The sequence below is a fragment of the Lissotriton vulgaris genome, chromosome 5, assembly GCF_964263255.1.
Source record: "Lissotriton vulgaris chromosome 5, aLisVul1.2, whole genome shotgun sequence".
Taxonomy (NCBI): domain Eukaryota; kingdom Metazoa; phylum Chordata; class Amphibia; order Caudata; family Salamandridae; genus Lissotriton; species Lissotriton vulgaris.
In genome coordinates, this window is record NC_141693.1 from 618,945,547 (window position 1) to 619,954,772 (window position 1,009,226).

Sequence of the window (1,009,226 nt, forward strand, 5' to 3'; positions counted from 1 at the left end):
GCAGGAAATACACCCCTTTACTGCGAGCAAACTCCCCGAAGCGGCTGGTATCACACATATACTCTAAAACACAAGAACTGTGCCAACATCACTATGTCAAAGCTAGGCTTGAGTGGCAGACTGACTTAGAGGTCATCATAGATGATAGCATGTGGACATATTGCTGCAAGGCCATCAAGCGTTTTTCTCTCAACGGTCGGAACTGCCTCATACAGTTCAAATTCCTTAACAGAACCTATTATACACCTGTGCGACGGCACAGATTTGGGCTTCCTGATACTGCCTTCTGTGAGCGATGCGAGAGGAGTGAGGCCGACCTTATACACCTGGCATGGCTGTGCCCCGTTATTGCGACCTATTGGTTATAGGTCTTTGCCGAAATAAGTGCAGTCACACGGGAAGTACTCAGCCCCGACCCGCTATTAGCCCTCGCCCTACTCGGCTATTCCAAAAAATTGCAGAAACCCATCAGACGCCTAGTTGACATAGCTCTACTAGTTGCTAAGTGCGTCCTTGCGAAGCACTGGTCCTATGCCCCCCCCCCTCACTAGCGCAATGGTCTAGAGACATGATGTACTGTAACACCCAAACAGAGGCGTATAGCGAACTATTACCGCCTCGGAACCGCCCAAAGAACTTCTGGAGCTTACACACTACCTACATTGAGGACGGGACTAGGAAGTCGCCTCCCCTACCTGCCATAGAAGGGTCATGATACCCGTGACAGCCCCTCCTGGTATTGGAACACCTAAGACAGGCCTTGGAATTAAACATGGTGAACTGCTGCCTCCAAATTGTAGTGCCTCTTCTTTTCCTGTTGGTAAAGGTCATTTCATACTGTTATATCTCCTGCTTTTAGTCCATGGTCTGCTAATATTTGATTATTTTTAAGTGTGTATTATAATGCTGTATAATTTTACATTTCATAAGTTTTAGTATGTTGTATGTATTTATGATTATTTTGTGTTGTGTTAATAAAAAGGGGGAAAAAAGTACTTACTGGGCTGCAGCTTTGATGGCAGGTCCAGCAGGAGGGGAAGCAGAAGGCACAGGAGGGAGCTGTGCACTTCGGGCAGGAAAAAAAAGAAGATCCCGCTGCCTCATCTCATTGGTTGACCTTGTCATGGGTCAGTCAATGTGAGTAGGGCCCTCCTTTACTCTTCAAAGAGTGGGATCGGGTCATTGAGAGTTGCTGTCCCGACTCCACTTTGTGATGAGGCGTCGCTGAATGACAGTCAGAGCTGGGCACTTGAGGGCTTAAAACTGAATCACCCAGGTTTATCTCTCGCAATGAGGGCGAGGACCTCACTGGACGTTGCCAGTACTGAGGAGGTCATGCTCATTTCGCTCATGAACAGTGCTTGGCTGCCTGACCCAAAAATGATGAGTGTCTGTCAAGATGCCTTTCCCCAGACTGACAGACACTCTGCATGCTTTGAAAAAGGGTGGGGGGCATGACCCTTTTGTCCATAATGACACGTTGCACCTGCTCCCCACCCAGATGTTTGAGCAGAAAACAAATACTTTTTAATAATTAATCTTTTATATTTGCTGGTTGGTAAAAACTAAGCACTATGCCGGTGATTATATCTGTTTCTTGTGAATCAATGTGTTTCATTCTGGATTAGACTATGCATACACTATGTAAATTAGCTTTTTCCAGGTAGGTGTCATGGAAGTTGTTCAGCAGATAATTTCACAACACTCAGGCTTTGTTAAGGCCTGCTCAGGCTGCTTGTTCTGTAACTGGTCAGTTATTCTCTGATCTTGAAAACAGTTCTAAAGGCCATCATTTCTCATTTTTTCATTTTCTGTTTTCTTCTTTACAGGAGCATACTTTCCCAAGGACTAACCACTTCCCATTCATTGCCAAGGTGTTTGAGCTGTTCCCTATACCTACTCACACTGTAAAGAGATCTACTCCAGGCCTTTGCTGGGGCAAATCTCTGGCTATTTCCAGGCTCGGAATGGCTAACAGTGGAGTTTGTGGATGCCCACCAACTCACACGCGGGGATTCTAAAGCATAATTGTATGTAGCTGTAATGTCAAAATGCATTGTAGTAAAAATCTCCACCCTGGCTTGAGTGCTGACTATCTTCTTTCTTTCTTTCTTTATTTCGACAATATTGTCATAAAAGAGATCACATTACAGTCAGCAATAAAATTAGTACAATCCATTTCATTTCAACATTAGGAAACAAAAATACATCATGTCCATTGGGCAATTTAATCACAATAAGGTATAAAAACGATAAAATCAATTAAAAACATGATCAACAGATAGCCCCTCCCTTCTCTGGTAGGTGTTTAAGCTCCCTAGATCTATACATGTCTATACTATATCCCGTTGAGACAAGCATTCAAATATTTCCTTCTAATGTTCCACATGGCTGCTAAAAATTTAGTTACACCAAAAACAATTAGAGGAGAAAGATCAGTTTTCAGTATTCGATATGTTTGGGAGCACCGCCTAATCCCCAGGTTTTTACAGATTGGAACAATCCACTTCTTCCTGGGGCCCTGGTAGGTTGGGCAAAAGAACAGAAAGTGCAATTCATTTTCTGACTCAGCAGGACAGCCTGGGCAATGTTTAGGGGTAGGTGGGCACGACTTGGACGTGAGGGCTCTAATTGCCAAAGAGCCGTATCTCGATTGGAGATACATCATCCTAAGTCCAGCTGGACTAATATCATCAAAGACACTCTCAAATTTGTAATGATCTTTCGTTGTGAAAAACGTCCTCGACAAACTTCCCATTTGGGCATTCGACGAATGGGCAGATAGATTATATTCGTAATGTAAGTTAACCAGCTGTTTGCGCGATATGCTTCTACAGGCTTGCTCCGGATTAATCCACATAAGTGGGAAGCCTAACCTATCAAATTCCTGTCTAATATATTTTAGCCAGGGGATTTTCCAAGCATTCGGCAGTGTAAGTACCTCGGATAGTTCTTGCCTATAGTTGTTGAGCTCTGGGGTTATCCAGAGTCGCCTCCAGAAAGTTAAAGGTTTGAGGCCCAGTTCCTCTTTGAGTGGTCTGAGGCCCAGGTCCAACCTGAGGGGCAGCAAAGGTGTACTAGGTGGCAGTGATACCAACTGCCTAAGAAACTTATTTTCCATGACAGTAATTGCAGGAAGACAGTTGTTACCCCACAATTCGCCTCCATAAATTACTGCCCCACGTGCCTGCAATTTATACATTTCCAAAGGTGATCCGATAGGTTTTACCGAGGATTTGCTTAGAAGTTTAAGGATGCACCCGCCTTTTGAGAGAGCTTTAGTTGTGATTTAATTTGGTGTTGAGCCCAGGTCATACTTTCGTTAAGGGTAAGACCCAGGTATTCAAACGTCTGCACTCTTTCAAGCCGGACTCCTCCTATCGTGGGGTTTGGGCGAGTTGTTTTCGGAGGATTAAAAATCATGAATTTCGTTTTTGATGTATTTATTTCCAGCCCCCTATCATGGCAAAAGGTTACAAAACTGTCCAAGACTCGCTGTATACCCATAGGGGTCTTGGAAAGTAGTAGGGTATCATCTGCAAACATAATTGCGGAGATCCCGTATCCAGCGAGTCTTGGAGCATCTCTATTGGGGACCTCATTCAGGAGGGGGATTACCCCATTGACGTAGAGGTAAAACAGGGTTGGCGCCAACACGCACCCCTGCCTCACCCCCCTGTCAACGGGGAAGCTAGATGACAAATTACCTTCTTTCCCACACCTAACCTGTGCGAAATTCTGAGTGTGGAGTCGGATTATAATGTTCAAAAGAGGGGCAGGAATGCCCAAGTCTGTAAGGACGCTCCACAGTTTCCGGCGCGGAACCAGATCGAAGGCCGCGCGGAGATCTACGAAAACGGTGTATAGTGACCCCGCCCTCGACCTTAACCGTTTTCCAAAAAAGCATAGTTAATCGGAAAATCTGGTCCGTGGTGGATACGTTCTTTCTAAAGCCTGCCTGATACGGGCTTAATATTTCAAACTCCTCCATCCAGCCTAGGAGGCGGTCTAGAATCAGCCTGACGAAAAGTTTCTGTAATACATCTATTAGGCTGATTGGCCTGTAGTTGGCTGGGAGCAGAGGTGATCCCTTCTTGAAGATAGGGACCAACTCTGCTCCCAGCCAAGTACTTGGAACCGCCATGCCCCCAGAATTGCATTAAAAATCATCAGTAGGTAAGGAGCCCAGATCCCTGGTTCGTGTTTAAAAAGATCGCCGGGGACCTTGTCCAGTCCTGGGGCTTTGCCAGCAGGGAGATTAGAAATAGCAGCCAGGACCTCAGCTTCAGTGAACTCAATCTCAGGCGAGCCAGGGGCAGGGCTGGGCAGTGTGTCAGTTGGGGGCAGATCCGTAAGGGGTTTGTCCTCCTGATACAAGGTGTGAAAGTGTTCTTCCTACACCTCCGCTGCGATATTCGGCACTACTGCCAGCTCAGGTTCAGCCGATCCAGTGCTCACAATCTGCCAGAACTTCCGAGCATCTTTAACGGCTAAAGCAGACGTTAACTTCACCCAATTCTCACTCTCCCACTCACTCTTAGCATGATGAATTAATTGCCGATATGCTAGCCTCCTGCGCTTTATGAATGCCCTGTCATTATTCTGTTTCAGTGCTTCAAGGAGTTTGCTTTTCTCCAGTCTACAGGCCTTATTGTACCAGCTGGATTTAGTTCTAGCTCTTCTCCCGCTGGGACCTGGGGAGTTTAAAATGTCTGACAAACTATTGACTAATATCCTATTTAGTTCTGCCAGCCTTGCATGTAATTCATGCGGGGGATTTAATTCCTTTAGGGCGCCAGAGGCCTCTAATACTGGGATAACCCTGGCGTATAGCTCCGCTATTTGATCTGGGTTATTGACCAGCTTCTGTTGTTTGTAAGAACAGCCCTATTACCTGCTCTGGACTCCATGGCTACACTGCCCTTGGAGATGCCGGGCAAAGAAAAGTCTAGGATCAAAGCGTTGTGGTCACTCTCTCCCCTGGGTACCACCCTAAAGTCCTGTATCCTATGCCAGGCGCTGCACTCAACAAAAATATAGTCAAGGCGTGCCTCCCTCCCAGGTTTGTTAAAAGTGTACATAGGAGGGTTATCCGACTTTACACGACCGTTACATGCCCGAATTGAGTGGTTCAGTGTCAGGGTCGTAATTTGTACGGCCAATGGTGCCCAAGATCTTAAAGACGGGCCCTCAACTTGTGGGATTATCCAAACATCGTCCTCCTCCTGGTTTACCCCATCTAGGAGACCCTCAAGGGGTTCAAAGTGGGAGTTAAAGGCTCCCCCTACCACAAGCGTGACTCCCTCGGGAATCTCACTTAGGAAGGCGGAAAGCTCGTCAATGGCTCCAGACTCGGATGTGACACTCACAGGTCTAGAGTAGACATTGACCAAGGCGAGTCTGGAGCCATTCTGCCACTCTAAGACCACACACTGCACATCCTGTGATGCCATGTCCATAACCCTAGCACTACAGCCCAGATGGACTCCTATCCAAATCATTAGTCCCCCGACGGTCTACCCCCCCCCCACACGCCCACCTTGCAGCGACCGAGAATGAAGCAAAACCTGATCGGAATTGCTCTTCCCGTGCCCAAGTTTCCTAGAAGAGACATGTATCATTCGAGTCTATAAAGGAGCCCCACTCGGGGCAAGCCAGTTTGTTGCTGAGACCTGCCACATTCCAGGAAATAATTTTTAGTACAGTTGAGCCCGAAAGGGTACATTGGGGTTGTGGAGTATGTTCTTCAACCATGTCACCCATCGGGCCGTGGTGCAAGGGTTCTTGGTACAGGGGCCAATTATCAAGGCTATCCACCTCTGTCCCCATCTGAGCCGTTCTCCCATGACCTGTTTCCTGGTTACTACAGAGATTTACTGCGACCGCCCCCCTATCTCTACCCCTGGGGCCTTCTTCACGCTGTAGTCAGTCTACCTGGTCAAGGCAACTATACCTGTTGGTGTGTGAATAATCAATGGGCATAATTGCTTCAAAGTGGTTGTTCCTATACCCTCTGCTTGAGACCTTAGACCCACCCTAGTCCACCCTTCTTCAAACCCTGGGTGCAATCGACTATTTGAAGGTGGGTAGAAAAACGACAGTGGGAATGGCTGGATTACTGTATCTCCCAGGATGCCCAACCAATTGCAAATATGAGAGACAATATCTGGATTCCGAAAGTTTACCAGGATACAGTCACCCTTAATTTTCTTCGTAGTGTGTCCCACCCACGATACCCTCCGGACCATCAATATTTCACTTTTAATATTGGGGGGAAGGGGCCTATGGATGTTCAGCCAACTTGCCACTTTGTTTTTAAGGAATCAAAAGTTTCAAGTGCAGGATTGCTTAACTCGGGGACACCGGTTAGAACCACTACATGAGGAGCAGCCTCTGGAGGTAGATTAACTACATTTTTCTGGTTTGCTCTGCTGGGGTCATGGGCAGGACGATCACCAGTCACCGTGGTCTTCCTTGGCAACCTAGTCGGATTCCTGGATGGCGCAGACTCTGAACTCTGCACTAGAGAAGGGGGGATTGGTTGCGCAGAGGCAATCACCGGGATGCGAAGGTTGGGTAGTGGTTGATCAGTTGCTGAAGGCAGGAGTTTAGGAGGTTAGGCAATTGCCGAACTTGGGGGGTTAGCTGTAGAAGCAGCCCCCTCATTAGCCACAGACACTCTCTGGATACTCCCCATACTATTCAGTTGATCCACAATGCCCCCGTGACCGCTTCTATTGCCTGTAGCCTACAATCGATACGGTCAAGCCTAGCCACAATAGGATCCAATAGAGTTTTCAGAGTGTTACCAAAGGTATGGGTAAGCTGTTCCCCCTCATAAGTAGACCCCTCCCCAAATCTGAAAGCGGCAGGCTGCACCACCGTCAGAGTTTGGGGGGGTTGGGAGTTGCTATCATTATCATTAACTGCTGGAAGGGGTACCCAGTCCACTGTAGGGCCCGTGATCACAGGAGGAGCAGGGCCATGGTCTAATTTGGCCTTTTCCCCCCCCTTAGTGTGCCCCCCTCGTTTCCTTTTTGGGACAGCCCCCTCTCTCATTCCTTGTGACTTGGGTGTACTAGACACACTCACCCCTCCTGATATCAAACCAGCATCAGTAAGTGGGGCTGGTGTGACCTCAGGTATAGCCTGAAGAGAGTCTCTATGCGATGATGGGCTAGACCTTAACTCATGCAAAACAGTTGTTATCATCTAGTCAATACTGTCTAAGAGGGCTCTATGGGAAACCTCTGCCTTTTCGGGGGTTTTGGCATTGGCCAGTAGGCCCAAGGAGGAACGTCTAACACTTTCGATTCCTTGCGAGAGTCGTCTCTCTAAGATGGTTAGTTCATTGTTCACCAGTGAGTTAGCTCTGGTGATAAAATTGTCCAAAGTACCTGCCACCATGGAAGTTGATGTCAAGGCCTTACTTCTCGTTTCCCTCGATGTCATTGTCCTAGGTCTTGACTGTAACCCCCACAAGAACTATAACGGAGCGTGGTAAGGACTGGCCTGCCTCCTGGTCGGGTAGCCACGGGCACAGAGAGGGGGCCCGGTCCGGTCTTGATCGGTCTTGAACGGGCTTAAACGGGCCAGCCCTTGGCCCGGGCTTCGCCCGGGTCACGGTACGCTGAGCCAGTAATAAAGAGGAATAGCGGTGGAGGTGGGAAGAGGACGGAGCGCTGCTGCGTGGGCTGCCGGTCCTCGCAGTCCCGCCAGTGCTCCACACAATGCCCCAAAGATTCACCAAATGTCTGCCTCCGAGCGGCACCCGCGAAGCGAGGGCCGCAATGCGCTGTTTTCTACTGCCAGGTGAGGTGGGGGCGGGAAGAGGATGGAGCGCTGCCGCGCGTGCTGCCGGTCCACGCAGTCCCGCCGGTGCTCCACACAATGCCCCAAACAAAGATTCACCAAATGTCTGCCTCCGAGCAGCACCCGTAAATGTTCTTTGTTTCCTAAAGTCCTACAACTCTAGGTGCGTGAATGACTCCTAAGTCTTTAAACCAGAGTACCAGCATACTTGTTGTGTTCTCCTTTCACTGTCCGTGTATTAAGCCAGTCCAGTCACAGCATTCCACAACGTCTCAGCTATTCAGCTGCTCCCCCAGGCAAATGGGCAGCCCTCGCGTTTACTGGCAGCGTTTCTTTCACTGTCTTTAGCAGAGATCTTTTTAACTGTTAATCCTGCCCCAGCGTTTTCACAGCGTTTTCAAACTGCTTAGCTATCCCCCAGCATGCAGGCATTCCTATGCTTACCGGCACCAGCAGCGTTTTTCAGTCCTTCTCGCCCAACATGAATTCATGCAGATTATCTACTAATACATACCTTTTTTGATTATTCCTAAATCCATTGTACTACAATCTGCACCTATTGCCCATGCGCAAGAAGCTAGCCGTAGTCTGGAAATTTTCCTTGATGTATGGATACTGTAAGGTTACTGTACTGGAAAAACATACAATTCTCCTTTTTGGTATAGTGCATTATAATAAGACCGGGAATGTTCAAGTCTGTCTGGGAAACCTGAAGGCACCTTGGTTGAGGGATGTTCACCTACGTTCCAGACCGCTGGTAAGGGTGCTTGGTTCACCACACAGTGACCTGCATAATGCATATTGGGCTATTAATCATGCTAAAACATTTTGATCAGAAATATTAAGATGAAGGGACCATGCTCTTGCTTTTAATTTACTGCAAGTGCAGCACCTATGAGGTTATATTGCTTACCGTCACACAATTTCAGTCTATAAATGCCCATTAACACTCTGATATTGCCTTCCTGGACCAAAAGCAGAACAATAGCGCATTTGTGTAGCAGAGTTAATTTCTCAGTTTATAGAATTATGGTGAGGGGAGATTTTCACACAAACAAAACCCTTCCCACTCAAAAATGATGTTCTAGCCTTTCTTTCTTAATAAGATCTCTACTTTATTATCTTCTCTCAGCTTGACTCCCACACTGGACGTGTAAATAGGACTTCCTAAGGCAGTTTTATCTGCATGGTTCTTTCATTTATCTGACTGGCAATATCACTCTTTTTAAAATAAACAAGATTAACTAGGCTCTCCGTTAGATCCTTGTCCTGTCAAAATTATTTAATCTATTGCTATCACAGTTACACCCGCTATTACAGCTCCCTGCAATAAGTCTGGCTCCATTGGGGGTTCCAGCCAGACACCCCTATAATCAGCCCAACGCTTCCAAATTTTACAATGCTTCCGCGGGCACCCCCTGGCCACAAATATCGGTTGCTCCAGCCCCATATAAAAATCTAGTCCTCTCTTCCAGACGGCCACCGACGGGGCTCAGGGATCCTTCCACCCTTTAGCCATGACTCTCTTGGCCGTCGTAAGGCCCAGGAACATCAGGTGTCTTTTGTATAGGTTACCCCCCACCCCATCCATTACATGTAATAGGGCAAGCTGTGATGTACGAGGGAGCTCCCACCCCAATACCTCAGATAGGCAGGCCAAGACCCCACTCAGAAACGACCCAGAGCTCCGCAGCTCCAGACCGTATGCAGGAACGTCCCCTCCTCCCCGTGGCAGCGGGGACAGTCTGGTGAGGCAATCAATCCCGCCTGCCAGAGGCGAACCCTGGTGAAGTAGACCCTATGCAAGTATTTGAATTGAATAAGGCAAAGACGCATAGCTATGGTGGCACCCTGGGGGGAGGCCAGCGCCTCTCTCCAGTCTTCCTCCTCCAGCCCGCACACGTCCTCCTCCCCATGCTCCCTGAGCCTCTGTAGTGTAGGTGCACTGTGAGCGACCAGCGTCTGGTAAATGCGGTATATTTTCTTGGTTTCCAGATCCCCCATGAACACTTTCGCCTCCAGCGGGCTGAATTCCGGGAGGGTCTCCAACCCTTGTAGGCGAGGGGACAAGGCGTGGCGAAACTGGAGGTATCTAAAAAACTGGGAACTGGGCATCTCAAAATCCTCCCTAAGATCCTGGAAGGACTTAATCATCGCACCCCGCATCACGTCCCGTTGAGTCGAGATACCAATGTTGTCCCATCTCTTAAAGCCATGCAGCGCTGCTGGGGCAGGAAACCGCCCATTATGCCTCAGGGGGGTCTCTGCCGTTAGGGTATTCCACCACCCCATCCGACGCAGAGCCTGCCGCCAGATGTGGAACACCACCCGAGTGGCCGCCGGCAGCGCACCCCGTAGTGATGCTGAATAAAGGATAGTGTGTAGTGTATGAGAGCCCATCAAATAACGTTCCATGGCATATGCCGAGTCGCTCCTATCCCAATACCACCACTCATTTAATAGTAATAGCTTGGAGGCTTGATAGTAGGAGAGAATATCCAAGGTCGCCGGACCCCCACAATAAGTGGAAAGGAAGCATGTGCGCAGCGCCACGCGCACCGCCCCTCCCCCCACAGGAACTGCCCCAATACAGAGTTTACCTGACGGAACCAGCCCGGAGATATCGGATACGGTGATGTTGCAGTTGATAGAGCAGGCGAGGGAGCACCACCATTTTAAAAATTGCCGACCTGCCATAGATGGTAAGCGGCATATGCGACCAGGATTTGAGGTCGGCCTGCACCCGGTCCCAAACCGGCACCAGATTCCGCTCCCAGGACACGGCCGGAACAACTGACAGGAAGACCCCCAATTATTTAAGGCCCCCTATCGCCACCTGGAGCGGAGCGGACCAATCGCCCACCGCGTGCTTCCGGCCCCCCTGTACCCACAATGTTGACTTGTGGGGGTTCATATAGAGCCCCGACGTCTCCCCAAAGATCTGCAGGATTGCAGAAGGCGCGGCCCTGACCTATGAAGTTCCGTTAGAAAGAAGAGGACGCCATCTGCATATAGTGCAATTCTGTCTGACGGGCCCTGCATACAATCAAACCCACTCAGCTGTGCATCTATGCGCACCCACGCGGCCAGGGGCTCCAAAGCCAGGGCAAACAAGTAAGGCGACAGGGGGCACCCCTGCCCGGTCCCACGCTGAATTTGAAATTTCGACGATATCGCTCCCACAACTCGAACCAAAGCTGTTAAGTCAGTATAGAGAAGGCGCTGATAGGACAGGAAGCGAGGTCCCCGATTAAGCCGCGGCAGTAGCGAGAACAGATACACCCAATTTCATGAATCGAATGCTCTGTCCATGTCAGCAAGGAGAAACGCAGCTTGCCGTCCAGTGCCCCTGATAGCCTTCATTGCCACATGCGCCCGTCTAATATTGTGTCTGGTCGCCCTCCGAGGCATGAAACCGGCCTGGTCCAGGTGGACAAGCCCCGAAATGTAGGGGAGAAGCCAATTGGCCAACACCTTGGCCAAGACCTTGGCCTCCACGTTGAGGAGCGAAATCGGACGGTAGGAGGCGTGCTGCTCCGGGGGCCGACCCGGTTTGTGGAATACCACCACCTCAGCATGTCTCCAATCTGGGGGGAGCCTGCCTCGGTCCCTGGCATCCTCCAGCGCTGCCCGGCAGTGGGGGGCTAACTGCGTGTTGCATTTCTTAAAAAACTCACTGGGTAATCCATTTGGACCGGGAGCTTTCCCGGAGTTCAGTTCGCCCAGGGCCGTGCCAAGCTCCTCATCTGTCAGGGGGAGTTCCAACTTATCTCACACCTCGTCTGACACTGCTCTAGGGGCAAGTCAGCTATGAACTTGTCAACCGTATGTTCAGGCAGGCACTCCCGCGGAGCGTATAAATCTTTGGCCCTGGCCTGCTTCAGGATGACGTTGTGATCATGATAGTTCAGTAGTTTCGCAATCACTGGCCGTGGCCGGGCCCCCACAGGGGGCTTCTGGATCAGGGCCCACCGGGCCCGCTCTATCACAAAGCAGAGGGACAGGGTATCGGGGGGAGCCAGCTTTCCAGCCATTGAGTCAGAAACTTCTCCTTATCACCCTTCTCGCAGACCTCCGGAAAGACAACAAAGCGCAGGTTATTGCATCGCACCCATCCTTCTGCATCTTCAGCCCGCAGTGCCAGACCCTTTTGGACGCTTTCCAGCTTGGCTACTTTACGTTTCAGGGATGCGGCATCATCTTCCACGCCGGAGATCCTAGTCTCTGCCTCCGTGATGCGAGACACAGCGTTCCGCAAGTTCTGCCGCAGGAGCGTGACATCTGCACCCACGGCCCCTATTTCAGCATGCAACATGTCCCGGGACTGCGTGATCGCCGCCATCACTGCTGCATTGTCCGGCCCGGGTTCCTGCTGTCTCCCAGTTGCTCCCGCCCCTCCACTAGGCTCAGTAAATTTGTCAATGGGCCCATGGGTCGCCGTACCACCACCACTTTTGCCCCTTGTCACGGCCACCAGCCTCCAGGTACCCACCAGACCGGCCAAGTCCCAGGCACCTCCTCCACCAAGGCTCACATCACAAAGAGGGCCCCCCAAAACCAACTCCGGCCGTTATCTGTCCGCAGGCTCCCCCAGCCAGGATCCGCAATCCCTCCGCTGCCGGGCCGCACTCCCCACACTTCCACTCGATACAGCCTGCTCACCTGGCCCTCTGCAAGTGTTTCTTCCACACCACGGGGGCCTCCGGTCACCATGTCTCCCCCCTGCCACTCTCCGCGCCAGTGGGGCGCAAGCTTGGCGCTGCGGGTCCAAGGCAAATCCTGTGCCGCCCAGTAGGTCTCACCACAATCTCCTGCGGGCCATTTGTCACAGCTGCAGGTTCTGCGGATGTCCCAAAAGACCCAGCCGGGCCACTATGTCACTACCGAGGTCCACGGCCGTCTGCGCCACCAATCCAGGCCACCCTACAGCGCTCGGCAGGGGGGGCCTCCTTCTCCCCGGGCCCTTTACCACAAAGCAGGCCACCTCTGGCCTGCCACCCCAGCCGCCAGATAAGGCCACTTGTCCCAGCCCACACTCTGCGCTCACTGCAGGGGCCCCGAGGCATCAGCAAGATCCGGGCACCCACCACCAAGTCTCCAGGTGGGGGAGTCGTGGAAGCACAACAGCTGCCCGTCGGCACAGGGTGCGCCTCCACTGCGGCCCCCGGCCTCCCAGCGCCCAACAGGCCTCACTCCCGGATCAGCAGGCCGGCGGGTTGGTGTCTCACACAATAGGGCCTCCACGCAGACACACCATCCTCTGGGGCGGAGGGGCTGTCACGGGGCCACAGCACCACTCCGGGACATGCACTGCTCCCGGTTTATGGGTCCGCCACCCTGGGTTCGTCACGCCACCAATCACCGGCTCCGCTGTCACATCCGAGCCAGGGCGCCCCTCGTGTCGTCGGTTCCAGTACCAGGAAGCCCCGGGGGCCTATATGCCCCCGACCGCCGCTCACAGGGCCCTCTAGCACCCGGACCCACCAGGCAGAACCGCGGCCACGATTCCACCCATCCGGTGCAGCCGCTCAATTCGAGGCCCCGGCTCCGCACACCGTGCCAGGGCACTACAGCACCGGAATCTCTGAACTCCGATCCCAGGCCCCAAAAGGGGGGACCCAGGGAGAGCCAGGCGCGAGCCGGTCTCTCCCTGGGTTCGTTCGCGCGAGCATGAGCTGGACAGGGCAGGTGTGGGTGATTGGAGGGGAGGTGTTAAAGGGGGCTAGAGGCAGGCGGGAGAGGAAGTGCGTAGTGGGAGGCAGTGAAGGGAGGTTCGTTTGCCCCACCCACCCTTCCCCTTTTTTCTCGCTAGGTTTTTTACACTTTGCAGTGCTTTAGGCGCTGCTCCGGCCTTCGGGCCTCGCCACTTTAGGACAGGTGTCTTGGTTCTTTTGGTAGGCGGTTTTTCTAGTGGGGGTGGGCAGCCTGGAGCGGGTTGGTCCATCCTGAAAGGGCAGTTTATTGGAAAAATCAGGGGGTATTCTTCAAGAGTTATTTGTTCTGGTTTTAGTTAGGTTTAACTTGGTGGGGGGGTTACTCCTAGGTAGGGATGTTTAGTCATGCTGTGAAGATTGGAATTTATTGAATAAATTAATGTGTTCAACAGATATTGATTTACACACCTGTCTTAAATAAAGTGGCCTTTCTTGCTCTTGAAAGAAGTGGTGGACAGTGATTTCTTGCGCGATCACCGCAGGGACCGTGCCGCCCAGCGCACCAAGTACATGCAAGACCGAGGGTTTTCAAAACTTTGCGGGAGTCAGGATGTATGCAGGATCATCGGCGGGCCGGACGGAGCTCCTCGAGAGCACGTCCGCCATGCTGGCTCACCAAGCCCCCCCCGCCCCCCCCGTGGAATTGGTCTTTTGTTGTCATTTCTAAATTACCCGAAGCTCAACCTATTTTGGTGAAATTTACAGACTGTGTTCCAGAAATCTGAAGTAGTTGGTAGAAAGTCAAAGGAGGTGGACAGGGGTGGGATTCACAGAAGCATTTTGAGTACAGGAAGTAGTGCTCCAGTTGTACTACTTTCCTTAGGTACAAATACTACTCACGAATCTCCGGCTGGAGATCTCCACCTCTACCTGTCCTACCTCTTATAAGCGGAGATCGCCGCCACCAGCACGGAGATCTCCACATGCAGCGGTATACTTTTTTGTAGTAACGTTTTGTTTATTTTAAACCTTAATTTTTCAATTTTATATAACACAACACAGCTGTGGTGAAAGCATGAGTCACAGTTCACGATGAGAAAAGCATGGGAAACACTCACCTTCACATTCAACATTCACTGGCAGTTTCAGTAGTGCGCAGGGAACCAGATTGTCATTCCTTAACTGATAGTTGCCCCAGTTGCTAGGGGTGGGGGTGGGGTTTCGATCCTCAGCATTGTCTGTACTTTCACTTTCCTCGGTTGTCAAGGTAGTATCACGGTCCAGGAACCTGTCGCACAGGCCACGCCAGACAAGGGGGGACCCAGGGAGAGCTAGGCGCGAGCCGGTCTCTCCCTGGGCGTGTTCGCGCGAGAGTCAGGGCAACAGGTGGGGAATGATTAGGGGAGTAGATAAAAGGGAGTCAGGCTGGCGGTTGGGAACTGCGTGGCGGGAAGCAAGGGAAGGGAGGTTTTTGTTTTGCGGCGCGCGTGTGTTTACCTTTCTTTGGCTCTATGGAGGAAGCAGCGGAGGTGCGGAGGGCCGTGCAGACTCTCTGCGCGGCCGGGCGAGAGGACCTGCTGCGGCCTGGCGTGCCGGCGGAGGCGTGGGTCGGACTGGCCCGCCCCCCTCGCAAGGCTGCGGAGGGTGTGTCCAGGGCGGTGTCGGCGTGTATGTCCCCAGGCCCGGCGGAGGAGGAAGACGGCGAGGCGGCCATGCCGGCGGACGGGTCTATGCCGGTTCCGCCCCCGCAGCTGAGGAGCCCCCGCCCGGTGTCCCGGTCGCCCTCCAGCAGGTATGTGCTTTACCGATATTTAGTGCTGGTATACGTGGCGCGCCCGGGGGGAGGCGGGGGCGCTCTGTGGGCCGGCAGGCTCAGCGCTCCGGCGGTCTTGCCCCAGGGAAGTCTGGGAAGCCACAGGCGGGTCCCAAAGCGAAGCGGGGGCGGAGCCTGGATTTAACTGGGCATGCACGGCATCCTTTACCTGCTGCAGTGCAGGTGGACACACCAGCTTCAGTGTCTGCCTTGTCGGAGGGGGTTTCCCCGTACCTATGGATCAATGGGCAGTGTTACCTGCTCTCCCCTGCCACGCCGGTGCCTGGCCCTGCCCCCACTCACACTTTTGGCTCCCCACTACTGGGATGTGCAGATGTTGGGCCACCCACTGCCGCGCCGCCTGCCTATCCCCCCACTGGGGCTCTTACCCAGGCTAATGTTTTGGACCCAGCAGGTGCTGTACCCCGCATGCTGCCCCCCCCGGCCACCAAGTCTGCGGCCCCCGGTGCGACTGGCCCCCTCACTGCACCTTCCACGCCCCTGGCTCCTGGTGGGTTGGGTCTGGATCACAGGCGGGCGCCCCCGGTTTCTGGGCAAGCTCTGTTCCCGGTCCCACGGGGTCGGCCAGGTGTCCTTCAGGGCGGACTTGCGACTGGGTCGGGTGGTGTCACTGGTCTGGCGTCGGTGGTTCGGCCCTCGGGGGGTGCTTGCGATTCCGCTCTAAGGGAGGATGGTTTTGCGAATTCTTCATTGTCTGGCTTGAGCGGCCGCAGTTTTCAAGCTGCGCCTCCGGCTGGGCGGCTGTCGGCTGGTTCTACGGGCCCGGGAACTGTCCCAACGGCTGTTTCCAGTGGTGGGCTTACAGGGGAGTTATCTGGAGCTAATATCTCTTCTGCAGTTTTGCGTGAACACAGCTTTCAGAACATCGACTGGCAGTTTTATGATGGGGGTATTGGTGATGGGGCTCTGCCAAGTGGCAGTACGCAAGTTGCATTTTCTGACGAAGCTTTCTATGGGAATTTTCATGATGATGATTTGGAAGAAGGGGAATTGAGAGATAAAGATGTTGGGCTTTTGGCAGCACGGGCCCAGAGGGGCGGGTTGGGGCAACCCCCTGTTTCTCGTGTTTTGCAGGAGTCTCGTGCGGACCATGCAGCAGTGCGAGGGGCAGTGAGGTCTGGACCTTCTCAAGGGGATCGTGTGGCTGTTCAATCACAGTCGGAGCAGTTGCCAAGAGGTAAGGATGGGTGGTGGTCCGTGTGGCAACCCAGGGAGAGTCTCCCTGTTAAGAGTACAAGATCAATTGGTACGGGTGATGGGGTTGTTGGTGAGCGAGTCGCTCTGGCACCGAGGCTTGAGCGGCCGGTGATTTTGAATGTTTCTAGTGTGCAATTTTCAGGGGAAGTTTCTACAGCAGGGACTGGGGGGGCTGCTACCACACCTGTTACGGAGGATAGTATCCTACCTAAAAAACTGCCTTATTCTGGGGTGGGGATGCCTTTGGGGTCTCATTTGTCCGAAAAAACAAAGAAACACATATGGTCTGGTGAATTTGTGGATGTGTTTCGGCTCCTACATAGAGATGTACAAGCTAAAGAAGGGTCGAAGGAGGAGGAATTAGAATTGGCTCGGAGGCCTCGTGTCCCGAAGTCAATAGAGAATTGGACTTCGGCCTTTCTTATATATGCCAGCGTTTATTGCCAACGTCATCCGGGTAAGGCGATAGACATGTTTAAATATGCCGATGTCATCCGCAAAGCTCACAGCTATTTTGGAGGCTTTGCCTGGTTGTCGTATGATGAAGAGTTCCGGGCACGTATGAGTGTTTTTCCTGAGCGTTCATGGGGTGAGGTTGATTCCGAATTGTGGCTACAGTGGATGGCATCGGCTCACCCGCCCGCTACGACCCACACGGCTAGTGGGCAACCAGTGTATTATCGGCCCTTTCCAGCTCGCCCCGCTCTTTCTGGGGCGGGGGTGTGGGGCAGAGGTCAATCATCCTCCTCTGGCACGTGCTGGCATTTTAACAGGGGTTCCTGTAACCGACCAGCTTGCAGATATAAGCATGAGTGTTCACAGTGTGGGGGACGGCATGCGCTCACCCAGTGTTTTCCAGGACAGCGCTTTGGTGATCAAGGACGGGGTTCAGGGGGCAGGGGACAGCCTCAGCACGCTGTTTACAAGGGCTCCTACTCCTATTAAGCAGGTTGTTCTGGATCTCTGGTTGGTGGATTATCCTGATTTTGAGGCTGCTAAGATTTTGTCTTGGGGTTTCAGAATTGGGTTTCGGATTGGGTATCAGGGACCCAGGGTGGGTAGGTGGTCTGACAATCTGAAGTCTGCGAAAGAGAGTCCTCATGTCGTGCGGAAGAAGCTAGATGCCGAGCTTGCAGCGGGTCGGATTGCTGGTCCTTTCCAGAATTGCCCTCTCCCTGACTTGATCGTCTCGCCTCTGGGCGTTGTACCTAAAAAGGCGGTGGGGGAGTTTCGCCTTATCCATCACCTGTTATGGCCCGAGGGTGCATCCATTAACGATTTTATTGATCTTAGCTGACTCAACTTTCAATTATGCTTCAGTGGACGATGCCTTGCGGCTCGTTCGAACGGCTGGTGTTGGGGCTTTGCTGGCGAAGAGTGACATTCAGTCGGCTTTCCGGCTCTTGCCCATCCATCCTTGGGATTTCAGTCTTTTGGGCATGCATTTTGATGGTAGTTTCTACGTTGATAAGGTGTTGCCCATGGGCTGTTCAGTGTCATGCTCCCTCTTTGAGACATTCAGTACATTTCTGCAGTGGCGCTTCACTTTTGTCAGTGGCCACGTCTTGGTCTGCCATTACCTTGATGATTTTCTTTTCATTGGTGAGGGTCACTCTGGGCAGTGTCAGTCGGCTTTGGCAATCTTTCAGGCTCTGGCTGAGGAATTGGGCGTTCCTTTGGCGCCAGATAAGACCAAAGGTCCCTGTACATCCCTGACTTTCCTAGGGATTGAAATTGATACCATGTCTATGATGGCGAGATTGCCTGCGGCTAAAGTGCGGGAAATGTCTGCATTTATCTGCCTGGTGTTGGGGGAGCGGAAAGTAGTTTTGCGGACCGTCCAGAAGCTTTTGGGGTACCTCAATTTTGCTTGCCGGGTTGTTCGGGCGGGCAGGACGTTCTGTAGACGTCTGGGTCTTTCAATGTCCGGCGCCAGCCTTCCCCATCATCGGGTGCGCATTACCACCGCTGTACGTGCCGATTTGACTGTCTGGCTCCGTTTCCTGCAGGATTTCAACGGCGTGTCCTTGTTTTTTGCGGATGAGGACATGGTGTGGCAAGTGCAGTTGTTCACGGATGCGGCGGGAGCTCACGGATTCGGTGTATTTTGGGAAGGTCGTTGGTGCGCGGCCGGCTGGCCGGTGCACTGGAAGGAGCAGGGTCGCAGCATAGCGTTTCTGGAGCTCTTCCCGCTGCTGGTTGCTTTGTATCTCTGGGGGGAGGAGTTTCAGAATCGCTCCGTCCTGTTCCATGTGGACAATATGGCAGTAGTCCACCTTGTCAATCACCAAAAGGCTCGTGACTTGCGTGTTTTGCGGCTCCTGCGCGCATTCATGCTGCGGTGTCTACAATTAAATATTGTCTTTAAAGCTCGGCATGTTCCTGGAACTTCTAATTGCATCGCTGACTCTTTGTCTTTCTTTCAGTGGTCCGAATTCCGCAAATTGGCTCCTGGGGCGGACCTGGAACCAACGGCGATCCCACAGTACGTATGGGACCTGGGGGATTGAGGGTACACCATTTGGTCGAAAATTCAGTGGCTGACTCCACAAGGCGGGGTTATGTGAAGGCCTGGCATGAGTTTCTGCAGTTTGGTAAGGATTTGGCGGGGCCGATCAGGGCCGGGTTATCCGATGAACAATTCCTCTTACAGTTTGTTTTACATTTAGCGGACAAGGGCCTCTCGCCCACAACCATTTCTGGCAAGTTGGCTGGGGTTTCTTTTTATGGGCAGCTTTGGTGGGGGAGGGATCCTGTTGGGGGGGTGTTGGTTCGTAAAGTGTTGAAGGGTTTGACTAGGCTTCGGGCTGGTGGTCAGCAGCTCCGGCAGCCGGTGACTTTTGATTTGCTCCAGTTGCTTTTACCGGAATTAGAGGTGTGTTGCCATGATGCTTTTGAGTGTGCCAAATTTCGTTTGTGTTTTGTCTGGTTATTCTTTGGGGCATTTCGGGCTTCAGAGTTGTTGGGGTTGCGGGGTAGGGTGGGTATGACCAGCAGTGAGGTGGTGTTGGAACATGACAGAGTGCGGCTGTGGCTGCGGACGTCCAAAACCGATCAGATGGGGAGGGGTAAGTGGGTGTTCCTGGGCAGGAGTGGTGTCTCTGCATGTTGCCCGGTTGGAGAATGGGAAGTTTTTGTGTCATCCCACAATTTTTCCCAGGGGCCCATTTTTTGTCATGCGGATGGTAGCCCTATAGTTGCACCTCAATTGTTGGCTGTATTACGCAAGGTTTTGTTGCGCCTGGGGAGGGATCCTGCTCAATTTGGTACCCATTCATTCAGGATTGGGGCGGCGACGGAGGCCGCTAGGTTGGGGTGGGATTGGTCACAAATTCGTCGCATTGGACGTTGGCGCTCCAAGTGTTGTGAAAAATATGTGAGAAAATAGTAAATTTTTGCTTGTCTAACATTTCTTTTTCTCCTAGGTCCTTGGCCCTCTGTCGCCGGATCCAAAAGGAGGGTGTGGATCCTGGGGCACTCTTTTGTTAAACGGGCAGCTTTATCCGCTGCCAGTCAGCTTTGTGGGAGATCACTTGGTTTAAACAGCCTGACGCATGAAGTCTCCTGGCATGTATGCGCTGGGGTGGTCTTTTTCCCGCCTTGGCTGCTTTGGTTTCACAGTGTTTGGGGGGCCCTCCGGATCTCCTGGTGCTGCATTTGGGCGAAGATGACTTAGTTTCACTCTCCGGTTTGACTTTGTTGAAATTAATGAAACAAGACCTGGAAATCATCAAGACCACATGGGTGAGCACCATGCTGATATGGACTGAGTTTGTGCCTCGTTTGCAATGGCGTGGGGCGAGGAGCCATTCCGCCCTGGAAAAGGCTCGACGGAAAGTTAATAGAACAATGCGACTTTTTTGTCACCATTTAGGTATCTACAGTTTGGATCATTACCATTTAAAAGTCTCTGAACAGCATTTATTCTGTGAGGACGGTGTACATCTGTCTTCATTGGGCATTTCTTTTTACCTTCTGGAGCTCAGGGATTTGATTAGCAAAGTTCTTCAGGTGCAGTTGTGGTGTGCTCCTTCCTTTCCATTTTTAGGTGGGGCAGGAAAACGCTAAAGGTTTTCCTGGGTGGCGGGTTTTTGCTAGTGGGGTGGGCAGCCTGGAGCGGGTTGGCCATCCTGAAGGGTAGCTCGTTGGGTAGTACTAGGGGTAGTAGGCAAGAGTTAGTTCGGGCTTTTGGGATTTAGGTTTTGTAGGCTCACTGTAGAGTTGAATTATGGTAAATAAATAAATAATGAATGTGTTCACGAAATTTATGATGCACCTGTCTTAAAATAAAGTGGCCTTTCTTGCTCCTAAAGAGGTGTGGACAGTGATTTCTTGCGCGAGGGGGGACCCAGGGAGAGCTAGGCGCGAGCCGGTCTCTCCCTGGGCGTGTTCGCGCGAGAGTCAGGGCAACAGGTGGGGAATGATTAGGGGAGTAGATAAAAGGGAGTCAGGCTGGCGGTTGGGAACTGCGTGGCGGGAAGCAAGGGAAGGGAGGTTTTTGTTTTGCCCCACCCACCCTCCCTCTTTTTTATTTTATTTTGGGTTTTTATTTTGCGGTGCTACAGGTGCTGCTTTGTTTTTTAGGTTTGCCACTGTTAGGACAGGTGTCTTTGTTCTTTTAGGAGGCGGGTTTTTGCTAGTGGGGTGGGCAGCCTGGAGCGGGTTGGCCATCCTGAAGGGTAGCTCGTTGGGTAGTACTAGGGGTAGTAGGCAAGAGTTAGTTCGGGCTTTTGGGATTTAGGTTTTGTAGGCTCACTGTAGAGTTGAATTATGGTAAATAAATAAATAATGAATGTGTTCACGAAATTTATGATGCACCTGTCTTAAAATAAAGTGGCCTTTCTTGCTCCTAAAGAGGTGTGGACAGTGATTTCTTGCGCGAGGAGCTCCTCGCCCACCTTATCGTCAGGTCTGTTGAGCTTCATATGGACTTTTTTTTTACTCTGTTTTACTAGGTTTTGATGAAATAAAAGTAAACCACAAGGGAACATACATAACTTCCCACACGACACAGCGGTTACAGTACAAAGTTCTGAATCACAATATTATCAGTATCACAAAGCAGTATCTTAAAAACAGAGAAGCAATGTTCCCAACCGTGTCAAGTTCATTCAGGATTGTGTTTCGGACCAGTTCAAGTTTTCGTCAGGCCATTGTGCGCCCCCCTCGGGTGCCTGCGCGCGGTCATCGGTCGACGCGTTAGCCTCGACTTCCCCTGAGTCTGACTGCATTTGGAGATATTGTTTCAGGGTGTTCCAAATGTCACGTGGGCGGGACAATGGCAGCAGTAATTCTGCATGTGTGTTCAATTAATCTTGACAGAATATGTGGTAATTTTACCATTCTTTAAATGTGGGCGCCCTCCCTCTCCCCATCTGCGCCCACTCTACGTTTGGCCAACAATAGCGCTATAGAGATGTATTTCCTAAATGGGACAGCAAGATATTTGGGGCCCGATGTAGGTACCAAATACCGGTCGGAAACGTCCGATTTCGGCCGTTTCCGACCGGTATTTGGCCTACTGAGATGTAGGGGACCTTTTTTTGTCCGATTCGGTATTTTACCGATTCGGTAAAATTACCGAATCAGTAATTTTACCGATTTTTTAAATTTGGGATGTAGGTGGGACTACTTTCAGTCCCACAGGCCCTTCAGATTCGGTATTTTAACACCCAATCCAATTGGGTGTTAAAATACCGAATCCAGGTGTGCATGCACATGTGTGCATGCACACCTATGCCATGTGACAGACAGACATGCCCTTAGGGCATGTCTGTGTGCCACATGGCTCACATGCCTCTTTTTGGGGTGCTGGAGGGTGTCAAAGTGACACCCCCTGCACCCTTGCACAAATCGGTAAATACCGAATCTTACAGATTCGGTATTTACCGAATCTGAAATACCTACATCTCCCCCCCCTCTAATTTACCACTTCATGAATACCGATTCGGTATGATTCGGTATTTATGAAGTGGTAAATGTAGATTTACCTACATCGGGCCCTAGGTGTATCCTAATATTGTGATGAGTGGATCATCGGGTATGTGTAATCCAGTCATGTGGTTGAGCGTCCCTAGTACTTCCTTCCAGTAACGCTGGACGGGAGCGCAGTCCCAAGCGAGGTGTCTAAAATCCATGCCCCCTCTCCCACATCTGTTGCAGCGGTTATTGTCTCTTAAGCGGAATTTGCAAAAACAACAGGTGATGGACCGAATGTGGATCAATGTCACACACTCAAGGTGATGGACCGAATGTGGATCAATGTCACACACTCTTAAGTGGAAGCACAGACGTTTTGCAGGCGTGCAGTGTAGGCGGTGCAGGTATTCATAATGAATAATGCGCAGTTTGCTGCTACCGGATATTTTCCCAGTCTGTTGGCGCTGTCGGGGAGTCATGTCGAAAGTCAGCTTGGGTGGTTCTGTAGAGCATGGATACTACATGCGTGGGGGTAGCTTTTTGGAGCAGAGTATGTAAGGGGGACATAGTGGGGGGTTCATGTGGAAAGTCTGGGATGAGGTCCTTGACATCCTGCCGGAGTCTGGCATACAGGAAGAGTTCTAAGGGAGTGGGTGGGTGCTCTCCAAAGAACTCTTCACGTGTGCAAAATTTCCCATCTTTATATAGATCCCCCCAGGTCAAGGAGGAGAACTTCCAGAGCATTTGTCGACATCCTCCCTCCCGTGTTTCTGGGAGATCTAATCTGCCTTGAATAGGCAACAAGAGGGAATACATTAGATCAATTTTTAGGCGGCGGGCTAGATCCCTCCAGGCGCTGTTCGTGCTGTCCACTGTAGTCAAGGCGTTGCATCTGTGGGTAGGGGTGAGCTCAGATGAGCTGAGTAGGGGGTTGGGGTCATGTGCCCATTCTGCACTGCCAGGTGGGGCATGTAGGGTGGTGGGTCCATCCAGTAGGCAGCATAGTGGGCTTGTGCACAGCTAAAGTACAATTCCATATCTGGAATTTCAAACCCGCCGGCACTGAATGGGCGAGTGAGGTTGTCCCATTTTAATCTAGGCAGCTTACCCCCCCCAGGTGAGGCAGATAAGCTGAGTCTTCAGGGCTTTAAAAAAGTATCTTCTGGGAGAGTATGGGATGTTGATAAATAGGTACAGCAGTTTAGGGAGTATTACCATTTTTATCAGCGACGCCCTCCCTACAATCGAGAGTGGCATGGTGATCCACCTAGTGATTTTGTCAGTCAAGAGGTCCAGCACCCGTCCTTAGTTAGCCTTCATTAATTCATCCCTCTCTCTCGGCACCACGATCCCCAGTTATGTGACTGTATCATCACACCAGGCAAGGGGATAGTCTGATGTAAACTTTGTTGTTGTGGCAGTGAGGGGGAACATTTGGGATTTGCTCCAATTTATGGACACCCCTGATAGTCTCCCAAAGAATATGAGTACGTGTAATATTGGGCTGAGGCTGTCTTCCGGGTCGCGGAGATAGAGGGTGAGATCGTCGGCATAGAGTGATATTAGAATTCGTCGTTCAGGGTGTATAAGGGCATGCTCCTGATGGTACTGCTGTATTTTCGCTGCGAGGGGCTCGGATGCGAGGGCAAAGAGGAGGGGCGACAAGGGGCACCCTTGCTTTGTGCCTCTTGCTATGTTGAAAGCAGGAGAGAGGGTGCCATTAATCAGAATGCTAGCTTGTAAATTAGTATCCAGGTCAAAAAAGGTATGGGCAAATCTCATCCTCAAAGGCCAGATAGTTCCACTCCCGGGAGTCGAACACTTTTGTAGCATTTAATAGGATGGCCATCGTATTCATAGCTGGGTCTTTGTCCTATATACAGCAAATAGAGTTCTGAAGTTGTGCGACGTCCCTCTGCCAGGAACGAAGCCTGACTGGTCTGGCAATACCAGGGCAGTCATAAGGGGGATAATGCGGTTCGCTATTATTTTGGCTAAGATTTTAGCGTCAATGTTTATAAGGGATAGTGGCCTGTACGAGTCGCACCAGTCGGCTGGCTTGCCGGGTTTTAGGAGAGAGATGATGAGCGCTTCGCTCATTGTCTGAGAGAGGGTCCCGGTTTACGTGGCCTCTTGGTGGAGCTGCACATTTTGTAAAATTCAGCAGTGAGTCTGTCTGGGCCGTGGGCTCGGCCAGATTGTAGCTGCTTCATCGCAGCCCTAATCTCGTCATCTTCGAAGTCTGCAAGGAGAAATTCTCTTTGGGCATTGCCAAGCCATCCTATTGCGGTGTCTGCGAAGAAGGGGGTAAAGTGTACAGAGTGCGCTCGGTGGGATTTGTATAATGTCCTGTAAAAGCTGAAAAATGTGGCTAATATGCCAGAAGTGTCTCTGTGTAGGATGCCCTCTTCGTCAGTTATTTAGAGTATGGTGTTCGAGAATCTGGGTGGGCGAATTATCGCAGTGAGTGCCTTGCCTTGCATCTTCCCCTCCCCGTATTGTCGGGCCCGGTGGTACTTTCCTCTGAATTTACATTCTCTGTCCGCTGTCTCTTGGTATTCAAAGACCTTTTCCTTCATCCTCGCTTGTAAGTCTGGGGCAGGTGGTCTTTGTGTTTGATAGTTCAAATGTTTTAGGTCTTTTTCTAAGTTGTGGAGTGAGTTGCGAATGTCTTTTATTATCCCCCCTCCTTTGGCGATACATATTCCGCGGATGGTGACTTTAAAAGCCTCCCATACAGTGGAGTAGTGTGTCATGGAGTGTATGTTGCGTGGGAAGAAGTCCTTTATTTCTTGTTCTAGCTCGGATTTAAAAATGGGATCCAAGAGTGCAGGTGTGGGCAAGCGCCAGGGCTTATCTGGGGTGTCGTCACAGGGGGGGGGGTGAGGGTTAATAGCACAGGTGAGTGGTGTGAGTAGGTGCGCTGCAAATGTGTTGCTTGGGTGAGCCACTGTGTCAAACCTCTGGATAGGATCTATCCGTCAATACGGGACCATGAGGAGTGTAATGCGGAATAACAAGTGCCCTCTCTGCCACTGGGGTGAAGACTGCGCCAGGCGTCAATCAACCTGTGATCCATGACAATGTCCTTAAGGTGTTGCTGCGCGTTTGAATAGTGATGTGGTTGCGGGTTTGACCGGTCCATGGGTGGGTCTAGTGTGACATTCAAATCCCTTCCCCAAATCACATGTGCGGACCTAATGTCTAGGATTTTCCCCCATAGAACTTGAAAGAATTCGGGATCATCAACATTAGGGCCATAGCAGCATACAAATGTTATGGATTGGGAAGCCATATGTCCCTATAAGATGCAGTACAATACTAGCTGGTCTGTGTATGAACTGATAGCTGTGTATGGGAGACTATGTTTGATTAGTATGGTGGTGCCTCTGGCATACGTGGAGTATGAGGAGAAGCAGCAATAAGTCACCCAACGGGTTGCAAACGTAGTTGGGGCTGAGGGGTCCAAGTGCGTCTCTTGTAGCATAGCACATTGTATATTGTGTCTGTCGAGATACACTAGAATATGTCTGCGCTTTCAGGGTTTCCTAGACCGCGCACGTTCCATGTTAGGATGTTATAGCTGGGGGGATTATTGTGATTCATTTCGGGTGTGTGTGATGGCCTGAGCAGTGTATGTTGCAATCAAGTTGTGTGAACGAACTGCGTATGTGTAGTGGTTTGTCATTGTGTTGTCGTCTAGTGGCATGAAGATAACTACCCCTCCCTCCCCCACCCACATCAGCAGCCCAATCCTGCTGTGGCGTGTGGCCCACCCTCCCCACCTGTTCAGTCCCACAACAGGGCTCCCAACAGGGGAGTGTATAAAAATACCAGTAACAGCTGAAAACCAGATCAGCTTAGGGATCTCCTGTGAGGTAGAGGCTAAAGGGCGACACAGAGTCTCCTCGGGGGCACGAGGGTGCTCAGGGACAGTAATAGTGTCTCACAATGCCGGGTATGCCTATGTTTTGTTTCGGAACAGTTGACAAGCGAGCTCCTCCCATAGTGACCACAGCGGGGGCAGTGTGTTCTTTGTGATGTGGCTTCCGCTTGCAAGGTATGTGTTCCGTGGTACAGGCGGGATCTGGGTGTAATTAGTAGAGTCGTTTTGATGATTTGGTCATTCCACATCCGATAGAGCGGCAGCAGCAGTATTTGGACTAGGGGAGGACGTTTGACCAGAGGGTCTCTTAGAGATGGATTTCAGAAAGTCATTGACATGCTGGTGGTTAGTAAAAAAAGGGTGTTTGTCCTGGAATGTGACTTTCAGACGAGCCGGGAATGGCATAGCTTATGCAATGTTCGCTTGTTGGAGCTTTTTCTTGACAGGGAGAAACTTCCTGCGGGCCTCCCGAACCACCTTGGTAAATTCTGGGAATATGGCTATTTCCGAGCCTTCAAACTACAGTTTTTGTTTCTCTCCGGCTAGCCGTAGGGCGATATCTTGGTCACAGTAGTTTAATACCCTGGCGATTATTCGTCTCTGAGGGGTGCCGGTCGGGTGGCCAGGGATCGGTGCGCCCTTTCCACTATTAGCGATGTAGAGAATGCTTCCCTTCCAGCATTATGAGTAGGCGTTCGATGTACTCCTCCATTTTCCCTGTGTTCATAGATTGTGGTACACCAATAATTCTGAGCTTATTTTTCCATGATCTAGGTTCTAAGTCCTCATTTTTTGCAGCTAGTACTTTTAGGACTTTCTCCATATTTAGCATCTTCTCTGTGTGTTCAGTAGAAGTATCTTCTAGCTCCGATATGCGCTGCTCCGTTTCTTTGAGACGCTCATCATGCTGGTCAAGTTTGTGTGTGACATTATCTAGTTGTGTACACATGGAATCCATTTTGGCTTCTATTGAGGTGAGACTGAATTGCATGGTGAGGAGTAGCTCCTTTAGATCTTCACTTGATGTGGACGCTCCTGTGGTAGGGGTGTCTGCGGTGTCCTTGTCCGTTTCGACCTGTGTACTGGAGGATTTGCGGGCCTCAAATAGAATTTTGGTCTGCTTGCCGTCCGTCTTCCCCATGGTGTGCTCTGCTTGTCTGACCCCAACCCCCCCCCCGGCGCGATGTGGGAGGAAGAAGTTATCGGCGCGTGGATTACTGTGCTGTTGGGCAGAGGTATGAGTGAAACTCCAGGGTCTGCTCAGCACATGCCTCTGTCCCCCTATTTGGAGAGTATGTGGGCTTGGATGGCAAGTGGCAGACTGTGGCAGACTCTGTTGTGTGTGCAGGTCTAACCGTTAGTGCCTGTTGTAGCTCACAAGGCGGGGGGGTCTCTTTTGTAAAGTTGTGATGTTCCCACTGGCCAGGGTCCTTCCGTGCATCGTCGCTTTAGAGGGAGCAGGTTGCAGTTGGGGATGTATCAATCGCAGTTGCGGGAGTGGCTGGTTCAGGTGTCGGGTATGGCTGCAGTTGAATCAGGTATGGTGGTTATTGAACATTTTTGCAGGCTTTGTTTGCTTTTATTTTCGCACTGAATCGCTGCGTCTGGTCGGTGCCACGCCGTCACCTTCAAGGGTGATTCACATGTGTCTGCTGCAGTGAGTGCTGTGGCCCCAGCAGGCGTGGTGCGGGAATCCTCACAAGGGGTGCAGGGGCCTGAAATAGTGTTTGTGGTGCCAGCCGAGTCGTTGGGAGCGATCGGTACGCCGCAGGTTATAGTGCAGTTCAAGCCCCCCTTACAGCCTAAAATTGCAGAGTGCGGTCAAGTTGTGCAGGGCAGGGGCACTGGTTCAAAGTCACTGCGTTGGCCTCAGTGAGAGGTGGGAGGGGGAGGCAGGGAGTGTCTCGGTTCCTTACTATTGCGGTGGAGTTTTGGATGGCCCCCACTCACCGGGAAGTTGCACTGCACCCACAGCGGTTTCAATGGCGGCGGTGCGTGATAATGCTGGTCGCTGGCCTCGGCCCTTAGTGGTGACAGCCACGGGGCTCCGGCGTGGGCGGCTGCCGGGTCAGGCATCAGTGTTATGAAGGTGCCTTGGGCGCACTGGGTTATCTCGCTGCGGCTCCTTCGTACCCCTCAACTGGACCCAAGGGCTGGGGCGCCGCTGGTCTTTTGGTCTCCCCACCTCCAGTGATCAATGGTGTTCCAGTGGCTCACCGTGCTATAAGGATATTCCCGGTACTTCCCCCGAGCCACCGGCCTTTATCTGAAGCACGCTGCCGCCATCTTGGGGGATCGGCAGCGCTGGACTAGGGGGTGATTTTCTCGGCGATCAGGACAGATTCGCTAGTGTCTTCTACCCCATAAGCTGGCGGCTGCACTCCGGTCACCCTGCTGCCCTTTTTGGGGTCACTGGAATGGCATGTGAGGAGGATAGTGGTGAATATGGGCCATGAGCTGCAAGAGCCTCACGCAAGTGTGGCCATCTTGCTTGCGCGCCCTCTAGAACCCCCCCTTAAGCTTCATATGGACTTCCTCGGCCAGGGACCACTCTGCTACGTCCCTGTGCCAGAGTTCTATCTCAGGTATCCTCTGTCCATCCAAGTGAAGGAAACCCTGCGCCTTGCCAGCTCCAGCGCCGACTGCAAACAATTGTACACCATGTTTCGTCCCTTGGGCCTTTTAATGTTTCCCAGCAAGCAACATTGGGGCCTCCGCTCTATTCTCAGGTTTGTAGTAACGGTTTGAGGGACAACGGGAGTGGATTGAAAATGGGGAATATTTACAATTAAATGGGTGGGGTGAAAGGAAATTTATGGAGGGGTTTAAGGCAGGACATGCAAATACTAAAATATACCCACAAAAGTGGAAGTCAATTGCCATTCAGGAGAGGAGTTAGCCTAACCGCAAGGGCGGTTAACACCACATCTGGGGAACCGGGTTCGAGTCTCTGCAAGGACGCGCCACATCCTGTAATTGTGGGAAAATCACTAACAAAAAAAATGAATGTGTCCTCGTGTAATGCAACTGGTGCTCGTGAAAAACGCTCCAATACCCGATACCTTCGGGTAAAGTTTGCACTATATAAAACTCTGTAAAAAATATAATTAAAAGTTATATCTAAATCAATTACAACGGTATTACTAACACAAAATGCTCACATTTTCGCCTGCCAACCCTGGAGTAAGTTAAGCACCACACCCAGTCAATCAATGGTACTGCAAAACACTGTCCTAGAAATCAGTGGAGGCAAGGAATAACACTACCAACAAAGAGGGAAGAATAGTTAAATATAGAGATACTTTGAGTGTGTACTTGTTCTTATATTATATTTTTTATTTATTTAGCTACAATTTTAAAAATCAAATTTGTATAAAACACATATTCCAATAGTACTTCAAACACATGCCACACACCTGCTACTGCACGTGGGAGGGAGTGAACAGTCGGAACTCCACCACACTAATCAACAGATTAAACTCATTACAAAAGCAATCAATCACACACAGACTACATACAAACGAAAGAAACAGTTACCTTCTGCGCAGCCGGATGTCAGACTCTACCCGCACATGAGAAAATAAAGGCTGTACTCCACTCTCTGACCACTAGAGCTTTCTAGAGGACCAGTGGAGACACCATAGCTAACTTACAATGCTTGTGACAGGTACTGAGATACATCACCAGAAAACTGCACCAGTTTATCCCTCTGCCACAGTTGGAAGTACTGCCCTCAGCCACATTTGTGGCATAATTCATCATCTGCCATGCTTCTACACACCCTGTCCCATCATGTTCCGGGGAGGAGCTTGATTAACATTTTCAGTTATGTATCAGAGATAGGAATCTTATCAAGAATGCTTAAAACTGGGGGGCGTGGCTAGCAGCCGATCATGGCGGCAGCATAAGGGACGAGCTCCGCAGCTGAAGCGGCCTCTTCGTCAATCCGATATATAATCTGATACACTTTCTAAGCCCTGTAGGAGGGTACCGGAGCCCTGGACCGGGTGGAGTAAGCAGCGACAAGCGGCGATACGATCCGACGTCTGCAGACCAAGATACGTCGAGGCTACGGTTTGGCCTACTCCGACCTCCTAAGCCGGGGCCTCCCCTGGTCGAGTGGCCCAGCAGGAAGTGCAGGCGGACCTGGGTATCTGGACCGGAAGTGCCCGCGGGGCGCGGGGGAAGGCAGAACGAGTGCCTCCCGGACAGTCAAAAGCAGCGACACAGCAGACCACGGGAGTGTGGTGGATGATAGCACTGTCGCCGGCGCTCCGACCATCCCAGCGGTCGACACAGGCGGCTTTGAGTGTAATGGAACCGGTGACGAAGGGGACGTCCGCCATTTTCTAGATCGGGGAAGGTGCTGCGCACTTGGCAATTACCGGCGCTCTTCGCCCTACGACACACCCTACTGAGGCTCGAACACTATATAATTGGTTTGGGTGGTGTGCCCACACCGCTCCGTACATCCTGGAGCGTAGGGGCACGAGAAGCACGACATCCAGTGGTATGGCGGGGAAAGGTCCCAAGGCGGCGCCACACAGACCCGCATCGAACGGTATACCTCCGACAAGCCAACCGCCTCCCCGGCGGGGAAAGATCTGGGAGGCAAGACGGCTGACACCCCAGGGGGTAAGAAGGCGACGCTGGACGATGTCATGCATGCTCTGGCTCAACTACAAACGACCGTGGGTACGATTTCCAGGGACGTCACCTTGCTCAGAGCGGACCTCCACAAAATGTCGGAGAAAGTTAAGAACATGGAGGTGGTCACGAAATCTCTAGTGGAGGACGTCTCCGAACTCCAACGGGAGATGGGGAAGATGGCGCAAGACAATAAAATGCTCCGGGAGAAACTGGATGAACAGGAAGGACGTTCGAGGCGGAACAACATCCGTATTATTGGGGTACCGGAGTCGGAAGGAATTAAAGCCATGGACCTCTTTGTGGAGAACCTGATCACGGCTGAACTTAAGCCGAAAGGGCTGTCGAACTTTTTTTCCGTTGAAAGGGCCCATCGGGTACCAGGAGGCCAGCCAAAGCCGGGGGCAGCTCCGCGGCCCATAGTAGCCCGTTTGTTTAATTTCCGTGACCGGGACGCCATTTTGCAGGCGGCCAGAACTTCTCCTCTTCTTAAGATCCAGAATGCTACCATCGCCATTTTCCCCGACTACACAGCGGAGGTCGCCCGTCGGCGACGAACGTTCTTTGATGTGAAGAAGGAACTGAGGTCAAGGGAACTACCGTACTCCATGCTCTTTCCTGCAAGACTGAGGGTGGTAGCAGAAAACAGAACGTGGTTCTTCGACAACCCGGAAAACGTGCAGGAATGGCTGGAAGGCTGGAGGCCGGGTCAGAATACGAGACGGACGAATCGACCCAAGAAGGATCGAAATGGAGGTCACCGCCAGGACTCCCAGGCTTCGGGAGGTGGACCGGAAAATAGCGACTCATTGGAGGCAGAAGGCGGCCATGAAGAGTTCGAGGAACAATGAGCGTCAGACTCTATTTTTGTTGTAGACATTTAAGGCCGCGTAAGCGCTTCCCGCCATTGTACACTGGGTGAAGGGCCTCCGAGGGTGTGAATGAGAGACTGCCGGCAGCGGAGAGTCCCTCACCCCAACGCGCAAGTACTCTGTTTTGGGGATGGGGTATGCACTCTGCTCAGTTGGGGGGGCGGGCAGTTTTGAGTCCGTGCAGCAGGGGGGCAGGGAGGGGGGGAGAGGGATTTGGGAAAGTTTGCACTACGGGACCCTTTGGTCCTGCGAGTTTTTGTTCTATGCACACATATGTTTACTGGTATGTTTCATTCTACTGAGAGCATCTGGTCTATTTGGGACGATGAGGGATTGGAATGTCGAAGTGAGTCTCATCTACCCTACACCTGTCTCCACACGCCACCTCGCACACGGCGAGGGGGCCTCATGATGGCTCACCATCTTTCTCATGGCTGGAACAGATAACCACACCACGCCGAACCCATTACTCGTCATGGAATGTTAGAGGTCTGGGGGAAAAGATTAAGAGGGGATTGGTGCTACAGGGAATTAGAAGACAAGGGCCTGCTCTTATTCTCTTACAAGAAACACACTTGACGGGGGCGGCCACAAAGGCCCTAGATAGGAGAGGTTATCAAATGATAGTGCATGCGGAATTCACTTCAGGGTCCCGCGGTACGGGTATTTTGCAGAAGAAATCCTCCCAAATTATTGTGAAGTCAACAGCAGTCGATGCCCATGGCCGCTTTGCGGCAGTCCATGGTCAGTGGGAGGGGAAATTGTTAAATATAGTTTCCGTATATATACCACCAGCGCTGCACTCTGTAGCCCTGCCGGACCTTGACAGATTCTTGTTGGACCTCCCTGATGGGGACCTACTCATAGGTGGGGACTTCAACATGACGCACACAGACACCCTCGACCGGTTTCCCTCCCGAGCACACACAGACGGTCCCAGCAGGCTCCAGACCTTTCTAGACGCACAGGGGTTGGTGGACATATGGCGCAAACTACACCCTGGCCAGCAACAATATTCATACTATTCAGCCACCCACAATAGTCTTTCCAGGATCGACTACTTTCTCGTACTGGGCAACGGGCATCTTACTGTGGCCGAGACAAGTATACAGCCTAGGGGCATATCGGACCACTCTCCGCTCACTCTAACAATCACTACCACAGACACTAAACGACAGAGGTTGTTCCCGATCTTCCCTGGATATCTTAAAGTCCCACAGATAAGTAAAGACCTGAAGAAAGCTACCCGGCTTTACTTTGAGGAGAATCGGTCCTCGGTAAATTCCCCCTCCACGTTATGGGAAGCGTATAAGACCGTGTTTAGGGGACAAGCCATTGCCGTTGTCGCGAACCACAAAAAAGCACACAGGAGGGAGGCATTAGACTTAGAATTGGGCCTCGAGAGGGCCAACACCACCCATATGGCAAATCCTTCGAACGATACACTCCACGACCAACAGGTTCACCAACGTCGCCTCACCGACCACTTAAGGAGGGTCACTGTGGCGGATATTGCTGCGACACAACACAGGGTCTACGACATCGGGGACAAAGCTAGCAAACTCTTGGCGTGGCTAGACAAGAGCAGGTTGTTGTGAGAGTGAATGTGAAAAAGAGAGTGTAGTTAAAAATGTCAGAGGTTGTCCCAAAAAAATCTTTTATTCGCTGGTCAACTTGACATATTAAAATTTAAAGCTATGTGCAGGGAAACTATCCACAAGAAATACAGGTGTTTCCCTGTTAGGGGAAGGTCAACATGTTTCTGCCCTTTTAAGTGTGTGAGTTTACAGGGCTTTCGTCAGGACCAGTAAGTGGGTGTTACCTCAACAGGTATAGGCGCGCTAAGGCCTACCCTGCTGTAGGTTGTGAAAGTTAAAAACAGTGGCACTATGTGGATGATCCACGAGATCCAGCGGGGACAGCTAGGTGCCGAGAGGGTGCTGAGCGTTGCGGGCGGTGTGCCATTGTCGCTCCCACCCCCCCTCTGAATCTATGGGGCGTGGTTCATACTGAATACAAACTTCTGGGCTCCTCGCAACAGAGGCAAATCCCCAAGCCTTTTGGTTTGTATTCTTACGCACTTATTTTTACACATAGTGCCACTGTATTTAACTTTCACAACCTACAGCAGGGTAGGCCTTAGCGCGCCTATACCTGTTGAGGTAACACCCACTTACTGGTCCTGACGAAAGCCCTGTAAACTCACACACTTAAAAGGGCAGAAACATGTTGACCTTCCCCTAACAGGGAAACACCTGTATTTCTTGTGGATAGTTTCCCTGCACATAGCTTTAAATTTTAATATGTCAAGTTGACCAGCGAATAAAAGATTTTTTTGGGACAACCTCTGACATTTTTAACTACACTCTCTTTTTCACATTCACTCTCACAACAACCTGCTCCGCAGTCTCCTGGTGTCGTAGCACACTCGGGAGGTACTCGATCTCCCGAGTGGACCCGATGATGAAGCATGTCACCACTAGGGTGAGTGAGGGTTTCTTGAAGAAATAATGAGTTTTTTTCTTGAAAATTAGTCCAGCCTTCTGACCAACTACAGCTGGCCTTATATTAATACGTGCTATCACACCCACGCTTCACTGACGGACACTCTTCCTTTGTTTTTGTATCTATTGATTGGGGACTAAGAGTGCCCTTGAACCCTGTCTCTCCCTTTGTTGATCGTGGCTAGACAAGAAACAGGGGGGAGGGAGAAATATCCTACAGCTCACTGACTCGTGTGGCGTCGTCCACACCCGCCCTGGTGAGATAGTGGAGGTCCTAGCTGATTATTTTAGTGAGGTATACACCCCTACGACAATGGTGGCGGAGGATGAGGCTCGAGCTGCCCTCAAACATGTGCCCCTGCCGAAATTGACGGACGAGGCGTCGAAGGACATCGACGCGCCCTTGACGATGGATGAGATTCAACTAGCCATTGGTTCCCTTCATTCGGGTAAGGCCCTGGGCCCCAATGGAATACCCATCGAGTGGTTTAAAACCATGTCGGAATCCTTGGGTGCACCCCTTATTCAGATGTACGAGGAATGTAGGTTGCAGGGGATGTTGCCTCCGGACCAACGGATGGCGACTATTGTCGCCATCCCGAAACCGGGTAAACCCCCCAGTGAATGCTCATCATATAGACCCATCTCCCTTCTGAACCCTGAGGCCAAAATCATAGCTAAAGTGTTAGCGAATAGGCTTTTGCCGTGCTTAACTCAATTGATTCACCCAGATCAATCCGGCTTCATGCCGCATCGAAGTACAGCCCTAAACCTTCGCAGGGTGCATGGAGTTGTGGCGAGACTCTCGCTGCTGTGAGAGCCAGCTGCGATCCTCTCGTTAGACGCCAAGATGGCGTTCGACATGGTGGAGTGGAACTATCTCTTCGCAGTGCTCGCGCGTATGGGCTTTGGTCCGGTGTTTATCTCCTGGATACGTATGCTCTACAAAGACCCCGTAGCCAGAGTGGTAGCTAATGGCCATATTTCTAGAACCATACATCTAGGACGTGGCACGCGACAGGGATGTCCGCTTTCGCCCCTCCTTTTTGCTCTGGTTTTGGAACCGTTGGCGGTTACTATTCGTACTACACAGCTCCTGAAGGGGATCCAATGGACTCCGCAATGGGAGGATAGAGTATCCCTATACGCGGACGACATGTTGATATACCTCACTGATCTGGAGGACAGCCTTCCTAACCTCCTGGCTCTCTGTAATGCACATGGGCGAGTCTCGGGCTACACCATCAACTGGGCGAAGTCGACAATTTTCGAGCTCCAAGGGCCACTTCCGCCACTCCTGGACTCCTGTCCGCTAGAGATAGCGCCAACTTCTTTTAAATATTTGGGGATCCATATTACCCGAGACGAGGCAGAGTTCGCCCGGCTTAATTTACAGCCTCCCTTGCTCCGACTCCGTAATGATGTGCAACTTTGGAAGGAACTCCCTTTGACACTACTGGGAAGGGCAGCGCTCTTTAAAATGATGGCCCTGCCGCGCTTCTTGTATATTCTTGAAAACTCTCCACGTTTGATACCGGATAGCTTCCTCCAAAAGATAACGGCACAGATCACGGGCCTGCTCTGGGGGAACCGGCCAGCCCGGATCTCGCACATAAAGTTGAATAGGAGCTGGTACGATGGGGGCATCGCATTGCCTAACGTACGACTGTACTACTGGGCGGCCCAGCTTAAGATCCTCAATCAGTGGATACACGCCCCGCAAGAGGATCCAGCGTTCAAAGCAGATAGGGCACAACTGGGTACGAACAGTCTGTTGGCCCCACTGTACCACCGCGGTATTGCGGCGAAACTCATTGGGCCCACGAACCACACTGTTCGTCTATGGTATAAGGCGCAAGCAAAACTGAAATGGGATGGGACCATTACAAAACTTACACCTCTATGGGACACGAAAACATTGGGACATTTACAACGCACTAAGGGCTTCACCCAGTGGGACAACATCGGGATCTCCACGGTGGGGGACCTGTGGACGAGGGAAGGGGTGATTCCTTTTGCAACTCTACAGGAGCAGTATGAACTGGGGGATAATGAGCTATACAGATATATACAGGTTAGTCACGCCCTACAAGCGGCAATTCCACCAGACACATCCCCACCAAAATCCTCACCGCTAGAGGACCGCCTGCTTACGGACTTCCTACAGGAAGGGGGGACCTCGATGACTTATCGCAAATTGATTAATAACATGCCTGACCCACTGGAGAAGGTGAAAGACAGATGGACGACGGATGTCGGAGATTTAGATGAAACCGACTGGAACGCAGCCATGGCGTCCCCTCGTGAGGCAGGCATATCCTCCAAATTCCGCTTGGTACAGTTGAAGATTCTGCATAGGATTTACTACACTCGCACGACACTTCATAGACTGCACAGGGCGGATCATCCATATTGTCTCAGGGGTTGCGGGGCAGAGGGCACGTTTATTCATACAGTATGGGAATGCCCGTTGATTGTTGGCTATTGGCAAAGGGTTATACGTACCATAGCCCAGGCACTAAACACCTCACTCACCTTGGACCCACGAATGTGCTTACTAAATGTCTGGGGGCCTACTGACCTTACCTTCCATGCAAGGGCGTGGACCACAATAGGGCTGGTCACGGCCAAACGAGACATAGCACAGAAATGGGGATCGGCTGATCTCCCCACACTGGCTCAATGGATCCGAAACATGGACATGCTCATGCTGACTGAAAGAGCAGTATACAAATTGCGGGATAATCCGCGTAAATGGAACGGGATCTGGCAGCCTTGGAATTCCTATAGGGGGGACATATGTGAGCCACTGGACGAGGAAGATCTTGAGGATTCTGAGAGTGAAGAGGAACACTGATTGGGACTGGGGTTGGTTGATGAGCAACGCATAGGGGAATGGGATGGTTTTGTGCTGGGGGTTTGCTAGAAGGGGATGGGGTGGGGTTTGGGATATGGGAATGTCTGATTGGTCCCTTTTGGCGACTGTGATGCTAGCTGCTATCGATACTACCTCAACGACATGCCGATTTACGTGTGCAGTTTTTCTAGTTTATGTTCACTGTTATTTTCAAACAAAAAACACAAAACGCAAATTGTAATTTTTACGGTATACTTATGCTTTCTGTTCATCGGATCACCTTGACTAATGACATCGCTACAAGATCAGTGGGAGCTATCACAATACATATTGTTTCACATTCACCTTGTGTTATGGATAGGCCCTACGAATGTAAGCTTTTATGTGACTGACGATGATGATACTATTTGTATTTTGCAACAAAAAAAAAAATAAAAAAAAAAAGAATGCTTAAAACTGTTTCCGGAATACTAATCATTTGATTTGTATTTACGTTTTCCCTAGACAGGATTAAAAAAGATATATGGGTGGTCTTAGGGAATAATCACCCTCCCATCACTAGATCCATTGCCAACATGTTTCAGGTATGCTATATTCCACCACTAAGGGTCGATGGCCTTCACCAGACCAAGATGAGGCATATTAGAGGTAAGGTTCAAAGGGGTCAATGTTGTAATGTAGTGGCTACTCCCCTGATGGGAGGTGTGCAAGAAAAATGATTTGTACTGTGATGCAGACGGTTTGAGATGAGAGGAAGATTGTCATCTTTTGTAAGAAGCTTACAAGACACTATGGGGCAGATTTATGACGGACTTGTGCCACGTTTACGCAGCCGTTGCGTGACGCAACGGCACGGAAACGTGGCGCATCCCTGCGACCTATTAACAACGTGACGCATCTAGGCAGATGCGTCACGTTGTAAAGCCCTGCGCCACATGAAACCTGCGTCAGGTTTCATGTGGGCGTTCTGTCGCAGGGTGGGCGTTCCCTCGTAGGAGAGCCCCGTAAAACTGACGCAGTCAGTTTTACGAGGCTGCTGCGTCAAATCCTTACGCCTGCTTGAAGCAGGCGTAAGGAGTGACGCACCACGTTATGTATGGGTGGCCTTCGTACATTGCAGGAGTTGCGTTGCACTTGCGACCCTACTCCAGCAATGCGCCGCCCGTACACCACAAGATGCGTCACGCATCTGCCCTTCCTTGCACCATGGTGCGCCGCATTGTAAATGCGGCGCATCTGTGGTGCGGCAAGGAGGGAATTGCGTGACGCATCAGTTCTGGCGCATCCCTGCTGATTTGCAGAGATGCGCCAGAACTCATAAATCTGCCCCTTGGAGCCTTTTTATGTATAGTGATCGACTTGACAACAGCGCCCACAACAGCAAGGAACTTTTCAACATCGTCAAGGAATTTTCCAACCCCTCGACCAACTCCAACGACATCACCCCCTCTCAAACCCTCTGCGATTCCCTAGCCTCTTTTTTCCACAACAAGATTGCTGTCATCCACAACAGCTTTGACAACCAACCCGGAAGCCAACCCACCCTACCATCAGCTGACCATCTTCCCCCCGTTAACACCCTCAACGCCTGGAACCCAATCTCCACTGAGGACACCATCCGCCTGATGAATTCCATCCACTCTGGATCCCCCACAGACCCATGCCCCCACCACATCTTCAACAAAGCAGACTCCGTCATAGCTCCGCACCTCCGAGACGTCATCAACTGCTCCTTCAACTCCGCTACCTTCCCAGAAGATTGGAAACACGCTGAACTCACCGCCCTTCTGAAAAAACCAACAGCAGACCCCACCGAACTCAAAAACTACCGCCCCATCTCGCTTCTCCCATTCCCGGCCAAAGTCATCGAGAAAGCTGTCAACAACCAGCTCGCCGCCTTCCTCGAAGCCAACAAATCACTCGACCCCTCACAATCTGGCTTCCGAGCCAAACACAGCACTGAGACCGCCCTCATCGCAGCAACAGACGACATTCGAACTCTACTGGACAATGGAGACACAGTCGCCCTCATCCTCCTCGACCTCTCTGCAGCCTTCGACACAGTCTGCCACAGCACCCTTTTACAACGCCTCAGAAACATCGGAATCCAAGGAAAAGCACTGGAATGGATCACCTCGTTCCTCACCGGAAGAACCCAGAGAGTCCGCCTCCCACCATTCAAGTCCGAGGCCTCTGAAATCATCTGCGGCGTACCACAAGGATCCTCACTCAGCCCCACCCTCTTCAACGTATACATGAGCCCCCTCGCGGCCATCGCCCGCCAACACAACCTCAACATCATCTCCTACGCGGATGACACTCAACTGATCCTATCTCTCACCAAGGACCCCAGCATCGCTAAAACTAACCTACACGAAGGAATGAAAGAAGTCGCCGAATGGATGAAACAAAGCCGCCTGAAATTGAACTCAGACAAAATAGAAGTCCTCATCTTAGGTAAATCCCCCTCTGCATGGGACGACTCCTGGTGGCCGGAAGCCCTCGGAAATGCACCCATCCCGACAGACCACGCACGGAACCTTGGCGTCATCCTGGATTCTTCACTCTCAATGAACAGACAAGTCAGCGCCGTATCCTCTTCCTGCTTTAACATTCTTCGCATGCTCAGAAAAACATTTCGCTGGATCCCCTCCGAAACAAGGAAAACTGTCACCCACGCTCTAGTCACGAGCCGACTGGACTACGGAAACACCCTCTACGCAGGTACCACCGCTAAACTCCAGAAGAAACTACAACGAATCCAAAACGCCTCAGCCAGGCTCATATTAGACATCCCACGCAACGAACACATCTCTGATCACCTTAAAGACCTCCACTGGCTACCCGTCAATAAGAGGATCACTTTCCGACTGCTTACCCACGCACACAAATCACTCTACGACATCGGACCAGATTGCCTCAACTCTCGACTTTCCTTCTACTCCCCCTCCCGCCAACTTCGCTCTTCCAGCCAAGCCTTCGCCACTGTACCTCGCATCAACAAGACCACCATGGGAGGCAGATCCTTCTCATACCTGGCTGCCAAAACATGGAACTCACTCCCCGCTTACCTTCGCCTCACCCAGAATGACCTTGCGTTCAGAAAGCAGCTTAAAACGTGGATATTTGACAAATAATCCACCTCCCCTTCCTAAGCGCCTTGAAACCCTCTGGGTATGTAGTGCGCTATATAAATGGTATGACTTGACTTGACTTGACTTCGTTGAGCCACTATGGTATTACAAAACGGGCCGCAGACACTTGTGCAGCCCCTTGTGTGATACTGATTGAGCTGGCTCCAATGTAGCACCATTGCTATTGTGAGAAGGCATGCCCTCATTTGTATGGGGGCGTGACTACGTGCAAATGAGGGGATTACTTTCTCTCTCTCTCTGCCTTTGGCGGACTACGAATGCAGGTGCAGAGGAAACATTGCCCTTAGGAGGCACATTGACACTGTGCCCACCAAAAAGTGGCACACTGTAAGTGCGCCCCTTGAGTGCAGCCCGCCCTCTGCCTCTGGAGAGGGGAACGGGATTCCCAAGGGCGCCCAAGAAATCCCACTGCAGGTGGGTGCAATCACTCCCTCCACCCGCCTGTAGGGGGATTTTGGTCCCGTCCTCTGCTCAGTACTTGGGGGCAGCATGAGTCTGCGGCTGCCCTGGGAGCAGCGCATTTGTCATGACAGGGCGCACTAACCTGGTCTGTTCACGGCACACTTTTTGAAAGTTGCGCCATGGCTCAAACAGGGACGGTGCACCCCATGTACAATACAGGCCTTGAATGATACAACTACATTTCTATTTCAGAATTAAACGTGTGGAGTGAGAACAGTTGCTTTCACGCTGAACACCGCAGGCGGGTGCATCTCTCTCAAGACACAACAAGGGTGGCCTTGGCGAGTTGTACTGAATTCATCACCTGTTCAGTGCGGGGCCGAGTCAAAAAGAATGCCATGAAAAATAGATTTGTCAACGACAACAGCAGACTCTCTTGGGCCAGTGGGGATACCCCAGTAGGGGGAATGGCATCTGAGAGCTTGTCAGCTTTGAGGAGCTGCAGGACGCTGATTAGGGCTCAGAAGCCCGCGGCCGAGGCACCTCTTAGCAATTACAATCAAACACCACCTCAGAGGCTTCAAACGTTTCATTAGCGCCCGCCAACCCCGACCCTCTACCAAGGGGGTGCTTTATAAACACGCCAGATAATAAATACGCTGTGCCGATCAAGAGGTTTTGACTCTCTTATTTCATGGCGTCTCTCGAGTTTGACATTTTTGACAAAAACAACATAATTACAACCAGCGTCTGTAAAAAAAAAAAAACACACACCAAGCCGCACGACAGCTCGCTGCGCTCCCCATACACCCTTAAAAGTCATGTCGTAGAAAATATTCTTTCCAGAAACTTCGCCGATAGAGAGATCCAAACAAAACACTGCCAAAGAGCAACCCAGCGCCCGTTATATCATAACACGTCTTAATGGGCCAATATACATATAAAATGTCACATACAATCGAATGAAAACTGCGCGCCAGCGGCACGTGGAAATGATATGGTGCTATATATACAATTCCATTAATACTTGCACAGGAGGGGCGTGGCCTACGCCAAACACGGAAGCCCCAGGAGCTGCCACTCAGAGGTCTGTGATGTCTCCCTCTCTCAGGACGACCATTCACCTCACTCATGGCCTAGAATTAAGAAGGGGCGAAGGGGATAAGATACTGGCAGGCCCGGCTCCAGGATTCGGCATCTGGGAGAGCCATAAGGAAACATGGGTGGGCCATGGTCATGGAGATGAATGGAATCGCCTAGAATCTCTCAGGTGTCTGAGAGCTGGCTCTGAACATACAGTATAGTCTTGTAGGTGGATAAGCAGCAAACCCTGCCTACTGTCTGGGTTGTTCCTGCTAGTTGTGCTCTGTATTTCATAGGGTTGTACCTTGGATATCTTCTTCTTTCTCCATCTCACCCTCCTTTCTCTCTTTGCCTCACACTCTGGCTCACCACTTATTCTGCTCTCCTGCACCCCCACCCTCTGCTTCGACCTCTTCTCTCTCGACCTCACCCGCCTATTTCTCTGTCTCACCCTCTTTCTCACCACTCTATCCTCATTGGCTTGACCTCCTCTCTCTCCACTTCACCCTTCTCTTTCCACCTCACCTTCCTCTCTAACTCCACTTCACCGCCCTCTTACTGTGCATCAACCTCTTCTCACTCCACTTCACCCTTCTCTTTCCACCTCACCTTCCTCTCTTATTCCACTTCACCGCCCTCTTACTGTGCATCAACCCCTTCTCACTCCACTTCTCCATTCTCTTTCCCTCTCACCCTTCTCGCTCAGCCTCCCCCTCCTCTCACACTCTGCCCTCCACCCTCTATCTTGGTAAACCACCTTTCTTCTTCTCTACACTTCACTGCCTTTCCCAATCTTACTCACTATCTTCCCTCGCTTGCTCCCTATCTGCCCTCTCTCTACCTCTCCATTCTTTCTCTCCCTCTAACTCTCCTACCCATCACCCTCTGCTTTCTCCGCTTCACCTTCCCCCATCTGCACCTCATTCTCCTCACTCTCCACCTCACCATCTTCTGTCAGCATAAGCTTCATTGCTCCTGCATATGGGGTAACAATGTTGTGTACGTAAAGGAAGCTTGATCTTCTACTACTACTACTACAAGTGTGTGAATGTACTTGTGTCGTTGTGCAGGTGTGAGTAATCGGACCTTACACTCCTGCTGCCCTCGGCATGTTTTGCACTGGTACCCAGTGCTTTAAATGAGCCGGTATTGTCCAGCACTTTTATATTTTGAGAGGGAGACTACCAGCACTTCTCAAGAGAAATGCAATACTTTTAATTGGAGAGTTCCGGCACTTCTCAGAAACAAGTAGGTACCCTGGTACAGAGTACCTGCACTTTTATTTTTCTATTTCAAGCACTGCTGGTACCTCTCATCATTTGAACAGTGACAGCACCAAGAGCTGGATTATATTGAGTAAGCTCATGAATATTCATAAGATCTACAACGACCCGAGGGTCATGTCTATTTGCAAGAGAGAGGAAGGAGCTGTGCAACTTTTAAAAATTGTGGATAGTGCCCACTGCTGTCCAAAAAGTGTGATAACCATTGGAAGAGCAATCAAAGGTGGCAACCTAAGGAGAACCAATCAAACATCAAATGTGGGCCGGTTTCTACCCGTAGCTGCCCACGGGTACAGCTGCTGACGCTGACAACTGAACTTCTCATTGGGTGGTTATTTTCTCAAATAATATTTTGTTGTCAATTTCTTGAGCAGAATGTATTTTAAGGGGAACAAATATGAAAGGTGTAGCTAATGTGAGTGCCTAAAATCTGAAAAATCTATCCATAATTGTGACAGACATGTTGCTGCCTATTTCAAGTTCTTTTGCTTTTCCCTACTAGGCTCTACTAGCCTCATCACTCTTTTTTCCTCAGTCAACCTCTCTGTCTTTCCTTTTTGTTCTACCATCCCCCTACAGTCTTGAGAGAGCGCAAACTGACCAAAATGTAGAAATACATCACACTTACACGTGGTAAGCACAAGTCATGAAGAGAAATGCCATGAGTGCTGATAGTATCCATAGTTATATTCTGAAATGTGTAGTTAATATAGAAATTTAAGTAGAAGTGGAACTAATACAGAAATGTGTGAAGTAATATGATTTTATTAGACGTGATTATTCCTGAATCCATGTTGTGTAGCTGCTAAAATGTAAGATGGCATACGGAAACGTTGAACGTGGTAGGCCTCAGGGCCAGAGCTAGGAGGGAGGGGGAAGGTGATTAAATTTCACAATATGGATTGCACTAATGTTTAGTAATAATGAGTAGGCCTTGATTTATAGATGTGTTTACCGAATCAGTAGAATAAGAGTATTAACATGCTAATAATTAAAGAAGAAGTTGAATACTATAAAAATGTTGTAGAGCTGGAAAGCTTTAACGTTGATTTACCCATATTAGTCTGGGCCGGGGAATGTTGCAACGCGGTTAGAAAACCATGAGATTTGGGATTTGGCTGCAAAATGTCTGTCTGGAAGAGGAAAGGGGGTATTCAATTATTAATAAAATGAATAGGAGTTTGTTCTAGAAACGGACCAGACATGGAGGAGGGTTCCGGAATGTTTAAGGGGTATCAGTGGGCCGGAGAAGAGTCTGAGAAGCAAGGTCGACTCTAACCACAAGGCCTCATCATGGAAAAAGCCAGAAGCTACACCACGTGAGGGGCGTCTCACGAGGGGCGTCCTAAATGTTGTTGGATTTTTGTATTAGGGACAGCACCCCTGGGTGGAGTTAGAGCAGAAGCCTGAGGACCCTTTAGAGAGCGGATGGGTAGGCAGAGAGGGGTCATGATTGGAGAACTATAGGTTTTCACCAAGAGTTTGAGAGTGGGTGGCTTCCCTTGGGAGTCATTCACTGCTGACACCTTTTGATAGGTTGAGACCTGGTTAAGTAGGGATACCATCTAGAGCAGGGTAGGGTCAGCCTAACCTGTATTTTCTTTCCGGCTGTAAATGACTGATAGATTTCAATATGTGTCTATGCTAATAGCACTATTGTTTTTAGAACTGGTATTGGTAGTTTCCGTTGTTCGTCTGAGGGCTTTCAGAGAGCACATGTATGTAGTTGGGCCCGTGTATCTGGTGAATCTCATTTTGAGATACTTGTACCTGCAACTTATCCTGACTTTATAATAAACCTTTGAAAGCTAGAAGTTGTTTGTGATCCTTTGAAGCAGAGTCCTTTATTGGATGAACTAACCTGGTAAGAGATGCACTTTCTTCCCTCAATGACAGGCAATAAAGGTTCAGTCGACCAGACCGGGGTTTTAGATCGATAGTGATAAGGTATTGATCAAAATCTCGCCCTTCCAGTTGGTAGCTATAGAGGATGGTTGCCTTCTTGAGGAAGGTGATCTAGGCCAGGTTAGATTACCCCAAGGCCCCTAGAGATCGATGATCGGAAGAACCGCCCGCCGAAGAAGGACCGGATGACGTGAGACAGAAAAGCAGCAGTATCGGTCGAGAGTGAGTATAAAGGGTCATGCGTGTTAAGATTGCGGTGTTTTGTATTGCATTTATGTTGTAATGTCTGGCGGAGTTGAATGCCTGTAGAGTGACTGTGGAACAGGTTGTGAGCGCGCGCAACCGGTGGAAATCTTAAGCTCAAGGAGAGCTTAAGTGGTTCGGGTGTATCGGACACTCAGAGTAATTGTTAACCAGTGTAAAGGGGGTCATGAGGTACCAGTGATCACCCGAAGGACCAGATAGGGGGAATGTAAGAGTGAGTGCGTGAGTAACGGACGCTGGCCGGAAGTTACTGGGTGTGTAGAGAACCTATCAGAGAGACGATAGACATCTCGTCAGTTGTGTTGACAATTACAAATAGACTGTGGACGTACAGTCGAGGGAAGTGACCGCTTGGTCGGAAGTAGTCATTTTTTCGGTGTATGAATGGGACGCATGCATGATCGCGAGGAGAGCTGAGAAAGGAGGGGTGCTGCTGCGAAGCGGAGACTAGTGACGTCAGAAAGTGCCGCGCTGGGATTGGCCGGCCGGTGAAAGACCGCGCTGCGATAGGTCAGCTAGCAAAGCCGCGCTAGGATTGGTGGATTGTCATCAGGAAGTAAACAAAGTATTCAAGCTGGAAATCTTGCGCATAATTATGAAGTGTTTTAAATGGTTAAGAGCGCTGTTTAAAAGAGAACGCAGAGGATCGTATGAAGGGGAAGAAGCCCCGCCGGAGGGTACGCCAGCTCGTTACATGGGGACAAATGTTGGGCTGCACACGATTCTGTGGATCTCAGAGTGGAGTAAGATGACAGATGGAAATGAGGAACTCACGTTCCCGAAGTACGGGACGTTCAGATTAGAGGTGCTACACAGATTAAAAGCAATTATGACCTCTACGAGACCCTTGCCTAGACCAACTCAGTTTGAAGCCCTTAATGCATGGATTAGGGCAGCGCATGAGAAAAACATGAACAGACGGCAAGAAAGAGTGAAACGTTCGGTAAGGGCAGTACAGGATGCCAAGTGGGATGAGGATGCTAAAAGATGGAGGGTGCATAACATGGAAGTAAATAAATTATATCCAGTGTTAGAGATGCCCGGGAACAAAAGCCCCCTAGAAGAGGATGACGAGAGCGAGACAGAGGACAGCCTGATAAACAGATTATTGACAGACAGGCCACCTCCGTATAACAGAGGAGGGGGAGATGTCGAGAACGGAGAGAAGGGGGGGGGCAATGCAGGAGAGCATGGGCCGCTTCCCAGTCTCAATTGGGATCCCGCTGCAAAGAAAGAACTGTCCCAGCCTAGCCAAGTGCAACAGGTGGTCGGGAGGTTTGTGGTGCAGAAGGCGCCAGAAACGGAGTGTGCCACTTCCTACGCATTACCCGATGCACTACAGGTACCTGTTACCATAGGTCCTATAGTATCAATATATGACCCAGATAGGGCTAGAGGGGAAGAACGGGTACGGAGGGGCAGAGAAAGAGCAGAGATGGCAAGAAGGAATGATACGATCAACTCCCCAAGTCAGTTGCCGATACCAAGGGATTGGAGCACCCCAGTGCACACAACAGGAGATCTGGGGGACATTAGATGGCCAGAGGATATGAGGGGACCAGGACGGAAATCCTTTCAAGAATTAAACGAGTACATGAAGAAATGGGATGAGGCAGTTGAGGCTCACAAGAGCATCATAGCGGCGGAAGCTGAAAGGGAAAGTCAGGACAGCAGAGCCCGGACTCACTGCGGGGCTGACGAGAGCAGTCCGGAGTGGGACGGGAGGGAGAAGGACAGTGGGAGAGGCACCCATTGGGCCCGGAGGGGAGGTAGATCAGACCTGGAAAACGGGGGCCCAGAGAACGGGGGGGTGTCTCGCCCAATACAGAATGAAGAAGACAGGAGGGCTCGGGAGTACAGGGACAGCTTTAAGTGTATCCACTGTGTGCCCGGCAAGAGAGAACAGAGTGGGAGTTGCGAGAGGCCGCACCATAGTCCCTGTGATGACGGACATGAGCGCAGCCCAGGGAATATGGGAAACCAGGAAGGATCGTATCAGATACTGAGTGATACGAGGCCAAGAGGGAATGGGGACCGAAGGGAGAATAGCAGAGAGGCCTACTGGGAAGAGAGAGGAGAGAATGGACAAAGTAAGACAGGGGGTAACAGGCCCGTGTTCCATCACCTTCCACGATCGGATGGCCGAGCATGGGATCTGGAGAGATGGGAACAAGAGAGAGCACTCCCCAACTCTCCCGAACCCAAACGTAGGGCCCGGAGTTGGGATGGGAGAGAAACCTGTGAACCTCCCTCGAAGGAGTTATTGCGAGCAGAAATAAAAGCCAAAAGACTTGATGTCTCCAGCTTAAAATCAGATCTGGATGATATGGTAGACGGTACCCTGCCCTTAGAAAGAATGGACATGTATGAGCAGGATGAAATTCTGTTCATGGCAAAGGACGTAACTCGAAAGGTGAGAGCAATCCATGAGAAATTAGTCGAACTAGCAGGCAAATATATGGTAGACCTGTCAAGAACCAAAGCATTACAGGGCAACCACAGGCTACATTACACAGACCGAGATCTAGATGAGAGGAGAACCATCGGATTGAAAACACACATAAGGGAACTGATCACTGGGATAAGGACATGGAGGGCCCTAGATAAGTGGGAAGAGAGGTGGTCCAAGAGAGGGACCGTCAGGAGAACCACACTTGGGATGACACCAGGAGGACAGCAGGGAGTAGAGACATACCCTTTGAGGGAAGTCGCAAATGGGACCTATGTCCACGTCCCTTGGAGTAGGGGGGATTTAGCTGCTTTTACCACCTCTTTCCCCAAATTGCGGGAAAACCCAGTGGAGTGGTATAAGCAAGTTGAGAGATTTGTAAAAATCTCAAAGGTCCTATGGATAGATTTAAACACACTGTTTGATATAGTAGTGCCAGGGGATTTGTGGACCGCATGCAAGGTTAGCGCTGAGTGGCCCACCATAGAGCCAGAGAGAGATGCTAAGACTAATGGGCCGTCCGAGAGTGTGATGGCAAAGATCGAGAGAGTATTGACTTGGCTGAAAGATAAAGTGCCAATGCAGGACATAGATTGGGTAAAAATTGACCGAACAAGACAGGAACCCAAAGAGACAGTTCACGAATATTATGAGAGACTGCTGAAGGCGTTTAAACAGTATAGCGGTCTGGATGTCATGGATCCGAAGGACATAGGGCAATTTGTGTCCAAATTCGTTTTGGGGCTGAGACCGGATATTAGTTTAATGATACAGCAACACTTGATCTGTTGGCAAAATAAACCCCTAGACGAAATACTGAGGTATGCCAGGTACTGCTGTGATGAGATAGACTCCAAGGCTAAGAAATTAAAGGAGAAACTGATGGTGGTACAGATGCAGGCAGCAGGGAAGGGGGGACAGCAGCAACAGCAACCAGGAACAGGTACTGGAGGAAAGAAACAGTACAGTCAGAACAAGGGCAATGAGGAGAACTCCACCTTTAGACCCAGGATAGATATAGCTGCCTTAAAGAAAACAACTAGGTGCCACCAGTGTAACGAGGTGGGGCATTGGAAACGCGAGTGTCCCTATAATGTTGAGATAGGAGACCAAGAGGCAGAAGAGGAAGAGACCCAGAGTGCGCCTACAAGAGGGATAACGCAATACCAGGGAAAGGTGCTCAAAGGGGGGCCACCTCCCCGAGCTCAGTTCCCGCAGCCACCCAGAGTAGCGACTATGGGGAAGACATATAGACAGATGCCCCTGTTTGTAGGAGGAGAGGAATGCTATTATGTGGACCCACTAACTGGACAGAGAGTGGAAAGGGACGACTGCACCCTCGGGGCAGCTTTGGAGGTAGATCAGAGGGGACCCTATGTTGAGGCCGAAGTGGCAGGGTTCCCCACAACATTTCTAGTGGACACAGGAGCCACTCGATCCACGATCAGATCAGCCGCAGTTCCAGGCCTGCCCATGTCGGGAGAGACCATACAAGTGGTGGGGGTCGCTAACAGGAGAATGACCAGTCCTCTGACTGAGCCCGTGCAGGTGAAAATAGGGAAGTACAGTGATGAGCACCAGTTTGTGGTTTGCGATTCTAGTCCTGTATGTCTGCTAGGAAGAGACCTTTTATGCAAATTGAATTGCACCATATACTGCACACCGCAAGGAGTGGAGGTACTGACAAATGATGATGATGCTGACTTTAAAGTCGCCAATTCCAGAATATGTGTGGAACTGTATCCCACTCTGACAGTAGACGAGCTCCCCTGGGATCTGAGAGAGACAGTTGCTCCAGAAGTATGGGATTTCACTGGGGAAGAGATTGGGTTGGTGAAAGGGGTGGACCCAGTGAAAATTGTAGTGAAACCTCATGCTGAGTTTCCAAGAACACCTCAGTATAAATTGACTCCAGAAACGATTGCAGGCATAAAACCCGTGATTGAGTCCATGATTAAGCAGGGAATACTGAAAGAAATCATGGGTAGTCCATGTAACTCCCCGATTATGGGTTTGCAGAAACCAAATGGGAAATTCCGGATAGTGCAGGACCTCAGAAAGATTAATAACATAGTCGTTTCATGTTGTCCAGTGGTACCGAATCCATCAGTGATACTGTTTCAGATACCGTTCCAAGCAGAATGGTTCACTGTAATTGATCTTTGTCAGGCTTTCTTCTCGATCCCTCTGGACGAGGAAAGCCATTTCCTTTTCGCATTTAAGCTGGAAGGTCGCGTCCTAACATGGTGTCGTATTCCTCAGGGGTATACAGAGAGCCCATCGATCTTCAACCAGCTCCTGAAGAGAAATCTTGAAAGTCTAGTGCTGCCCCAGAGGTCAGTTCTGGTCCAGTACATAGACGACCTTCTTGTGGCGTCAGAAACAGAAGAAGCTTGCAGGGAAGACTCTATTGCATTGTTAAATCACCTAGCTGAAAATGGGCATAAGGTGTCCCCGGGAAAATTGCAGTACTGCCTGACAGAGGTACAGTACTTGGGACACAGAATTGAGAAAGGTAAACGAAAAGTGTCACCAGACAGGATAGAGGCCATCATGAAGATGAATGCGCCTAAAACGCAGAGAGAAGTCAGGATGTTTCTAGGAATGGTGGGATATTGCCGACAGTGGATTGCAAACTTTTCACTGAAAGCAAAGCCCTTGCAAAAACTGACGCACAAGGAGGTGAGTGATCCGGTACCATGGGACAAAGACTGTTTGATGGCGTTCCTGCAGCTGAGAGAGGACTTGTGTCGTGCTCCGGCTCTGGGAATGCCAGATTACGATAAACCATTCTTGCTCTACTGTTGTGAGAGAGAGGGATGCGCGCTGTCTGTGTTAGTCCAAATCCATGGGAATGCCCGTAGACCAGTCGCTTATTTCTCGGCTACTTTAGACCCAGTAGCCGCAGCGTTGCCCGGATGTCTCAAATCCGTTGCCGCAACAGGTGTCAGCATTGAGAGATGTGAGAACATTGTTATGGGGCACCCGTTAGAGGTATACGTGCCCCATTCCGTTGAACTGTTAATGACCAGGACCAAAACACAGCATCTGACCAACAGTAGGCTCACGCGCTATGAGCAAGTTATACTTGCTGCAGAGAACGTGACCCTCAGGAGATGCTCTGTTTTGAACCCTGCCACCTTGATGCCACTCCCAAATGACATAGATGATGATGAATGTACAGACCATGACTGCCTCGATGTGACTGAACTATGCACCAAACCAAGACCCGACATCGTAGATGAGCCACTGACCGACCCAGATGAAATTTTCTTTGTCGATGGCTCATGTGTAAGAGACGAAGTTGGGCAGTTGAGAGCAGCTTACGCTGTTTGTACAATTACTGGAGTAGTGGAAGCTGGATGCCTGGAAGGAGTACACTCCGCTCAGGTAGCCGAGATTATTGCCCTGACACGTGCCTGCCTGGCAAGCAATCAAATCCGAGTCACCATATACACTGACAGTCAATATGGTTACGGGGTAGTTCATGATTACGGGCAGTTGTGGTCTCAAAGAGGTTTCATGACCTCTTCAGGCTCTCCCATTCGCAATGGAGAGTTTGTGCGCCTGTTGTTAGAGGCGTTGCAATGTCCAGCAGGTATCGCAGTTGTGAAGTGCACCGCACATACCAGAAATATGGACTTCGTGTCACAAGGCAATAGATATGCCGACGAAGTCGCGCGGTATTGCGCGGAAACAGGGTACTCTTTCACAGAGGTGGAAGTGGGTGGAATAAATGTAAGGACTGAATTAGCTATGATATTGGAAACTGTTGATACTTGGGACGAACTGAAAGAGATGCAGGAGAATGCTCCTGACTGTGAAAGAGAAACATGGCAAAAGGCAGGATGTGTGATGGGTGAGGCCCATTTCTGGGTCTCAGCAGATGGCAGAGCAGTGTTGCCCAATGAGATGGTAAGCCCAATGGCCAGACACATACATGGTCCCGTCCACTTAGGAAGAGATGCTATGCTGAGAGTGTTTAGACAGACCTGGTACAACCCTAAGTTCAGAGTAGCAGCCGAAGCAGTGTGCCAGCGTTGTGTGACGTGCCAGCAGTTGAATGTAGGGAAAAAGACACCAGTTGCACTGAGCCACATTGGGAGGTCAGGAGGTCCATTCAATCGAATGCAGATAGATTTTATCGAAATGCCAAGGTGCAGCCGCCTCCGTTATATCCTGGTGGTTGTTGCGTTTTCTCCAGATGGGTTGAGGCATATCCTACACGTAGGTGCGACACCCTCACAGTAGCAAAGTTACTGCTTAGGGAGCTTATCCCGCGCTTCGGGGTGCCGGCCTCTTTGGAATCAGATAGGGGAACGCATTTCAACAGCTCGCTTGTGAAAATGATTTGTGCAGCTTTGAACATAGATCAGAAACTACATTGCAGTTATCGACCAGAAGCTTCAGGAATTGTGGAGCAAATAAATGGCACCATCAAGGCCAGAATTGCAAAGGTGTGTTCATCAACATCCTTGAGTTGGCCTGATGCGTTGCCATTGGTCCTTATGAGCCTCCGTAGTACCCCGGATAGGAGAACGGGTTTATCTCCTCATGAAGTGTTGATGGGAAGAGCAATGAGGTTACCTTCTGTCCCAACTGCTGCACTGATTAGCATCACAGATGATATGATCCTGGACTATTGTAAGGGGCTGTCTGACGCCATTCATTCTGTGTCCCTTCAGGTGCAGGCTGCCGAGGTACCAACGTGCCAGGACCCGTGTCATGACTTGCTTCCTGGGGACTGGGTCCTGGTGAAAAAACACGTGAGAAGCAGCTGCTTGGACGTTCGTTGGCGTGGGCCCTTCCTGATCATCCTGACCACAAACACGGCAGTGAAGGTGGGAGGCCTGCCCAACTGGATCCACGCGTCGCACACGCGGAGGGTTCCAGCACCTCTGGAAGAAACAGCTCCTCTCTCGGATAGACGTCCAGCAGTGGACCGAGAAGCCATAGAGGGGGCTAGCCAAGCTGTAGAGGTGCCAGCGGAAGCGAGGAACGAGTCTGACCAAGCTGAGGACGGTCAGTACAGCAGCGAGACAGACGACGCTACTGAAGGAGAAGGTAGCTGGGAGTACGAGTCAGACGCTGACAGGTCTGACAGAGAGCGTGAAAAAACAAGAAGAAGACGGAGTAGAAGGGTACGTGGAGAAGCTGATTGGCCGCAAAGAAGGAGCTCTAGCCTGAGGTCAACTCCGGAGAGAACCCTTCCTCCGATATCAGAAGACTCAGACCCAGAAGAAGGTGCTCAGGGCGCTGAGGCACCGGAGTTGAGGAGGTCAAGAAGAGTGCGTGTGCCTAACAGAAGATACTCCACCCCTGAGTGGGCATATCTGGCGACAGATGGCTTCGAAACCAGTGACAGGGAGGATCCGAGCGGTGGTAGTGTCCAGTTCTGAGCCCATCGTAACAGTGGAGATACGACTGTTAGTACCCGGAGTCGAACAAGAAGGGTCACTGACATTCATGCTCCCCCGTCCTCCCCGCCTCAGCAAGTTAAAGCACATGTTTCTCACAGAATTGCAATTCCCCGATTTTGGTACAAAGATATCAGCCCCAGAAGAGCATAACCTTCGTATGGAAATATTGAATTTTGCTATCGAAGCTGCAGGCGAGCGCCTGATAGTGGATGCTTAAAAAGACTTTGTAAATAAGCGTGAAGAAAAGAAGATTACCTAGCGCCCAGGAAGCAGAGAATCTTAGGGACTTTCCCTGAGTTGGTGGAGAAGGGCTAGGGTTGTCTATATTGAACTATTAAAGGACTTTTTGCGAAGAAGGTTGTCAGCTTCCAGTTGTGTGGTTCTAAGGACAAAGGAGTAAAAGAGACTGTAAAGGAACGAGAAGAAAAGAACTTTGTGCGGAGTTACGAGAGAGCCACACTATCTGACGAAATGGAGGCCGGCACACAGAACCGCAGGGCTAAATGTATAATAGGCACACTAATAGTAGGAGTGATAATATTAATAGCTTTAGTAGTAACGGTCTCTTATGTAAAGGGACATGAGGAAGAGGCAAAAGTAACTGATGTGAAATCTGTAGAGGCGCTTACCCCCACCGTTGCTGGGGAGAAAAGGGAAAACACACAAGAAAAAGCGTTATTAGCTGCAGAAGCCCGCAGGTTACACGTGGATGAGTCCCAAGGCGACTTTAGGTCAAATGCTTATGCTAAATTATTATACGAATACGTGGATGCCATGGAGGTTAAGGACTGTTACGTCTGCATGCAGTTGCCGGCGTCTGTAGATGAAGGCATTCGATATCATCACCTCCCGTTGACATATGGCATTACATGTAGCTTGTTGCTTAGTATATTTTATGGGAGAGATAGTTTTGAATACTATTTCTCCAATTACAATGCAGTGTTACCAGAAGTCCCAAATTATAAACAAATGAATAAATGGGACTACTGGAAGAGTGAAGACAGGTTGGCAAAGTTTTTCATTCCTTGGATTACCTTAGATACTTCACATGCCCGTAGAAATAACCTGACATGCAAGGTGTCAGAAGTTGAAAAAAAGTTTATAGGGCAGGTGGATGATCGGAATAGGAGACAAAAGATTTTGAAAAAATCAGGACAATGGAAAACAGATTGGACCGAGGAAGAAAAGGCACACAAGAGAAAGGGTAGTAGTGGTCCAATAGCTTTAGATAGAACGCAGAGAGGAAAGTTATGTCTTCATAGAGCCAAAACGTATTATGAAAATATATACGTGGGAGAAGTTAGCTGTGAACATGCTTTCAATTTAGAGTACTACACCAAGGACTTCCTGAAGGGAATGCAAGTGATTCCAAATGTATATTTTGTATGTGGAAGAAATGCCTACGTGAGACTACCTGACAACTGGTATGGCTCATGTTACTTGGCAATTATCTTCCCTAAAATATATCATGCCCAAGACTTAGAGATCATCGAGGGCAAGACATCATCGAGGGGAAGGAGAGATGTAGGAGGTGTAGAAATGGTTGGAGATGTCTTTGGAGCTGTGTTCCCTCTTCTGGGATTAATCCTTAATGATGTTAAAATTAGACGACTGGCAACAGTCGTAGACAGGTTGTCTGCCAGCACTGCTCAGTCCTTAATGCTGGTAGAAGGAGAGATGCAATCGATAAGGGCTATGGTTCTCCAGAACCGTCTTGCATTAGATGTCCTATTAGCAAAAGAGGGCGGAGTCTGTAAGGCTTTGAAGGTCCAGGAATGTTGCACTTACATTCCAGACAATTCGAAGCCCCTTGAAAAAGTTATTAGGAACATAACTGATATTCACAAAGAGATCGAAGACCTGAGCAGAGAAAATGTCTGGGAAAAGGTGGGCCAAGGAATAAGTGAAGCTGGAGGTTGGCTCACCACCTTAGGCAAAAGCTTTGTGTGGAAAATACTAAAACCTATCATCATAATATTGATCTGTGGGATCGTGTTATGGGGTTTGGTGAGGGTATTCAAATGGTACAGAGCAAGAAGGTCAGCGAGGGCTCAGAGAAAACAGCTGCAGAGATTGGCTGCCATACAAGATAGTCAGTACCGGAGTCTGAGGGCTCTGGAAACACAGAAACGAGTTATGCTAGCAATCACTGCAGTTTAAATGTTAATGATGACCCCGAGAGGTCATCAAAGGGGGGAACTGAGAGAGCGCAAACTGACCAAAATGTAGAAATACATCACACTTACACGTGGTAAGCACAAGTCATGAAGAGAAATGCCATGAGTGCTGATAGTATCCATAGTTATATTCTGAAATGTGTAGTTAATATAGAAATTTAAGTAGAAGTGGAACTAATACAGAAATGTGTGAAGTAATATGATTTTATTAGACGTGATTATTCCTGAATCCATGTTGTGTAGCTGCTAAAATGTAAGATGGCATACGGAAACGTTGAACGTGGTAGGCCTCAGGGCCAGAGCTAGGAGGGAGGGGGAAGGTGATTAAATTTCACAATATGGATTGCACTAATGTTTAGTAATAATGAGTAGGCCTTGATTTATAGATGTGTTTACCGAATCAGTAGAATAAGAGTATTAACATGCTAATAATTAAAGAAGAAGTTGAATACTATAAAAATGTTGTAGAGCTGGAAAGCTTTAACGTTGATTTACCCATATTAGTCTGGGCCGGGGAATGTTGCAACGCGGTTAGAAAACCATGAGATTTGGGATTTGGCTGCAAAATGTCTGTCTGGAAGAGGAAAGGGGGTATTCAATTATTAATAAAATGAATAGGAGTTTGTTCTAGAAACGGACCAGACATGGAGGAGGGTTCCGGAATGTTTAAGGGGTATCAGTGGGCCGGAGAAGAGTCTGAGAAGCAAGGTCGACTCTAACCACAAGGCCTCATCATGGAAAAAGCCAGAAGCTACACCACGTGAGGGGCGTCTCACGAGGGGCGTCCTAAATGTTGTTGGATTTTTGTATTAGGGACAGCACCCCTGGGTGGAGTTAGAGCAGAAGCCTGAGGACCCTTTAGAGAGCGGATGGGTAGGCAGAGAGGGGTCATGATTGGAGAACTATAGGTTTTCACCAAGAGTTTGAGAGTGGGTGGCTTCCCTTGGGAGTCATTCACTGCTGACACCTTTTGATAGGTTGAGACCTGGTTAAGTAGGGATACCATCTAGAGCAGGGTAGGGTCAGCCTAACCTGTATTTTCTTTCTGGCTGTAAATGACTGATAGATTTCAATATGTGTCTATGCTAATAGCACTATTGTTTTTAGAACTGGTATTGGTAGTTTCCGTTGTTCGTCTGAGGGCTTTCAGAGAGCACATGTATGTAGTTGGGCCCGTGTATCTGGTGAATCTCATTTTGAGATGCTTGTACCTGCAACTTATCCTGACTTTATAATAAACCTTTGAAAGCTAGAAGTTGTTTGTGATCCTTTGAAGCAGAGTCCTTTATTGGATGAACTAACCTGGTAAGAGATGCACTTTCTTCCCTCAATGACAGGCAATAAAGGTTCAGTCGACCAGACCGGGGTTTTAGATCGATAGTGATAAGGTATTGATCAAAATCTCGCCCTTCCAGTCTCTTCATCTTCCTTCTTTGGTCCCTCACCAACCTCAGGTCATTTGCTAATCACTCTTCTCTTTGATCACATTCCTTCCTCATCATGCAACAGGTTGATCCTTTGTCTTGACCCTTCCCTACCCCTTGTCTCTCAAAGCCTTCTCTCAGTATTTTCTAACACACATTTGGAGAAGCAACGTTCAAATCTCAATTTCTGGCTGAAAATGCCATACAATTTAAAAGTAGAGAAGACAGGAGGGATGGACGTTCACGCAGATTTTGGAGATCATAAATGCTTTAGTTCATTTCAAATTTGAATTCCATGTGCAGAACGCTTCGGTGGCCTAGATTTCACCAGATGTTATATTTAAAGCAGAAGGGATTATCCTGTGGGATTTTACAACAGAGGTCCAACTTTCTAATGTGAAAAAAGCCCTGAAGAAGCCCGTGTTGTGCGAAACGTGTTGGCTGTGGATGCATTGAAATGAAATAAAGCATTTATGATCGCCAAAATCTGTGTGAACGTCCATCACTCCTGTCTTCTCTACTTTTAAATTGTATCGCATTTTCAGCCAGAAATTGTGATTTGAACGTTGCCTCTCCAAATGTGTGTTAGAAAGTTTGTATCATAGAAAACCAAGATAGGTGGCTGGTTTTAGGAGGTGGGCAATAGTTTATACAGCAGCTTGAAATAAGTAATTTGTAATACTGGTAGATAGTGCGGTGTCTATCTCTGCCACCCAATCTCTTGCCTTCTCTCAGTACATGTCTACACATCACTCTAGTCACATCTCCACTGTGCTCATCATTCTCCTGCCCCACCCTGCTCCATCTTATTTCCTCAGACTCCTCTTTCGCCCTTCTTCATCCACCTCTCACAGGATCTTTATTGCCTTCTTCACTTTATGACACTCATGAACTCATGACCCTCTTACTCCTCTCTAACCAATCCTCTCAGTTGAGATTTTTCTTTATTAAGGGAAATTTATAAAGCGCCTGGTTATGCACAGATGGCGTGTCCCCGCGCTGTGGCGAGTGGAATCAGCAGAGCCGCCCGCAAGGTCAGCCCGGCTTACTGCGTGTAGAGGTGGGTTTTTAACTTCTTCCTGAAGCCAAATTCAGATGGCTCCAGGCGAAGGTCCAGTGGCAAGGCATTCCAGCTTTTCGCGGCCAGGTATCTAAAAGACCTACCTCCCATGCGTGCTTTTTTATCCTGGGGACCTTTAGTAGCCCCACACAGGAGGATCGCAGAGCGCGCGCTGGCGCGTACCGGGTGATCAAACCCTGAAGCGGAGCTGGTGCCTTACCACCCAAGATGCGGTGGCATGTGCAAAGGGCCTTAAACTCGACCTTGCTCCTTACGGGAAGCCAATGAAGGGCCTGAAGGGCTGCCTTGGACGCTGATCTCTTGGGGAATTTCAGAATCAGGCGAGCCGCTGCATTCTGCAGCACCTGGAGGCGGTTGATAGCCTTACCGGTGGCTCCCAGATAAAGCAGATTGCCATAGTCCAGGCGCGATGTGACGAGGGCATGCACCAGCGTCCTACGGGCCGATGTGGGGAGAAGATCTAATACCTTCCACAGGCTTTTTAGGACGCTGAAGCAAACCCCCACCACACAACCTATCTGAGGTCCAAAAGACAGATCCGCGTCAAACCACACTCCCAGGATTCTGGCTTCTTGACAGGGTGTAGGGACATCCCCTAGACATGATGGCCACCATGCCGATGACCAAACATATGGGCTCCCCCCCACCACGAGCACCTCAGTCTTGCTGCCATTTAGCTTAAGACAGTTGGTGGACATCCAGGTAGCCAGTTCCTGCATGCAGGCCCTGAATCTGTCCACCGCAAGACCGGGCGCGTGCGAAAGGGAGATGACCAACTGCGTGTCATCGGCATAGGACACTATGTGCAGACCATGGCTTTCAGCGATGGGCGCCACCGGGGAGACATAGAGATTAAATAGGGTTGGGCGCAGGGACGAGCCCTGAGGCACGCCCTGGCCCAAGCCAATCTCCCTAGAGTAACAGTCTCCCTGGCGAACCTGAAAGCCTCTCCCTGTCAGGAAGGACTGGATCCATTCAAGTGCAGCTCCTGATATCCCACCGTCATTCAGACACTGTAGCAAGTGTCTGGCCCTCATCCACCCCCTGACGTAAGGTCTCCACTGCCATTAGAAGCGCTGATTCAGTCGAGTGGCGGAGACGGAAACCAAACTGGGTCTCGTGCAGGAGGGCAGCCTCTCCCAGGAAATCCATCAGTTGTGTGTTTACCGGTTTCTCCGCCACTTAAGCCATGTAGGGTAAGAGGGAGATTGGCCGGAGGTTCTCCAATTTTTTCGAAACTGATGTTAGGCTTCTTTTGAAGAGGTAGCACCACCGCCTGTTTCCAGTCTCTGGGCACAGTCTTGGTCCTGAAGGAGACGTCCAAAAGATGTCTAATGTACGGTTCCAACATTGGCAAGCTGTCGGCTAGCCGTTTAGGCGTGGTGGGGTCCCGAGGGGAGCCTGATTTAACTGACCCACAGATCTTCAAGAGAATCTCCGGGGATGGGGTGACGAAGTTGGTCAGGATGTGTCGATCCCCCCATTCCCTCGGGGTTTCTACAAACTCCGACCTTGCGGTAGGATGGCTAGGGAAGGCCGAGTATATTTTTGCTACTTTTTCGGCAAAGAAGTCTGCAATCCTATTACAGGATTCCACTGAACAATCATCTGGTGCAGTGGAAGGCATCCCACCCGAAAGAGTCTTGTATAGCAAAAACAGTTCCTTCGTGGAATTCCCAGCTTCCATAATCCTAGTGGCATAGTGTGCCGCTTTGGACTTCCTAATTAGCCCATGATAGGCGCGCCTCTCAGTTAGATAGATCTCCTTGGCATCCGTGGCAAAAGCCCCTCGCCACTGCCTTTCAGCCTGCTTCAGTGCTGCTTTAGCGACTCAAAGCTCGTCACTATACCACGGGGCTGTTCTTTGAGTGCGGCCACCCAATTTTGCAAGGGAGAGTGGGGCTGTGCAGTCAAGTGCCTCGGTGATGCGTTTACAGAGGTTGATATTAGCTGTATCCGCGTCATCCCCCTCAGGGCTCCCCCTTCTCATAAGTGCCGCACTAAACATAGCCTGGGAGAAGGTAGCCCATCTCCGCCTAGGGTGGTACAGTGGCGCTGGCTCCGGTAATCTAACCCCCGGGATGCGTATGGAAAAAGGTACCAGGTGATGGTCCGACCAGGGAATAGGAATGGAGGTCAGGGCGTCTACTTCCCCCCAGTTGACGAATATGGGGTCTAGCAGGTGGCCCAGCTGGTGAGTGGGGCCACTTACTATCTGATTCAACTGAAGGGCCCCCAACGCCATGGCTGCTTTGTCCGTGGAGTCATCCAGGTGCATGTTGAGGTCCCCCAGTACCAGCAACTTATCCCTGCGCAGCGCACCCTCAATAATGCCTTCTACCAGGCTCTCCCCAAACCTGGCCATAGGGCCAGGGGGTCTGTAGATCAGAAGACCCTTCATCGTGTAGCCGTCATTTACCTTAATGGTAAAGCTACCCGCCTCGCTGTCCAGGAGGGGGGAGTGCTCTAAGTGGCACCGTAGGCGTTGCTTGGCTACAATAGCAATGCCCCCTCCTCTTCCGGTGGGTCTATCCTGCCTAAGCTTAGTGTAGCCTTCTGGTAATGCCTCCAGAACATCAGAGGCTGAGCACTCATCTAACCAGGTCTCTGTGAGAAACACAAGATCCCACTGCTTCTCAGTGAGTAGATCGTATAGATCCAGCTTGTGTTTCCGCAGGGAGCGTACATTTAGCAGACCGCAGGCCAGGTTGTGGTGCCTGCTACCCACATCCCTGTCCAAGTTGTAGGAAAAGTGGCAATGCTCACAGCCCGTATTCTCCTCCACTCTCATACTATGTAAACAGGGGCTGGAGGTGGCACTGCGGAGAGACATCAGCTCCCTTCTACTCCATTGTAAGTGCCCCCCCGTAGGGCATAAGGTCCGGCCCTGGCCCGTGTACGATCGCGGACGGGCGCAGACGGGCTTGACTTAAGCGCGACTTCGGCGCGCCTACCTCGCGCCCGCTGCGCTGCTGGGAAGGCATCCGCCTTTTATCTCCCCCCAGCGTCAGCAACACTAGAGCGCTGCCTGCTCTGACCTTCCCCGCCCTCTACTCGAACGGTGCTAATCACCGGCGTCAGAACGAGGCGGGAAGGAGGAAACGAGCCAAGCCCTTCTGCGTAATGTTACTGCCCCTGCGCCTGCCTACATGTAAGATTTCAGCAGTGCACAGTGCCCTCAACAAAAAGTTACGTGTCACCATAATGACAGCAACCCGAGGAAGCCAAGCGCTCACCTCCTAATGCCCCTGCGCTATTAAAATCAGTTTAAAAATGCTCGTAGTCAGCTTTTTAAAACATCAGCAACACATGCGCTGAAATTCGCACCGTCAAAGCAGCCGGGACACTGCCACTGTCCACTCACCGCCACCAGGGCCCGTAGTCCAGTGCCTTATATCTCCCCCCAGCGTCAGCAACACTAGAACGCTGCCCGTCCTCCCCTGCGCGCCGGAAGTGGCTTGCTCGGACCTTCCTCACCCTCTGCTCGAACGGTGCTAATCACCGGCGTCAGAACGAGGCGGGAAGGAGGAAACGAGCCAAGCCCTTCTGCATGATGTTACTGCCCCTGCGCCTGCCTACAGGTAAGATTTCAGCAGTGCACAGTGCCCTCAACAAAAAGTTACGTGTCACCGTAATGACAGCAACCCGAGGAAGCCAAGCGCTCACCTCCTAATGCCCCTGCGCTATTAAAATCAGTTTAAAAATGCTCGTAGTCAGCTTTTTAAAACATCAGCAACACACGCGCTGAAATTCGCGCCGTCAAAGCAGCAGGGACACTGCCACTGTCCACTCACCGCCCGTCCAGTTCTTTCCCATCTGCGTGTTGTGTTATGTCATGTGCATTTGTAGAGTGCACTATCAGCCGTAATAGCATCATGGTGCTGAGAAGCTGGGTATACTTAGTCTAACGTATGGTTGGGGAGGTAATAAAAAAAACAACAGGTCTTCAGTTTCTTGCATAACCCAAGAAGAGTGGAGGAGAATCTGATGTGTATTGGGAGGTTGTTCCATGCTTTAAGAGATATGTACGAGGAGGTAGTGAATTTCCCCGAGGGCTGGTGTGATGTGGGTTCTACGTGGGAGGTTGAGTGTGAGTCTGGTACTGAGTTCTGGATGGTTTGTTCTCTTCTGGCGAGTTGCTTGGTGATTCTGGTGTAGAGGGTGTTCCCGTAGTTGAACTTGCTGGTGACAATGGTGTGGCAGACGGTTTTTCTAGTGTTGCTTTTCAGCAATTTGAAGACTTTTCTCAGCATCTTCAGGGTGTGGAAGTAAGTTGCTGTGCGAGCATTGACTTGTACGGTTAAGTCCATTTTGCTCTCAATGATGATCCAGAGGTTACTGATTTGGGAGCTGGGAGTGGATGTCAGTCTATTTTCAGCTGGCCACCAGGTGAAGTCCCATGGTGACGTGTTCTTGCCGAAAATCACTACTTCGGTCTTGTCACTGTTGAGCTTCAGACAGTTAACTTTCTTCCAGTTGACAACTTCAGTCATGGCATTGAACTTGGTCCTTGTATTTGGCAGTCTTGTCCAAGTAGGAGAGTATGAGTTGCATGTTGCAGGCATAGGAGACAATGTTAATTTTCTATGTGCATATGACACTGGCCATAGGGATCATGTAAGCGTTGAAGAGGGTAGAGCTGAGCTTAAAAACTTGAGGCACTCCACGGATGAGTTTGCAGGCTTCCAAGGAGAAATGTGTCATGCTGACAGTTTGTGTTCTATCCGTTAAGAAGGAGCAAATCCAGTGGAGAGTGGGCCCTTGGGTGCTAATCTCATACAGAGGCTTGATGAAGAGGGAATTGTAGCCTGCGTTCAATGCTACTGATAGGTCTGCTGTATTGCCTTTGTCCAGGATCATGCGAATGTTGTCTTTGGCGGCGATGGGTGCTATTTTTGTACTTCTGCTTACTCCTTTAATCTTATTTCATCCGCCTCTTTCCTTACAATGCTTTTGTCTAATTCTTCCCTTTCTTTTTCCTTCCCCTTATATTTTCTTTCCTCGCCTTTCCTTTAATCACGCCCCATCTCTCATTTCTGTACCCCTTCACCTTTTCCTCTGGTCCAGATTCTAGAATATTTGATCATGTTTGCTACTCTTTAGCACCACAGTTGTGAAAACCATTGCTCTGTATTTTTCAGGACTTCTAATGAAAGGACACAATCACATCCACAGTCGCTATTTACTCAATAGCTAATACCATTTAGAGGCCTATGTGAGTTATGCACCCTACCTTTCAAAAATGCCATACAGCCAGACTGTAGGTACTTATTTGAAGCTCAAATAAGTGCGTTTATTCAGATCAGGGAAACATGGCAGCTCAGAGGTGTTATATCGATGACAGGACATAAAAAGTTATTTACAGAGCTTTGCAGTCCCACTCTTGTGTCGGAAATGAAAGGCTGAGTAGCACGTTTTGAACTTGTTGAGACACAGATTCAGTAGTGACTGCTTCCGGACGGTGGTGGTGAGGCGGGGGAAGGTGGGAAGTTTAAACAAATAAAAAGGACTTACCTTAAACAGATCGAAGGTTGCCTCTCCTCTGTCCTCTTCATCTGCCAGTGCCAGTCCCAGTCCTGGCCGGCAGCAGCAGCAGGAAGCTCTCCTGACCCAATCACAATTCTACAGTGCAGCGCTATGATTGGTCTGAGTGCCGTGGTTCATTAGGTACAGGGAGGCTTTGCATATTCCTCACTACACTGTATAATGCAGCCTGGTGGGGAACATGCCCAAGAGAGCCGGCCAAGCAGTCATGTGCAATTAGGGAGTGAAAACCACTCCTCCCCCTGCTCTGCCCAGCCCCAAGAGCCACTAACTTCCATGGGAAAAATACAATGATAATAACGATACATTATTATCATTGTATTTTTCCTTTGGAGCAGTGGAGCGACAATCCTCTGCCTTAGTGGAGGAGTCGCCACTGCACAGAATGTAGGCCCATCTCAGTAGCAAGTGCATTAGTCCACTAGTGTCTTAATAGTTTAGGGCCTGTTACAGCAGGCCCTGTAATCCATTTCTAGCTACACATATAACCAAAAGATAGATTTGTTTGGGAGAGTTACTTTTGGGGATAGAATAAACACACAGTCATCAGCGGCCCAAGGTGGGGTGTCTGTTCCTTAGTGTAAAATGTAAAACGACAAATATGAACATTGCCGGCGCCATCTTGCTTAGCGAAGGCCTATGCGAGCGCGTAAGCGGCAACCATTTTAGATACCGTGGCCATTTTGTATACTGCTGGTCACCTGTGTGTCACCCTGACCCCGCTATCATCCCCTGCGCTCTGACTAAGCCTGAGCACACATACTGGGGTCGTAAAACCATGTCAGCATGACAATGCCCTGGAGTCACTGCCCGCACCAAACCCACTTGTCCTTTCATCCTCAGCGCACGGGCAGGCCCCTTTGATAACCTCCTCCACTGCACCTGGCTACTCAATCCGGTCCCAGGCACTAACCGACCCCTGCGGACATAGTTTATTATCCGCAAACACAGAACTTGCTTCGCCAACAAAGGGGCCGGAATTTAATCAGTGACACGACCCCTTAGAACTGACCGATCCCACATGTTTTAGATCCTGTCGGAATGTCAAGCTGAGAGATAGCGATCATCTGTTACATCTGGGTGGGGGACGATTGGTGCTAGGTTTGTGTGGGAACTAGCTTGAGGCGGGGATTCCAAGGATGTTTGACTATGCAATAAACTGATGCCAGGAATGTTTGACCATGTAATAAATTGATGAAAAAGCATATAAAAGGCCATGCCACAGAGATGCAGTTAGAGCACCTCCTGACGATAGCCCCGGTGTCCGATGTGATGTACTCTCCTCTAGAGCAATAAACCTGTTCTTCGCCTTCCAGTCCCAGCGCATGCCTCGTTATTTTGATCACTAATCTTAAGGTGAATTAGAGGTGGTTTGCACCAAGCGGCTTTGAAAGTCTTGGGAGTCTCGCTGCTTTTCATCAATTGGCGCACCAGCGTTGGGGCCCATCAGCGACACGTGGGTCCGGTAGAGAGGTCCTAACGACGGAGTAAAACATCTAAATGATCGGAAAGTGCACCTGCCCGAAAGAGACCCTCGTCTGGCGGCCGATCAACTGAACTTCCCCGGTTACGAACGGACCTCTCGAGCGACCTGCGGTCCTTACTAGGACCTTTACAGGAACGCCGCATTGTTGGAGTGAGAGGACATATGGGCGCTGGAAGGGGACGACGAAGAAACTGTCCATAACGGTCCAGGTAAGTTTGTGATGTACGACAAAACTGATTGTCTGATTGTATTGAACTTGTTTGGTTGAATACTAGTGTTCCGCTCTTTGAAGTTACTGGTAGTAATTGAGACATTCCCTGCTTGCAAACAACATAGAATAGGAATATTCCCTCTTTGCAGGCAGCGAAGAACAGGTAGTGCGGACCTTTGTCCACAACCTATTGATATTTTTTGTTGACCGCTTGAACGTCATGCCTGTCTTCTCAAAATTGTTTGATTGTTTTGGACCGGACCATTTGTTAGAGGTCAGTCATCCAGCACCGCCGGAAGGCACCGCTAACAAGGGCATGTATGTTAAATATGGAGTAGCCATTGTTGCTTATAGCAAACTATGGCACAAATACACTAGGAAGGACCGTGTAAACCAGTGGCCACTGACAGGATCTTTTGATCTCGCTAAAATAGAAATCTTAGAAATAGCGCTCCACAAAAAGAAAGTTACGCCAGCCATGCTTGACAACTTTGGCCTCTGGCGAAAATAAGCAACGCAATGAAAGAAAAGAGATGAAGCCAGGCAGGATAAAGAAACATGAAAGTCTGCTTACCAGACCTGTAAAAAGCTAGAAGATGAAATAAAAGAAAGAGAAAACTATAAAAATGAACAGGGATCGAAAATATCAGGCCAGTACCCTGTTAGAACGCCTTCAACTCTTTACCCCGAGTTGCCAGCTAAACAGAGAGTAGATGATGATTTGTTATTAGGTCCCCAATCATCTACATGCCACCTCCTTATGCCCCCACTCATCCTGAAGTACAGGATTCCCAAAATGTAGTCGAAGGCAGCACCATTGCCTTTACTCTCATAGCCTCAGCACCAACAGAGTCTCTTGTGTCAAGTGCCTCATCAAAAGTCGCGCCAGTAGAAGCTGAATCAAAAGAGAAAGGGTTGTCGAGGATCCCACAATTAAGTAAAGACGAACGAGCAAGTATCAATAAAATAGTTAAAACACTTGTAGATAGGAAAGAGACCGAAGAGTATATAACCAACATGTGCAACTCCTATGTCGAAAACCACAGGCGACACTTCATTGTTCGCCTCTGTTATCAAACACTCACTGCTTACGAGGAAAAGTACAAAGACGTAGGGCCTGAGCGACTAATGGCTCTTTATAGAAAGGTAGATACGGGAGATGAAAATGACTGTGATGTAGCGGAACTCTTCTCGTACACACTAGAGGTATTCCGTCATCTCATCGAACAAGAATGGGTAGTTAAGGATAAGACATCTACAATGACAGGGCCCCCGATAGAAAAACCGGATACCATGATGCCAATAAAGGAAGCCGCTCCGTATTGGGTCCCCCCTAGGGGACAAGGGACTAATGACGACATAAACCATCAGGACGCTAAAGGGAGGGTGGTCTACAATTGGGTGTATCAGCCATGGGACAGACAGGACATCCTGATGTTCCGTAAATCTCTTCCAGATTTACGAAAGAATCCCACTGCCTTTTACACAGAACTAGGTACCGCTCTGGGGTCCACAATAATGACACTTGCCGATATCGACTTGTTCTTCGGGTTATGTTTGCCAGCCGATGTGTGGAAGCAGATTAGGAGGATAGACCACACAGAATTGCTCGTTCACACCTGGGAACAACTCAGCACATTAGACAAACAGCGGAATCCCGGCCAAAAACCAGTTAAAGCTATATTGGACCTCCCTGATAAAATAGTGCAGAAGGTAAAAACACTAATACCGGAGAAAAAGATAGACTGGTCCATAGTAACAGCGTGCGTCCAGAAACCACAAAAGGATGTCTCCGAGTATTTCTCGAGATTTGAAACAGTGTTCTCCGATTACAGTGGACAGGACATGTCCACTGCGACCGGACACCACTTATTCATGCAAAATTACGTCAAAGGACTGCTGCCGGAGGTATCACAGAAACTACAAACTAGCGAAAGTAGTTGGGCAGCCTCTAAGCCAGCAGCTATTCTCCAAATGGCACAGTATTATGAACATCAGAAAAACGAGAATGAAAGAGCCACAGAAAAGAAAAAGAAGGACTTGAAGGAAAGAGTAATGATAGCCCAACTCCAAGGGGTGAATACAGGACGGGAACAATATAAGGGAGAATACCAACAGAATATCCATAGAGTCCAGCCTCCTAGAAATGACTCATTGATACCATATGTACGACGCCAGGACTTAGGACAGGATCAATGCACATTTTGCAAGGAATACGGATACTGGAAATCCCAATGCCTAGCCTTATCAGAAGCTGGTAAGGGCAGAGGGATAAGGGCAATAGCAAATGAACAAAGAAGAAGAGGACGTGGGAGAGGGTACACAAGTGAAGCTAGCGACAGAAGGCCAGGAAGAGTGAACGCATTTGACCGCCCTAGACAGAACCAGTGTCAACAAACAGATTACGACAACATGTATGACTTTGCATAGGACTGCCAGGGGCAGGGTAGGGATCCAGTCGAGCTCTATGTTGACCAGCAAGGCCCTTATGTTACCGCAAAGGTCCTGGGCACAGAGTCGCCATTTTTGGTGGACACAGGAGCAACACGTAGTGCGCTATCCAAATGAAAGATTCCAAGGGCACCCTTGTCTGGCTCACATATAACCTCAATAGGATTTGACGATACGCCCTCCACCAACCCTTTGTCCAGACCGATCCCCTTCAAACTTGAAAACAATGTTATCGACACAACGTTCCTTCTCTCTTCCAACACCCCGGACGCCATTATGGGTCTTGATCTACTGAAGCATTTCCGTGCGACTATCAGATGTTCGCCAGATGGAGTACGAGTCATCTTATATGACAATCACCAACACCCGAGAGATAATCCATCCCAACACATGTATCTAATTTCTGAGACAAACACATCCCTACTAGACACTTTACCCTCGCATCTGTGGGCTAGGGCTGATTCAGACATAGGACGAATGATGATTGACCCAGTACACTTGACAATACGACAAGACGCAACCTCACCGAAGGTGCCCCAGTACAAGATATCGCCAGAGGGCGAGAAAGCATTGACCGAAATCATACAGTCACTGGTAGAGGCAGGAGTGGTAGCTTCTCTCCGCTGCCACGTGGACTCTGGGGCACCAAGGATGTCCAGGAGTGGATCACGAGCTGTCCCACGCAGGCTCTCGCTGTCGGCGGTGTCGGCTTCCGGATTTGAGCAAACAAACCTTGGCAAGCGCAACCCATGCAGGATTCGAAGATGGCTTAACACTCGGACCAGGAGGGTCAGAGCGAGTGCTCCTTTTCAGGTGAGCTAGTGCAAGTCTGGAGCAACCAGATTCACGAGTTAGGTTTCAAGGTTCGTCGGCACAGGGGCCACAAGCCAACGGGCAAGTGACCGGGCCAACGCGTTGAGCCAAAAGATGCAGAAGGGCCCCACGCAGCACTCGGTGAGTGTAGAGGGGTGAGCTTCGGTGCAAGAGAGGCTCAGGGCTGGGGCTTCTCAAACCCCAATGCACAGCTTCGAGGGTCACTCGTGGGCTGCACAGTCAGTGTCTTGTGGTCTTTCCAAGATGGTGGGTCCCAAGCTTCAGACTAGAAAAAATGGTTAGGGGTTCTGCCCACCTCACCCTCCCGTACCTGAGCAGGAGACATCCAAGGATGAAAAAGTAGAAAAAAATGGTACTGAAGGGATCAATCCACTTTTAATTTTCGAACAAGAAACAATTAATTATCTTGTGATTAACGAATTATACACAGGATGAGTATATATTAATTCATATACACATATATGAGCGGACAGCCAGAGAGGCACAACAAATAACAGCCTATATATAACATATCACATGTACATTATATGCAAATATACAAAACATTTACAATATCAAAAAACACTTCTCTGTACCCTCAAGACAAAAAATATATAAAAATATATATACACACCAATTTACATATGTACCTCCTCTTAAATTAGAGTAGAGAATACAACAAAATGGTAGTCCCAAAAACAAAGCACCAGTGGGTTAACACATCAACCCGGCCTCCATTTGTGTTGGTGCACCTATGAAAAAATCAAATCTTTCTTGAATTTTAACAGGGGACTCCGTTCAAAGCAAGATGTGTCGACGCAGTCGCGGTCGCGTTTCAGCCAGATGATATAGGCTTCATCAGGACATGGGTTCTCTAATCTTCACGGCTCTGGCACAACCTAGGGCAAGTATCCTCGGCCAACCTACACAACCACCCAAGAGGGTGGGGTAGGTGCCACCGTCTCGGTTCAAGTCCCAAGGAATCTTATATCTTCACTGTGTCCGCCCAGATCAATATAAAATATATATCAGAAGTGGCTCAAGTCTCACGATCTTCCTTAAATATCCAACAGGTTCGGCGACACGTTAAAACGGTGTTTGCTGCAGCGTCTCTCCAGTAAATTCACCCACAGCTTCGAAGGTCACTCGTGGGCTGCACGGTCAGCGTCTCGTGGTCTTTCCAAGATGGCGGGCCCAACGCTTCAGGTCGCCTCCACGGGTCTCAGCTCTGCAGGGACTGTGGATCGGGCTGTTAGAAGGCAGGCACAGTGGGTCTTGTCGAACTCTGTCGCTCGAGTTCCGGCGGGAACTGCAACAAAGCAAACGTCGAGGTGCTGGATGGTGCCTATTTGCAGAGGGTGGTCACTCCTTGACCACAAGGGAGATTCTTCAGTGTTCTACGTCGAGTAGGATGTCGAAGGGTCCAGAGTTTCATTTCATAAGTTTCAGTCAGGATAATCTGAGTGCGTTGGCACTGCTCCCATTATTATACCAATCTAGGGGGCTGGATTACCTGCTAGGTCCCTCCTATGGGTGGGACCCAGAAAGGGGGTGGTTACACCCCTTTCCCTTTGTCCAGGGTCGCACTGGGACTGGGGCTAGTGTGCCCCCGAACCGGTTTGACCAGATTATGCAAGGGGAAGCCTTGTGCTCCCCAGGCACTGTCTGGTTTCTTTCAAACCTCCCTGCTACAATCCACTATCTCCTGTCTGGGGTGGTGTGACACCTCCCCGTGACAGGAAACCCTTTGTCCAGGCCTCCTCGGCTGAGTTTCGGTCAGCCGCAGGAGGTCAGACTCGTGTCTGTGGCAGAAGCGTCCATTTTGTGATGCTGAGGCTCTTTTAAAAATCAACCGCGTTTCAGTAAAGTAACATGTCTTCTCCCTCTAGAGGGGTGGAATGGTATCTCCGTCAACAGGACTGTCGAGGGGATAGTATTCCAAATCGTATGACACCTTACACGACATGTTTTGATAAAGCCAAACCAAAGTTAACATATAACCGCGATAGATTATAATGCACTTAATAGTATATGGTATGGCATTATCCCGGAACAGCTTAGGGAGTTGTTCCCGACAGCTGCAGACAGGCTCAGCTCATGCTCGAGCACCATCTCACGTTAAACGACGCACTCTGCCTCCGGGATTGATAAGGCCTGCCATAGGAGTGACTTATAGGTTTATATGTGTCCAGATATAGGTTTAGATATAGGTATACTATATCTAAGCAAGGGGTGATTACACCTACTTGCCCCAGCTGAGTGATCAGCCAGTTGTGTCAATTTAAGAACCAGCCAGGGGTGACAAAACCTATGCTGCAGCCCCTGGTAGGCCTTGGTGGCACCTATGCCCTGAGCACCTATAGTGCATGGTACAGGGGCTGACAATGGGTCCAGTTCCAATTGGGTTATGTACCTATAGTACATGTATGTGAATTTAGAGAGAGAACAGCAGGCTGTGGGTCTGATTAGCAGGCCCACAGCCACATTAAGTCGAAAACCAGTGAAGCAAAAAGCAAAAATTGGGGTGACCATAGGATAGCAGACCCTACTCTCCTACATAACCCCCCCCCCCAAACGCAGGGACATTAAACTTAACCTTGACCAGATAAGTCTTCATGTTCTAAGTGGAAGTACCTGGAGAGACCATCTGCATTACCATGGTCAGTCCCTGGGCGGTGCTCCACTGTAAAGTCCATCCCCTGTAGGGAAATGGACCACCTGAGTAGTTTGGGGTTTTCACCCTTCATCTGATTTGGCCACAAGAGGGGCTTATGGTCTGTCTGAATTAGGAACTGAGTTCCAAACAAGTATGGCCTCAACTTCGTCAGGGCCCAAACCACAGCAAAGGCCTCACTCTCAATAGCTGACCAACGTTTCTCGCTGGGGGTCAGCCTTCTGCTAATAAAAGCGATGGGCTGGTCTTGACCATCTATATTAAGTTGTGAAAGCACAGCTCCCACCCCCAACTCAGAAGCATCTGGCTGTACAATTAACTGTTTGGAGTAGTCAGGACTCTTCAGGATAGGTGCAGAGCACATGGCCTTCTTCAGGTCATCAAATGACTTTTGACAGCTAACTGTCCACTCAACCTTTTTTGGCATCTTCTTGGATGTCAAGTCAGTTAATGGTGTCACAATGGACCCATAGTTCTTCACAAACTTTCTGTAATACCCGGTCAGGCCCAAGAAGGCTCTGACTTGTGTCTGGGTAGTTGGAGGAGCCCCGTCCTGTATGGTCTGTATCTTGCTCTCCAGTGGTTGAACCTGACCCCCACCTACTAGGTGGCCCAGGTACACAACCTTGCTCTGCCCTATCTGGCACTTGGTAGCCTTGATAGTCAAGCCTGCCTTTTGCAGGGCCTCCAGAACCTTCTTCAGGTGGATCAGGTGATCCTCCCAGGTGGAGCTAAAGACAGCAATATCATCTAGATATGCTGCACAAAAGTCATCCAACCCAGCAAGGACTTGATTCACCAACCTTTGGAAGGTGGCCGGTGCATTCTTCAAACCAAAGGGCATTACCACAAACTGATAATGTCCACTAGGGGTAGAGAATACTGTTTTGGCTTTAGACTCTTCAGCTAACCTGATCTGCCAATAGCCAGCTGTCAAATCAAATGTGCTCAGAAACTTGGCCGAAGCCAATTTATCAATGAGCTCATCTGCTCTTGGAATGGGATGTGCATCTGTCCTAGTGACAGCATTGAGACCTCTGTAGTCCACACAAAACCTAATTTCTCTCTTTCCATCTTTGGTATGGGGTTTTGGCACAAGGACTACTGGGCTGGCCGATGGGCTCTCTGATGGCTCAATCACTCCAAATTCAAGCATCTTTTGCACCTCAGCCTTTATACAATCCCTGACGTGGTCAGGTTGCCTGTAGATTTTATTCTTTACAGGCAGACTGTCACCAGTGTCCACCTCATGGGTGCACCAGTTAGTTTGACTGGGTGTGAGAGAAAACATAAGTCTGCGGGCCTGCAACACCTGTCTGCAGTCCACCTGTTGCTGCTCAGTGAGGCTGCCTGCCAAGGCTACTCCATCAACTGAACCATCATCAGGGTTCTGGGACAACAAGTCTGGGAGACGGTCACTCTCTTCCTCCTGTTCCCCATCTGTGGCCATGAGCAGGCTCATGTCCTCCCTGTCAACAAATGCTTTCAATCTGTTCAAATGGAGCACCCTGTGGGGGCTCCTAGGGGTTTCAAGGTCAACCAAATAGGTGACCTCTCCCTTCTTTTCAATGATGGTGTAGGGTCCAGACCATTTGTCCTGGAGAGCTGCTGGGGCCACTGGCTCCAACGCCCACACCTTCTGCCCTGGCTGGAACTCAACCAGAACAGCCTTTTGGTCATGCCAAGCTTTCTGTAATTCTTGACTGGCCTCCAGGTTTTTGGATGCTCTTTCCATGTACTCAGCCATCCTGGAGCGGAGACCAAGTACATAGTCCACAACATCTAGCTTAGGCTTTTTGAGAGGTAACTCCCATCCTTCCTTCACCAGACACAATGGACCCCTCACAGGGTGGCCAAACAAAAGTTCAAAAGGGCTGTAGCCAACCCCCTTCTGTGGGACCTCTCTGTAAGCAAAGAGCAAGCAGGGTAAAAGGATGTCCCATCGTCACATAAGCTTTTCAGGTAAACCTTTTATCATTCCCTTTAGGGTCTTGTTGAACCTTTCAACAAGCCCATTGCACTGAGGATGATAGGGTGTGGTAAACTTATAGTTTACTCCACACTCTTTCCACATTGCTCTCAAGTATCCAGACATGAAGTTGGTACCTCTGTCTGAAAGAACCTCCTTTGGAAAGCCCACTCTTGAGAAAACTGCAAGAAGGGCCCTTGCCACAACAGGAGCTGTTGTGGTCCTCAGGGGAATTGCCTCTGGATACCTGGTGGCATGATCCACTACCACCAGTATAAATCTGTGCCCAGATGCTGTTTGAGGATCCATGGGACCCACAATATCTATTCCAACTCTTTCAAAGGGTACCCCTACCACAGGTAGTGGTATCAGGGGGGCCTTTGTTGTGCCACCTGACTTACCACTGGCTTGGCAAGTGACACAGGAGCGACAAAACTCCTTGACATTTTCTGACATATGAGGCCAGTGAAAGTGAGGGACAAGCCTGTCCCAAGTCTTGTTCTGGCCTAAGTGTCCTGCAAGGGGAATATCATGGGCCAAGGTAAGAAGGAAGCCCCTATATTGCAAAGGTATGACCAACCTCCTGGTAGCACCAGGCTTGGGGTCTCTAGCCTCTGAATAAAGGAGCCCATCATCCCAATACACTCTATGGGTACTTTGAGCATTCCCAGCAGCCTCGACAGCAGCTTGCTGTCTGAGGGGTTCAAGAGAAGGACAATCTAATTGGGCCTGCCCCAGGTCTGCCCTTGAGGGTCCCCCTGTCCCCAGAAACTCAACCTGATCTGGTCAAGTTCTTCAGAGACATTCTCCTCTTAGACTGCAGAATCAGCCTCCTGTGAAGTCTGATCCTCAACCTGGGGCAAGTGGGAAGGCACAGCCTTAACCCTCTTGCTCTTCCTCTTGGGTTGTGGTTGATCTATAGTTTCAAGATCCACCACAGGTTCAGGTAGGCACTTCTTTGCCTGAGTCCTGGTTACAGCAAGGACATGTGCTGAAATCCCTAGCATTTCTGCATGAGTCCTGTACTCCACTTCTGACCAAACTGAGTTTTCCAGATCATTGCCTAACAGACAGTCTACTGGGAGGTCTGCACTCATAACAACTTTCTTTAGGCCATTTACCCCTCCCCAGGAGAAGTTCACAACAGCCACACTATGTGTAGTAGTGGCATTGCTTGCATTGGTCACTAGGTAATTCAAACCTAGTACAATTTGTCCAGGTTCCACAAAGCTAGGGGTCACCATAGTGACACTGGCACATGTGTCCATGTAGGCCTGAGCCAGTTTCTCATTAATTAAAGGCGTCTGTCTATACTTGCCCAAGTTACTGGGACTCACAGTAGTGGGCATGGCCATGTCCACATCATAGAGCAGAACTGCCTGAGTAGGGATTCTGACTAGGCCAGATTCCATCTCAGTACCCAGGGTCAACCCTACTAAACCCTTTGGCTGTGTACTACCACTGTTGACTGTACTAGGGGGTGCAGGTGCTTTAGGAGCTGCAGTGGTAGGGACTGGATTTTTCTTGGTGCATTCACTTCCCCAATGGGAAAAGGACTTACAGGTATTGCACCAAGGTTTCTTTGGGCCATCATTCTTCTTCTTCTTGTTACCATTCTGGGGACCACCATCCTTATTAGAATTTTGTGGGCCTGAAGAAGACTTCTGGTCTTTGTCTTTATCTTTCTTGTCCCCACCTTTCTGGTCTGTTTTCTTCTGGTCACCACCATGGTTCTGGGGTTTCTACTTAATCCTTGTTCTGACCCATTTGTCCGCCTTCTTTCCCAATTCTTGGGGAGAAGTCAGATCAGAGTCAATAAGGTATTGATGCAACAGCTGGTTCTGACAGTTATTAAGGATCTGCTCTCTCATGATAAGATTGTACAATCCTGTATAGTCTGAGACTTTACTTCCCTGCAGCCAACCCTCCAGAGCCTTAGTGGCACAATCAACAAATCAGTCCAGTCCTGAGTCTGAGCTTTTTGGGTATCTCTGAACAACAACCTGTATTGCTCAGTGGTTAGGCCAAACCCTTCAATAAGAGCACTCTTCAGGACAGAGTCGTTTTTGGCATCCTCAGGTCTAACTGTGAGGAGCCTATCCCTTCCTTTCTCAGAAAAGGAGTACCATAAAATTGCAGCCCACTGATCTTGAGGAACCTGCTGTACCATGCAGGCTTTCTCCAGAGCAGTCATCCATTTGTGGGTGTCATCCCCTTCCTTGTAGGGGGGCACAATTTTTGTCAGGTTTCTATTATCATAGGCCCTGTCTTTCTCTCTAGGAATATTGCTGCCACCAGTGGAATCTAATCCACACAACATTTGTTCTCTTGCCAAAGCAAGTTTAGCTTGAGCCAGAGCTATCTCTTCCCTCTCTATCTGGAGTTGGACAGCCCTCATCCTGGCCCTATGCTCTTTTCTCTGGGGGGAAGTCATTCCCCTTTGAGATTCCCTTGAGGCACTAGAAATGTGAGATTCCCTGGAAGGTGATCTCACTCTCCTATTACCCGAGGGAAGGATGTTATGGGATCTGGGGGTGCTGGCCCTCTCCATTCCTTCGTGCTTCGTGCTGGTATTGCTTACTCGTGGTGCCTGGCCGCCATATTGGGGGTCCTGTTCTTCCAGCGCGCCACCTGACCCAGCGCTCTAGTGCTCCGTTTGGAGACCAGGTGAGGCTGTACTTAAAGCTCACATCCTTTCGCGCAGCGGTGACGCGCAGCGGTGGCGCCTGACTCGCGCCGGAGTCAAGCCAGAGTCCTGCCCGTCTGCGCCCGTCAGAGTCCCGGAGGCGAACGGGGCGGCGGGTTGGGCTCTGCTACCGAGCATGTGTACACCTGGGTCACCCATGCTGCGATATACTCCTGAGGAGCTTCGCTCTCTCCATAATCTAGCTAGTGGCTGCTGCACTGTCTTTCCCGGGCGCCACAGAGGTAAGTCATGCTGCCCTGGCTGTGGCTGGCGCCCCAACCGCGCTTTTTCATCGTCTCCCAACAAAAATATCGCCAGTGTTGGGTATCTCTGCATGCTGTTAAATACTAGATCTGCGTGCAGACGCACAAAAGACATTTTTGAGCTCCTTGATACGGAGAAGCCACTTTGTCTTATGCTTACTGAGACGTGGTTGGGAGAATTTTCAAATCCGGATGTTACCATGGCTATTCTGCCTGATTATAATATCTTCAGGAAGGACAGAGCTAAGGGAAGGGGTGGTGGAGTGGCACTGGTGGTGAAGAAAGGCACGTCATGTGCTATCCTGCCAGTGGATGACATCCGCGGCTCCGAGACCCTTGCTTTTTCTATCACTCTGGCTCCTCACCAATCAGTTAAAGGATTATTAGTATACAGACCGCCTGGCCCACCTGGAACCTTTTTTGAAGACCTTGATTCGGTGTTGCTGGGACTGGCTCTGAAAGCAGAACATTGTATAGTAGCCGGGGATTTCAACTTCCGTATGAACGATCCGTCGGACCCGGCCGCTATCAAACTATTAGAAGCTACGGCCCCGCTGGGCCTGATCCCTTACCTTCAGGGGCCTACGCACGACAAGGGACATACTCTTGACCAGGTCTTCTCGACATCTCCTCTCGAGGTGAAAGAGATTATCCCGGTGCTATGGTCAGACCATCGGCTTGCCAAATTCTCGATTAGAGGCACTGCTAAATCGTCTACTTCTGTGCCCCAGCAGCAGGGACGAGTCCCTAGGGCATACCATCGAGTGACCCCTGCGATGCTGGCCCAGGCTGCCCTGGATCACCCTTGCCCCCTCTCAGGCGACCTGGAGAAGGATTTGGAGTCTTTGCAAGCATGGCTTTTAGACAGGCTTAACGATCTTGCCCCGGTGTTGGCCCCCCGCTTGACTTCGAAACGGGTCTCGGCTCCCTGGTTCACCGCAGCACTGTCGGCTACGCGGCAGCAGTGTAAGGTAGCCGAAAGAGCCTGGCGTGCACAATATGATTCTGTGGCTAGGCTGACCTATAAGACGGCGGTTAAGGCCTACCACCGGGACATTCGCCTTGAAAAAAAGCCTACCTTGCAGGGAGGATAGAAGCTGCCTCCAACTCCTGTAAGGAGATTTTCACCATAGTGAGAGAATTCATGGCTCCGCGGTCCAATACATCTGAAGAGATGCCGTCTGAATCCTGGGCTTCTGATCTTGCTAACTTCTTTACTAGCAAGATCAAACTTATACGGGACTCTTTTCCACCGGTGGCGCCTGCGGGACTGATCAACCCCGAGGTTGACATGCACCCTCTGGCCTCGCCAGGTTCGACGTTGGCTGTGTTCCCACCTATCTCAGCCCCTGCTTCCTTAGCGCTTATGGGCAATCTGAAATCTGGGTCGCCTCTGGACCCGTGCCCGGCCAAATTTTTGGCGAAAATCGCGGAAGTGATAAATCCACTGGCGAATCCTTTCCTGAATCTCTCGTTGAGCCAGGGAGTGGTGAGCAGGCCTGGAAGCAGGCAATGGTCATCCCTTTGCTTAAGAAGCCTGGTCTTGACCCAAAGGCCCCAGTCAACTACAGGCCTATCTCTCTGTTGCCGGCTCTCACGAACATTTTGGAGAAGCATGTTCAGACGGTGCTCTCCAATTTTTTGGAGACACACGAGATTCTGCATGCCACTCAATCCGGCTTTCGCCCAAATCTCAGCACAGAGACCGCGCTCCTAGAGGTTTCTGAAACCATTAAAGGGGTTCTGGACACTGGGGGCAAAGCCATGCTGGTGATGTTGGACTTGTCGGCGGCTTTCGACACCGTCCCCCATGACGGCCTTCTCGCAAGACTCTATGAGATTGGCATGCGGGGGACGGTGCTCAGCTGGTTTTCTTCCTTCCTAGCTGGCCGCCGGCAAACGGTCTGGGCCTCCCCAGATTCCGCCGCGATGCCGCCTCTGGGAGTCGGGGTTCCACAGGGCTCTATACTGAGCCCGACCCTTTTTAACATCTTCATGACCCCTTTGGCAGCGCTGGCGGAGTCGTTCGGGGCCCAGATCGTGTCCTACGCAGACGACACCCAGCTCCTCTTCTCTTGTAAGAGAGGAGGAGACTTTGATGGGGAGAGTATCCGGGATTGCCTTGGGGCTGTTTTTAAATGGTTCCAACTGAACAGCCTCAAGTGCAATTCCGATAAGTCCGAGGTACTCTTCTTTGGGTGCGCTACGGAGCCAGACTGGCAGGCTTGGTGGCCCATTAATATGTTCCCTCCGTCTTGTTCATCCCAAATGGCTAAGAAGTTGGGGGTCAAGATGGACAAGGGGCTGTCGTTGAAATCCCAGATCCTTGGTGTGACGGGCACTTCCTTCGGCCTCCTTAAGATGCTGCGGAGGTTTCTACCCCTTTTGTCTGAGGAGCATAGGAAGCTGACTGTGCAGGCTCTGATTGGCTCTAGGTTAGATTATTCGAACGTTCTTTACCTTGGCCTGCCAGAGTATCTGCTACAGCGGCTCCAAGTCGTGCAGAACGCTGCCGCGAGGGCCATCTTTGGTCTGAACAGACGAGCCATTGCTGCGGGCTTGCTGCAGACGTTACACTGGCTTCCCATCCGCAAACGGATTGCTTTTAAGGCATTAACTTTGGCCTATAAAGCCCTCCATGCGGTGGGAGCGAAGTACCTCCAAAAGAGACTTGCCTTTTACCATCCGGCTCGTTCTCTGAGGTCAGAATCTCTGTTCCTGGCGGCTGTCCCGTGAGTGAAGAGAGCCCGCCTGGGAGGCCGCTCCTTTGGACTGCTGGCGCCACAGTTGTGGAACTCACTGCCGCTCACACTCCGGGGAGCCACCAGCCTACTTGCATTTAGGAAAGGCCTCAAAACCTGGCTGTTTACCCAGTAGGCCGTACCGTTGTTCTCTTTTTCTGTTTCCCTCCTTCTTTTTTACTGTGTTATGTTATTGTGTGGTAGTTCTCCTTACTCAAAGCGCCGGGACACTCTTTTTGAGTAGCCGTGCGCTATACAAAAATAAATATAACATAACATAACATAACATGTAGGTCCAAGTTGGTCTGGTTAAGCCTGCCAACTAGTACCTGGTTACCCCTCTGATCCTGATCTGACTCATCTTCTTCTGATTCAGGTTCTTCCTCCTCTTCTTCCTCTTCTTCCACCTCTGGGTTGTCCTCATTCTCAGGGAGGTGTATTCCATTTCCAGTCTCTTGGGGAACTGCACTAGCTTTCTCCAAATCATCCTTTTCTAGGATAGCTATCAGGGAAGGAATGGTGGGGTTGTGACCCCTTTTTAGCCCTCTTGCAATGCATAAGGCACTCAAGTCTTTATGGCTAAGTTTGTCATAGCTGGAGGGTGCCTTGGTAAGGTCAACCACCGCAGGTAGAGAGCTGGAAGCTTCACCTGTGCCAGACTTGACTGCTAGTGAGGTGCAAGTGGTGCACTTACCTACACTAAGTGTTTCCTACTGTACCTTGCTAGTGAGATGTAGGCAGGGTGTGCTAAGCACTTTGATCTACAACTACTAAGTTCAGTAGAACTTAAATATGCTAAGCTTTTGTTTATATGTACCTACGGTACTTGATGTGATCTTTCAATTTGATAAAAAGATTGCAATGGTAAAACAACAGCAAGCTCTAATCCGCACCTCTGCGCACCAATGTGAGAAGTTGGCCTGATATATGATGTCTCGAATTCTGGGGGCACCTTGTATCAGTCCAAACAACCCTTATGGTGTCTGGTTGTAAGTCAACCTTATAGACAAGCTATCCTAATGGTAGTATGGACTAAGCAGCCTTAAAGGCTTAACTTAAGAGGTCGTGTTAAGCGAGCTGTTTTACCAATCACAATCCTGTAATATCAAATGAAAGGACACCACACAAGTTATATATTAAAAATATATGGGGCATATTATCAAGCCTGTGCGCTAAAATTATCGCCGCTTTATCGGCCGAAAACGGCCGATAAAGCGGCGATAATGGGCTTGATAATATGCTCTATGGAATTCCAATCGAAGCACATGTTAGATGTGAAGACATCTAACATGGGCTTCGATTGGAATTCCACAGAGCATATTATCAAGCCCATTATCGCCGCTTTATCGGCCGTTTTCGGCCGATAAAGCGGCGATAATTTTAGCGCGCAGGCTTGATAATATGCCCCTATGTATTTATTACTAGAATAATCCTCTGTACTCTTTGAGTGCAGAGGCACAAGCTTTTAAACAAAAGCACAGTAAAACATATGAAAGTTGCACAATTATGGATGAGGCCCAGGGGCCATGCAAACCATATATTAAAACAGTGGTATAAGAGATACCAATCGAACAGTGGTTAGGCCTAGGGCCTAGGGAATCGCTGGGAGCAATCGGGACTAGCAATGCTGAAGTCGGGAAAAGCCCGCGGGATTCGGGTGCAGCGCTTAAAGCACACACATGCACCAATGCAAAGTCAATGGTGCGTAAAAGTTATAAAGTTACTGTAAAAGGAGACTTCCGCTCAACCTAGAAGGACGAAACTTTAGACACATACACTAGAGGTGTGCACCAGTGTAGTAACACCGGCGTTATTGAGTTACCTCACCCACAGGAAGCGGGTGCACAGGTGCGAAGTAGTGTCTGGTTTTGTCACACAGGTTGCTGGTGCTTGGAGCTGAAGATGCTGCAGGCATCGGGACGAGAAGTGTCCGGTGTGATCCAAGGGTGGATCGAAGATAAAGATGATCTGAAAGCAGAGGGGACAGAGTCTGGGTCACTCAGCAGTGACCAGGGTGGAACCAGAAAGGAACCAGGCAATGTTGGGTGCTTTCAGGTCACTGTCGAGTAGCTTCTCTCTGCTGCCACGTGGACTCTGGGGCACCGAGGATGTCCAGGAGTGGATCACGAGCTGTCCCACGCAGGCTCTCGCTGTTGGCGGTGTCGGCTTCCGGATTGGAGCAAACAACCCTTGGCAAGCGCAACCCACGCAGGATTCGAAGATGGCTTATGGTCTTGTACATCTGGCTCCTTATTCTGAGTGTGGCACAAGTCTAACTCTGGATCAGTGCTCTGAATAGAAGAAATGTTAAAGACCCACAGGTGAGAGCCCTGGACCCAACCAGCGCTGGCTGAGACATGGATGTAGTACACCATGGGCTACCTGTACCAGACCAGCTGTTCAGGCCAAACCAGCTCTTCTAGGCTCGCTAAGTTGAGGCCAGTGGCCGGAAGCCACACACCAGGCTTGGTACACAAAACAGCATCAACTCCAGCTTGGTGAAATGTATCCAGCCACTGGGGCAGGTAGGTCAATAAAGTGAAAACACTTATTTGTGTTCATTGAATGTTTAAACGGATTGCTGAAAACCAGCATTGCGTTTCAAGAAAACATTATTTCTCATTTTCTATTGCATTCCCTGTGTGCATAATTAAACAATTTAAATATTACAAAAGATACTATTTGTTTTCACAAGGCATGGATTGCATATTCATGTTTCCTCTGATTTTTTGGGATCGAGCATGTTTTTTTTATTAGTTTGAAAGTTGCCTAGCTGTTGTTGCAAATGCTTGATCTTAATGGAACTACTTAATATTAAGGGACCTATTGCGATGTCGGTCAGAGTTTCCTCCGACTGGCACTGTGGCAGACACAGAATTGACTGACCTCTGGTCGTCAGTCCTGACCACCTAATTATGATGCGCCTGCACATGGTGCAGTCGCATTCTCCCATTTCTCTATGGGAGCTTGTGTCACAGCCATAAACCAGCCATAACACAAGATCCCATAGTGAAAGGGGAGATTGTATTTATCCTGGCACCCTGTGGCAGGCACCTCAAGTTTCCTGCCACAAGAGGCAGAGATTAACAGGGGGCACCAAAGGTGCCTCTTTGGCCACCAACCTGAGGCCACAAGGGAAAGGGGGCCCTGCTAGGGGGTCCCAAACACAGCAGGGCTTCCATGCCGGAAAGGCAGGCATGGAAATCCTGCCGGAAACCGTGCATAATAATCCGGATGGCGTAAACTGCCGTTCATATGGATTACTGGCCAGTTCGGACTGGCAGACAGGCTCAGAAGCTAGCAAAACACCAGGAAAAAAGTGGGGGTAACTATGCAGTCAGATTCCACCTTCCAACGAGGCTTAGGCTCATTTGACAGGTTTGTAGAAGCACTGCAAATGCTGTAGCACAGAAACAGCAGGAAGCAACATTCTTGGTAATGCAGAGCTCTCAAATGAGGTATGTGGTTGTACCCATCACCCATAGCTAGAAGCAATCCCTGGTGATCCCGAGCAGAAAAAGGGGACATCAAAATGTCCAACCTGAATAGGGAATGGTGTCTGGTTACAATGAAGGCCCCAAGTCCATTGACTATCAGTGTAAGGTTTCCACTGTCTGCAGGTGTTGGTACCACCTTCAAAAATAGACAGTCCACCCAACTCTAACTAGAGCTTATGGACTGCCAGTTTGCAGACAGGGTCCTGTGTTTCCCACTTCCTTTTTGTTGGATAAACATGTGAACTGCAGTCCATCCTTAAGCATAAGAGCTGGATGGGGGGTTGCGGTGGGTGGTGCAGCACCCCCAACATAACGTGTTGAAATTCAGAGGGTGAATGAGCAATAGAGATGACTTTAGAGTTTGTTTTTAACTTGTCACATTTCCTTGTTCAAAGACAGGGGTCAAATGTAAGGCTATATCTTTTCTTAAACTGCTGCTTATTTGTTTAACATGTAGATTAGTGCTTACTTTTCTTTCTCTGACTGCATAATTAGAGGATTTTGTAAAATGGACTATCTGGCATTCTTGCTGTGTGAGAGGATAGGCTGTAGGATGACAGTTTTTTCTGTAACACACAACATTTAAATACCTGTAAATGAACGTTAATATATTTTAAAATGTATTAGTTAGGAAAGCAAAAATGAAGCACATTTTTTGTAATTCTGAAGTTGATGGAAACAAAGAGTTTAATAGGATCAAAACAAATTAAAGAGGGCGATTTACAAATAATAAATATTTGCTGAATCCCATCCACACATCTCCATTTGTGCCCTACATAGTTTATCAGTAAAACCAATGGAAAATGTGATGTCTGTAAATGATAGTGCGTTACTACAAACTGCTTTAGTAATATATTTGTGACAGTGTGCTTCAAAATGCACCAACTATATACTACATCTTCAGAAAGTGAGGAGGAGACGGTTATGTGTAGCAGCAGGCCGTTCCATTCTTCAGGAATGACACAGAAGAAGGCTTGACTGCTGGGTTTGGTTGCTGTATGCTTGAGTGAGATGTGTGCAAGTAGGTGCCCGGATGAGCGGTGGTGTTTAGAAGGTTTATGAAAGCAGGTGCGATTTTTGAGGTGTGCTGGGCTAGTGTTATTTAGTGCATTGAAAGTGTGGGTGATGAATTTGTATTATACGTGTGTTTGTGTGTGGGAACCCAGTGGAGATCCTTCAGGAGAGGTGTGAAGCGGATGGGAGGTTTATAAGTATAAATGTCACTCAAAGGGTCACAAGTAAGACACTAAAAGGATGCACACAATCACAATGCAGACATGGAAATGCCACAAATATGCAAACTTAGCACCTATGTAGATAGCAACATCGACATTCTGTACCGCTCTCTTAAGGTAAGCCTGGCGCCCCAGCACTTGGTTTCTGTTTCTTTTTTTAAGAAATCCAGCAGTCTGTATTAATGATAGATAATGTTTTATTGATTGATTATTTAAAATCTTTACCAAAAGAGAATGCACAATATAACATTTCATTTATAGAATACAGTAAAAGGGCGATAATTTTAAAAAATAAGCGATAATTTCATAATGTTAAAAATTCAGAAATACAAACAGTATAATAATTAATGTTTTAAAAATTCCAGTTTTCTCCATGCACTTGTATTGGAATTTTGAGAGAGCACAGTTAATATGTATATCTTCCAAGCAAAGACACTGGATCAGTCTGTATTAATGAAAAACGAAAATAATGAATAATATAGAGCTTTACTGGCATGCAGGAGAACCACCTCACTTGCCTTAGAACAAGAACAAGCGATCTCTGTATCCTCTTTTTTCCATCTGCGCCCTCTTATTCTCGCTTTTCTTCCTTCTTTTTCTGCTTTTTTCCTCCTCTGACTATATCAGCTGATAGTGATACATTTGTGGATGGATTACATATAAGCTAACCTGATTGGTCTTCATGAATGCATATTTTTTATCTCTGGCAGAATACTTTTATTTATTATATATGGATGCATTTCATATTAATTATTTTTAGGTCTCGCGACCTATCGATGTGCGCAAGCGCATCGAGCGGAGCGAGAATTCAAGTGGCGAAAACATAGTGAAACCAAAGGGCTTTCAGCCCCGCGGTTTTCATGCAGTTCTCGTGTACATGCACGTGCATCGCATGCAAGCCCAGCCTCTCGCATTCCCAGGCTCTCCCGCCCCCATCCGGCATCAGGCTTCTCCTCCCCTAGCAGCACTCCTCCCACACCAGCAACTCCCCCCTCCCACACCAGCACCTCCCCTCTCTCGCATTCACGCCCCCCCACCAGGCTCTCCCGCCCCCATCAGGCTTCCCTCCCAATCCACCTGCCTCCCCTCGCGCATTCACGCCCCCCCACCAGGCTCTCCCGCCCCCATCCGGCTTCCCTCGTAATCTGCCTGCCTCCCCTCGCTCGCATTCCCGCCCCAGGCTCTCCCGCCATGGAAAATAAAACCTGTAAACTTTACTTTTTTCTTCGGTGAACGGCACCGATTACCACTCATTTTCACTACTCCACCGCCTAGCCGCATGCGACTCTCGCTGTAAACAGGGTAGTAATTTACATGTCTAACAAATGATCGACAACGCCGCCATTCATTTCAAGGTCCACAGGCACAAGCAGCAGCTGATGCTGAAGGGACCGTCACCGAATTTCTATTTGTTTCTAAAAAAATAAAGTTTTACTCTTCGCTTTTTTCCCCACACCCGATACATTATTCTATTGTGTTTTCTTGTAAGTACGTGCGCAGAACATCGGTGCTAGTCCCGCCCCCCCCCCCACCAGGCTCTCCCGCCCCCATCCGGCTTCCCTCCGGCCATTTGGCAGCATTGCGAGGCCAGCTGACATCTCCCTAATCCGCCTGCCGCCTGCCACACTTCTCCTCCCCTTGCTTGCATTCCCGCCCCCCCCCCCACCAGGCTCTGGACTTTCGCATCTTGCCGCGTCATCTTCGGTCATAGGGTTGCATCGGTAAATGGTTGGAGGTAGATGTATCTGTTGTATATGGGTCACAGTTTTCTATTTTATGTAAGGTAGCTGGTTATTAATGCTTTTGTTACAGCGAGCCATATTTTAGCTGTAGGCCACTAGTTACACGTAGGTGAGTGAGGTATGTACCCATTGTTACATATACATGTAAACTACAAAAGACAATTGTTATTCATGAGTTGCAATTGTAAATAAATGTTTGGGCCGGTACTGAATAATTCTCATGGCTCACTCTACCCTTCGTGACTCCGTACCTTTCTACCACCTTCCACTAACCCCATTTGTGGCTTCCACATGAACATGGCTTCGTCAGCAGTGCGTATTCCTATTCCTCCAAACTATGTACACAAAACTTTTTTTAAAAACATCGCCACTGCCGCTTTAGAAGCGGCTATTGAGTGTTTTGTCAAATGCATCACAATTGAGTCGGTCAGAAACGGTATTCCGTGAACATCGTATAACCAGAAAAGGGAAGGCGAGGATGTATACAAAAATATCGATTAAGTGAAAAGTTAGAACTCACAAAGCCCCTATCGACTCTCGCTGTAAACAGGGTAGTAACTTACATGTCTAACAAATGATCAACAACGCCGCCATTCATTTCAAGGTCCACAGGCACAGGCAGCAGCTGATGCTGAAAGGACCGTCACCGAATTTCTATTTGTTTCTAAAAAAATTAAGTTTTACTCTTCGCTTTTTCCCCCACACCCAATATATTATTCTATTGTGTTTTCTTGTAAGTACGTGCGCAGAACACCGGTGCTAGTGCAGTTTGATTTGACAATTAACTCCTCCTACAAGTAGGAGCTCTAACATATACACACAGAGGGTGTGCCCGAGAGGCGAGTTGTACTTTTTATCTCACAGAATAAGACCATCTCCGGGAAGTGAGACACTTGCATTGACTCGTGACGCAGATAAGTATAATGGTCAAAACAAAACAGCAGTGCGTTTGAAAGAAAAAGTGGGCTAGAGTAACCGAACCATTTCCTGTCTGTAAGAGCCATATCGGTATTTTACAGCGTGGCGGACAAAATATTCAGAGATTCGTGAACCGCAAATCTAACAGCATACAGGCCTTCCTGGCTTCCATGAACTGACAAACTTCCAGCCCCAAACCAAGCCTCCCGCCACTGGCAGTATCCTCCTCGTGCAGCCCTGGGCAGTGAAGGGTTAATGCTTATCTCCGGGACGCTGGCACAGCTCATCCACAGCAGTGACTCATCTGCCCACACCGGCAAACCCCTCCAGGCCCACACTCCCCCACCCTAGGGCCATTCCGATTTCCAGAGTAGGTAGGCAGGGACACGGCCACATACGATTTCAGGACACCTGCACCTGCCCGCACACCTACCAACCAGATAGAGGCCGGTATCTATGCATCAACCACACCAACCACCTCCTCACGCAGGCTGCACCCCCACCCAGAACTCCACATGAAAGCCACACACACTTCAAAGGCTCCACACCCCGCCCCCCGTCTGCACTTCGCACTTTCCGACTTCCCCTCCCACCTCCCACGGCTCTTCCCATTCACGCGCTCGTTACCATTTGCTCCCGAGCCGCATTTCTCCTCCCCCCCCTAATCTTAGCAATGCCAAGAGTTTGTTTTCCCCAAGGTCTCTGACTCCATTTCAGCTTGTTCTCGTGCTCGCCAAGAATGTTTCACCGTGATCAGTTTGTGCCTTTGATTTCTCCAAAGAGAGATCCGAGTCCAAGGGCTCCCTGGTAGTATTCTGAAGCAGGCAGTGATGTCTTTCGTATAATCCTGCAGCTGAATGACCCCTTAGTCGGCGGTGCCTGAAGATCTGCCAGTGTGGGGAAGTCAACTGTCCTTTGCTGTGCTGAAGAAGCTGACTCAGGGCCGCCTCTCTTTTCAGGGTCTTTCTAGAGCTTTATTCTTCGCAGACGTGTATTTGTTGTTGTCTCATCATCTGTGCAGCACCCACCACAAGTGAATTAAATTATTAGCATCTTACATAGTTGTTTTTGACACTAAGACTCAATCAGCCAGTGTTTTCGAAACATCAGCAGACCTGGCGCTCATTCATCGTAGCACTGCATTTCAAATAAAACCTATGCTGGGAATATATGTTTATATGCCAGAATTAGGAGGGAACTTCAATCTGGCTTGTGTAAATATAATACCACCGAACTTCCAACTTGTCACTCACCCACGCAACGCCACTCACCCACGCAACGCCACTCACCCACGCAACGCCACTCACACACGCAACGCCACTCACACACGCTACGCCACTCACACATGCAACGCCACTCACTCAAAGCAACGCAACTCACTCACACAACGCCACTCACACACGCAACGCCACTCATCCACGCAACACAACTCACACATGCAACGCCACTCACACATGCAACGCCACTCACACACGCAACACAAATCACACACGGAACAACACTTACACAGGCAACGCCACTCACGCAACGCCAATCACACAGGCAACGCCACTCACACACGCAACGTCAATCACACACGCAACGCCAATCACACACGCAACGCCACTCACACACGCTACACCACTCACGTTGCCAATAGGTCTCGCAGTAGGAAAGTTGGAGCCATTACCATTGCAAGTAACAATGCCTTTTATTTTTTTTTCATTTTAAAAACATAAAGGGCTTTGTCATTTACAAAACCAATAGCTCCAACTTTCCTACTCCGAGACCTATTGGCAACGCCAGTGCTTGTTGGATTTCATCTTCTGATGGTCGGTTTATTGGCTCTCAAATGTATCACTTTATTTATATTCTGTATCTTCATTTGTTTATTTATAACAATAAAATCTTTTGAAATTAAAAAAAAAAAGAACACGGACAAGCGTTACTGCCACCCTGGCTACACGAGTGAAAGTAAATACGGTGCGCAAAGATTAGGCAAGTCGTTGTCAAGTTACTCAAGTACCCTGGCAGACGGCGACGCTGTCAAACACGTCCAAACGTGGATCCACACACAGTACCCTCTATACTAGGAGCACAGCTTCCAGCGCTTCAGCACCGCAGACAGCAGCCGCGTCACGTGCTCAGTCTCAGAGCAGGCCAGCTCCGCCTCTTTCTTTAGATGCTCACGCTGCCCTCTGTGACGTCAGCGCGCTAGCTGTCCTCGAACGCTTTGACCTGGAGCGGGATTTGGGTTGTGTAAAGTGTTTAAATTGCATTTATATTATCCCTTACTACCCCTGACGAGGCACTGAAAGTGGTCGGTCGCCGCATCACGTGATCAGGTACGAGGCGGGGGACCGTTCAGAGAGGGGGAGGGGGAGGGGGCGGGGGCGGTTGGGTGTTCTCGCAACTCCTCTTCAGCTGCAAAGCATAAAAGATGGGCTAAAGGGAGGAGGGGAAGGCCGGTGACAGGCTACATGGCTAGGAAGTGGAGGCAGTCCAGACACTGAGGAGGCGGAGACAGGGTAGTGCTAAGGCAAAGTTAGAACAGGGGGAGCAGTCTACAGAAAGACGAGGATTTGAACATTTCCAGACGCACCTTGAACTGATTTGAAGATTGTTTAGGCAAGAGGCACAAGGGTAATAAAGACGTCTGAAAATAAAAATTTGGAAGAAGGGACCCGATGCAGTCAGTGCATTATTCCCATTCCAGGGTTTTAAGTGGACCGGGTCCTGCCGGTGATCCGCATGTGCACTTCTAAAAAGCAGGAGCTGAGACGGGCCCCTATCATGTTCCCCATTTTCCCCCCACCCTCGGGGTGTAAAAAATTAAATCTTAACTCTGGAGCATTATCACCCTTCTCTGCCTTTGGTGTAATTTCAAAGAGACTCGTTATAGTTCTTTCACAGTCTTTTCATGTCAGAAAGGAAGCATCAATATTATATACAATGAAGTCGTAGTTGTTGTTATTTGTCTAATGCAACGAACAACCATTGACAAAGCCAGTAGTCCTAGCTTGTTGTGGGTGTAATAATGTTACTTGTATTATATATCTGAATACGATGACATTGACAAAGCCAATAGTCCTGGCTTGTTGTAGGTGTAATAATAGTACTTGTATTATATATCTGGATGCAATGACAGAAGCAGCAAAATAGTAGTCCGGCGGCACTCTATGCAAGGCATGCATTTTTAGCTTGCTTGTTTTTAAGCCACACTCTTAATTAGATCGGCCACGCCCCTTTGAGAGCACCCCCCGCTTTTCTATCCCACTTCAGCGGTGTGGAATTTAATAAAATAGCTACTTTTCCATGGAGCAGGTTGCTTGGTAAATCTACTTGTCCTGTAAGAAAATCCACTTGTCCCTTTGGTGCCATGTAGTGCGGCAACACATTATGGCAGAAATCTATTATATAAGAGCTCTGATATGCCAGGGCTCATACCATAGTAGTGTTTTATTACTTGCAATCCCCTTATGTTTAATGCTGATCATTATGCAAGAAGGGGAATCCCTTCTTGCTGGTGGAAGTTCTATTTTCAATACCTCCTGGTAACAACAAATTTAAACTATTGAATCCGCAAATAACACTCTTTAAGCAAGTTCAATGTCCATCTTCAAGACATTTAATTTATTGAATGCATTATCCAGCATGCATTTTCTTCACAGTTAGTTATCCAAAGACCCATTACATCTTAATAAACCCAATGCATTTCGGGTCATACATTAACCTTTCGTCAGGAGTCACTCAGTGTGTTTCTAAGAAAAAACGGAAACAGGAAACAATTCATCTTCTAATTTAAAAGTAGGCTTCAAATGTTTAAAAACATTGCGTGTGCTCATTAGAAAGAAAATGCCAAAGAAAGACGTGTTCAAATAAACTATGACAAAAAAATGCATCAATGGCCAAGATGTCATTTCCTATGTTCATAATACAGCCATAAGGAAACAGTGCCGATTAATGACGTTATCAGACCTGTGCCGAAACAAAATACAGATGAAAAATTCCCAAAAAGACTGCAGTGACCAGACGTAGCGTGTGTTTAAACGAGTGAATCAACATCACAAACAGAAACAGTGGATTTTTTGGTGATGGTTACGGAATCAAGTGCAACTCCGCTACCTCGATGTAAACAGTGCAGTGTGAAAGGAGTGCGCAATTACTTTCGTGGCACTTTATCTACTTAGTGGGTAATAGTCCAATGCGTGATGTTCTTTTTCAAAAGAGTTAAGTAGTTAACGCGCTCATGACTTAAACGGATAAAAGAACTTGACTGGGTCCCGTCGGCTTCCCGAATGAAAGTCCGGCAGCGAGTGAATGACTTGATTATGTGTACGTATTTAAACGTAACCATGGCGAAGCTAGTGAAGGGTGAATCAGACCTAACAAAACTAAATGTCTAATGAAAATTGGGGGCCAGAATGATGTCATCATAACTATACGCAGTTACAGAAAGCAATTATATTCAATTCTATCATTCATCCCTTGAGGCTGTAGGGCATGCAGTTTCTTAGTCCAATAAAATTAAGATCTTGCCACTGCTTTACTGGAATCAACATTGTCGCTGGGTTTCAGTGCCTCTAGTATGGTGAAACTTAATTGTGCTATTTGAACCATTTGACAAATGCAAAAACAACAGTTGATGGACAGAAGGCAGAACAATGTCATACATTCACCCCAGTACAGAGATCTGGGCCTAAATCCATCGTTTTTTTGCACTCCACACCACTCCAGTTCAGACATGGCCATATGCAAATCTGCCTTGACCCTGTGCCTCATGGGAACAGTCCAGCCCAAACTGCCAAACCATGTCTTTCCTGGACAGGAATCAAGCATCCTAGGACCAGTTTCTAGCTATCAGCCGTCATCAGCCAGGATAGCTTGACTCCAGTGGTGTGGAGAGCATGGGACTCATGTCTGAGCATATCCATCCCACTCGGGTGACAAATGCAAAAACAACAGTTGATGGACAGAATGCAGAACAATGTCATACATTCACCCCAGTACAGAGATCTGGGCCTAAATCCATTGTTTGTTTGCACTCCACACCACCCCAGTTCAGACATGACCATATGCAAATCAGCCTTGACCCTGTGCCTCATGGGAACAGTCCAGCCCGAACCTCCAAGCCATGTCTTTCCTGGACCGGAATCAAGCATCCTAGGACCGGTTTCTGGCTATCAGCCTATTTTTGAATTAGAAGATGAATGGTCTCCTTTTTTCGTTTTTTTGTAGAAACACACAGAGTGACCCCTGACGAAGGGCCAATGGATGACCCGAAATGCATTGGGTTTATTAAGATGTAATGGTTCTTTGGATAACTTACTATGAAGAAAATGCATGCTGGATAATGCATTCAATAAATTAAACATCTTGAAGATGGACATTGAACTTGCTTAAAGAGTGTTATTTGCAGATTCAACAGTTTAAATTTGTTGATATCAGAAGTTATTGAAAATAGTGCTCCCACCAGCAAGAAGGGATTCCCCTTCTTTCATACTGATCGGCATTAAGCACATTAGCGCCAATGAACTAGGCGCTAGTGGTTGAAGCACTCTAGATTTTAACATTTTGAACTTTTCAGTTGTTATAAACAAGTACACGTTGGCAACAGTCTTTTTTAATCCCCTATGTTGCCACGTTTCCGCAGCTCTACATACTGGAGCTGACGGTAGTGCTTAGCAATAGTTACAGGGTTAAAATGCCCTTTTGAGTCTATGCAAACCTACTAACTTGCATGTTTTAAGGGTTTTCAACAACTCTTCTTTAATCTTTTAGAAATGTTGGAAATTTACTCCTGACAATGGCAGACTTAAATCATCTTCCAAAGTTAGGAAAAAATGGTTGGAGGGAAAGTGAACTTGCAAACACTCAGATTTTCGCCTGAACAAATCTACACATACATATTTGCTCGTGTTAAAATGCAGTTAACAAATATTTTCGAGAAGTACTATTTTCTTGTCCTACTCCTGTAAATAACTTGGGAATTCACGAAAGCCGTATAGCTGCACTTAATACAAGGACATATACAATGGGTGCATTTTTGAGACTTTCTTTAATAATTGGGCCCCCAATTTGATCTGGAGTTGACTATGACCTTTTGCCTTTATTAAAATTCTCTCTCTCTCTCTCTCTCTCTGTATCGACTGGCCTCACTGTGAGTGACCGCATTCTGCTCTTTCACAAGGCGCATATCTGCACACAAAGTAGTTTTGTTCAGTGCCGTTAACTACTGTGGCAGTGTGTGCTTTGTGAGACCAACTACAATTTTTGCTTTTGCCAAAGTTTGATATAATTGTGAGGGCCCAGCAGCTCCCACACAAATAAGGTCTTACAAAAAACATGCCAAAACAAGTCACAAACATTAACAAAACTAAAAAGCTGACCACCAATTTCAGTTCTACTGATTTTGCCAATGCTTGTTTATTTTTTCCATAATCTTATTGCAACTGGTTACACAGATTTTCCATTATGAATATTTTTGGGAAACATTAGCATGCATGAACACGTTACTAAATGATGCTGCAATGAAATTGTACCAGAACTTTTATGGTTGTTTAGCGAAATATTTTTTTCCTGCTTTCATTTTTGTATGAACATTCTATTTTGAAAGCAAATAATTATCAATCTTGCTTTCAAGCTTCTGCAAATATTTGCATCAAATCAGAGAGCATTCTGGGAACATTATTATACATAGCCTCATATTGCTAAACTTTGAAAACGTGTGTACACATTTTTGTACTGGAACCATTGTCAGTAGTGCCGTCAAAGCTTTCAACATTTACTTAGAGCGTTCACCCTAATAATAAAGGCCCTTCAATTAATGAACCATCAATATACGTTTGAACAGCATTAACATGGGGACAAAAATATTACCTTAACAGCAGCCAGTGCCCTTCTGTGATCTATAATGTGGTACTGCAAACTGGCAGCCAAAGGGTTTGTGCTGTAGGTGGTTGGGCCTACTTGTCCCAAGGACAAAATACACATGGAAACGTTTTGCTCTTGACTGCAAATAATATGTCCTGGGCGTCGGGCTGTAGGAATTCCACATCTCTGCCACTTAAAGCATTGTCCCTATCCATTGCAAGTTTTTAGTTATGTACATGCTCAGTTTCATTTAGGTCCAATACTGATGGTGTTTTTTCCTCCCTATGTTCAGTTTTGATGGATTATGGAGGCATTGACTCAGTGGAGTCCCCTTTCCCACAGGCTGACTCTATTTGAGAGCCATATAGTCCAGAGAAAAGGAGGGTGGATCAACTACTGATCATTTTTAAATGATCAGAAGTGATATAAAATCATACTGCAAATAATTACTTGTCAGCATTCAGTGCCCACTTCGAGGAAGCATTTTTAACGTTTTAAATTGGCAAGTAGCTTAATGATAGTATTGTGATGTTATTTTCAGTGAATATAATGTCAATGTATGCCATGATATATATACACATAACAGTGTCAATTCCGGTACATATGATGTTGATGTATGTCATGACAATTGTATGCATAATAATGAGAACATCAGAAAATGTAAATGTATTATCAATCACCGCCATCTTATATGTACACGTAATAACTAACACGTATCATTGCTGTCGAATACACCCGAGATGACATCCCCCATCAGAGATACATGGACAGACAGGCCCTGCGACCTTACCCAAACCCTAGCCTACTGTCATAGATGGGGTCATACTTGGCCCGAAGACACATGCGGAAATAGGGAAATCCCAGATCGATCCCCCTGATAGCCAGCTACACCACAAAAGGTCAGGGGAAATTGGCCCCAATAAAACACGTTTGGTCAAAGGGATGCATGTTCCCAAAATACCACAGCGTCAGATGCCACATGTAGTAAGGAACACTCAGTCAGTCAGAACACAGCATGCACTCTACAAGCAGTGATCGCACGATCCCCATGCCGGACATCCGGACACATACATACTGGCCCACAGTGGGTCGCCACAAAGCCGAGAGCCACCTGTGCCCCCTTATCTGATGGTTGAATTTATGGTTCATGACTATGTCCAGAGTTACATGCTCTACAAGTATGCATAATAAGCTTATTGTACTGCAAGAATTGTATATCATGCCAGCCAAAACCTCTGTACATCGAGACAATCATCAGACACGACTCTGTTGCTGCTTTCCCGGCTGCTGCATATAATTAAAACCACTTGTTCCTGGTTTACCAAACGCCTCTTGTCTTTTTTCAAGATAAATTAATATCTGAGCAACAAGTTGGCGAGCCAGCCAGGAGAGATTGGTTTATCAAGCCCGACTGCTGCCGAAAGACAAGAACCCCTGATTGAACGTGTTCAAATTTGCGCACCAAGACCGGTAATCAGACTCGATAATTGATTAAAAGTTCTGCTGAATCTGCAAGCGGAGGTCTGTCCTGTTGTAGCTCTATTGGATAATGAAGCCAAATACTATGCAGGATTACTACTTCAAGAATTAACGTCCTGGGCCGCAGAAATCGCAGCAATACCACATAAGCAAACAGGCTTCTGCAAGAATATGGGGACCACTACTAACATCTCAGTCCTCTCACTAATGATAGACGCCGCTCTTGCAACAAAACAGCCCCTGTACCTGTGCTTTATCAACTATAGCTCAGGGTTCGACCATATATATAGAAGCCTATTGTGGCAAAAACTAACAAGGCTGAATATCCCATCGCTGCTCTTAAAACAACTAATTATTTTGCACAGCAACACCTGGCTGCAAGTTAAACTGGGCACAGGAGACCATCTAACAAAGAAGATTCCAACAACCTCCGGATTGAAACAAGGTTGCGTGCTTGCCCCAATACATTTTCATCTTTTTATGGCAGAGTTATCAGCCATTCTCAATGAAAGCAACTCACATGCTCATAAGCTAGGGGGCCTCCAGCTATCCAATCTAGTCTATGCAGATGACCTGGTGCTCATTAGTCAGACACCCATAGACCCACAGCGCTTGCTTGACATTACATCTCGATATTCAGAGGTCAACAAACCAAGAAAAAACTAAAGTTATTTTGTGGGTGTAAACACCCGCAAAATAAAATCAAACCACCACTGGTTCCTGGCAACATGTAAGCTGGAAGCCGTACAAGATTATAAATACCTGGGAGTTATTGTCAATAACAAAGGGAACTACACAGCACAACGTGAGGCCATTAAAAAAGGGGAATAATGACAGCAGTGGCACTAAGAAACCTAAAAACAAGATCTCTGTCCCATGTTTTCTCCCCCTAACCAGGGTGATTCAGGCAAAACTCATACCATCTATCACCTTCGGAAGTGAAGCCATGAGAGGGAGAGATGCTGAAACACTGGATGGCACTATAGCAAAAGCATTGCAAATTATCTATGGGTTTCCAGGATACATATCCCCCGCACAAATGAGGCTAGAATTCCTGATACAAAGACAAGAGCTGGCACATAAAGGGGCATTTATTAAAAGCTGGTATAAAATCAGTAGAGGGCTGCCAGAATCGCTAAGCGTCTACCTATGGAAAGAACTGCAAGCCAAAGAGGCATGCCCAGCCAAACACTATTTGGACAGCTCACTTGATCAACTGGGGCTACTGCACCTTTGGGAGATATCAGGGACCTATGCAAGTTAAAAAAAATAGTAAACAACATTGTTAAAAAAGAATCCCTCATACAAGACAATGCCATTCTGTCAGAACACTCACATGGCTGGCTCACCATACAGTCCGACAGCAAAGCCTCACCCTAAGCATACCTCCACACTAGCTTCTCTAAAACCAACAAAGAGAAATTCCGCCTAGGCATATTGCCATCTGCATACCACATGCCGCCGTGGCTACGCCCTCTGAAGCCAGCAACCTGTCGACTCTGCAGGAAAGGAGAGGAGGACATAGTGCACCTTATCACCATATGCAGGGAATTAATACGGGTGCGCCGGACCGTCCTTAGTCCTCTCTTCAATAAGAAACATATATGAAACTGTAGGCAAGCGGTGCTAGCAAGCTTGTCTGACGTCCAACTAAGTTGCCGCTTGGTAAAATTCCTAATCGCCGCAGAATCTATTATTAAAAACAAACTGATTGTCGGGGAGGCGGCATTGTAGCTGGGCTGAACCCGGTACGCTGATCCATTTCGCTCAAGACTACAACTGTACTGCCACTCTACTGAGAACTCTAGCACAGTCAAGTACTAGCACATCTTGCACTTTAAATGGATCAACCGATTCTGAATGGTCGAGGGGGCAGCCAACCCATGTTCTAACAGCCCTCCAAAATAGCAACCGGACCTGGAGCTTCATGCTGTGGAACTCTAGCACTGAAATATCAAAAATTAGTTGTTTTGGACCTCATTGCTTCATATAAGCGATTTCTATTTTGTGCAATCAGTTTCTTTCATCTTTTTAATGGTTTTAAATGAGCACATTTGTTTTATTTTAGTGCATAGGTTTTAATCAACTATGCACTGAAATTAAGAAGATAGCTTAATGTACCCTTAGAGCTCACATCGGCGCAACAGTGGGTTAACCTTTGCTGCCTTCCACTCAGCCATAAAGTCATTTTTGCAATCTGCACTTTTCCTTGCACATTTTGGCACCTGCTTTTTGCTGCTTTATCTACTCTGCTGCTAAGTATCGGACTAAGGAGAATAATTTTTCCTGCTCTGCTGCTAAGCTTTTGTCTATAAAAACATCATCCGCCGGCACTTTTGCTTTTTAAGGTCTTAACTAACTTCCTTGGGAGAACAGGGGCTTATTTTAATGCGTTTTTTAATGGTGGCTCACATTTTGTTTTAAACTGTTGTCGTGAAAATATGGCATGAGATGTATGTTTGTAAAGGTTTTAATTAACTGTACAATAAACAATACTTACTTACTTACCCTTATCTGATGGTTGAATTCATGGTTCATGACTATGTCCAGAGTTACATGCTCTACAAGAATGTGTAATCGGGTTATTGTGCTTCAAGAATTGTATATAATGCCAGCCAAAACCTCTGTACATCGAGACAATCATCAGACACGACTCTGTTGCTGCTCTCCTGGCTGCTGCGTTTAACTAAACGGTACAAAAGGGGGTGGTGATGGACGGAGCATCTAAACCAATCAAACACTCACACCCAGTCAAGAGATCTGGGTTTAATCCATCACCGTTCTTTAGCCCACTCTGCCACCCCAGTTCAGACATGGCCATATGCAAATCAGTCTGACCATGTTCCTCATTGGAACAGTCCAGCCCGAACTGCCAAGCCATGCCTTCCTTGGACCGGATTCAAGCTTCCTAGGACCGGTTTCTGGCATTCCAGCCGTCTTCAGCCAGGCTTGCTTGAATCCAGTGGCAAAGTGAGCAAGGGACTCACGTCTGAGCATACCCAGCCAACTTTAGCCCATTCTGCCACCCCAGTTCAGACATGGCCATATCCAAATCAGTCTGACCCTGTGCCTCATGGGAACAGTCCAGCCCGAACTGCCAAGCCATGCCTTCCCTGGACCGGATTCAAGGTTCCTGGGACTGGTTTCTGGCAATACAGCCGTCTTCAGCCAGGCTTGCTTGAATCCAGTGGCAAAGTGAGCAAGGGACTCACGTCTGAGCATACCCTGCCAACTTATGGCGAACAAAGCGGTACAAAAGGGGATGGTGATGGACGGAGCATCTGAACTAATCAAACACTCACACCCAGTCAACAGATCTGGATTTAATCCATCACAGTTCTTTATCCCACTCTGCCACCCCAGTTCAGATCTGTTGACTGGGTGTGAGTGTTTGATTAGTTCAGATGCTCCGTCCATCACCATCCCCTTTTGTACCGCTTTGTTCGCCATACGTTGGCAGCGTATGCTCAGACGCGAGTCCCTTGCTCACTTTGCCACTGGATTCAAAAAGCCTGGCTGAAGACGGCTGTAATGTCAGAAACCGGTCCTAGGAAGCTTGAATCCGGTCCAGGGAAGGCATGGCTTGGCAGTTCGGGCTGGACTGTTCCCATGAGGCACAGGGTCAGACTGATTTGCATATGGCCATGTCTGAACTGGGGTGGCAGAGTGGGCTAAAGAACAGTGATGGATTAAACCCAGATCTGTTGACTGGGTGTGAGTAATTTGATTGGTTCAGATGCTCCGTCCATCACCACCCCCTTTTGTACCGTGTTTAATTAACAGCGCCTGTTCCGGGTTTGGCAAACGCCTCTTGTCTTTTAATTTTTTTCAAGATAAATTCATATCTGAGCAACAAGTTGGTGAGCCATCCAGGAGAGATTGGTGTATCAAGCCAGACTGCTGCCAAAAGACAAGGAACCCTGATTGAACGTGTTCACATTTGCGCAACAAGATCGGTAATCAGACGCCGTAATGGATTAAAAGCTCTGCTGAATCTGCGGGTGGAGGTCTGTCCGGAGGCTGCTGTCACAGGGTAAGAGACTATATCTGATACTTAATCCCAGCATGTGACATGTGGCAAACTAGTAAAAGTATGTAGATAACTTTTTCCCTAGTCAGCAAGCTAGGAAAGGTGAAGGTAGTTTATAGTTTAGTTCGCTTGGACAGCTGAACGTTGCACAGATGGTACGCATAGGCCCTGGGTTTGATATAGAGTCACTTATTTCATTTCTTTGCTTGGACCGCTGAGAATTACACAGATAGTATGTATAGGCCCTGGCGATATAAATGGTGTATTTCGGATGTTAGGGAACATTTGGACCTTGGTGAATAAGGTATAGCTTGTATCTGGCCAGGGAGGTCTGATAATTGTCGGATTGTTTCTTCTTCACCACACTAATCATTGCTATTTATGTCCCCGAGCCGATACTGACAGACTATCGGGTTAACGTAGCTCTGTGTACCTCGCAGAGTATTCTCTCTTCGTCGGGCAGTAGGCACCAGGAGCTGCTATGATTTTTGGACAAAATATGTTTTTCTGCCCATTGTTTTTCTTCTGTTTTCATTAAGGTTTTCAATTTTTTCATTGTTGCTGTTGTGGTGGTGTTAAATTTTGCAATTGTATTTTATGTTGAAATGTTATGTACTCTTAGAAAGTTTGTGGGTATATGAAATAGCAACCCTTTTTCCCACAAGTCAGTACTCCATATTTGCTAAACTGCTGCTGTAAAGCAACTCATATTGGTCTGAACTAACCATTGCAATTGCACTTTCTAACAGGTTATTTCATTGTGTTGGCTTTGTTTAATGTTAAGTGTTTTATGTGATGCATCATTTTCCTTAATAAAGCTCATAACCAGTAGTTATTGCCAGTACCACGATCAGAGTAGAGTTTGGAATTATTTAAAACTCGAGAAAATGAGAAGTTTACTAACTCCTTGAAAAGTTTCCTAACTCATTCTGGTGTCACAGCTAGACCACATACATACTAGATTCCCCACACAGCCTAGAAAGCTAGAGAAACACTGCTGTGAGTGGCATGCACATACCAAGGCATACGCATTCCCCGGTCCTGACGAGGGAACATATGATACCAACATAATATAACACATCCAGAGCATGCACACAGTCCAGATATGTAGGTCCAAAGAGGGCTAAACAAGAGGCCCTACTAGAACTATGAGCCACCTTCAAGGCGGTCCCATCCTGCAAAGTTGTCCTCGAACCTGCAATCAAGGTGTCCACCCCTCTCCCTCCATACACTGGTGGGGAGGTGCTCTCTTTGATGTCTGCCTTCCCAGCCACCCATGTGCTGGGTTACTCCAATCAACCGGCTGAAGGGGACAATGCCCCCCCCCCACGGGCAGTAGGCCACCAGACAGGATAGGAAGACTACCAACCAGCCCAAGCAAGGAAGGCCCCCTCCCAGTTCGGTGCCAGGCTCCCCCGAAGTTCGACACTCCCCCTACCCATTGGCTGCAACACATCAAGCCCCAGCCAAACAAGGAGCACATGCTCTTAACCGCCCCACTGAATGCTCTAGAGTCAGAGGGAGGTTCTTAGCAGTTCCGGAAGATGATAGCCCCAGTGGGGTGGGGGGATAGGGGCCGAGCCCTCCGAGATCCGACAATGAGGGGGGAGCCGTAGGATATGTTCCCCCAGGGTATGCGCAGTCTGCAGTGGAAGCATTCGTAAGTGAGCTTGAGGTCAAAACTATACCAAGGAGAACCGTACACAGCACTGAGCAAAGGAGGCAGCCCAGGTGGGAGTTAGAGGAAATGCGCACTTTGAGAATAGAGGGAGAAAGAGCTCTCGCTTGGGAAGCCCAAAGGGAAGAAAGAATAACCCACCTTCCCTTAGAGGAAGCCAGAGCTAGCCCTGGGCCTAACATGAGGATGAGCCCGGGGAAGAGTCAGAAGAGAGCCACTAACAGAAATCCAAACTCCACCTGGTCGTTGGCATACGAGAGGGGACAACAAAGACATAAGAAATCAAGATAGCCTAACTGAAACACAATTAAGACGTAGGAGAAGCAAATGGCACTTGCACATATGAGGAGAGGGACAACAAGGATGTCCAGCACACCCATTTAACTCGCCGGTCAGACAAATTGACCCCTAGAGAGATAGTGTCCAGAAAAGAAGGCAAGGTCTTCGCGTGCTCATTTTGCCATCTGCTATCCCGCAGGGAAGGCCAGTATGATAAACCCTGTCAGGAGGAGGGATCCTTCGACCCAGAAGACATGGCCGTCGCAAAAGTCTGCATCCTCCACAGAAGCTGATATCAACTTTAGTACTTCTCCTACATGCTGGAATGTCTGAGAAGATAGGAATGATACGTTGGGGAGAAACCAATGGAGCCGCTCCCTGCCAATAATGTATGCTACTACAGAAGGGTGCGTCAGGGACCATCTATGTGCCAGGGGCACAGATGGACAAAGAAGGGCCCGGGAACAAACTGCACCCATTGATGGATGGGGTAGGAAAGTGGATCTCATGCTTTGAGAACAACAGTGCAGTAATTAACTTAGCTATAGGTGACATCAAAAGTCTTTTCAGCAGCCTCATTGGAGAGCAGACCACACAGTATTTTCCCAAGCCCACATCCCGTCATTCTTTCTAAACAACACCAAACATGATGGGGCCACATTCAACTTATTTAGACACCAGATATTGACGGTCCTGAGCAAGATGTTCCTTGACTGCCCAGATGTAGGAGGATTGATGGCAGACAGCATGAAGCCTGGCGAAACTGTGTCTGATTTCCAAAACAGGTTGAGGGAACGATGGGGATAAGAGACAGGATAGCCCTGGACTGACACAGGTCCGCAACTTGCATTCTTCTGCAACATACTCAAAAAGGGACTGCCCACTGAGATATAGAGCGGACTAGATGGCGTAGTAGGGCTCATCACTAAACCTTGGTGAGAAATACAGGCACACATATTCCATTATTACCAAAAAAGACAGGAGAAGGACACATCAAAGCAGGAGCAAGCCCAAAGAAACATTGCCAAGCTGGTCCAAAAATAAAAAAAGGCCTTCCTCGAGGGCGACGTGCTGGCTGCAAATGTACAAATAGCGCCAATCTCAAAGGGAGCTCCACCTCTGAACTCAGGGGGTATCCACCCTGTACTAGCAGCAGAGGTCAGGGAAGCTGGCTTCTACCAAGCCTCATAGAGTGCTACTATTGTCACAGAATGGGCCACATGGCCGACCGATGCCGAAAATGTATCGCATGCCGAAAGGAATAATTCCAGGACAGCTCCCACACAATATCCATCCCCAAAACCAAGCCCAGAGCAATGCAAATGCATCATACAATTGGCCTCAGGGAAATTAGGCAACAGCCACCCCACCACAGCAGAGGGTGGGTGGTTGGCCGAGCACATGGTTACTGCCGCAGCGGACAGGGAGCCCAGCCCAGCAAGGACCGAAGCCACAGCCACGTCCGGGAGATGTGACTGTCTTGGGAGGCAATGCCCTTGAACATCCGCAGAATGCAAACACGGAATAAGTCCAAAACCACCCCCCAACATGACGTATCTCCATCATACCCTTTCCAGATACATTTACTTACCTGTATTCCCGAACAACTTTAGGGCCGCAGTACACTATATCGATAGGGAATCCGCTCTAGAGTTCGCCATCCGGGTGCCTGCAATGGCCTGGGCGTCTCTCTGCTGTTGATCCCCTGGGGCGGGGTTGGTTGGACCTGCCCTGGGGGGAGACAGCCCAACGATGGGGCTGGGCAGCCCCTGACAGGTGCATTGAAACTGGTATCCAGGTCCACTTGGTCAAATCCAGCCTTGAACGAACTATGTAGGTCTCAACAGCACCACAGTTTCCACCAAATGGAGACCCCCTTACAGTTCCAAAACGAGGCAGGCGCTCCAGTGTCGTGAGCCTGTTTTCCCATACACCTAGAACAAGGATGTCGTCAAAACTCTGAAGCAAGCAACCACATGACACCCAGTCCTTAGAGAAAATCCATCAAAGCCATTAGTATTACCTGGATCGGGCCGACCATGGTGAGTCTTAACCGCACCCCGACTCTCATTAAAGCACAACAAATAAGCACAGTCCCTCCTCTGCTGAGCCACAGAAGGGCCATGAACAACTCCCTGACTACCTCCAGTATACTGCTTTAGAGGAAGCATCGCCCAAAAGCATAGGTAAATGTCCAACAAAACCAGCATAAAGAAGCTCAAAAGTAGCCCAGAATACCTGATCCTTCCAGAAAAAAGATGTAAGCTAATCACCCAACTCCATTAGGGAGAACCTAATTAACCTCATTACGCTCCACGTGCAGAGACTAGAGGGACAGGCACATGACACAGAAACATCACTATTACCCCCAAAGCCCCTAAAAATCATTACACATTCACTTCACTTCACATTGCATGACACATGCAGGTCAAAAGGATACCCCGCACAGATAAAAGGACACACACTCATACATTTAAAGGAAGCTGCCCGCAAAGTAAAGTATTCTCCCCTGCCAAAGCGAGGGGGAACCAAAGTACCCACTATATAACCTTAAGGCAACCTAACCTTAGCATTACCTCACACCTAGTGAAGCTATAGAATGTAGCCCTATAAAGGAGGCACAATAACTTCCCAAAAACTGTATAACTATATGTGTTTTTCCAAGCTAACCTACAACCCACAGCTCTTATCCAACAGGTCTGCAATCGAGCTGCATGTGCACCTTCATTACAGCGGCAAACAAAACCCTTCAGCTGAAGCTCCAAAAGGACTTCAACACGGCCCAAATGCTCAAGAACACAGATGGCAAGCTGCATTTATGGACACTTTTTTACAAACAGGCCAAGCACAGACACCCCTCGGCGCCCAGATGACAGACATCTCCCCTGAAGACCATCCCAAGACCTACAAATGTTCCCAAAGTTATGCTTTTATGTATTTTTGTACACTCTCTGTCTAGCATGGGTGCTCTTGTGCCCCTCCAAAGCCAGATACCTGCTTAGTTTCATAGAGCCTACCTCAACATTCTTTTAGCTCTTGAGTAGGGACCTCTTCCACCTCACACTTACTCTGAACCGAACGCTAGCATTCCACATGCGATACGCAGCATACTCCTACACAACACATGGTATCAGCACATGACCACAGTGGGCATCCAAACCACGAACAGGTCGTGTTACATATGTTCGATAATACCCCACACCGTAGGCGCAGACATGCTTTACTTACCACAAGAAATAGCCCCTGAAAAATCTAAATGTCTCATCCACCTGTGCCTATGTAGAATTAGCTCCACGATACAAACCAATAGAGTAGTAGAACCCCATAGAGGAGTAGTAAACATCACCCCACAGCACTTTTTACCGAACCTAGTGACATTCAAACCGAGTAGACAGGATGCACAGAAGGGGTACTATAAGTGAGGACACTGTTTGTCCCAGAGACTTTGTAGAGAAGAAGTTCTCATAGGTAGTAAAACGACTGCACAAAAACATCCTCTTCCGCCTCCGTCTGTTGTCCTAGGGTAGCCCGCCGCATATTTGAGACAGCCTTTTTTTTTTTTTGGGAAAACCTTTATTAATACTTCAACCAGTTACAAGTATGGGCCTACAACAACCAGGGCTGGCCGCTAATCAATGTCATCGCAACAAAGCAATTAGAACCAGACTCGGCCTCCCGGGAGGCGAATACAGCATAACTTCAATTAAAACTGGCAGCAGAACATACTATACGAATACCAGAATACGAAAGGCTCCATTTTATAATATAAAGATAGAAGGATCAGGTGCCATACAATATCACAAAGGCGCATAAAGGGCGGGCAAAACAGTAGGAGGTCCACATTTAGTTCGATCTCATTCAAGACAGTGGCGCTAAGGCATACAATTCAGGATAAACAAGCATACAATTACTGTTCGCACCAGTTAAGCGCCCGCCCGATGGTACTGAAGTACCGTGAAAGTATAGGCACAGATAAACAGTTGACAAAAGAATAGACCCACTACGCTGACCCGAAAAAGAAAGAAACAAAAGAAAAAGCGAAGAAAGATAAGAAGAAAAAAGGCCATTGAAACAAATGGTAAAAACAAAATTCCCCTCCCCCAACCCTGCACCCCTGCAGATGACTACGGCCTACCCCCCTAGCAGCGTGCCTGTCGCCCCATAAATGAACCCGAAATATAGAAAGAACAAAGGGAAAAAAAGGAAAGAAAGAAGGGACTAAAACCCTGCCCGAAAAGGAGAAATGGAGGAGGGCTATGTCATACGCATTCCCGGTTTCTCCCCCCCGCCTTAACGAAGAATCCCCCACAATGCTGACACGATCAAGCAGACCATAATAAAACAGTACACCAGAGGAAACTACAAATCCCGCCCCGGACTCCGTTAACCAAATAAAGCAATCCCGTTACCGATAAAACAATAGTGTGACATCTCAAACAACAGTCTCAGCCTTGGCCCCGTCGATCAAATTTGCTGATCCCCTCCGATAAATAGAGCCCCAACGTAAAGTTGTCAAAGTTCACACAGAAGTTGCCGAAACATGGTCTATCAGACGAATAAAGGATGGCAATTCCCAAAGTAGACGCTCGGGTCCAACGATGCCCCTCCCCGACTCTAAGACCAGGCACTATCCCGTCCGCCATCTTGATGGACCAGCTGGGAAGGGGGTGCGACACAGTCCAACACAGTTCACAGTTACGAGCAAAAGTCTCCAAATCGGGAACAGCAGTGAAATGTTCCGCCAATTGCAGTTCCAAAGATTCCGACCTTTTAGGTGTATCGCTAATCTCCACATGTTCGAACCGTTCCACTTCTGTAGGGGCAGGTATAGCTCCAAGCACCGGGTCCAATTGCACCGCTGTGGTAGCTATAGGGAAATGAACTGGCCACCGGGTCTCGGGCAGCAAGTCAGAGTCCGGTCCCGATCCTATAATTCCGTCCGCTGCCGACATCAGATTCCAGGCCTGGGTCTCCACCTCGGGCGTCACTCGTCTCCTCACCTCCGGTACAGTGCCAGGCCGCAGATCGGCAGCAAAGCAATCATAAAGATGTCGGAAGTTCCATGGACCGGACCCTGCCGCTCTCTCCGGTCCGCTGTTGTTCAACTAGGACCCAGCTAGACCAACACTTGAGACCCCGGCTTCCAGACTGGGTTAGGCCTCAAATCAAGCCTCAACATTACTCCACTCCACCATGTCGGAAAAATCTCGGGATTGCTCCATCAGTCTGCAGAGTAGTTCATGCACCCGGATATGGGGCGAGAAATCAGGATAGACAACAGGATCTTCGAGCGAAAGACGGAGGTCGGCGGAGCCGGGAAGCTATGCGGCCATCTTGCTTGCTGTCGTAGCTCCTCCTTTTGAGGCAGCCTTTCTTAATGACAAATAGACCCCCTGATCTGGAATTCCCATGCAGGGCCATTCACCTTAATGCCGCTAAGGAAATGAGTCTCATGGGTGTGGGACAAACACCAGCACAGATACCCCATGCCAAGAAATCTAGGATACCGAGATGAATAGGTACACATGGTTGGAAGGGAAAGGGCAAACTCGAATTGAACGGAAACTTACACTGTATTCTTTGTGTTTCAGAGGCAAAGGTACAATACCGCTTGATACCAATTGAAACTGTGACGTAATACTGCACATACCGTACCCGCAATGGGGCACTTCCATGTTGATGGATTACCATGGTGATGCAGAGAATTTGCCTATGCACTGCTTGTCCCCGGATGACTGGACCTCTGCACCCTTGTGACCATGCCCACCCCACCCTGGCCATCTCTGGAGAAGATCTGCCTGAGTTGTTCCAACATCCGCTGCAGAAGAAAATAGCTCTGTTGCGTCATGCTCGAAGAAGAAGAACTGCAAACTATTTGGGCTGGGCTCAGAACAAGAGCATTCCAGAAGAATTCAGACTGTTTTCTGACACTCAGGTGAACGCAAGAAGGTTCCATACCCTTTTTCACCGTACAAACGCAAACACCTACTGGATACAGGTAACCAGATGGAAACTACTGAAGATGATTAATGACACTGAGCTCAGCCTAAATGTTATCAGGAAAGAACCAAGAGCCATCCGCCTCAAGGTGATGCAACATCAGTATGTGTTCTACTTCATGACTATGATGGAGGGTGGGGTGTGTGCCAAGATTGGTGCTTTCTATTGCACATTTATTTCTGGATATAATCTAAAAAATGGAACTCTTGCTTTTGCCATCCAAGCATAGCATCTTCTACAAGCTGACATGAAGGAGGAGGGAGGTGCCCTTGAGCAGGACTGTTTTCATTGTATTGTTTTCTCTCTCCCCCTGTGGGTGACAAAACCATACACTCTATTGCCTTTGGTTCTCATTTTTGTACTACTATTGTGTGGTTTCCTACCAGTGGGGATTTACTGCTGTAAAAACGCAGTCCTTGAATCAGGTAGTATGCAAATAGCTAGAGAAAGGATAGCAGACACAACAGAAACACTCCCAGCTTCGAATGATGTGACTGTCATGACATATTAGAAAAATTATGTTGTTGAAAATTCAACTAGAAGGGGGAATGTGAATATCTGTGAATACGATGTCAATGTACCCCATGCTATATCTACACATAACAATGTCAATACCGGTACATATGATGTCAATGTATGCCATGACAAATGTACACATTATAATATTGGTAAATTTGATATCAAGGACTGTCATGTTATATGAACACGTAATAACAAACTCGTATCATTGCTGTCAAATCCACCCAAGATGACCTCCCCATCAACCCTGAGTCAGAGATAGGTGGTCAGACAGGCCCTGCAACCCAAACCTACTGATTGATAGGTCACAGGTGAGGTTACACTTGGCCTGAAGACAAACTTGCAACTAGGGAATACCCAGATCGATCCCAAAGATAGGCAGCTACACCACAAAAAGTCTGAGTAGATTGGCCCCAATACAACACGTTTGGTCAAAGGGATTCGAGTTCCCAAAATACCATAAAGTCAGATGCCACATGTAGCTAGAAACACTCAGCCAATCGGAACACAGCATGTACACTACACGCAGTGATCACACGCTCCCCATCAGGACATACACACTGGCCCAAATTGAGTCTCCATGAAGTCGAGAGCCACCTTTGGCCCCTTATTTGATGGTTGAATTTATGGTTTATGACTAGGCCTGGATTTACTTTCTCTACAAGAATGTGTAATTGGTTTATTGTAATTCAAGACTTGTATATAATGCTAGCCAAAAACCCTTTACATCGAGACACTCTTCAGACATGAATATGTTGTTGCTCTCCCGGCTGCTGTGTTTAATTAAACCAATGTGTTCCTGTTTTTCCATATGCCCATTGTCGTTTCATTTTTTCAAGGTAAATTCATATCTGACCAATATTGACATCACAGAAAATCACATTATTTCTGTCCGTCCCTCATCCTAATCGTTACTTGTGAGCTCGGTCCCACCTCCAGAGACAGGAAATACCAGAACATTCTGAAAATGTGAACCAAGCACCCATCTTTGCGCCACAATAGCGCTAGCATTCCCAGCATTCTCCTGTTTGCTTCCTGACTTGTTCGAGACAAGAATGCTGGATTAGAAGTCACTGCTGTGTCCACCCCTTCATTGATCCGCGAATGCTCCTACTCTGCTGGGCTTTGGAGGAAGCAATGGTCTACTGGGTTAGCAGTGTCAACTTTGCCATTTTGGAATTCATACATGGAGGACACCACTATTGAACACATTTTACCAGACTAGCATGTGGCTTTCAGCGGCTAAAAGACGCAGCTGCGGGACTGCTTCATCCTGCATTTGAGTGCGGAGGAAGTATCTACATTGAGCGCATGCATTGTAGTTGGAAGTGGTTTAGCATATGAACAGACTTTCATTTTCAAAGCAGGGAGCCTCCGCGGTCTATTAAAGTGATGCTTTATAATTGAGAAAGGTGGATAGCATGGGTTGGCCCTGCATTTCTGCCTGGACTAAGTGACTGCTATTAATGCCTATTAATGCAGTTCTTGGCTGTTTCTGTATCGTATTACTCTTTTAACCTTCATAATGGGCAAGCTTACAACCAAAAGAAAGCATACCTCTTTTTCTTCGGATTCCTTCAGGTCTCCCTCTTGTATGAGACCTAGGCATGGCATAAGAATTGACAAGGACGAAAGGGCAATGGTCCCTTTAGATTAGAAGATTTATATTGCTCTAGCTAAGAAAGTTACAGAAGATTACATGATGTATTCTGATGTGTTTGTATCCACTTATATTGATGATGCAGTTCCTCTTGGATAACAAAAAGGATTATGTATCACTATTGATATTTGTCAAGAGATCCTATACCATGTTAGAGTGAATATGGGATTTTCAGTGCCTGAGGCTTCTGGATCAACTAATGAAAATCTCCTTCATCACTTTCAAAGAAACCCCTATACTAGGACTTTCTATTCACCCTCGTATGTTAGATGTCATTATCAGATAGTGGAAAAACACTGACGTGATACATAAGCTGTGATTTATGTTGTAACTTAATCCTTTAGGACACACGGATACCAAGGTGTCTGATTCTATTCCTGTTAATTCTGTAGCGGCCAGTCTTGTGGGAAGAACTTCAGTGACTGAAGAGAATATGCTGACAGATTCAACGAACAAAAATTTTGATTAAGATCTAAAATATATTCAGTCTATGATCTTGGTGTAAGACCAGGAACTCTAATGCTTATACTTCACAATGATACATTTCAGAAATCAAAACGTGGTTCAAAGTGGTAAGAGATGGTACTGAATGCTCTAAGTTATTCAAAGGGATGGAATGCCATATAGAACTTTGGCATGATATATTTTTTAATGTGGTGAGAGTGTCCGCTTTGTCCAGTGGTGCCTCATTAATAGCCCAGTGGAACTTGTTATTATAGGTTTGGAATACAGATGTAGCAGAGAGATCTATGGCTTTATGCATGCCATTTGATGGTATTCCTCTTTTTGGTTCTGAACCTGAGAAAGAGCTGCATCGACTAATCAAAGAAAGGAAACTTCCTGTTCCTTCAAACATTAGCTGTGTAAAACAGCTGGCACCTCCAAATACAATTTGTCTTTTAGACAGTCATTCAGAAGGTAGCAACCAATTGAGCAGTTAAGTAAATATCAAGGAAAGCGCTTTGATGGCTGATTTTCAAATAAGTAGAAACAGGATCCTTCTGAGGAAAAATCTGGTTCCTACTTGTGCTAATTACTAGGCAGACGAGGCCCAGATAGTCTGGTTGGAGGTCATCTTCTGTATTTTCTGGAAGAATGGAAAAGTAAACTTCAGATGCCTGGATATTGAAGATAGTTCAATGGGGCTACAAGATAGCTTTTCTATCTCTTCTACCTGCCAGATGTGGGGACCATACTTACTCTCAGTGCATAATGTAAACTTGTGGTAGCACATGGGGCCCACCAGCATTACTTTTTGGGGACCAACACTTATTTTTCCATATCAGCCTTTTACCCAGCACAAGAGAGTCGAAAACACAAAAGAGGAAAAGGGAGAAAGATGGAAAACCGTGACAAAGTGAAGAAAACAAAGGAGACAAAAAAGAATATGCAGGAGCGCAATAGAGGGACAGGGAGTGTCTAGGGATGGATTAAAGATGCACGAGGTGGAATCAAGTTTATGCAGCGTTGGTATTCCAAACTCTCTCCTTCTGCAGCACAGGCAGCAGCTTTTGAGCAAATGTTTTGGACCCGTCACTTATTATTTTACAAAGTAGGCATTACCTATTCCTTGGCCGAAGTTCTCATCTTGAGAGAAGTAATGAAGCAAGGGATAGCTGACCTGGTGAAGAAGCATTAGCAGAAAAACAATGGCTCCTGTGCAGGGATGTGGAATTCCTATAGCCCGACGCCCATGACATATTGTTTGGGGTCAAGGGCAGCAAGTTTTAATGTGTATTTTGTCCTTGGGACAAGAAGGCCCAGCCCCCTGCAGCACAAACCCTTTGGCTGCCAGTTTGCAGTACCACATTTAAGGTCAGGGAAGGGCACCGCCTGCAGTTAACTTATTTGTGTGCATATGTTAATGCTGTTCAAAAATTGTATTCATGGTTCATCAACTTAAAGCCTTTATTAGGGTGAACGCTCTAAGTCAGGGGTACTCAAAGTACGGCCCGCGTGCCGTGGGCGGCCCGGCAAGCCTTCCGTGGCGGCCCGGGGACCTTGAGACATTGCACCTGTGTTCTTTTTCGAAACTTCAGCTAACACCGCTGGTTGCAGCAGTGGGAATCAGAGAGCCTGCTCTGTGGGGCCGGGCGATTCCAGCCACAGTCAGAGTGGAGCAGCAGGGGCGCTAAGAGGTGAACAAAGCCTCATTAACAAACAGATGGCCTTTGAAAGACCTGTGAAGTACTGGTATGCGGCTGTGTGTGTGCTGCTGTGTCAGCCCAGGCTGGCACACACAGGGAGAGGGGGGAGAGGACAGCAGGGACTGAGAGCCTGGTGAGGTGGGAGGGCAGAGCAGGGAGTGAGAGCCTGGGTGAGGTGGGAGGGCAGAGCAGCGAGTGAGAGCCTGGGTGAGGTGGGAGGGCAGAGCAGGGAGTGAGAGCCCGGGTGAGGTGGGAGGGCAGAGCAGGAAGTGAGAGCCCGGGTGAGGTAGGAGGGCAGCAGGGAGTGAGAGCCCGGGTGAGGTGGGAGGGCAGCAGGGAGTGAGAGCCCGGGTGAGGGGGGAGGGCAGCAGAGAGTGAGAGCCCGGGTGAGGGAGGTGGGAGGGCAGCAGGGAGTGAGAGCCGGGTGAGGTGACAGAGGGAAGCAGGGAGTGAGAGCCGGGTGAGGTGACAGAGAGCAGCAGGGAATGAGAGCCGGGTGAGGTGACAGAGGGCAGCAGGGAGTGAGAGCCTGGGTGAGGTGAGACAGATAGAGATAGAGACACATAAAGACATATAGAGACAAGAAACAGATAGAGACAGGGGCAGACAGAGCTAGATAGGGTCAGAGACAGGGACAGATAGAGGCAGAGACAGATAGAGATAGAGACAGACAGAGATAGAGACAGACAGCGATAGAGACAGACAGCGATAGAGACAGACAGAGAGAGAGACAGAGAGAGAGCGAGAGATAGAGACAGAGACAGAGATAGAGGCAGGGACAGATTGAGACAGATAGAGGCAGAGACAGATAAAGGCAGAGACAGATAGAGACAGGGGCAGACAGAGCTAGATAAGGTCGGAGACAGGGATAGACAGAGACAGATAGAGGCAGAGACAGATAGAGGTAGAGACAGACAACGATAGAGACAGACAAAGAGAGAGAGAGACAGAAAGAGAGACAGAAAGAGAGACAGAGATAGAGGCATGGATAGATTTAGACAGGGACAGACAGAGACAGAGGCAGAGACAGAGCTAGATAGGGTCAGAGACAGGGATAGACAGAGACAGATAGATGCAGAGACAGATAGAGGTAGAGACAGACAACGATAGAGACAGACAAAGAGAGAGAGAGACAGAAAGAGAGACAGAGATAGAGGCATGGACAGATTTAGACAGGGACAGACAGAGGCAGAGACAGACAGAGATGGAGACAAAGAGAGATTGAGGTAGAGACAGGCAGAGCCAGGGACAAACAGAGACAGATAGAGGCAGAGACATACCGAGATAGGCAGAGACAGAGAGGGAGACAAAAGGAGGGAGACAGAGACAGGGACAGACAGAGACAGATAGAGGCAGGGACAGCAACAGACAGATAGCAGCAGATTGACAGGGAGACGGAGAGGGAGACGCAGACAGAGGGAGGGAAAAGGAGGAAAAGGGAGACAGAGGGTGACAGAGGGAGGGGGAGGGAAAGAGGGAGACAGAGGGAGACAGAGGGAGGGAGACAGACAGAGGGAGACAGACAGAAGGAGGGAGACAGACAGTGGGAGGGAGACAGACAGCGGGAGGGAGACAGACAGTGGGAGGGAGACAGACAGCGGGAGGGAGACAGACAGAGGGTGGGAGACAGACAGAGGGAGGGAAACAGACAGACAGAGGGAGGGAGACCGACAGAGGGAGGTAGGCAGACAGACAGAGGGAGGGAGACAGACAGACAGACCGAGGGAGGGTGACAGACAGAGGGAGGGATGGAGACAGACAGAGGGAGGGATGGAGACAGAGGGAGGGAGACAGACAGAGGGAGAGAGGGAGACAGACAGAGGGAAGGAGACAGAGGGAGGGAGACAGACAGAGGGAAGGAGACAGACAGAGGGAGGGAGACAGATAGAGGGAAGGAGACAGACAGAGGGAGGGAGATAGACAGAAAGAGGGAGACAGACAGAGGAAGACAGAGGGAGGGAGAGAGAGAGAGGGAGGGAGGCGGGGAGGGAGGGAGAGAGAGAGAGGGAGGGATCGAGGGAGACTGACAGAGGGAGGGAGACAGACAGAGGGAGGGAGACAGACAGACAGACAGAGGGAGACAGACAGACAGAGGGAGGGATGGAGACAGACAGAGGGAGGAAGACCGAGGGAGGGAGACGGACAGTGGGACACAGATAGAGGGAGACAGATGGAGGGAGACGGGAGAGGGGGAAGGAGGGAGCGAGAGAGAGAGATAGAGGGAGGGGGACAGAGAGAGGGAGGGAGACAGAGGGAGGGAGACAGAGAGAGGGAGACAGACGGAGGGAGACCGACAGAGGGAGACAGGGAGACAGACAGAGGGAGGGAGGGAGGCAGACAGAGGGAGGGAGACAGACAGACCGAGGGAGGGTGACAGACAGAGGGAGAGAGAGGGAGGGATGGAGACAGACAGAGGGAGGGATGGAGACAGAGGGAGGGAGACAGACAGAGGGAGACAGACAGAGGGAGAGAGGGAGACAGACAGAGGGAAGGAGACAGACAGAGGGAGGGAGACAGAGGGAGAGAGGGAGACAGACAGAGGGAGGGATGGAGACAGAGGGAGGGAGACAGACAGAGGGAGACAGACAGAGGGAGAGAGGGAGACAGACAGGGAAGGAGACAGACAAAGGGAGGGAGACAGTCAGACAGACAGAGGGAGGGAGACAGTCAGACAGAGGGAGGGAGACAGACAGACCGAGGGAGGGTGACAGACAGAGGGAGAGAGAGGGAGGGATGGAGACAGACAGAGGGAGGGATGGAGACAGAGGGAGGGAGACAGACAGAGGGAGACAGACAGAGGGAGAGAGGGAGACAGACAGAGGGAAGGAGACAGACAGAGGGAGGGAGACAGAGGGAGGGAGAGGGGGAGAGAGAGGGAGGGAGAGGGGGAGAGAGAGGGAGGGAGAGGGGGAGGGAGATAGACAGAGGGAGGGAGACAGACAGAGGGAGGGAGACAGTCAGACAGACAGAGGGAGGGAGACAGTCAGACAGACAGAGGGAGGGAGACAGTCAGACTGAGGGAGGGAGACAGACAGATCGAGGGAGGGTGACAGACAGAGGGAGGGAGAGGGAGGGATGGAGACACAGAGGGAGGGATGGTAACAGAGGGAGGGAGACAGACAGATGGAGAGAGGGAGACAGACAGAGGGAAGGAGACAGACAGAGGGAGGGAGATAGAGGGAGGGAGAGGGCAAGAGAGAGGGAGGGAGAGGGGGAGAGAGAGGGAGGGAGAGGGGGAGGGAGATAGACAGAGGGAGGTTGACAGACAGAGGGAGAGAGACAGACATACAGAGGGAGGGATGGAGACAGACAGAGGGAGACAGACAGACAGAGGGAGGAAGACAGACAGAGGGAGGGAGACAGATAGAGGGAGGGAGACAGACAGAGGGAGGGAGACAGAGGGAGACAGACAGTGGGACACAGATAGAGGGAGACAGATGGAGGGAGACGGAGAGAGGGAGGGAGACAGAGAGAAAGAGAAAGAGAGGTGAGACGGAGAGAGACAGAGGGAGACAGAGTGAATGAGACAGAGGGAGACAGAGAGAGCGGGAAAGAGGGAGCGTGAGAGAGAGATAGAGGGAGGGGGACAGAGAGAGGGAGGAACAAAGAGAGAGGGAGGGAGAGATAGGGAGAGGGAGAGAGAAAGTAGAGGGAGAGAGAGGGAGAGAGAGAGAGAAAGAGAGATGTGTGTGTATGCCGGTCTGTTGGTTCAGTGTATGAAGGCGTCCGCTGCAGGGGCCTGAGTTCAACTTCATGGTCACAGTTTTTTTTTCTCTAGCCCCTCCCCCACTAACCACCGCCTCCACCGGTGCAGCCCTCGGCCACAAACCACACTATAAATTCGGCCCGAGAGAAAGTTTGTGAGTACCAAGTTAATGTAAATTCTGACTGCACTACTGACAGTGGTTCCAGTATAAAAATGTATACACACGGTTTCAAAGTTTAGCAATATGAGGCTATGCATAATGCTCCCAGAATGCTCTATGGTTAGATGCAAATATTTGCAGAAGCTTGAAAGCAAGATTAATGATTCTTAGCTTTCAATATAAAATGTTCCTAAATGAAAATAGGGAAAAAACATTTAGCTAACCTACTGTAAAATTTCAGGTACCATTTCTTTGCAGCATCATTTAGTAAATTGTGTTGATGCATGCTAGCATTTCCCAAAGATATTCATATTGGAGAATCAGAGTAACCAGTATCAATAAGATTATGGAAAACATAAAAATAAACAAGCATTGGCAAAGCCAGTAGGTCTTAAATTGCTGGTCAATGTTTTAGTTTTAGCAATAGGTGACTTGCTTTGGCATTGTTTTTATAAAACCTTATTGATGCGAGAGCTGCCGGGCCCTCATCATTATAACAAACATTGCCAAAAGCAAAAATTGTTTTTGGACTCAAAAAGCACACACTGCCAAATTACTTATTGGCACTGAACAAAACTATGTTGATTGTCGATATGCTCCTTGTGAAGGAGCAGAATGATGTCACTCACAGTGAAGCCAGCCAATACAGAGCGAGAGAATTTTAATAAACCCAAAAGGTCATGGTTACGGCCAGAAAAAAGTTAGGGGCCCAATTATTAAAGAAAGTCTCAAAAGTTCACCCTTGCTATGTGTATTTGCATTAAGTTTAGCTATATGGTTTTCGTGAATTCACAAATATTTACAGAAGTAGGACAAGAAATTGTACTCCTAGAAAATATTTGTGAACTGAATTTTAGCATGAGCAATATGTGCATGTGTAGATTTGCTCATGCGAAAACCTGAGTGTTTGCAAGTTAATTTTCCCTCCAACCACTTTTTTCCTAACTCTGGAAGAAGGTTTGCGTCTGCCATTATCAGGAGTACATTTCCAACATTTCTCAGTATGGGAAAAGATTAGAGAAGAGTTGTTGAAAACCCTTAAACATGCAGGTTAGTAGGTTTGCACAGACTCAAAAGGGCTTTCCAACCCTGAAACTATTGCTTACCACTACCTTCAGTCCCAGTATGTAGATCTGCTGAAACATGGCAACATAAAGGGATTGCTAGTATTCAAACACTACCATGGTATAAGCCCTGGCTTAATCAGAGAGGTTATTTAAGAGCTCTCATATATTGAGATTGCTGCCATAATGTGTCGCCGCTCTACATGGAACCAAAGGGACAAGTGGATTTTGTTACAGGACAAGTAGATTTATGAAGAAACCTGCCCCATGGACAAGTAGATATTTTAATAAATTCCACACCCCTGCCTGTGGACTAATTAAAGCGTATTCTTAATGAAGCCTGCACAATGGCAATGTACAGGGTTAGATTGCTGTCAAAAAGAGAGCAAGCCGAACACACCATGGATTAGATTAGTATGAACAATTATTTATGCAGTGAGTTGAAAGTAACAACAATACATACATGCTATTTAAAAAAAACTATTTTCACACTTAGTTACAAAATAATAGCTAAACATTGGTGAGAGGTGTGTCAGTGAGAAATTGGAACCTAAACTAATGGTGACATATTTTGTGACATATGTACAAGGTCTCCTTTAAAACATAAAGATGACCATTAGAAGGTATACAATATGTATATCCGCACTTTATACAATGATAAGTTCTGGATAATGGTTCGCTTTTGTTAACAGTCAACAGCGTTTTCACCCTGTGTGCAATATAGGGTCTCTTCAGGACCTAGGGCTGTAGGGACACCTGAGGGATGGTCTGCAATGCCTAGTGTAGACAGAGTGTCACTGTGAGTATAGTGAAGAAAATTACTCACAGGGGACCCAGCCAGGCGCCCGTGTGAGGGAAGTGGGAGGCAGGCAGAAATATGAATGGCACAGCCGGAAAAAACCACAGCAATTCAGAAGGCCCATGGGGTGCGGTAATGACGAGCGCCGTATGGGTGTATCTGAGCGCTGGAGGTGTGGGAGTGAGGCCGAACACAGTGTGTGTCTGTAGCGTGAATGGCAGTGGCTCCGTCTTAATATTTGTTTAATTAGCATCCATCCAATGGCGATGATCTAGCAGAACCCTGGATCATAATGTGCCTGCTCCTGGGATACTTCAGATCAGAAGAGCATGTGTCTCTCTGCTCTGTGCAATTCCTGATGTAGAAACAAGCTGTAATTCCTTTTTAGGTCTCGCCTAGCATTGCAGCGCAAGTGTTGCTCGCTCTGCGAGGCATATTGTATTAGGGTATTTTTTAGAATTGGAGTGGAAGCCCCGCCCTTCTTTTTCATTGGCTGGCGTCATAGTGCATGCTTAATGGTGGCTTCTGATTGAAAATGAAGCTACTTATTTAGCCCCTCCTTGTTGCTGCTCTGTCTCCTTTTGGGACCGCCCATCAGGACTGGATTGTTTACTTGCGGTGTTATACTGTCTCCTTTAATTGGTGGGTAACCACTTTTTGTTTGTCATTCGCGCAACTGCTTTGGACACTGGGTGTGCACGCACTAATGAAAGTAACATAAACGGTGGCTACCACACTACTTAGATTATCACTGCGTCACTGTCAAGAAGATACAATTAAAGAGAGCGGATGCTGGCACCGTCCAGCTGCACACTACACAGCTGCTACCTGCCGTGTACCCGTATCTCAAGACCAGGGAAGTCTGTTTAGATAGGAAGTTAGGAGGGCGGGGGAGGAGGCAGCCACCTGACAACAACCAAGCTCTATTGTCTCCCAGAGATATCTCAGATAAGCTTGCCGCCTCAGCAGACCGATCCATATGGTGTTTGTAAAGTCACTCGCTTTTAGGTAAGCGTAAAATAGTGTTTATCTCACTAGCTTCTTCGCTCTAGTTTTTTATTGATGCCACTTACGTAGCAGGAGGAGGGGCCTTGCTATTGACTGTGGCGGCCACAAGACATTGGCTCTACGCCCGTCTCCCACAGTTAACACTCTCAAAACACATTCCATCCATGTTCCCACGGGTTCCCGTGTGTACGTGCTTCTTGGAAACGAGTGCTGGTGCACTTAAGTACAACCCCCACGTTCACTGCAGAACCCGCAGGAGGATGCCGTGGCGTGTCAAGGATGGACTGGCCTTAATGCAAGCAAGGGATTGGCTCACACCATCCCCAAATTATTACGTTAAAAAAACAACTGCCACTAACTTGGCTGAAGTGGGCCCCTTGCACCCGTGGGCCCTAGTGCCATTGTACCTGCTGCATTATTGGCAGCTCAGGCCCTGCTCTGGGTTGGTCCTCCGTGCCATAGATCTGATCTGGTTTAAGGAGTTTTTAGAAACGCACCAAGGGTAGATGCAACATTTTGAAAGAGGGACATTTTGAAAAAAAAGCATTTGCAATGCAATAGATGTCGTATTTATGAGAGTTTAAGCTATTGGCATTGTAAATGACAATGCCTTTTATTTATGTTTTAAAAACGCGCTGAACATTTTTACCGGATTCCTGCCTTCCTTTTGTGATCTAATTTTCCTCCTCACCTTTGTGCTGCCAAGTGACCCTGGGGCGAAGCCCTCGTAGTGCCCAAGTCTTTGCCATCCTCCTTCCCGCGGACCGTGTACTGCCGAGGCACTACAACCACCAGGAGGCAGTGCGCGCGCGCGGGATTTGCCGCGAGAGGAGGTCCAGCACCGCCTACTAAAGCCCCGGTGAGCCCCCGCTGAGCGGGACTCGCTGATCATTTTTACCGGATTCCTGCTTCCTTTTGTGATCTAATTTGAGTCCTCACCTTTGTGCTGCCAAGTGACCCCGGGGCGAAGCCCTCGCAGTGCCCAAGTCTTTGCCATCCTCCTTCCCGCGGACCGTGTACTGCCGGGGCACTACAACCCCCAAGAGGCAGTGTGGCCGCGTGGGATTTTTGTTGCTAGAGGAGGTCCAGCACCTCCTACTAAAGTCCTGGTGAGCCTCCGCGGCGCGGGACCCGCCCGGGCAAAGCCCGGGCCAAGGGCGGGTCTGTCCTTGCCCGTCAATGCCAGAAAGAGCCAGGGCAGGGCTACCCCCTAAAATCTGCTACAACGACATTCAAGGAGTAACTAAACCAAGTGCAGGCTCGTCAGAGAAGAAAGCTGATTAAAGGTACTGTCTGCTTGTTGAAGATTCCCCTTGTAAATACCCCTGTCGTCCATCATTGACTATTAGAGGACAAATTGTGCCAATTGTTACTACTCGACGCCCTCTAGCATTGACAAGTGAGGAGTTTCGCAGTCATGGTCAAACGCAAGTCAATGGAAGGGGGTGGGGGGGCAGAGTCTGTTCACCCATCCAAACAGAGGAAGGGGAAGAAAGCTAAAAAGATGCCTAGACAGGCTGCTTCTAATTGCATCCTTGACCGTATTGAATCCCTTGTCGAAGAATGCGAGGAGATTCTGGTTGTTGTACAAAGTGCACAAACGGGGGGGGGGGGGCTTCCACCCGGCAGAACAAGGGAGGCTCGGGGACAAACTCTGAGGTTAATTCATCTCCTGCTATCCCTGCTATGTTCCGTACAAAACACAAAGAGCCAGAGGGAAGTAACTCTGATGGAAAGGGGTCAGTTTCCCCAATGGGTAGGATCATTGATCATAAGGGTATTGTTAAGCCTACTGACAATTCCACCATAGCAAATAGTAACCATTCACCTGTGTCTGATTCATTAATACCTTGCTCTAATAGATTTTCCGTTCTAGAGAATGTACATAAAGAGGGCTCTGTTCTGCAAACCGCACAAAATACTAGACCAGGCTTTGCCCTTGTGCAAAACTCTCTATTAAGTCAAGCTGTGGACCCTAATAGCATTAAGGATAAAATTGCCCCACAAGATATAAGCGATCTTACAAATTTAGTTTCACTGTTAAGAGATGAAATCGAGTCGATGAAACTTTTGATTATAAAATTAACTGCTATGCTTGGACCTGCACTGGATGGGGGGGCGCGCACTTTGCCTAACATTTGCACAATTAATGGTAATTCTTTCCCTTTGAAACCCCGCATAGAAAACAAGAAGGTCAGGGGACGGTGGGCGCAAAATAATTTCTTTACCGGCCAAAGTAGCCAGGGTAAGTAGACCCTGGCACCCCAGAAAATCCAAGGTAAATCAGCTTTAGCAAACCCAATTAATAGGCCAACATGTTTGAGTTTGAAATCAGATCAAGAACTCCTGCTTGTTGGTGCCAGGGGGAGTGGTTCAGACAGGGTGCCAGTTAGTATGGCAACAAAAATTAATCCACACACAAGAAGGGGGATTATGCACACGAGTAGCGCACACAGCCCAAATAAAATTTACATGACTAAAGTCCCTAAGTTAGTTCCAGGGCGAAGTAGCAATAGCGAGAGTGACGATTCCTTAACCAATAAAGCAATCCACTGGTTGCAACATGTCAGGGATGTCGTTCAGTAATTAGGGAGGACATCTCTAAGGCAAGAAGGTTAAGTTTCCCTTCGGAGGAATGTGACTCCATCGAGTTAACACTACGTACAGACCTATTGGCCGAAAACTTGTCCGCCCTTGAATTTAGAACTAGCCCGCCAGCACATTCACGTATCCAATTTTATGTTGCGGGTTGGGCAGAAGCAGAGGGGCGGGCATTGTCTAGAGAAGAGGCGAGGGGCTTTAAGAAGCATCCCATTACAGACCAGTGAGGGAATCAGTGCGGGCCTGGGAACTCCCGATTCTGATGAATAGTGAGGATGACACAAATGCGTGACTGGATAAAACGCCTAGATTCACATTGAGATTGGGCAAAACAACTGAAGCAAAATATACAAAGGTTCTTTCCCTCTTCCTCAGTGCTCTGAGCGCCCAAATCCCCACATGGTTGATATCATTAATTAGAGAAGCTTTCCCCAGCTCGACGAAGCACTGAGTACACTTCTTGATCCCCTATACATCACTGTGGGGAGACACCCACTTGCGGAGGCAAGTTTTACACAAACATTAGTGTTTATTTATATTCTGTTAGTTTGTTGTAAATTTCTGTTCATTAATCCTACGTTATATAGGTAAGACTAGAGCGGGCAACTACCGGGCAGGCTACACCCAAGCGATAGTAAGATGAGACTAGCTCCGCGAGACCTCTTTTGCACTATGGGGTCAATCTGATGATGCGTTTGAAGGGCTAAGGGAGCAACTGAGCACCTGCATGGCGCCAGGATATCATTAAAGCATATGCAGTGCCAAAACCTAATGTACCAATTGCATTATAGAAATACTGTATATGTACCAATTGCACCAATGTACCAATTGCATTATAGAAATACTGTATATGTGTATATACTGTATATGCATTATAGAAATACTGTATATGTGTGATTGAATAACAGAAATGCCAAAAAACAAAGTTGTGGAAATAAAACAATCACCCAATTTTGTTAACACCCACTCTGATAACCAGCTGCCACCCCTGGAACTACATGGAACCCCACGCATTGCACGATGGAATCAGCGATGCAGCACCATCGCCAACACCCTTCCTCTCATGAGGAATTACTGCCTTAACTAGGTTAACAAAGTTTTATTGATTTACTCTGATAGGTCCAGAATCATCAGAAAATGAGACCACTTGTTTGGTACTTTTTTGGTCACGTTAATAGTATATGATCTATGACCGTAGGTAGATGGATAACATCCATAATTTCATTGGTTTATTAAGGACAAGATGTTCCTCTTCCTGAAGGTATTCAACTACATTCTACCAGAGGGATACATGCCTTTTGGGCAGAATTTTAAAGGGTCTTTGAAAAGAAATATGTGGAGCTGGTACTTGGGAATAAAAATATGCTTTCATTAGGTATTGTTATTGCAAGAAATACTGAAGGATGCTGAACAATATGATTGATGAGTTTTCAAGTCTGTAAACTTATACAACAGCATTTCTGTGTTATGGTTTATGATTTTATTTATTTTTACTATTACCTTGCAGCCACCATTTATGCATTAAAATGTCATGGGTTTACATTTAGTAATTGTGGATTATGTGTCTTATTAAAGTCCTCTATGCTTGGGTTTTCCTGAAAAATAAACACTTGGATGACAAACCCCGATTACTTTACCGGTAATGTTCAATACTCTTCATCCTACTCGTCCTCAGTGTATTCATCACGACCTGTCCTCTCTCTCTGTCTAGGCTTTTGACAATGCATAGTAGTAACAGGAGAGCACTCTTTTGACGCCCAGGCTAGGGTAGATGTGGGTCACCTTTTCAACATTTTGTGGTTTGATGTATGGTTTAAATTCTCTAGAGGTGGGATTGACCTTATGAGTAATTTGTGTTACAGAGAAGTAATCAAGCCATTACATTTTATCAGACCTGGATGAGATGAAAGGACCATGTGATTTTGAATCTAGTTGGCATCATTGGGAATAAACATCATGATTTAACTGAGTGTCTTTTGTGTACTGCTTGTCCGTTTTGCGTGTTAGTGTTTTATTCAAATTTTATCAAGTTTAGTTTGTTTTCACCTCACTAATGCATCTCTTCATTGGGAAGTATACATTTTCCTTGTGATGCCAGTAAGTTCAGCAAAGAGCATGTGTTTTAATTTATAGGCCTGTCTTAGAACTGTGTAGTGTTTCAAAGAAAGCTAGGTTTCACCTCATAATAGATTAAATCCTCAGTTTCCCCAAAAGCAGTAAAATAGATCAGAGAAATACTTAGGCTACAATTTTGATGAAAAAGTGGTAGCTTACCTTCTAAATCAGTCGAGTTTCCCAGCCAAGTTCCAGGGCAAACAATAGCGGGGATCGGGTAGAGCCATGTTGCATACTGCTTTTCACCACCCAGTCCTTGGAAACTACCCTACTGATTCCCAGTCTGGCCCTAGGGGTGCTATATAAAAGTTGAACCCAGCTGCAGCACAAGTTTCTCCCAACTGTTTTCTGCCAAACGCAGGACATGTCATTCGCCTTGAATTAATGGCTGTGCTATAACCTAGTATGCACCAGTGCCCCTACCACCGCATGTAGCTGCATGGATCTTGCATAACACATTTGTATCAGCGTTTGGGCACCATACAGATCACTCCTCCCCTTAGGGTGCATGGTAACATGTTCCTCCTTTTAGATTCCTGATAGACCTCTAGCAACGGTTCTGCCAGTTGTGCTGTGAAGACCTGATAAAACTCCACTGGAAAGAAATCTCCCCCAGATGTCTTGCCTCCAGCCATCTTCTCCATTGCTTCTTTATGCTCTTCGGGGGAAGATATCCCCTTCAATCTTCTCGTGGAGTGTGGAGTGTGGTGCTATAGGAAGCTCTACCCGTGCCAGGATGTGATGATAGACTCAAGGTCAGTGTGTTGATATGAGGGGGCTGTGTGAGTGGGCACCAGGCTCGGGAGGAGGGATGTCGACGTGCTGAACTGGGCCCACCTGGGGGGTCTCGATACCCCAACACATCTGTGAGTTACTTGGGAGGGTGGAGATGGAGGGAGATGTTTGGAGTTTATGTGTGTTAGGACCTGCAAGGTGACCTACAGCGTGGATTGTCCGTAGTTTGGGTGTTGGGGGGGGGGGGGTGGGGGTGGGGGGGGGAGAAAATAATCCAAAAGCAGATATCAGATACTTGGCCGAATGAAGATCTTGCTATCCCCTGTGCGGTTGCCAGGGGTGAGTGTTACCGGTCCGTGCGCCGCCTAGCCTCCGGGATGTGGCCTTTCAGGCTGTGTAATAATTGTTGATGGGAAGTATATGGCTAGGAGGACGGGCAGTCACATCGGTATGTACAGCTGTATGTTTTTCTACTTTCTGTCTGCAATAAAAATTATTTAAAAAAGATAGACTCAAGGTCAGTCTGTCACTCCTTTCTATACAGTCCCATCAGATGATCCCGGAGTGCATTATTAATCGCTGCTTGCGATGTTGAAATTGTCCCGTCTTGTCTACTCAGTGCCATAATAGGGGGGTTTCTCAGTTTCTCGTTTGAGTAGTCAAGCTAGGAGCTCGCTAGGCTTGTCGCCCTCCCTATGCAATCTCTCGCTATACTCCCTCCGTGTGAGTCTGTACAATCTATCCCAAGTTTCTCCTATCGTCCATCTGATAGTCACCATTTCCATCCGTGCATCAAGAGAATCTGCTTCCCGTCTTTGTATATCTGCTAGGCTGCCTTCCAGTTCCCCCAGATCCCCCCTGCAGCTGATTTCTGGGACCATAGATTTTACTAATACTTTCTCCTCGAATTACACCGTTTAGCGTCTCTCACTTCGTGCCACTACTGGCTGTTGATCCCTAATTATCGCCCAAATAGGCAGAGAGTGCGCAGTCCAGCATTTCCCTACAGGCTGTGTCTAAGATGGCCTTGAATGATGGCCTTCAACTAGGGGGGGCATTGTGCAGTCCTTACCATTTGAGTATCATGGGCAAATGGTCTGATAAATATACCCTCATATGGCTATTAGCCAAGCGCTGAGTGGCAATTTGATGGGCGAGGGACCCCGTTTCGACACTGGAGGAGTGGCACTTGGATATGGTATACTCACTGCAACAGGCAGTCAGATGTATATAGCAAGCTTCTGTCACCCCGGAGCTGCCCTGAAGACGACTGGGCCCCATACCACATATACTTAGCTCATGAAGACACAGGGGACTCGGAGGCTGGGCGGGAGTAGATGCTGATGACCACTAGATATTGATGAAGAAAGGAGCTAAATGAGTAGCACTTATTTGTGTGACATGGTTATGTTATGATGATGGGAGTGACAGGGTCTTAGCTGATAAACGGGGACCCACGAATTATGAGAATCTATGATAAGGTAGATTCTACCACTCTGTGTTGTGAGATGTCATCATGATATACCTGTCCAAGCACCAAGAGTATTTATAGTTTGAAATGATTAATGTTTTGAACAGTGTTTTGTACTGCACTATAACATACAGGTATGTCTTTATAGTGTTGCGTCCATGATGTATCCAGCCAGACTGTATGCTTCTTATAATTTGTCAAGAAATAAAAATTAAAATAATACCCCCAGATATTTGGCTGACTGTACCCCAGCATTCCAACGCCGTCGTTTCCAGGGCGCGATCCAGCCTGCTGTATGTGCTGTGCTTAAGGGAGTTGCAGGAGTATTCCCTTGAGTCTGGGTACATTTCTCTCCAGATGTCTATACAGCCCACATTTTCCATTGCCTATAGCAATGACTCAGTCATACTCAACTTTGTGGTTCGCCTTTGGGCAATCTATCAATGTCTCCATCCAGTATGCTGTTGAAGTCCCTGATCCACAGTATTTTATCAGTCATACAGGCAGTAAGGCCTGCATCCTTCGTCATTATTGAGGCATACACATTCAGGATGCAAGCTTCTGTACCATCTATCATCCCTTGTAATTGGACATAGCTGCCACAAGGGTCTGCTTCTGAGTATTGCAGTTTAAAGGGGACACCCAATGCCACCCAGATGGACACCCCCCGGACAACGAAGAATACGTTGATTAATAGCTGCTCTCTCCATTTCTTTTTGTTTTTGTTTGGATTCCTCCTCATCCACCATATGTGTTTCCTGCAAGTAAGGTATGGTCTTCACATACCCACCCAGCCCCCTAACATTCCACGTCATGATCTTATATTGTTGTATCCCTGTATGTGGGTGGTAACTCTCGGGGCAAGTCCCACAGTCCTCTACCCCAGTCGGGTGTCCCCGCTCCTCTTGTCTTGTAAACTACATCTGGCTACAATAAGCAAACTAAAATACCCTCCACTTCTTCCACTGTCTTATTCAGTAACAAAAAAAATGCATTCATAACATTTTCCCTTACCCCAACCCACCCCGGGTAGACACGTAACTTTAACAAAAGAACTGTGTGCTACCCCATCAAGTATGGTTAGAATCTGCGTCCCAACCTAACCTTCCCGGTCCCGAAATGCCACGATGCGGAGTCCAACGAATACTCAAACACTGACTAACTGCTTCAATGCGTAGAACGGAGGCAGTCTCAAGCACAGGGTAAAGTACCACTCAGGGCCTCCCTCTAGCTGTCCTATCAAGCCCTAATCCTTATGCCTGTTAAGTCCTGCTGCTGAATATATAATCTGGTTCCGCCGCATTTAAACCCATTATTTCTCAGTTCTCCACACCAGCCATGCTCTTTGTCCCCACTCACCTCCAACCAGGACCACACATCCTCTGGTCTTTCGAAAATGCTGGTTTTCTCATTGCCTATCTCCCGAAGTCGTGTGGGATATACATGAACAGGTATGGTAGTTTCACAGTTTTGAGTTTTGGTTTAACATCCATAAAGGAATTTCTCTGTGCCTGCACTTTGCGCTTATATTCCGGGATGATAGCAATTTTATGATTTTTATAGCACAGCTTCTCAACTAACGGGTGGTACGTAGAATACAATCTCTTTCTTTATAGCTATAAATTCTGGATATCATAACCATAGGGGGGCCCTGGCAGCGGCCTAGCTGCAGTTTTCTGTGGGTCCTTTCAAGAGCAAACATGTTTCATAACCTTTTCGGTTTCAAAGTGTGTGTGATTCCGTCCTCTTAAAAATATTCAGCCGAGTTACCCTCTGCTCTCTCTGGGAAGCCTAGCATCTCCAAATTATTCATAAGTGATCAACCCAAAGCATCTTTGTCTCTACTTTCTAGTACTTTGGTTGCTACCATCAGTCATGTTTCTTGGTCCTTGAGCATCAAAACCTCTGTACCCATTTCAATAAGTGATTGGTCCGTACACTGTGTGCAACCATATGAAGGTCCGATAGCCGGAGGCCAACCTCTGTAGTGATTGCATCTATTTTTCCCTTTCAAGGTGGTGCGCGATCCATAAATGGCTTCCAATATGTCTGCCCTGGAAGGCGCCTCTTCTGGCTCAATTTGCTGAGACCCTGTTTCTCTGGTACTTCATGAGGAAGAGCTCTGCTGAGTCGCATGTTGCATAATGGTGGTGCCCTGGGTGTCATGGGGTTCTTATCTTTACCCATGTTCTGTGTGCTACCCCACCTCTGGGGACGTACATTCTAACAGTCTATGTGCTACAAGATGGAGGTTGGGGTGGTTAGTCCATCCCTTCAGATGTTGCAGCGTCCCTGAATGTGCCAACCTCTATACACGCATAGAAGCCCCCTCATCTATGCTAGTCTAACATTTCAAGGGTGAGTTCCCTCCAGGAATGCTGCTACTTAGCTTTTGATGTGTCCATTCTATTTCACATGTACCAGGGCTTTCCATTTAAAAGTGTCTCCAGACCACCTCCACTAGGCTTGGCCGAGGGACAGGAGAAGCACCCCATTGCTCCTCTCACCGCGGTGTCCGGCCTGCACGTTTCAACTGTTGAATTGCTGCTTATCTGTTTCTAGCCCCTCCATCTCGTAGCCATTTTGTTTCCCCTCTGTTGCATGCTTGAATCCCACCTCTCCTCAACCATGCAGGTTTCATGCTCGGTGGGCCCCATTCACTCCTTCGGCCTCAGATCACGTCACCTCAGTCTTTTTCATCTCCCAGGAAGTGGTGGGGCAGGCCAGGCCGAACTTCTTGCCGCCGCGGGGCTCGGCACAGGTCCCAACCAGCACCCGTCACTCCAACACACAGTGCGGTGGGGTGGGACAACTCTGTCTCTCTCCTCTGGCCACCGCTGTCACTGCCAGAGCTTCCAAGCAGCCCTGAGATGCTGCTACCCCGAGTCCGTCTGCCTCCACAGTTCCATTACACCTCTGTCTGCAGTACAGCGCTCCCCGCCCCAAGTTCAGCTTAAGGCCCGGACCTGCCTTCAGGTAGGCCACAGCACCACCCGGCATCCTCTGCAACACTGCTGCATGTTTCAGCTGAGCGATCTTTATACAGCAGGAATGCTGGTCATTAGTTAACGGAAATTTCAGGTTTCAATCAGGCAGGATTATTAAAGTATTATTGCTTTGGTGAGCGGATCACAGTTTTGCACGTCTGATTGGCTATCTTCGAAGGTCACACCTCCCTTACTTCTCTTATTTACTGTAGAAGGCTAGTAGCCCCATTGGCGAGAACAGGGCTACATGTTAACAACTCAGCTGTGCTAACCTAGGACTTGATGCCCAAGTCAAATCTAATGTAAGTTTTGAGTGTAAGGCAATTTTAGAAAGTTACCACTCTGTTTCCCAAGATTTCCAGTGTCTGTTTGCAGTAGCTGCCCTCAAGACAGCCTTCTTCCCTCCTGGGTAGAGGTGTGATCGACTCCCAGGAAAGGACACAATAGAGGTCTGCAGTTGAAAGAGGTGTTACCTCTTCCTGGCAGGAAGCCACACTGGGTGTGGGTCCAAAAAGTGAGCTTAAATAGGGAATCCAAAAACCACAGTTGATGGACAGAATGCAGAACAATGTCATACATTCACCCCAGTTCAGAGATCTGGGCCTAAATCCATTGTTTTTGCACTCCACACCACCCCAGTTCAAACATGACCATATGCAAATCAGCCTTGACCCTGTGCCTCATGGGATCAGTCCAGCCCGAACTGCCAAGCCATGTCTTTCCTGGACCGGAATCAAGCATCCTAGGACCGGTTTCTGGCTATCAGCCGTCTTCAGCCAGGATAGCTTGACTCCAGTGGTGTGGAGAGCATGGGACTCATGTCTGATCATACCCATCTGGTGTGGAGAGCATGGGACTCACGTCTGAGCCGATCCTAGGATGCTTGATTCCGGTCCAGGAAAGACATGGCTAGGCAGTTCGGGCTGGACTGTTCCCATGAGGCACAGGGTCAAGACTGATTTGCATATGGCCATGTCTGTACTGGGGTGGTGTGGAGTGCAAAAAAAACGATGGATTTAGGCTCAGATCTATGTACTGGGGTGAATGCATGACATTGTTCTGCATTCTGTCCATCAATTGTTGTTTTTGCTTAAATAGGGAATCCACCATGGTATGGCAAGTGATGGACACACACGAGAGAGGATGATCTTTTGTTCTAATTGACAGGTTGGCATTGGGGACAGAGAGGGTAAAACGGTTGCCAAACTGGTTTTTCCATGGACATGTATCCCTCAGGTAACCACACTTCTAGGTGGGCCAAACCCTACATGCAGAGAGAAGGGTTCTAACATCTTAGGAGTTGGCAGAATATTACACTCTGCCATAGCTAGATGCCACACATTGCAGGAAGTCATCATCGGGCAAGAGGGGACCTGGTAGCCACTGGCTAGAAGTCAGTGCATCCCCTGTGGGCACGTTGAGTGATAAAACTGGCCTCTGATCTTGTCTGTGCTAGAGGGAGGTCTGAAGAAAGACTGCCCTGCTGTTTCCTGGACCTGGCAAACAGAAGCTGCATCAACGACTGGACTGCACCTGCTGCTCCTGGGCTAGCAAAAAGTGGACTGTACCTGTGGTTCGCTGCTCAAAGAAAAGTCGTCCTCCGAGCCACAGACAGAAAAGGTGAACTCCAAGAGTCAGTTGTCTGACTTACTGTTACACCTTCAGGGCCACAATGCTGAAGGAGCCACCTTGGTGAATTGGTAGCCACAAGCGCTTAGTTGCCGCTGACCGCTAAAGAAGAAGGGAAGAGGGGATGTGTTCAGACTCCTTCACTTTCCTGGGGGATTTCAACTACCATTTAGAATTATTGAAGGACTCTGACACAGTAGCCCTCACAGACCTGATGAGAAGTTCTGACCTGATCCAACAGGTGACGAGCCCCACGCACTTGGCAGGACACACTCTAGACGGTATCTTCTGAAATCATCCCAACTTACGGTTTACGGGCACACTGCCTTTGACTTGGACGGATCATATGGGAGTTCAGTTTGAAATTCTCCTAGATACCCATCCCATGGCAGAGAAAGGCCCTAAGATCCAGATTCAAAGCAGATCCTGGAATACTATTAAAAGCACAGACTTACAGGCAGTACTTATGACCTCTGTTGGTCAGTTACCTTCTGATCCAGAAGAAGCAGCCATTCATTATACAGCTTGGGTAGAGTCAACCTGTTATACACTAGCTCCAGCTAGAATGATACGCCTGAGAAGAATTAATCCCACATCCCATTGTTACTTGGAAGACTTAAGGAGACAAAAACTTTCCTGTAAGCTCCTTGAGCGAATCTGGAGGAAAAATTATTTGGTAGAGGAGAAACAGAAATATAGACAAAGTCTATCTATCTACAAACAACTTCTATTTGAAGCAAAGAAAAGCTTCTACACAAAACAAATCAATTCTGCAAACAACTCTACAAAATAACTTTTCAAAACTGTCTCAAGTCTGTCCTCCCACACCACGACAAAAGTTGAAGCAAGTCAGAAACTTTGTGACAATATGGCCAAGTTCTTTCTGAACAAAGTAGAAGCTATCTTTTTAAACTTCAGTCACCCTAATTCAGAGGAAGGCAGGATGCGGTCAGAGGGAAGGCAGCCAATTACTGATTTCCCAATGGTTTTTAATAAATTCAAGCATCTGTCCACGACAGACACTGAAAAGCTTCTTCTCTCTGCTCGATCACGCTCCCCTCATGACACCTGCCCAGTCCCAATAATTAAACGGGCACATGAGACTGCGGCTTTAGTTCTCACTCCATTGTTTATTACAATGTTTGAAGTCAGACTCTTCCCTAGCCCCTGGAAATCGGCTTCGATACTGCCACTATTGAAAAAGGCTAATCTGGATCCAAAGGAGCCAAACAACTTCCGACCCATATCTCGCCTTCCGTTACAGGCAAAATTGGTTGAGAAAACTATGAATTTACAGCTCAGTACGTTTCTAATTGGGACAAACGCTCAGGACCCAACTCAGTTTGGGTTCAGAGAAGGGCATAATACTGAATCTGCATTGATAAAATCTTCGGAGGAAATTGAGGCTGTGGACAGGGGAGGCAAAGCTGCGCTGATTATGTTGGACCGGTCCTCAGCCTTCGACACGGTCTATCATGATGTTCTGATGGACTGTCTGGCTGCGTGTGGTTTCCAGGGCAAAGCTTAAGACCTTCTTAGATGTTTTCTGTCAGATAGATCTCAGATGGTGGCACTGGGTAATTTTAACTCTAAACCCTTCTCACTACCGTGCGGATTTCCCCAAGGGTCCTCCCTTAGCCCTACTCTTTTTAATGTTTATGTTATTTCACTAGCTACCCTGATCAGATCATTTGGCTTCAGCTTGACTTCATATGCTGACGATACGCAAATTGTGGTGGCTTTACGGCCTGGTCTGACATTGGGAATCGAAGACAGGTTCCATGATTGCATGGCAGCAATTGGAAAATGGATGTCACAGAATTGCCTAAAATTGAATTCTGAGAAGACCGAGGTCCTTCTGTTCCGAAATTACCCTAACTTATGGACCCCAAGATGGTGGCCTAAAGACATGGGGTCACCTCCTGCTCCGGTCAGGAAGGTGAAGAACATCGGAGTCATTATCGATAAAAAACTCAACTTTGGGGACCAAATCAATGCTGTGCCTCCTCCATCCATTTTTTTATTAAAATTATAAAGAAAATTCTGCCCTTTTTGCCTATATCTTGTCAGAACAGTAGTCACTGTCCTCATTCTGTCCAGACTTGACTACTGCAATAGCCTGTATCTAAATATTCAGGAACGCTTTGCAAATAAATTGCAGATGCTAGAGAATGCAGCCGCGAGGCTGATTACAGGCAAGCCCAAATACACATCTATTTCTAAGGAATTAAAGAAACTATACTGGCTGCCAGTCGAGAATCGAATGCTTTTTAAAACTCTGAGTATTGTGTTTAAGGCACTTCATGGGATAGGACCGAATTTCCTAAAACAGAAAATGCAATGGTACACACCGGGTAGAACCCTGCCGTCCGGAGGAGCTAAGCTGGTGACTGTGCCACTCATTAAAAAATCCACATGGGGAGGGAGAAGCTTCGTTTTATGTGCAGCCAAAGCTTGTAATGAGCTTCCCCCCTTTTTAGGTCTCGCGGCGATTACCGCGCGAAAGCTCGGTCTCGCCAGAGACCTATAGTCACCGGCTCAGCTTCCTAGGAGACAGGAGATGGGCACGCGCAGGCTCAGCAATCGGATCGGCGCGGGCCGCGCGCAGACAGCATGCCAGAAACACACTTGCGCGCACACCCATCTCCTGTCTCCACTGCAAGCCTGCTGCTTACTTTCAGTTTCCCTCCCCCCTCAGCCGCCTGCTCCACTGCCCATCACCGCGCACAGGAGTGCTCCGATCACACAGCACAGAACCCCCCACCACCCCAATACCCCACGGCCCACACACCGAGGACCCTCCTTCCCACTGCAGGCAGTCAGTCTATAGAGCTCAGTAGAATGCTAGACTGTAGATGGCTCCACTCAAAGTAGCATTCGACAGCCAGATCCTGTATCCTCCCTCACGCTCATCCCGTGCACTTTATCACCCTGTCCGTACATATTTCAGTACCCCTCTCTGTCCGACCCTTCTTCCGTATTCCAGTCCGGTACCCCGAAGTAGTCCCCACTGTCTGCTCTCCCCTCCAGCACCCATCGCTCTTCAACCACGTTTCAGTACTTCACAATGTGACCCCTCTTCTCAGTCTATGCGAGCCTCCATGAGCAGCTCACACTGTCCGATGCCACACCAGGGCCGCTCACTGACATTACTTTAGCACTTCACACTGTCCGCTCCCCCTAGCCACACGCTCCCCCGGCCACAGCAGACTCCCTTGCGCCGCTCGCTTCTTACCTTCCCGTGAGAGCCGGACCCCCGGCGCAGTACTCAGTGTCGAGTTCCTGAGCTCCATATTCGGCTTGCGGGAGCACGGGCTGGAATCCGCCTCCACCGGACAGGAAGAACAGCGGGGCATCTGTACGGTCCAGCCCGGGGTGCCCTCGGGCTTATCCAAGTCCATGCTCTGCACTTTACGCAGCTGCTTGCCCCTCCAGTCAGCTCTGGGCGGCTCCCTGCCACCACCGCCAGGATCCCAGAGGCCAGCATGACCTCCACGCTCTGCACCACTCGCATTCCCGGACCCTGACCCGCTGGACGCTTGCAACCCGGAGGACGCACTCCTGTTCCCGGCCGCAGCCGTCATTTTTTCGGCCAAGGTTTACTTTCACTCTACTGGACACCGGCACGGAGCCGCGGGAGGGAGCGTGGTCAAGTGAGGCGGCCCCGCCGTGATGTCACCACACAAGCTGTGGAACCACGCCGAAGGAGTCTGGTACAACCTGGAGCTCTGCTCTATCAGACTGCTTTCAAGGACAGCATACTCTTGCACACACTCTCACTGCTCACCAATTCAAAGTTTGCTAAAAATTTAATGCAACGCATTGTCATGCACAATACCAATAACTCAAACTTTAATGCTGCGAGACCTATTGCATTGTAAATGCTTGTTTGAGAAATGCCACAGACCTACTCAACTTTCGGAGAGGCATTAAAACCTGGCTTTTCACTCACTAACCCGGATAACTTGACCTGATCTCAGAGAATTAGTGGTTCCGCGCCAAGACACCTCGGGTAATTGCTGCGCTTTATAAATAATGATAACATAACATAAACTCAGCCTGGGAGAATGAGCCCTGATACTCATAAGTTGCACCTGAGTCTGCTGGACCAGAGAGAGTCCTCAAAGTGCAATTTGGTGGCCCAAGACGGACATTAGATGCAGTTAAAGGGAACTGTAGCCGAAGACCAGTGGCAACTGTTTTTTGGGTGAACTTCACCTCGACTTGAAGGACATACACATCTGTGGCCAAAGTCGCCCCACGACATTCGTGGATGGAAGACTGGCTCCAGGAAGACCCTGGTCAACTGGATCAGCATGCCCAGCATCTACAGCATCATTTATCCCTAGCATTATGATAACTCCATTGATGTATATGGCTGTTTGCCCATAGAGTCTTTGACTTGACTGGAGACTGCTTTTATTGCAAGGTAACTGTCCTGCTAAGCCTTACTGCCCCCTGTGACTTTCTCCCTGCCTTAGTTGGTTGCCTATGTGGGTCGGAGTACCGGAACACAACTATAAAAAGATTTCAAAGTAAACGCTATTAGCTGTAGTTGGCAATGTTTGTTTGTATTTTGAGTGGAAAACATTGATTTATGGTTTGCTCATTAATTTATATCTCCAGAAACGTTTGGTGGATTTTTTTTATTTTTGGTGTCTAAAAATTCATAAAAATAAAATCTATTTTTATAAATTGGTGTTTTAGTTCCTTTGTGTCGTGTTCCTTTGTTATTCAATTGTTTTGGTACTTCTATATGCTTTTCACTTGTTTCTTTGTTAAAGCGTGACTGCTTGACGCCACAGCTACCCTATATTTGCGCTAAGGTTTTACAAACGAGTCTGAGTGGACCCAAGACGGGCTAGTGAGTTTATTGCACGGTGAGGTCGCACAACCACACCATATAATAAACCATGTTTCCTCACAGAGGGCCTTTGGGTCATTCCTTTTCAGCCATTGGTGGGTATGAGTGTCATTTACACTCTGCTTCCATCCATGACCCTGTACTGCATGGGGTGATGGTTTAATCCACATCAGTCATTGGCCCTCTTGCCTTATGATTGACTGCATTTTCTTATCACGTGCACATCCACCATACATGAGTGTGTTTCATTATCAGGGCTGGTTGGCCAGCCTTTTAGTTTCGATTTTCTCCATTTATAGGCGCCCTTTCTTATCCTTGCCTTCCCAAATTTTTATATTAATATCGTTAAGAGGATACTACATCACCCCAGGTGCCCACTTGCTTGCCTCTCATTTCAACTGCAGTGCGCCGCATCTGGCATGGCTACTGTCATCTAAACCAGGTGACCATTCTGGAATGCAGTTGTTCCTGGTGCATCCTGTTTCAGATTGGCAACATGATGGTTCTAAATGTGGTGGCCATGCTGGAACTTTACAACTACGACAACATATTTACAATGCCATTGCTATACAGACACCCACTACTTTGTTTAGTTTCCTTATGTTAATCATATTCTTGCTGTGTTTCTTGGATATGTTGCTCATTTTGTGTTTTATTGTGTTTGTGTCAGAGGGTGAATGCAAAAATGAGTCGGTGAACAGTTGACTGAACGCATGAGTGGAAAGATGAATCACACAGTGCAGGTACGATGAATTAATGCACCAGTGACACAACAGGCACTTTCATTCATATGACCTGTTGGCACTTTCAATGCCTGTCATTTGCAATACGTTCTCCTGGTTATGTAGATGCTGATAGATTAAGTGGCCGCTCTGGTTTCTAGGCAGTGTTTTATGACGGTAGATGATTGACCTGGTGCTAATAAACATTATGAAACCATTTTAGGTTCCTCCTACATAGCCTACACATTTCTAGCTTCCTAGTATCTCTACTGCTGGTGGCCTCGCGTGTCTGAAGGGGAATCTTTCCACATAGGTGTGTCTGTCAAAGTTGCTTTAAAGATTTCTTATTAGCGCCTTTTCTGCTTGGCGTGATGAGATCCTGCATTACCTTGGACTTTGCTGAATAATAAGTGATATGACGTGAATTTTACATGAAAGTGGAACCTGTCTTATCTGTATCTAACTAGCATTTAGTCAGTTTTTCGTAGGTTAACCTGACAGGATAAACCTGTTCCCGTCCAAGGGCACGTAATCGGAAAACTGGATTTTCTCAGTTTTACCGAGAGCCTTTGCTTACTGTATGCAAAGATTGATGTAGTTAAGAAGTCTCCGTTTTTATTTAGTTGTCTGTCTGGTGCATCTCTCACAGTTTTACCCCTTCGTTTTCTTCAGGCTCGAACTCTTGCCTTATGCCCACACGCCGATCACCATGAGCCATCTGAAGCTGCTGGCTGCCAGGCTGAAACCCTGCGCCCTCCCGCTGCTCTCCAGGTACTCCGCAGCCTCACAGATATGTCCTCGTGGCAACCGCGTCTTTTCATCCGAGCGCGCCGAAACTTTCTTGAGTGGCACCAGCTCGAATTACGTCGAGGAAATGTACTATGCGTGGCTTGAGAATCCCAACAGCGTTCATAAGGTAAGCCCAGCCTTGAACCTTATGTGAAAGTGTCAACATTGCAAAATCCATGGATTGTTGAAGACGAAAAATCGAATATTTAGTAACAAATTCTGTGTATTTTGATGAAAATTTGGCACCTTTTTTACTACAATTCAATTTTTCGTGCAACTTTTGCACTTTTTTTAATTGAACCTTAAATATGGAGCAAAAACATTTCGCTCTTATGCACGCTGGCTATTTTGTGTGTTTTGTTGCTGACCACAGTAGGAGTGGCAAATCAAAATGCTGTGAATCGAGTACACTTGAACAATTTGCCTTGCTGTTGTTTTAACTCTATATACGTAGATTCAGTTTACTTGCATGCATTGTTATTGAAAAGCTTCTACACAAATGTATGTTAACAAATATTGCCCTGAAGTTTTAGGTAGCTTTTAGCGTTCCGTGAATTAAAAAAAACTAAAGCTGACAGATTGAGTGAAATCCAGCTTTCTTAAATTGTAATGGCTAAAGCAGCAGAAAGAATTGAGAAATGTAAGAAACTATTACCTTGTAGTACTTGGGGAGAAATAAAAGTGCAAACCACCAATTAAATATATGTAAATCATTCAAATATATCTCAGTCTCCGGCAAGTAGAGCAGCTAATACTGTTCTATGGGCACAATATCTTCAATATTTCATGATATTCGTTATTAAACTGCAGTAAATGCCACAACAATGCCCTTTCACTGCCAAAACGCTGTCGTTGTTACTGAGTCACAGACTGCTTCCACCAGTTACTTGAGATAAGGCAGAATGCCTTACAAAAGTGAAGCTGCCTTGAAATGTCTTTCAACGAAGTGTGGAGTCCTTTGTTGAACGGGTGGTGTATTTATTTCATAGTTTTGTTTCTTGGACGTTCATGGCGGTTCCTCCTCTTTGAACCTTGTGAAATCATGGCATTCCTAATAGATTGTTGGAGTAGGATGTTGATTATTGTGTTGGGCAGGGTCATACAGCCTACACTCAGTGAGGAAAACCTGTGGCCAGTGGCTGTGTGAATGGCTGGACTTGTTGAAGGAATAGAATTAATTTGTGGAACCCCTTAGAGTTCACCATGGGTGAAAAATGACAAAATAATGGGATGCCTCTTCTTGAAGAAAGTAAGAAGTTCAGCAACAGAAAAAATAACAAGACCCTTGCTTCACTTCCTTGTTAAAATACCTTTAGGTTTTTTTTTTGTCCAGAATCCCAAATCATTGATTATTTTAAGAGCTATATTGGCTTTGTGTAGCCGCTCCAGTCCTGTGAGAGGCTGTATGTTACTTGGCTTGTAGGTATCGCCTTTCCATTCAAAGTAAAGCCATCTGCTGCAATTTTTGTATTCCATCAGGGCTTCTCCTTGGCATTTATCTTATCAATGGTAGGAGAAAAGGGACTCCTGGACATTGTGTCCTTGGGTCTAATTTAGCTTCACAGAAAGAACCGCAAATCTCACGAAATTTCATGTGAATGTGTGAAGCATAGACTCATTTTTGGAGAAGATATTTTGATTTGAATTTCCCACTGATTTGAATGGCAGCTTGGGTACAAAACAAAGTTTTCCAAAAATGCAGCTAAGTTGTTGTATTTGCACAGCTGTCATACGTGGAGTCACCCTGGTGACGACTGACCGTTTATTCTTGCTTTATTTAGGTATTTTTTATAGGAATTTATTGTTGTAATTTTTACCATAGGCAGATGCAAGCTACTCATCATTTTTACAAATGGCTGTAATTCTATGAGTTGTTATGTGTTTATATGGAATTGTTGAATAGGACTTACACAGTATGTTCTTATTGATGATATTAAACCAGGGTGCAAGTCTTGGTTCCAAATGCTGTTAGATAAAAAGCTATCACTGGTTGAATGCGTCTCAGATGATACGCGGCAACAAGGCAACTATATAAAGCCTGTGACCCCACCCCGAGACTGTCACCAAACCATGCTGCAGGTTATGTTTCAGGGGCATAGGAAGAATGGTAAGTTACATTAACTGCTGCAGTAGTAGGGGTGCTTTTTGGTTAGCACATTGTATCCAGTGACTTGGGCCAGGATGGTGTTTGATTTACTGCAGAACTATAATAAACTGCAACGTTTACCTGCAGGATATTGTTAGAGTTTTTAAGACAGGTCAGGTGACCAGGAGTTGGCAAAGTGTACTGCTGGTTCAGGCTGATTACATGATGGTTGCGGTGAAATTTTCTGAGAGGAGATTGCAGCAGTCTAGTGTCCTCTTAGGGCATAGGAGTGTGCCTTGGAGTCCCCTCCAATGCAACTCGCACCAAGACAGCGAAGACTGCAAGTTACAAAAGGAAACAAGCATTGGCATAGCCAATAGTTCTCGCCTTTGGGACCTTATAAGTGTTTAGCCATGCAACACTTGATGTTGTTGCACCAAGGATATTGTGCTGGATAGCTAAAAACTTATAAGCTCCCAAAGGCGAGCCCTATTGCCTATGCCAATGCTTGTTACAAATGGCATTGGTGTTGGCCAGATGTAAAATCGCCATCATTTGGATGGGTCAAAGGACACTCAAGATAAAGCACTTGCAGAGGGACGTCCAGGAGTGGTCACTAGCAGAGCAGACCATATGAAACTTAGTAGAAGGGACCAAAGCATGGATGAGGACATCAAAGTCTGGCAAAAAATATATATATGCGAGAAACTGTGCACTCAACTGCGTAGCCATTTTATGAGGTAACATTCTAAAGAGTAATAAAAACATCATGATGTGGTCCTTTACCGGAGTCAATCTCCCCCCCCCCACACATCCAATGCCCCATGTCACGTTACAAGGTGTTCAGGCTGTTCCACGCAATCTGCGTAATCACGGCAGGTACGTACAGAACTTACAATACATGCACCTTTGCTTCTAAAGGACACAGTGTCACTTTACTTTTATGATAATTTAGTAGGAACAATCTCCGAGTGTAACATGGAGACACAAAGCCTCACTCCCAGAGATCCCAGAATATTAGAGGTGTAGTTAGGTAGTTCGGCAAATTCTGCTTTTGCTGCTTTCATGATACAAGTTCAACTTCGAATAGGTTTGCTCAGATCTATCACTATGTTCCCTGACATGTAATGCACAAGGAGCAATCAGACTGTGTTATACTTGAATTATGTGGCAAATCAATACTCCAATATGTCCTGTGTAAAATGATTCTGTAATACGCCCTGCCAGGAAATCCTATTAGGTCAGTGGACACAAGCAGTAAGCTGTGCCAGTATTTGATAATAGTAAAAGACACGTTTTACAGATGCAAATAATAGCTTTACAGATGACTTTGCCCAATAACTTTGACCAGCTAAGCTTATGCCACACAGTTGTGTTACAGTGGCAGAAAAGTCAAAAGGAGGAGAATCTATCTCACCTTAGAAGCACATGATTAAAAGTTTATCTGGAAAGCAGCCAGCTACCCACTCAGTGAAAGTACCATATGCTCCAGTGACAGAAGCAAATACAACTGTCTTTTCCTGCGGGCATTCCTGTAAACACAGGGCAAGAGGCCATTTACACACACATTCCTAAGTCTGGAAACCATTAGGGATGGGTGAGCCTTACCTCAATAGCACAGCAGGAGGAGCACGGGGGCACAGGCTAGCCAGCTCCACGCCAGCAGCAGGCGACCCCTCTGTTGTGCATCTCTCCTCCTCCTCCCGGAGCTTCTAGGGGCCGGGCAGAGACGGGGGGCTTTGGTGGCTGCTAGAGATGCAGTAAGCAGCAGCACTCCGACCAGTGCCAAGGAACCGAACTTTCAACACGTGGGGCCAGATGCCAGGCTGCCCCCCTTCCTCCCGGTTTCTCTCTTTCGAACTCTACTTTGCGGCAGTGATTGACAGGTGTGACCTTCTTTCTGTTGATTTCCTGTGCAAGGAGTTTTGCTGCGGCTGGGCAATGCCTTCTCCTTGCCACACTGCCCTGTGACCACGACGTGCGACCTGCCTCAGCAACAGTTTGTGCTGCTGGAGAAAGTCTTGTGAAAACATTTGTTTGGAAGGGGTGAGGCTACTGTGGTGGCCGGTCGCCTACGCTGGGAATAGGCGGGTGGCACAGGCAGAGAGGGGAGGGGATGAGAGTCGTACACTGCCTTTTACCTCCCAAAGCCCGTTAAACTCTTCATGCATAGTTTACTACATCGCGTTAAATGTACACTGGTGTAGTGAATTATGCGCCAACTCTTGCATGGCCAGAGGGTAAATATTTCAAGCGGTCTATTGGTACAACCACGATGCACATAAACAAATACAATAGTATTGCAATTGCGGTGGGCAGTAGTAAACTGCTGTTTACAATTCAACTGCGACGGTGTAGTGTTACTTATTTTTGCTCTCGGCGGAAGCAGAGTTTGGAACATGTTGGAAATTTCTTTCTCCACAGCTGAAGCTCACGGCTAGAAGTAGATGTTTAGGAGAAAAGGGAGGGGGCAAGGGGGGTTCAGTATGCTGAGATTTTTAAGAACATAATGTAGTTTGGTGTATTTGCCTTTGATGCTTGGAAATTTACGATAAATGGCTCCCTTTGAAGCTTGTTTAATATTTTATACGTTTGTGCAAACTATGATGGAATTTAAATTCAACTTTACAGGGGGTTTGGTAAAAACTGAATAGAATCTAAGTTAGGTGGGTTTCAAAGGAGACAAGACAAGCACAAGCGCACGCGCCTCGTGCGGCAGCAGGGGGGTTGGAGGGGGCCAGCACGATTCACTTGCGGGAGCCAGCAGCTGGCGCCGTGATAATTGATAACATATGTCGCCAGCCGCTCGCTCCCGCAAGTGAATTGCCACACGTGCACTTGTTGCCATTGAAGGCAATGGAACGCATGCGCGTTTTTGGTTGAAAAGCCGTACCGATAGCTAAAGGTATTTTTGCCTATGTAGTGCATGGACGCTGAGAAGGTGAGACCTAAAAACCAGCAGGTGAACGAGGGAGAGAGACAAAAAAGTGTGGTATAACAAGGTGTAACAGTGCAAAAGTAATAGAGAAAAGACTGTGGGGGAGACAAAAGTGTAAAGTTAGAAGGGAAAAAGAGGAAGATATGAGAAGATTATTTAGCCAACTGAGAGTTTGAAATATAAGGGCAAAAACAGATCCTTAAGTCCTGCTTCCTAGAAATAGAAAAAGCAATGAAAAATCATTTTTTCTTTCAATTTGGCAAACAAACAGTAATATTTATCTACATTAACATATTGCCCATCTGTGCACTAATCGGTCCTCCATTGGTTAAAGTGAGTGCTCTTTTTTAGGGCATCAAGCTTAATAATCACAGCATCTCCATTTATAACAAAACTGTGTGGCGTATCTACTTTTCGACCTAACCGTCATGCCCCCATATGCAGCCATATCCCTTCTTTGCTGTTGAAAAACCTACTGATTTCACATGCTTACGTATATGTTTCAAATCTTTACATGGTTGATACCTTCATAAATTAGTCATTTTCTTGTTGTGTACCTTCAAGCGTACTTAGCTGTTCATCCTCTTATTTTCTTGAGAAGAAAACTCAACAGGGAGGAGGAGGGGGCAGGGCCTTTGCCCATCAGCTCGCAATACTGTGGAATTATTTTTCCTGCACCCTGCAAGAAAGGGTAAAACCAGAAGAGGGTCATAGCTGAGGCATTGAAAGACAGAGCCAGAGCAGCAAAGAATGGAGACTGGAGAGGGGAACCAGAAGGTGGGCAGGGTGCCTGGTGGTTTGAGAACACGTCTGGCGAGGGAAGGGTTGTGACCTTATTTTATTTCATGCCCACAAGTAGTACAGATGTTACTATTTTCATGAACTTTTTCACCACCCTCCCCTTCATGTTAGTTGGGTACGAGAGAGGACAAGATGCAGTTAAATTCGAAGGGTAAAGCGGGTAAAGATGATGGGGGACAACTTGGGCTTAGTCATGTTATGGGGAACATGTTTGTGTTACCAGTTAACATCCTTTAATTTATATTGCGGTGGTGGGGGGTAAAAGTTCAGAAGAGATTCCCTGTGCTCCATGTTCAGGAGGAGCTGAATGGGGGGTTCATACTGGTGTAGTAGAAAGCATGCATAATAGTGTGGGTTCACCTAGGGTAAATAAATGAATGATTCCAGAGAGTAGAGGTAACTGGGACTTTAAAGACTGATGGGTAATAATAGCGAATTGGGTATGAAACTTATTATGGTACCCGGGAGTTAACGATTGGAAACGGGATGGGTGGGAGCAACAGAGGGGGTGTGGTGGGTGAGTTTTACTGCTTAATTGGTAATAATCGGGTCTTCTTCCAGAGGGTGCACATTTCATTGTGAGAGGAGTGGTTTGTTGACATGGCAAGGATGTAAGTTTTTTTATATTTAGTAATAATATTTTATTCAAGATTAAACCACAAGATGAGATTAGAAAATAGAGAAGGTGAGAGCACAGTTATGAGAGACAATGCAAAATCTGATGGGTCCATTTATAGACATTTTCTAATTAATATACCCCTGGGACATCACTTTGTTTTAATATTGCAATAATAACATCCCAACAGCCACACACATCCAAGCAATAACTACAAAATATCAGTGCGACAGTAACATGCCATGACAGCAAAGCTACAGAATACTCCCCCCTGATACAGACTACAACACACAAAATGACCATAAGACAAAACAAAACAATAACAGTGTAAAACAGTGCAGCAATAACACAACATACCAACATCACACCAAAAACATAGTAATAAAACCTGAAAACAGACTGCACAGCGCACCATATCATATTTCAACGGTTCAGGAAAACTAGCAGTTAAAATACATACAAAAACATAGTGAAATAGAGGTTGTAATTCTACATTGAATCCAATTTACACATTCATCTTTAAAATATCATTATTCCTGCACATGCTTTAGATAGATAAACAACAATCCGATAATAGCGCAGCACATGACAACACAGCAACAACAAAATACAATACATTACTAAACACACAGCAGTAAAACACATTTAAACAAAAACAACCCAGTAACATAAATCATACAACTCAAGAAAATAGCAACACAACAAATATGAACAACACTTGAACACATGTGCCACCCATCTACATTCACAGCTTATCAACCATCCATTGAGTCCACTAACCTTTTCCAAACTATCACACTATAGATTGCTCTGCATTTTGACATGGAAAAAATCAAGTTTGGGGTTTTGTACATGCAATGTAGACTGCACTTCCAGATAGTCATGCATGAGGTCATGAGCATAGCGTTGTTGAAGTTAGAATAGCATAGCTCACTATACCTGAAAATATCTCCCCTAAGCTTGGTGATCAGCGGTGAGGATAGGACTTGTGTTTGTGTAATACCTTATAGTAATTCCGTGTTCACTACAGCTCTATCCATAGATCAATTCAAATCTATTCCTTCTGATTGGCAAATGTTTTGTCTGAGTTAAGCTAATTGACATTTTCTAATTTTCAATTCTCCCAGTTAGGCCTTTTATGATTTTTCTGCTGAATTATGTCTCTCTCTGGAGAAGCCTTTCCTGCACCAGCAGGAATTGAGTTTATGCTGGCCAGGTTAGAATGCTACACGTTGCATCAGCTGAAAGATTTCTGGAAGGACCTCCAAGTTTCTACAAGGGTATACACCAGGAAGGTGCAGCTACAGAACGCTTTGATTGCCTGAGCAGAGACCCATGAGGCAGGGGATGACACCCTAGAGGAGGAAGAGCAGATCACTTAGGAAGAGGCAGACTTCAATCTAGAACCTGAAGTGGCTTTGGAACTGCCTGTGGATGGAGTCAATGACTTGCCAGAAGCAGTAGTGCTTACCAGAGCAGGGAGCAGTGTCTCCTCAAAGAACCTGTCGACAGAGGAGCTGACAGACAGGAGGGAGGAAAGAATTATAAAATTGGAGCATGCCAAGTTGGAGCAGGCTCGTGAAAAAAGGAGGCTGACCATGGAAGAGAGGAAACTTTCCCATGAGCGCAGGCTAAGAGAGCAGGACATGAGAGTCTTACAGGTGGGGTCCAGCAACAGCAGTAATGTTGGTAACATACTTACAGGATCTTCAAGTGAGTCCAGATTCCATATTCCCAAAGATGTGGTGCCCAGTTACAATGTGGAGGATGATGTGGATAAATGGCTGCCAGCCTATGAAGTGGCTTTAGAAGTGCACAGGGTCCCAGAGGAGTACTGGTGGGGGGGGGGGGAGGGGGTCGTTTTTGTCGGTACATGCACACGGTGGAGAGGAATACACACCTTACATTAGAGGTGGGGGACCAGGCCAAGTACATTGCCATGAAGCCCATTTTTGTCAGGAAGTTTGGTTTGACACAGCCCCCCCTCTCTGAAAAACCACAGAGGACAGAGACCCTTGCATGCCCTGGGTCGTTGCTCTTAATACTGACAGCTGTCAGTGGCCTCTGTTGGTTGCTGTACCTGTGGACAGAGTTTTCCTTGGGTTGTGGACATAATTCAGACCCAAGGGCTGGAAAGGTCCACATCACTTTTTTGGGCATGGTGGTACTTTCTGCCTACTGGGATGCATCTGTGAGGAAGGTAAGGTTAGGTTCTCTACAGATGGAGTCCCCAGGTAAGGAGAAGGAGCTAAGTGGCCCCAGAAAGCATAGGCGGGGATCCAACCGGGTTCAGAGAGGCATAGAACTGACAAGTACCCCGGCTATTGTCCAGAGCCTATCACTATAAGCAGGGAAGTCCATCAAGATATTGATTAGGCTAGCCCGGCTTCAGTCTTGGTGGGTCATGTAGCAAATGACCCTTTTTGCAGGGTTACCCCAAACTTTTTGCCTTCCGCCTCCTCTTTTTCTGACCTCGTTTTTGTTGGCTTTCAGACTCTGAGCACTTTACCACTTCTGACCAGTGCTAAAGTGCATGTGCTTCTTTCCTAAACATGTATAATTTGTGTATACCCGATTGACATATTTCATTTTCTTCTAAGTCCCTTATAAGGCGGAATACCATATACCCAGTGCCTGTAAATTAAATGCTACTAGTGTGCCTGCAGCACTGGTTGTGCCACCTACACAGGTTGCCTTTTAACCCTTTCGCTGCTGATGACGAGCTCAGCTCGTCATCACCCACGGGTGTCGTGTGCTGATGACGAGCTGAGCTCGTCATAAGTGAAGCAAAAGAGCAATTTCCAGCATACGGGAAAAATCATGGCAGCAGCCATGTGGTTAAACCTTTCTCATGCCACCTACACAGGTTGCCTTTTAAACATGTCTCATGCCACTTTGACTTGGCATTTAAAACCACTTTCCAAGCCTTAAACTCCCTTTTTATTACACATAAGTCACCCCTAAAGTGACCGTGAGAGTAGGATGCTATGTAATTAAAAGGCAGGACATGTACTTATAAGTTTTACATGTTCTAGAAGTGACAAAGAGCTACATTCGTTTTTCACTGCTGTGAGGCTTACTCCTTCCATAGGCTAGCATTGGGGATTACTTAAACACATTTTAAGCTGAATTCCTGATTGGAAAGGAGTAGCTTCTTCATGTTTAATGTTGTCGGAATGGTGGTGATAAACCTTCTTCAATGGTAAAGTTGGATTTGACATCACCATTTTAGAAATACTACTTTTAGAAAATGGACATTTTTCTGCTCTAACTTTGCTCTGTGTGCCTGCAGCCTTTCTCCAATACACGTCTGGGATAGGTGACAGCTACTTTGGGCATTCACTCTAGATAGCCAAAAACCACAGGGCTGGGTGTGACAGGGGATTCGTCTGCATACTGACAGTCTTCCTGGACAGGAAGGGAGGAGAGGTGGCTCACACTTACATCTGAAAAGGCTGTTCCTGTCTAAAACAAAGGGCTGATTTACCCCCCCACTGGTTGTCTGGAGCCAGGGCTGGATTGAGAGGGATCCTTTAGCACTTCAGAGAACTCCTTCGAAGTCACCACCTACATCAAAGGCACTTTTGGGTATAAGTACCAGGACTCTGGCCCTGTCAAATCAGTACACTACTGGACCTGGGAAGAACTCTGCTGGAGTAAAGGCTGCAGTGCTGAAGGATTGCTGGAGTAAAGACTGCTGTGCTGAAGGATTGGCACCCTGCTGTGCCTGACTGTTCTGATTAAATGCTTCTCTGCTTTGCTGAGCTGCCCTGCTGCCTGCAAATATATTTCCTGCTGAGGCCAAGTACTGAACTCAGAGTGACTCCAAGGGCTTGCTGGCTTGCCTCCAGTTTTCTGAAGTCTCAGGGACACAAAAGACTTCCTACAAGACTTCCTAAAAGACTACAAGACCTGCTAAAAGACTTCCTACAAGACTTCTTAAAAGACTTCCTACAATTCTGCTGGAGCTGCTGGACTCTGCCTTCCGTGAGTCCAACCTTTTACCTGGGGTGCCCCCTCTAATCTCTGGGCCTCACAGTGTGTTCTTCAACTGCTTTCATCATTTACAGCTCCTGGGCCCTTTAAATCAAGCTTCCGAGCTCTTCGTGACAGCGAACAGGCCTGTGTGCTCTGGAACCGCGTCACTCACACGAAGGATAAGCGCGAGCGGGCGCAACTTCGTCTCTTTCCACAGCAGCATCTCTGCCTTTCGAGGGACCCCACCTGTCTATCTGCAACGCCCGGCGGCTCTTCGTGGACCGCGGACCATCATCAGTGATGCTCACTGTGCTCCCGGCATGCCTCTCCCCTGCAAACTGGACTCTTGGTTCAACTGGAGAAGATTCTCTATTTCTTGTAATAATACTTTTCTATCCTGCTGTATCACTCAATTGTCTATGTATGAAACTGTAGTACTTGTACAATTTTATTTGATTATTGATCATTATTTATATAATTTTGATTTTTTGAAAGAAATAAATGAGATGCAAAAAAAATACTTCAGCGGGACCTGTTTGGAATTGTATCCAACCTGCGTTTCGTCACGGTCACCTTGACTTTTCAAATTTACCCCTGCCAAGTAACCTTTAGCACTGTTGACTTCTAAACACTGTTTTGCATTTATTCATTAAAAATTCATATCTCAACTTCTACTGATTAGATTTTTGTCGTTTTGGTCTTGTTTTACTTTTCTGTTTTTTTTTTAATTGAAGTTACTATAATTTAAGTGTTACTCAAATACTTATCACATTACCTTTTAAGTTAACCCTGACTGCACTGTGCCCAGCCACCAAATGGTGAATATAGGTTAATTTAGGGTGTGTATCTGACTTTCCCTGACTAGGGTAGTGGTCTCTACTTGGACAGAGTGCATACCCCCGCTACCTAGAGACCCCATTTCGAACAGGTTATTTGTTCTGCTTACTTAAGATTCATTTGGCTATATTGAAAAAATATATATTTTATAAGAATCTTGGTGTATTAGTTATTATGTGTTGTTTGTGTATTTTACCAATTAAATTGTTTTATGTGTAATATGTACTTGAATACACAACTAGCTGAAAGGCAGGAGAGAACTGGACAGGGCCAGGGGCTAAGAACAGAGTGAATTATCTTCTCATGAAGAGGGTGAATTTCTGGAAAGCCATTGATAAACCAAGAACAAAGGGAAAGAGGTAAAAGATGCTACTCTTGAGAAGTGCAATGTCCCTAGAAGCTCCAAGTCCAACAGAGCAGTAGGTACAGGAATAGGTATTATACACCTAAGCCTTTATAAATATGTCCTAAGGAGACCATCCAGGAGAAAGAGGGAGCAGCCCTTAGGAATTGGGCGTTGTGCAACCACTGATGTTGTATACTTTGAGGAGTTCACCCGGGAGTGGCAGAGTTAAATAGTGTATGCATACATGGGCATTTTCCAACCAGCAATGCTACATGGCTTGAGGAGTCCAGCCAGAAGCAACAGAAAGAAACCCATTAGTAGGGGCATTTTACAACCACTCACAGTGTATGCTTTAAGGAACCCCCCCAAGACCATCAAGGATCAATCCATAGGAATGGGTAGGATACAATCAGCCATGGCATTTGCTCTGAGGAGTCCATCTAGGAGTGACAGAGTTGTCTAATACTTATAGGAATGGGCATCAAACTATTTTAGACCTTAGTCTAGGTTTTGAGGAGGCGACCCAGGAGCATCAGAGAGACACTCTTAAGAGGGCGTGGCTGTAACTCTCACTGAGTGTAATATCTGACTGGTTCTCCCAGGGTGAACGGGGCAACTTCTAATGAATATCTGGTGCACTAGAGTTTAGATTAAAGTAAAACTAGTTGGGACGTACATTGCTTGATTTGGATGAGGTGAAGGAGAAGAGAGTTAGTACAGAAGAAGTGCTGTAAAATAGAGTGGACTATAGGCCCACACAGGATCAGGTTAGTGAAACTTACAGGAGTGCTTGATAATAGGGGTAACATGATGGTACTAAGGTGGCAGTTAGTGAGTGATCCTGTAGAAAAATCTAATTTGAAACACTTGACGATGACAAAGAGGGAAATGAGGAGAAGGATAGAGGAGGTCAATGGAAGAGGCCCATTGAGGTTGTAACCACTCATACTGGACAAATGCTAGAGAAAGAATCCCTTAACCTCTTAACGCTTTACCTGGACTCCATGGAAGAAGGCATTAAGTAGTTAGCTTGGCAGAGGAAGGAGTGTGTCAGACCAATAAGGTCAGGTGAGAGTACCACCTGCACCAAAGGCCAGTGACATGACTCCCTCAGGAGATGTGATTTCGCCGCCGTTCCACGCATCCGAAGAGCCACCACGGGAGGAAGATCCTTCTCCTACCTGGCAGCCAAGACGTGGAACTCCCTCCCCATCCACCTCCGTCTGACCCAAGACCACCTCTCCTTCAGGAAGCAACTCAAGACCTGGCTGTTCGAGCAGTAGCAGACCACCCCCCCCCCCCCCCCCAGCGCCTTGAGACCCTCCGGGTGAGTAGTGCGCTATACAAATTTCTTGATTGATTGATTGAGTGAGGGAAAAGGCCGGGTGCTAAAGTGAAGTGGGCAGTAACCTGCATGGGACACAAAAGTGGGCAGGATGAGTAAAACAAAGTATGTCCAAGAGTGCCAAATAGCAGTACTGTGCCCAGACTCAGTCACTGCATCCCCATTATTTAACTTGCCATCAATGTAGTTTTTTTTCTTCTTTTGTTTCTACCACATATCAATGATATAACATCCCCAAACCCGGCCTGACCATCAGGATATCAGTGGGGGTATAAGGCCTCCCCTCAACTGTAAAAGCTAGACTTGATTAGGTCATATCAAAAGCCATGACGCATCTCTCTTAGCTGATTCTCTCCAAAATGGGGCCTCCAAATTTCTGGATTAAATTTGCCTTCCTGCTCAGACTGTAGAGTCACCATGCTTGCATAGAAATTCCTAGTTGATGCCCATTTTGCCAGAACAGGTGCCAACTTGGGGTTAAACATTTCAATGCGGCGGCCTAACATTGCCTACATCTTTGTGTCCTGTCTCGTCTAGTCTGCAGAGCAGCTGTTTTGCTGGACACAATTTCTTACTAGCACTGGAGGTCCCACATGTACCTCTGTACTATGGCCTCCTGGTCCTCCGCGCCTGCTGAAAGAGGACCAGGGTGTGGATTGTGTACACCAGCTTGTCTCGAGCTCTTTTACCACAGGAACCCCAACAAGAAAGAATTGGTAAAGATGCCCAATATTGAAAACTTACCTTATTGCCACCTGCAGAGGGACAGCGACCAACCACCTGTCCACACAAGACATGGAAAAAGGTGACTAGATGGAAAAGGAGGAGTTTTCAGTAGGCAAATAGGAAGAGAAGTAGGATTGGAAAAAATATCAGAGTAAAGCAGTGATTGTGAAATCATTGAAGGTCTTTTTCTTGATTTGTGTTGTGAAAAGACCTCTCCAAAACTTTGGTTATGTTGTGCAACAACATCCTTGTACGATTCTGAACAATCCTGCTGTTTTTCAGTAATGAGCTTGTCAATCCTTCGAGTCCACTGTAAATACTCAATTTTACAGTACGTGTTTGTCAGAGACAGCCTATACCCCCTTTTGAGAGAGAGCAACTACTGCCATTTTAGTCCAATCTATGTGTTGGTGGTAGCATTCTTATCAACGGAAGTGCATATCTTAACTTCTGCCCAGTAGCCACAGACTATGCTTTTCTATACTGCAGATATGTCTCTTGATTATGGCTTGAACAGGATCCAGGTTGTGTGCAAGATTAGATTTGGCACTGTCTGCTGTTTGAATGTCCAAGTGTATTTCACTTAAACGTTTCAACTAGTACAGAACTTGGTGGTCTGATTCATTTACAAAAGTAGTAAGATTCAACATGTTTCATATGCCTATCATGAACATGAACCTCATTGACTTCATGTTGCTCAATGTATACAATTCAAGGAGCTTTGCTCACAAGGCTTTTTACTTGTCAGGGACTTTAGAAGCATCTGTGCTAGGCCCTTCCATCATGATACAGAGAACCTTTTTAGTATATTTCTATATTTGTAGTTCATATTTGGCATTGGGTGTTCAGGGTGTGGCGGTTACTGTGCATAACCTTCAGGTTGCTAGTCTAGAGCAGAAGAGTGTGGTCATTTCGTTACAATACTGTGTGGTTATCTTTAACTTTTATTTTGTGGTTATGTCTCAAAACAACGAGGACTGGGGGTCAAGTGGCATGCAAGCAATTTTAAGACGAGCCATCGAATTGGCTGTGGCCAGCACCCCGATGTGTTTTCATTTTGATTTCCTAACTCACAAATTAGTTGCAAAGAGGCCTGCCACACACTGGAATAACACTTAGGATGGACCTAATCAGACAATTTACTTTTTTCAAGCGTTTGACTCCGGACGATTAATTCTTCTGTCACTTTTAATACGTCATCAAACAGTCCCAGAAACGTTTTACATTTCAAGGTGTCAGATACTGCACAGACTCTGTCTTCTTAATTTTTGTAAACTATTTCTTTAATTAAAAAAAAACATTTAAGTCATCTTCTTGTGCCCCCTTGTAGTTTTTTTTCTGTTTAACTATGGTCTTGATGTTGCTGCTTGAAATAAAGTTTCCCCAAACTTTTTTTTTAACATTAAGGGCATGAGCTTTCCTTTTGTGTTGTCCTTAGAGATTCTAAGTACATGGAAAACCTATACATCTAGAATTCACTTAATGAGGAGACTCATGGAATATATATCCAGTGAGTCTTCTTAACAGATATTTTCCCAGTGTGAAGGGGCAGAAGAGAAATATCTTTGGGAAATGCCTTGGAACAAAGCAAGCAATGTTTTGCGATATTTTTTCACCAGTTGCCTTAAGAAGATCATACACCTACAGTAAATCCCTTAAGGAGCAAGGAGCACGGTTTTGCTTTATTTCTTTATTGCCCCAGAGTTGATATCAACATTAACCGTTGATATCTGTCACCAAATCAGCTTTATCTCCTAGGTTGATGGGTCACCAAAGGAGGTTTGTCCCAGAGATGTCGTTAAGTAAGAGTTGATTTAAACAAGCATTTGCATTGCAATAGGTCTTGGATTCACAAGAGTTCGAGCTGTTGGTATTGTAAATGACAACGCCTTTTATTTATGTGTTTAAAACAGATAAATAAAATGCATTGTCATTTACAATTCCAATAGCTTAAACTCTCGCAAATGAGAAACTAATTGCATTGTAAATGTAAATGTAAATGTACATGTATTTATATAGCGCAAATCACTGACCGAGGTCGGTATCCAAGCGCTTGCTTAGGGAACCCGTCCTGGTATTCCCCTGTGAGATAACCCCGGCCAGGTATCCACAAGGTGAAAGCCAGGCATCCCGCCACGAGGGGCCGTTGTGGAGATTAAGCAAGCTATTGCCCAGAGTCGCAGAGTGTGAACGCGTGAGTCGAGAAAGCACCGGAGCGAGAATTATCGAGTCCGTGGAATTTTTTAGCCCAAGACCCGCCGAGGCGGGGAATTGAACCCTGGTCCAGGGCCGATCTCAGCTTCCGGGTCTGCCGCCTCTAACCCCTGAGCCACACTTCTCCGCATTGCAAATGAGTGCTATATTTTTTTTAAAAAAAGCATTAGGAAACAGTGTGTCATGCCTGCAACAGCAGGCAGGACAAAACTATTTGAGAAAATAGTGATCGCAGGCTGTAATTAAAGCCTATGGAGCAATAAGACATACAACGGGGGTTTCGCCATGGGAGGGTACAAAATGCCAACTGTAGGACAGTGTAACTAAATGTGGAGAATAGAAAAAGAAAGTGTATTTGTGGGCATAACCATTATACGGACTTGAACCCTCACTCACCCAAGGGTGACATACTTCATCATAGGGTTCCTCCAACCCAATGGGACTGCAAGGTACCCAGTGTGGGCTACAACTTCCCCTCAGGGAAGGAGCTGGAGTATTCTCAAAGAAACACGTAATTGTATTAACCTCAAGGGGTAGCGGTGAAGGGCAGAGTACAATATCAAAGAAAATCGTGTGTGAATTAAAAACTATCTCAGTAGAAATAACTAATCTTTAATTTCCACATTCTACTGGATAGATTAAAAACAGCAAAATGAGACGGGGTTAAGGACATCTACCCTGTTAGGTCAACATGTTTCTGCCCTAGATGACAACTAAATGTTTGGGGCATTCGTCTGGACCAATTCTCTAGTCACTCTTCTCAGTTAAGTGTTTAAACAAAAAGAATAATTTGGAACATTTTCAGACAAACCATATGCAATAGTCATATTTTGCTTTGGAAGGTCAAAAGATCCTGGAACAAAATCAAACAGGAAAAAAGAATCAGTGTAACTTATACGTGCACCATCACCACCACCACTTTTACACACGGTGCTCCACACCACTCTTATAACAAGCATTGGCATAGCCAATAGGTCTCGCCTTTGGGGCCTTATAAGTTTTTAACCATGCAGCAGTTAAGGTTGTTGCACCAATGATATTGTGCTGCATAACTAAATACTTATAAGGTCCCAAAAGCAAGACCTATTGGCTATGCCAATGCTTGTTTTGGACTCTTACGTTTATGTCCTTTACACTGAGTCTTTTACAGGGAATATCTTTGTTAATTATGACTCTCTTTCCTAATTAGAGGTTATTAGCGGTCCTTAACTAATCTTTTTAAGTCACTCTTATAGAAATGTTTATACAGAGAGAGGGTAGGAGAGGACGTGGGCACACAGTGAATTATGGTTAGGGCACTGGAATTATGCAGCTATGCTGCCACAGTGTTTTCTACATGATTATGGCTTACCTGAAGTTGCCACATAATTCCTCATCTGCTGCATAATCTGCAGATTTGAACAAAAATGTTTCTATCTCAAACAGATCAAAAGTTACATAAATAGCAGCAATGCTTCTTGCAGTGAAATTGAAAGCTCTTGGCAAATATTGACTACTCACTTTTAAATTGCTTATTCTTGTGTTTGGGTGTTAATCTGGCATCAATGAGGCAAAACCTTTTCCCAGACATTGTTAACATGTAAACAAATGACAAAATAATAACGTAATACTATCAAAATGTGCCGATTAGGCCACATCATTTGAATCTTGTTGCCACATAATTTAGTCAACCCTGCCCCATAATTCGTGTGCCACTGATTATGCGATTCAAAAGCCTCATTCTCTTAGTGATGGTAATGTCCTTGTATATTGTACCTACCAGAATTATTCTTTTTTAAAATAAGGGTGGCGGCAACTCAATGTGCTACAGTTCGTAACAACAAAAGTATAAGCAGTTGGTGCTTTCAGTGTGTACCACACATATAGTTTTCTGTGTTTATGCGACGAGGCCGGAGTTGAAAAGGCTGGCTTGATCTGGTCGAGTTCTTGGGCTGGGAGGAATGGGTGGTCCACATTGGGGGGGAGAGGTAAAGGGTCTGCCCAGCTCTGCGGAAGGTTCCAAAGCCGTTCTTAGAGATGTAAAGACATCGAGGACCTGTAGCGGTAGAGACCGAGGTGAGTAAACGGCACAGGTTATCTGCATTTTCCCCGAGATTAGAAACACTCCCATTTCATCATCCTGTTAAAGTTTAAATTTGAAGTTCGGTGGGACTGAAGCCCACGACTTCCGGCAAGGACCACTGCAGCAATCGCATTAACCCAGCACGCTGTCTTCTCACTAGTTCTAGATATAAGACGTCGCCTTTATAGCTCCTTCATTTTACAAAACATAATATGAAGTTAGCAGAGTAGCACATTTCGGATAAAAAATGGAATTGCATCCTTTTTACTCTCACAGCTCTACGGGCCTGCTTTTTGTTAGAGATATAGCTCAGAGGGTTGGCCACCTGCTGCAAAGATCTGCGTAAAACCTGCAAATCTTACAAGTGTGTCACAGTTCCAAAGTCCCTCAAATGAGTACCCTCGGGCTACCGAGCCTACTATTAACAGCGCCTAGAAGCAGCTCATTCTGAAGTATGATGATCTGTGTAAATGGACTGTCCCAAGATCACACATTTAGTGCATTGCAGCTGGACAATGTGAGGTATTGACAGCATTTTTCATGGAAGTAATGGGCTGCATTGTCGCAAGGTGCTCGACAGGGGGCGCCCAAGCGCTGAAAGGAATAACAAACTGGTTAGAGTCCGTGAGACCACCTGACAGAGGGAAACTTCTCTTGCCTGCCCCGCCACCCCCCATGCCTCTGCCCTGCCCAGCCTTCAGTCCACCTCTATGTTTACAAAGAACCAGAGGGGACGATTTATCTCACCAAGCAGGCAATAAAACAGCGCAGCTATCAGGCGAGATCAAATGATCGTCAGAAGCCCCAAAAACGGGTCTGACAATGGAAGTCAGATTCTTTCTGGTGAGACAGAGAAATAAAGAAGGGAGGGGCCAGTGCCCCCAAGTGGAAACAGTTAGTTAAACAAGCATTGGCCGCGCGGAATGCATAGCTGGGGGCTGCAGCGGGAGAGAGAGGCGGAGGGAGTTGTGTACACGCGCGTTGCACGCGAAAGCACTTAATGAGCCACGACGGCTCGTAACTGTAAAACAAGGCTTAATGGAATAAGAAAGGCAGATGCCGGCTGCGCGCGTTCACGCGCACATGCACACAAGCTTTAGGCCAGGAAATGCTTGTGGGTAGCACTTCGAAAACCCCCTTACTAAAGTCGAGCAAGCAGCGCATGCGCTGCTCTAGGCTTGACCTAAAAAGGAAAATAATCTTACCTAGTGATGCTGTTTATGTGCCTCCGGAGTCTCATCGCACACAGACCCTCTATTAAGATATAACAAGTTTGTGTGAAATGGCAATATCTAAAAAAACATCTACAGACCTCAAAAACGGGGAGCCCGATTCACAGAAATAACTTAAGACAAAATCCTAAACTTACTACCATTTTGGTATTCAAAGAAGGCACTTCCTCATTTTGGTATTCACAGAAGGAACTTACTCATTTCGGTATTCACAGAAGTTAGGAGTCCTAACTTTAGGACTCCTAAATGCCTTCTGTGAATACCAAAAGTCTTAAAGTTAGGATTTTTCTCAGTTTAGGAGTAGTAAAGTTAGGACTTCTACGCTTCTTTGAAAACACTCCCACTCCTTCCCTGATGGACAGTCTTAGCCCAAATTGGGTACCTTGCGGTCCCATTGTGTTGGAGGAACCCTATGATGAGGCATGTCACCCTCGGGTGAGTGAGGGTTCACGTGCATATAATGGTTATGCCCACGAATACACTTTCTTTTTCTTTTCTCCACATTTAGTTACATTGTCCTACACATAGTGTGAGTTGTACTTAGTTGGAAGAGTGTAGGTTAGCCTAATACCTGTTTGTGGTATTACAAACTTCTTTTTTGACCCCCTGTGTGTGAGACAGGCAACAAAATGAGACAAGGCGGTACTAAGGAGGGACTACTAAGCCTTTTTACCAATGAACAGCCACATCAATACAGCATGCCTCGCAGAGCAGCGCGTGCCCAAGCTCAACCTAAAAACGTCTCAACTCTGTTGTCTGCTTTGGTTCTTCTGGACACAGCAAAAGTATTCAGCATTCACATGTGTTATATTCACCTGAAAACACACAAACTATTGAGCAGTTCTGTTGCAAAAAACTGTGCTTCCATACCGATGTCTACCATGGAATGCACCTCTGAATGCGCCAGTTGTCTTGAAGAGCAGTTCTTAAGTTTGCCTGGGTCTCCACATGGTGTAAGAGGTAACCTTGGTTGAAAATCATCTGCCTTAGAGGCACTCAAACATCCTGGCACGTTACATGTTAAATAAATGTTCCACATAATGAACAGGACCCTTTGCTTACTTTGGTCAATGGCTTGGTGTTAGAATTGGGGGTCTCTGGTTGGCACAGGTAGGTACTTGTGACAAGCAGGGACCCTCTCCTCTAGTCAGGGCAAGGGAATTACTCTCTCAAAATAACCCCTGCTCAGCCTCTAGGCGGCGTGGCGCGAGCAGTCAAGGCTTATTTCAGAGGCGATGTAAGTTAAGCAGTTGTGACCACATACAGTAACCCAGTGGCAACACTACAAATGGACACCACACAGGTTTTATATAAAACATAAGTATACTTTATATAGAGTTATCACAAGACCAATAAACGACAAAAAGAATCCACAGTACTATTACGTTTCAAGAGTTCAGGTTAAAAAGTCTTAATTCAAGGTTCTGTGCGAGTCAGTAGCCTTGACCGGTTACAGCGTTGCTGAAAATGGTGATAATTCACTTATGACCTTTCCAGCAGTTAACGACTCTGATGTTTCCTCCCTTATCAGCCATATAAAATTGGGGTCCCCTGATGATTTCCTGCCTGCTAAAATGGTTGCCTCCCTGAGTACTCTGCTTGGACCTGAGATCCAATCAGTCATAAATCTTTCCCTCAGGGAGGGGCAGGTGCCTACGGAGTGGAAGAAAGCGGTGGTGAACCCCATTCGAAAGAACACAGCACTTCCATGGACAGACCTTTCCAACCTCCGACCCATCTCCCTCCTGCCATACCTTAGCAAGATGACGAGAAACATGTGAACACATATGTGTCTAAATACATCGAGGCAGCGGAGGGTCTTGACCATTCTCAATGTGGGTTTAGGCCTAATCACAGCACCGAATCTGCCCTCCTCTCCTTGACCGATAACATCAGGATGGCACTGGATGGAGGGGGCTTTATGATTCTGGTGCTGTTAGATTTATCCGCTGTCTTTGACACGGTGTCACATGAGATTCTTCTCGGTCGTCTGAGGGAGGTGGGCATAGGAGGCACGGCTCTGTCCTGGTTGGAGAGTTTTCCCACTGGCCGATCACAAGGAGTCAGATTTGGCTCCCACCATTCCATCTCAAGGGAGCTCACCAAGGGAGTGCCACAAGGCTCATGTCTAAGCCCTACACTTTTTAATGTGTATGTGGCCCCCTTGGTTGACATTGTGAGAACATATGGGTTCACCCCGGTGTCGTATGCTGACGACACCCAGCTTTTGTTCCCTTTTCAGTCCCTCACACCAGCAATAAAAAAATCTTATGCGGATGGTATGAGGGCAGTATCAGATTGGATGGCCTCAAATTGCCTCCAATGCAACGTAGGCAAAACAGAGGTTATGCTGTTTGGAGAGGCCCCCCTTCTATGGTCTCCAGAATGGTGGCCTCTGGAGTTAGGGGCAACACCAAGCCCTAAACAGAGCGTAAAGAATCTTGGTGTGCGACTACATCAGGCACTACTGCTTAAAGAACATGTTAGTCAGGTTACCGGATCCTGCTTTCGTGTTATCGGACTTCTAAGGCGTGTGTTTCCATTCCTGCCCGACAGCCACAGAAAGACACTTGTCCAGACTCTTGTAGTCAGCAGGCTGGACTATTGTAATGGCCTTCTCATCTCGGCCAATGAAGAACAACTTAATAGACTACAAGTGGCCCAGAACACCGCGGCTAGACTGGTTCTTAATGCTCTACCTAGGACCCCCTCACGTCCCCTTCTGAATAAACTTCATTGGCTGCCTGTCCGGCAACTTATTAAGTTCAAAATCTGTTGCACAATACATAAGAGTCTCTTTGGATCTGGCCCTAAATATCTGACTGAAACGCTCAACCTCTATTGTCCTGGACGTTCCCTCCGTTCTAGCAATCAATCACTACTTCAGGTCCCCAGGATCAAGAGGATCAGGCAGGGAGGCCGAGCTTTCTCCTACAAAGGCCCCATTCTCTGGAACTCACTCCCTCTTACTCTGAAACAAAATACTAATTTCCAGTCCTTTAGGAAGTCTCTTAAAACATTTTTATTTTTGACTTCCTAATTACTTTACAGACTCTAAAACCTGATTGGGCATTTCCAGCAATAGCGCAAGCGCGGAGATACCCCTTCGGGGGTCGAATCCTGCGCTATATAAGAATATAAATAAAAGAACACCGAGTCTAACAAATCCAGCGGACCGCTGCGATCCGGGCCCACTCAAATGTGGACGGACTCATTCACAGTACCTTTTCCGTGAGGTTGCCGGCACGGATGTGCGAGCCGGTTCCAGGGTTCGTTGCGGTGTAGAAAAAGAAAGGTTGCAGGTCACGATGTCTTTCCAGTTGCGGTGCAGGCTACGGCTCGTTGACGGCGTTGAGACGGAGTCGTTGAGCTCAGAGCTTGCGTTGTTCGAGGCAGACGTTGCTCTTTGCGGTGCTTCCAGCTTTACGGTGCAGTGACAGAGCCGAAGTTCGGAAGCTGGCGTCGGTCAGTCCGGATAGCGTTGCGAGTCGGGCGGTGCGTTGCGAAGCGTGCGAGGCGGTGCCCAACTCTGGTGCGATCACAGGACTCGAAGTCAGCAGCAGTGACTGCGTCGGTCAGACCAGTTCGATTCGGTGTAGTGAGGTGTTGCACGTCGCGGTGTCCTTCCAGTCGCGGTGCAGGCTATGGCTCGTTGACGGTGTCAGGACGGAGCCGGTGAGCGTAGAGCTTGCGCTGTTCAAGGCAAACGTTGCTTGGTGCGGTGCCTACAGGACAACGAGCCGGTCGTGAGAGTCGGTCACAGCTCCCTGCCTCTGTAGCCACTTGTTTCCAGCAGCAATTCACAAAGGCTGGCGAAGTCCACTGGTCCGGGGACTTTGGTCAGGGGGCAAGCTCTCTTCCAAGCCCTTGGAGATCTTTGCACAAGTTGAAAGAAAAGTCCACAAAGTTCTTTTCCTCTCTTTGGCAGTCATGCAACCACTGCAGGCCAATCCCCCAAGCAGTACTTCAGCTTGGGAATAGTCTCTCCTCAGTTTCTTCAGTTTCCTTCTCCTCAGCAGAGGTTTTGTCTTGTAAGTCCAGAAATGATCTAATTTCATGGGATCAGGGTCCCAATACTTATACCCCTAAATCCTTTGTTCTCTGAGGGGAGAGGGGCCTGTGCCCAGCTCAAGCCAGTTCTGAAGTACTCTGTTTACCAGACTTCTCCTTTCCTTTCACAGCGCAGGGCAGGCACATCAGACGCCCTGCAGGAGGTGGAGCCAGCATTGTGGAAGGCAAGTACAGTCCTGGAGCACTTTGTTGACAGTCTCCCTTGTCTTCTTTCAGTGTGCAGGGTAGAGACATCAGACACACCACAGGGGTGGAGCCAGCATTGTAGAGGGAATGCCCAGCCCTATTCAGGTCCCAGGTGCAACTCCTCCCTCCCATCTAGATGTAGATCTCCCTATTTACCACCGGGCTGCCCCAGCCTGTCTCCTGGAATCCCCCAGCCCTGTCACACACAAACCCAGACAAGGAATACACAACCTCGCAGAGGCAGGCTCAATTGGTTAGGAAAGCAAATACCTACTTTCTAAAAGTGGTATTTGCAAACACAGAATATTAAAATAAACTTTACTAAAAGATGTATTTTATTATTCTGAGTCCAGGAATACTAAACTCGAATTTCTACCATGTTCTCTGAGTCTGCTAGGATTATAAAGTGTAAAAATTCCAACAGCCCTTTCTAGCCTATGGAGAACAGGTAGCCTTGAAATAGTGAAAAACGAAAATGGCTGTAATTCACTATTAGGACTTGCCACACACATCAGGACTTGTCCTACCTTATACTTACAATGCACCCTGCACTTGGGCCTACCATAGGGGTGACTAATATGAAAAAAGGGAAGGTTTAGGGAATGGCAAGTGGGTACACTTGCCCAATGACAGTACCAGACTGCACGCAGGCTCTACAATGGCAGACCTTAGACACATTTTACCAGGCCGCTTCTGTGGGTGGCACAACCAGTGCTGCAAGCCCACTAGCAGCATTTGGATTTACACGCCCTGGGCACACTCAGTGCATTGGACTAAGGTCTGACAAGTAAACCAAACATCCAATCATGGAACCACTAATAAATACATCAATTTACAGTAGGGAGCACTTGCACTGGACAGCAGTGGCACAGTGCCCAAAGCATCTAACACCAGCAAAAACACATGAGGCAACAGTAAAAATGGAAGGGAGACCCACACCAATCGTGTCAGGTCTAACACTTGGCTGATGATCATTTAACAGCAAAACACACAAGATGATGGACGGAATGTTGCACATTGGCAAAACATTCACCCCCAGTCACAGATCTGGCTTTAATCCATCGTTATTTTGCTGACCACGCCACCCCAGTTCAGACATGGCCATATGCAAATCAGTCTTAACCCTGTGCCTCATAGGAACAGTCCAGCCCGAACTGCCAAGCCATGTCTTTCCTGGACAGGAATCAAGCATCCTAGGACCGGTTTCTGACTATCAGCCGTCATTAGCCAGGATAGCTTGACTCCAGTGGTGTCAGCAGCCAGGATAGCTTGACTCCAGTGGCGTAGTGAGCACGGGACCCACGTCTGGGCATACCCTTCCCACATAGGGCGAACAGCAGAACACACAAGATGATGGACGGAATGTTGCACAATGGCAAAACATTCACCCCCAGTCACAGATCTGGGTTTAATCCATCGTTATTTTGCTCACCACGCCACCCCAGTTCAGACATGGCCATTTGCAAATCAGTCTAGACCCTGTGCCTCATGGGAACAGTCCATAACAAAAAACAACAAGGGCACCCAACGAGTCTGCATAGGACCTCGGGGAACATATTCTTTAAGCAACAGTGGTCCCATGCATTAATAGGTATAGGAAAAACAATAAATATAGACACACTGGAACTATATTGAGTATTGTGATTTGTCCAGCCGGACAGGGATCACTAATTTTTACTTATAAAAAGGTTTCAACAAGGAATTGCCTTACATTCAAGAGAGTGAGACACAAGCCTGTGCCCACACGTTTACAAATTGGCAAAGTGAAAGAATAGAAAAGGCAGAAGGGAGAGAGTTTTTTAGGCAAAGGGAGAGAGATTTCTGAGAGTTGAAAAAATGGCAGAAATTCAATTACACCATTATAAGTATAGCACAATCGTTATACATTTCAATATGGTGTCTAAACAAGTCGACGGCGTTTCGATCCCTTAACAACAATACATGGGATCATCATCAGGACAATCATTAAAGCCTAAAGAGTTTTACACAGTAGCCTAAGGGGAAAAGGAAAAATGTAAATTATCAGCAAGGGGGAATAACACAGCAAACAGTTCATAGAGTGACATTGAGTGAGTGTGATTTAAAATTCCATAAGGGAAATGATGAACTAACAGCATGCTTTAAAACTAACAGTGAAAGTGCAGGTACGGCGAGTGTCTATAAGTATATACACATCAACCATCACATGCATCACTGGTGTGCAACCGATGTTCCGAAACCGCGCTTGAATACGTAGTGTTGGTGGAGGAGCGGACAGTGAACTAAAAGTGGGCATTAAGAATTGGTTTTACCACCATTAGCAATTGCCGAGGTGAGAGAGACTGGCAGATTATAGGGATAGAGCGCACAAGTGAAAGGACAATTATCGTGTATCAAGGGCACCTGTAACACGGACCAAAACATTGTCAGAGGGCTCAATAAGTATAGTTTCAAGTTCATAGACCAGGCATGTAGAAACAGTAGCTTATCTGTCCAAGGTATACAATGTACCCGCAGGGCTGGAGAGAAGAGGGGGGATAATTAGGGGGAAAAAAGGGGGGGAGAATCCTGCGTGTCTTACCCGTTAGGTCAAGTACACTGTGTGTACTGGGTATGTGCAGGTTCCACGACGGTTTGTTCGTGGTGTCACACTCTTATCTTGATGGATCAGGGTTTGGAGCGCCAAGTTATGGCGTACGTGATCCTGGGGTAGAAGGGATACGGTTAAGCCAGTAGGCAACAACAGCTGTGACTATAACCGGCGCGATCAGAAATTATGCCGGGCGTGAGGCTGTAAAGCATTGTAAAAACTCACCAGTTAAAACCGGTTTGTAATGTCTCTACTCGTAGAAAACCCACAGTGACGGCGCCGAATTAGAGCGCGTAAACAATTACCTACGGGTGAAGGGAACAAGAGCCAAAGCGGTCAAGGGGGGCCAACCACGAAGGGCTAGATAAGGTAGCTGGGCGGGAGGCAGTGAGACTCACCAGTACGGAGGTGTTCGCGAGGTCAATGCCCGTTATCAGAGAACCATGGAAGACGGCGCCAACAATAAGGCGCGTATACACGAGCCAGGCGGGGCAAGCGGTACAGGAGCCAAGGGGTCAGGGGGGTAATCATGGGTGGAATTACACGAGCGTGCCCCCGGGTTAACAAGGACTTACCAGAATGGATGACTTCGTGTGTGGACCCTGGTGTCAGTCCAAGGTATACAGAAGCAGGAAGTTAATGTCTGTGAAAGGAGGTGATTGGTCGTGGACCCAGTCTAACAGGCATAAAAATAAATAAGGGACTAATGGCGGCCATTTTAGGTGAGTTTAAATGAAAGTGAGCATGCAAAATGCAGTGTTTACAGAGTGACATAGACACAGATCAGCTTTAAAACAGTAACTGTTCAAAATAATGAGTGACCACTTTATAGAAGACTTGTCCAGTCCTCCTGTAAGTTCAGTCATGTATTCAGACTATCAGTTCTTAAAATCCACTTAAGTTCCTCTTTGTTGAGTAATCTGGATAGATCACCTCCTCTAGGTGGTACAGTGACCTGGCTGATCACAGTCCACTTCATGTGATTTTCCGAATGTCCTTTTTCTAGGAAATGTTCAACCAGAGGTGCGTTGGCAGTTTTGCATCTGATTCGGCTCCGATGTTGGGATATCCTGAGTTTTATTTTTTGTTTCGTTTGTCCCACATAAATCATATTGCATGGGCACAGAATTGCATAAATAAGGTTACAACTATTACAGTTGGTGAATGTATTCAAAACATTTTTAACATCCTTGAACACAAATTCTTTGCTCTCGATGCAAAAATCGCACACCACACATGAGCCACATTTGGAGTGGCCTTTTAAAGGTGGAAGGGACCAGAAATCATTTAGGGTTGTGTTGGGCATTTTGGATGGAAGGGCCGCCCTAACCAATTGGTCTTTCAGATTTTTGTTGTGTTTGAAGGCAAATAGAGGTGTTTCCAGGGAGAGGTTTCCAGAATTAATGATGTGCCAGTTCTTTTTTATACTTTTCTTTATCTTGCTGGATACAGAAGAGAAAGTTGTGACACAAACCAATTTGTTGGATTCTTTTTTAGGTTTAGGTTCAAGTAGTGTTTCTCGGGGGCAATACCAGGCCCTTTTCATAGCATTCTTGACAAGTTGTTTGGGATAACCTCTGATTCTGAGTTTATTGGCCAGAGTGTTGGCCTCCAGAAAGTAGTCAGTTTTCTGGGAACAGTTTCTTCTTAGTCTTAAGAACTGTGAATAGGGAAGGCTGTCCCTGAGGGCACGAGGGTGGCAACTATCATAACTTAATAGTGTATTCCTCTCAGTGGGTTTCCGAAACAAAGAGGTAAGCAAAAGGCCATCTTTGTGTTGGGAACAGTCCAGCCCGAACTGCCAAGACATGTCTTCCCTGGACTGGAATCAAGCATCCTAAGACCGGTTTCTGGCTATCAGCCATCATCAGCCCGGATAGCTTGACTTTAGTGGCGTAGTGAGCATCATTTAACAGACATCATATCCAATTTTTGACAATATTTTCTGCTGGTTCTGATGCCGCTGTGCTGTTCTCTTCTGCAGACCGACAGAAAAATGAATTTTGCAGGTTCCTTAGGCTTTTCATGAACTATGCATTTTATTATACATTTCACTGGGACCGAACAGAAGCTTCTCTGTAGTCATAGTATTTACTCAATGTTTAACTAGAGGCCAGGTTGCAAGGTTGCCCTTTTATCCAGATTTCTTCAAGTTACTGTTTAACATTATATGCAGGCATTTAAAGCAGAGAAACAGCTGACGTCGTAGGGAATGTCATAGGGCCTGTTTAGCTTGATGTATATCTTAAATGCTGTTAGTTGCAAACGAATGTGCAGGTACAAAGGTTATATTTTCTGAGACAATGTGCAAGTGCATTGTTCACGCAGCAAAGCACCCTTGTTATAAAGTCCCACGTTTTGACTTTGAAATATCCTGAAGTATTATCGTCTGTGTAAGTCAAACAAGGTTACCACTCTGTGACTGCATGGCAGTATTTGCAGCAGACCCCGCCTGTAGTAGCTATGCTTTTACCAAACGAAAGTCTGGTAATGTTTGCTAGAATTTACAGTTGTAGGTGCAGCTTCAGCTGGTGGCTTTGAAAGCTGACAGTCTGGTTTTCTTAACATTGCCAAACGTGTGCACTGATTGGCTGCGTTTGCAGAACAGTTGTCTGTTGCTTGGCTGCGGGTTGTTGTTATGTGTGACACGTCGTTGGGCATTATCAAACTGTGCCGTAGGCCTATGTGCAAGTTTTCTCAGTTCTGTGTAATTTTTGTTACAAATAGATAGGTTTCACCTATTGGGGTATTATGTATCGCACACAAAGTGTTAGCTATTATACAATATGGGTAATGAAAATATAAATTCAACGAATCATAAGGAGAGTGATTCAGTCTACAAGTATACAAAGATTTTGTTTCGCTTAAATTAATTAATTGTAAGCTATTTCCAAAACAAAAGAGATTCGAAAGTATAGAACATTACTACCTTTTTAGGGGTTTCACAAAAATCTCAGAGCTTTGCATAAACATTTACAAAAGAAAACTGGATTCACATGTCTATTTCTAACCTTAAACAGGTGGATTTCCGTTGGTGACCTTTTGTAACACCAGAAGGAAAGGGGTGTGAAACAGCATTGGGATTTTTATGACTATCGAACAAGTTAGGTATGAGGCCGTGCCCACCAGCATCTTCCCAGTGACTGCCCGCAGCCTTTCTCCATCATCACCCCTGGTACCACCCTTTCCCTAACTGTCTGAATGTGAAAGAGGCACTACACAAGCAGGTTCTCCCAGTTAGGATATGCTCAGCAGCGAAAGCAGAAGATGCTGGACCTCCTCGGTTTCAGGTGTCAGTCATGGAACACATATAAAGAAGCATTTGATACTGGTACAGGCCTGGTAATAACTGGGAAACTGCTGATATGTAGACTAGAACACACTCAGCAATAGCGTCGGATCTGAGGGGGCACTGTACATTGGAGACAATGGAGTCCTTTATTACGTTAAAGAAGTACCTTCATAATTGTCATTTCTTGTTCTTTTTAGAGGTTTTTGGATGTCTCTCTTCATTAGGATTGTCTACTTTTCTAACCAGCTATCTTCTGAAACAAATGTTAACTAAGACTAACTTATTCATTAACACCTTGTGAATATTACTAGTCAGTCCCCACCATGGGAGCTTCAGTCTCTCCCGTTTCAGCATAGTCAGATAGGTGTCTGATACAGTTGTCGAGCTACATACATGCCCCATCTCTTAAACAAGCATTTACAATGCAATGGTCTCTGCAATATTATAGGTAGAGCTATTGGCATTGCTTATTATTATTATTATTTTTTTATCCCTAAGTAAATGTTATTGTCATTTCTATTGTCAATAGCTTAAGTGTTTGCATATGTGTTACATATTGCATTAGACATATTGCATTAGCAGAGAGAGAGAGTGAGGTAGCGAGATAGAGAGGTATTGAAATAGAAAGTGAGTGATGTAGTGAGAGAGTGAGGTAGATAGAGAGTGAGGTAGTGATGGAGAGTGATGTTGTGAGGTAGTGAGATAGAGAAAGATTGATGTATTGAAATAGAGAGTGAAGTAGTGAGTGTTAGTGATGTTGTGAGGTATTAAGATAGAAACAGAGTGATGTAGTGAGATAGTGAGGTAGTGAAAGAGAGAGTGTAAGTGACTTAGTGTATTTGAGAGTGAGGTAGTGAGATAGAGGGAATTAGTAATTTAGAAAGAGAGAGTGAAGTTGTGAGGTAGTGAGAGAGCGATGTAGTTATTTTTTGAGAGTGTGTGGTGATATAGTGAGGTAGTGAGAGTGAGATAGAAATAGATAGAGTGATGTAGTGATAGAGAGGTAGTGAGATAGAGAGAGAGTGAATTTTGAGTAGTGTGTTAGAGTGTGAGACAGTTACTGTTGTAGTGATATTGTGTTGCTGTGAAAAAGAGAGAGTTGAGTAGTGAGTTAGAGAGTTAGTGAGAGAGTGAAGTATAGTGAGTGATAGTGAGGTAGTGAGAGATAGTGAGGTAGTGAGAGATAGAGATGTAGTGAGAGTGTTAGTGAGAGAGTTAGGGAGAGAGAGAGTGACGTAGTGAGAGGTGTGGGGGAAGAGAGTGGTGTGGGGGAAGAGAGTGGTGTGGGGGAAGAGAGTGGTGTGGGGGAAGAGAGTGGTGTGGGGAAAGAGAGTGGTGTGGGGGAAGAGAGTGGTGTGGGGGAAGAGAGTAGTTTGGGGAAGAGAGTAGTTTGGGGGAAGAGAGTGGTTGGGGGAAGAGAGTGGTGTGGGGGAAGAGAGTGGTGTGGGGGAAGAGAGTGGTGTGGGGGAAGAGAGTGGTGTGGGGGAAGAGAGTAGTTTGGGGGAAGAGAGTGGTGTGGGGAAGAGAGTGGTGTGGGGGCAGAGAGTGGTGTGGGGGAAGAGAGTGGTGTGTGGAAGAGAGTGGTCTGGGGAAGAGAGAAAGCAACACAGAAAGCAAACACAAAAAGAGAGAATATAAGCAAAAATTACAAAATGGCTTACCTGCCGGTCCTTGCATCACGGAGAAAGCGGGAAAGGCACTACTGCAAACGGAGCGCACAGGACACAGACACACCGGGAAAAGGGGTCAATACACTACGGGATGGTGACGCTGACAAATAGGACAGGACAAACAGCACACAGGACACAGGGAAACACAGAAAGCAAACACAAAAAGAGAGAATCTAAGCCAAAAAATACAAAATGGCTTACCTGCTGGTCCTTGCACCACGGAAAAAGCCGGACAGCCACAACTGCAAACAGAGCTCACAGGACACGGTCACACCGGGAAAAGGGGTCCATACACGACGGGATGGTGACGCTAACAAATCGGACGGGACAAACAGCTCACAGGTCACAGGGAAACATAGAAAGCAAACACAAAAAGATAGAATATAAGCAAAAAGTTCAAAATGGCTTACCTGCCGATCCTTGCATCACGGAGAAAGCAGGAAAGCCACTACTGCAAACGGAGCGCACAGGACACGGACACACCGGGAAGACAAATAGGACGAGACAAACAGCTCACAGGACACATAGGACGGGACAAACAGCTCACAGGACACAGGGAAACATAGAAAGCAAACACAAAAAGAGAGAATGTAAGCAAAAATTACAAAATGGCGTACCTGCCGGTCCTTGCATCACGGAGAAAGCGGGACAGCCACTACTGCAAACGGAGCGCCCAGGACACGGACACACCGGGAAAAGGGGTCCATACACGACGGGATGGTGACGCTGACAAATCGGACGGGACAAACAGCACACAGGACACATCGGACGGGACAAACAGCTCACAGGACACAGGGAAACATAGAAAGCAAACACAAAAAGAGAGAATGTAAGCAAAAATTACAAAATGGCTTACCTGCCGGTCCTTGCATCACGGAGAAAGCGGGACAGCCACTACTGCAAACGGAGCGCACAGGACACGGACACACCGGGAAAAGGGGTCCATACACGACGGGATGGTGACGCTGACAAATCGGACGGGACAAACAGCACACAGGACACATCGGACGGGACAAACAGCTCACAGGACACAGAGAAACATAGAAAGCAAACACAAAAAGAGAAAATGTAAGCAAAAAATACAAAATGCCTTCCCTGCCGGTCCTTGCATCACGGAGAAAACGGGACGGCCACTACTGCAAACGGAGCTCACAGGAAACGGGCACACCGGGAAAAGGGGTCCATACACAACGGGATGGTGACGCTGACAAATCGGACGGGACAAACAGCACACAGGACACATCGGACGGGACAAACAGCTCACAGGACAACATAGAAAGCAAACACAAAAAGAGGAAATGTAAGCAAAAAATACAAAGGGCCCGATGTAGGTAAATCCGATTTACCGACTCTTAAATACCGAATCATACCGATTCGGTATTTAAGAGTCGGTAAATCGGAAGTAGGCAGATGTAGGTAATTCTTATATTAGAATTACCGATTCGGTAGGATTCGGTATTTACCGATTCGGTAAATACCGAATCGGTATTACCCATTGATTCCTATGGCCTTGAAGTATGCAAATTGCCACTCTATTTTCTTGTATTGGCTCTGAGGATAGCTCCGACCTTGCTTGACCTTTTAGGCCCTCCTCCAATGGTTAACCTGCTAATCACCCCTCCCCCTCCGAAGTTCGAATGTAATTCCGCCCTTGCCCCAAGTTGTGAATTCAGTGAGCAAGATTGGCTCCTGTTTTTGTTTTGAGATCCGCTGTCTGTCAGGCTGTGCTCCTGTGCAGTCTGTCAGACTTTCATTTCATTTCAATTTTAAGCCCAGAATGTTCTACTTTGGCTAACAGTGTGAGACTCACAACCAATGAACAAGACCCCTCCAAAGTGCGAGACCAGCCCTCGGTGGGGCGGTACTACTCCCATTGTGTGAGATTTTGTGTATCTGTGCAAGAGGTAGGCATGCGTGTGGCCCCTGCGTGCAAACAAGGCGGGGTGGCCTCGCTGTCGCTTTTCGCACGCCTCCCTCCAGGGACAGCAAGGGTTAAGTCTTGAGAGGCCTCGGACTACAGGAATGTCTCGCGGCAGGGGTCTAGTTACAGAATCTGAGATACCAGGGCCCCCAGTGCTGGGGAGGGGGGGGGGGTGGAGATGTGAGACTATGGTCTGTGCGCGGTGTCTTTGAGATGAGGAGGGGGAAATATAGGTAACATTTAGGAATAGAACAACTGTCAGTAAGAGATGTTCTCATAGACTGCAAGTACCACAAAGCACTGGGGCAGGAAAGAACGTACTGCCTTTGGCTAATCGGCTAGAGCGGCCGACTTTGAAGCTTAGGAACCAGGAGGCAGATTCACAAGCCACTTTTGCGTCACTTTTAACATGCAAAAAGTGACGCAAAAGTGGCGCAAGGGCCTTGTAAATCTGCCTCCAGGTTCGAGCCTGGGAGGCTCAAACATCCTGTGATTCTGGGCAGATCACTTAATCTGCCGGTGCCTAAAAACGGATGTATCCGTCTGTGAGGCAACTGGTGCCGATGTAAAGCGTTCTGATACCTTCCGGTGGAGACGCGCTATATTAAACTGCAAAAAATATATATAATGTCCCGCTGCTTCAGGGCTTCGGTCAGCTCTTAGTGCCACTGCCTGGTGGAGGTGACTGAGGGAGCGCTTTGGCATCCCCTGCCCTGAGGAGGCAAGTCTGGACCTGCAGTGCCTCTGCACATATGGGCAGTGCCAGGGCCGGGGCTGTGCTGCGCTCCGCGAGGCTCTTGTGTTAGGGAGGTTACCATGGCGCTCCCGGGCTCGAGTCACAGGGCATGTGAGCCAGGGAGAGGAGGACGGGAGAGGGGGAGGGGAGGACGCGCGAAGAGAGGCGGTGGAAGGGGGCAGAAGAGAAGTAGGGGAGAGAGGCGGAGGGGGCGACCGAGGGAGCACCTCAGCGGGGTAAGAGTGAGACAAGAGGGGAAAAGATCGGAGTGAGAGAGAGAGAAACACTGAGGGAACGAAAGTGGGCTGCAGAGAGACCCAGGAGAGTTGAAGAAATACAGAAGAGGTAAGAGAGAGGTCGGCGGGCAGATAAGTTGCGAAGTGAGATAGCAGCAGAAGGGAAGGAGGGCAGAGGCAAACAGAAGCGAGTTAGAGGACTGAGAAGAGAACGGATGGACGGGGGCAGCAGAGGAGGGTGAAACGTGGAATAATACAGGGTGTCTAAGAGGTGTAGGAGTCTAGGGAGGAGGGGACTGGGGGTGCACACGGAGGAAATGGGGGATAGCAGGAGAGGAAAAGAAATACAACTGAAATAAATACGTGTGTCAAGGGGAGAGGCAGAAGAGGTTATGTGGTCGCTTTCATGCGGACCTCTGGTGCGGCACGGCACCGTCTCTGAGGTGAGTGAGTGCCGGACAAGCTCACAGGGGACGGACGCAACGTTCCAAATTTTTCGGATTGGGGGCGTGTTCGGTGTTCTCAGAATGGGCGTGGCCTTAAAGTGGAAAGAAGAACACCGAACACACTTCCAAATCCGAAAAGGATGGAGCCTATTCGGAGGGACAGCTCTCTCTTCCAATGGCTAGCCTCCGTTTAGGAAGCCAGCCAATGGGAGAGAGGCAAAAACAGAGGCGGGACAAATAGTCCACACTAAGAAACATTAAATCTCGGTACTTCCGGTCCAGCCTTCGGCAGACCGGATTTTACCTCGACCTAAAAAATAGTTTTATCCTTCCCTTTGCCTGCATACCTATTGATCTATGTCTTGCTAAGAGGGCTGAGAAGCTAGTCTCCTGTTTTGTATCTCAGCCCAGTGAAGTCCTCAGTCCTTAGGAACTGGTACCGTGTTTGGAAGTTTTTCAGCTCTGCTGAAAAGTGCAGTCATTTTCCTTTTTCAATACAAGAAGTATAGGTGCTCGGCATCTGTATGTGCCAATACTTGTAAAGCAGTGGATATGAGAATGTGCAGCCTGGAAGGGCCTTTTGAGCAATCTGCCTCTGCATACATGCATAGAACGCTGAGCTCTTTCACCATTGGCTTTCTAAGTGTGCAGATACCTATGCTTGTCTAGAAAATTATAACCAATTCAAAATTGTGTTTAGTCCGGTGATTGCTAGTTCAGGTTGGAGCATATTTGAACGCAAACAGAGGCAATATAGTAGACTTAAAGTATTATTGTTACTTGATGAAACTATTGTCCTCATAGAAGGAGTCATCTTTATACATGTATTTAGCTCAAAATGCTTCTGAATATTGACAGAAAATAATGGTTAGTCATATGGATCTGCAAACCCCTTGAATAGAGGCCATGGTGTGCCAGGGGTCTTCAGTCCACAGGTTTAGAACTGCTGCGTACATTGATCCTGGCTGTATGCTTTCTAGCAGTGGTTACATTTGAGTTTTGGCTTTGACCTATTTTTATCTATTCTTTAAACTATACATGGACACAACCTCTAGCTTTTTTTGTGCTCATTTTCCTCCCATCTTTACACTCGCTATTTAGGTCTTTTATCGCCCCAGAGATTATGTACACTTTGGAAAGTTGGGCTTTGTATGTTTGTTGATGAAGCCTAATAAAAAGATTTAAACCTAAACTATGCATGGAGTAAACTTTAACTCCGGTCAAGGAGTATTTCCCTCTCACCTCATGCTGTTGGCTGTTTGGTGTATCATTCATTGCCCCCATGCATGCTTCCAGTACAGAAGTCCTCTAAATCATCACACATTAGATTTACAGTCATTTTTTGTCTCTGCAGCAGGATTTTTTACAGTATTTATTTTTTGAGTTTATTTTCGGTACAAATAACAATCAATACATAAGCAAAACAACTGTGTCAAGTAACCCCCTGAGCATCGTCCCTGTAGTAGGCTTTTTATTAATTTGTTGGTCACGACTCAAAAAGCAAGCCAGATCTGTTGGCTTTGATCATGAAAAAGGACCAGTGCTACCTTTGATCCCAAGTGTAATATTTCTGCATACTATCCTTCCATATCACCAATGGCCAGCCGGGACACTTTGGTTTGGGTGAGGGAGGGGAAAATAACTGAGATAGTTTAGAGGACTAGCTAAGTAGCAGACGTTATTGACCTGACATCTCTGTGCTCCCTGAAATGTTGTCTGCTAGAAACATCCTAACCTCTTAACAGCGAGGCTGCTGTTGACAAGAAGTTCTAGTTTCCACTTTACACTAAAAAGAGAGGCAGTAATCAAACATTTGTTTATAAATAGTCAAATCAAAGTGCGACTAATAGATCTTTTTCGTGTGCGTTCCACTTTCTATGTAAACTTCATCCAGAGAGTTCCACCCAGAGAGGTGCCTTTCTCCAAGACTTGCATTCCATCCGTGTATGGCACGAACAGTCTCAGGTCCAGAAACGTTTTTGGACATGATACCGTTTGTGCTGTACATGGCTGGAATGCATGGCTCTAAGCCTTGGAGAAAGGCGACACCCAACTTCATGATGTTTCTGGATGAAGTTCACATAGAAAGTGGACCCCTGTTTTCTTTATAGTACATTGTGAAATGTTGACAGACACTAGTGGATGGATAAAGCTGCCCTGAGGAAGCCTCTGTCAAGGTGAAACGCATTGGCTACGCTTTTGTTTTTTGGATGAAGAACCTGATTAAAAAAGATCAAACGCACAAGAAAGCGATCTTAATAGTCGTACTTTGGATTGGCTATATACACGTTTACTAATTGCCTCTCTTTTTAGTGTACAATGTTTCTAATATATGGCCAGGATGAGGATTCGACTTGGGCAATCCCCGCATGTAATGCCTATCCGATAAGGGGGTGGACACCATTAGTATTGCAACTGACCTCACTTAGCCTCAGCCACTCGCTGAGGGCATGTAATGGCCGGTTGCCTGCTGACAATCCAGGGAATTTCACTTTTGAAAGGAACGGACAGGCATCCACAATCAATTATATTTTGGTAAATGTGGAAATCTGGCAGAGAATCTTGAATTTTTCGGTCCTACCCTGTGGTGAAAGTGATCATAACCCGTTGGTTGTAACCCTAGATAGCTATCAGTTGGAAGAAGGGCAGGGTTCGGCCAACCCACCACCCCCCAATCTAACAGTAGTTAAATGAGGTAGAAGAATTCGCTGGGGAACAATTGCACAATCTCCAGAATAGATAGCCTCCATGTATAATCAAATTATTCCTTTTTTAGAAAAGGCATGCTCTGTTTCTGAAAGTAGTGGTGTCCTAGAATCCCAAGAGGTATTTAGGAAAAAATCATCTGGATATGGTTGCAACTCTGGCGGAGTTTTTTTATAGTGGCAAAATTAATAAAGGCTCTCAATGTAGAGGAAAAAACCCCTGGTACTGAGGAAATATAAATTTTTGGTCAAGTTATGTTCCCTAGCGTGTACCCCACCGACTCCATGTACGAGGTTAAAGTGCATGTAACTTCCCTCCTGTGCCAGCTATGAAGACGCAAATACATTTGCGTCCAACGTTAACATGTCCTCTTTCATATCCGCCCTGAATGGGTTGAATAGCCCGTTCCTAAGTATGCCTTGCCAACGTCTTTTTGTGGTGTACTTTACACGTTTTTCAGCTCTGGCAAAGTAGGCCCTGAATTTCTGCCATCGAGCCTTTTTCTGCCTTCTGACTCTGAAAGCCTCAGCCCAGGCTGCCCCCGTACCCGTGAACTCTGCCTTACTCTCAGCGCGGCCCTCTGTGCTCAGCTCAGCCTGCTGCCTGCCAAGACTGAATTCAACCTTCGAGTTATCTGTTTCCCTTTCCGAAGACGCATTCCTGCCTACTAGTTTAAGTAAACATTCCCTCAGCTGTAGAGCAAAAGGGCCTGGCCGTCCTGTCTCCGTGCAAGTAATTCATAGCCTCTGTTACCATGCTACCATGGAAGGCCCATGCCCCCACGCTTCTCATGCAGACACTCAGGCGCTTATGCACGCACTCACAGTCAGTATAGAGTAGCTTCTGCCTCAGAGACCTTTCCGTCCAGATAGTCCAGTTCCTAAACATCAGATATCAGATATGATAGAAGTACAAGTTGATCTGACATGCCAGACTTCTGTCTCTTTCCGCTAGTTGAAATGTCAAGTCCCCTGCACCCTTCAGTTTCACGTCCATCACACGTCATGCAGCTGCGCGCGCATCCAAGCCTCCAATTTCTGCTGACATTGCAACATTTCAGTTTAGTGCCACCCACATGTGACACCTACTTGTGACGTTTCTAGAACACACCTCCAGTTACGCCTAGTCCACGCCTTCTGATTACGCACTAGTAACACGTGGATGTTGTTATCTTGTCTTCTCTCAGCTGTTACGCCTACTATATTGCTTTCTATGATGTAAAATAAGTATATAAGCTATGTATTGTCAATAAATTATGGCTCTATCCCTTCCTGAACCCTGTGTGGTTGCAGGAACATGATATCCTGTTCCGGAACAATTCCTTTTTGAGGAATAAAACCCCTAAGAACTCTAACACCACGGACTCTGTTTCCTTCTTTCTGATTGAGTTATTTTTGATTAAGTACTTACCTGCATAGAAATTAAGATGGTAAATTAAATATTTACAACATTTTGGCGCCCGAATAGGGACCCCTCCCCCACCTTACGCGCCGGTTGGTGCGTTGCACGCTCTGTCCCCTGCCATCAGCTAGACGGAAACTACGCGTACCGGCAGGATTTCCTGTATCTCCCTCTGGCCCACGGAGGTGACGAAGATTGCGATCAGTACCCAGACGAGGCGGTAAGGAGTGCGGAGGATCCCGACCAGAGCCTAGCCGAAAGAAGCAAGGTCCGAGGTGTCAAGAGGCCCACCAGTTTTCCGAAGTATCCACGTGTCGAGTCGAGCCGAGTCCAGTCCAGTCCAGTCGAGTTTTCCGAGGCCTTCTGTTTTCCGTGCTTCCCGGTGAGTACCATTGCTGGGACGTATCTAGACGGGTTTGGGTACACAAGTCCGGTCTGCACTGTTTTAGACAGTGTATCTGTACTGTTTAGCAGTATATCCGATGATTCAGGTTCTTGCACTGTTCTCAGCAGTGTATCTGTGCTGTTTAGCAGTACATCTGGTATAGGGGGTAGATATATGTGTTCTCAAATGTTTTCATGTAATTAATGTCGTTGTATGAGTGACTGTTTTAATGTGCATTATTGTGTTCTTGTGTAACTAGTTGTGTCTAGAGTCAAGCAGCAAGGATTGAGCATTCAGTACTAAGTAAGCAAAATGCCGTTTTTCAACAAGTTAAAGCAAATAGGAACTAGGAAAGGGATGCTAGAGGAAGAAATTCCTATCCCCCCTAGGGACACTCCAGGAAACTTCATGTATCATAAGCATGGCATAGATGCCATATTGTATCTAGAATTATGGGCCGAATACACTAAACATCTAGACGAGAGACACAGATGGCCAGTTACTGGAACATGGGATGCCGAGTGCATCATGAAGGTAGAAGAAGCATTATGGAAAAAGAAAGCCAGACAATCTCAGAAAGACGCCATAGAATTTTGGCGTAAGGAATCACATAAGCGTACTGAAAAAGCACTACGTAGAGAGGACAGACTTAAAGAATCAGAAAAAGCCCAAGAAAACGAATTAGTTAATGAAGGGATCCGAGTAAGAACAGAACAAGTAGATCGCATCCGAAATAGCCAAGTAAACGGCATGTATCTTTTGGCCGAGGGTTCACCCGACGCCATTTCAGAAATACCGAAAAATCTGCCGCCACCATTGGTTCCAACTAAAGTGACTCACAGGGCCACTAAAGATATATTCCTGAATTCCTATCTAGAGGATGTAGCTCCCGCTTACACCAATCTGCCTGTCCGCGCCCTGCCTAACGACAGGGACGGGGGCGGTAACACGCCCCCAGATCATATTCCGCCAGTACCACAACAGATTTCTCCTGTTCCACCACCTCCACCACTTCCCACACCTAAAGTTAATATACCGAAACCACTTCTACCTGACCCTACTATAAGACAAACTCAAGTTCAGATACAGACTCCACAGAGAGATAATGCCCATGCTTCCGCCTCAGGAGGTGCGACGGGGGGTCATCAGACTCCGCCATTAACACACAGATTAAACCTCAGGGATATGCAGAGTCCTCTCACGTTCAAATCACCCCGTCTCGACATACTCAAAGGACAACTTACAGTTTGCAGATATGATCCAGTACCTGGAAAAGACGATAGAATGATGATGGCATCACTACGGTTACGATCTGCTACTGATTTCCTGCTGTTGTTTTCAGGAATGAAAGAGCACCTAGATAGAATATATCAGTTTGTACAGACTGGGAAAGACCCTGACAGCATTAAGGATGCCATGGAGCATCAGAAAGTTGACGTTCAAGGACAGATACTACGTTTTTTCATAAATTGCTTAATAAGAGAACGAGACAGGCCTGAGACAGATCAGGGTGAATTAGATGCACTCAACAGGTGGGGTCAGAATATATCTGAAGGAAAACATGATAAACAGAATTGCATAGCCAGTATGTACAAGAAAATAAGGAAAACCGTAATAGAAATACACGAAAAAGAGAAAGAAAAAGCTTCCTCCGAGGGGGAAGAAGAATCTGAAGAACCAGAAAAGACTACAGGCACTATAGCATACGTAGGTAAGGGAACTTACCTTAGGAAGGGTATTCGTCCGGAAAGCAAGAGAGTTTTTCTCTCTGCCTTAACGAACCCGAATTCTCCTGAACATCAGTTCCAGGAGACTGATAAAAGGCTTCGAGAACGAATGGGGTACCATGTACTCAATTCTATGGATGAACAAGAACTAGCCCGGTCAGCTATATTATGGACTGACAATTCTGATATATACAATGATGATACCGTAGCACAGACATTCTTGAACCTTTCCCCAGACGAGCAGAAATTAGCAGGGGTATACATGATTCAGCACCTCCTCACGTTATTCAGAAATCAACATTCTGATCCAGGTCCCTTACACGATACATTAGAAGCATTACTCATGGATAGATGGAGAGGCTTAAGTACCAAGTTAATTCAAATAATTCTAGAACAACGACACAGATATAACGCATTCATAGGTTCACAATATGTTGCCGCCCCGCCCCCAGAAAGAAAAATGTATCATATGGAACGTGTGCATGGCATTGAAAGTCAGAACCCCTTACGAGAAGTGCATCCAGTGATGGGTGAGGATCATAACTTGAAACGCGTGTATGTACACACTCCTCTGACAAAGTTAGAACTGTTAGAAATGAAGAAACTAGTCCCGTGCCATGATAAAGACCCTGCAGGTTTTCACAGAGAGCTTAAAGACATGTTACTGATGGGGGATTATACGTACGAAGATATCACGAAAATGTTAAAGGTACTGCTGCCCACGGGCATCTACGAGAAACTCAAGGAAAAAGAATGGGAGGTGGGAGAGAAAAAGATTGTATGGACAGAAATAGAAGACGAAGAGAACAAACGTGTCCCCGGGGTAGGCCTTGGGGAGAAAACCAAAGCATTACCAGGTTTGATAGTACAGGTTCTGCCAAGATTATTGACAACTAGAAAAGAAGACTGGGATGCAATCTCAGCATGTAAACAGAAACCCGACGAAGATACTAGTGACTTCTATTCAAGATTCGAGAAATGTTTTATTATTAATAGTGGTCTTAAACCAAGTAGCGAGTCGTACCCGCATCTTTTTGTATCAAAGTTAGTCGAGAATTCCCTGTTAGCAGTTAAAAACCGTGTATACAAGGTCGAGAGTACATGGCAAGCCAATACGCCATCACAGATGTTACAAATGTTACAATACCATCAGAACAGAATTAGAGAAGAGCAGGATCAGGAACAGAAACGTATGAAAGACACGAAAATGAAAATGTTAGTAGCCCAGTCGGTCCCAACAGACGGCCACAGAAAGGGTACGACCCAGACAGGTCACGCCGCAGCTCCCGTTAAAGGGACATGCAATTATTGCAAGCAGCCAGGACACTACGTACATGAGTGCCCAGTTCTGAAACATAACATAGCGACAGGTAAAACTAAAGAAAGACCGCATCCACCTAGACAAGACCATAACCAGCATCAGTCTTCACAGAATCCACAGCCCATACAGAATACACAGCCTACGCATGCTTCAGCACATACAGCACAGACAGTAGCGGTATCACAGCCACAGCCCATTGCCGCAACTCAGCAAGTTTCACAACAGATGTACCAGTATGCCCAGTCCGCTTACCCCGATTATTCACGATATACATGAGACAGCCTAGAGAGGGAAGGTGGCTTGCCTCTTATTGAGATACCTGTAGATCAAGAAGGTCCTTATGTACATAGTCAAGTATTGGGAAAAGACAGAAAGTTTTTAATTGATACAGGGGCAAGTCGCACAACAATCAGTCATGATGAAGTCCCAGGGGCACCCCTCTCAGGCTCACAGAATGTTTCCCTTGGTTTTTCAGGACAGCCTATTGTAAATGAGGTATCGAAACCAGTTCCCCTGGCTGTGGGTCCATTATCACGTGTTACAGACCTGTTACTCACGAAGTCTTGTCCAGAAAATCTGTTAGGAATAAAGACACTGAAGGCTCTAGGAGCCGTGATTTGCTGTTCCCCGGAGGGAGTCAGACTCTTTCTGCGGGATTTCAAGGGTCATTATATGTTACGTGAGTTTGATGTCAGATTGAAAAATGTACCAGATCACTTGTGGGCGAAAGGCCCAACTGATGTAGGTTGTATGCACATTACACCATACCGTGTTACACTCAAAGCAGGTGTAGTTTTACCCAGAATCAGACAATACAAGTTACCACCCGATGCTGTAGTGGCTTCACTGAAAATCATTGAAGAGCTCATAGCCCAAGGAGTGGTCGTAGAGACCGACTCCAATATCTGCAATTCACCTATCATTCCGATTCTTAAACGTACTGATCCCAATGCACCGCCAGTATATCGGCTGGTGATTGATTTAAGAGAACTGAATAAATGCATTATTCCACAGTACCCTGTGGTTCCCGATATCTCATCCCTATTGACTGCTATTGATTCAGAAGCAACGTTCTTTACTGTAATTGAGCTCAAGAACGCCTTCTTCAGTGTACCTATTGATCCAGAGAGCCAATATCTCTTCGGATTCAGTTTAAATGGACGAAGTTTCAAATTTTCCCGCGCACCTCAAGGATTCACAGAAAGCCCCAGCATCTATAGCCAAGCACTGAAAAGACAACTTGATTGTATCACAATGCCAGTTAACACCGCTTTACTGCAATACGTCGATGATCTGCTGATCACCGCACGAAGTGAGCCCGAATGTGAACAAGCATCACTGACAGTTTTACATTTCCTGGCCGACAAGGGACACAAGGTGTCTCCTTCGAAACTACAATTCTGTGTTAAGCAAGTGGTGTACCTTGGGCACTTGCTGTCCAAAGTGGGGAGACAGCTCACTCCCGATCGCATTCAGTTAATTGTAAATATGCCGCAACCCCAGACACAAAAGGAAGTGCGGGCCTTTATAGGCCTCACCTCGTACTGCAGACAATGGATTCCCCAGTACGCATTTCTAGCTAAACCACTCATTCAGTTAACAACGCAGGAGGCAGCAACTTCGACTGTCCTCCCTTGGACTCAGGAACATACACAGGCTTTTGAAGAATTAAAGAAAGCTTTATGCCAAGCACCAGTTCTAGCGACACCATGTTACAGCAAACCTTTTACACTTTTTGTTACAGAACGTGAGGGTACAGCATTGTCTGTCCTCACTCAAGATCAAGCAGGTTCACATAAGCCTTGCGCTTATTTTTCTAGTACATTGGATTCAGTAGCTCAGGCACTCCCTGCGTGCTTGAAGTCAGTAGCAGCAACAGCACTAGCAATCAGACAAAGCGATTCAATTGTTTTAGGACATCCATTGACAGTTCAAGTTCCACATTCTGTAGAGGTTCTTTTAAACAGAACCCAGACTCAACACTTAACTATAGCACGACTGACAGGTTATGAATTAACATTATTCCAGCCACACATAGAAATAAGACGCTGTAGCATTCTGAACCCCGCAACATTGTTACCCACAATTATGACAGATCCAACCCCGCATGATTGCATAGAGATCATCAATACAGTAACAAAACCTCGACGAGACTTAACAGATGTTCCACTGACAAATCCAGACCTGACACTTTATGTGGACGGTTCATGTATGAGAACAAGTACAGGAGAATTAGTGGCCGCCTATGCAGTGACTACTGAAACTGAAGTCAAAGAAACACATCGTATTGACACACTGTCTGCTCAAGCGGCGGAGCTCATCGCTCTGACCCGAGCTTGTATTCTAGCTAAGAACAGAAATGTTAATATATACACTGACTCCCGTTATGCGTTCGGAGTTGTACACGACTTCGGCATGTTATGGCAAGAACGAGGTTTCTTGACCTCTCATGGTGCCAAGATCCAGCACGGTCCCCTCATTCAAGCACTGTTAGAAGCAATACATTTGCCCTCGGGCATATCAGTCATGAAGTGTAAAGCACATACTAAAGTTACAGATTCTGTTTCCCAGGGTAACGACCTGGCAGACCAGACAGCAAAACATACAGCATTGACTCACACCCAGACTACAGGTGTGACAAAGACAATAGTACCAACACAGTGTATGTCAGTCAGGGATCCCACCCTAGACGTAATCGATATTCAGACACATGCTACTCCAGATGAAATAAAGAAATGGACTGAACTAGGAGGGATCCAGACAGATCAAGGATGGGTCACAAAGGGAAAATCTACATGGTTTCTCCCCGACTCAATGGTTCAAAGCATGATAAATACAGCACATAGTCCTGCACATCTAGGAGAGAAAGCTATGATAGACAGTTTGCAGAATCTCTGGTACAACAAACACTTACGAGCAGCAGCAAAACAGAAAGTGCGTACTTGCATGATCTGTTGTCAGTTCAATCCAGGTAAAAGCGTTCCTGTAGAGCAAGGTGGATTTCATCCTCCCGATCACCCGTTTGAAGTCCTCCAGATGGATTATATCCAGATGGATCGTTGTCGAGGATTCAAATATGTCCTCGTAGTTGTTTGTGCACTTTCCCGTTGGACAGAAGCTTACCCAGTCTCAGATTACACTGCCCCGACCACTGCCAAGCAGCTGGTTCGAGAATTCTTCCCACGGTACGGCTTGCCTCGTGTCGTGTACTCAGATAACGGACAGCCATTCTCATCCGAGTTAATGAAACAAGTTTCCCTTCTGCTAGGATATCAGTGGAGATTCCATTGTGTCCGACACCCCGAAGCCGCAGGCCTTGTAGAAAGGCATAACCAGACATTAAAGACCCGTCTTGCCAAAATATGCCAGGAGAAAGGGGTCGACTGGATAGTCGCCCTGCCAGTTGCACTGTTCTATATGAGAATGGTTGCCCATTCGAGATCAGGGCTATCTCCGTACGAAGTGGTCTTTGGCAGACCACCGAATATGTGGGGGACGCCCATTCCTAAGAAAATTACCGATGTTGATTGTAACATGTTGACAGATTACCTTGCCTCCTTGATGTCTGCACTCCAATAATGTCGTTCACAGGTTGCTGCAGCCTTTCCTGACAACACTGATGTAAAGCCGCATGATGTCCGTCCTGGCGACCTAGTGCTAGTGAGGAACTTCAACAGGAAAAGCCCGTTGGAGCCCCGCTGGAAAGCACCGAAGATCGTCCTTCTTACTACAAGGACCGCTGTGAAGTTGGAGGGCAGAAAGGGGTGGGTCCATACGAGTCATATTAAACTATGCAACGAACTGAAACCAGACCCAGACTCGTCCACCCCCACCAAAGACTGTATTAAAACTAGTGACTTTAAAATACCCGAACGAGAGAAAACTCCCCAAGAGGAGTACCGACTAAAGCTCCGATCTAGCAAGTCAGACAGTTTAATTGTTTAAGTCCTCCCCTAGGTGAATCGGTTAAATAGTTTCTGACATGTACCCCCTAGATCGAGATAGAGAGAGAGAGAGACAATTCAAGAAACGTACATACTGCAAATCACTGCGTAGTCACTGTATAGTGACATTGTTAATAATGTTTTTTCTAAGTATTCTAATTATTGTCGCAAGTATACTACTTCCTATTTATTGGCCTATTTTCAAGCATGAACAATCTGCTTACAATGTTTCTGCTGAACATTCTTTTAGTGAGTTACCTCCACATGAACTTTCTTACAGACTTGCGCTGCGCAACAACACATTCATTAGTATGCTACATCATTCCCATCAGACTAACAACGCTACCAACTGCTGGATATGTGGCCGACTCCCTCCCTACCAGAATTACAAGGGAGCTCTGCCCCTTTTTCCGTACCCGTTCACTCACAATGGCTCCTGTGGTGCATGGTTTAAAATAATTAATTCCTTAGATCCTGATATTGCTGTTTTCGATGGGAGCTGGGTTTGGGGAAACCTGAACTTAGTTCTGCTCAACGTCTGCTACCCTGACAAGGAGGGACTCCCCATTAGAATAGGAACTGATCTAGAAAATGAAGTATATGGATTAAGTAATTACACAATCAACCTTATGATTCTTACTGTTGAATCCGAAGCTGCACCAGTTCTGCCCGCTATGTCAGTATTACCAGTCACTGGTGAATTATGTGTTAGCAAGAAAGGTTCCATACACTTAGGTCATAGTAAATGTGCTACTGTGGTCGAATTCAGTGATCATGGTAGATCGTCCTTTAAAGCTACTCGACATTCATATTTTGTTTGTGGTCACACCGCATACATACGTTTACCTCCAGATTGGGATGGTACCTGTTATATTGCATTCCTTCTGCCACCTGTTTTTCTAGCCCCGCCTGACTATCACAGAAACACAAATCTAGTAAAGAGTAGACTCAGAAGAAATCTCCCGATTGTCGACTATACTGAAACGGCAGGGGAACAATACACAGATTTCAATAAAGGATTCTTTTTCTTCATAGGTCCCGTCCAAAACAGTAAATTAATACGTAGATTAATTAGAACACTCGAAGCAGTAGTACATGAAACTGCCTCCGCTCTAGGTAACTTAACAGAGGAGCAGTCTGCTATACGGATTGTTGTCCTTCAGAATCGTCTCGTTATTGACGTCATCTTGGCAGATAGAGGTGGAGCCTGTAAGGTCATCGGGTCAAGTTGCTGTGTTTTCATTCCAGAAAACGCGCCATCTGTATATAAAGCTATTACACGTCTTCATAAGATTGCAAGTTTGATACATCAGAATCCAGGCACCTGGACTTGGTCCGGTTGGTTCTGGACAACGTTATCCGCTTGGGGATGGAAGATCCTATCCTTCCTAGGTGTTGGCCTAGTCATAGTATTCAGTTGTTGCCTGTGCCTACAGTGTGGGCCAGCGATATGTGGACTGTGCGCCACATCATGCATTGAACATTCCAGTTTCCTCTCACAACGTCAAAGAAAGAAAGATGAGCAAATGATGTTACAAGAACAGACTGATCGATTCATGAGGATCGATATATCATGAAGGGTCCGTAGGGAACAAGGAGGGAATGAGGAAATATAAATTTTTGGTCAAGTTATGTTCCCTAGCGTGTACCCCACCGACTCCATGTACGAGGTTAAAGTGCATGTAACTTCCCTCCTGTGCCAGCTATGAAGACGCAAATACATTTGCGTCCAACGTTAACATGTCCTCTTTCATATCCGCCCTGAATGGGTTGAATAGCCCGTTCCTAAGTATGCCTTGCCAACGTCTTTTTGTGGTGTACTTTACACGTTTTTCAGCTCTGGCAAAGTAGGCCCTGAATTTCTGCCATCGAGCCTTTTTCTGCCTTCTGACTCTGAAAGCCTCAGCCCAGGCTGCCCCCGTACCCGTGAACTCTGCCTTACTCTCAGCGCGGCCCTCTGTGCTCAGCTCAGCCTGCTGCCTGCCAAGACTGAATTCAACCTTCGAGTTATGTGTTTCCCTTTCCGAAGACGCATTCCTGCCTACTAGTTTAAGTAAACATTCCCTCAGCTGTAGAGCAAAAGGGCCTGGCCGTCCTGTCTCCGTGCAAGTAATTCATAGCCTCTGTTACCATGCTACCATGGAAGGCCCATGCCCCCACGCTTCTCATGCAGACACTCAGGCGCTTATGCACGCACTCACAGTCAGTATAGAGTAGCTTCTGCCTCAGAGACCTTTCCGTCCAGATAGTCCAGTTCCTAAACATCAGATATCAGATATGATAGAAGTACAAGTTGATCTGACATGCCAGACTTCTGTCTCTTTCCGCTAGTTGAAATGTCAAGTCCCCTGCACCCTTCAGTTTCACGTCCATCACACGTCATGCAGCTGCGCGCGCATCCAAGCCTCCAATTTCTGCTGACATTGCAACATTTCAGTTTAGTGCCACCCACATGTGACACCTACTTGTGACGTTTCTAGAACACACCTCCAGTTACGCCTAGTCCACGCCTTCTGATTACGCACTAGTAACACGTGGATGTTGTTATCTTGTCTTCTCTCAGCTGTTACGCCTACTATATTGCTTTTTATGATGTAAAATAAGTATATAAGCTATGTATTGTCAATAAATTATGGCTCTATCCCTTCCTGAACCCTGTGTGGTTGCAGGAACATGATATCCTGTTCCGGAACAATTCCTTTTTGAGGAATAAAACCCCTAAGAACTCTAACACCACGGACTCTGTTTCCTTCTTTCTGATTGAGTTATTTTTGATTAAGTACTTACCTGCATAGAAATTAAGATGGTAAATTAAATATTTACAACAGTACAACAGGGCATGCAGGAATGCAAAGAGCGCCCTGCTGTCCAGACTTAGAGAGGGGGATAGCATAAGCATTAGGGAAGCGAGGGCGTTTAAAATAATCCTTTTAGCAGCTAAATCAGAATGGGAGATTGATAGATGGCAGGCTATTAAGAAAGCTTTAGATGATAAAGATACAAGAGGCTTTTGGAATCTGGTTAAGACTGGAAAAACCGAGGGCAAATCTGCCATTGAGCCAAACCTCGGGGAGGAAGTTTGGCGATCCCATTTTAAAGATTTATATTCTAGGCCATTAAATTGGATTTACTGAGCCAAGGACATTTGTTAGTGATCAAATCTCTGACTCCTTTGGTGACATACCCCTGTGTTCATTGGCTGAGGTATTAGCGGCTTTGGCCAAATTATTACCAAATAAAGCACCTGGTCTGGACAGGATCCCTGGGGGTCTGTTTAGAAATGAACATGTAGTGTGGGCTCCATACCTGCAGACCCTTTTTAATGCCATTCTCCACGGTATGGCACCCCTCCAACATGGGCAGGCGCCAAGATTATTCCTATTTATAAAAAAGTCTCCTATAACCAGGAAATTATCGGCCTATAAGCCTTATTGATGTAACGCAAAAGATTTTTGCCCGTGTCCTACTGGGAAGATTGCAGGTATGGATGGATGACCCTAATATATTAACCTTACAAGCAGGCTTTAGGTCTAAAACCTCGACCATATATCAGTTATTCAGACTACAACTGATCTATTGGAAAACCATAACATTGGAGGGAGGTAGTCTCGATCTTACATTCGTGGATCTTAAATCCCCGTTTGACATGATAAACTGTGATCATTTGTGGCGGCCTATTGCTTGATATGGGAGCTCCCGTCTATCTATGTCAACAATTGAAACACCTCCATGAAGGTACTTTTGCAAGGATAAGATATGGTAAAAACGGGGAATTAACAGCCCCTTTCCCCGTTGAGAAGGGAGTGAGACAGGGCTGTGTGCTTGCCCCAACCCTTTTCTCACTCTTCCTAAATGGGCTAATTGAAGATCTGCTTGCTATTAAGGATATTGACTCTCCCAGGCTTGCTAATCGCAAAATACCAGCCTTAATGTGTGCTGATGACACGCTGCTCCTATCTAAAACACCTATGGGGATGCAGCGGGTCCTAGAGGAATGTAGCTTGTTTTGTAAGAAAAGGAACGTGGAGATAAACATACAGAAAACTAAGTATATGGTCTTCCATGCTGATTCTACCAACTGCCCACACCCCCAAATGGACCATAGGCCCCTAGAGAGTGTGCCCATATTTGACTATTTAGGCCTCACTCTAAATGACAAGATGGAGTGGGGGCCTCAAATTAATAAAGCAAACCTAAAGTTAATCCAGGCTACTGGGGGGAATCCTAAAAGTACATAGGAGTTGTGCTGTAAAGATCATAGGTCCCCCAGCAGAAATTTATAAGGTCCAAGCGAGGGGAGCCTCGATGTATGGTGCCGAACTCTGGGGTCACTGTCCATCTAACACACTTTAACAGTGACAGAGAACAATTTTATAAGACAACTTTTGGGCCTTCCAAAAAGCACTCCTTTAATACCCTTAAGGATGGATCTGGGTATTGTTCCTATTGCTAGCCTGATTGCTTCCTGTCCACTTCTTTACTGGTGACGTTTATGGAGCACACCAGAGCTAGGAAATTACAGGGAGGAATTAAAAGCTGTTATGTCTATTTTGGGGGCAGGGAACATACCATGGTTGTCGTTTATTAGGAACACGTGCCAAGCTATAGGGAGGGATGGCTTGTGGTGAGCATCTGAGGAGACCTGTTTAGCCATTTCTAAAAAATCCCTAGCAATTACTCTGAAAGAACACAAATTGGTACGCATCCTGCAGACAGTTGACTCATCCAGCCTGACTTCTAGGTTTCTGGATGTAAAACAGCACTATAATTTGGAGTTGGTGTTGGACTGCATTCAACCCTTTGCAGCAAAGAAACTGTTTCAGCAATTTAGGCACAGAACACTCCCGCTGCATGCATTCACTAATAAATGGGCGGGTGCTACTAAACAACTCTGTCCTGGGTGCACATTAACAGAAGAAACAGAAATTCATGTGATATTTTTCCGTTCGGCCTATAGAAGGGCAAGGTCTAAATGGGTCCTCCAACTCTGTAGAAACCTGGGCATAAGAAATTATAGAGAAGTTTTTAGGATATTAAAATATGATTCTCACCCAGTTTTTGTCATTGCAATCTCTAAATTTCTATTTGCAATGTGGTGCAAACGCAGATGCCTACTAAAAGATTGGGTTGAGAACTTAGGCAATCCTGCTCCTTATTATATCAACACAGTTCGGACAGTGGACCGCTCAAAGAAAGGAAAAAGCACCAATCCTAATATCACCAATTCAAATCTTTTGCAAAGTCCAGCGTGCACTTTCCAAATGCTCCCTGTCCCAAGAGCATTACCCAAGCCTTGGGTAAAAAGTCAATGTTTGTCCTGTATGGAAAAGCACCGCTTTAAAAGTTGGTCTCCTCCAATTAACAGAGACTATTCAACTTTTTCAATTGTCCTCATATATCAAGACGCTGAATCGTGATGTACAGTTGCAATATTCATTTAATGATCCATTAAAGACAAAACATCAGCCTGCTCCTTATTGATTATCTTTGTGACCTAAACCTGTATAAATATAGGTTGCAAATTATTTTTAACTTTTTTTTGTTTATATTATATTTTTAATGTATCTGTTTTAACTGGTTATCCTGTTTTAAACGTTGATAATGATGCCCTGGTTATTATAGCTATTTGCTTATGCTTGCTGTCCCACCTGTGATAATTGATTTCAGGGGCTGGGATCCTCCATATATTGATACTTTCATATTGTCTATGGGCCCTAATGACAATTTGTATTTTTTATACTTTAAATGAATGTGTTATTTTATGATATTTATTTGACAATGTTATATTACGGTTGTATGACATTACAACGCATGCTTTTACTACGCATGCCTTTACATCGCAAGTTTTACAACGCATGCTGTTACAACGCATAGTGTTGAGGGGTGCTGGATAGTGAATAGTTTAATTTACTATTCCAACTCCAGTCCCTGTGGATAGTAGGGAAGGTGTTGGATAGTAAATTAAATCTATTCCCTATCCTAGAGCGCCCCCAGCGCAATGCGTTGTAACAGCATGCGTTGTAAAACTTGTGATGTAAAGGCATGCGTCGTAAAAGTTGCATTGAAAAGGATGTTCCCCTTATATTACTTGTGCTTTTATGGCTGCAATAGCCGAAATAAAGCTTTCTGACTGACTGATATATGGCTAATGAGCAGCTGGCTGTTAGAGGTGGGCATTAGGGGTGTATTGTTACAGTGACTTCTCCAAGTGACGCAGCATTGGGTCCCCCTTTAGAAGTTTCCACTTTATAACTGCGCTTTCTCAAGCTTATCTTCGTGTGCTCCTTGCGGAAACTGGTACAAATACTCTCCTACTCACAAGCTGGCTGGTTTTGAGATGCTGGGGAGGATATCCCGATAGGGATTGTGCTAGATCTACGGGCTGCCAATGGCTTCAGAGAGATGTGTTTTTAACCCCTCCCACGCTGGTGACGGAACCGCTCCGTCACGCCCCTCGGGTGCGCTGTGCTGGTGAAGGAACGGTTCCGTTACGGCCCGCTCGCCACGCCTGCGCGGTGCGTTCTATTGAGCGGGAGGGGCCATGACGGAACCGCTCCGTCACAAGCACAGCTCATCCGAGGGGCATGACGGAGCGGTTCCGGCCCCAGCGTCGGAGCGCCGCGCGCCCCCCACCCCTTAGCGCTGCGGCGGAATTGCCGCCGCAGCGAAAGGGTTAAATTAACAACTATTATCAAATGTGTCTTTGCATTTCGTTTCTATTAGGCAAAAAGAGCCCGTCCGCTGCTTGGTGCACAGCAGCAGTGTATGTCACAGTTGATTGTCATCTGTTAATGACGCCGCTGCTGCTTTCAGCTCTGGACCAATCATCAGCATTACAGCAGAATAATAGTGCATAAACTATGAGGCAGACCCTACAAAGCATGCTGTATTGTATCAGTATGAGTCGTTTGACAGTTAAGCTTTGGCGTTTCTTGGTTCTGCAGGTGACAATGAGAAAAGCTCAAGGGGGTTCTGTTTCCCTTTCATTTATGTTTTTTTTAATTGCGAAGCTTTAAAGTTGACAGTCGGGCTTGCCAAATTCTGTGGAACCAGTACATGTAGCGGTGTGTCCAGTATCACACAATTTAACCAAGTGTAGAAGCCAGGACTAATTAATGACTAATTTCCGGACTTAGCTGCTAGGCGACACCTCTATCATTTCACACCGCCCTGAATTAGTTTTAGTGGTTTGGACTTAGATGTAGCCCTACGGCCCTCAGTGAGGGAACAAGCTGTTGAAGGTCATGGTAGCATGGAGTGCTGGAAGGCTCACGAAATATCTAAGATCTGTCCCTTTCGCGCGCTAGTCGGGTCTTGACGAAGGCAGAAACATGTCTGAATCTTTACAAATGACGGTTGCCAGCATCAGCACCCAACACCTGAGGCTCCTCCGGGAATGGAGGAGACTGAAATGGCGCCATTATTTACGACCGTAGAGGCCTGTCAGGTGCATAGATCACTGGTCCGCATCCTGACAACCTTCAGTTATTACTGTCACATGATTGATTGCAAACCTGCCCCTTTGGATGTTAGACGTATGGGGTGACATGTGCAGCTCGCCTGCCAGGGACTATTGACCCGGTGACCCGTCGAGATTGTTTTGAAATATGTTGTGTACAAGCATGACAATCGTAAAGGCTGTTCTTGTGAGAAAAAAAAATGGATCTGGAATCTAATAGTCTCGGAAGTCCTTTAATCAATGTTTCACGTGCATGTCACTCTTCTGAAAAGATATCAAGGTGGCGTTGACTGCTGCCTGTCACGCTGCTAAATGATAGAGAGGGGGGGCTGGGGAGTGCAGACCTTACTAACCTCACTCCTCTCCACACAGGTAGTCTTAGTTCTTATTCACAGTTAGCAGCCAGCACGGGAACAATGTTGACTTTGAGGTTTATGAAAAGAGGATTCTTGCATGTGAACCAAAACTTCCTGACAAAGAGGTGAAGGTGATGGTAGCTGTTTGACTGGTGGAAGGTTGCCATGAGGGGTTCTCAGAGGCCTTACAATGGTTGTGGCCTCAGTCTGCCTTCAGAGAACAGGTGGGGGTCAAGGGCAACTGTTAAAGGGCACCTACTTGAGACAGTTCTCTGGCTATAGAGTGAGTTTTGCTAGGTGGTCTCTATGTGGCAGTAGGTTGCAGTAGATGTGTTTACTTGTTCGTTGAGATATGGTAATTTGGCACACTGTAGATATCGAGCGTTAGTTGGTTTCAGGCTATGGAGAGCCTGCGCGGATGTGGTTATTGGTTTTAGCCAGCTGTCCAACAATGGTAAGTGGGTTGCGGCAGCTCTCTCGTTGTGAAGAATTTTATAGCCTCGCCACTCCTCAGAACTGACAGATTGCTTCGATTTGAGATGCATTTTCTATGCCGATCATCGCAATACTCTCCAAACCAGAACTTAAGGTAGTTTGTTCAGTGGGATTAACTGGGTCCCTGTAGCCAGCTCGTGCTCCACCATTGTCAGCCTGAACTTGTGACTTTATCCCGATCTGGCAAACTAGATATCCACAGTTGGCACTTTGTGCTCTTTGGCACTGTTTTGGCTAAAATCTTTAAAATTGTATATCCCTGGTTGTACTAATTGGATTTTTGTTGGGTTGGTCTTGTTCTATACATTAAAAAGTACTCTATTTTTCTGATCGGGTGTGGGATCCTTTATATTTGGTATTTTCACTTAATTACTGTTTGCCGTGTTGTACAAATACCTTACGCATTGCCTCTAAGCTGAGCATGACTTCTGTGCAAAGCTACCAGGGTATTAAGCAGAGGTTAATTTAGGATTGGCTTGTGCCTTACCCTGACAAGGATTATGGTTGCTGATTGACAATAGCTCACAAAAGGCACACAAATGATCGATGGAATGCGGAACAAGTCAAACATTCACCCGCAGTCAAGAAATCTGGTTCAAATCCATATTTCTTTTGCTTACCATACCACCCCATTTTAGACCAAGCTATATGCAAATCAGTCTTGACCCTGCTCCTCATGTGGACAGGCCAGCCCAAACTGCCAAGCCAGGTCCTCCCAAGCATCCTCAGACTGGTTTCGGGGTATCACCCCTCATCAGCCAGGCTAGCTTGAATCCAGTGGCACAGGGAGCCTGAGATCCACGTCTGGGATACACAGCGCACTTAGGGTGAGAAAGCAAAAGACATGCAAGTGATGGACGGAATGTGGAACAAATCAAACATTTCCCTCCAGTCAAGAGATCTGGGTTAAATGTATCGTTCTTTTGCTCACTATGCCACCCCTTGAATCCAGTGGCACAATGTGTCCAGTACCCTTGTCTGGGCATACCCGGCACACTTAGGGCGAGAAAGCAAAAGACACACAAATGATGGACGGAATGCTGAACAAATCAAACAACCCATGTCAAGAGATCTGGGTTAAATCCATTGTTCTTTTGCTCACCATGCTACCCCAGTTTAGAGTCAGCCATATGCAAATCAATCTTGACCCTGCTCATGGGAACAGTCCAACCTAAACTGCCAGGCCAGGTCCTTCCTGGACCAGAAACAAGCATCCTGGGCTCGGTTTTAGGGTATCACCCCTCATCAACCAGGCTAGCTTGATTCCAGTGGCGCAGTGATCCCAGGACCCACGTATGGGCATACCCACCGCACTCTATCAATCAATCAGGGACTTTTTAAGCTCGATACTCGCCTGTGTGGGTCTCAAGGCACTGCCACCCGCCCTGGCCCGGTGGATGCGGGGGACCGTGGCTAGGTTGGCAGAGCAGCGTTTTTTTCTTGGGGGCATGGAAGGAGATTCTTTTGTTGAAGTATTGGGGTCTGGTGTTATGGAGGGCTATGTAGGCGTGTGTGAGCAGTTTGAAGGTTATTCTTTTTTCAACAGGGAGCAAGTGGATGTGGCAGAGGTGTTAGGTGATGTGATAATTTCTTGGATGTCGAGGACGAGTTTGGCTGCGACGTTTTGGAAGGTCTGGGGTTTGCGCAGCAGAGTTTTGTTGATTCTGGCGTAGAGCGTGTTTTCGTGGTCTAGTCTGCTGGTGATGAGTACGTGGGTGAGGTTATTCCTAGAGTCTGGGGGATCCATTTGAAGGTCTTGCAAAGTATGCAGAGAGTGTTGAAACATGTGGAGGATACGGCCTTGATCTGGCGGTTCATGGTGAGTGAAGAGTCGAGTATGATGCCGAGGCACTTAGGGCAAAAAAAGCAAAAGACACACAAATGATGGACGGAAGGCGGAACAAATCAAACATTTATCCCCCAGTCAAGAGATCTGGATTGGTTAATTCCATTGTTCTTTTGTTCACCATGCTAACCCAGTTTTGACCCAGCTAAATTCAAATCAGTCTTGACCCTGCTCCTCAAGGGAACAGTCCAGCCAGAACTGCCAAGTCAGGTCCTTCCTTGGCCAAAAACAAGCATCCTGGAACCGGTTTTGGGGTAGCACCCCTCATCAGCCAGGCTAGCTTGAATCCAGTGGCACAGTGAGCCCTGGACCCGCGTCTGGGCATATCCGGCGCACTTAGAGCTGGAAAGCAAAAGACGCACCAATGATGGACGGAATACAGAACAAATCAAACATTCACCCCCAGTTAAATCCATCTTTCTTTTGCTCACCATTCCACCCCAGATTGGACCCAGCCATATGCAAATCAGCATTGACCCTACTCCTCACTGGAACAGTCCAGCCCGAGCGGCCAAGCCAGGTCATCCCTGCACCAGAAACGAGCATTCTAGGATCTATTTAGGAGTATCGCCACTCATCAGCCAGGCTAGCTTGAATTTAGTTTCATAGTGAGCCCAGGATCCACATCTGGGCGTATCCTGTGCGCTTAGGGCGAAAAAGAAAAAAACACAAAAATGATGAACAGAATGCGGAACATATCAAACATTCACCCCCAGTCAAGAGATCTGTATTAAATCCATTGTTCTTTTGCTCACAATGCCACCCCAGTTAATATCCAGCCATACGCAAATCAGTCTTGACCCTGCTCCTCATGGGAACAGTTCAGCACGAACTTCCAAGCCAGCTAGAATGTTCAGCCTTCCGTCCATCACCTGTTTTTTTTCTATCTGTCGTCCTAAGTGGAAGGGGTATGCCCAGACATGAGTCCCTTGCTTGCTATGTCACCAAATTTTGGCCTGGCTGATATGGAATGATGGTCCGAGATCGGTCCCAGGATGCTTTTTTCTGGTCCAGGGGGACCTGGCTTGGCAGTTCGGACTGGTCTGTTACCATGGGGAGCAGGGTCAGGACTGATTTGCATATGGCTGGGTCTAAACTAGAATGGCGTGGCATGCAAACAACAATAAATATAACCAAGTTCTGTGACTGGGGGTGAATATTTGATTTGTTCAGCATTCTGTCCATCATCTGTTCTTTTTGAATTTGACCAGGGTTCACAGCCCAGTCAACCAACAACCCAATTTCTTTCATACAACCTCACTGGTGGCTCTTGGGCACCTGGGAAATCGGGTAATACCATGGTCTGAAATTAAACACATGTGCATTCATTCTAGGTGGCCCAATAGGCAGCTCAGAGAGTCAGCTCTTTATATACATCACAGTGACATGTAACTGTGAGCCTGAACGATCCTGGCACTTTGGGCATCCGTTGTCAATGGCTAAACAGGACTACGGTGCAGGAATGCTGCTGCAATAGAAACTACAATATTCACCATCTTGTTAACTCTGTGCACAAGATCTCTCTGGTATCCACTGTATTTGTTGGATGCCAGGAGTGTCATTATGAGAAGGTCCCTAACATAAGGCCAGATGCTTACTGAGCACGGTTAGCTTGTTGTACTGCTAAATCTATATTCACTTCATGGATTACCATTTCTGTCAAGATTCGCTGGATTACAAGACTTTCAAAATATTTTATTACCCTGCTTTCAATTAATGTCTTGGAATTCAGCAAACCTTTCTTGGCAGATTGTAATAGGAGTGCACTTCAGGCTCCTCTTTTGTTTTTACCAACTAAAGCCGAATGGGACAAACGCCTGTTTAAAGACATTCCCAGCCAGCTGTACTAGTCTGTCTGCAGGCTACGAATTACTGTTATTCATTTAACCCATTGTCCATTTCTATCCTTTTTGCTGCAGATCCTACCCCGAGTCCTTACGTCCTCTCATTACATGCTTCTCTTTCAACAGACATTCCTTCATTATGTTCTAGACCTCTGTTTATGACCATAAGCTCCCATGAAAGTTTTTTAGGATTGTATTGATTTTTATTTTGAAAAGAAGTATACATCATTTGCCTACATCCAATGGCTGGCTAAGAGACAAAAAAGGGGGGAAGTATGGGTTGATAACAGAGGCTATCTCAAAAGAAGTAGATGAACAAAACATGCCATGCTCGTACATAGTAGTGCAGTGTCAATTCTTGTTTCAACCCCCGCCATGCAAAGATTTAGGTGTCCGCCTGTGTGTCGGATGTGAGACGCAGCACCCGCAAGTATATTGGACAAGAGTGTTCACGAAAGGTAGTGGATGGATAGATATTTTAAACAGGGTCCCCACATTTTCTCGAACTTGGGTGGGGTATGAGTTATGACTGCTGTTAATTTTTCCATACTTAGCAAGTACCAGAGTTTGTGTGTCCATTCTGTATTCGTGGGTATGGTGTTTGTCCCCCAGCTTGAATGCAAGACTTGCTTCGCTGCACACAGGGTCAGGGTGAAGCCTCTCCCCCTTGAGGAAGGTAATGGATATGTTAAGGCGTTATGCAATCCCAATAGGATATAACTGGGAAAGCAGGGTAGTTTGGTGTCAAACATTTCGTCAGTGTCTGCGAGTACTTCCGTCCAGTAGCGATGCAGCTTGGGGCACAGCCACTCAACTAAATAGGCCGGAATGTAGTACCAGTAGTGTACGATTTTGAGCAGTGTTTCCCTCTCTGAGGCGCTACTAGCCGATGTGCGAGCACAGTGTAGAATGTCAATCCATTCTTTGTCTGTGAATCGGCGTTCGCATTCTGTCTCACACCTCAGTCTGGCTGGCTAGATCAAGGAATTGGCAGAGGTGTTCAGAAAGGTGTAGATGTTTGACAGTAGGCAACCAGCATCCCATCTAGACAAGAGCCGGCGTTCGAAAGGGGTAAGTGGCCTGCTTGCTTGGGTCGTATTGACGGGAGAGTCACCCATTGGCGAACTGCTTCATAACACCAATGTTTATAGTCCAGGAGCCCGAAATCCTGCTGGGTCTTTGAAAAATCTAGTAGGCCCTGTTCATCAAAGAGATCACCTATGTGTTAACAGTTGGCTTCCTGCCACCGTGAATATGTCGTTCCATGCAGTGCTGGTGGGAAGTCCGCATTCCACAGGATTGGGGTAAGGGTTGACACTGGAGTGAAGAGGTGTTTGGAAGTACGGAGTTTGTCCCAGACCCCGACTGTGGCCCTGACCACCGGGGAAATGACCATATATGATTTCCGACCACTCCCTGATCCAGAAAGCACCAGTACTTCGCCGTGAGTGGACGTTGCCATTCCACTAAAAATCGCAGTTGAGTGGTACAGCCAAATGATGTATACCCCTGCCACCGGAGATATGTACGCTCTTGGCCGTTCTGGCTAGCTTACTGCCTCAGTTGAAGGCCTCTAGAGATGGTTCAAGTATCTTCATCATGGAGGGGGGCGATTGTAATGGCATCACCTGCATAGGATATAAGATCTTGGTCAGAAGGGACATTTTCATGCATGCTATGCGTCCTATCCAGGAGATGGAGCCCCCATGCCAGGACTGAATAAGAGATCACACGACAGTCAGCAGTACTGCAACACAGATTTTTCAATAGTGGGTAGTAGTTGAACACCCAGGTAGGGAATTCCCTGTGTGGCCCATGTAAAAGAAAACGTTTTTGCTAGGTGTGATTGTTCGTCCCATGGGATAGTGAAATTAAGTGCTTGCGATTTGGCGGTGTTTATCTTGATTCTTCCCCAAATGATATGAGTTCCTCCAACAGAGGGAGTAATGACTGTCGAAGCGTGGTAATAGCTAACAGTACATCATCCGCGTATAACACGATCTTGTGTGATTGACCACCTATCCAGATCCCTTCAATGAGAGGATGCCCTTGAATGTGTTTCGCCAGCGGCTCCATATATAATGCAAACTGGAGTGGGGAAAGGGGGCACCCATGCCGGGTTCCCCTAGAAACAGGGAATGAATGGGATAGTGAGTTGTTAATGCGTACAAGTGACACTGATTCTGCATAGGTGGTCCAGAGCCACTGCCAAAAGCTAGGGCCCAAGCCTATAGCCTCCACCACCAACCGCAGAAATGGCCAGTGCACCCGGTCAAACGCTTTTTCATCTCTATTGATAGGAACAGTGTGGGTATCCAGGAACGGCTAGTTTTATCACTTAAGTGGAAGAGGCGCTTGGTATTGTCCCCACACGTATGTCCAGGAATAAAGCCCGAATGGTCGGTGTCTACCAATCGGGCATATACTGCACCAGTCTATTGGCAAGAATCCCACTGAATATCTTTGCATCCACATCAAGCAATGATATTGGACAGTAGGAGGCACATTGCTTAGGATCTTTTCCCGGTTTTGGCAGGACCGTTATGATTGCAGTCTTCATGGACTCTGCAAGGGTTCCCGAGGAGCTAAAATAATTATACCGACGGGCCAATATAGGGGACAACTTTTCTGCGAAGATTTTGTAAAAGGTGGCTATGTACCATTCCTGACCAGGGGACTTGTCCAACTTAAGCCTCCTTATTGCCTCAAGGATCTCTTGCTCGATTATATCGGTCTCTAAAGGCGCTGCTGTGGGCTCCGGTAATTTCGTTAGGGGGGTTCGTTCCATGTACGAGGAGCAGTCTGTGGGGTGAATGTATGGGGTGAATGTATGACATTGTTCTGCATTCTGTCCATCAACTGTGGTTTTTGCTTGTGTGGAGGAGGGCGTATTCTGCTGCGTCCATGTTGAGAGTCTTGAGCTGTTTTCTAGCAGTGGTCAGTTGTCGTTGTGCCTTATGCGAGCCTGTCCGTCTATGTGATTCCTCCACGTCCCTCACTCGCATCTCAAGCTCTGCAACCTTAGCCCTGCGTTCCCCATTAAACCATGCTGCTATGGCTATATAGGTTCCCCTCAGTACTGCTTTAAAGGTGTCCCACAATATCGCTATTGATGTGTGTAGTGTATTGTTAATTTCGAGATAGTATGTGAGGAGTCCCTTCACTTCTTTGATTATGGGCTCATAAGACAACAATTTAGGATTAATTGCCACATCCTGCATCCCGGACTGCAAACGGGAAGGTGCAGCGTGAGTTGAATGACAGAGTGATCCGAGATGGTAGCTACCTCGATATCTGCCTGTGTCACCGCTAGGAGTAGGGAAGCCGAAACAAGAAAGTAGTTGATTCTAGCATAAGTCTGGTGTGCAGTTGAAAAGCAGGATAGAGACTTTGTGTAAGGGTGTAGTGACTTTCAAGCATCAACTAATCCCGCGTCTGCAAGCCACCGGAGTCCCTGCGGGGTGAGAGCCCCATTTGGGCCAGCCCTCTGGGGTGTCTGATCTAGGGAGGCGTCTGGCACCAAATTAATATAAAAACTTGTATATCTGCTGCAGTGAGAATGGTACCAACCTCCTGGCGGATAAAGGGTTGCTGGTGGTCATTGGGTGCATAAAGGCATGCAACAGTGAAAGTGCAGTGATGAAGAAAGAGCCGCATGGATAGCATGCGGCCCGTGATTTCAGAATGTGTCTGAAGGACCTGTCCCTGAAAATGTGTGGACACAAAGATTGCTACCCCTGCTTTCTTTCCTGGCCCTGCAGACCAGCACTAGTGGTCAAACCACTTCGACCATATACGGCACCAATCATTTTTTAGCATGTCAGTCTCTTGTAAGAAGCATACTTCGCATTGGGTAGCCTTCAGTTGGGCTAATAGCGCTATTCTCTTTGCTGGCGAGGTCAGGCCTCTCATGCTGAGGCTAACTATCCACACCATGGAGATGTTGAGCTGTCACATGTTGCATACTTATGAAGCATGATGTAGGAAGGTGGAATCTGACTATATGGTTACCCCAACTTTTTCCTGGTGTTTTGCTGGTTTTCTACTTAGTTGGCCTGGGACCCTGCTTTTCAGGGCCCCAGACTATCTGCTTTCTCTATAAAATGGACTCCATGTACTTTAGGTACATACCAGATTGGTTACTGGGTCACCCTTGTGAGCCCCTGTATAGTGTACCCCAGGTACCCAGGGCATAGGTGCACGTACTGTGCCACCCCTGGTTTGCCTTCCAAACTGACACCACAGGTCTGTTCACACAACCTGGGTAAGGTGGTGTAATCACCCCTCACTTAGATATAGTATACCTATAACTACCTTTACATATATACACATATACACCTAAAAGTCACTCCTATGGTAGGCCTCGACAGTCCTGGAGGCAGACTGCTTGGTTTTATATGAGAGGATGCCCTAGCATGAGCTGAGCCCCTCTACAGCTTTTGGAACCATCTCCTTATAGCTGTTCTATGATATAGCCATACCTTATACTCTTAAGCGCATTATAATCCTCGCAGTTAATGCTAATGTCGTGTAAGGTGTCAAACACTTTGGAATACTTCCCCCCCGCCAATACTGGCGGCGGGGGTAGAATTCCACCCTCCTAAAGGGAAAAGACATGTAAGTTACTGCTTTACTCAGTTAAAGTTAAACAGAGCCTCAGCATCACAAAATGGATGCTGCTGCCACAGACACGAGTCTGACCTCCTGTTGCTGGGGGAAACTCCAGCAAGAGTGACCTGGACAATAGGTTTCCTATCCAGGAAGGTGCCAGCACCTCCCCAGACAGGGGTTTTGTGTATTGGGGCAGGGAGGGCTACATTCAGTGAATGCATCTAGACACTGCCTGGGGCACACAAGGTGCTCCATGCATAGCCTGGTTCAAACCAGTTGCTGGGGCACTCCAGCCACGCTCTGGCGCGAAACTTGACAAAGGGAAAGGGGTGTAACCACCCCCTTTCCAGGTCCACCCATAGGAGGGACCTAGGCAGGTAATCCAGCCCCTTAACTCAGTATTAGTATAGGAACTGTGTCCCCAGGACTTTTGATTATCCTGGAAAGAAACTTTGATACAGAACTCTTGGACCTTCGACATTCTATTCTGACCAGAAGACGGAGGACATCTCCCTTGTGGTCAAGGAGTGACCACCCTATGCAAACAGGAACCACCAGTAACTTGCTGGTCTGCTTTGTCGACACTCCCATCGGAACCCAAAGACTCAGCGACACAGGAACTGGACTCTCAGACTTCTCTAACTCCGACCCACATCCACAGCAAAGCTGAGACCCCTGGCGGACACGAGAGATGTGGGACCGGACACCCTGGACATCCTCCATTTTGCTAACTGCATCGACTCCTGAGGTAACTCGGAGTTGTGCATTGGGGTACAAGAAGCCCCAGACCCGAGCACCATTTGGATCGAAGCTCAGCCCTCCACACTCCACGAGTGCCGCGCGGGGCCTGCTCTTGCATTTCAGCTCGACGCGTCTTCCTGGTTCCTTGCCCGTTGGCTAGTGAGCCCCCTGAAGACTTTTCTTTTGACCTAAACTGCTTTCCTGGTTGCTCCCGGCTTGCTCCAGCTTCCCTTGAAAGGAGAAGCGCCACAGACCTTGCTGGTCTGCAACAGAGCCAATCTCGTCATCCTGCGTGGGTTGCGTTTGCCAAGGCTTGTTAGGTCCACTTCGGATACCGAAACCGCAGTCAACTAGATCCTTCGTGGGACAGCTCGAATCCAGCACCTGGTCATCGTCGATGCCTCTTAGACCTCGTGGCTGAAGAGACAAACTCACCTTCTTCACCTTCAAGCACGCAACATCGCCTGGTTCCTTCCTGGTCACTGGGTAGTGACCCAGTCCCCTCTGCTTTCAGGTTCTTCACATCACCGATCCACCCTTGGATCCACCCGGACACTTTTCCTCTGGTCGCCTGCTGCACTTCTTTGCAGATCTCCATAAAAAACGACGACAAAACCCGACACGAAAAGACACCTATGCTTTAAGAAAAGCGTTAAAACCTGGCTTTTCAACAAATAAATAATGGTGGCCTCTGGTTGCTTTGCTTTCTGTGTTGCTGGTTTTCGGAGTCCAGGCGCCGGGAAACCCTTTGTGGGTATCTGTGCGCATTACAAATGCAAAAAAATAAAATAAATAAATAAAATAAATATGCACGCGGCTTCCCTCGGTGAGGTAACACAAGTACTCCGGAGCTCCCGTGGGTCTTGACTCTTGAAGTGTCCTAGTTTAAAAGGGTTCCATCCTAGTCCATCCGGAAGTGTCCTTAAACAGTAACTTTGTAACTTCTTTGTTTCCCATTATAAGTCAATGGTAACTTGTGACTGTGTTTAGACACTGCACGTGTCTCCTGTGGGACTCCTACTTCCTAACCTTTGGTTGTTTAGTGTAGTCCCAGCGATTCTACAGGCCCTAGGCCTGCTGTCTAACTCTCACGTGGTTCTTATACCATTTCCTTAGTATATGGTTTGTGAGGCCCCTAGGGCATACGTGTATTTGTGCAACTTATTGTATGCTAATTGAGTAACTTGTGATGTACTGTAACCTCTGACCTCATAAAGAGTGCAGAGGGGTTGTGTTAGAAATAAATACATATATATTTGATATATACCTTGTGTGGTGTCCTTTCATTTGGTATTCAAGGGATTATAATTGTTAAAACAGCTTGCTTCACATGCTCTCTGAAGTCTTAGCCTATGACTGCTGGTCCATGCTACCACTAGGATAGCTTGTCTAAAAGGTTGACTTTACAACCACCATCAATAAGGGTCGATTAGACTGGTGCAAGGTGCCCACTAGAACTAGTGGACATCATATGCCAGGCTAACTTCTCACACATGAAAGCGTGTGTCATATGAACAAAACATTGACTCTTGAAAAGCAAAATCACCAATGAGTGAGCAACTTTTAATTACGTTGTAAGGGTCCATGTCGTCGGTCATCCGTGCCAGTTCCTTGGGATGTGGAAGGGTGCAGGAGTCCCCCGCCACTTCCTTTGAACAAAGATCAAGAGGCAAAGCGGACCCGGGGCCACCCCCATGGTGCCAGTGCAGCAAGGGTGGGCGGGGTGCCAGTATGGCCGCGGAGGAGGTGCTCAGTGTCTGGCAGTGTAGAGCCCACACTATCAGGCGCCTATCGCAGCATCAGTCACTCATCCACCCATTCTGGGGAATGGTCCCGTCCCGTGAGATGCTGTTGCAGGGCCGATGTCTCCATGATACTCTTCACTTCTTGTGGAATCGGGTTTTGGAGCGCCTCCGGCAGTCGGGTCACTGGGAATTCTGAGACCGAGCTAGGTCGCCTTGCTCTAGATCCAGACCCAGGGTTGCTGCCGCCTCTGGGGGTGTGCGGGCTGTATGTTTCTCCGTTCCAGACAAAGATGAGGCAGAAATGTTGTCCTTACCTGTAACACACCCCCTTGTCTCTCAAGAATTCAGTGATTGGTTTCATAGTGTGACGTCGCTGCAAAATAATGGGGGAGAGATCCTGAAACAGCCGGACCATGATCCCTTCTAAGGAGATGCGTGACTGGTCCCGCACTGTGTTCATGATGTGATCCTTCTTGTGGTAGTTATGAAGGCAGGTGCTGTGGGGTGTCAGGTGTCTATGAAGGACGTCCCGCTCTGTGTGTGCGGTCCAAGGGGGAGATCCTTCTTCTCCAGTTCTGGGACAATGTGACAGAATAGCCGTAGAACGTAGTCCTCCAGGCATCCTGTAACAGAACGCCCTAAATTCTAATGTTGGATCTGCCCGACCTGTTCTCTAGATCTTTCAGATAGTAGTTGAGGTCAGCATTGCAGTCCTTGAATTCTAGAATTTTGCTACAGCACGCCTCCAGTTCCTCCTCTCTGGTGTTAACAGACTTTTCCACGGAGTCCACACGCTGCTCCAGCTCACCCATGTTGTGGCTTAGTTCCTTAACATCCTTGGTCATCTCCATTTTCAGGGTCGCTATGTCTGCACTCAGAGTGCTGAAGAGGGCCTCCATAAATCTGCGTGTGACCGGACCGTCTTCACCCGCATCTTGACCCCCCGCTGGCCAGGTGAATGAGCAGTTTGGCAAGACCGAATCTGGGGACGACCCTGCCCTTCCTTGGAGGAGCTTTTGGCGAGGAGATCTTTTATAGTGGGATCTTTTTTGGTCCTGGTGGATGTCATCTTATCCACCTCCAACAATGCCTGCCGGGTGCGTTTTAGTTCGTAAGCTCTGTGCCCCTCTGCCAGCAGGCTGTCTAATCTCCTCATCGGGGCTCCGCAGGAGCTGTGCAATGAAGAGACTGTTGCGGCCTCAGGAGATCTCCCGGGCAAACCCAGTCGATAGAGGACCCCCCTCTAGCCACTTTACTCTAAGCACCCAGCGCAGAGCCTTCGGCAATCAGGAGAAAGCATGAGGGGGAGGGGGCCGTAGGCTCAGCAAGTTCCTTAAAAGCACACAGGACTGGCCTCTTCTTATGAGTACTGCCAAGAGCCCCGCAGTCGCATCCAGCCTGGGAGTGGCGGTGGGCCGCATCCGTATTTCCACCGTATTCGAGGCACTAATTATAAAGGGCAACCCCACATGTTTTCTCACTGCTGTTGATCCTTGTGGCATTTGGGGCCTCCCGCTCCACTCTGTTTTCCCTGTTGGTAAGGCCTCTGGCTTCCACTACTTGGGGCGGGCGGCACCGGCCTGTTGCGTTCGTCTTCACCACCAGCTGATTTTCTGCTCCCACATCCCACCTCTCTGCCGTCAGTGGGCTTCTGACCATCAGCCGGTCCTCCTGCTTCGCTGACTCAGTCTGCCGGAGGGGTGGGGAGAACAGGTGGACTCCCTCTCAAGCCTGCTGTGAGCAGCTCTGCTAAGAGGGGGAGGGTAGATCTGTCTGCAGGCTGCCTCGCTGTTTCTAGGCTCATCGTCCTCGCCACCCTCAAAACGTTGGCAGCTCGTTGGCCTCCGCCACACACCCACGTGGCTCTCCGGTGTGTAGGCACGTTGCTGATGTGCCCTGGGCACCTCAATCACTGCTCTGCACCTCTCCGGTTCGCGGGGCTGCATTCCTGGTGCCAGGACTCCCTGTCTGGCGGGTCATGTGCACCTGTTGCTGCGCCTCTTCTCAGCTATAAGGGCTTCCGGACGATACTCCCGACTGTCCCCTCACCGGCGTCCCAGAGCAGGCCAGACCCCCGAGATCTGCAAGTTAAGAAATCGGTGCAGCGGAGCTCCGTAGGACTGCTCCAACACAGGCACCATCTTGGACACGCCCCCTTCTGAATGTTTTTTAACAGGCATTGGTGCTCCTTGATTACCTCAAGATCCTTCTTATGACATGCACTGGTAGAACATGTGAATCATAGTGGAATCCATTGGAATGCCTTAGAGGAATTGTCTAGCAGTGCTCTTTTTTGTCATGAACAACCTCAGAATTTCCTGTTAGATAAACAGGACTGGCATTCCAAAGGATTATTTGCACATGCCAAAGAAAAAGGTGTACTTTGTGGGTACAGTAAAGTCATGGACATTGATTCACCAAAATGTTAGGGATATTGAAAGTGACATCATGCACCCTTTAACCTCAGATGACATTTTAATGTTGACTTCCTATACAACACTTTTCCTCTAGACAGCCTGGTATTTGCTGCAACATTCAGCATCATCTAATTGCTTTTATGTCTCAGGACTTAAGATTAGACCTTGGGACCCCTAAACCTCTGTTAACTTCAGTTAGAATTCTGGCTTAATTGAAACTTTTCAAAATGTAGTAAGTAATATTTCTCCTTCTTACGGCATCAATGGCTGTTAAATTGCCATCCCCACAATTCTGGATCCAAGCTATGGAAAAGGTCACCAAATTAGCAGATTGGGCAATTAACAGCTGTTATTGTCTGGGTTAATGCCTAGCAAAACGCTAGTAAACCAGACTGTTATCATCATCCCTCCAGTCAGAAAAATTAGCAAAATCATCCTGTCTGCTTCCTGTCCCTGCTCCAGACTACTAATGAACTTTGAATGTAGGGCGTCATCCGCAGTTAATGGCAGTATTGCAAGCATCCTAATTAATGGAGCCAATTTCACATTATTTAGAAGGTGCAATGCTAAGAATGATCAGATTGAGCCATCAGATTCCAGGGTTGTTCTCAGTGTGCTGAAGATGAATTATTTTTTGGGGTTGTTGTTTGCAGGCGTTATCCAAAGTTCTCTATATTATCCTGTAGCATATATATAGCACTTCACATGTCCACTATTATCATGTCCACTATTATGTCTCGAAGCACTCACCTAGAGGGTTGGTCAAGAGGCTGCTCTGTTTGCTGCGTATGGTGGAGAGAGAGTGTCTTTTTACTGGGGCCTATGCCTGAAGCGTTTGGTGTCATGCATAAGGATTGGTGGGGTGCCGCAGTCCAATTGCTGTTTATTGATGTTTCTGTAAACTACGCATGCAACCACACTCACAATACACCCTATCCCTCTCTATAGGATGTCCCTTCGTCACACCAGTCATTACTTAATCTCTCCACATCCCCTCACCCTTCCCATACATCCATCTACCCTGCCCATCTCTATCAACTCCACCTCTCCCCCAACACTACAACTGTTCACTCAATCTATAATCATTCCCAATTCTAGACACCCCCTCTGTTTCACTATAGTGAACCTCTGTTCCCACTGCCCATCTCGCACATTAGTATTTTCTACCTCCCACAGATCACCTCTGCCGTCCTTGCATGCCAGCCCCATGCCCAGCACTCTACTCTATTCCTACTCCAAAACTAGCACCCCCTCCCACACCCTCTTTCTCTTCCATCACACTCGGCGGCAAAAAGCAAAAACAAAACCCTACATCAGTCAATTTCCCGATTCAAAACCCACAAAATCAGCCACAATCTCCTCCTTCAACCACAGCTTTCATAGCTACAAGACCTAAAACATAAATGGACGAATTTTAAGATCTCAACGCCCCTGCCAGAAAATAAAGAATCCATTTTGGAAAATACTACACAGACCTCAAAGGCACAGCTGAATTTATACATCATATATCAAAAAGGCAAAGATCTATATTACCAAATACCCAATCAAGGAACTCAAAGAAATTTTAAAAACACTGAAAAGCTCTCAAACAGCTATTCCTCACACACAAGACTTCTGCAACAAACTTACAACTCACTACACCACCTCACAGACTCATATTTAGCAAACGAGAAATAGCTGTCTCTTGGAAGTGTCACCTAATACAAGCACTCCTGAAAGAATGCATGCCTCTTTATTGTCCTTCTCATAAACAGTGACAGAATTTCGGGATCGTTTGTCTACCCTTCTAATCCATAACTCTCTAGTGGGTACTTCCTCTACACCATCTATTCACTCTCCCAAACATTCAAATGAACTAACACTTCTTCTGCCACTTTGACATTCTAACTTCCTCTGATTCCACCAGTAGCGGCTCAAGGAGGGAGTGCTGCGGGCGGGTCAGGGGAGGAAAGAGCAGGGTGGGGAGCAGTGCTTAATTTGTAAAAAAAAGAAGTGCAGATGCTGAAAATGTTGCCGAGGAGGCCACAGCTCACTTCTTCCTCCGGTTAGCCGCACTTTCAACACTCTCACTGCCTCAGTTTCTATCTTCTAACCTTTTTTTAAAAAAAATCTTTTTATTTGAAATTACCAAACTGTTGAAACATGGTCACATCTTATGAGCATCACAGGCGTACAATAGATCACACAAGGAGCATAATGTTACAGCAGTTGTCATGGCATTAAGATTGTGACATATCAAAGCCGTTAGGTATCTACCTCAAGCACCGAACGCCGGGGCTGGGGGGGTTCACAAAGGCCACCTCTATAGGCATTCCACTTATCCCATATTTCCCTCCATTTCTTGGGGCATCCCCGGGCCACATAGACGGTCCTCTCCTGCAACATGCACCAATCCATGTCACGTTTCCATTCCGCAATTCGTGGAGGCGTAGCCGCCCCCCATAGTCTGGCAATGTTGCGTTTAGCTATCGTCTGACCAAGCGTTGCCCAGAGCCTGCCCCGAGCCAGCAAGTCAGTGGGCTTCCATATATTCAATACACAACGTTTTGCTTCCAGACGCAGTTCAACCCCCCAGACGTTCTGCATACAGCGCATCACCTTCACCCAGTAGGTCTGCAGTAGTGGGCATTCCCATAGCATGTGAAAGAAGGAGCCAGCCATCCCGCATCCCCTCCTACATCCATCCTCCCCGCTCCTGCCCATCTTCTTTAGCCTGGTGTTTGATATGTACACCCTATGCAGGATTTTTAGTTGGATGAGTCGTAGTCTAGATGAGATAGCCACCTCCTTAGGGGAGGCCAGCGCACTCCGCCACTCCTCCTCATCAATTACCAGACCATCAGCCTCCCACCGATTTTTAAGGCCCAATAGTAAATCAGGAAGGTTGTTCATCAGTTTCTTGTATGTAAGAGAGACTGCGTGTTCTTGTATCTGACCATCTGACAGTCTGTCTTCAATCGGGGATGACTGTGGGGGTAACATGCCATGAGGGATGTTTTTTTCCAATGAGTGGCGGACTTGGAGGTATCGGAAATATTCAGTATCCGCTAACTCGTAAGTAGCCTGCAAGGATGAGAAGGATTTGACCCCGCCAGAGTCCCAGAGATCCCCAATACGGGAGATCCCAATTAAGTCCCAGTTCCTGAATCCCTTGGTGCGGCCCAGGCGACCAAGCTGTTCGGAAGCCCAGAGCGGGGTGGCCATGGTAAGCTTATTGTGCCAGCCCATGCTACGTTGGACAATGTGCCATAGCTGCACTGAGTGGGGAGTTGGCCCTGTAAGTGCGTGTCTGCCCGGCCGTGAATACAGTGCTGCCTCGTAGTTCCCTCCCGGCAGGAGCCATCTATCCATACCATACCCCGGATCATTCCCATCACAATAGGTACCTTGATTAATGGCCGAGAGGTGTGCAGCCCAGTAGTACCTACGGATGTCAGGAAGGACGATCCCTCCATCGTACCACCCCAAAGTCAGTTTCTGTAGTGCTATTCGAGGTGTACCAGACCACAAGAGGTTTCTCTGCGCCGCCTCGACAGCCGTAAAGTACGATGAGGGAACAAGATCAGGGTAGTTCTGTAGGGCGTAAAGGAACCAAGGCAGCGTCATCATTTTGAAGAGCGCCGCCGTTCCCAACAGCAAAACCGGGAGTTTCTGCCAGGCCGCGGAGTCGCGTTTAAGCCTTTGAAGAGGCGGGAGCAGGTTCTTGTCAAACATGGCAGTCTTGTCCTGTGACATGAACATGCCCAAATAAGTGAAGCCCTCGGTGACCACCTTCATGGGACAATCGCGTGGAAGCATGGGGGTGGTGCCATGTAGGACGTACAGGAGAGACTTGCTCCAGTTGATGCTATATCCTGAGTTCCTACCAAAGCTAGTAAAGGTGTCCAGGGCAACGATCAATGATTTCCGGGGCCGTGAGAGATAGAGGAGGATGTCGTCAGCGTACAGGGAGATCCTGTCCTCCCAGCCGTCAGCCCATCGGAGTTCCTTTAGTGAGACATCTTGCCTAATCCAGGTGGCCAGCGGCTCGAGTGAAAGGGCAAATAGAAGGGGCGATAGAGGGCACCCCTGACGGGTCCCTCTCTCCATGGCGAAGGGCTCCGAGACCTTATTGTTTACGACCACCTGGGCAAGTGGGTCTGAGTAGAGGAACCTCACTCATGAGATAAAGCCAGGGCCAAATCCCAGTTTACGAAGGACTGCCATCATGTATGGCCATTCGAGGGTATCAAAGGCCATTGTGGCATCAAGTGACACCACTACTGCATCTTCATCAATCGTGTGGCATCTTCCCAGCACCCCGTTCAGTCGACGGAGATTAAGTGCTGTGTTACGGTGAGGCATGAATCCGGATTGGTCCGGGTGGACCAGCGTGGTAAGAACCGGCTGACGTCTATTAGCCAGGACCTTCGCTAATATCTTAGGTTCCGCGTTTAACAGGGAGATAGGCCTGTATGAGGCACACAGCTCGTGAGGCTTCCCCTCTTTAGGGATCGCCACTATCGTTGCTAGTCTTTGGTTGCTTGGGAGTTTCCCCCTGGACCTACTCTCGTCAAACATACGTTTCAGATAGGGGCTAACAGCGTCAGGCTTGAGCTTGTAGAGCTCGATTGGAAGGCCGTTAGGCCCAAGTGCCTTGCCGGAACGGAGATCTCCGATAGCACGCTCCACCTCTTCTGTTGTGAGCGGGGCCGCCAAGAGATCGCGTTCCTCGTCAGAGAGGGCTGGCATCCTGAGGTCTGCCAAAAGTGCGACCGAATCTTCTTCTGGGCGGTCTGACCCCCCGCTATAGACTGCCTGGAAGTGACGGGCAAATTCAGTAACTATTTCGTGCGGTTCTGTAAGTATAGTCCCGTCAGCTGCATGTATCTCAGCCACCACCTTACTGGCCTGCTGTTTTTTGACGAGCCACGCTAGGAGCCTACCCGCTTTGTCCCCCTGGTCATAGATTCTACCCTCCCTGGAGGCTACCATTCTTTTTGCCGCATCTGTGACTACCGCCCGGTTTTTAAGGACAGCGGACTGCGGTTTTTAAGGACAGCCGATGGCGGGTCCCCGGAGTTCCGTCAGTCCGTGCCGCGTTTTCCAACGCACTCAGGTCGGTCTCAATCGCGACCAGCTGCGCCTCCTTTTCTTTTCGGTGACCGGTGATCGCTGAAGGGGCCTCTCCTCTGAGGACCGTCTTAAACGCCTCCCATAATGTAATTGCCGATTCTACTGTGACATCGTTACTATTGAAATAGTTTATACAAAAAAACAAGAGGGGGAGGTGGAGCAAATGGGGAATGGATTCTTGCTCCACAGAGATACTTTAATAAACAAAGAGAATCCAACCCGCAGGTAGGGTGAAGTGTTCAACATGTGTTGGAGCACTTAGTGTTTTGTAAAATACCCCTCACACACCAACAGGCCCCTTGGTGTCATGCTTCATCATCGGCTGGTACTTCGGCGGAGCAGCATGTGGGGGAAAGGCGGAGATTACTATGTCCCGATCCTATTGCAAAAATAGCAACACCCCAGACGTTCCTATTGCTCATGAAGCAAGCAAGCAAGCTTCATAAGTCATTGAGCTTGTAGCAGACCGCTGTAGGCACATTTTAGCCTTATATTTCACTTTTTTATAATACATCTTGATATTATCTAGAAATCCGTGAGTAAGGTGGGGAAGTTGTGCCCCCGTCCTGAAGAAGGAGCTTTGCCTCCGAAACATGTCGACGCACACCAGAGGTCCTGTTCATTAATACAACAGATCTGACCTCACACTGCACCTTTTTTAATAGTACCAGCCAGAGTTAAGAATACATTTTTTTTCCAATATACTCACGTGCCAGGTACTTTTTAAACCTTCACCACGTCCCACCACTCACTTGTAAATACACCTTACACACTTGCACCACATATAGTCATTAACTATAAGTGCTCCCACGTAGTCATAGGCCGCAGCACGCCGCATCCCGTTAGAGGGGTGCGAAGACCCCGATGATGAAGCATGACACCAAGGGGCCTGTTGGTGTGTGAGGGGTATTTTACAAAACACTAAGTGCTCCAACACATGTTGAACACTTCACCCTACCTGCGGGTTGGATTCTCTTTGTTTATTAAAATATTGAAATAGTCTGTCACGGATAGGGTCAATGCCTTGCGTGTGTCCTCATTACGGAGATGCCAGGCGTTAATAGGTGCCACTCACCCTTCCTGCCTGTTTCCAACCGTCAAGTGGGCCAGTACCGGCAAGTGGTCAGAGATGCCTCTCGCCAGGTGCGTCGCTGCACGCACCACCGTGTCTCTGTGTAGGGGGGCGAGGAGATAGTCAAGGTGGGAGAAGGAGTGGTGTGGCCACGAAAAGAAAGTGTATTGTGTATCTGTGGGATGTGCTAGGTGCCATATGTCTGTGAGACCGAATGTCCCCAGGAAATCTTCCAACCATCGTTGCCCCCGGGGTGTGTCCCTGGGTGGGTGTCTATCCATTGTGCCGGAGGACACTGCGTTAAAGTCCCCCCCTACAAACAACTGCCCCTCCGGGAGGGATAGGAGGAGTGTACCGAGGTCTGTGTAAGCCTGTGACTGTAGACCCGGTGGGATATACGCGGACACCAGTGTCAGCCTGCGCCCTTCCCATGTACCCGCGACTATGGCGAAACGCCCCTGAGGGTCAGTGTCAGTGTGGTCAGGAAGGAAGGAGAAGGTGCGCCGAAAGAGGATACCCACCCCCCTGGACCCCGTAGTAAAGCCGGAGTGTGTTGCCAGTGTGTAACCATATCTGTTCAGGGCGCGGTAGGTGTTGCCCAGCAAGTGCGTCTCCTGTAGCATCACTACATCAGGCAGGTGGCGCCTAACGAACTGCAGTACCATTGTGCGCTTGAGTTTGTCCCCCAACCAATTAACATTCCAACTCAGGATCTTGAGGCTTTTGTCCCATTTCTTAGCCATATCCACGTTTCACAGACTGTGTAGCCCCCGGGACCTCTGCACGCCCGACCTTTCTCAGTTACCTTCAGGAGTGACCAAACAAACCATACCCCTCCTTCCCCAACATCCACCCGTACCCCATCCCTCCTCCCCCAGTCCCCCCCTCCCCTGACCCCCAATCAGCTCCCCCATGTCCTCCCCCCAACACCAACCCCCCCTCCCTGCTCCCTGCTCTGTAGGTTTCAAACTACCCACTGCCCCAATTAGCAGAGCGCCTTTCGCCCAACCCCAACCCAGGAGTGAGGAACCGCCCCTCCCGAGGAACTCTGATAGGGAAACGTGTGCCGGCCCCAACTCCTGCCGCCATACCATTGTTGCCCCTGAACCAAGTAACCCCTTCAGTTCGAAGCACCACAAAACAAACTTAGTGTCCCGGATAATACAAGCAACCAGAAACATCCTTCCCACAGTCAGTAGAGTGCGGCCGCCACACAATCATAGTATACGTTACAGTTCAGCCGTATTGTGTCCCACATTGGAGGTCCTCAGCGGCCAGCCGCATCCTGACTTGGGTCCCTGCGGGGACTGGCAGATCTGGAGCGCCACGACCGCTGACTCTGTGTGTCGCAATCTGGTTTGTCCGTAGTTGACCCGGGTGATGGGCCTCGGTGCTCCAGCCATGAGCCACGTTCCTGCCGTCCCTCGGCAGCCGGCGCCGCCGTGTCAAGCCATTCCTGGACCGCAGCTGGCGTGGTGAAGAACAGAGATTTGTCATCCACAATGATTTTTAGCTTGGCTGGGAAAAACATCTTGTACTTTATGCCCCGTTCAATGAGCGCCGCTTTCACTACAAGGGGAAGTCGGGAAAGGAGCGGATGGTGGCTCCCTCGAATTGTAGATCGCCCTGTTGCCGCGCCACCTGGAGGATTGCGTCTCGATCCCTGAAGTTCAGGATTTTTGCTATTATAGTTCGGGGCGGGGCCCCCGGCTTTGGTTTGGGGACTGGTGCTCGGTGAGCCCGTTCGATTGTAAAGATTTTAGATAATCTTTTTGGCTTCAGGTGTTGGAGGATCAGGTTCTCAAGGAATAGTTCCACACTCTGCCCCTCTGTTCCTTCCGGGACACCTACCATGCGGATGTTACTCCTTCTAGCCCTCCCTTCCTGATCCTTGAGGCGCAGGGCCATTTGTCGGTGTTGGTGTACCAGCTCATTTATCCGCCCTTCCAGCCGTTTTTCAGACACCTGCAACGCCTTAATGTCCGTTTCGTTGGACTTTGATCAGTCCGTGGTCCTACCCAGATCTGTCCGAATGAGGTTCATCTCGATGGAGATTTTATCCATTTTTGTTTCGAGGTTGGTCACCAGCTTTTGGATCGCCGCCATGATGGAGGCCAGGGATGGTTTCCGTTAGGCCCGCCTGGTCTCCGGCCGCCGCTCCCGACTGTCCTTGTCCCAGCGGCACCGCATATTTGTCCAGCTTATTCGTCTGGGTGGATGTTCCCCCTTTAGGTCTCATGTTGAACTGGTGATAGCTCCTCCGCCCAACCTCCTGGGCCGGCTGAGTGCGGGACTGCAGTAGGGATATATGGCGTGTCTGCCCCCAACTCCGTGCGGCAGACGCCCCCCTATGGGGGAGTGGCCCACCTATCCGCAAGGCTGTGGCCGTGCGTCCACCTCTTTCTAGCTCCACATGCCCTTCCCAATGGTAGAGTCCTTGCGCAGTCCCCAACCGGGCAGTCTCATCCGTACGTAGGACCAGCGCGTCTCCACTCCGGGGAATGACCTCCTCTGGGATGCCAGAATGTCCCCCTGCTCCACGATATGTATGGCGGGCGCCCTGGCCCCCACAATGAATCCAGGCCTCCGCACCACTCACAGCCTCAGAGTTGTGCTGCAGGGCTTTGTCTCGCCCATCACCACTTTCCAGAGGCCATGTCCCCCGGGGCACTCCCTACAGGCCTGGCTCAAAGCGTCCCCCAGTGCCAGCTTGGCCTCAGCACCTTTCGTTGGGTCTTGTTCCCGTGACCTCGAGTCCAGGGCCCCCCTCACATCAGGGGTGTTTCCAGTTGTGTCCTGTTCCACCCCCGTCTGCCTCACACCCACGCCGTCCCCCGGGCCCAGATCCGACCGGGCCCGCAAAAACGGCAACCTACGGGTCCGATTCGGCGCCTCCGGGGGGGGGGGGGGCTGACGTGTTCTTCACGGGCTTCACGCCCCTCCGGGTCTCAGCATGCAGATGGGAGGCGCGCTGCCCCAATGTTTGCGCCTAAGGATGTTGCCGATGCCGCTGCCCCCTCCGACCGGGGTTGCGAAGATAGGCCTCAAAGCCGGGGCCCCGAGTAGATGGCCTCCCGGCCCGCCGGATCCGGCTTAATAGCTCTCGGCCCGCCGCAGTGATTTACACTGCCGCAGCTCGGCCGAACTGCGCGCTAGAGCTCCGGTTTTTTCTCCGGTTGTGGACGCTTCCCAAAGGGGCCCAGGGCGCTGATGGAGAAGCGCCCTGTCAAGGATATTGTGCGGATATTTGCGGGGACAATCGCTGTCCCTGCGGAGCTCGGGGTCAAGGCACCCATCCTCATTGGCACCCGGCCACGCCCGTCTATCTTCTAACCTTGATCTGTTGTTTGTCCCCTACGTCTTTGCTCTGTCTATCCTCTCACCTCTCTAATTGTTTTCTATCATCTCTGTCACACCTGGTGTGTTACCTTATTCCCTGCATTTCTGATTTGCCCTCTATTCATTCTATCCCTGCCCTTTTTCCTCTTCACTTGTATCCATGCTCTGCTCTCTCTCCCCTCGATGTTGGCTCTTTGCGATCACTCTTCTAGCAGTAATTAGCTGTGTTTCCGTTTTATCATTTGTCTGCTTTTATTCCTCTGTCCTGTCCTCTAGATCCTTTCTTTCTATCTTCTCTCTTCTTAATGCTCTGTTCTTCACATCATGGCTGCTTTCTCTTTGTATCTGATTCGCTCTCCTTTTCTTCTACTTAGCTCCGTCTTATCTCTCTCCTCTCCTGTTGTTTCTTTCTCCTCTTTACTCCTGCTCTCTCTCATCTATAACACTGCTGCTGCCTGTGACCCCTGTTGTCAGCCTGTACATGTCCCTCCTATTTTGAACTCTGTGTTTTCCTGTTGTCTTTCCTAACCTTTACAAGGAAATCTCTGTAGTTGAGTCCAATCCCACCTCCCATAATGATTCAGTGGATACCTGCAATAAAATTGCCAAGTATTTCTCTGATAAAATTACCAACATTTATGCAAATTTTTCCAGCAACATAAAATCTGGCACTGACTTTACAGAGAGCGAAGATCATATAGGCACTCAAGCCCGCCTATGTGCCTTCTCTATACCTCCTGCTGAAACTCTGATAAAAACCTGTAAAAGTATCAAATCTGGTTCGCCACGCGATCCCGCACCTCCTAAAATTTTAACTGCTAGCCTCCCGGTCCTGGAGCCGCACTTTAGACACATGTTGCAAATATCATTCTCCACAGCTACTCTCCCCGCGGACTGGAAAAAAGCCATAGTGTTCCCCATCAAGAAAAAACCTAACCTGAGCCAGGATATATTGGAGAATCTACGTCCAATTTCGCTACTCCCTTACCTCGCTAAATTAGCTGAGAAAGTGGCTAATGCCCAACTTATGATCCATCTTGAAACCCAAAAAACCTTTCACTCCTCACAATCGGGCTTCAGATCGAGCTTCTCCACAGAGACAGCACTCCTAAGAGCAACTGAAACTCTGCGGGAGGGAGCCGACAAGGGCAAAACCATGGCCTTGATCATGCTGGACCTCAGTGCCGCGTTTGACACTGTAGCTCACTCCATACTGCTACAGTGTCTAAACAGAGCGGGAGTCACAAAAGAGGCTCTAGGTTGGCTGAAAGCTTTTCTTACCAACAGAAGCTTTCAGGTCCAAAGAGGGACCTATCTCTCTGACAGCATGACCTTAGAACAGGGGGTACCTCAGGGCTCTGCCCTGAGCCCCACCCTGTTCAACTTATATATGACACCTTTGGCAGAGGTGGTCCAATCGTTCGGCGTAGAGCTTGTCTCCTACGCCGACGATACCCAACTCCTGATCTTCCTGTCTCAAGCCCCCTCCTCTGAGGCCGATAATTTTAAATCCTGCATGTGCAAGCTGGCTGTATGGATGAATGAGCACTGCCTCAAATTAAACGGAACAAAAACAGAGGTGCTCATAATAGGGGGGAACAACCCCAAATGGACCAAAGATTGGTGGCCCACATGTCTGGGACCAGTACCTACCCCTAGTCAGGAGGCCAAGAATTTGGGTGTCTGGATAGACAACAAACTCTCCTATGACAGTCATGTAAAAAAAAACAGTTGGAAAGTGCTTTGGAGTTATGAAGACGCTTAGCCGCACCATGGATCTTCTTCCACTGAGTTCCAGGCGTACCATGACGCAGGCTCTTATCACTTCCCGTATAGACTATGGGAATGTGCTGGTGCTGGGCACTTCCGAAAAAAATATTAGAAAACTACAAGTCCTGCAAAATTCAGCGGCACGTCTCGTGCTAAGACTCCCGCGCAGAGCTCCCTCGAAACCTTCTTTGGATACTCTGCATTGGCTGCCCATCAGCAAGAGGATAGTATTCAAGGCACTTCTCTGGTGCCACAGGATCATTCATCAAAGAGCCCCCTCCTACTTGTCTGACTTAGCCTCACTCTACGAACCCCACAGATCCCTACGTTCTAAGGGAACAGGTCTGCTTAAAACAACGCGCCCTAAAAAGGCCAGACTTGGAGGCAGGTCCTTTCGTACTCTCGCAGCCAAAAAGTGGAACACCCTCCCCATGAATATCAGACAGGAAAAAAACGAAACATCCTTTAGGAAACAGCTAAAAACTTATCTTTTCACTATCTAATCACTGCCCGCTGCCCCTCCACCCAAGCAACACTCTCTCCTTAGCGCGGGGACACGCCGGGAGGCGTCACCAGGCGCTTTATAAACTCCTATAATAATAATAATAAATAAAGAAGAGGAAGATGACATGTGTTTTACTTTCTTACCTACACAGAGTGCAAAAACAAAATGTACACCAAATGAAAATGCTTTTTTTGCATATATTAATCAGTGCAGTATAACTGGGTTATTTGCAGAACAGGTAGCTGCTCGAGCACAGCAGGTGGTGTCACTACTAGTGCTGCCTGTAATTAATAGGTCCAGGGATGGTGACGGCATTGGCATCCACTGCTCAGCTTGCTGTGACCCTGCCTGCTACAGCACAGGCATTGTCCCCAGCCGTAATGTTGCCAATGCTGGTAAGTATGGCTGTGGTGCCTACTGGACTCACACACGTTCAGCAATTACCATGTGGGGTGCAGCGCACAGATTCTATAGGTGACGCCATGGCGCACAAACGTTGTGTTGGGCTACAGCAGCATCGAGCACGTTGAGGATAGCAGCAATGCAGGGCTGCAGGATATGCTACTCTGGCTACACAGCAAGTGGAAAGTCCACACTTACTTTCATTTATTCTTCCTCAAGAGCCCTCACTCCCAAGTTTCAAATGCGCTCTCGCAGCTTCCTTGCCTCATCTCCGTCTTGAGCCAGCCTCCAGCTACAATTATCCAATGGGAGGCTTAGGCTCAGGAAGTGGCAGGGTGCAGCAGACTCGGGGAATAGAATGCAAGACATAATTTGTCGATGACTTGTTGGATTTGTGATTAGCGAGATAACATCCTCACTTACGTGGTGATACACAATCATGCCTGCCTGGACAGGCGTATGCTGGCCTGTCTATGAACATTTACCAGCCAGTCAACATGCAATGTATGTTATTCTATTTATTTTGAATTTGAACAATTAAAATTGAGACCACCACCTGCAGGGTCAGAATTTGTAGCCCTGGCCCTGTGAAAGAAGTGCAGGTGCTGAGCACCTGAAAGCACCTGCTCAAATTAAGCACTGGTGGGGGGGGGGTAGTAAACTACGGAATACGACTGAACAGAGGTAAGTAAACAAATAAATACATTTTTAAAAATCATGGCGCGCGCTGCATTGCCAAATGCGATGCAGCGCACGCAACAAAATTTGTTTTATTTATATATTTGTTTATTTACCTCCGTTCGGCCCTATTCCGTAGTTTACTATCCCCCACCCTGCTCCTCCCCCGCCTCGCCTCACCGCCCCTCAGCACTCCCTCCACAAGCCGTTACTGGTTTCCACCACAAACGAACGGTGTTAATGCACAAAAGGTATTCTACTTAGAACACAAGGCTGAACACGATAACTAGAAATCACTAAATTAGCCACTAAGCTTGGGTTCTTGAGCAGAATACTACTCGCCATAAAGTACTTTAGCATCTTGTTAGTGATATAAATGCAGTTACACTACAGTACAACTTTTAGCAATGCTTAGACATGAAGTGAAGCAAAAGGGTGTGACACAGGGCACATCCCAACTTCTTGTTGCCAGACGAAAAGTAGGCATGGGTGTGAAGTTCCGCTCTACTCACGGAGTTTGCTGAGTTTTTTCCACTCCGCATAGCGCACATAGTACTGTAAAACATGCAGAACAGAGTTTTTTCCTCGCTTGCCAATGTTAAGTTGGCGAGTGGGAACGGGGAAAATCTTACTCCTGACCACCTCCCGGTGAGATTTCTTAATGCGGGCAGTCGCGGATGGTTGCTACCACTTGCGTTGAAAAACCTTGTTCACATTGAGGAAGCTGCCGCTCGAGGAGAACATCTAATCGAGCGGATAGAAAAGCAGCACCTTCTTGCGCTGCGTGTGGTGCTAAAAATCTGTTTGAATGGCGCCCCGTAACGCACACTGCCGCTTGCGGAACTCCGCATAGCGCGGCAGAGTTTTTTGGTCACTTTGCTAAGTTAATTGGTTTCAGCTTTTAGGTGAAGCTAATCTTTACAGTTTTTTGGAGTGCTTGGTTTTTGTGGAGGGTTCTTTTTATAACTGGGAAAAAGTTCTATAGCATCACTGCCTGTGCGGCTCACTAACCTCAAATGAAGAAAACGTGCAATATGGGGGTGTCTGTCAACATTCACTTACTTGGATGAATCAATAGACTATGGAGCTTTATATCCTTTTGTTTTAAGACAGTTTATCGCAGGGCATTTACACAAGGGTTAATTAATTATTTAAGGCATTCATTGGGGTACTTAGCATGGGAAAACTTAGTTCTTTTTGTTTCAACAAGCAACCTTGATGTACTGAAGCAGGAAACCATTTTCTTTCCCTGAGCGGGATTATGATTTCTTGCAGGCTAAACGTTTCGACCAGGAAAGAACCGTTCACTTTTACCCAGTAACATGGGTTCAGTACTCTGGGAAGTGAAAAAATGGCTTTCAATAATAGGACGTACACAAAATTGCAGGTGGGAGGAAACAAAAAGGAGAAAAGCAGGTACATAATTGCCTGTCGCCTTATTTCCACCACACGTAGCTCAAAGACTACTGTTGCCTGATCTAAAGAAGGCCTTTGAGCTAAATTCACCTCTTTAAACGTATTACTATAAGTTACTAGCTTGAAGTATAGATTTAGTTTCCACGAAGGTGCCACCGTTTTGAGAAGAAACCTGCGTGCAGTTTGGTGCTGGCCCTCGGGGGCACTGCAGGCGCCGTGAGACGCCAAGTGCCTGCTGCCTGCTGCCTGTATCACTTCACACTCTACAGGAGTCCTCATACTTGAACGGCTTTGAAGGCCTTGATTGATGTCTGCCTACAACAATTACCAGGACGGAAAACGAATTTTGTGCGGCCAAGTGATGCTTTTTTCTCCCGACGATATGTCCAGACCACTCCACGCAGCGGTCAATACATTCAAGAGGCTCAATGTCTAAAAGAAATCGTCTTTTTTTGTGTTCTTGCTAAATGAATCTTTCACGGCCGGGCGCGAGCGGCTGGAGCGTCAGCACTTTCCCAGCGTGCCTCTAGAAGCGGGAGACCAAATGAGAATGGAAACACCGCACGGAGTCGCTTCTCGTCACGTGGAATTATTGGTAGGAGCTTTCTGCAAATGCTGAGTTCATACCAACTGACACAGGGACACCCACGTGCCTCACAATATTCTGTAATACATATTACCCAAGTTTTAAGTGGGCTGGGTCCTGTGGGTGCTCAGCACCGGGTCCTGCCAGTGCTAAAGGGCAGGTGCTGAGACGGCTTCCAATCGGGCTTTCCATAGCTGCCCTCACCCTCAGGACCAAAACAACAATCTTACCTCTGCAGCAGGGCCACCCCTCATTGCCTTTGATACAACTTCAAAAAGACTCGTTATAGTTCTTTCAGAGTCTCCTCATTTCAGAACTGAAGCTTTTCAATATTATATACAACAACGCCATAGTTGTTGCTTATTTATCTTATGCAACAAACAAACACTAGCAAAGCCAATAGGCCTGGCTTGTTGTAAGGTGTAAATGTTACCTGTATTCTATATCTGGATGCAATGACAGAAGCAGCAAAATACCAGTCGAGAAGGAGGACACTATGCTAAGCACAGATTTTTAGTTTACGTGTTTTAAGCCGCGCCCCAATTACATCGGCCACGCCCCTTTGAGAGACCACCCAGTTTTCTCATGCCACTTAAAGCCCTGCACAGTGCTTAATTTGTAAAAGAATAAGGGCCGGGGCTCAAATGTATTCTCAGAAGCCAGCCGCCGGCGCTGCTGAATACCGGACTGCCAGATTCCAAAGCTGCCTAGTCTTATTGCCACTTCATTTTTTCATTTTTTTTAACACAAAATTGTTTTGGGGTTTTTCATCATTACATTGCAAGATACAGTAGCATAGACAATTGTTATATCCATACATCGGGAATGGAGTACACGTGCGACAAAGAGAGACACGGCGACACTAGTGTTTACTCAATATCCTGCCAGAAAATAATGCAGCATGTGCTGTCCCTTGCTGAATGCCAGTGGGCTTATAAAAGTATGAGCACTTTTGCGTGGTATATGGTAAGAAATAAATGCAAAACCTAAAACAGGTGGTTATGGGTAAAAGAGAAGGACAGGGGAGGGACCTTGGGCTGTGTAGAACCTGCCTGGATGAAAGTGTTACCATTGGGTTGACGATGCATTCTTACTCTGAAGGGGTAGCAGACATTTGATACTGAATCTGTTATTCAAGACCCGGAAGGCCCTAAAGAGGGACACGCCCAAACCACGTGTTAGAAGGTTGCGGATTCTGCTTACACATGGGGACATGTGGCGCTGGCCTGCGGGAAGCATTTATTAATAATGGCGGGAGAGATGTAGGCCCTGTTTAGGATATATAACTGTATCAGTTTCAATTTAGCATTTCAGGATACTGCATATGGGAAGGCAAGGTCCTACGTTCATATATTTTCATGAAGTGCCCTGAATTCTTTCGCCATTGACTTGTGACATTTTGCGTGGAAAGAGGTGCGAGACAGGGATGCTTACTGGCTCCCTTTCTTTTTTCATTGTATAGTAATAGTGTCGGGAAAGACCTAGCGACACATGTTAAAGACCTTCCACAAATAGGCGTATGCCCTGTCCCGGCCCTCCTCTTCGCCGACGATGCGATCCTCATGGCCCGTACCCCTTTGGCCCTGCAGCAGCTGCTTACCAGATTCGTTGACTATATGAGTGCACTGGGCCTCCAGGTGAACCAGTCAAAAACATATGTAATGAAGTGCGGGAACAAATTAACAAAATGTAGGGAAATAACAATATCTACTACGAAGATTGAGCTCACCGACACTTTCTTATACCTGGGGGTTTTATTGGATAAGGCTAACTCTTGGAAACAGTTAGCAGACAATAGGCAGAAAATGTTTGTCAAGGCTTGCTGGGCCCTTAGATCTTTTGCGATGCGGTTAGGATCTAACCCACCCGAGATGATGCAGAAGATCTACAAAGCAAAAGTGTCTCAGCATAGCCTTGTATGGAGCGGGTATATGGGGCACAAGAAGTGTGAAGGTGTTCAGGTGGTAGAAAATGATTTCTTAAAGTATCTGCTGGCAGCCCCAAAAAGCACTTCAGTATATGGAATCCATGCTGAACTTAGTGTCCCTTATGTTACAGATATGATCATGTCGCCTGGTGGCTGAGGGCATTGAGGCGGACTACATAGCCCAGGAAGAAGCGGGCTAGGACGCAGCCCCGCAGCCCCTCCCTTTCCCGCACGGGACCGTATTTTAGCTTCTCGCGCCTCCCAGTCTGCGGGAGTCGCGTCGCCTGGTGGCATTGAAGCGGACTACATAGCCCAGAAAGAAGCGGGCTAGGACGCAGCCCCGCAGCCCCCCCTTTCCTGCAACGGGGCATTTAATCATTTTCTATCTCCTGCCTCGCGGGAAGCGCGCGGGTGTGCGCCGGGCTAAGCCCGGGCAAAGGGCGGGCCGTCTGTGGCCGTCGCAGCCTTCTTTAAATCTAAGCTTTCCTGATTCCTTCCTTTTTTGATAGTAATTAGTCAAGTCAAGTCAAGTCAAGTCAAAGAATTTATATAGCGCACTACATACCCAGAGGGTCTCAAGGCGCTTAGGGAGGGGAGGAGGATTACTTGTCAAATATCCACGTTTTAAGTTGCTTTCTGAATGCTAGGTGGTTCTGGGTAAGGCGAAGGTAAGTGGGGAGTGAGTTCCATGTTTTAGCTGCTAGGTATGAGAAAGATTTGCCTCCCATGGTGGTCTTGTTGATGCGAGGTACAGTGGCGAGGGCTTGGCTGGAAGAACGTAGTTGGCGGGAGGGGGTGTAGAAGGAAAGTCGTGAGTTGAGGCAATCTGGTCCGATGTCGTAGAGTGATTTGTGTGCGTGGGTTAGCAGTCGGAAAGTGATCCTCTTATTGACGGGTAGCCAGTGGAGGTCTTTCAGGTGACCAGAGATGTGTTCGTTACGCGGGATGTCTAATATGATCCTGGCTGAGGCGTTTTGGATTCGTTGGAGTTTCTTCTGGAGTTTAGCGGTGGTACCTGCGTAGAGGGTGTTTCCGTAGTCCAGTCGGCTCGTGACCAGAGCATGGGTGACTGTTTTTCTGGTTTTGGTGGGGATCCAGCGAAATGTTTTTTTGAGCATGCGAAGAATGTTGAAGCAGGATGAGGATACGGCGCTGACTTGTCTGTTCATTGAAAGTGAAGAATCCAGGATAACGCCTAGGTTCCGTGCGTGGTCTGTCGGGATGGGTGCTTTTCCAAGGGCTTCCGGCCACCAAGAGTCGTCCCATGCAGAGGGGGATGTACCTAAGATGAGGACTTCTGTTTTATCTGAGTTCAGTTTCAGACGGCTGTGTTTCATCCATTCGGCAACTTCTTTCATTCCTTCGTGTAGGTTGGTTTTGGCGGTGCTGGGGTCATTGGTGAGAGAAAGGATCAGTTGAGTGTCATCCGCGTAGGAGATGATGTTGAGATTGTGTTGGCGAGCGATGGCCGCAAGGGGGCTCATGTATACGTTGAAGAGGGTGGGACTGAGTGAGGATCCTTGTGGTACGCCACAGATGACTTCAGTGGACTCGGACTTGAATGGTGGAAGGCGGACTCTCTGGGTTCTTCCGGTGAGGAATGAGGTGATCCATTCAAGTTCTTTTCCTTGTATTCCGATATTTCTGAGGCGTTGTAAAAGGGTGCTGTGGCAGACTGTGTCGAAGGCTGCAGAGAGATCGAGGAGGATGAGGGCGACTGTGTCTCCATTGTCCAGTAGAGATCGAATGTCGTCTGTTGCTGCGATGAGGGCGGTCTCAGTGCTGTGTTTTGCTCGGAAGCCATATTGTGAGGAGTCGAGGGATTTGTTGGCTTCGAGGAAAGCGGCGAGCTGGTTGTTGACAGCTTTCTCGATGACTTTGGCCGGGAAAGGAAGGAGCGATATGGGGCGGTAATTTTTGAGTTCGGTGGGGTCCGCTGTGGGTTTTTTCAGAAGGGCGGTGAGTTCAGCGTGTTTCCAGCTTTCCGGGAAGGTGGCGGAGTTGAAGGAGCAGTTGATGACGTCTCGGAGTTGCGGTGCTATGACGGAGTCTGCTTTGTTGAAGATGTGGTGAGGACATGGGTCTGTGGGGGATCCTGAGTGGATGGAGTTCATCAGGCGGATGGTGTCCTCAGTGGAGATTGGGTTCCAGTCGTTAAGGGTGTTCAAGGGGGGAGAATGTTCAGCATATGGTTGGGTGGGTTGGTCTCCGGGTTGGTTGTCGAAGCTGTTGTGGATGTCTGCAATTTTGTTGTGGAAGAATAATGCCAGGGAGTCGCAGAGGGCTTGGGAGGGGGTGATGTCGTTGGAGTTGGCCGAGGGGTTGGTAAATTCCTTGACGATGTTGAAAAGTTCCTTGCTGTTGTGGGCGTTGTTGTCTAGTCGATCCTTGAATGCTGTTTTCTTGGCCTTTCGGATTAGTTGGTGGTGTGTGCGGGTGGCGTTTTTGAAGGCGTCCTTGGTGCTAGTGGTTGGGTCTTTTTTCCAGGCCTTTTCAAGGGAGCGGCAGAGTTTCTTGGACTTCTTAAGATCATCGTTAAACCATGAGGCCTTCTTGCTGCCAGGTTTGCGTTGACGTTTTTTCAGTGGTGCTAGGATGTCGGCGGTGTTGGATAACCATAGGGTGAAGTTGGCGGCGGCTTGGTCTGGGTTAGAAGAGTGGGCTGGGGTGTTTAGAAGGAGCGATGAGGAGATCTGGTCGATGGTGATTTTGTTCCAGTTTCTTTGCAGAGTTGGTTGGAGGTGGCTGGTGGGTTTCGGCTTGTTGTAGGTGAAGTGAACGCAGCTATGGTCAGTCCAGAGGAGATCCGTAGTGTGGCTGAAGGAGACATGATTGCTGGAGGTGAAGATGGGGTCGAGTGTGTGACCTGCGATGTGGGTGGGGGAAGTGACCAGTTGTTTAAGTCCGAGGTTGGCGAGGTTGTCCAAGAGGGTGGTGGTGTTGCGGTCGTTGTTCTTTTCAAGGTGAAAGTTGAGGTCTCCCAGAAGGATGTAGTCTTTGGAGGGGAGCGCGTGTGGAGTGATGAAGTCCGTGATGTCTTCACTGAATTTTGCGCGGGGTCCTGGTGGTCTGTAGAGGAGGGTGCCTCTGAGTGTGGTCTTGGGGTCGATGTGGATCTGGAAGTGAAGGTGTTCAGAGTTGGCGAGATTGACGTCAGAGCTGGTTGAGATGTGGATAGATTTCTTATGGACAATAGCGATTCCTCCTCCTGTGTGGCCGGTACGGTCCTTGCGTGTGATCTTATAATCTTCAGGGATGGCAATGGTGATGTCTGGGGCGGAGGAAGCGTTCATCCATGTTTCTGTTAGGAAGGCGACGACGTCTGGAGAGATGGTGTCTAGTAGATTCCATAGGTCAATGGCGTGTCTGTGGACCGATCGGGTGTTGAGAAGGATGCATTGTAGGTTGTTGGGGTCGGGAATCTGTGGTGTGGTCGTAGCGGAGATGTTGTCGGTGCCGATGAATTTGCAGGAGTAGCAAGAGAAAGGTCCATGGGTGTGTCCAGGAGCGGCTTGGACGCAGTTGGGGGCGCGACCGGGGTTAAGGGCTAGGAGGGTGGCGGCATCGTAGGTAATGCGGGAGGGCTGGGCATTACGAGGACCAGGGGGTCGGGCGCTGGGCGCGGTCCAGGCGCGGATGGGCGTAGACGGGCTTACCTTTGGCGCACCTTCGGCGTGTCCGTAGCGCGTGGGGACATTGGCCATAAATGGATGTTGGAGGGGGCGGAGCGTGGGAGGGGCAGCAGCTGGGCGGCGGTGGCGGGAGGAGGGGCGGACCAGGGGAAAACAAACAACAAAATGGAGGGTCAAAGGCTAATGGAGCCAGGGGCAGCAAATTCACTACAGCGCCGAGTGTGCAGGACAATTGCAAGTAAACACACAAGCCTCAATGTACCAAAATCAATTCAGCCAGCCTCAGCAAGGTCGCGCTACCAATTAATTAATTAAATAGAATAATGCGGCGCTGCGCGAGCAAAGCGCTTCTAGGCTGCGAGGGTCAGTCAGATACACAAAAACAGCTGAAAATGCTTGTTCACAAAACGATACCGCCAGGAGACAGAGCGAGGCAGCTGCAGTTCAGCTGGAGCGTGGGGGAGCAACCGATCTGGAAGAAGGTCCAGGCGATCACCTTGAGATGAATTACATTCATCTCAAGGTGATCGTTTATTGAGATGAATTACATTCATCTCAATAAACTCAGCACTCGTTTTAGTTCCTTCACATTGCTGAATGACTTCTTCTGACACTGGTGGCGGTAAACTTTGAACATGATGGGGGCATATATCCAGGTTGAACACACTGAGCATATTCTTACACAACAAGACCAACCCATTTGCCTATACGAAACTAGGTGTATAATTACATTAGAAAACAGTGGTTCTCATGGATATAATTTATTTAGCTCTATCTGCCTTTCGTAGCTATCACTCGTCTCTTGTATTCTCTCTCTTGCGCTCTCAAACACACACATATTTACTCTTAGCCTCAGTGGCACTCTCGTTCTCCCTTTTGCACACACATTTTTCACTGTCAGCTTCAACGACTCTCTCTGCTGCTCTCCTACTTTTGCTCTTTCTCTTTCATTCACTCTTTCTGCAGCCTATCTGTCTCCATCGCTGTCTGTGTTTCTCTCTCATATTATGTCCCTCTCTCTCTCTCACTCTGTTTTTCTCTCTCAAACACACACACACACACACACACGCTCAGAAAGATGCTTGTAAGCACACATGTAACTGCAGACCGGACAACGAAAAACATCTGAGTGTGGCCAGACTATGTAAACTTTGTACAAGTGCAGTGAATTTTGCCTGAGCTTTTTTTGCACCGACCTTCTAAGTGTAAATATGATATTTTCACCAATGGATGGTTGCACAAAGCAGGTTTCTGCAGCAATCGGTGCAAATGTGTTTGCATTGATAATTCTGTGCAGATTTTGGTGCAAGCATTGCGGTGCACGAGTGCCATGGTACTATGTCGGTTGTTCAAGGGTATATGGGTTCAAATCTTCGTTTCGGTCTGCTCTTTAGTTTTCACAACAAAGCAAAGACAACCCTGAAAATGTCCATGAATCAAACATCTTAATGTAAATTGTCCGGCAAGTTCCCGCTGCAGATCTGGATAGGGAACCCCCCCTTGCTTGGACGCTAGCCAATAGGTCTCGCCTTTGGGACCTTTTTAGTGTTTAACCATGCAACCGTTAATGTTGCTGCACCAAGGATATTGTGCTGCATAACTAAATACTTATAAGGTCCCAAAGGCGAGACATATTGGCTATGCCAATGCTTGTTTGTCATATAGCCCCTTCCAGCCAGCATCATGTGATAATGTAACAGTTAAATAAGTCCAATTGAACCTGTGACAGTCAAGTGAAGAATTCTTAACACTCCAAAGTTAGATGCAGATTCCACTTTCTTTAATCCGTTATCTAAAATGGCCCACAAATCCTTAGATATCTCCTATGCTCCCAAATGCCATGTCCCACAATACTCTCTCTATACCACTGTACTTCGCTCCTAGTTGTACAGAAACCAGCAGTAACTGCTTCCACAGCATTCCAACTATACGTTATGCCAATAATCTTGTACAGCTTCTCAGCCTATTAGTGGTAGGTCCACTCTTGATGCTGGATGCTACCTTTTTTTCTTGGTTTAAGGAGAAGCAGTTAGGAGAAGCATTTCCCTAAGGCCAACTTGTTATTTCCCGTGGTGGACAGGAACACACGGAAAGGAACCAGAGGAAAGAACAGCTATTCTCTAGGAAAGATATATCACATGGCTGCGCCTTGGAAATATCCAGGTTGAAGAGTAGTGATCTTGAATCACTGATGAGTTACGGCTGACTGGAGATGAATGTTGGCCTGAAAACTAAAAAAGGGATAAATGCTAGAACTAGACTGAGACTGAAGCGGGGTTGAAGGCAGGATCAAAAATTCTGAAAGATGAAAAGCGTCAGCAACCTTCCTTCCTAATTGATCATTGCATAAATAGACACATTGTTGTTGCAACAGAATGGCCTATTTTAGTGTTCATTAAATTAGCTTCCCATCTCCATTGCGCAGAGCGTGTCCATAATGTTAAAACATGCTGCTCCCCAGCCCCCAGTGAAACCTATAGTACTGACACCGCTACGGAGAACTCCACTCACCGCTCAGGACCGCAACCTGCATAGAGAGCTTCTGGATATTGCTAGATAATCCATCAGCCAATCATATTCTCATATTTCCTTGGACAGAAGTCTTAAGGATTACGGAAACTTGTTTGCCACACTTTTTAAAATCAGTGCTCCTGACAAAATCTTTTTGCATCCTTATTTTTTAATTTCTCACCCACATTGAAGTGCACCCTGAGCACCTTACTGGCAAGTTTAGTTGTATTTGTTCATTTAACCTACTTGAGAACAAGTGAGAAAAACAGGGAACTCTTGGCTTCTGTGCGCTTTGTGTTTAACATCAGTAGTATGACTGTCATAACATAACATAACATAACATAACATAACATAACATGTGTATTTGTAAAGCGCATGTTCACCCAGAGGTCTCTTGATGCTAAATAACAGATGTTCATTGTTACCCAACTCAATGGTACTCATTTTATCGACCTCAGATGGATGAAAGGCTGAGTGGACCCGCTAGGATTTGAACCTGTGGCCATGAGGTCGAACACAGGGCCCTGCAATGGACGCATTAGTCCACTGAGCCACCAGACCCGGCTGTCAGAGAAAGCAGGATGATATATAGTTAGATAACGATTTGATAAAAAGTACTGTGATAGATGACTCCAAGCCTACTAGAGGTCTAAAACATGTTTATAATGCAAACTCAGCAAAAACATGAATATTATAGCACAGAGAAACAGAGCTTCGCATCACCACACAGTTGAGCACATAGTGCTAACCCATCTCCAGATGTCCCCAACTTTTATACTTGTTCCTCTAAAATGTAGTTGGAGCTGCTTACATGTGACAAAAGCTGAAAATTTACATTATGGCACTGAGGGATGCATGGGTTTCTCATGAGAAGAATGAAAAAGGACTCTGGGAAAAGATACATCAGACTTCTTGCTTTACTGTGTCAGGCATGAAAACGAGGTCTGTGCTGGTCAGAGGGAAGATAACTCAAGCTCATTAATATATGGATTTGTAGAAATGACTGCAGGTTAATCAACATGGCGATTGCAAATCTCGTAGTAATTCCATATAAAACAACAGAAAGACTTTGTCCCCCCCTTTGCACCTCTAATTGCAAACTTAAAGCAGATCCATAGACATTAATCTATTTCAAAGTCATTGTCATTGCATTTTTCAAAAGTAGATTAATTAATATTTCAATTGCCTCCATATTCTTCTGCAGTCATAGTAAAAGAAATTGAGTGGTCAGTGCCTTTATTGGTTGTGAGACAATGAATGGCACACATGCATACACGTATAAAAACAAATTATCACAAAATGAATTAGCATTGGAAGTATTATCCAAAGGTTTACATTCATCAGCCTCAAAAGGTACCTATCAGGCATGACCAAACACTGCTTCCATCACGACTAAACTAATCATGGGCTTCATTCAATTTCTTTACACTATCCCTATTGCAATCTTTTTGCTCATGAATTCTAAGTGAGGTGTTCGATATGCAGTTACAACATTCTGAGCCTACAATGGCACAGACCCCACCCTTACCATCCAGGACAGCATTCAGAGCTATTCTGTTTTGTTAAATGACAGTTCATCAGGCAGTCCTTTGATCATAGCGATACCTAAGGGGATGATGGACGGAGCGCTTGAGCAAATCAAACACTCACCCCAATCAACTGATCTGGGTTTAATCCATCATCATTCTTTAGCTCACTCCACCACTTCAGCTCAGACATGGCAATATGCAAATCAGTCTGACCCTGTGCCTCATGGGAACAGTCCAGCCGGAACTGCCAAGCCATGTCTTCCCTGGACAGGAAACAAGCATCCTGGGACCGGGTTTGGGTCCATAACCCTCATCAGCCAGGCTATCTTGAATCCAGTGGCAAAGTGAGGAAGGCACCCACGTCTGGGCATACCCTGCCAACTTAGGGCGAACTAAGCGATACCAAAGGGGATGATAGACGTTGCGCTTGAGCAAATCAAACACTCACCCCCAGTCAACTGATCTGGGTTTAATCCATCATCATTCTTTAGCTCACTCCGCCACCCCAGTTCAGACATGGCCATATGCAAGTCAGTCTGACCCTGTGCCTCATGGGAAAAGTCCAGCCCGAACTGCCAAGCCATGTCTTCCCTGGACCAGAAACAAGCATCCTGGGACCGGTTTCGGGTTCATAACCCTCATCAGCCAAGCTATCTTGAATCCAGTGGCAAAGTGAGCAAGGGACCCACGTCTGGGCATACCCTGCCAACTTAGGGCGAACAAAACGATACCAAAGGGGATGATGGACGGAGCGCTTGAGCAAATCAAACATTCACCCCCAGTCAACTGATCTGGGTTTAATCCATCATCATTCTTTAGCTCACTCCACCACCCCAGTGCAGACATTGCCATATGCAAATTAGTCTGACCCTGTGCCTCATGGGAACAGTCCAGCCCGAACTGCCAAGCCTTGTCTTCCCTGGACCAGAAACAAGCATCCTGGGACCGGTTTCGGGTTCATAACCCTCATCAGCCAGGCTATCTTGAATCCAGTGGCAAAGTGAGCAAGGGACCTACGTCTGGGCATACCCTGCCAACTTAGCGCGAACAAAGCGATACCAAAGGGGATAATGGACTTTGTCACCCCGAGTGGGACGGGTATGCTCAGACGTGAGTCCCGTGCTCTCCATGCCACTGGAATCAAGCTATCCTGGCTGATAAGAGTTGAAAGCCTGAAACCGGTCCTAGGATGCTTGTTTCCAGTCCAGGGAGGACCTGACTTGGCAGTTCGGGCTGGACTGTTCCCATAAGGCACAGGGTCAAGACTGATTTGCATATGACTGGCTTCAAACTGGAATGGCATGGTGAGCAAAAAAACAATGGATTTAGGCCATGATCTCTGTACTGGGGTTAATGTATGATATTGTTCTGCATTCTGTCCATCAACTGTTGTTTTTGCATTCCTTTGATCGGAGACATGTCCCAGTGAGCTAGTGGAAGCATTAGTTGCTTCCACCTAGATTCTAGTTTCAAGTCGGGTCTCATGGATAGCCTGTCATGCTTCATATATAAGGAAGAGAATAGAAATCTTATGGGGCAATATTTGTCAATGAGGAAACTTGGCAGGAGTGTGATGGATGGTAGGTGTAAAATACGAGTAACAAATCCCAGAACAGTCCAATGGCAGCCAAGGGTCGGCTTGTTTACCATAGACAAAACATATTTCATATTCTTTGTTGGGCCGACTAAGGAAATCCAGGACTCGTGAAACAATTCAAAAGTTATATAGTGTACATAGTCTGGGATCAAATCAATGACAATGTAAAATGCATTGTGGTCCACAAAGATGCTGCCATTGTGAGTCTCACAAATGATTCTGTGATCATTTTAAGCCTGGTCGATCGCCGCAGCAATTGTACTTGGATCAGGAAAATGGGGGACATCATGATGCACCAGTATGTTTGTGTGGAATGGGTTGTTCTCTTAGTGATGCCCATTAAACTAAAAGCTGAGATAAGATTTTCTTTACTGAGGTATGTAGGAATCATTAGCAAGACTTCTCGAGCATTGGTGGATAGTGATTGCAGATCCAGCAAGAAGAAAGATTCAAGCCTTTTCAGTACCCTTCCATTAGATGAAGATAGGTGTTGTCTTGGTATTCAGAGTGGCAGTCACTTTGATGAAGTGCAGACCTGCTGAAAAGATGGAAGGCCAGAACCTTAGTGGGATTCTGTAACAGGTGGGCAGCTGGTCAATGCAGACTTCGTAGGCAGTGGCGAAAAGGAGAAGCAGCATCTTGTCAGGACTGAGGCTGTGAGGATGCGGATGGTGAAACCCATTACTTTGAAACCTGCACAGAAATGAAATGCAATTGTTATTATATAGCGCAACTAACGCCCAAGGTCATCTAGGCGCTACCTGCTGTAGAAGAAAACAGAAACAAATCAGATAAACACTATGCCAGACGAAGGACCAGTCCCAAACGGGATCAATGATTAAAAAGCCATGTTTTCAGGTCTTTTCTGAAAGCTTTAAGGATTGTACTGGCCCTAAGGGAAACATGCATGGAGTTCCATCTCTTTGCTGTACTATAGATAAAACTTCTGCCGACCCAGTTACCTTTTTTGATTTTTGGAGCCATAACATTACATGCTGATGAGGAATGTAAGGTTCTGGATAGATGGTACCAAATACATTTTTGTTTCAGGTATTCAGGACCGATGTCTTTAAGAGCTTTGAAGGCGATACAAAGGGATTTGAAAATGATCTGCTTGCATTTTTGGCAACCAGTGGAGCTGGGTTAGGGCGAGCGATCCAGAATGATATTTAGGGATTCTTAATACCAAACGTGAAGACTACTCAAGAGGTGAAGGTGTGGCAGCTGGACACTGGCTGGCGGCAGCAGCCACAGAAGAAGTGACGGGAACGGTGCTATTGGCATTGAAAAGAAGGCACCCCGGCGGGGCGCCTTCATCACTTAACATCATTGTTGGTGATGAGAAGCATCTGGGAGGGTCCTTTCCAATGTAGCTGCAGGCCCAACGTTCGTAGGCGCACTTGTACAAAGATCCAACACCTGGGCTTCAGATCGTGGCAGGCTTCAGTAGGGCAGTCAGAATGGACAGTTCAGACCTTGGAGTAGAAACTTCATCTTTATCCTTTACCACGCATAGTACAGAGCACACTACATTAACTGCACGTTTTTGGATGTCCTCCCACCTGGCATGCTCCATTCTCTTACACACAAATATGTTCTTTGATTGTTTTCTGACACTGTAAGTACGATGCACTGTCAATCGTAAACGATCAAAGGTGGATATGCGTTATTATTTTCTGACGTCATAAGTACAATTTTCCCTCAATCGAAAAAATGGGAAAAATTGACTTAACCAGGAGTATTCATTTTCCTGACTACTGAGAAAGGGTAGCATAGTAAGTGATAGGTGCATCTATAGAGCGATGGTCATTGAATGCCACAGTCATAAACACTGGAAGTATATATACTTTACTGGGGTCCAGAGTAAAAAGCCAACACCGTGTATTAGAAGGAACCTGCAATATTATTTGGAGACTTTTAGCCAAATTTTTCATTTGGTTAAGGACCTATGCAGTCATACTCCTTTCTTAACTCCATTTAGAAATCCATCATTTTAGTTTCTCATGTAGTTTTTTCAGCTTTCAGGTATTAGATATTTTTTTAACGCCTTGTATATATGCAGTTAGTGGTACATGCTTCACGTTTTGTTTTATACTTGTCACCTCACAGTACTGCTTATGTATTAACCTGTAATTAAACAACAGGGGGTGGTGATGGACAGAGTTTCTGAATTAAGCAGAATACTCTCACCCAGTCAAGAGATCAGGGCTTGATTCAACACCGTTTTTTTAGCTCACTGCACCATCCCAGCTCAGAACCTGGCTATATGCAAATTAGTCTGTCCCTGGCCCAGTGCATCATGGGTATTAACCTGTGACAGTCATTACAGTTATTGAACTAGAAATATAATACTGAACATTAGGCATTAGTCTCACAACCCTGAATATGCTTTACATCAGTATTTTCATATACATTTAATATGAGTAGTAGTCTTTTCACTTCCAGTCTGACAGGTGTACAAGCACCGCAGCCTTCTTTGCTCATGTTTACCTTTCTGCATTATGCTTTCAGTACATGCTTCTAATACATGCTCCTACACTTTGCGCAACATTTCTGTTCCCGTCATTACTCTGCAACTTAGTTGCTTTAATTTCATAACAGATAATACTTATTATCCATTATTGATCTTTTGGGGACCTATCATTATCTGTGCTTACTACTAAATGTGATATCTGTCCATCCTGCTAAATGTTCTTATGCCACTTTCAGGTATTAGTTAGATGGACAATGTTTTAGCAAATCTTATTATTAAGCTGCCTGGGTTTTCTGTATCATAATCTTCATTTTTCATTAGACCAACGTTGCTCGTCTTGTCTGCTTTTCTGAGGATTATATTGTACTGTTTTAAATAAGTAAGATCGCTTCTTTGGTAGAATTTCTGATATAATGTAACTTTAGTTTGTTGATCAACACGCATTTGAAGCACTTCATGAAAAGCATCAGTGGATTTATCATTTTATTGTAAGGGAGCACAAGACCTCATGCATAAGGTGTTTTATCCTCGCAAAACCTCAGATTCGGTCAATCTGAGGGTTCTGCACCTCTAAAATACTTCTTGAAATGTACAAAGCCTGATTAATAATTTGCAAAAGGTTTTCTGAATTGTTAAACGGGTTTAGGAAACAATAAGGAATCAGTATTTGGAAGGGACATGTTTGGGACGTACCTTCCAAATAGCGATTCCATACCTATTCATGTTTTGCAACTGAAATCTGGCCCCAAAACATTATTATTTACCATCAACTCAAAAAAGCTGCTCAAACACATTTGCAAACATGAAGAGGTCCCTTTGTGAATGTTGTCAAAAGCGTTTTTAGTAGGAGCCAGTGGTTCATGTGACCATTGCCTAATCCTAAAAAAGTTAGTGTAACTCTTCATGTTTTTTAATGCATCCTTGTTTCCCTTAAACGGCTGCATTAAAAAATTGTTTCATTTAAAAGTACTCGCAGGCATGGTGGTGTCCTGAACCCAGCAGGCCGCTATCCCTGTGATTGTGACAAATCGTCATGTTTAAAAAGATTTTGTTAAAAGACGTACGTGTAGTAGTTGCTCATGGCAAAATATTTCATTTTCTCTCATCCTTTGCCCCTGCAGTCTTGGGATGTGTTTTTTCGTAAATCGGATCCCGATGCAGCCAATGGAGAAGGGCCGAGGCTGCCCCATCTGGCCAGACCGGAGTCCAGAGCGGTCCTGAGTCAGAGTCTGGGAATGAACCCAATCAATGCAGGGAAGCTGGTGGAAGACCACTTGGCAGTGCAGTCCTTGATCCGGGCATACCAGGTGAGCAGATCTTTTTTGATGTTCAGAAGACTGTGCTGCCAAATTTAGAGAAGGTTTAGTGAATCACATAACCCAGGATGTGTTAGTTGACAGGGAAAGTGAACATGGAACCTCAAAGTATTGTCTGTGTGTTTCTGCTTATAAATGTGATCAGTGAGGGGCTGGCCCACTAGCTTGTTGTCCATGTTGCACTCCCACATGCCAAAGACTCTCCTCTCCCCGTCAACAACACTATTGCTGAGGATGTTGTAGATAGAACATGGTATACTTTTTCACCCTCACTATATGAGGTGAAAGCTTGAAATTGATGGTCAGGGGCCTAGTTCAGACTGGCATTTTGTGTCTGTTTGGTACCTAGTTCAGAGTGGCTTTTTTGTGGTTGTGGGGGGGAAGAGGAGGATTTGTCAGCAAGAACTTCAAGTCTGTGAAGGAAATAAAAACATTTGCATGAATTTGTACACTGGCATATTGAGTGAATACAATATTAATTGGTAACTCTATTTTAGCTGTCACAGACTGTGAAGCCACCAGGGCCAGTATACTTTTTCTGTGAGTTGTAAAAGCGTGTCTTTTTTTCAGTTCACCATTGTGGTCTCAGGAGGGTGTAATCGATGTCGGAAATGGACAGATATCACTTTGTAAGAATACATTCCTTATGTAGTTCTCATTTTTTCTTTAGCAACGTAGTTTCATTCTGTTGCTACACATTGTAGTATGATTCAACTCATGTATTGCTTATTAAAGCATCTTCTGTATCAAATACTCGTTCTTGTTTTGCTGTAATAATGCTCCAAAGTTACTAGCGTAAACTATGAAACAGGAGAGTGGCATGCTGCATCAAGTTGGAATTGTCTTAATGTTTACTGCCCCCATTCAAGACTATTCCATAGCACAAGCATGGCACTCTGATACCTTTTTATGCAATCAGTGGCTCACAGGAAGGAGTGCTCCAGCCAAGGTTGGAAGTAGAGTAGTTCTTCCTGCAAAAGCAACAGAAGCAATTCTTCAATTCCAGTCCCTTTATAACTGCATTGACTAACAGGCAGTTTCTGGGTAGTCTCTTTGGTCTCTGTTGCTAAAACCTGCACCCACATCATTCAATCAACTGGCCCTTACCCTCATCAGTATAGACCATCGTCTATCCCAATTTCCATTCCAGCCACCCATATGTGCCTGTTTTAAAAAACAACATTTTTTAAATGCCATTTGTTAAGTAATACATTACATTATAATGCCAGTCACTTAAGAGTTCAATAATATATAATCACATATACCAGAGGGCGAGAAGATTAACACGCCCAATAAGAGGCTTATTTCAACTCTTCACTTTTACATTAACTCAAGCAAAGCATCAGCTTTTTGTGCCATAGTGAATAAATCTAATGCAGTTCCTCGATATAGACACAAACTCCTCATATATGTTCTTATGCTTTTCTGAGCAGCACCTCGATGTAGCACCAGGACTTCCAATGCTACGCAATAAACCATCCCTCTGCGCTGTGCTACCAGTAATAGTGGTGATACTTTGCGCTGGTGTCATACTATGTCTCTTTTGGTGATCATCGGGCTAATCTGTAACACTGACAAATTATAGCAACTAGAGATGTGGCATTTGGCACATGCAGTATTGCAAATTTTGTGTCAGTAGGAAGTTTCCAACCGCATACCTCCTCAAGCGTTTGGTAACCACTTCCCAGGAGGGTTTTATTTTGGAAAGTTTCCAAACTCTGAGCATAAAGTCTCCTGTTCACTGTTTGCATCTAAGACTCAGCGAGACAGGGATTTGGCTATATTTCCACAACTTCACATGAGCAAGATTTCTTCGGTGTAGATATTTCAGCTGAATGAATCCAAAGTGTGCAGGAGTGACTGATTCACGTGGCACCCTTCCCGCTTCTTGATGCTCATCATCAGTCAGCATTCTCATATCATACTTACACCTTCAACTTGTCAAAAGAGTCGGTGTGTTACACAACAGTGAGCTGTTGAGGTGGAATTTTTTGTCCAGTGTATTGCCCGCATTAACTTCTTCACCTCCAACGGGTTGCACTCTAGCTGTTCTGTCTGATTTTCTATATATGGAGAAAGGGCATGGTGATGCTGGAGGCATCAGAGGTATTGGCTCTTCTAGAGATTATAGTCCTCATTATGAATGAATGAGTACTTTTATTGTCCAGTTAATTAAAACCTGCAATATGACACAATTAATTTACCATGTAACACTTCGTACATAAATATCATTTTAAAAGAACCATCTTAAAATACATTTAAAAACCTTCAAAATGCATTCAAAGATTCAGGGTAGGAACTGGTTTTGCAGACACCATCTACAGTTATTGCATGTCATAGATCCTGTTGCACTTATTAGACCCATTATGCCTGAGATTTCCTATTTACACTATTGTTGGTTAAACCACAATTCAATTCAGTGTGTGCAAAGTAGCCAATAAAGTGCAATGTGCTTTGCTGATTTCCTCTATTATACTGATAACACAAAATAATGTTGGGTTAGACCAACCTAATAGTCCTCATAAATATCTTCAAAGGAGTAAACAGAATTATTTTATTTCTCTAGGCAAACACAATTCCAGATATTACTGCAAGAGAACTGCATGCGTGAAGCGTGGACAGTAAAAATGAGGAGGAGAATGAAACCATGGACAGGCAGTTGAACCAAAACAATAACCAACCACCACATGGGACACCATTAAACTGAGAAACTTGGTCGCAGGCGCTGTGACCCCAGTATTCCAGACTCCTATAGTGCTTAATTTGTTTTAAACAAAATAAGTGTTTGGGGCCAAACGTTTTGTTCAGAAGCTCACAGATGGTGCTATTCAAGACCAGGTTGTTAAATACCAAAGCTGCATCATCTTGCTTCCAACTCAAGCGCCTTTTTTTTTTTAAACACATTTTATTGAGTTTTAATTTCCGTTCATAATCTTGTAAAATGGTCATGTAAGTACATCACACGTCATAAATATGATCGGTACTATGGTCACAACAATGTAATACATGCCAGTGGTTCATAATGGGTAAATATAAAGAACATAAAGAAAGACCTCTTTACAATCTCCCCCCACCCTCAATAATTGTGGTCACATTTCAAAAGCAAAATCCGTATCTGTACTTTTGCAGTCTAAGTAAATTGCTTTGCATACAACTGCGTAACACATCTATATAATCCACTGGACAGTCAGGTGTGGGCAGATGACAATTATCTATACACACATTGCAAACATCAAACTAACACATTATATTCCTCCAATTTGAGCGCCTCCAGCATTGCCTCCCATTCTAGGTCTATCGGTGTTTTACGTAGTACTCTCGCCTCTTCTCTTCACAGCGCTGCGCCTTCTGCACTACCCCATTTTATCATCTCCGTGTGCCATTTGCGTATCTCAGGGGGCCTGCTAGATTTCCATCGCATCGTAATATTCCTACAAGCCAGGAGTAACGCCAGGTCAATGAAGCGAAATTGTACCTTGTGCTTAGATCTGCGTTTGTGTAAGCCCAGTAGGCATTCCTCCACTGTACCGTGTAATGTAAGGTGTGTTACTGTTTCAGTAAGTTCTCTAATCCTGACCCAATATTCTACTAGTGAGGGGCATGTCCACAGCATATGCAATAATCCCGCTCCCGGGACGTGGCAACGTGGGCACAGGTGTTGCGTCTGGGGGAACATTTTATCTAGCCGACCTGGGGCCAGATAGGCTCGATGCAGTATCATGGTTTGTATAAACTTGAATCTCGAGTTTCGGGAAACCTTTTTGGGGTGCTCTATAATCTTTGCCCATTCAGTATCCGAAAGTTCCCTGCCTATCTCCTCCCCCACATAACACGCAATGAGTCTAGGTTCATCCTGGTGTGGGCGCTGATCCCATGATATATCCAGCGGATCAAGTGCGGTCCTCTCCCCATGTAATGTACCATTTTCACCAGTTCATTTTGGTCGGGTTCCTGGCCCTGCGGTGGCCAATATTTTTTAATTTACTGTAGGAGAGCAGCGTGTGTTAAAAATAAGTGTTGTGGTGCACCCGTCTCGTGGACGAACGTGTCATGATCCATCAGGAGTTCGTGACTAAAGAGGTCTGCCACCATCGTTATGCCAGAGTCTGTCCATGTTATCAGTTTACGCTGTGTGAGGATACCAGCGGCAAGCGGAATGCCCAGCAGAGGAATATTGCTTGCATATGTGGAGGGTGTTTTTGTGTATCGGAGTGCCGCCTTCCAGCACGTCAGTGCAGTGGTTAGTAGTGTAGGTAAGTCTTTCCGCAATTTGTAGCTGGGCAGTAAGAGAGCGTGTAGGGTACCATTTTCAGAATCAGTGGTGGTGTATCCTATTTCATGGAGATTGCGGCCTGCTGTCCAGTAGGACAACCATTGTAGTTGGCAGGCGTAATAATATGCACAGAAGTCAGGGACTCCAAACCCTCCCATACCTGTTCCTACTTGTAATCTCTTCAAGCTAATACGCCGCCTTCCTGTGCCCCATATTAAGTCTAATAGCAGTGTGTTCAGTGTTTGAAATGTGGAAAGTGGAAAGTGGTACTATTAGGGGCAAATTTGTAAAGAAATAAAGCAGGCGTGGTAGGACTACCATTTTCGCTATTGCTGCCCTCCCCATAACGGATAAGGGAAGTGAGGTCCAGAAAGTAATACTGGATCGCAGGGATCGTATAGTCTTGCCAAGATTGCCCTCTAACATATCAGCATTTGTTCTATACACCTGGATGCCCAAGTATTTAAATGTAGAGGGGCAACTTGTAATGGGGCGTCCCCAAATCCCACTTCTGCGGTGACATCATGATTCGTAAAGAAAAAGGCCTGGTATTTGGCTATATTCACAGCAAGGCCGGACATGATCTCAAAGGACTGAAACAGGTCATAAAGTGGAGCTAGAGGTTGTCAGAGGTCCCGGAGATAGATAATTATATCATCGGCATACGCCGAAAAAAGATGCGTAGTATGTCTGAGTGGTATTCCCATCTCTGGGAAGTTCTGCCGCAGTGCAATCGCCAGGGGTTCTAGCGCTAATATGAAAATCAGAGGTGATAACGGGCAGCCCTGTCTCGTTCCTTGGTGTATCCTATATTCGCCCGAGATGTGTCTACCGGTCCTCGCTCTCGCTGTCGGCCCCATGTATAGCAGTGTTAGCCACGCCATATAGCTTTCAGGTATCCCAAAGCGCGGGAGCGCCCTAAAAATGTATTCCCAGTGAATTGAATCAAACGCCTGCTTAAGGTCCAAAGAGAGGCAACCCGCATGTGGGAATTCCAGCGGTGCCTCCGACATTAAGTGATGTAACTTCCGAATGTTCAAGGAGGTGCTACGCGCTGGTACGAACCCTGTCTGATCCACATGCATCAGGTGGTGTAAGAAGGGCTGCAGCCTATTGGCCAGCACCTTACTCAGTATTTTATACTCAGTGGGTAAAAGCGATAGCGGGCGATAATTGGTCATGTCTGTGTGATCCCTGCCTGGCTTAGGCAGTGATATTACCAGTGCTTGCGCGGTAGTAGGAGGCAATACACCTTCCTCCCAGATCGACTTGTATAAGTCCGTTAATTTGGGTACTAATGTCTCTGCGTACGTGGTGTAAAATTCGATGGGTAGACCGTCCATGCCAGGGGTCTTATTTCGAGGGAGGCCCTTCATAGCAACCATTATCTCCTGTGGGGTTACGGGCCCTGATAGGTCTTTTTGTGCCGTGGGTGTCAGTGTGGGGAAGGTCAAGGCAGTTAGGAAATCATCTGTTCGGTCAGCGGGTGTCGCCTAAGGTACGGCATATAAAGAGGCGTTGTATGATTTGAAGGCCTCATTAATTTCTCCCTGTGTGTATAAGCTTACGCCATCAGCCTGAGTGATTTCAGTTATGACTATTGTGGGAGGGGTATCACGGAGAAGTCTGGCTAGCATGGTGCCTGCCTTGTCAGCATCTAGATGTGCACGTCTGGTGTATTCCTGTTAATCTATGTGTCTAAGAGATTCCAACAGTTCAGCATGTACAATCCGCTTTTCCTGGAGTGCCCCCGAGTGTGTGTCATCAGTTGCTGCTAGTTGTTCTAGTCTGCCCATCTCTGACTCGGTTTCTACCAGTGACCTATGTAATTCTTGTCGTGCACCCACCGTTGCGCTGATCGCCTCTCCCCGCAATACCGCCTTGAACGCATCCCATTCTATCAATCTGCTGGTCGCAGTGCCGCTGTTTTTGGTGAAGTACTGCTCTATCATATGTAATATATCCGTGCGGAATACTGTATCTTCCAGCAATTGTGGCCACAGGCGCCATGTGGGGACCGATGTAGGTACCCTGCCCCATTTGATAGTAACCTCCAGTGGGTTATGGTCGGAGAATGTTTTGGGTAGATAGGTAGTGTGAAGCACCTGCCGTGTAATATCAGCAGAGCAAATAATACTGTCTATCCTAGTGTGTAATGAGTGCACTGCTGAGTAAAATGAGTATTCCCGGTGTTCTCGATGCCGCATCCTCCACACATCGTAGAGTCTCCAGCCCGTCATCCAGCGTACCAGCGCCTCGGATTGCTTAAGTATCCCTGCACCGCGTAGTGGCGGGTGTGATCTATCTAAGGTGACATCCACCACCGTATTACAGTCCCCTCCCAAGATCCAGGGGCACGTGTCCCATCCTGTAAGTGCACCGCTGAGGACATCCCAGTATTTGTCCGGTCAAAATTAGGGGCGTAGATGGATCCCAACACCACCATTTGTCCATCCAATGTCCCCCGCATAAAAACATATCTAACCTCTTTATCAATTATTTGTTCATGCGACACAAAGGGCACTCCAAGGCGTACCCATATCGTAGCACCTCTAGCGTAGCCCGAATAAGAGGTGTAGAACACCTGCCCCCTCCATTTCTTTCTAAGTTTCACTATTTCACCAGCCACCATGTGTGATTCCTGTAAAAAGGCCAGCTGCACCTTACGGCGAGTCAGAAGCGCATGTATCCTATGACGCTTGTGTGTGGTGCCCATACCCCGTACATTCCATGTGACTATAGTATATCTGTCCAGTGTATGCATTGCATCAATTCGTACATTCTATGTGGTGCAAATGTGATGTATATGAAAGCGACTAAAGTATTATCTGCGTCATGATAAGTGACCATCCCTCCCCCTAACTTCCCCAATACACGGTCAGGGACCGGAACCATACCAGACCACAACATAACATTGCAACAGGAAAAGCAAGAATTGCAAACTATGGGCCTTCGCCATGTGGGGGGCGGGTCCTGCACCTCGCATGCGCATGTGCTTTACCTTGTAAGAACTTTATGGAGCTACAACAGCATCCGAGCCCTATCTGTACTTTCTTGCAATAGGCATGCTAATAGCAATTACAAATTTCAACATTGTATTTCAATTATGCCATAGAAATGTGGAGTAGAGTGTACTTGCGTGTATATGTCAACCAAATAAGTCTGTGATCAGCTGGGGTGTAGCCGAGGGGAACAGGACCACGCTGTCCTCAGAGTCCGAACAATGTGATGATTCCTCTTCTGTGGAGGATGTAGTCCCTTTACCAATTCGCGGACCATTTGTAAATGTGGCCGTCGCGATGATCGCCTGTTGCTTAGGTTGTTGTAGCCGTTGCGAGGGGGCTCGCTTATTCTGGAAGGCCCTTCGGGAGTGACCACCTCTTCGACTCATTGATGCAGTCTGTTGAGATCCTTTAGCTAGGCCTTGGCGGTTAGTGTCTTCTGCTGCAGCAGTCAGCTCCATCACCTCGATCCAATCCTCAACGTCCCCAGGGCTCTCGAAGAAGTAGGCTTTTTGTTCATGTAGGATCTTCAGGCGTGCCGGAAAGAAGAGAGCATACTGGACATTCAGGTCCCGTAACCTTCGCTTCACACCCAAGAATGAAGAAAGCTGGCGTTGAACCGTTTGCGTGTAGTCCGGGTATAAGGAGACTCTTGTATTTTCGAAGGTGATCTGCGCCTTCTCTCTGTCCTTCTGCAATAATTCATCTCTGTCTCTGTAATTGAGCAGTTTCACAATAAGGGGACGTGGCGGGGCACCTGGTTTCGGTCTGCCAGTTGGTATACGATGCGCCCTTTCTATGCAATATTGCGAAGAGAGGCCTTCCGTCGTCACATGATCTCTGAACTATTGTTTCATGTATTCTGCTGCGTCAGTCCCTTCACTTTTCTCCGGCAGGCCGATCACTCTGACGTTATTGCGCCTCGCACTTCCTTCCGCGTCCTCCACTCGGTCTATCAGGGCGGCCATTTGGAGTTGTAGGGTTTTCACATCCGTATCCGTTTTCTTTTGCTGCTGTAGTATCTCCGCCAAGGACATGGCGTGCTCTTCCACTTTGTCCCCTTCCTTCGTGTAGTCTGCTCTCAATAGGGTTAAGCCTGTGGTTAGAGTACCTATCTGCACCTCTATGGCCTTCCTGGAGTCTCGCACCTCTTGCAGTATAAGGTCCAGCTTGTCCACCTGTGCGGCAGCACCGTAGGGGGGACACAATCTGATATTGGCGTAGTATACACTTCATCCATCGCATCTTGCGTGGGGTCCACCACCATCTGTCGCTGTTGTTTCAATCTGTTCCGACCCATAGTGTCGAGGTGTTGTTGGTTGACTTTCCTTGTATCCCAGCAACCCCACTGGGCTAGGAAGGGAGCAAGGCACACTTCGGTCGTTTGGCCGTGCCTGTTGTGTTGTAGCCGCTGAATACCGGTGGTATTGTCACCAGAGTTGCTCCCTGGGCCACTGCCTCTTGTGTGTTAGAGGAGGGGGGCCGTATTCCTCTTGGACTGCGACCCTGCGGGATACGATATTCTAGTGTGCACTGACCTGCGATGCAATATGCAGAGGGGGTTGTCTAGGGTGTCCACAGGCATCCACTCCGGGAGGGAGAAAGAAGGCTTCCGGTGAATTTTCCCGATGTACCTGCGTGTGTGTGTTCCTGGACTATGGCAGTGAGAGTGTCCCCCGATGTTTCAAAGTTTGTTGCAGGTGTGCACATAACAGACAGCAGAGTTCCCTGGGCGAGGGGTACACTCACATATACTTTTCCCTCGGTGTTTGGAGTCGGTGGCCTGGGAGATTAGCTGCTTTCCTCCATCGTGTCGTAGCTCCGCCCCCTTCTCAGCAGGACGTGCAGCCCCGGCGCGCGTAGTTGTAGTGCCCGTACAGCGCTCCCACAGAGTCCCAGCCAATCGAGCGCCCCTCAGCTCATTGTCTTCGGCTCAGAGCGGTGACCCGCAGTCCTGCACAGCGTCGCAACAGAAGGTGGGTGATTGTCCGGAGCATAACTTGTATCCCGCTGCGGTGTCTCCCGATACGGAAGTCTGCGCGGTGCCCCCGCGCCGCCTATCAGTATTTTCCGTCTTCAATGGCAGCCGTTAATTTCTCGGGTGCCGGACTTGTATTTTCGAGTGAAGAAGACAGGAGTATAACCCATAGACCAAAATGGGACTGGGTATGTAGTTTATAACAAAAAACAATGTCCCACCAGGTATCAATAACAGAGACAATTCAGATTTTTGCATGCAGTACGTATTGCAAGAAAGGAAAACCAAGGAGCCTCAATACATTTTGTGAGAAGGTTATTAATCACCAGTTGCATTAAACACGGGAAGCACAGTTAAAGGCAGCACTGTACATGAAAAGCATCATGAAGCAACCCAAATAACACTTGGTGAAAATGTGATGACGCAGTGATAGTGACGACGCAAGTGAAAGTGAAAGACAGCGTGGTCGGCGCGAAGTGATTAAAAACAATCAAATAAAGGCTTTCACATTAAATATATACAAATAGACAAGTTCAATTTGAGATGGTGATAAGCCTATTGGTAGTGCGCCGTGAAATCGCGCTGTTGTTGTCGACGGCGTTTCGATCCTCTATGATTCGGGATCCTCTTCAGGACAGGGTTGGCGTTGAATTAGGGTGCTGGAAGTTAGGAGCACTAACCGGATCCAGGGGTCAGTCCTTCACAAGGTAGTGAGTCCGGAGCGTCTTATATATTCAACGAGTGTAGTTTCAGGTAACTGTAGGGCGCCTGAATCGCTGGAAGCTGTAAGTTACAGGTTGCGGGTCAAGGGATCACGCTGGGGGTTTAATAGTACTCCGTTTAAGTCGGATGCCTGGGTTAGTCGGGCAGCGGCTGCCGATTCAATCTTGGCGATAGCGTCCCGCGCAGAGTAGCGGGTTCCAGCGATCCCGAATCATAGAGGATCGAAACGCCGTCGACAACAACAGCGCGATTTCACGGCGCACTACCAATAGGCTTATCACCATCTCAAATTGAACTTGTCTATTTGTATATATTTAATGTGAAAGCCTTTATTTGATTGTTTTTATCACTTCGCGCCGACCACGCTGTCTTTCACTTTCACTTGCGTCGTCACTATCACTGCGTCATCACATTTTCACCAAGTGTTATTTGGGTTGCTTCATGATGCTTTTTATGTACAGTGCTGCCTTTAACTGTGCTTCCCGTGTTTAATGCAACTGGTGATTAATAACCTTCTCACAAAATGTATTGAGGCTCCTTGGTTTTCCTTTCTTGCAATACGTACTGTATGCAAAAATCTAAATTGTCTCTGTTATTGATACCTGGTGGGACATTGTTTTTTGTTATGGACTTGTATTTTCAGCGCCAGCTGATCCCAGCACCATCGGTCGCCGGTTATATAATTGAGGCGCGCTTAGAAAGCAGCAGTGTGTTTAATTCAGGATTTTGTAGTTCTCGGGTCCGGAGCTCCTTTAGGACACGTCCGCCATGTTCAGCGGTTGGCCACGCCCCCCCTCCAACTGCAAAAACCACAGTTGATGGACAGAATGCAGAACAATGTCATACATTCCCCCCAGTACAGAGATCTGGGCCTAAATCCATCGGTTTTTTGCACTCCACACCACCCCAGTTCAGACATGGCCATATGCAAATCAGTCTGACCCTGTGCCTCATGGAACAGTCCAGCCCGAACTGCCAAGCCATGCCTTCCCTGGACCAGAAACACGCTTCTGAGGACCGGTTTCTGGCATTCCAGCCGTCTTCAGCCCGGCTTGTTTGAATCCAGTGGTGTGGAGAGCATGGGACTCACGTCTGAGCATACCCATCCCACTCGGGGTGACAAATGCAAAAACCACAGTTGATGGACAGAATGCAGAACAATGTCATACATTCCCCCCAGTACAGAGATCTGGGCCTAAATCCATCGTTGTTTTGCACTCCACACCACCCCAGTTCAGACATGGCCATATGCAAATCAGTCTGACCCTGTGCCTCATGGGAACAGTCCAGCCCGAACTGCCAAGCCTTGCCTTCCCTGGACCGGAAACAAGCTTTCGAGGACCGGTTTCTGGCATTCCAGCCGTCTTCAGCCCGGCTTGCTTGAATCCAGTGGTGTGGAGAGCATGGGACTCACGTCTGAGCATACCCATCCCACTCGGGGTGACAAATGCAATAACCACAGTTGATGGACAGAATGCAGAACAATGTCATACATTCCCCCCAGTACAGAGATATGGGCCTAAATCCATTGTTTTTTTTTGCACTGCACACCACCCCAGTTCTGACATGGCATATGCAAATCAGTCTGACCCTGTGCCTCATGGGAACAGTCCAGCCCGAACTGCCAAGCCATGCCTTCCCTGGACTGGAAACAAGCTTCCGAGGACCGGTTTCTGGCATTCCAGCCGTCTTCAGCCCGGCTTGCTTGAATCCAGTGGTGTGGAGAGCATGGGACTCACGTCTGAGCATACCCATCCCACTCGGGGTGACAATCCAACTGAAGTGCCTTAATCCACACCCAGACACACTTGTCTCTTTATCGGACTCTTGTCAATCTATTCCGTCTTTCTCTTCCTCCCATTTAGTTTTTTCTCTGTTATGCTCTGGATCAATGTCAGTTGAGGCAACATAAGTGCTTGCGACCCTCACCTGCAACAACCTGCTCAAATTAGGTACTGCTCTTTGACATATACATTCATTTTAGAGCCCCGAGTGATATACCTCACTCATTGTAATGCCTTCCCTCTCTTTGTTCATTTTCCAGACACCAGACTAATTTGCAAAGTTTATAATTGAGAGCATGGAGACATTAACTTTATTTCTTACACACTGTAATCAGTAGCTTGCCCTTCCTTTATTCATTTTCCACATCAATTTTAGACTCCTGTCCTTACAGTACTATACTTCTCATTTCAAAATGTGCATGTTTGATTTTAGCAACATATTTGAATGGTCTTTGCATTGATTTTTACACAAAAGGTGTTTGGCTGATCGTGTCATTTTAGTAAAGAAAAATGAATTAACTGAGGGATTTCATTCATCCTCCAAATGAGAGGTGTGGTGAAGTAAATCAACTCTCATTGCTGCACATGGCTCTATCACTTCTCGAAACACAACATTGAGTGCAGCTCATCAATCACTATTCATGCCCCAAGTGGATCACAGCAGTGTGCTTTATGCAGGCTACCTAAGAAGCTCATAGATTGACTGCTACCTTAGACCACTCTGTAAAGGATCCGGACCATATCAAACCAATTTTTATGAATGAATGAATGAATGAATGAATGAATGAATGAATGAATGAAAAAAAAAAGATATTTAATAAAGCGTACTGCGGCCAAGCGGCTTCCTGGCGCTGGGGACCTGGTCAGGGCTCACAGAGGGAATCTGGGGGACCTAAGAAGGAAAAGCCTGGGTAAAAAGAAAGGTTTTAAGGGCCTTTCGGAAGTGGGTGTAGATGGGGATGGAGCGAATGTGAAGTGGAAGACTGTTCCAGAACTGGGGGGCCAAAACAGAGAGGCGAGTGCCACCAGTTCTGGATTTGCGGAAGCGGGGGATGTGCAGAAGAGAGAGAGAAGAAGAGCGAAGGATACGACTGGGGGCGTGGGAGGAGATTAGGGAGGAGATGTAGACAGGGGCAGAGCGGGAATGAGCTCGAAAGGCAAAGCAGGCTAACTTGAAGAGAGATCTGAAGCGGATAGGGAGCCAGTGCAGAGATTTAAGAACAGGAGTAATGTGAAAGGATTTGGGAAGGGAGAGAATGAGGCGAGCAGCTTGATTTTGAATGGCCTGTAGACGTCGGGACTCGTAGGCTGGGATGCCCACGTACAGGCCATTCCCATAGTCAAGTCGAGAGATGACTAAGGCCAGGACTATGGTTTTGAGTGCATCAGTGGTGAAAAAACGCAAGATTTTCCAGATGAGACGGAGGGATAAGAAGCAGGAAGACACAACAGAACTAATCTGACTGTGCATTGTTAAGTCAGAACTAACTTTGATGCCGAGGGTGCGAACAGAGGAGGAAGGTGTGGGAGGGGGACCAAAAGAAAGGGGCCAATGTGCTGGGGACCAAGGGTTAGATGGACCACCCATGAGGACAAGTTCCGTCTTATCGGGGTTGAGCTTAAGGTGGTTAGCGCTCATCCACTCGGAAATGAAAATTAAGGTGGAACTGAACTTGGGGAGAGAATCAGGAGAGGAAGAAAGATCAAAGACGAGCTGGAGGTCATCTGCGTAGTTATACACCGAGACCCCCAGCTCAAGAAGAGAAGTGACAAGGGGACGGATGTAAAGATTAAAGAGAAGAGGAGAGAGAGAGACGAACCCTGGGGAACACCACAGGTGACCGGATGGGGGGGCAGAGAAGCCGGAGAGATGAACCGCCTGGTACCTATCCCGAAGAAAGGACGCTAGCCAGGAGAAGGCCGCGCCCCGAATGCCCGCTGCGCTGACACGGTCGAGAAGAATGGAATGGTCGACCGTGTCAAACGCAGCGGACAGATCGAGAAGGACCAGGGCTTGGGGGAGGTTGGAATCTGCCTTCCCCTTGAGTTCATCCAGAACCGCGAGAACCACTGCCTCCGTTGAATGGCCTGGGCGAAAGCCCGCTTGGTGGGAGGCTAGAAGGCCGTTGTCCTCGATATACGAGGAGAGGCAAGAAGTGACATGGGTCTCGAGGATCTTAGCTAAATAGGGAAGCAGGGAGATGGGACGGAAATGAGCAGGGAGCGAAGGATCCAGACCGGGTTTTTTGAGAATAGGGAGAACAACGCCGGATTTAAATGATAAGGGAACGGAACCAGAGACCAAAGCGGAATTAAAGTAATCTCTTCTTCCTCTTAAGAGTCATGAAACTATGGAGCCTGGTGCTGTCAACGTGGTTTCTTGAATAAAAACCTTCTTTATTAGAGAAATTCACCTTTTTCAAAAGCAACTTATACAGTGTTCCACAGTGATGAAGATCTTGTTTAAATTTGCTACTCAGAAAGGGTTCTCTGGTCTTAAACAATTATCATACTTTTCCCTGTGTAGCTTATTGCTAAATCCCATGTAAGTCTATTGAAGGACCCTCTTAGCTTCGTGTTCCTCAAGTTTTACGTAAAAGTCACAAAGCACCTGACTGCTACAATCAAACGTTTGGTGGCTATAAACCATGGAATCGGCAAATAAAGTCATTTGAGAATTCTTTGCTGTTTGGCAAGGGAGTGCCAGATTTCCAACAGGAGCTTCTCTAAATATTACCTACAAAGCAAAGTGTATTTTGAGTGCCTGCTTCAGAGCTTATACTTACAGGCACATTTAGAGTTGTTTAGATACAGGACATCTGGCAACAAAGGAGCGGATGTCCTACTCATCGTGCTATGAGTGCATGGATGCCGGTGGCACTGTAAATACAGCCGACGGGGCAAGTACCATCTCACAAAAACCTCTTCTAGTCATCACAAGGCATATTGGTGTAGTAGTAATGTCCCATGTGGAACTTGTGCAAACTCAACAGGGTCTAATCTTGGCCTATATTAAGCTCAGTGCAACTACTGCTGGTGTATATATTAAAGCAGAGTACTCAGGTGAACACAATACTCACATAAAAAGTTAGGAGACATCTCCTGGAAGCAAACAAAGGTGACACTGAAGTCAGTGCAGTGCCCCGGGCTTATCACCATAGGTATAATTCTCTCAGTGTAAGAAAGCTGCGCGTGACGAATTTACTGAAGCCACTATGATCATAAAAGGATGGTGATGTGGTCTTTCCCTATTATATGTGGTTAGTTATGTCATATCCCTCTACATATGCATCAAGAAATTAATCTTTCTTGTCTTATGCGACTTAAAAATGCGTCTAGGACAACCGAATGAATTCATTGGTTTAGGTAGCTTAGTGCATTGTTAAAAATAATTGTGGCCGTTCAGATCTATTAGGTACGACTGACCAACATATTTAATTTCCTCCTGTTATGGTGTCAATTTCATAAGGGCCAGAGGACCCCACATATCTACGAGAATTAACCAGGAGAAAAAAAAGAGGAGAAAGAATCAGAACCCACTTTATGTATTACTGTTCAAATGTAAAAAGGCAATACCAAAAGGTAATGTATTTACCTCAAGCCTGCGCGGTCAAACTCTAAGAAGGTCCCTACTTCCACCCATGTATGCTGCAGCACATCTCAGCCTAACCATATGGCTTTCCCATCAGTCTAAGGAAAGTTACTGTGTCATATGTGCCTTTACTCCGACAGCCTTCTTCCCTCTCAATGAACCCAACAACTCCCTCTCTGATCCATGGGTGACTATTAAATAGACTGAAAGAAATGGAACTGCTCAGGAAGCAGGGAGCCTACTTGGTTGGGTTTGGGTTGCAGGTTTTCGAGCATTTTTTCCAAAGTGCTCTCGTCTTCTCCCAGTGAGGGAGAGATAGCCGCTCACTCTAGATGATGGGGCCTGTAGGAATGGGAGTGTGGTACTCCCCAAGGTCATCTCCTCGGATCGCATTGATTGATATATTCACCCAGCATCATTCTTGCCCCTTTCGTTTCGCTCCTCTTCCTGGCCGTTAAGGCTTTGCTACTTTTTCACAACCTTATGGGATTTTTTTTGCCTCAAAGTCTAGTTGTTCATTTAAATTCTCCAGAAAGTTTCGCTGAACTAGTCCATCCTAAGGGTGCAGACACGCCTTGTGCTCAAAGAGTTAAAAAAAGTTGTCCTGTCAGCTGGCTGAAAACAGAAGCAATGTGCGTTTCTCCCTTAAACCGAAAAACAGGAGGGTCAAAAAGTTTGCCAAGTGCCCTTTTAAATGTGGCCACTTGTTTGCGAATATCTCATTTTTTGCTGCTGTACATTTTTATCCAAACCGCTGCCAGAGCAGGACAGCAGAGGTCCACAGAGGGATGGGGAATACACCAAGGTTCCGAAGGGTCAGGGATATTGAAACGGGGTCAAGAATGTTAGAGCTGCTAGGTGGAAGCGGTGGAAAAAAGCAAACACAAGGAGATGATGAACAGAGCGCTGACATTTTCAGGCACTCACCCCCAGTCACAGATCTGGGTTGAATCCATCATCGTTCTTTAGTTCACTTTGCCACCCCAGTTCAGACATAGCTATATGCAAATCAGTCTGACCCTGTGCCTCATGGGAACAGTCCAGCCCGAACTTCCAAGCTAGGTCTTCCCTGGACCGGAAACTAGCATCTTGGAAATAGTTTCAGGTTAACACCCATCAGCCAGGCTAGCTTGAATCCAGTGGCAAAGTGCACAAGGGACCCACGTCGTAGCGGGTTGAAGCGGTGGTCAACGAGACGACGGGGAGGTGCGAGGGGAGTGATGGGGACAGTGATACAAATGCAACTGGTGAGAGTGACCGGGAGAGAGAATCGGGTCTACATATGTTGCCTGATATGATATGACATTGGGACTGGGTTTATTGAACCATTAGGTACCCCCTTTGTTTTGACTGCGGGAGCAAGCTTAGAGGGGGATTGTGACCTCCGCGTGCGCCACTGTACCAGGAGCTGTGTCCTATGAGTGGAGGGGGAGGTGCGTGGCCTCATTTCCCTAACCTCTGCCCTCGATGAGGAGTGTCGGAATTCTTGTCTGGTTGGGGCTGTAGTGTCGCACTAGGTGGGCGCGACCACTAGGGCCCACACGTAGTATGACTGTGATTTCATATGTTACCCCCAAGGCACAGGTTCAATGGTTTAGCCCGACGAAGTTACGGAGGGCACGTTCAAAAGCTAATAAAGGGCCCAGGACCCTGGGCGTGGCAGGCATTGTACTGACCACCAAAGTACACACGTGTGGTCTCCTTTTGTGTCTGCCTGTAGGCCCAATCACGACACGATATTGGCGACGAGGTGGTCTCGCCATCCCACCGTGTGCCGCGTTCTGCCCCTCTGCACCGGGCGAGCCTGCCCCTGTGGCCCCTGCAGTGTGACCCGCTCTGCGAGCTCGGCACGGCCCTCCGGCGAAGCACTCCCGGCCACCCTGCACCCGGCTCCCTGCCTCGTCAAGCGGAGGCCCAGCCGCGCCGATCCGGCGCCCTGCCGCCCAGCCTCGCCGCTGTATCCAGCCTTCAAGCGGGTGAAGCCGCAGTCACAATACCTGCCAGCGAGCGGCCCCGCCGCCTACACTCAGTGGAGTCGGCCTCGCGGCCTCAGGTGCGTGCCCTCTGCCTCGGTGCCCCAGCCGTGCTCCGGCACACGCCTGCTTCCGGCCCGACGCCGCGCCAGCCCGCCTAGCCTGCTGCGCACCTCCGGCGCAGTCTCTCACGCATCCCGCGTGCACCGCTGTGGCCCCCTGCTTTCTCCCACGCATCTCGCGTGTGGTTTACCTGCCGTTTCACACGCATCTTGTGTGCAACGCTGCCGAGCCTCTCCACTGCCACCTGAAATCGCCTGAAGGCGCCCCCAGCGTGCTCCTGGACTCCTGGCCCTCTAGTGACAGGGCACCTCTTGGCTGTCGAGCCCCCACCTTCCCCAACGGCCATGGCCGCCGTGCCGCCACTTGAGCCCTTCACGGTCACAGGCACGCCTCCTTCCCAAGCTGCCCGGTGGAAGAAATGGGTGGGAACGCCTGAAAAACTACTTTGTGGCGGCGGACATCGCAGTCGAGCGGCGGTGAGCGATGCTTTTGCACCTGGGAGGGGAAGCTATACACGACATCTCGAAGGACGTGGTAGAAGGAGGCCCGCCCCGGAACTACACCACGCTGCGCGACGCTATAACGAATACTTCGAACCATTTGCCAGTGCGGATTACGAAAGGTTCCTACTCCGCCAAGCCCGCCAGCTCCCAGAAGAGTCAGTGAATGTATTCTATGCGAGGCTTAAGAAGCTAGCCAGCACATATACCCTCCCGGACGCTGATGACGAGATTCGCGCCCAATTCATACAGGGCTGTGCATCCTCAAAACTGCACGAGAGACAACATGCCCATGCGCCACATCCTGGCGTTAGGGCGATCTAAGGAGCTATCGAAAGCCATAGCTGCGCATATGAAACCGAAGCCCACTGTCGCAGTCAAAGTTGAACCAGTGTGCGCCATTAAAACTAGTACCACCGACACGCGCACCAAACCACCCCGACGAGGGCGGCCAGGCCCAGCTCATTCACCCCACGACCGCGCCTGCTTATGGTGCGGAGGAGCAACACCCCACAACGGAGCATGCCCTGCACAAGGAAAGATCTGCAGTGCCTGTGGAAAGGCCAACCATTTCGCGAGCGTATGCCTATCAACACAGAGGAAAAAGCCCAATGGTCCGCCCCGAAGAGTGAGACAGATAGAGCCACTGCCTAGCGCCGCCACCAACAGCGACATGGACGATGACGATGCGGACGCAGAATCCGTCCACGTGGTACGAATGCTCAACACCTTAGCCGCTACACCATCCGCAGAGCCGATGTGCACAGTAAACGTGCAAGATCAAGCTGTAGCAGCCCTAATTGACACCGGAGCAACAATCAACCTTATGGCAGCCAGCTTATACCGGACTTTAGACACTCCACCAGTGCTCCATCCCACGAGAGTACAGGTGTACGCCTATGGCACCAGTCGACCGCTACGCCTGTGCGGAGTCTTCCGGACAGCAGTATCACATGACTCCCATCAACTACACACCAAAATCTACGTGTCACAAGAGGGATCCGGGTTTCTGCTCGGCTGCAGAACCGCCCAAGATCTAGGGCTGATCCACTTCGCCCTTACAGTCCAAGCCCACAGCCTCGACCATCTCGTGCTGCAACACACTTCACTGTTTGAGGGGATTGGCTGTTTGAGAGGACCCGCCGTTCGCCTTCACATAGATCACTCAGTTGCTCCAGTAGCCCTCAGACACCGACGCATAGCGTTCCCCCTGCGACCCAAAGTAGAAGCTGAACTGCGAGTGCTTGAGAGGGCCGGAATGTGTCACCCATTGTGGTAGCCAAGAAACCGAAGCAACCGGATGCCGTGCGGATCTGCGTGGACATGCACATCCCCAACCTCGCGATCAAGAGAGAACGCCACCTGACGCCGACCATAGACGACATCATTGGCGAGCTGTCAGGGTCAAAGTGGTTTTCGAAGATGGACCTGAGGTCAGGCTACCACCAAATCCCTCTGCACCAGGACTCCCGCCCGATAACGACTTTCTCCACCCACGCAGGGATCTCAAGCGCAGCAGAAGTATTTCAGAACATTATTTAGAACGTCCTGCAAGGACTGGACGGCGTGCTAAACGTGAGTGACAATATCTTGGTCCACGCAGTGACGCTGGACGAACACATCCAGCGCCTCCAAGCTGTTTTCGCCAGGCTACAGGAACGGGGCCTGACCCTTCACAGGGAAAAGTGCGAATTCCTACGAAAAGACATCAGCTTTTTCGGCTACAAATTCTCTGACCAAGGCGTAGGACCAGACCCCGACAAAGTCAAAGACATCCAAGAAGCTCCCGCCCGACGTCAGTGACTGCCGTCCGCAGTTTTCTTGGGATGGTTACCTACTGCGGGCGCTTCATTAAAGACTTATCAGACCTCACCGGCCCTCTCCGTGACCTCCAGAAAACCAAGGTGGCACTCTCGGCCGACACGACTCTGGCCTATTTTAACCCGCGCCACGAATCACAGCTCGTGGTGGATGCCAGCCCGACCGGCCTAGGAGCCGTTCTGACCCAACAACAACCGTGCGGGGAATGGGCCCCCGTCGCGTACGCAAGTAGGACCCTCACTGCGACGGAACAGTGATATTCACAGATTGAAAGAGAGGCCATCGCCATCCAATGTGTTGCCGACACTTCCATATCTACTTATACGGACACCCGTTTGTGGTGATCACAGACCACAAACCACTTCTCCCACTCTTCCAGGGATCATCTTCACGACCCCCCCCCCTCGCATAGAGAAGTGGTTGCTCCAGCTCCAGGAATACCAGTTCACGGTGGAGTATCGGCCAGGCTCCAGGAACCCCGCCGACTATCTATCGAGGCATGCCCGCCCGGTCACTGAGGCCGAAGCCGCAGACGCTACAGAAGAATATGTGAGAATGATTGTGGAGCGTTCGAGACCCCTGCCAATCTTCCTAGGAGATGTAACGCAAGCCACCAAGGACGACGACTGCATACAGATCGCCATGCAAGCTATCCAGTCAGGGAACTGGAAACCACTCCAGAGCCCAGCATCATTCCGTACCCTAGAGGCCCAGGCGACACTAAGAGCACTCTACCAAGTCCGAAGCGAGTTGTCCATCCCACCGGAAGGATGTCTCCTGAGAGGTCCTCGCCTGGTACTGCCTGACAGTCTCACACAGCAAGCGGTCCTTTTAGCCCATGGCGCGCACCAGAGCATTGTGAAATCAAAAAATCGCATCCGGAACAAGCTCTGGTTCCAAGGGCTCGACAAGAAAGTCGAGGAGGTCATCCAACGATGTCCTGTGTGCCTAGCGACCAGCCTGCCCAACCCCCCAGTGCCTGTAATCACAGAGGAAGGACCGTCAGCCCCATGGGTGCGGGCCAGCGCAGACTTTGGTAGCCTTCCCGGCGGAAAGTACATGTTTGTGGTGGTCGACGATTTCTCAAGATACCCCAAAATTGAGATCCTACCCTCCACTGCGGCCTCTGAAGTGATCCCTAAGCTAGAAAAAATCATCGCAACCCACGGCCTAATGGATGAGCTACGCACCGACAATGGGCCCCCCTTCAACGGCTGTGAACTAGCCGAGTACCTGCAATCACACCGCATCAAGCACCGGAAGATAACCCCAAGATGGCCTCAAGCCAATGGAGAAGTCGAGAGACTGATGAGAACTCTTAATAAGACAATCCAGATCGCAATGACAGATGGCCAGAACCTGGAACTAGCCCTCTTCCAATTTTTAAGGGAATACCGGCTGACACCCCACTGCACCACAGGGATTCCTCCAAGCCGCCTGTGTTTCAATCGGGCAGTTGTAGACACTCTCCCCCACCATCCCATGTGGGCATCAGCTCCGACTCCCAGCAACCGGTCCATGGAACAGCGAACAAAATCCAACAGAGAAGCATTGCAAAGAAGAAGGGCAGCAGACAGCCCCATCCAAGTAGGTGACCGCGTGCTGGTGAAAGATCGTCATCCCGGAGGGAAATTCCACCTCCCTTTCGAGTTAGACCCATGGACTGTCACCAACGTCAATGGAACCATGATCACGGCAATGAAAGGGAGAGAGAAAGTCACCAGAAATGTGTCATTCTTTAAAAGAACCCTGAATGGAGATGATGATGGATTCCCTGACTCTGCAGAGCAATACACAAGACCGACCCAAGGCCCACGAGAAATGGAGGAAGAAGACACCCCCAGCGAAGAAGAGGTCCCAGAAGCAGACTCAGCTGCGCCATCCCGGAGCGAACAAGAGTCGCAGATGGCCCAAAGCCACCCTGGAACTGCGGAAGCCAAAGACTCTGATGAACTGGCTCCAACCCCGTCAGGCGAGCGCAGCCAGAGCAGGTACAACCTGCGCCCCTGTCCGAAGCCATCCCAGAAGTACTATGATTTTGTGGCCCGCTGCAGACGTTGAGAGAGGTTGAGATGCACTTCAGCCGACGAAAGGAAAAAAAGTAAGACTGTTCCTTTTTGCATTTTGCAATTCTCAGAGACTATGATCAGAAGTGTTTGATATATATTATGTCATGTTTATTCTGTTTTCACTTCAGGGTAAAGGAGGAATGTAGTGTCGCACTAGGTGGGCGCGACCACTAGGGCCCACACGTAGTATGACCGTGATTTCATGTGTTACCCCCAAGGCGCAGGTTCAATGGTTTAGCCCGACGTAGTTACGGAGGGCACGTTCAAAAGCTAATAAAGGCCCAGGACCCTGGGCGTGGCAGGCATTGTACTGACCACCAAAGTACACACGTGTGGTCTCCTTTTGTGTCTGCCTGTAGGCCCAATCCCGACACGACAGGGGCCTGCTGCCCCCACCCACCCCTGAATGCTCTTGTATCTGTCAAACGTGAAAGAAACGCGGCCATGTTGTAGTCTGTATTTTTGTTCCGAGGGGGTCAGACAGCGGATTAGTAAGGATTTTGACTTGAGTTCACCTCTCTCACCTGCAACAAACCAGGCAATAATTGGATCTATGTTAAAATATAATAACAGTAATAATGGACTGCGGTTCTTAAGATTGATTGAACGCCTCATCGCACACAACACCTGAAGTCTGACCTTTGGCATTTTAATGAAATAGCAAATTACACCAAAGGCAACAATTTATTCCTCTGGAGCTCTGTGCCGCCTAGTCACGTCCCCTGGGAACTGGCACAGCTGTTAGCGAGGGGCTTTCCAGGAGGAGGTCTTTCCAGGCATCCCTTCAGATCGCTTGCATGCTTTTTTGAAAATGTTGAATAATGAATGCATTTTCAGCTAAAAGATAAACCATGAAGGGACCTGTTTGTCGCTAGTGGTAATGCCCTTTGAGGGCTTCTGATATAGGCTTTGTCGTGGTAAATTCAGACCTCTGCATTGATGGAAAGGACAGGCAAGGATGCAGTGCTGTAGGGGCTGAGGTTTATGTGGACAACAGTAATATATGTATTTTTGTTTATTTGGTGGCATAGGCACACAGCAACACACTATGTATGTAATATCCATTGGGTGTGCACAGGGCACGAGCAGTGACCGCAGTGCGTGAAGCATGGTGCACTGTGTTGCACTTGAAGCTTGTTGCGATTTATTGAAATGAATCACAGGAAAATAACACTGGATATATAGAGGCATACTCGTTTATTAGCTTGTGCAGCACTCCTTTGTGCCAACTCGTTTAGGTTAACAGATTTGGTTGACGTGTGTTTTGGATAAGGAGGTACTAGAAATGTTTTCCGTACGTTCTTAAATTAAATGGTTAAATATGTGCAGACGTCAATTTTAGACAGGATATTATCTCCTCTCGTTTTTTCGAAACTGTGAAGTCCTTACTTGTTGACAGTAAAGTGCAGAGGACCTTTTGTAAGGAGGAACTGCCCCTGGGTGATCTAGAATATGACATTGGATGTGCTTGTTGAAAATTGGGGTGGGGTTCACCCTACCTTTGGTAGCCAGAGTAGCTCCACCTTGCTGTCATAGTTGAATCTAGCCAGCTAATAATCTAATTTCTTTTAAACAAGTACACCATGCAATGTATTTCAATATACTACACTCTTTGAGCAACAACAGTTACATATGCCCCTAATGCCCCTATAATTGTTAAATGGAGTCTTGTATAGAGTATCTATAAGGTAGACTTTTGCTGAAACTGGGTAAAGCAGGTCAACCAGGAAATGTCATGAACAATCAAGCTTTGAGAAACGGACAAGGATTTTAAGTTTTATGCAAGGGGTGAAGTTGAGTTTCTGTTCTTAAGTGGAAAGGAAGGGAATTTTGTAGTTGAGCTTAAGTCACAGAAAAGACGCAGCCCGATTCTAACACGTAGAAATCAGGGAACCACTAGCAGTCTGGCCATTAAGGATCCAAAGAGTCCGGTACGAGTGGAAAGCCTCAGTGTATCTGCTGCTGCCATGTAAGTGGTATACCCAAACAGGAAAATCCTCCCCAGGAGTCAAGAATTTGTGAATGTGATACATAAAATCTCTTTGCTTAGTATATAAGACATACATCCAAGTATGACCTAATCTGACAGCATGGGATCCTAGACCCTCTCAAGACTTGCGGGGGAGCTAAGAGAATGCAGGTTCTCCACCTTCCCTTAGTCAGCTCTTGGGGAGGATACATTAATCGCTGGAAACAGCAGGCACAAAGCAGGCCACACTTAGTCTTGGAAAACCAGAGAACAACACAGTAGGAAACCAGCTACCCGAGTAACCTTATGGCAGGCTATAAGCAAGAAAAAAGATTGTAGCGATCAACATGGAAACAGCGAGCCCTGTGTAGGGTCCGTCCCCCTTGGCACTACTGAATGTGCATCAACTGGGGTTTGTTGGTTATTAAATGTGAAACAAAAATAAACTTCAGTTTATTCTTCATCCATTAAACAGAGTTTAATTATTTGATTTCTTGTAGAGATCAAATTACATTCTTTTCTTAATGTCAGCAGTAATGTGTATTAATAACACTATCAAAGCACATTCCTCTTTCCTTCTTATTCATCCCTCCTGATGCATTTCGGGCATCCAGCCCTTCTTCAGGGGACAGTTCTAGAGGAATATAATGGTTCAATGAAAATGGGGGAAACCAAAACATCTAAATAATCCATGATAGTCTGGCATGTGTTGGTGATGTGAAAAATAATTACAAGCTGATGTGGTGTTGTGATTACAGTTCTTAGATGTTTAGCGTGACAGCATGCTCCATGTGGGTCCAGGAATAGTGACCTTTTACCCTGCCCAAACCATCCTTTTTAATACATGTAAGTCACCTCTAGGGTAAGCCCTGGAATACTGAGCGGGCAGGGTGCAGTGTATTGACAAAGTTGGACATGTGCTATTTAATTAACATGTCCTGGTAGTGAAAAACTCTTAAATTCGTTTGTCACTACTGCAAGGCCTACCTCTCCCATGGGATAATAGTGGAATTAACATATTAAATTTAATAAGCTGTAACTTCCAAATAGGAACAGGTAACCTGGTTCATGTCTGGTGTCTGAATTGTAATGAAAAATACTCTTATAGTAAAGTCAGATTTGAAATTACAATTTGGAAAATGGCACTTTTAGAAACTTGGAATTTTCCTGCCTTAGCTGTTTAGTGCCTGCAGTCTGTCTCTGGGTTATATGATAGGGTGTATCTGACAGTTTGGCTTAGTGTATCTCCCCCTACACCTGACCCCAGCACTCTCAGAGTGACTCTAAGGGCTAGTCTGCTGGCCTCCTATGCAGACCCACTGGGTGACAATAGGCTCCCAACTATCCAAACCAGCTCCCAGACCCAGCTGAAGTAGTCCTTCACACCCCCAGGTGGTGCCTCTGACGTCCTGGACCCTTGGTGTGACCTCAGTGAAGCTGAATTGAAGTTTTTGGGCCCTTCACGACCACAAATGGGCTCTTTGTGCCATAACCGTGTTGCTAGAACTGTCTGCCAACGCAAAGTTCCTCCAAGCAAACTCCTTGTGCTACAGCATTGACTGTTAGCGAATACAACAGGATCTTCGTACTACAGCGACAACTGTCGGTGACACTTCCCTGCTACCCGTGGGCCCCTCCTCTGCAAATGGGACTCTTTTCACTGGACTGAGAAGATAACTTTTCAGCGGGACTAACCTGCTCCTTGCATTCGACCCATGCTCCATTGCGGTTGATCTGAACTTGTGGCTTTATCCCAGTCTCCCATGACCAGATAGTTGCGAGTGGCACTTGGGGTTTGTGGTGCTAGTTTCACTTAAACATCTTTAAAATTGCAAATATCCAGTTCCATTGATTGGAATGTCGTCATTTTGGTCTTCATTTATAATTTAAATTGTACCCCATTTGTCTAAATTGGTGTGGGGTTTTTCTCGGGATATGCTTTCACTGTATTACTGTTTGAAGTGCTGCATAAATACTTTACACACAGACTCTAAGTTAAGCCTGACTGCTCTGTGCAAAGCTCAGGGGTGTGGGATTTAATAAAAAGATCTACTTTTCTATGGGGCAGTTTGCTTCATAAATCTACTTGTCCTGTAACAAAATCCACGTGTCCCTTTGGTGCCCTGTAGTGCAGTGACAAATTATGGCAGCAATTTCATTATATAAGAGCTCTGATATGGATAGCCTCTCTGATTATGTCAGGGCTCATACCATAGTAGTGTTTAAATACTTCCAATCCCCTTATGTTGCCACCCTTCTGTAGATCTACATACTGGGGCTGAAGGCAGTGGTGCGCAATAGTTCAAAAGTTGGAAGGCCCTTTTGAGTCTGTGCAAACCTACTAATTTGCATGTTTTAAGGGTATTCAACAAATCTTCTCTAATCTTTTTCCATACTGACAAATGTTGGAAATTTACTCTTGACAATGGCAGACGTAAAACTTCTTCCAGAGTTGGGAAAAAAAGTGCTTGGAGGGAAAGAGAACTTGCAAACACTCAGATTTTCGCATGAGAAAATCTACACATGCATATTTGCTCATGCTAAAATGCAGTTCACAAATATTTTCTTGTAGTACTATTTCTTGCTCTACTTCTGTAAATTCTTGGGAATTCCTGAAAGCCGTATAGCTGCACTTAATGCAAGGACATATACCATGGTTTCACTTTTGACACTTTCTTTAATAATTGGGCCCTAATATGGTCTGGCATTGACAGTGACCATTTGTGTTTATTAAAATTCTGCCTCTCTCTCTGTATTGGCTGGCTTCACTGCGAGTGACAGCATTCTGCTCTTTCTCAAGGAACATATCGGCACACAAAGTAGTTTTGTTCAGTGCCATTAACTACTGTGGCTGTGTGTGCTTTTTGAGACAAAAAATAATTTTGATTTTGCCAATTTTTGTTATAATGGTGAGGGCCCAGCAGCTCCCACATCAGTAAGGTTTTACAAAAACCATGCCAAAACAATTCACACACTGGCAAAACTAAAACGCTGACCACCAATTTCAGACCTACTGGCTTTGTTAATGGTTGTTTATTTGTGTTTCCCATAAACTTATTGAAACTGGTTACACTGATTTTCCATTGTACATCTTTTTGGGAAATACCAGTATGCATTATCACATGTTACTAAATAATGCTGCAAAGAAATGGTACCTGAAATTTTACAATAATTTAGCAAAATGTTTTTTTTCCTGCTTTAATTTTTTAATGAACATTTTATTTTGAAAACATTTTATTTTGAAAGCAAATAATTATCAATCTTGCTTTCAAGGTTCTGAAAATATTTGCAGCAAATCAGAGAGCATTTATGGGAGCATTATACGTGGCCTCATATTGCTAAACTTTGACAAACGTGTGTACACATTTTTATACTGGAACCACTGTCAGTAGTACAGTCAGAGCCTACAACATTTACTTAAAGCGCTCACCCTAATAAGAAAGGCTTTCGGTGAATAAACCATAAATACAAGTTTGAACAGCATTAATACATGGAAAAACATATTACCATAACTGCAGTCAGTGCCCTTCCCTGATTCATAATGTGGTACTGCAAACTGGCAGCCAAAGGGTTTGTGCTGCAGGGGTTTGGGTGTAGTTGTCCCAAGGACAAAATTCGCATGAAAAAGTGTTGCCCTTGACCCCAAACATTATGTCCTGGGCGTCGGGTTATAGGAATTTCACATCCTTGAAAGCTACCAAAGCACAGGTTAATTTGGGGTCGCTGCTTGAGTAGGATTTCACCCCCTTCAACCAGGAACTCAATTTCTCACATTGGTGATCAGCGGTAAGGATTGCGATTTGTGTTTGTGCAGTACCATAAAATGATTTTGTGTTACACTGAAAATCCCAAATAAATAATCTAAGACCAATTTGGGTTTTATATTCTCCTTGATTTGCCTTTTTGCTTTTTCCAAATTCACCCTAACTCTACCTGACTATTTGTGTCTGCGGCTTTATCTGAAAAATTGGGATTTAAGCTCCTCAACATGGAGATTTTTGTAAGGAGCGGGGATTTCCCGCACCAGGAAGGCAAAGTTCCAAAAGGCTCTGAGGGCAAAGGAGCTGAAGAGAATGAAATATCCCCTGGAGTGGAGATGCCTGCCAGAGCGGAGAATAGTGTGTCTTCTCAAGGCCTGTGGCCAGAGGGCCTGGTGGACAGGAAGGCTGAAAGGTAATTTTGGCTGCAGATGGCCCAGTTAAAAATGGAGCAGAAGAATCTGGCCATGGAGGCAGAGAAAAAGAAGGCTGAGAGGGCCTTAGCAAGGGAAAAAGTGACCATGGATGAAAGAATTATTTTGGAGCGATTGGCCCATGAGAGGAGTCTTAAGGGGCTGGATATCAAGGCCATACAGGCCGGCTCCAGCAGTGATGGTGGCAGTGTAGGGCCACCATTCCTAATAGTCTGGTGCCTGACTTTGTGTGGGGGACGATTTTGATAAGCTTATGAGGTAGCTATACAGATGCTTAGGATCACTGAGGAGGTTTGGGACTAGCCTCCGGAAGCATATCCCTAGTGAGGGGAGCGATACTCTGCTGGCCCTAGAGAAAGGGGACAGGATGAGGTATCCCCCCTATAAAGAAAACCATTGACAAAAAGTATGGCCTCACACCCTGAAAAGTACAGGCAGAAGTATTGGTACAGCTCGAAGCTGGTCCAGCAGTCCTGGGTGAATTTCGTGGATTGAGTGAAGGGCAGTGATGTGAATGGTTACAAAGGGCTGTATGATCTATTTTAAAGAGAGCACATGTGCAGTACATTTTTTCCAGAGTTGTCCCAACACTTGATTGATAGTAAGCTCAGTGACCCCAGGGAGCTTGCTAAGGAGGCAGACCGCTGGCTCTGCACCTGGGTCCACAGGAATATATCTGGGGGATCACCACAAGAGTAGGCAGGGTCCCCACCAGAAGAAGGCAGAAACATAAAAACAAGGAGTTCTCTAAATGTCCCTAATTAGTTCTAAGGGTCAGGACTCCCAAATTCAGTCCTCAGGGAAGGCACCCCAAGTGCTATAAGTGCCAGCAGGTTGGGCACTATAAGGGAGAAGCCAAGTGTCCTAAGCAGGCACAGTCCCCCAATGGGAGGCAGACACCGGGGCTGACTAGTGTAGCCCTTGGGGAGGAGATTGCCCTAGATAGTATGGGGTGGCAGTGTAGCTGTTACCCTAGTGCCCCTGAGTGACAAAAAAGGGTGCCAGAGTCTCACATGCCTAGTAATACTAGGAAATGCAGGCAGTTGGCCACCATCAATGGGCAGAGGGTAGAGGCTCTGAGAGACCCTGGAGCCAGTATGACAACTGTCATATGTCATCTGGTGAGGTTAGAGCAGGTTGTCCCTAATGCATTTCCACCCGGTGATTGGAGCTGACAACCATGAGAGTCATTATCCAGTGGCTCTGGAGCTCTTTGCATGGGGGGTGAGTCTCAGGTTCCTTGATGGTAGCTGGAGTCCATCCACACCTATGGACAGTCTGCTTGACAATGACCTAGAGTACACCATCTGGAAAGAAGTGGAGCACAGGTCACACCTGGTGATGTTAGGGTTGGCAGACCACACGGTCCATGGTCACCCAAAGGGTAGTCAGGAGAACCTGGAGCCTGGAAGAATGGCCCATTTGCCTGCCAAAAATAAGAAGGACAAGGGGCGAGGGAAACCCACACCTGAAACTCCCACAGTCTGGGTTGAGGCTGAGGGCGACACTGTGGAACTTACAGGGGAGGACAATCCTGCCCTCGTGAACCTACCTGAACCGACCAAATGGCTGAAGGAAGGGGATCCCACCAAGGTGAAGTTCTGCAAGTCGCAGATTGAGTACCCTACCTTGGAGGGCCTACGGCGGCAGGCCCAGTTCCAGCAGCTGGTGACACCTGTGGGGATCACCTGATTTATTGGGAGAATGGTCTCTTGTATAGCAAGCTTAAGGTTCCTGAGCCTGGTGCATCCTATGTTTTGGTCCCCCAGTGCTACAGGGTCTTCCTACTGGAGCTGGCTCATGATGTTCGCCTTGCAGGTCATCTAGGGCAGGACAAGACCTTTGCAGTGGCAAGACAGGAGGGAAGCACAAGGCAACCCTCCAGCCATTTCCTGTTGTTGGCACTCCTTTAAAACCGGTGAACATCAAGATTGTTGGGCCTCTGGACCCCAAGACATCTCTGGGCAACATGTTCATCCTGGTCTTGGTGGACCATGCCAGCCAGTACCTGGAGGCTATATCTTTGAGAACAGTGACTGCACCCGTAGTGGCCAGGGCACTGATGGGAATATTCACCTATGTGGGGTTCCCCAACGAGGTAATAACTGACTGTGATACCAACTTCATGCCTGCATTCATGAAGTCCATGTTGAAGGAGTGTAGGGTAACCTATAAGTTTTCGCCATCCTACCATCCCCAAACTAATGGGTTTGTTGAGATGTTCAACAAGCCCCTGAAGGGTATGGTCATTGACCTGTTCGAGCCCTTGAGGCGTAAGTGTGATGTACTCTTGCCATGCCTGTTTGCCTACAGGGAGGTACCACAGAAGGAGGTGGGATTCAGCCCTTTTGAGCTTCTGTACGGGCACCCTGTGCGAGAGCCTCTCAATTTGGTGAAGGATGGTTGGGAGCAAATCCCAAGAAAGACGCCAGGATGTGGTCAGGCACATGCTGGCTCTCCGTAGCGATTCTGAAAGAAGAACGCACCGCTCCCGTCAAGGGCAGATGATTACAAACACTGTACAACCTGTGTTCACCCTGGGGCAGATTGGCACTGAGCAGTCAGGCATCCCTCAGAAGCAATGTGTAAAGCAAGAGCAATAACACCATAAATATTCTGAAAAACTTCACACTTGATGTCGAGAAATGACGTTTTTATTCAACACACACATATTAAACAATACAACATGAATTTCATGTGGTTCTGGGCATAAATCACACTTGGCAATATTACTAGCAGTACGCGGCCAAATTCGTGTTGATCAGCTCTCCATAATATGCACATATGGGAAGAATTATATTCCAAACCCTACACAGCAACGATATCAGTAATATGTATATACACAGAATCATAACACACTTTAGCAGAACCGGGGGACAAGGTCATGCGGGTAAATCCACTGTTGAGAGGTAAAGTGCTTTTGGCAAGAGAACAACATGTAAACCAACACGCCAACAAGTGTCATGATGCACAGGCAGTCCACAGGCAGTCACTCCCGCACACTCACCTTCACTTTGCACTGCTATACAATGCATCTGATAGAGACAACTATCCGCAGATTCCTTACCTTTGAACTTCCAGGCGTCCGGCTGAATCCGGAAGATTTTTCTTAGCAGTGCCCCTGCGCGCCAGTAGGTGGCGTCAGTCAACTTCGCATGAAATCGTTGGCGTCGTGTTGTCAATAAAACCGCCACTCCAGTGCGCTGATTTCAGTTCTTTTCTTTTCACGCCAGCCAGCGCAGATCTGTCAAAGAGAGCTTAACTCCTGTCATTTTTTTTGACAGACTTATTTTGACTTTTGTCGACTTCTTTTGGTGTACAAGATTGTCTAGCAAGAAGACCTCGGGGTTCAAGCCATGTGGCATCTGTCAACGTGCAATGTCAGTCACAGACCCCACTTAGTGTGTCTTTGGTGCCTGGAGCACGACCACGACACGAAGTCGTGCTCCGATTGCCGGGCCATGCTTCGGTGGATCAAAGACCTCTTCATGGAAGTCAGTTTAGAGGCACCACAAAAAGCAAAAGAAGTCGAAGCGTACTTCAACTTTGCCCTGTCCTTCATGCGACAAGATTGAGAAACCTCAGCATTCGAGGATCCGCGCCGTGGAAAGGGTGCCTGGGTCGGCTCTGTGTTTCCCTCCCTTTCCAGGGCCAGGAGCAACCCTCACCCAACTTAAAGTTTTATGATGCCATGTGCACCATATTTAGACAGCCTGACCCTGCTGGTGCGTCCTCAGACCCCGCAGGCTCAGATGACGGAGTAGTTCCCGTGGGTTCCTTGCCTTAAGCTCCGACACCACGGCCTCCTACTGGACCCGGGAGGGTCTGGGCCGCTGCCGGTCGCACCCCCACAGTGACCTTCCCCGGCGCCGCATCTGCCGTTGAGGTTCTCTGCATTGTTAGTGCCCACCGGGGGTGCCTCCCAAATTCTCACTCCGGACAACATGGAGCCAGTCGGGCGTCAACCAATGCTGAGGCCAGCACCGACAGAGCCGTACGGCTCCATGCCGTTCAACCTGCCCCATTCTGAAGGGTTAGGAATCGATGAGGAGGAATTGGAGGGAGAGCAGGATCCCTTCAAAATCCTGCAACCTCAAGACATGGACTAGTATGAGGAACTGGGTGATGCTAGTGGCCTGGACACCTCCCCCCAACCCAGGCCATGGAGGAGGGGGCATCATTTGCTAGGGTGGTGTGCAGGGCTGTGGAGGTCTTGGACCCGCAGCTACCTCTGGTGGCAGTCAAGACTAACGTCTTAACAGAGGTCCTGCAGCCAGGTGTCTCCTGTTCAGAACCCTTGCTGCCTTTCAATGAAGCCTTGACAGACGTTCTTCTGGGCATCTAGTCCAAGCCCAGCACAGGGGCTCCCGTGAATAGAATGATTTCATGCCGCCATCGCCTTGCACCAGGCGACCCAGTTTTCCTCACAGCACCTCACAAATCTTTGTGGTTCAAGCTTCCACTTCCTGTGGCGCGTTCCCTTCCTCATCTCCGGACAGGGAATGCAGGAGACTGGAAAACTTTGGGAAGAAAATGTTCTCTTCCGCCAGTCTAGCATTGGAATCAATGAACACCGCATGTCTTTTAGGTTTTATACCCATTTGATATTGGACACGGTTGCGCAAGTGCTGCCCAAAGTCTCAGAGGAGGACCAATTTCTACTCTCCCAAGCCAATTCAGATGGGAGAGATGCAATGAAGTTCACCATACGATGTGGCTTGGACACGACAGACTCGCTGGACAGAGCGATTTTCACGACTGTTGCCGTACGTCGCCACGCCTGACCGAGGACGTCTGGTTTTTCGGGGGATGTTCAAGGTAATCTTATGGACATGCCCTTTTTATGGCTCCCATCTCTTCTGAGACAAAGCAGATGCCGCATTTGAGCGTTTCAAGGGCTCACGGACTACAGACAAGTCCTTGGGCCTCGCAACAACATGCCGGCCTGTGTCTTCTTTTCGCTCCTATCGTGGTTACGGAAGGGGCTACAACCACGCCAACCCTATTCTGTCCAGAGGGCCCACAGGTTCGGTAACCTATGCGGGCCGTGGACAAGGTTCACCCCGACCCGAGGGTTGGGAGGCCAGAGGTCAAGCCAAGCCACGATCTCCTCCTTCACTGCAAAACCCTCCTAGTCCGATCCCCCAGGATCCTTCACGACCAATTGGTGGCAGAATACGCCATCATCTCCACCACTGGCAAGACATCACCTCGGACAGGTGGGTGTTGCAAATAGTCCGAAGGGGCTACTCCCTCCCCTTCGAGACTACCCCTCCATCCATGCCTCCAGGAAGCACCCTTGCCGACCGACTGACCCGGTTCCCCTGGCTCCGACGGATCTCTTTATCAGACCGCGGACTTACGCGCCCGATTCTGGGTTTGCGCTATCAATCTTTTACCATTGCCGTTCCTGATCAAGGCATAACGGCATTTAGAGGCTAAATTTCTGTTAAAGCTTTCATTGAAATGTCCTGATGATGGTCCCCGTGATTTACTAGGGGGTCCGAAACGCCGTTGACTTACTGAGCACCTAATACTATAAACGTGATTACTATGTGTTGTAATGGTGCTTTGTTAAAAATTCTGTACAACTGTATTCATGACAGATAACGTGCTTTGCCTTAAGAAGCCCTCCTTCGCTCTCTATATCCACATTTGTACCCGCTCTGCTAGTGCTGGGCACAGGCTTGTGTTCCACACTGGCTGAACTGTGGAAGGTACTCTTTGTGTTGTATTGAACTTTATATTGAGTAAACTTTGGAGACCACTGTCCGGCTGGACATGTCACTCGCAATATAGATTGATTCTGTCTATATTTTATTCCTTACATATGATTTCTGTATGCATGGGACCTGTGTTGCATGTATAAAATCTGTTCCCCGAGGTCCCTGCTGACTGATTTGGGGCCCCTTGTTGTTGTTAACACAACTCTTTTATAGGGTCACGGGAGCAAGGAAGGGGCGTGCTGTCCAATATACGACCATCTCAAGCTGGGTTATCCTCTGTATTAAAATATATTACATCTTAGCAAAGAAACAGCCTCCTGAAGGCCTTAGGGCCCATCCCACCAGGACGAAACCAGCCACCACTGCCCACCAATTGCTGATATCTGCCTAGTGGCTACGTGGGCATCTCTGCACACGTTCGCCAGACACTATTGCCTGGATTCTCAGGTTCGCAGGGAGGGCCTGCTTGGCAGCTCTGTCTTGCAGGATTTCCTAGTTTAAAGCTTTTCCGCTGTCCCACCTCTGGGGAAGGTATTGCTTTGGTATCTGTTTAAAGGTAAGGAATCTGCGGCTAGATGTCTCTATCAGATGGACAAGTTACTTACCATCAGTAATGCCTTATCTGGTAGAGACATGATCTAGCCGCAGAATCCTTACCGACCCACTCATCCTCCCCCCACTGCAGAATTGTTTTTAGTATCAGGGCTGATCCCCCTCAGGGCACTAGCTTCTTTTTTAACACACAATGGTCACTCACTTTATGACTCTGCGCTTCTAGCGTGGAAAGTCGTCCAAAACCTTGTCGCTTGCACTGTCTGCCAACGTGAAGATTAGTCAACTCGACTGTTCGTGCTACATCATCGACAGCTTGTTGGTGCGCCACCCGATACTCCAGCCCAACCGTTCGCAACGACAATAGGATCTTCACACTACAACAACAACTTTTCGTGACATCATGCCTCCTATTCACGCTATATCGACGACCATCCGCGGTGCTTCCCTGCTTCTTGTGTCCGGGGCTTTTTGCACTGGATTGAGAAGGTTAATATTTCAGCAGGACTAACCTGGTCCTTGTATTCAATCCACGCTACATTGCAGTTGGCCTGACCTTTTGGCTTTCTCCTGGTCTTGCACGACCAGATAGCCACGAGTGGCACTTTAGGCTTTTTGGCGCTATTTTCACTTAAATCTTTAAAATTGCATATCTCCAGGTCTACGGATTAAATCTTGCTTATTTTTGTCTTGAGTTATTTGTCTAAATTGGTGTGGGACTTTTCATGTGTTGTTTTTTCATTTTATTACTGTGTGAGGTGCTGCACAAATGCTTTATACATAACCTCTAATTTAAGCTTTACTGCTTTGTACCAAGCTACCAGAGGGTTGAGCATAGGTTAATTTGGGGTTTGCTTGTGCCTCATCCTGACAAGGATTGTGGTTGCTGCTTGAGAATAGTTTCACTTCCGTCATCCAGGAACTCAATTTCTCACAGCTGGCTTGACTGATGCGGGATAATTGTGCCCACAAGCCAATAGCCAGTGCTGTAAGCTGATTATTTGCCAAGGTGCAGTACCACATCAGTTGCCTCTTGAGTTCTGGTGGCATAGACCCAAAGAGGCAACACTTCTAGACCCAACAGTTCCTTCATACATCAGATTTAAAGACTTATTTTCTGCCTGCCAGAAATCTATCTATGGTAAAATGTGCCATGACCTTGAGAAGTTACATTTCTATTTTTTCCTTGTTAAACCCTTCGGATGTTGCTTTTTCGTTTTTTTCTGGCAAATAGTCCTCGTGCTGTATTATGAGAATATATTATTTGGCTCGAGCAAGGACCAAGCAGTAATCTGCACCAACTTTTGGGTAAAAGGAATCTTGGACTGTAGCTTCTCCTGTTGGACATTTGACTTTCCTCTGTATTGGGTGTTATTTCGGTCTGCATTTGCTTTCCAGACAAAAACATGCCACTGCACCTCCGACTGGCTTACCACAGTCAGAGCTCCTAATCAAGTATTTCTCAGATTTGTTGTTTTTCCCAAGGTAAGAAAAGTCATGCTGTACTTGGAATCAATTAGGTTGTGAACTTGGTGCCACTCACAACATTTGAGGCAGGAAAGATGTTGTGAATTAATGGAGAATTTAAGGTGATGTGTATTGGCAATGGTGGTGTGAAGTACGTGTGGGGTTATATTCGAGGCTGTTAGACTTGTCATCATTAGGGTGGTCTTCCCTCCAACCTTTTGCCTGCTTTCCACTTCTTTTTGCTGTATCTTTTTGTTTGCCTTAGGACTCTGAGCATTTTACCACAGCTGACCAGTGCTAAAGTGCACGGTCGGTAATCTAAATGCTACTAGTGGGCCTGCAGCACTGGTTGTGTCACCCACACAAGTAGCCTTTTAAACCTGTCTCAGGCCTACCATTGCAAGGCCTTTGTGTGCAGTTTACTGCCACTTCGACCCGGCATTTAAAACACTTCTCAAGCCTTAAACCCCCTTTTTATACACATAGGTCACACCTACGGTAGGCTCCAGGTAGCCCTGTGGGCAGGGTGCTGTGTAACTGAAATGTAGGACATGTACTTTCAAGTTTTACATGTCCAGGTAGTGACACACAGCTAAATTCACCTACTCCTCTCATAGGCTAGCACTGGGATTTCCTTAAAACACCTTTAAGCTGTAATTCCTAATTAGAAAGGAGTAGCTAAATCATGTTTCATAACTTAATAAATGGTAATGATACATCCTCTTTAGTGGTAAAGTTGGATTTGAAATTACTATTTTAGAAATGGCACTTTTAGAAAGTGGGTGTGTCTATGCTCTTAACTTTGCTTTGTGATCCTGTAGCCTGTCTGCAATACATGTGTTGACTGGGTGACAGTTACACTTTGCACATTTCCTCTAGACAGCCACAGATACAGAAGGGTGAGGCTCATCTGCATTCTGACCCCTCATCTGCATTCCGATGGGTCTTCCTGGGCAAAGAGGAATGGGAGGGGCTGATACCTACACTTCAATGGACACAGTCCTACCCAGACACAAAGCACTGATTTACCCACCACAGATATCGGTCAGTGACTGTCCGGGACTATGTGGGGAACACAGTCAGGGACTTGGGTAAGGACTGGGAACTGGGTAGAAAAACATACACAGAAAGAGGAGTACAGCGCTGCCCAGGATCATACAAGAATTCAGAGGAGAAAAGAGATCCAAAGGGAAAGCCTGCACGAAGGAACAAGATGGCTAATACTCAGAAAGGAAGGGCACTCACGAGGCAATTTAGCATTCAGACTAACTACACCCAGGATAGACGTGCAAGACATATATATAATACAACATTAACAATAAAGGGGGTTGTGGGGTAAAGCTCTCAGGAGCTCCACACGGTAAGACTGAAGCTCAGTAAGTTTCTCACCCACAATTGCTGTTACAGATACTGACTGCAAATACCCACATATAGGATATGCATGCAAACGCAGGGTCTGTGGAGCTTATACCTATGGTGATGTTATAAATGTAAGTCAAAGACAATACTCAAAGTGAACAAGAAACACCACCTAGGTAGTCAGCTGTGCCCACTGATCCTGGTGATCAAACAGGAACACGCAAGGCAGTAACAGCAAGGGGGTAGAACTAAACACATGTACAATAGACAAGGAGCGAGCAAGAAGGAGTTCTTAACAGGAAAGGAAAGAAATCACAGGGCCCACTTGGCAGAAAGCAGGTAACAAACGTACAAGGCAACAGAAGCAAGACAGCAGAATAGAAAGACAGTAAATTAGGAACTGGAACCAAGGAATTGGGAAGAAAGGCAGGGACTGGAAAGGGATATACAGACAGGGAGGCTACAAGGGTATACTACAATAGGGCAGGTTAAGGAATCAAGAAAACAAAGTAGCATAAAAGGCAGTGCTGGGGCAGGAAGGAGAATTGAGCTAAAGCTCAGGAGTCTAGGTAGCACTGCAGGCAGTGCTAGTACAGGAATAGGGAATTACTAAGGCTTTAGGAGTCAAGGTAGCACTGCTGAAGCCCAGGAACAGGAACAAAGAATAACTATAGCTCGGAAACTCCGAAAACAAGAGCACTGCCGGCAGTGCTAATTCAGGTACAAGGAATAACTATAGCTCAGGAACTCAGGAGATAAGGTAGCACTGCAAGCAGTGTTAATTCAGGATAAGGGAAAACTGCTGCAGTTCAGGACTAAGGAATACTAAGGCTCAGGGGGTCACGGTAGCACTACGGGCAGTGCTAATTCAGGAACAAGGAAAACAGCAGCAGGTCAGGAACAAGGCATACCTAAAGCTCAGGAAACACTGGAAACAAGAATAGCAAAAGCTCAGGGAGCATGGAAACAAGGATCAGTCTTACCGGTAAATAGCTACAATGACCAACATTGGCCTGAAGGGAGCTGGGGCTTAAAAGAGCTCACAGTAATCATATGCATCAGGTGTGAGCAGGCTAGCATCAGCCAACCACAGGTGAGCTGAATTCCTCCACCCATCCTTGGCCTGCAGGGGTGGAGACAAAGCAGTGAGCAGGGAGTTCTGGGTAATGGAGTTTCAAACATGAGTAGGCTGGCTTCAAGTATAAGCTGGCTGGCTTTCACAAAACCTAGCATGGATTGGGAATGGATGTCAGTTCCTAATAAGTGTCCAAATGGCTGGAAGTCAGGATATGCATGTAGACGAGGGTCTGGAAGCTTATTAGCAGACTGGAAAGTCCCACTATGTGGCCCCCTGGTGGTGGGTACGAGAGCACAGGGAGCGAATCATGACAATATCCTGGCAGATAGGACTGGGTTGAAAGGGATCTTTGTGCACTTCAGAGAGCTCCTTTTAAGTCACCCCTTACATCAAAGGTACTGTTGGGTATAAGTACTGGGGCTCTGAACCTATCATATCAAGAAACTTCTGGATCTTGAACAGAACCTCCGTCAGAAGGACTAATGTGCTGCCTAAAGGACTCAAAGGGATTGCTTTTTTGGAAGGACTGCTTTTCAGCTTGTTGCCCTGCTGCCTGCTGCCTGCTGCTCCCTGACTATGCTGAAGGACAGCTGAACTCTGCCTTCCCTCCAAGTGATCTCTAAGGGCTTGCTTGTGTTTCTCCTGTCTTCTGAAGTCTCAGGGACACAAAAAACTACCTGCAATTCTGCTGGTGCAGCTGGACTCTGCCTTCTGTGAGTCCTACCCTTGCCTGAGGTGCCCTCTTAAAGTTTTGAGCCTCAGTAGTGGGTTCTTGGAGCATGTTCCACATTAACGGTGATGCAGCGGTAACTGTTCACTGATCAGAACCGACGGTTTGCCTTCAACGCCGAAACAGCGGCCGCTCGACAACAGCGATTCTACAGCTGGAGCAGCTCTACACCGATGGACAGGTCGGGTCAACATCGATGCAGCGCCTGTATCGCAAAGAGGTTCAACACCAAAGCTTCCTTCAACGTTCTGGCTCAATGCCGACGCTCACCTCCATCCACTAATCAATGACAACGCGCGCCTCCTTGACTGCTCGCTTTTGAAGTCAGGACCTCCCCCCCCCCCCAAGATGGTTTAAATATATATTTATTAGTAGGGTGAAACAACCTTTGATCCAGCGGCTCCCTGCAGCAACTGCCCTCCTGTGCATTCCAGAACCATGTAACATAGAGAAAGCAGGTTGCCAGAGAACCCCAGACATTCTGCATAAAAGCACAAATGCAAACTATACAGTAAAAAGATATAACACATCTCCCTCTTAAGCAAAAACCCCAAAGAGAAAGAAAATATGCGAATGCAAAACAGACATAAGAACATTGGCCTCTATGTGCACACATATTCATTCAACTTTTTGGGTTTCGATTTGGTACGCCTACCTTGTCCTCTCACAGTAGGGGCAAATACTTCTGCATTGGAAGTCACACCTGCTCAGCCTAGGGACCTCAACCACTCCAACTGTTCAATTGCACTGCACACGGATAGCTTTCTGTTATTCCACCATACACCATCAGACAATTTCACACTGTTTGCTTTTACATCCACCACCCCTTTGGGACAAGAGCATCTCGACAAACCTTTCCTTACTCTGTAACCCTGGAACACTCTCACAAACATGCCTATCTCAAACCGTTTCCCAGGCTTAATAATTTTCCTGTTGTGTCTCTGACTATATGCCTTTTGCTACTCATTTACCCTGCCCTGCAGGAGCTTCAGATCCACCCTCCGCCTCTCTGCTCTGTCTATGCAGGTACAGCTACAGTGCACAGCACCCTTCCTTTGAGCAAACTGAAAGGTGTATCCTTGGTCACTGAATGAGGAGTGGTTCTGTAATTCTACAACATCTTTGACTTACCGTTTCCAGCATATGTTACCCACACACGCCAGTTGGATGCATTCCACCAACACCCTATTAAACCGTCTGACTAAACTGTTTCCCCATGGATGGTAAACAGGAGTTTTGGTATGCTTGATTCCCCAATTGATCAAAAACCTATCTAACTCTTCAGACACAGATTGGGGACCATTGTCCATCACAGTTTGGGCAGGATAGCCCTCCCTCCGGAAGAGGTCTTCACAAAAAGAAATCACCACACTCAACTTAACTTCTCTTAATAATGCCACTTCAGGCCATTTGAAAAGTAAACAACCATGACAATGGCATATTTTTTCACCCATGTTAAGGTTTTCAAAAGGCCCACAAATGTCAATGGCAATTTTGTCCCATGGATGCTTAGGCAAAGGTGAAGGACTTATGGTTGTCTCCTGAGTAGTATGAGATATGTCGCTACATGCACAAGCAATACAATTCCGCACATACCCATCAATCTGGCTGTCCTTTTCTGTCCACCAGAAATCTTCTCTGACTCTTCTTCAACAACCATTCCTCAGCGCGGCGAGCACCACCAACCGACTACCTCGTCTCACAACACCCTCAATAACCGCCAATTTGGATCAAATAAGTTAGAAGGATTCCAAGTCCTTGTGCAATATCAACCCTTGCTTTTGACACAATGCCTCCATAGCACTTCAGACACCGTTCACTTCTGCCACCATCCATTCATCTTCTTCTTCGTACTGCCCCCTCTACAACTGTAACCTGGATAAACAATTGGTGTTGACGTTTTTTGCACCTGGAACATATTTCACTTCAAACGTTTTCCTGAAGGCAAAAAGCCATTTAGTAATCCTAGGAGTGGCCCTACCTGCACTTGTCATAGAGAATAAATCCACCAGTGGTTTGTGATCAGTGCGAAACTGAAACTTGGTATCCCACACATACATCTGAAAATGTTGCATCCCCACAAACATGTCAGGCCACCTTCTCTACTGTGGAGTAGGTGTGCTCAGCTCCTCTTAAAATACGAGAGGCAAAAGCTACCACCCTTTCCTTGTCCTCATGCACCTGCATGAGAACAGCACCTAGGCCATGATTACTTGCATCAGTAGTAATAATTGTCTCATCACGCAGATCAAATGACTTCAAAGTGACCACACTCGTTATGCTTTTCTTCACCTCATCAAAGACCTGTAGACACTTGTTTGTCAACTCAAATTGCACCCCCTTCTTCATAAGATTCCTTAATTCTTGTACCATATCAGTAAAATGGTGCACAAACTTGGAGTAGTACTCCGCGAGATCAAGGAACGACCTCAGTTGATCCTTGTCTCCTGGGGAAGGCGCATTCTCAATGGCCTCCACTAAGCTACGCTTGTGCTTGATTCCCTCGCTGGTTAGAGTGTGACCTACATGCTCTACTTCTTTCAACCCAAACTTACATTTCTCAAGACCGATCGTGAGACCAGCATCCAATAGTCTTTCTAAAACCCTTTCCAAAATCTCGTCATGTTGACCCATGTCACATCCCACATTAAAATATCATCCTGAAACACCAAGACATTTTCCAGGTCCACCAATAAACTCTGCATGACCCTCTGGAAAACGACAGAAGCCAAAGCTAGCCCAAACGGCATAGGGACGAACTGGAAAGCTCCCTCAGGAGTGATGAATGAGGTCAGATGTTTTGCATCTTCATGCAATAACACCTGATGGTATGCACTGGAAAGATCTAACATGGTAAAACATGTACCCCTCTTCACACTTACTAACATCTCATTGATGCAAGGATGATGATCGATCCAGATGTTGCCATGCAGATCCCTCAGATCAATGCACATACGAATGTTCCCATTGGGTTTCCTTGCTATGACAATTGGATTTAACCACTCGGACGCATCGATTGGCTTTATTACCCTTCTCTGCACAACCTGTGTAAATCCTGTTTTAGTTTGTCTCTCAACATCAATGGAATATTTCTCACTTTGATCACTTTAGGCACTGCATTATCTTTCAATATGATGCAATGTCTGAATTTCTTCTAGCACCCTAAACTGTTCTTGAAAAGTTCAGGAAACTTGGGTACCCCTACGTTAGTGTCAGAAAACAACATCAGTAAAACCTGCTCTGGATGATTAGGATAAAAAATTATATCCAACGCCCGCTGTTCCTTCCAACCGAGTAGGGATCTTCCTTTTCCATGACGTAAAGTTTGCCCACAGTTTTTCTGTCCTAGAAGCAAATTTCAGTTGTGACATAACCCAAAACAAGCAATTATCTCCACAATACCCTTCAGGTATCACATCAGTAGCACACAACTCATCAGTAGCACACAACTCATCCAAACCCAAACCCTCCCAAGTGATACTGTCAAAAATGGTGAAAGAGGAACACGAATCAGCCCAGACCTGTACCTCCTTCCCATTAACCTTAATCACACACTTCAGAGGGCGATAACTATCAATCTTGCCTCCATCACAACTAAGGACTTTGGCAGCTTCAATCATCAATGCCTCCACTTCCTCCTCTTCACTTTTACACGAAATGTCTTCCTTTTCTGACAACTGCGCCTCTTTTATCAAATTCACAGACTTTTTTATAGCTAGGTGACTCATTGGCTTTGCACACCCTTGCAAAATGCCTCATTTTCTTGAACTTGTAGCACCTGCTATTGGCCACAGGACAATGGTTTGCCTCAGCTGTGTGCCTCAAACTACCACACCAGAAGCAAACCTTTAATTTGACATTCACCCCTTCTTGTTACCTTTCGCTAATTCTTGCCTCATCACCCTGCTAACCCCCTTCTTTATGCTGTTCTCATTGTGAACTACTTCTTCCTGGTTGTCCTTTCTAGAACTGGTACCTCCCAACTCCTTCACATACCTAGTGGTATTTTCCATTCTTCTCGCTACCTCTGTGGATTTATCCAATGTGGGATCCTCATGCCCAGTAACTTTTCTTGCACTTTAATGTTAAACATTCAATTAATCATCTGATCCCTAATTATTTCATCCCTCAGGTCCTTGAATTGCAGGTAAATGCTATCCTCCACAGATTTGCTACATACTGTTCAATAGACTCCCCCTGTAACTGAGCAAATGAAAAAAACCCGTGCCTCTCCACTACCACACTTACTTTATTACCAACATTCTCTTCTAGAGCCTTCAAAGCTACCTCTTACAAATCCACACCACCATCCCCCTCAGAATTTTCATCTGCATCCCTTCCTCTATGGTTGGTAAGGTTTTCAAAACATTTCTTCCCTCTAAGTCCAAACAATGTTTGAAGATGGCCAACTTCCTCTTTGCCACGTACACATCATGCCCAAAGGCCTCTAGATACGTCTCAAAAGTTTCCCTCCAATCCACCCAACCCATGCATGGCTGCCAGGACTCTGCAGTAACAAAGGTGGTGCAGGAATAGACTCCGTCATCATGACGCCTTAACGAAGATAGCAGTATAACCCTACAAAAAACAATGTAGTTCAGTACTTGCCTCTCACAGTTTGAAAGATGTGCGTGTCTCCGAGCAATTCAAAGCAACGTGGGATACGCAGTGCCTTTGGCTGGCACATGGTGTGCGTGTCACACCGGTTTAATACCCTTAATCTTCTGATGACATGCTGTGACTAGACTTCAATCACAAACAGTGTGCGTGTCACCGACGCTAGTCTTCCTTGGTGGCACGTTGCGCAAGGTATTACCGGCTTCCCAAAATAGGTGTGCGCATCACTGCTCTCAATGATGCGCAATAATGAGGCTGAGCAGCTGCTAGATAGATGACTGTTCGCATGCCGTCAAATGCATCACTAGTGCAAAGTCGGCGGTAGATATATCGGCTTTCCCCTCCTAAAATGGCAGCATGTAATAGGACTTTACGCTCGCCTCACCCAAGATGGCGGCGCGCACTAACACCTGCGTAGAGATACGCGGGACAGTGTCACTCCAATACGGACATCATCCAAGTCTCACACCATACGAATGTCATCCAAGCCGAGGCACGCTCTCTTGCCACACTTAGTGAAGCGCTCGCAGCGCGAGTGCCCGGAGGGAGGGAAGACCTTGCACGTGATCCACTGATAGTTGCCCAAAAAACAGAAAGGAGCCTGCTAAATTCCATGAACGGTACCACGCTTACAGCAACCACACGTACTTCACTCTAGCTTAGAGGTCTCCAAACCGGTCCTGGAGGGCCGGATCCATGCCAGATTTTTAAAATAACTACATGTATCTCAATGGGGATATCCCAATAATCTGGCATGGATCCGGCCCTCCAGGACCGGTTTGGAGACCCCTAGCTGCTTGCTAGGTTAATAACAAGAATGTTCCTTATTCTCTGATCAAGGGTCGGACGAAAGTTCTTGTTCCCAGATGAACGGGAAGACGCCAAAACAACAGCATAATATTGTTAAGAGTCTTGGGTCCTTGTCTAGGTTTCCATTCCATCCTCGTCACCAGTTTTTGAAGCCAGGACCCCCTCAAATGGTTTAAATATAGATTTATTAGTAGGGTGAAACCACCCTTGAGCTAGCGCCAGCGGCTCCCTCCAGCAACTGCCCTCCTGTGCCTTCCAGAACCGTTCAACATAGAGAAAGCAGGTTGTCAGGGAAGACCAGGCATTCGGCATAAAAGCACAAATGCAAACTTTACACTACAAAGATATAACACTAGCCTTGAGTCTTCGACACTTTGCTCCACTAGCGGGACCTGTCTGAGTCCTGTAGCCGGCCGGTCGTCGATCGCTGTAGGCCTGAACATGGATTTACCCTGGTCTAGCATGACCTTAAATAATCTTTTAGAGCTATTGACTTCTAAGTACTGTTTTTGCATGTATTCTTTAGAAATTAATATCTCGACTTCTACTGATTGGATTCTTGTTTTGCCCCTATTTTGCTCAGATAAACATTCTCTGTTTCTAAACCTATGTAGAGTTTTTGTGGTGGATTCATTGTGTTACTGTGTGTGTGTTGCACAAATACTTTACACATTGCAGTGGCGTAAAGTGGAGTAGCATAGAGTAAATTAGCATAGAATGGAGTGATGCAGTGTAGAATGGAGTGGCATAGAGTGGAGTTGTGCAGACTAGAGTGCAATAGCATGGAGTGGTGCAGAATAGAGTGCAATAGCGTAGAGTGCAGTGGCATAGAGAGGAGTGGTGCAGATTAGAAGTCAGTGGCGTAGAGTAGAGTGCCGTAGAGTTGAGTGGCATAGAGTAGAGCGGTGCAGAGTGCAATAACATAGAGTGGCGTGATATTGAGTCAAGTAGATTGGAGTGGTGCAGAGTAGAGGAGGAGGGGGAGAGGAGTTGGCCTAATGGCTAGGGTGGTTGACCTCGAGTCTGGGGAACTGGGTTTGAGTCTCGGCAATGACGCTGAACATCCTGTGATTCTGGACAAATCACTTATTCTCCCCGTGCCTAACAAAAATGCATGTGTCTTCATGTAATGCAACTGGTGCTATGTAAAGCGATCTGATACCCAATTCTGGTTAAGTGCGCGCTATATAAAACTCTGTAAAATAAAAAATAAAAATAAGCACTGTTTTTGCATGTATTCTTTAGAAATTAATATCTTGACTTCTATTGATCAGATTATTGTTGTTTTGCTCTTATTTTGTTCAGATAAATATTCTCTATGTTTCTAAACCTATGTAGAGTCTTTGTGGTGGATTCATTGTGTTACTGTGTGTGTGTTGCACAAATACTTTACACATTGCCTCTTCAGATGAGCCTGGCCCTGTGTGCCAGTGCTACCAGAGGTTATGCACAGGTTATCTTTTCGTGTGTATCTAGCTTACCCTGACTAGAGTGGAGGTTCCTGCCTGGCCTGGGTGCATACCTCTGTCAACCAGGAATCCCATTTCTAACAGAGACTATAAAGAGTTTGCTGCTTTACAAGAGGTTGTGAAATGGGAGATCCTTTAACTGCCTTCTGTGTACAGATGTCTCTTAAAAGATGATTCTGATCCACCTATATTATCTATGTCCGATACCTTTTTCCCTACTGCTTCTGGTTAGAAAGTTTGCACCTTCATGTACCATCTTTTCTGTCAAGTTTTTTGTTTCGTTCATCAATTGTAGGGGCCTGGTAGCTATACTTGTACCGAAAGGGAGAGGGGATCTAGATGTAGGGTTAGTGAGTCAGTCAGTGCCTGTTCTCTTATTTACAGGGCAGGGGTCACCACATTGCGAACCTGGACCCTCTCGGTATCACCAAAATCTTTTGTCATGATTCAGTGAGTGAAGAGGCAGTGGAGCGCTTAAAAATAGGTGAGCTCCCTTCTCCCCTGACTGTTTAACTTTTTCACATTCTGCAAAATGTTCATTTCCTTTTCTCCCTCCCTCTCTTAATGCAATCCCTCCATCCAGATACGAGGACATCATGTGGCCCTGCTGGATCCTCTGGGAATCCTCGATGCCGACTTGGATTCGTTTGTGCCCTCTGATTTAATAACTACTCTTGATAAGTTGGGTGAGAGTTGTGCATGTCACATGCTTTCATGAAATTAGCTTTGTAGGTCCAAGCTGAGCCCTCACCCCTTGCCCCTACAGTGCGCCATAAACAGTGCCTCATTTTCCAGTAATTTGATGTTTAATTGTGAAATGTGACTTTTTATATAAGGTGATTCTTTTCCTGTCCCCTCAGAACTTAATACGGGTAGCCATTGTATTTTGATGGTTAATTATGATGTCTGCCTCTCTAAAGCCTTGAATGATACTAAAGGATATTAAAATGGACGACTATGGCTTATGGCGTACTGTAGCCTACATTAGTATGCTGGCAATGTAGCATTTTTGCTGGGACACTGCTTTTCTCACGCTTCTCGCTTCACTCTTCCCGATTCTCTTCATCCCACCCTTCTTCTTGGTGTAATTAATTGTGCCTCAGAACTGGGTTTCTCAAACGTTTTTAGAAGCCATTAGTCTGCTTTGGAAATTTCCCTTGAGAAATGGTGATCTTCCTGAAAAAGCTCAAACCCAGGTTTACTTGTAGTTCCTCACAATGAATTGTCTCCCAGGCCTGAATTTCAAATCTCAGCCTTATAAAATAGCCCGGTCTCCAAAGAGCCTTTGTGTGTCCCTCGCTTTGATTTGGTATCCCTACCCTAGTCCCATCATTCCTGTTTGAGAAACCCTGGTCTGGAACCACAGGAGCTCCTTCATTGTGATTGTCTCATCAGTGATTGTAACACTCCTGCTTGCTGCATGTAGAGTCAAATTGTGCCACTGATGAAAACGTGGATTGCCTTGCAGTGATTCTATGTGATGATGTTTTTTAATTTTTAGTCCCGAATTCGATCTGGTTCAGATCAAATTGAATTGCTAATGCTTTGAATGTGTCTTTTTCCATCGAAAAGTGTTTTCTTCCAATTTTATTTGGATTGAAACTGCATTTGCTTTAAATTATTTGTAAACAAATATGAGGGCCAGGCGTGATATTTTTTCCACAATTCCCCCTCTTTGTTTATCATCATCTTTCACTTTAGTCACCCTTCTTTTTTCCTCACTTTTGACTATTTGCCTCCTTTTTACTTTCCTGTGATAATTTCTCTTAGGTCTCTTTACCAGTGGCGTGCTCTCTCATGCCCACTATTATAACCTTTATCTTCCACTATACTCAAAGTCCTTGCTGTTTCCCAATCCAACCCACTTTGTGCTTCATTTCTTTATCAACCTTCTTTATTAAAACATATGTCTGTTTGTTTTATTACAATTTCTAACCATTTAGCTCTAACTATATGTAATTTGAACCAGAAGATCCAAACTAGTCACTTGGTACCCTTGTATTAAAACATGTCCCTGTACCTCTTGAAGCAATGTGGTCTTACCTACCACAGAATGTAATCACAGGGACTTCACGGTACAAGCGTTCATTCCGGCTCGCTTCATCAGATCTGTTGGCTCCCACCATTTTATACAAAATAAAAATAGCACTTCATTATCTACCTTATTCTCAAGTTAATGATGTTATACTTTCCAAGCCTGGTTCACAAAACAAATGGATATTAATCGGTGCAAACTTTAGTCTGCACTTCTCATAGATTTCTATTTATATTGGAATTTACAACAGTAATGTCTTAGAAAATACATTCATGCAACGATCCAGTCTTCCATATTCCTCCTTACCTTGTGCTTTGAGGAGTTTTGCCAGCAGACAAACCACCATGTTCAGAGTTTAACAGAACAGTGTGGTTGCACTCTACTCACCCCATTTTTCTAATTTTGCCTACAGACAGTTGTTGAAAACCTGTTGTGAACGATATAAACATACCTGGGCTTTGGGTCAGCCCCTTCCTAATGATTGGATGGCTTTGTTGGCTATAACACTTTCTTGCTCCTTATTTGATGGTTTTCTTCCTATTCTTTTGTATGTCTTCAACAAGGAATACTTCACTTCATTGTATATTGATTTGAAGTCATGTATCCTTTAACTGCTTACATCGGACCTTGCAATGTATTGCATATGAGGGAGTAATTTCTCTCTACTCCTCCTCTCCCTATTCCCCTTTCACTTTTTTTCGTAAACATGCATTGGCCAAGCCAAAAGGTCTTGCCTATGCAAGAGCTATTGACTTTGCCAGTGTGTTTTAGCCATGTTGTACGCCAGCATGGCTAAAAGTTAGTGGCGTAGACGAGAGTGGAGTAGAGAGGAGTGACATAGAGTGTCGTGGAATGGCATAGAGTGAAGTGTCTTAGAATGGTGTACCATGGAGTAAAGAGTTATGGATTGCTGTGGAGTGGAGTGTTGTTGAGTAAGAATGGCTTTGAGTGGTGTAGATAGGAATAGACTGGAGCAGTGTGTCATAGAGTAGAGTGGCGTAGAATGGAGTAAACACTCAGGGAGAGGTGCAGAGGGAGTTGTGTAGAATGGTGTAGAGTGGAGTGACAGAGTGGAGTAGAGTGTCGTAGATAAGAGGGGTGTGTAGCGGAGGGGCATAGAGTGGAGGGACGTTGAGTGGAATAGAGTGTTGTAGAGTGGAGTGGGATAGAGTGAGATAGTGACTTAGAGAATAGTGGAGTATAGTGTAGTGGCGTGGAGTGTAGTGGCGTAGAGTGGTGTGGCGAAGAGTGGAGTAGTATAGAGTGAAGTGGCGCAGAGTAGAGTAGAGTGAAGGGTCATAGAGTGGAGTTGTGTAGAGTTTCTTAGAGTGGAGTTTCGTGTAGTGGGATAGATTTGAGTGTTGCACAGTAGAACTGAGTGGCATAGAGTGGACTGACGTAGCGTAGACTAGAGTGGAATAAAGTTTTGTAGTGTGAAGTAAAGTGTTGTAAAGTGGATGAAAGTGTTGTAAAGTAGAGTGGAATGGCATAGATTGTCGTGGAGTGGCATAGAGTGTCAAAGAGTGTTGTAGAGTGGAGTGGAGTAGAGTGGAATGACGTAACTTAGACTGGAGGAATGTGTCATAGAGTGCAGTGACGTGGAATATTGTGCAGTGTCGTAGAGAGGGGGTGCATAAAGTGTTGTGGTGTAGGTTGTTGTGGTGCCGAGTAGAGTGTTGTAGAGTTTAGTGTTGTAGAGTGTAGGGCATGAAGTGGAGTAAAATGTCATGTAGTGGAGGGGCGTAGAGTGGAATAAAGTGTCCTACAGTGGAGGAGTGTAGAGTGGAGGGACATATATTGGTGTGAAGTGGCACAGAGTGGAGGGTCTTAGAGCGGTAGGGCGTAGAGTGGAGGGGATTATAGTGGAGCATCGAAGAGCAGCATTGAGTGGAATAAAGTGTTGTAGAGTGGTGTTAAATGTTCTAGAGTGGAGTTATAGAGTGGAGTAGAGCCTCATAGAGGAGTGTCATAGAGTGGAGTGACAAATAATGGAGGGGCGTAGAGTGGAATGTTGTAGAGTGGCATAGCATAGAGAGTGGAGTAAAGTGTCGGAGAGTGGTGTAGAGAGGAGTAAAGTGTCAAAGTGGAGTGGCGCTGTGTCGTAGAATGGAGTAAAGTGGCATGGGGTGGCACTGAGTGTCGTAGAGTCGCACAAAGTGTTGTAGGGTGGTGTAGAGTGGAGTGGAGTAGAGTGGGGTGTTGTAAGGTGGCATAAAGTGTTGTAGAATGGCGCAGAGTGTCATAGAGTGGAGTATCATACAGTGGCAGAGAGTGGAGTGGCGTAAAGTGTTGTTGAGTAGCATAGAGTGGAGAAAAGGGGCAACAAGTCCAGTAGAGTGCAGAGTCGTAGAGTGGAGTGTCTCAGAATAAAGTGGAGTGTAGTAGTTTGAAGTGGCATAGAGTGCCACGGAGTGACATACAATCAAGTGTCATAGAATGGAGTGTTGTAGAGTAGCGTAGAGTGGACTGTAGTGGAGTGGCGAAGAGTGGTGTAGAGTGTAGTAGAGTGGAGCGGCATAGTGTTGTAGAGTGGATTGTAGTAGAGTGGAGTGGCATAGATTGTCATAGAATGGCACGGAGTGTTGCAGAGTTGTGTAAAGTAGAATGGCATAGAGTGTTGGGGATTGGCATAGATTGTTGTAGGATGGCATAGAGTGGAGTGGCATAGAGTTTAATAGAGTGGAGTATGGTAGAGTGGAGTGGAGTGGTGTGGTGAGGAGCAGAGTGGAGTGGCATAGAGTGCCGTAGAGTGGTGTGTCATAGAGTGGAGTGTCGTAGAGTGGTGTGTCATAGAGTGTCATAGAGTAAAATGGAGTGGCGTTGCGTGGCAACGAGTGTCCTAGATTGGAGTGGCATAGAGTGTTGTAGAGTACAGTGTACTGGCGTAAAGTGGCATGGGGTGTCAGTCTCATAGAGTGGAGTAGAATAGAGTCTAGTTGCGTAGAGTGGAGTGTTGTAGAGTAGTGTGTAATAGGGTGCCGTAGAGTGTAGTGTCGTAGAGTAAGTGGAGTATTGTAGATTGTAATGGAGTGGAGTTGGGTGGATTAGAGTGTCATAGTGCTATGGAGTGGCGTGGAATGTTGTAGAGTGAAGTGGCATACAGTGGAATTGAGTACCGTTGGGTGAAGTGGAGTAGAGTATGCCATAGATTGGTGCAGTATAGAGCAGCGAAAAATGGCATAGAGCGGAGGGAATTAGAGTGGCGTACAGTGGAGTAGAGCGGTGTAGAATGAAAAAGAGTTGAGTGGAGTGGCATAGAGTGAAGTAAAGTGACGTGGAGTCTAGTAGAGTGAAGTACCGTAACCAAAACTGGGTCTGGGCTCACGGGCAATAAGGACAAGCCTCAATATAACTGAAAAACCAAAAACGAGCACCAATATTGCCACTTATTTTTTAAGGGGGTTATTAATGACCACTCGGTCTACTGAGTTAAACAGTAAACCTCTGGACGCTTTTTTTAGTCCAGAATAAATCAATTTTAATCTTCAAAATTCAGCACAAACATATTTCAAAAAGATTTCATAAAATTCGAAAGCATTGCCTATATCACTCAAATATCTCTCATACAAAGACACAGTCATTCACTACACCATACAACCTATACAAAAACAAAAAACATAGAGAAAGCTATACATCAGTTGGTACAAACTATTTACAATTCAAAGTTCAAATCACACAGCAAAGGAACACTTTTTAGAATTTAGAATAATTTCTTTTTTAATTAGAAGCCTAATGCTGTAGAAAGGAGGTCTACGCGTTTCGATGACCCTTGATTTAAGGGAAATCTCGTCAGGACCACGTAGCTGCGAATGAAAAAAAAGAGGTATGAGCCGCTCTGCTAGAAGACCCACCCTATGTCACTTCTAATATTGAAAGGGGATCATAATCCTACCTCAGAGGTGCTCGTTATTCTTTAAGGTCGAGATCTAAAAACAAAAAGACAAGTGCAAACTCTACTTAGTTCCAGCTGTTATCAGACCAAGTTTACCACAAACCAAAGCGTAAATCAAATATACTCACAGGCTTCGCATTCAAACCAGCCTATTTTTCAGGGGAGAGTGAGATCTGTTTAATGAAGAAAATAAAATAAAGTGTCAGGGAAGGGGTGGGCCTTATTTTTATGGAAATAGTGCGTAGTGTACTGGGGACAACATGAGCAGTATAATTCTTACTTTTAACACGGCGGGGTCTACAACCCGAAGTTTAGATTGTATGCAGGCGGGCGAGAGTCGCGCCTGTCAAAGAGAAGGGAGTCGGAGTAAGTCGACCGTACGATAAAGCTTAAGCGTCAAGCGCTGCTTGTTAGCATTCAACACTGTATTTACCTGGTTTGCTCGATCAGTGCAGCACAAAAGGGAACACCGCCATCCGTCTCTGTCTCTTGCTTCACGAGACTGCAGATAGCCACGCTTCCCTGGCGTTTACACGTTTGAGCGTCCTTCTACTTCCTGGTTACAGGGGATTGTGGGATTCGTAGTTGTGTAACATAAAATGTACTGTTGCCCAATTGAGTACATACTTCTGGTGTACCTGACATACATCTCCATTTAATAGGTGATACTTTCGAATTTTATGAAATCTTTTTGAAATATGTTTGTGCTGAATTTTGAAGATTAAAATTGATTTATTCTGGACTAAAAAAAGCGTCCTGAGGTTTACTGTTTAACTCAGTAGACCGAGTGGCAATATTGGTGCTCGTTTTTGGTTTTTCATTTAGTAGAGTGAAGTGGCATAAAGTGTTGTGGAGTGGAATGTCATGGAGCGTCCTGGAGTATCGTAGAGTGGAGTGTCATAGAGTAAAGTGTCATAGAGTGGAGTAAAGTGAATGGAGTGTAGCAGAGTGGCTAAGAGTGGTCTGCAATAGAGTGTCATAAAGTGGGGTGTTGTGTAGTGTCGTAGAGTGGCGTAAAGTGGAGTGTAGTACAGTGGAGTGGCATAGAGTGTTGTAAAAGGGAGTGTCATAAAGTGGTGTGGAGTGTCGCGAGTGGAGTGGCAGAGAGCGGAATGGAGTAGAATGGCCTAGAGTGTCGTAGAGTTGCTTAAGGTGGTGAGGTGTAGAGTTTTGTGGAATAGAGTGTAGTAAAGTTTCAGAGTGTTGTAGAGTGGAATAGAGTGTCGTAGAGTTGTGGAAATATACCTTTTTAGGGGTACACTGGTGCAGGGTCACCCTTTTGTCCACTGGTTCAAAAACCAACATAGTAGAGGTCAGCACTGGAGTAGGAATAAATAACAAGTTTATTAATCACTCATGAGTGGGACCACGTCCACACAGCACTCTCAAGTGCTGGAGGAGGCAGTACACTGAAGTCACAGAACACAGGTATTTTATACAGGTTTTCTGCTCAGTAAGCATGTGAACAGAAATAGGGAAGAACAGTTTTAGAAATAGTTATCAGCAAACAAGGGCAAATAAAAACGACATGGTCAGCGAAGTGGGAGGGAGGAGCAGGAGTGCTTATGGCAGCAGAAATGATTGACAGACAACAGATGTACTGGCAGGTACAAACTCTCAGCACCTATATTGCTTTTAGCTGAGTCAGTAAGTCAACTAAAATAGATAGCACAGGCAGGAAAAGACGAGCAGCAGAGGACGGGAGAATTACGAAGGAAAGGAAATAGACACCACAGCCAAAATGGCTGCTGCTTATGCCAAATAAAATATTACACGTTTTCCACAGAGTGGAATAGAGTGTCATAGAGTGGGGTAGAATGTCATAGAGTTAAGTGGCATAGTGTGTCTTAGAATGGAGTGTCGTAGAGTAGGGTGTAGTAGAGTGAAGTGGCGTAAAGTGGAGTGTCTTATAGTGGCATAAAGGGTCTTGAAGTTGTTTAGAGTTGAGCGTAGAGTAGAGAGGAGTAGAATGGCCTACATTGAAGTGGTGTAGAGTGTCATAGAGTGGTGTGGCATAGAGTGTTGTAGAATAGAGTGACAGAGAGTGAGTAGAGTGTCGTAGAGTAGAGTACTGATAAAACTGTACAGCACACAAATGATAATGTTTGGAAATACCTTCACATAACGTATTGATTTGTTTTGATCGTATTAAAATGTGCTTCATTTGTGCTTTGCTAATTTTGATATATTCTGAAATATTTGGACAGTTCATTTGCAGACATTTACATTTTTTGTTGTGTGCTACAAAAAAGCTTTTTCTTTCACACTCCCAGATAAATCCTCTCAATTTGAAGTCCAAGAAATAAAAGTAACACCAAGCTCCCTCTGAGGATAGAGCCTGGCATTTGACCTCTTCCCTTGAATGAACAACAAATGTGACAAGATAAGAGCAAGAAAGTGAACACTTGTGTATGAATAGAGTAAACAGGCTATGCTCCCCAGGAGGGCCAAAGATGTGCTTGACAGCTTAAAACAAATGAAGCCAGCAAATAGAATGCAAGCAAATGTCAGTTACAAACCACAACGGTAAGCACTTGGCAGAATGCTTTCTTAGGTTAGCTTTCAGAATGCCCTAAGAAGTCTTTAGCCATAGTCATCAACCTAATAATTATCCCCAGTTTCCCCTTGCCCCCCCCACCCTTTCGCTGTCTGAGCACCGCCCGCCACTGTCCTTTCATTTTTTTAACCCATTAGCTGCTGGGTCCCATCCTTGCCGTGCCACTGGAGTCAAGTTATCCTGGCTGATGAGGGGTAATATCCGAAACTGGTCCTTGGATGTTTGTTTCTGGGATGGCGTCAGCACGCCACACACAGATGGACATGGGGGGGGGGGGGGGATTCTGCATCTCCCCAGCCTTTTTTAAAAACTTTTTATTAAACAAGTGTCAGCATCCTTATACATTGCATAGGCACAAGTTATCATACAAGTTTCTCGTCGACGTTCACAACTTGCGACTTATGGACATGCGGGAATAATCATTACACAATTTAATTCTTCCTGGATGACCCCAGCCAACCACTACCCCCTCACCTCCTAACTACCAGATATCCCCCATTCCCCCTAAAATCTTCCCATTACTGCCAGACTTTCTCCTATTTTCTTGGGCAGCCCGGCTCTCATAGATTGTCTTTTCTGTTGCACAGCACCAGTCCATACCTCTCTTTCATTGTGACACTTTTGGCGGTCGAATTGCCTCCATGCCCCTGCAACATTTCTTTTTGCCACCATTGCAGCCACCTGTAGCCAAATTCTATGATATTTGGGCCAATTCTGTTCCCCGGAGACGCATAGCACGTGCCACCTGGCGTCCATGGGGGACTTCTTGCTCAATCACTTCTGACATAATCTGAGTCACCTTCCTCCAATATTTCTGTATTATTGGGCATTCCCACAGGATATGAAAGAATGTACCCCTCTGAGTGCACCCCCTCTGACATTCCTCTGTTAGTATACATCCCAGCTTGAACATGAGTGTGCTGGTATAATATGACCTATGCAGAATTCTCAGTTGGACCAGTCTGAATCATGCCCGACCGCCACCTCCCTAGGGCTCTGCACCGCCTCCACCTCCGCCCAATCATCATCTTCTAACAGGCCACATCGGATTCCCAGGCCTCTTGCAGGTTTATGAGTAGGTCTGGGGAATTATTTGTTATATTTTTGTATGTGCATGACAGAGCCTTCTCCGGAATGGGGTCTAATAGTAACCTGTCCTCTAGTGGACTTTATTCGGCGATCTGATCCCCATCTTTGAGGTGCCTGTCCAGCGCATGCTTCAGTTGCAGATATCTTTAGTGCTCTGTGGGCGCCAAATGATATTCTTGCAGTAGATCTGCAAACGTAATCACAGCCTGCCTTTTCCACACGTCTCCTAGGCGTACAATAGCTATTAATTTCCACTTTGACAAGCCCTGCAGTCTACCTACATCCCGGATATTTTTGCTGCTCCACAAGGGAGTCTGCTCTGTTAGCCGGTTGATCCAACCCACAAACCTATTAGTCTTTGACCACACAGTCAATACTATCTGAGTTTTTGGAGGCAGGTTTCCTGTTCTCACTTGGCCATATAGTGCCCCCAAGTAGCTGTTTGTTCCCATAGCCCAATGATCCACCCTATACTCCGGTTAATTCCTATCTGCAAATGCCCAATCATTAATGACAATTAGGTGCGAGGCCCAGTAGTACTTTTGAAGATCTGGGATGGCCAAACCTCCCTCATATACCCCCTTCTGTAGTTTGGCCAGAGCAATCTGTGCACCCCCGCCATCCCACAGCAACGTTCTCAGCTCTCTATCCACATCTTTAAAGAATTTGTCTGGTATGGGGGAAGGGGTTATTTTGTGTGATGTATAGTAATCGCGGCAGGGACATCATTTTGGAGAGGACTGCTCTACCCATATGGGGATATCGGTAGCGTCCTCCAGTGGATTACATCTCTCCTCAAACGTTCCAACTGCGGCTTCAGGTTCCCTGCCAAAAACTCTGAGTCTGTTTTCCCTATCTGTATGCCCAGAAATTTAAAACTATCTTTAATCTGTAGCTTGGAGTCTGCTCCCAATAATGGGGGTGGCCCACTCAACAAATAGGGCAGACTTATTCCAGTTGATCTGGTATCCAGATTATCCTTCATTAAGCTTAAAAATCTGAAGCAGCCAGTTGATTGTGAACCGTGGTCTTGTTGCATATAAGAGAACTTCGTCTGCATATAATGATATCCTCTCTTCCCACTGATCTCCCCCGCATATGCTGATATTACCCGGTTCCCCCTGACTCGCCAGCATTTTTAAAAAAAAGAATCCTCCGGTGCTTGCACTGAAGGATTCTTATAAACCCTCTTGGGTGTCGGCCAGTGGCAGACTGATGCACTGGGGATGGTGTGTGTGTCTCGACTATTCCCAACGCATGCACGCATTCAAGGGGTTAATCTTCATTTTTCAGTTATTGATTATCTTTAACAGGACTAGAACATATGAACATAACAAACTATTCACGGTCATAGTATATCACAATAGGTATAACACTCAAATCATTAGCACAGGGCAAAGGTAAAAACAAAGAAGATGAATTTGCATGTATAGTTCAGAGACATCTATTGTCAACAAGCGGCTCACATCAAGGCTAATGTACTTCTATATATCACTGATTCAGTGCGTCTGACCTACAGCCGATGGTTCTTTCTTATTTACTGCTGTAACCAAGTGGTTAATCATAGCACTCCCTCCCCACCACCCTGCTGATTACGTCCTCTGCCATCTTTGGTTCTCTTTTGCCAATTTTCAGACATATTTTCCTCTGCCATTGTCCACACTTCAGCATAACGTTTTCCCTTACTCTCTATAAAAGTGCCCCTCACTGCAGCCAGTTTAAGGCCTTACAACATTTTGGCAGCACCCACCCTATCTTTGCAAATTCATGACGTTGCTCAAGATGTCTCTCATCCGAGAACAGACCTTAGCCCTCTCTGCACCCTTGATTGAGATTTGCATATTTCTTTCCCAGTGCTTTTTCAGTCTAAAGGTTGCCTTTTTTATCTGGCTTTAGTGCCTTTTGGAGTAGGAAACCTGTGTACAGCCCTGTACTATATTTGCAAGCTTTTAAGAGGGTTTAGGGGCTTGTGGGAACCTGTCCAAATCTTTCTGCAATCCGTCTAACTTAGCATACTGGAGAAATTGAGTTGGTTATACTGCAAAGGCTTCCTGGACCTCGGCTAACGTGAAAACGCATCCCTGGAGTATAGGTCCCCATAGCAGATCCAGCCTCCCTCTATCCACTGCATCCCTATCTAGTCCTGTGATATTGGCTTAAAGGGCTGAAATATCAGGTACTTACCATCCTGGAATAAGGTCGGATTAGCAAAACTGTCTTCACTGCTGTGCACCAATCTCTTCCCACCAATCCTATTAATTATGGATACCATAGTGGTATCCTCTTACCCCACCTCCTACTCATAAGCAGTACCAGGAGGGACTCAACATTGACAGAACCCAGTATTAGCCTCTTTTCTCAGTTGTACTCTGGTGAGTACCATATTGTCACATGTTGGAGCGGTCTTGCCAAATAAAAAAATTAGAAACAGGGGTGTGGCATTTAATAAAATATCTACTTGTCCAGGTTGCTTCATAAATCTACTAGTCCTTTAACAAAATCCACTTGTCCCTTTTGTGCCATGTAATTCGCTGACAAATTATGGCAGCAATCTCATTATATATAGCCCTTCTGATTATGCCAGGGTTTATACCATAGTAGGGTTTTGAGTTGTATACCATAGTAGGGTTTGAATACTAGCAATTTCCTTACGTTGCCACGTTTCCGCAGATCTACAAGCTGGGGCTGAAGTTAGTGGTAAGCAATAGTTCCAGGGTTGGATTGCCCTTTTGAATCTGTGCAAACCTACTAGCATCCATGTTTTAAGGGATTTTACCAACTCTTCTCTTATCTTTTCCTATACTGAGAAAGATTGGAAATTTACTCCTGACAATGGTAGACATAAAACTTCTTCCAGGCTTGGGGAAAAAAGTGGTTGGCGAGAAAGTGAACTTGCAAACACTCAGATTTTCGCATGAGCAAATCTACACATGCATATTTACTCATGCTAAAATGATGTTCATAAATATTTTCTAAGAGTACGATTTCGTGGTCTACTTTTGTAAATTCTTGTGAATTCCCGAAAGCCGTATATATCTGCACTTAATGCAAGGACATATACCATGGTGTACTTTTGAGACTCTTTTTTAATTTGGCCCCTAATTAGGTCTGGGGTTAACCATGACCTTTTGTGTTTATTAAAATGATTTCTCTCTGTCTGTCTGTTGGCTGGCTTTACTGTGAGTGACAGCGTCCTGCTCAATCACAAGGAGCATATCAGCACAAAAAGTAGTTTTGTAAAGTGCCAGGAACTACTACTGTGGCAATATGTGCTTTTTGAGATCAAAAACAATTTTTGCTTTTGCCAATATTTGTTATAATGGCGAGGGCCTGACAGCTCTCACACCAATAAGGTTTTACAAAAACCATGCAGAAACAAGCCACGCATTGACAAAACAAAAAGGCTGACCACCTTTGCCAAAGACAGAATGGGGCCTATTCACTAAACTGCATTTTGGACTACATCTTCTAAAGTGGAAAATATCTTTTTAAAACAAATATTTTCCTCAGCACTTGGCACTAATTTGTTCGTAAGTGTTTCTACCGCATTCAAAGGGATCTCAACCATAGATTAAATTTTCCTGTCAGTCCCCTTAGCCAGTCACCTGGTCAGACTGGAGATCCCTGACCACCCTGAAAGCGACCACAACCCCCTGACTGTAATACTTAACCTAAATGCCACAACAACCGCCAGTGTCTCATAAGTGGGTCTATCTTCGCAGGCAGAAGCACACAAACTAGTCAAGAGAATCAAATGGCCAGCGTCAGATACCTCCAAGGCGAGTAAGTGGCTGGAAGACGTAGTCTTATACTCCAACAACAGTTCCCTGGGAGACTTACTACAGATGGGATGACCTAATAAAGAAGTCAAGGGTCCACCTGGTGGGATCTGGTGCCTCCCATCAACACCCTCGTGAAGGACCTGACCCAAAAGCTGCATAAATAAATGGGCCATTATCACCGCACGAAGAGTATTAAGGAGGGCAATATACGCTCACAAACTAAATCTATGCAAAACATACCAAAAATCAACCTGGGGAGCAAAGAAAAACTCAGAGCAAAATGAATGGCTAAAAATACACCAAATGTTGCAAGAGAAAAGCCTGTCCCACTTCTGGAACTACATCAACAGACTCAGATCTCCCAACTGCTCCAGGAGGAACGCGGTAGTAGAAGTTCCTGCGTGCGACATGTCAAAGCACTTTACAACAGTCTGCCTCTAGGCCCTATTGACACTCTGTGCTGGGGGAATACAGATCATACACCTGGGGAAACTCAAGCTTTGGCCATGGAGCCCAGGGCTGTAAATACATAAAAGCCATGAAAAACAATGGAGCTCCAGGCCCCAATGGCCTCCTGCCATGTATATTCATATGCACCCAGGAGGACTGGGCTAAGGTGTTAACCCCTCCCTTCAACCAAGCCTACGTTGCTGCACAGATCCCAGACTCATGGAGGGGCTCTTCCTGATGCCCAATCTTAAAAAAAGGAGACGTGACGATTCCATCAAATTACCGATGTACAGACCTCCTGGACCTCGAGGCCAAAGCCTATGCCCGGTCTCTTCTTGTGTGATAACTCTTTATTGGAAATTAAAGGTATACAATTTCATAGAAGTATAAAACCACATTATAAACCAACATGGGTCTAGCAAAATACATGCATAACATAATATAAAAGTGGAAAAAGGAAAGGAAATTATATATAAGAAAAGAGAGGAAGGGGAAAATAGGAACAGAGTAAATGACAGGAAGCTAATGATGGAAATAAGAGAATTAATTAGACAGAATAAATTATGAAATGAAAATATGTATTTAGAACCGCTAAAATAATACATGTATGAATATGTGTTACATTGTGTCTTAGAATGATACAAGGTAATACATGGATGAGAACAGGCCCCAGATATGTATCCTAGAAAATCACAACTAATGACCGCCTGAAGTAGGGGTGTGTCCTCTCTCCCCTCCTTTTCAACCTATACACAGCTGACCCAGGGAAATTCTTGAAGTGTAGCTGCATGCTACCACCATAACTCGGCCACCCAAAACGACACATTTTACAATACACTGATGATATCGTCATAATGGATCACAATAAATTTGGAATCCAACAAGCCCTGAGCAAGCATCAGGAATACAACAAAGCCAACTCTCCTATTATCAACCAGAACAAAACCAAAGACATCATTTTTCACCACTGCAGAAAAAAGAAACCTCTAATATGGCTTATGGGAGCCGCCACTATTAAAACAACCATGAAATACAACTACCTGGGGGTATGGTTCAATGAGACCTCCAGACCAAAGGCCCACCTTGCTGCCCTGAAAAATAAAGCCAGAGCCATCATACATAGCCTGACCTGTTTAATAAGAACTTAAGCAGTGCCTCTGCATTACCCATACTAAAGGTCATAGAAGCCTCTCTTCTCCCGGCACTACACTACGGGCAAAAGGCCTTCCCAGAGGCCTGCACCTCAAGCTTAGATCACACTCAATGTACTACTTATAAGCGAGCATTTCAACTCCCCAGACGCATACGAAGGACCATACTGTGGTTGAAATTGGGCCTTCCAAGACAATCCCTCACCTGTGAAGCTGACACAGTGAAATTTTATATAAGGTTCCTAAAATCCCCGGCAAACACGGGTAAAACACAACTAAAAGAGATATTTGAGAGCCCGCGGAATCCCAAAAAGCTATCACCTCTTTACAAATCGAAGGCATTGCGATAAACTTGGACGTTATCCCTTACACAGCCTGGAAAAGGGCCATCAACAGGCAGCTGAAATTGAGTTCACATCTGCTGGACACTTGCTCCTCGAGTCCTCAACTATCTTATCCCTCCCTGAACAATTCCTACTTACCGGCAAAGTCACAACCATACCTCTCAGAAGGTATAAACAGAAAGGTACACAGAGACATCCTATTCATGCGCTTGCTAGGCCTAGCAGTGGCTGACTTCAACCAACAAGCCACATTGGGAAAGGAGGGGACCTGCAGATTGTGTAATTATAAGAAAAGTCATGGCTCGACCTTCTGTGCTGCTGTCCCACACTCGATGCCCCCAGGAGATCCCTCCTTAAATCAATTTATCTAAAGAAGTCAATCCACTCATGCCTGGAGCCATCGTCCCTGTGCTTCTCCCACGCTGACACAAGAACGCTGAGGTGCAGCAAATATGTCAAGACGCTTGAAGACCTAGTTCGACCCTGCCCTACATCTCCCTACCCCATTACCTTTGCTCAAAAACTGATAACGGACTACTTCACGGCGTGATACAGAAGTAGGAAACGGGGCGGCAGGAGTCATTCTGGCAAAGCATAACACACTAAAAGGAAAGTGGTTCCTCTCGCTCTAAAATGCCCACATCCATCTCGCACACGCCTAGTCGTGCACATTCCCCCCCCCCCCCCCCCCCCCCCCCCCGTAGCACTTGGGGTATCAACACCCGCACTTGCCACTTTATTTGTTTTACTTACTGTCTAAAGAAGACTTTTAGACATTCAAACACAGATAGTATATATGGCTTCCTCATTCTCTGTATAACCTTATCATTGCTATGGCTACTATTGGTGCTTCTTTTATCCTTTTAAAAACTTCTTTATTGCAACATGATTATGGTTTTAACTAACTAAACAATAAAGCTTTACTTACACACTACTAACCAATAGAAGTGGGTCAATTGTGAGGTTGGGACTAAACACAAGTTTCCTTAAAGCATTCGACCGCAGTATACCGCTTAAGGCAGGTGAAGCGCATTGTGCTTTTCCAGGTGATACTGTATGTAGAAGCCTCTGCCTCCTATCATCAAAGCAGTGAACGTCACATGACCACTGACCGGGCATTGTGGATATAACATGGGCAATTAAGGTCGATTGCCAATCTAGCAGCAGTATCAACCTCAATTAGGATGAACCTGCAGGTGCAGGGCTCTCCCGGGTCCAAAGCTCTGTGATCTTTGCCAGTACTTTGACAGAGCATGAAATGGCCCCGAATAATTAAATTAACGTGAGCCAGACAAGCTAGAAGACAAATGCCAATTGTTCCAGTCTAGTGGAGGAAGCCATCAATGCATGTGTCATGGATCCTGGTCCCTCTCTCGTGTATCTTGTGGCGAGGGCCCACTTTTTGTGCATGACCTGCGCTTATTCGGTAATATTTCATTATTTATTTAAATATATATTTGCTTAGTTAATAAAAACCATTGCATAACGATACAATAAAGTTTATCCTAGAACAGTTCGATAATAATGACGGCGTAAAACTGAAAATATTTTTCTGCTGTTGCTTCTATTGCATTGATTGAGTTACAACCCATGCATATATAAGGGGTGAAAAGTCTCCCAGTTGTTTACAACACCTACCACTCCAACTCCAAGGCAGTTGGCCAAAAACAATGTTCATGGCAAGGTTGGCGGCTCCATTTGCAGAGCTGATCAATTTCAAATGCAGCTCCTTGCAGAAAGACCAGCCCAGTGCAATACATTGATATGTATCTGCTTTTAAAGAAATCTATGGGAAATAAACATAGTATTCATGCATACAAGCTTTCTTTCTTTGGGTGTACTCCAGGTAGACCAGAACACTTTAATATATCAGAAAAAAAACACTTTGGGATCTCAAGGGCATGCACAGTTTTGCGTGTTCCCTGATCGGGCTCTAGCGGCATTTGCTAGCTCCCGTACGGCTCGTAGTCCCCTTTAGTTTCTTGACGGAACCTGATACCTTGGACAGCTAGTATTTACGTTTTCTTTCTCAATACCCTTGCAGCCAATAATCTTCTGCTGCATTCAGGCTTCCTTGCTTTCATTTATTGACACCCAGTTATGCTGTTGATAACTCAATTCAAGCAAAACTGGTCCTGCAGAGATCACTCATTGGAATTTGACTTTTACCTGCTTCACATATAGTGCTTGGGGGACAACAACTCCATTCACACGTGCCTTGTGCCTGATTGTTCTCAAGCTAAGCAGCAAAAGTTGACAGAAGGCTGGGAAATCTTCAGAAATGTCATTGCTGCCGAAGAGTGGGTCTGCCTCCATGTTGCCAGTATGGCCTAACAACAATGATCCCCTGAGAACCCCCTAGTCCAACAGCACCACACTGCCTTTCAACATAGTATCTTTGTTGGTGCTTGGAAATAGAGAGAAGCATATCGTTTGTATTTCCTCCTGAACCCATAAAGATAACCTTGTCTGAGTCTGAAAGAAAGTTGTATGGTGGAAAGAGGGGAGTTGGAGCATAAATGGGGGCGAAGGAGCGTTTCCCCTCCATTGTTGTAGCCTTGAGATATTGATTGGAGCATAAATGAGGGCGAAGGGGCATTTCCCCTCCACTGTTGCAGCCGGGGCCTTGAAATATTGATTGGAGCATAAATGAGGGCGAACGGGCATTTCCGTTCCATTGTTGCAGCCTTGAGATATTGATTGGAGCATAAATGAGGGCGAAGGGGCATTTCCCCTCCACTGTTGCAGCCGGGGCCTTGAAATATTGATTGGAGCATAAATGAGGGCGAACGGGCATTTCCCCTCCACTGTTGCAGCCACAGCCTTGAGATATTGATTGGAGCATAACTGGGGACGAAGGAGGGATTCCCCTCCACTGTTGCAGCCGCAGCCTTGAGATATTGATTGGAGCATAAATGGGGGCGAAGGGGCATTTCCCCTCCACTGTTGCAGCCTTGAGATATTGATTGGAGCATAAATGAGGGCGAAGGGGCATTTCCCCTCCACTGTTTCAGCCGGGGCCTTGAAATATTGATTGGAGCATAAATGAGGGCGAACGGGCATTTCCCCTCCACTGTTGCAGCCACAGCCTTGAGATATTGATTGGAGCATAACTGGGGACGAAGGAGGGATTCCCCTCCACTGTTGCAGCCGCAGCCTTGAGATATTGATTGGAGCATAAATGGGGGCGAAGGGGCATTTCCCCTCCACTGTTGCAGCCTTGAGATATTGATTGGAGCATAAATGAGGGCGAAGGGGCATTTCCCCTCCACTGTTGCAGCCGGGGCCTTGAAATATTGATTGGAGCATAAATGAGGGCGAAGGGGCATTTCCCCTCCACTGTTGCAGCCTTGAGATATTGATTGGAGCATAAATTAAGGTGAAGGGGCATTTCCCCTCCATTGTTGCAGCCGCAGCCTTGAGATATTGATTGGAACATAAATGAGGGCAAAGGGGCATTTCCCCTCCACCGTTGAAGCCTTGATATATTGATTGGAGCATAAATGAGGGCGAAGGGGCATTTCCCCTCCACTGTTGCCGTTGCAGCCTTGAGATGTTGATTGGAGCATAAATGGGGGCGAAGGAGGGTTTCCCCTCCACTGTTGCAGCCTTGAGATATTGATTGGAGCATAAATGAGGGCGAAGGGGCATTTCCCCTCCACTGTTGCAGCCTTGAGATATTGATTGAAGCATAAATTAAGGTGAAGGGGCATTTCCCCTCCACTTTTGCAGCCGGGGCCTTGAGATATTGATTGCAGCATAAATGAGGGCGAAGGGGCATTTCCCCTCCACTGTTGCAGCCGCAGCCTTGAGATATTGATTGGAACATAAATGAGGGCGAAGGGGCATTTCCCCTCCACCGTTGAAGCCTTGATATATTGATTGGAGCATAAATGAGGGTGAAGGGGCATTTCCCCTCCACTGTTGCAGCCTTGAGATATTGATTGGAGCATAAATGAGGGCGAAGGGGCATTTCCCCTCCACTGTTGCAGCCGCAGCCTTGAGATATTGATTGGAACATAAATGAGGGCGAAGGGGCATTTCCCCTCCACCGTTGAAGCCTTGATATATTGATTGGAGCATAAATAAGGGTGAAGGGGCATTTCCCCTCCACTGTTGCAGCCTTGAGATATTGATTGGAGCATAAATGAGGGCGAAGGGGCATTTCCCTTCCACTGTTGCAGCCGGGGCCTTGAGATATTGATTGGAGCATAAATGAGGGCGAAGGGGCATTTCCCCTCCACTGTTGCAGCCGGGGCCTTGAGATATTGATTGGAGCATAAATGGGGGCGAAGGAGGGTTTCCCCTCCACTGTTGCAGCCGCAGCCTTGAGATATTGATTGGAGCATAAATGGGGGCGAAGGGGCATTTCCCCTCCACTGTTACTGTTGCAGCCTTGAGATATTGATTGGAGCATAAATGGGGGAGAAGGGGCCTTTCCCCTCCACTGATGCAGCCGCAGCCCTGAGATATTGATTGGAGCGTAAATGGGGGCGAAGGGGCATTTCCCCTCCACTGTTGCAGTTGCAGCCTTGAGATGTTGATTGGAGCATAAATGGGGGCGAAGGGGCATTTCCCCTCCACTGTTGCAGTTGCAGCCTTGAGATGTTGATTGGAGCATAAATGGGGGAGAAGGGGCATTTCCCCTCCACTGATGCAGCCGCAGCCCTGAGATATTGATTGGAGCGTAAATGGGGGCGAAGGGGCATTTCCCCTCCACTGTTGCAGTTGCAGCCTTGAGATATTGATTGGAGCATAAATGAGGGCGAAGGGGCATTTCCCCTCCACTGTTGCAACCTTGAGATATTGATTGGAGCATAAATGAGGGCGAAGGGGAATTTCCCCACCACTGTTGCAGTTGCAGCCTTGAGATATTGATTGGAGCATAAATGAGGGCGAAGGGGCATTTCCCCTCCACTGTTGCAGCCACAGCCTGGAGATATTGATTGGAGCATAAATGAGGGCGAAGGGGCATTTCCCCTCCACTGTTGCAGCCGCAGCCTTGAGATATTGATTGGAGCATAAATGAGGGCGAAGGGGCATTTCCCCTCCACTGTTGCAGCTGCAGCCTTGAGATATTAGGATATCCATATGTACTCTTAATGGATGATTGAGGACGGTCTTCTCTCGATAATGCTCTGGGGGGCACGGAAGCATATTTTATTGCAGTACTTGATCTACAAGCGTAGTTAGGGCCACATTAAAGAAAACTTTGGAACAGCACAACAATCTGGGCCAACACACGTTACCCTGTTTTATTGCTTCAAAGTGGAATGCGGAAAAAGTATTTTGCCCGAATTCATTTTACTGAAAGGTTTTTGCACCGGGGCACACAAATGAAAGTGGATCTTTGAGCTATTTCTAAGTATTGTAAAATTACCACAGGTTTAACAATTGAGCGCAAACTCCGGTTTCCGACTAAACACTGCTATATGGCCCCTTGTAGTCTGGTTCCAATTGGAGTCAGTGCCTTGAAACTGATGCAGTGGTTCGCTAGTGCAACGCGTGCAGAATGGGGGTGATGCAGGGACTTGTTCCACAAGGTTTAGGACCTCGTTCCCATGCTGTTAAAAGCCACAATGACGTTGTTCAAATGTTTTATTCAGCTAGAGGCCGGGTGTTGTCGATTTGCAAAGCTCCCCCATTACCTCACTGCTTTATGACCCAGGAATCAATATAACCTCCAGAAAACTGCATCACCAAAGCGAGGCCTTCCTCGTCACCCATCAATATCCCGGTTTAAAATTCATTTTTAACCTAACGAATTCCATCGTGTCTTATGCAGTTAATCATTTACCTCATTCCTATAACCGACTTTGCATGCAATTCAGCAACGAATTAATCACTCTGCTGCTTTGTGTTAAAAGGACAGCGATTTATTGAGCATTTAGGGCTGTCACATGGATGCTGCCCGGTTAGAATGTGACCTTTGCTGGGCCTCTCTGCCTCCTGTCCCGTTAAAAGCTGAAACATTAGTCTAGGGTCTGCTGCATTTAAGCCAGCTTTGACAATCGGTGTCTCGATTCTCTTGGTGGTGTATAACATGGAGGTATGCACCCTGAGTTTTGAAATCTGAATTTCGAGAACAACATTTGAAATCCAAAATAGGGGGATCCTTTGAAGACGCTTTATTAATGAGGTACACTGCTCAGTGGCGGCGAATGCATTTCGGCGTGATTTGTGCCTTCTTCAGCGCCCTGCACTGAATGAGGCCAGTCAGCATAGTTCAATAGTCCTGCCTCTCTCTTCAAATGTGCTGAGGCCAATACGGTCCTCCTCCTAGCAATTTCGGCTCACCTGTTGGTGGTTTCGAGTCTAGAGCAAACTCCAACTCCCAGAATGCAACATGACAATGCATCTGGGTCGGCGGTGTGGGGGGTGATATCAAAGTGGTACAAGATGTATTGTCTTTTGCAGGTAATGATGAAATGACCCCAAAGCTGGCACCAAAGTTCAAAAACGCCTCCTCGGGTCCCCTCGTACCACTGCAGCCCTTCTGTACAGTTAGCAAATAAGCGGGGGCAGCTATGTGGCCACATAACGCCCTACTAGAGGCTAAATACCTGCATGTATGGCAATGAAGCAGCAGCCGTACATGGAATCGAGGACGGGCCCACTTGCGGGGTCCATACAGGACTTGATTGTGTGCCTCGGCACCACACTTCCCATAATACACAGTCTCATTTGAGCCTCCCATTGGTGGGTATGTCATATGGAAAATGGAGAAGTGGGTTAGCGGTTGCGCACGCCGCTTCCGTTAAAGCCCCTGAAGAGAAACATATGGAGCTTCGAAACGCGTGGGGCAGATCCATTACGGAGCGGCATCTACAAGCGGATCCCCGTCCTCACCTACACATAAATCAAGCTGCTGCTCGTGTGCTACTCAAAGGTGGACAACCTTGGAGCGACTATATATATATATATATATATATAACTTTGCACTTGTGATAAAAATAAAACTTGTTCCTGAATGAGACCCCACGGTGTCAGCGCCTGTTTATGACCGTGTATACACAGGAGTGGAGAGTATATATATATGTATATATATATATATATATATATATATATATATATATATATATATATATACACACAGAAGTGGAGAGTATATATATATATATATATATATATCCACGGTTTCCTCTTGTGATTCGAGCAAAAGGACGACAAGCCACACCATCCAGGTACCGGAAAGTTTGTTTATTCGGGCATAAACAGACGCGTTTCGAGCTCACGGGCTCTTGGTCACATATATATATATATATATATATATATATTGGCAGTTGCCAGTAGCTAATCATAGTTAGAACCTAGTTTCCGTAGGAAAAGCGTCACTTTGACACCCTGTTGCACCCCTCAATTGTGCATGGGTGCACATGTTGCTCCGGGGACAGGCAAGCGGGAGCAGATACCCATTGCGCCCCCGGGGCACTTGTATAATACGGCCCCAGAAGTCTTGCAAGACTTGGTTACAAGTCTCCTAGGAAATGTCATTGAAACAAAGGAGGAATTAAAGAAGAAAGAAGACAGTTGTCTGATCACCATGTCAGTTAGCTATTGATTTACGTTTGAGTCCAGGTAGGTAGCAAAGTTTTACGGGTAGGCAGTATTAGATACAGGAGAAGGGGGAACTGAGGGGAAGATGTTTTGAGGGAGAGAGAGGAGTCAGGTGGGAAGCAGTAGTGGCCTAAAGGACATTTAACGTTTTATATGGATAGAGGTTCTGAAATCTTAAGTTTGTCAATATTACATTTAGTACCAAGTCTACATGAAGACTGTAATATGTTAACATAAATTTAGCTTTGTGTCAGGTGGAGCAAAATCCGTTTGATGTACGTTCATCATTACAGTGAGACATGTACAGTTATACAGTAACATAGCATTTCTCTTTATTATTAGTGTTTTATATTTCTAACCACCACAGATGAGCTAAATAGCGAGAACTGGTAACTGTCGACATCACTCAGTGATATTAAGTAGGGTTTGTTTCTATTTTTGCTGGCAGTGACCGGTTGTCATACCTGATTGGCTTGCCTGCCTCTGTGTGAAGTTCTTCCAATGGAAGGATTCCATCAGAGAGAGGGTATAAGTTAACAGTATTAGTTTGAGTAGACCTCGTCCTCTCAGAAGAGCCATACACTCATATCTGGAGGTCCCTGCCAACATGGTTGGTTTTGTCAGCAGCTGAAAGCACTATTGCGCAGATGGACATACAACACTCCTTCTATGAACATGGCTGAGTAAACATTTCCATTCAGAGCCATCACCGCCAGGAGCCTCGGATGTGAATATGTACGGCTGCGGTGGACCTCTCGTAGCACAGCGCCAGCTCATAGTCTGCCATCAGCACAACATTTGGGTTTGTTTAGACACAGCACTGTGCCGCCCGCAGGAAGTTGTGGTTGTACATTTATGTCCACTATGGCATCGCCGGTATAAGCTCAGGTGTAGATTAATATAGGCTAAACTTGTTACTGAAGCAAACAACAAATTATATTGTCTAGCTTTGCAACTGTGCTTTGATCATGTTTGTGTAGCTTACACGTTAATCTTGTCAAAAGCCTCCTCTTCCACTGGCCTGTAAAAGTTCATTTCTTTGATAATTCCCCACTTTTTAAGTGGAGTGGACCGTTTCTATTGATGGCATGTTGCTGCAAAAAAATAATGGTGTTGACTAGCCCTACTACACTGTATTCTAAAAAGGTTTATGCCTTTTTTAACAGTATTCTGCTTGAATGAATTAATTATAATGCTGCATAAGTGTTTAGGTCTGTATTTAAGTTAGCAGAAGTAAGTTTTCAGTCTTGGTCCTAGGTAAATGCTTGTATGTGCAGGGTTGTGCAGAAGTCAATGTCTGACTTTGCTGTATTCTGTGTTGGAAAGACATCTATCATGCAGGTTTTGAGACGACCAACTATCGCCATCCGTTTCACGAGTCAGACAAACTGACTGGGAAATGATTTGGAAGCGCTTGTTGGCATCTGGTCGGAGGATCAGCTCTAAGATTAGCAATTATACCAGAGGATCTGCTGCTGCTCTGCTGGCTTGCTTGATTGATGGAATTCTTTTAGTTGCTCATTTTGTAGCATTATTCATAGCCCACTGTAGATGCAGCAAGTTTGCATGGACAACAGTAGCCCTGAAATCATGCTCCACCACTATTCACCCCTCATTTGAAGGATCAGAAGGCACTTTATAAATGTACGTACATATTTCATCACACTGAATCAATCTCGTATTCCCCTTGAGTGTTTGGTCTATCCTCCATGCAAGGTGAAATGGCTCAATTGAATCAAACTTGGATCCTGTATCCTGCAGCTTTGCATAAATCTCTGTAGGTGCCTGTGCCCGCTGAGCGGTTTCTGCATGCAAAGCCAAATTAGTTGTAATTCACTAACATTCATAACCCTTGATTGTATTCATCTTGTTTCAGACTCAAGCATGCCCCATTGTGCTGTAGTGTATTTGTGTTGTATTTGATGTAGTTTACTATGCTCATTTTGTGCCTTTCGATGTTTTTCTTGGCCTGTGACAACATAGGGTTTTACGGCTTGCACGAGTCGGACCTGGACAAAGTTTTCCGGCTACCCACTACCACTTATATCGGAGGCAGCGAGAGCACTCTCTCTTTAAGGGAGATCATTCGGAGGCTGGAGGTCAGTATTGCATTAACAATTGTGTTTTTTAGCAGAAGCCCTTCCTGGATACCGAGGACTGGACTTCAGCTGCATCACCCTACCCCTGGAACATTAAGAGAAGTTGCACCTCAAATAATTTTTGGTCTCGCTTGTTCTAAATATATCAGGCCTAAGCCCGTAAGACTCAGTTTAAAACAATAAACTAGACTGCTGAACTAGCACTAGGCTTCATGAACATTTGGAGTGCGAAATTAGGTGTGGTAGCAAAAAGGCTATTGCAGTTTTCAGCAAAGTAACGAATATTTTGTCGAGTTTTTGGCCAAGCCAAATTCGAGACCGGCTTGATATTTGTTATATTTACATTTCCAACCCAAAAAAGCATAACTGAGAAGCACTTTCCTGAATTTTTGCTTTCATGTTTATTTAATGTCTCTCTTAACTTCATCTGCACAGTGTAGGAAATGAAAACATTGAAGTGAGAAACAGGAAAATTATTGAAAACATGTTAATTTCATTTTCTGTAAGATGCATTTTATCTGAATGAGCGTTAGAGGAATGCAGGGTTTGACTTTCCGGCTTTAAATAGGTAAATAAATGGCATGCCAAATAGCTGAAGTTTGATCTTGATGGTCAATTTTATGTCTGTTTCCCATGTTTTACACCTTCTTTGAGTGTTTTACTATATGGCCTGTGGGATTTGTGTACCTCCAGGTTGTTGTGTTTCTGGACTTATATAACGGTCTGGTCTCTTTCCTCAGGTGAAGTCACCATATGCGAAAATGCTGACCCCAGCAGAATGGCATTGCATTGTGTGGTGTCGCATTGCTTGTAGACCCTTAGAAAATGCCATTAACTAGCAGAATAACAGTACATCCTGTGACTTCCCTTTGTGTGGAGTGATTTTTTAAAAATCCCCTGCCCAGAAAAAGAATATCACATCCTGTGACATCCCTATCCCTGCAGTGTTAGTCCTTAGAGAAATCCAGTTTTTCCTGTAGGAGGATTTCACAGCTTTTTTGGCAGTAGTCTCTTTTTACACTTGCTTTTAACTTTTTATGGTTAGGCTCTTCCTCCACCATAAGCCACTTGTACCACCTCTCTCCACATTCACTGACAACACACTAACTCCGCCACTCCCTCAAGGTCACTTACAACACCAAGATGTTTCCACTTCCCTCAATCACTCACACTTTCTCTGGCATTCCGGTTAAACCACTCTCGGGTACCCCTCAGAAGCCCTCTCACAAAATCAAATACTCTGTCACTGTTCCATAAAACTCATTCTAGGCCAGCAAGTCCAATCATTAGTCAAACTCTGCCACTCACAACACCATTCGACCTCTGGCACTGGCGTCTCTAGTCACCCTCAGCGGCACACACCATAGTTCACAAACGGGCATTGGCAACGGTACACCAACATCACTGAGAACACCACCCACTCTACACTTGTCAACCAACCACTCCTGCACCACTCACAATCAGCAAATAATATCACCATACAGATATCCAACCCCAGTCTCCCTCAGCAGCTCACAATACCATACACCAAACACCAGAGCCTTCTCCCATGCACACAAACTATCATTCCAGCCACTTAAGCACCACTGAAACTGACTAATGGAACAGGGGACCTTGTTGACAAGAATTTTACGAAATCCCAAAATTAAGCGCATTTAACTCCATTCACATGAAAACAAACTATCTGCCTACACAGACAATATCCTTTATAAACAATATAGAACATTTGATAACTGCCCTTAAAGATAAAGTCAATCTCTCTTCCTCTATCTAAGGCTACAGATTTAATCAGGATAAAACTGAAATACTCCCCTAAACTAAGCTATGGCTGCAATACCTCTTTGCCAGTTGTAATTTTAAATTGCGTCTGTTTAAGATAACCTGTTTGGACATCCGATTCTCAAACAATCTTGATCACTGCTTGAATTTGAATCATGATACAGTGGTGGAAAAAATAGGACTATGGAACTGGTCCCCCCTCAACTTATAATGGTAGGGCCGCCTTGACACCCTCATATTGATGCTCTGTCCAAATATTTTATACACTCTTATAATGGTGCCACTGCATTATTTGCCTACCTTTTTAAAAGAAATTGACACACTTTGCAAATCTTTTCTGTGTAAGGAAAGAAACTAGAAAATTAGGAAGCTCAACTCCAACTACCAAAGAACATGTGTGGACTTAACTTCTCACAATTCAAATCATACTAGGACGCCAGAAGACTGTTGCAAACCCAATCCTGGTCACTTTTCCCTAGTGACAGGTGTACAACGCCCTGGGTGAAACTTGAAAATTCTCTTGTCCACCATATCCCACTTTTGTTATTCCACTTAAGCACCACACAAGAGCCTGCTCCTCGGCTCCCATTCAAAGTGGCCACCCAGAACACTATCAATGACAACAGAACAAGAACTATAAAACAGAATGGTTGAGTCACTTCTTACGAATGAGGCATTACACCTAAAGTACTATAAGATGAAGAAGTAGAAAAAGACATATTCATGGCATTTCAAACATTGCAAAGTGAAATATAGCCTAGACACAACAGAAGAAAAGAATGATCTGAAAATTGTTTAGTGTATCAAATAAATTCTTCAACCGGTGAAGTTTTAAAGTCATAGGTCAGTTGAAATAAAAGTATTTGTCAGAAATAAATCAGTTATTCTGTTCAAAGTCAATAATTTATCGGAAAACCCAAAGCACATATGCGATCACAATATCCCACCTGATTTATGGGCCGATTCATTAACATTCAGCTAACCATGACCATACAAAAATCAGTTTGAATAAATGCCAGCAGATGTGCAAAATCTGCTTCACTATTTCAAGCAATTTTATTTGTCCTACACAGATCATTACACACCCCAGTCATTGCAGTCACTCGACTACACTCAGCCCGACCATTCACTACTCAGCTCATTCTATTGCTTTCATTGCACACTTACCCAGCTCCTAAATTGTTAAGAAGTATACCACGGTAACTCACTGCCACTAATGACATCACACAGCCTCTCTCTCCGGCTCACTCATTTACTCCTATGATTCCCTTGCAGCCAACCCTAGCAACACTTATGTTAAATACTTATGAAACCGTTCACCATGCCATTTACAGCACTATTCATAGCAACCACTCACTTTCAGACAATGACTGATCTGTATTGTATTTTCAAAAGCTCAGCGTTTGATTATCATTAAAAATGTGTTGACAATACTGAGGACATTGTTTGTAAGTTAGTCTTTTCTTATTGAAAATACTTTAACATTGAGTGAACTTTTTTCTAATGTTGACGCTCACAACGGTATCATCCCTCTGGTTTGCTGATTTTTTTTCTTGGCCCTCCCAGTCCTGGTCACTGCACTTTGTCCTCCTCGCTTGTTTCTCAGCACTTTTCCTATTCTTGTCTTTCTTAAATGTGACCTTCTGTCCTGCTTCTAGTTCAGTTCTTGTTTGCACAACCTAACCAGATTCCTTACCATAAATGCCTCCCTCACTTTCAGCTTACCAAGCTGGTCTGCCTCTCCACAGCTAACCAGTATTATTTGCTGCTGAGGCTGCTATGGTTGCCTCTTCTCAGGATTTTCCACATTTCTCAGAATCAGAGAAAATTTTACCTTCAGCTGTTCTCTGCATGTTAGTGAATAGGAGTATTTTCTGTGTTCCGGCGAGTGACGTTCTGCCACTGCTGTCGCCAAACCCACCTTGCCATTTGTCTTATTCATTGAAAGATCTGAAATTTACTCTTTGGCTGCTCTTTATAATTATATGATTTTCTGCTCTGAAAATGATATTCTACTTCCCAGTTTAATTTGAGATTACACTTGTGTTGGAAAGTGGTTTATAAGTAGTGATAAGTAGGAACCTATCACTAGTAATAAGACCACAAACACAATAAACAGCCCAGTCAGTGTCTCAATAAATTGTCTCCTTGCTCAACCCTTGATAGCTGGCAGCAAGCAGGCAGGCTGAACTTAGGAGACATGTGTAAAGCATTTAAAAATACCAAAACAATTAATAAGTAAGACATAACACACAATTAAAACCAAACACCAATGTATAAAAATTGGAAATATTTTTATGATTAAAATTACACCAAAATGACAAAAATCGAATGTAGGGATATGAATTTTTAAAGAATAGACAATTTCTAGTGCCTAAAAACCAATAGCGCCAACTTGGGACATCTGGTCGAGCTTAACCGGGACAAAGTCAGAGTTTGAGTCCGACCGTGATAGAGCACTGTTCAGATACACTAAGCGGGAAGCCTCGGTCAATACTTGACCTTCGCACTTAGAAGCTTTTCTGGAGGATTTTCTCTTGTTGTTGAACTAGGCTCTTCAAGCTAGATCCGCGTCAGTGTCATCGGCTTGATTCTGCGAAAGTCCCTGGTCAACTCCTGGAAGTCTTGTCGATGGCTGGAGCTCCAGAGTTTTCAGTGGGCGAATGAGAAATCCAGGCTGGGCCAAGGTTTGACGTCGGAGTCTTGACTGTCGTTGATGAGTCAGTCTTCTAGCTTTTTCCAAAAGTTGCTTGAAACGTCTGGAGCTTCTTCCTGAAGTTCCTCTTGTGGGTTCAAAGTGTACAAAACACAAATCCAATGGTCTGAAAACTCTGAGATGGTCCTTGGGATATTGGGACTACAATTCCCACACTGCACCCGTCCAAATCATCAAAGGTTCACTGGTGCACTCCAGGATGGGGACTTCTTAGTGAAAATGATTCAGGTAAGCTCTATTAACCTGTAGCTTTCCGGTAGTCCACTCCTTAATCTTTGTGAAGCCAGATAAAGTTCCTAGGCTGTAGTACCAGATTGTGCAGCAGGTGCTGTCCTTTAGAGTTCCGTACTTTGGGTGCAGATCAGAGACCTTCTTGTTGTTGTTTCAGGCAGTAGATTTGAGTTGCTTGGCAACTCTTCCATATTTATTCAGTGCTCCTGGGCATCAAGCAGGGGGGCACTCCTGACCAGTGGGATGCAGGGTGCCACCCTCAGGTATAACCAATTCCTCCAAAGTATGGCATATTCTCATCCCAGAAAGCACTATTCTTTCAAAATGGAGAAACCTTCTCCTGGAGGGTTGAATCTGGCTAAGCCAATCCACTGGTGTGGCTAAGATTCATTAACACTCCCCTTCCAGTCCCTTTCACTAATCTAATAACAGGGGCCCCTGTGTGGCTGGGGGTGCAGGATGCAGGGTGAGCCTGTGCTATCCTAAAGTGTAATTCTACCTTTGAAGACCAGTCTGGCTACTCTAACCCCATCCTGCCGTTTGCTTCTGTAGTTCTCCACCCACAGGGGATCCTTTGTCTCTCTAGCAGGTCACTTCACACCTCATTAAGACAGCTTGGCTCAGCCTGGCAGAGGCTGGTCAATCTGGAGAGGGCAGCTGGAAGGCTGGATGTTGGCCTACAGAAAATAAAGTACTATAACTTCTTGTTTTCTTGGATCTTGGATTTATTGTAACTATATTTTTGAGTCTTTGACTGACAGTTCTAGCTCTTGTCTTTCAATATTTATACTTAAATAAAATATTCCCATGTTAGCCTATGGTGCTAGTTTGCTACAATGAGGAAAAACTAAATTGGCAGTGTTTCCATCACCAGGGCCTACAAAACATATTTTTATAATACCCCTGCTTATAGTTACAATGAACCCTATGTTGGGTCACCTAGGGGAGACCTTAGGGGTGACTTATTTGTAAAAAGAAGGTAGTTTGAGACTTTGGAAGTACCTTTAATTCCAAATTCGAATTTTCATATACATTTAATGTAAAGTCAGCCTGAAAAGCAGTCCTGCCTTTAAAATGACAGCAGGCAGCACAGTAGTGCACTCTTAAGTGCATTAAGTCTGCTAGGCCTCTAAACGTACATGCCCTATCATATACTTGGGATTTACAGCAAGGCTGTTAGTGTAAATTGTAATTACACCAAATTACCTGATACTTTTAATCAGAGCCCAGGCCCTGGGTTTGGTTAGCAGAGCCCAGGGTGCAGTCAGAATCAGAAAACCAGCACCTAGTAGTCAAAGTGGGGGCAAAAAAGTGCGGGGCCACAGCAAAGAGGTCCTGATTTCTCACACCTTGCTACTATAGTTACTTATTATTCAGCGCACTGAAAAGTTTTAACCTGTGATTTGAGTTGCTCATGAATTTCACATTTATAATTGTAGCAGATTACCCCATTTACATTACCATTTTGTCCAATCTGAAATACAGTTTTCACTCTTGCTATTCATACTGCAAACTATTGAACGCATATTTCAATCAAATTCTGCCCACACCACACACCCACAGCGTCTTGAGTCACACAATTTTATATTCTGACAATATCACTGACCCACCACTGGCTTGACCATGCACATGCAGAACTCACATCTCTATTCATCTACAGCCACCTTACTACTAAGTCTACAGACTTTCCTTCAAAGATCCACAGCTCATAGCTTCAACCCTCAATCTCAACCACTCACAGTTCCCATGATCACTCTCAGCAACACGCACAAAATAATTTAACTCCAATGACTTCACCTTTTACCCACCTATCACCCAAGATCCTCTCATCCAGGCCAAACATGACCATTCATTTACAGTTTAGATTAAATGTGTAATTATTGAATTGACATTAGACACACCATCTCAGTGATTTCCTCAATCTTAGATGGGGTTGATCTTGGTGGTGGCAACAAGGAATTTATATTGGGTTGCGTGCAATTAGTATTAAAAAATAACATCTTTTTGTTCAGAGAAGATCTCTATAAGCAAGTAAAGGGAAACAGCATGGGGGCCATTTGTGCCCCCAGTCTGGCATGCCTTTACGTGGCCCACTTCGAACAGAGGCATATATACAATAAACTAGCCCCGTTCTATGAGAATATCACCCACTGGCACCGTTTCATTGACGATATCATTTTCGTTTGGAACGGTGCCAGGGAGGACCTAATATCCTTTTTGGAATGGTTAAATTTAGGAGACAAAAACCTTAGGTTTACCGCACATTACAGTGACAAAAGTGTAGATTTTTTAGATATCAAAATACAGGAGGAAGAGGGTAAGCTAAAAGTAGAATTATTCACAAAACCAACCGACAAAAACAGTCTGCTCCAATACCGTAGCAATCACCCTCGCTCCCAACGAGACAACACCCCCTTTGGGGAATTCTTACGGCTAAGAAGAAACTGCACAAACTTAGATGACTTCTACCACCATGCAGGGATAATGGACAAAAAACTACAGGAACGTGGTTATCCAAAAAAATTAATAAAACAATCTATGAAGAGGGCGAGATTTTATAACAGAGACGCTCTAACCGTCCAAAAAGAGACAATACACAAGGGAGAATTGTGTTTGTCAGTCAGTTTTCAGGACTCAGTAATCAGATAAAAATATTGTTAACCGCAATTGGAAGATCTTAAACAGCGAAGCAACGACACCACTGCCAAAGCCCCTCTTTTCCTACAGGCGTAATAAAACCCTGAGAAATAAATTAGTGCATACCTACAAGAACCCGGTAACCATGCACCAAACCACCTTAACTGGAAATGGGAAAGCAGTAGGGAACTACAAATGTGGGTCATGCTCGATCTGTTCTAACTGTATAGAGAGCAAGACATTACATTTTAATGGTAAAACAGTGGTGTGCAAAAACTTGAACAATTGCAGAAGCAAAAGTGTGGTCTACCTCCTCGTCTGCCCATGTGGCCTTGGCTACGTGGGGGAGACTGGGAGGGAGATCCGCACTAGATTACTGGAACATAGATCAGCATTAAAAAATCAGAAAGAGAATGCACCACTAACAGACCATTACAAGACCAATAACCACAACTGGAATGAGTTCTCGTGGTTTATCCTAGAAAAAGTGTGCATGAGTAGACGTGGCGGAAATCTACAGGCTAGCCGCAAGACACGGGAACAATGGTTCATGTGCCACTTAGATACAATCAACCGAGGCCTTAATACAAGGGAAGACTGGATGACCATAATAGCTAGCCAATAAATAAATGGAATGCTGCAATATAATTCTTACTCGTATGCACACGATAAATGCACTCAAAATAAGTTTGAGAACAACCAGTACATAACAGGTGCCCACTCAGAGATGCATATAGACAATAACAGACAGATAAAACAATGTTCAAAAACATTGATGTACTTTAGCATATTGAATATTAGACATTAGAACATATTTTCAGCAACCGCTGGCATGTAAAAACTAGGCAGAATATATACGAAAAACGGTGACAAGCCAGTCTATATTATCGGGACAACATAAAAATTGTCCAAATACCTATATAATGAAGCATGGTCATACTAATGTATCGTAAACATAGTAGTTTTGGACCCGGGACCTAATTGACAGGCACAACGGGGGTAATAACCAAACCGAGGCTTGAAACTCAGAAACAACTGAGGCTTGAGACTCGGGAACACCCACGTGGTCATGGCAGAGGCCGAAAGCGATGCTTGGAACTCACTTCCGTTGTGAGTGAGATCGAGGCATGAAAATAAGAAAACACGCCCAGGACGGGTTCACACACAAGGTGAGTGAACTCCGGTGTGGACAATTACAACTAACCAATCGTAACGGTACGTTGACGGCCTAAATAGCGGGAGAACCCAGAAATGAATCCTTTCGGACCTGGTACGTGATGAAGGAACTGTGAGCTAGCACTGGCAGCAAGCAGGAGTGGAGAGTCAGGCGGAACCATTTGTTTAGGTAAGGAGCGTGCCCTAATGAGGACCCGGGGATGGGCTTATAGTTTTAACAAAAATCGTCTAGTGACACTGTCTCTGTTTCTATATAAACAGACCTTAACAGCCCCAGGAACCCCAAGGCCTACCACCCCGCATTGGGATCTTCAATTGGAAAACACGGTAAGACGTGTTAACATTTTTTTTTTTTAAAACCACCTATAGTTAAGACTACAGATAACACAATGAATAAATATCTAAATCCTATGGCATATATCTTTCAGGCTATCAGGACACAGATAGGAGAGACTCGAGTAAAGCACGTCCAGAAGTTTTAAGGCCAGTGTAAAATATCGAATACAGGTAACACCAGACATAAGACTTTTTAAATAGTGGTAAGGTAGACCACACAATATTTATATTAAGAACAAACAAGTAATATGTCACAATTTAGTCTTTATCTCTCTTCCTTAGGCTATAGTATATCAAGACTAGCAAAAAGACAAAGAGAAGAATAAGGAGAAGGGCGTTCTTGAAGAGACTTAAGTGTCTCTGAAAGGTAATTAATAACTATTAAGGGTAAAATGATAGAGTGTGCCCCTAATTAAATACACGCCAAATAACCAAGATGCTTACTTATCCTTTAGAGGCAAATATGGTGCAGAAATCAACTGAAAACTGACTAAGTAAACAGATCCACACAGAGATGAGAACTACCATATGCAATAAGGTATAGTCTTAGTACCTAGGGCTGTAACTATCACCCAAATGAACTATAATAATGCAGGAGCTAGTAGACTGTAAACCATGTACACAGCCCTGGAGTAACCAACAACCTGACGGGTAAAAACATGACATCATCCTGTCCATAGAGACAGGATGGGATCCAGGGGGGGTAAGGGTATGACTCCCACTGATAATGCATAAATATGCCAGGCCTGAATAAATAGCTTAGGGTTTGATACAATGTGAAGTAGTTTTTAAATAATAACAACACTTACAGTAATATGTTTACCTGCAGGAAAGGATAACCGCAACGGCAACCAACCAGTGCCAAGGATATTGGAGAGACTAATGAATTTGTCTTGATAAAGATGGTAGTATATTCGTAAAAATCCATCGAAACGCGTCGACGCAACCCCTTGCACAATCAAAAGACGAAAAATCTATCCTGTAGACTATACAAGAAATAAAAAGTCCAGGTTTTGATTTTGTATAAATTCAGGTTCTCTGATGTGCACACGCAAATGACTAATAACATATGTCTGTGTTTGTCTCTCCCTTGTTTGTTTAAATTGTTTTAAAATTGAATTGATTTCTCTGTAATTGTAAATTGTATCTTGAATTTATCTTGCTTTTGAATCAAATGTGATGATGATGCTTAGAAATGTGTAATATGTGTTTTTTTTAAATGTGGACACATGGTGTGTCGTTGGTTTTAATTTTGTACATGTACTAAAAATTTATACTGTTTTTTATAAGAAAATAAAAAACATATTTTTTACTAAAAGCTACCTTTTCAAGTGGATGCACTTAAATGTGTAGAACTCAGTAGTCTAGGCCGGGGAACTAAAATATCCCCATTTTGTCTAATGCCAAGGGAAAACCCCTCTTTTCTACTGTTAAAGTACCCTATTCCCCTGGTTCACAAAGGGGTCTCTCTCTAACTTAGAAACATTAATGAATTGACACCTACACATAATTACTGATCTTTTAAGAATCTCATCCATAATTTAAAACACACACACATACCCCACTGCAATGATCTTTCAATAAAATTGGGCAAGACGATTTACTTAACATCAACTAGCCCAATACTGCTTTGTCGTTTACTGAAGTTGCCCTCGTTATACAATTATAGCTGACCTAGGTATCATCATTTAAATACTGATCTGATTCAACCCCCCAGATCGAGTAATCAATTAGAGTGCTAATTAAATACCACTAGACCCCACTTACTTGTGTAGTTTAACTAATGGGCTAATATTTTATCCGTTTCCAGATTACAGGGACAACATTGTCCCATACTCCTGAGAACATAAATCATTACGAGTGCATCATCTGAACAGACATTACTGATGCCACTGCCCACATCTATGACCTTAGCTTCCAGTATATCCTACTAATAAATAATGTTGCCATGGCATGGATGCTGCCATCAGTGCTATTTCATTCGAAACCTCCATCAGCGCCTCCCCACCAGAGAACAGCAAGAGGTCACATAAGAAATTATGCAAACCGCTTTTCCAAAACTTTCTTGTGGCAATATTTGCTCACTAGCCCATGCCACTTCTGCTGTTGAACTGTTCAACTCATATGAAACTTGGTTCTTGCAAACTACAGACTTTGTCATTGCTGTTTAAGGCACCTACGTGCAAGAACATCTTAGGATGGTTCACCAACCCCCTTACTTTGGTGAAGCAGGAATTCTTGACAACAGAGTTAGTCTTGAGGAAATAATGCATTCTCAAAACACTGATCCTAGGATATCATAAAGCAGTCTTCATGGCTCTACTTCATAAACTGAAGCCATGACATCATCTCCTACCCAGACGACACCCAGCTGATCCTCTCCCTCACCAAAGACCCAAACACCGCCAAAACCAATCTACACGAAGGAATGAAAGAAGTAGCCGAATGGATGAAGAACAGCCGTTTAAAACTAAACTCGGACAAAACGGAAGTCCTCATCTTAGGATCATCCCCCTCTGCCTGGGACGACTCATGGTGGCCACCGGCCCTGGGTACAGCATCCATACGTACAGGTCACGTACGTAACCTGGGCTTCATCCTAGACTCCTCCCTCTCGATGACCAGACAAGTCAAAGCCGTCTCATCTTCATGCTTTAACATCCTACGCATGCTCAAAAAAATCTTCAGTTGGATCCCCACCGAAACAAGAAAGACAGTCACCCACGCACTGGTCACTAGCCGACTGGATTACGGAAATACCCTTTACGCCGGAACCACAGCCAAACTACAGAAAAAACTCCAACGCATCCAAAACGCCTCAGCCAGACTCATACTGGACATCCCCCGTCAAGCTCACATTTCCGGTCACCTGAAAGACCTCCACTGGCTCCCCATCAACAAGAGAATAACGTTCCGTCTCCTCACCCACGCACACAAGGCCCTCTACGACCTAGGACCCGAATGCCTCAACACACAAATGTCCTTCTACACACCCACCCTCCAACTACGATCATCCAATCAAGCCCTCGCCGCAATTCCGCGCATCCATAGATCCACCATGGGAGGAAGATCCTTCTCCTACTTAGCGGCCAAAACCTGGAATTCTCTCCCCACTCACCTCCGCCTTACACAAAACCACCTCTCCTTCAGAAAGCAGCTAAAAACCTGGCTATTCGATAAGTAATGCACCCACCCTCCCTCAAGCGCCTTGAGACCCTCTGGGTGAGTAGTGCGCTATACAAATCTCTGAACTTGAACTTGAACTTGAAATGGAGAAGAGCAGCCTGACATAAGCAGGCTGATGAAACTTCCTTTTGAATTTTGAGCTTGGAAACCAGGACAAGTTAAATGACCTCATTGATGATATTACTGATGACATTTCAACTTATATTGTTGATGACATCACTGATGACATAATTCAATGGATATTACAGCTTTCTGTAAGCTTTTCACACTGGAGGATATTCAGCAACTTTTTGTGTCGTGTAATAGCGGCTGCAACATTTCTCTTCATGTTGCTGCCAGTTAGTAAGATTGCTTGGTCGTATGGAACCGAGGGGACCGACAGAGAAAAAAAGGTCTCTCTCTCCCTTTTTTACATTTACAGTGCAACAGGATTGCCAAGGTCTCTCTCTCTTTTTTAAATGTGCAGTGCCACAGGATTGCCAAGGTACTCCTACGGGACCAACTGTCCAAATATCACTATACTTTGTACCTTAAAGTCTTTAAAACGGTTGAACAAATTTACAACAAATCACAAAAAGCACACTTTCTGAGAAAAAATCGAGCTTTTCTTGACACCTTTTGGTATATGTGCGCTTTATAAAAAATGTATACGTGCGCTTTATAAAAAATGCTTTATTCATTCATTCATTTAATTAAAAAAAATAGTTGTAATTCTGTTCTGCCATTTTTTTCTGTATTGCTTCCCACGAAAGACATTTGGGACTCCCATTTTGCTCGGCTCCCTCTTCATGGATCACCCAAAAACTTTCCAGGAAGGAGCTGAGGCGGACAAACTTTTTAAAGTTTTGTGAAAATTCATCAAATTGTGTCAAATGTATTAGGAAAACAAGAAATGCTAGTCCTGTAGAAGCTTGTGACCTAACTATAACTACAAAGGGTATATATATGAACAAACAGAAAGGTTCCCTTTTTGCCAACACGTTGTTATTGAGATAGGGGAATCCAAAGTTAAACAATAATTAAAAATTGCAATAAAGTGGGATAGAAACAAATGAACAACGAGTTGCGAAATTTCTTGATACTCTCAATGACAAGCCAATAAACACATATAATATTAAATATGTACTTCTAAATATTTTATTCCTCAACAGCATCTAAATAGTTTATTTTCTTCAACAGCAGTAAAAAATCAGTTATGAAAATTCATTACTTGTAAATACAAAATACATATGAACATAAAAATAAATATAAATCCTGCTAAATTGCTTATGCAGGGGATGCAAATATCTTACAAAACGTAATTCTTACACATTTTCATATATCTTGAAGTAAAAAGACACTGCAACCATCAATATCAAACTACTCTAAAAATGTATAAAAAAAGTTAACATTTTTAAAACCAGCTTCGAAGCAAAACGAAACTGTAAACAAAACTACTTTTTAACTGCTGTTGGAGAATAAAATATTTAGATGACATCACTGATTTTTAAAAAAAAAATCTTTTTATTATTTTCTTTGCACAAACAACATACATAAGGACCAGCCCCACCACATCTGATCATAACCTTGTGGAATAGCATGTGACATATGCATAGACAATCAGGGCAGGATAATAGAATGAATGGGCACAGTCAGTAAAAGACAACTCAACAGCCAATAGTACTAAGGCATCCTGCTTCAAGCCCGGTATACATGTGCTGCAAAGTCATTATAACTAGACCAAACAGTTCCGCCATCCCTCAGCCCTCCCACCTCCCACCCACTCTCACCGGCGTGTCAATTAAACCAGGACAACCTAACACAATAATAAAGTGGAACAAGTTGAAATATATGTGGCACCATACATATAACAGTACCTAGAAGCATGACTATAGGAAGAGGGGGGTGGAAACACACTCACACGTGTCCGCATTCTTACAGTAGTACAGTCACTCTATGAGGTTTCATCTCCATTATGTTCACTTGGCTCCGAGCCAGAGTCTGCATCCATGATTTTCAATTCAGTGACTAGGGCCTCCCACACCCGGGCCGCCTCCAGTGCCTTGTCATTGTGGGATCTTTGGGCCTGCTGCTGGCAAATTAAGCTCTCACTCCCCGCCCAAGTAAGTAGCGCAGCCTTCCATCTGGCAAGAGTGGGCCCTCCCGCAGCCTTCCAGTGGGTCGTAATCTCCCTTTTGGCAAGCACCAGCCCCAAATCCAGGAATTTACTTGTTATCTTATTCTTGCTAGTGTGTGGAAACCAGTGCAATAGACAGGTTCCCTTGTCTGGGGTGATCTGCCGCTCCGTTATGCCACAGAGTGATGTTGTTATGTCCTCCCAGTATGTACCTAGTTGCGGACAATCCCATAACATATGCAGAAGGCCTGCGTCCAATAGCCTGCAACGGGGACATTGGGCTGTGTCTACGTGGAAGTATTGGTTTATCTTCGCCGGAGTAAGATATGCCCTATGCAGTATAAAATAATGAATTAACTGGAATCTGGCCTTTCTAGTGCTCTTCCATGCCCTCTTAATTATTTGCGACCAGGCCAAATCTGGTATGTCTTCACCAATATCCGTCACCCATTGGTCACGTAACTTCTGCAGCGGTGGTAAGCCCTCCCCATGCATACGTTTATATAAGCAGGTGACAGCCTTATAAGTGCCATCACCACATACTGGCACGCTGCACTCACCGGTGGTTCCGATAATCCCCTACCCCAATACCGCTGGATGGCAGCCATTAAGGCCGCATGGATTAGATAGTGTCCCCGCGGGAGCCCAAAGCTCTCCCGCAGTGCAGTAAAGGATAATAAAGCGCCATCTCCGGATAGGTCTCCCACAACCTGCAGTCCAAGGGACTCCCAGTCTGCAAGGACTGACCAATCCCCACCATGCGGAAGGACTGTACACCTACCCAAAGGTATTTCTGGGGCGTAAGGGCGCTGCATCCCAACTCTGTTGTGGTATCTTTTCCAACAAAGCCGTAGAGTGCGTTCCTCAATGGATAACGAATCAACATATAATTTTTGCTGGAATACTACGAACGCCAGCACATGCCGAGGTATATCCGGTTCAAATGCTCGTTCGGGTTCCCTAAACTCCTGCGCCACCGCCTGGGTAAGGCCCTGAAATTGTGCAGCCAGGTAGTATAGCTCGAAGTCAGGAATTGCAAGTCCCCCTTCCGCCCTGGGACGCATCAATGTGTCCAGCGCCACCCTGCGTCTCCCGTTCCCCCATATGAAGCCACCAACTACCGAGCGGAGCTGCCGAAAAAAGGCGCCAGGTATCCACACTGGCAATGCACGGAAGTAATAGAGCACCCGGGAAGTGCCACCATTTTCAACAGGGCCACCCGACCTGCCACTGACAGAGGCAAAGTGCCCCAAAACTGTATACTACTCTTAAGATTCCTCATTGCTCTGCCGATGTTACCATCGAACAAATCCTTTTGGATATGGTAAATGTGCGTCCCCAAGTACGGAAGGCAATGAGGTTCCCACTTGATGTCCCGTATGGGCGCATGCCCGAGCAAATGGGAAAACCCAGGTCTTCGCCCAGTTTACTTTCAAACCTGAGATTTCTCCGAACCTGCAAATAAGCGGCCTTGCACCCTCCAATGCCTCCCCGGTATCTTTTAAGAACATCAAGAGGTCGTCCGCATATAAAGAGATAAAATGCATCTGACCACGGAGTCGCAGGCCCTGATATGCCCTCCCCTATTTAGCACTGGCTTCCAGTGGTTCTATGGCTAGAGCAAATAATAACGGAGAAAGCGGGCACCCCTGCTGAGTACCGCGCCCCACTGGATACGAGGAGGAGACAACCGCTCCCACCTTTACCCTGCCGCACGCCAATGAGTACAATATTTTCGTCCAACGGACATATTCCTCCCCAAGCCCAAAGGCTCTCCTAACAAAAAACAAATAGGGCCATTCAAAGCTATCAAACGCTTTGGCAATGTCCACTGAGAGGACTGCTGCTCGACCATCCTCAGCGTGGTCCCCGCACAGTACATGTTTCAATCGGTGTATGCTATCGGCGGTGTTGCGAGTGGGAATGAAGCCAGCCTGATCAGGATGAACCAAATGTACCATATGCGGGAGGAGTCGAGTGGCCAGAATACGATTCAGAATTTTATAGTCGGTGGTAAGCATGGATAATGGGCGATACGCAGAAGGGTCAGTAGGGGCCTTCCCCGTTTTAAGTAGAGGGATGATGATAGCTTCTCTAGTGGAGGACGGCAGCACACCCAATCGCTTGGCTTCTCAGAAGACCGACAGTAGCCTAGGGGAAAGAATATCTACATAGGCCAAATAAAACTCAATGGGAAGGCCATCAATTCCCGGTGTTTTGTTATGCGCCAGTTGTTTGATAGCGCATCTGATTTCAGAGAGCGTGATATCCAGGCCGAGGTAGTCCGCCTGCTCCGCATCCACGGAGGGCAGTTCCAAGCCTTCCATAAAAGCACACATGTCATCTTCACCAGCCTGCAACTGACTACCATATAAGTCGGCGTAATAGTTACGGAACCGAGTATTAATCTGAAGCTGAGTGTACTCCAACTGTCCCATCGTGGAGGCCACCGCCAAAATAGGAGCGCATCTAGGGAGGGGGTTGGCCAGCCACGCCAACAGCGTGCCCACCTTGTCTCTTTCAGCGTGCGCACGGGCCAAATAAGCCCTATGATCAAAGCACCTTAGGCGCTCTACGACTACCGCCACAGCCTCTTTAGCACTCAGAACCAGTTCCCGCGCCCCAGAGTTGACAGAGTGGGCCCGCTCGGCTTCCCTAAGGTTTCTCTCTGCAGAGTCTATTTCCTGTAACAGCAGCTTCCGCACTCCCACCCATTTAGTTATACAGAATCCGCGGATCACCACTTTGAAGGCATCCCATTCTAGGGCGGTCGTTGTGGCTGTACCTTCATTCTCGCTAAAGTATCGTTCTATCCCCGTCTCCAGCTCAGCGCGGACGACCGGGTCCTCCAGCAACTCCAGCCGCAATCGCCAGGACGGAACGGCTGGGCGCTCCAGGGTCCGGCAGAAACTTATCAACAACGGATTATGATCCGAGATGGTGCGTGATAAGTATTCACTACTAGCTACCAAAGCCGCAAGACCAGCACTACACAGAATTGCATCCAGCCTCATATGTAAGTCGTGCAAGGCCGAGAAGTAAGAGTAATCGCGTTCTTCGGGGTGTTGCACGCGCCACACGTCTACAAGTCCCCAGCCATTCTGCCACTGGGTTCTAAGCTTTGATAAGTTATGAATGGGGGCATCAGGTAAAGGGGGTGGGATCTATCTGTTATGGAATTAAAGTCCCCCTCTTATTGAACCGGGTTTGTGAAATAGCCGGCCAGAGTGTCAGACATACGAGCAAAGAAAGTCGCCTGTTCCACATTAGGGGCGTATATACTGCAGAGGGTCACATCCCGCCCGTTAAGGCGTCCCATACCAGCCACATAGCGGCCCTCAGGGTCAATCAGCTGAGTCGTCATCTGGAAAGGGACCCAAGTCAATACTCCTCTCGCAAAAGCTGAATATGTAGTATAATAAAGCTGCCCCCTCCATCTGCGCTGTAATGCTACCCCTTCAGCTCTTGTTAGGTGTGTCTCCTGTAGGAAAACTATCTGCGCGCCCCTGCGTACTAGATACAAATGGACTTTGTACCGCCGTTGCATAGAGTGTAACCCCCGCACATTCCAAGTCATACATTTTACACCAGGTAATGAACCCATATTCCAACTGTAAAAACCACAAGAAATCTCTGCTCCGTCCTAGACACGCCGGTGAGTACCAGTCCCCGATCAAAGTTCCCCATCTCCCCAACAAAACCATCCTGCCCTCAACATTGCCCTCCCTCCCCAGAACAGGCACTAACATAGTGAATCACATCCAAACTACCTTGACTAACGCCCAAGAGGCGTAAAAGACGTACTAACTGGGAACCATCAGACGTGGGGTGGGATAGGACCTAGCAATCCAACAACCATTAGCCAATGCGTCTAGCACCAACCCCCCAGTAAGGACCGAGCGCTCATTAATGAAGTGGCTAGCACCCCCCAACCAACAAGATAGAGTCAATCCAGCAGATAGGCGACCCCAGCAGCCCCCCAGGCATCCCGGCCACCCCAGACCCAATCAGCCCACATTAGCTCCACAGAGTTCGGATCTGTACCACCCAAAACAAGAGTCAAAGAGTCGATCTTGCCTGTCATGGAGCATCCACCATGTCGTCCGCCGTACCCGGAGTCATCTTGGGCAGAATCTGCCTGCCAGACTTGGAGATCTCAGCCTCAGTATCCTCAGCTTCTTGTTCTGAGCCCGTGGATGCCACCTGCAATGACGCCTCAGACACAGCAATCTGGGCGACAGGCTGCAGCGCCGTCAAGCATTCAGCCTCCGTCTGGGACAGCGAGGGGCCCCCAGGTATGTATCGCCTTCGCCTGTCGCGGCGGGGTCGACGAGGTCTCTGCTCCATCCCTGGTCGCCGCGGGGGCAGGCCAGCCGCCCCCCCTGCCGGTCCGGTATTCCTCCAACCACGCCCAGGCCTCGTCAGGACTGTTGCTGAAGTGCGTCTTGCCATCCAGCGCTATCCGTAAGCGTGCCGGGAACATCAAAGAATATTGTAAGCCTCTCGAAGCGCACGTTTGACCGCCAGAAAGGATGCCCTGGCTCGTTGTACTTCCAGCGTATAATCTGGGAACAGCGTGACTTTGCTATTATCCACAGTGTAGGGGCCCGAGGTCCTGGCATTACGTAGAAGCAGGTCTCTGTCTCTATAGTGTAATAGCCGCGCCACCACTGGTCGAGACGGGCGTCCCGGATCCGGCGGGCGGGCAGGCACTCTATTGGCCCTTTCCAGTGTGTAGAACTTCGACAGGCCTTCTGGTGCAACAACCTCCCGAAACCAGCATTCTAAGTAGGCCACCATATCCGATCCCTCAATTCGTTCCGGTAGGCCCACCACGCGGACATTATTCCTCCTGTTGCGGCCCTCCGCATCATCAACCTCTCCAGGGTCTGCATCCATTTGGACTTCCAACTTACGCTGTGCTGGCCCCATTTCTCCTAATGTAGTTTCGGTCTGTCGCACCCTGTCAGACAATTTAGCATGGTCAGCCCTCAATAGGCCCAATCCAGTCGCTACTTGCGCAATATCCTGTTGAAGGGCCGTTCTAGTGTCCGCTATGGCCTGTAGGATTTGCTCACCTTGATGCTGCGGGAGTAGCCCAGGAGCGCTATCTGCCGGGTCTTGCGGTCCCCGCTCCGCTTCGGATTCCACGCTGTCCTGGGCCGGACCCCCTTGTTTCCCCCGGGGTTTCCCCATGTTCAACTCTCCACAGGCCCTGATCAGGTCCGCGCCAAATCAGGTGGTGATATTATTCCTCGCCGTTAGGGGCGGACACCGAGCAAATATGGCCGCAACTCCCTAGCTCCACCAGGCAGGAAGAGCAAAGTTCGAACAGGGTCCACCAGTCAGATCAACAAAGGCAAGGTTCACCGAGCCCAAATACTCCAGGGGTGGTCAGCACAAAGAAGGGGGCCGCGAAGAGGACCGCCAGAGTCAGCAGGCACACAGGGGGGCACTCACAGCTACGGAGGCCTGTAGGTACTTAGTTGCGCCCCACCTGCTCAAACATCGACAAAGTGCGTATGGAGCATCAGCCGAGACATCCGCACATCGTAAGGTATGGGGCGCTCCCTCTGGGATTCTTATGGCCAGAGCAAGTGTGCCTGCCAAGCTGCACCTTCCAGCGCCAGCGTCGCTGCCGCAGCCCACTCAGACCCACTCCAAAATGGGCGCCAGGAAAAAACGGCCATTGGGCCTCACCTGCAATCACACCAGCGATCCTTCAGCCTTCCCTCACAGGAAGCCCCAAAATTTCGAGCAGGGCGGGGGAGGGGGGAGGGAGGGAGACGGCCCGGCCAGCAACGCCGCACCCCCACGCCCCTCTCCGCGGCCTGCCCAAAACAAAGAGTCTATTTCCCCGGCAGGTACTCCACAGAGGTCGGCTGAGGCCCCACGTTGTCTCCTCACAATCGGCTCCCAGGGGCCAGCAGCCAGAACTATCCCCACACGCTCCGTGCCACCACTCATGCCCTCAGGTTCAAAGGAGCAGTCTGCCCACCAGCCTCTGCAGCTCCGCGGCCCCTCACACCTCACCACCAGGCGGTGGGGGGGATCAGGAGCACAGCCACTCGGCCAAGAGCACCGCCTCCCCACCGCTGTCCGCCGCAGTCCGCCTGTACCCCGCCCTCAACAGCAGTCATAGAGCCGGATCCCCGTCTCTGCCCCAGCGAGGGCCGCTCCGCAGTCAGCCGATCAGGGCTCGCCGCCGCAGTCCGCAACCAGATCCTGCCTCGGCGATGCACCACAGTTTCTCCTCTCAGCTCCGCTCACGGGGAGGTCCCCACGCAGTCCACAACGCCGCAAGGTCAATCGCAACTTCCTCAGACCGCCAGGCAGGCCGTCAAATGTCCGCAAGGGTCTGCCGAGCAGGCAGCAACACAGGCGCCACCATTTTGGGTAGTCGTGGTGTCCGGGTCCGGACACATTAACGGGACCCCAGATCGCCGCCGGGGCACCACTTGCCTCAAGATGCAGGTGCTCTGCTACCGCTATGCTGCCACACGGCCAGGAGAAACCTGGGGGCCCACAGCAGCCCCAAAAGCAGGATAATGTGCCGGGTTGGCGGGGAGCTACAGGCTCACGCTCCCTCTGCCATCGGCTCCTAAGCCAGGCCCCCTTCAGATGACATCACTGATGACATCTCAAATGACATTATTGATGATATCACTGATGACATCATACATTAATAGTGATTGTCCTATAGGGTTTGTGGACTTTGAGTCATTAAACATGTTATAACTGTGGACAATACTCTACTCACCTTAATAGGATTACCCTCGTAAAGACTTTACTTGACCTGCAATTTTTAGGCAGGAGGTTGACAGGTATACATTTGCCACTGTATAAACACCTTCTGTCAAGCCACATAGACAATACTTCGTAGCTTATTAAAATAACCTAAATTTCTTCCTGAGATTGGCATAACAACCTTTAACTTTAGTGCCATGCCAGTACGGGATAAACCCCCTCTAACTGGGCCATCCCAGCATTCTACAATATTAAATAATCTGCAATGCCTCAAAATATTTAATGAAGTTTTGAAAGTAAACATGCAGGTCTTATAGAATTTGTCTGTACCACAGTAATATAATTAAAATCATCATCAACTTTATTTCGATCATTAAGATCCCATCTAATTAACATGGGATTGAGCCTAGATATTCTCTGGTGGCTAATATATTATCAACAACAGCTTTGGACTTTCTCACACATTTTTAGTATCGGTTTTGGCTTCTACTATCCAACATACCTCTGCAACCACATAATTTGCGCTCTGCCTTTACCTTGTTTAACATGGAGTTCTTCCACCCCAAACTTTAGTGATTTTTAAATGGTGCAGCATATGACTTTTAAAATGCACAGTAATTACAATTGTCTACAGGATCTATGCTGTTCCATGTTCTTGACCCACACGTGTACACTCAGTAACTCTACGCTGACTATGACAATGGTGTTATCACTGATAGCATCAATAATATAATTTGATGTGGGAGTCAACAGATCTCAACCATGCAGAACAGGATTGGGCAACCCTAAGTATCACACTGGCCAAAAGGAATAGTGCACAACACTGGGGAGCACAAACGATCCCCTCTCACCAGCAGTGGTGTCGTGAACTAGACAGAGCCATGGTTGCGGAAAAGGCAGTCTTTATTAATAGGGGATGCCCCCGCAAATGGATGCGAGTATGGGGGAAGTGGAACACATTTTGGGGAAACACATGTGTCCCTCCACCCGAAGACTCTGATTCAGATTTGAGTGACTGATAAACTGAGAGAACGCTCTACTTAGGAAGTCCTCCATGTAAAGCAGTGGAAGATCTTACGACAGTGAAGTTGGAGCGATTGTACTTATACTTTTTCTTTTATTTAGAGATATTATTTTGTATATTATGTAAACAAATAACTGTTACTGTAAGTGATGGTGACCAGCAGTACTCAATGCACATAACAACAATAAAAAATGTCCACAAAAAAATAATATAATTTGAGATGTTGCTAATGACGTCATCAATGATGTCATTTTACATGTCATGAGGGATGCAATCTGAAAGGTCATAAGTAATGCTTGACAGGGGTGCCAGTTAAAGTTATCTGTAGTTATCTCACCCCAGAAATTTACTGAAAAAACAAAGGTTTAATTGACATTGAAGTAAGGTGGTGGTGATATCTTTAATTTTACGTCAAAGATAATCCTATAGATTCAGTGAAAAAAACAAAGTTTAAAGGGATGTTATCGTCACACTTTCTTCAAAGAAACGTTGCGCTCATTCACCTAAGTGTCCTCAATCCTCGCCGGGCGGTTCTTTGAAGAACATGTGACTAAGAACTTTGACCCTCCCTCGTCAATAGAAAAGGAGTGAAAGGTTAAATATACCTATACTCACCGATGATTTAGCTGGTCAGGCTGTAAACATAGAGGTTATGCCTGGTATGAATGGGAGTATGACGTGCCATTAAGGGTAATTCCTCACTACTTGATCTATTAAGGATTTGGCAATACATAGGGATCCTTAAAATACTGTTCCTGATGAGAGCCTCATTATCTTCTAGGAAGGGTGAAACATGTAGACCGCGAGGAAGGATACTTGGGTAATTAGACCCCACACACACATTTGGTTTTAACACTGCTAGGTAATATTCTGCTAATAAAGTTTGTTGTAGGTTTGTCTTGGGCAGCCTTTTAACCATTTTGTGATAGGATCCCACAAAATGGATTGGCATTGAGTAAAATGGCGTAGAGTAGAGGGGACTGGCATAGAGTGCACTAGCATAGACTGCAGTGGCGTAGAGGAAAGGGGTGCAGAGTAGAATGTAGTGGAGTATAGTGATGCAGAGTAGAGTGCAGTGATGTAGGGTGGTGCAGAGTATAGTAGAGTGGAATATATTACACTGAGGTAGAGTGCAGCGGAGTAGAGTTGTGCAGAGTAGAGTGGCATATAGTACACTGGCATAGAGTGCAGAGAAGTACAGTGCAGTGACGTAGAGTGGTGTGGCATAAAGTGCTGTAGCATGGAGTGGAATGGAATAGAGTAAAGTGGTGCAGATTAGAGTATTGTAGAGCACAGCGGGAGAAAGTGCAGTGGTGTAAAGTGCTGTTGTATGAAGTAGCCATTAAGAAAATGGGGTGACCCATAAGGTGTGGACCTGGGTATTTAGTAATATCGAAAAAACAGTGGTCCTAGACCTATTAATTATAAGGAATGACTTAAATCAATTATAGTACCCACAGTATTTTGTAAGCAGAGCAACCACAATCAGTCTGCTCTATTGTACTGAAGTAACTTAGTACCACAAGATAAACCTCCACCACGGTTAAAGAAATTACTTTTGATTTATTAACTTATTCATCATCTTTTTTTGTTTTTTTGTATTTTAACAATTCATTTTATACACAATATTTCATTTCAAAATTGATAAAAAACACAGAGGTTGCCCAAGAGAGGAACTGTGCAAGAAAAAGAGTGATCAAAAGTGTGAAACGAGTGAACAGAAAGGAAAATCAAACTGGTGGATAGAAATAATTATTCACGTTATTTGAAAAACAATATCGGACCTATGATTAGCCGCATTGAAACCCTGGCCAACCTTTTTAGGTTTTTTGAATCAGGACACTGTTATAAGTAGACATATATGTCTTAAGGATATTTTGCACTATATAAAGTTCTATAATAGTTGGTCCAAGGGTAATTTGAAGATACCGTCTAGACGTATCTTCAAATTACCCTTGGACCAACTATTAAAGAACTTTATATAGTGAAAAATATCCTTAAGACATATATGTCTACTTATAACAGTGTCCTGATTCAAAAAAACTAAAAAGGTTGGCCAGGGTTTCAATACGGCTAATCATAGGTCCGATATTGTTTTTCAAATAACGTGAATAATTATTTCTATCCACCAGTTTGATTTTCCTTTCTGTTTACTCGTTTCACACTTTTGATCACTCTTTTTCTTGCACAGTTCCTCTCTTGGGCAACCTCTGTGTTTTTTATCAATTTTGAAATGAAATATTGTGTATAAAATGAATTGTTAAAATACAAAAAAACAAAAAAAGATGATGAATAAGTTAATAAATCAAAAGTAATTTCTTTAACCGTGGTGGAGGTTTATCTTGTGGTACTAAGTTACTTCAGTACAATAGAGCAGACTGATTGTGGTTGCTCTGCTTACAAAATACTGTGGGTACTATAATTGATTTAAGTCATTCCTTATAATTAATAGGTCTAGGACCACTGTTTTTTCGATATTGTTGTATGACGTAGTGCAGATTAGAGTGGCAAGGAGTGGTAGAGAGTTGAGTGCAGATGAGTAGAGTGCAGTGGCGTATAGTGGTGCAAAGTAGAGTGTTGTAGAGTAAAGTAGCATAAAATGTAGTGGTTTAAAGTGCAGTGGCATTAAGTGGTGCAGAGTAGAGTGGCATAGAGTGCAGTGTCCTAGAGTGGTATGGAGAAGAGTTCAGTGGCGTAGAGTTCAATGACGTAGAGTGCATTGGCATAGAATAGAGTGGTGCAGAGTAGAGTACTGTAGAGCGCAGTGGCATAAAATGCAGTGGTTCAAAGTGCAGGGACATGGAATGGTTCAGAGTAGAGTGCAGTGGCCTAAAGTACAGTGCAGTGGTGTAGAGTGTTGTAAAATGCAGTGACATAGAGTTCAATGGTGTAGAGTGGTGCAGAGTAGAGTAAAGTGCTGCAGAGTGCAGTAGTGTGAAGTGGCACAGAGTACAGTGGTGTAGAATGCAGTGGTGCAGAGAAGAGCACAGTGGAGTTGAGTGCAGTGGCGTGTAGAGTTTTCTAGAGTAGAGTGTTGTAGAGTGCAGTGGCATAGAGTACTGAGTAGGGGTTGGGAGGGAAAAGAAGCAACATGGAAGTGGGTCAGAGTGAATAAAAGCTACATGGACTAAAAACACAAGTACTCATATGGAGTACTTGAACACAAAGAAATAAGTAGCTCCTGTGGAACATCAAACATAAAAAGGGGACATGACCCCTGTAGGCTGTGACAAACCATGAACTACGCTGAAACTAACAAATGGTACACTATGGGTGGGCTGGAAGGCCACTGTATGTAAACAGCATGTCTCGGAGAAACAGCACACGTGCTGTCTAGGTGTAACCTAAAGACCAAGGTTTGGGCTTATCCATTTGATATTTTACATAAGTTCATTTTACCAATGGAAAAAGTCCCTCAGGCTAGATGCCAGGATATTAGGCGGAGGTTAGCGAGGTTATTTGTGTACAGGAAGTATTGCAAGCTCATTCAATTGGTTCCCAATTGATGGTGTTGAGGCATAAAACAGAAATGGAATTCAAGATAAACTGATGCTTGGTGTAAATGAATTTAGGCCACTTGAAAGCCCAGTGGAAATGCAGGACTTGCGGTGTGGTTGGTAAGTGAGTAAACTGAATTGGCCCAGTAGTTTCTGTCTGCCAGTCTGTTAATGTCTGTATGTTGCAAATCATATATTTTTTGATTTGCGGCCTTTTGTAGCTTTTGCCCCTTAGAGACTATATATGGAAAACTGATGTACACTGTTATGGGATTGCTTTCCAGAATTCCTATTGTCAGCACATTGGATTAGAATTCATGTTTATCAATGATGTTCAGCAGTGCCAATGGATCAGAGAGAAGTTTGAGACTCCAGGCATCATGAAGTTTACAAATGATGAGAAGAGGACATTACTCGCAAGGCTTGTCCGTTCCACTAGGTATTACTAACTTTTAGTTTTTTTCTGCAGTGTTTGCAAGTACATTCAGTTTTGCTTCCCTGAGATGGTGGCTACTATCTGTGCTTACAGACTGAGATTCTATTCTTACTTGTTTAATGTAGCTGGATCACTGGATCTCACAATACAGTGGTTGTGCAACTTCCCAGCCCAGGCAACTTTTTTGCTTTAGTGCTTCTGTTTTTTATCAGCTGAATGTTGGTTTTACTGGCTGGAGAGTTGAGGATATAAAAATATGACCTAAGCTTTGTTGCCCCGTCGTCATTGCTTGCCCGTCCCCTTCCCGCTTTCTGCTTTGTTGCTTCACCCAGTATTCCCTTCCCCGCCCCACAACCTCTGTTGTTGCTTTTCCTCTTCCACCTGTCGTTGTGTGCCTGGTTCCCCATCTCATACGCATTATTAACCCATCATCATTTCTTGCCTGGTTTCCCTACCCTCCTTCTGTGTTGTTTTGGCACAACCCATTCTCCCATCGCTCTCCCCTGCCCCCCCAGTCGTTGCTTCCCACATCCCACCTGACCTCTCCCCCATTGTTGCTTGGCATGTCTCCGCTCCTTCCTTCTATCATTGCTTGTCCGGTATCCCCTCCCTCCTCCGTTCCTGCTTTCCCTGTCCTCTGACCCCCTCCTACTGTTGTTGTTTGCCCCTTCCCTTCTTGCCAGAAAAAAGGGCTATGACGTGGCCAATGCTGGCCGTGGCTTAGCACTTTTAGAACACCCATTTTAAGCAGTAGATGTTTATACAAATAATCAAACGTGCCATGTATTTTTGTGTCTTATACATATGAGAAGGGTTGGTCCTTTCACATTCACAACATTTTTCCTCAGAGAATGTTAAATAAATATATTGTTGTATTATCCAGTCATCATGATGATTATAAGATTACATTTTTCAGAAAAGCAGTGTTTGTACTTTACACACCACCCCGTAAAGATGTAGAAGTTTCAGATGCTTCCTATTTGACATGGGTCTGTCCCCTTTCATTATTTCACCAGATTTGAAGATTTTCTTGCTCGCAAGTGGTCCTCAGAGAAGCGCTTTGGCCTAGAAGGCTGTGAAGTGATGATCCCGGCCTTGAAGACAATCATTGACAAGTCAAGCGAGAAGGGGTTGGAATATGTCATCCTGGGAATGCCACACAGGTAATGCAGGCTAGATCAGCACAGAACATTCTCTCTGGCCAGCACATCTTATGAAATAACTCTGTCCAACTTTGATAGAATGCTCAACTACCTTAGATTCTCTAAGGTAGTGTTCTTACCATGTGGTTCATGACCCCCTGGGGTCCTCGAATCCCCACTCAGGGGTTCTGTAACTGCTTAGAAATATAAATTAGATTAACAGATTAATAAAGTATATATGAATAAAGAAGAAAATGTACAATTTAAAATTTCAAAACGTTCTACAATTGTGAAGGAATTTGAAAATGTAGGTTAAAAATTAAGGGTCGGATTTAGATCTTGTTGGTAATGGTTCCTCCGTCCCTTTTCTGTTGGATTCCTGGCCTGCCGACTTGGCAGTCCACCTGCTTTATTTAGATGCTTGCGTGTCTATGGACGAAATATCGTCGGAGTTCCGTCATCTCTGTCAGATTTTGTCACCTGCGACGACAGCGCTATAGGGCATAGCGGCTGTCGGAGGAAGTACTTCCACTTTGTCCGCCGAGCCAATCACAATGTGCCTTCCCGCCGACGCAACTGTGGCGGAGAAACCTCTATACCTGAGTTGGTGGATTGGAATGGCTATAAGGCAGGAACACACCTTTTCTCACTTTTATACTTCCTTCACTGCCATTGACCCGATCTTCCAAGTCCTGCCTTGACCATCAAGCAAATCAACCCTGTCCTCTTTTACCTGCTACCTTTTGACTTGTCTGTTAACATTTGCACTGAACTCGTGCATTTTTAAATCTCTCTTACAAGCAATAGCATAGCAATATGGAATGCATATGTGTATAATGTTGACGTTTAAGAACTTTTAAGAAACACAACTATATAATCATATTGTATTTCTAAATTCGGTGCAAGCTGCCTTAAAAAAAATTAACACACAAAAAGGACATTAATTCAAAAATCTAAAAGTGATCAGGTGTGTTTAAATAAATTGTGTAAATTGCCAAATTAAAAACATATGCATTACACATCTTTGGGATAAGTGAAATGTACCATCATGTAGAAATTGCACTAGACAAGGTGTAACCTCTACTTTTTAAATACCTGTAAAATCAATGTCATTCCGAAACTTTAATTAGGTAATATATTTATCCATGTAACATTTCCCATTGTCTAGTTCAATTCCTGTATTGCATCAGAATTGACTTGACAAATTGTTTCAGGCATTGTACATATGTGTTTATTCTTATCACTAATCAAGTAGAAATAAATACACCTGTATTAACACCATAAAAAAGATTAAACATCTATTTGTTGATGCAGGTATCCATTGTCATGATGAATGCTTGCAAATAAAATCAAATGACCATCACATACTATTTTAACCAGTGTATGCACTTAACAAAGCTGCCATTACAAATATCTGTTGTATTTGTAATGGTAAATAAAAATATGTACTTTACATTTTAGTCAGAAACATTGCTGGCAATCAAAGAATTGTGATGGAAAATGAATGTCAGGACAAACTAGGTGAAACCCAAATAGTGTTTTTTTTTATACCAATACGATACTTCTCAAAACAAATTTACACCAATAGTCTCTGGTGAAATGCACTGTTTTGCCGTATCACTAAACTTGTTGCCTATTGAACTGCCAAGCAGAACCTGTTATGTTATGTTATAGTGTTTTATAAAGCGCAACAGCTGCCCCAGCAAAGGGGCATCCCGACGCTGAATGGAAAAACTGACAGACGGCAGAGTTAACACCAACTAGTTTGTGGGGAAAAGAAAAGTCTTGTTGGCCATCCTAAATTGCAAGTAGTTATTGAGTCCATGAATATGCGCAGGAAGTGTGTTCCATAAAGTGGCAGCTCTATAACGGAAGGAGCGGCCACCGGCCCAAACTCTTCGTATCCGTGGAACCACTACCAAATGCTGGCCCTGTGACCGCAGGGGCCTTGATGGAACATATGGTGAAAGAAGGTTGGCCAGGATAGGAGGGGTAGCAGATTTCAAAACCTTAAAAGAGGTACATAAGGCCTTAAATTCAATACGCCTGGCCTGGCCACGGGTAGCCAATGAAGACGATGGATGGCACTAGACACAGAGCAAAACTTGCTCAGGCCTAGGAGTGTTCTGGTTGCTGCATTTTGTGTCCTTTGCAGCCTCAGAACCTCTGCTTTGTTGGACCCTAAATAGAGGGAACAGGCATAGTCAAGCCTGGACAGAATCATCGCTTGGATGATGACCTCATGTGTAGAGGCATAAAAAAAAAACAGCAGTGGTCTGAGCCCCCGTAAAAGTCCAAAGCAGGTCCCTGCTATTTTTTTGGTTTGGACTCGGTGGTTTAAAGATGTGTCCAACCAGACCCCTAAGTTCTTTACCACTTGTTTGGGGGACTGGGAGATGCCCAGAATAGCTGGCCACCAAAGGTCACTCCACAGACCATGGTCCATGCCTACCAACAATACCTCCGACTTGTTGGAATTCAGTTGGAGGCAGTTAGCAGTATTCCACTCGGCCACTGCCGCACGTTCACCCTGAAACTTAAGGGCGCCCTGCTCTGTGTTATTAGAGAGTGCTACAGCTAACTGAGTGTCGTCAGCATATGAGGCCATGGTCAAGACCTTACTCATGGCTACAGCAGCCAAAGGTTGAACATAAATGTTAAATAGTATGGGGTTAAGGGAGGAATCCTGTGGCACCCCTTGTCTGATGCAATATTCACTAGACACAAACCGGGGGGCAGATACCGAGAATGACATCTCATGAAGAAATGAGGCAAGCCACTCCAATGCCAGACGTGTAATTCCTACCTCCGCAAGGCGTCTCAGCAGAATATCATGCAACACCGTATCAAACGCGGCGCTCAAATCCAACAGGATCAGTGCCATCGTTTGCCCCTCATCCATGGCTGACCAAAGATGTTCTGTTACAGCCAGGAGAGCTAACTCCATGCTGTTACCTGGCCTAAAACCATTTTGAGAGTGATCCACTATATTATTAAGGGCAAGAAAATCCGACAGGAGGGAGTTCACATATGCCTCTGTGGTCTTTGCTGCCCAGGGAAGCAGAGAGATAGGGCGATAACTTTCTGATTTTGTTGGGTTAAGCGCAGGTTTTTTAAGTAACGGAATTACTTTAGCCTGTTTCCAGGCCCTGGGCACCGTAGCTGTACTAAGGAACCTATTGATCACCAGATTTAGAGAGGGTAAAATAGTCGGCAGTACCTTCTTAAATTGTTCAGGTTTGAGAGGGTCGGCAGGATAGCCGGACTTGATCGTACTACACAGTACTAGCAGCTGATCTGCCGAGATCGGAGGAAAGATATGAAGAGTGTTTAGCCGTTGACAACAATGTGTCCCCGGTAAGTTACTGTGTGTGGTCGGGAAAGAGCTATAGATATCGTCCACTTTTTTAACAAAAAAGTTGGCCAACTCCTCGCACTGCTTATTGTAATTGATGGTAGACCCGGCGCAGGTTTTCTGGGACTGCAAACTGGCAAGTACAGAGAGCATGCTCTTAGAGGGCTTATCACTTTCACGGATTTGGTTGGAGAGAAAAGCTGCCCGTGCCTGGTATATGGCTTTATTATAATTTTTAATTGTTGCCTGATAGATGTCCTTGGCTGCTGGGCTGAAGTCTCTTCTCCATATCCGCTCAAGTTTCTTACACCACTTGCGCATATCAGCGAGTTCAGTCTTAGATGCACTGACCATTTCATGGGGATTAAACTGTCTAATGGATGCCTAATCCATTCTGAGGAGAATAGCCTATGTGCCTCATTGGTGTCCTCTGGCAAATCTGGCCGGGTGGCCAGGAGAATAGACTCAAATTGATCCCAATCCAATTTGTGCCAGGGCCTTTACAGCAAAGTCAACTGACCCTCGGATTGGGCAGGGATGACTCCATGAAGAAGCATAGATACCAAAAATTGGTCGGTCCAACCCATCCTTATGAGTGCACGCATTGTGATTTGAGGTATGTTAGTGAAGACAGGATCCAATAAATGTCCCGCACTATGCGTAGGGCCTGCGACCAACTGCAGCAGTTGACACGCAGCAAAGTCGGCTACAAAACTCACTACGTCAGTGTCCTCATATATTATCCAAGTGGAGATTCAAGTCCCCCAACAACGTAAAATTAGCGGTATTGACTGCCAGTGTGTTAACCGTATCTACAATGGCCTCCCTAAAACCTGGGGAAGGCCCTGGAGGTCGGTACACAGGGAGCCCAGACATAGTATGATTCGGGCTTAAGGTGACCTTAATATGTGCACTCTCACAGCTGGTAACCGACTGTTGAATGAAAGAGCATGGATAACAAGATTTAAAAATTATTGCTATGCCCCCCACCCTCTCAATGCTCTATTCAGTGAAAGGATGCTGTAGCCCACAGGAAGAGCAAGGTCGGGTTCAGCTGTTGTGGCATCAGAGAGCCATGTCTCAGTCAGAAAAAGAACATCTGGGGAAGCCTCCTCTAACAGGTCAAAAATATTGGCATGATGTTTAACTAACGAGCAACAGTTAAGACTGAATATGCTCATATACATCCTAGGCTTGGACGGGCGATGACACAGGGGCAAAGTATGTGTGGCTTGAAAGCCACATAGTAGACAACAGAAAGGACCTTCAACAACAAACCCACAAGCCTGCTTACACCCACTTGCAAAAGTCCTGAGCTCTAACAGGTCCTCCAGAGTGTAGTTAAGAATATCACTCCTGGAAGAGACAGCATGTCTGGCATCGTACTGGCGCGGACTGGCGCAGACGGGCTTGCCTTTGGCGTGACGCCGGTGTGTCCGCTGTGCGGCAGCGCCATAGCTCTCTTTTTATCCAGCAGTGTAGCAGAGAGAGAAAGAAAGACTAGTCTGCCCCTTCCAAGATGGCCGACCCTAATCGTGCCACCGGAAGTGAGGAGCAGCACGGGCTGCGGTGGACCGGGGAGGAGAGCGACACCAAGGAACAATTAAAATGCGGTAAGAGTATTTATTTAGGAGAGTAAAACAGCACAACACTGCATGAGCCCAATTCCCCCTGATCCAGTGAAGCTTAAAAGGTAAAACAGGTGCAGAACGTAGCCCCACTCACACTCTACTGACACTTAGCAAATGACAGCTCCTCTGAAAGGGGCATCTAGTGGGCTGGCGGCTGAAGGCAAACCCGTCTGCGCCTGTCCGTGCCCGAATGGCGCCAGGGGCCAGCACCCCTGTTTTTTTTACTGAGCAGTCAGTGGTTTATACTTCTGTGGAATTGTGAGACCTGAGAGCGGTTACAGCCTCGGCTTGCCTCCATTCTATAACGGTTGATGAAGGTGTAGGGAGGTGTGGGCACTGTGATTTCCGTTTTCCTGCAGGCAGGGACGACAGACTAAGTGGGAAAGGTACGTGTAACACCTCGGACCCTCTGCTCTGCCTCTCCCTTAATTGCAGGTCCCTTAGCAAACACAGCCTTGAAATATATGACCTACTTATGGACCAGAAACCAGCGGGTTGTTCTTGGTGGAAACCTGGCTAAATGAACAATCTGCACCGGATGTCTTGTTGCTCTACCTGAGGAGTGTGCCATTCTCAGGGTCGATAGACTTGGGCAGAGGGGTGGGGGGGTCTCGCCGTGATTTTCAGGAAGGAATTCCAGTTAAAGTTGGCTAGAATTACGCTGCCTAGCTGCGATGCAGCCTTTTTCTGTCTGGTTACGAACAGCGTTAGTTCTATTGTAGGCCTGCTTCTGTATAGATCTCCTGGCCCGGCAAGAGCCTTTCTCAATAACCTAGCTTAGACATTGCCCCCTTATGTCATTCGCTACCCTAATTTTATCTTGTTGGGGGATCTGAATCTTCTTTTGGAGGATTTAGATAATAGAGATTCTCTGAACATGCTTCAAGGGCTTCAGGCTATGGGGTTAACTCATTTAGTCAACTTCCCGACTCATAACAAAGGTCATACCCTGGACAATATTTAAACTACCAGTATTGTGGTAGAAGCACTGCCTCCGGTGCCCATAGTATGGTCTGCCACTTTGTTCTCCCTTTTACCATCACGTACTCTTCAAAGACCTCCTTCCATCTAGGAAAGCGCTTGGCGCTCCCATTGGTTTGGAAATGGGACGCGTTAAGCGCCGAGGCTTTTGGGGATAAGTTGGTGTCTAGTATCCCAGTTCTGGGGACTGAAGTAGATATAGCTGAGGGGCTAGTCTCGCTCTGGATCAAGGAGGCACTTGATGCTATTGCTCCCTAGAAAACAGGTAAAAGCACCCGTAGAACTCCTTCCGCTAAATGGTTCTCAGTGGAACTGGCCCTCTTAAAAATGGACTGTAAGGGCCTTGAATGTCGCTGGAGGGAGAACTACCTTAATGAGAATAGGGTGCTTTACCTGGCAGCCCTTAAGATGTACCATCAAAGCATTAGGAGAGCACGTAGTGAGTTCTACTGTGAATACATTGAAGCTGCCAAAAGCTCCACTAAGAACATTTTCAGTGTGGTAAGAGAACTGTCCTCTTTAGATCGCGCAACTGCTACAGTGCCTGCCTCCACTGATTACTGCAATCAGGTTGCAGACTTTTTTATGAGCAAGCTTGATAACATCTATGCTGCCTTCCCGGAAAGTAGCAGGAATCATACACCTGCTCCTGCAATAGTGGGGTTAGGTAGGAAAAATTGATTTACTCTCTGCCTACCTGGAGTAAGTGAGGTTCTTAACCTTATGGAGGCAGTTAAATCTGGGTCGCCTCGTGACCCGATTCCCCCAAAATATGTGAGGCTAGGGAAAGAAGTAATTGCTCCAGTCCTTACTTCACTTCTGAAAACTTCTTTTAGCTCTGGTGAGGTCCCTAGTAACTGGAAGCATGCCATGGTGGTGCCATTGTTAAAAAAAAAAGTCCCTCGACCCTGCTCTCCCAGAAAACCTTAGACCTATATCTATTCTACCCTACGTGGCTAAGATCGCGGCGAAACATCTGAACTGCCAATTGTCCCTATTTTTGGAAGAGGGACTAGTACTGATTGAAACTCAATCTGGGTTTAGACCCAAACATAGTACCGAGTCGGCTCTTCTGTATTCCTCAGAGGCTCTAAAAAGAGAGGCCTACGAGGGTAGAACTACTGCACTCATCCTCCTTGACCTCAGCGCCCCGTTTGATACGTTCTCATACGGCATTCTCTTAGAACGACTGCGGGAGGCCGGGGTCGGCGGAGTGATTTGGAGGTGGATGAAAAACTAACTTGAGAACAGATCTTTTCAGGTCCTCCAGCATCCTATTGAATCCAGAGTCTGTCTTTTGTCGCAAGGGGTGCTGCAGGGTTCGGCTCTCAGCCCTACCCTATTTAATATTTATATGCGCCCCATGGCAAATATTGTGCTGAGACATAGGGCAAAATTGGTATCATATGCTGATGATACACAGTTGATTGTTACCCTAGAGCAAGAGGAGGCAGGAATGGCTGCCAGGTTTAAGCCCTGTTTAGGGGAGCTTGCCAACTGGATGAAGCTCAGCTGCTTGCAGCTGAATGCGGGAAAGACGGAGGTGATGGTGGTGGGTAAGCAACCCTCCCTCTGGTCACGCTTGTGGTGGCCGGAGGAGATAGGCCCACCCCGTCCCCTAAGGCTAAGAACCTAGGAGTGTGGTTCAATGACTCCCTTTCATTCTCTGAACAGATATTAGCTGTGGCTGGCGCCTGTTTTGGTATTCTGAGAATGTTGTGAAAAATGTTGGACCTTCTCCCAGTAGAGGCTAGACGGACGATTATACAGGTCCTTGTTACGTCGCCTCTAGACTATTGCAACATCTTGTACCTGGGGGTGACCCAAAAAAACGTGCACATCTTGCAGAAGGTTCAGAATGCGGCAGCCCGCCTAATACTGGACATCCCTAGGCGAGCCCCGATTGGAGAGGCACTGAGGAAATTACACCGGCTGCCCATACAGGCCAGAGTTGCTTTTAAGGCCTTGTGTTTCACCTATATTATTATTATTATTATTATTATTATTAAGCTGTTTTATAGCGCGCACAATTACTCCAGAGTATCTGGTCCTAGCTTTCTAAACCCCCTTCTTCAGGCCTACAGACCTGAACGCTGCCTTAGGTCCCTAGGCACGGCTTAGCTGATCGTGCCTAGGGTGCGGAAGGTACGGGCAGGTGGGAGTTCCTTTGGATTCCTTGCGGCCAAAGCTTGGAATAACCTCCCTGTTGACCTAAGGAAGTGTCCTTCATAGACTGTGTTTCGAAAAAAACTTAAGACATGGCTCTTCCGCCTGCCTTTGAATGGCCAGAAATAGGCCAGAGGTAGCCGTCCCATTAGGGTGCCCCGGCTGCAGGGTGGGGGAGGTGGTCTAGGGTGCAGCTGCTATGTTCTAACCAGTGTTTAGCACAGGGACACTCCGTTGGAGTAACCATGCGCTCTATAAGCTGTATAAATAAATATAAAACCCACTTACCAATGTGAAGTTTGGAACATCCACTATATCATAATTACATTTTATGCTATGTCACATGTAATAGGGCTAGCCTTACATCAGTCACAATAGTGAAGGATCATCACACCTGACTCAATAAAGACTAGTGTGGTACAACTGTCCCTTATAACATAAAACAACCTGATGTATATTTGTTGTTTAGGCAGGCATGTGTCAGCTGAAATCAAACATTTGGTATTGAACAGAAATCAGATGTTATCCTTTTCCTTAAATTCATATACAAAACACATCATCATGCACCTTGTGCACAATTTACACCTTCAAGAACTCTTTTTCTGCATTGGACATTTGTCAAACTTAATGATGGCAAAATTAGTTGCTGTAACAAAAATTTGTTATTTAACATGTTCAACTCACGCAAGAACTTACTCATGCTGCTGTTGGACTTTCAACTGCCCATCAAAATCAGGATAGGCCACCACAAGTATGCAGGCAATTGGAGGCTCAGGGTGCGGCGCACGCCGCTCCCACGTTGGGAGGCCTTGCCAAGCTGGACTTTCTGCTGACTTCTTGGTCCAGCGTCGTAGGGCCTCCCACCTCTTCCGACCGTGAATGCTGTGCCGCATGTAGACCCCCAGGGTCTGCACTTTCTTGGCAATCCCCTTCCATATGTCCTTTTTCAGATGGCCGTTTAACTGTATGGATACAATCCATGAAAGAAAAAAATAATTGTTTTGTGACTTATTTGTCTGACTTGAGGTAACACATTTTTACTACATCAATCACAGGCTGTACTCAAGAGTTACTACACAATATATTTTAGTTTTTCATTTAGCCAAAATAATACAATAAATAAGACTTTTGTAACCTGTTTACTACCCTTATCCCTTGTCATTTCCTAAATTCAGAAATCCAGGCCAGTGACTCCAACTTTTTCTGCAATGAGAGCTACTTCTCATCAGTGAATATCTTTGTGAAATACTGAAGGCTAAACTAAAACAGGATGAAAACCTATAAGTAAAAAAAAGAGTCAGTCATGGTGAATGAAAACATAATTGTTGAGCCAAAATTGTTTGTAGTCCAAAATACAACTGGCCTCAGAAAGGTAAATGTGTCCAGAAAATAGTCCAAAGAGTAAATGATAGTCACACACTGGAGTGAATTAGGTTCGGTCTCTGTTGGTGGTGGTCTCGTCTTCTGCTCCTGGTCGACTGTTTGAATATGGCTAAAGCAGATGTAGTTGGCCCAGATGTAGTTGACCACAGAAAGGTGAAGCTGGCGCCGGAAAAGTCCTGCACATATGGGTTTAAGTGTCCTGCAGCACCCCAGTCAGGGAGCCCACATTGGAGTTGAGATTCTCCATCTGTACATTGTGCTCCCTCTGCAACTGCTTCATTTCCAGGAACTCTGTAAGGACCTGACCCTTCACTTTTTTGACTGATGGAGGGATCCCAAGACTTGGTTGATGGTGGCCTGGATGACAGTGATCTCAGTGGACTCATCATGCTGGCCCACAGAATCCCTCCCATGACCCCTACCTCTAGTATAATGTGCTCTTGACCTAGTGTGCCCCATCCCACTGGTTCTTGCTGAACTGGAGGTGGTGGTGGTGTTGTCTCAACAGCAACCAGAACTGGGGGGCAAAAGATTGGTGTGATGTTTCTTTGGACATAATAAACTGAGGTATTCATAAGTGGAGATGTTGTAACAGCTGGGTTGGGAGACGCAGGTGTAGGCCAAGTGAGACCCACTAGAGCCGTCTGCCCAGGCAGACTTGATGGACCAGGCCTCACCTCTTTATCCGGGCTTTCTGGAGTGCAGTCCTCCCTGGAGGCTTGATCCTTGAATGGAGGTATCCTGAGTGACAGAAGTTTGGCTTCCTGCTCTGGCTGTTGGACCTATTATGAATGTAAAATAAAAATATTTGCTAAAAGTGTGGATTACACAAAACAATGTAGCAACTTCAAAGGGAAAAGGAATTAAATGTTAAGATTAGACTGTTCAGTGGAATTGTAATTTATTACATAGACAGTTTATATTTCATACAAAACTACTTCAAATAAACAGGTAAGAAGATGTCCAGAAATAAAAAATAAAAAGAAATATTAAGTATACATGAAATGTAGCAAGCATGCAACACAATACAGTAGAGGAGAAATGTGAAAGTAACCATTCCAAGGCCATTTGATTTGTGCAACTAACAACATCAATTCAATTACATGCCAAGAAAAGGACAACATTCAAAACAATTTCCAAAAGAGAGCATTAATAGAGACTGATCATTGAATGGCACTTTACCATATGTGAAAATATGATAGAAATAGGAGAATGAGCAAAATTAAATGGCAATATTATTTTCACAAAACTGAAACAAGGCGTCATAGTAGTTGTAGGTATTTCAATGAAACATTAACAACACTAGCAAAATTGTAACCTGAACATATCTTGTGAAAATCTGCATTAAAAAGAGAACAGACATTTACTATGTGAAACACATATCTGTTATTTGGAGTACAAACACTTACAAGCATTATTACATCACATGAAAAGGCTATTGAAACCTGTTGCATTAAATACAACTCAATGCGTTCATCCAAATAAGGCAAACAAGATGTTACTGATATATTTAGGTTTCTATGTAAAATAAAAAAAATGTGCTGAATACATTAGCAACAGCTAACTTTAAAGCAAACAGGACATTTAGGTTTAGTGACACATTGAAAAGTATAGATTACCAGACTCCACTCCACCAGGGATTCCTGTCAAGCCTTCAGGATGTAGGATCTGTAAGGCCTTCTTTCTCAGGGAATGACTTGTAAGGGGGTTCTGGGAGCACCACCACCAGTTCTCTGGGCTTGCAGGTGATGCTTTGAGGCCAGAGAACTCACTCTCCCCCGCAGTTCGTTCCACCTCTTCCTAATTTTCTCCATTGCGTGCAGGTTGTTTGCTACAGAATTCACTCTGGCAACTATTCTGGCCCACATTTGCCTTTTCTAAGATAGGGGTGTATTTTGGACTTGGGCTCCAAACAGTTGTGGCTCTACTCTTATGATTACATACACCACGACTGAGAATTCTCCCTCCGTAAAATAGGGATTTTCCCCCTGCCATTATGAGATGATAAACTTAAATGATTGTTATAACCCAAAAGATAATAAGTAACAAAATGAACAAGTAACAGGGAAAGAAAAAAAATCCTGACTTGACCGAGAATTCGCCATGGGACAATGTTGAGCAGATTTGGAATGGCAAAGGATCATGGTCTGAAACAGATTGTGTTTTATAAGTTTGTGTATAGGTGCAAATAATTAGCCAAAACATATCAGGTGTGAGATGCTGGCATCCAGTCTACAGCAGTAGTAGAAGAATGTGAGAGGGACCCCTTAACGTTATCAAGGGAATTAAGGTACAAATACCGAAGACAAGAGAGATTCCCTTGACCCAACACACAATTATTAATTGAGAAACAATACTTCACAGTGCACTAAATTATTACATACTACATAATATATTACAATGATACTTTATTGTTTATTTTTTTTTTAAAAAGGAAGAGGAAAGTATCGTATTATACAGAAGAGCCAGAAAGATTTATTGTCTTGAAAAAGATGATGTGATAAACGGAAAGCCATCGAAACGCGTCAACGCTATTCAGAATACAATCTAAAGGATCGACACCAATGTGTGAAATACAGATTGAATCATTGTATTAACCAGGGTGTCCTTGAAACCTAATTTGATGTACATGGGTATTTGACAACCAGTGTGTCATACATTTTGTTTATGTCTCAATTATGCAGGTCATAATTGTTTTGTGTTAGTAAGGATTTTTTATGAATTATATGTTTTTAATGTATTGAGTAGTGATTGGTTCTATTGTGCCATTCGTGTACTCTAATGAAGGTTTTTATCTGGTACATAACCAATTTTGTGTAAGGAAAAATTTCCCTTCCTTTAAAAAAAAAATAAAAATAAATAAAGTATCATTGTAATATATTATGTAGTATGTAATAATTTAGTGCACTGTCAAGTATTGTTTCTCAATTAATATTTGTGTCTTGGGTATAGGGAATCTCTCTTGTATCCAGTCTACAGCCACATGAATAGTCGCGTGTTGACCGCGTTCCACAACGGAATCACTCCGTCAGCAACCTACCGCTAGAACACCACCAGCACAACTGTGAAATCTAAATAGGCTTGGTGCAACCACACTACCCTGATGGCTATTCACGTAGCAGAGGAGTTTGCCGATTGGCAGCTGTAAGCTGCGTATGCGGCAGTAAACACACTGTCGACGCGGATGGAGATTAAGATTGCATACATCTAAATAGGGCGGGTGGGATTCCGTCAGCTTGACGGAGTACTTGGAACTACTGCCACGATGGACCGCCAAGATTTAAATCAGGCCCTCAGTTAGTATTCTCAGATTGACTCGCCAAGTGGTGCAGGTGCATCAAACAGAATATAGCATGGACAATGAGTGGCCTCAATTCAATTTAGGAGTGCTCCAACCTTCCTATTTAAATTATCATTTTGTTTTTTAAATATTTGTGAATTAAATTAAGTATTCAATCATTTGTGTATTTGTTAGATGATTGCTTGTTTCCACTGGGTGGAGTGGTGTGGCTCAGGCGGCAGACCCGGAAGCAGAGAACGGCCCGGGATCAGGGTTCAATTCCCGACGCGGCAGGGTCGTGGACCAGCGTCAGAGGACTCGATAATTCTCGCCTCGGTGCCTACTCTAACCAGGGATCACACTCGGCAACTCTGGGCATTAGCTTGCCTCATCTCTACAACGGCCCCCCACATTCGCCGGGGATGCCTGGTTTCACCTTGGAGATACCCAGTAGGGACCATCTCACAGGGATAGCCAGGACGGGTTCCCCAGTGGTCTACAGCGCCACGACGCCTCAGGGCAGCAGTGCGCTTTACAAGACACATACATTACATACATTACATTACATTTCTGCATTTTTTTGTCGGTTGTTTTGTGTCAAATCAACAAAAATGCTTGGTACTGAGTCCCTGGCTTTCAGTAATGGCTAATTGGGGATCCCAAGTTTCCAATAATGATTCATTTGGGGTTCCTGTGTGCCAGTTTTGATTAAGTGGGGGCCCTCAAAAGTCAAAAAGGCTAAGAACCACTGCTCTAAGGGTTTAATGTCCAGTCCTGTGCCACGCATGAGAATTATCTGTGGTACAGTTTTCCAGTACGGCTTGAGTACAAGAGCAAAAGATTGGTGCAGATGCTCAGTATTGATGACAAACATATGTAGTGTTATTCATGCAAGTTTCTTCTTGCTCAGTGCAAAAGTGATGAAGGGGTGGCCCGTTTAGTTGACCAAGCTGTTACACTTTTCAGATATTTAAAAATATCAGTTCAGCTTTCAGTATAAACATCCACAGCTAGGGCACTAGGTAACTCACCCCAGAGATCCTGAAGGTGCCCTTAAGCCCAAATTTTGTATTGCAGCGGTTCCTGAGGTGAATCGTACCAATGTTTCCAATCAGGCTCCTGTTTCCCAAAGTTTAGGCTCCATTGAATTATTATTTCCAATTATAAAATTATAGCCTTAATTGAATCTCTAGTTTTAAACTAACTAAATGTAAATAAATATAATTGCTAACCTTAAAGTAACCCTTATGCCAAATGACATCAAAATAAATAATTATCATTAACCGAATTCTAACATTAACAGTAACTGTTAATTGACATGTGTTTAAATGGAATATTTTCCTTACTGTAGCCATAATACTAACCCTAATCTTAATTTAAATTAAATAATGTATGTGTCTTTGACCTAATTCTAACCTCTAATTTAACTTCAAGTAAGTTAAATAATTAAGAACCTATCACTACCACTAATACTGACTTTGTGTTAATGAAAATATTATTTAATGTAACTAAATAATTACCCTACCCCCATTACTAACCATAATACTTTAATTCAGTTTCATTTACATTAATTAAATTAAGTTGTTATGCCTACCTTAACTATAGGATTAACCCTAATCTATTCCCTTATTTATATAGTTTCGCTAATTTAGTAGTCTTACTCCACCCCTTGCGGTAACACTAACCCAATTATTCTGTTTCAACTGTTTAACAATATTGTTAAATGAACAGTTACCCCATAAATATATTACAGTACCGGGAAATTTACATAAGCATTTGCTGTACTGATCCTGAACAAGGTAGAGCCTTTCTAATGGCAATCTCAGGGTTTTACGTTTATATAGTGCTGTTGATGAAGTAAGCCATCTAGTTAGTAGTTGTGCTCTTAAAGAAGCCATACCACAGTTGTATTGTTATGTATTTTTCTAAAGTGTTAGTTTACTACTGAGGTGGCGTTTTTACAGAAGCGGTAGATGGGTCATGACAACTTATTGACTGGAAGATTCGCTAGATTGTTCAGGTCTTCTGCGATGCAAGAAGAGTATGGCTTTTGTTTACAAAGTGAAGAAGTGCATTTAATGTATTTTAGAAGGGCAATCTGCCACTTTAGACAAAGCGGAAGTGTACCTCACCACCTGTCTCCTCTTGTTTGAGGTGTATTTTGTTAGGAAGGATGGTGGACCAGTTTCAGTTATATTTTCTTTCCCTCATCTTTTTGAAAATATCATTTAGGATTGAAACAAGGATTGACTTTATGCTCATTGCTGGGTGAAGTTGTCTCTAGAATATATCCAGCAGGTTGTCTGATATATTGAATACACTGGAAGAGTACTAGTGGCTTGCAGTAGTTGGAAGGATCATCTGGAGTGATTTTAATTTAAAGTGCTGGAGATTACTGGGGCCGCTTTAATAGTGGCAGTAGTAGCGGCAATGGAAGTAGTACCACAAGTACTACTAGCATTAATGGCATTTGTAGAGAGTTTATCTGCCATATCGAGTGGACATAGTACACAGTGAATTCGCCTGTAGAATTCCTACAGTGAAGAAAAGGCTTAGAATGATTTTTTTTCAAAACTGGACAAGCCCAGACAGTAGGAGCAGATTGAAGGGACGATAACTCCACGTGGTTGTGTGGCTGCGGAATTGGGAGTGGATCATGAGACTAGGATCTCAGCATATGGGGACATATGCTAGCAGCTTATTGAACAACAACGCTCAGTTTTTTCCCATAGATGGACTTGTCCAGAATGTAGAGCCTACTGACATGAACTACATGGGCTGTTGGTCCAGTGGCAGCGGTCCCACCTCTGGGAGTGAGGCAGGGAACAGCTGAAAAACATTTCTTCAGACTTAACAGATGTTTTAGCCTTAGAAATGTAAGTGCTGCTATCATTTTAAAAACTGTTTGTGTTGCTGACTTGTGACTTTGCATTTTACAGTGCTAACTTTTGCTATTTGTTTTGTAGGGGGCGGTTGAATGTGCTAGCAAATGTGATTCGAAAGGATTTGGAGCAGATTTTTTGCCAGTTTGACCCAAAACTTGAGGCTTCTGATGAGGTAAACGTTTTCTGCCTTATTTGTTCCTTCCTGTGAACACATTTCTTTTTTTGTTTTTTGAAAAACCTTTATTTTAACATTCAATAAAAATACAAGCATGGGCCTACAACCGCGGGGGCCGGCCGCTAGACAAATTAAGACCGCCGATATCACAGTACGACACAGCTCATCAGCCGACAACCCAGAGGTCCGGCAGCGATTCAGGATAAAACTTGTATTAGAATGCACAACTGGGTTCTGGATGAGACAGAGGTTCCATTTTGTATTATATAAGAGAGGATCAGGTGCCATACAATCAAACAGAAGAATGCGGGGTACAGGGTAAGAGACAGGATATGCATGTAATAACCGCTATAATGGAGCATTGGCGCCAAAGCATATAAATCGGTGCAAACGACAACACAATAGACATTCAATGTTGCGCCAGTTCTCTGGGCCTGCCCACCCGGGAATCAGGATATCATAGAAGCACAAGCACTAAATACAAGCACACAATAAGAATCCAAATGATTCGTAGCTATACTGATCCTTTAAAGAAAGAAAGAGAAGGAAAAGAAAGGCCATAGAAAGAAAAAAGGCAAAATAAAAAACCCTTTCCAGCCCCCCACCCTGCACCCCTGCAAATGGTTACAGCCTGACCCCACTAGCAGCGTGCCTGTCGCCCCTAATAACTAAAACCCTAAAGGTAGGAAAAATAATGGAGGAGGGCTTAACCAATTGGGCTCCCAGCCCCTTTAGTCCCCCCGCCAGAAACAGCCACCCCCTATCACTAAAAGACAAACTTATGACAGCACTATAGAAGAAATTAGAGGGTACCGTGATACACCGCCCAGCCTCTTAGATCAAACAGTTGCAGGTCGAACACTTGTGAAAGCCACTCCAACCCTTCCCGACCTAGTTGATCTTAACCTTGGCCCTTCCGAACAAGCACACGAACCCCCCCCAGCGAGACCCAAAGGCACACAAAGAAGTAATAAAGGAGAAGAGAGTCATCAAGAATCAATCCATGGCGACTCGCAGGCAGTGAGTCCACAAAAACTTCAGACGCAGAAGAACTCTCCCTCCTAGATGAACAGTCCCAATGTATCCTGCACAGGAGTCGTAGAGTCACCAAGAAAGGAGAAGATGACCACAAAATGAATGGAAAGTCACAAACAAAAGTCTCCGGGAGGGGAACGCCTTTTGATATCTCCAGAGTCGATAGTGGTGGAAGGTTCGGCATACAATGACATCCTCGGGAACACCGTCCCCCAGGGCACCATCCGATGGTTCCAATACTTGTTTCCTCATGGGGTTCTCGCACGGAGTCAAAATGGCCGCGGTTTGAATGGCTGCAGATTCCTGTTCCAACAGTAAGGCTGGGTCTGGTTCCACCAGGAGCATCTCAGATAGGCGCGTGTCCAATTTGCTCAATAAGACATCAACATGTGAGCGAAACGCCCACATTTCTGCCAGTATTGACCTCAGCGATGGCTCATGCACGTTCGATCCATAGTCACATGCCCGACACCAATCGCAATCACCTCCCCGGGTAAATCTGGCATCCTCGGGGGGACAAACAGGATCACGATTGTGCAGATGCGGAGGGTGACCGGTCTTTATTCGCAGCCACGGTCTACCCGGTTAAGGCCGCAGGCCAGAGACCCCGAACCACCGAACCCCGGCGGGCCCAATACTGGGTCCGCTTGACGGGGACCCCCACACGCAGCCAGCAGCAAGCAGAATCACTCCTCCATCGATGCTGAGCAATAGAAACGATCGCCGCCAAATTCGGGCTTAAACAAAGCCTCCACTCCTATTGACCGGACCCAACCTGGGTCTCCCGGCCGATATTGTTGCACTGCAGCCAGGCTGTGAAAGTACTTGAGGCCCTGGATTCACCGCTGGAGTAGGCTGCAAACTTCAACTTGATGGAACTTTGTCAAACAAGCCGATAAAAGTTTCCGGATTTCACCATCAGAGTGCAGAACAGTTCATGCACACACTGACTAGGCGTAAAATCAGGATAATGTACAGGATATTGTGGCGGGTTATGGAGGTCGGCGGAGCCGGGAGCCTAAGCAGCCATCTTGTTTGCTGACGTAGCTCCTCCTCCGTGAACACATTTCTTGTTGATGAGCATTTGTGCAGATATCTGTCCACCCAATCAGGCCTAGTAATTTGTAATAACGTCATGGAACTCAACATGGTTACAGTGACATTGAAAGATTCAGAGGTTATCAATGCTCTTTTTATTATATCACCTCAAAATATTAAGGGGCAGATTTACAAGCCCCTTGCGCCGCTTTTACGCCGCCATTGCGTCACTTTTGTGACGCAGCGGAGGCGCAAAAGATGCGCCATGGTGCGGGGTATTTACTACGTGACGCATCTCCCAGATGCGTCACGTTGTAAAGCCCTGCGCTAGAAGAGGCGTACCATCGAAGGGGGAGGCGTTTCTGCGCAGGAACGCCTCCCAAAAGTGGCTGAGTGAAATCTACAAGATTTCACTCAGCCACTTTGAGGCCCATGCTGCGTCAAAACCCTGCGCCTGCTTGAAGCAGGAGTAAGGATTGACGCAGCATTGTGCACATAGGGCCCCGCTGATCATTGCTGGAGCTGCGACGCAACTCAAACAATGCGACGCTTTTACGGCACAGATGTGTGACGCATTTGTGCTGTTTTTGCCACATGGTGGTCCGCATTGTAAATGCGGCGCATCAAGGGTGGCAGAGCTGCGGCGCACAATTACTGGTGCATCCCTGCCGATATGCAGGGATGCGCCAGTAATTGTAAATATGCCCCTCAGTCTCTTGCCAAAATCTAGCTCACATTTCCCTCAAAGTCACTTGTCTCCAAAGATTTACTTAGCCCTTCCTCCAAATGTTTAATCTTGTAAATAAGCATTCTACATTGCCATTCCACTTAAAAATTAAAGCACCCCATCGCAATCATTCAATAAAATACTTTACTCAACACTTTTATATAGAAAAGCCCACTCTTCCTATGCTTTACCTTCAAATTCACACTAAGACTTCCATTTTGTTTGACAGAATCGCTGCTTTCCAACCAGTAGCCTGCCATTTCCTTCCACACATTTCAATTTTTAAACATTGCAACACATAGTAGTAAGGCTTTGGCCTGTAGTAGCTGGTGGTGGGTAGAAGCATTGAAAGGCCTCAAAACAGAACTACAGTAAAAACCAGGAAAAAAGGAACTTTTGAAAAGTTGCCATTGCTTTCTTTTTAGTTTTATGCAGAGCATAAGGCTACCCTTCAGAAGTGACAGTGCATGAGTTGTAATTCAACAGATTTCAAAACCTTTTGAAAACTGAAGGTGAAATGTCCCTACAAAGTATATTAAATAAGTTAGAAATGTATTAAACAAAATGTATCCACGTGTATAAGGGAATCAACCTCAATTAGTATAAAAATCCATGACGATCAGTGGTTAATTTGTAAAAAAATAAGTGCCGGGGTTTTCATCAGGAGGCAGCTTGCACCAGCCCATTTATCCTGTTAGCGTCGCCTAAAACAGAACCAACTACTAACCTTAAATGGGGAAAGGATGTGGCTTAATGGCCGAATCTGCCAACTTAGGAGCTGCGGAACCAGGTTTGAGTCTCTGCGTCGGCTCAACATCCTGTGATTCTGGGCAAATCACCTAATGTCCTGTGCCTAGCAAAAATGAGTGTTTCCTTAACTGGTACTCACGAAAAACGCTCCAATTGGATTGAGTTCACGCTATAAGCACTGATGTTGATGATTAAGTACTGGTCCTGAGCACTGGAAAACTCGGCTTAAATTAAGCACTGAAGGGGATGCTGGGTATAAAACTGAATACATGAAAGGTGGCTGTCTCTATAAGGAGATTCAGTGGCTTCAGCTATTGGATGTTGTCACCTGTATAGCACTTAAATGGTCTGCCATCGCCACGTCTACCTTGCCGCTTCCTGAGCAGAAAAATTCACCCCAGAAAGCTCATTATGAAGCCTGCTCCCAAGACATTATAGATGAAGTTTTCTACTGCTGAAAGTGCCTATTTTCACTTTTGTCTTTAGAAATCGCTGGTAGGAAGCTGAGTGGGGTCAGGAGGTTCAGGTACTCGGTCATGTTAAACTGCAGGCGGATGCTGCAGGACGCCATACTGCAGGCAGTTGCAGGTTGCAGTGTCAGCCAGCAGATACCTACATTAGAACAGTATTTGTTTTTCATGCTTAACATTACATCTCACACAGCTTAAGGTCGCATGAGAGGCTCACCATTCTGACACACAGCTATGAATGACACCACTGTCTTACTTCATCTCTAAGCTGTACTTTAGTCAGGAGGTTGGTGCAGTACCAATACTTTCCTTCCTAAAGAATCCAAAGACTTTTCCATTGGTCAGGGGGATACGTTCCTGAGCACACATGGACTCTGATCACCAACAGAGTCATAGGACAAAAATAATCTTCTTTCCAGTCGATACATCAGAGAAAGATAGGGCGTGTAGCAGCAAAGATACAGAAATCAGGAACATTTCTTTACCTGGCTTTACATGTATAAAGTCCACTCAAAATACCTTTAGCTACTGATGCTAATGAAGGACTTGGACACAGAAATGATTTTAAAAAAGGATACAAACAAGTAATCCTACAAATGAAGTTGTTACCACATATCCAGCAGTTTAATTATCTTGGGTCAGATCCATCCAGGATTCTCACTCTTTTTTTTTTTTTTTTTTACTATTGGTTACATAATGGGTAATGATGTTTGTGAACACAGGTTCATTAAAAAATGCTGTTACCAGTTTTGCAAATTTTCGAAAATAAATTCCAATATTATATGATAATATCATTGAGTAAACTACCAGAATGACTCGAAAAAGGGATTGAAATTATTCAGTTTGGTATCACATTTCTTTGCTCTGTACAGACTGCAAAGGTAAGGACCCCAAGTGGCGCTGCTGGTTTGTATTTTGTAGTTATGTAATGCGGATGCATTGTATGCCGATGTGGTTTCAGATGCTTTGACAGGCAAAGGACAAAAGATTGAGGCCAAAAAGAAAATGAAGTGTAGTGAGTGTTAGTCAAAAGGTAATTTAATGAATGAGAGCGCCCTTGTAGTCTCAACTTGACACAAGGTTTAAATAGTTGGTTTGCAAATTTAACTGTAACGTGCTAGGTGAGAATGGCCATAGTTACACAGAGAAAGGTGCTGCATCCCAAAAGTAGCATTACGATTAGTGTCAGGTAAATTTACCTATGGAAGTTATCATTTCAAAATCAGTTTTCTCTCTTCACCACTTTACCAGATTAAGTGTATTTAACTCCAGTACTCAAACCGGCTGCAGATTTTTCAACTGAATTTGCCATGATGAGTGGATGCCAACCTGATGTCCTGTATAGGGTGGTGAGTGAGTAGCTTGAGTTAGGGACAAGTTGGAGTCATGCATCTACTTTGGGCAGGGTTTGTGTTCTACTGGGTGTGATGTATCTTGTACCATCATTAATTCAGCAGCCTGGCTATTGATGGGAAAGCAAAACCAAAGGGGATGACGGACGGAGTGTTGAACATTGCAAGCACTCACCCCCAGTCAACTGCTCTGGGTTTAATCCATCATCAGATAAGTTGACTGGGGGTGACTGCAATGTTCAACACTCCGTCCATCATCCCCTTTGGTTTTGCTTTGTGGGCCCTAAATTGACATGGTATGCCAAGACTTTGGTCCCTTGCTCACTTTGCCACTGGATTTAAGATAGCCTGGCTTATAATGGCTGATTAGCCAGAAACCGGACCCAGGATGCTTGTTTCCGGTTCAGGGAAGACATGGCTTGGGAGTTTGGGCTAGACTATTCCCATGAGGCACAGGGTCAGACTGATTTGCATATGGCCATGTCTGAACTGGGGTGGCGGAGTGAGCTAAAGAATGATGATGGATTAAACCCAGATCAGTTGACTGGGGGTGAATGCTTGCAATGTTTAACATTCCATCCATCATCCCCTTTGGTTTTGCTTTATTGATGGGAAAGGCCATCTTGAATCATGTTGCTAACCTACCCCCCTTGAAATGAAATACACTACAATAATTATAGGAAGAGCCTGTTGCTGATGCTACTGTTACTGCTGTAGCTCTAAAATTATATTGCAGGGGGCGTGGCCAAGATGGCGACGTGATCGGACGCGCCTTGCCGGAGCTCCCGCCGACAGCCTGAATTAGCACCTGCTTTGGGCCCCCGAACGCAATTATCGGCGCCCGGTCTGTGAGGGCGCACCCCCGTATACGCGGGGAACGGCAAGAGATCGTTGGTCGGGGAACTGGAGCGGATTGGCCTGGCCGCCGGCTGGCAAGGGAAGTGAAGGCCGAGGTGTGTGGCGGGCTCCGTGGAGCGGAGGAAGCGGCCTATCCGGGCGACTGCCGGGGAGGCGGTCCGGAGTCCCCAACGTGAATGGGGGACCGTGCAGAGGCACCTGCTGGTGGGACCCGCGCCCAGGCGCCGGATTGCGGCCGCAGAAGTTTCGGCGCCCCATCTGCCCGCCATCTTAGGTGTGGTGGAGGTGCGAAAGAAGAAGCGGCGGAGATCACGTTGGAGAAGAGGCGCGGCCGCCGGCTGGTGTCCCTCCGGTGGAGAGGTAGTTTGCGGCAGGGTCCCGGTGGACAGTGAGCCCACAACAGTGGTGCGGACACTCCTGTGGCAAGAGCGAGGTGAGCCGCCATTTTGTTCCGGAGCGGACGGGCGCCCTTCGGCCCCGGAGGGCTGACAGAGACTTAAGGTGCCCCGGATTGCTCGCGGCTCCGGCCTGGGGAGAGTGGCCCGCGGGCGGCTGGAGCTAGAGGGGAGAGACAGGAAGCAAACAAGGGGGCTCTCTCGCGGGGACAGCTGGAGGGCCTGTGGCGCCTGGATTCGCCCGAGAGGGGCCGCCCCGCAGCAGAGTCCCGCGGGCCAGCCCCGGCGGCTGGGGCAAAGGATAGAGGCTGACCCCCCGGGGCCTCGAGGGACCGAATTCAGCTGCCCGTGGCTGGGGCCTTAAGGGAGGTCAGAGGCGCGGCTGCCTGGAGGCTGCGGGACCGCGAGTGGCGGCTTGGAGGGCCGGGGGGCTGAACAACTGTGGAGGCGCCTGGGGTTGTCCTGAGAAGAATATCGCACGGGCCCACGTCCGCGGGCCTGCCGTCCTGAGAGCGGACGAGGGTGGATCACTCGCCGCAGCGGTGGAGCGGAGAGAGCAGGAGAGGGGCTACATCACCCGGGAGACCTGAAAGTCTGGCCAAGACCCTGGGGTTGATCCGGTGTTGGTGATAAGGACCTCGTGGCAGGGATATAGCGGAGACGGAGTGTAGCGCAGGTGTCTGGCTCTGCCCGGGGGTGCCGGGGTTAGGGCCCTGAAGCAGACCACAGGACAGTGAACGGACCAGAGGGGGTGGTCATTCACCAGAGCATTGAAAGAGCGGAAGGAACGCGACACGCTGTGGAAAGTGGCAGTCGTGACTTAAGGAGGCGGTGAGGCCCTTCTCCTGAACTGGGGTGAAGACAGCGGCGAGGGTTGAGGGATCGTCGTGGCGAGTCCCGGAGGGGCCAAAGGCGTGAGGGAAGGCTACCCCACAGTACGCACACGGGGGAGATCCTAGCAGGCCCGCGATGTCTGCGGCCAGAAACCGGAAGGAGAGGACTGTCAAGGACCTCTTCGCGTCGACCCAGGTGAAACCCCCAGCCAAGGATATGGCATCCGGATCCCCAAAGCCCGTGGTGGAGCTTTCGGAAGGCAAAGTCCTGATAACAAAGGCCTTCCTGGAGTCTCTCTTCTCCGCCTTACGCGAGGACATCCAATCCCCGAAGAAGGAGTTCACAGACGAGATTAAGGAAGTCCGTAGAGGCATGGATGGTATTGGGGAAAGAGTTGCGGACCTTGAAACTAAAAGCTACTCCAGGGACTTAGAGATAGAAGGATTGCGCCAAGAGGTGGGTCGCCTTCATGACCAACATGTGGACTTGCAGGCTCATATGGAAGATCTTGAGAACCGCTCCCGGCGCCATAATGTCCGCATCCGGGGAGTGACCTTGGCGGAGGACACCAAAGACCTACTGGGTTTCACTAATGGGCTCTTCAATCACATTTTAGGGCGCCCACCAGAGGAAGAGATAAGGATTGACCGGGTTCATAGAGTGGGTCCGCCGTGTCCAACTAAGGGCCCCCCGCCTGATATCCTGGCATGTGTACAGGACTTCCGCACCAAGGAGGAGATTCTGCAAAAAGCCGGACATCTGCACCCTCTCCTACAAGGGACAAACTCCGGTCTTATATCAGGACCTGTCTGCCATTACATTGCAGAAGCGACGACTCTTCAAGCCGGTCACGGCCTTTCTGCAACAGCACAAAATTCCTTACAGTTGGGGACACCCCTTCCGACTGATGTTCAAAAAGGACAACAAGCTGTTTCAGCTGAGATCCCTGACAGAAGCTTGCAGGCTGTTGGGTATCGACCTTCCGGAGGAAATAGACGGGGAAACGGATCCCACACCGAGCAGAGACGATGGACGGCCCAAATGGCAGCAACAACGCAGGAGACGCCGAGCCAACAAACCTCCAGCAGCGGCAATCGAAGAGGGGCAGCGGGCTGCCTTGGCAGCGGTATCCTCCACGCCGGAGGCGGTCCAGCCCGAATGAGAGCCGAATCATGCCCCGTACTGAATTGGCGGGTTTGGTAGAAATGGCCCTGCTGTCGGCGGGAGACCGGGACTCGTGAGTGAGGTGCAGTCGATCTTCCCTGAGGTGACACTTTACCATTCATCTTTGGATGATGGACATTGACTATGAGTTTTTCAAAGGGGGGACAGTTGTATTTGTTTTGCTTCATGGTTGGGTGGGTTGGGGGGGGGGGGTTTCCGGATCTGAGTATGGCTGGGGTTGTATGTGAGTTACAAGGTGAGGATGGCTAGGGAGAAGCTGGGACAAAGAAGTCACGGGTGGTAAGACCGATTGCGGGACGGGCGGTGGCAAGTGAATGGGCCAGCGGTCTGTGCGTTGGAGCGAGTGAGAGGGATACTTCCTGATGCCTGTGAATGAGCTGTGCATCCTCACGCTGAATGTGCGCGGGCTTAACAACCCCGTGAAGCGCCGGGCTGTGCTGTCTCTGCTGGAGAACTCCAAAGCAGACATTTGTCTTCTTCAGGAGACGCACTTGCTGGCCAAGGATTGTAACAGGCTTAAGTCCCGCCACTTCCCGCCACAATTCTTTTCATCCGCGCTCACGAAGACAGCAGGGGTGGCAATCCTGGTGTCTCAGCGATTTAGAGGAAGGGTGTTACACAGGGGGACCGAGCTTAAGGGGTGCCTGCTGTCCTGCAGATTTTCAATAGGAACAGACACCTTCACAGTGATTTCAGTATATGCACCAAATGAGGGGCAGGAGACGTTTTTCCACCAGGCACTTAATGAGGCAGCCTCTGCACCCGACAGACACATCCTGGTAGGAGGGGACCTAAACCTAGTATTTGGCAACCTCCTTGCTAGATCAGCGCAGCGGTCCACGCAGGCGGGCACCCTTTCAGAGGGGGGAAGGAAAAGATTGGAAGAACTGGGGATGACGGGCTTGTGGCGCTGCTTTCACCCGGGAGTCCGGGATTACACATACTACTCCAACGCTCACTTGACTTATGCGCGCCTTGACTACGTCCTAGCATCTGCCTCGCTTCGAGCGCTAGCGTCCAGCGTAGACATAGGGGCGGCGGCACTCTCTGACCACGCACCACTTTCCGTAGTATTCACCTTTCCACCTACTGGGCGCAGCGCGCGCTGTTGGCGACTGCGCGATACTCTATTACATAGAAAGGAGGTAGTGACCAAAATAACAGGAGCTATAAATGACTACTTAACACACAACCGCCTGTCGGACACCTCCCTTGCGGCTCACTGGGCGGCACTTAAATCGGTACTGAGAGGTGAGTTTATAGCAATTGCGGCGGCGGAAAATGCGGAACGGGCACGAAAAAGGGAGGAGCTCTCTTCCTGCACGAAGGAGTTAGAACAGATACATCAACGGACTGAGGCGCCGAGAGTCTGGAGACCGCTGCGCCTGGTGCGTCAACAGTTGGCGGCATTAGATCAAGACCAGGCGGAATATGCAGCGCTGCGAGTGCGTCACGCGTATTACACAGGGGGTGATAGGTGTGGACGACAGTTGGGGGCGCGCTCTCCGTGAGCTACAACAGCGACACACGGTACAGGAGATCCACATGCAGGTAGGGGAGACAGTGACTGAAGACGGAGCCATAGCCAAGGCCTTTAGCGATTTTTACACCACGTTATATGCAGGGGCCCACCTTGACCCAGCAGATGGCACGGCATTTTTGGACTCAGTGTCCCTTCCGTCTTTGTCGCCAGATCAGTCGGAGCTATTAGAGTGACCGATTCGTCCCAAAGAAGTTATATCGGCGATCTCGCGCCTCAAGCTTGCCAAGGCACCTGTTCCAGACGGCTTCACTTCCATTTTTCATAAGACTTTCTGCTCCCAGGTGGCCCCGTTGTTGACCGCCCTGTTTAAATCTTTTTCCGATACCGGTGCTATCCCGCGGGATCTGATGGGTGCCACTATATCGGTTATCCCCAAGCCAGGGAAGGACCGAACGCAGTGTGGAGCCTATAGGCCTATATCACTCCTTAATGCAGATCTCAAACTCTATACTAGCATACTGGCGGCGCGGCTGGGTCCGTTCATGCAGGGATTGGTGGATCCGGATCAAGCCGGCTTTATCCCCGAGCGACAGACAGTCGATAACACGAAGAGGGCACTCCATTTGGTTGAGCGGGCCACTGGCAATAGACGCATAGAAAGCGTTCGACGGAGTCCATTGGCCGTACCTGGAACAGGTCCTCACCAGGGCGGGGCTGGGGGTTAAATTTCGCACGTGGGTCCTAAATTGCTACACCTTCCCCATAGCATCGGTGAGCGTTAATGGCTGCTCATCGCCCACATTCCCCATTGAACGCGGAACTCAGCAGGGGTGTCCGCTTTCCCCCCTGCTTTTTGCGCTGTACATGGAGCCTCTGGCACAGGCGATGCGAACGAACCCCAATGTACGAGGGATTAAATTTGGGGCATACATTCACACGATCCGCTTATATGCCGACGATGTCCTCCTCACCTTCGCCTCCCCTGCGGCTTTGTTGCTGGCCGGTGTGGCAGTCCTGGAGGCATTTGCTAAAGCCTCTGGCTTTAAAGTAAATATGGCAAAATCATTGGCCCTTGATCTCTCCCTGGAGGCACAGACACGTGCCTCGCTGGAGGCGCAGTTCCCCTTCCGCTGGGCAGATGGGGATACAGCTGGCAGCCACGCTGCAGGATACGGTGCGTATTAATTACACCAACCTCAGTCGCACTATTCGCACAGAGATGGAACGATGGCGGCATCTCCCGCTTTTCTGGCTGGGCCGGGTGTCAGCGGTAAAGATGACGATCCTACCACAGATCTTGTACATCTTTCGGGCTATTCTGCTCCGGCCCACTGAGGGCTGGATCCGCCGCACGCAGTCGGAGTTGGCGCAATTTGTATGGAATGGGAAACGGCCCAGGATTAAGCTGAGGTTGGCGATGCTCCCCTCGGAGAAGGGTGGCCTGGGCGTGCCGAACCTAAAACTCTACTATCAGGCGACCCAACTCTGGACCCTGGTGGAATGGAGTAAATGGGAGTTGGAACAACACTGGCTTTTTCAGGATCAAGCGGTGGCGGGGCGTCCGTTGCAGGAGGTGCCCTTCCTTCGTCGACACCACCGACCTCCCAACTTGTATGCCTCGTTCATCACGAGAGTCCCGCTTGTGATTTGGGATCAAACTTGTACCCTGCATGACTTGACATAATTTCCTTCACCCCTCACGTCCTTGTTAGAGAACCCTGATTTGGGCCCGGGTAGAGATGTCCGAGCATTCGCACGATGGCGCCCCGCGGGCTGTAGATGCCTCTTCCATGTGTATTCAGGGGACGGAGTGACGCCTTTCGAGGACCTCCGGAGAGACTATGGTTTGCCGGAAACGGAGCACCTTCAGTATCTTCAGGTGCGGCACTGGGCGCTCCACCCCCTAACCCGGGAAGAAGCGAATCGCAAGCTTAGTAAATATGAATATTGTCTTCTTTCGCGTTCCATTGACAAAAGACTCATTTCGGACATCTATCAACTACTCTTGGACACGTTTATAACGCAGGGCGGGTGAGGTGGGAAAGAGAACTGGAGCGGAGCTTGAGTAACAAGGAATGGGACAGTATTTACTACCGCGCTAGTATCACATGGGGTTAACTGATACCTTTACCAAATTAGTGACCTATTGGTACTATACGCCTGAACGTCTGCACAAGATGGATCGCACCAGAGACGCTTCCTGCTGGTGGGGCTGTGGGGAGAGGGGTACATTGACAAACTTACTGTGGGACTGCAGGCACATCCAGGACTACTGGAAAATGGTCCTAGACGAGGTGGACACGCACTTCGAGACGGAGATCCCACGATTTCCGGCCTATGTTCTGTTGGGACTTCCCAATGCCCTTACTTGTCCATTGAGAGCACGCAGGGGCCGACTAATTGCGATAGCGTTGGGTTCTGCTGTTCAGGTTCTGCTGGCCTTGTGGCGCACCACGCATGTCCCCACCCTCCAGGGATGGTTGGGTCGGCTCTGGTCGGTCCTGGGTATGGAGAGGGGGCTAAATATGCAGAGCTGTGGCGGCCCTTTCTATCCCTCTTGGCCACTGAATTTCGAGAGGTAACTTGCCCAAGGTATTTGCGCTTACTCCGCTTGTCTCGCACGGATGACTGACCTGTATAGATGTGAATGGTTGTATGTGTGGCACGGGACGCTGGATCCGGAACGGGGGAGGGGGTGGGTAGGTCAGGGGGAAGCTGTGGGAGGGGCGGGAGAAGGGTGGGGTTGTTCTTCGTTGTGGCTCTATGGACAAGGGGTTGGCTCCGACTGTCAGGACTACAGCTCCCGAGGACTATTGGTCGATGTGGGGGTACCCTACAGTGCTGTTTCGTTCATTTTGCCATGATAATCGGCAGCTTGCCACACTTTTTGTGCAACAAAACTTCTCTGCTTTGTGAAAGAGCCTTCCTTTATGAAATAAAAAGATTTAATACTAAAATTATATTGCAGTCGAAATATTGAACGTCACAAATATAGCATCCATAATAATAACCGTACCGCTTTATCACAAGCATAAGTAAGTGGATGTGAATCTAAGAATGGTAAATAAATACTTAGGGCCAATATTGTGGATGAAATATTTGTCTATATTTCAACCGCAGAGTAGTGATATGCAACATCTTCCCCTTAAATTCTCATCTACCTTGGGGAGGGTTCAGAGGGTGACCCTTGCCATTCTCACCCTGAAAGCAGATCTACACCTCATAGCTGGACTGGGAACCAAAAGCTGCCTGGCAATTTCTTCAGAAAAGCCCCTATACTGTTTATATTTGTAAATTGTATTTATGCAGTGCGTATTACCCCTGACATGGCATTGAAGTGCTTTGCAGCAAGTGGCACGCTACTCTGGAACCCACAACAATAGTTTAATAGTTAATAGATTAGTATTCCATTTTTTTCCCTGCGTGCATTAGTTTTGTTAGGTTTGTGCTCTTGATTCCTTGTGTGTTTAGTAGAGTTTAGAGTAGGGATGGAATGATGGGAAAAGAGGGAGATGTAAGTTGTTTTTGTAAGTAGTAGTTGTGTGTGCCTGTTACTTGGGTGACATGGCTAAAAAAGAACGGGAACGTTTGAGAGGATGTTTGGAAGTTCATAGTAGTCACGAAGGTTTGGAATGAGTCAGAGAGAGGAGGGATAAGACAGAGGTTGAAAACGCGTATTTGTTTTAAATATCAAGACTGAAAATAATTATACATACTTATATACAAATGATACATGGTTATGATTTAGTAGCTGGAGTAAAACGTTCTATATAAGTATCCATTTTTAAGCAGCAATATTTACATGGTCTGATGTGCACATATATCATGTGGTGAAGGATGCATATTTTTTTTCCCCCCAAATACCTGTAACTAATTATACATACATATATACTCATGACATTTCACAAAGTCTTTGTAGCAGGAATGAAGTCCCTCTATATATGCACCTCTATGTATATAGAAGCAGCAATTATGAAATGGTTTGGCATACACATGTACCCTGTGGTGTAATATACATTTTCCCCTTATATAAATGTATTTGCATAGTTCAGTGTACAAATGCAAATGTGTAATGACAACTTTATCTCTGGTCTGAGTATACTGTTGGAGTACCCTGTTGTCTTGTGAGTATAGTCGTCATATGTGGAAGAGCAATCTCTTGACTAGACTTCTGAACTGAGACAGTTGTCAGTGAATTTTGTGTTCGTGTGTAGCGAATTCCATAGTTTTGCTGTTTGAACAGAGAAAAATGTTCCACCTATGTTTTTTTCGTGTATGTATGAATTTTGAGGCGGGGAACCATTCTCAACCGTAGGTTACTCTGTTGTAAGTATTTGCTGAATTTCTTTGTGATGAAGACTGGTCCTTTGACATATATTGCTGTGTGTGTGATATATAGCAGCTTGAAAGTGGATCTTCTGGCACTGGTAACCATTGTAGGGCTCTCAAGGCAGGGGAGATGTGTGCTTGTGGCTTTATATGTTGGCTGAGTTTACTAACAGTGTGCTAAATTCTCCATAATCTTCTCATGGTTGACAAAGGTGAGCCGTGATACAAACCATTAGCGTAATCCAATTTTGATAGGACTAGAGAGATGGTAGCTTGAACAATGTTTTTGTTGTGAGAAACTCGGCTACCTTATCCACTTGTTCATTCAGTGAGATATTTTTGGTGGTGGTCCTAGATCGTCAGGCCAGGGGAATGAAAGGTAGGGTAAAAGGTTTTCCAGTCACCAGAGATGAGTATTTTAATTTTGGAGAAATTCAGTTTGAGTTGGCCCCCATGTCATCCATTGGCAACGGCTCGCAGGCCATGGAAGATTTTGATGTTCCAGTGCCCTTTAGTCTTTCCAATTTCAGCAGTATCTGCGTATCATCTGCATAGTTATAGCAGGTAACATCAACACGTTCGATCAGATCTGGTAATGATTTCATATACATGTTAAAAAACATGGGTGAGATTATTGAGACTTAAGGGACTCCTGCCTTAAAGCTGTATGGTTTAGAAGATGGAGGCATATGTATTATATTTGTTTTATTGTGTAGGTACAATGTGATCGAAGTGAGAGGCAAGCCCTCTAGTCAGGCTTTGTCAAGTCTTTAGATTAGTGTGTCATGATCCACTGTGTCAAGGAGTGTTGAAAGGTGCAAGATAAGAAGGGTAACAACCCTGTTCTAGTCTACTGTGTTTTTAAGGTCATCCCAGATAGAGCAAACACAAGGAGATGATGGACGGAGCGCTGAACCTTATCAGATACTCACCCCCAGTCACAGATCTGGGTTGAATCCATCATCATTCTTTAGCTGCAAATCAGTCTTGACCCTGTGCCTCATGGGAACAGCCCATCCCGAACTGCCAGACCAGGTCTTCCCTGATCTGTAAACAAGCATCCTTGGATCGGTTTCTGTCTCCCCCAGTATACCCTGCTTCCTGGGTGCGGGGGCAACGCCTGCCCAGGTGCAAGAGTTTCCTGCTGCCATAGCCCGACTCTTTGGGCTGTCTGGCCTCACCGGTGCGCCTCCTGGCCCCGCGGGCCCGACTGGGGGTCCTGTTTTGCCATCTCCGGTGGCTCCGTCCCCGGTGTCGCCAGCGGCTCCGGCACGGAACGCCCCCCCCAGGCCCCCCAAGGATCCGGGATCGGATCCAGATCGACGCAGGTTGACCTAGTGACAGCTCCACTGGCGCCGATCTCCCCGGCACCACTTCCGACATCGCACGCTCCTCAGGACGACGTCATCCCCAGGTTCAGCCCCGACCCGGACACGGTGCTGGATCGACGTCACCCGACGCCGATACCGACGCCCAATGTCCCTCCTCCTTATTTTGAGCGTGTTCCACAGACTTCGGAGGAAGGGGAGGACTGGGAGGAGTCAGAGGACCCTTTAGCACAGGACTATGCTTATGATCAGGACTGGGCAGAGGATTTGGGGAGTGGTCTTGACACCTCACCTGACCTTGGCATGCTGTCTCCTCCTACCGTGGCTACGGAGGAGGGAGCCAGTTACTCTGTGTTGTTACGTAGGGCGGCCGAGGCTCTCCACCTCAAACTCCCTACTGTGTCCGTCAGGACTAACCTCCTGACAGAAGTGCTCCAACCAGTGGCTACCTTTTCGGAGCCCTTGCTGCCCTTTAACAAAGCACTTTCTGACTTTCTATTGGGCATCTGGTCCAGGCCCATCACAGGGGCTCCTGTGGATAGTAATGTGACCCAACGCCATCGCCTGGCTCCGGGCGCCCCCTCTTCCTCACCCAACACGCCACCCCGGAGCGATTGGTTGTCCAAGCCTCTACGTCCCAAAGCGTGTTCCCTACCGTTCCACCGGATAGGGAATCAAAGAAGCTGGATCAGTTTGGTAAAAAACTGTTTTCATCTGCCAGCTTAGGGCTGCAGTCGGTGAACACTGCATGCATCTTGGGCCGTCATACCCACTCTTTGTGGGACATGGTTTCAGGCCCATCAGTCGCCAGTGGGTGGACGAATACACCATCATCTCCACTACTGGCGCAACATCACTTCGGACAAGTGGGTGCTGTAAATTGTCCGAAGGGGCTACTCCCTCCCCTTTGAGGCAACCCCTCCAGCCATGCCACCTCAGTACCACCGCATGTCAGGGAATCACTCGGCGCTTCTCCAGCAGGAAGTTGCGGCCCTCTTGGCCAAGGGGGCCATCGAGCGCGTTCCAACGCCAGAAGTAGGTTGTGGTTGTTATTCCCACTACTTTCTCGTTCCAAAGAAGGACAAGGGCCAGCGTCCTATCTTAGACCTTCGGAACGTCAATGGCTTTCTCCGGAAGGAGAAGTTCAAGATGCTCACACTTGCGCAGGTCTTGCCTGCCCTAGACCCGCAAGACTGGATGGTGATGTTGTACTTGCAGGACGCCTATTTTCATATCACCTGCTGCCTTCCCACAGACGCTACCTGCGATTCACGGTAGGCCACAAGCATTTTCAGTTCACCATGCTCCCCTTTGGCCTTACCAGCGCCCCTTGGGTGTTCACAAAAGTGATGGCGGGGGTCGCAGCTCATCTGTGCAGATCAGGGGTTTCAGTCTTCCCCTATCTCGATGACAGGCTGTGGAAGGCAGGCTCGCCCCAGGCCGTTGTCTCCCACCTCCAGACTACGGCCGACCTCCTGCATTCGCTGGGATTCTCCATCAATGTGCCGAAGTCACACCTGATTCCCTCACAGAAGCTCCTTTTCATCGGAGCAGTTCTGGACTCGGTGCAGGTTCGGGTTTATCCTCCCGAGCAGCGAGTCCGGGACATTCAGGCTATGATTCCGATCTTTCAGCCTCTGTCCCGGGTTTCAGTCAGGATGTCGCTTCGACTACTGGGTCTGATGGCCTGCTGCATCCTGCTGGTGGATCATGCCAGATGGCATATGCGGGCTCTGCAGTGGGACCTGAAGTTCCAGTGGGCACAGCACCAAGCCAACCTGTCCGATCACGTCCAGATCTCGGAGGGCACTGCAAGACAATTGCAGTGGTGGCTCACGAATCGTGATTGGGTCAATGGCAGATCCTTCTCCCTTCACCAACCGGAATACACAGTGGTGATGGACGTGTCCCGTCTGGGATGGGGCGGACACATGGTGGAGGTGGAGATCAGAGGCCCCTGATCTCCGGTGGGGTCCAAGCTCCACATCGACCTTCTGGAGCTTCGGGCGATCGAGCTTGCACTGAAGGCATTCCTTCGTTCTGTCATGTGGAGGGTAATGCAGGTGGTCACCGACAACACCACCGCTATGTGGCACTGCAACAAACAGGGCGGTGGGGTCGTGGACCCTTTGCCAAGAGGCTCTGCGCTTCTGGGCTTGGATGGACATCAGGGCATGTCCCTGGTGGTTCAACACCTGGCAGGTTCCTTGAACGCCAGCGTGGACAAACTCAGCTGCCTGTGCATGATGGATCACGAATGGCATCTGAACTCGGACGTGGCGCAAACCCTCTTTCAGCATTGGGAAGAGCCTCGGTTAGATCTGTTCGCCAACAAAGGGAACACCCAATGTCATCACTTCTGCACGTTGTAATTTCCAAGGCGGCACTCGCTCGGCGATGCTTTTCATAGCGAGTGGAGTTGCGGTCTGTTGTACGCCTTTCCACCTATACCACTTCTGCCCAGAGAGCTAAAGAAGATCAGGCACTACCTGGCCCAAGTCATCCTTGTGGCTCCGGACTGGACTCGAAGAGTATGGTATCCCGAGCTACTCAGTATGAGCATCGATCCCCCGATTTGTCTGCCTCTTCGGGAGGATCTTCTGTCGCAGCAGAAGGGGACGGTTCTCCACCCGATCCTGTCCTGTCTCCACCTCCTTGCGTGAAAATTGAGCGGTGGCAGTTGACGTCTTTCGACCTGCCTCCTGAAGTCTGTAATGTTATCTTGGCAGCCTGGCGTCCCTCCACTAAGACCGTATACGCCTGCAGGTGGAATACGTTTGAGGTTTGGTGCACAGCAATCGCTGTGGATCCCCTTTCCGCCCCTCGTTCAGAGGTTATTCTTTTTCTTCTCTCGTTGGCCCAGCAGAGCTCTGCTCTGGGCACTAGCAAAGGCTATCTCTCGGCCATTTCCGCCTTTCTAAGGTTTCCAGAACAGCCTTCCCTTTTCAAGTCCCCCATTGTAAATAGGTTCTTCAAGGGCATCACGCATATGTTTCCCCTTGTCCCTTTTGTGATGCCTTAGTGGGACTTGAACCTTGTTCTTACCTTTCTGATGTGTGCTCCCTTTGAGCCACTTCACAATTGTCCTCTTCGTCTCCTCACTCTAAAGACTGCTTTCCTGTTTGCCATCACCTCTGCCAGAAGGGTGAGTGAGCTCCAGGCTCTCTCATCTAAGCCTCCTTTTCTCTCTGTCCATCTGGAGAAAGTTGTTCTAAGGACTCGTCCTTCTTTTCTGCCAAAGGATGTCACTGCTTTTCACATCGGGCAGACCATCACATTGCCCACCTTTCCGTCTCCGCATCCCTCGAAAGAGGTAGAGAGGCTCCACCGTCTGGACCCAAAAGTGCACTCTCGTTCTATCTGGACTGCACACAACAGTTCCGGATGGATGACCAGCTCTTTGTTGGCTACGTGGGTGCCAAGAAAGGTCGGGCTGTGCACAAGCAGACCATATCTCGGTGGGTCGTTCTGTGCATAAAGGCTTGTTACTCCTTGGCTAAAAAGGAGCCTCCGGTGGGGTTGTGCGCCCATTCTACCAGGCTGACGGCAGCCACTGTTGCCTTGGGACGCGGCGTTCCCTTGCATGACATCTGTCAGGCAGCTATGTGGGCCTCGCTGCACACGTTTACCAAGCACTACTGCCTGGACAGCCAAGCCCGGAGAGACTGCTTTTTTGGCTGTTCTGTTCTCCTGGACTTTCTGGTGTGATCCTGGTTTGCAGACCCACTAACGGGGTTCGTATTGCTGGGTATCTATTCTAAGGTAAGGAATCTATCACAGCAAGTCAGAGGGAAATCCCTGGAGTGCGCTTGTTAACTTCATATACCGATATAGATACACTTCTACAATTAAATGGGGGAAACCTATAGTCCACTGTGCTGTAGGGAATACATAATCAAGGAATCTATCACTACATGTTTCTTTCAGCTGCACAAGCTACTTACCTTCAGTAAATATATATCTGTAAGAAACATTAGAAGTGATAGATCCCTTACCGCCCCACCCATCCTCCCGTTCTGCAAACTGATTTCTAGGGTTAAGGTCATCCCTTTCAGGGCCCTAGTTTCATGGCACCAGTGGTCAGTTTCTTGCATGGCTCTGCGTTCTTGGCGCGGAAAGTCGTGTACAGAACTGACGTCAGCACGCATAGGCACGTCTAAGTAGCTCCGACGACGTCATCCCGATGCCAACGACACATGCGGAGCCGCACGACGCCGCCTACCGACCCGCAGGGGTACTGCTGACAAAAAAACTTTCCGTATCCAGTCTGACGCCTGGGGGTAATCCTAAGGTAAGGAATCTATCACTACTAATGTTTCTTACAGATATATCGTTACCGAAGGTAAGTAACTTGTGCATTGATCACAAACCAAGGGTTTACATACCCCACTATAGTAAGCAAGTGATTCCAAAGGTCTGCTTCGGCATCGCTTATTTTCTATTTTGGCTCTGCATGGGGTTGTCCGTGTCGTAAGTGCTGTCACATGCCTATTTAAGCACCACCCAGGTGTGAAAAATCAGTTCCTTTCTTTCCATGCCAACATTGCAGATCCTGAGTGCTACCTCACTAAACTTTTGACCCCTTTTTTTGACAGTTTGTCGACCCTCTTTTGATCATTTGCTCCTAGTGTACTTCGAGACATGTTCCCTCCAAAACCAACAGCTTTGAAAATTTGTGGGGACTGCCACAGACATATGTCATTGCCGGATTCTCACTTGGTTTGTCTCTGGTTCCTGGGATTGGGCCATGGCCCCAAAGCCTGTGCCAAGTGCAGGGCCATGCACCTTAAGACGATCAGTGAGTGGTCAATGAAGCTTCTTACGGTGTGGCATAAGAATGCCCGGCGCCATTCTTGAGGGAGATCTCGGGCCATTCTTGTGGGTGGTCATCTTCCCGCTCTAAAACACACGCTTCAAAGTCGGGTAAGTTAAAGAAGCACAATAACAATTCATTGAAGCGTTCTTCAGCTTCCACCTTCCAAACATATCCTTCGAGGCCCTGGTCCTGCACTCCACCTGTTGAGCTGGCTTCCGTCTCCACTGTGAATTTTTCAGAGTTTACAGGAACAGCTCCTGCTCAGTTGAATGAGCTCTATGACGCTCTGCATACAATCTTTGGGCCACCGGCTCCCTCTGGGGTGACTTTGGGCCACACTGAGCTGAGAGGTGCAAGACTGGTTACTGCCGGCAAGTACCCCCTCAGTGCCAGCCGGTACCTCTGGATTCACCCCAGGATCCGGATTAACCCTGCCATAGGTACCTTCTTCCACCCTGGCTCCTTTCTATTCGGCACCGTTCCAGACTCCACCGAGCTGCTTGACAACAAGACCATTATCATCTCGAGAATGATACCTGTGCGGTCTAGGCCCTACCCAACCCCTGGATTTACCGTCCCTAGATATTCCTTACCTTCCTGAAGGTAGAGTTGATGAGGAAGGATTTGCTCCCTAGAGGGGGACCCTGAGCCTGAAGAAAACTGGTATGTAGAACTTTGAGCCGGAAGAAAAGTGGTGTACAGACATGGGTGAAGCCAGTGGCTTGGCCACTTCTTTGGACTCTGGCATGCTTTCCTCTCTTGTCCCTGTTTCGGACGAGGGTGCAATCTTTGCCACCATGACGCGCAAGGCAGCTGAGGTCCTTACCTTGTTGCTTTACCCAGGAGCAGGCTCAGGTGAACTGTTGCTCCCCTTCAATAAAGATCTGACCAACATTCCCCTGGGGGCCTGGGCCAAACCTTTCACAGGGGCTACTGTGCACTGCATGATTGCCTGACGTCACTGTCCTGCCCCAAGAGACCCAACCTCCCTCTCCTAGGACCCGTCCCATGAGATCATGGTTGTGCAGGCATCAACAGCCAAGGAGAACCCAAATGTGTTTCCTTCCACTCCACTGGACAGGGAATCTAAAAGGCTGGACACCTTTGGAAAGTGCATTTTTCTTTCACCAGCCTAGCCTTGCAGTTGGTGCAAACTGCATGCCTCTTGGACCAATATTCCTGTGCCTTGTGGAACTCTGTTGTGCAGCGGTTTCCTGTGCAACAGAGGAAAACCTATCTATCTTCAGCCAAATGTTAATGGACTTTAGGAATGCAGCAACATTCACTCTCAAATGTGGGCTGGATGCCATGGCCTCCCTGGGTAGAGCCATGGCCTCTACGGTGGCTCCGCGTCTCTACACCTGGTTGCAGTCCACTAGGTTCTCGGGGATGTCCAGTCGTTCTTGATTGACATGCCCCTTGATGGTTCTCGCATATTTGATGACATGGCTGATACGGCGCTCAAGTGCTTTTAGGAGAGCTGTGAGAGCTGGGTCACCACCCGCTCTCTCAGGCTTTCTCTAACTGCCCAGTCCCAGCAAAAGTCCTTTTACCCAGACAGTGGCCGTTGTAGGGACACATATGGGCACCTGCAATGCTAACGATCCCCACACGTTCCCTCAGATTACCCGGTCGCATCGTGGCCGAGGATCCCAAAGAAGATGCAAGTGCCGCACCCAGTGTGCTGGTCAGTCCTCCACCCCTCCGGCTGCAACAGCCTCTAAGCCTCCTTAGTGCAGCCCTCCTGTTGGCGGCAGAATCAAGCACTACCTTCCCCAATGATCTATAATTATCTCCGACAAGTGGGTGCTTCAAATTGTGCAGAAGGGGTACGCCCTTACATTAATGGAAACACCCACACCTTTGCCACCATCCCAAGAACAGCTGATAGAGGATCATCTATCCTTGCTCTATCAGGAAGTGTAGGCTCTTCGGGCCAAAGGAGCCATCAAGAGGGTACCTGCTCCAGAAGTAGGGCATATTTGTTATTCCCTCTACTTTCTGGTGCCAGAAAAAGACGGAGGACTTCATCCTAGGCTAGTTTGCGCCTTTTCAACGCCTTTCTATGGAAAGAGAAATCCAAGATGCTCACCTTGGCTTAGGACTTGTCTGCCCTGGACGCTAGAGACTGGATGATAGTGTTGCTTTTGAAGGAGACTTATTTGCACATCCCCGTCCTGCAAGCCCACAGTTGTTACCTGTGGTTCACAGTTGGACATGGCCATTTCCAGTTTGCTGTGCTTACCTTCAGCCTCACTAGTGCCTCCCAAGTGGTTACTGGATTGATGGTAGTGGTTGCAGCTCATCTTCGGAGGTCTCAGTTCCAGCCTTTCCCCTATCTCAACAACTCGCTGCTGAAGGCGGGCTCATCCCACCTCTAGGCTGTGGTGAACCATTTGCACTTGCTGGGGTTCACTGTCATTATGCCACAGTCACACCTATCACCCTTACATTGGAGCCATTCTAAATACAGTCCAGTTCCGTCCCTATCCTCCGGAGCAGAGAGTCCAGGTTATTTGGGCTATGATCCTGATGTTTCAGCCTCAATCTTGTATTTTGGTGAGTGTGCCTCTTAGGCAACTGGGTTTGATGGCCTCATGCAACCTGCAGGCGAAGCACGCCAGTTACCATATGCAGTGGGATCTGAAGTCCCAGTGGGTGCAGCACCAGGAGAATCTCTCCAGCCTGGTCCAGATTTTGAAGAAGGCTGCTAAAGATCTGCTATGTGGCTGACAGACTGTAATTAGGCCCATGGTAGCCCCCTTTCCCTTCTCCATTCAGAGTTGGCAGTGGTGCCTGATGAGTAATTTCTGCATTGGGGCAGCCGCCTGGGAAAGGCGGAGATCAGAAGACTCTCGTCTTCAGCGTAATCTCAGCTCCACATCAGTCTTCTGTAGCTGAGGGCTATCTGCATTGCAAGCCTTCCTCCTAGCCGGGAAGGAAGGTTGGTTCACGTGTTCACAGACATCACCACCATGTTGTAATGCAACACACAGGGCAGGTGGGGTTGTGGGCCCTGTGCCAGGAGGTTTTGTGCTTTCAGATTTGGCCAGAGCACGAGGACATCTTCCTGGTCGTGGAATACCAGCAGGCTCATTGAACAAGGAGGACAAATTGGGCTGTTGATGCCTTGCAGATCACGAATGATGACTACATTCAGAGAGTTGCTCTTCCAAGAAAAGGGAGAACCTTGGCTCGATCTCATGCTTACGCTGAGTATGCACAGTTTCAGCACTTGTGCATGTTGGAGTTTCTAAAATCCGCTCTCACTCTGAGACGCATTCCACCTTTAGTGTAGTTCAGGACTCATGTACACCTTTCTGCCGATACACTCCTGCCCCGGGTTCTCAAGAAGATCAGGACTGGATTGTCCCCAAGTCATCCTAGTGGCTCTGGATTCGGCACAGAAAGTTGGTATCCCAAACTCCAGAGCATGAGAATCGGTGCTTCAATCAGGCTGCCTCTTTAGGGGGATCTCCTGTCACAGCAACAGGGAGTGATCCTGCACCCGACCCTGCACCCTTTTCATCTTCATGCATAGAGATGGAGCTACAGCAGTTGAGGGTTTTCAATCTTCCTCCAGTGGTCTGTGATGTGTAAATGTATGTATGTAATGTAATGTCATCTTGGCAGCCTTGCTCCCTTTGACTAAAGGCCCGCCTTTGGGATAAATATGTGGCCTGGTGCACCTCATGTCATGTGGAACTCCTTTCTGCACAGCTGCTTGAGGTGTTGCTATTTGTTCTATCTTTGCCTTGGCAAGGCCATGCCCTGGGCACTGTTAAGGGTTACCTATCAGTTATTTCAGCTTTCCTGTGTGTGCCGGATATACCCTCCCTGTTTAAGTCACCAGTTGTGACTCGGTTTCTGCAAGGTTTGCAAGACTTGTTCTCGCCAACCCCTTTCGTGATGCCCCAATGGGATCTCAATATGGTTCTCACAATTCACTTGTGTTCCCTCCTTGAGCTCCTTGACAGCTGTTATGTTATGTTGATTTGTATGCACAGCTAATCATCCCTGAGGGTATCCAGGTCTGGAGCAGGCCTGTAGGCATGGGTCTGAGGTGTTAGGTGTCCAGCCCCACAGAATCTAGTTGAAGAGCCAGGCCTTCAGCTTCTTGCAGCTGTTCTCTACAGCTCTTGACTATCAAAATGGTCCTTCTAGTGACCATTACATCGGCTAGGAGGATCAGAGAGCTTCAAGTTCTGTTGGTTTACCCTCTTTACACCATCTGACAAAGTGGTTCTTCTGATGTTTGCCTATTTTCTGCTAACAGTGGTCACCCCCTTTTAATGTTGGTCATCACTCTGGCTCCATCTTTAATTCTACCTCATCCTTCCAAGGGGGAGAAGAGACCCCACTGCCTGGACCCGAGGAGAACTGTCTCTTTTTACATTGATCTCTCCAAAGACCTTAAGGGCGATGATCACCTCTTCATTGGGTTCATTGAAGAGAGGAAGGGCAAAGCTGTACAAAGCAGACCATCTCCTGATGGATTGTATTAAGATCTGCTACACATTAGCTAAGAAGCAAACTCCTGAAGGCTTGTGGGCCCATTCCACAAGGGTTAAGGCCACTGCCCCTGCATTGGGATGCGATTTACTTGTCATAGACATCTGTCAAGGCGCTAAGTGGTTATCACTCCACGCGTTCACAAAGCACTACTGCTTGAACCGTCAGAACCGTCAAGATGAGCACTTTTCCCATTCGGTCCTCATAGCTTTTCTGGTTTGAGCCGGTTCACAGACCCACCTCTGGGGAGGACATGCTTGGGTATATATTCTAAGGTGAGTAATGTGCATGTAGAAGTTTCTATCAGAAGAACAAGTTACTTACCTTCTGTAGATCTTTTTCTGGCTCAGACTATCTAACCACAGAGTCCTCACTGACCCTCCCATCCTCCCATTTGTGTGAACTGGTCTCTTCAACTTAAAGATTCCATTAGACAATGTGAACTGGTCAGACATTTTTTTTTGCTTTGATCCATATTGTTTGCACGGAAATAGTCACAAAAGAAACTAATGTTAGTGTGCCAGGCTTTTGCTTATATGGGCACTGCAACGCCACTTCTGACTTAGAGGATGCCGATCCGATTGATGCCACCTATTGACGTGCAGGGGTACTGCTCCAGCTTTTCTGTATTCAGACTGACGCCAGGGGAATAGTCTAAGGTGTGGAATGTGCAGTTTGATAGTGTCTCTACCAGAAAAAATGCTACAGAAGGGGCGTGTTTTCTTTTGTAATGCATAAATGTTATCAGAGAAATTAAGAGATCAAAAGCTTTCTGCAGTCATCCATATAGTGTTTGTACAGAATTGGTTATGACCAGATCTGAGTTGGAGGTAAGCATGTGTTCTAGTACCTCCAAATTCATTTTGTTTCAAGGTTGATATGTAGTTACGGGTGAAATGATTTTAGTTGGGGTGAGTTGTAGTGTCTTGTATTGGAAGGCAACAAGGTTGTTATCTGACCACCTGACTTCAGTAAACCTTTGGAACGTGACTAGGTCTGAATTGGCAAAGATGATATCTAATGTGTGTCCAGTGATGTGTGTGGTATTAGCTACAAGCTGTTGTAGGTTGCACATGTCTAGGCCAGTGAGGATGGTTCTGGAGTGTGGCATATTAGGTCTGCCAAACCATACGTTGAGGTCACCAAGGAAGCACAGGTCTGAGTATATTGTAAGATGGTTAGACATTGTGTCTGTGAATGTTGCATTGCTAGGTGGTGGTAGTCTTTAGAGGAAAAGGTGACATGAAAACATTGGGGTAGGGTTGCATCTGACGATGGGTGGTTGCTTAGCTTTTGCATTAAAACATCACCCTTCTCAAACATGACTACCACCAATCCTTATAAAACATGCATAGCCTGGATGTATTTAACCCAGTACACTGATTAGCACCTAAAAGAATTAAACACAAAGCATTAAGCTTTGAACTAAAATGGAAGAGAGAATGAGAGAAACCTTTAGTGGCTGAATTTCACAAAAACCAAGCATCAGTCCAGACTTTCACTTGACCACATTCTGTGATACTAGGCAATTTTTTCCCCAAAGTGCCTACTTTTCCTTCATCATCACATGAGAGCACCTTCAAATATATCATTTCGGGGTGTTCCGATGCACAAAAGCAAAATACTATAACTTTACTTCATGTATAATAACAAATTGGGCCACATACGGAGGACAAAAGACAGCTTTCCTGTAAGTTCACTAATAGAGTTGTCATCAGGCAGTGGGGTGGGAGACATGAATGTTTCGAAGTGCTTGATTAGAATCTGTCACTTTTAGCAATCGCCACTCAATGCAATAGTGTAATTTTATATACTATACTGAAATGTGTTGCAAAGATCACGTTATTAAGAAATATACTGTTTGACTTTTGTAGAGTTTTTAACATAAATTAAAATCTATCAGCATTTGTAGTGCTCAGCACTGCCCCCCCCTGGGGGTATCTAGGAGCTGACATGTGAGGCCTCCATCATGCCAGCTCCCCCTGCGACAGGTCTTCTGAAAAATGCGGGAGGAGGTAAGAAACTTGCAGTAAAGGGCAAATCAGAGGGCAGAAAAATGAGCGAGCAGAAAACGCAAAATAGAGTGCAGAAAGGCCAAATAGAGGGAAGAAAAACGAGCAGAAAGGCAAAACAGAGGGCAGAAAAAGAAGCAAAAAGGGCAAAATAGAGGCAAGAAAAATAAGCAGAAAAGGCAAAATAAAGGGCAGAAAAACAAGCAGTAGAGGCAAAACAGTGCAAGAAATGAGTAGAGGAGGCACAGCAGAGGGCAGAAAACAAGCAACAAAGGAAAACAAGCACTGGCGTTGCCAATAGGTCTCGCAGTAGGAAAGTTGGAGCTATTGGTTTTGTAAATGACAAAGCCCTTTATGTTTTTAACATGAAAACAAAAATAAAAGGCAGTTATTTGCAATTGTAATAGCTCCAACTTTCCTACTGCGAGACCTTTTGGCAACGCCAGTGCTTGTTTTCTTTTGCTATTGTTTAATGTGGCTGGGGGCTAGGTACAAAGAACATCGTCCCCAGACGGGCACTGCTGAGTATTGAATGAATTTCTTATTCTTGCACCATGCCCTCAGTTACTCTGTGCCAGGCAATTTGTTGCCATTCATGGGCAGCATTGGAGACCCGCTGTGGGCTGAACGTTGGCAATACACACCGTGCAACAAGGAGGCTGGTATTTCGTAGCTCTGACATAAACTCAAAAGTACATGGGATCCGGTTCCTTACCCAACAGTTCTGTTGTGAGTTGAAAATTAATTGGATATATTTATTATTAAAACTATCAAGTACGTATGTTATATTGAAATGCTTTGTAAACCATTCCCATGACTCAATGAATGAACTGTACTATGTCCCCTAGCTATAATATTCACACACAATTCAGCCATACAAAAGAGACATTCTAATATATTTTTCCACTACCACACACTTGTCCTGTAAATGTTGACTTGTAATTTGTATGTCCAGAAACACCCCGCCTCTTTGTTACTCCACCTCCAAACATTGTATGAGAACACTTGGGTAGATTTGCTCGGAGACGGGGGAGACACTCCTTGACCTGACAAATGTATTGATAATGAATGGGTTGGAGAGTTGGGACGCCTGCGCAAAACCCTGTTTGCACAGAGGTTGAAATTCCGCTTTGTGTGGAATTTATTGGACCTGGTAAATACAGGGTGTGATCAGGGTCGCCCCCTTTGGTAAATTTCAGCAGGTCAAACCTGCCAAAAGTTAAGAGTGTACATTGCTTACGTGACATACACACGTGCAGTAAGGACCAAAATCTGCATGTTATTTCCCAGAACACAGAATTGGTGCATTTTTATCTCACTGACGCATTCGGAACCCTGGGGAGTCGAACTCGAGTCGAAGATATTGAAGGGCTTTAGTTGAGCAGCATTTAGCTTACACAAGGACAGGACACGTTCATTTTTAAGGACCTGGAGAGTAAGTGATTTGCCCTGAATCACAGGATGTTTAGCCGTTGCCAACAGTGGAACCTGGTTTCCCAGCTTCCAAGTCGACAACTCTGGCTGATATGCTAGACCCTCTCCAATAAAATGAAGTTTGTGTAAGGGGGTTTGAGGGTGGGGTGCTCTGTATTTTCCAATACCAATTGCTGTAGCAGGTTATTCTCTCTTGTTTTTCTCAATCTCATATTAGCATTGTTTGGTATCTGGTTAAATTGATATGATTTGCAGACCTTTCCCCCCCCCCATCCATCCAGGCAGCGGAATTTGTTGAAAGAGTAATTAAATCCGGGAATGTAATGTGTTACTTCTCCACATGTTGTCAATACTGGCCCATTGCCCCTCTCCAACCCCCCCCCCCCCCCCCCCCCCAGAAGCCATGCAAATTAGTTTGTCACGTGTTCCCTCAAATTGAGGCCTCTGGGAAAGGTTGGCCGCATTACAGGTTTTCAGAACATTCGGTTTATTTGTGCCCTGTCTTCCACGTGATTTCCTTTACACGGGAAGATGTGTTTTGGGTTAATTAACAGTTATTTGCCGTCGGCCATTAGCATCTCAACACGGTGACTGACCTCCAGGTAGTTAAAAGAGAAAAGGAACGCCACCATAACAAAACATAAATTATTCTGAGTTTAATGGGAAAACAAATGGAGTGATCGTGGAAGGGCGTACTTGTATGCGTGCTGGGTTGCCCCCCATTTGTAGTGCTTCCAGTGCATTCATGCATTTTGGTTTGTCATCTATTTAAATATAAATATGCCCTGCTGTTGCGATCGCAGCTCCCGTTTTTTGCGCTATTTACGTTGCTCCGATTTGAATACTTTGGCAAAAATTCGGAGGCTGACTGTTTAAGCAAAGGCTGTGAAATGTACATGACAGGAGATAGCATTAAGGTAAAGGTAGCAAGTAAGGGGGAGAAGTGTGGGAGGGAAGCCGGATGGGGGCGGGAGAGCCTGGGAATGCGAGCGCGGGGAGGAGTGCAGAGGGTGCAGAGGCTGGGCTTGCATGCGACACGTCGGGCAGGGGAGGGGGCCGAGCGGCGATGAGGGTGTGAAGCAGCAGGGCCTGGGGGAAGCTGGCTGGGGAGGGGGAGGAGAAATGAACAGATGTCCGTGAGGTGTGGGAGGAGTGCCTGATGCGCGTGCGTGTTTGTTCACGTGATTCACGTGAATTTCAAGAAAACCGCGGCTGAAAGCCCTTGGTTTGACGAGGATTTTGTAGACATGAGTTCTCGCTCCGCTTAATGCACTTGCGCGCATTGATAGGTCGCGAGACCTAAAAAGAGCAGATGAGGTCAAAACAGAGGGCAGAAAACAATCAAAATAGGCAAAATGGAGGGCAGAAAAATTAGAAGAAAAGGCAAATTAGAGGGCAGAAAGAAAATGTGCGGAGAAGGCAAACTAGAGCAAGAAACGAGCAAGGGAGGCGCAACAGAGGGCAGCTGTTAGCCACAAAATGTAGCGGGCTGTGGGCAAGCTGAAAGGGCGAAATGTCATAGGGGTAGCTGGCACTAGGACCTGCTAAATGGGGTCGTGCTGTGGCCTCCATTAAGCAGCTCCTGTTGGAAAGCAGGGCGCTGCGTGTGGGAGAAGGGAAACCGAAGGAAGAAACAAGCAGAAAAAGGCAAAACAGAGGCAGAAAGACGAGCAGAAAAGACAAAACAGAGGGCAGAAAAAAGAGCAGAAAAGGCCAAACAGAGCAGAAAAGAGAAAACAGAGAGAAGAAAAACAAGCAAAAAAATCCAAAGTGGAGGGCAAAAATATTAGTAGAAAAGGCAAAACAGAGGGCACCAAAACGAGCAGAAAAGGCAAAACAGAGCAAGAAAAGAGCAGCGGATGAACAAACAGAGGGCAGAAATCAATCAGATAAGGCAAAACAGAGGGCAGAAAAATGAGCTGAAACAGGTAAAACAGAGGGCAGAAAAACTAGCAGTAATGGGAAAACAGGGCAGAAAAGCGAGCAGAAAAGGCAAAACAGAGGGCAGAAAAACAAGCAGAAAGGCAAAACAGAGCAAGAAATGAGCAGAGGAGGCATAAACAGAGGGTAGCAGCTAGACAGGCAGCAGAGGGTAGCGGACTGCGGGCAAGCTGGCTAGGAGAACTGTTGCATGGGGAGCTGGCACGAGGACCGATATATGGGACTATCTGAGCCAAGAGTAGCCCTTCTCACCCCCTCACACCCTGAAGGTCTGCGCTGCTTGAGGCTACCCTGCAGGAGACAGGAACTACCCAAGTGCAGAAAGCATGCTTTTAAAACCATTTGTTTTGCTTTTTTATTTTTAACCACATCGATGCTGATGACGAGCTCAGCTCGTCATCAGCTACGGCGCTCGTATGCTGATGACGAGCTGAGCTCGTCATGTAACGCGGTAAATTGAAAAAGCTGCACACAGCGGGAAAAGCTGCCGCAGCGATGCGGTTAAAACACTGATCCTGCTTCCACCACAAGGAAACTGGCCCCACACTAGACCCTGCCACTACCTGGATACCCTCACGAGTGACAAGAAGCGCTCTACAAATCTTCTGATTGATTGATTGATTAACCATGCCAGCCCACTGGGAAAACGCCTGCTTCCCCGTAGCACCTGTCTGTGCCTCCTACTCCTGCATTTGACATAAGTTGCTTTCTGGATGTTTTCAACTTTCTGGAAACAGCTTGTGAATACCCAGAAACCTGCAAGTTTTTAAGTGTTAAACGTATGCAGATGAGCACACTTGAAAATCCGCCCACTTAAGCATATTTGCTTATATGAATTCAGCCATGGTAGACTAGTTCCGAGAGCCTTGTTGTGCCGTTCATGATTCTGTGGATTAGCATTGTGGTTTTGCTCTCTTACACAAATATTATTTGCGCAAATCGCTTTGCAAATCGGGCCCTTTGTGACTTATTTGAATGTGTGTTATTGTGGCTTTCAATATATATTATAAGAGTACATGTTGCTTAAAGTAGGTACGCGTCTTGAAAGAATTACAAAATAACACATTCAGTGTTGTTTTGACATATTTTTCATTTCAAACTTTAACTTGTACAATATCTTCTTTGTTTTAAAAAGAAAGGCGAACCAATTTAATTAACTCCTAGAGGTATAGAATACCAAAAACGCATTTTCTTGTTTTTGGGTAGCACAGAGGCTGTGCTAGATAGTGGTCAAATACATCGTTGGAGTTGTTTCTAAAGTCTTGTATACACCACGAAACCCCCATTAGTCAAACTACCATGCCCATTTTATTTTTCCATTGAGATTGAAAACACCCGACACGCTGCTTTTGACCTCTAATATGAAGGTGTCAGAAGTTGGAAAAATATGTATTTTTAAAAAAACCCGTCATAGCAAACATCCACATTTTAATATTTAATTTAGAACACCACCCTCCTTATAATAGATGTAATAAGAACATACCTTTGCTGAAATAAATGGTTTTTTTTGGGCAGATTTTTTTTTTTCAAACTTTATTTTTCCAATGTTTGCAAAATACAACAGTCAAATGCTGAAATAAATGATTAGCATGCAAGCCCCCTGCTATTCTTTGTCAAAGAGGGGACTCGGCTCTTGAGAGGTCTCTGTGCATTGAGCATTGGGTCCAATGCCACTGATGAACACCTTTTGCTACAATAAACAACCTCTAACCTCAGTGCAATGTTATTAATGTATTGTGTCCTTCGATATGGTCTAAGTTGGACAATTTGTTTTGTATTAAAAACCGGAGCCTGGGAAAAGCATTAATGTAATTAACAATTCATATTCCCCTTTCAACTAATTTGGTTAGTAAATTTAATGTACTCCTGTTAAACAAAATCTTATCACCTCTTTGTTTATTTCATTAGTAATGCGAATTTAAGTATTTAATAAAGTTTTTAGCAGGTGAGTAAATCGTGCAAAAACATTGAGACCATTTCGCTCATGTCTTGCCATGGAAGCAGGGAATAGGTTGGCAGAAGAGCTGATATGAAAGAGGTATAGACATTTAATGCATGAGGGAGGGAGAATGAAGGGCTCAGTGGTTGATTATGCTGGTATATCTTCGTTCCTGGGGGTTAAGTGTTCTTATATGCCTCCAAAACAGCTTTTCCCTTTTCCGAAGTAGATATGTTGGCCTTAATAATAATAGTGAAAACATTCGAATGGCAGGTTGTGTTTGGTTCTTAAATATAGCATGTGTGCATTCACAAGTCAAGGGGTAGAACTTTTTGAAACCTTTGTCTGTCCTTGGATCTTGGAGACCCCTGAATATGCCCTAACAAACCATTTCCTTTGCACTTCAGCACATTCTGTTTTTTTTATAAATAAATGTTATTGTGTCAATAGTCACATACAGGGCAGGGCCCCCTTAACACAGAAGGCAACCGCCTTATCACATATCACAAGTTACTGGTATTGGCATTTAGTTTACATTTTATCAAGAAAAGAATTATATAAATTAAAAACTAAATGAACATGTTGAACCCCAACCCTTTGCACTGTTCTACTGCTGCGTCTTTTCTGCCACAACATTTCCCTCCACACCGATTGAGTCTCATGTAAACCATATAATCTCACTCCACCAGGTAACCCCCGGTGACACTGAAAGCGCTAAGGCACCCGTTGAGGGCACTGGCTCCAAATTCAGGCCCCGGTATTCCACCCACGTTTCCAAATCTTGGGGTGTTCTGCGGCATCCCCTGGCCTTAAATATTGGTATCTCTAGCCCCATACAGAAGTCCAGTCCCCTCTTCCAGGCCATCACAGAAGGACTTCAGCACATTCTTACTCCTGTTTTTCTTTTGTTTTTGGCATTCCTTATTTTCTGCAGCTTCTGTTAGCACATGTTTTCTACTATTGACCAACTCTTTGATCATTCTGAAATGAAGGAAAGTCTAAGCACTGCTAAATCGATGCAAATCTGTTACCTTTAGGAGGCGCACAACCCTCATCTCGATTGATAGCCTGTGAGAACTTCAAGATAATATATGTATCGTTTTATTAAGCTTTTTTGCTGTGGCCAGGCTAAAGCTAAAGCTCAAGAAAGCATGAGAAACCATGGATGGAACCGACAAACCAATACCAGCGATATAACATCACCCTCTTCAAAGATGGAAAGAAACGGAGTGCATACTCATTCACCCTCAGTAACAAGTTCAAAGTCCTGCAAGAACTAGAGGGCGACAGAGACCCAGTAGAAAGTCAGTAGGAGAAGATCAATGAAACAGTGACAGCAACCTGCCAGGGGATGCTGAGTCCCAAGAAACACCAGCACAAAGAATGAGTCTCCGCCGAGACTCTCGGTAAAATCCAAGAGAGAAAGGAAAAGAAAGATATAGTCAATACCAGCTGCACAATAGCAGAAAAAGCAAAAGCTCAAGGCGAATACACCAAAACCAACAAGGAATCAAAGAGAAGCTTAAGAGAAGACAAGTGAAGATTCATCAGTGATACTGCCACAGAAGGCCAGGAAGCAGCAAGCCATGGTAACTTGCAAGAACAGAACTCAATAACATATCAAGGAAACCCTCTGGCAGATACAGCTAGCCAGAAAGACCTGATAATGACAAAGCCGGGAAGACAATAAAGGGTAAAAAAAGCCAACAGCAAGATGGACAGAGCACTTTGAAGAACTACTGAACCAACCTGTGCCGCAATCTCCACTAGACATACAGACAGCTGATAAGGACTTGCCAATCGACTGCAGCACACCTACCAAGGAAGAAATATGGCAAGCCATCAAATATATGAGAAATAGGAAGGCAGCGGGTTTTGACAACATGCATGGGGATAAGAGGATGCATGTTGTGCCTGTGAGTTTTCATTGGGTTGTTGTGTTTTGTGTTTGTTAAAGTATGCTTTAAAGTGTTGTTAAAGTGGTTTTCTTGTATTCTACTTTTGGGTGGTCTTTGACTATTTGTTTGCATTGTGCCATGGCTCATCAGATTTGTGAGATGTTGGGTCGTAATGGGATGGGAATGGATAGGACATTGAAATGAAGACAGAGAAGGTCTTGGGATAGAAGGAGTAAACTGGCATTGATCCATAAACAGGAGGAAAGGATGATCAAGGACGGGAACAGATACTGAAAGGATGGATGGTGTGGAAGATTGTATGAGAGAGAGAGAACTGAAGCGTATTAAATCATAGAGAGGAAAGAAATGAAGGAAGGAAATCAAAATAAAGGGGACTTCAAGAGGTTTCCAGAAGAATGGAAGAGATATTTAATAAGGAGTGGGAAATAGAGTAAGGGGTTGGGAGAAAGAGAGAGGGGTGAAAGATAGAAAGGAGAAAGAGAAGGTAGAGAAAGAGGGAACATGAGGAAAGGAAATACCAAGCGAGATCCTCCCTTGGCTGGGAGACAGTGAGGTAGAGAGAGTTGCAAGAGACAGTAAGGAAGAAGGAGACAAAGGGGAAGGAGGAAGATAGGGAAGGGGGACCAATATCAGCTGAGAAAAAGAGCAGGTGTGACGGAAAAAGGTTGTACGGAAATATATATAATTGTGGTAGTAAACATTTAACGGTCCAAGGTGTATTAACATTCATCATTTCCCCCAAATTATACAACAAAGTTCACAAGTAGTTTTGCCCCTGCACAACACTACCAAGCGGGGTCCTGCAAAATTATAGTTGGCCTCCCTGCTCTTCTATTGAAGATTGGTTTGCCGTTTGTATATATAAAAAACTAACTAAAACTCAATACACAAATAAGACCCACGAGACTCCTAATTAAGTGCCATTTCATACTTTCAGGATTAGTTAGAATGTATCCATTTCATCTTTCATGCATAGCCATCCTGACCCGGTTGAAATACTCTTTATGTGCCATAGTTTACTTTTAAATCATGTGGACCCATGATTTCCTTATCTTGTGTGCCCGATAATTTGCAGTTCCTGGAAAGATTACGAGTTTCGTTATAGAATGTCAGTCATGAGTAAGTGATATAGAGGCTAATAGTAGAAGTGGGCCTCTCTCTTTGGTCAGAACCATATCGGGAGATTCTGTGATTATGAACTTCCTACTTATCCTTAGATGCCCTCCAGAGGAGGGGGACAGCTCTCAAATGCGAGTGTCGCAAAACGAATGTGAAAAGATTGCTGAATGCCTGTGCTCACTTGGTAAACTTGGAAGAAGTCTTTGTTTTTTACCTTATGACATTGTAGGTCCCTTACGCTGCATTTGACACTATAATCTGGTAGTGGGCATATAAGGGGCACTAGAAAGGCCAGGCTGTTTGATTCTACTACCATCTAAATAAGTTCTACATTTGACATTTTAATTCAGAATTTTAGGGCATCATAAATTAAATACAAGCTACACATTGTATTTACAAATTCAACATTTCTATACTAGTTTTGCCAGAACATTTTAATTAAAGCTCTTCTATGTATTCTTAGCATTGATCTAGAAATACAGACTTTGTCTTTGCCTTTTTCATGCTTCCTTAACTGGCACTTGGGCTGTGTGATGAAATCGTTTACCATACCTCAGCATGTACATTTTGTTCATATGTCTTCGTTGAACAGGTTGAAGTGCTTTATGATGCACATGTGAAAACAGAATTCTATGCATCTTAGGAATTTAATTCCTGCTACATTTAAGAGATAGACCTTTAATAGGCAATACAGTTCTGCGGAGGTTTTTTCAGTTATGGGGCATGAAAACGGTGCAGCTTTGAAAGTGGTATTGATTGATAATATTTATAGGGTGCCAGCACTTGCTGTGTCTTGTTCTGATTGATTGCATTGCTATTGTGATTAAGAATGGTTCCTCTTTATCCTCAAAATGACATAACTGTTCAATGAGCCTTTGTGCTCCTCTTTATTCAAATATATTACTAGTATCGAAAATTAGAACGGAAACTAAATGCATTCAGTGGATCCTGTTGTACAAGGCTGTGTTCACAATAAGCAGTTGCTACTTCTTGTCTGCTTTGGATGACCCTTCACACTTGGTGTTTAGGGTTCTGGGGATGTCAAGTACCACCTTGGAATGTACCATGAAAGAATTAACCGAGCCACAAACAAGAACCTCACATTGTCGCTGGTGGCCAACCCATCTCACCTGGAAGCAGTGGACCCTGTGGTGCAAGGAAAGACCAAAGCTGAGCAGTTCTATCGTGGCGACACAGAAGGTAAAAAGGTAAGATGCTCTTCAGCTGGCGGGAAGATCATTCTCGTCTGTCGTGCTATGTTTTCTTTACAGCAGCTTCTCTGCACCAATAGTGCTGCTCTAGTCTATGCACAGAGGGGCAATGCCTTTGCCATTGCAGCACTAGTTTTTCCAGCCCAGTTCCTGATTTTTGTCTGCCTCTTGACAGGAGTCTGCAAACAGCACTTTTGGTGCTTTCTCTTCTTGGGCTGGTCTTGCGGGGAAGGATTTCCAGTCCTAGCTGCAGCATAGACAGTTCCCATTAGGTTGTGAAGTAGAAAGAGCAAGGAATAAGAGTTGCAGAATGACCACAAAGGCATTTTAAGTTCCCCTGCAACAGAGTCATTAACACAGAGTTATATATTATTGAGCTTAAGGCATGAGCATAAAGTTATGAGTAGTTTTCTCAGCTAATGTTTTTTCAGAGCTGACACATTAGAATGGTGTTTTTTTGGAAACTTTTAACTTGTTGCATCAACATAGTCACCAGAATAACCAATCTTAAGGAGTTCAGTGTTGCGATCTAGCCCCATGAATGATCAATAATGATAAATAATTGGTTTCACAGTACCCTTGTCTGCTTGATCAATGATTTAATACTTGCCATTTGTTGTCCTCGCTTCTGATGGCTTTTCCGTTTAATGATTGACATTTCGGTTCATCAGTGGTAGCTATGAGCCTCCTTGTGAATGTCTACTGTTTCCAGGATGGCAGAAGCCTTTAGCATGTTAATTCAGAAATTCACCAGTAATGCATGTGCCCTAACGTTTAAACATCTGTAATCATTACAAAACAGTATATAGGTGTTACCGGGACTCTGTTGTCAAGTAGATAGTGGTTTCTGGGTTTTTTCGATTATTCATTGCGCTACTATGCAAATGTTAATTGATATGCATTCTGTTAAACACTTAACAGTTAGTGGTGACAGTATCAAAAGGTTTTGCAGTAAGTTTGTAAAAGGTTGTAGATGTTCTCTTGTAAGGTTCAACTGTGATAGGACTGGTTACTTTAAAGGAACAACTCTAGATCGCACTATTGGGATATGGATTCTAATGAATCTAGAAGATTCATTTGATAATAAATTCCTGTTACTCCCTGAAAGTGCCTTAACCAAAATCTTTTGTTTACCCTAGCACATCTAACACACGAGTTCTTCCTACCTGCATCACTGAGCTGTTTCCCTGAAGTGATTGTTCAAATCTATTTTTACCCTCATATTTTTTAGGTCATGTCCATCCTTCTGCATGGAGATGCTGCCTTTGCTGGCCAAGGTGTTGTCTATGAGACCTTTCATCTCAGCGATCTCCCGTCCTACACCACAAATGGTACCATCCATGTTGTAGTCAATAATCAGGTATACCACTTCATATAAGTCACATTTTCAATAGGTTATGTTGAAACGTTTCCCCCTGTTTCTTTGGTAGCTGTTTGGGTAGATTCTGCTTTATTTATCCTCTTTATGTTTTCCACGAATGTCATTCAATACAGTGAAAAACAAGAATTTGAAAGAGTGAAACATATATTAAATCCATAAATATATCAAAAGTAGAGTAACTATTTCACAATATTTATACGAACATCAAAAAAGACTGGAATTCCAAATGCTAAACTGCTAGTTATTTTGGTTGAGGATCATCGAGCTATTACAAGGACTTTGCGTAGAAAGTAAAGGTGAAAGGCGACGCTATTCCACATTCAAAAGGCATAACTTCTTTTAAATTTCTTCAAAACTGGTGTGGAACCTTTATCTAGCAAGAGATGAAAACCATATCTTAACTACTGTGAAGTAGCTGTTACAGCTTCAAAGTGAAGAATTGCTTCTTTTACCATTCTATTGCCTTGTTACAAGGCCTGCAGGCTGTTTCAGACACAGAGTTAGGAGCTCTAAGTACCTCGTTGGAGCACATCATCAACCCTTTAATAAATGTTTTGTTGAACAACTCCCTTTGACAGGTGATGGTTCATAAGTCCTAGAAACATGCTTACATACTACTACTCCTGAAATAGCCAACGGCAGACCCTGAGGTCTTCTCCAATTATAGGCTTATTTCTTTGCTCCTGGTTCTTACTAAAATAATGGGAAAAATCTGTAAATCGACAGCTCATCTGGTTTTAGAAGAGAATCTTCTCCATGAGTCACAGTCAGGTTTAAGGCCATGTTACAGTATACTGAATCAGTGCTATTGGAAGTCTCTGGGTTTGTCAAGCTGAGTCTCGATTAAGGCCATGCTGCCATGGTGGACGTACTCGATTTGTCTGCCACTTTTGATATGATCTTACACCATTTATTAATTTTGTGGTTATCTAACAGTGGCATTGGAGGTCTGGTACTACAATGGATTCACTTGTATCTTTCTGATCATGCCCAATCTGTTTTTCTCTGTCATCTCTGGTGCTGTTGGCCAGGAATTTGGGGACCTGATTCGATAATGAACTCTCTTTTTCCCCACTGGTAAAGGCTGTCTCAGGTACCTCCTTCTCGCTTTTGAAAAGCTTTAAAAAGTTGTACGCCTGATTCCAGAATACGCCAGGAAGCCTATAAAACCCAGTTGGATTAGGTCCTTCCTTGGTTATTCATATATTCTTTACCTTCGCCTTCTGGAATACCTTCTCCAGCGCTTAGAGCTATTTCAGAATGCTGCAGCTCGGCTGCTTCTCAATAGCCAAAACGCCACCCTATCTCTGTGCCCTTAAGGCAGCTACATCTGCTACCGGTTCGTAAGCATATTTCTTGTAAATATCTTTTGCTTACATTCCATGCTTTTAATAATAAAGGTCCTGTTTATCTCTGAAGGAGAATTTAACACTATGCCCCTTCCAGATCCCCAAGATCTTCCACTAAACTGTTACTCAGGGTTCCCCCGGTTAGGCGCGCATGTTCGGGAGGCCAATATTTTAATCATCTGGTCTCTAAAATATGGAACGCACTGCCATTATCTATAGGGCTTCTCCAGATGAATTCTCTTTCAAGAGCAGGCTTAAAACTTGGCTCTTCAAGCCCTTTTGATCCCCATCATCTTTATTTTCCGCAAAGAGCACCAGGGCGTCTTTGACAGCTGTGCACTTTCAAAGTGGTATATTCAATATGTATTCATATTAATATACATCACCTAGGAAAGAGTCTCCAGACCTCTTTTGAGCATTGGTGAGAAACCTTGTGATTCACACCAAAAGGGTGTGTTTTTATGTTGGTCCAGCTTGACCAGATTCATGCCAGATTTTCAGGATTTGTGCATAAGATAAATCTACCTAAAACAGATCTTAATGTAGCTCACTTAAAAAGGGATGGGTCTGGCACTTGTGGACCTACATTCGAAACACCTGGTTCTACTCCTGCAGGAATAACAATAACAAAGCCATGTTTTAAAGAGATTTATCTGGGTACATTTATTATCCGTGGCCTTTTGATCGCAGAGACGTTTAAAGTGATTACTTGTTCAAATTCCGGTATCATGGCCATTGGATTTACTAGCCTCATAAATTCATTTTTCGATTCTGATAGTCTCATTAGAACCTCTTTGCTTTGTGTTTATTGATGCACACCATTTGTAATGCTGGACTCTAGTACTGCCTTTCAGGGCAGAAGGGTTTGTCTATCCAAAGAAGCATCTACAGGGTTTAACGTATGCTAAGCCCTGGATCCTCGGTCACCCACCCAGGTGAGATTAATGTTGTTTTTGCATTTGTCACCACGAGTGGGATGGGTATGCTCAGACGTGAGTCCCATACTCTCCACACGACTGGAGTCAAGCAAGCCGGGCTGAAGACGGCTGATAGCCAGAAACCGGTCCTAGGATGCTTGTCTCCGGTCCAGGAAAGACATGGCTTTGCAGTTCGGGCTGGACTGTTCCCATGAGGCACAGGGTCAAGGCTGATTTGCATATGGCCGTGTCTGAACTGGGGTGGTGTGGAGTGCAAAAAATGATGGATGAAGGCCCAGATCCCTGTACTGGGGTGAATGTATGACATTGTTCTGCATTCTGTCCATCACCTGTTGTTTTTTAGATTAATATTCAACAGTAAGGCTTCATTTACCCAGTTCAGCTGGCTTTGGGCAAGGCAGCTACCATTCAGTGTCTAGTATTAGAGGTGTCCCTAGAGCTTGTATTTGCCTTTCAGAGTCACTCTAATGTTTGGGTGGAGGTCCCGGGGGTTGGAAATTGAACCAATCCACAATGTCACAGTTTCTTCCTAAACACATTGGGTAACAGTAAACTAATTCTGTTATTCAGTTTTTTTTCGAGTGGTGTCTTCCTGAGCAAGAGGAGTTTCCTGGTCTAGAATTCAACCACAGTACAATTTCTGTAAGGCATTTGTCCCTATCTGCAGTTTTCCACGAAAATCAGTTACTTTCATATAGTTGCTGGAAATCTTCACTTCTATCTACACAGCATTTCTGCTTGAAATGCAAGTCATTTCTTGGAATTTTCAACATGATAAAAAAAACAAATGTAATTTAGTCAACATCATCCTGTAGTGACAGTATGGTGTACGGTTCATCAAAAAACTTGTATGTAAAAAAACTCCTCCTGTGACCTTCTGATTGCACTGCAGGAACTTGTTTTTTATTTATGATTGAGTTGATGTTGTGAAACACTGCTTGATGGCATGTTCTTAACCCTGTTAAGGCCTTTGCATGTATTAAATAGGGGTTGTTGGTGAAATCTGAAATTACTCACATTCTTTTTCATGTCAGGGAGCCCGCAGTAGTCTGTCCATAATGATCACTTCATGTTTCCTGCCATTGCTCCTCTTTATGACTTCAAGTTCTTGAAGACATTATCTTGTTAAGTATGGCAAGGGAAACATTGGTGATAAACAGCGATAAGGAACTACACCTCATATCACAGCTCTATAAGGCCTGCTCAGATGTGATGCCATTAGACGATACAAGGGTCCGCTCGGCCTTGGAATCTGACCTGGGCACCTCCATCACAGACGAGCAATGGTCAGCATGCTGCAGGGTCACTGGAACGGTATCGTTAAATAGCAAACATAGATTGCTGCACTTCAAGTTTCTCCGTAGGCTCTATGTTACACCCTCTAAATCACATAGAATAGACCCCTCCAGACCGCAAGCATGCCTGCGTTGCCAAGCACCCCAAGCGGACTTTGCGCACTTGGCCTGGAGCTGCCCACGTGTTCACGATTTCTGGGTGGAAGTTCATACACTCCTTTGTACAATGATTCAAATTCTGTTGGAACCATTACCAGAGATAGCGTTATTGGGGTACGTGGTGCAAATCCCTTTAAAAGTTCGTAGATTCACAGCCATTTCTTTACCCTTGGCCAAAAGGGAAGTGGTGATTTCTTGGGGTGGTAGGAGAGCACCGACGCAGAAAGGCTGGATGCGAAGTATGGCAACTTGTTCAACACACAGCGATATGTATGCCAGTATTATTCCGGTATCTTCCAGACCCAGGGATGTTTGGGGGCCTCTCCGCACTTTCCTGGCATCGCAGCAGCACCCCTCCCCTATGCAACACAGCCAGGGCAAAGAACCTACGGGGATAGGCTGAGAGGCTTATCATATCCATAATTATGACCCTATATACCCCTGGGTGGCTCAAAGTGACAAATTGCACCTATAGGTACAGATTAATGTTCTTCTGGAGACTTAATGGGGTTGCTCATGACTGAAAACTGTTTTTTTTAAAAATTGTATCTGTTGTATTGTGTCCCGGCCGTACTGTCATATTGTGCAATGAAGAAAGTACTGAACTGCCATTGTCGAGATGTCTCTGCAATATGATAACATTGAAACCTGTGCTTTGCTTTGTATCTTTACAAAATGCAAAATAAAGTTTAAAAATAAGTATGGCAAGGGAAATAAATGTATGTTTTTAAATAAGTAGCCCCCCTTTAAATGTATAAATCAGCAAGCGAACTCAGACATAGGCTGCTCATTATTCCTTCTGTTTTGAGTAAAACTGCAGCTACAACAAGACCATTATTTGTTGATTTTATGACTATCTACCTATTGTTTTTGGAACTGAAACAATCATGTTGGAATGTCTTCAAGGCGTTAAAAGCATAACATAACAATGAATATAACATTAATCACACTGTGTGACATGGAATCATGGGCCGGTCAATCTGTGATTGAATATCAGTGACTTAGCTTAGAAGAGTAGCTTTGGGATGACATTTTCAACAGACAAACTAATAGTCCAGTGCCAATTTTGTCGGCTTTTTAGATTGGATTCACCACTGATCCCCGAATGGCACGCTCCTCCCCTTACCCAACAGATGTCGCACGTGTAGTCAATGCTCCAATTTTCCATGTGAATGCCGATGATCCTGAAGCAGTGATGTATGTCTGCCACGTTGCCGCAGAATGGAGGCACACCTTCCACAAAGATGTAGTGATAGACTTGGTGAGTATGCATTTCCTTGAGTTGTTTGCGAAGCAAGTAAATGTCTTCCAACATGGATATGTACCCTGCCACATTTCATTTAATAAAATTACAATGATAGTGAAACTTTCATGTAGTATTGAATGGAGTAAGGTCTGTAGCAAAGATCATTGATTATATTATATGCTGTATCTAGATAAAGAGTGGTGCCTTGTTAGGATAAGTGTTAAACGGTGTGACTGTTTCTTCCAGGTAATACCCGTTTACATCATATCTATTCCTATTCCTAAAATTGATCGTGAGCAGATTAGGACTCCCTAGATATGGCACGGCAATTTGGATCATTGTGTTGTTGTAGCCTGGGTATTAGTATGTCTTCAGTGAAGTCCACTTTGTTTCTCTTGGTCTTTGAACTATTCAAACAATCATTATGGATTTCCTTTTGACTTTCATGATGATTTTACTTTAAATATTTATCTAGTGTACCTATATGTAGTCTAGTTATGCAGGTTGTCTAACTGCTGCTTCATTGTCTTCATCGTTTTTTATAAAAAGTTGCAACTTGTTTGTGTATCCTGTTGTACCATATTGTATGTTCTCTATGAAGTTTCTTGGTGTTTCAGTTTTTGTTCTATTTGAAGTTTTATCCCATGTAAAGATTTTTGAACATTTATTATGCGTAGATCAATGTTTTTTAAACTTGTTTCTTAAAGGCATCCTAGTTCTTATCATGATTTTTCATTTCTTCATCACACTACTGTGTCCCACTCTTCCTTCTGGTTGGGATAATTGAGCATTTCCTTTGCAGGTCTGCTACCGTCGTAGCGGTCACAATGAAATGGATGAACCCATGTTCACCCAGCCACTGATGTACAAGCAGATCCACAAGCAGGTCCCTGTGCTAAAAAAGTATGCGGACAAACTAATCGCGGACGGAACTGTTTCCCTGCAAGAATTTGAGGTATAGAGTGCCCCAAAGATAAACTCTGTGTCTTTTGTGTGTTCGGTCTTTATTGACTGTTGTTCGACTTTTCTTTTGTAAAAAGTAAAAAGTTGTGGGTTCATTGTTCTTTAATTATTTTCATGTGATGTGTCAAAAGTGAAATTAAGCATCCTTTGGTAGTATGTTGTTGCCCTGAGCTCTGTATGACCAAAGAGATATGGGTCATGCCCACGTTTCATTGTAAGGTATCAGTGTGCCAACAGTAAGATAAGGTGACTATTTCATAAGTAGATAAAAAGTTGTGCTGATCATTTAACAAATAGTTAAAGGATAAAAGTATGATACCGCATGATTGCAAACTATAAATGCTACTGTTTTCTTCTTTCATTTCATATGTTTCTTGAACCTAATAACATATAGGTGTATAAAATCTGTAAGCAAAAAAGTAGAAAACATGAGTTGTTTTTTATTCCTATGTAAACAACTTTATCATTATACAAGTCATAATAACTGTGATGCTTGCAACATTTTCATGATGTTTCAACACTGTGGGTTTAGAGGAGTCAAGCCAGTCATTTTAAGATTCATTCATGTTCCAGGTGGTTTTTAGCGCCAGCACCACACTGGAGAACATTTCCCCCACTTCACCACACCATGAGATTGCACTCTGTAGGACAGCATGTACCAGCAAGGAAAGTTTTAAGGAAAGACAATAAGGCGGAGGACATTGGTATTTACGTATTTACGTGCCACAACCTTGTAAAGTAAGAGGAAAGGCTCCGGGGTACCACACTGTACAATAAAATAAAATAAAATAAAGAAGTGGGCAGCAACACAGAGATGGGCAGCGTCAGTCGATTACATTTTCAATTCCGTCACTGTCTCTCTTCTTAGGAAAAACAGAATTGTAGGAAATGAAGGGACAAGATAAAACAAAAAGAATGTGGGACTTGACTTGCAACTGAAAATTAAAACCATTTGGTGGGTTTTCTTTGTGGGAAGGACACTTGCTTTTTTGGTGGTGGATTTCCCATGGGAAAAGCCTAGGCTTGTTCCGGAGAAATAGTGTATATATTCATGACAACAGTAAATGCTTACCCTTGCAATTTACATCTTTATCATTAGCGTTATTGATTATGACATACTTGTACGTTTTTGTAATCCGCAACGGAATTCTTACTAATGAATGCTGCTACATGAGTTGTTGGTCCTAGTGCTATGGGAGATAATTACTGCATGTGTACTCGCTTTTGAGATATATTCCATGACCCGTATCTTTTGTTCTAGCTGCATTGTCAGTAGGATTGTATTTTTATGTTTGCGGAACAAGAACCTAAACATTGAACATCTCACTCGTATTGTTTAGTCCAGTGCTTCTTGGCTGTGAAAGAAACAGCGTTCCAGCCAAATGTAACTTTACCCACACAAAATACTCTTTATTTCTGTTGGTAAAATAGACAGATCTTTATATGAAACCACAGTACATTGCTTTTTTGTGTTACAAACAGCCAGTTATTGATCAGGTGTTCAAAATTAGGTTGTTATGCGCCCTTTACTGGACATTTCTAGTGGGGTTGTTCCTGATATAGGACTCTGAACCTCTAGTCTCTTTTAAAGCCTAATGCAGACCTTTCAGAATCTTTACTGCCTTGTAGTGGAACTGGAAACTGTGCCTTAGCAGTCAGTAAAGGTGTTGTTAGAACTGGGGGTCTCTAGTTGGCAGAGGTAGGTACCACTGTCCAAATAGGGACCCTTGCTTCTAGTCAGGGCAAGGAGGAAACCCTCTGAGATAACCCCTGCTCACCCTCTAGGTAGCTTGGCACGAGCAGTCAAGGCTAATCAGAAGGCAATGTGTAAAGTATTTGTACCAACACATTGAAAACACCACAAACTGACTCCACAACAGTTTAGAAAAATAAAGGTATTTAAGCAAAACTACACAAGACCAAAACGACAAAAATCCAACATACACAGTTCAAGAATATGGTTGCAAAAGAGTTCTTATGGTTGCGATAAAAATAATCCACAGTTGCGTGAAAAGTTCACAGTTGCGTCACGTTTAGCCATCAGTACCTTCAGATGCGACAAAGTTCCAAAAGTAGAAACTGATGCGGTGGAAAACAAGCGATGCGTTGCTCCTGAGACCTTGGGGAGGCAGCAGCGGGCGTGTTGCGACGAATCCGGTCTGTATTGGGAGGAAGGCCACTTGTATGGATTTCTGTGCGTAGGTTCCGTAGGAAGTTTGTTCTCGCAAAGGTACGATGCGACGATCTCGTAGGGGCTGCGACGATCTCCGGGTCGACGATGCACGATCCAGCGGCGATCCCTCTCTGGCAGCTCCTCGTGCGATGGCTCTGCGACGATGTTCGCAGCAACGTGATGCGATCCGCAAGCAAGCAGTGCGGCGATCTCACCCAGCGACGACAGGCTCTGCGACGACACTAGCAGCGATGTTAGTCTTCCCACACTGGTCTGGTGCGTCCCGCAAACGAAGGATGCAACGGCTCTGGAAGCGGCAACAGGCGCTGCGACGATCTTGGCCTTCGTAGCGGCGGGATTTTCCTCGCACTGTCTGGGATGCGCTCCTCAGCGAGCGATGCAATAACTTTTCTGTAGCAAAGTCTTTAAAGCTTAGTTTCCAGCTTCCCAGCACAGGTACAACTTCCAGATGCACCACACATGGGCCACGCACTCCAGGAAGGACAGAACTCTCTCAGTAGAGCTCAGGGGAAGCTGGGGGGTGAAGTCCTTTTGTTCCTGGGACTTCAAAACAGGGAGCCAGCTCTTCTCAGGCCCTTGGAGATTTCTTCAAGCAAGGGGACACAGCACGAAGCAAAGTCTTTCCCCTCTCCTTGGCAGTAAAGCAACAGCAGGGCAATCTTCCTTCTTCAGTTTCAGCTTTCTCCTTGGCAGAGGTTCTGTCTTGATTCCAGGATGATCTAATTTTCTGTAGTCAGGAGTCCTGTACTTATACCCCTAAAAGTCTTTGTTCTCTTTGTGCATGTGGGCCCTGAGCCCGGTCTGAACCAGTTCTGGGTGTTCCTTGAGCACTTTGTTTTCCTGGCTTCTCCTTTTCTTTCAGAGTGAGGGGCAGGATTGTCAGCCGCCCTGCAGGAGGTGGAGCCAGCATTGTGGAAGGCAAGCATAGCCCTATTCAGGCCCAGGTGCTATCTCCTCCCACCACTCAAGTTGCAATGCAGTCATTCAGCCTAGGGCTGACTCAGCCAGCCTCCTGGGGAATCCCCAGCCCCTGTCACTCTCAAACCAGACAGTCAATACACAAACAGGCCAAGGCACACGGAAAGGGCAGACAAGAGAACAGCAACTTTCTAAAAGTGCTGTTCTTAAACACAGGATTTAAAAACAACCTTTCCTAAAAGATGTGTTATTAAATTCTGAGTTCAGGGATACCATACTTGTATGTCCTATCTTGTTCCTATGGAAAGATATGCTGGTAGCCACTGTAGCCAGCACCCCCTGTGTTAGCCAATGGAGCAAGATAGCCTTACAATAGTGAAAAACAAAAATGGTTGTAATTCACTACCAAAGCATGTCACCTGCACCAGTACATGCTCTACTTTTCACATACACTGCACCCTGCCCAGGGGGGTACCCTGGGGCTTCCATAGGGGTGACTAATGTGCACAAAAAGGGAAGGGTTAGGCCTGGTCAGTGGGGACACTGACCAGGAGGACATGGCAGTTCACAGACTGCACACAGGCACTGTGTTGGCAGGCCTGAGACACCATTTTGGGGCTACTCATGTGGGTGGCACAATCAGTGCTGCAAGCCCACTAGTAGCATTTGTCATCACCAGCCCTGGCACACCCTCAATCACTCACTCAATTGCAGACCCCTGCACAGATAGACAAACACGTTCTCACACAAACATATTGACACATGCACTCACACATTCTATTAGCTATCCAACTTTTTTAATGACAACATTTCCAAAATTAATTTAAGGTTACAGTGCAACCCTCGCTGGAATAATTCACTTTTTTTAGATCTATCATCTAAGGGCCCAAAGTAGGAGTCCAATCCATCTTTTGAACATCCATGCTTTCATTAATTCTGTTAAGTCTGGATCACCATTTGACACCTGCCCACCCTCAGTTCTCTCTCTGGCAGCTAAAATCACTTATCCTACTCTAAAAGATCTTTGCAACCTCTCCTCTATGGAAAATGTTCCTGTCTGTTAGAAACATGATATTGTCTCGACTCTGCTAAAAAAAACATGGGCTGATTCTGCTAAACCCCAAAAATGACTGCCCTATTTCTTTACTCTGTCAATTTTCAACTCTTTTACTACCATAACAGGAACACCATACTGGACCCTTTATGGGGCTGAATCCGCTTTACTATGAATATCGAATAACCTCAGGCTGATCCTATACCAAGGAGGGTCTGCCGCCTTAGTCCTTCTTGATTTGTTGGCAGCATTCGATACTGTGTCACATACTGTACTAATTACCACCCTTCACCAGATATGTATCTGTCATTTCATCTTAAGATTGATTTGCTTTTTTCTTACAGATCGAGTCCAAATTATTTCTCTTCCTCCCATATCAATTAGAATTTCTTCATATTCGGGGCTGCGGCCCTTAATGCTCCTCTTTTAATCTCACTCTTTTCAAAGATTAAATCCCTCCCCTTTGCTCTCATCTGTTTTTTCCAATTTTACGTTATGTCCTACTCAGGCGATATTCAGATCGTTATCTCCACATCAGAAAATTGAACGCAGCTTCAGGAAAGCTTTTTGGAATTGTATGACTGGTGTTGCTGCATGGATCAAGTATAAATCCCTGAAGCTCAACAGAGAGAAAACCGAAGTCTCTATTTTTAATAAAAAGCCCTCTTATCCTTGGTCATCCACTTGGTGGGCCCACGAGCTTGGACCTACAGCCACTGTGTTTAACCATAATCATGTTTTCATCTTAGATAACAAGTTTTTTTTTCTGCTCAAATGAATCGGGACCAGCAACTGTTTTTCCATCCAGACTATGCTTAGTAAAATCTTCCCATATCTTCCTATCTCAGAGCGCAAAACCATTGTTTCTAGACAACTTTGACTGGTTCAGAGCGCTTCAGTCTGTTTAGTTCTTAAGCTCTAGCCCTGTGCGCCTTTAAAGCACACCTACAAGATTCGCTCTATCTTAGCACCCAGAAGCTTATTATCTTTATAACCCTATGTATCTACCAACATGCCCTTCCAATTCTGATCGCATCAGCCTCTGCAAGACATTTTCTCTTTCTTGACAACCAAGTTCTGGAACACCCTCCCATTCAGCATCAGAATGCTTCCTGATCACCTTAAGTTCAGGAAGAATACAATAGCATGGATGTTTTAGATTTTAGAATAACTGAACTCTTCAGCTGTGCTCCCCTTTCTGTAGCGCCAGGAAGCCCTATGGGTTATTGTCACCTTCTTCAAATTCTGTAATAACAATAATAATAATCAGTCCGCATTGGAACAACCGGTGTCCAATACAACCCTCAAAAAAGGTAAGCATAGCTGAAGTTCTGTTTCCTCATCCAGGATTTCCAGGATACAGTCATTATCCACCATTCAACAGCAACCTCTTGTCTTAAACTACAGATGAAGTCCTAAACCACTGTATCAAGAGTGACTTCAAAGACATCGACTAGGTTTTTCGAAACATGCATATCATTATTTAGGGTAGCACGATTGTTAGTGTACTGTCATTCCTAACATGTTAACACATTTAAGCTCATGGTTATCCGAAAAGAAATTGACAAGACCGAAAAGAAAGGCTACTTTTAAAACCTTTAGGCAGGACCTTCAGAGTGGTGTTGTGCCTTTTGTATTCAGTAAAGGAGCACTTCAATTCTGTTAGGAGGCGGAACCACTAGATTTTGTCAACATACTATCTTGCTCACCTTTGACACCTTGGTAGAGAGTATTAAACAATGGATTCCTCTTCTGTCCCCAATTGTATAATTTTTTGCTCCAGGGTTTGAATAGTGAAGCTTAGACAGCTAAGTAACACATGGACATTAAACATTGTAGGGTAGTAGACACATATTTACATTATAAATAAAATATTGAACATGGGATTTGGCTACGTCAAGGGATGATGTGGACCTATAATCAGTAGCTCTTCTACTCCCAGTATCTCCTTGAAAATGTCAGCTTAGTCCCAGCCTGACAGAGCTATGCACTCACACCAAGCCCGGCGCACACACATCATTGTCCTACAAAATAAGTGCCCTCTCTGCTCAGAAACATTTTTTAACTGCTTGTCATGGTCATCAAAGCAATCTTCCCACACCAGCAAGTCAGAAGGACCTTTAGGGAGAGCAGGCTCCAACAAACTCAGTGTGGAACCAGCTAAACATACAGCAACATACAGTTGCATCCCCTGCAATGCTAGAGTCCTCTTCTTTGTGGAGACCACGACTGAATGAGAAAAGAGCTGAACAGCTTGAGAGGGTGTTAGGGAATGGAACCAGCTTCTCGGTATGTGCCTCAGATTTGGACATATAATCTGGTTGTTCACCGTTCTGTGGGTTGAAGAGTCCCTTTCTTCTAGCCCTGAGCAGAAGCTTGGGTGGAGCCACCAGAAACAGAACAAGGAACTATGATAGAAACATTTGCAACTTGCCATACCCATCAGTTCTGTTGGGAGATGCAACATGAAGGTCTGGACAGTCACCAGTGAAATATTAAAAGTGAGATGCGGCAGGTGTGATCAGACATGACCTAATTACTTATGACATAATGTGTAGCTCCAGCGCCCTGGCTGTCATACTACTGATGGCCACCAGACAGCAACTTATCGGTTGGAGTGTGGTGTCAGTAGGGAATTCCGATTTGAGCCTCATCTTAGAATGAAGGACTGATAAGTGTGATATTTGAGTTGCACCATGGGGAATGTCATAACTGTGGTACCAGATACTAACGCCAGTACATCAGTTGGCACTTTATATTCTCTGATATCGTAACATCCGGTGTGGGCGGAGTGACAGCTGTAGCGGACACTACAATGTGATAACTTTGTGATTGGGCCCATGCAGTTTGATTTCATTCATTTGAAGGGGGAGGTTATTGTTGTCTTTAAGACTGTTTCATTTCTTGTTGTGGTCTGTAGACACAATGGAAAGAGTGCTTTTGGACTAATGTGAAATATGGGCGATTAAATGAGTGGAGTTTCTCGCTTGTAAAGATTTAAAATCATCTGTATCACTTAATGTGAGAAAAAGAGACATTAAAATCAAATATTTATAGATACTTACAATGTTTTCTTTGTAGTGAGGGGAAACAAAGGTTTTGAACATCATGGGAGGTTGCTCTAAATTGGTATAGGACATTGTCTTGACAGGCTTTTTGGCTCTATTTCGGAGTGATAAAGACTTTATGCTTGCTCACACCTATAGGCTGTATTCTTCCCTTTTAAGCCCTTTCTTCCAGACCTAGAAGAGGATAGCTGCTTTATATGATGATAGATCCCTTACTCTAATCCATCTATTGCCTATTGGCTTTGCCTTTCATTATTTTGCCTATAGTACAGGTTGGATCCTGTGGTCCTGACTTTATATAACACATTGGTATGGTTTATGTAGGTACTCTGACAGAGCTAAGGGTTATTTCATCCTTCTCAGGCCTACAAGGCCCAGAACTAGAGAGACTCCATTTTGATAGAGCTGAGATGCTTCAAGGGGAAAGGTAATGTTTATAGTTAAGGCTGTTGTGTGCTAGGGGAAAACCAGCCAGGACTGGTTCTTATCGGAAGAATGTGTTTGTCTCTTGGGCCCAGACGTAACAAGCAGATGATCACTGCGGCTGCGCAAGGGGCCCTGGAGCTGGCACAGGAATTCGGTGGGAGGCAGCCCTCTGTTGGAAATTTCCATGAGGGAAGAGCATTCTATAATAGTGAAGTGCAGAGGCGGAGTCAGTTAGTTGAGTTGAAGTGGAGGAGCGGAAAGTGTTGAGTTGAATTGGAGGAGCGGAGAGTGTTGGTAGAGTTGGAGGAGTGGAATTGCAGGAGGAGAAGAGACAGAAGATGCTTGGAACAGAGAGAAGACAAACAGACAGTCAGTGAGCTGGAACTGAAGGAAGCAGTCAGAAGCAGTTACTTATCAGGAGGAGTTGTGAATAGCTGGAGTCTGAAGTAATGCCTTTTAGAAGAGACTGAAGTTATATCGTGGATTAACCTGTGGGAGCAGCTGGAGTTAATTGGACATTGGCACAGAGACATTTAAACAGAGTGATAAAGCTAGTGGAACAAACGGTTATCAGAGCGGCAGGAACCATTAGATTGAAGTTGGAAGGTGGAGAGAGTCCGTGGGGGAGAGAAATCCAGTGCAAAGTGATCAGCGCAGATGTGTGTCCAAGAGTGCAGGAGAGAATCTAAGACGAGCTAAGGCACAGATGAGAGAGGAGCCCAGATGACAGCTAGAGCAAGACTTCATACTCCCAAGGTGACCTCGTTCCTTACTTTATAAATATTAACCTTGTGCTCATACTGTATGTCTAATCCTTTTCTTTCAGCGGTGTGTTAAAGTTCCTGTTAGTTGTAGAGACCCCGCAGATTTGTGTATTGTTGTTGTAATAAAGATACCCCAGTTCTTAGTGTGCATGTGTTGTTCTTATGATAGAGAGCGTTTTTACTCCTGCATACAGTGTGTCCACTATTCCAAAAGCACAGGTAACCTTTTCTTCTAGTCAGATGTTACAGCCAGAACAGATGCTGCCCCTGATCCGGTAAGTCTGAATAATTAGGGAGAGAGAGGAGCCCTTGAGCTAGGGAATTATTGACACTAAGTGATTCGGCCATCCCATAATATTGTTGTAGTAGCAAACCTTTAGTGGATAGTGAGAGAGACTTCCCAACATAGAGAGAGCTAAAGGTATTCATAGGAAAGTGGTCGTCGTTGGTAAGCAGCGTTAATGAGAACACCAGGTGGGAGACTGGTGCCTAGGTCCGCCGGATTGTGGACCGGAAAGTAAGTAAGCGAGCACTGGGGGGGAGACCAGTGTATAGTTCCGCCGGATTGTGGACACAATAGAAAGAGAGTGAGCACTGAGGCTGCAGCTCAGTGTGTAAGGCCCGCCGGATTGTGTGTCGAGTGAGCACTGGTGGTGATCAGTGTGTAATGGTAGATAATCAGAACTGCCCCAGGGTAGATTAGTCTGGACCCATGTGGTCGCAAGACTATGAGGTATGAGTGTAGTGTAGGGCATGGACGTCCTTAGTAATCAGTGAGTATTCCTAGTAATCCCTATAGATTTAGTGGTGTTTCTAATGATATGAGCTTGTATATTGCGAGTTCCCCATCCTCAGGTAGGTACCCAGGTGCCTGGATAGATGGTCCTGAGGAGGGAGGTGGTTACGTTCCGGCTGGGTTGGAGGGGCTCTCAGGAGCTGATCCCATCTAGTCTGAGAACCTGGTCGTTACAGACATGTGAAGCAGTAACGATGTTGGGGGTTAATGAAGAATCAGTACTGTGGATTTAAGCTGAGGGAGAGGGTGTTAGAATATCTATGCTGAGGTGAGAAAGGTAGGAGCAATCAGATATGGAAGTAGAAGATTTTTGTTTGGGAGTTCATCATTAACGAGTTGAGTACCATTAACAGTGTTAAACAGGGGGGAGGAGCCTAGCCTGCAACCATGATGGCCGCTTAGGCTCTCGGCTCCGCCGACCTTCTTGCTTTGCACGACCCTCCTGTTCATCATCCTGATTTCGAGTCGTGTTTACATGCGGGAGAACTGATGCTGCTTTCGTTGGCGTGTCCCCGGGATCTTTGCCGGATGTAACAGCGGCGGAACATCCTCGCCTAATCTACGGCCCTCCTACCCATGAGACCGGGGCTTCGAGTGTTGGTGACGGCCAGCCCCTGATGCAATAACAACGGCCACTCGAGACGGGGAGGAGCCGGCCGGCCGGAGGGAGTCTGCCGAACTGTCCCTCCCTTGCTGTGGCCATCCAGACCACCCAGCGGAGTTGTTTGCCGGTGGAACATTGTGGCCCTGGGAGAATACAATGTATCTGTTTCTCCGCTTATGAACCGCCCGGGCACTTTCCTTATCTTCCTCGAGACATTGTGGGCGACATCTGGAGCATCACGGACTCTGCGACTGGCACTGGGGGCTCTTGACCGCGATTGCGGGACCAGGCGACCACTGGGGCCGCGTCCACGCCACCGACCACAGCATAATGCAGACCGCTATCCCAGTGTTCCCGACCCGACTTTACTCCGGCGAGTGGCAGTTTGATGACCGGTTGGTGTACGGGGAGCCTCGAGTGAGGACCGCCGGAGACTATACTTTTTGGGCAACGCCAGGGATTCTTGAAGTATTGGTTGCCCTAGGTACTTTGCGCACTGCCCTGGATTGTAGTGCCCGAGACCTGGGGAGCCGGCTGGATGCCATTGCTCCCATTGTGCGCCTCGCTACACGTGGTGACTCCCGACTGCGGGCCGCTGCGCCACACCCTGTACCCGAACACAAAGAACTGGTTACCCCGGTGGATGTGGGAATGTCAGGGGACCATGATCTAGAGCAAGCCATGGAGCTGATCGTTGCTGGTGGAAGTGGGTCAGGGGATGGTGGACATGCACCGTGGCTTGAGGATCGGCTCTGGACAATGCGCCCGGCCATTCAACTGTGGACTGAGGGGACGACTCTCCCCCTTCTCCTGAAACTGTTGCTGCCGGACTAGTCCGTGGGCTCTGGGGGATTATTGCTACACGTCGAACTCCCGCACATCATCGTGGTTCATTCACCATTGTCCATGGCTGGCTTCGGTGGGCAGCCTAACGTACCATCAGGGCCACCTCGATCACCCACTCCATCTAAAATGGCGGCTGGCCGTATGGATTCCTTTGTTACAACTGACCGTAAGGGACAAGGCTGAGAATGTTTTCTTGAGCACTGGTGCATGGACGGCTGGTGACTACGTGGGACGGGCGGTATATTGACTGATTCGGATCTTTATTCTGTACTGTTTTGTGGGTCTGGGCTCGAAGAGTGGGCGGCCGGGAGCCCGTATATTCATCCTTTTCTCCTCCTCCGCTTTCTTTCTTCTTTTCTTACTACATTTCGGGTCTCCTATTTAGGGCGACGGACACACTGCTGGGGGGGGGGTAGGCCGTAGCCTTCTGCAGGGGTGCGGGGTGGGGGGATGGGGGAGGGGTACTTTCTCTTTTCTCTTGTTACTTTTCTGTTCCTCTTTCTATGGCCCTTTTTTCCTTTTTCTCTTATTGCATCACTGTCTCCTGAGGTTTCTGCAGAATTATCAGTTCGTTCAGTGGGGTTGCGGTTTGTTATGTACCATGTTTGCACTGATACCTATCCTGCTTAGCGTAATTCGCCTCCACCACTCCCACTGTAATTGTGTTGCTCAATGACTTTTTGCTATGTGCTTTCAACTGCGAGACCTGATACGATTGTGTAGCATTGATTTTGTGACCTATACATGATAAAATGAACCTCTTTAATCCTGATTGCCTACGCTGATGCATGTTATATCCTGAACTTTAGGTGGAATCCCTGACCTTGGTCTGCTGCATTTGTTTTACCTAACCTTGCCATGTGATAATCATGTCGTGTTTAGTGGCCGGCCAAGACGGCTGTAGGCCTCTGATTGTACCTGCTTTTCAGATCAATAAAGGTTCCCAAAAATTTAAAAAAAAAAAAAACAGTGTTAAACAGACTGATGTGTTTGAAGGCGAGGCATGAAGGAGAAGAAAGAAAAATCTGTTTGAGTTTCATAGGCGTATAGATTGAAAAAGAGGCTGGAAGGGAATGCAGAAGGAGGAATCTCACGAATGTGACCTGTGGTAACTGGTTGGAGTTGGAGTTATTATGTAAGGAGCACCAGGAGAGTGACAAGAAGTGGTTAAATGTTTAAGAGGAGAACCAACTGTCTGCCTTTTATATGACTGCTAGGTTGACTTGAGTTGGGAGAATGGTGGAATGGTCAACTGTGTTGAACGCAGCAGAGAGAAGTATAATATGAGTAGAACAGAGATGGTTGTGGTTAGCAGGCAGGTAAAAGTATTAGTGACAGTGTATAGTGGAAATTGTGTAAACCAGAATGGAGTGCATTTAGTAAGTTAGGGGAGGAGTGGGAGTGCTTGGTTTGATTGACTTTCAAGGCTTTTGGAAAATTGTGAGGCTTGAATTGTAGGTAGTCATTAGAGAAAGATAAAGAGGATCAGCGCTCTGATTTTTTTAATAGGGTGAAAGTACTGCATACTTGAGGCATTTCCGAAGAGGAGTGAACAGCTCTATTGAGAAGACATACAACAGAGGATGCAATGAGCTGTATGGGTAGTGGATGGGGTGCTGTGTAGGAAGATAGGCCTTTAGGAGGCTGCAGAGTGTTTTCCAGACAGTTCAGATTTTAGATTAAAAATTGGAATACAAGTTCTTGGCTTTGAGTTTGCTCTGGGTCTTGCAGGTGGGAGCAGAGAAATGAATTGATGGTGAGGGTTGGCTTCCGGGGTTGTGATTAGCGGAAGGTGACTACATGAAGGTAATACGTTGCTTTCATTGAGTTAGGAACTGACTTTGCTTGCGTATAGAAGGCCAGTGCGATTAAGGGCTGTGGGAGGGAGGTAAAGAGGGAGGGGGAAGATGGGTAGAGGGTGAGAGGGAGGGAGGGTGGGTGAGAGAGAGAGAGACACACTTTGATGTTTTCATATAAAAGGTTTACCTTATATGATATTTCTAACCCCAGCTTATTGCCTTACAGGAAGAAATTGCAAAATACGATAAAATATGTGAAGAAGCGTACACAAACTCTAAAGATAAGAAGATTCTGAATATTAAGCACTGGCTGGATTCACCTTGGCCAGGTAAAACATGCTTTGTTGTTCACTGGCTTGAAGTATTCGTATAAGCTATCTAGTTATCATGTTGTCTTGTTACCTTTGCTCTCTCAGCCCAGATGGGATAGCTTCCTTACTATTTAGATAAAAATTTGATTTCCATTTTGAGAAAGCCGAGGACAATTACATTACCTTCTTGACTGATTCAATGACCAGCTTAGGATTAAATCAGCTGGTCAAATTTCTCACTCACCTGGCAGGATATACATTGGATGACATTTTTTCCAACTATCCAGGCCTTCAGGTACTGGACTCTCTAACACTTTTGTGGTCTGATCAGAAGCTGTAATGTTTACGATTAATCAACCTCGGTCTTCTCCCAGGAGTGTCAGGAACCCCCACGGTACCAAGGGCAGGGCCTGGCAGAAAGTCAGTCCATCTGCCCTACATTCTGCCCTGTCACATCCCTTGTTTGAAATTAAGGTCAGTACTGTGACAGATCTTGACTCAACCATACATAACTACTCTGCCTGGCTAGGAAGGACAATTGACATCTTCGCACCAGAAAAAGTTTTTATTAATCGCAGGAACACTCCTTCGAAACCTTGGTTCTCTTAGAGCTTGAGAGCCCAGAAACAATTGTACAGAAGGAAGGAGCAAATCTGGAGATTTAACTATGATCCTCATTAAAGAGAGATTTATAAGCAATCAATCGCAGAGTATAAAAAGCAGATACTAGAGGAAAAAACCGAAATATTTTAATACTGTGAAAAGTTTGGCAAAAATGCCTATCCCTAACAGTTGCGGCTAAGAGTTTTGTAATATCTTAGCCAATTTTTTTCAGTCAAAAGTAAAAGAAGTGTATGACTCATTTTTAACTAATAATCAAACATCTGCCACTGTCCTGACAGTCAAGAGAGGGCATCCCACAACTGCTGTTTTTTTAATAAATTCTATATGCTTAGTATAGAGCAGGTCTCTAATCTAATCAGAAGCACTAAATCCGTACCTCCATTAGACCCTTGTCCTCCAAAAATGCTCATCTTGTTGCAGAAATGCTAAGCGTTCAACTGACTACAATTTTTAACAAAACAATTAACACTGGTTACTTCCCTCTCAAATGGAAGAAGGCTTCCATTCTACCTTTAATTTAAAAAAAAATTGTTTTGATCCACAAGAGCTTAGTAGTTATAGACCTATCTCTATGTTACCTTTTCCAGCTAAACTACTGGAGAAAGCTTTATACACAGAACTTAGTTATTCATTGACCCTCAAGGCTTGCGTGACTCCACTCTATGGATTCCGAAATGCATATAGTACGGAGACAGCGTTGGTAGCCGCTTCGGAGGAGACAAGGTCCATCCTAAATGGAGGCGGAAAGGCTGCATTGATACTATTAGATCTCTTGGCTGCCTTTGACACAGTCAATAATACCATTCTGATTGACCGGCTAGCTGAGTCAGGAATAAGCAGCCTTGCCCTTATCTTGATAGAATTCTTAGTGCAACACGTTGCATTAGAAGATTTAATTTCTGATCAGTTTTGCTTGCCATGTGAGATGCCTCAGGGCTCCTCATTGAGCCCTACTCTTTTCATTCTTTGTCACTCCACTGGCCTAGCCTTATCAAATCTTTTGGGTTCTCTTTGATGTCATATGTCAATGATAACCAAATAGTGTTTCAGCAATCCTGAAGATTATGCCTCAAGAGTCAACGCCTGTATGTCTTAAATAGGCAGCTGGATAAAGTTAAATTGTCCAAAGCTTAACTCAGGGAAAACGGTGGTCCTTCTCCTGGGCAAAGATACTTCAATTTGGTCACCAAGCAAGGAGCCGCAGTAAATGGGGGCCTTTCCCTCACCAGTCCAAAAAGTGAAGAACCTGGGTATTGTCTTCGACAATAAACTTAACTAGAAAGATCAGGTTAATGCTCTTGCCTCATCAGTATTCTTCATTTTAGGAATAATTAGGAAATTTGCCCCTTCATACCCTCAGACCTACAGAAAACAGTGGTTACCCCTCTTGCCAAACTGAACTATGGGAACTTAATGGGCATTCAGAAAAGATTCCTTCATAAATTACAGAATGCATCGGCTAGACTTTTGTAGGGAATCTCAAAATATCAGTCTGTGTCGCAGGACCTGATTAAGCTACACTGGCTTCCAGTGGCAAAGAGGATAGAATTTAAGGCTCTCTGGATAGTTTTCAAGGCACTGCATAACATCGGCCCTGGCTATCTACAGGACGTATTTATTTGGCGTATGTTCCATCCAGAATACGTAGATCCTCGGAAGCAAAGTGTTTAGTGCTCCCAAGGACCAAACAAGCTTCATTGTGGGGGGTGTGGGAGGGCAGACGTTTCCTGTTGAGCATGACAAAGCTGTAGAACTCTTTCCCCATGGATCCACGGACCTAAAGAACTGCTCAGACCTCCTGTCCTTCAGGAATTCTTTTTAAGACCTGGCTTTTTAATCATTAGAGAAGCATCGTTTTATTGTTTCATCCTGGGCATTCAAGCGCTATATAAAATTTAAATTGAATCAAATCAAAATCACTTCTGTGCCAATATCAATATTTCATATATGCATTGTTTGTACTGATTAATTTCTTTCAATTCATGTTAACTTTTACACTTTAACCTAGCCCTGATGATTCAAATCTCTCTGCAGTAATTACACACTTCTCCAGTTGCCTGTGTATTACCTTTGAGCCTATATTTTTCCCAATAGATTTCTGAAAACCTGAAAAATAAGAGGTGTACTGGTGAAATTTTGTTATTAGTACAGAAAGAAGAAACATACGTTTTTGTAAAGCACCACTAGTGATTTGTCTTTGTTCACCTTAACCCCTTCGATGCTCATGACGAGCTCAGCTCGTCATGAGGTACACCTCTCGTACCCTCATGACGAGCTGAGCTCGTCATGATTGCATTGTTTTCTGAGTTCTTCAGCACAGTAGGGGAATTGCTGCAGCAATGATGGTATTAATATTAATGCCTATCATCAAATGCAGACATTAGCACCAAATATAATTCTCAATTAAATTGGGCGCTCATTCTAATCCTTTTATGCATTGCAACCCGTTTTTTTAAATGAGAAAAGTAGTGATGCAGTCCACACAAACATGGTTCTTATTATGGTTACTTCCATAGATATTTCTCATCAGATTTCAAAGAATGTGACAGTGAAAATTTAAATTAATATAAACAATAAGACATGGAGTACATTATCACTGATTTTGGAAAAATTCAAACATCCTTACTCCCATTTTTCTATTGACAAAACTATAATGAAAGCTTGCCGAAATAGCATTGACATATTCTCCTGTATATACATTATATGGCCCTTATCACCCTAAAAGTAGCAATACTGATGGATATTTTTAACCACAGAGTCCTCATTTGTGGAATTCCCAGATATGCTAGACTAGATCTGGAACTTTTTCAGCAATTGCATGGTAACTGGCACGGTGTCCAGAAGTGATTGCCCGGGGATGTATATAGTACTACCCCTGCACAGTGATGTCATGTCCTTTTATTCTGTTCCCTGTGTCGCAGACCCAGTTCTTTGCGCTCAGAGGTTTTGGTGGTGTCTTGCCCATCCCAAATTTTTCTTTTTTAAAACAGTGTGCTAGGAAAATGTTTCCCCTGAAGCCTACAGGCTTCAAACCGTGCAGAGACTACATGAGGCTGATGTGGATTAGAGATCTGCATGAGATCAGCCTGTGCTGATTAGGGTCCAAGCATGGCACTGAGGTTTGTGAGAAATGCTCCTTGATGGATCTGAAGACCAACATGGTGCGCAAGGTGACACTTTATGTTGCCACATTATAGAGAACAGTGGTCCCTATTCTGAAAAGAAAATACACAAGAGGGGATAATCATACACTAAATAGTAAGTATGTCTTTTGTCCAGCCTGACAAGAATTTATTTTCACATAGGTTTTCAATAGTAGCGTTTATGGAACAATTAATAACAAGTGGGCACAGCCGTGACCCACAAAACACAAGACAAAACAACGAAACAGATTAGCCAAAAGGCAAACAAAATGGGTCTGTACACTTGTACTCAGTTAGACAGGCATAGATCAATTTCTTAACACCATTGCATACTATAATATAGCTCAGTCTTATTGCATATGGTGTATTGGTGTCCACGACGTTTCAATGCCAACATTACATACTGTATTTACTAGAGGGGTTTTGTCCTACAGGACCAGGCGGGACAAATTCATAATAGTAAATCACGGATGCCTGGTCTCGAGTTTAGTGCTGTTTTTTATTTATCAGCAAGTATGAGCTCTTTATTGAGTTGGGAGACTCATTGTTACTTAACTCATTTGAAATGTTTTTCTTACTTATACATTTCAGTAAGAGGTTGTAACACATCCTTCAAATCAATTTATGCATATAAATCAAAATTCATAAATCAGTTGCACGTGAAGAAATCATAACATGAATGGTTGCATAAACATTACACACATAGCATGAATCAACTTTATATAAAGGTACGCCAGAATTTTTAAAGTTCAGTCCCTTCACTTAATTCCTTTTGTAAATTTTAGGACTGAGACACACTATAGGCTTGTTGCTTATAAAAGTTCAAAAAAGTCCTGCGTTGCGGGACATCCTTTCTATTTAGTGCCTTGTAGTGGGTTCGAGAAATAGATCACGTTTTGGAAATGCCGACGCGTTTCCAAACCCGATATGGTTACTCTGGTTTTTCCTCAGGGCAAACCTGGGTACCTGGTGAATTAAAAAATCAAATTTTAGTCTCTGCTCTGCTCTTTCTCGTATTCTAGATATATTTACATGGTAGTGGGGCATGAAGTACCTGTTTGTTTCGAATACGCGAAGTCGTCTATGTGGTTATTCCTGACCTTGACTCTGTATCAAGAGAAAGGAGACCATCAGTTGTCGCCTTATCTCTCTCTGTTATAAACACATGGGCATATCTGTTTTTAATTACCACTTACTTAATGTTAAGGTGTGTGAGCACAAATCGTTGTTCTGAAATCGATCGCGCTGTCTTCTTGAAGCGGGCACTGGCAGGGATGGATTTCCGCGTTAGGCTGGTGGGCGCGTCTCCCTTGCTAGGGTTGCGTCCTCGTTCGGGTTTGGTCAAGGTCAGGAATAACCACATAGACGACTTCGCGTATTCGAAACAAACAGGTACTTCATGCCCCACTACCATGTAAATATATGTAGAATAAGAGAAAGAGCAGAGCAGAGACTAAAATTTGGTTTTTTAATTCACCAGGTACCCAGGTTTGCCCTGAGGAAAAACCCGAGTAACCATATCGGGTTTGGAAACGCGTCGGCATTTCCAAAACGTGATCTATTTCTCGAACCCACTACAAGGCACTAAATAGAAAGGATGTCCTGCAACGCAGGACTTTTTTGAACTTTTATAAGCAACAAGCCTATAGTGTGTCTCAGTCCTAAAATTTACAAAAGGAATTAAGAGAAGGGACAGAAATTTAAAAATTCTGGCGTACCTTTATATAAAGTTGATTCATGCTATGTGTGTAATGTTTATGCAACCATTCATGTTATGATTTCTTCACGTGCAACTGATTTATGAATTTTGATTTATATGTATAAATTGATTTGAAGGATGTGTTACAACCTCTTACTGAAATGTATATGTAAGAAAAACATTTGAAATGAGTTAAGTAACAATGAGTCTCCCAACTCAATAAAGAGCTCATACTTGCTGATAAATAAAAAACAGCACTAAACTCGAGACCAGGCATCCGTGATTTACTAACATTACATACAAGGCATCATCTTCAGGACAATGGAATGAAGCATTGTAGTCTTGACAATATAATATATTGTGCCTTTTTTTCAATACTAAGGCAGGGGGTTTAAATTGCATCTCACGTGTTTCTTTGAGGCGCGTGGGCCTTCACAATTTGATTACGGGTGGTCGGTTTGCCAGCAATTAAGGTATCAGTTCCGTATTTCAGAACGACCAAGCACGATCGCGTTAGCTGGGGGCCAGACGATGAATAATGCACAACCGCATTATTGCGGTAGTTGTGAGCTGGATGGCTCAATCTACTTCCGTGTTGCTTCCCAAGCGATTGTGAAGGCCCACGCACCTCAAAGAAACATGTGAGACGCAATTTAACCTCTTAGGTGCTGCAGCTATTCCAACGGCCGACGGCACCACTACCTCAGGAGTGCTGCCGTCGGCCGTTGGACATTCGAACCTCACCTGCGCAATGGATTGTTCAGCACTGGAGCTGGACGTTCCATAGCTGCTAAGAGGCTAAACCCCCTGCCTTAGTATTGACAAAAAGGCACAATATATTATATTGTCAAGACTCCAATGCTTCATTCCATTGTCCTGAAGATGATGCCTTGTATGTAATGTTGGCATCGAAACGTCGTCGACACCAATACACCATATGCAATAAGACTGAGCTATATTATAGTATGCAATGGTGTTAAGAAATTGATCTATGTCTGTCTAACTGAGTACAAGTATACAGACCCATTTTGTTTGCCTTTTGGCCAATCTGTTTTGTTGTTTTGTCTTGTGTTTTGTGGGTAACGGCTGTGCCCACTTGTTATTAATTGTTCCATAAACGCTACTATTGAAAACCTATGAAAATAAATTCTTGTCCGGCTGGACAAAAGACATACTTACTATTTAGTGTATGATTATCCCCTCTTGTGTATTTTCTTTTCAGAATAGAGACCATTGTTCTCTATAATATGATACTGCCCAAGGTCCCTATGGTATTACCTTTGGGTTCCCTTGTCCTTGTATAATAGTACTTTATGTTGCCAAGCATAATAAACGAGATAGGTCATGCTGTGATTCCTGGGTCCGCTCGTACTGCAAGTCCTGGGTCCACTCATGTTCCAAGCCCCATCCCTGCTCCAAATATTTGTCCTTGGCTGAGTTAAAGACAAAGTTGAAAGAAAAATCTTCCAAACCAGGTTCTTGTACTTCCTGTCATTCCCACTTCGAGAACACAATTGACACTCAAAGGATCTGACTTCTCCTCAATCAGCCAACATGTAACCTGTCCTGTAGCAGACTTTGCCACACCAGAGCTTCTCAGGCTGTCATCAACCACGCAGCAGGGAGAGGCTCTCAAAGTGGCCAGGCTGCAAATCTTTCAGACAAAACTAGATCCATCTTGAGCGCCATTATGCCCATGGAGCCGCCGGGGTGCCCAGTCTGACTTCTACCAGCTGTGCTTACCCTGGCTCCTGATGATCCTGTTGGCCACCTCAGGTCACAAACCATGTTAAGGTCCATGCCTTCTCCCCTGGATTGAAGGCGAAGTTGGTACTGATCACTCTTAATTTGGGCTCCAGGGGTGCAAGTTCCGGATACAATCCAATGTCTGATCCAGTGCGAACTTTGGCACATGCCCAGCTCGTGTTGAGCTGCAAAATGATTAAAGTGCAGCCTCTTGCCTGGGGGTCCTCCCAGGCAGTGCCACTTCCTCAACTTCAGTGTTAACAAAGGCCACAGACTTAATTTTGATTGAACTCAGACTTTGTTTAAGGCCTTCAAAATCAAATGTTCCTCATCATGAAGATAATGATGAGGAGGCAGATTATTTACTCCCACCTCATTGCAAGAATGCAGGCCTTTATTTAGACTTGTAGAGTGCTAGTGGCCTGGTGAATTCATCTGAGAAAGAGTTGAACTTCCCAGTGGGGCCTCCTTAAAAGTAGAATATAGTTCACAGAGCTGCCAAAGGGTTTGGACCTTCACTTAACTAGGCTTCAAATAAAGACCTTAACACGGTCAATCTATTGAAATAACTAGAGGCAATTTAACCCCTACATGTAAATCAAAGAATGAACCGTTATGGAATGGGTGATGCGCAAGTCAATTACATTTTTTCCACTTAAATCTTCGATAAGCATGACTGTCCGAATTCTGTCTTCTGTAAGGAGGTAACTTTTGTAAAACTTAACAACTGCTTTTATGTTCTTAAGGCACTATGCTTTACTTTTCAAAATATTGAGGCTAGAAACCTCAGTACCTGAGAGATACATGATTTGATAATAACCCACTTAGAGCAATTTAAGCCTTTTACATTTTTACAAAGAAAGCCACTAAGATGACATAGTGCTTTAAATTAGATTGGAATAACTCAATTTTTATTAATGTGGGAGAATATATTGTTAGGAATTTGAGCATATTTGTGCATTTTAGGTTTGTTTATCCTTGGATTTGCAGTCCGTAGAATTCCTTGAAGAGATTTATATTCCTTATTATATTGATGATACTTAAATATTGTTTATTCTTGTGTCTGTAATGTATTTGACACATTAATTTGTTATTTTCTAACTATGAAATAACAATAGGTTCTGCTTAAGATGAACAAAATTTAAATGAAACGAGGCAGAAATGCCAGTAATTCACAGTTATGATTGATAAGGCCATACACAGTACTTTGGAATATGGCCAGTGAGATTTTGCCTGACCTTCCCCAGGACTTCAGGAATGTGTTCATGTAAATGGTTCATAGGGTCAGGACATGCCTAAGTACGTATTGAGATAAGGTCTAGGTACGACAGACTGTACAGGTCAATCCATGAGCAACAGTGTGATGATCCTCAATCATGCATGGATGTGTACCAATGGGATTTCTTGGGCTTTGGGGATGTGGTGACATCCCTTATGGATTTGCCATTTGACAGCTCCAGTCATTTTTAAGACAAAGCTGATTCTGTGCTGGAGTGCTTCAAAGATAGCTTTGCCACAGCCCACTTCTTGGTCTTGCCACTGTCACCCTGCCAATTGCTCCAACAATACCAAAAGTTCAGAGGATAACCACTGAGTCTTCCCTGTCTCCAAAGGCATACCTTGCAGCCATTACAGGTATTCTTGGCTTCAGAGCGTATAGTGGCAGCTGAGGCTGTGGCCACCAGCAAGGAGTGCAGTTATCGTCCTCTTTGTCACCTGCCATGACTGCTGCCAAGGTGCTTTCATTTCCCCTCCAATGGTAATGGGCCAACATAGGGGGGCAATATATGGTTTTATCACCTAGCGAGCGTACAATTACCTCAGATCAGTGGGTGCTGAAGGTTGTTTAACATGTTTTTGCCCTCCCTTTTATGTCCACTCCTCCTCTTGTTCGTCTTGGTTTTGCTGAGATTTTAGCAGAATTTGTCTCCATCCTTCCCCAGGAAGTACAGTCACTATTGGTCAGGGGGTGCCCTAAAAATATGAATGGCTTAGACAGGTATTAGGCCTTTGGTTCTTGACACCTTCTTTTTGAAGGGCAGGTTCAATATGTTGACTATTTCCCTGGTCTTCTTTGCCCTGGATCTGGGAGAGTAGATGTCTTGGATTTGTAAGACATGTACTGTCATGTGCCAGCCCTTCGCGGTGAAGTCGTAACCGTGCCAGTTTACCATCCTGCCCTTGGATGTACGTCATGACAACTCGGGCTTTACACCGCGCTGCCATTATGACGCATCCATTACAACGCAAATCGTTACAACGACTTGCGCTGTAGGCGCTGGATTTTGTAATAGTATGATTTACTATTCCAACTCCAGCCTACGCAACAGTAGGGAAGGTGTTGGAATAGTAAACCATACTATTCCTTTGTATCTAGCGCCATCCAGCGCAAGTCGTTGTAACGCCTTGCGTTGTGATGGCTGTGTCGTAATAGCAGCACGGTGTAAAGCCCTCATTGTCATGGCTGTCTCCCCTGCCCTCGGGCCCGCTCGGTCCTGCAGAATGTCCTTGTGTAAGTCCAGTCCTTAAACCCTCCACCTTTTGGTAGTTTCTACTGCATTTGTATCTATTCAAGAGGTGAGGAATCTACAGTTAGAAGAATTCATCAGAAGAACAAATGACTTAACATTGGAAATGCTTTTTCAGGTGAATGCTTTATCAATTCGCAGATTCCTCACCACTCTGAGCAGTTTGCTTTTAGGGTGTTGAAAAGGTCCCAAGTTAGACTTTGAACACTGCCATGCTTACGTCCTGTCATGGTTTAACCTAGTTGGAGAGTGTGGAAGAGTTTCAAGGAAAACTGATGTCAGCACACAGGGTTGGTATGTGTGTATAGCTCGCTTCTAGCACTTTCGTAGATAGTGAATGGCCACCATGAAGTCATTGGCTTGCCTATCGGAGCACTGCAGCAATTGCTGGAAAAGTTCCCAATCTTGTCTCGTGCATGGAAGAATTCGAATGTGAGAAATTTTCAGCTAGATAGACTATCCACCAGAAAGAACATTACCAAAGGTAAGTAACTTGTTCATCTACACCTGTGGAAGTAGTCTAACGTATGGGTGCATACTTGCTACTTTTTGTTATTAACAAACAATTCCATTAGTATAGCTGTAACGTGGTGCCAGGCTCGGTATCGGGCATACTACTTGCAAAATCTCTTAGACACATCTAGCCACAGATTCCTTACCATTGTATTTCCCAGCCGTCAGACTGGACCCGGAAGATTTTTCTTCGAGTAATACCCCTGCGCGCTAGTAGGTAGCATTGGTCAGCTCTACGTGGAGTCTTCAGCATTGTCTGTGCAGGAAGTGATGTCTGCATCACCTATACAAGTGCCACCTCGGTATGTCAAGCACTGATCCGTGAAGAGAACTACCCCCTGCCACTTTTTGACAGGATTATTCGACTTTCTGTCGACCCCTTTTGTGGTGTGTAGGAAGTCATGTCCTCTAGGAAGACTTCAGAGTTCAAACCGAGCAGCGCCTGTCACTGCGCCATGTCTGTTACGGATCTGCAATTGGTTTACCTGTAATGTCTGGAGCGTGACCATGGCTCGAAGTCGTGCTCCGACTGCCGAGCCATGATGCAGAAGGATTTGAGGCAGTGACCCCTAAAGCTGCTCGCAGCCCGGCAGGCGATGTCACGCCTGACTCCTGGGAGGTTACAGTCATGGTCGTGAGAAAGGTCCTGGTACCGCTCCGGGAGTCCCTAGTCCTCTTCCTCCCACTTGAAATCGTTAAGGCGTCCAGGTAGGAGGCACAAGAAGCACAAGAAGTTAAAGTGTGCTTTGACTTCTCCCTGTCCGTCAGCCGAAGTGACAGTGGAACATCGACGTTCAAGGCCGCGTTCTTTGGAACCTGCACCTGGGCTGACTCTGCACCTCTCCTCTTTTCCGGGAGCTGCAGCGACCCCAGTCAAATGAAACAATGTTATGAGGCCATGTGCCTCATTTTTGAGCAGCCCGACCCCTCCAGTGCGCCTTCGGGCTCCGTGGGGATCAGAAGGGCGCCCATTAGGTTCCGCGCCGGCTGCTCCGGCTCCAGCTCTGATGCCCCCTCCATGGACCCAAGGATGACTCTGGACCTGCTCCAGTCGTGCCATTGCGACCTTCCCCGGCACCAAGTTTGACGCCAATGCTCACTGCGCCACGAGCTCCATTCTGATTCCAGATGACCTAGAGCCAGACCAGTGTCTTCCGATGCCAATTCTGGCACCAACAGGACTTACTGGTTTGAGATTCCTTCCTGAGCCTTATTCTGAGAGGCCAAAAGTGGGAGAAGATTGGGAGTGGTCGCTGGGCCCTTGAGAAGACTATCCTTATATAGAAATGGATGGGATGAGGACTTGGGGGAGAACAGCTGACTGGATCCTTCTCCAGATACTGGAATGCGTTCTTCCCCTACCATGGCTACGGAGGAGGGAGCGTCATAAGCTATGGTGGTGCGAAGCGCAGCTGAGGTCCTTGGCCTTCAGCTTTCTTCAGTGATGGTCAAGACTGACATCTTGACGGAAGTGCTACAGACGGGAACTTCCTGCTCGAACCCCTTGCTCTCATTTAATGAGGCCCTCTGGGAACTTGGTCCATGCCCAGTACAAGGGCTTCTGTGAAAAGGACAATAGCCCACCACCAACACCCTGCTCTGGTCAACCCAAGCTCTCTCACTACCCACCCTACCCTGGAGCACTTCTTCTTCCCATGGTGCTTTCCCTCTGCTACCCCGAACAGGGAATCCAAGGGGCTGGACAGTTGGGCATTAAAAAATATATATTTTTATTTTTATGTTTTTATTTGAAAAGAAGGACAAACTTTACAGTTCAGTGCATACAATCCCATCGTATCATATACAGTTTTTTTTCACATGAATAATAAATTCAATCAAAGTTATACTTTACGTATCTTGTGCTCCATTTCTAACTCTTCTCAGTTCCAACTCTACCATTGCTGACACACAAATTGCTCCTTTGTATTGATTCCATTTGGACCACTTCCTGACCCATTTCTTCGGGCACCCCCTTACTATAAATACTTCTTTCTCTGCTATCATGCATTTATCCATTTCCCTATTCTATAGTGCTACTTCAGGTGGCTTCACTCCTCCCCATCCCCTAGCGACGTTACAAATTGTTGTTTCGTTTCTGTCAAGTCCGTCGCCTCCCAGATGTTGAGTAAGCCCAATCGTGGAGTCAAGGTAATTTCTTTTCCCAAAGCAGATTGCATATGTGTTGCAATTCTACCCCATCAGCTGTTTATCGCTGGGCAATCCCACACCATGTGGTAATAGATTGCTGGTTGCCCGCAGCTCTTGAAGCAATTATAGTCAGTCCTAGTCCCTATCCTTGCTAGTATGATTCCAGTCATATATGAGCGGTGGAAAACACGAAGTTGGACAAGGCAGTATCTAAGTGTGATGGCAGCCTCTCTGGGAGACATCAAAGCCAGCCTCCAGTTCTCATCCTCGATGGATTCCAGATCGCCCTCCCATTTTTCCTTGAGCTGTTCGAAAGAGTCTGGCATATTATTGCTAAGCTTCTTATATTTGAGGGAGACTGCTTTGGTGTGTAGTTGTCCATCTAACAGACGATCCTCTAAAGGAGAGGATTCCGGTATGTCTACACAGCTGGGAAATGCCTTCATCAACGCATGCCTTATTTGCAAATATCGAAAGCTTTCAGTGGGCGCCAGTTGATAAGCCTTTTGTAACTCCTCAAACCGAAGGATCTTACCCTTCTAAATCATATCTCCTACTGTCGAAATACCAATCCTGTCCTATTTGTCAAATCCCAGATGATGGCAGAGCATACCCAGCCTTTGTGAATGCCACAGCGGCGTCATTTTGGTTAGCCTGCCTGCCAAACCCAACCGAGAGTTAGACAATTTCCATATTTGCAGTGTGTGTTTTGTGGGACCTATGAACTGCTTTAGTTGTGAACTAGTTTAGAGCGCCCCAAGGTAGCCAGCTCTATCCATCTGATACCTATCGAGGGCACACGCCGGGTCATCTGGTGGGGCCTACCTCCATCTATTCACCGGCACCACTTGCGAGGCCCAGTAATACAGACGTATGTCAGGCAATGCGATACCTCCATCGTACCATCCCTTCATTAATTTTTGAAGCAGTGTATGCACCTCTCCTTCTACCGCGGTAAAATAAGCATCCGGAACTCTTTGCGGGCAGTTTTGTAAAACATATAAGAACCTTGGAAGAGCAAGCATTTTAAAGAGGGCAGCACGGCCAATCAGCGACAGTGGGAGGGATCTCCAATGCTGGACATCCGCTTTCAGTCGTGCTAACACCGGCGCTAGGTTGCGACCATAGAAGAGGGCCGGATCAGGCGTAACAAAGATCCCTAGGTATCTAAAGCCGTCCACTGCCACCCTCAGGGTATAATCTTTGGGCGTGGGGTTTGTCCATGCAAGACATACAATACTGACTTGCTCCATTTAAGAGCATAACCGGAATATTTTCCGAAGTTGGTAAAGATGTCAAGGACCAAAATAATAGAAAGGTAATGATTTGTCAGGTATAGCACTATATCATCTGAATAGAGTGATATTCTATCTTCATAGTCATGTGACCACCTTAGGCCCCTGTTCATGACATCTCTCCGTACCCACGCCGCCAAGGGTTCCAATATCAGAGCAAACAACAGTGGCGACAGAGGGCAGCCCTGTCTGGTGCCTCTACGTAGGGAAAACCGTCTAGATGTGTAGTTATTCACTCTGATTTGTCCAGATATGTCAGTATATAATAAGCTCACCCATCGCCTGAATTTAGAGCCCAATCCTATTCTCTCCTGGACCTCAAACATATAGGACTATTCATTTGAGTCTAACACCATGGATGCGTCAAGGGAGCGTATGACTGCGTCTTCTTCTAAATAATGCTGTCGAGCCAGCACATTATTAAGTCGGTGAATATTGAGAGCCGTATTTCGTCCAGGCATGAAGCCCGATGGGTCCGGGTGCACTAGAAGATATAACCGCTCCCAGCCGTGTAGCGAGCACCTTCGCCAGAATCTTCGCTTCCACATTAATTAATGAGATCAGTCTATAAGAACGGCAATCTTCCACCGGCTTACCAACCTTGTGTAAAACTACGATGCTCGCCATTCTCTGATCGGGGGTAGAATGCCCTTTTCCCAACTTTCTTGATACATGCCCCTCAAATGTGGGACCATCTGGGAGGCCATCGCCGTAAGAAATTCTACTGGAGTACCATTCGGCCCCATCGCCTTACCTGATTTTATTTGGCCTATGGCTTTTCGGATTTCCTCATCTGTGAGGTCTGCCTCCAACAACTCCCTGTCCTCATCTGACAGAGCAGGTACATCGCATTCCGCCAAAAGTTGACGTGACTCTTCCGCAGTATATATGGCAGAGGGCGAATACACCACTTCAAAATAGTCAGCAAATGATTCCGCTATTTCATCTGTGCATGAGACAACCCCTCTCGTAGGGGTTTGTAATCTGGGGACCCACCTGGAGCATTGCTCCTTCTTTTCCAGCCACGCCAAAGTTTTCCCTGCTCTATCGCCCAGTTCGTATAGCCTGTGGTGGGTAGCATTCTGTTTGGCTAACATGTGTTCGCGGGCTTTCAATTTATATTCCTCCCTCTTGAGCGTTAGGTCATGTAAGCCTCATCCGTTGGCCGGACTGCATAGTCTGCCTCAAGCCGTTGAAGTGCTTCCTCTAGCTGCGTCAATATTTCCCGCCGTTTTGCAACGTATTGCGTTTTCAGCGAGAGGCATATCCCTTCAAGACCACCTTGTACGCCTCCCAGATCGTTTGTGCCGATTCAACGGATCCCACATTTTCTTCCAGAAAATATCCAGTTTGTACACTCAGCTCCTCTCTGATGTCTGGGATTTTAAGCAGCCATGGATTAATGACTATGGTGTGGCTTTGTTGTCGAGCACCATGTGTGAAGTCTATTCCTACTGGGGAATGGTCTGAGAGTACTCGAGGATACGTCTTGGGCCATCTGAAATTACTCACCGAGGCTGCGTAGGTTAAAAAATGGTCTATCCTGGAAAGACTGCCATGCACACTGGAGAGGTATGTAAAGTCTATAGGGACACCCTGCAACTCCCGCCCTACATATGAAAACCCTAACGCCATCGTGAAGTCTGCCATAAGCTCGTTTTACCTCTACTCTTATCGTCTGGGTTGTCTGTCTGTCAAGTCGTTCATTGTCATGTTATAGTCTCCCCCAATTATTAGGATCCCATCTGGGAGATCAGTTAGCACCCGGCCTAACTCTGCCAGTGCACCCTTACCCAATGCCGGTGGCAAATAAACTAAGACTATATTTACGGCTTTCCCTTCCCACTGAACCTCAACCACTGCAAAACGCCCCGCTGTGTCAGTCCGTGAGTTAAAAACTGTCAAAGGGACATTCCTCTTAACTAGGATACACGTACCTCTGGAGCCAGTAGTGTAATCAGCATGTACAAGGAGTTTATAACCTCATCTGTTCAGAGCTTTACTTTTATTACCAACTAAGTGAGTCTCCTGCAAGAGCACTAGGTCTGGAGATTGTCGCTTTAGATATTGTTGGACTATACCCCTTTTAATTTTGTCTCCCAGCCCATTAACATTCCAAGTAAGGACAGAGAGCACTAATTTGCGATCAGCCATTATCGAACAATAAGGTGAACACCTTTGTGTAGGTCGGAAACAAGGGCAATCCTTCTCTAAGCAGTCTACAAATAGTGGGATTAGCACTAGTCATCAGTACGTCATTCAAAAGGGGACAACAAAAAATAAGCCAATATACCTTATTACATGCACTACAGAGTCTATCCTTCAAATTTGTGGAAAAAAGAACATTCACAATAAACAATAATTCGGCAATCAGAACAATCACCCCTCCAACCCCTTGTCTCCCCCCCAATCTCCCTTACCTCCCCCCACCCTGCTCCCCCTGCCTGTGGATTTAAAACTACCCACCCCCAAACATGGCAGAGTGTCTCTCTCCCCCCCGAACATGCTAGAAACGCTGAGGGAACTGGCCCCCCCATCCACGGACATCTTTTACTTTCATTAATAACCACAGCCGTTAATGCAGTATGCAAGATTAAGCAATGTCATGGCATATCCTTATAGTCAACCGATAAATCACATCATATACCCCAAGCATATCAAAAACACAGTAGATCCATAAATCAGTAGAATTGCAAGCCCACCTCCCCCATACACCCACCACTTGCGCATTTATGCAATATCAGGTCCCACAGCAGTACACCAAGCTGCATTATTCCTGTTCATCCAATCTACTCGATTCCATCGTAGCCTCCGTTTCCGCCGCTTCCAGTCAAGTATCATTCTTCATCCCTGTTCTGTCAAGGCGATTTCGGTTCTGGCCTCTCACGGTATTCCAGCCCTCCATCCAGTCCCAGACTGCAACTGGTGAGTCAAAGAACCATGATTTACCATCCGATTCTACTCTCAGTTTCGCTGGGAAGAACATTGCGTATTTGACTTCCCCGTCTCTCAGTTCCTTTTTCACCGCTTGGAAACTTCTCCTTTGTGCCTGAACCTTGGCCCTGAAGTCAGGAAAGAAAGTCACTTCATTCATAGTTGTCTATTTTCAGCGGGGGCCGGACCTAGATGTTTGCAATATTATGTCCCTGTCTCAATAGTTAAACACTCTGGCGATCAGCGGTCTTGGGGGCGCGCCAGGCCTAGGCCGTTCGACCGGAACCCTGTGGGCCCTTTCAATAGAAAAATAACTGGACAGCTTTTTAGGTTTCAGGTGTTTCGTGATTAGGTCCTCTACATATAGACCCGCGGCCGGCCCCTCTGTTCGTTCCGGAACACCTAGGATTCGTATGTTGTTGCGGCGGGCTCTTCCTTCATAATCATCCAGTTGTTGCGACATTCTGACCTGCTTTTTTTCCATTTCCAACATCTGACGTTGTAGTTCCGAGGTGTCTTCCTGCAATGCATTCATCACCACTTTCAGCTCTTTCACCTTCTCATCCATTTTTCTGAAGTCTCCTCTGAGTAGCGAAACTTCTACTGTGACTGAATTTACCGAGGTGCGCAATCCACCTATTGTCGTCACCTCAGCATCCAAAGTAACTGATATGGGCCCAAAAGCCTCGAGTATGGCTGTCCCCCCGCGCTGCGCTGCCACCAAAATCTTTCCGCAGTGCAGGGCCCAATAGTTCCTCAGCCGGGCCCCCCCCTCCGCACCGCTCACTCACCGGCGGTCCGCCACCTGTAGAGGCTATATATCGACGCTCGAGGCTGCTCAAACCCGCCTCATCTCCCGCGGCCGCCACTCCGTCCTCAGTTTCAGCTAGGCCCCAAAGCCGGGGCCTCGATTACTGCACTGCCCTGGAGCCGCAACCCCCTCTCACCCGGTGGCTCAGGGAAGGGGCCTCCTTGGCGCTCTGGGCTGCATCCGTCAGCTCTCCCGCTCTGTACTCTGGTCCCGCAGCTTGAGGTCGTCAGTGCCGCATGTAGGGAGCACCGCAAGCGCCAATCCCTCAGAGTCGGCCCGCGCTGCGGGCCGATGCCGCCATCTTCACTCCTCCGGCTCTCAGGACTTCGGCGGCCTTTTTTTTTGCAGTTGGGAAGGTGCGGGCCCCTCAAAACATACTCCGCTACTGTGGGGGGTGTATCCGACAACCCCGTTCGATTGTGGACTGTTTGCATGGGTTGTATCGGCTGCAGCGTGTCAAGGGCGCCGTGGATGGGCGAGAGCTCATTCAGGCAGCAGCCATCTCCCTTGGCTGCTAGCCACGCCCCCTCGGGCATTAACATTTTTGATTCTCCCAGCCTTGCATTGCGGTCCATGAACACTGCATGCTTATTGGGCCATTATTCCCACTTTCTGTGGGGAAGCAGTTGTGCAAGTGCTTCCACAGGTCCTTGAAGAGGCCAGGGCCGTCCTTTCCCAAGCAATATTAGATGGGAGAGATGCAGCAAAGTTCTCGATTAGGTGTGGTTTAGACACGACTGACTCGTTGAACAAAGCGATTTCCTCGACTGTGGCAGTTAGATGGCACTCTTGGCTGAAAACATCTGGCTTTTGAGGAGATCCAGCACTCACTTTGATGGCACCCGTCTCTTTAGAAACAAGGCAGGCATGGTGCAGGAGTACTTTAGGGACTCACAGGATACGGCCAAATCATTGGGCCTCTCAGTGGCCACACATCCACAATCTGCCTTTCTGCCCTTTTGTGGCTATGAAAGCGTCTTTCAGCTGCGCCAGCCATATCCTAGCCACCGAGCCACGCAATGTACACAATCCCTGTGCGGCGTAGGGCAACCCCACAAGTTTCAGCCTCTAAACCCTTCTAGAGTCGCCTTTCCGGACCATGGGTGTAGAGTTGGTGGCTGTTTCATCGATCATCTCCACCACTGGCAAGCCATTATATTGGACAGGGGAGTCCTCCAGATAGTCCAATGGGGCTACTCCCTCCCCTTTGAGAACACACCTCCCTCCATGCTTCCATCCTACAACCGGCTGCCGGAGGATCATTTACTCTTCCTTCAGGAGGAAGTCGGAGCCCTCTTTTGGCCAAGGGAGTCATAGAGAGGGCTCCGACCCGTGGTTGATATTCCTTCTACTTTCTCGTTCAGAAAAAGGACAAAGGCCTGCATCCTATCCTAGACCTACGAGCCCTCAACTAGTTCCTCAAAAAGATAAAATTCAAGATGATCACATTAGCTCAGGTCCTGTCAGCCCTGGACCTGGGAGACTGAATGGTAGCGTGGGACTTGCAGGATGCTTATTATTACATCTCCGTTCTGCCTGCCGGTTGGCGCTACCTGCAGTTTAAGGTAAGCCACAAGCACTTTCAGTTCATCGTGCTCGTCTTTGGCTTTACCAGCGCCTCTCGGATGTTCACCAAGGTGATGGTGATGGTGATGGTCGCACCTCATCTGAGCTGATGAGGGGTGCCAATCTTCCCCTATCTTGACGACTGGCTGCTGAAGGTGGGCTCGCCCCAGACTGTCGTCTCCCACCTCCAGACTACAGCGAACCTCCCGCATTCACTGAAGTTCACTATCAGCGTGCCAAACTCTCACCTGACTCCCTCTCAGATCCTCTCTTTCATCTGAGTCGTTCTGGACACATTGCAGTTTTGGGACTATTATCCTCAGCGGCGAGCCAGGATATTCAGGCTATGATACCGAAATACTGATGATTCAGCCTCTATCCTGGATTTCGTTGAGAATTATTCTGAGACTGCTGGGCCTCCTGCATTCTGCTAGTGACACTTGCAGGGTGGAACCTGAAGTTCCAGTGAGTGCAGCATCGGGGGAATCTCTCTGAGATGATCCAGATCTCCAAGGGACCTGCACGAGACCTGCAGTGGTGACTAGCAAATCACAGTTGGGTCAGAGGCAGACCCATCTCCGTTCCCCAACTAGATCTTACAGTAATGACAGATGTGTCACTTCTGGAGTAGGGCAGCCATCTCGGAGATTTAGAGATCAGAGGACTCTGGTCTCCGGCAGAATTCAGACTCCACTTAAACATGCTGGAGCTCTGAGCTTGAAACCCTTACTACCATCCAAGGGAAGACTATTTCAAGTGTTCACAGGCAACACCACCGCCATGTGGTACTGCAACAAACAGGGTAGACTGGGGTCATGGACCCTATGTCGAGAGGCTCTGCAGCTCTGAATATGGCTGGAACAGCAGGGCATTTCCTTGTTCATTCATAACCTGGCAGAATCCCTTAATTCCAGGGCAGACAAACTCAGCCGCCAACGCCTTGCAGATCACGAGTAGCATCTCCACCTGAAGGTGGTGCAAGGTCTCTTTCAGCAGTGGGAAGAACCTTGAGTAGATCTATTTGCCTCCGCTGAGCACGCGCATGTCAGCAGTTTTGTGCGCTGGAGTTTTAAAGGCTGCTTGCGCTCGGATTTGCTTTTCATCTCGAGTGAAGCTCATGCCTAATGTATGTCTTTGCGCCCATACCACTCCTGGCCAGAGGTCTCAAGAAGATCAAGAACGACTGGCCCCAAGTCATCCTTGTGGCTCCTGATTGGGCTCGGAGAGTCTGATATTCTGAGCTTCTGTAAATGAGCATCGATCCTCCAATCAGGCTTGCCCTTTGAGTGGAACTTCTGTTGTGGCAGCAGGAAAGGGTCCTCCACCTGAACCTGTTAACTCTGCGCCTTCTTGCGAGGAGATTGAGCAGCAGCAGTTGATACCATTTGACCTTCCTCCCGAAGTTTGTAATGTTATTTTGGCAGCCAGGGGTCCCTCCACCAAGATAATATACACCGGCTGATGGAACATATTTGTAATATATTGTACAGAGAAGTCTATTGACCCACTTTCTGCTTCCCTTTCTGATGCTTTTTGCTTGTTATTTTGACTCTTGCCCTACAGTGCTGTACTTTGGGCACCCTAAAAGGGTATTTATCTGCTTTGCCTGCTTTCTTGAGGCTGCCAGGCCCACCCTGTTTATTTAAGTCACCCATTGTACATAGATTCCTGAAAGGCCTTGTACATATGTTTCCACTTCACCTGTGTGCTCCTTTCCAACCTGTGCATAATTGTCCCCTCCAGCTGCTCACGATCAAAACAGACTTTTTGGTGGGAATTACTTCTGCCAGAAGGGTCAGTGAGCTGCAGGCTTAATGATCCAAGTCTCCCTTCTTGATAATATTCCCAGACAAGTTGCTGCTTCCCACCAGGGCCTCTTTTCTTCCGAAAGTAGTAACTCATTCCATGTGGGACAATCTGTCACCTTGCCCATGTTCTACACTCCTCCACATCCCTCTAAAGAAAAGGAGCAAATTAACTATTTGAACCCAAAAAAACCATTTTCATTCTACCTTGACCGCACAAAAGTGTTCCAGGTGGATGGTCAACTCTTGGGGTACGTTGGTGCAAAGAAGTGTCGGGCGGTGCAGAAGAGTACCATCTCACAGTGGGTAATCCTCTGCACCACGATTTGCTACGCTCTGGCAAAGAATTAACCTTCTGAAGGCTTAAGGGTTCATTCCACCAGAGCTAAGGCTGCCACCACAGAATTGCAATCTGGAGTCCCAGTCCTGGACATCTATCAGGCGAGAATGAGGGCATCCCTGCACATGTTTATCAAGTATTACTGCCTAGACAGTCAAGTCTGCAGGGATGGCCATTTTGGCCGCTCAGTCCTGCAGGATTTTCTAGTGTAAACTTCCCTGCAGTCTCTTCTGGTATTGCTTGGGTATCTATTCAAAGGTAAGGAATCTGCAGCTAGATGTCTCTTTCAAATGAACAAGTTGCTTACCTTTGGTATCGCCTTATCTCTTAGAGGCATGATCTAGCCGCAGTTTCCTTAGCGAACCACCCATCCTCCCTGCACTGCGGACAGGTTTCTAGGGTCAGTGCTTATCTCTTTCAGAGCCCTAGTTTTCAAACACACCAATGTCAGTTCACTTCATGGCTTCATGCTCCATGAGTGGAAAGTTGTGAAAAAGTAACTGATGTAAGCGCACCAAGTTGGTACTTATATAGGTGACGTGGACGTCAATTCCAGGCCAGACGACGCCATGCAAAGCCAATCGACGCCACCTACCAGCGCGCAGGGGTATTGCTTGAAGAAAAGTCTTGCAGATCCAGTCTGATGCCTGGGAAATTCAAAGGTAAGGAATCTGCAGCTAGATCATGTCTCGACCAGATAAGGCCTTACTGACTTGTTCGTCATGTCAAAATTTCTAAGGACTTTTATTTCCCCTTTGTGAATTTCCACATTGTTTAGATTTGAACTTTTGCTTTGTGGAAATAGAGACTCCTATGCAAGCGCATTGGGCGTAATTATTTTCTTTGAAGGGATAACCTTTTACCTTTGCAGAAAGCCAATATCCTACACTCCCCCACCAACCCCCAGGAGTACAACTGATTAGTTCCCCTTGTCGTCTTTGAAGGGGAGTTAGTCCAGCCTTTTGCTGTGCTAAATTACTGAGCATTTACTAGAGCGAAAGAGGTAATAGACAGAATTGGAAATGCCCACAAATGTACATGTTTTTGGGTGTTCCCAAGCATCCAAGATAAACCACACATTGAAATGCCCAGTTCCCACCCCTTAAGTGCTATTTACTACAGTGGATTTCTCCACACCTGTGATAAAAATCTACATGCATTTAGGGCCACCAAGAATTCCTCTTTTTCATTCCTGACAGGCTAAACAAAAGGTATGTTTGACTGTAAACTACTGATGTCGCTGAATATCTCTTTGTGGATAGTCCCCATAGGGTATGTAACTGTTACAACGCGATTTTTACCACGCATACTGTTACCACGCATACCATTGCAACGCAGGATCCTTTACAACTCATACCTTTACAACGCATGACATTACATCGCAGATACTATTACAACGCATGCCATTACAACGTAAGTATAGGTAAGTATATCATTTTATTTTACCTTTTTTTAAATTACCAAAATATTAAAAATAAATTAAATTAATTAAAGTAATTTTATATATAGTTTGGGTTTTGGGGTACAGGGGTATTTTTAGGGTTCAGGGCTGGGTTTGGGTTTTGGGGTACAGGGGTATTTTCAGGGTTCAGGGCTGGGTTTGGGTTTTGGGGTACAGGGGTATTTTTAGGGTTCAGGGCTGGGTTTGGGTTTTGGGGTACAGGGGTATTTTTAGGGTTCAGGGCTGGGTTTGGGTTATGGGGTACAGGGGTATTTTAGGGTTCAGGGCTGGGTTTGGGTTATGGGGTACAGGGATAATTTTAGGGTTCAGGGCTGGGTTTGGGTTTTGGGGTACAGGGGTATTTTTGGGGTACAGGGGTATTTTTAGGGTTCAGGGCTGGGTTTGGAGTACAGGGGTATTTTTAGGGTTCAGGGCTGGGTTTGGGTTTTGGGGTACAGGGGTATTTTTAGGGTTCAGGGCTGGGTTTGGGTTATGGGGTACAGGGGTATTTTTAGGGTTCAGGGCTGGGTTTGGGTTATGGGGTACAGGGGTAATTTTAGGGTTCAGGGCTGGGTTTGGGTTATGGGGTACAGGGGTATTTTTAGGGTTCAGGGCTGGGTTTGGGTTATGGGGTACAGGGGTAATTTTAGGGTTCAGGGCTGGGTTTGGGGTACAGGGGTATTTTTAGGGTTCAGGGCTGGGTTTGGGTTTTGGGGTACAGGGGTATTTTTAGGGTTCAGGGCTGGGTCTGGGTTTGGGTTTTGGGGTACAGGGGTATTTTTAGGGTTCAGGGCTGGGTTTGGGTTATGGGGTACAGGGGTATTTTTAGGGTGCAGGGCTGGGTTTGGGTTATGGGGTACAGGGGTATTTTTAGGGTTCAGGGCTGGGTTTGGGTTTTGGGGTACAGGGGTATTTTAAGGGTTCAGTTTTATAAAAATACTTAAATTAAATTAAATACATTTATTTTAGTAATTTTAATATTTATTTAAAAAAGTATATATATATATATAATTTTAAAATTACAATGACATTAATGAAAAATTTATTTAATAAATAAAAATAATGAAATATTTATTAATTACATTTAAAAAAAATAATATAATAATATTTTAAAATAATATACTTACCTATACTTACGTTGTAATGGCATGCGTTGTAATAGTATCTGCGATGTAATGTTAAGGCGTTGTAAAGGTATGCGTTGTAAAGGGTCCTGCGTTGTAAATATTGCGTTGTAATGGTATGCGTGGTAAAAGTATGCGTTTTAACGTCATACATCCTCCCCATAGTTGTGACAGGCATGGATGCATGTGTGAGGGACATTCTCTTTGGCTTTCTCTCCCACAAATACACCGTTAACTAGTAGAGCCAAACATTTGCAGCAGTAATGAAGATATACCCAGATGGATAATTATATTGATCATCGGAAATTACTATCACTGAATTATCTCTTTTGTAACACTGTTTTATTACAGGTTTTTTTACATTGGAAGGAGAGCCTAAGTGCATGACCTGTCCTTCAACTGGCATCCCCTTGGAAATGTTGGATCATATTGGCAACGTTGCTAGCTCTTGTCCTGTGTCGGATTTCAAGATTCATGGAGGTGAGCTGAGTATTTTGATTCTTCTCCTAAGATCCCCATAATATGTTTGTTTGTTTTAGTTTCCTTGGCCACTCCTTTGTCCCTCCATGGTCAGATTCCTTATATGTCCTCAGCCTACCTTTCTTCTGCATGACAAGTGTTGTCTCTGTTAAGAGGGGAAATCGGAGTTCAATGCTACAGCAACTTGGAAGTCTGAGCACATGTGGTCCTGGTCTCTGCTTTAGCTCAGTGCGTTACTGCATCCTTACTTGCCTTTTCTTTCTACCCATTATGATTCAGTAGAAAATGTCAGCTCATATTATTTAAGTTTTGACCCCATGTTTTGCTACACTTTCCAGAAGAATAGGGGCCCATCTGTTATTCTAGACCTCCAGCTCCATCTACAAAACTTTGCCCAAGGAAGGCTTGTGATAATAACCGTGGTACTGATCTAAGCACCTCTTCAACAGCCTGGATGCTTTCGTATCATTAACCTCAAGGATGCCTGGGCTCACATCTTCATCTGGAAGCCTCTCAAATCCGTGAATGTTTTTTTTTTTGCCTATGTTAGCTCCTTTTACCTAAGTAATGGTTGGGGTCACAGCTCAAGTTCCTAGTCTTTTTCATTGTAATCCCCTTTTCCTGTTCTGTTCCTTGTTGGTACAGTTAGTGAATGAAGAGAGAAGGAAGTTGGTTGGAGCTTCAACCGATCCCACTGTTTAGGGGGAAAACAGTGGCTGTAAAAAACCCTAGTTCCTCCCTCCCATTTCTTCCATTAGATTGTCAGGTTCTGTGATAGGGTTTGCTGGGGGGATGGTAAGGTTTATATGATTTTGCAGTGTTTTTCTACTCTCCTGGGGTTGTTCATCAAAGAAGCGGAGGGTTAGGTGCTTTGAAGTGTCCAAGTCAATAGTTTGGGGAAGCTCGCTTCATGTTCACAGAGAGACCTCGAACTCCGTCCATAACTATACATGACATTTATCCCATTGCTCTGGAGTTGCGGGGAATGAACACCATTCTTACCTGTTAACTCTCCCTATGTGACCAAATTTTACAATTTGGCAGCCGTGTATGTGCACTGCTTTTTAAAAAAGCAAAGGAAATGTATTAATAAAAGAAGGTCTCTGACAGATAGCTTCAGCTGTCTGTAGGCAAGACCTAAAAAGGGTATAAAACGGAAAGAAAAAAGTATTGGCAAAATAAAGCATTGGCCCACCAACTATGGCACTGAGGTGCACTTCCCTTTAGATGGATGTGCATGTACGATAAGAAGAAAAAGGCTACCACTCAGTGCAAGAGTGTGAATGGCTGAAGTAGTTGTTTGCTGTTGGGGGCAGAAGCAGAAGGTGAATGACAGTTGACCTGACTAATGGAGGAAAAGGGCTGACCCAAAGCCGCTCTACGTATTAATTTAAGTATTTTTTTAAGTACATGAGGGTAACAAGACAGCTGTCTTTAAGCCGCACCTTAAAGTTTTGAATGAATGAATGGGCGAATAACATTGAATTGGCCATTTAGGCTCTTCCGAACCATCTTAGACAAAGTTGTTTGTGCCCTTTTGTGGCGAAGGATGTTGATGTGGGGGCCTAACTCATAAGCTTGTCAATGTAATCAGCAAGCAGTTTGAAAAGACTTGGGCATCAATGAGATGCTAGCCAGAAGATAGATTTGGGTGTACAGGAGGGGTGTGACAGCTGTGTCCTTACCCACTGCTCTTTCATTTATACTTGCCTGACATGATTCAGGGGCGGCTCCTCCACTAGGGCGGAGGAGCGTCACCTCACTGCTTTCTTGCAGTGCGAGAAACAGAAACATAAAATGGTAAAACTACAATTTTATGTTTCTGCTTCTTGTATTGCAAGAAAGCAGAAGTGTTTGGTTGTGGGCAGGTGGGTGGGGCTTTTCTACGAGCAGGGATGGGTATGGGAGGAGTGGTGTGCCCACTCCTGAGTGTGCATGACTGGTTTAGTCAGTCCTCTGGGGCCGCCCAAACCAGTCAGGCGCACTCTGCCCTTTCTCCATGAAGACTGCAATGCAGCGTACATTGAGAAAATACACTCCCCATAGGCGCCTGGCTGGCGGGGTCCCCACCAATCACAACGCTGCCATTCCAGCATTGTAATTGGCTTAGTGGAGGGAGGCTGCCTGGTTCCTGTTCCTGCCGGAGGCAAGAGAGGAGAGAAGGAGCCGGAGCTGTAAAAACGTGGGACCCGTCCGGCGGACAGGTAAGTTTTAAAACAAATAATTATTACATTTACCTCCACCACCCTCCCCGCGCGAACCCCCGCCCACGATTAATGCCGGCCACGAGTGACCTTCTTGCAGAACTATGGAAAGCAAGACAACCGTTGGCATTCTTTGAGCTCTGAATCCGTTTCAGTTGTGCTGCTACTAATGGCCTAGTAATCAAGAAAACATGCAAAATGTACTTTGGTGCCTTGAATTATAGGTGGGCTTTCCTGTTTTCAGTTTCTATTTTTGGTAAATTCTGGTGGGGTTTTTTCAGTGATTTCAATACCTTAATAAACAGTTGTTATCAGTGGTTACACTTTTGCACGCCACTAAAAACAACAGAAAAGGTGTTTTTCCGGTGTTTATGGAACGTTTTGCTTTTAATATTGCTTGCTTTCTGCACTGATAGAACATGGTATATAGACAGTGTACGTATAGTGTATATGAGGTCCAAATAGATTTTTGCAAATTAAAGTTATTGTAGTACACCATACAATACTTCTTCAGTGAGTCTTTGGTCATGTGTGCTCGCTCTTTCCTTCCATGTAAACTTCTGTGAAAAGGCCCTCTCAACATTGGCACTTGGGACGGGCAACGCCAAAACAGCCAGTACACAATTTGTTAACTCTGGCCACTGACATAGCTTTCCATGCTAATACTGGTGCACTTGAACAATGCGATTCTCATGGCAGGTTCTGCAACATTTGCATTGAGCTGGGCACTTATGCCCTCAGAGTTATTGAAGGGGTCACAAATAAAGCAGCACTTTTGAAATTATGGAGGAAGTTCCCCTTTACTGAAGGGATCTAGAACTTGTAAAGAGTGCCACAGTGAGATTTCATTGACTTCAAATGCAATTGGTGGTGACGGGACATTTCTATGCATCATTGCAAGCCATTTCTCACACATTGTAAAATAAACGTTCCTGAATTGCTCTTCAACATTGCTTTGCTTACCAAGTGGCAATCACTCTAACATGGAACATGTTGCAGTGCCAAAGTCACTAAAGGTGTTGCCCAGCCTACTCTCAAGGAGATGTTTCACATCTACACCAATTATGCTGAACACTTGGCAGACAAGGGTTTTTTCAGACTCTAGGGGGCATATTAGCAAGAACCTCGTTAAAATTATCACCGTTTTAGCGGCAGGAAAGTGCAGCTAAAACGGCGATAATGGGCTTGCTAATATGCGTTTTAGAATTCCAATAGAAGCCCAGGCTAGATGTCCTGCACATCTAACCTGGGCTTCTATTGGAATTCTATAACGCATATTAGCAAGCCCATTATCGCTGTTTTAGCAGCAGTTTCCTGCCGCTAAAACGGCGATAATTTTAACGAGGTTCTTGCTAATATGCCCCTAGTTTTTTTTATAATTTCCACTACAGCAGTTATGTTTTCCTGTGAAAATCTAATAATGCAGTAGAGTGTACTTTTTTTATATCACTATCAATATGCGACCAAAGATCCTCACATTTCTTGCTTTGGCATCATCACTCAGCAAAAATTCTGTAAACGGTTGCCACATGGATAATATAGAATTCATAGCCCCTTGTACTGAGAACAATCAGCTAAAGGACACAGTTGGGATGACTCTTTCTTTGATGTCACACAAAGCAAGAAATTATAAATATTTGCGTTTTAGTTCCTGTGCATAAGAAAACGGTGTACCAGAGAATGGACTAAAAAATAAACAGCATCCCTCATTAACTCTGAAGAACGTAAGGATGCTTTCAACATACCATCTAACAAGTGGCAAGGATCTCCTACAGGGAATCAGTTCAGCTTGGGTATCAATTTTGACAGGTCATCACACAACTTTTTCATATACTTAGTTGAATCACTGCAAATACATACAATATCACTCCAATCTTTGTTGGAAAGAACCTTTTTTGCAGAGCATTCCAATTGGCACTGCGTTCCATGTTTTCCAAAAGTCTGATGTCATGTTTTCACCACTATTCCAGATGCTTGCTGATAGCTCTCTTTATACATATACTTGTCACTATACCTTGCATTCAATATTTAAAGCCTGAGGTGTTGGCAATTCACTGTGGGCTGATGTATTATGGGTTTTTACCCATTCTCTGTAGGTCAATGTGATGACCCATATTAAGAAAGATTCTTATGAAATCAGCCATTTTACCTATCAGTGAAAGAATCAAAAGCAGCCAAAATATCAAATATGATTTTGATATTTCCTGATGCTCAATAGTTTATAAAATGATTAAACGAGACATAAAACATGCTTCTAAACCCTGCATCTTTAAACCAAAGACCACAAAAACTGAAAAAAGCGATAGGAAGAAGAAACAATATTTTAGTGGCATCCCTAAACATCAAAATTCAAGCAGAATAATGTTAGCCCAGTCTTTCTTACTGCTAGCTTGTATAACAAAGTTACATTGTATTGGCCCCCTCAGGAAGAAAAAAAATGATTCTTTCACTCTCTTTTTCCTTTCTTTGAATGGCATTTAGTTTGTGGTTGTGCAGGTGTTTTTTCAGTGTTTATATGTTTTCACTGGTGAGGACTATTTCTCTTTCAGTGGGGTTTTATCAGTTATTATAGGGTTAAACCTAAAACCCACAGCCTAATTATAGGGTAGGTGGTATGTTGAAGTAACAACACTACACATACAAGAAGTGCTTTGGGATGTCATTTAATCATCGAAGGTTGTGGAAAGTAGAGAGAGAAGGAATGATGGAGAGATTGGCTTTTCCTAAGGTGTGTGGTTCCCATCAGATAGCATTTAATGGGAAGCTCCTCCCAATACGTATGCATAGCGGCTCTGCTCAGTTACTGCACATGATGCATGCAACTTGTGTATTGGAGTCCGGAGAAAAGGTTTTGGGAGAATGTGCACATTGAGCTTGGATTAGCATGTATTGGAGAAAAGCACAGGTCCTTTTCTCAAACTGGCATTTTAGTTTGCACAGAGCAGCACCTAACAATTGCAAGCCTTCCTTGACCTAGCCCCTTCCTTGACCTAGCCCCCTCACTGGCCAACTCCTTTCTTTCTATCTGGAATGCCTCACTCCATCATGGCTTCTACCCAACTACGTGGAAGGAAGCTCTGCTGGTTCCCATTTTGAAAAAGCCGGACGCCGATCCTACTAAATTCTCCAATTACCGCCCCATCTCTCTCCTCCCCAAACCCGCAAAAATTCTGGAAAAGGCCTTGCAGCTGCAATTAACAGAGTATCTAGAAAACAACTCCCTACTGCACGACTCCCAATCCGGATTCAGAGCAGGCTTTAGCACTGAGACTGCTCTCCTGGAAGTGGCTGAGACCATCCGTGAAGGCGTGGATAGGGGCGAGGAGGCCATGTTAGTCCTCCTCGACCTATCCGCCGCTTTTGATACGGTCTCCCACAAAATGCTACTTAACCGTATAAAGCAGATCGGAATCGGGGGCTCCGCTCTCGCATGGATTGAATCCTTCCTCACTGGCAGAACTCAGAAGGTGATGCTTGGGCCTTTCAGATCAGAGGGCAAACCCCTGCTTTGTGGTGTCCCGCATGGCTCTGCCCTGAGCCCCCTGTTTTTCAATGTCTATCTTGCACCCCTGGCCACAGTGGTGGAGGCTTGTGGAGTCAGGGTGGTCTCTTATGCTGATGACACTCAGTTGATATTTTCCTTTAGAGACCACTCAGACTCCACCTTTGCCAACTTCCGCCAATGTCTGAACAACATCTGCGACTGGATGACCAACCATCACCTAAGACTGAATGCTGACAAGACAGAGGTCCTGTTTTTTTATCAGAAAACTCCTATTTCCCCCAGCCTTTGGTGGCCCACAGCACTCGACCCGGCCCCCACCCCTGTCCAATCGGCCCGCAACTTGGGTTTTCAATTCGATGACTCTCTGTCTTGCAAAGCCCAAGTCAACAAGGTCACCTCTGCCTGCTTCGCGAAGCTGCGCATGATCAAGAAGATCCTTCCTTACCTTCCATTAGACGCCCGCCGAACTATCACTCAGGCCCTCATAACTTCCCATCTAGACTACGCTAACAGCTTATATGCCGGCGCTCCTCAATATCTGATCGATCGGCTCCAGATCGTTCAGAATGCGGCGGCCAGACTGATCGGTAATATCCCCTACCGCCAGTCGGTCGCCGCCTACCGCATAGAGCTCCACTGGCTTCCCATTGCAAGCCGTATTCAATTTAAGATCCTCACCCTTGCCTATCGAGCTATCAATGGCCTTGGACCTAACTATCTGAAAAAGCGAGTGTCTATCTCTCAATCCGCCAGATCACTGAGATCTAACAACTTACGCATCCTGATTGCACCTTGCTTTCGACGCTCCAGAATGGGCGGCAGAGGATTCAGCGTAATCACTGCCAAACTTTGGAACTCCCTCCCTCTCGATCTCAGGTTTTGCCCATCTGAACCCATCTTCCGTGCTAAATTAAAAACCTGGCTGTTCTCCAGACTATGATCCCTGTCTTACAATAAACTTGTTTCCTCCCCTCCTTCCCGGAGGCTCTGTTTCTAGCGCCGGGACACCCCTCAGGGGGTAGCTGCGCGCTGTATAAGCTACTTAAATAAAATAAAATAAATAAAGATGATGAAATTCAGACATTTTGCCTTTGCAACTTTTTTAATGATGTGGCGTGAAATTTTGCAACATAGGTAATTATTTTTTTTGCCCCACGATGCTTTTGAGGCCAGCTATGAAAGGGTATTGGCTGATTACTTGTGGACGTATGATTTTTAATGGAAGATAACTTTAATTTAATTCCCACCACTCTAACAATGGGGGTACAGCTAGCTTTATGGACTGAGATATTGAGCCCACCTCTCACACATAAAAGCTCTAGATTTGGCTACACAAGAACTCCATGGCCAATGTGGAAATTGATAGCTTATCTTAGTGAAAATGTTAATGTAGCAACGTGGAATTGCTCTTATGAATCTTAAACATCTTGTCATTGAATGCTTTGCAATTTCAGATATCAGAGGCAATAATACCGTAGCACTTTTGGGCAACACTAGTTCTAGTAGGGGTAAAGTGTCGACAAAATGGTGTGTTGCAACGAATCCACTAGTGTTAAGCTAACTGCGACATTTTTAGATTTTTTTAAATTTAGAACAGGAGTGCTATGCAAATTTGAATTGTAATAACATTAATAACATTTTGTTTTATCTCTCTCTATATGTATATAACACATTGTTTATGGGGTTTATTACCAAACAAAATACAATAATTTAGAAAAATACATCTTTAATGGGAGTGTAATAGGTATCACATCAGAATCCACCAGTCCACTGGAGCTCCCTGTTCTGTTTCTAAATTGTGAAAGTTAAAGTCATTTAAGCAAGTAGCTAGCCATTTCCCCACGTCCAGTCTGATACAGTATAAACACTGAGCTGAAGGCCACATCTCAGCTCTGCATTGTTAAGATGATAGACAGTGCCATTGTCCAGGCTTTCCTCCTATTTAGGCACAGTAAATAAACAGCAAGCATCATCTGGACTGATAGACCAACCCTTACACCCGCCACGATCTGAGCATGGCATCACTTTATCACACTCGCAATGTGAGCATTTCTCATTCAAAAGACATCCATTTTACACTGCTTACTAACTCTAGGAGTTCACAGTTCCTCAGGCCCATTTGCATATAACCATTTTCTGCACATATGTATCAATATTTCATTCTGGTATCTTTTTTCCAAGAGATTCCAATATTATACACACGCCCATGTTTTTTTAAAAGTGGATCAACCCAGCTTTATTTAGTCCATTTTGAAAAAAAGCCCATCATTTTCATTGCAGACTACTCCTCAGGCTGGTTTGCTCTAGAAAGGACAACTAAAAGGTTTTGCTTATTTTTGCTTAGTTGATAAACAGGGACATTAAAAGAGGGCTTGAAGGCGGGAACTGATTTCTTCTAGAGAAACTTTTATACAATGCTGAACATTATGGCTCAGCCCTATAGTCCAGTTTGTGACTGTTTCCTCTCAAATCTTGATTTGTAAACAGCTTCCATAAACGCAGCTTGGTTAAACTTTTCCCAGAACCTAGCAGTCCAAAACCCCCAAAATTGTCACTGTGAAGCTACTCTCTCTCTCTCTCTCTCTCTCTCTCTCTCTCTCTCTCTCTCTCTCTCTCTCTCTCTCTCTCTCTCTCTCTCTCACTCTCACTCTCACTCTCACTCTCACTCTCACACTCTCTCTCTCTCTCGTCCAACCCTCTCTCTCTCATCCAACCCTCTCTCTCTCATCCAACCCTCTCTCTCTTGTATAACCAAAATTGCAACATTGCAATATGCAAACCTTAGTTAAAATAAGTGCAGGTCACAGGCTCGAAGCCAGGCATGGCTATCTCAATCCTTTCTGCCTACTGAGGTCTATAAATCAAGTACTGTTGAACTAGAGAACAGTAACATCTACTAATACCAGCTTTGAGGCTGTGCACAAAATAGATAAGCACTATAGGGTTGTCCTACTTTTTAAGACATTCGGGTGTGGGTTAGACTGCTTTTCTACCTCTCGTTTCAAGTGTCCGCACAGGTCTCCTCAAATGTTGGTGGGATGAACCACAGGTCTTTGGTAAGATCACCTTTGAACTTTAGTGTGTGATGTGTTTTACTTCTGGCTTCAGCACAAATGTTTTCATGGATTTTGTTGTTGCCTGTCATAAATGTGACAGATTTTCTGGTACGAGGCAAACTTAATTTACCAAATAAAGATTTTTATACAAACATCTATATCTGTAATTAAATGAATGTTCATTTTCAATTCAAAACAATTCAATGCAAATAAACAACAATAAATAATTTTTAAAACAATCAAAATAAAATACTTTAATAAACATAGTAAAAAAAAACAATTACTTTCTTATCCATTTATACTAAACATCATGTACTGCCAGGCCTACGTGCTGCGGGTGACTACTGTCAAAAAATATTCTGCATATTGGTAGGTTTGCATTCTCCTGCACTTTGGAAATACTGGATAAAAGGCTATAAAGTGTGCCGTTGGCCCCTTCATATATGGCCTCTGGCCTACAACCTACACTGTATGGCCTGTGATTTGTTAGAATAGCTAGATTCCTCTTGACCTCTGGGGCCCACTGTTATAAAGTGTGGGTCCCTGCAGAGCAGAGGAAATGGGCTGGTGCCTCACAAACCTTCCCTTAGATTGTACCACAAAGTAGACCTGTATAGAGACTTAGAATCAGAAATATTCTCATTATTATTATTTAGATATGGGCTTCCCGGGAGTCAGACCACACCTCCCACGACATCCTTGGGGAATTTTCTGCAAGCCTTTATTGCATACTAACATAGTACCGAATATGGGTAGCAAACTATTAGCAGTGATCCACATTATATTGTAGAGTTGGGCGAGCCACGGAAAGCTTGAACAATACTCGAGCCAGATGCCTAGCTCTAGCTCAGTTCGAGGTCCTCTTAGAACTTCAGGCCCAAAAAAAGAGTTGAGCCTTCACCGGAATTGATGTGGCCTAATGGGTAAAGCAGCCGACCAGGTTGCATGAGGAATGGATTATGCTTGTCATCTACGCTCTAATAACATTATGCAAGAATTAAGGACACAGTTTTAACACTGATGTTAGAAAGAGATACCCATCTAGTGGCTGAACTATTAAGTATGAAACTGGAAACTCTGAGATCAATCCCGGCTTTCCTGCTTTGTCAAATTGTGTGACCGTAGGCAAACACTTTATTTCACTGAGCCTCCTGTTAGATCACTCTTACACATGACAGTACCTTCAAATACGTTTGTTCGGCATGTATGCTGAAGGAAAGTGCCCCTTTTCGCATGGTTACTCCCTATCGTTTTGCCTAGAACTGATGCCAATTTGACTGAAGTGTGTGCAGGGATCCTGCTAACCAGGCCCCAGCACTTGTGTTTTTCCCAAAACTGTACCTTTGTATCCACAGTTTACACAACATCTGGCCCACCTGTAAGTCCCTTGTAAAAGGTACCACTGGTACCAAGGGCCCTGTGACTACAGAGAGCCTCTGGGGGTTGCAGCATGTATTATGCAATCCTCGGAGACTTCTCACCTGACACATACACCCTGCTAGAGGGTATGTGCCAGAGTGAGTACCCAAACCCAAAAGTCGACATGGCACCCATCCCTGCGTGCCATGCCTCACAACCAGGGGAAACAAAAGGGGATGATGGACTGAGCGTTTGAGCAAATCAAACACTTACCCCCAGTCAACTGATCTGGGTTAAATCCATCACCATTCTTTAGCTCACACAGCCACCCCAGTTCAGACATGGCCATATGCAAATCAGTCTGACCCTGTGCCTCATGGGAACAGTCCAGCCCGAACTGCCAAGCCGTGTCTTCCCTGGACCGGAAACAAGCATCACGGGACCGGTTTCGGATTCATAATCCTCATCAGCCAGGCTATCTTGAATCCAGTGGCCAAGTGAGCAAGGGACTCACGTCTGAGCATACCCTGCCAACTTAGGGTGAACAAAGCGAAACAAAAGGGGATGATGGACGGAGCGTTTGAGCAAATCAAACACTCACCCCCAGTTAACTGATCTGGGTTAAATCCATCACCATTCTTTAGCTCACTCAGCCACCCCAGTTCAGACATGGCCATATGCAAATCAGTCTGACCCTGTGCCTCATGGGAACAGTCCAGCCCGAACTGCCAAGCCATGTCTTCCCTGGACCGGAAACAAGCATCCTGGGACCGGTTTCGGATTCATAATCCTCATCAGCCAGGCTATCTTGAATCCAGTGGCCAAGTGAGCAAGGGACTCACGTCTGAGCATACCCTGCCAACTTAGGGTGAACAAAGCGAAACAAAAGGGGATGATGGACGGAGCGTTTGAGCAAATCAAACACTCACCCCCAGTCATATGTAGCACAGGTAAGTCACCCTTCTAGCAGGGTGCTCTTTACCACAGGTGAGGGTACAGTTGCTTGAGCAATATGCCCCTACAGTGTGATGTAAATAAATAATTTACTCTTAATTTCTATGCAGGTAAGTACTTAATCAATAATAACTCAATCGGAAATGAAAGAAAACAGAGTCCGTGGTGTTAGAGTTCTTAGGGGTTTTATTCCTTAGAAAGGAATGGTCAAGACCAAGTTATCATGTTCCGAACACCACACAGGGTGTCAGAAGGGATAGAGCGCGCTACATTTTATTGACAGTACATAGCTTATATACTTAATTCATACCATAAGTAATAGTGCAGGAGGCGTAACAGCTGAGAGAAGACAAGATAACAGTATACACGTGGTACATGTGCGTAATCAAGAGGCGTGAACTAGAGGTGTGTTCTCGAAACGTCACAAGTAAGTGTCACGGAAGGGTGGCACTAACAGAAAATGTTGCAATGTCAGCAGAAATCGGAAGCTTGGATGCGCGCGCAGCTGCATGACGTGTGCATGACATGGAGTCGGAGGGTGCTGGGGACTTGACATTTGAACTGACGGAAAGAGACAGAAGTCTGGCATGTCAGATCAACTTGTGCTTCTATCATATCTGATATCTGATGTTTAGGAACTAAGCTATCTGGGCGGAAAGGTCTCTAGGGCAGAAGCTATTCTATACTGACTGTGAGTGCGTGTATAAGCGCCTGAATGTCTGTATGAGAAGCGTGGGGGCACGGGGCCTTCCAGGGGAGCATGGCAACAGGAGCTATGAATTACTTGAATTAGTTGCATAGAGACAGGTCGGCCCTTTGGCCCTGCAGCTGAGGAAGGATGTTTACTGGAGCTAGCAGGCAGGAATGTATTTTCGGGGAGGGAAACAGATAACTCGAAGGTTATAGTCAATCTTGGCAGGCAGCAGGCTGAGCCGAGCGCGAGGGGCCGCGCTGAAAGTAAGTCAGAGTTCACGAGTACGGGGGCAGCCTGGGCAGAGATTCTCGGAGTCAGAAGCCAGAAAAGAGGTTCGGTGGCAGAGATTCAGGGCCTACTTCAGCCAGAGCTGAAAAACGTAGGAGTACACTACAAAAAGACGTTGGCATAGCATACTTAGGAACGGACCATTCAACCCATTCATGGTGGGTCTGAAAGAGGACATGTTAACGTTGGACGCAAATGTATTTGCGTCTTCATAGCTGGCACAGGAGGGAAGTTACATGCACTTTAACTCGTACATGGAGGCGGTGGGGTACTCGCTAGGGAACACAACTTGACCATAAAATGTATATTTCCTCATTCCCTCCTTGTTCCCTACGGACCCTTCATGATATATCGATCCTCATGAATCGATCAGTTTGTTCTTGTAACATTATATGTTCATCTTTCTTTCTTTGACGATTTGAGAGACAACTGGAATGTTTAATGCAGGAAGTGGCACACAGTCCACATATCGCCGGTCCACATTGTAGACACAGGCAGCAGCTGAATACTATGACTAGGCCAATACCTAGGAAGGATAGGATCTTCCATCCCCAAGCTGTTAACGTTGTCCAGAACCAACCGGACCAAGTCCAGGTGCCTGGATTCTGATGTATCTGATTTGCAATTTTATGCAGACGGGTAATAGCTTGATAGACAGATGGTGCATTTTGTGGGATGAAAACGCAGCAACTTGACCCGATGACCTTACAGGCTCCACCTCTATCTGCCAAGATGACGTCAATAACAAGACGATTTTGAAGGACAACAACCCGCATAGCAGATTGCTCCTCTGTTAAGTTACCTAAGGCGGAGGCAGTTTCATGTACTACTGCTTCAAGTGTTCTAGTTAATCTACGTATTAATTTACTGTTTTGGACAGGTCCTAGAAAGAAAAAGAATCCTTTATTGAAATCAGTGTACTGTTCCCATGCCGTTTCTGTGTAGTCGACAAGTGGAATATCTCTTCTGGATCTATTCTTGACTAGATTTGTATTTCTATGGTAATCTGGGGGAGCTAGAAAAACAGGTGGCAGAAGTAATGCAATATAACAGGTACCATCCCAATCTGGAGGCAAACGTATGTATGCGGTATGACCGCAAACGTATGTATGCGGTATGACCACAAACAAAATAAGAGTGACTGATAGCTTTGAAGGACGATTTACCCTGATCACTGAATTCGACCACAGTAGTGCATTTACTATGACCTACGTGTACTGAACCTTTCTTTCGGACACATAATTCACCTGTGACTGGTAATACTAACATATGGGGCAGAACTGGAGCGGCTTCGGATTCAACAGTAAGGATCATGAGACTAATTGTGTAGTTACCTAATCCATATACTTCATTTTCTAGATCAGTTCCTATTCGAGTGGGGAGTCCCTCCTTGTCAGGGTAACAGACATCTAGCAGAACTAAGTTCAGGTTTCCCCAAACCCAGCCTCCATCGAAAACAGCAATATCAGGATCTAAGGAATTAAGTATTTTAAACCATGCACCACAGGAGCCATTGTGAGTGAACGGGTACGGAAAGAGAGGAAGGGCTCCCTTGTAATTCTGGTAGGGAGGGAGTCGGCCACATATCCAGCAGTCTGTAGCATTATTTGTCTGATGGGAGTGATGTAACATACTAATGAATGTGTTGTTGCGCAGCGCAAGTCTGTAAGAGAGTTTGTGTGCAGGTAATTCACTAAAAGTGTGTTCAGCAGAGACATTGTAAGCAGATTGTTCACGCCTGAAAATAGGCCAATAGATGGGTAGCAGAATGCTGGCAACAATAATTAGAACACTTAAGAAAAACATTATTAACAACGTCACTATACAGTGACTACGCAGTGATTTGCAGTATGTATTTCTTTTGACTTGTCTCTCGCTCTCTCTATCTCGATCTAGGGGATACATGTCAGAAACTATTTAACCGATTCACCTAGGGGAGGACTTAAACAATTAAACTGTCTGACTTGCTAGATCGGAGTTTCATACGATATTGTTCTTGGGGAGTCTTTTCTCGTTCGGTAACGGTAAAGTCACTTGGTTTTATACAGTCTTTGGTGGGGGTGGACGAGTCAGAGTCCTGTTTTAGTTCGTTTTTTAGTTCATTGCAAAGCTTGATGTGACTCGTGTGGACCCACCCCTTTCTCCCCTCTATCTTCACGGCGGTCCTCGTGGTGAGAAGAACGGTCTTCGGGGACTTCCAGCGGGGCTCCAGCGGACTTTTCCGGTCGAAATTCCGGACGAGTACCAGATCCCCAGGACGGACCTCGTGCGGCTTTACATCAGTGTTGTCAGGGAAGGCTGCGGCAACCTGTGAACGACATGATTGGAGTGCAGACATCAAGGAGGCAAGGTAATCTGTCAACATATTGCAATCAACATCAGTGATTTTCTTCGGAATGGGCGTCCCCCACATATTCGGTGGTCTGCCAAAGACCACTTCGTACGGGGATAGCCCTGATCTCGAGTGGGCGACCATCCTCATGTAGAATAGTGCCACTGGCAGGGCGACTATCCAGTCGACCCCTTTGTCCTGACAGATCTTTGCAAGACGTAATTTTAGTGTCTGATTATGTCTTTCTACAAGGCCTGCTGCTTCGGGATGTCGGACACAATGGAACTTCCACTGGTATCCTAACAGTAAAGAGACTTCTTTCATTAATGCAGATGAGAATGGCTGACCGTTATCTGAGTACACGACACGAGGCAAGCCGTATCGTGGGAAGAACTCACGAACCAGCTGCTTGGCAGTGGTCGGAGCAGTGTAATCTGATACTGGGTATGCTTCGGTCCAGCGGGACAGAGCACAGACAACTACGAGAACATATTTAAAACCTCGACAACGGTCCATCTGGATATAATCCATCTGGAGGACTTCAAAAGGGTGATCGGGAGGATGAAATCCACCTTGCTCTACAGGGACGCTTTTACCTGGATTGAACTGACAACAGATCATGCAAGTACGCACTTTCTCTTTTGCTGCTGCTCGTAAGTGTTTGTTGTACCAGAGATTCTGTAGACTGTCTAACATCGCTTTCTCTCCTAGATGTGCCGGGCTATGTGCTGTATTTATCATGACTTGAACCATTGAGTCGGGGAGAAACCATATAGATTTTTCCTTCGTTATCCAACCCTGATCTGTCTGAATCCCTCCTAGTTCAGTCCATTTCTTTATTTCATCTGGAGTAGCATGTGTCTGGATATCAATTACGTCTAGGGCGGGATCTCTAACTGTCATACACTTTGTAGGTACTATTGTCTTTGTCACATCAGTAATCTGGGTGTGAGTCAATGCTGTATGTTTTGCTGTCTGGTCTGCCAGGTCGTTACCCTGGGACACAGAATCTGTAACTTTAGTATGTGCTTTACACTTCATGACTGATATGCCCGAAGGCAAATGTATTGCTTCTAACAGTGCTTGAATGAGGGGACCGTATTGAATCTTGGCCCCATGAGAGGTCAGGAAACCTCGTTCTTGCCAGAGGACTCCGAAGTCGTGTACAACTCCGAATGCATAACGTGAATCGGTGTATATGTTAACGTTTCTGTTCTTGGCTAGAATACAAGCTCGGGTCAGAGCGATGAGCTCTGCTGCTTGAGCAGACAGTGTGTCAATACGATGTGTTTCTTTAACTTCAGTTTCAGTGGTCACGGCATACGCGGCCACTAATTCTCCTGTACTTGTTCTCATGCATGAACCGTCCACATAAAGTGTCAGGTCTGGATTTGTCAATGGAACATCTGTTAAATCTCGTCTAGGCTTTGTTACTGCATTAATGATTTCTATACAATCATGTGGGGCTGGATCTGTCATAACTGTTGGTAACAGTGTTGCGGGGTTCAGGATGCTGCAGCGTCTGATTTCTATGTGTGGCTGGAATAGCGTTAATTCATAACCTGTCAGTCGTGCTATAGTCAAGTGTTGAGTCTGGGTTCTGTTTAACAAAACCTCTACAGAATGTGGTACTTGAACGGTTAACTGATGGCCTAAAACAATTGAGTCACTTTGTCTGATTGCTAATGCTGTTGCTGCTACAGACTTTAAGCACGCAGGGAGTGCCTGGGCTACTGAATCCAATGTACTTGAAAAATAAGCGCAAGGCTTATGTGAACCTGCTTGATCTTGGGTGAGGACAGACAACGCTGTACCATCACGTTCTGTAACGAAAAGTGTAAACGGTTTGCTGTAACATGGTGTCGCTAAAACTGGTGCTTGACATAAGGCTTTCTTTAATTCTTCAAAAGCTTGTGTGTGTTCCTGAGTCCAAGGGAGGGCAGTCGAAGTTGCTGCCTCCTGTGTCGTTAACTGAATGAGTGGTTTGGCTAGAAATGCATACTGGGGAATCCATTGTCTGCAGTACGAGGTGAGGCCTATGAAGGCCCGCACTTCCTTTTGTGTCTGGGGTTGCGGCATATTTACAATTAACTGAATGCGATCGGGAGTGAGCTGTCTCCCCACTTTGGACAGCAAGTGACCCAAGTACACAACTTGCTGAACACAGAATTGTAGCTTCGAAGGAGACACCTTGTGTCCCTTGTCGGCCAGGAAATGTAAAACTGTCAATGATGCTTTTTCACATTCGGGCTCACTTCGTGCGGTGATCAGCAGATCATCGACGTATTGCAGTAAAGCGGTGTTAACTGGCATCTGAATACAATCTAGTTGTCTTTTCAGTGCTTGACTATAGATGCTGGGGCTTTCTGTGAATCCTTGAGGTGCGCGCGAAAATTTGAAGCTGCGTCCATTTAAACTGAATCCGAAGAGATATTGGCTCTCTGGATCAATAGGCACGCTGAAGAAGGCGTTCTTGAGATCAATTACAGTAAAGAACGTTGCTTCTGAATCAATGGCAGTCAATAGGGATGAGATATCGGGGACCACAGGATACTGTGGAATAATGCATTTATTTAATTCTCGAAGATCAATCACCAGCCGATATACTGGCGGTGCATTGGGATCAGTACGTTTAAGAATCGGAATGATGGGTGAATTACAGATATTGGAGTCGGTCTCGACGACCACTCCTTGGGCAATGAGCTCGTCAATGATTTTCAGTAAAGCCACTACAGCATCGGGTGGTAACTTGTATTGTCTGATTCGGGGTAATACAACACCTGTTTTGAGTGTAACACGGTATGGTGTGATATGCATGCAACCTACATCCGTTGGGCCTTTTGCCCACAAGTAATCTGGTACAGTTTTCAATCTGACATCGAATTCTCGCAAAACATAATGACCCTTGAAATCCCGCAGAAAGAGTCTAACCCCCTCCGGGGAACAGCATATTATAGCTCCTAGAGCTTTCAACGTTTTAATTCCTAACAGATTTTCTGGGCATGATTTTGTAAGTAACAAGTCTGTAACACGTGATAATGGACCCACAGCCAGGGGAACTGGTTCTGATACCTCGTTTACAATAGGCTGTCCTGAAAAACCCAGGGAAACATTCTGTGAGCCTGAGAGGGGTGCCCCTGGAACTTCATCATGGCTGATTGTAGTGCGACTTGCCCCTGTGTCAATTAAAAACTTTCTGTCTTTTCCCAATACTTGACTGTGTACATAAGGACCTTCTTGATCTACAGGAATCTCAATAAGAGGCAAGCCACCTTCCCTCTCTAGGCTGTTTCATGTATATCGTGAATATTCGGGGTAAGCGGACTGGGCATACTGGTACATCTGCTGTGAAACTTGCTGAGTTGCGGCAATGGGCTGTGGCTGTGGTACTGCTACGGTCTGTGCTGGAGTCGAAGAAGCATGCATAGGCTGTGTACTCTGTGTATTCTGTGAAGACTGATGCTGGTTATGGTCTTGTCTAGGCGGATGCGGTCTTTCCTTAGTTTTACCTGTCGCTATGTTATGTTTCAGGACTGGGCATTCGTGTACGTAGTGACCCGGTTGCTTGCAATAATTGCATGTCCCTTTAACGGGAGCTGCAGTGTGACTGGTCTGGGTCGTACCCTTTCTGTGACCGTCGGATGGGACCGTCTGAGCTACTAACATTTTCATCTTTGTGTCTTTCATGCGTTTTTGTTCCTGATCTTGTTCTTCTCTAATTCTGTTCTGATGATATTGTAACATTTGTAACATCTGTGATGGCGTATTTGCTTGCCATGTACTCTCGACCTTGTACACAGGGTTTTTAACTAACGGTAGGGAATTCTCGACTAACTTTGATACAAAAAGATGCGGGTACGACTCGCTACTTGGCTTGAGGCCACTATTAATAATAAAACATTTCTCGAATCTTGAATAGAAGTCACTAGTATCTTCATCATGTTTCTGTTTACAGGACGAGATGGCGTCCCAATCTTCCTTTCTAGTTGTCAATAATCTGGGCAGAACCTGTACTATCAAACCTGGTAATGCTTTAGTTTTGTCCCCAAGGCCTAACCCTGGGATCCGTTTCTTTTCTTCGTCCTCTATTTCTGCCCATGCAATCTTTGTGTCTCCCACCTCCCATTCCTTTTCTTTTAATTTCTCGAAGATACCCGTGGGTAATAGTACCTTTAACATTTTCATGATATCATCATACGTGTAATCCCCCATTAGTAACATGTCTTTAAGCTCTCTATGAAAACCTGCAGGGTCTTTATCATGGCATGGTACTAGTTTCTTCATTTCTAACAGTTCTAATTTAGTCAGAGGCGTGTGTACATACACGCGTTTCAAGGTTTTATCCTCACCCATAACAGGGTGCACTTCTCGTAAGGGGTTCTGACTTTCAATACTACCCCCGCATTGCATGTGGTACGTTTTCCTTTCTGGAGGTGGGGCGGGAACATATTCAGAGCTTACAAAGGTATCATATCTATGTCGCTGTTCTAGAATTACTTGAATTAATTTGGTACTTAAGCCTCTCCATCTATCCATCAGTAGTGCTTCTAGTGTTTCATGTAAGGGACCGGGATCAGAATAATGTTTTCTGTATTTTATGAGAAGGTGCTGAATCATGTATACACCTGCTAATTTCTGTTCATCGGGGGAGAGGTTCAGGAATGTCTGCGCTACTGTGTCATCATTATATATGTCTGCATTTTCGGCCCATGATACAGCTGATCGGGCTAGTTCTTGTTCATCCATAGAATTGAGTACATGGTACCCAACTCGATCTCGAAGCCTTTTATCAGTTTCCTGGAACTGATGCTCAGCAGAATTCGGATTGGTCAAGGCAGAGAAGAAAACTCTCTTGCTCTCTGGACGGATACCCTTCCTAAGGTAAGTTCCCTTACCTACATATGCTATGGTGCCTACATTTCTTTCGGATTCTTCCTGTTCTTCTTCCTCCTCGGAGGAAGCCTTTTCTTTCTCTTTCTGGTGTACTGCTATCACTGCTTTCCTAATCTTCTTGTACATAGAGGCTATGCAAGTCCCCTTGTCGTGTTTTCCTTCAGCTATATTTTGACCCCACTTGTTCAATGCATCTAATTCACTCTGATCTGTTCCAGGCCTGTCTCGTTCTCTTATCAGACAATTTATGAAAAATCGTAGTATCTGTGCTTGCATGTCAACTTTCTGTTTCTCCATGGCATCTTTAATACTGTCAGGGTCTTTCCCTGTCTGAACAAACTCATATATTCTATCTAGACGCTCCTTCATTCCTACATAGCATAACAAGTTATCAGTAGCAGATCTTAACCGTAATGATGCCAATATCATTAAATCGTCTTTTCCGGGTACTGGATCATATCTGCAAACTGACATGTTTTCTTTTAATGCGTCAAGGCGGGATGAATTAGAGGAGTGGGGAGACCTGTACGTGAGAGGACTCTGCATACCTCTGAGATTGAATCTGTGAGTTGGTGGCGGGGTCTGAGGACCCGCGGTCGCACCTCCTGAAGCGGAAGCTTGTGCATTACCTCCCTGTGGAGTCTGTATCTGAACTTGAATTTGTCGTTTAGGTGGATCAGGCAAACGTGGTTTCGGTAGGTCAGTTTTGAGTACGGGAAGCGGCGGGGCTGGCGGGACAGGAGAAGTCTGTTGTGGTACTGGCGAAGCATGATCTGGGGGCGGGGTGCCACCCCCGTCCCTGTCAGTAGGCAGGGCACGAACAGGCAGGTTGGTGTAAGCTGGAGCTACATCTTCTAGGTAGGAATTTAGGAATATGTCTTTAGTAGTCTTGTGCATTACTCTAGTTGGAACTAATGGCGACGGCAAATTTTTCGGTATTTCTGAAATGGCGTCAGGTGTACCCTCGGCCATAAGATACATGCCGTTTACTTGGCTATTTCGGATACGATCTATTTGTTCTGATTTTACTCGGATTCCTTCAATAACTAGTTCGTTTTCTCGAGCTTTTTCTGATTCTTTAAGTCTGTCTTCTCTACGAAGTGCTCTTTCAGCACGTTTATGTGATTCCTTACGCCAAAATTCTATGGCATCTTTCTGAGACTGTCTGGCTTTCTTTTTCCGTAATGCCTCTTCTACCTTCATGATGCACTCGGCATCCCATGTTCCATTAACTGGCCATCTGTGTCTCTCGTCTAGGTGCTTTGTATAATCGGTCCATAATTCTAGATACAATATGGCGTCTATGCCATGTTTATTATACATAAAGTTGCCTGGAGTGTCCCTAGGAGGGATAGGAATTTCTTCCTCTAGCATCCCTTTCCTAGTTCCTATCTGCTTTAACTTGTTGAAAAACGGCATTCTGCTTACTTATTACTGAATGGTCAATCCTTACTACTTACTACTGAAGACGGCTATTTGTACAGAAAACACGATAATACACATAAAACGGTCTCATTCATGCCACAACATTAATCACATAACAAGACATTGGTAACATATATAACTACCCCCTACATCGGATGTACTGCTAAACAGCACAGATACACTGCCTAAAAACAGTGCAGACCGGACTTGCGTACCCAAACCCGTCTAGATACGACCCAGCAATGGTACTCACCGGGAAGCACGGAAACAGAAGGCCTCGGAAAACTCGACTGGACTCGACTCGATACTTCGGAAAACTTCGGAAAACTTCGGAAAACTTCGGAAAACTGGTGGGCCTCTTGACACCTCGGACCTTGCTTCTTTCGGCTAGGCTCTGGTCGGGATCCTCCGCACTCCTCACCGCCTCGTCTGGGTACTGATCGCAGTCTTCGTCACCTCCGTGGGTCAGAGGGAGATGCAGGAAATCCTGCCGGTACGCGTATGTTCCGGCTAACTGACGGCAGGGGACACAGGTTGCAACGCACCAACCGGCGCGTGAGGTGGGGGAGGGGTCCCTATTCGGGCGCCAAAATGATGTAAATAAATAATTTACTCTTAATTTCTATGCAGGTAAGTACTTAATCAATAATAACTCAATCGGAAATGAAAGAAAACAGAGTCCGTGGTGTTAGAGTTCTTAGGGGTTTTATTCCTTAGAAAGGAATGGTCAAGACCAAGTTATCATGTTCCGAACACCACACAGGGTGTCAGAAGGGATAGAGCGCGCTACATTTTATTGACAGTACATAGCTTATATACTTAATTCATACCATAAGTAATAGTGCAGGAGGCGTAACAGCTGAGAGAAGACAAGATAACAGTATACACGTGGTACATGTGCGTAATCAAGAGGCGTGAACTAGAGGTGTGTTCTCGAAACGTCACAAGTAAGTGTCACGGAAGGGTGGCACTAACAGAAAATGTTGCAATGTCAGCAGAAATCGGAAGCTTGGATGCGCGCGCAGCTGCATGACGTGTGCATGACATGGAGTCGGAGGGTGCTGGGGACTTGACATTTGAACTGATGGAAAGAGACAGAAGTCTGGCATGTCAGATCAACTTGTGCTTCTATCATATCTGATATCTGATGTTTAGGAACTAAGCTATCTGGGCGGAAAGGTCTCTAGGGCAGAAGCTATTCTATACTGACTGTGAGTGCATGTATAAGCGCCTGAATGTCTGTATGAGAAGCGTGGGGGCACGGGGCCTTCCAGGGGAGCATGGCAACAGGAGCTATGAATTACTTGAATTAGTTGCATAGAGACAGGTCGGCCCTTTGGCCCTGCAGCTGAGGAAGGATGTTTACTGGAGCTAGCAGGCAGGAATGTATTTTCGGGGAGGGAAACAGATAACTCGAAGGTTATAGTCAATCTTGGCAGGCAGCAGGCTGAGCCGAGCGCGAGGGGCCGCGCTGAAAGTAAGTCAGAGTTCACGAGTACGGGGGCAGCCTGGGCAGAGATTCTCGGAGTCAGAAGCCAGAAAAGAGGTTCGGTGGCAGAGATTCAGGGCCTACTTCAGCCAGAGCTGAAAAACGTAGGAGTACACTACAAAAAGACGTTGGCATAGCATACTTAGGAACGGACCATTCAACCCATTCATGGTGGGTCTGAAAGAGGACATGTTAACGTTGGACGCAAATGTATTTGCGTCTTCATAGCTGGCACAGGAGGGAAGTTACATGCACTTTAACTCGTACATGGAGGCGGTGGGGTACTCGCTAGGGAACACAACTTGACCATAAAATTTATATTTCCTCAAGTGTCTGTGCCATTCACAGACATTGTAAGTGCCGTGAAGCCATTTTGAGTGCCTGGGCTCGGAGTTTGTCATCACAAACTCCACATAACCAGGATGGCTTTACTGAATCCTGAAAAGTTTGATATTAAACTTCTCAGCACATTAAACCATGCCAGTGTTGGATTTAATGTAAAATGCACTCAGAGGGCATATTAGAGATGCCCTTTGAAACATGACCAGCCCTGATGTGGTTCATGAAGGGCTACCCACCATCTGTCACCACCAGACATGTTTCTGGACCCCTGGGTAGAGAGCCTTCCACTCTCTGGGTCTGGAAATGAAGCACATCCTGGGCAGAGGCGACATGCCCCTCCCCCACCTCAGGATGGGCAGGGTCCTCAAAGAGGGAGCTTCAAAGGCCTGCTATCAGAAACTGGCTCTCACCGGTTCTGACCCCCATTTCGGAGCGAGAACCGGAGGGAAAACCAAGCCAGGAAGGGAGGTGTGCCCACCTTTGCCAACCCCACTCCTCAGGTGGGGGAGGTGAGGTGAAACACACATCTCAGTCCCTTCCATCATGAAGATGAGTGTTAGAAAGCGACCTCAGGGGAGGGCAGGAAGTGTACCTGACCACCCTGGGACCCACCTCCCTAGTTACAAAGACGAGCAATGGCGGTAGACTTCTCAGGGGGAGAGTCTCGAATCTAGGATCGTACACACTACACAAGCACCACACTACAAAGAGACACCACACCGTAGCTTCTTAAGAACGTTTCTTTATCTCGTGATTCAAAGGATCTTTATGATCGGCAAAGGCAGGTAGTTACAAATAGAGCAAGGGCTCAAAGAGTCTCGGTCAGGGTAGGGGTAGCGGGACAGTCTTACGAGATCAGTGTCAATATCAGTGCGTATCCGGCGCACAGCTTTCAATCCTCAAGCCGGGGAATATGATGCGATCTTTGGGGTCCAGCCGGACCAGGAGAGTCAGGGGAGCCGCGAGTCACTCAGCAGGGCTCAAGCAAGATGTCGGAGGTCTTACGATCTTCAGGGGAGCCGCGAGTCACTCAGCAGGGCTCAGGTGTTCCAAAGTTGCGAGGGAGCCGCGAGTCACTCAGCAAGACTCAAGCAAGATGTTGGAGGTCTACGATCTTCAGGGGAGCCTCGAGTCACTCAGCAGGGCTCAAGTGTTCCAAAGTTGCAAGGGAGCCGCGAGTCACTCAGCAGGGCTCAGGTGGTTCCAGCAGAAGTCCTTCTCTGCCAAGCGAGCCGCGACCACATCAGCAGGGCTCTCGTCGTTCCAGAATCGAATCTGCCCGATAGTCCCGGAGCATCCCCAGTTATAGGACTGCTCCTCTTTGATCTCCGGAGTTCTGGTATGCAGGGATCTTAGCACCTGGGGGCCGCTTGTTGGGGTTTCCTGCCACGTGGCCCTTTGATCCATTCATGTCAGGTTCGGGAGGAGTCCCTGACACACAGCAGGCGTGGAGCCAGCCCTCAGGGTGGCCGGAGGGGCAATCGAAACCCACCTCTCGAGGGGAGGTTGGAGGTGTGAGAGAAACTGCTCCTCCCTCTCTCACTCAAGGGGAGCGCGCTGTCCTCCAGCCAGGGTGGTGCCTCTCGGCCTAGGCCGCGCTGGATCGGGCGGCCATCTTAGGTGCCGGGAAGTGGGCACACAGGGCCTACGGGCCAGGAAGATGGAGGCAGGGACGGGGAAGTCCGGGGACGTGTGGGTGTAACATGGAGGGAAGGGTCGTCTAGGCCGGGAGACTTAGGGGTCTGTCGTGGTGTAAAGCTCGGAAGGGTGTTGCTACGGGTCAGGGAGGACCACGCAACGAGGCCGGGTCTAACATGCGTCCCCCCAGCTGAAAGTCGGGGAGAACTACCCATCCTCTTGGGGGTTCTCTTCGCTGAGGCGGAAGAACCTGGAGAGGCCGTCAGCGTTGGCGTGGTTGGTACCAGGGCGATGCTCTACAGTGAAATCCATTCCCTGGAGGGAGATCGACCATCGTAGCAGTTTGGGGTTCTCGCCCCTCATCTGCATCAACCACCGCAATGGTTGATGATCCGTCTGGACTCGGAAATGGGTTCTGAACAAGTAGGGACGTAACTTCTTTAGGGCCCAGACTACTACGAACGCTTCTCGTTCGATGGTGCTCCATCTCTGCTCTCTGGGAAGTAGCCTCCGGCTAATGAAGGCTACAGGCTGGTCTAGACCTTTCTCATTCAGTTGGGATAGTACGGCCCCAATGCCGTGTTCCGAAGCATCAGTCTGTACCACAAACTCTTTTGAGTAGGCAGGGGCTCGTAGCACGGGGGCAGTACACATGGCTTTCTTGAGGGCGTCGAACTCCTCTTGGCAGGCTGGGGTCCACTGCACCTTTTTGGGCTGCTTTTTGGACGTTAGTTCTGTGAGGGGACCTACGAGGCTGCCGTAACTCCTGATGAACCTCCGGTAGCAGCTGGTGGGACCCAGGAAGGCTCGGACCTCTGTTTGGGTGGTTGGTGGTTCCCAGGCTAAGATGGCGTCGATCTTAGGCTGTAAAGGGGCGACTTGCCCGCTTCCTACCTGGTGTCCCAGGTAGACCACCGATCCTTGCCCAATCTGGCATTTGCTAGCTTTCACGGTGAGGCCTGCCTGGCGCAGGGCCATCAGCACCCTCCGGAGGTGCTCACTCCATTCCGAACTGAAAACCGCGATATCGTCCAGATATGCGGCACTGAACTCTTCCAGCCCGGCCAGGTCTCTGTTTACCAGTCTCTGAAAAGTGGCGGGGGCATTTTTCATCCCGAAGGGCATCACGCGAAAGCAATAGTGCCCATCCGGGGTGGAGAAGTCGAACCACTCCTTGGCTCCCTCTGTGAGCGCAATTTGCCAGTATCCGCAGGTCAAGTCAAAGGTGCTGAGAAAATGAGCAGACCAGAGACGGTCAATGAGCTCATCTGCGCGGGGAATAGGCTGAGCGTCGGCTCGGTGACTGCATTGAGCCCCCGGTAGTCCACGCAGAACCTCAGTTTAGGGGCGAAACCAGGGGCAGTGGCTTTCGGGACCAGCACCACTGGGCTGGCCCAGGGGCTGTCTGAGGGTTCGACCACCCCCAAGGCCAACATCTTCGAGACCTCGGCCTGGATGCAGGACCGGACTCGATCGGGTACTCGGTAGGCTCTGTGTCGCACCGGCTGGCTCTCTCCGGTGTCCACGTCGTGGACACACCAGTCGGTGACCTTGGGGATGAGGGAAAACAGGTCAGAGAACTGCCCCAAGAGCTGGCGGCAGTCTTCGCGTTGCTGGAGAGTGAGGGAGGAAGAGAGGTTCACTCCTTCCGGTATAGAGACAAAATATCGACTCCAAAATATCGACTGGACATAATATCGAGTTTTAAATATAGACTGGACAAAATATCGACTGGACATAATATCGACTACAAAAATATCGTTTTTCAGGTAAGTGAAGTAATATCGACTGTATAAAATATAGATAGCAAAAATATCGATTTTTTAATAATATATAATATTTTATAGTGTATTTTTATGTAATAATATGTGTGAATAGTGTGTATTAATGTTATAAAATATTTTATTAAATGAATTTTGTTTTTATAATAATTGCGTAATGTAATTCTGTAGCGGGTTGTGGGTTTATAGGGGAATAGGGTGGGAAGTAATTTAATAATAATTAATTAATTAATATATGTTTGTTAATATTTTTAATTAATAGTTAATTGATAATTAATTAATATTAATTTGTTAATTAATTAATATAATTTTGAACATATTTTGTATTAGTAAATAATTGTTAATTAATTAATTGTAATTAGTTAATTACATTAATTAGAGTACATTTTTAATATATATAATTTTGTGTTATTTTTAAGTAATTAATTTGGAAAAAATAATATTAATTATTAAAATAATTACAGCTAATGTTCTAATATATTTACTTTATTGTTATTGTTAATTAATAATTAATTGGTAATTAAATAATATTGATAAATTTTGGGTAAAGGAGCATTTTTAGGGTTCAGGGTCAGTTTTCAGTTTTTGGGTAAAGGGGCATTTTTAGGGTTCAGGGTCAGTTTTCAGTTTTAGGGTAAAGGGGTATTTTTAGGGTTCAGGGTCAGTTTTCAGTTCATGGGTAAAGGGGTATTTTTAGGGTTCAGGGTCAGTTTTCAGTTCATGGGTAAAGGGGTATTTTTAGGGTTCAGGGTCAGTTTTCAGTTCATGGGTAAAGGGGTATTTTTAGGGTTCAGGGTCAGTTTTCAGTTCATGGGTAAAGGGGTTTTTTTAGGGTTCAGGGTCAGTTTTCAGTTTTTGGGTAAAGGAGCATTTTTAGGGTTCAGGGTCAGTTTTCAGTTTTTGGGTAAAGGGGTATTTTTAGGGTTCAGGGTCAGTTTTGGGTTTTTGGGTAAAGGGGTATTTTTAGGGTTCAGGGTCAGTTTTGGGTTTTTGGGTAAAGGGGTATTTTTAGGGTTCAGGGTCAACAAATAAGATTGTAAAAAATTATTTTTATTATTTTCATTTATTATTTAATTATTATAATTTAATTTAAGTCGTTTTAAGTATATTTTAGTAATTAAAATTTAATATTAATTTAATTTAACACTGTTTTTAATAAAGTCGATATTTTTTACATCTATATTATTGTTAACGATATTTTGTACTCGATATTTTTGTACTTACCTGTTTGTAGATACAAACTCGATATTTTGACTGTCGATATTTTGTCCACGATATTTTGGCAAGTCGATATTTTGTCCCTCGATATTATTTCAGTGATCCACTCCTTCCACAAAGACATCTTTCTCTTTGGTGCACAGGAGGTCAGGGAGAGGCTCTGTTTCCTCTTCCGCCCCGTCATCTGTGGCCAACAGTAGACTCAGCTCCGTCCGCACGAAGTGAGGCTTGAGGCGGATCACGTGCAGGACCTGCTGGGGTTCCGGGGGGACTGGACGTCCACCAAGTACGTGACTTGGCTTTTCCGCTCGACCACCTTGAAGGGCCCCGTCCACTTACCTTGGAGGGCGCAGGGTTTTACTGGGGCCATGACCCATACCTGCTGGCCCGGCTGGAACTCGACCAGAGTGGCATTTTGGTCGTACCAGCGCTTCATTTCTTCCTGGCTCGCCTCCAGGTTAGCCTCGGCCAGCTCTCGGAACTTCCTAGACTGGTTTCGGAGGGTCAGAATGCACGAGAACACCGCCTGAGGAGGGTTTCGGGGTGCCGTCTCCCAACCTTCTCGGACCAGGCTGAGGGGCCTCCGGACAGGGTGTCCGTACAGTAATTCAAACTGGCTGAACCCCAAGGATTTCTGGGGGACTTCCCGGTAGGCGAACAAGAGGCAGGGGAGCAGGACATCCCACTTACGCCGGAGGGGCTCCTCTAGGCCCATGATCATCCCCTTTAGAGTCCGGTTAAACCGCTCTACTAGGCCATTTCCTTGGGGGTGGTACAGAGTGGTGAACCGATAGGACACTCCACATTGCTGCCAAAGGGACGTCATGCACCGGGAGATAAAGTTCGTCCTGCGGTCGCTCACGACCTCTCGGGGAAATCCTACACGGGAAAAGATTCCCATCAGCACCCGGCCCACCACGGGGGCCGTGACGGTGCGTAGGGGGATGGCTTCAGGGTATCGAGTGGCATGGTCCACTAGGACGAGGATGAAGCGGTGACCTTGAGAGGTCTTGGGGTCCAGCGGCCCCACAATGTCGATTCCAACCCGTTCAAAGGGGGTACTGACGACGGGTAATGGTTGGAGGGGAGCCTTGCGCTTTCCTCCGCTTTTTCCACTAGCCTGGCATGTAGGACAGGACTTGCAGTGGGCCTCTACCTTCGCTTTCATTTTGGGCCAATAGAAGTGCATGACCAGGCGGCAATACGTCTTGTCTTGGCCCAAGAGGCCTGCTTGGGGTACATCGTGGGCCAAGCCAAGGAGGAAGTCTCGGAAGCGTAGCGGGACCACCAGCACCCGGGCTGACCCTAGCTCCGCGGACTTCTGTTCGCTGTAAAGGAGGTCATTCTCCCAGTACAGCCAATGTGTTCCGGATTGGTCGCTCGCGGCCTGGGCTTCGGCATGTTGCCGGGGTCCGACCAGGGAAGGACAGGTAGCTTGCTCCCGGCAGAACTCCTCTCGTGAGGGTCCCCCCTCGTGGCGCCATTTCGGCAATTCGGGCAGATCACCCAGCTCGGTGATCTCTGCGGGGTCGGGGTGTATGGGTTCGTTGTCAGCGACATCTTCTCCTCGTGGGGAGAGGTTGGAGGTCTCGGCTGGATCGGCCCTGTCGCCATCCACAGGGGGGAGGCTGGCAGTTTCGTCCTCGACTTCCCCGTCGGGGGGCAGTCGGGCTGCCATAGATCGGGTGGTGGCGCACACCCACTCGGGAAGACCCATCATCCCGAGGTGGGTTCGACGCTCGACCTGCTTCCATGGAGAACTTTCCAGGTCATTCCCCAGGAGGCAGTCAACAGGCTGGGAGGTCCGCACTGCTACTTTTAATTTACCTGCTACTCCTTCCCACTCAAATGGTATCAGGGCTACCTTACACAAGCTCTCAGTGTTATCTGCTGAAATTACAGGGCACAGGACATTGGGGAGGATCTGGTCTTCTCGCACTAAATGGCGAAGGACACCTGTGATGCTGGCTCCGGTGTCACGGAGGGCCTCCACTCGGTAGCCATTCACTGTTACTAACTGGTGGTACTTCTTGATGTTGGTAGGCAGGGCTTTCCCGGGGACCATCTCTCTATCTCCCAGGGATACTAGGGCCATGGCAGCAGGTTCCCATTCCTCAGTGTCCTCAAACTCCTACCCTAGAGCTACATTCGCTATCTGCCTAGCCGGGGGAGTTGTGGTAGGGATACGTGGGGCCATGGGACACTGGGGATCACTGGCGTAGTGCCCGGGCTTTTGACATCTAAAACATGTGATGGTCACTCGGTGCTGTCTACCCGGGGGACCGGCAGTAGCTGGTGGAGGTGTGGGGAAATTCGGCGGTGGGTTTCTTGGGGGGCTACGCTGGGGACCGGACTGGGCGTCCCTGGGTCCTCCTTGGTTCCCCCCCCCTCTCTGGCCGGGTGGTCCTTGACTGGTGCAGGGGTAGTCTCCTACAGGGCCCCGGGAGACCCGGGTGTTCACCCAGCGATCCGCCTCGACGGCCAGCTTCCTCGGATCTGCGAGCTTGCTGTCGAGCAGAGGCTGGCGTAGTTCCACAAACAATTCGCGGACAAATGTTCCCACAGCATGAGGTCAGTTAGTTCTTCCACGGTGGTCACTTTGCTGCCCTTGACCCATCCTTCGAATGCTCTGCTAAAAAAGTTTACGTATTCTACCCAGGTGGTACCAGGAATCTTTTTGCAGCCCCGGAATCGCTGGCGGTACATTTCTGGGGCGAGGCCGTATCTCGTCAGGAGGGCCTCCGTCATATGGCTGTAGGAAGTCTGCACGGAGGACGGTAGATCAAGCAGGGTGTCTCTCCCCTCGCTCAGGAATCGACCCTACAATCCGGCCCCCCAATCTTTTTTTGGGACTCGGTGGGAGGTCATGGCAACTTCGTAGGCCTTGAACCATTGCTGGATGTCGTCATTTTTGTAATATTCTTTGACCACATCTTTGGGGATGTGGACCTTCGGATCTGCCGGGGGTCCGGTCTCTCGGTTCCCCGGGGGCCGGTTCTCTTCGCTCCTCGCGTTGAGCTCGAGCTCCTTCAAGGTTCGCTCGTGCTCCAGCTGAAGTCGCCTCCCTTCATGCTCCCGCTGGAGTTTCTTCTCTTCTAATTCCCCTTGTACTTTCATTTGCTCGACCGCAAGTTTTTTTTCTGCCAATTTTATTTCGCCTTCGATCTTTAGTTTTGCCATCTTGAGCTCATGGTGGCGACTTCTTTCTCGAGCCGCAAGCGTTTCCGGGGATAGGCCCCCGTCTGGTACGATGCTTCGTACCTGGCTGCTGCTGCTTTCTGTCTCGGGGAGTCCCGGTCTGTCCGGCTGCGTTGCCGCTCCTTCTGTGCAGGGATGATTAAAAAGTCCAAAGATCAGGGCTTTATCCATTACCGTTTTTTAGCTCACTGCACCATCCCAGCTCAGAACTTGGCTATATGCAAATTAGTCTGACCCTGGCCCAGTGCATCATGGGAACAGGACAGACCAAACTACCAAGCCAATTCTTATACTGGAAAGGAAACAAGCTACCGGGGACCGGTTTCTGGCATTTCAGCCGTCTTCGGCCCGGCTTGCTTGAATCCTGATGGTGCAATGAGCTAGGGACTCACATCTGAGTATACCCTTCCACGCTTATGGTGGACAAAAATGATTCAAAAAAGGGGGTGGTGATGAACAGAGTGTCTGAATTAAGCAGACCACTCTTACCCAGTCCAGAGATCAGGGCTTTATCCATCACCGTTTTTTAGCTCACTGCACCATCCCAGCTCAGAACTTGGCTATATGCAAATTAGTCTGACCCTGGCCCAGTGCATCATGGGAACAGGACAGACCAAACTGCCAAGCCAATTCTTATACTGGGAAGGAAACAAGCTACCGGGGACCGGTTTCTGGCATTTCAGCCGTCTTCGGCCCGGCTTGCTTAAATCCTGATGGTGCAATGAGCTAGGGACTCACATCTGAGTATACCCTTCCACGCTTATGGTGGACAAAAATGATTCAAAAAAGGGGGTGGTGATGAACAGAGTGTCTGAATTAAGCAGACCACTCTTACCCAGTCCAAAGATCAGGGCTTTATCCATCACCGTTTTTTAGCTCACTGCACCATCCCAGCTCAGAACTTGGCTATATGCAAATTAGTCTGACCCTGGCCCAGTGCATCATGGGAACAGGACAGACCAAACTACCAAGCCAATTCTTATACTGGGAAGGAAACAAGCTACCGGGGACCGGTTTCTGGCATTTCAGCCGTCTTTGGCCCGGCTTGCTTGAATCCTGATGGTGCAATGAGCTAGGGACTCACATCTGAGTATACCCTTCCACGCTTATGGTGGACAAAAATGATTCAAAAAAGGGGGTGGTGATGAACAGAGTGTCTGAATTAAGCAGACCACTCTTACCCAGTCCAAAGATCAGGGCTTTATCCATCACCGTTTTTTAGCTCACTGCACCATCCCAGCTCAGAACTTGGCTATATGCAAATTAGTCTGACCCTGGCCCAGTGCATCATGGGAACAGGACAGACCAAACTACCAAGCCAATTCTTATACTGGGAAGGAAACAAGCTACCGGGGACCGGTTTCTGGCATTTCAGCCGTCTTCGGCCCGGCTTGCTTGAATCCTGATGGTGCAATGAGCTAGGGACTCACATCTGAGTATACCCTTCCACGCTTATGGTGGACAAAAATGATTCGAAAAAGGGGGTGGTGATGAACAGAGTGTCTGAATTAAGCAGACCACTCTTACCCAGTCCAAAGATCAAGGCTTTATCCATCACCGTTTTTTAGCTCACTGCTCCATCCCAGCTCAGAACTTGGCTATATGCAAATTAGTCTGACCCTGGCCCAGTGCATCATGGGAACAGGACAGACCAAACTACCAAGCCAATTGTTATACTGGGAAGGAAACAAGCTACCGGGGACCGGTTTCTGGCATTTCAGCCGTCTTCGGCCCGACTTGCTTGAATCCTGATGGTGCAATGAGCTAGGGACTCACATCTGAGTATACCCTTCCACGCTTATGGTGGACAAAAATGATTCAAAAAAGGGGGTGGTGATGAACAGAGTGTCTGAATTAAGCAGACCACTCTTACCCAGTCCAAAGATCAGGGCTTTATCCATCACCGTTTTTTAGCTCACTGCACCATCCCAGCTCAGAACTTGGCTATATGCAAATTAGTCTGACCCTGGCCCAGTGCATCATGGGAACAGGACAGACCAAACTACCAAGCCAATTCTTATACTGGGAAGGAAACAAGCTACCGGGGACCGGTTTCTGGCATTTCAGCCGTCTTCGGCCCGGCTTGCTTGAATCCTGATGGTGCAATGAGCTAGGGACTCACATCTGAGTATACCCTTCCACGCTTATGGTGGACAAAAATGATTCAAAAAAGGAGGTGGTGATGAACAGAGTGTCTGAATTAAGCAGACCACTCTTACCCAGTCCAAAGATCAGGGCTTTATCCATTACCGTTTTTTAGCTCACTGCACCATCCCAGCTCAGAACTTGGCTATATGCAAATTAGTCTGACCCTGGCCCAGTGCATCATGGGAACAGGACAGACCAAACTACCAAGCCAATTCTTATACTGGAAAGGAAACAAGCTACCGGGGACCGGTTTCTGGCATTTCAGCCGTCTTCGGCCCGGCTTGCTTGAATCCTGATGGTGCAATGAGCTAGGGACTCACATCTGAGTATACCCTTCCACGCTTATGGTGGACAAAAATGATTCAAAAAAGGGGGTGGTGATGAACAGAGTGTCTGAATTAAGCAGACCACTCTTACCCAGTCCAAAGATCAGGGCTTTATCCATCACCGTTTTTTAGCTCACTGCACCATCCCAGCTCAGAACTTGGCTATATGCAAATGAGTCTGACCCTGGCCCAGTGCATCATGGGAACAGGACAGACCAAACTACCAAGCCAATTCTTATACTGGGAAGGAAACAAGCTACCGGGGACCCGTTTCTGGCATTTCAGCCGTCTTCGGCCCGGCTTGCTTGAATCCTGATGGTGCAATGAGCTAGGGACTCACATCTGAGTATACCCTTCCACGCTTATGGTGGACAAAAATGATTCAAAAAAGGGGGTGGTGATGAACAGAGTGTCTGAATTAAGCAGACCACTCTTACCCAGTCCAAAGATCAGGGCTTTATCCATCACCGTTTTTTAGCTCACTGCACCATCCCAGCTCAGAACTTGGCTATATGCAAATTAGTCTGACCCTGGCCCAGTGCATCATGGGAACAGGACAGACCAAACTACCAAGCCAATTGTTATACTGGGAAGGAAACAAGCTACCGGGACCGGTTTCTGGCATTTCAGCCGTCTTCGGCCCGGCTTGCTTGAATCCTGATGGTGCAATGAGCTAGGGACTCACATCTGAGTATACCCTTCCACGCTTATGGTGGACAAAAATGATTCAAAAAAGGGGGTGGTGATGAACAGAGTGTCTGAATTAAGCAGACCACTCTTACCCAGTCCAAAGATCAGGGCTTTATCCATCACCGTTTTTTAGCTCACTGCACCATCCCAGCTCAGAACTTGGCTATATGCAAATTAGTCTGACCCTGGCCCAGTGCATCATGGGAACAGGACAGACCAAACTACCAAGCCAATTCTTATACTGGGAAGGAAACAAGCTACCGGGGACCGGTTTCTGGCATTTCAGCCGTCTTCGGCCCGGCTTGCTTGAATCCTGATGGTGCAATGAGCTAGGGACTCACATCTGAGTATACCCTTCCACGCTTATGGTGGACAAAAATGATTCAAAAAAGGGGGTGGTGATGAACAGAGTGTCTGAATTAAGCAGACCACTCTTACCCAGTCCAAAGATCAGGGCTTTATCCATTACCGTTTTTTAGCTCACTGCACCATCCCAGCTCAGAACTTGGCTATATGCAAATTAGTCTGACCCTGGCCCAGTGCATCATGGGAACAGGACAGACCAAACTACCAAGCCAATTCTTATACTGGAAAGGAAACAAGCTACCGGGGACCGGTTTCTGGCATTTCAGCCGTCTTCGGCCCGGCTTGCTTGAATCCTGATGGTGCAATGAGCTAGGGACTCACATCTGAGTATACCCTTCCACGCTTATGGTGGACAAAAATGATTCAAAAAAGGGGGTGGTGATGAACAGAGTGTCTGAATTAAGCAGACCACTCTTACCCAGTCCAAAGATCAGGGCTTTATCCATCACCGTTTTTTAGCTCACTGCACCATCCCAGCTCAGAACTTGGCTATATGCAAATGAGTCTGACCCTGGCCCAGTGCATCATGGGAACAGGACAGACCAAACTACCAAGCCAATTCTTATACTGGGAAGGAAACAAGCTACCGGGGACCCTATTCTGGCATTTCAGCCGTCTTCGGCCCGGCTTGCTTGAATCCTGATGGTGCAATGAGCTAGGGACTCACATCTGAGTATACCCTTCCACGCTTATGGTGGACAAAAATGATTCAAAAAAGGGGGTGGTGATGAACAGAGTGTCTGAATTAAGCAGACCACTCTTACCCAGTCCAAAGATCAGGGCTTTATCCATCACCGTTTTTTAGCTCACTGCACCATCCCAGCTCAGAACTTGGCTATATGCAAATTAGTCTGACCCTGGCCCAGTGCATCATGGGAACAGGACAGACCAAACTACCAAGCCAATTCTTATACTGGGAAGGAAACAAGCTACCGGGGACCGGTTTCTGGCATTTCAGCCGTCTTCGGCCCGGCTTGCTTGAATCCTGATGGTGCAATGAGCTAGGGACTCACATCTGAGTATACCCTTCCATGCTTATGGTGGACAAAAATGATTCAAAAAAGGGGGTGGTGATGAACAGAGTGTCTGAATTAAGCAGACCACTCTTACCCAGTCCAAAGATCAGGGCTTTATCCATCACCGTTTTTTAGCTCACTGCACCATCCCAGCTCAGAACTTGGCTATATGCAAATTAGTCTGACCCTGGCCCAGTGCATCATGGGAACAGGACAGACCAAACTACCAAGCCAATTCTTATACTGGGAAGGAAACAAGCTACCGGGGACCGGTTTCTGGCATTTCAGCCGTCTTCGGCCCGGCTTGCTTGAATCCTGATGGTGCAATGAGCTAGGGACTCACATCTGAGTATACCCTTCCACGCTTATGGTGGACAAAAATGATTCAAAAAAGGGGGTGGTGATGAACAGAGTGTCTGAATTAAGCAGACCACTCTTACCCAGTCCAAAGATCAGGGCTTTATCCATCACCGTTTTTTAGCTCACTGCACCATCCCAGCTCAGAACTTGGCTATATGCAAATTAGTCTGACCCTGGCCCAGTGCATCATGGGAACAGGACAGACCAAACTACCAAGCCAATTCTTATACTGGGAAGGAAACAAGCTACCGGGGACCGGTTTCTGGCATTTCAGCCGTCTTCGGCCCGGCTTGCTTGAATCCTGATGGTGCAATGAGCTAGGGACTCACATCTGAGTATACCCTTCCACGCTTATGGTGGACAAAAATGATTCAAAAAAAGGGGGTGATGATGAACAGAGTGTCTGAATTAAGCAGACCACTCTTACCCAGTCCAAAGATCAGGGCTTTATCCATCACCGTTTTTTAGCTCACTGCACCATCCCAGCTCAGAACTTGGCTATATGCAAATTAGTCTGACCCTGGCCCAGTGCATCATGGGAACAGGACAGACCAAACTACCAAGCCAATTCTTATACTGGGAAGGAAACAAGCTACCGGGGACCCATTTCTGGCATTTCAGCCGTCTTCGGCCCGGCTTGCTTGAATCCTGATGGTGCAATGAGCTAGGGACTCACATCTGAGTATACCCTTCCACGCTTATGGTGGACAAAAATGATTCAAAAAAGGGGGTGGTGATGAACAGAGTGTCTGAATTAAGCAGACCACTCTTACCCAGTCCAAAGATCAGGGCTTTATCCATCACCGTTTTTTAGCTCACTGCACCATCCCAGCTCAGAACTTGGCTATATGCAAATTAGTCTGACCCTGGCCCAGTGCATCATGGGAACAGGACAGACCAAACTACCAAGCCAATTCTTATACTGGGAAGGAAACAAGCTACCGGGGACCGGTTTCTGGCATTTCAGCCGTCTTCGGCCCGGCTTGCTTGAATCCTGATGGTGCAATGAGCTAGGGACTCACATCTGAGTATACCCTTCCACGCTTATGGTGGACAAAAATGATTCAAAAAAGGGGGTGGTGATGAACAGAGTGTCTGAATTAAGCAGACCACTCTTACCCAGTCCAAAGATCTCGGCTTTATCCATCACCGTTTTTTAGCTCACTGCACCATCCCAGCTCAGAACTTGGCTATATGCAAATTAGTCTGACCCTGGCCCAGTGCATCATGGGAACAGGACAGACCAAACTACCAAGCCAATTCTTATACTGGGAAGGAAACAAGCTACCGGGGACCGGTTTCTGGCATTTCAGCCGTCTTCCGCCCGGCTTGCTTGAATCCTGATGGTGCAATGAGCTAGGGACTCACATCTGAGTATACCCTTCCACGCTTATGGTGGACAAAAATGATTCAAAAAAGGGGGTGATGATGAACAGAGTGTCTGAATTAAGCAGACCACTCTTACCCAGTCCAAAGATCAGGGCTTTATCCATCACCGTTTTTTAGCTCACTGCACCATCCCAGCTCAGAACTTGGCTATATGCAAATTAGTCTGACCCTGGCCCAGTGCATCATGGGAACAGGACAGACCAAACTACCAAGCCAATTCTTATACTGGAAAGGAAACAAGCTACCGGGGACCGGTTTCTGGCATTTCAGCCGTCTTCGGCCCGGCTTGCTTGAATCCTGATGGTGAAATGAGCTAGGGACTCACATCTGGGTATACCCTTCCACGCTTATGGTGGACAAAAATGATTCAAAAAAGGGGGAGGTGATGAACAGAGTGTCTGAATTAAGCAGACCACTCTTACCCAGTCCAAAGATCAGGGCTTTATCCATCACCGTTTTTTAGCTCACTGCACCATCCCAGCTCAGAACTTGGCTATATGCAAATTAGTCTGACCCTGGCCCAGTGCATTATGGGAACAGGACAGACCAAACTACCAAGCCAATTCTTATACTGGGAAGGAAACAAGCTACCGGGGACCGGTTTCTGGCATTTCAGCCGTCTTCGGCCCGGCTTGCTTGAATCCTGATGGTGCAATGAGCTAGGGACTCACATCTGAGTATACCCTTCCACGCTTATGGTGGACAAAAATGATTCAAAAAAGGGGGTGGTGATGAACAGAGTGTCTGAATTAAGCAGACCACTCTTACCCAGTCCAAAGATCAGGGCTTTATCCATCACCGTTTTTTAGCTCACTGCACCATCCCAGCTCAGAACTTGGCTATATGCAAATTAGTCTGACCCTGGCCCAGTGCATCATGGGAACAGGACAGACCAAACTACCAAGCCAATTCTTATACTGGGAAGGAAACAAGCTACCGGGGATCGGTTTCTGGCATTTCAGCCGTCTTCGGCCTGGCTTGCTTGAATCCTGATGGTGCAATGAGCTAGGGACTCACACCTGAGTATACCCTTCCACGCTTATGGTGGACAAAAATGATTAAAAAAAGGGGGTGGTGATGAACAGAGTGTCTGAATTAAGCAGACCACTCTTACCCAGTCCAAAGATCAGGGCTTTATCCATCACCGTTTTTTAGCTCACTGCACCATCCCAGCTCAGAACTTGGCTATATGCAAATTAGTCTGACCCTGGCCCAGTGCATCATGGGAACAGGACAGACCAAACTACCAAGCCAATTCTTATACTGGGAAGGAAACAAGCTACCGGGGACCGGTTTCTGGCATTTTAGCCGTCTTCGGCCCGGCTTGCTTGAATCCGGTCCCCGGTAGCTTGTCTCCTTTCTGGTGAAGAATTGGCTTGGTAGTTTAGTCTGCCCTGTTCCCATGATACACTGGGCCAGGGACAGACTGATTTGCATATAGCCAGGTTCTGAGCTGGCATGGTGCAGTGAGATAAATAACGGTGATGGATCAAGCCCTGATCTTTGGACTGGGTAAGAGTGGTCTGCTTAATTCAGACACTCTGTTCATCACCACCCCCTTTTCTGAATCGTTTTTGGCCACTATAGGTGTGGCAGGGTATACTCAGACATGAGTCCCTTTCTCACTGCACCATCAGGATTCAAGCAAGCCGGGCCGAAGACGGCTGAAATGCCAGAAACCGGTCCCCGGTAGCTTGTCTCCTTTCTGGTGAAGAATTGGCTTGGTAGTTTAGTCTGCCCTGTTCCCATGATGCACTGGGCCAGGGACAGACTGATTTGCATATAGCCAGGTTCTGAGCTGGCATGGTGCAGTGAGATAAATAACGGTGATGGATCAAGCCCTGATCTTTGGACTGGGTAAGAGTGGTCTGCTTAATTCAGACACTCTGTTCATCACCACCCCCTTTTCTGAATCGTTTTTGGCCACTATAGGTGTGGCAGGGTATACTCAGACATGAGTCCCTTTCTCACTGCACCATCAGGATTCAAGCAAGCCGGGCCGAAGACGGCTGAAATGCCAGAAACCGGTCCCCGGTAGCTTGTCTCCTTTCTGGTGAAGAATTGGCTTGGTAGTTTAGTCTGCCCTGTTCCCATGATGCACTGGGCCAGGGACAGACTGATTTGCATATAGCCAGGTTCTGAGCTGGCATGGTGCAGTGAGATAAATAACGGTGATGGATCAAGCCCTGATCTTTGGACTGGGTAAGAGTGGTCTGCTTAATTCAGACACTCTGTTCATCACCACCCCCTTTTCTGAATCGTTTTTGGCCACTATAGGTGTGGCAGGGTATACTCAGACATGAGTCCCTTTCTCACTGCACCATCAGGATTCAAGCAAGCCGGGCCGAAGACGGCTGAAATGCCAGAAACCGGTCCCCGGTAGCTTGTCTCCTTTCTGGTGAAGAATTGGCTTGGTAGTTTAGTCTGCCCTGTTCCCATGATGCACTGGGCCAGGGACAGACTGATTTGCATATAGCCAGGTTCTGAGCTGGCATGGTGCAGTGAGATAAATAACGGTGATGGATCAAGCCCTGATCTTTGGACTGGGTAAGAGTGGTCTGCTTAATTCAGACACTCTGTTCATCACCACCCCCTTTTCTGAATCGTTTATGGCCACTATAGGTGTGGCAGGGTATACTCAGACATGAGTCCCTTTCTCACTGCACCATCAGGATTCAAGCAAGCCGGGCCGAAGACGGCTGAAATGCCAGAAACCGGTCCCCGGTAGCTTGTCTCCTTTCTGGTGAAGAATTGGCTTGGTAGTTTAGTCTGCCCTGTTCCCATGATGCACTGGGCCAGGGACAGACTGATTTGCATATAGCCAGGTTCTGAGCTGGCATGGTGCAGTGAGATAAATAACGGTGATGGAACAAGCCCTGATCTTTGGACTGGGTAAGAGTGGTCTGCTTAATTCAGACACTCTGTTCATCACCACCCCCTTTTCTGAATCGTTTTAGGCCACTATAGGTGTGGCAGGGTATACTCAGACATGAGTCCCTTTCTCACTGCACCATCAGGATTCAAGCAAGCCGGGCCGAAGACAGCTGAAATGCCAGAAACCGGTCCCCGGTAGCTTGTCTCCTTTCTGGTGAAGAATTGGCTTGGTAGTTTAGTCTGCCCTGTTCCCATGATGCACTGGGCCAGGGACAGACTGATTTGCATATAGCCAGGTTCTGAGCTGGCATGGTGCAGTGAGATAAATAACGGTGATGGATCAAGCCCTGATCTTTGGACTGGGTAAGAGTGGTCTGCTTAATTCAGACACTCTGTTCATCACCACCCCCTTTTCTGAATCGTTTTTGGCCACTATAGGTGTGGCAGGGTATACTCAGACATGAGTCCCTTTCTCACTGCACCATCAGGATTCAAGCAAGCCGGGCCAAAGACGGCTGAAATGCCAGAAACCGGTCCCCGGTAGCTTGTCTCCTTTCTGGTGAAGAATTGGCTTGGTAGTTTAGTCTGCCCTGTTCCCATGATGCACTGGGCCAGGGACAGACTGATTTGCATATAGCCAGGTTCTGAGCTGGCATGGTGCAGTGAGATAAATAACGGTGATGGATCAAGCCCTGATCTTTGGACTGGGTAAGAGTGGTCTGCTTAATTCAGACACTCTGTTCATCACCACCCCCTTTTCTGAATCGTTTTAGGCCATATAGGTGTGGCAGGGTATACTCAGACATGAGTCCCTTTCTCACTGCACCATCAGGATTCAAGCAAGCCGGGCCGAAGACAGCTGAAATGCCAGAAACCGGTCCCCGGTAGCTTGTCTCCTTTCTGGTGAAGAATTGGCTTGGTAGTTTAGTCTGCCCTGTTCCCATGATGCACTGGGCCAGGGACAGACTGATTTGCATATAGCCAGGTTCTGAGCTGGCATGGTGCAGTGAGATAAATAACGGTGATGGATCAAGCCCTGATCTTTGGACTGGGTAAGAGTGGTCTGCTTAATTCAGACACTCTGTTCATCACCACCCCCTTTTCTGAATCCTTCTGTGCAGGGGACTCCGGACTCCACCCAAGCTTTCAATGCTTTCTGCATGTCTTCCTTTGTGTTGAGGCCTGTGGTAGCGATTCTCAGTTCTTTGCAGAATTCCTTTAGTTCTTTGTGCGTGTACTCCTCCAGTTGTTATACACGGAATGCAGTACTCGCGTCGACTTCAATGGTACTCATGGTGGTTTCTTCTGTCGTCTTTGCTCGGTAGTGCGTTAGTCGTGTACTGTACGAACTCTAGATTGCGGCTCGTATCCCGTCGCTTGCCACCAATGTTAGAAGGCGACCTCAGGGGAGGGCAGGAAGTGTACCTGACCACCCTGGGACCCACCTCCCTAGTTACAAAGACAAGCACTGGCGGGAGACTTCTCAGGGGGAGAGTCTCGAATCTCGGATCGTACACACTACACAAGCATCACAATACAAAGAGACACCACACCGTAGCTTCTTAAGAACGTATCTTTATCTCGTGATTCAAAGGATCTTTATGATCGGCAAAGGCAGGTAGTTACAAATAGAGCAAGGGCTCAAAGAGTCTCGATCAGGGTAGGGGTAGCGGGACAGTCTTACGAGATCAGTGTCAATATCGGTGCGTATCCGGCGCACAGCTCTCAATCTTAGAGCTTGGGAATACGATGCGATCTTTGGGGTCCAGCCGGACCAGGAGAGTCAGGGGAGCCGCGAGTCACTCAGCAGGGCTCAAGCAAGATGTCGGAGGTCTTACGATCCTCAGGGGACCCGCGATTCACTCAGCAGGGCTCAGGTGTTCCAAAGTTGCGAGGGAGCCGCGTGTCACTCAGCAGGGCTCAAGCACGATGTCGGAGGTCTACGATCTTCAGGGGAGCCGCGAGTCACTCAGCAGGGCTCAGGTGGTTCCAGCAGAAGTCCTTCTCTGCCAAGCGAGCCGCGACCACGTCAGCAGGGCTCTCGTCGTTCCAGAATCGAATCTGCCAGATAGTCCTGGAGCATCCCCAGTTATAGGACTGCTCCTCTTTGATCTCCGGAGTTCTGGTATGCAGGGGTCTTAGCACCTGGGGGCCGCTTGTTGGGGTTTCCTGCCACGCAGCCCTTTGATCCATTCATGTCAGGTTCGGGAGGAGTCTCAGACACACAGCAGGCGTAGAGCCAGCCCTCAGGATGGCCGGAGGGGCGATCGCAACCCACCTCTCGAGGGGAGGTCGGAGGTGTGAGAGAAACTGCTCCTCCCTCTCTCACTCAAGGGGAGCGCGCTGTCCTCCAGCCAGGGTGGCGCCTCTCGGCCACCCTGGCTGGAGGACAGCGCCCTGGATCGGGCGGCCATCTTAGGTGCCGGGAAGTGGGCACACAGGGCCTACGTGCCGGGAAGATGGAGGCACGGACGGGGAAGTCCGGGGACGTGTGGGTGTAACATGGAGGGAGGGGTCGGCTAGGCCGGGGGACTTAGGGGTCTGTCGTGGTGTAAAGCTCGGAAGGGTGTTGCTACGGGCCAGGGAGGACCACGCCACGAGGCCGGGTCTAACAATGAGCGGACTCAGCCAATTAGGAAGAGGAACATGCCACCCTCCCATTGGAGGATGGCATACTAGGGGGTGTAGACACCCCAAGGAAGGGACCCATTGGTTCCAACCTGCGCATCCCTGTAGCGCCCCTAAATCTACTATTTAGGGGCACCCCTGAACCTTACCTCTTCCGATTACGACGACCTACAAAGAAGGACTGTGCAGCAGTGGGAGGAGAAGAAGACAACTGACTTAGCCCGAGCCCTACTGTCTCCTCCAGCGACACTGCTCTGAAGAAACCAGTGTTTCCTGCGCCCTGCACCTCTCCAGAACCTGGTCCACCTTCAATAAAGACTCTTTTCTCCCGAGGGACACGGATTGGCCCACACTGAAACTCCACTACAAGAATTCTGGATCCGGACTGATCCGCGACCTCTTCACACTCTGCACCTGAAGCCCACGGGCCGAATCCAAGTGAACAAACTCACCTGTGAAGTCTCCCTGGCGATCCTGACCTCGTCTGCACTGGTGGCTGACTGCTCAAAGATCTCATCTCGACGCCTTCAGCCTCAACCTGAAGGGTCCCCAGACCGCGGCTCGAGCTGGTGAGAGAAACCTGACGCCAAAAGACAGCCCTGCACCCACTGCCCCACGGCTCGTTGTGCCCAACCGATGATGCACTGGAATCCCTCACTATCCAACTAACCTCTTCAGTCGTGTGACACCTTCTGCCAGCTTCCTGAAATGAACCTGCAGTATTTTTCATCAACCAACATCCTCTTTGAGTTCCATTGGTAATCCAACACCACTTTGCCCACTTCACCCTGCTGTCCGAGTGCCGCTGGTGGTGCGTTGTCTGTGCTACTGTGTGGCCCCTTTTGTGCTGAACCTTGATTCCCTCTGTCTTTTCCAGGAACCACCAGATACTTACCTGCAACCAGTGCACTTTAGAGTACCCCCTGTCTCTATTGCACTACATTGGGCCTCCATCTCTCCTTTGACCCCTGCCGACCCTGTGCTCCTGAGGATGCACTGACTGTACCTACCTGACCCTTGGCCTGTGTCAGTGCTACAAACTTGAAACAAACCCACAAAACTGAGTACTTACCTGTAAGTCTCTAACTTTGTTTTCCTCCATAGAATTGCATTTTTATTTATTTCATTGCACTGTCTACTTGCTAACATTGCATTGAATTCTAAAACTGTATTTTGTTACAATTGCAAAAGAAACTCATTACTGTATAAAGCATAATCAACATTCTTAAACAGAACTGCATTTTCCATTGCAAAGCATTCTTGATACTTTGAAAGCATTGCTCTTACCTGCTTTAAATGACCTTTGGGTTCTTAAAATAAATACAACGTATAGCTTTTATACAACAATTGGACTGTATTCAGTCTTTGAATGTGACATCATTTCTTGCCTGAGTGTGTGCAATAAATGCTTAGCACAGCCCTCTGATAAGCCTAACTGCTCAACCACACTACCACAAGCAGAGCTGTTAGTATTATCTACTTTGGCCTCAGCTATACCTCTAGGGATCCACTGTACTCTGTGCACGCTATACCTTACTTTGGTATAGTATCTACAAAGCCAGCTTCCTACATATGCTGTACAGGAAATTGGATTATTATGTGGTGTGGGGTTATATCTCACTTTGTAATGCTATCATGATACCCAAAATCCAATTTATTAGCACGGTACAGTGAAACTGACAATAAAAAATCAGTTTTAAGTGCTTCACAGATTGTGTGCTACAATGACTTGAGTTAAGATGCCTTTAAAGTGTGATGTTACCTTATTAAACAAACGTAAACTCTTGAATGTTGGATTTGGTTAATACCTTATTTTAAAAACAAATACACATAATACAAACATTGGCAAAGCCAATAGGCCTGACTTTGGTTACCAGTTTTTTGGCTTTTTCAAAGTCTGTTTTGTTGTGGATTTTGAAGAATTTTATTATTGGGAAGCTGACAGGCCCCCATCAATCTAAAAAGAAACATAGGCTTGAAGCAAAAATATTTTTGGTTTCAGAAAGCCCACATTTCCATAGTCACCTCAGGCAGTAAAGGGAACAATTTTGCGTGAAAGGGAAAAATATGTCACTCAACAGTGAAGTTAGTCAGTTGCTGAATTGGGTTGATCCATTATACAATGATGTTTGCTTTAGTGGGTGGAAGAAAAATGTGAATAACATAATAACAGATCAACAGATGAAGATACTAGCCTGAAAGCCACATATAATTAAGTATATTGTAATATAATTGTAGTAAAATCAAAAGGTCTTGCTATTGCCGTATGTAAATTTCTGCAAACTGCATATTACACGCTGGTGGTCGTCAAGCTGTGGTTATTGGTCCGACTGTGTTCCCACGGAAAAGGCCTTTTTTGATTTGCATATACATTTTTACCCAATGGAAGGATTTGCACAAACTCGGCCATACTACTAATTCAGTCGGCTGATTTTCAGACTGCCAAGTTTTGTGAAGATCCAAGCAAGATAAAGAAAGGTAAAAGGGGGTAGATAAAGGAGTGGTTTCCCATTTTAGCTTTCATAGGAAGTTTTACTCACACTTACAACCTTAATGGCTGATTGGATTTACACTAAACTTTGCATGAAAGTCGAACTTTTCTCAAAAAGTATGTTTTTGTTTGATGTGGATCTGCTCAGTATTTTCTGAGATATTAACATTTACAAAAGGTGCAAAGTGGGAATGAATGGGTTAAACTTTGCGTATATCTTCGCCATTTTAACTTGTGAGTCATAACTCTCGAATCCTGTTAGTCACATTTTGAATTTTTATAACAAAGGGGTTGGTTGAATTAGTGCTGGTAATTGTTTTTCCCATCATCTTGAAATTTGTGAAGCTACGGTATGCAAGTGTCTTGCCCTGCAAAAACACTTCCCACAGTGATGGGGTGCAGCGAACCCCAAGGGTGACTTACCACAAGGCAATGGCTAGGGTTACCCAGACACAAAGAAAATATAAGACAGTTCAGAAAATAAGTGCTGAAAACGTCATGCAACTTGTTAGTTAGTGCCAGCTTACAAGAAGCTATTTTTGATGCAGGATTCAACCACTATTTTTGCCCGACTGGCATGTTGTAGGACGTGTAAAAAAAAAAACACTAGCAGGGTCAAACACTGTATGTAATGTGTGTCTGTCTGGCTGTGCATGCATCGTGCATGTCCCAGTCAAAGTGTGCATACCCTCCTGCATTTATTCTGGGGTGAAATGATCTAAGAAGAAGTCGAAAGGGGTGGGGGCTGTATATTTTCTCCTACACACTATATTAGATTTTTTTGTTTCATTCTTAAGGTTGTTTTTTTTTGCCACAAAAAGTGAGGGAGGCGTTTTTGAAATGCAGGAATATACTATTCTGTCAGGTAACTGTATATGATGCTATACCCCGTCCAGAGCTACACTTTATGCTTTTACTGTTCCAGATTAAAGTGAAAGGGGCGATTTTCACATCATCAAAGAAAGGATTGTGTTAAGTTCTTCAAGCTTTCAGAATAGTGGAATATTTTCGCGTTGTGATTTAAGATTGCCCTCAAACATAAAACATGGAGTTGTTCCATTGAGGTTCACTTATTATTATCGATAAAGGTTTCACTTTTAAATATTTATGTATTATAAAATGTATACTAGACAATTGCAACACAGCCCTTGTTTCATAAGCTGGCATTGATTGAAAACAGTAACTACTTTTTACTTGTTTTTACCTCAACAGCTGTGGTGTAAGTGTAGGACCTGGATCATTCTGGAACTGACGTATTTGTAATTTTCTCTCCTTTTGTCGCCAACTCAACACAGGCCTCACACGGATTTTGAAAGGCCGGTCTGAGATGACGAAAAATCAAGTCGTGGACTGGGCCTTGGCGGAGTACATGGCATTTGGCTCCCTGTTGAAGGAAGGGATACACGTGCGACTGAGTGGTCAAGATGTTGAAAGAGGCACCTTTAGGTGAGTCGTGTGCCAGAAAAGCCAGAGCAGTTTAGTGCAGCATGGATATTTTTCACACTTGGTTTGCTGACACACATTCATCCAAGACGGCGTCAAGTGTTTTGTATGTATCCGCGTACAATGGACTGTACTGTCCCCGTAGAACCGAGGTGCTGGATACACACCGCACCCCTACTTCAGCGTCGTCACAAATAAAACGCATGCATCAAACATGCCATACTACACCAAACCCAAGCTTTCACACCACACGCTTTAGCCATCTAACTGGTTGAGTTGAATATTACCCACTGAGGTGTATGTTGATTTGAAAATCATGAGGTTTGAATCCCTTCCAGGACAACGTAGCCTTCCATTCTACTGAGATCACTGAATTAAGTACTATTACATTTAGTAGTAGTAACGGCTGTTATGTAAACTGCTTCAAACGTCACACCATTACCTTCAAACACTAATACAATGTTCACAATGAAAACATACACTCACTTCAAACTGCACTTCCTACACTCTCTACATCACACCCACTGCACCACAACACATACACACAACCAACACACAGTCACCAACTCATGTACACACACACACGCATACACACTTTACCATCCTTGTGGGGGACTATGTGTGGATACTTGCCTTGGGGGGACTAACTTTTCCCAATGTTTTAAAATTACACCATACCAGATTTATTTATTTTTAAACAGGATCGTGCTTCAAATTTGCAGATATGTTGTTATTTAATCGCATGCACAAAACCCTCTTTTTAGGGACTTGGGCATGTTTACCATCCTTGCGGGGACTTACTCAATAATTGTAATTTGTGATTGAATACATTCATAAACAAACGGCTAAATGCGATTTTTCAGTGCCACACCTGCATTACAAGTTAGTTTAGTCACATATGAATAGCTCATTGTGGTCTAGGAGCACCCAGAAAATAGATTTTGATTATGATGCACTTCTCAACAGAAAACTAGAACATAGCAAGTCCATGGAAATTGATTCACAGATATCTAGTTTATTGCTGAGTGCTCACAAACTTTAAGAGATAATGAAACAACACATAGTTAAATTAATTTAGAGGCCGAAGATCCTGCAATGTAGTCAGATGAGAAAGCCAAATTGAAATTACCTAGCTCCTTTTCATCAACTTCACCACTAGGCATCATTGTCTTCATATGGCTGTTCAACAATAGTCCCTAAAGATATGGCAAGTGATTATAGTAATGCTCTAGAGCTGAGAGAATGTGTGGTGCTAATCATTGTGAAGCCCTCGCATAGATAGTGCATATATAGTCCACGTCCCGTAGCAGACCAAGGGTTTCTGCCTCCGAGTGATACACGGTGGACTGTCATTTTTGTTTTTGTTCATTCTGTTTGCTTCCACTGTTCCTCACCTCTCTCTCTTTCTTGGGTGCTAGTCTACTGCATATATTTGTAGAGACGTAAACGGAGGAACATGGCCTCCCGCAGAGATGCTAGCAATTGTTGATGTCGACAGACTTGGCCACTAGCAACCACTGTGACCGACAAGCTGAATGTCCACTTGCTTGTTTCCTACTCTGAGGACCCTTCCACCTGACAAGCCCTTTGTCCATCTCCTCCTGTTCCTCACTGCCCTCCCTTTACCCCCCCCCCCCCCCCCCCTCCAGGTATTCTTGTACACCATCTTTAATCAGACTCTAAATCATGATGCCTCTGCGCTGAACTGCACAATACTGGACCCAGTGGCATATGGCTGGTCTTTTGGCCTTACAAGGGCTATTTTCCCTGTGCTGGTTGACACCACCAGGTTTTGCCTCAGGAATATTCAACCCCATGTATGTATTATGGGTAGCTGTCTATTGCATTGTTTATGAGAATTGCCAATAAATACAAGTTGCAACAAAAAAAGAACATTCTGCCACAGCATGACTGTCTGCAGTTCCGATTGACACACAACACAGCCCTAAGGGAGTAACCAGGGTCACATCTGGCTGTCAGCCTCCAATGAAATATGCCTCACAAAGGGTCATGGGCCTGACCCCTCCTTTCTTTTCTGATTCCTTGGTGCTACCAGGAATCCTTACCAGACCCGCCATCTTACCTGACAATGATCCCAGGGCCTATTGACCGGTAACACTTCCGGAACCAAAGATGTGCCCTGCTCCCCTTCCTCCAGTGTATTTGTTCCCACCCCAGCCCTCAGGATTTTCAGCAATCCACATCTACTGTCCGGGAGGTGTTGCGCTCCTCACCGCAACATAGCTTGTCCAGGCCCTGAGCTTCCAAAATGGAACCTACACGCCTCCATGTTATGTATAATGCACAGGCACACATACATCCCAGCACACGTGTAAGCTTCACACGCTGTATGGTGCTACGTACAGTCATCATGTAGGTAAGGGTGAGTTAAGTGCACAGCTGTGGAACTTTACATGATAGGCACCACTCCAGTGACACAGGCCTGTTCACAGATTACTACTAAGCGAGTATGATGCAATCACCATGGTCATGTCACTTAACTCCTGGCAAGGACTGTAACTGTCTAGTACTATGAGGGGACTGCTTGGTGCACCCTCCCAATCTAATATTGCTACATTACCATGAGACAGGCCTGTTCCATGTTTCTGCATAACCAAAAGTAAGTGCCAGGGGTCCAGATAACCACGCAGGGGTGCTCATCATCCACCATGCAGGGACGTTTCTATCCTAACTCAGCGTCAACATGTAGTGCTACTTTTACATCTGTGGATGTCACCGTTTTCGGTATTAAAAATCTGGTCATTCTATCCATATCTCTTATGACATTCTATAGTGTTTGCTCTCCTAGCCACATCTGTGACTCTGCTGCTAATGCAGTCTTTTTTTCCCCTCTTAGCTGAGAGGGAACTTGCGGCCACAGAGGATGTATGTCAAAGTCCAACCCCAACTACTCTTTTCTGTTTAGCAACTGTTAATACAGCTCAGTTGATGAATGTGCCTGCTGCAGAGATGTGTTTAAGTGAGCTCAGCTCGCAGAATGTATCACCTGCATAGGATCACCGTAGTCTTACATCTTTCTGTGGACAATGAAATCATTGAGTGTGATAATAACTTTGAATAACTGAATATTTATGCGCCTACAGGTGTACTATATAATTGGTCAATATGTGAAGAATTTGGGCATGATTCGCAAAAAAGTATGGAAAGTAGAAGTGGAAATGTAAGCATTCACCTGAATGCACTCTCGATACTTATGCGTGGAAGGATACACCAGGCGCAAACTTCCAGGTGTAGCCATGAAAAGGTCAGGTGACGTTTACAATGGTATCCTCATCTCTTAGTGTGGGGTTCTCAATAGCAAAGAAGTCAGATCACTGTGTAAAATGCACCCTTTTTTTTCTCCCCTGTGAAAAATATTTGTCCTAATAGAGGATTTCCTTATTCTACATCCCCAGCAAAACTGGGGAAGACCTTGTCTCCTTCATAACTCGGAGAGTAAGTTACTCCATCCCTTTGCTGGAGTAAAAGTAAAACCAAAAGCATACAAGTTTGTGAGGGTTCCCCGGCCTTTAAGGCAAACCCTTGGAATGCTTACCTCTAACCTTTCGGTGGGATTTACAGATGTGGAGATCTCACTCGTGCCGAATATCTCTGCCCTCGAAAATGGGTTTACATCTTTCAGGGGTCCCATTGTGCTTTCCTGGCAGGCATAAAATAATTCAGCTTTAAATATATATTTAGGACTATGTTTACTTTTTGTGAATCGCCTCCTTTGTCTTCTCCTACAAGAGCCAAAGTAACAAGTGTCATTTCAGTCAGTTATTCAAAGACATAACAAGTGACAAAAATCTCGCCCTTCTAGCTCATTACTAGAGTTTTGTAAACTGTCTCCAATAATGCAGAACCACTTTGCAATATAAGTTATTTCATTCAAGACATTCATGCTGTGTATGAGATTTTGTGCGAGTTTCTCTGGTGTTTTTAAACTGTAAAGCAGCAGTGCTGGAGCACATACTGGTCATCAATAATTTCACTTTGACCCCTTGGCCGTGAACTTTTCAGTCATTTGAAATCTGCTCTCATTTTAGAGAAACTGGCTTGTTGATTTACGTCCCACACAGAGCTAAATGTTTCCCATGGGGTTTCTTGGCTCACGTTTGTCAGGGACTCTGGTGTTCAGGGGAAATGCATGAAGTGCACTTGTCAGCACTTATGAAAAGCCAGACCTATGTGCTTTTTCACTTTTGTTTACGGAGTTTTATATAGCGCGAACTTGACCCGAATCGAGTATCAGAGCGCTTTACATAGCACCAGTTGCACTACATGAGGACACATTCATTTTTTTTGTTAGGCACGAGGAGAGTAAGTGATTTGCCCAGAATCACAGGATGTTGAGCGTCATAGCCAAGACTCAAACCCAGTTCCCCAGATTCGAAGTCGACTGCCCTAGTTGCTAGGCCACCTCCTCTCCCCACTCTTCTCTTCACTGCTTACTTTTCCTGGATATGCTCCCCTGAGTCCCCTCATACATAAACTGCTCATAAACCAGGGTGATCCCCCTCTTTCAGCCACCAGAAGGTCAGTTTTCCTGGAATAGTAAAGGGAGTTTCAAGCAGCAGACTGACATGTCGTTTTTAAAACGTTTACATGGTTTTGCATAGTGCAGACCAACCCTCGAGGGCTCTGGAGCGCTGTACAAAAAAACCAAAAAAACATTTACATTAATAACAAAGGAGGTACAACCCAAGAAACCCATTACAGACCGGCATCTATACATGTTACATGCAGACGCGGGGAAAATGTTCTAATAAATAAAGGATCAATTCCGTGTTCAAAACAGGGAGAAGATATCCTCGGCAGATTGGTGATTTTAAGTAATAAAGATATATATATATATGACCGACCGTAGGCTCAGGTTTACCGTGAGTGTGAATGGTGCTTCGCAGTGCAAATGGCAGCGCTGTTCAACTTTTAAGCGCTAACGTTTTTTACCACATAAAGTAAACTCCTGCACACCCTCAAGCTGCATGTACATCTCTGCTAATTCACGCAGAAGCGGACTGTCTGAGCAGACCTTTGTAAAATCTCTTACTCATTGATGCAAACCCAAATGAGGTACAATGACCTACCCTGGCTTGACCAGAAAACCTAACCCCATGTGAAACCATCCACAAACAAGGCAATGGGGTTTTCATGTGCAATACTTACATGCTATATGTTACATGTGTACTTTACGCGAAAAAACATATCTAACCAGCCGTGGCCCGTGCAGGTAAGAATGGCGGGGCGTTGGGGCCGGGTGCAGGTAAGAATGGCGGGGCGTTGGGGCCGGGTCATGGGGGACTTCGACAGACGACGAGGAGGCAAAATTAATTATTTATTTAATTTTCCCTTGTGGCCGTCTGTCGAACCCCCTCCCCCCTAACCCCACCGCTCTTACCTGCACGGACCATGGCTATATCTAACATAGTTTGCCCTGCTGCATTTGAATTTGCATAGGAAATTGAACCGGAGGGCGTCACTTTGGTACAGATCCAATTTCCCTGGTTGGTTTTTGTGCCACGGTGAAATCCTGTGTCATGCCAAGCGCAAGCCCCATTGATTACACATATGCAGACGACTCGTTGGAAATAGGGCGCTGCAGTGGCTCACTACCTAATATTTCAGACCATTTGCATCTACTAATTGCACAGCCTGGCAATTTCACAAATGATCTTTTTTAAAAGTGGCACTAGGTATTCAACCAGCTTAACAAAGAGACAATAACCAGTGGTGATCAATATTATATTTCTATTAAACATCTGCAATACATGATGTGGTACAACATGTATAGATCGGAGTGTAGGCAATACTGTGCTCAGTGCATAATGGATTACTTGGCATTTTTAAATTAATCTATCAGATTCTGCAAAACTCAAAAAAGGCTCAACATTTGACAGTTTAATAAGGAAAAAAGTTAAATTGAGCCCTAAAGCACAACACGGGTTGGTACACCACATCTGCAGTTAATAATCAAACTGCTGTGGTGGAGAATTTTGGGATTTCATACTGCAATTATATCAAGTATTGTTAATATAAGAAATTGGATCACATTGATTAAATGTATCTCCATAAAACATCTTAAAATAGGTATTCTTGTTTTATGAAAAGTCTAAATCTAATAGCTTGATTTTGTTTATATTTTAGCTTAAAAGAGCAAAAAATACTTGAAATTGAAAAGACCATGATAACGCTTATTCTGATGCCATTAATTTGGTATGTTTTTAGTTCCGGCCATATTTGTCATTGGCTTGTGTAATTGTCCTTTGTAAATGCTGGCTTTTGATTTGTTATGAGGCTTCTTAGTCCCTCCTCAGTACCCCCGTGTCTTCATTTGTAACCTCCCATGAGGACTTTAGTCTGTAAGCACTATTTTCTTTAATGAGTTTCTCTTACTGCAGGAGGGTCTCTCGTGCGTAGTTGTGACCACCGGCTTGTATTTTAACTTGTAGCAAATGGAAAGCTCCTCAGGGGACATGGGAGACAGAAGGGGCCAACTCAGCGATGCCTTCAAGCATTTGGAATGCAATAGGTCCCACATTTGCGAGAGTTTAACCCCTTCCATGCTGATGACGAACCCCAGCCGTCATGCACTACGGTGCTCGTGTGCTGATGACGGCTGGGGTTCGTCACGGCCCGCCCCTGTTCGTGTTGTTTACAGCACACCAGGGGAATCGCGGCCGCATGGAAAGGGTTAAGCTATTGACATTGTAAATTACAATGCCTTTTATTTATGTTTGCAAAAACAACACATAAATAAAAGGCATTGTCATTTACAATGCCAATAGCTCAATCTTGTGTAAATAAGAGACCTATTGCATTGCAAATGCTCTGAAGTGTGTTGATATTCCATGGTGTGTTTAAGGCTGCAGTACCACCGCCTGTCTATGGGGGCAGAGCTGAGCAAAAGAATTCACACGCTAGATAAAACATAGGTCCAACAGGGTCAATTTTTCAAAGGTTGGCTTAGATGTTCAGTAAGTCATTTTTTAATTATTTTGAAGAGATTGCCTTGTGGGACCTCTGGTTCAAGTCCCCATAGTGCAATTAAGTCCCCACAGCGTGAGTGTGTTATCATACCCAAGTTCCCACAAGGATAGTAACACAAACCCACACTCACGCATTCCAAACCACATATGTTGCAACACATGCTTCATACTCCTACACATATCGATCCCTGCCTCCATCCGGAAGGAAGATCACTCGAACTGTAATGGCAAGCTGATACCAAACTGTTAAAGCATTGTTCATCACTGTGCTGTGTAAACAGGGGACCACTCTTGGTTAAGCGTAAGTTACAGCACAATACTTTTATAATGTGCCATCGCCATCTATTTCACTCTCTAGTCTGCGTTCTTTTTTTACCCACAAATGTGGTGCCCAGTAATTCCACTGGTATTAGGACTTACTAGAACAGCTGTGAGCCCTCTCATTTAATTTTGATCGATAATGCTGTAGACCTACCCCATGACCTCTAGGCCCTTTGTCTTTGTCCAGTCATTACTCCTGAGCTGACCCCACTTCGAAACAAGAAGAAAGCCCAGAAGCATGCTGAAAAACAAGTACCTCCGACCCTGCTGGGTACTATAACAAGCCTAGCATTCACAACATTGCCCCTATTTGCTCCTGTCTCAGACTAAAATGAGGACTTGGGAGTGTTGCTGAGGCACCTACCTAGCTTGTTCCTCCCATCTTTGCTGCCCACTAGTGCTCCTATACAGTGCAAGGTTACGCTCCAAGGGATTCAAGCTTGGAGCGATTACAGGATCACTGTCTGCAGGAGCTCATGAGGCCTTGCCCAGGGCTGGCTGCTGGGTGTCTTCCTTGGATGTTGTGGTCAGTCGTTTTTCTGATTTCTACAGTGCGCTCCTGTCTTCTGCCATAGGTACTGGGTGTTTGGCTGTGATGCCTCAGTGTCGGATAGAGTTTTCTTCTTGCTGGCCTAGAGTTCCATGTCTGACCAATGAATCACTAGGAGGTCATTGTGCATGAGCTTCCAGCCTGGAGGATGGGATGAACGATTTTCAAGTGCAGCCTTTCATTTTGGCTCCTGGCGGTTTGTGTAGTTGAAGGTTACTACATAAGGTTACAAAACTATCCAGTGAAGACTAACTGTTTTTAGGTGTTCCATTGTGTTGTTTCCTGTTAAAATATAGGGTTGCCATGGGAGCACACTCACACAAGAGCAAGCCTTTGGAGGATTCCTCTTCTTTAAGCACTCTGTTCGATATCTCCCTCCGCATGTGTGGCATGAGGTATGTGGGGTGTGAGGATGAGGATTTGGAGTTGTTGTTCTGCTGCATGTTTGCTGAGGTGGTTACGACTTTTCAAACCTCTTTTAACCCTGCCTTCTTCACACAGGGCTGTTTCGTCTGAGCGGGCCTCTACTTCTGAGTCCTCTGCCTCTGACAATGTGGGTAGAGGAGTTTGCCTCCACTTTGTCGAGTTTTCGATGCAGAGAGGTTTCATGAGGTCCTAGCTAGGTCATTGAGTACTGAGGGTTTCCTATTGCTGAGGCTCCTGGCTCTTCCTCTGATCCAGTCCTTCCTCATATCTGGAGCTCACCTGAGCTGGGATTGCCTCTTTACCAGCATGTACAACATGTCATTCTGAGAGAGTGGAAGGACACCAATAGCGTCAACCAGATTCTCGACCTGTGCATTCACTTGTAGCTAGCCTGATGTGGCATACTTCTGAAGGTGAGAATGCATTCTTTAGGATTCTGCAGTAAAGAGGGTTAGTCCTCTTTACAAATGGTCTACTAATGTTCTCTTATGGCGCTCCATGGTGGGCTAAGTGACATTTAAGCTTCACAATTGTTGATCTTTGACCTTACGGAGCTCTTTAATACTGTGGAGGAAAGGGCTGAGTTGAAATTCCCAGTGCTCCTGAAAATGCTGGTGATAGCCACAGTGACTGGTTTGCAGACAGATTCAGCGGTTTGCAGCAGCTTTGGAACTGTCCTTCAGGTGGTGAAGGAGGGGTAACCTCTCTAGACCACCATTCTTCCAAAAGATACTGTGTCCACTCAAGAGGCTGTCCATGGATCATGCTGTCTTGTCATTTGTGCATAATCAGGAAGTAGTGCCAATCCCCTTGGAAGAGTGAGGTCTTATGTGTACTCTATTGTGTTTCAGGTACCCACAGTGACACACATTTTTGTGGTTGTTGATTGAGCTTATTGAGTCAACCGCTGGGTACAGAACACCACCTTCATGATGAAGACACTGTAACCATCAACCACATGAATGTCTGTCTTGATGTCCAGGTGGCAAGATGCCAATGTCAATAGAGGTTCTTCCATTTCTCCATCCAGGAGATGTACTATCATTTCCAGGCCTTGCCCTTTAGAATGTATTCTGCCCTTCAAACGTTACTCAAAGTGGTGCAACTCATTGTGGCCCTTCTTCATCTGCAGTGTTGACTGGTGTTCCCTTTTTTGTATAGCTGGTTGCTTCATCAATCAATCAATCAAAGACATTTATAGAGCGCACTACATACCCGTAGGGTCTCAAGGCGCTGGGGGTGGGGGGGGTGCCGCTACTGCTCGAACAGCCAGGTCTTCAGCTTCTTCCTGAAGGAGAGGTGGTCTTGGGTCAGGCGCAGGTCGGTCGGGAGGGAGTTCCAGGTCTTGGCGGCCAGGTAGGAGAAGGACCTTCCTCCTGTAGTCGCTCTTCGGATGCGGGGGGCGGCGGCGAGGGCGTGGTTGGCTGATCGGAGGTGGCGTTTGGGAGCGTAGAAGTTGATTCGGCTGTTGAGGTAGCTCGGGCCTTGGTCGTGTAGGGCTTTGTGTGCGTGGGTGAGGAGGCGGAAGGTGATTCTTTTGTTGACGGGGAGCCAGTGTAGGTCTCTCAGATGTCCGGAGATGTGGCTGGTTCGTGGGATGTCGAGGATGAGTCTGGCTGAGGCGTTCTGGATCCGCTGGAGTCTCTTCTGGAGCTTGGCGGTGGTACCGGCGTAGAGGGCGTTGCCGTAGTCCAGTCGACTGGTGACGAGGGCCTGGGTGAAGGTCTTCCTGGTCTCGGTGGGGATCCACCAGAAGATCTTCCGTAGCATGCGTAGGATGTTGAAGCACGCCGAGGAGACGTTGTTGACTTGCCTGGTCATGGAGAGGGAGGAGTCCAGGATGAAGCCCAGGTTGCGTGCATGGTCTGTCGGTTTGGGTGCGGTGCCCAGGGCGGGAGGCCACCAGGAGTCGTCCCAGGCGGAGGGTGAAGAGCCCAGGATGAGGACCTCCGTCTTGTCTGAGTTCAGTTTCAGGTGGCTGGTCGTCATCCACTCGGCTACCTCTTTCATCCCTTCGTGCAGGTTGGCTCTGGCGGCGGCGGGGTCGTTGGTCAGGGAGAGGATCAGCTGGGTGTCGTCGGCGTAGGAGATTATGCTGAGGTTGTGTTGGCGTGCGATGGCCGCGAGGGGGCTCATGTAGACGTTGAAGAGAGTAGGGCTCAGCGAGGATCCTTGAGGGACGCCGCAGATGACTTCGGTGGCCTCTGACTTGTACGGTGGTAGGCGGACTCTCTGTGTTCTTCCGTCGAGGAAGGAGATGATCCATTCCAGCGCCTTGTCCTGGATTCCGATGTTGCTGAGGCGCTGTACTAGGGTGCGGTGGCAGACAGTGTTGAATGCCGCGGAGAGGTCTAGGAGGATGAGGGCCGCTGTTTCTCCGTTGTCCATCAGGGCTCGGATGTCATCGGTGGCGGCGATGAGGGCGGTCTCGGTGCTGTGGTTGGCTCGGAAGCCAGACCGTGAGGGGTCGAGGGATCCATTCGTCTCGAGGAAGGCGGCCATCTGCTTGTTGACGGTCTTTTCGATGACTTTGGCTGGAAACGGGAGGAGCGAGATGGGGCGGTAATTCTTGAGTTCGGTGGGGTCCGCTGTGGGTTTCTTGAGTAGAGCGCTGAGTTCGGCGTGCTTCCAGCTCTCAGGGAAGGTGGCGGTGTCGAAGGATGTGTTGATGATGTCTCGTAGGTGGGGTGCGATGACAGCGTCGGCCTTGTTGAAGACGTGGTGAGGGCAGGGGTCGGTCGGCGATCCGGAGTGGATGGAGTTCATCGTGCGGATGGTGTCTTCGGTGCTGATCGGGGTCCAGGCGTGGAGGGTGGTGGTGGGGGGTGGTTGTTCGGTCGTGGTGTGCGTTGGTTGGTTGTTGAAGCTGTTGTGTATGTCCGCGATCTTGTTGTGGAAGTATGAGGCGAGGGAGTTGCAGAGGTCTTGCGATGGGGTGATGTCGTTGTTTCCTGCGCTGGGGTTGGATAGCTCTTTCACGATGTTGAAGAGTTCCTTGCAGTTGTGTGCGTTGTTGTCCAGCCGGTCCTTGAATGCAGTTTTCTTGGCGGCGTGGATCAGCTGGTGGTGCTTCCGGGTGGCCAGCTTGAAGGTGGTCCTGTTGTCCTGTGTAGGTTCCCTTCTCCAGACTTTCTCGAGGGCTCGGCAGTTCTTCTTGGAGCTCTTGAGTTCGTCGGTGAACCATGGGGCTTTCTTGCTGCCGGGTCTGCTGGGCGGGGTCCTCAGCGGGGCGAGCTCGTCCGCGCAGTTGCTGATCCACTTCGTGAGGTTGTCGGCGGCCTGGTTGGGGTTCGCTGAGCTGGCAGGAGGGTGCTGGCTCAAGGAGGTGGCGAGCTGGTCTGCTGTGATCTTGTTCCAGCTTCTGCGGGCAGCCTGTTGTTGGTGGTGGTGGGTCGTCGTTCTTTTGAAGGTGAAGTGGACGCAGCTGTGGTCCGTCCATTGAAGCTCTGTAGCGTGGCTGAAGTCGATGTCTGTGCTGGATGAGAAGACTGCGTCGAGTGTGTGTCCGGCGAGGTGGGTGGGGGTGGACACCAGCTGCTTGAGTCCAAGATTGGCGAGGTTGTCGAGCAGGGTGCTGGTGTTGCGGTCGTTGTTGTTCTCCAGGTGGAAGTTGAGGTCCCCCAAGAGGATGTAGTCAGCGGAGGGGAGGGCATGCGGGCTGACGAAGTCGGCGATGTCCTCGCTGAATTGTGTGCATGGTCCCGGGGGTCGGTAGATCAGGGTGCCTCTGAGGGTGGTGTTCGGGTCGGTGTGGATCTGGAAATGCAGGTGTTCGGCGGTGGTCAGGGTGCTGTCGGTGCTGGTTGTGAGACGGATGGTGTTCCTGTGGACGATGGCGATGCCTCCTCCCATCTGGTTGGCGGTGTGATCCCTCCGGGTGATCTTGTAGCCCTCTGGGATGGCGATGGCGATGTCGGGAGCTGAAGAGGCGTTCATCCAGGTCTCCGTGAGGAAGGCAACGTCAGGGGCTGTGGCGTCTAGGAGGTTCCAGAGTTCGATGGAGTGTCTGTGGACGGAGCGGGTGTTGAGCAGGATGCACTTGAGGTGGGTGCTGCTGGTTTTCGACTTGGCGGGTGCTGGTGCGAGGCAGGTCCGGATGCAGGTGAACTTGCAGGCGTGGCAGCTGAAGGGACCGTGGGTGCGTCGTGGTGTGGCTTGGTGGCATCCTGGGAGTCGGCCGGTGTTGAGTGCGAAGAGGGTGGCGGCGGTGTACGTCAGGCGGGTCGGTCGGGGTCTTCGTGGGCCAGGGGTCCTGGCACTGGGCGCGGTCCAGGCGCGGACGGGCGTAGACGGGCTTACCTTTGGCGCGCCTTCGGCGCACAATCGGCGCGCCCGCTGCGCGTGACCGCTGCGCATTCGCACGGTCGCCATATAAGGCGAAGTGCGCTGGTGGGCGGAGCAGCTGGGAGGCGGGAGCGGGGAGGGAACAGAAGGAAAAAAGGGGCGGGGTCTGCGGTGGAGGCGGGGAGCGGGGAGGGCGTCAACAAACGGGAAAAAAGACAGTCAATACGGCGGAACAACAACAATGATCACAAAAACACAAAAAAACAGGTCAACAGGCAATACGGCGGACAAACAATTATAAGCACAGAAGAGCACTAGAACGAGTCTGCACAGTGCCCCGGGGGCACAGAGAGAGGAGCGCTGAACACGGACCACGCCGCTCGAAGGAGGGGGCGTGGTCACGAGCCGGCAGTCGGGCAGCGAGGCACAAGGAAGGGGGCACACGCAGCAGCTGGTGGCCGTGCGGCGCGGGGGTGTCCCAAAACTAGGACACACTCACCTGCGTCGCACGGTCGCCATATAAGGCCAAGTGCGCGGGTGGGCGGAGCAGCTGGGAGGCGGGAGCGGGGAGGGAACAGAAGGAAAAAAGGGGCGGGGTCTGCGGTGGAGGCGGGAAGCGGGGAGCGGGGAGGGCGTCAACAGGCGGGAAAAAAGAGTCAATACGGCGGAACAACAACAATGATCACAAAAACACAAAAAAACAGGTCAACAGGCAATACGGCGGACAAACAATTATAAGCACAGAAGAGCACTAGAACGAGTCTGCACAGTGCCCTGGGGGCACAGGGAGAGGAGCGCTGAACACGGACCACGCCGCTCGAAGGAGGGGGCGTGGTCACGAGCCGGCAGTCGGGCAGCGAGGCACAAGGAAGGGGGCACACACAGCAGCTGGTGGCCGTGCGGCGCGGGGGTGTCCCAAAACTAGGACTGCCCACAGAGGCCACCTTGAGGGGCTTGGATGTTTTCCAATCTTGACTCGCTTATCATGGGGTTCTTCTCCACTTGCTGAAGTGTCTGCTTGTCCCTTACCAGGGCAAGATCTTCATATAAGCTCACCTCCAGAATAATCTGAGTATGGTCTTTGATCCTGTAACTCAGTGGAGTAGTTAGATTGACTCTTTCATCCTTGTTGGCTCACCCTCATGCTCTAGTCCGAATGTGGGTGTAAGGTTATATGACCTTGTGTGTCTTTTCTGTCACTTGGGCTTACTGTCCCTTGGGCTCGCCTGTACCTTGTGGTGAATTTCCACCAGTGTTGGGTTCCTGTGTCCAGGGACTCTTGAGGGAGAGGTCCTGATGTTTTCCTTCTTTTCCATCAATTGCGATGGTGGCTGTATAACACCTCCTTGGCCTGTTTTTTTTTTCTTGCTTTACCCAGGGTGGTCAGTGATAGTTACAACAGATGCCATCTCTTTGGGCTGGAGGGCCACTTTAGGAAACCTCAACCAGAGACTCTGGACTCTGGTGGAGGGCCACTATGTGTTATATTGGTGGGCACTGTCTATGAGCTGTCTGTCATTTTCTGTTCCAACAGAGGGGTCACGATGTGCTGGTGTAGCCGAGTAATCCTGTGTTAATAGTTTATATAATCAGTGGGTGGGGTGGTACTTGGTCCAGGTCCCTCGGCTTGATGGCATTGCAGTTGGGGACCTGAGGCATCCAGTAATAGAGATTTTGGCAAATCCAGATGGACAGGCAGAGCACGCTGTTTTTACTCCCCAAGAAACGTATGTCTGCCTTTTTCATGGCCATATATGCCAGTTCTGGAGGCTATTTGTGTCCTGCTTGTTTCCCTGGAGAATTCTAATCTCCCCCGATTTTGTTTCCGCTTTCCAGTCCCTGGTCATTATGGGCTGGAAGCTTAAGTCCTTCTTTGGCAGCATCGCCTAATGTGTGCCTATTAGTTCCCCGATCCTTGCAAGCTAGGGCAGATTCATGAGTGTTAGATTTGGGGGTCTCTAGTTGGAAGAGGTAGGTACCTTTGACCAAATAGGGACCCTTGCGGCTAGTCAGGGTAAGGGAATACACTACTAAAATAAACCCTGCTCACCCCCTTATTAGCTTAGCACGAGCAGACAGGCTTATCTCAGAGGCAGTGTGTAAAGCATTTGTGAACACATACAGTAACCCAGTGACAACACTACATATGGACACTACTCAAGTTGTAGTATAAAAATAAGTATTTTTATATAGACTTATCACAAGACCACAAACAACAAAAATCCACAATACTGTACTTGGTAAATGGTAGAAATAGCTGAGTTCTCTTTAGATGGTAAATGCGACACTTTGAGTTCAGTGTACCTTAGGCTGCATAACGCTATACAACAAAAGTGTTGTAGGGAAGGTGATGTGTTGGTTCCTTACACGCAAGAACGGTGATGCGTTGGGTCCCTACTGATGCATAGGGGAAGCGTTGGTTCTTCTCGGTGTGGGGAGGTGATGCGCCGGTTTCTTACTGCGCTTACGTGGCGATGCGACCAGCAGCGCCATGATGCAATGAAGATCCGGTGCAATGAAACAAAAATGGCGTCTTTTCATTGATGCGACACGTTGCGTGCATGCCCGACAGCCGTGCGTCGACTCAACGATTCTTCTGAGCCATGACAGGCTCTGCGACACGGTTCTCAGGTGATGCGACAGCGTCTGATGCGACGGCGACACTCTTCTCCGGTGATGTGAGACACTTTGGCGATGCAATGCGACAGCTGCAGTGGTGACATCCTTCTTCTGTGATGCGACGACAGCGGCTGCGGCGGCGTCACGCTTCCCGATGATGCGACCGCATCTGGTGCGACGGCGGCACTCTTCTCCGACGATGCGAGGCGCTTCTGCGAGGCGAAGTGACAGCGGCAGCGGCGACACCCTTCTTCAGTGATGCGACAACAGCGTCCGCTGAGGCAACACGTTTCTTCATGAGTCGCGCTTCCAGCTCCTTGTGACACGCCATCCCTCAGAAAGCCCAACACAACTGCAGGCACTTCCAAAGAACTCTTGCGGAGCTGGGGGGTGAAGTCTGTTGTCCCTGAGACTTCAGCAGGAGGCATTTTTATAGTGTCATAAACATCCAGAAGAGCTGTATCTGTGGAATGATTGGGGCAAAATCCAGATGGCCCGGGATGCAGTGAATTCGAATTTTCCAGTAAGGAAATTAGTTGGCCATTAACACATTTTTCTAGCATTTTGGTAATGCTGGAAGCAGGGAAATGGGGTAAAGGATGGACAGTGTAGTGGGATCTGCAAGTGCTTTTTTGGCAGGGGTTTCACGAATGCCTGTTTCCAGTCTGGGGGGACCTCAGCCATTGATAATGAACTGTTAAGAATGTCGCCAACATCTGTCAGACGCGGAAGGAAAAATCTTTTTCAACCGGGTCGGATACAGATACCAATCTAGCATGGTCTTCATATGTGCCTCTCGCAGATCGACAGAATGATTAAATTTGTGCAGATCTCGCCAAAGATGAGACCACTCTTCGTCGGAGATATCCCGCCCCAGGTGCTCCTCCCACAAACCCATGTATCTAGGGCGGGGTGAGATAGCCGTGGTTAACAGTAAATCATAGAGGAAGGAAATCACCCCCTTCATAGATGATGTGCGTGTGATGTAAGATTCGAAATCCGTGGGGGGCCTCGTCGCGGCGTCCCGCACCTCAGGAGACAACGCCCAATGCAGCAGCTGGGCATGCCGGTAGCGCTCAGTAGGTGGCACTCCATAGTCACGCATGCAATTTTGGAAGGTGAGCAGCTCATATCCATGGAACAAATGTGTAAGTGCGTGGCAGCCCCCCGCCTTCCACCCATCAAAGGGCCCTTCAACAAGAGCCGGCGGAAATGCTGGATTAAAGTGAATAGGTGTGAAGGGGGAAGGAAAGGAGGTCCATCTGTCGTCACTAGAGACCGAATCCCAGACCTTCAGAGTGGTGCTCGTAGGGGTGCTAATGTATGCGTTGCGAGGCCGATCCCCCTTCGCCTTCCAAACCAGGTCCCATATAGAACGACCCGCCACACTTCTATCCATATGCAGCCAGTGCTTCTCCGACTCCATTTGGGTCCATTCAGCCAGCACCCGGAGTTGTGCTGCTTTGTAGTAAAGAAGCATGTCTGGAAGGCCAGCCCCGCCTTTCCTCAACGGACGGCGTAGCGTAAGAAAGGAGAGTCTAGAGCGGCCCCCTTGCCAGATGTAACGCAGAACCATAGTCTTTAGACGTCGAAAAAAAAAACCGTCCAAGGTAATGGGGAGGGCTTGGAACAGATAAAGAAGCTTGGGGAGCAGCGTCATCTTGACAGCATGCACGCGTCCCAGCCAAGAGATAAACATAGTCTTCCAGCGATTCAGCTCAGCCTGTATCTGAGTCAGCAGAGGAGGGAAGTTAGCTGCATACAAGGTGGCGATGGAGGAGCTAGACCAGGACAGGGGCTAAGCGGTCGAATGCACTCTACCTCAGAGGGTGGAAGTGTGAGATTGAGAATGTATGATTTGCCGGGATTTACCCGAAAACCCGCCACTGCTTCGAACTGGGATAGCACGTCCTGCACCCGCGGGAGGGAAGTCCCGGGGTCAGCTAGCGACAAAAGGACATCATCAGCAAACAAAGATATTTTGTGCTGTTCCCCCGAAAAGGGGAGGCCCACAATATCTGGGTCCTCTCGAACCCTAATGGCAAGAGGCTCAATGCTGAGCGCAAAAAGTAAGGGAGATAGGGGGCAGCCCTGCCTTGTTCCTCGGGAATGAGCAAAAAAGGGTGAGACATGACCATTCACCACAACTCTCGAGCGCGGGCCATGATAATTGGCTCGAAGCATATCTATAAATTTGGGAGAAAAGCCAAAAGCATGTAGAGTACCAAAGAGAAAGTCCCAGTCCACCCGATCGAACGCCTTTTCAGCGTCAAGGCCTAGCAGAACAGCTGGAATCTTAAAGTGCTCAGCTTTCTCGATCAGATGGATCAACCGTCTAGTGTTATCATGGGTCTGGCGACCCTTTATAAAGCCCGATTGATCCGGATGGATGAGGGCAGGCATAAGGTCCTTGAGTCGGGTGGCTAGGATAGACGAATACAGTTTGGCATCAACATTCAATAGGGCTATGGGCCGGTACGATTTACATTTGGAGGGTTCTTTCCCCACCTTGGGAATGATCGAAATCATAGCCTCCGCCATAGTACCCGAAGTATGGCCCGCCTCCCTCATGTTGTTGAAAAGAGTCACCAAGTGGTCACCCAACTCTGATGCGAACGTCTGATAGAAGGAAGCCGTATAGCCGTCCGGGCCCGGGGCCTTTTGCGGTTTGAGGGATCGGATGGCTGACAGCACTTCCTCCCTAGTAAAGGGGGCCTCCAAGAGCTCGTTCCATTCCTTGGAGACCTGCGGAAGCGACAGGGCCTCCAAGTATGCTCGCTGAGCGGCCGGCACCAGGCGGTCCGCCGAGTATAGTGCGGCATAGAAGTCGCCGAAGAGCTCGGCCTTAACCGCATCCCTGTGTTCCACAACTCCGGAGGGGGTCCGAATGCCACCCACATATTCCCTCTCACGTTTATCACGGAGCTGCTGTGCTAGGTGCTTCCCCACTTTGTTGCCCTGAGCATAGGAGAGGCGTCGTAGGCGCAGGAGGGTATATTCAGCTTGATTATTATAGTGCGCCCTAAGCTTCCCTCGCACCGCAGCAAGCGGGCGAAGGGTCTTTCTAGAAGAATTCTGCTTATGCGCAGTCTCCAACGTCGTCAGTTCCGCCTCCAGCGCCTCCCTTTCCTCGCGACGAAGCCTGTTCAGGGCGGAGTTCAATGCGATGCACGTGCCCCGTGTCGTCGCCTTGAAGGCGTCCCATTGGGTGAAGACCGAGGTGTCACCAATCTTATTAAGCTCAAAGAATTCACCAATGGCCGCCCTAAGCTTCTTGCAGGATTCCTCATCCCGCGTAAGGGATGCCGGGAAATACCATTTGCGGTGAGGGGACGACTCTGGGGCCCAGATCAAGCACGTCGCCAAAAGGCTATGATCAGAAACCGAAAGTGGAAAGATTTTGCTATCGCGCAGGTCGCCCTGTAGAGATTGATGCACAAAAATATGGTCAAGACGGGAATATGTGTGGTGAACATGTGAATAGAACGTGTAATCTCTAGTGCGGGGGTGGAGGGAGCGCCAGCTATCAATAAGGCCCAGACTCAACAAAGTATCGCGCAGCTCCGGGGAAAAGAGACCCGTCTCCGTCCTCTGTTGATGTGAACAGTCAAGCCCTTTATCCCAAACCAAGTTGAAATCCCCCATCACAATCAGTGCTCCCTCCCCGAAGTCCCCAATCACTCTCAGAAGTGCCTCAAGGAACCCATGTTGGCGCGTATTCGGAGCATAAACAACCACCCACGTGCAGAGCTTACCCATGAGCATACCCTTCACCATCAACCACCGCCCCTCCTTGTCCCCCCGCTTTTGTTCATCTTTGATCGTCTGCGTACGCTTGCATACTTCTGTTTGTTATGTTATGATGATATGTATAGGTCACTAATCACCCCAGAGGGTATCCAGGTGCTTGGGAAGGTGTGTAGGTGTTTACATTTGTGTGTGTGCCTATCCATTCCTGCCTGTTTCTGAGCACATGTTGCAGCGCTTGTGTATGCCCTCTGAGTAACAGAGTGATGCCTTCTACACCTAAACGCTTGTCTGCATTAGTGTGAGTGTAAAAGTGTATGTATTTGCACTTATTTGTGTATGTGTGCATTTGTACAAACACGTTTTTATTTTAGTTCTACAGATTAGGCTATATTTGACTGAGGAGCCCGAGAACCGAGGAGCTGTACATTTGGGGGGTTCGGGGCGGGGAGAGAGACAGAGAGAGAGGAGGGAAGAGAGAGAGCAATTTTGAAAGGGCACCATTATCCTTACAGAACTGCACCGAATGTTGCTACGTCATCCCTGCCACAAAACACCACCATGACTGTTAATTACCGTTTACTCCGCAATTCACCTGTTGAGTGTTTATCACTCGCGGGCCCGCCAGTACATCAGCGGCGCCCCTCCAGCCCGTCATCGGCAGTGTGTTTCCTACACCTCCCGCATCCATCCTCCCAGCTCTCCCAGGCGCCATTAATCAGAATCTGAACGGGGCACCGAGGCACATTATCAAAACAGAGATGACTGGAGCAATTACTGTAATCCATTAACTCCCTGAGTAATGGGCCCGGGCAACTGAGTGTGTCGCTCCAATATGTTCGGCTTCTCCGGCGTGGAGGCGGGGCAGACTCCGCAGAGCCCTCCTGCGCCCAGCCAGTAACGTGGCTGCAAGGACTGAACGGATGAAAAGAGGAGCCGGCTGGTGTCTGCCCCCGGTCACCCATCACGCATTTCAGAAACCACGAGAATTGTCAGCCTACTGTACTGTGATGTTACGTGACGTAGAACGGAGTAAGGTGACAGCTTGTGCAACGCAGAGTATTGAAGGAGGAGTGGTGAGAGGGTGTAAAAGTGGGGAAGAAAAGAGCCGCAGGAGAGCGCGGGCATTCGGAATCCTGTCAGAGAGAGCTTCTCAGGAGATCCCGGGCTGAAAGGCTAGAGTGGCCACATCACATTTTTGGAGGAAGTACAAAAAGGAGTGACCTAGGCTTGAATCTTGACCTCAATCACGCGAAGCGTGCTCTCTGCCTCTAAGCTGCCTCTCAGGATAATTGTCTGAAAACGTTATATTATTTTAATTTCAAATTTGTTTTATTAAGTTCAAGAGCAAGAACGTTATATTATTTTGTTTAATTTTTCAGCCAAAACTTTTTGAACAAGGTGGTTATACACGACAATACTTGCAGTGTTAAAAAAAGAGAGAAACAGTAAGATAAAGATTGGAATGTCTGAGCTCCAGGCTTATATCAACGATTAGAAGCCCAGAGCTACTCAATTCTTCAGTGGCGCTCTCAACATTCCAGTATAGACCTTATATCCCGCTGCCGAAAGCTGTACCAGTTGTGAAAGCCCTGAAGCCGAATTATAGGCCTGAACCACAGGCAGTGCCTATAACAATGTGGAGACCTTTAACAACGGGCATAGCCCGAGGCAGAAGGGCTATTAGGCTATTAAAACATTCTACCTACTTAGGGTTGAATGTTATAAATTAAAAAGTGATAAACAGAAAGATAAACAATGGAATGTTTGAGCTCTGGGCTAATACCAGCCATTATAGGTCAGGGGCTACTCTATTGTCTTCAGTGGAGCTCACAACATTCCAATGTTCTAATAACTCATAAGGTTGGTTAGTTAACAAAAAGCAGGCTGAGAATTCAAAGAAAGTTAACAACTCCTTTTTTGTGGGCAAAGCAGTGAATACAGACCTACAAATACATTGACAGACACAGAAATAGATATATATATTTCCTCTATTTGCACGTGCAGCTTGACTAATATATTTTTTGCTTTTGTAACACAAGTGACAAAAACTGACTACATTCCAATTCTTTTTTATTTTACTATTCATTTGTTTGTTTGTAATTGTTTTCGTTAATCTTATTCAATGAATGTATTAATTCCTGCATAGATGCTCATACCCTCTTTTAGTGCTATGTGAGGTGGCAATTAAGCTTTGCCTTGAGTGTTTTGCACCCATGAAATGGGAGGCTGGCCTTGATGGAAAGAGGAAGAGAGTTATGTAAACTTCCCCTATGCTTTTCTTAGATAGCTTGACAGTATTTATTTGTTTACCTCCCCGCCTTAATCCACCACAAGGTTTACAGGAATTACAGACAGGTATTGAGTTGTCAAGACACATTTTATATACTTGCCACATTTCGAACAGTTAATCTCCCAAGTAGATTGGTTGAATTATGGCGGGCATTTGTTTCAAGAAGAAAGGCATCAATAGGTTTACTTTGAAATGAAAAACGAAGATAATGTTTAATCTTTTGATTGCTTTGAAAGGGAAGATGAAAAAAAGCTTTGTTATATTCCACTGTCCTCATGGAAGACAGGCGCTGCCAAAGTTTCCTCAGTAGCACAAGCGAGACCTTTTATTTTGTCAACATGCTTTCTCTGTCCTCAAGACCTAAAGGTTTCCATAAACAGACCATGAAGAAAATCGTACTGTAATACATTTTCGTGGAAGAATACTCGTAGAGATAAAGTTTAGGTCACGGTAGTGGTGGACTGACTTCATTTAATCTAGTTAATGAGGGTTCGGCTGGCTGCTCTGAAGGTTTGGTGGAGGCTTCATGTTATAACTTATCTTCTTATAAGCATCTCTGAAAATAAAAAAAAACATGTTTCCAAAGCTGCAGTGTTCAATATCACTCTCTGTGCTGGATCTACTCCCTTGCAGTCACCTTGCAAACGAACAGTGGCGGCTCCTCCGCTAAGGCGGACGGAGCGTTGCCTCACTCCTTTTAGCAGTGCAAAGAAAGACAAATAAAATGATAATATATTATCATTTTATTTGTTCTAATCCTGCTGCTTGGCAGCTTTGAGGGCATGGCTGCTCTGATGATGGTGCAGCAGGGGGAGGGGCGGTGGCACTCGGTAAGGTGCGCATTGACAGTTTGGCCGGCCCTCATGGTGCCGGCCAAACAGCCATGCGCACATTGCATGTTCTCCATCCAGGCTGCATTATTCACTGGCTGAGTGCTCAGACCAATCTCAAGGCTGCATTGCAGCGCTGTGATTAGCTATGGAGAGCTTGGGAGCCCGGGTCCTTCCTGCTTGCACAGAAGCCTGGAAGAAGACAGAGGAGCGGTGGCAGCGGCCAGCCAGCTGGCAGGTAAGTTAATATATATATGTTTTTGTACACCCCCCTCCCCGCCCCCCTGCTGCATTTCAGAAGCAGCCGTCACTGCAATCAAACACTGGAACCTGACAGGCACGTTGGCAAATCTAAGAATGTTAAAATTCTGCTACTACACATTTATTTAGGGACACTGTACAACATTTCTGCATCCGCCTAGTCTTGTTCCTCCCAGGATTTGCTTTTTGCAGAACTCCTGCTGCTCCCAAATATGAAGCTGACCCATGCCTCCTAATATTGCTGGACCTCTCAGCTGCCTTCGACACACACACAACCATCCTACCCACATAAGCACCCTGGAGTTTCAAATGGGTTTTATCAAAAATGACTTTTTCTCCTCCTAGCTTTCCAACCGACGCTAGACACGAACCCTGTTACCTGCGGAGCTCCCCAGGTTCCATACTGTTCCTGTCTTCTTTAGCCTCTACATGGAGCTACTTGGCGCTCTACTCACTGACAACAGCATCAAGATTCACCAATTTACTGATGTTACCCAACTCTACTTGAAAGTCATCTCCGCTACAGAAATCCAAAGCTTGAGAAGCTGTCTGCACATCATCCAGACCCGAATGTCAAGCTCAACCCAGATAAGTCAGAATTCCTATTATTCGCTGTGAACAACAAACAGGAAACAGTACAAACCTGGCTTAGTGACATGAACCTTGACAGCATCTAACCCCAGCTTTTACAGACTGCCAGGTCACTTGAATTCACCCTGGACACCAACCTCACCCTCCAGCAGCACATTGCCAAAATAACAAAGCCTGGTACCAGCTCTATCTTCTAAAGAACGTGAAACCAGTTCTCCCAGAAAGCAGCTTTAGCGCTGCTGTTCAGGACCTCATATTGTCACATCTGGATGATGACAACACCGTGCTTGACAGCCACACACACTGGTACCCCTTAAGCGCATAATACACAAAGGCATGTCTCACCCAGGGCCTGAAGAAATATGATCATATCACCGCCAACCTGATGGAACTTCATTGGCTCTACTTGCTGTCCTGCACCATCCTCAAAATCAGTTGTGTCATTTAAAAAAGCCACCAGGGGCTGCACCTCCTCCCACCATGCAAACAATTTCTACAAACAAGTTAATTATTTCTGGTGGTTCTTGGCACGCTTACAGCTAGGACTCTATGAGACTGCAGACTATGAAGTGTAAAAGACAAAAAGTAAGGCAACAGGCTTCTTGTGCATTCAAGATATGCAACAACATCCCTATATTCATTAGGACCTCCCCACTGCTGCTCCCATTGAGGAAAGAGTTGAAGAAGCCCCTTTCCAAACCCATTTCAGAGGATCACTGGCAAGCAGTAGTTACTGAAACAAAAGACACTTAGTGACCCCAATAAGTTGAATGTCCAGTCCAATACTTACTTTGTGTAGTGCGTCACTCCTCAAAGTAAGTATTGGACCGGACATTCAACTTATTGGGTTCACTAAGGGTCTTTTGTTTCAGTAAATGTAAATGTACAGGAATTTATATAGCGCAAATCACCGAGCGGTTTCTAAGCGCTTGCTTAGGGAACCCGTCCTGGTATTCCCCTGTGAGATAACCCCGGCAGGGTATCCGCAAGGTGAAAGCCCGGCATCCTGCCGCGAGGGGCCTTTGTGGATATTAAGCAAGCTATTGCCCAGAGTCGCAGAGTGTGATCCCGTGAATCGAGTAGGCACCGGAGCGAGAATTGTCGAGTACATGGACATTTTAGGACTCAAGACCCCGCCGAGCCGGGAATTGAACCTTGGTCCCGGGCTGACCTCTGCTTCCAGGTCTGCCTCCTCTAACCAGTGAGCCACACTTCTCCAGTGTAACTACTGCTTGCCCGTGATCCTCTATTTGTTATACATGCAAACACAACACACTGAATAAACCACACTGGCCTTTCAAGGCTAGTGCCCTAGTGTGGAGTGCAGCCCCCTGCGGATGATCCTTCGCCCTTCTTTTTCCTCTACTGTGAACATTGCATCCTTGACGGATTTCTGGAGGTGACTCCAAATGTGGCTCACACTAGTGGTCCGCATTAGTGTCTGGCTTTGACCTTGAAAATTCAGCTCCCCAGATTTTAAAGCGTCAAGCTTGTACAAGTTCCAAAAGGACCTGTTGCCCTGCTTCAGTCTCACCGAACAGCGGCCTTCAGAAGTGACCAGGAACATGCCCTTTTCAATTCCTTTTTTTTTTCTGCATTATTACCTACTATGTCATTATTCACATTTGCTTCTGATGTACAATTATTGTATCCCGTTTGATCCTATTGCCCATGATAAGTCTTTTCAATATTTAATTTCCTTGTAAAGTATATCATGTTTATTTTTTCTTTGTTTTCCCCTTCCCATTCCTTTATTTCCCTAGTTTTTCTTCCTTTATTTTGTATTGATGCCTTATTTTATGATTAATAAAATTCTTTTTGAAACTTAAAAAAGAAGTGACCAGGAACCTGTGTCCTCTCACCAGCACTCCCAACAACAATCAGCTTGCACTGCGTCCTCCTGCTGTCGGTGAGGTTGGTGCACTGAGGCGGTTGCAGATGGTGACACCTTCCAGATGCAACAGCTACTCCTTGTCACCATTAAGGTGGTGCAGTAGCAGCAATGCTGCACGGTGACTTCTGGTCTTTTTCCCCTGAGTCCCTCTAATGGTCGTGGGGACTCCTCTGACACAGGTGAAGACCAAATGGTCTTAATTGCCCCCTCCTGGCATCAGGGGGTTACAGGCATCGCCAACATTCCCCACAGGGTAGGTTCTTCTAGTTGATGTGCCCAACAGTCTCAGTGGGCTCTTGCTGGCTTATAGAAGTCACAGACATGGGTGACGACCCCAATGGTCAAAGTTGCAATGGACGATGGCCCCAACAGTCTCAGTGGCAATGGATGATGCCCCAAGAGTCACAGTGGCAATGACCAATAGTCCCAACAGTGTTAGTGGTCACCTCCAGGTATACTTGTGTGTCAGACATAGGCGACTCCCCCAATGAGACCAGTGACAGCAGGCTACAGCTTCCAACTTCACAGCCTCCCCAACTGGGATTACTGACTTCTGCCAGAGAGCAGATGGCTCTCTCACAGCACCGGCCTGATTGGGACCGGGCACCTCACACTGTGCTTACCATGATCCACTTGCCAGGATCCCTTCTCATCCTTACTCCATCCAGGCTTTCTCCCCCTCCTCGCAGTGCATGCTAGTCTTGGACGGAAGGCATAAGGCGGGTGCTCCGGGTATAGGGCAAATGTTTTAGCTTCATGGATGATGGCCCACCACCCAGCAGGGAGACAGGCATCCCTTGGACCCCAATCCTGGATGCAGTAACTCGAAGTCTGGACAATCACCTCTCTTGTGATGAACAGTAGCAGTGAACAAAGTGTGGGATTTTGGCTCCCACCTTTATAGTCCAAACCCACAGGCCTCCATGTTATGTACCATACACAAGCATACACTTGCATTCTAGCCCACACACACAAGAATCATGTGCTGTCTGGTGTTACAATTCATGGAGCCCAAGGGTGATTTAAGCACACAGCCATGGAACTTTACATCAGTAGGTAAGTAGGCCCACTCCAGTGACAAAGGTAACAAGCATTTGCAATGCAATAGGTCTCGCATTATTAAAGTTTGAGCTATTGGTGTTGCATTATTTAGCAATGCCAATAGCTCAAACTTTAATATTGCGAGGCCTATTGCATTGCAAATGCTTGTTTGTTCTGTAGCAGGCCTGATGTTTACCACACACAAAGAGATTAGTAAAAAGCCAAATGTGCAGTGTTCACAAAATTAAGGCATGTGCTCACTTTATCAAACTAAAAGCTAGGCGTAACGCGGGGCAAAAATTCAGTGTGCATTTAAGGCATGTGCTGTCTTTATCGAAGTAAAAGCGCAGAATGACTGACGTAGGTGCAAAAATAGGATGTATATAAAAGTAAGGCGTGTGTGAAGTAGTGTGGCTCACTGGTTAGGTGAAGTAGTGTGGCTCACTGGTTAGAGGCGGCAGACCTGAGAGCAGAGGACGGCCCGGGACCAGGGTTCGATTCCCGGCGCGGCAGGTTTCTGGACCAGGGTCAGCGGACTCGATAATTCTCTCGCCTCGGTGCCCACTCTGATCAGCGATCACACTCGGCAACTCTGGGCATTAGCTTGCCTCATCTTCACTAACGGCCCCACCAGACCGCCGGGGATGCCTGGTCTCACCCTGGAGATACCCATTAAGGGACCATCTCTCAGGGAAGCCAGGAAGGGTTTCGCAGCGGTCGAAGCGCCTTGGGACCCTACGGGTAAGTAGTGCGCTATATAAATGCATTTACATTTACATTTACATTTACATTTACATTTACATTTTGCCACCTTTAGCAAACTGAAAGCACGGCTTGGCGTGGGGGAAATATGCAGAGTTTTATCAAACTGCTGTCAGGATGGCAGGGGGCACAATTGATAGAAACAACTCATTCCTACGCAATCAGGCCCATGTTATCAAGAAAAATATATATTTTTCTGTAGACTCATATGAACGTTTTGTAAACAAAATATTTGTAAAATGTATATCTAATATTTTTGTAAATGAAACAAAAGGAAATCAGACACAAACAATTATCCTAATGATGCTAGTGAATACATTGCATTTTATTTTTCTAGCTTGTTATGTGTTCAAACACCCATTTGGTAGCAAGAAGCATGTATGCCCCAACTGCCTGTTATTTGTAAATATTAAATTAATTGCTAGTTGTTTGCTAACTATTATGTTTGCACTGAGATAGAGAATATGCAATGCAATAGGTGTTCTCACACTGCTTTAGAAAGAACTTTTGCGTGCAAAACAGAAAATTAGTGAATAAAAGGCGCTATAATGCAGATAAAAAGCACAGAATTAAAAACCCATTTGCGTGCATAAACGTGCAGTCCCGTGTGTAAAGTTAATCCAAAGCAATGTATCTGCCTAAATTAAATAAAAGCAATAAATGTACCGTAAAGGTGTATTATAAGTTTAAAGATACATAGGTGCAGCTCCAAAACGTTGTTTTTAGGCTGCCTTGTGTAGCAGTGTGAATAAATCCTAGTGGATTAGCATTTGTCCAGGGGTGTGGGGGGGGAGGGGAAGGAGGCAAAAGGTCTGCTGTTGTGTGAAAACTTAGCGTGTGTCCTACAGTTACGAAGGGAAACCAGGAGGGGCTAACGAATTGAAAAGCAGCCTTGTTATAAAGATCTAATCTAGCCATCTACAGCAACTGGCTGACAACCCCAGACATCAGAAAGTTTCTCAACACGATTTTTTCCTTCCCAGTTTGAATCTATTCATGTGATGCGTCCCTGCTGGCACTTTGTGTGATCTTTGGCACGCATAGTGCTTAGAAGAGTATACCTTAGTAAATGGACATATGCCCTTGCTTTAAGTTGTCATGCGGTATTCCATTTTTCGAATAAAGACATTTTTAAAGTCAAAGAATAAACCAGAGCACTCTACATGTACACCAGTTGCATTACAGATGGACACATTCATTTTGTTATGCATGCGGAGATTAAGTAACTTGCCCAGAAACACAAGATGTTAAGCATCCCTGCCTAGAATCGAACCCGGTTCCTCATGAAAAAAAGACAAATGTCTGCTGCGCTTCATATGATTTTATTGTTTAGGCAATGTGAAATGTCTTAGCAATATCACCCGGAGAAACACTTCTCAGCTGAGGCTTTGCCACAGGCTGTCCATGTAGGCCCCTGCAGAGGGCTTAATTGAAGCCGGTGTCTGCTGGAACGCACATTCACTTTACAAAATACTTACGTGCAGGCTGACAAACGCAGAGATCAGAAAGGTTTTGAACATGTTCTTTTCCTTCCCAGTTTGAATTTGTTCATGTGATCAGTCCCTCCTGGCACTTTGTGTGATCTTTGGAATGCATAGTGCTTAGAAGAGAATACCTTAGTAAATGGAAATATCCCCTTGCTTTACGTTGTCCCACAGTATGTCATTTATCGAATAAACACATTTTCAAAGTAAAGAAATGAACCAGAGCACTTTACATGTGCACCAGTTGCATTACAGATGGACACATTCATTTTGTTAGGCACGTGGAGATTAAGTAACTTGGCCAGAAACACAAGATGTTAAGCATCCCTGCCTTGATTCGAACCCGGTTCCCCAAGAAAAAAATACAAATGTCTGTTGCGCTTCATACAATTTTATTGTTTAGGCAATGTGAATTTTCCTAGCAATATTACTCTGAGAAAAACTTCTCAGCTGAGGCTTTGCCACAGGCGGTCCATGTAGGCCCCTGCAGGGGGCTTAATTGAAGCCGGTGTCTGCTGGAACGCGCATTTACTTTACAAAATGCTTACGTGCAGGCTGACAAACGCAGAGATCAGAAAGGTTTTAACATGTTCTTTTCCTTCCCAGTTTGAATTTGTTCATGTGATGCGTCCCTCCTGGCACTTTGTGTGATCTTTGGCACGCATAGTGCTTAAAAGAGAATACCTTAGTAAATGGACATATCCCCTTGCTTTACTTTGTCACGCAGTATGTCATTTATCGAATGAACACATTTTGAAAGTGCAGGAATAAACCAGAGCACTTTACATGTGCACCAGTTGCATTTCAGATGGACACATTCATTTTGTTAGGCACAGGGAGATTAAGTAACTTGCCCAGAAACACAAGATGTTCCCTATGAAACAAGCAGTGTGCCTGCACAGTTGCAGGAAGCACTTCCGCCGCCCTGCCCCACCCGAAACTACCTGCACCCTGTGAGCTCAGCCAGCTTATCGCCTAGGCCATCACATGGCTGAGCCAGGAGCTGCAGCATAACGTCATCATCGTTTACAGTGTTTTGAAAAAATTGCTTTTCTGTGAAATGGATCCCAAAATAAAGAAGCTTGTGAGTGGTGCGCGCACGCCACAGCGAGACGTGGTTTCAATTATCGTGTCCGTGTCTGGGCATGATAATTGAAACCACATGGCCTATTGGTGTCTATTATTGCACCAAGCGCGTAATAGACACCAATAGACCGTGGGCGGAGCAACGCACTCACCTTTGGCCTACTGTGTGCTGTTTTACTGAAAAACACGCTCGCAAAGGCCAATAGCGGGACACAACACAAAAAGCACATGCACGAGCGTGTGCTTTTCCTAGGTCACTCTCCTAAACCCCGTTTTTGCCTACAAAATGTCTTGTGCTACGCACTGCACCGCAAGGTGGGAGACCTAAAAAGGCCTGATCACACTACTTATTACTACAGAACACAAAATGGTTAAGCTGCCACGATCGTACTTGTGTCATTTAACTCCTGGTAGGGAAGATACCCTCTACCATCACAATGGTAGCGCTTGCTTCTCCCCTCCTTGTCTAACCAGACCCCACATTACTTTGGGACAGGCCTAGGTTAGGGCGCACACGCATGATCTGTGTTTTTCCATTAACAAAATTTGTTACCAGGGATTCAGATATCCATGGAGCTGGGTAAATAGGCAGGGGTACACGTGCATCATCATGCAGGAGACTTTCCCATTCCAAAAGCACCACTTTAACCCCTTCGACGCTGATGACGAGCTGGGCTCGTCATGGCGTAGCCTCCTCGCACGCTGATGACGAGCCCAGCTCGTCACGTAAAGTGCGTTTCCGCAAAACCCAGCGTGCGAGCGGAATTCCGCTAGCGCGCATGGTGTTAAGGAGAACTACATCACAATGCATTAGCAGTCCACAAAAAAGCTACCTTTCCTATCACTCATTGAATTGATGCTTCTCTGTAGCCTTTACAGTGCTCCACTGCCTTTTGGCTAGGTTTGAGCTATAGAAATATTTCATAAGTATGTAATATATCACTATTTAATATACAAAGCTTCTTATCCTAACCTGGTGGATCTAGCAACCTTCTACCGCAGTAGGGTCTGTCCACAGCAGGAGAGCTGTGAGGGCACGGACATGTTTAACATAACACACTACCTAAAATCAGAAATGCCTTGTACTGAAGTTGGAGTTGGTAAAAATCAGATAGTATGAAGGGCACTTCTATACCCTAAAAGCTGTCCATCACAAAAATACATTGGTTTATCAGGTGTGGTTGAGGAGTCCGCGGCCTGTGCAGGTAAGAGCGTGGGGCCCGTGTGTGTGTGTGTGTGGGGGGGGGGGGGGGGGGGGGGTTGATGGACAATTGAAAATTAAATAAATAATTAAATTCTCCTTGTCATCGTCCATCGAAATCGCACCCACCCTCCCTCCACCAGACCCCACCAGCACACCGCTCTTCCCTGCATGGGCCGCAGTTGTTGGTGAGACCTTTGAAAGAGACCGCTTGCATTTTGAGTCCTGATTAAAACATCACAAAAAAGGGGTGCTGCAGGGAAAGATATATTGTTTTCTGTATACAGTGCCTCCATGAAATAAAGAATTAAATGTGTGGTTATGAGATAAATGTGTGAGGGTTCGTAGGTATTTTGAGATGCAGAATTACTTCCTCTTGCAATGCAAGCACTCCACAGAACTTGGAATAATACATTCACACGCCAATAACATGAGGTGAGTGAGTGATGCTCCTCACGGTGAAGTCAAAAGCCCACTCTATCTGTACTTTAAAAGAATTGGTAATAGTGGGTATGGCAAACGGCAGGCTTTCAAGCTAGACCTACAATCCAGGCTTTTGTGGACATTCCTTCCTGTTGCATGCTACAGGCAAAATATGTTTGCGTTGTACGTGTATCACAATTGACTTAAGTAGTGATTACCCAGTTCTGTCTTTTAATCGTCTCTTTCGTCATTGTTTATGTCTTTAATGAGACTCCTTTACGACTGTGGTGCCTTTTTAAGCCAATTAGCTTTTGGCCTAATCGTATTTCCTCTCGTTTACTACTTTTATGGATCTCTTCCTCCAGCAACCCATGATAATGTTTACTCTCTGTAATGGGCTCTGTACAGTACTTATTGTTCTTTCTTGCACTCATCTACTCACCTTCTAAATTACTTTTTCTATTGTTTGTTTTGTGTAAATCGTTAGCAGATCAGCAAGACATTAATAAAGCTCCTGCCTTTGTTGCTATTGTAAAAGTTCAGAGCTATACTGGCAAAATTACTTCATGGTATGTTCTGTTCACAGATATACTTGGTCCTCGTTCCACAAAGCGGTAGTTATTTTCCTCTTACAAATATATATTTATGCACATACCTGCATTTTTTCTTTCGAAAAATCTCTGATGAGGTGCACTTTGTGTTAAATAAAAAAAACGAGTGCTTTGATTACATAGCTGTAGATTACATTTGTACCAAAATGGTCACTGGCTCCCAAGCCAAACATTGTAGGCACTTAATCAATATTTTCTGAGCCACCAATTTCAGGTGACTGGAAATTGGATTACGTTGCATGGATAAACACATTTTATATATCACGTCTTTTCACAAAATGCTTGTATTCATTTCCCTTATTTTTTTTCCCGTATCTTTAGTTTCATTTCAAAGTCTGTGACTCAATGATTTCCTCCCCAGCTCTCAGTACCTCCCTTGACCTTCACCTCTTTTTTGGTTCTTGATTTTCAGTGGGCCATGGTCCCACTGACCCACCTTCAGCCTTTTATCTCATCCGCTCCCATTGTCACCATTCTCAACCGTCTGCTCTCATTCTCTTGCATCACCCACTCTCTTTCCATGCTCACCTCATGACTGTCACTAACCTATCTACTTTTTTCTTCTCCCCTTCCACTTTTTACTCACTCACCAATCGTGTTCTTTCAAGACCCTTTGCTCTTTGCCCCCATACACTCACTCGCCTAGTGAGACACGAGTTTTTTTTCCTTTGAACTCAGCGTGACATAGATTGTAACCTGCTTGGTACATCTTCTCCCGTTGAAAACGTAAAATGCTTCCTACCACAAATACTCTTCAGATAAACAGTGTACACAGTAGTAGTCTTACACTTGTCTGGAGAGAACACACTGCTTGAACTCACCCTTTTCAGTTTTCATTGAAACCTAAAGTATCTTACATCCTGGGATTTATGTATTAAAGTGCCTGAAGAAATTCGACCATATCACCCTGACATTGAAGGCGCCTCACTGAATCTTTCTCCAGGCCTACATCATCTTGAAGACATCACTACAAGGTTTTCAGAAAAAAAAACTAGTATAACTAGCTAGAACCGCTGTGGTAATACAGGAAAGAAAATACCACATGGCAATTCAGAAAAAGACCGAATCCAGAATTGTTCTCTGAACATTATCATCTCACATGGTAGTTACCTTCCTTGCGGAGATTCGGCCTCGGTGAGGGCTTCATCAGATGGACCGCGGTTCTATATGCCTCTGCATCAGCCAGGGTTCGGGCGGGACCACTGATTTCCTCACAATATCCGGTAGAACGAGGCACGAGGCAGGGGTGTTCGTTGTCCCCACTTCTCTTTGCGCTGGCGGTGGAGCCACTCGCGCTGCACCTTCGATCGGGAGCCCACTATATGGGCCTGTGGACGCCTTCGGGCCCGCACTACGTTTCGCTGTATGCAGACGACCTGTTGCTCTTCCTAGAGGACCCGCTCGACGCTTTACATGGAGCGGCGACGGCGCTCACGGAGTTTGGGGAGGTTTCGGGCCTCCGGGTGAATTGGTCCAAGACCTGTCTTTTCCCGGTTCGTAAGGGCGCCCCCGCCCCTCCTTTAAGTAGGGAGATTAGATGGGAACCCGACTGCTTTAAGTACCTGGGGGTATTCGTCTATCAAGACCCATCCGACCTCCTGGATGGGAACATTGCCCGCAGCACTCGAGCCCTTCGAGGCTGCATGGACTTTTGGGCCACGCTGCCGCTCTCGGTGGCGGGACGGATCGCTCTGCTTAAAATGGTGGCGCTTCCCCGACTATTGTATTACTTCCGGACACTACCGATCTGGGTCCCACCGGCCACGTTTCGATTATTACGATCTATGATTGTCGGATTCCTCTGGGGCTCGGGCCGCCGTCGGGTGGCCCTCAGGACCCTGATGAGGCCGAAAGATGAGGGGGGGCTCGCGGTGCCGGACTTTGAAAAGTATTACCTGGCAGCGCAGCTCCAGACCTTCACCCAGGAGATCGCCCGGGAATTCCGGGGCCCGGAAGACAGAAGGGGGACGGGCATGGCCAGGCACGTTCTCTCCTTCATAGCGTTGCGACAACGTTTGACCCTGCGGGATTTATCGCTGGAGGAGCGGACTATCCGCCTGTGATATATATGTATAGGCCATCTGAGAACACCGTATGCGCCCGAAATACCTTTGGGGATGCTGACGGCCCTCCCCCATGGAGGCGATTGGTCACGATTGGCGGCCTGGGAGGACACCGGCTTACAGCTAGTTGGGGATCTGTATGAGGACGGGGCGCTCTTGCCCTTCCAGGATCTTATTGATCGCTTCGAGATCCCCCGTGGTGACTTTTTGTTGCACTCGGCCATTGTCCGAGCGATCCAGGCACACTGGAAGAGCGGGCTGGAGGAACCCGCCTTATCTCCGGTGTGCCAATACGTGATGATGTCTGCGGGCACGGTGAAGGCGGTAACTTGCCTTTACGGTAGATTGATCAACGAAGGGTTGGCTCCTCTCACTACTTTGAGAAACCACTGGGAGGAGGACATTGGCAGGGAGATCCCGGAGATGACCTGGTCCCAATTGGTGCGGCGAGCCTGGAAGGGCACACGCCACGCCCGATTTCAGCTGGTCCACTATTACGTTCTCCATAGAGCATATCTGACCCCAGTAAAAATTAAGCGATATTTTGCCACGAATTCAGCGGATTGCCCTAGGTGCCCAGCTCAGGAGGCGGACCTCCTTCACATGTTATGGGCCTGCACGGGATTATCATCCTACTGGGTGGAAGTGGAGAAAACCCTGGAGGAGGTGACGGGGAGATCCTTATCATTTGATGCGGCGGTGGGACTCCTACACTGGTTCCCTCATACCCCCAAGAATAAAATTTCCAGCAAATTTATCGACCTAGGGCTCCTCCTTGCTAAGCGAGAGGTGACCAGGAACTGGAAGGCACGAGTTGGTCCGACAGGGAGCAGATGGCACAGCGAGCTCTTGAAGTGGGCGGCGGGGGAGAGCACACTGAGATACCAACTGGCTTGGAGGCAGCGTAATGAGAAGGCGCAGGAGGCAGCGTTGGAGTGGGAAATGTTAGTGCAGGCCCTCAGGGATTATTGCGCCCCCAGTGACTCTGAAGGTGAAGAAGCGACTCGCCCCGAGTCCCGATAAACATTTGCACTATTAGGTCTGTTGCTTTCCCCGTGGGTCCCATAGCAGATCCTGTTGCGGTTGCTCCCAGGCGCTGATGGCGGGGTTGGGTGGGGTTTACCTTGGTTAGTAGTATTTTGAGGGTGGGGGTTTTTCTTTTGGGTTTATAGGCTTGTTTGGAAAAGCAGATGACGGACAGTGGATTATCCGGACCAGCTCTAACATCCTGCTGAGCCCCCATTGAATTTCGCCGCCCGACCCCAGGGTTGTGGGCCGGATGGCTGTGTACGAAACTTACGGTGCGGGGACAGAGGGTTGTATTTCGCTGATACTGCTTGTGATACAATGCTGGTCGATTTTGTAACGATTTACTAATTCCTGCAATAAAAATATATTTAAAAAAAAAAATGGTAGTTACCTTCCTTCTTTGGCCTTACTGTAAGTGTTTCAGGACTGTTCTTTTGGGGGAGGGGCCACCCTGCTGTCTAGTGATCTGTTTCTTCTCAACTATGTTTGCACTATATGTGCACTCATAAATACATGCATGTTACTAAAAATAAGCCATTATAAGAAAGTGTATGAGTTTATTTTTTCAGTACATTTTATGATACTTCACAGCCCTCTATCTGTGTGTGTGTGTGTGTGTGTGTACATACATCAGCACAAACACTTTCTGCATATGTTTATGTTCGCCAGCTAAGCAAATAACTTTTCTCTGTGTTCAACCGTCGTTTTAGAAAAAGCACTCAGTGACTTCGGAACAGTCAACCATAAACTGCAGATTTTATGTGAGCTAAATTGAGGAATAGTTTTGCACAGCTATCTTGAGTTTAGGAGAACAGTATGACCATTTTGGTTGCATAAATTGCCTATCCTGATTCACCGAGTCGAAGATGGATGGAATTTATTTATGAAAAATACATTTGCTTTTGCAGAAATTTCACCTGTGTGGTGAAATTTCGATGATTTAGCATTTGGGTGTCCCTAACTGCTAAGGTCGGGGCATTTTCTCAGATTGTTGGCCACTGTGAACACATGCATAAGAGATGTGGCTACATGAGTATTGGGATGAATACTTCCTCCGAGCTCTGAATCGCGATGGCTTTATTTGCCAGAATTTCACAGCTTGAACCAGTGCCCAGCGCTCAGTAGTAATCCTGGTACTAGTGGGCGCAAGACCTTTCAAGAAGCACTCATCTCCAGTGAACCCACAGCCTGGTTGCCTCTGTACACTCGAATTTGCACTTACAAGATGGCATTAGTATGGAAGGAATGCTGAGTGTGGGCATAGAATATAGTCTGAAACATACCCTTTTGAGGTACCTTTGAATTAGATGTTCTGTGACTTGGACACTATTTTACTGTTTCTCTAAATCTTGTAATCTAGTGGCTGATGGAAACTGACTGCATTATTGTTAGGCATTTTGTGTATTGGGTTGTTGATGTTTTAAGACTTCAACAATTTACATAACGAGAAATTAAAAAAACGAAAGATGGCATTTGTGGTACTGCTCATCTAGATGAAGAGTGCTTGATGGATGTGGAAGTTCGCGGGTCATGGTCCCTCAAGGGAGACAACAGTGAGACACCCAGAAAAGGGTATAATCATGCCAGAAGCCGGTGGGCTTATGTTTGTCGATCAGATCAGATCTCCTTGTGATTAGAGGTGAAAGTGAAAGGGAGCGTGTCATCAAAGTTCTGCATTTCCGCAGGACTCGGTGCTCCCTTTTGACATATCTTCCAATGGTGGTAGCTGGTGCTGTGACAGCTGGGCTACATTGGCCCTAAATTCATGTCTGAGTGTACTGAGCCATATTGCAGCTGTGCAGATTGGAGGGTGACCAGTATGGGAATGAATCAAAAGACCGGTTCTCCTAGGAGCACAACAGCACCTGAAAAGAAGACCAAAACGCTGCCCTTTTGGAGGAATAATTCTGTTCTAGACTGCACTCTAGTGCTGAATCTCCTTAACATGTGGTCTACAATAAAGACAGCTAGGCTGGTCTGTTCAGAGGTGAGAACACTGACCTTCCTGGAAAGGCTACACATGGAAGGCCGACAAAGTGGGGATCAAAATCGTGGCTGTAGAGGACAAGTTATCTGCATTGTTGGCGAGATTACATAGGGTAGAAATAGCAGTAAATATATTGGGAAAGAAAACAAGCGCCGTGGAGGTCTACCATTCCAACTATGAGAAACCAGCAAGGCTTTCGCTAACTTTCAGCACTTCAGTGCCCATTTGTAGGATAAGTTCGAGAATTGAAGAATGGCAGCTTATGTTTAGCTGATTAGCCTTGGTCTAAAAAAGAGCAAGAGTCAAATAACTCATTCGAGGATTTCTTTCCAAAGGAAATAGTCCTTGACCGGCAACTCGGCATCTTTGTCCTGAGGAATGGCGGAGGAGCTTCTTTCAAGGGATGTGATCAAGCAAGAGGAGGCACTCACACAGTGCTTCAAATCCTCTAATATGAACTATGCTAGAGTTGGTCTTGGAATAAGCTACCGGGTGGATGAAAATTTTATTTTAGGGCTGGTCGTTGCACTTGTTCCCAGACATGAGTCTTAAAACTATTGCTAAAAAGGGAAGACGAACCTTGACTGGGAAAAACTTTGTTGACTGGGGTGCTAAGGCCAGAATGCTTCTACTCTCCACATTGTGAGTGTTGTAGGCGAGTAAATGTTCCTATGAATGCGACACATGTTATCTCAGCCTTCTACTTTTTTGAGGATAGTCCAGGACATGTGACCTTTGCTGTGTACTTTTGGTGTTGTTATGGTCTCCAGCTGCCTATCTTCTGCATTTACAGACATTTATTGCATGTGGTGGATGATGGGTTGTCACATATGTCTCTCTGGCCCAGACTCGTAGCCCAGGACTCAATAGAGAGGATTTTATTAACAAAGTGCACCATTTCGAGGTTATTCTATGGCAGTCCACTGACCTATTTGTCTCTGCAATATTAATTGGTCACGGCCCTATTTGATATAAGCTATTTATGTTGAAATTATTGTTATACTTGGGCCCAGGTTTCAATGGTGTTGTTTTGTTCTGTGTTTCAATGCGCTGTTTTTGAAAAAAGTAAATTGTAACATTGTAAGGGGTTCTCAAGGAAGAGAAAAAATATGAGCTAACTAAATCCACATTTGAGCGACATTTAGGCTTGTGGAATGTTCCCCAGGTAAGATTTCACATGCATGAATTTAGCACATGCAAGTATTCCTGGAAATCAACGAATTCTAGGAGTTCTCTGGAGATTTGTTGTGAATCCCTTTGGAATTTTGTTTCACATGCAGTTATAATCCTACAGGATCACATTCACAACTTCTGTTCCACTTCATGTGTGTTTACAGCAATCTCTTTACTCTTAACAGTTTTCTGCCCACCTTCAAATTATTTTATCTTGTAGATGTGACCCTCATACATATGTTAACAGTGATCTCTTGAGAAGTGTGTTTCCAGCAATCTTTTTTGTATTTGAATACAGTCATCGTCACCATGTGCTTCATGACCAAGATGTTGACAAAAGGACGTGTGTACCAATGAACCATCTTTGGCCAAACCAGGCTCCCTACACTGTGTGTAACAGCTCTCTCTCAGAGTATGGAGTTTTGGGTAGGTACCTCCAAATCAATTGACTTTCGTGTTTTTACTTTTGTTTTGTTGTGTCTGAATTTGGCAAAGATTTTTTGTTGTACAAACTAATTTTCACCAGATCTTGGTTGGTTAGCCTTCGATGTTCTGTTTATTAAGCACTATCAAAAAATGATTTCCTATTGTGAAATAACTTTTTCAAATCAATTGTTTGTTCGCTCTTATCATAACTTTTGTTTAAAGTATTTTTATTTCCCAGAGAGAAAAAGCATACAAACGTATTACACATCATTAGCAGATACATACAGTATGTACAATCAATTCATTACATTTATGACGAAAGCAGTAATGGCAGATTCAATATATAAATGTCAGTTCATTGGAGAGGTAAAAAAAGACAGCAGCTGACATCCCAGTTTACTTGGCCAAATAGTTCTACAGGCTGGAGAATTTTAACAGTGAGCTACAAGGGAGGCCCCAATCCAAATAGATCCTTCCCTCCATCAAGAATCCGGGGCAAACCAATCCTTATACCCCAGACCACCAGTGAGCCAATTGGTCATAGGTAACCAGATCTAATGGCCCCATTTCTTAGAGCTCCTACCCTTACAATTGTATAAGGCTCTTTATTGATTATATATACCCATTAATTAGCCCAGCCAACTTGGGGGGCTCTGGGTCTTTCCATCTTGTTGCTATTAACAACCGAGCTACAGCAACCAAGATAAAGAGAAAGTTAGTCTGGATCAAATCCAACTCATCCCTGGTATTATATCCAAGAAGCATCGTAAGTGGACTGAAACACACCTCTCTCCCAAACAGGATTCGCTAGAAAGCTTCCATTCCTTTCTTCAGGGGTTGTAATTTTTCACAGCCATGAAACATATGAATCACTTCAGCAGGGGCCTCCCCACACCTAGGGCACTTATCTTCCCCTTTTCCCCACCCTTTTCCCCACCAGAATAGCTTTGCCAGTGTAAAGTATAAATTAAAAACTGTCTTATAATGCTGGACCTTCAGGTAAGCCGAAAGAAATATCTTCTTTCCTAATGCTATTGACATAAATTGATCCATATCTCCCTCCCCTAGCTTCCTGGCCCAGTTTGCTTCAACCTTCTCCAACTCGTCCAGTGTTGTATCCAATAGGATTTTTTTAATGTGTCTTATGCTGCAATCCAAGCAAGTGGTTGCCTCTAAAAGGGGGATTTTATCTGAGGAAAATAAGTCTACCCTAAGTTGGTTGAAAAATTGTTTGCCTGTAGATAAAGCAGGAACTGGCGGCTATTCCAAAATCCTGCTGTAGATCTAAAAAAGAACACAATTGCCTTGCCAAATACATATCCCCTATCCTAGTAAGTCCAGATTGTTCCCATCGCCTACCCATTACTTCATTTAAAAAAAAGAGGGGAAGAGAGGAGATCGCCAGAAAGGTGTATACTTATATCTTTGTATCTTCATTAATTTACGTACCGTGCTCCAAACTTTTCAAGCAGCAATTAAACACTTACACCAAATTTATTTTGAAATAGCTAGGCTCAAGCTGTCGGACAAAAACTCCCTGTGATGCTCTACCTATAGCAAGTTCATTAATGGTGGGTGGCGGGTAGGGTTGAGCCACATTTCTAAACCTCATATTTCCTACTGAAAACAGAAATCCATCTGTTGTAGGAGGGCCAACCAAAAATAAAACACACGATTAGGGACAGCCCAACTTCCCTGTTTCTGCGGAAGAGTTAAACATATAAAAGATCACAGTGTCTTTTTTAGTAGTAGTAGTAATAGTAGTAGTATAAGCTTTATTCGATAAAAATCTATCATAAAAGCATGTACATCTAAAATTCATAATTTGAAAACATATGGCACAACATAGATCGCCGTGTCTTCTTATACTGCCATGTAAAGTTTATAAAGATAGAATCCAGTTTCTTAAATATGGGACCTTCGGTCTTGAGGGAAACAGAATGGAACAGGTAAAGTACCTTAGGAAGTACTAACATTTTGAGGATGCTGCGTCTACCTATCATTGATAATTGCAGCCTTTCCGTAAAGCCTTAAATCGGTGCTGGTCTTACTTAGCAGAGGATTAAAGTTAATATGCCATATAGTATCCACCTTACAGTTTATCCTAATCCCATGATACATGGCCGCATCTGTCCTTCAGGTATTTGAGAAAATGATATTCTCCGTACAGACAATCTGTGTTTTCTCCTTCTTCAATAAATACCTGGACTTCCTCCCATATTCCCCTGCCAATATTTCAACCTCGACCATCACACTCTTAAGGTCAGATGTCACTATAGCAATGTCGTCCGTGCGTATTCCAGTACCTTTGCGTCGTAGCCATTCATTTGAACTGGCTTTATTGCCTGACTTTGCAAGAATTGTTCAGTGGGTCAATGTATAGGGAAAATAGAATTGGAGAGCAAGGACACCTCTATCTTTTACCTCCAGCGACCTCTATTCTTCCAGATTCTATACCCATTAGTTGAAGCTTGGCATACGGGTTAAAGTACAATGCCCTAATAGCAGTAATAAATGTGGGCTGAATATCTTTTGCTCCAGAATTACACATAAATACTGCCATTACACTTGGTCAAATACTTTTTCTGCATCAAAGAAGATCATAGCCATCCTGCCATCTGTTGCTTCTACAATATCAAATAGGGATATGGCACGCCTAATATGATCAGTAGTTCCCCTACCTGGTATAAATCCATGTTACCATGGTGTGACTAGATGAGCTATGATCCTTCCCAGACGGACCATCGGACTTTAGAATAGAGTTTGGCATCCAAGTTTATGAGGGAGATTGGTCGATATTAGGCTGGGTTATCCAAAGGTTTACCTTTCTTTGGGAAAATAACTTTGACAGTACCTTGCCAAGATTGAAGAGGGAGCCTTTAAACAGATCCAAGAGGAGCGGAGCTAGTTCAAACTGTAGCACTTTATACAATTCAAAAGGAATCTTGAAGGCCCCCTTCCTGAAGCCATCAGATGAAGTGCATCTATGACTCCCTCGAGTGTGATATCTGCCTTTATCGACCAGCTTATTACTGAATCATTACCTTCCGGTCCCCCTTTCCCTTACTTCTCCCCCCAAAGATAGAACGATGGACATCCTCTTGATATAATTCTCTATAAAATTCTTCAAATATACCAAGGATATTGTTAGGATCAATTACAGATAGCCCATCTTTCCTTTTGATTTTAGTAATGTTATTCCCGGCTACCTTCTGTTTTGTGGGTAGCGCTAAAAGTTATGTTATGTTACTATTTGTTTTGTAGAGCGCTCAGCTGCTCCAAAGAGCGTCCCGGCGCTAAAGATCATCACACCAAATACCAGCAACTAACATAAAGCCATAACAGCACCAAAATTAACCATAACAGCATTACAGGGCAAAAAGATAAGTTTTAAGTCTTCCACTGACTCTGTATTCATAATTTTCATTCTTATAGGTCTGAAATCCTTATGCGATCCTCTTGCTGTAATAACTATTTATCTTTGCTTTTACATCACAACTTCTCACTGTATTTGTGTTTCTTCCTGCCCCAAACTTATAATTGCTGTATGATTTTGTTCCAGCGTTGTTAGCCTTTTAATCAGCCCCATGGTCTCAGCATTTGTTGCTTCCTCCTCCGTGCCACAAAACAAATTATCTCCCCTCAGACTTGCTTTAAAGGCATCCCAGACCACTTCCCATGAAGCACTATATCTGTAAACATCAAAATACCCTACCACCGAACGCCTCACATACTCAATAAAAGAATTGGAGAGCAATTTCCTGTCAAAAGTCCATTTGGCCAGACCCTTAAATCTCCCCTGAACTACCATATCCAACACAAAGGGGTTATGATCTGACAGGAGCTTAGGTAATTTCTTGATTTCGACTTTACCCAAAATACCTGAAAATAATCTAATCCAACATATTTTTTGTGTGGGCACAAAAAGTACATACATCCTTGATCAAAAGGTTTCTTAGCGTCCCATACATCAACCAAACCATGACTAGCCTAAGTGAAGCCAAAGCCCTAAAAACTTAAGGGTTTCTTCCCTTATATTTAGTCATTTGAAACCCGCCCACCTCCTGGTGTATATTTAAATCCCAACAAATTATCAGCAGGTCTGGCAAGGGTGCCAGTTCCACCTCCGGATCCTCCAGTACCTTAGGATCATCCAGGCTCGAGCTGTAAATAGTGCAAACCGTCAGCCCTATTGCAAGTTCTACCTCCGCCCACCTACCCCACTTGTCCACCAATGATCGTTTTGCTGGCACAATAATGTTTTTGGCATGAATAGCAACAACCCTGATAGTAGAGCTCTGAGTTGAGAATGCCTATAAAATATACCCTGTAATTGTAGAAATTTCCCTCTTGCCCCATGGAACATGTGTCTCTTGTTGACATACTATATTGGGAGCCAACGATCATTCAAACCACCCACATTTACTGACCATATGGATATTTTACCCATTTTATATCCTGAGATGTGTCATTCTGCTTATTCTCCAAATCTTTGTGCTCCAACTTTACGAGAAACCTTCCTTGCTTCTTCTCTGGGTTTTTTCGAAAATAATGTGCTCTCCCCTCGAACATCCTCCCCCTGCCCCCACACCTCCCCTAACCACTCTACCCCAGACCACCCCCGCCACCCCCTTGCCCCATCCCCTTATCCGCCGGGACCCACCCCACCCCTTCCCTCATCAACCCATCTCTGAAAAGCAATCAGACCCCGCATCGGTCTGTGGCAGATGAGACCAGCCTCTCTGACCTGTGATCATACCAATACAATCAACCCTTTATTCCGACTATTTTGATACCCCTCATTGCACTGAGTGAAACCATAACCCTTTCATTACATTACATCCTCCACCAACCTCCCATTACCAACCACCCTATTAGCTATTCAAGCATAAACCTGAAAGAAAAGAAAGAAAAAAACATCATGATACATCAAACTCCATTAGAAACTATTTTGCTTTGATTTCAGAAGTAAAGAACTGTGTCCGGTCCCCCCATATCACTTTCAAACTAGCTGGATTTGTTGAATAAGACTGAGCCCCCTTGTCTTGAAATAGTTTAATCAGTTGTCGCAATCGCCACAGTATCTCAGCAGTTGTGTGACAAAAGTGAGGTCTGATGAAAAATGAAAAGTCTCCAATGGTCTGCTTGGCTTCGGGTCTGACTGTCTCAAAAATAGATTGCCAAGGGAAATTTCCCAAATAATACCTAAATGGCTTGTGGCTTCATGTCTGCTCTGGCTGATTGTTTTAGAACAAAGGGCACCCGGTGGGCTATCTGCACCTCCTGGAACCAATTACAACCTTCTAAATCTGGAAAAGCCTAACATAGCAGGTCCACCATGTATGTGCCAACGTCCGATCCCTCCTTGCCTTCCGGAACAGCAAGCATCCGAAGGTTATTGTGCCGTTGGCAATTTTCTTACTCCTTGAGGTTCCATTTAATATCAATCAGCTGAGATTTATGAAACTCTGTCTGCCCCTGAGTAGCAGCCACATTGATCTCAAGAGCAGCAGCTCTAGTCTCAAGATCAGTCAAGCTTTACATTACTTGGCCACCTTTCTGACTGTGCCTTGTAATTTACATATCGCTGCTTGAGATCTGCGACCCTCTTGCCAAGTTTCCTCTCGGTGTGACATTGAGCATTGAAGAATTGTATCCAGAGTAGGAAGTTTTGTGTTGTGAACATCTTGGGAAGCTGCGATTGAGGAGTCAACCAACTATTCAGTTGGTGAATAGTCCCATTTAAGATCTTTTCCTCTAGTGGTTTGCTGACCTGACTTCCTAGCCACTTTACGCACTGTTATAGCATGACCACCGCCGCTTATATCAGGTGTACTTTCATTATCACTTGATTCCGTGAATTAACCTGACCTTCCTATCGACTATTCTGTCCCGTCAGACAGCGAGAAAAAATAGTCATTAGCCTGTGGTTCATGCTCATTCGCCTCTTGTTCCAATACTCTGGAGCGTGCTAATAATTGCTGGATTTTCCTAGACCTCTGAGGTCATTTCCCTTCAGCAGTAGCTGCATTTTGGAGGAAGCTGTCTCTCTCCTCTTCCACCACAGCTTCTCCTGTTTCTGCTTTATCAAGCAGACCCCCATCCAGGCTTTTTTAACAAGCTCTGCCTATTATGAAATGTCCTTTACACTGCCACCTACATTACCCTTGGGCAAGGGCAAACAGATAGAGTTATTTACCTCGTCTTCATTGGGCAGTGTTCATCTAATGTGTTCCTACAGCTGTGTCCTTTCCTACAAGCACCGGTTCATCTGCCACTGAAGTTAGAATCTCCTTGGCCAAATGGGGCACTTTGTTGTTGTGTGGGTTATCATACAGGCTCCTCCCGTGAGCTGAAGACATCTATTACCCTGGCGGAGCCTCTTAGAAGCTCCAGTACTGTCGAGCCGGCTGGGCGTTGCTGAGGCGTAGTACCCCCTTTCCCCTTCCTCTCCCCAGCGGTCTCCATCCTGGAAGCCGGCAGGAGACAACGCCCACCCTGCCGCAATGTCATGTTTCCTACTGGCTCTGTTTCTGAGCCTGCCGAGGTATGCGCTGACCGGTCTGGTAGCGGAGCTGGAGCGACTCTGCCCTTCTGGTTCCCGCTGGTGGGCTCAGGACCCATCCTGCGATACACCCACCCCAGTCGACATGATCCGCTCCCACCGTCAGTTGTCATCACAGGCAAGTAAAAGCTCTTCTTGTCTCTTACAGCGTCTTGTGCAGGGCGTTGAATACTGAGTAATCAAAAGTCTGTAGAACTACCACAGCTTCTAGCAGCATTTCACCAGGGTAGTTAGTTCATATCCCTTTTAGTTTGTCATTTGGTTGGAGAGCTGCAGATCGCCCGCCTCACGCGAAGCCATCTTGCTTTCCTCCATCCCCCTATCATAAATTTATGATGAATATGTCTAAATCAGATTCTCCACCTTTTGAATATTCCTGGTCACCAGACTTGACCCAGAGATTTTTCCAGCAGTACTCCCCGTGTGGTAGTGGGTGGCGCCATATGGATCCACGGTGCCTGCGCACCACCTCGGAAGTTCTACTGCATAGCTGCATACAAGTTCCACCCCTGCACACTGTTGTCAATTCCTTTTTTTTCTGTGCTCTCCCATGCAGATCTGGAGCTCTGCTCCCAATTTGTCGCTTTTCCGAGGACTCCAAATTCTTTTCAGTCACTGTGCCAGGGACATTGTCTCCCCTAAAGGAATACAGTTCAAGCAATGCCATGACTGCAGGAAGCAGATCTTGGCTCAGGACTCACGCAAGTGTACCTCTGACGCCTGAGCTCCAGTCATGACTCGAAGTCAATGGTGTGTCCTTATGTACCTAAATACATACAGCAAAATGGTCTTAATGGCAGAATTCAAAAGGAGTATACGATATTGATTAACATATCTTGATCAATACACATTAAAAACAAAAGAGGAAAACAGAAACTGCAAAACAGGGAATGAAACAATAAAATAGAACGGAGTTGTGTTAGCTGAAAAAAGAGGAAATTTGGGTTGCGATTTTGTTTTCCAGTAAAGTTGAGGTGCCAGATTTTTTATTTTTTCAGCTAAACACGAGTCCCTTAGATAATCTTTTCTATTATATTGATTTAATTCCTGGTTTGCTTCTTTGTTTTCCAGTAATACAGATTTCCCCTGTTTTTAGGTTGCCTAACCCTATTCTTCTCTCATTAGTTCTGATGAAGACGTGCATGTAAGGTCAAAATTTACCTCACACATTAGTTGGGTGGAAACGTCGACTTACTTTTACAAGCCTGGATTGAATATTCAGATCCTTTTGGACGGTGTGTATTGATTCATCGGCCACCCATCTCTAGCGTGGCTGTATCTTGAATATTAGAAAGTGTTTTTGAATAGACTTTTCACAGTGGCCTGTTGGTTTTCTGCATTTTGGATATTCATTACTCTTTCTTCTTTTGTGTCACTTTACACATGGGCACCTCTGTGAACACTATTCATGAACTATATGGAGCAACCGTGATAATATTCAATAAATGTATGCATTACTGATTTACAAAATATAAATGACACTTATTTCACCGTTTTTCTATTTGTGGTTGGTCTATTTTCACTCACTCGCAAAGATCAATTGATGTTGATCAGGATATGTTAACACCTTAGCTGCGTGTAAACATTTCTCCCCAGTGCTGCGCTGTCCATTAGAACTAGTGCTGAATGGACGTTCAATGGTCGTGCGCAGCACTGGGGAGGTAGCGCTGCTGACGACCATTGGCCGTCAGCAGCACTTAAGGGGTTAATCAATACCGGTTATTACTTTTGAGTTCTGCCATTGGAACCATTTTGTTGTATGTATTGTACTAATCACAGTTTCTGTGGCCATTTGGGTTACCCCATTAGTCTGTAATGGCTTATACACCCAAAGGCAGTCAGGGAGCACTGGGTGAAGCTTAACGTCGCGGATCATAAGAGGTCCTTTTGTAACAGAGTTCCTGCTCCCACTCCAAGTCACTGACCTTATGACCTCGACTATGCATGAGTCTCTCTTTAGATAAGTCAAATTCAAATAGATAAGCCAGATTCGAAAACATGCCATTCATGCAAGTAGGCCAAATGGGACTAGACCCCATCCTGCCACTCAAAATCAGACGTGAAGTCGCAAGTGCGACATTCAAAAGGTTCCTTGTCACCAGTGCCTTACAAATCTGACCCAGGTTCTCACTTGGTCCTGGTGCATCCTAAATACACTGGGCGTCATTGGCCCCACATCAAATTGCAGCTTTCATGGAGGCTATGCTACAGATATTTTAGACACTGTCCGCTCCGTCTGGTGCACCTTTGGGCCCTTAGGAGCTGCAGCATCCCTCAGTAGGACTTCCGCCAGTTGATCCTAAATCAACTCCGACTGCCCTTTCGGGCCCCATACATAGAGCTGTACCAAAGCCGATCCAGACTTCCACACCTGCCCCAGGGTATAAGCCTGTTCCTTCCGTGCCAGTGCCGACCGCTGATACTGGAGCCAATTACAATGATTGAAGATGGCCGGCCAAACAGTCATGTGCACTTAAGTGCATGAACCACTCCTCCTTTCTGTGACATCAGCTCCACCCCGCCCTAACCCAGCCTCGAAGCTCTGAGAAATAAAAAGATAATAACAATGTTATTATCATTTTATTTTTCCTTTTTCCTGCTCTGAGAGCGGTGGGGCGATGCTTCTCCCCTTAGCGGAGGAGCCGCTCCTGGAAACTCACACATGGAAGCCTTGTGTGGCAGGCATCTACAAAGAACTTTAATTTGAATGTTTTTTCTTTGATTCTCACTGATAGGGAGTCGAAATGTATCAGTGTTTTTGACCAGACAATGTTTTCTTCAGCTAGCTTAGCTTTTACGCTCTTTGAATGTAGGAGAACCATTCTTTATGGTCATGGCCAGTGAAATCTTGTTGGCCTCAGGAGTCCACTGGTCCAAATGATCCAGGATCTACAGGATGGGATGAAATAAGTAATGTGTGGGTATGCCTAGCCACTAACTATGGGTTATCCATGTGTTGCTATTTATGCGAGGCAAGAGGCCACAGTAAGATGATCTTAAAACGTATGTTTGCATCATCCCCACTTCCGTATTGGAGTACTGCTTTGAAATTGTTGAAAAGCATGCAGATGTTAGAATAGTTCACGCAACAAAAGATATTTCTTTTACCTCTTATCAATGGATTTGCAGTTTCAGACTATTCTCGATTCACATGAAGCTCTTCCATTTCAAAATAAAATGTGTATTACCATATATTTTATTTGATCAGTATATTTAGCTTCAGATGCTATGCACTGTCGGGGAAAATAGATACTGAAGATGGCTGATGCACTGTGAGGTATTATGGGTGTCACATAAGTCACGCTGTCAGCTGTTGATGTCCAAAAACATTAAGGTCAACAAAATGATTTTCGGAGTCCAGCCATAGATTATGGAATAAATGCACATCATGGTAGTATAGAATAGTCTAAAGCTCCAAAATTATTGTTACAGGCAAATAAAATGTTTCCTTCCTTTATTTGAGATTTACTTGACAATGGGTGGATATGAGAGAAGGCCTTCCTCCAACTGACGAATGAGGTCTCTCTCTCTGTCTCTATGTTGTGATCTGTCTCAATATCAATTGTTAGAATAGCACCATACCCATTGCGCGCCTTCTACACCTATACATTCGTAGGCATAAAACACAGACAGTTTAAAAAAACAAAGAAAAGGAAAGTCCACAGACAAGGTGGAAACAGGGTAAGGTTAAATTTAGGAGACCTGGAGATGTAGAACAGAGCTGCATTTGTTGTCTCTTGATACATGCAGAACATGTAGAAGGGTTTGGCCTTACAACCTCATCCGATTCTGTGTAGATTATCTAAAAATAAATAGAACAGTATTGTTAATTTGACTAATAAATTAGGCACAAGCAGAAAACACTGTTTGGCATTTGGTTAATTTCCATAGATCAAAGTGCCTGTGTCCTTAAGCCGTAGAGTGGCAAGCAAGGCACTAGCACTTGCATCGCTTTATCAGTATGCTGGAATGTAGTCTTGGCACGTTAGTATGGATACATATATTGGGGGTTTCCAGTGTAAAGAGAGAAGGCAATGGTTTGTAGGAGCAAGCATGTAGGGTTTTCTTCCCATGAACCCACTGTGGAAACCTCTGAAGGCAAGTAGAGTGACTTAGTTTTGGAAATCACTGCCTCTGCAACTGTGGATGCTGTAGTTGGCAGATCAATCCCCTCATACCTGTCCCCCAAAAACAGAGAGAAATCATTCTGTGCTCCTAAACCATATTAGAACATTGGAATGTTGAATGCTCCATTGAAGACAATGGAGTTCGCGGGCTTGGTAGAAGCCTGGAGCATCAACATTCCAATGTTTGTTCACAGCTGTTGCCTCACGGAGCCCAAGGGGATTTCAACCCCGTCCGGTTCTGTGAGGCCTTTGTTTTACAAATTTGAACATTCTGCCCTCTAGGGGAAGAATGTTCTAATAGCTTAAAGCCCTCCGTAGCGGGCTCTACTGGCCATTAAAGGGCTGTTCCCCAGTTAGATGCCCTCGCCTTCAGCTCTGGCCTTTAACGCTGAAGCAGGCCTTTAATGGCAGGAAGAGCCCGCTGCGGTGGGCTCTAAGACTATATTACACTATGAACAAGAGCTAGATCTCTGGTGGAAGGTTCTTGTTTTTGTTTGCATGAGCTGCTCAGTGCGGTATGGATGGGAGCAAGAGCTCGGGTCATGAAGAAGCGGGGAAGACTCCATCCAACAGTACCACACAGCAGCACACCAACACCCATCCATTCATCCAGTTATTGACCATGCGCTTAGTCATTATCTCATCCATGCTCTTCAGTTATTGAATCAAACTCCTTGCCTGTTCGCCAACACAATCGGATACACAAACATGCCAATCACTAAAAAAAACACTTCAATGTCAATAATTGCTTGCTCTACTGACTGTGCCAATGTTTTTCTGAATGTTCCTCACAGGCACATATTCAAACGCCGTGTTTATTGTGTGTTTGGCTTTCGGCGTGTCACTCTCTAAGATAGGAGTCATAAGCAGTCTTTACCCTTGATTGTAATTGTAGTGAATGATCTAATACCGATCCAGCGCCTTGCCTGTAAATGTTTATTGATTATACAATATTTCGATGTGAAACCTCTGCATTTATGTGTGTTTTTGCTGTAATGGTGTGGCCAGTTGTCACCCAATGGTACATCCTCTGTTGTAGGGGATGCAAGACCTCGTCCTTGGACCCTTCTTTCTGCAAGGACGACATATAGTAGTGAAACTCTTTGCTTGGAGTTCTTGAAAGTATTTGTACTTGAAACAGTATGCCTTGGAAAATGTTCTCCGCTGGCAACCGTTTGTTGCATTATTCTGACTCAAGTTCACGAATCAATGTGTGACCAAGCTCATTTTAAAGATTTAAACTGCAATAAGCAGGTTAGTTAAACAGATTAACATAAAAAAGTAGCAATACCCTGTGAGTGATTCCCTCCTGCGACGGTGGGTTATCCCGACAAATCCAACATGGCGGCCACCATGTTCCGGACTGGAAGTGGGGTGAACTTTCCAGCGGACCAAGCAGGAACCTGCGGACCACCAACCAAGTAGCAGGTGGGCGCAGCCAAGGACGACAAGAAGACACCGGGGATCGGACTTCAGGAAGAAGTGTTGGAGACAGAGATGGAAGAAGGAGAGAAGACCGGAGAATCATTCCCGACCAAGGAGGACCATCAGAGAGAACTCTCCAGGAGCAACGCCCTTGAGTACAGCACTCCAACAGGAGACTGGGACTCCCACCCCCATGGCCCAGGAGGGTCATGGGTCCAGGCAAGAGCCCCGAGCACCGTTCTTTTCCTTTAGAGGTTGGTGGGTGGGGGTTACGGGCCACACCACCCCTGAAGCACTGAAATCCCTCCTTGCACCTAGGCACGGCACATAGAGAACAAGGGTGACAGGAGCACTCTTCCCTAAAACGACACCAGACCAAGTGACCTGACTGTGTCCTTTTGTTTTGTGTTCCTTTCTTTTTTTCGGTACCCTCCTGAGGAGAAAAGCAAGACTGGGACGGAGCCCTATCAAGGTGATAGCTTCCTGTGGAAGTGGACTTCCATTGTTTTACCCCATTTAAGACTTTCGTTCCTCTTCATCCCCAAGTCCAAGAACGGAAATACTTGCCCAAGAACTGTTGGGATAAACAGTAAAAGAGCATTAATAAAAGACCTAACACTACCCATATTGACTCCAGTGTTCCTAATAAAGGGAGGGCGGGGCGACCGGAGATGCCACCAGGTCACAACCCTGCTTAAGAAAGAATAGTTATTTCATGAGACTTAAAACAAAACTATAATTAAATTCTTCCCATTTTTTGTTTACTAACGCCACACAAGCTGTTCTTCTATCAATTAAATCTCCTAAAATTCAGGAACACAATATAAGAAAAAAACAAGGCCAATCATCACCACTAATAAACGTTTAGTTAGGTTCCAACCTTCAGAATTTAAAACGATGCCTAAATCAAACCAAAGATTAGAAAGCATTTTCCGTTCTTAAAATCGAATAAAGTACATAAAAGCGTCGCCTTTTTACCGTGCATAGTAATGCAAATCTGGCCTATGGGAAAGGACTAAGGGCCTGATTACGAGTTTGACGTGACGGATATCCCATCCGCTGTATTACGAGTTCCATTATGTTACATTGAATAGATTGGAACTCGCAATTATGGCGGGCCGTATTTCCGTCACGTTTGTGATGGAGGTAACCCGTCCACCAATCAGGCCCTAAGTTTTCCAATTGTACGAAGCTACTCAATACATAGTACAAATTCCAAACCTGCTTCCCTATGTCCTATCATGGTCCAGGGTGCTATATTCAGAGACATCCTGGAGCAGGAAATTGATGGATGAGGAGGCAAGACCTCCACCGTCAATGGAAGGTGGAGAGAGGATGCTTACAGCTGGGGATGAAGTGAACAACTACCAAGCAGTATCCCCCAACATCCCTCCTCCCACCATGCAATTCCGCTGAGTGGCCTCTTGCGGCATCAGAAAAAGGTAAGTGCTTTTACACAGGGCCCCTGACACTGCCCCTCATTTATTTTTTAAACTATGGTTAGCTGTGTTCGTTGAGTAGCTGGCCATAGTTTAAAATAAATGGTGCCGAGTTCCGAGTAATCACGTTGCCCAACTTCTCACCCTCCTATGTAGAGTTCAGAGCGGCATTTCTAAAAGACCTAAGACACTTCCATTTTTCGCCGTTCTCAAAAATGTTAACATCAAGAGCAGAGCTGCCTTCTCATCAGCAAACACTGTCACAATGGCTGTCTCAATAAACTGAGAAAAAAGACTGTAATAGCATAGTAATATCCATTAACCAGTTAATAAGCAACTTGAAAATCCATATTCTCAAAAGCACATAAAGGGGACCATCCCCAGGGACTGCTAATAAAGTGTCGTTTTGGTATACAAATGCCATTTTAACTGATCATAAAAAGTGACGCTGAATGAAAAGAAGAACCCTGGACAGTTGTGTAAATCACAGGTCCCCTTGGTGAGGCTGCACCCCTTTCTTCTCACGAAACAGGGAGCAGTTATTCCCCTCGAGGTAACCCTAGAAGAAATGGCAAGAAGAATGTCCGAAATGAGAGCAGATCACTTTGCAAAAGAGTAAAAGCATAACACAAAAGCAGGGAAAACCTGGTAATGCAGGATGAACAGGTGACAAATAACCTAAGGTGTGAACTGATTCTTTCTGATAAGTCCTGCAGAGAGGAGAGGACTGAGGTCAGGTCCGGATTAAGACCTTTAGAGGCCCTAAGCACTTAAAACATGTTGGTGCCCCCCCCCCCAATAGATATCTAATTCAAAATATAAACAATAATAAAGCGTAAAATAAAATTGTATTTTTCGAGATGAAACAAAAATTACAATGAGATGGAAAATAATGTTAATTTGTTTATACTTCCACTTTATAGGTTCAGCAGCACTATTTGCAGTTGTGCACCATATAGTCCATGGTAAATCCGACAAGGGAACATTTCTGTAGTGCCCCCCATCTCTTGATGCCCTAAGCACGTGCTTATTTTGCTTAATGGTTAATTCAGTCCTGACTGAGATAGAAGATTTTGGTAGGATATAGGAGTGACAAACAGAGCAGGAACCAGGCACAGTTGCAACCCATGGGGTTTTTGTGAACTTCCCTATGGGCACTAACTAACAGTGCCATAGGCTCGGAAGTGCTTTACTGTCATACGGGATTGGGAAAAGTAAGTTTGGAAAGAATGGATTGACTACATGCTGTGATACTATAAAGACCACAAACAAGCTGGTTCTCCATGAAACATAAGGAAGAAATGGTAATATGGGATAAATATTGCCGTTGTGGTTCCAATGAAATGATAATATAGCCAGGGCTCATTAATGGAAGCCAAGTGGGCAGGAGCATCTGGGCCTGCACAAGACAGCAGTGTAGTTGGAGTTCTGATATAATGTAAAAAATTACGCAAAAGCAAAACCCTTATACCTACTCCTAAAAAACATCTCTCTTCAAGATATATACCTGAAGTGGGCATTTGGTATCAAAACACTCCATTAAAAAAAACTACCTAAGAACCATAATAAAAAATGTACATTGTAGTTTTCCACAGATATAACCTATTCAATTAAATAATATCCCAGCAGTTCAACTTTAATACAACCTTGTTCACCTCTGCCCAAACAGGATTACCTGGGATCTTTTTTAGCGCATCTTATGAGACATTGAGTTCGTTTTCTAGCATTTGCGGGCAAGTAGTGATTCAGTGCGACACAGAATATGCCAATACAGTGTCCGAGAACTCACCTGGACCTTATGCAAGGATTGTACCAGTTCATTGTGCGAAAAAGCCAGTGACGTTTCTTAAGCAGCTTGTTGTATGTCTCTGAGAGAGACAAAACATATTCAAAGAATGCCATTCTGCCGGCGTTGCGCCAAAACCTCAGAGTAAGGTAAAAAGTCAGAATCCGTATGTTCTTAAAGTGTCCTTAAAGCACTGCACAACCTGGTGAAGCTTGTGTGGACATGGCTGCCATTGTAGATTTTCTCCTCTTTTCTGCATTTAATTATTTTGCTATTAAAAATGTAATCAAGGGCAATACGTTTGCTCTTCTTGAAACTTAAACACTAATATGAATTAGGCATGGGCGGTGAACTCTGCTCCTTTCGCAGAGTTTGCAAAGTTTTCTGCACTCTGCGGAGCTTGGAGAGTGCAGAAAAGTCCGCTGCATGTAGCGTAGCTGAGTTTTTCCCCACCTGCCAACGGTAAGTTGGCAAGCGCGAGCTGCCGCTCGGCTAGAATTTCTACCCGAGCGGCATGAAGATCAGCACAAACTGCAGTTTGCGCCGCAGTCCACCGCTTGCGTTTCTCTGCATAGTTTTTATGTCACTTCGCACAGTTCCGCTTAGCAAAACTCCTCAAACTCCACCCAGGCCTAGGAATACAACTGTGGTATTTAAGTGATTGGTTTTTGGGGTGCAAGAATCCCTGTTACACAGTCTGTCGTAAAATGTTCCACTAATGGCGGACGCAAATCACCAGGTTGAGGCACTGGCTTTTTCCTACTCTTTCAGGAGTAACCTTTTTTCCAGCTGGCTGTATTTAATTCCAGGCCACTTTTTGGAGGTGTTCCTATAATTGCTATGCAGAATTGATGAAACATTCATCTCTGAATAATTTTCATGTCTTGTCGGGACACAGACAATCACAAGCATTAGAAATGCAATAGGTCTCGCAGCATTAGAGTTAGTGCTTTTAGAATTGTTAATGGGTTTTTTTTGTAAATCTTTAGCATGAGGTTGAGGGTGAGTGTGAGGGTGAGTGAGGGTGAGGGTGGGTGTGAGGGTGAGTGAGATGGGTGAGTGTGAGTGAGGGTGAGTGAGGGTGGGTGAGTGTGAGTGGGGGTGAGTGTGGGTGAGTGTGGGTGAGGGATTGAGGGTGAGGGAGGGTGAGGGGTTGAGGGTGAGTGAGGGTGAGGGGTTGAGGGTGAGTGAGGGTGAGGGGTTGAGGGTGAGTGAGGGTGAGGGGTTGAGGGTGAGTGAGGGTGAGGGGTTGAGGGTGAGTGAGGGTGAGGGGTTGAGGGTGAGTGAGGGTGAGGGGTTGAGGGTGAGTGAGGGTGAGTGGGGGTGGGGTGAGTGAGGGTGAGGGTGAGTGAGGGTGAGTGTGGGTGAGTGTGGGTGAGTGTGGGTGAGTGTGAGGGGTTGAGGGTGAGGGGTTTAGGGTGAGGGTGAGTGAAGGTGGGTGAGGGGTTGAGGGTGATTGAGGGTGAGGGGTTGAGGGTGAGTGAGGGTGAGGGGTTGAGGGTGAGTGAAGGTGAGGGGTTGAGGGTGAGTGAGGGTGAGGGGTTGAGGGTGAGTGAGGGTGAGGGGTTGAGGGTGAGTGAGGGTGAGGGGTTGAGGGTGAGTGAGGGTGAGGGGTTGAGGGTGAGTGAGGGTGAGGGGTTGAGGGTGAGGGAGGGTGAGGGGTTGAGGGTGAGGGAGGGTGAGGGGTTGAGGGTGAGGGGTTGAGGGTGAGTGGGGGTGAGTGAGGGTGAGGGGTTGAGGGTGAGTGAGGGTGAAGGTGAGTGAGGGTGAGGGTGAGTGAGGGTGAGTGAGAGTGAGGGTGAGTGAGAGTGAGAGTGAGGGTGAGTGAGAGTGAGGGTGAGTGAGAGTGAGGGTGAGTGAGAGTGAGGGTGAGTGAGGGTGAGTGAGGGTGAGTGAGGGTGAGTGAGAGTGAGGGTGAGTGAGAGTGAGGGTGAGTGAGAGTGAGTGAGAGAGTGAGAGTAATGCTTAAAAAAACAGGCTTATACCCCGGAACAAATGGGGTGCTTAGTGCGAACACTCCAGCCCTGGCCAGGTCGCTGTGACAGAGGCCCCCTGTCTACCGGTTGCACAATTGTGTATCCCTCCAGGCGCCCGAAAGAAAGAGGCAGGGTCCTGGAACACTAACTAAATCAAGTTCACAATCTCATGGTCTAGGCCCCTCTCTTAGTAGCAGGGGCGGCTTGTAAGGAGAGCCTCGCTCTGTGTGTGTGTGTGGGGAGGGGGCACGGGGGGCAGGAGCTACGTCACCCAACCAGTTAGCTTCGGCTGGGTGCTGTTAACTACACCACATCCAACAACATTCAGCTGAGAGACTCCATTATTGTGTTTCATCTCGGCTCAGTGGCTCTCGGGGTGCTGGGGGAGGGGCGCGAAGACGGGACGGAGCATCCAAATGATTAAACCAACTTGACACGGTGACAGCAAGATGCGAACACAGCCATTAGTGACAGGAGAGAGACCACTATGGTGTAGTCCTTTTTCTATTTCCGTGAAATGTCCTAGTTTTTGGCTTTAAGCAGATGAGGTGAACGAAAGGGTGTCTGGGGGTGTGATGGGGAGAGTGAGTAATCCAGAGCGAGGGAAAGAAATAGCTGAAGGAAAGAGGTGCGTGGGAACAGAATGGAGGTGTGAGTGAACACAGGTGCGCGAGGACTCTGGGGAGGGCCGTGAAGAAGGGAGAGGGAGAGAACGAAGGGCAGCCGGCTGACCGGACAGTGTGGGGTATGAGGGGGCGAGGGGGAGACGAAAGGAGAATAAGGATTATTGAAATAAACCTGAAGATGGGGGGCAGGGGAGTCGGGGGGGGGGGGGGCATGGGGTGATGTGAAGGAGGCAGTAGCACAATAAAGGGGGGTTCAGAGAGGATTGTGAGGGGTTTCCGTCAGGGTTTGGGGGCGCCTGGAAAGGAGCAGACGGGCGAGAGGAGCGTTTATTGTAGGGCCTGAGGGGAGAAACGAAAGAAGAGGACGCAAGTAAGGAAGGATGAAGAGCGGCTTTAAAACACCTTCCATTTAAAAGACTGGGGGCAGTGTGTAGACAGCTCGGCAGAGGGGTGATAGTGAGATTGCAACAGAGCACCTCGTAGCCACTGTTCATAGACTAGACAGAGAGACTGCGGCAGGAACACATAGGAGACCTCCGTTTTCAGGGCAATAAGACTGCCAGCATCACTGCCATGGAGGGTGTGAGGCTCCAACAGAACAGACCAGACAAAAGTGCCCACCGGAAGTGCAGCGAGACTGCCCAAAAGCATGCTGCAGACATTCTACCAGTACCCAGAGATTCTGAGAGACTGACGAGCGCAACTTTCAGGGGCGGCCCACAGCGAGGACAGTGGGATTGCCTACAACAGCCCAGACAGGTAGAGTAAACGAAGCCCGAGGCTACCCAAAGGAGGTCACGGATAAGCTTGCTGCATTTCCAACAGCGCTTTGGCTTGGTTCCTCTGCGCCTTTCTACAAAAATGCGACACGGCGGGAGGGGGCGGGCAGGGGAGGGGGCGGAGAGGGGAGAGGTGCGACATGGCAGGAAGACGGAGGGAAGAGAGGGGAGGGGGGAGGAGAAATGCGACACGGCGGGAAGGGGAGGGGGCGGAACGGGGGAGGGGAGAGAGAGAGTAGGCAAGGGTAAACAAACACGGGCGGGAGGGGGCGGGCAGGGGAGAGGGGAGAGGTGCGACATGGCCTACTGGGAAGTACAGGTAGCAGCAGAAGCTTGAGTGGAGCTGGAGATCGAGAAAACGTAAGTCGGAGAGGTCTGCCACCACTTTCCCCGGGCGTAAATTAATTTTCAGTATTCGTTAGTCGGTATTGAGAAATAGTTACTCTGTGTTGTATCAGACTTTGTTTAAACAAAACAATTAAGAGAAGAGAACTGAACACTAATAATTGCCAGCAGAAGGGTTTGCACCAACCTTATTTTAAAGAAAAGAGATTTTCTCCTTATGTGCAGTGAGATCTTATATATAAAAGAGTCACAGGTCTAGTTAGCCGGTTACAAAGAAAGCAAGACACGTTTCTAAAGTAATCCCTTAGATGACAAAAGAGAACTATGGTAGACTCACTTTCTCTTGAGGCTGGTCGGAAGAACACACATTTTTAACTTAACCTACTGAAGAGTCTGCCATAACCAGTCCTAACCTACCTGAATGACAAATGTCCGGTTCAGATGTTGTTCCAACCTAACCTGCTGGCAAAGAGCAGAGGTGCTCACAAGTTAATTCAAGCTAACTCCTTGAAAAGGGGAAAAACAATCAAAAGCCGGGAGCCCACAAACCTTATTGGGTTGAAGACAGCAGGAGACACAGTACTCATATACACTGCAACAACCATTTGGCAGGCAGCTCTTGCAGCTGTGCAACTGCGAACTTGGCACATTGATGTTGCAGCAGCCATTTGCCAGCAGCTCTTTCCGCTCACATACGTAGCCTGATGAACATAAAACACGGTTATTTCAGTGGGCAAAAAGAGACAAGCGCTGACAAAGTTCCTTGCCGAAAACGTGCAGGCGAGGTGCGACACGGCCCGGAAGACGCAAGGAAGAGAGGGGAGGGGGAGGAGAAATGCGACACGGCGGGAGGGGGCGGGCAGGGGAGGGGGCGGAGAGGGGAGAGGTGCGACACGGCAGGAAGACGAAAGGAAGAGAGGGGAGGGGGAGGAGAAATGCGACACGGCGGGAGGGGGCGGAGGGGTAAACAAAGACGGACGTGCACGCGCCCGTGACTTTTAAGGTCAATGCGCATGCGCATAAGCTCAATGCGCATGCGCATTGACCTTAAATTTATCGTGCACTGCAAGGAATCGCCACGATTCCTTGCAGTGTGGATAAAGAGTGGATAACTCGCAATAGTCTCGCTTTGCTCGATGCGCATGCGCATCGACAACAGGCGAGACCTAAAAAACCAATTATCCTTAATGAGCTTTGGCTCTTATAAGCTAGTGGTTAGTTAAACAAAACAAGAACACCTCAGCCTCCATTAGTGCATAGTGTGGTCTCATTCTCAGTTCAGCTGTTCCGTCTCAAGGCTTGTGGTCAGAGAGATGGAAAATATTAAAAGAGCCATCCTGCGTGCATTTATGGTGCAGTTCAATTATTCTCAGAGTTTTGTTCAGTTCTTTTTCTCTGAAGAGGTGGCATATCACAATATGGTGTCTTATTTGTAATGGGGTCAATAGTTTTTTTTTTTAATAGTTTATTTTTTTGCATTTGTCAAACAGTATACATATCATTTGAAGGGTTACATCTGGTGTGTATTAACGTGGTAACCTCGCCAACAAGTGGACATTGCCACCCAAACAAATCCCCCCACCCTCCCATTGTCCCTTGCGATCCCCAACCATAACAACATTGCATGGGTTCTCAATGAGGCGATTGTATGTCCATATCGTACCTAGAAAGCATTACAGCACAGTCAACAAAATTTGTTGCAGTTTGTAGGGTGCGAGTCTCAAGAAAATGTCCGGGCTAAGAATGACAATCATTCACATAGTGTCGGAAGCAGCAATACACAACGGCTCAAGGAGGACCTTCCCCCGAATCGTCCCTCCACCCGTGCCTCCCCACAATTCCTAAACAGTCCCCGCTTCACCCGCCTCCTCCAGCTGGGCCATGTCATCCCTCTCCTGCCTCTCTCTGAGATAGGACAGTAACGGGCCCCAGATGTCTTTCGGCCTCGACTTCATGGGTAGTTGTTCCGCATAGGCTGTCAGGTTTTCTTGCCATGTGATCATGTCATGGATCCAACCGTTGACTTTAGGCGCCCTCCCCATGCCCCAGTGGCACGCCACCTGGCGCCTCACCAGCAACACACCCATCAAGAGAAATTTTCCATGCGGTGTGGCGATATCGGCTACCAGGCCCAGGAGCGCTGTTGCGGGAAGAAGTGCAGTGGTGACCCCTAACATGTCAGTGAGACCCGCAAATACCTCAACCCAGTATTCGGCCACTTTGGGACAACTCCAGGCTAGATGTATAAAATCTGCGGGGCTCTGCCGGCATCTAAGGCATCTATCATCTGCTCGTAATCCTATCCTGTGTAAGCGAGCAGGTGTATGGTATAGTCTATGCAGGAATTTGTAATGGAGCAAACGAAGCCTGCTGCTACCTGAGACCAGTTCCGTCTGTTTACGTGCTAGTCCCCATTGATCATCCGTGAGGGGTTCAGGCAAGTCTTTATCCCAAGCAGCCCTGGCCCTAGCATGTGATGTGGGCGTCACAGATCTAACTCTTGCATATAGCAGAGAAGTGATATGTGCAGGTGTGTCATCTTGCAATAAAAGGTGGAGGGAAGTGAATACATCTGGCTCCATCGAGAAAGCGGGACATATGGCCCGTACACTCTGTCGGAGCCTAGTGTAGAGGAACACATCCATGAACGTGTAAGGGGTGTCACCAAAGAATTGGTCTTTGGACCGGAAAGTCCCATCCAGGAAGAGGTCCCCCCCGTGTGGTGTATTGCAATTTAATCAACAAGTTCTGAAAGATTTTTTCCATCGTCACCTGAAGGGCAGGGCAGTTACTAAGTAGTAGTCTAGGCAAGTATAATAACGTAGCGCCTTCTGTTTTCGCCAACCATCGGAAAGCCCTAACAGTGCAGTCCACAGTAGTGGGGTCCTTGTCTCTGTCACTGCAGGCGGCAAACAGGTATCCCGCTGGTGGCACCGGCGCCATGTGGCCATCCTCAACCGCGAGATGGGGCATGTAGGGCGGGGAGTGGAACTAGTACACCGCGAAATGCGCCTGTGCACTGTAATAATATTGCTCAAAGTCGGGTACATCAAAGCCCCCGAACCGGTACGGTAATGTGAGTGTGTCCAGTGTCAGCCTGGCTTGTTTCCCACCCCAGATCAAGCAGATCAACTGCGATTTTAGGGTTGCAAAGAAGTGTGCACCGGGGTGGTAAGGGATGTTAATAAATAAGTACAAAAATTTAGGGACCACTACCATCTTAATCAGTGAAATTCTCCCGGCCTTTGAAAGAGGAAGCTTAAGCCAGTTTGTGATGTTATCAGTTACTTTAATCATGGCCCGCCCGTAATTAATCCGCAGTAACGTGTCCTTGTCCCTGGAAATTTAAATCCCCAGGTACTTAAAGTCGGATTCTTCCCATTGCAACGGGAAATTTAAAGCGTGGGGTTGAGTGCGGTCAAGTTAGTGGGAACACCGCTGATTTTCCCCAATTTATCTGTACTCCTGCAATCGCTCCAAACTTAGTAACTTCCCTCAGTGTAGGATTTAAGTTTACGTGTGGGTCGCAGACATACAGGGTAATGTCGTCCGCGTAAAGGGATACTAAGACCTGTATGGAGGGATAAATGAGACCCCTATGGTTGTGATGTTGGCGTAGTTTGACCGCCAGTGGTTCGATAGCAATCCCGAACAGAACAGGGGACAGTGGAAAGGGTCAGAGCGGGACCTGTTAAGCAGGACTCTGGCCAGGGGTGCGTTGTAGAGGACTTTGACCCTCCTTATGAATTGGTTCGGGAACCCCATGTACTCCAAAGTCCCAATCAGGTAGTCCCATTCCATTGAATCGAACGCTTTGGTGGCGTCTAAAAAGACAGCCACCGCCGCGCATTTGAGGTTTATCTCCTGCAGTATCGCTAGTAGGGTTCGGAGGTTGTGGGATGTGGCCCGAATTGGGACGAATCCCGCCTGGTCGGTAGCACAATCTTTTCAAGATGGAGATTTAGCCTAATAGCCAGTACTGTGGCAAGGATTTTGGTATAGCTGTTGAGGAGTGATAGCGGGCGATAAGAGCCGCACTGTTCAGGGGGTTTGCCAGGCTTTAGTAAAGACAGTATATGTGCCTCTCTCATGGTGCCAGGGAGTATCTCCTCTTCCAACGCTTCGTAAAAGACAACCTTGAGAATGGGAGCAAGTATATGAACATAAGCTTTGTAAAAATCTATGGGTATACCGTCTGACCCAGGGCATTTGCCCGAATGCATACCCATAATGGCCTCTTTAATTTCGTCCACCTCCAGGTCATGCGCTAGGAATTTTTGTTGTACTGGTCCCAGCCAGGCAAGGGCCACATCTTCAAAGTAGTCTCCCAAGTTAAGCTCCGTTTGCCTATGTGAGGTATATAATGCCTTGTAATAAGCGGTCATGGTAGCCAATTGGGCCAGTAGGGATCTGTAAGTCGTGCCTTGGTCGTCCTGCAGTTCAGTGATGTAGTTCTACCGGGCCTATCACCTTCCCCGTATCTACTAGCGGTTGCGTGTTTCCCCCTGAACCTACTCTCTCTGTCTGCCGTGTCTGTATATTCCGATAGTTTCTCGCATAGTGTGGCCTTCAGTGGTCCTGAGTCCTCCCGATCTAGCACCTCCCGCTCCAGGGTCTTCATTTCAGTCTCTAATGTGGCCAAGGTCCGCCTAAGGTCTCGTAGGATTCCCCCCCCCCCCTTTGGAGATGCACCACCCCGTACGGTCACTTTAAATGCTTCCCACTGAGACAGTATTCCTGGGGAAGAACTCTATGATCTCCTGCTCCAATTCCACCTTGAAGACGGCATCCTGCAAGTGACGGGGGTTAAGCCTCCAGCTAAGTTAGGGTGTTAGATCCACTGGGGGGCGTACGGAAATTTTCACGGGGGAGTGATCCGAAAAGAGTTCCTAGCCATGTGTAGTGCCCCAGTCACCCAATTAGACATGCCTTTCGCAAGGAGCACATAATCCAACCTGGCCCAAGTGTTATGCATGGAAGAGTGGTGCGTGCCTTCCCTCTTCGAGGGCTGTAAGAAACGCCATGCGTCCAGGAAGCAGTCCTTATTTACGACGTCCTGTATGGTGCGTTGGGAGGAGGTGTAATGCGCTGCTGTTGCGTTGGATCTATCCCAGGTGGGCTCAACTTCCGTATTGAAATCACCCACCCAAACAACATATCTGCATCCTAGCATGGTTATCTTACCTCTAAGCGATACCATGAAGTGGGGATCATCAACATTTGGCCCGTAGTAGCTCACTAATGCGATTTCGTGCAATTGGAGCCACCCCCACAGTAAGCAATATCTGCCCTCTGGATCAGAGTCCTGACCTCCCTCCACAAATCGGACCCCACATTTAATAAGGATAGTTACTCCCCTGGCATACGATGAGTAGGAGGCAAAACAGCTATGTGAAGCCCATCGGGACGCAAATCTGGGGTGCTACCTCTCGCAAAGTGCGTCTCCTGTAGGAGAGCTATGTGTACATGATGCCGATCAAGGTATCCTAGTATTTGCCATCTTTTTCGAGGCTCATTAAGCCCTCGCACGCTCCACGACATAATGTTAAGGTCTGCGTTGCGGTCTACTTGTTCACCCATAGTCGCAGGCAGTCTCATTATACACGCGCTGTTGCTTACAGGTACACTGCTTTGACATAACGCTCACCGAGAAGTAGATGTTATACAGCCCAACCCACCCCTTCCCTCCCACGCCGGCTGACCCAATATGCCAGGAAGAAACGTCCCCCCCCCCAAGAAAGACCCATAGGACCTAGGGTCCACGCTCGTAAGGAGCGAACCAACCAAATAGTCAGTGAACTCGGGGTAATGCCCTCAATAGGGGAACCGCTAGGTAGGGCTCCCGCCGCCACTACGCCGCCTCTCTTATTTCACCCATCCACAACCTCCCGTAACCAGGGGTCGATCTGACAGGACGAGGGCAGGTAGCCGGGCGATAGTCTGTGCCATCAGATCAATAAGCACAGTCTTACTTCACCAATCTGGAGAGCGTCTCTTGGGTTTGCAGCAGTTTCTCCGGTGTGATCCCAGCCTGGCAAGAGCCCCATCCCGGTCGGGAGGGCTCCGACAACGGCGAATGAGATCTCGATCTGTGTCTTGCAGCTGCTTCCCTAGAAGCGGAGCGACAATCGGGCTTTAGGAAATTCTCCGCCTGTTGCGGTGAGGTGAAGATATGTTGCCGCCCCCTATGATAAATCCGTAATCGCGCAGGATACAGCATGGCATACTGGATTCTGCGGGACTGGAGTTGCTTCTTTACCGCCAGGAATTTTTGTTGCACGTCTTGCACGGCCTGTGTGAAATCGGGATAAAAGGAGAGGGTGGTGTTCTCGTATTTCTCCTCTCCCTTTTCCCTCGCCAGCCGCAGTAGAGTGTCCCGATCTCGATAGTTGAGGAACCTCATTATTATAGGACGAGGCAGGGTTCCCGGTGGAGGTATAGCGGCCAAGGAACGATCCGCTCTCTCAATGACCAGTTGCGGGGAAAGGAGTCCCTGCCAAACAGGTCCGCCAGTAGCTTCTCCATGAAGTCCTTTAGCCGCCCCGTGTTGGTTGTCTCGGCCAATCCTAGCATGCGGACGTTGTTCTCCCGACTGTGGGATTCCAACTCCTCATTTTTGTCAGAAATGATTTTCAGGAGCTTGTCCATTTGGGATGCGTTCTGCCTGCTCGCGCTTGCAACATCTTCCAAGTACGACACGCGCTCTTCAGCCTCTTTTAGTCTTACTTCATGGCCATCTAGTTTCGATACGACATTGTCTAGGCGAAGGGTCATTGTGTTTATTTTCGAGTCGATAGAGGTTAAGCTCTGTTGCATGCTCACCAGTGGTTCCTTCCAACCAAGGTCTCTCCTTTCTGGAGGATCGCCATCTCCCTGGTCCCTAGCTGTAGAACTGGGAGTCCTGCGGGTGTCAAAAGGCAGCTTAGATTGTCTGGGCTCCGTCTTGCCCATGTTTGCCGATCGTTCCTAGCGGAGCCCCTCCAGCCAATGTGGGGAATAGGGGTATCAGCGCTGTCACCCCAGAAGATGAAGTGATAGGGGCCCGGGTGGCAGCCGGAGCCTCGCCCCAGTAACAGCTCTCAGTGGGCCAGTCCTGAAGTAAGCAGAGTTCTAAAGCGGAGCGATGCTGCTCTAGAGACACCTCGTACTCCACCTCAATGACGGTGAGCCAAAGGGAATGCCCCCTCACCCTCGTCCAAAACAGATAGGTCGCTCACTCACGTCTGCCTCCGGCCTCCGGTGCTGCGAGTGGTGTAAGCCCCAGTATCCGGCCCCAACAAGTCCCTCTAAGTGGTGTCAACAAGGAGAGGGGTGGACAGCAGTTCTGCACCAGGATCGTTATTCACACGATGAGCCCACCTCCTGCAGTTGTACAATGATGGTTGCTGCCGTTTGCCAGTGTAAGTTCACAGGGTGGAGAAATGCAGGGCAATCGTGTTATGATCACCCTCCCCTTAGCTGCTGCTGTGGTGTAGGATCACCCAGGACGCCAGCGTGAACACAAGCCTGCAAGGAGGCAGATCGCGTTGCTCCTCGCGGCAGGGGGGGGGTCCGATGAATCTTTTTCCCCCGCAGACGGCCGCACTCAGTTAACGCGCGGACCGCGGTTCCACCAGCACACCTCCCGCCGCTTCCCTTCCTCACCATCCGCGGCTGAAATGGCGGCCTCCCTCCGACCTCGGTCTGTGTTCTGGCTGCCGCTGTGCAGGATTGGGCACTCCCGCAGGTAATCAATCCCTCGGGTTAGGTAGGGACATCCACGAGGGGCACCAGCGCAGGTCTGTCTTTTATTTCCAGATGACATCAAAGGTTATATTTTCGATAATATCTCTGGTACTGTTACATACAGACTCAGAGGTTCTGCTTTTTTATTATTAATATTATTTGCTTGTTTAGTTGCTGATGTCGATTTAATATAATAAAAATTTGGGGAGCAGTACGCAGATCTCTTTCAAACTGTTGTAGGGATAGTTAAGGACAGTTTCAGGTATAATCAGGACCCAGAGGGGTTGCTGCTTCTCCTCCACTTTGGTCTGCCTGTGATTGAAGCAACGGTTTTCCACTCACTTGCCAGCTGAAAGCAGAGTCTCTCTTGCCCCATGTCAGTTGACTTTTTCTTTTGCCTATGTCTGCCTTCGATCAGAACCACTGTTTGACACTTACTAGGCAGGTGTCAAGTCAAGTCAAGTCAGATAATTTATATAGCGCACTACATACCCAGAGGGTCTCAAGGCGCTTAGGTAGGAGAGGAGGATTACTTGTCAAATATCCACGTTTTAAGTTGCTTTCTAAAGGCTAGGTGGTTCTGGGTAAGGCGAAGGTGGGTGGGGAGTGAGTTCCATGTTTTAGCTGCCAGGTATGAGAAGGATCTGCCTCCCATGGTGGTCTTGTTGATGCGGGGTACAGTGGCGAGGGCTTGGCTGGCAGAACGTAGTTGGCGGGAGGGGGTGTAGAAGGACAGTCGTGAGTTGAGGCATTCTGGTCCGATGTCGTAGAGTGATTTGTGTGCGTGGGTTAGCAGTCGGAAAGTGATCCTCTTATTGACGGGTAGCCAGTGGAGGTCTTTCAGGTGGCCAGAGATGTGTTCGTTACGCGGGATGTCTAATATGATCCTGGCTGAGGCGTTTTGGATTCGTTGGAGTTTCTTCTGGAGTTTAGCGGTAGTACCTGCGTAGAGGGTGTTGCCGTAGTCCAGTCGGCTCGTGACCAGAGCATGGGTGACTGTTTTTCTGGTTTCGGTGGGGATCCAGCGAAATGTTTTTTTGAGCATGCGAAGAATGTTGAAGCAGGATGAGGATACGGCGTTGACTTGTCTGTTCATTGAGAGTGAAGAATCCAGAATAACGCCTAGGTTCCGTGCGTGGTCTGTCGGGATGGGTGCTTTTCCGAGGGCTTCCGGCCACCAAGAGTCGTCCCATGAAGAGGGGGATGTACCTAAGATGAGGACTTCTGTTTTATCTGTAAAAAAGGTTGCTCTTGGTCCATGTGAGTAGGCTGCAAAACCCCCCATGAAGGTGCAGGTGCCTGTTTAGGCCTGCTTGGGTTTTGGAAAGGTATGAAGTTATGCCACCGGGCCAGTTCTAACTCGACCCGGTTCAGTGTGAAAAAAAGGATCTTAACGGAAGAATATTAGCAATATGGCAACCATGCTGTCCATTAAAAATACTTGGATATGTGAGAGGAGGACCGGCACAGAATAGAGGGACGGGTGACTACCCATGGTATTGTTTGAAGGGGGTTATATGCCCACCAATACACTCCTGCATCTACTTTGAGGGGGTATATCTGACATCATTGGCTTTGTGTGATAGTGTTGCTTTTGTGGAAGCTTCCCCATGACTGATTTCACCCTGTAAGCACAAAGTTTGTCAGTGAAGGTCTTCAAGTGCATTTTGTTTCGAACCATGCTTGAGTGACCCTACTGCCTTACCATTACAGGATGGCTCAAAGACAAGAGTAGCAAATGCACTTGGACAGAAAAGACGTGTGTTTTTTTTTTACCACAGTAAAAGAGTTTTTTAGTTTAATTATATCCCAGCATACCAGGTAATACTGTAGAAAGCACCATTGAACGGGCTAGAATACAGCTCATCCTACAACCTGTTTTTATGTAATTAAATTACGATGGCATAAAGGTGAGGGTACCTAGTCAATAAGCAGGATGCAGGAAGCCAAGAGGCCAAGAAGCCTCAGCCAATCTCATTGAGACCCAGGGCAGAAGCCGAAATTTTAGGATTATAGTCAGAAAGTCTTTGACTCGTTTGTGACAGAGGGAAGGCCTGCAACTGCACCATTTCCAACAAAGCTCCAATTATAAGAGCCTATATGAAGGAGTCAGATGTGACTTCGGCACGTAGAGTCTGAGCCCCAATGAAGTAAAAGTATGGAGGTGGTCTAGGACTGACTGTGGTGAACCTGCCTTCAACTGCCAGTCATCAAGGTTGGGGAAAACTGGTATTACCAACCTTTGAAGGTGTGCTGGGACCACCGCAGTCACTTTTGTGAACACTCAAGGGGCACTGGTGAGCCTAAGGAGAGCATAGCACATTAAAGATGCTCCTGATCTACCTTGAACTGCCGGTAATGTCTGTCGAACTGCAGGCCGGGTATATAAAAATGACTATCCTGCAGGTTCGTCCAGATCCAAGGCCAACAAAACCTAGGTCAGTCTGAGCATCTTGAATCAGTCTTTGCACAGGACGGTGTTCAGAGAACAAAGATCAAAAATAGAGCGAAGGCCTCAGTCCTTCTTCAGCACAAGGACATAACTGGATTAACAACCAGTCCCTATTTCCAAGTCTGGTACCATCTCCATGGTCCCTTTAAACAAGAGAGCCTGCACATCCTGTAAAAAATAGCCTGCTGCTTCTCTGAAAGCTGCTCTGATGTGGGTGGAAGATCTTGTGTCAGGAAGGAATGGAATGGCATAGCCACTTTGAACCATCTGGAGGACCCATCTGGAGGACGTGATCCTTTGTTGGATTTGACCTTATAGGGTAGTCCTGTGTGACTGAGAGCAAGCTAAAATAACAGATGTTTCAACCTCTATCCTAGATTTCGGTGAGATTGGTTCTTAGGCTGCTGGCCCTAATGGCCTCCTGAATCCTGCTGGTAAAACATGCCTGCTGGCATATGCAGGCTCTGCTTTGAGACCTGATGTTCCAATAGACGTAAAATAACAACAAAAGAGTGTTCTAGTGCAGGTGGGGTGGGGGTCTGCACAGAGCACGAGGAGTCAAATACAAGCCCAATTGGTTTGTTATTAAAGCCCTCACTCACCGACCTGGTCGGTGACTTGCTTCATCATCGGGCCCCACCGGGTGTGACCGAATGTCACCCCGGTGTGCTGCAACGCCAGAGTTACTGCGGAGCTGGTCTTGTGAGGATGGAGGGGCTATGTGATAAGTAACGTGAGAAATGTGAAGAGTGGTGGTTTAAAATTGCCTTGTATGTATCAAAAATTATTTAATAACTGATCATCAAGGACAAAGTAAAAAATGTGCTGGTAAACAAAGCCAACTAATTGGATGGTCTTGTACCAATAGCATTACGTGAAAGTGTGGTTGGTCAACATGTTTCTGCCCAAGCGGTATAGTTAACCTGGCATTCGTCAGGACCTAGAGTGTAAACCCCGGCGGTATGAGCACGCTAAGGCCCACCCAACCGTAGGCCTTGAAAGTGAAAAATCGTGTCTGTGAAGTAAAAAAGAGGAGGGCTCCACCAACCAGAAGGCGGGAAGCACTCAGCCTCACGTCTCCAGAAATATAGAGACAAAAATTAAAACTTCACAGGGGGTGATATTACACCCCATAGACCTCGGGAGGGGGGGACAGCGCTTTTTGGCACATCGCCCACTACGCCAGTCTCCCGTAACTCGGGCGAGACCCGGTTCCGAGGGCTGATCAGGTGTATCAACGGGAGACTGGCGTAGTGGGCGATGTGCCAAAAAGCGCTGTCCCCCCCCTCCCGAGGTCTATGGGGTGTAATATCACCCCCTGTGAAGTTTTAATTTTTGTCTCTATATTTCTGGAGACGTGAGGCTGAGTGCTTCCCGCCTTCTGGTTGGTGGAGCCCTCCTCTTTTTTACTTCACAGACACGATTTTTCACTTTCAAGGCCTACGGTTGGGTGGGCCTTAGCGTGCTCATACCGCCGGGGTTTACACTCTAGGTCCTGACGAATGCCAGGTTAACTATACCGCTTGGGCAGAAACATGTTGACCAACCACACTTTCACGTAATGTTATTGGTACAAGACCATCCAATTAGTTGGCTTTGTTTACCAGCACATTTTTTACTTTGTCCTTGATGATCAGTTATTAAATAATTTTTGATACATACAAGGCAATTTTAAACCACCACTCTTCACATTTCTCACGTTACTTATCACATAGCCCCTCCATCCTCACAAGACCAGCTCCGCAGTGTCTCTGGCGTTGAAGCACACCGGGGTGACATTCGGTCACACCCGGTGGGGCCCGATGATGAAGCAAGTCACCGACCAGGTCGGTGAGTGAGGGCTTTAATAACAAACCAATTGGGCTTGTATTTGACTCCTCGTGCTCTGTGCAGACCCCCACCCCACCTGCACTAGAACACTCTTTTGTTGCTATTTTCTGTTAATCCATTGGGGACTAAGAGTGTTCGCGCCTCTCCCTACCTCTCTTTTTGTTGATAGAGTTCCAATAGACGTGGCATCAGGGGAATCTCTTCAATCTGGTCCAGCTATCAGAAGCAACTGCACAAGACCTGCTGTGCTGGCTGACAAAACAAGATTGGGTCAGTAGCAAACCCTTTTCCTTTCCCACGCAAAGGTCAAAGTGGTGACAAAAGCATCACTTCTGGGTTGCGCTGCCATGTGGGACAGGTGGAGATCAGGGGACTCTGGTCTCCGGTGGAGTCTCAACTCCACGTCAACTTCTTGGAGCTGAGAGCAATACGCTTGGCATTGAAATTTTTCCTTCCATCGATCAAGGTAAGCTGATTCAGGAGTTAACGTACAACACCACTGCCATGTGGCACTGCAACAGACAGGGCAGAGTGGGATCCTGGACACTGTGACAGGAAGCTCTGGGCCCCTGGATGTGGCTGGTACACCAGGATATCTTCCTGGTCGTGCACCACCTTAACGTCAGAGTGAACAAACAGAGCCGGCGATGCCTTGCGGATCACTAATTGCTTCTCCCTTCCGGAGGTGGTGCAATGTCTCTTCCACAACTGGGGAGATCCTTGGTTAGATGTTTTCACTACCGCCGATGAACACACAATGTCAGCACTTCTGAGCACCGGAGTTTCCAAAGTGGCTTTCGCTCAGAGACTCACTTCGTCTTGAGTGAAACTCAGGCCTCCTTTCCAGCGATATCACTTCTGTCCGAGTTCTCGGTAAGATAAGGACCAACCAGCCCAGGTCATCCTTGTGGCTTTGGATTGGGCACGGAGGGCATAGTATCCCGAACTCCAGTGCATGAACATCAGTCCTCCAATCAGGCTGCCCCTTTGGGAGGACTCCTGTTGCAGTAACAGAGCAGGGTTCTAAACCTGAACCTGTACACTCTCCATCCACATGCTTGGAGATTGAGTGGAGAAGTTGAGAGTGTTTGGCCTTCCTCCCATAGCGTTAGATGTCATCTTGGCAGCCAGGAGTCCCTCAAACACAACCGTGTACGACTGCAGATGTGGTAAATTTGTGGCTTTGTGTGTTGCAAAACAAGTTGACACTGTCTGCACCCATGTCTGAAGTTTTGATGTTTGTTCTTTTGCTAGCCCAGCAATAGCTTGCTGTGGACACAGTTTAGGGGTATCTTTTAACCATATTGGCTTTTTTGCAGTTTCCGTATCAACCTTATCTTTTTTGTACAACACGTTTCCACCCACACCTTTCATTATGCTCCAATAGTACCTTAAGTCAGTTCATACGTTTATTATGCACTCACCTTTTGAGCCCATGCACAGCTGCTCTCTTCAACTGCTCACCACCAAAACAGTCTTCCTCGTTGTGATTACATCTGCCAGGAGGGTTAGTGAGTTGCAGGCGTTCTCAGTCAACCCTATTATACTATCTTTTATCCGAACAAACTGGTGTTTAGAACCCATCCCTCCTTCCTACCCAAGGTTGTGACACCGTTTCATGTCGTACAGAACATCATGCTGCTGACTTTCTTTGCCCCATCTCACCCTTCCAAAGAAAAGAAGAGACTCTTCTGCCTGGATCAAAAAAGGGCGGTATTGTTTTACATTGATTGTGCTAAAGACTTCCTGGTGTTCGATCAACTATTTGCGGGTTTTGTTGGAGCAAAGATAGGCAAAGCAGTACACAAGAGAAGTATCTCCAGATGGATTGTACACTGCATTACAATCTGCTATGCACTAACCAAAAACCAACCCCATGAAGGTTTGTGGGCTACTTCCACCAGAGCCAAGGGCGCAACCACCATGTTAGCTTGCCAAGACTTAGTCTTGAACATCTGGCAGGCATCTATGTGGGTACTGCTATACACGTCACATGTTTGTCAAACACTGCTGCCTAGACAGTCCGGTCCGGCAGTATTGGCATTTTGCCTGTTGGGTCTTCAGGACTTTTTTATTTTAAACTGTTCACAAACCCTCCTCCTGGGAGAGTTTGCTTTGGTATCTATTCTAAGGTAAGGAGTCTGGGGCTAGAAGTATCAAAAGAGCAAGTTACTTACCTTCGGTAACGTTGTATCAGGTAGAAACTTTGTCTAGCTGCACATTTCTTATCTAGCCTCCCCATTCTGCGAACTATACCTTCTTCTTCAAGAGGTCTTTCAGGACCTCACTCTGGCACACTGGATTAATACCTCATCATGGCTCTGTTCTTCTGCCGTGGAAAAACAGTCATTAAACTAAGGTCAGTGCGCTGGGGTGGCACCTATGAAATGAAATGAAAATGGATTTCATAAAGCTGCCCTGGGGCGTACAAGCGCTAAGAAAGAGGTGCCAACTGAAGAGGCCCAAAGGCCAGGGGAAAAAGCTCTATTTGTTAAACAAAAACATTTTCAGTTGTTTACGAAAAGAAGACAAATTGGGATTAGATCTCAAGTGGAGGGGAAGAGTATTCCACAACTTGGCTACATTAAAGGAGAATGAGCGGCCTCCTGCTCTTGATTTCCTGATCTTAGGGACTGTGGCTAGAAAGGCATGTGATGAGCGCAGCTATTTGCTTGGGTGGTATGGGGTGATTAAGGAGTGATTAATCACTGGTCCTGTTTCCCAGAAGGCCTGGTGGGCGATGCACAAAGATTTGGAATTGATTCTCTCCCTGACAGGGAGCCAGTGCAAGCTTCTCAGCCCGGGTTTGGCTGAGAGCCTGTAGGGGAGCTGAAGAAGTGTGCGCGAGGCAAGTTTTGAATTAGCTGGAGTTTCCGCAAGGTATATTCCGGAACTCCTAAGTACAGAGCTTTGCCTAAATCGAGGCAAGATTGAATCAGGCCTTGAATCACAATTTGTTTGGCTTCAAAGGGTAGCAGGGGGAGGATCTTCTTGAGGGGTCTAAGAAGACCAAAGCAGGTGGCAGATAGCCTGGTTGCCTGGTTATCAAACGTCATGGACCTGTCTAGCCAGATTCCAAGACTCTTTATGGTGTCCTTAGGGGCTGGTGGCGGGCCTAGACAGGAGGGCCATATAGAGCTAATTGTAGATGGAACAGAGCGGCCCAGAAGCATAAGCTCTGTTTTGTCTCCGTTGACTTGAGACATGATGTGGTCATCCAGTTTTTCACTTCCTCTAGACAGCCTGCCAGGTCAGCCTTTACAAGTGATCTGTCTCCTTGCGCAAGGGAGACCACCAGCTGAGTTTCGTCCACATCGGTGATGATCTTGACACCATATGGACGGACGATCTCAGCCATCGGCCTCATGTAAACGTTAAACAACGTCGGGCTCAGGGATGAGCCCTGTGGAACCCCGCATCCCAGGGGTTTACTAGAGAAGGTGGTGTCCTCTTCAAAAACTTGAAAAGTTGGGGCGTGGCTACCGGCTGGAGAAGATGGCCTTATAGTCTCGGAGCTCCAGAGTCGTAACAGCCCTTAACCTACTATCCGCACATTAATCCGCATTACAGGAGTCCGCTGAGGGGATCACCCTGCATTGGAATACGAGCGGCATCCAACGGAGCGGTTCTGGTTCCCCGCGGATGCTCACAGCCATTGGAACCGTCGTCGAGCTGCCAGCGGCCCTGTAGGGCCTGCAAAGCCGGGGACCCTATTGATCCTGCAGTCTGAGACAAGGGCGTGGTACGCGGAGGCGCGCATATTATCAACGCCAGGACCTGAGCCGCGTCTACACCGGCTCCGATCGTCATCCCCCTGGTGACTACGACACATCCTTGCCCCTGTGCCGAGATGGCGGGCAGCTAGACAAGTATGCTTACGACAAGGGACCCAGTACTACGCCACCTCGGACTAAGTCACAGGAGGCCGATGGAGGGAAGAAAATCACGCTAGATGAGAATACTGACAAACGTTCAGGCGACGGTTGGCACGATCTCAAGGGAAGTTTCGTTACTGCGTGCAGACCTCCACAAAATGGCGGACAGGGTGAAGGAGGTAGAGATAGTGCCCAAATCTCTGGTCCAGGACACTTCGGACCTGCAAATGTCAGTGGCCCGTCTCGAAAAGGACAGCAAGATGCTTATGGAGAAGCTGGACGACCAGGAGGGGCGCGCAAGACGCAATAACGTTCGGATTATAGGTATTCCGGAATCGGAGGGGTCCCAAGCTATGGATCTCTACGTTGAAGACCTGATCAAAACCAGGCTACAGCCGAAGGGCCTCTCCCATTTCTTCTCCGTGGAGCGCGCCCACCTCGTCCCAGGGGGAAGGCGTAAGCCAGGGGCCCCTCCGAGACCTGTACTGGCTCGCCTCTTTAACTTCAGGGACCGAGATGCCATTCTCCAGACGGCAAGAATCTCCCCCCCCATCCGGGTTCAGAACTCGACCATCGCCTTCTTCACGGATTACACAGCGGCTGTCTCCAGGAGGCGACGGAGCTTCTTCGAGGTAAAGAAACGACTCCGGGCATAGGAGGTGCCCTATTCAATGCTTTTCCCCGCAAAGCTGAGAGTGATGGATAATGGACAGACCTGTTTTTTTGATACGCCAGAGGCAGCGCAGGACTGGTTAGAGGGATGGCGTCCCGCTAACAGAAAAGATCGACGACCTAAACCGCACCGCCGCCGAGAAGGAGAAGACTCACCAGATAATCCAGGCCCTGATAGCCAAGATGCCCCACAAGACTTTACTCCGGAGGAGGAGTGAACATGACAATACTATAATGACTCCTTTGCATTGAGTGTAGCAGCATCCATTTTGTCTCCTCAGCGGATTTGTTGTTCTGGACTGGGGGAGCCTGAAGGACTCCGAACTGGCTGTCGACTCATAGGACTCTTTCCACTGATCGCAAGTATTGCAACTATGGGTGGGAAAGAGCTCTCTGCTGTGTTGGGGTGCCGGGCAGTTTTGAGTTCGCTGAGCAGGGAGGCAGGAAGGGGGGACGATTTTTTGAGTGAGAAGGGTATGGTTGCAACTGATTCTGTTGTTCCTATTGTTTTTCTAAAGGTTGTACTTTGGTTTGCTGGTATCTTTCACTACAGGACAGCTTTATATTACATTATGTTAGCTTTGCGGGATATTTGCAATATGGAATGTCTTACTCGCTTCCCAGCCAATACTGACTGAGACCAAAGCACAGGAGTTACAGGCTCCTCTTCCGGCCCTTACTTTGCTTACCTGGAATGTGCGTGGCTTGGGGGACAAGGTAATGAGGGGTCTTGTGCTGCAGTATCTGAAACGCTGTGGCCCGGCGGTTGTATTCCTACAACTTGGTGGGGTCTGCAACCCGAGCGATGGACAGATGGGGCTACAAGATGGTGGCCCATGCTGAGTTCTCCTCAGGTTCAAGAGGGACTGGGATACTTATTAAAAAATGTTTTCCCCTTTTGGTGCACCAGACACGGGTTGATGACCAGGGCCGATTTGCAGCGTTAACCTGTCAATGGGTAGAAAGGATTTTTAACCTGGTGTCTGTGTATGTACCCCCTGCACTCCATGCGCAAGCTCATACAGCTCTTACGACATTTCTCCTTGCGCTACCGGCTGCGACACTCCTGATAGGGGGCGACTTTAATGACATCATTGATGGAACCCTAGATAGATCCTCTCCTAGGACGGAACCGCGGGGTGGGCGACGACTTCTTGGTTTAGTGGAGGCCCAGGGCCTCACAGATGGATGGAGATTCAGGCACCCACTAGAGACAAACTTCACTTTCTACTCCCCAGTACACGCCTGTCATACGCGCATTGAATATTTCCTGTTGTCTGCAGACGCACTAAAGGTACTGGAGGAGGTCACAGTATGACCGAGAGGTATCTCAGACCATTCTCCAATCCTTTTAACATACTCTCTTCGCCAGGTGGGTAGAAGACGAATGTTCCCGCTGCACGCCGGGTTCCTTCAGGTAGCCCCTGTCATGGCGGCCCTCATACGCACAAGCAGTACTTCCTGGAAAATCAAGGTTCAGTGGACTCCCTCAGTACGCTCTGGGAAGCCTAAAAGACGGTCCTGCACGGGCAGACGATGGCCTCGATTACATGGCATAAGAGAGAACAGAGGGCGACTTTGGATACCCTCGAGATGAAATTATCTATGGCTGTTGCGTACCAGGAGACCCACCCGTCTCCAGGAGCTACACGTACGGTTCGCCTTAAGCAGGCCGAGGTCTTAGCCTCACAGAGAGAGATGGTTCATGCCACGATCCAATCCACCCGACATAGGGTATACGAACTGGGAGATAAGGCCGGGAAGATGCTGGCCTGGCTGGACAAGAAGGATAGGGCGTCCAGAGTCATTGGCCAGTTGATGTCCCCCGCCGGCTCAATGGTCTCCGACCCTGCTGGTATAGTTAATATGCTAGCGGATCACTACGAAAGAATATATGCCCCCCAGGCGTCTTTGACAGTCTCGGAGGCCTACGAGTATATTAAAGATCTTACGATACCAAGGCTCTCATCAGAAGCGGCGCTTCTTTTAGAGGAGGATATTACGATTGAAGAGGTGCAGGCTGCTACCTACGCACTTGCATCTGGCAAGGCGCTAGGTCCGAATGGGCTTCCAGTTGAACTCCATAAGAGGACGATGCAAACGATGGCCCCCTTCTTTCTCCGTATGTTATCGGATAGCCTTGAGCGCAGGGAGCTACCGAGGGATCAGCGGCTAGCAACGATAGTTGCAATCCATAAGCCGGGTAAACTGGTTGCGGACTGTGCTTCCTATCGTCCGATATCCCTCATTAATGCTGAGCCCAAAATACTAGCTAAACTACTTGGCTTAAGGTTGACTCCCCACCTTGCATCCCTGATTAATCCCGGACCAATCTGGTTTCATGCCTCATCGAAGCACGGCTCTTAATCTCCGTCGGCTTCATGCAGTCATGGCACGCTCGGCACTTATAGAAGAACCGGCAGTCATCCTCTCACTGGACGCAACCATGGCGTTCGACACAGTCGAATGGCAATACCTGTTTGAAGTGCTCCAACATATGGGCTTTGGCCTTAAGTTCTGTGCCTGGATACGCTTATTATATACCAAACCATTGGCACATGTTGCTGCCAATGGTCACATCTCGTGAGACTTCCCTCTGGGCCGTGGCACGAGGCAGGGATGCCCCCTATCCCCACTGCTTTTTGCATTGCTTTTGGAGACTCTCGCGATATGGGTCAGGTGGGAGCCTTCCATTAAAGGACTCCATTGGGCTGCCGGGTGGGAGGACCGCATAAGCCTCTATGCGGATGATATACTTTTATACCTCACCTCCCCCAAGAAATCCATTCTCAAGCTATTGAACGTCTGTGAAAAATTTGGTAGGGTGTCCAGTTATAAGATCAACTGGACTAAGTCCGTCCTCCATATTCTGTCTGGCTCACCTCCCATGCTTCCTCAGAGCTGTCCCCTACGTGTCGCGACGGCGCCATTCAAATATCTACGTATCTTTATTACCTCAGATCCCGACGAATTTTATGATTTGAACCTTCGACCATTACTTGACAGGTTTAGGCGCGACGTTAAGGTGTGGCAGTCTCTTCCCCTCAAACTCCTGGGAAAGGCGGCACTGTACAAGATGATGGCGCCGCCGCGCTTTTTGTACTTGCTTGAAAACTCCCCGTTTCTGGTCCCACCGGCTTACTTCAGGGCAATCGCTGCGGCGGTGTCTCACCTGCTTTGGGGGCGCGGCCGCCCCAAATCGCCCAGGATAAACTGACCAGAGGTTGGTATGATGGGGGATAGCGCTCCCGAACATCGAACTCTACTACTGGGCGGCTCACCTTCAACAGATCAATTTCTGGTTACATGCCCCACAGACTGAGCCGGCGTACTTTGCTGATATGCACTCTCTTGAAGGTAGGGGTCTACTCCGTAATCTTTACTCCCGCCGCCCTCCGTTGGACCTAGTGGGTCCGACCCACCACACAGTACAGTTATGGTACAAGGCCAATAGACTGCAAAAAACACAGTTGATGGACAGAATGCAGAACAATGTCTTACATTCACCCCAGTACAAAGATCTGGGCCTAAATCCATCGTTTATTTGCACTCCACACCACCCTAGGTCATACAATGGCTATATGCAGATCAGCCTTGACCCTGTGCCTCACGGGAACAGTCCAGCCCGAACTACCAAGCCATGTCTTTCCTAGACCGGAATCAAGCATCCAAGGACCGGTTTCTGGCTATCAGCCTTCTTCAGCCTGGATAGCTTGACTTGAGAGTTGTGGAGAGCCTGGGACTCACGTCTGAGCATACCCAGCCCACTCGGGGAGACAATTGCAAAAAACACAGTTGATGGACAGAATGCAGAACAATGTCTTACATTCACCCCAGTACAAAGATCTGGGCCTAAATCCATCGTTTTTTTTGCTTGCACTCCACACCACCTTAGGTCAGACAATGGCTACATGCAAATCAGCCTTTACCCTGTGCCTCATGGGAACAGTCCAGCCCGAACTACCAAGCCATGTCTTTCCTAGACCGGAATCAAGCATCCAAGGACCAGTTTCTGGCTATCAGCCTTCTTCAGCCTGGATAGCTTGACTCCAGTGATGTGGAGAGCCTGGGACTCACGTCTGAGCACACTCAGCCCACTCGGGGTGAAAATTGCAAAAAACACAGTTGATGGACAGAATGCAGAACAATGTCTTAGATTCACCCCAGAGCAAATATCTGGGCCTAAATCCATCGTTTTTGCACTCCACACCACCCTAGGTCAGACAATGGCTATATGCAAATCAGCCTTGACCCTGTGCCTCATGGGAACAGTCCAGCCCGAACTACCAAGCCATGTCTTTCCTAGACCGAAATCAAGCATTCAAGGACCGGTTTCTGGCTATCAGCCTTCTTCAGCCTGGATAGCTTGACTCCAGTGATGTAGAGAGCCTGGGACTCAAGTATGAGCAAACCCAGCCCACTCGAGGTGAAAATTGTAAAAAACACAGTTGATGGACAGAATGCAGAACAATGTCTTACATTCACCCCAGTACAAAGATCTGGGCCTAAATCCATCGTTTTTTTGCACTCCACACCACCCTAGGTCAGGCAATGGCTATATGCAAATCAGCCTTGACCCTGTGCCTCATGGGAACAGTCCAGCCCGAACTACCAAGGCCAATAGACGCCGTAAGTGCAAGGACGTTATCACACAAATGACACCACTGTGGGACTCCTGGCAACTAGGCTTCCTTCGAAACAGTAAGGGGTTCCAGGCTTGGGACTCCATTGGTATATCGGTGATAGGGGACTTATGGAGGAAGGGTGACGTAGTCGACTTCGGTCACCTGCAAACGCAATATGACATGTCCCAGACGGAGAGATTTAGGTATCTGCAGATCACACATGCGCTGCACTCGGTTATACAGCGGGGTACTGTCCTACAGGAGTCGTCCCCGCTGCAATAAGATCCTATGGTTTACCGTGTCAAATGTGGCGCTTAGATCAAGGAGGATGAATGCCACCGATCCCCCTCGATCTAAGATCTCTCTGGTTTCTTCCATCACCGCAAGCAGGGCAGTTTCCTTCCCATGCTTAGGGCGAAAAACCGTCTGAGTGGCGTCAAGCAGATGGTTGCTCTCGAGGAATAGCGTCAGAAGGCCATTAATATATTTTTCAAGGATTTTGCCAATTCAGGGAAGCAGGGAAATGGGACGATAGCTATTAAGATTATTGGCGTCCAAGTTGGATTTTTTCAGAAGTGCCCGTACCATGGCCTGTTTCCACATGGGCGGGACAACGCCTGAGGAGATGGATGCATTGAGTACATCCAACATGGTAGGAAGAATAGTGTGAGTGACGGCAACCAATATGCGGGGAGGAGCAGGATCACAGGGGGAGCCTGATTTTACTTGTAGCATTAAAGGAACAAGTAATTCTGGATTTAACAGGGAAAACTGATCCAAGATGGGTGACGAATGACAGGTGGTTTCCGGGGAGAACGGAGATGGTGATTCAATATGGATATTCGGGTCCACATCAAGGAATGATGAGTATATTAAGTGAATTTTTTGAAAGAAAAACTCCCCCAGATCATTACAGCAAGATTGTGAGTCGTAATTGACTGAAGAAGTTTGAGGAAGCTTGGTAAGGTATCACTCACGTCATTTCCAGAGTAGACAAGTTGACGTGGAGCTGAACTACCCCACCTTCCGGCGCCCAAGGGTACTGCTCAGAAAAATGTCTGGATCCATTCTGATACCGGAGGAATACTCTAAGATAAACAATCTGTGGTTAGATAAAATTGCTACCTAATATGGCGTTATCGAAGACAAATAACTTGTTCATCCATAACACTTGGACATGCCAAAAGAAGCCAGTGGATCTCATCCAAAGCATGATGACGGAGTACCACACTTGTGCTACCTGCCTGACGGAAGCAATTGGTAGTATCCAGGCAAGACCTAATGACATATTTGGCCGCATCCTGCCTTCTAGTCTTCAGGCACTACTGGCAAGATTTTCTCGACCATATCCCAGACTGCGTGAGTATATTGACTAACTAGGAAACTGGCATTGACGGACCTCATTGCAAGGCTCCCTGATGCGAACATGCGTTTCCTGAATGCTTCAATTTTCTATGACTTTCTTTCGGTTCACCGTACTGGTGGAAGCTTGAACAACCAAACTTTCTGGAGTCAGCTGTTGGGTCAGAAAATTGGGGTTATCTGGTACCAGTCTTTGGCGGATGGCTGCCTGTTCACTGGAGGGCAAGAACAAGACTTCTCCGATGTGCCCATCTGTGTGTCAGTAAGGGCTTCATTGATTGAAAGCAAAACTTCAGAGGAAACCTGCCCTGACTGTAACAAATATTTGAATAATTAGTCCTCCACAGAAGGGAATGCTAGGTCCAAAATCTCTGCTTGTCTAATCACCACAGCGAAGGAAGCACATTCCTCCAAACAAGCGAGTATCAGGGTAAGTATTCAGCCTACTTACCTCTTGCAAGTCCACGTAAAGATTGTCGACATCATAAGGAGAAGCCAAGTCATCCTCATCATCTCCATTGTCATTTCCGAAGGCTGTCTGACTCTGATTAGAATCGGAGCCAAAAAGTTGGTGGAGCTCCTGAAGATGGCTGCGTGGCAGAGCTAGCTCTCTATCTGAATCTGACTGAATGGGGATCGGTGTGTCAAAGTAGATCCGGCATGCAACCTCAGCCCTGACGAGTTTGGCTAGGAGTCAGACGCCAGTATCAGTTAGGGAGGGCGTCCTCATTTGTCGGGCTGGTGTCGAAGTCAAAGGAATGGGTGCAGATTTTGCATCACAGTCTGCAGAAAAGCTGGTGCAGAACCTGAAGCTGGTTCAAGAGGCAAAGACGGTGACGAGGATAGATCTGTCTGTAGTAACCCGACTGGAGGCTTCTGCGAATCCTTGGGACCCGAAGTCACAACAGATCAAGCCAGAAGAATGGGAAAGATGCACAATGTGGCCTCTCTGAATGCCTTTATTTATTGTGGCGTTGCTGATGATCTGGAGAACTCAGGCTATATTAGGACCAACTGTGGTATCAGCTTCTGTGTGGATTTGGAGCGGGACTGAGTGGTACATTGACACCACTGCATCCTCTTTAGAGTTAGAGTGGCAGGATATCGATGAGTTCCACTTGACTTTCTATTGTTTTGTCTTCGATTTGGAGATACCCGAAGTCTTCGGCCACAACAAGGATCTGTCTTGGTAACAACCACGGAACAGGAACGGGTCCGTGCTCACGACTACAAATGGGAGCGGACTTGTGCAGTTTCTACCGGTGTTTAGCGACGTACAGCTTTGCTTCACGTTCCCTGATGGCATTCAGATTCATTGTTCACATGACTGAGTTGCGTCCAGAGCCCAAACACCAAAGGGATATCTTGTTCAGATCTGTCACAGACATTTAGTTGCAACATTTAGTTGCAACAGTTTATGTCCTGTGGATTTTAGAAGGGACACAGTTCTCTTGCTCACTGATTGAGAGTGTTTTGAAGAAAAAATCGGGTCAAATGGTTGAGAAAAAGGGAGGGGGTCACTCCGGATCCACATTCCAAAGTCCTGAAAGAGCGGAACTGACATCAGTGCACAGGGGTCCAGCTCTGTTTGTCACTTCCGGATGGAACAAAATCAGCGTGGAGCCACATGGTCCCATCTACTGGTTTGCTGGAGCACTGCTGTTTAAAAGTTTCCTTATCTAGTCTGGCACCTGGTGATATTCTAAAGTGAGAATTCTGCGGTTGCAAGTTTCCATCAGAAATGACATACCAATGACTTTAACAGTGCCCAATCTGGTATAGAATACTTATCAATGGTACTTCTCCCTGTTCCTTTCCAGGCAGTATCCCACCCTTGCTGGATGTCTTGTTGAATGATCTCTTCTGGTAGGGTAAATTAGAGATATCCTCCATTGAAAGAAATAATTCTCAGGCCTTGAAAAACTTACTCACCAACTCACTGTGGCGAGTCAGTTTTCAAATGGCCAAACTATTTTTAGGACTACTAGCCGTTTCTGGCGAGAGAGCTCAACCTGGCAAAGAATATATGTTTGGTTCATTCAGAAAGTGAAGGAGTAGTAAAGTTGACTTTAAATCTTGTTTTTTATATTGCCACAGAGGTCAAATGTCAGCTTATGTCTTCTGACAAATTGCTGACCATTTTATTCTGGAGGTTGGTTTTTACTTTTCTTTCTCTGATTGCAAAGTTAGTGGATTCTGTAAAGTGAACTATCTGACAATCCTACTGGGGTACAGGGAGTGTGAAATGAAAGTCTGTAGGATGTCTGTTTTTTTCTAAAATACAACATTTAAATTGCTTGTAAATGTACCGTACAAATATTTCAAAATATTTCCGCAGCTAGGAAGGCACCTTTTTTTCTAATCCTGAAGTGTGGCGAAAACAAAGATTTTAATAAGATCAGAACACAAATACAAATTATCTTCTGTATGCTCTATAGTGTTATCAGTAAAACTGCATTCAAGTGGGAAATTTAGTGGTCATGAAAAATGTGCTGTCTGTAAATGACATTACGCGACCACATCATGCTTTTAGAATGTATTTATTAAAAGTGAGGGTTTTTACCCATGATCTGAGAAACAGTCCTGCCCCGCCCTGATGACAATGCTAATAGTGAACTAGGGGCCAGATGTACTTACAATGGGAATAGCGATTACAAAATTGCGATGTTCTCAAAATTACAACTCGGAAAACGTAATTCCTAATGTATGATACTTTTTTTTTTAATTACTAATTCCTAGTAGGTTGCATGTCAACCTCCCTCACGAATATTAATGAGGTAAGTCAGGGTTTACAAACCATTTGGAATCACAGCCATCACATGCATGGTGGCCTACTGGGGCCTACTGGGGTCACTTTTTTCTTTAAATACCTTTTTTATTTTGAGATTTTCAGTGTAACCTCAATGAAAAACAAACAGATCTAATAGTTGTATGGCTGACACATACATAGATTGTAATGAATCATACAGCTGTAAATTCCCATTTATAAGGCGGTACAAAGGAGTCAAAATATTGCAGTGTGGACAGGCATAGTCCATTAACCGCACCTTAAATGCCACATTCTTATTTACTGACCAATTGACCGTGGGGCACATCACGGTTCGCATTCACCCAAGGGTTTTGCGGGCTGTTCCAAGCATTAGCTACAATATTAAGCCCATAGCTGATCCACCGGCCCCTTATCTTACAGAATTCTCGGGGGCAACCTCTGCTTACATATGTGACCTTCTCCACTGCCATGTAAAGGTCCATACCTCTCCTCCACTCTTGAATTGTTGGAATGGCACTTCTGCCACCCTCCACCTACGTGCTGTATCTCGTTCTGCAACTACTAGGCCCAGAGCAGTGAAGAGAAGGTGAGATCGTGGAATATCTACATTGTTTGGGATACCTCATATGCCATATGTGGGTTCAGCTGGAAGAACCACCTCCAGGACCTTACCGAGTTCCCCCAGGATCGCAGACCAATACCTGCCAATGAGGGGTATCTCCATAGGGTGTGCATGTAATTCCCTCTAGCATTACTGCACCACAGGCATGTTGGCGTTCCAGCTCTGCCCATTGTGTGGGGGTTGTCCCTATCGTAGTACGCCCTGTGTGGGATTTTGTTCTGGATTAGGTGCAACCGGAACTTGATAGCAACTTTTCTGGGGTGCATAAGTGCTGCCTCCCAGTTAATGTCTTTTAGTTCAGCTCACACGCATCCCATATCCAGTGGGCCCTGAGGCTTAATTTAAGCAGACATTTTAAAAGCACCATGGTATAAAGGATTTTAGGACAAAGTTAATGGCTTGGCCTAGAACCGTCCTTTACAGTGCTGCTGCATGTCTCTCTTCATCCTAAAATCCTCCATACCATGATAGTTTTGAAATGTCTGCTTAAAATATAGCCAAAACATGGAGCCTATAATAACGTTCCGTCTTGAGCAAAGTGTGCTGTCTTACAAAGACAGGTGAGTATAGCTCCCCATGTAACCAGTCCCAGAAAGCCCTAAAGTATAAGGCCTCCATACCTCTTGTCCTTATGAAGGCCATAGACTTGGAAGGGCTGTTCCAGGCCGAAACACGTCGACCCAACCACTAGTTATCGTGGATCAGTGACTCATCCACTTAACAGTGTTTGGTTTAAGTCTTATCCCTCTCCTATTTTCTTCCCCCAATAAAGATTAACCTACAGGATAGGAGGTCATTTTTATTTCACTTACCACTGTCGCCATCTAGACAGTCTCCCTCCTGATGGAGGTCTTGATGTCACTTGGAGAATGCGACACTCAAGTGGCATACTCAATGTTGACACTATACAGCCAACCACACTTAGTTGGGGTTATATACACCTCAGGCTGTTAACGTGTGATGGAGGGTCCTCGAGACAATGTTTCGGAGACTCTGGTATTAAGAACTACTAGATGTTGAAAAGCACAGTATTCTGAAGTAGAAAAGGTCGAATGGCATCTCATGGATGAACACCTGTGCGCAGCCGTGAGTCACTTTGGGCTTGTACTGATTTGAACTCTAGACCTGTGTCTCCAGGGTCAGTGGTGCTGACCTTTCCTGTCCCTCTGGGTAACTCAGTAGAGGGTGGGTTTGCAGGAGACCCTGAAGGGCAGTGTTTCCCTGGAACTTCAGTTTACTGGTCCTTTGGGTGAGAGCCCTAAAGGTGGACCCAGGACTCCTGCTGAACACTCAGGAATCCTGTAAGTGACCAGGAGGACTTGGGTCTCTGGGAGTGCAGGCGGACTAAGTAACCTTGTGGTGCTGCTGAGGAAGACCGTGAGCCAATGAAATGCATCAAGAGTCCAGACAGAGGAGTAGGTCCTGGATGCTGCTAAGAACCATAATCAGCCAGGTGCTAGGAATTAAGGGGCAGGAAGGTATAAAAGAGATAATAGTTGAAAAAAATGAGTTTCTGAATTTCACAAAAGTTTGGAGGTCAGGCAGCATAAAAGGAACACTCATGGTGGCCAGACTGCACCTCCGGGAGCGCAAACCAAATCACTTCCCAATCAGCCCATTGAGGATGAAGAAAACAGCATTTATCTGGCCCCCTCGTTTGGGACCAACATAGTAGGCCCCAGTGCCGCTAGGTGAAGGAAGCCACTATCGCACTAAGCAGCTTATCAGTCAACTGTCTGCCCACACCCCTGCAGAGGATCAGGACAATGGAGAATTGTTCAAAATGAAGTGAGCTTAGAGAGCTCCCCACCAGCAAGTGTTCACACGCACCAGAGGAATGCGAGCAATGTGGCAGTAATTTGGAGCATCACTGTGCTCCAGTTTAAAGAGCCGATGGGAGGGCACTAGCTCATTGAGCATTGAATTTGGACCAGGGACTGAGGAGAAGGGCCTGTGAGGCATGCAGATCTCTTTGGGCTGGTACACTTGCATTACACTCTCCTGCACAACAGCAAGAGAGCCGAAACCTCCTGTTGCCCCACCTGCGCTGCCAGAAGCCCGAAAGGCCTGTGGATGTAGCTGGCTCCTGTATATTTAAAGAGCCTTCCTAGAGGCTAGCTATGAGAAGTCAACAGTGACTTTTGCTACAGCTGCAGTTTCGCTGGTGATTGATACAGCAAAATAATATGGATCTGCAGAGTCATGTAGTAGAAGGATTACCAGATATGGATACATTGCATACATTTGTACATTACTAGTGGAGATGAAGAATTTACCAGGCTCTTTGGCTTCCCCAGTCAGACACATTGGGAGAACCAGTAATAAACATAAGAATTGGAACTGCCTTTTTGCTGACTGGTGAGGAACTTGCACCTTGGTAAATACAGTGCTTACAACTGTTGGTATTACCCATGCTTGTCCCTCTTCACTGTTGGAGAAAGGGCCAATGCTCCCTCAAATACTAAACAGCCGTAAGAAATAAATTACCACTCATTGATTCTGACTTTAATGCGCAGTCCTGTTCCCAAGTGTGTACTTTAAAGATGATTTGTGACTAATAATTTAGAAAATTCGGACCTAGAAAAGGGTTTGCTGCATAAGGAAATACAATGTGCTGTGGAGGGTCACTCGGTGAAGCTTTCAAGGCTTAATCCAAACTTTGGATGAAAAGGTTTGCTATGTGACTATGGTTAATGCAAGCTCCAATTTTTGCCATTATTGCTGCACAGACGTTGATGCTTCAGAAGACCACACTGATTATGATGTGCTTTGGAGCCATTGGAACTGTGGAACATGTATACAACTGTTTTGCTCATATTTTCCAAGGAAAGCAAACTTTTACTTTGTCCGTTTTTAGGATGAGAACTGAAAATTAGGTGTGAGAACTGATGGTGTGATCTCTCAAGTGTGGGTATTAATTGAGTTTGGCAAATGTTCAAGAGTATTGGCTCATAGTTACAATATTTTTTTCTTCTAGTAATGGGCCAGGGGCTATTATTGAAACATACAAGATGAACTCCGAAAAATGAAATCGGTATTTCATTCTAAGCAACATTTTCAAACGAAATATCGTGACTTTTAAAGAATTCTCAAGCGTTTGCATAGCTTGAATCACTGGAATAAATGTACCTGTAGCTGTCGAGTAAATAACCTATAAAGAAACAAAATGTACACTTAGAAATATATGCACTGTAATTAATTCCTTTAATAAACTCCCTACTGTGGATTGGCCATTAATATATATGTACAGTCCGCCTTTTAACAAGTCCCAAAAGGATTTCAGAGGCCCTGTAGGTGCAAATGACTGTCCGTGTTCAGATTTCCTGCAGCATTTAAATGTAACTTTGGGAAGTATATCACTATTTCGTTGCACATTCTGTTATGGTAATTCAGAAAAGAGCCCCTCTTAGTTAGTCAGTGATCCCATTTCCTCTGGCAACAGTTGTGCACATTGCTACTTAGTAACCATAAGTGAGCATTAGATCATGATTCCTTGTTATCACGTGTCTACCTTTCAGGAGTAAAGAAAAGATGTGCACATTAGCTGAGAAGGCATTGTGAGGAAAGTTAAAGTTTAAAGTAGTGAGGCTATTTCTTAGCATACTTGCTTGAGCCCTGACCAAAGAAGGAAAACAAAGTGGTGCATGACCCTATACTTGAGAGGGAAGGGGCCCTTTTAATTATTTATGTCACTGAGTTGATAAAGAGAAATGTTTCTGCTGCTACTTACCCATCTTACACACAAAGTAGTGAATAGGCCTTTAAGAGTTCAGGATTTGAACCCTATTTTTGCCACACCATATGTCAAGCCTTGATCCGTTTCAGTTACCCTGTTTACATCTTACCCTTTCTCGGGAGAGGGACATCTTGCCCTCAGCCATGGATTTACATCTCCACCATGTGACTCCCCGGTCCACCGCAGCAACCAGTGCTGTTTGTTGTGGAGGGAGGCAAGCGGTACCACTTCCTGGTTGCTCCATTCTAGGCGGTCATCTTAGGTGGGTTGACCCGCTAGTCTCCCACTCCGCCCTTACTACTTAAGGGTTAGACTCATTCGCGCTCGAGGTTGAACTGTATAACATCGCTGCGCTGGCGCTTGGCAGCGAGTAAGGACTGCTACAAGCGTTATCTTTTATCTTTGTTTTAGTCTGCATTTTAAAATTGTGTAATATCACTTGTACTCTGCTCGCTCACTCCCCGGTCCACCGCAGCAACCAGTGCTGTTTGTTGTGGAGGGAGGCAAGCGGTACCACTTCCTGGTTGCTCCATTCTAGGCGGCCATCTTAGGTGGGTTGACACGCTAGTCTCCCACTCCGCCTAATCTATTTAGTCCCGCACCTTCCCGCGCAGCGGTGACGCGCAGCGGTAGCGCCGTAGACGCGCCGAAGAGGCGCCTAAGAGAAGCCAGTCTGCGCCAGTCCGCGTCCAGATGCTTCCTGCTTGCTGGCGGCCAGGCTCTTTCACAATGGTAGGGCCCCTACTTTCCTATGACTCCTCATCGCTTCTCGCCCTACGTCCTTGCCCCAATCTGTTATGTCGTCACACGTTCCTCCCATCCCTTACTGAGTACCTCTGTAAAAGCTGTAATTGGAGCCCATCTCACACCTGCCCTTCACCCCCTGGTCAAGAATGGAGAATGTTCCTCCTTAACTGTAGGTCCTTATGCAAACATTATACCGAACTGCACTTACTGATTGAAGAGCTCAAACCTGAGGCTCTCTTCCTAACTGAAACGTGGCTTCACACAGATAACGATCCAACTACTGTATGGGCCACCCCACAAGGATACACGCTTAAAAGACTGGATCGCCAGACCGGGAGAGGCGGTGGACTGGCCATCATTTATCGAGACAGCTATAAATGCCGTATTACCCCCACCACCTCACCAACTTGTGAGAGCTTCCATTTTTCACTAGAACTCTCCCCCACTACCACCTTTTCTGGCATCCTAGCCTATCGCCCACCTGGCGCTCCTAACAATTTCATTACTAAAATAACAGACCTTGCTGCAAGTCTCGTGTTGTCCTCGCCCAATTTCACTCTGTTGGGGGATCTTAACTTACATCTAGATGATCCTCACGACACTACAGCTAATAATCTTCGCTCCAACTTACAAGCCTTGGATCTACATCAAAAGGGCTTTCACGTAACCCATAATAGGGGTCATCTTCTTGACCACATCTATAGCAATATAGACGCTCTTGTGGTGGATCCCCCTACACCACTACCCTGGACCGACCACTTTTTGATACCTTTCACGTGGCGCACAAACCCCCCTCCCTCGACTCTCCATCCTGCTAGACATTGAGGTAGGAAGTGGTCCTCAATCCCCCTCCCTGCATGGGAAGGCGCCCTTGCTAGAGACCCACCTAGGAAGGTAACGAATCCCAACACAGCCACCAACAATTTCGATGGCTGGATCTCTAGCACACTCGATCTGGTCCTCCCCATACAATCTAGTAACTCCATAAAAAGACCCAAAGCAGCCCCATGGTACACACCTGCCCTTAAGACCATGAAATTAGCCTGCCGGAAAATCGAGAGAGCCTGGAGACAGGACTACTCCCAACTCAGGAAAACTGAATATAGAGCCGCCATTAAGCTCTACAAACAGGAGATAAAGGTGGCACAAGCGTCTTTTTACGGTGGCAAAATTAACGCAGCCGCTAATGCCCCAAGGGAAATTTTTAAAATTGTCAAATCCCTTATTTCACCCCCTGCTGAGTGTCCCTCTGCCGAGGGTGCCCAAAATCGTTGTAACGATTTGGCCGTTTTCTTTTCCCAAAAAATCGAGGCCATATACTCCTCCTTCAGGGACGCTAACAATGATACGGAACCCCTCGTATCTACAACCTCCGATTCCTCTGTCCTTTGTACGCTTGATACAATCCCACTTTTGGACATTCCTGCCTTGGATAAACTCATCCCCAAAATCACCTCTGGTTCCCCCAACGATCCAGCACCCCCTCAGACCCTCACTAAGGTCACGGACATTATTCGCCCGGTCATATTGGACGTTCTCAACACATCCATCACCTCTAAATCCGTACCACCTTCATGGAAGTGCGCGATGGTGAGGGCTCTGTTGAAGAAGCCCAACCTTGACCAGAACAACTTGGCGAACTACCGTCCTATCTCCTTACTCCCCTGGCTGAGCAAACTGCTAGAGAGGCACGTAAATAACACCTTGATGAACTATCTGGAGTCTAATAGTCTTCTGCAGGCCTCTCAGACAGGGTTCCGTCCTCTGCATGGGACTGAAACCGCTCTCTTAGCGGTGACGGAAGAGGCAAGAGCTGTGTTGGACCGGGGTGGAAAAGTCGCCATCATCCTTTTAGATCTCAGCGCCGCGTTCGACACGGTGAACCATGTCACGCTATTACAACGACTGGCGGACATGGGCGTGTCGGGCGCGGCCCTGGAATGGCTGACATCCTTCCTGGCTGACCGTTTCTTCCAGGTCTTTGAGGGCGAGGCGGTGTCTCCTAAACACCCACTCAGGTGTGGGGTCCCTCAGGGCTCCTCCCGGAGCCCTACCCTGTTTAATGCCTACATGGAACCCCTAGACAGGATAGTCCATCCCTTCGGTGTGCGTATCGTCACCTACGCGGACGATACCCAACTGGTGGTCTCTCTAGACCACTCTGAGGGATCGTCCCACACCTTAGGCCCCTGTCTGGAGGCTGTTGCCAGATGGATGCAATCTTCCTGCCTAAAACTTAACGGGGAGAAGACAGACGTCATCCTATTGGGCAATCCTTCTCCCTCTGTTCTTGCATCCATCTGGCCACCATGTTTGGGCCCGCCCCCCGTCCCCAAGTCCCAAATAAAAAGCCTCGGGATCTGGTTCGATAAAGCTTTGGACTTTTCAGTCCAAGCCACAAAGACCGCCACCACCTGCTTTGGACTTATGAGGATGTTGCGGAAGGTGCTCCCTCTGCTCCCATTCCAGGCAAGGAGGATCCTGGTCCAGGCCCTTATACTCTCCTGCCTGGACTACGGGAATGCCCTCTACATGGGAGCCCCAACCTTTGCCACCCAGAAGCTCCAAGTCACACAAAATAGTGCGGCCCGCCTACTCTATAACCTCCCTCGCTGGCAGTCAGCGAGGAATGCCCTAAGGGAGCTTCACTGGCTCCCTATAGTGGCAAGAGTACAATTTAAGGCTATGTGTATCCTACACAAAGCCTTTCATCGCACAGGTCCCGCCATTCTGCATCCCTTGGCTACTCCCTACGTCCCGTCCCGTTCCCTCCGCTCCTGCACCCTCCGGCTGGCCACTTCCGCCAGAGTCAGGAAAGCTCGATGGGGAGGCCGCTCTTTCTCCCATACTGCGGCCAAACTCTGGAACACCCTCCCTCTATCCCTTCGAGGCAACAGTAACCACCTGTCCTTCAGGAAAGCCTTGAAAACACACTTGTACGCCAAATTCTGCTGACCTGCCCTGAGCCCGCGTTAAGCAAATTCAGTCACAAGCGCTACGAGGCCTCCGGTTAGTTTAGCGCTATACAAGTGCAATTTTCATTCATTCATTCATTGTGCGAAATGAAGTATGGCAGACTTAGCCTTTTGTGCCGGGGTATTTGTGTGAACTGCTTTTCCATTTCAGTGGTTAATGTGCTAAACTGTGTTTGGTTTCCATGGTCCATTGGGCCCAACAGTACCGCATTTAGTGTAGATCGCCTCTAAGTGATGTGGGGAAATCCTTGAAATGTCTGAAACAGAATAATTACTCTCACTACCACCCCCTCTATACTTTTTTAGGTAGTGATATGCCGTAACAGATGGGGCCCAGTTAGGTGCAAACGAGTCTACACCACTCCGGCCATGGCCCGGCCTCCCCAAAATGCTAGAACACAAGTAGAGTCAGGGGAATTGTGGGCCTTATTGGGTCTAATTTATGAAGTTGTTTCACTACCAATGGAACAGTGTGCTTGGGAGCGTATGACCCTTTTTTTAATATCCACTGTGCACGTTGTTGAAGGCTATGTGGCTGTCTTAGAACAATTTAAAATATCAGTGCGAATGAACAGCCAGTCATCAACTGCTTTAAGTTTGTCTGCTTAAGATATATTATTATTATTAAGATATTATTGACACTGCATTATCCCTACACTCATGACCAGTTTTTTTTAATTAAGTAAAAATTGTGTTTTCACGAGGTATCAATTAACCGTGTGCATATTTTCACCACAAGGTGTGCTTACATAGGATTTTGCAGATGAGATTGGTAATTGTTTGAGTTTACAAAACGGTGCCTGTTCTTAAACAGCTGCTGATGACGGGCATTTCATGAGCTTGATGGCCATCTGCAGTTTTTTTTTTCGCAGACTGAGATTGCACGAATAACTGTTTGTCCAATCCAATCCAAAAATTCTTTATTTCGGCCATTTGAGACCATAAAAGATACAATAAAACATATAAAACACATACAAGCATACAATATAAAAACAGTGCAAGGAAGCAAAGGACTAATTAATTCAGTGCCTACAAGAATCTGGGAAATTAAAAACCCTATTAACTACAGTTCATTGCAGTTCATTTCACATTTAGAGGTTAAGGGTGCCTGTGCCAAAACCTCAATGGCTTTAGAGCCAGTTCATCCCCTATTGAAGGGAGCCTCAGATCTAATCTCAGTGGTAACAGGGGTGTACCTTGTGGTAGAGCCAGCAAGCGTCTAAGGAAGTTGTTTTCCACCTTGACAAGTTCTGTCCCAACATTATGGCCCCACAGCTCACCACCATAGGATGAAGCTGCTCTGGCTTGGGTTTTATACATCTCCAAGGCTGGACTAACTGGTTTGAAGGTTGATGAATTCGAGACCTTCAGAATTGCCCCCACCATTTGGGATAACTTTAAATGGGATCTTGCTATCTGTGGACCCAGGATAGATTTTCGTGTAGAGTTACCCCCAAATACTGGAACGTTCTAACCCTTTCCAGCCTATCAGATCCCAAGGTTGGATTAGGCCTAGTGGTTGTCGAGGGATTGAATACCATGAGTTTGGTTTTTTCTGCGTTGATCTCAAGGCCATGCGCCCTGCAGAAATCCCCAAACACATCTAGTATCCGTTGAATCCCCATCGGGGATTTGGAGAGCAGGAGGGTATCATCGGCAAACATAATTGCCGGTACCCTCCTGCCTGCCAAACTGGGGGCATTGTTGTTCCTGACATTGTCAAGGTGAGATATTACACCATTAACAAAGAGGCAAAACAGGGTCGGTGCGAGGACACAACCCTGTCTTACCCCCCTAAGGACTGGAAATCTAGATGACAACGCCCCCTCCCTCCCGCACCTGACCTGGGCAAAATTTCCATCATGGAGCCTAATTATTGCCTGTAGTAGCTGTGGAGGAACACCTAGCTCCCTGAGGACCGCCCATAATTTCTTGCGTGGTACCAAGTCAAATGCGGACCTCAGGTCCACAAACACCATGTACAGACTCTCCCCCTCGATCCCCACCGTTTTCCAGTAGAGAAGGACGAGGCGAAAAATCTGGTCCATGGTGGACGTGTTCTTCCTGAAGCCCACCTGGAGCGGACTAAGAATCGCATTGTCCTCCATCCAGTCCAGGAGGTGGTCCAGCAGGAGACGGGTGAAGAGTTTTTGAGGTACATCTATAAGGCTGATCGGCCTGTAGTTGGCTGGGAGCAGAGGAGAGCCCTTTTTAAAAATCGGTACTATCTCTGCCCCCAGCCAAGTTCAAGGGATCTCCATCCCTCTTAGAATAGAGTTGAAAATAATAAGCAAATAGGGACCCCAGATCTCTGGTTGGTGTCTAAACAAATCTCCTGGGAGTTTGTCGAGACCCGGAGCCTTACCCGACGCTAGTCTCCCTATAGCATTTAATACCTCACCAAATGTCAACTCTAGTTTTTCATTGGGCTCAGAGGGGCTATCAAGAACTGGCTCTGTGGGAATTACAGAAGTATCTTGATACAGTTTACCGAAGTGGGATTCCCATATTGAGGCAGCGATGTTTGGCTCCACAGCTGATTTCGGTTCCCCTGTACCTGTATGGACTAGTGACCAACATTTTCTTGAATCCTTGGTTTCGAGTGCCATTGATAGGTTCACGCCATCTGTCCCAATCCCAGTCGGACTTTGCATGGGCGATGGCTTCCCTGTATTTCCGTCTCATCTCAGATATTTTATGTTTATCGGCGCCAGACTTGACCATAAAGATCAACTCTGATTTTATTTTTTTGCACGTGGAATTGTACCAAGATGAGGTTGGTGCCCTCTTCTTCCTGCTCATGGTCTCGGGGTAAAAAACCTCTCCTAAGCTTCGAACTAGGTCTACATGAATTTGACCTAGTGTCTCATTAAAGTCAGTAGCTTTGGGTTTATTAATCAGTTCATCCATTTCAACTAACTTAGGGAGCGCCAGACCATAGATTTTCGTGATGCACTCTGTTGAATTGACTAATTTCCCCCATCTTACCCTACGTCTGTTATTAGATAGAACTAGGGTCCCTGTGTCTTGCTTTGGGTCATTAAGTGGCGTGCCTTCTTTGGACCCTGGGTGTACCATATCCAAGCAGAGAGCATTATGATCACTGTCTGCTCTTTCAATCACTCTGAAGTCCAAAACCGTGGGCCACACGCTTGTTTCTACAAAAATGTTGTCCAAACGCGATTCCTGGTCCTTCCTATTGAAGGTGCACACTGGAGGGGCATCAGATGGTGTGCGCCCATTACAGGCCCTCAGAGCGTGGTTCAGGGTAAGGGACGTGATCTGCAACGCTAAGGGGGACCATGATTTCGGGTTTGGAGATTGACAGGGGGGAATCCCCCAGTAATCATCCTCAGCTGTTAAGGCACCTTCCTTTAAACCTTTTAGTGGTTCAAAGTGGCAATTGAAATCCCCACCCATCAATATCTTACAATCAGCGGGTAGTTGTCCCAGAAATGAAGATAGACCGTCTAGGGTGGATGATTCCATGGACACACTTACTAGACCTGAGTACACATTCACAATCGCCAGGTTGTAGGCGTCTGGCCATTTAAGAAGAACACATTGTATGTCCTCCGAATGGGTTGGTATTATCTCTGCTATACAGCCTATGTGGCTAGCCACCCAGATAGCGAGACCACCGGAAGGCCTCCCTTTGCCCCCCCACCTAGCATGGACATAGAAAGTTGCATAACCCACCCTGGGGTAAGCTTCCCTAGCCCAAGTCTCCTGAAAGAGACAGATGTCATTACTATCTACTAGGGACCCCCAGTCGCTGGAATCTACTTTATTGGCGTGCAACATTCCATGAAAGGACCTTCATCCTCTTCGGACCTGGCTTGGGTGCTGTTCCCCTCACTCTCTCACCATCTATATCTGTACATGGCACTGGAAACCCGCCCAAAGTTACCTGCCCCTCTTGGACCCCCGAATCAGTTACTTCTTGGGGTAGTATATTCTGGTGTAGGATTCTTGGTGGTTGATCAGTAGGGAAGCCCTACGTAGTAATAATAATTGGCCGTTCTGGTGATAGAGGGTCAGGGCTATAATTTCCAGTGGCATCTATCCCTGTCCCAAGCTGAACAGAACGGGGGACCACCCATTCGGTACTCCCAGTGCATACAGCCCTCGAAAGTCAGACAACCTAGCCAAGGCAGCTATATCTGTTAGCATGAACATAATTACTATGTGTAATTGTGTCATGTCGTTGGGGCCTATACCTTGATCCATCAATGGCAAATCACACCCTGGTCCAGCTGTCATTTACCCCAAGATGCGAGTCATCCCTTCTTGGGTAAAAAAACGACAGGGGGACCAATTCAATGGATGTATTCTCCGTGTACCCCAGCCAGTTGCAGATATGGGGGACAATCTGGGAATTCCTAAAACTAACAAGGATACAATCACCCCCTATTTTCTTTACCGTGTGACCAACCCATGGAACCCTCCTGACCATCAGTACTTCCCCTCTCAAATTTGATGGTAATGGCCTGTGAATGTTTAACCAACTAATAACTTTATTGCGTAAGGAGTCAAAAGATTCCACCGCAGAGTTAGAGAGCTCAGGTACCCAAGTTTGAATTACAGTGTGGGCCACCGCCTCTGGAGGCAGATTGACTACAATTGGCCGGGGACGGTCAGCCATTCTAGTGGGCGTCTTTTCCTGCCTCGTTGTAGTAGTTGGATTAGGCAACTTTGACTTCCGGACTAAAGGCACGGGGGGAGTTGCCTTGGAGGGTGTGATGGGTTGGGTTGAGGTGCGGTAGCTATAGGAGCATTCCCATTAGCAGTGGAAGTGGGCTGGGTTGGAATCACAGTTCTAGGAACACTAAGGGGAGGGGAAATCCCAGTGTTTATCGCAGTTAATCCTTGGGATGCTGGTCCGCAATCCCTGCTGATCATCTATACCCCCAGTTGCTTTTTCTATTGCTAGGAGTCTAGCGTCAATACAATCAAGCCTAACCAACAGGGGGTCTAGCAATTCTTTAAGGATGTTAGTAAAGAGGTGGATGGAATGGTCCATACTACTACAAGACTCCTCTCCGAAAATAAACGGGCCAAGCTGAAGTGGCGTCTGAGTGTGGGCAGGGTGCATTGGGCTTACCATTTCGTTGACAATCACGGCGGAGGAAGTTTCCGTGACATCAGTGATGTTAACAGTGGTGTTTGGGATGTGATCCAATTTTGCTCTCTTTCCACCTTTTGACTGTCTAGGTCTCTTTCTTTTCGGGACAGCGCCCTCACGAAGACCCATTAAATGTGTTGGGTTAGTATCACTCCCCTCTTCCCGAGTCAGAACTGGATGGGATATTGAGGGTGGCGTCGTCTCAGGCATGGTGAGGAGTGAGTCCCGATCTCGGTGTGAATTGGAGGGCGTCCTCAGCTGCTGTAGCTCTGATTCGATTGTTTGATGATACTATCCAAAAGGGATTGGTGGGTAACGTCCAAAAGTTCTGGGGATCTGGCATTCGTGGTTGAGCCCAGGTAGGATCGCTGTGTACTTTCGATCCCCTCTACTAGCTGTTTTTCCAGGGCTGTGAGTCCATTGTTTACCACAGTATTTGCTTTAATGAGAAAGCTATCCAAAGTACCTGTTACCAGAGTAGCTGCTTTACCCCTCGTCTCCCTCGTTGCCAAATTGGTCAGATCCTAGATGAGTCAAGACCAATCCAGGTTGCAAAAGTGTGGTTCAGAGAGTCCGAGGGCAACTGGGCAAGGACTTAGAGAGGTGGCCCGGTCCGGTCTCTCTCGGGCTACAACGGGCCCGGGCTTCGCCCGGCGCCGTCCGCGCGCTTTCCGCGATGCGCGTCTGGGGACGGGAACTTATAGTCAATTTGCGGGCAGGGCACCCAGGAGGGAGACGGGGTCGGTCGGGAAGAGTCTCCAGGTGCGGCTAGTGAGCACGCCGCTGACACTCCTGGGACTCGCAGTCCCGCTCCGGCTTCTTCCGCCCAGCGATGATCCAATGCAGCCCAGGGCACAGGTAGGGAACAAAAAATCCACTAGTCCGGGACAGCACACAACTACGAGCGGCTGTTTGTAATTTACAGAGGTAAAGAGCGAGCCTGTAAATCCCCCAGCTGTATAATAGGCCATTGGCTGTATAGTTCTATCGTTTAGCAAATAAGCCGGTTCATGAAGACAGGGCCAAGACAAGATTAATGGAATTCAGAAGTATGTGTCTATTTTGGAGCGATGTGATCTGGTATTTTCCCATTTTTTGTGCAGACATTACTGTCTTGACATCAGCTTAAGTAAGTAGTTTGGTTACAGGAGGATTGTTCTACTAAACTTTTTTTTCTTGGGGCCTACATGCAGAAAGGTCCCGCTTAAGTTGTTTGTGCTTGGCATTTTTCTTGACAAGAGTAATTCTGTGGAGATAATATTACTGGTAACAAATAGTTGCTCAGTACCAGTAGTTCGAGCAGTGATTTGTGTTAATTGGATCGACAAAGTTCCCACGCCCCCCAAAAACCTGGTCCGTTTTCGGATTGGTTTCTTTTCTTGTTCTGGAATGGCAATCAAAGTGAGGGCACTATGTAGTCAAGCTGAGTGCTGTGCAAGAAATTGGTCGAAGTTATCTTTTTCAAACATTAGAAAGTACAATTTAATAATAATTTTTAGCTTACAAAGTCATTTTTGCTTTTGCATGTAATGCCCATTGAGTTTTACAGAAATACAATTGCACTATAAGGATATTTTTCATATTTCTGAACAGTTAACAATTAAATGATTGCCCTATCATTCTGCAAAATTGATACAAATGTGGGCATGCATAAACAGTATAACCACAATAATAGTGACTTTTATTAATATTTTTCGGTGTGCATCGTTTCCACCAGTTCGTTACGTGCCGTAGAGCACCTTTTCCATCAATGAAGCTGATGATTGTTTGAAATCTGCCTTCATTTCACCTCGATGCCACTGATATTGATGTGATTTGTGATTGGTCTGCTAATGACTTGTCATATCAGCTAATTAAAATGGCATCTTCTGTCCTTGTATTTATAGGGCCCAACGTTCTGTGCAAAGAATTGGCTTACAAACTGTCCAGATTGCGCCGTTTCTCAAGCATGCCTGCTTAGCAGACGAAATGGGCCTCTTAATCTTTATTTTAAATTAGTCTGGGATTAACTGCAGTCTGGGGAAATCCACTGATTACCCTTTTGGGGAAATAACCGAACTGACTTTTTTTCAAGGAACAGTCTTGGTTAAAACATTACTGTGGTGCACCCATTTTATTTGAGAAAATAATTCTTAACATATCTCTCCCTAAGTGTAACTGAGAATCCAGAGAGACAACCAGTACTAAAATAGACTCTTTGTCCTGTGTCTGTTGGTGACACTTCTGGGCCAGGCCACAGTGAGGATTTGACAGGAATGCTGGTAGCCATGGATTCAGTCTCAGACATTGCTTTGGACACATTGTTGAAGACCTCAGCTGGAGTAAAATGTTTGGAACAATCCGAAAGCGCTGTTGCGCGGGAGCTTTCACGGGCATGCTGTGCAGCACTTACGAACAAGAAAGCACCTCGCTACCTTCTCGTGAATGCTTGCAGCTGACATTTAGGAAGGGAAGGAGAAGCCTACCATTGTCCATAGACAAAGCCACATTACCATGTGAAATTGCCAAAAGTGCATTCACCATGCTTTTTCACCCTTCTGCACAATGACTTAAAGCCACTAGGGAAAATTCTTCTAGGCCTTGCGAAGGGCACAAAGTGTACTCTGTCAGCTGCAGGAATTTCACTTCTAATGGCTTGGGCAGCTTTGTGGTGCTCACAACAAACCCTTCTCCCCTTTAGCTCAGTAAGAACTAGAAAGACAAGGGCAAAGACTCATTTGAAGACAAGGCTGGCCTGTCGATCTCAGAGATAAAGAAATCCAGCCCCAAGTTCATTTCTGAGTCTCTGATTAGCGATGATCTAGTACTTCGCTGTAATAAAAATATCAAATACACTCCAAGAGCCTAACCAGCATGACAAGCGCTATGGGCAAGTTCAGGTGGGCCACTCCTTGGAGATCTCTCCGTTGAAGAGTGAGATGTCAATTTCAAGCCTCTACTGCCCCGGCCCCAGTAACTTAGTCTTGTATCAGGGAAAGCGTGAGTGTAAGGTCTCGTGGGCTGAGAGGGCGCCCCGTGGAGGAGGTGGGTGGTCATTACAAACAGAGCTGTGGCTGTAATAGTGCAAAGGGAGGAGTAGATCTTCAGGAGGAGTAAACAACATTGGTGGAGGATATTGGTGGGAAAATAAATAAGCTTGACAGCGTACTGAAATGCATTAGTTACTGCATCTTACGCCTTGAGAGTTGAGTACCCAAGGCTGAGGCTGATGATGAGAGAAGAGCGCGGCCAGAAAAAGGGCATTTAAAAGATTTTGAGTAAAATTAGAGGATCAGGAATATTGTGCCAGGCGAGCGGACTTGCTGTTGGCTAGAGTACAAGGGGATTTTGAGTGGTATTGATTACTGCAACCTTGGATCTAATCTCTAATGCAGTTATGCGCTGAAAAATGGCAAACTGCTTGTCAATAGCTCTGGGCCATTTTATTCCGTGAGGACCCCCATAGGCTGATAGAAAACCCTGGGCTATCGTATTGTATTTTCAGGATTTCCTAATAAAGGAGAGTGTACTGCAAATTGCCATAGAAAAGTGATCTTTCAAAGTCCTGCAGAGCTTAACTTTTGATGTATGTTGAGCTTTTTTGATAGCTCTGTAGATGTATGGATTCCATCTGCTTATTCTGGCTTTCTGACAGAAGGGGACAGCATCCAATATTGTACAGGCCATAAGATAAATGTGCTGTAAGTGGATGTGAGGTTATTAGGGTGAGTGGGGAGCAGCCAGTGCTCCTGGCGAAGGAATGGGCGATGAGATGTGGACTAGGTGTGGTGTGCCAGAAAACCTCTCAACTGGGGCATTCATGGATACCAAGCTGCTTTTTCTCAAGAGTAAATTCAGGTAAATGGGGGTGTTGACATAATTGAAAGTAGTTTCATTTAGGCCTGTTGGTTACGTCATATTATTTTCTTGGAATAGGAAATGGTGTCTAAGACAAATATGACATGCAATGGTGAAATAGCATGCCCTTATGCAAAAGCCGGAAGTGCAACTTGGTGATGAGTTTTCCTGGAGAGGCAGCGTTTTCACCCTTTCAGGAGATGCACTGCATTTATTGAAGACAAACAAAATGTACTATCACAATTTAATATGATGCACGAAATTCACCATTCTGGGGGCTGCAATACTTCTGGTGGGTGAGAGGGTGGTTTGGGACCACACTGAATAGGTCATCAAGTGGGGCAGGACCCTTGTTGTATGTGTGACTACAGGGCTACCCCTTGATAAAGCAAGGTGCCCGGAGATGATTTCCTCCCCTTTAGTAGGATGACGTGAAAAGGATTTTTAAATAAAGATAATTATCTTTAAATAACTGATCTGCCCTTACATACACAGCAATATAGGGAAAATCCCTCTGCGCCTTCCAGGGAGGGTATCACGTTGCCCTGAAGAAAGTCCAGGACCTGAAGAGGCCCAAACAGGACTGAAACATGTTGACTTTAGGGTCATAGGACCATAAATACTCCAGTTGACCCCGTTTTATATTTTAATAACCACAACAGATCCAGAAATAAAGGGATACTGGGATCTGTTTATGGTTTTTAATCTTTAACACCCCCTGGTCATTTTCTCACTAAGAGCTCCGTGCAATACGGTTGAGCCCACCCTGACTTACAGGGGCCAGGGTGACCCAATGATGAAGCATGACACGACTAGGGTGTGTGAGGGTAATTAAAATAGAAGGAATTGTTTTCTTCCCCACTCCCTAGGGTGTCTCTTCACGATAGGACTTCCCTCTAATATCTCATTAGGGTCCGTAATATAGAAATACGTGGATTTCATCCATGAACCCCAGGAGTACTTGTTGTGTTTCGGTGGGGGTGATAGCCATAATTACGAAAAAATATGAAACAAAAAAACGCAGCGATTGTTAGACGTACCACCAGAGATAAGGGTGTACATTGGAGATTACCTACATAGGGTTTTCATTTTAACCCCTTCGCTGCTGATGACAAGCTCAGCTCGTCATCAGCCACGGGTGGCGTGTGCTGATGACGAGCTGAGCTCGTCATGTAATGCGGCTTTTTAAAAAAAGCCGCACAGCGCAAAAATCGCCGCAGCAGCGATGCGGTTAAATGATTAATTAATATTACCTCAAGCAGGAGGAACTATTGGACTGCCAGTCTAGTCCACATTGTAATGGGAGGCAATTTTATTCCAACTTGGCCCCAGTAGATAGTAAACTATGGACCACCATTCAACTACACGAAGATAATATACACACCTTGAAATACAAATGTACTCGATTATTTTGGATTAAAATATGCTTGGCAGCTTCAGCTGTGTAAGGGAGCAATTTAACAGTCAAGTTTGTCTTGACTACGTTGGTTATTATGTATAGAGCCCTACAGTGTATAAAGTTAAAAATTCTACCAGGTTTCCTATCAGACTCCCCCGGTTGTGCTCCCTCTGAAGTGGGGTGGGGGATTTTGAGGTCTAGTCCAGGAAGAACTTCCTGGAAGTTAGACTGAATCATGTTTACTTGATGAGCTATTCTTCTGATAATATAGAAAAACGGAATCTTCTGATAATATAGAAAAACGAAATCTTGCAGATGACAGTTTTAATTAGAAATATCTTTAGACCAGGACTATCCAAAATAGGTTTGTGTTACAAATTTGATTTTTGGAGAATAACCAAGTTTAAGCAGCTTTTTGCATGGCAAGTAATCTGCAAACAGATTTAAATCGATAAGGACATAGTAAATCCTGGCACAGCGATAATTGAGACAGAACGAAATGAGGTTAAGAAGGGCTTTCTGTGATATTATATCAGGTTGTGTCTTGAGGCCTGTCTCAGGGATTCATACTTGGAGGATCATTTCTCTGTCGTTGCACTTTCTACTGTTAGCGAGTTGGAGTCAGCATTTGACTAAGTCTTGACTTTTGTTTAACTAGATATCAATATTGTTGACAGTAAATAATATTTGATAGCCAGAATTAATCGATAATTAGATTCCTAATTTGCCACTGATTATTGGATGATAGATTTCCAATCCAATATCTATTCCCTGTGATATAGGAATTGTATAACTGTGTATTAAATAACTGTGGAGTATGGTCTATTTGGGTATTTTACAAAGTCCCAGAGCCCTACATTTTTCAAACAGGAGTTATTCCAAATGGCTGAGTACCTCAGTCAGATAAAAATAAAACGTAGGCAAAGTTGAGGGTCTAGTGTTGCTGGAAGAAGTCAGACCTTCCTGAGGAGGTAAGAAGCAACTTGGGCTGAGGGAGAGTTGTAGAACTAAGACACATAGAGGAAACGAAGAACTTTGTCCATTTCCACTACAATATCACATATCTGGTGTTTTTTCTTTAAATATTGGATTAGAAAGGAGGCAGTTGAGAATGTGAACAGATTTTCTTCACAGAACATATAAAAAGAGTAGTATCACTATAAGAGCATTAATAATTATTGGTGAAATGTGTAAGGACATCCTATATAGGGGTGCCCTCAAAGCTGGCCCCAATAGCCGTACTGAGAAATGGCTTTGGGTACTCTTGGACATTCATGATATCCCATTACCAGCAAACTTGAGAATTAAGTCTTTATTTTCTTTATTATACCCCTGGAAACTGTAGAAGACAGGATGTAATGACTCCTCAGCCTACACACAGTGTGGCTCCAGCCCTGGATGTTGAAACATGTGCTGAGGAGTGACCCGAGGCTAGAAGTAATTTCAAAACTATTTGTGTGGTCCTTAGCGTAATCAATGGGGTCACACCTGAACCTGATAAAAGTTGTTTGGGACACAGCTCCATCCCATTTGTCTCTCTGCAAATGCATAGCTTAAATTTGTTTGGGTCTGTAGTTACCTTGTCCATTATAGGTCAGTTATGGCAATCCAATGGTGCCTTTGTTCAGGAAATTCCAGAGGCTGTGGGGATATGTTTTAGGGAGGGACTGTAGACCTACTAAGAGAAATAAAAGAAGAGTGCCAGAATGCTTTGAGTTCCGGCAAGATTAAGTCAATATGATTTTGGATACCTCAGTAAGACATGTTTTATTGGCTCTGTCCTCTATTTGCACGTGATATTCTGGGTCATTGATGTATTTTACAAGCTATTTAGAAAATACACTGATGCACCTTTTCCACCTTTTGACTGGTGGGGCGAACTGCCCAGTCACATTGTTTAGGAAAGAAATGATGTGAGAAAAAGCAGTTAGTGCTCTCTCTGATTTTATAGTAAGCTCCTTTACAATTTAGTGCTAGCAGGAGAGGTGATTTAATAGAATTGCATTAATTAAATCTATTCAAGCTAGGAAAGAGGTTCTGCAAAATAGGGGACAAGGAGGGTGCTCTTCTTGCATGCAAAATCAGACTCCATAGGACTAAATCATACATTCTCTAAGTAGTAACACTACTGGATACCTGGACTGCTAAGGAGAAAGAAAAGTGAGATACTTTTCAAAACTTCTATCAAACCCTCTATGACCAATGGACCGATAAGAATGGGAATACATTGGAAAGCGTGTGCAAATGCGAGTGGCCCCCTATTACTCTTCACCATAGGGAGCTGCTTGAAGCCCCCATAGGCTCCCCTGAACTTAGACTAGAGCTCATATCAATTCCAACAGGGAAATCCCTGGGCCCTAAAGGCCTCACACTGGAGTGTTATAAAATGCTCCTCTTCTCCTTACAGGATCACTTAATTGTATTGTTTAATTACTTTTCCCAGAGAACTAGCCTTACTCCTGTGATGTGTGAAGCAGAGATTGGTCTAATTCTCAAACTGAGCAAAGACCCATCTAACTGCGGGTCTTATCACCTGATAGCTCTCTTATACACAGATGCAAAATTGTCCACAAAAATATTAGCGATGTGGCTAGGCCCTCTCCTTCACAGACTAATAGTTCCAAACAATATTGTTTTCATTGCCAATCGTCATAGATCTGATATCATCACCTGATGGAAATAGCACCCAGGCGCAACATCCCAGCATGTTATTAGCATGGCTAACACAGGGCGAGCTAGGACACTAGCATGGCTTTATTCGACACGCTCGGCCAAAAAGCACATACGTAGCTACTCTATCTAAAACTGTCATTGAGATATGGGACCACATGGGACCACATGGCTGTTAGCAAAAGCCTCCCCACATTTCTCTCTCTGAATTCACCTCTACTTCACACGTTATGTCTCCCATGTAATTCCCTGAATGGGTTGAGGGAGACTGTAGGAACTTGAAAGGCCTCTTCCTGGTTTGATTACTATAAAAAAAATTCATCTTATTGAGACATTCCGCCTCCAATACCTTCAGCTAATACACTGGACCGTGCACCCGACTAATATCATGCCCGCTACAAGACCACTCACACACTTTGAAAAACTAGTTTACTTCTATGTTGGCACTAATGGCCTTGTTTCAGAACTTACCTTGCTATCTAAACCAGTCACCATCCATCCATGCCAGTCACACTGGGAAGAGATTTGGGAAGGGAACTCCCAATTAGGAACTGGGAACAACTATGGTGAGATATACCTATAATGCTAAAAAGTACCACCTAAAGAGAATCAGCATACAAAGTAATATACCAATGATACTTAACCACTGCAAGATTACACAGAATTTTCCATGCAGCGTCAGCACAATGCTGTCATTGTAATCATTGTAATCAAGAGACAGCTTCTTTTGCACACGTATGATGGTCCTGTGCTCTTATCCAAATGTTCTGGAAGGAAATACTTGATCACAATAAAGGGTCCCTGGGATATCCACTCCCATCCGACCCAGATATCCTGGTCCTAGGAATAAGACCACCCGACATGAAAGGTCTGACAGGCTAAGCTTGGACACTTACTTGTCACATGTTAGGAGTGGCTAAACAACGTATTGCTCTATTCTGGAAAATCCCCTTAGCTCACTCTGGGTTCACAGGCTGTGGCATTCTTTAGCCATGAGGCAAATAACACATTAAATATCCCACTCTGAAAAGAAATGTGTTGGCGAATGGCAACCTTTAATAGATTGCATGTCCTGGCTGAAATACCACTACTTACCACCACTGATACTTCGATCACTGCAGTTCTTTGATGGATCTAAGTGAATTGACACATCGCACATGCCCTCCTGGGGTGAGTGGGATCGAAATCTACCCCTTACAACTAACAATGCAACAAACGCAAAGGCACTTACATATCCTGGTCTATTGAGCCAGATGAGTCCCCCTTAGCATTAAATTGGTCCTTCCAGGCAACTTTGATCTTTCGAGCACATTTTCACTATTAGAGGATTCATTTTCGACATCATTGACCAGCCTAGGATTTTGGACAACCCTCCACCCACTTCCTTCCCCCTCCCCCTACTTTCCTCACTATTTTCTTTGGTGTTCTCTTGTTTCCAGATTTGCTGGGATGGGAGTGTAGATGATTTTCATTTTTGGATCTCTTCTGGTGGGTCTGTGCTAATGTCAGCAGTTGTTTTTCAATCACCTGCCTTACGAGTATATGCATAATTAGTAGACCTATGTTTTTGTAAAATGTGATAAAAAGATTTGAGCAAAAAACCTTACAATGCGAATACCCCCTTAAATGCAGAATAAACATTGCTATTTTTATGTACAATTCTAAAATTACATTTTCCTTTTTATTTTTATAATAAAAATAAACATAAACAAGTGGTGTCATTAGTGTACACCATTGTGACCACCTTTGTGACATCTAAAACACTTCCTTATCTCCTTCCGTAAGGCCTCCCTTGACCTAGCTAGGCCAAGAGCTACTTTCTTATAGGTGGCCTTTTATTCAACTCAAAAAATCTTCACAAGGTGGTAACAGCTCAACACAGTGTTGAAGAGCATGATTAACCCATGCGGCAACACTATTTCATTGAGATTAATGTCGGATTACGTAGCATTACAAACAAAGGGTTCCTCACCTTGCTTAGTATACTTTTAACTCTCTTGACAGCAGTTGACTTGGTGGACCACAAATCATCTTGTGTTGCCTGCAGACAGCAGCCAAGGTCTTAACCAACAGTTTTAAATGGCTCAGATCACTCCTTCCCATCACAACCGAGTGCTGAGGTTCTGACATCTCTCCTCTGCCAGCCCATTGATCTTCTGAATCCAATGATAAACTTCCCTGACCACCTGTGCCAGCTTTGTAAAACCTTTTCTGGACCTGTTTCCTTCCTGCAGTCAATTTCTCTTGTACTATGTTGACAATGAGCAAATATATCTATGTGTCGCATGTAGTCAAGATTAATTTTTTGTTGTCTCTGATGGCTAACATAGTGCTGAATGTGTCGGAACAACCTTGAATCAGGTGGGTCCACAACTTAAATGAATGGCCTCCAACCCTTTACTGGAACAGTAGCTAGATGCTCTGTGCTAATTTTACAATTTAATAATTGAGAAGTTAGACATTAATATGATGGATTTAAATCTAAAAGGCACCTGCAGCAGATAGAATCTCAGGTAGCCAAGTCTCATAGTTGGACCTTGCATAGGTGTGTCTGCCTGTCAGTTTGTTACTATTGTATGTGTAAAACTGGAAAATAGAAGTTGGCTTCTGGAGGGTCTGAGCAGGCATTGAGAGTGGTACTATACAAGGATCATAGTTCCACACATAGGCCCATACTGGCCGGAGAGGTAAAATAAAATCTAACTTTAGAAGACAGCACAGGATTCTGGACAGTTAAGAGGTCACATTTACTATATTCAAAGCATATTTACTGTCCTCGGTTCCTGGAAGCTTTTTTTTGGTCAGAAACCATCAGCTCCCAACGAATACTTCACACTGTATGCACCCCAGTAGAGCAGGTCTTTGCCACGAACCAGAGTGTCTTGTGCGAATATCTTTAGCTATTAAAAACCTTAAATAGGTCTGGTCTCAGTTTTCTCCATACTCTATAATTTTACCTCTATTTTGCTGTTGTTGTGACAACCCTTTCTGAAGTGAGGTTGGTTGTATTTAGTCTAGATGATCTTGGGGAATGTTTCCTTCCTACTTCAAATTACAATATTTTTTTACTCATTTTTTCACTTACGTGCCATAACTTTACTATTATAAAGTTGGTAGTGATAAAGGCTTGTCATGTGTCTGGGACACACTTTAAATATAGTCTGTGGGGCCTTTTCTTGGTGCTTGGGTATTCACTTGGCCTCAGCCCTGTGTGGGAAAGATAGTTTAGAACTGGTGTTCAATGGCCAAAACACTGTTACACTCCAAATCGGATAACTAGGGGCTACCTTTAGCAATTAGGGTCCAGATGTAATAAGATAATAGCTGCATAAAAGTAGTTGCAGTTGTGAAACATCTTTTTGCGACCATTATCTGATTTTGGCACTCAACCTATGAAACAATAGGTCAGTTCTCAAACTAAAGATCGCGGAATTACTTGTTTAATATTCATTAGGCAAGTCCTAATTTATGACCCCCTGTGATTAGCTGCAGTCATAGGGACAGTGGCCTGCAAGGGACAGACGACCACCAACCTTGTTATTTTTTTACAAATTGTAAAATTTTGTTTTTTTATTAAAAGCGGCCCATGTGGTTTGATTGTACTGGGGCTACTTTAAAAAAAAAGTTTACCATTTTGGAAAAATTCAGTGAGAGCAGGCAGCATTCCTGCCAACCACTGCCTACTCCTTCTGAATCTGCCATCCACATTACCAAAAGCGAAAGGGTTCTTTGGAGACCCCTTCCCTTTAGTTAATCAGTTGACATCCCAACATGGAGTCCATAAATTGTCAGTGGTTTGCGACTGATTTTGCGATCACAGAGCATTGATACGTACTAAACCGACTCACAATTTTGAAGGAACACCACTTACATGCCGCTTGCATACAGTGATTCAGGATGGGTTGGAAACTTCATTTTGCCGTCACAATATGGAGTTAGTGTATATGAAAAAGCGATTTTTACTGTCACAAACCCTGTGATTTTGTGAATTGCATGGTTTGTGACTACAACAACTCTTGATACAGCTGGCCAATAAGTTTATAGAAGCAAGGTAGAGTAATAAAGGCTTACTTCAGAAGGTGTCGAATCTTAGAGACTCAGAATAGATAGGCCACAATAGATAACACTGAATAGCTTCAGTATCAATTCAGTAGTAAAATAGTACACTTAAAAGCTGATATATGTCTTAAACCAGACGGTTCTAGCTCCTTCTGGACACACCTTATGACTGTAAACATGTTTATCTTCATCGTGCAGGGTGCTGCTAGTATTACAGTTAATAGTAAACCTTATGGCAGTGTTCTCCCATGAGGATAATTTGGGCCAGCTCAGTAATGTTCAGAGTCGTGTGGATTTCTCAAATAAAAATAATCTTTCGAGGTACAGGATGCAAGCAGCGATAGTGGCAAGGTTTTTACTTTGATGTAATTGCTGGTGTTTGAAGAATACTCGTGAATAGCATAGTGAAACCTATCACCTTAAAAAGGCCTATCTCAAAACGTACCACTCAAACAAGATTGCCATGCACAAGAGGTGTACAAAATGTGTGTAATTCCGTAAAAGTTTGAAAAAATTACGCACAATTATGCAAAATGCCAATCTACCATTTAGGGCTATATTTAAGTATGAAATGCGACCTTGCGTCAATTTTTGACACAAGGATGCATTTCGTGGTAAAAGAAAATGTGCAAAAAACACAAGTGTCACAACCAACAGCTGCTCATATTCTTGCTATTTGTGTTATTTGTGTGTGCCCCGGGTAATCTTTTACAACAAACGGTGTGTAAGTACACAACGTGGTGTAATAGCATAATTTTGGGAAATCTTTGTATCAGTGGATTTTTTTTTAAGTGTGCGGTTATTCGTTGTGCCTTGCTGATCACTGGGTCCCCAGCAAATATTTTGTTTCTACCATTTTCACCTGGGCTCGGTATTCTGTGATCTTCTACATTACTTATATGAATAAGTGTAGATGAACTTCATGATGTGTCTAAGCAATTGGTTACTTTAACCTTTCTTATTGATGAATAAACTTCTTTCACAATATTTGTTTAGTGGACTTGTTACTTTTATTCTGGCATGTTTATTACCAAAAATTGAGTTTGTTAGGAATTCTTATTTATTTGAATTGTGCACACCACGTGCTTCACATAACCGCAGTACATTTGGGACTGTGTTCCTAAGCCCTTCGTAAGGGGGTTTAAAGTAGATTCACATGTATGATTCCCTAACTTTCATGTCGCGTGTGTTCTCTTCCGAAAGGCGTCCTCCTACCGCAACGGGAGGACACCAAGTCCAGGTGGAAAAGGTGCAAACAAAGCTGAATACTTTTAGCAAACATTTTGTCATGCTGAAATATGTCCTAAATATTGTTTTCAAAAATTCTGCTCGTTGGTTCTAGATTTTTCTAGGTTTTCTATTAACTCCTATGAGGCGAAATTTTGTAATCGATATTTAGAACATAATATTTATATCAAACGATATCTTGGTTACAGTGTTCTGATATCATACCACCCCAATAGGTACCCAGCATTTTCAGATGTCTTTGACTCATTCCCTACTAGTTGTGGTCGAGATTTTCCAGTGATGAGCACCCGCTTGGACCTGGGTCACCGTCAGCAGTTAAGTGTGACAGTGTTAACTACTGCCTACAAGTGCTGTTTAAGTTTAAAGACCCGTAGAACAATAATAGTTAAAACAATGCTTCAGGTGAATGAGGACAGCCTTCTCCTGCCTGGGTGGCCTGGCTCCATGCTGGGGGTTGTGATAAACCTTGGGGCATAGAACAGGGTGCTGGAAGACCCTAGGGAATGGTTCAGGTTGAGGACAAAGCAGACTCACCCTTCTTGATTTCTCAAGGTAGTTGAAAAGCTTCTCAACAGTGTAGTTCTAGCTTCTCCTGGGAACCTGATCTGTGGCAGTATTATAGTTCTACGATAGTCTCTTCTGTTAGAAATGTCCTCACGACTGCCCAGTGTAGATAGAAAATGACAACCATGCAGAGTTTCCACTCCTGGTGCAAAGCTCTGCCTTACACCAGTGTGTAAACTTCCTTGGTGTCTTTTGACAAAGATGTACTCAGTACTAGTTGAGAGGCCAGGATTTACCCTGTGTTGTGTTCATGACGAATTTCCTGAGCCAATGATAGGGCCTGTGGTGTTCAAAGTCTCAAGAGTGAGTCATTTTCCTGCTATTGCTGACCCACTGGGCAGACTTCCTCCCCAGTGTCCATAGTGAGACCAGTTTGGGATGTCTAAAGTTTTATGTGTATCACCTCATTAGAAGGCTCCTTCGTCAGGAGAGAGAGCCAAAATACAGGAAACAGGAGAGGGGTGGCTTTACATGAGTAGTGAAAACTTGCTCTGAAACAAATGTGCTGGCTACCTTGCTCGCCCAAACAGCAAACCAGTTATTGGAGGGGGCATGCGAGTGTGTATATGCAGGCTGAGATGTCTAAGATGGACATCACCAGCACGAAGGAGACAACCATCTTCCACAGAACACACACATGTGGTGTGCAATTGTCCCAGGGGGGGTTGCTCAGCTTGTACCTGCCCTTCAGATTTTACCGAACTCGGGGTAAACATAAAGGTTGGATCTTTAAGGAGTGATTTTAACGAGGGTTTTATTGGTATATAGGTCTTCTTCTGCATAACAGATAAAGAGTTCAGGGAGTGGGAGTTTCAGTCTCTTTACAAGGGAACGAAAACAAAGTTCAGTAACTGGGAGCTCCGGGTACTTCCGTTGGTATAATACGTGGTTCCCGCTGACTCTGAGGAAGGTTTCCGGTCTTGGCTGTTCCGCCGGTAGCTGAGGTCTTCCTCGTCGGGACCGTAGAAACCCAGAAAGCAAAATGGAGAAAACTAACGGTTACTGGGACGTCCAGTACAAACAGTGGAGGGTAGGGGAAGTGAAGGAAACCAAGTGAAGTGAACTTTTACTAACGTCACGTAGTGCTCTCAGTGCTCGTGAAGGGAGGGGCACATGGGACGCTAATTACACTCGGCAGCGGTTAGCACTCGGTAGGGAGACTACTCCGTCCCACCCACCCCGCAACTCAGCCCCGTACCTTCTTAAGCCACGTTCCTCCCTCGGGACCGTGGCGGGGCGATGCACCGAAACGTTGGCCTCCAGGCTTGATGATATCAGCTGGGCTCGTCTGCGCTCCGTCCTCCTCCGGATACACACTCGCGTTGCTCTTTCTTCTCTCCGCACCGTCTACCTCCAGGGAAACACCGTCCGTCGATGATGAGACACTTCCGCCTTTTGACGTCGCTCCGTAGAAGGGGGGCGGGGCTGCGCCAACCTCATTGTTCCAGTTAAAGGCACCAGGTCCCGTTTCAGGTGGTATCCAGCAATCGTCCTGTTTCTCTCTCCACTCGTTCTCTGGCAGCTGTGGGGACAATGGGCAAGGTGAGAGGGGAGCGGCGGACCACCACTCCGGGTCATTTCGGGGTTCTCCTAGCACCCCGTCACAGCAATATATTCCAGTGCTCATCTCTCTACTTTTGAAACAGGCAAACCTATACACCCTGCTAGCATCCTTTACCAGGCGCGGTGGGTCCATTGGAGCGTTGGGGTGTTGCCCCCCCGCCCGCAGCCCCCTAGGCGTCTCTGAATTTAAGTAAACTGAATCTGTTTACTTAAATTCAAAGACGCCGAGGGAGAACTGACAATCGTGTCAGTCAGCATGACGTCGGACCGCCCACCCATTCAGAGTCTGAAGGGGGTGGGCGGTCTGGCGTCATGTAGACTGACATGATTGTCAGACCAGGGGCAACAGGCAGCAGCACAAGTGCGCATGAGTGGGGTAGGTGAGCGAATTTTTCGCCCATGCCCAGTCATGCGCACTTGTGTTTGCACTTGTTTACGCATGCCCATTTGGAGCCCTTCGGGCTCCTAATTGTCAGGCAGCGGGCGAAGATTAATCGTGCTGTAAGCCAATCCTGGCGCTGCTGGCAGAGTCAGGATTGGCTAAGAGGGGTTGCCAGTCCGCTCGGGTGCCGTTTGTAAAGGCACCAAGGGGAGCAGAGGTGGTACGGACCGGCTGTGAGGTAAGTTTTCTGTTTTATATTTAATTCCCTGGCACCCACCCCCGCGCGACCTCCCCCACCCGCGGGCCGCGAGTAACCGCATCCTAGAATACCGAACGAGTTAATACCGCACCGCTTCTAATCCGGATTCGGCTGAAACTAGAGTTTTCGGGAGAATCGGGAATATTATGCCACTCTTAATGAAGGCCAGAGTGGCATGACCGAATAGAATATGAAATGGAAATTAACAATCACTACTTGCTTTGACGTTTATTGCTTTCTGTGCATGAGGCAAATATTTTCCTTGTCCTTTTCATACGTTAAAATCTAACAGGATAGTAACTTAATATAAAACTACTATTCACAGATATCGGCAGCGGCGGCTCCTTGATTCATGAATCGTCTTTGAAATCCGATGTCATTTTTGACAGCCTTGCATTGGATGGTCAAGGTTTTGTGAATGAGTAAGCTTGTTGCCGTAAGAGTTCAGAGCTCTCAAGATGTGCTACAAACAGGAACACAAATTCCGGAATCTAAATAAAAAAAAAACCCGGACTGATAAGCTACTCAGGAATGGACCTGGGAAACATGAGAGTTCTGGGAGCTCCGGGATGTAGTTCATTTTTTTTACCTGTGCATTACCTGGTCTTAATAATAGTACCCACGGGGGTAGCCAGATGAGGGCTGTATTTACACTTGGCTGAGGCTCAAGTATCTGCTATCCGCCTTACCATGAATTCCCGGAAGCATACACATCGCCGCACCTGGGAAGGGCAAATTCAGCCAGAACGGAGCTCTCTGGCTCCCCAGGGTCACGTGTGCACAGCTCATAAAGTCCTGATTTTAATTTTGCATCCTGCTACCTGTAATTTGGTTTCCCCACTATGAATGCAGGACTGCAAATACGAGCAGGCAGCAGTGGAACTGCTTGCTTGACATGGAGACGTGAGAGTTTTGGCCAATTACAGGTGAATAAAGTGGGTATGCGGACCGTGGCCCGCGTCGGTGCTTGAGACGGGATTTCGCCGCCTGCACTGCAGCACCTAATTAGATGGTGACGCCGTTGCAGGTGTGGAAATCACCGCGGGGCAAACAATGGTGCTTTGAGTGATCATGAAATGCTGGTTCCGTGACAATTAATATTTCACAATGAGTTTTATAATCTTCATTACTTTAGCCTGCCTCAACACCAGCCTGGGTGTTTTTTGTACAGCATGAAAAACCAAATGTCAAAAGTTGGATGTTTTCACCCACATTTTCAGTGAGTATTTATTTAAAAGCAAAAGAAACGCTACATGTAATCCAAATGTGTGACCCTTTCTGTGAAGGTGTGAAATTCAGGCTCCTTTGAATGTGTGGCATGGGTTTGTTGTCTCGTTTTAGATTACTCCAAGATGGAGTTTCAGAGAATCATTTGTAGTTTCACAGGTGATGGAACAGCAGGTGCATGTTGGCTTCTGTGCTTTGCGTTTTTCACAAACCGCTCAGCAGAGATAGGATAGCCAGTTTTATAGGTCTAGACGCAGTCTCAGTGGAAGTTTACTCGCCTCACCACTTTGAAATGTCACCAGCCGCCACAAATATGCCTTTACCACGCATTCCTTTACCTCACAGGTGTAAATGAGGTAAGTGATATATATAATTTTGACTTCCCTACACTTTTTTATTAATACATTATTTTTTTTCTGGGGAACACCCCAACCCCCCCTTTATTAGTTACCCTATGTTCATACCCACCACTAAACCCTAAAAAATACCTTTATGACCCTATGCCCTACCTACCCCTAATTAACCTTATCACCTTATGCCCCAACTCACCCCAACCCCTAAAAATTCCCTTACCACCCTATGCCCCTGCCCACTTCTAAACCCGAAAATGCTCTTACAACATGATACCCTTGCCCATCCTTAAACCCTAAAAATGCCCTTATCACCCAATACTCCTACCCACTCATGAGTACTAAAAAACCCTTACAACCCAATACCCTTACTCTACCCTAATCCCTAAAAATACCATTACCCCCCTGTACCCCTCCCCACCCCTAGATTCTAAAACATTCCTTACTCCTCTATGCCCTTACCACCCTATACCCCTACCAACCCCTTAACCCTAATAACACTCTTACAAACCAATACTCTTACCACTCTTACCCACCCCTAAACTCTACAAAGCAGCCCTGATAACCCTATACCCATACCCGCCCCTAAACACATACATGTATATCACACACACACACACACACACACACACGCACACGCACACACACACACACACAACACTCATATACTTACCTTAACAATACTTACCATGCGTGGTAAAGGCTTATACGTGGTAAAGACATGTGTTGTAAGGGCTGCAAGCTAAAGGCATTGTATGTTTCCCAAGATGAAGGGACCGGGTATATGGACTGAATGGCTTTTTAACAGGGGTAAGCTACTAAGTAGGTAGTGGGAAAGAAAATGCATGTGGCATTGATTATTAACTCTGTCATCACCGTCAGTCACCTCATAGCCTGAATTGAGATGGCTGCAGCCATGTTCCCTCAGAAAGAGGGGTACACTTTTGGATTCTCCTGGCAAAGCCCAACGCTGACGTTAAAAACAGTGGTTAATTTATAAAATAATAAGTGGCGGGGCACTCGTCAGGAGGCAGCTTGCACCAGCCCATTTCTCCTGTTAGCGCTGGCTAAAACAGAACCAACTACACAACCATGAAAGTGGGGGGAGGATGTGGCGTAATGATTAGAACAGCCGACTTCGGAGCTCAGGCACCACTTCCGAATCTGGGCTTCAGCCCAACATCCGTGATTCTGGATAAATTACTTAATCGCCCTGAAAATGATTTTGTCCTTAATTGGTGCTCATGAAAAGTGCCGGCGTTGATGATTAAGTGCCGGTGCTGAGCTCCATAAAGCACCAATATAAATTAAGCACTGGTTAACAATGACTACAATTAACAAACAGTGGCAAATCCAATAGGTCTGGCACTGGCTAACAGTCAGTGTTCGATTTCTGCTGTCATGATTTTTGCAAAACTTGATTGTTGAAGAAGCTGTGAGGCACTCATAAAAACAAACATTGGCTAATTGCAAAAGTATTTTTAGATCTGGAAAAACACATTTTGCCAGAGTAGTCCCTGGTTCTGAAAGGACGCAACTTTTTGTATAGATGTGCGCATGTGAGAGAACAGAATGCCATCAGTCACAGTGAAGGTAGCCAGTATCTGAAATTGGCCGACTCCTTGCCCCATGCTGTATGATGTAGTGGGCGGAAAAAATGTGAATGACACAATAACACACACATGCATGAGGAAGGCTGTCTCGAAGCCCCTATAAGTAAGTATATGAAAAGTATAATTTTAATAAAATCAAAGGGTCTTGGCTAATGTCAAACCTTAAAAAGTACCCTCTGTGGGCTTGTATGATTGTCAGACTCCCCCAAGAAAAACACACGAGTCTCTTGAGAAAAGTGCAAAAGCATGGCACTGCAGCGTTACAAAGCCATGCAGATGACTTTCGTCCCAGCACAGTCACTCAAAGATGCCCAGATCAGGCTGCCTTGCCGTCAGATTTTGAAGTGCTCACAGTGGCCAGTTACCTCTTAAGGGTGCGTCATCCCAGGCAAACTTCGACCCTCGCGTCACCTATTTTGCAAAGTTTCAGTGACAGCTACATGACACCTGCCAGCCAGCTCTCACTGGCTGCTTTGCACTGATGTCACGCTGCGCGTGCTGGGAATGACAAGGCGCGCGGTGCTGGCCTTTGCCGGCGCTGCCAGCAGGCACACTTCGCAAGCCACTACCTAATTAAGAGCCTGCAGGTATCTCTGTCTGCACACAGTCAGGAACCTCAGACTAGAAAGGAGTCACCGGTGCAGGCCCATTACCTGGCTCCAATCACCCCTAATTAGGAAATTATTTTTGTGTGTGAATTACCAAGTATGAAGAAAGATGAACTGAAAATCCTAGGTTGAATAATGCATCAATTCTCCTGAAGAAAACCCAATATTTTAAAAATTGAAGTTTTAAATGGACATAAATCAGTAAATAGAGCCCATGTAGCCACGATGCTATCTTAAAGCTGAATACTGGGTTGTTTCTGGGAGATTAGATGGGGGGCGCTCTTCATGTGTTTTACACTGTAAAGATTTTAAGTAATCGCACAGTTAATAAAAGACTTACACTGCTCTCTTGAGGAGTGCCAGCATATGTTTGGATTCAATGTCAGAATCTATCATTTAGTTTATTTTTATTTTATTTATACGTTTTATATAGCATGAACATTACCCACGAGGGTATCAGAGCACTTTACAAGTGGTCAGGAAGGAAGAAACAGTAAAACATTCCACAATCAAGAGCAAACCAGGATGTGATGGGTCCCAAAATGAGGCAGGAGGTCACCATCAGGACCAAGCCCCCACAAAATATACATAGGACTCCAGAACTTTACATGGGTATAGAAAATGTGGAAGGCTACTGAAGTGCATGAGCCTTAAAACAAGGACTTGTTCATTAGTAGCACTTTGACTTAATTTTCAAAATATACTGGCATTTCTGAGGTTATTCAATACTTTTTTCAGAACTCTTGGGTGTTTGTTTGGTGATCAGGGGAGTTGAATGTGATATGTACTGTGTTTTATTTAGACTCATAGTGCAGGACATTGTGCTGCCATGTTTTATTATTTCCAGTTTTGCCAGTTAGCTGGATTGGTATTGGGTGGTGTGTGAAGTTAAAAAATTTTTTTCTCGTGACCATAGTATATTTTTATCAACAACAACGAAAAAATGTGTAAAGGTTACAAAGTTCTACACAAGTTTGTTTTTTCCATGAAAATGTGGGCACTTACAGCATGTAAATGTTGCTTAGTCCACATTTTCTACTTTTTATACATGTTTGTAATTAATGAACGTACCTTTCCCTCGAGTGTGTCTATTTTCCCTTAAGGGAAAACTAAGCACCTGCGGGTCTTGGGAAGGCTAGTAATCCAAAACTATGTGTAAAAGGGCCCTCGCTCCTAGAGTCAATGACTACCAACAGAGTGAAGGCTCAGTGATAAAAATGGAGCCAACTAATCAATCAATAAACCTTTATTTAAAATGTTATCAAAACAACCATAAAAGTACAAAAGAGAACATAACAAGAGTAATAAATAGTTTTAAAAGTTTTAAAACATCAGTGATTTACAATAGTGAACGCAGACTTTGAAAAAGATCCAGCATGAAAACAGGTTGTCTCGTTGCTTAGCATCTGCAGGAAGTGTGAGTCCACCCTGCACCTTTTAAAACTGTGAATCTCTGACTGACTCATACTCCCAAGTGTAGATGATTACATTCCTGTGCATTTGTGGTACAAATATTTCTCTCCATATATTTGGGGCCTAGAGACATGCTTATCTGATAGAGACATCTCGCCCCAGATTTCTTACCTGTGAACTTCCCAGGTGTCAGACTGGATCCGGGAGATTTTTTTGAGCAGTACCCTTTTGCACCAATAGGTTGCGTTGGTCGACTCCATCTGACATAGGGACGTCCGAATCGTCTATATAGGTGCCACATCAGCACGCTGATGTCAGTTTTTTTCTTTCTTTCTTTCTGCTCCAGCCAGCTTAGATCCGTTGAAACGAGCAGCCCCCTTTCATTTTTTGACAGACTTTTAAAAAAAACTTTTTGTCAACATTTTATCCTTGGTGTGTAGGTATTCACATCATGTTCAAAAAGATCTTGGGATTCAAACCGTGTGGCACTTGTCACTGTGCCATGTCGGTCATGGATCCCCACCTCGTGTGTCTTTGGTACCTGGAGCACGACCACGACCCAAAGTCGTGCTCCGATTGTTGGGCAGTGGCTTCTAAAGCTTTGAGGGAGCAGCCCCTAAAGTTGCTTGAGGCCCATTGTCAGGCGCCTCGGAAGTCTCCCCAGAGGTCTTCTTCCCTGTCTCGGTCAAGAGGAAGGTCCGAGCACCGCTATAGGGGCTCCTAATCTTCATCCTCCCATACGAAGCCCTCACAGGGATCAGGTGAAAAGCAGTGCAAAAAACATAAGAAGTAAAAGTGTGCTATGCCTTCACCCTGTCTGTCACCCGATGTAATGGAGGAATTTATTGATGCCATGTGTGCATATTTAAGCGGCCTGACCCCCTTGGCTCGCCTTTGGGCCCCGCGTCTGCGCCAGCGGCTCTGGCGCCCATTGCTCGTCATGGATCCATTCCTGGATCCGGTCCAGCACCAGTCTTACCTCCTCGACCATCCTCACTCCTGGTGCCACCGGTGGTCACCAGCTGTGTCTATCCCATTCTCATCCTCAAGGAAAGGTAGCCGGCTGGGCGTCCACCAAGGCCTGTGCCTGCGGAGCCCTCAGACTCTATGTTGCATCCTCAGCATTATCCGGAGGGGCTGTGATTGCAGGAAGATTGGGAGGGGACTCAAGACCCCTTAGAGGTCCCGCCTTATTCTGAAGAACTGGACTGGTATGAGTAACTGTGTGATGCCAGTGGTTTGGATACCTCTCCGGAGCCTGGCATGCTTTTCGCTCCTAACCTTGTCTACTGTGGCGGTCAAGACCAATGTCTTGATGGAGGTCCTGCAGCCTTGTGTCTCCACCTGAGAACCCTTGTTGTCATTGAACGAGGCCTTGACTGATGTTCTCCTGAGCACCTTGTCAAATCCCAGTACAGGAGCTCCTTTGTATAGAACAATTGCCTGCCACAATCGTCCTGCACATGGCGACTCAGCTTTCCTCACATATCACCTGACCTCGAGAGCTTGGTGGGCCAAGCTTCTACTTCTTGTGGTGGTTCCCTTCCTCACCCCCGGAAAGGGAATCCAAATGGCTGGATAGCTTTGGGAAAAAAATATTTTCTTCCACAAGCCTAGCATTGCGGTTGCAAACACTGCAAGCCTCCTGGACCTTTACTTCCATTTGTTATGGGAGACGGTTGCGCACATGCTGCCACAGGTCTCGGAAGAGGCCCGGGATGTCTTCTCCCAAGCTGTTGCAGACAGGGGAGATGCAGCAAAGTTTACTATATGCTGTGACCTTGACATGACATACTGTGCAAAGCGATTTATTCAACGGTGGCAGTTAGGCGCCATACCTGGCATCTGGCTTCTCTGGGAATGTCCAAGCAGACATGCCCTTTGATGACTCTCATCTTTTCAGAGATAGGGCGGATGTAGCACTAGAGCGTTTCAAGGAGTCACCGGCTACGGCCAAGCCCTTGGGGCTCTCTGTGTTTTCTCATCATGCGTCTGCCTTTTGTGGCTACAGAAGGGGCTTCCAGCTGCACCAGCCCTATCCTTGCCAGAGGGCCATGCAAGTTCGGCAACCTCCACGTGCCATAGGTCGGGTTCGCCCCGCCCCCCTCCTCCAAATCCTCCTAGTCCGATCCTCCCAGATCATGGGCGTCCAGTTGGTTTTAGAAGACGCCATCATCTCCACCACTGGTGGGACATCACCTAGGATATTTGGGTTCTACAGATAGTCCAAAGAGGCTACTCCTTCTCCTTCAAGGCTACCCCTCCCTCCTTGCTTCAAACATACAGTTGACTGACAGAGGATGAAATTGCCTTACTTCGAGAGGAAGTCACAACTCTCTTGGTCGAGGGGGACATAGAGAGGGTTCCGGTGCCAGAAATAGGCTGTGGTTGCTATTCCAGCTACTTTCTGGTTCTCAAAAAGGACAGAGCCTTCATCCTATCTTCAACCTCAGAATCCTCAACTACTTCCTCAGGAAAGAGAAGTTCAAGATGTTCACCATTGCTCAGTTCTATCTTCCCTGCTCCCTTGTGATTGGATGGTAGGGTTTGACTTGCAGGACGTGTATTTCCATATTCCGGTCCTGCCTGCCCATCACTGCTACCTGCGGTTTACTGTGGGCCACAAGCACTTTCAGTTAACCTTCTCCCCTTCGGTCTCACCAGTGCCCCTCGGTTGTTCACCAAGTTGATGGCTGTGGTCGCAGCTCATCTGCGGAGATCAGGGGTTCTAGTCTTCCCCATCTTGACGACTGGCTGTTGAAGGCGGGCTCACCCCAGTCGGTCATCTGCCATTTCCAGACTACAGTGAGCCTCCTGCATTCACTGGGGATCAATGTCAACATGCCGAAGTCACACCTGACTCCTTCCCAGGCGCTCCCTTTCATCTGGAGTGTTCTTGACATGGGGAAGTTTTGTGCCTATCCTCCCAAACGGCGAGTCCAGGATATTTATGTAATGTTATGCTACTGATAATTTCTAAAGCGCACGTTCACCAACCGTCTCCTGGTACTGGAATTGCTAATACGGACATAGTCCCTGGTTATTGGTAAGCTTGTTTGAACAACCATTTAGGCTATGATACCGATGTTTCAGCCTCTATCCTGGATTTCGGTGAGGCTGATTCTGAGGCTGCTGGGCCACATAGCCTCCTGCATCCTGCTAGTTAATCATGCCAGATGGCTCCTGCGGGTCCTGCAGTGGGACCTGAATTTCCAATGGGCGCAGCATCAGGGAAATTTCAATGACCTGGTCCAGATCTTGGAGGGAAATGCGCAAGATCTGCAGTGGTGGATGACAAACCGCCAATGGGTCACAGGCAGACCACCCAGATCTCATAGTGGTGACAGATGTATCACGCCTGGGATGGGGCGGCCATCTGGGAGAGGTGGAGATCAGAGAACTCTGGTCTCCGGCGGAAGCCGGGCTCCACATCAATCTGTTGGAGCTTTGTGCAATCCGATAGGCACTGTTATGTTATGTTATTATTTATTTATAGAGCGCACGTACACCCAAAGGTTTCTTGGCGCTGGTGTCTGGGTCCTGAGACGATCCCTAGTCATAGGCCTGTTTGAATAACAGGGTTTTCAGGGATTTTCTGAAGACCAGGAGACTGGCACATTTCCTGAGTGAGGTAGGCAGGGAGTTCACCAGTACAGCTGCTAGATGGGAGAAGCAGCTTCCTCCTTGCTTCTTCCTTTTAAAGGAGGGGGTAGTCAGTAGGTTTAGGTGAGCAGAACGTAAGTTACGTTGTGGTTTGTGAGCCGTTAGCAGCTGTCTGATGAATTTTGGGCCTTTACCCTGTAGAGCTTTAAAAACAGTGCACCCGGCTTTGAAAGTAATCCTTTGGACCATTGGTAACCAATGGAGTTTTTTCAAAATTGGTCGGGCAGGCTGCCACTTGGGCTGTTTCCCTATCAGCCTCGCCGCCTGATTTTGGACCATCTGCAGCTGTTTCAGGGCGCCTGCTGGAAGCCCGAGATCAATGGTGCTGGAGAAGTCACGACGCGAGAGCACCAAGGCGAATATTACCTGCACCAACTGAAAACCTTCTTATCATCTCTCAAGGGAAGGCTGGTTCAGGTGTTCACAGACCACACCGTCGCCATTTGGTACTGAAACAAACAAGGCGGGTTGGGTTGTAGACCCTCTATCAGGAGGCACTTCGTGTCTGGACTTGACTGGAACAAAAGGGGAAATCCCTGGTGATTCAACACCTGGCTGGATCCCTGAACCCCAGGGCGAATTAACTCAGCCATCAGTGCCAGGTGGATCATGAATGGTGTCTCCATCCAGACCTGATGCAAGGACTCTTTCAGTGGTGGGGAGAGCCTTGGTTAGATCTGTTCGCCTCCGAAGAGAACGCACAATATCAGCAATTTTACGCATTGGAGTTTCCAAGGCAGTTCTCGCTCTGTGACGCTTTTAATCTAGAATGGAGCTCAGGCCTCTTATGTGCCTTTACGCCCATACCAGTCCAGAGTGCTCAATAAGATCAGGAGTGACCGGGCCATAGTAATTCTTGTGGCTCCGGCCTCGGCACAGAGCATCTGGTATCCCAAGCTTCTGCAGATAAGCATTGATCCTCTGATCAGGCTGCCCCATTCTGGAGGATCTTCTGTCCCAGCAGCATGGGAGGATCCTCCAACTGTACCTGTCAACCTTCTGCCTCCTTCGGTGGAGATTAAGCGGTGACAGTTGATAGCATTTGACCTTCCTCCCAAAGTATATGAAGTTATTTTGGCAGCCAGGAGTCCCTCTACTAAGTTGATATACGCCTGCCGATTGTAAAAAAAATTGTAAATGTTGTACGAAACGGTTTATTGACCATCTTTCTGACATCCTCCTTTTCATCCTAACTCTTGCCCAGCAGAGCTCTGCTCTGGACTCTTTAAAGGGTTGCCTTTCTGCCCTTTCTGCCTTTCTGCGGTTGCCAGACCAACCGTCACTATTCAAGTCTCCGATTGCAAATAGGTTTCTGAAGGGGCTTAAACATTTGTTTCCCCCTCACCTTTTGTCATGCCCCAATGGGACCTTAACTTGGTTGTCACTTATCAAATGTGTGCAACTTTTGAGCCAATGCACAATTGCCCCCTCCATCTGCTCACCATCAAGGCAACCTTTTTAGTGGCAATAACTTCTCCCAGAAGGGTGAGCCTGTTGCAGGCACTGTCCACTCAGTCTCCTTACCTGACCGTCTTCCCAGACAAGGTAGTGCTCAGCACTAAGACTTCCTTTTTGCCTAAAGTGGTGACACCTTTCCACCTAGGGCAGTTTGTCACCTTGCCAACTTTCTATGCTACTCTGCATCCTTCTAACGAAGAAGAACATCTCTACCGTCTGGACACAAAAAGAGCATTATCGTTCTACCTTGACCGCACTAAAGAGTTCCGGGTGGACGACCAACTCTTTGTGGGGTACGTCGGAGCAAAGAAGGGAAGTGCTGTGCAGAAGCGGACCATCTCCCAATGAGTTATCCTCTGCAATAAAATTTCTCCCTGGCAAATAAAAAGCCTCCTGAAGGCCTAAGAGCTCATTCTGCCAGAGCTAAGGCAGCCACCACCGCTCTCCAGCGTGGTGTCCCTGTTCTCAACATCTGCCCGGCGTCTACTTGGGCATCCCTGCACAAGTTTGCTAATCATTATTGCCTGGACAATAAGATCTGAATGAAGGCCTATTTGGCTATTCGGTCTCACAGGACTTTCTGATTTCAACTTCTCCGCAGTCCCTCCTCCGGGGAAGGTATTGCTTGGGTATCTATTTAAAGGTAAGGAATCTGCGGCTAGATGTCTCTATCAGATGGACAAGTTACTTACCTTGGTAACGCTTTATCTGGTAGAGACACGATCTAGCCGCAGATTCTTTACCAGCCTACCCATCCTCCCCGCACTGCGCATCAGTTCTGCATGTCATGGCTTTCTCCCTTTAGGGCCCTAGTTGTTTAAACACACCATTAGTCAACGTCATGCCGTGCTTCTGGCGTGGAAAGTCGTGAAAAGTACTGATATCAGCGTGCCGAGGTGATGCCCATATAGACGACGCGGACGTCACGATGAAGAGACGACACCAACGACGTCACACAGAGTCGACCGATACCACTTTTTGGCACGCAGAGGTACTGCTCAAGAAAAATCTTCTGGATCCAGTCGGACACCTGGGAAGTTGACAGGTAAGGAATCTGCAGCGAGTTCATGTCAAAACCAAATAAGGCGTTATCGAAGGTGAGTAACTTTTCCATCTCATTCAGTGCTCGATTAACAGATATTTCCAGTTGGAATTTGTTATTTCCTTCCTTGCAGTACGAACAGTATGGACATGCTGTTTCTCACATCCATATCCGCCAACCTTGAAGAGATTCTCTCAGAAAGCTGGGTGACTGATTTTTTAGATCTTGCCTACTAGTCACCACCTGTGCTATCTGTTGCAAAACATATTGTGGCCTTACCAAGAGCATACAGGGGCTTGGAGCCCGCATGTTGCTTACAGTTGTTAGGCTTTCCTGTCACTCGTAATTGCCTGCTTCTTATTTGTGTCCCAATTTCTCAATCCTCAGTTTGTCCCTCGCCCAGAGAATAACCTTTTTGCCATTTCTTTTGATTGTCTGCCTTCAGCGCTTCAATTGCTCGCTTTCAAACCACTACTTTTTTCTTTTTAGTTGAACACTCCATAAGCGTGCATGTGTCTTCTAGCTGTCTCCCTGGTCTTCATGTTGTTCAGTATTGCATGTGTTTCTATCTCCCCACTCTCCGTGTTGCACTCTCTTGTGACCATACTCATTGCTTTTATGCCTGTGTGCTTCTCTTATGCCCACTCTACCTTGCTCTCTTTCGTCTGTTTACTCCTGCAGGGAGCCATCTTGCTCTGTCTGTGCCATCTACTTTCCAGCACCCATGCCCTCCATGTTGCTTCCACCCCCTTCAGTGTTACATCCTCTTTCAGCTCTGTTGTGCTTCTTGCTCCCCATGTTGCAACTTCACCCTGTTTAAAAAAAGAGAAAAAGAAGTTGACAAAATGCCAAGGCCGGCAACGTCAAAGGCTATGAAAAAAATGTGTTTATACATGCTGCCCCACATCAGTATGTTTGCACCATGACTAAAACCATTGACAACGCTGTAAGGTCCTAAAGGCAAGACCAATTGGGTTAATCAATGCTTGTTTTGTCATTATCATTCTAACTAGTGCCCCAATCATACCCAATTTAATTATTAACAGTTTGTGCTTTTTTTTTTTTTTTTGGTTTGGCATTAGCAAAAACCTTTTGCTTCTTAGTTAAGTTATGTATATAAAATATCCATACTTATTGGGTCTTTCGGCTAGCCCTCTTTATTCATTGTTCTGTTGGTGTGTCATTTGCATTTTAATGCAACCAACTTCAGTCATTAACCAATTAAATAAGGGCTCGGCCGGCAATCCTATATTAGAATTCCAGATAAGTATCAAGTATCAGCAAACGTATGAGTGTCTAAATAACACCATTAGCACAGAAAGAAAATTGTCCATAAACATTTCATCATAACATGACAAGAAGGATCCAAGAAACGAAGAATTCTTTGATGTCTTTATTGATTTCTTTAAAAGATTTTCCAGCACAACTTGCCCAACTTGCCGACACGTGTTTCGTCTCAAACGAGACTTTCTCAAGGCAGAGCTATTCTTGGAATGTTCTTTGAACATCAAGTAAAGAATAAGAAATCCGTAGAGATCCAGATATTACACAGGAAATTTTCCGAACTCTGTGCAAACAACCGGAGTCAACCCGAACGCAAAAGGCCAACACGATAAGTGACCTTTTCCTTAAATAATAAATAGTGGGTTTTTCTCAATGGTCACTCAGTACCATATAGCCAATAAGGTAGCTAGAGCCCACGCCAATTCACGCTGAGCACCTAAAAAGATATATCTGTAGTAATAGTGGGTGGTAAACTCCGCTATATCAATTTCCAATTGCGTGGGTGGTCAAGTGCAAGTCCCAGAGTGCTAGAGGTCCAACCCTCCTTCAAGGGTAAGCTTCTTAAGATGTCAATCTAATGACTTAAAGGCACCACACCCAGAATAAAAGGTCCATGGGAGAACGCTACTACCCAAAATTTGGAAATAACTTCAGGCATTGTATAACTTCATTCTGAGTGATGGCATTCTGCTGTCTGACTAAAAAAACACCTTGTATGTATCTAACATTGTTTTATATTTTTTCCTGACCAGATTAGTCATTACTCTGCTAATCTGAGCATTTTGTACACCTTATGCGCTTGGATGTGTATTCAAATCTCCATAATCTAAAACTGTCCTTTATGAATTATCATGTTTTAACTCCTTGAAAATAGTCTTCATGGTGGAATGGCAAATGTACTACTATACCTTGATAATATTTTAGCTGATTTAAAATAGCTTTCATGTCGTTCTTAACTTCTGCCTTTAAAGGATATTGAGCCTTAATTTGAGGCTAACTCTTTAAGGGAATCACAAGTGGAACAGATTTGTTGTCCCACCCTGCTTGGTTTCTATATAACTCAGTAGCTTCTTTCAAAGCCCTCCCTTGCACATATTATTCCCTGAGTTCTTCAGAGACTAAGGAGAAAAATGCTTGTATATTTATCTCCTCTCCTCATGGTGCATCCATTACAAAAACCAGAGGCCAATAATCCTTTGAAAGGGTAATGTAATAGGCATCCAACAAATGAGCAAGTTGTGGCTAGCGATGCCAAGATGACAGACGTGATTTATCTAGCTCTCCCAAGCAACCCCATTAATCAAGACCCATCTTGACTCCGGATGACTTCTGGGCAATTGTGACACCTTGCATCATTTGCCCACCAGCATCCGCCAGCCGACGGTGCTGCCTGAGCCCTGTGAAGCCACCTGGAGACCTGCCTGGGAGCTTCCTGCGTGCCTTGCTTGGCCTGCGGCTGTGGGCGTGCGCTGGCTGAGGCGCTGGGAGCCGGTTGCTGCAGTGCAGGCCCCAGTGAGCCTGCCATTGGCAGAGTGGGGGAGCCCCGCTGTAACATCACCGGCTGCAGTGGACAGAAAAAGAGCCCCAGTCGCGGAACAGGGAGAAACAGGGGCCCGATTGACATTGGTAACGGCTGGTGGATCTCCATGTTGACTGTAGTTCTGGCCTTACTTGTTGGGCTGCGCTGATTCGGGGCCCCCTCCAATAGTCAAGCATTGGGCCCCGTAGGCCATGAATCACTGTCTAATGGTGGATTTACGAGGCTGGAGAAGCGTGAAAATACGCTCGGACAAACAGACTGAGGCCTATGCCCGACTGTGATACACACGGTGCCCCTCCCCTTCGGACCTCTCAATTGGATGTTGCTGGCCGGCCGGAGGCCGCGGTTGAGACTCCAGGAACACACTGCCAGTCTACTGTATCTCCTTGTGCGGCCTTCGGGCCACTGTTGAGGCCACTGACTGTTGGGGGATTGGGAGCCCCCGGACACAACCCTCTCCAGGTGGCAGGCTGCATTGTGGACACATGGTCGTGTAATGCTGCTCCCCCAGACAAAAAGCCACTAGATCCTGCTCAGGAATGAATATTGCAAACTGAGTGGATGCCAACGTCATAGTTTCACTGACCCCCTAGGCCTGAGTATCCCTCTGTTGCTTTTAACAGCCCTTTTTTTTTTACTTTTTGTCGACTTGGTGATTTTTTCTTTGTGTGCAAAGATGTTTTCGAGGAAGACAGGGTTTAAACCATGTGCGCCTGTCACCGCACCCTGTCAGTAACTGACCCCCTCCTTGTCTGTCTTTGGTGTCTCGCGGATGACCACGACTCATAGTCGTGCTCGGACTGTCGGACCATGACTCCAAAGGCCTTGTGTGAGCGGACTATGAAGCTACTTGCAGCCCAGCAGTCGACACCATCAAGCGAGACTCCGCGGAGGTCCCGGTCCTGATCGAAGAAGAGGAGGTCGCCGGACCACTCCCGAAGCCTCTTCGTCCCACTCAAGGTCATAGGGACACTCAGGGAAGAGACACAAGAAGAAGAAGTCCAAGTGGACTTCATCTTCGCCTCGACTGTCCATCAACGAACGAGGTAAGGAGCACCGATGCTTTAGCCAGGGTTGACTTTACGCCTCTCTACCTTTCCGGGAGCCATAGCAACTCCCGCTCAAAGATTTCTACGAGGCCATGCACCGCATATTTGAGTGGGCCGACCCTTCTGGTGAGCCCTCCGGCTCCGTGGGGTCGGAAGTGGCCCCATCGGATTTGATGCCGTATTCTCTGGCCGCGGCGCTGGTGAGGCCTGGTGGATCCGATCCAGTATGGTGTTGGTCGTGCCATTGCGATCTTCCCCGGCATCAGACCCGAAGTCAGTGCCTTCGAGGCTGCTGGTGCCCACCGGCGGCTCCAGCCCCATCCTTATCCCCGGTGACACAGAGTCAGAATGGCATTGCTCAACTCCAAATTCTGGCGCCAATGGAACCTAGGGGTTCTATGTTGTCGCCTGAACATTTTGATGACATTTCAGACACGGGAGAGGATTGGTAGAGGTCTATGGACCCTTTAGAACACCAGGATGTCTCTGCAGAGCAGATGGACTGGTATGGGGAACTTGGGGAGGCCAGTGGACTGGACACGTCCCCAGATACTGGCATACTCTCTCCGCCAACTGTGGCTACGGAGGAGGGGGCATCTAATGCCATGGTGGTGAAGAGGTCCTTGGACTGGAGTTGCCCTCTGTGCAGGTCAGGACTAATCTCCTGACTGAAATGCTTCAGCCTTGGGCTTCCACGTCTAAACCCCTTTTGCCCTTCAATGAGGCACTTACATATGTCCTTCTAGGCACAATGTCCAAGCCTAGCACATGAGCTCCTGTGAATAGGACAATTGCATGCCGCCATGTCCGGGCGACACCAAGTTCCTCAGCCAACACCCACCCCTTAAAGCTTGGTGGTGCAGGCTTCTATCTCAGGGTGCTTTCCCCTCTGCCCCTCTGGATATGGAATCCAAGAGGCTGGAATCCTTTGGGAAGAAGATGTTCTCTTCCTCCAGCCTGGCATTGCGATCAGTGAATAGCGCATGCTTATTGGACTGTTTCTCCCACTCCCATTGGGAGACAGTTGTGCAAGTGCTGCCACAAGTCCCGAAGGAGGCCCGGGCTGTGTTCTTTCAGCCGGTTAAGGACACGAGAGATGCAGCAAAATTCACCATAAGGAATGGCCTTGAAATGACTGATTCGCTGGGCAGAGCGATTTCATCGACGGTGGCCTTGCGGCGCCACATCTGGCTTACAATGTCTGGCTTCTCAGGAGATGTCCAGGCAAACTTGATGGACTTGCCGTTTGATGGATCCCGTCTTTTTGGGGACAATGCTGACTCAGCCCTAGATCGGTTCAAGGCCTCTCGAGCTACGGCCAAATCCTTGGGCCTTTCTTCTACACCTCGTGGCCAGTCCAGCTTTTGCCCCTTTTGTGGCAACAGAAGGGGGTTCTAGCTATGTCAGCCCTATTCCAGCCACTGTCCTGCACAGACTTCCCAAGTTGTAAAAGGGATGTGGACACAGTTTATTCCGTCCTAGGAATGGAAGTCAGAAGTCATCGGCAACCCTGCCCTCGTCAGCCGCAGTCTCCAAGCACTCCTCGTTTGTCTCTGCGATACCACGCCACTCCAGTTACTGGGAGAATCCATCATTATCTCCCCCACTGGAGGTCCATAACATCAGACAAGTGGGTCTTGCAGATCATTCAGGAGGGCTATTATCTGCCTTTCCTTTCTTTTTCTCCTCCCAATACGCTAAATCAAGAACGGCTGGCGGATGATCATTTAAAATTGCTCCAAGAAGATTTACAGCCTTCCTGACCAAGGGAGTTATTGATAGAATCCCGGGTTCAGAAGTAGGCAGTGGCTGTTATTCCCGCTACTTTCTGATTCCGAAAAAGAACAAATGGTGCGGCCCATTTTAGATCTTCGTCAATCTCTTCCTCAAGAAGGAAAAGTTCAAGATCCCTACTTTAGCTCAGGTCTTGTCTGCCCTAGACCAAGAAGACTGGATGGTAGAGTTGGACCTGCGGGATATGTGTTTTCACATCCCCATCCTGCTGGGCCACAGGTGTTACCTGCGTTTTAAGGTAGGCCACAAGCACTTTCAGTTTACTTTGCTCCCCTTAGGCCTCACCAATGCCTCTCTTGTGTTCACCTAGGTGATAGGGGTGGTCACAGCTCATCTGTGTAGGTTAGGGATGTCAGTCTTCCCTACCTTTATGCCTGGCTGTTGATGCATTGTCGCCCCAGGCTGTCGTCTCCCACCTTCAGACTACGGTTAACTTCCTGCTTTCACTGGGGTTCTCTATAAACGTGCCGAAGTCACACCTGACTCCTTCTCAGATGCTCCATTTCATTGGAGCTGTTCAATACACAGTGCAGTTTCAGGCCTATCCTCCAGAGCAGCGAGTCCAGGATATTCAGGTTATGATTCCGATGTTTCAGCCTCTATCTTGGATTTCGGTGAGACTGACTCTGAGGTTGTTGAGCCTCATGGCCTCCTGCATCCTGTTGGTAGAGCATGCCAGGTGCTTACGTGGCTCTCCAGTGGGTCCTGAAGTTCCAGTGAGCGCGGCATCAGGGAAATATCACCAACAAGGTCCTGTTCTCGGAAGGACATGCGAGAGATCTGCAGTGGTAGTTGGTGAACCACAATTGGGTCAACGGAAGACCCCACTACCTTCCCAAACCGGATCTTACAGTCATGACAGATGCGTCACTTCTGGAATGCGGCAGCCATCTGGGAGAGGTGGTGATCGGGGGACACTGGTTTACGGCAGAGTCGGGGCTCCAAATCAATTTGTTGGAGCTTCGAGTGATTCGGTTGGCATTGAAGGCATTTCTTCCCTCTGTCAAGGGGATGTTAGTGCAGGTGTTCCCGAACAACATCACCACCATGTAATAGTGCAACAAGCCGGGCGGAGTCGTGGACTCTTTGTCGAGAGGTCTTGTGTTTCTGGACATGGCTGGAACAGCAGGGCATAACTCTGGTGGTTCAACACCTGGCAGGTTTTCTGAACGCCAGAATGAACAAACTCAGCTGTCGATGCCTAGCACACCACAAATGGCGTCTCCAGTCGGAGGTGGCGCAAGGTCTCTTTCAGCAGTGGGGAGATCCTTGGTTAGATCTGTTCGCCAATGAAGAGGACACTGAGTGTCAGCAATACTGCACGCTGGAGTTTCCAAGGCATTTATCGCTCGGCGACGCATTGTGTCGCAAGTTGAGCTCAGGCCTGCTATACACCTTTCTGCCCATACCATTCCTACCTAGGATTCTGAAGAAGATCAGGAACGACCGGGCCCAAGTCATTCTTATGCCTCCGGACTGAGCAGGGAGAGTCTGGTATCCAGAGCGTCTGAAAATGAGCATCGATCCTCCGATCAGGCTGCCCCGTCGGGCGGATCTTATGTCTCAGCAACTGGGGTGGGTCCTCCACCCAAACCTGTCAACTGAAGTTCCAGGGAGCGCGGATTGCGTAGAGATTGAGCGGTGACAGTTGATGGCTTTTGACCTTCCTCCCTAAGTTTGCAACGTTATTTTGGCGGCCAGGTGGCCCTACACTAAGGCGACCTCACGGCCATCTCTGAATGGATGATTGACAACTACTTGCAATTGAATTCCACCAAGTCAGAAGGGCTTTTGGTGGGCAGAGACACCCATCTATGGGGCAATAAATGGTGGCCCTTGGTACCCCTCCCCAGCTGAAAAGCGTGGTTAAGAATCTTGGTGTTCTGATGGACAGCTCCTTTGAGTTCTAGGCACAGGCTAAGGCTGTGGCAGGCACTTATTTTGGTCTCTTACGTGGCCTGAAACCCATTTGGGGATGCTTTGACGCACCTATCTGTCAGATGATTGTTCAAGCCACCATGTTCTCACGACTAGACTACTGTAATGGGCGTCTACTGGGCACCAATAAAACCGTGACCAAAAGACTTCAACGGGCACAGAATGTGGCAGCCTGCACGCTCTTTGCTCTACCCAAACATTGCTATGCCTCAGACCTCCTTCGATGCCTTCACTGGTTGCCTATAGAACAGAGAGTCCATTTTATGACCCTCTGCACCACACAGAAGATCTTACATGGCCTGAGTCTGCAAGTTCTGAGCGAGCTGCGCTCTGTGTATGTTTCGGCGAGTCCTGTGCTCTGCAGACCTCCACCTGGCTTGTGTCCCGCGGGTCGCAGGACAAGAGCAGGGGGGTGCTCATTCAGGGCATTGGCACCCGTCCTCTGGAATTTCATCCCCCTTGCTGCCCGCGGCATGCAAGACCATTGGCCATTCAGAAAAATGATTAAGACGTGGCTTTCCTCCAACCTTTAGCCTACCTTCCTTACTGTCCGCTTCTATTTGATTTAGCGCTGTGACGCCCCGTTTCTGGGGCAGCCATGTGCTCTATAAATGCAGATAACATAACATAACAGTATAAGCTTGCAGTTTGCAGAAGTTTGTATTATACTGTACAGAAAGGTCTATTGACCATCTTTCTGCTTCTCTTTGTACTGTTCTTCTTTTCATTCTTACCCTTGCCCAGCAGGACTCTGCTTTGGGTACTCTTAAGGGTTACCTATCTGCTCTATCCGCTTTTCTGTGGCTGGCAGACCAACCCTCTCTCTTTAGGTCAACAATTGTAAATAGGTTCTTGAAGGGGCTGGCTCACTTGTTTCCGCCCACACTGTTTGTTATGCCGCAGTGGTACCTTAATTTGGTACTCACTTTTCTTATGTGTGCTCATTTCGAGCATCTGCCCAATTGTCTCCTCTGGCTTTTTACCATCAAGACAGCCTTTCCCGTGGCGATAACATCTGCCCGGAGGGTGAGTGAGTTGCAGGTGCTATCTTGTAGACCTTCCTGCATAATGTCTTTTCCAGATAAAGTGGTGATTCGCGCCCATGCTTCATTCTTGCCGAAGGTAGTGACCCTATTCCATCTGGGTCAGCCTATCGCGCTGCCCACCTTCTTCGCTCTCCGCATCTCTCTAAGGAAAGGGAGTGTCTCCACCACCTGGACCCAAAAAGAGCATTGCCGTTTTTCCTTGACCGCACAAAAGGATTCCGGGTGGACGACCAACTCTTTGTCCAGTACGTGGGAGCTAAGAAGGGTTGGGCAGTGCAAGAAAAGGACCATTTTAAGCAGGTCTGGTGGCTCAGTGGATTAATGGATCCACTGCAAAGGCATGTGTTAGACCTCATAGTCACAGGTTCAAATCCCGTCGGGTCCAATCAGCCTTTCATCCATCGGAGGTCAATAAAATGCGTACCATTGAGTTGGGTAACAATAAACATCTGTTATTCAGTGCCAAGATACCTACGGGTGAACGCGCGCTTTACAAATACATATGTTATGTTATGTTCGTTCTCTGCATTAAGGTCTGCTATGCCCTGGCTAGGAAGCAGCCCCTAAGGGATTAAGAACCCACTCCATCAGGGGATAGGCTGCGACTACGGCCATGACTCAGGGTAACCCTGTCCTGGACATCTGTCAGGCAACAACATGGGCATCTTTGCACACGTTTGCTAAGCACTGCTGCCTGGACAGTCAGGCCCGCAGAGATGGCCATTTTGCCTTTTCGGTCCTGCAGGACTTCTTACAGTGAGGAATTGGTCCACAGCCCACCGCCAGGAGGATATGGCTTGGGTATCTTGTTCAAAGGTAAGGAATCAGCAGCTAGAAGATGAACAAGGCCATGTTGAATAAGTTACTTACTTTTGATAACACATTATCTGGTAGAGACAATATCTAGCTGTAGATTCCTTACAGACACACCCATGCCTCTTCGCTTGGCGGGCTGATTTTGTTAGGGCTAGGTTCATTCAGTTTTTCAGGTCCCTAGTTTTGCACATGTTTACGTCAGTTACTTAGTTGCGCTGCCCTTCTGGCGTGGAAAAAATGAAGTTTTCGGATCCAGCCTAACGCCTGGGTAATTCAAAGGTAAAGAATGTGCAGCTAGATATTATCTCTACCAGATAATGCTTTACCGAAGCTAAGTAACTTGTTCAACATGGCCTAATCGACCCCATTGCCTTTAGCTAAAGATCTCATCCGCTTGCCCTGATTATGGGCATATTGATGACATCAAACCTTGGCTGAGGAACTGGGATAAGCCACATGCTGCATGGGCACTTCTAGCCTGCCTGCTTATTGACTCATTGTGCGCTGCTCTGGCATTGATGCCAGAGCTACGCTGGTGCCTGGAGCACTCCTGGAGAGACCCTTGGAGATCTGGAGACCATTCATCCCTGAGGAGTGTAACTTGGCTGCTCGTGCTGCAGCGCCTTGTCGGACCTCTGGGCACTGGCAAGCAGGCCCATCTCACGAACTCCCACGGACAGATTACCATCAATCCAGAACCCTGTTGGTTTCACCATGGGTACTGGTAGGGGCGCTGGAACTAGTGTAGAGGCCAGAGTGACTTGTGCTTTCTTTGCGTTTGGTGCCAAGAAGGAGCAGCTTGATCTTGTTGGCATTAAGCTTTAGGAAATTTGGTCACATCCAAGCTTGGACGTTTGTGCAAGCCATGTCGGGTGGACTAGTGGACTAATGCTTCCACTGTAGGGCCTGTGTTTGTCCTCATGGTCACAGGTTCAAATCCCGGCAGGTCAACTTAGCCTTTCATCCTTCTGAGGTCAATAAAGTGAGTACCATTGAGTTGGGTACCAATAAACATCTGCTATTCAGCACCAAGATACCCTTCTGGGTGAACGTGTGCTTTACAACTACATATTGTTATGTTATGTCAAGTGCGGATTTGAGTTGGTAAGGGAACGTTGAGTGTTTTTATGCAGTTGTACAAGAAGCAGAGTATCGTCAGAGCGCAAGACCTACTTGCAATTGCGATGGTTGATAAGTTGCACTGACGAGACGTTAAAAAGAAGTGGCTAGAGGGAAGACCCTTGTGACACAACGCACCCGACTTCTCTGCTAATGGATCTGTATAAATTCGTATTGCTCTTATGACTCTCTCCTACATATTAACTTTATTCTCTACATCATCTTTATTTGATACTGTCCTAGTCTAGTTTTTAATAAGCATCTTCATTGTGCCAACTTCTTTAGCTTTCTATGTTGCCTTTATTCCATTCTGTACATGTTCCTATTGCTGTGAGGTGCAAAGGGACTCATAATGACATTTGAAATAAAGAAACTGCTGCAAATCACCATTCTCCTTCCATAGAAAAAACATGCTTAAACAAGGTAGTAGCCAGTGATGGGTTATACATTTTTTTTAGCGAGCCTCCGCTGCTTATGAATTACAGTAACTGTTTTGACTTTGTAATACTTTCGGGAAATTCGTCTTTTCTGCTATAACATAAATCCCCAGAGTATTGTAATGGGATCAAGACGTGCAGACAGTTGTAAGAAAAACGAATAAATGTGTTTTCTGCTTGTGCGTTTTAAATTAGCAAAAACATTGCATTTTTTCAGTGTAGAAGAAACTTTAACCTAACTATTAACGGGCTTTTTCGGTTTGAAAACTGAGGGTGGAAACTTGAGAGAGACTAGAAGGATGACAATGGATTTATTTTCACCCTTCTCTGTGCCATTTATTTCCTGCACACTTGCAGCTGTTTGCAGCTTTCTGTGCTTTATTAGTTTGGCGATAAAATGAACGTTTACAATGAACACACTACAAACTGAATTGCCTCGTGGTACTTAAGGAGGTTGTCATCACCAAAATCAGTGGTACCCATTTTACCCTCCACTGAAAATTCAAAGACTAATTGGTCATTATGAGGTGGAAGGTCCTAGTCACCGACAATCATCAACTGGCGGATGCCCCACCTCTCCAACCTTGTGGTTCCGTCGGCGCAGGAACCGCTGAGTTTCCAACAGTGAAACCTCAGCTGGGTCCACCATTGGAAGGTCAGTGACAGAAACTCCTTGCTGGCTGACCATCCACCCCAGGGCCCAATGCTGACAGGTCTCGAGAAAGCTGCCTGCACCTCAGGCACATTTTCTATTTCTTTTTATTCTCTAAAACCAATGCCCGCTTTGAGGGTTAGCTCCTAGAAACCAAAAACAAATGCCAGAGCGAGCACTATCTTTTTGCCAATAGCGCTTCTTCTTTCAGACTGGTGAATTTGTACAAGATGATCTCCGCAAAGCCAGCTGAGATCTCCAAATATTGTATTGTATTGTAATTGCATTTATATAGCGCTTACAAATCTCTGCTTGGCTGCTGTTGGGTCATGCAATGGCGGCTGGCATCTGTGGCAAAAATATTGAACAAATAAATAAAACTTTCCTGAAGATGAAAATTACATCCTTTGCACTCAACGTCTTCTTTCTCCAACTGCAGCCCGGTCAACAGGAAACTCACTTGGCCAATCTTGGCGCTGCTCTCACCAGCATGAGAGCAGCGTTAGGATTGGTGGGAGCGGTCTGTCTCTGTGCTCCCCACTCACTGTGGAGGCTTTGTCTTACTCTAACCCAGAAAGACGGCTGGCCAAAAAGATACGCGCATTTAAACAGTGCATACCTTGCCCACTCTCCTCCCTGCTGCTGTCAGTCAGTAGCAGCACGACCCCATCCTGATGCTCTGTTCTGGACAGGGTATGAAAAATAAAATGGAAATAAATTGCCATTTTATTTTTCATCTCTGGGGCTTTGGAAGGGGGAGTTTAAGTGGGGCGGCTCTCCTCCAGAGCCTCCACTGCTAGCATGTTGCTAAACCGCCTAACTAGATTTGTCCGTAAATTTGACCTGTGAGGAGTCGAGCATATAATCAGAAAGTCACACACAGATCTCTTCAACAGACTGACTTCCCGCAGAGCAACCGGATCAAGAGTGACTTTTGTCAAATTTCTGCACTTCACTGATGAGGTCCAAATACTCCAAAACTGGTCTGGAGTTGCTTAGTTTTGACATTCAGAGGGGAGTGGACCTGTGGTTCGTGTTGGGCTGTTTCTGTTGGAGCAGGATCAGGGCTGATTTGTCCGAAGTGGCACATTGGGCAAAACACAATGGACTAGAATGTGATCCCGAGTGATTACCAGTAGCTGAGATTAATTAAAACATTCCACCGTTCACCTTTTTGTTCCCTTCCTGTTTTGTATTTTTACCTTTTTACATGTATAGCAATATCTATGGTAGCCATATGATTTTTTTCACCTCATTCCCCTCTTCCCGCATGGACCTGTTCCTATGTGTAGCCTTAGTTTCAATTTCACTGTTCACTTGAGTTAAGGGGCTGTGTATGGTAGTAGCAGTACACTTAAGATTCAAAACATTGTTCAACAAGATTAAGAACTTCAAGCTCCTTTGCTGCAGTTGATCGTTTTAATGCTGTACTATATCTTTAAGTGTTCTTTGTTTACTAAATTCATATTTAATGAAATATTGAGGTCTATTCTAAATGAAAAGCTGGAATTGTATTCATCTATTTTTGCTCCTGTGTTGAAGGTAAATGTCCAAGTTTTTTTCGAATGTGCAGAGGATTCTAGAAGTACTCCTGTGTTGCTGCAGATATCACTGTTTATCAAGTATAGTCCCGAAATTCTTTCCTCCTATCCAAAAGCAGTTTTGCAAGCTTAAATGTAAAACGTGTGCATTTACTCATGCATACTTTTGCACTTTAAAAACGTTAGTTTGTTTTGTCCAAGAAATAGATGTTTTTCCCTGCTGGGAAATCGCTTACCCTACCACCCAACCACTTCTGGCGATGTACCCTCCTCAGGTTCACTTTGCAAAACACGCTTTTGTTGGTTCTTGACATTTCTGTTACAAAACCGTACATTGGTTAAGTTAAGTGCAGTAGGGGATATACAGTTAACTGCAACCTACAATATCATATAATCACATCATGAGGCCATTCACAGCTGTCCTAAGGACACTGCATCTTACCGCCAACCAAGTGCTTCACTGTCAGGTTTGTCCACCTGTTATTCTATTAATTCCATTCTTCTTTTCATGTGAAGCACGAAAACCGCATCCTGGAACCCCCGATTTTCTCATATTTATTTCAGACAGCACCTCCCATCATAAACCAGTCCATATTTGAACATCATTCAGTGTTCCACAGAAGCCCTCTGCGGCTCCACAGTCTAGCTATATCTCAGCGGGTCACCGTCATCACAATATTACAAAACATTTTTCTATACTTAGGCAAAGCTTGTTTGTCCAGGCCCCTAACAGAATTGTTTTTTTTAATCATATTCTGTGGAACCTTCGTAACTTTGCTCAGAATATCCCTGTTTTCAAGCCTGAACGTTTTAATTTTTTTAAACAAAATAATACTTATGAAGTTCTCCATTTGCCCACATACTTTTCATCGATCGGTGGGTATCCTTCCAAATCTCATTAATTGGACACTGATGTAATAAATTCTAGGCAATATTTTAAGATGTCCTACTCTAAATCCGTGCCTAAGCACACATTCTCACTCAGGATGCATATTTTCTGCTATCCTTGGAGGCACATACTTCTGACCATAGACTGTGTCATCCAGAGCCAGGTAAGAATGTGAGAATTCTCACAAAATCAACTACTTTTTAAGGCATCCCCAAATCAGATGAGCCAACCTGTGACCTAAATGGCTCACATGTAATATTGCAGATTTTAGTGACTGTGAGTATATCGCTTTTCAAGTGTAACTTGATGTTTCGTGAATATATCAGAATATATCATTTTTGTGACCGGTTGCACGTGATTTTGGTAGAAACCAAACCTGTGTAGACCTATTCTAACCTTTCCTTTTCAGCTAACCTGTTCAATCTATTTTTTCAGCTTGAATAGCATTTACCAGTTTTACTGACTCAACCTGTGGTGTAGAATAGTGATAGAGAGGCTTGTAAACTTCAAAACGAGAGAAGTTCACTATTCAGAAATTCATGGAAGTGGGTTTGTTTAAAGGTTGTGAGTCCAAGTTTGATTCATTAAGTTTGACTGGGAAGTACTGTTTTTCAAAGGACTACTTTACTTAACCCCTTTGCTGCGGCGGCTGTTCCGCCGCAGCGCTAGTGGGGAGGGGGGGCCGCGCGGCGCTCACGTACTCGTGACGGAACCGCTCCGTCACGAGACTCGCCGTGCTGTGCTTGTGACGGAGCGGTTCCGTCATGGCCACGCCCGCTCAATGGAACACGCCGCGCAGGTGCGAAATCAGCGCTGCGCAGGCGTGCTGAGCGGGCCGTGACGGAACCTTTCCGTCACCAGCACAGCGTGACCGAGGCTGGTGACGGAGCGGTTCCGTCACCAGCGTCAAAGGGGTTAACCTTGAATTTACTGATATATATTCTCTAAGTTGTCCAAAACCCAGGGTCCTGTTGCAAATAAGAAGAATCTTCAGGAAGGCAGGTTGTAGGTTCCAAGTATATTTTTATTTGTAGTTAAGATACAGGAAGCTTAAGGTAGAGCCAAGATGGTAATTAGGCATAAAGTACGCCCCACCAGGAGCTGTTCCCTTGAGCTCAGCCAGGAGTCAACTGTCCCATGTCAGTCACACCACTTTCCGTGACATCAATGAACATTCTAAGTGTTCCTAGGCTGAACAAGAAAGGAGGACAGGGTGGAAAGAAGGAAGAGGAGGAAAGACCTTATAACAGGTTTCATAGTCCAATAGAACAATAAAGAAGTATGTTTAAATGACCCCCTAGGAGGGTGCTACATGAAGGTTTGCTGTGAAAACACTGGCTTGGAACATTGAAATGAACCCTACTTATCTGAAGGCAGAACGTTGTGCGGTAATGCGCGGGATGAGGTCAAAACTAACATACACAAAATGAAGGTAAAAGTAATGGGATAAGATGACATAAATATTAAAAAATAACCTGAAATGTGGTGGAATTAAAGAAAGTCCATGTAATAACAATGGAATTAAGAATGATCATGGTTTTCAGATACAGGAATAACATACACTAATTGTATTGTCACGAGTTGTAATGCGCCTTACAAAGAATGAACCAGATTGGTGGCAGGGACTTTTTCGAGTCATTTTTATCTGGATGGCCACAGTTCCAGTGAGCTATGACTATTTAAATGATGGAATGAGGTTGAAAGAATAAAACAACGTGTTACAATTGATTGTTACCTCTCAGCAATATTCCAGGTGATCTTCAAGACATTCACAAGTGCATGACCTCTTTTTATTTACCTCCTCCTTGCAGGGACGGCGTGCCCCACTCACATACACCAGCCCTGTTCTTGAACTCAATGAGGCTGTATTAAGTGGAATAGTGTAGGAGTTCATAGAGAGGAGTGTAGGCCCCTTGACCTACCACAATAGGAAGGAAGCCTTGGTGATGGTGTCAGAGGGATCACACCCTGACCAACACTTTTGCCTTTCTGGCCCATATTGAACTGCTGCTAATGCCTTTCACTTTTAAACAATGTTGCCTTAAGGTCTTACCCAAAAAGTACAGACCGCGCCTACAGCAATTCCCAACAGCCTAGATTTACTAAATGGCTAATAGTTGAAGCTCTGGGGCACATGAGAACAATAACAAGGGAAAAAAAGAAAAACAAAAGTAACTAATTTACCCTCACAGAGGACTGACAAGACTGATGCATACTAATGGCATTCTTCCACCTCAGCAGTACTGTGCCGGAACCTCACAGAGCTAACATTTGAACCCCTGACCCATGTCACTGCCTGCTCTCACCCACATGGCCAGCTGCAACCTTCACAGGGCTAAAAAGAAGTGGGACCAGCTTCTAGTCTCTGACATGCAAGGAAACCCAGAGCACAAAATCCACCCCCTCAATGTGGCACGGCATGTCTGTGGAGTCACTGTCTTCTACTGCAGCTTTTCTGCAACAAATCATCTGTGTTTGTGGTTTTACAGTTTCTCCTCCAGTACTCAAAGAAGAAAGCAGAATGATCAGCGCAAGCAGACAATGCTGTAACAGCAACCTCTAGATTGTCTTCCTGTCCCTTGGCCAGGCATTGTCCCTGCATAGATGGAGATTTAGTTCCATATAGCTCTGGGGTCCAATTAATGATCTAAGTTTTAAAGGTAGATCTTTACATCATAAGATGGGTTGGAATACGTTGGTGATATGGGTCTGGCAGGAAACTATGGCTTAAGGGTTTGAAGGATAAATATCTGTATATGTTTTCCTCTTCACTTGGGCCGTGTGCTGTTGACTTGCATTTCACCCTTCACCCATCTGCTGGTGGCTGTACCGCGTAAAATGTACAACTGATGGACAGAATGCGGAACAGTGTCATACTTCCACCCCAGTACAGAGATCTGGGCCTAAATCCATCGTGTTTTTTGCTTACCATGCCATTCCAGTTTGGTGGCTTGAATTCTTTACCTCCTAATGCAGTTGTAATGAAGTTCACTGTTTTCTTGTGTTGATACATGACACAGTGTCGTAGGGTGATTATCTCAACTGTTAGCCCCCTAAGACTTTTTTAAATTTTACCCCAGGTATCCACACTTCTCAGCCTGAGTGTCAAAGGGGTCACAGTGGGAAGTGTAGCTTTCCCCTATGGTTTCCTTATGCTCTTATATATTTTTAGAAAAATATTCAAAAGCATTAATAATCAGACTGTCTGATGTTTCCTTGTTAAAAGCCAAAATCGAAAAAATATAGGTGCTATGAACCCTAACTAGCTTATTTGTAGAAGGAAAAATAAAGTTAAGTTATCAAAGTCTACCTGTGCAAATGGTGCCCCCCCAAAAAACATGTGCAAATATCCGTCCAGCAGCGCCTAACGCGACTTCATCACTGTGGCTGAGACTCTCCAAGCAATATGGAGAGTAAAAATGTATTGTCCGTAAAGCACCGATGTGGCCCGTTATTGCTGAGTTGGGAGAAAGGGCCCGGAGACCGGTAAGCATTTCTGTGTTGAAATTGTATATAGTTCTTAATGCTGCATTATTATGGAACATGAAAAATTAAAGCACTAAGCAGAATCAAAGACATAGCAACTGCAACTCCCATAATACCTGTGCATATATAAATAATGATAATTAGCACGACAAACAGTTAACACCCACTTGAAAAAGACACAAGATTGAAACGTGTCGTGGGAATCTGTTGTTTGTATTAAAGAATTGTAAACTGCCTCCCGGAGTGCAGTGTCATCACCTTTTGGTGAATAATCTATCTATCTATCTATCTATCTATCTATCTATCTATCTATCTATCTATCTATCTATCTATCTATCTATCTATCTATCTATCTAAATATATATATATACCACAGAGGAAGGCGTATGCCGAAACGCGTCTGGTGCGTTTGAAAGTCAAAATAAAATCTACGACTTTCCCCCCGTGAGTGCTGTGTCTCTTTGAAAGAGGAAAGGGGACAAGGAGCGTTATATTTTGCGGCAGCACTTTCTGCAAATACAGCACCCGTGCATGAGTGCGTGAACTAAGTGAAGCAGGAGCAAAGATATATATATATATATATATATATATATATATATATATATATATATATATATATATATATATATATGAATGCGCCAAGTTTAAACAGAAAAAGAGAGAGATAAGAAAAACAAGGGAAAGCTTTTTTTAATGGTTCTTCTGTGGTTAGTAGGAAGTTATCTAAGTGGATATGAATGGATAACTAGGGAGATACCATTGATCTCCAATTAGTCAAAATTATATTAAGTTGACATTTGATGATGTCCGCTATAGGAATATTAAAAATCATAATAGCCAGGCAGTGGAAAATGACAATTTCATCTTTGCTTGGAGCCTTGTTGTGAGAGTCCTTTCAGGTTGCCACAGTGAAACAGATAATAGCTAATAACAGTTTGAGCTGTAAAAAATATGAGTTAGGGAAAGCATGCAGCATATTTTAATCATCACATGAGGTTGTCTATCACATTTTCTAGATCTTTTTTTTAATTTAGGGTCCTCTAGAGAGCACTCTCTGTTTCTCATTCTAACTTGCCTCACTCTTTTTGTGACAATGTGTATGTCAGTTGCAATATGGCCTTGGTTGTTGAGGATTACGTACTATGATTAACTGTTTACCAGCTGTGAGATGGGGTTTCATTGTAGCTCCTGTCTCAAGATAGCACATTTTTGTATCAGTCAGAGGGATTATTTTTTCACCTTGTGATCCAGGTATTAAATAGTAATTGAGTTGAGGCCTATGGCTGATACCTGGGCTCAGTTTCACCAACACCATTGCCTGTTGTTGCTGTGAGGATTACAAAACATGTTTTGCATTTAGCCAATTAATTAACTTATATCACATTTATTCAATTACCTGAATTCACTGTACTTTTTAACGTATTTTTTGTCTTTTCTTTTTGATGCCTTAAACTGCACCGATATCTGTTCTGTCTTGGCGTCCTAAGATTCTCTTACTTGGTAACAGAATGAACTGTATGAGCTCATCCGTGAAGACAGTGGACCATACCTCCTTGCAAATAGCCAAAGTTTTTTTTACTGTAAGAAATGTTGATAGTATATCTGCACCCATGTGCCTTGCTGCTTACAAGTTGTTAGAGTGATCTGCAGACCCACGGTTCCTTATCTCAAAGGTAAAGGAAGTTATGTAGGGCCTGATTTAGAGTTTGGCAGAGCAAGTGCTCTAAATCATCAGAAGTACAGATATCACATCCGCCGTATTACAAGTGCCATAGGATATAATCTATTTGTAAGACGGCTGACATGACATACACGTCGTTTGTGAGGGCGCATCCCATCTGCCAAACTGTAAATCGGGCACACAGTGTTGTTGTTCCTGCTGACAACAATGATATACTCCTAATATTTATAATAGTCTCTCCTCATCTTTTGTCCCAAGTTACATAATAAACTAAATATTCAACCTACCTAACCCTTTGCAGTTCACAAAAGCAGGCCCAAACTCATTCAAGGTCACTTGCCTCCTACCCTGTACAAAATACAGCCTCAATTGTCAAATATAGGTTGCAAAAAGAGTTTCCACTGGCCCTCATTGCTAGCCAATATACTGCCTTTGTGGAGGTCTTCAAAATCAGATCTCAAACTTTTCTCTCAACAATAACCTGTTATGCCAGGACAGCGTCACTAGCAACCCATTGGGATCCTTATAAAGCAAGATTCCCTGTGGTCAGAAGGTGTTGTTCCAACACTAATCTTCATAGCAAATGTCTCAATCTAAAATAATGGCAATGTAATGATCTCTGCTTCTGATGACAATCTGGAATATTTTGACAATCACTTTGCATTTGTTCTCCATGCTTGATAAATCAGTGATCTATCCTGTTTTGAAGTCATTGAAATTATACCTTTAACCTCTCCAGATGGGTCTCACAAGAGAGTCCAGATAACTGACCCCCCTTTCCTTAAAACCGATGTTTCCTAATTCCATACTCCTCACAGAAATCCAGTTGGACTTCCTTGAACCACTTCTTGAAGCTCCGTCCTCTCAGCCCAATTTTCCTTTCCAATTGAAGAGGGAATGAACCTCCCTCTCACAATGCTCTATCTGAGAGGGTAAGTAAGTTCACTTCTTACCTTCAATCTATACCCAACCAAAAATGTAAATAAATCACCTGATTTCTGCCCTGCATTTCTGAAGTCCAGTGCAAAGATAAACTCAACATTTTGTGCAGCACTTCCTCGAATATTGACTTTTTCAGAAAGACAACAGAAGTTCCAGTAGGATCTATCAATTATACACAAATTTATTCATGGGATGTTTCTAGTATAAAATCACATAGACTTATATTGTGAGTTTCTGACAGGTAGGTGGAAGTCTAACTACATGTGAAACAAGGAAACTCTGAGCAAGTGGCCTTCAAAAGCATCTTCACAGGAATGATGCTTCAAACGTTGCAACTTTCAAAAATCATGCTTGAGGTGCTGAGATGCAAACCACATTTAGCTTTGAAGCAAGGGTTTCTGGTTAATAGTGTAACAAAAATGGCAACAGCAGGTATTAGAACCCGAATCAGAGGGCCACGGGGCAGGCAGTAGTTACTAGGCCCATCAGTGAGGGTTGAGGCCTTTTACTCCTGATGTCCCAGGGCCCGTCCTACTATAGATCCTTAGCAACTGGGCAAAGTACCCCTTCAACGCTTGATTCTGTGGTAGCACAGGTTGAGCAGGCCAGGACTTTTCGGTGGGTGGGGGCGGTTGAGAGGCAGACACAGGAGGGTGAACACAGGCTCACAACTCAAAATATGCACAGCAGCAGCAATACATGGTTATCCAGTCAAATACTCACTTTTGTGATAAAAGAAGTATTTGTATACAACTAAAAAGTAGAATACAACATTAACAAACAATACACACAGTCCCCTGAGAACAGGGCTCTAGAGTTTCATAGGCAGATCCCGTAATCCACTTCTCTCAAGCTAGTGGTAGAGATCATTCCACATTCACTATAGGCGACATTCAGCTAAAGCCCCCACTAGTAGTTCAAGTCTCAGGAAGCCAACTCTGTATTAAAGTCAAAAGTGTTTCAGCGCGGGAGCGATATCTAGCAAGTTCTGTGGGGCCGACTGACAAGGATCAGTCTTACCCAAAGTAGCAAAGTGCAAAGTGACCAGAGTCTATGAGCACGCCCCCTCTGTGGGTGCTGGAGCTGCACCAGCTGTCTTTGCACATGACCCAGGAGGGCAGAGTTCAGCAGTCCTTGAGTTTCTCACTTGCAGTTGTGCAGCAGCGGGGGTTCTTGTTGCTCTTTCAAGCTGGTTAAGTTCTTCAGCTCTTCTCTGAGGAGCTGGAAAGGTCCTGGAGGTGGTCCTTAGTCACGATGCAGGTCCGCTAGGGTCACCATGGGGGTATGTTTCCTCTGATAACGATCTAGACCAGGTCACAATTCCTGATTGGCCCCAGTGGTACCCTCTGGCATACAGGGTCACTGTATTAGTTTCACTCCACACGAGCTACTGCTCACTTGACACTTCACAGTTAACAGTTTATGAAGTCTGAAGCTCCCCTTATTAGAGTCCACTTCAAGACACCAAATGTGTTTTAGAGTCTGTGTCTTTGAAGTTTAGTTTGGGGGTCTGCTTCCTTGTGAATTGTCCACTCCTCTGTCCTCTCTTCTTCCTAAAGGCAGTCTGTCGCAGCAGGAGTGACTTCAAATGTGATATCCCCACAACAGAGGCCATGGGAGTGACTAGAAGTTCAACCGTTGGATGTCAGCCATATTGCTATATATATTAAAAAGTTACCCCAGGGCCCGAGCCCTACTCAATATTATTCTCTTATCAGTCCTATCTCCTTCCTGAGATGTGCCCTGGCCACTACCTTGTTACCTCTCTCTGAATCAAAGACTACCCTTTGAAGTGTACTGGAAGCCTGGCTCTCCCTTTCTCAAGTTTGTCTCGCACAGCTTTCAGGAATTCAGCAATACACAAATCTGTATGGGGGAATCATCTACCTCCACTTATTTTAGCATACAGCTCAGTTCGGACCGGTGTTTTGCAATTGGATCTGTGTGCTCTACGGGGCACCCCGTGCTAGTGTTCGGCTGGGGTCAGTCCGTTCGGAGGAATGGTCCTTGGGGAGGGGCACTCGCCAAGGCTGCCCCCTCTCCCCTCTCCTGTTGCTCTAGCAATAGAACCCCTGGCGGTTTCTCTTCGCGCCGAGTTGGAGCAATGGGGAATTAGGGTAGGTGATACCGCGAACGTGATCTCTCTCTATGCTGACGACGCTTTATTCCATTTGACGTCCCCTGGCGAATCCCTTCCCGCCTTGATGCGGATTCTGGACCGCTTTGACGCGGCCTCTGGGCTACGTATTAACCTTAGTAAATCCTTGATTTTCCCACTGGCAGGCTGTGCTCCTGACCCGAGCACAGATCTCCCGTGTTAGGGCCTCAGGTGGGAGCGGGAGGCGTTCCGCTAACTCGGCATACAAGTGGCCTCAACTGACGAGGCCCTACTGACTTACAACGTCGACCGAGTGCTCCGGGCTCTCCACAAGTCTGTCACTTTCTGAAACACGCTTCCTCTCTACCTTATGGGGCAATTGGCGAACGCCAAGATGGTGATGCTCCCCAGGATTTTGTACGTTTTGCAGAATACCCTGTGTCCGCTTCCTCCCCGAGTGTTTCGCACACTCGACTCGCTCCTCACGTCTCTGCTCTGGGCGGGCGGGCGTAGTGGAGTCGCTCTGCGCACGGTGACCCGATGTTGGGAGGAGGGAGGCCTTGAGGCCCCGAGATTTGACTTATATTATTATGCGGCACAGCTTCTCCCAGCCACAAGTTGGTTCGCAGATGAGGAGAACTGGAAACTGACACTACTGGCGGGCATGGCAACCGAGAACGTTCTAAGGGAGGCACTGATGCAGGGAAGGGGTGCAGATGAGGCTTTACCCTATGTGGTACGACACACAGCAGGAATTTGGCAGCGATTCGTTGAGAAGGTATTAAGACGGGCCCCCTTCCATAGGGAGCTGCCGGTGTGGATCTTAGCCCCGGTGCTCTGGATGGAGGAAAATATGTCCTACCGAGAGTGGCGCTGTGGCGGATGTGAGACTTTGGCGGACCTCTATCCAGATGACTCTTTTGTGTACTTTGAACGGGCTACAGAGTTCTTTGGGTTAGGTAGGGGGCAGTATCTCCACTATAGAGGGCTCCAGGACATAGCTAGAACGACGTGGCCTCAGTTCCCGGAGGCGCCTCCACTGACCCACACCCTCAACATCATTTTATCGTGTGGTAGAGGTAGAAGGCTGATTTCCCTGCTGTACTCGGCCATGCGTCAGGATTCGACCCCTCCGACCGAGCCATCCTGGGCTGCCTGGGAGGCAGACTTGGGGGTGGATTTGGAGCCGGGACAGCGTAAATGAATCGGGCTTCTGACCCGAAAGGTCTCGTGTAATGCCCGTTTCAAACTGATACATTTTAACTTTGTCCACCGTACCTATATGACCCCGGTCTCCCTGAATCGCATTTCTGCGGATAGGAGACACAACTGCCCTAGGTGTGTGTAACGGAGCGAGGCGGAGTGCTACCGAGGAATGGTGGACTCCCATAACTGACCCTGTCCTACCTCCTTCCTTACAGACTGACCCCTGGGATACAGGACTGGACGACGTGGAGGAAGAACGCGGCGCCTTTAATTGGGCGTACTCAGAGGAGGAGGTGACCCCTACTCCTGTATTCGTCTGCGAGGTCGGATCGGATAAAGAGCAGGAAGTACGGAAGGAAGCGTGTGACATCACCCCGGAGGAGGAGAAGGCGAGGAGCGGCGTCGGAGAGCGGTTGGAAAGAAGCGGAGAAGTCGGTAAAGAAGGACACCGACGGAATTCCGACGAACAGGCCGGAAGAGACGAGCCCCACGGAGAGCCAGGAGGCCAACGACCCTGTGAGCCGCCGTGCCACTCTCCCGGGGGAGGAGCGTGGCTGTCCCAGGTACGGGAGCGTATGGCGGTGTGGGTGGGAAAACGGCGTGCATGTAAATAGTGTACAGCAAACCCCGTTCGTGTTTCCTCGTATTCCCTACCTCTTGTGTTCATTACCCCGCGTTTATCCCTCACCTTCTGTACCCTCCCCACGTCACCGACTGCATAGCAGCAAGTTTAACATTGGTGCCCTCCTTCCCCCACTTCACACGGCCCCAAGGTGCAATCCCCACAAAGACTGTAGAACTAACGGTTCCCTCTCTGTTGGTCTTCCTTTTCATGGGCTCCGGAGCGACGAGACACCTCCCTGACCAGACCTTGAGGCCAAGACCGGAAGACCAAAGACCCGAGAGAAGGAGACAACCCCGGTTCAAAGACGGATCCCAGTCAATTTGCTAGGGAGAGACTTACGTTTAGGACCAGGAGAACTTTGCAACCAAACCCTAAACGTACAATACCAATAAAACCATCTTTGCTTCCAAGACCTGCTGTACATCCAGTTTCTGATTCTCTACCGGGTTTGCCTAGCAGTCCTGTCCCAGAACCAATTCTCAGACCACCGGGTAACCCCTCACCCCTACACCCGGTCACAGTGTGGTGCGCAGAAAGCACGATTTTTCCATCTAGCATGGGAGTGTCCTCGGGTTATTACCTTTTGGAGGGAGGTGGTGGACCATATCGGTCGTGCTACAAAACTCAGGATTGCGCTGGATCCGCTCCATTGTCTTTTGGCCCTGGTACCCAAACCTAAAAAGAGGAATTTGTCCTATAAGTTTTTACAATTATTACTAGTCTTGGCAAGGCGGCGCGTAGCTATAACCTGGATGGGTCAGAGGGCTCCCGAGATATCCCTCTGGCTGAGAGATGCCAGAGAATGGTCCCTAGCTAAAGAGACTCACATGCAGCGCACTCGCCAGGATGGGAAATTACAGGATGACCTGCTTGCCTGGAGGTTGATGTGTATGGAGGGGCTGACGGATGATGATTCAGATGCCACCAGCGCTGAATTGTTCACCCCTGACGAGTCTGAGTCCGGGAGTGACGGGGAGGGAGTCGGGTTGGAGTGCCCGGGTCCGGTGTAGTGCCCCACTAGACGCACACTAATATTCCTTGTTATGCATAACTGTGATTTGCTGTGATCCCTAAAGGTCTTCTCCTAGATATAATGACTACACCTTCTTGGGCCTCACATGGATAGCCTGATTCTTTAAGTACCTTATTAATGATGCCACGCACGGGGGGTTTGTTTCTTGTTCTATGTTAAAACAGTGTTTTATTATAAATAATAGAAAAAGTGCCTATCCAGAGGGATAGGAGTGAGATTACATGAAGGACATGGGAAGAGGAGAATTTTGTAAAAATCAGCGAATACAATGATATATACGTATCTTTAATGCACGGCTAAGTTTCCTTGACACATGCTCTAATTCTACGCCGCCCAGCCTCCGGGATGTGGGCCTGTATGGCTGTGTATTGTCCTGAAAATTGCATGTAGATGATCTTGCCTTTGATTGGCCTGAACAGCCATGAGAACCTGTGCCTTCTATGGTTTCGCAATAAAAATAGTTAAAAAAAAAACATACAGCTCTGGGTCTCCCTTGTGGAACTCAGCGTCTGCCATGTATTGTACCATTTTCAGGCATACATACACCCAGCACATGCGTATAACAGACACACACTGCACAGCACTACATCCTTCATGTATTGTACCACCCACAGACGCCCATACACCCACACATGCATATATGTACTGCCTTATCGCTGTATTGTACTATTCACAGGCACACATACACCCGGCACATGTAACCACACATACACTGTGCAGCAGTACACACCAATTCGATGTCGGTAATGGGTGAGTTAAAAACACTACAGCGGAACCTTAAATGAGTGAGCCTCTAGGCCTCAATCCAGTGACTCAGCTAAAAAGGACCTGCTCACTTCTACTGATCACTACATGGTATGCTACCACCACTGTTGTCCTGCTGCTTAACTTCTTGTAAAGACAGTAGACTTTCACCACTATGGGGGTAGCAGTTTGGGTGGTCCTCCTGGCCCAATAAGACTGCATTTCGTGAGTCAGGCCTATCTAATGGTGCACATGAATGATCCATATTTGCCTAGGACTGGAAAAATTCAGCATTAGAGATCCAAACGTCAGTAGAGTTGGGGCAGGAGTGCAAAGTCCATTACCATGTGGAGGACTTTTCCATCCCAAGAGCAGGTAACACACTAAAACAGTGCTTCCCAAACGTTTTGGAATCACGACCCACTTTTGTTGTATGACAAACTTTTGCAACTCACTTAGCTTTAATGGACATGAAGTTGGCGATTTTGTTTATGTAGCTAAAGCATCATGTGGTAGCTCATTGTCATTTACAGACATTTTCCATTGTCATATACAGACAGCACATTTTCCATTGAAATGGTCACTAAATTTGCATAGACAAACAGTCTTACTGATAAAACTATATTGCATACAAAAGATAATGTGTGGAAACCGAGTTTCAGTGACTATTTAGTATTTGTGCATCTCCAAGTAAAGTGTCTTGATTTGTTCTGATCCTATTAAAGTCTTTGTATCCATCACATTTCAGAATTATAAAAATAAAATGGTCTTCATTTTTGCTTTCCCAACTGTTGAATGTGTACAGTACATTTACAGGTATTTACTCAGAAATACTGTCATTTTTTCGTAACACACAACAAAATGTGTGTGTTATGAAAAAATGACAGCATTTCTTTTCACAGTTCATGTACCCTGGCAAGCTTGTCATATAATTCACTTTACTTCTCTTTCTCCGACTGCAAATTGAGAAAAGCTTGAAAACATCAGTCCCCATGTTAAACAACATAATCAGAAAAATAAATTTGTCTTTGAACCACAGCAAATGTGACAAGATAAATACCGTATTTTAAGGCAACTTTAAGTATTGCTTGGACTTTCGTGACTCACCAAAAATCTTCTGCCGACCCAATAGTGGGCCACGACCCACAGTTTGTTAAACACTAACATAAACATTAACATCATTTTTAATTCAGCTCCTACCTTGCACCCACTGCAGCAGTGCACAAGAACCATGAAACTGCCAAATGTGTATGAACACAAACATAACTGGTCAGTTAATAGGGGCAATTTTACAAACCACCAACAGATCATGAGCAGATGGCAACCAGAGTATTTATCCTAGTTTGGAAAGGTGAAAATGAATGCAGAACCTCTGTGGTTTGCCCTTTCTCATGCATCAGTGACACACTTGTGTCTGGGTTCAAATATCAAAAACAAGGATGGACTCTTATACCCAGAACGGAACTTGTGTCAATTTCATTGAGCAAATACAAATGTCCTGTGGGTAACATTTTAAACAAAATCTATCATACTCATAATACAAATTCCACAGTAGATAGGATTGTATAGATAAGATTGTATGTCAAATTAATGACATGAAGATAAGCGCCCAAAATGTTACTTGATTGTGATATATATATATATATATATATATATCACCGCATTCACATAACAACGTAAGACAATCAATGTAAACAGCTCTTGGTGCAAAAAGGTGCTGAATACAAAAGCCAAAAAAATTATATGAGGCATTCTTGCCTCGGAGACCCAAGATCTGTTGAGTAGGGGATTTTAGCCATTCTTCCTCTTCTGTGGTAAGATAGGCACACTGCTGGGGCGAGCCTCGCCTATTCATTTTGCGCAGTATGTGAGTATGTATACGTTGTGCCATGTAAATGCAGTTATAGCTGTTAGGGGATGATTTATGCTTTCTTCTGATGTCTTTCACAAGCAGCACTCCTGCATAAAAATTCCAAAGAATATCCATGACAAACAGTCAAGAGTAACTTTTTTCTTTTTATCACTAGGTTTTGAATTGGGCTTTGCCATGTCCAGCCCCAACGCCTTGGTCTGCTGGGAGGCTCAATTTGGGGACTTTCACAACACTGCCCAGTGCATCATTGACCAGTTCATCAGCACCGGCCAAGCCAAATGGGTCCGTCACAATGGGATTGTGTTACTGCTCCCTCACGGAATGGAAGGCATGGTAAGATTTCCTCTGAGCATACTCCCAAACACTCAATTGTGCTCATACCCTTGAGAATGAAAGGGATAGCTGTGCACAGGGGATTATTTGAAATTAATTGTAACACTGTGGGCTTTCAAACCATCCATTCAGTACTCCTTTTCTTGAGAAGTTAAGATCCATAGGTTATGTTACTTTATAGCTTACAATTCGTTGTTGTTGTATATACTTTATTCAATATCAAATATAACAAGCATTTGCAATGCAATAGGTCTCGCATTAGGAAAGTTTGAGCTATTGGTATTGTAAATGACACATTTTTTATTTATGTTTTGGTTTTGAAAATAGCCAAATTAATAGCTTTGTCATTTACAATGCCAATAGTTATAACTTTTGCAAATGTGACACCTATAGCATTTGTAATGTAATATGTGTTGTATTTACGTAACTTACATGTATTGATATTACAAATAACAAAGGCTTTACATTTTTTTCAATAATTAATACTTAAATAAAAGTTATTGTAATTTATAATGGCAATAGCATAAAGTTGTGTTAATAACTTTTGTGAAGATTATGTTCAGTGTATTCTATTGTGACGAAAATCCAAGAACAGAAGTGAAATATGAACATCTTCTTGTTACCATTGTAATAAAGCTTGAAACCTTGAGAGAACATATTTGAACCAGGTGTTGTTGAATAGTTGCACAAATTGTATAAGCAGTGCAACTCAAAAACTATGTCACAATACAAAGGGGAAAATATTCTCTTTATTAATGACATAATATACAAAGTGCCAGAAGCAATGAGGGAAGGCCGTTTTTAGACTGCAGTGGACCGGGGGATTTCTTACCTACCGTATACTTTATTTGCATGTTTTGACGGGCAGAAGCATTTATTGTATTTATGAGGAGTGTTTTGTATATCAAAGTGAAACTGGATGTAAAAATGTCATGTGTGCATTAATAGGAAGTTTAAGGAACTAACCTGTGAAATTGTGTTGATACTAGACTCCTTTAACACGACAACCGCTCGGCTGCCGGGTACAGTTCTATCTCCTTAGACACTTCAGACTGATAAAAGCCACACCGACTCCTCGATCGCTTTAATGCTATGCATGCCGACTTTAAACAGTACATGCGTTGACTTACCACAGCCGGAAGCCGGGCGCCGCCTGTCTACCCGTCTCCTGTTGTGTTTTTTCCTTCCCTGCTTCGGATTGTTGTCCCGTCCTTCTTTTAGCAGCCCCCTCCATCGGTTTACAGCCCCAGTCAGTCAGCACTGCCCGTATGTCGCACTTCACTTCGTACTGAAGCGCTACCCTCCCCTGCGCGCGCTGCCTCCACCTCAGAGCCGCCCCGCGTGCGTCGCCGCTCGCCACTCAGCACCACACTGGCGTATGTTGTCAATAACCATTTATTTGTTGCTGCAATAGAAGCAGCCATTACATCTGACCTGTCACGTCTGCCAGAATGGAAATGATACACACAGCACAGCGCGTTTTCTTTCTCCTGCTATCATTGTTAAAGCGCGGCAGATGAAGCTTCATTGCAAGCGAGCTCCGTGTGCCGGCTCCGCTGAAAGCTGATCTTGCGGCGACCCGGAACTCTTGCCCGGCCGGCCAATCCGCTCGCGGCCGACCGGAAGTCCCGCCTCCCGAGGTCCGCGAGCTGCCGGCGCATGGAGCGCCCTGCCGTCCGGGGTAGCCCGGGTCCCCAGGAGGGGGCCGGGAGAAGGAAGAGTGTGGCGCCTGTTGCGGGGCTCCTCTGACCTGAGGGAGCCCCGATTTAGAGGATGAGACGCGCCGCGCCGTGAGGAGCCCCGCCGGAAGAGCGCAGTCGGTGAGTGGGGCCCAGGGCTGATGTGAAGTGCGTGCGTGCCTGTGTGTATGCCTGGGGGGGTGAGGGGGTGGTGGGGGGGTGTGCGCGCGTGTGTGCGTGTGTGCGCGAGGGAATATGTGTGCGCATGCGTGACTGTGTGTGATTGAGTGAGAATGCGAGGTAGGGGATAGTGTGCCTGTATGTGTGCCGTATGCCTGCGTGTGCATGCACGCGCCTGTGTGTGTGTGTGTGTGTGTGTGCGTGCGTGCGTGCATGCAGAGGGTTGGGGGCTGCCTGTGTCTGTGTGTGAGCAAGGGCTTTGCACGGCGCATGCGCAGCTATCAGACGCTCGCTCCCGAGGTGAAATCCGACCTCGTCAAAGCGCGCGTCTGGTAGCTGTCCACTCTCCTAAATACGGGCAGCATAAGTTGTCGAGCTGATGCATTCATGCTTCGCATGAATGCCACATCAGCTCGACCTAATAAAGGATGAGCAACTTGGTTCATCAATTAAAAATCCATCATTACATACAACAGGTAGCAATATACATTTATCTAAAATATACATTAAAAAGTATTTACGCTAAAAACCATATAAAACACATCTCTTACGAAAAGCAGTGTGGATACAGCATTAGGCTCTTGACGACCTAACTCTTGTTGTGCCTTAGCAGCATAGTACGCGTCAGCCAGGCGCATCCCAGATATTTGGCTACCCCACAAACCATGGTGAGGGAAGAGGCATCAGTTCTAAAGGTACGTAACGCCACCCTGTAATCCTTAAAACCCAGATTTTTACAAATAGGTCTAAGCCATGACCTCCTTGCAACCCTATAGGCTGGGCAAGCAAAGAGGAAATGGGGAATAGATTCATTGGGGGCCTTGAAACCAGGGCAATTAACAGATGTTAAGCTGTGTTTTTTCCAGCCTGCTACCAAGTCGTTGAGCGGGAGGGTTCCTAACCTGAACTTCAAATAGAGCATTCTATCTCGTGGAGATTGTATAAAGTCGAGACACTGTTCTAATTTGTCGTCAAGCTTATGCTCCAAGAACTGTTCAGTAAGGATCCCCTGGTTGGGTTTACGGGCTTCCTCTCCTTTCACCCAGTCCCAATATGCTTCCAATTCAGTTTGCCATGCCTTAAAGCTGTGGTTTGATTCAGGCACTGACTTTCAGAAAATAACTGTTGTTAGAGAAAGTAGCTTTACAAATAAGGCTGAAATAGAATGTTTAAAGTGACAGGAATGTTTTCCTAGATCAAACCATGAAAAATTTACTTAGGTGTCTCGTAATTTGAAGCATGTTGACTTGCCAATGACGGTAAGATATTTAAGAGGGTGATCCTATTAAAGTCTAATGAGAATTAACCCTTTTTGGAGGAGTATATAGGTTTGAAAAGAGGATAACCGCATTGAAGTCTATGAAGCCATTTTGTTTGTTGTCATGAGGGTAAACATGAGTGAAAAGAGTGTGACATTTCAAATGAGGATGATTGCACCCGTTAAAGATTTATCCTTTAGTCAGCCATACATGTTTTAATCCACAAAGCTTCTTATGTAATGTGTGTCGCTGTGTGTAATATATGGCTTTACATGCTAGGCGGTACTGCTTTAGTCTAAGTGAGTTAATCTGTCATAGCAAACACAAGGAGATGCTGGACGGAGCGCTGAAACTTTTCAGAAACTCAACCCCAGTCACAGATCTGGGTTGAATCTATAATCGTTCTTTGGCTCACTTTGCTCCCCCAGTTCAGACACAGCTATATGTTTCAAATCAGACTTGAACCTGTGCCTTATGGGAACAGTCCAGCCCGAACTGCAGTTAATCTGTCATACAATAGTCTCCTGAAAGAGATTTCCTTTCAACACTTCTTTTACAGTTGGTTGCTCCTAGAGTTCATTGTTCAACTGTAGAAGGGTGTACCTTTTTTGTAAGGGGCTTGGTACTATGGAAGAGTATTCAAATCTCTGCTTCCTCATTCTTTAGTTTGAGAAGCCTTCTGAAAACACTGATTTGTTTGGTGGGTATATGCCCTGTTGTCTTAACTCCAGTTACAAGATCTATTTAAGTTTCAAAGCTTTGAGGCCTACGTAATAGTATGTAGTACAAGACCTTAAATTAAATTAGGTTCTGTACCTTACCATGTAAGAATCCTGCGAGGCCTAGAGAGACTTCATGATAATTATTCAGGAGCCCCAGTACTATCAGATCCCTTTGCACCCTTTTCTGTCTGAGCAGCGCCTACCTCAGACCCAAGCACCTTTAAGGCCCATCCAGAGCAGTCAGTAGAGTTGATAATACAATCTTATTGCTGCCACGATGGTGAGTCCTCTATAGCCCTTCGAACTGACAGTAATCACACTTGGTTTAAAGAGGTTGCACATGGTGGTGCCCCTTTCGGACACATACCTTGGTTCTAGGTGTCAGAGTGTGTGAGTGGCGGTGCCACTTATTCTCAAGTTTGGTTTGAGTGTGAGGAAGCAGTACTTTAAGACGATCCATGCTGAATGCCGTTCATTGTAGGAGAGGTTGGTGATCATTACAGTGTTGGTGCTGACTGAAATCAGGCCACACCTGTGTTGGGATCACGCTGCACGGTAGAGCACTAGCAGAGAATTAAGTTTCCCAGTGGACGAAAGCCTCTTGTTTGCCTGTAGAGATGGCAACCATCTTATATTTTTGGGTATATATTTCCTCATGGTGCTTGATGACCTTTTTAGGCAATTGTGCTACAGTGTTGCTGCAGCTGGACTTCGCTACATGGATGGTGAGTTTCAAGAGTCAAGATCTCTAGTTACTAAAGATTGGATTATGGACATTTTAATTTACAGACAACAATCCTGAAGTAGTTTGTGATTTGTAAACAAACTTTGAACTACTCCTTGTTCATTTGTTTGAAATCTGAAGACTAGGCTGTATGTTCTGCTAAGAGTTCCTGGGAAGTAACAGGACACATTCTAAGCGTACATTTCGCATGTAGATAAATATTAATGAGTGTATGTGCAAGGTTTTACATATTATATTCAATATATATATATATATGTGATCAAGGCTTTTCAGCCGAAACGTTATGGCGACAGCTGAATAAACGCAACTAACCAGCATCCAAAGTGTGGTCCGTGTCTGTTTCCAGCGCGATCAGGGCAGAGGTGATTGTGGCAGGAGAACGGAGGTTTTCCATATATATATATATATATATATATATATATATATATATATATATATATATATATAAGTTATGCTCAGGTTTCACTGTTCAAAACCAGAGACATTCAGCAGATATAGGTAGCTGAGCTAACTATAACTGGCGCCCCAGCAATGCACTGCGTATGACTTCACATATTACATCACTCATGACCTGGTCAGTGACATCATTCATGACATCTCAGATTCAAGGTCCTGGGGGTAGGCCTCCGGCACATTGCTGGAGCCGGCCCTGGGGGGGGGGGGTCCCCAGGGCCATGTGGGTCTCTTAGAGGGAGGCAGCACAGCCCCCTCCTTTGTTTACATCTCCCCCAGGGAGGTGGTGGTTCCCGGGACCGGGGGTCCTCAAAGGACCCCCTTCATTATTGCATTTGTGCCCCTGAGAGGTGGAGGTCCCCAGGGCCGCTTCCGATAAAAAAAAAGAAGAAAGAAACAACGTATGTGCCCCACGGTGGTGGCAGACCCTGGGGCAGTGGGAGAGGCCCTACAGCCTCCCCTGCGTTAATTAAGGGGGAAAACCAGTGTGGCCTGGGGTGGTGACTGTCTCCAGATGGTGGTGGGGGGTCCGCGAGGCCCCCACAACATAATAAGCCCTCGAAGGTGGTGGCCCCCGGGGCTACCCTCTGGCATTCATTACTAAAAGTGCCCCCGGGGAGCTGGCGGTTCCCGGGGCTGTTGGCTGGTCCACTGGGCCCGCCCGCATTATTAATTAAAAATACCCCTGGGAGGCCTAGGAGTGGGGGCCTGGTGCCCCCCTCCTATATTTACCCTATGCACCCTGGACCTGGCCCACCTGGGGGTTATTCTAAGCAAGTGCAAAAGTCTGTGCTTCTTTTTTTTACAATTTTGCCACAGATTTGAAGATCTACCCACTTTATGATATGCTATTCTACTGTACACCACTCCAAACTAAGCCACTCCACTGTACGCCACTGTACTATATGCTGCTCCACTCTATGCTATTCCACTCTAAGCCACTCCACTATATGCCGCTCTACTGTAATAAATTCCACTGTATAAACAGTCCACTCTAGGCCTCTCCACTCTACGCTATTCCACTGTATGCCACTCTACGCTGCTCCAATTTATGACACTCAACTGTATGCTTTTCCACTGTACCCCACTCCACTATAGGCCACTCCACTGTATGCCACTGCAATACATGCCATTTCATTCCCACTATGCTATTCTACTCTTCGCTATACCACTATGACATTCCACTGTACACCATGGCACTCTACACTCTTTCACTGTATGCCACTCCACTCTACACCGCTCCACTCTACACTATTCCACTGTATGCCACTCCACTGTACGCTACTCCAGTCTAGTCACTGCACTGCACGCTATTCCCGCCTACGCCACTCTACTGTGAGCCACTCCACTGTAAGCAAACCTACTGTACGCCACTCCACTGTATGCCACTCCACCATACCACACTCCACTCTATGCTGTTCCGCTATATGCAGCTATACTCTACTATATGCTATTCCACTCTGCTTTTCTATCAAAGTCCTTGAGCATAGGATTAGCCCAGTGCCATCCACGCCGAGATAGAAAGGGACAAAGTATTTTGCCACTTCCACAGCAAAGTCTTTAAGCATAGCATTAGCACAGTGCTATCCATGCCGAGCTGTAAAATTGCCGAAGCCTTTTACCACTCCAGGCACAGTATTACAGCTTTGGATTGGTAAAATGCCATCCAAGCCAACCTTAACTGAATATAAGCAACCCCTGAAACATGTTTCGTTCTCATTAGAGCTCTTCAGAGAGGTATAGCTTTGTCCAGACACAAGGCATCACCCAATATAAGTCAAAATAATACCCTTTCAGGCATAGAGTGACGTATATATTATGCAAGAAAAGATGCAGAGAGCTCTAGGTAGTTCTAAAGTTTAGGTGGAAAGCAGCTCTAGTATAGCGCACTCTCAATACTATCGCTACCCTAAATTTGCTCACCTCAAATGTCACCGTTTCTATCAAGGTGTTTAAGAATAAGATTAGCGCAGTGACATTCACGCTGAGATAGAAAGGGACAATGTATTTTGCAATTTCCACAGCCAAGTCTTTAAGCATAGGATTACCACAGTGCTTTCCATGCTGAGCTGAAAAATGACCACAGACTTTTTCCACTCCAGGCACAGTATTGGAGCTTTGGATTTTGTGAAATACTATCCAAGCCAACCTGAACTGAATAAAAGCAACCCCTGACACATGTTTCGCTCTCATTAGAGCTCTTCATAGAGGTATAGCTTTGTCCAGACACAATGGAGCACCCAGTATAAGTCAAAACAATACCCTTTCAGACATAGAGTGATGCATAAATTATGTCAAAAAAAGAAGCTGCGAAGTCTGGGTGGTTCTCAAGTTTACGCCACTCTACTGCATGCTATTCCAGCCTACGCCGCTCCACTGTGAGCCACTCCACTGTATGCTAACCTACTGTAAGCACTCCATTCTACACCACTCCACTGTATGCCACTCCACTGCATGCCACTCAACCATATCCCACTCCACTTTATGCTATTCCACTATATGCAACTACACTCTAAACCGCTCTACTACATGCTATTCCACTCTACCTCACTCCACTGTATGCCACTCAAGTCTACACCACTCCACTGTACAACACTCCACTCTATACTATTTCACTGTATGCCACTCCTCTCTATTCCATTCCACGCTACACTATTCCACTGTACACCTTACTCGCCCCACTACATTACCTTTAACTCTCTACTCTACCCTGCACTGTGTTCCCAGAAATTATGTCATTTAAGATGTCATCAGTGTTGTTATCAATGCTATTATTTCTCATGCTATAAGTCATATTATATGCAAGAAGTGCATGGAGAAAGGGTGAGTTATAGTTAATGTAGTGTCGCAAGTGAGGTGACAAGTCTATGTACGATGGTGAATGACTTATAGTAAATTGAAGGTGGTGCATAAATTAAAAATGTAAGTTGTAAGTTTAGAATTTCTAAAGTTTGTAGGAAAGCATTTTTTGACTTGCCTATATCTATGACGCCGATTGATGAATATTCACGAAATATTCCAAACAAAGTGTCAAGTGGGTCTTCTTGTGCATCGAAAGTGATTCATCAATTGTGGGCCAAGAAAAAGGGGTGGGCGGGTCAAAAAAGTTATTTTCTTATGATAATTCCCTTAGGAATTTTGAACATGACTTCAGCCGAACTGCTGGACGGAATTACACCAGATTTGGTAGAAAGCTAGCCCTTGGTCCAGAAAGAGTGCTTTTTAGTGTACATCCGTTCACGAGTTTTAGAGATATTAAGGGAAAAACAAATTTGGACAGCTAGGGACACGGTTCCTCAGAAGATGCAACAGTCCCCGTGCTAAAATGTGATTGGCTGCAAGTACTTCAACAAGGAAGTACTGGCAGCTATCTTGGGGCTCTGCTTCAGCCGAGTCCCTGAAAAAACGTTAAAAAAAGAGAAACAGCAGGGTTGAAATAACCTGACCTTTAAGATCAGAGGCACCCCACCAGTGCAAAAAAGCATTTTAAAAAAAAATGTTTGCTTAACGTCGCGGCGGTTCCGCGACTCTGGCAAAATGTTTAAAATAACTAAGCACTGGCTCCCGCTCTTGCTTTAAATAGGGCCCCTGGGTGGACCAGGGGCATTTAAAAGAAAAAAGGAGTGGGTATCCCAGGCCACCCTTCTAAGGCTCTTGGAGCCCCAAGAACCACCACTTCCCAGGGTTTTATCTTTATAAATGAAGGGCGACCCCCTTCCTTGTCTTCTTTGTTGCCCCAGGGACTCCCACCTCCCCTGGGTTGCCCCCCTCACAGGCCATAAAAGGCCCTCAGGACCACCACCTTCCCGGGCAGACCTGTAAAAGGAGTGGGGGCTATGTGGCCCCTCTCCTGGAGCCATTACTGGCCCTGAGGACCTCCACACCCTCAGGGCCGGCTCCAGCTATGTCCCGGGACGTAGCTGTTTGCTCGGACTTGGTGGGAGCTGTGACAGCTTCGTCCAAGTCAGAGCAAACACTAACTCCGCTCCCAGCTGTCAAATCGCTCCCGCTTGCATGTTTAGCAGCTTCCTGTGTGTGAGAGCAATATCAGCTCCTGCTGGAGGCAAGGAGTCAGCAGAGACTGCAAGGACATTCAGTCTCCCCTCCCCACCGGCCACCGATGCTGCTAACTGGGTGCCCTGGGTGGGCTCCAGGGCACCCAGTATTTCAAGGCCGGACCCCGAGTAATAGGGTCCCTCGGGCCAAAATCAGCCCAGAAAAGGGGGGGTGGGGCCTGGCCCCACTCCCCATTGACATGTGGCACGGCCCTGGGGAATGGGGTCCCGGGGCCAAAATCGGCCAGAGGTGTTGGGCAGCACGGTCCCCGTCCCTTCTTACAATTGAGTGAGCTTCCCCGCCCACCATAGCAGTATGCAAAGGTCATTTTGCCTTTTTAACCCCTTCCACACTCATGACGAGCTGGGCTCCTCATGGCGTAGCCTCCTCGCACGCTGATGCCGAGCCCAGCTCGTCATGAACAATGGACTTTCAAAGAATTCAGCACAGGAGGAAAATATCAATAGCAGTGATGGTGTTAAAGGATGACAGACAGCTTACCAAAAGACCCCCCAGCGCGTTACCTGCCAATTTTGTTGATGTGCTGTTCATGCCAACAAATAGGAGGCTCTCTCCACCAAACAAAGAAGCACTTACTTCATATAGCTAAGAGGAAGTACTGTTGTGTGTTGGACATTTACCTCTTTTTAGTCTCTTTGTCCTTTCTATAGGAGTAGTCATGTTATCACAGATTTCTGTGTAAGGACACAGAACAATCACATTGCCAAAACACACACAAGGTCACTGGTGACATTTCCTCGTGCTCCATTATGCAGTTGTAGTGTAGAATACGTATTTGACATTTACTCAAGGAGGTAGCACTTAGTAATTAACTAGTAGAAAGTGCTCTACTTGGGTAGATATTGTGTGCAAAATAGTGGACTCTTGTTGGTTAAAGGGGCAGGTGTGGTTCCGTTGTGGCCCAGTATCTCACACAGCCACTGACACACCCAGACAAACACTTAGACAGTCACTCACACACTCAGGCACTGACAGACCCACTCAGACACTGATGCACCCACTCACAGACCCACTCCAACACTCGCACACCTACTCAAAGACACTCACACACACTCATAGACCCACTCAGAAACTCTTTGTACCCCCTCTTATACCCACTCAGATACTCTCGCAAACACACGCAGACACTCATGCACCCACTTACAGACCCACTGAGACACTCTCACAGCAACTCACAGACCCACTCAGACACTCTCACAGCCACTCACAGATCCATTCACACTCATGCACCCATTTACAGAACCACTTATAATCTCTCACACCCACTCACAGACCCACTCAGAGTCCTGCACTGACTCATAGACCCACTCATGAACTCACACACCCCCTCACAGACTCATTCAGACACTCATGCACTCATTCACAAAGTACCTCACACACTCATGGAGGCACTCACAAACCCACTCAGACACTCTCACCCACTCAGACGCTCATTCAAGCACCCACTCAGACACGTATTCACCCACTCAGACACTCATGCGCTCACTCAAGACCCATACAGCTACTCACTCCCACAAACCCACTCACAGAACCATACACTCAAAGGTTACAGGTTATAGTTAGTAAATACATTTTTTTTAAAAAACCTTTGAAATTCACTTAAAAAAACCAAAGAGTACAGGGACAATATAGTTAGGAACTAACAATAAAAAATGTTCAAAATTCACTTAAAAACCAAAGGTTACAGGGAAGGGAGTTAGGAATTAGAATTTTAAAAAACGTAGAAATGTACTGAAAAAAACAAAGGTTACACGGACGTTATAGTTAGGCTCAGATTTTACTATTGCAAAATCAGCGAAATTCAGCAGTTATAGTTACCTGAGATAACTATAACGTACACCGCTGCAATGCACTGCTTATGACCTCTCATATTACATCACTCATGATATGGGCAGTAATATCACTGATGGCATTTTAAATAGGGCGTTTTGAAATTCAATAGGTTCATGCTTGTGGTGACCCGAGAATAGGTAGGGGCACCACCAAGCATTTGTTTAATGTTGTGGGGTACTGCAGGTAATCCGGTAGCCCCTAAGGATCATTTAAAAAAATAAAAACAGTATGCCTCCCGAGTCATTAAATCTATGACCCCAGCAGAACTTATCCTATTTTTTTTAAAGCACTACAAGCTGGAGCTCTATGTTCTTCAGCTGAAGTGTAGGACCTTTGTGTGGTTGTTTTTATGATTGTATGTTCTGGGCTCAAAAATGTTAAAAGAAAGACTCAGGGACATGTTGGCTTTATTTTCTTTTTTAAAGAATCATGGCTGAGTTTTTCTTTTAAAATTTCCAGCCCACGAAATGCATTCATAAAAACAATATTAAAAGCAGGACTCAAAGAAAAGTTGCTTTCTTTTTTTATTAAAACTTTCTTAAACATTTTTATAATAATCATTATTATTAAACAGTGCAGTGTAAGTTATAAAAATATAGATTAGATTCAAAATATAGGCGATTTTTGGAGAAAAGTAATAGCTAGATGCTTTATATACATTGAGATGCTCACCACTTGATTAAGCCAGTAAGCCCATTTTTTATGTTTTGGTGTTAAATGCTGTGTGTGGGGTTTGCTGCTGCAGGCCTTACAGTCAACTGCACGCCATACAAAGCCTTGGTTTGATTGTGTGCGTGGGGTTGGACACCTGCGGCCAACTCCACACTGTGTATGACCAAAGGCTGTTTGCTGTTGGGGGCTAGGTGCCGGCAGAGGGTTGAATGGGCCTCAGTGGCCAAACCCATGCTATGTAGCGTGGGGCTGGTGTTACGTATGGTAATAACATATTTCTTTAACCCCTTCGCCGCATGGGTAATTCCCCTGCGACGCGGGGGAGGTGGGACCCGCGTGGCGCCGCGGTGCTTGTGATGTGGCTCGTCATGCAGCACGGTGGCGCTGTGTTCATGACGAGCTGAGCTCGTCATGACCACGCCCGCTTAATGGAATACCCAGCACAGCAGGGGAATTATCCCCACGTGGGCGTTCCACTGCAGTTATGACAAGCTCAGCTCATCATGAGCACAGCTACACTGTGCCTCTTGACGAGCTGAGCTCGTCATGAGCACCGAAGGTGTTAAGTTTAAAAAACTCTAGACATTCACTGAAAAAACAACCAAAGGTTAAAGTGATGTTGGACATGGTAATATCTTACTTTGGTAAAAAAAAAAAACCTTAGAAATTCATGGAAAAAGCCAAAGTTTAAAGTGACGTTATATCTAGGTGAAAATGTCATTTAAAACATACCATTTTAAACAAAAAAAATCGGAAATTTACCAATTATAGTTATCTCAAGTAACTGTAATTTGTGCCCTAAGGTAACTATAACTCGACCTACGGTAACTCGCGCCCTCGCCATGCACTGCTAATTACCCAACATATGACGTGATGACTTGTTCTATGACAATATTGATAATATCACTGCAACGTTTGCAATAACATCATTGTTGACAAATCTGTGCATGGTGAGTCTGTGAATTATAGTTACCTTAGGACACAAGTTACAGGGCCCGATGTAGGTGGCAAATACCGGTCGGAAATGGCCGAATTTGGCCGTTTCCGACCGGTATTTAGCATCTTGAGATGTAGGGGGCCAGATTTTACAGATTCTGTAAATTTACCGAATCGGTAAATTTACAGAATCTGTAAAATACCGAATCGGTATTTTTACCGATTCGGTAATTCCCAGATGTAGGTGGGACTCTTCTGAGTCCCAAAGGCCCTACAAATTCGGTATTTTACCACCCAATTCAATTGGGTGTTAAAATACCGAATTCAGGTGTGCATGCACATGTGTGCCTGCACACCTAGCCATGTGACAGACAGACATGCCCTTAGGGCATGTCTGTGTGCCACATGGCGCACATGCCTATTTTTGGGGTGCCAGAGGGTGTCAAAGTAACACCCCCTGCACCCTTGCAAAATTCGGTATTTACCGATTCTGTAATTACAAAATCGGTATTGCCCATTGATTCCTATGGGCTTTAAGGCCCATAGGAATCAATGGGCAATACCGATTCAGTATTTACAGATTCGGTAAATACCGAATCTTAACGATTCGGTATTTACAGAATCTGTAATACCTACATATCCCCCCTTCATATTTACCGACTCTTAAATACCGAATCGGTAAAATTCGGTATTTAAGAGTCGGTAAATATGAATTACCTACATCTGGCCCATAGTTACTTGAGCATTACACACCATGGCTGACACACGGAGCCAGCAAATCTATAGATTAGTTCTGATTGGCTACCACCACATCAACAAAGATGTAATTACATCCATTTTAGGACTCTGGGACTCTGTCCTGCGAAAAACGTATTAAAAACATATACAGATTTACCTGCCCTCCTAGACCTGGTTGTGGGGGTGGGGAGAAGACGAATTAGGTGGTCTTGTCAAGGTTCGTTGGAGACATTTTCATGCGAGACGAGAGAACAGAGTAACTTTCACTGGAGCAGTGTCCCCTGATGAAGGGCGTATCCCGCCCGAAATGCATTGGGATATAAATAAACACTGCTTGGAACGAACCTTGGCATCTGCCGTGTATTAACAAGAGGCTTGGATGAGCACAGTTTCTACATGAGAAACATGGGAAATACGTCAAACGAACCCTGTATGTGGAACATTGTTTAAGCAAATGAGTAGATACGAGTAAAAATTGAGCAACTTGGAAAAATGGACTAAAATGATGGATGATCAGTTGAATTTAATAGCCATGTTGGCGCTACACTGCTATGCACTGATCCCTTGGGATCCCAGTATTACCCTCTTGCATGTTAATGTGGATCTTGACAGTAACAGTTATATAATTCGGTTGTTGTGAATTGGTCTTTTGGTCACCAGAGGGACATGGCCCAAGGCAGGAAATATTCACCCCCCCCTTCCTATCTCTGGAGGGTTGAAAGAAAGGGTTTGATCACTGTATGGGTCTTGAGGGCCCGATCTGTAAAGCCAGGGACTGTCCACATAAAAACTGGAAGATATGGATGGACTGGGCCCAATTTAGAGGCATCATACTGGAGCTGTGTACTCGAGGACCTTGGTCCCTGTAAGCTGAAACCCAAACCTCGGTTACAAAATGATCAGTATTATGTGCTATCACGAAACATGAAACATGAAGTGGGGTTTGGCACAAACAGGAAGTGTTCATTGTCTTGTGGATTGGCCAGAATAATGGGCTAATGTTGTTCAATGCTTCTTTTTCCTTGTTATTACAAAACTCAATAAAATGAGTTTAAAAAAAAATGAAAGCAAACCAAGAGATTCGGGTAAAAATTCTGAATCTTAGTTCTGGTGATGTACATCAATTTTTTACTGGCACAAAGATTCCAGGCTCACCCGTACCTTAATGCATTTTCAAACTGAACTGTGTAACTCTCAAGAAACATTGTGTGCACCTTCACTGGTTAGATCAGTGACATAGTGTGGCAAAACAGATGCCTATGGGAAGCCGAGAACCCACCGTGCAGCAGCTTGCAGTGCAACAGCTTGCCATTCCAAAGGGCCTTCATGAATATTTCATTCCACATTATCCCTGTGCTCAGGCAGGAGCTCTCTGTTGTATGAGGGCATCACGTGAACTCTGCCCTGCATGCCAGTCATGCCCAGCTAAGACCAAATTCACATATGCTAATCACAGGGATTCATTTCATTTCTTTATGCACAGGTTACTCTTCAAGATAAAAAAATGGAAAGAAACAGACAACAATTTGTTATTACACACCCTCAATTTTCACCCAAACAGCTTTTTGGAACATCTGCTATATTCACATCTGAGGATCAAGAAAACTGTGTTGGAACCATATGAATATACTCCACATAAAAATATTGATATTTGAGCAAAAAAGGCATGTATAATGAAAATAGTATCCGATAATAAAGTAATAGAGGTGCGTTCCAAACACAATATAGTTTCCTCATAAGACATTTGATCCTAACTAGAAGCCAATTCTGGAGCTTGTTGTAAAATATAGAGAAAGTCTGTCTTATTTCCATCATAACAAAAGGACTTGTCATGTTGAAACTTGTAAAAGGACTACACGTTGACCACAATGGCCCTGAAGTATGCAAGTGGCCATTAAAATCGAGGAAGGAGGTGGTGCTCAAATTATTCTGTGAGTACAATGTAAGAGAAGGCATCTTCATTATAAGGGATGTAAATTTAGGCTAATACAGGTCTATTTATTTTCAAGCAGGTCCTCATATAACTTGGAGTTAGTTTTGAACAATGATTGGTCCACCTTATTTTAAACAAGGTGAAGAATGAGTGATAATCCCACCTCACTATATGCATAATCATACAGCAGTAGAATATATGGATCTGTTATTTTATATTTCTCGTGTGAATAGATAGTTCAGTAACACAAACGCCCATAACATAAACTATTATTGATTATTGTGGTATTATGAGCATAAAAGCCAAAATGGGAACGTCTTGAGCCTTATCCTATGCACACAGAGAAAATAATGTTGTTAGCTGTAGTCAAATTCAGTTGCTCAAAGTAGGATTTATCACAAATAATATGGACATAAACAATCTTCTTTTATGCCGTTAAAAATGTAGAGTGTATAAATGATTAAAGAGTTTATGACAAATACTGAACAAATATGTTGTATGCTTCGGATTCGCTATGCCATGTACATTTTCCCAAATGAATTACTAGGTTGGCGTGAAATACATTTAAGTGTTTCAATTTGTACAAATGGGCCACATTTTCAAGCTGTACATTAACTCTGTAACAAAAAGATTGAAATCCCAAACAGAATTAAATGTATGAATACTTCAATCAAGATGTAAATGGAACAGATGATGGAAGAATGAATTTTCTTATAAACAGCACACCAAGAATAGGATAGATTTGCCAAATTAAGCCAGTTACCCTACGTACGTAGCAATATCTGAAAGAACTCATTCAAATGTCTTCAGATATTATCTGGTAAGTGGCAAGCACTGGGGGCACTGTGCTGTTGCATCCTGAATCTTCTACAAAAATTACTAAAATTGAAAACAAAAAAGTCCATAAAACACAAGGTGCGCTCAATGGAGTTTCATAGATAAGAGTTGGATTTTTTTAGCAGTACTCCTGCATGTCAGCAGGTGGCATCATTCAGCTGCACGTGTTGTTGGCGTCGTCCATGCCAGAAGTGACATGCGCCATGCCTAGATATGTGCCAACCCAGAGCACTGATGAAAGTTCTTTTCTATCTGCGCAGTCAGCACAGATCCGGAGAAAGCTACCACTAGTCACTTTTTGACTAGCCTTTTTTTGACTTTATCGAATGCTTTTGAGAAAGTTTTCTCCTGGTGTGGCAGGAATGGCATCTAGGAAGGCTGGCTTGAGGCCCTGCGTTGATGTTGGTGACAGATTCCCATCTTGTTTGCCTTTGATGCTGTGAGCACGATGTGAAAACCTGCATTGATAGTCCCGCAGTAAATCCCAAAGGCCTTGAATGAGTGGTCCCTCAAGCTCATCGTGGCTTGACGTGCAATTCCACATGGTCTCAAGCCCAGTTGAGAGGAAGGTCCTGGGATCAGTCGCAGAGTGCAAGCTCTTTGTCGCACTCAAAGTCGTTGGGTCACTCAGGTAAGTCCCACTGGAAGAATAGGAACAAGAAGTCGAAGAGGTCTACGACTTCACCTAGTGCGTCAGCCGATGAGATGAGGGAGCTTCGCCATTCGAGGCTTGGCTCCGCGGTTGAGCCAGCGACTAGGCTGGCTCTGCACCACCTTGAGTTTCCAGGAGCCAGAGCAGCCCCTGGCCAATTTCCGGAGTTTTATGAGGCCATGTGCCTCGTATTTGAGCAGACCAATCCCGTCAGTGCGCCTTTGGACCCCGTGGATTCAGGAGAGATCCCTACTGGTTCCACAACATTGGCTCCTCCCCAGCACCAGTCTGGCATCTTGGATCCATTGACAGATCCAGACCGGTGCCAGTCATACCATCTCGACCTTCCCTGGCACCAGTCCTGATGCCGACACTCCCTGCACCATGCCCATTCTGATCCACGACTCCAACACGGAGCCGGAGAGACGTCGTCCAATGCAGACTCCAGCACTGACTGGAGCCATGCCTTCCAGCCCTATTCCTATGGGCTGGGACTCTGGGCGGATTGGGAGTGGTCTCTCTCGGCCTTGAAGGATACCAACCTTTAATTCCAAACATGGACTGGTGTGAGGACTTGGGATAGGGCAATGGACTGGACACTTCTCCAAATACTGGCATGCTTTCTCCTCCTACCTTGGCTGTGTACCACCATTTGCAATAGTGGTGAGGAGGGCGGCTGAGGTCCTGGACATTAGCCTACCCTTAGTGGTAGTTAAAATCAGTGTCTAGACAGAGGTGCTTCAGCGGAAATGACCGCCTCAGAACCTCTTCTCCCAATTAATGAGGCCCTTGAAGACATCTTGCTTTGGACCTGGTTCAAGCCCAGCACAGGGGCTCCTGTGAACAGGACGATTGCCTGCCGCCACTGCCCCGCCCCAGGGGATCTCAATTTCCTCACACAACACCCTACCCTGGAGAGCTTGGTGGTCCAAGCCACTACCTCATGTGTAAATCCTGGAGCATTTCCTACTGTCCCACCGGATAAGGAATCCAAGGGGCTGGACACCTTAGGCAAGAAATCAGATGTGGATAGGATACCACCGACTTGCTGGGCAGAGCAGTTTTCTCAACGGTAAGCCTTACGGAACCATGCCTGTCTAAGAACAACTAGGTTTTCAGGGTATTTCCAAGCATTGCTTATGGACATGCCCTTTGATGGCTTCCTTCTATTCGAAGACAAGGCAGAATCTGAAAGAAATAGGTTAGTGTTAGATTCCTTACCTTAAAATATCCCCAGGCGTCAGACTGGATCCCGAAAGTTTTGCGTAGCAGTACCCCTGCGTGTCGGTAGGCGTCGTCTGCGGCTCCGCGTCCGTCGTCGGCACCGGGATGATGTCGTCGGAGTACTTAGACGCCACCCTCGCAGGCTGACGTCAGTTCTTTTTTTTCCGCGCCAGCAAGCGCAGATCCAGAAAAAGCAGTACTTCTTAGTCACTTTTTGACAAACTTTTTCGATCCCTTTTGGATCCCTTTTCGAGTCAGTAGACTCTCTGTGCCGATAGGGATGCCCGGGTTCAAACCCTGTACCGATTGTCAATGCCTGATGTCTGTTACCGACCCCCACCGTCGGTGCCTTTATTGCCTTGGGGCCGACCATGACGACAAGTCGTGCCCCGACTGCCGGGCCTTGACGTCAAAGTCTAGGCGGGAGCGGTCCCGTAAGCGCCTCGAGCTCCGGCAGTCGGCCCGCGCCGTTCAGGTTCCCGGTCGAGGAGGAGGTCGAAGGACAGGTCGCGGGGCCAAAGTCATCACAGCTCGGCGAGTCGATACCATTCGTCGGGCTCCAAGTCCTCAGGTAAGAGGCACAAGAAGTCGAAGAGATGTCATCGCTCTTCCGACTCCCCCGACACTCGTGCGATGCGGCCGGGGGTTCGGGCGACACCGCCCACGCGGCTCCGCCGGAGCCGCAGGTGCAGTGGCCAGCCCAATACCCACGGTCCCTGGGCTGAACGCGATGCCGGAGGAGCCTGAGGCCTTCTTCATAGCCATGAGGTCGCTCTCTCCTCCGTCGGGTCCAGCTGTGGCGCCTTCTTGCCCCGCGGCCCCGTCTGGTGAGGTTCCGTGACAATCGTAAGTGGTGCTTTCGACTCGCACGAATATGGTCGAGTCTGGTATCTATGAACCGCAAATGACGAGTTTAGTAAGTGTGCGCAGTTTCGCTGTGCTAACTTGAACCGTTTGTTTGTCATGTGGGTTTTTCATCTGTACCCACGGGTTCCATCTTAGATACGGCATCCATTTTGTCTCTTGCCCTCAAGTAGCCAGCGAACGGACGCTGTCCGCTTCGCGACCCTGGGACTCCCAAGATATGTGCGGAAGACACATGTCCTTTGTAAGTGTCTTTATGACGAGGGGGATGTTACTGTAAAGCAGATGGCGCCGCTCGAGGCTCATCTTGCCGCATGGACTTATTGTCTCAGCCGTGCATCTCATTAGGCACGTCCCTTTGATGCCTGTATCTCGTGTTTCTCGATACCTCCCCTTTTACACCCTTTCCGATCTCCTCACTGTCTCCGTCTTCCTCTACACCTGTCCTTGTTCCTATTTCGATCTGTTTTACTGCTGATTGGAATCTGCTAATGGTGGGAAGATGGGTTTTACAGTTGGGAACCGCCAAATGTTTCCGCACTTATGTTCCGGACCTCATGTGTTTCAAAGTGACCAAAGCAACCCCTCTGGGGGATAATGATGAGAACCGGGTTGTAAACTTTTGTGTACCATGTTGTCCTATGGGTAAAAACTGTATAAAAGGAGCGATCCACAGAACCAATTTGAAGCAGTCTCCCCAAGTTGCACGTGGTGTACTTGTCGTGACTTCTGTGTTCCCTGCAGTAAATAAACCTTGAATCTTTGACGCCGAAGGAAGTGTCCCGTGTCTCTGTGATTCGTACGCCGGAGCAGGTTACCCACGAAGGTTTCAGGTGTTGTGCCCTGGCACCGCTGGGTCTTAAAGAACCCAGTCCTTCAGTTGGCGCCCAACGTGGGGCTGCATCAGTGGTACCGGTCCAAGCCCGACGATCGTGAGGAACTTCGTGTGAAATCTCCGAGGGAAGGTGCACTCCGCTTCATCGATCCAGTTGTCGAAATAAGTGGCCCGAAGACTTTTCCCGCGAAGATTCCCGCCTCCGGACGGCTGCGACGGACTGCTGCCCTGACTGTAGACCTGTTTTGGCGCCTGGCGTAGACCTTGGTATAGCGAGACGATAGACGGGCCTTCCTGGTGACGCCATTGATCTTTGAGTTAAGTATTTGTGGGTCGCTCACAGAGGTCTTGGTTGTTGACACTTTAGCGAGTGTTTTTTGTTGTTAACGCTGTGTGAGTGTTTTTGTCGGTGACACTTTGCTAGCGTACTTTGTTGTGTTGTTTGACGACTGCAGCCGCCAAAGACCGAGGGTTTTGTTCTTTGCTGGGACTTGGTAAATCCCGTAACCCTTGAAGTTTGTGAAACTCGGCTAGTGTGCAAGATGCCTGGTCGTAGTACTTTGTTTAGTTGTTTCAGACCTTGTGGTGCGGATTCCCGACTGGAGGACTCGTGCCCGATACCTCCGGTTGGAACTCCTACTAATGACCTGTACAGTAAGCATGGGCTAGGCCCAATTACCTTTAATGATTATTGGATTAAATATACGAAGAAGGACGGCGACCTTCGTTGGCCACCTCATGGTAGCTTCGAGGCCCCGATTTTAGATAATCTAGAGATTAAATTGTTTGAACGAAAATCAAGGCCGGCCATGTTTGATGCCTTCCGGTTGTGGCGCAAAGAAGCCCGACAGAAAGAAATCAGACAAAATAAACGTAATTATCGAGATAATGTTGCTACTATAGTAAAGAAAGCAGAGCAATTTCAGCATGATAAGGAGGTTAAGGATAAGGAAGTGTTTGACAGACTACAGCGTATGACCGTAGATAAATGTTATCCCGCTTTGCCTACGGAGTCGGAAAAGAAGGAAGAGCCAGTTGAGGATCCTTTAATGTCTTATCTCATGAAGTCGCCACCTCCGTACGTACAGGGTACCCCAGCTGCAGCTCCTGTGGTCCCTGCCGTACCTATTCTTCCGCCTATTGTTCCTCCGCCTGTTCCTCAGCCTGTACCCGCCCTTCCGACTGTTCCTGCTCCTTTGCCTGTTTCTGTCCCTACTGCTCCTCCACTTCCACATACTCCTGCTGCTGCTACTGCTCCTGTTTTGTTAACTCCTGCTGTTGCTACTGTTTCTACTCCTTCTCTTGTTAGTCCTGTATCGTATGCTTCTCCTTCTACTCGTTCTCGAAATTCTCCTCTTGCGGCAAGCTTCTTTCATTCGCTCGGACCTGTTCATGGGTCCGCTGGTTCTGATGGTCCTCAGAGACGTAGTCAGCTTCCTGGAAACAGAGAACGTGTTGCGCTATATAATATGGCGATGGGTTGGATGGTAAACCCTCTCAGAAATCCACCTCGTGTTGTCCTTGAAACGTTCTGTCAGTTTAATATACCAACCCAGAGATATGTGTTTAATGAAATGTGCAAGTTCCTTCATGATCAGATAGTGGCCGATGCGCCTGACGAGGTGCTGACCGCCCTGTCTGAGCTTCAGCTTCAGTTCGCAAATGGACTGATAGTGGATACTAATGTTCGACGTGCTATTGAGCGGTTGCTATCTCTTCGCCCCGCTCCGATCCCTCATGCATTGTTTATCGAGGATATTGAAAGACTGCCAGATGAGTCTGGTCAGTTTCCCATGCGTGAAGTTCCACCAGTGTGGATGCCAGGTGATGCTACAGCTAATCCTGTTATTCCCCCGCATTTCCAGAGGGTATGGATACATCTCCCATGGAAAAGATCAGAAGTGTTACAGGTGAAGCAATCTTTGCCTGACCCTCGCAAAAATCCTGCAGGGTATTACAAAGAATTATCGCAGCTCGTAGATGCTACGGTAATGAATCTTGCCGATATCGATATGTTGTTTGGCAATGTTGTACCGCAACCGGTATGGGCTAAGATTCGTCAGGAAAATCACGCGACCGAGCTAGGTGGTGATTGGACGGCCATCGTAGCGGCAGATGGGTTGCAAGTTGGTGGTGCTAAGCCTGAACAGTTGATTGCTGCTCTTCCCCAAAGAATAATTACATTAATGAAAACGCTTATGCCAGCTATGAGGGTAAATTGGGATAAATTGTCAGCTTGCAAGCAGAAGAAAGATGAGAGTGTTTCCGACTTCTTTACGAGGTTCGAGGAAGCATTCATTGACCATAGTGGACAGGATATGGGTACCGAGGGTGGACAGAGATTGTTTGTGGATAAATTTGTTTCGAACTTACTGCCCGATTTGAGCAATAAATTAAAGAATTCGGAAAGTGCATGGGCCGTTTCTACCTCTGCTCAGATATTGGCTACGGCACAATATTATGAGAATAGAGAGAAAGAAGAGAACGACCGTGCTGATAAAAAGACGAAAGAGCTAAAAACTAAAGTGTTGCTTCAACAAGCATATCCCCCGCGTTCAAATCAGAATGCACCCCAGCAGAATAGATCGCAGCCGCAATCGAATCGATCGCAGCCGCGTAATGATTCCTCCTCCCAAAGATCATCGTTGGGGTACAATCAATGTGCTTATTGTAGACAGGAGGGACATATTAAATTCAATTGCCCTGTTTTGAATGAACGTAATAGTGGCAACTCCTCTAGAGGAGGTCGTGGTGGTTCGCAGCAGGCATCACGTGGTAGAGGTCGTGGTACTCAGAACGATCGTTCAGATAACTCATCTAACAATAATAATTGTTTTGATCAACGTGGATCGTCGCAAGGGCGATCTGCGCAGTACAATGTAGACGATTATTACGTCGATCAGGGGACTGACGACAGTAATTACTAGGACAGCCAAAGTCAAGGAGAGGGAGTGGTATCAGTTCCGGTTGATCAGAGAGGGCCTTACGTCGCAGTTGCTACATCGGGCGTCGTTGAGCCTTTTCTGTTGGACACTGGTGCAGCGAAAAGTTCTATTCAGCATTCGAAACTCCCTGGCGCACCTTTGTCTGGCTTAACAAATGTTTCTGTAGGATTCTCTGGCGCCCCCGTTAGCAATCCAGTTTCACGCCCTTTGCCCCTTAAAATTGGGCCACGTGAGCTAGAGGCTCCATTGATTCTAACCACAGGTTGTGGTGAAAATCTTTTGGGCCTGGATTTGCTTAAACGTTTGTACGCAACTTTGTATTGTTCTCCTGCAGGTGTAAAGCTTACGTTAGGAGAAAGGGTTGTCTCTCCCATGTACTTGTCTCTCGACAAGCTCCCACCGGAATTGAGTTCTCTTCCTGCGTCTTTGTGGGCAACGGGTCCGAATGACGTGGGCCTACTTGATATCTCGCCCTATGTTGTTCAGTTGAAATCTAATGTGCGTTTGCCACGTATTCCCCAGTATCGTATCTCCCTTGATGGTGAACGAGCATTGTTAGCGATCATCTATGATCTGATTGAGAAAGATGTTATTGAAGAGACTCGGGGAAACGTGTGCAACAGCCCTGTGCTGCCTATTCTTAAACGTACTGATCCTTCAAAACCACCTGTTTATCGTTTTGTTATCGATTTACGGGAGGTGAATAAAATTGTGGTACCTCAATTTCCTGTTGTGCCTGACATCACGGCGCTACTGACTCTGATTCCGGCTTCTGCATCGTGGTTTTCGGTGATTGATTTGAAAAATGCGTTTTTCAGCATCCCGATTGCCGAAGAGAGCAGGGACCTTTCCGGTTTCTCTCTCGGTGGACGTAGCTTCCGGTTCAAACGCGCTCCTCAGGGCTACTGTGAAAGTCCATCGATTTACAGTCAAGCCTTGAAGGGTCAACTGGATGCGTTTCAATTGCCGGTTGGTGCGGCCTTAATCCAATACGTCGATGATTTATTGGTAGCAGCCGATACTCAGGACATTTGCAAAATTGCTACGGTGTCGTTGCTGCAACATCTCTGTGAATTGAATCACAAGGTGTCACCTACTAAACTCCAATATTGTTGTCAAGAAGTAACCTATCTAGGTCACTTATTGTCAAAGGAGGGAAGGAGGTTGACCCCAGAGAGAATTGCAGCGATTGCACGAATGACTGTGCCAACAACCCAAAGAGATGTGCGTGCCTTTCTAGGTATCACGTCGTATTGCAGGCAATGGATTCCTAATTTTTCATTGCTAGCGAAACCATTGGTGGCTCTTACGTGCAAGGATGTTTCAACTCCTTTACCATGGACGGAAGAATGTCAGAAAAGTTTTTCTGAACTGCGTGATTCATTGTGTTCGGCTCCTGTGTTAGGTACTCCTGACTACAGTAAGCCGTTTACATTATATGTTCACGAGAGGGAAGGTTGTGCTTTGAGTGTCTTGACGCAACCTTTTGGTGGTAAGCAGCGTCCATGCGCATATTTTTCCTCGACCTTGGACCCAGTAGCTAGAGCATTGCCGAGTTGTTTAAGAGCAACTGCGGCAGCTGCGGTCTCCATCCGACAATCAGCAGGATTGGTCATGGATAATATGCTTACGGTGATGGTTCCGCATGCAGTCGATACCCTTTTGAATCGAACGAAAACTCAGCACTTGACGAGTGCGAGGTTGTCTGGGTACGAGTTGACGTTGTTGGCAAGCCACATTCAGATAAAACGTTGTAATGTTCTGAACCCGGCAACTCTGTTACCAATTAGCACAGAGTCTGATGAAGTAGCGGAGCATGATTGCTACTTGAGGACTGAAGAGGAAACAAAAGGTCGAGTGGACCTTAAAAACACCCCATTGGAAGATTCGGATGGCACACTGTATGTGGATGGGTCATGTTTTAAGTTGCCGAATGGCGATGTGACTACCGCTTATGCTGTTGTAACGTTGAATACTGTTGTTGAGACTGCAAGGTTGAATCAGAATTCTGCCCAAGCTGCAGAATTGATTGCTCTCACCAGAGCGTGTGTGTTAGCGAAAGATAAGCGTGTGAATGTGTTTACTGACAGCCAGTACGCGTTTGGAGTTGCTCACAGCTTTGGACGATTGTGGAGAGAGAGAGGTTTCTTGACGTCGCACGGTACGAAGATTCAGCATGGCCAACTTGTGAATGATCTTTTAGATGCTTTGACGTTGCCTAAGCAAGTAGCGATTGTTAAATGTAGTGCGCATCGTAAGGTGACGGATGATGTTGGTCGTGGTAATGCGTTTGCAGATGAGATCGCTAAGGAGACTGCCCGGAACCTTAGCACTCGAATGTATGTGACGAGTTCGGTTAGGTGGCCTACAGAATCGAGCATGTGTGAGGACACTATCGAAAGTGTGAAAGAAATTCAGAATGAGGCCACTGAGACTGAAAAGGCGAAGTGGAAAGAAAGTACGGGAAAGTTGGATGCGAATGGTTGTTGGATTGATTTGTCGGATCAGAAAAGATGGTTGTTGCCCGATGCGTATGTGCTGGCCGTTGTGACAATGGCGCATGGGTTAGCACATATCAGCGTGAAAGGTATTTGTAAATTGTTGTCTCCGGTATGGAAGAATGATGGTATCACGAAATGTGCTGAACGTTTGGTGAAGAATTGTATGGTGTGCATGATGTACAATCCTGGCAAAGGAACCCCAACTCCCCCTGGCAGTTTTGCTCCCCCTTCGTATCCCTTTGAGGTGATTCAATTGGACTTCATCCATATGGAGAGATGCAACAACCTGAAATACGTTTTAGTGGTGGTTTGCGCATTCTCTCGATGGATCGAGGCCTATCCTCTCAAAGACAATACTGCTTTGTCTACTGCGAAAATCCTACTGAAGGAATATTTTCCTCGGTATGGAATGCCTAGAGTCGTGTGGTCAGATAACGGAAGTGAGTTTGTGGGTAGTGTAATGAAGAGTGTGTGTAAGGGCCTTGGAATTAATCAGAAATTCCATAGCGCCAATCATCCCCAGTCAGCTGGTTTGGTTGAAGGGTACAACGGCACCCTTAAACTAAAGCTAGCAAAGATTCAGGCTACGACTGGTCTTTCGTGGCCTGACGCTTTACCTTTAGCATTACTGTCAACTAGGGCGACTGTACACTCCCGAGTAGGGCTTAGTCCCTATGAAATAGTGTTCGGCCGTCCTGCTAATGTGTGGGGGGTTCCTAGGCCAGGAATGTTTTCTGATCTTGAGTACCCAATGTTGATCGATTATCTACATGACTTGACTGCTAAACTGAGGTTAATTCACCAACAGGTTTACGACGCACTGCCGACACAGACGGAGGATCCAGGCCACCAGCTCCAGCCCGGAGACTGGGTGGTGACAAGAAACTTTTCACGCAAAAACAACCTAGACCCGAGGTTCACCGGACCCTATCAAGTGCTCCTGGCCACGAGGACTGCCGTTCGTCTCGAGGGACGTAAGAATTGGGTGCATGCCACCCACACCAAACGAGTCCCTATTCCTTTGCCGGCAGACCCGTGGGTAAGGAGAGGCATTGCGTCAACGGAAACAGAAACATTGCCGGCGTTTGTACCTTTTAGCGACGCACAGCCTGTTGGAGAATCCTCGGCGCAGCAGAAAGACACTGACGAACAATTAGCATCAAAGGACTCAAGACCAGAACACTCAACTGATCAGCAGGACGCTGTCCCTTCAACGGATCCTTTGTTTGACGAGCAGACACGTCCTGGGAAAACCCGATACTTTTTGCGATCTCGCACTAAGGACAAATAAAAGATTCGGTTTTGTTGTATTGACGACTGCATAATCCCGTTTTCCGTGATCAGTTTTGAACCTTCGTATTACTGTAAATATTCTTGTGTATGTATATATATTGAGCTTCATTCCTTGTACTTTTTTTGCTTCCACAGCTGAGAGACTTTGTTTCTGCATACATACATATTGTGCATTAAAGGCCGTAGGGCCGCGCGCGTACTTCCTTCTGGATAGTAGGTCTTGACGCTAGGTTAAAGGCCGTCGGTTCCTGGGAACTCCTAGGGATTGACTATTGCTACACAGAACGAAGTGCGTCAAGAAACGTTGCGGACGGTCGTAGGGAATGGCATTCTCGAAGCTGAATGATTTGGAGGGAGCTCAAGTTCATCGATTCAAGCTGCAGCAACTCAGTCGTACCAAATGTTTCATATTCCAACTGTTTGTATTGTTTTTGACTGTTTCAGCATTATTGGCGGGTGGGGTGTATTACACGACGTCTTACTTCTTACCTGCTACACCTACACCTACTCCTACTCCTGACCCTAAACTTACCTCTACTGTTTCTCCCCATTCCTTTCATATGTTACCGGAACACGAGCAGGCTAGACGTGTAGAATTCCGCAACAATTCCTTTATTCAGCTCCTTCATCAGCATCAGTTAGTGGTTAACACTACTAATTGTTGGGTGTGTGGGTTGATGCCACATACTACGGATAAGGGAATTCCATATCTGGTGTTACCGTATAGTTCCCAAGGGTCAGCTCGAGCATTTCAAACAATGTTTCGAAGCGCACTGGGTTTCCACCCCATTCGAGAACCACGTTCCCCCTACTCTGGTCCTACCTCGTATCAAAAACCTTTGTCGATAGCAATAGAGGATTTAGATAGTGATATCTATGATCCCTCGCTTATTCCTGTAGAAGAGATACAAGCCTATAGGGTCCTAAGTAGAGGTGAATATAGTGCGTTCACTAGTGAAAAGCAGCTCAAAAGCTCGCCTCCAATATGGGTCGTACCCCACACGGGTAATTTTTGTCTCATGGGTCGTGGCCGACGATCGCAAGCCCGACTTGGAGCAAGTGCTTGCACTGAAAATTACATTCTGCCAATGTTCTCGTCCCCTGTGTTCCTGGCTGCCAAGGGTACATACTTTATCTGCTATGATCGTGCATATGCATGGTTGCCCGCCGACTTCATGGGCTCATGTTTCATTGCAAATCTGTTGCCCCCGACGTTTACCGTAGATGCCGATTATCATAAGACTAGAGTTGTGAGAGGCGTAATTAGCGAAGAGGATACTGCCGGTCAAGAGGCAGGAGACTTTTTCAAGGGTTTCCTCCCGTTTTGGTGACCTATGGTTAATAGTGGGAACCTGAGACAGTTGACTCGAGTGGTGGAATCAACAGCTAATATTACTGCCAGTGCTCTTGGTAATATCACCACTGAACTTCAGGCGGAGAGACTTATGACGTTACAAAACCGTATGGTTTTAGATGTCATCTTAGCAGATCGAGGTGGGGTATGTAAGGTGATCCATTCGAGCTGCTGCATTTTTATTCCAGATAATGCTCCTACTGTCTATCAAGCCATCTCGAGGTTGCATAAGATCTCCGAATCCATACACGTGGATGTAGGGGATTGGACGTTACTTGGATGGTTTTGGGGCCTGATGTCGACTTGGGGTTGGAAAATTCTGATGATCATCGGAGTCGTTGTAGTGTTCCTGTTCACGTGTTGCCTTTGTGTGCAGTGTGGCCCTGCCTTATGTGGCCTCTGTGCTACAACGTGTATAAGACAACCACCTGTTACCAAGGGGACTCGATTGGACAGAGCTATGCTACAGCAACATCTCGATGGTTTGATGAATATCGAATATGATTCCGACTAGTGCTTGCCTACATGAGGGCAAAAGGAGCGTCTGAGGTTCCGTGACAATCGTAAGTGGTGCTTTCGACTCGCACGAATATGGTCGAGTCTGGTATCTATGAACCGCAAATGACGAGTTTAGTAAGTGTGCGCAGTTTCGCTGTGCTAACTTGAACCGTTTGTTTGTCATGTGGGTTTTTCATCTGTACCCACGGGTTCCATCTTAGATACGGCATCCATTTTGTCTCTTGCCCTCAAGTAGCCAGCGAACGGACGCTGTCCGCTTCGCGACCCTGGGACTCCCAAGATATGTGCGGAAGACACATGTCCTTTGTAAGTGTCTTTATGACGAGGGGGATGTTACTGTAAAGCAGATGGCGCCGCTCGAGGCTCATCTTGCCGCATGGACTTATTGTCTCAGCCGTGCATCTCATTAGGCACGTCCCTTTGATGCCTGTATCTCGTGTTTCTCGATACCTCCCCTTTTACACCCTTTCCGATCTCCTCACTGTCTCCGTCTTCCTCTACACCTGTCCTTGTTCCTATTTCGATCTGTTTTACTGCTGATTGGAATCTGCTAATGGTGGGAAGATGGGTTTTACAGTTGGGAACCGCCAAATGTTTCCGCACTTATGTTCCGGACCTCATGTGTTTCAAAGTGACCAAAGCAACCCCTCTGGGGGATAATGATGAGAACCGGGTTGTAAACTTTTGTGTACCATGTTGTCCTATGGGTAAAAACTGTATAAAAGGAGCGATCCACAGAACCAATTTGAAGCAGTCTCCCCAAGTTGCACGTGGTGTACTTGTCGTGACTTCTGTGTTCCCTGCAGTAAATAAACCTTGAATCTTTGACGCCGAAGGAAGTGTCCCGTGTCTCTGTGATTCGTACGCCGGAGCAGGTTACCCACGAAGGTTTCAGGTGTTGTGCCCTGGCACCGCTGGGTCTTAAAGAACCCAGTCCTTCACTGGGAACCCAAGCGGGCCGGAGGCTTCGGCCCCTGTGCCATCGGGTGTTTCGGCCCCGGCGCCGTCGGCAACTTCGGTCCCGACGCCGCAGGGCCCCACTGGATCCGGATCTGGGTCGCCGCTGGTCGACCTTACGACCCCTCCGTCGGTGTCGACTCCCAGGGTGTCGCCCTCGACGCCGTCCCCGGACGTCGTCGTCCCCGGTCCCTCCCTCGGTCCGGATCCGGCATCGGCGCCGAGGAAAGAGAAATTCTTCTATGATCCGGCCCCATCCTTTGCACCTGACTATGAGGAGATGGGAGGCGAGGAGGATTGGGAGGGGTCTGAGGACCCTCTGGCACGGGAGTGCCAGTTGTATCAGGACTGGGCAGTTAAGCTAGCGGAGGCCAGTGGTCTGGACACTTCACCCGACACTGGATTTGTCTCCCCTCCTACCGTGGCTACGGAGGAGGGGGCTGCTTACAGCGTGGTGTTGACGAGGACGGCCAAGGCCTTGGCTCTTGAGATCCCCGTCGCGGCCGTGAGGACTAACCTCCTCACTGAGGTCCTTAAACCGCAGGCAAGCGCTTCGGAGCCTCTACTGCCGTTTAATGAGGCCCTTACTGAAGTTCTGTTGGGCACTTGGTCCAGGCGTGCTACAGGCCCCCCTGTAGATCGGAACGTGGCCAGACGCCACCTTCTGGCCCCGGGCGACCCTAGCTTCCTGTCCACCCACCCCACCCCCGAGAGCCTGGTCATCCAGGCCTCTAATTCTCAGACCTCATTCCCGACGGCTCCACCTGATTACCGCCACGCCTGGCTGAGGTCCGCCAACTTTTCAGCTGATGTCCAGAGCTCACTCATGGACATGCCGTTTTATGGCCGTTGCCTCTTTGGCGACAAGGCAGACAATGCGCTTGAGCGTTTCAAGGACTCCAGGGCTACGGCCAAGTCCTTGGGCCTGTCGGGCCAACGCCAGCAAACTTCTTTCTTTGGCTCCTTTCATGGCCAAGGAAGGGGCGGCCCTTCACGTCCTGCCAGCCACGGGCCGCAGACTAACATCCAGCGCGGCAGCAGACGTAACCGCCGTGGCGGTGCCAGGGGATAGCGGCGAGGCCAGTCCACATCCACCCCCGCAGCATCCGCCTCAAAGCCTTCCTAGTCCGAGCTTTCAGGCCCATTTGACCCCAATAGGTGGCAGGGTTCGCCATCACGTCCTCCACTGGCGCACTATCACATCGGACAGGTGAGTGCTGCAAATCGTCCGAAGGGGCTACTCCCTCCCCTTTGAAGCGACCTGTCCAGGAATGCCACCGCAGTACCACCGCAGTACCACCGCGTGTCGGGGGATCACTTGCAACTTCTGCAAGAGGAAGTTACGGCCCTCTTGGCCAAGGGGTCCATCTAGCGCATTCCTTGGCCAGAAGTAGGGTGTGGTTGTTACTCCCACTACTTTCTGGTTCCCAAGAAGGGCAAAGGGGGCCTACGCCCTATCTTGGACCTGCAGAACATCAACGGCTTTCTTCGGAAGGAGAAGTTCAAGATGCTGACTTTGGCTCAGGTCTTAGCTGCCCTGGACCCTGGAGACTGGATGGTAGTGTTGGACTTGCAGGACGCATATTTTCACATCCCCGTCCTCCCGGCCCACCGGCGTTACCTGCGGTTCACTGTAGGCCACAAGCACTTTCAGTTTACTGTGCTCCCCTTCGGCCTTACCAGCGCCCCTCGGGTGTTCACGAAAGTGATGGCGGTGGTCGCAGCTCATCTGCGCAGATCAGGGGTGTCAGTCTTCCTCTTTCTCGACGACTGTTTGTTGAAGGCGGGCTCACCCCAGACAGTTGTCAGCCACCTCCAGACTACGTCCGACCTCCTGCACCTGCTGGGGTTCTCCATCAATGTGCCAAATTCACACCTGTGTCCCTCTTCATCGGAGCGGTTCTGGATTCGGCGCAGTTTCGGGTTTATCCTCCCGAACAGCTGGTTCGGGATATTCAGGCTCTGATTCCGATCTTTCAGCCTTAATCCCGAGTCTCGGTCAGGTTGATGCTGCGGTTTCTGGGGCTGATGGCCTCCTGCATCCTTTTGGTGCATCACGCCAGGTGGCAGATGCGGGCTCTGCAGTGGGACCTGAAGTTTCAGTGGGCCAAGCATCAGGGCAACCTGTCTGACCACGTCCTAATCTCTGAGGGCACTGCGAGACAGTTGCAGTGGTGGCTCACGGACTGCAATTGGGTCAGCGGCAGATCCCTCTCCCTACCCCAACCGGAGCTCGTAGTAGTGACGGGTGCGTCCCTCCTGGGATGGGGGGGTACATGGGAGAGGCAGAGATCAGAGGCCTCTGGTCTCCGGCGGAGTCCCGGGTCCATATCAACCTTCTGGAGCTGCGGGCGATCCAGCTTGCACTGAAAGCCTTCCTTCCCTCTGTCCGGGGAAGTGTAGTGCAGGTGTTCACGGACAACACGACCCCCATGTGGTACTGCAACAAACAGGGCGGGGTGGGGTCGTGGACCCTTTGTCAGGAGGCTCTGCGCCTCTGGCAATGGCTGGAACACCAGGGCGTCTCCCTGGTGGTTCTACACCTGGCAGGTTCTCTGAAGGCCAGGGCGGAAGAACTCAGCCTTCGGTGCATGATGGATGACGAATGGCGTCTGAACTCGGATGTGGCGCAAGGTCTCTTTCAGCAGTGGGGAGAGCCTTGGTTAGATCTATTTGCCACAGAAGAGAACGCGCAATGTCCTCAGTTCTGCGTGTTGGAATTTATAAGGCAGCATTCGCTCGGAGACGCTTTTCGTCGTGAGTGGAGTTGCGGTCTGTTGTACGCCTTTCCGCCTATACCACTTCTGCCCAGAGTGCTGAAGAAGATCAGGCGCGACCGGGCCCAAGTCATCCTTGTGGCTCCGGACTGGGCACGAAGATACTGGTATCCCGAGCTACTCAGCATGTCAGTCGATCCCCCGATTCGTCTGCCTCTTCAGGAGGACCTTCTGTCGCAGCAGCAGGGGACGGTCCTCCACCCAAACCTGTCCAGTCTCCACCTCCATGCGTGGAGATTGAGCGGCGACAGTTGAGGCCATTTGACTTGCCTCATGAAGTCTGTGATGTCATTCTGTCAGCCAGGCGTCCCTCCACAAAAAACGGTATACGCCTGCAGGTGGAACAAATTTGTGGCATGGTGCACAGCAAAGGCTGTGGATCCCCTTTCTGCCCCCCTTTCAGAGGTTCTGCTCTTTCTTCTTTCACTTGTCCAGCAGGGCTCTGCTCTGGGCACTGTCAAAGGATACCTCTCTGCCATTTCAGCCTTCTTAAGGCTCCCTGATCAGCCTTCTCTTTTCAAGTCCCCTGTTGTAAATAGATTCTTGAAGGGCATCACTCACATGTTTCCCCCTGTTCCTTTCGTGATGCCTCAGTGGGACTTGAACCTTGTTCTGACTTATTTGATGTGCGCTCCCTTCAAGCCACTTCACAATTGCCCTCTTCGTCTTCTTACTCTTAAGACTGCATTCCTGTTTGCCATCACCTCTGCCAGGAGAGTGAGTGAGCTCCAGGCTCTATCTTCTAAGCCTCCTTTTCTTTCTGTCCATCCGGACAAAGTTGTTTTAAGAATGCGCCCTCCTTCTTGCCCAAAGTGGTTACAGCCTTTCACATCGGGCAGTCCATCGCCTTGCTCACCTTATTTTCACCTCCACATCCCTCGAAAGACGAAGATAGGCTCCACCATCTGGACCCAAAACGTGCGCTCTCATTCTATCTGGATCGAACACGCCAGTTCCGGGTGGACAACCAGCTCTTTGTTGGTTACGTGGGCACTAAGAAGGGACAGGCGGTGCACAAACGAACCATTTCTCGATGGGTCGTTTTGTGCATAAAGGCTTGTTATTCACTGGCTAAAAAGGAGCCTCCTGTGGGTCTTCGTGCCCATTCCACTCGGTCCATGGCGGCTACTACTGCCCTAGGTCGAGGAGTCGCTAGACACTACTGCCTGGACAGCCAAGTCCGGAGAGATGGCTTTTTCGGCCGTTCTGTTCTCCAGGACTTTCTGGTGTGATCATTGGTTTGCAGACCCACCACCGGGGTTGGTATTGCTGGGGTATCTATTCTAAGGTAAGGAATCTAACACTAATCTGTTTCTTTCATATGCACTAGTTACTTACCTTCAGTAACAATATATCTGTAAGAAACAGTAGTTCGTGTTATATTCCTTACTGCCCCACCCATCCTCCCCGTTCTGTGAACCAATATCTAGGGTTAAGGTTCATCCCTTTGAGGGCCCTAGTTTCATGGCACCAGTGTTGGTTTTTATCATGGCTCTGCGTTTCTGGCGCAGAAAAGATGTGTATAAGAACTGACGTCAGCGCGCGAGGGCGGCGTCTAAGTACTCCGACGACGTCATCCCGGCGTCAACGACACCGACGACGGACATGGAGCCGGAAATGATGCCTACCGACGTGCAGGGGTACTGCTACGCAAAGCTTTTCGGATCCAGTCTAATGCCTGGGGATATTCTTAGGTAAGGAATCTAACACTAACTACTGTTTCTTACAGATATATCGTTACCGAAGGTAAGTAACTTCTGCTTCAGCACTAGAGTGCTTTAAGGACAGCGTTATTATGGCCAGGTCCTTGGGCCTTTCCAAGGCCTCTTGCCTACCCCAGTCTACCTTTCGGTCTTTTCGTGGCCACAGAAGGGGCTTCCGGCCACATCAATATACCCTCCCTGCTGTGAGTATACCCTCTTAGCCATCACGGCACGCAAGCTTCCCAGCCTCTGCGTGTCTGAGGACACGGTACCCACAGACCATGTAGGCCAGGCAGCAAGAGGTCGGGTTAGTCTACCACCCCCCAGCAGCCTTCAAGCCCTTATAGTTTGCCATCTTACCACTATGGCGGTACAAAAGGGGGTGGTGATGAGTGTTTGATTGATTCAGATGCTCCGTCCATCACCACCCCCTTTTGTACATCTTACCACTATGGGCACCTAGTGGGGTGCAGGATATCCCATCAACTGCCCGACTGGAGTACTATAACAGGCCAATGGGTTCTTCAAATTGTCTGAATGGGCTACTTCCTACACTTCCTGACTACCCCTCAAACCATGCCACCTGCTTGCCACAGGCTGATGGAGGATCATTTTACCTTGCTCTGCCAGGAAGTGATGGCTCTCTTTGTCAAGGGAACCATAGAAAGTGTGCCGACCCCAGAAGTAGTTCATGGTTGCTATTACCGCTATTTTCTGGTGCCCAAGGAGGATGGAGGCCTTTGTCCTATCCTTGACCTGCACCCTCTCAATTTCTTCCTCAAGAAAGAGAAGTTCAAAATGCGTACACTCACTCAAGTCCTGTCTGACCTTGACCTGGGAGACTGGATGGTAGTGTTAGATTTGCAGGACGCATACGTCCACAATCCAATCCTGCCTGCCGAAAGGCATTACCTGCGATTTACTGTGGGACATAACCACTTTCAGTTTGCCGTGATTCCCTTTGGCCTTAAAACCTCCCCTTGGATGTACACGAAGGTGATGCCGATGGTTGCAGTTTGTTAGACCTGGCTATTTCTGGTTGGCTAAGGCTGACGCCAAAGCCAGGCAGGAACCACCATTCTAGTCAGGGCAAGGCAGTCCCACGTCAAGATAACCCCTGCTCACCCCCTTGGTAGCTTGGCACGAGCAGACAGGCTTATCCCGGAGGCAATGTGTAAAGCATTTGCCCACGCACACAACAGCAACAACACCCTAGGCACACCACAAAAGGAACTCCACACAAGGTTATATAAAAATAACTTTTGTATTGTAAAAACACATCAGATAGAAATCACACATGTACATTGTGCCAACTGGCACGGGCAATATTCACAAGGGATTATTTACACCAGGACAGGGCCACATGGACCACTGTCAGAATCAGCACTTAGTAGAAATAGCACTTCTAGAACTTAGAATAAGTATAGCACAAAATAACAGTTATAAATCACAACCAGTAACTACTGGTAACAGGTAAGTACGACCTACGCACCCCTAACCACCTTAGGAGAATGTCACGCAGGGAATCAGGACCTCACTAGGACCACCTGTACCAAAAAGAACAACCACCTAAGTATCACAAAACAGTTAGGGGTATAACTAAGAACACATTACACATGATGCATCACAACATTCAGAGGTGTATGGAAGGAAAACACATGATGCATAAAACATACATTCAGCGGTGTAAAAACAAGGCACATTATGCATCAAAACACATTCAGAGGTACCGGAGAAAACACATGATGCCTTAAACATTCAGAGGTGTAAGGAAGGAAAAACACATGATGCATAAACCAACACATTCAGAGGTGTAAGAACAAGGAAGACACATGATGCATAAGAACATTCAGAGGTGCCAGACCACAACTCAATAGCGCAAAAACACATGATGCCTAAAAACATTCAGAGGTGTAAGATCAAGGCGCGTAATCATATTAAATACATTACATTTCCTAGCACCACATCACATTGCGCAAAACATTAGGCAATTACCATCATAAACATAGCAGGTAACCACATTGCGCAAACATCACCTTAGCAATTACTATCAAAAACATAGAAATCACATTGCGCAGAAATCACATACCAGCCCCCTGGCCAACTGGCCATCCAAGAAGGGGACTCAACAACCCTGTGTCCAGAATGTCAGGGCGCCCTGCCAATGCAGCGCCAGTCAGGGGTGCGCCACTGGCGCAAAACCTAAACGTTGCAGCTGCCCACTAATTGCTGGGCAGCTGAGAAATAACAAACCTGCGACATGGGCTCTCAGTAGCCCTTCAAGTAAATTGCGCCACATGTCGGAGCCACACAGGCTCTGGTACTCGGCACACATTGGAGCCACACAGGCTCCGGCATTAAAATATGCCACCAGGAAATATGCCCCTAACCGGACCGTCACGGGCCTTCTAGCCCAGGGAATGATACTCCCCACGTTGGAGCAGCCCACTGACACCCAGGGCCGCTCTGATGTAGTGCCTCGCACCGGCACCACACCAATCCATAGGCTCCCTCGTGGAGCAGAAACAGAACTGCCCACAGGAGCCTCTCGGGGCTCTAAAACAATTCTGCCCCTTGTTGGAGTCCCTCGTAGACTCAAAAATCTTCAACTGCCCAGGAGCCTCTCCGGGCTCTAAATCAAACATGCCCCCTCGAGCCTCTCGGGGCTCGTCAACACATGGGGCCGCTTGAGCCTCTCAGGGCTCATTCACAACATTCCCCCAGACGCGGGAGTCCCACTCGGGGTACTCTGAGGCCCCACTCATCGGGGAGAGCACACTGGGGGGGGGCAGGCACCGTCAATGTGCCCCGACACCCCCCTCTGCTGCCAACACCACCAATGCCCCACTCACAGGCCAGGGCGACGGCAGCACTCTGTCTCCGGGGGCTCTGGTGCGGCGCCTTCCACGCGGACAATAGGTTGGGCTCTCCCTCTCTCCCCTGGCCGGCAGCGGTGGCGGGCGGGACTTCCTGCCGGATTGCAGGCCCCGGCCCTGTCCCGGCCAAAAGCTGCCTGACTTCCGGTTTCTGCGGCGCGAGGGCCGCGGCGGTGATTCGAAAGGGCACAGCGAGGGGTGGGCACCCTCGGTTGCAAAAATAAAGTAGAAACGGGGTGAGCACCCGTTAGGCAATTAAATAAATGGGGTGGCACCCATAAATAAAAAATAATTAAATATGTGGGGTGGCACCCACAGGGCTGACATCACAGGGGAATCCCTGAACAGCAGCCCAGAGCTGTAAAGGCATAAAATGGAATCGCTCTCTAAGCGCTAGGGCAGAGACACGAGCCTTCTCCTTAAAAAGCGCTCCCAGGGCGCTTAGGCTTCAACAAGCCTGGGTAAAGGCAAGAAAAAGGTCCCAGGGCAAAGCAAAGTCCCCCAATCAGCCCAGGCAAGGCAGAGGGGTCCCCAGAAGTCCTCTAGGCATCCAGGGGCTGGGCAGAGCCCGCCACTGGCAGATTCCAGTACAAGACAAGAACATTTTGGAAGGGGACACAGCCCCTTTTTTATACAGAAAAATCCTTTGCCTAGCAGGGTGCAGGCAATGTGAGAACCAGCTAGAACTGGTTATAGGGACTTCCTTTCACTGGCCAGGCTAGGGACATCAGACGCACCCCAGGGGGTGGAGCCAGCGTTGTGTGGGGAAAACCCAGCCCCATTCAGGTCCCTCAAACCAGACAGTCAATCCACAAGCAGGCCCAGGCTCACTCCTGGAGCCAGGCCCCAGCCAATCACACGCCAGACACAATTTACACAAATATGCCAACTTCTAAAAGTGGCACTTCTACACTAGACACAACCATGCCGCATATATCATTGCGCAGCATTCAATCTCACGAGTTCGCACATACCAAACTCGACCCTGCTTTCCCCACACATCAGGAACTACCATGGGCATACATATTCCCCATTCATTCCTATGGGAGGGCAGGTCACTCACAACACATTCACAGAGAGCTCACGCACTTTACACTGTACCACAGTGAAAAAGTGCGCAGAGGCCTAAAATCACCAACACCAGGTCACAGAAACAGGCTAGGAAAAAGCAAAAAGTCACGCGGTGAACCTGCCAAAAGGGCCGGGTCCAACACAGTTCATCTGCAGAGATCAGGGGTGTCAGTCTTCTGTTAAAAGCCAGGCTCAGCCCAGGCTGTTGTCTCCCATCTCCAGTCTACGGTCGACCTCTTGCATTCTCTGGTGTTCATTATCAATGTGCCAAAATCAAAACTGACTCCCTCTCAGATGCTCCATTTCTTCGAAGCTGTTCAGGACATGGTGCAGTTGCGGGTCTATCCTCCCGAACCATGAGTCCAGGATATTCAGGCTATGATAGCGATGTTTCAGCCTCTGTCCTGGATATTGGTGAGACTGACTCTGAGGGTGCTAGAATTCATTACCTCATGCATTCTGCTTGTGATACATGCCCTCTGGCATATGCAAACTCTGCAATGGGACCTGAAGTTCCAGTGGGTGCTGCATCAGGGGAGTCTCTCCCACATGGTCCAGATCTTGGAGGGAACTGCTAAAGATCTGCAGTGGTGGTTAACAAACCACAACTGGGTCTGAGGCAGATCCATCTCCCTTCCCCAACCAGACCTCCCAGTGGTGACAAATATGTTGCTCCTGGGATGGGGGGTCATCTGAGAGAGGTGGAGATTAAATGCCTCTGGTCTCTGGTAGAACCCAGACTCCACATCAACCTTTTGGAGCTCTGGACGATCCATCTGGCTTTAAAAGCTTTTCTACCTTCCATCAAGGGGAGGCTAGTACAAGTGTTCACGTGCAACACCACCGCCTTGTGTTACTGCAACAAACAGGGTGGGGTGGGGTCGCGGACCCTTTGTCAAGAGGCTGTGCATTTCTGGGCATAGCTGTAAAACTAGGGCATTTCCCTGATGGTTCAACACCTGGCAGGCTCTCTCATCGCCAGGGCGGATGAACTCAGCCGAAGATGCCTAGCAGATCACAAATGGCGTCTCCAACCAAAGTTGGTGCAAGGTCTCTTTCTGCAGTGGGGAGAGCCTTGGTTAGATCTGTTCACCACCGCCGAGAACACGCAATATCAGCAGTTCTGCATGCTGGTGTTTCCAAGGAGGCTCTCGCTCTGAGACGTTTTTTTCCCTCTGAGTGGAGCTTTGGTCTCCTCCACGCCTTTCAGGCCATATCACTCCTGTCCAGAGTTCTTAAGAAGATGAAGAACGACAGGCCCAAGTCATCCACAGAATTTGGTATTCCGAGCTGTTGAGCATGGCCATCCGTCCTCCGATCAGGTTGCCCCTTCAGAGAGGATCTTCTGTCGCAACAGCAGGAGCAGGTTCTTCGCCTGAACCTGTCAACGCTTCCTCTTCTTGCCTCGAGATTGAGTGCTTTCTAACTTCTGACTGAAGTCTGCAGTGTTATCTTGCCCGCCAGCCGTCCCTCCACCAAGTCGGTATAAGCCTTCCTTTGAGGCAAGTTTGTGGCATGGTGTGCAGAGAAACAGGTTGACCCTCTTTCTGCCCCCTTTCTCAGGTCCTTCTCTTTATCCTTTCCCTTGACTAGCACATATCTGCTCTGGGCACCTTAAAGGACTAAATCAGTCTTTCTGCGGCTGCCTGACCAGCCATCCCTCTTAAAATCCCCTGTTGTACATAGGTTCTTGATGGTTTGCCACATATGTTTCCTCCTTCCCCCTTAATCATGCCTCAGGGGAACCAAAATGTATTCCTTAAGTTCTTGATGTGCACTTCTTTTGAGCCCTTGCACAACTGCCCTCTCAGGTTCCTTTCCATCAAGATGGCCTTTCTGGTGGCAATAACATCTGCCCGGAGTGTCAGGGAGCTTTAGTCTTTGTCATCCAAGCCTCCGTATCTGAACATCTACCCAGACAAGCTGGCTCTTCTTACTAGAGCTTCCTTTCTTCCAAAAGTGGTGACTGTTCTCCTATAGGCCAGTTCTTCACCCTTCCTACTTTCACTCACCCCCGCATGACTCTAAATAAGAGGAGCAATTCCATTGACGGTCCCAAAAAAAGCGTTGTTGTTCTGCCTTGACCGCACAAGAGAGTTCCACCAGATCCAAGGCAGTGACCACTGTGTTAGCACGCAGAGCCCCAGTCCTGGATATCTTCCAAGCAGCAACGTGGGCCTCTGCACACATTCACAAAACACTACTGCCTGGACAGTCAGGTCCGTCAGGACGGGCACTTTGCCCGCTCGGTCCTGCAAGACTTTTTAGTGCGAAATTGTTTTGCAGACCCACCTCTGAGGAGGTATTGCTTGGGTATCTATTCTAAAGTAAGGAATCTGCGTCTAGAAGTCTATATCCGATGAAAAAGTTACTTACCTTCAGTGATGGCTTATTTGGTAGAGACTCCATCTAGCCGTAGATTCCTTCCTGATCCACCCACCCTGCCCGCTCTGCCACTGGATTTTTAGGGACAGGGTTTTCATTCTTTCAGGGCCCTAGTGTTCCACACCATTGGTCAGTGTTCTTCGTGGCTCCTCACTCTTGGTGTGGAAAGCAACAAAAAGAAACTAACCTCAGTGTGCTAGGGTTGCGCCTATATAGGCACCACTCACTTGTCAAGACTCAGTCCGGGACACTGGTATGTGTCAGGGACTCTGGCAACGACTGGTGCCAGGGAAAACAAAGTAGGCAGAATACTAGGTACAGAGCTGCCCAAGATCACACAGTGAGTCAAAGAAGAAAGGCAATCCAATGAGGAAGCTTTGTACAAGATAATAAGAGAGTCAAGGCTCAGAAAGGACAGGTCCTCAAGCGGTGATTTAGCATTTAAGAAAAACGACACCCAGGACGAATGTTCAAGACATATATTTAAAACAACATTAACAATAAAGGAAAAGTGGGGTTAAGCACCCGGGAGCTCCACACTGTAAGACTGAAGCTCAGTAAGTTTCTCACCCACAATTGCTGTTACGGATACTGACTGCAAATACCCACGTATAGGATATGCATGCAAAGGCAAATATAACAAAGACAATACTCACAGTAAACAAGAAACACCACCTATGTTGTTAGCTGTGCCCAGGGATCCAAAAATAGTTTGAGGAGCGGCCTGGATATTCTAACCGTGCAAAACCGAGATTTTGCTACAGGAAGCTTTATCCTATCAGCTTCTCATAGCAGTCCATCTGGCTTTCAAAGCCTTCCTGATAACTGTAATGACAGAACTCAGTTCTAGCTAAGGTGGACAATGCCACCATGATGCATCTTCTGGACAAACATCGAGGCACTAGTTCCAGAGCACAACCAGTTAACAAGCACAACAAGTTATATTACCCATTGCTGCTATGTCATAGCAGTGAATTACTGGATTCGGAATCCAGTTGCTCATGCTACTGGATCTCTGCATAACATTTTAGAAATATAGATGGTTAACAGTGAATTACACGGATGTTTTTTACCAAGAGGTTCTGTGTAACATCAAACTGATTACAAGAGCAAATCTCGAATTGCCTGTTATGTCGCTTAGAACACAGATGTGAAAAGAATCCCTGTAATTTACTTTTTACCCATCTATAATTTTATGTCACGTATAGCACCCTAAATAATCTGCCCATGCTATCAACTGCTATGCAGAGGAGTTATGGAGGATCCAGTTTATCCTCCCTGTCCCAAATGTAAAATAAAATACAGAGCCTCGTGCCACCCACCTCAACCACTCTTGCTTTCTCGTCCCTCTGCTCCAGAAGCCTTGCTCTCTGTTTTCCAGCGCTGCTCAGACAGCCCAGTCGGAATAGCCTGAAATTAATTTATGACGTAGCAGCAGTGGTTAAAAAGTTCTGTCCCCCACTACTGACACGTCATAGATTTAGAATCCAGTGGTTCGCGCTAATGGCTCTCTTTGAGACCCATGCATAACATATAGAATAATAGATGAGTAACTGAGTTACAGTGATGTTTGACACCAAGAGATTCTCAGTGAAATGAAATAGACACTGAAAGCGAAGCAGAGGCTGATTTTTATAAACAAGAGTCAGCTCGATTTTCACCTCATTAGCTTTCCTTGTTTTAAACATGTTCAAGTCAGATTCAATATTTGGGTCATTCTGAGTTGCCATTTTCATGGTGAGAATGAAGCTCAGTAAAGCCCAAGTTGAAACTCTAAACTACCACCCCGTTTTGCTGTGTAATATGGATTGTAAACTATGTGTGAATATCTACATAGAAAATCTTACTTCTAAGATACCAGGGTACATAGGGATCAAGGCAGTTTCCCACATGGATGTCTCTTTGCTGCCAACACATGCTGTGTAACTGTTGCACAGGCGCCAAGGAGGATACCAGAGTCGGATTGGGATCACAATTTGGCCCGGGCACTGACGAAAAAAGTGGCACACGTTCAATGGGTGTGGCCTACAGTTAAGGGGCGTGTCCTACAGTTAAGGGGCGTGGCCCACATTCAAGGGGCGTGCCCTTTCATGAAACACTATTTGGTTACTCTTTGAGGTCTAATTCGTAGAGAAATATTTAGTAAATTAAGCTTTTTAAAGCTTACAGAGCAAGTAACATTGGTAAAGACTAGGAGCACTGCAGTTCTGATAACTGAATACTTACTTGCAGTCTTAACGCCTTGCACAATGCCGTTAGATACTCTTTCCCAACTAGCTATGTCCTAGATTCTAATCATCACATAAATCAGAAATCTAGTACAAAGTCAAGGAGAAAGGGTAAGACTGGAATCTCTGGGAACAGAGCATGTAATATTTAAAGTAAGAATTCACAAATGAGGAAAAGGCAGTCTGGGGTGTAAAGAATGCTGAAAAAATGTATCTGTACAATCTAGTCATAAATTTATTTCACAGCCAGCAGGTGATGTCTATATACAAAAAACACAGTTTTATTCATGTCTGTTGCTGCCTTCAAGTCTGGGCCATGAGGAGACTGAGGATTACTCAATTAACCATGACAATGATAGAAAATCTGCAAAAAGGAATTCTAACCTGAACATGCTAGAAAAGTGAATTCTTCTGCACAGTGAAAGAAGTGCCACGTTTGCAAATTTTGCTTAGGCCTCGAACAAGGCCTAGCTTAGAATGAGGCTAAACAGCTCTCTTTTGAGAAAGCACATTACACAAAGTCTTAGACATGTCCTGAAATCAACGCACAAACATGTTGCCACATTCTGGCCTAGGACCTAAAATAGAGTGCAGTCAGACCTACACAATACAAATAAAAACTAACCAAACCTTACTAATTAATATTTTTGGCATATAGAGAAATATGCCCCTTGTCTGCATTTTGGATGAGGCCTTTAAAATAAAGTTACATTGATAACTGGCACACAAATGAATCAGTAAATTGTGCAAAGAAATGGTAAACAAAATGGTTCCTACCTGTTCCTTCTTGCTTCAGAGGAAGGGATCGGCTAGCAACACATTGCATTTCTGGGTGCTGGATGTGGCAAGTCAAGTAAACCTTTGAGGAAGACCTACTGCACTGAGTCTAGTGCAGTATTTTCTGGATTCGGTGGGATGTCGATTGAGGCACGCTAGATGTAGCTTTGGGTACTGCTTTACTCAGCCTACTTTGGTCAACCCTGTGGAGAGTGGGATGCCAAGGGGATTAGATGGCCCCTCTTGAGTTAGAGCTTGGCAGTGTGGTGCATCTGGTTAGAAGAGTAGCCAAATGGAAAAGGCAGGGTGAAGACTCTGTAGTTCTGTATGGAAGGGTCAGGACTAGGGTGACCAACTGGCATGGGTGCAAATTCAGGATGGGGAGTGTAAAAATTCAGGACAAAGGGTCAAAATTCAGGACAAAACTTCTGGACAAAAGGTAAGTTTTACAGACCCATCAGGGGAGGTTGCGCATTATTATGTAAGTAAGTAAATAGACAACCATTTAAGCACTAGTCAAAATAAGTTTATATCAGGTTGAACCAATCGTGTACTTCACGGTTTTTCAGTATGCGCTCAGCTTTGATCAACTGTGCAGGTCTTTTTGTGATATTTCATATGATAATAATCTATATATATGGTTACAGCACTGGGTTGTCCAGTCTGATATTTTGTTCACAATTCATGGTTCTGAGCAGGCATGTTTGGTGAAAGAAATGGTCGGGAAGATCTGCTTGGATAGTCATTGTGAGATGTAAATTGGCAAACGTAAGATGCCGCTAATCCAGATCCAAACATATTCAACCATTTACAAACCTATCCATCATGTATTCTTCCATCCATCATTTCACTCATCCATCCCTCCATCCACCCTTTTACTCATCCATCCATTATCTACCCATTCATCCACTCTTCCACCCATCCATCCATCCATCCATTCACTCATCCATCCATTTACCCTTTCACCCATCCAGCCACCCTTTCACTTACTCATCCATCCACCCAGTCACTCATCCTTCCACACATTCACCCTTTAAGTCATCCACACATCCATCCTCACTTTTTCTCTCCATCCACCCTTCACTCATCCATCTAGCCATTTGCCCTCTCAACCATCCAGCCATCCTTTCACTTTCTTATTCATCCACCCAGTCACTCATCCTTCCACCTATTCACCCTTTCAGTCATCCATCCTCCCTTTCTCTCTCCATCGACCCTTTCACTTAGCCATCCATCCTTCCTTCCATCCACCCAACTATCCATCTACTCATCCACTCATGCATCCATCCATTGACCCTATCACTCATCCATCCTTTCAATCATCCATCCATCTTTTCTCTCATCCATCATTTCACTCCTTCACTCATCTATCCAATCTTTTGCCCATGTACCCTCCCTTTCACTCACTCATCCATCCTTACGGCCACCCTTTCACACATCTGTTCATCCATTCACTCTTTCACTTATCAATTAATCGATCCATCCATCATTTCACTCATCCATCCACCCATTCTCTCTCATCATCCATCCATTCACCCTTTCATTCATCCATTCACCCTTTCACTGATCCATCCAGCCATCCCTTCACTTACTCTCTCACCCACCTGTTCACAATAATTGTGAGATGAGCCTTTGTCCGCAGAGTTGCAGACAGAAGAGACTCGTCAGGAACTCACCCCTCGCTGTAGTTCCTAAAGCAAAGGCAGGGGTTCAAGATGCCCCTGCACATAGTCAATCTGAAACCTTGGAAGTCATGAGTCATGCATGATGCACAGTGCCAGGCCCTGAGGTGTCTGTGACATGGTGTTGTTTCCAGGGCTTTAAGTGGGATGACAAAACTGAGGGGTCTCTCCAAAGGGGGTGTTCAATGTAAGTAAGGGCGTAGCTTAAAACACCTAAGCTACAAATCTGTGCTTAGCATAGTGTGCCGCCCGACTGGTATTTTGCTGCTTCTGTCATCGCGTTCAGATATATAATACAGCAAGTAATGCTACACCCACAACAAGCCAGAACTATAGGTTTTGTCAATGGTTGTTAGTTGCATAAAATAGAAAAGCTGCAACCATGACTTCCTTGAATGTAATATTGAAAATGCATCAGTTCTAAAATGATGACACTGAGAAAGAACTATAACCCTTTTTTTTTACTTCTTGCACCGCCTTATTTTGATTAACTGGATTCTCTCGTAGCAGCAAGAATGTTATTGTGCATTCCTTCCTTCTGACAGGATGCCCGAGGCAGTAGGAGGCCACCACATGCTTTAAAGCCCAGACTGACCCATTATCATTCTGTATGTGGAAATCAGCCGCATACAGAATGACAATGGGTGGGGTGGGGCTGCTCTTGCGCTCAGAGGAGTGCGAGGCGGCCCCATCAGGGAGTTGAGGCTACTGGCTGGGAAACAGTGCTGTTCCCCAAAGGCCAAAATTACGGACAAAAGGCGTCCATAAAAGGGATCCTCACGGACAAAGGACGTGAGGTTCCAATTATGGACGGTCCGTGAAATTTACAGACGGTTGGTCACCCTAGTGAGGACTGTCTTCTTCCTGAGCCTTAGGAGTTGGACTGGGTCACTGAAAGCCTACACGTGTATTCCTTCCACCTGGGAAGGCTAAGAAAAGATTGGCACCTAAGGAGATGAAGATGAAGCAGCAGCCTGTTGAAGCAGGTTTTCTGGGCACCTGAGGGCCTGGCAGGTCTTTGCTTTGATCTCCTGCAACTTCTGGATACGATCCTCCTGGTGGTGGGTGCTGTAGAGTCCAATTTGAAGTTGTCTGATGAAAGCTGCTGGCAAGCTGCTTTTATTTTCCGTACCTGGCTAACGTGGGCGTGGTAATCAGGAGGCGGGAAGGAAATCTATGGATTCAAACCCCCACTTCAATCCAGAAGCTGTGTCTAACTCGCTGACCGAGAAAGGGGGTGTGGTTAAAGCAGTGAGTCAGAAACCTATGTGCCTGCTGTTTTTCCACTCATTCAGGCAGTGAGTAAGGGGTGTATCCATATGGAGGTGAGGCAGGAGCTGGGGAGGGAAAGGAAGGCCACAAACATCACCCAACAAGATCCCCCATTGAGGAGCGAGTCACTGGAAATTATGAATACTATGAAATGTTATCTTAGTGCAAGCTTAGACTTTCCCAGAATAACAAAAAGAACATAGAAGTAGAATTGTGCACCCGGTAAGAGGTACAGAATGACTCAAGGGTCAGAGCGCAGCCTCCACAACATAAGAAAACCAGACAGGGAGGCACTAAGGGGAATTAAATACAAATAAAAAATTTGCATCAGAAAAGCTGTTTTAAAAAATATGGACATGTTTTTATAAAGTGTCCTCTTTAATTGTCATGGTCCCTTTGCAGAATCATAAAGCATGAACAAATGGTTATTTTTTATAGTTGTTATACCGCCCCTTCGCTGGGGCAGCTGTTGCGCCTAATAAATGTTATTAACATAACATAACATAACATATAGTGTAAATTCAGCCCAAGACAAAGGCTATTTGAGTTCTATTCATGAGTACCAATTACAGTACACATGATCTGATTTTTTATTTAAGGGCCTGGGCGAGAAAGTGATCTGCCCAGAATCACAGGTTGTTGAGCAGATGCTGGGACTCAAACTTGAATCCCCATCTCTGCAACTCTGGTGTTAGGCCACCTATGCCTATGCACAGACAAGGAATGAAAGTGGGGGGATACTGTTCTTGCACAGGACACAAGGCCAAGGTGACAATGGCCTACATGCTGAGAAACTGAAAAACCAGCAAGGCCCTTTCCATCACAAAATTATTCGAGCCCTCCAGCACAGGAACACCTGAAAAGCAGCGAAGCCCCTGATATTACTAACATACTAAGCCCTCCTCAGACCTTCAGCTCAGGATCACATGAACAGCAGTAAGGCCCCTGCACTTTGTAAATTAATCAGCCCTCCCCAGCCCTCCAGGCCTCAGGGCAATGTCCTGGCAGGGGAGCACAAAACACAGCTGCTGGATCATCCACAGTGCCGGGGGGGGGGGGGGGGGGGGGGGGGCGGGCTAAGGTGAAGATTGTGCGCTTTCAAAACATCACCTGGCCCCCACAGCCTGACCCATTCTTCCTCGCCCACTGTGCCCTGAATGTGAGGGGCTGTGGGTGAGGTGTTAAGACTAACACTGTTTCGGCTGCGTGGGCCCCAGGATACCCTGTTGTCCGCTTTCCTATGACCCTGAACAAGTCTTTGATATCAGGTATGCTATGGAAGTGTCCTTTTCTTTGAGTTTGATCCTGCTTTTTGGCTCTTTATTTGCACCCTAGTGCCTCTTTCTTTACTTTCTTGAAGTTCACTTTTGCGACTGACAGTATCAGGATTTTTCGAGTGGCGTTCGGAATTTGCAATATTTGCTTTTGCATAATCACACAAAATTATGGGAAAATGTAATAAAATTACAGGTAATTATTTGAAATAAAACCCATCATTTTGTTCTGTATTTTAGCGCAAAATGCATTCTCACATCAATTTCTGGCAGAACGATACATTTAAACAAAAGTGCTGCTACGAGCGCCGTTCGCTGTCTGTTGTCCGTGTGCGTTTGCAGAACATTTTTAAATGCCTGGGTGGTTGGTGTTTTCCATTTTTGGTTGCACTGTTAGCTACAAAACCATTAGTGGGTACTCCTGGGGTCTAGAAATCAGGAGAGAGGTAGGGTGGACCAGGAGTCAACAGAGGCCAGAGACAGCAGTCGCAATTGGAGCTGGAGGAGGCAATACCATCTGCAAGCAGTAGAAAGGCCCATAGACCAAGTGAGATGTTACCTTTTATATGGAAGATTGTTGGGCTGCAGAGCTGTCATTTCTACTTCTTCATGCATTGCAGTTTGTAAATTTGGCTTGAACAATGATGGTGCCTCAGGCTACACTGGGAGTCCATGTTGGTCCACTAAGACAAAAAGGTTAGGTTTTGCATGAAAGCATTTCAATCACACCTAGTATCAATGCAGACATCCCAATAAACCTCAATGCCCCTCGTCCTCCTTTGTGAGAGATTTGGTCATTTTACCTTGTGCAGGGCTTAGTGTCAGAAATAGGAAGAGACAAGACTTGTTTCATGGTCAGAAAGCCTGGAAAGTATGGAACACAGGAAGATGGTACTTACAGTGTAGTTTATTGGTCTAGTGCTCAATATGCAGATAAGAGTTCCTAGATCTGTGCCTTTACTTCTGGGTCAGTATTTGTCCACCTGCAGAAGATCATGTGTAGGGCATTCAATATTAGCCTGGCAACTGTGTGATTTGATAAAGGATTGAGGGGGAGCGCGAGCCAGGCTGAGAGATTGAGGAGGAGAGAGTCGGGGAGCGGAGCATGGAGGAGCCCGATGAGGCGTTGGAGGGAAATAGACATGATTTCTCAAACGTAGACTCAACTAAGGTGCAGCTACGTCCTTCGACGGCGTCTGCCGACTTTAAGAAATTGGATACATACCAGACTAAACCACAGTGCTTTAACACGCCTCATTACTTCACGCCTTATTATCAAGAGAGTAGAAGTATCGTCTTCGGATAACAGCTCCTCCTGATTAATTCTACACCTCAATTAAGAGCCCAAGACTCAGACCGAGTCCTGAGGAGAATCCCGGAACTACTAGAGATTCTAAACGCATTGACTTTTGAGCATGGGGGACCGTAGATGGGGTGTACCACGAGGGAATTGGTCAAATAGTATTCCCCCCTCCTAGTGTTGACAACACCTGGTATTGCTTTTGTATCCCCATTCTCCGATGACAGGCAGGACATCAGACAAGTGTCCAACAAGGAGCTAGTGTCCGCCTAGTGTTTGAATTTGAACTTAGGACTGGTTACATTTTTGGCTTGTACATATGATTATTGATGTGTGTTTATTTTCATTTGTGTGTTTGTCCCTATTCACAAAAATTATTTTGTCATGTGTATTTATGTTGCATTGTATTTTCAAATGTGATGACAATGTGTAATCTAATAATGTGCCATTCCTTTTAAAGACATGTATAATTGACTGTCCTTTTGAAAAAATTAAACTAAGCTGAATAAAGCTTATAAACGTTAGAATTAATGGTCTAAGGTTTATTTAGATTCAGATTAGACAGTCTTCCTGGACACCCTACTTGTCTTTTCAGTTTCTTGATGAAGGATTAAGCATTAATGTTATATTAGTCTGAATTATACGATAAGGGCTCGTCTATCTGCATGAGGAAAGTCGCTGAGTAAGCCTGCACACATACCTCGAGAACGCCAATTATGGATAGGCCTTCATAGACCATAGGAAGGAGACATCAGTGCAACTGTGTTTCTCGCACTCCTCTTCTCTCCAATAGCCACCAGTAGTTTTTAGCCATATTTCTGCGGCAATCCCTATGTTCAAAACTGAGGTCTGGGTTCACATCAGGTTCATTCATTTGGGGCCAGATGTGTGTAGGTAATCGTTTGCGATTGCCAAATAGCAAACTTTTGGGATTCGCTATTTGGTAATCGCAAACACCCATGTACAAATATGTGTATTACACATTTTGCAATCCCCAGTGGATTGCAAATAGACCTACCTCATGAACATTAATGAGGTATGTCTTGGTTTGTGACCCATTGGGAAGCGCAGAAATCACAGGGACGGTGGCCGGCAGGGGCCAGCAGACCACCATGTCTGTGAGTAGTCAGTGATCCGTGGTACCACTGCCTGTTCTCAAAAAATGTTTTTACAAACATTCACAAAGGGGAAGTAATCACTTGGTTGGTGGTAATTTGTAAATATTTTGCTACCCCATTTCGGTCACAAAGTATTCATAAATGCCACTGCTCTTCGTTATTGGTAAGGGACACCCTAAGCACGGCCCTTTGTAATACTGAATTGCAAACCCAAATTCGATTGGGTAACAGGTTACCGAATCACATTTGGGCCTCTGCACATTTAAAATGCCTTTTTGCATTTGCAACCGGCCTGATTCTGCCAATCGGGCTGTTTGCAAACGTAAAAATCTTGCCATTGTTTCCTAACTTTCATTAGTTGACAAGGAAAGAAAGATGTCAGACTATTGCTCTACTAAGAGATGGTGTGGACTTGCCTTTTATGAGTGCACAAGTGTGTTTCCTTGGCAATCGTAGATCTGCTATAAAGTGGTTAAGGGAACTCTCATTCGTGCAGAAATGTGACCAATACAAGTCATGGTGCACAGCAATAATTGAGAGCATGTCCTGCTGACCAAAAAATAACATGTCACAATGTGCTGAATGTTGAATCTCTCGGAAGAGTATGTGATGCAATAGTTGCCAGCGGCAGTCGTATTTTTTATGACTGCCTCCCTAAATTAAGGCTCTAAGTGATCTATCCATTAATCCACTGAGAGAAAGCCATCTGCCTTGATTTTCGAAACAAAAGTTCCTCTGCTTTTATAGTAGATAGTATTGTATGTGAATCGCAACTGCAAAATGCTGGTCTTTTTTTTTTTTTTTTTTTTTTTGTGTCCTCATTAGCCAAAAAGTCGATCCAACTATGCTCTTATCCTCTCAACCACGAGGATCGACCCCCCTTTGGCGACCCGGAGCCCCAAACTGGGTTCCAGGTACCCCGAGGGTCTTCCTCCACGTCGCCAACAGAGCTTGGACGGACTTACTCCCTTCGAACCAGTTCGGCCAGTTGTCCTGTAGTTGTTCGATACCACCCTTTAGGACAGAGAGATTTTTAGGCCTAATCATCGGACCCGGGGAAGAAAAAAAAACAAAAAAAAAAAAACCCCGGGTTATTAACTATCTCTCCTCCAATTGATCAAAAGGTCCCAAAATTTAAGTGACCGAGAGCTGCAAGTTCTCAATAAATCCAGCTTTGATGTTGCATACAGTGAAGCCAGCCACTCTGCATGGGTTGGGGGATGTATATTAACCCACTTCTTACAGATTTCTCTTCTTACCAATAAAATGGCATAAAACAAAAAATCTCTCTCTGGTCCCCTAATATTGTGGTTTAATCCGAAGATAATTAAAGACCATGAGCACGAGATAGTGATACCTAGGATAGATTCGAGTGTTGTTTTGATTTCATCCCAAAAAGTGGCAATGTTCGGACACTCCCAAAACATATGAAGATCCGAGGCTGCCGGTAAAGAACATTTGCTGCAGCATTTTCCTGTTTGAAATTTCGACAGCCTTTTAGGAGAATAGTACGCTCTGTGCAGTGTAAAGAAATGGTTGCGCCTCAACCATGCTGGCTTGATGATTTTGTAAAGAAGGGTGAAAGATTCCTCCCAAATGACCTCTCTGTCTGGTTCTCCCTCTGCGCCCCATACTTTTTCCGGGAGGTTAGAATCTCGCTCTCCATCCTCTATAATGTGCCAATAGAAGAGTGCAACTTCCTTTTTTCCTACAGGTCTCTCAACTAAGATATTTTCTAAAGGACTCTCCTCTCCCAACATTCCTTTTTTCCTAATTTGAGTCCGAATCCAGCTTCCGATTTGTAGATATACTATCCAGGAGAGTGGTGATGTTACTTTTAGCTTGAAGATATTCCAGTCTATGATTGATCTTTCCGTCAACATATCTCCCCACTTTGTAATTCCTGCATCTTGCAGAACTTTTTTTAACTGTATTGACCTCTTGTGATGCCAGTCCGGGTAGATCCCAAATTGGTGCATGCTCAGATAAGTATCCTATCCCGGCCTTAGATTTTATTTGAGACCACTCTTTCAAGCTACTCAGTAATGTCTTTAACCTAATTTTTTTGAAAAACTTCTGATGGCCGAACTTGAAGAGAAAGCCATTCTCTGGAAGACCCGAACCCAGTAACATTGCCTTGTACATCAGCCCATTTGCGTTTTCCCAGGGGCGCTTAAGTAGCATCCTAGAATGGGTCAGATGAAATGCCCAAGCGTAATATTCGAGGTCTGGCAATGCAAGCCCTCCTTTTTCTCTTCTCCTTCTCAATTTTTTCCAAGCTACTCTGCTGTATTTATAGCCCCAAATGAAAGAATTAATATTCTGCTGACATTTTCCAAGCTGTTTGGTGTCGAAAGCTAACGGAATAGAATTAAAGATAAAAGTACATTTCGGGAGAATACTCATTTTAACCAGGCTAGTTCTCCCATAGATGTTAAGTGGGAGGAAGGACCAAGCTTTCATCAAAGTTTGGGATTCTCGAGAAATGCGAGCTAAGTTGTTTTACGCCAAATGCTCTAGATCTTTAGTTATTGTGATTCCCAGATACCTCATGGATGATTTTATCGGAAGTTGAAGATTTTGAATATTCCAAACCATAATTTCGGTTTTTCCTGCGTTAATTTCATAACCCGAGAATTTCCCAAAGGTCTCAGCCTTCTTTATAATTACGGGGAATGCCAGTGTAGGATTAGTTGTATAGATAAGTATGTCATCAGCATAGAGGCTAATCTTCTTTTCCCAACCCGAGAAAATAAAATGTGGAATATTAGTGTCCTCTCTAATGGATTGTGCGAACGGTTCAACATATAGATTAAAGAGGAGAGGGGATAGTGGGCAGCCTTGCCTTGTGCCTCGGCTGATTTTAAAAGGGGTGGTTCGTGTGCCATTTATTAATAGGGATGCTCTAGGGTTGTTATATAATAGGCCTATAGTCCTACAGAATTTGGGTCCCAAACGGAATTTATACATTATTAAATTTAGGTATTCCCAATTTACCCTATCGAACGCTTTAGTGGCGTCGAGGGTCATGATGGCAAGGGGTAGTCCGAAGGTTGAGGCAATATCAGTGGCACCCACCAAATCGTAGGTTAGATCAGCCAATTGCCGGCCTCTAATAAACCCCTTTTGATCCGAGTGGATAATCGACCCAATCTCGCTTCCCAATCTCGCCGCCAAAATTGAGGTAAAAATCTTGTAACCATTATTAAGAAGCGAGATTGGGCGATAAGATCCGCATTCGGCTGGGTCTTTGCCTACTTTTAATATTAAGGCTATATTTGCCTCCCCCCAGGAGCTTGGGGGTGCTAGCCCTCTTGTCATTATATCATTAAAGAGATTCGTAAGGACTGGGGTGAGCGTAGAATTGAGCAACCTATATAATTCTCCAGGGAGACCATCTGGTCCCGCGGCTTTGCCCTGTGATAATTGCTTAATGGTATTAGTAACTTCTAATTCCGTTATATCCTTTTCTATATATTCCGTTTGGGTGCCCTCCATTTCCGGGAGAGTTACATTATTCAGCCATTCATTCCTATCATCTACATTAATGTTCAGTTCCTCCGTATATATATTCTGGAAAAACTCACTGAAGGCTTCCCCTATTGCCGAGTCTGTTGACCTGCTATTAACTTCACCAGCAACCCTCACCTCTTTAATGAAATTTCTGGATTGCTCAGATTTAATTTTCCAGGCCAACAACTTCCCTGCAGATTCACCATATTCAAAGTGAGCAAGTTTGCTTGCCTGCCATCTTTTATTTAACCTCTCCTGTAATAATATGTCTAGCTTGGTTTTTAATTCTGTTTTTTCCTTCTGATTGTCTGAAGGGAACTGATCTGATGATTCTAAGTGACTCAACTCTTGCTCAATATGTCGAATTCCCTCTTCATATTTCTTTTTCCTGAATGAGGCCCTTCCTGTAATGCAGCCCCTAATGAAGGCCTTCCAAGCCTCCCATACTATGACCAGAGAAGTAGAGCCTAAATTTTCCTTAAAAAAGGAGACTGTTTCCTGTGTCAAATAGTCTTTCTCCTCTTCCTCCAGTAAAATTGTTCGGTCAAATGACCAAGAATGGTGAGTAGAGTTCTGGTCCACTTTTACAGAGAAAAGGATAGCAGAATGGTCTGACAGGTGTAAAGGGAGGTAAGTTATATTTTTGACCCAGTCCTTAATGGAGCGACTAAATAAAGCGTAATCAATTCGTGATTTGTGTCTGTATTTATGATTATGGTAAGAAACACCCATGGCATTGCCAGACCTTTGTCTCCATAAATCTATTAGGCCAAGATTCGACATACATCTTAATAGTGTGTCCCTCATATTACTATGAACAACAGCTCTGGAGGTGGGGGATTTATCTAACTTTGGGTCTAGGACGAGGTTGAAATCTCCCACCCATACTATCGGATCTGAGCAGGTAATCAGATGGTTCTGCAGAGTGTTTAAGTAAGAAGGATCGTCCTGATTAGGACCATAATAGCTTATAATATTAATATCCTTTGAATGTAGTTGAACCTTGACTATCAGCCATCTACTGCTCGCATCTATTTCCCAACTCGTAATCTGGGCCCTTGCCGCTTTTTTAAAGATAATAGCTGTGCCTCGAATGCTTGTATTGTGGTCCGTAGTTATGAATTTATCCACCCATTTGAGCTTTTTAAGTATATCTGTAATTTCCTGTTTATTCAAGTGTGTTTCCTGAATCGCAATGATCTGCGCGGGTGAATCCCTTAGATATTGTAAGATTCTATTTCTTCTAGCCCTAACGTGCAGACCATTTACGTTCAAGGACATGAATTTAATGTCTACCATTGATATTTAACGGGGTTTCCCGTCCCCTCCTCTGATCTAAAAGAAAGTGCTTATAATTAATTGTACCTTTAACTATTTCGTCCAAACAGCTGCATTGGAACATCCATGGATCTATATTCTTCATAATTGTTGAATTTGGTTCATGAGGACTTTTAAATTTTGCTTTTCCCACCCCCCCTCCCCTGGAAACCCCCCCCAACTTACTCTGGCTTGATGTATTGCCAGCTTGTCGTCTCTGACGTTTTCCTGTTCCATGCCCTGATATCTATCCTGATGGTCGCTAAGATCAAGATATAGGCAGTGGTGGCTCATAAAGCCCTATTTTAAATCCTTTATTCCTGAGGTTCAATATCCACCTCCGAGTGTAAATACTTTGTGTAGCCCCTTTTATTTATATGTAGTATATCTCTCTCTCCCCTTTTTTTTTCCCTCCTTTTTCATTCCTTTTTTTTCTTTTCCCCTTTTCCTCTCCCTTTTTCCCTTATATATATATTTTTTTTTTCCCTTTACCTTTTCCCTTTTTTTTGTTTTTTTTTTTCCCCTCAGTTTTATTTTCCCTTTTTTTTTTGTTCCTCTTTTTTTTCCTTTTTCCTTGTCCCTTTTCTCCTTTTTTTGCTTTCCCCCCTTTTTTTTTTTCCTTTTTTCCTCCTTTTTTTTTTTCCTTCTTCTTTCTTCCTTCTTCTCTCTTTTTTTTTTAATTTTTTTTATTTTTCCCTTTTTCCCTCCTTCCTTTGCTCTTTCCCTTAGTGAGTTTTATTCTTTTCTTATATTTTTTTTCCCTCTTTTTTTCCCCATCTTCTTTTTTCTCTCTTCTTCCCTTCTCATCTCTCTCTTTTTTTTTCCCCTTTTTTTCTTTTTCCCCCACTTATCCCCCACTTATCTGTTATGTTTTATATATTTTTCACGGGGCTTCCTCTTTTTTTTTCCCTCTTTTTTTTTTTTTTTTATTGTTCTTTTTCTTGCAATAATTACCTATATTCTATTTATATTTATTTAATTGTTTATTTATTTTCAAAAATTTCTTCTTTTACTCTTGCTCCGGATAGTAACAAGTAACTCATCAGCTTCAAAGGGAGAATTAACATTATACATTTTATTGTTGTACATTACCCTCAAGAAGGCAGGGAATCTCATTTGCACAGTGGCTCCTAGACTTCTGAATTTTTCCATCCGTTGGCCTAATTCCCACTGTCTATCCAGTGTAGTTTTGGACAAATCCGATCTCACCTCAAAAGAGAAGTCTTGGCTTTAAGGGCTGAGGTCAAAATCTTCTCTTTTAGAGAATGCGTCCAAAAATTCACCAGGATCTTCCTTGGTTTATCTCTGCCTGGTTTAAGACGGAATGGATCCCTATGTACCCTTTGAATGTCTCTTTCTATCTCGGACAGAGATTCTTCCATATTTAGAGAGACCATTAATATGGTTGCAACAAAGTTCTTTAAGTCCCCGCCTTCTTTCCCCTCTGGGATTTTTAGGAGCCTTAAGTTATTTCGTCTCGAAAAATTTTCGAGTGACTCAACCCTCTCTTTCACTGCATTGCCTTCTCGTCTTAATGTCTGGATCTTACCCTCGGCAGCCTCTAGTTTTGCCTTAAGTTCTTCAACACCACTCTCAAGACCTCCTGTTCTTAGTGAGAGCCCGTCCACCTTAGACTCTAAATTTTCACACATTGTGCGGATCTCTGATTGAGTGAGTCTAGATTCCTCAAAACATCGTTTTGATTCCTCAAATCCGTTCCTAATCTCTTTCCTCATGCTGAGGAGTATAGCTTGAATGGTATCCTCGCTGGCATTATCTTCCCCATTATCTTTGCAGCCTAGGCTACACTGATCCAAGTCTTTCATATTACTTCCCACTGCTTCAATGAGGTCTTGCTGTCCCAGAGAGGCAGTTACGTCAGCAGCTCGGGGTACTGGTTCCCCCATTTCTAAGGCTCCGACTGGCTGTCCTTCCGCTTCTAGTTCTCCTTTCTTCTCAGCCTGACCTCCTAAATTATTTACTGTAGCTGTAGGAGTTATATGTCCAGCCTCCCCCACTATCGTAGATAATGTAGATACAGTTTGTACACAAGGATGTGCCTCTTGATTTATGTTTAAGACCTGGGGAAGGACCTTAAAATAAGACTTCAATGAAGGAGTAATTCGAGGGGTAATTTTAGCTTTTGTTTTGTAGCTCCCCTTATTCAACCTGGTCTTATGTGGCAGCTCCTTTGGAGCAGTATAGCGCAATTGGCTTTCCTTACCCCTCCTTGCTGACCTTAGGGCAGGAGATTGACATGTATCAATTGTAGTCTTGTGGTTCGATTCGGACTCAGACTCAGACCCAGACCCGAGCTCTGCGTGGGACTTCTCTCTTGGGCTTTCTTCGGTATCCTGTAGTTGGGCTGTATTACTGGAGCCTTTAGCGGCAACTAATTCTTTGCCTTTATTGCTGCCTTTTCCCTTCCCCTTAGCCTTCTGCTTCCCCAGGGTTCTAGCTGTAGTTATATAAGAGGTCTCACTTGATATCTGTCTAAGATTTAGTTGTGTGTTAGATTTGGAGGTTTTAGGTGCGAAATCTGGAAATTGTGGAGAGTAATATCCCTGTGTGTCTGTGTCTATGGGGTCCTGGCTATCAAAAGGCTGTAGCTCACGTCTCAACGGAGACAGCGCCCTCCCTCTCTGCTGGTCCCCCTTACTGCATTGAGTAGTTGTTGCCACTTTTTTTCTGCTGTGGTGTACAACGCGGCCCTTCTACTTCTTCGGAGCTCCACGGCTGCGTCACCCCAGCGGTAAGGTGCAGGGGAGAAAAGCACCTCCCAGTACATTAGTAACCCTATCCCCTGACCAGCTAGCACACCGTTTGCCACAGCCAATTATAGCACCGTGTATACAGGCCAGCCTGACCCTGGGCTGACTCGCGTTATCTCAACCTCAACCTGCAGATTTATATCTCAGTCTCAGTGATATTAGTAAATTTCTCAATTTCAATTCGAATTTAAATAAAGCAATAAGTCTCTTGCTCTGTGCCTGAGTTTCTCACTCGCCCCTCTTTTTTTTTTTTTTTTGTAGAATGCCCGAGTAAACTCCAGCTCTATTGAATCACAGCGCTTTCAGGCATCTCATGCTTTCTCAGCAGGCAAAAAATCTCCTCGAGCCTGGAGCCAGAAGCCTGAAACCCCGCCTGCCTTCTCACTCCCCTGCTACTGCAGTGTAGCTGCGGTCCCTTAGTTTGAGACTCAGATTTGTCTCATCATAGAAATGCCTCGCTTCACCTCCCGCTTTCCTGCCTCATTACTCCATGGCACGCTGGACGCCGCTCTCACCCTCTATTGTCGGCAGCCTTCGAAGACGTTACAGCTGAACGCCGTAGGACTCCGCCTGCTCTCTTTCTCCACCTCGCCTGACAGCCGTTTTCTCCGAGCAGCTCCCCGGCTCTCAGGCAGCACAACGCGCTACAGCACGCTTATGGCAGAAACGCGGCTCTCACCACGCTTAGCCGCCGGTTCTCTGAAATTCTCCAAAGGCTCCCCAGGTGTCCCGCAGTCCACTGCCTCTCACACGGACCTCACGCTGAAGCTGCAAACACGCGCGTCAGGGCATATCCCCAGGAGCTCCGCCAGAGACGTGCGCACCGCTCTAACTAGCGGCCGCCATGTTTCCCTCAAAGCACCGCAAAATGCTGGTCTTGTCTCCTATTCCTAAAGTTCCACAAAGTTTTAATATTAAATGTATCAACTCACTTATGCTTCGCGATGCTGCTTTTATGTACAGATATGGTTCATAAAACCTTCACTCTGTGTTCCAAAATTTTTCCAAGTTACTCCTGATTAAAGAAAAATATATTGTAAGAATAAACGTGAGGCAGGTGTCTAATTTATTAGACACACACTACAAGCAGTCATATAATATAAATTAGAATTTTGTTTCAACACGTCTGTGCTTGTATTCAATGTTTTCTGCTGGTTCCTTTTTCCAGCTTGATGGATATCCTTTGGTGACATCACCTATTTCTATTATTTGCTCATTTCTATTTTTTTATTTTCTATTTAGGGGGTTTTGTAGAGCGCATGGTGACGCAACAGCGGCGTGTCCCCGCGCTGAGGAGAGACTCTTACTGGAACCTTCAGAAGCGGCATACCTTACTGAGCGAATAGTGCAGTTTTAAGCTTGGCTCTAAAAATTGATTCTGATGGCTCTAATCTCAATGCCATGGGTAGTTTGTTCCATCTCGAAGCTGCAAGGTACCTGAAGGATCTTCCGCCCATCCGTGCTCTAGACACCTTGGGAATAACCAGGAGTCCAGAGCCGGAGGATCTCAAAGAGCGGGACGGCTCGTAAGACGTCAGAAGTCCTTGCAAAGGGAGAGGAGATCTTCCATTGATGATCCGATGGCATGTGCATAGTGCTTTGAATTCTACCCTGCTTCTGACCGGGAGCCAATGCAGAGACCGGAGGGCTGCTGCAGATGCGGCTCTTCTGGGTAGTCTAAGCACTAGTCTGGCAGCGGCATTCTGTAGGACCTGTAGGCGGCTGAGATTCTTCACCAAGGTCCCTAAATAGAGAAGATTGCCATAGTCCATCTTTGATGTGACTAGTGCATGCACCAAGGTTTGTCGGGCTCTCACAGGTAGAAATTCAAAGTCTTCCTGAGACTTTTGAGGGTCCCAAAACATGATCCGACCACCTGATTGATCATCCAGACTCTATCTTTGTGAACCACATTTCCTAGCTGCAAATGCTCCTGGCTAGGGCGGAGATGTCTGGATAAAAACACACATGTGAAACTTTCACATGCACATTGTATACCAGCTCGATGCTGATTGGCTAAACCAGTCAGGTCCATGCTTGGGGTGAACCTGATGCGCGGAGGGCTACACTTTCACTGTGTGCTTAAAACGAGGGTCAGAGCGAAGACTCCGCGAGAGAGTGGCTGACTGTTCTCCTTCCTTCTGATTGATGAGACAAGATTCCAACCTGGCTGGTGTTCTGTTGCTTTGACTGCACTGGTGGTAATCCTCATACCACTACCCTTAAAACTTAGGATCATATTTGATACAACCATCCCAGGCCTTCAAACCTGATGAATGTTTCTGGACATATACCATCCACCACTATCGCAATTCAGATGAACGTGGACTTTTATCTATTCTTGGTCTTGGCCGTCAACTACCGCTTTAAGTCCTAAGCAAGACCCGCCGTAACACATTTCAGTTGCGCAAACCACAGGGTCGAAACGTCAACAGTTACTCCAGCTCATGCCCCACAATTCTCCCAGCCCTAAGAAAAACATTTAATAAAAGGACTGAGAAAAATTTGTTAGGGCAGATCCTTTTTTATTCCTCATTTTTGTAAATTCTTGTATATTTTGTGTACACTTCATGGAATATATCAGTGTCACTCACATCACCTTGTTCACTTGATTCACTTTATTTACGTCACTTATGTGTTGAGATTTATAAGAAATGACAGCCATGAAATGAACTAGTGAATACTACGCTTGGAAAGTTTTCTCATGTGTGTTCCATTTAAAAGTCTTAAAAGAATATATTAGACTTTAGCTTTGCTGATTAATTCTTTACATGTACTAAGCAATTGGTTTCTCCCCGACAGAACCACTTGTAGTTGTTTCTTGTTAATACCCAGGTTCTGATGGATACTGGGTTACCCCATTGACTCTAATGGGGTGAACACCTGGCTGGGAATCTTGTAAAACATTTAATGGGGGGGGGGGTGACAATAAATTGCTTCATCTAATGAATAAAAGCATGCACTGCAGCCGAAAAGGAATTCAGTGATTGTACTTCCCTGTTCCCCATATGTATAACTCTGTACGTGGGCAGTTTGCACAACAACCATCCAATTATAGAACGCGGGGATATGCATTAAAATGCATTCAATGAAAAAACAATATTGAGGGTTTCAAACGAGAATGATTATTTTTCGTTTGAGCGCTAGTGGTAGGTAGGCTCGAGAAAGGGTCACTGGGGGGGCGGGAAGGTGAATGTATTGATTGTGCATCAGTTAAGCGCAGCAAAGCACCAAAACATAAAATGTGTGCTCTAAATTGCTCCCTTCAACACACAACTCCTACACTTGTTTATATCAGACGAGTGCGTGTGGCATTAGAACGCTGGTTGTGCAGATGTGAACTTTGCAATGAAGCATACACAAGCAAGGGATTTCATTTGTGCCATGGATGCAACTTAGGGCTTTGTAAACGCGCTCTAGTGTTTAATGGGAGCTGCACAAGAAAATGTCACAATTTTTGTAAAAGTGCGTTGCTCCTATGTGATTGATGCCACCAGTTTGTTATACAATGGTCCAACCAATATTTTGATCGACTGCCATTGTGGTGCCCTGAAGTCTAGAACCATCCTTTTTGAGGCTTATCTCATGCGGTGATATATGCGCACCATTTCAGTCTGCCGCCTCCTCATAGCATAGGCTTCATATGCTGCTAGTCATTTATTATGCCATGGTGTTAAGATATTACCATTGGAAAGGTAAGAAAATGAGAGATGCCTTTAGGAAGCTATGTGCCCTATCTCACTGGCAAAAGCAGTAGTTTGTCCAACATCTGAGAGTCCCAACAATGCTGGTAACCACCATGCCTACAAAATGCCTACTGGGGGCCTAATTAGGATGTCAGGCGGAAAGCCTCCGACCAGCGGTTAGAGGTTCTCTGCCCAAAACCTGGGTTTACCTCTGACCCCCGTATTTTGATGACAGTGGTCGGAACGAAACCAACGGGGAGATTCGGCTCCTCTTCCGACGGGCTCTGAGCCTGTCAGAACAGGAGCGAAATAGTAATCCATATAATGATGGCAGAGCCAGGCTCGGCTCCACCGTCAGGATTATGATGTTGGTTCCCGACAGCAAATCCATGTTGGCCTTTCCGATATGGTTTAGTTTTAGGAAATGGACTTTGGGGGCCTTTAGAAGGGCCCCCTACACTTCTGGACATCTGCAATGGGACCTTTGGGGCACGTATGGTGCTCCTCTCAACATCCCTGCACTGTGTGGCAGGCACCACATAATGCCTGCCACACGGTGCAGGGATGTTTCAAAACCTCCATTTTTCGATGGAAGCTTGTGCTGCGGCCTTTTCCACCCGCCGCACAAGCTTCCATTGAGAAATGGAGGTTTACTGAGGTCAGAACTGCCGACTGAGATCGGGCAGTGTCTTTCCGCATTGTAATAAGGCCCAGAGTGTAAAAGGGTCATTAGACTCCCGCATTGGCCATGACTAAATATTGTGAGCATCCACGAATGGCCTTTCGTGTTTGTTATATGGCCCCTCTACCTTTCTGCCAACATTCCTAACCACCTTGAGGCATCTTTCTTGTTCGGGAATAAATAATTTGTCACAATATAGTTTCCATCTTTAAGAACCAATCCTAGTGAACGGGCTGGTGCTGCATGATTCATGTCAACAAGTCTTTCAATGTAATGCTTCCAGCCTCCCCCACCCCCCACCTTCGCCCTTTTCATTTGTATCAACTGAAGGTCACGTGAGGCATAGATCTGTAATCTCTTTGTTTTCTCTTATTTGATTACCAGGGCCCGGAGCATTCTTCAGCGAGGCCTGAAAGGTTTCTTCAGATGAGCATTGACGATTCCGACGCGCGGCCTGTAAGTGGATGTGACTCAAGCATGTGCTGTGCTGTCCCAGATCCTTGGCTCTGTTTCTTTAACCTGCCCTACTCACTCCCTCCTGAGTGTGTCACTGCACCTCTGTGTCCCCATGTCTGGAGCAGTGTGGCATTTGTATAGTGCATACTACTCTGAGGCACTGAAGGGCTTACCCAAGAAGGTTGCATGCAACAGTGTGGAGTGTCTGTATAGAAAAGGGTGTTGTTTTGAGCCTATGTGTTTTGTTTCACTCGTGATTGACTGGAGAGGTGCTCTTCGGGTGCAGCACCTAACTCTGTGATGTATGATGGGTGTAAGACAGACGGACGCTCAGTATAAAGCTTTGTTGACTATTGACACTGATTAGCTCTTCCTTAGAAGTCCTGACTTTCCATCCGCTCTCTTCCTGCACTGGTTGCGGCAGTAGGGTGTTGACTTGCATTGTGGTGGTACAGATGGGTAAACCAGAAGGTTGGAGTTCAACCTCAAGGGCTCAGATTGAAATGTATCTTATTTCTGAAAGTACGCTTCACGCACCGACATGCTATGATTAACCCCTTCCATGCTCATGACGAGCTCAGCTCGTCATGCAGTACAGTGCTCCTGTGCTCATGACGAGCTGAGCTCGTCATGACCACACCCGTTTTTTTTGCTATCCAGCACAGCAGAGGAATCTCTCAAGCAGCGATGTGGTTAAAGACAGTGAGCAGATATGGCAACATCACTCCAGAAGCTAGTCGGTTGACCTGCGGCCTGTGGCCTGAAAGAAGAAGGTCCACAGAGACCTAGGGTAGATGTAAGATGTGAGCTGAAACTCTGCTGTTCCTTGAGTGCTAGGGTTTATGCAGGATGTAGGGTATAAGAGTAAGGTCTTCAAAGAGCTCGGCTATATGCATCGCGTGGCCGAAAGAAGAAGGTCCACAGAGACCTAGGGTAGATGTAAGGTTTGAGCTTGACCTCTGCTGTTCTTTGAGTGCTAGGGTTTATGAAGGATGTAGGGTAAAAGAGTAAGGTCCTCAAAGAGCTCGGCTGCACGCAGGGCGTGGCCGAAAGAAGAAGGTTCACAGAGACCTAGGGTGGATGTAAGGTTTGAGCTTGACCTCTGCTGTTCTTTGAGTGCTAGGGTTTATGAAGGATGTAGGGTAAAAGAGTAAGGTCCTCAAAGAGCTCGGCTGCACGCAGGGCGTGGCCGAAAGAAGAAGGTTCACAGAGACCTAGGGTGGATGTAAGGTTTGAGCTTGACCTCTGCTGTTCCTTGAGAGAGAGCTTGGGGTTTATGAAGGATGTAGGGTAAAAGAGTAAGGCCTTCAAAGAGCTCGGCTGCACGCAGGGCGTGGGCTGAAAGGATAAGGTGCACAGCCAGCTAGGGTACATGCAAGGTGTGATCTGAAACAATATGGTTCCCCGAGTGCTAGGGTTTATGCAGGGTGTTGGGTGAAAGAATAAGGGTCACAGATAACTACAGTATATCCAAGATATAGTCTGAAGTAATAAGGTTCCTGAATGCCCTCACGGGTGAGAAGCGCGCTTTAGAAACCCCTGATTGATTGAACGCGAGGGTGTAGTTAGTGCATAGAGTGTAAGGATAAGTTACACGGGGCACTGCAAATTGTGTAGAGTCAAGTCGTTGGAGATGTGAGCCTTTACACAGTATGCCTCCATCGCTAACCTTACTGCTGTGGTAATTCAGAGAAATGTCTACCTAACTTTTCAGTCTTTAAAAATATCCTCAAGCGAAGGTGTTTGGATTCTGATCTCAGGCGCCTCTTGATGGACCAGACAGGATTTCACTAATCCTAGGTTTCTGGACGCAGCGAACGCCAGAACTTGTTACACAACAGCCTATTGGCCGTGTATGAGTTGTTAAATTAAAGGAATTCCTTAACAGAAAATAAAATAAAATACATTGCATAACCTGTCCTTTAATAAGAACATTTAAGGGAGAAATTCTTTTATTGCTATGAGAATTGCTTTTCCTGTTTGACTTACCAAATACCTGAGTTTGCCTTCTGCATTTCCCTTCTCCCCTTCTGCTTGCTTGCCTCTTTGCCATTGTTTTAACGGGAAGCATCTTTCATTCTGAGGCGCTATTTTTCTTGCTAGCCCCGACAGGTGGATTTGTGTGTTGTTCTCTTACGTCTCTTGCGCGGCGCCCGTATCTGTCTCATTTTCCTGTTCTTCGAGAATGATGAGGATTTGTCTGGCGAGAAAGCAAATAAATAACGTTTTGTCTCGTGCAGTCAAGCCGGGACAAACTCGTTCCCTAAGAGTGTGGGCTGATTGATGCACTGAAAATGTGTAGAGCTGTTGTATGTTACACAACAGCAACACATAGACAGCGCAACAGTTCAACACAGAATCTCAGCAACAAAACATAGTGCTACTGTAATACAACACAAAATACACCACACAAGCACAATCTAACGTAACGCGAAAGAAATACTATGACATTTCGGGTTATGTGTTGTGTTGCCGAACTGTGCTGTTATGATGTATTACAGTGATGTGTTGTTGCGTTTTGTTAGTGTGATTCGTTTTGTTGTTGATTTTGTATGTTATATTGTGATGTGGTATCTGTATTTGATGGTCTTTAATTGCTATTGTCTCATGATGTTTTTCGATTATTGCAATGTGGTGATGTGTTGTTTATGCATTTAAAATGCAGCCCATCTCCTTAAACATGCATAGGCATCCTTGTCACACAATACACCACCAAAAATCCCCTCACATGGTACAGTGGGTATTGGTGTGTGCACAAAATACTACCCTATTTACCACGAAGAACTTGTAATCGTTCAGAGAACAAATTGTTTTGTGATCCGGACGAACAGATCAATAATTGAATGTGCAGGCAAATATAAGCGTGCACCGTGACCATTTTCAATCATTGCAAAGTTATTTTTTCAATATGGTCCTTTTTATAATCTTTCTATTTATTTGTCAGTGCTTACCATTTTTGTGGTCTTCGGATTTTTCTTCCAGTACTTTTTTGCTATAATTTTCTATAAAGTATTAATGACTTAAAAACCAACAAATACAGTTATATTTTATACATAACTAATAGACTGCATGTCTGATCTGAATATTATATCACAGCATGGCCGGCAGTTGTGCTAGTACTAGTAAATAAATAAACTAACTAATACTGGAGTCTCCTAGGCTTATTCAGAGATTAAAGTTGGAGCCTGACTTTTATCTGTGATGTCTCCTAAGTGATCCTTCGCTGGAGCAGGCCACACCTTCAGCAGTCGCTATTTTACCCCCGTTGGGGATTAGTTACAGTATTTCAGTAACACGGTCCTGTCACCCTCATTGCTGGGTTAGCGGGTCCGCACCAAGTTTTTTTTCTATGTGAAAGCAAGCCTGATTACAACCCATTGCGCAGGCCAGTTCTGTTTTTTTAAACTTCCTCCTAGCCTCAACGTGCAAGGGTGTGCTCTAGCATTGAGCCGGTTGTCTCCATGTGGCCTAGTTCCCACTTTCCAGCACATTCCCCTTCCCCACTTTCCAGCACATTCCCCTTCCCCGCTTTCCAGCACATTGCAGTTTGCCACCTCGCTAATACTAGTGCTAGGTCACCAAATCTTTCACTAGCTTTTTCCAGTTTGTGGTGTGGGAAACAGCAACAGCCCAGCAGACAGATCAATGGTGAGACCTCGAATTGACTATCTGTGGCTGTATTTACATGCCACACTCCCTCCTCCCAGTACTCCGCCAGATTCCTGCAACTCCACACCATATGGCAGAAGCCTGCATCTGCTTTCCTTCATTTGAGGCACTTCACTGACTCATTTGGGTAGTATTTGTTGATCTTCTGGGACATGATGTATGTTCTGTGTAAGAAATTGAATTCTATAAATGTGGATCTAGTGGTCCTCCAAACTCCTGGGATAAGAGACGATGCCTGCATTCAATGGCTTCTATGGGGTTGCCAGTGTCAGATACCCATTTGTCACTGAGGTCGTTTAGTGAGCCTTTAGTGTTAGAAACACTATGTACAATGACTTTACCACTTTGTTCCTTCTTTCTAATGTTCCTCCTTCCTAGATCTTTTGTAGTACCCTGGATTTCGGTGGTTCTGCTGCCCCTGTTTTCCACATTCGCTGAATAGCAGCTTTCAAGTACCCATAAAGTAGGAATAGCCCGATCCCAACTAAATTTCGTGCTGCAGACATTAGGGCACTAGCCCCACGCCTTGAAAAACTATATGCAAAATCCTGGCGACTAAGTGCCCTCCCGGACTGCACCATTGATGCAGTAGTCATTCCTCTGCCTAAAACTAAGGTGCAGGGAGCTAAGGCCACAGAGTTTCGTCCCTTATCCATGTTAAATTTATGCTTCAAGATCCTTAGTAAAGTAGTGGCCTACTGGCTACTCCCTCACAAGCAGGCACTAATACACACAGACCAACAGGGGTTTATCCCTTCACACAATACCTCCCACAACATCAGGAGACTTTACCATGTAATGTACCATCCCACAGCGTGTGCGAACCAGAAAGCAATGCTTATTTCTGTGGACCTCGTCAAAGCGTTTGATACAGTATGTTGGGCTTTCCTGTTTGCAGTGATGAAAAAGATGGGTCTGGGGTATGACTGGATTAAATGGGTCAAGTTATTATATACGGCCCGACAGCCAGCATTAGAACCGGCACCATGCTTTCACTGCAGTATCGACTCAGCAAAGGCATGAGGCAGGGATGTCTACTATCCCCATTTTTGTTCACCCTAGCGATCGAGCCTCTTGCGGAACTCTTTAGACAGAAAGGTCAAGGCTGGGGCTTGGTGGTGGATGGGCGGGAACATTTCATCTCATTATGTGTGGATGATATACTCCTTTACTTGAAATACTGAATTTCTGGTGTCCCCAAAGCCTTGGAGCTTCTACGAGCCTTTGAGACAGTGTTTGGCCTTCGGATCAATAAGGCCAAACCCCATATATTCCGCATCTCCCCGGAGATGGAGAGACCCCTGGGTCTACCCCTGGACCTGAAATAGTCCCCCATCTCTTTTAAATATCTAGGAATACAGATATTCCACACAGTGGAGGGCCTCCGAGATAGTAACCTAGGACGGGGGCTCCGCTCCCTGAAATCGTGCCTTTTTGGCGATCACTCAAACTACCCATCATGGCCAGAATTGCTATTTCTAAAATGGTCATGCTACCGAGACTTTTATATTATTTTACATATCTACCTGTAAATGTACCAGCCCCCTGGTTTAGACAACTGGATGCCTTGCTACGTTACTTGATTTGGGATGAGAATCAGGACAGGGTGTCATTGGCAACACTTAGGCGTCCCCCCGAGGAGGGAGGTTCTGGGGCACCAGACTTTGAACTCTATTTTTTAGCATCTCAGCTCCAGTGGATCACACTGATGCTGGACAGGGGCAACCAAGAAGAGATGAGACTATCTGGACAGACATCACACATAGAACTGTTGGTGGACAAATACTTAACCACTCAATAGCAGTGCTTAATCTGTGCTGGAGCTTTCCGCTGTTGAGCACCGGCACCTATTTCTCAGGGCCGGGTCTATTGAATTTTTCTCCCATGCACAGCCAGCACTTTGCACAGACCATTAAAATGCCCCAGCCTCGGAGCGAGGCTTGTGCAGCCTTAAGTTCAGAATTGGTGCATTCTGCTAGTGTTCTTGCTTTGGTGCGCACCAGAGCCTGGTCTTCAGGGGGGAGAAAGGGGGGAATGTTGTGTCATGCTCAGTATAAACTGCACACATGATGAACTGGGAGCATAATTTATGCTGCGTCAGCCAGCAGTCTGCACTTTCCAGTGTAGCTGAAGCTGCAAGGTTAGGTGAGTTGTGCGAGCGTTATTTTACACACAACTTTTATCCTACAGGTAACAGAGTGACAGAATAGTGCTTGGCCGTTAAACACCATCGACAACATCTTGCACAGCAGCACCCTAAGCAACTTGCCCAGTAACTGCCTGCCTCAGAAGCACAGACAAGGTCTTGCAGTGTACCAAAATACGTGAAGGAGCTGAGCGTTGTCCGAAAGTGAAAACTTTTCTTCATGCCAGTCAGTGTATTAATACCTAGATTATACGCTGTTGATGGCATTTCAATAAGCATTAGAATGAAACCTGATTTCACTGAGATTTGTCTGATACTGAGAAAGCTTTATTTTAAATAAATCATGATAGGCAGGAAGTTTGTGAACAGTACACTGCATGTTACTGCGGGATTAATAAAGCATTCTGTCGAGCGGGGCAGTGTAATGAGGCGTGCCCAGGCAAAGGATCTGCTGAGGCTGGCAGGGTGCATGCAGCTTTCTCACCTATATCTCAGTACTCCTCTTCTTACAGTCCCCTTCCCCTCCATATCACAATGCCCCTCCCTGCCACAGCACTCGTTCACACCTGTTGCAGTGCCCCTTGGCTCCTGCCCTCGCTCTCACAGCACCCCTCCCCACCATCGCTTTGTATTAAAGCCTGCACTAGGCCTGAGTATCCATATTTTAAGAGTTCGCACGTGAGACAGTGAAGCCCTTCTCAGCCTTGACCACTCGAACCAAGAGGCTTTCCCACTTCTCCCTAACAAGAGAGAGGATACACAGGGAATTTCTCAGCTTCGACCTGGAGAAAAATAGCATTGATTGGGTCTAATGAATTTTTCTCCCATGTACAGTCGGTGCATTGGCCAGCACTGTGCACAGGCCATTAAAACGCCTCACGCTCAGATCTGATGCAAGCTGCTAGTGTTCTTGCTTTGGCGCGCACCAGTGCCTGGTCTTCAGGGTGGGGGAAGGGCTGGTGTGTTGTAATGTAAATGTAAATGTAAATTGATACTTGTATAGCGCACTACTCACCCGCAAGGGTCTCAAGGCGCTTGTACGAATACCGCTGTGGAACCCATCCTGGCTTTCCCTGTGGGCACCCCCAAGGTGGAGGCCAGGCATCCTTAGCGTTGTGGGGGCCGTTGTGGAGATTAAGCAAGCTATTGCCCAGAGTTGCAGAGTGGGACTCTATGATTGGAATAGTCACTGAGGCGAGAATTATCAGGTCCATGGAATTTTGAGCCCAAGACCCGCCAAGGCGGGGACTTGAAACCTGGTCCCGGGCTAGACTTCTGCATCAGGGTCTGCCGCTCTAACCATTGAGCCACACTTCTGTGTTGTGTCAAGCGCAGTATAAACTGTAGTATACTGCAGTATAAACTGCACGCACGATAAACTGGGAGCATAATTTCAGCAGCGCCAGCCAGCGGTCTGCGCTTTCCTGTGTAGTCAAAGCTGCAAGGTTAGGTGAGTTGTGTGTGCGTTATTTTACACATAATTGTTATCCTACAGGTAACAGAATAGTGCTTGGCCGTGGAACACCATTGATAAATTCCTGCAGAGCTGCACACGCAAGACAACTGCCTAGTAACCGCCTTCCTCAGATGTACAAACAAGGCCCTGCAGCGTAATAACAAAATACGGGAAGCTGCTGAGGGAGGTCCAAAAGTGAAAAGATTTCTTCCTGCCAGTCAGTGTATTAGTCCCTCGCTCCTACCTGTACCAGTACCGTCTCATCCCTATCACACCCGTCCTTTCCCTTCTTCAATGGACACCGTTGCAGCCACAAGCGCCTTGAGGAACTTTTGCCATCCCTGCCACTGTGATTGTGCCCCACCGCTACCTACGACAGTGCCCCTCTCCCCACAGTGGGCTTCTCCCGCTATCACAGTGCCCCTCTCTCCACAGTTCCTTTTTCACCTGTCTGCCAATGCCCCTGTGCTTACAGTCCCTTCCCCTCCATACCACAATGACCCTCCCTGCCACAACACTTTCTCACTCCTGTTACAGTGCTACTTGGCTCCCGCCCTCGCTCTCACAGCACCCCTCCCCACATTTGCTTTGTATTAAAGTCTGCACTGGGCCCTGAGTATCCATACTTTAAGAGTTTGCACGTGAGACTGTGAAGCCCTTCTCAGTCTTGGCCACTCTAACCAAGAGGCTTTCCCAATCCCCCCCCCCCCCCAACCAGGGAGAGGATACACAGGGAATTTCTCAGCTTCGTCTAGCATTGATTCAAAACGTGTTATCAGAGGGGCTAAGTAAGCAGTATTGGGCTCTCCGTACCTCCCCACCCCCACAAGCCTGCTGATATCTATCACCCGCACCGTCTATTCACCTCCTAAGACCCATGTCACGTAAACCCCTGCTGCATACTTACAGCCTTATGTCCCTGTTGGAGAGAGATCAGAGTCTTGTCTAGTTGTAATTTTGACTGTAGCACAGAGGTGTAATGTAGAACATATGCCATGCAGATGACAGAACTATATTTTTGTGGATAGCTCAGTGGGTTTCTGTTTTTTGTCACAGACGTCCTTTTGTTACTCGCTGATCATAAATTACAATCCTAATATAGCACAGGCTGCAGACTCAGTTGAATTTTGTGCTTTATTAGTTAAAAGTGTGTGTGGAAGACTCTCTGAACGGAGTTGAATGTTTGACTTCATTTGAAAATAGGTGGACGTGGGATTTTGCGACTTATAGCCTGATCATTTAATAGAACTATTTGTTTGAAGCATGAGAGCGTGGTTCTCCATCAAAGTGTAATCCCATTATGTTTTATCAGGAATGCCTATAGTGATGGCACAATACATAACACAGTTAAAGAATCGCTATTGCGTGTCTTGGACACCACTGTTGTGCATTGATGAGACAGGCCAAGAATGATACACTCCTGTAACCCCACAATTTTACATAATTAATTACTGTATATTTAAAAAAGCAGAGGTGCACTCTTTGCTTGCTCTCCCTCAGAATCTGCTTTTCTTCCTCCCCTTCATGCCTAACTCCTTCACTTCTCTCCAAACTTCCTTCACTTTCTGCCCTACATCCGCGTTTTCTCTTAATCCCCACCTACCCTCATTAAATGCTTTTCATTGTTCACCTTTCCATCTTTCTCTTCCGCTCTAATCTCACACACTACCCACTGTCTGCTCTTCGTCCCATGCCTTTCTACTCTTTTCTCTTTTCCTTCTCATCACTTTCCACTCCAATCTTGCAATCCCAATCACTGCTTTCCACATTTCACATTCTTTGTCTACTGTATCAATCTTTGCCTTCGGACCTCTCCTTCTTCCTCACTCTCCCTTTAATTTTTTTCCTTCTTGCACATATGTTTATATCCTTGGTGTGGCCACTCAGTCTTTCATCTTCAGATAAAATTAGTGCAATTGAGCTGGATAACAACATTTTTAATTTGGTGTCAAGGACCCCTCCGGTGAATATGTGCTTTACAAACATACATGATGTGTTTCTCTCCTTATCCCTTCACTTCTTCCTTTCACATTCTTTTCTTATTTCCCTCTTCTTTAATCCATTACTTATTTATTTCCTTACTCCAGTGCTCCTCTTCCAGCCTGCATTTGTTACTGCCTTCTTTAATGTATTCCTTCCTTCATCCTTTCCTTTCTTTTAAACAGCACAATACAAGCACATCTTCTTTCATTTGCAAAGCTGCCTCAAATCGCCAAATGACCTTTCCTAAAGCTGCATTTTGAGGTTGACTAACATTCTCTAATTTGAGTTCACTTTTAAGTTGTTGTCATAGGCTTCCTATATGTTATATTATGTTATGGTATTTTGTTTGTATAGCGCACTAATCACACAGCAGGGTATCCAGGGACTTGAGCAGGTGTGTAGCTGTGAGGTGCCTGAGGTGCTTTTGTGAAGAGCTAGGCCTTCAGCTTGTTGCGGAACTCAAGAAGTGAGGAGGAGGCTCTGATGTGTTGAGGCTTGTAAATGTGGGTGGAGCCAATAAAGGAAAGTGGGCGGAGCCACCGGAGGCAGTGGGCGGAGCTGCGGACGTGGGTGTGGCCTCTTTAAAACCTGAGAGCACCTGCACTTCATATTTTACAAATTAAACACTGCTCAATAGTGATCCAAAACCCTGGGATACTGCTGTCAATGGCACTGCGAGGTTGGCGCAGATGTGTCTTGAAAACAGTAGGAACATTTTTAAATGCACCTGTGTTGCCCCTAGTAGGGCTCCCACATGGCGACCCTCTTACCCCCTTACTTATTTTACTGAAGGGAAAATATCCACCTGGACAGAAGCTGGACTGTTCACAGTTGGAGACTGTTACCACCAGGGTACATTGCTCCAATGGAGGAATGAATAGATTGTTATGTTACCCCCAGGCCAATTCCTCATTTATAAAGCACTGACCAAGCTTTTCAAGACCTGTGGGGGGTGATGGGGGAGAACCCGTGACACTTGACATCCTACAGCTGTTGGTCCCTCGCGGGCATGACCCATAACCTATTGACCGCTTTATGGAATAAATGGGAACGACTTTTGAGCCGTGAATTGACAGATCCAGAACAGCAGAAGGTACTAGCCTCCCCTAAAAAAATCTCTAAGAATACCCGGTTGAAATACCTCCAATTTAATTTTATACATATGACTCACATGACACCACACAGAATATAAACGGCATACGGAGGTGACCCCCGCCCCTGTCCCAGATGCAGACATCTGGATGCCGATTTTGCTCAAATTGTGTGAGAGTGCCCGCGACTACAGCCCTATTGGGTGGAGGTGCTCTCAGCTTTATATTCTACACTTGGGCTATCCCCCCCCCCCAAAAAAAACTCTTTAGAAGCTTGTATTCCGGGATTATATCTGAGACCGGCTATGAAGAAAGTAGGCACTAGATTCCTGGACCAGGCACTGGGTTTGGCCAAGCGGCGAATAGCAATAGACTGGATATCAGTGGAGGGACCAATGGTTGGGGTTTGGAGGGTAGATGTAACCCACTGGGCAAGTGCCGAAGAAAGGGCTGCAAGAGGAGGCCAAAGGGGTGAGGATCCGTCCTATAGCAGATCTGTGGACTAAAGTGTTGACAGCATGAGGGCGCCCAGGGTATGATTCTAGAGTTGAACAAGATGTAAGTACAGATACAATTGAAGCGGGGGAATCCCAGATACCAACAGACCAAGCTGACCGACAACAAGATAGACGAAATGCAGAGTGAACACACAAGACTTGGACTTAAAAGGAGGATTATTCCCTTTTTCTCCCACCTGGATACACAAGCCTACATTTATGACCCGTACATAGACTATGCACAATAACCGACAGGGCTAAGACTTAAGTCAATAAGCTATAATAAATGGTATAAGCCTGAGGGTTTGAAGACTGAGAGTGGATTTCCATCTTCCTAAATTATTACTCCACTTCCCTTTTTTAGCATACACGATTTGGTAGATGAAAAACAACACCCTTTGGGTTTCGCGTGGATATCAGACCATGTGGACAGTGTTCTCCCTCCACCCCGTTCACTCTAATCATACTCGACTTCTTTTCCTTTTTTTTATCTCTTTTCACGTTTTTCTTTTATGCGAGTCTGTTGGCGAAGCCACATCCTTAAGTTATAACGTCGCAGCACTGTATATTGAGAAGAACAAAGGATCCCCTACTCTTTTTAGTCATATCTTAATTCCTTTCCCTGAATATTACATTGTTTTCTTTGAATGGTAAAGTATTTCTTAATATATATGGCTGAGGAAACCCCAGAGAACATCTAATTTCTCGAAAGTTTGAGGTCTAGTAAAGATGTTTTGGGACAAACGAATTTGAACGTCATTTACACCGTAAAAGTTTGGAATATGATATATGCTGATTCCTGCATGTGCTAATGCTGTTTTAATACAATAACAAAATGCCAATTGAAAAGAAGTTTAAAAAATAAAAGTAGGTATTGCCTAGCGGAGATGTCATATTTGCTCATTAGTTCCTAATGGTTCCTTCTATATATAGACCTCCTAAATGTGCTAGTCCACCATCCTTCCAGAATCATACCAGACTCCCACAACTGTGGCCCAGGTACATTATCAGTGGAATTTCTGGTGCATAAGGTGGTGTAGCGCACTCCCCTTTTAGGCATACCACCCAACAATATTTGAAAACTCTAAGCAAGTGAGACACATTTCTGATCCTTCCCCCTGGGTTTGAGAAGTATTCCTGTTACTGCCTCTTGGGAGGGAGTTGCCAAAGCCACCTCAGTCCTCCTTGTTTCCAATAAGTGTTATTATGACCCCTTTATCAAGCCACTAAGCCATGGTTTGAGCACATTGTGATGCCACTTAACCTGACTTCACTGTGCACTGTCTCCTCAGTTCTGTCTGTTGTTATGCTGGTAGCTGCCCTTATATTTCCAGATCATATGCATGCACAAAAAAGTTACGGAATTCATTAATAGAGCATGTTAAAGTATATAATAATGTTTGATAAAATATATAAAAACCTGACGAGGCCATTTCATTCACCAGTTATTACGGAAATGGAGGTTATACCATGTATTTTAATCTTCATCTTCGAAATAAATGTTGCTCAGACCGAGGCTCTCTTTTACACCCAGAACCCCGTCTACACCTCCTGTGTTCTTTATTTTATTCTTTTGAATGAATTGGCACAAGCTTGCATGACGTCATCATCAAAGAACCTGGCAACCATAGCTCTGCTCCCGGTTGTCCTGTGAGGTGCAGCTGTACTTTTGAAAAGGGGGACTTTACCCTTTCCATTGATAACCACCCCAAAACAATTCCTGCTTGCAAACTTGTAACCCTACAGGAAAGAAACTCTTCGCCGCCCTATTCACCAGGAGTAGGGTTGAGGTGGAAAAAGATCAGCAGCTAACATCTCTATCTGCCCCCACCTCATAGAAAGAAGGGCCACTGCACACCGCAAAAGTTATTTTACTGAACGGATCCCTACAGGCAGAAGGCCAACTCCCCAATCCTTCCATCGCAAGAAGCCTTTTCTCCTCCAAGAAAGGGCATGGGTGAAGTTGACCTGCTATCTCTTCATTCCCTATACCTAGTTATGTGAAAAGCCAGTAGGCACTAAAGTATTATATGGGGAATTATAATGGGCTCCACCAGAACTGAACCCATCTTCCCCAATCAGGATCATTATCGATCATTTCATCTCCCTTCTTACAGGATTTGAAAAGTTCACTAGACTCCAGGGAAAGAGAATGAGGAAGTGCCTTGGCCAAACGCCATCAAAAATCTAAAGTAGATACATGGTTTCCCCTCCAGGCAGGGCACATCAGGTGAAATACATTCCCTGATCCTATTACTTCTCTCCCCCCTCTCTACCTTCTTTAGCATTCCCACTCCTTTGGGAGCACGTAGAGGCATATCCTGATGAACACTCCCTGGGGAATAGGAAAGCCCACTAGACACCTGGGATTTAGATTGAGGGAGGGGGTTCCCATGCCCTGTGCTAGACATCCCACAAACTCTCATGAACAAGTGTTAGCCTCACTCAGTGGGAAAGATTGTTGCGTTTCCCACCAATCTGAAATCCCATTAGGTAGCAAGGACTCTGTGTCACCTTTCTGTCCTAGTGTAAGGGCTGGGGAAAGGTCAATCGAGAGATGCATTGTTAGATTCTCACCATTCCACCAGTACTGCTCCCTGAATGATTTCTTCTCAGGGACAGGACCATGATGTCTAGCAGGAAAGTTGTGGGATGGGCACCATCTTCCTGCTTAAGTGATAACTGCTCAGAGATATGGTTCTGTTAAAAGTTTCGGAGATGGAATTATTTTAGGGTAGTCATGGTTTGAAAGGGTAGTCTTCCCTTTCCAAATGATCCTCTCCCTTCAATCTTGATGCTCATCTGAAACATCAGCCATACTTGCAAGAATGTTACAGGGATTATTACAAGAGGAAATTAAGTCTTCTGAGGCTGGGTTGGTTCTCGAGCAAAGACCTTACCCCCAAATGGCTACGGACCTGGACAACTTCAGACTGTCGCCTCTGCGGCAAGGGTGCAGAGTCATTATTGCACTTATTATGTATATGCCCGGCACTACAAAATTTAAGGAAGACGCTCTTGTTATCACTCCTAAGAGAAGCGCATGTGAGAACTTGCAGGGCGGCCATGATAAAATGCCTTAGCGGGTCTTGGATACAATTTTCCTGCAAAACTATAAAATTCTTGGCTCACGCTGCCCAAGAGTTGGAAAACAAGGCAGAAATTAAAGATGACCTGGGCCAATTGGTCTCCCCACGGCTGGCCCTGGACTCTCCCTTATTTTCCTAATAGACACCCTTTTTTCCACTCTTTCAGCAGATGCACTTCATTCTGAGTCACCAATGTTTTATTTCCACCAAGTCACATTTAACCCCCCAAGCATCCTGTATCCCTCCTCAGAACACTCATTTGTTGTCTTGAAGCCTTAATGAGACAGTCATCCCTTTGTTCAGCTACATTCGTGTCTTTTAATTTTACACAGTGATTGTATATTTGCGCATTTCGTCAACGCTTTGAGTTATTTTATTGTATTATTTCTCTATGTGATTTTACGCTGTTTTTATGCTGATTCAATGATGTTAATGTCTAGTTCATGGTGGTAAGATCCACCCTTTTATGATTTTTACAACTCAAATAAAGTATTATTATCTTATCTTGATGCTCATGGTGCTGCAATTTTTGCTATTATCTCAGGCAAAATGGAGGCAAAATATTGCTATTGTCTAGTTAACTTTCCTCTCCCCAAGGCTTGGCCAATTTGAAAGGTAAGATCCCTTTTAGCCCACCAGGTCAAGCGGAAAAATTGTTTTTGGATGGGGTACTTACCCTGTGTCTGATGGTTAAGATTTCATTTCATGGATTGGCTTCTATCTCAGTCCCCATGCTGGTATCCTGACACTTTCACACCTCCCTATGGGCGTTTGGCCCAGGGCCACCCAGCGCAAACCCTGTTTCTAACACCTGTTACGTTGTCTCTTGTCACTCTATTTGCAGTTCTGTGTGTGAGTTTGCATATTCTACACCAGAGGAAAAGGCCAAAACCACAGTAAGTCCATTCCAAGGGCTGTTTTGAAAGACATTTACCTTGAAGGATAGCAACAGCCAGTTTCTGGCTTTAGGGTCAACTGGCACCAGAAATCCCCAAAACAGGACATGGCGTAACGGCCAGAGCTGCTGACTTTGGAACTGGGGAGCCAGTTTTGAGTCCGGGCGTTGGCTTAACATCTCGTGATTCTGGGCAAATCCCTTAATCTTCCTGTGCGTATAAAACGTAATGTGTTGTTGTGTAATGTAACTGGTGCTCATGTAAAGTGCTCCAATACCTTCGGGCCGAGTTTGTGCTATATAAAAACTGCAACAAAAATTTTAAAAAACGCATAACTTTAAAGAACCTAGAGACCCAGTGGTAGCTAGTAAGTCATGACTAACGTAGATTGAATTTTTTTTCTTAAATGCCGAATTGTGGCAAAAACGACCCTATATTTTTTAAGTGGATGTATCTTCAGTGCCCACAGTGACCAAAATAAGCTATCAGTGATAAAAGTCGTGGTAGTCTGCATTCTCACACTTCTCCCAATGAAAATAGTGTCACCACATATGTGGGCATATGGTATTATAATCATCTTCACGGTAATGAGGCCAAAACTGCTACAACTGATAATGCTAACGTTTACTGAAAACTGCCTTGCAAAGAGACCTTTACATGGTTGTGATTTTCACCCGTTTCTGTTTCTGACAGGAAGGCAGTGTTTTTTAGAGATGCGTGGCAGTGAAGCAACGTGGATCATTTGCTACTCCCACACATTGTTTGCATAATTTCGCACTTAACTATTGTAAATGTGTTTGTCAACAAAAAGCTGTATTTGGAAAACCATTCCTTGCAATTTGACTGTATCATAGACATTCTGACATTCTTGACGGTACTAGTGACACCAATCCCAGAAATAGGATTATCGGGTGCAGTTCTAAAATGTGTAGCTTTATTGGGTATCCAATTTGAATTAATTGTACTTTCGAACTTCAAGTTGATACACACTAAGCAACATTATAAATCATAGCTCTGTTTCTTTGGTGTTTCTGGACAGATAATGAGAGTTGTTTTTTCTTGTGAATGGAAGAGTAAGGGAAATGTAGAGGTATCGTAGTGTTATGCATTAGATAAAGCAGCCATCTTCATTATAACCTTGTCTCTTAGGGTTTAAGATCATCAACAGCAATTCTCGAGTGTATAGTCCCCCAGCTCATGATCATCCCACAACTTTTCTATTGCGGAAGTAATCTACCACCTCCTAGGTGAGACACAAGTATTACTTGTTGAATAAATTCCTCCAATTTGACCCAGCACTTCAAGCAAGCAAATACTTATTTTTGGTGACTTCAACCAGTGGGTCGGCAAACCAGATTCAAAACCAGCCTCTGACTTTGTCCAAACATATGCAGGGCTTAGAGTACACAGTGCTTTGCTTACTGATGCAGCTGATCAAGTATTGGACCTTGTCTTCACAACTAACATAGATACCAATGATGTATGAATACACCAGCAGCTGTGATCAGCCCATTCTTTTTTCTCTCTGAACCTGACAAAACCACAGCCAGGTAGTTCAACAAACGTAAGCGCTAAGAAGTGTGAATCAACCCACACCACAACCAAGACAGCCTCTATGAGCGTTTCTGATCCTACAGCCTTACAGGAAAACGTTTACTTCAACATTTAATTCACTCAAATTCAAACAAAAATGCTCAGCAAAAAATGAAGTGAGTTCAAACACACCAGCTGTCATCTTGAATTCTAATGGTGAAAATCAAGGACAGACACGGCTGTGTTACCGCAAAGCCATTAAGGATATGAATCGGGGAGAACACAACTCAAACTAGGTAGATCTTTAACCCCTTCGAAGCTAATGACGAGCTGGGCTCGTCATGGCGCTTACCTGCCGTGCGCGGATGACAAGGCCAGCTCGTCATGAATAATGGTCATTTTGGTTCTGCAGCGCAGGACGGGAAAACGCCTAGCAGCCATGTGGTTAACTTCTGTCATGAGTTGACTGATCCAGAAGTCTTGAAAAACACTCCATTTGTGACGCTACAGCATTGTGTTGTGAAGGCCTCTTTTGCTGTTTTTTAAAATTAAATTTAACAGAATCCATGACTGCATCTCTAGCAACATTGAACCGTCTCCTTGCCCACTTGTGCCCAATGTTCAAATTTGGCCCTCGGGACAAAAGCATCCACAATACCTATGGTAATTCAAATAGACATGCACTGCAATCAATATTTGCTTTTTACTTCACAAAAGTTTTTATTGGGAGTTTTCGACATAAGAAACAATACATACATAAATCGTGGAAATTAGGGAAATATAAGGATCGACAATACATATAACAGTAATTATAATTAACACAAATAGAAATAATAAGAGTAACAATGCAATATATCAGACAGATTGATGCAGTAATAATAACGGCGTTTGAATGTGACATTGCAAGTACAAGAATTGTACACACTACCAAGAGAGATGTGGGAGGAGGGGCGCATGAGGGCCCTGAGCTAGAGTTGGTAATCAAGGTGGTTATGGAGGTTAAAGTATTCGTCTAGCGAGGACCACAGTTTCCTGTGTGGGGGGCGCCATGGGGTGTTTAAGAGTGAAATATTGTCGGCACCTCTTAAATTGGAGACCCAGTTGAGCCAATGCGGGAAAGATGCTTTGCGGGTGTCCTTCCAATTATTCAAAATTATTTTGACAGCAGCGGTGAGTAGTAAGTCAAGCAAAGCCTTATCGTTATCATTAAGACTATCAACCTTGGCAGGCCCCAATACTAGGGTGGAAAATTCCCGTGGTAGGGAGGTAGGAGCACCTTGGAGATATATTCAAAGATCCTATCCCAGTAGCCTGTAACGCAGGAGCATTTGAATAGTAGATGTTCGAGATCGCCATCTTCCTCTATGCAATTCCAACATGTATCGTCGTCCCTAATGTTATGTAAAAAGAGGCGCCTGGGGGTCCAGAAGGCTTTATGGAGAAGCCAGAATTTAGTCTGGGAAAGAGTAGGGCTAATTTTGTGTCGTGTGGTGGATTCCCAGGTTCTGGCCCACTCCATCTCCGAGGTTGGTGTAGAGGAGTAGGACTCCCAAAAGAGGTGTATGGGTTCCGTCAGGTTGGGTTGGTACGGGCGCATCAGCTTGTATAGCTTAGAGACCTGATGGCCAAATTTGGTAAGGGACGCTAGGTAGGCAGGGAGAGAAGGAGTGCAGTTGTTGAGCTTGGCTTTAGAGATAGCCACCTTGACATTCATGAAGTTGTAAAATTCAATTTCCGGAAGATCATATCTGACCCGTATTTCAGAAAAGGGGAGCGGATCGACATCATTAAAAAGTTGGTGTGGGAAGAACAAACCTTGTGCAACCCAGGTGTCGTTTTATAGAGGTTTCCCTTTATATGTTAAAGTAGAGTTATGCCATAAGGATTCCCATTTTGATCTTTTAAATTGATGCGGCACGTGTCTGCTTACTTGCAAAAGGGCTGCTTTCGTGGTTTTAAAAATGAATCCCGAACAGACGGAGGGACGGAATTGAATGGTCAAGAAGGAGGCCGGGCCAAGGGACTGAAGGAGGGCCCTTTCCACCGTAAGCCACACAGGTGTGTATCCTGGCTGAGGCGTCAGCCAGTGAGAGCCCTGTCTGGCAAGGAAAGCCGTTTGGTAAAGTTTGAAGTTTGCTAGGTTAACCCCTCCTTGGGATTTGTCGAGGCGCAGTTTTTTCAGACTGATTCTGGCTCTTTTCCCTTGCCATATAAAGGTGGAAATCAATGTGTCAAGCTTACGGTGGAAGTCCCTGGAAAGTGTGAGAGGTAGCATGGTGATGAGGTAATTGACCAAGGGGGAAATCATCATCTTGATGGTTTCAATCCGGCCCCACCAAGTGATGAATCGAGGGGACCAACCATCTAGGAGCCGCTTAATTTTGACGAGGGTGGCGGACTCATTGTGTCGGAGCGTTCCAATCAGGGAGTCTTTGAATTCAATACCTAAGTATTTGATAACACCACTCTGCCAAGCCAAGCCAGAGTCACTGAGGACGTTGCTGGTGGTGTGTACATTAAGAGGTTTGACCTCCGATTTGTCACGATTTAGTTTATAACCGGAGAGGGCCGAGTATCTGTCGATTGAAGACATAAGGGCTTTTATGGAGTTCTCAGGGTCTTCGGTTGCTATTAAGATGTCGTCGGCATAAGCCGCTAGTTTCACCTGAGTATCTTTGAAGGACACGCCCGCTATTTCTTTATTGCATTTGATGTCAGTTAGCAAAGGTTCAAGGGCCAGGACGAACAGTGCGGGTGAGAGAGGGCAGCCTTGTCTAGTCCCTTGATAAAGGCGGAATGGGTTAGAAAGGGTGCCGTTGATGGCGATTCAGGCTGACTGAGAGGAGTATGGGGCCATTACCATATTGATGAATGAATGGCCTAGATTAAAGGAATGCATGCAATGCTGTAGGAATGTCCAAGAGACCTTATCAAAGGCTTTTTCGGCGTCCAAGGTTATGGCAACCATTGGACTTGGCTTTTTCTGAGATGTGACATAAGAGCCTGGTATTGTCGTTTGACATCTGATGTTTTAGGAAACCTACTTGTGAGGTGCTAATCAATTTGGGGAGCAGGGTATTGAGTCTTGTCGCTGGTATCTTAGCATAGATTTTGCAGTCAAGATTTGTCAATGGAATGGGGCAGTAATTTTTGGTTAAAAGTGGGTCTTTGCCATCTTTGGGGATCACGATTATGGTAGGCTCATCCATGGAAGGGGAGACACTGCCAGTGACTGCTATTGAGTTGAAGAGCGACCGGAGAGTAGGGGCGAGTTGGTTGTCAAAAGCCTTGTAGAAGACAAGATCTCTGTATTTGTGATGGGGGAGCCTATTTGTGCATTGTCTTCCTTTGAAAGTTTAGGGAGGTTCAGGGATTCCAGGTATTTATTGCAGGCTTCCTTATCAAAGGGCAGATCATTTTTGTAAGGTGTTCATAAAATGCTTTGAAGGTCTCTAGAATTTCAGCTTGCTTAGTGTGAATATTGTTTGCCGGGTCTTTGATAGAGGTGATAGTGGATAGTTTCTGTTTGTGTATAAGGTACGAAGCGAGAAGCTTCCCAGCTCTGTTACCTTCACATAACTTCAGGGCTTTGAATCTATTGATCCATACCCCAGCACGCGTGCTAGTGATATTGCAATCAATATTTTCATATGAAAAATGCCTCATTCAAATTCCAAAGTTTTTCAGTACTTCACTTTATTTTCTTTGTTAAAAACTGAGCGTCAAGTGTTACAGCGAAGACAGCCAACACGTTTCATCCACATGAATGGATATCTTCAGGGCTGTAATACATTAAATACAAACAATATATAAATCAAAATTAATTAACACCATATAGGCAAAGGCATACAACAAGCACATAAAAAACACATATTTGCACAAACCCCATGTCAGTCTGTAGATACCTCGGCTTTGATTCAATGCTCATAAAAGGATCCACCTCTTGATCGTCTCAATTATGGTTGCCATAAGCACAGAATCTTGATATGATCAAGCGAGGGAAGGAAAGGAAGGGATCGGCTGGGAAGGAGACCTAAAGAGAAAACAATAAACAATTATTATCTCACATTTTTAAAAAGAAATTCTTTATATTGTATGTATACTGTCATCAAATACTTGTAAAATGACATAAGAACAATTCTCCAAGGATTACTTTGACAACACAGTGAGACATAAACCGTTGTCACTATCATATGTAGCTTAAATCGTTTGCTCCTGTGAAAAAATAAATGAATAGAAGCCATATGATATGAACAGGATTCTTTCTATCAGTACATGTCATTACTATTGTCACCCTTGCCTGTCGGTTTTAATTCATACCTACCATGTGTTTGGACTTGCCTAACGTCACAGGGGAAGAGAAGAATTCCTCTTTTGCCTGGCACCCCTGTTAAATTGCAGCATAAAGAATAACCGAGTATTACTCTATAATTTATAGTGCCTTCTTTATATCCTTCTTACAGTGTTCAACTTTAGATGTGGAAAATAGCAATCTGAATATTTTTCTTGTTCCAACGAATTCTATTTGCACAATGTTCTTTGCCAGTAAATCGAAAGAAAACAATTCACAAATAAAACTGGAGCGGTTACTCTCACCCCGCAGGACTTGCTTCCAAATCGGAAAACACACCCTTGCTTCTTCAAAGGCTGTTATACAATCTATCTTTAAATGCACTCCCAAATGCAAAAAAGGCTTACCAGCGCGTGTTGAACTTGGCCCTTTTTGCAGGATTATCTCCAAACATTTTGCTTCTTCCTACTTTTTTTCCTGACCTATTATTGTTGGTTTTTGGTCTCTGGGCACTTTACCACTGCTAATCAGTGCTAAAGTGCGAATGCTTTCTTTGTAAATTATGAACATGATTGGTTAGCCATGATAGGCATATTTGACTTACTGGTTAGTCCCTAGTAAAGTGCACTAAGTGTGCCCGGGCTGGTAAATCAAATGCTACTAGTGGGCCTGCAGCACTGATTGTGCCACCCACAGGAGTCACTCTAAAAAGATAACTCAGACCTGCCACTGCAGTGTCGGTGTGCAGTTGTTAACTGCCATGTTGACTTGGCAAGTGCACCCACTTGCCAGGCCCTAACTGTCCCTTTTTTTACATGTAGGATACCCCTATGGTAGGCCCAAGGTACCCCCTGGGCAGGGTGCAGTGTATGTGAAAGGTAGGAGATGTACGGATGTGTGTAACATGTCCTGATAGTGAAATACTGGCAATGTTGTTTTTCACTATTGAAAGGCTATCTTGCCTCATTGGACAGAATGGGGAATGCTTGTAACATTTTACAAGCATATCTTCCCATAGGGATAAGATGGAAAAATAAAGTTTAGGCTCTCTGAACTGCCACATTTAGAAAGTAGGCATCTTCTTGTTTAACCATTCTGTGTGCCTCTGCCTGCTTGTGTATTGACTGTCTGGTTTTAAAGTGATAGGGGCTGGGGAGGTGTATTCTCTCAGAAAGCCACTGGAGGGGGGGGGTTGATGTGTGTCCTGCCTTTCCTGAATGAGTCAGCACTAGGTTGATCAGGCCTGATCTGCATTTGGAGTGGTGGGAGGAGTAGCACCTGTACCTGAATAGGTTGTGCCTGACTTCCACAATGCTGGCTCCGCCCCCTGTGGTGTGTCTGGAGCCAAGGCTCACACTGACAGTGGATGTTGTTGTGCACTTGGAGAGTGCCCCCAGAACTGGTTTGAACTGGGTCAGAGACCCTTGCACAAAGAGAACAAAGACATTTTGGGGTATAAGTATTGGACCTAAAACCCCTAAACTTTAGACTACTTCAGGAATCAAGAGGAACCTTTCCTGAGGAGAAGAGCTGGAGAAACTGAGGAGAAGTACTGTCCTTGCTGTGTGTCTGGGGTTAGCCTGCAGTTGCTGTTTCTGCCAAAGAAAGGAGAAGGAGTTTGCAGTGTGCTGTGTCCCCTGCTTGAGGAAGGTCTCCAACGGCTTGAGTGGAGCTTGCCTCCTGTTTTGAAGTCTCAGGAACACAAGTACTTCACCCCCAGCTCCCCCGAACTTCCTTGCTTGGAGGTCTGACCTGCCAGGAGTGCCTGGGACTTTGTGAGGCCTCAGGAGGTTTTTCTGGTGCTGGGAGCTGAAAAGCAACGGAACAACCAGAAAATCGGTGCATCGCTCTTCTTGCGACAGTTTCTCCGATGCAACGCAGTGGTACGAGAAGAATCTCTCCAAACCGCTGCGTCACTGCTGAAACTGACCCAGTGCCTGTCGCCGGGGCAAGATTCGACGAAACGAGGGATCGCGGCTGAAAAGGTTAACGCAGCCCTATCGCCGCATCGTTTGCAAATGCACCCTGGATTTCCACGTATCTTCCCTGTGCAGCAAGTTTTCCCCGACGCATCACCCGAGGATCAGAGTCATCCCAAAATCGACGCATCGATCCCCCCTACAGACCAGACCCCACGCATCGCTCCCCTGTGTACAGCAAAACCGTCACATGGCATCCACGAGGGTTTCAGGAACTGACGCATCTTTCTGTTTTTCGACGCTTCCCATCAATGCGTCCGTTTGGATTGGTGAATTTTGTCGCATGGACTCAGTTGCTAAAACCTTTTGAAAGTCATTTTTCTTAATATTTGTATGTTGGCGTTTTGTCATTTTGGTTAAGTTTAGATAAATATACTTTATTTTCTAAACCGGTGTGGTGTCATTTGTGGTGTTATCACTGTGTTACTGTGAGTGTTGGTACAAATACTTTACACATTGCCTTTGGGATGAGCCTGTCTGCTCATGCCAAGCTACCAAGGGGGTGAATAGGGGTTATTTAAAGTGTGTGTCCCCCTTACCCTGACTAGAAGTAAGAGTCCCTATTTGGACAAAGGTACCTACCTCTGCCAACTAGAGACCACCATTTCTAACAGCCCGCCCTTAGTTTCCTCCAAAGATGAGTCTCAGCCGAGACTCCGATTCAGTTTTCCTACCTTCCCCCAGCACCGCTGGGAACAGATTTCATTCAAATGAGATCAGCCGATTTTGGTTCCCTCGACGCGCATAAGTGTACTACAACACCAGTCAAAACGGTGCAACAGCACCTATTTACAGTTCCTTGCCAGATTGGGAACAAGTCAACAGACAAAATGAGATCAGTTGATCTCCAGTCCGAGGATGCACGTTCAATTCAACACAATTGCCAATATGAACTAAATTGTAAAGATAATTCCACTTTCAGAAACCTCTTACACCAAAGCATTGATCACCAGCATATCATAATTCAATATATGTGATACAATTCATATTCTGATTGCATCACAGTTGATGTTAGCAGTGGCATGGTAATCAAAATTATACATAATATTTATTTACAATTCAGTGTATAAAAATCCATAGTATTAGCAAAGAGATATGGGGAGAACAAAAATCAATGAGGTCCATTGTCATATGATCATATTACAGGGAATCTGTTCCGGTGCCCCACAAGGTGTCAACAATTGATACAATGAAACCCTGGTCCTAAGGGGACATATCGCCATGTCTAAGAAAGCAGTACGACAAAGATAAATCCAATACATACCATATTCTGTTAGATCATCTGGTCCTCTAGTGTAAATAGATCTATCAGCATCCACTTAAAACCATACAGAATTCTGTACATGGAAGAGTAAATCTCATATCCAGTTTCGAACATGGATTTGGAAATGGTTCAGGCCTATGAACACCGTGAACTTAAATCCTCCAGCACATGCTAATGTCAACATACACGGTCGTAATCAAGTAACATAATCTCAACATTTCTTGTCTTTCTTGTATTCTTTAATTTGTTTCTAGCTCTTTAGCCTTTAGCCAACACATGTTTATTCGCCAATGGAGTCAATCCTGCGACTTCCTCAGAGCTAGAAGACATACAAATATATACATCGCTAAAGTGCAACTTAAAATTTTTAATTCACTCTTATTCTAAATGAAGTGACTTCCTTGCCTGTGTTAACAGTGCTCCAAAATTATGTTGACATAACAGCAGCAACCGATGCACAGTTTCTTAGAACTAACACCAAAATTATTATCTGTGCCACGATAAGTGATTTTGAATTTTCGATTCTCTTGCTTCTATTGTTGAGAATTGTTTCACATCCTTTCTATTGTTTATAATATAAATATTTTTTTATATATATATCGACTCTATAAATTATTTTTAATCTTTAATCCAGGGTCCTCCTGTGTTTTTATTGTTTTAAACGTAATCCAAGTTGTTATATTTCAAGCATGCAGCCCAAAAAAGTCTCTCCTGATATAACTGAATTGAGTGAAATACACTCTTATTGTGTGACTAAGCTGTATCGGGGAAAAAGGCAGTTTAGTAGATTCTGACATCTTTTGAATTACTAAACCGTTTGTTGGTTTTAACGATTTAAACATAAACTGGCAGGAAAATCCTACCTTAATCTCGGTTCTACTTCCGTCCCGGTATTCCCAAATTTGTATATGTTGGGTCTGTTTCCCGTTTTTATTTAACATAAGTGTTGTAGCTTCAGCTACGGCTAATCCGTCTTGTCGTCGTATCGTGGTTCTGTGAACCAAATTGGAATGAGCAGCCCTCAGATTTATTAAGTTAAGTCTTCTATTGCGAGGAGCTCAGCATAGTCCGTAATACGGACTATTTATGTTTTTATGAGAATTTACGCTTCCCATTGTGTTAGCTGTGTGTCTTCCCACAATGCAAGCGAGTACGCTCTATCGAGTATCACGGGAAGCCGGCATCAGGTCTCATTAAAAACCGCCAATAGACATCATTGAAAATCGGCTATTTACATAAAATTTCGGGACCACTGAAATATGGTTGCCATATTTGAGTGCCTTTATTCAATTGTTATCTTATATGTAATACTCATCCAGTTGTTTCCAATTTCTCTCACTTAACACGAGGAGGTGTCTATATTGTCTACTGATTCTCAAATCCTCGTTAAAACCAACAAATGGCTTAGCAATGCAAAAGATGTCAGAATTGACTCAACTGTCTATTTCCTCAATGTCATTTTAGAAATCTAGACTGAAAGAAAGAATCAGGTACATTTTTATAGAACATATAAGGATGTTATACAGCCTAGTCACACAATAAGGGTGTATTTCACTCAATTCAATTATATCAGGAGACACTATCTTGGGCTGCCTGCTTGAAATATAACAATTTGGATTATGTTTAAAACAACAAAAACACAGAAAAACCCTGGATTAAAGATTTAAAATTTAAAATAACTTATAGAGTTGATATATATAGAAAAATATATTTATGTAATAAATAAACACTACAAATGATGTGAAACGATTCTCAATAATAGAAGCAATGACAATTTAAAATTCAAAATCACTTATCGTTGTACAGATAATAATTTTGGTGTAACTTCTTAGAAACTGTGCATGGGTTGCCACTGTTATATCACCATAATTCGGAAACGCTGTTAACACAGGCACGGAAGTCACTTCATTTGGGATAAGTGTGACTTACAAATTAAAAGTTGTACTTTAGCGATGTATATTTGTATGTCTTCTAGCCCTTAGGAAGTTGCAGGATTTACTCCATTAGCGATGAAACACGTGTTGCTAATGGCTAAAGATCTAGGAACAAATGAAAAAATACAAGAACGACAAAAGTTTTTGAGATTATGTTATTTATTTATGTTACTAGATTACGACCGTGTATGTTGACATTAGCTTGTGCTGGAGAATTTAAATACATTAATATTGTTGTCCAGTGGTCACTCAAATGGGGAGTGGGTGATCTCCCTACCTCACAGAGTACCGAAAAATTGGAAGGGGACAAAATACCAATGTGTACAGAACTTTGAGCGCTTTATCCCTTCGTGTTCCTCACCCATCCTAGTACCCTCCACCCTGTGATTGGCATCTGGCAACACAATACAATAAATATCATAAGAGCCAAAAAATAAACAAATTAAATGTAACTCTCATATACATCTATATGATAATCCACCCTGGACTCGCAAAGTGTGCTATGAAAAGGTGAACCAAGGCAAGCACAAATAAGTACCTACAGATATTACATTACGCCGCCACAACCAGGTGGCACCAAGGTTGTCCCATACCTGTATAAATAAATAGCTATGCCATATCAGGGCCGGTCTTAGGCGTGTGCAAGCTGTGCACCTGCACAGGGCCACCAAACCCCAGGGGCCACCACGCCAATATATATCCTTAATATAATAATCCTCTGAGGATGGATACATATTTGCGTGGCGGCCCCTGGCAGGGATTTGGTGGCCTCCGGCTCTGTTCCACTTCCAAACACCCTTACCCCCCCCTCTTCACTGGCCTTCGCGCCTCTTCCGGGGCCTCCTCTTCCGGGGTCCTCTTCCAGGGCCCCATACCTACGCTTCCTGCCCAGGGCTGCCATGTGCGTAGAGCCGCCCCTGGCCATACAATGCAAAGAAAGACACATGGTTGACAGGGTATCCCAAAATATAAACACACCCAAAAACCGACAAAAAAACACATTTGTGTCACTCGACATACCCATGAACCAACAACTGATTATTTAGAATTACAGTTGTTCCCACAGTTATATTCAGACTGGAATTAAAACGTAACATAAGGTTAGCTTAGTTCCAAGATGGTACATTCATAAAATGACAACTAAGAATAATTGGTACCCAGATAGGCCCCTCCCAAAATTCATCCTCACATCAACATCACTGTAGAGTATTTGTAAAAGGATCAAGAAAATCCTGTGACATTACCCAAGCTGTGCATAGCTAATGGCAAGCAGCGAAAATGAAGCCGCCTAATAAAAAACAGCAACTAACGCTACGTTATGGCATGCAGCAAACGGCGCATTGCCCCGAACCAAAGATGCTATTCACTCAAAGTGACATAAGTCAAGCAGTGCCTAGGTCACAAAGCATTTAGAAATCCACCCTAAACGAACTGTAAAAAACTCAGCGGTACAACGCAACTCAGAACGAGATGCCAAAAGTTAATGTTCTCCACTTGTAAAATCATGAACGCCCCATTGTACCTACATCAAATGGTGCTAAAAGCTGCATGACTGTACTCCTTTCATATCCTGTGAGAATGAACCAACAAGAGAAACCCGACTGTTTAAAGGAACCAAAATCATCCAAACCATTCACACCTGTTCACAAGTACATCAGCCAGTTCAGATATGTTATCTGTCAATATTCTGAGAAATGCAGAGTCAGCCATCTTAGAACGGAGTTGGGCGCCTCAAATAAGCACCAGAACAATTGTCTAAATCTCCACAGTTCCACAAAAAATAGACAAACAAAAGTCTGTGCACAAAAAATAAACCAAATGCAAGTATATATAAATGTTGTTCCGCATTGTTCCCACTAATTAGTGTTACAAAGAAAATGCAAAAATAATGAAAAATGGATCATCCCCATCCATGTATGCCTTAACTAATTTGACCAGACTCTATCTCATAGATAATCGTCTGTATGTAGCACATTTTTGCCGACAGTTAAACAAAAAAAGCAGATTTAAACATGATTCCAAATGTCAATCTCGGGGTATCCAAACAAACTATATGGTACGAGATAAATCTTCCAAATGTAACCAGTCACTAATGGGTCCGTTTAGATAGAGCATGTTGCAAGAAGCCCGCATAGATTCGCCAAGGTACATTTAGTAATAGGTAAAAATGTTAATTCCGATACAAAACGCTCTGTATCGTAACAGAGAAAGCTATCACACAAATCAGGTCACATGTAAAGTCCTACGGGAGCCCATCTGTTCGAGATGAAACTCCGCAATGCAACCATTACCCAAAAGGTCCATGGAGGTAGGGCACCCAGTGGTAAGACCATATCAATGCACCATGGTGCATGTAGTGTAGGAATTAAAGAAAGTTATTTTACAAACCATTGATACAGAACATATTGGGAGGAAATTCACAAACACAGTACTAAGGGGCTCACCAATACAATACCCCCTACTGCATCCCTTATCAACAGATATTACATCAATCACCCATGGTTGTTACACAAAAAAGTGAATTCTCTTACCCAGCATACAAACAGGAGAAACCTATGAGAAAGTTCATCATTGATATAGATCATGAGTAATAATGGAATTCCTTCTCGGTGTTATGCCCCATTTCTACACTGTGTAAGCGGCAGATCAAGCCTGCTTAATAGTGGCTTAGTAAGAGCTCCCTATCACCTCCTCTAGGGTTAGGGGGGTTCATGCTCAATGTCATAGAACCATCTCTCAATGTTCTCAGCTTGATGTTTAATCATATGGAAGGTCATAGGGTATCTCATATCCTTGTTCTTTATGGCCCGGACATGTTCTTCGATTCAATATTTCAAAGAGCTTACCGTTATCCCCACTTATATTATGTTGCATCCGAAACATATTAACATATGTTATGTTATGTTATGTTATGTTATGTTATGTTATAACTGGATTTGTAGTGCGCACTGTTAGTCAAGACTGTCCTGGCGCGTGGGAAAAACAATGGCAAATAGAGCTAAGGAGTTAAACTACTTGTTGAAACAGATGTGTTTTTAAGAGTTTTTTGAAGATTGCCAGATCAGTGGTATGTCTTAATAGGTCTGGTAGGTCGTTCCACATGATGGCAGCTCTAACAGCCAGAGACTGACCACCTAGACGTGATTTCCTAAATCTGGGGACCACCAGGCGTCTAAGGGTCGCCGAGCGGAGTTGGCGCGTCGGTTGGTGGAACGTAAATCTGGCCCTCAGATAAGATGTACACGGGCCATGTAGGGCTTTGTGAGTCAGGACCAACGCCTTGAATCGCACTCTTTGAGCCACCGGGAGCCAATGAAGATCGCAAAGCTGTTTGCGGACACTTAGTCTCCTGGGGATGTCAAAGAGGAGCCGAACCGCCGCATTTTGAACCACTTGAAGTTTGCCCAGGAGAAAGCCAGGAGAGCCGATGTAGAGGGCATGGGCGTAGTCTAGGCGCGAGAGTATCAGCGCCCTGGCTACTGCCTCCTTGGCAGCTTGGGGCAGAAGGGGAAAAAACTTCCTTAGGGTTGATAGGGTACCGAAGCATGAACCCGCCAGTCTCGTGATTTGCTCGCGGAAGCACAAGTCAGCCCCAAACCAAATCCCAAGGTTCTTTGCTACCCCACAGTCGCCCTTGGGGCAGGAGAATCCATTGGGCCATAATGATTCATTAAAGGCCACCGGAAATTGGCCATAGAGAAGTATTTCGGAATTATCCTCATTGCATTTGAGGCTGGCCTGGGCAAGCCAAGCAAATACTGAGGACAGAAAATGTTGGGCTTCATCAGTGCGTAGGTCACTGCCTTTCCAGGTAAAGAGGAGTTGGGTGTCATCGGCCTAGGCCATAATTTTGGCACCCAACCTCTCTGCTAGGTAGATAAGGGGTCTCCATTGACCTACAGTTCCGACTTATACGCACCATCTCCCTAAAGGTTATGTTGTTGATCACTGATTTAGGGTGAGCACTGGTGGCATGCAAAAGACTGTTGATGGCTGTGGTCTTCCTAAATATGGTGCTCTGTATTGAGCAACCCTTCCACATAAAACAAGATATCCAAAAATGTTATCCCATCCCAACTGTTGTTAATTGTCAGTTTGATGTTGTACTGGAAGTCATTGAGATAGGCATGGTATTCTTTGATGGTCAACGGTCCCCTTAGACAACATAATGATGTCATCGATATACCTCCTCCAAAAGACAATAAAATCAGTCCCGTGGAGGCATATTAGTCCCAGGCATGCTCCCGCCCATACCAGCCCATAATAAGACATTAAAGGGAGCAAACCTGAAGCCCATCGCAGTACCTTGTATCTGATGGTACCAGCGGCCAATGTGCAGAAAGTATTTTTTTGAGAGCATGATGTCCATCATCTCCTCAAACATTTTGTTATGTTCCAGGTGGTCCGCGGTTCTGGTACAAAGAAAGGATCTGTATGCAAGTATATAAACTTGCAAAATCCATTGTTACAAGCCCTAAGACCAGGCAACGTTTTCAAACTTGTTGAGAATGTCCTTACTGTGCTGTATGTAATCTGGTAAGTGGCAGAGAAAAATTTGCAAAACTTATCCACATTGTCAGATAGTCATTCCGTGGGTGAGGATACACCCGAGAAGATGGGTCTTCCTGGGGGAAACTCACCCCATTTACATTTTTGGAGACTATGTACATACACAGGAACTGTAGATTCCTCACAGAGAGACTCCGTAATCAGACTACTTTATCACCAGTCAGTTAGTCTCATTTTAATAATTGAAGACAAATCATTCATGGGGTTATGCATGATAAGTTCATAGCTGCTGGTATCCGTCCCGCTGCTGGTTTATCTCCTGAATGTAGACACTTCTGTTCATTATTACGACATTTCTGTGTTTGTCTGCCTCTCTGATTACGATGGTCTTATCCGATTGTAAATCACTAAGTGCAGCCCTTTAAGCTTGAGACAAGTTATGACTCCTACATAATTAACTACTGGCTCTCTCAAAACGTTTGTATGAAACCCTAGTCACTCTCTTGGAACATATCAATGTTATGATGTGTGTCCGAAGGCATGAACCTGGAGCGTGGCTTAAGACCGCTGTCCATTTTCACATTTTCAATGATATCCAAGTCATCCCTTGTGAACACTCGCAGTTTCTTCATCCATCAAGGACATTAACACTTCTAAATCAAACAAATCGGACACAGTCTGTTCAGGAGGTTGTGCATATTCACTTATCGGGACAGGCGCCATTGGAATGGTGTTGAAATAATCCCCTAATTTTAACAAATGAGTAAATTCATACAAATCAGCAAATACATCAACTGGGTCCCTCACATCATGAACTGGTTTCTATTTTTGTAAACAACTTTCTGATGGATACCTCTACCTGTAGATTCCTCACCTTAAGAATATCCCCAAGTGCCAGGCTGGATCAGAAGATTTATGTAGCTGTGCTCCTGCAGGTGGTTTTGTAGAGGTTTGCAGTGACACCATGCCTCCCTGAAAGTGACAGAACGCAGCGGTTTATAACCACCCCTGCTCGCTGATGTAAGTTGCCTTCTTTCTGTGCCCTTTGGCTCGGATTTGAAGCTTCGCTCCCAACTTTTTCAGTTTTCCAACAACTTTCGAATTTCCACAGCACTGGCTTGGGAGCCAAGTCCCCAGAAAAAATGACAGGATTCATGCCAATGCAAAACTGAAGGTAGCAGATGTTGGTCACAGACCTGCACATAAATGTGTTTGTGGTGCTTGGTTTCTGGTCACAAGTGTTCTCTTATGCACTCAAATGCTCTTCAAGAGCGGGGAGGCGAAGCTTTATGTAGCCAAACATAAGAAGAGGTCACCATCAAAGCACTGATCCCGCCCCAAGTCGCATGCCCCAATATGGTCTTAGCTGGAGGCTGCTCCTTAGTAATGTCAGCTTCTTCGTCGTAGGTTTCCAATAAGTCAAATCCTAAACATAAGTGCAGGAAAACTAAGAGGGATTTAACTACATCCTGCCACTTGAAATTCATCGAGAAAGTGTGAATATATCAAGATGGAGATCACACGCCTCCAATGTCACTGACCCAGTTCACAATTGAGCATGGCAGACCACACATTTTCCAGGTGTCTTCCATCGCACAGTAGATAGCGGCCTACAAGGTAGCCATGCAGTAGATCTTCAGTGTGATTCTTGCTCCCTCTGGTGCAACTTTGCACCCTACAGAGCCACAGTGGTCTCCATTTGAACTTCTGCTGGCGGGCCTGCCCAGAAGACGTCTGTCCTCCCATGTCCCCGGAACAAGGATAAAACATTAGGATCATAGTCTGAATGTCCTGGACTCATGTTGATGAAGGAAAGGCCTTGAACTGCACCATACCTGCAATGAAAGGGAGTACCTGCAAAAGATTTAGATGTGACTTCCATTACTTTTCAACCTGCTGCATCTTCCACCCACATCGCAGTGGCTTTCAAAGGAGCTCCTGGCCATTTGGTGCAGGCTCTCTTATCCATAGGGGTCATAGAGAGGGTACTAGCCTAATAAATTAGAGCTGCACGTTACTCCTGCTATTTCCTTTTGCCGAAGGACAGATGCCTTCATAATGTTTTAAATCTCCACCGTTTGAACACCTTCTGCAGAAGGACATATTCAAGAATCTCACAAGTTAGGTCTGCCTGTGTCCGGGAGGCTAGATGGTAGACCTGCAGGGTACATACTTTCTTATAACATTACTACAGTCCCACCTGCATTACTTTGCGTTTCAGGGAAGTACAGGTGCATTTTCAATTTGCCATGCTCCCCTTCGGCCTTACCAGTGCCCCTTGGGTGTTCATAAAAGTCATGGCGGTGGTCCTGGCACACCTTCGGAGAGGGTGGATACCAGTTTATCCCCTACTTCGACGACTGGCTATTGAAGGCGGCCTCACCAATCAGATGTACACCACCTCCAGATGACAGCATACCACTTGACATTGTTGGGGTTCACAATTGACGTTCCAAAGTCACACTTCATTCTTTCGTAAAGGCTTCCTTGTATTGAGCTATGAGGGTTCTTGGCCTGTTTGCCTCCCAAATCCTGCTCATAGACTATGCCAGGTGGCATATATGAACTCTGCAGCGAAACCTGAAGTGTTAGTGGGCCAGCCCAAGGAAACCTGTTGGATTCCATCCAGGTTTCAGAGGAGACTACAAAATATCTGCAGTGGTGGCTGCTCGAACTCAGACCAGTGTCCGACACCTCTCCCTTTCACACCCAGAGCTGTCAGGAGTGACCCATGTGCCACTGCTAGGCCAGGGTGGTCATCTGGGACAGGTGGAGATCAGAGGACTATGGTCTCCTGCCAAATCCCAACTCTACAACAACCCATTGGTGTTGGCACTGAAGGTCTTCCTGCCTTCTATCAAAGGCAGACCAGTATAGGTCCTCACGGACAATACCACTGCTATGTGGTACTGCAACAGGCAGAGCTTTTTTGGGTCCTGGGTTGTGTGCTGAGATGCCCTTCGTATCTGTAGTTGACAGGCGAAGGTACAACACAGACATGTTATAAGCCAATTTGTCAGCTGCCTATTGTGTCTTCTCATTCTGAAGCCTGTGTGATTACTACATCCCCTCACATGAGTTAGCTTTAGGAGGGCGATCAACTTTTTGTGAGGTTCTGAGTCAAAGAAAGGCAAGACTATGCAGGAAAATGCTTTATCAAGGTGGATAATCCTCTGCATCCAGATCTGCTACGCATTGATGAAGAAGCAGCCTTTCGAAGGACTGAGAGCTCATTTTATCAGAGCCAAGGCTGCTTCTACAAAATTGGTATTCGAAAATGCCCGGTCTTGACATTTGTCAGGCTGGAACTTAGGCATCCATGCACACACTCACAAATCACTACTGCCTTAAAAGCCAGGTCCGATGGAGAGGGCATTTCGGCCATTCAGTTCTGCAGTACTTTTTTTGGTTTGAGTCCATTCCACTGGCCATCCATCTTGGGACATACTGATTTGATCTAAATCTACGGTTAGAAGTATCCATCAGAAGTCCAAGTTACTTACCCTCGATGGCACTCTTTCTGGTGAATACTATAACCATAGATTCCTCACTACCTGTGCGCCTACTCATTCTGTGGAATGATCTCTTTTTTTTCATCTAAAAAGAACCCAAGGTAGAAATCTGCACACTGGTACTCTGATCATTTTTGGGCTCTGTGTCCGAGGGAATGAAGAAAGAAACTCACAGTGCACAAGGTTGGCGCTTATATGCAGCCCTCGTCATCACTCCTGGCAGAATGAAGTCAGCGCAGAGCTGCATGATGCCACCCACTGATGCACGGGAGCACTGCTGTTTAAATGTTTCCAGATCCAGTCTGGCACCTGTGTCTATTCTAAAGGTGAGAAATCTGCAGTTAGATCATGTATCCACCAAAAGGAGTGTTACTGAAGGTAAGTAACATGTTCTTTAGGGCACAATACGGACACAATATGTGTTTCAGATGTTATTCTGGCAAAATTATAGATAAAGATAATAAGGCAGCTACAAAGAAACATTGAACTTCATATAATCCTTAATGACCAATTGTCTGGATCGGGCCAGCACAGGGTACCTAAGCTGTTGGACTTGGCCCTTCTGGCAGGTTCAACCCTTAACTTTTGCTTTTAATTGTGACCTGGTGTTAGGGATTTTTGGCTTCGGCTCACTTTACCACTGTGTCCCAGTGAAAAGTGCGTACATGTTGTGAGATTGGCCTGCCCTCCCTAAGGAATGCATGGGGAATGTGAGTGTCCATGGTAGTTCCCGATGCGTGGGGAGTGCAAGCTCGAGTTTGGTATGTACAGACTCGTGTGATTAAATGCTGTGCGATTATGCATGCGGCGTTAACGTACCTAGTGTGGAAGTGCCACTTCTAGAAGTTGGCATGTCTGTGTAATTTATGTGAATTGGCTGTCTGGCTTGTGATTGACTAGAGCTGGCTGGTGAGCCTGGCTCCAGGAGTCAGGATGGGTCTGCCCCGGTGGTGAATGGAGAGATCTGCATGATTGATGTGAGGGAGGAGTGCACCTGGGACCTGAATAGGGCTGGGCTTTCCCTACACAATGCTGGCTCCGTCCCTTGTGGTGCGACTGATGACCCTAGCCTGACTAGTGAATGAGGAGAGGGGCTGAGCACATCAGAGTGCTCCAAAACCATCAAAATGTTCTTCTCCTGATCCTAATTTGAGGGGGGCCTGCTGCTGCTGCTGGGCGCCAGGAGGACCGCCACTGGGGACTGCCTCCCTGCCTGGAGGGCCCTGTGAGCTGGCCCCTGGGCCCAGCTTTTGCCCCCCTGCCTGCCTAAGGACTTTTGCTAGACTTTTCCTGGACTCTGCTTGTAGAAGCGTCTGGGGAGCGCTAGGTCCTGAGTGCTGGGAGCTCTCATACTTTTAAACTGCAGCCCTGAGCTGCCATTCCCTGTCTCGAGGGATTCCCCGGCATGGGGATCCCCCCATTTTGCTTATTCCAGAGCAGGAGCCCACCCTACAAGATTGCCGCTATTTTTTTTTTATTACCTTCACGGTAGCTCACCCCGTTTTATTTATTTATTTAGGCAGGTGCCACCCCACCAGGGACTTTATATTTAATTATTGAGGGTGCCTACCTCTCGTTTGGCACCCCGAGAGACCACCAACACAGCCATCAATACTATGGGCCGCCACTCTGCCCGCGGCGACCCGGAAGTGCTTCCACCAGAAACCGGAAGCAGGAAGTGACGGGAGCCTACCCCGCGCTCCTGCGTGTGCCTGGGGAAGCCGTGCCGCACATCGCCGGTCCCCCGTGTGGAGAGGGAGACCGGCAGTGCTCCCCGCCCCGCAGCCGCCAGTGAGGTCCCGAAATGCGGAGAGCCCTGCCCGCCGCCAGAGAGGAGCCCCGGCAGCCAGAGCAGCGAAGCTTCCCGAGTGGAAGGAGAGCCCCGCAGCCCAGGAGGAGAGCTGCCCCAGCCCAGGAGAAGGAGCCCCCGCCACAGGTCCGGGTGAGTGGGGGACCGTTGTGTTCTTGTGGGGAGAGAAGGGGGCGTCGGGGCATATTGCCGGTGCCCGCCCCCCCCAGTAGTTCTATCGTCATCAGTGGAGGCAGAGCCTGTGTCCGTCAGCAGCCCCGCAGGAGAGCGGGCTGCTGCCTTCCCCCCCCTCCCCCACCTCCCCCCCCCCCCAAGCTGTGCTAACTTTGTTCAGGGGGCATTGTTGCGATTCCGAGTCCACAGAGGGGGGACTCCAACGATCTCTGGGGCATTTTTTAATTAGAGCCCACGAGGTTCCACCTGTGCTGGGGCATTTGTTTTAGAGCCCACGACGCCCCAGAGCTGAAGGGGCATTTAGGGTGGTAGAGCGGTCCCGGCTGGCAGGGGTCTGCTCCCCCAGTGTTGGCAGCATCTCTTCTCGAGCCCACGAGGCTCCAAGGGGCATCTTGTTTCTCGCGTGGTTGGGGCACAGCGGTGCCAGAGCCCAGGAGGCTCCCACGTTGTTCTTGGGCCCTACTGTTCCTTGTGAAAGCCCAGAGGATATCCCCTGCTGCCCAGCGCTTAGTGGGCACCTGCTTCGTTTAGGCTTTGCCCAATCTTCCTTTGGCTGCCGGCGCAGCCTGCCCTGACATTTTGGACACAGGGCGTTTCAGCCCCTGAGAGGCCAAGTTGGCCTGGGGGACAGTTCATGTGTTGTGCCCTTGCGTGGGGTACGTGTTTATGCCCTATGTGATCTTCTGCGCAAATGTGATACTTACCTAATGGGATTTCTGCATCATGTGTAATGCTTTTGGCCCTCTACCTCTGAATGTATGTTTATGCTTAGGAGGTTGTTTTTCCTAGTATAGGTTATGCTAGTGAGTTCCCGATTCCCTGCGTGATATTTGACTAAGGTGTTTAGGATTGCATAGGTGGTACTTACCTTTTACCAGTGATTACTGGTTGTGTGCTACATTTGCTTTTTGGTGCTACAGTTATTATATGTTCTAAGTTCCAATTGCTATTCCTACAAAGTTCTAAATGCTATTTCTACCAAGTGCTAGTTCTAAAAGTGCTTATCCCTGACAGTGGTCCACGTGGCCCTGTCCTGTGTATATAATCCCCTGTAAATTCTGCCCTTGCCAGTGGCACAGTGTAAATTGTGTGTTTATTATCTAATGTGTTTGGTTTAATACAAAGCCTATATTTATATATAACCTTGTGTGGAGTTTCCTTTGTGGTGGGCCTTGGGTGTTGTTGCTGGGTGCACGCGCAAACGCTTTTCACCTTGCCTCCGGGATAAGCCTGACTGCTCGTATCAAACTACCAAGGGGGTGAGCAGGGGTTATCTTGGCGGGTGACGTCCTTGCCCTGACGTAGAATGGTGGTTTCTGCCTGGCTTTGGCGCAAGCCTTAGCCAACCGTAAATCCCCATTTCTAACATTGGTGATCAGCGGTGGGAAAAGGACTTGAGTTTTCGGTGTACCACAGCGGCAGCTGGCTGCATCACAAAACTCTGCATTTTAGATAATCACATTTTGGGGATTATTGTTTTTTTTAAAGTTCCATTATTTCTTCTCCTAAGCGTGTCATTTTCAGATTGTGTACTCCTGCTTCAGCTCAGACAGTTAAGTCCTCTGTGTTGCACGTGTCTGTGAGCATCCTGCCAAGATGGTATCTGCTTTTAATTTCTGGGGTCTGTTCATGCATGAGTTGGTAGAGTTTTGTGAAGAGAGAGACATTGCAGTGAATGAGTCAGACACCCAGCCCAAACCTAGGGATAACCTAACCCAATGGCAGAAAGATGACTGGGAACGTGAGCACAGTGAAGAAAGGGCCCAGGCCACACACCAGGAAGGTGGTGGGTCTGAGGGGAGCCCTGAAGAGGAGGAAGAAAATGACAGTACATGGACTCCAGTAGATAGCGAAGACCCCATAGATAGGGAGTCCCTTGCTGGGTCCAGTGTTGGAGGCAGTACCTCATCCCTTTCCCGGTCCCTGTCCCTGGAGGAGTGGGTAGATAGGAGAGAAGAAAGGGAGCTTAGAAGGGAGGTTAGAGCATGCCAAGGAAATGGCGCAGCTGGGTGTGCAGGAGAGGATGGCGGAGGAGGCCTTCCCCAGGAAGAAGTTAACTCTGGAGGGTAGATTATCCCCTGAGCGCAGTTATCATTTTCTGGACTCCCCAGGTAGGGTTGAGTCCAGTGGTGGTAGCGATATATACTTCAGTGCATGAAGTCTCATTCCCAGTTCCCAGAGTATGGTACCTGTTTTCCAAGAAGAGGAATATAGGTTGAAATTCAGGGGCAGTAGGAAACTGTCTCACCAGTCTTGGGAAGAGTTTGAGGATGAATGTCATGGGACACTGATTGATTGGGTACAAGTTCACACAGAAGATGATTTTTACGTATTGTTCGGAATGATTCTCAAAGAGCACTTGCTCAGTTGTTGTTCACCAGGGTTGCGCCAACACCTGTTGGAATATGGGTCTACTAATTCAGAGCTCCTTGCCAGGGAAGCAGACCGCTTGGAAAGTGCTAGAGGTTCTGAAGAGTCATTGGTGAGTGATTCCAAAAGTAGTGGTTCAAGGTATCTTCCAGCCCAGCGTGGTGGAAGAGGTTCAGAGTAGCCCAGCTAGGTCCCAGAGTAGTGAGGGGGGTGTAGGGGCTTACGACCTGTGTCAGTGAAGCGGGAGTGAGTGGGTTACCAAGAGTCCCCAGATGCCCGAAACCCTGTCTCAGAGCCTGGATGGTTTCTTAAGGGAACACCAGGTTGGGGACCCAAGCTGTCCTGTTAGTCCATTTGAGGAAGATCACCTAGTGTATTGAGGACCTGGAGCGTCTGTAAATAGGGCTCCAGTGGTTCTAGTGTCCGGCAGTGCTACTCCAGTTGGGAGGGCACAGGAGTCCGAAGTGAGGAGTGGTTGGGGAATGAGTTCCCCAGTGGAAGAACCAGTGGACCAGGGACTAGCCAGTTGGGCTAGATTCCCTTGGGGGGCCCTGGGTGACACCACTTCTGTTCTGGGGGGTCTTCACGCACTGTCAGATGGACAGGGGACAGGAGATATGCGCCACACAGACAGTCACACAACATATGAGTCATGTGTTAGCCTCAGGGGGATGGTGTGTAAGTCCCCAGAAGTCCTGGAGTGCCAGGCAATTATCCCACCAAAGGTTTTAGACCAGAGGTTGGGAGGCCAGGTTCAGGATCAGCCTGACCTGAAGGGTAGGACGTCTGTAACCAGAGTCCTGACCGGTTCATCTTCCAGGGGTACCACTCCATTTGGGATAGTGCAGAACTCTGGAAGGGGGTGCAGAGGGTGGGAGAGCCCGCCTCTGACCCCGGTGCAACCTGAGGCGTTAAACCTTAGGTTGGGAGCGTGATGTTATAAGGGTACCTCTCAAAGGAGGAGGAACCCTAGAAGGAGAGGTAGGGGGAGGAGAGCCTCCCCTGTGACTCCTGGTCCGCCTGAGGGTATAGACTCTAGGCTGGAGAACCAGTGGCAGTCTAGCCCTGTCCTGAGGAGAGGAAGAGTGGAGAATGGCTACTATGTACGAGGGGTTACTACCCCCCACTCTGTGAATAGGCAAGGACCAGTGGCACCTGGGTGGCCTAAGGCCTGGTCCTGGCCGCGGACAGCTTGGGAGTACCAGTGGGGTAGACCAGTTGTTCCGGACAGCGTTTTTAGAAGGAACCCCATGGGTTCACCGTGGCGTAGAACAGGAGGGTGTCCCTGCAGTTGCGGGCCTGCGTCCGTGTTCAATCGCCCAAATCAGGGAAGCCCATCACGGTGGTGATTGCTCTGCCCTGTGTTTTGGCTGGAAGGGGGTTGTGTTGGACTTGGCCCTTCTGGCAGGTTTACCCCTGAACTTTTTGCTTTTAATTGTGACCTGGTGGTAGGGATTTTTGGCTTCGGCTCACTTTACCACTGTGTCCCAGTGTAAAGTGCGTGCATGTTGTGAATTGGCCTGCCCTCCCTTAGGAATGCATGGGGAATGTGAGTGTCCATGGTAGTTCCTGATGCATGGGGAGTGCAAGCTCGAGTTTGGTATGTACAGACTTGTGTGATTAAATGCTGCGCGATGATCCTTGCGGCGTTAATGTACCTAGTGTGGAAGTGCCACTTCTAGAAGTTGGCATGTCTGTGTAGTTTATGTGAATTGGCTGTGTGGCTTGTGATTGGCTGGAGCTGGCTGGTGAGCCTGGCTCTAGGAGTCAGGATGGGTCTGCCCCGGTGGTGAATGGAGAGATCTGCATGATTGCTGTGAGGGAGGAGTGCACCTGGGACCTGAATAGGGCTGGGCTTTCCCTACACAACGCTGGCTCCGCCCTTTGTGGTGCGACTGATGACCCTAGCCTGACTAGTGAATGAGGAGAGGGGCTGAGCACATCAGAGTGCTCCAAAACCAGCTGCAACTGGTTTTCCCCACCCTGCAGACACAGACAAAGGGTTTCTGTGTATAAAAAGGGGCTGTGACCCCTTACAAAATGTTCTTCTCCTGATCTGATTTTGAGGGGGGCCTGCTGCTGGGCATCAGGAGGACCGTCACTGGGGACTGCCTCCCTGCCTGGAGGGCCCTGTGAGCTGGCCCCCGGGCCCAGCCTTTGCCCCCCTGCCTGCCTAAGGACTTTTGCTAGACTTTTCCTGGACTTTGCCTGTAGAAGCGTCTGGGGAGCGCTAGGTCCTGAGTGCTGGGAGCCCTCATACTTTTAAACTGCAGCCCTGAGCTGCCATTCCCTGTCTCAAGGGATTCCCTGGCGTGGGGAGCCCCCATTTTGCTTATTCCAGAGCAGGTGTCCACCCTGCAGGATTGCCGCTATTTTTTTTATTACCTTCACGGTAGCTCACCCCGTTTTATTTATTTATTTAGGCAGGTGCCACCCCGCCAGGGACTTTATATTTAATTATTGCGGGTGCCTACCTCTCGTTTGGCACCCCGAGAGACTGCCAACACAGCCATCATTACTATGGGCCGCCGCTCTGCCCGCGGCGACCCGGAAGTGCTTCCACCAGAAACCTGAAGCAGGAAGCGACGGGAGCCTACCCCGCGCTCCTACGTGTGCCTGGGGAAGCCATGCCGCACATCGCCGGTCCCCCGTGTGGAGAGGGAGACTGGCAGTGCTCCCCGCCCCTACAGCTGCCAGTGAGGTTCCGAAGTGCGGAGAGCCCTGCCCACCGCCAGAGAGGAGCCCCGGCAGCCAGAGCAGCTAAGCTCTCCGAGTGGAAGGAGAGCCCCGCAGCCCAGGAGGAGAGCTGCCCCAGGCAGCAGCACCGGAGGAGGAGCCCCCGCCACAGGTCTGGGTGAGTGGGGGACCGTTGTGCTCTTGTGGGGAGAGAAGGGGGCGTCGGTGCACATTGCCGGTGCCCGCCCCCCCCAGTAGTTCTATCGTCATCAGTGGAGGCAGTGCCTGTGTCCGTCAACAGCCCGGCAGGAGAGCGGGCTGCTGCACCCCCCCCCAAGCTGTGCTAACTTTGTTCAGGGGGCATTGTTGCGATTCCGAGTCCACAGAGGGCATTTTTTAGTTAGAGCCCACAAAGCTCCACCTGTGCTGGGGCATTTGTTTTAGAGCCCACGAGGCCCCACAGCTGAAGGGCCATTTAGGGTGGTAGAGCGGCCCCGGCTGGCAGGGATCCGCTCCCCCCAGTGTTGGCAGCATCTCTTCTCGAGGCCACGAGGCTCCAAGGGGCATCTGGTTGCTCGTGTGGTTGGGGCACAGCGGTGCCAGAGCCCAGGAGGCTCCCACGTTGGTCTTGGGCCCTACTGTTCCTGTGAAAGCCCAGAGGAGATCCCCAGCTGCCCAGCACTTAGTGGGCAGCTGCTTCGTTTAGGCTTTGCCCAATCTTCCTTTGGCTGCCGGCGCAGGGGGTGAGCAAGGGTTATCTTGGCAGGTGACTTCCTTGCCCTGACGTAGAATGGTGGTTTCTGCCTGGCTTTGGCGCAAGCCGTAGCCAAACGGAAATCCCCATTTCTAACATTGGTGATCAGCGGTGGGAAAAGCACTTGAGTTTGCGGTGTACCACAGCGGCAGCTGGCTGCATCACAAAACTCTGCAGTTTAGATAATCACATTTTGGGGATTATTGTTTTTTTTTGAAGTTCCATTATTTCTTCTCCTAAGAGTGTCATTTTCAGATTGTGTACTCTAGTATAGGTTATGCTAGTGAGTTCCCGATTCCCTGTGTGATATTTGCCTAAGGTGTTTAGGATTGCGTGGGTGGTACTTACCTTTTACCAGTGATTACTGGTTGTGTGCTACATTTGCTATTTGGTGCTACAGTTATTATATGTTCTAAGTTCCAAGTGCTATTCCTACAAAGTTTAAGTGCTATTTCTACCAAGTGCTAGTTCTAAAAGTGCTTATCCCTGACAGTGGTCCATGTGGCCCTGTCCTGTGTATATAATCCCCTGTAAATTCTGCCCGTGCCAGTGGCACAGTGTAAATTGTGTGTTTATTATCTAATGTGTTTGTTATAATACAAAGGCTTTTTTTATATATTGACCAATTGTCTGGATCGGGCCAGCACAGGGTACCTAAGCCATCATATCAGAGAACATCTGCTGTTTTTATTGAACAAAAGCAGGAAAAAAGCCATCATACTCTTTGATCTTTCTGCCCAGCGTACCACAGCGTACTGTTGAGTAGGCTCAAGAATTAGGGTGGAGTCAAAAGTTCTGCCTTGGAATGGGTCTAGTTCTTTTTTCCCAACCACAGCCAGCATATCTGAATTGGGTAAGTGGTGTTTTCACTTTGAAAAGTGTCAAGTGTAGAATCCCACTGCTCATCCCTTTCATGCCTGTTTCTAAACATCTACATAGTTCTACAGGCACAGCTCCTAGTACAGTACCAGAGACACCTCAAACGTACTCAGAAGACAGATCCACTTTTAGCTAGAAAACAGGCTAGCGAACTATACTCACATCTTCAGCTGTCTGGACCATGTATATGTTTGGATGATTCTAACTCATATAGTTAGGAACATTGGGTTCAGATTTGATTTTGAACTTTCCTGCGTTTCCCTGGTCAGTGTGAAGGTCAAGAGCATCAATCCGCTGCAATCCCATCTCGAGAACCCTTATACTCCGCTGAACCGACTACTGAGTAATACTGATGAGGGCACTTGTGATGGTTTTGCTAACCTTGTTGTAACAATGTTTAGACCAAGCTGACAAAAACACTCATCAGAGGGCTAGAGACGGTCCAGAACCAAGGAGGCCACAATGTGTCTGAACCTGCAACAGTTCAGAATTATTTGTGGCTTGCTTACTGGATAGAGGATTAGGATACCTGTGGGGAGTGTCCACCCGCAACTTGCAAAACGGAAACCTGCGATCAGCAAAGTCAACTGTTTCTCGCAACGAGACTTTAGACAGAATAAACTTGGATGCAGACCTCTTGGAGGCTAGAGACACACACTTTAAACCAGAGTGGATTCAAATTCAAACCCTTTAAGTACATTCTTGAAAATTGGTCTGTTTCAGCTGACATTTAATGAAACCCCTCTTCTTCAGGAGTACTAACTGAGGACTATAGGACCTGTAGCCTCTCTTAACTGATTGGACTGTAGCCCTCATACAGCTACTCGCCTAGCGGTATGAAATCACCAAAGGAGACACCGAGCTCTATATAAATACTGTAAAGTAAGTACATCATTCATAAAGTGATGTAGGACCAAAGAAAAGGAAAGTTAAATATTTGTTTCATTCTTTTCAAGCTCCGCTTGTTGGCAAATCATTTATTCTAAAAAAATAAGAATAATAACATATTTTGACACAGAGACTAGTGTATGGGAAAGCAGACACAGAGTGGCGGTTGAGAGGGCTGTGTGATAAATAGTTCCTTGTTGAGGGCAGCATGATGAAGACTTGGGTATTGTGATAAAGACTTTTGTATTACAGTGTACATATTAGGGTGATGGTGGTTTGGAGAAGAGTGTAGTCTTTCTTCAAGACAGATGAATGCGAGTCCAGGAATACATTTGGAGCATAACAATGCATTTGAACGTTGTGGATGGAAATGGGGTGAAAGTAATGGCAAGTTTTCATTGAAATTGAATTGTGGGGAGAGGATGTGGCCTAATGGTCAGAGCTGCCGACTTTGGAGCTGTGGAATCAGGTCGAGTTTGGCCTCAGCTCAACATTCTGTAATTCTGGGCCAATCACTTAATCTCCCTGTGCCTACCAAAAAAGAATGTGTCCTTGTGTAATGTAACTGGTGCTTATGTAAAGCTTTCCAATAACCTCAAAGTCGAGGTCGCGCTATATAAAACTGCAACAAAAAAAATAAACACGTTGAAGAAACAGCACCGCGGTCACCACGTTCATGAACAAACAGTAACTCCTGAAACTGATATATCAAACTGCAGGAGAACATTATAAATTACAAATAATAATCATATCAGAGAATCCATACATAGATGGAGGATAACTCATTTGTTTACTTATTCTTTCCTGTAGGAATTCACAGAGAACTTCGACATCCATCAGCTGTATGATTGCAACTGGATTGTTGTGAACTGCTCGACTCCTGCCAGCTACTTCCACGTTCTCAGGAGGCAGATCCAGCTGCCATTTCGTAAACCGGTGAGTGAGGGTAACAGGACGCTGGTGAGCCAAGCAACACCATGGGCCTGATCTAGATCTTGGCGGACAGGATACTACCAGTGCTTTAAATGGGCCGGTACTGTCCGGTACGGAGTACCAGCACTTTTTTATTTTGAGAGGTAGATTACCAGCACTTCTCAAAAGAAATGCTATACTTTTAATTGGAGAGTACCAGCACTTCTTAGAAACAAGCAGGTACTCAGCTACAGAGTACATGCTCTTCTATTTTTCAATTTCAAGCACTGGATACTACGTCACAAACGTGACGGATATAGGGTCCGCTGTATTACAAGTACATTATATTTGATGGTACTTGTAATAGGACGGACAGGATATCCGTCACGTTTGTGACAGAGTATCCCATCCGCCAATATCTAAATCAGGCCCTTTGTGCGGACGGTGCATTAACATCGAAGGTCTTCCTATTTCTGCTCTTCCCTCTTACTCAATCAGCCATTGTGGTGTCTACAGCATGCACTAGACGTGTCCTCACTCTGCATTCAACAGGTTTTTTTACTGTGGAAAAACAAAATGGTCTTGTCAGCATATAGGAGCATCCTCTGAGGAAGAGCAGTCACAGTGTAGTGCATTTGGTTTAGCTACTCAGTTCCTTTCCTTCCGCTGCCTGCCTAGTATCCATACCAGACCCATAGGGTTGAATGGCTGGCCAGCGGCCTGCAGGTCACAGGTTTGAATGTGGTAGGGACAACTCAGTCTTTCACCCATCTCTGGTTGATAAAAACGACTACTTTTGTATATTAACACTCAGGTGCTCATTCTAAATCCTGTGGAAGTTTGGTGCATTAATACAGCGTCATAGTTTATTATAATATGCACAGTATTTAGCAGGGATGCAAATGCTGCACCATTTTGAGTTTCAGACCTTGAGTGGGGGGTAATGTGCTAATTGCTTGTATTTACCACATTCCAGTGTAACTAAGGGCCTCATTTTATAGTCGGTGGGACTGCCATGACAGGCCATCTGTTGCTGCCCCACCAACATTCAGGCCTTCTGTCCTACCCCTGCATTACGATCTGGACAGTCCAACGCAGCGGTCTGGGTGACAGACCACTGCCTCCTACAGGCTCAAGGAGCCCGCTGCGGTTGGACACTAATCCCTACCTTGGAGACGGTGCCTGCACAGGCACCGCCATAGGGATTAGGATGTCCATTTCCCACAGCCTTATCATGGCAGGCCCAACGCAATGAAAAGGCTGTCAGAAAGGGACTTTGGGGGCCCGAACATGGCCCTTGTCTCCTGTGGGCCACTGCTAAGTGGCAAGGGGAGCTCATGTGGTGCCCCCCCCCCAAACATCCATGCACTGTGTTCCAGTTATGTGGTGCCTGGCACATGGTGCATGGATGTTTGAAAACATGCCTTTTTCTACTGCGGCTTGTGCTGCTGTCCTTTTCTGGCCCATAGCACACGTCCGGCCGGCAGCACAAGCCTCAGTAGAAAAATGCAGTTTCAGACTGCCTACATCGCAGTCTTACCAAAATATGGCAGATGCTACCGCTGACTAATTGTCAGGCACTCTCAATCCTGCTGCGATGGTGGTCGGACGCTCACCCGACTGCCGTCGTAATGAGGCCCTAAGTCCAGGGGCGTAACACAGGCCCCGCAGCCCCCGCGGTGCTGGTGGGCCCCAAGCTCCAGGAGGTCCCCTCGGCACTGCCATCTGGCCGAAGAGCTCCTGATTGAGCTCAGAGGGGGCCCCTCTAAGTTCCGTGCAGCGAGGCCCCCTCAGTTTTCGTTACGCCAGTGCCTAAGTCAGTACTGGGAGACTAGAATCAAACCTAACCATTTTCAATGATTTGACCCGCGAAACAGTATACGAAAAATTCATCAAATAAGTGCACATATTATGAAATATTTTATTTAATTCACAAACAGATATAGATAACATTCACAATTTTAGTTTGTTGGGCAGTTTGGAGCTTTTCTATATTTAAATTAGGTCACTCATTGTCCATACTCTATTCTGTTTGATGCACTTGCACTGCACCAGCGAATCATTCTGATACTACCTTAATTTTTAGCCTCTAATTTTAAATACCTTCAAAGTTGCAGAATGTTTTAAACTATTCAACTTTACATTTTGCTTATTTATATGCACTTTTAATAATCTGTTTATATTTAATTTTCCAAGCAGTCCATACCCCCTGAGTAGGCTTTCTGGACCCCCTGGGGTCCCTGTACCACAGGTTGAGAACCACTGCTTCCTATTCATAGTTTGTATTATTGTACTGTGCAAATACAGCTATGAAGTGTATCCCGTTGGGTTTATTCTTCTCTAGCATCAACAAATGTTTTCCTGGTTAATATTACACGCTAACATAACTCTATGTGGAGCCTTACTTCACTGAATGCAATAAAACTCACTTTTCCCACATAAGGGAAGCAATAGAAAGGTATGCTAAATGTAACATGCTTAATCTCATATCTAATAATGTTCTGTTCCTTGAGGATCCTCTTCTCGCGCATTGTGACTCATCCATTTGTTTGAAGTACTTGTCTCATGCTGTAGCATTAAGCAATACGTTGCTTTGAATTGACTGGCTTGGGGTTTACTATACAAATATCTATGGCTTGCATTGGGGACAAAGGGACAGATGCATGAAGCCAGTCAGCAGACACAAAACATGTGTTTCATTTAAACACAGAGTTTAAGACCGCTAAATGACATTTTTAATGTAGTAAACCCATTTTGTGGTTTGGTAACATTTTACCGAATCGCAAAAAGGGTTTCCAGAGGTATACAAACTCGCTATTTCATAGGAGCTTGTTTACAGCGTCCCTCCTAAATAGTGATTCATTATGGTATGTATCAGTGTTTTGCAACCAAAATCTGTTTGCAAAACATTGAAAATTTACTAACTCTGGAGTGGAGTGGAAACACATTCATAGAGTAGACTGGGCAGTAGTTCAGGGAACCACTGCCAACTCTTTAAAAAACTTAAATAAATAAAACATCCTTTTTAAATACGCTTCATTTAAGAGAAAAGTAAACTTTATTTAAATGCAGACATGGTGATTTTCTAAGCCCATCTGGCCACCATCCCTGTGATGGCGTCTAAATAGTGAGTCACAATTTGTATCCTACCTCGTTATTGAAGTAGAGAGGATTGTGACCTGCCACGATTGGGAATTTTGTGATCGCAAAATTCTTTTTGTTCGGAAAAAGTTGGTGGTGCGCAAACCCAACTTGCAACACTTTTTGTGAATGAAAATGTTGTACATGTGGCACAAAGGGCCCTATTTGGAGTAGAGTTGGGTGGATGCAGGACACCTGACAAAAACGGCAGATGCCCGTTCCTCTGCATTAAGAGTGTATCAGGTTAATGGCTCTCACAATACTAAAAGCTGGACATCTACCAATGTCTTGCTAATGCCCCACTATCCCAAACTCTAATAAGGTTTAAAGCTGGAAATGGTCTTTGACTCTTATCCACTGAATTACTTTTAAGAACTAGGTTTATATTGCTTATCTGATATGAAATTTGTGCGACAGAATTTTCATACTCAAAAATACTTTTTTATTTAGGTTTTCTGTCGTCTAATTTGCGGGAGCATGCTTTGCTTTGATGCTCACGGAGTGTTGTGTTTTAAAATGCTCGTTTGCTGGGCTGTGGGAGATGATGTTTACTTTGTTGCCTTCAACATTTCTTCAAGATCAGTTTTCACTTTTTCAGAATTTTCCCTCGAGCTGTATCCGATACTTAACATGCGTTTTCAGCTGAAGGTTGGCCACAACTCAAATATTTAGTTTCATAATTAGCCATATTTGAAGCCAAGTGTTTGAAAATCATGCTCACAGAATTGTGATATAGGTTAAAAAATTACTTTATCTCAACAATTGTCTAGACAATGTAATTCAAGTTGTTTATGAATCCATTCGTTTTTTATTAATTATTTAATACCAAAAGTTGTCCTGGTGAAAAGAAGAGAAATAGAAGGGCACAGGAAGAGGCACATATTTACTGCTTTCATGAAAATTATTTATAGGTTCTAAAGTTTAGTAAGAACAATTCTTAAAGGGCTATTATTAGTTATTTAGCAAAATACTGTGGAGCTTTTCGGCTCATCCACGTTTTCTCCACTATCAGTTGCAATGGACCCTGACAATTGTGGTTCATACTGCATTCCTTAACTATTCGACTTCTTCGCCATGGGATTTTCTTTAACATTCAGCAGAAAATGTTCAATTATGTGCAGGTCCTCAGGGATCTTTTAATAAAGAGAAAAAAACCTTTCCCCAAAACATCTTTTAAAATGTCTTCCTGAAACAACATGTTTCTTTCTGTCTTTCTAATTAAGCCAAATGGAATTATGTCATTTTTAAAAAACAACTGGGGTGTTTTAGACATTGTTTAACTCTCCATGTAAAGGAACTGGAGCAGATAGGCAGAAGCCATACACAAAATTAATTTCACCTGTCACTTTAGACCAGCCTGCCTCTTCCAGTTTTTTTATGCAGCACAATGAAATCTCTCTGTTGATTAGTTCTGGTAAAGCCAATTTCCCGTGTACAGTAGTACATAGAGTGAGCTTTGGGTCAGCCCTCCTCCAATGTTTCGATCTGCCCTCTTCAGCCATTGGCTTTGGAGTTTGTCAATCAAATCTGGGATCAGTCTAAAAATACTATTATCTGTCAGATAATGCTATTGACGTTTTGGGTGTATTATAGCACCTCCTAAGAGTTGCTTCTACTTGAATGCCCGAGGGAATATTGAATATCTGAAAATGCACAGATTTCTCACACGCTATATCACATTCATTTATCTTCTAAATGCACTCTGTACCCAAAGCAGTCGATTTCTGTTATTTAATTCGGACCAGCAGGCATTCTTTTTATAGTTTTTGTCATAATACTTTTCTTCTGCTTCATTTTCCTCCACTCTCCCCATTGCTTCTCCCTTCCTCTGTGCCCTCTCTCCTCCTCTTTTGTAACTGTCCCTTCCTCCATTCTGTTAAAAACCATCATAGTGGTCTATATCTCATCCATCGCGAGAAGAAGCCCTTGATTTTGTCTGCCTGGACGGAGCTGTGGTCATATTTCAGTGTTCTGTGCCTGCATTCAGGTTCTTGTATTTTGACTATACTCTGCACCACTTCCAGTCATTGCACACCCCAGCTCCTGCAGTCTTTTTCAAGGTGTATAAATATGTCCTTGTTCTTCAGTATGTGATGGACTTTTGTTTTGGATGTAGTTCTCAAATCGAAAGATAGAGCTGTGCTTGGATCTCTTTCTCCGTCCAGCCTTCCAGCCGCTACTTCGAGGTTAAAGGTGACCAGGAATGTGGTTAGCACTGAGGCTGTAGCTGCCTGTCAGATGCCAGAGATCTATTTGAATGTATTATGGTCAGACATAGAGGATATAAATACTGCAATTGTACTCGGATATAAGAGTCATATTGTCATGTCACCTTCTAGGGCCATACTCATTCTGTATTGCCTCTGGTTCTTGAGGCATAAGACACGCGATCTAGTGCTTAGTTGTTGTGTCTGTGTTCCTTATAAAGTGGCTCTCGACAGCAGTATTTAGCACAAAAAAATGTGTTTCCATTCATTTACAAATGCAAAACGTTAAGCAGGGAGCCGGGGTTGACTTTAAAATAGAGTGCAGAGCGCTATACGGATGCTTTCATAAGACAGCTTGACATGTGTAAAACCATGCTGGCTTTCCCTGTAGTTTGTTCTGTATGGGATGTTGTTGTCCTTTAAAATGTTTTTGCGGCCCTTCAAGCATGTAACTACAAGCACCATGCACTCTCAAGCAAGGCCCAACAAGCAGTAAATGAACCATCTCATCTCTGTGGTCGGTTCTCAAGACTGCAGGTCCAACTGGACACCACAGTGCCCATGGGTGTCTGTTTTTGTTTATGTACACTTGTGTCCAGAGCTACTGAATTTCAAGGAAATCCACTGCACAACTACACAACAGGTGCAAAGAGGTAGTGTGTGCAGTATGACACTTTGAGCCAATCCTGGTTGTCAGTCAAAAGTACTTTGAGTACTGGTTGTTTTAACCTGCCATACCTTACCTACTATACCAAGCTATTATCCATACTGTCTCACCTGTCTACAATACCTACCATACTCTCATACTTAAACTACCTACTGTACCAGTCTAGCATAAGTATCTACCGCACGTACCTGCCTAACATACTTCCATATTTGCACTATTAACCAAATAAAGCCCTTCAAGCCAGACCTATTGACATTACCAGTGCTTGTTTTCCTGATTGTAAGGCTTCGTCCATAGTATATATTGCCTTCAGAAGGCACTTTTTGAAGCTAATTTTCTTACTTCACTAAATCAAGTTTTGTTTACTTTCACCTAGAACCTTTTGTTGAGTAGGTACCTTTTTTGCCTTTCTACACTATCTTTCAGTTTTTGGTCTCACATCCCATACGTCAGCTTTTTCACAAATACTCTCCTCGGTGTAAAAAAAATAACTTAAACAAAGGTGCACGCAACCTGGAGTCAGTTCAAATGGTTGTGCGGTTACAAAAGTCTTCATGCAGCATCTCACCTGGGAGAGGGTGCGGGCAAAACCTCTGCTTTTTTTTCTTGGATCTTTTGTTGACTATTAGCTGCCATCCCATCTCTTGTTTGGTAACCCAGATGTATTCCTTCATCAGATTCAGGGACTGATCCTTCTCCCTTAGGTTTCCTTAAGACTTCTCTCACTGATAGATTGGACTAGCAAAATCTTTTTGGTGAAACTCCCATTCCTTACAACACATATGAATGGTTATCCCATTCCTAGGAGGGACTTCTGCCACAGTTGTGTGTACTCCTCTGAGTGTACACATACACTACAGAGTACTTCATACTTGTTGGCGCTTTGCCGTTCTGGGATAAACTCCATATGCTATTCACTAGTCACTTAACGTAGCCTCCATGGGTTGGACTTTGGTCACATATGGGTGGACCTTATATTGTATTCCCTGGTCATTTATTCAATTCAGTCTTCATTTGGTTTGTATAGCACATCCATAAAAGAGAACACATAAAAGTTGTCACATAAAAATGTCTGATAAAAAATTCTAAAACACTTAAATCTTGCAAGAAAATAGAATAAATTAGAACAATTCATCTGTTGAACCCACTAGGAAAAAATAGCGAAAAGATGTTCTAATTTCATAAAATATCTGCGTGGATATAGGAGATAGTTTGCTTCATTTCCCGTAGCAGTATTTACAAAGCACAATATGGCATTGCAAATGGTCATTTAACTGTACCTCCATGGTTTGAGCTTCTGTCTCTCTTTTGTGAACCCCATATGGGTTCTGTTATCCCTTAATATGACCTACAGGGTATGAGCTACTCTCGCTCCTTGATGAGTTCTATGGTATCTTCCTTGATCACTTAACAGTGCCTCCACTGGGTGGGCTTCTTTCGCTTCTGGGTAAACCCTTTGTAGTATTCTCGGCTGCAGAACAGTACCTCAAAGGTTTGGGCTTCTTTCGCTTCTGGATAAACCCTTTGTAGTATTCTCTGGCTGCTAAACAGTGCCCCCAGGGTTTAGGCTTCTGTCACTTTTGGGTTGACTGTATGAAGTATTCTGTGATCACTTAAAGGTTGAACTTTTGTCAAACACAGTAGACCATTACAGCATACTACATGTGGACCAAATGATCCCAATCAGTTGTGGCTTCTACTTATCCATGCAGACCATCAAAAGATTTTAAGTATCTTTAAATGTGACTCTATTTCCACACTCCTCAGAACGCTTTATTTTATACATGAGGCAGAAGTTGTTCTACTTTTCAAGTTTGTCCACCGCTTGGTCTTGCATTTGGCCAGCCATCGATTCGCTAAAGCAATCCTGCTTCTTCAACTGGCTGAGAATGTGCTTCCGATGCATTCAAAAGAACTTCAATCCCACCGATGCTCTCATTATGAGTTGTGGAATTCCACCTGGATCGATGACTAGAGGTGAAATTATGCCACTTTCAGTTACTAGTGTCTCTGGGACAGGAATTATTGCCTCTTTAAACAGGCCCACAGACACTGTACCTGTCAGACACTTCAGAAGCCGTGGCCGAGGGCAGCGGTTGTATGATGTTACAACGCGATCTTTTAGATTGGGGTACATCACAACACATCTTTTACAACGCAAGTCGTTACCACGACTTGCACTGTAGAGTGCTGGACTTAGGAATAGTAAGAATTACTAATCCAACTCCAGCCTACGTACAGTAGGGAAGGTGTTGGAATAGTAAATCTACTATTCCTTAGTCTACCGCGCCCTCCAGTGCAAGTCGTGGTAACGACTTGCGTTGTAAAAGAAGTGTGGTAATGGTAGCGCGGTGTTTTGACCGCGTTGTTATGGATGTTCCCCGAGGGCAGCAGCATAGTCCAGCTCCTGGATAACCCCTGTAGCAACAAGGGGAAAGAGACTGCCCCCCTGGATCTATACATGCCCTCGCTTTGCCACCTCCCATCTCTCTCGCTCCTACATATCATCACCTGCCGTCTAGCTGACACTGTCCACCAGCCTGTAGCGGACAGGGAAAGTCAAGGGTTTTCTCTCTCTAACCAAGAACAAATACATGGTATAGGACCTGATCTCCATATCTGTGTTATTGTCCATTCTGGGAGAACACTTATAATTGTTGGATTTTGTTGCAGGATTTGTAGTCCTTCCCTACACCTTTCATCCATTAGCGCTTACAGAATATGTCTTTCACAACCCTTTCTTAGGAGTCCCTATTATCTAGGACCTCCTAGAAAGTGTTAAAAGGGAGTCCTTCTTCTCCTCCATGGGAAGTGAATTAAGTCTTTTCCTGGGTTTGAATTCCACATTTGGGCCTCTCTATGAGACTTTACCGTATGTGTTGTGGAAAGCTTCATTCATTGTAACTGTTATTTCAGCACTAATAACATGTGAGATTCATTAACCAGTATTCCATACAACTGTCCATAAGACTACGGGTAGTCTGAAGCAAACATCCAGACTTATTTGCTTAGGTAGTGTAGGACTTACCCCATTAGCACTCTGTTTTAGGAAGTTATTTATCTCTAATCTAGTTTTCAGCTGTAGCCAATCAAGATACTTTCTCCTTTTTTCCCCTTACACTTTCCTTTAATAACGTTTTTGAAAACACGAGTCACAAGTTTTATCTAGTGATACTTTTAAATTTTATTTACCTGCTTTCTTAAGACAAGTAAACACAATATGGCAATTTTAGTCTTCAGATATACCATGAAGAAAATAGGCTTTGTTAAAGGAAAGTATTTATTCTTTATATTTTAAAATGCAATTCTCTGAAATCTCGTCTGTAGGGGGAACTATTCACGGCTTATGACTAGGGCTGTTTCATCTAACTTGGTTGTCCCGGGTCCTTGGAACCCTTTTTGACCAAGGATTCACTGTAAACTTTCAAAAATCTTCTTTTGTTTCATTCAAAAAGTTTCCTATGTCTGTTTTGGACAAAAGTCGTTTAGGAACATTCTCATTGAGACAGTGAAGTTCATTTAGAAAACAGATATCTTCCTTGAGCTCAGCACCATGGTTGCTTGGCATTTCTGGACTCTTCTGCCACTTCCAATATGTTGTATCTGTGTTGTTCCCAGGCTAGCTTACATATGAGCCCCACAAAGCTTGACCTTGAATGAAACTGGGATCAGATATTGAGGTGCCTATCCAAACCTGTCCTGTTCCATGTGTGACTCCTGTAACCTCTCACATAGTGGGCCCAAACAGTTTTAGGACTACCTCTTAGACTTCCTGAGACACTGGATCGGTGCAATAATGTGTTCCTATGAGTTCATTTGGGAGGGGGGCATAAATAGGTTGAACTTGAAAGAAATGTTCTTGACTCTAAAGGCCTTCATGCCATTCATTGATAGGTGCAAGCCACTCATGATTCTCACAGGAATACCACTAACATATTTTACAACAGGCAGTCACCTACACTCTGCGGCCTGTATTTGGAGATCTGGTGTAGGGACAATTCTCCGACGGTGTTTCCTTGGGTTCACATTCTGAGGATATTTAAACTGATCTCTGCACCTCAAACCAGACACCTTTAGACACCTCAGATTAAGAAAATCAACTAGGCAGTCTTCAACTTGGAAACTGGGGTCATCCAGGCAGGGACCTTTTCAACAATCTCCTGAACACAACGCACAAGAAATACACCTTCATCAATCCCCATTTCATTAGCTGTGATGGTCTTATAATCCACGGTCTTGTGAGGACCCTCTGTGCTTTTCGTCCTGCACCTGTAACTCTAAGACTATTGCTGCAGTTCGGTAACCAAATGGCAGCTCAGACATCCTTGTGGTTTCAGCCAACGCTTCGATAGTCTGGTTTCCGAGCTCATGCACCTCCATCAGTGGGCGCCATTCAGCTCCCGCTTATTTAATATTGAACAATGCAAGTAAAAATTACATCCTGCCTTACAATTGGTCAGTTTGCCAACATAGTTGCTGGGACGTTTAGCTTCTCTCTTATTAGCCTCTTCTTTCTTCAGAAAATCTATATGTTCTGGTGACTCCTAGAAACTTTGTGGGCCACCATTCTATTTTTTTGTCAAGTAACTTAAAGAACGACTCTTTCAAATCAACATATGCAAGACCTATTTGGCAACAATAGACAGAAACAAGGCAGGAGAGTGTTTATCCTCCTCCAATGAACCCATGAAATGTCGTTAAATGTGTCTTCTATATCTTTCCATCATAACCTGCCTGCAAAAACCGAGGCCCAAGCGGGATTTGACCTTTGTGGGCTCTCATCTTAATCACAGGCCTCTTGTGACCTGAAAAATCTCTCCTGAAAGATTTATTTTTTAATAGAAGTTACTTCTGCAAAACAAGCCGCAGGCCTAGTACATATTGGAGCCTCGCACTGTTTTTCATTAAAAAAAGGCAATACTTCTAGCCCACCCATCCTTTATCTTTAGGGGACTGAATAAATTCCAGCTCAAGAGAAACTCCTATCTTTTTCTTGGGCCTTCACACAGCCTAACGTGAAGATGCATGTAATAACAAAGATAGGAGTGCCTTTTTTCATAAGGAGGTATAAGAAGCCTTATTCCTTCAACAATCTCTTCGTCATCCATGGTGGTGTTTTTGAGAATTAATTAATGGATATGATACTTGTAAAATGTAAACTGTGACTCCTCTTGTTTTCGTTGAGCTAAACATCATATTTTGCTGAAACAGATGTGAATGCAGGAACGATGGAATATTGCAGAGTAGGTCTAAGTACCAAGGAATTTCACGAAGCTAGAATGCTTCTCAGTGACACATAGAGCAAAGGGAATGTATTCCCTCTATTTGGGAGCCACGTAAGCGTGGGAGCATCTTTAATCCCCAAACCTTGTGCATTTTAAAGTGCTAAAAGTGGACCCAAACTGAATAAGGCACAGCACAGAGTGCTGCAACTATTGAAACAGTTATGAGAATAAGAATGGATGATTTCATGAAAAGTCTTACAAGTGATGCACATTCCTTTAACGATAACGTGCTTAACCAGCAAACCAATTAAGCCTTTTCAGATGACGGGCCATAGATTATCAGTGCCACAGTGAGGCAATCTGCTGTCGTATAGTAAATACAGCAATAGGTGCTTAGTAAGACCTAAATAACTTGCATTTTCGTCATCTAATTTAGCTGAGAAACAATTAGTCTCTGGATCCTAAAGTTCGGACTATTTAAAGGCCAGATTATTATTATTATTAATTACTATTATTAATATCAATTCATCTTGTAAAGCGCTCAGCTACCTCAAAGGGTTTTTGCGGCCAGGGCGGCTGACTCTGGAACACCAGTGCTCACGGTTCGATCCCCTGTACCGTGGCAGGTAAGCCCAGCACCTTGTAACTCTGGGCAATGGCTCATTTAATCTTCCAGAAGGCCCCCAGCACTGGGACACATCCCCTGAGGTAGCTGCACCCTTTACAAAGGCTGGTAATATTATTATCTCTAGACCAAGGTAGGATAAATCAGACCCATAACTAAAACTGCCAAGTCTTCATGTTTTTGCGAAACATAATGAGGAAAATATAGCTTCTCAGAGATTCTGGGAGGTCATTCGATAGCATCAGGACTAGGTATGCAAAGGAGGACCTTCCATACGCGCCAAATGGACTCTCGGCACTTTACAGAGAGACTGGTTGCATAATCAAAGCATACGCACAGACTGGTAAGGCACCACCAGATCTGAAATTATTGCGGGCCTGTCTTGAATGTAGCCTTGTGCATATAGCACAAAGCTTTGAACAGTATCCAGTTATCCACAGTCAACCGGTGTAGCTCACGTAGAAGTTTGGACACCAAAGCATACTTCAGAGTGCAATAAAGTTGCCTAGCGGCAGCATTCTCAGTGACTTGTAGACGTTGGATACCTTTCTTGTCTGCTCCCAGATATAGGATGTTCCCATAATCATTTCTAGATAGAATTAAAGCTTGAACCACTGTTTTCTGGGCTGGCGGTAGAATCAGGCCCATTATCTTTATGACCTACCTCAGTACTGCGAAGCATGTGGAGCCCACCTTAGACACCTACATTTTCATAGGTAACCTCTCATCCAAACAGGAGCTAAGGTTCTGAACATTGGAGGACAGTTCTCGAAGGGCTCCAAAAGCTTCTGGCCAGTGCTGGGGCGCTATAACTGAGGTTTTTTTTCCTAATACCATGAGCTCTGTCTTCTCACCGTTTAGTTGAGTGCATTAATTCCAATCCAAGTGGAAATATTACTCAAGCACAGATTTAAGGCTCCAGTGCTGCATCCCTGAGCAGAGGACAGTGAGAAAAGTATCTCTGTGTCATCTACATATGAAAACAGGGTTACCTACAACTCTCCATCATGTCTGCCATAGGGCAAACGTATATGTGGAAGAGCATCGGGGTTAGGGCCGAGCCCTGCGGGACACCCGAGGTGAGGGCATACGTCTCAGATCTAGCACTCGCTGAGAAGACCCGAAATGAGCAGTCCTCCAAGAACGACGTTATCCAGGCTAAAGTTGTGCCTTTCAAGGAGTATGGAATGAGGCACTGTATCAATAGCCGCGCATAGATCTATTAAAATCAGCATGGCTTTCCGCCCTCATCCAAAAGTCATCTCAGATATTCCATGACTCCTAGCCCTAAAACCTAACTGCGATGGATGAAGATCGTTTTGAACTTCCACAAAGGTGGTAAGCTGTGAGTTTAAATGCTTCTCTAAATTGTAGGAGAAGAGGGGCCGCATTGAAAGTGGTCTAAAATTAGACCATTTGGTGGGGTCGAGGTTAGGCTTTTTTAAAAGCGGTAAGACCATGGCATATTTCCAGGCTGGCAGGATCAGACCTTGTCATAGCGAGGAACTGAGCTGTCCAACCACCATTTGTAAAAGATCTGGGTCCAAGAGAGTGAGCTTTGATGGAGGGAGCGAATCAAGCAGAGAGCCTGATTTAATTGACTGAGGTGTGGTCAGAAACAGTAAATCCTGCTGGGACAGTGGCTCCATTTTAGGAGAAGCCAAAGGCACATATAATGAATCAGCTTCCCTTCTTGGGACATGATCCCAGGTGCTCATGCTAAGCAGTGTAAAAGCAGCCTGCTGACGAGCTGGGGAAGCCTCCGGAAGGTAGCCCTGAATATCAGCCATCTTTTGTACGAAGAACAGTGTCAGGTCTTTGCATTGATTTTGTGACTGCGAAGGCATCTGAGATATTTTACTAGGGTCTGACAGTTCTCTGACTACATTAAAAAGTGTCTTCAAACAGTTTTAGGCTCTGGCAATTTTGTCCGAGTAAAATGCTGCTCTGGTGGCCTTGGAGCGTCAATGAGACTGTTTCAAAGCTAATTTGTTTTATACTTTGCAACCTTCGTCATAGGCCTTTCTCCATTCTCTTTCTAGTATATGGATTGCCGAAGCACTCTATATCGAGTAAGAAGATTGTTCAGTGACAATTTATCAAGCAATTACAAAACACCAATTTGACAGAAGTGACAAAGGTTCCAATAGATGAGTAAATCTTGGAGTCTTTAATGAAGATTACAGCCAGCCGACACGTGTTTCATCGCCTTCGCGATTCCTCAGGGCTGAAACAAACAAATGAGTAGCGTCTAGCATATTCTTTGAGCAAATAGATTTACATACAAGACCATAATTTCTGGTCATTACGAGCATACAGTGAGTGCTTCCTCTTGCAGTGAGCATACAGTGATTTTTTCAAGTTTGTTTCACTAGTGCCACCACAATACATCTGTGTCGAAAAAGAGTGTGTCTATTATCGATGTTCTATAAGGACGTGGATGTATGTGATCATGATTGTGATGGATATGTGCAGGGACGAAAAAATCATCGGTTATCTCCGACAAAATGACACGTGCTCTATGTCGCAACAGAAGTGTCCTATCCGTGTACGGCTCTTACATCCATCATGCCAAATCTTTGTGAAATAGTGAAAACATGTGTCATTGTGAATGCATACCTAGATGGCCGTGTCAACGTCAGAAGGTCTGTATATTTGTTGAGAAGAAAAAGGCAAAATCGAAAAAATCTCATCACTAACCGTACTAACGTGGTATTCAGGCAAGATATCACCATAATGAGACTGTCCGCCAATAACTACAAGCAGACTCACCGCTCAGCTGGTGATAATTCCGACCCAGCCGGGCCCTTGACCTGTTACACTAGTTCGAGTGCGTCGAGCAGCGGTAAAAATCTTTGTTTCTGTGACAGAGTAAAAGTAGATATGTCACCTTAAATACATGTTGTTTGAAAAATCATCCCAGTGACTTGAGTTGGTACTTAACTATGTGATCTAATGTCTCAAGGATTATTTCATTAGAACCATTGTATTCAAAATACCTGCCTTGAAATTCCCTTTCTTTTACTTAGATCTCATTAATTGTCCCGAATTCTTAAGCATACGTTGTGCGTCATGCATAACCCTTAAAAGTACTTCTATTCTACTTACATGAGTCTAGATATCACACAAGTATAAATGGGGCTCGGAGACCACCCGAGTGTAATTCACGAAATTTTGAAACTTCCGTTTTCGAAAAAGATGCTGTTAGAGAAAATGATACTACCGTCAAATATTGACAAGGTTAGTCATTACTGGACAAAGTTACATCTCGGAAGGTCTAGGTTTAATCTTACCTATTTGACTTCTTGTGCGTGGATACCGGTTGCGGTTCCAATTCAAGGGTGTACCAAGCTAAAAGAAATTGAGTGATAGGAATATTTTAGACCTATACTCGTTTGCAGAAAGTGAATCATGAAAAAACTCCTATTCTAGTATCTGTATATGCTCGCATGATTCACTTACCCGTGTAAGGCTCTTCCGACTGTGTCCGGTGGGTGCACCTCCTCCGAGCCCTGTTCCTGTTTGGACACGTGATTGTGTTCAAACTGACGTATATGCGCGCCTGAACGTGACGCGTTCTAAAACTAGAACGCATGAGAGAATAGCGCATCGGCCATGTTGGATAGTCTTTTTTAGTTATGTTCAATTCACCTACATGCTGAGTGAGATTACCGTTAATGTAATACTTGCATCTCGTATAAGGTGAAATAAGAATTTATTCATGTAGGTTTATTAGACGCGAATATATTGTTATAAATATGCGATCAAGTTGGTCGTAATATCAATCGTCCGAAGCGCTATAAACGATGCATACCAAATTACATACGTACCATATTGCCGGTTGGTATATTTCATGGGGAATTCGGGTATTTTACATAGTAGATTCATGCTCATTAGTGCAGTGTGACACTAGATTCCAATATGGTTGTCAAAAGTGAAGTGCGCACCGTGGTTGAGAATAGTTTCTTTACGAGTGAATAGCCCAATCATACTGTGACTGTATTTCACATAACATTGCGTATAGTATCATAAGATAGTATTTGGGTCTCATAACAATATTTGTTAGTACAGGAGACTCATCCCAGCATTAGGAAAAATCTAGGTATTAGCGTTTTCACAAACACAATTCTGCAACATTTTTAACTTTTATGACAATCAGATATGTAGGCAATATTACAGTATCTCTATTCAATCACCCAAAAAGTATTGCATTTCTTGGTCATAATTTAACCCTAATTCCATTCTCTTTCTAGCCTCTTACAACGTTTTCTTCTATAGAAGAAGGTTTTTGCTGAACCAACTAATATGGTGAATGATTATCTGTGAGGACCTTAATGTCAGTGGCAGCGTTGCCTCCAAAGAATTTGTAATCTACTGATCAACCAATGGTTGATCTTGGTCGACTATCAGTGTCAAGTCTGATACAGAGTGATGCAACTGTGCATTCAGAACAGGGGAATCGAATCATGATCAGTTTCTCAATTTACCCAAAGAAAAGACAAAGGGAAGAGTCTTCCTCATGACATGCAGCATGAGGAGGCCAGATCTATCGGATCCAAGGACATTTTCCAAGGACATTCCTTTTATCACTCAGGCTTTATCAGGATGTTGTCCGGATTTTTCTATGTTATTAATTTGACAGCAATCCTCAAGAGAGTATGAAGGTATTCTTTTATCAGCCTTTGAAATGCAGGAGTATCCATGCTTGGTGAGTGTTTACACAGTTGATGATAGACAGATAGACTCTATTTACTCTAGCAGTAAAAGTTTTAGTGAAAAATCTCAGGTGAACATGATTGGGGTTGACCGGGTCTCTCTGACCTTCCCAAAAGAGAAAGCCCCTAACATGGTATGGTTGTTAGTGGGCACCCAGTGATCTCTAATGCTGTTTGTAGTTTTATTCTCAAACTACATTTGCATTAAACTAGAGATGTCCTTTGAGCTGTCAGGTGAGAGAGAGAGAGAGAGAGAGAGAGAGAAACTTGTTTATTTAGACCATAGTCTTTTAAACAATACAAACAAAATGCAAACAGAATCGGACAAAGTACGAGCAGACAAAATATTCCTACGTCATAAATAGTTAAAATTCATATTTGTTAAAAAGAAAAAAGAGAAGGTTAAAAGAGGGTAACACCTCCTGATACACAATTCATTAAACCCAAATTTTACCAAAGTTTTCACATATCTGGAAGAATAAAAAGACAGATTTAAACTTTATAAAAGGCTTAAAAGAACTTAAAATCAGTGCCCATCCTTCGATATCTCCCTACCAAAATCTTTTACGGCCTTCAGGAATTTGCCCAATGCGATTGCAATTTCTAGCGAATGCATCTCTGTTAGTAAGCCTATCGCATGGGCACGTGTAAATGTCTTATGTGATAGGAATATAGGACGTAAAAACAATTTCCTTAAATCCTGTACAAATGTGCAATCAAGCAAAATGTGCAACATATCGTTTCTTATACCATGCCCACACTTACAATTACCTTCTGGAGCAATCAGTACAGATTTTAATTTCCCGTCTATCTTCCAGGGGTTGATCCCAACCCGGGTCCTTAATATTTCATGTCGTAACCCTTGGTTAGGCAATATTTCCAGATAAGGGAACCAGCCTTCATTTACCCATGAGATCTTTAACCACTGTACTGACTTTTTCTCCTGCATGTAATTTAGGTCCTGGGACCTTGAGAGCGACTGGCCTTGTTCCCTAAGTGTTTTCTTTGTAAAGTGGCCTATCAGGGTGTTATGGGCAGGTCTCAATTTAAGACGCCCTGATACTTTCTGGAGAGTCTTTCTCACCTCCTTTGCCCAGCCAAGATTGCTTGTCTGGATTTCCTCTCCACACCATTGTGAGACCTTAGGTGTCACTCCTGGGTCTTGGCGCTTCCAGAATCTTGCTAGGGCCATTTGAGATTGTACACTCCAGGAAATCAGCCCTAGTTCCATTCTGATTGCTTGAACCATTGTACAATTTGGTAAAGACAATAACATGTTTAAAAATTTTCCCTCTTCCTGATCCCACGTATGTTTACCGCTCAAGTATAACACTTCTGCCCCATACAATACTTGGGGGGGGATCATTGCTTCAAATGCCTTTATCATTGGTTTGTGTGTCATGTCTCCATATTCTTTATTAAACTTTTTTAGCCCACAAGTGGATGAGAATGCTTTTGCCTTTTGAGCCTCCAAATGGGTGCGCCATTTTAGTGCACTGTCAAACCAGAGGCCTAAATATCTATATTCATTAACTGTCTCTAATTTGTCATCACCCAAAAACCAATTGAAATTCTTCTTACTCTTCCCAAAACATAAAACCTTAGTTTTCTCCCTATTTACAGTCAGTTTTTTCCTATCACAATAGTGTTTAAAAGCGGTTAATTTCCTTTGAAGTCCTATTTCAGTTTGATCCATGATCACTAAGTCATCAGCATAAAGAAGGCAAGGGACTTTATGGCCATTCATTTTTGGGCTTGCACTTCTTTCTCCTTCAAGGGCAGCGGGGAGATCTGCCAAAAAGATTGAAAATAACAGGGGTGCCAAGACGCACCCCTGTCTAAGTCCATTCCCTACTAGTATCTTGTGAGTTAGTGCCCCCTGCATATCTCTAATTACCTGGGCCCAGTTTCCACTGTGAAGCTCTTTTAAGATCATCAACAAGCCAACCGGTAATCCATACTTTGACATATCTTCCCAAAGTTTATTTCGATCCACAGAGTCGAACGCTGCCCTAAAATCGACAAAACAACAATGTAACTTCCCATTTTGTTCTATCGATTTCCGGGCCAGGGCCCATAGGGCGAAGCAGTGATCTATTGTAGAGTGGCCTTCTTTAAACCCACCTTGTTCCACTGGGATAATTGCTCTCTCTTCTGCCCAAATCTTTATACTACCCAATATTATCTTAGCAAAAATTTTCTCTCCAATATCGAGTAGATGAATTAATCTATAGTTCTTTGGTGCATTAACGTCCCCTTTTTTATGGATCGGCCTTATTATCGCACCCTTCCAAATACTAGGTATTATTCCTGATTTTAGAATTACTGAAAACATGTTAGAGAAAAATTCCGCCCACCATGATGTTCGTGACTTAATTATCAGTGCTGGCAGGTTGTCTGGACCAGCAGCTCTTGTTAAGTTAAGGGTCTTTATCGTCTTCAGTACATTTTCTACTGAGAAGTCAGGTTTTAGATCGTCTACTTGACCTCTCCAGTTCCCCTGCATTTCCTCTTCAATTTCTCTACCCGCTGGGTATAGTTCTTTCAGGTAAACCTCCCAAGCACCCTCTTCTACCACACAGATCATTGAAGCAGCTGAGGCCTCTGATACTGAACGGACTAGTTTCCAGAACTGCCGTATGTTCTTGGATTCTATTGCCTCCAGAAGTTTCCCCCAACAGGTATCTTTATGAGCTCTTCTTGTACTATTAAGAAGCATTATATAATCTTTCTTTAATTTGGCGAGGCTTTCTGCTCTAGCCTTATCATATTTTTTTACGCAGACTGCGTTGTTCCCTCCTTATTTCTCTTTTCTTATTTAGACATTCCATATTAAACCAATTGCCTTTCTTAACCTGTATGATTTGACTGCTCTTGCCGGCCTTTACATCTGTTCTAAGTTTAACCTTAATGCTTTGTACCACTTGATTTATCTTATCAACATACCAGGCCAAGTCAAAACCAGCTGCACATCCTAGGGGTATCTTTTGTTGGAGCCTGGTTAACTTTTCTATATATTCTTCAGTTAGCCGTGTTGAGATTCGCCTAGGATAATCCATCTGTTGTATAATTACCTTCTCGGTGACAGTTTCGTTAAGATAGGCCAGCACCAATTCTAAGGTGTTGTGGTCGCTATCTTCTGTATGGTTGACCCTGAACCCCTTTATTAAATTGAATTTCCATGCTGGCATGAACACATAATCTATGGGGCAATATTGTGACCCTTGTTTAAAGGTTTTCTTAGCCGGGCGGTCTTGTGGGAACCTACCATTCAAACAGAAAAGGCTCTTGGTCGCCAGATAGTTCCCCAAGTTTACATCATTCAAAGAGCATGAATTTTCGGGGAACTTTGCTTCCATTATATCGTTTGATTCTAAAATTTCCCGATACATGAGATCAAGCCGCTTAGGGTTAAGTTTATGATTAAAATCTCCTACCAACAAAATCAAATCTGAATCGTACTTTTCATACAATAGATCTAAGTCATTCTTAAATTTTCCCATTTCAACCCCATATTCAACCTGGGTACCCCATTGCATGTACACATTGAGAAGCAACACATTTTCATACTTGTTACCTGCAGCGGATAGGGTTATTCTACAGCAGAGTAGCCATTTACATGTTACAGTGAGCTTGGACACCTTTTTCACCAATTTTGTAGATATTAGCGTCAATAGACCCCCCGCCGGGCGTCCTGAACTAGATTTTACAGCTGGTCGGTAAACTTGACGGAACCCTTCCACTATGGGGGGCTCACCACATAGCCAGGTCTCCTGGATACAAATAATCATATTATTTTTTGCTAGTTCTTTTAACCGTTCAAGTTTTATCTGATTTCCTAACCCATTTATATTCCAGGAGACTGCCTTTAGGCCACATGGCTGCCCAGTTACCTATTCCACATCGCTAAGGGGCCCGTACCTATTTGAGTCCTCTAAGTACTGCTTGGAAGGTCCTGGGGGGCTAGTGTTAAGGCTCCAATTCTTCCAAGAGTCCTCAGGAGCAGAGTTATTTATTATAATATTAAGGTTTCCCGCGCTTAGCCCTGCCCCTCTTTCTAACAATCTTACTTGGCGTTTGCCTAGCCCAGCATGGTGCTTTAAAAAAGCTTTGCCTTGCGTTAACATTTCTACTGCCCCTATTTCTTTAATCGGTACTAACCGAATCCCTGCTTTTAGTATCTCACTTTCTGCTCTCTCAATAGCGTGTTTTACCAAGTCAGAGTAGACTTGAACCTTGGTAAACTCTTTTCCATCGGGCATTGCTTGAAAGCCCACCTGGCGAAGATCTTTTGTGCCGATCCCTTTCAAGTTAGGGCAGTGGGCGAATGAATTAAGAAGAAGTGATCTATTTAAATAGGAGCTCTTCTTAGTTTTTTTCCCGCCCCTTCCCATTTTTACTTGCTCAAAATACAGCCATTGGTTTCCTCTTAGCTCCATACCTTTTGATTTTGGCCACCTATGAAGTTGTTGTGTGTTAGTTTTAACTTCTAAAGCATTCTCGTTGTTTTGCTTCCCCTTATTATTTTGTTCTCTCTTTCCCATGCCTTTTGTTACTTGCTTCCTTGCCAGGTTCTCTATACTTCCTTTTCGTACTCTACTCGCTCTCTCGCTCATATTTTTTGGGGACTTTGATTTTAACACATGTTCCGTTAGGGTTATTGATTCCTCCAACTCTCTTACTTTTCCCACTACTCTGCTTTTACCCTTTCTCTGCACTCTTTTTCTAATGGGTCTCCCCTGTCTTAATAGAGTATGACTCTTATACTCGCCCCTTCTTTTTACAAGCATAGGCCATTTTGAGATGTAAACTTCATGGTTTACGGCTGTGGGTTCTATATTCCCAACCCCCCCCCTGTAGCTGATGTTTGCTCGAGGTCGGGAACTGATCTTATCATTGAAGGCATTTGCCCTCTAATTCCTTGTAGTTCACCCTGAATTTTTGAAAGGTGCGAGTTCTGAGTTTTTAAGATGTCATGATTTAACATTGTCACTTCCAAAATTCCCTGGAGTGTTTTTTGCAACATTAAAATCAGATCCAGCATTGAGGAGGCCGGGTTTGTTGAAATTTCTGGGTTAAGCTGTAGCGATTGGTTACAGTCTTTAGTTCCCCTGGACCCTGTTGTGTGCTCCTCATACGCCTCAAGGCCCTTTGAGTTTCCATTCCGGACCGAGGTGTCGTCCTCTTCATGTTCTTGATTTTCTCTATTTGACCCCTTTGAGTCAAGTAGCAAGGACAGTTTTGGTGACGAGGATAGTCGGGGTAGCATTATGGAACCATTATGAACACTTAGGGACTGTAGAGATTGGTTGGTTAAGTTTTCCGGGTCCCCCAAATGTTCCTCAAATATGACGGAGGTGCCTTCCTTCCAGGATTCCTCTCCGGTTGTCTCCACGTCCATCGCAGGGGGCTTAGCTGGGGAGAAGACCTTTTTAAAGTGTTTTCCCACAAAGTCTTTCAGGGAATTTGATGCTATGCCCCCCTTACTTCCTATTTGCGATGTCTCCTTGAGGATTTTCTCCTTTTTCTTTAGAGTGCGTTTGGCCCTTGGTTTTGGTCCCTGGTCACTGGGGCTTCCCTCCAGAGTGTTTTCATCCATTGGGGGGGCTTTAGAAGTCTTAGCCTGTCCCAGCGCGCTTTTATTCTTCCTTGGTGCCATCGAGGGGATTAGCAATTAAGTCTGCCCTTAATTCTCTGCTGACTCTGCCCCTTAGTCCTTAATACTGTCCTCAGGGCTAGGGGGGTCGGTTTTAGTGAAAGTAAAGAAGGTATAGAAAGGGGGAGGGGATACAAAACACCCTTCACCCCACTTACCTCTGTTGTGCCGTTTGTAGGTACGCCTGCGCCGTGCCCGTGCCCTTTGCAGATTACAGTCGGGACCCCCTGCCTCTCCTTACTTCTTCTGGGGCCAGGGGCCCCTGGCGCCTTATTGCTGCACCTTACACTGTTGTTATGGGCTTATGGAGATGCCCGGCAACTCTCGCCGATGTCGAGGTACCCCTTCCCTCACTGGGGCTTCCGCAGATCGAGGGGGCCGAGGTCCGGATGACGACAATGCCCTTCAATTAGACCGAGCCCCGAGCCTGACTTCTCTCGCTCGGGGCTTCACCTACAGCTCCTCTCCTCTCGCTCGCGGCTTCACCCCTTCCCTCACTGGGGCTTCCGCAGATCGAGGGGGCCGAGGTCCGGATGACGGCAATGCCCTGCAATAAGGCCGAGCCCCGAGCCTGACTTCACTCGCTCGGGGCTTCACCTTGCAGCTCCTCTCCTCTCGCTCGCGGCTTCCTCGCGGCTTCCTCAACCGTCACGTGATAGGGGTCACGGACATACGACTCGGCACAACAGAGCTCAGAACCAATCCAGGTGTTAGGTGTGGGTGCTCTACAGCTGACCTGGGTAAAAGCCTTAAGGGCCTTGAAAAATACTTTGGTGAATTACCAGCGCCAGAAATGATTCTTCTTGAGCTGATCACTAACTCAGTATAAAACCCCCAAAAAGATCTAGGGCCTGATTCACAAAGAGCCTCTGCATTCATGGTGGAGGCTCCACAGTCGCGGCGGGATCTCCGCACTCCAGTTTCTCCTTCAATTGCAGAACCTCCGCCATGTATGCGGAGGCTGTATGTGAATTGGGCCCCAAGAAATTGTTGGAAGTGCACTACACAAAAATATGCTACCTTACATTACATTTACATATAGTTGCGTTTGACTATGTTGCTGGCTTCACTATTGAAGGATTACTTTCTGTCATGTGACCAATACCTTGAGACCTTCAAGCTCCTCTGTGAACCGCTTGTGCTTTGTTCCTGGTCTACTCCTTGGCTGGTGATCTTGTAAGCAGTGTTGAAGGCGTCATTGTACTGCCTGATTCCTTTGCCGAACTGATAAGGGCAATTCTGCTAAGATGCATAAGTTGGGGTTCAAAATTCCCCATATAAAGGTTTTAAGATCAGGTTTTTGCTAGGTTTGCTTCCTAAGAAGTTATTGTTATTAACCTAACATGTAATATGGACTGGACTATTCTCTCTTTGATGTCTAAGTTAATGCACGTTAGGACCTGGAGGATTTCACCCTTTTGTCATTATTGTGTCAAGCCATTTAGTTCTTTTTGTTTGTTTGTTTTTTTCGTTCAATAAGTTTATTAAATTTTAAGAAAGAAAAGAAATAAACTAATATAATATAAAGTGATACAAACAAAATCAATTGGTGCATTAGACATATTCGAATGAAGAACAAATAATGCCCGCAAGCAATATAATTGTGAAAAATAGAAGAAAACCATGAGAGGAATGTCAGTGAAGCACAATATTCGTACACTGTATCACTATTAAGAATGAAAGAGATAAAAAGAAAGAAAAAAGAAAAAGAAAAGTAGAAAGGAGGATAGCAAGAAGAAGAAAAGAGAAAAAAGAGAGAGAATACAAAGGGGGAAAGAAAAGAAAAAGGCAGGAGAGAAGGGAAGAGAAGGATCCACTACCGTACTGCAAAAAACACACTACACAAATAACAAACAGCAATCAGTTCGATGATCCAAAAGGATACTGGGCAACCAATCCCTTCGAAGCTAAATCCATGTAAGTGTCAAGAGCTCTCCAGACATTACTAGAGATAGTAGCGGTAAGACGAGCCACATCAACTGAAATGTGTGCACTTCGTAGAAACGAAACACATGCCCACCACGTATGATATGACACGGAAGAAAAAGAAACAATTTAGTTATTTAGCCATGTAGTTCTAATCTTTTAGGAGGATTTGAAATAAAGCAGCCTTCTCTTCCCAGATGTTAAAGTCGGCTCTAACTGGAATGTGCCTGATATGGAACACAAAGTCCACTTTAATAATTAATAACAACACAATTCTTAAAATCTTTAATATCACCTACTCACCTAGAAAGTCCATTCAGGGATGACTAGTGCGCCAAGTGTGCCAGGGCCTGCCGGGCTGAGCCCAGGCAAAGCACAATAAAGATATCAATTCATGGCTGCTCGGGGACATCTATTTCTGTCGTTTGCCAACTGAAGAAAATAAACTGTCTGCCATATGCGCTGGTTCACCAAAATGCCAGGGGTAGCGGAGGTGTCTTCACATGCCCTTTGACCTTCTCTTTCACTAACACATACACATGCTTACATATACATACATATTCACACATACTCAAACACTTTCTGCCTACACATACAGACGCATTCACACACACTCTCTTACATAAAACACTCAAAACTGCAAGCACGCACACAACATACATACATTTAAAAGCTTTTTTTTTAACTTACCTCAGCTGCTAGTGAAAGCCATATTCCAGCTACTAGCACTCCATTTTGTATTAAACTAATAGCGAATAATGTAATATTATTCACTATTAGTACAATTTAAAAAATGGACAAAAACGAGGTGAGTGAAGCCCTCAGACGTCCATAAGGATGAGCTGCTTTTGTTCCTTGCACTGATTTTGCCACTGCTCAGGCTAGGGGTAGCAAAGACAGTGCCAGGGGTCACAAGGGACATGCCAGCGACCCCTAAATGACGTCCATGCTTTCTCCCTCGGTGGCAGTCGCCAGAGATGTAAGGCAGCTGCATCGGAAGTACCCTTTCTGACACAGTGATGAAGCAAAATGGAGAATACTGTTGTTTACCACTCCTGTTCCCCTGCCAAAAAAGGACATTCAGTTGAACAACCAAGTTAGGCGATTTGTACATTTCACTCTCCAGGGTTAGCAATAGCAAGCAGTCGCTGTGCAGCTGACTTTTAAATTTATGTTATCAAGTGTGTTATTGCTTCTGGACCAAGATAATTGTGCTATATAAAGTGTTAAAGAAATATCTTGTTGACTGCTGGTTTCGGCTATCCTCTGTCTAGTTGTAAATTTGCCAAGCACACTCATCTCTTGTAAATGTCTGGTGCCTTCACCTTACTTATTAGTGTATTAGATACCCTTTTTTGTTCACACCATTTTAGAACCCCCTCACCTTTTTCATCCTGCTGAAAGCCTGGGGGAACACCATTGTCTCAAAACAGTTAAAAGTAGCCTGCTTATTCGGTCTAGCAGTCAGCTTGTTTGGCAACCAATGCGGCTCCTCCCATAGAATCATTGTGACACAGAATTGATCTTGGAGTATTCAATTTATAGCTATACTCGAATGTTCTTAGAACCTAATTTCAGTGAGGGGTAAAGTACCTAATGTAAGGTCATTTAATGAATAGATCAAAGGTGTTAATGGAGGTTACTTGCAGAGTTTCACCTGTCCATGTTGTTGATGGATTAGTGAGCTAGTACAAGGATTGGCGCTTCCTAAGCGACACTCACCAGTAGCGTGTGTGCCTCTGGCAGATGTTACCTTGAATTCCTAATACCGTCCCTTTAAGTGACTGAAACTTGAGGCCATTGGATCAGGGCGTGCTTGTTCTTCATGTGAACTATGCCAATCTTGCAAACTCTATTCAGGTGAGCTTGTACACTTCATCAATCCAAACTCGTAGTGCCGATATCGGCAACCCCCCGCACAGCAGTAATTAGTTGCGCTGCTCAAAATAAACAATCCACACAAGTTTTTGTTGGAGAAAGTTTGCTGCAGATTTATTACATACAAGGAGTATGCCAATTTGGTGGATTAACTTACACACGATCCAAGGGCAGGCAGCAGTGACTCACCTGAGCTGCCCTGCCCACCTGAAGAGCCAAACTGCACCGTGGTCAATCCAATTGGTGCTATCATATATGTGGGGGTCATCCCCCTTACATATCGTGGACCACCAGTCCAAACCTTTTACTCACTCCTTTTTAGGGGCGGAGCTTAACCAGGCAAGCCCCCGATTGCTCAGGCTTACAACCACCCAAAGGACTAACAGGGTGCCGTCGCTTTCAACCAGGGTCCGGCCGTAAAAACTCCCTAGGATTTTGGTATAATCACCCTTATTGTGCTCCTGAAAGGGTACCCCTTGTACCAATCATCCTCCGTATCGCCCTGTAACTCCGCCTGCAAAACAAATGAATACATTATTAGGGTCAATTCATTAGCCCTGCCCTCACGCGGCACACAAGGTAAGCGGTTGGGAGGGTGACAGCGTGTCTAGCTTGGGACAAAGAGGATGACCAGTGGGTTGGGGCAGGTATAAATACCTGCCCCCAGCCCACTGCGCACCTTAAATGACGCCGCAGGAGGCCCAGGTCCGAGGGGGGGGGTCCCTGAGGAGGGGTTCCCAGCGACAAGGCGCGTGGAGGTGCCTAAAGCCGTACTAGGGGGCTGCCATCCTACAGGGCCCACTGCGTGCACCGCGGGCAGCCGCAATTGTGTCAGATTTCTGAAGAAGTTCACCAAAGAGGTTGTAGAGTCATAATAATTAACAGTAGGATTCTGGTAACTGTGTTTGTAGTGTAACAATATTCTGCCATTTCATTCTGGACAAGGGCTTACTGTAATACTTGGCCGGAGAGGTGTAGTGGATGACTCCTGAGCTCGGTACACACGGTTTGATCCCCAGCACCGGCGGCAGCTCAGCATCATGTGACTCTAGGCTCACTTAATCTCCCCTATGGGCCCCCAGCGTCTTGAACTCCTTGAGGGGTGATATGTGCGCGCTTTACAAATTTTATAAGGGTATAGGGAATTTGATAATTCTTACCTGATACAGCCAATGAGATTGCATAATGGTCTCCCGCCTCGGTCTGTCAATCCATCATCTGCCTGTGACGTGTGTCCTGCAGTCGGTGCGCTACTTGCACATGCACAGTAAAAGTAAAGTTCAAGTTCAGAAATGTGTATAGCGCACTACTCACCCAGAGGGTCTCAAGGCGCTTGGGAGGTGGGAGCAATTAATTATCGAAAATCCAGGTTTTTAGTTGCTTTCTGAAGGAGAGGTGGTTCTGAGTAAGGCGGAGGTGGGTGGGGAGGGAATTCCAGGTCTTGGCCGCTAAGTAGGAGAAGGATCTACCGCCCATGGTGGATCTGTGGATGCGCGGAATTGCGGCGAGGGCTTGATTGGATGATCGTAGTTGGCGGGTGGGGGTGTAGAAGGACTGTCTCGTGTTGAGGCATTCGGGTCCTATGTCATAGAAGGCTTTGTGTGCGTGGGTGAGGAGACGGAACGTTATTCTCTTGTTGACGGGGAGCCAGTGGAGATCTTTTAGATGACCGGTAATGTGAGCTTGACAAGGGAAGTCCAGTATGAGTCTGGCTGATGCGTTGAAGTTTTTTCTGTAGTTTGGCTGTGGTTCCGGCGTAAAGGGTGTTTCCGTAATCCAGCCGGCTGGTGACCAGTGCGTGAGTGACCGTCTTTCTTGTTTCAGTGGGGATCCAACCGAACGCTTTTTTGAGCATGTGTAGGATGTTGAAGCAGGATGATGAGACGGCATTGGCTTGTCTGGTCATCGAGAGGGAGGAGTCCAGGGTGAAGCCCAGGTTACGTGCGTGATCCGTTGGTGTGGGTGCAGTTCCTAGGGCTGGTGGCCACCAAGAGTCGTCCCAGGCGGAGGGGGAAGATCCTAAGATGAGTACTTCCGTTTTGTCCGAGTTCAGTTTTAAACGGCTGTTTTTCATCCACTCGGCTACTTCTTTCATTCCTTCGTGTAGGTTGGTTTTGGCATTGTTCGGGTCATTGGTGAGGGAAAGGATCAGCTGGGTGTCGTCTGCGTAGGAGATGATGTTGAGGTTGTGTTGGCGTGCGATGGAAGCGAGGGGACTCATGTATACGTTGAAGAGGGTGGGCCTAAGTGATGATCCTTGTGGTACGCCGCAAATGACTTCGGTGGCTTCTGATTTGAAGGGAGGGAGGCGGAATCTCTGAGTTCTTGCGGCAAGGAACGATATGATCCATTCCAGTGCTTTTCCTTGTATTCCGATGTTGCTGAGTCGTTGTATGAGGGTGCTATGACAGACTGTGTCGAAGGCTGCAGAGAGGTCAAGTAAGATGAGGGCAACTGTTTCTCCGTTGTCCAGTAGTGTTCGAATGTTGTCTGTTGCAGCGATGAGGGCCGTTTCGGTGCTGTGTTTGGCCCGAAAGCCGTTCTGCGAGGGGTCGAGGGATTTGTTGGATTCGAGGAAGGCGGCGAGTTGACTATTGACGGCTTTTTCAAATACTTTGGCTGGGAATGGGAAGAGCGAGATGGGGCGGTAGTTCTTAAGTTCGGAGGGGTCTGCTGTGGGTTTCTTCAGAAGGGTGCTGAGTTCGGCATGTTTCCAGATTTCCGGGAAGGTAGCGGAGTTGAAGGAACAGTTGATGATATCGCGGAGATGAGGTGCGATGATGGAGCCTGCTTTGTTGAAAATGTGGTGGGGACATGGGTCGTTTGGCGATCCTGAGTGGATGGAATTCATCAGGCGGATGGTGTCTTCGGTGGTGATTGGGTTCCAGGCGCAAAGGTTGTTAACGGGCGGTGTTGGTTCGGGAATGGGTGGAGTGGACATGTCGTCGGACTGGTGTTCAAAGCTGTTGTGTATTTCGGCGATTTTGTTATGGAAGAATGAGGATAGAGAGTCGCAAAGGTCTTGGGAGGGAGAGATGTCGTTGGTGCCGGCGGTGGGGTTAGTAAATTCTTTGACGATGTTGAATAGTTCTTTGCTGTTTTGTGCGTTGTTGTCAAGTAGAGCCTTGAATTCTCCGCTCTTACTATGGTCCTTCGTGTTGGGAGGGTTGAAAAGGGAACAGAGGACGGTAGCAGGACTTTGAGAGACACATGAAAAAATCATTTGTTTCTAATGTATCACTTACTTTCAAACAATCGTGGAACTTTATCGACTTGGACTGATAATTCACATACTTTTTAAATCCAGTATGATAAGGGGAAGAAAGCCGGGTGTGTCGGGCTGCTGTTAAACTGAGCCTAACTGCATTCTTTGTTTCAGCTGATTATCTTCACACCAAAATCATTGCTGAGGCATCCAGAAGCCAAATCCAGCTTCGAAGACATGAAGACAGGTATGTAAAGTCTGAGACTCAAATGTTTTAGCATCAACCGAATTCTCTTTCAATGTTACACACCACCCACACATTTGGTGGCCTCTTTTTTTGACTGGCTAAAAAACAGCTGGGTCTGTTGTGCAGCGTGAAACCAATCTTTTTTTCCAGTTTAGTCTACAAAGGCACTAACTAGTGCACTGGTGTTATATTGACAGGTGATTTAATTGACCTATTGCAAGGTGCTCCCAGCACCATGGTTAGTGGCAGTGGATGCCGAGCAGCAAAAAACACACAAATTCTGAAAGTGCGTGTCTGGGGAGGATCAAGTTGATGTATTTGCCCTCTGTGACTTTTACGTGGTCTTTATTTGCATTACACTGTATGATTCTGTGTTCAGCACTGATGATAAATGGCTCCAGGATGTTTCAGTTCTGAGACTTGGCATGTCAGCCAGTGTGAGAACTACCTAACCTTAGCAGAGTAAAGTCAGATTTGGCCAATCATCCATAATGGTCCTCAATAAAAAAAGGAGGCCCAGAGAGGTTTGTCTGCTGAGTCATCCACAGCATAAAGTCTTTCTTGTGCTATTACGGTTTGCAGGGTGGAACCTCAACTGTGGTGTTCAACCTGGGGTGCGTGTGACGTCACAGTATCTTGGATATCTGACAAAGAGATGCAAGAATTGCCTAAAAATAATCAAAAGGCCTAAGCCCCTGATCAACTGACCACATGTTGCATATTGGCTACAGACTGGCTTGTTACAGGAGTTGGACTGTGAGGAGTCAGAGCCTTGGGTTGGGAGCCAAGACGTGAACCTGAGCCTTGGAGCTCTGATGACAGAATAGAGCAGTAACAATCCAGCTGCAGTGAGATGCGACCAGTACCAACCCTGCGCTGCTCATACTCACCGCACATGTGGAGAAGCGTGGCTCAATGGTTAGAGCGGCAGACCCTGATGCAGAGGTCTGGCCCGGGACCAGGGTTCAATTCCCGCCTCGGCGGCTCTTGGACTCAATCTCCCTGGACCTGATAATTCTCGCCTCAGTGCCTAGTCTAATCATGGGTCCCACTCTGTGACTCTGGGCAATAGCTTGCTTAATCTCCACAGCGGCCCCAGCAGCGCTTGGATGCCTGGCATCACCTTGGGGGTGCCCAGGAGTGGACATCTTACAGGAAAGCCAGGAAGGGTTCCACAGCGGTATGAATACAGCGCTACGAGACCTCTAGGTAGAAGGCGCTATATAAATACAAACACATTTACATGTTGATCACCCTCTAAAAACATGGGCCCGATTTAGCATTTGGCAGATTAGTACTCTGTCACAAACATGACAGGTATCCGTCTGCCCTATTATAAGTGCTTTCAGAAATAATGCACTTGCAATAAGGAGAACAGTCACGTTTATGATGGAGTTACCCGTCTGCCAAACTCTAAATCATGTATAGACTAACTCCTTCTCCTGCCGAGTCTCTGGAAGAGTCGATAGTAACCTCTATCTCATAGCAAAAGAATTGGTCTCTTTAACGCATTTGTAGCGGAAAGGTGTTGCAAGGGTGCACCATGCAATAAACCCTCATTTCAATATTCAAACAACCCTACATTCTGTAGCTTCCACAGACACATTGGGCTTTCTATGTAAATATCTTCATGGGCATCTTGGCAGTCTGTTTAAATCCATTGATGCCTTCATTTGCTGACTATCATCAGTCAGGTTTTATCATGGACTGATAGGGAGGAGGTAATACTGAGGTAGTTTTCCATCTCATAGCTAAAGTGCGACGCTCACATAAGAACATTCTCTGTACAGGAGTCATTGAAAAGGCCTTTGACTATGCTCGCGGGTACTTTCTAGCGCGAATATTGGGGACACTATGTTTTCAGAGATGGTTGATGATCTGCTACCAGTCACCAGGTGCTGTGGTCTGGGGAAATTGCAGGTGTTCCTAAATGTTTTGCATTAAGAGATGTCTTAAGTTTCCTCTTTGTTGCAATGAAACTTTTAATGAACCAATGAAACTTTTAATGCATCAAATACCAAGTAACAATATGTTGTACGGAGTCAGGATTGGCCAAGACACCTTAAGATAATGATGTATGCAACCTACATTCGACCCCTACTCACTAGAGTCTCTGCCCAGCTTCTGGATGAACAACTGACCAAATATCCCGAAGTCTTTGGATTTAAACATAACTTCCAAAGGTTTGACTCTTTGCCCATAGCTACACCCAAAGATCAAAAAGCAGCAGTGAGATCCCCCTTCCCTCTGGGAATGGGATCTAGCTACATGGCATACAATTTACCTTTTTAATTTCAAGAATAGTCCAACCTAATTCAACCCTGCTGCTCAGAGAGGTTCAAAAAGAGCTCTAAACTTGACACAAGGAAAAGCACTTGTATATCTGATGCTTAGCAGCTGTCGGATTGATGACATTATACAAAATAATATTTGTGTTCTCGTTTTGATTCTTAAAGGCCTCCCAGAGGCAAGTTCCAGTTTCATGCGGAGCAATAAAAGCCCAGACAATTTGTAGGAGACAGAGGACTCGTCATCTTATAGAGGGTGGATTTGTTGCCCCAAACATCCAGGCTTACTTTCAAACAGCGCAGTTGCATTTCATAACAAAATGGTGCCATAGAAAATGGAAAAAACAGTGGTGCTTCATCGACCACATTTTTAAAAATAGCTTGCTATGTTTTTTTTGGCATACAACTGTAAGAGATTGTTTAAATATCCAGTCATGATCATCATATTGAGGGTGTAGGACAAAATAGCTGTTTTCGGAGAATTTACATCCTTCCCATCACCTCTTACCTCTATTGGGTCGAATCCTATCTACACACCAGCCCTCCTGAGTGAAGGATTTGCACAGTGGAGGGAGAGTGGCACTGTACATCATGATAGGGAATGTCTACATCTGCAGAGTTATCAGACCTCTGTACAAATAAAGGACACATTCATCCTTCAGAGTTGTTCAGATACTCGCCCCAGCATTCAAATCAAGGGATACTAGAAGTTTTAAAAAAAATTTGTAGTGCGCAACAGATACCCAAAAAGGGTTTCCCGGCGCATAGGACGTGTCAGGGATGGGAACCATGAAGTAATAGAGTCGCTATTTGTCAAATAACCAAGTTTTCAAAGATTTGCGAAACTGTATGTAATTAGTTTACTTTCGGAGGGTTGTGGGTAAAGAATTCCAAGTGGAGGTAGTTTAGTTTAGTTTTTAAAACCTTCACTCAATTGAAAAGGCATGTAATCTCTGAGGTTTATACAATCCTGGTACCTAGAGTGGAGAAGGATGAACAACAGGCTAAAAACATTGGAATAATGACCTGAGTTTTGACTTTTTTGCCAAAGAATGGAAGGGTACATAAAATGGCTGGATATGCCAAGAGCAGAGAATTCCTCTGTAAACTAATACTTTACTGGTACAACATGCCGTCAAAGACACTTATACAGGATAGGTCACTGATGCTGGAGCAGGAAAGTTTTATAACACATACTTTGCTTGAAAAAAATGGAAATTGTGGGATGAAGTTCTGAACTTGATTGATGAGATTCGCAGCACCGCTTTACATAGGACCCCTGAGGTTGTACTGCTAGGGTACCCATTACAGATGTTCTGCTCTGCCCTCCATTAGAGAGAAACATTCAGCCCTAACACCTGTTGCTTCAAAACAATTGATACCAGCATTCCGGAGCAGTAGTAGACGCCAGCTGGAAACGATACATCAAAAGCCTTTGACACTGACTGGAATTCCATATAGTGCTTTTTATCTGCTGGGGTCTGATTGCTACATTGCCCTAGTAATTTGGAAGGGATCAGAGTAACCCTGCATGGTCTTTGTCAGCTCCCTGATCAGTTTGGTAGCCCTAACTAGGACTCTTCAAGCCCTGAATGTAACCAAGGAGCCCACCTTATTGAGTAGCATCATCCCAGTAAGGTCTTAGGGTTCTAGATTCGGGGTTAGTGTGGGGGGTTTGGGGCTTTATAGTGTTTGAGAGGGAAGGGGTAGGAGGAAAGGTTGCTGGGGATACTTCCACCAGCCTGTTGGGTTTGTTGATGGGAAAGGTCTGCAATTAAATTGATTAAAACAGTTAAACCATGAAATGAACAAGGTCGGGAAGTCTGCCTCTTGGCTTCTGAATTAATATGTATGTGCAGTTTTGTACTGTTTATGAGGCCTGATTAATTTATTCTGTTATGACCATATATTCACAAGTGCTCAGTAGATCTTGGACGCCCGGAGATTTTCTCCTCTCCGCTTGACCTGAAAAAAGCAGACCTAGACTGGGTCAAGCAAAATTTTTACAAACTTAAGACCTTGGAGAGAGAGCAACATCAACTAACTAAACCCACGGTTAGAGCCCATTATATGACAATTACCTGCATAGCCATTCAACCGTACCTTGCCTTAGTTAATATTCCGTTTCACAGGTGGCTTCTGGTTAAATTTCGATTTAACCAGATTTATTTGGTACTCTGTGATAGTCAGGGTTGGTTTAAGCCTGAGGACGCACCTGTATGCAAATGTGATAACTTTTCCATTCAAGATAATATGCACCTTATGTTGTTCTGCCCTTGTTATAATGTCCCAAGACAGAAGTATTTGGTACCTTTATTGAAAGGGAAAGCTTTCATACAGGCAAAACCAGCTCTCCTGTACTTACAAATGCTAGAATCGCCCTTGGTGATGTTCAGTGTGGCAAATTACCTCGTCGCTGCTGTTAGGATTAGGAAGAGGAAATTACAAGTCTAACATTGGGGTCTGTGATGAATGTTGGTATGCTTCGCCTTTTTGCACACGATGATCTTTTTAAACCTGACATTTTAACTGTTTTTATACTTGATATTGATATTGTATTGTATGACATTTTTTATATGTATTTGGATTGTCTTTTAATTGTTTGTAGCATGCTTTTATGATTTTTAACAAAATGGAATAAAGTGGTTTTTGACTTGACTACTGTTTATGAGGCCTGATTAATTTATTCTGTTATGACCTTCCCTGTTCCCTGCTTCCTTAAGGTACCTTTTTTCAGCGTCTGATTCCAGAAAAGGGAGTAGCATCGCAGGAGCCCATGGAAGTGAAGCGGGTGATTTTCTGCACTGGGAAAGTATACTACGAACTCGTCAAAGAAAGAAACGCTCAAAATTTGGACAAACAAGTGGCAATCACTAGATTGGAGCAGGTAAACCCCATTGAAGACATGACAAACTTCCATCAAAGCTTTTTAAAACTAGAGACAAAATAGAATGATTTAGGAGATTTGTTACTCATGTCTTCTATTTTGTTATATTATTTTTATGTCCACGCCCTCTTATTTACAAGTACTGGGATTAGCAACTTATTGCGGCACAGAGTGGAAACTGTTTGCCATATTCACACTACTCACATGCCCACATACCTTACTATAAGGTGTCTGCATGCTCTTCCTTCAACTAACTTTGCATGCCAGAGCACCGCTAAAGTGTGTTTTTTCCTGTAAAAGACATGAAATAGTCATGGACAGAGGTGCAGGTTCAATTAATCTTTATTGACTAATCTTATTCCGCCTAATCAATCTCAAAGACATCATGCCAGCGTGCGCACCATTATACACACACACACACACACATATTTCAATACTATACATCCATATCACATCACAAATTGAAAATGTATACCTACAAATTGAGTAAAAATAACACATCGGCTGCAAATAATAAAATGAATCCACCTGTAGTGGTATAAATTATTTCATAACTGATGTACATGCTGTGGCAGTCTTCTCCACTTACAAACTTGACTTTCATCTGATCCATTCTAAAGCATAAATGCTCTTAGTCCAATTTCAGAGACTTAGCCCCCATGGTCAGGGTCATGATCGAATAACCTTCTTGCTTATGAACCAATATGTGGATCATATGCCACCATTTTTCACCCAACATAGTCCATGCATTTCATTTCATGAAGCTTTATTCGGTACATATAAAAAATGACCATAAAAGCACATATGACATACATGTTAAAGCAGCAAAAATACAGAGAATATCACTAGTGCACAAAGTTAAAACATCATACTTTTCCTAGCATAAAATGATTTATATAAAAAGATGGCAGTAAAAAAACAAATGTCTGTGTTTGGCAAATTACAAATCTGCTTCATTGCTTCATCTACATTACAGATACCATTTTTTATAAACATGGGCTTTAGGTAGGCAATTCGGAAATTCATGTAAAGGTTACAGATCAGCAAAAAGTGCATTGTGCTTTGTTTAGATCTACCATCACACGGGCAAGGGCCAACCGGGTGCTTTTTAGGATGTGGGAAAGCCACCAGGTGATGTACCAGCCCAAGCCTAAGCCTGGTAAGAACAAATCTGTGGGATGGTCTAGTCACCTGGCTCAAATATAACTGGAAACCTTCACCAACTAAATATCTATTGTAAAACGTACAAGTAGATAATTGACCATTAATGTTCCCCCGCCTCTTTGCTCTATATGACATACATTTTTCCTTCATCTCTATTTTGGGAATATCTACAGCAGCACAAGGGTCAACCAAAATATTTATGTCAAAAATTTCCTGAAAGCTATGTACAATATATTTTAACCAGGGAATCCTAAGATAATTGTCCAAATCTAGGCAATCATTAATTACAAGCCTATTAAAAGCTGTTTCCTCCATTTGCCAGATTGATCGCCAAATCATTAGGGGCTTAAGTGATATCAGATCTGACAGATAACCAATCCCAACTTCTCTATGGGTTAGATCAGTTGGGGCTGAAGTTGGGAGGCATAGTAGCTTTTTGAGGAAAATATTTTCCTCAATTTGTAATTGTCCATCGGGATGATATCCTCGCACCCCAGCCCCATATAAGGCGATCGATACACATCTGGACTGATAGAACTTCATCATGTCCCTTATGCGTCTATCGTCTATTTTTGCAGAAAATCTGAATACCCCATGGGCACTTTTGGCCATCTGAGCCCGAACATTTCTGATTTCATGTGACCATGTTCTATCTCTGGCGAAGGTAATACCCAGATAGCAAAATGTATCCACTTGTAGCACTCTCTCTTTATCTATATAAAAGGCATGAGTTTTATTACGCTTTACTCCACAGATCATTGTATGTGTTTTATTTTTATTGATCTGCAGTTTCCTATCCTTTATAAAAACAGTGAAGCAATCCATCAAACGCTGAAGGCTAATAGGGGTCCTAGACAATAACACGGCATTGTCCGCATAAAGCAGTTAGCAGTTCCGGTACGTCTATCCCTTTTACCTGTGGGGCATCTGCTCTTACTGTTTTTAAAACTAAATCCACCTCATTAATAAAAAGAGTAAAAAGCAGAGGGGCGAGGACGCAGCCTTGTCTTATGCCACATCTAACGTTAAATTTGGGAGTGACTCCCTCTCACCCCATACCGGACACAGGTTTGTAATCTTTCATACAATCAAGCCAAAAAGAAGATTATTCCTTCTGGGGCTCCAAGCGCTAACAGCGTTATCCATAGGGTGGAATGGTCCACCAAATCAAAGGTGCTACTTACATCTGCAAAGCAGAGATAAAGAGAGCCTTGTTTGGCCTGGGTATATTTCCCAATTGTATGAGAAAAACAAGATTCCTTTCTGTGTTGTTCAATGTTAGGTTTTGTGGCCAACCGGCCAGTTGGCCACAAAACCTAACATTGAACAACACAGAAAGGAATCTTGTTTATCTCATACTTCTATACCCAGTCCTTTCTGGTTTTCTGGGACACTCTCTTCTTTTGAATACTATATTTCCCAATTAACAGATCTAAGTTTATACACTGGTAAAGTGTTGCACGCCCTTTCCTAAAGCCTTACTGAGTACTGGCTAAATTCCCTCTGGCCTCCGCCCATTCTTCCAGCCTGACTAACAGTATCCTACTCATGATTTTGACGGAGGAGTCTAGTAGGGAGGGCTGTTGTTTTTTGCATCCGACCTATCCCCCTTCTTGTGTATCAGGATAATAATAGATTCCCCCCATCTGAGAGGGATACCGTTGCTCACAGCTGCATTAAAGACAATAGTTAGTAAGGGGCCCCATAACGGTGGTACAGTTTTATAGACATCTATGGGGACCCCATCGGGCCCCTGCGCCTTACCCCCTTTACTAGCTTTGATACCTTGGTCTACCTCTGCTAAGGTGAAATTGAGAGGTACAATAGGCCAGGATCCATTGCTAGCGCCATTGGGCCAGTTAGCTCTAAATATAGCAGAAAAATGGGTTACCCATGCCTCACTACTGACGTGGGACGTAAGCTCAGGGATCGAATCATCTTTTAAGAAGGGGGAATTGACTGTTGCCCAGAACAGGCAGCAATTGGACGTCTCTGCCGCCTGTGCTAGACTATCCCAGGCCTCTTGGTCCAACTCTCCTTTCCTTCGCTTGAGGGCTAATTTGTAATCAATTCTAAGCTGAATTACCAACTTCCGGTCCCTGGGTCTGTTTGTTAATGCCTGCTTTAGTTGTGAAAGCAGTAAGGTGCAGGCATGATCAAACCATCCCTTATTATGGGTGGTTTTCCCTTTACCAAACCCAGTAAAAGTGGTATCTATAAATTTGTTCATTCCATTAAAATTCCCTAAAATAAATTTTGAGCCGTTATCAATGTTCAGGATGTTGTTAATTTCCTCGGCACAGCCTGATACAATAATATTTATCACAGTCTCAGATTTTTCCCCATTCCATCTTAATCTAGTCCCATTGGGTCTGTGCTGTTTAATATACTCTACTATTCTAATATTGGAGACAGTCCTGTGTTCCCAGATAACAGTTGTTAAAATAATACAATTGTGGTCACTTAATGCGGTCTCTTGGGTCCTGGGGGCTAAACAAAAGGGTATAATATTAGATGACACCACAACATGATCTACAGTAGAGTTTGTATTCCTACCAGTATAGGTGGGGGTAATATTTCCTCGTTCATCTTTTGCATATTGCATAAGTTCCAAGTCATGGTCCGCCATGATTTTATTTAGTGTCTCCCCGTAAATGCTATGAGGGAAATGCAGGTCATCATCTCCTTGGTTACTTTGTACCCCACATACCCTAGAGGTAGACATAGGGCAAGTAGAAATATTAAAATCACCCTCCCAAATAAAATCAAAAGTTACACTTTCCTATGCAATCAGCTGCTCAATGGCAGTCTCTAGGTCCTTAACGACTCTATGCTGCGTATTGTCAAATATGTTTTTGTAGTAATTAATTAAAAGGACGTCATGGGGGGGCGTGGCTTGGCGGGCGAAGATGGCGGTCGCAGCCTTGTAGAGCTCCCGCCGGCCCGGACTTAATTCGATCATTTATCCTGACCCCTGAGCCCACTGTTGGTGCCCAGTGATTGCTTTCGATCTGGTGAAGTCTCCTGCCTACTTTGGTGTGCTGATCCTGCAATTCCTCCCTTCTTGTGATCGAAGGGAGGCGGCGGCGGAGTGCGGCCTGGTGGCCGGCCGGAGACCGGGGTCCTCGAGTTTCGCGACGCCTGGTGGCAGCTGTGACCTGGCGGGTGCGGGTGGCATCCGCTACGCCGCCCTTGGCTCATCTCTTCGACCGCGATCGCCTGGAGATCGGGACGGTGCCAACAGCTCCTACCCATCGGCTCACCCCCTGAACGACCAACGAGCGGTGGCGGTGAGGCGTGGCCCCGCGACAGTCTGGAGACGAGATTCCTTGTGCCCAGAGGCGGCCGTGGTTGAACTAGTGGCCGGTGGGGACATCCGATCCGCCTCCCCTGGCTCGGCCCGCTGGATACGGCTGCCCGCAGACGGCGGACCCGCAGATTCCTCCTGTTATACCCTGGACGGCTGTTTGTGGGGACGAGCGTGGGTGCGGCCTGTTCTGCCGGGGTGACGCCGGGACCTCGATTTTCGCGACATCCGATCGCGGCGGCCGGCCCGCATCCCTCCCTGGGGCCTCATCTGGGCCGCCCCGCTCAGGATTTGTGACAGTGCCCGAAGGTTCGAAGGTGGTGTCCGCCCTGCCCAGCGCTTGCCATGACCAGGGACAGAGGAGGTGGCCCGCCTAAACATGGCCCAATCGATAAATTCACCGGGCCGAGTGGTGGCGCCGGGGCGGCCGGTGGCAGCGGCGGCCCCGGGCCGGACAATGCAGCTATCCTAGCGGCCATCACCCAATCCCGAGACATGCTCGATGCCAAGATTGGAGTGGTTGGGGCGGATGTCGTGCTCCTGCGCCAGGACCTTCGCAACGCGGTGGAGCGGATCGCTGGGGCCGAGACCCGTATCACGGAGACTGAGGCGGACATTAGTGGCCTGAAGAAGCGCCTAGCGGAGGTGGAGAGCGTCCAAAAGACACTGGCGGCCCGCGTGGAAGATGCAGAAGGGCGCGCGCGGCGCAACAACCTCCGCTTCATTGGATTTCCAGAGCGGTGCGAGAAGGACAACATGGAGCGGTTCCTGACCGGGTGGCTGGAGAGCTGGCTCCCCGAAGGGGCACTGTCTACGTGCTTCGTGATTGAGAGGGCCCACAGGGCTCTGACCCAGCGGCCACCGGAGGGTGAGCGCCCACGGCCAGTTATCGCCCGCCTGCTGAACTATCATGACCGGGATGTTATCCTGCGGGAGGCGAGGAACAAGGGCTCCCTCACCTTCGAGAATCATACCATCATGATTTTCCCGGACTACACGAAGATGGTACAACAGCAGCGGCAATCCTTCATGGACGCTAAGGCTAAGCTTCGGGGCCTCAAGCTCCAATACTCGCTCCTGTATCCGGCTCGCCTGCGAGTAATATATCAGTCTCGGACCCATTTCTTCGATTCGCCTGAGGAGGTGTTCCGCTGGACCGATGAGGCGGTGCGACTCCGGCCCCATGCCCAGCCGGGGCTGGACCCGGGCAGGTCTCAGGGATCGTCGCCGGAGCGGACGGATCGCCAGACCAAGAAGGGCCGCCATCGGAGGTCTCGCTCCAAGAAAAGATCGGCTTCCGCCTGTGCGTCGCAATTGGGTGGTGCCAGGGACTCTGAACACTCCGATGCGGGCAGCTGAACATTGTTGGGCCTACACGCACTTGTATGCTGCATACTGACTTGCTCTGCTTTGGCTGGTGAGACTGTTCCATTTTGTCCTTGATGTGCCAGCCGGTTCCCATGTGAAGACCTCAGTTATTGACATGGGGGCGCCGTGTGGCTCGGAGGGTACCATGTATGGGCCTCAGACCCTCACGGATGTGAGTGTTGTTGGGGGGGTGGTGAGTGTGTGTCATGGTGGGGTTGTGGGGATCCATTGGTATGGCGGGCCCTGGGTCCTCTGTTTTGGGCTCGGGTCTCTCCATGCCGCGACAGGTACTTCAATGTTTTCTGAGGTATTGGGGTGGTGGGTGTGGGGTGTGGGGGGGTGTTTTGGTGTTGCACTTGTTGTTGGGGCGGGTCTGGGTTGGGAAGGGGGCGCTGAGTTTGCGGGCTGGGGGGGTGGGTCCACACATGTCGGGGGCTGTGATTCTTGTCGATTTGCGGGTTGCACTTGGGTGGGAGGGAAGCCCTCTCAGATTTTGGACTATATATTGACAATGGCTGATGCTGCGATTGTGTCTCCTTCGAAGACCCTGCGGGTGGTGACATGGAATGTGCGGGGTATCCTGGATAAGATCAAGCGTGGGGCTGTGCTGCGGTGGGGGAAGAGGGAGATGGTGGATGTCCTCCTGCTTCAGGAAACGCACATGCTGGGCTCCAAGGCCCTTAGCCTCCAGAGGTTCGGTTATCACCAGGTCTATCATGCTGGCTTTACGAGGGGATCACGGGGGGTGGCCATATTGATACATCGTAGGGTGGCCTATGTTCATGAGAAGCAATGGATCGACCCTCAGGGCAGGTTTGTCTTTGTTAAGGGCCTACTGGGTTCCGAGCCGGTGGTCTTTGGAAGTGTTTACGCCCCTCCCCCCCTGCAATGGGCACTGTCTGAGCGGCTGTGGGACGAGATCCCCGAGGTCCTGACTGTGGTGGGGGGTGATTGGAATGAAGTCATGGATGTGGGCCTGGACCGCCAGCGGCGAGCGCGTGTGGTGTCTGACCCCCCTCCCGCGGCTGCCCCCACCCGGTTGTGTGCGACGGTGCGCAGTCTGGGCTGGATCGATGTGTGGCGGCATTTTCATCCCGCAGTGCAGGCCTTCACGTATGTATCGGCGGTGCATGGGTCGTTCTCGAGGCTCGATTATTTGTTTGTACCCGGGGCTTGTCTGAGCCGTGTCAGGGACGCCACGATACTCCCCAGGGGCCTCTCGGATCATTCCCCTGTCCTAGCCACCTTGACCCTCCCCTCTAAACGACAACCCTTTCGCTGGCGTATGTCCGCCTGGCAGTTGCAGCGGCCGGAGTATGTGGCGCACCTACGAGAGGAAATCGATCACTTCTGGCGCGAGAACTTGGTGGGGGGGGTCGATGCCATTGTTGTGTGGGAGGCGCTGAAGCCCACGATCCGGGGCATTGATATAGCTTGGTGTGCGGCCGCTCGGCAGGAGCGTCGGGAGGCCATTGTGACTGCCGCGGCCCGCGTGGAGGAGCTGGAGCAGCGTGGTCGACTCGGGGGTGAAGAGGGCGTCGTGCGACAGCTCCTGCAGGCCCAGCAGACTTATTCCTCGGTCCTGTACGAGGAGGCCCGGCAGGCGTGGCTCGCCACGCGCAGCAGGGTGTATCAGTGGGGCGATAAGTCCTGCACCATGCTACATAGGCTTTGCCAGGCGACTTTCCAGCCCCTGGAGCTACCCGGCCTTACGGCGGGGGATGGCTCAGTTATGACCGACCCAGATCGGTTGGCGGCTAGCTTTGCCCGCTACTACGAGGCACAATACGCTCCTCGTGACCCACTGGTGGAGGGCGAGATTGCCTCATACTTGGATGACCTACTCCCGCAGGCAGTCCCGGAGGAGACTAGAACGGCCTTAGAGGCCCCGCTTACGTCCGAGGAGCTTGGGGAGGCCCTTGGCCAATTGAATACTGGGAAGGCGCCCGGCCCTAGCGGTTATCCTGCCGAATTTTATAAAAAGTTTCATGTCCAGCTGGGACCCCACTTTCGCAATGCCCTAGAGGCAGCGCGGTCTAGAGGCGAGCTGCCACCTGACTGGCGTCATGCTGAGATTGTGGTCTTTTTGAAGCCTGGCAGGGCGCCGGACCGCCACGATTCTTACAGGCCAATCTCCCTCCTCAATATCGAGGCCAAGATCTTGGCGAAAGCCCTGGCGAACCGCCTTCTGCCCCACATCGCCGACCTGGTCCACCCTGACCAGGCCGGGTTCATGCCGCACAGGGCCACCCGACATAATATCCGGCGGGCGCAGGCAGCGATCGACGCCATGGGTGCTAGGGATGAACAGGCCGCACTCCTCCTTGCGGACATGGACCGGGCCTTTGACTCGGTGAGTTGGGCGTATCTGTTCACCTTGTTGGCCCGCCTCAACCTCGGGCCTGTTTTCTTGTCCTATATCCGACTCCTATATACCAATGTCACGGCGTCGGTCCGTGTAGCCGGTGCGGTCTCGGGGCGCTTCCAAATCGGCCGTGGTACTCGGCAGGGCTGCCCGCTGTCCCCCTATCTGTTTGCCCTGGCCATGGAGCCCCTGGCGTCGCGGATACGACTGGATGCCCATATGCGTGGCTTTGTCTGGAACGGTACCCTTACGGATAGAATTGCACTTTACGCAGACGACGTCCTCCTGTTCCTTACCGACCTGCGGCGCTCGGGCCCTCGAGTTTTGGAGATCATGCGGGGGTTTGGCGAAGTCTCAGGGCTCCGCCTTAACCTGTCTAAGTCGACCCTGTGGGTTTTACGTGGCGGAGTGGTTGCCGACCCTTGGGCCGCCGACCTGCGCGTGGCGACGGACGGCCTGAAATATTTGGGTGTTTTCCTCTCGACTTCGCGAGCCGTGGCCTGGACACGCAGTGTCTTGCCGGTGTGGGAACGGGTCCAGGCTGATGTTAAAACATGGTCCAGAATGCCACTTACGATCTTTGGGAGGTCGGCCATCTTTAAGATGGTGGCGCTGCCGAGACTGTTGTACCAACTTCAACATTTCCCGCACCCTATTGGCATGGAGTGGTTCCGCCAGGTGAACTCAGTGCTGAGCCGCTTCCTGTGGGATGGCGGAGCAGCCAGGGTGGCCCTGAGGACGTGCTTTCTGTCCACCTACTGTGGTGGTTTGGCCACATCCGACCTCCTCTCCTACTACCAGGCGTCACATCTTCTTGTCCTTAATGAATGGTGGTACGGGGACAGGAGTGACCCGGCTTATGCCCTGGAAAGACATCTCATGGGTGACCGTACGCTCCACACCGTTCTTTACTCGGCCCGTATACGCCGTGGGTTGCCGTCGGTGACAAAAGTGGTCTTTGCAGTGTGGCGGCAGTCTTTGCGCCGCATGGGTTGGTGGGGCAAATTAACGGCTGAAACGCCGCTGTGGCACAACGGTTTGCTCCCAGAACTGGCGGCCCTGGCCGGGTTCGAGGGTTGGGAGGCTATTGGAATTACACAACTGGGCCAGGTCATGTCAGGCGCAACCCTCAAGTCCTTTGAGGAACTCCGAGTGGAGTTCCAGATGCCTCAGTCCCAGTTCTTCCGTTACTTACAGCTGAGACATGCCCTCGCCCCAAGCATTGCCGGCCTCGACTCCCTGCCGGAGTTCAGCCCGATTGAGGCGAAAGTGTTTATGGGAGACTTGGGAGACAAGAAGGTCTCTAGGATTTATCAGTCCCTTGTTACTCACTGCTCATCTACTCTCAGCTCCCTTCGGGAAGCCTGGGAGGTAGACGTGGGCGCCTTGGACGAGGACGACTGGAGGGAGGCACTGGAGTCCCCGCGCGGCGCCGCTATCGCGGTTCGGCTCCGCCTGATACAATTCAAATACCTGCATCGTGCCTATTACACACGTGAACGACTGTGGAAGGCTGGCTTGATTGCGTCATCGGAGTGCCTGCGCTGTGGGGAAGTGCCTGGCTCCCTGTTGCATACGGTGTGGTCGTGTGGTCGCCTGGCTGGCTTCTGGAGGGGCGTATGGAATTGCCTGGCTGAGGTCCTGGGCTGGGATCTTCCCCGAACCCACCGGCTAGGCCTGCTGCACATCATGGAAGGGGTTGGGGGCAACATATATAAACGTCATCTGTTGCTCCTGGGCCTGGTGGTCGCTAAGCGTGACTTGGCTCGGGCCTGGAAATCTGTGAGGGCCCCCCCCCTGTCTGCGTGGAAGGCTGGGCTGGACTACTTTATGGGTCTTGAGAAACCGGTCTTTGAGGCGCGGGGCTGCCCACGCAAACACTTCAGGATCTGGAAGCGGTGGGCCGACTACCGTGGCCTGTCCTTGGAACCCCCGGCGGAGCAGGAGGAGGACATTTGATCGCAGGGACTTTTCTGGCCCCAATGGCAAAACCCAGGTTGCACTATACCTGCTTCCTCTATGTGAATCGTCTTTGTGTTGCTTCTGTACATGTGTGGCGGGGGGGGGGATGGTGGGTACGGGTGGGGGTGTAGTTGGGGTTGGGATGGGTTGTTAGGGAATTTTAAAGCCGAGCTTCATTGATATATGCTTCGCGAATGCTATGTATGTCATCATTGCATTGATACTGATGTGGTGATCTTGGTGTGTGAAGATGCCACATTCTTGATACTCTTTTGCTCAATAAAATTGGTTGTGAAAAAAAAAAAAGGACGTCATGGGCATGTTTCACGTGCAGCCTAAGAATCTGAGAATGTGCCCAGACTTTCAAATTTCTTTCCCCTTTTAGGGATAAATCTAGGGACACCAGAGTCAAAAGGCCCCCCTTTGCTGTTCCAGACAACGAGCCCTGCGCTTCTAGATTGTAGGAGGCAAACCATCAAAACTAACTAGTTCCGTGCACCAAGTTTCTTGAAAACAAAGAATATCGTAAGATCTAATAAAATCCAACCATCCCAGTATCCCCTCTTTAGAAGCCAACCCAGCTAAGTTCCAAATGACAATGGATATCCCTTTTGTTACTACAAATAGTTTCCTGCTCTTGTGAGGAATTTCCGCCTGGGGCAGCCCCCTTCCTGGGCAAAATTATACCATCTACCCCTACGTCCAAAACATAACTAGGGTTATCCTCTGGCATAGTTCCTTGGTCAACTGGAGTTCCCCCCACAGTATCATCAAGCCTAGGTGAGACCGCCACTTCAGATACTGGCGGTCCAAATCCTGTCAATCGTTAACATCTAGACTACTCAATGCTTGGAACCGATTCGAAACAGGTACCTCAAATACAGGATCAATTTTAGGAGGCCTACTGTTAAAATATAGGTCCATATTCATCCTATCATTCGTTTGATTCATTAAGTGGCCATAAAAATAGCCAAGTGGGCGTAATGTGATACCTGGCTGAGTATGTGGTAACAATTCTGCTCTTATCAGGGATGTTGTGGCATAGTGAGGGTTTTTAAAATTAATAATGACACAATCTCCCCTGACACTCTTTTTAGAATTACCTGTCCAGTTGACCCTTCTAGTAGTAAGGATCTCGTCAGACTGATTCACCGGAAACCCACATTGACGATTAAGCCAAAATACTGTTTTGTTTTTAAGAGATTCATGAGTTTCCTGTTGGTTTAGATTCGGGGATGGGACATCAATTAAGACAGCCACATACGGGGCACAATCAGGGGGTAAATTCATAGTATTGCTACGCTTTTCTACAAAGGTAGACCTTGCTCCCCTCAATTCTAAAGCCATGAGTACTTTTTACTACCGATGGTTTGTTTGCTTTGATCCACTATGGTAGCCTTGGCCCTCCCAACACAGCCTAAAGCTTCTGGCATTGGTGTTTCTACAATTGAATTACTAACATTGTTATAACTTTCCCCTGTTAACTCATTTGAGACCTTTAGTAATTCCTTTTGTGAGGATATAGCTCCACCTAGCCTAATAACCTCTCTATTCAAAATATCTAATTTTTCAATTAGTGGTTTAATGAAGCTTTCGATTTTAGCAACCAAAACATTAAGTATTTGATCAACCTGCGTACCACTTAAAGCCCCAATGCCAGCGTTACCCAGTTGCTCATCCGCGCTAGGTGCAGAAATAGTTTTAAGGCCCTTAGCGCTGTTATTAGGGCCAGATTTAATTTGTGTCTTTCTGCATCCCCTTTTAGCTCGGGGGCTGGCGATTTTTGGGTAGATAAATTGGGGGCATCAACCTGTATTTCTGGGATTTGTTCTGTACCCTTAGGTGCATTGGAACCTAAACCTAGACATTCCGGTGGGGGTATATGAGGCGTAGCTGGTAAAGTACCTAACCACAGTCGCCGTTCGGTTTTATCTATTTCGTCATTGAGCACATTAACTTCTCTAACAAGATAAGTATCGATGGTTGCACCGGCATGCTCGGTAGGGATATTATTCCCCTTCCGCCTAGACATAATTAAAATTACAATTTAACTTTACTATCACAGCATTCATAGACACAGGACTTTAATCAACTCAATGGTGCCGTTTAAATGTTCAATGTCCTGGTTGATAAGAGAATTTAGTGGAATCTTACCCATGAAGTACTGCTTAAAATCCTTTCGGCGTTTGCCTGTTTAACAGCTTAAAAGAAATATGACCAAAGGAGGTGGCCCAGCCCAGCCTCAACAGTCTCGGACGGGCTCAGATGGACCCGCCCTTGGCCCGGGCTTCGCCCGGCACACGCCTGCACGCGTCCCCCATAGCGGAGAAGGATGCCAACTGTATACAAAATAGGGAGGGGCCAATGATCTTCAGGTTAGCACCTTCGCATTGCTCCTTCTCGGTACTGCTGGGCCTTGTAGTCCTGTAACCCCAGCGAACCACCCTACAGGCGGGTGGACAAGGAGCAGGCAGGCAGTCTCACTTCACTGGACCCCCAGCTGTTGTCCCTGATGTTACCACGTTCTTCCTCGAGAGCCCCTCCTGAGAATATCCTCTGCAGCCATTTCAGTACTGTAAATATAAAAACTCTTGTTTTCGTCTTTCTCATTCCCCATGGAACATTGATTTTTACCTAGTCTCCCTCTTAAACATAATAACCCCCACCACATTAAAGTACTCATACTTCAGTTTTGCTCCACTGGGCAGATTTTCCACCCATCTCTTCTATATAAACTCTTGTTTGGACTAAAGGGGTTATTTAGAGTTTGGAAGATGCAGGATAGCCACCAAAAGCTGAAAGATATATTTTCTGCCTTATTTATAATATATAGATCCTATTTTGGCAGATGTCGCAGAGACTCCAAACTCTTCATAACCCACTGAATCTCCTAGTAGCATGTTCTAGCCACCCTAATAGACATTTGTGTCTAACTTACCACATTTAGGGAGGCGATGTAAAAATACATTTTGCGTTTGCAATCCCCATGATTCACAAAATCACAGAGTTGGCTACTCAAAATGACATTTTGTGAGTCAGTAAAGCCTTTCCACCTTGCAAAATAGATTTTGCGACTAATAATGAATTGTATCCAGGAAAGGATGTAGAAGGGACCAGCAATTCGGTACAGCATAGCATGATCAGTGGTTTGCGCCTGCAGAACAGTACCCTTTACCTCGAAGGAGGTAGTAACAGATTCATCAAGGGGAAGGTGTCACCCATGTGAATGGTGTTCGCAGCCTCGGTCGAAGTAGGCAGTGATCCATTAACATTTGGAAGTTCAGTCAGAAAGATCGTTGGGGCTACCACCCATGTGTCTATATCAATCACAGGGGGTAGCAAATAGTGACCTACCTAAGTGTTATTAATTAGACTGGTCATACTACAACTCCTACGACTGGAGATTTTGAAATGTGAGCTAATTGTACATACTTTGCATCCAAATTGAAGACTGGTCACAAAACATTGGTGTGCAATTTGCAACCATATTTTGGGACCAGTCGTTTAGTAAACCTGAACTAAGAGAATGTAACATTTAGAGGCCAATTGCGATCTTGCTAGGAAAGCCCTCCGTACAACTCGGATCCAGAGGGCTTTGCTAGCAAATTGCGCTCCACGAGTCAGAGCGACAGATTCTGATGCACCAGTATGGTGACGGACTCGGTTTGCTCGGACTCCCATTGAACTATAAGGGACACTGTATACTGAACGTGTACACAGGCTCCCATAGCAAAAAGGGATGGGTGGGGGAAAGCTTACATCCTGTGATGGGCACCCCACGGTGCCCGCCACACTGTGCATGCATGGAAAGGGGGGATCAGTGGGTACCCCCACGGGGCCGATAAGGAGGGCCCAGGGTGAAGGGGTGCCTGCTACAGCCCTCTGATGTCCGATTCCCACAGCCGTTTCATCTCGCTGAGACCGAGTCGATTACGGCAGTCCGAATCGTGTATCGTATTCGCTTCTTCGGAAGCCGGCTCCATTGCGAGGCACAATTCAGCTGCAAACGAGTCGGACTGACAAGATCGGGTTCGGAAACTATTCGGTCGACTCAGACGAGATCTTCGCATCGTACTTGGTTGTTCGGAACAGGGGAAGCTTTGTTTGGAAACATAGGATCCAAATTGGATTTGCTCATTCCGGAAACCATCTGGAGGCCTTCCGAACAAGATCGTAATCCTCCCCTTAGAATGAACTGCATTTGTTCGACAATTGAGTTACACAGGATTGCCCTACCACCGCAACACACGCCATAATTCTCACTGCACTTGCCATCCTACAATAATAAGCAGTTTTGGCCATTAGAATAGTAAAACGAAATAACATCTAGTACTAAGGCTCCAATTCTGCAAACCATGCACTCCAAGTCCAGCAATATATACTGTACCAACAATGTTGGTGTTGTCTCTCACTTTTATAAAGTGTTTCTTTTGGTGCAATCGGGACACCCAGCTGATCCTCACCCTCACCAAGGACCCCCACACCGCCAAAACCAACCTTCACGAAGGAATGAAGGCGTCGCTGAATGGATGAGGAACAGCCGACTGAAGCTGAACTGGGACAAGACGGAGGTCCTCATCTTCGAATCCCCCCTTTCGGCCTGGGACGACTCCTGGTGGCCGACCGCACTGGGAACCGCTCCAACACGCACCGACCACGCACGCAACCTAGGGGTCATCCTCGACTCCACCCTCTCCATGACTAGACAGGTCAGCGCCGTCTCCTCCTCCTGCTTCAACACCCTCCGCGTGCTCCGCAGGATCTACAAGTGGATCCCCACTGAAACGAGAAGAACAGTCACCCAGGCCCTCGTCAGCAGCAGGTTGGACTACGGAAACGCCCTCTACGCAGGAGCCTCGGCCAAACTCCTGAGAGGGCTCCAACGCATCCAGAACGCCTCTGCACGCCTGCTCCTCGACATCCCTCGCCGCAGCCACATCACACCCCACCTGAGAGACCTGCACTGGCTCCTGGTCAACAAGAGGATAACCTTCAAGCTCCTCACCAATGCACACAAGGCACTCCACAACACCAGACCAACATACCTCAACAGACGACTCAGCTTCTACACCCCCACCCGCCAGCTCCGCTCTGCCGACCTCGCCCTCGCCACAGTCCCTCGCTTCCGAAGAGCGACCTCCGGCGACAGATTGTTCTCCCACCTCGCCGCCAAGACCTGGAACACCCTCCCCATCCACCTATGGCAGACCCAAGACCTGCTGACCTTCAGAAAACTCCTCAAGACCTGGCTTTTCGAGCAGTATCAGCATTCCCCACCCCAGTGCCTTGAGACCCTCACGGGTGAGTAGTGCGCTTTACAAATGATATGATTGATTGATTGATTGCCACCCTATTCACTGCTTTCACCAGACTTGACCACCACCAACCTGCTTTCACTCTCTGTTTCATATTTGTCATACCCTTATTGCCTTCCTGTTCCAACGCTATCAGCCCCCTTCTTACTATTCCTGGAGATACCAATACATTCCAGTGCACAGCAAGCTACCTTTCATTATTAAGTCCCATTTTGCTTTTTAATGCAGCATAGCTGTCAAACTCACCAAGTGTTTCCAAAATGGGTTCCTTTCAGTAAATCTCAATACTTTGTTTATATTAATGGCTTCTTCTTTTGTTAACGCTTTCATCCTCCTCCAAGTATCACCCACTCTGCGGTATAGAACTCCTCTTTCCAATTCTTCTCAAGCCTTGCCTGCTCTCTTTATCACCATATCCTGAACAAGGAGTGAAGTGTAGCATTTCAAGTACGTTATTTGCTCACCCTCCAGTAAATGCCCTTTCAATTGTGCTACCCATCTATTATCCCTATACTGACTGATGGTCCTTGGCATTTGAGGCTGTGCCTGGGAAGCTGAGACCTGAGCTTTTATTTCTGTGGTTTTGAGTTTTTGAGTTTGAGCTTTGGCTGAACGTTTTAACCGACGTCGGGGCATATGATCAATTTTTCTGGGCATGACGGTTATAGCTTGAAATGCCAGACTGTCATTTGAGAGTGAATCTCTACATGTGATGACTGTGCGTTGATATATGATGGCTGTATCCCTGGCAAACATTATTCTTGCACCCCTGCAAAAGATGGCATCAGAGATTTAATATAAGTGCAGAATGGTCACTCCATAGAAAACCCTAGCTCTGGCAGTTTCTACTGCATAGAAAGCACATGGGAGGAACTCCAGACTGAACGACCTTACAGAATAAGTGTTTTGTTTTTTTAGGGCTTTGCAGGAGGAGAGAAGGTGTTAATATGGCGCAGGCCAGGGGTTTGTGAGTTCCAGAGGTTTGGCCATAGATACTTCGAAGACCTCCCACACACAGAGAATGAACAAGTATTGGCAGCCAGGGGACCCGTTTGCTGCACTATCAAATGTGTTATTTCTTATGATTTTGAACAATCGTCATGTTCTTTTGTAATGTTGCCTCTCAATTGCGTGTGAACTCTCACACAAACAAACTAGTTTAATGCAGGGATTTTGCATAAATTTGGAGGACCATGACCACAGAGATCTGCCTGCCTGTACTTTAAATTCACTTCTACCTGCTTTTTTGACCCTTTCTATTTGTTTTATTAGGGTTGACCTAGTATTTTTGTGAATGAATTAATGTCACTTTCTTTTGATGTCATCTGACTAAAAGGTCATGTGACTCAACACTTTCTGTGATTTCATTGTGGTTAAAGGTCAATGATGCCTCTTCCTGTGGTATCAGTGGACATCAAAGAGTAGAGTCTCCTTGCAAGAATGTTTATTTCTTCCAAAGTGTGTTCGTTTCTCTTTGTTGCCAAAACAACTTCTTCACGAACTGATCCCTTTAAGCCAGACCTCTTCCCATTGAACAACTAATCAGAAATTGATCCTTAATTGCTTAATTGATTGCCACCCTAGCGCTGTTATCAGTTATGATATCAAACAGTGCAGAGTCTCCATATCACACCTCTCAAACACATTTAATTAATTGCATTGATCAACATTGAACATGTTGGTAATTGCTGACATTGCATGCAACCCACGTACTGATGACCTTCACCTTATTTCAGAACATTTTAAAACTTTGTGCACAAGCAACATATCCACGTTTCTACCAGCAACTCCTTCTGTATCAAAATTGTGCTGAGCATGACTAATATGGCTTACGGTAACGGCATGAAAGATATTATAGGTTACAACATTTGAAGATGTTATTGATAACTTTGAAGCTCAAGCCATTATAGCTGGAAGGCAAGTCCAGTTTAGGTGAGCCTGGTGTTCTTAAGTCTCTAGTTGCCCAGCACAAATTTGAGTGGATTACAAGATGTCTGTACCAACTTGGTCTTGGGCCCACGACGCCTGCTCAGTGGGTCTCTTAGTGCTTAAAAACTAAAATAATTTAACATATTAATAAGTGTATATAAATAAGTAAGCAAAATGTAAAATAGAACATTTTAAAACGTTCTGTAAATGAGGAGGAATTTGAAATTGGAGACTTAACATTCAGTTGGTGTCCTCAGGTTGATTCGTGGGAGCAGTGCAAGTGAATCAAACAGAATGGGGCATATTACCAAGCAATAGCGATAATTATCGCTATTGCTTGGTTAGAGACAAAAATTTACCGCTGAGCTGCAGCGATTTTAATCGCAGATGAACCTTGGTATTACCAAGGTTTATCGCAAACGTGATAAAAATCGGCCGCAATGCATGAATATCGCTGAAAAGTCAGCGATATTCATGCATTACCGAGCTAATGCTCTTAGCCATGTTATCCACCTTCCATTGGATAACATGGCTAAGAACTGCTCAGGGCAGGTGTTAGATTTTGGAGATATTCGCGCTTAGCGCGAATATCTCCAAAAGTTGGTAATAGGAGATAGCGATGTTAGCGACTGTTTCCAGTCGCTAACATCTTGGCACGCCCACTTTGCATGTCATTAGTGATAAATATCACTGACATGCAAAGTGGGGCCCAAGATGGTCGCTATCTCCTACTAGCTGTCGCTAACTGGTGTTAGCGACAGCTAGGTAATAGGGAGATAATTTTATCTCCGCCTTCTTGGCTTTTAAAGCCAGAAAAGCGGAGGTAAACCCCCTTGATAATATGCCCCAATATAGTATGGAGAATGAGTGGCTTCAATTGAATTTGGAAAACCTCAAACCTTCCCATTAAAAAAAAATAAGATGTTTTAATATTTGTTTGTAAATTAAATACATTATTTCGTTATTTGGGATGAATGCTTATTTCCATATTTCTTTGTATTGTTTTGCTGTTCAAATCAGCGAAATTGCTGAGGCCTGGCTCCCTAGAATTCAATAGCGACTTCGGGTGGTCCCCAGATTCCAAGAATGATTCAGTGGCCCCCCCCCCCCCCCCCCCGATTCCTATAAAGATTAAGTGAGGGTTCACAGAAGTCATAAGGTTAAGAACCACTGCAGGAAAGCAAGCATTGCTTTTATAGTTACAGGGAGCATGGAACTCCAAAACCATTAGTTTAGAAAGAGGTGTCTTATTGTACTAAACAGCTGCTTCCTGCTAATCTAAGACTATATTCTAGTTCAGTTAGAAGTGGATGCAATAAATGTTGTCTCTCTTTTCAGATCTCCCCTTTCCCCTATGATCTGGTAAAGAAGGAGGTAGAGAAATACCCTGCAGCAGATCTGGTGTGGTGCCAGGAAGAACACAAGAACATGGGATACTATGACTACATCAAGCCTCGCTTCCTCGCCCTTGTCAACCACACTCGCCCCATATGGTATGACACCTTCGAGCCATTGGTATTTGGGGAGGGCGGTAACAGAATATTAATGTAAAAAAAAAAGTGATGTGCCACTTCTGTAACATAGGGGGAATGAGTCTTTGCACATGTGAGGTTTGTGTACCTAGGTTTCATAGACTTCTCCTGAGTATTCACTGGCAGTTCAACAGTATCCTGAATCACACACAATGACACTGAACAATAAAAACTCTTTTTTGGGACCACTGAAAGACAGGGTTTTTATTTTTGGGTTGTGTGCATGGAAATATAATTTGAGACAAAAAGGTTAAGAATGAGCCATAGAAAAAAAACATTGGCAAGTGTATTTTGCTAAACGACTTCTTCTTTCTTTTGCATGTTGTCTATCTAAACCTTGGCATGCCTAATAATATACATGGCCACAGTTTATCGTCAATATTAAGTCAATTGGTTGTTTACATGTAATATTAGACTTCTGAAAAAGACTGAGTATACATTTTGAGAATGGCTGTGTCTGATAGCTTCCTTATCTATTTCCTTTTCGACTTTGCTTTCTCCCTCACCTGCTAGGTTCGCCAAAAATACAGCATTTTATTTCTTGTGGTGTATTCTTTTTATAGGTTAAATGTGTGTTTCGGTTACATCATATAGGTCGGTCTGATGATGCACATTTTGTGTTGCAATTGGAGAAAACATTAAAGCTACTGAATGTTGCAGAGACGTACAATGGCTTCAAACACAAGCCTCCAGAAAGACATTAGAATATTCCAAAGATAATAAACAAAAGTATTGACAATTTTATGATGTTCATAGCCACAAAGAGGAGACGATATTTAATAGAGATCGCATCTAGAAGTTAGAAGTGCTAAGGATGTATAAAACCCCTGATGCTGGAATGACTATAATGTGTAGAAGACATTGTTTTATTTTTAGTTGCTGATATTACTTTATTTTGCCCCACTATGGATTTGTATTTATTGCGTTGTAAAAAAAGGACTAGATTTTTTTCACAAGTTCTATTTGTTGTTACAGAGTGAGGAGAGTGTTCTTTTGGTATCGTGAGGTTGCTAATTTTCTGAAGCTTTTTTAGGTCTCCACTACAGACATTAGACCATAAGATGTATTAGAAACATATTTAGATATTGGAAACAATAGATCTGTTGGTAGACCCATTGTTTCCTCTACATAATATTCTTAAAGAGGGTTTTTAATCAACCCCTTACACATGAGTAGACGGCTTTGTTGTCTCTCCCAGGTTTTTGCTTGCAATCACACAGTGTTCCTCCCTAATCTTGTTTGTCCCCCTAGTTCATCTCTATCTCACAGTGTTCAGATTGGATAACCCAATGGGATTCTTTAAAAAAAAAAAAACATTTCGCACTTAGCCCTGCATAGGAGTGCCTTGTGCTTCCTTGCTCTCTCCCCTGCTTGGTTTTGTGCCACCCACCTTTCTTACCCACAAACCGTTTTACTCCTCGCCCCTGCTCCTCGATCCTCCCCTATCCCACTTTGCATCCTGCTTCCAGGTTTCAATATTTTTTTCTTTTTTATGAGGGTGTTTATGAGCTGCAAATTGCCACCGGGTCACTCTCTTCCTTCTGTTGTGCTTGCATGCACTTTGCTTTCGCTTTTTTTCTGCTTTTAATTTACTGTTCCCATATGGGTGTCCCTCGTTTTACATCCGTAAATTAAATAGATCTGCCATGCATCGTGATGTATGTGTGCTACACATCACAACATGTGCATGAGCCATGCCGTTTGCCCACGTAACTGTAACTGTCTTGGAATGGGGTTCTTTGATAGAAAACCTATTACAAATTTGCCAGACATGCGTTCCCATGCATATGCATGTGTCATGCCCCATTAGTTTGCATGCAGCTAATAGAAACACACTGGTAAAGCAATGTCTCTGACTTTTGGAGCCAAGACATAATGCCTTTGCCTTTGTTTGTTTCAATTGTGGCTAGTAGTATGAATGAGAATGTAAGGGTAGACTTTAGACATTAACTCATTAATTGGATTGTCATTAGACTAGAGCAATAATGCGTCTTTCTGACCATGTGAACATCAAGAGGTTTTTTTATTGCTGCTGTCAGCTTGCTTACTGGGTTATGTGCAGCTTTTGTCATATGGGAGTTGTTCCTCCTGCATTCCAGCTGACAAATTAACATGGACTTGTACTGATTTTGCAAGTCAAAATCCATGTCACTTGGAAAGGACAGCGATTCGACGTGTGTGCTCATTTTAGTGAGCCGATGCTGAATTGATCCTATTTAGATATCCAGCTGTTCATTCAGCTCTTTCACCTGCCACAGTTTTTAAAATATTGGGCTGGTATTGTAAATTGAAATGCATTACTAATATGTGTATCAATGGAACAGCTTAGTTGTTGTACACAGTTTTAAGGATAACAACTATTGAAGTTTCTAGGTTATCAAACAGCTTCTTATGTGACAACAAGGTGTTAAATGGGATCTCAGTTACAGATGAGACATTTATTGTTCTCTTCGCTAAGGACAGAATAGTGAATGGATAGACATTATATGACAGGATTTCAAACCTGTTATTGCCACATTGCCCACTTCTAACTGGTGAATCTTAATAAACTGCAGGTTGTGATTGCAATTTATTAAAATTATGGGTAGTTCATATTTAAATAATAGAATGTTTAGTTGTTTTTAATTCGGTGACTGTGTATCCAATGGATACTCATTTTAAGTAATGTTTATTTGCGGAAAAATATCTAATAGGCAAGTTATTATGGACTGTTGTACACAAGTATACTGATTTTGGACCCATGTCCCATCTTTAAAACTCTCTGAATGGAGATGCTACTGCTTTGCATGTTGGATTTAATAATGTTCCATTCCTACTCACTTTTCCTTGTGTCGTTCAGGTATGTTGGTCGTGACCCAGCCGCTGCTCCGGCCACCGGCAACAAGAATACTCACAACCTAGAGCTGAAGAGACTACTCACCACATCCTTCAACCTTGCGTCATTCCATGGAAAGAAATTTTAACATCCAGACCAAAGCACAACTTCAAGGCACATTATTTTCCCTTGTGAAATACATCTTAAAACGAGGCAACATTATAGTAGGGGCTATCAGGTGACAGGGCCGTTGGAGGAAATTGTTTTTGAATTATTATATGAAAGAAATGTTGACTTTTGTAGCGCACACTTTCTGTTATTTGTGTGTTGTACAGAATTTGGCCAAGAATCCTTAGTTCCATTACAAAAATCTACACCTGGGGGGGGGGGGGGATTTCATAAAATTGGTTATTGAATCGGATTTAAATTGCAGTTTAGAAGTGTGCACCATGGAACTTCATATAATTAAATATATTATAGTAGCAGTGTAGACTCGTTCAACAATTTACAACAAGTTTATTATGGATTTTTCTTCATTACTGTAGAACCAGAGTGTAACATTTCAATTTAATCAAATTCAAAAAGTTCCTTAAATTTTAAGCCTGAGTCACCAAAACGTCAAGGTCAGGATAAGCATTCCATCTACATTCAGGGGTTCTTGTGGGACCTAACATTTGTTGGTGCCTTGGTCCAATTATTTTTCAAGACCTAGGTAATCGAGTTTAGAATCTGCATTCCTACTACACTGATTTAACCAACTACACGGTTGACCAGAGTCTGGTCATTAGTTCACCAACTCTAGAACGGCTGTTCCTCTATTTTCCATATTCCTTAAAACTGGTGAAACGTGATTGAAAGTTGCAATCGATATGTCTCCTCAGTCTGTCATATTGATGCTTTCCTTGCCAGTTTTTTGCTTTACAACTGTCATTTACTCTTTCGTTGTCGTAACTTGTTCATGAAAGAGCCGCAGAGACTAACTTTTGCTTTAATGACGCAAGTATTGCTTAATATTTGCAGAAGTAGGGATGTGACATTTTGAGTGTGACACCTGTATACAGTAGTATTTTTATTTTTATTCTTTATTAGAGTTTTGAGTTGAAGCCATTTATATATTTTGTCCAGTTCGAAACTTTTCAATGTATGCTAAAACTATGCAAACAGAAAACAGTGTATTAATATTAAGGTCAGACTTCTTCATAGATATTATGAGAATGCAGCATTTATTCTTTGAGTCTTTCAAGTTTGTTGAGGCAGTTAGACAAGAAGTGGTGAAGGAAGCAGGGGAGAGGTTAGCTTATGTGGTGCAATATTGTACCGTGAGACAATTTGTTAAAATTGGCAACTAAATGGCTCGCCTTAATGGAAGAAATCCAGTCTAGCTTTATCCTGTAGTCAGACCTCTTCTCTCTGACTGTTGATGCATGTAAACCTTTGTCTAAATAGAGAAAAGTATGTATTTTTGTCGTAAGACCTGACTCTGATCTGAGTTCTCTTTTAGGCCTGGCTGTACGCTTCGAAATGGTAACAGAAACTAGGGCTATTGTGCTTGGTCAGTTTGTTCCATTGTGCATTAGAATGCTTGCAGCAATCAGACAGCTGGCGAAAAATGTTTACCTATTTTATTCAGCCTGTTTTCTCTAGACTATTGGAACATCTCTGTACCGAACAAGGGTACTAGGGAATTTTCTGCGTACGTCAATAAAAAAAGAACACTTTGGCGGTCTTGAATGTTCTAGTCCGCCATCATCTTGCCACCCTTTACTCCTACGTGACATCTCACGCTCATTTTCTTTTCTCTGCTTGTGGAGAATAGATTTTCCTGCAGGGTACTCACCAGTTTCCAGTCACATAGCGCTGTTTTGTTTTTAACTCAATATTCTGTGGCCGGCATGTTTTTCTTAATTCCACTGATTTCCTCAAGCAGTTGTTGTGGACGCAAAGGGTACCATTTTGAAGAATGCTAGTTCTGCCAGTTGCATTATTGAAAGCCTGCTCTTCATATGTTGCGCTGACATGATCTGGGTTTGAACCGCCCCATTTGCACTCGCTGTATATTTAATTGACTTTCAACTCGAACATCAAAGATTTAGTTTCCAAGCTGCTTCATAGCTGGCTCATCCATATCAGGGAAGAGCATTCGCAGTTAGAGAGTGTTTTACACAAGAGATCACTCCATTGAATGAATAGCACAGATGTTGGAGGCAGCCTAATACCAAGGACCTTGGTGTGAGTGTCTCCTGCCGCAGGTGTGCCCCCAACGTGTTAAAACAGCTTAACGCTAGCCATTGGCTTAAGGTTCTTTCTCACTCTCTTTCTGCCGTCTGTCCCTTTACCAATCACTGCATGAGCACGTAGTTGGATAATACTGAGAGGACTTGCTCCACACATACGTAGACACACTGCACCAGATAACGAGGTCCCATGGTGCACAGCCATCAGCATCTTGTAGCCTACCAGCTCAAATAGTAGAAAGCAATAGAGATCAGTTCCCACAAAAGTACCTACATTTTGAACCCAACAAAGGACAGCAGCAGTAAAGCAGCCCCCAATGTTTGGTAGTGGGGACACACAAGCCTTGCTAGATCGTATAAATGTTTGGGGGGCTCTAACCCATTACACACTGAACTGAGTTTTGAGCCCAGTGTTCCTGGCCTTTACTTATTCACACGAGGATTGGCCAACCAGTCCTGAGAAAGGGAAAAGTGCATGGTCACCTCAAGACTGTGTGTGGAGAGCCAGCGGTTGACATGATGGCATGCTGCCCATCTGCGACTTCCTCTACACTTGTTACACCTTTCCGTCCTGGATTGAAGTCATTTTTAGGCACTCAGAGGCGCCTCACATGAAATACTTCACAAATCGTGACTCCGAGATTTTAAAGGATGCAGGCTCCTAGACTCCTCGCTGTGTAATCACTTGCTTCTTCAATGACTATATCCTACCAATACAAACAGTTATACATCCCTTTGGACATAAAGCCCAACACGCCGGTGTATCTCACCTTCCATGGTGTGAGCCTTCGCATGGAGCTAGATTGATGCATGATCTGGAATTCTTTGTGCCCGTGGCCCCAGGATCAAGTCCTCCAAGACTTTCTGTGGCATTCACAGTGCTTATGAAGCTCCCCTTAAAGATATTTATTTTATGAGTTGATTTACAAAAATGTCTCCCCAATTCACCATCGTCAGACACCGATGCCATCTGAGTAGCTGACTCATCAGCATCAACTTCCTTAAAAATCCCTTCTGCCATGAAGTGTATGCACCGCTGGTACACAATGTACAGTCTTCTTCTGGCAACTCTGGACCCAGGACAGTGGCACAGATTCTGATGAGGCAGTTGAGGAAGATTACGCAGCAAGATTCAGCTCTTTCATGCACTAATAGAAAATGTGATTATTTGCCAAGACCAGAAAGAACTAAACAATTTTTTTTTAAAACAGTGTCTGTTTCTTCAAAGATATGTGTTCTGGCCGCGAATATGCCCAACAAGGCATAATACATGTAGCATATCACATTAATAGGGACCGTTTTAGATGTAACTGCAAAGGTATGATGGGAACCTGGCTCACACATGATTCTTTCAAGTAAATATAATGCCATGCTCAAAGCCTCCTCCAGTCAGTAAAATACATTACTTGTCATAATCCGCGACAGTCCTCACTTTGAGAAATTACCTAAATATGGCATCATCTTTCATTCAAAAAAGCACATACAATTTTCTCAGTTGCTACAGTCTGGTGAGGAGCAATAGTCATTTTTAGTTAAAGACATCACCCCTGTTTTATTGAGTGAGTTAGTGGGAAGACTGGGCGATGCTCTGTAATTGGCATTGTATTGTTTAGTTCGACCTAGGAGTAACTATACATGGCATCCAGAGGCTTATACTGCGAATTACAGTAAACATACAGGCCACACTGAGATGCCCTCCCTGGTCATCAAGGTTTTAACACAATGCAAGATTAGGTCAATGGCGGTCAAATCTTTCTGTGTGTTCCACTTTGTGCTTAGGTGAGGACCCGTACTGCTTGAGGAATGCATTTTATCCCTCTTTAAAAGATATTTCAGAAAATCAAAGTGCACACCCTGGATGAAGGGTCTCAGTTCAATATATGATTTGAACTTGTATCACCCTATGCCAGAGAACACTTTTTTTTACAGAAATTTGTTAGCAAGTCAGGTTATCATTGCTTTCTGCAAACTAGATAGTTAGATTCACTTTGATCAGAAGAGAATTCTAAAGAACAGATGCCAGCAATTTAAAAAGAAAATTCCACCCTTATGACTTACTTTTTGCAAGCAGATATTTTGAGGCGGTTTGAGCATGCTATCGAGGGTGATATAGCACAAAATATTTACCAAGGACAGTAGGTCCAAAGAGTAGAAAATGTGGTGTAACAGGCAAAGAGCCTTGAAATTGAATCTTTTCTTCCCTAATAAAAAGGGAAAATGACAGATCCGAACTGAAACAAAATCAGATGTTTTTAGGCTAATAACCATGCAGCAGTGTTCTAAATGTGTTGTAACCAATGTAGAGATTAATTAGGAAGCTCAGGATAAACTGAGCTGCATATATCAACTGCAAGTGTATGAACTCACAGTGTATCGTAATCTTATGACTACAATATCAAAATGGAGAATCCCGTGAAGGGAATGTAGATAGTAAAAACAGGTTTTGGACACTGCAGATCTGATTCTAAGCAATGTGGACACCATTTGCTGGAGGGGGGGTGAAGTTTAAAGCAGCTGTTGATCATTTCATGGATAAAGGTAATTTCCATTTATAGCAGTTCAGCTTGAGTCAATTTAGGTCTATTTGCCAGGAGATGCTGTCTGATACTCGTGGGAAGCATTCACAAGGCAAGATTTTTCCCTTGTTCGTGCAGTACTGGTTATCATCTGCGTACATGAACGAAAAACACAATCTGTGTTTGCTGATGAGCAAGAAGAGACAGATAGGAACTGCACATCAAAAGGAGAGACTTGAATCCTGAGAGGGTCTCCCAACACCCCATAGAAGAGGTGTGGGGTCCACTTTGTTGGGCGACTAAGGCTGTCAGTAGATCTATTACGATCAGTATCCTGCCACCGCTAGTGTCCATTATCATACACAGCTCTTTCTGAAAGGTAATCACTTCCCATTGTGTCTTTAGCCCTGGCCGAAACACAGCCAGGTAAGAATACAAGAGGAAATGTGATTCTACAACACCCTGGAGTTATTTCCCTGCTTGCTATTCACATAGTTTAGAGCCATATGGTCATAGGGAAATGCAACACAAGTTTGCATTATTAATACAGTTGGAGATAAAATTCCTGCGAGGTTTCCATCCATTTCTTATTGTTTTGAAATTGGTACCCAAGGCAAAGAGAAACTAAGGCTGCCAGTGATAGTTCAACAGGGTTTGGTTCTCAAATCTCTCGGAGCTTCAAGCGGGACCTCTATTATTTTCCTCCTATATGCTTAGTTCACGGAAAACTAACAGCATTTGAGTTGGTGCATTATAACACAGAAGTATTAATGTGCAACAGAAGAACCAATACATTAGTGAATGGCGTATGTCAAGCTACTCAAACATTAGGAAATATGAGCCAATGCCATTGTGCAGTTGGCTATCTCTTGATTTTTCATTTCTATTCTAGTTTTATCCGACATCCAGGTTGAATAGTGCCGTTCCAGAACTATTTGGCATGTGTAGTACACTTTTCCCTGCAGTAGGATGCTGTGGAAATACATTATGATTAGATACTCATACTAACCCCCTCCCCTCTACACACCTCTGGTTTCGGTGACCCAATATATTTGGGATTTAAATGTTATAACAGGTTTGGATCCTAAGTGTTGGAAGCACATGGCTGTCAATTTTTTGTAAAGCTAGTGAAGTGGAAGAGTGTTACTTATAGTTAGATTGGTAAACTCCGTTAAGAAACGTTCTCAAAGAATTTGATAAGAATTATAAAAAAATCCTTCTTAAATTCATTTTTTTAAACCCTTCTTTGTGTTTAGAGATGATACTCTTGACATCCAGAGGACTCTCAAGTTCTATTAAGGTGGCACAAACCCTTCCAGATCATTAAACAAAACGTTTGTCCCTAATGGCAGCTCTACCTTTGGAAAAGAGATTCCCAAAGATTTGTTTGTGTATTGGAATCTCTTCTGGCAGTGCTACAAAATATCAGTGGTAGAATGATTTAAATATTGACACATTATCCATGCTCGAATAGCTAATACCAAATCATCATGAATGTCTATTAGGCATCAGTTTTGTCTAGAGTCGACAGCCACTTGAGCTACTCCTTCTTTTTGTAAACACTTTGGGGGTCATTTAACATTTGGTGGAAGGCCATCCCTCTAGCTGTCCAGCCAGCCACCTGGTCAATAGTGTCCTTGCCTCTGTCTTTCCCCTGCATAAGACATACGTTGAGATCCCTGCCTCCGTGGCGGGGACCTCTGTAACAAAAGCGTATCTGCTCATGCGGCTAATACACTTTGACACAGCTTACAAGGATACCAGCCCACTTTAATTTCATCTTAGCTTTTCAAAAAGAAACCTCCTAAGTTTGGGTTTATTTCTGAAAGCAAAAAGGACAATGGCTCAACACAAGGGGGTTTTCTCTGTGATTTAGGGCCATTGGTTTTTTGTTCCTTGTATGGTGGGCTCAGTCCGTGAAATACTGTATCTGTATTGCCCCATCAAGATTTGCTAGAGATCCTATTGCATGAAAGGCGGCAACCTTGTAGCGAACTGGTTGCCCCCTTTGAGTGACTACTGGCCGGCCTTTTGATGGTTCTACATGAGCCCAATCGGTGATTCCGACTCTGTAAAGGAGTCAGGGGCTGCCACAAATTTGACAGAGGAATCCCTATTACCAGTTGTCCGGTCCACCCTCTAAAAGACCCTTTATGTCATAGTCATTGGGTCGAGAGTTGATATACAGTTTGACAAAGTTATACTGAATTCATCAATTATATGTGGCTGATACTTGTATGGGGTTTTCACTTCACTGCCTTCCCTCGTAGGTTTCTGTTCACTTGTTAACCTTACAATAAGTTTAGAGTAAGAGTGGCTGTGACGTAGGATAAGAACAACTTATTGACCTTGAGCGAGCCTTGTTCTCAATCCTTTCCCATCGCGCCGTACGACTCCTCCAAGCTCTAGAAGTCCTTAGATATGTTTATTCGCATGAAGAGCAGGTAATATTTCCCAAGATTATCTTGCAATGTGAATAGTTTGCAAATGTAACACAGGGTTGAAGGCTGCATTTCAACTACCATTGTTCCTGTTAAATAGTCTGGTGATTGGTCATATTCTGTTTTGGTCACCTTCAATAGTGTTGATCATTTGACCTCTTCCCCCACCTGAGCTGTAAGTAATTCAAATGGGGGCCCTCTCTGACGGACAGTTTCGGTCAGAGATAAAGTGTTACCACTTCTTTAAGAGCAAAAGTAATTGGAAATTCTACTTTTCACTCCAGCTTGTATTTAACGGTTTTACTTTTGAGGTAATGTTACGGGTTATTACCAATTTTAGAATTCACTTATGTTTTTTTCTGTACCATGGTAGAAAAGTTAGAAAAACAAAATGTGTCTATCCGAGTATTAAGAAGTGATATGAAATATTACTAAAATGTGAACCTCGAGGAAAGTGTGTTATCTAAGTTTAATAAAAGCACAATGTACTTCATTCAAGCTTGATATGGTTTCATACTGTTAATTTTATTCATATACTCAAATAAAAAAGCTTTTGTTGGTGTGAGTAACAATTTCGATGTATAACGTTTTCTGGTTCTGCTTTAGTGAATGTGAAGACATTTAGTGAGAGGAAATTGTTTATTGGTTTACCACTAATTCAGTGATGCTTTGTGCACGCACAGTACTGGCATATACCATACATAACTGTTTTGCTACTATTTTGACACAAAATTTAGACACTTTTTTTAATTTTCGCTCCAGACATATGTTTTTCTTCGTATACTGAGATAATATCAGATTACCTTTTTTAGGTTTACCTGCAGGCGTGCCAAGTGATGGGTTGTTAAACATGTTTTGATGCTGTATCTGTACCAACTTCAATAAAATTCAAGGAAAAGTGTTTTGGTGTGGTGATGAAGCCAAAATGCCGAACATATGTCCCTCTGCTCCAAGGTCTGTTATTTATCTGTGAAATTGTATGTGTAAGAACTATTGTTTTGTTTAAAGCGTAGCAGGTTCTGAGTTCCCAGGAGTGCCCACACTGTGCCACCAGTATTTGTTCAAAAGCAGTAACAAAAGTTTGTTCTGATCCTGTTTTCTAAAGGCTAATCACACTCTCAGGGCATTCTGTCAGAATGTTGTGGTACCCAAGAGCATAAAACAATAAAGCTGAGAATGTTTTTTGATTTCTTTATGAGCGCATTTTTGACAGTTGCTCCTTTGAGGATGTGCATTAGCATCATATCCACAGTGAAAATTGACATTTCTCTTGTTTCTGATTCAACTGTCAGACCAGCATTCCAGGGGGGTGATTAAATGGGGAAATTCTGTATTATTAATTCATTTAACGTCATCCAGGAAAAATAAAATAAAGTGCAACGGCGAGGTCATTCGAAGATGTTTCGCTGATGACTGTGGACCAAAGAAGAGCTGGGAGATCATGTTAGAACACTGTGGGAAACGAGAAGGGTTAGCATCATGTGCACACTTCCGGTGCATGGTTCAGGTTATAGGTCGTTTGCTTCCTTGCTAAAATACCATTCTATTTCACCATTTTTACCACGAGCACACGGGGGACTTGAGTGAATGGCATTTAAATGGGCACGAGGTGGCATGCTGTGGGAAAACCACTTCCTCAAGGAAGAAGTCCCAACACTACAGCATCCACAGGGATCTTTACTTTCTCTGTTTGGCGTGGTAAAAGTCTGCTAAATCAGGCATACATTCTGGTATGCAGCGTTTAGAACGCAAGCATTACCACGGAATACCTTTACAACGCGGGTGTAACAACGAAAGTTGTTACCACGCATTGCACTGGGGGGCGCTCAAGGATAGTAAATGATTTAATTTACTATCCCAACACCTTCCCTACTATCCACGGGGACTGGTGTTGGAATAGTAAATTAAATTAATCAATTTTGCGCCCCCCAGCGCAATGCGTGGTAACAACTTTTGTTGTTACGAACGCGTTGTAAAGGTACGCGTTGTCAATGTATGCGTTCTAACGTCATACATCCATACATTCTAGCTGACCTAAGGTGAGATCCTAGCCTTGTAGTAAACTAGGCTTATTTCAAACATGATGCAGTTTTCAGGGGGGTTCTTAGCTACAACACTTAATCTGAAAATGAAGTAGCTGCAGTTATGGAACCAATTTTTATTCCCTTTAGGGTGTAGCTGGTAGAGAGGGGTGAAGGAGGTGGTGATTCCTTAGATCATGAGGAAGAGCATACAGTTGGCTAAAGTGGTTCTACTTTTGGGTTGCCAAAAAGTCTAAATGTTCATAAACATAATATTTTAGCTCACAACAGGAGTTGGAGTTAGAAAGGTGTAATTCCTACTTCCCAGTTCCTGTAGCACAACATTGTGGGCAAAATGCAGATTCAAGAACCTCCAGACATAAACAAGAGAACATTCAAAACGTTATACCACGTGTCCCTACCCCTGGGTGTGCAGTTTCCTAGTCCATGGATGAATATTGGCTCATGAAGCTCCTTGTTACCATCAGAGCAATAGGGCCGTGCACCTCCCTCAACTATGCTGCTGGCACTGCTATGCACTGGGCTGGAGTGTCAGAGCCAGAGATGGGAGCAGGTGAGCAGACGCACTCCTTAGGGCAAGAAACGTCAGGCAAATAGTGTGCACTTTCAAAGCCTACTGAACAAAGGTTTGCTATGAAGAAAGCAAGTACATGTACACACATGCACACACACACTCACTCACTCACTCACTCATTCACTCACTCACCCACTGTTGATTCGAAGAAAGTGGAACCTAGGGGTAAACGCATTAGAAATCAGCAACATGGCAACCTAGTTCTTCGGATGAATGAATGAAAACTGTACTCTTAAAGCACACAGTCACTCAGACAGTGCATCCTGGCTCTAGCCCAAGCGCCAATTTTCAATTTAACAGTTGCAAAATAAATCAATCCAGACTCAACTAAGACTCCCAACATGTCAGCAAGCTGATGGTGTAGCATTTTTATATGCTGGTTTCCTCCACAGTATTTGGTGCACGGAGGTGGATCATGCTGCACTGTGCTGACATATTGGAAGCTGTGACCATCCCCATCCTGGAAAACTACACAGCAACACAGTTCATGCAAAGTTGTTACTTGTAAACCTTAGAATTCACCAATCCAATAGTGGCTGGGCTGCACTACGCTAAATTACCATTGATTATTAACCGCAAGTCAGGTCCAAGTAAAAATGGATACTTGTATAGCGCACTACTCACCCGCAAGGGTCTCAAGGCGCTTGTACGAATACCGCTGTGGAACCCATCCTGGCTTTCCCTGTGAGGGGTCCACTCCTGGGCACCCCCAAGGTGGACGCCAGGCATCCTTAGCGTTGTGGGGGCCGTTGTGGAGATTAAGCAAGCTATTGCCCAGAGTTGCAGAGTGGGACTCCATGATTGGAATAGGCACCGGGGCGAGAATTATCAGGTCCGTGGAATTTTGAGCCCAAGACCCGCCGAGGTGGGGAATTAAACCCTGGTCCCGGGCTAGACCACTGCATCAGGGTCTGTGCTCTAATCATTGAGCCACACTTCTCCACGCAAGCACTGCTGCACTCCGTGCAAGTCAGCCTCTTAACAACTGTACACCCAGGTCAAGGCAATAAACAACAGTCCGCCATACAAGCAGTAAAAAACACAAGCTAGATTTTTGTGATCCTGATAATATTACTTGGCAAATGGAGCACGGACTCTGACTTATGTGTTCCTTACATTTTCCCAGTTTGGTTTTCACTAGCCAGGTAACAATTGATGAAATGCCTGTTCTAGTCGGAGCAAATGCACCCTTTGGGCCAAGTGACTTTTCCCTGGCAACTGGTCACTGTAGACCAGGTCCGAACTTCCTGCCTCAGGCAGCCACATAAATTAGATGGCTGGATATCTTGCAAGTAGTCTAGATGTTCTGCTCGTGCTGGACTTTAACCCAGCTTCAGCATCCTGAATTAATATCTCGTTAGGTGGTTAACTAGCTCTGTATACCTCGGATTCTGAGAATAAGTGAGAAGGGCGGAGGGGGGCTTTGAAATAACTAGGTATAAACGTGAAGACAGCAAGGGTGGCAAAACATAGTTTTACAAACTCAGCCCATGAATTCAATTATACGTGAATGTGTCTAAATTACCTAAATTAAGAAACTCCCAACTAAAATTAAAAAAATATATAAAATGAACACTTAAATAATTTAGCACAGATTGCAAATAATTTAGCACAGATTGCATTAAATAGACTTTACAAGCTATAATGATCAGGGGTGCTTCAAATTAGTGTGAATGTTATGGTGCTGTACTAAGTGACCCCGAGGACAGATGTAGATGAACTGTACGTGTATTGGGTGAGTGATCAACTAAAAGTAAAAAAAAACTGATATTATTTGCACATTCATGAAGATATCTCCTCTTTTCATTGATTCTGTCATTAATTAATCAGTCCCAGATTTCTCCAGGACTCGACCTGCAGTGTTATTTCCCCACCCTCTTACATTTTACTTGGATAAGGTTCCTCTACTACAGTGATACCAAACCACCCCTCTTCATGTGTTGTTGGCTGACACCTGTTGGAACCCATCTGGAGGATTCACATGGACACATTGATCAGGCCAAACAGGCATGATCCTGGTCTCATTACACCACAACTTCACGATAGCAGCTGATATAAGGAGGAAGGTGCACCTCTTCCTGTTTTTGAAAGGACTTTAAAAAGGTACTTTGGTCTGCTCAGACTTCCTGTCTGCCACAATGGAGCTGAGGATCCCGAGGCATGGCTACCATGTCTTATGATTCCTTCCGTACTATTGACGATGATGTGAATAAATATTTTTTCTTTTGGACTTAAATGTTCGTTTTACAAAGCATATCATTGGATGTATATTCAAAAACTGAGGTGCCCCTAATTTGTATTTTTTTACAGGCGACTCAAATAGACGTGCATCACAAGGGCGGTGGTGCTATCAGTGGCGCACCTGCACAGGTCTAAAATCATGATGACCAGCATTTTCCCAGTTGATATTGTCATTAACACTTCATCTTGTAATGACTGGGATGGAGCACAATTTTTGAAGGAACTAAAGACCAAGGTGATCCTTAACATATGTACCAATTTTGATTGGTGTGTCTGTAAATGCGAGAACACCTTTTTGGAGTCATAACTGTCTGAAGTCATTACTAACACCAAAAGTTTATTTTGAATCAGTAAAAACGGCAACACTGGTTTACTGCTAGAAAATTTGCTTTTAAACTATGGTCTTCGAATCTCTGGGGGGCCGAGATGCCTATTCAGGGGTCCACGACTGTATAGAAAATGTAATATTATTAAGCTCAATTGAGTATAAATAAATAAGGAAGGAAAATTGGAAAAACTAAAGCATTCAGTATATGTGAAGTAATTTGAAATTGGAGACTGAAAATCGAGTTGATATCCTTAGCTTGATTCATAGGAGCAGTACAAGTAAAGCAAACAGAATATAGTATATATATATATATATATATATATATATATATATATATATATACATACATACATACATACATACATACATACATACATACATACATACATACATACATACATATATATATATATATATATATATATATATATATATATATATATATATATATATATATATATATATATATATATATATATATATATATATATATATATATATATACACCAACAGCTTCCTTCTCAGGCAGGAAAAATAGTACTCACTCACAAGATCCTGCGTTTCCCCAGTTTCTTTAATTAAACAACAGCATCCAGTTTCAAAAAGAAATGCCGACGTGTTTCGTTATCTACAGATAACTTGGTCACGGATGATATTACACCACATTCAAATCTCCCTATAAACAGCGAAAAACCAAACATGTGGCTCGTGATGTCACTCCATGTTACATTGCAAGGCCTTATGGTAATAGTAGGCACAAACAAACATACATTTATTAGCATTATATTCTAGCAGTGGCAGTGGCATTTCACAAAAACCATCATGTTATTGCATAGACTTGTTCCATCATTCATATTGATATTTATTCGTTTTGATATTTGATTTATTGTTGATTTGTTTTGTTATTCGGTGTTCGTAATGAATTAACACTAAACAGGAAGGAGTTAGTTCGTTTTCAGTTGCTCATGACGGACAGTTTCATCAGAAACTTTATTGGTCTTTTGCCTTCACTCGCTTTTGTCCGGTTTACCCAATGCGAGTGTGACCCGGGCCGCACTATGTTTATTTTAGTCCTATCTTAAAGGGAACGTTTTTGTCATATTAACCAAGGTCATAAGCTGATCACAGTGCCATCATTCCATTTTGTGACCAAGCATTATTTTTAACTTTATCAATCGGAGCTCCGAATTTGAATTGAATTTAAAAAATATGTATTGAGCGCTCGTACACCAAGCGGTTTCATGGCGCTGTAGAGGAAGATGATACCTGAGTGAGAGGGTGATGCGGCTTAGATTTTAAAAACCTGTGCAAACAAATTGGTTTTTCAGGGTGCTCCGGAACTCCAGATACGAGGGTGTTGATCTCATTTGGAAAGGTAGAGAATTCCAAAATTGTGGAGCAACAACGGAGAACATTGAGCCTCCCATTCTGCTCTTCTTGAATCTGGGCACCGCCAGTAGGGACAGAGAGGAGGATCGGAGTTGTCTGCTGGGGATGTACGATTCATGGTATTTATTAAGAAAGGAGGCCCTCAAATAGTCCTTCCATTTTTATAGGATTTTAAGAGTGCGGAAAACTTGGTTCACGTTTCGTTTATCCAAGTTTGCTTCAGTCACAACGCTCTATTCTTATATGTTATTTAAGTAATTGAGCCCTTCAGTGGGCTTTCAACCGTCCGGGTGCCACATTTGTTACTATGTAGCAAATGTTATCATATCCCTACTAAGTTACTTTGTTGCATTGTTTTGAAAGTCTGAAAATAAGCCCTCTAGTGGGCAGTTTTAAGATTCATTATTTTTGATAAAATTACTAATTTTACCTATATCACCTTGTATTAAGTTTTTGAGACAAGGAGCAATTGCAACTAACTAGAGTAAGTAAAAATTCATTTTTGTATACAAACTCAAAAATTTGACAAACCACCACCATATGTGTCTGTTAAAATTTCTTCCTCAGGATGAACATCCCAGAACCATAATTATTGTTACTCAGTTTCTTTAAAGATGACCATGCAGTTCTTTACTTTGATTGAGACCCCAAGGGGCAAAAGTTCTAAAATTCAATATTTGTCAGGATTCCCTGCGCCTCCGTTTATTTTCCCGATCTCCAACTCTGGTGCCTGGAGCGCAACCTTGACCCGAAATTGTGCTCCGACTGCCGGGCCATGGCCCGAAGTCTTTGTGGGAGAGTCCCGATAGCTTCTGGTGGCCCGGCAGTCGGCTCCACGTCATTTGAGATCCAGGCCGAGAGGCAGGTCGCGAGACCGATCACCTCCACTCCTCGTCGGAGTCTTTGTCTTCGGGTAAGTCAAAGCACAAAAAAGAAGGCAAAGAAGCACCGTCACTCTTCGCGTTCTCCCTGTCCGTCCGCTGACGCGGGATGCGGGTGGTAATCTCCCAGCTCTGCCCGCAGAGCTTGTTGGGTCGACCCGAGCATCCCTCCCTTTATAGGAGCATGGGTGACCCCTGCCCAACTTCGTAGTTTCTACGAAGCCCTCAAGTCTATTTTTGGGATAGCCCGACTCCGCTGGCGTGCCTTTGGACCCCGCGGACTCGGCTGGGGGCTCTAGGCCTTCGATGCCGGCGGCTTCGGCTCAGGTGCCTCAGGGCCTCCAGGGTTCCAGGCCTGGATCCGGATCAGCGCTGGTCGACTCCTGACACCTCCGGCGCCGAATTCATTGGCGACACCTCCGCCCCCTCCGACGCTGGTTGTATCCCCAGCTGACGTCGACCTCGGCCTTCCCCTCAATGTGGACACAGAACCGGACCGACGTTGCTGACTTGTACTTTTGTACCCCTGTTCTCCCCTGGTGTTCCCTATCGCCCTGAGTAGCTAACAGAGGAGGGCGAGGAAGACTGAGAGGGGTCTGTGGACCCTGTGGCTGGCCAGTTGGAAGAACCGGACTGGAGAGAGGAGTTGGGTGAGGCCAGTGGTCTGGACACTTCCCCAGACCTTGTCTTGCTTTCTCCCCCTTCTGTGTCCATGGAGGAGGGTGCATCATTTGCAGTGGTGTTGCGTAGGGCGGCTGAGGCCTTAAACCTTGAGGTTCCTAAGGTGGCGGTTAGGACAAACCTCCTGACCGAGGTGCTTCAACCGGCAGCAGCCTCTTCGGAGCCTCTGCTGCTATTGAATGAGGTTCTTGCTGAAATCGTTTTGGGCACGTGGCCCAAGCCCAACACAGGGGCTCCTGTGGACAGGATGATTGCCCGACGCCTCCGCCCGGCCCTGGGTGACCCCATTATCCTTTCCCAACACCCCACCCCTGAGAGCGTGGTGGTCCAAGCATCGACTTCCAAGGGGTGCATTCCCTACTGCACCACCTGATAGGGAATCCGGGAAGCTGGACCATCCTGGACAGAAAATGTTTTCTTCCTTCAGCTTAGGACTGCGGGCGGTTAACACCGTACGTCTCTTGGGCTGTTGCTCCCACTCTGTGTGGGACACGGTCGCGCAGGTGCTGCCACAATACCCGGAGGAGGCCCAGGCTGTGCTCTCCCGTGCACTGGCCGAGGGGAGTGATGCAGCTTAGTTCGCCATCCGATGTGGGCTGGACACTGCTGACTTGCTAGGCAGGACAATTTGCACTTCAGTAGAACTTAGATGCTACATCTGGCTGAGGTCCACTCTCTTTTCGGGTGATGTCTAAGCTACACTTTTGGACAAGCCCTTTGATGGCTGTCGCCTGTTCGGCGAAAAAGCAGACAACGCGCATGAGCACTTTAAAGATTCCAGGGATACTGCCAGGTCCTTGGGCCTTCCTTCCACCTCTCGCCCCACCCAGTCTGCTTTTCGCCCCTTTCGTGGCTATGGATGGGGTGCCCCGCCACGTTCCACCCAGAGCCACAGGCCTGCACAAGCTGTTCAGCCTAGCACGTGAGACCCATCATCATGGGTCGAAGAGCCAGCCGGCGGGCCAGTCTCCAGCGTCCCCTCTTCAGCAGCCTACAAGCTCTCCTGGTCTGACCTTTCAAGGCCACCAATTGCCAGTGGGCGGCAGGATTCACCATTACCTTCCACTCTGGCTCAACATCACGTCAGACAGGTGGTTTTTGCGGATAGTCCGAAGGGGCTACTCCCTCCCTTTTGAGACTACCCCTCCATCCATGCCACCTCAATTCCATCGCATGTCGGAGGGTCACATGGCCCTTCTCTAACAGGATGTTACAGCTCTCTTGGCCAAGGGAGACATCAAGTGAGTTCCTGCCCCAGAAACAGGTTGTGGTTGTTATTCCCAGTACGTTCTGGTGCCCAAGAAAGACAAAGTCCTATCTTGGATCTCCGGAACGTCAACCGCTTTCTGCGGAAAGAGAAGTAAAAAAGGTTGACACTGACTCAGGTCCTGTCTGCCCTCGACCCTGGAGACTGGATAGTAGCGTTGGAGTGCAGGACGCTTATTTTCACATACCTGTCCTGGTGGCCAATTGGATTTACCTACGGTTCACGGTAGGCCATGAGCACTTTCAGTTTACCGTGCTCCCCTTTGGCCTTACCAGTTACCCTCGGGTGTTCACAAAGGTGATGGCGGTGGTCGCAGCTCATCTGCTCAGATCAGTGGTTCCAGTCTTCCCCTATCTCGACGACGGGCTGTTGAAGGTGAGCTCACCCCAGGCTGCTATCTCCCACCTCAAGAATACGGCCGACCTCCTGCATTCGCTGGGTTTCCCCATCAATGTGCCGAAGTCACACCTGGTTCCCTCTCAGAAGCTCCTTTTCATTGGAGCGGTTCTGGACCCAGCGCAGTTTCGGGCTTATCCTTCAGAGCAGCAAGCCCTGCATATTTGGCTATGATTCCGATCTTTCAGCCTATATCCCGGGTTTCGGTCAGAATGACCCTGAGGCCTCATGGCCTCCTGCATCCTATTCGTGGACTATGCCAGGTGGCATATGCAGGCTCTGCAGTGGGACCTGAAGTTCCAGTGGGCACAGCATCAGGGGAATTTTTCCGATTGCATCCAGATCAAGAAGGGCAATGCACATCAATTGCAGTGGGGCTAACAAACCAGGATTGGGTCAATGGCAGGTCCCTGCCAGAGTTCACATTGGTGAAAGATGCATCACTTCTGGGGTGGGGATGCCACATGGGAGAGGTGGAGATCAGAGGCCTGTGGTCTCCGGCGGAGTCCGGGCTCCACATCAACCTTCTAGAGTTTCGGGTGGTCCATCTTGTACTGAAGGCATTCTTTCCTTCTATAAAAGGGGGAGTAGTGCAGGTGTTCATGGACAACACTACCGCTATGTGGTACTGCAACAAACAGGGGCGGGGTGGAGTCGTGGACCCTATGTCAGGAGGCACTTCGTCTCTGGAAGTGGCTGGAACATCAGGGCTTGTCCCTGGTGGTTTAACACCTGGCAGGTTCTCTGAAGGCCAGGGCAGACAAACTCAGCCACCGGTGCATGATGGGTCATGAATGGGGTCTTCATTCGGAGGTGGTACAACGTCTCTTTCAGCGGTGGGGAGAGCCTTGGTTAGATCTATTTGCCACAGAAGAGAATGTGCAATGTCAGCACTTCTGCATGTTGGAATTTCCAAGGCGGCACTTGCTCGGAGATGCTTTTTGTCATGAATGGAGTTGCAGTCTTCTATACGCCTTTCGGCCTGTACCACTACTACCCAGCGTGCTGAAGAAGATCAAGCACAACCAGGCCCAAGGAATTCTTTTGCCTCCGGACTGGGCTCGAGAGTATGGTATCCCGAGCTCTTACACATGGCCTTCGATCCTCTGATCAGACTGCCCTTTCGGGAGGATCTTCTGTTGCAGCATTAGGGGACTGTCCTCCACCTGAACCTGTCCACCCTCCACCTCCTTGTGTGGAGATTGAAGGGTGACAGTTGACAGCTTTCGACCTTCCTCCCAAAGTCTGTAACATTATCTTGGCAGCCATGCGTCCCTCCACCAAAACAGTATAGGACTGTAGATGTAACACATGTGTGTCGTGGTATACAGCAAAGGCTGTGGATTCCTTTCTGCACCCCTTTTAGAGGTTCTCTTCTTCATTCTTTCTTTTGCCCAGCAGGGCTATGCTCTGGGTACTCTAAAAGGCTCTATTTTGGCCATTTCAGCCTTGTCTTTTCAAGTTCTCTATTGTAAATCGCTTCCTTAAGGGCATTACTCACTTGTTTCCTCCAATTCCTTTCATAATGCCACAGTGGGACTTGAAACTGGTTCTGACCTATCTTATGTCCTCTCCTCTCAGACTTCTGATACTTAAAACTGCCATTTTTGGTTGCCATCACCTCTGCTCGCAGGGTGAGTGAGCTTCAGGCTCTTTCTTACAAACCTATTTTTCTGACTGTTGTCCTTTGCACTAGGCCTTCTTTCCTTCCCAAAGTGGTAACCTCTTTCCACATAGGACAGACCATCACTTTGCCCACCTTCTTCCTGCCTTCTAAAGAGGAGAGGCTCCACCGTCTGGATCCAAAACATGCGCTTTCATTTTATCTGGATCGCACAAAACAATTCCGGGTGGATGACCGGCTCTTTGTTGGCTGTGTGGGCACCAAGAAAGGTCGGGCTGTGCAAAAATGAACCATCTCTCGATGGGTCATTCTTTGCATCAAAATCTGCTATTCCTTAGCGAAAAAGGAACCTCCAGTGGGGTTGCGTGCCAATTCCACCTGGGCGACAACCGCTACTACTGCTTTGAGATGTGGAGTCCCTCTTCATGACATCTGCCAGGCAGCTACGTGGACTTCAATGCGCACGTTTTCCAAACACTACTGCCTGGACAGCCAAGTCTGGAGAGACGGCTTCTTTTGCCATTCAGTTCTCCAGGACTTTCTGGAGTGAACTTGTTTCGCAGACCCACCTCCGGGGTTGGTATTGCTGGAGTATCTATTTTAAGGTGAAGAATCCATAACTAATTGTCTCTTTCAGATTACCAAGTTACTTACCTTCAGTAACAATATATCTGTAACATGGATTTGTTATAGATTACTCACCGCCCCACCCATCCTCCCCGTTCTGCGAACTGACTTCTAGGGTAAGGGACTTCCCTTCAGGGCCCTATTTTTGTGCATCAGTGGTCAGTGCCTTGCATGGCTCTACACTTCTGGCGTGGAATGCCGTATAAGGAACTGACGCCAGCGCGCACGGGCAGCGTCTAAGTAGATACCATGACATCATTCTGGCAACGCCAACGACGAACGCGGAGTCGAACACCGCCACCAACCGACGCGCAGGGGTACTGCTGAAGAAAAGTTCTCCGGATCCAGTCTGATGCCTGGGGGTAATTCTAAGGTGAGGAATCCATAACTAATCTATGTCTCTTACAGATAGATTGTTACCGAAGATAAGTAACTTGTTCATGATGTTAACCTTATGAGAGCATATACTTTGTTTTTGTACAAGAAAGGCAATCCTGTCTGCGCCCCTACATGTAACGGGAGGGGGGCAGAGCCCCTTACACCACCCACAGCCCTCTAATTCGCCAGTATACTAAGGCAAGTCTTCTCACAATCCTCGAAAAGTTAAGTCTGCGTACTAATGCTAATATTTAACCATTCTGGTTTCCTTCCAATATATTCTGGGGTGCTCCTAGCACCAGGCCACTCATATCCCCCACTCTTCTATTTCTTGTACGAGCTCTCCTCCCACTCCTCATATCCACCTCGTCAAGCACCCCATTGTCTAGCCTAAACCTCGGAGCCAGTGTACTATTTAACTTGTTCTACGCTTACCTTATCTCCTTTTTTAAAGAAACACGCTCTGGAATTACAAGATCAGCAAGTCATTTAATATAATTTGTTTCAAGGAAACATGGCTGTCTTCCACCCCTCACGTGGGTGTTGCCGTACCCTCTGGCTACTAAATTCTTCATATCAATCAGCAGCATCTTTTTACAACATTCTGCTTCTAAGAAATATCCTACCCCTCTTTTCTATTGATTTGAAGGACACCGTTGTCCAGGCAGTATTCCTTTCCCACCTGGAGTATGTGAACTTTCTTTTACTCGGTCTTCCACACTACTTGACCGCCCCACTTGAGCTGGTGCAAAATGCCACTTCTCATCTTGCTCTCAATCTTCCAAGTCATTCACCTATTTTTCAGCATCTGACTACCTTACACTGACTTCCTGATGCTAAGCGCTCTTTGTTCAAAGCACTCTGCCTGTGTCATCGGGCTATCCACGGTCATTGTCCCTCTTACCTGCATAATAGAATAAATACATTATCAACCCAATGCCTCTCTCTGCTCTTCCTCCCTCTCCAAGATCCTGTGTTCCAGGTGTGGAGTCTTTTTCTTCCCTTTACGCAGGCTGAAACACAGGAACTTGCTCCTGTTCTTCCTTTGCATGCAACCCACTTTTCAGCATCATCAAAGAAGTTTATGTCAGAATATTTTTTCCTCAAAAGCAAGGTACAAAGACTGATTTGATAAGGCTGGGTCCAAACTGGGGTGGCGTAGTGGGCAAAAGAACTATGGATTTAAACCAGATCTCTTGGCTGGGGGAGAATGTTCGACTCATTCAGCATTCCGTCCATCATTTGTTGCAATTACACTTTTCGCCCTAAGTGGGACGGGCATGCCCAGACGTGGATCCCATGCTCCGGTCCAGGGAGGACCTTAGGCATTTCGGTCTGGACTGTTCGCATGTGGCATAGGGTCAAGACTGATTTGCATATGGCTGGGTCCAAACTGGGGTGGCGTAGTGGGTAAAAGAACAATGGGTTTAGCCCAGATCTCTTGACTGGCGGCGAATATTTGAATCATTCAGCATTCCGTCCATCATTTTTTGCAGTTACATTTTTCGCCCTAAGTGGGACGGGTATGCCCAGACATGGGTTCCTTGCTCACTGTGCCACTGGATTCAAGCTAGCCTGGCAGATGAAGGGCGACATACTCTGAAACTGGTCCCAGCATGCTTTTTTCCGGTGCAGGGAGGACCTGACCTGGCAGTTCGATCTGGACTGTTCCCATGAGGAACAGGGTCAAGACTGATTTGCATATGCCTAAAGTGGAATGGCATGGCATGCAAAAAACAATGGATTGAACCCAGATCTGTGACTGGGGGTGAATGTTCGATTAATTCAGCATTCCGTCCATCATTTGTTCTTTTTACATTTGTCGCCCTAAGTGGGAAGGGTATGCCCAGGCATGGGGTCCCATGCTCGCTACGCCACCAGATTGAAGCTAACCTGGCTGAATAAGGGTGAAACCCCGAAACCGGTCCTAGGATGCTTGTTTCTGGTCCAGGGAGGACATGACCTGACAGTTTGAGCTGGACTGTTCCCCCTCCTACAGGTCAAGCCAGCTCTTCTTTATTTACAAATACATAGCAATACCGTGGACATTTTTAACATCGCTAGATTTCTGGTTGCAGCTGTACAACTTATAAAAAAGAGACTTTCTCTGATAAATCCTGTTTGAAATCATCTATTTTTTCATAGATTGAATTTGAAATGTTTTTTTTTTTATTTTTTTATTTTTTTAAAACCTTTATTTACGAATGCACAATACACAGCGTCTGCCTACAACCCCGAAGGGCCGGCCGCTATGACATAAACAGGCTGAGTGAAAGTAGAATCAAAGACAGCACGTTGTTGAAGCAAACTGTAAAGTCCACATTGTCGGTAGAGCATAGTTCCATACAAAAAGGATAAGAAAGGTTTAATTTTATGTTTTTGTTGAAAGAACACCAACACACAAACACATGGTATCATAGTGGCAAGGGTCGCTGGAGGTGAGGGGGGGGAAAAGAGATGGAGAAAGGAGGGTACTAGCAAGGGGGGGTTGATGAGTGCGGGAAAACAGAACGTGTAGTGGGATTAAAGGAGGAACGTAAATCATGGAGTTGAGGGGAGAGGGACCTCATAGTCAAGCGGGGGGGAACAGATATCTCCACGATAAGCATTCCACTGAGCCCAAACTCTGGACCACTTCCCTGGGCGCCCACGAGCCTCATACACGGTCTTTTCTCGGAACATGGACCAATCCATGTTCTCTTTCCAGGCACTTAACAATGGTAGTCTAGGGGAGCCCCAGAGCTGCGCGATATCTCTCTTTGCGACCATGTTCCCCAGGGTAACCCAAAGCGTCTGGGCAGCATTACAATCAGACGGTTCCCACACATTCAACAGGCAACGACGAGCTTCGGGAAGGAGTGGGATCCCCGTGACCCGACTCATAACATCATGCACTCTAGACCAATACGCTGCAATCAGCGGGCATTCCCACAGAACATGAAGAAAGGTGCCATCCATCCCACAGCCACGCCTACATCGGCCATCCGAAACCAAACCCATTCGCACCAGACGCACCCCAGTCAAATACACACGGTGGAGGATCTTCAACTGGACAAAGCGAAGCTGTGCCGGGATAGCCACCTCCTTAGGGGAGGACACAGCTGACTGCCAATCCTCGTCGTCTAATTCGAGTCCGTCAGACGTCCAGGCAGCCCGGAGCTTCTCAAGCTGGTCAGCTCTGTTGTTGATAAGCTTTTTGTAGATTAAGGAGATGGTGCTATCCGGGACGTGGCCATCCAGAACTCGATCCTCCAAGGGGGAGGACTGTGGAATAACGGTACCTGGTGGAAAGATGGAAGATAAGGCGTGTCTGACCTGCATGTATCGGAAGTGCTCTCTATCATCGAGCCGGTATTCCAATTTCAGGGACTCAAAGGACTTAACCGCGCCCCGTGCCCACAGGTCCTCCACCGTGCTGATCCCAATCATATCCCAATTCTCAAACCCTTTTGTCTTCCACAGGTTCCCCAACCGCTCCGAATCATACAGTGGTGTCTTACGTGTCAGCCTACCACCCCAGCCCGTGGCCACGGTAGCGTCCCTCCACGCCCGCACTGCACATTTCGTCGGGCCCGTGAGAAGCCGGTAGGGTGCCTTCGAATACAGAGCCCTATTGAAATTGCCACCGGGCAACAATAATTTATCCAGGGCAAAGGCGGGTGCGGGCTCCGGAGCATAGGTCGCATGGTTGATGGCGCTAAGGTGCGAGGCCCAGTAATACCGTCTAATATCCGGTAACGCGATACCCCCATCATACCAGGAGAGCGTGAGCTTGGACAAGGCAATGCGGGCACGGCCATCCCAAATAAGTTGTCGCTGTAAACTCTCGACCTCACGGAAATAGCGAGCTGGAACAGGGTCAAAAAAGTTTTGCAGGGCATAAAGGAAACGGGGGAGCGACATCATTTTGAAGAGCGCCGCCCGGCCCAATGGAGATAAAGGCAGATCGCGCCAACGTCGAACGTCCTGTTTCAACCTACGAAGCGGAGCATACAAGTTTCGCTCGTAGCGGACCGAGGAGGACATGGATACATAGATCCCCAAGTACTTGAAGCCATCAGCAGCTACCAGAATGGGGAACCTACGGGGTAGAGGCGGCAGCGAGCCAGCTATAACGTAAACACAGGACTTGGTCCAGTTAATGACAAGTCCCGAGTTCTTACCGAAAGAAGTGAGAACGTCGAAGAGAACGTTGAGCGACTTCTGAGGGGAAGTGAGATAAAGGAGAATATCGTCCGCGTACAAGGAAACACGGTCCTCGAGGTCTGGGGACCATCGGATCCCTTTAATAGAGGGTTCCCACCGGAGCCACGCAGCAAGGGGTTCGCGCGCCAATGCAAATAGGAGCGGGGAGAGCGGACAGCCCTGACGTGTGCCACGGCCTAGGGGGAAGGGGTCCGAGCATCTACCATTCACAGCGACCTGAGCAAGTGGCCGTTCGTAAAGAAGTTTGACCCATGCGATGAAATTAGGGCCAAAGCCAAACTTAGCGAGGGCCGCCCACAGATAGGGCCATTCGATAGTGTCAAACGCCATTGTGGCATCGAGGGACGCAACCACCGCCGGCTCGGCGAGGATTGGAGCTCTCGCGAGAACGCTGTGGAGCCTACGCAGATTGAGAGCAGTGTTCCTATGGGGGATGAAACCGGATTGATCCGGATGGATCAGGTCGCAAATCACCTTAAGCAACCGATTGGCCAGTACCTTAGCAAGGATTTTGGGTTCCGCGTTGAGTAGGGAAATGGGGCGGTACGAGGCGCAGCGGTCACGAGGTTTGCCATCTTTATAAATGACAACTATGGTAGGGAGGCGCTGCTCAAGGGGGAGGCAACCAGCCTCAACCGCCTCGAGAAACATTTGACGCAGGTGGGCGGCCATCTTGTCGGGACAAAGTTTGTAAAGTTCAATGGGGAGTCCATTAGGGCCCGTCGCCTTTCCCGAACGAAGGGATCGTATTGCGAGGGCAATCTCATCGACAGTAAAAGGGGCCTCCAGGGCAAGGCAGTCCTCCTCCGATACAGTGGGCAGGGCGATGTCCCGCAGCAGTAGCCTGGAGTCGGCCTCATCTCGATCGCTGACAGGCGTATACACAGTTCGGAAGTGGTCAACAAAGCAATCAACAATTTCACTCGGATCAGAGACACTCTCACCAGATACACGAACAATGGACGGAACAACACGACTCGCACGTTCAGTCTTATCCAGCCACGCAAGGAGCTTGCTAGCTTTGTCACCCACATCATACAGTCGGCCCAGTTGATTCGCCCGCATCAATTTGGCAGCATCCGTGACACAGGCTCTATAGTCCGCCTGCTTCAATTCCAAAGCGTGCAGCAGGGCAGGCGTGTCATTCCCACCCAGCTCACTTTCAAGCGCAGTAATTTCGGTTTCAAGAGCCACCACAGCCTCCCTCTTGACCCTACGCTCTGCGGCAATGAATGATAGGGCTGAACCCCTAATAACCGTCTTGAAAGCCTCCCAAAGAACAGTGGGGGAAGTGACCGAGCCCACGTTCTCAGAGAAGTAGCAATCCACTGCCTTAACCAACTCTGAGCGGAGCCGGGGGTTACGGAAGTGCCAAGGAGGAATCGGGGGGACCCTGTTACCAAGTAAACCGCCTACAGAAATCGTAATCAGCAAGGGGGAGTGGTCCGAGATACCACGAGGAAGATGTTGTATCTCTCGAACTGTGGATAGAGTGGAGGCCAACATAAGAAAATAATCAATACGGGAGAGGCTACCATGCGCACCAGAGTGAAAAGTGTATTGCTGGAGTGTGGGGTGCAGTGAGCGCCAGACATCTACCAAGCCAAAAGTATCAGCCATCTCACTGAGCCACATCTGGGACTGCAACAACACCCTAGGGGGAAGTCGATCATATTCACCGGACATTACAGAATTAAAGTCCCCACCCAGGATTAACAATCCGTCCGGAAGCCCAAGGAGAGTCTTGCCAAGATCAGCATAAGTAGTAGCCTGCAGACCCGGGGGGATATAGACAACAACAAAAACGATCTGTTTACCCTCCCACCTCCCGGACACAGCAGCATACCGCCCACGATCATCAAGGACAACCTCGTCAATAGCAAGAGCAAGGGAAGACTTTACCATGATACCCACCCCCCGAGATCCTGAAGTAAAACCAGCATGTGCAACCAGGCGATAACCCCGGCGGTCTAAGGCCTTACAAGCATTTCCAATCAAATGGGTCTCCTGAAGGAATACAACATCTGGGGTGTGGCGCCTCAAGAATTGCAGTACAATGCCCCGCTTTATCCTATCACCCAAACCATTTACGTTCCAAGACAGAACCCGCATTTCACCCCCCCCCCATTGCGGCAAAGACATTCCACCCCCACCCACCAGCAAAGCCCACAGTTCAAAGTCATTGCAGAATGTGAAATACCATGTAAACCAAGACAGAACAAACGAAACAAAACCCAACCAAGTCCCCAGAAACCAACCCCAAAACCGAAACCCATCACAACACCCCCCTCCCTGCACCCCTGCTGACTAAAAAGCCACCCCCAACTGCAGTGTGCCTGTCGCCCCATTGAATCTACACAAAGAACCCCCCGAGGAGGAAGGGAGAAATCACCCGTTCCCGCACCGTCACGGGCAGTAACATAAAGCACAAAGTTAAGTTACACAGTATATTGCATAGTCTCAATCAGAACCTCAGGGGTCCCAATTACTCCTGGGCCATAGCACCACCTTCCGCGCCACCGGGGCCTCCGTTTCCAAAGTCATCTGTAGGCAGCGAGTCCAACCAGTCGGCAGCTCGGTCAGGCTGATCAAAAAAGTAGGCACGCTCTCGAAAGCCGGGCCGGAAACAGCATGGCGTATTTCAAGCCCCGATCCCTCAGGCGACGCTTCACTCCAAGGAAACTTGATCTTTGCCGCTGCACTTGGGGAGTGAAATCGGGATATATGGAGACAGAGTTATTGTCATATTTTAAAGGGCCGTGCTTGCGGGCGGCCTGGAGGATAGCATCTCTGTCCCGGTAGTGAAAAAGCCTCGCAATAATAGGCCTCGGTGGGTTTCCTGGCTTCACTTGTCCTCCTGGAAAACGATAGGCGCGCTCCACAGCAAAGAACTTACTGAGCCCTGCTGGAGCTAGTTGAGCGACAATTAGTTCCTCGACCAACAGGTCGGTCGATACAGCACCATCACATTCCGGCACTCCGACCAGGCGTATGTTGTTCCGCCTGGCCCTGTTGTCATAGTCCTCCATCCGCTTGACCAGCAGTTCGTGTGAGGCACGCAGATTGCCAATCTCGGATTGCGCCTCAGCCATGTCCGTAACAAGACTCGATGCTTTAAGATCCAGAGCCTTCACCCGCTCGTTCGTTTTGGCTAAGTCGGCCCGAATAAGAGTTACATCCACCGCCACCGTGTCTATCTTGGACACGACGGCTTCGAATTGCTGACTCATATCGGCCTTAAGTCCAGTGATGGCAGCCAAAAGATCTTGGAGCGATACTTCCGACGAAGATGGCATGTCCGTTTGAAGTCCTTCAGCACCAACGCTTGTGGCGCCGGGGGAGCCTCTCGGCTGGGTGTAGCGTTCGATCATGTTGGACTGGATCGATCCCCCCCGGGTCGCAGCCTTCTGGCGTTTTTCGGCCTCCGCTTTAGTCGCCATCTCACTTTCAGTGTTGGCCAGATAACCAGGAGAAGCGGCGAGAAGGAGGAAAAGTGTCGAAACTCCGACGTGCCAGTGAAATAGGAGTATCGCGACCTCCGTGCCAGTCCTACGGAGGCAAATGTGGGCTGTGAAGGCAACAGGCGCCGGCAGAGTAGGAGGAGACAAGAACAAAGAGATGGAAACCGAAAGTGAAAGCAATACACCTCCGGAGGGCCAGATGCCGGTCGCGCCCGCGGGCAGGCCAGAAAGTTGCAGATGTCAGGAAAATGGTCCCCAGGGTCCGATTTCGACCAAAGTAGGAACGTTGGCATCAGTGAAGATAGCGCTACAAAAGCCCGTCACACTGACCAGGATAGGTGAAGGATAAATAGAGAAAGAGGGCGCGGGTCTCGGGAGCTCTCTGCTCACGCGACCATCTTGGATGCCCGCGTAGCTCCTCCCCCAATGTTTTTGACTGTTTTTAAGTTTAATGAAATATTTACTTACGCCCATTATGTTTTGTATATTTGATATGATTGTGCTAATTTTTAAATGTGCATTGTACTATTTGTGATTTTAAATAATCGAATAAAAGTGGTTTGACTGACTGACTGACTGATTTGCATATGGCTGGGTCTAAATTGGAATGGCATGGCATGCCAAGAAACAATGGATTTATCCCAGATCTGTGACTTGGGGGTGAATGTTCGATTGATTTAGCATTCTATCCATATGTGTTCTTTTTGCATTTGTCGCCCTAAGTGGGAAGGTTATGTGGGTCCTGGGCTCACCATGCCACCAGAAACAAGCAATTCTAGCTGATGAGGGGTGAAGCCCCCAAACCGGTCCTATGATGCTTGTATCTGGTCCAGTGAGGACCTGTTCTGACAGTTTGGGCTGGACTGTTCCCTTGAATGTTCGATTGATTCAGCATTCCGTCCATCATCTGTTCTTTTTGCAGGAATAATATGAGAACCAGACAAAAGTAAAATGTCCTACTTTGGCAGCCTTGAGATTCATATGTATTGAATTTTAGTGGCGAGCAACAGGGAAACAATCGAAAGAGGAAGCGCAACAGTGAGTGCATATCCCAACACAATATGTACATATACTTCTGGTGGCCAGGAGCCCCAACAGGATTCAGAGCAGAGGAGCAATGAGCCTGTTACACAAAGTGAATTAGGGGTTGCAAACCCTGAACTATAGGTTTGGCAGCCACTAAATCACTTTTTCTCATGTACTAATGCCGTTTTGCAATTCAGAAATGTTTTCCTAAACGCAAAAATAGTTTAGGAAGGCTAAAGTGAATCGCAATTTGGAATGGGAGTGTTAAGGTTTCTCCTTCCAATTACAAATCGGTGAGGTATGTTTCAATGGTTCGTGACTATAATTATGGGCACAAGCCATTGGTCTATTACCAACTACCATGTTGTTTTCCAAAATAGAAATCTTTTTTTCCTTTTGAAGCAGACCAGGTTCCTTTAAGAAACTTGGGCTGATTTTAAAAAGTTTTCCAATTTGGAAAGCAGTCACAGGAATGATGGTCTTCTGTGCATTGCAGGCCACCATACCTGTGATTGTAGCCTTTCATAGGGGTCGCAAATTACGGCCAGCCTAATTAATGTTTAATTAGGCTAATTAGTTCGTCCTGCGACCTTGCATGATTTAGTATCTTGTTAACTGACCTAGTTGTACATAGGTCGGTAATCAAAATCAGATCACATTTGTAAAAAGGCGGTACACATTTTGCAACCACTTTTTCCAAATGTGCTCTTTATACATTAGGCCTTGGGTTTCTTTTTGTCACCATGTTCTTGAGTTTGTACCCGAGGTCAAAACCCTCTTGCTCATGACAGAACGGTGTAAAAGGTTTCAACTAATCCGGTAGCCCTAAGCAGGGACCGCAGCTAAAGCAGGCTTTAAAGAGACAAAAGCATGTTTTGCTTCCTTGGACCACGGCTTGTTATCAGGAGTGTCTTTCTTAATGAGGCCCTTGAGGGGATTAATGTGGTCACCATAACCCAAATTCCAATGGCAAAAAAAACAGCTATAACTAAAAGGGTATGTATTTAGGACATAATAGTGGATCGTGGTGACTTGAGAATAGCTCGGATGTGATCTGTGGACAAGTGTCTATCTCCTACTGTACATTTATTACATAAATAAAGAACATGGCGAAGATAAAACTGAAACTTTCCTTTTACTCTATGTGCACTTTCTTGGCTAACTCGGTGAGTAAATGGAATGAACGGGTCCAAAGAATGAGAGGTAACCAGCATGTTGTCGAAATATTGTATAAGAACAGAAGCACCAGTCAAAGTGAAGGAAACAAGGTCTTTCTTGAGGGTGTGTGACAAAATAGTGGGCGATTCTGTATAGCCATTGGTTATCCTCGTTCAGGTTAGCTGTCTCTTTTCAAATGTGAAAATCGAAATTTGATTGTGGGACTGCATTGGGATTGAAAGGAAGGAAGCACACAAACTGGTCACAGTGAACTCAGTAGCGGTAGCAGTGTACAAGGCAGTATAGTTAGTGGGTTCAGAACAAGAGGAAAACTGTATCACTTCGGCATTTACGGCTCTCAGATCTTGTACTAAGTGATATCTGTCCCTTTCAGGCATATTGAAATGCAGGTAAGGGATTTTGGAAATGCCAGAGGTTAGGGACAAGGATACATTGTTATTATATTGCAGATATAACAGAGTGAATTTCTTCTTCATACTCTGATGGGAAGAGATAAAGGGGTATACCAGGGGCCATATTATGAAAAGGTACCCTGGGTTCACAACAGGTGTTTGTTCCTGCTTTAAGAGCCCCCAGGTCACTTTGGTATTACAGAAGGGGCCGCAGATGCTTGTGTGGCCCCCCTCTAAAATACAGATAGCGCTGGCTCACATATAGCGCCAGTGCTGTCATCAAAGGGCATTTCCTCATTTGAATGGGGGTGTGGCCCCATGCAAATGAGGAGAACTCTCTGCCTCTGCGGTGTATTATAGACGCAGGCGCAAAGGAAAAGAAGCTCTCAGGAGGTGCACTGTCAGTGCGCCCCCGGATGGCAGCCCTCTGGAGGTTGTGAAGAGGGTCCATTGGATCCCCCAGACATACCTTTGCAGGTGGGTGCATTCTCTCCCCACATCGCCTTCAAGTGAATCTCTCACCCCTGTTAGAAGTGCAGGCGGATTGCCGCCTGCACAGCGAAATATGGAGCGGCTGCTTCAAGGCCGCTCTGTATTTGACTTGAATGCGCTGCCTTGGGGGCAGCAGGGTTTGCGGCTGCCCTGGGGGAAGCAAATTCATTTTAATATGGCACAATCTCCTTGTTTGCGCCGGACACACATTCTGAAAGGTGAGCTCAGCGCAAACAAGGAAAATGCTTAATATGGCCTTAGGAAGCTTTTTCATGGGGTGTAAAAAATCTTAACGGGAACAGCAGTGAGGATACAACCTTTTTTGCTAGTATGTCAGGACAACAAAGAAGTTGGAATCTGTCCCAAAAATCACAGACCTATCCTCTGAAAGAGTTGAAGCTCCAGTTGTGAGAGGGAGGAGCTGGCTTCAGCAATGCTAAGAACAGCATTTACATTTTCCAGAGAAACATCCAAATAAAGACCATCAGGGGTCCAATACATAGTACAGTTCTTTTTGTACAAAGAGCATCTCCTAGAAGATAAGCTGGGAATGATGGCCTGAGGATAGAAACCAAGCGGATTGGCTAAAGGATCTAAGAATGTAGTGGTATGGCAGGTGCCTTTAGCATACCGTAAGAATATATATACCAATTACATGATTTTACATGAGGTAGGAAGGGACAGGAAGTCAGAAACTATTGTGTTTTTATCTAGGAACCTAAATCGATATTTCTATTTTATGCCCTTGTACGGTTATAATCAATAATATCCCTATAATGGCATAGGAATCATATCCATATTTAGTTGTAGCCCATGCAGTCACATTAAGCAAGGCTACTTCCCCGGACTCCTAGAAAGCACAACGAGTTCTCTAAACAAACCAAACCTCCAGCAACCTGGGAAATCCCCATTTGCTCTTGTTTTGATTTCGTCCTAGAACTCCTGTGAAGCACTGTAAGAACGGCCAGTTCTTAGTGACATCTTTATTGACGTCTTATGTCCAACCTTACGTCAAACCCGGCACCTTTCAGGTATAAAAATACCAACGTTGCCTTAAGCAAACACACGGTGGTGGTTTTGGAGCCGGGCAGCTATCTACTTGCCCGAGAGCCCAGCTGATGCGAGAGCCCACGGACGCTGCCCCTCCTTTTTGACGCACTGAGAGAGACGCTGTCTTTTCTCCTGCCGAGAAATCCAGCTCCGGTGTTCTCAGCCGCCTTCGCGGGCTGCTGGGATATCGAGTCCTGAAAGAGAGATACCAGACCTCCTGCATTCTATTACCCAGGTACGGTGCTGACTAAACCCTTAAAGAGAATTCTTGAGTCAGATTCTTGGCAAAACCAACTTAACTTAAACTGCTACTTACTTACTCCTTCCCACATATTAGGCTTAGGTCAGGTACACCGGGGTAGGCGTATTTAGAAGCACCAGTTGAGTACGTTAGTCAATACATATATGTATGTATATATTTTATCCATTTTAAAGTATCTTATGGCTAAGAAACCATATCAATGCTTTTACAGTATTATTTCATAATACTCCTTTTACTGTACGCACTTTACTTTACATTAAGTATTGCAATTATGGCAATTCATTTCTATTGCATGAGAAAGAAGACTGCTCAATAAATTACACCTTTTATTGAAAACGCCTGTCTCTCTTATCTCTGCACTCTGGTGAAACTAAGTACGCACGATTGACTGAGTGAAATAGCTGTCTATTGTATTCACACGACTCTAGAGATACACTCTTATTCTGAGGGAGCAAAGTTGTCATGTTATATGGTTGTCAGAAGCTAATCCCTTCTTGTCTATCCAGGGAGGTTAAACTCCTCCTCGTTTATTCGAGAAAGTTTCTAGTGACCTCTGAGCTAGCTGGCAAACCTTAAGTCTAATATAGTCAGTAGAGACCTAGTCGACCTCAGTCGTACGTCTACACTGCTGAATATATTATTCCAATGCGCAGAGCCTATTGGGAATATAGGAACTACACTACATGGCGCCCAACGTTTGGTAAGGCGATAAATCTAACGCAAGACTTTAGAGTAACTCAGTCGTGCTTTTTCACACAGACCCTTTTTCCCGTAAATACTCCAAAAGACGTCTGGAGTGGGTAAAAGGTTAAAATCTGCCGGAACTTAGTAGGAAGAGATTCCTATGTATAGTTTTTGGTTTAGTCAACGTTGAAGGATACAGTGTTCCAAAATATTATGCACCTAATCTTTGTTTCCTTGAAACTTGATCTGCAACAAAAACCTTTCTGCCAGTAAAATGGGAGAAAGTGAAGACGAGATGGAGGCAGCTAGAATAGCAGCTCGACTCCTAGAGGAGGACACGAGTCTCCTACAGAATTACCTGAATGCTATACTCACTCCGGTCAACGTAAGAAAAACTATAACTCTTAAACTTATAGAAAATGGACTGACATCACGAGGTGGTACAGTCATATTCGTGGTTAAGGCCCATGAATATCGGCAGACAGAGGTATTCTATTCATGGATAAACTTTCCAGCAGCAAACGCTGTAACATACGAATTCCACTATTACAAAATAGAGGAACCTCCGGATGAATACACTCCTTTGGAGGAGGTTGAAATCCCATTAAAATACCAAGAGCACCTGCTCTGGTTTAAAGGCGCCCTAAAACATAATAATCACATCACCAGGCTCGGTCCACTAGGTAGACCAGGAGCAACGTGGCCGGTTCTAGCCAGCTACACACCACATCCAGACATCGAAAAAATGTCAGACCAGGAACTTTTAGCCCAGCTAAAAGTACTAATTAAAACACATAGACAATTAGTCCAATATTTAATGCGGACTTCAATAGTCCAACCGGCTATTAACATTCCACAGCTGACCCCTCATCAGGGAAACGCAAACAAAATTACACCACAGAACATACAATCATGTCTTGGTAAAACACCCGCAAAACGGGAACAAATTCCATTCTGGCTAGCACAAAAGATAACTCAAATAGAGGCAGTATTTCCGGATACTACCCCTGGTGAGAAACACAGAATCCTGACTATCTGCCTTCCAATGGGGATCGCACCACATGTGGAGGATTGTGACACTTGGGGCACAGTCTTTGCTTCCATTTACACAAAAACACATGGTGTTCCGTCCATGGCGGTAATACCAGATGTACTAAGACAGGTTCAAAATGAATACGGTCCAGAACCTGTTTTAACTTTGGGTATGAAATTACTGAAAGACTTCAAGCAGGTCTCAGCTATATTATTAGCCAACATAAAAGGAGAAGCAGCATCTGTGGCGATCCGCCAGAAATTGAAAGAAACAGATATAGCCGACCAACCAATTGAACTTGCCAGAATCATAGAAAAATCCTATGAAGAACTAGGTAGAGATAGTTTGGGTGGGAAACCGGTAAAACCCCAACTAACTGAAAATCCTGAAAAGATATTTATTAAAAATAATCTAAACACTCCAAAAAAGAGCTGGGATGGAAATAAACAATCCACTCCCAAAGAAAAAAGATTCCAGTCCAGAGGAGAGAAAGATCTCCGGACCAAGGACATAAGTCTCCCCAGAGGGAGCCCTCTGAGAAAAGATACAACCTTAGAAATAGGGATAATTTGAAAAAGCCTGATAGATATCAAGATGTTGATACACGTCCCTCTCGATCTTTTCAGACTTCCTCGCAGAAATCGGAAAGAACAGGACGGTCAGAACACAGGGAAGAGCACGTCAAGTCCAAAGACAAGGATCCTGCTCAAAGTAAAAAATTACAATTTCCAAGAAAGAAGGTAACCAGTATTAAAATAATCAAACATGCCGAGGATACTGAGGACACAGCTGAAAAACGGAGAGTGGGCCCAGACAATGCTAGACAGCGCAGCAGAAGTGACAATAGCTCGCAAGATCCTGATGAATCATCTGAAGACAGTGGACACGAATGAATACATTCAGGTGGAAACTGCAGATACCAGAGTTAGCAAACCTCATAAAATATACGAAATAACATTGCGTATAGAGGGAGATAAGACTAGGAAAGTAAGGGGTCTGTTTTGGGATAACCTTTCAAAAGGCTATGACATCCTATTAGCTGAGAAAGACTGGCCACCAGAGTTTGTCAGGGAGTGCCCTCATGGCGAAGAAATGATTATGCCTGCCTTCTCAAATCATATTCCAATTCATAGAACATACACATATGCAAGAAAATAGGCAGTAGCCCAAGCTCCTGCATTATATAAAAATCATGTGGGATGGGATGAGGACTCCCCTCCTCACAAAATCCAGTTAAAATATCAACCCACTGCACAAAGGCAGTACCCAATTAAGCAAGAAGCTAAAAAACAAGTCAGGGAGATCTTAGATCAACTTGAATACCAAGGGGTGATCGAAACATGCACCTCTCAAATGAACAATCCTTTGTTTCCTGTCTCCAAGCCAGACGATTCATATTGTCTAGTCTTGGACTACAGACACCTTAACTCATGTTGAAAGACATTTGCAGTACAAAACTCACACAGTGCAGCACTAATGAAAAACATTGTTCGCAAAAAATACAAAACAACATTAGACATCTCTAATGGATTCTTTTATCAAAACATTGCACCTGAAAGCAGGTATTTAACCGCTTTCTCAATAATGGGGTCACAGTAAATTTCTGTCGGCTCCCACAGGGATTCAAGAATAGCCCAGGATTATTCTCAGCAAGTGTAACAGAGTTACTACAAATATATGATGATGAGGCATTATCTTATGTCGATGACATCTATCTCACAGATGATACTGGATACTCACTTGAAAAGAGTGAACACCATAATACTTGGGTTCTCAGCAGAGGGTTACAAATTCAACTTTAAAAAGTCACGAATTGCCCACCTAACTGTCCTGTTTTTAGGATATGAATTATCAAGTGAAGGCAAAAGCCTAGCAGACAACTTCTAAGAGAAGTGCGCTGTACTCCAAGCACCAAAAATGCTGAAGAACTTACAATCAATACTAGGTTTCCTGAATTTCGGAATAACTTACATTCAAAATTATGCAGAGAGGGTTAAACCTCTCTATGAATTAATAGAACCTGATTTTAAACCAATCAATTGGACTCAAAAACACACAGAAATTTTGAGATCATTGCAAACAGACATGTTAGCTAAAACAAAATTACAAACTCGCGACAACACACGCAACCTTGTAATCCGAGTCATCCTAGGAAGATGCGGATTCACGCACCTGACCTCTAATGAGGGAGAAACGGTACCAATAGCTTACAAATCACATTTGTACACACAAGCTGAAAAAACATTCAGTCTTACAGAAAGTATTGTAAATGCGGTTCAAACTGCTGTAGCAAAAGAAAGACCCCAAGCCCATGGCAAAAGATTAACTGTTTATACAGCAGAATCAGCCCTTGAGGCGTTATTAAGCCCAGTTAATCTAAAAACGGTGGCATTAGATCCAAAATGGATACAGTGGGAAAATAATCTTGCTGCAGAAGACGTGAAATACTATTTTGACCCGAACATGAAAAAACTGAAAGATCTAAAATATGAAGAAGAATATCCTCTGCCATTCGAAATTCTGCCTCTCCAACAGTACTCATGTGTAATCTATATGGACAGATTTGCACAACATTACAATGTGGATAATAAATCCTACAATGCAGCGTGCGCGATTGTTAAAGGTCGCTGGCGCTGTGGTAAATTCAGACCAAAAATAACAAAAACGGAATCACTGAGAAACTGTTCGGCTCAGCGAGCTGATATCAGATCTTTAAAGATGGCGCTTGAAAATGCCGATCGTGAATTCCCGACACTAATAGTGTGCGATTCACATTTCTGCGTCAAATCTTACAATAATGACTTGCAGAACTGGGTTCAAAACGATTACAAAGATGACACAGGTGCCGCAATAAAGCATAAGAAGCTTTGTAAACAGGTAGTTCTTTTGCAGAAAGAACTACGAAAGACTCACGTGATACATACACTGAGTCATCAACGTGATGGCGTTCACGTTGCAGGGAATTCATTGGCTAATACAGCCACAGCGGAAGCAACTCAACCGGCTTCCGTAGCCACAAAAAAGCGTTCAGAAAAATACATAGACGGGGAAACAATGCTGGCGGTAAAAACGTCTTCAAAAGGCGACTGTGCAGCACTACCCGTGAACTATTCACTCAATTATACATACATAATTGATGCAAACTCCGTTCCTTTTGCTCGAATCCCTGGAGTGGGGGATGGGGTAATTCCAAACACGAACAGGAGAATCTTCTTAATAGCGGACGCACACATGGGATTGGGTCTAAGGCACCAAGAGATCAAGGAATCTCTGAAAGAATTACAATCAGAGTACTGGTGGCCGGGGATGAGCCTGCAACATTACAAATTTGCAAAGAGCTGTCCAAACTGCAACAGAGATCGCAGTAGCGAACCGACCGGAGTATTGCCATGGCCCTTCTTGTAGTTAGCATAAGGCAATCTATACCTAAAATCCAGCATCCCATTAATTTCTTTTTAAAACTAGATTCACTTAAAAATACAGACACCAGCGCTCGGCTGACGCCTGAACTGTTATAAAAGATTTGCGAGTCTTTATGGGCACATACGCAATTGGCATGCTACATTCTGACCAGGGTCCTGCTTTTAGCTCTCAAGCTTATAAGGAGGCCATGACCAGCATGGGCATTGCATTGCGGTACTCTTGTCCCTTCCATCCTGAGGGAAATGGGATTGTGGAAAGAAAAAACCGGGACATAAAGCAATCTATAACGGCAAGGGTATTAGGTTCGGGTGATGGGTGGGTCCAACATTTAACAAGTGTCCAACGTAGTCTTAATAATCTGCCAAGAAATTCTCTAAAAGGTTTCAGTCCGTACGAACTATTGTTCGGTATTAGAATGCATATTCAGGACTTAGATAGTCAGACTTCAGTGGTAGAAAAAAAATGCTTTGATATCAAAGATCGTTTGGCTGTTTTACAGGACTTAAATGAAACAATAAAAGCCCTGAGCAACATAAAGTTAAAACAGCAGCCAAAAGCCACTGAAGATAAACCACCTGTCCCAGCAAGGCCTGTCTGGATTCCAAAGATTGGGGATCTGGTCAGAGAAAAGATCGCGGTGAAGAAGGAATTTGGGCCTTCTTACAGAAAAGCAGTACCTGTCTTAGCAGTCAGCGGAACAAGATCAGTTGTACTACCGCCCCTTGCTGATAAAAAGGAGAACCGAATTGTATCCATCGACCTGTTAAAACCACAATCATGTGGCCAATGATAAGTAGTAGGCCCAGTGGACTCCCAAGAAATAGCAGAATACCAAAATTTGCTACAATCCAAGAGGTTCAAACTGAGAGACTAATCACATTTGATAAATCTGCAATGAATAGAAAAGGACTATGCAACAATGCCATGGAACTTGTGCCTCTTGAAACCCAAAATGCAACAGTTCGTCAAGAAACACCTGTCTACAACGATGTAGCCTCAGACTATGCTAATGAAAGAAAAAATGAAAAAGCAAAGTGTTAGACCCGGGACCCCGGGCTGGCCAAGGCTCACGCCAAAGTCAGTCAGAGATCACCATGACTAAGTCAGGGCAAGGGAGTTACACACCAAGATATGCCCTGCTCACCCTCTAGGTAACGTGGCGCGAGCAGCAAGGCTAATCACAGAGGCGATGTGTAAAGCATTTGCACGCGCACCCAGCAACAACACCCAAGGCCCACCACAAAGGAAACTCCACACAAGGTTATATAAAAAATAGCCTTTGTATTATAGCAAAAACACATTAGATAACACACACACTTTACAATGTGCCAACAGGCACGGGCAGAATTTACAAGGGATTATGAACAGGACAGGGCCACGTGGACCACTGTCAGGGCTAGGCACTTGTTAGAAATAATACTTGTAGGTATAACACTTAGCACATAAACATATAATGACCGTAGCACTAAAATAGTAAATGTAGCACATAACCAGTAATCACTGGTAAGGGTAAATACCTCCTACGTAACCCTAACCACTGTAGGAAAATCACGCAGGGAACTAGGACCTTATCATCAGGACCTATAGAAGGAAAACCATCAACTAAGCAGGTCACTTTTAGCAAAGGGAAGGAAACCTAAACAATCACCTAAGCAGGTCACCTTTAGCAAAGGTAATAACATAAACAATCCTCTAAGCAGGTCACTTTTAGCAAAGGGGATAAAACATAAAATACCTAAGCAGGTCCTTTTAGCAAAGGTAATGGGACATAAACAATCCTCTACGCAGGTCACTTTTAGCAAAGTGGATAAAACATAAAATACCTAAGCCGGTCACTTTTAGCAAAGGTAATGGGACATCAACAATCCTCTAAGCAGGTCACTTTTAGCAAAGGGGATAAAACATAACACCTAAGCAGGTCACTTTTAGCATAGGTAATGGGACATCAACAATCCTCTAAGCAGGTCACTTTTAGCAAAGGGGATAAAACATAAAATACCTAAGCAGGTCACTTTTAGCAAAGGTAATGGGACATCAACAATCCTCTAAGCAGGTCACTCTTAGCAAAGGGGATAAAACATAAAACAATTGCACATGAGGCATTAAAACACATTTAGAGGTGCAGGTAGAACATTTGCGCAGGAATCACATAAGCAAGTAAATACAATGCGCAGGGTGCATGTAGCACAACACTAGAATTGTCCCCCAGGCCAACTGGCCTTGCAAGGGCTGAGATGCCCTGAGTCCAAATTGTCAGGGAAGGCTGTGCAGGCAGCACAGAACACAAAGCCTAAAAGTAGCAACTGTCCACTAAGTGCTGGACAGTTGTGAATCACAGATGGCCAACGTTGGAGTCTCGTGGTCTCAAGAACACAGGTGAGGGCAAGTACTGCGTGAGAGCCTCTCTCAGTGCTTTAAACCAACAAATATGGCACTTTAGAGCTTATGCGCTCTAACACAATGAAACTGGCCCCAGAGCCTCTCTGGGTTCTTAAAGCAACTGTGCGTTGGAGCCTCTCTGGGCTCAAAGAACAAATGGCGCTGTGAGCCTTTCTGGGGCTCTAAACAACTGTGGGCGTGGGGAGCCTCTGGGCTCGGAAACGGGAATGCCCTGAGCCTCTCGGGATCTAAATATCCAGATTGCCCCCAGGAGCCTCGGGGCTCCTAAACACAGATGTGGGCTTGTTGGAGTCCCTCACGGGGGACTCAGGAGCCAATACAGATGCCCCCAAGAGCCTCAACCGGCTCTTCACACTGACGGGGAGGGGCGGGCACCGGCAATGTGCCCGACGCCCTCCTCCCTGATTCTGCACTCCCGGGCCCTACTCACCGGCTCTCTGCTTCTTGGGCGGCTCTGCTGGGGCCGCGGGCGGGGCTCCTCTACTCCTCTCGGGAGCCTCGTGGACACGGCCGGCTGCTTCTCCTCCTTGCTGCTCGGCTGCGGGGGCGGGACTTCCGGTTCGCCTCTCCCGGGCCGTGCAGCGATTGGCCGGCTGACCCAGCACTTCTGGGTCGTTGTAGGCAGCGCGGCGGCCCGGCGGGGCTGCACACACTCCTGGACTGCGGCGGTGAAACCACGGGGCAATGCCGGGTGGGCTCCGGCTGAAAATAATTAAATAAAACGGACAATGCCGGAAGGGCACCGGCTCCTAATTAAAATATAAAGCGAGATGGGCACTCGCATGGCCAAAACGCGGCAAAACTAGACGGGCAGATGCCGGGTGGGCACCGGCTGCACAAAAAGCGCTCTCAAGCGCTTAGGGGCCGAATAAAGCGCTCCCAGCGTTAGGGGTCAAAAGCAAAGCTCCAGCAAGGTCTGGAGGCAGGCAGGGGGCAAGGCTGGGCCCAGAGCCAGCTCACTGGGTCTCCAGGCAGGGACTCAATCCAAGTGGCGGTCCTCCTGGCCCCAGCAACAGCAGCAGCCCCCTCAGCTAGGATCCAAAAGCAGAACCAATTGTATGGGGACACAGCCCCTTCTTATACTGTAAATTCCTTTGTCTGTAGGTGCAGGGTGGGAGAGAAACCAGTCGCAGCTGGTTTTGAAGTACCCTTGATGGCCCAACCACCCATTTCATTCACTGGCAGGGCTAGGGTCATCAGTCGCACTACAGGGAGTGGAGCCAGCATTGTGGGGGGAAAGTCCAGCCCCATCAGGGACCAGGTGCACTCCTCCCCAGCCATCAACATGCTAATCTCACACTCACCACCGGGCAGACCCATCCAGCCTTCCTGGAGGCAGGCTCACCAGCCAGCTCCAGCCAATCACACGGCAGGCATATTTTACATTAATATGCCAAGTCCTAGAAGTGGCAGTTCTACACAAGACACACTCATGCCACATACATCATTGCGAAGCATTCATCCTCACGAGTTCGCATATACCAAATTCGAGTCTGAATCAGGAACTACCAGGGACACAGACATTCCCCATGCATTCCTATGGGAGAGCAGGCCAGCCTAACTACATGCACGCACTTTACTCTGGGACACAGGGAAAAATTGCGCAGAGACCAGAAAATCATCCACACAGATCACAGATTAAAAGCAAAAAGATTAGAGGTGAACCTGCCAGAAGGGCCAAGTCCAACACAAAGGAAAATTCGGAAGCAATTCCAACAATTGACAGAACTGCATCTGGCTACTTCATCAATTTTGTTAACTTTTCTGAAGATCCAAGCGAACCTGAAGAAACGCCAACAACGAAAACTTTCAAAGACAAATTAACTAAACTCTTTCATCAACTCAAAGAAAACTATCTGATTTCTCAATGGATTGAATTTTGGGTTGTGTTAGGTGTACATTTCCTCCTGCTTTGGCTCATCATGGTACTTTGTTTGGGAAAATTCATTGAGGGAAAATACATTACAATGGACACAGCAAGTCAAAACGTCAACTTGGTCCTAAAGCCACACAAGTCATCTCACATCGAGAAAAGAGAACTATCATCAGTGAATGTCACAGCCATTCCAATACCCGGTGGGGTAGCTTGGGACAAAACGGATTACGAAATCTATGGCCCGGTTGAACTCTTGAAATATCCACATCAGTTCAAGGTTTCATTAAGTGACTTTGTAAAACCAAGTACATTCTCTGATGATTGGGACTTAGAAAGCATAAATAATATGATGTCAGATTTAGTAATGTCAGCAAAATTTACAGAACATGATTACTTACAGGGTTCGTCGAATTATGAACAAATGTACTGTTATAATCACTTTGCACATCACTATTTACATAAATCTGCTCAACCTAGAAATGTTTTTAAGCATAATCTATGGGAACATTGTGCAACTCCATCTAAAATCAGTTTGAATACATTTTATGAGAAATTCCCATACTTCTCAGGGTTTAACACAAGTGATGCGGAAACGTTTTTTTTTAAACTGTTAAATAAGACAGGGATAAAAACAATGTTGACAAATACTTAATTGATTTATTCTGAAACATTTTATGAAAAAATGATTACATTTGGTTTTGAATTCTGGAAACACAACATTGAAACGAAAACCATCTGGGGTACAAAAAATTGGCAGGTCCAAGGTTTAGAAGCATTATTTAGAGCCTGCATGATCCCAGAACAAATAATATTCTTGAATGACACCATTCAACAGACTACTTGTCTTGGCCTAGCTAAGATTAAAGACTTAAACAAACTGTCTATTCCAAAGCCAATACCTGATAGTAATGCCACTACAGATGTTGAGATAGACGTATCCAATATTTTACACCAAAACAGAACACATCCTGATTGGAAAAAGTGATTGATCTGGCCAACAGACACAAATAACTGTCAAGATAGATTCCTGAACAAAATACAGGGGTTCAAAATGACCAGACCCTAGATACTCCCAGAGACAACATCCAGGGATAGTAACAACATACAGTGTAGGGAAAATATGCCTTGAGTGGCTACGGAAATCCACACTGGCTGAAATTAAGCAACACTTGACTTTACTTAAAGACGGTGCTGACTTGCGTGATTTCATAATGGGACCACGCAAACAGCGTCAAAAACGGTATATACGCTGCATACAACGAAGCTTGGAAAGTAACTCAAATTGAGACAGCAGAAAAAATACGAGAAATTGATCGTATTAATTTGGAAAAATCACTTTCTGTTGTGGACAATGGGTTAATGACTCTGTCCTCCAGAATATATTCACTGGACAGTATTGTATCATCTGCTATCGATATAATAGATCAGGACTTACTAATGTTACAACACGGATAGTCCCAATTACGTTCTATTGTACAGCTCGGCTGGACGTTACAAAATCTGCGTTCAGGCTACGTGCCATGGCTTTTGATAAACACAACGTCATTATTCTCTATCTTTAACCTTACTGATAAACAAATCAGTTTGGCACAAAAAGGAGCAGACTATACGATTCTGAGCATTGAAAAACTTGAGAGATTACCATTGACAATGTCAGAAAGACCTGTCATTGAACGGATAATACACGGAATAATTACAATTCCGATAACAACTTTCCAATTTAAATACTGCCAAGAGTATATACCAGCGGGCCAGTATGAAAGGTTGGGTAAAGGGTACATTAAGTCATCATGGAAATTGCCTTACACACACACATGTTATAGTGAAAAGAAACAGAATGTATTTCTTAGTGGTAACAATTGTAAACAATCACTAAGCGGTATACTTCTGTGCCAAGGTATTAATTTGCATGGGGCCTGTGAGGGGACTTCAAATAACCTTTCATGTCACCAGCACGGCACACCTGCAACACAAATAGAGCCATTCTTTAGACAGCTTTCTAACGGGAGCTATATTCTAATAGTGGACCACAGCTGTTGTGGCATGGTCCCAGGGAAAGCCTATCTCGTAAGCGTTAGTTCCATGGTCACTTGCTGTATGCAAGTATTGTATCCAAACAGCACTCCAGATACGGAGGCGACGATTTGGCCTTCTTTGAATATCTCTTCTATTCGAATTGATACTTTAAGCAAAATGAAGTCTGTTCTTTTACAGACAACTGTGCCTTTAACGTCATCAAAAGAAACGTATCATCTTCTGGTTGCAAGGACAACGGCAGAGATACATACCCTTTTATCAAAAAATTGCCCCGTGCATTTCGTAGAAATGCTAAGCCAAATCCTAAATATGTCTGATACCAGTGGTATCCCACATATATTTAAGATAATTTTTTCGGGACTGTTAACACCCTTCAAAACAGTTCTGGGCATTTTTCCCAATTTTGTCCATTCTGTCTTTGGCGGCCTACCACTACTTTTGGGACTCGTAGCAGGAATTTTATTTTTGATCCTTCTGCTCCGATATGGCAAGCCAAGTCGCAGACAAGACTCCAGCAACGATGGAAGAAACGATCCCAGCTATACGCTATCAGGACCGCATAACTAAAGTCCTTGGATTAGCCCGGCTAAGAGATCTAAATATGACCTGGTTACTTTCATTCAGACCAATCTGGCAAAATTGCATCCTACCTGTGCTTCGATGTATGCTATGCCGAGAAGAATGCGTGTTGGACGTCTGTCTTACACTACCATCAGCAGTACCATTAGATACAGATACTTTGCTAAGTCCTGTACCGGCTCATGCATCGTGTTGTCCCCAGCGGCTACCCATTCTGATGACGGCATTCGTTGAGATTTCACCACTACGATTAGGTGGCAGTGAAGTACGAGATGAGAGCAGCATCACCCAGGTACGACGTTCTGTGAGCATTGCTGATCCTGACATCGATGATAGCAATCATTCTTACGACTGCACTGTTGCAGCATTTTCAAACTTGGTCGAACTTTCACCTGATGTCGTAGACCAATTTTTTGCGAGTCTGTCTGAAATGATGTTCTCCCCTGAACAGAAAGAATAACTTTTTAAGCAACGAGCACACAGCGTTCCCCTGAACTCTGAATTCGGCCTTCAGCTTAGATAAACAAAAGCTACTGAAAACATTTGGAACTATTTTCTCCCCTGAAAGCGAAATTATTTTTTCAAACTTCCAAAATATTTACCTTTTTCTGGCACATGTACTCTGCTTAAAGTAGAACTATTCTTAAAGAACAGAGCTTCTATTTTTAGGAACTCTAGAGACAATATATTACCTCAGCCTCTAGCACAATTACAGCAACTGTATTCATATGTGATGGAATGGCCTCAACCTTCTTTTCTGTATTAAGAGCCATTTCATGTGTAATTTTCGCAAATCGTTCAGCTAATATATATAAGCATGTTTAACTGAATGATTACACTGCTTGAAAAGCGTACAGTACCAATAATCATTTTCATGTATTTCGCATACACCATTTCGAATGCAAAAAATGTATTTTGGGTGGGTTGGAATACACATGCACCTTTAAATGTTTACTATTGCTTAGTTTTAGTAAGGATGGACATTAGATCGTGGAGTGGGTATTGTGTTTTTATCTAGGAACCTAAAGCGATATTTCTATTGTATGCCCTTGTACGGTTATAATCAATAATATCCCTATAATGGCATAGGAATCATATCCATATTTAGTTGTAGCCCATGCAGTCACATTAAGCAAGGCTACTTCCCCGGACTCCTAGAAAGCACAACGAGTTCTCTAAACAAACCAAACCTCCAGCAACCTGGGAAATCCCCATTTGCTCTTGTTTTGATTTCGTCCTAGAACTCCTGTGAAGCACTGTAAGAACGGCCAGTTCTTAGTGACATCTTTATTGACGTCTTATGTCCAACCTTACGTCAAACCCGGCACCTTTCAGGTATAAATATACCAACGTTGCCTTAAGCAAACACACGGTGGTGGTTTTAGAGCTGAGCAGCTATCTACTTGCCCGAGAGCCCAGCTGATGCGAGAGCCCACGGACGCTGCCCCTCCTTTTTGACGCACTGAGAGAGACGCTGTCTTTTCTCCTGCCGAGAAATCCAGCTCCGGTGTTCTCAGCCACCTTTGCGGGCTGCTGGGATATCGAGTCCTGAAAGAGAGATACCAGACCACCTGCATTCTATTACCCAGGTACAGTGCCGACTAAACCCTTAAAGAGAATTCTTGAGTCAGATTCTTGGCAAAACCAACTTAACTTAAACTGCTACTTACTTACTCCTTCCCACGTATTAGGCTTAGGTCAGGTACACCGGGGTAGGCGTATTTAGAAGCACCAGTTGAGTTAGTCAATGTATATATGTATGTATATATTTTATCCATTTTAAAGTATCTTATGGCTAAGAAACCATATCAATGTTTTTACAGTATTATTTCATAATACTCCTTTTACTGTACGCACTTTACTTTACATTAAGTATTGCAATTATGGCAATTCATTTCGCTTGCATGAGAAAGAAGACTGCTCAATAAATTACACCTTTTAATTGAAAACACCCGTCTCTCTTATCTCTGCACTCTGGTGAAACTAAGTATGCACGATTGACTGAGTGAAATAGCTGTCTATTGTATTCACACGACTCTAGAGATACACTCTTATTCTGAGGGAGCAAAGTTGTCATGTTATATGGTTGTCAGAAGCTAATCCCTTCTTGTCTATCCAGGGAGGTTAAACTCCTCCTCGTTTATTCGAGAAAGTTTCTAGTGACCTCTGAGCTAGCTGGCAAACCTTAAGTCTAATATAGTCAGTAGAGACCTAGTCGACCTCAGTCCTACGTCTACACTGCTGAATATATTATTCCAATGCGCAGAGCCTATTGGGAATATAGGAACAACACTACAAAACCTTCAATGCTGGTTAGTACCAGTATCAATAAGATGAGGAGTGGGCCTACTATGGATAACACTCTGGGCATACGGCCTCTTAGGATCTATTCGGATTAAGGGATCCATAGAGGAGTTTGCTTTGTGAAGGATGAGGGAATCGCTGCACAGAAGGGGCGGAAGCTGGTCCGTTCAGATTCCTCGTTGCTAGAGCCCTCTATGATCAGTCAGTTCTCCTGTGATCATATTCCCCAGAGCTGAAACATGAAGAAACTCAGTGAGACAAACCCATCAACTCCCCTCCTTCAACACCCTCGAATAACTCCCTATACCTTTCCAACCTTGCCCTCTTTCCATTGCTTTCTGGAATTATTTCATTTAAGTGTTGTTAATTTGGTATCTTCAGATTCTCTCATTTTGTCCAGCGCTGCAAAATGATGACTAGCTGCAGTGACTAGTTCAGACAAGTCCTTTGTTTTCCAGCCCACACATATGAGATGTAATTGACGTGCATTTTAGGGAGCTTACCTTGCACAAAGGCATTGCTTCAATTGGACGTGTGGAAGGTTACTTTTAGATTCTTCTAATTTCCGTTCATGGTTTATTGCTTTTTTCCATAAGGTTCATCAGTGCACCCATCCCATTTCCATAAACACCGCATGTGCTCCTGCCATACTGGTTATACATAAAGTTTGAAGGAGGTTCCTTTATGTGGACCCACTGCCACCATAACGACTAATGGCAACCAATGACAATAACCCGGGAGGGAGGATGGAAAATATCCACCCATGCCTGTAGAGTCACAACGTTTTACTGACCCCTTTCACCCCCCCTCCCCAGTTACGTTAAAGAATTCTCTCGTCATGACCCAGTGTATTCATAGTACCTTCAGCTGAGCATGTCCAAGTCTTTGCCAACAGCATTCATTCAATAGGGTCTGCTGTCAATAGCAGCCACCATAAAAGGAAAGTTGTGGGGGGAAGCGGGGACGGACAGGGGGCTGATGGGGAATAATACTTTTTTTTAAACTTACCTTTCCTTTAGCTACCACTGTCTCAGACGCGCACCTTGGTGCTCTCCCAGGCGTCTCTGGGAAAGCAGGCTCCCTGCCCAATCCAAAGGCTGCTCTCATGCTATGACAGCAGTGCCAGGATTGGTCTGTGCGACCTGATCTGGGGCTCAGACAGTCCCTGGGATCCTGCAGCTTTTCTCCAGCCCGGCTGTGAACACAGCTGGGTTGGAGAAATAGAAATGTGCATGTCTGTTTGGTCAGCCTAGGATGGGCGGTCACATTTACATACGCACTCCTAAGTTCCCACCTCTCCTCCCGGCCCCGCCCACACTACATGAATGTGTAAGGCAGTTATAGAAAAATAATATATTGTTTTAATATTATTTTATTTTTCTGTGACTGACGAGTGGGGGACACTCCTCCACCACTATGGAGGAGCCGCCCCTGTTTGTTGTGGACATAACACATTTACAAACTTTTGCTCAAGCTCTTCCCTGGACTTTGGATTTCCTTCACATCATTCTTCCTGGTATACTGGACTCCTCTCTTTCTATACTTTTATACTTGTTCTGTCCATTCCATTTGTAATCTTGTACCTAGGCCTTCCAGACAAACATTTAGATCATTTTTATTCCAATAAGCACAAATAAAGGTTCTCATTTCAAGTTTGAATCGTGAAAAACTGTCTGGCATGGCTGACAAGCTGAGCTTCGGGATGTTGTCACCCAAGTATCACATGGAGAAGCCTTCATGTTATCTTTTGCACTCTTTGGGTCATGGATGAGAGGTCCGGCCCAACCTCAGCTGTCATTCCCTATCACATCTGAGTCAGGTACAAAGATTGTCAAAGAAAACGTCAGTACTCTGCATTCGTAATAAGTCTGCAAAATGTATTTACTAAAAAGAGATACAATAACAGAAAACAAAATAAGAATCTCCCTGACAGCTACTAATGAGATGAGCTCCCTGATGCGAGGCAACGCACACAATTATAGCAAGTAGCCCGATGGCTTAAGCTGTGATACTTAGTATTAAATCATTAAACAAGCATTTGCAGTGCAATCGGTCTCGCCTTTGGGACCTTATATGTATTTAGCCATGCAACACATTAGCCTGGGTGCTAAAGCCCCTGCTGTTCTTTAACATGGAGGGAAGGTAAGCACCATACTGCTGAACATGCCAGGTAAGGGAACATGATAAATGCTGCCTATCAGCAGGAAATTGTATCGTCCAAAGCTCTATTTTTGATATAAAATCAGCCCCTTCGTGGTCATATCACTGAAAATACAAGATTTGTAAAAAATATTGTCTACGGGTGCTCGTTTCTGTGGCCTGGAATCTAGGGAATGCTAAAGTGATTCTGGTATTTTACTGACCTCTGCTGGTCGTTTTCTATCACGAGAGTTAAATAGAGGCAGTTGCCAGAAAAATAAATAAAGAAAGTCCCTAAGTAGAAAGCAATTCTGGTATTTTGCTGACCTCTACTGGTCGTTTTCTATCAAGACAGTTAATTAGAGGCAGTTGAACAACCAGAAAGCAATTATGGTATTTCACTGACCTCTTCTGGTCGTTTTCTATCAAGACAGTCAAATAGAGGCAATTCAACAGAAAAAAGTTCCTAATAAAAAGCGGAAGCAGACAAGTCCTAGGGCTGATCTCCAGATCCAACAAAGCACATAGGCTCGACCTAAAAACAGTGAAATTCAGAGCCAGAGTCCTTCAGTTGCACCCAACTATGGAGTTCAGCTCCTCCATTTTTTAAACACAAAGCTGTTTTTTCAAATTTCAAGTCTCTTTTGCCAACTCTTGTCTTGCTGTGTCAGGACTTCCAATGAATAAAGTAAGGAGGGCATGGGAAAGATGGCTGCCAGACTACATGATTAAATTGAGCTCAATTTGAATCCTTCAACAGAAAGAAACACATTATTGTTTGTGTGGCACCTCAGTTTAATAAATAGACTGAGACTTTCATAAGCCGATATGATGCGTTAGTGAGCCCTTTTGGATAAGAGGCATTGGTTTAGGCTCGGCATGTATTGCGTTGATTAGGTTGTGGCCAATCAAACTAAAACCACATTTTATCAATGTTAAGACGTTTCCTACTTTGTTCTTGCTTCAAGTTGGTATTCAGTTGAAAATACATTCGCTATGGCACAAGTAGCAGGTAGCACAGTGTAAGGTTCTGCTCTAGGCTTTCCTCTGCTCTTGCACAGGCTCACAGAGTCAGACCTGGCCCCTAGCTCGGCTCTGGCTCCGCTCTTCCTAGTATTTTGTTGTCTCACTGACCTACCAAGCTCCACGTGTGCCAAGGAGCCGTCCGAGCTTCAGGCTGTCTTTCCACGCCTGCGGTAGTGGGGAGACTAATTCAGCTGGATGGATTAACAAACTGAAATAAATACAGCAGCTCGCCTCACCTCATGTACAACATCAAGACAACCATCAGCAAAGTGCCATAAAGCAGAAGGAATGCTGCCCACAGCACCGCTTCCTGCTCAAACACCAAAGTCACAGGGAGGGTCATCGTCACCTAGTATGGTTGTGGCATGCACAGCAAACAACCAGAGAGCTGCCGCCCCTGACCCAATAAACTTTGCTGTGTCAAGTAGAAAAGAGGTGTGGGATCCACATGAGCAGCTGGTCTGCACTACTGTTTATCTTTCAATTTAAAGTTACATACCTTCCTGTGACCATAGGCAGCAAGTGCAGGTGCTGCTGGGCTGGCAGAGACTAAAAGTAAATTTCTGGGGACTGCCAGCAGCACACAGCTTTAGCTAGTTGCTCGGGCTGCAGTTTAATTATATTTCCCACCCTCGCAGATTCCCTCACGAGGACATCGGAGTTACAGCTGTAATGCATGACTAATGCATTTTAGTGTGGTGATGCGGACATCAGCATTAAAATGCGTTAGTCTAACCCCTGATGCTTGTTACTTGGCAGGGCTGAGGCTGGACTGGGTGTTTTTGTTAAACCATTAGCACACGGTTTTATTTGACCAGTGTGCCGTAGTCATTCATCGCTTGGAATCAGGGATACCTCTGACTGTGAGCTGTAACTATTCAAAATCAAAAGAGGAATGGACAACTTGTGACTGCTTTACCTAGGTTCTCTAGCCTTCTTAAAAAACCCTCATACACGCATTATAGGAACAATGGCGGTATATCTTGGTTCTCCGCCTACACTAATGCGTTATTGCATCATCATTGGGTTTTTATTGTGTTGTATGCAAGCCTCAAGCCTTAGGCAACCACTGGAAAGCGCAGTAGTGTCCAGCGATAGGTGAGGTGGGTAAAAAACACACTCATCCAAAAATAAAAAACTTTAATTGCAGTGTGGACGAGGAGTGTTATTAAAAAATTATTATGGGTATATATGTGGATCGGGTTACTGGGTCCTCTATACCTCTATACAGATTAAGTCGACATGTTTCTGCCCCATTATGCCCAGCCGGGTCTTTGGGGCATTCATCAGGACGAAAAAGGTAGTACTTACACTATTTGTGCAGTGAAAATAGTGGGTCTTGTATTCCACTGTGTTTCTTGGCAAGGTTATATTGTTCCTGTAGATCATGGAAACACAAACAAAAGTACACAATATACGCACACAACATATAATTAACCACATAAACACGCTATATTTAAGCTGTGTCTGACGAGGTTAATTATTAGCCTCTAAAATGACTTGGATATAATCGAGAACTTTAGGACAATTCTGGTTTTACTGATAAGGTAGTAATTTACAATCTCAAACAGAGAAAGCTGCTGTATATTAATTTATCTCAAAGGCCTCAGTTATTCTACTTTTGTTTAGTGCGGAGATCTTTTCGTAAAAAAACGGTTCCGCATTACGTAAAGAGAATCAGGTTGCGGTAACAAGGCCTGATCGTTATAAACATAACATGCGTTAAATTATGTTCCCCAATTGCAAGTATATGTACAAGTAATCGCTATCTCCATTATGACCCAACTGTACTTAATTGAATGCGTTACGATTCAAAAGAATTCCAGTTACAGTTCTCTTTTGACCTCTTTATGCGCGCTTCATCGGGAGGGCGGAATAATTATTATAACGCATTAGTGTAGGCGGAGAACCAAGATATACCGCCATCGTTCCTCTAATGCGTGCATGAGGGTTTTTTAAGAAGGCTAGAGAACCTAGGTAACGCAGTTACAAGTTGTCCATTCCCCTTTTGATTTTTGAATACTTACATGAGGAAATTGATTGGACAAATAATTTTCCTCCTCCCTACCTGGTGATTTTGAGTGTGAGCTGTAACTAGCATACAGATTGGATAAATGAGTCTATTGTTATAAACTGATCTTGTCTTGTTGATTGTTCTGCGTTCTCTTGTCATTGGGACCTGCTGATCGTATTACAGAAGAAGTAATAGTGATGGGACTTGAAATTATGTAGAAGGTGCCTTTTGAAAATATGTCTGTGGTTCTCCATTGTCTTCTTCCTTTTGAGGACAATGGTTTTACCTACCACCTTCAGTTACAGAAGTACTACAACTTAGCAGCTCATGATTGGAACCTGCTGCTATTGCTCTGTTTGATACCTATATCCCTTTTCTAAAAAAAAGAGAAGAATCATAGAACTACCTCCCAAAAGATTTATATGGCCTTAATGTTACTTCACATTCTCCTACAACTGCTTCTTTTTTTAAGTAAGAAGACATTTGATCTGTGCGATTACTCTTTTTACAGGGAATCAAATAGTTTATGGGTTAGGAAGAACTACCTATTACTTTAAGTGAATCATTTAAAGATTCACCAGAGTTGATTAAGCTAATAGATTTATTTAGATTCCAACGTTCATGTATCAAGGAATCTATTGAGTGGAAAACTGCATCCAGGACACATTTTAATCCATATGAATATAGGCTAAAGCTCTTTGGCTATGTGGCATTCAATTCATGCTTCAGTTTTTCATGGAATCATGTGGCAATTAAGACTATGGTAGGAAGCCAGCCAGGACAGCTATGCCTCTGCTCCCAGTGGCGGCTCCTCCACTAATGCAGAGAAGCGCACCCCACTGCTTTTTGTAGTGTTAAAAAAGGAAAACTAAAATGATAACTCGAGGTTATTATCCTTTTAATTTTTCCCATTTCGGCAACTTTGTGGGGCGGGCTGCTCTTAGAGCACAGATAGGAGTGGTTTTAACTCCCTATGTGAACATGAGTGCTTGGCCGGCCCTCTCGGGTCGCCCAAAACAGTCAAACGCACCTTCTGTGTTATCCATGCAGGGTGCATTACAGCCTGCATGGAGAACATGCCTACTATCACAATGCTGCATTGCAGTTGTGATTGGCTGCAGGGACCCGGGGAGCCCTGGTTTTTCCTGCTTCCTGTCTCCCCCAAGAAGCCAGGAAGAGGACGTAGGAAAGCCGGCGGACGGGAGGTAAGTGATTTGTTTTTAACCAATCCCCCACCCCTCCTGCTCCTTCCATCCCACACTGGGCCCCTAGCGTAGGCGACCATATATAGAGCTCAAAGCCTTTCTTGCAGGGATCTCTGTAACGATGGTGCAGATGCTGACTTGAGTGCAGTTCTTTCATAACTATTGAAATCTGTGCAAGTGCTATGTTTGTTTAACTCACTCAGCATTCATTTGAAGTTTTTCCAAAACAAGCTCACAAAACAGGAGTTTGTTTGTGGCCCTGACACACCAGGAGTGTTTTCCCTGGGCATGTGTAACACTGACAAAAGTAGAGGAAGAAAGAATTCTAGAGGATCGGAAGATGGGGGCCCTGCAGGTATGTGAGTTATAGACATCCAAATACTAGAAATATAGGAAGCAAGAGTGACTACAGGTGTGGGTGTGTGGCCATTCCATCGTGAGTTTGGCAAGAGTGTGCTCCAGTAGGAAGAGATATGTAAGGCAGTTGGGTAAAAGGGCGTGTGATATGGTCAGTTATTGCCTACTTGGTTGAAATGGGGTGAGAACAAACAAGCAGTATATTTGGGGAAGAACAACCTGGTACTGGTAACATGAAGGAAGAAGTTTGTTAGATGTGTGGGATGAATGGCAGAGCACAAATGTGATGTGAACATAAAGCTTGATAAAGAGGTAGCAGTTCCACTGAAAAAGGAAGATTGGTAGAGTGGATATAGGAATGGAAGTTCCACGAACATTAAAAGACTTTAATCCAGAAACATTAGGTGAAATGGCAAGGTGTTTCAGGGCCAAAAGAGAGGTGAATTGATGTGTTTAATTGTCCAGGCGAATAACACTGGAAATGATATTATAGGTTCTGTTAAGTTGAGGCAATGAGGTAAAAAGAATTGAGGAAATGGGGTATCTACTCTGCAATAAGTATGGGAAGCCTGGCCAAGAGACTGGTCAGTTGACAGTTGAAGATCTGTCGGTCATCAGATGAATGGGACAAAGTGCTTGTTGCAGAACCAGAAGGACAAGAATTGTTGAAAGGTTAAGTGGAGCGAAATGGGTCCATTTTGAGGATGAGTGGAGTTACAGTTAGTATGTGTTAATTGGATGGGACAGAATGACATAGCATCAATCAATCAAGCATTTATAAAACACGGCAAGTCACCCGTGAGGGTCACAAGGCACTCAAGTTGCTAAATGCATTTTTTTTAATTTGAGGGGAAAGCAAGGAGAAGGCACTCAAAAAAACAGAGGGGAAAATGGAGAAAGCTTGGAAAACGAAGCAAAACCACGGAGAAAGCACTAAAAAACGGGGGGACTGTAGCAAGAGCAATGCAGAAGCATGGGGAGAGCTGGGCCTGGGGCCTGGTCAATGGGGTCCTGCTACGATCCCGCTACGATCTCCATTAAGTAGGTTTTGGGAGGAGGAAGGGGATGTGGAGGCACTGGGCAGGGCTAGGAGGGAAAAGGTGGCAGGCAGGAGTGGCGATGAGGGAAAAACAAGGTGAAAGCAATGAAAATGAGAGGAAAGCCAGGAGAAGGCACTCACAAAATGGGTGAAAAACAAGGAGAAAACAATGAAAACAAAGGGAAAGCAAGGAGAAGGCACTCAAAAAACGAGGGAAAAGGCAAGGAGAAAGCAGTGAAAATGAGCTAAAAGCAATGAGAAGGCACTCAAAAAAAGTGGGAAAAAACAAGATGAAAAGCAATGAACATAAAAGGAAAGCAAGAAAAGGGCATTAACCCCTTCTCTGTGGGGCATATTCCCCCACTGTGCTGGGGGGAGGGGGCACGCGCGCAGCGCCCCGGTGCTCATGACAAGCTCAGCTTGTCATGAGCCACGGTGGTCGTGTGCTCATGACGAGCTGAGCTCGTCATGACCACACCCGTTTCTTTAGAACGCTCGCACAGCAGGGGAATTTGAGCACCGTGCGAGCGTTCTAACGGTCATGACGAGGTCAGCTCGTCATGAGAACATGAGCACCATGGCTCATGACGAGCTGAGCTCGTCATGAGCATGGAAGGTGTTAAAAAATGGGGCAAAAGCAAGGAGAACTGTAAAAACGAGGAAAAAGCAACAGGGAAAAAACAAAGAGCAGGCAATGAAAACAAAATGAAAGCAGGGAGAATGCGCTAAAAGAACAGGGAAAAAACAATTAGAAAGCAGCATTATAGTCGACTGCTGAGGGCTTTGCTTGTTTTTGAAGCCCTCTTTTATGAGTTACCTATAACAAGAGAGAGGGCCCTTAGCAATAGATATAGGCCGATGCAGGAGGATAATTTTATTAAAACATTCCACCCACTCAGGGTGGAATATTCTAAATTACAGAAGAAGAACAAAAGACAGGCATTGGAATATTGAAGCAGAAGGTCCTCTGTCACCACTTCTTTAGCAGTTCTTAGTATTTCAATGTTCTAACGCTGTATAAGGCAAAAAGGGCAGAGTGTTCACATTGCAAGGTATACACAGCCTCCATAAGAAAACCAGCCTTTAATCAAACTTAAAAGTGTGTCTGTGGTTATTTCACTAGAGTCTGGTTTCTTCCACCTGCTCTCACACACAGGGGCATATTTACAAGCTCCTAACGCCATCGGAGCGTCACTTTTTCTGGCATTCCGGTGCTGTTGCTCCAGTACCCATATTTACATGGTCGCACTAAGCCACTTAATGTGGCTTAACACCAGGGTCGGATTGGGATCACAGTTTGGCGCGGGCACTGACGAAAAAAGTGGCCCACATTCGCGGGCATGGCCGACATTCACGGGCGTGCACTTTCATGAAATACACAAGGAATGTAAGTGGGAGGATATTGTTCTTGGGAAGGGCACAGGGCAAAGGTGACAATGTCCTACAAGCTGAACAACTGAAAAACAGCGAGGCACCTTTCTATTACAAAATTATTCCTCATCCCTCCGGCGCTGGAGCACCTGAAAAATAGCTAGGCCCCTTATTATTACAAAACTATTCCCCAGCCCTCCAGCGCAGGAGCACCTGGAAAGCAGTGAGGACCATCTCTATTACAAAGTTATTCCCCAGCCCTCCAGCGCAGGAGCAGCTGAAAACAGTGAGGCCCCTTTCCATTAAAAAATGATTCCCGAGCCTTCCAGCGCAGGAGCACCTGAAAAGCAGCAAGGCCCCAACTATTTGTAAATTACTCAGCCCTCCCCAGCCTCAGGGCAATGGCCTGGCAGGAGAGGGGTTAAAGCAAATAACACAGATGTTGGGCCATCAGTGGGATTGGGTGCGGGGCTAAGGTGAAGATGATGCGAGTGCCCAACATCTCCTGGTCCCCTCAGTGAGACACATTCTTCCTCGCCCACTATGCCCTGAATGAAAAGGGCTGTGGGCGGGGTGTTAATGCAAACACAGTTTCAGGGCTGTGTTGGCCCCATGGAGGCTGACGTGAAAATGGCTCAATGGCCTGAGCAACACCTGGCCACCTGGGAGTCCGATTCTTGCACACAATCACCCCTCCCCAGCCCACCATCATCATGAATGCTTGGCAGGTCATGGGGTCAAGGAGAGGCCACAGCTGATAATCGCTTAATGGCCGCCCAGTGAAGCTGCTTTTCTCTCCCGGTCAGTGCTCTCTGTGGACTGGGAAAGGGGGAAACAAAACGGCCCACAGAGTGCACTGAGACACCGGGTCTTCGGCCCATGCCCGCAGTGCCAATCCGCCCTTGCTTAACCTCATCGCTGCTAAGGATATTTTCCTCATGTGCTGCATTTTCAGAATTGGGTGTGGTCGGTGGAACGGTTCCGTCATGAGCATCGTAGGGGTTAACACACAACTTGTTTCTCAGCAGTCCGCTGAGGCGAAGGGGCAGGCAATGGGTGTTGTAGTGGGCGTTCCACTGCAACACCCATTGCTTTTTTGACGCTACCTCATATGTATAAGGAGGGGGCAGTGTCAAAAACTAAGGCCAGGTGAAACCTGGTCTTATGATGACGATGCGAGGAGAAATTATTAATTTCTCCTTTTTTTTTCTCTATGTGTGCTGCATTCTGCCGCACCTATAGAAACAGCAAATCACTTTTAAATATTGTTTATGTGCAGGAAGGTGTCCCTTCCTGCACATCAACAATCGCTCCTGCAGTGCAGGCACCCTTGCAACATGGAGCAAGGGGTGTCTGCACTGGCGCTAGGCAGCTTTCTTAACGCCAGCACTAGGGGACATGTAGGGGTGTGCAGCATTTTTGTAAATATGACACATCCCAGCGTTTTGAAAATGTCCGAGCACAGCGTTGCCAAATTTGGCGTTACACCACTCTCCGACATTTTCTTGTCTAACCGCCAGACTTTGCTCAGTCTGTGTTCCATCTGTTTGAATGAAGAAAAGGGACTGCAAGAGGGGGGAACCGAAAGGCATGAATGGACAAGTGCTTCTGGGACCTAAGCACTCAGGAACACAAACTAAAATGTTTGGTTTGTGCTGAGCAAAAGTGAAATTATCTACTCCTCGTGTTAGAGAGGACGATCCTTAAGTTTGTAGAAAGGGAGGTTGGAAAATAGGTGCCTGGGTGTTTATGAAGCAGAATCGGTAGGTTAACAGCAACATTGGGGAGAAAATGTGCTGCTTTACATTTCTGTGGCTTGCCCTCAGGCTTGATAATGCGATAAAAAGATGATTTACTTTAAACATGAGTATTTGAAAGTTAGATGTGAAATACACATCTTTCAGGATGCTGTTGGTACCGTTCAAAGATGCGTCTCTGAAAGGAGCGTGATGGTCACCATACGTTATCATTACGCGACCTTGAAGTTTCGGCGTCGCTTCTTCCAGCCTGTAGTCCCCTGTGTCACATTGTGACAACCCGCCTGGATAAATGACACCCACAGGTTAGCTGAGGGTTACTTAAGGTGCCTCCCTCTGGCCGAGAGATTGGCTTACATTAAGGGCCCAAGGACGCAGGCGATGCTATTATGTTTCCTTCAGGCTTGGAGAGAGATGAATGGAGGAGGCTGTGATTGATGTCTGTGTGCACTGCTCATCACTCGCGCGCCGGTCACCCTTGCTTCAGTGTCGTTGCGTTTGCTCTGTGACCATTTGCAGCAGTATTTCAAGACCTTCCTGGGTGTGTTTTCTTTTTTTGTCACAGTCTTAGTGACTCACTTTAGTTGGAATGGGGCTGCTGAATCCGATCTTAGTTTATAGGTACTTTTATGGAGATTTTTCAGTTAAGCTATAGTACAAAATGAAACGACTTTGCACAGCTGTAAAATAACACGAAATGGTAAGGTGTACACAATAATGACAATATACACACACACAAATCTTACTCCTGCTAAAAAAGCATAATCTTGTGCAAAATTAATATCCGTGAATATTAGCTTGTATTTTGTTGTAAAGAAATACTCTTTTTTTCCTTCAAATAAGGTTTAGACCATCAAAAAACATCCTCTTCAACACAATCCAGCGCTGTGTAGGGGCTGCTGGAACTCCGCAGCAGGAAACAGAAAATCTATGGAAGTCAATTTTAAACTGCTTTAAATGTAAGAATTTAATTAACCAATGAAGAGAAGCAAATGACAAAGTGCACACTTTAAGGTTCATATATTTACGCAGATAGGTTTTCCGAATTTATCTTTGCATTGTGATGGAATGGGAAAATATATTCAAAAATCAAATATTGTTAATTTACTTATGGACCACATTGCCTCATTGATGTGCTGAAAGGAAAACACCAAACTTTACTATATGAATGGTGATGTTTTTTTATGCTTAATACGCATTTGGTATGTTGTTTTTATGTCAGCTTGAAGACCATTGCAATGTTAATATTCTTGCTCATTTACATATTTTAGACCTACTGTGGCCGCAAAATTCCATGTTGTAAAATACCCTTTTACTGAAGTGTGTTTGTGAAGCATATCATCATTCTGAGGTTGGGAGAACGAAGAGAGGAATTTTAGAAAGTAGAAGGGTCACCGCCTCTTAGTGCTACTTTCATCTCAATGTCAAGGACTTCTTATATTTTTCCCCACAAGAAGATCTTGGCACCTGCTCCCTAATCGTTATCTTTGGGTTTCCACTTTATCACATGGTCTTACTCCTATTCACTTGCATTGAGAGAAAATGTATACAAATCTGCGGCAGCTCCTCTGCTAAGGCGGAGGAGAGTCACCCCACAGGAAAAATAAAATCATAATAACATCATGTTATTATCACTTTCTTTTTCCAAACTGATTCTGTTTAGGTGGAGGTGGGACTGGGCTGCTCACAGAGCAGGGGGAGCTGTTGTGGTCAATCTGTAAGTGTACATGACGGTTTGACCGGCCGTCTTAGGCCGGCCAAACAGTCATCCGCACTTAGCATGTTCTCCACCGGGCTGTATTGCACAGCCTGGGTGGAGAAAATGCACAGGCTCTCAGTTCCTGCCTGAGCGCCGAACCACAGCGCTCAGACCAATCACGACGCTGTTGTCATGCTGATGACAGCAGTGTTGTGATTGGCTTAGGGGAGCCTAGGAGCTTGTGTGCTTCCTGTTTCCTGCGCCGGACGGTGGAGAGGTGGCGGCAGGAAGGTAAGTGGATTTTTCTTTTTTTTTTTAAACTCCCCTCCCCCCCACACCACTACAGCTCTGTAGCAGCCGCTACTGATACAAATATATGAAAACCATATGGACTTTAGCATTGTGTGCTCCAGCTGGTCAAAGGTGAATCTCTGGTCCATTAATTAATTGCTTTGGGGGCGTGGCCAAGATGGCGGAGTGAGCGGACGTGCCTTGCCGAGCTCCCGCCGCCGGACACCGACTTCAGCATTAAAACAGCATCTGCCCGGCCAAGAATAGCCCCGCGGGACGCCTGACACCGGCGCCGCTGCAGCGGCGACCTTTTGAGCCAGAACTGAGAACGAAGGCAGCCCGACCCTTGCAGAGAGCGGCCGCGGAGGCGGCGGCAGTTGGGGCCTAGCACGCTCCACGGACCGGGAGCGAGGGCGAGAGTGAGGCCGCGTTGGGAGGAGCCACGAAGCCGCCTGAGGTCGTCCAGGGCGGGCAGCAGCACAGGGGGCAGGTCCGGCCCGCACGGCGACGCGCGAGGCTTCCCGCGACCTAGCGTGGAGGCTTCTGCGGGCCTGCTACCCCTACCAGACGACTGTGCGGCCCCTGCCCAGACAACCACCGGCACCCGTCAACAGCCTTGGCAGCAGCGCCTAGAGGGACCGGGCGGCACACAAAGGTGAGGCGCGGGGGGCAGACGCCTGGCCCCGGCTCACGGCGGAACCGGCACGGCGGAGAAGAGGTAACGGGGGGAGAGACAGTGACACCAGGCCCCCCCCCTCTCCGCAGAGCACCCGCTTCCCGCCCGCTCGGCCAGAGAAGGTCGGTGCTAGAGACGCGACCCCCAGCAGCGATCCGCCATCTTGTGTGGCCTAGCGCCGAGGCCGCAGTGGAGCACGACGCCGGCCTGGCCCCCCGCCCTGCGGCCGCCGGCACTGCGCGATTCACGGGGGAACAAGCACAATCCTGCCCACTCGCCCACGCTGCGACCCTGTGTGGCGGACTCCGCACTTGCCCGGGAACCGGCCGGGGGCCACGCCTGAGTGACACGGCGATAGAGGGGCCCCCCGCACCTGACACAGCGCCTGCCTGCTTGGGGAGCCCCTGGTGGAGTGTTGACCCCGGGCCCTCATCGCTGGGCCACATCGTGACGCCAGACTCCAGCTTGGCCCATAGCCATCGCGCCTGGCGCGCTACCCACCCCACTGCCCACGTGCCGGGCGACACAGGACATAGCCACGCCTGAGGCCTGGGGCCGCCGGTACTAGTGGCGGACGGTCGCCGGGCGGGGGAAAACCGCACAAGCCATGTCCAACGCTAGGACAAGGAAGGAACGCTCCATTACGGAGCTCTTCACCCCCGGCGCGATGGGGAAGAAGACAGATGTTGCGACGGCCAGCCACCGAGCGGGCTCCGAGAAGAAAGGCCAGGCCTCTCCACCCCAGGGACATGTGGACCCGGAGGGCCCGGTCACGCGCTCCTTTCTGGAGTCACTCTTTACGGGACTGCGCGAAGACATACAGGCCTTGAAGAAAGAGCTCCTAGAGGAAATAAAGGAGGTGCGCCGAGACACCAACGCCATTGGTGAGAGAGTGGCGGAGTTGGAGACGAAGAGCGACACGCGGGATACGGAAATTGAGGCACTGCGACAGGAGCTGGTACGCATACACGACCAGCAAGTGGACCTCCAGACCCATGCCGAGGATTTGGAGAACCGCTCCAGGCGGCACAACATCAGAATCCGGGGGGTGAAGCACTCCCCAGACACGGAGGACCTCTTTCTATTCACCCAGGGCCTGTTCAATCACATACTAGGCCGGCCGACGGACTCTCCATTGGGCCTGGACAGAGTGCATAGAACAGGCCCACCTAGAGCTACTATGGCCCATCCGGCTGACATCCTGGTATGCGTACAAGACTTTCGGACCAAAGAGGAGATCCTCAACAAAGCGCGCCAGATGGCGCCGGTCTCCTTTGGCACGCACTCCCCTGCTCTATATCAGGACCTCGCAGCGCTGACTCTGGAGAAGAGACGCATCTTTCGGCCTGTCACAGCGGAACTGCGTAAACGCCACATCTCCTATAGCTGGGGGCACCCCTTTAGACTAGTGTTCAAGATGGGCAACAATCTCCACCAGTTGCGTTCCCTCAGGGAGACCTGCAGCCTCCTGAACATCGAAGAGCCGACTGAGGACGAGAACCCGGTGGGTGGGGGCACCGCCAGCGAGGAAGCGACGGGACGATGGCGGCAGCAGCGACGGCGCCACAGGCCGCGGCGTCCCGCCACTAAAGAGATAGAAGACAGCCAACGGGCGGCAGTGGAGACCGTCGCACAAGGCCTAGTGAACCAAGAAAACGATTGACCCCCGGCCGGGGGCACACGGATCTGCAAGGTTGCGGCTCGGCCGGGGCTGCTTACTCCGGCGGCGGGGGCGAAGCCTTCCAACCCCGCACCTTTTCTTCGCAATCCCATTGATGGCCGACCCGGACAGGGATGTGCTCTGTCCGCCAACATCGTCGCCATTGCCTACACTCCAAGTGACTACTTTACCACGGGTCCAGCGGACAACCACCTGGATCTGGGACTATATTGGATCAGACTTCTTTATGGTTGGGTTGGCAAGGGTAGAGGGTGGGACGAGGGAAGGGAGTTACACCGGTGCTTGCACCTTTTTCAACGTTTGGGCAATGGGGCAGAGGGGGATCCGGGAGGGGGGAGTTGCACCAGTTGGGGTTGGGGGGGAGTTGGGGGAAGAGGGGGAGGGTTGGGGGGGCTCTCCTTTTCCAGGGGGTTCTAACGTCACTGACGGAGTCAGTAGACATTCACGCGCAATGTCTGTCATGGTCCTTCAGCTCGCGCCCATCGCCCACAGGTGAGACCTAGCATCTCCCCTATTACTTCCGACATGACACGTCACCTGACGGTACTCTCACTTAATGTACGGGGCCTTAATAGTCCAAACAAGCGCAAGGCGATACTGTCCTTCCTGGAGCGTTCCAGGGCAGACATATGCCTCCTCCAGGAAACACACCTTGTCCGCAGTGACCAACACAGACTTAAATCGCGCACCTTTCCCTGGCAGTTCTTCTCCTCCTCCCAGAAAAAAGTAGCCGGGGTGGCAATTCTAGTGGCCAAATCGTTCGAGGGGAGGGCCCTCCAGAAAGAAGCTGAACTTAAAGGGCGGCTTCTACTTTATAACTTCCAGGTTGCAGGCCGCACTCTGCTTGTGGGTTCGGTCTATGCCCCGAATGAGGGACAGGAAAAGTTCTTGCACACGGCACTGGAGGCCGCTACATCCACCACACACGCACACTTACTGCTAGGAGGGGACCTCAACATTGTATTTCACAACACAGCAGACCGCTCAGGTCAGAGATCCGGGCAAGTAGGGGCACTTACGGCCGCAGGACACGCACACATAGCAGACTTGGGCCTCATAGATTTATGGAGCCATACTCATCCCCAAACGACGGCCTACACATATTACTCAGCGGCGCGCAAGTCCTATGCGAGGCTGGACTATTTTTTGTGCTCCTCTCAACTGGCGCCACAGGTCAAGGAAGTGGAGATACTACCAGCCTCGCTGTCGGATCATTCCCCAGTCGTGGCGACATTTCGAATGGGGACCACGCCAGCTCCACAACGGCACTGGAGGCTGCGTGATGGCCTTCTGCAACTGCCCGACACCCAAACACGGCTCAAAACCGCGATTGACCACTTTTTGGAACACAACGCTAATGACGACACTACAAAGGCCACTCAGTGGGCAGCCCTCAAGGCGGTCCTGCGCGGTGAACTTATTTCCATTGCCACCGCCAACCACAGAGAAAGGGCTCTAAAGCGAGCCGACCTTACCCAACGGGTGGCGGAGCTGGAACAAATGCACCAACGCACAGGGGCGACGCGGGCATGGCGCCAATTATGCGCCGAGCGGAAAATGTTAGCAGCCCTAGACCAAGACGTGGCGGAATATAACCGCCATGCGCCTCAAACACGCATACTACACTGGAGGCGACCGCTGCGGGAAGCTTCTGGCGAGCAGGCTACGGGCACAGACCCAACGGCAACAGGTGCGCTCCCTCCAATCTGCTAGTGGCAGCCAGATCACGGAGGATGCGGCTATAGCGGCAGCCTTCGGCAACTTTTACGCTGCGCTATATGACGCGGACCGCCTAGACCCTGATGCCGGACCGGCCTATCTGCAAGGTGCTGCGCTCCCCACCCTTAATCAAGCCCAAGCGGACTTCCTAGAGCGGCCTATAGGCCTGGAGGAGGTCATCTCTGCGATAGCTCGCCTCAAGGTGGGGAAATCCCCGGGACCCGACGGCTATACTGCGGCCTTCTACAAGACCTTTTGTCAGCAGATCGCCCCCCTCTTGCGCGACCTGTTTAACACCTTCGATACGCCTGGTGCCATACACCCGGACTTGCTGGAGGCGTCTATCTCTGTGATTCCCAAACCGAGCCGCGACCCGACAATTTGTGGCTCATACAGGCCCATCTCGCTGCTGAACGTAGACCTGAAGCTCTACACCGGCATACTCGCAGGTTGCGTAGCGCCATACATGCAGCAGCTGATAGACCCTGACCAGTCAGGCTTTATCCCCCAACGGCAGACCAGTGACAACACTCGGCGGGTGCTACACCTCATTGAGGCCGGGTCGCGCACCAGACCGGGTTGTATGCTCCTCACCATCGATGCTGAGAAAGCATTCGATAGGATGCATTGGCCCTACCTTGACCAAGTACTTCGCCACTTCGGGTTTGGGGAGAAACTCCGCCACCGCATCTTCAATTGCTACCGCTGGCCCAACGCCACGGTGCGGGTGAACGGTCATACCTCCCCGAGATTCGACATTGGCAGAGGTACGCGCCAGGGCTGCCCACTATCGCCGCTCCTATTCGCGCTATACATGGAGCTGATGGCACAGAGGGTACGGCACCACACGCTCATCTCTGGCATTCGGTTTGGTGCTGACACGCACAAAATCAGCCTTTACGCTGACGACATTCTACTGTCCCTCACCAACCCAATGCAATCCCTGCGTGCTCTCTTTGTGGAGCTTCATGCCTTTGCCCTGGCCTCGGGCTTTAAAATCAACGAAGCGAAATCGGAAGCCCTAAACATCTCACTGCGCCCAGACGTGGTGGACGAGATCAAGACCGAGTTCAAAATACAGTGGTGGGACGCCTCCGTCTCCTATTTGGGCATCCGCCTATCCCCGACTGTGCGGGGTACTACACGAGTCAACTATGAGGCACTCACGAGGAAACTCCGGGAGCAGTTACGGCGTTGGAAACCACTTACGTTATCATGGCTAGGCAGAATTGCCGCAGTCAAAATGACGCTGCTGCCGCAGATCTTATATCTGTTCCAGACGCTCCCCTTGAATCCCCCGGCTGGGTGGCTTCAACAGACCCAATCGGAGCTGTCGCGATTCATTTGGAATGGCCGCCGGCCACGGTTTAAGCATACCCTCGCCACTTTGCCCCCTGCTAATGGGGGGGTCGGTGTGCCTGATCTCACCCTGTACTTCCAGGCGGCACAGCTGCGCACCTTAGTGGAGTGGTATCAACTGGAGTCAGGCAAGCACTGGCTCTTCCAGGACCAGGCAGTGGCCGGCCGTACCCTTCAGGGCATGCCTTTCCTGCAGCGCCGGCATAGGCCCCCTAACCTATACGCCTCTGAAATCACGAGCACCGCCCTGAGGGTATGGGACAGAGTGTCCGTGGTCAAGGGACTGACCACCTTTCCCTCGCCTATGACCCCCATTTTCGAAAATCCTGACTTCACGCCAGGTTTGGACACCGGAGCGTTCACGACTTGGCGTGCGACGCCCTGTAGGGCGGCGGGCCACATGTTTGACCTCAAGGGGATTCTCCCGTTCCATCAAGTCAGGACAGACTACGGCGTTGCCGAATCGGAACGCCTACAGTATCTGCAAGTGCGACACTGGGTGCTTCACCCCTCGATCCAGCCTGGTGCCCAACGACACCTCACGCCTTATGAAAAGTGGCTGCTGACACGCACCTCGGATAAAAAACTGATTTCGGACCTCTATCAACAGCTGCTCCTCACTCAGGCCCACACATACAACGCGGGACAAGCCAGGTGGGAGAGGGATCTGGGGCGACAACTCACAAGGAAAGAATGGGAAGGGGTGTACCATAGGGCCAGACATTCAGCACACCACACCGGGCTCACCGAGACTCTAACCAAGGTCGCCACGTACTGGTATCACACCCCTGAGAGATTACACCAATGGGATGCCCGAGTTAGCGATAGGTGTTGGAGGGGGTGCGGGGAACTAGGAACGCTGGAACACTTGCTATGGAGCTGCGAGGCGCTTCGCTCCTATTGGAACCCTATCCTGGATCTCATAGACGCACACCTAGACACACAGCTGCCTCGCTTTCCAGCCTACATCATATTAGGCCTCCCGAACGCTCTCATGTATCCTCTGAAGTCCTGGAGGGGGCGGCTGATCGCACTAGCTCTGGGGGCAGCGGTCCAGAATATTGTGGCCCATTGGAGGGCCGTCCAGGCTCCGCAACAACTGGGGTGGCTGTACCGGCTCTGGGCGATCCTTGGGATGGAGAAACTGTCACCGGCAGCGGCGGGGAGGGGGACGGACTTTGCGGAGCTCTGGCGGCCCTTCCTCGCCCTACTAACGGGGGAATTCCGTGAGGTGAGCTGTCCCCGCTACCTGCGTCTGCTGTGCCTCGCAGAAACACCTCTCCCGGAACCCAAGACGCGCACCCACAAGCGCACAGCCCCGACACGCGCAGCGCTAACTGACCAATAGAAGACAACAGTGGCCTACTACTTATTCCCAATAATGGACATGGAGAGGGGAGGGAGAGGGTGGGAAGGGTAGGGGGGGTTGTTTAAAGTTCTACGTTTTTTTTTTGCACTAGTACTACACAGCCTGTACCTCTGTAGCACCTCTTTTGACGCGGCCGGCCCGGTTGGGTTGTAGACGGCTTGCTGTGTTAACGAACAGTGTGCCCTGCTGGACATGTGATGGGCGACAGTGGGGCCCTAGACTTTGGCTTCCCCAGATCGGCTCCGGCCCAAATGATGTTTCTGAGGTGCATAATGCTTACCTGTGCTCAATAAAAGATTTAATACATAATTAATTGCTTTGCATTATTTTGATTATTTTCTAGCTATTTTCCATTGAACTCAAGTTGGGCTTTATATGCTATTACAAGTGTTGTATTTTTTAAAATAATTTATGTATTTATTTACTTTGGAGCGGCAGGTTTATCAACTGAACATGAAACTGCATACTTAGAAAGTTGCAGATGTTGAAAATTTGTGGCATATGGTTTAGGTTAATCAAAGCAGCAATGACGGCATCAACAATTAGGTAGGATTTATGCAATAACTTTCTCAACATCTTTCGGACCGTCCCTCCACCTATGTATTGCTGATAAAGGCGTTTGGAAATGCATTACCTTTCTGAGGTTTTGTTTTGGTAGTCCTCCCTTGTTGGAGGAGCATGGCCATATTTTCCTAACCTGAGAGAATGAATGAACGAAAAATGTATTGTTCAGTTACTAAAAACTTACAATTAAAGCAACATTATACAATTCTTCTTACATTTCATACATTATTAAGACCACATGATTAAAAGAAACTTTTCATCAATGTATAAAACCAAATATAAATAAAACCATCCTCATTGTCCACAGTTAAGCAATTTCTTCTCCACTATTTCTATAAACTTCAAAAGTCTACCTGTAAATTGTAAGCTTTCTCCTTGTAAACTGGCTATGACTGCTTGTCAGTATGTTCGTATAATTTGGCTATTAAAGTCCAACTTTAACAGCCTCCTATGTTCCTCTGTTAGTGCAGGGCAGCTACAGATGATATGACAAATGTCTTCCCTCTTGTAATAACAGACATAACCTAACCTGAGTGGAAAACATTGGAACATATTTATCTCCAGATTCCTGTCATGAAAAAGTGCAAAATTTTCTCTATAATTCCGTTTTAAGGAAAACGCCCATTGCCAGATTTAAAAAAAGAAAAGATATTCATGAATATGAACTGCACTCTTTTCTGTCCCTAACCTTAGTTAGAGATGTCCATATGTCGATTGAAGTATAATTAATGATAAGGTATTAAGCCGTGGATTTCTCTTTTTTGATTTGTATTTTTTTTAAATATGATTGCTAATGTCAGGTTGATATTATTATTGAATGACATGCTTTCCGTTTTTTTAAATCGGAAACGCATGTTTGCAAGGTAAGCAAAATTACTAACAAGGAGGGAAGACAGAAAGAAACGTAAATGAAGAGGAGAGAAGGTACCTGAGAATATGGAGAGGAAAATCAGCACGAATGTATTCCACTAACATCTAGGGGGTTCGATATGTAATGTGTACATTATAAGAGATATTTTGACTATTGAGGAGCATCTTATGGAGTATAGTCTTGTATTTGTCTCAATTGCATGTCATGAATTGTACACAACAAATGAGTATGAATGAACGTCAGATAGCAGAACTCCAGGCCTCTTTTATGGGATTTTGGCATAGGGCAGCGCAACAAGTCACCGTGCTGCGCTGCCTCTGCCAAAGTGAAAGGGCAGAAGTTCACTGTATTTATCCAATACGGTGAATTCCTGTCCTTCCCCCTGCGCTGGTGCAGTTTCAGCAGCCTAGTACCATTGCAGGCTCCCTTGCACGATGGTGCCAGGGTGCCTCTGTTGTCAGCAGGTTTGTTGTGTGCAGGAAGAGGCACCTTCCTGCACAAAACAATCATGGGAGACTTTTTTCTCTTTCTATCTGTGCTGCAGAATGCAGAACACATGGAAAGAGGAAAGAAACAAGGAGAAATAAAATAATTTCTCCTCGTTGTGCCTCCCCAGGGGACTTGTAAGGTTTAGACATGTCCCCACGAGTACATGGTTTGGTAAATCTGGGGAAGTATCAAAATCCATGGGTGTTGTGTGAGAAAACACACAACGCCCATGGAGCACCTCCCTAGTGCAGAGTAAGACAACACATCGATTTGCGCTGCCTTGCCTTACTCCGTATCTATGAGACCATTCAAAGCCACGCAAAATGGCTTTGCGTGACCTCATAAGCATGAGTTTGTAGTTTGCGCTGCTTGAGTGTCACAAAAAGTGATGCTCCGGCAGTGCAAGGGGCTCATAAATATGCACCTCCATCTATACGTTCTGTTAGAAATGGGATTTCAGGTTGGCTAAGGTTTGCGCAAAAGCCATGCAGAAACCACCACTCTAGTCAGGGCAAGGGAGTTACATCCTGAAGATAACCCCTGCTCACCCCCTTGGTAGCTTGGCACGAGCAGTCAGGCTTATCCCAGAGGCAATGTGTTTGCACAACACACACTCAGCAGCAATACACTAGGCACACCACAAAATAAACTCCACACAAGGTTATATAAAAATAACCTTTCTAATATTCAAAACACATTACAATACTAATCACACAATATACACTGGCATTAGGCAATATTTACAGGGGATTATATACACCTGGCAGGGCCACTGTCAGAACCTTTTAGAAAGCACTAGTAACAAGTAGTAAATAACTCACAACCAGTAACTACTGGTATAAAAATGACCTCAGAAAGCACAACTAGTTACTACTGGTAAAATACTGTGCGCAGCATTATATCACCTTAGCAACATAAACACATGATGCAAAAACCCCATTAGATCAGGAATAATCAGCAGCACAAACACAGTATGTAATAAATCACATTATGCAATAGGTATCACAAACATAGACACATTATGCAGTAATCATGGGGCATAACGCACTGCAACTGACCCCAGGCCAATTGGCCTATCACTGGGGCTCAAATGCCCTATGTCTAAAATGTCAGGGCAAATGCAGCGAAGCAAAGTGCGCAAAGCACTAGGGCAGGAGTGTAACTCACCCCTTTCTTCTCATTATAAACAAAATGCCCCCAAAGAAAAGAATGGCGCTGGCACTACGGTGCCTCCTGTGTCCCAACTGGGACTTTCTAACAAATGTGCCCCCACGTTGCAGCTGCCCGTAGTCAGGGCGGTGCAGCTGTAGAAATTGTCAAACAATTGGGCACCCGCTCTCAAATAATCTCAAATGCAGGTGGGCTCCCGCCAGATCAGCAAAAATGCAGGGGAATGCCCAAGTAGGAATTCCCTCTAAATGGGTTGCAGCTCCGCGCTGCGAAGCCCCAGCCTGGGAGAGTTATTTCAGCACACACAGGGTGCTCTGGTCCAAAAGTTCCAGGGGGCAAAGGTGGGCTCAGGCAGGCCAGCACACAGGGCCCTCCAGCAGGGAGGCAGTCCCTCGTGGCGGTTCCTCCTGGGGCCCAGCAGCAGCAGCAGTCCTCTGGAAGCACAACAACTTCATGGGGTCACAGCCCCAATATTTATATCCCATATTTGCTTTATCTTCCCTTGCACAGGGATTGAGGAAACCAGTCCCAACTGGTTCTGGGGTTTTTTGGAGCACTCTCTTTACAGGGCTCCTCTTCCCCTTTGTTAGGTGGGGGCTCGGTGATCAGACACACCACAGAGGGTGGAGCCAGCATTGTACAGGCTAGGCACAGACCTATTCAGAGACCAGGGACTTCTCCTCCCACTACTCCAGATGCAGATGTCCCATTCAGCCAAGCGCTGACTCCCCCAGGCCCTTCCTGGAGCCACACACACCTCACCCAGCCCCAGTCACTCAAAAGCCAGACATGCAATTCGCATCAGGCAGGCAGACACATAGCACACAGAAATGCCAGCCTCTAAAAGTGGCATTTCTAAAATAGTTATAATAAATCTGCACACACCATTGCGTAGCATTTATTATCACTATTCCAAATATACTTGACCACACTGCTCTTCTCATATCAGGAATTACCACTGAAACACTTATCAGGGAATCCCCAATGCATTCCTATGGGAGGGCAGAATCACAGTAGTGAGAAACCAAAATGGCTGTTTGTCACTACCAGGACATATCACACACTTAAGGTACATGTCCTACCTTTTACCTATAATGCACCCTACCCGTAGGGCTAGCTAGGGTCTACCTTAGGGGTGACTGACATGCAGTAAAAGGGGGTCACAGACATGGCCCACACTTTAGGTACCATGTCACAGCGGCAGTAACACTGCGTGCACAGGCCCTGCAATGACAGAGGCCTGAGATAGGTTTGAAAGGCTACTTTGGTGGGTGGTGCAATCAGTGCTGTAAGCCCACCAGTAGCATTTAATTTACCAGCTCTGGGTATATGAGATACCACTTCACAAGGGACTGACAGGTAACTTAAATAGGCTAAACAGGTGTAGGCCAATCTTACCATATTTATCACAGAGAGCACACACACTTTACGCTGGACAGCAGTGCTAAAGGGCCCAGATCCCTAGAACCAACAACATCATGTCCGAAAAAAGGCTAGGAGAAAGGCAAAACGTTTAGGGATGACCCTGCAAAAAGGGCCAAGTCCAACACGTTCATATTTGCAGTGTGTCATTATTGTAATCCTTGACCTTTAAAGGGGCACTTTATGAAAAAGGTACATCTGGGAAGACTGCAGAGGTCCATAGCTGACATCCTACTGTAGCCAGTACTCTTGGCTGTTGTTTGCAAAGTGAAACCTGTCCATGTGGATGGTTATCTTTGACAAGGACAGTTGTCCGGGTCGGACTGGGACAGAAAATAGGCCCAGGCACCAAAATAATGAATCAGGTAGGTAGAAAAGTCCCACTTGTTTAATGCAAAGGAGACAGACATGTAGCATGCAGTTGCTTTGAGTACAAGATATTATTGATATAAGTACAAATAATAGCCCTACCAGGGACGAGATAGCTTCCCTGCTCAGCCTCCAATTGCTTCCAACGGACTCTCCTCAAACAAGCTTACACCGTCCATATTCCATGATGACATCAGTAGCAGTTTCTATAGTCAGACACACAGGGCCCACAACTGAGACAGGAAGTACACAGAAGTTATAAAACCCACATTTACAAATCAAGGCAATTCTAATTTTGTAAAGACAAGCTGTGTAAGTGTTTTGCAAGGTATGGAAAATGCATTTGTGATTGTTGCAGGCAGTGTTGTTTTAATATCTGGGAAATCAATAGTAAAAAATGGACCACCTGACCATAAAATAGGCCCACTAACGGCCAAAAACGTCCCACCCGCTGACCTGTCAGACCAGCCCTTCGGGCATTTCCAGATAGGCCAGTCCGAATTACCCTGAAACCGCTCCAGTGGTGTACTATTGCATGAGTGGTCACAAAGCATTGTTGCATTTCCACGTGAATCACAAGTGTTAGACCTGGCATATTTTGGCCAGGTTTCCACTGACCCTTTTGCCTGCCAACCTCATGTTTGGACATTGTTTTGCTGGCTTAGGACTTTGAGCGCGTTTGACACTGACATTCAGTACCAAAGCACTGTGCTTGTCATATACATACTGGTGATTGGTGTATAAATAATTGGCTAATTCGAATTAGCTATAAGGCCCTTGTCTAGGAGTAAGACATATACCCAGGGCATGTACTTTGCATGCACCTCCTTGGGCCTCCAGCACTGGTTGTGCCATCCACTGAGGTAGCTCATCGATCATGCCACATGTTTGTCCTGGTGGGGTCTATGTGCACAGGTTACTGTTACTTGGCTTTGCATTTAAAAAGCTATGTGTTAAGGTTCCGCATATCTCTTGTTATATCGGAGATCTCCCTGGGGACAGGGTGCAGTGTTGGGAAGAGGTAGTGCATGTGCACGTGTGTGTTAAATGCCAGGGTCTTGAATGGCACTGGATGGTGTGTTCAATACATCTGAAAGAAACAGGTTAGTATTAGATTCCTTACCTTAGAATATCCCCTGGCGTCAGACTGGATCCGGAAACTTTTGCATAGCAGTACCCTTGCGCGTCGGTAGGCGTTGTCTACGGCTCCGCGTCCCTCGTCGGCGTCATTGGTGCTGGGATGATATCGCCGGAGTACTTAGACGCCGCCCTCGCGCTGACGTCAGTTTTTCTTTTTTCCGCGCCAGCAAGCGCAGATCCGGAAAAAGTTGTACCCTAGTCAATTTTTGACTAACTTTTTTGACCCTTTTTGATCGTCTTTCGAAGTCTCTCAACTCCGACGGTGCCGGTAGGGATGCCCAGGTTCAAACCTTGCGCCGATTGTTGCCGAAAGATGTTGGTAACCGACCCCGATCGCCGGTGCCTTCACTGTCTGGGCCCCGACCACGATGACAAGTCCTGCTCCGACTGCCGGGCCCTGACGTCCAAAGCTAGACGGGAGCGGTCCCACAAGCGACTCAAGCTTCGGCAGTCAGCCCCGCGCCGCTCGAGGTCCCGGTCCGGAAGGAGGTCGAGGGACTGGTCGCGGGGCCGGAGTCACCACAGTTCCGGAAGTCGTCATCAGTCTTCGGGCTCGAAGTCCTCAGGTAAGAGGCACAAGAAGTTGAAGAGGCGACATCACTCTTCTGACACCCCCCAATGCTCGCCCGACACGGCCGGGGGTTCAGGCGACACCGCCCCACGGCTCCGCCGGAGCTGCAGGCGTCGCGGCCTGCTCCATACCCGCCGGTCCCTGGGCAGAACGCGACACCGGAGGAGATCGATGCCTTCCTCATGGCCATGAGGTCGCTCACTCCTCCATCAGGTTCTGCGGCGCTTTCGGGCCAAGCAGCTCTGAATGGGTCCCCAAGCGGGCCGGGTGCTTTGGCCCCGGCGCCGTCGGCGACTTTGGTCGTGACGCCGCAGGGCCCCGCCGGATCCGGCTCCGGATCCGGGTCGTCGCTGGTCGACCTCACGACCTCGCCGGCCCCCAGGGTGTCACCCCCGGCGAAGCCGCCGTTCCCAGTCCTAACCTCGATTCAGGTCCGGCGCCGTATTCGACGCCACTTGGAGATTTCTACTTCTATGACCCGGCCCCATCCTTTGAACCTGAGTACCAGGTGATGGGTGGCGAGGGTCCGACGACCCTCTGGCACATGAGTGCCAGTCTTCTCAGGACTGGACAGGTGAGCTTGGGGAGGCCAGTGATCTGGACACTTCGCCCGACACTGGTTTTGTCTCCCCTCCTACCGTGGCTACGGAGGAGGGGGCTGCCTATAGTGTGGTGCTGACACGGCTGCCAAGGCCTTGGGCCTTGAGCTCCCCGTCGCGGCCGTGAGGACTAACCTCCTCACTTTTAATGAGGCCTTGTCAGACATTCTTCTGGGCACTTGGTCCAAGCCCGCTACAGGTCCGCCTGTAGATAGGAACGTGGCCAGGCGCCACCGCCCGGCTCCCGGCAACCCTTGCTTCCTGTCCACCAACACCACCCCGAGAGCCTGGTCATCCAGGCCTCTAACTCCCAGACCGCATTCCCGACGGCTCCCCCCGATCGGGAATCCAAGAGGTATGAGCAATACGGGAAAAAGGTATTATCCTCCTTGAGTTTGGGGTTGCGGTCAGTCAAAACTGTGTGCCTCTTGGGCCGTTACACCCACTCTCTGTGGGACACGGTCGTGGACGTGCTGCCACAATGTCCGGAGGGGGTCTGGACTAAACTCGCCCAAGTCCTTGCGGAGGGTCGAGATGCAGCACGGTATTCCATTCGGTGTGGGCTGGATACCACGGACTCACTGGGCAGAGCAATGGCAACGACGGTGGCGATTCGTCGCCACGCCTGGTTGAGGTCCGCCAACTTATTAGCTATTTTCCAAAACACCCTTATGGACATGCCGTTTGATGGCCGTCGACTCTTTGGCGACAAGGCAGACCATGCGCTTGAGCGTTTTAAGGACTCCAGGGCTACGGCCAAGTCCTTGGGCCTCTTGGCCCCGCGCCAGCAAACGGCTGCCTTTCGCTCCTTTCGTGGCCAAGGAAGGGGCGTCCCCACACGTCCTGCCAGCCACGGGCCACAGACTACCATCCAGCGCGGTGGTGGATGTGGAAACCCCCGTGGCAGCGGTCGGGGACAACGGCGAGGCCAATCCACACCTACCCCTGCAGCATCCGCCTCAAAACCCTCCTAGTCCAAGCTTTCAGGCCCATGTGACGCCAGTGGGGGGCAAGGTTCACCATCACCACCTCCACTGGCGCACTGTCACATCGGACAGGTGGGTGCTGCAAATCATCCCAAGGGGCTACTCCCTCCCCTTCGAGGCGTCCCCTCCAGCCATGCCACAGCAGTACCACCGCGTGTCGAGGATCACTTGAAATTTCTCCAGGAGGTAGTTACGGCCCTCTTGGCCAAGGGGGCAATCGAGCGCGTTCCTGGGCCAGGAGTAGGGTGTGGTTGTTACTCCCACTACTTTCTGGTACCCAAGAAAGGCAAAGGGGGCCTACGCCCTATCTTGGACCTGCGGAACGTCAACGGCTTCCTCCGAAAGGAGAAGTTCAAGATGCTGACACTGACTCAGGTTTTAGCTGCCCTGGACCCGGGAGACTGGATGGTAGCATTGGACTTGCAGGACGCTTATTTTCATATCCCCGTCCTGCCGGCCCACCGGTGTTACCTGCGGTTCACGGAAGGCCACAAGCACTTTCAGTTTACCGTGCTCCCCTACGGCCTTACCAGCACCCCACGGGTGTTCACGAAAGTGATGGCGGTGGTCGCAGCTCATCTGTGCAGGTTAGGGGTTTCAGTCTTCCCCTACCTCGACGACTGGTTGTTGAAGGCGGGCTCGCCCCAGACAGTCGTCAACAACCTCCACACTACGGCCGACCTCCTGCACCTGCTGGGGTTCTCCATCAATGGGCCTGAAGTCACACCTGTTTCCCTCTCAGAAGCTCTTCTTCATCGGAGTGGTTCTAGACTCGGCACAGTTGTGGGTTTATCCTCCCGAACAGCGGGTTCAGGATATTCAGGCTCTGATTCCGATCTTGCAGCCGTTATCCTGAGTCTCGGTCAGGTTGACGCTGCGGCTTCTGGGGCTGATGGCCTCCTGCATCCTTCTGGTGCATCATGCCAGGTGGCGGATGCGGGCTCTGCAATGGGACCTGAAGTTTCAGTGGGCCCAGCATCAGGGCAACTTGTCTGACCATGTCTTGATCTCAGAGGGCACTGCAAGACAGTTACAGTGGTGGCTCACGGACCACGATTGGGTCAGCGGCAGATCCCTCTCCCTACCCCAACCGGAGCAGGTAGTTGTGACAGACGCGTCCCTCCAGGGCTGGGGGGGCCACATGGGAGAGGCAGAGATCAGAGGCCTCTGGTCTCAGGCGGTGTTCCGGCTCCACATCAACCTTCTGGCGCTGCGGGCGATCCGGCTTGCACTGAAGGCATTCCTCCCCTCTGTCGGGGGGAGTGTAGCGCAGGTGTTCACGGACAACACCACCGCCATGTGGTACTGCAACAAACAGGGCCGGGTGGGGTCGTGGACCCTATGCTAGGAGGCTCTGCGCCTCTGGCAGTGGCTGGAACATCAGGGCGTGACCCTGGTGGTTCAACACCTGGCAGGTTCCCTGAACGCCAGGGCGGACGAACTCAGCCATCGGTGCATGATGGATCACAAATGGCGTCTGAACTCGGACGTGGCGCAAGGCCTCTTTCAGCAGTGGGGAGAGCCTTGGTTAGATCTATTCAACACAGAAGAGAACGCGCAATGTCATCAGTTCTGCGCATTGGAATTTCCAAGGCGGCACTCGCTTGGAGACGCTTTTCGGCGCTAGTGGAGCTGCGGTCTGTTGTACGCCTTTCCGCCTATACCACTTCTGCCCAGAGTAATGAAGAAGATCAGACGCGACCGGGCCCAAGTTATCCTTGTGGCTCCGGACTGGGCACGAAGATACTGGTATCCCGAGATACTCAGCATGTCTGTCGATCCCCCAATTCGTCTGCTTCTTCAGGAGGAGCTTCTGTCGCAGCAGCAGGGGATGGTGCTCCACCCGAACCTGTCCAATCTCCACCTCCATACTTGGAGATTGAGCGGCGACAGTTGAGGCCATTTGAATTGCCTCCTGAAGTTTGTAATGTGATTCTGGCAGCCAGGCTTCCCTCCACAAAGTATACGCCTGCAGGTGGAACAGATTTGTGGCATGGTGCACAGCAAAGGCTGTGGATCCACTCTCTGCCCCCCTTTCTGAGGTTCTCCTCTTCCTTCTTTCTCTTGCCCAGCAGGGCTCTGCTCTGGGCACTACCAAGGGCTACCTTTCTGTCCTTTCCACCTTCTTAAGGCTACCTGATCAGCCTTCTTTGTTCAAGTCCCCGATTGTAAATAGGTTCTTGAAGGGCATCACTCATATGTTCCCCCCTGTTCCTTTCGTGATGCCCGAGTGGGACTTGAATCTGGTTCTGACTTACCTGATGTGCGCTCCTTTTGAGCCGCTTCATAACTGTCCTCTCCGTCTTCTTAAGCTTAACACTGCTTTCCTGGTTGCCATCACCTCTGCCAAGAGAGTGAGTGAGCTCCAGGCGCTTTCCTCTAAGCCTCCTTTCCTTTCTGTCCATCCGGACAAGGTTGTGTTGCGGACAAGACCATCTTTCCTGCCCAAGGTAGTCACAGCCTTCCACATCGGGCAGTCCATCACCTTGCCCACCTTCTTTCCGCCTCCGCATCCCTCTAAAGAGGAAGAGCGGCTCCACCGTCTGGACCCAAAACGCGCGCTCTGATACTATCTGGATCGCACACGCCAGTTCCGGGTGGATGATCAACTCTTTGTTGGTTACATGGGCGCTAAGAAGGGACTGGGGGTGCACAAATGGACCATTTGTCGGTGGGTCGTGTTGTGCATCAAGGCATGCTACTCTTTGGCTAAGAAGGAGCCTCTTGTGGAATGTGGCTTGAGAGCCCATTCCACTTGTGCCACGGCGGCTACTACTGCCATTGGCCGGGGAGTCCCCTTACCGGACATCTGTCAGGCAGCTACGTGGACCTCGCTGCACACCTTCGCAAGACACTACTGCCTGGACAGCCAAGTCCAGAGGGATGGCTTCTTTGGCCGTTCCGTCCTCCAGGACTTTCTTGTGTGATTATTGGTTCTCAGACCCACCACCGGGGTTGGTATTGCTGGGGTATCTATTCTAAGGTAAGGAATCTAATACTAACCTGTTTCTTTCAGATGCACAAGTTACTTACCTTCGGTAACGATATATCTGTAAGAAACAGTAGTTAGTATTAGATTCCTTACCGCCCCAACCATCCTCCCCGTTCTGCGAACCGATATCTAGGGTTAAGGTCATCCCCTTTCAGGGCCCTAGTTTCATGGCACCAGTGTTGGTTTTTATCATGGCTTTGCGTTTCTGGCACGGAAAAGCTGTGTATAAGAACTGACGACAGCACGCGAGGGCGGCGTCTAAGTACTCCGGCAACGTCATCCCGGCACCGATGACGCCGCCGACGGACACGGAGCCGCAGACGACGCCTACTGACGCGCAAGGGTACTGCTACGCAAAAGTTTACGGATCCAGTCTGACACCTGGGGATATTCTAAGGTAAGGATTCTAATACTAGCTACTGTTTCTTACAGATATATCGTTACCGAAGGTAAGTAACTTGTGCGACGGGGCCTGCATCAGCATTGGATAAGCATGGGGGAATTGTAGATAGAGGGCCATAAACTAGGGGCTCAAGGTTAACCTCTGACTCTGAGGTTCCTTTCTGGGATGGTTATGTGGGGGTGGAATTGGGAACTGCATTCCAAGGGGCAGGGTCTTGGCGCCACTAAAGACAGTGATCAAAACCTCCCGGGGTAGGATGCCAGATAGGACAAAAATTAGAGAGGGCCTGTACATTTGAAAGGTGGCCTTTTGAACTGGTCATATCTTCATAGGCCATTGTGGGTATAACTACTGGGGCTCGAGGCTCCGAAGTTAGAGACGGTTTTGGATTTGGAACCATACTACGCTGGCTCAACGCTGGGACATCGACATAAGGAATCATTAGAGCAGGAGGGAGTGCAACTGAACTATCCACAGATTTGCGGTGGCCTGGGGCTGTCGAGCTCCAGGAAGTGCCAACTGTCATGGCCCAGGGCCCTAAGTACTCTCCAAGGGCGGGTTGCCCAGCCTCCTGTCCATGGGATCCCAGGGACACAAATAATCTCCCTGTTTCCACGAGATTGTAAGGACTGCACAGGGTGCGGCGGAAACGGGTTCGAAGTGAGAGTCGATTGGGACAAGTACCGTTCTGACTTTCAACGTCATCACACTGTGCAGAGGAGTGTGCTCATAAAGATCAGCAGCCCCCCTGAGGTGCTGGAAAGTGAGGAGTTTGAGGCATGCGGGGGAAGCTTGCGAGTCTGAGGAACCAGTGCTTGCATTCAGGGGACCGGTGTAGCTTGCACTCCGGAGCGTGTGTTATCCGAGGGGTATTGGGGGAACTGAGCAAGAAGCTTAGGCTGTTTATGACCTCCAGATCAGGAGGACAATAGTGCCTGCCACCGCGGCCTCTGTCCAATGTTGCTTGCTCCCTCTCCCTGGACCCATGCCACAAGGTACTTTGTTGTGGAGAACTTCATGACGGAGCTCGATGGGTTTCGTGTCAATTGTGGGCACCTATGACTGGCTGCCAGGAGCTGCAAGAGCTTGCACCTCTGCTTCAGGGGAACCATTTCTCCGGAATTGGAAGCGCGCCAGCATCCTGGGTCACAACTTATTGTCTACAGGGGATAGTGATCCTGCCCTTGTGCAGGTGCCGCCGGGTGCCTGGAGGTCTAATCCTGATGAATGTAACTAAGTAACTGTTTCTTTCCACTTTAGGTAGTACTGACAGTCTAAACAATGTGGCGCCAGTAGGGATAACCTGTATCATTGACTGGTGTAGTTGAGTAACTGTGGGCAGAGTCACGAGGTGTATTCAAAGACTTGTGATTTCTTGACCATTGCAACTATTGGGGTATGCAATATTTGCGAATGTTGTGGTTGACGAATACCTCTGAATAGGGCATATTTGTTCATACCGTTTTGCTGCTAATGGGAAACTTCGACAATTACATATAACTGTAAAGTATATACATAATGTGTATCTCTTTTTGATTTCAAAGTGTGTGTAATACAAAGACCAGTGTTTTATACATACGATGTGGAGTCTATTTGTGGTGTATGCAGTGTGTTTCTGAGTGGTGTTGTGCCAATACTTTACACTTGGGCCCGGAGGATAAGCTGACTGATCACTGCCAAGTTACCCAAGGGTGAACACAGGTTACCAGACATGTGTATTGTACTCATCCTATCTAGGGCAGTGGATTCTGACTGGCTTCGATGCACGCCAGCCAGTCAGAAACTGCTGGGTCCAACAGCAAGGAAGTAGGAATTGTCTCTTTGCTGAACCATCATCCTTGTGATTCACATGGAATTGCAATAGAAACATAATGTTGACATGGTTATTAGCAAATACATTTGTTATTTATTGTAATTTTTATACTTGGCTGCCATTTTTTACCTATGTAAACCTTCCACTTTGCGCAGGTAGGCATCTCAGTGCAGGTTCTCCGATGTCAAAAATCTAGAAGATATCAGGATCTCACTCTTTGTGGCAAGATTTATGCCTTGTGATAATGATGAATCTTGTGGCTGCGACCGAAAGTAGAGATAATAGACTATATAAAGTGTGCCAGACTTGGCCTTCCCCGTTGGTATAATTTTCTTGCACGGTCTCTACAGAGCACTGATTACATGATATACATGATTATATGATGCAGTGCAATCAGTGCCGCTGTGATGTCTTTTAAATATTTGATTGTTATGAAATGCTAACTTGGTAAATACAAAGCCAACAAAGACTAGCTGTTAGAAGTTGAGTCAGACAAACCCATGTAGACAAGTGGCCAAGATGATGAAAAAAGATGGTAAGAAACTCACTGTATGTAACCGAATTCATGGTTTGGAGTCACACGTGTCTTAAATAACGTTACCATAATTATTAAAATAAAACAAACTGAAATATAATTTTAAATAAAAGAAAAAACAGGGAAAGGTGGATCACCAAAAACAGTTGTCATAGTCTGGCATCTATTGTTACCATGGCCAGAACTGCAAAGAGAAGGAGTAAATGATGAACAGGCGAACATGGTCACCAAAATAATTGTATGCTCTACTGTAAAAAAAGGTGGAAACTGTGCAGTGGCAGGATCAGCACTTTACTAGTGGTGAGAGTGTAATAAAGTAAGCAAACTTAAACAGAAAAAAAGCATTGACAAAAGAAATCTAACTGGCCTTGAGTGGAAGAAGCAGATGAAAGTCATAGTAATCTAATTTAGATAATACAAGTCCATAAATGGGAGGAACTTGGACAATTGTTTAAAACAAAAAACAAGCAGGCACAGTTTTATGTGTTCATCCATAGCCAATGTGGTATCCATTTTAACAACAAAGGAAATGACCTGTGTAGAATTCTCAGGGGTTTTCCTAATGATAGTGGCAAGAAATTGTTATTTCATATGTCACTATTTTTGCCAATTAGTAGGATACTCCTCTTATCACCAGATTAAAAAGTTACTGCTCATCCAATTTTGAACGTCTTGGAGACATTGGGGCAGATTTATGTTAACTGGCGCATCCCCAGGGATGCGCCAGTTAATGTGCGGCACAGTGCGCTCAGCTCCGCCACCCATGGTGCAAAAACGGCACAGATGCGTGACGCGTCTGTGCTGGAAATGTGGCGCATTACTGGAGTTGCGTCGCAAGCGCGACGCAGCTCCAGCAAGGCTCGGGGGTGCCCCATCTTCACAATGCTGCGTCAAGACCTACGCCTGCTTCAAGCAGGCGCAGGGTTTTGACGCAGCATTGGCCTGAAAGTGACTGAGTGAAATCTCATAGATTTCACTCAGCCACTTTCAGGAGGCGTTCCTGCGCAGGAATGCCCCCCCCGCGCAGGAACGCCTCCTTATGGCGCAGGGCTTTACAACGTGACGCATCTCCTAGATGCGTCACGTTGTAAATAGGGCGCATTGTTTGCGCCGCCGTTGCGTCAAATAAAGTGAAGCAATTGCGGCGCAAAGAGGCGCAAGGGCATCATAAATCTGCCCCATAGATTTTAGCCGGTCAATGAGTGCCCAGAAATATAGTCAACATGAATTCGTAATTGGGTATTGTCCACAAGAAAAAGTGAAACTATTAGTTAATAGAGAAGGCTTGTTGTACTTGCTGTGCATGAGGGATGTTTGTGCTGCGGATGTATGTACTGTACTTCTTTGTGTGTTGGTGTCTGTGTGTGGCAGATGTCTGCACTCTGGATAGCAGTACTGTACCTATGTTGTGTGCAGTGGTGTAGCTAGGCCTTATGCCAACCATGGCAGCCCTTGCGATTGCCGCGAATGAGTGGGGGGCCCTGGCAATTACTGCCACTGAAGCACTGTGACTGCCACAGGTAAGGGGGGGCCTACACCGCCACCCCCAAAACTCATGGTGCCTGGGGCAGACTGCCCCCTCCCGCCCTCCTTGCTACGCCACTGTTTGTGTGTTAGGAAGTGTCACTGTTGATGGTTGTACTGTACCTGTTTAGCGTGTGAGTAAAGCTGGATCAGTAGATTCTTGCACTGTAGCAGCTGTAGGTATGAGTAAGGGATGTTTGTACTGTGTACATGTCTGGGGTGGCCTAGTTCGGGTGTTGTTGAAAAAAATGCATGGCAGGATTCAGTAAAATATGGCAGAAAGAAAGAACACAACATTTGAAGAAGACTCCAAGTATTGTAGCTTGGTGGAGAGAAAGAAAACAGACACTCTGGGAAAGCACATAGAAGTCTAAAACATTGCGAAATATATAGTAGCAGCAAAAATATTATAAGGGCGGTTCGCATTGTCACCGGACCAGTGTTTTGCCGTCTGAACTGTTGGAGCACATAGTGCTAATTTCAGTACTTTTTTACACCTCTGTTATATATTTTCTACAATGCAGCAAGCGAAGTAAAGAGCCCTTGATAAAAACTAAACTCATGATCGACACTAAAAAGCAGGGGCCTCATTTATGACTTTTTGCCGTAGGGAAGCGCAACAGGCCTTCCTGCTGCGCTTCCCTACGGCAAAAGAAAAGGGCAGAAATGCGCCGTATCTATAAGATACGGTGCATTCCTGTCCTTTTCCCCTGCGCCGGCGCACAATGGGCTGCCTGCGCCAGCGCAGGCACCCTTGCACAATGGTGCAAGGGTGCCTGCGTTGCGGGGAAGATTATTTTTGTACAGGAAGGGAAACCTTTCTGTACAAAAATAATCACAAGAGGCTTTTCCTCTTTCTATGTGTGCTGTAGAATGCAGCACACATAGAAAAAGGAAATACGAGGAGAAATAAAGACATTTCTCCCTGTTGCGCCTCCCTTACGCCTCCCCTGGGGAGGCGTAAGCTTTTGGCACTGCTTCAGAGTTACGATTTCTCGTAAATCTGGGGCAGTGTCAAAAGGCCATGGATGTTGCTGGGAACGCCCCCAGCAACACCCATCGCACGCCCCTTTAACGCAGAACACTGCGTTAAAGGGACTGATATTTATCAGGCAGCATTACGCCACAAAAACTGGCGTACTGCTGCCTGATAAATACCACGCAGGCTTCTGCGCCACGGAACTTCATAAAAAGTGAAGTTCCGATGGCGCAAGGGATGAGGCCCCAGGTGCCTAGCTCTTCTTGTGGAAACAAGAAGGAAAGACCTCAGGAAAGAGATATGGTGGTTTATGGCGAAAAACTGAAATCTCTGTCCTTGCTTAGCTATAAAAACTTTAGAATGAGGCTAGCATTACTAGAGCATCTGGGCTAAGTGTGCTGTGTACAAAACTGTAATACATCATGGCAGTACATTTAAAATACGCGTTAATGTGCAATAATGCAAAGGCTTTGGCAGTACTTTAACCCTTTCGATGCTGATGACGAGCTCAGCTCGTCATCACCCACGGGTGTCGTGTGCTGATGACGAGCTGAGCTCGTCATAGTGCCACTAAAATGGCATTTTCCAGCACACAGCGGGAAAACGCCTAGCAGCCAAGAGGTTAAGTAAAGAAAATTGACATTGAGGAATGGATCATGTAAATTGGAGTGTGAATTTACTGATCGACTTTCATGAAGCAGAGACATCGCTTTGCCAGAGGAATTTCCATGATATACGGAAATTTGTCTTTCAATCCAAAAGTGTATTTTCACAGATTTTTACCGATTTAATACAGTTTCTGCACTGACTTCACAATGTTGTTAGTCATTTTTATTGATGAACTTTTTACATCGACTCTCTTTCACAGGTCATTCTGGTACTGCTCTACCTTGTCGCTTGACGTGCTTTTTAGGTTTCGCCTGGCGTTCACTGCGCAGCAGTGTCGCGCAGGCGAAATTTTCTGATCTTCAGTACGGGGCTTTAACCCGCCTCTCTCTTCCATTGGCTAGCTCCATAAATGGAGGCTAGCCATTGGAAGAGAGATGTGTCAATAATTGTCGGAGCAGATTCGTGGGCGTTCCGCAGTTTTTTTTAAGCTCCGCCCCTTTTTTTGCCGTCATGAGCATGTGGGTGTTTACTTTTTTTTTTCCCGGATGTTTGCGGCCGCCATTTTTTTTTTTAATGGAGCTGGGGCGGGTGGGATGATTGTGGTCCGGCGGGTGGATGTGTGCCTTGGTGAGAGGCGGTGCAGTTTAGCAGCCCACGGCACCCTTTCCGGCAGCAACATGTATTGTGCCTACCCCGTGCCCGGGATGGGGACCAACTTGCTGAGGTGGGCCTGAAGGAGGCAACTTCCGCTTCCCCCTGCTTGAGGGAAGCCATTGAGACGTTGCCGGTCTCCCATGCGATGGAGGGAGACCGGAGATTCCCCCTCGCTGCCGGAAGCAGCACTGGAGTTGCGGGGCTCCCATGATGATGGGTGAGCCCCGGAGGGATGGAGGGAGACCGGAGATTCTTCACCGCCGCCGGAAGCAGCAAGGGAGTTGCGGGGCTCCCATGACGATGGGGGAGCCCCGGAGTAAGAATGCGCCCGGAGCCTTGCGGGCTGCATTTTCAAAGTCCCGGTCCCGAGATGGGGGACCGGGTGAAGGCTGGCGCATCGTGAGGTCTGGCGCTGCGAAGGCGGGGCTCTCCTGAGGAGTGAGAGCCCCGCAGGCGCCACCGAGAGTTGCAGAGACGCGGAGGGGCCCGAGGCACATTGCCGGTGCCTGCCCCGGCGCGTAGGCCACAGATCTTTCCCCGCCCAGCGCATGGAGCAGTCCGGTGAGTTAGGGCTGGGGCAGGGCTCTTTTCAGTGTAGTGCGTCCCCGGATGACAGCGGGCCGCCCCAACGGTGCCCAAAAAAAGCTTCAGAGTCCTCGTGTGGCTCCGTGGGGGCATGTCCCATTCCTAGGTGTGGGCTTCAGTGCACTGTGAGTATGCAGGATGTGTGGTTCTGTGCACAGTGTGTATATAGGGTGTTGGGTTTAGTGCACTGAGAGTATGCAGGGTGTGTGGTTCTGTGCAGTGTGTAAGCACGATGGGGGCTTCAGTGCACTCTGAGTATGTGGGGTTCTGTGCATTGTGTATGCAGAGTGTGAGGTTGTGTGCACAGTGTGTGTGCGGGTTGTGGGGATCAGTGCACTGTGAGTATGCGGGGTGTGGGGTTGTGTGTATGCGGAGTGTGGCGTTGTGTGCACCGTGTGCATGCGGGATGGAGCTTCACATCCCTTGCTTGGAGGCCTTGTTTACTGTGGTCTTCAGTAAGTAGAGTCACAGATATGGCATGTAAAGACTACCTTATACTCACAACCGATATTGGGACAATATCATTATAATAAGGAACACATCTAAACATATTTCAACCAACAATCACAGCATAAGTCCTTCACCAAACGGGAATCGCCCTTTTTTAAGACTTTGCATTATCTCATAGTTTTTTATTACATTTTCCGACCCTCTCCAGCTAAGACAAGTTCTGTTTCATTTGGCTGCATCAGTTAACAACTTTTCCCTTGACAAGGAATAGGCAGTCCGAAATGCATTGGGAATCAGAGAACTAGAAACTGTATAAATGTATCATTTCAATAATGAGAACTACCATAACTGTTTATGAAGCAACATGGAAGTTATTAGCTGAAACAGTATTTAGTGTGGATATAACATCTAAATAAAAATGTTGAAAATAATCACTACAAGTGTAAATGACTTTAATACGGGCTTTTCGCCCCACCTTCACAGTGCGATTTGGGACTATAATTACCAGCAATTATAGCTACTACTCTCACTATAGTTTTTGCCCACACACAGATGAGTCTAGGCATGATAGCTTTTATTCACAAAAGCAATTCGATTTCTTTTTTGAGGATTTTCTACTGTAAATAATGTCCTTCCTAGTTCATGTTGGCGACGTTCTCATTTGCTAAAAGCCTTTTTTTTAAAAATAAGTTTTATATGGGAGAAACTAGTCCCGAAGGTATTGAAGCGCTTTATATGAGCACCAGTTACATTACACAAGGACACATTCATTTTTTAACGCACAGGGAGATTACGTGATTTCCCCAGAATCACTTTATGTTAAACCAATGCCGAAACTCCTATTGGGCTCCCCAGTTGCATAGTCAGCTGCCTGGCTGTTACGCCACATCTTCTCCCTTCACAATAATAACCTAGTGAAAACAATGTGTGGCGTAATAGCCCAAGCTACTGACCTTGTAACTGGTGAACCTGGTTCTAGCCCTGACGTTGGATCAAACATCCTGGGATTCTGGGCAAAATCACTTAATCTCCTCCTGCCTAAAAGCAAATAAATGAGTCTGACCTTGTGTAATGTAATCTAGTATTCATGTAAAGAGCTCTAATGCCCTTAGGTAGGTCGAGTTTGTGCTATTAAAACAGCCAAAAAAAGGGCAAAAACATATTTTGTATGATAACAGCAATAACCTATCAAAATAGGGCACTTTGTAGCTCTGTAAAAACTTTGCGCCATATGTACAGTGAAGTGGCGGAGAGAGATGTTAGCCTTCCTGACTTAAGGCCTCTCTCCACCACTTCTGAAAGGCAAGGCTGCACCATATTTACAAGAATGTGGTGCAGCCTTGCTTTTCCCACTTCTATGATGCTAAGTTGAGCAACTTAGCACTAACGCAGGCACCCTTTCACCATGGTGCAAGGGTGTCTGTAGGTCGGTATGTCGGTATGTGTAGGAAGGTGTCCCTTCCTGCACATAAACAATCCTAGAAATGCCATTCTGTCACTTTCATGTGTGCTACTTAATGCAGCACACATGAAAGTGACAAAATGGCATTTAAAAAAAAGTTTGTTGATGTACAGGAAGGGACATTTCCTGTACATAAACTATAGGTGATGTGCGGTGGCAATAGGGGTTTGTACGTGTGCCCCTTTGTATTGCTAGTCTTTGATAGTGCTCATGTTAGGAAGCTTGAATGGTACTCCAGTTATTGACGTTTACAAGAGCAAAGCTAGGTCAGCCCTTCTCGGAATCGAAGTATCCTGTGGCAGTTAACATATTTGTGTGACTATTAGCAATTTAAACTGAATTGGCTTTCTCATTGGAAAATAACAAAGAGGGTAAACCACAGGAGAGATCTATTCGGATCTTTACTAGAGGTAACCCACAGGAGAGATCTATTCTGATCTCTACTAGATATTATTGGATACTCCGAAGATCAACAAAATTTAGGGTAGAACAATGTAACCTGTTTTGGGGTAGCAGACTTGTGAATTAGCAACACAGGGAGAATGGAAACCACAACAATCATGAGGTAAAGACAGAGCCTTCCGTGTTCTTGTGAAGTTACAGAGATTAACACTTCATGCGCAATGGCTACTGGGGGTTGTTATGGCAGAGGCGAATGGCCGTACACACAAGGAAGGAACTTTGGCACATCCTTTTAGTCGGTTACCCTACCTTTCAAATAATGAGAAGATATTACAGTTTCCTGCCACAGTTAAATTCACTTTGTTTTCCTAGGGCTTTTACAACACTTGGCCCTTTATTCTTTTGATGTAGCACCTCGTTATATATGTTCCCTTCGAGCTGTGAGTGATAAACGACTCATATGTATACAGATGTGCTGAGAGGAGTCCCTCAAGGATCACTTTGTTCCATGCTGCCTCTTTTTTGTTGTCCGTCTGCCCCTATTTAAGCAAACCAGATCGCAAAAGGTTTCCAAGGGCTGAAGCTATTGTCGGTAAAAGACCTGCGGCTTAGGAGGACTCAGGTGCAGAGCCACAAAGGTATTTCGGGGGACAACCACGTCTACAGATTTGTAGACGTGGTTGAGAGTAATGTACGCCTACCTACAGTACAAATATATATACCTCGTGCATTACACATTTGTGGTCACATATTCATTTACTAGAACTAAATATATTCAGTATTCTAATATTAAATATATATATATATATATATATATCGATTTTGATATTGCATTGCCCGGCTGTTTTCCTGAGTGAGCGTTTATCGTTGCTGTTTTGGGATTTGATTGCCGGTTACTCTGCCGGTGTAACGCTCCACCTCACTCGGATCCAGGCTACCCGGAAGGAGTGATTTCGCTTTGTATATATATATTCAATTGTGTGCACAGAATGGCATCAACTAGTGACACAGTTGCTGAACTACTGCTACCATAATGCTTTACCTTATCATGTGACCTATTGGACGTGAATAAATTAAGGGTGTCAATTAACAGTGGTTTCCTTGCATGAATGCAGCCGCCCTGCCTGTGGACAAGAACCTTCAGTTCGAAACGCATAAGGCTTATCTATCAGAATCTTTAAGCTGCTTCATCACTCTGCTGCCGTACTTGTTGGTGAGTGCCTCCTAAAGCTTTGGCACTTGTGGAAAGGTTATGTTTGCGCTGCGGTACTGCCGCGATGATGCACCACCGCGCTATTACACGTGGGCCAGGGGCTTTGTAAATACGAGGCTCTGATCGGACCAACACATGGCTTTTGTATTTTATGCAGTGGAAATGAGCAACTTGAAAAGAGCCCACTTATGGCTGGATATAATTTGAATTGAGGATGGGTCTGTAACATTTATTTTCAATTGTGTGCACAGAATGACATCAACGAGTGACACAGTTGGGGAACTACTGTTACCATAATGCTTTACCTTATCATGAGACCTATTACAGGTGAATACATTAAAGTTGTCAATAAACAGTGGTTTCCTTGCATGAATGCAGCCCCCCTGCCTGTGAACAAGAACATTCAGTTCGAAACGCGTAAGGCTTTGGGCACTTGTGGAAAGGTTATATATATATGCTGACAAAAAAACCAAAGCTTACAGGGACATTATTGTTAGACTCAGATTTCACACATACAAAACCATAGAAATTCAGCAGGTATAGTTGCCTGAGCTAACTATAACTTACGCCCTCGCAAAGCACTGCTTACGACCTCACATATTACATCACTTATGACATGCTCAGTAACGTCACTGATGACATCCCAAATGAAATCACTGATGACTTCACTAGGGGCGGGCTCTCTGTTAGAGTGGAGGAGCGTCACACTGCTAAAATACCCCAGAGACGAAAAATAAAATGGTATAGAAATTAATTCATTACCATTTTATTTTTCGGCAACTCGTCCTGAACAGAGTGTCAGGACGGGGTGAGGCCTGCTCAGTGGCAGCAATGGTGGGCTGCCTGTGCACTCATTTTAAAGTGCACATGTCACTTTGGCTGGCCGTCTTGCGAGGGCGAGCCTGAAATGAGAACTTTAACCTCTCAACACATAGGAGAAAGCATAGGGCTCCAGTGTTCTGTGGAGCACCGAGAGAGGCCACTCCCTCCAAAACTGATGCTTTTCTCATGCTGGTTAACAGCATGAGAGCTGCTGAAGGATTGTCCAGGGCCCCCGCTTTCTAAGATTTTTAAATCCTATTTGTTAACTATAACATCCCTGTAACCTTTGTTTTTTTAAAACTACATTTTGAAGGTTTTTTTAAATGTTATTTCCTAACTGTAACCTGTCGCCTTTGAAAGTGGGGGTGTGAGTGGTGTTATAGGTCAGTGGGTGGCTGTATGGGTCTGTGAGTGGGTATATGAGTGGCTGTATGGGTCTGTGAGTGGGTGAGTAGCTGTATGGGCTGGTGACTGGGTGTGCTTGAATGGGTGTATGAGTGGGTGTGTGAGTAGTTTTGAGGGTGTGTGTGAGTGGATTTGTGAGTTGGTGAGTGGTGTGTGAGTAGCTGTATGGGTTTGTGAGTGGTTGTGTGGGTGGTTGCATAGGTATGTGAGTGGTTGCATGGGTGTGTGAGTGGCACCATGGGTGTGTGGTGCATAGATGGGTCTGTGAGTGGGTGTGTGAGCAGTTGTATAGGTGTGTGAGTAGGTGTGGGATTGGTTGTGCGGGTGTGTGAGTGAATGTCTGACTGGCTGTGTGAATGATGTCATTAGTGACATCATCAGTGATGGGTTTGTGAGTGGGTGTGTGAGTGGTTGTTTGTGTGTGAGTGGCTGTATGCATGTTTAAGCAGGTGTGTGAGTGGTTGTATGGGTCTGTGAGTGGGTGTGTTAGTGGTTTTATGGGTTTGCGAGTGAGTGTAAGTGGTTATGTGGGTGTGTGAGTGGCTGTATGGGTCTGTGAGTGGGTGTGTGAGTAGTTTTGTGGATGTATGCATGACTGTATGGGCGTGTGAGTGAGTGGATGTGTGGGTCTATGAGTAGATGTTAGAGTGACAGAATGGGTGTATGAGTGGGTGTCTGAGTGGCTGTATGGGTGTGTGAGTGGCTGTATAGATCTGCCAGTGGGTGTGTGAGTAGCTGTATTGGTCTGTTAGTAGATATGTGAACGGGTTTAGGTTTGTGAGTGGTTTTCTGAGCGTGTCAGTGGTTGCATAAGTATGTGAGTTGTTCCATAGGTGTGTGAGTGGGTGTGTGAGTGCTTACATGGGTATGTGATTAGGTGTCTGAGTAGCTATGTAGGTGTGTGAGTAGGTGTGAGTGGTTGTAGGGATGTATGAGTGGTTTTATAGCTGTGTGAGTGGTTTTGTGGGTGTGAGAGTAGTTGTATGGGTCAGTAAGTGGGTGTGTGAGTGGTTTTTGTGTGTGAGTTTTTGTCTGGGTGTGTGAGTGAGCATCTGAGTGGTTGTATGGGTCATTAAGTGGGTGTGTGAGTAGTTGTATGGGTGTGTTACTGGGAGTGTGAGTGGATGGGGGTTGGTTGTATGTGTGTGTGAGTGGGTATGTGAATGGCTATGTGAATAGGTATGTGGATGCTAAAGCGTATTCCAAGATATTAGCTCTTCGTATGGCCCCACTTATGCCATTGTTGGTAAATGAATAACAACATGGTTTTGTAGCCGGGAGGGACACTACTACCCATGTTAACATGGCGATTACCGCCTTTGATGTTGCAGCAACTAATCACACCCCACTCGGTATGATACTTTTAGACGCAGAGAAGGCGTTTGACCGAGTGGGGTGGGATTACTTAGGGGGGGTGATGAAACAATACGGCTTTAAAGGACATTTCTTAAGAAGCATACAAGCTTTGTATAAGGATCCTAATTCCAAGATTAGCTATGCAGGGGCTGTTTCATCTAAATTTTCAATCTTACGAGGGACACAGCAGTGCTGCCCTTTATCACCCCTACTCTTTGCTCTTTCCATGGAGCCGTTTATTAATGCCCTTCAAGAGCAAGCTGAAATAAAACATATGCATCATGAAGACAAAACTTTGAAAATCACTGCTTATGCCGATGATTTAGCTATTTACACTACCAATGTGGTAGATGCACTGGTAGGGATCTCAGAAGAAGCTATTAACTTTGGGGCTATTGCAGGTTATAAACTTAACACGAATAAAACGCAAGTTATAATGAATTACCAGTCTAATCCTCAAGTTTCAGGATATTGTCTGGCTGCGGTTTATTTAGGGGTTAAAATTTCTTCAAAGATTTCGGATATAAACTTATTAAATTATGAACCTTTATTGAAAGAAGTGGCAGCTCTTTTAAAAAAGTGGCATAAGATTCCGCTTAACCTGTTGGGACGATTGAATTTGATTAAAATGAATATCTTGCCTAAATTCTTATATCTTTTTCGTTGTATTCCTCTGCGCGTTAATAATTTGTTTTTTAAAAAGTTGGACAGCATTATTAACCTCTTAAGTGCTTCGAACGTTCGGCGGCCGACGGCACCACTACCTCAGGAGTGCTGCCGTCGGCCATTGAACGTTCGAACCTCATAGCTGCAATGGAACGTCCAGCACTGGAGCTGGACGTTCCATAGCCTTTATGAGGTTAATAGCTTTTTGTGGGGCTATAAGAAGCCTCGAAGATCGATGGCAATTCTGAAATTACCATTGGAAAAAGGGGGCCTTAACTTCCCTGATTTTATAGCCTACTTTTTTGCTTCTTTTTTGAACCAGCTTCGTAGTCTGTTTACTAGTTATAATCAAATTTTTTTCATCAATTCATGCTTGGCAGAGAGGCAAAACAATTTCTGGCAAAAGTGCAGGACCCGAATTATTTTAAACGCGTAAAATTCAAGACTGCACGGGATGCAGTACGTATTTGGAATATGATTATGATTAATTGTGAAACTTCTTTTTTTCACACTGACCTGTCACTTTGGGGTAATCCTGGACTTCCAGGGATATTTAATGATAATACTGGACGAGATTGGGCTAAATATGGCATTCTGAAACTGGGAGACTTATATGGTTCAAGTGGCCTCTTACAATTTGAAACTTTGAAACTTTTGTTTAAATTACCGGAAATGATGCGTTTTAAGTATATTCAAATAAGAGACTATTTAATTCGTAAGATGAACTTGATATCTGTAAGTAGCTCAGATTTATGGAGCTGTTTTTATTCAGCAAATCGGAATTCATTAATTAGTATGGGATATGTGTTTAAACCAAAACAAGCTGGATGAAGTTCCTCGTTTAGCGATAAAATGGAATTCCATATTAGGATTCAATGTGACAACTCAGAATATCACAGCCGCTTTAGTAAACATTAATAAAGTGACTCATTCATCCAGTTTAATGCTCCAACCGTACAGAACAATATCTCACTTATACTATACACCACTGAGAATTTCCAAATGGGCACAAAACAATCTGAGCAGTGACCGTACTAAATGCCCTAAGTGTGGGCTGGTGGCTGCAGATATTGTACATATGATCTATACATGTCCGGTATTAACAGGGTATTGGTCGGTAATAGAAAACATTTTACATAAACAAAAAGTGATTAGTTTTGCATTATCAGCAGCCTCAATTTTACTTGCCATATATCCATCTAGCACAACCAACACAGATTTGCTAAACATTCTCTTGACCAGTGCTAGATTGGTTATTGCGAGAGCTTGGATTTCCCCGAACCCTCCTCATACAATGGAATGGTGGGCGTTAGTTAATGAAATCTATACTATGGAGGGCTCAATCGCAAGGAACCGGGGAATAAAAGCAACCGGGAAGTTTGTTAAAATTTGGGGCACCTTTTTAGAATAGTACATGACTACAGAAGACACTAATAGCAGTAGGCCTTAGGGAATGTATCTGTGTTTTCTCATTTCTTCATTGTTGATCTTGGACTATACATCATTTATCCATTTGCTTTTTGTTCTGTCTTAAGGCCACATTTGGTGTATGTGTAATGCAAAGAGTCTGGCGTTACTTTATTTGTATTTTGATCTGTACCGTTATTTTATATTATATGTTTTGTAAAAAATGTATTTGTTGATCACCTTGACCTGCTTGCCAATAAAAAAATAAAAAATAAAATAAAAAAGGTATGTGGCTGGTTCTGTGGATGATATCATTAGTGATGTCATCAGTAATGTCATTTGAGATGTTATCAGTGATGGTACACAGTCAAAATATCGAGTTTTAAATTTTGACCTATCAAAATATCGTGTTTGAAATTTCGAAGGTGCAGAATATCGATGTCAAGAATGTCGTTGGACAGAATATCGACCCTAAGGTAAGTAATATCGAAATTCTTTATATCGATGTAAGTAATATCGAAGTTAGTAATATCGATAGCATATGTATCGATGTAACTAATTTCGATGACACTAATATCGATATTTGTATTATTTTTTTGTTTTTTATTATGTATGTGTTATATGTTTTAGTTAAGTATTTAAAAAAAAAATATTATATGTGTAATACTTTTATATAAAAAATACATTTATTTATAAGTAAATTATATGTTTTAGTACCAGAGCGGGTTGTGGGTTTATAGGGGAATAGGGTGGGAAGTAATTTAATTGTAATTAATAAAATATTTTTGCATGTATAATTTATTTTGTAATTAATTATTAATTGGCAATTAATTATTTTAATAGATAAATTAATTATATAATTGGTAATTATTGTTAATTTTAATTAAATGTTATGTTTTAGTACCGGAGCGGGTTGTGGTTTTATAGGGGAATAGGGTGGGAAGTAATTTAATTGTAATTAATAAAATATAGTTTTATGTATAATTTATTTTGTAATTAATTACTAATTGGGAATGAATTATTTTAATTGATAAATTAATTATATAATTTGTAATTAATGTTAATTTTAATTAAATGTTATGTTTTAATACCGGAGCGGGTTGTGGGTTTATAGGAGAATAGGGTGGGAAGTAATTTAATTGTAATTAATAAAATATTTATTTATGTATAATTTATTTTGTAATTAATTATTAATTGGCAATTAATTTTTTGAATTGATAAATTAATTATTTCATTGGTAATTAATGTTAATTTTAATTAAATGTTATGTTCTAGTACCGGAGTGGGTTGTGGGTTTATAGAGGAATAGGGTGTGAAGTAATTTAATTGTAATTAATAAAATATTTTTTATGTATAATTAATTTTGTAATTAATTATTAATTGACAAATAATTATTTTAATTGATACATTAATTATTTAATTGGTAATTAATGTTAATTTTAATTAAATGTTATGTTTTAGTACCTGAGCGTGTTGTGAGTTTATAGGGGTATTGGGTGGAAAGAAATTTTATTGTAAATATTTAATTATTTATACATTTTTAGTTATGGATAATTAATGTATTAAATAATTATTAATTGGTAATTAATTATTTTAATAGATAATTATTTTTAAATTGTCAATTACTATTTGTAATTTGTAAATATTTTTTAATAACTAGAACAAATAATTAATTAATTAAAAAAATTACAAAAAATATTAATTTGTATAATGTATTTACATTTTTAATATTGATTTACATTTCAATAATATTTTATTTTTATGATAAATATTTTATTCTTTAATATTTATTATTTGGTGAGTAATATTTAATAATTATTATTTATTGGTGTTTGTTCTTAATTTAATGTCAATTAATTATTCAAATGTAATTGGTTTTATTAATTAATAATTGTTTTCTATTGATGTTGATGTATTTGAAAAATTAATTATACATTATTTCAAATATAAACATTATTTAGAAGTATGTTAAATTAAAAATCTATGTTATTAAACGCTTTCCCTACTGTTGCACCCTTTGGAGTTGGAATAGTAATTTTCCCCCTACGCTATCCAAAGCTTTCCCTACTGTGGCACTCTTTGTAGTTGAAATAGTAATTTTTCCCCCTACGCTTTCCAAAGCTTTCCCTACTGTTGCACTGTCTGGAGTGGGAATAGTAATTTTACCCCCTACACTATCCAACGCATTCCCTACTGTTGCACTCATTGGAGTGGGAATAGTCATTTTTACCTACCAGCTATCCAATGTTTTCCCTACTGTTGCACCCACTGGAGTGGGAAAAGTAATTTTTACCCGTACGCTATCCAACGCTTTCCCTACTGTTGCACTCACTGGAGTAGGAATAGTAATTTTTACCCACCCGCTATCCAACGCTTTCCCTACTGTTGCACTCTCTGGAGTGGGAATAGTAATTGTAACCCCAACACTATCCAACACTTATCCTACTGTTGCACCCACTGGAATGGGAATAGTAATTTTTACCCGTACGCTATTCAACGCTTTCCCTACTGTTGCACTCACTGGAGTGGGAATAGTAATTTTTTCCCACCCGCTATCCAACGCTTTCCCTACTGTTGCACTCTCTGGAGTGGGAATAGTAATTTTACTCTCTACACTATCCAACGCTTTCCCTACTGTTGCACCCTTTGGAGTTGGAATAGTAGTTTTTACCCTTACGCTATTCAACGCTTTCCCTACTGTTGCACTCACTGGAGTTGGAATAGTAATTTATACTCTTACGCTATCCAACGATTTCCCTACTGTTGCACTCACTGAAGTGGGAATAGTAATTTTTATCCAGCTGCTATCCAACGCTTTCCCTACTGTTGCACTCTCTGGAGTTCGGAATAGTTATTTTTACCCACCCGCTATCCAATGTTTTCTCTACTGTTGCACTCTCTGGAGTGTGAATAGTAATTATTCTCCCTACACTATCCAATGCTTTCCCTACTGTTGCACCCTTTGGAGTTGGAATAGTAATTTTTACCCTTACGCTATCCAACGCTTTCTCTAATGTTGCACTCATTGGAGTGGGAATAGTCATTTTTACCTACCCGCTATCCAACGCTTTCCCTACTGTTGCACTCTCTGGAGTGGGAATAGTAATTTTACCCCCTACACTATCCAACACTTTCCCTACTGTTGCACCCTTTGGAGTTGGAATTATAATTTTAACCCTTACGCTATCCAACGCTTTCCCTACTGTTGCACTCTCTGGAGTGGGAATAGTAATTTTACCCCCTACACTATCCAACACTTTCCCTACTGTTGCACCCTTTGGAGTTGGAATTATAATTTTAACCCTTACGCTATCCAACGCTTTCCCTAATGTTGCACTCATTGGAGTGGGAATAGTAATTTTTACCTATCCGCTATCCAACACTTTCCCTACTGTTGCACCCTATGGAGTTTGAATAGTAATTTTTAGCCTTACGCTATCCAATATAATTTATATTTATTTATGTATTTTATAATATTTTAATTATGTTACATAATGTTGTGTTTAATTAATTTTTTTAATATTTAAAGTAAATGTCATTGTTTTTATGTATTAAATATAAATATTTATTATTATTTATGTTATTAGTTCATGAGTGTTGATGTATTTGTAATTTATAGTATTTGTTAATATTTTTAAATTAATTACAAAAATAATAAATATTATAATTAATTAAATATATATTACATATTGTATGTTCAATTTTAATTAAATGTTTTACATTAAATATGTATTATTTATTTATTTTAAACATTCTAAAATATGTTTACATACGTTTACATTATATAAAAGTATTATTTACTTTATATTTATTTTTTTAATAAAAAAAACGATATATTTAATTACGATATTTTTAACATCGATATTTTAGTTTCGATATTTTTGTACTTACCATGTTGTAGATAGGGTGTCGATATACTTGCCTTCGATATTCTAGCATCGATATTTTGTCCGTCGATATCCTGTCTCTCGATATTCTGTCAGAGATTCATCAGTGATGTTATCAGTGATGTCACTGAGCATGTCATGAGTGATGTAACATGTTAGGTCATAAGAAGTGCATTGCGAGGGCCTAAGTTATAGTTAGCTCAGTGAATTTCAAAGGATGTTTTATTATATTTGCTAACTATAACATCCGTATAAATTTAGTGTTTTTCTTTAGGTAATTCTGAAGGTTTTTTACCTTTTATTTTCTAACTGTAACCTGTAACCTTTGAGAGTGGGTGTATGAGTGGTTGTATAGGTCACTGAGTGGGTGTATGAGTAGCTATATGGGTCTGAGAGTGGGTGTATGAATGGCTGTATGGGTCTGTGAGCGGGCGTGTGAGTAGCTGTATGGTTGGTGACTTGGTGTGTGAGTATATATATGGGTGTATGAGTGGGTTTGTGAGTAGGTTTGAGGGTATGTGAGTGGGTGTATGGGCAGATTTTGAGTTGGTTAATGGGTGTGTGAGTGGTTGTGTGGGTGTGTGAATGACTGTATGTGTGTAAGTGGTTGTGTGAATCTGTGAGTGGGTTTGTTGGTGTGTGAGTGGGTGTATAAGTAGTTATGCGTGTGTGTGAGTGGCTGTATGGGTCTTTGGGTAGGTATGTGAGTAGTTGTATGGGTGTGTGAATTACTGCATGGGTGTGTGAGTGAGTGGGTGTGTGAGTGTGTGAATAGATTCAAGAGTGGCAGAATGGTGTGTGAGTGGGTGTCTGAGTGTCTGTGTCAGTGTGTCAGTAGCTGTGTGAGTGACTGGGCCAGAGTAGAACCTCATCTGCCCCTTTCTCCAACAAGAGTCCACAGTTTTATCTACCCAACTGGAGTATTTCTACTAGTTAATTAATAAGTGCTACCTTGTTGGGTAAATGTCTAGTGCATATTCTACACTACAGATGCATAATAGACCACAAGGAAATGTCTCCAGTGACCTTGTGTGCATTTCGGCAACGTAATTGTACCTTGAGGGTCTTTATCTAGAAATCTGTGATAACATGAATCCTAATATAAAAAAGATGACCAGACTACAAAGTGGTAAATCTCCACCAAACAAGGGTATTTCCTATTAAATATATAAAGCAAGTGTTTGGTGGAGATGTCCTCATATTCTTCTCATCAAGATTGCATCACTAAACTCTGCGTGAAATGCACTGGGGCCTTTTAGTAAGCTGTTCATCATCCTGGTTAAAGGCGGGAAGACCTTTGCAAACTACTATGATGGACAGGGTGGGGCAAACCTGGCAAGGCTTCCAGGGATTTTGCACATTTGCATACTGGTAGTAATTTAAAGGGAGAACCATGGATTCTGCTCTCACCAGGATAGTACAAAAAAGAACCCACTCGTCACATTCACTACAGATTGCTCTCCAATAGATCAATTATGCTTTCACCTCTACCAAGGAGGCCCTTTAAAGAAGGGCAGGGGGACCACACAGCCCCATCCTTGGGCCAATTTTGGCTGTAGGACCCCATCCCCTGAGGCCCAGCCACTTGTTGCTGGGTGCCCTGGAGCCCACCCAAGACACCCATTGTGCAGTGTTGAGGACCGTGAAGAGAGCCTTAATGCCCCCACATTCCCTGCCGGCTCCCCGCCACCATCAGGAGTTGCGATTGCTACTGCATGCAGGAAGCAGCAAAAAATGCTTCACAGTGGGCAGGAAAACAAATGAAAAGGCCTCTCTCTGAGAGCTGGAGCAGCTTTCTTGCTCCCTCTCGCTGGGAGCGTACTTACTGTTTGCTCTCGCTTGGTTGGAGCTTTGAAAGCTCCCGCCAAGCAACAGCAAACTACTATGTCCCAAGGGTGGGCACCTCATGACATAGAAAGCCAACCCAGGGGGGTGACGGTCCCCAGGGCCATTAATAGCTCCAGGCGGGGAGCCCCCTCCTTTATTTATATAGGGCCAGCCTTGTTGAAGTGGTGGTCCCCGGGGCACCCTTATTGTTATATTGTGCTGGCCCTTGGGGGGAGGTGGTGGTCTTCTTGGACTAAAAGGGCCCTGGAAGGGGTGGGGGGAGGAGTCCCAATATGGTTGCCAATATTTCATGGTTAAAGTGTTGGCCGCAAATCAGATTTCAGCACGAGATCCACGGAGGGTTTGCATCCCTAGATACCTATATTTCTTTTTTCTTTAATAACTCCACAACTACTGAACAGATTTACACCAAGTAGTAAAAAAGCACACTTTCTGGACCAAGATCTAGCTTTCTGCCAATTTGGTGTAATTTCGTTCAGCAGTTTGGGGTGTAGTTGTGTCTAAATTTCCCATGCCAAATTTTATGGGGAAAAGGCATTTGGGACCCCGCCTTTTTCTCAGCCCCCTTTCAAGACAGCAGCTGAGTGTAAAACTAGTTTTGAAAATTTTGCGAACTACTGGGGTATATTTATAAGGAGCTGGCGTAGCGCAGCACTGCAGCAAAACAGATAACTGTGTCGTATTTACAAGAATAAAGGCGCACCCTTGCATTTTACCTGGCACTTGCGCTAAATATAGCTGCCTAGCACCAACACAGACACACTTGCGCCATAGTGCAAGGGGGGCGGCGTTACAGTGATGATTTCCTGCAACACAGGCACCCTTACACCATGGTGTAAGGGTGTTTTTGATGGAGGGATTGATTGTTTATATGCAGGAAGGGACACCTTCCTGCACATAAACAATCTTTAAAAGTGATTTGCTCTTTCTATGTGTGCTGCAGAAGGCAGCACACTTAGAAAGAGCAAAAACGAGGAGAAATAAAAGTGTTTCTCCTTGTTGCGCCAATCTAACACCTTCATTTGCATGGTGTTAGTTTTTGGAGCTACCTCAAATGTACATATCCTTGTAAATCTGGGGCAGTGTCAGAAAGTAATGGGTTTTGCAATGGAACCCACACAGCAACAACCATTGCATGCACCTTTCACGCAGAAAACTGCATGAAAGGGTAACATATTGTTAAAGCGATGTTAAGTCATGCAAAGAGACTTAACGCTGCTTTGTAAATATGGTGCAGGGCATTGCGCCACCAGAACATAGAAAAAAGTGACATGCCTGTGGCGCAATCCCCTTGTAAATATGGCCTGACTATACTTACCAGCTACCGCTAGTAGATTTTATATATATGTGATCAAGACTGGGGTTACCTAGTCAAAACACGTCATATTATGGGAGATTGCAATAAAGCACTGAAAACTCAACTATGTGCTGACCTGCTTCTTCATTGATAGCTGGCTGTCAAGGATGAGTCCAAGATTACGGGCCTGTTCAGTGAGTTTGGGGGTTGAGCCCAGCTCGGGTGGTCACCATTCTTTGTTCCAGAGGATGTCCTTGCCTTTTCCGAAGATGAGTACTTCTATCTTGCCAGTGTTGAGTTTCAGACAGTTGTTGTTCATCCAGACGGCCCCATCTTTCATTCAATTTTGGAACTTGCTCTTGATGGCCATTGGGTCATTTGTCAGGGAGAGGATGAGTTGGGTGTCATCTAATAAGAAATAATGTTGAGTCTGCAGTTCTTGACAATGTTGGTGAGGGTTGGGCTGAGGGATGGGCCTTGAGGTACACTGCAGGTAATGCTCTCAGGGACCAAGGAGTAGGGAAGGAAGATGATCTTCTGCCTTCTTCCCGTGAGGTAGGATGCAATCCATTTGAGGGCTGCTCCTTGGATTCAGATCTGGTGGAGACTGCTGATCAGTGTGTGGTGAGATACGGCATTGAAAGCGGCTGAGAGGTCGAGGAGGATGAGGGCTGCTGTTTCTCTGTGTTCTAGCAGCATTCTGATGTTGTCTGTGGCTGTGACTAGGGCTGTCTCTGTGCTGTGGTTTGCTCTGAAGGTGGATTGGGAGGGGGCCAAAAGGTTGTGGTTCTCAAGATGTCTAGTGAACTGGATGTTGATGGCTATCTCGATGACCTTGGCTGGGAAGTGGAGCAGGAAGATGGGTCAGTAGTTCTTAGGTTCTCCTGGGTTAGCGGATGGCTTTTTCAGCAACAGCTTCACACCGGTGTGTTTCCATTTCTGGGAGAGGAACTGCAGGTATGAACTTATAAGGGTTTAGTGATAAATAATGCTTAAACTATCAAAGGGCTACCACGGACATCTAGTCGTGGGAGATCAGGGCAAAGTCGAAAGTTATGGCTTACAGCAATGGAGCACGGTTTGGGTACACAAAGTGGATTGGGCCAGTCTCCTCTTAAGTCAAAGAAAAGTGCAGTTCCTAAGGGGAGGGTCAAGGAGTGAAACAGGTCTGTTATGGATAGCCCTCACACGCCCCAAAGGATGTCAAACTTCATCATTTGGGCTGTGCTCCTCGTCAGTCCGGCGCTGCAATGCCTGACGGGCTCCTGTGAAGGGGCTATTTGTCAGAGTTCTTTTTAGAGACAGCCGTATGGTGAGTGAGGGTAAGTGGTCAAGGTAGTGGTATGAGTGTGAGTTTTGTGGGTTAAAATAGGTTAAGTACTGCCCTATAGAAACAATTGTATTCTTGGGGTGTACTGACCTAATTAAAATAAATGGGCCCTGTCTAGATGTAATGATCTTACAGGGTTTGTTGTCATGTGGTCAACATGTTACTTGCCTAAAGCCCCTAGCAGGTCAACCGGCAATTCTTCAGGACCAGTGTTAACAGGAGAAATTCTCCAAACTCAAATACTACCACAACGCAGGTGCTGAAGAGTGATTGTATCACCAGCGTAATGTGCCACGCTCCAGGCAAGATGTCCTGGATGCGAAAGACCTGAAAGAGATACACATAATTTGTAGTGTGGGCTTGGCCTTGTTGCGCACATTGCTATGTTAGCATAGGCTTATTAGAAGTTTAAACGCCATTTAAAATGTTTGCTGCTTTTGCACACGACACTGCATGTAGCTGCTGTTGTAAGTTAGTCTGCGTGAAATGCTTCACTTGGGAATGGCTTGTTTTCGGCATCCCTAGACTTACATCGCGACTCTAATCTACACACTGAATGCTAAAGCCTCCAAGGTTATCATAACAAGGTAGCTGTTGTTCGGGCTGATCGGCTCACGTTTTAGTTATAACATACATGCAGCTGCAGCCAACGTGACTCTGGAGCCTTTAGCCCCTTCACTGCTGGCAGGATTCCCCTGCTGTACTTGGGGGCGGGGCGCGCACAGCGCCCCGGTGCTCATGACGAGCTGAGCTCGTCATGAGCCATGGCGCTCCAGTGCTCATGACGAGCTGAGCTTGTCATGACCACTTCCGTTCCAATGGAACACTCAGCACAGCAGGGGAATCAGCCCAGCATGCGAGCGTTCCATTTAACGGGCGCAGTCATGACGAGCTCAGCTCATCATGAGCACTTGAGCGCCGTGGCTGATGACGAGCTGAGCTCGTCATGAGCACAGGAGGGGTTATTATTGCACTGTAAGCATGATTTCAGGCACTTGGAAGAATCCAGTTTTTCCAGAGAGACAGAGAGCTTTTGTAGATCCTGATGTGAAACACTCCTGCTGATCCTAGAGGGTGTACAGTCAAAATATCGAGTTTTTAATATCGATTAGCAATAATATTGAGTACAAAATATAGAATAGACATAATATTGACTAGACATAATATAGACTACCAAAATATCGAATAGAATAGTATTAATATTGAATAGAATAGCATTAATATCGAATCAAAAATATAGAATGGACAAAATATCGAATGGACAAAATATAGAATGGACAAAATATCGAATGGACAAAATATAGAATACAAAAATATCGAATGGACAGAATATAGACAACAAAAATATCGAATTTGAGGTAAGTAAGTTAATATTATTTTTAATATTTGCGTAATATAATTCTGTAGCGGGTTGTGGATTTATAGGGGAATAGGGTGGGAAGTAATTTAATTATAATTAATTAAATATGTTATTTTATTTATTGGTATTTATTTTGAATTAATTGTTAATTAATTATTAATTGGTAATTATTTAAAATATAATTGGTAATTATTTTTAATTGATTAATTGATAAATATGTTAATTTTAGTAATTTATTTTCTGTAGCGGGTTGTGGGTTTATTGGGGAATAGGGTGGGAAGTAATTTAATTATAATTAATTAAATATGTTAATTTATTTATTGGTATTTATTTTGAATTAATTGTTAATTAATTGGTAATTATTTAAAATATAATTGGTCATTTATTTGATAAATATGTTTATTGTAGTCATTTATTTTCTGTAGTCGGGTTGTGGGTTTAGAGGGGAATAGGGTGGGAAGTAATTTTATGATAATTAGTTAAATATTTTAATTTATTTATTGGTATTTATTTTGAATTAGTTGTTAATTAATTATTAATTGATAATTAATTAAAATATAATTGTTAAAAAATCATAAATAATTGATTAATTGATAATTATGTTACTTGTATTAATTTATTTTCTGTAGTGGCTTGTGGGTTTATAGGGGAATAGGGTGGAAAGTAATTTAATTGTAAGCTAATTATATTTTTTAAATTATGATTTTTTGATCTAATTTTTTAATAATTTAAAATTGTTAATTAATTTATGTTTAATTGGTAAATAATTTGTATTAGTAGGTAATTATTAATAATAATTAATTTTTATTTGTTTTTTGAATTGATTAAATAATATATTCTATAAAATTGTTAATTATTTAAATTCATTTGTAGTTGGTATTAATATTTATTTTATTTTTATTTATATATGAAGTATTTAGTTTCCCTACTGTTACACTCACTGGAGTGGGAATAGTAATTTTTACCCTCCCACTTTCCAATGATTTCCCTACTGTTGCACTTACTGGAGTGAGAATACGCTATCCAACACTTTCCCTATTGTTGCACTCTTTGGAGTGGGAATAGTAATGTTTACCCCTACGCTATCCAACGCTTTCCCTACTGTTGCACTCTCTGGAGTGGGAATAGTACTTTCTACCCCTACGCTATCCAACGCTTTCCCTACTGTTGCACTCTCTGGAGTGGGAATAGTACCTTCTACCCCTACGCTATCCAACACTTTCCCTACTGTTGCACTCAGTGGAGTGGGGATAGTAATTTATACCCCTACGCTATGCAACACTTTCCCTACTATTGCACTCTCTGGAGTGGGAATAGTAATTTTTACCCCTACGCTATCCAACGTTTTCCCTACTGTTGCACTCACTGGAGTGGGAATAGTAATTTACACCCCTACGCTATCCAACGCTTTCCCTACTATTGCAATCACTGGAGTGGAAATAGTAATTTTTACCCCTACGCTATTCAACACTTTCCCTACTGTTGCACTCTCTGGAGTGGGAATAGTAATTTCTACCCGCCCGCTATCCAACGCTTTCCCTACTGTTGCACTCATTTGAGTGGGAATAGTAATTTTTACCCCTACGCTATCCAGCGCTTTCCCTACTGTTGCACTCTCTGGAGTGGGAATAGTAATTTTTACCCCTACGCTATCCAGCGCTTTCCCTACTGTTGCACTCTCTGGAGTGGGAATAGTAATTTTTACCCCTACGCTATCCAACACTTTCCCTACGGTTGCACTAACTGGAGTGGGAATAGTAATTTTTACCCTCCGCTATCCAACGTTTTCCCTACTGTTGCACTCACTGGAGTGGGAATAGTAATTTTTACTCTCCCGCTATCCAACGCTTTCCCTTCTGTTGTACTCATTGGAGTGGGAATAGCAATTTTCATCCCTACGCTATCCAATGCTTTCCCTACTGTTGCACTCACTGGAGTGGGAATAGTAATGTTTACCCCTACGCTATCCAATGCTTTCCCTACTGTTGCACTCTCTGGAGTGGGAATAGTAATTTTTACCTCTACGCTATCCAATGCTTTCCCTACTGTTGCACTCTCTGGAGTGGGAATAGTAATTTTTACCCCTAGGCTATCCAATGTTTTCTCTACTGTTGCACTCACTTGAGTGGTAATAGTAAATTTAACCCTCTCGCTATCCTACGTTGAAAATATTGCATATGTTTAGTTAACCTCTTCGCCGCTAATGACAAGGGTAACTCGTCATGGAGTTTCCATTGATTTCAATGGAAATTACATTGTGGCACCAGAAGCACCTTAGCATCCAAGTGGTTAATAATATGTATGTGTATATATATATATATATATATATATATATATATATATATATATATATATGTGTGTGTATTAAAATTATTGATTTTTTTTTAAGTTACATTAATTATTTATTAATGTTAAGTTTATTTAAGTATTTTAAGTATGTTAAAATGTATTATATTTATTATTATATTACTTTTAAATTACTTTTAAGACATTTAAAAAAGTCGATATTTTGACTGTCTATATTTTTAACAATGATATTTTGGAGTCAATATTTTTGTACTTACCTGTCTGAAGATAGGAAGTCGATATTCTGGCATTCTATATTTTTTCCTCGATATTTTGGTAGGTCGATATTTTGCCAGTGATCCATCCTAGAGGTATGGGGTCCCCGGCACAAGAGGCCTTTTATATTTTATAAAACATAGTTCCTATCTAGGGAGGGTGTTATACTAGGCACTATAAGACCAGTTTTCACTATCATTGTAATATGATTTCTCCTTTTGTGTTTTATGGAATTGTAACAATGCTCCATATTATTTCTAATTGTATGTCTGATTATGTTAGCAAAAATACTGCATCTTAGAGCACGTCATTAAAATAAATATTTTAACTTTACCCGTGTCTCTTTTTACTTCTTTTGTGGACTGGTATGAGAGTATTACAAAAGAGTGTTCTTGCTTCCCACCATACCTGAGTGTAACCTAAGTCGCATTTTCTGGGTTGTCTAATCATTGATTCCTTTGCTATAGGACGAAGAGCTAATGTGACACTTATGCTAGCTGGTTAGGGTTTCTAGGCACTAAGGTGAGTTTTTTGGTACACCGCAATTCACTAAAGTCTCTGTGCACAGTTCTGTGTAGGAGCAGAAACCCTGCAACAAATTCAGTTCCAGACCTTGGTCCGGCAGGCTATAATCACAACCTTTATTTACCTTGTGTGCAGTGATTAAATTGCGGGTGAATGTGTATCCCAAGTGGTATCAAGATAATAGTGAAAAGTAAAAATAATTCTGACTCTGAGTTCATTAAGTGAAGGTAATGAGCAAACATGACAAACATGAAAAATTGTTCTTTTGGTTAAGTTGTGCCGTAAACACATGTCTGCACATTGAGTCCCAGCAATATCATTGTATGATTGTGCCCTGAGCATGCAACAGGTTTAACGAGCAATGTCTGTTATTTGCATTTTTGACACCCGTCGGGCACGTGGCGAAGTAGTGACAAAATCCCAGAGGTTTGTTGTAAACTGGTACTGAGCATAGTACATAGATTAGCGTTATAATTCACCCCTGGCTCTTGGGTCACCTGCGGACGGGGCTGCCATATGAGCACTTTGTTGCCTGACTCTAGAAAAGCAAACAAAAGGTACCGGCAGGTGCCCAGTCTCCTCTTACCTTAGTAGAAAATTAGAAGAAAAATGTATGAGACGGTAAAGTTCAGTGGGGCTAGGCAGTTGGCAGTGTCTAAGGAGGAGGAGGCGTCTTCGTCGGGGAGCTGCTGGATGGAATTGTGGTGAATGTTTCTGCGTTTGGGCTTTGTCTTTTTTTGGGAAATCAAAAAATATCCAGTGGGACAAAGCTGCAGGCTATAGAAGATGTGAGTTCCACGAATCCGGATATCCTTCTGGACAGGAGAGAGGACATAGTGAGAGCAATCACAAATTCAGGCCGACCGGTGAGCAGGTAGGTCCCAGTCTCCTCTCTGCTCTCAGAGCACGTTTTGATAGAATAATTGCTAAGTCACAAATTTTGAATTTTGGCTATCTGTGCACCTTCAGCACCTCTTCCAAGGATCCGGGACTGGAGGGGCACCACTTGGAGGGTCAGGACTCACTCAGAATGGGTCCATGTGTGGGTTCAAGCTGGTTGGAGCCTTTTTTGTATCTGAGGCTCTGATAAGGAGTCCAGCCAACTACCTCTTGCAGTCACTTCTAGGTTCAAGCAGAGAAGTAGGTCTGAAGCAGCAGGGCAGGCATCTGAGGGCAGAAAGCAGGCTTCAGAGAGCAGGACAGACCTCTTGGTGCAGCAGGGCAGTTCTCTTAAGTACACAGCAGGCCACAGGCATCAGGGCAGTCCTCTGAGAATCCTCCACAGGTCCAGAAGTGAACAGAAGAGTGAGTCTGGGGGGTCCACATTGAATACCTGCTGCCAGCTTTGAAGGGGAAGAAACTTTTGAAGTTTCTCCCCACAGAAGTGTCTGGGATCTCCTGCCTCCCTGGTCCCAGGATGCATGAAGTCACAAAAGGGTAGTATGAAGTTCTTTGTGTGTGAGCCCAGGCAGTGTCTTTGAAGTACAAATGGAGCTGGGCACAGCTCTGCTCCCATCTTGCCAGGATGGCCCATCCTGCCAACACCCAGTCCCCCTATTGTGTGGCTGTCTGAGAAGAACACACAAAGGCCAGCTGCCAAATACATCTAGAAATGTGACCCAGGAAGAGGCTGTAGGCACCAAATGGCTAAGACAAGAAAATGTCAACTTTCTAAAAGGGTCATTTTCAGAATTGTGACTTAAAGTCTGACTTTACAATTAAAGAGGATTTAAAATTGCAATTCCTTAGACACAAGCAATGGCATTCCAACCTGCTCTCAATCAAATGTTATCACTTATTAAATGCGACAAGGTAACCCAAGGGTATCCTATGGGAGAGGTATACCTTGCAATAGAGAAAAACACATTTAAAGACTTTTCACTACCAGGGCGTGTAAAACTTGAAAGTATATGTCAGACTTTTTAAATTCAATACACCCTGCACTATGGGCTGTTTAGAGCCTACCTTAGCTGTGACAAATGTATTAAAAACTGAGGGGCATATTAGCAACGCTTTGCGATAAATATCGCAAAGCGTGCTTAGCGAGTATTTTTACATCGCCGGCTATTGCTGGATTCCATCGCCGAGATAGCACTTTATTAGCAACGGTTATCTGCACGGCGATGGAAAACCCAGTAATAGAGGCGAAAAGCAGGATTATTGCAAGAATTACAGCGATAATGACCCAGCGTTAGAGGGGTGGTTGCTGATAGTCCATGGTGGTCTCAGCTACACAATCCACACCCCCATTGAGTTGAATGGACAAGTCAGGTTTAGAGCAGGTGTAAAAAACCTGTGATAGCCGCGGTTAGCGCGACTTTCATCGTCGCAAACCGGGTCCCAGGGTTGCATTGCTGATAGGAATTAGGTTTGTTTGCAAGTGGATTCCTGTTATTTTCGTGGGGCACGCATACTTTGCATGTCATTAGTGATAAATATCGCTGACATGCAAAGTGGCAAGGGAAACGGTCGCTGTCACCGGAAAGCTGTCGCTAACAGCTGTTAGCGAAAGCTTGTTAATTGGGCGATAATAATATAGCCGCTTTAGCGGTAGAAAGTGCTGCTAAAGCGGGGTAAATGCCCTTGCTAATATGCCCCTGAGTTTTTTGTCTGGTAAGGGGTTTATTTTGCTAAGTTGAATTGACAGTTTGAAACTACACACAGACTGCAATGGCAAGCCTGATGCATATTTTAAGGGGTCACTTAAGTGGGTGGCAGAATAAGTGCTGCAGGCCCACTAGAGGGTTTAATTTACCGTCCGTGGGTATGTGGTATACACTCTACAAGGGACTTATAAGTAAATAAAATATTCCAATTAGGTGTAAGCCAATTTCATCATGTTTAAGGGAGTGATTGCAAGCACCTTAGCACTGATCAGCAGTGGTAAAGTGAATAGAGTAATAAAGCCAACAAAAACGAATTCAGAAGAATAGGAGGGATGAAGGCAAACAGTTTGAGTGTGACGCTGCAAAGAGGGACAGGTCCAATATTATTATTATTAATATTTTTATTATTATTTAACAACTAAGCACTGGGAGGCATGGATGCCATTTAGAGAGCACCAGGGATTGCAGCTGTGATCCCTGGTTTGCCCATTGGCAGCTGGTGACATTTGAAAGTGGTGAGCCGTAAAACAATAGCTGTACTGCAATGTTGTGAGTGAGTGTAACGAGCGAGCCCGAAACACCTATGGGGATTTTTGGGGGTGTTAACCAGGTGAATAGAGGCATTAAAAAGTGCCAGATGCGCAGTGTATGCTTAGTCTTCCTCCACTTCACATGCACAAGCAAACACCAGCACTGTTCCTTCCTGAGAGTGACGTGCACCACCCCTTCAATCATCTGAAAGACATGACAACAGCTGTCTGAATCACACTTTCTTCCTGTCCAGCTGAGCCATCGCAGCCCTATCTATAAATGCATGTCACACAGGTCGGGCTGCCTGGAACACACAGCAATTGCACAACTCGACCAAACTCTCTGCCCTGTCACAGCTTAGTTTAACTGTGAAAAGCTAAGGAAACCGGCGATCGCTCACAGACAGTCTCTCTGAACTCAGAAGCGTCCACCCAGTTGCCTAGCAAAGAACCTGGGCGCTCGCAGCCTCTCGTTTATGTCTCAGGACTGACACAAATGAAAAGCGTTTGTAGTGGCTTTGTGGGTTTCACTGCTGCTATCGCTGGCTGCGTTAACTTGTGGTGGGCTGCTGTAATAACACACTTTTTAAAGAGCCATCGTTTCATGTCATTATTTTGTAGTGCAGAATAAAATACTTATTCATTATGAACCGAAGGTCAGAGGCCCGGGCACTCTGGAAAAAATGCCCTGTAATGCAAGTTGCGTTGGACTTCACAAACCTGGAATCAGACGACAGATCTTAGGGGCCCAGGTTTGCGGGAAGGACGGGAGACCCAGAAGGGAGCTTTCCCACAGGGGTTCGGGTGAAAAGCAATACCTATGTACCATGGTTTTGTTACTACACCGAATGTTGCCTCAGAGACCGTGAGTCCAAGGCGACCCTCACACAGGTTGTGGGTTCATTCTCTTGTGAACCAATCCCGCAGCAGAACACCTTTGTTGGACTCGCAGATTGCCACTGGGTGAAAACCGTAAGGCAGACCAGAAAAACAGACGGCGCAACGCAGCCTTTCCAAGCCAATCCTAGCGCACACAATTCACAGGTCCCTTCCGCAGTCACCTGAAACTGTCCCCTTCTTTTCCTCTGTCCTGGTCACTTTTTCCCATCACTCCTGTGTCCTCTCCCAAGAGTCTGAGAAGACAGGGATGACTCCCACGTTAAGCAAACAATGACGTTAGCAAAAATATATCTTTAGAAATTTAAATAGCACTTGTTAGCACAGAACGGAACAACCAATAAAGTGGTGTGAGTGAGAGACAGGAGTGAAATAACTTTCATATGTTGTAGCACAAGACTACCGTGAAGTAAACGCAAAGAAGTACAGCAATGCAGTTATGTTAGAAGAACACCAGTTGTCTCGTGGTGTTAGCATGCTGGCTGTGTGCTCCCACGGCCAACATCCTGGCCCCTGACCTCCCACGCTGTTCGAAACTGTTCACTGTTGACACCATAAGTGCGGAGCTGGTTGTTCCAACCCACCTCTGGGGCTCTGCTGCAGCGAAACGCATGCCTTTCTAAGATATTTTAAACAAAGGCTTGCGCTGTTGTAAAAAACATATGAGCCGCTAAATGTTGTGTCTGCACAGTGTGTGTTCTTCTACAGACATACAGGCACAAGTCAGTGAGATCATTGTCAGTAGGATCGGAACTGCTAACTTTAAAACCAAGAAAGCAGGTTCGAGTCCCGGCATTGCTCAACAGCCTGTGATTCTGGGCATATGACTTAAAATCCCCATCCCCAAAACTGAATACGTTTGAACCTGTGTGATGCAACTTGAGCTCATATAAAGCGCTCAATACGTTCAGGTCCAGTTTGCGCTCGCTATATAAATCTGCAAAAAACCCAGATATATGCCAAATTCTGTGTCTGGAAAAACCCGTTATACACGAGCAAACTTGTCCTGAGTGATCTGGTTCACCGAAGTTGGGCAAAAATGAGCCCCTAGCCTTGTGACTTGTATCTTTTCCTTTGGAAATCCTAAACTATAACGGCCACCAGATCTAGACAGAGGACCAGTCGTCGGTTGTAGGTAACACGACTGCCTGTTCTAGTCAGAAGAGAGGCCTGGCGTAACTTCGATCTTCGGCTGTAAAGCAGGGCAGTTACAGCACCTTGAAAGAAGCATCTAACCACATGGGATATGGGATTAATAATTTTGCAAGATTGGGGAAATGAACAGCGCACCCACTGTGGGACATTGAATGGAACTACAAACACCAGGAGGCTGTGTTGACAGCCACGCCTACCAGGGCGGGTGTTTGGATTAATTAGAAATGCGTGAGCAGCGCGGCTGAACATTTTCTCTGCTGAGCCACTGATGAAAGGATAGGAATCCTGAAACGCGTCTGGCCATGAACTGAGATGCTTCACTCAGGTCGAGTACTGCTTGTAAGCTGCTGATCCATTAGAGATGGCATGAACTTCATTTTGCTTCCTGTGGCCTCTCTCTGCCTGGTGCTACCTGTTGTGTGGTATATATATATATATATATATATATATATATATATATATATATATATATATATATATATATATATATATATATATATATATATATATATATATATATACACACACACACACACGCATACAGACACATACATACACACATATACATATATATATATACACAAACACACAAATGTATATATATCGATCTCTGGCTTCGAGAAACAGACTTTTGAGCGAGTGAAGTATAATACAGCAATTGCAAGGGTTCGATGGGCCCGGTGCCACAGTACCTGTTGCACCAATACCAGCTCCTCACCTGGATTCAGTCAGGTATGGTACATATTCAGATGTAAATGGGGGGCTGCCCAGCACCTCGCAGCAATGCACTTGCCATGCTGCCCAAGATCAGGCAGTAACCTGGAGTGAACTCTAGCGTTTTGATTGGCCGCAAAGCATTAACGTACCATGGCCACTCTCCACTGGATAATAAAGTTGGCAAAACGCTCGAAAAGAAATTGACACAGGACAATAACTGCCGAATAAGGTGTGCTTCCACGCAAACGAGGCCCCAAATACTGTACCGTTTTACTCTCCAGATGTTATTCGCCATCTTGACCACAAATTACATTATTCTCGGCCCCCTAGAGTAGTCTGCGCGGGGTGGCTGGATCTGACCAGTGAGGTTGGTACAGTTAGGAGACATATTACAAATTAAAGTATCCGGTTTCAAAAAGAGTTTTTTTTCCGCTTGGTGAGTTTACATACTAGCTTGTGTAATCGAAACGAGCGCGGTCTTCCAGTCGAGTTTGTGCTATATAAAACTGGAGGGGTGGGGGGCGCGGGAGTCGCAGAATACACATGACAATCCCTGGAGCACATTAGCCACTATGTATGCGACATCTGTTTGGCGTGTTTGTGTTCCATCTGTGATGACTGCGCAGTACCTGTCACGTGTCTGAGGAGTATGCACACATACTGCCCATGCTAAACTCCCCAATAAAGCCAGAAGTTCTCGAACGTAAGAGGACCTTACCTTAAATTCTTATAGGAGCACAATATACGATCGCTTCTGTCTCTAACCAATTTCAATATCTGAACACAGAGAAGGTAAAATAATAATGCTGGTTTAAAAGTACGGTCTAGGAGGCTGACCTTCTAAGTAAATCTTGCGATTGGTTAGAAAAAACACATAACCCACCTGATAAAGACGGATCACCAATCCTCAACGCAGTTGCTCCTGCCCCTGATAGACTGCTCGTTTGCTCCGGAAAACAGACAACACACAAACGCGCGTAGGCTGGCGTTTTCGGCTTTTTGTTGTGGCTTTGCACATTGTGTGATCTGAGGATTGGAAGAGCAGTCTAGAGCTGTATGTGCTGAAAAAGAATGTTCTTGGGAAAGCCGGTGGGCTTGTGTTTTCCCAGCCGGCAGCAGTAATGTTAGCAGAAGAGCGTGGATTAGATTTACAGCAGGGACAGCGGGAGGGCTGCGTGAGGTGCCAGTGTTGTGTAATCCGTTTCTCTTCACTTTAGGATAGATAGTGGGAGAGAGAGAAAGTTATGCGTGCAGTTTATCTCTTTACTTGGACAGAATTGCTTTGTAATAAAGTGTCTCAGAGTGTCACACATAAGGAAGTTTATATCACTCATACACACACTAGAAATATAAATCTCACACATGACCATTCTAACAATTAGAACAATGTAAACAAGTTAAATAGGGTGACACGGCCTGGCGGACGTGAAACTGAAAGCACGGCCGGCCGGCCGTGAAAGCCTTTGATGCAGCAGGGGGTGGAGCGGGAAGAGCTAGTGGCGGCACAAGTTAAATAAGGGGACATGGCCTGGCGGCCGTGAAACTGAAAGCACGGCCGGCCGGCCGTGAAAGCCTTTGATGCAGCAGGAGGTGGAGCGGGAAGAGCTGCTGGAGGCACCAAGCTGGGCAACAGATGGCTGGCGATTTGATGCTGTGCACGTGCATTTTAACTCATTGCGCTTGCGCATTGAGCTAAAAGCGCACATGCACTGCATCAAATCGCCAGTCTAGTTAAACTCTTGTTTAAGCCCCTATAGTCTCGCTCCGCTCAATGCGCATGCGCATCGACAGGCGAGACATAAAAACAGTACATTGCCAAATGATAAAGATAAATATAATAATGGAAAATATATGAGTAAGAATTAAGTTCAAAAGAGAGAAAAGCATGCTGAAGATGCAATTTAGAAGCAAACATTTATAGCTTTAAGGTAGGGAGAAAGAAGAAAAAAAGAGAGAGAAGAGAAGGAGAAGCAGAAATAGAAAGGATAATAAGCACATATTGCCTTTAACACCTTAAGTGCTGCGCCTATTCCATTGGCAGACAGCACCACTACCTCGGGAGTGCTGCCGTCGGCCGTTGGACGTTTCAACTGCACCTACTCAATGGAACGTTCAGCACTGGAGCTGGACGTTCCATAGCTGCTAAGGTGTTAAAAGATACCGAACAAGAGTAGTAAATATTAAATACTAAATACAAAAACATTCTAAGAAATAAACACTATTCAGTACAACAGAACCTATCTTATGGTCCGAAGTCTTGAGATCCAGTTCACTGGGCCAGCTGGCCAAAAGGGTTGCCGTCCTAGGACATAGTTCAAGGGGATCACCTGCAGTCCCAACTGGTCTCTTTAGTTATAGTTTTTTTTGGCAGGGAGCTTTCGGTGCTGGATTTGGCTAAGCATCTAATGTAAAAGTTCCCCAGGGGACTTTCATGAGTCCATAGCTGAAGAATAACAGCTTCCAGCAAGGATAAACAGTGGCTGGATTATTTCTCTAAACTAGCTGCCGAAGCAAGTAAATAAAAAAAAAGATTTTAAATGTATGTTGTGTGTGCTTGCAGGTGAGAGTGTGTTAATGTGGGAGACAGTGTGTGAATGTGGAAATATGTGTAAGCATGTGTGTGAAAGTGAGTGACAGTGACAGATACTAAGTGATAACATTTGAGAGTGAGAGTCAGTAAGTGAGTGCGTGAGTCAGAGTGAGTGAGAGTGAGTGTGATTAAGAATAACTTAAAATGAGTGAAAATGAATGAGTGTGAAAGGACTTGAATATTTAAAGAGTAAACCTTCAGAGCCTATTGCTTTTTAACAAATATATGTGAAAGTTGTGCTTCAAAATACACTATTTGATTTCATTCTTTTGAAATTTCTATGGGACAGGACCCCAAAGCCGTCTTAGAAGAGGTCTGGTTCACTTGCTTCACTCACTTGCTATAAATCAGAGCTATTATTACACCACAAACGTTTCAAAGATCATAACAGCACCCTAATATAGGTGGCATCTAAAATAGATGTGCTATGTTGTGTTGTTATACTAGTCATGCAGGTATTAAGGAACTTCAGCGATGTTACTTATTGTGATGTCATCAGGGTTAAGGTCATGCGACATGACTTCCTTGGAATATTCTGGGTCAAAGGGCATACGGCGACACTACCTGCGATGTCATTAAGGTCACAGGGTGTTGTGATGTCACTTCCGCTATCCCAGACATTTTGGTGAATTGACGTCCATGTTGGCAGGGATCAGAAATCAAAACTTCTATTTCTTTAATCAATGGCTTACTCTACACATCTGTAATAAGATAACTTCTCGACTACCAAAAAAAAACATGTGAATAGGAGTCTACTGTTGCAACATAACATCGAAAGCCCACTGCAGCTCAACACGTGTGGATGCAGAGCTGAAAGCAATGATAGGACATATTTGGCTGACATATATTTTATTCAATACAAAGTCAGCTAATCCTAACCTTGTTAGAATGTTCACAATTACATTGCCTGTGTTAGTGTTCTAAGGAGCAGATGCTGGAGATAAATTGAAAGTCCAACATCCATACTCTACCCCGAACATCTGATGTAATCTCCTAAAACACTAGACTGAAAGCAGTAAATTGGAGATAGCGAAGGGATCTAATAGCACTTCTCTGACTCACGGAGACGCCATGAAATATACAGCATAAGACAGGATCTCCAGCTTCCTTCATAAATCAAGGGGCATAAAATGTTCCTGTTAAAAGCTGATGTGAAGGAAGCTATGGGAAATTCAGAAATATATTCCTCGACTTTAACTACATCGACAGGTAATTGGCAGTGACGAATGGAGAATTATCCTAACTGTAGAGTTTGTTTATTCCAGAAAAAGACATCTTGCAAGTACAACATGTTTGGTTTTACCCATTTCATGTGGATGTGTTTAATAAATACAGTTTTTAAAATCATTTTAGGGCTACTGGCAGACAAATGCCTATAAGGCAACAACCTATTCGGAGTTTAAGGTCATCACATCTTAAAACGTGTAGGGGTATTGTAAGCATTAGCAATGACTATTTTTATTTGGTGTGTCTGCCGATTCTAAACACTGTAAATAACTTGTGTTCTCAACCTATGTAATGGAGTTCAAGCTAGACATCAGAAGAATAGAAGGCTGAGGTATTGGTTTAATTGGATCTGTGACTGGTTTATTTCAGTAGCTGGTGTGCATTTAATTATTTATTTGCAGTTTTCTATAGTGGGGATTAAACCCGAGTGGGTAACAGATCACATGAGGAATATTTGCAATACGTAAGCATTTCTGGTTCATTACATTACATTTTGGTGAGGTATATGGGACAATCAAGCAAGAAAGGCAGTTGTGAATAGATTGGTACCGCCCAGTGACATGGGCAGCCACTGGTATTGTCCAGGCGGAATCATGAACAAAATAGTTAAATAGTAAAATATTTGAGTGTTAATTGATTCTGGATTTGGTAGGGCAACGGATAAAAGGTGTTGATGAAATTGAGTTCACTTTTCAGGTGGCCATCTGTTACTTGTAAGGCACAGCGCTTGTTTATAAACACCGGATTGTAAGGGTGGCCATTTTCCTTCCAACATGGTCGCTGCCTGTTGGCAGTGACTCCAAGTGCTAGAGGCGACACCAGTAGGTCCGTCGTTCTGCCTGCTCACAATTCCAGTGGCTTTCTACATTGTGATTTTGAACTTTGAGTCAAGGATTACATCGTTCCTTGCATTTAGGGATTTACTTGTTGCACACCTAGTCTGACTCTGTCTGTTAGAGCAACTGCTACTTACTTTTTTGATCTGAAACGTTCTTTTTCTGTATTTAATAAGCTATCCAAGGTGGCACAAAAAGACTGTTTGTTGGTGGCTTAACAGTTCCTCCCTTCTCCCCATGAACCTGACCTCTGTCACCCCATAGTGACTCCATATAGTAGTCCCTTAGTCTAAAAGCGCTTCCAATGGGTGGGCCCTCTGTTCCCTTACATGAGGTCCTTGCAATATCCCTAGTGACTTTTTTCAATTTTTTAAAGATATTTTATTTATTGATATTTTGTGACAAACAAGAAAATGATATAAATGAAAGGAAAAAAGAACATACTAAGATTATTAAACATAGTTGATCACAATGGCACATGAAAATAAAGTAATAATTAAAGTCTTAGTGCAGACAGCAATCACTTAGACAAGGAAGGAAGGATACATCTATATCCATAACAGTGTCTGTACTCTTATCCACTTAATAGCCCTTAATCCGTCTAATCGCCAGCCTCATGGCAGTATAGGGATTGGTGTCACTACAACGCTTATACATCGCATGCCTTTACAACGCGGTTTTTACCACGCAGTCCATTACAACGCATAATGCTTTTAGGCGCTGGATAGTGAATTATTTAATTTACTATTCCAACTCCAGTCCCCGTGGATAGCAGGGAAGGTGTTGGATAGTAAATTAAATATATTCCCTATCCTAGAGCGCCCCCCAGCGCAATGCGTTGTAATGGTATGCGTTGTAATGGTTGCGATGTAATGGTAGTGCGTTGTAAAAAATGCGTTGTAAGTGATGTTCCCCCAGTATAGCAACTACATACGTCCCAACCAGATTAGTGTTATGTCACACAACCACCTGACCCAATATCCGACCTCGGGCGGCCTCTTCATTTCCCGCCCTCTAGCCCGGGCTTGTTCGTCTCCCTCCCAGCTACATAATTCCGATATAAACCCCAAAAGCTTTTAGGGCAGCTCTGGGAAGGTAATAGTTCACCGTACACTTCTGAATCCCTGTTACAGTACACCATATCCTTAGAACAGTTGGAGATCGTGGGGACCGGTTGGCGGGCCCATCGCATCGCGACCCTGAGTTTTGCCAGCAGAAGCCCCATATCTACTAAGTGACAAGCTTCTTTTCGCAGGTGCTTTGAATATCCGAATAGAGCCAGTAAGGGGTCAGGTGTCAGCGGCAGACCAGTGATCTCGCAAAGCGTATGAAATATTAGTCTCCAGTAATTGGCGATCCCTGGGCACAACCAGGCAATGTCTAGAAACCCTGCTGGACGTGTACTACATTGATCACATTCTGCGGTATAGCAAAGGCCAAATCGGTGCAACCTGGCAGGTGTGTAATAAACTCTATTAAGGAATTTGAAATGAATTAGCTGGTGTCGTCTATTCAGAGAAAATGTTGCGTAATCCCACAGCAGTATCCCTATGTGGCATCATCTACAACCTCCCGAATCTCATTGTGCCACTCTAACCTGCCCTTAGTGTTGTGGTTCCTAAGGTAATCCTGTGTGATGTTGTGTATGTGAGATACCATCTTAGTGGGTGAGTCAGGACGCAATACATGAAAGAAGGAGGCCACCTCTGGGGACTCCAATGCCTCGTCCCTCAAAACCTCCAGAAGTGCATGCCTCACTCTGTGGAAGTGAAATCGGGTGAGCGGTGTGCAGTTGTGTTCGTCAGCTTCAATCTCAGGCCATCCCAAGCTATGCCTTCTGAGAACAAGTCCCCAATTTCTTTGATGTTCATTGTCGCCAGTGCGCATATTACTTCCTTTTCCTTGCACATCAGCAGCCAATGGCACCACTCAAATGGGGTCAAAGGGAAGTAAAGAATAGTGCCTGCCTGTTTCTTTTAATAGAGACTGCCAAGCATGTGTGGTAGCATTAACAGATAATAGGATGCCAGTATGCTTTGAGGGGGCCTGGAACAACATCACCAGAAAAGGAGAGGGCACCACCACCATCTTCTCAATCTGCAAATGCAGTAATCCAGCTTGCCCATGGACCCAATAATGCGCATGGGAACTTTGAGCAGCTCTATATAAATCTAGGTCTGTGGGCACCTAGTCACCCCATAGAGTAGGGCGGTGTGAGTGTAACTCATTTAGCTCTTGGGTGCTTCCCAGCCCAGGCCAGCTTCACCAGCAACGATCTGATAGTTCTAAAAAAAAGTGCAGCGGGAGTACCATCGAGACATTGATAAATAGAAATAAAAACCTTGCCAATACTACTCTCTTCATGAGGGATATGCGTCCCAATAGGGACAGGGGGAAGCAAATCCAATGCTCTATCTCTTCCTCTAATTTACCTACCTCCCTCCCATAATTCTCGTTGAAGATCACCTCAGAATCGATGTCGACTTTCACACTCTAGTAACACACCAGTTCTGAAGTCCAAACCAATGGGTATTCTAGCTCAAGGGGTTCCATTGCCGGAGTCAATGGGAAGATGATTGACTTGGTCAAATTGACCTTAAGCCCAGTGAGCTCACCATATCTTACTACCTCCCGGAGTACAGGCGACAAATTGGCCTCTGGATCTCTGATATACAAAAGTGTATTGTCAGCATAGGTGGCTATGATAAGGTTGTATCCTGGGAAGCGTATCCCCTGTGACTATGATACTCCCGGAGCGCGCGTGCCAAGGGTTCTGCCATCAATGCATACAATAGTGGTAATAAAGGGCATCCCTGGTGAGTGCCCCTTGAGATCTTAATAGAGGCAGTAAGCATGTCTTCTACCCTGACCTTGGCAGTGGGTGGGGGGGGGGGTTGTATAGGACACCCACCAGCTATAGGAAGACATCTCCCAGTCCCAGCTGCCTCAGTACTAGTAGCATGAACACCCACTCAACCGAATTAAAGGCTTTTCTACGTCCAGAAAGACTGCAGCAGCCTTAGTCTCTGGTCTGATATGTTGCTTTACACCCTGGGACGAACCCTGCCTGTTCAGGCTCAACCAACAACAACACCAGAGGGGCAAGGCGGTTAGCAAAAATTTTAGCAAAATGCTTTGTGTCAACATTAAGTAGAGACAGGGGCCTGTAAGATGAGCACTGGCTGGGGGATTTCCCTGGCTTTAATATTTTAACTATCAAAGCCTCCCTCATAGAGGGGGGCATTCTCCCATCTTTACATATCTCTTCAAACAGGTGATTAAATGGGGAATAATCTGCTCTTTGAACTCCTTCTGAAAGGAGACCGTCAGACCATCTTGCCCTGGGGGGCTCCCCGCACGCATTGGATTTACTGCAACTAGTACTTCATAAGCATCTAACGGTCTAATAAGGTACTCTCTGTGTTCGTCGGACAACTATGGCAATTTGATGTATGCTAAGTCCTCTTGAATCGATGTCTCCTCCACTGCTGTTCTAGAGCTGTACAGGTCCGAATAATACTGGTTGAACCTATTGGCTATGTCATCCGCGTCTGTCAAAATTGCGCCATCTTCTGTGTGCAGCTCAGTCACACCTGCCAAATCCCTTCTATTTCTCAATAGAGCTGCCAAAACTGAGCCCGGTCTATCTCCCTTCCCGTATGTGCGGGCGACTGCATGTTTTCCTTCATCGTCTGCAGTGTCATGATATTCCGCTAGCGCTTTTTTTTATTCTTCCGCAGCCAGGCCTCCTCCCCCAGCTAAGATATTCTGCTCAAGTTCACTCAATCATTTCTCCAAGTGGGCCTGCCTCCTTCTCAGTGAACGGAGGACACTTGAGTGTTTGTGCAGTTCCTATGTTCTCAATAGGCTCTGCGCATTGGAATAACATAAACGATATTTTAGACGTAGGACTGAAGTCGACTAGGTCTCTATTGAATATGTTAGACTTAATTGTGAATGCCAGCTAGCTCAGAGGTCACTAGAAACTTTCTCGAATACACAAGAAGGGATTAGTTTCTGACAACCATATAACATGACAACTTTGTTCCCCAAGAATAAGGAATATATCTCCAGAGTCGCGGAAACAATAGATGGCCATTTCACTCAGTCAATCGTGCAAGCTTCGTTTCACCAGAAGTGCAGAGAAATAGAGAGACAGGCGTTTTAAATAAAAAGGTTATTTATTGAGCAGTCTTCTTTCTCATGCAAGAGAAGTTAATTGCTACAATCGTAATACTTGCTATGAAGTAAAGTGCGTACAGTAAAAGGAGTATTATGAAATAATACTGTAAAAGCATTTATATGGTTTCTAAGCCATAAGATACATAAAATAGATAAAATACATACAATGATAAATAATGACTAAAAGTACTCAACTGGTGCATCTAAAATACGCCTACCGAGGTGTACCTAACATAAGTCTATTAAAAGGGAAGAAGTAAGTGAGGTGTAGCTTGAGTTAAATAGTTTCTGCCAATAATCTATCCAAGAATTCTCTAAGGGTCTAATCAGCTACGTACCTTGGTTATAGAATGAAGGAGGTCTTGTATCTTTCTCTCAGGACTCGATCTCCCAGTAACCCGCAAGGGTAGCAGGGAAACACTGGAGCTGGATTTCTCGGCAGGAGAAAAGACAGCGTCTCTCTCAGTGCGTCAACAGGGAGGGTCGGCTTCCTTCGGCACTCGCATACAGCAGGGCGTCGGGCAAGTAGTTAGTCGATCTGCTCCAAAACCACTGTGTGTTTTGTTAGGGCAGATGTGGGCATATTTATACCTGGAAGGTGCCGAGTTTGACGTAAGGGTGGACATAATAACGTCACTAAGAACTCGAAGTTCTTTACACACTCCAGGAGTTCTGAGACAAATCAATACTGAAGCAGGGGGAATTCCCGTACTGCTGAAGGCTGGTTGTCTTCAAGAACTCGTTGTACTCTGGGAGCTTAGTGGAAGTAGCCATGCCGTATTTGGACTGCATTGGCTGTGTCTAAATATGGTTATGATTCATGTGCCTATATAAGGATATGATAAGTTATATATATATAAGGGGATGAATCGGGAAATTTACACTAGAGCCCTAGACACGTTACAACATTTGAACATAGCTATCCCGGGTATATGAACCTTGAAAGTCTCCCACACCGTGGAAAACGTACTTACCGAGCCAATATTTGTTTTAAAGAAATAATTTTCTATAGCCTCCGACATCTCGGATCTAAAAACGTTGTCCAACAACGAATATGGCGAGAATCACCATGTGAAAGGGGCAGGTCTCTTCTGCGGGCTTTTTATGTCCAAAACAAATGGACAGAATAAGAGCGGTGGTGGACCGCATATACACGAATCTGAGAGAATAGATCCCTAGAGATAAGCCAGTAGTCGATTCTAGTGTGGAGGTCATGCGGAGCAGAATAGTGTGTGAAGCCTACCTCAGTAGGAGAGCGCGTTTGCCAGACATCTAGCATGTCAAGTTGGACAGCTGCACCCAAAATGGTCCTGGCGGCCGCTGAGGGGCGCCGGATCGGCCACCTGAGCGATCCAATGCCAGATCTAACACACAGTTTAAGTCTCCCCCCGAAAATAGCAACAGTGATATATCCATGCGCAATCGCTCCAATAAATCATGATAAAATTGTGGGTTATCATATTTAGGCCTGTATATAATGGCAGTAATCATATCGAGACCCCACCCACAGCATCTGGAAATAGCTAATCTGCCCCCAGGGTCTGACTTTAGCGCTTCTAGTGTAATCCCTGACCTGGGGCTAACCCAATTGAGCATGCCTCTGGCGGGAAAGGAGCCATGTAATTGTCTGCTTGTTAGCATTTTGCTATTTGTAGGCAAGTGGGTTTCCTGCAGGAGCGCAATATCAATCTCATGCCGAGTGAGATAAGCAGACACTTTTTGCATTTTCCTAAAATCGCTAGGCCTCGGATATTCCATGTTAGCAGTTGTATTCTACTGCCCTGACTTTGCGTCATAGCTAGCTACTTTAAATGAGCTTGCGAAGCATTTAACAGCCATAGTGCCCCCTTCCCCTCCGCTGCATTGGGGCATCATTCAGGAAATATAAAAGCACCAAATTAACATTGTGATCACAGAAAAAGAAAACCATGTAATGTCCCCGCCCACCCACTCACGCTATGCAATCCCTGCTTGGCATAGACGAAATACCACCTTCTCCCCATGCTGTAAATTAAACTAACAAAAATTACCATTTTAACAAAAGAACATTTCTGGCTTAGCACCATGTGGTGGGTAACACACATGGGCGGATGTTGCCAACTCGCCTCTAACTACCTCACTGAGTGTGCATTAAGTCTTGGCCATCTAAACAACAATGTACATCCTCCACGTAACAATTGGCAAGGCGTAAAAGAGTTAGTTATAGTATTTAGTCACCATCTGCCTAAGCTGCCAGCCAATCTGTAGCTCCATGTTCAGCACCAGTCCCAGTCCCCAGCATACATATAAGCGTAACCATTTGTGCTACAAATAACAAGCATACACCTGTCCCAAGCAGTGTACTGCATAGGCCAGGCATCATTTAACAAACACCTCCGGGCAAATGATGAAGTACCAGTGAATCACCATGTTGCTCCTGCTCCTCCATGTCTCCGCCAGTCGCACAGACCAGTGTCTCCGAATCTTTGCCTCGCTCTCCAGATTTGGTGAACTCTTTAAGGGCCTTCTGCAGATTTTTTGCATCCGTGAAGATCTTAGTTTTCCTATTAATGATGATCCTCAGTCTGGCTGGGTAAAGCATTGCGTACTCCAGATTGCGTTCTCGCATCCGTCATTTCAGAGGGGTGAACTGTTGTCGCGCCTCCTGTACCCTCATAGTGAAATCCGGGAAAAGATAAATCGAGGAGCCTTCAAACTTTAGGTCTCGCTTCTCTCTGGCGAGCCTCAACGCTGCGTCCCTATCTCTGTAATTCAGCAGTTTAGCTATAATAGTGCGCCACGCCGCCACTCCGTCCGTAAGTCCTCCGTGCTTCGAAGGAACACCACAGGGACACCAATCGATGGAGCCTTGCTGGTTCTTCTCAGGGTGGTGAGCAGGGGCGTTTGGGGCCCATTGGGGAAAGGAGGGGGGGGGAAGAAAGCACCGACCCGAGACTCAATGTAAGTGTGATAAAGGCCGCTTTATTGGAAGCAGGTGCATCCTACACAATAACATCCTTGGCCTGCGCCGCACAATCTAAACCTCATAAATATGTAATTTCCTGCCTCACCCCCACCCCCTCCCCTAACTGATTCCCACAATCCACAAACAGTAACAATTAGCATAACGTCAATTTGCCTCTCCACCTGGCTAAATACTTTATTGTGCTTGACCTACCCCCCGATAATCCAAACAGTTCTCCTACTCTTCCCCCATATATTAGGAAGAACCGCCCCTACATACAGAATGCACCCCACACCTGCTCCAGCGACATGCGAAAACCCCCCACCCCATCCAAAAGCCCCCTTTGTGCCCCGAATACAAAACATTGTAAACAGCCTCGAAAAAGCCCTGGCGCAATTCGCCACCGGGCGACACACGTGTCGGCTGTCTACGTTTTAATCTATATATATAAAGAGCAAATTTCCACAAAGCACGCACTCTTCCGATTCTATTCATACCAAAAGGGATTGAGCCTAATGACACCAAGATGTAACGTCTAAAACACTCATCACCCCTTTCAAAACCCCTATTTGCACCAGCCTCCAACAAAACCAAGCCCAAAATCCCCATCGCTCCCAAACTCCCCCGCAAAGGAAGCTCCCCCATAAAGAGCGATGCCTGCCCGTGGGCACCCCCCCGAATCATGGCCCAGGGAGGGTGGGAGGGGAAATTTTTTTATCCAACCGCCACCCCCCGCCCGGCGGCCGAGACACCTCACCTAAAATGGTGTCTCTGCCGCGTGGCCGGGCAGTTACCACAGCCCAGCCCAACGGAAGCCCAACCAAGCCCCGCCCCCCAGCCCAAAAGCTACTGAAACAACCAAGCCCGTCCCCGTGCGGCGCCATCTCTACCCCCCCCCTTTCCCCGGCCCCAAATTCCCCCGGGCGGGGCAGGCCTCCCTTCGGTCGGCCGCCCCCCCCAGGACCCCATTGGGGCCCATTGGGGAAAGGGGGGGGAAGAAAGCATCGACCCGAGACTCAATGTAAGTGTGATAAAGGCCGCTTTATTGAAAGCAGGTGCATCCTACACAATAACATCCTTGGCCTGCGCCGCACAATCTAAACCTCATAAATATGTAATTTCCTGCCTCACCCCCACCCCCTCCCATAACTGATTCCCACAATCCACAAACAGTAACAATTAGCATAACGTCAATTTGCCTCTCCACCTGGCTAAATACTTTATTGTGCTTGACCTACCCCCCGATAATCCAAACAGTTCTCCTACTCTTCCCCCATATATTATGAAGAACCGCCACTCGAGGGACGAGCTAACGGACCTCGACCCCCCCCCCTAGGACTCGCCCCTCCCTTAACCCGGGACGTGCCACCTGCCCCATTCGGCAGGACCACCCCCTAACTATATGGCTGCCGCGTACCCCCTTCAAACCCCGTACTGTCCGGTCCACGCGTTCAAACCGCCGGCAGGTCCTTCCCCCTAACCACAGGGCCATGCCCTCCGTCCCAATGTATAGGGCCATGCCCTCCATCACCACGTATAGGGCCATGCCCTCCGTCACTACGTATAGGGCCATGCCCACCGTCACCAATGTATAGGGCCATGCCCTCCGTCACCAATGTTTAGGGCCATGCCCTCCGTCACCAAGGTATAGGGCCATGCCCTCCGTCCCCAAGGTATAGGGCCATGCCCCTTCCACCAACGTATAGGGCCATGCCCTCCGTCACCCACATATAGGCCATGCCCTCCGTCACCGACTTATAGGGCCATGCCCTCCGTCACCAATGCATAGGGCCATGCCCTCCGTCGCCAATGCATCGGGGCCACGCCTTCAGTCATCCATGCATAGGGCCATGCCCTCCGTCACTAACTGTATAGGGCCATGCCCTCAGTCAACGTCACCCCCCCCCCCCCCCGGGGCGTGCTTCCTGACCGCGGAATCGAGCTCCCTACGAGGTATGCCGCACTGAACCGGGGCCGTGCCCCCTCTCTGGCGCCCAGGGCCCCCCCTGTCAACAGAAGGCCTGAGAAGCCGCCCAGCGCCTGCCGGCAGTCCGCTGAAGCCGGCCGTCCCACCAGAGAGAAGCCCTCCGTATGCGTGTCCCACACCGGAGCCCGTCCGCCAGGAAGAAACCCCCTGAGCAGTGCCCCCAACTCCCCCCCGTCACCTACCATACCCCGCAGCCCCCGACCTGGCAGCGTCACCGTTCCGCGTCAGACCCCCTGCGCGCTGCGACCCCCCCTGTCCTCCGGCGGGCGTGCTCCCTGGCCACGGAGTCGAGCTCAATACGGAGAATGACCACACCGACATGGGACCGTGCCTCCTCTCTGGCGCCCCGGAAGAAGTCCTCCACACAGTGCGTCACCCCCCAGAGCCTGTCCGCCAGCAAAAAGCCCACTGCAAAGAACGTACCTCTCACCTACACACGACTCGAAAAGCCCGCGGCCTAACCGCGCCGCTGTCCCCGTTCACGCCGATAACGCCCGTACCGTCCACTCGAGCTCCCCAACCTGCACCTAGGCCGACACCCCAAAAAGTATACACCTCGAGTTGACAAAATCCAGACTTTAAAGGATTTCTTTGCCAATTGAAAAAACATTTTTTATGTTTTGCATATATTGCATTAATCTGAGTCTCTGAAAACCTAACTGACCACACGGTCATTTATTATACCTTACAGTGGTTGTGCTCCGTAATCTTCATGTAGCTGATGCTAGGGATGATCAAGGTGTACAGAGTGTCTGAACCAGTCATCCTGAAATCCCTTTTAAATGTGGGAAGCATTTCCTTAAACCTTGATTTTCATATACTATGTGATTCACCGAAGAGGTGGTGTGACTCTGTAGATTGTTCCCCTCCCATTGTGCCCCCTCCCTATCTTTCTCCCAGACAACTACCCAGTTTGTTCAAATATTTTCCTATATGTGTGCGCATGCCAACTCTTCCACGCCAAATGATTTCCAGCTGATTTACCACCCGGGACTAAATTCTAGTGAGCACCCATCCATTGTCCACGGATACTAACTTATTTACACCAACCAAAACCAAAACCTAATCCCATGGTCGGACGTACTCTTGTGTGAACTTGGCTCCACATAGCACTGAAATTACAGGCTGCATACCAAGTTCCACTGTTCGCACATAAATGAATACATACTTCCTTCCATTCCAGTAAGAATGAACTCTGCTAATCAATGGATGCCCTGTGCTGGGTGTCCTGTATCATGATGATAAACTCGTATTTTTATACCCCACTACAACAATATGTGAATGTACCCCCCACAGGCAAGACAAGTTTAAATGTTGTACCAGTACAATTGCTCATGTTCAAGGTTGTCACCTAGGTGTCTTAGCAGAATCAAACATAATGTAGCAATATTTGTTCTAGTAACCGTAGTGTTTGCAAGAAGCTCCATATTGAAGAATTGTGAGAGACTTTCTAAAAGCATTTCCTTGAAACTGCTCAACAGCACTTAATTCTGATTGGTGTGTTTTGTGAGAACCATGTACAACTGTATTTAATGTATGAAATCCTTTGTTCAGAACCCTATAAAAGTGTGCTCTTTTTAGATGCGGTGAGAGGCCTTTTCTTACTGGCACTTGGAGGTGAATTCATGTCAGGTTACTCTCCCATTCTAGTCTCTGTATTTGTTGGCCTGAACCTTACAGAGTTCTTTGAGCGATTCTATGCTTTGAGCATTGCACTCGGATTTATTGCTTACCTGATTTTGACCATACTTCTAATTTCTGTACGCCGAAAATTGTAAAATTAAACCTTTTAACGTTTAAGACTTCGTTGTCTGTCTTGTTTTATAGGACCAAATAAGTTCACTGCATCTACATTGAAATTGTCATTTAGTATGATTTAACGAGATATAGGGTTAGAAAGGAGTACCACCATCTGTAAAGGGATTCACACCGGTCCCGGTCCGTCACCTGTGCAAGAGAACTAGGTAGAACGCAACGACAATGTGGTCTCATGCACATGGTTGGTGGGATTAATAGAGGAGACAGAACAGATTAGGCATTCTTAGTTGGCCCTAACGAGCACGCAACCAATGACCTGATGGCCCCCAGACAATGCTGTACTCACTCACAACCCAAACACCAGAAGACCTGGTGGTGCCATCCGCCGCTCTGTGATGCCCCCTCGACTCTTTGATCACCCTGCCACCGTGTTCCTGCACTGACCTATCCTGCTGGTGAATCTGGAGACGGTTAGTGCCCAATGGTCGTTTACTAACAGTAGATGAATCAGAGAGGATGCCTGTCTTGTGACCAGAGGTCCAGTAGTACAGGACTGAATTCCTGAAGTTTTGATGAATGGAATTCTAGATTCACGATTATCATGGAGTCGATTATGTGGCTTAACAGACGAAAAGGCTGAGGGCCAAGTCACTATTAGGTTGTCCGCTAGGACAGGCCATATTAACGTATAGAGTAAATAGTACCGAAAGACAACATGTTGTGAAGAGAGGGTCTACCATGCGGAGCCTCACCAGAGAAGATCTCAGTTTCCTGGATGTAAAACGATACCGTCAACTGGCGCGGAGAGTACCGATTAGAGACGCTATGGACAATAAGTGAAGTTGACCTAACCTGTTCCCATGTAGCACTATTTGCCGGATATGGTGGAGCCTCAATTGTACCATCAGTCAGATTCACAATTCCGAGGAGAGTGATTACTTGCTTGTTGCCTTGGAAGGGTATTTGCTAGCAAGCACACATGTGATATACTGAAAGTTGTTGAGCGGAAGGGGTACAGCTCTGTGCCATGCCGTTTGGTAAATACCTGCCGCTCATAGAGGTCACGTGAAGACTTCGAATAGGCCATGGCCACCATTGTACTTACAAACGTGGTAGCGTCATTCCAGGTAGCTTTGAGAAACTCGGTTCACCATTTCACTCAAACACTTCTGGTTGAATAGGTTTCTTTAATACGGTTTGTGCACACGTTAGCAAACTATTTTGAATCTGAATATGGAAAACCGTCTGTTGGTCATGCCACGAATAGAGAATTGAAAGAGTGCGCAAATACAAGCACTAAAATCAGATTACTCGCGAAACTGAAACAAGCAAACAGAAAAAACTCAGGCAAAAATTCCAGAGCGCAAACGTGACGATCAGGCGGCAACCGTATCCTAAGGGAACAAATATGTAACCCTGTGGGCAGCTATCCCGTACTCCATGCACCATCCAATGCAACCCACATGTCCCCACGCAGCTCCGCATTCAGGCTGCTACCCCACCGCTGACAGATAGTGGCACAAGATCAATGTGAAAATACAGTACACTGCTGCAAAACTTACAAGGCACAGTCTCGGCCGCTCTCCCAACCTGAATTCAGCCTGTCTTCCGTTATGTAGTTGTTCCGTGCCCGCCCCAAAAGAAACCCCGGCGGCCGTAAGGACCCTTCGGGTAGGGGCAGCGGGCCTCCCTAGTCCCACGTGGGAGCCTGACCGCCCGCACCAGGCAGAACAGGCCCATCCGCTCGGTCGTGTGGAGCCGCAGGCTGCTCACCCGAGCTCCTCCGGTCTCCTGCGATGTCCGTGAAGCGTCCAGCCTGCCGGTGAATTCTGGTGACACGTATGAGTTCGAAACTTTTGCCACAGTCCGAAAGTCCATGCTGATGAAATATTGTCCAAAGCTCCAAATTTTTTTATCCAACCGCCACCCCCCGCCCGGCGGCCGAGACACCTCACCTAAAATAGTGTCTCTGCCGCGTGGCCGGGCAGTTACCACAGCCCAGCCCAACGGAAGCCCAACCAAGCCCCGACCCCCAGCCCGAAAGCTACTGAAACAACCAAGCCCATCCCCGTGCGGCGCCATCTCTACCCCCCCCCCCCTTTCCCCGGCCCCAAATTCCCCCGGGCGGTGCAGGCCTCCCTTCGGTCGGCCGCCCCCCCCCAGGACCCCATTTTAAATCATGGATGTTAGGATACTTAATGGATTATGTAGATGGCGCCATGGAGCTCGCTCACATTGCGGCCATCTTGAGCCCTAGCAAGCTCCGCCCCCATATCCCTAGTGACTTAACAGTGCCTCCGATGTGGGTCCCTACATGGTAATAGGTGAAATCCACATACACGTGGGGAGCCAACAGGTGCACACAAATTGAGGTACTACATCTCACACGTTCCATTCTAAAGTAAGCAGGTACTTGCATACGTGACGGCTTCTCTACTACACCCCATGGCTATGAGCAGTGACATTCGGCTTACTGTGCTCCCAAGTCCAATCCTTCATACATCACTTAATATGTCCCATCTAGGCCAAACCACAAACAAAACCCTGTCAACATGCACTTTGAGAAGTGCCAGGGGACCCATACAATAGGAGTACTTCACAAACGCGTCAGAGGTATGAAGCGCTGTGTAGATAATGCAGGCTAACTATCCAGAAAGCGCTTTAGTCCTTGCAAGGCAATGGAAAGTACTATATAAATACTAACATCACACGATACAGCACAATGCTGCTTCGGTCTCTAATACCAGTTAAACACAGAAATGCACTCAATAGCAAGGCCTCATTAACATTAAACTTTCACATGTGGTGAGTATTAGAGCAGCTACAGAGCTTGAGACAAAGAAGAGACTACAGTGTTACACCAGACCGGGAAAGTGACCCCGTGTTACTCGCCTCCCATGTCTAGTAACACACACTATCTGTTATTAGGCGTTCCTTCTAAAACAGCAGGCAAGCTTCTATCGGGTCTACATAGAATTAGATTTGAGATAGCTCAGTGGGTTAATGATCTTGTTGCCCAGATGTGCGCTCAACCTAAGTTCCCACCACGATCCTTCCAGCCTTTTATCTTCTTTTTACGGTCATCGTTGTTGTTTCCGAGATGGGTTAATGGAACAGCTCTTATTTAATGCGTCTGGCTGGCCTGAGGGAATTTGTAGTGCTACCAAAAAATGTGATTATGAGTAAGATTCTTTGAAAGAAAAGGCATTAATAGAAAACACAACATAAAAATGCTACATTTCGTAATCAAGAACATAAAATCGCATGGTGTTGAAGAATTTATTTAGCGCTTGGTACACCTAACAAGCCCACAAAGCACTTTGATTCACATCAGGTTCTGACACCCTTTCCAAATGCATGGTTGCAAAGAATTAAGCTGCAAGCCACAAAGAGGATGGTAGAAGTCTTACTTGGATGAGGTAGTTAAATTGTGTGCAGTTTAAAATTTTTAGGATGAACCATGTTTTCCTGAGCACAGTATGAATGAAAGTAACATAAACCTATATGTTAAGATCATTAAAATGAACAATTTATATTTGTGCTTGAATGAATACCTTAGGTTACAGGCACACAGAAAGGAAGATGTTCACCTGAGGGCCTTTTGTATAAATTTTACAAAGGTGTCACGCAACGCAGCACAGCACCCAAAGTTGCTGCACTGCATTGCGTGACATGGAGTGACAGCAGGAGAGTGACATTTTTACAGAGATACAGCAAGGTCCTCCCCTCTCCCCAGTGCCAGTGCAGAATTTTGCTGCTGTGCAGCCAGCCCAGACTGGCCCTGGTAGGCTCGGGCGTTTCCCTGGGAGGCTGTAAGGGTATGGGCGGGTTTTGCACTGGTGGGGTTTTGTTTTGTTACTGGAGGTTAGTTTTGCAGCGATGCTGAAATATCGCCCCCCAGTAACAAAAGTAGCAGTGTTTCACAATTCACCCCTTCTCCCCCTTAGGGGGCTGATACGAAAAAATTGCCAGGGATACTTTGGGTTTCTAGTCCGGCCCTGGGAGCACCACCAACACACTCTGCATTGTAGTGCATGGTTTTGTGCATGAGTCTAGCTTAGATTTTGTACTGGGAGGGTACCCTTCCAGTACAAAATACTATTCTAGACAAGTTTCAAGGCTTCCTACTTTGTGTGTCTGCTGTACAGTGCAGCATGCATGCAAAGTTGAAAAAGAAAGGATAAGTGAAAACATATTTCCTTTTAACGCCTGCTTCAAAGTCCCGTTATTTTTAGGCGCAAAACCCTGCATGGGAATGACCATGTACCACCCGTGTAACTCCCCCATGGCGCTAAGAAACACAAAACAGCGCTTCCCGCTGGTTTGTGTTACTTTTCCTTCCAAACCAAAGAAAATACCATTTTGCGTTGGTCTGAAATCCCCAAAAAGATTTCCCGTCGGGATTGTGTTACTTTTTTAACACAAACCCGACTCAAAAAGTTTTTGAATCTTGCACGCCTGGTCCTTTTGGTCAAACTTGACACTTCATGGACAAATTTTGAATTGCTGAGTGCATGTTGAAAGACCATGCTTTTATCATGATAATGCCATGTGCAGAATGGAATAAAACCTAGCACTATGTACCTGCTCTTTGCGGTTTACAAAACTTTAGAAACGAGAGAAAAACATACGTTTCTTTCCCAGCTCTATTCCTTTTTGGGGCAACAGAGGAAAGCAACAGGGCAGTCTCAGCCTGATGTTGAGGGATATTCATAATTTATTTTGGCAAAATCATAATTCCAAATAGACCCTTTCTGGTGCAGACTAGCACATTTCTGGCTCGGATTGGCACTGTTCAGCACAGTTATCACTCAAACCAGACAGTGCAAGAACATTATCTGAAAATGTATGACCCAAATTGCCGACTCAGGGATCATGTTACTAATTTTTTACCAATGATAAAACATTTAATCAAATCAACGGGTGCATGGCTCAAATAAGAAAAGTTGTAGCTGCCAGTGGCAGAGTAATGCCACTGCTGTCCATGTTTTTGATAAAAAATGTCAAGACTCTCCAAAATAATAATGGCTTATGTTACCACATTTGTGCCTTGTTGATTGTTGAATGGATTTGTTTTCAGTTGAAACAATATTGATGGCAAATCCACCTTCTAGTTTACTAGCAAACTTTTGTTAGGTCCAGTTATGAAATGTGTGGGTTACGTGCTAGCTTCGTCTTGATAAGTCATACAAGTTTTCAGGTCTTAATAGGTACAAAATTCATGCTTAATAGCAGGGCATGTTTGTGGTTTATGTAGAAGCATTTAAATCTTGAATGTCTGGACAGTTTTTGGTCTGTGTGAAGGCAGGTGTTCTTATTATTGAGACAATTTTACAAACCAAGGGGCCGATTATGATGGCGGACGGACCTGAGTCCGTCCGCCACCATAGAGTAGGAGGGACCGTCCGCAGGGCAGCGGCGGTCCCTCCGTGCAGATTAGGATGTGACCGCCAGGGTGGCGGTCACATCCTCTATTTTTAACATTGCGGCGGGTGCAGTGTATGCACGGCATTTGCGTGCACAAAGCGACAGGCACCGCGCGGTGCCTGGCGCTTTGTTCACGCAAATGCAGGGAGGTACCCCCCATGTGCACCCCCCACCCCCCCTTCACCCAGGGGGCCCGCAACGGGCCCCCGAAGTGAAGGTCTGTATGCTTTTCCACGGCGGAAAAGCCGCTGTGGAAAAGCATACTTTCTACTCCATCATAATATGGCTGGCGGTGTCTGTTAGACACCGTCAGCCATGTTAATGCTTTTCCGCCGCGGTCGGAAGGTGACCGTGGCGGAAAAGTGGCAGACAGATTCCAAGACCCACCAGCCATCCTAATTTGGCGGTGGATCTTTCAAGCATCCGCGGCGGTTTTCCCGCATCCTCCGGGCCGGCAGTGGCTTCCGCCGGCCCGGAGGATGCGGGAAATCCGCCATCGTAATAGGCCCCCTTGTTTGGCAATTCGTAAGTCACAGAATGAGGATATGAGGAATATTAGAATCATAATACGTATTTATGAAGGCGGGTAGTCCACCAGCATGCATGCACTGTATCTGCTTTTAAAAAATACAGGTTAATGCCAGGAAACAGTGATGTTTACAGCAGTGAATGGCTAGAATAAAATGCATACATACCCCAACAAACCAATAGGCTTGTGGGTATTCCTATGCAATTTACATGACCAACACTCGAAAAGCTTGTCATAAGACAGTCAGTTCGACTAGCAAAGGAGTAACTGTGCTTACAGGAAACAAATGGTAAGGATTCAAACAGATGTCATGGTGGTGTATGGCAAAGGGCTTCTCAATAGGGAAAATATTTTGATTTTGGAAGAAAAATAAGAAAAAGTTAATTATGCAAATGCACATAGCGAAACATCAGTATGAGTGTCAAATGATTTTATCGGAAATTAAACAATATGACACCAAAATAGTGGAAAAAATATCAGAAGCACAAAGTTTTCAGAAAGACAAAATGGAAAGGGTCAGACAAGTATGCAGGGTTAACCGTAAAACTTACTTAGGGAATGGAATCATAAAAGATAGCGTACACAGACCAAGAAACACAAGAGTAAGATCAAGAGAAGGGAGACACTGGGGTCTACTCTGTAATTAAAAATAAAAACAATACTACATTAAGAAAAACATGTAAAAAAAAAAGTTTAGGAGAGGTGTACGATATGGGAACCTATACTATACATAAAAATAAATAAATACATAATTCAAAGAAAAAAATAGATAAATATTGGATTCAAATTATATTATTGAACACAAATTATCACACAGACAATAATACTAATAGAAAATCTATATTATTCACCTCAAGATTGATCACCCAATATTAAAATCATGGTAATGAATGTACCTGATAAAACACATGCAACCTCCATAGAAGTAAAGTTTAGCCAGATTGAGTAATCGTTGACATTTACAATGTTCATGCAATTCCAGGAGTATGACTGGAGATATTTATGGTATGTCCCAAAAGTGATAAATCCACTCCAAATAGGAGAGGAAATCTACAAGTGTAGATTTCTGCATTTTTTAAGCAAGGCACAATTCACAGTTGTCTTGATATTACAAATCAGGCACGAGTTACAAGAACACAGGGCTGACCTTGCAGCAGTTCCCGATTTTAACCCACTTGAATCAAAGTGAGTTCTAGATATGATAGAGGAGGCTAAGGGGATGTCTCGTATTTATAGGGCACTGGTAGTGCACACTTCCAACCCTTTCTACGCCCTAAAAGACACATTGGAATGGGGCCTGGTCCCCCTAGAGAGGGAGGACTGGGTATAAGTTAAAATGGCAGACTGTCGGGTGATTATATCGTCTCGCTTATGCCTCCTAAAATTCAAGTGCTTCTATCGAATATACTGCACACCAACTAGGCAGTATAGACTGGGAAGAAGAAATTACAATACATGCCTCAGTTGTCTCCTGAGGGTGGTTACTTTTTTTCCATGTTGTGTGTCAGTGTCTAGTAAGTCAGTCGTACTGGTCCAAAATACACAATGCGCTTACACAGGTATGCAGGAGTACACTCGCTAAAGACCCCTCTAGTCGCTCTTTTGGCTACAATGTCAGATGAGGGGTGAGAAGAGACTTGGAAAAAAACTGGTATATACCGACCTATTAATTCCTAAAAGAGATACAGTGTGACACTGGCGAGCTCATGTTACCCAATCTATGTGTGAGTGTCATGGGGGCATTTATATCTGTGTAGTGGCTGAAGAGACACTTTTTAAGCAAGGGGAGGCCAGGGAAAACATAGAAACATTTGGGATTGGTGCCGGAACCAACTTCACTCTACAAGCATTGTTGCCCAGAATGGAGTGGTTGGCTCAGTTGGGACGGAAGGTGTCCATCTAATATGACAACTGTATCTGGTTTCCATTGCTGTGCTGGGGAATGTATTACTGTTATGAGCCTGCAGTGTGGCTGGACTGTGGCACAGTTGTGGCGTTTAGTTAACCTCAACAAATAGAAAATAAAAAAAATTAAGCACGAGTTTGAGAATCAGAGGATGCTTTTTAGGGCAAAGTCAGACCTCATGACTAACATACTGCACGTGGGGTCCATTTCTTTTGGTGGTGATGTCACTACTGCATGGCTGAAATATGTTTTGATGAATTAACTGAGTAGGTGAACAGAAGTCACTCTTTCTGTTCTTGTCGCCCCCTGGAATATGATGATTCCCAAAGCTTGTAATTGTCTCTTTCCTGTTCAATGCTTACTAGTGAGAGCTTGCAGAAGTCAAATACATATTGAGGGAGAGTGGACTAAGATGACACCCATCATAGTTTAGAAGGTGGAACCTGACAGCCAAAGCTTCTCCTTTCGTCACTCCATTTCTGACCACCCCAAAGACTGAAACACTCCATTCATCAAAATAGGTTCAACATAATTGGAAGCAAAGCAGAAATCCTCTTACTTGGAATCCCCTTCTTAATCGCAGCAGCTTAATGCTCTGTCCACTCAACCAGCAATTTCCCTATGAAATAGATAAACCACTACTTTCTCAGAGCCTTGGAATCTGCTCCCATATTTTACCACCAAAATAAAACCCCTAGAATCATTTATTAGAACCTAATGTAAGAAAATGCTCACTGCATGTTCATGATTAGTCAATGAAATGGTTAACCCGCGCAAAGGTGTTCAATTCCATGCGGAGAGGCACAATCTCATTGCAGAAATGTTCAAACAGGGACTTTAGGTCCTGGCTGTCATTCACAACAGCTTGAGTATGCTGACTCCCACTACGGAGGCCTCCTGAGACCAAAGCCTCCAATCTTCAGGTAATCCATAATAAGGTAACCAGACTTTAGCATGCCCCATGAACACACCTAGTGTGCATCAATGAACTTCATTGAATTCCACCAAAGATCTTAGTTAAATTGAGGTCAGTCTGTAGCACAAAGCCATCATGCAAATCTAGGGCCTTTCTTCTGATTAAAAGAATGTTCCACAAAACTTGTTTTTTGGAGGGCATTGCATCGTCCACAATACAAAATCCTAGAATCATTAGTTCTTTTATTTGGCCTAAGGTAACCCTAGTCACTTTTTTCCAACTTTGACAACTGAAGGTTAACACTTGAGAGCCATCATCTTTCTACAGCACTGCTATTCTCTGACACATTTTAGGTTGCACTCTGATGTCAATGCATCCACCTAAATTACCAAAGTAGCATGTGTCTCCTTTCTGGGAAACGAATGGCACAGGACAAGTAAGTCAGTCTATGGAACCAATTTGTGATCAAGTTTGACACATAATTAAGACCGGAGAAACTGAACAATTACTCATTCTTAATCACTAGTTTGCCCACCTACACCACTTCTTTCTTCTCCTTCAGAAGTCCCAAACTCTTGACATTCTTTCTTCACTTCACCTCTCATGAGCCAAATGCACAATGAAGTTGATTTGTAGACATTAAGGGGAAGATTTATCATTCTTCCAAGCAGCGCAACGCCGCAAGCCACCTTGCTGCACTGCGTGAAAGGGCAGGAATGCGCCGTATTTTTCCACTGTATGGTGCATTCCTGTCCTTTCCTAGCACTGGCTCACTTTTGGCTGCCTAACGCCAATGCAGACACCCTTGTGTCATGTTGCAAGGGTGCCTGTGTTGTATGCCGGATAGTTTTTGTGCAGGAAGGAATATCTTCCTGCACAAAAACAATCTGCTAAGAAAAAAAAGAGGAGAAATATAGATATTTCTCCTTGTTACGCCTTATCTGGGGAGGCGTAGTATTTTGACGCATTTCCGGGTCTACCACTAATGGTAAATGTGGGACGACAGTCTTTTCACTCCTTGGATTCAATCCTATATGAGCACCATCGTGTACACATTTATGTCGCATCTGGGTTTTAATTCGGGTCCTATTGTGTTTTTTTTATGTTGGGTAGTATTCAGCGTTAGAAAGTTTTGTTTCATTGTTTAAATATGGCGCCCAAAGTTGCAGAAACGCTGGATTATAGTCCATCATCTTTCTTTTGAATTTATTTTATTGTCGTCTTCTGAGCATGCATCGGGTTCACCAGCCGGGGAGTTGGAGTAGGCCGGTCAGACGGGGAAGTCGTGCTCCACGGTTATAAATTTGGAAAAAGTTAGTTCACTGCGTGTTTATTTTAACCCCTGTTTCAGTTACCATGGGTTCAGGAAATGGCATTTAGGATGACATTTTAGAGCATTTGTTTGCATTTTTTCCACAGATTGGAACACTTTGTTTAAATAAGGCCGGTTCCACGTCTAAGTGTTTGGATTAAGGTCAGTTGGCAGCGTGTGTTTTATCACTCCACGATTAAAAGGATTACTGTTGGTTTAGACCATGACCTTGAGGATGATATTTTTGAGCATTTGAATGCACCTTTTTTACAGATTGACAAACCTGTGTTAATCGCACAGACGGAGTTCAAGGTTTGACTTACATTTCTGTTTTTCTTTGCTGTTGCATTTAAAATGTTGGCACATTGTCCAGGGCAGATCAGTTCGGGACACTGTGGTTGGAATGGTTATTGTATAACGCATTTGAGTGTACTCGCTTGGCTTGTTCGCTTGTCACCTGGCACTTATTCACAACACGTTAGTTTTCAGTCCATTCATGGGTCATATATCTATCTTTCCTCACTCCTTTTGTTTCATTCGCAAGGATTAATTCTGGAGCTTCTATTTGATGATATGATGATTTTTTATGTATTCATTTTTGAGATTGCTTCACCCATACATGGGTTATGTTTTTATATGAGAGTATGTTTATTTTGTTCACAGACTAAGCCCCTGAAGAAGGGCAGATGGGACCTGAAATACATTGGGCGTTCTCTTGAAACATTAACTTCATGATGTAAAGCATGAAGTTTGCAAAGGAAACTAATTTGTGGTTTGAACAAAATAAATATGTACATGTTAGAAGGACATTCATCTATGTTTGAAAAATTTATTGTTTGGTCATCATACATGATTTTGAGTTTATTAGTATGAATACTAGAAGTTAATTTGAGAAGAATTTATAATTGTTCGTGAAGGCAACAGTGCACAGAGGCCAGATTGAAAAACTTGAGTTTTGAAATCTGGGACTGCGCAAAAATCCATGGGTGGGTGTGTGGAAACACCTACACCCCACCCATGAAATGCCTCCCTGCTGCAGAGTAACACAAGGAAGTCATTTGCACTGCCCCATGTTACTTTACATTATCAAGCCATGCAGGCCAATGCAAGGAGGCATTGCATGGCTTTATAAATCTCGCGTAGGTTTTGTATCGTACTTGTGCCCCCCCTTGCATAGATGAATTTGTTTTATTGTGTTTTATAAAATGTGTAATTTGTTTTTAACTCTGGCATAAAATAAATACCACAGAAAGGGACTGAATAGCATTGAATGTATTGTTTAGGCAATATGTCATGTATCTCTGGTCTTTGGATCTAACCAACAAAATACAATATATTTTGTGTGGACTAGCAACATAAAATAGTTATACAGTGAGAATCATAAGGACCTTTATAAAACATCAGATCTCTTGTTCCACTTTTGTTGCAGCCCCCAATAGTGCACTCTTCTCTCATTCTCTGCCTCTTAGTCCCTTCCATTTCATATGACCTTTAGGTTTCCATGAGCATTTTGCATGCTCCATAAATAAATGAAAAAAGTTATTCAGCACGATTATAATGGCAAAATTATGATTCATGTGAAGCACATTCAGGGCTCATGGCAGAAACTATATTGCTCATGCTTGTATAATGTGATGCTAGGATCTTTAAGGGGAGGAATACGTTTTATGATAAATGTATACTATTTTGTGTGGACATTTCATGACTCCCATTTGAATTACTTCAATACAAAACGCAAAAGTACTTTATGAGTGCCAGGTCTACTACTTAATTTTCTTCTCCTAAATAAGTATCAGTGAACCTAAACTACTTTTAAAAATAAAGAATATCTATTGGTCTCTCACTCTGTCTGTCTGCCTGCCTGCCTGCTTGTCTATCTATCAATCCTATCTTGCTCTCTGTGATAGCATCTTTTTAATTATCCTACATAAGCATCAGTGAACCTAAAGTACTTTAAAAAAGAAAGAATATCTATGGGTCTCTCTCTCTGTCTGTCTGCCTGCAAGTCTGTCTATTTATCTATCAATACTCACTCTCTGTGATAGCAGTTCTCCAGTTATAGTTAGGTCAAAGTTTCCAATGCAAAGCCATTTTTCTTTTGCTAATAACTTGAGGCTCTGTTTGAAGAATTTGCGCGAAGCATTCCTAAAAACATGTTTATCTGGTAGTATTTTGCCATGGCAAGATTTGTGTAGATCTGCTGGTGGAAAAAACTAAGGGGGTAGGGGGTGGATACAAAAAACACATTTTTCAATTTTAATTCTCTTAGGAAGCTTTGCTATCTGCTCCAGAAATACGCAAAACAGAATTACACCAAACTTAGCAAGAAACAAGAAATGCCTTTGCTTGGGTTGGTGTAATTCCATTAGTAGTTTTTTAGAACTTAGAAGAGGATTGTAAATTTGATCCCATCTGAGATACTGTAGGAGTGCATCATAATCATGCGTAGTCAGAACTCAAATATATTCGGTGTGATTAATGTTACTAAAGAGAATGGGGTATTGCATATTTAAGTTAGCCCACATGAAGAATTTGTGTCTAGAATGTGACTAATAAAGGTCTATGTAACATTTATATATTAATGTGACAGAAGTTAACATGAAATGTGTCCCATTGTGAGGTTAATAAGATAGAGTGGGTATGTTTAGACTAATATTGAAACATTTATACATGTAACAAGAATTATTTCTATGCATGTGCATTTAGAATGACATCTTCTTAATCCTTTACAATTTATTCATGTATTAGGAAGCTGCATTTATTATATGTGTAGAAATGTGTAAGTATTTTGTAACCCTGTGCATTGCTAAAGTTGACTAGAGTGGGCCTTGAGAAAAACCTGTTCAGTTCAAGCTCACGTTTAAAATCTAACATCACTCATATTCAACCTTCACAATAGAATGCATTTGCTTGTTTTTTTGTTTTTACTGGAGGTATGGACAAAGCCTCATTAGTTAACATAGATGGGGTTTCTTTTCATTAGATAGCAAGGTATGAGAAGACGAAGTTGGCAAGTAGAAGTTCAGTAATGAGCAAACAGGTGAGTTCTCATGGAGGAGGAGAAGAATTCTCAAAGACGACTGAAGTTGCAACTTATCGAAGTGGGAACGGTGGTGCAAGTATCCAGTTGTGTGGGAAATTACTAGCAAGAGTCACATGGGATTGTGTACCCTGAATGCAATGTATATTTTATGCTGTAACATAGTGATGGACAAAAGAGACATCTTAGGACTTCACATGGAGCAGATCTATGCATCTGCTTGTGTGGCTGTATGCTACTTGACTCGTGGTTGGAGTGACTTCTACTGAGGACTTCCACAGTTGACAAGGGGTGGGCAGAGCTTGCGGTGTTCTACTCTGTGCAATTACTTGGAGTTACCTACAAACTCTGTGTCATTCCACGGTAATCGGAGAGCGGCAGAATTCCAGTCTGCTGTACCGGAGCACTGGAATCAATCATCTATCCTGCTCTTATCCCCTCCCCAGGCCCCTCTAGTTCAATCCTCTTTGTAGACACAGTATTAGGAGTGCAGAGGCTTGGTATCATTGTTCCCATGCAGGTTGCGCCAACTGATGTATTATATTGAAGCATAGCATGACTGACAGTGTTGTGTGGTGTAGGGCGATGCATACGCAGATTAGATATATGACGTTACAATGCATACCATTACAATGCATACTTTTACAACGCAACTAATATTACACCGCATGTTTTTACAAAGTATGCCATCACAATGCATGTTTGTTAAGATACATCAAAGCTACCATTACAACGCATTCCATTACAATGCATACTAATACTACGCATACCATTACAACGTATAATATATTTTCTTTGTTTTTTCTTAAGATTTATTTTTTTGTATAACCATCCCCTGGGACGGGATGCAAGGGAAAAAGGGTTTTTGGGTGGGGGAGATTATTGATACCTAGGTATTAATTTCGATTCTCTGGTTCTTTTTAAAGTACCTCCCCATTAAAATACCTGAGTATTAATGCTAAAAAATAAAAAATAAACTACGAAATGACGGGGAAGCATAGAATTTCAAGATTATTCTTAAAATAATCACTATAATCAAAGTCAAAATGAGATTAAACATTAAACAATTTTGAAGCACATAAAATGGAAGTACTTCAACTATTTTTATTACAGCTCCTGATGCAGCAACTTCTCAAAATGGATGACATTCTGAAAAGGAATGTTAATTAGAACATTTTTACACAAAACAAAATAAATATACATTCTGTCTGCTTCTGAATCACGCGAAAAAAACGTTAACAAAACATTTTGTTTTAAATTGTCGTTTACCCTCAAAAAACGTATAAAAGATGTCAGCCACCATTTTGTGCTCAGTGGTAAACTGACTTCCACGGTGACCATACACAGAAAAAGTACCAAGACACTTTGTACATTGGAAAAGTTGAACACTGCCCTCTACAGACAGAAGTAGGTGTTTGTTTAAAGAAAAACAGCAATACCATAATAACACGTAGATCACAACTACTTACAATAAATTTTTTACTTATTTACAGCATTTTCCAAAATTGTAAAGCTGCAAGCAATTGAAAGCAGATAATATTAAGCTAATCTTTCCATTCTGAAGTAAGTAAATAAAAGATCAAATGTTAAGAAGAATTAAAAATTCCATTAGCCATAAATAAATATTAATATTATTATATTATACTTAATATTAACAGATATTGGACACAAATCAACTGCAACAACATTGCAGGAAGAAACCACCCTTTATAAAATTACATGTATGTAAGATGTTAACAATATTGTATATGTTGAAAAAAAAACTTTATTGATATCAGAAAAAATACATTAGCAGCAACAGATCAGGAAAATGTTTTAAATGTTACTATCCAAATGTAATATACCCAACCTGAGAAAGTGTTGGATGTTGGTGGGCGCAAAATTACTGTTCCTACTCTGACTGGAGTTTGCCTCAGGGAAAGTGTTGGATGGTGTTGGGGCAAAATTACTATTCCTACTCTGACTGTTGTTTACCTCAGGGGAAGTGTTGAATGGTGGTGGGGCAAAGCTACTATTTCTACTCTGACAGGTGCTTGCCTCAGGAAAAGTGTTGGATGGTGGTAGGGGCAAATTTACTATTCCAACTGCAACATGTGTTTGCCACAGAGAAAGTGCTGGATGGAGGTGGGGCAAATTTACTATTCCTACTCCGACCGGTGTTTACCTCAGGGAAAGTGTTGGATGGTGGTGGGGGAAAAATACTATTCCTACTCCAACAGGTGCTTGCCTCAGGGAAAGTGCTGGATGGTGGTGGGGGAAAAATTACTATTCCTACTTCAACCAGTGTTAACCTCAGGGAAAGTGCTGGAAGGTGATGGGGCAAATTTACTATTCCTACTCCAACCGGTGCTTGCCTCTGAGAAAGTGCTGGATGGTAATGGGTCAGAAAAGGGGGTGGTGATGAACAGAGTGTCTGAATTAAGCAGACCACTCTTACCCAGTCCAAAGATCAGGGCTTGATCCATCACCGTCCCTTTCTCACTGCACCATCAGGATTCAAGCAAGCCGGGCCGAAGACGGCTGAAATGCCAGAAACCGGTCCCCGGTAGCTTGTCTCCTTTCTGGTGAAGAATTGGCTTGGTAGTTTAGTCTGCCCTGTTCCCATGATGCACTGGGCCAGGGACAGACTGATTTGCATATAGCCAGGTTCTGAGCTGGGATGGTGCAGTGAGATAAATAACGGTGATGGATAAAGCCCTGATCTTTGGACTGGGTAAGAGTGTTCTGCTTAATTCAGACAATCTGTTCATCACCACCCCCTTTTCTGAATCGTTTTTGGCCACTATAGGTGTGGCAGGGTATACTCAGACATGAGTCCCTTTCTCACTGCACCATCAGGATTCAAGCAAGCCGGGCCGAAGACGGCTGAAATGCCAGAAACCGGTCCCCGGTATCTTGTCTTCTTTCTGGTGAAGAATTGGCTTGGTAGTTTAGTCTGCCCTGTTCCCATGATGCACTGAGCCAGGGACAGACTGATTTGCATATAGCCAGGTTCTGAGCTGGGATGGTGCAGTGAGATAAATAGCGGTAATGGATCAAGCCCTGATCTTTGGACTGGGTAAGAGTGTTCTGCTTAATTCAGACACTCTGTTCATCACCACCCCCTTTTCTGAATCGGATGGTAATGGGGGCATATTTACTATTCCTCCTCCGACAGGTGCTTACCTCTGGGAAAGTGCTGGATGGTGGTGGGAGCAAATTTAATATACCTACTCCAACAGGTGCTTGCCTCAGGAAAAGTGCTGGATGGTGGTGAGGACAAATGTACTGTTCCTACTCCGACCTGTGTTAACCTCAGGGAAAGTGATGGATGTTGGTGGGGACAAATTTACTATTCCTACTCCGACAGGTGCTTACCTATGGGAAAGTGCTGGATGGTGTTGGGGGCAAAATTACTATTCCTACTCCGACCGGTGTTAACCTCAGGGTAAGTCCTGGATGGTGGTGGAGGTAAATTTACTTTTCCTACTCTGACATTTGCCTGCCTCAGGGAAAGTGCTGGATGGTGGAAGGGGTAAATGTACTATTCCTACTCCGACAGGTGTTTGCCTCAGGGAAAGTAATGGATGATGATGGGGTAAATATACTATTCCTACTCCGACAGGTGTTTGCCTAAAGGATAGTCTTGGATGGTGGTGGGGACAAAATTACTATGCCTACTCTGACAGGTGCTTGCCAATAGAAAAATGTTGGATGGTGATGGAGGCAATTTGATAGTACTTAAAAAAATTAAAAATATAAACTTCTATTTTCATATTGTCAATTCTCTTTTTTGTAAAGCATACAATCAAACTTTTTTTTAAATTCAACCTTCACAACAGATTTAACCATACACAGAATCAACAGTAAAGGACACTCCCTCAAGCCAAGATAAAAAAAGGACATCACCACAGAAGAAACCAAACAATACAAGGTAAAAATGTTCAAAATCTCTTTTTTTAGGTTACAAGTGCACAGCCATTTATTTGAACCTCACAAACAAATGCAAAATAACTTTATTTTAACTAAAAAAACACTAAACTATTCCATTGCAGCCTATAAGCAAAAATGAAATTATCCAAACAAAATACTTATAACATTTCATCTCTTTTCTCGGAACCCAAAAATCTAAAACACTAAAAAGAACTTGGAGTAAAACTCCCTGAATAATCGAAAAACAACCACCATCTACAAAAGGACTTTCGAACAAGACAACAGAAAAACCTTAAAAATGTAACCTTTATCATTCTCTTAAGTGAATACCAACTTAACCCTTTTTCAATTTAAGGTTTACAAGCTGGAGCAAATTCCAAACAAAGAGTATCATGCCAATATTATTAAACACAGGAACAATGTGGGAAAGAATACAGCTAATAAATAAAGAATGTGCACTAAGTTTCATTTGCAGGCAGAATCTTATTTTAAAAGCAAACACACTTGAAATCACTAAAACAATGTTTTTCACTTTCTCTTCTTTCAACAGAATATGGCAGCAAGAAAGGAAGCCAAATACATACATTCCAACAGGGGAAACAGACTGTTAAGTCACAGTGGCTATGTTTATTGAAGGAGAGATTAACTGAACCCAGGTGTCATTGAAGGTGTGTGCAATATTACTCATCCCATTGCATAGGTAGAGCGGTTACTCTTGGTGACACTGTTGAAAGGACCACACAACATAACCACTCTGCCTCTACAATGGAGATAGAGGTAAAAGAAAATATAATTGACATGAAAGCACTGGCATCCACATCTAATGAACCCTGTGGCTTAGTTTTGAGGGAGGTTTCTCAAAACATTCCATCACATGTAGCAAGTTGTATGCCCACAATCCCCAACCTACGAAGAATTATACAGCATAAAAAACAGGCAAATAACCCCTACGTGTAACATCCCAAACCTTCTCTGACATTAACATTCCTCCTTAACTTGCAGTAACTGTTACTAATGAAACCTTTCTTTTGCATGGCAACAAAAACCCTCGGAAACAAATACTAATCTTTAGCACACTCCGTAATCTTGTTAAATTGGAGAGTAGTGATATTTCGATGATGGATGGAACGTTTGAATCCACACCCCATAAATTCACCCAAATATACACTATTCACGCCTACATTAATCACACAGTAGTGCCCTTAGTATACAGTTTATTCCCTGATAAACCAACCCCAACATGCAAAGAATTTCTGTCAGTGATAAAAGCTAAAAACATGAACAAAAGTCGTAGAAAAATGTTAATTGACTTTGAATTTCCTATGGTTAACACAATTACCAAATTGTACATGGATACCCCAAATTCAATTATGTTTTTTTCACTTTTCAAAGGCTTATTTGACAAAAATTCAAACAACATCCTTAGTTCAGGATTTTAAATCAGACAGTAAACTAAAATTTGAATTGAAGAAACTAACTGCACTTTGCTTTGTTCTTCCTGACAGTGTAGATGAAAACTTCACATCAATTACTGAATCTGACTATTTACTGCAAACGAGGACACATTTGTGCCCCTTCTAAATTACTTTAAAGACACATGGATTGGCCATCTAAGCAGATCAGGTCGTAGGAGGAAGCCTCGTTTCCATGTGAAGTGGTGGAACTGCTACTAGACCTGCTTAGAGGGAAGAATAAAAACAAATAATGCCATAGAGGGATGGCACAACTCTTTCAACAAACCATTTATTTTTAATTTTGAAAAAGGAGCAAGGTTTCTAAGCAATGAGAACTGCGCAATCATTAACTGGTAGTCTGAACCCACGAATCTCTAAAAGAACAAAAGAAATGTCAGAGCGACTATTGGGTTCAATTTAACAATTTTCGTTGATGGGGGCTTCAAACTACCTAGATAATATTGCACACACCCTATATTTCTAATCTACACTAACTTCTAAACCAATTTACTTGCCTGTTTTGACAAACAATCCCCCTAATTCAATTGACATTTTTCTAATGTTTTAATTTTTTTCCATAAAAAGTCGGGTTTCTTACCTTTAGTTGTCTTCTTTTTACAACTCTTGGACTTGCGTACAATTTCACTTTCAGCAAGAGTCATGATCAGTCCTCAAATCCATAATAAGTAATACATAAGCCTTGATGTAAGGCCTGACCCGAATTAAACTAACCAACATGGATACAGTTTGGCACAGCCATTTTTTTGTCAGCAAAAAATTTGGTGCTTAAAAATGTACTGTGCTCACTTAAAAAAACGCATCCCCCCCAAAAAAATCCTGAAAAAAATGACTATTTTGGCAAAAAATGCAACAAGAAAACAATTGTTGCAATCATCTCTCGAACATATTTGGGTAAAAAGAGCACGAAAAAGAATAAACTTTTTTTCTTTAAACGCTGGACACAAATCCATCGATGAATTCCTCTCTCGAATTAACTCCAGCATAAGTCCCAAAATCCACAAATATTTTTTTTTAAATGTCCCCAAAAGTTATTCTTCAATCCACGCAATCACTTCATTTAAAATACCAGTCGCATAAAAAAAATCTAAAAAATATTGCTTTCATAACACTATTATTTTATAGAAAAAGTAACCTTTCTTTTACATTTTTTCTATCAAACAAAAAGTGTTACAAAAACTATTTACCCGACATGGGCCTACGACTGCTATCTGTTTTGGAAAACTTTTTAAAGTTCAAACATACAAAAATATCAAAATACACCTACCCAGGGGGGTCATTATGATGAAGGGCGGATCGCCACCGCCCGGTCGGTGGTGGCGATTCGTCATCACAACATGATTTACCCTCGCCACATGGCGGGGGTACCGCAGCCGACGGAAAGTCCGTTGGCCGCTTTTCTGCTTATCTGCAATCGTTATGATTGCCGGCCGGGGGGACCTGGGGCATAGCATGGTGGTGGTGCCTTCCAGGCACCGCCAACCATATCATGGTGACGGGCAGACAAGGCCTTCCCATGGTGGCAAAGCCGCATGGAAAGGCTGGGTGGAATTTGCTTTGGGGGCCTGTCACGGGCCCCCGGGGGGGTGGTGTGGTGGGGGCTTCACTTGGGGGGTACCTTCATTGCCATGCACAAGGTGGCAGGCTCCGCGCAGTGCCTGTCATGTTGTGCATGGTAATGCACAGCATGCCTCATTGGTGTGGGGCGGGTTCTGCTTACAACAGCACTCGACGCAATGTTAATGATGCGGAATGCGACTCCAGGGTGACAGTTGCATCCTAATTGGTAGTGTGGGACCGCTGGCAGCCAGTCCCAGCACCGCTAGGGTGGAAAGCCCCCTAGTTCTTACAACCTCCTTCCTCTCTCCTTACAATAAACTATGACACCACTAATCTATTTTTAATGATTAAAACTTGGCTTACCTGACCGCAGCTCTTCCATGCATCTGATCTGGACTGCGGCGCTCCTCGGAATGATGAAACTTACGTACAAGCAGCAACGTCATCTCATTCCCTAAAAAGGAAAAAAGGACAATTGCTCTCATTGACTTCAATGTTGAACCGTGGGAAAACCTACAAAGAAAATAAAACATATATGTTACAAAACAGTGTAAAATCTATGTTTACTTTTAAAAAATAATAAATGTAATAAGGTTTTTTTAACATATTTTGAATATTTATTATTACTGTATTATATTTTGTTAAATGTAATAAAAATACTCTAAATGTGTCATTTGATTTTTTTAAACTTTTATATTTTTTATTCTTAACATTTATTTTATTGTAATTTACAATGTCTAATTATGCAATCTTATGTAGTCAAAATATCCTTTTTATTATTTGTAAAGTTAAATTACATAAATGTTAACTTTATTTAGTTTTAGAGTCATTACATAATTAAATATATATTTATCAAATAACTTTATATTTTATTTTAAACTAGATTTCAAATCTCACCCCTACCTACAAAACAATTTTTTTTACTTTGATATGATTGTTATAAATTTTAGTGTAAGAAATAAAATGGCTAAATAAATATAAAGTAATGTAATAATGAGTTAATAATTAATACTCAAGCATTATAACTAATACCTAGGTACTAATACACCCCTCCCCCCCCAAAACCCCTGATTCCCAAACATCCCATCCCAGATTACGTGTCAAAACTTTTTTTTATTAATCTTTTTATATAATATTATTATTTTATTTTATCATTTCTTAACTATTATCAAATAATCATAAAGTACCCCTTTATTTTAATTAATAATATTTATTAAATGTATTTTCACTAAAATGAATTATCAATTAATTTACAAGTAATTGAATGAATACCTGAATATTAATATACTCCCACACCCAAAAAAACCCTGTTTCCCATGCATCCAGTCTTGGAGGATAGGTGCATAACCTATTTAAAAATATTTTTTAGTAACATGTCTTACATTTATTAAGACTAAAACTAAATATATCAATTAATTTACAAGTAATTAAATAAATACCTAAGTTTTCATATACTCCCCCACCCAAAAACACCTGAATCCCATGCATCCAGTCCTACAGGATAGGTGCGTAACCTATTTAAAAACATTTTTTAATAACATTTCTTAATTTTATTATGACTAAAACTAAATAACAATAATTTTACAAGTAATCACATTATTACCTGAATATTAATAAACTCACCCACCCAAAAAACCCTATGTCTCATGCATCCTGTCCTAGAGTATAGGTGCCAAATACATTAATATTTATTTTTTATAAAATACCATTTATAATATTTTTAATCTAAAAAAAATTCAACCCAAAATTAAAAATGAATACCAGAGAATTAATACATTCACAAACATTTATAAGCTTAAATCAAAAATACCTCACTTACCTCCATTACTAACCTAAAATGCTTTGTAATGGCATCCGTTGTAATGGCATCCGTTGTATTGACATGCGTTGACATGCGTTGTAATGGCATGTGCGTTGTAATGGCATACGATGTAGTAGCTCATGCATTGTAACAGTTGCGTTGTAAAGGCATTAGGATGTAATGCCTGTGTTGTAATGGATGTTTCCCTCGCTGATAAGGTCCCTGCTTTTTCCTCAGCGTTGTAATTCATAGCTAGACGGTTGATTCGAATCTCTAGTGTCAGACTCTCCTACACTTCTGGGTTTCTTGTCTCCTGTGTGTTCCTCCTGGTGGTAACCAACCACCACATACGTATAGATCACAGGAAGTGACGACAATACGGTAACAACACTGAAAATGTATTTCACTCAGCCCTGAGCTTTGCAGGAGAGCGGCAGGAGAACATTACAATGTCAGCAAGGGGGTTAATCGATGGGTAGTGACTAGTGATGACTTAATGCATGCTCTTTACATTTTCCGTGTGGTAAGCAGCAAGCATCCACAATAGTTTCCTTCACCTACTACCCTCTGTCTCATATTTCCTCTTGTCTTTTCCTTCCTACTCCCTCGCCCACACCTGGTCCCTCTTTGTATTCTCTCACTTCCCTTCACTTTTTCTTTCCCTCTGTTACTCTCCACGTGTGGACGGCTAGCCCTATTATGCCAATTTGTTGCGTTCTCTTTTTATCTCTTAATCTCTTACACTGCCTCTTCCTTTCTAATCTCTGTCTCTGTTTTCTCTAAAAAAAAATCTGTATTTTTTTTGCGCTGCCGGAGGCTGAGGTATAAAAAAAAATTGGATGTGGTGGGATGGCGTGTCGCATTTGGCCAGAGAAGAATAGAAGGCTACAACAGTCTGTTAAAACTCTGTGACACTGATTGCATAAACGGCACACATGCAAGTGACAGCGAGCGGCTGAGCAGTGCTGCAGGAGTAGTGCACTGTGCTGAGAAGGAACCAGTGTAGCATAATGTACAACTCTGAAAGCAAGCAACTAGGCACCGCAGAGCAGCTAGACTCATCAAAGCGCTGAAACACCCACACCAAACAGAATGCACTATCCCAGTGACGAGAGGCAGAACATTCACACTTCAACACCCTTAATAAGTAAAGGGATGCTCAGAAGATGCCCCAAACGGTGGGTTCTTTTCAACTAAATATGAAATTTATAGTCATGAAAAAGAAATGTGCTAACAAAGTAATCCGTCCCTGTTGTTCCTCTATGTTATGTGGCACAAATCCATTTCATAGCGTAAATGTAAACAAGCATTTACAATGCAATGGTCTCGGCATTATTAAAGGTAGAGCTATTGGCATTGTTCATGACAATTTTTTTTTCTTTATTTTATTAAAACATAAATAAATGGTATTTTCATTTACAATGGCAATAGGTGAGCATTAGAGATTAGTAGAGAGTATTCACGGACACAGAGCCACACACACAGAAAGCCACACACACAGAGCGACACACACACACAGAGCCCAAACACACACAGAGCCCCACATACACACACACACAGAGCCACGCACACACACAGCGAGCCACACACACACACACAGCGAGCCACACACACACAGCCACACACACACACAGAGCCCCCCACACACACACACACATAGAGCGCCACACACACACACAGAGCCCCACACACACACACAGCCCCACACACACACTGCGAGTCCCACACAAAGACACACACAGAGAGCCCCACACACAGAGCCCCACATACACACACACAGAGTGCCACACCCACACAGAGAGCCACACACACACACACACACACACACCGCCACACACTCACACACAGAGCCACACACACACACAGAAACCCACACAGAGAGCCCCACAACGAGAGCACCACACACACACACACAGAGAGGCCCACACACGTTTCTTCAGCCATAACAGCTTTCTAGGAGCTGCTTGTCGAGGAAAAAAAGTATATTTTGGTGAGATCAAAAGCCTGTATTGCCACCATTACGTATTGGACTAGATTAAAAACAAAAGAGGGGCTCCGAGCCCAGGCCCTCGGGGGGGGGGGTTGACAGTAGGGTACAAGGTTGCATGCAAAGCAAAACGAAAACAGGATCACAGAACAACGAGCAGAATTCCGCTAGCTTGCAATTGGAATCAGCACACTGTATGAAAGTTCAAGTGACCGGACTGCTATGAAAGCGGCCAAGTGGAGAACAGGTTAATGCACATAAGTGTTTGTGACACGCAGAGGATCCTGGGAGCATCAGAGTCTCTAGGGCACTGCATTGCTTTAGAGTCTTTGAGAGACGCACTTGTCAGTGCTATCAGCGTTGAGCTCTTATACAATGGGTGCCTTTACTAACAGTACCAGCAATGGGCAGAGACTGGCACTCCTGAACTGGGCATGCGAGAGGCCCCCAAGTGCTTACTGCTGCCAAGCACCACAAAGGAAGCACTACAGGAAAAGGGGCACAGCCAGCTAGCAAATGTCCTTGGCTTTGTCCTGGAAAAAAACTATAAAGATGGCCCGAATCAAGCCCTGCCTCCCCACCCTGATTAAAAGATAAAAACACCAATTAGATAGTTAGACATAGTGAGCGCACACCGGTTACAATATTCTTACTAAAACCTGCGATGGGAAGCATGTACAAGTTATGTGTGCATACAGATAAAAGAATTCTGGCCCAGGAAAAATTGCACAATTTCTGCCCAATATTGTTAAACTTTAACTTTTACAAAGTGATAAATGTGAAATGATTTTCATGCATAAATTGACCACTTTACATTTCCCAGAACAACGACAATAAGTAATGCAAAGCTCGAGAGAACAGGGACACCCAGCCCCGCACCCACCCCCGGGGCAGCCCACAGCTCCCTGGAGCCCTGCACCCACCCCCGGGGCAGCCCCACAGCTCCCTGGATCCCCGCACCCACCCCTGGGGCAGCCCCACAGCTCCCTGGAGCCCTGCACCCCCACAGCTTCTTGGCCAAGACTGCAGAATTTCCAGGAGGTGTTTCCTTAGTGGCAGAGACATTCTGCAATGCTGAACTGGCTCGGACTTTGAGACGGACCCATTACCCAGAGGTGTATCAATAAGTGTGCATTGGTCTTATGAACGGCAGTCACACTGAGTTGGGCGCAAGATGATTTATGAATCGGCCCCCTGGAAGGTTAAAGTCTAAATCTTAAGGATAAACTTAGACTCGGACTGCACACATGCGCTAGCGCTAGCAAGGCTGCTCTAGTCTAGTGAGGAGTCAGCCGTCACCCATTCACCGCAGCCTGCTCTGACAGCACCAAAAATGCAGAACACAGGGAAGAACCCCACAGCCTCTCCTTGGGGAAAGAGGTTTAAGGGAAGCTAGAGCAGCTCTGAAAAAGAAGAGAAAAGCGCAGCAGACATGCGCCGGTCTCGGACTTACCCTTGTACTGCGGTGTGAATTTACGGATCTCGAGGGCAGGGTCTCATAGAACTGGTGCTCCCTCTGGACTCGGCGCACACATTAGACTTACATGTACTCGCCAGCAGCTCATCGAGCGCTTCTGACCACTTTTGGGCTTCTGAGGGAGAAGGTCTGAGGGAGGCAAGAAAACGCAGGGTAAATTTATTAGACAGCGTAGCTAAATACATTAATCAGAATGTCTGAGGAAGGGCATCACGAGATTCTGATGGCATGAAGACTCGGAAGGCCAAGGGGCCTTGCTAATGCCAGCAGCACCCCGAGATGCAATATTTACACACAAGGCAGTGGCACTCTCTTACCTGCAATAGGCGTACTTTTTGCCCTTCTTGCCCTGGACGGTTTCCGGGGGGTCATTGGAAGCAGGGGAATGTTGCAGGAAGTAGTTCAGGCGGGCTTTCCAATCTTTCAAACTAAAAAGGAAAAGTAACGAACAGCGGGAGGGGGCGGGAACGAGGACAGCGGGACCCACGAACAGCGGGAGGGGGCGGGAACAAGGACAGCGGGAGCAGCGAACAGCGGGAGGGGGCGGGAAAAAGGACAGCGGGAGCAGACGACCTACCTCATCTTTAACAAACAGCAAAATGGCAGCCTCAAGCTTAAGAAATTTTTCAGATTCGGGGACGTGTTTTGCTGTCCTGAGTGACGGACAACGTCACGAGCTAAAGAACAGCAAAACGTACGCCCCCGAATCCGAAAGAGACGGGGCTTGTTTGGAGTGACTCCCTTCTCTTCCAATGGCTGGCCTCCGTTTAGGAAGCCAGCCCATGGAAGCGAACGGAGCAGAGAGGCGGGTTTAAACAGCCCTACTCCAAAACGTAAGATCTCCGGACCGGAAGCTGCGCTTTGCGCAGCTTATAGGTCCCTCGACCTAAAAAGAAAGGGGGGGCTGCGCTCCATAGCCGTTGTCTTTCAAATTGATGATCAGCCGAATTTATATATTTAAGCCACTATTAATCAGAAAGCCACATTCTGCTTCCGACCATCCGACTCACAGGGTACCTACCCATCATGTCCCAAGTTCCTATACAGCAGAGTCATGTCTATCATTCAGCTCCGCTTCTTCTCACCTTGCAGAAAAACATGCTTTTTTCGAGATTTGAACACAATCTGGAGGTGAATAGATAGTAGAGGTGGGCGCTGAGCAGTAAACTCCACCTCGCGGCGGAGTTGGCAGCGTTTTTGTCAGACTCCACATTTGAAGTGAAGTGGGGATTGGGCAAAACTCTGCAAACTCTGGCGGAAGAGTGAAGCTTGCCGCCCACGCCTACAGCTGACACCTTTCTGATTCCACCTTTACTAAATGGCTTTTAAGTTTAGGGTTGCCCCTTTTAACGTGGTGTAGGGAGAGATAGTTTGCTCATGCTTACTTTGGAGAACCATTTGATGTAGTTTAATGCACAATTGTTTTTCATGATTTTTTGCATCGCCATCATAGAATTAGTTGTTTGCTTTGTTTTGTACATGGTAAATCTTTGGACACATTTTGTTCGTCCTGTACTTTTATACAATAATGTTGAGTTTGGTCTATATTGATTTTTTTTACATGTATAATTAAACCCTGCTAAAATGAGATTAAGTTGTCGAGGAAATTATTGTGCGGCTATACTGGTTACACTGTATTGTGATTTTAACCGTGATTGTTTTCTCCCTTTACCACTCATGCTGCTATCAAGACCATTGGTCTGAAGATAAATGTTTAAGTGTGCCCAAGCTCTAGCATTAGCCTAATGGGCTTCACAGAGTTAAAAAAAAATATAAGGGCTCCACATTGGATGAGGGACCTGTTTATCCCATGAACTTTGTTGGGCCCACAAATTCAGACTTAAGTTTGCAGACCAAGATGTTTTCAATGGCCGGCCATGAAGGAATATTTTCTCTTGCAGTCGCTATTACAGGACGCAGAGTGTGGACCACATGTCCTGAAATGAACAAAAACAATTAATAGCCACTGTAGTGGATAGAGTGGGCACACCCTGACCGCCAGGACTGGAAAGGAACCTCTAAAATGGCCACCAAAGAGTACATTTAAAAATAAAAATTGTTTATCCATTGTTGTCCGCAATGTTATCCCATTTAATATGAACCCTGACAGGTGCCACCATGCATGTGCCCATTTTCCACATTTAGCAAACTCAGTACATAGTCCATGAACTATGAAACTCTTGGACACATGTTTAGTACCCCTGCTATTATTCTTGAACTCTTGTACTGCCTGGTGAACTATGAAACTTGAGAACCCATTTTCGCAGACTGTACAGAGTTGGAGGATTACACTTGCAGTCTGGATGTGTCGTAAGTATTCAGACTTGATTTAAAATCTGCAAACTAACAGTACAGTTGGGATCTATTTAAAATATAAAAAGTAACATTTGTCCCATTATATGAGAGGTTTATGAGTGGGCTGGAGGTCATATTGTGTTTGTGGGGGTGCATTGTTGATGAACTGGAATTTCACAAAAATGCACACGGACTCACAAACTGGAGTCCTGAAATCCGCCACACCTAGCAATGTGTGCAGGACTTCCTATGAGGCCTGTGGACTTGCAGCAGAGATTTCAGACTTTTTGACAATTTAAAAGGTATTTTGAGGTTTTCATTGGCACAAAATCAAAATCTGTCTGCACCACAACAACAAAAGGCTCAGCCACCATTGTGGGAAGAGGAGGAAACTTGTGTACTTAATAACTAGAGGGACACCTATATTCTACCTCTGATCAATAGCTGACAAAGCTCAACAGGTGGTTGAGCCATCATCTTGCCATAGAAGAAGAAGACGTTATTTGCACTGTGGAAGGTGGTGGGCCTGGAGAAGTCTATATAGGATTCTCTCATTTGAGGATTTTTCAGAGCTTCCCAGAAAGAAGAAACTGAAAGGGGAAAGGGGAAGTTAAAAAGGGCATTATTAGCTGTCGACTGCAAGCTCTGAGACCAGAAACTAAGCAGTGGGCAGAAGCTCTCTACTCTTTTGATACCTCACCCATGACACAACACCTGATGTTGTAGCATGAGCATGAGTATGACAATTTAAAAGCGTCCAATGCTAACAGTATTGTTTTTAACTCTCCAGAAAACCGCTCAAGTGCACAAAAACAACACAGTCAAGGCTCGAGAAGGCCAATTTAAAATTGACTACTTGGAATGTAGCAGAAATTGTCTGAATTGAGGAATGATGATTGGCTTACCTTTATCACTGATTTTAAGAGTATGGGGCTTATTTACAAGGCCCTTGCACCACTTTTGAGTTATTTTTAACATGGGAAAAATGACGCAAAAGTGGTGCAAGGGCCTTGTAAATCTGCCCCATATGTTTACAAGAAATGTGGGTTTCAGTGCTCATTTATGTCCACACCCACCGAAGGAGATATGTGGAATAGGTGATATCTAGGGGGAGGAACAAGCACATTTTGCTCAAAACTCGTATGGGGATGCATTCAATTACTTATTCATGAAACATATAGGGCACGCTATTCCAATGTTTACAGTCAGATTAGTGCAAAACACTATTGACTTTTGTTTGATCTCGTTCAATTTTACGAATACAGTTTGTGGTTACGCTGTAACTGCGAATTGCATGAGTGACCACAGTCTGATTATGTCATGCCTAGGGTTGGGTTGCACCTGAGTTTAACCTATTGCTCTAGAGAAAAATATATCAGAAATAATGGGTGTGGGACTAAATGGGTGGCGGGCAATCCAGACTCGTTTCTATTAACCTTAGTTATGCAACACTTAAATGACTTTAAGATATATTTAGACAAAAATGAAAGAGGTAATATGGTCAGAACCTCATTTGATCAACCTTGTGGGTGAAATAGGGCACTTCTCACAGATCCTAATATTGATAAAAAGACGAAATATTGTGGATGGTTTGACAGTTCCTGACCAAGAAACTGAAAAATGTAATTGAAGTCTTACGTGTAACTCCTAGGGACCAAATAGAAACACAAAGTTGTCTTCTTAGATATATGCAGGTGTTACAAACTAGAAATCTAGAATCAGGTAGGAAGCAGGTGAGAGCCTGGTTAAGGCTAGTGAGCCAAACAATTCTAAATTGTTCTGGAAAACACTTAATGCCCCATTTTGTAGGGAAGACCTGACACCTACCACTGACTGCCTGCTCCCTGCTCAAGAATAAGTTAACCTTTCAAAAATATATTCGACCTAGTACAAGAGGCACTAACTGGTAACTTAGATAGTCATATGCCTAATGCTTTAAAGAATAATTCTATTGTGTTTGACCGAAGTGAAGCATATGCAGTGATTAACAGACATAGTCCAACGAAAGTGGACATCTTTAAAAGTAACACTTATCTGTGGGCACAAATCCTTTCACATACCCCTAGGAACATTGCTGGAGGGGAGTTACAGACAACCTGGTCTCAATCAATTAAAGTCTCGATTTTCAAGAAGGGACTAAGGCTGATTCCAAATCTTATCAACCTTCTTGATTAATCTATTAAGAAGCTGGGTATAATCCATTTAGAAAGACTGGAAACATGGACAGTGGAAAATTGTATATTATCAGATATACAATACCACTTTAAGAAAGGAATGGGCAATGTGGAACAAAGTTAAACCCTGAACCTCCTAATTGGGAATTACAACTGGGCTGAGAAAGGATTTTGAATTTAGCCTTCATTGACTTAGGCAGTGCATTTGACTGTATTATTCATGCAAAATTGTGGTTGATTATGAAAGCATTAGGAGTAGAAGAAATAAAAATCGCACTCCTAAACCAATTGCATTCAACTGCTATTGCTAGGGTACATTATGGTCCTTATGGAAAGGCTACCAGCGCATTCAAGATCAAAAAGGGAGTCAGAAAAGGTGTGTTCTTGCTCCCTTCTGATTCACATTTTACATCAACGATCTAGACAAGTTTAAAAATCAAAATGTACAGTTCTGTCTCTAGTAGGTAGCCGTCTGCCTGAAGTCCTATTATACGCAGATGATGCAGTTCTAATGGCCAAGAAAGCAAAAGTCCTTCAAACACATCTTGACCAATTTACACAGTAAATGGATCAATTAGATCTTAAATCTTTGTAAATGATATACCATGACATGCGGACAGGGCATACCTAAGACACATGCAGGCACAAAAATAAGTAGAGTCTCCAGTTTTTCATATCTCCAAATACAAATAGATTTCTCTGGAATTGGGTGCCTGAGAACCATAAAGAAACAACAGTTCTCCAAAATGAGGCTGTATTCAGATTTGAAAATAAAGTACGCTCTGAACCTGTGTTTCATATACAATACCAATCAGCTGTTAATTATGGGGCTGGAGTGTGGGGCTGCGTAGATTGACAGGCCATTCAGAAGGTTCAGAATGCTTTCTTAGGTAGACTACTCTTGGGTTCACAGAGTATTGCATCCTATCTTTCATCACGAACTGGGAATTAACTCTCTGGAGAAGACAATTATATTGTGCCAGATATTGGTATGGCATTCAATCTGGACCAAAATGGAGGCATCCTTGAATGAAGCAATCATTTGGGATAGCCTATCCCTTGATAATGATTTTAATATACCCTGGCCTGTCCATATTAGAAAATTTACAAGCCATTCTGTGAGCCAGACCAGGAGTTTATCAGTGTCTATTCTAACTCATAAATTACATGCATATCTAATTGTGTGAGGAATGATGAGAGGGTGGGTATTGAATGCAATAAGAGAACAGTAAGAGCTCATTCTATTTTAATTTCTAACAGTTATTTAAACCTATTTCAGGATTTAAAAAAAGTCTGCATGACAGATGTATATAGTTTCAGTTTTGCCTAATACTAGTAATACTAATAGTATGCTATATGCTGGTGTTCCTGAGGAAAGATCAATAAATGAGGGGGTCTTCCATCTTGTCCATGTGATGTGCGTTATGAGCGGTTGTATGACAGATCCACGCATGTGATTATATTGCATGCCTTAACAACGTAGTCTTTACCATGACCATGTCTTTACCACGCATGCCTTTACTACGCATGCCTTTACAACTAAATTTCATTGTAAAGGCATGATTGGTAAAGGCATATGCGTGGTAAAGATAACACCCCAGCCCCCCGCCCTGAGCCCTAAAGCCCAGCCCCCAGCCCTGAAAATAACACAACCCCAGCCCTAAAAACACACCGCCCTTCCCTGAATACTGACACTGGCCCCCAACCCTAAAAACGACCCGAACCAAGCACTAAAAACACCCGATCCTGAGCCCTAAACTGGCCCCAGCCCTAAAAACTACCCAACCCCTGTCCTGAACCCTAAAACCTGGCCCCAGCCCTAAAAACTACCCAGCCTTAAAAACACCCCAATCCCCAGCCCTGAGCCCTAAAACCCGTCCTCCAGCTACTAACCAAGCCACGTCCTAATCCTTCCTGTTCCTTCTATTCTCAGGAATTCATTGAAGGAAGTTCCTCCAAGTCTCCAACACCTCCCACCCCCACCCATTCACTCTTAATTGAGAGCACTGACTGCCTTTACTATGCATCTGCCTTTACCGCTTTTACAATGAAAATCGTTGCAAAGGCATGCGTGGTAAAGGAATATACGTTGTAAAGGCATATACGTGGTAAAGGCAAGCGTGGTAATGCTTGCGCGGTAACAGAACGTGTGGTTCCGTCCCCATTGTAATTGCTGTTTCCCGTTCTGAACAATGCAGTTTATGTTTTTTGTGTAAATACTATGCGTCCCCATGGAAGTGCTTCTTGAAACCGTTGTTGATAAAATGTAACTTTTTACAATGTAAACTGGCACTAATTTATTTGAAGCAATTAGTCCCATTCCCTTTTTTTAGTGGTTATATTTGTTATTCAGCAAGTGGTCTGAGTGAAGAAATTGCTTTTAACCATTTGATGATATTTGTAGATATTAATTTGTGGTTTTACATTGTTTATATTTATTCTCTGTATTGATGCCTTTATATTTTATGGCTTGATAAGTTAACTCAATAAAGATTGATTAGAATTGATTTGAGTGAGTCAAGTTCCTAGAGGAACAGAGAAAAAACAAACACTAGCAAGGCAATGCAGGGAGACCCCAAAATGTTTCAGAAGAGGTGGTTTAGGGAATGAAAGAGGAAAATCCTCACCTCAGCTTCTTACTACGTTATTGTCTGGAGTGCAAAACCAATATAACCAGTTAAAGAGCTAACTATTACTTGTGCCCCTGCCTTGCACTCCTTATGACCTTACATATTACATCCCTCATAACATGTTAAATGACATAATCAGTGACATTATTAATTACAACATTGATGACATCACTGAAAACAATATAGTCATTTACACCGTAGAATTACTGAGAGTACATGTGGGGATCAATAGCATTGAAGTATTATAGTTTTTGGAGGCAATTGTAATAGTGTATGTTGAAATGTATATGACGCACCATTTATAAACCACTTAAATTTGGGGTAGAAGTAGTGTTACAAGTTAAACAAAGTGAAGGCTGAGAGGGCCTGATGTGGGCTTAGAGCTATGATTGAAAGCACGTTGTGGCTTAAAGTGAAAGCTTGTTCCAAAAAATCTGTGAGAAAGGCTAAAGCTGGTGTTGACAAATTATCCACCAGTGGATATCTGGCCATGTGCCCATGTTAAATAATCTCAATATAGGGGGTATACATACATTCTATGTAACGAAGATGTTTATAAGGTGCAAGTGTGAATTTACATAACTTAGTTGATAAATAGCAGATTGTAGAATAATTTACAATGCAGGGGTGTCCCACTTATACATGGTTTATCTGACACTGGAGCTGTAAGTATCGTTCTAAGGATGTATGCCACTGTGCCCATCTCGGGAATGTGTGTAGTGTATTTTATTAGATTACAGACATATTTATATAAGGCCTCACATAAGATATCTTTTTAATGTCAAATGTATACATGTTATCTTATTGACTTAAACTTGTGGCTCATGTGAAGCCTTTACGTGGGTAATCCCATTAAGGTGAATAGAAAATTGTCCACAGATGTGGCATATTGAATTACTGCAAGTCCAAAAGGCCAATAGGATGGTGACCTAGTCGCTGCATGATTTCGTTAGTGATATCATCAATGGTGTCATTTAACGTCATGAGTCATGTAAAATGTGAGGTCATAAGCAGTGCATGGTGGAGCCAAAAGTTCTAGTTAGGTGTTTCAGCATTTTTTTCTATGTTAGTTTTTGTGTTATTTCAATATCTAACTATAAGGTCACTTTAACCATTGGTCTTTCAGGGAATTTCTAGGACTTTTAACATAAGCTAAAATTGTATTACTAGACCTAACTATAAAGTCACTTTAACCTTAGTTCTTTTCAGTGAATGTCTTAAGGTTTTTTTCAACATAAGGTAAGATCTTATTACCATACCTAACTATAACTTCACTTTAACCTTTGGTTTTTCTGGAATTCCTAGGATTTGTTGCTCATATTCATTTAACTCCCCTGTTTAGCACAGTTAAATGGCCTCTGCCATGCCCTGCACCAACCCTCTGTGTTCCTCCTAGTTGTGCTGGGGAGTTAAGGTGTCTATACCCTACCACATATATATATATATATTTTTAACATTGGTTTAAGACACAGGGACCGAGTGCCTCTGTCCTGTAATGGTGGCATCAACATTTTGCTTCCAGTTGCAGCCAGCCACTCATATCATTCAGTTACATGAGACCAGTTACATGAGACCGAAAAGATCAATGGGTGGAAGAGCCCTTTCAACTAGTCAGAAACATGAAAGTGCCAAAATGGCATTTTTTAAAAAGGTTTGTTTATGTACAGGAAGGGTTACCTTCCTGTACATAAACAAACCATGGCATTTTGCTTTTTCCATGTATGCTGCACAAGGCAGCACAAACGGAAAAAGCAAAAACGAGGAGAAATAATGCATTTCTCCTTGTTTCGCCAACTTAAGCCCAGGGTTTTCCTGGTCTTAATTTTGGCACTGTCTCCTATGTACGCCACCCTTGTGCATAAGGCACCCTTTCACACTATCCATAACGTGAAAGGGTGCCTTATATACAAGGCAGCGTCAAGCCACGTTAAGTGGCTTAACGCTGCCTTGTAAATAAGGCGCAGCCCCTATCGCCACCACAACTTCCGTAAAAGTGACGGTGTGGTGGCGATAGGGGCTTGTACATATGCCCTTCAGTATTTAATGTTAAATTTCCCCTTGCCACAAATTTTAGCTTCACTATTGGTCATTATTTATGTTCTATTTTAACCCGTTGCGTGATGACGGACCCGCTCCGTCATCAGCTGCGGTGGCGCTGTGCTGATGACAGAGCGGTTCCGTCATGGCCCGCTCGGAGCGCCTGCGCGGGGCGAATTCCGCGCCTGCGCTGAGCGTTCCATTGAGCGGGGCGGGCCATGACGGAACCGCTCCGTCATTCACATCCCTTTGTCTGCCGGTCTGGAGCAAGTACACTGAGCGGAGGTTTATGAACATTTGCGGTAAGCATGGAAGCCGCCGATAATTGGAACTGCCACCATTGCAGATTTAAGCACACAGAACAGCGCATTAATGCGCTAACACGTTCCTCTCCTTACCCCCATAGATTCACTAAGCGGCTTACTGTCTGGATAAACACGGTTACAGAATCAGAACCCCTACTGCGGTCACCGCGGACCGGTGTCCAAGTAAGTGAACTAGTTATGGTAATGACCATCAGCGGTTTACCAGTGTGTCAGCAAGTAAGCAGTTCATTAAATCGCGCTCTGTCCACTTGTTTCAAAAATTATACGAGCAGAACCTCAAGTGGGTTAAGACATCGCACAGAGTGGCAAAGATTCCAAGAATAACGCAGGTAACAAACATCAGCTCAACATCCATGTCCAAATAGGGTTTTCTCTCTTTTTTACCCCCGCTTGACTTGACATACTCATTACTCTGTTGCAGCGTAAACCATAAAGCCTAGACGACATTCCCATGTAAACAGGACTGACTGTGGGCAGGATTAACACAAGGTACGCTTTATTCTGTCACTCGCGTCGGTCTGAGAGTAGTGGCTAGAGGACTCGCTCTGTAGTAAACACTCTGTTTTGTTCTTTATTTTAAACAGTTCCCATGGACTAGATTCACACTGCCCTGACGAGAATCCTGCAAGTCACTAATCAGGATTCGAAACGCGTCGGCACCCCCTTTTTTCTTGTTCACTGGCCAGTTGGCCGTTGTTATTGACGCAGAAATGGGCAATGTTCCTGAAATTTAATTGATTGTTTCCTGTTCAGGTCGTGGGAGTTGAATTGTTTTTGAAAACACTGTCTTCTTTTTTCTCCCCGTGTTTCATAAGTGTTTGCAAAAGTTCTTTTCATTCACAAATGTGCAAGGTCATGCGGTCCATGTTCTATATATGTATTCATGGTGATATTTATTTATGGTAAAAAGTCACTTTTTGTCAAAATGTTAAATATATGTTTGGTTCACTGTATATATGTATAAAGTGTTTTTGAAATTGTATATGGCTAAGACATGAGGTTGATAGTGGTCTTAGTTCTGTTTTTTCTGAATTTCTTTTTTGAAAATTGAGTATAAATTGAAAACATAAACTGTTTTGGGTAAACTAATAAATTGTGGTTTACTTGTACATGAACCAGTGTGTACTCTAATTAGCTCGGAGGCATAGGCAAATATTTCTATTTCATATTAGTGAGGCCCTGCCTACCCTCCTTCCCATTGGGCCCAGCCACCCTTGTTTTTTCTGATTATTTGTGCGGGCATTTGCCCGAGTGGCTTGGGAACGACACACAAAAGGTGTCTCTCGATTTTTTTGTGAGCATTAATTGCTGTGCAAGAGTGTCCACTCTTGCTGAGTATGGCAGACAAAGACACGCTGTCCTTCACGGAAAGCCATATTGAAAAACTTATTGCGTCCTCGCCATTCTCTTCGATCACTTTGAGTGCCTCAGCCAAGCAACAAAACGAGGCGGACAAATTAACTAGGCTTCAAAAGAAGCACATTAGAACGGAACTTCACGGCCACTTCCTACTTAGGCATCTAAAAGCAGGCACCATCCCTTGGGGCCTTCAGGTGAAGAACATTCCGGTCATTTTCATAGAGGACACCGAGTACAAGAAAGGGTTCAGTCAAATCAATACTAAGTGTAGTAGAGATTTAATGGTGCATACCATTGAAACTGCCCAACGCATTTGCAGTCAGGAAGAAAAGGAGATAGAAGATTTGATTAAAACCATTAATGATAACCAGACCACGACTGAAGCTAAGGCACTCCTGGATAAAATTGAAAAGGAAATTGCCACATTTAAGGATTATACTCTGAATACAAAAGCAGCACAGTTTGATAAAGATTCTAAATCCTTCCAGCTAGATCGGGTTTATCCTTTTTTAAAAGAGGATTTTTATACTTCTGGTGAGTCATGAGGGGCCCTAAATACATTCCAGGGTAGATCTAAAAATAGGTTTCTGACCTTTTCAGACACCACTTCTTCTGATTCTTCCACAGACTCGAGGCAGTCTAATTTCAATAAACGAGGCGCAACTGGAGGTCCGGCTCCTTTTTTGTCCAGGGGCGGCCAAACGCGACCTCGCTTCAAGCAACCATGGCAAATGCGAACTCGCAACAAAAATTACAACAACAATTAAAATTGGCCACTATAGTGAATCTCTCTAATAAGGAATTATCTAGGGATGAAGAAATGCTTCTTAACCTGGGCCTCAAATTCGTTCCAACCAAAAGAACTGATTTCACGAAATTAAAATTGGAAGCACTTGATTTCTGCCGCAAGGTAAGGTTAAAAACTTATTTCGCAGGAGCCGAAATGACGTCAACACAGGAAACCACTGGACTCAGAGTGAAGTCACGGTTTACTCCAACTTCAAATATCCCAAAACAGATCATAGCTTTTGAGCAAGCTGTACTGTCTTCCCTCACTAAACTTGAGAAGAAAACTAGTTTTGTCAAAAATAACATCAGCAAAGGTATACAAAAAGCCATTGGTGATCTGAAATCTGACACTTCAATAGTCATAAAACAAGCCGATAAGGGCGGGGCAGTGGTTCTTTGGCCACGGCCGATGTATCTTGCTGAAGGCCAAGTACATGTGAACAATAGGGACTGGTACAGACCTTCAAAAGAAGATCCCGTCCATGCAATCCAGGACAAAATATCCAGAATTACCAAGGAAGGTTTGGACGAAGGTTTTTTAGGGCCCAAAGAGCATTAATTTTTGAACAAAAAAATGCCACGAACTCCTATTCTCTACTTCTTGCCGAAGATTCACAAGAACGAGAAGGCACCCCCTGGCAGACCCATTGTCTCGGGATGCGATTCGGTGCTTGAACCATTATCGAAATATATCGATTTCTTTTTAAAACCATGTATAGCACAAGTCCGATCGCATCTCAGTGATACAACAGCCTTCATCAAACAGATTGAGGGGCATGCATTCAATGATCAGACTGAGTTGATGGTGACATTGGATGTTGCCTCGCTCTACACCCAAATACCGCAGGATGAAGCTTTAGCGGTCATTGAACTCTATTTAGAACAAAGGGCTAGACCCCATCGGGTGCCGACCAACTTCATTGTGGCATTAGCTGAGATTACTCTTCGTAGTAACTATTTCAAGTTTGAGAATAACTTTTTTGTTCAAGTCAAAGGGACAGCCATGGGTTGTCCCTATGCACCGGAGCTGGCAGTGCTGTATATGGCACAATATGAGGAGAGATTTGTCTTGAATGACAACCCTTTCTCAGGCCATATTACTCAGTGGCTGAGATATATCGATGACGTCTGGCTCCTGTGGCAGGGGAGCCAGGTGGAACTCGAGCAGTTCCATCTGTGGCTGAACTCTAGGCACCCAGATATTCAATTCACGCTGAATCACAGTCCAAAAGAAATGACTTTCCTTGACGTCACTGTAGGCACCAGCGAAGCTAAGTTGACTACCTCCTTGCACAAGAAGGAAACTGACCGGAATACAATTCTGCACTACACTAGTTCGCATCCTCAATCATTAAAAAACAATTTGCCCTACGGACAATTATTGAGGATTAGGCGAAATTGTACCAATTTATGTGATTTTGACTGCCACGCCACGAGATTCTGCAGTGAGATGGCAGAGAGAGGGTACCCAAAAAAACTGTTAAAACATTCGAAAAACAGGGCCAAATTCACTCCAAGAGAGACATTATTCAAAAAGAAAGAAAAGAAAAATTTGGAACAATTGGTTTGCGTTACAACATTTGGCCAACACACAAACCAATTTAAGAATATAATTCGGAAGAATTGGCACCTACTTGAGACTTTGGAGCACCCCCTCTCTAAACCCATCTTCGCTATACGTAAGAATAGAAGCATAGGGCAACATTTGATCAAAGCGGACAGTCATATCCCAGTACCTAAAAGTGACCTTGTCGCACAGTGGAAGCTGAAACCAGTATGCGGGCACCACAAATGTGGCAATTGCGTGTCGTGTTCCAGTACATTAGAAGGTGATACATTCATGAATAATGGCATCAGATGGAAGCATGAATGCTTCACTAATTGCAAAACTCGCAATGTCGTCTATGCGGTGGTTTGCCCGTGCAACAGAGTATATATAGGCAAAACAAATCAGCCCATTAATGCTCGGATTACCCAGCATCGATCCCGTCTCAAGAAAAAAGTCTTGACTGCTCCCATGGTGGAACATTTCATCAGTAACGGCCATTCTGAGAATGACTTTAAATGGACCACATTGGCATGGATTGACCCCAAACATTTTCAAGATGTGGACGCAATGTTGTTGCGCAAGGAGGCGTATTTAATCCTCAAGTTTGATAGCGTCAATAAGGGTCTGAATAGTCTTAGCGAAATAAACAGAGCATAACCAACTTCCCCGTTTTTTGATACTACATGTCCCAAAATGCATCTGAATTTTTCTTAAAAATAATGGACTGTTTTTCTGAAACTACAGGCCCCAGAAAGCATCATAACTTGTTCGCAATTCTGATTGGCCCCTTACGAATCACATGATCCGGGATTTCCAAACCGGCGATTGCCAGGGACATTCACATCCCTTTGTCTGCCGGTCTGGAGCAAGTACACTGAGCGGAGGTTTATGAACATTTGCGGTAAGCATGGAAGCCGCCGATAATTGGAACTGCCACCATTGCAGATTTAAGCACACAGAACAGCGCATTAATGCGCTAACACGTTCTTCTCCTTACCCCCATAGATTCACTAAGCGGCTTACTGTCTGGATAAACACGGTTACAGAATCAGAACCCCTACTGCGGTCACCGCGGACCGGTGTCCAAGTAAGTGAACTAGTTATGGTAATGACCATCAGCGGTTTACCAGTGTGTCAGCAAGTAAGCAGTTCATTAAATCGCGCTCTGTCCACTTGTTTCAGAAATTATACGAGCAGAACCTCAAGTGGGTTAAGACATCGCACAGAGTGGCAAAGATTCCAAGAATAACGCAGGTAACAAACATCAGCTCAACATCCATGTCCAAATAGGGTTTTCTCTCTTTTTTACCCCCGCTTGACTTGACATACTCATTACTCTGTTGCAGCGTAAACCATAAAGCCTAGACGACATTCCCATGTAAACAGGACTGACTGTGGGCAGGATTAACACAAGGTACGCTTTATTCTGTCACTCGCGTCGGTCTGATTGTAGTGGCTAGAGGACTCGCTCTGTAGTAAACACTCTGTTTTGTTCTTTATTTTAAACAGTTCCCATGGACTAGATTCACACTGCCCTGACGAGAATCCTGCAAGTCACTAATCAGGATTCGAAACGCATCGGCACCCCCTTTTTTCTTGTTCACTGGCCAGTTGGCCGTTGTTATTGACGCAGAAATGGGCAATGTTCCTGAAATTTAATTGATTGTTTCCTGTTCAGGTCGTGGGAGTTGAATTGTTTTTGAAAACACTGTCTTCTTTTTTCTCCCCGTGTTTCATAAGTGTTTGCAAAAGTTCTTTTCATTCACAAATGTGCAAGGTCATGCGGTCCATGTTCTATATATGTATTCATGGTGATATTTATTTATGGTAAAAAGTCACTTTTTGTCAAAATGTTAAATATATGTTTGGTTCACTGTATATATGTATAAAGTGTTTTTGAAATTGTATATGGCTAAGACATGAGGTTGATAGTGGTCTTAGTTCTGTTTTTTCTGAATTTCTTTTTTGAAAATTGAGTATAAATTGAAAACATAAACTGTTTTGGGTAAACTAATAAATTGTGGTTTACTTGTACATGAACCAGTGTGTACTCTAATTAGCTCGGAGGCATAGGCAAATATTTCTATTTCATATTAGTGTGGCCCTGCCTACCCTCCTTCCCATTGGGCCCAGCCACCCTTGTTTTTTCCGTCATAAGCACAGCGCCACCGACGCTGGTGACGGAGCGGTTCCGTCACCAGCATGCGGCCGCCGCGCGGCCGCCCCACCCCCTTAGCACTGCGGCGGAATAGCCGCCACAGTGAAGGGGTTAAGACAGTAGACACATTTTCCAGTTTATAACTCGTTGTTTCGCTGATATCACTGCTCATTGTATTGTACACCTCTTAACCTTTGGCTCACAGCAAGTAAGTACCCTATAATTAAGCAAGGGTCCTTGCTGCAATTTATAGATATGGGACTTCTGTTAGCTAAGCGCAAAATGACCCTACATTGGAAATCACAAAGGGGCCCAATCATAGATAGATGGAAGAAAGAATTCATCAAATGGGTGGAATGTGATGGAATGGTTAGGATGCAATTGGCGAAGAGAGCGAAAACTGAGAAGGTCCTAGACGCGGCTAAAGCATGGGACACTTTAGTTGTGTTCTTGAAGATTCCAGACAGTGATAGCGATGAGGATCTCGTAGGCAATACTCCAAGTTGGGAAGGCCAGGCACAATCTCCCAGAGACTGATCCAGTGTGGAGAACGTACGACCTATGAGCAACATGCCATCACATCAACTGTGAATTACCCACTGCATTGCTCTCAAAATCATACTAGTGAAGTTCTAACACTACAAACTTACACTGCACCACTTTAGAAGAGCTGAGAGTGACATACCTGGGGGGAGGGGAGGGAGGGGGGTAGTTGAAGGGGATTAGATTAGAACTAAGTTTTACAATATAGATGGAACGAATGTTTGTCGATTGCAACACATTCTCAGGATTGATTTTTGTATTTTTGTTAATCATTTTAGAGGGTGGGATGAAAGGACCTGGTAAGAGTAGGAAGCTCATCATACAATGTTGTTTGTGGGTTTCCCACTGCACTTTCTTTTGTATGCTGACACACAAGCAACCTTACACTAATGTGTTTGTATCATTTTGTCAAATGGAATAAAAATGTGTTTAAAAAAACAAGGGTCCTTGCTGCAAACGACAACATTGACAAAATACAAATAGGACATTATTTCTGAAGGACGTGCAAAACTTTTACGCTGCCACTGCGCCACTTTATGTGACGCAGCAGCGGCGTAAACAATGCGCCAGGTTGCACCATATTTACAAGGTGACGCATCTAGGCAGATGCGTCACCTTGTAAAGCCCTGTGCCACATTATACCTGCGTCAGGTATAAAGTATGCAGGGTGGGTGTTCCCTCGGAAAAAAGGCCGTAGAAGTGTTGCAGTGAAATCTATGAGATTTCACTGCAACACGTCTAGAACGCAACTGCGTCAAAATCTTACGCCTGCCTCATGGCAGGCGTAAGGGTGACACAGTGCCATAGGCACAGACCCACGCCGTGCATTGCTCGAGTTGCGTCATGCTTGCCACCCAACTCCAGCAATGCATGACATTTGCACCAACAGATACTTCAGGATTCCTTGCGACATGCAGCGCCGTACAATAAATACGGCATATCCATCGTGTCGCAAGGAGGGCACAGTGAAAACTGTTGCATTGCTGTTTTATTGCAGTAATGCAGTTTTAATAAATGAGCCCCTTAATTTCTAGTAGAGGGTGGACTATTTTGCCTATAACCAATGAACACCGTGGCTAGTCTCCCCTTTCAACACCACACCCATAGAAACAAAAACACCTCAACTAGGACCTTTTCATTTTGGAGCAATAAAATCAAACAAAGGATCACTGCATCCAAAATACAGTTCATGTTTTACTGAAAGACGATTTTACTGAAAGAGGAAAAATCCTTTGTCTGTTCTGCTACTGTAGTGTAGTTCCTAGTTTCCCACTAGGCCCTGCACATTGGAATAACATAAACAGTAGTATCGACGTGGAACTGCGGATATTCCAGGCCTCCACTGACTATGCTAAACTTAATTGGGTTGTGTTACCAACTAGCTCAGAGGTCACTGGAAACTTTCTTCTCTGCATAGGAAGTGATCAGCTTCCTTGGCACAGACAAGAAGGGATTCAGTTTTCCAACAACCGTGCAACATGACAACTTTGCTCCTCAGATCAAGAGTCGATCTCTAGGGTCGTGTGAAACAATAGACATAGATTTCACTCAGTCAGTCTAGTGCAGTTTACTTTCACAGTATGTAGAGAATAGAGAGACGGGCGTGCATCAATAAAGGGTTAACATTTATTGAACAGTCTTTCTTCTCGTACAAGAGAAATGTATTGCCACAATTGCAATAACTGTTATTATAAAAAGTACGTACAGTAAGATAAGTATTGCGGAATAGAACTGTAAAAGCATTGATATGGTTTCTTAGCCATACAATGGTTTAAAAGTAATAAAACATATATACAGTCATATATACATTAGGCTAACATACTCAACTGGTGCTTCTAACTAAGCCTACCCCAGTGTGCCTGACCTAAGCCTAACACGTGAGAAGGGGAGTAAGTAAGTAGCTTAAGTTAAGTTGGTTTTGCCAAGGTTTGTTTCAAGAATTCTCGTCTAAGGGTTTAGTCAACACCATACCTCTGAATAGAATGATGGAGGATTGGTATCTCCTTCAGGGATCTCTCTCGATATCCCAGTCACCTGCGAGGGTAAACCGGAAGCGCCGGGACTGGATTTCTCTGCACGAGAAAGGCAGCGGCTCTCTTCAGCGCGTCGAGGAAGGAGGGGTGACAGCGTCCGCGGGCAGCTGGAATCTGCTGGATGTCTTCGCAGAGGACGGCTGTTCAGCTCCTCAAGCGTACTGCACCATAGTTCGCGCTGTAGCGGCGATAATGGTAATCAGCAGCTTCACCACCACAGGATAGCAGGCTGCAGCGACAGAGTGCTAGTTTTTACCAACACAGGGTCATGCAGGCAGCTGGCATCAGCAACAGGCAACGAACTCGCAGCTCGTATCTCACATTGCTTAAGGCAACGTTGGTAATATTTATACCTGACAGGTGCCGGGTTTGACGCAAGTTTGCTGGACATAAGACGTCAATTAAAGATGTCACTAGGAAGTGACAGTTATCAGTTGCTCATTAGAGTTCCATTACTAATCAAAACATAGCAAGCGGGGATTTCCAGGTTTGCTAAGTTTTTATCTTGTTGAAGAACTCGGAGTGTTATCTAGGAATATCAGATAGTGACTGCTGCTCTGTCATTGCACTAATTGGTCGCAAAGGAAGTAGCAGAGAGTCATGCTGGAATGTGGCTCTGTTCGTGTGAGGCCAGAGATGACTTTTCAGAAAATCGCACTTGAACGGTTATGCCAATATAGGGAATAAATGGATTTATAGCCGAATAGGGGCATAAGGTCACAGTATCGATCAGGAACCTAGATAAGCACGCAACACCCACTCCACGTTTTCATGTCCATCAAAATTACTAAAACTAAGCAATAAGATGCATGTGTAACATTGCCCACCCCAAAATACATAAATGCATTCGAAATAGGCGTACTTGTAATACATGGAATTTAGGTACTGTACGTTTTTTAAAGCATAGTAATTATTCAAAAATTATTGCATATGAAATCAATGAACGAATATGCAAAAGGAATTACACATGAAGTATCTCTGACAGAAGAAAGGCGAGATAAATCATCACATAAAAATGCATTGTAATAACATGTGTGCTAGAGGCTGGTGTTATGTTGTTATGTCTCTAGATGTGTTTAGAAATAGAAGTGTGAAGCTTCTGTTCTCTAAGAATAGTTTTTACGTTAAGCAAAGAATTGTTCGTGCCAAAAAGGGTCAATATTAAAAAAAAAAATTGTCCAATTCAAAGAAAATAGATTTCCAAAGCTCCTGGCAGTTTTTGTTGATCAAAACTGAAGGCCGAATTCAGAGTTCATGGGAACGCTGTGTGTCGGAAAGCTTCTCAAAAGTTATTGTTTCTCTATGGGTGAGAACATCGTATCAGACAGGCTCTCAAAGAATTGGTCTACAAAATCAGGTGATAGTTCAACCAAATTAGATAGCGCTGTAACTTGGCAGGTGTGAGAATGATTGCTGTCATCGAAGGCAGGACCAGCAATGCTCACAGAACGTTGTACCTGGATGATGTTGCTATTGTCACTCGCTCCACTGTTACCACATGGCTGTAGTACAGGAGTCTCCACGAATGCCGTCATCAGGATTGGTAGCCGCTGGGGACAACACAATGCGTGAGCCGTTATTGGACTGAGCAAAGTATCGACGTCCATTGGTACTGCTGATGGAAGTGAAAGACAGATGTCCAACACGCATTCATCGCCGCAAAGCATACACCGTAGCACAGGTAAAATGCAATTTTGCCATATCGGTCTGAATGAAAGGAACCAGGTCATGTTTAGATCTCTCAGCCTGGCCAATCCGAGGACGTTAGTTATCCTGTCCCTGTAGCGCATTGCTAGGATTGTCTCTTCCATTCCCATGGGAGCTATGTCTGAGCCGAGGCTTGCCATAACGTAGCAGGAGGGTCAAAAATAGAATCCCTGCGATGAGTCCCAAAAATAGTGGTATGCCGCCAAAAATGGAGTGCACAAAATTAGGAAAGATTCCCAAAATTGCCTCGAAGGGTGTTAGCAGTCCCGTAAAGACTGTCTTAAATATGCCTGGGATGCTTGTTGCACTAGACATGTTAAGGAGTTGGCTGAACATTTCTACGAAATGCACGGGGCAATTTGTTGATAAAAGGTCATGGACTTCAGTAGCCGTCCTTGCGACTTGAAGATCATACGTCTCTTTAGATTACGTTATAGGCACTGTTGTCTGTAAAAGCACAGATTTCATTTTGCTTAATGTATCAATTCGTATAGAATAGAGATTCAGACGAGGCCAGAGGGGAGTCACTATGTCTGGAGGCCCGCTCGGGAACACTGCTTGCATACAACATTTGACCATGGACGTTACTTGTACTAGATAACTTTTCCCTGGCGCGAGGCCACAACACCTGTGATCCGTTCTAAGAATGTAACTCCCGTTTGCGAGTTGCATAAAGAAGGGCTCTATCTGAGTTGCAGGAGTGACTAGCTGGTGGCATGAAAGGTTGTTTGAATTTCCATCACATGCTCCGTGTAAATTAATACCCTGACACAAAAGTATACCGCTTAGTGAGTGTTTACAGTTGTCACCACTAAGAAATACATTTTTGTCGCTGTCACTATAGCAAGAATGAGTGTATGGTAATTTCCATATAGATTTTACATATCCCTTACCCAATTGTTCATATTGGCCAGCAGGTATGTACTCAAGGCATTTATGAAATCGGAAAGTTGTTATCGGAATTGTGATAATTCCGTGTATTATCCATTCAATGACAGGACTCTCTGACATTGTCAATGGTAATCTCTCGAGTTTCTCGATGCTCAGGATTGTATAGTCTGCTCCTTTCTGTGCCAAACTGATCTGTTTATCAGTAAGGTTAAAACTGGAAAATAATGACGTTGTGTTGATTAAACGCCAAGGCACATAGCCTGAACGAAGATTTTGCAGCGTCCAGCCTAATTCTATAATAGTTACAACAAGGGGTGGTGAGGGACAGAGTCTCTGAATTAAACAGAATACTCTCACCCAGTCAAGAGATCAGGGCTAGATCCAACACCGTTTTTTAGCTCACTGCACCATCCCAGTTTCAGAACCTGGCTGTATGCAAATTAGTCTGTTCCTGTCCCAGTGCATGATGGGAACAGGGCAAACCAAACTACAAAAGCCAATTCTTACACTGGGAAGGAAACAAGCTACCGGGGACCGGTTTCTGGCATTTCAGCCTCTTCGGCCCGGCTTGCTTGAATCCTGATGGTGCAATGAGCAAGGGACTCACATCTGAGCATACCCTTCCACGCTTAGGGTGGACAAAAATATTTACAACAAGGGGTGGTGAGGGACAGAGTCTCTGAATTAAACAGAATACTCTCACCCAGTCAAGAGATCAGGGCTAGATCCAACACAGTTTTTTAGCTCACTGCACCATCCCAGTTTCAGAACCTGGCTGTATGCAAATTAGTCTGTTCCTGTCCCAGTGCATGATGGGAACAGGGCAAACCAAACTACGGTAGCTTGTCTCCTTTCTGGTAAAGAATTGGCTTGGTAGTTTAGGTGATGGATCAAGCCCTGATCTTTGGACTGGGTAAGAGTGGTCTGCTCAATTCAGACACTCTGTTCATCACCACCCCCTTTTGTAAATCGATTTTGGCCACTATAGGTGTGGCAGGGTATACTCAGACATGAGTCCCTTTCTCACTGCTCCATCAGGATTCAAGCAAGCCGGGCCGAAGAGGCTGAAATGCCAGAAACCGGTCCCCGGTAGCTTGTCTCCTTTCTGGTAAAGAATTGGCTTGGTAGTTTAGTCTGCCCTGTTCCCATGATGCACTGGGCCAGGGACAGACTGATTTGCATATAGCCATGTTCTGAGCTGGGATGGGGCAGTGAGATAAATAACGGTGATGGATCAAGCCCTGATCTTTGGACTGGGTAAGAGTGGTCTGCTCAATTCAGACACTCTGTTCATCACCACCCCCTTTTGTAAATCGATTTTGGCCACTATAGGTGTGGCAGGGTATACTCAGACATGAGTCCCTTTCTCACTGCTCCATCAGGATTCAAGCAAGCCGGGCCGAAGAGGCTGAAATGCCAGAAACCGGTCCCCGGTAGCTTGTCTCCTTTCTGGTAAAGAATTGGCTTGGTAGTTTAGTCTGCCCTGTTCCCATGATGCACTGGGCCAGGGACAGACTGATTTGCATATAGCCATGTTCTGAGCTGGGATGGGGCAGTGAGATAAATAACGGTGATGGATCAAGCCCTGATCTTTGGACTGGGTAAGAGTGGTCTGCTCAATTCAGACACTCTGTTCATCACCACCCCCTTTTGTAAATCGATTTTGGCCACTATAGGTGTGGCAGGGTATACTCAGACATGAGTCCCTTTCTCACTGCTCCATCAGGATTCAAGCAAGCCGGGCCGAAGAGGCTGAAATGCCAGAAACCGGTCCCCGGTAGCTTGTCTCCTTTCTGGTAAAGAATTGGCTTGGTAGTTTAGTCTGCCCTGTTCCCATGATGCACTGGGCCAGGGACAGACTGATTTGCATATAGCCATGTTCTGAGCTGGGATGGGGCAGTGAGATAAATAACGGTGATGGATCAAGCCCTGATCTTTGGACTGGGTAAGAGTGGTCTGCTCAATTCAGACACTCTGTTCATCACCACCCCCTTTTGTAAATCGATTTTGGCCACTATAGGTGTGGCAGGGTATACTCAGACATGAGTCCCTTTCTCACTGCTCCATCAGGATTCAAGCAAGCCGGGCCGAAGAGGCTGAAATGCCAGAAACCGGTCCCCGGTAGCTTGTCTCCTTTCTGGTAAAGAATTGGCTTGGTAGTTTAGTCTGCCCTGTTCCCATGATGCACTGGGCCAGGGACAGACTGATTTGCATATAGCCATGTTCTGAGCTGGGATGGGGCAGTGAGATAAATAACGGTGATGGATCAAGCCCTGATCTTTGGACTGGGTAAGAGTGGTCTGCTCAATTCAGACACTCTGTTCATCACCACCCCCTTTTGTAAATCGATTTTGGCCACTATAGGTGTGGCAGGGTATACTCAGACATGAGTCCCTTTCTCACTGCTCCATCAGGATTCAAGCAAGCCGGGCCGAAGAGGCTGAAATGCCAGAAACCGGTCCCCGGTAGCTTGTCTCCTTTCTGGTAAAGAATTGGCTTGGTAGTTTAGTCTGCCCTGTTCCCATGATGCACTGGGCCAGGGACAGACTGATTTGCATATAGCCATGTTCTGAGCTGGGATGGGGCAGTGAGATAAATAACGGTGATGGATCAAGCCCTGATCTTTGGACTGGGTAAGAGTGGTCTGCTCAATTCAGACACTCTGTTCATCACCACCCCCTTTTGTAAATCGATTTTGGCCACTATAGGTGTGGCAGGGTATACTCAGACATGAGTCCCTTTCTCACTGCTCCATCAGGATTCAAGCAAGCCGGGCCGAAGAGGCTGAAATGCCAGAAACCGGTCCCCGGTAGCTTGTCTCCTTTCTGGTAAAGAATTGGCTTGGTAGTTTAGTCTGCCCTGTTCCCATGATGCACTGGGCCAGGGACAGACTGATTTGCATATAGCCATGTTCTGAGCTGGGATGGGGCAGTGAGATAAATAACGGTGATGGATCAAGCCCTGATCTTTGGACTGGGTAAGAGTGGTCTGCTCAATTCAGACACTCTGTTCATCACCACCCCCTTTTGTAAATCGATTTTGGCCACTATAGGTGTGGCAGGGTATACTCAGACATGAGTCCCTTTCTCACTGCTCCATCAGGATTCAAGCAAGCCGGGCCGAAGAGGCTGAAATGCCAGAAACCGGTCCCCGGTAGCTTGTCTCCTTTCTGGTAAAGAATTGGCTTGGTAGTTTAGTCTGCCCTGTTCCCATGATGCACTGGGCCAGGGACAGACTGATTTGCATATAGCCATGTTCTGAGCTGGGATGGGGCAGTGAGATAAATAACGGTGATGGATCAAGCCCTGATCTTTGGACTGGGTAAGAGTGGTCTGCTCAATTCAGACACTCTGTTCATCACCACCCCCTTTTGTAAATCGATTTTGGCCACTATAGGTGTGGCAGGGTATACTCAGACATGAGTCCCTTTCTCACTGCTCCATCAGGATTCAAGCAAGCCGGGCCGAAGAGGCTGAAATGCCAGAAACCGGTCCCCGGTAGCTTGTCTCCTTTCTGGTAAAGAATTGGCTTGGTAGTTTAGTCTGCCCTGTTCCCATGATGCACTGGGCCAGGGACAGACTGATTTGCATATAGCCATGTTCTGAGCTGGGATGGGGCAGTGAGATAAATAACGGTGATGGATCAAGCCCTGATCTTTGGACTGGGTAAGAGTGGTCTGCTCAATTCAGACACTCTGTTCATCACCACCCCCTTTTGTAAATCGATTTTGGCCACTATAGGTGTGGCAGGGTATACTCAGACATGAGTCCCTTTCTCACTGCTCCATCAGGATTCAAGCAAGCCGGGCCGAAGAGGCTGAAATGCCAGAAACCGGTCCCCGGTAGCTTGTCTCCTTTCTGGTAAAGAATTGGCTTGGTAGTTTAGTCTGCCCTGTTCCCATGATGCACTGGGCCAGGGACAGACTGATTTGCATATAGCCATGTTCTGAGCTGGGATGGGGCAGTGAGATAAATAACGGTGATGGATCAAGCCCTGATCTTTGGACTGGGTAAGAGTGGTCTGCTCAATTCAGACACTCTGTTCATCACCACCCCCTTTTGTAAATCAATTCTATAATAGAGCGTAATTGAGACTGGCCATGTTGTAACATTAGCAAATCTCTGTCTATCACATCAAAGGCAGAGGATACAATATTGTCCAACGAATATATTCTGGAAGACAGAGTCGTTAACCCATTGTCTACCACAGAAAGTGATTTCTCCAAATTAATACGATCAATTTCTCGTATTTTTTCAGCAGTTTCAATTTGCTTTACTTTCCAAGCCTCGTTGTAAGCTGCATAGATACTGGTCGCTATGAAACGCTTTTGACGCTGTTTGCGTGGTCCAAGAATGAAATCGCGCAAATCAGCACCATCTTTTAGCAAAGACAAGTGTTGCTTAATTTCAGCTAGTGTGGATGTAGTTAGCCATTCTAGGCAGAGTTTCCCTATACTGTATGTTGTTATAATCCCTGGATGTTGTCTCTGGGAGTATCTTGAGTCTAATCTGGTCATTTTTAACCCCTGTGTTTTATTCAGGAACCTATCTTGACAGCTATTTGTGTCTGTAGGCCAGATTAACCACTTTTTCCAATCAGGATTTGTTCTGTTGAAATTTAAAATGTGTGACACGTCTAACTCAATATCTGTGGTTGTATTCTCAGGTATTGGCTTTGGTATAGGCGGTGTTTTAAGGTCTTTGTTCTTGGCTAGGCCAAGACAAGATGTTTGGTGTACAGTGTCATTTAAAAACAACATTTGTTCAGGTATCATGCAGGTTCTAAATAGTGCTTCTATGCCTTGCACCTGCCAATCTTTTGTACCCCAAATGGTTTTCGTTTCAATATTATTTTTCCAATAATCAAAACCAAATGTCATCATTTTGTCATAAAATGCTTCTGAATATATCAATTTAGAATTTGTCAGCATTGTTTTCATGCCTGTTTTATCTAACAGTTTATAATAAAACGTTTCTGCATTACTTGTGTTAAACCCTGAGAAGTATTTGAATTTCTCAAAAAATGCTTTAGAACTGCTTTTAGGTGGTGTAGAACAATGTTCCCATTGATTATACATAAAAACATTTCTAGGCTGTGCAGATTTATGCAAGTAATGATCCCCATAGTGGGTGTAACAGAATAACTGCTCATAACTAGATGAACCTTGTAAATAATCATGATCTGTGAATCTAGCTGACATTACTAAATCAGACATCATGTCATTAATACTGTTAAAGTCCCAATCATCAGAGAATGTAGTAGGTGTCACAAAGTCACTTAAGGAAACCTTTAGTTGATGAGGATACTTCAGGATTTCGACCGGACCATATATCTCATAGTCTGTTTTCTCCCATACTACCCCACCAGGTATTGGAATTGCTGTGACATTTACTGTTGACAGTTCTCTTTTCTTCACGTGGGATGATCTGTGTGGTTTCAGGACTAGGTTGATGTTCTGACTTGCTGTGTCCATTGTAATATATTTTCCTTCAATGAATTTTCCCAAACATAGTACCATGATGAGCCAAAGCAGGAGGAAAAATACACCTAGACCGAACCAGAACTCTAGCCAAGGGGAAATAAGGTAGATTTCCTTCAGTTGATGAAAGAGTTCCGTTGCTTTTTCTTTAAAAGACTTTTTTGTTTCTGGCATCACTTCGGGCTCGTTTAAATCTTCAGAGAAGTTGTCGAAGTTGATGACATAACCAGAGGCAGTTCTGTCAATTGATGGGATTGTTCTTTCAATCTGTTTCTCGGTAGCACTTTCTGATGCCACATCATTGTAGACTGGTGTTGTTTCTTGACGAACTGTTTCAATCTGTGTTTCAAGAGGCACGAGTTCCATGGCATTATTGCATAGTCCTTCATTGTGCACTGCAGGCTGATCGAATGTGATTAGTCTTTCAGTTTGAACCTCTTGGATTGTTGCAAGTTTGGGTATTCTGTTGTTTCTTGGGAGTCCACTGGGCCTACTGTTGATTATAGGCCACATGCTTGTGGTTTTACCAGATCGATAGACACGACTCTGTTCTCCTTTTTACCAGCAAGGGGCGGTAGCACAACTGATCTTGTTCCGGTGACTGCTAAGACAGGTACTGCTTTTAAGTAAGAAGGCCCAAATTCCTTCTTAACCGCGATCTTTTCTCTGACTAGATCCCCAATCTTTGGAATCCAGACAGGCCTTGCTGGGGCTGTTGCGGGTGGTGACTCGTCAGTGGTACTTGGCTGTTGCTTTAACTTTATGTTGCTTAATGATTTTCTTGTTTCATTCAGTTCCTGTAAAACAGCCAAACGGTCTTTTACATCAAACTGCGTTTTTTCTTCTTGTACCACTGACATCTGACTATCGAGGTCCTGAACGTTCATTCTAATTCCGAACAATAGTTCGTATGGGCTGAAACCTTTTAGAGAATTTCTTGGCATGTTGTTAAGACTAGTCTGGACACTTATTAAATGTTTGACCCACCCAGCGCCTGAACCTAATACCTTCGCTGTTATAGATTGCTTTATGTCACGGTTTTTTCTTTCTACCACACTATTCCCTTCGGGGTGCGACGGACAAGAATACCGCAACCCAATTCCCATGCTAGCCATGGCCTCCTTATAGGCTCGAGAGCTGAAAGCAGGACCCTGGTCAGAATGGAACATGGTAATTGCGTATGTGCCGATAAAGACTCGCAAATCTTTTATAACCGTTCTAGCGTCAGCCGAGCGCTGGGGCCACATTTTTTAAGTGCTTTTCGTCTTAACTATTAATAGGACGCAGGATGGGGTGTAGGCAGCGTTACGCTCTTTCTGACTGGTAGCCGGTAGCAAGGTTCGCTACTGCGATCCCTATTACAGTTTTCACAGTTGTTTGCATATATTTGGTGTTCTACACTCATTCCCGGCCACCAGAATACTGATTGTAATTCAGTCAGTGATTCCTTGATCTCTCTGTGCCGTAGACCCAAACCCGTGTGTGCGTCTGCTATTAAAAATATTCTCCTGTTCATGTTTGGAATTACTCTATCCCCCACTCCAGGGATTCGAGCAAAAGGAACGGAGTTTGCATCGATTATGTATGCATAATTGAGTGGATAGTTTACGGGTAGTGCTGCACAGTCGCCTTTTACGGTCGTTTTTACTGCCAGCATGGTTTCCCCGTCTATGTACTTATCTGTACGTTTTTTTGTGGCTACGGAAGCCGGGTTAGTTGCTTCCGCTTTGGCTGTATTAGCCAATGAATTCCCTGCAACGTGAACGCCATCACGCTGAAGACTCTGTGCGTGAATCACGTGAGTCTTTTGTAGTTCTTTACTTAAAAGAGCTACCTCGTTCCAGAGCAATTTATGCTTTATTGTGGCACCTGTGTCATCTTTGTAGTCGTTTTCGATCCAACTCTGCAGTTTATTGTTGTAAGAGTTGACGCAAAGATGAGAATCGCACACTATAAGTGTGGGGAATTCGCGTTCTGCATTTTCGAGCGCCATCTTTAAAGATCTGATTTCAGTTCTCTGAACCGAACAGTTTCTTACAGATTCAGTTTTTGTTACTTTCGGTCTGAATTTACCGCACAGCCAACGGCCTTTAATGATCGCACATGCTGCATTGTAGGATTTACTCTCTACGTTGAAATGCTGTACAAAGCTATCTGTATAGATTATACAAGCGTATTGTGGGAGAGGCAGGATTTCGATTGGCAGAGGATATTCTTCTTCATACTCTAAATCATTCAGTTCTTCAAATTGCGGGGCGAAATAGTATTTCACGTCTTCCGCTCCTAGAGAATCTATGCACTGTATCTATTTCGGGTCCAGTGACACTGTAGGCAGGTTTACTGGGCTGAATAGCGCCTCGAAGGCGGATTCCGCTGTAAGGATATTAATCCGTTTGCCGTGTGCTAGTTCTCGTTCATTTGCTAATGCGATTTGCACTGCGTTCACAGTTCTTACTGTGTGACTGAATGTTTTTTCTGCTTGTGTGTACAAGTGAGATTTAATTGAAATAGGTACCTTTTCTCCCTCATTAGAGGTCAGGTACGTGAATCCGCATCTTCCTGGGATGACTCGGATTACAAGATCGATCGTGTTGTCACGTGTATCTAATTTTGTTTTTGCTAACATGTCTGTTTGCAGCGATCTCAAAATTTCTGTGTGTTTTTGAGTCCAATTGATTTGTTTAAAATCAGGTTTTATTAGTTCGTAGAGAGGTTTAACCCTCTCTGCGTAATTTAGGATGTAAGTTCTTCCGAAATTCAGAAAACCTAGTATTGATTGTAAATTCTTCACCGTTTTTGGAGCTTGGAGTACAGCGCACTTCTCTAAGAAGTTGTCCGCTAGGCTTTTCCCTTCACTTGATAATTCGTACCCTAAAAATAGTACTGTCAGATGGGCAATTCGGGACTTTTTAAAGTTGAATTTGTAACCCTCTGCTGCGAACCCAAGTATAATGGTGTTCACTCTCTTCAAGTGAGTATCCAAGTCGTCGTCTGTGAGATAAATATCATCTACGTAAGATAATGCTTCATCATCATATATTTGTAGTAACTCTGTTACCCTAGCTGAGAATAGTCCTGGGCTGTTCTTGAACCCCTGTAGGAGTCGACAGAATTTTTTCTGTGACCCAAATGCAGAGAAAGCGGTCAGATATCTGCTTTCTGGTGCAATGTTTTGACAAAAGAAACCATTAGAAATGTCTAATGTCGTTTTGTATTTTTTCCTAACTATGTTATTCATTAGGGCTGCACTATGCGAGTTTTGTACTGCAAAAGTTTTGCAACATGTATTAAGATGTCTGTAGTCCAAAACTAGACGATATGAATTGTCTGGCTTGGAGACAGGAAACAAAGGATTGTTCATTTGAGAGGTGCATGTTTCAATCACCCCCTGGTACTCAAGTTGATCTAAGATCTCCCTGACCTGTTTTCTAGCTTCTTGCTTTATGGGATACTGCCGTTGGGCAGTTGGTTCACTTTTTAGTTGGATTTTGTGAGGCGGTGAATCCTCATCCCATCCTACATGATTTTTATATAATGCAGGTGCCTGGGCCACTGCCCATTTCCTTGCATATGTATATTTTTTGTGAATCGGTATGTGATTCGAGAAGGCAGGCATAATCACCTCTTCGCCACGAGGGCACTCCCTGACAAACTCTGGGGGCCAATCTTTTTCAGCTAACAGAATATCATAGCCTTTTGAGAGCTTATCCCAAAATAGACCCTTAATTTTCCTAGTCTTATCACCCTCTATACGCAATGTAATTTCGTATATTTTATGGGGCTCGCTAAGCCTGGCGTCGGCAGTTTCAACTTGAATGTATTCATTCGTGTCCACTGTCTCCAGATGACTCATCAAGATCTTGCGCGCTATACTGATTTCTGCTGCACTGTCCAACATTGTCAATGCCCACTCCCCGTTTTTCAACTGTGTCCTCAGTATTCTCGGCATGGTTGATTATTCTAATACTAGCTACCTTCTTTTTCTGAAATTGAGATTTCTTAATTTGAGCAGGTTCCTTGTCTTTGGACTTGGTGTGCTCTCTTGGGTCTGACCGTCCTCTTCTTTCCGAATTCTGTGGAAGAGATCGAGAGGGACGTGTATCAATACTTTGATATCTATCAGGTGTTTTTAGATTATCCCTATTTCTAAGGTTATATCTTTTCTCAGAGGGCTCCCGTTGGGGAGACTGGCGTTCTCGAGTCGGAGTTCTTTCCCTCCGTCGAGGAGACCTTCCTCTGGACTGGAAAACTTTTTCCTTGGGAGTGGATTGTTTATTTCCATCCCAGCTCTTTTTAGGAGTGTTTAAATTATTTTTAATAAATAATTTTTCAGGATTTTCGAGCAGTTGGGGCTTTACCGGTTTCCCACCCAAGCTGTCTCTACCTAATTCTTCATAGCATTTCTCTATGATTTTTGCTAGCTCACCAGGATCTTTTATATCTGTTTCCCTCAACTTCTGGCGGATCGCCACAGATGCTGCTTCTCCTTTAATGTTGGCTAATAATATAGCCGTGACCTGCTTGAAATCTTTCAGTAATTTCATACCTAGATTTAAAGCGGGCTCTGGACCGAATTCATTTTGAATCTGTTTTAGCACTTCTGGTATTACCGCCATAGACGGAACACCGTGTGTTTTTGTGTAAATGGAAGCAAAGACTGTACCCCAAGTGTCACAGTCCTCCACGTGTGGTGCGATTCCCATAGGAAGGCAGATGGTCAAGATTCTGTGTTTCTCAATAGGGGTAGTATCAGGAAATACTGCCTCTATTTGAGTGATTTTCTGTGCTAACCAAAAACGAATTTGTTCCCGTTTTACGGGTGTTTTACCAAGACATGACTGTATGTTCTGTGGTGTAATTTTATTTGTGTTCCCCTGATGAGGGGTCAGCTGTGGTGTATTAACAGCTGGCTGGACTGTTGCAGTCCGCATTACATATTGGACTAATTGCCTATGTATTTTTATTAATGTGTTTAGCTGTGCTAACAGCTCTTCTCTAGACATTTTTGCAATGCAGGATGTGGTGTGTAGCTGGCTAGAACCGGCCACGTGGCTCCTGGTCTACCTAGTGGACCGAGCCTGGTTATGTGATCATTATGTTTTAGGGCGCCATTAAACCAGAGCAGGTGCTCTTGAAATTTAAGTGGAATTTCAATCTCCTCGAAAGGAGCGTACTCTTCCGGAGGTTTCTCTATTTTGTAATAGTGAAACTCTTGTGTTATAGCGTTTACCGCTGGAAAGTTTATCCATGAATAGAATACCTCTGTCTGCCGATACTCGTGAGCCTCTATCACGAAAATTACTGTACCACCTTGAGGTGTCAGTCCGTGTTCTATAAGTTTTAAAGTTTATAGATCTTCTTAACTGGACCGGGATGATAATAGCACCCAGGTCTGTGTATTCGGGACCTTGCTGAGTCGCATCTGCTGCGGCCCCAGTGGTGCCGTTGTTTTCTACTGACATTGTATAAATGCAGTTTTTGCAGAGTAGGTCTCCAAGGAGACAAAGATTAGATGCACAATATTTTGGAACACTGTATCCTTCAACGTTGAATAAACCAGAGCTTTACATAGGAATCTCTTCCTACTAAGGTCGGGCGGATTTTAACCTTTCACCCACTCCAGACGTCTATTGGAGTATTTACGGGAGAAAGGAGTGTGAAATATGCACGACTGAGTTACTCTACAAGTCTTGCGTTAGTTTATCGCCTTACCAAACGTTAGGGCGCCATGTAGTGTAGTTCCTAGTTTCCCACTAGGCTCTGCGCATTGGAATAACATAAACAGTAGTATCGACGTGGAACTGGGGATATTCCAGGCCTCCACTGACTATGCTAAACTTAATTGGGTTGTGTTACCAACTAGCTCAGAGGTCACTGGAAACTTTCTTCTCTGCATAGGAAGTGATCAGCTTCCTTGGCACAGACAAGAAGGGATTCAGTTTCCCAACAACCGTGCAACATGACAACTTTGCTCCTCAGATCAAGAGTCGATCTCTAGGGTCGTGTGAAACAATAGACATAGATTTCACTCAGTCAGTCTAGTGCAGTTTACTTTCACAGTATGTAGAGAATAGAGAGACGGGCGTGTATCAATAAAGGGTTAACATTTATTGAACAGTCTTTCTTCTCGTACAAGAGAAATGTATTGCCACAATTGCAATAACTGTTATTATAAAAAGTACGTACAGTAAGATAAGTATTGCGGAATAGAACTGTAAAAGCATTGATATGGTTTCTTAGCCATACAATGGTTTAAAAGTAATAAAACATATATACAGTCATATATACATTAGGCTAACATACTCAACTGGTGCTTCTAACTAAGCCTACCCCAGTGTGCCTGACCTAAGCCTAACACGTGAGAAGGGGAGTAAGTAAGTAGCTTAAGTTAAGTTGGTTTTGCCAAGGTTTGTTTCAAGAATTCTCGTCTAAGGGTTTAGTCAACACCATACCTCTGAATAGAATGATGGAGGATTGGTATCTCCTTCAGGGATCTCTCTCGATATCCCAGTCACCTGCGAGGGTAAACCGGAAGCGCCGGGACTGGATTTCTCTGCACGAGAAAGGCAGCGGCTCTCTTCAGCGCGTCGAGGAAGGAGGGGTGACAGCGTCCGCGGGCAGCTGGAATCTGCTGGATGTCTTCGCAGGGGACGGCTGTTCAGCTCCTTAAGCGTACTGCACCATAGTTCGCGCTGTAGCGGCGATAATGGTAATCAGCAGCTTCACCACCACAGGATAGCAGGCTGCAGCGACAGAGTGCTAGTTTTTACCAACACAGGGTCATGCAGGCAGCTGGCATCAGCAACAGGCAACAAACTCGCAGCTAGTATCTCACATTGCTTAAGGCAACGTTGGTAATATTTATACCTGACAGGTGCCGGGTTTGACGCAAGTTTGCTGGACATAAGACGTCAATTAAAGATGTCACTAGGAAGTGACAGTTATCAGTTGCTCATTAGAGTTCCATTACTAATCAAAACATAGCAAGCGGGGATTTCCAGGTTTGCTAAGTTTTTATCTTGTTGAAGAACTCGGAGTGTTATCTAGGAATATCAGATAGTGACTGCTGCTCTGTCATTGCACTAATTGGTCGCAAAGGAAGTAGCAGAGAGTCATGCTGGAATGTGGCTCTGTTCGTGTGAGGCCAGAGATGACTTTTCAGAAAATCGCACTTGAACGGTTATGCCAATATAGGGAATAAATGGATTTATAGCCGAATAGGGGCATAAGGTCACAGTATCGATCAGGAACCTAGATAAGCACGCAACACTACTTGTGTTAAAAGCACACTTAATCATGCTTGTGGTATCCAGTCTGGCTCATCCTCATTCACTTAGTGCTTTTAATTCCAAAGTCCATTTTCTCATAAAATGAAATTAATTTCAGTCTGCCAGAAACAGTTCTCCAGTTACTTTTGGAGTGGAGCCACAATGCACATTTGAGTTGTATTTGTGTGTTCTTGATGCCTAGGATTGTCTGCTCTCTCATGTGGAAGATGGAGCCCCCAAGTCCTGGTAACTGACCCGGTGCCCTTACTTTATTTTTTTTTTAAAGGTGGTATTTACATGCATATAAAACTGTTGACCCCTTTTGCTTAATGTCTTTTAACACCGCACCCTTGAATAAAATGATCTTTTTTCTTGGAATCGTCTTGCCACATTTACTGCCAATATATCTGATTAATCTTTAAAAATGTGATATGCCAGTCAACAAGAATGATCATTTGCTTTAATTCATGGATAACCAGTGCAATGCATACTTTTTTCTTCTGCTTTTCAAACAGTGAATCTTTAGCTTGTAGATCACCTCTTCATTATGTGGTGAAGAAAATGTATTGTGCTATCGACAGACTGGCTAATGCCACTCTCACATGGAAGATTATCTTTTTGGGGAAATACATTTTTGTCATATAAACTGGACGCTTCTGAAAGCTTCTGTCTCATATCTGCTCCATAGCGTTTGTTTTGCAGAAAGAGGGGATATTATTTGCTCAGGACTAGTCGTTCCTAAAGAACTGATACAACAGGACAGGCCACTTGTTAGCAAACTGCATGGACGGAAGCTCACATAAACGGTACTGTTGAGAGATTTAAGGCCTTATTAGAAAGAATGTGGGAACACTGCATTGGGTTGAGAATCAACAGGAGAGAAAGGGCTAGAGTAGGCACTCCTGTACCCCAAACAATACTACATAAACAACTAAGGAGTGACTCAGTGAAAAATGATAAAGTAACAAAAACAACTTTAGTTTGTTTGGTTAATAATAACCCCCATAAATCAAAAGGTTAATCCAATAAAGGAAAACCGGCCACTGGAAGCAGCCTATGCCCAGTTGTGCCTATAAAGAAAAGAGAAAAATCTCTTTCCTTATAAAAGGACCCTCACTCACCACTAGTTGGTGACATGCTTCATCATTGGGTCCCGCTGGGGTGGCCGAATGCCTCCCCAGCGTGCTACAACGCCTGAGTTACAGCGGAGCAGGATAGTGTTGAGTGCGACAGTGCTCTAACTAAAATGTGAGAATAACTGTGAGTGCCAATTAAAAAATACAAGGGTGAAACCTATAAAAACTTTTAATAAAGGTCAACCCGTATTGGTTAAAAACAGTGTAAACGGACAAACTAGGTTCTATATTAGGAAACCTGTGTCCTTGGTGAAAATAAACGGTCAACACGTTTCTGCTGCTACAAATGCAACTCAGGACCTAGTATAATTTGAAAGGCAGGCCTCCGGTGGTGTGCGCGCGCTAAGGCGCACCCTCCCGTGGGGCACTAGATGTGAAAAATTAGAATAACTCACGGTTGATGCCCGTGACAGCTCACTGAATTTCACAGGAGCGAAAAAACCTGTGGAGAATGGGAGGAAAAGACAAAACAATAACATATAATGACATACGTAGACATATAGTTGGTAGTTATCAATCCTGCTATAGTCACATGTTTTACTTGTTGTCATTTATTTTGTGATGCTAGTCTTTTACTAAATCTCCAGTGTAACCTAAATGGAGAAATAGGTATATTCTTTTATTATTTGGAAAACGTTGTCTCCAAAAAGAGGAAGAGTGGACCAATATTGTTTGGTTCCAATAATGTTATATTTAACATAGGCAGTGTGTCATGAGTGAAAACCATACTGATCACATAATTATACTGCCTTCGTCTAGGTAAAATAAAAGAAGTTTAGCAGAAGCATTAGGTCTGTGAAGTAGTAGAGCATTCCTTATATAGTCAAATCACCAATGGCGTCTGTTCCCTTCAAGAATTTGACTGCTGATGAATTTCAAGCCATACAAACCCTGAGACAAAATAATGGCATAATCATTAAAAGTGCGGACAAAGGTGGCGGGTTGGTGATTCAGGACAAAACAGATTACGATACTGAATGTAGACGTTTATTGAATAACACCACCAATTACGTCCCTTTAACAGTAGACCCTTCTAATGATTTGAAGGACGAGATCTGTGAATTGGTATCCACGGCAGAGAGAGATGGGGTAATTTCTAAGAAAGAAGCAGATTTCCTGACAATATCTGATGGAAAGATGCCGTATTTTTACATATTACCCAAAACACACAAGAATGTGTTGCCACCCCCTGGACGGCCTATTGTCTCAGGGATAGGTTCCCTTTTGGAACCACTCTCCAAATACTGTGATTTTTTCCTCAGACCCATTATTCAATCCACGAGTACTTACTTGAAAGATACTAAGAGTCTTCTGCACTTACTCAGAACGACCAAAATGCCCGCTGACCCTTGCTTCCTTGTCACTATGGACATTGAAAGCCTCTACACCTGCATTCCGCAGGATGATAGCATCAGGGTGTTGAGCGAGGCTCTGGACAGAGCCCCATGGGATTTTGAGACAACTCGTGCTTTTGTGGGTGACTGTGCCACACTGGCGTTAAAAAGGAACTATTTTGAATATGAGGGCAAGATCTACCTTCAAGTAACGGGCACTTCGATGGGCAGCACATTTGCCCCCTCGGTGGCAGGCCTGTATGTGCACAATTTCGAGAGTAATCACATTCTGAGTCCCATTAACCCATTTTCAACAAATATCATCTATGGCAACGCTATATTGATGATGTGTTCATGATTTGGCAGGGTGATGAGAATCTTCAACTCAATTTCTTCGCCTGGGTCAACACGTGTGATCAACATCTTAAATTCACACATGAGCACTCTGTGGAGTCAATTACATTCCTGGATGTCACCATCAACAGACAGGGTGACCATTTGGAGACTAAAACCTACTATAAGCCGACGACCAAAAACAACTTACTGCATTTCAAAAGCTACCACCCCCGTGCCTTACGGGAGAATCTCCCGTACGGACAATTCCTCCGGTTAAGCCGAAATTGCAGTAGCCTATCTGATTACAAACAACAGGCAGGCGAGTTAACAACTAAGTTGGAACTTAGAGGGTACCCAAAAGGCATAATTGATAAAAGCCAAAAAAGAGCCAGAAATCAGCAGAGAGACACTCTCTTGGATAACCATCCCAAGACTACCAACAATGATATTCTCTTTTTCATGTGTGACCACTTACAATCCGTTATCTAATGCTGTTAGCAAATGTATTTCAAAAACCTGGAAAATACTTACAAGCCATAATTCAAATTTGAATTATGGCTTGTAAGTATTTTCCTTTTCTTATAAAAGAGCAATGAGCCTGAAAGACTCATTGGTCCTTACACGTCCTAGGGAGCTGACAACAGGAAAGCGGGAAGCGACTGTACTGAATGCATGGGGCCGACCTGCGGTAACTGGGCATTTTCCCAGTGGGTATTGTAATGTCTGCCACCTCACATCCCACACTAAAACATTAAATCTGAGTAATGGCAAACAATGGTAACAACGCAAGCACACAAATTGTAACACCAGCAACGTTGTTTACCTAGTAACATGTCCTTGCAGCTTACAGTATGTGGGCATGACTACCAGACGCATCAAGACAAGGATATGTGAACATCGCAGTAATATCCGTTGCCATAGAACTGCGACGAAGATGTCGGCGCATTTTCTTGAGAAGAATCACACTCCCAATGATTTACATTGGACCATCCTTGAACATTTGGAAGCAGCTTCTGAGGCAGTGTTATTTGAAAAAGAGCAACGCTGGGTATATCGTTTGGCCACTAACACAAAAGGGCTGAATGATGAAATCCCTTGGGGCTCAGTTTTGCGACGCTAATAATGCCTGTGCCCAAAACATCCAAAGTTGATAATACAATACACAAGATGCTCTGCTTGACTTCTGAACAAACTTGGGATGTTCTGTCTTCTACATTTATTTCCTGAATAATGCCTGGTTATAAGAGAGTGCTGCTCTCCCCGGTATTACTGTTGCTCTTTTTATCGGGATTTTTTTTTAAATCAGTTCTACTATAATTTACCTTTCTGGCCACTTCGCTCTAAATAGAAGAGATTATACCATTTTTCGGCCCACTTTGCTAATTCTAGTTTCACAAAAACCATAGTCCCCTTCGGGGATTCGAACCCTAGCCTCCAGAGAAAGAAATAGCTGGTATACCTTTAAGAGACCGACGATGACGTGGCTCAAGCCGAGCACGTAATCGGCACTGCGGCCAATTGAAATACGCGACCCCGGCCACTGGTAAAACACTTCCGGGCTGACGACAACCGAGAGTGTAGCTACCAGGCGGGGAGTCGCGTGTGTTCGAGTAAGTGATCAGTTACCGCGCATATTACCGAGCGGTCCTTATGATGCATTTTCGAGATGGGAGGCTAACAGCACCTTCTTTTCTTTTTGGTTAGAACTGACACCGCGTGAAGGTTTCCCGCGTCGTCAGATTCCAAGGAGAAAATATCTCCCTCTCGCAATGTGAGTGTGAAGGAATGAAAGAAGTCGCCGAATGGATGAAACAAAGCCGTCTGAAACTGAACTCAGACAAAACAGAAGTCCTCATCTTAGGTACATCCCCCTCTGCCTGGGACGACTCTTGGTGGCCGGAAGCCCTCGGAAAAGCACCCATCCTGACAGACCACGCACGGAACCTTGGCGTCATCCTGGATTCTTCACTCTCAATGAACAGACAAGTCAGCGCCGTATCCTCTTCCTGCTTCAACATTCTTCGCATGCTCAGAAAAACATTTCGCTGGATCCCTTCCGAAACAAGGAAAACAGTCACCCACGCTCTGGTCACGAGCCGACTGGACTACAGAAACACCCTCTACGCAGGTACCACCGCTAAACTCCAGAAGAAACTCCAACGAATCCAAAACGCCTCAGCCAGGATCATATTAGACATCCCACGCAACGAACACATCTCTGGTCACCTTAAAGACCTCCACTGGCTACCCGTCAATAAGAGGATCACTTTCCGACTGCTTACCCACGCACACAAATCACTCTACGACATCGGACCAGATTGCCTCAACTCTCGACTGTCCTTCTACACCCCCTCCCGCCAACTACGTTCTTCCAGCCAAGCCTTCGCCACTGTACCTCGCATCAACAAGACCACCATGGGAGGCAGATCCTTTTCATACCTGGCTGCTAAAACATGGAACTCACTCCCCGATTACCTTCGCCTCACCCAGAACCACCTAGCGTTCAGAAAGCAGCTTAAAACGTGGATATTTGACAAATAATCCTCCCCCCCTTCCTAAGCGCCTTGAAACCCTCTGGGTATGTAGTGCGCTATACAAATTTTATGACTTATGACTTATGTTTACTTGTGTGCTAATAATGATTGTGGCCCCTTGATTATGAGACGCCATTGGTGAATTAACTATATAAGGAATGCTCTACTACTTCACAGACCTAATGCTTCTGCTAAACTTGTTTTATTTTATCTAGACGAAGGCAGTATAATTATGTGATCAGTATGGTTTTCACTCATGACACACTGCCTATGTTAAATATATATATATTTTTTAAACCTTTATTGGAAGAGAAAACAGGTGTTATCAGCGGTGTACATACAGATCTGGTACATAAGTAATGAAAGTACATTCCAGCATCAGATATTAACAGTCATTGTCCCTCGTCCCGGACACAATGCGTTACAGACAAAGTCAGGAATTTATAGTTGCGCCAGCCGACAACGTACCATACAGTCACAAAGGTCAGTAAGGAAGCACAGTGCTGTGGACATCAAACTCGCAAATCACAGTGCAGTAAAACAAAATGGATGTAGTTAGTGCTCCCCCATCGCTTGTAGCCTGTAGGCCTGAAGTACCCATAGCACCCTCGACATAGCATCCAGCAATCAATCGCCAAATCTGCGGCATCTAGGCAACAGCGCCCATCCAGTCACCATTCCATCAGGGCAGAGGGCCAACCCTACCCCCAGTAGTGAATGCAGCTCGAAGGGGATAGCATGAAGTCTGTTAAGCGTTGCGTTCCTAGCCAACCCCTACTCGATCTTCACTCTCTGAATCAGTATCCTATACAGCCCTAGTAAGTAAATAAACCTGCAGTGGACTCCAGAAATCCTTAGGCCTACAACGTACAGGCATCATTTCGGCATATACATTATATTGATCCTGACAATATGTGACATCGTCCAGCCATTCCTTGAATTTCGGCGCCCTGCCTCGACCCCAACGACAGGCCACTCGCCGTTTCGCCAACAGTAAAGCCACATCTGCAAACCTACGGTAGAGTGCCGGCACCTCCTTCGTGTAACCCAATAGCATCACTACGGGATCAAACAACACTGCATTTTCAGTAATGACTTGCAGGGCGTCGTGAACCTGCACCCAGTACTCATATACGGCTCCGCATTCATATGCCAAGTGGAGGAAGTCAGCCCCTTCCGCCCGGCATCAAACACATCTATCGTCCTCTGCTAAGTGGAATCTGAGTTTCCGAGCTGGAGTATAATAGAACCTCTGTATGATTTTGTAATGGATGATCTTTAGACGACAGCTGGAAGAGATATTGGCAGTCACATCACAACAGTATGCCCATTGTTCATCAGAGAGTTCAACTCCCAATTCGGAGTTCCAATGTTCCCGTACACGACTAGCCGGCGCCACCCGCTGTTTCCTGATGGTGCCGTATAATTTAGAGACCAAGTGACGTCCGTCAGATATTAACATCGCGTGAAGCGGTAGAGCCACTCCCGGCTCCTTGGGGAACCCAGGTAGCAGTGCCCGCAGGCCCTGTCGCAGACGGACATAATAAAACACATCCAGTGGAGAAGGTGCCGCTCCACCAAAAAATTGTTCACGGGTACGAAAAGTGCCCTCACGAAACAGATCCCCCCACGTAAATGTCCCAGTTCGTTTGCACATGCGCTGAAACCCCGCTTCCTGTAGTAAGGACAGGGAAGGATGATAAGCCAGAGGCAGTGCTGGCGAATAAAGGAAAGTAAGGTCCAATGTCTTTGCAACACGTGCCCAGGCATCCACCGTGCAAGTCACCGTGGTAGGACGTGTATCCACATCACCGATGTTCGCCAACACCATACCCTCCAGCGGGAGGGGATACGCAATCCACTGCTCAGCAGCGGTCTGAGGCATAAATGGCGTGGGTCACATCCAGTGATAAGCATATTGCGCCTGAGCGCTCACATAATACATTTCAAAAACCGGGATGTCAAACCCACCTTTATCGTAGGGCAGTATTACAGTAGACCATGCCAACCTCGGTTGTTTACCCCCCCAGAGCAGTCGAAGCAGCTCCAAGCGGAGACGTTTAAAAAAGAACGCACCTGGATGATAGGGGATATTCTGAAACAAATACAAGAAGCGGGGTAGAATAACCATTTTCAATAATGACGCTCTGCCCGCCATAGACAGGGGTAGAGACATCCATCTGGTAATATTGTCCGCCAATTTAGTAATAGCAACGCCATAATTGAGCCTAATTGTTTCCTCCCTGTCAAGGGACACCACAATGCCCAAATAACGAAGATCCGAGTCGCACCATTCCAGGGGGTAGTCCAGCGGAAATCGGCGAACCGCTGCAGTGAGCGGAAAAAATTTAGATTTTTGCCAATTAATATGTACTCCAGATATACCTCCAAACGCAACGAGCTCTCGTAGTAGCGCATTGAGATTCACCTGCGGATCTTTCACATACAGCGTAACATCATCCGCATATAGTGAAATCCCTATTTGGCGCTGAAAACAATTAAATGCACAGTGTTTATGCAATTGCTGAATTCTACAGGCCAGTGGTTCTATGGCAATAGCAAATAAAAGGGGGGAAAGAGGACAGCCCTGTCTGGTCCCCCTCATTATTGAGAATTGGGGGGAGAGCACACCATTCACAATTACCCTCGCCACCGGCTGAGTGTACAACAGTTTCACCCATGAAATAAAGATCCTGGGAAAACCCATTTTACATAAGACATCCATAAGGTAATTCCACTCAACAGAATCAAACGCTTTCGTAGCGTCCAGAAAAATAGCGGCCACCGGGAGGTCCGGAGCTATCGTCGGGATCAGAGAGAATAATGTTCGAAGGTTATGCGAGGTCACACGACCTGGCACAAAACCAGACTGGTCTGGCAGCACAATGGTGGGCATAAGCTCTGAGAGCCGCGCAGCCAGAACTTTTGCCAATATTTTGACGTCGCAATTAAGTAGTGACAGGGGTCGGTAGGAATCCACGTCCAGGGAATCCTTGCCAGGTTTAAGCAAAGAGGGGATTGCCACCTCCCTCATGGTCCCCGGTAGTATCCCCACCTCCAGGGACTCCTCAAAGACCTCCCTGAGTACTGGAGCCATAATATCCACATAGCACTTGTAAAACTCGGCAGGGAGTCCGTCCAACCCCGTTGCTTTTCCATTATTTAAGGACATGATGGCGCTTCTGATTTCCTCCACCTCAAGAGGCCTACCGAGAAACGCCCTATGATCGTCCGACAGCCAGCATAGAGCAAGATCATCGAGGAATCCCCCATATCTGACCTCCCCCACCTGTTGCGTAGTGTATAAATGCGTGTAATGCTGCACAAATGTCCCCCGAATCTCCTCCGAGTTCCGACACCGTGTACCGTCAGGCAGGACCAATTCCAATACATCTGTGCTAAATCGTTGGTGTCTCGTAAGCGTAGCAAGCACCTTCCCCGGTCTCTCACCCTCATAGTACCTCCTCGCAGTCCAGTATTTCCCTCTGTGCTTCACCTCCCTGGCTGCCTCTTCCTCATACTCTGACAGTTTGTCCCTAAACTGATGTCTAAGTTCTGGGTCAGAGCTGGTCCGCATTCTATTTTCTAGAAGCTTTAGATCAGCCTCCAAACTTGATAGGGTACGAACAAGTCTTGAGCACCCCACAACTCTTGGATATTGTGACACCCCGGATCGTTACCTTAAATGCCTCCCATATCACTTCCACACTGTCTACTGATCCCTTATTCCTGGGGAAAAACGCCTCAATTTCCTCTCCAAGCTCCGCCTTGAATATGGGATCTAACAGGGAGGAAGGGAACAGCCTCCAGGGTGGGTGAGGTCTATGAAGTCCTGGTACCGATAGTATGACCTTAACCGGGCAATGATCTGAGTATGTCCTGGGGAGATGTTCCACCTCATGTATCCCCATGACAAACCCCCGTGACAGAAACACATAATCCAATCTTGCCCAGGTACGGGCATGTGCTGTGAAGTGTGTACCCTCCTTACCGCCCGGGTGAGCATATCTCCAGTTATCCACCAGTCCCGCCTCCTTCACAATGCCCTGCAACACATCTCTAGTCTGCACATTGTATTTAGGACTCCCATCCGATCTATCCACCATTGCCCGCATCGCTAAGTTGAAGTCACCACCCCAAACAATATGCGATGCCTCCACAGCCATAACATGACCCCAGAGTGTAATAAAAAAAAGCAGGTGTATCTACATTCGGCGCGTAACAGTTCACAAATAGCACAGTATCCAACCCAAGCCTCCCCCACAATAGCACATATCTCCCATCCGGATCCACCCGCACTCCCAGCTCTTGGAAAGAAAGTGTTTTCTTAATCAGTACAACAGCTCCACGTGCATATGATGAATATGATGAAAATGTCCTAACTGCAGCCCACTGCCTCCCAAATGTAGGATCATTCGTCTGACGCAGATGTGTTTCTTGCAATAAAGCAATCTGTATGGAATGTAAATGTAAATGTAAATGTATAGGCATTTATATAGCGCACTACTTACCCGGAGGGTCCCAAGGCGCTTCGACCGCTGCGAAACCCTTCCTGGCTTCCCTGAGAGATGGTCCCTTAATGGGTATCTCCAGGGTGAGACCAGGCATCCCCGGCGGTCTGGTGGGGCCGTTAGTGAAGATGAGGCAAGCTAATGCCCAGAGTTGCCGAGTGTGATCGCTGATTAGAGTGGGCACCGAGGCGAGAGAATTATCGAGTCCGCTGACCCTGGTCCAGAAACCTGCCGCGCCGGGAATAGAACCCTGGTCCCGGGCCGTCCTCTGCTCTCGGGTCTGCCGCCTCTAACCAGTGAGCCACACTACTTCACTGTCTATCTAAATACTGTAACACATTTCTACATTTCCTGGCATTATTAAGCCCACGTACATTCCAGGACAATATCGATATCCTATCTAACGTGTTATCCGGCATCACCATGGACCATGAGCACTGTGACATACGCATCCATTTGACAACATAGCTTCCTCAGCGTGGAGCAATCGACCGCAATACTTGTATATACTCCCACCGATACCAGATCCACACCACATTCATCCCCGCCCTCTTCCATCCCCAGAACCTGCCAACCCCCTCCCAGCCCCAACCAACAACTCACGTGTAACAGACACGTGTTCAGCACCAGTAACAATGCAACCTCACCATAAAGCATCCAAAGTGCATTGGCATTGTCCATAGCAGTACAACCCCCATTGCGCCCCCCTCCCCCCTCATGGCAACACCAATATTGAGCAGAAGGTAAGGAACCACCCCTAGGCTCGTCCAGACAGGCAAGACCCAGTACGGTCCCGAAATAACCAAGACTTTGGTCCAAAGAGGTATTCATATCGAAAGCACAACAGCAACCATCGGTACACCAACCCTCAGTTCCAAGTAGCCAACACACTGCAGAGGCAGCATCATCTCCCCCCTCCCACCTGACCAACCCCAACCTGTCAGGACCGCAACCTCCCCCTCCACCCATCCCACCACCCACCCAACACAACATTTGCACAAGAAACCTCCAGAACAGTGGGGTATTCCCTCCGGGTTGTAATCTAGAGGTGCACATGGCCACCCCCTCACACCACGCCATAATCCCCCTCGGAAGTCGTGTGTACAGCCCAGGCGTAGGGGGGGGTGGGTGCCTGGAGCATATTACCATCATCGGCCAACGTTCCTCCAATGACCCACAGCAACATCCAGTTAGGTCAATTCTCCATTCCTCACAGTAAGTTCCAACAGTACAAGGTCAATACACACAGCAATGGAAGCGGCCACCACAGCACCAGCCCAAAGAGTGCAAAGCCGCCTCGGCCCGTGCAGCGGGCAGGATCAAGCATCTTCATCCGCTGAATGGAACCCCTCCTGTCCATCCTCATCACGCCGCCGGTCTGCAGCACGCTCCCGTCTGAGGCGCTTCGCAAAATCTTCTGCCTGTTGTGGATTCGTAAAAAAATGCTGCTTTGCCTGATACGTCACTCTCAGTTTTGCGGGATATAGCACAGCATAGTCCACCTGCATCTCTCTAAATTTCTTCTTGACCGCAAGAAATTTGCGCCGCTGTTCCTGTACCACCGGCGTGAAGTCCGGGTATATGGTGAAGTCGACCCCGTCATAGGAGAGCGTACGGGCAGCACGGGCCGCCTTAAGAGCCGCGTCCCGGTCCCGATAGTTCAGGAGGCGCGCAATGATAGGGCGCGGCGGGGTACCTGTGGCTGGCCTCGGTCCAAGGGAGCGGTGCGCTCGTTCCACAATGAATTGCGCTGGGAACGCCTCCGCACCAATCGCACCAATTAGGAGCCGCTCCACATACGTCTCCATCTTTCCCACATTTGTCGTCTCCGGGACGCCCACCACGCGTATATTGTTACGCCGACTTCTGGCCTCCAACTCCTCATTCTTTGCAGCTTTCACCCGTAGGACATTATCCATTCTCACCAGTTGTGTCGTATGTGTGGCTGCAGTATCATCATGGTCCGAGATACGCTGCTCCGCCGCAGTGATGCGCTCCTCATGCACGTCCAGTTTTTGCACCACCGCATCCATCCGCGACGACAGTTTATCCACTTTGTCCACTATAGTGGCAAACCCCTGCCTCATTTCTTGCATCATCTGTTGAAAATCCGGGGCAACAGGCTGCGGTGCAGTGTCAGTAATAGGCGGGGGGATCTAGAGCTCCCGGATTCCTGTGCAAGCCATGCACCCCTCCTGGACGCCATTGAATCAAAGGACAGTTTAGGCTGTTTGTTGTCCGGCTTCCCCGTGGTACCACGCCTGCAGTCCGTCGCAGCTCCCACTGATGGCAGTAAAGATGGTCAGAGTAACCTCAGAGCCCACCACAACGCAGTCCAAGTGGAGAGTCCTCCGTCCCCAGGCTGGTATTCACAGCGGATAGACGCCCCAAATCATGCTGCAGTATCCAGGCTCCAGTACCACTCAGACGCGACCCATAGGCCGCAACGCAACACAACAGTACCAAGCACGGGCACAGCCCTGGTAGCAGCGGGGAACACTAACGACAGCAGGTCCGCAACCCGTGTGATAGCAACAGCAACACAGCTCCGCAGGCAAGTAGGTAGCAAGGCAATCCGTCTCCCCAGTCAGCACCATAGACCATAATCAGGCCCCATCAGCGCCAGTAGCAGTGTCGCCCAGTTGCCAGAATCACGCACATTAGGACGAGCGATGTGCAATAGGGGTCAATAGGGGAGGTGATATGGACAGGCCACAGAATAAAAGTCCAGCACGTAGGGACCCCCTCTGCACAAATCCGGTAGATCACCAGCGATGGGGAATGCGGCGAAATCAGCGTCCCGCCGATGGCCGTCCCCCCTTGCACACGGTCCCGCTGTCTCCAAGGGCGCCAGTAAACACTTATGCCTCGTAGCGACAAGGCGGTCGGCGAGCGCCCACAACACGGTACACCACTGTAGCACTGCCCGCCTAATGTCCGTAGCACATCGTCCAGGCAGGGAATGAATGGAGGCAGACGGGGGCACGAGCAGGTCGGAGAACCCCGCCACACCCGTCAGCACGATGGCCGCCACCAGCAACGGCCGCCGGCCCACAGTAATCAATGTTCCCTCCTCAGCCTGCACGTATCGCACAGCCCTCAGCAAAGCCCCGTACACACCTGGGCAGAAGCGAAGCGCCGGGCCCCCTTTCCGATAGCGTATCCCGCAGCTGGGCGCCACACCAGGGAGCCTCACCAAGGGCCGAGCGTCAGGGCCCTCACACCACGTGTGACGCTGCGGGCTTGAGTAGGACAGAGAGCCGACCAGCAGTGCACGCCTTCTCCAGGACGTCTCTCGGGGGAAACTTCAGCCACGCAGAACTCCGGCCGAGAGTCTCCGAATCACATGAGACTTGGACCGAGTGCGTATCGTGGCAGCACCTCCAAGGATACGGGGTCAAAAGAGGAATAGGCGACGATAAACCAGGATAAGTGACCGGATTAACTCTCCAGGCGGCAGGAGCCTCACATCAGTGCGGCCATGCTGCAAGTGCGCCCTCTAGCGCCCTCGCCTATGTTAAATATAACATTATTGGAACCAAACAATATTGGTCCACTCTTCCTCTTTTTGGAGACAACGTTTTCCAAATAATAAAAGAATATACCTATTTCTCCATTTAGGTTACACTGGAGATTTAGTAAAAGACTAGCATCACAAAATAAATGACAACGAGTAAAACATGTGACTATAGCAGGATTGATAACTACCAACTATATGTCTACGTATGTCATTATATGTTATTGTTTTGTCTTTTCCTCCCATTCTCCACAGGTTTTTTCGCTCCTGTGAAATTCAGTGAGCTGTCACGGGCATCAACCGTGAGTTATTCTAATTTTTCACATCTAGTGCCCCACGGGAGGGTGCGCCTTAGCGCACGCACACCACCGGAGGCCTGCCTTTCAAATTATACTAGGTCCTGACGAATGCTGAGCGAAATTGCATTTGTAGCAGCAGAAACATGTTGACCGTTTATTTTCACTAAGGACACAGGTTTCCTAATATAGAACCTAGTTTGTCCGTTCACACTGTTTTTAACCAATACAGGTTGACCTTTATTAAAAGTTTTTATTGGTTTCAACCTTGTATTTTTTAATTGGCACTCATAGTTATTCCCACTATTTAGTTAGAGCACTGTCGCACTCAACACTATCCTGCTCCGCTGTAACTCAGGCGTTGTAGCACGCTGGGGAGGCATTCGGCCACCCCAGCGGGGAACCAATGATGAAGCATTTCACCAACTAGTGGTGAGTGAGGGTCCTTTTATAAGGAAAGAGATTTTTCTCTTTTCTTTATAGGCACAACTGGGCATAGGCTGCTGCCAGTGGCCGGTTTTCCTTTATTGGATTCATCTTTTGGTTTATGTGGGTTATTATTAACCAAACAAACTAAAGTTGTTTTTGTTACTTTATCGTTTTTCACTGAGTCACTCCTACGTTGTTTATGAAGGAACACTGCATTGGTCATCCCACAATCGATATTACTGATTCATCAAGGTATGGTAACTCAAAGATGGAGGATACCGTAGAGCTATGAATTTACTTCTGAGAAATTTGGAAAATCTGTTGAAATAGGTTCCCTCTTCATGAATGGCTCACTCCTCCCTGGAGGTTAAAATGCTAGATGTACTGCAAGGTGCCATACAGGTAATCCAGGTGAGGGAGTCAAATGCAATAATGTTACAAGTATATTTTAATGTGGTCTGAGAGTTCTGAACAAAAGGTCCAACTAGAAGGTTTGTGAAGGTGCTAGTAGATAACCTATATGAAGGGTTTTGGTTAAAGATCGTTAACGAAGTAGAGAGGTGCTGTTATTTTCAGTTGGTTATTTCTCCCTTGCTTGTGATTTTTGTGAAGATGCTTGAATTGATATGTGTTTGTGTGCACATGCATTATAATTATGTGAGTAAATGCTTTGCAGATTCTCAAGTTGATTGTTTTTACTAATGATGGCAGACCATTGTCAAGCTCTGTTTTACATGACAATTTTCTGTTCAGGTACATGAAAAATGTCCTATATTTATTCTCACTGTGGGAATTGTAATATGGTGGATGGGATATCTGGCACATTTTGACAGAGTATGAAGTCCACCAAACTCTACATAATTCCCATAGGCTTGTAAAATACATTTTCATTTCATGTGGCAAAAGAAATTCAGAGTGGACTCAATTTATCTCTACGTTCCACTCTTATATAGCCCTTTGAGGACTGTATTAATCAAAGTTACTTTGGTACAAAGATATTTGAATCAGCATTGGCTGCTAAGTGAACTTTTCAGATTCCTTTCATCCCATTGGATAGTTTCTACCTTTAACTGTTGATGGTTTCATGCACTTTGTTGCTCAGCACGCACATATACATGATGATGGTAGTTATAATACAATTTTGTTGATTTATTACTTTCTGAAAACTAAGTGAAAAATTCACCACCATAATAAGGTTGTTTGTAATAATTCATTGCCAAAATATGTTTTCAATAATACATTCTTGAATAAATAATTAAGGTCTATAGAAGAGAAACTCAATGTCTGCCCAATGTTTGTATGTGAACTATAAGCGCAAGTAATACGTGTATCCTCAACTCATGAAGCATAACCAGGCCTTGAAGGACTCATCTTTAGAATCTGGACTTCAAAAGGGGTATTCTTGGTTAAGTCATATATATTCGGCCCAAGCACTTTCTCTAACTGAAACATGTCAAACTCTTTTTTTTTCAAAAGAAATGCTGTGATGTCACTTCCTGTTGAGATGTATGATTGAGACTGAAGTCCTCTTGACAGACTTTGTCTTCTACATATGGGGTTTGTAGTGACCCCATAGGACACACCTAAACCCTGATGCACTCCCAAAAGGAGGCAAATGCACTACTGCACCTTTAAACAACAGGTTAAACAGCCGTCCCAAGAGATGAGGCAATAAAACAAAACCCAGCACTCTCTTAAGGCGAGGCAAGAAGACATATTCAGGTGCATTTAAAGTGACACACACATGTTTATTAATTCAATATTTTAGAAAGGAAGGCAAAATATATCAGTTAATGCAGACTCCCAAATATCAAATGACCGAAGTACAAAATCAGAATGAAATGCAGTATATATACATGTGGCAAAGAGCAGAGAAACTTAGAAATTATGTACATAAAGTAAAGAACACCTTACCGATTGATCATGCAACATCCTTGCCAACTCAAGCTGGAAAAGCCCTTCGACAGCCCATGGAGGAGTTCGATCGGGACCCGAATTCCAAGACTTCCACAGCAATATGCCTATTCTGTGGTGAGCTTCTAACTGCACCCTGAAGGTCCCCGGCTTTAATACCTTTACTCAACGTAGGGCGAAGATTCTGGAAACACTGCCCCCTTCTATTGGAAAAAAACAAGCTGGCTGTAGTGGTCTGTGTCAAGGTCAAGACGGAAGCTGGCCAGGCTCACGTATTTTGACTCCGAGACAGAGCTGTAAATTCCACACATTCTCTGAAAGGTACCAAGCACGCATCCACACATGTTCCAGTTCACTCTGATCGGTGAGGAGCGGAAAACAAGTGAAGAGCATAAACATGCCTTCCCCACTTTGCAGCTACGTGCGAGCACAGAAAATGGAGTTAGCACAGAAAATGGAGTCAATTATGCCAAATGGAGCCAATGGTCAATATATCACTCAATATCAATACAGGGTTGGCTGGAAGCCACTGATGTCACTACCTCAAGAGGTGGATGCTGGGAAACGAATTAAGGTGCTCATGGAGAATAGCGTTTGCTTGTCTGGCTTCTTTTAACTATGGTTTTGAAGGAAAACTAATGATGTCACCTCCTGAAGTGAAGAGGAGGGTGCTGGGAAATGCTGTAATGTTACTTCCTGATGAGGTGGATGATGCACTGCATGCCAACTGTGAAGTACCAGAACGTGCCCAGCTGTTATTCTGTATAATGATTTAATCATTCAGAGTCTTCTACTTGCCTCTTGAATCATGTCTCCTAAACCTATTTACCACCACTTGCATTTCTAGCCATTGTATGTTGGACACCCTTGAACTACACGCTTTGTCCAGTGCTTCCTATTGGCAACCAGTAACACTACTATTTGCTTGTTTTGGCTTCCCAATTCACTTTTGGGAGCGTTCCGATTGGGTCTTGAGCACAATCTGTGCAGTTCTCACTCACACATACTAAACATACCCTCATGAATCTTGAGCTGCAGATATAATTCAGATTTAAGGCTGATATAGCATAGCATCTTAGATACTTTGTTCAGATTCATTGACTGGATTGCTAGCTAGTCTCTTAACGTTCCCAGGGCTTGCCTGAAGACAAAGTTGAAAGTCCTCACTAATCACGTTCAATGTTCACAGTGTACCAGTTTTACCAGAGAGATTTAGTACCAAGCACTACAATTTTCTGAGAGTTAATATAAGGTTTGGCGTGAAAACGCAGCTGGTCCAAGAAGGTGGAGGACTTTTCTTTTTCCGATTTGTATGCATTTTTTACTTTTCCACTCATTCTTTATGTAAATAGAGAACTGCATATATTTTTAATACTTTCAGCTGGGGGATGACTCTAATACATTCGAATACTACCTCATGCTGTATCTGAGTTCCAAAACTGCTACATTCTTCTTGAGTGCTCACCCAGGTGAAAATGGGAGAGACAGATCCTTGGAACCTTGACTATTCATCAATCACGATAGGAGAAAAAAGTCCAACAAGCGAGTATTTGGTTTTTCCACTGGAGTGTAATAGTATCCAAAGCCATGGGACACTAGTAGGAAATGAAAGTGTCCACAAGGAATACTGCCCAGTTACCGCAAATGGTCCAGCAAAAGACATGCTATGGCACACTAGGGAAAACTTGAAAATAATTTTGTCTATGGTGAATTATAACATTGCTTTGTTTCCAATGTTATTCCAAGGAACTTACTTTAACATCTGTTCATAAATTCATATGTATATTTCGGAACAGGAAAAGGCCAAATATAAGGGTAACACTTGGGGAGGGATTTTGCCAAACTTGAAAATTAAGTATAATTAAAAATACAGGATATCATAAGGCCCAATAGGAGGTGTATCCTAAAATGAAAGGTGGCTGGCATACCATTTGTGGCCTTCATGGCAAAAATATAGTTTGCATAGGTCATTTCCAATGACAGCTATAGCAATATAGCCCACTGCTGAGGATTATATCAGTCAGTATCGCCCCCCTACTAGTGTTTTAGGCCTGACTCTTAAGTGAAGAACAATGACATGAAGCCAGGCCTTAAATTACTGTTCCAGACTGATCTGGAAGGTTTACAGGTTATAACTTCCACCAATGATGAAAGAATGTATAAAATTAAACAGAAAGACTATCCTTGCAATCAAGGAGCAAAAGGTTTATAGCCGTCACTATCAAACATTCTGCACTTCGGTTGTAGATGAGTCATGCCTCACTACAGTATTAACTTGGATATGTCTACGCTTTCTTCTCATAACAGCTGCCTGTGAAGATCAGAGTTCTAAAAGAAATAGAATGTTTATTTAGCTCTTTGTTCCCTGTCAGCATACACTACTTCCACATACCTAGACCTTACAGAGAACGTTTTGGAGCTCGGGGAGGGTTCATCCTCAGGCATCCAGTGCATTTTCAAGAAACCTACTAATTCTTCTTTGGTTAAGGGCCAAAAAAGGATTTCAATTCCTCCTGTAAATCACCGTCTCCCTGGACTCTGGAGGATGTAATGGTAGAACTTAGGACCCTAAAATGGTTTATAGTTGATACTAATGCCTCTTTGCAATAAATTGAAGACAAATGGTCCTCCCATGACCAACGCATCTCTATCTTTGAACAAAGAGTGAACAATGCTGAGGATTCCAATCCTGATATCACAAACGGCTAGACATTGACCAACTCAAACTACTACCAGAAAAAAACAAAAAAAGAGAAGATGTGGCTTAACGGCTAGAGTGATTGACCTCAGAGCTGGGGAACAAGGTTCAAGTCTCTGCAGGGAAGCTCAACATCATGTGATTCTGGGCAAATCACTTAATGTCCCTGTGTCTAACAGTTTGTTTTTGTTTTTTAACCACTTGACCGCGGTGCAAATTCCGCTGCGGTGCTGGGGAATTAGTGAGTGGGCGTGTTTCTGACGGCCCCCGGCCGTCCTCCACACATGCCCACTGTGATGTCGGATGGCCAGGGGCCATCCGATGCACGCAACGGGTTAAATGAATGTGTCATCTGTAACGCAACTGGTGCTCATGTAAAGCACTCTAATACCTTTGGTGCTATGTACGTTATATACAATTCCACCAAAATTGTTTTTGAAAAACAGGACTAGAAGGAATATCCTTCACCTTTTTGGTACCCCAGAAGGTTCCGAAGGCTCCAACATGATCACTTTTTTGCAAACAGCGATACCTACAATATTGCAATTATCAACCGCTTCTTCTCCCACTATACATCTGCCTCATAGTCTTGGCCCAAAAACCTGCTTTGCCTTAAATGCTTGCACCATGGGAATCATCATCCCATTTCTTCAATTCACCAACCTAATGCAAATTTTCTGAGCAGCAAGAAAAGCTGGATCGCTTCAGTGTTCGGGACATAAAGTCTTCTTCACACAGGATGTCTCTCATGCTACAGCAGCTAGGCGGATGCAATTCCTTGCTCTAGATCCCCAACTGAGAATCATGAGCATCCAATATGGGTTACTTCATCCTTGCCTCATCAGAATTACTTTCAAGGACAAATCATATTGCTTTTTGGAACCCAAAGTCTTACAAACCTTCATTAACCAACACAGAGCTGAAGCTATGAGCATAGGGCATCCTGTAACTACATAATTATTTTTTTGCAATGTAGTGCTGATATCTAATAATTTTTTACTTTTTAGGTGACTGGTTTGTTGACAATTGTTTCATTGTTCACCAACTATATTTTTTCCTCCTCCCTCCCATTTTATTACAGATTTGGAGTGTATGAGGATCCCTTGTTTTTTCCCTCCTTCATTTTATGTCTCCATCACCCCTAATGATACCCTCTATGTCTTCAGTGGTAAGTCCTGTACTATTGTGTTAAACCTCAGATGATATAATCACATCACTGTTGTCCTCTTGTTTCCAAGTTATTCCAAATTGTTAGTTCTTTTTATTTTTAGACATTGATATTTTGTGTTCTGCTCCTGTGGTCTCCCCATCCTCTCATTGGAGTCATGTATCGCCTGTCTCTCTCAGGTGCTCCACTGTCCCTTCACCCTATGGGGTGTTTTAAAATTTTTTATTTTTTGTTCTTGCAGCACCTGTGCATTGTTTTTACGATACCACTTCTTCTCATGTCAATCCTTTAGAGGAAGCCTTCCTCCATGTTTCTTTTATTCCCCTCTTCTTTTCTCTTCTCTCCTCTCTTTCTCTTGTCTTCTTTGATAACGCTAGCTTACGTATATTTTTTGAACTATTAGATGTCTATTTATTACCAATGTCATGCAACTTAGAACAGCAACGTTGAATGTTAAGGGGTTGAAAAGTCCAGTTAAACGGCAGCGTTTATTGCCTTATTTAGCCCGCTTGAAATGTCACATTGCCCTTTTAAAAGAGACACACCTTATTGAGTCAGAAATTTGCCTGAATAAAAAAAACATGGGTTGGTGAATTTTTTCTCTCCCTCCAACACAAACAGAAACCCTGTGATAATTTAGTGTCATAGATCCCTCAACATTAGTACACACTGTCAACATCGAGACTCAAAGGGTCGTTGGCTACTAGTCACACTCAACATTGACGATACTATTTTCACCATAATGAACATTTAAGATCCAATCAATCCGGCGACGTTTTGACAGACTCTTTCTCGTACAGGATCTGTACATGCTACTGATAATCCACTGATGGGAGGCAACTTCACTCAAAATCAGGACACATTCTTGGATCGGAAATACACATCTCTATTCATTTGTCCTACTTCCCGCAAAGCCTTTAAAGAACTTATTTCTCATCATTCCCTCTCTGACTGCTGGAGACTCTATAACCCTGACCTGCAGGAATGCTCCTTCTATTTACCCACTCACCATTTTCACTCTCGTCTGGACTATATTTTCCTCAGTTCAATACTTATTTTGGATCCCATTGTTGACAGACCTGGATATCCTGGCCGGGAGGCCTATCACCTCTCTGATATTCAATAACTCTTTTCTTTTGGAAATTTCTTTTCTCGCATCTTAAACTACATTTGTTAACAAAAATTGCAGGATTAACAATAACGGCCAAACACTGTCTCATTTTGTATGGAATACCTTCACGATAGTTTCAGGAGGCTTCATCGTAGGTTTCGTCCATATCAAAAAGAAAAACATGAAAAAGAAGTCAGCTTCCATCTTGGCCCTTATAAAGCACCTGGGCATAACTATTACATATCCAAAAATAATAAATCGGATCTGGACACTTCAGTAGCAGCCAAGATTGAATTTAACAAGCATACAACTGAACAGGCATGTAGTACACTTCTTAATCTCAATGCTAGATACTATCGTGTTAATAACAGAACTGGCTCTCTTCTAGCTCCTTACCTAAAGTGCAAGCCAGAAAAGTCTTCCATCAAATCCATCATCAACAATTCCAGAGATAAGCTCTTTTATGGCGCCCATATTGTGGTGTGCTTTGCTTCATACTATAAAGATCTATGTACTTCTGAAATCAAGGCAACAGAGGATGCTCTTAATAATAACTTCTCCAAACTTAACCCTAAGCTTTGCCTTGGCCAGATCTTTCTTATCTAGAATAAACATTGCATATTGAGGAACTCTATATTGCCTTAAACCATTTTCGCAAAGGCAAAGCACCAGGCCCAGATAGTTTCACTGTTCAATTTAACCTCCATTTTGCAGAACAACTCTCCCAAGCTCTTTAAGTTACTTAGTCACTTTACTACTCTGAATTCCCCCTTCGGTTCTTTTTCAGAGGCTACCATTTGTCTAATTCCTGAGGAAGACCGAGATCTGGCCCACCTTAAGAGATACTGACCCATTTCTTTAATTACCACTGATCGTAAGGTATTTGTGAAGGCACTTTCCCTGACAATACTTTCTTTGATGCACAATCTGATCAATCTTGATCAATCTGGTTTCATCCAACACAGGAATGTTGCGGACAACTCCTGAGCCTTTCTGAATATCAATAATAAAGCTCATAAAATAAAGGATCCTTTGGCAGCTCTATCTCTGGATGCCGAGAAAGCTTATGATAGAGTCAACTTATGCTTTTAAAGGAATGCTCTTCAATGGCAAGGGCTTGGTCCTCATTTCTTACAGCTTATCTCTGTGCTTTATTCCTCTAATCATTCCAAGGTTATAGTTAATGATATACAAGCCCCATATTTTCCTCTCAATGAAGGTATTAGACAGGTATCTCCTCTACTCTTTGTTTAGGCACTGGAACCCTTCTTTCACCAACTAAGGACCTAAGATAATTTTTCTGGATTTAAAATTAAGGATGTTCACAATTGACTCAATGCCTATGCAGATGATATTCTTCTACTTATGTCACACCCTAATACATATATTTTGAATGGCAAAACACCTCAAATCCCTCTGCCCAAATTAAAACCTCCTAAGACTTTAGGCGGTGTCAACTTCCATGATTTTATCAACTATCACAGGGCTTTTGGCATTAAGCATATACAGAGTTATTTGTCCCAATCTCTTGATACTCCTAGCAAATTATGGTTTTCTCTGGAAATTGCAATGTTATCACCCTTTTTTCACAAACATATTATATTCACATCTAACCCTCCCACTGTTTGTATGCCAGTAACTGTGTTTCACACCCAAATATTCAAATTTCTCCTCTAACTTCCATCAATAAATTCATGAAAAGACTGATCTGGCATAACAATTTCTTTAAAAAAATGGAAGGACTTTAGGATGGAAAGCATGGATACACAAAGGCTTATTTTTCATTTCACAGTTACATCACTCAGGTTCCCTTATTTCGTTTGCTGAGTTATCCTCCTCATACAATCAATCTTCCACGTACCATGCGCACACAGTATGAGTTCTCCATCCTAGTACACAATGCTTTCTCACAACAGTTCCGCCCTACATCGTACTCTCCTAGTGCACCTCCTCACCCGATTGTACTGTCCACACATTCTAAGGCTGCTACCATCTATAACCACATTAGATTATCTGTCCCAGGCAGGACCAAAACAACCAGAGAAACATTGTAGGAAGCTGACTTACACCTTGCTTGGCAAGTCTCTTTCTAGGATGGCATTTGGTGCAAAATACATCCCACCTCACGTACTGCTAGTCTCACTCAGTTTCAGTTTCAGTTTGTTTATTTATTTCGAAGGTTAAAAACCATCATGAAAATACATCACAGTAAAAAACATGATCACAAACTTTCTTAGCAATATATCATTTAAAAAAAAAAAAAAATGGAAAGAAAATGGGCCTCACTTTTTAAAAAGAAGGGTTTTTGTGGGTAGTAGGACCAAAGTGCAGATGAAATACAAGAGCCCCTCATCACATAGTAGATATCTCCCTTGACTCCCAATTTCAACAGCCCATAGTGTTTCTCAGTTTAAAAGCAATTTTAAGAAAAGTTATAATAGCACATAAGGTTCGCATTTCAGTGGCTCTTTGCAGAAACAGTAAAGCAGATTTGGCATGGGTAATTTTTGAGTCTTTTAAAACCCCTACTAGAAATCTTTGGCGAGGTATTTTAAAAAAAGGACACAATAATACAAAATGAAGGGTGTCCTGCGGAGACCTATTGTCGCAGCCGCAGGCACCCTTCTGCTCAATTGTTGGAGTAAACCCTGGTGGATGAGCTAGATTGTGGTGCAACAAATTGAGCCTAAAACGAGTCATTAAAAACCTCTCGTGCTGGCTATACAATAAAAAGAGGTAAGGTTCCATGCCAATTTGATTCGAGACTAGCGAGTGGGCAACTACGGAGGATTTAATAGAGTCCAGCTCCCTCCTCCTACCACCAAATTTATCCAGCAATTGCCTTTGTACCGAGTGACTGGTATATATGTCCACCAGGGATGGGTCCAAAAATAATCTTTGTTCATCTATTTCCCCCAGGGTATCTTTAATATATTTCAACCAGGGGATTTGGAGGCATTTTTCTTTCGTCAAACAATCCTGGATAATCTGTCTGGATAGTTCCGCGTTGGGGTTTAGCCAAATTTTGATCCAAGCCAGTATGGGTCTCAGTCTAATCAAGTCTGCTATATATGATATTCCCAGCTCATTATGTGTTACTGCGGCGGAGGTGCTCAGCGGAAGTTTTAACAGTTTTTTTAAAAATTTCTCCTCCTCACTTTGGATTAATTGAGCATCTCTGAAGCCCCAGACTTCGGATCCGTAAATGGTTTTTGAGATGCTGACTGATCTATACAAAGTCAACACCTGCTCAGGGGACCACCTTCCCATTCGACGAGCAAAGTTTGAAATGGCTCCATTTGCTGAGACAAGTCTCCTCGCCCTCTCCTCTACCAGCGGGGCGAACTTCAGCTTCTCATCGAATAATAGACCCAGATATGGGAATGTTTTGACACTGTCCAGAACATGATCCCCTAGTTTAAATACGAATTTCTTCTGAGGTTTCTTCCCCACTATCATAATGAAGGATTTTGTCATATTTACAGATAGGTCCAATTTCCGCATAAAATCTGCGAAACCCTTGATTAGGAGTTGCAGTCCGACCGCCGTCCGGGCTAGGAGGACGGCATCATCCGCATACAAGAGTACTGGCAGGTGACGTTAGCCCACCTTTGGGCAATCAGTTCCTAGTGCTATTAGGTCGCTCTCCAGGCCGTTTATATAGAGGGAAAACGAAAAAGGTGCCAGGATACACCCCTGCCTAACCCCGCCCGAGCACAGGAAGGGATCGGTACTCACCCCCCCGCGCTGTAGCGGACCCTGGCAGTGGTGTTCCAATAAAGTTCCCTCAGGATGTTGATAAGATCCGGGTTGATTCCCAGGTTGAACATGATCGACCGTTGTTTGGCTCTATTAACATTGTCAAACGCCGCTGCTAAGTCCATGAACCCCATATACATGGTACCTTCAGACGCTTTGGTGTACTTGGCAGTGAGCAGGTACAGGTTGAGGCACTGATCGGTGGTTGATCTCCCCGTTCTGAACCCATACTGGGTGTCCACCAGAATGTTATGGGTGTCAGTCCAATCCAGTAGGCGGTTAAGGAGTGCCCTCCCCAGTACCTTGGCAGAGACGTCGATGAGCGAGATTGGTCTATAACACTGCGGGCTGTCCCTACAGCCTTTCTTGTAGATCGGGACAATCACCGCAGTGGACCATGATCTCGGCAGGCCCGTTTTGATGGCTGCATTCAATACTCTCATTACCATTGGGGCCCAAAGGTCCGTGTTACTCAGGAAAAGATCCGGGGGGGTTCCATCTGGGCCCGGGGCTTTGTTTCGTGTTAACCCTAGTATTGCCTTGAGAACTTCATCCAAGGATAATTCGAGTTTTTCCGCCCTTGGCCCCCTCCATATTCCGTCACCAATATCTACATCCTGCTGATTGTACAGCGATTTAAAATGGGCAATCCATTGTTCCGGCAGAATGTTTGAGCTAATGACTGGGGAGGTTGAATCGTGAAAACATGGTTTGTTTATAATTTTCCAGAACTGGGTGTAGTCTTTGTTTTCGCCGGCCTCCCTTAAGTCTGCCCAGGTTTCTTTTTGGAGGGTGCTTTTTCTGATCTTGATCTGGTTTTTATAGTTTTGTCTACAACGGGTGATTTCATTTTTGTCCCTTGGTTTCAGTTTTAGGCTCTGTTTTAGGTCTCTTAACGCTTTCGAACAGTTAGCATCAAACCATCTGGGCATGGATTGCGGGTTTATGGGCTTCTTAGTTGTCAGGAGTTTCTCTACAATTTTGGTTAAGGATTCAAACGCCTCTACTAAGCCTCTGCCCTCTGTTGTAGCATCTAAACAGGTCTCTATGTGATCTTTCCCTTCATTAACTAATTTAACATAGAAATCTTGGGGGTTAATCAGTGACCACCTTAGGCGTCTCCCTTGATCTGTTGGTTGGATTTCTGCTTGTTGGAGCACCCCTGGAACTTTTTTGATGAAATCATTCCCTTTAATTTCTGTTAAAATGGGGTTGTGGTCGCTAAAGGGACTCCACTCTGTCCTGGTGTTTATGATCCTTTCCCTAGCCCAGGCGGATATCATGACATAATCTATTATAGAGCCCCCCCCTTTACCCTTAAATGTTGGTATTGGGGTTTCACCTGGCTTATGAGCGGATAAATCCATGACCTTTGTAAGGGCAAAGTTATCTAATAACTTCATCAGTGATGTACCCTCTTTGGTGTGTGTAAAGTGGGGGCCCTTTTCTAGAGGACAAGCTGACCAATCAGGAGTTAAGGGGAGTAGTTTGGGGCAATTAAAATCCCCCATCAACAGGACGGTTGGTTCAAGCCCCGTCGCCCTTTGATCTAGTTCCTTGGTTAAACAGGTCTCCAACTGCTCTAAGATTGGGAAGTTTCCTTCCACCGGTCCGGAATTGTAAAAATTCACGAACAGTAAACACTCCCCCTGGTGAGTGAGTCTGACTGCTTGTATATTATCTGAGGGGTCATTGGTAAATGACCAGGAGCCTTTCAGATCTAAGTCTGCGTATACGACTAAACCTCCCTTTGCTCTTCCCGAGTTTGTACCCTGTGCGGGTTTAAAGAAGCATTTGTAGCCCTCCAATTGACATATGCCAGAGTCTCTTGCCCATGTTTCCTGGAGCGCTATCAAATGAAAACATTTGATAAATTCTAGCCATTCCTTATTTTTTAATTTGGCTTCCAGCCCTGCGACATTCCATGATAGAATGGTCAGGCCCTCCCGCTTTTCTTCGCCTCTTGCCATGTGGGTTTCCGTTACTCCTACCATCCCATCTAATGGGCAATCTAGTTTAGTTGTATGTTCATTTTCCCTCTGGGGTCGGGGTGAGTCTAGACCCCTAGTTAATATACACTCCACGCTCCCCCCTGTATTCCCTACTTGTGGGACAAGATAGCTATTAATGGCCGGGCTTCCTGTAGTGTTCATTTGATTGGAGTGAGTGGATTTGAGTCAATCTATGTCCTCTAGAGATTGAAATGGGGCATATCTGTTTCTCCATTGAGGGTAGTCACGCTGGGGATAGGGCTGATCGAGGTGGCTTGCTGGTCTTGGTCTGTGAGGCCGCTGTGATCTAACCAGCGTCCATCCTCCCTCCTCCTCCCCACGATTATTGTTTCGTGTCCTTGGGTAGAAATACCCAAGTGGGAGGGCACAAATCGTGCTGGTTTGGTTCCTGTTGGAGTTCTTTAGGATGTACTCTACCAGGCTAGTGTCTGTGAAGTTTGCGACTATACAGTCACCTCTGATGTCTTTCCTTCTACTCCCAACCCAGTTTACCCTTCTTACACTTAGAATCTCTCCTCTTTCCCCAGTATCTAGGGGTCTGTGGATATTCAACCATCTAGAAATTTTTGAGAGCAATTGTGGGTGTGTTTCCCTCTCATTAGGCCTATTTTCTGGGACCCCTGCCAAAATTATAACAAAGGGATTCGCCTCGGGGGGTAAATCTAAGTGTGGTGCCTGAGTATTGGTGTTGTGAAAGGGATCAGAGTCTGTGTTACAGTGATTGTAATTCCCTTCTCTCTGCAGGCGCTCGTCTTGTCTCCATTGCATTAGTGGTTGTATGGGAGGTTTTTCCCTCTGTGTGTTACTCGCACCTTGTTGATGTCTCCCTCTAGGGTGATCGTTTATGTTCCCATTGGGGTTTTGGGCAGTGCTGGGGGCCTCATGAATCTGAACTATAGCCTGTTGGGCATGGCTAACACAGTTGTTATTTTGGGCCCTCTTTGTGTTTGCCTTATCATTGATGGTTTCCACTGTCGATTGCGGTTGGTCAGCGGGAGTCTTTGCAAGTGCGTGTTCAAATGCCTTAGATTGTTTGGAGAACTCACACATTATTTTATCCACCTTGCTTATGATGGGTTTTAATTGTGCCGCAATGAAGGATTCTAGCTGTTTTTTAATGTCTGTTACTACTATCTCGATCCACCCTGGGGGAATAGTGTCAGCTCGTGGATTATTTACTTGTGAATTATATTCTTGGAGGCTTATTGGGGAGTTGGTTCTTGGGGATGCTTTCCTCTGCCTCTGCTGACCCTTATTCCTCCCCACTCGCTTCCTTACTTTTCGAGGGGCCATGTCGATAAATTCAGGGGATTCTAGCCCTGAGGTTTGCGCACAAGGGACATCCACTGTGTCATAGTTTGTTTGTGGCACACTGCCCTGGGTGTTTAGACTATCAATTAGTAGTACATCTCTAGGGGGTGTTTGAGTGATGGCATTGAGATTTGGCGAGGAGGATAAACTCCGTTCCATTCGTTCAATTTCCCCTGTTACTTTTTTTAGCATTAAGTCAATTGCTGTAGGTTTGTTCCCCTTTGCGTGGGCAGCCTCCTTTATTTCCCCCCGTGTTATCTTAGGGGTTGTTCTCTTAGTTGACTTGGTCCCATTCGAGCGTGTGTTGGGGTGAGTGGACATCGTTCCCCTTTGGCCTCTTTCCTTTCCGCCACAATACAGTGCGGCTTTGGGTTCAGCCAATCCTCTTGCGTGCTGCCGTGGGGGTTTAGCGTGTAGCTTTCAGTGGCCCAACTGCCCTATGCAAGGTCCATATGGCCAAGGTGGAGTACCTAGAGTTGGTGTCACAGATGGAGGACCAAGGGGGGTGGCCCGTCCCGTCCCTCGGCGTCCCCGGACAGCCACAGACGGCCCGCCCTCTTCCCGGGCTCCGCCCGCCGCCGTCCGCGCGCGTCCGCGACGCGGAGGATGAGTCCCGTTTAAATAGCGCCTCCGGGCGCGCTGCAGGCGGAAGTGGGCGGAAGTTGCCGCTCAGCCCTCTGGGAGCTGTAGTCTCCAGCCGCCGCGATGGAGTTTGGGCGGCGAGACCACAGCGTCAGGGCCCCAGGAGCGATGTGGCGTCCCGCTGGTGTAGCAGGCTTTGCTGGACTGCCTGCGTGCTGGTAGGTGATTCCCGCCTCCGTCGAGGAAGAGCCCCGTTTAAATAGCGCCTCCGGGCGCGCTGCAGGCGGAAGTGGGCGAAAGTTGCCGCTCAGCCCTCTGGGAGCTGTAGTCTCCAGCCGCCGCGATGGAGTTTGGGCGGCGAGACCACAGCGTCAGGGCCCCAGGAGCGATGTGGCGTACCGCTGGTGTAGCAGGCTTTGCTGGACTGCCTGCGTGCTGGTAGGTGATTCCCGCCTCCGTCGAGGAAGAGCCCCGTTTAAATAGCGCCTCCGGGCGCGCTGCAGGCGGAAGTGGGCGGAAGTTGCCGCTCAGCCCTCTGGGAGCTGTAGTCTCCAGCCGCCGCGATGGAGTTTGGGCGGCGAGACCACAGCGTCAGGGCCCCAGGAGCGATGTGGCGTCCCGCTGGTGTAGCAGGCTTTGCTAGACTGCCTGCGTGCTGGTAGGTGATTCCCGCCTCCGTCGAGGAAGAGCCCCGTTTAAATAGCGCCTTCGGGCGCGCTGCAGGCGGAAGTGGGCGGAAGTTGCCGCTCAGCCCTCTGGGAGCTGTAGTCTCCAGCCGCCGCGATGGAGTTTGGGCGGCGAGACCACAGCGTCAGGGCCCCAGGAGCGATGTGGCGTCCCGCTGGTGTAGCAGGCTTTGCTGGACTGCCTGCGTGCTGGTAGGTGATTCCCGCCTCTGTCGAGGAAGAGCCCCGTTTAAATAGCGCCTCCGGGCGCGCTGCAGGCGGAAGTGGGCGGAAGTTGCCGCTCAGCCCTCTGGGAGCTGTAGTCTCCAGCCGCCGCGATGGAGTTTGGGCGGCGAGACCACAGCGTCAGGGCCCCAGGAGCGATGTGGCGTCCCGCTGGTGTAGCAGGCTTTGCTGGACTGCCTGCGTGCTGGTAGGTGACAAACCTGATATTTTTTCAATAACAGACTATTTTTATTCTCCTGCCCGTCTTTTCAAGGCTAAACCCATACACAATGATACTTGCTTGCATTGCAACACTCATCAAGAAAAATATTTTTATATGTTTATTTCTTGCAAAGCTATATCCCCTTTCTGGTTAATGGTGTGGGAATGCATTAATGCCCAGGTTCAACTACTACTTTCACATGATATGCTGTGGACAGCTTACATGATGTCTGGTCTTCCAATAGAATGCTTGGGAAATGTGTAGATCTTCTGATTTCAATTGCCATTCATGTCATCACTTCCAATTGGAAATCTACAGACAATATCAATCTGCGGTGCTGGTGGACTTGTTGTATGTCACCACCATGGGCCAGATAGATATAACCTCAGCTCATTGTAGTCATCAGCTGAACGTAATAAATTATTGATGCTCCTTATCACTTATTTCACTAATACTGTTAGAGAAGTTGCTACTTCTTGCCCTCAGCTAAATATATTCTCCTAATGTATTCACTGTTTTCTCTTGTAGTATCTACAGTTGTTTTTCCTTTATTCACTGCATTTAATATACTCCATGCATATATCATTCTTATGGTTACAATTTGACTCATCTAATATTTCATGCACTTTCTTCTCTCTCTCTTTCCCTTTATGTCCTTTCTTTTCTTTCTTTCTGTAAAACTTATTTTCATTAGATTTTGCATTGCTCTACCTTGCTCATACGCCCACTCTTTTCGCATTGCATAATTTCTAAATGTGTTTACATTTCAACAGCATTACTTGTATAAGTTGCAATGTTACATTATATCCGTTCAGCTTTCTAAAAATAACCTCTAACTCAAAAAAAGTATCTTGCCTCATAGATGTCACATAGCATTTGTCTGTGCACGGAACAACGAAAACACTTCTTGGCCCAGCACATTTCTAATTCCGATGCATTAAGTGGCATGTTTTTTATTAAAGCTGTTATGATCTATGCCTTCAAGAATCTGCCATGTCAATATCTATTACTCACCGTGAGGACCAAAAACCCTGGTTGACTGTACCAGCTGTTTCCTCTCCACTATTTTTTTTTGTGCCCGAGGTAATAATTTAGTTATTTCTATCAAGTCAAGATTTATTGTATATGATTTCTTAAAATCGTAACAATATACATGGTTTTTGATAAAAGAAAATTTATTAATTTAGTTATTTCCTTTTTGACTCTGTTTGAGGGACCCCAATTCCAAGAGACCCGATAAACATTAATTAAACTGCTTCCCATGAACCCCTTTGGTGTACCCTGGGATAGTGAAGACCCTCAACAGTCCTCTCCACAGCATATTTTCAAGAGGGTAACCTGGCGGGTGGCACCAATTAAACAACATTAGGGTACAGTAGTACCCAGGGTTGAAGCTTAATGCTCCCCTTATAAAAAAAAACTAGCAGCAATTAATTAGATGGCACATGTACGAACACACCATATCATTATTTGCAGATGATATTCTATTATTCCCCCAGAATGGCAACAAAAAAAGTAATTTGTACATTGCGCGAAAGATGTACTTACCCATTTGGGGCAGAGACACAAAGGGCACTCCAGCGGCCTTTCCAAATATATTACAGCTGACCTAAGAGCGATACTTCATTCTGTAGCCACACCAGTGGTGCAACGCACGTTCCTGCAGTGCAGGGTGGCCCTCCAACACTCCAGGGGGCCGCAATCCTTTCAAAAGGGGCCCCATTTAGGCTAATGCCATATATGCAAGACTCCAGGCCCCTCATCACAGTCTACCTTATCATTTTGTGTTACGTCACTGAGTCAGACTCGCCACTGATTCTGAAAAAAGCGACTATGTTACACCAAATTTTAACTTCTATTTTGCCAGTTGGAGGCCAGAATTATTTTGAGGTAGAAAATCTGACCAGCGGGTATCATTGTGAACACTGTCAAACGCATTTGCCTGTCTGGGATGCTCTCTATGTCTGAGGGCTCCAGGGTAGTCAGAAGCAAAATATGCATTAGCCTGGTTAGCTCCAAGCTCTATACCAGGAGGGCGCCAAATTAATCCTTTCCACATGCTGCCACCCAGGTTTAAAACTTTCATCATTCGATCCTCTGAAATCAACCATCAATTGTTTATTTGGAAAATCTAAAAAAATCCTGTTCTGCAAATTCCTTAGTGTCTAGTCTGTGTTTCCCTTTTATTTTTTACAACTAAGCCGATTTATTTCCTGCGCGGTGGGTGCCAGGTGCTCTTTTTAGGTTCGCTGCCTGGTTATCTGAAGACGTCTTGGGGACATTCGGAAAGTTTCCCTGGGAATGCATTCCGCCCTTTGCTTACCATTGACCAGGTATTTTGTAAGTCACAGTTGCTTGCTTTTTATTTTTTGGCTTTATTTCTTATTGGCTGTCCAGCTTGAATTAGCCCTCCCGTGGAGTATAGTCCTTGCATTCTTTCACGAGTGCTCGCTTTCTGAAAACAGACCTTTAAATTTTGTTCTTATCTTGTCACATTTGCTGTGCATTTAAAGACAGAGGTCAAATTTTAGGGTCTATCTTCGGAGGGTGCTTGGTGTTTATTTATTTTTTACTGACCTTAGATGAGAAGATTTATGTGACAATCTTGCTGGGGGTGTGAGAGAGAAGTCTTTTTTCTAACACAAAACATTTTGATGTCTATAAATGAAATGTGCAGATATTTCAGAATATATCAAATTGGAAAAGCTCAAATGAGCAATTTTTTTAAAAATTCTGTATTGTTGTGGAAACAATTATTTTAAGATGATCAAAACAAATCAATGCACTAGGTGATACCATTTTCACACATTAGCGTTTATGCATTGTATAGTTTTATTGGTAAAACTGCATGTGTGTGTCTGTGCAAATGTAATGATCTTTTCAATTGAAAATATGTTGTCGTTAATGGCAGTGCGCTACCACACCATGCATACTCCACTTTACGCTAATGCACTCTACTCTGCACCACTCCACTCTATTTCACTCTACTCTTTCTATTTGCTCGTTTTATTTGTTTTAGGCTGTCCACTTTGAGTTTGTCCCTTCTGTGGAGCATAGCCTGCTTACAAGTGCCCCTAGTTATCTTCCACCAGTGCTCCTTTCTGTAAACAGGCCTCTAAATCTTGTTCTTATCGTGTCATATTTGTTGTACATTTAGAGACAGAGGTCAAATGTCAGGCTCTGGCTTCTGAGGGAGCTTGGTGTTTATTTTTCTTTCGTCTTCCGCTGACTTTAAAGTGAGAGTATTTATGTGACAATCATGCTGGAGACTGGGGGTGTACTGGAGGAAGGATGTACAATGTTATTTTTTTCTAGCACACAATAAAAAGTAAAGGTCTGTGAATGAACTGTGCAGATATTTCAGAACTTATCCAAGTTAAGAAAGCAAAAATTAAGCACATTTCAACAAATCAATGCACTTGGTGAAGCCGTCTCCATACATTATAATGTGTGTGCCCCATACTTTTTATCAGTAAAACTGCATGTCTGGTCAAATGTAACGGTCAATTTAATTACAAATATGTTGTCGGTAATGGCAGTGTGCTATCACACCACGCATACTCCACTTTACGCCATTCTACTTTACTCTGCAGCACTCCTGCCACTGCTGCACTAGACTTTGCAGCACTCCACTCTACGCCACTCAACTCTACGTCACTCAACACTGCATCACTGTACTCTACTCTGCACCACTCCACTCTGTGGCACTCCACTCTACGCCTCTCTACTCTACTCTGCACCACTCTGCACTATGGTTCAATTTTATTTCAGGAAAAGCATTGTATTACCAGCAAGCCACTTGGTCACTGCATACCACAATCTACAAAAGCATCATTGAAAATGAGCAGGACATCCTATAATCAAGCTAGTACCACAACAATATGTAAACCTTAGGATTTTTGATAAAATATTTTATAAACACCATTCACTTTTTTTTTTTATTTGCTAATTTTAGTGATCAAAAGGCCAAAATCACTATAGAATAAGTTAAAACATTGCCATACAATGATGTATTAAAATACGACACAAAACAAATAATTTAAACATTACTAAGCCAAATATCAAAAGGGAGAAACATGTAAGGCACCAAACACTTGTCTATCATACCAATACCACTCTGCTCAACACATTATACCCAATACATGATATATTGTAAAAATGAACACCTATTGTATCAAGAAATTACAGCAGATTCTGTAAATTAAGAGAGTCAGCGAGTTTCAGTGGGTTTCCACTTTTAGCCACCTTCCTCAGGACGACAACAAATATTCTCCCACAAAGTGTAACACAAATAACATAAAACCTGTGATAATAAAAATAAAATAAATATGTAATATAAACATCCAACTAAACATAATTTTTTGTGAAAGAATGCAATGCCTCATTGTCGTGCAATCTCACAGACATTAAAACTCCTCAATTGGGGCATCCAATTACAAGTTGCCCAATACTGTATTGGTACTGTGTAGAACTCATGAACGATATACTTCGGTGAGTGGAGATGTGATATCCTTGAGGAACTTATGTCTGGGGGACGGAAATGAAATGGGGCTGACACCAGAGTAATAATTAGATTAAAGCAAAAATTATTTCCCCAAAAAATCACTTGGAGTAAGACCCATGAAGGGCATATACACACATGGAATTATATTCTGCATTTAATAATGAGGCACCTGACATAGTTACAAGAGGTGTGCAGGATGAAGTAATTATGTAAGAGGTATGGCGAGAAGGAATGGCAATTGGATGGATGAGATGATTCTGATAGATGATTGTAACAATGGTACCACTACAGTATAGGGCAACTTGTAACAGTATGCCCCAGTGCGAGAATTTTAAAGTCTGTGGGACTACACGACAATTAGGCATTGCATTCTTTCACAACAAATTATGTTCATATGGATCTTTATAAGGCATATTTATTTTTCTTTTCACAGGTTTTATGTAATTTGTGTTACACTTTGTGGGAGATTATTTGTTGTGGCTAAAAGTGGAAGCCCACCGAAATGCGTTGATGCTCTTAACTTACTGAATCTGCTGTAATTTCTCGATACAATAGATGTTCATATTTGCAGTATGTCATGTATCGGGTATACTTTGTTGAGCAGAGTGGTATAGGTTTAATAGACAAGTGTTTAGTGTCCTACATGTTTTTCCCTTTTGATATTTGGTTTTGTAATGTTTAAATTATATGTTTTGCGCCGTATTTTAATATGTCATTGTATACCAATGTTTTAAATTATTCTATAGTGAGTTTGACCTTTTGATCACTTCAATTCACAAATTTTGAAGAAGCAAAGGTGAATGGTGATTATGAAATATTTTGTTACAAATCCAAACATTTCCCATATGGTTGTGGTACTAGCCTGATTGTAGTATGTCCTGATTGTTTTCAGTGATGCATATGTAGACTGTGGTACTCAGTGACTGAGTGGCTTGCTGATAATAAAAAAAAATTCCTGAGGGGAAAATTGGACTTTACTGTTTCACACAGTGCTCTGTCCCCATACTTGTGGAGTCCTCGCTCTTTTTAAATCATACCACTCTACACTATGACAATGGAGTCTACGCACTCTCCTTTACTCTGCATCACTGCACTCTTCGCCACTGCACTCTAAATCACTCCAGTCTAGGACACTCCACTCTACTCTGCACCACCCGACTCTACGCCACTCTACTCTGAAACACTGCGCTCTACGCCACTGCACTCTATTCTGTTTTTTTCACTCTACACTAATGCACTGTATACCAATCCCCTCAACGCCACTTTAATGTGCTCTACACCACAGAATTCTATGCCAATACACTATTCGCGTCTCTACCTGTATGCCAGTGCACTGTATAGTGCACCACTCCACTCCACTCTATTCTAAAACAATCTAATCTGTGCCACCGCACTCTATGCCACACTACTCCATTCTGCAGCACTCCACTCTAGGCCACTGCACGCTACGCAGCTGCAATCTACGGCGCACCACCCAAGCTACTGCACTCTACACCAATGCACTGTACCCCACTTTACTCAAAATCAATGCACCCTATGCCACAGCACAATTCGCCAATCTGCTCAGCACCACTGCACTCCATGCCACCATACTCTACTCGGCAACACTCTGCTCAATGCCACTGCACTCTATGCCACTCTACTCTACATCATTGCACTCTATGCCACTATTTTTTACTGTGCACCACTGTACTCTCTGTCACTGCTCTCTACGCCACTCTAGTCTGCACCATTCTACTATATGCCACTGCACTCTCCGACAATTCACTCTATGCCACTCTTCTCTACACCACTTCACTCTACTCTGAAACACTGTACTCTTTGTCACTAAACTATATGCCAATCTACTCTGCATCACTGCACTCTATGCCACTGCACTCTACTCTGCACCACTGTACTCTACACCACTTTTGCACACTCTATGCAGTGCACCATATGCCACTAAACTCTACTCCACTATACTTTGCACCACTCCACTCTATGCCACTACACTTTACACCACTGCCCTCTAAACCAGTCCACTCTTAGCCACTTTAATCTACTCTCCACCACTGCATCTGATGACATTGCATTCTACACCACTCTGCTCCATGCCACTGCACTCTCCACCACTGCACTCTACCTTGCACCACTCCATTCAACATCACGTCACTGTACTGAAACAATCTATTTTACTTCTACTCTATGCCGCTGCACTCTATAACACTGCACTATGTGCCGCCCTACTCCACTCTGCACCACTCCACCCCGATCTATGCTGCACCACTCCACTCTATGCCATTCTACTCTACACCACTGCACTCTATACCACTCTACTCTACACTACTCCACTCTGCGATACTCTACTCTGCAATACTGCACTCTTTGTCACTGAACTCTATGCCAATTTACTCTGCATCACTGCACTCTATGTCACTCTATCCTACTCTGCACCACTGTAGTCCATGCCACTGCTCTCTACTCTCCACCATTCTACTTTACGCCACTACACTCTCTGCCAATTCACTCTATGCAATTCTCTACACCGCTCTTCTCCAAGAAACTCTACTCTGCAACACTGCACTCTTTGCCACTGCACTCGCCACTGCACTCTACTCTGAAACATTCTACTTAACTTCTACTATGCTCTATGTGACTCTACTCCACTCTGCAGCACTCTACTCTACCCCACTGCACTCTATGCAACAGCAGTCTACGATGCACCACTACTCTCTACTATCACAAATGCACTCTACACTACTTAACTCAAAATCAATGCACTCTATGTG

At 46.0% G+C, this 1,009,226-nt stretch overlaps 1 protein-coding gene across 3 annotated transcripts; it reads left to right on the top strand.

Annotated features, from left to right (window-relative positions):
- The first annotated feature begins 88,238 nt into the window (after window positions 1–88,238).
- On the top strand, window positions 88,239–795,533 carry OGDHL (oxoglutarate dehydrogenase L). Of its 3 annotated transcripts, XM_086922074.1 has the most exons (24): window positions 88,253–88,379; window positions 98,220–98,419; window positions 135,233–135,476; window positions 232,329–232,514; window positions 278,854–278,956; window positions 303,111–303,226; window positions 328,956–329,110; window positions 330,124–330,270; window positions 346,012–346,102; window positions 382,610–382,789; window positions 384,024–384,152; window positions 388,996–389,175; window positions 389,963–390,115; window positions 402,819–402,921; window positions 426,972–427,100; window positions 473,060–473,210; window positions 511,171–511,298; window positions 624,185–624,363; window positions 686,388–686,459; window positions 730,670–730,795; window positions 760,191–760,263; window positions 765,275–765,438; window positions 784,187–784,341; window positions 787,220–795,533. In XM_086922074.1, the coding sequence occupies exons 3-24, from the start codon at window positions 135,270–135,272 to the stop codon at window positions 787,341–787,343; spliced, it is 3,051 nt and encodes a 1,016-aa protein (XP_086778200.1). In that variant the 5' UTR covers window positions 88,253–88,379; window positions 98,220–98,419; window positions 135,233–135,269; the 3' UTR covers window positions 787,344–795,533. The 3 variants fall into 3 exon arrangements, with proteins under 3 accessions (XP_086778199.1, XP_086778200.1, XP_086778201.1); XM_086922073.1 differs by lacking the exon at window positions 98,220–98,419 and having other exon boundaries at window positions 88,239–88,379; XM_086922075.1 differs by lacking the exons at window positions 88,253–88,379; window positions 98,220–98,419 and adding an exon at window positions 134,841–134,873.
- The last annotated feature ends 213,693 nt before the right edge of the window (window positions 795,534–1,009,226 follow it).

Bases quoted from the DNA above. Each gene is read 5' to 3' on its own strand.
- OGDHL (XM_086922073.1), top strand. From the start codon at position 135,270: ATGAGCCATCTGAAGCTGCTGGCTGCCAGGCTGAAACCCTGCGCCCTC. The intron at 278,957-303,110 runs GTGAGAGTTGTG...GTGACAACATAG, and splicing joins AACTACTCTTGATAAGTTGG to GGTTTTACGGCTTGCACGAG. The intron at 346,103-382,609 runs GTAAACGTTTTC...CTTGGTGTTTAG, and splicing joins AACTTGAGGCTTCTGATGAG to GGTTCTGGGGATGTCAAGTA.